Consider the following 1,153,433-nt stretch of genomic DNA (forward strand, 5'->3'; position numbering starts at 1 on the left):
GTGGGAATAGTAAATTAATTCAGTTGTGTCCAGCACATACTCTAATTAAATATAGGTTGGAGTGAGAATAGTAAATTAATTAAGTTCAGTGTCCAGCACATACTCTAATTAAATATAGGTTGGAGTGAGAATAGTAAATTTATTAAGTTTAGTGTCCAGCACTTATCTTAATTTAATATAGACTGGAGTGGGAATAGTAAATTATTTTAGTTCAGTGTCCAGCACCTACCCTAATTTAATATAGGTTGGAGTGAGAATAGTAAATTAATTAAGTTCAGTGTCCAGCACTTATCTTAGTTAAATATAGACTGGAGTGGGAATAGTAAATTAATTAAGTTCATTGTCCAGCACCTACTGTAATTTAATATAGTTTGGAGCGAGAATAGTAAATTAATTAAGTTCAGTGTCCAGCACTTATCTTAATTAAATATAGATTGGAGTGGGAATAGTAAATTAATTCAGTTCAGTGTCCAGCACATACTATAATTAAATATAGGTTGGAGTGAGAATAGGAAATTAATTAAGTTCAGTGTCCAGCACTTATTTTAATTTTATATAGACTGGAGTGGGAATAGTAAATTAATTTAGTTCAGTGTCCAGCACCTACCCTAATTTAATATAGGTTGGAGTGAGAATAGTAAATTAATTAAGTTCAGTGTCCAGCACTTATCTTAATTAAATATAGAGTGGAGTGGGAATAGTAAATTAAATAAGTTCATTGTCCAGCACCTACTGTAATTTAATATAGTTTGGAGTGAGAATAGTAAATTAATTAAGTTCAGTGTCCAGCACTTATCTTAATTAAATATAGATTGGAGTGGGAATAGTAAATTAATTCAGTTCAGTGTCCACCACATACTCTAATTAAATATAGGTTGGAGTGAGAATAGTAAATTAATTAAGTTCAGTGTCCAGCACTTATTTTAATTTAATATAGACTGGAGTGGGAATAGTAAATTAATTTAGTTCAGTGTCCAGCACCTACCCTAATTTAATATAGGTTGGAGTGAGAATAGTAAATTATTTAAGTTCAGTGTCCAGCACTTATTTTAATTTAATATAGAATGGAGTGAGAATAGTAAATTAATTTAGTTCTGTGCCCAGCACCTACTCTAATTTAATATAGGTTGGAGTGAGAATAGTAAATTAATTAAGTTCAGTGTCCAGCACTTATCTTAATAAAATATAGATTGGAGTGGGAATAGTAAATTAATTAAGTTCAGTGTCCAGCACTTATCTTAATTAAATATAGAGTGGAGTGGGAATTGTAAATTAATTAAGTTCATTGTCCAGCACCTACTGTAATTTAATATAGTTTGGAGTGAGAATAGTAAATTAATTAAGTTCAGTGTCCAGCACTTATCTTAATTAAATATAGATTGGAGTGGGAATAGTAAATTAATTCCGTTCAGTGTCCAGCACATACTCTAATTAAATATAGGTTGGAGTGAGAATAGTAAATATTTAAGTTCAGTGTCCAGCACTTATTTTAATTTAATATAGAATGGAGTGAGAATAGTAAATTAATTTAGTTCTGTGTCCAGCACCTACTCTAATTTAATATAGGTTGGAGTGAGAATCGTAAATTAATTAAGTTCAGTGTCCAGCACTTATCTTAATTAAATATAGAGTGGAGTGGGAATAGTAAATTAATTCAGTTGTGTCCAGCACATACTCTAATTAAATATAGGTTGGAGTGAGAATAGTAAATTAATTAAGTTCAGTGTCCAGCACATACTCTAATTAAATATAGGTTGGAGTGAGAATAGTAAATTAATTAAGTTCAGTGTCCAGCACTTATTTTAATTTAATATAGACTGGAGTGGGAATAGTAAATTAATTTAGTTCAGTGTCCAGCACCTACCTTAATTTAATATAGGTTGGAGTGAGAATAGTAAATTAATTAAGTTCAGTGTCCAGCAGTTTTCTTTATTAAATATAGAGTGGAGTGGGAATAGTAAATTAATTAAGTTCAGTATCCAGCACCTACTCTAATTTAATATAGGTTGGAGTGAGAATAGTAAATTAATTATGTTCAGTGTCCAGCACTTATCTTAATTAAATATAGACTAGAGTGGGAATAGTACATTATTTAAGTTCAGTGTCCAGCATCTACCCTAATTAAATATAGATTGGACTGAGAATAGTAAATTAATTAAGTTCAGTATGTAGTGGGAGTAGTATGTTAATTAAGTTTGGTAAATAGCAAATATTAGAATTAATTATAGAGTTGAATAGGAATAGTTAAATTAATTGGATTTAATTTACAAAAAATCCGTAGATTTTAGTTTTGGTTGGATAAAAGATAGAAGTTATATCAGAATGCAAATTCCATTTTTTTTTAATTAAATAGTAGAAAGGAAAATAATATTTATTTTATAGTTGTTGGAATGTATATTCATTAGAGAGAAAATTTTGTTTATTATTACGCATATTCTAATAATTAAATCATTGAAATAAACATGTAATAAAATAATTAATATTTAACATTTGTATTATAGTTATAATTTTTTTATAATGGATATATATTTGTTTAATGTATATTTTGGACATGAATATATGAACACAAAATAAATAAAAATTAAAAAAATCAGATTTTTATAGCTGTATAATATTTATAAATTTATATTGTGTACTCTGAAATATTTTAGAATTTATTTGAATTTATAAGAAATTGTATGTTTTGAAATATATGACTAATATATTTTAATTATTAATATTTATATTATATATATTATATATTTAATATTGAAATTGTTAACATTTTAGAATATGTATTTTTTAAAATATATTTTTGGTATGTTGTAGATACAATATATTAATTATATCATGTTCATCTATTTATTTTGTTAATATATACTGTTTTATTGATATATTAATAAAAATATTTTATTTATTATATTTATTTTTATACGTTAAAGAATTTTCACATAGAGACAAAAATTAGGTATTCTTTTTGAGTATTGTATTCTAATGTTTTACTAATTTTTAAAGTAATGTATAATGTTAAATAAATAGTTAGAACAAACAAATGATGGACGGAATGCTGACAATGCATACATTCTCCCCCAGTCAAGAGATCTGGGTTAAATCCATCGTTCTTTTGCCCACTACACCACCCCAGTTTAGACATGGCCATATGCAAATCAGTCTTGACCCTGTGCCTCATGGGAACAGTCCAGCCCGAACTGCCAAGCCATGTCTTCCCTGGACCGGAATCAAGCATCCTAGGACCGGTTTCTGGCTATCAGCCGTCATCAGCCAGGATAGCTTGACTCCAGTGGCGTAGTGAGCACGGGTCCCACGTCTGGGAATACCCATCCCACTTAGGGCGAAAAGCGTTACAACAAACAAATGATGGACGGAATGCTGACAATGCATACATTCTCCCCCCAGTCAAGAGATCTGGGTTAAATCCATCGTTCTTTTGCCCACTACACCACCCCAGTTTAGACATGGCCATATGCAAATCAGTCTTGACCCTGTACCTCATGGGAACAGTCCAGCCCGAACTGCCAAGCCATGTCTTCCCTGGACCGGAATCAAGCATCCTAGGACCGGTTTCTGGCTATCAGCTGTCATCAGCCAGGATAGCTTGACTCCAGTGGCGTAGTGAGCACGGGTCCCACGTCTGGGAATACCCATCCCACTTAGGGCGAAAAGCGTTACAACAAACAAATGATGGACGGAATGCTGACAATGCATACATTCTCCCCCAGTCAAGAGATCTGGGTTAAATCCATCGTTCTTTTGCCCACTACACCACCCCAGTTTAGACATGGCCATATGCAAATCAGTCTTGACCCTGTGCCTCATGGGAACAGTCCAGCCCAAACTGCCAAGCCATGTCTTCCCTGGACCGGAATCAAGCATCCTAGGACCGGTTTCTGGCTATCAGCCGTCATCAGCCAGGATAGCTTGACTCCAGTGGCGTAGTGAGCACGGGTCCCACGTCTGGGAATACCCATCCCACTTAGGGCGAAAAGCGTGACAACAAACAAATGATGGACGGAATGCTGACAATGCATACATTCTCCCCCAGTCAAGAGATCTGGGTTAAATCCATCGTTCTTTTGCCCACTACACCACCCCAGTTTAGACATGGCCATATGCAAATCAGTCTTGACCCTGTGCCTAGGCCATTTATTGGTATTTTTTTAGTTGTTATGTTTGTTTGGGTCTTTTATTTGGTAACCGCTCGCTGTTGTTTTGGGTTATTTTGGTCGAATCCAGGTCGCGGTCCGGGGCTGTTTCGCGTTTGAGAAGGTAAGAGTTATTTTCTTTATTATTAAATAGTTTTAAGTGTTTTGTGGAAGTAGTAATGTTGTAATAAGTGTGTATTGATTGATGTTTTAGAAGTTAGGGTGTTAGTAATAGTTTGTATACGGTTTTATAATTTACGTTGTGTTCCGTGTTTGTGGCTTTGTTAGTGTTTTGTTATTTCGGTGTGTTAAAGTTTTATAGTGTTTGAATAACGTTTGTAGTGATGTTTTTAGGTGCGTTTTGTGTGTTTGTGGGTGGGTGGGAATGTTTGTTTCTCTTTTGTAGGTTTTACGGAGAAGATATTTTCGTCGGTTTCAAACACCTTATTTTTTTTAAAGGAAGTGTGTATTAGTTGTGTTTACTTTACACTTCCTTTATTGTTCGGGTTTCCAGGAGCGGTTATTTACCTTTTTAATATTTTTCGGGATTTTTATGGTTAATGGATAGTCGTTTTTTTGCGTAGACGTTGTTTTCGATAAACAGTTGTATTTTTACATTTTATTGGGATTTTTCTTTGGATACCTATGGATTTTGAACTCCCTGGATTTATTTGGAAGGAATGTTATTATCCCATTGGAGCAACTACACAGGTAAGTTCATTTAAATATTTTTATTGTTGGTGGCCAAACCTTATATATTTAATATTGTTGTTGTGTACTTGGTTTGTTTAATTATGTTGTCTAAATATATGTCCATATAATTGATGTATATATTTTAGACCACATAATTAAATATGTGATATAATAAAGTGGTTTATTTATGTTGTGATAGTTGTTTTAGTAGAATTGTGGGTTAATATTTAGGAAAGGGTTTAGAAGAGAGTTTGAGCTATTATATTTAAGTACTCAAGTCCTCTTGTGGATGGGTATAGCTGTACCTGTTGTTGTAGGTAATTATACATTTGAGTAGTTTGTCTAGACTGTTTTGGTTTTAATTGTAGGACAGATTGTTGCATTCTTAATTCTTGGAAACTTTGTTCCTTTTGTATGGCAATTAGTAGTTTTTGGAGTGTTGGAGTTGTTCTCCCAGTAGAAGTTAGGAATGCATTATGCCAGCCCTCGACGGCGTTGTTAGTTTTGGCTTGTTGGTTGAGTGTACTTACATATACATTCCACCAAGGTATTTGGAACTTGGGCTGACGTCTATGGCCTGATCTGTGTAGTCTCCCCACCCAGGTATCCTCAAAATAATCTAAGAGGGGAGATAACTTTACTTCATTTTGTTTGTAGAATGGACTTTCTAATAAAAGATTGTAATGTTCTGCAACATCTGTGGTTGGTACATAAGCTAGGGCTCTTAGAAGTTTTATTTGATGTGCAAAACTTATGTTAGTGGCATATTCTACACTTAGGTGCCGATCACGATCCGGTAAAAACCGGGTACGAACCGTCGGTCGGAGCGTTTTCCCCGTCCGACTCGTACCCGGTCGTAAAACTTTACAAACATGGAATTACGATTCGCACGGAAACACCATTTCCGTACGAATCGTAAAAAACACCGACCGACGAAAATATACATACGAATGTGATCCGGGAATGCTGCGACGTGACGTCGGGACGCTTTCAGGCAGCGTTTCACGACCCAGGAATTACGATTCGAACCGACAGCAGTCCGGACGGCAATATTTTCACGGCACCCAAAAAGTGCCGCAAAAGCGAAGTACGGCGCGAATCGACCAGAGTAGGTGGCCCGGTACACACCGTACCCCCCCCCCCGCCCCCGTAGGTACGCGCCGACTCCCCCCCCCCAGCCCCCGTAGGTACGCGCCGACCCCCCCCCCAGCCCCCGTAGGTACGCGCCGAACCCCCCCCAGCGCCCGTATGTACGCGCCGACCCCCCCTCCAGCCCCCGTAGGTACGCGCCGACCCCCCCCAGCCCCCGTAGGTACGCGCTGAACCCCCCCCAGCCCCCGTAGGTACGCGCCGAACCCCCCCCCCAGCGCCCGTATGTACGCGCCGAACCCCCCCCAGCCCCCGTAGGTACGCGCCGAACCCCCCCAGCGCCCGTATGTACGCGCCGATCCCCCCCCAGCCCCCGTAGGTACGCGCTGAACCCCCCTGTATGTACACCCGTGTACGTGTCGAACCCCCCCGTGTACGTTCGAGTCGAACCCCCCATGTACGTTCGAGTCGAACCCCCCCGTGTACGTTCGAGTCGAACCCCCCCGTGTACGTTCGAGTTGAACCCCCCCATGTACGTTCGAGTCGAACCCCCCGTGTACGTTGAGTCGAACCCCCCCGTGTACGTTCAAGTCGAACCCCCCCGCAGCGTTTCACGACCCAGGAATTACGATTCGAACCGACAGCAGTCCGGATGGCAATATTTTCACGGCACCCAAAAAGTGCCGCAAAAGCGAAGTACGGCGCGAATCGACCAGAGTAGGTGGCCCGGTACGCACCGTACCCCCCCCCCCGCCCCCGTAGGTACGCGCCGACCCCCCCTCAGCCCCCGTAGGTACGCGCCGACCCCCCCCAGCCCCCGTAGGTACGCGCCGACCCCCCCCAGCCCCCGTAGGTACGCGCCGAACCCCCCCCAGCGCCCGTATGTACGCGCCTACCCCCCCCCAGCCCCCGTAGGTACGCGCCGACCCCCCCCAGCCCCAGTAGGTACACGCCGAACCCCCCCCCAGCCCCCGTAGGTACGCGCCGAACCCCCCCCAGCGCCCGTATGTACGCGCCGAACCCCCCCCAGCCCCCGTAGGTACGCGCCGAACCCCCCCCCAGCGCCCGTATGTACGCGCCGACCCCCCCCCAGCCCCCGTAGGTACACGCTGAACCCCCCTGTATGTACACCCGTGTACGTGTCGAACCCCCCGTGTACGTTCGAGTCGAACCCCCATGTACGTTAGAGTCGAACCCCCCGTGTACGTTCGAGTCGAACCCCCCGTGTACGTTCGAGTCGAACCCCCGCGTGTACGTTCGAGTCGAACCCCCCCGTGTACGTTCGAGTCGAACCCCCCCGTGCTACGCGCTGGGGGTACGCACCGTACATACACGGGTGGGGGTACGACTCGAACGTACACGGGGGGGTTCGACTCGAACGTACACGGGGGGGTTCGACTCGAACGTACACGGGGGGTTCGACTCGAACGTACACGGGGGGGTTCGACACGTACACGGGTGTACATACAGGGGGGTTCAGCGCATCCCTACGGGGGCTGGGGGGGGTCGGCGCGTACATACGGGCGCTGGGGGGGTTCGGCGCGTACCTACGGGGGCTGGGGGGGGTCGGCGCGTACCTACGGGGGCTGGGGGGGGGGGGTCGGCGCGTACCTACGGGGGCTGGGGGCGCGTATGCGGGCACGTCTCCATGGTTGCTATGGGAGTTCGGTGCGGACGGTGATTTTTCCATCCGGTTGTAACCTCGGACGCACGGGATGGATCGTGATTCCTCGGTCGGACTTCACCTTTCACGTTTGTACGGTAAATCGTCCGAGGACGTGTCGGACACATTTTCCGACCCGAGGACGTGTGGGGAATGATTCCCAATGCGGTTCGTATGGACTTTTTACCATGCGAATCGTGATTGCCAGTTCGTACGGCACTTGTACGATTCGTACGGTAAAAAGACCGGATACGAGTCGCACGGGGATATTTTTTACCGGATCGTGATCGGCACCTCTGTGAAGATTTTTGTAAATGTCTCCATATACATTGGTTTAGATGGAAGTAACATCCTTGGATAGCTGTATGGGGCTACAGTTTTAGAATGGAATTTATCATGGCTTGCTCAAAGTCTATGATAATTCTTTGAGGGTAAAAATCATTTGATTCTTGTTTTAGTTTTTCCTAGCATTTCATTATATGTTGTGTTTTGTTTGTTAGGTAATAGTGCATAAATTAAAGGTATGGAAGTGTTGTGATATTGACCGTGTATTGTGTAAAGCTGGTAGAATGGTTTTGGGCATATTGTAAAGGTGCCATCCATCATCCATGTTTGGCATTGTTGCAGTTTAGTTATATTGTTTGCAGTAGCAAACATTATGATTCTTTTTTCTGGGCTTTTGTTATCAAAAAAAATAAAAGGTTCATTATTGTGGGTGATACTTAATTCTGGTGGAATGATGATCTCTTGAAAAGTTTTAGGGGATGGTATAGTTGTCGTGGTTGCTTTTTTGGTCCTAGCAATAGTTCTTTTTATAGAAGCAATTGATGGTAATTGGCCTCTTGCTTCTTTGGGCACTCTAGGTAATAGTTCTTTTAGGATTACACTTGTAGCAGTTTGTGAACCTGTGCTTAATTCTTTGATATTTTCAAGAGTTGATCTGACTTCTATTTCAGAGAGATTGGGTGGATGGTTATGCTCTCTTGTATATAGTACAGTTGTTTCTCTTGTTGTTGCTTGTCCGTAGCATTTGTTAGAATAATATTTAGTACACTTTCAGTTCACTTTTCGGTCCGTCTGCTTTTCTTGGGTGTATGTGTAACCCATGTAACACAATAGGAATTTTCCTTTCTGCGAAGTTATAAATTGGGCTTCTTCTGTCATCGTGATGTGTTACAAATCTGGAAAAAATGTATATTAAAATATATGCAATAGTACTTTATATATTTAAATGAAAATAGCAATAAGGCATTTTTTTTATATATACTTAACAAGTGTTTTTGGTTGTATTTGAATGAAGATGTTGTTTGTAGACAAAATGTTGTTTAGTTGATGTAGTCTCTGAAAGTTAAAGAACAATTATTGTTGTGGTTGGTTTAGTTTTTTAAGTGGGGTGGTATTGCTGTTTGGTATAGACTATATATTTATTGTAGAAACGTATTTTATTGTTTTACAAATTAACAACTCAAAAAACATTCCCCCGCCTTCACCTGTCCCGGAAGTACCACACATTTATCATCAAGACCAATTATTCAGGAGAATGAACAACCTTTCCACCCAGTTCTCTACCCCCTCCCCCTCCCCCACCACATGTCAATGTACCCCCGTCCCCTACCCCTCTTACTATGTGCCCCTCCTGCCTAATAAATAAGATGCAGTAGCCTAACCTCTCCCTAAGCAAACAGAGCCTACCCTCATGCCCAGTGGTATAGACTATAGGTGTTAATTTATACAGGTTTTTAAAAATTTAAAAAAGAGAACATGGATTTGTTTAGGGGTTTAGGATGTTTTGGGGTTTGAGTAGGATTTAATTAATATTTTATAAAGTATTTTGATAGTATACTTACTTTTTAGTGAGTCTTTTCTGGCAATCTTCAATATTTTCTTTAGCTGTTTGGAGTAATATCTGTAGTGGAAACATAAAGAGATGGAATATATAAGTTAGTTATTTATTTGAGTAAAGATAAATTAGTGTTTTAGTTTAATTTGGCGGTTTAGTTAGAAAATAATATTTACTTACGTTTTTAGAATAGTAGTAGGATGTAGGTTTCTTCTGTTTAGTAGAGTTTCTTCTTCGTTCAATGCTTTGGTTTAAGGCACAGTAGAAGACTTGTTTTAATTGGTTTATATAGTGGTTTCAAATTGTGTCTTGAATGTTATTGGTTGTTTTCTGTATGTGGCCTTTCTATTGGATGGTTTGAATTTTTTTTAGTTAATTGGTTTCCTTTTATGGAAAATGCTAAGTAAGAGTATATTTAGTTTTAAAGGAGGAGAGTTTTAAATCATTATATATAAAAAGATTGTTTATAATGTGTAGTAATTTTATTTAAATGTGTTCGAAATGCCAATGTGATAATGATTTCAGTGTTTTTTTATTATGTTGTTAAATATTGAGATCGCTATAAATGTTATGTTTATGTTTAAGTAGAATCTCATTTGAAAATGTATGTTTTGGGAAAATATTGTCTTTATGTTGTTGAAAGTATTGGTTTTATTAGTATTAGAATTGTCGATATATTTAAAAAAAACGATATTATTGATGTCTATATTTTGGTTATCGATATTTGTGACATGTGTCATATTTATTAACTCATGTCGATATTTAGTATTGCGATATTAATGTGTGCGATATTTGTGTGATCGATATAATTGTATTACGATATTGTAGTGTCGATATTAGTGTAGTTTTTTAAATAAGTATACAATGTCGATATTTTTGATGTCGATATATTTGATGCGCTATTTGTGTAGTTCGATAATGTGTCTGTCGATAATATGTCAGAGATCCGTCAGGTGCAACCTGTGCTATTGCTGTGAATTGCTTGAATGGGCCCCAGATGGCACATGGGCGGGATGTACTGGGTAGTGTGGAAGTGTATAAATCATAGTTCAGATTACAGTATGCCATGCTATTCATCGAGTCTTCACTTGTCGGCGCCACCCTCCTCCCCCACTTTAGCGCTATTTCCCTTTTCGCCAAGAGCAGCCCAACAGGGATGAGTTTCCGAACTGCTTTCGGGACATTTTTCACATATCCCAAAAGGGTCACTTCAGGAAGTGGGGATAATACTAAGCCCGTCATTTTCCCAAGCAGATGGTATATGTCAGACCTGTATGAGCTAATTTTGCCGCAGGTCCATGTGAGGTGAGCAAAGTCTGCCTGCGGGGTTTTGCATTTTAGGCAGTAGTGGGGCCTGTCAGGGTCTAGTTTGTGGGACATCACAGGGGTGGTGTAGATTTGGCATAAGAATTTGAAATGGATGAGTTTGTGGCGGCTATTTAGTGATATTTCCTTAGTTTGCCGACAGCATTCAGCCCGTACCTTAGCATCCCGCACTTGGACTATATCCATACAGGATCTTTATTGTTTAGAAATCAAATGCTCCCCAGTGTCGCTGTCTAGGACTGTGGTTAAGGGAGGGAACGGGTCAGGTTCTACCGGGTAATTGGGGAGTTTGGCCTTAATTGCAGCACCCAGTCGCGTAAGTATAAACTTGTCCATAAACGAAGCCCCAGCAAATTTGTCTCCGTCAGAAATAGAGAAGATTTGGCCATCTATATTAAGGTCCCCATTGGAGGTCATGTCGAATCGTGAAAGAGTGCGCTGAACTATTCACTCCCCCGTGATAGGGATCCACCGGGGAGTATAATGGCGGTCAGCCCAACATCCGGACCAGTTTCAGCCAGGCCCAGCTTGTTGTGGAGACTGTTTTAATGTCGAGTGGGTCACGCGGGAAGCCCAGGCGCAGGACTGTGCTTAGCGTGTCCGGTAGTACTAGATCCGCCTCGGGCGTAAGTAGGGAATTTGGGCACCTGGGTGGAACCAAGTGTGAGCGTGCTGCATTGTGCAACCAAATAATACATCTGTAAATTAGGAACACCGAAACCGTCCTTGTGATACGGGAGTGTCATGATTTCCCAATGGAGTCTGGGGCGTTTGCCCCCACACGTCAACCTAATAAGATGAGTGCGGATAGTGTCAAAAAATGATTGGGCAATGGAATGGGTATATTATTAAATAAATACAAAAATTTAGGAAGTACCACCATCTTTATCAGAGCGATTCGCCCAGCAATTAAAAGCGGTAATCTATTCCACCTGTCCACTTGCTTCTCCAGCGTATGTATCGCTGTACCATTGTTTGATAATATTATTTTGTTGGTATGTAAATGTATGTTTATGCCCAAATACCTCACGGAGTCTGAGCACCAAGTCAGATCTCTTCTCTGTTAGTTGAAATGTAAATGCTATTTTAAATGTGGTTTCTTACAGTTTCTTGCCTTTCATTTATTTCTCTCTACTTTGACATCATTTGTGTCAAATGCTAATTTTATATTTTGATTCATAAATGTTTATTTAATATTTCACATTAATTGTGTCTCCAGACGCTTGATCGGGAGGTACATTACAAATCTTCTGCAACGTCACTGGTTCAGCAGTTGCAATCAAGGGTGCATCAAGAAACAGAGCCTCCATGGCTGGAGTTGGTGAGTTGACGTTGTATATATTTAATAATTCAATGCAGTGTTCAACCCCTACATTCACATTTTTATTTCAGTGCTCATGTTATCAACCTAAATAGCAATGTATTTCTAATTTTTGGTAAGGTAGTCTGTAGAAGTATTGGGACAAAACTGTATTTGTTGTATTTCAACTTTTTTCATCTTCCTTTTTGCAGGTACTGGGGACAGTCCAAGGAGAAAATCCAATCCTAATTTAACCCCTTCAGTGCCACGCCCTTTCCCCGCCCTGTGCCGGGCGTTACATTAGCGGGCGGGGTTCATGACGAGATAGTCTCGTCATGGGCACAGCGCAACCGTGCTCCATGACGAGACTATCTCGTCATGGGCACTGAAGAGGTTAAGCAGCTATCTTGGTCTACAACACTGCACAAGAAGAAGGAGTATGGGGTGGTCAAGTAGAAGGAGGATGAGGGGGAGGCCATTGTTGCCTCTGCACAGAAACCCTTGGACAACTCTTCATATCCAGGCAGAAGTCTTTCACCATGAATGCGTCTGAGGATTACTAGTCCCCAGCCACTAATTAAGCAGCTCTGAATGTATGGAAGACTCACTTCTTCACTGTCATCAACAAGCAATACCCCTGCAGAGTCAGCTACACAATCCTCCCATGGAATGGCATTTCCGGTCTTCTCCCAGTCATCTGAAGACAGGACACACCTGACAAGGAACAGCTATACCTCCCTTTAGTAAACCCACTCGACCTCCCAAGTAGCAACCGTCTCCAGAATGGATATTCTGCCATGTCCGATGGCCACGAATGCTGGTGGTGAGGGTTGGCATGTCCTTGTTCTTATCCTTTACTCTGGGAGAATCTATTACTACCACATCATTCTAGTGTACAATGGGTGTGACTCACTGTGAGATTGTGGAGCTCCTTAGAAGTCTCCCTAAGGTGATTGACAGAAAGACCTGTACCTTGGATAACATTGTAAAATGTTACCAATGCTACAGTGATTATCTTTGTAGGTTGCAGAAAGAGATTGCAAGGCAACATACAATGACCATGAAGATGATAGACACAATAACAAAAAATATCATTGTCAATCTTCAGGAACTGTGTATACACAAGATTCTGGAGTGGTACCACAACCTATGAGGCCCAAACCACCCACAAACCTAGATGTGAATGTCCTTGCAACACCCACAAACCTACCACATACCCTACCATCACCCTCACTACCTCCACCACCACCAACAGACCCACCATCACAAGATGACTCACAACAAGACATAACAACCAGTATTGTGTTGGCGAAGTTGTAGACTATACCTCATCAAATTTTGAATTTTCACATTTACTAGTTTGTTAATACAACACAGAGTTAAAAAACATTGTATGCACCATTCACAAAAGCTACCTGTGTTTAAATGCCATCCATGACCAACTTTGAAATTAAAATAAAATAAATACTGATCTAAAATAATGTACAGGTTTTGTTATTTGTTGACAGTTTAAGGAATGATGAAGTAAATCTGTGTGGAGAAAATATGTAACACCATCTCTATAACTATGTATTTTACAATCCTGCTAGAAATCACAATAACAACAAATACATAAAGAAAAACAAAATCTTAAAAATGTTATAAATGAAATTATATTTTTATAATCCTTTGAAAAAATAATATATACTGATCTTGGTTTGGGGTAAAAGAGAAACAAATAGTGTCTTTGCTCAGAGTGGAAATGTAAACTTGGAGAGGTGTGGGCAACTAATAAAAGCCTGTTTGGACACGCCAGGGATCAAGTCTATGTAGAAAGGGGAAAATGAACAAGCATTTGCAATGCAATAGGTCTCGCATTTACGCGAGTTTGAGCCTTTGGCATTGTAAATGACAATGCCTTTTATTTATGTTTTGGTTTATAAAACATAAATAAAAGACTTTTTCATTTACAATGCCAATAGCTTTAACTCGCGTAAATGCGAGACCTATTGCATTGCAAATGCTTGTTTCTACAGTCCCTTGTTTTTAGGTTCGACTCACAAAGCATGTAAAAGAGTACCGCCGGAGTTCCGCTTCCCATACCCCGGAGCACCTTTGTGAGTTGGCCCTTTGTGTTTCATGTGGAGAAAATAAAGGCAATCACGTGAGGACTCGAGCGTGCGCAGCAGAAGGCGACCTAAAGCCACCCACTCACCCCGAGGGCGTGGAGGCGCACGCTGGGGTTACAGATCACGTAAGGTGAAAACACCTTCCAAAAGTTGTCCCTCAGAATACTTTATTGCGTGCCAAGCAGCCGCTCAACCTCTGCTGCACAGCGCTCACACCACGCGCTGGAGGAAAAACCGCTGTAATCCGGATGAAGCAAAGAGGCCGCAATAAGATTACATTAGGGTGAGCAGCTGCCATCTGTGGCTGCGAAAGTTCACAACACGAGCATAGGGAACTGATGTGTTTTTGTGTGCGTGTAGGTAAATATTACATAACACATACACGTCTACAGATAACTATATGGAGGGATGTAGGTACAAAGGGGTAGACTGACAGACGAAAAAGCAGGTAGGTTAGTAAATCTGTAAGTGTCCCGGCAGATAAGGAGTAAGACTCAATAGTCTTAATTTGCACGTGTGAATTTACTCAATCTCTGCTTGCACCATTTTTCTCTCACACGGTGATTTTATGATGAGCCCTATGTGAAACAAGTCAGAGAGGTCAAAATCCCGAAGAGGCCCGGCTCAGGTGTTCATCGTTCGCTGGTCGATAACAGGAGTATCGCTGATTTTGGCGATAACAAATAACATTGAAGCACTAAGAGGCAACGCAGCTTGAGGCGCAGACTATACACATGATGGTCATTACTGGCGAGAATTCGACCCCTATAATTTCACAATGTATTCTAAATATTGCTGTGTCGAACGAGCCGACATCAAAATGGTTTCCACAACAAGTCCGTTTCAATGGCTAGATTTAACGCGTTCAGCCGTGCCCCGCTGCTGTTCACAGTGCTCTGAGAGAACAAGAAAGGCGGCCCGGGGTTGGCAGGGCGTCCGCTGCTTGGCCGGGATAAGAGGCAGGGAAGCTGGACCAGCAGAAGGGGGCTGCAGGCGGCCGGGAGTGGGCGTCAAACCCTGGAGCGAACGCATCAAGAGACAGGAGCTACCGCAACCGAGGGTAGGTGAACGATGCTGTAAAGCCGTGGTACAGATACTTATCCTTTGCGAGCTTAATGAGCGGGGCAATTTAAAGGGACAGGCACCAGTGTGCCATATGTGAGGGAAGTGGGATAAGGGAGGGGGTGGCAAATGGTGAGCACTTTCCGGCCGCTTTGATGTTATCATCAAAGCGGCCGCGACATGAGCTTTTGTAAAGGGGGGATTTGAAAGTGCAAACTAGTGCTTTCAGGCTGCCAAATGGTGCGCGCGTCCGGCGCACATGCACTGTATTTGGAGGCCTGAAAAGCCACTGTTTGCACTTCCAAAACTCGCTTACTATAAGTCTCGCCAGAGCAGCGCTAAAGCGCTGTCTCAGGCGAGACCTAAAAAACGGTGCCTAATATAAGAATCCTTCAAAAACGTAGTAAACTTCTAACTGACCTGCCTGTAAATAAAATGGCGGCATAGCTCCGGACGGCAGATTGGAGAAGAGGCCTTGATCACCGCGAGGCTCTCGAGTAGAGACGGGGTGCGTGCGCGGACTGCAGGCCCTGGAAAGCCCCTGTATTTCTTATCGGTATTCCGGGGTTTCGGCGGAGGAGGGCCTGGCCCTGGAGGGCCTATGCGGACACCAACTGTGGACGGTAAGGTCCGGTGGTTGCTAGGGCTGCAAGGCAGTGAGACCTCACCCCGCGTGCTGGAATCTGGCCCTGAGACTCTGGTGGAACACTGGAGTGAACCGCTGGACATCGTGCACCCTGGTGAACTGGTGCGGAGCTCCTGAGAAGTGTGGAGCCCGCACTGATGTCTGGGTTGGCTGCTCGGGCTGCGACCCACTTGGAGACCGGGAAGACCTGAGGGGAGGCCCCACCGCAGAAATACGATGCACAATCGCGCACCTGTGAACTCTGGCCATCGGGGCTGCGGGTGGAACTTGGAGTGACCTTTTGGAAACCCGATGAGCGCACTGAAGACTGCGGGTCTCTGCACACTTTGGTGGGTTAGGGCGGAAATCACGAGGAGTGCGAGGCCTGTGCTGCAGTTCCCAGGGTTGGCGTTTCGACCTGCAGCCCGTTTTGCATCCAGGGGAGACCCAAGGAGGAGCCCCACTGCAGAAGTGTGGTGGAGAGTGTGTGTTTGGGGATTTTAACCACGAGGGACTGCGAGCAGGGGCGTAGGAGACACTAAAATTCTGGGGGGGACAGGGACCACCTGTGCACTTTCCGGTGACCCTATACAAATCCCCGCCCGTTAAACAAATACAATTGCATACTTTCGAAGTGAAATATTGAGAAAAGCAGGCATGTAGTCACAGTTTGCATGTATGCTTTATTGATATTTACATTCATATAGTAATGAGACCAAATGTTTAAAAAAAACATATATATGAATCTTTTATCTTAATGCACAAAGCAAACAAAGGCCGCTGACTTAGGGTGGGGGCGTCGTGTTTGCAAGTGCATTATGGTTTGAAAAGTACCTGCTGCTGCATTCCTGGTCTCCAGCAATTTTCAGGCAACAATAAAAATGTGAAGATAACTTTGGTGATTAATGTTCTTTTTTTGAGAGAGATCGAAGGCTTGTCTAGTGAAAGTTTTAATTCAAAAGGTCAGTGAGTTACTGCTTTTGTCTGAGATATTCTTTTGGTATTTGAAGTTTATAAGTTAAAATCCTAACATTGAACAGTGAGCTATTAACCGTCATCAAAGAGCTGCATAAAAACTTCAATGTATAGATTAGAACGTTATGATTTTTCCCCAGTCTTTCTCTATCCTAATGTTGGAAAATGGGTTCATTAGGATAGAAATCAATTCTGATTATTGAAGAGAACCCCCCAACCATGGTGTTATGTTTTACATTCTGAGATTGTGTTTCTCTAGTGTTGCAAAGCCTCCCTGGGCACTCCCCAACTTTTTGCTGACTGGTACTGGTGGTACCTGACTGACTGACCCTGGCCTCTGCCTAAACAGCCAGTGCTATTCTGAAAGAGGCACTTAAAAATACAGTGAAAACACCTACATACACTAGGGTGCACTATGGGTTAGGGTACCCCTATGATTGGCATGACCTCTCCTATAAGGCCCTAGTACATAATAGGGCAGGGGGATTAGAACTAATTTTAAGTCCCTAGAATATAATAAGGCATGGCAGTTTAGAGGCCAGTAGCCCTTTCTGCGCTTGCATGTGTGCACTGCTGAAGCCTGAGGTCAGTTTAAAAGTAGCCCTGTGTTATAGGGCTGCTTTTAAAATGCAAATTGTGGGGGAGGAGCCAAGATGGCGACCGGGACGGCAGCGTAGACTCCCGGCTCCGTGAACCTCCGCATCCCGCACGGATATCCTGCACGAGATCCTTAACCTGTGCTACGCGGTCGTGTTTCTGAAGGAGAGAGGCACCCGACTGTGTGACTCCGAGGTTTCTGGCTGCGGTATCGCTGGAGAAATGTGCATTTGAACTTTGCGGCCTGTGCGGCCCTGGAGCCGGGACCTCGAGTGGACGCCGTGGCCGGGTGGCAGTTCAACAACAGCGGCCTGTTGTGACTGGGTGGAGTCGGTCCACCGGAGCGGTGCCAAACTCGGCCTACATTTCGTCGTGGTCGTCTCCACTGTCAAGCGTAGCGGACCGAGTGCATGCCCGGGGGTGCAATTCTCAGACCCTCCGGTGGCTGCCCCTGCCTTTGATGGTGAGCTGCCCGGCCGCCGCCCGTATCCTGCCCTGATCATTGCGGGCCGCCCCCGAATTTTTACGGGAGCTGGTCCGTAGTGGGGACGACTGTTGCCCGTGACCACGCAACGGATAACTTTTCGCCTGCCCCCGGAACCCGGTCACCAGCGACGTGGACATCGAGACGCTTGTCCCGGGGTCCCGGCCCCGGTGAGGGTCGGGCATACTTGGCGGCCATCTTGTTGCGATGAAGCCTACCATCCTGTCCGCTGGGCCGCAGCGGGATTGTGAGAGTGCGACTTTCGGGAGTGTGGCGGCGCGATCGCAGAGAGCTGTGCTGGGGTACGGCGACCTCCTCGAGGCCCTTGGTGCTCTTCACTCCTCCTTGATTCATGGTGTCGGGGTCTTGGGGAGTAAGCTTGACGGTGTGGCGTCGGCGTTGGGGCAGTGGCGGCCCGCCTGTCCGCACGTACACAGGGACTACCCACACTGCGCACAGGAGGACACTTTGGCGGCCACCCCTGAGGTTAGTGCACGGCTGGACACTCCGGCCAGTATGCTACAGTGTGTTCGTCCAGCTGAGGACCTGATCTGCCCCGGAGGCATTAGACCTGAGTGGGATGTGGTAGCCTCGTCCCGTACGTGCCCTCCTGCGACCCAGAGACAACTCCAGCAACTATTGTCTGCTTTGGCTGCTTCTGCCTTCCTGGACCTGGAGTGCAGTGCATATCCTTGTGCAGCACTGGGAAGCCTGTTTCTCCACGCTGCGGACTGTGTTGATGCTCAGAGACTTCCACCCCACCTGTGTGCATCGCTTCTCGGACGTTTTTGGACAATCCTCTACCTTGGAACATCGGATATGGTGCTGGGTCGAGGGGTAGGCATGGGCAGACTCCCAAAGAGTGGTCAGGGATGAGGCTGATCCTTCAGGGGTGGTCATCTAGTGGACGGGCGGGCTCAGGGGTTGCGTGCTCTCCTGGCATAGCTAACAGCATAATAGGTGCATAATGCTCCCCATTTTTCTTTGAGAAGATAGATTTTGTGCCGTTTATTGTTCACTTTGGGGGAAACTTACCGTGCGGGAGGGAGAAGCCGGGGGTATGTTTTGAAGGCCCTCCTCCAGTTTATTAATACTTTCTCTACCCCCCCCGTCTGGTGGGGTTCTTTTCCTACTTCTTTTTCCCTATTCTCCTATATTTCGGGTCTGGTTCCAGGGCGACAGGCACACTGCTGGGGGGGGGGCCGTACTCATCTGCAGAGGTGCAGGGTGGGGGGTTGGGGGAGGGGATTCTTTAGTCTTTTATCTCTTTTTCCATGGCCTCCTTTTTCTTCTCTGATTCTTTTTGTTTTTCTTTTCTGGGATCAGTGTGATACACCTCCTTTGCTATGACTCGTTGCCGCTCCGTGTGTACCACAATTTCCGGGGTGCTCTCCGGGAGTTCTGGCGTGGGACTGGCGCAACTGCTTATGACATTTTTCCCCATCCTGATGTTCTTGTGTTTGCGCCATTGACCTAATGGATTGCTTTAAATCGCTTACGTTTATTACTCTGCATACCTGTAATTGCTGTTTGAAAATTGTCTGGCACCTGATCCTTCTGCCTTGTTTCATTATAAAATGAAAACCTTTTTCTCCTGGTGCCCTACCTACTTTGTTCACAGTATTAGCATTACGATTCTGCTCCCAGAAGTGCTGCCTGTGTTTACACTTGCCTGTTTTTGCTCTGATTGCTTAGCGGCCGGCCCCGGGGGGTTGTAGGCCCATACTTGTTCTTGATTGAACTGTCAATAAAGGTTTTCAAAAAAAAAACAAAAAAAAAAAAAAAAATGCAAATTGTGCCCAAACTCGACTTTTGGGTTTGGGGAACTTACAAATTGATCAACTACAATGTTGGGGCAAAATTAACTGGAAAAATGTTTTCCACTTAACTATGGCTGTATCATATTTGCCACATAATACATCATCTGCTGCATAATCTAACGATTTCCTCCAAAACAATTTTGTAGCTCAAACGGATCCCAAATTACTAAAAGAAATGTGACTTGTGTTGCTGTGAAGTTTAGGGCCCTTTGCAAAGGTTAGTAAAGAAAACAATTCCTAAGAAAATAATTGGTCCCAGACATTCCTAATGACACTCAAATTAATACCTGTAGGAGAGTGTAGTATGCAATCAATTCATACAACCGAAAATGTATAATGTAAAGGCGCATTCAACAGGGAAATCTCATAGATAAGAGGCCAACCAAAGTCAATTAAATTGCAAACATCAATTTATTTCCCGCTGAATCATATTCATAAAATGCAAACTTAGGGGCTGACTACGATGGCAGGCGAACTTCAGTACCACCGCCATCGAATCGGGGAATGGGACCGCTTGCCTTCAAGGTGGAGGCCCCACGATAGGCATTACAATGCGACTGCCACTACGGTGTTCGCAGTGCCTATCTTTTACATTGCAGCAGGTGCTGCTGGCTGCATCATCCGCCACAAAGTAAAAAAAAAAGGAACATGTTAAATATATCGGTGCCTGCCACATGGTGCAGTGATATGTTGTGGGGCATCATAGATGCCCCCCAGGACCCATGTCTGGGGGCCAGGGGTAAAGGGGCTTGCTACGGGCCCCCAATGTCCCTTTCGCCAGCATTTCCATGGCAGGTGAACCGCCATTGATAAGCTGGCGGGTAAGGGACATCGTAATCCCTGCTGCAGTGCATGGTAGGCACCACCAGCATTGTAGGAACCACGAGCCCCTCCACCACACCGGCGGGCTCAAGAAGCCCGTCGGGTGCGTGGTGGTTGGTCTTTCCGACCGCCAGGTAACCACCCGCCATTGTAATATGGCGGGCTGTGATGCAGTCATCAATGGCGGTGGGACTGTCACCGACGGGGTGACGTGGCGGTCCCACTTGCATTATATTCACCCCCTAAGTTTGGTGTGCATGCAAATCCTACATTGCCAACCCCTAGCAAGTTGCACTGCTAGTGCTGGAAAAAGGCCAATGGAGGTACCAATGGGTGAGGTGGACTGGCCTCAAGGGTCTTGTGACCTCAGTGACAGATTCACTGTCGATCTAGGATGTGCTTCTTCATATGCCTGCCCGTAAGACTGGAAGTGAACTGCAGTATGGATTGTGGTGGACAGGTCCACCTGCGGGTGCTAAGACACCTGGGCTTCTAAGGTCTATCGGGCCTTCTAAGGTGTAGCATCGGAATAAGCTCTGTCAGGAGTGTGGCATGGGGAACTGGTCATGAAGGTCTGACCATGGTTCTCCAGTTCCAAATTCAGCAGCTCTGGCCAGAGTGCCACATTCTCTCCCACACTGAACACCATACTGCCCCACTGAGAGAAACTCGCACTGCCTTCAGCACAACTCAATTGTGCTGCGACTAAATTCAAATTATGCACTAGACAACAATAAAATGCTGCCTGAAAAAAAATGAATAACACCCTGGAAAAAGCAAACACTCATAGGGAATGCAAGAATAAGCAAAGCATGTGAACTGTAATCAGAAAAAAACATGGTTACCTTAACGGTTTTAAACTCATTATTCAGAAATCAGTAAGTGATTTTGCCTGAAAAGTTCAAGACATGGCTACAGGACCAGGAAGGGACCCCTTTCAATGTCCATTGCTTATATCCTTTCAAAATGTATGCAGTTTGGTTTAAAAAAGACCACATCCCCAAACACAGAGCCACATTTTATAAGCTAAAATAATTAAAAAGGTGAAAACGATCATATTAAACGTTTCCACTCTACCCATCAACCAGGTATTGCAGTCCCAGTAGGAATGGCGCACTTACCCACCCTGGGAAAACAATATTGTTCAAAGAAAGAAGATAAAAAGAAAGTAGTGCTTTCACTGGCAAACTCTGTAAAGTGGCGCTAATGTGTGTGGGTGTAAATAACAGTCTGGGCTGTCTGCTGTCCACTCTGTATTGCGTTATTTAGGTATTTAACTATTTTTTCTCTCCATTCCGAGGTTTTTCTTTTCAATAGAAAATGGTCAGAAAATGAGGACATTTACAGCCAAAGTGTTCAGCCTTTTTTGGATCAATTTCACAGGGGAACAAATGAAGAAAAGGAGACGCAAGAGAGAGTACCTTAAGAGCTGCCTCTTGAAATCAGCACGTAAGCAGGAGCGAGACAGAGACAGAGACAGAAAGAGATGGAGGAATAAAGAGAGGAGGGCAGCCGCCAGAGGCAGATTAGGAGTAGTGGACACGGTCCTTGCCATGAAGGAAAAGAGACAGCGTTTATTTTTTCTCCGTTCTCTGCCCTTCCCAGAACGGCTGAGCCTTCCTGCAGCATAACAAAAGGCAGAGGGCGGGTGGCCTTTGACTCCAGGCAGGTCAAGTGCAGGGCCATTAGGTGGTGCTTTCGCGTGCTAATGGCCCTGCGATAACAGAAGGGAGAGGGGAAATTCCTTTGTCCCCTCGTCCCCCCAAGCTTGTCCCCCGTGTCCCCCCCACTCCAAAATCTGGGGGGATATATCCCCCGCGTCCCCCACACTTCCTACGCCCATGACTGCGAGCAGACTCCTGAGTGCCCTGCCGAAAACCCGGTGCTTGCGTTGGAGGCTGTGCCCTGCCGGAGATACCGCCAAGAAGGGTATTTGGTGGGAAGTGTAACGCTGGGACCAGGTCAGCAGAGTAGTGCCAGAACTGTACACTCAGGCCTGGCTGGAAGCAGGAAAGGATCCCGAACCTGATAAAGGAGAGGACACTGCCAGCCCTGTACCTTAAAAAGTGACCTGGGTATTAGGAGAATGAGGCGCACACCTGTGAGCAAAGTAATATGGGACCCGCAGCGAGCCTGGTGAGAGGCGTCTGCCTAGTGAGGACCCACTGGCTGGGGGGGAATACCTGAGGGGACAAGCCGGCCACTGGACACTTAAGATTGATTTTGTGCCAACCGGGAGCTGCAGAGGGGAGCGCACAGTGACGTGATCATTGTGGGAATTACATGTAAACTTCCAAAGGGCATGAACTGTGTGAACGCGCTGCCCAACAGAAACAGCGTGAGTGTGGGTACTCCTGGACTGCAGTGGGTTAGATCCCTTGGGGTATAGACCCATGGCTGTGTCCGGTTGCGACTGGGGCAGCAGTGTGAGTGGAGGACCGCGGGGCCACGTTGGAACACTTGGAGGCGCCCGCAGCCCACTGAAATGCTGCGCATCCATATTGACCGGCACCCTGCTGACAACTGATTCGGCAGCACAGGCTGTGCTCTTGACTGCAAGTTGGTGTACTCACTCTGTGGCTGCAGTCTGGGCTGTTCAGATTTCCACAGGTCTCCGTCACTCAATTGGGAACCAGCGACATAGATGTTGCAGTTAGCGCTCTAGCGTCGGACGCTAGAGCGCGTAAGTCAGAGACGCTACGCGTACGCCACGACGGTGGCGTACGCTACTGCTTAAATAAAGGGGGCGTGCCTTGAGAGGCACTCGCGCCGACACCCAGCCAACGTGTGGTCTGTGTTATTGCCGCGCCGCCAGCACGCCCGCTCAGCTAGGCCAGCGCGCCTGTAACACTGGCGACGAGGGCGGCCAGCACCACAGTGTGCACGACGACCCGTGCTGTGTCCTGCCAGTCTGCTCGCAGCAGTCCCGCGCTCACACGCCTGACGTCCTTCCGGACCTCCGCCAGCTCGCTCCGCTACTGCCCGGAGCCGAAGACTCCACAGGCCTCGCTGCCTCACGGTGAGCACATGTGTGCACTCAACACTCTGCCAACGATCAGCAGATGAATATTCCCGCTCGCTTTGCTTGAACCTGCTGCCACTCGTTATCCTGCCTCCAGTCAGAGTCATCAGGCCAGGCCCTCAGCGCGTCTCACCTGCTCAGCTCTCGGCCACCGCCCGCACCTACCACCACTTGCCCTGTTGAGCCCTCTCCCGCCCTGGTACCACGCAGCTGGCTGTACCGGCGTCCTACCGCCACATCACCCTCCTCAAGCCATGGGAGACGACGAACGTCCGGCGCCAGCCGCGCCTCTTCATCTGCCGTCCGGCGTCCTGCCGCCTTTCAGCGAGACTGCTGACCCCGCCACAGCTGCCCCACGCTGGCAGACATGGATTGGCCGGCTCAACAATTACTTTATCGGCACCAGGGAGACTGATGGGGCGGTGAAGCGATCGCTCTTGCTTCACTACGTGGGAGAAGAAGTCTACCTGCTCTTCAAACACCTCCCTAACACGGGGAATGCGGACGACTATGACGCGGCCGTGACGGCCCTCAACACACACTTCGACCCCCAGATGAACCTGGACTTTGAACACTTTAAACTGCGACAAGCAAGGCAGAGGGAAGGGGAGTCAGTGGACGCGTTCCACGCACGACTGAGGGTGCTAGCAGACACGCACCTTGTCGGAGACAGGGCAAAAGAGGGGATCAGAGCACAGCTAATTTGTGGTATCCGGAGCAAGAAACTGCGAAGCCTTATCCTTCGCCAACCAAACATTCCGATGGCAGACATCCTGGTGCTCGCACGGTCCCATGATCTGTCCGACGCCCGTGCTGAAGAAATGGAACAAGCACTTACGCGGAGCACAGGGTCAGGAATGGCAGTCAAGACAGAACGGACGGACACAGTGCAGGTGCACGAGAAGGCACACCGACCAGCCGCCAGGCGATCGGCGCAGGCCCAGTGTGGGTACTGCGGGTACGATGAACACCCAGGTAGAACTTGCCCGGCGAAAGGGAAGACGTGCACCAACTGTGGCACCCTGAACCACTTTGCGTCCGTCTGCCGGAAACGGTCCACAAGGAAAGACCAGCGGGGGAAGAGGCCCACAAGAAACATGGTGAGACAGCTGTCCCAACTGTCCCTGTCCTCCCACACCGATGCGGGACACAGACAAGCGCAAGAGCTGCGAGAAGACGACTCCAGATCCGATGATGAAGAGGAGACATATCTCATCTCGTTCACCAGAGCCCTCAAAAGCACGAGAAGACCACAACCTCGGTGCGACATCATGGTCGCAGGGTCCAGAGTGAACGCCGTGATCGACACCGGCGCGTCGGTCACCTTCATGGGAGTGCAACAATATAACCGCCTCCGACCGAAACCAGAACTCAAGAGGTCGAAGGCCCAGATCTACGCCCATGGGAGCGATGTGCCCCTACCCCTCGCAGGGAAAATGACAGTGCCAGTGAGGACAGAAGACACGGAAATAACCATTGACATACACATCATCAATCAGGAAGTGGACACGCTCCTAAGCGGACACGCTGCCGAAGACCTAGGGTTACTAGCATTCCTCCGGAAAGTGCAGGACACCCAAACAGCCAGCCTGCTGGACCAATTCCCTGAGCTGTTCACCAGTCTAGGGAACATCAAACGCCCGCCAGTCAAGCTCCACATTGATCGCTCTGTCGCACCCACAGCGCTGAAGCACAGACGGACTCCTTTCCACTTACGCCCACTGGTGGAAGAGGTGCTTAAGAAACTTGAAGAACAAGGTGTCATAGAGGCAGTCACAGGACCCACCCCATGGGTGTCCCCGATGGTGATCGCGGAGAAGCCCCGTCAACCTGGCAAAATCCGAGTGTGCATTGACATGAGGCTGCCTAACAAAGCCATCAAGAGGGAGAGACACATCACGCCCACAATGGATGACATCATTGCCGACCTCAACGGGGCCCGTTGGTTCTCCAAGTTGGACTTAAATGCTGACTACCACCAGCTGACACTAGCCGAGGAAAGTAGATATATCACTACTTTCAGCACACACCTCGGGCTGCGAAGATACCGACGCCTCAATTTTGGAATCTCGTCTGCGGCGGAGATTTTCCAGAACACTATCGAGACATATTACAAGGCTTGCCTGGAGTCTTGAACGTCAGTGACGATATACTGATTCACTCTACAACCGTGGACGAGCACTATCGGCGAGTCCGAGCCACGCTGACACGACTCAAGGAGTATGGAGTCAGACTCCACAGGGACAAGTGCCAGCTATTCCAGCAACGGATCGAATTCTTTGGCTACACGTTCACCAACTATGGCATCCAGGTAGACCCGAGAAAGTCCCAGTCCATCAAAGACGCCCCCGCACCAGCCTCCGCCTCCGAAGTACGCAGCTTCCTGGGGATGGCTACCTACTGCGGGCGCTTCATCCCGAACTTGGCTACGATTGCCGAACCACTCAGACACCTCACGAAGAATGACACCCTGTGGCAGTGGGGACCTCGTGAAGACAACGCGTTTCAAGCCATCAAAACCGCGCTCCTCGACCAGGCCACACTGGTCTACTTCGACCCAACAAGGAAGACCGAGCTGCTCGTCGACGCCAGCCCGGTGGGGCTCGGAGCAGTTCTCACCCAGGAACAAGAACCGGGGCGATGGGCGACACTGGCGTACGCAAGCAAGGCGCTCACAGCAACCGAGCAAAGGTACTCTCAAATTGAGCGGGAGGCACTGGCCCTAAGGTGGGGCTGTCGGCACTTCCACCTGTATGTCTGTGGACACCCGTTCACAGTCGTGACGGACCACCAGCCGCTAGTGCCCCTCTTCAAAGGGACAGCACCACACCCCCCCACCACGAATAGAGCGGTGGGCCATTGGGTTGCAACAATATCAAATGGACATAACCTATCGGCCCGGCGCCAAGAATCCAGCCGACTTCCTATCTAGGCACCCAGAGAAATGTGAGCCTACCCCGACGGGAAAGGAAGATGAAGACGACGCCGAAGCACACCTTGACCTCCTGGCTGCCCTGACCTGCCCCCAAGTTCTGACAATCCAGGAAATCCTACGGGCAGCGGAGGATGACACCGTAATGGCCAAGACCCGAGAGGCCCTCCAAAAGGGGTCGTGGGCCGACTTCATACAGTCTGCCAACTCGTGGACGGATGACGAGAGGAGAGACCTACAACAGGTCTGGCAGATATGGAATGAGCTCAGTGCGACCAGGGACGGAATCGTCTTGAGAGGGGCCAGGATTGTCATGCCAGCAGCGCTACGCCGCCAGGCCACGCTCATCGCCCACAAGGGGCATCAGGGAACAGAGAAAATGAAGGCCCGAATGAGGGCGAAAATATGGTTCCCGGGGATGGACAGCCTTGTGGAAGACGTGGTGAGGAGTTGCCCAGCATGCCAGATGACGAGCGGCCCCGAACCTCCGGCCCCCATCGTAACGGAGGAACCAGGGACACACCCCTGGGACAAAGTCAGCGTAGACTTTGGGAGCCTCCCGGATGGGAGAGTGACACTAGTAGTCCTCGACAATTTCTCCAAGTATCCCCTGGTGGAGGCGCTACCGTCCACAGCATTCACTTTTGTAGGGCCAGCTCTGGAGAAGATGTTCAACATGTTTGGGCCCCCTCGGAATTGAAAAGTGACAATGGGCCACCATTCCAAGGCCACGAATTCCGAGAGTTCCTCAGACTCCAGGGCATACGACACCGGCGGATCACCCCTCAATGGCCTCAAGCCAACGGCGAGGTCGAACGCTTTATGCGAACATTGAATAAAGTCTTACGGATAGCAGGCGCTGAACATCAAGACCCTGAGCGGGAGATCCAACGGTTCCTAGGGGAATATTGGAGCACGCCCCACTGCTCCACCAAACAAGCCCCCTGGGCCCTCATGCTAAAGGGGACTCGCCGTGATGGTCTACCCACAGCCCCCGGGTGGGCCCCTCCACCTTTCGAAGAAGAACGAGCTCTACAGCGGAGGACACACCGAAACCAACAAGTGAGCCGGTCATGAGGCGGTCGGGAACGCGACTTCGGGCCAGGAGACACTGTCCTCATGAGAAACCGAAGACCCGGAGGAAAGTTCAAGCCACGGTATGAGCCTGGGAGCTGGACAGTGGAGCGGAGACGTGGAACCATGGTAACAGCAAGGAGAGGGACGGAATCGGCCACGCGCAACATCTCGTGGTTCAAGCGGATTCCGGAAGCCACATAATATCGCCACGGACATGCGAGCGATGAGGAAGAAGATGCCCAGATCCCCGAAATGGAACCCCAGTTACCCCCAGCCAGGCACGAGTCAGCACCAGAGCCTGACCACCCTGTTCCCGCGGTCGGCGGGGCGGAGGGTGATCGCCCGTCAGGCCCCAACACCCGAGCAACAGCCAGGTATGGACTGAGGGGGAACCCCCCGCCAAGCAGCCGCCTCAGAGACTTTGCGTGCCAAGTAAGTGAGTGACTGTTGGGGTCCGAAGCTGGGTTTATCATCCAAGTTGGAGAGGGATGTTGCAGTTAGCGCTCTAGCGTCCGACGCTAGAGCGCGTAAGTCAGAGACGCTACGCGTACGCCACGACGGTGGCGTACGCTACTGCTTAAATAAAGGGGGCGTGCCTTGAGAGGCACTCGCGCCGACACCCAGCCAACGTGTGGTCTGTGTTATTGCCGCGCCGCCAGCGTGCCCGCTCAGCTAGGCCAGCGCGCCTGTAACAATAGACTCACCTCTGAGACGCGCTGGTGCGATCGCGGATCCTATCGGTCAGCTGAAGCTGACGCATACTTACAGATGCCAGCGCCTAATCACCCCTGGTAGGCGCTTATTGTTAATCTACAGCCCATATCAGCCATATAGCCTAGGGCTGCCGCAGACGTGATGGCGCCGGTGCGGGGGGCCCGAGGCACTGGAGCTGCTGCAAGACTCAGGAGTGGCCGTACTTTACCCCCAAACTCCCTAACTAATGTGCCTGGCCTCCACATCTTACGGACTTCCCCCCTGGGACCCTTTTCAATCAATTTCAGACAAGAATCGTAATGAGGGCCCCATAGATAGTGGGGCAGCAGACCTATCAATGTTGGCCGATGCCCGATGAAGCTACCTAGTAAGCTATAGAGGAGACGGGCTGTGGATCACCCCCTCAGCCATCACCTACCCAGCCGGACATTGAACAGACTTTCCTTCATCTCTCGGCAGTGTCTCCTTCCTCCCCGCCTTCCGACGAATCAGCCGGCTTGTTTGACTTTCACTTTGCCTTTTTGGTTCTGCTGTATTACTTTCCCCCTTGCCATTCTTTTCCTTTCCAACCCCATTTTGCTCTTCCTCTCTTCCTGCTATACCCCATAGGTAGTGTGTATATGTTAAGCTATGCTCTAGTAACTCATGCTACTGTGTAACACTCCTGTAACTGACGTAATTTTGTAACGCACTAATCCTCATGTGAAGCGCTCTGATACCTCCGGGTCTAGCCAGCGCTATAAAAAACTCTGCAAATAAAATAAATGAATGCCAGATGTTCCAAACAAAGGTCAAAATGTCAAATGTACTGAAGAAGATTAACGTCTCCCCATCCAAATGGGGGTATGAAAGTCATGTTTCTGGCTTGTGGGCAGATGTTTCTAGGCATCCTCAGGCTCACTCTTTACCACCACAAAGATAATATCCTCTGCGGCGGATGTCACATAGCTGGCCATTGCAGAACCAGCAGGTTTTCACAAATGTGATAAACGGGTCTTTGGAAAAACAAGTAAATGTACAAGCTGGGAGATGACAGTACAGGATGTGGAATGGGGTGGGGAGGCAGATGACACATTATGGCTGTTATCATTGAGGCCATGAGGCTACACATAGTCAAATGCTGTTCTGACTATATTAACTGCACCTATCAACTCCTGCACATCCTGAGAGGTCCTCATGAATTCCTTGAGAGCTGTCACAGTGACATAAACAGGGGAAAGGGAGTGGGCAACACATGAGGGCTCAGGTGGTTCAGGTGCGAAAGTGCCCCTGGACTGCTTCTGTGTCTGTTCTGGGTAGCCAGGTGAAGTAAAAAGAAGTGAGGAAGGTTGTGCAGGGTGTGCACTTAGAGACCCTGATGGTTTGGGGGCCTCTTAAGTACATGAAGGGTTGCGTGCGGAGATAGATGATAGTCAGGTGTGCTGTTCGGACACCTCAGAAAGGTATTGGTGAACACCAGGAGGTGCCCTATTGGCCACCTCCTCTTTACTGGTGGTGTCCAACACCCCCACCCTCACAGTAGATTGCTAAACTGGAGTCTTTTGGTGGTTGAATATGTTTGTCTCTGAGCCAGCGCAAACTACCTGCTAGTGGATGGTTCCTCCTCTCTGGTAGTTGGTAGTTGTCATGCCTGCCATGCAGTCAAGGATTTGAAACTTTGCCCTGGTTCTGCTGAGATTGTTGTTGGCCAGCTCTGTCTGCTGAAAAGGAATGAGGACAAAAGAAAAAACTATTTAGTGCATATGTTCACTGCTGTATATATAGATGCACATATCTTTTATGCCATTACATCCAAAAATAAGAAAAAGTTTGGCATTGTATAAACTTTCACTAACTTTTCTCCTGATGAAGTATGAACCAAAGGTATAGTAGTCAGACGTTTTAATACATTTCTTAAATCGGGCCTCAGTGCTCCGTTTAATTTTTTCATTAAAGACATGGATATTTGAAGTAATCGGGGCAAATAATGGTAATTCTGGAAAATTACGTCGGATCACAGAAGAAAGTATTTTTGGAAATCCTTTTTACTATTAGTTCAATTTAAATTAAAAAAAATCTCATCTATGGGGTATTTCATTTACCAAATTTGATGTAGGTGTTGAATGGATTAGCATAACAATATAGCTTGCTGTATGGTAAGCTCAATACACAGCACTAGCCTTATAGTCACATATCTTTGTCAAAATTGAATAAGTTACGTACATTCAGTAACGCTCTTCTGGTTGACACTCTATCCAACTGCATGTTTCTTATCTTTAGAATATTCCCCAAGCATCAGACTGGATACGAAGATTTCAACAGCAGTGCTCCTGCATGCTCTAGGTGGGGTTGTGCGGCTCTGCATTGGCCTTGTTTCACCCCAGAAGTGACAGAGCGCAGCCACACATGGGCACCACCCGTGTGCGCCTTCATCAGCTGCTTTATTGACTCTCTGCACCCTCAGACATGGAGCACAAAACAGTAGACTGTACCATCTGCAGATCTCTATTTTGGGACCTTTTTAGATGTAAAAAGTGACCACTCCACGGAGCAGGGAGGTGGAAGGGCAGTGAGCGATTTGCTGTTGGAGTATCCACTAGAAAGAGCATTACCGAAGGCAGGCAATCTGTTCTTTTGATAGATACTTCTTATTGCAGATTCCTTACCTTTGAAATCGATACCAAAGCAGCACCAAGGTAAAGGGTCAGTAGAGTGAGTTAAGACCAAAACGTTCTATAGGACCAAACAGGTGAAATGCCCTTTCCATCAGAACTGGCTGTCAAGGCAGTAGTACCTCGTAAACGTGTGCACTGGTACTCGTGTCGCGGCCTGACAGATGTCAAGATAAGCACTGCATGTGCTAACGCAGTGGTAAAAGCCTTGGCCCTGGTGATATGAGTCTTCAGTCCTTCCGGAAAGTGCTTCTTGGCCATCGCGTTGCAGATCATAATGGAGGGGACTGTCTACCTCGACAGAGTCCATTTATGCACTGCCTTACATTTCTTAGCCCCAGCAAACCCCCACAGAAAGCTGATCGTCCACTCAATGTAAAAGCTCCAGGCTCTTTTGGGGTCCAGTCAGTGGAATCTCTACTCTTTTGAAGGGTGAGGCAGGGCAAAGAATGTTGGCAGGGTGATGGATTGCCCGATGTGAAAGGGTGTTGCAACTTTAGGCAAATTGCTTGTCCTGGATCTCAACACCAGTTTGTCTGGGGAAAAAAGGTGGCATAGGGCGGATACACCAAGAGAGCCAGGAGCTTATCTGTGCGACAAGCTGAAGTGTTCACAGTGAGGATGATAGTTCAGAGTAACAGTAGATGCAACAAACAGCTGTGCATTGGCGTGAGGGGGGTACACATGGGCAACACATGGGGAAAGTCAGGATCAAATTAAAATCCTTCTGTGGCCTCACAGTTTGAGAGGAACGTGTGTCAAAGCTTTAATAAACTGTGGCACAACAGATGATTCAAACAAGGACAGCTAGTCTGGCAAAAGCAAAATGGCCAAAATGGCCACCAAATAACCTTTAATGGCACTCACTGCAATGTTTGTTAACTGGAATCTCATAGATTACCTTAGGAGCATAGGTTTTGATGATAGTTTCCCCCTCTGACAAACCATGAATATAGAGAATTGCCCTGAGAGAATCCTAGGTAAGGCCTAATAGAAGAGATAGTATTATGCTTTGCCAACTGGAATTTGTTATACATTTGGAATTTCATGACTGTGTGCCCGGTGGCTTATGCTTAGTACAAGAGGCCTCAGTTGGTCATGGTGTTAAGCCAGTAATAACAGCTACAAGCTCGATTGGTTCACTAGAAAAAATATTTCTGTTGCCATAGTGTCAATGTTTTATGTTGATCCTGTGAGAACAACATGGGCTTCGCGGGTGCTAACTACCAAGTCCTTTCCAGTGCAAGTGCCCCCTTGTAACTGAATTAAAAACAGTAGGTACAAAAGCCCAAGAAGGCAAAGGGGAAAGGGATGAGAGAAAGAGAGAGAGAAATTGGCAAGTGTTGTGAACCTCTTTCAGCCTCATACTCATTCTGCGATGTGAACCAGTGTCATGGAAAACCAATGCGATGTCTATAAAACAAGACTGAAACATTATGTGCCTTGAGATTATTCTCTCTTCTACTGTCTACTGTCTGTGCTCCCTTTATTCAACTCACTTGCTAGACCTTGTTTTTCCTTTTTTCCTTCCTGTAGAATTCGGTGGAATGTCTTTCTTTCTTTTAGTTTAGTTTTGATGTAGGTTCTTATTTCCTAACAAAAGAAGACATGACATTAGAAAGCTGTTGTATGAGCAGCATACACAATTTCAGTAGTAGTCCCAACAATGAAACACCAGAAAGCTCTGGAACATATCATTATGCACTTCCCTTGTTATACAGAATGACATCTTGTAAATAGTTAAGGAGGAAGTGGTTGATCAACTTATTGACAATGATTTGCAAAATGTGCAAGTTTTGTTACAATTCGAGCAACCATTCGATAACATGAAAACGAATGAACAAATAATGTCCTTAAATATGCAAGTTTTTAAGTTCTCATAGTTTTTCTTGGTATTATTCTCAATTAGCAAATGTCTAGCTTTCATTTACTGGTAAGCATGAATTCCCACAACCCAGGTAAGTGGTGCCCCAATGCGCAAACGCTAGCAGGTTACTGACTTTTGTTGCCTTTTCTCTGACAGATTTTTCTTTCTTTGGGCTGGCAACAATTTATCAGCAAGTCTCCGGGATTGAAGGTCCTCTGCTTACAAAATGTGGGATGCAGAAGATCCGCCGCCTGAGAGCAATGACGAGATCCTCTCCTTGTGGTTCTTTAAAAGCAAACATCTTGATGTAGCATGAGTGTGGATTAAATAGGAACCATGTCCAAAGTGGCCACCGCCTCTTGTGAAATTTGTAAATCTCGTAAGAGTTTGTATTCAAGACAGTTCTCTTCTTTAGCGGCAATATCCTCATCTGCTCCCACAGTATTTCCCTAGACAAGAGCCTGATCTGTTTTGGAGCCTCTGTGGCCCACTTTTCCTTTAGGGGCAGACATGCCAAACCCCCTCCTAATATGCAGAGAGGATGTTTTTGGGGCATTTTCCTGCTGGGCCACTAGGTTGAGCTTGCAGGCCTGACACATAGATCTGGTCTATTTATCATAAAAAGTTATAATAAGCGTATTAGGCCTTACATATTGATTGAGAAAAGCATATGTCAAAATCAAAAGGCATTTAAGGGTGGATTGTTATTTATTTTCATTAAAGCCCTCAGATAGGTTTTTTGTCTCATGAAATCACAGATTTCCCTTGTAGCAAATGATTTTGGTGCTGGTTACTGCCTCTGACAAACCCTAGGGGAAAAGATTATCACTATAATAATTCTTGCTAGAATCTCTTCTTAGCCATCTTCGAGGCTCTTGCAATAAGAAATAAAATACATCCATATGCATATAATTATTACGGTGAGCGATAAACTCTGCTCCACAGGCGGAGTTTGCAGAGTTTTAACCACTCCGCGCTCTGCTTGGAGCATGGGGTTAGGCAAAATCGCTGCCAACCACAGCGTGGCTGACTTTTTCTTGTGTGCGGCTCGCCAACGTTAAGTTGGTGAGCGCGAGTGAGAAAAAACAAGTGCTTTCTACCTCCCGGTGAGATTTTCCAATGCGGGAGGTTGCGGCAGGTCGCTACCACTCACGTTGAGGATGTTGCCACTTGTGTTGCAAAAAGCTGCCACTCGAGTAGCAAAACCACTCAAGCAGTAAAAAGAAGCAGTGCACTTTGGCACTCCGAGGAGTGCCATTTGCGCTGATTTTACAGCGCTGTACAAGCTCCCAGTGCTAAAAATCAGCACGAGCAGTGTGACGGACTGGAACTCTGTGGAATCGGGCAGAATTTTTAGGTAATTCTACATAATTCTGCAGAGTAAAACTCCTTGAGTTCCACTCACCCCTACTAATGCTATGTGCATGCATAGATTGCCTTTGAGTCATCTCTGTCATGCCGTTGATCTGTCTGAGTGTTAATTATACACTGCTTACATCCGTGACAGCTAACTGCATGGAGTAATGATTCAGTCCACAGTAGTCATTGGATCCTTTGTCTTGTAATGGATGGCACTTTGTGATTTGTGTACATCCACTTGAAAATGAGTGTGCTTCAGTAACAAGGGTGGGTGTTAGTACTTTATTTTTTAACTTTCTCCTTTTATAGCTCCCCTTTCATTTTTTTGCTTCTGCTCTTTTTACTTTAATGTTTTTTCAAGAGTAAACTACAGCTCTCCAGGCAGTGCTAACAGGTCATTTGCTTACCGCTCATTTTATCTGTTTTGTGTCACTTCCCCACAAGGTCACTTCCTCTAAACCAGGAGACCTAAATGGAATGCTGATGTCCATAATGTGTCATTGGTTTACCATTCCGATGTGGTAAATATTTAATTACCTGTACTATTTTTTATGCGGTAAAGTCTAGTAAGAATAACTCAGTAAAAATAAGAGGCAGAATCCGTGGTATTAGAGGTTCTGAAAGGCTTTATTCCTTACAAGGAATTATGGTTTGAACCATAGGCATCAAATTCCATCACCACGAGGGTTCAGGAAGGGAAGGCAATACATTATTGACAAGTAAAGATATTTATATGAAAAGCATTACATTAAGACAGATGCAGGAGGCGTAACAGCTGATAATACAGATAATAATACACATACGTAATGAAAAAGGCGTACATATAGGCGTAACTAGAAACGTCAGTAAACATGATGTCACAAGTGGGTGGATCCATAAGAGAATCCTGCAATGTCAGCAGAAATACTTGGCAGAGATGCGTGCGCAGCCGCATGACGTGTGATTGACGTGCAACTAGAGGGTGAAGGGGACTTGACATTTAGCTCTTCATGTGGAGACAGAAGTCTGGGGGGTCATGTCAACCTAATCCCAAATCATATCTAATATCTTATGTTTAAAGAACTGTATTATCCAAAAGGAAAGGTCTCTCGGACGGAATCTATTCTGTACTGACTGTTAGTGCGTGTACAAGCGTCTAAGTGTCTACATGAGATGCGAGGGGGCAGGAATCCTTCATAGTAACAGGGGCTATGAATTACTTGCATGAGGACAGTGAGGCCTGGCCCTTTGCTCGGTAGCTGGAAGAATGTTTACCTAAAACTACTAGACAGGAATGCATCGGATGAGGAGCGGAGCAGATAATCTTGAAGGTGAAATACAGTTTTTGGCAGGCAACAGGCCGGATCTGGCACCGTTAGCCGCGCAGGGAGTAGGACAAAGTTCATGGATACAGATGCGGGCTCGGACTGGAGCTTTCAGAGGCAGAAGGCAGGGAAAGGCTTGATGGCAGAATTCAGGGCCTACTCGCCTGAACTGTAAAACGTGGAAAGTGAACCACATAAAGTCGGTGGCCTTTCATACTTAGGAACGGAATATCCGACTCATTCATGGCGGATCTGAAAGAGGACATGTTGACGGTGGACGCACATGTATTTGCGTCTTCATAACTGGAACTGGAGGGAAACATACATGTACTTGTAGCATGCACATGGAGCCGTTGGGGTCTAAGATAGGGGACATAACTGATCATAAAATTCATATTTCCTCATTCCCTCCTTGTCCCCTACGGACCCTCAGGAGATATCGATCTTCATCAATCCATCAATCTGTTCATATAGCATCATTTGTTCTTCTTTCTTCTTCCGGGATCTTGAACGAAAACTTGAAGGCGGGATACACGATGTGGCACACAGACCACAAATCGCTGGCCCACATTGTAGACATAAGCAGCAACTGAATAGTATGAGAAAGCCAATACCTAGGAAGGATAGGATCCTCCATCCCCAGGCTGACAACACGCTCCAGAACCAACCGGACCAAGTCCAGGTGCCTGGACTCTGGTGTATCTGGCTTATAATCTTATGAAGGCGAGTTATGGCTTTATATACTGACGGCGAGTTTTCTGGTATGAAAACACAGCAACTTGATCCGATGACCCTACAAGCTCCGCCCCTATCGGCCAGAATGACGTCAAGGACAAGACGATTTTGAAGCACAACAATCCGCATCGCAGACTGCTCCTCTGTTAAGTTGCCTAGGGCGGAAGTAGTCTCATTCACTACTGCTTCAAGGGTTCTGGTTAATCTACGTATCAGCTTACTATTAGTGACTGTACCTATATAGGGAAAGAAACCTTTATTGAAATCTGTGTATTGCTCCCATGCCGTTTCAGTGTAATCGACAATCGGGAGATCTCTCTGCTGTCTATTGTGTACTAAATGGGTATTTCTGTGATAGTCAGGAGGGGCTAGGAAAACAGGTGGCAGAAGGAATGCTATGTAACAGGTACCATCCCAATCTAGAGGTAAACGTATATATGCAGTCTGGCCACATATGAAGTAGGAATGACGAGAAGCTCTGAATGTAGACTTGCCTTGATCACTGAATTTTACTACAGTGGTACATTTACTATGGCCCATGTGTATGGAACCATTCTTACTTACACATAATTCACCTTTAACTGGAAATACTGACATAGCGGGCAAGATTGGTGTAGCTTCGGATTCAACATTCAGAATCATGAGGTTAAGTGTAAAGTTACCTAATCCATATACTTCATTTTCTAGATCAGTTCCTGTTCTTTTGGGAAGTCCCTCCTTGTTAAGGTAGCAGACTTTAAGCAAAACTAGGTTCAGGTTTCCCCATACCCAGTTGTCTTGATAAACTACTGAATTTGAATCTAGGGAATTAATCAAACTAAACCATGCTCCACAGGAGCCATTGTGTGTGAACGGATACGGAAAGAGAGGCAAAACTCCCTTATAGTTCTGATAGGGAGGGAGTCGGCCACAGATCCAACAATTGGTAGCATTGCTGGTCTGATGGGAATGATGTAGCATACTAATAAAAGTGTTGTTGCGCAGCGCAAATCTATAAGACAACTCATGCGGAGGTAGTTCGCTAAAAGAATGTTCAGCAGTAGCATTGTAAGCACGCTTAGAAATAGGGTAATACATATGTAGCAATACACTAGAAATGATGATCAGAAGACTTAGAAAAAACAAAATTAATAATGTCACTATGCAGTGACTACGAAGTGATTTACAGTACGCATGTTTTTTAAGCTGTATCTGTCTATTTCTCTCTCTATTTCGGTCCAGAGGATACATGTCAGAGACAAATTCAACCGTTTCACCTTGGAGAGGACTTAAACAATCAAATTGTCTGACTTGCTAGACCTTAGTTTCAGTTTATAGAGTTCGTTCTCCGTCCTTTCAACCAAGGGGAGCTTTGAGTCTGTCTGTGAGGGAATACAGGGCTGAGTGTTCACATCGGACGAAAGTCCATAAAATTTCTTGATATGGCTCGAGTGCAACCACCCTTTACGTCCCTCAATCTTCACGGCTGTCCTTGTAGTCAGCAGGACGAGCTTGGGCGACTGCCACCTAGGCTCCAGCTGGGTCTTCCGGTCAAAATTCCTCACAAGAACCAGGTCACCTAGAACCACGTCATGGGGCTTCACCTCAGTGTTATCGGGAAAAGCTGCAGCTACCTGTGAACGACAAGATTGTAGTGCAGACATCAAGGAAGCCAGGTAATCTGTCAGCATATTACAGTCAACATCAGTGATTTTACGAGGTATAGGCGTCCCCCACATATTTGGTGGTCTACCGAAGATCACCTCATACGGGGATAGCCCTGTTCGAGAATGTGCTACCATTCTCATGTAAAAGAGCGCAACTGGTAGGGCTACTATCCAATCGACACCTTTTTCTCTACATACTTTGGACAATCTAATTTTCAGAGTTTGATTATGACGTTCCACGAGACCTGCTGCCTCGGGATGTCGGACACAGTGGAATTTCCATTGGTAACCTAACAGAAGTGAAACGTGTTTCATTAGTTCGGATGAGAATGGCTGGCCGTTATCTGAGTATACAACACGTGGTAAACCGTATCGTGGGAAGAATTCTCGAACTAACTGTTTGGCAGTAGTCGGGGCAGTGTAATCTGAAACCGGGTAGGCTTCTGTCCAACGGGAAAGAGCACAGACAACTACGAGAACATATTTGAATCCTCGACATCGTTCCATCTGGATATAATCCATCTGGAGGACTTCAAAAGCGTGATCGGGAGGTTGAAATCCTCCCTGCTCTACGGGAATGCTTTTACCTGGATTAAACTGACAACATATCATACAGGTACGTACTTTCTGTTTGGCTGCTGCTCGCAAGTGTTTGTTGAACCAAATGTGTTGAATGCTGTCTAGCATAGCTTTTTCTCCTAGGTGCGCTGGACTATGTATTGTGTTAATGATGACTTGAACCATGGAGTCGGGAAGAAACCATATAGATTTTCCCTTCGTCATCCATCCTTGATCCGTTTGGATCCCTCCTAATTCAGTCCATTTCTTTATTTCTTCTGGTGTAGCATGTGTCTGTATGTCAATTACATCAAGGGCGGGATCCTTAACTGTCATGCAATGTGTTGGTGTCGGGACTATTGTCTTTGTCGTGTCAGTTGTATGAGTCTGATTCTGAGCAGTCTGTTTAGCTGTTCTGTCAGCTAGGTCGTTACCCTGAGAAATGATGTCGGTAACTTTTGTATGAGCTTTGCATTTCATAATCGATATTGCAGTAGGTAGATGAATTGCGTCTAATAAAGCTTGAATGAGGGGTCCGTGTTGGATGTGGGTACCGTGAGAAGTTAAATAACCTCTCTCTCGCCACAGTACGCCGAAGTCATGGACGACTCCGAATGCATAACGTGAATCTGTGTATATGTTGACTTTCTTATTTTTGGCTTGAATACAGGCTTGTGTCAGAGCGATGAGCTCTGCTGCTTGAGCTGACAGAGTGTTAATACAATTTGTTTCAATGACTTCAGTGTCTGTCGTGACTGCGTAAGCGGCCACTAACTCTCCTGTACTTGTTCTCATACATGAACCATCTACATACAATGTTAGGTCCGGATCTGATAAAGGGATGTCTGTCAAGTCTTGTCTGGGTTTCGTCGTGATAGTAATGACTTCAATACAATCATGTGCTAATGGATCTGTTCCGTTTACTGGCAAAAGTGTGGCAGGATTTAATGTATTACAACGTCTGATTTCTATGTGTGGCTGAAACAATGTTAATTCATAACCGGTGAGTCTTGCTATAGTCAAGTGTTGTGTTTGTGTGCGGTTCAAGAGAACCTCTACTGCGTGTGGTACTTGTACTGTCAATTGATGTCCTAACACTATGGCATCGCTTTGTCTGATTGCTAAAGCTGTTGCTGCCACTGATTTCAGGCACGCAGGAAGAGCCTGAGCTACGGGATCTAATGTACTAGAAAAATAAGCACATGGTTTGTGTGATCCTGCTTGTTCCTGAGTGAGTACTGACAAGGCAGTACCTTCGCGTTCTGTAACAAAGAGTGTAAAAGGCTTACTGTAACATGGTGTTGCTAAAACAGGTGCTTGACATAAAGCTTTCTTTAAGCTTTCAAAGGTTTGCGTATGTTCTTGAGTCCAAGGGAGGACAGTCTATGTGGCTGCCTCCTGTGTTGTCAACTGAATGAGTGGTTTTGCTAGAAATGCATATTGAGGGATCCACTGCCTACAGTATGAAGTGAGGCCTATAAAAGCCCGCACCTCCTTTTGTGTCTTAGGTGATGGCATGTTAGCAATTAACTGGATGCGGTCGGGTGTAAGCTGTCTTCCCTCCTTGGACAGCAAGTGCCCAAGGTAAACAACTTGCTGGACACAGAATTGCAGCTTAGAAGGGGACACCTTGTGCCCCTTGTCGGCCAGAAATTGTAAAACCGTCAGTGACGCCTTTTCACATTCAGGTTCGCTTCGGGCGGTGATCAGCAGATCATCGACATATTGAAGCAGGGCAGTGTTAACTGGCATGTGGATACTGTCAAGTTCTCGTTTCAGTGCTTGGCTATAGATGCTGGGGCTTTCTGTGAATCCTTGAGGAGCGCGTGTGAATTTAAAACTTCGTCCATTTAAACTGAATCCGAACAAATATTGACTTTCCGGATCTATTGGGACGCTAAAGAAAGCATTCTTGAGATCAATTACAGTAAAGAACGTTGCTTCTGAATCAATAGCCGTTAGTAATGAAGAGATATCTGGGACCACAGGGTATTGTGGTACAATACATTTATTTAATTCGCGCAGATCAATAACTAATCGATATACTGGTGATGCTTTTGGATCCGTTCTTTTAAGAATCGGAATTATCGGGGAATTACATACATTGGAGTCGGTTTCCACAACCACTCCTTGTGCAATGAGCTCGTCAATGATTTGCAGCAAAGCCACAACAGCATCTGGTGGTAACTTGTATTGTCGCATTCGTGGTAGTACCACTCCTGTTTTTAGTGTGACTCGATATGGTGTAATGTTCATGCAACCAACATCAGTAGGGCCTTGTGCCCATAAATGTGTAGGTAAATTCTGCAGCCGGTGATCCATGTCTCTGGACACGTAGTGACCTTTGAAGTCACGTAAAAATAATCGTACTCCTTCCGGAGAACAACATATTATAGCTCCTAGAGCTTTCAATGTTTTTATACCTAACAAGTTTTCTGGACATGATTTAGTAAGCAATAAATCTGTAGTTCGTGTCAATGGACCAACCGTAAGTGGAAGGGGTTGCGATACTTCATTAATGATAGGCTTTCCTGAGAGTCCAAGGGAAATATTCTGTGAGCCTGAGAGGGGTGCCCCTGGAACTTCACTGCGTCGTATAGTTGTTCTGCTTGCCCCTGTATCAAGTAAAAACTTTCTGTCTTCCCCTAATAGTTCACTATGTACATAAGGTCCCTCTTGATCTACAGGAACCTCGATAAGGGGTAAGCCAACTTCCCTCTCTAGGCTATTTCATGTGTATCGCTGATAATCGGGATAATCAGTTTGTGCATACTGGTACATCTGTTGCGTTGTTGCTTGTGTGGCAGCAATAGGCTGCTGCTGTGATGTGGCTACGGTCTGTTGTGGAGCTGCCTGTTGCGGAGCTGGCCTAGATTGTGCATGCTGAGGGATTTGTGGTTGATTCTGATCCTGTCTAGGTGGACGTGGTCTTTCCTGGGTTTTACCCGTGGCGATATTATGTTTCAGAACTGCACAATCGTGTATATAATGACCTTGTTGTTTACAATAGTTGCATGTCCCTTTCGCCGGACCTGCGGAATCACCCTTTTTATGACCATCAGCTGGAACTGACTGAGCCACAAGCATTTTCATTTTCGTGTCTGTCATACGTCTTTGTTCATGTTCTTGTTCTTCTCTAATTCTATTGTGGTGATATTGTAACATCTGTAACATCTGTGACGGGGTGTTACCTTGCCAGGTACTCTCGAATTTCAATACTCTATTCTTAACTTGCGGTAGGGAATTTTCAACTAATTTTGTCACAAACAGATGTGGATATGACTCGCTACTTGCTTTTATGCCACTATTTATACCAATACATTTTTCAAATCTGGAATAGAAATCACTAGTGTCTTCATCTTGCTTTTGCTTACAGGCTGAGATTGCACCCCAGTCCTCCTTTTTTGTAGTTAATAAACGTGGCAATACCTGCACTAGTAATCCTGGTAGTGCTGTAGTCTTTTCCCCAAGCCCTGATCCTGCAGCTCGAGCCTTTTCTTCGTTTTCTAATGCTGTCCAATCTATCTTTTGGTCTCCCACCTCCCATTCCTTTTCTTTGAGTTTCTCGTAAATACCGGCAGGCATTAATACTTTTAATATTTTCATAATGTCGGGGTAGGTATACTCTCCCATGAGTAACATGTCTTTTATCTCACGGTGGAAACCTGCTGGATCCTTGTCATGGCTGGGTACTACTTTCTTCATTTCTAATAATTCAATTTTAGTTATGGGCGTGTACACAAACACGCGTTTAAAATTATTGTCGTCACCTCTTATTGGGTGCACTTCGCGTAAGGGATTCTGTCTATCTATGTGATACATTTTTCTTCCCATAGTGGGAACTGGAACATGTTCCGGGCATACGAAAACTATATACTGGTTTCGAAATTCTAGAATTTCTTTAATTAAATCAGTACCTGACCCTCTCCATTTATTCGTGAGTAATTCTGTCAATATGTCAGGTAGAGGTCCAGGATCGGAGTGTTGGCTTTTATATAATATAAGGAGGTGTTGAATCATGTATATACCAGCTAAACGCTGTTCGTCTGGGGTAAGGTTCAGAAACGTGTGTGCTAGTGCATCTTCACTGTATTTGCCGGGACTGTCAGCCCATTGTACTGCTGACCTGGCTAATTCTTGTTCATCCATGGAATCGAGCATATGGTACCCCCTTCGGTCTCGGAGTAATTTATCAGCAGCTTGGAATAGGTGTTCAGGAGACCTTGTATTTAACATAGGGGCTTGAAAATTTCTGTTACATTCTGGACGTATCGGACGTATTGGATCATTAAAGCATCTGGTATTATTAAAGGATCTTCCTTTACCTACATAAGCCATCGTTTCTAAGTGTCCTGTGGGCATTTCTGATTCTTCGTCCTCCTCTCCCTCTGATTCATGTTGGTCTGTCTCTAATCTTTCTTTATGTATTCGTTCTACTTCTTTGCGGATCTTTCGGCACATAACTACTATACATGTCTGTTTATCGTGTTTCCCTTCTGATATATTCTGACCCCATCTGGTAAGTACTTGTATTTCCTTCTGCTCTACCTCAGGCCTGTCTTGGTTTCTGATCACACAGTTTATGAAGAAGCGTAACAGTTGTCTCTGTACATCCACTTTCTGGTATTCCATGGCTTCGTCAATACTTTCAGGGCCTCGCCCTGATTGGACAAAGTGATATATATTATCTAAATGTGCCATCATTCCTGGTAGCGTCGCTAAATACCTTGAAGCTCGTTGTATACGTAGTGATGACAGCAGCATACCGTCCCGTCTACCGGGCACAGGATCATATCTACAATCCACTAGATGCTCTTTAAACATGTCGGAAGTTGCTAGTTGGGGTGTACGTTCGTATGCTAAATCTCTAAGAGATAATTTATTTCCTCGGGGTGGCGTGGCAAAAATTTCTGTCGTACCTCCTGTCGCACCGTCTGAGGTGCTAGGCACGAAAGGATTTGTTGGATGTAAGATAGAAACTGTAGATGTAGGAAAAGCGGTAGAAACAGATGGACCTGTGGAAATGTGCGTAGGAGTTTGTTGTTGCGGGGATACAGACGGATGATCTTGGCGTTGAGCACCATTGGTAGGCGGCGTGTGTGGCGGAACATTAGCATATTCAGGAGCTACATCATCTAAATAGGAAGAAAGGAAAACGTCTTTTGCTGTTTTGGGATGTGCTTTTATCGGGAGTAATGGAGGTGTCAAGTCTTTCGGTATTTCCGGGGTGGCCTGAGGTAACCCTTCGGCCAAAAGAGGATACATACCATTCATAAGAGTGTTTCGTTGTCTGTCTACTTGTTCTGCTTTTACTCGGGTACCTTCTTCAATTAATATATTTTCTCGGGCTTTATTTGAATTCTCCCTACTTTTCTCTTCCTGTCTGAGCGCCTTTTCTGTACGTCTATATGATTCTTTACGCCATAATTCAATGGCATCTTTCTGTGACTGTCTGGCTTTATTTTTCCATAATTCTTCTTCTACTCTCATGATGCAATCTGCATCCCAGGTCCCAGCTGCGGGCCATCTCTGACTTTCTGGTAAATCTTTGGTGTAGTCCACCCATAAATCAAGAAATAATACGGCATCTAGGCCATGTTTATGATACATAAAGTACCCTGGAGTGTCCCTAGGTGGAATGGGAACAGCTTCTTCGAGTACCCCCTTTCTGTCTTAATTTTGAAAAGAGCGGCATTTTTAGACCTTATTACTTAATCTTGAACACATTTAATACAATAAAACACAATAATGAACAATCATTCACACCACAATATGTAGAACGTATTAAAACATTTAACATTTAACGAACGATGATAACTAATAGAAAACTAGTTACTGACATAATACTAACACTAGATAATACTGAATTATATGCAAGACATACTAGATATACTGTTAAACAGTACAGATACACTGCTGAAACAGTGCAGACTGGATTTGTGTACCCAAACCCGTCTTGACCGGCACAACCTATGTGCACGTCTAAATGCCTCCCCGGCAACGGTACTCACCGGGTAGCACGGAACGGAAGGCCTCGGAACTGAACCGAACTGGACCGGACTGGACTGGACTCGACTCGGAACTTCGGAACCTGGTGGGCCTCTGTATACCTCGGATCTTGCTCTCTCAGCTAGGCTCTGGTCGGGATACTTCGCACTTCTCACCGCCTCGTCTGGGTGTTGATCGCAGCCTCAGTCACCCCCGCTTGGCCGGAGGGAGATACAGGAAATCCTGCAGGTACGCGTTGTTGTCCGTCCAGCTGTGGCAGGAGACCGGGCCTGCAACGCACCTCCGGCGCGTGAGATGAGAAAGGGTCCCTGTTCGGGCGCCAATTTATGTGGTAAATATTTAATTACCTGTACTATTTTTTATGCGGTAAAGTCTAGTAAGAATAACTCAGTAAAAATAAGAGGCAGAATCCGTGGTATTAGAGGTTCTGAAAGGCTTTATTCCTTACAAGGAATTATGGTTCGAACCATAGGCATCAAATTCCATCACCACGAGGGTTCAGGAAGGGAAGGCAATACATTATTGACAAGTAAAGATATTTATATGAAAAGCATTACATTAAGACAGATGCAGGAGGCGTAACAGCTGATAATACAGATAATAATACACATACGTAATGAAAAAGGCGTACATATAGGTGTAACTAGAAACGTCAGTAAACATGATGTCACAAGTGGGTGGATCCATAAGAGAATCCTGCAATGTCAGCAGAAATACTTGGCAGAGATGCGTGCGCAGCCGCATGACGTGTGATTGACGTGCAACTAGAGGGTGAAGGGGACTTGACATTTAGCTCTTCATGTGGAGACAGAAGTCTGGGGGGTCATGTCAACCTAATCCCAAATCATATCTAATATCTTATGTTTAAAGAACTGTATTATCCAAAAGGAAAGGTCTCTCGGACGGAATCTATTCTGTACTGACTGTTAGTGCGTGTACAAGCGTCTAAGTGTCTACATGAGATGCGAGGGGGCAGGAATCCTCCATAGTAACAGGGGCTATGAATTACTTGCATGAGGACAGTGAGGCCTGGCCCTTTGCTCGGTAGCTGGAAGAATGTTTACCTAAAACTACTAGACAGGAATGCATCGGATGAGGAGCGGAGCAGATAATCTTGAAGGTGAAATACAGTTTTTGGCAGGCAACAGGCCGGATCAGGCACCGTTAGCCGCGCAGGGAGTAGGACAAAGTTCATGGATACAGATGCGGGCTCGGACTGGAGCTTTCAGAGGCAGAAGGCAGGGAAAGGCTTGATGGCAGAATTCAGGGCCTACTCGCCTGAACTGTAAAACGTGGAAAGTGAACCACATAAAGTCGGTGGCCTTTCATACTTAGGAACGGAATATCCGACTCATTCATGGCGGATCTGAAAGAGGACATGTTGACGGTGGACGCACATGTATTTGCGTCTTCATAACTGGAACTGGAGGGAAACATACATGTACTTGTACCATGCACATGGAGCCGTTGGGGTCTAAGATAGGGGACATAACTGATCATAAAATTCATATTTCCTCACCGAGATGGCCAACACATTGGTTCTAAATATGGTGACCGGCTAGAACTTTAACTTTAAAACAACAATATACATTTGCAAGGTGGACAACCACTGCTATGTTTGGTTTTGCTGTTAAAAACATATGTCTTTTGTGTTTAGACAGCAGAATGTTTTCTTTTTTCTACTTTTATTCTTTTATTTGTCTTGCATATCTTGTTAACTTTGTTACTTATTGTGGTAGGGTGAATGTAAGAATGCGTGAATGGCTGGATGAATGGATGCACGGACAAGTGACAGAGTGCATGTTTGATGACTTATTGGGTGCCTAAACCCATCAATGACAGAAAAGGTACTTACATTCATAGACCTATTAACATTGCAAATGCTTGTTACGGTTTGTCCTGGTAGCAAAGGTCTCAGAGAGGTGGATGCGATTTCAGCTGCTCCAGAACCAGTGTATTTTAGAAGCTGTTTTAGACAACTGGGATTAGGCGTGGTACTTAAGGCTGACTCTGTACAAGGCCCTCCTAGTTAATGAATATCTGTTGACTTTAAAATTGTGATGACGGGTTCAGGTAGACTTGGGAGATTCTGAACAGCATAGCTGATGCAAACATGTTAAAGGGGTGTCTATGAATGAAAAACTGAAAATACAATTTTTTTTAATACATACCAGAAAATAAACAGATAATGGATTCTAAAATAGTTTAACTGATTGGGCCTTGGCATTTGAGAGAAGATGCATTGTGTACCTGTTGACTGGGAAGAGGAGGCTAGAGTAACAATTTCACCATAAAGGTGACTTTTATCGCACCTTTGCTTAGCTGATCTCCATCCACTTGTTTCCCTTTCCCTTCTGACTTCAATACCTTTCCGTATCCTGACCTGTTTTCTCTTTTAGTTTCATCTTTCTGTAGACCATCTAATCCACCTCAGTTGCGATTAATCCCCGGTTACATGCCTTCCTCATCAGTCCTTACATATGATTTTATCTCCGTTCATGCAGAACCTAATTACCAAAATTGACATTTCCTTCCCACTCAAGATGGCCCCCATACCATACTTCCTAGGAAGGACTTCCTGAAATAACACAGCCAAGAAAGAAATCAGTTGAACAAATGAGAGGAGGTAGGGAACTCAGTACTGGGATGAAGAAGACACGAACTTGGAGTAATGACGATTACCAGTAAGTAACACAGGAGAAGGACCAAAGGCAGGCAAGACAACCTCTGAATCCAAAAGAAATAAGGACACCACTGTGGCCAGAAACCACCGAAAGAGTGGAGGGGAGGGCAACAAAGCCCTAAAACCTCCTCACCCATCACCCTGCAGATACAGCCATCAGGAACGCAACAGTGGCAGAAGGAAACCAGAAGGTAGTCGATCTCAAAGGCTCAAACTGAGCATGCCGCCAACTGAGCCGAACCAGCGGCAAACCTAACCAAGCCCTGGGGAAGGAACACCCGACTGCCAGAAAAAGCAAGGCCGCAGTCAGCGAGCCATTGGAGGAGCCCACATATAGCAGCCAGTTACCGGGATAGGCACTGCCAAATACGGCAGAAACCTGCCCTAAAGGGATTCTCACATGGCCGCAAAAGCACCATAAGATGCAGATACCAGATGGGAAACCTTCTCCAAACAGCGGCCAAAAGCCGCAAGGGCAGATGGCTGACTGGACTGCAGGAGCAGGGGCTCAATAGCCAAATAACAACCGCATGCCCAGAAGGCTCTGCCCCACAAGAGCAAGATCACAGACCTCGACCTGAGAAACATAGCCAGAGGAAGAAGTGGCAGCCACCGCGGGGACGTAGGACGCGGCACAACTCCAGGTGGCTGTACCACAATCAGGAGAAGTCAAGGACCCAAGGGTACCACGCAACACCACCAGGACCCACACCACCATCGGAACCACCCCAGGGAGACGAGGAACAGGCAGAAAACAAGAAAGAAGATCCCGGGCCAAACAACATCCAGGGAAAGCACAGCCAGAGCACCTGAGGATGTGACCAGCCAAGGGAGCCCGAAGCGAAGAAGAAAGGATAGAAACGGTCCAGATCTTAACCATCAAGCCTGAGAACAGACTGACACAGAGTATCAGCAGGCCCAAACAACCTCCCGGAAGACAGACAGCAAGGAGCCAGGAGAGGCAAAACAGCCGAAATCTCTGGGAAAAGGAGAAAACAGAGGGGTTACACATCACCCCACTGATGCACAGAGGACCAGACAAACTGGACACCCACCAGAACACTGACTGCCATGGGCAACAACAGGGGATGGAAAACAAAAAGGCCAACAGAACAGCTGCCATCCCTTCCCCAGTGAAAAACAGAAGTGACCTCAAACGAAGCCACCACTCCAGAGCAGCAGAAACTACCAGAGGGGCACCCTGCCGATCCCACAGGCATTGGCTGTAAGAACCAGGCTGGGAAGAAGAACCAACGAAAAACCATTGGAGAGAAGAGCAGGGCCCAACCACTTCTGGAGGATCCTGCGGTAGGGAGGAGGCACCAGAATCAGAAACTAGCGCACACATGGCAATGGTTCCGGAAGCTGTAGGAGATGGTGCACCAGGGGAGACAGGCATTCCCCCAGAGGGAAAAAAAGGGCCCATTCAGAGGCCAACATCCCCTGAAGGTGGAGCCACAGTCCCACAGATGCCCGGGGAGGAATGGTGAGATGCCAAAAGAGAGAAGAGATGCACACAACGCACCTCTTACACAAAGAGCCCCCCAGCCCCTTCTGAAGCGAACCCCAGGAAGAGGAGATCCTAGGATGGCTGGACCAGGGACAACCTCCCCAGAGGCCCAAGAAGTCGTACCCCTGCAATAACAGGGGTACCGAGAACAGGTCTCGAAAAAAGCACAGGAATCAAGCAGCCAACCATTCAGAGAAGAAAAGAGGTGGATACCCAGAAATGCAAAACACCCACCAACTGAGCCAAGCATGCCAAAACCCTAGGTGCAGACACCAGCCTGCAGTTCAGGACCGGAACAGGGAAAGCAAGCCCTGGACCATGAAACAGAGGACGTACGGGGAAGATGGAAGAATCGGGGCTGGGAGAGAAGCAATCATAAAAACAACAGTGGCAGGAAAGCCGCCTACTAGAAGAGAGGCAGATGCCAGACAGACGCAGGAAGGAGACACTGAAGGACTTCCCCGAAGACCAGAGCAGGGTGAACCCACCAGACAGCAACTGGACCCGGAAAGAAAAACAAGGACCAACCCCCAAGAAAAAAAAATCCACCTAGGTGTTAGGAAGGCAGCCTAATGGACTGACATGAAGCAAGACCTGCCAACAGGAAGCCAACCCACATCAAAAAGAGAAATTAAACTGAAAAAGTCCCTAGCAAATAGAACACAGAAAGAAACAGAGAAAACCAGCCTTCACCATATCTGTCCACTCCCAGCACAAGCCACAAAAGCCAAATGAGGGAGCAGAGAATCAGGCACCCTCTACCGGTACCACTGAAAAACACAGACACCGAAGTCTGCCTGAGAATTAAACACTGGAAAAGGAGGGCTAGTAGAACTGACATAATTGAGACCCTGGGGCTGGAGCTCCTTTGCCAGCTGCAGAATCAGAATCTACCAGCTGCTGTCAATGTACTCTGCAGCAGTTCCAGAACAAGTGAGGAGCCTCCCCTCTCCCAGAAGCAAACACCTCTGGGAAAAGGCACTGCGGGCGAGGCCCCCTCAGCCTCCCGAAGAGTAGACAGCATGGTGACAGATTGAAGCGTGGGACCCCTCCATTATCTCAAAAGCTCAGAAGAGAAAGGACCGCATTTAGCCAAATAACCTGGTGAGCACACACTCCCATGGTACCCAGCAACAGAGAGGAGGCTACACCCACCACATACAGCACAGTCAAGCAAGAAGGACAAGAATGAAGTGGCCACTAGAACGTAACTCGAAAGACCCATCGTGAGTCTCCCAGAGCCGGAGCAAAGTATGGACCGATAACCCAGCTCCTCATCCCAGCAGAGGAGTGGGAACACCAGTGCCAGGAGTGCTCCAAGAGAAGCCACCTTTCTACAGAACTGGCTCCAAATTGCCCAGCGAAGAGAGCAGCAAACCAGTAGCGGAAACATAAAGAAAACACTAAAACATTTAAACAATGACAAAACCAACGTAACACCAATGATGTAGAAGGATGGAAAACATCAGGAATGAAACCCATCTATGAAGGAAGAGTCCAAGACCGGAATTACAAGGATCCCAGTGACCCAGAAGCCAGCAACACACCCAATGCAAGGAGCAGTGAAGCAACACAAACTGCAACCAGCACGGCACCGGAAAGTAATCCCAGCCAAAGCCGTCAGGTTGCTAAAACAGCGCCACTCATGGCCCAGGAATGCTCTCAAGAGCAAGCCACCGTCCAAATAGACAGTGTCCCACAATCGCCCCCCTGGAGGAGTAGAGGGGGTAGCAAACAATACAACAAAAAAAAGAAAAAAGGCCCATTAGGGGACCCCCCACCATGGAAGGAACCAATCTAGGCCAGGTAACAGGAGGAAGAGCCACCTCAGCCTGAATTGCAGCCTCGACCACAGCCGCATGAAAGGCCTGGAGGCCGGGGGGAAAGGCAGGACTAGTAGAAAGCCCAGCCACCACTGGGAGGGCCATAGAATCAGTCATGGCAGACAGGGAATCCCCAACAGTATTGAACGCTGCTGCAATGGAGTGCTGAAACTATTCTCCCCAGGCACAGATCTGGGTTGAATCCATCATCGTTCCTAAGCTCACTTTGCCAACCCAGTACAGACCCAGCTATATGCAAATCAGTCTTGACCTGTGCCTCATGGGTCTGTGACTAGGGGTGAGTATCTGAAAAGTTTCAGCGCTCTGTCCATCATCTCATTGTGTTTGCTTTGTTCGCCCTAAGTTGGCAGGGTATGCCCAAACGTCCTTGCTCACTTTTCCACTGGATTCAAGTTAGCCTGGCTGATGAGGGGTGTTACCCTGAAACCGGATGCTTGTTTCTTGTTCAGGAAAGACAGGAACAATGCCACTTGGTGGTGTATTTCAAGACTAGCAAAGACTAAGGGGTCCATTAGGATGGAGGGCGTATGTCCTCTGCCGGGCGGGCGGTAGCAACCGCCGGACCGGCGGCAGACATCTGCCCGCCATCGAAGCCCTAAACACCGCCAGTCCGATTAGCATTGCGGTCGTGACCGGAGCGGTGTGATTTTCCGCCTGCCACTTTTCCACCGGTTGCAGTCCGCCCGCCTTGCCTGGCGTGTGGAGCTGGACCGCTGCAATTGCGGTGGATCAGGGCCAAGCACCGCTGGCACGATTATGATGCCGGCGGTAGCCAGCTTTCCGCGGCCGTGGAACCGCCATGGAAAGGCATGTGGAAAATGTCTCCGGGAGTCCATTGGGGACCCCCAATGTGTTGGGGGGGTGTGTAGGTGCACTGGGGGGTATGTCCCTGTACCAGGTGGCAGGCACTGTGCAGTGCCTACAACACAGTGCAGGGACATGCAGCATATGCTTGTTTGGACATCGCGGCGGTGCTGCTGGCAGCACCGCCCGCCACAATGTTAACCGCTGCTATCCGACCGCCGCGGTCGGATTTCCACTGCGGAGCATAATAATTGGACCGGCGGTTTTCCCGCGGTCAGGCGGGCGGTGTTTTCCCACTACCATGGCGGTCGGAGTGATTTTCCGACCACCATGCTAATAGGCCCCAAAGTCTTACTAGTCTTGAAAGTCTTGCTAGTCTGATTTTGGAAGTGAATCAGTTATAAGAAATCTTTCAGAGGATAGTTTTAAAACTACTGTTATCAAATTACCTGAAATGTTGAAAAAAAATAAGAGAAATACCACGCTACCGAAATAATTTTATGATTTTCTCATGTATTATATTATTATTTATTTAGTTGTGCTCTTTCATTTTTTTTATATAAGGAAGGAGGGTATGTGGTAGCTAATGTTAGCAAGGCTCGAGTCGGGGGTACACATGGGTGGACGGCGTCCGCCCACTATTTTCACAGGGTGGACGCCGTCCACCCTGCCAAGAAGTTGGCCCTCACTAAAAAGTATGCTGAATTCCTCCCAGTGTTATTTGCAAACACCGGGACACATTCAGCAGCGCCAGTACGTTGTTGTCTTCTTTCCATCCGCAACAACATGCAGGCTGGGACGGGGCTTTCTTAGTTCTGACTCCTGCTGGGCCCAGAACAATGGCCCAATTTCAGGGGTCATCAGGCCTCCTTTTGTTGGAGTCTCCAGGCTAGGAGCAGTCAGGAGCCTCACACTTAGAAGCAAATGAAGAAGAGGGGAAACACATCACACATACTTAAGGGAGGCAGCTTTTCACTTTGTTCAGTCCCTGTTTACAAGTTTTGCATGCTGTAAGAATGTCAGATGTATTGGTCTTTCCCTGTATTTACTCAAAATAAATGTAATTTATATAGTGCTTACTACCCATGAGGAGGCGTTGAAATAATTTAAGTACCACTATTTTTTCTTCTAAAGCACTATGGGTAGAGAAAGTTTGCACTGACAAAAGGTAACATTGATATGCATAGCTTTCAAAAGTGTGAATCTTCTGCCTCAATCAGGAGGGTTTGCGTGTATACTGAAATGTGCTCCAATGTACTCATGATAGACCTGCTAAACATATAAGTGAGGGCTCAAGATCTGATGTCACTTCTTATGATGTCACTTATCGTGATGTCGTGTGCAGTGATGTTGTGCGCAGTGATATTGCTGGAGCGGGTTTATGCAAAATTTTGTAGAATTGGAGGGGTGGAAGGAGAGTATGTATGAATCAGTAAAAAGAGAAGACGTAGGTGAAACTGTATTATGATTAAGAGCAAGAAAACATTTTAAAGATTCCGTAAAGACAGAGCAAACTTTTTGGGTGGTGTGGTGATAAAATCACCAAAGGGGGGATTGCTGGAGCGGGTTATTCAAAATGTTGTATACCCACCCCATTTTGCATGTCGTTTTATTAATAAGATTAATGAATTAATTATAATCGTACTAATGGTTTGGAGTGATGTGGAAATAATTAATCAACCCTATTAATGATTGAAATACACGTGGGATTTGCATCTGCATGGCCTATTTAATTACGTGAACTAAATTTCGTACGCATACTAATGGTAGATAAATAGAACATTGCATGATATATGTTGCTTTGGTGATGTAATTGTGATTCGTGCTTTATTTAGTAAGTATAAACCGCATTGAGTGTTGCTTTGGCTAGATAAATACACATACATATGGGTATTAGTGAGGGAATAACATTTAATTAGCCATTTCTATGTATTAATTACGTTTTGTGTTTCTTTGCTTAAGTTGACCATTTCGAGTGGCCACAAAATGGCTGACTCCTGTATCCGATGAAACCGGCTCCATTGCTCAAGGTTCGGGGTGAAGTGCGCATGCGTCACAGCTAGCAACTGTGGCCTGGACCTGACCCCAGATGAACATGTACCTTCCAAGGACAGCCTGGGAAGTCAGACAAATATATTTGAACAAAGACTGTTGTGTGAACCGGAACTGGCAAGGGTCATAACCCAAAAGACACTTTTGTGAGAACCCAAAGGATGATCCCTTATTGTCCAATCAGCGAACTCGGATGCCCAAAATTTGTTACTTGTTATCATCAATTTTACTATAAATTATGGTAGAATAGACAGGTAATTACGTCGCTCCTTCGATTTCCTGATGATATGCTGACGGAGAGGACGGTGACACTGCAGGACAGCTGTTAGCCTGAATCTTTGACGGACTGAATTAATGCCCAAAATCCTGATGAACTTAACCTGCTAAATTGATGGGCATAGATTTGCGAGACTGCCAGATTTGACATAGAGGACGACTTTAGCCAGAATAGGTAAATATGAATGGCAACTTGATCAAATAAATGATTTAGGGCCTCATGTAGGTAGCCAAATACCGGTCGGTAACGGCCGATTTTCGGTAAATATGCCGTTACCGACCGGTATTCAGACAAGTGAGATGTAGGAGTCCAAAAACGACCATTCGGTAAATATGAGTCGGGAAATACCGATTCAGATCTACCGAATACATACTTAACGAATCAGTAAATATGAAGTGGTAAATATGAAGTGGTAAAAATTAAAATGACATGTAGGAGCACTCGGTAATTAAGAAATCCTAGAAAATCGGTAAATAAGAGTCGGTAATTAACACGGATTGAAAGCAGGTGGTAACCATCAACAGTGCATATAAGCAATCCCAAAATGCAACAGCGTGGACAACATGGCCGCTATGTATGTCATTGCAAGGCGCCTACGTCTACAGGCAGCAGGACTGAGGGTTTGGCGACGGGAGGAACGCATCTACAGACAGAAAGTTGTCTGCTGCAATAATGTTCTTTTTCCACCCCCGCATGGGCGGCTGGATGTTTCCATCTGGCCTTCGATTCCAACCTTGAAAGCAGAGTTCAACAAGTTGTGCAGAATAAGAGCGCTATTGTCCCAAAAAGAGGTGCCTTTGACTTCCTCTCGTGAAACATTTGGCCTTCACGTTGCTAATACGCGCACTGAGGTACAGGCGCTTCTGAATACTGACCTCCCCCTGCATTTCGGCTCTTTGATCCATACTATTTTCAATGCCTCGTCCACGACCGGCCTGGCTCATTTTTTTAAACTTGTGGGCTCGGGTCTCGTGACCTCTTTCCAAACTATTTTTGGTGTGATTCCGGCATTTCTTCATTCACTTTTCTCGAGCATCTTTGGAGGTGTCCCGCTGCTTCTGGCGCTACTGGCAGGTGTGCTGCTTTTCCTTTTGATACTCCGGAATGGCTGCTCCTTCTGTGCCACACGAGCACCTGTCCCGTCTGCATCTTCTTCGTGATAGGATGCTTGACTTATATGGTACTTTGCCATTGGCGACTTTGAGCCTGGCTTATGGATTATCCTTCAGGTATTCCTACTTCACCTGCGTACAACCTGTATTTCACTGCCTGGATTGTCCCTTTGAATGGCCTCTGGATTTGTGCTTGACCAACATGGTGTCTCCGGTGCCGGATTTCGATCGACTGATGAGGCCCTTAGTGTCTCACGAGTTGGCCTGTTCTGGTGTCCGGATTATGGCCTGTGGTGCGGCGCATGGTATCCTGGGTAATTGGGACATCTCAGCGGCCGCCTACGACTTCTTGGCTATGAGCTATTTGGAGGAACATTCCGGGTGCCCTCTGATTGTGGTAGAGGCTCCGATGGTTGGAGAACACGTATGTTCCTTTTCATTACTTAATTGGATGGCTGAGACTTTTAGTGGCCCTGCAAACGATTTCTTGTTGGAAGCAGTGGCCACATATGCTGCCTATACATTCATGGATTAACTGGACTGTCGTCCATTGCGCCTGTGCTACTGGACAGCACCCTGGCGCAACATTTATTTCTTTTAAATCTCTGTTTTCTCTTCCTGATGGTCGTTTTGATTTTTTTTATATACTTGCATTTTTTTGTAGAATTCTATGCTGCAATTTTTTGTAGTTTCGAACTTTGGCGCAGCATTGGTTACGCCTTGTTCTGCTCTGACGAAACTGAACTCTGCGTTCTCTCTTTTCTTGCCTATTGAATAGTGCTTCGATCAAGGGGGCGTGTAGTGAGTTCTCCCTGAATACGTACATACATTGTTAAGTTAGCATGACCACGTTAAATGTTAGAATGCCATCTTTTTGTCTTTGCACACGACACTGCGTTTACATGTTATTTCTTAAATAAACTGCTGACTCGAGACTTGCTTCACACGAGAGCAATCTGTTGTTACCATCCCAAGCTCTGCGCAGCGACCTTGGTCTGTACATGGTGTGACAAACAGTCTGGAAAATTACACAATGCATGTTTTCCACTCTAGGTTGATCGACCCACTGTTTAGCCATGACACACGCGCAGCTGCAAATACCTGAAAGTTGGTGCTTTTAATGTCACAGACATCATGTTTATGATTCAGACCGAAGACGAGCCTTCCTGCGAGAAGACTCCTGATGCTCCTGTGATGTGATTTCACTAAGCTGATCTTTGAGGTATGGGGTCCCCTATTCAAGCCTAAGAGACCTTCCATTAGCATTATAATAATATTAGCTTCTTAGTAAAGGGAAGGTGGTAGTATCCTCGGTATTTTCCGATTCGGTAAATACCACCTCGGTATTTTCCGATTCGGTAAATACCACCTCGGTATTTACCGATTCGGTAAATACCACCTCGGTATTTACGGAATCGGTGAATTCCGATTCGTGATTACCGAATGTTACCGAATCGGTAACTGTTACCGAATTTTTACCTACATATAACTTACCGATTCTAATTTACCGATTCGGTACGGCTCGGTATTTAAGAAACGGTAAAATTTATTTACCTACATGAGGCCCTTAATCTGCAATATTAATATAAATTTGAATTTGAACATCTACAGAAATTAGTTGGGTTGTTTATTCATTGAAATGTGTTAATGAAAAGGTTAATTAGAGTATTAGAATTTCACTCAAAACCGCAACTAACAGATCCGTCCCAGTTAGGAGGGCAATACCAAATATGGAATCTAGGGCCTAATGAGTATGAGAAGGGTTTGTAGGTTTATTGCTCATTAGGGTAAAGTGGTATCTTCCTCCCTCATTATTCAGCGCTTGGAAGGATGATCGCCTCTTGTACGGACTAATGGTAAGTGTGTGCTGGTGTTATGGGCCCCACCAGCGCATGTATGGATAGTGTGCGTGTGTGAGATCTTTTAGTCCGTGGTAGTAGAGAGGGATTTTGCACTCTGCGCTGTAACAGTTTTTCTGGTAGCAGTATGATGGTTTGTTATTGTTTGGTTTAGTGATTATTGCTTGTACATTGCTTATTGATTTTGGTTATTGATTGGTATTGATTTATGTACTAACACTCTATGTTGAGTTGTGTCGAGTTTAATGTTGTTGGTACGGCTTCTGGGATGTAGGAAGTCGGAAGGTTGTAACGGTTCTGTAGTAGAGCAGAGGTAAGCGCTGCTCTCGGGAAAGACGGAATTGTTGTTGCCCTGTAGGTACACAGGAGAAATGTGTGACAATTGAAGTTGCACGGCGCATTGTCTGGGTTCGATTCGGTGACATCGTCGTGTGTTGCCATTAGAGACATTTATAGTGTGAGAGAAGAGTGTATGATAGCGAAGGTTACCTGTGAAGTTCTGGTCTTAGGTACCAGGGATCCAACTTGTATTCCGATAACGCTTATCACTGGAAAGGTAATAGGTACTCTCTGAGCTTGTTAGAAGGACAAAGGAGAGGTAAGCGCTGCTTTGTTAACGTATGTCATAATTCTGTAGTAGGATAGACTGTTCGCTGTTCTTGGGAAAAGACAGGATGCTGTGCGAATGTACTACATTTTCTTGTGTGAACGAGTGTGAATGCAAAGGCATTTGGGTTGATTGCGAAACTCTGGGTTTATTTCTCAGGAGCATTGGGTCTCCAACTATGTGTCTTAAATACTAGAGAAACAATTAGCTAATGCTTGTTAGAAGGGTGAAGTAGAGGGATGTGCTATTATCAACGGAAGTAATGATTCCGTTGTAGGGCAGAGGTAAGCGCTGCTCTCGGGAAAGACGGAATTCTCGTGAGAAAGGTCTTTTTGCTGTTCTTTGGTTAGCGAAGCGGACAATGGAGATGTTTCTATGTTGTTACTAACAGAAGTGTAGAAATTGAAACAAAAACTTACTGAGCAGATTTGTAAAGGAGGGGTAGACAGAAGCAGGAGCTGCCGCAGTGGCTGCTGACGTCAGAACGACCGTGCTGGGATTGGACAGTCGGTCAGAACTGTGAAACGCCCCGGATTGGTGTGTTAGTGTATGCCGCGCTAGGATTGGAGAAGAAACAGGGTGACGTAGACGCTCCTTATTGGTGCGTTAGTGTGAGTCGCACTAGGATTCAAGGACTGTGACAGTGACGTGGACGCTCTGAATAGGTGCGTTAGTGTGAAGTCTCGCTGTGATTGGATAGATTAGCGGTACAGTTGTAAAGAGGGACTAGCGTTGCGCGAAAGACAAGAAAATGTATTACGACCCACCAGAGAAGGAGAAGAAGACATGGTTAGGGAGAATAAAGAAGTGGTTTAAGAAAGACAAACCAGAGGGAGGAGCCTAGCGCTTGACCAAGATGGCCGCGTGAGCTTTGAGCTCCCGAGACCCTCGTGCCCTCCGTCGACTATCCTGTCTCTAATCCTGTTTGCATGCATGGCATCGTGCAGATGACTTGTCAGGGAGGCGATTGATGCTACCCGCGGTCGGATCGCCCACCGGGAACCGGAGTTATGCATGGCGGAAGATTGAGGCCTATCTCCGAGGGATGCCAGGGGCTAGAGTTGGCAGGATGCCCGACCTCTAGTTGAACAACAGCGGCCAGGCGAGGTGTGAACTACTGGACGGAGGTCCCCATCCTTTCACTTTCACTTTCTCGCCCTTTGTTGGCCCTGCCCAGGGAGTGCTCTCGGCTGCTTTATTATCATTTGGACGCTCTGCACGCTACTCTGGCGGCCCATCGCAGGACTGCGCACTTCTGCCTTCTTTCGCTGGAAGAGGGTCGTCCTGTTTGAACCGACCTGCTTGAGCCAACCATGTCGGGCGAAGCAGAGGTGGATCGGCTGAAGCCTAAGGCCACCAGGCGGGGAGCCTATACTCAGGCCAATAATATGGACCGCTACGCCCAGCAGAAGGGGTCACCGGGTGGACCGAGCCAGTCGCCGGATGCACAGAAGACTGCCTCACCCTTGGCCCCGGAGCTCTCGCTCCAGGATGTCATGGGCGCGCTCGAAGGGCTGCAGACTTCGATTGGGAGACAGTTTGATGCCCTGGCGCACAAAGTGGAAGCCATCTTGGTGGACGTTAATCTGATCCGCGCGGATTTGGGCAAAACGAACGAACGAGTTAAAACCCTGGACCTCAAGACCATGGGCCTCGTTGATGATGTCTCGGAACTACAGACCGAGGTCCGTAAGTTGCGGACCGAGAGTGATCTCGCCGCCCGTCGGCTGGAGGACTTTGAGAGCCGGCCAGGCGCAACAACGTGCGCGTTATCGGGGTCCCGGAGTCCTCGGACGAGACTTCTGTAGACCTGCTAGTGGAGGACTTGGTGCTTAACCATCTGCAGCCTAAGGGTCTTGGAAAGTTTTTCGCAGTTGAGAGGGCCCATAGAGTGCCGGGTGGTAGGCCCAAGGTGGGAGCCCCACCGAGGCCGATTGTCGCCCGGCTCTTTCATTTTCGAGATCGGGACGCTATCCTGCAGGCATCGAGGGTGACGGGCCCCTTCCAGAACGCTTCGGTGAATTTCTATCCTGACTTCACCCAGCAGGTGCAGAGGCAGAGGCAGGGCTTCCTGGGGGTGAAGAGGCGGCTTCGGGAGAGGGAACTGAAATATGCCATGCTCTTCCCTGCCAGACTACGTGTGGTGTACGAAGACCGAACATTCTTTTTTGAGTCGCCTGTCATGGCCGATGAATGGCTGGACGCTCTGCCCCGACGACGGACGGGAGAGGACACTGCCGCAGACGGGGACAGTGGCCGGGATGAACAAGGTTGATGTCTTCGGAACCGGACTGACTCGATTTGACTCGAGTTACTGACTTGAACAGAATGCAGTAAATACGGAGGGTTGTGGGAGGACGAGGGGAGCTCTTTCCTCCCCTAGGGTACTTTTTGTAGATTTTGGGTTTGGTAGGGCGACAGGCACACTGCAAGTTGGGGGGGCTTTGTAAGCTGCAGCAGGGGTGCAGGGTGGGGGGGATAGTTGGAATTTTGGGTTTGTTGTTGGGGGGTTTGTTTCTGCAAGGCGTATTGATTATTTTCAGGACTGTTCCATGGTGGCTCTTCGGGTGTGGGGTGGGCCTCCTTACGTTTGGGGATGGGGGGTAGGGGTTTAAGTGTTATTAGCTGGAATGTTAATGGTTTGGGGGATCGCATTAAGCGCGGGATTGTTTTGCAATTCCTGAAACGGTCATTGCCGGATGTCGCCCTACTGCAGGAGACGCACCTTATAGGTAACACGTGCTATGCTCTTAATAGGAAGGGTTATAAATTCATAGCACATTCGGGATTTTCCTCTGGGTCCAGGGGTGTGGGCATCCTAGTCAGAGCCTCGCTACCATTTGAGGTGGACTCCACCATTGTTGACGATAGGGGGAGGTTTGTGGCGGTGGCGGGGCGGTGGGAAGGAAGAACTTTGGTTTTAGTTTCGGTTTATGTCCCGCCGGCCCTGCAGGCCTCCACGTTTACAGATCTGGGTAGGGCCTTGCTGGATCTCCCGGGGGGTATGCTTGTGGTGGGGGGTGACTTCAATGCTGTCGGCTCTGGGCTGCTGGATAGATACCCGCCCAGAGACACAGGGGGGGCTCAGAAGTGGCTTCCAGACTTTCTTGACACTCTTGGCCTGATAGACTGCTGGAGGCTCCGGCACCCCACACAGAGCCAATACACCTTCCACTCCGGAGCGCATGGTAGCCTCTCTAGGATTGATTACCTGCTCACTCTGGCTGCGCATGCCTCAATGGTGTCCGAGGCCAGGCACATGGCGCGTGGTATATCGGACCATTCGCCAGTGTGGGTCAGACTGGATGTTGGCCGTGAGGGAGGGGGAAGAGTGGCTCCTATTAACCCTTGGTATTTCCGAGACCCCAAGATGCGCAGCGCACTGGTGAAGACGGTTGATAATTTTTTCAAGGATAATCAGGGATCCGTGGACTCGGCAGTGTCGCTGTGGGAAGCATTTAAGACCGTGCTGCGAGGGGAGGCCCTCTCCCTTGTAGTGGCGGCCAAGCGGCGGAGAGATGGCGAGGTTATGCAGGTTGAGGAGGAGATCGTGGCTTTGGAGGGAGCGCTAGAGGAGGAGGTTACAGAGGCCTCACTGCATGAGCTGAGCTTGAAGCAAGCCGAGTATAAGGACCTGGTGACGAATGCTGCTAAGACCCTCAGTAGGGAACAGCAGGGCCGCTTGTATGATGTGGGTGACAAGGCCGGGAAACTCCTAGCTTGGCTGGACAAAAAAGAACGGGTTAATAGAGTAGTGCCGGAGTTGACGGGAGAGGGGGGAGAGGTGATTGTGGAACCTGAGAGGATTGTACAGTGCTTCACGGACTATTTCCGTATGGTTTATGCCTCAGTGTCGGATAGGCCGCCCGAGGACTCGCGTGACCTCTTGCGTGATATCGCTTTGCCCTGTCTTTCCGACGTAGATAGGGACGATTTGGATGGAGACATAACGGTCGATGAGGTGGCGGGAGCTATCCGCGCGCTGAACTCGGGCAAGGCCTCGGGCCCGAATGGCTTGCCAATTGACCTGTATAAGCTGTTTCCGGATAGGGTTGCCCCTCACCTGCGCGCCATGTTCGTGGAGGCGCGGGGGAGTGGGACCCTCCCGTTGGATCAGCGACTGGCGACAATTGTTGTTATACACAAAGATGGTAAACCCCGAGATAAGTGTGCCTCATATAGGCCTATCTCACTTCTTAACGCCGAGCCGAAGATTCTGGCTAAAGTCCTTGCGGCCCGATTGATCAGGGTACTGATCCACCCGGATCAATCCGGTTTTATTCCGCATCGTAACACCGCGTTAAACCTTCGGCGCCTTCATGGCGTAATCGCCAGGGCGGGCACGCTGCGTGAACCAGCCGTTGTGGCGTCTCTCGATGCCACGATGGCCTTTGATACGGTGGAATGGGCATATTTGTGGGCTGTGCTGGCCAAGTTCGGCTTTGGCCATGGCTTTGTGAGCTGGGTGAGGTTGCTGTATGAGGGACCCCTTGCGAGTGTGGTGGTAAATGGCCGGGCGTCGACTCCGTTTCAGCTTGGGAGGGGCACTCGGCAAGGTTGCCCCCTGTCGCCATTGTTGTTCGCCCTCGCCCTTGAGCCACTGGCGGCGTGGATACGCTGGAACCCGGATATACGGGGACTTAGATGGTCGCCCGAACACGAGGACCGCATTTCGCTATATGCTGATGACATCCTGTTGTATCTTGCCTCGCCCAAGAAATCACTGATAGTGGTCTGTGACGTTCTTACATCTTTCGGTAGGAATTCGGGTCTCGTCATCAACTGGAGTAAATCGTATTTATATGTTCTGAGTGGCGAGGTTCCACCGATCCCGCGAACTTGTTCGATCCAGATCGCTCAGCAGGGCTTCGTGTATCTGGGGATCTTTATCTCCACGGACTCCGCTTTGCGGTATGAGAGGAACCTGCTCCCCCCCTGGCGCGCCTGCGGCGGGATGTAGAGGGCTGGCGGAGGCTGCCGCTCTCCCTCGTTGGGCGCGCTGCCTTGTTCAAAATGATGTCTCTTCCCCGGTTCCTCTACGCATTGCAGAATACTCTAGATTGGGTACCGGCCAAATACTTTCGGGAGATCGAAAGCCTCCAACGAACGTTGTTGTGGGACGGGCGGCCGCGAATAGCAATTGCTAAGTTGACGCTTCCATGGTATGATGGGGGTATTGCGCTTCCAGACATCCGACGCTACTATTGGGCCACCCAGCTGAGCGCGATTAATCATGGTCTCTATGGCCCTGCCCTCAGCCCTGGTTATGCCATGGATAGGTGGTTGCTGCGTGGTGGTAACTATCACAGGGCGTTGTACTCGCGGTCCCTGGACTCGTCCCTCACGGGGCCCACTGGGGTGGCGGTGCGTGTGTGGAAGATGGCAACTGACTCGCTGGGCTGGAAGGATAGGCTCACCCTCGCTACCCCGCTGTTTGAATCTGAAAGATTGGGTAGGCTTTGGCATACAAAAGGTTTTGATAAATGGGACCTGATCGGCATCTCCAGGGTCGGAGATGTGCTGATTAAGGGGAGGGTGAAGTCCTTTGAAGAGTTGCAGAAGGAGTATGAGCTGGGGACTTCCGAGTTTTTCCGCTATGTTCAGGTGCGTCATGCCCTCCGGTCAGTCCTCGTGGAGGGTGAGAAGGTGCCTGAGTCATCTCCTTTGGAGGACCGGATCATTGATGGCCATATGCCTGAGAGCACGATCTCACTCATCTACAAGAAATTGATAAACGTCCGGGCGGATGCGCTTCTGGGGCTGCGGGACCAGTGGACTAGGGATGGACTCGAGTTGGATGACGAGGATTGGCAGTCTGCTGTTTCCTCTCCCAAGGAGGTTGCGATCCCGTCGCGTCTGAGGCTGGTGCAGCTCAAAATACTGCATCGAGTGCATGTGACGGGGCCAAGGCTGGTTCATATGGGGTTCTCTGAGGAAGGCCTATGTAGGAGGGGATGTGGTATGGTGGGTACATTCCTGCATATCATCTGGGAATGTGGTGTCATCGCGGAATTCTGGAGGAGAGTCCATGCAGTGATGGGGGAGGTGACGGGCATTGCTATGCAGCCGGAAGCGCGGTGTTGTCTCCTGAATGTTTGGGGGCCCACTGATCACGATGCGGCACAGACCCAATGGGTGACTCTGGGTAACATGGTCGCTAAGAGAGATATTGCGCGATTGTGGGGCTCCGCGGGGCCCCCCACATTGACCGCGTGGAAAGAAAATATGGATTGGAGTATGCTCAGGGAGAAGACAGTATATTGCGCTAGAGGCCGCTCTCGGAAGTGGCACGCCATCTTGGGGCGGTGGAATCAATACAGGGGGGGAATATGTCTTGCCCCTGATTTGGATCCCCCCGAGGAACAGCTTTCTTCTTGACATTCTTTCCAGCTCAGTATATAAGATGTGATGCTTAATTGACTTCTTGGGCCTCTGCTGTCCCCCTTCTTCCTCTTATCACAGTACTGTGACTGTTAGATGATTGGGGTCCGGCCTCCCCTGGGGGGCTTTCACCATGGGCATTCAGTGTTTTCGCCTTGCTGGGGTTCGTTGTGTGTTTGTGTTTACTTAAAAATGGAATCTTTTCACTGCTCCTTTAATGCAATGTGGACGCTTCTTTGTCCTTCTCTAACGAAGCTGCCGAACCTCCGGGTTGTCGGCTGAATAGCTGTGTCCAGACTCTTGAAGAAATAAAGGTTTTTAAAAAAAAAAGAAAGACAAACCAGTTAAGACTAGGGAAGGACAGTTACTTCCTCCACCGAAAACCCCTGCATCCTTTATGATTACGAAATATGGGTATCATACTTGTATTTGGTTGGATAACTGGGTGAGATACACCAAGGACGATGGAGTATTAGCTTTCCCAGAGCATGGTTCATTTAATTTGGCTGTTTTAAGAAACTTGAGGGAAAGGATGATGAATTTGGAACCAAGACCTAGACCGACACAGTTTGAGGCTTTGACGGAATGAGAAGACGAAATGCATGAACGAGAAAGACAAAGAAGTGGTAGAGGATATAGGTACTGGTTTGGAAGGCCATACGGACACGAAACGCATAGTGATCGAATGAAAAGATGGCAAGATGCGAGTATGACTGAGGGTGTGTTCCCTGTAAGAACTGTAGGAGAGAATGAAGGTCGAAAGTGTGCAGAAAAGAGGCATAATTTGGAGTTGAGAGCGAATGAGTCTGAGGATGATGTTCTTGATGATATGCCTTTGGTGCGATTAACGAGAAGTGATGTAAAAGATCCCCTTGAATTAAACAAAGAAGAATTGGCAGCATTTAGACAATTGAGAGATGGTTTGTGTGAAGCACCTGCATTAGGTATGCCTGACTATGAGAAAGAATTTGAGTTGTATGGCAGTGAGAGAAATGGATGTGCACTTTCTGTGTTGACCCAGAAACATGGAAAAATGAGAAGACCAATTGCAAATTTTTCATTAATGCTAGATCCAGTAGCTGTAGGTTTACCTGGATGTTTGAAAGCGGTGGCTGCAACATGTCGAAGTTTGGAGCAGAGTGAAGGAATTGTGATGGGCCATCCTTTGAAAGTGTTTGTACCTCATGATGTAGCAATTCTGTTGACAAGGAGTCGTACTCAGTATATGACACACAGTCGGCTGACTAATTATGAGAAGGTCATATTAGGTGCAACTAATGTGAGTCTTGCAAGATGTGTGAATGTGAATCCAGCAACATTGTTGCCTGATAATGAGATTGTGGAGGTAAGAGATGAAGTTGATCATGATTGTCTGGATGTACCTGATTTTTGTACCAAACCACGACCAGACATAAACGATGTACCTTTGTCAGAAAGTGATTTTGTGATGTTCGTTGATGGGTAATGTTTGAGAACAGATGAAGGAGTGCTGAGTGCAGCGTATGCAGTATGCACAGTCGCAGCAGTAATTGAAGCCTCATATTTGAAAGGAGTGAAATCAACCCAGGTAGCTGAACTTGTGGCTTTGACTAGAGCATGTAAGATTGGGAAGAGTGTGAGAGTGACTGTGATAACTGACAGCCAGTATGGCTTTGGAGTTGTCCACGACTTCAGCCAACTATGGCTACAAAGAGGTTTCCTGACCTCGAGTGGAACTCCCATTAAGAATGCAGAAGTGGTTGGAAAGTTGCTTGAGGCGATACAGCTGCCTAAACAATTGGCTGTTGTAAAATGTGCTGCACATAGTCAAGGTGATGATTATATTGCCACTGGGAACAGGTATGCCAATGACATGGTACAGTATTGTGCACGGAATCAGAATTCGGTCAATCGGGCTAAGGAAAGAGAAATGTCTTCTTGCTCATTGATGTTCACTAACATTGTGGGAACTTGGGAAGAGGTAAAACAGTTGCAGGATGAGGCACGAAATGAGGAAATGAGACAGTGGGTAAAAGCAGGATGTGCCCCAAGGGAAAAGGATCATATGTGGGTCTATCGAGATGGAAGACCAGTTATGCCTGATAGCATGATGTCTACCATGGCACGAATGTTTCATGGCCAGGGACATATTGGGAGAGATGCTATGATCAGGTCATTTAAGCAGACCTGGTACAATGCAAAATTCAGACTTGTGGCAGAAAGTCTTTGTCAGAGATGCTTAATATGTCAGCAGTACAATCCTAGAAGGAAGACAGTAGTGAGTCTGGGAACAATAGGTCGAGAAGGAGGGCCTTTCACCAGAATGCAGGTAGATTTCATTGAGATGCCTCCCTGTAACAGATTGAGGTATGTTTTGGTAGTGGTCTGCCTATTCTCCAGGCGGGTGGAAGCATTCCCAACAGGAAGAAATGATGGGTTGACAGTAGCTAAGCTACTGCCGAGAGAATTCATCCCCAGGTTCGGGTTCCCAGTGACAATTGAGTCAGACCGAGGAGGACATTTCCATAATGAGATTGTAGGATTAATTTGTGAAGCATTGAATGTACAACAAAAACTACATTGTGCCTACCGACCAGAGGCTTCTGGTGTGGTTGAACAGATGAATGGTACTATCAAAAATAGAATAGGGAAAATGTGTTTGGCCACTGGTATGAAATGGCCTGATGTCTTGCCTCTAGTACTCATGACAATCAGGGCAATTCCAGACAGAACTACAGGATTAAGTCCTCATGAAATAATCATGGGACGTGCAATGAGACATGTGTTTATACCAGTCAACAAGCTGATGGCAATTTCTGATGACATGGTGTTGGAATACTGTAAAGGCCTGGCTGATGCAGTTCATTCTGTGTTTCATCAGGTTGGACCAGATGCCATCACACTTGAAAAGAAGCAAGCCCATGATCTGAGCCCAGGTGATTGGGTAAGGATAAAAGTACACAAAAGAAGAAATTGTCTGGTTCCAAGGTGGGGAAAAACATGACAAGTCATTTTGACCACGACTACAGCTGTGAAGTGTGCGGGACTGAAAAACTGGATCCATGCCAGTCATACATTGAGAATTCCAAATCCGGTGGACAGCACATGAAAAGAATACTTTGATGAATCAGAATCAAGCACTGAATCAGATGACGAAGGGTCAAAGACTCAAGGAAACTCTGAAAGGGGGGAAACAGAACAAAGATCAGCTTTAGTCCCCAGAAGTATTGCTCTGACGCACTTGTAGAGGGAGCCAGTGTCTGTGTACACCAGCAAGGTACATTGGAGGACGCCGTGAGGGGAACGGCCTGCACGAGGGAGGCAAATCAACGAGCCTACCACCTTACCGACATCGCCGTGAGGGGAACGGCCAGCGCAGCGGGAACCACACTCCCCAGAAGTCTTCGCGCCGGGCGCTTGCCGCTGTCGTCATCTGGCAGCGCCTGGCCCTACTTCAGCGTCGCTGGTGCCCAGCAGCGCGGGACGCGCCGGGCTAAGCCCGGGCAAAGGGCGGGCCCTCTACGGCCCTCATCGGCAGGAGGAGGCAGGGGCAGGGCCAGAAACGCTGCAGGATTCATTCCCCTTATCATTGTGCAAGTAAGCCAAGCCTATACAATATTTCACTTATAGTTGTATTTGCGCTCCTTTCTAATATTTGTAACATTACAAGCCATGCCTAAAAAACTTGCTGGAGCTCAACAAAACAAGATTAATAATTATCTTGTTCAGACTGTACAAAAGATTAATATGCAAAGGATGGAGTCACTGGGGCTGAGCCAATCTCCTGATTTACTCTGTCCGTCACCACCCACACTTGTTACTACTCTGACTGATGAAACTATCACGCAAGATGTTCATTGTGCCACTACGATTGTTGACATTGCTTCCCAAGTCATACCTGGTACTCCGGATAATGTAACCCCTGCTTCTGAGGGCTCGCCCGTTGAGGACATCGCAGATAACTACAATGATAATGACTCTGACCAAGATATACAGTCTCAGGTCTCTGTTTTCGACCAATCCCCCATAGGTCATGCAGTCAGACCTAAGCGTCAATGCACAAAGATTCCTCTAAAGCGGGGTGGTTTACGATCAGGGTCAAAACGGAAGAAGGCTATCACGTCAAAATGCTTACAAGCGCTTCACGATGAGGATCACCCTATCTGTTCTATTGAAGAAGTTCTCCTTGAGAAAATAGCAGACCTTATTGAGATTAAAATCAACACCATTGTTAAACCTCTTATATCCAAGATTGAGAAACTGCAAGCAGAGGTTAAGAAGCTGGGTGGCCTCCAAAATACACTCGCAAGTGGCATTGAAAATATAACTACGTCAGTTTCTCTTTTGGGCAATAATTTTAGGGGAGTTGTTGCCGGTAGTGACTTGGGTGTTGGGGAAGGAATAGAACTGCTTGGGGAGAATCCATTGCCATCAACCTTGACTGCTATCACCGAGGGCTCTACGATACCATGCCCTCCAACAAACCCAACCCCTCCGGCTAATATTCCCCCAGTGCAAACACTAGCACAAGCTCAAACTTTTACTACGGACCCTCTGCAATTTATTGTTGAAGCCACACCTGTGGTTCTAGTCCTCGCAAATGTCCCTCCGCTGGAAAGAGGCACGGCGGAAAGTTCTAATTCATTGCGCAGCAAAGCCTTACACTGGCTAACTAGTAACATGCGGCTAGCTCCAGGGGGACAGCACCATCTAGTAAGTGTAATTAAATCAGTAACTAGGGTTCCCTGGCTGGGAAATCGGCCTAAAAAATTTAAAGGTGACTGTGTGGCTGTGAGCTTTTCGAATCAATACGTTCTCCCCAATATTCTTGCGAACATCTTTCCCCCTCAACGAAGACAAGGTACCGTGGTCCCCCTCACCTTGAAATTTTTTTATGGGGAACAGCAGAACGTATCTATCCCAAGGACTCCCGCCCCAGGCTGGAATACCAATTGGGATTCCCACCTCAAATGGGGACAAGACTCAAGGAACAGCGCACCAGTTCATCGACATCAACCCTTTATGCTTAACCCTGTTACACAGCCCTTAGAACTGTTTAACCGCTTTGCGCCACTATCTTTTATGGACCAAAATGATTGACTTTTGCCAAATCAAGACAATGATGGGGAGGGACCACACTCTGTTCTTGGTCCATCAGCTCAGCCCTCTGCAGGCGCTAGGGCCTGCAGAATTATGAGCTGGAATATTGCTGGGCTTAGATCCAAATTTAATGATAAGAACTGGTTGGACAAAATCAGGAATTATGATATTCTTGCTTTTCAGGAAACTTGGGAAACGTCAGATTGCTTGGCCTTAGATGGCTATTCTCATTTTTCTGTACCTGCAGATCCCAGCAAAGCAGGAAGAGCAAGGGGTGGGTTGGTTGTATATATTTCACTTGACGTCAAAGGCAAACCTAGACATATTAAGTCTAAATCTAAAAATTGCTTAGTGGTTGAACTGACTTCACCACATTGTAATTCTATTTTACTTGTTCATTTTTATAATTCTTCGACCAGTCAATTTCCTGACGAGCATTTGCTATCGCTAGAGGATCTCTTATCTACTCATATCGAGAACAGTTGCTATGGGTACGAGGTGATCCTTATGGGAGATTTTAACATTCACCCATGTCAGGCGGGTTGTCAGAGGGAAGCTGAGAAATTGTTTTCTTATTTTTCCTCGCCGCATTTTGAACACACACCTAGCGGAGAGGTTTTGGAATTGCTCTTGGCTACCCTCAACCTTTATGAAACATGCACCTGCCCAAATGATCTGAGGTTACCGACATACGTGGGTAATGTCTCCGGCACAATTATTGATTATATTTTTGTATCTTTAAAATTTCTACATGAAATACTTGTTTTTAAGGTAGAAACTTCTGTTTTTAGTGATCACAATCCTGTGATTCTAGAGGTTTTAGCTCAAGGAGTCCTGGGAAATAGGAAGATGGACACAGTGTGTGCGACAGATCTTGTGCTAAGTGATCAAAACCGGAGGCTCAAATGGGATCAAGTTACTCCAATAACCTTTTTACAGGAAACTATGGCCAAAGTCGCAGGTGAAATAGCCATCTGTTTAGACAACAAAAACCCCAGTGTCACTATGGTTGAGGCTTTCAGTGTTATTTGCCATCAAGTCAATTTAGACTTGATTGTAAAGGCAAAGTTTAATAAACCAAAGGGCCCCAAATGGTTTGATACAAACTGTTCTAAGGCCCACTCAACTCTTCTTAAGGCCCTAAAGCTTAAACCTAGAGACAGAGTGTTGATAGCGCTTTTGAGGAAACAATATAATCTAGCTATCAGGAAGAGGAAATCCGAGATAATAGACGAGGCCTGGAATGATTTGCTACTGCCAGAGATACAGAGAGATAGTGCTAAATTCTGGGCAGTTATAAATCACCCATATTTTGTGGGATTAGATAATCAGAGAGCTGATTGCATTATCCCAGATGAACAGTGGGTGACACATTTTAGTAACATTTACAGTCATACTTATTCCACTACAGAATGCGAAACACCTCTCCTAAAACCGTCAACTCACATCTCTCCCTTTACCCAGGAAGAGGTGAAACAAGCAATCAAAGACAGACTCTGTAAAAAGGCACCGGGGCCAGATGGGGTCCCTGCAGACTTTTTTAAGAGCGCTCCTGAACTTAGCTCAAAAATTTTAACTAACATTTTTAACGCCACAAGGGAATTTATTTTCCCCTCTAGCTGGGCAAATTCGATCATCGTGCCAATCTTCAAGAAAGGACAGAGGACAGACCCGGCCTGTTATAGGCCAATCTCTCTTATTGACTCGAGTGTTAAAATCTTGGGGAGAGTCCTCTTAGGTAGATTGACCCTGATTTTAGAAAGTAAGGGTATTTTATCTAATGCACAATATGGCTTTGGAGCCAAAAGAGGAACCTTAGATCAGTGCCTAAACCTAGAATTAATTTTAAATAAATACGTGATCGCCAGGGGGGGCTCATTGTACATGGCCTTTATGGACCTTTCCTCAGCTTTTGACCTGGTCAACAGGTCGAAGCTGTGGGGGATCCTTTTGGCCATGGGCATTGACCCCCCTTTGGTTGAATACCTAGCTGAGTTACATAAGGATCTTATGACTTCAGTTAGAGTCACTAGGGAAGGAAGATGTACTTGTCATTTTAGGTCAGAGAGGGGGGTGAGGCAAGAGTGTATACTCGCACCCCTCCTCTTCACCTTATACATTAATAACCTTGAGGCAGTAATGTCAACATCCCATAGCGACATTCCGCGTGCAGGTGAGACAAAGATACCTGTCCTCCTGTACGCGGATGATGCTGTTCTTTTAGCACGCTCTGGAGTTGCGTTGAAAAAACTTCTTTTATCTTTTGGAGTTTTTATGTCATCACTGGACATGAAAATTAATACAGAAAAATCACATGTAATGATTGCTGGACCAGCAGGTAGGAAAAGAAAGTCGCTAACATTTTATTGTGCGGGGAAGGAGGTTAAGAGAGTCCCTTCTTTTCCATACCTAGGTGTGACTTTCGATGAAAAGGGCACTTGGGGCCCCCAGCTCTTGGTCAAAAGCAGCGCTGTTGCTAGAGCGGCCGCAGGGCTGCTAGGCTTTGCCAAAAAACTGGGTGCCCGTCCTATGGAAAGTATCATCAAAGTTTATAAAGCAAAATGTTTGTCAGTTGCCCAGTATGGCTCTGTCATTTGGGGATACACTAATTCTGCCAAAATACAGAACGTAGAAAATAAATTTTTGAGATCTCTGCTTTCTGTTCCCCAATCAACTCCGACTTTTGCATTGCACACAGAGCTTGGTTTGGGCTATATATCTGACACTCTAAAACTGGCCCCAGTGATTGGCTGGCTAAAAACCTGGCTCAACCAGGAGCTTACTCTAAATCATATTATTTTAAAAGATTGTTTAGCCCTGGACAGAGCCCTTAACATCCCATGGGTAAGACACGTGAAAACTCAGCTTATTTTAGCAGGTCGCCCGGAGCTCTTCTCATCTCCAGATGGAATAGTCTATGAAGATCTAAAATTAGTCAAAAATATCTTGACAAATCTATATGCCCTGGAGAGGGAAGCAATAGAGCTAAAAAAAACCATGGTAAGGAAACACTGTATGCTTACCTCTGTTCCAGGAATGGAATCATACCTCTTTTTGGTAACAAATCCTTACCATCGCTTTCTCCTAACGAGATTTCGTTTTGATTTAATTCATTTTATATTGGGCAATTTTAGAACCTGGACTAGACCTGATGATGCCGAACCCTGTGACTGCGATCATTTCTCAACACAGGATACGATGCATTTCATTATGTTTTGCGGTCATTATATCGAGATCAGAAAAATATATTTGTTCCCTATTTTACGTACTCAGGGATTTATTCAGGTAAAACCAGCCCTGCTGTTTTTGCAACATCTTCCTAACATGAAAGTAGCTTTTTCTGTCGCCAGTTTTCTAGTTGCAGGAGCACGTTTAAATAAGCACCGCACAAGGTATAGGCACTTTATCTCTGAAAAATGAATTTCCTCTTTTCTCATTTAGTTAAATGAGTTGTGTTTTATTAAACCCTTCTTTTTATCTTTTTAAATATTTATGTATGTCTTATTGTAAAATTTAGTGTCTTTTACTATGTTTGTAACATTTTTTTTTGATCTGATGAAATGGTGACATGTATTTTTGCTCGTTCTTTTATGATTTTTAATAATCGAATAAAGATAATTGACTGACTGACTGACTGACTATTGCTCTGAGAAGAAGATTGTAGATTTCCGAATCTAGCGATTCTGGAAACGAGCAAGAAGCGCAGGGTTCCAAAAAGGAGCACAGGAAGAAAAGAGGAAAGTGTACTGAAGACGCAACAAAAGAAATTCGTGAAAAGGAAGTACCAGATGAGAGACTGAGAGAAATTCCACCTGAAATAACAAATCTAAGTGAACAAGGGACAGGTACAGAGAGAGAGGGACAGATTTCTGCGGAAGACCCCTGAGGATGTGTAGGGAACTGCAACATCGAGTTAGGTGAAGGGACCTGTAGCCAGCAGGAAGATTACATGCCAGAGACCCGAGAAGGGACAGAAGTAGGGAAAACAAAACAAGTGGTGGAAGAAGAAGTTGCTGAAAAGACAAAGCAAGTTGAGACAGAATCTGAAGAGAGTGAAAATGAAATACCTGAAGGTCGAGTTCTAAGAAAGAGAGTTTGGAGGAATGAAAAGAATGACAAAGGAAGTAAAGTAAAAAGAGTTGCAAGAGGTGATGTTTGGCCCAATAAAATAAGGAAACTGAGATACAGACTGACACGAGTGAATTCACCAAGAGCTGAACAGGTGAATGAAGTGACGAGTCAAAAAAATCAAAAGAAGATGAATTAACTGAAGACAAAGAGAGTAGAAGAACAAGAAAACATAACCAGAAGTATAAGTCACCAGAATGGACGTACGTGGCTCTGCCTGAACAGGGAGAAGAGGCAGATAGTCAAGGAAATCCAGAGGAGACTGTACTGAAAGTGGTTGAGGATAAATAGAATCGGAAATCCTGAGAGTTCTCTTGTCCGACAATGGAGAAGAAGAAACGGAAGTTCAGGAAAATCCATATTTGGAAGACAAGAGGAGAGTGAAGAACGATGAGATGCCAAACTGAATAAGTTAAGAAAACTATTGATGAAGAAAACAAGATATTGAATTAAAAATAGTGACTGGTAGAACCAAATAGGTGTTAGAACCTTAGGTTAGAAAAACTCGTTGTGAAGTAAAAGAGGCTAAGTCAAAAGACACGGTCCATTTTAACAAGATGGCTAACATAGAAAGTAGTAAAGGTAGATGTACATTCATGAAAAGATGGTGTAAAGTGTGTTGTTGTTGTACAGGATTATTAATGCTTTTATGGAGCATCCTTGCTCTTGTCATTTCTTTTAAAGCTACTATAGATACATTAGAAGGACATAGTGAGAACAAAAGTAATTTAGGGAAAATTCCAAAGGTAGTTCCAACTAGAATAGATAAAAAATATTTGCATAAAGACAGGTCAATAACAGGTTTTTCTAATAATGTGTTTTCAAAATTATTGTATGAATATGTAAAGACAATGGACGTACGGGACTGCTACATATGTATGCAGTTACCTGCATCTGTTTCTGAGGGAGTGACATATCATCACCTTCCGGCAACATAGGGAATAACATGTAGTGTAATAGCTAGTTTGTTTTATGAGACAGGGAAATTAGAATATTACTTTTCAGATGTAGATAACATTTTTGCGCAAGTGCCTTCTTAAAATAAAGTGAACAAAGTAAAGCCTGCTAAGGTATTAGGTGAATTATTTTTAGAAACTAAGTAACTAACATTAGAGTATATTTTTAGAAACAATTTAACATGCAGTTTGAAGAAGGAGGAAAAGACATTCCTAGACATGGTTGAGGAAAGGAGATTGAAAATACAAAGAAAAGCAATAGAAGGGAAAGTGGAGAATACAATCTGGGATATAGAGAAAGAAAAACATTTGAAAGGAGAAGCTAGTCCAACTATAGCTTTAGATTGGCCTCAGAAAGGGAAATTTTGCATTCGAAGGAATCAAACGGCGTTTGATAATTATTTTCTAGGTAATAGTGAGTGCCATGATACATATCAAATCATGGGTGGATGGGGATTTAAAGGTGGAAGAGATCCAGTCTTTCCTGGATTATATTTTATTTGTGGGAACAGGGCATATTATTGTTTGCCAGACCATTGGTATGGCACATGTTACGTAGGCCTGGTCTTTCCAAAAATCTTTTATATGGATAGAGGAGAAGATGGTGTACATAGTTTAAGTAATCATTTAGCTAGGACCAAGAGAGAATCTTGGGCAGAAATTAATTGTAGGTGATATTTTTCAGGCATTGATACCAGCAGTGGGAATAACTCTGAATGCAAACAAAATTAGAAAATTGTCAACAGTAGTGGATCGCTTGTCAACAAGCACCGCTGGAGGATTTTTATTGGTTAATACTGAAATGGTTGCCATGCGTGCAATGGTAATGCAAAATCGACTTGCCCTTGATATTTTATTGGCAAAAGAGGGTGGAATCTGTGGAATGCTGAAAGTTCAACATTGTTGTACTTACATTCCTGACGAAAGCAAAGATCTGAAAACTTATATTAAGAATATTACTGAATTGCATGATGAACTTGCACCACTGGAGGTTGAAAGTGTTTGGGATAGAATTGGAAAGAAAATAGCTGCTATTAAGAATTTCTTAGTAAAAATAGGTAGTACTCTTATAGGTAAAATATTGTTTCCATTAACATGTGTAATCTGCATAGTTGTAATGATAAGATTATATTGTATGTCCTGTAGATGAAAACAGAAAGGTATGCAGTTCCTAATATTAACGCAGTGTGTGTTAAAGTCACTCAGATCCCAGGGTGATGTTGTGAAAGCAATCAGATGGATAGGAGTAAAAATTACTCCTTCTGGAAAAGAAGACCCTCACACACCCAACAAGCGGGTGTCTTGCTTCATCACCGGGTCTTTGCTCCTTATCGGGCCGGCGGTGCAATGCCCGATCAGGCACCCCAAGGGGGCCTTCCTGTCGGAGATCTTTATTTCCAAACGCCGGTGAGCGAGGTGTGTGGGGGGGAAAATTAGTTATGATAACTGGTGTAGGTGCAAGTGAAGTGAAAGGTAAGTGTACTAAAACAGGGGTAGGTGATCCACTTCAAACAATTTTAATAAAGTATGGTCACCACCCTGATTAAAATCAAACAATCCGCACATCTCTCACCATTAGGTATGTGAGTAATATGTGCTAAAGGAATAAAAAGGTCGACATGTTTCTTGCCTTGTATTATATTAAATGGCAATTCTTCAGGACCAATAAACAAGCATATACGGCTACCTGCACCTTTTTGGTGGTGGCCACAACCTCTAAGAGGTGTCAGTGGTGGCCACACGTACAGCACCCTAAAAACGTGTGGTACCGTGATTAACAAGAACACACAACCTGTGGAAGAAACAAAAAGTTAAAATCATTGTCATAATAAACAATTCGAGGCATCAGGTTTAATTGAGACAATAGGTGATGTCAAACATAAAACCGTGGCATGCGTCGATTGTGAGCAAATATTTGTAGAACTTTATCAAGGCTGACAGCAAATACTTAATTAAAAGCTACCTCAAAAATCAACCCCCGCGAGGTTGCAACGATTTGTCGGAAAAGCAAAGAGCTGAAAACTTATATTAAGAATATTACTGAATTGCATGATGAACTTGCACCACTGGAGGTTGAAAGTGTTTGGGGTAGAATTGGAAAGAAAATAGCTGCTATTAAGAATTTCTTAGTAAAAATAGGTAGTACTCTTATAGGTAAAATATTGTTTCCATTAACATGTGTAATCTGCATAGTTGTAATGATAAGATTATGTTGTATGTCCTGTAGAAACAAGAAAAATAAGAAAAGAATAAAAAGAGAAAATTCAAAAAGAAAAAATAAGAAACAAGAAAGAGAAATTGAAGAAATAGAATTGGAGGGGTGGAAGGAGAGTATGTATGAATCAGTAAAAAGAGAAGACGTAGGTGAAACTGTATTATGATTAAGAGCAAGAAAACATTTTAAAGATTCCGTAAAGACAGAGCAAACTTTTTGGGTGGTGTGGTGATAAAATCACCAAAGGGGGGATTGCTGGAGCGGGTTATTCAAAAATTTGTATACCCACCCCATTTTGCATGTCGTTTTATTAATAAGATTAATTAATTAATTATAATCGTACTAATGGTTTGGAGTGATGTGGAAATAATTAATCAACCTTTTTAATGATTGAAATACACGTGGGATTTGCATCTGCATGGCCTATTTAATTACGTGAACTAAATTTTGTACGCATACTAATGGTAGATAAATAGAACATTGCATGATATATGTTGCTTTGGTGATGTAATTGTGATTCGTGCTTTATTTAGTAAGTATAAACCGCATTGAGTGTTGCTTTGGCTAGATAAATACACATACATATGGGTATTAGCGAGGGAATAACATTTAATTAGCCATTTCTATGTATTAATTTACTTTTTTGTGTTTATTTGCTTAAGTTGACCATTTCGAGTGGCCACAAAATGGCAGACTCCTGTATCCGATGAAACCGGCTCCATTGCTCAAGGTTCGGGGTGAAGTGCGCATGCGTCACCGCTAGCAACTGTGGCCTGGACCTGACCCCAGATGAACATGTACCTTCCAAGGACAGCCTGGTAAGTCAGCCAAATATATTTGAACAAAGACTGTTGTGTGAACCGGAACTGGCAAGGGTCATAACCCAAAAGACACTTTTGTGAGAACCCAAAGGATGATCCCTGATTGTCCAATCAGCAAACTCGAATGCCCAAAATTTGTTACTTGTTATCATCAATTTTACTATAAATTATGGTAGAATAGAGAGGTAATTACGTTGCTACTTCGATTTCCTGATGATATGCTGAGGGAGAGGACGGTGATACTGCAGGACAGCTGTTAGCCTGAATCTTTGACGGACTGAATTAATGCCCAAAATCCTGATGAACTTAACCTGCTAAATTGATGGGCATAGATTTGCGAGACTGCCAGATTTGACATAGAGGACGACTTTAGCCAGAACAGGTAAATATGAATGGCAACTTGATCATATAAATGATTTAATCTGCAATATTAATATGAATTTGAATTTGAACATCTACAGAAATGAGTTGGGTTGTTTATTCATTGAAATGTGTTAATGAAAAGGTTAATTAGAGTATTAGAATTTCACTCAAAACCGCAATTAACAGATCCGTCCCAGTTAGGAGGGTAATACCAAATATGGAATCTAGGGCCTAATGAGTATGAGAAGGGTTTGTAGGTTTATTGCTCATTAGGGTAAAGTGGTATCTTCCTCCTTCATTATTCAGCGCTTGGAAGGATGATCGCCTCTTGTACGGACTAATGGTAAGTGTGTGTTGGTGTTATGGGCCCCACCAGCGAATGTATGGATATTGTGCGTGTGTGAGATCTTTTAGTCAGTGGTAGTAGAGAGGGATTTTGCACTCCGCGCTGCAACAATGTCACGCGCTTTGATGTCACGCGCTGCGATGTCATGTGCGGCGATGTCACAATCCGTGATGTCCGGCGCCGTGATGCCACTTGCATTCTGATTAACTAGGTTAGTCCCCCCACTTCTGTTTTTTAGGACTTGTGCCCTGAGTTCTAGCTATGTTTCTATTCCATTTAAGTATTCTTTATTCTATGTTCTTAGCCAAGTTTCTTGTTGTTGTTATGGTTTGTATTCATTGGTTGTGCTGTGTTTAGGATTACATTCTATGTTCCAGGCTGGCTGTGTTCTGAGTCAGTTTGGTACCAGTCTAGCCTGTTCGTGGATGCTCTAATAAAGTCTGGATTTGTACACTTAGTCTAAGTGTCTCTTTACTACATATACCTATAGTTAACTCCAATCAGAACCGTCTTCATTCCCATCTCGACTTTTTTTGCTGCATTTCGCGTCATCTTTCCCATCCTTTCATTTCACCTTCTCCCACTTATCATCGCTGGTTGTTTGTCATTGTTTCTGACGACCAAGTTGTTGGTCATAAGTGCTACACAAATAAAAGCAAATTGAATGTAAAAAGCAAAAAATGACAGATATGCTCAAATGGATCAACAGTTAGACCGAAAGGCAGATTGAAAGGGAGATAGATGGTTGTTGGACGAAAAGGATAGAGAGAGAAAGAGAGACAGATGAACTAGATAGACATGCGCAGGCAGATTGATGGACGGATGGACTGATGGATGGATGGATGGATGGATGGATAGATTGATTTTTGGATGGACGATTGGACTGAGAAGCCACAAGGCATACATGCAGATATCTATAAACAGACAGCCACGGAGAAAGAAAGGCACACATCGGCTGTTAACGTTATCAATTAAATGTTTTATGTTTTGGTATATGGTAAGCAGCAGCATTTTAGGTTGCTTTTCCATTCCGTGTTCAATTCAAGCAACCAATCTACCACTGATTATTGGGGAATACAGACGCTGAAGTGTGCTGATTCGTATGCTTTCCGCAGGACTTCTAGATGCTCTCTTGCATCTATTTTATGCTCCATTTTCTATTTTTATTCAGCTCTGCTGCAGTACACCGAAGACAGCCAAAGCTATCACCATGGCAACTAGTAATTTCAAGATGTCAACAGAACAACATTTTAATTGCAGATTTTTCTTGTCGTGCCTTATTGAGTGTCATAATAAACGGGGCTAAAACTCTCGAAATGTCTGCATGTGCTGGTGGGCCTTTTTTTTTTTTTTTTGTTACAAACTGGAGAATATGAAGTCTTGTTCCTTTAGTGAAGAAGAGGACTGCATGCCAAAGAGCCATTCCCTCCTTCTATAGGCGCTTTCATTGTTGATGGCCGGGATCCTTTGGGGGCAGGTGATGTCCTAGATCCTTGGTGACGCGGAAGGGCATAATCTGCAGCAAAGTCACCCGCCGCCTTCATAGGCTGAAGAAACCACGAACTTTCTACCTCTATAATGGAAATAACCGTGTTTGTAGCTCGATTTCTAATGAGATTATTACTCATATGTTAAGGTTAAGAAACGTTTTTCGAGTCCATTGTTAACGGCAGTGACTTAGAAAATCGAAAGAGCAGAGAAAGGGAAACGTGTGAATACTGTGATTTCCCAAAGGTTGTTTTTGTGAAGGTTTTAAGAACTGTTCATTTTGTTTTCCGCATGTGCATAGCGCACGTTCTTCCATTGGTTGATTGGCTAGCGCTTTCAGTAATCTGTCGAGTTACCACACGGTTCCGAGGTTCCTTCGACAGACACCCGATTCAGTGTACGATGATCTGTTGCGTGCATTGTGTTCTGTCATTTTCTCGGTTATGTGAATGTCTTAATGGTTGAGATGTGGGTATTGGGTTTTGGTGTTTAAATGTGAAGGTTCAGAGGTTCTGCTTTATCTTCTGTCTGGGGCGATAGACGTGCTCTTTGCATGGTGGACGATGTGTCTATGTGGTGTTTCTTGGTGGAGGGCGTTGTTGGGTAACCTGATTGCATTCTAAAGGACATCCCTAGGCCATTGTGGCCTACATTTAGGAATCGTGTCCATTGTGTTATTTTCACTGTTAGTGCATTGTGTGTCATAGTGAGAAGTACTGTACAATACGTTTGCATCCATGGCCCTGCTGCCTGCCAAACGGCGCGTGGCAATGTTTTGGTTAGATGGCGATTAAGGCGCCCGTGACAGACCAGTGACTCCAGGACCTGGTCTGCTGCAGAGATCAACATGAAGTCTGTGTTACAGATGTGCAGCCCGAACATCGACCGAAAGATGTCGAGGGACCACTAATAATAAGAATCCACATTTGTAAAGCGCGAACAATCACCCGTAAGGGTGTCTCTAGGCGCCGTCGGGAAGATTAAGCAAGCTATTGCCCGGAGTCACATGGTGCTGGGCTAATCTGCCGCCGGCGCCAGGGATCGAACGCCCTGGCCGCGGCGCCACACCTCTCCCGACCACTCCGATCCCACTTGCTAGGAAAGATGGGCATTCATGGCCATCGAAGTCTATTTTCATGCTATGTCACCGCATATGTTGATGTACCCTTATGCCAACTGTCTTCACAAATGTTCACTTATTCACGATTTCATGGACTGTGAGGACTGTTTTGAAACATGAAAGCCCCGCGGCACTGCTCGCTAAGTGTTTCTGACTGAACACAGTTATCTGCTATAGCCTGCTACAATTTATCAATAAAAACTTTAAGAAAACGGTCAGCATGTGCAGTATAAAGGGTTATCCCTATGGCTGTCATGTGACAGCGCAATAAGGCTATTATCAGCAAGCTGAAAATACACCCTACAGCTGGCATCCCTGTGTCTCAACAGTCTTACCCGGAAATGGCTTGAAGCTGTGAGCCCAGTAGATTGCAATCCCTCGTTACCTATACATAGGATGTCATTGGCACATGGCCCGCAGGAGAGGCGGTGGCAGCTCGGCGCAGTGTGGAGAAACCCTATTCGATCTCTCGCAATGGAAAATCGTGAAAATCCTGAGTGGCGGGTTTGTCTGGACGGTGATCTTGAAATGCTGCAATCGAGGAGAGAGAATGCAAATGCAAAGGCAGCTCCCAAGCCCATTCTAACTAAACAACAGGGACTGTGAGTGTGAAAATTGTAGCTAATTTTGACTAATGAAAACATTTCTTTTGAAAACCCAGTAGAGAATTTTTATCACATGACCAAATACGACTTTCCCATGTAAAATATAATTTTTACTGGTACTTTTAAAATTATTTTCCGTGCTTACAATACCAAATACACATATGACAATATCTCGCATAATCCCTATTATCCAGCTATCACCAATCAACACATGAGTTACAGTAGTTGAAGGTGAGGGGTCCCACCATATCGAGTACCACAATCTTAGAAACAAATGTTTCCAGCCGTGGCAGTACAGAGGTAGTCACAGTCGGTGGGGCAGCCATAATTCAGATGGAAAGAGTGATAAACTCACACACATAATTCACAAATGTAAAATCTAACTCAGTTCAACAAAAGCAATATACATTCTGCTGGAGCGAAAGTAGTAGTGTAAAGTAGCACCAGTAAGAGGCGAGAGGACTATTTGGTCTGCAGGGGGTAACACAGGCCCCCGCATCCCCCGCGGTGCGGGGGGCCTCCCAGCTGCAGGGGGCTCCCTCAGCACAGCGCTCGGGTCTGAGCACTCCGGATAAAATCCGGAGCAGGGGCCCCTCTGTGTACATTGCAGGGGGGGCCCTTAAATTTTCGTTACGCCACTGTTGGTCTGCTTGCATGTTAACAGGTTTGAGGTGGAGGAACCTGGGACAGCACGGCGTGAGAAGTCAAAGGATGGGTCTCGGGTCGAGGAGCATGCTCATTGTTTGACTTCCTCCTCGCTATCAGGGGGTGAGCAGAATTTGCCTGCACTGTTCAGTTGGTGGCAATCCTGTCGAATGGTGTTCCTAGCGTGTGCATGGTTAAAGGCCCTAAAGCCCTGTTGCGTCTCACTCTGAAGTGCCACCCCTCACATTCTACCCATTTAACCAACTCAGTAAGCCACAGTGTAAGGCTAAGACCTTTCTAACCCCTCCAGGAGATCACCACTTGGCGGTGGGCCAGGACCAATGCCAAGTATAGGAATATAGATATGATTGACTTCACCTTGAGAAGAGTCAACAGACAAGGCAGAGTTTTCAGTAAGTGACATCTAGTTGCCATACAAATGTATTGGATAACAGTATTCAAATAATGGAGAACAGCAGGGCAAGCCCAAACCATGTGGTAGAAATTATTCCCCATCGCTTCGTATCTCGGACATGCAAGTCACGGCACAAGAGACATGAATATTGATGGACTTGGGGGTAATGTAACCCTGGTGTAAATAGTATTATTGACGAGCTTGAATCTTGAATTACTCGAGGTCCGTGGGGTGTGCTCGAGTATGTTAGTTGCACTGCCCCATTCGGGGTGGTGTCCCTCTATGCGCACAACACTGTGGGGTAACGAAGTTACCAATCTTCACAAGTATAAGTTTGAATCAAAAGTTCATTTATTCATGATGAAAAGTATGTTGTCATATTGTGAACTTCAAATGTTAAATCACAACGATATCAACGGATATCCTCTATGCATTTCGGGTAAAACCCTTCATCAGGAGGAATCCTGTAACAGAAATAGGAGAACATGTTGCTAATCCCCTTAAAATACAATAATTAAACAAAGCATACTAGAAGGTAAATGACATTGCCCTTCCATAAAAGGTCAAAATTAAGCAAAATAGAGTTACTCGAAAAAGTATATGTAACGGTGTTGCAGTAAAGAGTGAAACGTAAAGAAACACAATAACGGTCACATTTAGAAGATAATGACGGTGAAAAGTGAAAGATGAATGCAAGGAAGCTTAAATGGTGAGAGACACCACGCATTGTAATGCGATAGTACCTACAACATCCATGCGTGAAAAATCAAACTTTGAATAAACCTGGGACAAACACAGGTACGTGAGTTAATATGTAAAACTACGTGTGTAAAGTTGTATGTTTGAAGCGCTGGGGTAAACGCTAAAAATAGTGCTCAAACGTTGTACCCAAGCTAATCACCGTGATGGAATCAAAGATGCGGGGTCAAAAGAATCAGGGTTAGAAACGAAAATTACCTCGATTCGTCGTTGAAATGGGCATGATGAGAATGTGCCGATCCGGGAGATCGTAAATTGTAACGGTCACCAAGTTAAATAGGAAATTGGGTGATAGACAAAAAAAGAGGACTCAAAGTACGGCGGCCATCTTAAAGATGTAAAGTGTGTTCGTAGTTGTGCTGCTAGTCGGCAAATGTAAACCAAAGAAAAAACAAAAGATTTACGTGATGAATTGGAACGGGAATGCTGAAAAGAACAAGCATGTCAGGAACAATAAAGTTTAGGAAAGTAAATAAAGTTGAAAAGGATAATAAAGTTCTAGAAAATAACGTAAAGTGCGGAAAGAAGTGTTAAAAACGTTAAGAACGAAAGTATGAAAGTATGAAAATTAAGAATTTAAGAAGATTAAAAGAAAAGAAAGCTTACAGAAAAGAATTACTAAAAGGCATTGACAGGTAATGAAAACAATGTGAAATTGAACGTAAATAAATAAGTTTTCGCACAGGCATCGGTGCAAAGTCAAATAAAGCAACTGAGTTCATGGCGGTCATTCAGACCATGTGGTACCATCGAGTTCATTTTATATATCCAAGATGTTTCTCTTTGGATCAAGAATTTTCGATTGTCACATCCATCTTTTAGTGGAACTGTCTCGCACACCAGAAAGCGTAGTTGACTGACATTATGTTTGTGTTCATTGAAGTGTACTGCTACTGCAGATTTGAGATTGTTGTTTCGGATGTTACTCTTATGTTCATTTAATCGTATCTTCAACTTTCTTTCCGTCTTCCCAATGTATGGAAGACCACAAGGACATTTCAACATATACACAACGTTTTTGGAATCACAAGTTGCTGACACGAAAAGTTTGATGTTGTGACCCTTGGTTGGGTGCTGTATGTTATTGCCTTTGATAATGTTGTTGCAATTGCCACAGTTATGACAGGGTATGGTGCCCTTGTATTCAGAAATGCACTGTGGTGAGCTCGTTGGTTTCAAAAGATCCATGAGATTTTTGCTTCTTTCATAGGCGAACAGTGGTTGATCTGAAAAAATTTGGTTGAAGTCAGGCTCCATACGTAACAAAGGCCAATGCCTAAGGATTGATTTCCGTATGTTGAAACTTTCAGTTGAAAATTTGGTCACCATGACCAATCTCGCATGTGGTTCTGAAGTTGTTAGTTGTTTGTTTAATAGTGATCTCCTTGGTTTGTTTAGAGATTTTTCAATTGCCTTCTCTAAAATTTGTGGTGGATAGCCCCGCTCAGTAAAGCGTCGTTCCATGTCTGAAGTATGTTGGTTCAGTTGATCCGGCTCAGAGATGATACGTTTTATCCTGAGGATCTGTGAATATGGTAAATGGCGTTTCAATGATGGCTGATGAAAACTGAGGTAGTGTAATAAGTTGTTTCTGTCAGTGTCCTTCCTGTACAGGGTGGTTTGAATGTGTTGATTGACAATATAAATGGAAACATCAAGGAAGTTTATGTGTGTATCACTGATTTGAAAAGTGAATTTCAATCTGTCGTTGATGGTGTTAAGATCCTCAATCGCTTGTCTCAGGATGGGCTTGGGACCTTTCCAAATTAAAAAGATGTCGTCAATGTAACGAACAAACAATAACAAGTGGTTTACCCATGGTGCGGTGTGTAGAATGTGATCCAACTCAAATTTGTGCATGAACAGGTTAGCATAGCAAGGTGCTGCACAATTGCCCATCGAAGTTCCATTCAGTTGAAGGAAGAATTGATTATTGTAACAAAAATAACTGTGGTAAAGTGTGAAATGTAGAAGCTCCATTAAAAAAATTTGTAAATCGTGAGGAGTCTGTGATTGCAAAAGAAAATGTTCCGTGGCCTCCAGTCCCATGTCATGGGGAATTGAGGTATATAAAGAAGTCACATCTATAGTGCAATTCGAGAAACATAAACAAGAAGTGAACGAGAGAAAAATTCGAAAGTTTCGACGTGACACGATCGATTATAAACTGGGAGAGGTTTATAATTGGGCGGAGATATACGCCCGAAGAAGACAGTTCAAACCCACGTCAAAAGCATCTGATACTGATACATCTCCAGTTTCTAGTGACTCAGATACTTTTCGTCGAAAACCAAGAAATGTACCTCAAAAAGATCGACAACAACCACAAACCACAACAGATACTGAAATTCCCTCAACCTCAACTTCCACCCCTTTATCTTCTGCGGTCCCTTTTTTAGGGACAGGCCAAAAAGATCAAGGAGACCCAGGAGGGGCAAAAAAAGCAGTTCCACCACTAGACAAGAGAACTACAAGGAGCCAGCGGTGAAGGATAACTTGGTTATTAATATTTCTACAAGTACCTTCAACAAATCACAATTACGCCTACTACAGAAGGGGTCATCTTTTGTTCCCACTTATTCTAGTAACCTCATGGAAGCAGAGGTAAGCCTCCATAAATTCATGCGGAAACTCAGACTTAGACACTTTTTTGATAACGTCCTTATTGAACCTACAAAAAAAATTGAAAACACATTGAAAGGACTATCATCAAAAAGCACTTTTGTGGCTCCAGTGAGCCACAAGATTCTTGATACTTTTGAGACTTTGGTAAAACAAGATCTTCAGTCGGTTTTCAAACATCGAAAACCCAGACATCCTAACATTACGACAAAAGACAAATCATTGCTCAAACAACTGGCAAAAAATCCTGATATCACCTTCCTCGATGCTGACAAAGGCGGCGCACTAGTCGCCATGGATACTACACATTACATTCGAAAATTGGATGAACATGTGCTAGATTCAAACACCTACTCTAGACTGGATTACAACCCTACACCGGCAATTTTGAAAACATTACAGACTTTGGTGGACAAAGCAGTCCTATCTGGTACCATTGGAGATACGGAAAAGAAATTTTTGATTTCCAGATTCCCAAAGAATCCATCTTTACGCATGCTGCCTAAGATACACAAGAACCTATTGGATCCTCCTATGCGGCCTATTGTTTCTACCAGAGGCTCGCTCCATGAACCAGTTGGCAAGTACATAGACAGACATCTTCAACCTTTAGTGCAGGCCATGTCTACCTTTGTTAAGGACACCACGGATTTTTTGAATATCCTTTTGAACTTCAATATTCCATGGGAAACTGATATGTACTTTTGCACTATAGATGTGACTTCTTTATATACCTCAATTCCCCATGACATGGGACTGGAGGCCACGGAACATTTTCTTTTGCAATCACAGACTCCTCACGATTTACAAATTTTTTTAATGGAGCTTCTACATTTCACACTTTACCACAGTTATTTTTGTTACAATAATCAATTCTTCCTTCAACTGAATGGAACTTCGATGGGCAATTGTGCAGCACCTTGCTATGCTAACCTGTTCATGCACAAATTTGAGTTGGATCACATTCTACACACCGCACCATGGGTAAACCACTTGTTATTGTTTGTTCGTTACATTGACGACATCTTTTTAATTTGGAAAGGTCCCAAGCCCATCCTGAGACAAGCGATTGAGGATCTTAACACCATCAACGACAGATTGAAATTCACTTTTCAAATCAGTGATACACACATAAACTTCCTTGATGTTTCCATTTATATTGTCAATCAACACATTCAAACCACCCTGTACAGGAAGGACACTGACAGAAACAACTTATTACACTACCTCAGTTTTCATCAGCCATCATTGAAACGCCATTTACCATATTCACAGATCCTCAGGATAAAACGTATCATCTCTGAGCCGGATCAACTGAACCAACATACTTCAGACATGGAACGACGCTTTACTGAGCGGGGCTATCCACCACAAATTTTAGAGAAGGCAATTGAAAAATCTCTAAACAAACCAAGGAGATCACTATTAAACAAACAACTAACAACTTCAGAACCACATGCGAGATTGGTCATGGTGACCAAATTTTCAACTGAAAGTTTCAACATACGGAAATCAATCCTTAGGCATTGGCCTTTGTTACGTATGGAGCCTGACTTCAACCAAATTTTTTCAGATCAACCACTGTTCGCCTATGAAAGAAGCAAAAATCTCATGGATCTTTTGAAACCAACGAGCTCACCACAGTGCATTTCTGAATACAAGGGCACCATACCCTGTCATAACTGTGGCAATTGCAACAACATTATCAAAGGCAATAACATACAGCACCCAACCAAGGGTCACAACATCAAACTTTTCGTGTCAGCAACTTGTGATTCCAAAAACGTTGTGTATATGTTGAAATGTCCTTGTGGTCTTCCATACATTGGGAAGACGGAAAGAAAGTTGAAGATACGATTAAATGAACATAAGAGTAACATCCGAAACAACAATCTCAAATCTGCAGTAGCAGTACACTTCAATGAACACAAACATAATGTCAGTCAACTACGCTTTCTGGTGTGCGAGACAGTTCCACTAAAAGATGGATGTGACAATCGAAAATTCTTGATCCAAAGAGAAACATCTTGGATATATAAAATGAACTCGATGGTACCACATGGTCTGAATGACCGCCATGAACTCAGTTGCTTTATTTGACTTTGCACCGATGCCTGTGCGAAAACTTATTTATTTACGTTCAATTTCACATTGTTTTCATTACCTGTCAATGCCTTTTAGTAATTCTTTTCTGTAAGCTTTCTTTTCTTTTAATCTTCTTAAATTCTTAATTTTCATACTTTCATACTTTCGTTCTTAACGTTTTTAACACTTCTTTCCGCACTTTACGTTATTTTCTAGAACTTTATTATCCTTTTCAACTTTATTTACTTTCCTAAACTTTATTGTTCCTGACATGCTTGTTCTTTTCAGCATTCCCGTTCCAATTCATCACGTAAATCTTTTGTTTTTTCTTTGGTTTACATTTGCCGACTAGCAGCACAACTACGAACACACTTTACATCTTTAAGATGGCCGCCGTACTTTGAGTCCTCTTTTTTTGTCTATCACCCAATTTCCTATTTAACTTGGTGACCGTTACAATTTACGATCTCCCGGATCGGCACATTCTCATCATGCCCATTTCAACGACGAATCGAGGTAATTTTCGTTTCTAACCCTGATTCTTTTGACCCCGCATCTTTGATTCCATCACGGTGATTAGCTTGGGTACAACGTTTGAGCACTATTTTTAGCGTTTACCCCAGCGCTTCAAACATACAACTTTACACACGTAGTTTTACATATTAACTCACGTACCTGTGTTTGTCCCAGGTTTATTCAAAGTTTGATTTTTCACGCATGGATGTTGTAGGTACTATCGCATTACAATGCGTGGTGTCTCTCACCATTTAAGCTTCCTTGCATTCATCTTTCACTTTTCACCGTCATTATCTTCTAAATGTGACCGTTATTGTGTTTCTTTACGTTTCACTCTTTACTGCAACACCGTTACATATACTTTTTCGAGTAACTCTATTTTGCTTAATTTTGACCTTTTATGGAAGGGCAATGTCATTTACCTTCTAGTATGCTTTGTTTAATTATTGTATTTTAAGGGGATTAGCAACATGTTCTCCTATTTCTGTTACAGGATTCCTCCTGATGAAGGGTTTTACCCGAAATGCATAGAGGATATCCGTTGATATCGTTGTGATTTAACATTTGAAGTTCACAATATGACAACATACTTTTCATCATGAATAAATGAACTTTTGATTCAAACTTATACTTGTGAAGATTGGTAACTTCGTTACCCCACAGTGTTGTGCGCATAGAGGGACACCACCCCGAATGGGGCAGTGCAACTAACATTTATCTACCGACCTAGGTTCAGAGGTCGCTCCTCTAGCTGCACGCAAATTACCTGTTAAGGATTGATTTAATTTTTTGACAAACAATTGGTGTGCGTGATATATATCTTTTGACTTTCTGTGTGCTCGAGTATGACATCCATGTCTCTGTTGGTTCTCCATCTGGTGTCAAAACAAGGGTCACAATCCTGTTTCTTGCTAGGAAGATGTAATGCTTTCGTACTTGAAACATTTAACGAAACTCAAAGTTGCTAATTTCTTAGATAAATGTCTATCTAGGGTTGATAACTGCTTACACAATATTTTGCAGCACCTGTTCTTCTTTAAGATCTCAGTAACTAAAGATTTTCTGAAAGGTCTCAAGAAGGTTTTTTCCAGCGATAAATAGTCCATCTCCTCAGTGGGAGCTCAACTTAGTGCTGTCAAAATGAATGAGTTCACCATTTGAAACTATCCACACAGGCGCTGATGGAAAACCACTTTTTTAAATACAGTTGCATCGGTGGAACAGGTTAGTGAATCACAAGCTGTAGAACCTTTAACCAGCAGTAAAACATGTAACTATTTTGTATGGTGATAGGGTAGTCTTGAGGAAACACCCTTCTCTTTTACCTAAAGTGGTTTCTGATTTTCACATTAATCAGACTGTTACTCTTCTAACTCTTTTCCCAAATCTGTCTTCACCAGCAGAGAAAACCATTAATTCACTAGACATTAGGAAGGTCTTAACATTTTACTTATCTAAGATAAAGGCTATTTGAAAAACGAAACAATTATTTCAGAATTATGGTCAATCAATCAATCAATAGACTTTATTTCGCATTTAGAATAAAATGCATAAAAGTACATACAATAAAATTCACTTCATACATATAAAACATAAAGAAATATTAAAACATGTGACTATGCAGACCAGGTACAATTGAAATAAGTAAAAATACGTTGTTTAAAAAAACGGAATCATTTGATTTAAGTAAATGATAAGATTCTCTACAAACAAGTAGCATGGATTTATACTGGAACCAAAATATCTATAACGCCTTATATCAGCCAATTTGTATTAAAAATTTCCATTTAAAAATGAATCATAAAAACAGATTTTAACAAAAATTAGTTATAAAATGTATCAACTAGCGATCCTATTTAAACTATATAAGAATCTTATAAGTGCCATACATATTGTGCATAAACTCTTCAAGTTAATATTTGTACTAAATTCATCTAGCTACCCCCCTGTTTAAATTGTTAATGCACTTTGACCCCTCGAGTTTTCAGGGCTGCTAATACATAAGAGGCAGTTACAAAGCATACAAAAGGGGTTTCAAGTCGTTGAAGCACAAATAAAGCCTCAGTGCGATACAGATTACATCTTGGCACCAATGGAATAATATACTTCTTCCCTTCTGTAGAATAAAAAGAAAAGAAGAATAATATGTGAAGGGTGGATTGTTTTGACTTTCCATCACAAGGACAGAGGGAGAGATGTCTCAATGAGAATACATTTGAGGGGTATCCCAGCATTAATGGTATATAATTAAGTCAGAACCTTGTCAGGATAAAAGGATGCCGGGAGTTCTCTACCACAAAAAGATATGAAAGAAAGCCTTGTTGTACTACCGGTAAATCCTGATATGACTGGACCGTTCTTTTCCCTTTATGTCTTTCCCATCTAGTCTTTATGATTTTTGCCATAAAGATATCTTTCAGCTTGCTTTTAGGAAAGCTTCCACACCGTGTTGGCCTAACATGTAGATCCTCCAAGCCCAATGAGATAAAGGATTCTCTGACATAGGTTAACCACGGTATTTAAAAGGCATGATCTAACTTCATAATATATCATGATCATTTGATTCAGTGGCACGGTTTCTTGTTTCCAAATAGATAACCATGGTAAAAGCGTGACCATTTTGATCATATTATAAATGTAAGGAAAATCTAATTCTTTATGTGATATGAAATTTGAGCAAGCTCATGGGATGGACAATAATCTTTTGACAATTCTTTATGTGATATGAAATTTGAGCAACCTCCTGGTACGGACAATAATCTTTTGACAAATTTGTCTTCCCACATTTGGAGTCCACATCTTGTGATCCGCAAATTCCTGCCACGTATGTAGCTATCAATTTTGCTTTCGCCAGGTAGATTTTGGCCATTTCTTGAATGGGTTTACCTCCCAGTCTTTTTGCAAATCTAAAAATTGCAGCTATACTCTGTCCTAGGTGATTTATTCTGTTTTCGATCATCTCCTTACATTTTAGCTTAGAGTCAAACAATACACCAAGGTAGGCACATTTTTCCACTTGTTCGATTTTATTCCCTTCTAGATAAAACCTTGACAATTTCTTTGACTTTCTGCCCATGGTCATAATGAACAATTTCTTTTTTTTGACCTTAAGGTCCAGATCAGCCATGTAGGTCACATATTTTTCTGTAAGTATTTGAAGGGCCGGGGGGGGGGGGGGGGGGGTTGTGCCAGTAGAACAGCGTCATCCACATATAACAGGATCGGAAGGGGATTTTGCTCTGCTCTTGGGCCGTCTTTGGTGTTTTAGAGCAGGACCTTGTTCAGTTTGTTCGTGTAGAGAGCAAATCGGGGTGAGTACACAGCCAAGTCTAACTCCCTTCTCTATTTTAAATGATCTAGTATACTCCCTTTCGATCCCTTGGCGGACTGAGGCTGTTGCATCTGTATAAAGTTGTTTCATTAAAATCAATTATTGGCTGGTCTACTCCAATGGTCTCTATGATAACCAATAATTTGCTGTGTGCTACGCAATCAAATGCCGCAGACAGGTCCATGAATGCCATGTAAAGACAGCCTGTCTTTGCTATTGTATATTTTGCAGCTATTAAAGTTAAGTTCAGGCATTGATCTATAGTGCCCCTAACCTTCCTGAACCCATACTGAACTTTGGCCAGGAGCCTCTTCTCTTCAGCCCAATTCTCGAGCCTATTTAATAGAACCCGGCCCATAAGTTTTGCCGTGTAGTTCTTCAGTGATATTGGGTGATAATTAGCATTGCTAGACTGTTCCCCTTTTTTGTAAACTGGTATTATTAATGATTTTTCCCATGATGGTAGTGGCCCTTTTTTCACTATCGAATTAAAAACAATAGTCGGTAAGGGGGACCATTATAAAATGTTACCAAGGAAGACATCAACCGGGATCCCCTCTGGCCCTGCAGCTTTCAGGGGAGAAGACTGTGAAAGTGCCAGCTCAGTTTCTTCTGGTTTAAAAGACATAACTGTTTTCTCCCTATGGCGGCCAATTGCCTAATTTGGGGAGAGATTGTCGGCCTTTTGAAATATAGTTTGAAAGTGGGTTACCCTGTTTTCCTTGCTAATATGCACATCTAATGATGGGCCCACCTTATCAGACCATAACGGAGAATTAATCACCATCCAGAAAGCTTTGCTATCATACTGAAGCAAGGCTTGCTTTAAGTTATCCCATGCCTCAGCCTTCAATTGCTTCTGCCTGTTTGCTAGGGCCAGTTTATAATTTAGCCTCAAAGTTCGAATCAGGTCTTTTTCCCTAGGTTGACTTTTTTAAGGCTTTTTGTAGGTTTACAGAAGCTTCTGAGCAGGTTTCATCAAACCAGCGATGATGATGGAGCGTATGAGTGGGCCTAGGGTGGGTTGAATGTAGCTTTAATTCTGCTAGGATCTTTTCAAAAGCTCCCACCACCTCTGTGCCTTCAGCCATGGGATCTAAGCAAAGTAGGACATCGTTATATCTAGAAGTTATGGTTTTAGTGATTAGAGTGACCGCATCAACTTTATCCCATTTTAGTGTGTACCCGTTTTTCTTTTTAAGGATCGGTTTGAAAACCAGTTTACTATTCTTTTTACCCCCATCCATCCATACCATTGAGAAAACAAGCATAGCATGATCACTGAAAGCTGTAATTTTAACATTAACCTTAGTAATGTTAGTTCTAAACGTATCACAAGTAATCATGTTATCAATTGTAGACCTCTGTTCTAATCTAAAAAATGTAGGATCAAATTGTAAAAAGAGGACCGCTAAGGTGTTATCTAAAATTATCTCATTCCTCGGTTCTAGCTGCCAAGTCATCAATAGAGAATTTAAAGCGTTTCCATATGGTGTATGTTTAAAATGGGTTATATGGTCTCCATTTTGGTCCACTATCCCACAAGATCTCAGTTCATATTTTGGACAGTTTCTTATGTTAAAATTGCTAACCCAAAGAAATTGCAAAGAATTCGGGTGGAGATAGGTTAGGCTGTCAGTGGTCCTAACTAGGCACTCTACTACTGATGTGAGGATCTCAAAATTGTTGTTGTAATATTTTATTAGCACTATATCGCAATGTTTTACCCTTTTATTATTAACATATGGAAATAGGGAGAATTATTCCAAAATGTCAGGACTTTAAAAGTAGTAGTGTTTGCTAACAGGGTAAGAATGCCCCCATTAGCTTTATCCCCTCTTGATGGGAGAGCTGGGGTATGAAAAGCCCGGAAGCCATTTAAGTAAATGGGTTCTACTTCCTGCTTCTGAACACATAGGATCTGGAAATTTGATAGCTCATTTAACCACTCTTTATTATCCTTTTTATTATTAAAACATGTGATGTTCCACGAAAGGAATGTATAGTTTTGGTCAGATCCCTCTGTTACAGTTATCTCTAGCCCATTTCTGGGTGTATCCAACAGGGCAGGTCTAGGACTCATAGCCTCTAATTCTTTGGTCATTATCCGGGTTTCATCTCTCCTTGAAGCCCTCCCAGAATACCCCTGAGAGGTTAGGTGGAATGACTAACGGAGTGGGAGTGAGTCAATCACAGGAGTCCAGATTTTCTAGTGGATGAAATCAATTGGAAATGGAAATTGGCAAATTTACTCTCGGGATGTGCCAATTCCTAACATTTTGAGGGACTAAATCTGTCCTATATGACTGTGCTCTTGGGTTAGGACTAAGCCTATAACTTGATCTGTAAAAGTATCCAAGGGGTACAGAATATATCTGAGGCTCTGATGAAGGAGCTGGGGGAAGTTGAGCTAATAAATCACCCACAATCTCAGAGTTATCAAAATTAAGGACAATGAAATCCCCATTACTAGTCTTTAGTGATTGGCATACCCAGGATGTTCTTCTGGACATAATCAAATGATGTTGGATAAAGTTGGAATGCTTGGTTAACTAGTGCCGCGCTTTATTTATAAGTTGGGCGGTGTATTCCTGTTGCGTTGAGTGTAAGACTGGGGCGTTTACCAATATTAGGCTGAAAGGGCAGGCAGCCAGTGGCAGATGTAAAGTCTGGCAATTAATGCCCCACCCCCGATGCTGAGAAATAGCGTTTGGTAATTGTTCATTAATCATGCAGTCCCTTTGTCCCTGAACAGGTCCAAAGACTGCCCCCTCCATGATTTTTTGAGTGGTGGAAAGATTTACCTCTGGTAAAGTTCGAGCACCTAGACTTCTATTATATTCTATTACAGTCCTGGCTGATGCATTTGTGTTCTGTTCGCAGGGCGGTGGCACGAGGATAGTGTGACTTTTAGTAGTATATAACCCTTGTTTTCCCTGGTTACTCTTATTAGGATTAATTACAGTCCCTGATACATTTGAGATGGAGTTATGTAGTGGATGCTTTGATTTTGCATTAGTCTCTAGGTTTCTCAAGACAAGTAAACCATTTTCTATTATTTCTTTGATCTTGGACTAAATAGAGTCTAAGCATAGCCTTATAGGTTGTAAAATTAAACTCAATTTGTCCAACAAAATATCTAAGTTTATAGGTGGTTGTACAGATTCCTGGGCTTCAATACATGATTTTGGGGTGGTCTGATTAGGCTAAATCTTTCTTAGTCTGTTAGATTTCTTCAGTAGGGATTCTTTTGGTGGTCCTCTTTTTCTTTTACCCAATGTGCCTTGAAGTGGAGGGGTTAGGTGTCTACCTATAGGATCTAAGGGGGTAGCTGAGTCTTCATGAGATACACTGAGATCTTCCCCGGCTCTTTTCCTGCCTTGGTTCTTTTATGGTATACTCTCAATAGGGTCACTTGATATATTTACACTAGGCAAAGTTCCTCCTCCACCAAAGGATAGCTTTCTTTCAGTCAATTCAATCTCTTTGGAGATGGCCGTGGTAGCTTTACCAAAAAAGAGTCAAGTGTATTCATAGTTAACCCTTCAGAGTCTGTCACGTTAGCCTTCAGCAATACGGACATTTAGGAGGAAAACTACATTCCTGATAGACTTCCATTGTCTATGATTTTGCATGAACTCACATATAAAGACATTCTACAATGTAATTTCCATAGAAGAATTCTATGCAGAAAATTGTTCTGCGGTCTGCACAGACAGCAGGGAAGTATTTAAGTGTTTATGACTATCAACGAAGATCGTGGAATGCAGAACCAGGACTACAGGTACATGCCCTTCTCTTATTAAATAATGATTTTGGTATTTCAAAAGTTAATGAACTTATTTAAAAAAATAATTAAATTATACTTTAAAACTTGTATTAAGCAATTAAAAAATTGTATAACAATACACCGTTTTAACAAAATCTATTACATTTTAATTGTAAAAAGTTAGTGATCATGGGCTTTTTGAAAATTATTGTTAGAACATTATTTATATTATAATCATATATATACTTTTTTTATAAATTATTTAATACACATTTAATTTGATCAATGTATTAGTTGTAGTATAAAATTACATATTTAGAATTAATTTACATTTATATTTCCCATTCAAATATTTTGGATAATTTTCTAATAAGAATCATAAACATTAATAATTTTTCCAATGCTTTCCCAGAAGGAGATCACTGACACAGTGCAGAGACCTCCGCCTACATGAGCAGCTACTACTAGTATCTGTACACTCATAATTCCTGTTTTGGGAGGCTACATCCCCTCATTTGAGGGGATTTAAAGCATGTAAGTCCACATCTTGGTGTAAATTTACAATTGGTGAATAGTAAAAAAGTAGAGAGTTACACATATGTCTAGTAGTAGATATATATGTGAGTAAAAACACATACCTATTTGCCTTTGTGAATGTGGCCTAATATGTTTGAATGTGTTAGAATGCACTTGCAAACTTGTACATTAATGGAAACGTTAATAACATTATGTCAAAAACATACCAAAATAAGTGATGTATACACATTTGTGTGAGCTTGAGAAAGGCTTGTGGAAGGTGGAACACTTTAACTATTCGATTCATCTTTATTTTCGACTAAAATATTTGGGAATTTTGGAATCCCAGTGTGGCGATTTTATTTGAACAATAATATATATAATGTACATGCAAATACACAAAGTGTAATGTGTTGTTTATTGCTGTATTTTTGTGGGGAGCTGTCATGACTCACGAGACACAAAGCATTGAATGGTACATGCTGCCCTTGTCCTGTCTCTACAATGGCAATAAATAGCATGTTAAACTCTCTGTGTCTGCATGTATGCTTTATGCTTTGCTGTTCTTTCATGTGCATTATTTATAAATAGCATATCTATGCAGATATGCTGAGTGTAATGTGCTGTTTTATACAACTACTGATCGTAATGAGGGACATAATGCACCTCTCCTCTGCCAACAATGGTAATAAAAGGTAATAAATAGCATATTGCACTCAGTGCATACATGAGGACTAAATGGACAGATCTGCACCCAATTTGGCACACTCTCATCATGCACAACTAAGTTCTGTCAAGAGAGAAAAGGTTAAAAAGGGGTGGTCCAAAAATTATGTTTTCCTATTTTGGCTTCCATAGGAAGATTTGTTTGCAGTTACAGCATGATAACACCAGTGCACTTATGGTTAGGTCAAAGTTTCAATATGAAAGGCATTTTTTGCGTTCTAAAAACCAAAAAACACTGACATTTGCAAGTTATGGGTAGGAGCACAATGTTTAACTTGCAAATTCCAGGATTCCAGGCAAACCATAACTCGCACACCAAATGCTATGCTTGTGACCACACAATATTTGTACCAATAAATATGAACATATAAAAGTGAAATGTAACTAAGCAACAACATATAGCGAAACCAATGAATGAGACTACATTCATGACCGTCTCTCTAAAAACGATAAAGGTAGTGTGATATTTATTTCATTAAGGCTGAGGTCATGTGCATTGAATTTGGTGTGTGATGGTTTTATGGCAGGTTTGGATTTTGCTTCTAATATAACATGAAAATTTCAGTGCGAAAGGGATCCACTAGGCAATAAAATGAATATTAAAAAGAAGTAATTTTATTGGGCAATTCACAAGTCTTAGGCACAGTAGTGGCTGGGTATCCCTGATTGGTTGTGAGCTGAGACCTTTAGCATGGTGTATGTGACCCAAAAAAATAATAATCACTGATGTTAAAGTGAAGTTATGTGTTATAAATTGTATTGTTGCTTTGCATCCTTTCCCTTAGTTACCTGTTCCCTGCTGCTCAGCCAGTATGAATGTGATGTGCGTGGAATGTTGGAATGCTTGATGAGGTAGTGGAATGCTGGAGTGCCTGCTGTGGTTGATAGAGAGACAGTTGCAGTGTGTAGGTTGAGCTGCAAGGATGATGCTCCTGGTGGCGCTGAACTTATTATCCTATTTACCATCCTGAAACTAAGCTTAATAAACCTCTTGCGTATAACCTACTTCATGGCTACCTTTGAACTTTCTTTGGATTGTAACATTATGATTAACCTTGGTTTAAACACATCAGCGTATGTTTACAAAACACTTAGAAATTCCCTTAAAAATACAGGTAAACTGCATTTATGGCTTTGAATTAAACCGAAACAACAGTGCAATTTGAAAGTTATGATTAGGACTACAATCCGTTATTCAGACAACAATGCCTAATCAAACCAGCAAATGATACTACATTCATAGTCATCTCTGTCAAAGTGGTAAGATTTTTGTGAAGCCTTATGATTCTGGCTAGATATTTGTCCGTAGCTGAGTGGTTGTCCGAAAGCTAGCCTAAATATTTAGATATTAGATGACAATAACTTGTAAACTATAGAAATAGAAAGATATTGTTCCTTCAATTGATTCCAAATTTGTTTGGTAAAGTAGAAAACGGCAGTACACCATCTTGTTCAAGCAGCAGATCAGATTTTTGTATCCCAAGTTGTACCTTTCCTCTTCGAGCCTGAGTAACTTCTGGTGGAAGAGTTTGATTAGTTAAAACGGGTTGGCATCCTAGTCTCATGTCAGATTACATTTCTTAAGTCATTTTCCGTACCCTTGCCAAAGTTCTTGTAGAGTTTGAAACTTGACTTTCTTACCTTTCAAGGGTCTTTAAGATTGGAAGAAAATCCAAATAGGGCACACTCCTTTGTCATTGTTCCAGTATGTAAGAGGAAAACTGTTTATTCATTTTGTCCTATTGTAGTAGCCATCCGCCAACTTCTATCCTGGTGCAGAGCTTTGTCCTTGCTTCTCTGGAAGTCTTTTTGTACCAAATAAATGCAACCACCTGTCGTTTTAGTTTAATAAAGAATGAATTAGTAAGGATGCATAGCAGTGTTGAAAAAGAGAAAAACACTGAGGTAATGTAAGCATTTTGACTAAAAGTGCTCTACCAACCAAAGACTGAGATATATGGCGCCAAGTTTGAAAATCCTCTTGGATTTTATTCAATAGACTGTCGTGATTGACCTGATAGCCTGGATTTTCCTAGTTACGTTTGTCCATATGTTCTTTTCTGGCCCCTCACAATGACTAACCTAAAGTTATAGAGCAGACAACTTTTATTTGCATTGCATAAAATCAATATCCGCTGCTTTCTTAACTATGTAGCTGGATGTCTTTGAGTATTCCACTTTTACTATAAATATTGTGTCAATGGTATCCACAACAGGCAGTAAGAAAAATGCATTATCGGCTGGCATGCACTCTGAGTTTGGCTGCACCTCGTACATAGGGCGGGTTGGAGGAAGGGGACCAGTCATGGTCAGACTCCCCATCTGAGGCGTAGCTAGAGCTTGTGGCGCCTGGGGCTATCCCTCAGGTTGCCGCCCCCGGGGGGGGGAGGAGAGGTGCTGGGGAAAAAGGACAGCGAGCACTTGAAAGAGGTCCGAGAGACACGTAGTATTGCAGCTAATAGTTACCTCGAACATGCACATACATGACACGGTCCAAGGCTACACAGTTGAATACACCGGTGACCGGCAGTACAAAGGAGAACACACAGACTGCATGATCTATCTGGGGACTCAGAAAAAACATCCATCAGAGAGCTGCGTGAACGATTACCTGGTAATCCCCTCAGCACAATGCAAACATGCACATACATGACGCTGTTCGGGGATCCATCATTTACAGCTGACATTAAATGAGCAAACATCATGGTCCCCCCATTAAATCAGTGGGGACGTGCACAAACGTGATGTGCTCTTACTTGAGGTACAATAATGCAATGACGAACTCAGAACAGCATGAACTACTGAGGGGAGGTGGGGGCGGGGTGGTACACATATAGCCTGGCCTTAGAACAGAGTCACACCAGTCTCAACAGTCAGACCCACACCAATGCAGCCAGAGAGATTCTGCCAAACTCCTAGTGCCTTCTGCTTGGTGCCGATCTAAGTTTGAGTGTGTGCAACAGCTAAGTTCAATTCTAAGATCTCACTATCTTGTTACCAACCTAGCACCAGCCTGCATTCATTGAGAGTCGCACTGGTGGCCCACCACAGCAGCAAGCCAATATAGCAACAACAAAGTACGACCCTGCAGGGTTACAGCATCACCATCCACCAAAGCATCAAGGCCTATCAACAGTGCCAGCTTCTTAACTGATGTGTTCTCATTCCTTGAGAATCCCAGGCCCCGCCAACTTGCCTTACCAGCACCACCTCATTGCTACAGGACCTCAGCAGTATGGCCTTACCACAGAAGGGCCTTATCAGTGTTGAGGTACGCATTATCTTCCTCCACTAATGCCTTATCAGTGCTTTTGGATTCCAGGTAGTATTAGCTTTCCCCAACAATGCATTATCAATGCCACAATAAATGCTTTGCTACTAAAATCTCCACACTGTTGCTTCCCCAAAATGTTCAGATTTTGCACTCATGACAGTGACATGTCTTATAAATAAAAGGATGTTTGTGGGGTTACCGATCCATATCATGGTAAATCTCGAAAATGCCTTAATGGTAAATAAAACTAGAAAATAGCATACTGGGACCCATGTTAATGGATGCTTGTATCCTTTCAGGCGCCAACCATCACGTGTGGTATTGAGGGGCAAAACTGCCATTTGCATATTGCATAATTTTCAACACGCTTGCCGGGCAGACTTACCTGTCTGCTCCTCTCCTTTCTTTCCTGTCTTCAGACGTTCCAAACAAACAACTGTGGAGATACCTGTGATGCACTGTATAAGTTCCTCTCGGGTTGGCTCTGGTCCTCCACTGGGCCCTAGGACTGACCCACAAGCAACCACAACAAATGCGGTATATCGGGCGGCAATAATCACAAAGAAATTCAAAGCCTGTTGTATCAATACAGACCCTTGCGTGCCTCCGTTCGATTGCCTGCACCCTACTAAGGGGAGGGGTCGTCGGCTGGATCTCTGAACTGAGAGAGCTCATTGGCAGATTGGAGTCTTTCCCCTCTTACCTCGGTCCGGTCGCGCACCACACCACCACCACTACGCTAGGTGGTGATGCGTGCGCTGCAGGAAGCAGTTGCAAACAGGGGCGCTTGTACTTCAAACGGGGATGCATGTGCGGCACTGGTGGCCCGTTGCGGCGGCCTTTATAATTTATTTGGGGACACTGACACTACTGTAATGACTGACAGTAGTGTCAGTGAGTGTCCCCAAATAAATTATAAAGACCGCCGCAACGGGCCACCAGTGCTGCGCCACTGCCGCCCCCAAAATAGTGCTGCCTGGGGCGGACCACCCTCACCGCCCCCACCCCTAGCTACGCCAGTGCTCCTCATCTGACCCCACAGGGGAAACATCGAAGGGTGGGGGGAAGCATCGAGGCACAACTCGCCCACAGGCAGAAGGTTGGCTGGGGCCTCTGGTGGCAGGGGAGGGATCAGCGACTAGGCTCACGCCTGCAGAATGCTAGCATTTGCATAGGTTATCGGGGGGAGGGCTACGGCAGGCTCTGGAGGTCTAGGGTCTGAAGGCCCAGGAGGGTCTTCCCTTGGTGTGAGGAGTTGTAGACATCGTTGTGCCATCTCCATAAGTCTCTTCTCCAAAGGTGCCATTGCGTTCGAGACCGCCCTGACTATGGAGGTGTCCACCGCGTTAGAGAAGTCATCTGTGACACGTGAAATACTGTACGTCCTCCTCTTAGTCCCCAAACTCCTCCATGAATTAAGTGTAACAGCTCACAATCCATTTGTAGCTGGTAGAAATGGGGAATGGTGGCCACCCACCAGATAAGAGGGAGCAATGTGACTGGGCGAGCCCCAGAAATTAGTAATAAGCGCCACAGACCTTCACTAACGCTGGTACTTATAGCCCTTGTAAGGGTCGTGATAACCAAGGTCCCACAGCCTTAAAGGCTCTAGCAAAGGGTGAAGGGACCCTAACAGGGGAGGCCCTGAAGAGTCAGTGTCGTCCTAGTAATGCTACTAGGACTGAGAAAGACGAGGTCCCTCAGAGTAAGGCACGGGCCCTACAACAGGAATCACACAGCCTGGGCCACGTCTGCCTACATGCAGGATTGATTTTTCCCTGCTGGTCCTACCCTGTAGGTTGTCACTGCTCCAGGCTATTAGGGCACAAAACTCGGCAATACCTGGGGCCTCATGTAGGTAAATAAATTTTACCGGTTCTAAAATACCGAGCCGTACCGAATCGGTAAATTAGAATCGGTAAGTTATATGTAGGTAAAAATTCGGTAACAGTTACCGATTCGGTAACATTCGGTAATCACGAATCGGAATTCACCGAATCGGTAAATACCGAGGTGGTATTTACCGAATCGGAAAATACCGAGGTGGAAGTTACCGAATCGCAAAATACCGAGGTGGTAGTTACCGATTCGGAAAATACCGATTCGGTATGTACGGAGTCGGTAAAGAAAATCACATGACTTGACGAAACAGCGAATCCAGTGCAACGACAGCCCACCCAACCTGGAACTGCCCACACCCAGGCAGGTGTACTCAATTAGCCGAAGTGGCCACACCCAGGCAGGTGGACATAATTAGCCGACCCTGGAGAGGCTTGGAGTGCAGAGGAGAGGCAGGGAGCAGTTGCATGTGCGAGCGGGTAAACGAACAGCATGTCCAGCCAGAGAACACAGAAAGACGGAGGGGAAAGGAGGAGGAAGCTGAAATTTAGCCCCAAGGAACTCCAGGTGCTGGTGGAGGAGGTCGTGAAGCAGCACCAGAAGCTGTTCGGCAGGCAATCCCTGCAAGTGCCTGAGGTGGAAAAGCGCAACATATGGCTGGCCATCCAGGCGCAGGTCAATGCTGTGGGAGTGACCCACAGGGACATTGAGGTCCTCAAAAAGCGCTGGTATGACCTCCGGATTGTAACCAAGAGGAAGATGGGCGACATCCAGAAGGAGGCCAGCCAGACCGGAGGTGGAACCAACAGGGCACCTGCCCTCACCGAACTGGAGGAGCTGGTGGCGGCCACAATCGAGCAAGAGAGCGTCGTGGGTCTTGGGGACGCCGACAGCTCTGCCAGAGCCGCAACACACCAAGGTAAGACGAAAGCACAGCAATGTATCCCCCCCTACCCCATCCCACATCCCCCAAATGTGAAACGAGAATCACACTGCAGTCCACACGTGTCAGTGCAGACAGGCAATGCATTTCGGGAGATGTAGTCAGGGCAACACTAACCATGACGTAAATGTTACAGGGCAACAAGGCATGTCACGCACTCGAGGCACAAGGAGACAGGGGACATGTTGGAATGTGAAATTATTTATTGTGCCGCTTGCAATGCAGCCCTTCGGGGACACTGAGCCAATGTTGTATTTCTGTCCACAGATGTGACATCATGCAGGACAGGGCATGCTGCAGGAGAGACGGCACCACGGCAACATCAAACACCTCCAGCCAGCACAAGTACAGACCGGGGAGCAGGCCCACTGGCAGCCGCACCACCAACACAGCCAGCATCGCCGCACACAGAGCCAGCATCACCTCACCGTGAGCCAGCATCACCACCACCAGAGCCAGCCTCGCCACTCATGTTCGATTCACCGGCCACATCTCCGCTTGCATGCGTGAGACAGAGGAGGCGTCCAGCAGCCAGGCTACGAGCCTTGGACACCTCGTCAGACGACAGCATGGGCCCTGAAGACCGCACCGGGCCCCAGGAAGGGAGCCATGCCACTGTGCCCCACACCTCACAGGCAGCACAGACGGAAACAAGAGGGCGCCGCAGGTCGCGTGTCCAGAGTCCACCAGCACCCACTGACGGCCATGGTGTCTTCTTGGGGCTCGAGGGCCAAATGTTAAAGCAACAGCGCCTGCAATCAAAGGCAGTCATGTCAGTCCAGAGGCACATGCGGGTGATGAAGACAAGCATAGTCAACATGGACACAAACATTGGCGGCATGGCTGCGGGCATTCGGGACATGTCCCAGTCTATCCAGCAGTTGTGCAGCAAATTAGATGCTGACATCGAAGTACGGCGCCGGGAACGCCAGAGAAGGGACACTACCAGCAGGGCACTCAACCGTCTGGCAACTGCCACTTCCCTACTGTGCCGGCGCTCTGTGACGATGCAGGAGGGCCTAACACAGTGCTGCAGCGACCTGTCTCGGGGGATGGTGCAGGTGACAAGTGCACTAGGGGTGCTATTGACGAGTCAGGCGTCGACAACTGCTGCAGGGGATCCTGCGGAGAGCATCGACACCACCAGCAGCATCACACCCCCCGTCCCAGAAACACGCAGGAGCAGCAGGCGGCTTGGGGTTGGCTCTAGTGAGGATGCACAGGCCGTGCAATCCACCACTGCAGCGCGTATGCGCAAACATTGATGTCGCCCTGCCTAGCCACTTCACAATGGGTGACGCAACCCTGGACATACTCCTTGTATAGATGATATATTGCCAGATTGGCCTGATCATGTGTTCATGGCGTGGTGCCACATTAAACTACGTCATGACTGCTCACAACTCGCTGTGTCCCCTTACTTACTCAGAAATAGTTGGATGTGATCTCTGCCCGTCTCTTTCTCCCATCGATTGCAGTTGGCACTCTAGCTGCGTTGCCCTCTGGCTGGCCTGACTCATCCTCGTTGTCCTCAAAATATGTTAGTTCCACATCTGTACCTTTTTTCGTGGCAAGGTTGTGCAGCATTGCACAAGTGGCAATGATCTTGCAGCAGGTGATGGGTTTGTACTGGCGTGCGCCTCCGCTCTTGTGCAGGCAGCGGAACCTGCTCTTCAGTAGTCCAAACGTGCGCTCCACCACATTGCGTGTTGTTTTGTGTGCCACGTTGTATCGTCTCTCACTCTGGGTAGCTGGGTGTAGGTAGGGAGTGAGGATGAATGACCGGCATGCATATGCACTGTCGCCTGGATGGGTGAAAGGGAACCATCAGTAACATGCCTCTATACACTATGTTTGCATGTTTCAAGGGGCGTCACTGTTACTTACCTAGCAGGTATCCCTCTCCGAATTCTCCGGCACTCAGTCGTGTGTAAATCCCACTATTCTGGAAGATGTAAGAGTCGTGGGTGCTCCCAGGAAACTTTGCAACAATATCTGTGATGATGTTCCCTGCATCACAGATCACCTGCACGTTGATGGAGTGGGTGGACTTCCTGTTCCTGTAGATGTGCTCTGTATCTGCTGGTGGACAGATTGGGATGTGTGTACCATCAATACAGCCGAGGACATGGGGGAACTGTGCCATGTGATAAAAGTCAGTTTTTGTTTTCTGCAGTGCAGCCTGTGAGTTCGGGAAGCTTATGTAGTGGTGCATTCTCTGCATCATGGCATCCAGGAACTTCCTGAAGAAACGGGACAGGCAACTTTGGGATACCCCACCCACCGCAGCTATCACCACCTGATAACTGCCGGATGCCAACAGATGTAGGCTGCAGAGCACCTGCACATGTGGGGGTATGGCGTGCGCCCTTCTAACTGGCTGGTCCAGGAGTGGGTGTAGGTCCCTGATTAAGTCCATGATGGTTTCGGGGTGTAGCCTGTACCTCTCATGTATCTCTGCATCAGTCAGCTGGAATAGTGTGATGCGCTGTCTGTAGATTTGTTCCTCCCGTCGCCACACCCTCAGTCCTGCTGCCTGTAGACGTAGGCGCCTTGCAATGACGTACATAGCGGCCATGTTGTCCACGCTGTAGAATTTTGGGTTTGCTTTTATCCATTGTTGATGGTTACCACCTGCTTTTAGTCCGTGTTAATTACCGACTCTTAATTACCGATTTTAATGGATTTCTTAATTACCGACTGCTCCTACATGTCATTTTAAATTTTTACCACTTCATATTTACCACTTCATGTTTACCGATTCGTTAATTCTGTATTCGGTAAGTATGAATCGGTATTTTAGAATTCGGTAACTATGAATCGGTATTTACCGCCTCATATTTACCGAAAAGTGGTTTTTGGACTCCTACATCTCACTTGTCTGTATACCGGTCGGTAACGGCATATTTACCGAAAATCGGCCGTTACCGACCGGTATTTCGCTACCTACATGAGGCCCCAAATGCGGGCGGAGCGCTCACCAAAAGCTGTAACTGACGCACCCTCTGCTCCGCATCTTGAAATTGACGCAGGAGGTACGCACCCTCTAGTGGCCGGCAGATGATCGCGCAATTTGGTCCCTGTTCTCTCTTCTCTGACGGAAAAATTGATCAAAGAACCGCCTCGAAGGAGCGTCACAGAGTTGCCACAGCAGCATAAGCAGATTAGATACTTCGACCTCCCAGATACCTGCAAACAGAACAATAAACAAGCACAAACAATAGAAATAGGAGAAAAAAGGGAACCAGAGTCCCAGTCCTCATCTGACACGGCTGCAAGCAGTGAAGAAAGAGGAAGAAAGATGAGGGACAACGCCATGTACAGAGGCTGAAGGCACCAGATTGGATGAATTTATTTTTGTTAGAACTTCATGGTTTCCCTGGGAACATGGGAAATGAAGTCCTTCTTGTTAACATGGCTGTTATGCAAAATAAATGAAGAAGAATAGCCTAATCCTTGCCTCCGTGCCCTTAATAGAATTGAAATTTTCCATTACAATAGCTGGGAAATATTTCACTCTTCCTCAAAACAGGGACATTTTGATTTGATTGAACTAAAAGTCCTCCTCCACTCCCGGGGAGCGGCTGCTATAAATATTTTTTTAATATAATAATATAACTTCAGTGAGGTAACAGACCAACACCAACAAGACTCCAACCTTTTCGGTTCAGCCCTCATCTCCAGCCCTCACCACATGAACCTTCCATGACTCAAGAAACGTTTGTGGGGCGCAGGGAACAATTTCCTACACATATTTCTCTTTTACACAATGAATGAAATGCAATATTATTGAACTGTGGAGGGAATGAAGAGTGAAAAACAAATGAAGATATTAACTAAAACAGATATATGAAACCCCCACACAGTTCACCTTCCTCCCATCCCTGACATGTAAAATATAAAATGTTTTAAGCTGTGGAGCAGATCGACCAGTTAAAGTCACAAAGAATGTCTTCCACTGTCGAGTTTGTACTCCTAGTCTGTGTGGTCCAGAGTGCCCTAGTATTGGTATCAGTCGTTGAAGTATCTGATTGTTCTGAACTTTCTTGCTGATCTCCATCTCTAGCTGTAGCCTTGAAAGTATTCCTGCTGCTGATCTTCAGACCTTCCATATCTGGGCCACCCACTACGCCTCTGTAGTTTTATTCTCACCCAATCTCCTGTTTCAGTACTGAGATGCTTTACTCTTTCCCCTTCACTTACATTTTTTTCATTTTTCTTGTCTGTTACTTGTACTGTAACTTGATTTGATGTTCTTCTATGCTTTCGTCTTTGTTATTGTCCAGCATAAAGTCAAGTTGTGATGTGGCTTGAGTACTGTTATAAGTTCAAAAGGTGAGAAGCCAGAGGTCTCAACGACGATGATGCGAGGAGCTACTAACATTTCTTGCTTAATTGTTTCAATCTCCATTCGGTTATTGACCACCATTTGTGTAGTGGCATTTGTCAGTCTATTCATTCTTTCCCTTAACCCATTTCCAAAAGCGTACCATGGGACAGACCTGTCCAGGCTTATCCCGTGATTCTTTATGAAGCTCTTCATATCGTATGAAGTTAGTTGTACCCCATTATATGCACACGTTTTTGAAGCATTACTTCCTTTTGTGGTAATTTCCTTTGAGAAACTGTATAGTTGCTTTAGTATTTGTCAGCCGTTTGTTCTTGCAGTGAACAAGGACCTCATGATTTGGGGCAGCACATGCATAGCTGCCACGTTTTCAGTTTGCTTAGGTGTGACATTTCTGTGCTTTAAGTGTGCTTAGGTGTGACATTTCAATTCCTTACGTCTGACACCTTGAATAACACTTCATCACGAGTAGCATGCAGCAGTTGTCTCCATATACTCACATTAATATCATAAATGACCCCCCTGTGCTATGACCTCACCTTCAAATAACTTAAAACGGCGATGCTCTATAAGTGCTTGTACAAGTTTGCTAACCTACTTTGCTTTTTTAAAAAGATCATATTAGAAACATGTTTGCTGCCTTATTAAACAATATGCAAAAGTCCCTATTATGATTGACTCGTTAAAATCCCCAGAAATCCCCCCTCATAATGCTTCAATTACTGCATTACTCTGAGTCCTCTTCTCTTGCTTCTATTCATTACAACATTGAAGCATTCCTGTCTCACCAGACGCTCATACTATGTGAATTATTCACATATAAAATCTACCCCCCTCCTTCTTCCTGTAAATACCACATAACCAGACTCAACACCCAATATTGGTTGGCCTGGACTACCTGGGAGGGAAGGAGGGATTTAATGAATAGAACCGAGGGAAGAGTGTGGAAATTTAGCTTGCAAACTGAACATTATCTGCGCCATCTTGCCTCTCCCCAGCGCCACGCACAGCGAATGCACGGCCGCCATTTTAGGCACCCCACTCTCTCCCCGTTCATTCTCGATCGCCAGCGCTTTCCCCTGGCGCTGCGAGCATCCCCCGCGCGCCGGCCGCCCCCGCCGGCCGCCCCCACTCTCTCATACATGGGCCATAAACCCTCTCCTTCTGCGCGGCCCTGCTACGGAACCACATCCGACCGACATCCCATACATGGTCATGCCTCTCCTTTGATAACCCCCCTTCCTCTGCGCCCCATTGTCCGAACTGGTCCCAGGCCATCACCTAGCCCTGCGGATGCAGTTTATTGCCCCTACTGTAAAGGAAACACCCCACATCAAAGGGATTACAGTAGATCAAAGCCCCTACCCCCTGAGACCCGACCGGTCACACACACCCCCCGGGAATTGGCGGAATACCCTGCTGCGCGATAGCCATCTCCTACTGCGGGTAAGGTGGGAACCTCTACTGTAGCTATGTGTGGGATCGGATCTGAGCCGGGGCTTCAGGGGATGTTCTCTCATGCATCAAGGGAATCTCAAGAATGTACTATGTGTAATAAAGCAATAAACCTGTGTATAAGAGACCAGGTCTCAGAGATGCAGTTAGAGCACCTCGTGACGATACCTTGCTGTCTGATCTGATGTGTTCTGCTCCGACGGAATAAAACTTCGTTTCCTGCCTTCCAGTCTCCGGCGCCTGCCTCTTTCATTGGTAAATTATCGAGTGGTATGAGAGGCGATTACCGCCGGGCAAATACTTGAAAGGTTATCGATTGAAACTGCCGCTACCATTTAACAATTGGCGTCCCAAACGTGGGGCCCATCAGCGACACGTGGATCCAGTGGGAGAGGTCCCGACGACAGAGTGAACGACTGCAACGATCGGGAGAGCTCCTGCCCAATAGACCCTCGTCTGGCAGCCGATCATCCGAACTTCACTGGTTCCGAGCAGACCTCTCTCGAGTGATCTACGGTCCTGACTGGGAACCATCAGGAGTGCCGCGGCAAATACGGAGAGTAGAGGACGATCGGGCGCTGGAGGCGGAAGACGAGAAACTGTCCACGCGGTCCGGGTAAGGTCGTGATTCACGACAAATTGCGAAATAATTGATTGATTGTCTGAAGCTTTGGAATACTAGTATTGCTCATTGATTGTGCTCATTTATTGTTCTCTTTGAGATATTCGCTGTCTACAAACGGGGAGGAGTAGAAATACTCTCTCTCTCTCTCTCCCTTTGCAGATAGTGAAGGGTAGGTAACGCAGACTTTTGTCCCCGTTGAAATCCGTCGTGCCTATCTTTATCTCCCCACTGATTGATTGTCCGAACATTGATTGTTTTGAAGAATAGTGCTCTTTGAGATATTCTCTGTTTGCAAACAACGTAGAATAGGAATATTCTGTCTAGTCTTTGCAAATAGTGAAGGGTAGGTAATGCTGACTTTTGTCCCCGTTGAAACCCGTCATGCCTATCTTTATCTCCCCATTGATTGATTGATTGATTGTCCGAACACTAGTTGTTCGATATTGGTTCTTTGGAGGTATTCTCTGCTTACAAATAACGAAGAATAGAGATATTCTGTCTAGTCTTTGCAAGCAGTGAAAAGATAGGTAGTGCTGACTTTTGTCCCCGTTGAAACCCGTCATGCCTATCTTCTCCCCACTGATTGGTAGTTGGTTCTGCCCGGACCGCTTATTAGAGCTTACACCAAGCTATGGCATAAATATACAAAGAAGGACCCCGAGAGTCAGTGGCCACTGATGGGATCCTTCGACGACCATAAGATAGAAGTGCTAGAAATAGCTCTGCGTAGTAATAAGACGACGCCTACTATGCTTGACAGCATTGGCATGTGGCGCAAAGAAGCAACGCAACGGAAAAAGAGGGAAGAAGTAAAAGCAGAAAAGGAATTACGAAAAGCAGCTCACCTTGCCGCTAGAAAGTTAGAAGAAGAAATAAAGGAGAGAAGGGAAACTAAACTAAGACAGGAGCCCGAAACATCAGGCCAGTACGCTGTTAGGACCCCTCCTTTGCTCTACCCTGAGTTATCCTCTAAACAGCGAACGGATGATGAATTACTATTAGGTCCCCCGATCGTTTACATGCCCCCTCCATACGCACCCTCCCAATCAATAGTGCAACACCCACAACCCCCAAACACGAAAACAGTACAGGGGCCTCGGTCCTCACGGCCTCCGCGCCGGCCGAGCCTCCTGTACTGAACACAACGTCGGCAATAACGTTGGATGACCCTGAGATGAGAAAGAAAGATTCCACCAGAATGAATCGACTAACGAAGGATGAACGAACAGGAATCGACAAAATAGTAAAGGCACTGGTGGGATCCTTTTTGACCTTACAAAAACTAAAGTAACGCTAGGAGATAGCCCTTTGAGGGAAATATGAAACCAAGGGAAGGAGCCAAGCTCACGGTCAAAACGGCCACGAGGTAGCCCGACTCCATTACTCTCGCTACCTAAACATGTCTGCCTCACTGCCCACCCCGCCCAATAAGCATGACAAAATCCTGCACAAACGGAAGCCCGCTGACACCCACCATCGACGTCACCAAGCTAGGGCTAGATCGCGCACAATTGGGCTATGTTATTTTTCCGATTGCACAGTAACCTCCATGTGCTCGTCATCAGATTGCAAATATGTACAAACACTCCAACGAAGTAGTATAGTTATAACATTTTAATAACTTATAAGATATAACAAACACACCAACAGGGTAAACACGTTTTAAAACAACTATTTACATGGCAGTCTGCTGCAACCTCCATCCCAAAGCCTTAACGTCCACGTGACACCGTCCTCGCCTCTCCTTCCTCGAAATTGCAACATTGGCCTGTTTTGGGCGGTCCTTTTTAGTTGACTTTGGGCTATAAAAGCCATGCAAAAATCCATTGACATCAGTGGCGGACGACTGTGCGAATAGGCCGGAGGCTATACGAAGCGCCGAAGTTCTGGCAACACCAAGGCGGAGTCCGCCACGCTGTGCGGACCTTCCCGTATTCTCTTCTTCTTTTTTAATAACGGCTGATGCCCTGACGGGGGGAGGCGACGCGGACGGGCCTCCCCCACCTCCCCAGGTGGAGGCTCACCAGCAGATGAGGACGCCCCAGCCGTCTTTTTCATCGGTCTGCTGGGTCGCACCCTGCCACGTCATGTGGATCCTCCCATTCTCTTCTTCTTTCTTCAATAACGGCTAGGGTGCCCTGGCAGGGGGGAGGCGACGCGGACGGGCCCCCCCCCGCCTCCCCAGGTGGAGGCTCGCCAGCAGATGAGGGCACCCCAACCGTCTTTGACTCACCGGCCAGCTGAGCTGCACCCTGCCGCTGCACGCGACCACCGGACGACCGCCCAAGCACGGGTTCACCAGGATCGCCACTAGCGCCCGACGCGAGGAGTGGGCCCCCGCAGCCAAGTAATCGGGGACCCACCCCGGTGGCGATACCATCCAAACTGCTGTCGTCGCTGCTATTGGAATCACCCCGGTGGCAGTACCATCCGAACTGCCGTTGTTACTGCTGTTGGCTCCCCTCCGGTGGCTGTACCGAAGAGCTGCTGCTACTGCTGCCCTTGAACTCCGGCGGTCAGCTCCTCCGGATCCAGGCCTAAAAGCCCACCGTGAGACAATTCTGGACTCGAAAGCTTGTCTGCTTGGGCGTGGGCCCCACCCTTGACAAAATGCTCCCCTCAGCCTTGCAGAATCGGCTAGAGTCATTTGACACTCGACTCCCGCGGACTTCCGGTAAGGACAAACCGCTGCCACTGCCCTTTGCCCCGGACGACAGCCACCTTGCCTCCGCTTGGTGCAGTGAGAAAGACTGGTTCGAAGCGTCGGCGGAAGAACCCGCCTGCTGCCCCGCCCCAAGAACGAACCATGGCATTTCTACGGGGTCGCAGTGACGCCATGCTGACGCAAAGTTGACGCTAACGAAAGTTCTCGAACTGCTGAAAGGAATTCTGGTCCAACAGCTAATTCATGGAAAGACTTAGACTGTACTCTGGCCCGACCTCGCCCCAAGATGGCGCCGATGTAGGAGAGGCCTACAAACCCTTGTGGCGTCCCAGTCACGTGACATTTGTGTTAAAAAGAGATATATATATATATATATGCGATGCTTCCACACATGATGATCGGGGAGGGGCGGGAAGGGAACCGATTTTACGCCTGAGTAGCGTTGCTCATGACACTCGACGCCTCCCACCCCGTGGCCGGCCTGAACGGTTGTAGGCCCGTATCTTGTATACTGACATTGTTTTAAATAAAGGGCCTCTTGAAAGAATTACGGAATCAGTGTCATGACTAATCACATAGGTTGATAAAGATTTCTTCTTTTGAATAAATGATTGTTACTCCCAAGCAATAGGAAACAGATAATGCAGTCCCCATTTGCCTGAATCTTTTTTGATTAACGGAATTTGTACCCATCACACCTATCTTTTTCCAAGAGTTGTTAAACAATGGACAACCATAGCTCAGGGTATATGCCGAACGCAAGGTATGGTATCTTGCACCTTAATACACGACCGATTGAGAAATGCATGTATGACAAGGGAACCCGAATTTAGGAAATGAAATAAGTTAGAGCATCTTTGTCTCGGACAAAAAGAATAATAGGTCTGTGGTATCACCCATTCCTGCGACTAGCCTGGTACGTGGTAAGTAGAACTTTTTCGTGTCTACGCGCGCTGGGGTACTTTGAATACTGCACATCCCCTCCCCTCTTTTTCCCCTCTATAGGTCACGACGAAGCTCCAACTGAAGAATGAAGTGGACATGGACCGCACCGAGTTCAATATCAGGGAAAATTTAGACAACCGTTGTGAGATAGTGCGTGAAGTGCAGACCACCATTGAGAACATGAGAAACTGTATGGCATGATTGTGCGTGTGTGCTATGATTACACGGTATGAATATGTGTGCATCTCATGCTTAGGTCACTTGAAGAGAGCGTCACTGTATAATTGAAGTGCTCACCCCTCGATCAAAGGGAGGAGAATAAAGGGTCCGACACCCCCTAGGATAAACTACAAAATACTGAAAGTACGCAGCATGTATAGGAAAGGAGGACAGGAAAGGAGAGGTCCCGATACTCAACGTAGCCCTGAGTCCCCGTCTTAAGTTTCTGCGCTTGATGCATGTACTGTCACACCCTATCCGGCATTTGTGTGTACGTGGTCACCGAATTTATGTCTTTTCCCCGCTTGTGTTTTCTTACATGGAACAGACCCATGCTACTCCATGTTGTGTGTGCACCAAGTGGCCTATTATCTTACCCATGTCTCTCGTTTTGTGTCGTATGTATGCCAAATAGCCTACTTGATGCACACCTCTCTCTCTCTCTCTCTCTCTCTCTCTCTCTCTCTCTCTCTCTCTCTCTCTCTCTCTCTCTCTCTCTCTCTCTTCTCTCTCTCTCTCCCTCTCTCTCTCTCTCTCTCTCTCTCTCTCTCTCTCACTCCCTCCCTCACTAAAAAGCCTTCTTACCCTCTTTTCTTTTTGAATAAATTAACGACACATACCTCCTCGGTAAGTGTATAATTGGCCTGGAGCACGGTGGTGTTCGAACAAATTGACTGAAACAAAACGACCGTACTCTGCCACGTTACTACCTCTCCTTTCTACAAATATTGAGCTTAATTGGCTGAGAAAAGAAAGGACAGGTAAGACGACTGATGTCTCCCAATTTGGCCCTCATCACGGGGACTATATGTCAGTGGTTTCCGTTTTTCAGAGCTTTAACAACACCATCTCCACCGCCCAGAATTACCCCCCGCCCAATTACCCCGAAATAGAATGTCTAAAGCACCCCGTTCTCCCGAGATAACCCCAACCCTATACTAGCCGCCTCAGAGTATTTCGAACGAAACAGCTGATGACCTTATTCACTAATAATACATCGCCTAAACGGATAAAGGGTTACCTATTGTCGCCAGCAAAAATAATGCTTAGCTTATGTTCCTCCCCGAAATGGATACTCGTGAACCCGTGGCAGTAGCACCTCGCACTTTCTTTTCATAAACTTAGCAGTCCTCGGAAGGAAATATGTATTAACAAAACTTATGTTGAGACGAACGAGCCTCTGCCGGAGAAGCCGGTTCGAATTTTTAATAGACTAGAAGATTGACAGATGTCAGGCTTCCTGCAACCAGTATCGGGCGCAGGAATCGGCACCTAGAGGGCCAGACGATGGGCAGGGACGCCCACAGAAACTTGCATCACAGCAATGATTAATAGATTAGTAACGCACACACTAACATCAGAGTTAATAGACACCAATCATACAGCAACCGATAAAGGCATGTCCGCAACCACTCGGTGGTTGGGAGAGAGGATGAAGTATGTAAATGTCTTCCCTGCCAACTCTCTAAGGTTTTTGTTTCTTGTACCCATTTAAAGATAACGTGCTGCCATCGGAAGGGAGGGGTCGGACGTGACGCACAGCCTGGCTGCTGACCATGGAACATCTATGACATCGACCAAGGGGGAAGCTACGAAGCAAAAAGGGCGTGAGACGAGACACCATTTTCAGGATGATAAGCGCGAAGGGCTGCATCGAGGCCCACCCCCTGCTTACTGACCAGCGTGCCTGAAGTCTCAACCCATCGGGCCCGATTGATGGGCCCAGTGCTGGAAGATTCTGCTCCCCTTGGTCCACATTTTTTGATCCGATCCCACTCCACCCCCTCTTCCCTCGGCATCCCGAAGCACGTCACACCCTTCTCTCTCTCACCCTCTTTTATATGGATTATGAATCTGACTTACCTACAGAAGAACAAAAAGCAGGTACCCCGTCTCAAAGTACCTATGGTGAACTGTGTTAAGGAACGGGGCTGTGATCGGAGAACGGTGAATGGTCACACCCTGCAACGTGAGAAATTGGATTTGAGCTGGACCTTAGCTCCACCGCCGGTGCTCAACAGTGCCAACGAAAGAAGAACAACAATAAGAGCTTACCAGTGATGGCTCTTTATAAAAAGAAAGGACACTGGAAAGAAGAACCCATGTCAAAGTTGAAAATCCTCTCCCAACCACCTTTTTATATTAACTATCTTCCTACCAAGTTTTCATGATGTTGCATCAATCACTTCCGACTGTACACTGAGAAGTTAAGAAAATGTAACTTTGTATAGTGACATTCATACAACACCAGCCATGTACGCGACTATACTGACTATTTTCGATCCACACAAAGTCTGGGCCTTAAGTAATGTATGAAATATCCCTTGTTTTGCCAGAAACATCCTGTTTGCTCTACAGTATCCTATTTGTGCTCAAACAAACTCCCCTCCTCCTGTCCCTGGGCCTGACATGCGGCACAGCTGATGTAACTCTGTATGTACTACCTCCTCGCCTACTTTATCACCTGCATGTAACTATAAGCAAATGTGTCAGATTACTCCTGCCTGCCCTAAAAACTCTGTATCTTTAAGGAATGTACGAAAGACATTAACGATATTATAGCTGAAGGTTAACGAGGATAAATGACGGCCAGGCAAGCTGGCGAGATATGTTAAAAGGGAGGACTGTGGAAATTTAGCTTGCAAACTGAACATTATCTGCGCCATCTTGCCTCTCCCCAGCGCCACGCACAGCGAATGCACGGCCGCCATTTTAGGCACCCCACTCTCTTCCCGTTCATTCTCGATCGCCAGTGCTTTCCCCTGGCGCTGCGAGCATCCCCCGCGCGCCGGCCGCCCCCGCTCTCTCATACACGGGCCATAAACCCTCTCCTTCTGCGCGGCCCTGCTACGGAACCACATCCGACCGACATCCCATACATGGTCATGCCTCTCCTTTGATAACCCCCCTTCCTCTGCGCCCCATTGTCCGAACTGGTCCCAGGCCATCACCTAGCCCTGCGGATGCAGTTTATTGCCCCTACTGTAAAGGAAACACCCCACATCAAAGGGATTACAGTAGATCAAAGCCCCTACCCCCTGAGACCCGACCGGTCGCACACACCCCCGGGAATTGGCGGAATACCCTGCTGCGCGATAGCCATCTCCTACTGCGGGTAAGGTGGGAACCTCTACTGTAGCTATGTGTGGGATCGGATCTGAGCCGGGGCTTCAGGGGATGTTCTCTCATGCATAAAGGGAATCTCAAGAATGTACTATGTGTAATAAAGCAATAAACCTGTGTATAAGAGACCAGGTCTCAGAGATGCAGTTAGAGCACCTCGTGACGATACCTTGCTGTCTGATCTGATGTGTTCTGCTCCGACGGAATAAAACTTCGTTTCCTGCCTTCCAGTCTCCGGCGCCTGCCTCTTTCATTGGTAAATTATCGAGTGGTATGAGAGGCGATTACCGCCGGGCAAATACTTGAAAGGTTATCGATTGAAACTGCCGCTACCATTTAACAAGAGGACTCAGAGTAATGCAATTACCGGTAAGTGCTTGAAGCATTACCTCATCGTACCCTCCCTTGCTTCCCTTCATTACAGCATTTAGATGCACAAAGCCATACAGGACAACCAAAAGGTAATGCACAAACTCAGGTTTATGAAACAGTAAAAAACAAAGCAATGAACCACTATCTAGACACCATAGTGTACCCAAACACCACAGAGCTTTCAACCTCCTGAACAATCCGAAACTGTGAGGACAAAGTCAACGGGGATGCCCAGGTGGCCCAGCCATGGAAGACCCTGGAATCTCAACCCAGGAAGTAGACATAGACCTCGTAGACCTACCTGGAACCCCTTAAAGAGAAACCTGACCTGAAGCCTTGTAGGCTAGAGAAATCAAAGACTGAACCCACTGACTCAACGAGGAACTGGAAGTTCACAACCTCATATTAACAGAGCCAAGAAAACCAACCCAAATATATCAGAAGAGCCCTTCTGACATCCAAACAGCGCAGCCACATTTGCTCCGCAGAAGAAGGAGACTCGAAAAAGGAGGGCAAAATCAAATCCTGGCCCATATGGAAACGGGAATCACCCTTAGGACGAAAGGAAAGGAGAGGCCTCAAAATGATCCTGTCATCAAAAAACCTAAAAAAGGATACCTAAGAGACAAAGCGTCCAGCACACTCAAACGCCTAGTGGAAGAAATAGCCAACTAAAAAAGGTTTTAAGGGATAACAACCATATATCCACAGAGTCCAAGGGTTCAAAGGGAGGATCTATCAAAGCCGCCAAAACCAAAGAGAGATCCCACGTAGGACACTGCCGTCTAGGAGAAGGAACTAATCTCTATCTTTGATTCTGCATGTGCATTTTATCATAATAACATGAGACATGCTAACTTCACAGCAATCGTTTATTGTAAGTAATGCCGAACTGCTGCTTAATATAAAGCGCTTATGCACAGTGCCAGACTGGGAATCCAAAGCAACCCTCTCAAATGTTGTCAGACCAGTCCCCGTACGGTGCATAGTGAGTGCAGCAAGTGAGTCTGACCACTACAAAGGAGGGGCTTTGAGGGGGATCTCACCCTACGAAAATGTGGAGAAAAATGGTGCATTCGACAACACATTTGTCATTATGTATTCATTTGCATTATCTTTTAAAGCATACTAAATTATGACCTTACTGTGCACCAGAATACAACAATCTTTGTTGGGGCTCTTCAATGATTTCCTCACTATCACCATCCAACAGTGTCTCTCATCTGTTCATAGCCCCTCTCTCATATGTATTTTATTTGTTTTATAGCACCTCTCATACTAATGTAAGCTGTCAAAGCATTTTACATCACACACATACATAAAGAGACATTGAATAATACATGTGTAAATCATTGTATAGAAAATGTTACATAAGTAAAAGAGGACTACAAGGCGTAGGATTCACATGCCGTCCCTACTAGTAAACAGTTTATAATAGTGCTTGATCTGGAGAAGCACAAACTCAGGATTCAGAACATAACACGATGGTTATGGTTGACTTTAATAATAAGAATGTATTTCTACCTAAACAGTCCATTTTTTAGACACATCAGGATAATGAAAGATTGGGAAAAAGCATAACTTTCCAGCCTGTACCATGCAGCTTGCATGGAGCTCTTTGATGGCAGTTCATAGCTCACTGTGCTAGATTACAGTTATAACTTATGAACTGATTAGTATCAAAAGAACCTCGGTGTAAAACGCAGTAACCCACTGAACTATGCACATAAAATATTGCTCATTGATATGCATGGTAAACGTTCCTTGCAGCAGGCATATTAACCCTCTGCACTACCATAGATGAGTCAAGAGTGTCACTTGAAAGACTCCCATCTCGCTCCAGCAGGTACATTAAACACCATAGTTAAGTTGACACTTTTATTGTTGCCTGAAAACTGTTGAATACACACAAAACTTTGCAGTGCTTTTAAAACTGCTGCACGGCTACCAAACCAGCCCCTACCAACAAAACTGGCCTCCACCCTTCCATCCTCCTGAGGAAATGTCTGGTGCCCGGGATGGCCAGTCCAGCCTTGCTTATGCATATTCCTTTACTGCACCCTATGTAAGCTACTATTACACAGAACAAGACTCCGAAACGGGCTGTGTGAAGCCCATAACGTCAATCTGCTGCTCTGTCCTCCTGTTTGGGTGAGACTTGGTCCCCCAGCCTGCACCTGTGACTGGAAGTGGCTGGGCTGGGCCTAGTCTCTTAACTTCAGCATTTTTATCCATCAGCAGGCTAATTTGGTTTGAGTGTCCATGAAGATGTGTTCCCCAGCTCTGCAAAATGTCGTTAAGGTAAATCTGTTGATCCGTGAACCCTAAGATGGGGAAGACAAGAGAGAAAAGCAGACAAGAGATGACCAAAGTGGCACCACATAATTCTACCTGTTCTGAATCTAATCCCCGCTCCCAGGCAAATCAAGGCCCAAATAAAAAGAGCAATTCAGGGGAAAAGTATACATAGAAGACTGTCAAAGGTGACTATGATATTAAGAAATCCGGCGCAAATTATTTGGGCAGATTTGATCAACTGGGAAAACAATTATATTCTATAGCTCAATTATGTTCTATGGCAATTGCAAAATTAACCCTCTTAGAGGGAAAGATTGATAAAATATTGTTGCAGGGATTCTGCACATGTACAGAACTATGCACAGGAAAACGGGACCTCAGTGAATAGGGGTACACTAACCAACCACATTAGTACCCAAAATCCCAAACCAAATAGCTATAGTGTCTCATTCATTCTCTGACTACAGCAAAGCTACCAATGATTAGACAACCCAGAACACGTCACTCTCTCTTGGGAATCGCGTTAGCCAGACAACTCTTTGCTCACTCCCTCATACTTGTCCACAATGCGAGTAATCAGAGACGCTGTATAGTTTAAAATGTTTATTTTAACGTGCTCTATGGTACAGTACACGTGCCGTTGCTAGCAGCAAAATGCATAAACACAATATAGTCAGCATTGTCACAATTCCATAGAATACAAACGTGGATATCATTTTATAAAGACAGTGTAAAAAGGACTAAGAGACCTAACCACCCTTCTCGGGCATTGTCAGCAGACCCCATACCTCAAGGCCTAGATGAAAGGTTCACATCACAGGACAAGCACAGCTCTTCTCTCTGGAAAGGTGTCCCTCCAAGTGTGTCAAAACATGTTTAGCTTGCAATATTAAAGCACACGATTTCCAGTAGTGCAGCTGTCGGTAGTATGTTATGTCTAGGTGCGAGGGACTGAGCAGAACAGAATAACAAGGGGCATTGTTGATCGACCTTATACATCGTGTGCAGACTAAACCTCAGAGCACAGCAGAGAACTCAAAAAGCAGACAGTTCTCATGTGAAAGGTGTACAAACCGGTCTTGCGAAATATATGCTTGCAGTGTTGTGCGCAAAAGCAGCCTCATGGTAGCGAAGCTCATGCTAACTTAGCAAATGTCGACAATGGACCCATAAGCAATACTACACCCTCCCCCTGGTAAGTCCATTGTATGTAGACATAGGGCGAAAACAGAGTACAAAAAAGCGTGAGCAGAGATTAACAGGCGTATCCATAAATTTGGAAAAAAATCACAGACAAGAGTCTATACAAAAAAACACAAGTTCTGGAAGAAGAGAAAAAAGTATAGTGGGAAAAAGGCATCCGAAACCCAAGATGATGACTGCCGGCCATTTTTTTATTTTTTTAAATTCTTTTTATTACTTTTCAAAAGAGGCTATTAGCATTACCGCCACGCGGGGCAGATTCATGTAAACAATGAAACAAAACAAAACAACAACAGCATAACAGTGGTGATTGACCTTTTCACACTATTCCTGCACATATATTCCAATTTGCACCTTGACAAGCATTTATTTCAGAAAAGTACATTCACAGATCAATGTCCCCTAGTATCAAGGTTTGATTCGCCATGGTCTGGGCCATGAGGTATTGCCGTAAGGGTTCCCATATATCCTTAGGTTTAGAAGACGAGGGGAGTTCTTCTTCATAGAGCTCAAGATTTTCTTTGCAATATACCTTATCCCTAACCCAGTGATGCGCACGTGGGGACACAGCACCCTCCCAGATGAGTGCTACGCGTCTCTTTGCTAGTAATAATGCAATTCTCACAAATTTACCCAGTGTCCCTTTCACCTGGGGTACATATCCTAATAAGCAAATCAACGGTGTGCATCCTAATGTGACGCCTGAGATGTTCTGTATACAGCTTATCACTTCCTCCCAATATTTAGCTACCAGCACGCAGCTCCATGCAAGATGCCAGAAGTCTGCATCTGACTGACCACACCGCCTACAATTGCTCGTGTCCCTGAGGCGAAATGTATATCATTTGAGGGGTGTGTGGTATACCTGGTGAATATATTTAAAATGTATGATTCTCAGATTTCAATTGAGAGTGAGTTTGCCAGTGAGTGCGCAGATATGTTCCCATTCCAATAGTATCAGAGGGGGATCTAGTCTCTTAATCCAGCGAATCAGGCTTCTGTCAGTGTCCCTCACTTTCTCATCTCTCACTGCTCTATACAACTTGGTGACCATCTGGCGCCGTGTGGGTGCTATTAGAAGGGGCTGTAAGGAATTTAGCGAGGACGGTTCAGCGGGAAATGTCGTGTAATGTGTTTTCACTGCTAGTTTCAGCCGATGCACCGTAAACTGAAAGAGTGGGGATTGGTTAGTAATATGTTGCAAGTCCTCAGATGTAATAAAATATCCGTCATGGTGAAGGTCCTGCATATGGCTAATGCCGGCCTCTGTAAGCAAACGCATCGAACCCCATTCCTGCGTCACCGTAAGTGCCTCATGATATGCTAGTGGTAGTGCCGTAGCTTATAGGGGAAGCCTTTCTGTGAGTCTCCCAATTGCCTGCCAGGCACCGATAGTAGCATCTAGGATATTGATTTCAGACCTTGGCCTGCCTCTGTGCGTATGCGTGAGTATACCGGCTAGCGGAATTGGGTGTGCATCGCCGTCTTCCACAGCAACGTATGGTGTGAAGCCATGTGGATGATACCAATGATACGCGTATTGCGCCTGAGCACACACATAGTAGGTGTATAGATCTGGGGCATTGAACCCACCCTTGGAGTAATCTAATGTAAGCGTGTTCCAGCCCACTCTAGCTTGCTTGCCACTCCAGATCAGTCTGAGTAGTAGAGGTCGCAAATTAGTGAAAAATTGGGTGGTTAGCTTTATAGGAATATTACAGAACAGATATAAAAACCGTGGCAAGATGAACATCTTTATAAGAGCATTACGGTCCGCTAGGGACAATGGTAATGTCGACCGACTGTCAATTTGTTGTTCTAACGACACACAAGCTTTCCCGTAATTCTCTCTTATGACCACCTCAGGGTCACGATGCACCCATACACCCAAATACTTAACCGGTTCTGTAGACCATACCAATGGATATTCCATAGTCGGGGGAGTATTTATCGGCATCAAGGGTATTATTACCGATTTGTCCCAATTTATGGTGAGACCGGAAAACAGGCCGAATCAAATGTATTCGTGCAATACAGGGGCAAGGTATTTTTGCGGTTCACGAATAAAAAGTACTATGTCATCGGCATAAAGTGATATGCCAACTGGACGATGCCGAAAGTTCAGCGCTGAGTCTCTGTGACGCTGTCGAATCACGCATTCCAGGGGTTCTAGCATAAGGGCAAATAATAGTGGCGAGTACTGCGCTCGGGTACTGCGCTAGATCCGGAATGGCCTGGAGGTGAGTCCCCCCACGCACACCATTGCAGATGGATCCGCGTATAGCAGGCGCACTCAACCCAAAAAGACGAGCGGAAATCACATCCGGCTTAAGATGTAAAACATGTATTTCCATTCAATCGAGTCGAATGCTTTAGCTGCATCCAACATAACGGCGGCTGCGGGAAGATCAGGGTTCAACACATGAAACATAGCAAAGATGGTTCTTAAGTTGTGGGACATGGATCTTTCAGGTATAAAACCCGATTGATCCGGCAGCACCAGGCTCGGCATTAATGGTTGGAGTTTGGTAGCTAAAATCCTTGCAAGTATTTTCGCAAATAAACAATCAGTGACAGAGGGCGTTATGAGTCACAATTAGAAGGAGGTTTGTCATTTTTGAGTAATGTTATGATCAGGGCCTATCGAAGAGAGGGCGGCAGTCTACCGGTCTCATGTGCCTCCGCATACATCACGAGCAGGTAGGGCGTCAACAGATCAACATAGGCTTTATAAAATTCGGCCGTGAGGCCATCCATCCCGGAGGCTTTTTTGTTTGGCAGGGACAGAATTGCAGCCCTCACATCGGTCTCATCAATAGGTAGACTGAGATACTCGCGGTGACCATCTCCCAGACACGTACGGGCAATGTAAGCGAGATAGTCATCCAGTGCGTTATCCCCCACACTCCCACGGGATGTATACATAGATGCGTAGCAGTCCCTAAATTGATCTAATATAGCCTGAGGCGTGAAGTGTTCTACCCCTTGCTCATCTACTATTTTGGTGATGTGATGATGTTCGGCCCAAAATTTAAGCTTGATAGTGTAGTGTAGTTCCTATATCCCTGATAGGCTCTGCGCATTGGAATAATATACACTATAGTTTTGACATAGGACTGAGGTCAGTATGTCTCTATCGAGTACATTAAACTTAATTACTTGTGTGTGCCAGCTAACTCAGAGGTCACTAGAAACTTCTCGAATAAACAAGAAGGGATTAGTTTCTGACAACCGCATAAACATGACAAATTTGTTTCCCTTAGAGTCGGAACAATCTCAGAACCGTGGAAACAATAGATAACAGTTTCACTCAGTCAGTCGTGCATGCTTCGTTTCTGCAGAGTTGCACAGAAATAGAGAGACGGGCGTTTCAATAAAAAGGGGTTTTATTGAACAGTCTTATTTCTCATGCAAGAGATATGAACTGCTACAATCGTACGACAGAATGCGAAGTACAATACGTATAGGGTTAGCAGTAAGATAAAATAATACTGCAATAGCATGGTTTGTAGCTATGACATATATTCATAAAATACATACATAAATAACACAGGCTAAAATGTGGATACCCATCTGATGCTTCTAAATAGTTCTACCCCAGTGTACCTAACCTAAGTGTAGTACGCGGTAAGAAGTAGGTGCTGATTTCTAAAGAATAGCTAGCTATAGTTTTGCCAAGAGTTGCCAAAAGTTTCTCTAGGTTCCAGTCTGCTCCATACCTTAGAATGTGTAAGGTTGAAATCTCTTTCCGGGACTCGATATCTAACACCCCGCAAGGGGAGTCAGAAACACTGGAGCTGGATTCTCTGGGAGGAGGATGACAGCGTCTGGTCAGTGCATCAGGCGGGAACTCGATCTCCTTCCGAACTCGCCGTGGCGAACCGCAAGTAGGCAGTCGAACTGGACCATACCGGAACCGTGGTTTGCCAGGGCAAGTGCAGGTATAGTTATACCTTGAAGGGGTTTAGTGATGCCTGTATTGACGTAAAAGTCGGGCATCGGATACCCCTAAGGAATAGATGTTCATGCATAATAAATGAGTTCTTGGAAAAATCAATATCCAAGCAAGGGAAATTCCTAAAAGCTTAAGAGTCTGGTTTTCCAAGAACTCGTTGTGACGTGGATTGACGGATGTAGGAGACCATGCTTGTATTTGGTTAGCATGGACAATGCCTAAATAAGGGCTGGATTTTCTATGCCTAAATAAGGGCAATATGAATTGTACCTATATCAGAGTATAAATCGGGAAAACTATATACGGAATCTGAATCTACACACATCACCCACTCCAGTTTCATATGAATGACATTACTAAATCCCAAACATACTAAACATATCTAAAAGAGAGTATTGCATCGCTAAAACATATCTAAAAACATATGTCCTAAAAATGCATTACAAAACCATTGCTATGCATAAGTTGCTGTACATAATAAAAGCAATATTTCATTCTAAGCATAGGTGTGCATTGGAAATGCTAAAAAGAATGAATCAGAAATATATACACATGATGAAATGGCTCGTTAATACAGAAGAAAAAGGGGCCGAAACCATTTCATATCAGGTTAACACAAATCAATTGTTGATGTGACAAGGTGGCATAATGTCCCTGGAAGATTTTCAAAGAATTCTGTTCTCTATGAATAGTTCTACTACAAGCAGATTACTGTGCCAAAAAATCAAAAACATACAAATTTGAAGAAAAAAAATTAATCATAGGAGAAAAGTTCCAAAGTTAGTCCCTTGTCTGAAAAGAATGAATTCCAAATTCAGAGTCTCATCGGAACACTGTGTGCCTGAATCAAAAGTCAGTGTGTGGGCCTGGGGAAAACATGAAATCTTCTAATCTTGTAGACAAAAAGTCATCTACCGTTGTAGGTGAAAGTTGGAATACCTCGTTTTAGAAGATTAACTGCACATAGATGTGAACTATCGCCTTCAGCATTGGTTGCATCAGCAATGTTCGAATCGGATGTTACCTGCGTACCTCAGCAGTAGCAATTTGCGTCTGTGAGATCTCAATGAATGCCGTCATCAGGATTGGTAGCCGCTGGGGACAACACAGAGCATGGGCCGTTACCGGGTCCAGCAGAGTATCGATATCTGTTGGCATGACTGATGGGAGTGTTAGACAGATGTCTAGCACGCATTCTTCACCGCAGAGCAGGCAGCGTAGAACAGGTAAGATGCAATCTTGCCAGATTGGTCTGAATGACATGTGGTGTTTAATTCTCGTAGACGAGGTAAGCCCAAAATTTGGACGATGCGCTCACGACACTTCATCTCCAATAGAGCTCTCTCCATGGTGAATTGGGTGTCGCTGGTGATTTGTCTTCCCATATCGTAGCAGTAGGATCAAAAAGAGGATCCCTGCAACGAGTGCTAAAAGGAGCGGCAGTCCACCAAACACAGTGCACGAAGTTTGGAAATATGCCGAGGACTACTTGAAAGGGTGCTAACATTCCTGCACATACGTTCTTAAATACATATATAATACCCCTCGTATCAGACATGTTTAAGATACGACCTAACATTTCTGAGAAATGTATAGGGCAGTTTGTATACAAAAGGGTATGTATCTCGGCAGAAGTCCTTGCGACTTGGAGATCATAGATTTCTTTGGCCAAGGTCAGTGGCACTGTTTTCTGTAAAAGAATGGCTTTCATTCTGCTCAGAGTATCAATTCGTATAGAAGAGATGTTCAGTGAAGGCCATAAAGGCGACTCCCTGACTGTGTCTATTTGTGGAAACAAGACTTGCATACAGCAAGTGACCATGGATGTAACCGTAACTAGATATGGAATACCTGGCAACATGCCATACCAGCTGTGATCATTCAACATAATGTAGCTCCCATTCAGAAAGTTGGCCAAAAATTGGATTAATCACTGCAGCCGGTGAACCTTGCAGATGACAGGATAAGTTTGTAGTGGAACCATCACAGCCCAGTGTAAGTTAATAACCTGACAAAGGAGAGAACCGCTTGGTGCGTGTTCACAGTTTTCACCGCTAAGAAACACTTCACGTTCCCCACTCCAACATCTATGTGTGTAACGTAAATCCCAGGATGTCTTGATGTATCCTTTACCCAACCTTTCATATTTGCCTACTGGTATATGTTTTAGACAATACTGAAAATGGAAAGTTGTTACAGGCAGAGTAATTTTACCATGTATGATCCACTCAGTAGCTGGTTTTTCTGCCACTGTGAATGGTAATTTTTCCAGTTTTTCAATGCTCAGCAACGTGTAGTCTGCTCCCCTTTGTGCCAGTCTTATCTGTTTATCAGTGAGATTGAATTCTGAAAACAGTGACGTAGTGTTGATTAAACGCCAAGGCACATAGCCTGCACGCAAGTTTTGTAGCGTCCAGCCCAATAGCATGATAGAACGTAGTTGTGACTGACCATGTTGCAACATGACCAAGTCTTGTTCCATGATGTCTATGACAGAAGACACAATACTGTCCAATGAATATATTCTGGACGACAGAGTTGTTAACCCATTGTCTACTACAGAGAGAGTTTTCTTTAAATTAATACGATCAATTTCTCGTATTCGTTCTGCAGTCTCTGCTTGGGTAACCTTCCATGCTTCATTATAAGCAGCGTAGATACCGGCATATAAAATGTTTTTGACGCAGTTTTCTTGGTCCTAGCAAGAATTTCCTAAGGTCTGCGCCTTCTTGAAGTAAAGTTAAGTGTTGTTTTAAATCCTTCAGTGTAGCTTTCTGTAGCCAATTAAGGCAGAGTTTCCCTACACTGTATGTTGTTACTACCCCTGGATGCCTTCTTTGAATATAGCGTGGGTCTGGCCTATTGATAGTGAAACCCTGTGTTTTGTTCAGGAATCGATCTTGACAGTTGTTTGTGTCTGTGGGCCAGAGCAACCATTTTTTCCATTCTGATCTGTTGTGATGCAAAATATTATGTACATCGACCTGCCCCCCTGTAGTGTTATTACTTGCAGGTATAGGTATGGTCGGTGTGTTCATGTCTTTGATCTTGGCTAACCCAAGGCAAGACGTTTGTTGGACAGTGTCATTCAAAAACATAATTTGCTCAGGGATGATACAGACTCTAAACAAAGCTTCTACCCCCTGTACTTGCCAATCTTTTGTACCCCAGACAGATTTTGTCTCAATGTTGTCTTTCCAAAAGTCGAAACCCTGTCTAGACAGTTGGGCAATAAAGACTGCAGAATAAATCTTTTTTGTATTGGTTAACATATTTTTCGTTCCTGTCTAGTTCACATTTTTAAAGTAAAAGGTTTCTGGATTAGACAAATTGTAGCCTGAAAAATATGGAAATTTCATTGCAAAAGTTCTCGAACTACCCTTTGGAGGTGTAGGACAATGTTCCCATTGGTTATACATAAATACATTTCTAGGTGTTGCAGATTTATGCAAGAAATGATGACCATAGTGGTTATAACAATATATTTGTTCATAGTCTAATGAACCCTCTAAATATTCATGATTTGTGAATACTGCAGACATCTCTAGATCGGACATCATGTTATTAACAGTCTCGAAGTACCAATCATCAGAAAAGGTACTAGAGGTAATAAAGTCACTTAATGAAATTTTAAATAAGTGTGGAATCTTCAAATGTTCCGCCAGGCCAAAACTGTCATATTCAGTTCTGTCCCAAACTATACCATCATGTATAGGAACGGTTGTGATGTTCACTGCTGACAAGTCTCTTGCTTCACGATGGGAGGATTTGTGTGGCTGGAGAAGTAAGTTCACTCTTTTACTTGCTGTGTCCATTTGAATATATCTTCCATTTATCAGCATACCCAGAGTTATTACCAGAGCTAACCAAAGTAGAAAGAAGAATATTCCCAAAACAATCCATAGTTCAATCCATGGTGAAACCAGATAAGTCTTTCTCAGGAGATGAAAAAAGTCTGTTGCTTGTTCTTTGAAAGTTCTTTGTGCTGGAGTCGTTTCAGGTTCGCTGGGATCCTCAGAAAATGTCTCAAAGTTAATGAAATAGCCAGAGGCAGTTCTGTCAATGGTTTGAATTGCATCAGGATTCGTTGAAATCGATGGAACCAGTTGATCACTTGTTACTTCGTTGTAGACAGGTGTATCAGGACGAACTGTTATTTGGGTCCCAAGAGGGACGAGTTCCATAGCTTTGCTGCTTAGTCCTTCATTTCTCACTGTAGAATCTTCAAAGTTGATGAGTCTCTCAGTTTGAACCTCTTGGATTGTAGCCAGCGGAGTGCGTCTGCTACATTGTCGGAGTCCACTTGGCCTACTGCTTAGTATCGGCCACATAGTGTGGTTTGATCAGGTCGATGGACACAAATCTTTTCTCCTTTTTACCAGCATGGGGCGGCAGTAGTACTGTTCTCGATCCGTGGATTGCTAGGGCAGGTACTCATTGTCTGTAAGAAGGCACAAATTCCTTGTCTGCAATCTTTTCTCTGACTAGATCAACAAGCTTTGGGATCCAGACAGGCCTTGCTGGGACCGCCGGTTTTTCCCCAGTGATGGTTGGCTTCAGGAGCACGTTGCTTTGTTTCGTTCTTAGTTCATTGTAGTCCTGTAAAACAGCCAAACGATCTTTGTTATCAAACTTTTTATTTTCCACCACTGTGCCTTGCATATCAAGGTCCGGAATCAACATTCTAGTTCCAAATAGAACTTCATATGGAGTGACACCCCCTAGAGAACTTCTTGGCAAGTTGTTAAGTGGGCGCTGGACCCCATAAAGATGTTTGACCCACCCATCACCCGAACCTAATACCCTAGCTGTTATAGACTGCTTTATGTCCCAGTTTTCCTTTCCACAACAGAATTTCCCTCAGGATGGAATGGAGAAGAATACCGCAATGCTATGCCCAAACTGGCCATGGCTTCTTTGTAAGCTCGAGAGCTAAACGCAGGACCCTGGTCAGAATGTAGTGTGCCAATTGCGTATGTGCCGATAAAGATTTGCAAATCTTTTATAACAGTTCGAGCGTCAGCCGATTGCTGAGGCCACATCCATAGGAAACTAGAACATGAATCCACTGCGACCATGATATATTTATAGTTACCATCCCTTTGTAAGGGACCACAGTAGTCCAGGTAAACACATGCTAATGGTTTATCTTAAATTAACAGGGGCGTCTGCACAGGACGTTTCACAGTTGAGACTTTCATCTTCTGGCATATTTCGCAGTCCAAAACATAATTCCTGGTCTGTTTCCTAATGCCTGGCCACCAGTATCTCTGTTTTAATAACAATACTGTGGCGGAAACAACTGCATGGGCAGAGGCGATTCCTTCATGTACTGCTAGGATTAGTCCTAATCTATGTTCCATGTTTGGTATTACCCTATCCCCCACTCCAGGGATTCGAGCAAACGGAACATTGTTCCCATCAATTACATAAGAGTATTTGAGTGGAAACTTTTTAGGTAACGCTGCACCGCTGCCTTTGCTTGAAGCATTGACAGCCAGCATTGTTTCACTGTCTATTTTCATTTTTGAACGAGTGATTGCAGGCACGGAAGCTGTTTGCACAGCCCCTTTCGCGGCTTCATCAGCCAATGAATTCCCTTCAACGTGAACGCCATCACGTTGATGACTCAGTGTGTGTATCACGTGAGTGTCTTGTAGTCCGTTTCGCAACTGAACTACTTGTTCCCAAAGCGTTTCATGCTTGATTGTGCCACCTTTTGCATCTTTTAAACCATTTTGAAGGCAATTCTGTAAATATTCATTGTAAGATTGAACACAGTAAAAAGAATCGCACACTATGAGTGTGGGGAATTCGCGATCCGTGTTTTCAAGTGCCATCTTGAATGCTTGTAGTTCAGCTCGCTGAGCTGTACAATCTCCTAGAGATTGCGTTTTTGTGACCATTGGTCTGAATTTGCCATCTCGCATATGACCTTTAACGATCGCGCATGCTGCACTGTAAGCTTGTTTACTTCCCGTAGCGGGTTGTGCAGATCCGTCAGTATAAATTATAAATTCGTACTGATCAAGAGGGAGAATTTCAGTAGGCAGAGGACATTCGTGTTCGTATTGCAGGAATGCTTGTTTTTTCAAATAAGGATCAAAAACATATTCAACATCAGTTGCAGCAAGAGAATTAAACCATTGTATCCATCTTGGATGTAAAGCTTTTGCATTCGGAATGCTAGCTTTAGTAACTGCCTCTAAGGCTGGTACAGGAGTTACGACCAAAATGCGTTTCCCCTGTGCTAGGGCTCTTTCTTTTGCTACAGCGGTTTGAACTGTTGTCAGAATCTTTTCTGTAGAAGTGAATTTCATTTCTGCTTGTGTATACAAGTGTGATTTGTATGCAATTGGCACTTTTTCACCTTCGTTAAAAGTTAAGTAGGTGAATCCGCATTGACCCAGAATGATTCAGATCACTAAGTTGCGTATATTTACGCATGTTTGCAAGTGTTTAGTTGCTAACATGTCTGTTTGAAGTGAACGCAAAATTTCTGTGTGTTCTTGTGTCCAAGTTGTGGCTTTGAAATCAGGTTTGATTAATTCGTAGAGAGGTTTAACTCTTTCTGCATAGTTTAGAATGTATGTTCTTCCAAAATTCAGGAAACCTAGAATCGACTGTAAGTTTTTTAGCGTTTTTGGAGGTTGGAGCAGCGCACACTTTTCTAAAAAGTTGGCTGCCAGGCTTTTGCCTTCACTTGACAGTTCATATCCTAGGAAAAGGACGTTGAGATGGGCAATTCTGGACTTTTTAAAGTTGAATTTGTAACCCTCAGAGGCGAAGCCCAATATAATGGTGTTCACCCTGTTCAAGTGTCTGTCCAGGTCATCGTCTGTCAGATATATATCATCGACATATGAAAATGCCTCGTCATCATAAATTTGTAGTAACTCTGTTACTCTTGCTGAGAATAACCCCGGGCTGTTCTTGAACCCCTGTGGGAGTCGACTACATTGACGCTGGGTCCCCATTATTGAGAAAGTGGTCAAATATCTACTTTCAGGTGCAATATTTTGACAAAAGAAACCATTTGAAATGTCTAATGTGGTATTGTACTTTTTACGCACAATATTATTCATTAATGCTGTACTATATGCATTTTGCACTGCAAATGTTTTACAACAAGAGTTTAGGTGTCTGTAATCCAAAACTAGACGATATGTATTGTCTGGTTTGGAAACAGGAAACAAAGGATTGTTCATTGATGAGGTGCATGTTTTAATCACCCCTTGGTATTCAAGTTGATCTAAGATCTCCCTGACCTGTGTTTTAGCTTCTTCCTTAATTGGATACTGCCTTTGTGCAGTTGGTTGATTTGTTAACTGGATCTTATGGTGAGGTGAGTCCTCATCCCATCCTACATGATTTTTGTATAATGCTGTGGCTTGGGCCACTGCCCATTTCCTGACATAAGTATATTTTAAATGTGCTGGAACATGGTTAGAGAAGGCTGGCATAATGATGTCTTCGCCATGTGGGCACTCCCTGACAAATTCTGGTGGCCAGTCTTGTTCTGCTAGAAGTATATCATAACCCTTTGAAAGTCGCTCCCAAAAGAGTGCTTTCACTTTTCTTGGTATATCTCCCTCCATCCGGAGTGTTATTTCATATAACCTATGCGGAGAACTAACCCTGGTATCTGCAGTTTCAACTTGAATGTCCTCATTCAAGTCCACTGTCTCCAGAAGCCCCTTCAGTTTCTGGCGAGCTACTGTAACTTCTGCTGCGCTGTCCAACATTGTCTGAGCCCATTCTCCGTTCTTTAGTTGTGTTCTCAGAATCCTCGGCATGTCTGATCTTCAGACCTGGTACTTTCTTTTTGGAGAATTGAGGTTTTGGTTTGTTTTTCTGAACGCGTTGATCGTCTTTGGACTTCACGCGTTCTTCTTTGTTATCTGACCGTCTTCTTCTTTTGGATGTCTGTGATGATATCTGAAAGGTACGAGAGGAACATGTATCAGTATCTTGATACCTGTCAGGTTATCTCAAATTATCCCTATTCCTAAGGTTATACCTCCTTTCAGAGGGCTCCTTTTGAGAAGACCTACCTAGGGATTGAGAATCTTTTTCTTTTGAATGTTGTTTGTTATTTTCCCACTTCTTTTTAGAAGAGGTAGGATTGTTTTAGTAAAGGCCTTTTCTGGACTTTCAGACAGTTGTGGTTTAACTGGTTTCCCTCCCAAACTGTCTCGGCCTAATTCTTCATAGGATTTTTCAATTATTCTGGCTAGTTCTTGTGGTTGTTCTGTTACATCAAATTCCCTTAATTTCTGGCGGATTGACACTTCTCCTTTAATATTAGATAATATTATTGTTGAGACCTGGTCGAAATTTTTCAATAACTTCATACCTAAATTCAGAGCAGGCTCTGCCCCGTATTCATTTTGTAAAATCTTTTTTATTTTGCAAAAACAAAGAAACAAAATGGTCATTTCGTATACAGCAATTTTCGTAAATCTATGGTTACAGGTGTCGACAGGTTAATGCCAATATGACTTGTTTAGCACAACAAAGCAGTTTCAGGTTAGTCCGTGGTTCCCATGCTGGGCCGGCGAGCCTGCGGTGGCTCACAGATGTCCCCTCTGAATGCGTTCCAGTTTGTCCACACTTCCCCCCATTTTCGAGGGCACCCCCGCACTGTATACACAGTCTTCTCTTGCAGCATACACCAGTCCATGTCTCTTTGCCAATCGGCCAGTTTAGGTGGAGCAGATGCCCCCCACAGGCGTGCGATGTTTCTCTTAGCCACCATTTGCCCAAGTGCGACCCAGAGTTTTCCCCTTGCAGGTAAGTCCGTGGGGTCCCAGATGTTCAGAAGGCATCGCTTGGCCTCTGAGCGTATTTCCACCTCCCACACCTCCTGCATACAAGACACCACAAGCCTCCAGTACCTCCGCACATCCGGACATTCCCACAGTATATGGAAGAAAGAGCCAATCTCCCCGCAGCCCCACCTGCAGAGCCCCTCCCCCCGTCCCATCGCCTGCAGTCTTGTGCAAGATATATACACTCTATGCAGTATTTTAAGTTGTATGAGTCGAAGTCTTGCCGATATCGCCACCTCCCTCGGGGACGCTAGCGCCTCCACCCACTCCTCATTATCTATTTCTAGACCATCCGCTATCCATTTCTCCCTGAGGAACTCGAGGGGATCCGGAGGATTATTGATCAGTTTCTTATATGTGAGTGAAATGGCGTGTTCCGGCATGTAGCCAGCGAGCAATCTATCCTCGAGTGGGGATGCCTGTGGGGGCTTGGTCCCTGATGGTATGTTGGCCTGAAGGGAATGCCTAATCTGCAAATATCTGAAATATTCGGTGTGCGCCAACTCGTACGTGTCTTGCAGGTATGCAAAGGATCTAACCCCCTCGGGCCCCCACAGGTCCTTGACCTGCGAGATACCAATAAGGTCCCATCCCCGGAACCCCTTTGTATGTCCCAGGCTGCCCAGTCTTTCAGAGGCCCAGAGTGGAGTTGCCATTGTCAGAGTATTAGCCCAGCCGAGCTTGCGATGCGCCGCGTGCCATATCTGCACCGAGTGTTTTGTCGGTCCCGTAAGCATACATTTACCGGGTTTGGAATAGAGTGCGACTTCATAATTCCCACCTGGGAGCAACCATCTGTCCATCCAGTAAGCGGGGTCGTTACCGTCCCTATACGTCCCTTGGTTTATCGCCGACAAGTGGGCTGCCCAATAGTATTTGCGGATGTCCGGGAGGGCGATTCCCCTGTCGTACCATCCCAGTGTGAGCTTGTGCAGCGCAATCCTAGGTGTACCTGCCCAGAGGAGGGACCGCTGCGCCGCCTCTATAGCCATGAAATATGAGTTCGACACGAGATCTGGGTAGTTTTGGAGGGCATAAATAAACCTCGGGAGCGCAAACATTTTGAAGAGGGCCGCGCGGCCCAGCAGGGACAATGGGAGTTTCTGCCAAGTAATTGAGTCCCGTTGAAGCCGTCGCAGGGGTGGTAGTAAATTCCTCTCGTACGTGAGCGTTTTGTCAAGTGAGACAAAGACTCCAAGGTACCTGAACCCGCCCTCTGCAAAGGTAAGTGGGCAGTCATTGGGAAGCCTGGGAGGGCTGCCATGAAGGACATAAATTTGGGACTTGCCCCAATTGATGCGGAACCCCGAACTTTTCCCGCAGCTCGTAAATATATCCATGGCTACCACGATTGACTGCCGCGGTTGGGTTAAATAGAGGAGGATATCATCAGCGTAAAGAGAGATTTTGTCCTCCCAGCCGTCTGCCCATCACATTCCCGTGAGGGAGATGTCCTGCCTGATCCACACTGCGAGAGGCTCAAGGGCGAGCACAAACAGGAGGGGCGAAAGCGGGCAGCCCTGCCTGGTCCCTCTTTCTAGAACGAAGACCTCCGAGACCTTATTGTTAATCACAACCTGCGCCAAGGGTTCAGAATAAAGAAGACGTACCCACGCTATAAAGAGGGGGCCAAAGCCCAGTTTACGGAGCACCGCTATCATGTAGGGCCATTCGAGGGTGTTGAATGCCATGGTGGCGTCAAGTGACATCACCACCGCGTCCTCTCGTATGGTATGGCACCTCCCCAGTACACCATTCAGGCGTCGGATGTTGAGGGCCGTATTACGATGGGGCATAAAGCCAGACTGGTCCAGGTGGACCAACGCGGGGAGAGCAGCGTGTAGCCTATTGGCAAGAGTTTTCGCCAATATTTTCGGTTCCGCATTTAGTAGCGAGATCGGTCTATATGAGGAGCAGAGCTCCCTCGGCTTTCCTTCTTTCGGGATAGCCACAATAGTTGCTATGCGCTGGTCTCGCGGCAGTAATCCCTTAGCTTTGCTCTCCTCGAACATTCGTTGGAGGTGCAAACTAAGGGCGTCAGGTTTTAGCTTGTACAGCTCAATTGGGAGGCCGTTAGGTCCAAGGGCTTTACCCGGGCGAAGGTCGACTATCGCACGCTCTAATTCGGCTACGGCGAGTGGAGCCTCAAGTGTCTCCCTGTCGACCTCCGACAGGCATGGCATACGGATATCCTGCAGAAGGGCCATAGAGTCCTCCTCGGAGCGATCCGTCCCTCTACTGTATACCTGTCGGAAATGCCTCGCAAACTCCGCGGTGATCTCGCGGGGTTCCGTAACAAGGGTCCCCGCCGCCGTTTCAATTTCTGGTACCACTTTGGTGGCCCTTTGTTTTTTCTCGAGCCAGGCTATAAGCTTACCCACTTTGTCTCTTTGATCGTACATCCTACCCGCCTTGTGGTGGGCCACCACTTGGGCCGTCTGCGTGACCAGCTCCCTATATTCCGCAGTTTTGAGTCGCAACCGATGTTGCGCATCAGGGTCACGATCCGCGCACGCCGCCTCCTCCAGCGCCCGTAGGTCAGTCTCTACGGAGGTTAGTTGTGCCACCCTCTCCTTACGGCTGCCTGAGATGGCTGATAAGGCCTCTCCCCTAAGCACTGTTTTAAAGGCCTCCCACAGAGTAACTGAGGAGCATACCGATCCGACATTTTGTTCGAAGTATTGCGTTATGGAACGGGTCAGTTTTTCCCTGAGATCCTCATTTTTAAGGTACCAGGCATTAATTGGCAGCACACATCCCTCCCGTCCCCGACCCAGCATGATGTGTATAAAAACTGGCGAATGGTCGGAGATCCCGCGTGCCAGGTGCGAGGCCTTCCGTATCACCATGTCATGCTGTAATGGAGTCAATACATAATCCAGGTGGGAGAAGGAGTGATGTGGCCCGGAGTGGAATGTAAATTGCCTGCCCGTGGGATGCAGTAGTCGCCATAAGTCTGTGAGCCCAAAGGCATCGAGGAAGTCGGTCAACCACCTCTGCCCCGTGGGCGTTTCTCTAGGGGGATGTCGGTCCTGAGTTCCCGAGACTACCGCATTGAAGTCTCCTCCTATGATCAATTGACCTTCCGGTAGGGACAGCAGGAGCCTACCCAGATCCGTGTAGGATTGCGTTTGTAGACCTGGGGGGACATATGCAGATACAAGATTTAATCTACGGCCCTCCCACCTCCCCGACATTGCTGCGAAGCGGCCCAGCGGGTCAGTCTCTGTGCGGTCAATATGAAGGGGCAGGGAGCAACGCAGAAGGATCCCCACTCCCCTGGAGCCAGAGGTGAAGCCGGAGTGTACCGCCAAAGTGTATCCCCATCTGTTGAGGGCCTGACATGCATTCCCCATCAGGTGCGTTTCTTGTAGTAACACTACATCAGGAAGGTGTTGTTTAATAAACTGCAGAACTATCGTACGTTTGAGCCCATCCCCCAGCCCGTTCACGTTCCACCCGAGGACCTTAAGACTTTTCTCCCATGTGCTAGCAATATCCATTACTGTAGAAGCTAGCCAGCCCCTGCGCACCTGTGTAGCTGCTGACCCTGTAAAGAGTGCCAATGTGTGACCATAAAACCTTCCCAACTCCCCTCCCTCCCGCCTGCCCCCCCACCATTATACAACCAGAACATACACGGGACCCAATACTCCGAATCTGGTTCCGACTATCAAACAGGCCTTAGCAAAAATTCCAGTCCCCCCCCTAAACGCAACCCCCCCCCACCCTGCTCCCTGCTCTGTAGGTTTCAAACTACCCACCGCCCCAATTAGCAGAGCGCCTATCGCCCGACCCCTCCCCAGAGAGAGATAGCCACCCCTCCCCTGGAGAACCATTCCTGATGGGGGAACGTGAGCCGGCCCCAACTCCGACCGCCGTATCCGTGTCGCCCCAAACTATAAGTCCCTTAATTTATGGAGCATTCGAGGATCAGTCATTGCCCCACTTAGGCGAGAGGCAGAGGGGTCCACCTCCCACACCCTTGACACTACCCCGAACCCTGTGCATGTCTCATACTTTACTGTTCGGAGAGACGTAGTTCCGCAGTCTGAGGCCTCATCATGCCGCCGTTCCCTGGGGTGAGTCCCAGCGGGGACTATTCGATCTTAAACGCCAGGTCCTTTGGCTCCGTTCGTCGTCCACTGGTCTCCCCTCCGTCGAACCCGGGGAGGCGGCTCCGTCCTCTCCCCCGTGATTGCTGGCACGCTCCAGCTGCTCGTCCGCTGTCGTCGTGTCGAGCCATTCCTGAACTTCCGCCGGCGAGGTGAAGAAGTGGGACCTTCCCCCCACGATTATCTTCAGTTTGGCTGGGAAGAACATCATGTACTTGATGCCCCGCTCCCTGAGTGCCGCCTTCACCCCCAGGAAGGAGCGTCGCTCTTGCTGGACTTTCAACGTGAAGTCGGGAAAAAAACGGATAAGGGTTCCTTCGCAATGTAGGTCCCCATGTTGTCTGGCCACCTGGAGGATGGCGTCTCGGTCTCGAAAGTTCCGAATTTTTGCAATGATTGTTCTCGGCGGGGCCCCCGGTTTGGGTCTGGGGAGCAAGGCTCTGTGGGCACGCTCAATGGTAAATAGCTTGGACAATCGCTTCGGCTTTAGGTGCCTGAGAATTAAGTCTTCGAGAAATAGCTCCACACTCTGCCCCTCCATTCCCTCCGGCACCCCAACGACGCGGATGTTACTCCTCCGGGCCCTCCCTTCCTGGTCCTCAAGCCGAAGAGCCATTTGGCAGTGTTTGAAGACGAGCTCGTTCACTCTTCCCTCGAGCCGTTTTTCGGAGGCCTGAAGCGCCTTGATGTCTGCCTCGTTGGTTTTCGATCTCTCCGTGGTCCGGCCAAGGTCAGCGCGAAGCAGATTAACCTCGATGGATATCTTGTCCATTTTTGTCTCTAGGTTGGTGCCCAGCGTCTGTATCGCGGCCATTATGGATGTTAGGGAAGGCTCCGAGTCCACCGCCGCTTCAAGTTGCGACGGACCCTTAGGCACCGCGTATTTGTCCAGGTTATTAGTCTGCGTTTTTGTTCCCACCTTAGGCCGCATGTTGGTTCTCCGCCTCTGCAAACCAGGGTTTGCGCCCTAGTCCGAGCACCAAAAGTCATTGGTGGATCCTCAGCACCACCGCAGCTCCGGGCCACGCAGTAGAGCCGGACCAAAGACCGGCACCGCCGCCGCACCGGACGTTGCGGCCCACCACTCCCGGCCACTAGCAGCCGCTCGGGGCTCCTCACACAGCAGGGACAGGCTCAGCCCGACTGGCCGAGCCGGATCCCAGCGGGGGGACAGCGAGCCCCGCACTTGAACGGAGGACCCAGTCCCGTACTTATCGTCGTGCCATGTCGCAGTTCCTTCAGGTAGGCATACACTCGGCCCCTCGCAATTCCAATCAGTGGCACCTCGGGCCGTGCCGCGCTCCTCCTCGCCACCCACCTCGACTGGGCGTGCACAGCTGGTCACCGGGGCCTCTCCCCTTCGTGCGGGGTGACGTGGAACTCCCGCAGCAGGGCGGCCGCAATGCAGGCTGCGAGGTCCCTCTCCGATGTGATCGCCAAATCTCGCTGGGCGGAGGGCAGAAACGCAGCCCGTCCTCCACCTCAGGCCCAGCAGCGATGATAGGCCCCGTCCCTGTCAGCGCAAAGTGTAGGCCGCAGCCGGGGCCTCCCGTAGTCCCGCTCCCGGCCGTCAGGCTCCAGGCCGCAGTCTCAGGTCGGCCGCCATGCCGGAGAGCGCCGCGATCTGTCCCCGTCGGAAACCCAGACCCCGCTCGACTCACGGAGCAGGAGCGCAACAGTTAGGGGAGCTGGTGCTGCCGCGTGAATGCATACAAGCTCAGATTTGGTGCCGGATATTAGGGAACAACAACGGTCCCGGCGGAGCTCGGTTTCTAGGCGGCCATCTTCATCGGCGCCTGGCCACGCCCCCCCCCGGTATTCATTTTGAATTTGTTTCAGGACATCAGGTATTACCGCCATGGACGGAACACCATGTGTTTTTGTGTAGATTGCAGCAAAGACTGTGCCCAAGTGGTGCAGTCTTCCAGATGTGGTGTGATCCCCATTGGCAAACAGATTGTTAGAATTCTGTGTTTCTCATAAGGGCTAGTATTAGGAAATACTGCTTCGATTTGAGTAATTTTTTGAGCTATCCAGAATGGAATTTGTTCACGTTTTGTGGGAATTTTACCCATGACTGCGTGTAAAGTCTGCGGAGTGATTTTTAGTGCATTCCCCTGGTGAGAGGTTTGTTTTGGAATTGCTATTGTTGGTTGGACTGTGAAAGTCATCATGAGATATTGAACCAATTGTCTATAAATTTTGATCAACTCTTTGAGTTGAGCAAGTAATTCTACATCTGTCATTTCTTCAATGTCAGGATGAGGTGTGTAGCAGGCTAAAATCGGCCATGTTGCTCCTGGTCTACCTAGTGGACCAAGCCTGGTAAAGTGATTGTAATGTTTTAGGGCGCATTTAAACCAGAGATCATGCTCCTGGTATGTGAGTGGAATTTCAATATCCTCGAAAGGAATATATTCCTCAGGTGGTTCATCTTCTCTGTAGAAGTGAAACGTTTTAGTTACTGGATTTGATTCTGGGAATACTATCCATGAATAGAATACCTCTGTCTGACGAGATTCATGTGCCTCTATCACAAAAACTGCTCCACCACCTCTTGGTGTTAGGCCATGTTTTATAAGTTTTAGAGTGATTTGGAGCGATGATTTTCGCATTTTCATCGGTTTTATCAAAACCTGTATAATCAAAAGCTGTTGCGACTTCGTCGGGTACAGCTCCACCAGTATCGGTGTTTGTGCCGTATTCGGTCATTGTTTAATGAAAGTTTCAGAGCAAGTTTCAAGGGAACAAAGATAAGGTGCACAATATTTTGGAACACTGTATCCTTCAACGTTGAACAAACCAAACAGCTAATACATAGGATTTTTGTCCTACTCAGCTATGGCGGATAGTATCCCTATGAAAAGCTAGAACAGAAGTTGCGCACTCAAAATTTCTCCAGGTCAATAATTTAAGCAAAATTAGTTGGTGCAAACGAATTAATCCCCCTGAGTAGGGAATTCAAATCGTAGATAATGATAGCACGTTCCTGAATAGGAAAATGTCTTTCGTTTTGCACTCAATCTCAGAGATATGATCTCTTTTGTGAAATTAAACTCAGGTAAATCGGAATTTATTCAAGCATAACTTGAGTTTATTAACCGTTGTTCAAAGTTAATGAAGTCAAAGAATTGTATTCATTCTTTATCAATGCATCATATATCCAACTGCCCAATGCATTTCGGGCTTTTTTAAGCCCTTCTTCAGGGGCGGTACTAGTTGGTATGGTGATGTATAGATTCTCCTGAACCCGGGAGAATCAAATCGGAGCGTTTCCGATTTGATTCTCCCGGAATGCATTGGGCAGTTGGATATATGATGCATTGATAAAGAATGAATACAATTCTTTGACTTCATTAACTTTGAACAACGGTTAATAAACTCAAGTTATGCTTGAATAAATTCCGATTTACCTGAGTTTAATTTCACAAAAGAGATCATATCTCTGGGATAGTATCCCTACCCACTCCAGACGTCTTATGGAGTATTATGAGTAGGGGTCTCTGAGAAAAGCACAACTGAGTTACTTCAGTATCTAGCGTTAAATTAGTGCCTTACCAAACCGTTGGGCGCCATGTAGTGTTGTTCCTATATCCCTGATAGGCTCTGTGCATTGGAATAATATACACTAAAGTTTTGACATAGGACTGAGGTCAGTATGTCTCTATCAAGTACATTAAACTTAATTACTTGTGTGTGCCAGCTAACTCAGAGGTCACTAGAAACTTCTCGAATAAACAAGAAGGGATTAGTTTCTGACAACCGCTTAAACATGACAACTTTGTTTCCCTTAGAGTCAGAACAATCTCAGAACTGTGGAAACAACAGATAACAGTTTCACTCAGTCAATCGTGCATGCTTCGTTTCTACAGAGTTGCACAGAAATAGAGAGACGGGTGTTTCAATAAAAAGGGTTTTATTGAACAGTCTTATTTCTCATGCAAGAGATATGAACTGCTACAATCGTAAGACAGGAAGCAAAGTACAATATGTACAGGGTTAGCAGTAAGATAAAATAATACTGCAATTGCATGGTTTGTAGCTAGGACATATATTCATAAAATACATACATAAATAACACAGGCTAAAATGTGAACACTCATCTGATGCTTCTAAATAGTTCTACCCCAGTGTACCTAACCTAAGTGTAGTACGAGGTAAGAAGTTGGTGCTGTTTTCTAAAGTATAGCTAGCTATAGTTTTAGTTTTGCCAAGAGTTGCCAAACGTTTCTCTAAGTTCCAGTCTGCTCCATACCTTAGAATGTGTGAGGTTGGAATCTCTCTCCGGGACTCGATATCTAACACCCCGCAAGGGGAGTCAGAAACACTGGAGCTGGATTCTCTGCGGGGAGGATGACAGCGTCTGGTCAGTGCATCAGGTGGGAACTCGATCTCCTTCCGAACTCGCCGTGGTGAACCGCAAGTAGGCTGTCGAACTGGACCGTACCAGAATCTTGGTTTGCCAGGGCAAGTGCAGGTATATTTATACCTTGAAGGTGTTTAGGAATGCCTGTACTGACGTAAAAGTCGGGCGTTGGAACATCATGAATGAACCCCTAAGGAATAGATGTTCATGCATAATAAATGAGTTCTTGGAAAAATCAATATCCAAGCAAGGGGAAATTCCTAAAGGCTTAAGAGTCTGGTTTTCTAAGAACTCGTTGTGACGTGGATTGACGGATGTAGGAGACCATGCCTGTATTTGGTTAGCATGGACAATGCCTAAATAAGGGCTGGATTTTCTATGCTTAAATAAGGGCAATATGAATTGTACCTATATAAGGGCATAAATCGGGAAACCTATATACGGAATCTAAATCTACACACAACAATAGCTAACTGTCTGTCAGGTCTGCCCCCCTCACCATATGCCCTGGCGACATGCCTACGTGATATATAGGTCACCTCTTTTTGCGCTAGGGTGTCATGTTCGAGGAGTTGCTCATGTATGGGAGCAAGTGTGGACGTGCCTGGTTGGGACGTGTATTCTTTTTCCAACTTCCCTAATGTAGTCTCTATTTTGTACAGTTGTCCTCTGATATCGCGCAAATGTCTGCTGTGGTGCTAATGCTACTTTAAAAGCTTCCCACAAAGTAGCCGTGCTGTCAACCATGCCCACTTTTAATTCAAAGTACTGCACTATCGCTTTCTGAATAACATCCACATAGGAAGGGTCTAATAGGGCTTCAGCGCAAAACCGCCAGGTGAATGGACGGCGTGTATTAGTGGGGATAGTGAGGTCAAGCCTTACTGGATTACGATCTGATAGTGTGTGAGGCAGAGGCATCACTTCTGTAGCCCATTCATTGGCTCTCTCGCTCAGAAGCCAATAGTCCAAACGGGACCAACTGTTGTGAGCAGGCGTGGCATGTGTACCCTCAAGTGTCTCAGCATTACGGATGTGCCAAGCATCCACTAATCCAAGTTCCAGCATGGCATCCCTGATACATTGGGCCACCTTTAGTGTGTGAGATACGTGGGGACTGGACTTATCTTTACTGTGGTCCAAATGCGTATTAAGATCTCCGCCCCACAGGATGGCCGCACCGGCCAGGTACGCAACACAGTTAGCATGCAATAAAAAACTTCCACTACAGGGCCAAAAACATTAACAATAGTAATAAATGACATGCCCAACTTGCCATGTACCATGGCACATCGTCCCTCACCGTCAACATATGTTTTAATAGGTGTGAAGGGTGTACCTTTTTTATCAGGATAAGGACTCCTCTAGCGTACGATCATTAAGAAGAGGCCAGTTTGTAGCCAGCCCACTTACGTCTCTGCTTTTTGGGTCTAATCCGTCTCCTGTAGGAGAGCAATCTAAATTCCATGTCTATCCAGATAGGCAAACACTCGTCTGATCTTTTGGGGGGAGTTGAGCCCGCGAATATTCCACGTCAAGCATGTGCATCTATCACCCATTTCCAAAGTAGTCCTTATTACACAGAGGCATAGTATAAAGTCAGAGTGTACATGGCCAGAATAGCACATGAAAGTCGTAACCCGCATGTCTGTGCAATCACAAAAAAACTTTCCCAACAAAAAACATAGAAACCCCCTACCCACTTTAGCAGTCCCAATGTGCCAAAGCCATCCCCAATAACCAGAACATATACCCCCAGAAACAATACCCGGAGATGGAACATGTTATACCAACAATTGAGGGGAACACTGATCGGGGAGCACCGGGGCACACTCACCCTCCCATATTGGGCAGGAGGTGGACGGAGAAATATATGATCAGCGTTCTCACTCAGTCATCACTTATATATTTCAACAGACATGTATGACAGTGCTCATATATAATATCGAACTCCTATCTGTGTAACCCGGCTCCAGGTCGACAGGTCCAAAGGCGGCCGCTACCCGAGGACAGTTCACAACACCAGTGTTCGGTTTCAGAAGCCAGAGGGGTAATGGACATAGTGCAAAACCAAGGTTTACGACCCAAACATGAGTGACACAATTGTCATTCCAAACCAAGGTGTGAGGTGTCGTCCTCGTCGTCATTTGGTGTATTAGCAGTCTCCCGAATCTTCAGTTTGAGGGACTTTGCAAAGTCCAGCGCCGCTTTTGGAGAAGTAATTATCTTTGAATTTCCATCAATGTCTAGGTGAAGACGTGCAGGATACAACATCGCATATGGGATTTTTTCTGCCATGAGAAGTTTATTGGTCGGTTGGTATTCCTTCCGTGCTGAGTGCACCGCCAGCGTAAAATCCGGATAGAAGGCCAGAGAGTTTCCTTCATGTATTACATTGCCTTTCTCCCTTGCCAATCGCAAAACCGTGTCCCGGTCTCTATAGTTCAGCAACCGTGCAACGAAGGCGCTCTCTTCATGATCAGCGTCCATGAGAAACTCTCCGCTCCAAAGACCGTCTGCAGCATGGCTTCAATATACGTTTCAAGATGGCCCGTGTTGGTGGATTCGGGCAGGCCTGCAATGCGTACATTATTGCGCCTCAATCTGGCCTCTAAATCTTCATTCTTGGCCTGTATGACGGCTAAAACCTTCTCCATGGCGAGAGATTTTGCAGATGTTTGCTGCAGACCATCCTTAGCTTCAGATATACGAGTCTCCGCTTCTCCCAAGCGTAACGCATGCTTGTCCAGTTTAGTGGACATGTGGTCCATTCTGAGGTTTTGGTTATCTATCATGCCGTCGATAGATTGCAAACTATTCTGTACGGCTAAAAGTGTTTTTTTGATGGCAGAAAGGCTGTCCGAAGGGGCATCCATTTCTGAATCAGAGGTGGCTTGTTGTTGCAATTTGCTGGACTTACGGTGTTCAAATGTCAAACGGGGTTGGTTCCGCTCCAATTTCCCCATCTTTGTACCTGTGAACATGTTGTGGGGGAATATGAGTTAGGGCGATCCGAGAGCAGGAAGGTATTGTACACTTGCCCCTGTCTCACAATCCTCCCAATAGTACACTATTCCAACCAGCGAGAGCGCGAATGCCAGAACCAACACGACAGCTAATGGGTATGCTCTAGCCGCGGTTCCGTGTCCCACCGCGTGGGCTCTCCTCACCCGAGTCCACCCACTATCAGTGGATCCAGCCCTCGCATGCAGGCACCCACCTAACAGCAGCACAACAGGGGGGGCACAGCAGAAGAATAGTGGCAGTGGTGGGCAATCCTGGAATTAATGCAGCTCTCCAATGTAGCGCCCCCATGCGATTCCCAGCTGCGATATTTGATGCTACCCTGTCTCACAGCGGGCGGCAGTCGCGGCCTACCTCCGTTCGCCAACTCGTTGCTCGTAGTTCAAGCTAGCAATCTTGAGTCCAGAAACGTCTGCTGTCTGCAGTGCCCTTTAGGTAGTTCCTCGATAAGCTGCAAGCAATTGTGCCCTGTGTCTCAGATCGGGCTTGCAGCGCGTTCACTCCTGATGGTGCTATGTGTTACAGTTATAAATCGTATTGACATGAAAAGAAAAATCAGGATAAGGGCCAACCAGACGTATGTCCATGAAGGGACCAAATAAATCTGTTTAAACAGGAGAAAAAAATTGTCAATTCGGTTGGGCCACTGGAGGAGGTGGAGGACGAGTCGTAAGAAAAACTGCTATGGTGCAAAGGACTATCCGGCAAATCATGCAAAGACTCATTTGTGGGATATGTGTATTCAGCTTTCGCATCGCAGGAGGAAGCTGGGGGAACAGAAGAATGGTCAACAAGAGGGTCCATCTCGATGGCAGTGTCGTGTGGTGAACTGGAAGACGTGCCACTCTCACATATCCTCGAAATTGTGGGACACGAAACAGCAGGCGTCACACTATTCAGAATCAGCCAGATGTTGTAGCTTGACATTGTCCACTAAAATGTATTTTTTGTCTTTGCGACCAGGAAGAGGAGGTAAAATTACTGTTCGAGTACCCCTTAGGCCAAGCACTGGAACTGGTGTATGATAAGAGGGACCAAATTCTTTTTTGTTCTCCACCTTTTCTCAGACCAGATCTCGAACATTAGGAAGCCAGCCGACCACCGGATCCAGGAGTGCTGCATCAGTTGCTGAGGACAAATATACAGTAGCAAGACTGGCACAAGTCTCTTGTAGATTCTGTAACAATGTAGAATGATTATCTACGTCAAAGGTCGCGGAAGCCGCCACAGCATCTACACCATCAAGGTCTGGGACAAACATTTTGATGCCAAAGAGCATCTCATATGGGTCTGCCCACCCAGAGGTCTTCTAGGGAGATTATTAAGTGCACGCTGGACGGCATACAAATGGGCTAACCAGTTCCTGCCAGTACCTAAGACTCTAGCTGACAAAGGATTGCTTTAAGTCATGGTTCATTCGCTCCACAATTGAGTTGCCCTCAGGCCTATATGCAGACGAAAACTGCACCAGCACCCCCAAAGACTTCATTGCATCCTTGTACGCCTTAGAGGCGAACGCTGGACCTTGGTCAGAATGTAAGGTGCCACAGGCAAAAATTCCTACAAAGACACGCAAATCCCTAATGACATTTCGAGCGTCAGCACAGCGTTGTGGCCAAACCCAAAGGAATCTAGTGCACAAATCAACTACAACTAAAATGTATTTATGAGCAGTATCTGATAAAAATGGACCGCAGTGATCAAGATACCCACAAGCAAATGGGCGATTGGCAATGCAAAGTGGTGTTTGTGGTGGGAGTGTTACCGCAGAAGGCTTGATTTGTTGACAGATGTCACAAGAAGGTACATATTTACAGGTCTGTTTATATAAACCACACCAGCAATAACTTTGTTGCAAGATAGAAACAGTCGCAGACACTATGGCATGGGCCGAAGCCATACCTTCGTGTGCGGTTTTGATTAAAGTGTGTCTGCTGTCCGCGTTGGGAATCAGACAATCTCCAAAGCCAGGTATTCTAGCAAAAGGAACTGGTTCGGGAGTTAACTGATAAGAATATTTTGAAGGGAAGCCCTGTGGATAATTAGAGCCTTCCGCAGTTGCAGCTACTGCTGCCAAAATGTCACTATCAATCTTAGTCATGGACCATGTAACGGCTGCAACAGAACACGTGGCTACTGCAGATTTGGCTGCTTCATCAGCCAAACAATTCCCAAGAGCGTGTGCTCCCACACGCTGATAGCCAAGAGTATGTATAACATGTGTGAGTGGCAGACGTCATTTAAGATCCGCCACTCAAACCCAAACGTTTTATGTTTAATTGTGCTGCCTTTAGAATCTCGATAATCATTTGGAGAACAAAAGAGTAAGTTGTCATTGAAAGACTAAGCACAGTAATAAGAGTCACATACAATAAGAGTTGACACCTTTGCAAACTCGAGAGCAAGAACCAGAGCGCGTAGCTCAGCCAATTGAGCGGTGCAGTCTCCTAGTGCCTGAGTATGCACTATATTTGACTTAAACTCACCATCCACCATCGTACCAGCCACAATAGCACAAGCCGCTGAATAAGCATATTTAGAACCAGTGGCCGGTGGCGCCGAACCATCGGTGTAAATAATACATGCGTAGTCCTCCAAGGGAAGCAAAGACAGAGGAGGTGGATGAATGTGTTCATACTGCAAGAACTCCTGTGTCTGAAGAGAGGGGTCAAAGATAAAAGTGACATCCGGAGAAGTCAAAGAAGTAGCCCATTGTATCCAATGGGGATGTAAGGCTTTTGAGTTAGACACACTTGCCTTTGTCACTGCTTCTAAAGCCGGGTAAGGTGTAACTACCAAAATGCGTTTCCTCTGTGCCAGTGCGCATTCCTTCAGGACCGCCATCTGTACAGCTGTCAAAACTTTCTCAACAGTCGAAAACCGCATCTCGGCTGAGGGGTACAAGTGCGATTTGTATGCGATAGGTACTATGTCACCTTCATTGTATGTCAAGTAAGTGAAACCCACTGCACCTGGCACAATTCGTATCACCAGGTTTGTGTGGTTATCACGTGTCAACAAGTACTTAGATTCCAGCAAATCAGATTGCAAAGAATGCAAAATAGCAGAATGTTCTGGGAGCCAGCTGGCTTTCAAAAAGGTTGGTTGTATCAAGGCATAAGGAGGCTTGATACGCTGGGCATATTTGGGAATGTAAGATCGGCTGAAATTAAAAAATCCCAGCAAAGACTGAAGTTTGTTCAGGGTGGTCGGAGACTGCAAACGTGCGTATTTTTCCAGGAAGTGGGGCACTAATCCCCGACCTTCATTATTGAGTTCTTAGCCCAAAAAGAGCACCGCATAACAAGCAATGTGTGATTTTGCAAAATTAAACTTGTATCCGTAGGCCACAAATTCCAGAATTATGCGGTCAACACGGCATAGATGCGGCCATAACACGTCATCTGTGAGAGAAATATCATCAAGATACGAATACACATCTGGGTCAATGCTGTCTATCAAGGAGACAACACGAGTGGTGAAAACCCCGGGCTATTCTAATACCCCATCGGTAAACGGTGAAATGTTTTCTGTTTTCCATGGGCCGTGAATGCAGTCCATTGACTGCATTCAGGGGATAAGTTATGGCTATAAAAACCATTGGAAATGTTGAGTGTCGTTTTATAATTTTTCTGAACAATACTGTCAACAAGAGCAGAGCTATGGGTTTTGCTGTACCGCACACTTACGACAATTAGAGTTCATCCAAAACTATGTGGTAAGACCCATCGGGTTTGGATACAGTGAAAAGGGCATTATTCATTGGCAACACACATGTCTCAATCACACCTTGATACTCTAACTGAGTAAGAACATCAGAAACGGGACCTTTGGCTTCCCGCCGGATGGGATATTGGGGTTGAGGTTGAGGCATAGACCGCAATGGGTCTCTAGTTTGGCGGGGAATCTTTATCCCAGCCCACTTGATTATGGTGCAGTGCCGGCGCCAGGGTTAAAGCCCACCCAGATGCAAAAGCCTCTGCTTGTACTTTGGGGACGTACCGCGAAAAACTTGGCAGTATCACGTCCTCCCCTCGCGCTGCGGCCAGAACAAAAGGTGGGGGCCAATCCGCCTCTGCTAACAAAATGTCATAGGAAGCGGTAAGATTCTCCCCAAAAATCCCAGTGACTATACGCTCAATGTCACCTTTAATGTGAAAAACTATATTATACAGCCAATCTGGGGGGGGGCAACCCGGGTTTCAGCTGTCTCTACAGTAATGAAAGTTTCAGTTGCTGTCGCCTCCAGACAAGGACGCAGTGCCTCCTGCACTATTGTAACTTCCGCTGCTCTGTCTAGTAGGGTTACCGCCCAAGTCCAGTCCGGCAGTCGGGTTCATACCGTCTGAGGCATATCTCGCTGTCAAAGCTGTCAAACTGACGAGGCTGTTCACGTCCCTGTGGCGCAGGATGACTTTTGCCACGATCTTGGCGCTCCCCACCACCGACCAGTAAGCCAGATGAGTCCTGTGAAGAACGAGGAGAATGCTGATCAGGGACCTGAAATCTATCAGGAGTCTTAATTTTTGTGCTGTCGCGCAAGTCATAAGTACGCTCAGAAGCTTCAGGAGTCGGTGACCCAGCACGCGACCCCTGCTTCTGTTGTTGCTGCCCTCGCTTTTTATTTTTCCAGTTCTTTTTAGAAAAGACTGGACGCCCATCTGTGTCAAATTGAGCTTTCTGTTGCATTTGAGACTGTGTTTGCATCAGAGTAAAAGGCTTAACTCCCAAACTATTGAAGCCAATGGTCTTATAAGCTTTTGCAATAATGTTTGGTAATTTGCGTGGTTTGTCCACATCAGGGATAGCCTCTAAGCCATTAGTGACTTGAAAGCTCACTGCATCGCCCTTGACACTGGCAAGGATCATATCAGCAACCACGTTGAACACTCCCACCAGTCTCATCCCCAATTCCACAGACGCTTCAGCACCATGTTTATCCTGAAAACGTTTAATCACGGAGGGGAGTAAGGTCATAGAGGGAGTGCCGAAACACTTCGAATACACAGCTGCAAACACCTTGTCCCAGGTGTTGCAATCAGCTAACTCGGGAAGTAAGTCTTTAGGCAAACTAATAGTCAAAATGCGGTGTTTCTCTACAGGAGATGTATTAGGAGAAACTGCTTCAAGCTGCCCAAATTTTTCGGCAAGCCAATAAGGTAATTCATCCTTATTTTGTAGTCACTTGCCCATCACCGAATTAACCATGACGAGACTGATTGTTACTCCACCAGGTCCCGCAGGTTGCGCAGCAATGCCAGGTGGGGCCACCTGGAAATTGCGCGACATAGAGCTGAAAACAGCGCTATGCACTTGTATCAAAGAAGCATGTAACAGCCGCCTTGTTCAAAATGATGTCTCTTCCCCGTTTTTTGTATGTCCTCCAGAACTCACCTGCCTTAGTTCCGGCTGCATATTTTAGACGGGTGGAGAGTGTACAAAGGAGGCTGCTCTTGGGTACTGGTCCGCCGCGTATTTCCTTTCCGAAGTGGGTGATGGGGTGGCATGATGGAGGCATAGGTTTGCCAAATATTAAGAAATATTATTGGGCGACACAGCTGGCGGACATCAATCATTGCATTTACCGACCTCCTACTGATCCGGGCTATGCCATGGACAGATGGCTTCTCCCTGGGGGTAATTATACACGGGCACTATATTCAAGACCCGTAAAATTCCCTCTGACGGGCCCCACTAAACACTGTGGGACTCTGAACAGCTGGGCGATCTCTGGAGGACTAAAGGGTTTGACAAATGGGAATTCATAGGGATCTTGTGGGTGGCCATAGAATACTCCATAGAATACAAACGGGGATAACATTTTATAAAGACAGTGTAAAAAGGACTAAGAGACCTAACCACCCTCCCCGTTATAAGAAATTGTTTATTATAAAAAAAAAAGACCTCTGGGCTTTGTCAGCAGACCCCATACCTCAAGGCCTAGATGAAAGGTTCACATCACAGGACAAGCACATCTCTTCTCTCTGGAAAGGTGTCTCTCCAAGTGTGTCAAAACATGCTTAGCTTGCAATATTAAAGAACACGATTTCCAGTAGTACAGCTGTGGTTAGTATGTTATGTCTAGGTGCGAGGGACTGAGCAGAACAGAATAACAAGGGGCATTGTTGATCGACCTTGTACATTGTGTGCAGACTAAACCTCAGATCACAGCAGATCACGCGAAAAGCAGACAGTTCTCATGTGAAAGGTGTACAAACAGAGTCTCCCAAAATATATGCTTGCAGTGTCGTGCGCAAAAGCAGCCTCATGGCAGCGAAGCTCATGCTAACTTACCAAATGTTGACAATGGACCCATAAGCTATACTACAATATCTTTTGTCCAATAAAAGCTTATACGCAGAGTGGCAGCCTTGGAGGAACAGGGCAAGTCTACCTTACAGCCTGACAGAATCCCAGTGGATTTGTATAAATATCTGCCACATTTTTGGGCCCCGTTGATAACCAACGTAATAAAAGCTGCTATAGTGGGACCCCTAGTCATGACATGGCAGGAAGCCATTATAGTTCTGATTTTTAAAAAGGGGGACAAGAGCCAACCTCATTGTTATTGCCCCATTTCTTTGCCGGATGGTATAATTAAAATCTTGGGCAGGGTCATTTTGGCCAAATTAGAACTCTGGGCGTCTGAGACTCAGGCGCTCTCTGTCTTTCATTTTGGGTTTCGACTAGGGCTTGGAACTGTGGTGCAATCGTTAAACCTTGCCCTAATTGTCCAAAAATATACATAGTCTCAAAAAGGCTGTGTGAACCTAGCCTTTATGTACTAAATGTGCGCCTTTGATACAGTGGACGGTCCCAAGCTATGGTCTGTAATGGCCCAGTTAGGGGTTGATGGAGAAATGATCACCCTGCTCTGCAGGCTCCATGAATGTACATCAGCTACAGTGCGGTATAACAGAGAGGGGGACCTAACAAGAATTTTCTTCTGACCTGGGGGTCAAGCAGGGGTGTGTTCTGCCACCATTTCTTTTTTTATTATATCAATGGGCTAGGAGAACATTTATGTAGGGTGGGGAAAGACTCCCTGAGCGCCAACTCATGTTGAATACCTGTGTTACTATATGCAGATGATGCTGTCCTCATAGAGAGGTCAGCTAATGGCCTACAAATATTGCTTGATGCTTTAAATGTTTTTATGGATAATTTAGGGCTCAAGGCTAATCGCTCCAAATCATATTTTATGAAATGTGGGCCACAAAATTCTAAGAAAAGTAGATTTTTACTTGGAGGTGAAGAAATCAGGAAAGTCCCACATTTACCTAATTGGGAGTTCCATTTGATGTGGATTTTAACTGGACGTTTTTACTAAATGTCAGAACTATGCAATTCAAAATGTAGATTGATGCCGTCTTGAGATTTGCCAAGAGACTGGGCCATAAGCCAGTCAATGAAATACTCTGTGTTTTTAAGAGTAAATGCCTCTCAGTAGCAACTTTTGGGGCTAGTGTCTGGGGATATGTAAATTGTAACTCACTTCAAGTAGCAGAAAATAAGTTTATAAGGAGACTGCTTGTAGCGCCCCAGACCACCTTTGTTTATTTTGTCATGAGGAAGATGGATTGAGCTTCTTAAACGATTATATACAATTGCAGCCACTAGTGCTCTGGGTAAGGATTTGGAATAACCCTGAGGCACAATTTTGTGGAACAATATTCACAGACTGTATGAATCTGGACAACTGTTTAGATATACCCTGGTTTAGATTCATCAAAACAAGTTTTGCCAGAATGGGCACTCCGGAATACTTTACGAACCCTGACACCATGAGAAATGGTTCAACTGCCACAATTAAAACACTTTTCTATCAGTGTTTTGAGCTGCCAAACCCTGCATTTAATTTCGCTGGACAGTTGGAGTTTTCATATACAGCCCCGCCCTCTATTTGCAGTTAAACCTGAGTGAGAGGCAAAAACGTTTTGTTGACCAGGTTTCAATTAAAAACGATACACTTCCTGGCTGCTTTTCCAACTCGGGGTGCATGGTTTCCCTCACTCCCTGTTTGTCCCTGTGATGGTTCTACATCCCAAAGCACTAAGCACTTTATTTTATTTTGTACTTTGTTAGACCCCCCAGAGGAGGCACTTTCTTTGCCTCCATATTACTAGCTTCAGGGATTAGAGCCCATGAGTTCGCGATGGCTTTGGGGAATACAGATATTATATATGGAGTTTTAGGTTTAACTTTGTTTTATTAAATGTTGGCGTAAAAGCAAATACATTACAAGGCTCATCTGTTCCTCTGCTGATACAGTGCGGATGAACCCTGGGCACCCTCCAACCCCTCCACAACCGCCAATTATAGCAGTAATTCAACAAAGTCTCGAGTGTCCTTGGGTGTAAATGGGGTCGAGGTTCCCACTGCTCATTCGCTCATCCCCCCCAAAACGTCAAACCCGAACAGTAACCCCCCCCCCGGAGCCCCCCCACCCTAACCGGTGTGCCATGTCATACCTATTGAGGCCCTCACATGGGAGCACCACCCTCTATCGAATGTCAGGAGTGTCGCTGGAGGCTAGTGTGTCGCTAAGGCGCAGGAGAGAGAGATATTTGGGGCAGGTGACTTCATTAAATTCCGTTGATAGGAGTGATAGGATAGGTTGCCGTAGACTGCGTGAGGGTTGCTTGTATGCGTTCCATTCCCACTGTATACCATAATCTATGCAGCCAGCCCATGTGGGTAGGCCGCATTCGTGTTCCCCAGAGCAAAATAATGTGCTGAACAGCCGCGCCCATGGCCAGACCTATCTGTCGCCCCCTGAGAGACTTCAAAGGGAATGTGAGTGCGTTGGACAGCCCTAGAAACGGGGAATTTAGGTTTCAAAATGTTTGTCAATGTCATTAAGGACTGCTGTCCAGTAACCCGTCACTTCACTACATTCCCATAGTAAATGGGTCAAAGTGCCCTCCTCATCACATCCCCTCCAGCAGGTGGGACTACGGTTAGGATTGCCCTTATTTAACCTAACCGGAGTCAGATACCAGCAAGTAACAACCTTCATTGCGGTTTCCTTGCTGGCAGTGTTCCTGGCTGTATGGTTGGCCCTATAATATATAGCCTGCCAATCCTTTACTGAGAGGCTTCTCCCCAACTCTCGTTCCCAGCGCTTTTGACCGTCCGAGGGGCGCAAAGTGACCATCGGGCAGATCATCTTGTATAAGTCAGTGATCAGCTTTCGGTCCGACTCTCTAGTAAGAAGCCATTTTTCAAAAGTAGTCAGCTTTCTACCGACTAGAGGGCGTATTTCGGGCTGAGTCAACCAATGCCGAAGTTGAAAATATTGTTATCGTTGCGGAGCTGTGATGCCGTGATACTGTGATACCGTGAAAGATCACTAAGCTGAATGAAGCCCTCAAGGTCGAACAGATGGCCCGCGGATCTACATGGGGACGACCGCCATTGCTGAAATGCCCTCTTCTCTAATCCCGGGGTAAAATCAGGGTTATCGAATAAAGGCGTAAGTGGCGAATGAAAAGTGGTGATCCCTCTCCGAACCGCTACTGTGTCCCACATCCGCAACACTGTGCTAGTTATGGGGGACTTCTGGAGGTAGGCAGGCCTATCGTACACTTTAGGAAGGGTATCTTCTAAAGCGATGTTTGCGCCATCGCCCTGTCCTGAAAGAACCATCTCTTCTCCGCTCCACTCTACCAGGTATCGCAATTGCGCTGCCTTAAAGTAGTATAGTCGGTTCGGGATCCCCAGGCCTCCCTCATCCGGAAGTCGGTAGGAGAGTTCTCTGCGCATACGCGGCCATTTCCCTGCCCATATGAAATGCTGCACTGCTTCTTGTAGCTTTTGTATGGTGCCCAGGGGCGGAATCACCGGATTGGTCTGAAAGATATAGAGAAGTTTGGGTAATATAGACATCTTCATCGCAGCGATACGACCAAGCAAGGATAGGGGTTGCTTCTGCCATCTCCTGAGGTCACCCTGTATTTGGGAGGTGATATTCATGTAATTCAGAGTGACTGTCCGCTTTGTGGATGGGGTTAGAACTATCCCCAAGTACGGGATTGAAGCCTGGAGTTGCAGACCCCCATATTACAAAGATGCCTCGCGGACTGCGTATGTGTTACTGCCCAAAGGTAGGAGTATTGACTTCTCTTTGTTCATTTTAAACACAGATACCCTCCCAGAGGTCTCCAGCTCCCTCAAGAAGGTAGGTACTGACTTTTTCGGTTTGTCTAGCGCAGCCAGTATATCATCTGCGTATAAGCTAAGGGTATGATGTTCCCCCCAAAGGCGATGCCAGTAATGTCAGGATTATCTCGGATCTTCTGTGCCAAGCGTTCGACATATAGCGGTTTGGGTAGTACAATGACGTCGGCTTCCAACATATCAGGAGGGATCGATCCAGGCCCCTGGAATGAGTTGAAAAGTCGGGTCAGAAGACGTGCGCGCATCGGGCAAAAAGTTTTATAGAAGCCCGCGGAGAAGCCATCCGGCCCAGGCGACTTCAAGGGCTTAAGACGAGAAATCGCTCCCACCACCTCCTCTATTCTGATAGGTGCATCCAACGCGGCGGCCCTGGCTGTATTAAGTGCCGTCGTTGCCACCCCCCTCAGGTAAGCCTCTCCGTCTATGTCAAGGGACCGATCGGCGCTGTACAACGATGCGTAAAATTCTCTAAAGGCTTCAGCAATCTGGTCATCGCTGACCAATTTCTCTCCTCGGGTGTTATAAAGAGTTGTGATTTCCGACCGCTGTACCCGAGCTCTCAGCGCGCTGGCAAGGAGACGTCCCGTCTTATCGCCCCCCACATAGTATGCATGACGGAGCTGCAGGGCTGCATACTCTGCGCGATTGAGATCAAGGCCAGCGAGTTGCGCCCTAGCAGTCTTCAATTGCCTCCACACCCTGGGAGCCCCGATACGGCTGTGCACCCGCTCGAGTTTGACCACTTGAGCTGTTAAGGATTCTCGCTTCTCCCGACGCTCTTTAGCTTCTGCCGCCGAAATGGCTATCAGTTCCCTGCTTATTACTGCCTTTAGTGCCCCCCAAACTGCTGTCAAGGGTGTGTCCGGTGTATCGTTAAGTACGAGGTAATCAATGATGCTTTTGTGCAGCTGTTGGGCCACCCCAATCCGTTGCAGTAGGTCCTCCTGCAGGCACCATCTACCCCCCGTTGTCTTAGTCCAGGGGACATCAATATTCACTACCACTGTGTCGTGGTCCGATATGGCGGCAGGGATAATATCTATGTCCCTTACGAGCGGTTGTAACTCCAAGGATCCTATAAGGTGGTCTAGCCTGGCATAAGTGTGGTGCACATGCGAGTAGAATGTGTAGTGCGTGCTGTGAGGGTGCACCTCCCTCCACAAATCTACCAGTCCCCTTTGAGCCATCCACTCCTTCCCCTCCGGAGAAAGCGCTCCCGTTGAACTAAAGCGGTGGCCTGATCTATCCGACTCCCCATCCATAACTAGGTTGACGTCGCCTCCCACTAGGGAGTATCGGTCTTGGGAACTTAAAATCTCTGACAGAGCGTCTTTGAGAAAGGGTTCTTGACCAGAGTTGGGAGCATATAGAGACCCTACTGTCATGGACAAGCCGCCCACTCGTATGTTGTGAGCGAGTAGCCTACCTTTGATTTCCACTACTTTATCTCCCACCTGGCCATGAAAATTCTTAGCAAATAATATAGCGACCCCAGCTTTCTTATCAGTGGTAGAGGAGTAGAGCTGTTGAGGAAATGCCCGAGAACGCATCGGTGCCAGTCTTTGGACAAGAGGTGCGTTTCCTGCAAAAGACAGATCGAGGCGCCGGAGTTCTCTAAATAAGATAAAATGGCGTGCCGTTTAACAGGATTGTTGAGCCCTCTCACATTCAGGGTGATAACTTTCAAAGTGGCACCTGTCATTTGCCCGCCCATCGGAGGATAATGTTGTCTAGGGGGGCCTGCCCCTATGTAGCCTCTCACCTGAACCCCCTTCATTATGGCACACCGGCTCCCTCCCTCCCCCACCGCTCCCAGGTGCCCCCCACCCTCCCCAACCCCAACCCCCCACCCCCTACCAAACCTCCCACACCAACCTTTTAGCCATTACCACCCCTTCCCCACCCTAACCCCAACTGAACATTCCCAACAGAGTACCATAGTCCAAAACCTGCCCCCTCGCACCGCAGGTTTGTGGTGAAGTTACCAATCTGAGCATGTTACTCTAGCGACTCTGGCCCCCCGCCCCCCTCAGCCAGCTAAAAGACCATGCGTGTGCGTTTCCCCTGTATAGCAAATCATTCAGTAGGTGAGGTGTCTCTAATCACCGCGTTAAGGGCTGCAGCCCGTTCTTGCGATGTAGTCGTGAGGCCCGGTTTCAGTGCTGCTATAGGGCGGCGTCTGCGGCCCACTCGTTGCCATCTGTCTCCCTGGGGTTTTTGCGAGTGAGTAGTAGAGGCCTCCAACTCGCTGTGTTCAAGACCCAGCAGAGTGCATGCCTCCTGAAGGGATTTCAAGTGGTGCAGCGCCCCATTCCATTTGAAAATCAGGCGGAAGGGATGACCCCAGGCATAGGATATCCCTTTTTCTCTCAGGAACGAGGTGACTTCTCTGAACGCCTTCCGCTTTTGGAGAGTAATGACAGACAAATCCTGGAAAAGCGCCACTGAGTGTCCTTGGTATTGAAGAGGCTGTTTCAGGCGCGTCTCTCGTAGGATCCGCTCCTTCTAAGGGAAAGTCCGGTAAAAAGGCCAAAATGTCCGGGGGAGAAGCAGGCATACGCCTCGGCAGACCCACTCTGTGCGCTCAATCGATTTGGATGTCAAAGTCGGAACCTTCGCCGAGGATCTCACAGAAGAGGCCCTGAAGGTATTGGGTGATATCAGCTCCCTCTGCTGTCAGTGGAACACCCCGGACTCGTATGTTATTGCGTCGCGACCTATTCTCTAGGTCCTCAGCATGCGCTTGGAGGTCCACCTGTTGGTCTTTGAGGCGAAGGATTTCTTGTTGAGTTCCAGTTCCTCGCTTCTGGTGTGGTCATTATCCTCAACTGCTGCTACCCGCTCCCCCAGTCCGTCCACCTCTCAGCGTATCTCCCGCACTTCCCCTGCCACCTCTTGTTTGAGCGAGTGGAAGTCTTCTCGTAGGGAGTTAAATAGTGTCTCGAGGAACGCGTGGGTGATTGGCACCTCCCCATCCCAATGGTCCGTGTGTTGCTGTGAAGGGGTTGGGGAGGGAGGCCCTCTGTCGCCTTTGTTGGGGCCCTTGAGAAGCATGTCTGTCAGCGTGCGCTCCCCCCTCTTTCGCGTTGAAGCCACGACTGGGCCCCTCCCAGTGGGTCGCCGCTCTTGCTATGCGGTGATATCGCATACGAACTTACACCCCAGGCCGTAGTCAGTTAGAGTTGCTGCTTGTCCCTCCTCCGGGCTTGTGCAGGATCGATAGTGCCTTAACAATGCCAGGCATACGCACTTCCTTGGGGGAGATGACTCAGAAAGCAGCCACGGCCCACCGCGTCCAGAGCTCCTAGGCACCCAAGAGGAGTTGGGGCCCGATCACCCCACTGGAGACCTGTGATGTGTATGTTGTAGGGTCACCATACTTGTAAAAGGGCAGCAGAAACCCAAAAGCGCTGATATGAATGTTCAAGGCCCCCCTTAGCCCCTTATTACAGGTCTCAGGGCTCTCTGAGGGATATCGTGCTGTAGCTCCTGTCAGGTGGCAGTGAAGGCGTTAAGCGTGAGGAGGGGGCCCTCTTGTCGCCCCTCCCGTTGTTGCCCCAATGCCTCAATGAGCATCCTCTTGTTCCCCCGCCGCCAGTATGCCGCTCACCCGGGCCTCGCTGACAACGTGCTAGCCTTCCCCTGCAGCCCAGCATCGCTACGATCTGTGGGAGAGTGAGCGCTGGGCCGCCCCGCCCAGCACCGAGGTGCAAGTCCCGGGCGTCCCACGGCGGCGAGGCAGTCTGTCCCTTGCCGCGATCCCGCCATCGCTGTAGGGCTGGCGCTCAGTGCCTTGAGGGCCGCAGATGGAGGACTGATGCTTCCACGGATAGAGTAATTTCACAGCTACACGCACATACACTCACCATACACTAGGGCCCATTTCACTAACATACACTCAAATACTCCACCAGCATTGAACCTGTGGAAAGAAAACTCCTAAACGCCCCACATCTACACTGAGGTCGATAAGACCTAGTTATTGTAATTGTCATAATCTAAACAATCTATACAACAATAATCAAATAGAGTACTCAATAATCGACAAGAAATAATCACCAACACCGTATTTTAAATTATGATTCTTTATCTAAAATTAGTCAAAAGAAATTAATCAGAATAAATCATTTTCTCATAATTACCCATTCTAGCTAATTGTCAGAATGGGTCATCAGGACAAGTCTCTCAGTAGAAATCTCCCGAGTCACCGTCCTCACAGCATCGATCCTCACCAACGCAGGTTTGGGAAGAAAATGGCAAAGTGGCAACAGCCCTCTCTAGGCTAACAATTTTTATAGTATTTTAAACAAAAGAAAGCAACAAAAAGTATTCTTCGCGTCCGCTGAACCTCTGAGCAAAGCGAGAAGGAAAGGATGTAGCATCGCTACATTTGGAAAATCTCCGCTCAGGAAAATCACAAAAATAAAAAGACAGAACAGGAACCAAAAATAAAAAGTAACTTTTAACATCCACATTTCCTCGGCGATGACACAATGAGCTCAGAGTTCTTTCTTTACAGCTCCTTTGTCCTCCAAGGCTGTTCCGATACATCTGGAAACTCGCCCAGAACTGCTGCTGTCCTCACGGAAAGTTTTAACCAGGCAAGGACTGTGGTCAGATGTCTCGTGACCATATTCAGCAAGGCCCTCTCATCACAAATCTTTCACTTGAGGCCAGGCTGCAAACGGCAGCCATTTTTCATTAGGCCAAAATGGACCATCTTAATTAAAAGAGACAAAAACAACGTTACCACAGCATAATGATTAAACAGTGTTAACCCCACTAATACCCTTATGTGTATGTAATTATCTAGCTTTTGCAACACAGAAAAGCATTAATTCAAAAGCGTTTTGTGCTTTAAAATAAACAGCACTCAGCAACGTTTATTTAATAAAACATGCACATTGTCAATAGGCAACACATACGCGTTCCCACGTGTAATTCTCTCTTGTTAATTCATACATGTTGATAAGTAAAAACACTTACACAAAACACATAATTAATAATTAATGATTATTAATGTTAATTATGACAAATAGACAAACCAGAGCTTAAAAACCCAATAGATTTTCATCAGAAAATCCTGCTCCAGCAATCCCCCCTTTGGTGATTTTATCACCAAATAACCCAAAAAAAAATTTTTTGTGAAATTTAGTCCCATTTTAGGAGAAATTGGAAATGTCTTTTTCCTCCTTACACAACACTACACACCAGACACTCTTTCATCATCCCTCTTTGTTTCTAAGTAGACACTCTCCCTTAATTCTTCTAATTCAATTTCTTGTGGTTCTCTTTTCAACCTTTTATTTCTCTTTTCATTATTTCTTTTAATTAATTTCTTTTTCCCTCCCCTGTTTTTACAACACAAACACACCAATCTCAATATCAATAAAGCAACAATTATACAAGTTAAAGGAAACAATATCTTACCTATAATAGTACTACCTATTTTTGCAATAAAACTCTTAACAGCTATCACCTTATTAGCTAATTTAGTCCAGATACTTTCAGCTTCAAGTGGTACTAATTCTTCATGCAAATCAGTAATATTTTTGATATAGACCTTCAGGTCTTTGCTTTCGTCTGGAATTTAAGTGCAACAATGTTGAACTTTCAGCATTCCACAAACTCCACCCTCCTTAGCCAATAGAATATCAAGAGCAAGTCTATTTTGCATAGACATGGCACGTACGGCAATTAGTTCCGTATTCACCAAAAGAAACCCTCCAGCGGTATTTGTCGATAAGCGATCCACCACTGTTGACAGTTTCCGAATCCCATAAGCATTTAAAGAAATTCCCACTGCTGGAATTAAAGCTCCAAAAATGTCACCCACTATTTCAGACCAAGTTTCCCTCTTGAAGCGCATTAGTAAATTAATATGTTCTACATCTTCTATTCTATCTATATGAAAAATCTTTGGAAAAACCAGGCCCACATAACACGTGCCATACCAATGGTCAGGCAACTTGTAATGAGCCTTGTTCCCACAAACATAATACACTCCTGGAAAAATTGTATCTTCTCCACCTCTGAAACCCCATCCTGTTGCAATGAAGTATGTATCATGACATTCACTAGTCCCAACAAAATATGTATCATATTGGGATTTCCCTCTTGTAATGCACAGCTTACCCTTCTGTGGTGCATCTAAAGCTAAAGTTGGACTAGCTCCATTTCTCAATTCTTTTCCCATCTCAATGTCCCAAATTGTCTCACTCACTTTATATTTCCCTGCCTTTTCATGCATACTCAATCTCCTTTCCTCCACCATGTTCAGGAAAGCTTCCTCCTCTTCTTCCAAACTACAAGTTAAATTATTCTTAAAAATGTAATCTAATGTTAATTCTTCTTTCTCAATAAAAATCTCACCAAAAATGTTAGCTTCTTTAGCTGGATTCAGCTCTTTGTTCATTGGCAAGTGCCCAAAAATACTATCTTTGTTAGACATCTTATAATCTATTTTCCCTAACAGATAAAAAACACTACTTAATACACTACAAGAAATTCCATACGTAGCTGGTAAATGGTGATAAGTAACACCCTCTGAAACGGATGCAGGTAATTGCATACAAACGTAGCAATCCCTCACTTCCATTGTTTTCACATATTCATATAGCAACTTTGAAAAAACATTACTAGAAAAATCATTAATTGATCTATCTTTATGCATGTAAGTATTACTAATTCTAGTTGGAACTACTTTTTGCAAATTCTTTTCTACATTTGTCTCATTCTCAGTATGTATCTCAAATGTACCTATTGAAACTCTAAATGTAACTAATAAAGCTAAAATACCCCATAGTAGCATTAATAATCCAGTACAGCAGCAGCACATTCTACACCATCTTCTTAAGAAGGCACATCTACTTTGATTATTCTCTATGTTAGCCATTTTACTACTTTGACCTTGTCTTTTGACTTAGCCTCTACTACTCCACTACTGTAATTTCTCAAACTTTGGATTACTTCAGACAGCTGAATTTCAGACTTTCTCCTTTTCACTTTCTCCAAGTGATTTCTTCAGTTCACTCAATTTGGATATTCATCACTTTTCACTCCTCCTTCTTCAGCAACATCAAATTGTATCAGATCATCAACAACATCCTGTGCATCTGACTCTTCTCCAATGTCAGTCAGGATAACTTTTAAGATTCCAACAGATTCTTCCTTTTCCTCAACCACTTTTCTCAAGATCCCCTCCGGATTGTCTCGTTTCACCGTTCCTTCTTCTCCTTCTTCAGACAGTGCCACATAAGACCATTCCGGTGATCTGTACTTTTGGTTGGGTCTTCTAATTCTTTTTATTTCCTCAGGTTCTCTTGATTCCTTTTGCTCCTTCCTTTTTACTTCGTTTTGACTCGACACTTCATTCACTTGTTCAGCTTTCGATGTATTTCCTCTTATCAGTCTGTATCTCAGCCTCTTTACTCTGTTGTTAGTCCAAAAATCTCCTCTTACAACCTTTTTCGGTCTTGTTTCTGTATTATTTCTTTCTCCAATCCAAGTTCTCTTTCTCAGAACTCGACCCTCTGATTTTCCATTCTCACTTTCATCCGATTCTGTTTCAAATGCCTCTTGTTCTTCAGCAGTTTTCTTTCGCTCCACAGTCTTTTTCACCACTATTTGAGACTTCCCTACTTCTTTCCCTCTTCGGGTCTCCGACACGCAATCTTCTTGCTGTCTACTTGTCCCTTCACCTAGCTTATTAGAAGTGTTCCCTACACCTCCTCGGGGGTCTTCCGCAATCTGTCCCTCTCTATCTTCTTCTGACCCTACTTCTTCAGATATAATCTCAAGTGGTTCTTCAATCTCCTCCTCTTCTGATTCAGGAGTAATTTCTGTGGAACTTTTCTTTTTCCTCCACTGCTTTTTGGAACTTCAGGCTCTCTTTCAGAATCTGATCTCCTTTCTGAGATTCTCAATGGTTCTCTTGAAGCCTTTTCTGCTTCTTTTCCTGAACTTTGATTTTTTCTCACTGGTTCTGGGTCTTCATCATCACTGGAATCTGACTCTTCAAAATACTCTCTACCAGTCCCATCCTTTGGGTTTGGAACTCTCAGAGTATGACTCGCATGCACCCAGTTTTTCACACCAGCACACTTCACTGCAGTCATCGTAGTTAGAATGACTTGTCTTGGTCTTCCCCACCTCGGAACCAAGCAATTTCTTCTTCTGTGAACTTTAATCCTCACCCAGTCTCCTGGACTCAGATCATGAGCTTGCTTCTTCTCAAGTGTAGTAGCTTCTTCTCCAATCTGGTGAAACACAGAATGAACTGCGTCAGCCAGGCCTTTACAGTAATCCAAAATCATGTCATCAGTTATTGTCATCAACTTATTGACAGGTACATATGCATGTCGCATTGCACGTCCCATTATGATTTCATGCGGACTTAAACCAGTAGTTCTATCTGGAGTAGATCTAATAGTCATTAGCACTAGAGGCAAGACATCCGGCCATTTCATACCAGTGGCTAAGCACATCTTACCAATCCTGTTCTTGATTGTGCCATTTTTCTGCTCAACAACACCAGAAGCCTCTGGTCTGTATGCACAATGTAGCTTCTGCTGTATGCTTAATGCTTCACAAGTCAAACTCATGAGTTCATTATAGAAGTGTCCACCTCTATCAGACTCAATCGTTACCGGAAATCCGTACCTAGGAATCAACTCTCTTAACAGTAACTTCGCCACTGTTACTCCATCATTTCTCCTAGTCGGATAGGCCTCAACCCATCTTGAAAACAAACAGACTACCACTAGTACATATCTCAGTCTGTTCACTTGGGGCATTTCAATGAAATCAATCTGCATTCTTGTAAAAGGACCTCCTTCTCTGCCTATTGTTCCCAGACTCACCACTGTCTTTTTCCCAGTGTTAAATTGCTGGCAAATCAAACATCTTTGACAGATACTTTCTGCAATTGTCCTGAATTTTGCATTGTACCAGGTTTGCTTAAAAGACCTAATCATCGAATCCCTTCCCAAATGTCCCTGGCCATGATACATCCTTGCCATTGCTGACAGCATGGAGTTCGGCATTACTGGTCTGCCATCTCTATAGACCCAAACATGGTCTGTCTCTCTTGGGGCACAACCTGCCTTAATCCAATCTTTCTTTTCTTCCTCCTCTGCCTCATCCTGCAACTGTTTCACTTCATCCCACGTCTCTAAGACATTAGTAAACATCACAGAACAAAAAGACATTTCACCTTCTCGTTCCCGATTAATGGACTGGTTATTCTTGGCGCAATATTGAGCAATGTCATTTGCATAACGGTTGCCCACTGTCACAAAATCATCTCCTTGCCCATGAGCAGCACATTTTACAACTGCTAATTCTTTAGGCAGCTGTATCGCCTCAAGTAATTTCCCAATCACTTCAGCATTCTTTATTGGAGTCCCACTCGACGTCAAGAAACCTCTTTGTAGCCAAAGTTGGCCAAAGTCATACACAACTCCAAATCCATACTGACTATCAGTCATCACAGCCGTTCACAAATCTTTCCCAATTTCACAAGCTTTTGTCAATGCCACTAATTCAGCAACTTGCGCAGATTTCACTCCTTTCAATGATGACGCTTCCATTACTTCTGAAACCTTACACACTGCATATGCTGCACATAGCACACCCTCATCATTCCTTAAGCATGATCCATCCACAAACAACACATGATCACTCTCATGCAAGGGAAGATCCCTTATGTCTGGTCTCGGTTTTGTACAGTAATCAAGCACATCCAAACAATTGTGATCATCTTCTGTTTTCACACCCACATTTTCAATATCCGGCAACAATGTCGCTGGATTCACATTCACACATCTCTCAAGAGTCACATTTGATGCTCCCAGAATGACTTTCTCATATTTAGTCAACCGACTATGTGACATGTACTGAGTTCTGCTTCTCGTCAAAAGAATTGCCACATTATGAGGTACGAATACCCTTACAGGATATCCCATTATGATTCCCTCACTCTGTTCTAGGCTTCTGCATGTTGCAGCCACAGATTTCAGACAACCTGGTAAACCCACAGCTACAGGGTCAAGTGTCGATGAGAAGTATGCAATAGGCCTTCTCAGTAATCCATGCTTCTGAATTAACACTGAAAGTGCACATCCATTTCTCTCACTGCAGTACAATTCAAATTCTTTTTCATAATCTGGCATACCCAAAGCAGGGGCTTCACACATTCTGCTTTTTAACTCTTCAAATGCTGCCATTTGTTCTCCATCTAGTTCCAATGGGTCTGTCATCTCACTTTTTGTCAGCTTAATCAGTGGCTTTGCTATCAGCGAAAAATTAATTATCCACTGACGACAATAACCCACCATTCCCAGGAACATTCTCACTTCCCTCTGGGTCTTTGGGGCCTTCATTTCCCTGATAATTTTGATCCTGTTGTGGAAATATGGATTTTTCTGGTCAGTTATGTCCCCTATCTTGGACCCCAACGGTTCTATGTGCGTGTCACAAGTACATGTATGTTCCCTCCAGTTCCAGTTATAAAGACGCAAACACATGTGCGTCCACCGTCAACATGTCCTCTGTCAGATCCGCCATGAATAGGCCGGATATTCCATCCCTAAGTATGAAAGGCTACCGGTTTTATATGGTTCACTTATGCCATTTTACAGTCCAGGCAAGTAGGCCCTGATTCTGTCATCAAACTCTTCTTGCCTTCTGCCTCTGAAAGCTCCAGTCTGAGCCTGCATCTGTGACCATGAACTTTGTCTCATTCTCTGCGCGGCTCACGAAGTCTGACATCAGCCTATTCTCTGCCAAGAACTGTATTTCACCTTCGAGTTATCTGCTTCCCCCTCAGCCGATGCATTCCTGCCTAGTAGTTTAAGTAAACATTCTTCCAGTTACCAAGCAAAGGGCCCGGCTTCTCTGTCTTAATACAAGTAATTCATAGCCCTGTTACTATGGAAGATTCCCGCCCTCGCATTTAGTGTAGACACTTAGACGCTTGTACACTCACGCACAGTCAGTATAGAATAGATTCTGTCCGAGAGTCCTTCCTTTGTGGATAACATAGTTCTTTAAACATAGGATGTTAGATATGATTTGGGATTAGGTTGACTTGACCCCCCAGACTTTTTGTCTCCACATGTAGAGCTAAATGTCAAGTCCCCTTCACCCCCTAGTTACACATCAATCACACGTCATAATGCTGCGCGCGCATCTATGCCAAGTATTATCTTATAGATCCACCTATACATGACATCACAACCAATTATGTTCCTTTTTACTCCTTATTACACCCATTTTTTGGTTACGTAGATATATCGTCATTTTCCTTATCAATTGTTACGCCTATTGCATTCGCTTCATAGTAATATATGTACTATAAAAGTCATTTCATGTCAATAATGTATGTACTTCACTTCCTGAACCTCCGGGGTGATGGAACTTGAAGCATCCGATTATAATCGATTATTGGAATAAAGCCCATTCCGAACCTCTAATACCACGGATTCTGCCTCTCATTTTATTGAGCTATTTTATTATGTTTCTGTATCAAATTCAGTCCCGGTAAAGGAAAATTATTTACCACATGATGGCGCCCGAACAGGGACACTTTCTCATCTCACGCGCCGGCGGTGAGTTGCAGGCCCGGTCTCCTGCCACAGCTGGACGGACAATAACGCGTACCAGCAGGATTTCCTGTATCTCCCTCCGGTCAAGCGGGGGCGACTGAGACTGCGATCAACACCCAGACGAGGCGGTGAGAAGTGCGAAGTATCCCGACCAGAGCCTAGCTGAGAGAGCAAGATCCGAGGTACACAGAGACCCACCAGTCCGAAGTCAAGCCCAGTGTCCGACGAGTCGAGTCGAGTCCAGTCCGGTTCAAGTTCAAGTTACTGAGGCCTTCCGTTTCCGAAGCTACCCGGTGAGTACCATTGCTGGGGAGGCATTTCTGACGTGCACATAGGTTGTGCCGGTCAAGACGGGTTTGGGTACACAAATCCGGTCTGCACTGTTTTAGCAGTGTATCTGTACTGTTTAGCAGTATATCAAGTATTCCGAAGTATCCAGTTATTGTCAAGAATTAAGCTTGGTGATTAGTTATGCAGACGATCATCATTGTTGTTTCAGTTAAAGGTTTAATGTTAAATGTTTAATGTGTTTAAAAACGTCCTGTATAGTGTGGTATGAATGACTGTTCATTATCGTGTTTATTGTATTAAGTCTGTTCAAATTCAAGTATCAGGTCAGTTGGTTAAAATCAAGTATAAGGTCAGTTCTCAATATGCCGCTCTTCTCGAAATTAAGACAGATCACTACTAGAAAAGGGGTTCTCGAAGAAGCCGTTCCTATTCCTCCTAGGGACACTCCAGGGCACTTCATGTATCACAAACATGGCTTAGACGCTATATTATTTCTTGATTTATGGGTAGACTACACCAAGGGATTACCAGAAAGTCAGAGGTGGCCCACAGCGGGAACCTGGGATGCAGAGTGCATCATGAAAGTTGAGGAAGAGTTATGGAAAAGGAAGGTCAGACAGTCACAGAAAGACGCCGTTGAGTTATGGCGTAAAGAATCTCATAGACGCACAGAAAAAGCACGTAGACAGGAAGAAAAGAATAAAGAAAGTTCAAATAAAGTTCGAGAGAATCTATTAATTGAGGAAGGTAGCCGAGTGAAATCAGAACAAGTAGACAGACAAAGAAATGCCCTTATGAATGGTATGTATCCCCTTCTGGCCGAAGGATTACCTAAGGCTACTCCAGAAATACCGAAAGACTTGCCACCCCCATTGTTCCCAATAAAGGTACATCCTAAGGGGCATCCTAGAACCGCAGAAGATGTTTTTCTTTCCTCATATTTAGATGACGCAGCTCCCGAGTATGCTAATTCCGCCCCACATAGACCGCATACCAGGGAGGTTCAGCGCCAAGATCCAGTGCCCGTATCCCTACAGCAACAAATCGAGTCACAAATTCCGGCAAGCACATCTGTTTCTGCATCCGCTCCTACAGCTACTTCTACAGCTATGTCCACACCTGTAGTTGCTGTGTCACGTTCGACGAATCCTTTCACGCCCGACACCCCAGATGGGGCTACGGGAGGTGCTAGCAACATTTTTTCTACGCCACCCAGAATAAATAAACTTACTTTTCAAGAGTCAGCACATCCACGTACACCGAAACTCATAAGTGCCCGTACGCTGAAGGAACTTCTTATAGATTGTAGATATGACCCTGTGCCCGGTAAAGAGGACGAAATGACCCTGGCATCATTGCGTATCAGACGAGCCGCAGTGTATTTAGGAAAGTTACCAGGAATGACTGAGCATCTAGATAAAATATATCATTTTGTCCAAACAGGGCGAGATCCAGAATGTATTAACAGAGCTATGGAATACCAGAAAGTAGAGATACAGGGGGAACTGTTACGTTTCCTCATAAACTGTGTGATCAGAAATCAAGACCGACCGGGGGTAGACCCGGAAGCAATGAAAATTCTTACAAGATGGAGCCAGAATATATCAGAATGGAGACATGATAAACAAAATTGTATAATAGCCATGTGCCGAAAGATCCGTAAAGAAATAGAACGCCTACACGAAGAGAGATTAGAGGTAGACGAGTTCGAACAAAGCGAGGAAGAAGGGTCAGGACTGCCCACAGGACAGTCGGACACCATAGCCTATGTAGGTAGAGGAAGATCTTGTAATAGTAATAGATGTCTTACTGACTCGATACGTCCGATATGTCCAGACAATAACAGGAATTTCCAAATACCTATAATTAATATAAGGTCTAACGAGCACTCGTTCCAAACCGCCGACAAACTACTCCAAGAACGAAGGGGTTATCATTTTCTCGATTCTATGGATGAACAAGATTTAGCCAGGGCAGCTGTCCATTGGGTGGACAGTCCCGGAAAATATAGTGATGATACAGTAGTACGCACATTTTTTGAATCTTACCCCAGATGAACAGAGGTTAGCTGGGATTTATATGATTCAACAACTCATTATACTATATCGGAGTCAGCATTCGGACCCTGGTCCCTTACCTGACATACTGACTGAATTACTTATGAATAAATGGAAAGGTTCAGGTACTAAATTAATTAAAGAAATTCTAGAATCAAGAAAGCAGTATATTCTTTTTGTATGTTCAGACCGTGTCTCATTGCCCGTCAAGAAAAGAACTACGTATCACATGGATAGACAGAATCCCTTACGAGAAGTACACCCAATAAAAGGCGAGGACAACGAGTTTAAGCGCGTATTTGTATACACGCCCATATCAAAAATAGAATTGTTACAAATGAAAAAAGTGGTACCCAGTCATGACAAAGATCCAGCGGGTTTTCACCGAGAAATTAAAGACATGTTACTCATGGGAGAGTATACCTATCCCGACATTATGACAATATTAAAGGTATTAATGCCTGCTGGTATTTATGAGAAACTCAAGGAAAAAGAGTGGGAGGTAGGAGACCAAAAGATAGAATGGTCAGTGTTAGAAGCAGAAGAAAAGGCCCGAACTGCAGGAGCAGGACTTGGGGATAAAACTAAAGCACTGCCAGGTTTATTAAAGCAAGTAGCGAATCATACCCACATCTGTTTGTAACAAAATTAGTAGAAAATGCCCTGCCACCAGTAAAGAATAGAGTATTAAAATTCGAGAGTACCTGGCAAGGTAACACTCCATCACAAATGTTACAAATGTTACAGTACCATCACAATAGAATTAGAGAGGAACAAGAACATGAACACAGACGCATGAAAGACACGAAAATGAAAATGCTAGTTTCCCAGACAGTTCCAGCTGAAGGACATAAAAAGGGTATGACACATTCCGATTCAGCAGGACCTGTAAAAGGGACATGCAATTATTGTAAAAAGCCAGGTCATTACGTACACGATTGTCCAGTTTTGAAACATAATATCAGCATAGGTAAAACACAAGAAAGATCACGGCCATTTAGACAAGAGCAGAATGAACAAGGAGCTCCGCAGCATGCCCAGGCCATGCCAGCCGCACAACAGCCAATACAGTTTGTGCCAGCTGCACCACCGTTGCCTGTTGCTGCCACACAGACAACAACACGACAAATGTATCAGACCGCACAGTATGAATATCCTGAGTATCAGCGTTACGCATGAACTAGCCTAGAGAGGGAAGTTGACTTACCCCTTATTGAAATCCCAGTAGACCAAGAAGGACCTTATGTACATAGTGAATTATTAGGCCAAGATAGAAAATTTCTACTCGATACAGGGGCAAGTCGAACAACTATAAAACGTAGTGAAGTTCCAGGGGCACCCCTCTCAGGCTCACAGAATATTTCCCTTGGTTTTTCAGGAAAACCTATTGTTAATGAAGTGTCACAACCTCTGCCACTTACGATAGGACCTCTGACCCGAACTACAGATTTATTGCTTACTAAATCATGTCCAGAAAACTTGCTAGGAATAAAAACGTTGAAAGCTCTAGGAGCCATAATATGTTGTTCTCCGGAAGGAGTAAGGTTGTTTTTACGTGATTTTAAAGGTCACTATGTGTCTAGAGACATGGATCCCCGACTACAGACTTTACCTACACATCTATGGGCACAAGGCCCTACTGATGTTGGACGCATGAATATTACACCATATCGAGTCACATTAAAGGCAGGAGTGGTGCTACCACGAATGCGACAATACAAGTTACCACCAGATGCTGTAGTGGCTTTACTACAAATCATTGACGAGCTCATTGCCCAAGGAGTAGTCGTGGAAACGGACTCCAATGTATGTAATTCGCCGATAATTCCGATTCTCAAACGAACAGATCCTAAGGCCCCGCCAGTCTATCGATTGGTTATTGATCTGCGCGAGTTAAACAAATGCATTGTGCCACAATTCCCTGTGGTCCCAGATATCTCGTCATTACTGACAGCTATTGATTCCGAAGCGACATTCTTTACTGTAATCGATCTCAAGAATGCCTTTTTCAGCGTCCCAATAGATCCGGAAAGCCAATATTTATTCGGATTTAGTTTAAATGGACGTAGCTTTAAATTCTCACGCGCACCTCAAGGATTTACAGAAAGCCCCAGCATCTATAGCCAAGCACTGAAACGAGAACTAGATAGTATCCACATGCCAGTTAACACTGCTCTGCTCCAATACGTCGATGATTTGCTGATCACCGCAAGAAGCGAACCAGAATGTGAAAAAGCATCACTGACAGTTTTAAATTTTCTAGCCGAAAAGGGGCACAAGGTGTCCCCTTCTAAGCTGCAATTCTGTGTCCAGCGAGTTGTTTATCTTGGACACTCGCTGTCCAAGGAGGGAAGGCAGCTTACACCAGACCGCATTCAGTTAATAGCTAACATGCCAATACCCAAGACACAAAAGGAGGTGCGGGCTTTCATAGGCCTCACTTCATACTGTAGACAGTGGATCCCGCAATATGCATTTCTAGCAAAACCACTCATCCAGTTGACAACCCAGGAGGCAGCCACATCGACTGTTCTCCCTTGGACTCAGGAACATACACAAGCTTTTGAAAGCCTAAAGAAAGCTTTATGTCAAGCACCTGTTTTAGCAACGCCATGTTACAGAAAACAGTTTACACTCTTTGTTACAGAACGCGAAGGTACTGCCTTGTCAGTACTCACACAGGATCAAGCAGGAGCACACAAACCATGTGCTTATTTTTCTAGTACATTAGATCCCGTAGCTCAGGCTTTGCCTGCATGCCTGAAATCAGTGGCAGCGACAGCTTTAGCAATCAGACAAAGCGATGCCATAGTGTTAGGACACCCATTGACAGTTTAAGTACCACACGCAGTAGAGGTTCTTGTAAATAGAACACAAACACAACACTTGACTATAGCGCGACTTACAGGGTACGAACTTACATTGTTTCAGCCACATATAGAAATCAGACGCTGTAACACATTGAATCCTGCCACACTTTTGCCAGTAACCGGAACAGACCCACTAGCTCATGACTGTATTGAAGTTATTACTGTAACGACAAAACCCAGACAAGACTTGACCGATGTTCCATTGTCCGATCCAGACCTGACGTTGTATGTAGATGGTTCATGTATGAGAACAAGTGCAGGAGAATTAGTGGCCGCTTACGCAGTCACAACAGATACTGAAGTCATTGAAACTAATCGTATAAATACTTTGTCAGCTCAAGCCGCAGAGCTCATCGCTCTGACACAAGCCTGTATTCAAGCCACGAATAAAAAAGTCAACATATACACTGATTCACGTTATGCATTCGGAGTTGTACATGACTTCGGCGTGCTGTGGCGAGAGAGAGGTTATTTAACTTCCCACGGTGCCCACATTCAGAACGGACCCCTCATTCATGCCTTATTAGATGCAATACATCTACCTACTGCAATATCAATTATGAAATGTAAAGCTCATACGAAAGTTACTGATATCATTTCTCAAGGCAATGATCTAGCCGACAGAACAGCTAAACAGACTGCTCAAACTCAGACTCCCGACATGACAAAGACAATAGTCCCGATACCGACACATTGTATGACAGTTAAAGATCCTACTCTTGACGTAATTGACATACAGACACATGCTACACAAGACGAAATAAAGAAATGGACTGAATTAGGAGGGATCCAAACGGACCAGGGATGGATGATGAAGGAAAAGTCTGTGTGGTTCCTTCCTGATTCAATGGTCCAAGTTATAATTAACACTACACATAGTCCAGCACATCTCGGAGAAAAAGCTATGCTAGACAGCATTCAACACATTTGGTTCAATAAACATTTACGAGCAGCAGCAAAGCAAAAAGTCCGTACCTGTATGATCTGTTGTCAGTTTAACCCAGGAAAAAGCGTTCCCGTAGAACAGGGTGGATTTCATCCTCCTGATCACCCTTTTGAAGTCCTCCAGATGGATTATATCCAGATGGAACGATGTCGAGGATTCAAATACGTTCTTGTAGTTGTCTGCGCTCTGTCCCGTTGGACGGAGGCATACCCGGTTTCAGATTACACTGCCCCGACCACTGCCAAACAGTTAGTTCGAGAATTCTTCCCACGATACGGTTTACCACGTGTTGTCTACTCAGATAACGGCCAGCCGTTCTCATCCGAATTAATGAAACATGTCTCACTTCTGTTAGGATATCAGTGGAAATTCCACTGTGTTCGACACCCCGAGGCAGCAGGTCTCGTAGAAAGACATAACCAGATACTGAAAATCAGATTGTCCAAAATATGCAGAGAGAAAGGTGTCGACTGGGTAGTAGCAATACCAGTTGCACTCTTTTACATGAGAATGGTAGCACACTCTCGAACAGGGCTATCCCCGTATGAGGTGATCTTCGGCAGACCACCAAATATGTGGGGGACGCCCATACCCCGCAAAATAACTGATGTTGACTGTAATATGCTGACAGATTATTTGGCTTCCTTGATGTCTGCACTACAATCTTGTCGTTCACAGGTAGCTGCAGCCTTTCCCGACAACACTGAGGTGAAACCCCATGACGTAGTTCCGGGTGATATTGTATTTGTGAGAAATTTCGACCGAAAGACTCAGCTGGAGCCCAGGTGGAAGACACCCAAGTTGGTTCTGCTAACCACAAGGACAGCCGTGAAGATCGAGGGCCGCAAGGGCTGGATTCATTCAAGTCATATCAAGAAATTTCATGGACAATACTCGGATATAGACATTGTGCCCTGCACTCCCTCACAGACTGATTCAAAACTTCCTTTGGTTGAAAAGACTGAAACAGAACTTTACAAAGTTAAGTTGAGGCCTAGAACGTCAGACGGTTTGATTGTTTAAGTCCTCTCCTAGGTGAAGCGGTTGAATCTGTCTCTGACATGTATCCTCTAGACCTGAATCATGGACAGTCGCGAGAAATGATGAAACGACAGGCGTATTGTAAATCACTGCGTAGCCATTGTATAGTGACATTATTAATTTTGTTTTCCTTAAGTCTTTTAATAATTATTACAAGTATGTTGTTGCACATATATTACCCTATTGCCAGAAATGTTCACAATGTTATTGCAGAACATTCTTTTAGTGACTTACCTCCACATGAATTGTCTTATAGACTTGCGCTGCGCAATAACACTTTCATTAGTATGTTACATCATTCCCATCAGACTAGTAATGCCACTAATTGTTGGGTGTGTGGCCGGCTCCCTCCCTATCAGAATTATGAAGGAGTCCTGCCATTCTTTCCACATCCATTTACACATAACGGCTCCTGTGGAGCATGGTTTAGTTTAATCAATTCCATAAACTCAGACACAGCAGTTTACCAAGATCAGTGGGTATGGGGAAACCTGAACCTAGTTTTACTCAAGGTCTGCTATCCTGACAAGGAGGGTCGCCCCAAAAGAACAGGAACTGATCTAGAAAATGAAGTATATGGATTAGGTAATTTTACACCTAATCTCATGATTCTAAATGTCGTATCCGAAGTTGAACTAGTCTTACCCACCATGTCAGTATTCCCAGCGAAGGGTGAATTGTGTGTAAGAAAGGTTGGTTCCATACATATGGGCCATAGTAAGTGTACTACTACAGTAGAATTCAGTGATCAAGGCAAATCTTCATTCAGAGCTTATCGCCACTCCTACTTTATATGTGGTCAGACTGCATATATGCGTCTACCTCTCGATTGGGATGGTACCTGCTACATTGCATTCCTTTTGCCACCTGTTTTCCTAGCTCCTCCTGATTATTATAGAAATATTCATTTAGTAAACAATAGAGAGCGGAGAGATCTCCCAATTGTCGATTATACTGAGACAGCATGGGACAAGTATGTAGATTTCAATAAAGGCATCTTTCCCTATATAGGTACAGTTACCAATAGTAAGCTGATACGTAGATTAACTAGAACCCTTGAAGCAGTAGTGAATGAAACTATTTCCGCCTTAGGCAATTTAACAGAAGAGCAGTCTGCTATGCGGATTGTTGTGCTTCAAAATCGTCTTGTCCTTGATGTCATCCTGGCTGATAGGGGCGGAGCTTGTAGGGTCATCGGATCCAGCTGCTGCGTATTCATACCAGAAAATTCGCCATCTGTATATAAAGCCATCACTCGCCTTCACAAGATTGTAAGCCAGATACACCAGAACCCAGGCACTTGGACTTGGTCCAGTTGGTTTTGGAGTGTGATATCAACCTGGGGATGGAGAGTTCTATCCTTCCTAGGTATTGGCCTTCTCATACTATTCAGTTGCTGTCTATGTCTACAATGTGGACCAGCGATCTGTGGTCTGTGTGCCACATCGTGTATTCCACCACCAAGATTTCATTCGTCACGGAAGAAGAAAGAAGAACAAATGATGCTATATGAACAGATCAATGGATTAATGAAGATTGATATCTCTTGAAGGGCAAGTAGGGGACAAGGAGGGAATGTGGAAATATGGATTTTTCTGGTCAGTTATGTCCCCTATCTTGGACCCCAACGGTTCTATGTGCGTGTCACAAGTACATGTATGTTCCCTCCAGTTCCAGTTATAAAGACGCAAACACATGTGCGTCCACCATCAACATGTCCTCTGTCAGATCCCCCATGAATAGGCCGGATATTCCATCCCTAAGTATGAAAGGCTACCGGTTTTATATGGTTCACTTATGCCATTTTACAGTCCAGGCAAGTAGGCCCTGATTCTGTCATCAAACTCTTCTTGCCTTCTGCCTCTGAAAGCTCCAGTCTGAGCCTGCATCTGTGACCATGAACTTTGTCTCATTCTCTGCGCGGCTCACGAAGTCTGACATCAGCCTATTCTCTGCCAAGAACTGTATTTCACCTTCGAGTTATCTGCTTCCCCCTCAGCCGATGCATTCCTGCCTAGTAGTTTAAGTAAACATTCTTCCAGTTACCAAGCAAAGGGCCCGGCTTCTCTGTCTTAATACAAGTAATTCATAGCCCTGTTACTATGGAAGATTCCCGCCTTCGCATTTAGTGTAGACACTTAGACGCTTGTACACTCACGCACAGTCAGTATAGAATAGATTCTGTCCGAGAGTCCTTCCTTTGTGGATAACATAGTTCTTTAAACATAGGATGTTAGATATGATTTGGGATTAGGTTGACTTGACCCCCCAGACTTTTTGTCTCCACATGTAGAGCTAAATGTCAAGTCCCCTTCACCCCCTAGTTACACGTCAATCACACGTCATAATGCTGCGCGCGCATCTATGCCAAGTATTATCTTATAGATCCACCTATACATGACATCACAACCAATTATGTTCCTTTTTACTCCTTATTACACCCATTTTTTGGTTACGTAGATATATCGTCATTTTCCTTATCAATTGTTACGCCTATTGCATTCGCTTCATAGTAATATATGTACTATAAAAGTCATTTCATGTCAATAATGTATGTACTTCACTTCCTGAACCTCCGGGGTGATGGAACTTGAAGCATCCGATTATAATCGATTATTGGAATAAAGCCCATTCCGAACCTCTAATACCACGGATTCTGCCTCTCATTTTATTGAGCTATTTTATTATGTTTCTGTATCAAATTCAGTCCCGGTAAAGGAAAATTATTTACCACACTGTCATCAGTCACTTTTCTCAGACCTTTCTCAATATTGTGTCCAAGATAATGCACCTCTTTCTTGCAGAATTGCAATTTGGCTGGAGATACTTTTAACCCTCCATCTGCCAGATGATTCAGTAAAGCTATAGTATCTACTTCACAAGCTTCACGTGTCTTTGATGCCACAAGTAGGTCATCAATATACTGCACTAATACTGAGTTTTCAGGCATGATCAAACTCTCCAATGACTTTTTCAATAACTGATTGAATATTGAAGGACTCTCTGTATACCCCTGTGGGATACGACACCATGCTAAAATACGCTGGCCAAATCTAAATGCAAAAATCGGCTGGCTGTCATGATGCAATGGAATTGAAAAGAAAGCATGACACAAATCAATCACTGTATACCACTCAGCATCATGTGGAATCTGATACAAAATCACTGATGGATTTGGCACAATAGGACAACATGCCACCACAATTTGATTAACTTTTCTCAAATCCTGTACAATCCTGAACTTCCCATTAGGCTTCTTTAGCCCCATTATCGGTGAATTACACGGACTACTCAGTAGTTCTCTCAGAACTCCCTGCTGAATCATTTTCTCAATTATAGGAGTTATTCCCTCAATTATTTCTGGTGTCATTTTGTACTGAGGAATGTTAGGATAAGTAATTCCCTCTTTCTCTGAAATCTTCACAGGATCTACATTATTCATCAATCCCACATCCTCTCCAGTAAAATCCCAAACTGTCCTTTTCACTGTGTCTCTCAGTTCTTGAGGCAAATCCTCCGGATCAAACACAGCATATGCACCAATTAACTCACTCTCTCTATTTTCTAGAGTCATTCGGTACAAAACATCCTCATCTGGTGTTTCAAAAGCTATTCCATCTGGTGTACAAAAAATTGTACAATTCATTTTACAAAGTAGATCCCTTCCTAACAGGTTCACTGGACTTGTGTCACAGACGATAAATCTGTGCATGTCTGAAAATTTCCCTATTTGTACTCTTACTGGTTCAGTAAGACGTGTTCTGATTTGTGTATTGGCTACACCAACTACTTGGATTGCTTCATCCGAGAGAGGAAGATTTCTAATATCTGTTGACCTGACAGTTGATCTTGTCGCACCTGTGTCTACTAAAAAAGTAACACTTTCTTCATTTATTTTTCCATCCACAAATGGTCCTGCCTGGTCTATTTCTAGAGTTGCACCAAGTATTCACTCTTCCTCCTCTCTTCGGCACCGTCAATAATCACCCTCAGACTCACTCCCTTCATTCTTTAACAAGTACTGTTGTACCTGGTTAGAACGCCTTGGTTTGTTTACCTGCTCATCATTGTAGAATCCCGAATCCGGATTATACTTTTGTGATCCTCTATTCTGCGGCAAGGGCGGTTTTGGCTCTTGACTCTGCTGTCTCACAACTTTCTGTTGTTGCTGCTGTTGATTATTCCCCTCGTTCTGCACCTGTTGATTTAAGGATTTTCCCTCATTATTCACTAATGGTGGATTGGTACACTCAGATCTCCAATGTCCCAGTTGGCCACAGTTGTGACATGGGAACTTTTTTTTAGCTTCCTCAAGATTCCCCTTTCCTTTCCCTGTATACCTAGGTCTATTCCCTGCATTATTCACCTGTTCCACCAACTGTGCTTCCTGTCTTTCCGCAACTTTCACTTGTGCCCACATTGCTTTTTCTTTCAGCTTTCTCTGTTTTGCTTCAATTTCATCACTGAAGTATTTTGCATGTCTCAGAATCTCATCTATTTTCTTACTCTGCCAATCCACAGTATGCTCAAGAATTCTTTCACTAATCTCAGGTCTCAGGCCATATACAAATCTGTATACAAAATGACTCAAATCCTTGTCACCCAGGTGTTCATCTCCACTGAATTGTTTAAATGCCAGTATCAGCCTCTCGTAAAAAGCATGAACTGATTCTTTTGCTTCCTGATGTGTTCGATCTATTTTAACCCAGTCTGTTTCTTTTGGAGGTACTTTATTTTTCAGGTATACGATCACCTGCTCATATTTTCTCATTACTTCTGGATCTGGTGCTCCTGTTCTCTGATCTCTTGGATATTTCTCAGTAGGCCAACTCACAACTATTTTACACTCAGCCCACACGTCTGCTGGAACAATTATATCAAACAGACTATTCAGGTCAATCCACAGCACTTTTGACAATTTCACAAACCTGTCTACCTGCCTATACCACTCGACGGGCTTTTCTCTCAATCGAGGGAAATCATTCGTAAATGATAAAATATCCTGTCTGGTCCATGGAACATGTACATATCCTCCTCCAGGTATTTCTCTCATAGGATAAGTATCCACTGGTTTTTCCTTTTCTCTCACAGGAAATGCTGAATAAGTCCTATCCCCTGATTCTTCTCTCTTTTTGTACCATCTATCCTTCCACTTCTCAACATCACCCCATTTTCGCAATAAAGCGATCATCTCTTTAATCTGTCCTGTTCTACCAGTACCATTCAAATTTTCAATATCTTTATCTGTGAAATCCATCCTGTAAGATTTTTGCAAAACTTTCACTTTATCAATGTCAACTCCATAGTCATTTGCTATTGCTCTTAATCTGTCATGTGTATTTCTCGCTCTCCAGGTGATATTTTTACACATAAACAATAATTCACCATCATGATGATTTTTTAGAATTTCTGTTGGAACTGTCCCTGCAACAAGCTCTTCTAATTCTACACGTAACCTAGCAACATCAATTGCTTGTGAATCTTTATCCCTCTTTTGAAGAACTTTCATCCATTCATTCAAATCTTCAGCTGTTATTTCAGTAGATTTTCTCACTGGAACCACTTTCTTCTGCGGTTCTAAAATTGGCATCCCTGAACAACTAGCTTCATCAGCATCCAGTCCTGAATTAGACTGTACCTCCAATCCTTCACTACATGTGTCATGTCTAAATTTTCCTGCCCTTTTCCCTGAATCTCCTGAAGGACCAGCCAAACTTGTCAATCTATTCCCAACATATGGAATAACCAAACCATTCTCACCCGTCCTCTGCTTATCAAAAACAGGCATAACCGGACCTATGGTTACGGGTACCGTAACAGCGTCTAGATTCTTTGTCAATTCTTTGATCTTTTCAGTCAACTCCGATGTAGTTCTGGCTAATTCTCTCGTATTTTCGCCACTGCTTCTATTCTCTCTTTCCCTGAAAGGATTACCACTTCTTAACACAGGTGTCACATTTTCTGTCTCAATGATACCCACTGTATCTCTTATCGGAGAAACAACTGGTGTACTCTCTTCTGGTTCCGGTCTATATGGAGGTGGTCTTTTGTAAATCATGTCATTCAAAACCTCATCCTCATATTCATTAACTCCATATCTTCTCACTTCTGCCTCAGGAACCCTTTCTGTTCCCTCTTCAACTGTTCTCATAGGATATAATCCCTCTGACATACTAGCATCTCGCCATCTCGTCATTCGATCATGATGAGTTTCACGACCATGTCTCCTCCCGAACATGTACCTATAGTTGCCTCCAGACCTTTGTTTCTCTCGCTCATGTACTTCCTCTTCCCATTCCACTAAAGCCTCGAACTGTGTCGGCCTTGGTCTTGGGTCAAGACATAACATCTTTTCCCGTAAATTTTTCAACACGGCCAGATTAAATGAACCATGTTCTGGAAATGCTAAAACTCCATCTTCTTTGGTATACCTAACCCAATTCTCCAACCATATACAGGTATGATACCCATATCTCGCAGCCATGAAGGATGCAGGCGTTTTCGATGGAGGTAACAATTCACCCTCTCTCGTTTTAACATCTTTATCCTTGTCGAACCAATTTTTAATCTTTCTGAACAAAGATTTTTTCTTTTTCTCTTCTTGGTAATACATTTTAACGCTTACCAAAACTTTCTAATCCCTTCCGTAATACAACTGCACAATATGATTTTTTTAACCAATAACAGCGCGACTCACACTAACGCACCAATCCTGGAACGTTACGTCACTAGAATAGCTCTTCCAATCCTTGCGCGGCTCACACCAACGCACCAATCTCAGCGCGAGCACTATTCTGATCTAATATCCAATCAGAGCGCGGTCTGTTTGACGTCAGCAGTCGCTGCAGTCGCTTCTGTCTCCTGTCTCTTGTCACTCGTCTACCCCTCCTTTACAAAATTTCTCAGTAGACTCCGTATCAAATTTCTACAAAATCTATTAGTTACAACATATAAACATCTCCATTGTCTGCTTCGCTAGCCACAGAATAGTAAAGAAAATCTATTTCACAAGAATCAACGGGATTCTTTCATACATTCCTTAATTGTTTCCTCTAGGACTTGTCCAAAGAGTCTTACAATCAACTAAATATATGAACATTCACGCACATTCATACAAGAAAATATAGTACATACACACAGAATCCTGCTTTTCCCGAGAACAGCGAACAATCTGCTCTACTACAGAATTATAACACACATTAACCAAGCAGCTTACTTCTACCCCGTTTCTCAAACAAGCTCAGAGAATACCTATTACTTCTCCCGCGATAAGCTTTAACGGCGAACCTTACGGATCCCTGGGACTTAAAACCAGAGTTTCACAGATAACCTTCACTACCATACGCACTCCTTATATACCAGAAATATCTCTAATAGTAACATACAACAATGTCACTGATTCCGAATCCAGACAATGTGACGCGCAACTTCGATTGTCACACGTTTTCTTTTTCCTGCATACATACAGGACCAACAATCCCGTCTTTCCCGAGAGCAGCATATACTTCCCTCTGCCCTACTACGGAACTGCTACTAGCTCCCAAGTTCCAGAAGCACTACATATAACTCAACATGACGACTCCAACATATAGTATTAGTACATATACCAACATCAATCAGTAGCAGAGTGGCGTAGCGGAAGCGTGCTGGGTCGATAACCCAGCTGTCGATGAATCGAAACCATCCTCTGCTACCAGGAACTTGATGCAGATTGGGGTGTACAAAATCTCCCTACTTCCACGGATAGAGTAATTTCACAGCTACACGCACATACACTCACCATACACTAGGGCCCATTTCACTAACATACACTCAAATACTCCACCAGCATTGAACCTGTGGAAAGAAAACTCCTAAACGCCCCACATCTACACTGAGGTCTATAAGACCTAGTTATTGTAATTGTCATAATCTAAACAATCTATACAACAATAATCAAATAGAGTACTCAATAATCGACAAGAAATAATCACCAACACCGTATTTTAAATTATGATTCTTTATCTAAAATTAGTCAAAAGAAATTAATCAGAATAAATCATTTTCTCATAATTACCCATTCTAGCTAAATGTCAGAATGGGTCATCAGGACAAGTCTCTCAGTAGAAATCTCCCGAGTCACCGTCCTCACAGCATCGATCCTCACCAACGCAGGTTTGGGAAGAAAATGGCAAAGTGGCAACAGCCCTCTCTAGGCTAACAATTTTTATAGTATTTTAAACAAAAGAAAGCAACAAAAAGTATTCTTCGCGTCCGCTGAACCTCTGAGCAAAGCGAGAAGGAAAGGATGTAGCATCGCTACATTTGGAAAATCTCCGCTCAGGAAAATCACAAAAATAAAAAGACAGAACAGGAACCAAAAATAAAAAGTAACTTTTAACATCCACATTTCCTCGGCGATGACACAATGAGCTCAGAGTTCTTTCTTTACAGCTCCTTCGTCCTCCAAGGCTGTTCCGATACATCTGGAAACTCGCCCAGAACTGCTGCTGTCCTCACGGAAAGTTTTAACCAGGCAAGGACTGTGGTCAGATGTCTCGTGACCATATTCAGGAAGGCCCTCTCATCACAAATCTTTCACTTGAGGCCAGGCTGCAAACGGCAGCCATTTTTCATTAGGCCAAAATGGACCATCTTAATTAAAAGAGACAAAAACAACGTTACCACTGCATAATGATTAAACAGTGTTAACCCCACTAATACCCTTATGTGTATGTAATTATCTAGCTTTTGCAACACAGAAAAGCATTAATTCAAAAGCGTTTTGTGCTTTAAAATAAACAACACTCAGCAACGTTTATTTAATAAAACATGCACATTGTCAATAGGCAACACATACGCGTTCCCACGTGTAATTCTCTCTTGTTAATTCATACATGTTGATAAGTAAAAACACTTACACAAAACAAATAATTAATAATTAATGATTATTAATGTTAATTATGACAAATAGACAAACCAGAGCTTAAAAACCCAATAGATTTTCATCAGAAAATCCTGCTCCAGCAGGACCTCCTCTCCGGGTGCGCAGTCAGCGCCGCGACACCGCGTCCCTGGTCCGGCGCATTGGGCTACTACGCCTCAGAAGGCAGCGAAGTCTGCCCCCACTCCCTCAGGCCCAGCATTTGGTATCGGCGCAGGGAGCCCCGGGCGGCCCCGGACCTACGGGCGCGCTCACCTGGGGACCTGACGCTTCACCGCCTCCACGTCGCCGTGGTACTCTCCCGGTTCCCGAGATGGCGGCGATGGAATGCTGTACAGGCGCCGATGTCTGCGCTGGGCGGAGTGCAAGGGGAACCTTGCTAACGGCCGGTCTGGATGGGCACCATTTGGTTGATCCGGACCCTGGACTGGATCAAAGGTCTCATAGCTAAGCGAGGCTGCCGGCACCTCGTAGCTGCTCTGGGGGTAATTTTGTGCAAGTTTGGGGACTCTAATGCACAAAATAGCCGGATGAAGGGGTAAGGAGCGAGGAGCCACGAGAATCCGCATCTGCTTAGGTCGCCATCTTGGCCACGCCCCATATATGGAGTTCTAAATTCGATTTTTACAGCGTTTAAAACTCGTAGCAAATATTAGCCCCTATTCTGAAAAGCTTTCTAAATATACGCATATTACAGTTTTTAATGTTCATCTATTTGGGATCACGGAAATTTGTATAATTTTATGTAAACCTTTATGGCTGTCTTGAGTCGAAAAAGTATTTTGATATAAACACAGAACATTCAGTCATAGCTGCAAGAGTACTTCACTTTCATTGGCCTTACTTAAAAGTGCTTCATATAAAGTGCTCCTGCTTGCGTTGGAACAAAAATTGAGATTTAAAAAAATTTTGAGCATCAAAGTAAAGTACCCATATTAAGTGTAGATACATAATAAGCCTTCCTGTATTTAAAACAAAATAATTATTTTTTAAACTTTTGTTAGTGGTATATCTATTTCTGACATAAACTTGAGACACAACCTACTGGCTGTTGCAGTAGGCAGTTATAGTTAGGGCCTAGTTTCTATAGACAAAGTGTTTTTTATTTTGTTAATAGCTTAGGCACTATTTCAGTATTCTCCATAAAAAATTTCAAAACTAGTATGCCAATCACTTCAGCTGCTGTCTGGAAATTTTCGGGGTGATTTGTCCCTCAGGAGATGGGAAAAAAGGGGGGGGGGTCGTAAAATGCGTTTTCCCCATGCAAATTCTCATAGGGATTTTAGACATGACTATAGCCCGAACAGCTGTAGGGAAAACACCAGATTTAGCAGAAAGCCAGATCTTGGTCCAGAAAGATCTATTTTTGTGATCTGGGTTAAATCCATTCATTAGTTATGGTGTTAATAAAGAAAAAAAGTTTATGTATATCTAGGGACGCAGAGCCTACGCGGATCTGACAGATCTAATGATGAGATCTGATTAGCTGCCAACACTTAAACCTGTAAGTAATGCCAGTAAGAGTGGCAGCCATCTTGGGACTTGGGACTCATCTCACGTCCCCAAAAAACTGCAAAAAAAGCAGATGGGTGTAGGGTTGGAATACCCCCTAGGCCTGTTGGTGGATCCCGTCTGAGGCCAAAAGTGCTTCTTTAAAAATCGCACAGCAAATTCATGAAGGACCCATGAATCCGCCATAAAACGTTTTTTAAACTATGCGATGACTCCCGTGCTTGCTCTGTTTATGCTAGGTCAAGTCCCGGAGGGTTAATGGATACATTTATTTGGGGAGGGGGGTGTTTGTGGCCCCCCTGCCCAGCCTTCTTATAACTGGGAGGGGTTATGTGGTCTTCCTCCTGGGCTGATTTCGGCCTCAGGGACCCCATCCCCAAGCCCAGCCGAAGTCCAAAACCCAGGGAGGTGGGCCCTCAGCCCTCCTCCCATGGCCGATTTTAGCCCTGGGGACCCCATCCCCCGGGGCCTGGTCATAAAAGCTCCCTCCTGGAGCCATTAATGGCCTAAGGGACCCCACCTCCAGGGCTGGCGCCAGCTATGCCCCAGGGTGCCCACCCCGGGACATAGCGGTTTCCCTGCCCACACTGCTGCATACAGGTGAACCTGTGCTTGCCGTCGCTTGGTGGGAGCAATTTAAAGATCTCCCCAAGTGAAAGCAAACATGAACTCTGCTCCCAGCTGGCGGGAGCTTTAAAAAAGCTCCCGCCAGCTGGGAGTGGACTTCAGAACTGTTTCCCTGCCCGTAGTAATGGGGGCAGGGAACCGATCTGAATATTGCTCCCGCCTGCAGAATTTTTAGCTGCTCCCTGCAGGTCTTCCACTGGATGTGGGACCTGGCAGTCTCCCACCCTTTAATGGCCGGGTACTGGGGGATGGGGTCCCCGGGGACGAAATCGGCTGGGGAGGAAGGGGGTGCATGTCCCCCTCCCTCTTTAATCATTACCCGGGCTCCAGGAGATGTGGTCCCTGGGGCCATAATAGGCCCACGGAAGGGGCCCGTGCGGCCCCCTTCCACCATTAATCATTGGCCAGGCCCTGGGGGATGGGGTCCCTGGGGCCGATAGCGGCCTGCGGTGGGGGACTGCATACCCTCCATTACTAATTGGCCAGGTCCTGGGGGAAGGGGTCTCCGGGACCAAAAATGGCTCAGGCAGGGGGACACATGCCCCCCTCTCTCACAAAATTTACTGTGTCCCAGGGGATGGGGTCCATGGGGCGAAATCAGTGCGGGGAGGTGGGCTGCATTCGTCCCTCCTGGCTTGGTTGCCTTTAAGGGGGTGGGGACAGAGTCATGCTTGGGCCATGGGCGACGGCGGTTGGATTAACATATGGCAATTAACTATTACTTTACGTTAAAAAAAACTAGAAGGTCACTAAAAAACAAAGGTTGCAAGCACGTTATGGATTGGAAATAGTATTAAAAAGCTGCCGAAAGTCACTAAAAAAACAAAGGTTACAGGGATGTTTTAGTTAGGAAATAAAATTTAAAAACCTTAAAAACTCACTATAAAACAAAGATTACAAAGACGTTACGGTTACGTTCAGATTTTACACACACAAAACCATAGAAATTCAGCAGTTATAGATAGAGTTATTTATAACTTGTGCCCTTTGGAAACTATAACTCGCGCCTTAGCCATGCCCTACAAATTACCATACATATCACATCACACATGACATCTTCTATGACCTCATTAATAATATGACTGCAAAATTTGCTGTAAAATTATTAATGAGAAAACTGTGCTTGGCAGGGGCACAAGTTATAGTTACCTTAGGGCATGAGTTATAGTTACTTAAGATAACTCTAACTATAGCTGCTGCATTTCCATGGTGTTGTATGTGTAAGATGTGAACCTAACTGTAACATCCCTGTAACCTTTTGGTTTTTAGTAAATATGTATATGTGTGTGTGTGTGTGTGTGTGTGTGTGTCTGTCTGTCTGTGTGCGCATTTATATACATTTGGAGTACCACCTATTCAACATTTATCTGACCCCGTTAGCATCCCTAATTGAGTCTCATGGAGTGGCCAAAAGTTTGTGCGCAGATGATACTCAGTTGATACTTACTTCTGATCATTCATCTCCCTGCAAACTTCTCTCGTTCACTGCTTGTTTGAAGGATTCTTTATCTTGGTTGCAGAGAAACCCCCTTCAATGTAATACTGACAAGACTGAGGTTCTCCTTTTTGGCAAAGCAAGAGATCTGTGGACCAATTTCAGCTGGCCACAAGATATTCCTTCTCTTTCCTGTCAAGTAAAGCCAGCCAAGAACTTGAGAGCTATAATCAATGGAAAATTGGGTCGTGGTGGGGACTTGTTATGGTCTCTTATGTTCCTTGAGGAAATTCCTGAACTTCCTCCCAGTCAGAACGTGGAGGACAGTTGTCGATATTTTAATCATTTACAGGTTGGATTATTCTAACTGTTTTTACTCCAAATGTGAGACTCTTCTTCAAAGAAACATGAGGGGGGCCTCCAAATATTTTGTGATCCCCGTCAAGGAAAGACTTGAGCCGAAGACATGTCTGGCTTCCTATGACAATATCTGAGAACCTCTGTAACAGCACTTGGTGAGCAACAGTATCAAACCAAGCAGATAGATTCAACTGGAGAAGAGCCATGCTTTTTCCCTCATCGAGTGGAGATGTAATAGTTGCGGTCACTTCTAAAAAGGATAGACTCCATGCTGTGTTGTTGATGGAAGCCTGGGCAGTAGTGAGATAGGTTGATAATTGGAGAAACAGGGCGAATCAGCAGAAAGTTTCTGCAGGAGATGAATTCATTTGCCATTTTCCCAACAAGCAGGAATGGTGGCACTGCATTTTGTAGGAAGTGTGTGGGCGGGACATTCCACTTTTAAAAATGGTCACTGTATTCTTTGTTGTTGGACTCTCGCCAGGCGTGTGAACAAGGATGTGGTAGAGCGAAATGCGTAAGGCCACTTTTAATTGATTTCCTGCTCATCGCTGTGTTCGTTGCAAGTCTTCAACCTACCTGGAAGAGCAATTCCGTTTAAGCAATTCCTCCACCACCTCCCCATCACTAAATATTGTAAAATCCCATACGGCTTTAAATTGTCAACCTCCCCTTCTCATGCGTTCCCCGGCAAAATAGACATCTCCCACTTCAAATCCGGTAACATCCTCATCCAAGCTTCTGAAAATCATCTCACCACCTTCGAACAGCACTTCAGCACCTTTTCCTACTTTTTATCCATCCCACCGCCTAACTCTTCTCCCCCTCATCAGTCTGACTCCCTTTCACCCTCCCATTCCTTATCCTCAACCCCTCAGCCCACAGACACTTCCACCTTGCACGATGATGTCTCACATACCCTAATATCCATCCCTCTCCCTAACTCTTTACCCCCTCAACTGATTGACCCCCTCACACCCTCCCCTTCCCTTCCCTGCCCTCAACCCCTCACACCACAGTCTCCTCCCTCACCTCAACATCCTGCACAACCCCCAAACCCTTCATCTCCCTAATGACGATACCACTAGACACCCCCACCTCAATGCCCCCTCCCAGTTCCCTCCCCCGCAGTTCCTATCACTCAACTGCCCATATCACCTTCAACTACCCCATCTGCCCTCCCCCCTTAAACGGGTTGTTATTCCCCCTCTCTCCCTCTCGATCCCGTACCATATCAAATCACCGAACACGACTTCAGGCACTCCACCTCTACGTACTCGGTCCTCTCCTCTCCTCGCCCACCATTCTGAAAACACCCCTCCACCCCCCCCCGGCCTCCCAACTCCCACAATCCACAGACTACTCTCTCCTGGCACATCTGATCCTTCTCCTCCCCCCAACCCCCTTTCTCCTCCAGCCCCTACCACCCCTTTAACTCAGACTCTATCAAACATTGAAAGCTCTCTCCTTGCCCTATTATTTGAACTCTCCCTGCTCAGGAAAGATCTTAACCTGTCGTACAAACTTGATCAACTCCGGAAAGACCTTAACTCCTTCTCCTCTGAAATCCGTCTTAACCGCTCGATCTTCTCAAGTCGTGACTCTCCTAACACCTCCAAATCTCAACATTGGAGATCCGTTCCCCACTGCAACTGTTCCCATAGGTCCTCCCGTGCCGCGACCCCTCTCTCCCCCTCAGACCTACTTGGCCTCTGTAACTCTTACCTCCCTAACTATGCTACTGACCCCCCCACCCCCCAATCTACCATCCCAGTGATCTTGGGGACGAGTAGAATCCCTTCCTCCCTCATCCCCCCTAGACCCTCCAACTCAACATACCACTATCCGAACTTGCCCCCCCACAATCAACCTGATACCCCTTACATGCATGCTATTCAACTGCCGCTCAGCTGTTCTGCATGCAACTGAAATTGCTGAAACCATCCTCAGCGAAGATATTGACATTGCCTTCCTCACGGAAACCTGGCTCAAGGACCACTCGACTCCTATCCTCGACCTACTCTCCCCCCCAGGTTACTCCATACTCAGGAAAGATAGACACGATAAAGTTGGAGGTGGCCTAGCCATCATCTACAAAAATAAACTCCAAATCTCGCTTGTTAAAAACACGGACCCCATCACTTTAGAATACCTCGGAGCTAAACTTAAAATCCAGGGCAACCCCCATTCGCCTAAATAACATTTACCATCCTCCAGGCGAATCCCTTCCCTTTGCTGAGGAACTTTCCGACCTCCTCTCCCAATCTTCACTCTCCAACTCAAAAAACCTCTTCCTTGGTGATTTCAACCTCCACTGGAATGACAGCAAAGACCCTGCAGTTTACCTCCTCTCGAATCTCCTAGAGATCAATGACCTCAAACAAATCTCTCACTCTGCATCACTAATGACGATTTGGCCTCCCTTACCAGCATCATCCCTATCGAATGCTCCGACCATCACCTCATTCTCTTCACGATCAGCACCATGACCCCCCCCCCCATCCACGCCAAAAGCTCCAAACTCAAGAAACTGACCAGAAACTTTCACCTTATCCCACCGGTGAACTAGACTGAAAATCAAAACTCAACTCCTGCTAGCCCCCCCTCCCAAAATGCTAACGCCCTCACCGAACATTATAATAATTCAGTTACTGAGGTCCTAGACCAATTGGCCCCCCCAAACTTAAAACCCAAAGAAACATTCCTTCCAAATCCTGGTTCAACTCCGATCTCAACAACGAAAGGTGCTCTCTTAGACAATCTGAAAGAACATGGAGGCAACACCCATCCCCCTCTCATCTAGCCCTCCTCCGGTCTGCTAGGTCCAATTACAAGAAACACATCCTCAATGAAAAATCTGCCTTCTTCCGCACACAGCTTGATAGGGCCAAAACTAGACCTAGAGAACTTTTCAGCATCGTTAAAAACCAAACATCCTCTGTCCCCCAAAAGCTAACTGACACTAAGGAGAAATGTGTAGATATTGCTAAGTTCTTCTCTGATTAAATCACCAAAATTGACCAATCCTTCATCTTAAGTCCTCTCTCTCCTCACCCTCCACCTTCTTCCAACATTCCCCTAGTTTCTCTGCCCCATCCAAATCCTCCCCCTGTTTCTGCCCATCTCCCGTCCGTTCCCTTCCCTCCGGAACCCTCCCCGTCTATTCCCTAGCAACTTAAAAACAATGCTCCTGGCAGAACTTTATCCCTGTCACTGAACATGAAGTCTATAACGTCATCGCTAAACTGAAACCATCCTCCCACACCAAAGACCCTATGCCCCCTAACCTTGTCCAAGACCTTAAGCATATCATTGCCCCTTTTTGGACCACCATTATTAACTCCTCCCTGGCCTTGGGGTGTGTTCCCGCCTCCCTCCAACTGGGTCAAATCACACCCTTTCCCAAAAATCCCAAGGCAGATCCCAACGACCCAAACAACCTCCGCCCCATCTCCAACCTCCCTCTTCTCTCCAAAGCCCTTGAAAAATGCGCCCTGTTACAATTAGATAATCACATCAACACTTTTGACCTCTTTGACTCAATGCAATCTGGATTCAGAAAAGGATGCAGCACAGAATCTGCCATGCTCAACATAGTTGACGACATACATCATTCACTTGACAAAGGTGAGTCATGTCTTCTCATTCTCCTGGATCTATCCGCTGCCTTTGATACTGTCAACCACACTGCCTTACTAAACACCCTCAAAGTCCGCTTTGGGCTAAATGGCCTTGTCCTCAACTGGTTCTCCTCTTTTCTCCAACACAGAACCCAACAAATCAAAACTGAGAACTGCCTCTCCAACCCTACTCAGATCTCTCTCGGTGTCCCCCAAGGTTCCATTCTCTCTCCTGCTCTCTTTAATCTCTTCATGGAACCCCTCACCCTAATCCTCAAACGTGCAGGAATCAATTACCACCTCTATGCCAACGACATGCAACTTTACTATAAGATCAAATCCCACTCTGATATCCTCCACCTAAATGACACTCTGACCAAGATCCAATCTTGGTTCCACCAAAACCATTTCAAACTTAAACCTAAAAAAACGAAATCATTCTCTTCTCGCCTATAAACAACCCACTCCCCATACAAGACTGGATCTTCGATCTGAATGTTCTCAACTGCTCTCTCACCACTTCTAATTCAGTTAAATCTCTTGGCATCACCATTGATAATAGCCTTGCCCTCAACCCACATATAAAATCATCAGCAAAAGGAGCTCTCTTCACTCTCCGTCATCTCAAGAAAATTAAACCCTTCATCCCAGCTGATGACTTTAAAACCATTGTCCAATCACTGGTCTTGTTGAGAATTGACTATGGTAACGCTATCCTCGCCGGGACTCCAAAAATTCACCTTACTCCACTCAAATCGGTGCTCAACCTAGCTGCTAGACTCATCTCTGGCTACAAATGCTTCAACCACATTTCCCCCGCCTTGAGAATCTTCAAATGGCTGCCCATCGAAGGCAGATCCTCCTATAAGATTGCTTGTTTCACGCACAAAGCCCTTCACCAAAATACACCACGCTACCTCTCTGACAAACTCCACAAAGCAGGCTGTGCCCGACGGACGAGGAACACCAACGCCCTCCTTCTTATCCCCCCCTGTTAAAGAAGAAACGCACACAAGTTTGCTCCTTCTCCGGAAACACTCCCACCATCTAGAATTCTCTGCCTAAAGACCTATGCTGCAACCCCTCCTACTCCAATTTAAAAAAAGAACTCAAAACACACTTCCTCAACAAATACTGGGGTCCATTATTTTCCTACCTCTGATTCTGTTCTCATGCTCTGCACCCCCATCAGGGTCCCTTCTATTTCCCCTCCAAGTCTATCCCCCCCACCCTCTCCTTCCTAACCCCCCACCCACTTGCTACTCTTTCCCCACTCAACCCCCCTCCCTGTTCTCTGTATTCACATACGACCTCTAACCACACGCACAACCTCCCACTGATTCTCTAACCCCGTATTTCCCTACTCTCCCTGTCTCCCTCTCATCCCTTCTCTCTCACCCTCTCCCACCTACCCTAAACTTAGTTTGATCTTCCCAAGCTAACTAATTTGATTTCTCTTGTAAATAACATTTTTATTTTTCTGCTTTCTTGGCTATATGGACTTTTTTTGCAATGTTTATTATTAAGTGTTCTTGTATACTGTATCTCCTCACATTCCTGTAAAGCGCTCTGATACCTCTGGGTCTAGCCAGTGCTATAGAAAACCTTTAAAATAAAATAAATAAAAGGGTAACCTGTGTGTTTTATATATATATATGCACACATATATATAAACATATATATATATATATGAGGAGGGGGCATACGTGTGGCCCCCTCCCCAAGGACCCTGTCAACTGGGGCCTGCCATGTTATTCAAAGGGGGGTGCGGTCCCCTTGCCTGAGACTCTCTGAGACCCCGGGGACCAGATCCATGGGGCTGCTAATTCAAAAAGGAGAGGGGGCGCGTAACCCTCTTCCCCGAGCCTGCACAGGCCCTGTGGACCCCATCCCAGAGGCCATCATACATATTTAAAGATGAGGGGGGCACCTCACCCTCCTCCCTGAGTCTCTAAAGCCATAGGTACTCTACCCCTGGGGCCACCTACTTTGGAAAAGCACGGGCAGGGAATAAATTGTGCACTCCCACCCTGCGGGAGCTGCAAGATTTGCTCCCACCTGGCAGGAGCATTAAAAAAAACCTGCTCCGAACAGGTTGGAGCAATGGAGGCTCTCGCTGCACCCTGAATGGGTGCATGCATACAGTTAACCAGCGGGCTGTGGGGGCCCCTGGGCTCCCTCCATGACCCCCAACATTATTTGTTGTGGCTGTCCTGGGTGGGCACCGAGAAACCCACATTAGGCCACATTTGGCCCAAGGGGATCGGAACCCTAGGGCCCATAAACACTCGGGGAGGGAGGTGGTGCCCCCTCTCCACTTAAATAAAAATACTACGGCCCTGTGGAATTGGGTCCCCTGCGCCATAGAGGCTCATGGATGGTGCCTGCATGAACCTACTCCCCTTAACAAATCTATGGCCTGGGGGACGGGGTCCCCGGGGCCTGTAAAGGCTCAGGGAGGGGGGTCAAGTGCCCCATCCTATAAATATGGATGTGGCCCTGAGGGATTCAGTCCCTAGGGCCTGTAAAGGCTCGATGAACAGGGCCACATGCCCCCCCCCATAAAAATTAATACAGCCCTGGGGATGGGGTCCCCAGGACCTGTAAAGGCTTGGGGAGGGGGGCCTCTTACCCCCAATATTATTTTTTTTTAATTGTGTGCTGGCAGGGGAACCAGCGGACCGGTCCCCCGTGGTCTCCACAAAAAATACACATCTGGGTGTTCCAGGTGGACTCTGGTCACCCAAAATATAAGGAAAAAGAAAAAATGAATAATGCATAGGAAGCAGGAGCTTCTCATTTATTATTCACTACTCCAAGAAGAAAGCTCCCCATAATGCATTAGGGCTTTTTAACATAGTATATTTTCTTGCTTGTTGTGCTCCTTGAAGGGGCAGGCGCACCACCAAGCATTTTTTAAAGTGTGGTATGTGCATTTGAGAGCATGAGTGGGAGAGAAAGGTGTGAAATGTACTTCCTGGTCTTGGAGTGTAGTTTTATATGCAGTGGTACACAAATGTGCATTACGTTGTACATTGGGGGATGAAGTGCGTAGCACTATAGGCAGTGGTGCACAAATGTGCATTGCGTTGTACAGTGGGAAGTATTATGAAGTTTTTACTGTTGGCTTTGACATACCCTCATCTTGAATTCTGACTCTGTCTAGCTTGAACTTTGTACACACAGAGAGGCCCCCAGATTGCTCAAGTTGTTTAGGCTGTTCACATTCAAGGTTGTTTTCTGTACTTTTGGAGACTTTCGTAAGCTTCACCAAGATAATGTGTGGGATGCGTGCTTGGTACCTTTCAGAGCAGAGATTGTTGTTGCCAGAGAAATGTGTGGAATGTACAGCTCTGTCTCTGAGTCAAAATACAGTGACCTGGCCAGCTTCTTTCTTGACCCTGACACAGACCAGTACGGTCAACTCGGTTTTCATAACAGAAGAAAGGGGCAACGTTTCTAGAACCTTCTCCACAGGTTGGGTAAAAGGTATTAAAGGTGGGAAATCCTGGCGCTCAGATCGGAGCTCGCTGTGGAGCAGACGTGTCGCCACAGGGAACTTGTTTTTACGGTCCCCAAACGAGGCTTCTGCCTGGCTATCAAGGGCTTCTCTAGCCGAGTTGGCAAGAATGCAGAGAGAAAGCGATCGGTGATGCATTTTTTTTGATTATTGGCACTGTGGTGTGTGAGTGTGTCTCTGTGCACATTCAGGTCTCCAGTGGTTATAGTCACCTGATGTGTTATTTCTTTCGATTATTGGCATTGTAATTAGTAAGTGTGTCTGTGTGCACGTTCAAGTCTCCAGTGGTTATACACATCTGATGTATTTAGTGTATATATCTTTTGGATTACTTGCATTTAACAGTGCTTATTTCTTACAGTGGATTTCCAGTATAATCATCTGCTTGTATTTTATTCCTTGTATTTTATTCCATGCATTTAACAGTTGTGTTTGCTTACTTATAAGTGTGCTGTTATTGCTTACACATATGTGTATATATATATTCACTGAAAAAACCATAGGTTTCACACACGTTATAGTTAGGAATTAGCATTTAAAAAACCTTGCAAATTCACTTAAAAAACCATAGGTTTCACACATGTTATAGTTAGGTGGATATTTTACTCGTAAAAAACCAATGAAATTCCCCCGTTATAGTTAGTTGAGATAACTATAACTCGCGCGCCCGCAATCCTCTGCTCATGACGTCACATATTACATCACTCATGACATGGTCAGTGGCATCACTCATGACATCACTGATGACATCATCCTTGTGATAGAGTGGCGGTCGCGCGAGTTATAGTTATCTCAACTAACTATAACGGGGGAATTTCATTGGTTTTTTACGAGTGAAATATCCACCTAATTATAACATGTGTGAAACCTATGGTTTTTTAAGTGAATTTGCAAGGTTTTTTAAATGCTAATTCCTAACTATATTGTGTGTGAAACCTATGGTTTTTTCAGTGAATTTGTACGGTTTTTTAAATGCTAAGTTATGTATGTATTATTCTTTTTTTATATATTTATTTTACAATAAACTAAGTATTAAAATTGGTTTTTTTTGGGGGGGTTTTTCACCGTGCGCGCACGGTGCGCACACCCCCGCGATTTAAAAACAAAAAAAAAAATTTAAAAATGTTCTGCCTTCGGGGTCCTTCAGGGACCCCCTGACAAAGGCTAGGGGGTCAGGAACTCTCTACCCTGCCCCCTTTTCACGTTCGCCACCTTCCTTTTTCACTCTCGCACTGAAAACAAACAAAATGGCGGCCGACACTTCCTGATTTCGACCGATTCGAACGTTGACTAACATGTAACCACCAATCAGAATTACGCTCGCGCACGTTAGGGTGCTCGCACGGTGCGCGCACAGTGCGCGCACGGTGCGCGGCTATAGATATGTATATGCTTTTAAATGCTATTTTCTCAGGAACTACTGAACAGATTGTCTCCAGATATGCAAAAGGCACATCCCTGACCTGAGGACTACCTCTTTGCCAAATTTCAAATAATTCTGTTCAGCCGTTTGGGCTGTACCTTGGACTAAAGGTCCCTATGGAAAATTGCATGGGAAAAACGCGTTTTGGGACCCCCCTTTTTTCTCAGCCCCCGCTTGACGAATCCCCCCGAGACTTTCAGGGTACGAGCGGAGCAGAGCACCCCACCTATTTTGAAAATTTCGTGAGGATTCGTCAACCGGCGCCAAAGTTATTCCAAATAGAATGTTGCAGATTTCCTATGGAAACACGTCCTAACTATAACTATCTACTGGCGTCTGCCAGTAGATAATACATATATATATATATATATATATATATATATATATATATATATTCTAAGATCCACAGTAGGGCGATGGCAGTTATTTCCCCACCGTTTCAACAGCATACGAGGACACGGAGCAGCAAATAAGTGCAATTTTTCTTTATTGTTTGTAAAATGCCGCCATAACGCTTCGGCTCCTCCGAGCCTTGATCACATGACAATGTGACATTGGCAATCCACAGTTTTTAAAGTGACAGTGCATAGTTTGTGATCAATCAAGGGGCAGAACCAGTAGTAGACATGGTAGACATACTCATGGCAGTAAATTGCCTTCCGTACTTGTAAATATACGATCAGCCTTGCATTTTCTAAGAACGTTTTGCCCAATTAAGTATTTATCCAAATATTAAAATAAATATAAATATGTGCAAAATCCGCAAATATGTAAACAGAGCGTCAATAATTGTGCCTTGGATACATAATGAGTATGTGCAAAATATGATACTTGTGCAGACGATGTATATGTATTGAATTACATATACTGCTGAATTAGGCCCATAACATGACTCCTCACTGAATATAAATCCACAAATCATGGTATCATAAATATCATAGCAACCCTCGTGTAAATAACGCTGATGGAAGGCATATCATACCCAATAATGCACAATGCGCTAAATTACAATCATCCATTATTACATGCTGTACTTGGGCAACGTCAACATAACCATTGCTGAAGGTCACATTTTATATATAATTTTAATCATATATATTTTTTACATGTCCAGTTTTGCTGATGGTACATGTGCCAAAAAATAGGGTATGAGGATTATGCACCTCCCCTCCTGTTTCTCAATCCTAAATTGTGCTGCCACCTATAGGTCAATCTTAGTTACATATCGACCGTATACACTGAGTCAACTACATGATTCCAATTATTATGGGTTAAATCCTCATCACATCTCTACTAATATTGTATCCCCTCCTAAATAATCAGCAAGGTATATACAAAATAGCGAGTAATAATGTGCAAAAAACCGAACAACATTTTCTGAGACATGCCATAGAAAACATTTGCCATATCTTGCTTGGTCTGCCCTCTACTTAATCTAATAAAATATGTGCAAAAAGTGCTAAAAGTGCATAGTGTCAAATTTAAAAACCTTTCTAACATCCGTTAGGTCTTTATTTTGTTTCCTTATTTCATTTTTTTAGTTCTTTTTTTCTCTTTATTATTTCTTCATTCACATTTTATTGTTCTTACCCCTTTATTATATGTCATTGATAACTCATATTATTTTCTTTGCTTATACATGTTTTTTTATATCTATTTTTTTCTTCAAATGCCTTATGCTGGACTCATACTTTTCTTTCTATTTTAGTCCTGTAAAGCTAAGTGGATTTATGCTTAATGTGTTACTGTGGGAAAACCTTGTTACATAGTTAGACTATCATACATTATATACTCTAAAAGCATTTTTATGTTACCCATTCATAACCTGGTGTTCCTGCAATAGTGTCAGCTTGGATAGGAGAGATGATTTTAAACACAGCTTATCATCTTATTATCTTCTATATAATCAATTTTCATGCAGATTAATAAATAGGATAAAATTGTTAAAATCCCATAGTTTGGTGTAAGAAATATTTAAAATATAAATAATTAATATGTAGGTATATGAATCCTGATCTTTGATTCTCCTACCCTGCATGTGTTACGATCAGTTCTTAGGATAAGCTTGTGTGTAAGTCTTCTGTAATGTTTAGACCGCCGGGACTTTTGGAATCTAATTGAATGATGTACCTCGTTTCTAACTTACGAAGTTTAGACTCCCTATCTCCACCTCTTCTACTTGCACTGACTGTATCGATAACAAAGTACTTTAAACCAGAATTGTCACTGTGGTGTCTTTCCTTGAAATGCCTGGCCACGGGATAGGTAGTATCTTGATTGGCTATGGCTCGGAGATGCTGTAAGATACGTTTGTGTACAACCAATTTTGTACTGCCCACGTACTTAAGTCCACATGGATATATTAAAACGTATACAGCAAATTCGGTTTTACAAGTGAGTACTTTGTTGATCTAATGCTCCTTGCTGCTGAAGGCATCTCTATATGTTTTGACATTGATGCCATGTGTGCAGGATTTGCATGTCTTGCATTTGTAGAAGCCGCTGTTGGCCTGAAGCCATGATGTTTTCTCGATGACTTCAGGGCTAGTATTAACCAAGCGGTCTTCCATACATGGTGCTCTACTGAAAGTTAACAATACTTTACGGGGTAATGTGGGGCCTATCACAGGGTTATTCAGGACCGTGGACCAGTTTCGATGAATGATTCTATATATGTCAGAATGTTGTCTGTTATAGCCGATAATAATTCTAAAAGGTCTAGGTTGTACATTTATTTGATTCACTTCAATTGGGGTGTTTTCAGTTTCAGATTCTTTGTCCTGCCTGTATGTGCTGAGGAGTTCATGCCTACTTAATTCCATGGACTTAGTTGTGGCATTTTCTATGGTTTTTCTTGTATAGCCCCTCTCGAGGAACCTGATCTTACTTTCTTGTTGTGCCACTTTTAAATCCTGTTCATTGCTGCACACCCTTCTAAGACGAAGCATCTCCCCATAGAGAATGCTTGCTATTAAATGGGCCGGGTGTGCACTTCCGGCATGTAGTATCGTGTTACCGGAGGTACTCTTTCTATATAGCCTGGTTTCAATTTTATTGTTGCTAATGTATACCTCGGTATCCAGAAATGGAACTGTTAACTGGCTCATAGTAACTGTAAATCGTAAATTAACCTCATTGATATTGTTGTCGGTCACAAATGCCTCGGCTTGATCCCTAGTACCCCTCCATGCCACAAATAGGTCGTCGATGTATCGCAACCATATAACAATTTTCTCCTCCCATACTGTTTTGAAACGAACCTTGAGGACCAGTTCTTCCCAGCTGCCCATATGTAAACAGGCATAGCTTGGGGAAAAACTGACCCCCATTGCCAAGCCTTGCAGTTGACGATATAACAGACTGTTATACGTGAAAATGTTATTATTCAGACAGTGTTCCAACATTTGCATTATCATTTCATTATGTTCTTTATACTGTTCCAATCTTCGTGATAGGTAGTATTGTGTTGCATTCAATCCGTCCTCATGCTTTATGCTCGTATAGAGCGCAGTGGGATCCAATGACATCATCCAGTAACCCTCTTCCCATGTAACTTGTTGTATCTTCTGTAGAAAGCCTCCTGTATCTTGCACATATGAATCCTAAGCTTTCACATGAGATTGTAAGAAATAGTCAATGTATACAGAAGTTCTTTCTAGAATCCCCCCTCTAGCCGATATGATCGGCCTACCTGGTGGTGTATCCTTGTTTTTATGTAATTTAGGGATAAAATATAGGGAGGGTGTCACTGGATGATCATTCTTGAGGTATTTTTATTCATTCTCTGACAGCATTTTTCTGCTTTGCCACTTGGCCAATTTCTGATAATATTCTTTATGTGCCATCTTCATAGTTGCCAAATTGATGCGCTCATAGCATTGCCTATCATTGAGTTGTGAATAGGCCTCTTTGTCATAATTAGTACGGGTGAGCAACACAATATTTCCACCTTTGTCACTTGCCCTGATAACAATGTCCTTCTCTTTACTTAGTTTAGTCACTAAAGCCTCATACTGTTGAGATTGTCTGTTATACTTCTACTTTTGATTTTGAATCCTTCTTTGGAGTTGTTTCAATTGGTTAGTTACATTCTCATGAAAGACATCAACTGTGTCCCGAGGTATCACGGGGTTGAAGGTTGACACCGGTTTGAATGGTGTGTTTGGAGCCATTTGTGCAATGTTTTGCGCTCTCTCCTCTACATTGCTATTTGGTCTCTGTGATGACTCATATCCTGCCCCTTCAGTTTCCCAGAGTTCAAATAATGCTTTGGACAAAGGTGTTCCCAATATTGTCAACTCATCAGATATCTCCATATTGTCAGAACCTGCATTCTTTTTTGCATTTAACATAAAGTACTTTCATAACTTGAGTTTTCTCACAGCTTTGTATATATCAAGTCTAGTTGTTACGTAATCAAAGTTATTGTGTGGTGCGAAAGATAAGCCCAATTTTAGTATTTCTTCCTCCTCTGCAGTAAGTGTAAATGCAGTCAAATTGATGATAGTTTGATTTGCATGATGTCTTGTTACTGCTTGATGGGCGTCCATTGACTCCTGCCCCTCTTTTTGTTCTGAAATGTTGCGCCTCTTCCTTGCCCTGCGCTTCTGCTGCTGCTTGTAGTTTGTATGTTTTCGTTGTAGTTCTTTTGTGTTCTGGGCCGAAGGGTTTGCATTCTTTCGTGGCACAAAAAACCAATTTCTTCTCCTGGGGATGGTTTTGTCATCTGACCTGCCACTTCTTTGTTTCTTAATTCAGACTCAGAGTCACTTCCACCAAATGAGCTCAAATCTGATACTGATGTATCTATTTGATCCTTGCTTTTATTGATCCTTTTCGGGTTGGTTTGAGCTTTAGCAGCAGGTCCTCGCAAGGCGTCATACTTTCTAGCGAAAGTGAAGATTTGACCTAGGTCGTATTCGTTACGATCCCTCTGGAATTTGTATGCCTTCCTTTCCATTATCTTCGCTTCTTCTTTCTTTAATCTGGCCGTCATTTCACTTGCCAATTTTGCCTTTTCTTCCGTCTGGTCGTTTTTCTCCAAGTCTTCATATATTTCCGCGATTTCTTTGAGCAACTGTGCCCTGTCAATGTCCGCGTACTTGATTAAAATTAACACCAGTCTGCGAGATGCTTCAAGATTACTTTCAGCCCATTCCTTCATGAGATCGGGATTGGGGTTTTCGTAACTGGGGGCCGTTGGGATTCTTAATCCCCTCGGAATGCGGTTGACATCAGTATAGCGTTGTAGGGATTTAGATTCCTACCACTTACTTTGTTCACTTTTAAGCTTTTTCTCTAGTATTTTGTATTTATCTCTCAAGGTACTGTTGACGGGGTTACTTTGCATATTATTCTGTCCCCGGATGTTAGTTGGAATCGGGAGGCTGTCCGAAAACATGGTCATGGCGGCAGCCTCCCTTTCTTTCACATTGTCAGCTGACATTTTATAAATACAACTTTAATAATATATTGACGGACGTTTATTGCAGATTCCTAATATGTAAGAACCCACAATCGTCCTTGCACTATTACTCTCCTCCCCTGAATACCTGTGTTTTGTGAAGCCCTGGAAGTCGGGATTCTCCTCCGTGTATCTCGCGTCCTCCGGCCCGAGTCGCATTGGTCTCCTTTCCTTGTGCGGTGTATCACATGTAGGTTCAAGGGGGTCAAAACGTCGTTTTCCTTATGAAAAAAGTTTCCTCCAGGCGAACCAGGATAACGTTTCACATTCGGCGATGTCCAAAAAGCGGAGAGGGTCCCGTGTAAGGCCGCATGAAACTTTACGGCCAAATATATTCCAACGTCCACAGCTGGGCGATGGCAGTTCTTTCCCCACCGTTTCAACAGCATACGAGGACACTTTTTTTTGAGTGTTGTTCATTTGATATCTGGGAAAGCCTTTTTGTTAAAGAGCGTTGCACAAATAAAACCCCACACTTTATTCTGAAAGACATCTTTTGATGTGCCTCATTTTATGAGAGTGAAATACCTCTACAGGTGTTTATATTGCTTTGCCGTGTGTGTGCCTCCTGTGGGAGTGCAGCTTTTTCTATTATTAGGGAAGGCGAAGCAATACAATATGGTGATAAAATATTACTTTACATTAAAAAAGCCTGAAAAAACAAAAGTCAAAGCGATGTTATAGTTAGATATGGTGATAATATCTTACTTTCCTTTAATGAAAACACTTAGATATTCATACAAAAAAAGGTTAAACGGACGTTATAGTTAGGTGAAAATATCAGTTAAAACATACCATTTTAAACAAAACCACTGAAATTCACCAGTTATCTCAAGAAACTGTAACTCAAGCCCTAAGGTAATTATAACTCGAGGCTTCGCCATGCCCTGCTAATTCCCTCACATATTACATCACTCATGACATGCTCTATGACATCATTGATAACATGACTGCAACATCTGAAATGGCATCACTGATGACAAGATGGGAGCATAAGTTATAGTTAACTTAGGGCATGAATTATAGATATGTGAGATAACTATAACTGGTGAATCGCAGTGGTTTTGTTAGTTTAACTGACATTTTTACCTAACTATAACATCCCTTTAACCTTCGGTGTTTTTCAGTGAATTTCTAAGTTTTTTTTTTAATGGAAAGTAAGATATTATTACCACATCTAATCATAGCATCACTTTACCTTTTGTTTTTTTTGTAAATATCTATCTATCTATCTATCTATCTATCTATCTATCTATCTATCTATCTATCTATCTATCTATCTATCTATCTATCTATCTATCTATCTATCTATCTATCTATCTATCTATCTATCTATCTATCTGTGTATAATATATATGTGTGTGTGTGTATAAATGTTGTAGTCTTATATAATTACAATAATTCAATATTAGCAAGTAATAATTAACTTAGAAATCGAATAACATTTGTAAACTTTTATTAAAAATTAATTAACATTAATTGAACAAAATGTTTAATCACAGTTTCAAAATACTGAATAATTAAAATTAAAATGCTAGTGAGAGTGTTTTTATGTTATTTTATTTTGTTTAAAAAATAATGTGTATAAAATAAATGAATCTATTTAAATTATTTAATAAACATATACGGCCTTATTATGATATCGGGTGGACTTATGTCCGCCCGACACCATTTCAGTCTCGGGACCGACCGATCTCTGGTCGGCGGTCCCTACACCGCTTTTACAATGCGACCGAACATGGTACGGTCGCATACTTTAATTTCTCTATGGGAGCTTGTACTGCGGCTGTAAACTGGCCGTTGCACAAGCTCCCGTAGAAAAATGGGACTTTCTGTTAATCCTTACACCTCATGGTGCCTGCCACATGGTACAGGGCTTAACAGGGGGGCACTATAAGTGCCCTCTCGGCCCGAAACCAGAGCCCACAGTTTAAAGGGGATCCTGCTAGGGGCCCCCAAAGTCGCTTTCTGACAGGCTTTCCATGTCGGGAAGCCCGACATGGAAAGCCTGTCGGAAACGGACATTGGAAGCCCAATGGCGGAAACGCCATCCATAGGGATTATGATGAGGCATCTGACTGGCCGATGGGCTCCTTAAGCCCGTGGGAATCCAGCCGGAATGACCGCTGGTTTCACTTTCACCGCCTGCATGGTAATGCAGTGGTCGGAGGTGAAACTGACAATGTGACTCGGGAAGCCTCCAAACTGTGGTAGGAGGCTTTCCAAGTAAAACACACAAGATGATGGACGGAATGTTGCACATTGGCAAAACATTCACCCCCAGTCACAGATCTGGGTTTAATCCATCGTTATTTTGCTCACCACGCCACCCCAGTTGAGACATGGCCATATGCAAATCAGTCTTGACCATGTGCCTCATGGGAACAGTCCAGCCCGAACTGCCAAGCCATGTCTTCCCTGGACTGGAATCAAGCAGCCTAGGACCAGTTTCGGGGTTTCACCCCTCTTCAACCAGGAAAGCTTGACTCCAGTGGCGTAGGAGGCTTTCCAAGTCACATCGTAATATGGCCCCAAGTGTCGCATTAATGTTCTCTGACATTTTATTCTATTAATTCTAGGGTAAACATAATTATTGTAATTCCTTTCACTTTTATATTTTACATTTAATATATTTTATTTTTTATTAGTACACTTTATTAATTTTACCTCTAGATTCCTATAGGGAGAATTCCTCAACAGTTTAGGAGATCGCCACGATCTCCACCCACATGTGAAAAGTGACTCGTAGTAACTTTACACTTGTAAATTCAGTCCTACATGTCTCTACTCCATGAACTCAGGGGTTGGAGAGCGGTGAGTCTACAGTTGAATGTAAATCTACAGTCTTAAATGGTGATAGCAAAAAAGTGTAGACTTACACATAGTTGCAGAAGTAGATTTACATTTAAGTAAATCTACATGTGGAAATGTACCTATGTGTGAATAAGGCCCTTTTTGTCAAAAAAATGTGTGAAGCACAGACAAGCACTCCATATTCAACATAGGCTATCATGCACACATATTTAGCATGCAATCTGTGTTAGAAACTCTTGGATGTACAGTGGTTATATATTGTTTTTGGACAGTCCAAAGTCACAAAATGTCAAGATAATGACACCAGGGAGTAATTTACATAAGATCATCAATGGGAGACGGAAATTGACACACAATAAGTGTAGCAACCTTCTAATAATAATGAGGATGGTACCTGCAATCTTACCTGCTTGTTGTCCTTTCTCCTGGATGCTGGGCATTTTTCTTCCTTCTTCACCACTGCCGGGGAGAAGCTGCCCATCACGCCGCTGGGGACCACCACTTCCGACTTACTTTGCGCTTGAACGCGCACAAAACTCTGACGCCAGCCCGTGGCATGGGCTGCACCTGGGCGAAGTCCCCATCTAACAACTGGAATCTTCATAAGGTACTGTGCCTAGAAGTTACTGTTTTGGGTGATTCCTAGTGCAAAATGGTGAAGTGGAAAGGGCTCAGCAAGCAAGCGAGTGGAGGGACAGTAGTAACTCTTGATGTATTTCTGACAAGAGCGGCGAGTGTCCTCACACACAAAACTGAGTTGACAGAGTGGCGCTTATTACTGGAACCCTTATCGTCCCAGAAGCGGTCCCCTTTAAGGGGTAATGGTGCTGACAATGTTACAATCCAGCCAGCCCTAAAAGCTCCACCAGCCTGCCCAACAACTAGCCAGTCAGTACCGTCGCCTGCGGCACCTGCCCCTTCTTTAACATCCACCAGGGGCCCTGAGCGTTGCTTCCACACGGACTCTAACATTGAACCGCCGGTAAAGAGAAGGAGGGTGGCAGGGCTCTGAAGTTAAAACCAATCAGAACTACTCGGGTAACAAAAATAAAGGGGGACACAAATATCGGAAAAGTTACTCATACATTCCCGTTCCTGACCCTGACACCACGGCAGACCGATGATCTTATGTGGGAAAGCCTAGAAAAAATTATGACTACTCTATTGAATCCACTCCTATTAAAATTGACACAGATCGAGGGGAGACTATCTCGTATTGAGGCACAGGGTACAGGCAGCTTATGCCCCGCAGAGACTTTGTGGCCCGGATCCCAGAAAGTCTCAAGGCGGGGACAAATATTTACCCACATCAGGCCCTGCATCTTCCACCAGCCGCATCCCCACTTGTATTGGTCTTGGCAAAAGTTCCAATTCTGCGGGAGGACCAGCATGAAATGACAATCCAACTAATGAACAAATGCCTCCACTGGCTCTCACATCACTTAATTGACTTGGGAGTGGGTACTTGGACTCTGCCCAATCAGATTATTATGGCGAAGAGAGTGGGATGGCTGGGTACATCCAGAAAAACTTTACCAGGCGACTATTAGGTGATACATTTTAATAACACACATGCGGTTAGATCACTTTTAACCCAGTTAAAAATCCCCCAAAAAGGCACTCAGATAGATCCCCTATTGCTGGTGCTTTTTTATAATCACTGCACACCGTATGGAAATGAACAGAGTGGCCAGGCGAGGGGATGCCCAATGTGGAACCAAAGAGTGGGAAGCATTAGCTTTCCAGGTTTGAGCTTGGAAAACAGATATGCCACCCTGCAGACCTGCAGGCTTGCAATTGACTACCTCCATGTGGTACAAACCCTGATGAGGGATTGGACTGACTAGTTAGACCAGGCCCCGCCATCCAAGAGAGCCACAAAACTATCAAGATCACAAATGAGGCATATAAACACTCAATTAGTCTAGCATCCTGGAATGTGGCTGGCATCGCCTCAAAGTTAGGTAATGAACATTTCCACAAACTTTTGCAATCTCAGGATATTATATGCTTACAGGAAACGTGGGCCATGGATCCTATCTCTGTTAATGGCTACTGCTCATTCCAAACTGTGGCAACACTATAAGTGTCAGGTACAGCAAAGGTGGGTCTTTTAACATTAATTTCTATTACCCTTTCATTAAAAGTAAGGAAAGTTGAATGCCCGAATACCCACTTCCATCTGCTTTCTTTAGAGACTCCCAGCGAAGGTGACTGGCTGTTAATTAATTGCTATAATAATGAATTTGGGGGAATCATGCACTTAGTGGTAGCTGAACTGGATAGTGAGATAGATAAACTCTCCAAGACTGCTAAAAATGGAGCACCCAATATCATTTGGGTGGGTGATTTCAACATACACCTTTGAAAGCACAATGAAGAACGTGTTTGTGGCCTTGAAGATTCGCAGGGTAACCCAATTATCCACTTTGCCCATCATGAATATGGAAATAGCCTCAATAGGATGCTATATACCAGGAACATGGAAATAGCTAATAACGTGTGCTCTGGCCATGCAGAGAAAACCTTTAGACGAAATGACTATGAATCTACTATTGACTTCATCCTAGTTACTATCCCCTTTAGCGTTAAGGTGACCCATGCAAACAACATATTCACAAGCTTTAGTGACCACTTTATACTAACTACATGTATAAGTTCAGGAATCAAAGAAGTGGAGCCGCATCAGGCAGCAGAAAAGTTAACCCTGTCAAGAAAGAATGGCTTCCAATTAAAGGGGGCCCAAATCGAGAAGTGGAAACTGGTCCCGGGGATTATAAGGAATATACAGGATAATATTTCTAATTGTCTGGAGCAGGATACTTGTCCACCATTATTAGTATCACAATTTACAGACCTTCTAGGGAAAGTAAAATTGGCACTGACTCGCTACAAATTGGCGTCTAGTCTAACATCCAGGCGCTGGTTTGACTCCCCCTGTACTGACTCCAGGAAAGCTCTTGCTGGAGCAGAGTTTTCTGTTGAAAATCTATTGGGTTTTTAAGCTCTGGTTTGTCTATTTGTCGATAATTAAAAATATTAATTTGTAATTATTAATTATTTGTTTTGTGTAAATGTTCTGATTAATCAATACGAATTAACAAGAGAAAACTACACGTGGGGATGCATTCATGTTGCTTAATAATAATGTGCATGTTTTATTAAATAAATGTTGCTGAGTGCTGTTTGTTTTAAAGCACAAAACGCTTTTGAAATGTTGTGTACTAATGCTTTTCTGTGTTGCAAAGGCCAGATAATTACATACACATAAGGGTATTAGTGGGGTTAACACTGTTTAATCACTATGCTGTGGTAACGTTGTTTTTGTCTCTTTTAATTAAGATGGTACGTTTTGGCCTATTAAAAATGGCTGCCGTTTAAAGCCTGCATTTGGGTAGTCGAACTCTGATGAAAAGGCCTTGCTGAACATGGTCGAGAGTCATCTGACCACAGTCTTCGCCTGGTTTAAAATTTTCCGTGAGGACAGCAGCTCTGGGCGAATGTCCAAATGTCCTTGGAGGACAAGGGAGCCACAATGAACTTTGTGATTGCAGCGCTGGTTCCGAGGAAACGTGAATGAAAAAGAAACATTTATAAACCTAGAGTTTCCTTCTTCCGTCTTTTTATTTTTGTGATTTTTCTGAGCGGAGATTTTCTAAATGTAGCGATGCTACATCCTTTCCTGCTCGCTCTGCTCAGCGGCTCAACGGAAAACAGGAACATTTTATGTTGCTATTATTTTGTAATTTTCATTATAAATATACTAGACTAGAGAGGGTCTGTGGTCGTTGCATTTGGATTTTGAGGCCACTTCTTTCCGAACTTGCGTTGGTGAGGATCGATGCTGTAAGGACGGCGACTTGGGAGACTTCTACTGAGAGACCTGTCCTGACCCATTTTGACATTTAGCTAGAATAAGTAATTATGAGAATAATGATTTACTCTGATTGAATTTCTTTGACTAATTTTAGATAAAGTACCATAATTTAAAATACAGTGTTGGTGGTTATTTCTTGTCAATTATTGAGTACTCTATTTTGATTATTATTGTATAGATTGTTTAGATCATGACTCAGGACAGTAACAATTAGGTCTTATCGACCTCAGTGTAGATGCAGGGTGTTTAGGAGTCTTTTCTTCCACAGGTTTAGTGCTGATAGAGTATTCGAGTGTATGCTAGTAAAATGGGCCCAAGTGTATGATGAGTGTATGTGCGTGTAACTGTGAAATTACTCTATCCGTGGAAGTAGGAAGAATTTGTACACCCCAATCTGCACCAATTTCCTGGTAGCAGAATTTGATGGTTATTGATAATTGTCTTGATCTGATTAGATTGCTTGTACATTGGCTTTTTGATTTATTGATTATTGATTGATGATGGTATATGTACTAATACTATATGTTGGAATCGTCGTGTTGAGTTATATGTAGTGCTTCTGGAACTTGGGAGCTGGTAGCAGTTCCGTAGTAGGGCAGAGGGAAGTATATACTGCTCTCGGGAAAGACGGGATTGTTGGTCCTGTACGTATGCAGGAAAAACGTGTGACAATTGAAGTTGCGCGTCACATTGTCTGGGTTCGGAATCAGTGACATCGTCGTATGTTACTATTAGAAATATTTCTGGTATAAAAGGAGTGCGTATGGTAGCGAAGGTTATCTGTGAAACTCTGGTCTTAAGTCCCAGGGATCCGTAAGGTTCACCGTTAAAGCTTATCGCGGGAGAAGTAATAGGTATTCTCTGAGCTTGTTTGAAGGACTGGGCAGAGGAAAGCTGCTTGGTTAACGTGTGTTATAATTCTGTAGCGGGACAGATTGTTCGCTGTTCTCGGGAAGGATTCTGTGTGTATGTACTACATTTTCTTGTATGAATGTGCGTGAATGTACGAGCATTTAGTTGGTTGTAAAACTCTTTGGATCAGTCCTAGAGGAAACAGTTAATGAATGCATGTTAGAAGGGCAGAGTAGATGGATGTGCTACTGTGTCAACGAGAGTATTAATTCCGTACTGGAACAGAAGTGAGTGAAAGACGGGATTCTTGTGAAATAGATTTTCTTTACTATTCTATGGTTAGCGAAGCAGACAATGGAGATGTTTATGTGTTGTAACTAATACATTTTGTAGAATTTGACACGAAGTCTACTGAGAAATTTTGTAAAGGAGGGGTAGACGAGTGACAGGAGACAGGAGTAGGAGCGACTGCAGCGACTGCTGACATCAAACAGACCGCGCTCTGATTGGATACTAGATCAGTACAGTGCTCGCGCTGTGATTCGTGCGTTGGTGTGAGCCGCGCAAGGATTGGAAGAGGTACAGAGTGACGTAAACGCTCCAGGATTGGTGCGTTGGTGTGAGTCGCGCTGTTATTGGATGAAAAATCGTATTGTACAGTTGTAATACGGAAGGGATTAGAAAGTTTTGGTAAACGTTAAAATGTATTACCAAGAAGAGAAAAAGAAAAAATCTTTGTTCGGAAAAATAAAGCGATGGTTTGACAAGGATAAAGATGTTAAAACAAGAGAAGGTGAATTGTTACCTCCAACGAAAACGCCTGCATCCTTCATGGCAGCAAGATATGGGTATCATACCTGTATATGGTTGGAGAATTGGGTAAGGTATACAAAGGAAGATGGTGTCCTAGCATTTCCAGAACATGGTTCATTTAATCTGGCCGTGTTGAAAAATTTACGGGAAAAGATGTTGTGTCTTGACCCAAGACCAAGGCCGACACAGTTTGAGGCTTTAGTAGAATGGGAAGAGGAAGTACATGAGCGAGAAAAGCAGAGGTCTGGAGGAAATTACAGATACATGTTTGGAAGAAGGCATGATCGTGAAACTCATAATGATAGAATGAAGAGATGGCGAGATGCTAGTATGTCAGAGGGATTATATCCTATGAGAACAGTTGACGAGAGGGAAGAAAGGAAGGGTGTGGAAAGGGTTCCTGAGGCAGAAGTGAAAAGATATGGAGTTAATGAGTATGAGGATGAGGTCTTGAATGACATGATTTACAAGAGACCACCTCCATATAGACCAGAACCAGAGGAGAGCACACCAGTTGTTTCTCCGATAAGAGATACATTGCATATTATTGAAACAGAAAATGTGACACCTGAGTTAAGAAGTGGTAATCCTTTCAGGGAGAGAGAGAATCGATGTGGTGACGAGAATACGAGAGAATTAGCCAGAACTACATCAGAGCTGACTGAAAAGATTAGAGAGCTGACAAAGAATCTGGAAGCTGTTACGGTGCCTGTAACCATAGGTCCGGTTATGCCTGTTTTTGATAAGCAGAGGACAGGTGAGAATGGTTTGGTGATTCCATATGTTGGGAATAAGATAACAAGTTTGGCTGGTCCCTCAGGAGATTCAGGGAAAAGGACAGAAAGTAGTGATCTGAGACAATCCAGACATGATACATGTAGTGAAGGATTAGAGGTACAATCTAATTTGAGATTGGATGCTAGTGAAGCTAGTTGTTCAGGGATGTCGATTTTAGAACCGCAGAAGAAAGTGGTTCCAGTGAGAAAAACTACTGAAATAACAGCTGAAGATTTGAATGATTGGATGAAAGTCCTTCAAAAGAGGGATAAAGATTCACAGGCAATTGATGTGGCTAGGTTACGTGTAGAATTAGAGGAGCTTGTTGCAGGGACAATTCCTACAGAAATTCTAAAAAATCATCATGATGGTGAACTGTTATTTATGTGCAAAAACATCACCTGGAGAGCAAGAAATACACATGAGAGGTTAAGAGCAGTAGCGAATGAGCAGGGAGTTGACATTGATAATGTGAAAGCTTTGCAGAAGTCTTACAGGATGGATTTCACAGACAAAGACATTGAAAATCTGAATGGTGCTGGTAGAACAGGACAGATTAAGGAAATGGTCGCATTGTTGCGAAGATGGGGTGATGTAGAGAAGTGGAAGGATAGGTGGTACAAGAAAAGAGAAGAATCAGGGGACAGGACTTATTCAGCATTTCCTGTGAGAGAAAAAGAGAAAACAGTGGATGCTTATCCTATGAGAGAAATACCTGGAGGAGGATATGTACATGTTCCATGGACCAGTCAGGATATTTTATCATTTACAAATGATTTCCCTCGATTGAGAGAAAAGCCCGTCGAGTGGTATAGGCAGGTAGACAGGTTTGTGAAATTGTCAAAAGTGCTGTGGATTGACCTGAATAGTCTGTTTGATATAATTGTTCCAGCAGACTTGTGGGCTGAGTGTAAAATAGTTGTAAGTTGGCCTACTGAGGAATATCCAAGAGATCAGAGAACAGGAGCACCAGATCCAGAGGTAATGAGAAAGTATGAGCAGGTGATCGTATACCTGAAAAGTAAAGTACCTCCAAAAGAGACAGACTGGGTTAAAATAGATCGAACACATCAGGAAGCAAAAGAATCAGTTCATGCTTTTTATGAGAGGCTGATACTGGCTTTTAAACAATTCAGTGGGGATGAGCACCTGGGTGACAAAGATTTGAGTCATTTTGTATACAGATTTGTATATGGCCTGAGACCTGAGATTAGTGAGAGAATTCGTGAGCATACAGTGGATTGGCAGAGTAAGAAAATAGATGAGATTCTGAGACATGCAAAGTACTTCAGTGATGAAATTGAAGCAAAACAGAGAAAGCTGAAAGAGAAAGCAATGTGGGCACAAGTGAAGGTTGCGGAGAGACAAGAAGCACAATTGGTGGAACAGGCAAATAATTCAGGGAATAGGCCCAGATATGCAGGGAAAGGAAAGGGGAATCTTGAGGAAGCAAAGAAGAAGTTCCCTTGTCACAACTGTGGCCAACTGGGACATTGGAGATCTGAATGTACCAATCCACCATTAGCGAATAATGAGGGTAAAACCTTAAATCAACAGGTGCAGAACGAGGGGAATAATCAACAGCAGCAACAACAGAAGGTTGTGAGACAGCAGAGTCAAGAGCCAAAATCGCCCTTGCCGCAGAATAGAGGGTCACAAAAGTACAATCAGGATTCAGGATTCTACAATGATGAGCAGGTAAACAAACAAAGGCGTTCTAACCAGGTACAGCAGTACTTGTTAAAGAATTAAGGGAGTGAGTCTGAAAGTGATTATTGACGGTGCCGAAGAGAGGAGGAAGAGTGCATACTTGGTGCAACTCTAAAAATAGACCAGGCAGGACCATTTGTAGATGGGAAAATAAATGAAGAAAGTTACTTTTTTAGTAGACACAGGTGCGACAAGATCAACTGTCAGGTCAACAGATATTAGAAATCTTCCTCTCTCGGATGAAGCAATCCAAGTAGTTGGTGTAGCCAATACACAAATCAAGACACGTCTTACTGAACCAGTAAGGGTACAAATAGGGAAATTTTCAGACATGCACAGATTTATTGTCTGTGACACTAGTCCAGTGAACCTGTTAGGCAGGGATCTGTTATGTAAGATGAACTGTACAATTTTTTGTACGCCGGATGGAATAGCTTTTGAGACACCAGATGAGGATGTTTTGTACCGAATGACTCTAGGAAATAGAGAGAGTGAATTGGTTGGTGCATATGCTGTGTTTGATCCGGAGGATTTGCCTCAAGAGCTGAGAGACACAGTGAAAAGGACAGTTTGGGATTTTACTGGAGAGGATGTGGGATTGATGAATAATGTAGATCCAGTGAAAATTTCAGTGAAAGAGGGAATTACTTATCCTAACATTCCTCAGTACAAAATGACACCAGAAATAATTGAAGGAATAACTCCTATAATTGAGAAAATGATTCAGCAAGGAGTTTTGGGAGAACTATTGAGTAGCCCGTGTAACTCACCGATAATGGGGCTAAAGAAACCTAATGGGAAGTTCAGGATTGTACAGGATTTGAGAAAAGTTAATCAAATTGTGGTGGCATGTTGTCCCATTGTGCCAAATCCGTCAGTGATTTTGTATCAGATTCCACATGATGCTGAGTGGTACACAGTGATTGATTTGTGTCATGCTTTCTTTTCGATTCCATTGCATCATGACAGCCAGCCGATTTTTGCATTTAGGTTTGGCCAGCGTATTTTAGCATGGTGTCGTATCCCACAGGGGTATACAGAGAGTCCTTCGATATTCAATCAGTTATTGAAAAAATCATTGGAGAGCTTGATTATGCCTGAAAACTCAGTACTAGTGCAGTATATTGATGACCTACTCGTGGCATCAAAGACACGTGAAGCTTGTGAAGTAGATACCATAGCTTTACTAAATCATCTGGCAGATGGAGGGTTAAAGGTATCTCCAGCCAAATTGAAATTTTGCAAGAAAGAGGTGCATTATCTTGGACACAATATTGAAAAAGGTCTGAGAAAGGTGACTGATGACAGGATTAGAATCATCAGGGGAATGAAGGCCCCAAAGACCCAGAGGGAAGTGAGAATGTTCCTGGGGATGGTGGGTTATTGTCGTCAGTGGATTAGTAACTTTTCTCTGATAGCAAGACCACTGATTAAGCTGACAAAAAGTGAGGTAAAAGACCCATTGGAACTAGATGGAGAACAAATGGCAGCATTTGAGGAGCTGAAGAGCAGAATGTGTGAAGCCCCTGCTTTGGGTATGCCAGACTATGAAAAGGAGTTTGAGTTGTACTGCAGTGAGAGAAATGGATGTGCACTTTCAGTGTTAATTCAGAAGCATGGATTACTGAGAAGGCCTATTGCGTACTTCTCATCGACACTTGACCCTGTAGCTGTGGGTTTACCAGGTTGTCTGAAATCTGTGGCTGCAACACGCAGAAGCCTGGAACAAAGTGAGGGAATCATAATGGGATATCCTGTAAGGGTATTCGTACCTCATAATGTGGCAATTCTTTTGACAAGAAGCAGAACTCAGTATATGTCACATAGTCGGCTGACTAAATATGAGAAAGTCATTCTGGGAGCATCAAATGTGACTCTTGAGAGATGTGTGAATGTAAATCCAGCGACATTGTTGCCAGATATTGAAAATGTGGGTGTGAAGACAGAAGATGATCACAATTGTTTGGATGTGCTGGATTACTGTACAAAACCGAGACCAGACATAAGGGATCTTCCATTATTTGAGAGTGATCATGTGCTGTTTGTGGATGGATCATGTCTGAGGAATGATGATGGTGTGCTGAGTGCAGCATATGCAGTGTGCAAGGTTTCAGAAGTTATGGAAGCATCATCATTAAAAGGAGTGAAATCTGCACAAGTTGCTGAATTGGTGGCATTGACGAAAGCTTGTGAAATTGGGAAAGATCTGAGAGTGACTGTGATGACTGATAGTCAGTATGGATTTGGAGTTGTGCATGATTTTGGCCAACTTTGGCTGCAGAGAGGTTTCTTGACGTCGAGTGGGACTCCGATAAAGAATGCTGAAGTGATTGGAAAATTACTTGAGGCGATACAGCTGCCTAAAGAATTAGCAGTTGTGAAATGTGCTGCTCATGGACAAGGAGATGATTTTGTAACTGTTGGCAACAGATTTGCTAACGACATTGCACAATATTGCGCGAAAAACAATAATTCAATTAATAGGGAATGAGAAGGTGAAATGTCTTTTTGTTCTGTGATGTTTACTAATGTCCTAGAGACATGGGATGAGGTGAAACAGTTGCAGGATGAGGCAGGAAAGGAAGAAAAGAAAGACTGGATCAAGGCAGGTTGTGCCCCAAGAGAAACAGACCATGTTTGGGTCTATAGAGATGGCAGACCAGTCATGCCTAACTCTATGCTGTCGACAATGGCAAGGATGTATCATGGCCAGGGACATTTGGGAAGGGATGCGATGATCAGGTCTTTTAAACAGACTTGGTACAATGAAAAGTTCAGGACAATTGCAGAGAGCATCTGTCAGAGATGTTTGATTTGCCAGCAATTTAACACTGGGAAAAAGACAATGGTGAGTCTGGGAACGATAGGCAGAGAAGGTGGTCCTTTCACGAGAATGCAGATAGATTTTATTGAAATGCCCCAAGTGAACAGACTGAGGTATGTTCTAGTGGTAGTCTGTTTGTTCTCAAGATGGGTGGAGGCCTATCCGACTAGGAGAAATGATGGAATAACAGTGGCAAAGTTACTGTTAAGAGAGTTGATTCCTAGGTACGGATTTCCAGTAACGATTGAGTCTGATAGACTGGACACTTCTATAATGAGCTCATGAGTTTGATTTGTGAAGCATTGGGCATACAGCAGAAGCTACATTGTGCATACAGGCCAGAGGCTTCTGGTGTTGTTGAGCAGATAAATGGCACGATCAAGAACAGGATTGGTAAGATGTGTTTAGCCACTGGAATGAAATGGCCTGATGTCTTGCCTCTAGTGCTAATGACTATTAGATCTACTCCAGATAGAACTAATGGTTTGAGTCCACATGAGATTTTGATGGGACGTGCAATGCGTCATGCATTTGTACCTGTCAATAAATTGATGACAATAACTGATGACATGATTTTGGATTACTGTAAAGGCCTGGCGGACGCAGTTCATTCTGTGTTTCACCAGGTTGGAGAAGAAGCTACCACACTTGAGAAGAAGCAAGCTCATGACCTGAGTCCAGGGGACTGGGTGAGGATTAAAGTACACAGAAGAAGAAATTGCTTGGTTCCAAGGTGGGGAAGGCCAAGACAAGTCATTCTGACTACGACAACTGCAGTAAAGTGTGCTGGTGTGAAAAACTGGGTACATGCGAGTCATACTCTGAGAGCTCCAAACCCAAAGGATGGGACTGGTAAGGAGTATTTTGAAGAGTCAGATTCCAGTGATGATGAAGACACAGAACCAGTGAGAAAAAATCAAACTTCAGAGAGAGAACCATTGAGAGTCTCAGAAAGGAGATCAGATTCTGTAAGAGAGCCTGAAGTTCCAACAAGCAGTGGAGGAAAAAGAAGAGAAAAGAGCAGTTCCACAGAAACTACTCCTGAATCAGAAGAGGAGGAGATTGAAGAACCACTTGAGATTATACCTGAAGAAGTAGGGTCAGAAGAAGATAGAGAGGGACAGATTGCGGAAGACCCCCGAGGAGGTGTAGGGAACATTCCTGATAAGCTAGGTGAAGGGACAAGTAGACAGCAAGAAGATTGCGTGTCGGAGACCCGAGGAGGGACAGAAATAGGGAGGTCTCAAACAGTGGTGAAAAAGACTGTGGAGCGAAAGAAAACTGCTGAAGAGCAAGAGGCATTTGAAACAGAATCGGATGAAAGTGAGAATGAAAAATCAGAAGGTCGAGTTCTGAGAAAGAGAACTTGGATTGGAGAAAGAAATAATACAGAGACAAGACCGAAAAAGGTCGTAAGAGGAGATTTTTGGCCTAACAACAGAGTAAAGAGGCTGAGATACAGACTGATAAGAGCAAATACCTCGAAAGCTGAACAAGTGAATGAGGTGTCGAGTCAAAATGAAGTGAAGAAAAAGGAGCAAAAGAAATCAAAAGAACCCGAGGAGATAAAGAGAATTAGAAGACCCAACCAAAAGTACAGATCACCGGAATGGTCTTATGTGGCACTGTCTGAAGGAGGAGAAGAAGAAGAAACAGTGAATCGAGACAATCCAGAGGGGATCTTGAGAAAAGTGGTTGAGGAAAAGGAAAAATCTGTTGGAATCTTAAAAGTTATCCAGACTGACATTGGAGAAGAGTCGGATGCACAGGATGTTGTTGATGATCTGATACAATTTGATGTTGCTGAAGAAGAAGTGAAAAGTGATGAATATCCAAATTGAGTGAACTGAAGAAATCACTTGGAGAAAAGTGAAAAGGAGAAAGTCTGAAATTTAGCTGTCTGAAGTAATCCAGAAATAAAGAATTGCAGTAGTGGAGTAGTAGAGGCTAAGTCAAAAGACACGGTCAAAGTAGTAAAATGGCTAACATAGAGAATAATCAAAGTAGATGTGCCTTTTTGAAAAGATGGTGTAGAATGTGCTGTTGCTGTACTGGATTATTAATGCTACTATGGGGTGTTTTAGCTTTATTAGTTACTTTTAGAGTTACAATAGGTACATTTGAGATGCATACAGAGAATGTGACTAATGTAGGGAAAAGTTCACAAAAGGTAGTTCCAACTAGAATTAGTAATACTTACATACATAAAGATAGGTCAATTAATGATTTTTCTAGTAATGTTTTTTCAAAGTTGTTGTACGAATATGTGAAAACAATGGAAGTGAGGAATTACTACGTATGTATGCAGTTACCTGCAGCCGTTTCAGAGGGTGTTACTTATCACCATTTACCAGCTACGTATGGAATTTCTTGTAGTGTGTTAAGTAGTGTTTTTTATCTGTTAGGGAAAATAGATTATGAGATGTCTAACAAAGATAACATTTTTGGGCAATTGCCTATGAACAAAAAGCTGAATCCAGCTAAAGAAGCTAACATTTTTGGTGAGATTTTTATTGAAAAAGAAGAATTAACATTAGATTACATTTTTAAGAATAATTTAACTTGCAGTCTGAAAGAAGAGGAGAAGGCTTTCCTAAATATGGTGGAGGAAAGGAGAATGAGCATGTATGAAAAGGCAGGGAAATACAAAGTAAGTGAGACAATTTGGGACATTGAGATAGGGAAAGAGTTGAAAAATGGGGCTAGTCCAACTTTAGCTCTAGATGCACCACAGAAGGGTAAGCTGTGCATTACCAGAAGGAAATCCCAATATGATACATATTTTGTTGGGACTAGTGAGTGTCATGATACATACTTCATTGCGACAGGATGGGGTTTCAAGGGAGGAGAGGATCCAGTTTTCCCAGGAGTGTATTATGTTTGTGGAAACAAGGCTTATTACAGGTTGCCTGACCATTGGTATGGCACGTGTTATGTGGGCCTGGTCTTTCCAAAGATCTTTCATATAGATAGAATAGAAGATGTAGAACATATTAATTTACTAACACGTTTTAAGAGAGAAACTTGGTCTGAAATAGTGGGTGACATTTTTGGAGCTTTAATTCCAGCAGTGGGAATTTCTTTAAATGCATATGGAATTCGGAAACTGTCAACAGTGGTGGATCGCTTATCCACAAGTACCGCTGGAGGGTTTCTTTTGGTAAATACGGAATTGATTGCCGTACGTGCCATGTCTATGCAAAATCGACTTGCCCTTGATATTCTATTGGCCAAGGAGGGTGGAGTCTGTGGAATGCTGAAAGTTCAACATTGTTGCACTTACATTCCAGACGAAAGCAAAGACCTGAAGGTCTATATCAAAAATATTACTGATTTGCATGAAGAATTAGTACCACTAGAAGCTGAGAGTATCTGGACTAAAATAGCTAATAAGGTGATAGCTGTTAAGAATTTTATTGCAAAAATACGTAGTACTATTATAGGTAAAATATTGTTTCCTTTGACCTGTATAATTGTTGCTTTATTGATACTAAGATTGGTGTGTTTGTGTTGTAAAAACAGGGGAGGGAAAAAGAAATTAATCAAAAGAAATATTGAAAAGAGAAATAAAAGGTTGAAAAGAGAACCACAAGAAATAGAATTAGAAGAATTGAGGGAGAGTGTTTACTTGGAAACAAAGAGGGATGATGAAAGGGTGTCTGGTGTGTAGTATTGTGTAAGGAGAAAAAGACATTTCCAATTTCTCCTAAAATGGGGACTAAATTTTACAAAAAACATTTTGGGGGGTTGTTTATTTGGTGATAATATCACCAAAGGGGGGATTGCTGGAGCAGAGTTTTCTGTTGAAAATCTATTGGGTTTTTAAGCTCTGGTTTGTCTATTTGTCGATAATTAAAAATATTAATTTGTAATTATTAATTATTTGTTTTGTGTAAATGTTCTGATTAATCAATACGAATTAACAAGAGAAAACTACACGTGGGGATGCATTCATGTTGCTTAATAATAATGTGCATGTTTTATTAAATAAATGTTGCTGAGTGCTGTTTGTTTTAAAGCACAAAACGCTTTTGAAATGTTGTGTACTAATGCTTTTCTGTGTTGCAAAGGCCAGATAATTACATACACATAAGGGTATTAGTGGGGTTAACACTGTTTAATCACTATGAAATGTTGTGTACTAATGTACACTGCAGGGTGTTTAGGAGTCTTTTCTTCCACAGGTTTAGTGCTGATAGAGTATTCGAGTGTATGCTAGTAAAATGGGCCCAAGTGTATGATGAGTGTATGTGCGTGTAACTGTGAAATTACTCTATCCGTGGAAGTAGGAAGAATTTGTACACCCCAATCTGCACCACTCTCACTAAAGCCCTAAAAATCCATCCTAGAAATGCAGCACAAATAAGAGTGCTACGTAGTCACTATAAAGCAGCAAGAAGGAAAAGAGAAAGAGATATGAGGGAGGAGGCCTGGGACAAACTTGAGCAGGCAGCCAGGACGGGAAATAGTAGGGATTTCTGGAAAGTAATCAACGCTCCCTTCTTCAGGAATCCCAAGGATCCGACAGTGGACACACATGTAGGTGAAGAAGCATGGGTGGCACATTTTGAACATATCTTCGCCTCCAATACTTCCCCTGCGTTACCACCCATTTACACAGATTCCAAATCCCAGGAAAACTTGTTCTTCTCACTTATCGAATTATGAAACAGGCAGATGGACTGTACTGCTGAAAAGGCATCAGGCCCTGATGGGGTGCCGATAGATCTTTTTAAGGAAAATCAAGATCTGTGGGGCCCACTGCTAACTAATGTTTATACCAGTATAGCTATAGTTGGTCCGCTCCCTTTCTGGAAGCACAGTGTGATTGTCTGGATATACAAAAAAGGGGACAGGGGACAGGGGAAGCCCACAGAATTACAGTCCCATTTCCCTGTTGGATACAACTGCCAAGCTTATGGGCCGACTCCTTCGATTCAGGTTGGAAGGGTGGGCCCAAGATAAGAATATTTTAATGCAGGCACAATATGTGTTCCAAACGGGAAAGGGCATCTTAGACCAGTGTTTGAATCTATCGCTAACGATAGATAAATATACCAGAGCGAATGGTGGTAAACTTTACATGGCCTTTATGGTCCTGTCAGCAGCATTTGCCTGCATGAGCCACCCCAAGCTTTGGTATATAATGGAGATAATGGGGATCGAGCCACCTATAGTTAACTTCATACGCCAACTATATGCCAATGCCACTGCTTGTGTCCGATACGGCAAAAACGGGGAATGCACCCGCCCCATTAAAATTGCCAGGGAGGTTAGGCAGGGGCGTGCCCTCGCCCCGTTCCTTTTTCCATCTACATAAACGGGGTTGAGGCAGCCCTTTTGGGCTCATACCTGGACACCCCTGTGTTTAACACCTACCGCTTGCCAGTACTAGCCTACGCCGATGATGCGGTGTTGACTGCTAAAACGGAGATAGCCCTCCAATGACTTATAACAGCATATGCATCCTTTATGGCTTCGCTGGATTTGAAAGTCAATATAATTAAATCTTTTGTCATCATAGCAGGGCCTGGCAAATGTGATAAACCCCTGCATTTCCATATGGACTGCCGTGAAATAGAAGTGGTAGAGTCCTTCCCATATCTAGGAGTTCTATTTGACAAAAAACAAACCTGGTCGAACCTGGTTGCGGTAAGAGCTTTAGGAATGGAGAGGAGTTTGATAGCTATCAAGAACTTTTGCAAAAAGATAGGTGCAAGGCTTTTTGACCCAATAAAAAACATTTACCAGGCCAAGATGAAGTCAGCAGTCACATATAGGGCTGGGGTTTGGGGAATGGTACCTATTGACCCCCTTCAAACACTTGAAGAAAGATTTTTTAAGTCCTTAGTGTCCCTCCCCTCTTCCTATTCTAACTATATTGTCAACACAGAACTGAGGTTACCTTATATGTTAGACACCATTAGATTAGTGCCGATTTTACTGTGGTTCTCTATATGGCGTAGGGACACTGTAAATTTAACACAAAACATAATTAAAAATGGTTTAAAACTGGATCACTATAATAAGATCAGATGGCTGAGACATGTAGAGTCAGAATTGATTGCAATTGGGCTAGGTGAACTATTTAAGGACCAAAATGCGTGTAGAAATATTTCAAAAAAGAAACTGATTGACACCTTCATGCTGAGGGCACATTACGTACGCAGGCAAAGGACTTATACAAAACAGGTTGTCCTCGCATACCACCAGATTCCTTCCAAGCTAGAGGGCGGATATTCCTACCTAGCACACATCACAATAGTACAGCACAGATATATGGTATTGAGATTTCGTTTGCACCTTCTACCATTGATGTTAAGATACCCTGAGAGAAGGTTCAACCACCCAGATCTGATTCTGTGCGCCCGTGACAAACATTCCTCCCAATCTGACCTGCACCTTGTCTTGTTTTTTGGGTTATACAAGAAAGAAAGAGATGATCTTTGTTAGAATCCGGGTTCCCTGGTTGGCACAGGTAGGTACTTGTGACAAGCAGGGAACCTTTCCTCTAGTCAGGGTAGGGGGATACACTCTAATAATAACCCCTGCTCACCCTCTAGGTAGCTTGGCGCGAGCAGACAAGGCGTTATCTCAGGGCGTTTAGGTTAAGCATTTGTAAATACCCACACAGTAATACAGTGACCCTCCACAAATGGACTCCACACAGGATATATATCAAAAATACTTTATATAGAATAATCAGGCTTAGCACAAGACCAAATAACGTTTCAGCAGGCCACAATACTTATTTTCAAAGAGTTCCTAAGTTTAGCGTACTTTTACAGTTCTGTGCGCGTCGTCCCTCTTCGTACACGTCGTACGCGGTAGACACAGGCTTTGGGACGGGTCGTACACGCTTCAGGCGCTTCAGGTGAAGCGTACGCCCTATTGCGCGAATGGGCACAGTACCTTGATGCTTGGTGAGTTTGTCACGGACACTTCCTTGGCAGCAGGCGTACAGTACGGTGCGAAGTCCTCCGGGCGGCGCGTACTACGGTACGGGAGACCTTGGGCGTGCGCGACTCAGGGGACGGGGCGAAAGTACGGTCCGTACAGCCAGACGTTTGGGTACGCGACGTACCGGGATCGCTGATCTTCACTTGGACTGCTGAGACAGGCGAACAGTACGCTCCGGACGGGAGACGTACGCGACCACCACACATACTACGGCCTTTCCCAAAGCAGGGGAGAGGCGCGTACAGTGATAGTACGGTCCGTAGGGGGGTGCGAGCTGGTACGGTGATGTCCTTCAATTACGGTGCGAGCTACGGCTCGTAGGGGCAATAACACGCGTTGCTTGGGCTGGTAGTATCTTCCTTCGCGGTGCGAGCTACGGCTCGTAGAGGGGCAAAGACGCGTTGTTCGTGCCAGACAGCGGGATATCAGCTCACAGGGAGTACGCCGTGATCAGCGAGGCGTACACAGCAGTTCGACGTGAAGATGTGCGGAAAGCGGTCCGTTTTCCGTGGCGATTCCACGGCGGTGAAGTCCACTGTTCCTGGGACTTCGTTCAGGGGGCAAGCTCACTCACAAGCCCTTGGAGATCTTCAGCACAAGTCAGATAAAAGTCTCTTTAGTCTTTGTTCCTCTTCTTCAGCAGCAAAGCAACCACTGCAGGCCAATCCCCCAGGTCAGGGACAGTACTCCTCCATGCAGCTTTTCCAGTTCCTTCAGGTCGAACAGAGGTTTCTTCTTGGCAGGACAGGAACTAATTTCTTGGGAGCAGGGCTCCTACATTTATACAGCAATTCTTTTGTTCTGCCAGGACAGGGGGGCCCTTGCCTAGTTCAGTACGGTTTCTGAGCACTTTGTTTTTGCGATGCAGGCTGTTTCTTTCAGGGTGCAGGGCAGAGCCATCAGACGCTCCACAGGGGGTGGAGCCAGCATTGTGGTGGCAGAGCACACTCCTATTCAGAGTCCAGGTGTACTCCTCCCACCCATCTATCTGCCAAACTTCCTATTCACCACCAGGCTACCTAGCCCTGCCCATCTGGGTTTCCCCAGCCCTGTCACTCACACAAGCCAGACAGCAGATACACATCACGCAGAGGCGGGCAGAAATGGTTAGGCAAGCAAAGGCCAACTTTCTAAAAGTGGCATTTGCAAACGCAGAATATTAAAATAAACCTAACTAAAAGATGTACCTTATTATTCTGAGTTCAGGCATACTAAACTCGATTTTCTACCATGTTCCCTGGGCATGTTAGGATCATAGGATGTAACAATCTTAACAGCCCTATCTGGGCTATGAGAACAGGTAGCCTTACAATAGTGAAAAACGAAAATGGCTGTAATTCACTATTAGGACATGCCACACACATCAGGGCTTTTCCTACCTTATGCTTACAATGCACCCTGCCCTTGGGCCTACCATAGAGGTGACTAATATGAAGTTAAGGGAAGGTTTAGGGACTGGCAAGTGTGTGCACTTGCGCATATCAGCATGACAGTACCAGACTGCACACAGGTTCTACAATGGCAGACCTTAGACATATTTTACCAGGCCGCTTCTGGGGGTGGCACAACCAGTGCTGCAAGCCCACCAGCGGCATTTGTATTTACATTCCCTGACACTCCTGGTGCACTTTACTGGGGTCTGATAGTAAACCAAATAAGCCAATCATGGAATCCAACCAACATATACATTTTACATAGGGAGCACTTGCACTGTGGCACTGGTTGGCAGTGGCACAGTGCACTGAGCGGCCAACACCATAAAAACACATGAGGCACAGCGACAAAAAGTGGAAGGGAGACTCACGCCAAGGTGCCAGGTCTAACAATCTTATTCTACTGATTTTAAGACGCTATAATTTTTTACAATGTAGGGCGGCACTTTACTTCTTAAAATCTTTGCCCGATCCTTTTGTCTGTTTTTCAGTAGCCACATTTCTGTGGGCCTGTATAAAAAGGAGAAAGATGCAAGGCCGATAGCTGGCTTAAGCGTTTTTATCAAATAATCAAATATAGATAATGTAGGGCGCAGCTTACAGCCGCGGACGATGGCGCTTGCTGAGTGAGCTGCACTAGCGGTCGGCATATAGACCCAGCAATCCGACATAATCCAGGAGCAACAGAGGCTCCCATCAGTGCCTGAAGACGTTGGGACGCGGTGGTGTGCAGCGTGGACCTGAGGCAGCCCCTCTCGGGCGTTTAAACACTCGGAAACTGAGGTTCGGGCCGCTTGATCAGAAGCAGCAAAATGGCGCCTGCCGGTGAGGAATGCAGCGGCCGCTGGCTCCATTGAACGGGGATCGGGGATGCCGTACTTGAGGTGCCCCCCCCCTCTATACGGCGGCAGCGTGTGACAGCGAGCGCGCGGCTGGAGGTGAGACGTCGCGACTCGCATCTGAACTGTGCCAACAGACCCGGAGTTCAGAGAGGCTGCCGGGGAGCGGAGGCCTGATCGGAGCGGTGCGCTCCACACCTGAAGGACGGTGAGTGCAAGCTAGAGGCGGTGCGGCCAGAAGCAGGGCGCTGTGTGGACAGCGAGCGAGGGGCCGGTGAAGAGTGAGGTCTCCTCTGCGTTGCGGCCTGGGGCATCAGCGGGGCCTAGTCCCCATAAACCGCAAGCTCCCGAAAAAGCAGGGATCAGCCGCCAGAGAGCATGTGGCAAGACGATGTGCGTGCCCTGATTGACCTTGGGAGAGGCCCAGTTGGACGTGTGAGAGGGGGCCATGCCCGGTTGCAGATCGGCCCGAGGGCCACAGCGTTGGACAGATCTCTTCGACTGGGCCCTGTTGGAGTCGGCCTGGGGTGGAGGGAGGGCCGCCCTAGTGGAGACTTCCTTTAATAGCTGGGCGTAGCAGTCATTTGATCCCTGGCGTGGGGGAGCACCTACGGGCACCACGAGTGCACAGCAGCAGAGTCGGGAGCATACCCTCTACCGTGCACAAACTGGACTGTGCACCAGTCATGGGCCGCAACAGACTGACAGGCCCAGGTCAGTCAAATCAAATTGATAAATACACGGTGGCCATGGGGAGGGAGGACGGAACACCGGGTGGAAGCCAGCAGGGAGACCCTATAGACAATGGCCCGGACAAATTGCTGAGAGACATAATGGCGGTTATCAGGGAGCTGCGTGGAACCTTGGAGCCCAAGCTGGATTCGGTTACAGAGGAGGTCAACCTTCTGTGTTCGGACTTTAGAAAGATCTCCGAAAAGCTGGCTGAAACTGGCATTGGGAGTCTCCAATCGAAAACGAAAAGACTCAAGGACCAGGTTGCCACCCTAACGAAAAACCAAACCGATATCTACGCCCAACTGGTAGATCAGGAGGGGCACGCCAAGCGCAACAACATCCGAGTAGTGGGGTCCCGGAGGGAATGGAGGGGCCGCCCACGGACTGGTTCATAGAGGACTTGATTCTAAATCACTTGAAGCCAAAGCGCCTGTCCAACGTCTTCTCGGTTGAGAGGGCCCACCGAGCACTGGGGGGAAAGCCTAAGCCCGTGGCCCCCCCACGTACTATCATCGCCCATATCCTGAACTTTAGGAACTGTGATGCTATCTTGCAGGCAGCGCGGATGTCTAGTGATCTACAGCTTGAAAATGCCACAATTCGCTTTTTACCGGACTTCACTCTCCATGTCCAGCGCCAGCGAAGGTCCTTCAAAGGTGTAAAGAGAGCCCTCAGGGAACAAGAGGTGAAATATATGATGCTCTTTCCCGCTCGCCTTAAGATCCTGGATGGGGGCAAGGTGTAATTTTTTGAGACACCTGAAGGGGCCAGTGACTGGTTGGAGGGATGGCGGACAGTAGGCAGGAAATGGGGGCCCGTGCAGATCCGAACAGTGCTAAAACGGATGTGACACAATGAGCGTAGAGAGACCAGTGTTGGGCAGCCGGGACGTGAACGGAGTGCAATCAAGTAACTGGGGACTGGGTTTCTACTCAAGGTGGCTCCCTTTTCCAGAGATGGGGGGGGCTGCATGGTCTCTGGTTCCAGGACAGTGAAAACGTTCTGAAGAATATCTCAGGATATTGAGCTCAAACTCCCTTGTAATGAGATGTATCGTTATAATGATGTAATGTTCACAAAGTTGGCTCATCACAGCCAGGAGTTTGGGGGGTGGGGTGGGACCGGGGAGTTGGTGTAGGGTTGCTTAAGTATAATTATCACACGGGTGAGCCATCCGTAAGTCAAGTATATCTCTTCAAGCTGACTGCAAGTTTATGTTCCCTCTTCAAGTTTGATTGTGGGCTGATGGGCCGGCAGGCACTCTGCAAGTTTGGAAGGTGGGAGGTTGGGGCCCCACCGAGCAGGGAGGCAGGGAGGGGGGTGTTGGCTGGGGGGGGTTGGTTTCAGGGGAAGGGATGTTCTGCTCAATACCAGCTTTGTTCTTTAGCATGTGGGAATCTGCCTCATAACACAGTGGGGGACTTTGAATATCTGAGAAGGAGGAGCCTCTATGACACAAATGGGTGACCCAGCACACATCACAATATGGACATGGAACGTGAACGGGCTGGGCAACAAGATTAAACGTACATTAGTGCTACAGCACCTAAAAAGGCATTCACCAGACGTGGTCCTCATTCAGGAGACGCACCTGCGTGGCAATAGGTGCAAGGCTCTTGATCGCTTTGGCTATAAAATGGTGGCGCACTCAGGGTTCACGTCTGGCTCTTGGGGGGTGGGTATTCTAATTCGTAACACCCTGCCTGTTATCGTCTCGGGCACATGGATAGATGATGCGGGATATTTGGTTGCAGTTGCGGGCAGGTGGGATGGGATGGGCGTACCATGGTCCTTTGCTCCTGCTACATTCCACCAGGTCTACACTCCTCGACTGTCACATGACTGGGCTCCTTCCTGGAGGACCTTCCCCAGGGAGTCCTCCTGCTGGGTGGGGACACTAACGCGGTCATGGACGCTTATTTGGACCGTTCTGGCAGTGGACGGGGTTCTAGGGGGGAGTGGGGGCTGAATGGTTTTCCTACTGCCATGGGGCTTAGTGACCTGTGGCGCTCTCACAATCCCTCACACTGACAATACACATTCTATTCTGCCCGACACGGGTCATTTTCCCCAATTGACCATTTTTTCACGCGCACTGATCAGCTGGGAGACTTTGCTGAACCTCACACTCTCGCCAGGGGAATTTCTGATCACTCCCCAGTCAGCATCACTCCAGTGATCAATAGGGCGTCCTTGCCGAGGATAGATCCATGGCGCATCCGTGTAGAGACCATAGGAGACAAACCCCGGGAGGGTTCTCAGCTTTACTTTGAAGAAAACCGGGGCTCGGTCGAGTCCCATATCACGCTCTGGGAAGCTTATAAGACGGTTCTGAGAGGGCAGACACAGGCTCTGATAGGTGCCCAAAAGAAAGAAGAGTCCCTGCGGATCAGCCAGCTAGAATGCGAAATAGAGAGGCTCGAACGAAATGTTAACATCACCTCCTCGGTTGACCTCCGCCGCACTCAAACGCTCAAACAGAGGGAACTCCGGGCCCTGATGGAGACAGAAGTGCGCGCCTACTCCCTCGCCACACAACACCGAATTTATGACGTGGGAGATAAGGCCCTGAAGCTACTAGCGTGGCTCGAGCGGCGAGATAGGAAGCGCTCTTGGGTCGCTGAGGTGCATGACGGGATGGGTTCCCTAGTATCCACCAACACAGACATAGTGGAAGCATTCGCGTCATACTACAAAGGGGTATACTCCCCGGTCTGCACCAGAACTGAACACGATTGTGCGGCGTTTTACAGGACTTCGCATTGCCCAGGTTGTCCCATGACCAAAGAGACCGTCTCGAGGCAGACTTCACCGGGGAAGAAATGGGGAACGCTCTCAACTCCCTTCAGTCCGGGAAGGCGCCGGGACCAAACGGGCTCCCAGTAGAGCTATATAAACGTTAGGCAAACATCATTATTAACCCCCTCCTTTAGATGTAATCGGAGGCGCGAGAGATGGGTAGGCTCCCGCTCGATCAGCGGGAGGCCACGATTGTCGTTATGCATAAAGCTGGGAAGCCGGCAGACCAATGCTCTTCTTACCGGCCAATTTTGCTTATAAATGTAGAGGCCAAGGTCTTGGCCAAGGCATTGGCGGATAGACTGATATCGGTTCTACCAGACCTGGTGCACGTTGACCAATCAGGGTTTATGCCACACCGGAGCACCTGTCACAACTTACGTCGTCTTTATGGGGTACTTTATATGACAGAGGATGTGGGGAACACTCAGACAGCATTGATGGCGCTGGACGCCTCAATGGCATTCGATAGTATTGAATGGCCATACCTGTTTATGGTGCTCCAGAAACTGGGCTTCGGCCTGATTTTCTGTAGTTGGGTGCGTCTTCTTTACGAGCAGCCTGTGGCAAGGGTGAGAGTTAGTGGGGCCGTGTCCAGAGCCTTCCCTTTGCAGAGGGGTACCAGACAGGGGTGCCCCCTGTCCCACCTCCTGTTTGCCCTGGCCCTAGAGCCGTTGGCTCATTGGATCATGAGAGACAGGTCATTCTGGGGCTTGCCGCTGACCGATGAGTGGGAAGAGCGTATCTCTTTATACGCCAATGATATTGTGTTAAACATGGCTAGACCATACCACTCGATAGCACAGGCGCTACACCTCTTTGAATTGTTCGGCAGTTACTTGGGCTACAAAATTAATTGGGCGAAGTCAGTGATCTTTCCACTCTCTGGTCTCCCCCCCGTGGATTCCGACTAGGTGTCCTGCCTCAGTAGCAACGGACGGGTTCAAGTATTTGGGGATATATGTTACGAGAGACAAGGGAGAGTTCTTTGCCAGGAATCTGGAGCCCCAACTAACGCGCCTCGGGTCCGACGTGAGCCATTGGAGATAACTGCCTCTCTCCCTCATGGGCCGGGCTGCAATGTTTAGGATGCTTGCACTGTCGAGGCTCCTCTACATTCTACAAAACACACCGTATCATGTTACTCCGGGGGTATTTACTCGAACATCACAGGCGTTACGGACGCTGCTTTGGGATGGCGGCAACCCGAGGATAGCACTTCACAAGCTGACAAGAGGGGTATATGATGGGGGGCTGGCGCTCCCTGATGTCAAATTGTATTATTGGGCCTCGCAGCTACAGGTAGTTAATGATTGGGTATATACAGATGGGTCGGAACCGGCCTATAGAGTCGACCGGATGGTCATGCCGGGAGGAAACTGCGAGCCACTGCTCTATGCCCGGAAGCTGCGGAAGGAATGGCCTACCCACACAGGGGTGGTTGTTCAATGCTGGAGGGAGGCAAACAAATTCCTGGGGTGGATGGGTTCCCTGGCGGGTAGAACGCTTCTATGGCTTGGGGATCAGTTGACAGAGATGACTCGACTGATTGGCTTCAGGGGATGGAAACTCATCGGCATTGAGTATCTGGGAGACGTCTGGAAAGGGGACGCCCCCGATCCTTCGCTTACCTCAAAAAGGAATATGACCTTCACGACTCACAACACTATAATTACATATGCCTCACTCATGCCCTGCGCTCACACATAAGAAGTGACACGACAATCCTGGAGTATTCCCTGATGGAGGATAGACTGCTTCTGGATCCTATATTAGAAAAAGCCCACATCCACCATATACCGCAAACTCATAAACAATATGCCGGACCCCTTGGCGACGCTCCGGGCGGCGTGGGTCAGAGACATCGGTGCCCTGGAAGACGACGATTGGCAGGACGCCTTGCAGAGCCCGCGTGAAATAGCAATTTGTTCTCGGTTCAGGTTGGTACAGCTCAAAATTCTACATCGCATCTACTACCCTCGCACACACCTATATGCCTGGGGAAGAAGCCAGTCGGCCCTTAGTGCACGGGGTTGACAAAGGGAAGGCACCTTCTACCACATATTATGGGAGTGCCCTGAAATAGTTCCCTTCTGGGCCAGGGTCATGGACACGATGTCTGCTGTAGTGGGTTCAATGGTCCCAATGGAACCCAGGTGGTTGCTGCTAATGGTCAAGGGTGACACTGATTGGTCCAGATATATCGAGACTTGGCTGGCGATGGCAGCGGGTGTAGCAAAAAGGAACATCGCCAGTGAGTGGGGGTCGCAGGCACCTCCGCTGTGGGAACAGTGGAAGCGAGACCTAGATTGGTGCCAGACGGACGAAGAAACTATTTATAAGAGTAGAGGTTGTACTAAGAAATGGAAGAAAGTTTGGGGGCCATGGCTGAAATACAGGGCAACAGAGAGAGAGCCAGGGGCATAACTTCAACACTTGGATGTCCCACTTGTGTCCTCGTATGTTTTAACTTGTTTTGTATGCTGCTATTCCCTTACATGCTGTATGAACACTGTCCGGAAATGAATGGTAAAATGAGTGATGTTAATAAAAAGAGTTTTAAAAAATATATATAGATAACGTGTAACCTTATGTATATGTATTTGTATGCGGAACATAATGTACACAATACCTCAGGTTCTTTTGTTCTTACTGTATGTTTTAAAACTTTTAAATAATTATTTATGTAACTTTTAGGTAATTTTAGCTGGTATAGGGCCTTATGTTGCTATGAATTGGTGTATTTTTGGAGCCAGATTATCTTAATTATGCTTTTATGATCTGTATTTAATAGATCGAATAAAGATGTATTGATTGATTTATAATGAGGATGTGTGGAATGTTATTTATCAGTGAATTCAAGGCCTGAAGTAATTGTCTTAGATCGAGAAGGGAACAGGGAAGTCGGGAGCAGAACAAGAATGTTTCTGTCAGAATCCCAGCTTGAATGAGAGAAGCAATAAGACATTTAGAGGCCACCACTGTCTTTAGGAAACTTGCATGAGTGGGAACATATCTGTGTCTTTTCCCAACGTGTGCGGACAAACAGTAACTGTCCTTCAGGAGACGCACCTCTGGCACTACAGTCCCCCAGACACTACTAGGAACTACTAGCCTCCTAGCGAAGAGGTTGATGGGGTTACTTCCACAGGGAATATTTACAAGAGCATTGTTTGGGAATTGTTCTTCTGCAAGCAGCGCTCTAGTGAGGGAGGGGCTGGAGTTAGTGTCTGTGCATTCCATTGGATTAGTGGCCACCTAAAAACGCCAGTTGAATAGCTGAGAAGTTAACTAGTAAATACATGGTTTGGATTATTATATATTGAGGATATGCACGAAGATATTTACATATAAGGACAAAATTCAAGAATTCACAGCATATTGTTGCGCGGGAGGGGACACGACTCAAATTCTAAAGGTGGCTTGTAGTACTTTCGAACAGAGGTCTCAGACTGGCAAACCCATGCACTCGGCACACCAACATGAATATAAATCAATGACTTGAATTAAAAGTGAATTTTCCATAAGTGTGCAGTCAGAGAAATGGCTCATTCGTTTCCTCTGCAAATTGCTATTGAGCACACTTTGATAAATCTGGTCATCTAACTTCAGCAAGACATCCGTGTGAGTAGCACAATAACAAACGGAGGATTCTGCCTAGTGCTCATATGGGAAACAGTCCTTAACAAAGAGGATTCTGATACCATCTTGTTCTGCCTTTGTTGCCAATCTCCCCACTGCCTTTCAGAGCTCCAGTAGCCACCCTTTAAGTCTGGATATGAGTACCATCCATTGTTTGACTTGCTCTGACGACCTAGCATTATTAGCTATGCTCCAGTAGGTCTTCAGATAGAGCTTAAGACCACCTTCCCAATCCCCTGCAACACTGTATGACTATAGTAGATGAACCAACAATATTAAAGGCTTGCTACTGAGAGGGGTTGATTAATGATGCACTGGTGGCATTTAAAGGCAAAGGTAGTTCGAATTGTTTTATATGGGGCGCCACTTATTGTGGTAAATTAATTAAAAGATAGGATACATTATCAAGTACATCAGCAAACTACAGAACTTGAGACATGCAACCCTACAATTTTCCCTTCACCTGGAGCTGGGGCTCGTTCGTTATTCAGCTGTCTCAGACAATCAAATCATGCAGGTCATGATGCAGTGAATAAAGGCAGTAGATGGCTAAATAAAATTGCTAACATGTATCGGTTACATCTGCTTTCAGGTTTTTGAACACTCTGATAAGGAAAAATGGTTTAGAACCTTGGACTGAGCAGAGTGAATTAACACAGGCTAAATTAAACAATTGCTGGACGATTAATACATTATTTACTTCTTATTGTATTTGTTTGTTTGCATTTTATATAGTGCAAACCAATCATGGATGAAAGTGCTTTACAATCGTTGAACAACAAAAACGATAGGGCTTCAGTGATCTGATTTAACCAAGTGGAGTGAGCTTAGTTTGGCAGCTCAAAGATGTAGGAATGTAGTTTCTAGCAAGTGTTTGGACTTTTTCTTGAATTAGGTGAGAAAGGCGTTGGTTCTTATTGCTGGCGGGGCGGAAATCTAGATTTGGGAGTGGTGCTTCTCTTCTGCTCTCAATGTGAGTGATTTCTGATTAGAGGACCTGGGAGTTAGTGCTTCTAAGCATAAGGAATCCTCCTGAGACAATAAGTTGACATGCAAGGTTAGTTGGAGTGACTTTGTGAAGGGCTTTGTGGCTAATGCAGGCTAGTTTGAAAAGGTTTCTTGCTTCGACCAAAAGCCAGTTGAGGGTGGTCCGTTTGGGAGTAATGTGGTCTTGTCTATTGGCGCCAGATACGAGGCACACAGAGTTCGGAGCTGCTCTTGGAGGGGCTAGCTGATTTCTGGGAATGTCTGTTTAAAAGACTGTTTTGTTGGCCACCTTTCGATGGCACTACTGGTTGTGCTGTAGTCCTGAAGCTGTCTGTCGCAATGAAAGGTTTGGCTTTTCGGAGAAGTCTGATTTGGCGTTGTGCACCTCTTGCTACGGTGTTGATGTGAGAGCGAAGATTTAAGTCCTTGTCCAGGCTGAAACCCAGGGATTGTTCAACCTTGGCTGTTGAGGGTTCTCTGTTGAGAGCATTTGGAAGAGTCAAGCCAGGTTTGTGAAGATGTGTTGCTGTTGGAGCTGAGATCCCAGGGAATTCTGCTTTCTGAGAGTTTAGTTTTAGGTTGTGCTGGGACATCCCAGATTCTAGATCATGTAACACTGTTCCCAGTGTAGTTATATTTTTGGGGATGAAGATTCTCGTGCATAGTTAGCTGTATGGCATCGGTATATAAGTGGATTGAGATGTTTGATTTGCGCAAGGAAGAGGTTGGTGGTTCCATGTATAAGTTGAAAAGGGTGGGAGAGAGGTTGGATCTGGAAATCCTCGTTTTGGATAGATTTTGAAGGTGGTAATTCCAAAGGGCATGTTATTAAACGTATCTAACAGCTGAAGTAAATTCTGGTTTCCCTCATTTCATTTTCGGTCACTCTCTGTAAATTTTGAAGCACTGCATTGCATGAAGGAGAAAACTGCACAGAGTCTAAGATTAGCTTGTTGCCGCTGTTGTCATCCTTTGTGCTGGCACACAATCAGGCAGTTTTGTGCAACACACAGACTCGCAACATGGTGCAGAGATGAGCGTCTAGGACAGGGTTTATACTGAAAACATGCACTTGCAGTACAGTTTCCAAGGTGTCGACGAACACAGAAGAATCCGCTGCATCCCATGCATGCTGCTCCCTGAAGCGTGCAAGCATTGCACTGGTTTCCAGGGGAATCCATGAATTCCCTGTTGCTTATGTCTGCTTCCAGTCCCTGATAGTTTGTGGTGCATAGCTCGATCTAACTATCTTCGTAGATTGGGTTTTCTTTGAATACCTACGGGTAGTTTGCCTCGGTCCATCGCATGTAATGCCTCCTTGACACAAAGCCATGCAAAGCCGCACAAATCGTTTTGCGTTGTGAAAATGGCACCTTTCCAGCGCAAGACACGTTTTGCAAAGGATGTACATAGCATGCTCTTCTCTGCATCAATGTAGTGCTGGTACAAAGCCTTATTATACGTCAGCTCAAGTTTACAATTCGAGGGAGCCTGGCATTTTTAATGTTCTGGCCAGCAAATGCACCAATTATGCGGAGAAGCAAGAGAAAGAGTGGAGCACATTATTCGCATGTGCCCGGCCGGAATTGTACCATCACAGAATATATCTTTCTCGCACTGTGGCCAATAAAGCAGGCATCTGACCAGCCCGTGCGGCTATTGCCTGTTGTTTTAGTGCGGTCAGGAATCTCACAATAAGTAGGGTGTAAAGTGCAAGAACCTTGCATCCAAAGACTTGAAAAATCACCTTTGCCGAAGTGCTAGCACCTGTTACCGGGGTTAACTCTTGTTTCTGGCTGGGCTGGGAATGATACTGTGCGGAGAAGCGAAGACGAATACCTGTATACTTGTGTTTCATATTTGCCTTAGATTTACAGAAGACCTCGTGGGTAATGCCAGCGTGTCAGTGATTGGTTGAGGGGCTAACTTTCCCTCTTGAATGGGCAGGGAATTATTTTGTGGGGAGTAAGTGAACACAACGACCCATATGCTTGTGATTAATAGTTGTCTTAGATTTTACAGAAGATCTCCATGAGTAACTAATTGATTTACGGGTTCACTCCCCCTCTTGGATGGGCTGGCGATTATATTGCGGGATGCAAGCGAACCCAATCACCAGTAGAGTTGTAATTAAAAAGTTCGTTCATATTTTATAAATATAGTCATGTTTCCTGCAAATAATTCCATTTTGCGTTTTCATTGTACGTGAAATGACACTAGGTAACCATCCCATTTTATCAATAATGATTCTATTATTTTTTTTATTTGGCATTAAGGTGCTAATCAAATGAAATCTGAGAGCTAGATTTGGGGATTGGTTTTGGAAAGACATTTTGTTACCAGCAAACTAGAAAATGCCCTCTGTTTTTTGGACTGCTGATGCCAGATAGGTTCCTGGGTTGATGTGACACGTCGTGTGGTTGTAAGGAGTGCGTTACAACCCTTGTGTGGTTGCTTTGCATGTCTGAGGCTGTGCCCGTCAGTCAATCCGTCAGGTTAAGTAGCGTTTTTGTTCCACGTGTAAGAATGAATTTTGCCTTTGAAACAGTCCGGAGAAGACACTGTAGTTATAAATCTAAGACCCTCTAGGCAAGACTAGATCCTAGACTTATATGGCAAGTAAATGTGTGAATGATTATTGTTAGTTTGCGAGTCTAGAGGGGTTTAGAGCAGGAATGAGAGAAATTGCTGACACTCAGCTCCAAAAAGCAGAAGAGAAGGAGGCCCGTGGTGATGAGTCGTTATCCCAAATGGTTGTGACTTGTTTATGAAACCTAAGTGCTTGCACTGTCTGTAAATGTGTCGGCATTAATTCCCTGCGTGCGAATGAGATGCCTCGGGACGGGGGCTCCGTCGCATGGCCACAATGAATTAACTGAATACAAATGTGGCATCGGCTTCACCTTGAGGTGTGAGCGATAGAGGGCACGTTGAGCGCATTGAAGCTTGCTTTAAGTTAATACTGCCCCCGGGGTTCCAGCATCGAGCATCCCTCTTCTGGACTTCTTGGCGCTTTCATGGCACCCTCCTAGCGCGCCCTCCATCACAGAATCGAGGTGGCACTAGTGAGTGAATGGAGATTTTAGTCCAACACTGACGCTGACTCCATCAGTCCTGGAAACAAGGGTCTGTTTGTAAGAAGCAGCTGAGAAGTCGTACCCCAGCCTCTGTTTCAGTCACACAGCAAAACCCCCGAACCCCCCCCCCCCACCCCCAACAGAACATATGTACCACATCCGAAATGTAGGGATGTCTGAGGTTAGAGCTGGACAGAGGCTCTCCGTTGAATGAACAGAGAAGCAAAAAACTCTCACACCTGCCTCTGGGAGCCCTCGCGCTCTTCTGAGAGGTGCTTGCGGGAGTCTGTGGCATGCAGCGGGGGGAAGGGGGAGTGTTCTCCAGTAGCAGATCGGTGTTGGAGGGGCTCTTCAGTAGATGGGGTGGGGGTTATACAGGAGGCTGCAGACAGAGGCTACTGGTAAGCTGATGTAGAGAGGCATTCCATCGTCGCTCTAAATCCCCAGGAGACAGCAGCGCGTCATTCCAGCGCAGCGCCACGCCAGCTTTCGCTTCGGGGAGCTATCAGCTGTTCACTGCCTGACTTATCTGTTTCTGAAAACCCAAAATATAAAGAATACTATCTCCCTAGGGGTCCTGCTCCCTGTGCGCTCAGCGCCTGAAACCCCTATAGGCACAGCAGCTCTCCGTCATTGGCGGAACCTGTCCTATTTGTGCCTTGAAAGCCTGGCGTCCAACGAGTCAGAGGGGTTTGCGCCTGACGAGGAACCAAGCTGCCGAGCAGCCGAGCGCCCTGTCCAGCACCTCAAGATCAGCACCGAGGACAGCGCCGGAGCCAGCCAGACGCAGAGCCGCAAGGACAGCAGGAGCGGATTCGGCTCTGTATAGGGACCTCCGCAATAGGGAACTGAGGACACTGAGACGATACCGCCTCCGCGCGCGGCTTCCACTCGCACGTGCCGCGCTACGGGCTCCTTATAGAGGGACGGCATCCATATCGAGCAGTGCCCATTCTATAGGGCTGTCCAACCAACGTGCGCAAAGAAAAACGGCATCTACAAGACGCAGGAAAGGACTGCCAGCTGAAGTGGGCTCCGTGCCCGTATACCACAAAATCCACACGGGCACAGTGGATAGCAGCAGGACTACCCCGACTCACGCCAGCCAAGTGAACTCATAGGGGAGCACAGCACGTATGGAAAACGGCGCCTCTTGTATGGCCAACCTTGGACATTGAAATCTTCTAAGGACCAGCATTTATTGGCCTCAACAACACCTTCTGCGGGCTCCTTACACGGAGTCGGCACCTAGACCCAGTCCCTCATTAGTATGCCCCCCGCACAATCCGTCACTAGTATCGTCATCTGATGCCAGTGGGAGAGGCAGCTGAATGCAGAGAAAGGAGCCATCTTCTGAAGATTGGAGACAGGAGCCAAGGAGGCAGCAGCTCCACTGACGGGCAACGGGGCCTGATGGTCAGCAGGAGGCCGCAGGGGCAGCAGGACGGCCAGTGGACAGCCCGTGACGTCAGAGGTAGAAGTCTGGTTCAGGGGCGCACCCGCGAGACCCACAGTCTTCCTCTCCCAAGGGACCTCCAGTCTGGCCTCCTTCAGCACTGAGACCCGTAGGCGAGGACACGGGCTCCCCGGAATGCGAACAAGACCATCAGAGCGGCACTCGAGCCCACCTGGCAGAGTGGAACCATTAGAGCCGAAGCTGGGATCGCCCTGATGCTAAGTGAGACCTTCAAAGCAAGATCTGCATCACCCCACGGCGAGACTGCCAGAGCAGCCATAGGCTAAATTCGGACGAGACTTTCATAGAAGGACCAGAGCTCACACTAACAGCTCTGAGTGAGACAATCGGTGGTGGACCTGTGTGTCTCTCTTTTTCTCTGGCTCTTGGTGACATCCTCACTGAAGGACCTAGTTGCTCGTGGATTTTAAGAAGACCCTCTGTGAGAACGCACCTCTCTCTGGCACATAGTGAGGCGCTCGGAAGAAACCCTGCATCGGTCTGATTCTTAATGAGACCCTCAGAAGAGGAACTGGCACTTTCTGACTCCGAGTGAGACCCTCAGAGGAGGACCTGTCTCACACTGGCTCTGAGGAGCCCATGGACAGGATGCGTCTCTTCCTTCTAGCGGTGCTCTTTTCTTTCTCCTTTGCTCGGGCTGGTTGCGATCCCAAAATTGTGAACATTGGGGCCGTATTGAGCACGAAAAAACATGAGCAGATTTTCAGAGAAGCTGTGAATCAAGCAAACAAGAGACATGGGACTTACAAAATCCGACTAAATGCCACCTCAGTTACTCACAAACCCAATGCCATTCAGATGGCCCTTTCTGTGTGTGAGGACCTCATCTCCAGCCAGGTAGGAAGAACTTGGGGCTGTGGCATCAAATGCTGGGTGGTAGGAGCAAAACCAAACGACCCCTCATTCGATTCTAGCCTTGATCCTGTTCAGCAAGAAAAAGGACCCTAGCCGCACCCCAAAACGCAATGACTAGGATAAGAGAGCATTATGCACCCCTCATGCCCATACTGGTCCTCATACACGACAGAAGATAGAGGATCATAGCCGGAACCTTAAACAAAAGGCTAGAACAAGGGAACTCCACGCACCTCCCCATATTTCTCTGCTTCATTAAGAGAGCGGACCATAGCCGTCCCCCAAAAAACAATGACTAGGACAAGAGAGCCTCCGCACCTCCCATGCGAATACTCGTCCTTATCCACTTCATGAAGAGAGAAACCATAATCCAAACTCAAACACGACAACGAGAAGGGAACAACATGCACCCCTCGCCATATTTGTCCTCATCTGCATTATCAAGCCAGAGGACCTTAGCCGGAACCCAGACAATGACTAGAACGAGGGAAACTCCTGATTCATCCCATCATTAAACATGAAGGGAGAGACTCAAAACCACATCCTACACACAGCCACCGGAGTTAGCCAACATTCGTCTCACAATTATTCCATACTTGACAAACAGAAGAAATAGACATCTTTAGGTCCAAGCATAACACCAGACCAGGAAACCTTCACATATCCATGGATCTCAGACTGTTAATGGAGAGACCCACATCGCAATATCAAGCACAACCACCAGAGAAAGAGAACATGATTTAGATCCCCTTCTCTGGCCATCATAGTTGGACGGCCACTTTCCAACCACACTGGGAGCCACCGCACCAGGCGAACCTCACATGGGTCCCAATCTACGGCTACTGATTCAGAAATACGCAGCCGAACCCTGTCACTGACACACTGAGACATTTTCAGGCCCACAACTAAATCAAGAGACCCTCAGATGACTCTGAATCCTTGACCATGAAGGGCACGAGATCCTGTCAAATCCCGAAAGTGAACACCCCTTCCCATCAGTTGAGAGATTTATAGCCAGAGACAACACAAGCCCACCAGACCAGGAAAACCTCACACAACTCTTATCCCTGAACATCGAGGCAGAGAGCAAGAGTCTGACACAAACATACCTACCATAATAGGAAAGCCTCAGGCAGCTGCACAGCCATAGACTTCAAGGGAGATTCTCAGCCATACCAATACACAGCCACCATTCTGGAAACCTCAGATGGATTCCCATTCGTGGCACAGAGGAAGATGGTCTCAGCCTGATCCCCTATACGAGCCACTGAAGAACTATGAATCAGTGCCAAACCTCAAACATCACCCCCAGACTAACAGAAGACAGCTCCTCATCCATGTGATGATTAAAACGATCAGTAGCAATGCCAGACCCTATACACATCCAACCAATAATGAAGACCTCATGCAGCTCCCCATTGTGTACCATGAAGATAGATAGTCACTGTCAGAAATTCACAAAACCACCAGGCCTGGCCAACCTCACAGAGCTCCCACTTCCTCACACACAGCCAGCAAACCAGAAGAACTTCACACAATTACTATCCTTGCCTAGGGAGGATGTTGAGGTCTACTACAAAACTCCAGACAACATTGCCAAACAGAAAGCACCGTAGACGCATTAGTCATCAGGTCAGAGATACACAATCAACATCCCAGACACAGCCACTAAAACAAGTGAACCTTATACTGCTAACCAGTTAATTTGTTAAAGGAGAGTGCCACAGTGAGACATTTGCCAAGCAGAACCACCAAACAGGAGACACTCACACAAGTCCCTGTCTTTGCCACCCAGGTTGACATAGAGAATCAGGGACCAAACACAACTACCAGACCATAAGAATTTCTCATGGCTTCCATCTCCCCCCATTTCAGTAGTGTTGAGAGATACGGCCAGATCACCAACAATGCTAAAGACTAAAAGACTCTCTCTGGCCATCAAGAGAGACAGTGTCATGCCAGTACCAATCCCCTTCATTAGACTAGGAGCATCCTTCATGGTTCTCCATCACAACCTAGTCTAACCCTGGGCGTAGTTTGCGAAGTAGCACTACGCGAAGCTACGCAAAGTGCACTTCGCACTACGCGAGCTACGAGTAGCACTTCGCGAACTGCGTAGTACCCTGTTCGCACTGTGCAAGATGCCGTTTTCAATGATTGCACAGTGCGGACAAGCATCCGTCACTGTGCAATCATTGAAAACGGCATCTTGCACAGTGCGAGCTGTAGTTTTCTGCCGCTCGAGTAGATTTTTACTCGAGCGGCAGCTTTCTCAACGCGGACTGGTAGTTTCTCATCGCGAGCGGTCGCTTGCATACGCGACCACTCGCAATGAAAAACCTGACCTCCTTGCATTGAGAATCTCGCCAGGATGTTTATTTTCCAGGCTCGCGATCGGCAACTTGATGTTGCTGATCGCGAACAAGGAAAAAGTCTCGCCGGGATGCCATTTTGCTTGCTCGCGGTCGCTAACTTGATGTTAAGGACCGCGAGCAAGCAAAAAATGATCGCTGCACTACGCAACGCTATGCATGTTTGCACTGTGCTACGTGCAATTCGCGTCGTGCGCAGTAGCGCAAACTTCGCAAACTACGCGAGCATATCGTAGTGCTTTGCCCAGGCTTAACCTAGTCACATTCAGCACTGCGCAACATTTTTAAGGAATTATGGTATCTTTTACACCACAAAGGAGTGAACAATATCACAATATATTGTATGTTTCACTATATATTATGTTACATAGCAGTTAAATGGAAATGTTTTTATGTTTAAGGAAAGGGTGAATGTTTATTTCTTAGTGAAAAGAGGAATGACAACATTTGAAAAGAACACTCACTTTGCAGAAATTGAGCAATACCTAGCTACTTTAAAAATAATTACTCCCTGGTCTATTCAATTACTTTTCCCAGGATCTAAGGCTCTATGTATCTGAGTGTTTTCAAATTTCAGCAGCTCAATCATGTTGTTGCCTGGCGACCTGCATTGTTCTTGTAGGTTGGAAACACAGCAGCAGCACGGAGATGCTCTTTAAAGTTGTCAGTGAGAAATTATAGTCATAGAAATAAGAGTTTTATATATATATATATATACATACACAAACTCATTCCCAGAACAGACTGTATTTTTTTAATTGTGAAAAACGTTTTCTTTCATGCTACATTAAATACACACACCATTTATATGTATATATGTACACTCGTATAACGTAATATTGTACATCACACTGGCGTCCTCAAGGCTACAGGGGCTATATGCATTCCGGGCGTTCATATACGCTATGCATACGGCCACACTGGCACAGAGCACAGGCTTTGCGTACACGAAAACTTACATTAAAAACCACTGTGTTATTGGGCGTGTGTTTGACGTAGAAAAGATTGCGTAGAAAAGGATAAATGTGTGAGCCTGTTTAGCCTCTTCTATGGCGCTGCACATAGACCTTAGACACGGTCGATCAGACTTCCCTAGCACGCAGGCACTTTTGCCAAAGGGTTGGTCCCCTGATGCCTTGGGCGGAAGAGACAAAAAATCACTGCATGGAAAACTGGACTTGGAAATATGTAAATGACGTACTTCGCCCAAAAGGCCGGCACATGCTTTGATAAGCTTGCCATATCTTTGCGAGCCCGTTGTGTGGAAGTTTTTCAAGAGGGTATTTTTCAGGGAACAATGGCAGCGCAGTTTTTCACGCACGACGCGGCTTCTAACTCGAGTTTTTTTTTTAACTCGGTTCAGTTGCCTTCCTTTGCGGTGTACATGTTCATCTACTGCGCATTTGTTTCTTTTCCGTGTTTTGCTCATTTTGTGTTCTAGTGTTGCTTTGCTGCATAGTTCTGCTCCTCTTCATTTATTTCCGCGCTTTCAGCTTGTTCATTTGATGTGCATATGTCCCCTCGCTTGCTCGAGTGCCCTAAGTTTGTGCCTTTGCTGTGTAATTGGTCCTTTGCAACATATGTATTCTTTTGTTGTGCACTTCATCGTGTTCGTGCATGTGTTACCTTGCTCTCTGAGGGTTCATTTTCAGCCATGTGTTCCAGTGTATTTGTTCTGCTGTATTATGTGTCGATATGTTTGTCAATTTACTATACATCTGTCCACTTTCGGGGTTATTAGCCCCTTTGCTCTGTGTTCTTGATCTGAGCTCTTTCCTTCTAGTGCTGTGATGTTATTATATTCCATTGTATTTGTGTACTTCGCTGGCTGTAGTGTTTGCTTCGCATTTGTGTGCATTGAGCTATATTTGTTCACTTGGTCTATGGTCAGTGTTCGTCTCCGATTTGCCTATTTGTTATATCTTTGCCTTGCCTCTATGTCTGCTTATTTGCTGTGTAGTTACGTATTTTCTTTGCTCTTTCCTTTACTGTGTGCACGTATTACTTTGTCGTGTACACGTCAATCTACTGTAAGCTTTTTTATGATAGGTGTACTTGTTCATATGGTTATTTTTGGGGCAGCTTATTAGCCCCGAGTGGGCGTTTTGCCTCTACATTTGCCCCCACCTCTGTATTTTTTTTGTTTTCTATGCTGTGTTCCTTTGCAGTGGCTGCTTTCCATTGCTGTGCATTTTTTCTCCTGTTCATTTTCTCTGTTCGTCTGTCGCGTCTGTTCCTTTTGCAGTGCAGTCATTCGTGGTCTCTGTGCTTACTTACCTCTGATTTATTATGTTGCCTTTGCCGTTCATACACGTATGTTCTTCGGTGATTTTCTTTGCCCCATTTTCTATTTCCTTTCGGAGGAGCTGCTTAATACTCTATTGCTGCGTTTATTCAGTTGCGGTGTATCTATTATTCTGTCTTTCCTTGCTTATATTTTTCTGTGTTCTTCTTTGTTCCTTCGTGGGGCGCGCGCTCCATTGATTCGCCTTGCACTCCCTCCCTCGTTCTCCACAGAGTTCTGCTCACTCGCCGTGTCTCCATTGTCAGTGCTCTGGGCTCACCGACCTTACAAGCTCTCGCGGAGAGGGGACATCACAGCCCGGCATGGCTCCCTGTGTGCTGCCTCTCACTCTCAGATAATGAACCCCTTCCACGACACCGTGCTGGAGTGTGCCAGCCCCCCATCACTCCATTGTGCCAGCACCCCATCTCCTGTGTAGGGGGCCCATACCCCGATGCATCAATCCCACTCGACTCGCTGTGCCCCCCCCCCCTACGCGTGCCACCCCCCCCACCCCCCCCCCCCCCAAGTCCTCTCCTTTGATGAATTTCAATTAGTCTCCTCTCACTGCAATGCAGCTCTTCAAATGCGAGCAGCGCCGAGACCCCTCCTCCTCATAGTGGGAATCACAGACCGGAGGTCCCCGCTTGCTGGCTGGGTGAGGGGGGGGGGGAGGGGGGCGTGTATAAGAGCCAGCAGGAGCGTGTGGTGAATCATTGCCTTGAAGAAATAAAAAAACAGACTATAACGCGAGCATAATAAACTAAGAGGGAATGGGCGCAAGTGTGCATATTTTGCCAGGTCGTGCCTCGGTTTTGATTTATAGGCATGGCTATTTTGATCTACTGAGTTCCATACAACCGAACGACTCGAATGTATGTACCGTTATTTACTCCCGGGTGTTTGTCTAGGCTGAATATTGACTAGGAGGTGTTAGGTGATTACGTCAGGCCTAAGATGCGTGGGGTGCTGCTTCGCCCATCATTGGCTCAACTCCTTCCCACCTAAAGCAGTGCACACAACAAACATGATGCAGCAATGGGGCGTGCAGGTGTACGATTATTACTGCATCAATTAATGCATAACCTCACCACAGCGTCCATGCCTTTCACCTTACTTCACACAACAGTTCGCATATAGGGCAAGTTATATTCAACACCGATTCAACTATATACTGCGAATAGGCACCTAGCATTCTGTTAGAAAGGGTAGATGGACCGGGAGGGTCGGCCGGGGACAGGAGGAGAGGTCTCCGGGGAGAGCCGTCTCCAGCGATCGTACAGACAAGTAACTTCCCCCCCACAGACAGATACCACACACGGATAAGGTTCAGTGTTCTTTATAAGCACTTCTTAAGGTACGGTTGAATGGTACAAGGAGGTCTGGACTCAGGGGTCCCCTCGATTCAAGCCTCTCAAAGCAGGGTAAGGGGTAGCGGGACAGTCTGTCTACCAGTCAGGTAGTTCGGATGAGATGATGACTAGCTCACAATCCTCGAGCTTGGTGGCTTAGTTGGTACGGGCCGCGGCAGCACCAGCAGGTCCCGGTCGAGATGGTCGGTACACGGTCCGCGGCAGCGCCAGCAGGTCCCGGAAAGATGGTCGATGTACGGTCCGCGGCAGCGCCAGCAGGTCCCGGTGAGGATGGTCGGTACAACGGGCCGCGGCAGCGCCAGCAGGTCCCGACGAGGATGGTCGTTACAACGGGCCGCGGCAGCGCCAGCAGGTCCCGACGAGGATGGAGGTTGCAGAAGGCCGCGGCAGCGCCAGCAGGCAGGACGATGGTTCACAAGAGCGGGCTACGGCAGCGCCAGTAGTCCGTCAAGGCTGAGTTCTCTCGGTGTCTCTCGACTCCAGGATACAACTGCCTTCCTGCTCCGGAGTTGCCCCAGTTATAGGGCAGGCGCCCTTTGATGTCCGGACCCTCGCACTTGGAGGTCGGAGGGCCCGGGATGAAGGTGTCCAGACACCCAGCAGGGGGTGGAGCCAGCGCCTGGGGGAGCTGGAGGCGATCGGCACCTGGCGGGGGAAGAGCTCTTGACACTTCGTCCTCCCATTGACCTGCCAAGTGGTCCGCTCACCTCCCGGGTGGATGGTGGTGCCGGGATGTCGGGGCCGGCCAGGCCCGGGGTTAGGGTCGGGGCGAGGCCACGCGGCCTCGTGGTGCAGGGCCCAAGATGGCGGCTTGAACCGGCCGGGGGAGCCGGTGGGGCTGGGCCCCGTGATGAGTAGAGGTCCGAGGGCAGAAGATCCGTCGGGAGACGGGGTACAGGTGCTTTTCGTGGGTTATGCCTGGTGGGCCGGAGCTCGGGCCCTGTCGTGCGGGGAGGGAGCAAGCCCTTCGTGTGGCCTGTCCAACATGCGTCCCCCCCAGCTGAAGGCGGGGAGAGTCACCCATCTCCTTGGGGACTCTCTTCGTCGAGGCGGAAAAAGCGGGACAGGCCATCCGCGTTGGCGTGGTCTTGGCCTGGTCGGTGCTCCACAGTGAAGTCCATTCCCTGCAGGGAAATGGACCAGCGCAAGAGTTTTGGGTTCTCCCCCCGCATCTGCATCAGCCACTGCAGGGGTCGATGGTCGGTTTGTACCCGGAAGTGGGTACCGAAGAGATAGGGCCGGAGCTTTTTGAGGGCCCACACCACTGCGAAGGCCTCCCTCTCGATGGTGCTCCAGCGCTGTTCTCGGGCCAGGAGACGTCGACTGATGAAGGCCACCGGCTGGTCATGACCTTCGGGGTTTAGCTGAGAAAGGACGGCTCCGATGCCGTGGTCGGAGGCGTCGGTCTGTACCACGAATTCCCGACTGTAATCGGGGGCCTGGAGCACAGGGGCGGTGCACAGGGCGGCCTTCAGCTTCTCGAAGGCCGCTTGACAATCGGGGGTCCAGTTAATCCGCTTCGGTTGGTTCTTGGACGTGAGACCCGTGAGGGGCCCCACGATGCTGCCGTAGTCCTTCACGAACCGCCGGTAGTAGCCGGTGAGCCCCAAGAAGGCTCGGACCTCGGTCTGGGTGACGGGGGGCTGCCAGGACTGGATGGCAGCAATCTTAAGTTGTAGCGGGGCCACCAGCCCGCTTCCCACTTGGTGCCCAAGGTAGGTCACAGACCCTTGGCCAATTTGGCACTTGCCGGCCTTAATTGTGAGGCCGGCCCGCTGGAGGGCCTGTAGGACCTCTTGGAGGTGACGGAGGTGGTCGGGCCAGTGGCGGCTGTATACAGCGATATCGTCCAGGTAGGCAGCGCTGAACTCTTCGAGCCCCGCCAAGACCTGGTTCACGAGGCGTTGAAACGTGGCGGGGGCATTCTTCATGCCGAAGGGCATGACCTTGAATTGGTAGTGGCCATCGGGGGTAGAGAAGGCTGACCGTTCCTGAGCCCTGGGTGTGAGGCCGATCTGCCAGTAGCCCGCTGTTAGGTCGAAGATACTGAGGTAGCGGGCGGCCCCCAGCCGGTCGATCAGCTCGTCTGCTCGGGGGATCGGATGAACGTCGGTCCGGGTGACAGCGTTCAAGCCCCGGTAGTCGACGCAGAATCTCAGTTCAGGTGCGGTGCCGGGGGCAGCGGCTTTGGGGACCAATACAACCGGACTGGCCCAGGGACTGTCCGAGGGCTCGATGACCCCGATTGTGAGCATCTTGGCCACCTCCTCCTGTATGCAGGCCCGTACCCGATCTGGTACGCGGTAGGCCCGGTGTCGGACAGGGGGACTGTCCCCGGTGTCCACGTCGTGCAAACACCAAGGGGTGACCCCGGTGAGGGAGAACAGGGTAGCGAACTGCAGCAGGAGGTTCCGGCAGCCCTGGCGTTGCTCCGAAGTGAGGGCGTCAGAGAGCCGGACCCCGTCCACGGAGCCGTCATTCTCCTGAGCCTTCAGAAGATCCGGGAAGGGTTCGGAGTCTTCCTCTGCCCCACTGTCCGTAGCCATCAGGAGGCTGAGCTCTGAGCGCACAAAGTGTGGTTTGAGTCGGTTGGTGTGGAGGACCCGAAGGGGGTTCCGGGAGGTCCCCAGGTCGATGAGGTAAGTGACGGGGCTTTTGCGCTCGACCACTTTGAAGGGCCCCGTCCACTTATCTTGCAAGGCACATGGTTCGGTGGGGGACATCACCCATACTTGTTGTCCAGGCTCGAACTCAACGGAGGAGGCATTGTGATCATACCACTTCTTCATGTCCTCCTGGCTGGCCTCGAGGTTCGCCTTGGCCATCTCTCTGAAGCGCCGGGTCTGATTGCGTAGGGCCAGGAGGTATTTGAAGACGTCTGGAGGGGTCTTTAGGGGGGCCATCTCCCAACCTTCTTTTACTAGGCTGAGGGGCCCTCGCACAGGGTGCCCGTACAGGAGTTCGAAAGGGCTAAAACCGAGGGACTTCTGGGGAACTTCTCGGTAAGCGAAGAGGAGGCACGGGAGTAGTACATCCCACTGGCGACGGAGGGGCTCTTCCAATCCCCCAATCATCCCCTTGAGGGTGCGGTTAAAACGCTCCACTAGTCCGTTCCCTTGGGGGTGATAGGGGGTCGTGAATCTGTAGGTGACCCCGCATTGTTGCCAGAGGGACTTCATGTATTTGGATATAAAGTTCGTGCCTCGGTCGCTGATGACTTCTCGGGGGAAGCCTACCCGGGAGAAGATCCCCATTAGGGCCCGGCCAACCACCGGAGCTGTCACGGTCCGTAGGGGCACCGCCTCGGGGTAGCGGGTGGCATGGTCCACCAGTACTAAGATGAACCTGTGTCCTTGTGCCGTGCGGGGGTCCAGAGGCCCCACGATGTCTATCCCCACCCTCTCGAACGGGGTGGTGACCACAGGGAAGGGTTGCAGAGGGGCTTTCAGCTTCCGACCACTCTTCCCGCTGGCTTGGCATGTGGGGCAAGATCGGCAGTGGTTCAGGACGTCGTTCCTCATTTTCGGCCAGAAAAAGTGGGTCACTAGGCGGCTGTACGTTTTATCCTGGCCCAGGTGTCCAGCCAGGGGGACATCGTGGGCCAGGTTGAGCAGAAAGTCTCTGAAGCGGAGAGGTACCACCAGTACTCGACCGGCCCCCAGCTCGGCGATTCTTTGCTCGCTGTATAGCAGGTCGTTATCCCAGTAGACCCAGTGAGTTCCGGTGGAGTCCCCTGCGTTCTGGGCGCTGGCTTGTTGGCGGAGTCCCTCGAGGGAGGGATAGGTCTTTTGTTCCTGGCGGAACTGTTCTTGGGTGGGCCCCCCTTCTTGACGCCACTGAGCCAGGTCAGGAAGGTCCTGGGGTTGCGCGTCCCCTTCGGTCGTCGGGTCTGGGAGGCTGGCCTCGTCGTTGTCTTCTACTGGGGCGACTGGGGGCGGAGGTGCTGGCCATTCTGGTTCTTCTGATCGAGGGACGGCACGGGCGGCCATGGACCGGGTGGTTATGCAGGCCCAGTCCGGGAGGCCCAGCATCCCCAGGTGCTCTCTTCTCTCAACGGTGGCCCACGGGGAACTCTCGAGGTCATTCCCCAGGAGGCAGTCCACGGGGGCATCGTCCCGGACCGTCACCTTCAACAGGCCGGAGACCCCTCCCCATTCGAATGGGACGCAGGCCATTTGACACATACTTTCAGAGTTGTCTGCCGAGCGGACGGGGCAGAGAATGTTCGGCAGGATCTGCTCGGGCTTCACCAGGTGACAGCGGACGGCCGTCACACTGGCGCCTGTGTCACGCAAGGCCTCGGCTCGCTGTCCATTAATGGTCACCCACTGACCGTATTTCCTGGTGTTAGCGGGTAGGGGAGCCCGCGGGACCATGTCTCTTCCCCCTAAGCACGCCAGGACCATGGCGGCCGGTTCCCACTCTTGCTGGGCCGGCTCATACTCCTCTGGTTCCTCCAATGATCGCTCTTCCCCCAGGGCGGCGGCAGCTACCTGGCGGGGCTTGGGTGTTTGGTTCTGCGGGCAGCTCGGGTCATTGGCGTAGTGGCCGACTCGCTGGCATCGGTGGCACGTGACGTTGGCTCGGACCCCAGGACGCCACGGGGGGTTGCCCCGACCGGCCGGAGCCGGGGTGCTGGCCACGGGTGTTGTGGGCAAGGCGTCTCTCCCTCGCCCCTGGCCCCCTCCTCCTCCCCGAGGACGGTGCTGGCCTTGGTTGTTTCTGTTCTGTTCGTGTGGCCCCCTCCGGCCCACTCGGGTGCTTTCCCATCGGTCAGCTTCGGCGGCGAGCTGCCGGGGGTCAGTCAGCTTACTGTCGAGGAGGTGCTGCCTGAGCTCGACGAAGCAGTTGTTCGACAGGTGCTCCCATACCATCAGGTTAAAGAGTTGTTCGTAGGTGGTGACCTGGCTCCCCTTTATCCAACCCTCGAAGGCACGGCTGAAATAGTTCACGTATTCTACCCAAGTTGTACCTGGGATCCGGGTGCAATCTCTGAACCTCTGGCGGTACATCTCGGGTGTGAGGCCGTAGCGGGTGAGGAGGGCAGCCTTCATGTGGTCGTAGGACGACATTTGGTGATCTGGGAGCTGCAGTAGGGCATCGCGACCCTCGTTGATAAACCTCCCCCAAAGTCCGGCTCCCCAATCACTCCGGTCGATCCGGTGGGAGGTCATGGCGATCTCGTAGGCTTTAAACCACTGTTGTATGTCGTCTTCTCGGACATACTCGCGGACAACATCCTTGGGGATGTGGACTTTTTTCTCGATTGGCCCCGGGGTGTGTGGTCGCTCAGGCACCCCCAGTTCCTTATTCTGTTTCCGAAGTTCTATTTCCGCCAGTTTGCGCTCGTGCTCGAGCGTTATTTTTTTCTCCTCCAGCTCTCTCTGTCTCTGCTTCTCTTCTCGTTCATCTCGGAGCCGCATGTGCTCGAGGTTGAGTTTCTGCTCGGCTAACTTGAGTTCCCCATCCATCTTGAGTCGTGCCATTTCCAACTCGTGCAATCTGGTTCTTTCTCTTTCTCGGATCTCCTCCTGCGAGGGGCCCGTTCCCCGCTCCTCGGGGGCCGTGGCGTTCCCCTCTGGTGTGATGCTGCTTTGGTCGGAGGGTCCGGCGACCCCAGTTTCTGTCCACGACTCTAGGGCGTGCTTTAGATCATCTTTGGTACTCAGGCCGGTGGTAGCAATGCCAAGTTCTATGCAGAATTGTCTCAGTTCGCGGTGGTTGTATTCTTCTAATTTATCCATTTGGAATTTCTCGGTGGAGTTGCTATCTTTGGCTGACATCGTGTTTTTGTCGTGGGGTGAGCTACTCTCTGTACGATTACGCGTTGATTCGGATCGCGCCGCTGGCCACCAATGTTAGAAAAGGTAGATGGACCGGGAGGGTCGGCCGGGGACAGGAGGAGAGGTCTCCGGGGAGAGCCGTCTCCAGCGATCGTACAGACAAGTAACTTCCCCCCCACAGACAGATACCACACACGGATAAGGTTCAGTGTTCTTTATAAGCACTTCTTAAGGTACGGTTGAATGGTACAAGGAGGTCTGGACTCAGGGGTCCCCTCGATTCAAGTCTCTCAAAGCAGGGTAAGGGGTAGCGGGACAGTCTGTCTACCAGTCAGGTAGTTCGGATGAGATGATGACTAGCTCACAATCCTCGAGCTTGGTGGCTTAGTTGGTACGGGCCGCGGCAGCGCCAGCAGGTCCCGGTCGAGATGGTCGGTACACGGTCCGCGGCAGCGCCAGCAGGTCCCGGAAAGATGGTCGATGTACGGTCCGCGGCAGCGCCAGCAGGTCCCGGTGAGGATGGTCGGTACAACGGGCCGCGGCAGCGCCAGCAGGTCCCGACGAGGATGGTCGTTACAACGGGCCGCGGCAGCGCCAGCAGGTCCCGACGAGGATGGAGGTTGCAGAAGGCCGCGGCAGCGCCAGCAGGCAGGACGATGGTTCACAAGAGCGGGCTACGGCAGCGCCAGTAGTCCGTCAAGGCTGAGTTCTCTCGGTGTCTCTCGACTCCAGGATACAACTGCCTTCCTGCTCCGGAGTTGCCCCAGTTATAGGGCAGGCGCCCTTTGATGTCCGGACCCTCGCACTTGGAGGTCGGAGGGCCCGGGATGAAGGTGTCCAGACACCCAGCAGGGGGTGGAGCCAGCGCCTGGGGGAGCTGGAGGCGATCGGCACCTGGCGGGGGAAGAGCTCTTGACACTTCGTCCTCCCATTGACCTGCCAAGTGGTCCGCTCACCTCCCGGGTGGATGGTGGTGCCGGGATGTCGGGGCCGGCCAGGCCCGGGGTTAGGGTCGGGGCGAGGCCACGCGGCCTCGTGGTGCAGGGCCCAAGATGGCGGCTTGAACCGGCCGGGGGAGCCGGTGGGGCTGGGCCCCGTGATGAGTAGAGGTCCGAGGGCGGAAGATCCGTCGGGAGACGGGGTACAGGTGCTTTTCGTGGGTTATGCCTGGTGGGCCGGAGCTCGGGCCCTGTCGTGCGGGGAGGGAGCAAGCCCTTCGTGTGGCCTGTCCAACACATTCCGATGCAGATTGTCTCGTTTCTTGAATCTGTCCTGGGTGGCCTATATATATATATATATTCACTTAAAAAACCATAGGTTTCACACATGTTATAGTTAGGTGGATATTTCACTCGTAAAAAACCAATGAAATTCCCCCGTTATAGTTAGTTCAGATAACTATAACTCGCGCACCCGCAATCTACTGCTGATGACATCACATATTACATCACTCATGACATGGTCAGTGACATCACTCATGACATCACTGATGACATCATCTTTGTGATAGAGTGGCGGTCGTGCGAGTTATAGTTATCTGAACTAACATGTGTGAAACCTATGGTTTTTTAAGTGAATTTGCAAGGTGTTTTAAATGCTAATTCCTAACTATAACGTGTATGAAACCTATGGTTTTTTCAGTGAATTTGTACTTTTTTTAAATGCTAAGTTATTTATGTATTATTATTTTTTTTATATATCTATTTTACAATAAACTACGTATTAAATTATTATTTTTTGGGGGGGTTTTTCACCGTGCACACCCCCGCGATTTAAAAAAAAAAAAAAAAAATTTTTTTTTCCTGCCTTCGGGGTCCTTCAGGGACCCCCTGACAAAGGCTAGGGGGTCAGGAACTCTCTACCCTGCCCCCTTTTCACGTTCGCCACCTTCCTTTTTCACTCTCGCACTGAAAACAAACAAAATGGCGGCCGACACTTCCTGACTTCGACCGATTCGAACGTTGACTAACATGTAACCACCAATCAGAATTACGCTCGCGCACGTTAGGGTGCTCGCACGGTGCTCACACGGTGCGCGCACGGTACGAGCTTATAGATATTTATATGCTTTTAAATGCTATTTTCTCAGGAACTACTGAACAGATTGACACCAGACCTGCAAAAGGCACTTCCCTGACCTGAGGACTACCTCTCTGCCAAATTTCAAGTAATTCTGTTCAGCCGTTCGGGCTGTACCTTCGACTAAAGGTCCTATGGGAAAATGCATGGGGAAAACGTGTTTTGGGACCCCCCTTTTTTCTCGGCCCCCACTTGACGAATCGCCCCGAGACTTTCAGGGTAGGAGCTGAGCGGAGCGCCCCATTAGTTTTGAAAATTTCGCGAGGATTCGTCAACCGGCGCCAAAGTTATTCAAAATAGAATTTTCAGATTTCCTATGGAAACACGGTCCTAACTATAACTATCTACTGGCGACTGCCAGTAGATAATATATATATAAGCTTACTGCATCTATTAGCGCCTCTGAGGTTCCCTTTCTTGACACTAAGATTTACATCCAGGATGGTCGTCTTGAATCAACACTCTTTAGGAAGCCAACAGCAGGGAACGCCACTCTACATGCGACCAGTTCTCACCCCAGTCATCTGATCCGGAGTATCCCCTACGGGGAACTCCTTAGGTTGAAACGTATCTGCAGCACAGATGAGGAATATGTTAAATGTTCTGAACAGGCATTGTCCAGGTTCAGAGAAAGAGGATACAAAAACAATATCCTTCGACAAGCTCAGGTAAAGGTGGCTCTCAAATCTAGAGAGGACCTTTTATCCCCCAAGAATGATACTATGACACCTTTAACTAGTAGCTCTGAAGACATTAATACCCCCCGTCTTATCATTACGTTCAGCAAACAACACAACCAGCTCAGGAGGATAGTCAACCATAATTGGCCAATACTTAAAACAGATGCAGTATTGACACCCAGACTACCATCCACTCCTACTATTACCTTCAGACGGGCAGTTTCGATGAGAAACCAGTTGGTGTCTAAAAATATAGAAACCTCTACCAAAACGAATTGGCTGCAGCCCATCAAAGGTTTCTTTAAATGCGCATCATGCAGGGCATGTAAATTTGGAGTGAATACTTCGCAGTATAACACTCCTTTCAGTCCCATTCCAATACGAATCAGGGGGCATTACACCTGCCGTACTGAATTTGCAGTGTATATTTTAACTTGCACCTGCGGTCTCAAATACGTGGGTAGCACCAAACTGCAAGTTCATGCACTCATTTTACAGCACCTCAGGGCCATCGTAAACAATGATTCCACCTATCCTGTGGCCCTTCACTTTAGAGCTGTACATGACAATGACCTAACCTGCCTCTCATATTTTGTAATAGACGCAATCCCCAAATTAAAACATGGGGGGAATAGAGAGCGTATGCTTAGACAATTGGAGACCCGATTAATAATTGAGCTCGACACTAAGACCCCACTCGGGCTCAATACAACGGAAGACTTGCACAACTTTTTATGAATTTTCATAATAATGAGAAGAAAAAATATTGAATAAGATCGGATCTTGTTATCTATCCTTGATGTTTTGGTTGTGCATTTACTACACTCCTTGTCTGCATTTATGTTTTCATTTTTGACTGTATGTTCATTGGGCTTTAAGTCTTGCAGTTTATGTTGCGTAGTGTTCGCCACCTCACTTTCATCATTATCGTTATTTTGAATAGACACACAATATGCTCTTTTAAAACACCCATATTACTATGTAATTCAAATATTCTATTTTAGGTGTTATTAGGATCCTATCGCTATGCATCATTTAGTGTATGTGCTCTAGGAGTGTTTTACATTTTGCACATTTATTGCGCATTTGCACATATGCTCAAATTGCACTTTTGCACTATTTGCACTTTATTTATTGCACTTATACGCACTTTTTGCACTTTAGGCTAATTGCACATACACATCAAACAAATAAACTATTTATAAAAAATACATAATATTTTAAATTATATTAAAAAACTATCACTCATTTCGATAGGAAGCAACATAGTATTCCTTGACAGGCTTGACATAGAACTTTATCGAATACACGACGTTCCTGCTTTTTGGATTTTATCCAGATGATATTTTTTGATTGGTCTCGGGACACACTGCTAATTATATTTGCACACTTAGTCATCATAATTTCACGTTGTAGGATTTACATTTTGTATTAGAGTTGTGTGGGATTGCCCATGTACTCTGTATGATCCAACTTCAGCACAAATTCGATTTTATGTGTTTTGGGTTTGCTATAATTAAATGTATTTAGACTCTATATAAAGTGTCAAACTCGGGAGGTTGGGTCAAATCCTACATTGTATGTATACATACACACGAATACAATTCTTTGTTTATAATTTGCAAATATTACGATGCCGTTTTCAAGCAGGAAGTAGAAATTGTAAAATGAAAGTATGTCTTCTATTTCTCTCTGTCATGTGACAGGGGTGTTAGCATTTTTAACGATCGTCATACGCAAAGCTTGTCTCATGTGATCAAGGCCGTTCGTCGGCCGAAACGCGTCATGACAGAAGGGAGACTCGAATACTTTTACAAATAAAAAGTGTTTACCGACGAAGAGGAGTTCGTGCATTCTTTTCCTTGGAGAAACTGACGAATGCTCTGTGCCTATATATATATATATATATATATATATATATATATATATATATATATATTCATAGCGTGACTATATTTAACGATCGTGTACCCTGTCTAATCTGATTTTTAGTGATCTTTAATTACGTATTTCGTTTTTTCCTTTCTGGACTATGACAGCATATCCTTACAGTACTTACTGTTTAAATGGAAGAAATGTACAGTATTTTACTTGTATAACATTATTATCACATTGAAAATTAAGTGTGTAATTTAGCTAGAAATAAGCAGGAGAGAACAAAAAGCATAATACAGTCTGTCTTCTGATTATATATCTGGGTAAAGACTATATTTCTATGTCTATTGTTTACCGTTGTCATAACGATTGTCCAAGATACCAGGTATTTAATTGCCGCTGATGGTGATGCCTGTTGTAGTGACAAAGGCGGCTTGCCGTCGAAACGCGTCGTGGCCTTCTTGGTGAAATAAAACCACCCCTTGCTTTATTCTCACGGAGTCTACGCCTGTCTTCATTTCCCTCGGCAGGAATGGTTGCATATATATATTTTTATATATATATATATATTTTTATATATATATATATATATATATATATATATATATATATATATATATATATATCCAAAGACCGCTGGTGCAACAGGAAAACGAAATGCAACGGAATCCAAATTCACAGGCGGACACGGACCTTTGTTAAAGTGCTGAGTTTATTCGGTTAGGCTGTCGTCATATATATATATATTACCTACTGGCGGTCGCCAGTAGGTAGTTATTGTTAGGACCCTGTTTCCATAGGAAAACCGCAACATTCTATTTGGAATAACTTTGGCGCCGGTCGACGAATCCTCGCGAAATTTTCAAAATAGGTGGGGCGCTACGCTCCGCTCCTACCCTGAAAGTCTCGGGGGGATTCGTCAAGCGGGGGCTGAGAAAAAAGGGGGTCCCAAAACGCGTTTTTCCCATGCATTTTTCCATAGGACCTTTAGACACAGCTACAGCCCGAACGGCTGAACAGAGTTACTTGAAATTTGGCAGAGAGGTAGTCCTCAGGTCAAGGAAGTGCCTTTTGTAGGTCTGGTGTAAATCTGTTCAGTAGTTCCTGAGAAAATAGCATTTAAATCAATATATATATCTGTGGCAGCTTACGGTGCGCTTACGGTGCGCTTACGGTAAGCTTACCGTACGCGTACGGTGCCGTGCGCGAGCGCGAATCTGATTGGCTGTTAGATCTTCGTAAACATTCGAATCGGTCGAAACCAGGAAGTTGCGGCCGCCATTTTCTCTCTCGCACTCTGAGAGGGGGTTGAAAAACAAAGGCCAAAAACATGTAAAGGGGCTGTTTAGACAGCCCCTAAGCACCTAGCCATGTTGAGGGAGTCCCCAAAGATCCCCCAAGGCCAAAAAGGAAATTTTAATTTTTTCGAAAATTTTCGCCGATTACGCGTACCGTATGCGTACGGTAAAAATTATTTAAAAAAAAAAATAAATTATCCATACTCTCCCCAACCCGAGTGCAAACGGTGCCCGAAGGGCACCATTTGTGCATGGCAAATATTAAACCTTAAAAATTAAAATCTTACCTTTCACAACGAAGCGCATCATATGTCCTCCATGCGCGCACGGAACGAACTGCGTTAAGTGGGCGCGCACGCCACGAATGGCGTAAAGTAACTTAGCATTTAAAAAACCGTACAAATTCACTGAAAAAACCATAGGTTTCACACACGTTATAGTTAGGAATTAGCATTTAAAAAACCTTGCAAATTCACTGAAAAAAACATAGGTTTCACACATGTTATAGTTAGCTGGACATTTTACTGATAAAAAACCAATGAAATTCCCCCGTTATAGTTAGTGCAGGCAACTATAACTCACGCAACCGCAATCCTCTGCTGATGATATATGTGTCTTTATGAAAAAAAAATATTTGTAATATATGTATAGCTAAAATTTAATGGAAGAAGACATGGGCAAATAAGTGTCTAAATACAGTATTAGCATCAGCAGAGGATTGCGGTTGCGTGAGTTATAGTTGCCTGCACTAACTATAACGGGGGAATTTCATTGGTTTTTTATCAGTAAAATGTCCAGCTAACTATAACATGTGTGAAACCTATGGTTTTTTCAGTGAATATATATATATATATATATGTGTGTATATATATTTACATATATATATTCACTGAGAAAACTAAAGGTTAAAGTAACATTATAGTGAGGTGAAATGTTCATTAACAAGATAACATTTTAGACTCTAAAAAGGACAGAATTTTACCAGTTGTGGTTATCTCAAGTAACTGTAACCTCTTCTCTAAGGTAACTATAACTCACACCCCCACCATGCACAGTTTTCTCATCAATAATGTCACTGCAAATGTTGCAGTTATATCATCAATGATGTCAAAGAAGATGTTCAATAGAGAAGTAATATGTAGGGTAATTAGCAGTGCATGGTGAGAGACCGAGTTATAGTTACCTTAGAGCACGAGCTATAGGTACTTCAGATAGCTTTACCTATAACTGGTGAATTTCTGTGGTTTTTAGTTTAAAACATTATGCTACTTTATGTTGTTACTGAACATCACACCTAACTATAATGATATATATATATATATATATTCACTTAAAAAAAACCATAGGTTTCACACACAATATAGTTAGGAATTAGCATTTAAAAAACCTTGAAAATTCACTGAAAAAACCATAGGTTTCACACACGTTATAGTTAGGAATTAGCATTTAAAAAACCTTGCAAATTCACTGAAAAAACCATAGGTTTCACACACATTATAGTTAGGAATTAGCATTTAAAAAACCTTGCAAATTCACTGAAAAAACCATAGGTTTCACACATGTTATAGTTAGCTGGACATTTCACTCGTACAAAACCATTGAAATTCCCCGTTATAGTTAGTTTAGCTAACTATAACTCGCGCGACCGCAATCCACTTCTGATGACGTCACATATTACATCACTCATGACATGGTCAGTGACATCACTCATGACATCACTGATGACATCTCAAATGACATCACTGATGACATCATCCAGTGAATATGTGTCTTTCTGAAAATAAATATTTTTTATATATGTATATCTAAAGGTTAATGGAAGAATAAATGGGTAAATAAGTGTCTAAATGGATATTTTTTTTGTAAAATTAATTGTATAACTGACTTATTAACAGTATCTTAGTGAATACAGTGTTGTAATATGTGACGTCATCAGCAGTGGATTGCGGTCGCGCGAGTTATAGTTAGCTGAACTAACTATAACAGGGGAATTTCAATGGTTTTGTACGAGTGAAATGTCCAGCTAACTATAACATATGTGAAACCTATGGTTTTTTCAGTGAATTTGCAAGGTTTTTTAAATGCTAATTCCTAACTATAACGTGTGTGAAACCTATGGTTTCTTCAGTGAATTTGCAAGGTTTTTTAAATGCTAATTCCTAACTATAACGTGTGTGAACCCTATGTTTTTTTCAGTGAATTTGCAAGGTTTTTTAAATGCTATTTCCTAACTATAACGTGTGTGAAACCTATGGTTTTTTAAGTGAATTTGCAAGCTTTTTTAAATGCTAATTTCTAACTATAACGTGTATGAAACCTATGGTTTTTTAATTGAATTTGTAAGGTTTTTTAAATGCTAATTTATGTATGTATTATTATATTTTTTATATATTTATTTTACAATAAACTACCTATGTATATAGTTATAGATTGACTGTATCCTGTAATATGGAATGGCTCAGCTCTTTTTTTTTGAATTTGGATAAAGTTGAACAGCATAGTTAATATCTTCTATAAACTTATAAACAGTTTAAAATGTTGTTTTTTTTAAGGGTTTTTCACGGTGCGCACACCCCGCGATTTTTTGAAAAATAATAAAATGTTTTCTTCACCCTTCGGGGTCCTTCAGGGACCCCCTGACAAAGGCTAGGGGGTCAGGAACTCTCTACCCTGCCCCCTTTTCACGTTCTCCACCTTTCTTTTTCACTGTCACACACAAAATGGCGTCCGACACTTCCTGATTTCGACCGATTGGAATGTTGACTGACATCTAACCACCAATCAGAATTACGCTCGCGGACATTTGGTGCGTGCCCCGTGCGCGCACCGTGCACGCACAGTGCGCGCATATAGATATTTATGTACTTTTAACTGCAATTTTCTCAGGAACTACTGAACAGATTGACACCATATATGCAAAAGGCATATGCCTGACCTGAGGACTACCTCTTTGCCAAATTTCAAATAATTCTGTTCAGCCGTTCGGGCTGTACCTTCGACTAAAGGTCCTATGGGAAAATGCATGGGGAAAACGCGTTTTCGGACCCCCCTTTCTTCTCAGCCCCTGCTTGACGAATCACCCCGAGACTTTCAGGGTAGGAGCTGAGCGGAGCGCCCCATTAGTTTTGAAAATTTCACGAAGATAAGTCAACCGGCGCCAAAGTTATTCAAAATAGAATTTTCAGATTTCCTATGGGAACTCAGTCCTAACTATAACTATCTACTGGCGACCGCCAGTAGATAATATATGTATATATATATTACCTACTGGCGGTCGCCAGTAGGTAGATATAGTTAGGACCTATTTTCCATAGGAAATCCGCAACATTCTATTTGGAATAACTTTGGCGCAGATTGACGAATCTTCATGAAATTTTCAAAACGTTTGGCCAGCTCCGGTACGCTCCTATCCTGAAAGTTTCACGGTGATTCGTCAAGCGGGGGCCGAGAAAAAAGGGGGGTCCCAAAACACGTTTACTCCATGCAATTTCCCATAGGACGTTTAGCCGCACCTACAGCCCGAACTGCTGAACGGAATTACACCAAATTTGGCAAAGAGGTAGTCCTTAGTTCAGACTTGCCTTTTGCTTAAATTGTGTAAATCCGTTCAGTTGTTCCTGAGAAAATGACATTTAAAAGTACGTATATATCTATGGCCTCGGATGGTTCGCGTACCCTAAGCGCACCCTGCCGTGCACGAGCTTTATTCTAATTGGCTGTCAACAGTCCAAATCAGGAAGTGTTGGCAGCCATCTTGTGCCTCGGTAGAACAGAGGCACAAGAAATCTAAGAAACAAACGTGCAAAACGTGAAAAGGGGGCAGGGTAGAAACACACTGACCCCCTAGGTCTGCTCAGGCGGTCCCACAAGGACCCCCAGGGCCAAAAAAAGCATTTTTGTAAAAAAAATCGGCGAAATCCGCGCACCGAGCGCGAATTTCGCTGAAATGTAAAAAAAAATGAAGCGCGGCCTTCCGCGCTTCCGCGCTTTGTTGCTATTTAGCCCCCGGGTGGGCCAAATCCCGGGGGCAATGTTTTAATTGTTATGGGGGGCCCAAAGGGACCCCCCAGCCCCAGGGACCACCACCCCCTGGGGCTTTTTGCTAATGTATGCTGGGGGCTCATGGCCCCCCGCAGCCCCAGGGACTGCCACCCCCCGGGGCTCTATGTAATTAACATTGCGGGGGGGCACAATGCCCCCCCCCCGCAGCCCCAGGGACCACCACCCCGGGGCTTTGAAGAAGGTGGGAGGGGGGCCGGGGTCCCCGGGGCTAGAAATGGCCCGGGAGGGGGGCCACGCGCCCCCCTCCTCAAAATGGGATTAAAAAAAAAAATTAAAAAATGTAAAAAGGCCGGCCCCGGAGGATGAGGTCCCCGGGGCCATAAACGGCCTAAGGAGGGGGGCAAGACAGCCCCCCTCCTAGAAGTAAACTTTTTTTTTCAAAAAAGGGCCATACCCCGGGGGATGGGGTCCCCGGGGCCGATTATGGCCTGTGGAGGGGGGCCACGCGGCCCCCTTCCAGAATTTTTAATAAAAGAAAAATATAGGTCTCAGGCCCTGGGGGATGGGGTCCCCAGGGCCAAAATATTAGGAAAAGAAGGGGGCCACACAGCCCCCATTCTTAAATCCCCCCAAAAAAGAAAAAAACCAGCATCGCGCCGGAGGCCACGCCCCTACCAGCATCACTCACTGCAGAGGGGGAAAGAATTCACCTTGAATACTGGGGGTCCCTGGGGGCCAACTAGCCCACCAGGTACCTCCAGTATGCGCCAGCGAGCTGCGTTGCAGAGAGGTGTTCTGAGGCCACACTTGCAGAGTGTTGTAAAAAGGGGAGTGGCCTCTGAACAACTCTCTGCAACGCAGCTCCCTGGCGCATACTGGAGGTACCAGGTGGACTAGTTGGCCCCCAGGGGACCTCAGGATTGAAGAGGAATTAATTCCCCAACTTAAACCGCGCCACAGGGCGTGTTTGCACACATGTCACCTCAGGCCCCACCCCCATCCTTCACCATTGTGCAAATATTCCTCTAAAATCAGCCAAACTACGAATTCTGATTTACTCACCTGTTATCAGGAGAGAACCAAGTGCTGCATCTTTTAGCCCAGCCCTGACCCTGAAAAGTAATTCTAAGCGTGCTTACCAGTAACTTGTATTTCCTTCCATAGGAATCCATTGAGTGGTTTTCGCCAGAAAAGTTTCTGTGTCTATTTTCACAAACTAAAAATATTCCTAACAAATTGTCTGTATGACTTAAACAGATTCTTTCAACTGTTTACAGGAGATTCACCAGTGCTGGATCCAGGATCCACCACTGAGTAAGAAAAAGTAACGATAACACTACTTACCTGCTAAGTGAATTTTCTGCCATAGGATAACATTGATGATTCTATGTGAAAACATTTCTAAGTGTCAACTTTTAAAATACAGTAATATTCCTTAAAAATCACTACTGTAACCAAAATGCTGTTACTCAACTGTTTACAGGAGATGTCCAAGGACTGAATCTAGGATCCAGTCCTGTGGTTAGAAAAGTAATCCATAAAGTAACCAATTGCATTCACATTGAGCTCAATGTTGCATTGTGTTTGAAATTGTGTTGCCCATTGCAACAACTGTAACTACTGTACTTAAAAGTCTATTGCCTATTTGCAAAGTATTTAAACTAAAGTAATTCATTCTGAGAAAGTATATTTTGTATTGTAATGTATAATGTAATTATAATGTAATAAAAAAAAGAAAAGATCTAAAGTAGTTAGAAATTAGCATTTAAAAAACCTTTGAAATTCACTGAAAAAACCATAGGTTTCAGACCTGATATAGTTAGGAATTAGCATTTAAAAAACCTTTGAAATTCACTGAAAAAAACATAGGTTTTAGGTGTGTTATAGTTAGTTGGACATTTCACTCGAACAAAACCATTGAAATAACTCCGATATAGTTAGTTGTACTAACTACATCTCGCGCGCCCGCAATCCACTGCTGACGATGTCACATATTACATCATTCATGACATGAATCTATAGGTAAGTGATTAGATGTGTGTATAGATCTAGGAATCACTGAGTGGGTGTTTAGAAACTTGTATTGGTGTGTCAATGGTTTTAAATCTGGTACTCTGTATTTTACAGTGAGTGATGAACGGTTATACTAGTGTATGATGCGGTGTATCTGATTGTCACGTGGATGATGTCATCAGTGATGTCATTTGAGATGTCATCAGTGATGTCACTGACCATGTCATGAATGATGTAATATGTGTCATCACCAGCAGTGGATTGCGGGCACGCGAGATGTAGTTAGTACAACTAACTAAATCAGAAGAATTTTAATGGTTTTGTTCGAGTGAAATGTCCTGCTAACTATAACACCCCTAAAACCTATGGTTTTTTCAGTGAATATATATATATATACATATATAGCAAGAATCCTCTCCTTTACGGCGAAAAAATACTCAAGCCCAAATCCATTTCGCGCAATTGATTTATTCCATAAGCAAGTTGTGAGTCAAACGCCCGATGCGTTTCGGTGCAGCCGCACCTTGGTCACGGGTCAAGGGAACGTTTGTAAATCGTAATTACATATACTGCACAGTAAACATAAGTGTAGGACTACCTATCCCAAATGCTGCAATTTAAAGGTGAAAAACAGCGGCCATTTTGTGATGGTGAAAATCAAACAATATTTCACTTATTATTTTCTGGATACCGAAATACTGTAAACTATCATTAAAACTTTGCTCAAGTAGTAACACAGATTTTTTCTAGAACTGACGAACAATTCTGCCCCAGTGGGCCAATATTCAAATAAGGATATACCTTATTACTTAATGCTATTTGTATAATTTCAATTCTCCCCCAGTGGGCATACCTGTCAAACAACAAAATGAAATCCATTTTGTATTGTATTACCCATAATGAAAATATCAAATCAAATAAATTAAACAGCATTCATGATCCTATATAAGATATTCGTAGCACTTTTGTATTTCTCCTTCCAGCAAGCTGATATCATCGTCTCCTACAGTAAAATATAAAAAGTGCAATTAATACAATGTGACTCTTAAAAAACAAACATGGCAAGAGAATCATTTCATTTGTAGAGATGGACAGAATTACAGACACAATATTACATGAAACCTTATCCCAAATAGACTGATAACTCCTCGTCTTTATTTAATCCTATCGGGTGCAACAAATTTGATAATCATCCTAGACACCAAGCGTCTTAGTTCCCTTATCCTGTTACCTCCTCTTTCTGTAACGGGAATTCTATCCAAGGCCTCAATAACATAACGAAGCGATTGAAATTTTTGAAAAAGGAGTTAAAATTGAGTTTAGAAAACTAAAAAAAATGTCAAGCCAGAAACACAGCAATCTCACCCTAAAATAACAGAAAGAAGTTAAAGAGCTGCAAGACAATAACTAAATTATCATTAGAAAATCAGATAAGGCTGGCAATGTTGTGGTTTGGCCCAAACAAATGTACCTAGAGGAAGGCAAAAGACAACTGAATGATATTCAGAATTATTCTGTGACAAGTAGAAAATGTTATGAGAGAAGCAATGACATGTATAGAACACAATTGAGAGAGTGGAGAAATGAAAACTTGTTATCTGAAGATGACTACAAGTACCTGTATTGTGAATTTCCTAAATTGGCCACAATGTATATTTTACCAAAGATCCATAAGAACAAGTCAAATCCACCTGGATGACCTTTTGTGTAAATCCGTTCAATAGGTTTTGAGAAACCAAGGTTAAAAAATAATTGTATATCTGGACAGTTGGTCTCCAGATATGGTCTGATTGGCCAATTATTCAATCCTGATTGGTTAGTTTCAACCTCCACAATATGTTTTGGCAGGCATTTCAAGACTCAGGGACTTAGTCCATGTGTCCAGTAAAGGAATTAAGAAAATATGTAAGGGGCAGAGTGAGCACATCCAGGCCCCAAAGGGCATGTGGGTGGATCCCAGTGCGAGCCCCCATTTATTGGCTGGCAACAACATGGACAGCATGCTGTGGCAGCCGTTACAGGATTCTGGGATATAGACTCCATTGAAATGCATTGTAGTGAATGGCAGGTCACAAAAAGGTACATGTATAAAGGGTTATAAAAGACTTTAGTTACAATTTAGATCGTCTGTTGAGGGTAACTTACACATTTTAGGAATTGCGGTGTGTTCCAATGTGATTTTACCCTGTGAAAATTCTGACCTTCTGCTGAGATATCATGAGTCATGTTTAATACAAAACTTTTTTCTCGTAATTTTCTCATGGAGGTTATGAGATTGAAGCAGAGCTAACTATAACTTGCGCCCGGCATGCACTGCTTTTGACCTCACATATGACATCACTCCTGACATGTTCTATGACATAATTTATGACATCACTGATGACATAAATGATATCATTGATGACATCACTGATGACATTATCCAATGAGTGTGTTTGTTTGTTTTATAGTTTAAATAGTGGGAGATAACTACCATATTACCTTTTTACCTAATTTTGTAAACCCTGTGTTCAGGTAATCAGTATACGTATTTGCAAAACATTTGTGCGCCTAATGCATCATAGGTGTGTAGATGTATTGAAACCATTATTAATTTTTATATTGAAGAGTTACTCTGTGCAGATGACAGATGACTTGTGTTCATTATGTTCCACACAAGTTGTTTGGTACTGTGGAAAATGTTTATAGCAGGGCAAAGATTCTATGTACTACATACCAAGTATTGTAAGCAATGTACTACATACTAAGGCCCTGATTACGATGTCGGGCAGACTTGACCGTTGTGGAATGGGAACCGTCCGACCTCAGATCGGCGGTTACGACTGCATCACTTGGATGCGATTGCACACAGTGCGGTCTGAAACATCAATTTTTCTATGGGAGCTTGTGCAACAGGCGGAAAAAGCCAGCAGCATCAGCTCCCATAGAAAAATTGATGTTTCCAAACATCCCTTCACCGTGTGACAGGCTCCTCCAAAAGTGTGTGCCAGGATAACAAAGGTCTATACTCAGCTTTCGAGGCAATTCTTTTGAGTGCCATGTCTCGCTGCAGAGGAATCAGAGGAGAACCTCTTGGGAGGGCAAAAAGGGATCCAATTAATTTATTTTCTACTGGGGTCAATATACTGCAATTCACGTGTCCCCAATTCTAAGAGCCATATAAAATGGCTCCCAATGCCTTGACGTTATAAATCTCTATTGCTGGGGCAGCTCTCTTAGATTTAGTTCTCCTAAAAATCTTTAGTAGTCTTGATGTATATTGCAGTACGGAGACATGCGATTTTTGTTCCTGCATAGACCAGTCCAGGTTGGATGTTAATCTTACCCCAGCTACTCAACATTGGAGATCTGTTCTATGGGATTATTGACAATATATAACTTATATTTGTAGTTTTTGATCTTTAAAGCATTACATTTCATAAATCTAGTTTTGGAGCAATTAAGCTCTAACCCACACTCTTTGCAAAAGTTGTTAAAATCATTTAGGAGCTGTTGTACACCTTCAAGTGATTTTAAATCAACAGAGTATCATCCGCAAAGAGTAAAGCGGGTACTCTCATTCCTACCACTCTTGGGGAGTCGAAGCCATCCCTATCCAGCCATTCCACTGCATCATTCAACTGATTTTTATTAGGTTTTTGAACATACATTCAAGTAGTTCTGTAACAAATTATGACAGTGTTTCTAGATGCTGATATTCCGTCACACATTCAACGAAATTACAATTACATGTCCAAGGCAGAGTGGTACATTGTGCTATCACTTCAAGTCCTCAACCACCCTCAGTCGCTTAGTAAGGACTCAATGAGCTGCATCGCGTTCAATCCACCTACTTACCTTCTGTGTAAACTGAGCATTTAGCAAAAGTAAGTACTTAACACTATAATCCGTGCCCCCTAAGATCCTTCCCCTGGCCCTGGGGGTCACTACTAGCTACCTTACAGACCTCTTTAACTGTATTTTCTCCAATGGTTATTTTCCAATACCATGGAAGAAGGCATCTATACCCCCACTTCTGAAAAAATCGAACTTGGATAACACTGATCCAAGCAACTACAAGCCTATTTCCCGACTACCCCTTCCAGCTATAGACATAGAGAAGGCCTTGAACACAGTACTCAACCAGTTCGCAAAGGACAATAATCTCCTAGACAGTGCCCAATAGGGTTTTAAAAGCCAGCACAGCACCGAGCTTGCCCTGATTAATGTGTCGGAGGAAATAAGAGAGGTTTTGGATAAGGGTGGGAAGACTGCCCTGATCCTCTTAGACCTCTCAGCGGCATTCAACACGGTGGATCATGAACTCCTAATAAACCGATTGTTTTCTGTTGCGATCAGAGGCAAGGCTTTGGCCCTTCTGAACTCCTTTCTCCGTGACAGGGAGCAACGAGTGGAGCTTGGCGGACATACATCGTCCTGGTTCACCTTTCCATGTGGGGTGCCACAGGGCTCCTCATTGAGCCCAACACTTTTTAATCCATATGTTGCCTACCTCTGCTCTCTTATTAGGTCTCTTCGGTTTCAAGACAGTGTCATATGCCAATGACACACAAATCATAGCATCTTTTTCAGGGGACTCAACGAATACTGCTTGGAGATTTCAGGCTTATATGCAGAAAGTTGGGCACTGGATGTCCCAAAACTGCTTGAGGCTGAACACGGGGAAAACCGAGGTACTTCTGTTTGGTCAAGATACCTCCTTTTAGCAACCCAACTGGTGGCCTCAGGAAATGGGAGAGATCCCTACTCCCACCTCCAAGGTGAAAAATCTAGCAGTCTATTTTGACACCAAGTTGTCCTTCGAGAGGCAAATAAACGCACTTACCTCTGCATGTTTTTACTCAATCAAAATTATCAGGAAAATTCTCCCCTACATCCTGTCACAACTCCGAAAATTGGTGGTTACAGCCTTGATCCTGTCTAGAATAGATTACTGCAGTGGGCTGTTTTTAAATATACAGTCACACCTTCTCAACAAAATGCAAGTTCTCCAAAACGCAGCAGCTCAGCTTCTACTTGACATTCCGAAACGTCAATCAGTGGCCCATTCCCTTCCAATTCTGCATTGGCTTCCAGTTAAAAGAAGGCTTGAATTCAAGGCCCTCTGTATCGCCTTCAAAACACTACATGACCTGGGCCCGGAATATTTCGCAGACAAGTTCAAGTGGTGTATTCCAGAGAGGCAGCTGCGCTCTGCGACCTCTGCAAATCTGATGATTCCCAGGAACAAAACGGTCTCCTGGGGGAGGAGGGGGGGAAGCTTTATTTTAGGAACAGCCAGATTGTAGAACTCCCTCCCACTGACACTAAAGACAGAAAACAATCTATTGGGATTTCGTAAACTTTTAAAAACTCAGCTTTATAACATCTAGCCCGTCACAGCATGTTAATTTTCCACTCTGGTTAGTATATCAGGGGGAGCCACCGTGCCTAGACTCCTCCGGGTATTAGCATGCGTTATTTTACATTTTCATTTCATTTAATTTCATAAACTATCTCCAACTAATCCCCTCTCCCTCACCTCCCCCCAGGCGTGTCGCGTGTAGGCAATTTCTTACTTTCCTAATGCGTGAATGCATATCCATTTGGTGTGCTAGCTGTCAATATGGGCCCAGTGCCTGAGTCTTATCAGTCTGAAGACTTACTACCGTTGTATATCTGCTCCCCTGTTCCTCATCCTTTGGTGTCTAGAATTGCGGGGTTCAGCTTTCACCTGCATGGGCTTCCCCTGCCAGGTCCTCCTCTTCTTCATTCTCTGAGTTCCTCAATGAGTCTACCAGCGCTGCCCATGCTCTGGCTGTCTCCAGTGTTCTTTAGCTCCCTGTTTTCTTTGCTATTTGCAGCCTCACTGCTCCTTCACATTCTGCCCATTTAATGAATTATTTTTTCCATCTAAGTATATTAAGGCCCCCTCTTGATTTCCAGTGGCTAGTAATGTCTCTTTTTGCCAATACCATGCAGAGATCTTGCAATTTACTTGTCACCTTATTTTTAGCCGTGTGGAGGAACCAATGTAGTAGGCAATACCCAGGTCTTACTGCCGTTTCCTTTGCCGTCACATCTGCTAAGGTTGCAGTTACTTCCTCCCAGAATTCCCCCAGTTTCAGGCAGCTCCAGAACATATACAGGAATTCTACTCCTTCTACGTTGCAACGTAGGTAAGTTGCTGTTTGTGTGTTGAAATATTTATTGATTTTGCCCGGTGTGAGATAGGCCCTGTGCAACACGTAAAAATGTACCAATTGAAATCTAGCATTCCTGGTGCTTTTCAATTCCCTCTCCATTAATTCTCTCCATGCTTTCTCCGCTATTGCCTTGACTAAATCTTCCTCCCATTTGTGATGTAAATTAGAGTAGGAGGCGTCTCATGTGTGAGTCGCCTGTAGAGACAGGTGACCGCCTTAAAGGTTCCTGCTGCAGTTACTGCATACTGGCATCCCGCTGATGTCTGTGGTTCTGAGTCCCTCCCTCCAGTGTTTTCGTGTTGCGAGGGCAGTAGTAACAAGAAATCCCCCCACAGGTATGTCATACCTCTCTCTAAAGTTGTTAAATGGGAGCAGGTTGCCTTTGTCATATAAGTCTCCCATTGTGGACACCCCCAACTCTCCCCAGGCCTCCAGTCTGCGCCAGTCCCCTCCATGAGGTAGTGCTTTGCAAATAATCAGTGGGATCTCCGGGGCATAGGGGTACTTCGTCTTGGATCTTCGTAAGCTCCTGTTTCAACACTTTCGTGCTGTTTTCAGTTCTGTGGTCATTTCTCGGTCTTGTATAGGGAGTCTAAACAGCACTCACGACAATAGCCTCAGGCTTGGCGTCACATCCCCCTGTGCTACTGTCCCTCTTATTCTGGTCACCATCCACTGCGTAAGCCACTGTAATTGTGCTACAAGATAGTAGCACTCAAAATCAGGTACCGCCGATCCTCCCTCTACTCTTGGCCTCGTAAGTGTGGAGAGTGCTACCCTTCGCCTACTCGTTTCCCATACGAATGCCGTCATCAGAGTCTTTAGTTGAGTAAACATTCGCACCCGTATCAACTGGTAGCACTCCAAAGTAATATAGGAGCCTTGGCAGAGTCACCATCTTCAATAGGGCGACTCTGCTGGCTACTGATATAAGGAAGGTCCCCCAGAAGTCGAAGCTAGCTTTCACCCCCCTCAATGCTCTTCCTACATTGCCTTCCAATAGGTCTCCTAAGGTGTGGTATATCTGAGTTCCCAGATATGTTAAGCACCGGTTCTCCCACTGGACTCCCTCCGTCTCCTGTGGTCCTGCTCTGCCCTCCTTGGCAGGGAAATGGCATGATTTTGGCCAGTTCACCCTGAGGCCACCACTCTCTCCAATCTTTGTAGGAGTTCTTTAGCCCCCCGAAGGGCTTCTCCCGCATCTGCCAAGAACAGCAGCAAGTCATCTGCATATAATGCAATGTGATGTGTTTGCTCTGTTACCTTTTGGCCTTTATAATGGGTCCCTGTTCTAGCTCCGGTAGCCAGAGGTTCTGTGGCCAAAGCAAACAGCAGGGATGATAGTGAGCACCTCTGTCATGTTCCCCTCTCTACTTGGCAGGCGTTGGAGATCAGTCCACCTGTCTTAACTCTCGCTGTGGAATCCTTATATAATAGAGCTGTCCACCCAACAAACTCAGGCTCCAGCCCAAATTTCCTCATCACTTGAAATTGATAAGTCCATTCAAGGCTATCTAAGGCCTTTTCAATATCTACCACAAAGATGATCGCCTGTTCTTTGCAATAAGAATTGGCCTAAAAAATATGCAGTAGTCTTATGACATTTAATGCCGTCATTCTGGTGGGAATAAAGCCTGCTTGACCTTGGTGTATAAGTGTTGTCATATGGGGGAGAGGGCGAGAAGCCAGAACTCTGTTCAAAATTGTATACTCCAAGTTAAGCATTTCCACTGCATCATTTATGTATAATGAGAACAAAGTAAGCACCAGGACACAACCCTGGCTCACTCCACGCATAATCCTTATGGGTGCAGAGAGTCGGCCCTGATCTCCCCACCTGACCCTAACATAATTTTCTTCATGCACCAGACAAGGATTGCAAATAGATTGGAAGGGATACACATCAAGGTTGTCTAAAGCATTGCTCTTGGTGCCAAATGCTGCACGCAAATTAACAAAGGCGACAAAAAGTCGACCCTTATTGATTGCTAAAGTTTTCCAGAAAATACGGTTGAATTGGAAAATCTGGTCATCAGTACTAATGGCACTTCTAAACCCCGCTTGGAAATCAGAAAGTACATTGCTCTTCTTAATCTAATTCAGAAAGGTGCACTAATACCTGCTTCCAGAAAATCTGGTGCGAGGCATCTATTACACTGATCAGCCGGTATTTGCTTGGCACATTATGCTGTTCCTTCTTGTAGATTGGTATGATCTCTGTAGTATGCCAAGAGGCATGGATCTTCATACCCTTTAAAATAGAATTCAAGAGATGTTTGATATAAGGAGCCCAAATGCCAGAATGTGCCATAAAAAGCTAATTTGGGATCTTATTGGGCCCAGGAGCTTTTGCTGGTAAACTAGTACTGATTGTCTCCACAGACTCCCTGATATCAAATTCCAGGATATTATGGCTCTTTCGTTTGGCTGCCAGCAAATGAGCAATACCGACCCAGGATGGATTCTCAGTGCAGAAATACAAATGGCCAAAGTGGGATGTCCAATCCTGGGGCTGTACAAAGTATTCCATTTCATTCCTAGAGCCATTTTCTCTAAATGCCAGGGTTTTCCAAAATCCTCTGTTGTCTTTACTGCTCATAGCAAGGGACAAATCTTCCCAGAGCTCATTCTCACAGTACAGCTTGGCTTTTGAAAAGTCCCTTTTATAGTTTGCCCTACAGAGCACAAGCTGAAGCCTATCCATAGATTTAGCTGCAGATAAAAGCCCTGTCTTGACCAACCTACAAGCTTTAATATACCAGGGAACTTCTTTCTGGTTCTTGATGACACGCGTATTAACCTGCACCAGAAGATCTCTGATGCTCACAAAAAGGGCATTGTGGGTTTTTGCCAGGACCAGTCCTCTCTCCTTCAGGCACAGGCCGCCCAATATCTCTAGCTGGTCCTAAGAATTTGCTAACTGTCAACCCCAGGGCTTCTAGGTGCTTCTCAACCCATTCCCACCTAAAGGCTTTCCCATTGTTAATGAGTGCAACATCCCAAACTTGTGTATTGCCTCAAGTTCGGGGGCTATCTGCTAAGGTACCCAGCAGCGACAAACTAAGGGCGTTTTGGTTGCTATTGGCCTCATCAATAACAGCCACATGGTACACAAATGACCAAACATTCAGATCAATTAAAAAGTAATCAATCCGACTAGAGTAACCCGATCTATTAAATGTGCCTCTGCCCTCAATATCAGAGATGGTTCTCTCATTTGCTGCTCTAAGGTGGAAGTTTAAGGTCACTGCAAACATCTGTGCCACACCTGGAGACCATTTCACTATAGGGAGGTCCAGGGTTAGGTTCTCCATTTAATATCCTGTTCAGTTGTAAGATTCAGAGGGGTGGTCACTAATGGTTCAAAGGTGAAGTTAGGATCTCCAGCTACTTTAACCTTCCCTTTGCCATAGTGCTCTAGGAGATGATTTACAAGTATGCTTATAGATTTCATTTCCTCATTTTGCTCATTCACTGATTATACACATTGAATAGCACCAGCGAATTACCAGCTTGAAAATCCACCCTAACTGGCAACACAGCCATAGATTTGACTGTTAGAATCCTAATTGAGCATTGCCTTACCCAGATCACTGGCCCCCCCAAAAGTCTTCTCCTTGGTAGCTGTGTTGCATTTGTGCAAAATGATGCATACCCATTCCTAACATCTGGGATTGTGCTCCAAGTCTCCCGAAATAGACAAATGTCATGTCTATCTATAAACTTCCCGCAGTCTGCATTCCTCAACTTGGAACTGTGATCAGCCACGTTCCAGGTCAGAACTGTAATCATATTATCTATACAATTCCCTGAACAGTTGTATACAGATTGAACACCATGTGCAGGGTAGGTTACACTTTCACCTTGGTTCATAGTCAACATGAACTCTGCTACCCATGAAGTGCATGGTATAGGGTCAATGTTGCACATAACACAAGCTTGCTTTACCTATGGGGGTTGTATGTATTGTAGCAGTAATGATGCTTCATATTATTCTGAACTATTTAGCATTTACTTTCTTAGCTCTAATGGTTTATAAATCAATGTGTAGAAAAGAAGCTTGGATGATGTCATCAGTGATGTCATCAATAATATTATTTCAGATGTCATCAGTGATGTCATAAATCATGTCATAGAACATGTCATGAGTGGTCATATGTGAGGTCATAAGCAGTGCATAGCGTGGTTTGAAGTTATAGTTATCTCATCTAACTGCATATTGTATTAGTTCAAAACTGTTAGATTTTGGGGTCTCTAGTTGGCAGAGGTAGGTACCTTTGACCAAATAGGGACACTTGCGTCTAGTCAGGGTAAGGGGCTACACTCCTAAAATAACCCCTGCTCACCCCCTTGGAAGCTAGACACAAGCAGGCAGGCTTATCTCAGAGGCAGTGTGTAAAGCATTTGTGAACACATACTTTAATTCAGTGACAACACTACAGATGGACACCACACAGGTTATATTATAAAAATTAGTATTTTTATATAGACTAAACACAAGACCAAACGACAAAAATCCACAATACTGTACTCAAAAATAGACTTTTGAAATATTAGGGCATACCTTAGTTCTCTTAAGATTGTAAATGTGACACTTTACTTTCAAAGTACCTTGGATGCGTAACGTAAAGCAAACAAAAAGGGCCGCAGGGAAGGTGATGCGTCGGTTCCTTACACTCAGGGGAGTTGATGCTTGCTTCCTTAAGGTGTGGGGAGGTGCTGCATCAGTTTCTTACTGCTCTCCGGTACGCTGCGACAGGATGGCGCCTCGATGCGATGCTTCTCTCCGGTGCGATGCGACAAAATGGCGTCTTGGTTACGATGCAACAACGTTGATGCAATGCATGCACGCCCGACGGCCATGCAGCGACTCGAGGATCTTCTGAGCTGCGACATGCCCTGCGACACTCTTCTCCAGTGATGCGATGGCGACCTCTGCGGTGACAGCACGCTTCTCCGGTGTCGCGATGCGCTTTGGTGATGCGATGGCGACAGCGGCGGCACGCTTCCGTGGCGATGCGACGGCAACTGCTGCAGCAGCGACACGCTTCTCGTTGTTGAGTCACGCTTCCAGCTCCCAGTGACACACAGACTCTCAGAAGGCCAAGCACAACAGCAGGAAATTCAATTCCCAGCAAGGGAATTCAGGGGAAGCTGGTTGGTGAAGTCTTGTATCCCTGAGACTTCAGGCAGGAGGCAAGCTCAAGTTCAAGCCCTTGGAGATCGTCTGCAAGTTCATGAAAAACACACTCAGTCCTCTTCTCCTTTCTTTGGCAATGAAGCAACCACTGCAGGCCAACCCCCCAACACACAGCACAGGGGTAGTCTCCTCCTTCAGCTTCCTGGTTCTTCTCCTCAGCAAAGGGTCGTGTTGATTCCCAGAAGTGATCTAAAGTTCTGGGGTCTGGGTCCCCCCTTTTATACACCAAAATCCTTTGTCTCTGAAGGCAGAACCAGTTTTGTGCAGTCCTGGAGCACTTTGTTTACAGGACTCCTTCTTTCTTTTGACAGTGTGGGCCAGGGTCATCAGACACACCACAGGAGATAGAGCCAGCATTATGGAAGGCAGGCAGAGCCCTATTCAGGTCCAGGTGCCACTACTCCCACCACTCCTCATGCAGATATGTCTATTCAGCCCTGTGCTGACTCACCCTGTCTCCTGGAGCCCCCCAGCCCCTGTCACTCATAAACCAGAGATGGAATACACAACCCAGCAGAGGCAGGCTTGCATAGTTAGGCAAGAAAATACCTACTTTCTAAAAGTGGTATTTTCAAACACAGAATGTTAAAACCAACTTCACTAAAAGATGTATTTTATCATTCTGAGTTCAGGCATACTAAACTCGAATTTCTACCACTGTCCCTGGGTCAGTTAGGATTATAAGATGTTGTAATCAAACTGCCCATTCTGGCCTATGGGGACAGGTAGCCTTGCAATAGTGAAAAACAAAATTGGCTGTAATTCACTATCAGTACATGCCACACACATCAGGGCATGTCCTACCTTTTACATACAATGCACCCTGCCCTTGGGCCTACCTTAGGGGTGGCTAACATGTAGAAAAGGGAAGGTTTAGGGACTGACAAGTGGGTGCACTTGCCAAGTCAACATGGCAGTACCAGACTGCACACAGACTCTGCAATGGCAGGCCTGAGACACTTTACAAGCTGCTCCGGTGGGTGGCACAATCCGTGCTGCGATTCCACCAGCAGCATTTGATTTACACGCCGTGGGCACACGCAGTGCACTGTACTAGGGTCTGACAAGTAAACCAAATAAGCCAATCATGGAGTCACTAATCCATACATCAATTTAACATAGGGAGCACTTGCACTGTGGCACTGAATAGCAGTAGCACATTGCTCAAAGCATAGAAAAACCAGCAAAAACATCAGAGGCAACAGCAAAAAATGGAAGGGAGACCCATTCCAATGGTGCCAGGCCTAACACGTGTCCCCTCCAGCTGAAATGTTGGGAGAACTACCCTACCTCTTGGGAGTTCTCATCACTAAGGCGGAAAAATCTGGACAGACCATTAGCATTGGTGTGTTGTGTATCAGGGCGGTGTTCCACCGTGAAGTCCATCCCTGTATGGAAATGGACCACCTCAACAGCTTTGGATTCTCACCCCTCATTTGCATCAACCATCTGAGGAGCCTGTGGTCTGTCTGAACCCAAAAGTGAGTCCCAAACAAGGATGGTCTCAACTTCTTCAGTGCCCAGACCACAGCAAATGCCTCACGCTCAATCACACTCTACCTCTGTTCCCCTGGAAGTAACCTTCTACTGATGAAGGCTAAAGGTTGGTCTAGGCCCTCCTCATTCATCTTTGACAAAACAGCCCTCACATCATGCTCTGAAGCGTCTGTTTGAACACTAAACTCTTTTGAGAAGTTGGGTGCCAGGAGCACGGGCGCCGTGCACATGGCAGTCTTCAGGACATCAAAAGCTTTTTGACAAGTGTCAGTCCAGTTCACTTTCTTGGGCTGCTTCCTGGAAGTCAGCTCTGTCAAGGGTGCAACAATTCTGCCATACCCCTTGACAAACCTCCTGTAATTCCCAGTGAGTCCTAAAATGGCTCTCACCTTTGTCTGGGTCTTTGGGGGTTACCAAGCCAGGATGGTCTCAATCTTGGGCTGTAGGGGCGCCACCTGGCCGCTCCCAACCTGGTGTTCCAGGTACACCACGGAACCCTGCCCGATCTGGCACTTACTCGCCTTGATCGTGAGTCCTGCTTTCCGCAGCGCCATCAACACGTCCCAGAGGTGGAGCAGATGTTCTTCCCAACTGGCGCTGAACACTGCAATGTCATCCAGGTAGGCGGCACTGAACTCTTCCAGTCCAGCCAACACCTGGTTGACCAACCTCTGAAAGGTGGCAGGGGAATTCTTCATCCCAAAGGGCATAATCCGGAATTGGTAGTGCCCATCTGATTTGGAGAATGCTGACCTCTCTCTTGCCCCATCAGTCAAGGCAATCTGCCAGTACCCCGACGTCAAGTTAAATGTGCTGAGGTACTGGGCAGCCCCTAATGTATCAATGAGCTCTTCAGCTCTGGGGATGAGGTGCGCGTCAGTCCTGGTGACTGAATTGAGCCCTCGGTAGTCCACACAGAACCGCAGTTCTGGCGTGACACCGGGTGCGGCAGCCTTTAGGACCAAGACCACTGGGCTGGCCCTAGGACTGTTAGAGGACTCAATCAACCCCAACGCAAGCATCTTGGAGACCTCCTCCTTGATGCAAGCTCTCACCCTGTCAGTCACTCTGTAAGTTTTATGCTTAACAGGAGGACTGTCCCCAGTGTCTACATCATGGACGTACCAATCAGTGACACTGGGAATCAGGGAGAACAGGTCAGAAAACTGTCCCAGCAACTGGTGACAGTCATCCTGTTGCTCAGGGGTCAGGGTGGAAGAGAGGTTCACACTGTCCACTGACCCATCTTGCTCTTTTGCAGACAGGAGGTCAGGAAGAGGCCCAGTCTCCTCCTCCATTCCAGCATCAGTTGCTAGGAGCATGCCCACTTCGGACCTCTCCAAGTGGGGCTTCAGGCGGTTGACATGTAGGACCCGCAAAGGGTTCCTTGGAGACCGCAAGTCCACCAAGTAGGTGGCAGGACTCTTGCGCTCCACCACCTCAAATGGTCCGGACCACTTATCCTGGAGCGCACAGGGCTCCACCAGGGCCATGACCCATACTTTCTGACCAGGCTGAAGCTCAACCAGAGTGCCATTCTGGTCGTACCACCGCTTCATCTCCTCCTGGCTGGCTTCCAGATTCGCCTCAGCGAGTTGTCTGAATCGCCTAGTCTGGTTCCTGAAGGCCAGCATGTAGCTATGACCAAACTCAAAGGTCCTCTCACTGGGTGACCATAGAGAAGTTCAAAGGGGCTTAACCCTAGGGACTTCTGTGGCACCTCACGGTAAGCAAAGAGAAGGCATGGTAAGAGGATGTCCCACTTACACCTCATGGGTTCCTCAAGACCCATAATCATGCCTTTGAGGGTCCAGTTGAATCTCTCAACCAGCCCATTACCGTGGGGGTGATAAGGAGTGGTGGAATTGTATGTTACACCGCACTCCTGCCACAGGGACTTCATATACTTGGGAATGAAGTTTGTACCTCGGTCAGACACCACCTCTCTGGGGAACCCCATGCGGGAGAAAATCCTCATCAGTGCACGTCCCACCACTGGGGCCGTCACAGTCCGGAAGGGGATGGCTTCCGGGTACCGGGTGGCATGGTCCACCAAGACCAGGATGAACCTGTTGCCCACGGCTGTCTTGGGATCCAGAGGCCCCACAATATCAATGCCCACCCTTTCAAAGGGGGTGCTGACCACAGGGAATGGCTGGAGAGGAGCCTTGTGCTTCCTCCCACTCTTTCCACTTGCCTGACAAGTCTGACAGATCTTGCAATGAATGTCTGAACTCTTGCGCATTTGGGGCTAAACAAAGTGGGTGACAAGCCTTTCAAATGTCTTGTCCTGCCCCAAATGTCCTGCTAAAGGCACATCATGAGCCTGCCCCAGCAGGAAGGCTCTGAAGCCCTGGGGTACCACCAGCACACGGGCTGACCAAGGCTCAGCAACCTTAGGCTCACTATACAGGAGACCATTATCCCAGTGGATCCAATGTGATCCAGACTGATCACCTGCTGCCTGGTTTGCAGCCTGTTGCCGCAAACCCACAAGAGAAGGGCACTTCCTCTGCTCTTCGCAGAACTCTTCCCTGGAGGGTCCTCTTTCCTGCTGCCAATGGGTCAGCTCAGGCAGGTACCCCAGTTCAGCTACCTGTTCCCCTGTAGGTTCCAGGGCATCCCCCCTCAAGGTCTGCCTCCTCCTGGAGCGTGGGAACTGTGGGGCAGGTTTCCCGCGCCCGGCCTCTTCTCTTTAAGGCAGGCACCTGGGCCACTCTTTCAGGCTCCAGGTCCTCTTGAACACCCTTACTGGCTACCATAGACCGAGTGATCACGCATGCCCACTCAGGCAAACCCAACATCTCTAAATGAGCTCTTCGCTCCACCTTAGCCCAAGGGGAGCTCTTCAAATCATTACCCAGCAGACAATCAACAGGCATGGCGGGCCTCACAGCTACTTGAAGAGTCCCTGAGACCTCCCCACTCAAAGGGAACCTGAGCCACCTGGTAGTGGCTCTCTGTGTTGTCTGCGACAACAACTGGGTAAAATGCATTGGAGATTACCTGCTCTTCAGACACCAGCCGACAACTGACAGCTGTCACACTGGCTCCGGTGTCTCTAAGAACTTCCACCCTCTGGCCATTGATGGTCATCCACTTCCTGTAGTTCTTGGTGTTATCAGGCAGCTGGGTCCTGGGGACCACCTCACAGTCTCCTAAAGAGACTAGGGACATCTCTGCGGGACCACAACCACCTTGGGCACCCATCTCCTCCCCCAGGGCTACACTAGCCATCTGTCGGGGTGATGCACCAGTGGGTGCTGTCTTCCCATACAAGGGAAATTTAGCGTCATAAGTGCGGTGACCCTCTTTACCACACTTAAAGCAAGTCTTGGGTCCCCTGTGAACAGGCTTATCTGCAGGGCCCCTGGCTTCCTCTCCGGGGGAGGCTGGGAACCTTTCCCTTGGTTCCCTTGGGAATTACTTTGGGGCCCTTTCTGGAACTCCCTCTGTTGCCGAACTGCCGCTAGACCCCGACTCGGCCCACCTTATCGGGGCAATGCTCACATTAGGATTAACACAGAAGGTGATTGGACCGACCCACTCTGCGGGTCATACCTTAGATTTAATATTTACAAACTCTTCCAAACTAAACATTAAATCCCCTTGCTCGGCATTATGGACGGACCATTCCATTTTCAAATTTGGTATGCCCATAACCATACACAGTAATGACAGTTTAAAGAAAAGCACTAGGATACGGTCATGGCGTAAACTCTCAACGGATACTTTTTTATCGCATTTTGAGCCATTATTACCAGGTGAGAAGGTCGATGCGGTAGACTCCGTTGTCAGTAATCTAGAATCCTCCATTTTGAAGACCCTCGATAAAGTCCTTCCTCTCACAAGGGTCCAAGTAAAAAGCAATGCTTCACCATGGTTTACTGCTGCATTAAAAACCGATAAACAACAATGTCGGGCCGCCGAACGCCAGTGGAGGAAATCCAAAACCGACGAACACCGCAGGAACTATACAAACCTTCACTTAATCTATATGAACAATATCAAATCTGCTAAAAAGGCCTACCTTACCCAGCGCATTAATAATGCAGCTCATTCGAGTAAAGAGCTGTATAAAATACTGAAGGAATTCACTGCTCCCCAGGTCGAGCAATCTTTTTTTGTGCCTACTCAAGAGTGGGTTGACTCCATCGCTCTGTTCTTTGATAACAAAATCAAAACAATATATGCCTCATTCCCTTCTCAGGCAGATGATCATGGCTGTCATAATACTAATGTGAGTGAATTCAGTCCTCCGTTAGAATTAAATAATGCCCCCTTATTAACAGAGTTTGAACCCATAACAAAAACTGAAGTCAGCGAAAGTTTAGGAAGGATCAAGTCTGGCTCTCCAGCCGACCCCTTTCCCCCCCGTTCCTGTGCTAAAATGTTACCACTATTTGTGGATATCCTAACCACTGTTTTTAATCTGTCATTTAACCAAGCCACGTTCCCGCGAAGGTGGAAACTAGCACAGGTTAAGCCTATCCTTAAAAAAACCCTAGCTGACCCTAGCGTGCCTGCAAATTACCGCCCTATCTCTTTGCTTCCCTACTTTGGGAAGGTATTGGAGTTTTTAGTCAACAAACGTCTCACGGCCCATCTTGAAACCCATAAGCTCCTCGATCCCTCCCAATCCAGCTTCCGTGCGGCCCATAGCACGGAGACCGCAGTCATTGCAGTAGTGGACAACATCAGGCTAGCCTTGGACCGTCGAGAATCTGCAATCCTGGTCCTTTTGGATCTGTCTGCAGCATTCGACACCATCTCCCACAGTATTCTCAAACATCGTCTGTGGGAGATCGGTGTCAGAGGGAGGGCCTTGGACTGGTTCGAGAGTTATCTGGCAGACCGTTTCACTACGGTTTCCGTGGACGGGATCGTCTCCTGCTCATACCCAGTAACAGTGGGGGTCCCGCAGGGCTCTATTCTCAGCCCCATGCTGTTTAATGTTTATTTAACACCTCTAGCCGATATCATCAGGTTTTATGGTTTTGACACACTATCGTATGCCGATGATACCCAGCTGCTAGTGACTTGCGACCCTGACCAATCTGACGTTCAAACCCGCTTTAAGAGCTGCCTGATCCGGATCAATGACTGGATGAACTTAAATATGCTCCAATTGAACGGTGGGAAGACGGAGGTTATTCTATTTGGGAAAGCCGAACAGCTTTGGACCTGTGCCTGGTGGCCATCAGAGCTGGGTACCTGTCCCTCGCCCAAGCTAGCAGTCCGCAATCTGGGCATCACAATTGATAACTCTCTGTCCTTGAAGACCCATATAAACCAAGTGCTTGGGACCTGCTTTGGGATTATGCGCATGCTACGTAAGATCTTTAAATGGCTACCCATAGAAGCAAGGAAACCTTTGGTCCAGGGTCTTATTATCAGTCGCCTGGACTATGGTAATGCCCTGTTCACTGCACTCAACCAGGATTTACTCTCCAAACTTCAAATCCTCCAGAACACGGCCGCCAGACTTGTCCTGAATCTCCCCTCCCGCACTCCCTCTGCCCCCACCCTAAAAACCTTGCACTGGCTCTTGGTTAACCAAAGAGGGCGTTTTAAAACCTTAAGTCTCACGCATAAGATAATGCATGGCACGGTCCATTTTATCTGGCGAAAAAACTTCAATGGTATGTTCCAGGATGCTTTTTGCGGTCCAGCTCCAGATTTTTTCTTGTCCAACCTCGCATTCGGACAGTCCGTAATGGAGGTCGATCCTTTTCATACTTAGCTCCTTTGCTATGGAATAAACTCCCATTGGATCTGCTCTCTATAACGGACCATCTACTCTTTCGTAGAAAGTTGAAGACCTGGCTTTTTTCCCAATAAATGTTGATATATGAGCATTCTCAGTCATTCCCCGGTTTCTTTGTCTTGGTTGCTAGCGCCCTGAGACAATTGGTGATTTGTGCGCTTTACAAATTTTTTTGACATTTGACATTTTTGACATTTACCTTTGTCCCAACCATTTCTCTGCTGGGGATCCTGCCCACCTTTGGCGAAGTCTCCCACATGACCCTTCTGGACCCGGGTGCTCACCCAGCGGTCCGCCTCCTCAGCAGGCTTCCCAGGGTTAGTCAACTTGCTATCAACAAGGCGCTGGCGTAGCTCTGGAAAACACTTATTGGACAAGTGCTCACATGCAAACAAATCATAGAGCGCCTCAATATTATCCACTTTGCTACCCTTCACCCAACCATCTAATGCTCTGCATAAGAAAGACACATATTCCACCCAAGTGGTAGACTCCAGTTTTCTGCAATTCCTAAACCTTTGTCTGTATAACTCTGGGGTCAAAACATATCTGGACATTAGGGCTCTCTTCATGTGGGCATAGAACAACTGCTCCTCTGTAGGTAAATCTAACAAAGTGTCCCTCCCATCACTAACAAAGTGGCCCCAATACTCCGCTCCCCAATCCTTCTCAGGGACCCGGTGGGCCAACATTGTAGCTTCATAAGCCCTAAACCAAAATCCTCATTTTTGTGGAAATCTTTAACTACCTCTTTGGGGATGTAGGCTCTTGCTTCCACAGGCACTGGTGGTGTGCTGCCACCAGAGGGAGGAACCTCTAAACTTTTGGCCTTGAGTTCCAATTACCTCAACCCTCTTTCATGTTCAAAATGCATTTTCTTTTCCTCTAAGGCTAACTTCTTCATTTCTAATTCAACCCCAAGCTCCATTTTCTTGCTCTCTATGTCTTTCTGACCCTCCATCTTGAGCCTAGCTAGCTCCAACTTGTGCACCCTCTCCCACTCTCTGTCCTCCAGCTCTCCTGGGGACAGACCCTTGGAAGAAACACTGATGCCTGCCCTGGAAGGTACTTTCTCCCCGGTTAGGCCCACTGGCCTCTCAAGCTGCTCATCTAAATCCTCTGCCTCCACCACTGGCTCCTCAGGATGCTCACTGGCATTCCTAGATTCCAACCAGGCACTCTCCGTCTTTTGGTATTCCTCTTTCCTGGTGAGGCCTTTCACAGAGATTTTAAATTTCTTGCACAAAACTTTGAGATTAGGCACGGTGTAAGCATCAATTCTCTCTTCTTCCAATTCAATGTCTACAGCTGCAATGGATGCTGGTTTACTCATGGTAGAAAGGACTGGCAGTTCTCAAGGATCAAAAATAGAAAAGAAGTTCCAAGGAAGAAAACTCTACCAAAATGTATGTGGTTGTGTTATGGTATGCACTCACTAGTAGTGTACACCAATCACTGTATATGAGTCACAAATGCAAGTCCAAATCCTCACCACTGACCACCAATGTTAGATTTGGGGGTCTCTAGTTGGCAGAGGTAAGTACCTTTGACCAAATGGGGACCGTTACGTCTAGTCAGGGTAAGGGGCTACACTCCTAAAATAACCCCTGCTCACCCCCTTGGTAGCTTGGCACGAGCCGGCAGGCTTATCTCAGAGGCAGTTTGTAAAGCATTTGTGAACACATACAGTAATTCAGTGATAACACTACGGATGGACACCACACAGGTTGTATTATAAAAATAAGTATTTTTATATAGACTTAACACAAGACCAAATAGCAAAAATACACAATACTGTACTCAAAAATAGACTTTAAAATATTAGGGAATAGTTCAGTTCTCTTAAGATTGTAAATGCGACACTTTACTTTCAAAGTACCTTGGATGCGTAACACAAAGCAAACAAAAAGGGCTGCAGGGAAGGTGATGCGTCGGTTCCTTGCACTCAGGGGAGTGGATGCGTTGGTTCCTTACTGATGCGCAGGGGAGTTGATGCTCGCTTCCTTACTGTGTGTGGAGGGGATGCGTCGGTTTCTTACTGCTTCCAGTACGATGTGACAGGATGGCTCCTCGATGCGATACTTCTCTCCGGTGCGATGCGACAAAATGGCGTCTTGGTTACGATGCGACAACGCTGATGCGATGCATGCACGCTCGACGACCGTGCGGCGACTCGAGGATCTTCTGAGCCGCGACATACCCTGCGATACACTTCTCCAGTGATGGGACGGCGGCACGCTTCTCTAGTGATGCGACGCGCTTTGGTGAGGTGAAGGCGACAGCGGCAGCGGCGGCCCGCTTTGTTGGCAATGCGACGGCAACTGCTGCGGTAGCGACACACTTCTCGTCGTTGAGTCGCACTTCCAGCTCCCAGTGACAAACAGTCTCTCAGAAGGCCCAGCACAACAGCAGGCACTTCAATTCCCAGCAAGGGAATTCAGGGGGGAGATGGTTGGTGAAGTCTTGTATCCTTGAGACTTCAGGCAGGAGGCAAGCTCAAGTTCAAGCCCTTGAAGATCTTCTGCAAGTTGATGAAAAGCACACTCAGTCCTCTTCTCCTTTCTTTGGCAATGAAGCAAGCACTGCAGGCCAACCCCCAAACACACAGCACAGAGGTAGTCTCCTCCTTCAGCTTCCTGGTTCGTCTTGATTCCTAGAAGTGATCTAACGTTCTGTGGTCTGGGTCCCCCCTTTTATACACCAAAATCCTTTGTCTCTGAAGGCAGAAAGTGTCTGTACCTAGTCCAAACCAGTTCTGTGCAGTCCTGGAGCATTTTGTTTACAGGACTCCTTCTTTCCTTTGACAGTGTGGGCCAGGGTCATCAGACGTACCACAGGAGGTGGAGCCAGCATTGTGGAAGGCAGGCACAGCCCTATTCAGGCCCAGGTGCCACTCCTCCCACCATTCCTCATGCAGATAGGTCTTTTCAGCCTTGTGCTGACTCACCCTGTCCCCTGGAGCCCACCAGCCCCTGTCACTCAGAAACCAGACATGGAATACACAACCTAGCAGAGGCAGGCTTGGATAGTTGGGCAAGAAAATACCTACTTTCTAAAAGTTGTATTTTCAAACACAGAATGTTAAAACCAACTTCACTAAAATATGTATTTTATCATTCTGAGTTCAGGCATACTATCATGTTCCCTGGGTCAGTTAGGATTATAAGGTGTTATAATCAAACTGCCCATTCTGGCCTATGGGGACAGGCAGCCTTGCAATGGTAAAAAACGAAAATGGCTGTAATTCACTATCAGGACACGCCACACACATCAGGGCATGTCCTACCTTTTACATACAATGCACCTTGCCCTTGGGCCTACCTTAGGGGTGGCTAACATGTAGAAAAGGGAAGGTTTAGGGACTGAAAAGTGGGTGCACTTGCCAAGTCAACAAGGCAGTACCAGACTGCACACAGGCTCTGCAATGGCAGGCCTGAGACACACTTTACAAGTTGCTCCGGTGGGTGGCACAATCATTGCTGCAAGCCCAGCAGCAGCATTTGATTCACACGCCCTGGGCACACGCAGTGCACTGTATTAGGGTCTGACAGGTAAACCTAATAAACCAATAATGGAGTCACTAATCCATACATCAATTTAACATAGGGAGCACTTGCACTGTGGCACTGAATAGCAGTGGCACAGTGCCCAAATGATTTTTTGGAATACATGTTTATTTTCGGGTACTACTGCAGTAACCAGTTAAGCATACCATATCATAAGAAATACCCGCAGAGCTGTTCAAAGCTACGAGCATACTGAAAACCATACAACTGAGGGTTTGTAGCTCAACCTTCATCATCCACCATACTGCTAAACCCTGCACTCCATAACATGATAACCGCACCTTGTTGTTCATCACACATGATATGGAAACACTTCCCACATAGGATCATAACAAAGGTAACATCCTTCTAATTACACACACTACATGTTGTAGCATGCTACCCATGTAGGCAAGCACTTCAGTGTCCCACATAGGCCCAGTAAACACTATATACATTCTGCAATACAATACTTAAGTGAAGTTAATAATGGCTATTGATTGGTATTAGGATGTTTAGGTTTTGTTTAACTATCTTGAACAAATTGTTGATTAAAAAATGGGCAAATGGTGAGGTCAGTGGATTTATGCGACTACTACACCGCAAAAGTTACCACATTATCAAACTTTAATATTTTGTTTTACTTGGATATTGAAATACTTCTTTTTACTAGGATACACACTGGGCTGGTGAATGATAATGGCTGCTGTTTGGCTGTGATCCAGCGCTGGGCCAACCCTCCTACTATTGGTTTTCTGATGGGTCTTTTTGTGCAACTGAGAGATGATGGGAGTTAGCACTTGATCATACACATTTAATTAAAAGTGTAACCCATTTAACTACACAATAAGGACAAAGAATCAGTAAATAGAGTCAAGAAGTTTTATTAAAAGTTGGCAGTCAGGTTAATGTAAATCAATCCCAATACCATGCTGTAAAAGTACAGAGTAACAACAGGATAGCCCAACCTCCTAAAGAAGTTCAGGCATATCAGCATAAGGCAAACAAGAAGTTCAGTTACAGCAATACAGAAGATGAATAAAAATATTTGATGCTCAGAGAAGAGTCTCCGATCCTCTCTCCTCAACATGAGTAGAATCTGTGTTGCTATAGTCGCCTTAGACGGAAGGGCATTTCTAGATGTGGGTCCCGTACTCACTGTGCCACTAGATTCAAGCTAGTCTGGCTGACCAGGGGGTGAGACCCTGAAACCAGACCCAGGATGCTTGTTTCCGGTCCAAGAAGGACCTGGCCTGGCAGTTCAGGCTGGACTGTTCCCATGGGGAGCAGGGTCAAGACTGATTTGCATATGACTGGGTCCAAACTGGGGTGGCATAGTGAGCAATAAACGTGCATTTAACCCAGACCTGTGACTGGGTGTGAATGTTTTGACTGTGTTCAACATTACGTCTATCATCTTTTTGTAAAGCTATAGTCGCGCTATGTGGAAAGGGTATGCCCAGATATGGGTCTTGTGCTCACTGTGCCATTGGATTTGAGTTAGCCTGGCTGTTGAGGGGTGCTACCCTGAAACCGGTCCCAGGAAGCTTGTTTCTGGTCCAGGGAGGACCTGGGTTGGCAGTGCAGACTGGACTGTTCCCATGGGGAGCCGGGTCAAGACTTATTTGCATACAGCTGGGTCCAAACAGGGTGGGCATGGTGAGCAACAATTGATGGATTTAACAAAGATCTGTGACCGGGGGTGAATGTTTGACAATATTCAACATTCCATATATCATCTTTTTCTGTTGCTAAAGTCTAAAGTCATCTAATTTAGAGTCCAAACTAAAGAGGATGGTTAAGTTGAAGGGATTTCAAAGGGTCAGAAAAACGCAGAAAAAAGAGAAAAATATGGGAAATATGCTGGAAGTTGTCAGCATTTCTAAAGCTCGGTCAAGAGTGCCCTAGGGATAGGGAAATAAGTGTTAGCCTAAGCCACTCTCACTAAAGAATCAAGGAGGAAAGCATAGAGGTCTGTATCTCTCAAAGTCCAAAGGGATAGTGACCAGCAACGATCTGTTAGAACTCCAGGTATTTCCAGACAACGTTTCTGGGTAACACCCTTTGCTTACACCACCAGGGTCTCCATTGTCTTTTCCATTCTCACGTGAGCTGCAAAATTAGCAGATTCTTCTAAGCCAGTTCTGAGAACAACATCGTCCTTGGTCACCTGTAACTCCTAGCAACATTACTGTATAGAGCCTGTATGTTCATGCCATGTTCTTTGTCAAGGTCTTCTTCTTAGGCTCTCTACTGCTAGTAGAGAGTTACATCTTTTCTCAAGCCTAGAAGCCGTGTGAACATACCTGCATTAGAAAAAAGTCAACCAGAAGTGGAAAAACTGTATTTTGGTCAAGTTAATATATTATTCAATGGTGCACATTAATATGCGTGTGCACATACAACTACAAACAACTAAAAATGTCAATTCAAAGTTAGATGCATGTTACATTTGAATAAGTAAAGTATACCTACACAACTATAAAGGTAACTGAGAACTACATTATAAATGCAAATGGGAAAGCATAAGTACCCACGTTTATCTAAATCAATCTTGTTTCTAAAGTAAATACATTTTAATAGTGTGAGGATGGTTTTAGAAAGTGTCTAAGGTGTATATATCATTTAATGAGGGTAAGGCACAAAGAGCCAGATGTAAAACCATGACAATTTGCGACTCGCAAATTGCGCTCGATTGCGAGTTGCAATTTGTGACTCGCAAATTGCCATGTACAACAGTGTCTGAGACACTGTTTGCGATTCCCAATGGGGTGCAAATTAGATGCCTCATCAATATTAATGAGGCACTCGCAATTTGCGACCCCGTTGGGAATTGCTGGCCCTTCCAGGTATGGTGGCCTGCTGGGCTCGGCAGACCTCCATGTCTGGGACTTCCTTTAAATAAAGCAGTTTAAAAAAAAAAAATGCCGCCCGCTTTCCTTAAAGGAAAATGGGATGCATTTGAAAAAGAAAAATTGAACATTTTCGTTTCCATTTTTTAAGGGCAGGCAGTGGTCCCTGGGACCACTGCCTGCCCTTAACAAATATATTCAGAGCCACTCACAAAGAGGAAAGGTTCCCCTGAGGACCCCTTCCCGTTTGCGAATGGGTTACCACCCTCATGAAGAGGGCAGTTAATTGTGCAAAACATTCTTTACATAGATTAGTGAGTTACTATTAAGAAGGTATGCCCTTGGAACGCCCCTTCCTAATAGCGAGTAGCAAATCCTATTTAGCGAGTCACAAATAAATTGTGACTCGCTAAATAGGGTTTGTACATGGCCCTATTGTATTTTGCATGCGCACACGGGTCGCAAACCCGTTTGTGCATGCAAAATAGGGTTGTACATATGGCCCAAAGTATTTATGATTTCTAATTCTACAGTGAATGTATTTCAGTACTGGGTTTAAGTGAAACTCTTTACATTAATAACAGTAAGACACACAATTATGTAGTGCTAAGTGCACATATATTGAGTAGCTGTGCGCTTTATAAATAGCCACTTAACATAACATAACATAACATTTGTGACGTGTAAGGTTGGAGCCAAAATTACGCTGCTCCAATCTCCTTTCTGATGGTGAATCAAGCCATCACATTAAAATAATACTCTCTTATCAGATGAACCATTTAAAACCTCATTGGTTTTATAAGTTTTCGTCAGGATTCGTACAGCTGTTGAATCTCATCATAGTATATGATCTGTCTGTCATCTAGTTCTATTTCTGCTCTTTTTCTCCTGGTTCCCTTCTTCAATTGTTCCCATTTGTATCCCTTATAGATTAAAACCAGGGATATTGCACAGAGAACAATTATCGCAAGGGGATTCAAAATATATCCAACAATTCCACTCCCTAGGTTTGCAAACCCTCTACCTATGGTAGAATATCCATTTCCAATTGCTTCCCAAGCACCTTTTAACTCCTTCAGGGATATTTTTTTTTTTTTTTTTTTTTTTTCCAAAATTTTTTATTGAAACAGTAAATCAGTTACAAGCATGGGCCTACAACCACCAGGGCCGGCCGCTAGATTCAGAAAGGATCGTACATTAGTTAAAGCAGTAGGCGACACCTGGGGCCCAGCCCCGTAAATGGCTCAGGATAGCTCGAGAGAAGCAGGAGACACACATTTAACATAAATAACAACAAAAAAAAAAACAAAAGGCGAGGCATACGGGCAAAAGGCGTGGGTCAGGCTACATCCGGGGGACTTTTACTCCAAACCTTCAATTAGCTATCAACAGGAGGGAGTACTGAAAGCTCGGGGGGGGGTAACGGGAAAGGAACATCTATATTCGATTATTACAATCAGTTGCAAGGAACCATCAAGGGTCAGGGGGACAAGGCAATATCGGTGTCCACTAGGGGGGGCGTACAGATACCCCCACGATACACGTTCCATTGCCCCCAAATTCTACCCCATGCCCCGGGTTTACCGCGGGCCACATATACAGTCTTCTCCCTGAACATACACCAGTCCATGTTTTCCTTCCATACTGACACGGTGGGTGGCCGCTGGGAGCCCCAAAGCTGCGCTATATCCCTCTTAGCAATCATGTAGCCCAGGGCCGCCCACCGAGTCTGCGCCGCGTTATAGTCATTGGGCTCCCACACATTCAAGACACAGCGACGCACCTCCGGCAGCAGCGCCACCCCGGTGACTTGTCCCATGACCCCATGAACCCGACGCCAGTATTCCGCCACCTCCCGGCACTCCCAAAGGATATGGAGAAAGGTGGCACTGAGCCCACACCCCCGCTTGCAGAGCCCATCTTCCGAGAATCCCATCGAGACCAGACGGGGGCCCGTCACATACACCCGGTGGAGAATCTTTAACTGGACCAGGCGGAGACGGGCTGGAATGGCAACTTCCTTGGGGGACGATAGTGCGGACTGCCAGTCCTCGTCGTCTAATTCCACCCCGTCCCCCGTCCACGTCTCCCGAAGGCGCACCAATAGGTCAGCCCGATTATTAATGAGTTTTTTATAGATTAAGGAGATAGTACTGTCGGGAACATGACCATCAAGTATGCGGTCCTCGAGGGGCGAAGAGGCCGGGATCTTGGTCCCCTCCCCAAAGACAGAGAGCAGGGCATGCCGAACCTGGGCGTATCGGAAGAACTCCTTTTCCGTGAGTTCGTATTCGCTCTGGAGCGCCGCGAAGGTCTTAACCGCGCCCTTCATCCATAAGTCTCCCACTCTACTGATGCCAATCGTGTCCCAACGGTCAAACCCCTTCGTTGTCCAGAGGCTTCCCAGTCGGTCGGAGGCAAATAAAGGAGTAGCGCATGTTAGTCGCTCACTCCAGCCCATGGCTACATTGGCCGCCTTCCAAATCCGTACCGCGATCTTAGTGGGGCCCGTCAGGGTCCGTCCAGCCGAGCGGGAGTAAAGCGCCCTGTTATAGTTACCGCCGGGAAGCAGGAATTTATCCATCTCATACGCCGGGTTCAAGCCAGGCGCATACGTGGCATGGTTAATGGCTGATAGCTGTGAGGCCCAATAATACCTGCGAATGTCGGGAAGCGCGATGCCCCCGTCGTACCAGGGGAGAGTGAGTTTGGCCAGGGCGATACGCGCCCGTCCGTCCCACACCAGTCTCCTCTGCAGGCTCTCTACTTCCCGAAAGTAGGCCACTGGAATGATGTCGAAGGAGTTCTGAAGTGCATAGAGGAACCTGGGAAGGGACATCATTTTAAACAATGCGGCCCGACCCAGTGGGGACAGGGGCAGCCTACACCACCGAGCCGTGTCTTCCCTCAAACGCCGAAGTGGAAGCAGGAGATTGTGCTCATAGCGAGCTACCGGGTCCAACGAGATGTGTATCCCCAGGTATTTAAAGCCGGACAGAGATATTTGGATCGGAAGCCGAGGCGGCAGGAGAGGGGGGCCACCGGAGATAGGATAGACACAGGATTTAGACCAGTTAATCGTGAGACCCGAATTTCTCCCGTAGGAAGTCAGAACATCGAAGAGAACGTTAAGCGACTGCCGCGGCGAGGTAAGATACAGGAGGATATCGTCAGCATATAACAAGACCCGATCCTCAAAGCCCGGGGCCCACCGGATCCCCCTGATCGAGGGCTCCCAGCGGAGCCAAGCGGCGAGTGGCTCCAGGGCGAGAGCAAAGAGCAGAGGGGACAACGGGCACCCCTGCCTCGTACCCCTACCGAGAGCGAAGGGCCGAGAGACCCGCCCATTAACCACCACCTGAGCCATGGGTCCCGTGTAGAGAAGCTTCACCCAGCCAAGAAATCCCTCCCCAAAGCCGAATTTGGTCAAGACAGCCCAGAGGAATGGCCACTCGATGGTGTCAAAGGCCATCGTGGCATCTAAAGAAACCAGCACGGCCGATTCGGAGAGGTACTCTGCCCTGGCGAGGGCGCCATGGAGACGCCGCAAGTTGAGGGCGGTGTTGCGATGTGGGATGAAGCCGCATTGATCAGGATGAATCAGATCGCAGATGACGCTCAACAAACGATTGGCAAGGACTTTAGCCAGGATTTTAGGCTCTGCATTTAGCAGTGAGATAGGCCTGTAAGAGGCACAGCGGTCCCGTGGCTTACCTTCCTTGGGGATCACGACTATCGTGGCCAGTCGCTGGTCGACCGGAAGGGAACCGGCCTCAAGGGACTCCTGAAACATACGACGGAGGAAGGGCGCTAGTTTATCCGGGCGCAACTTATATAATTCGATAGGTAGACCGTTGGGACCCATGGCCTTGCCCGAGCGAAGGGACCGAATCGCAGTCGCGATTTCATCTACCGACAAGGGAGCGTCCAGCTGCTCACGGTCCTCGGCAGAAAGGCCAGGCAAAGCAATGTCCCTCAGGAGAAGGCGAGAATCTTCCTCATCCCTATCAGTCACCGGGGAGTACACAGTCCGGAGGTGGTCGGCAAAACATTCCACAATCTCACCAGGCTCAGTCACACACACTCCATCCGAGACACGCAACTCCGGGACCACACGATTCACTCTCTCCTTCTTGTCCAGCCACGCAATCAGCTTTCCCGCCTTGTCCCCGGCATCATACAACCGACCCTGCTGCTCCCTATACATAGTTTTGGCAGCGTCGGTGACAAGAGATCTGTATTCAAACTGTTTCAGGCTGAGGGCATGGAGCCCGTCCGGAGTGACACCCGCCACCAAGGCCGACTCCAGCCCCGAGATGTCAGTCTCCAGCTTCACCACCGCCTCACTCCTGAGCTTCTTAGCCACCACTATCTGGGAGAGGGCGTGTCCGCGGATTACGGTTTTAAAGGCTTCCCACAGGGACATTGCAGACAGCACAGACCCCTCGTTTTCAAGAAAGTATTGGTCCATAGCCTTAACCAGACTCTCGCGGGTCGTAGGGTCTCGCAGGTACCACGGGTTAATGGGAGCGATCCGCCCTGCAGACCGCGACTCGGTGTCAAAGAGAAGCCACAGCGGGGAATGATCGGAGATACCCCTCGCCAGGTGCCTGACCTCTCGAATTCGACCCGTCTGCGCCGCGGGCATAAGGAAATAGTCTAACCTAGAAAGACTCCCATGTGCCCCAGAGTGAAAAGTGTATTGACATTGGGTCGGATGCATTAATCGCCAACTATCCACCAGGCCGAAGGTCTCCAACAGACCACCTAGCCAAGCCTGGGCAGCGGGGAGGGCCCTGGGTGGGTGACGATCCAGGTCACCCGAAACCACCGAATTAAAATCCCCGCCCATAAGCAAAAGGCCATCCGGAAGTTCAAGCAGCATTCGACCCAAGTCCGCGAAGGTGGAGTTCTGGAGGCCCGGTGGGACGTAAATTGAGACCAGGGCAAGGGGATGCCCCTCCCACCTCCCAGTCAGACAAACATAACGCCCTCTGTCATCTGAGACCACCCTCGTGATCTCCAACGGAAGTGAGGAGCGCAGGAGAATGCCCACCCCCCTGGAGCCAGTTGTGAAACCAGAGTGAGCCACGAGGCGGTATCCCCCCCTGTTCATTGCATGGCAGACATTACCAACCAAATGCGTCTCCTGGATAAACACCACATCAGGAGTCAGACGACGCAAATACTGCAGTACTACACCCCGTTTGATACGGTCCCCCAACCCATTGACGTTCCATGACATCAGCTTCAACCCGTCCCCCCCCATCCCCTCCAATAGATCAGAGGTCCCCCCGCAAGCAGCACAAGTCCCAAAGGTGGCAGAAAATCAATACCTCGCCCTGCAAACAAAAACCACACTACAAAACAACCCCTCCTTCCCCCCCACCCCCCCCAACACCCAACTCCCCCCACCCTGCACCCCTGCGGGCCAAAAAACCCCCCCAAATTGCAGTGTGCCTGTCGCCCAACTAACCCCAGTCTACAAAAAGACCCCGGAGGAGGAAAGGGACCCGTCCCCGCCCGCCCCCCATACAGGTACTAGCAAAACACACTGAACCAAAGAAGTACAACCCAGCTGAGCAGTGCAAATTGGCAAAATCAAGGACCAAGAGTCACTCCAAAGGGGACCCGTCACCGTTGGCACCCGCAGAGGGCCCGGGACGGCCACCTCTGTCCGGCAGCGAGTCCAACCAGTCACTCACGGCCACAGGAGAGTCAAAGAAGGCAGTCCGATCCTCATGTTCCACTCGGAGTTTGGCAGGGTAGAGCATAGAGTACTTTAGGCCCAGCTCACGAAGACGACGTTTCACCCCCTGGAATCCCATCCGCTGTTTCTGGACAAGTTGAGTAAAGTCCGGATAAAAGTTAATGGATGAGTTCTCATGTCGAACCGGGCCATGGACCCGCGAGGCCTGCAGAATCGCATCCCGGTCTCTGTAGTAAAACAGTTTGGCCACGATAGGCCTCGGGGGGGCCCCCGGCCGTGGCCGCCCGCCCGGAACTCGATGAGCCCGTTCAACGGCAAAAAATGTACTCAAGCCCGCAGGGGTCAGCTGTTGGAGGATGAGTTCCTCGACCAGGAGGTCAACCGGGCGGTCGTCGGAGGACTCCGGTACGCCGATGACACGGATGTTGTTGCGTCGGGCCCGTCCCTCGAAGTCCTCCAGCCGCCGGGCCATCTGCTCATTGACCACCTTGATGTCGCCAAGCGCTGCCCGCAGGTCTGACACATCCGCACCCAGGGTGGAGGTCCGCGCATCGAGAGTTTGAACCCTCTCGTTTGTTTTGGAGAGGTCCGCCCGTATTAAGGTGACATCAATCGCCACCGTATCGATCTTGCGGGCCAGGGCCTCGTATTGCGTGGCGATGGTCTCCCTGATGCCATCAATGGCGCCCATGATATCCTGTAGGGAAAGTTCCGAAGAGACGGATGTGCCACCACCGGCGACGTCTGAGGGGGGACCGGCCGTTCCAGGAAAGCCTCTGCCCTGAGTGTAGCGGTCCATGTTGTTGGTCTGGACCGATCCTCCACGGAGGGAGGATTTAGTCTTACGCCCCTCGGGGCCCCCCTTGCCCCCCATGCGGCCACGGACTCCGAGGGGGACCGCCGATCAAAAGAAGTTGGGATACCGGCCCTGGAAACCAGCGCCTCACCCGAGGCCACAATATGGCGGTGCGGGGGGACCCAAGGCGATAGGCACTCTAGTGGCAGGTGGTGACAAAGCTTTGTGCAGAGGTCAGGGAAACACCCCGCCACCTCAATCGCTCCACCGGCCAGCCCCCTGAGGTCTGAAAGTGAAACCGAAAGTGGCCGAGCGGCCCCTGGCACCGCGCCGCAGCCGTTGTTGTTCAACTGCGACACGGCCCCACGGCTCACCTTCGCCCCGGGCACCTCCGTCGGGTGGGTCCCAAAAGTTCAAACAACGATAACTCAGGATTCCCGGGTCCGATTAAATTTCTGAAAAGAGATACGTGCTCAGCCGGTCGTCATCTCCCAGATTCCATAAACCAAATCAGGATATTGTCAGGATAAATTCCGAGGAGCAGCGAGGGTCCGGGGAGCCCTGTGCTCACGCGACCATCTTGGATGCGCGCTAGGCTCCTCCTCCTTCAGGGATATTTTTGATACATTTCTTGAAGTTCTCACTTTATTTTTGTAAGGGATGTAAGTATAGCTTTGTTGAACTTTTAACATCCAACAGACAGTCATCTTGTGTGAAGGATGTCTAACTCAAGACAGTTCTGTAAAACCATAGATCTATAGCTACCATTACAGTATCAACAATTAATAAATCACCCACTGTACTGGTAGACAACGCATCTACATTTATGGTCAATTTTCTAATTTTAATGTAATTGGAAATCACACAAACAAGTGGAATCATCGCACCAAAATATCTCCTACTACTTCTCCAGCACTAGTTCCTCTTTTGGGTCTAGACTTCTGTTCCCACACAGGATCATCAAAATGTTCCACATGATAAATCTTTAAAAAAAACTATGCCTAAATAACATGTACATACCATCCTTTTGGCAATCTAAAAAATGCATGTGCTCTACAAACATAATGAACTCCTGGAATCACAGAATCTTATCCTTCTAATCGTGATTCCCAATGTTCTTTATTTTGAAATGTATGTTCACACTCGCTCTTTCTCACACATTGTGTATCAGTTGTGGACTTTCCTCTTGACATGCCTACTTTTCCTTTGTGTTTCAATCTAAATTTAATGCAGCTTGATTTACTGCTACTTGATGCTCTATTTCTTCTTTAGCCCACTGATATTCAATTTGAACTTTCCTTGATTTAGATTCCATTCCTCTCCTTGTGTCCTCTACTGAATTTGTGAAGCTCTTCTCTACATTGGTTACGATATAGGTCATATTGTTTCGGTGAGCATAAACAGTGTCTAGGGCCATGGTGGGGTTGAAAAATCCTTCAGCTCTCTCTCGATATTTAGTTTCAGGGTGACAATTTGGATGTTTAAGTATGCTTAAGTATGGGAACGTCTGAAAATATCAAATGATAATGACAAATCATAATTTGATAAATAGTATTGAGAATGTCCTTGTCCATACAAAACACTCATCAGCAGGCTACAAGTAACACCATAAGTCAAAGGAATGTGATGGTACATTATACCCTCTTCAGCCGATGCAGGTAATTGCGTACAAATATAGCAATCCCTAGTATCCATAGTGTCAATGTACTCATAAAGCAATTTGTAATTAACATTTGAAGGAAGATTACCTCTAGAAGCATCTATGTTTCAATCTTTCTCATCAAGTGAGTGTATTCTATCATCATTAGAAAGAGGGTCTTAGGGGTAGGTATAGCCTTGGTCTACTCTAAATTCAGTGAAGTGGATAAGTATAGTACCAGAAGTCACATAATTAGTACTACACTTACAGTTATCAACACACCTGGTATTATGTACCTATGTCTATTAGTTATTAGTTCCCATAACCTTTTTTGAACTCAGACTGTTTATGTGAAAGGCAGCAGCAGCAAAAGTCGTTCTTGTTAGTTTCCAACTGCGCAAATTGCAAGCAATGTCCATGCAATTGAAATGCAATTATAGTATTTACAAGGTCTTCGTGAGTCTTCCTTAGCCCTACTCTGTGTACTTCTATGTGACAACCTTACGCTCCTTCAGTAGACTCGGGTCTAGGTACTCTTCTTAATTCTTATAGCAAAGTCTATTTGCAATGTCTCTTGTTTAAAAGCGCATTTCAAAGTTCAATCTAGAAATCAAATTAAGGATACATCGAGTCAGTGTGTTCTGTGGCAATGCAATTTCAAAACCTAGCTCGGCCACAATTATGTATTCATGGAGTTCCAGCTGGATTTGCACATTGACTCTTCAAGTACCAAATCTCTTTCTCTTGTGCATTCATTGCAAGGTATGTTCATTCAGGTGAAGAATACCTCAGATAGGCGACTCTTGCTTTCTTTGATCTTCTCACTACTGGCCCTTCATCATCACTGTCAGTCGGACAGATCCCTCAGTATCTTCTGGAATAGTGTGTGGCACTCGCACTTCAGGCAAACCTTGTCTTTTTTCCTCTCGTCCTCTTATCCACTGGTCTTCAGACACTATTTGTGTTACTGCACCACAAGACTCTTTGCCAGGGTCTGATTCTAGCACAGTCTACACTATAGGATGTGACCCTCTGGTACCGACTTCCCCTGTTGATTCATTCAGACCCCCCTCAGGCCAAACATGTGCTGTCCCAGACTCTTGCTGTTCCCCAAAAGCTTAACTAACCTGCTCCCTTTGTCTCACTGTAACCACCGGCACTTCAGGGAGAGGTGCTGTTACATCATCAAGAGGTCACGGGACTCTGCGAGTATGTGCAGCGGGCACCCAGTTGGAGAGTCCTCCACACTGCACAGCTGTTGTAGTGACCAAGACAACTTGGTACAGTCCTCGCCACCGAGGCTTCATATATGTTTTGCGCATGTGCTTCTTCTCCATAATCCAGTCGCCCATACTGAGGTCAGGGCACTGCTCTTGATGAGGCAAGGCTGTAGCCTCTACAACCTGGTGAGACACAGTAATCTGAAATGTTCACAAGCACATTTGCAGTCACAGCTAGCAATCACCTGGCTCTGACCATGATTATCCCATGGGAAGACTATCCTGCCTTCCTATAGGTAGCACTGCGAAGACTCATCAACACAAGGGGCACCGCATCAGGCCACTTCAGAAATGTCCAATCACACACTTTAGCAAGTCTGGATTTCAGCATCCCATTGACTTGCTCCACAATGTCTGAAGCTTCAGGTCGGTAATTGCAATGTAGCCTCTGCTTCACTTGCAATGCTGCACACTACATCTTCAGGATCTCTTTATTAAAATGAATGATGCCAGAGAAGTTGGGAATCCGAATATCTGAATTAACTCCCTCAACAACAATTTAGCTACTGTGTGACTGTCATTTCTCCTGGTCGGGTAAGCTTCAAGCCAATGCAAGAAGATGCACACAATGACCAAGACATATCTCAACCCATTACACACAGGTATCTCAATAAAGTCCAGTTGCATCCTATTGAAGGGACCTTCTGATCTCCCAATGTGACTCAGTGCTAACGCAGTTCATCTTCCTATATTCATCTGCCGACACACAACTGTGACACAACCCTACAGCCATCAGTCTGAACCTAGGATTAAACCATGTTTGCTGAAACAAATGCACCATGACATTCCTACCTACGTGAGCAAGTCCATGATAATGTCTCACCATTGGGGGTAAGAAACTGTCTGGCAACACAGGTCTTCCATCTCCTGAAACCCAAACGCCATCTTCATCTCTCTTGACACAACCTGCTCTAAGCCAGCATTGATGTTCTGCTTCTGACACTTCCACCTGAAGTCTATTAACTTCCTCCCATATATCAGCTGTGGTTAGCAAGAGATTGTAATTGGTCTCATCTGTTCCTTCATTTTCATATTTGCCATTGAAAGTATCAGCATTTAAGGCACAATGTCTGGCTATTCCATCAGCATACCTATTACCCACAGTTACATATTCATCTCCTTTGCGGAGTGCAGAACATTTCACAACTGCGATCTGTGCAGGTAGCTGTAGTGCCATTAAAAAAGTTATGCACACTTTCTCCATTGCATATTGGGGACCCCCAAATGGTCATGGATCCCTGTTGTGACCATAAGTGTCCAAAGTCGTGGGCGACACCAAAGCCATACTATCAGTCAAAATGTTCACATTCAGCTGGTCGGAAACACAGCATGCTGTAGTAAGAGCAATGAAATTCGACCACTTGTGCAGAAAATACTCCTTGAAGCCAGGAGGCTTTGAGCACACCTGAGACAGTAACGACTGCGTAGGCAGCTCTCAGGCTTCCTTCATGGTCTTGTAAACAGGAACCATCAATAAACATTACATAATCTGATTCCGGTAGTAGTCCATCCTGTATGTCGGGTCTTGGCTTGGTGCACAGTTCAGTAACATTGAGACAGTCATGCTCAACTTCACCCTCAACTGCACAATGTATAGGAACAGGCAATAGATTAGTTGGATTTAATGTGGTACATCTCTTAGGGGTAATGTTTTCCCCTGCAAGCAGGGCTTGCTTATACTTGGTCAGATGGCTGTTAATGTTAATGTTAATGTTAGTGGGGATTTATAAAGCGCACGTACGCCGGGTTGGCTTCATGGCGCTAACAGACAGCTTGACAAGGCAGCGGAAGCTAATCCTGACTAAACAGACAGGTTTTCAGGAGTTTCCTAAATGGAAGGATGTCAATGCACGTTCGGATCTCAAGAGGGAAAGAGTTCCACAGCTTGGGAGCAAGAATGGCAAACCTGCGACCTCCAAGAATGACCCTTTTGAAGTTTGGAATAGTAAGAAAAGAAAGGTGGGTGGATCTTAGGTGGCGAGTAGGGGCGTACCTAAGTATGATGTTGTTAATAAATTCCGGGCTGGTACCGTGTAAAGCCTTAAAAATAAGGCAACCGGTTTTAAAAGCACAGCGACGTGACACCGGAAGCCAATGTAATTTCCTCAAGAGAGGAGAGGCAGGCTGCCATTTAGGTTGGTGGTATATCAGTCGGGCTGCCTGGTTTTGGACCAGCTGAAGGCGTTTGAACAGATAATGGGGCATTCCCAAGTAGACCGAGTTGGAATAGTCTAAGTGAGATAGTACAGTAGAAATCATAGCTTGGACCATAGCTTCATGAGTGAGAAAGCGATGAATCTTCCTAATTTTACGCAGTTGGTAGAAGCATTTGGACACCACTGCTCCGACCTGGGCTTTTAAGGATAGGCCGCTATCCAAAAGTACCCCCAAAGTCTTGGCGGAGCTAGAGGGGATGGGAGGTGGACCTAGTGCAGAAGGCCAATATTGGGGGCCCCAATGCTTAGAGCTATCCCCGGTAAGGACTATCTCAGTTTTCCCAGGATTGAGTTTCAGATGGTTCAGATCCATCCAAGTTTGGATGAACAACATAGTATCCTGGAATTCCATGACGGAATTGTTAGTACCATCAACCCTGAGGAGAAGCTGCAGATCATCAGCATAATTAAGGACCAGTACCTTTCTCTTTTTCAGTGATTTAATCAGAGGGGACATATAGATGTTAAATAAGTGTGGGGAGAGGGCCGAGCCCTGAGGCACCCCACAGGTGGTAATGTGAGAGGCAGAAGAAAATTGGCCAAGGCGCACTGCTTGAGAGCAGTCCTTCAAAAAAGAGGAGATGCAACGCGCCGCTGTGCCTGAGACTCCAGTCCCCCTGACACGGTTGACCAAGATGTTGTGGTCGACCGTGTCAAAGGCCGCAGACAGATCCAGCAAGACCAGGGCTCGAGGACACCCTCTATCAGCGAAGTCACGTAGACTATCCATAGCTGACAGGATCACGGCTTCTGTAGAATGCGCGGGACGAAAGCCGACCTGATGGGAGTCCAAATGTTTATACATCTCCAAGAAGTTGGAGAGGCATCTAGCTACATAACCCTCCAATACCTTGGCCAAAAAAGGTAACAAGGATATGGGACGATAGTTGGCGAGGAGCGCCGGGTCGGCTCCCAACTTTTTCAAGAGGGGGACCACTGTGGCTTTTTTAAAAGCTAAGGGAACTGTGCCAGATGTAATAGATTTGTTCAGTAGGGCAAGGGATCGCAAAGCACTCTTTTAGAATATGAGGTGGGCAGCAGTCCGCGGGTGCACCTGATTTAGTTTCCTTTAAAAGAGACATGAAGGTCTCTTCGCTGATCGGAGGGAAAGTGTTGAGGGTGCTGTTGTTACAATGATGAGCCGGGGCATTCTTCAGGGGGGGGGGGGGGGGGGACGGTATACTGCTTTTTATTAGAGTAATCTTATCAATGAAATAATCATTCAGGGAATCACATAGTTCCTGGGAAGGAGCGGCCTTTCTTAGGGTGCGTTCCGGGTTTGAAAGTTCGTCTATTACAGAGAATATTATTTTAGAGCTATGATTAGACTTTAGGATGCGATCAGAGAAAAAAGCAGTTTTGGCAGTCAGAATGTTTTTCCTATAATCTTTATGCGCAATGATGTACTGAGATATTTTTTCAGGAGAGTATTGTTGGCGCCATTGTCTCTCCAATTGACGTACCGTCAGTTTCTGTGCTTTAAGATCATCTGAAAAGCATCTGTTTGTTTCAGTCCGACGCAATAATTCAACTCTTTTGGAAGGGGCATGTTTATCACTGGCCTCAAGAAGCCACCTGGATACCTTATTTTCCAGAATGTTAACATCATCGTGATGTAAAACTGGAGTCGAGTCTCCTAATGTATTGAAAAAATCTTCTTTGTTAATGAGGCTGTTGCTAAGGTGTTGTGTTCTGGTGCATACTAACAATATTTCTACAGAGTGAGGGACTAAAACTATTAGAGGATGACCCATAACAATGCCCTCACACTGTTCAATGCTGACACCTGTGGAGGCCTAGGCTTTTAGATAAATGGGCAAAGCAGCAGCTACTGGGCTAAGTGTAGCTGAAAAATAAGCAACATGTCTGTGAGCTTTCCCATGCATCTTAGTTAGCAATGAGAGAGTGCAGCCCTCCCTCTCATTGAAAAATGACCAGCAGATCTGTGAGAATTCCAGTGCATCTGAGTTAGAAATGAGAGAGCGCAGCCCTCCCGCTCACTGCAAAACAAAGTAAAACATTTATTGTAATCAGGCATTCCCAGTGCTGGGGCACCACAGAGACGTTCTTTCAGCTCTAAGAAGGCACGCATGCAACTGTCATTCCATGGTACCAGATCTGACACCTCCTTGTGTGTCGCTCTTCAAAGGCTTGGCCACTAAGGAAAAGTTGGGAATCCCCTGTCGACAGTAGCCCACCATTCCTAACAACAACCTGACTTCTTTCTGAGTTGTTGGCTGATTCATGTTCCGAATCGCCTCGCTCTTTTCTCAATGTGATGTCCAAGATACAGAACTTCTCTCTTACAGTACTGCAACTTAGTCGGAGATACTTTATGTTCATTCTCAGCTAAGTAGTTCAACAATGCAATAGTATCTTGTCTATAAGCTTCCTGTGCATTTGATGCCACCAATAGGTCGTCAATGTACTGGATCAAGACGGAGTGATAGGGCATTACTATGGATTTCAGTTTCTTTTTAAGGATCTGGTTGAAGATGGATGAACTCTCCATATAACCTTGTGGGACTCTGCACCATGTCAAAACACGGCTGCCGAACCGAAATGCGAAGAGGAACTGACTGTCCTCATGCAATGGAATGGAAAAGAAAGCTCGGCATAAATTAATGACAATGAACCACTCTGCCTCGCATGGAATCTGAAATAGAATCACAGCTGGATTCAGTACCACAGGACCACAAGGAAGGACAGTGGTTTTGATCTTTCTCAGGTCCTGCACTATGCAATATTTGCCATTTAATTTCTGCAAAATCATAATGGACGAGTTACATGGACTCTCCATAATCTCTTTCAGAATGACTTGTTGAATCATTGAGTCAATCAACGGAGAAATCCCATCAATGGTTTTAGGGGTCATATTATATTCCCGGATTCGCGAATGCTTAGCATTAGGTTTCACAGTTATGTGGATTGGCTCAAAACCTTTAATGAGACTTATATCTTTCCCTGAAAAGTCCCAGACTTCAGGTAGCACTGTGTTTCTCAGTTCTGGTCGCAGTTCCTTGCATGTCAACATAAGGTACATTCTGACGCCTGAGCCCTGATTTACAAGTTTGAAGACAGCATCTTCATCATGAGTTTGAAACTCAATGAATGCCCTTTGGTGTACAGTAAATGGAACAATTTAGCTTGCACAAAAAATCCCTTCCAAGCATATTTACAGAACTTGAACCACACACCACAAATTGGTGATTCTCCTCAAATGACTTTATTTTACCAGATATTGCTTCAGTAATGGGGTTGTTCATTTGTTTGTTGGCAACTCCTGCAACTTGGATCCTTTTTCCAGAGAGGGGTAGGTTGGTAACCTCTGCTGTTCTCACAGTACAGTGGGTAGCATCAGTATTAATAAAAAATGATACATTGTGGCCATTCACCTCACCATCCACGAATGGACCACTCTGGTCTACCTATAAAGTTGCACCAAGCATGAAATCCTCCTCCCACTCAGGCACTGTCATTGCGACAGGTCTGAACTGTAAACATATCGAGATTCACAAAAGGGTTGTTGTTTGCATTGGGCACCTGATTCGGATTAAATCTGAAAGCATTTGCATTTAGCTATGGCTTTGAGGATTGTGGAACCTGCGTCACCTGAGCTTGGGGAACCTGAAAGGTTTGCATGCTTTGCTTTTGTACCTGCTGTGTCTGATGTGGATTATTAGTTTGGGGTTGCACAAATCCATTATTCTGTACCTGATTCCCAGCATTCAATAGACATTCCTCTTCCATTGCTCCAACTTGCTGCCAAAGTGACAAGGATTCCACTTCTTCAAAGTCGCCACACAAATGTCTGATTTCGGATCAACTGGAACACCACAACCTCTACCTTGTTGTTGAAACCTTGCATTGTCGGAACTCCCTGTTGATACACTCCCTACACGAGACCAACATTCCCACCAAATGGCTGATACTGACAGAATCTCTGCCCCCACACTACCTCACTTAGAAGCCGTTGGTTGCTCGCCCTTGCTACACAGAGTACTTAAGGGGTGTACTTGGCCCATTTGCAGAGTCACACTAGGATTGGTCCTACAACAACAGAGGCAATCAGCCCCAACCATAATGGTTTCGGCACAATAGCCCTTGTCTGCCCTATGGCACCTGAATGGGGACTGATACTTACAAAAACATATGAGGTCAATTATATATTGGTGAAAAAGCTGAACTGTTATAAGGAATCAGTTTACCTGCATCACCATTTGGAGGTACGGAAACCACCAGGTTGCCAATAGCAGAGCCTCAGCTGGCTCTGCCATTGGACAGCTCTTTCCAGTGATCCATCTGCCACACTTCCTTGGGTAACAGCATCAGAAGCCCACCTCATTTTGTGCACACATCAGTTGCTAATTTTCTAGTTTAGGTATGCCTTGTAAGGCATATGTACCCTGCCAGGAAAGAAAGAACCAGCAATGGCAAAACCAATAGTTCTCGCATATGCAAGGTCTATTGACTTCGTTAATTTTTTTCTTAGCCATTTAGCCATGTTGTACTGCAGTGTGACAGCTGTACAGGATTGTTGAAAGTAAACAAAAAGTGTTACAATGCAGCCATCGTTGACCACATCATATCGCTTTTTAAATTTATTTTTAACCATGCTTTATAGCAGCTGCGCTGCTCTACAACAAGGCTAAAGAAAATGACAAAGCCAATTAGTTCTAAAATTTGGCTTTGCCAAAGTTTTTTAAGCAATGTTGTACACCAACGCAGCTGTGGTGTGTTGTGGTTGAATGAAAAAAAAAAAGTGTTATGACGTGGTCAGTATTGACCTTTTTATAGCGATTTCCTTAATTCACTTTCAGCCATGCTGCACAGCAGCCATGTTGCTGTACAACATGGCTAAAAACACATTAACAAAGCCAATAGATACCAATTGGAGCTGGCAATGCTTGATTTTTAAAGCAGTAACATGGAAACTCACACTTGCTATCAAGCTAAAAATACGAATCTGAGGGAAGGTAATCTTTGTCACCAAAGACTCAAAGTGGTAATAAGTTTAACTTTTATTCAGAACTTGTTCCATGGCCCCCCCACAGCTGTGCGAGCCACGACAGTATTCAAAACTGTGGTCCGCATATTGCACACATCTCTGTGCAACAAGTTCATTAGCCTTCTGACCCACCTCAGGCAACAGAAGTCAGCAACCTTTCATTGAGGAAGATAGCAGTGAAAGAGCCAAACACATTATCATTTTACACTGAGAGCATAGTGAGGTGACACAGCAAAGACATGGCGTGATCAGGATGGTGCTGGGTGGTTTGGTCGGTGGTTGGAATGAGGCCTAAAACTAGGAAGGTGAATGAGCAATAAAAATGTCTTTACATTTTATTATGTAATAGAAATCAAATGTCAGACTGTCTTTTGACAAATTGCAGATCATTCTTTTAACATGAAGATTGGCATTGCTTATTATTTTAAAATGGAGATTGGTGTTTACTTTTCTTTCTCTGACTGCAAAGTGAGAGGATTTTGTAGCGTGAACTATGCGACAATCTTCCTGAGTGTGAAAGGAAAGGCTGTGGGATAATCATTTTATTTCTAACACACAGCAAAATTTGAACTGTATAAGTATTTCGAAATATATGAATTAGGTATGCACAAATGAGGCACCCATGCAATTCTAAAGTGCTAAGGAAACAAATGTTTTAATAGGATTAAAATAAATCAAGACACTTTACTTGATGCACAAACTATACATTTTCACTTCACTGAAACCTGATTTCCACACATTATCATTTTTACACGGTTTAGTAATAATAGTGTTATCAGTAAAATTAAGTCTGTGCCAACTTAGTGGTTATAGCATATGCTACCTGTGAATGACAGTGTGCTACCACACCATGCTTTAGTAATACATTTGCGAGATTGTGCTCCAAAGTGTGCCACCAGCTACATACTGCACTCCTACCACTCTCCTCCGTGGCTCATTTGCTACACTTGTGCTTTGTGTGACGGTTGGATTTTTCAAAATCACCCCCACTCTGAAAATTGTTCCAGCACCTTTGAACATTCAACAAGAAAACATAGGCCAAACTGCAGGTCAAGGGCAGCCATGACACAAAACACAACATGCTGTACACCGCTCTTTCACCAGCATACTCTAGTTTGTCAAGAGGTGATAGGCTATACACGTTCAGTTTGTGGCCTCTCTGCCAACATTGGTGAAGAGGGCTCCCTTTTGGGTATACTGTCATAATTCCCATAAATTGCTTCTACACAAAAGTTGACAAAACATAAGACAAAACTAGCTAGTTGGGGTACGTGTAAAAGCCACATATCTACCCACTTTATAGTAGAGAAATACTGTGTACCGTGGGACATTGTGTTGCGGAGGCTACGGCCAGCCTGGGCCGGATCTCAACTACTCAGGAAGAGCCAGTGCTTCAATCCCGAGTGGGAACAGCCGGTTCTGCACCCAGTATTTCTTTTGTCTGTCTGCTAGAAGGGAATCTGTGTTTTGCCTCTCAGGTAGTATCCATAGGGCAAAGGTTTTGTGACTACAAGAAGTCAGTGCATTCTAATTTGTGCTTGCTGTAGGCAATATTTTTGGTAATATCCTGATATTCCTGATATCAACAGCAAAAACCGTCCCAGCAAGTTATTAAACAGGCCCAAAAACAGATACAAATAAGGACCCACAAGCTGACCTTTCAGACCAGCCCTTCGGGCACTGCCTACAGAGTTTTAGTGTAAGATGTGTGTCAGTCATTAGGTAGATTGAAGATGTCTCCATGAGTACATTACAGTCTCAGCAGAGAGGGCAACCTGCCAATAACCATGTAGTCCAACATTCAGCTCATTCTTTGAATCAAAACTGATGTGCAGTGGTGGGCAACCTGCGCTCCTGCCATGGGTGGGAACTGTAAGAAGGAGGTACTGGTGAGCAGCACAGCAAGCCACCAGTGGTCAGAGTGTGCAGTTCCAACCAGGACCGGACTGTGAACCCAAAGCAGCCCTGGCAACTTTCTCGGACCAGCACCAGTGCGGAAGGTTGGAAATGCTTGCTTGCTGCTTTTTTTACTTTACAATATTGCAGCACTGCTGCAAAACCGGCCCCCAGTAACAAAACAAAAGTAAATGGAACAATTTAGCTTGCACAAAAAATCCCTTCCAAGCATATTTACAGAACTTGAACCACACACCACAAATTGGTGATTCTCCTCAAATGCCTTTATTTTACCAGATATTGCTTCAGTAATGGGGTTGTTCATTTGTTTGTTGGCAACTCCTGCAACTTGGATCCTTTTTCCAGAGAGGGGTAGGTTGGTAACCTCTGCTGTTCTCACAGTACAGTGGGTAGCACCAGTATTAATAAAAAATGATACATTGTGGCCATTCACCTCACCATCCACGAATGGACCACTCTGGTCTACCTATAAAGTTGCACCAAGCATGAAATCCTCCTCCCACTCAGGCACTGTCATTGCGACAGGTCTGAACTGTAAACATATCGAGATTCACAAAAGGGTTGTTGTTTGCATTGGGCACCTGATTCGGATTAAATCTGAAAGCATTTGCATTTAGCTATGGCTTTGAGGATTGTGGAACCTGCGTCACCTGAGCTTGGGGAACCTGAAAGGTTTGCATGCTTTGCTTTTGTACCTGCTGTGTCTGATGTGGATTATTAGTTTGGGGTTGCACAAATCCATTATTCTGTACCTGATTGCCAGCATTCAATAGACATTCCTCTTCCATTGCTCCAACTTGCTGCCAAAGTGACAAGGATTCCACTTCTTCAAAGTCGCCACACAAATGTCTGATTTCGGATCAACTGGAACACCACAACCTCTACCTTGTTGTTGAAACCTTGCATTGTCGGAACTCCCTGTTGATACACTCCCTACACGAGACCAACATTCCCACCAAATGGCTGATACTGACAGAATCTCTGCCGCCACACTACCTCACTTAGAAGCCGTTGGTTGCTCGCCCTTGCTACACAGAGTACTTAAGGGGTGTACTTGGCCCATTTGCAGAGTCACACTAGGATTGGTCCTACAACAACAGAGGCAATCAGCCCCAACCATAATGGTTTCGGCACAATAGCCCTTGTCTGCCCTATGGCACCTGAATGGGGACTGATACTTACAAAAACATATGAGGTCAATTATATATTGGTGAAAAAGCTGAACTGTTATAAGGAATCAGTTTACCTGCATCACCATTTGGAGGTACGGAAACCACCAGGTTGCCAATAGCAGAGCCTCAGCTGGCTCTGCCATTGGACAGCTCTTTCCAGTGATCCATCTGCCACACTTCCTTGGGTAACAGCATCAGAAGCCCACCTCATTTTGTGCACACATCAGTTGCTAATTTTCTAGTTTAGGTATGCCTTGTAAGGCATATGTACCCTGCCAGGAAAGAAAGAACCAGCAATGGCAAAACCAATAGTTCTCGCATATGCAAGGTCTATTGACTTCGTTAATTTTTTTCTTAGCCATTTAGCCATGTTGTACTGCAGTGTGACAGCTGTACAGGATTGTTGAAAGTAAACAAAAAGTGTTACAATGCAGCCATCGTTGACCACATCATATCGCTTTTTAAAAAATCCCTCCAGCTAATAAAGATTTGCCAATTCCAACAATGGGTATGAGGTTGTTTTTTGCTTATTCAGCAGTTTATGTAAAGCGTAAAAAATACTGATCCATGAAACAGCCTGATGCAGAGCAATCTAATAAGGTACATAGGGTCAGATGTGCGACCCTAAATTGCATGCGGAAACAGGTTAGCGACCCGTTTGCGCATTACTAAAACGAAAAAGGTACAATTCCTAATTAGCAAGTCACAGTTTATTTACGACTCGCTAAACAGGAATCGTGACCCGCTATTAGGGAGTCCCTTCCTAATCGCGACTCTCTACCCCACGTATGAATGTTTTGCGACCGCAAAACACTCGTAATTTACCGCCCACTTCAAAAGGATGGTAATCCCCTCGCAAATGGGAAGGGGTTCCCAGGGGACCCCTTCCCCTTTGCAAATGCAGGGGCAAATATTTTTTAGGGGCAAGTAGTGGTCCCAGGGACAACTACCAGCCCTTAAAACATTAAACGAAAACGTTTCATTTTCCTTTTTTTAAATGAAGCCTGTTTTCCTTTAAGGAACACAGGCTGCATTTTTTAAAAAACTGCTTTATTTAAAAGCAGTCCCAGACATGGAGGTCTGCTGAGCCCAGCAGGCCACCATCTCTGGGAGGGCCAGCCATTCCTAATGGGGTCGCAAATTGCGAGTGCCTCATGAATATTCATGAGGCATGCAATTTGCGACCCCATTGGGAATCGCAAACAGTCTCTCAGAAACAGTTGTAAATGGCATTTTGCGACTCACAAATTGCGACTCGCACTCAAGCGCAATTTACGAGTCACAAATGATCATGCTCGTTCATCTGGCCCATAGACGCAAAGGCCCACTGGATTTTAAAATCGGGATAGTACGTTGGAAAATGGGCTTTACCAATTCTTTCATCAGGTCAACTGACCTCATTTTTTGATGGAAGCCCAGCTGTGGTTAGTGTTTCACTGTCAGGCCCTGACGTTTCCTACCAACTTAAGACAGTTTTTGACAAAATGCCCTGCAGTTTCACAATAAAAATACAATAACCTGATTTTCCACCATCCGAATCTTTTGTATTTTACTTATTTGCATCGGTTTGCCTGCTGTCAAGGATGTATCATCCACATTCTCGGTGAGAGGTTTAACAATAAATTTCATTAAACAAATAGGCCTTTTCCGGGTCAGATCTATGAGTGCAGCTGCAGAGGTGGGCGATTCACTACTAGAGATAACGCCTCCTGCAACTCTTCATAGAAGCCTAGATAAAATGCTGCAGCAGCTGACTCAGTTATCTGTCCAAGCCACTTTGACCACCTCCTGTTGATAATGATTGACGCAATTACATTTTGTGACCCTTGTGGAAGTGTGAGCAACCCCGTATGAGTAGCTAGCTTAGTTTGCAGTCCATTACTGTACAAATTGTAGTAAGTTACAACGCCAGGGAATCTAATTCTGTATCAAGTCTGTGGTCGATGCTGAAGCGTTTTTGTTCAAGTACTAAAGAATACAATTAACCTAGGTCTGATAGGCACAAAAGTATTGTGTTTTGGCCCGCAAATAAAGATTGCATTGAGCTATAAAAATTGTAAATTGATGCCGCTCTCCCGAAACCTTTCATTTAGAGCTATAACTGTTGTAGAAAAAGTTAATTACTAGTACATAATTAAACAGTCCGGTGTCAGGTGTACTTGCGTTGCTACCGGACCTGCTAGTTAGTGGATTACTGGTCGTAGATGTCCCGGCAATTTCCCCTCCTGCTCATTACATTTTTCTACCTAGAAGGAACAATTTTTGTGGAGCTATTTCTAGTGCCTCCTGCCTCTTAGTGATCACCGGTGCCATGACATGTAAGTGATTAGTCTCGGTATATTCGTGTTTTTTAGGCCTGGCAATCTATCCAGACTTCTGGTTGATGGAGAGCGAGGTCAACCCCACCTTATCTTCTTGTAGGTTAACCAACCTCCTGTATGGATGTCAGAACAGTGGAGAGAGCTGTAGAAAAACGGGTATGGGAGAGAATGACAGAGAGAAAGAGAGAGAGAGACACTCATTCCAGCAAGTTGGTTTTTGGAAGACCTGAACCAGACTCTTGCAGTTGTGGGACGGTACAGTATCACAGTACTGATATATGGAGCACACCTTATCTGTCGCGATGTGAAGATAGACACCAGTAACAACGTGGTTATAAACAATGTTTTCATAAGATAAGTACTATACTTTAGCAGAAAACACAGGAAAAAGCTTACCGGGTATATCTAGTGTTGGACCCGGCCTCGTGGCGTGGCCCATCCAGACCCGTAGCGACACCAGACTGACCTCTACACCCCACACGACCCTCATTAACGTAGCCTACCCGACCCAGTCCACACCTGGTCCCCCACAGAACCAGGGGCTACCCACGTCCTTCCCTCCTTCTTCCCGACACCGGGCACCCTTCCCCCTCCATCGGCCTCGCGGCCTCCAGTGACCCGGCTCCGCACCCCAGATGGCCGCCCTCAACCCAAGCGCAACCTCGGCCTAGTCGCGCCATGCCGGCTGGGGGGAGAGAGAGCTCCTGGTGAGCAGGAGAGGGAGGAGTAGTTTCACTCACACCTGGCCTCCTCTCAAGAGAATAGTTTTGATCGCTCCTCCGGCCACCCTGAGGGCTGGCTCCACACCTGCTGCGTGTCTGGGTTCCCGCCCGACCCCGCTTTGAAAGGATCAAAGGGCCGCGTGGCAGGAACACCCAACAAACGACCCCCAGGCGCTAAGACCCCTGCCCGGGAGGACTCCGGACATCAAAGGGGAGTCGACCTATAACAAGGGGCGCTCTGGGACCCTCGGCAGTTGAATCCTGGAACGAAACAAGCCCTGCTGACGTGGTCGCGGCTGAAAGAACATCCTCCCAAAATCCGACGGAACTCTTGGAACCTCGGTGAGCCCTGGAGACAGCATCGCGGCTCCACCTGGCAGAGACAGACTTCTGCCTAAAGACATCTGAGCCCTGCTAACGTGGTCGCGGCTCCCCTTGCACCCTTGAGAACTCTGAGCCCTGCTGACCGACTCGCGGCTCCTTGAAGATTGTCCGACCTCCAACACCCTTACTCGAGCCCTGCAGACTTGGTCGCCCTCAAGAGACATTCCGGTCCGGCTGGACCCCAAAGATCGTATCGTATCCCCCGGCTCGAGGATTGAGAGCCGTGCGCCGGATACGCACCCGCATTGACCCAGATCCTAAGACTGTCCCGCTACCCCTACCCCAACCAAGACTTTGTGAGCCCTTGCTCTACTTGTAAATACGCCTCTTATTATCATAAAGGTCCTGATATTTCTAGATAAAGAATATGTACTTCAGAATCTACGGTGTGGTGTCTCTGTGTTGCATGGTGCTAAATCAGCGTGTACGATCTTAGATACGGGACCCAGCCCTGAGGGGGTCTCCTGCCAGTGCTTGGCTACTTCTCCCGGGAAAGGTGGGTCGCAGGGTGGTCAGGTACATATTCTGTCCTTCCCTGAGGCCGGCCCTTCTAACATCTAGGAGCTGCACTGTAACTAGCCCCTTGGCGAACTAGGAACACCGGCATAGACCAAAAGTTGGGAAAAAATTCCACGGTACTGGAAAACCAGTTTGTGCATAAAAGCAGGTCCACCCCAAAAGTTCAATACACTAGCTAAATAAGAAGAGTTCAGGAAATCTGGCAAGGAAAACAAAGTGAGACCAAGGGAACCGACGAGGAGTAAAACAACAAAGGTGAGAGATCTAAGTATGGATGTGAAGTGATTTGAAAAGGAAAGGAGTTAAATAACTGCTGTCAGACAATAGTCTTTGGTTCCAGCCGCGGTCCGTGCAGGTGAGGCCGGGTAAGTTGGGATTTCGACGGACTATGCAGAAGGAAAATTAAATAAATAATTAATTTTCCCTTAGCATCGTCCCTCAAAATCCCCCTTACCTGGCCCCACTGCCCCACGCTGTTACCTGTATGGACCGCGGCTGTTTGGTTCAGGTGAACCTTAATAGGGCTCTGCCTCATCTCACCTAGAAGTTAACTAGTAGCTCTGTAGTTGCTGGGGCAGTGTGCCTTGTAACAAAACCCAGGAAGTCTCTTTCTCCATGGTTGTATTTTAGATTGCCATGTTAACCTCCCCACGTATGTTTCTTAACTCTCCTGTGGAGTGTTTTTCCGAGAAATCGGGCGTTTTATAACAAACCTCACCCTTCTAAAGGATGTCAAGCAATCCTGGCTACAGTCAATATTTCTTTACAAATGCATCATTTTTCTCCTTTTCCTAGTTTCCCACAGAAGAAAATCTTTTGCAACGTTTCTTTTAAGTTCAAAGAAAATTTTATTAAGAATATTAAAGGTGCCGATATGCAATACATGAAGCAACACACACGTTTCAATATAATACCAATACAATTAATTTACATGAATTGGACTAAGCAGTAAAATTGTAAAAAGCATAACATAAAAAATACAATAGTAGCAATACTAGAGTAAAGAAGATCTTTTGGAACAATTAAGGGGATCAAAGAGGTGTAGGAACTTCTTGCTGAGACAATTGTAATTTAAAACTTCGTTTAGCACTTGCATCAATGTAATTTGTAACAGGTTACCACAAGGTTAATCGTTTAAGTGCTAATTGTAAAGGGTGAACGAAGGAAGTATCCAACCTATGATTATGGCAAACAGCATACCACCAAGCCTTATAAGAGATTTTTGTAAAGTCCTTCCTATTGATGGTAATTTGCTGAAAAGCAACTGCTAGCAACAAATTTTGACATCGAACGTGACATTTTCCCAAATAGATGAGAGACTTCCTAAAAATATATGAGCATAGGCGAAGGAAAAATTAGTGCCAAAAATCAAATTAATTTGGTCCCGAACTTGTTTCCAGAAATTATGTTCACATGGGCATGAGAATAACATATGAAATAAATCTGCATTTGAGGACGAGCATGTCCAACAAGTATATGATATGGAAGGAATCCTTTTACTTAAAGCAATCGGTGTTAGTAGGACTCTATTATATACAAAAAACAAAGTTTGCGATGTATTTGCTGCTCTGGATGATTTGCGTATTTTAATCCATATGTTCAGCCAAACTGATAATGACCAAGATGTCTTAAGGTCAGTCTCCCATTGCTCCTGTTTTAGATTTCTGTCTGGCAGGGTAAGTACCTTGTAAATAATTATATATTGTAGATGCTCTAGGTTTGGTAACTAATAAAGTTTGAAGATGTGGGTGTGTAATCAAGACAGTAGAAGTACCGCATTTTTCATTGAAATGGGTATATGCGTTCATCACAGCTGTCTTAAGTAAGTTATATTTATGATGGAAAGAGGGAGGTAAACTGAATGAACGACTAAGTACAGAAAAGGGTAAAAATTCAGCACCAGAAAATAATTGATGAATCCAAAGCAAACCTTTTTGCCCCCAGGTCTTCCAGTAGAAGGGTTTATTTCGAACGAGGACATTTGGATTGTGCCAGATTGTTGAACTAAGGAAGGAGTCTATAGTATTATGGGGTGTAGGAGAGGTGAAATCTAAGAGCTTGGAGGTCCATTTGATTATAGGAGTGGAGAGGGACTTTCGTGAGAAAGAAAGGTATTCATGAAAGGAAAAGGGAAATAAAAATTGACATTCAATTAAAGTCCAGAGAGGGCATTCTTCTGTGGAATCAAGCAACCAGAAAGAGACTTGACGTAGAAGGAAAGCTTTCTGGTATGTTGGAAAATATGGGAAGTTAACTCCACCCTCTGTTTTAGGGCGAACCCGTTTTAATAAAGACATGCAAGGCTTCTTGTTATTCCATAAAAAGGAAGAGAGGATAGAATTAACCCTCTTAAAGAGTTTGGTCCGTGATGGGAACTGGAATATTGGAAATAGTATATAAAATTATGGGAGACAACATCATCTTTATAGTATCCAATCTACCCCACCAGGATAAATAAAGAGGATGCCATTTGGTGGTTAGTTCTGAAATTTTCTGAAAGCATTTATTCATGCAGAGTGCTAATGTATCCTTTTATTGAAGAAGTGAAGTGTAATCCTAAATATTTAATATGAGTGGGACTCCAAGTGAAATTAGAGGTGCTTAAATCCGATTTAAACGTGTATTTAGTTGGGGGCAAAATCTCACACTTATCATTATTTAGTTTGTAACCAGAAGCAAGGGAGAATGATCCAACTTCCTCTAAGACGGCTGGGATTGAATCTTCTGGCCTTGATATAAAAAGCAAAATATCATCAGCATAAGATGCGAGTTTGACGTGGGAATTCGATGTAAGGGTTTCTACGTAATTTGGAATGAAATGGTTCTAAAGCCAAATTAAAGAGGAAAGAGGAAAGAGGACAACCTTGTCAAACACCTCTTCCTAAATCAAAAAACGGGGAAATCAAGCCATTGGCGCAAACTGCAACATGGGGATTGGGATAGAGTAGAGATACCAAGGATATGAATTTGGGACCAAAACCAAACCATCTAAGAGTATAAAACAAATAATTCCATTCAACTCTGTCAAACGCTTTTTTCGCGTCTAACGCTACTGCTGCAAGGGGTTGGTTTAGGTGGGAAGATTTTGAAAGGATATCAAAAAAAGTTGTGTGTTATCAGTTATGAATCTCCCTTTAACAAAGCCAGATTGCTCTTTTCCTAACAGGTTTGGTAAATAAGAATCTAAGCGAAGGGCTAGTTCTTTGGAATATATTTTGTAATCAATGTTTACCAAAGATATAGGTCTATAATTTTTACAGTTGTGAGAATCTTTGCCTTCCTTAGGAATAAGACATATATGAGCTTCTGAAAAAGAGCCAACAGAACTATTGGAGGAACAAAAAGAATCAATGAGGGAATGCAGTTTAGGTATTAAAAGTTTGGAAAAGTGAATGTAAAATTCAGCGGTGAAACCATCCGGACCTGGAGCTTTGTCCTTTTTAAGGCATTGGAGAGCTTTCAAAAGTTCTTGTTGTGATAAGTCTAGTTCTAGAGATGTCAAATCAAGAGGGTATAGTTGGGATTTCTGAATTGTGGAGAAGAAGTGTGACAGTGAATGTTCTGTGGACTTTGTTTCAGACATATATAATGATATGTAGAAGAGAGAAAATTCATTCAATATTTCTGCATCTTTTAATTTTAAAACAGAATGTTCATCATAAATGGAATCAATGTTCAATTTGTTATGCCGAATTTTCAAATAATTAGCCAAAAATGTTCCCGCTTTGTTCTTGCCCCCATAACATTTTGCGCTGGCTTTTAATAGATATAGGGAAGCTTTGTCTGTTGATTGTTTATTGAATTTTAATTTAGCATAGACGAGAGCAGTCAGACATTCCTTCGATTGAGATGTATAATATGAGTTTTCCAATTTCTTAATGTCATGAAGGAGATCATCCGTATGTTTGCGTGCACATTTTCGTTTTTAGCGGTAAAATCAATGATGAAGTCTCTTGCCTAAGCTTTAAAAGCATCCCATATGGTTGAGAATGACATGGAATCATTTTGGTTTATTGCAAAGTACTCATTGAAGAAAGTGGTGAAGGAAGCAATAAATGTTGGGTCTAAAAGCAAAGAATTATTAAAACGCAACCTTCTTGGGGCATTAACTTTAGGCAACAAATTAAGGCTAATTATGACAGGGGCATGGTCTGATAACAGAATAGTTCCAATTTCTGCGTTGATGAGGTTTTGTGAAATGTTATGAGAAACAAAAAAATAATCTAATCTTGATTGAGTCTGATGAGCTGGGGAATAAAAAGTGTATTCTCTAAGAGTCGGATTACATAAGCGCCAAGCATCAAGAAGTTTATGTTGAGTAATAGTATGGACAAAAGACTTGTGGGGTTTATTGGGAATAAAAGTTACCTTGGAATTCCTATCAATAAATGGGTCGAAGACCAGATTACAGTCTCCAGCTAATATAAAATGATCTTCAATACAATGAGTAATCTGTTTCGCCAATGTGTGCCAAAAGGATGCGTCACCACCAGTAAGGGCATATACATTGAGGAGAGATAGTGAAACACCATTTAAGGAGAATTTAGCACTCAACCATCTGCCACAATCATCAGATTCTTGCGATATGATTTTAACTGGAAGCGATTTACGGCAGAGAATCACAACTCCATTACGCTTACCATCCCCATGAGAAAAAAGAACCTCTCCTACCCAACCTTTTTTTAATTTTAAGGATTCAATCTCAGTAAGATGCGTCTCCTGTAGGAAAACAATGTCCGCATCAAGTCTAGCAAGATGTGTTAAAACTCTCTGACGCCCGATAGAAGAATTCAATCCCTTAATGTTCCAAGATACCAATTTTAAAGGCATGAGACATCAAAAAGAAAAAGAAATAAGAGTATGAAACAAAAGTCCAATTCTATAAGGCTAAGAAAGATAAAGGTATGAAAGAAGAGGAAAAAGTAGTTTATAATAGTGACACCTGAGAGAAGAGCAGAAAAAATATCTGGATAGAATGAATAACAGGAAGATAACAAAAAAAAAGAGAAAGAAGGCATAGAGTAAACATACCTACACAGGAAGGATGCAGGGAAGCAGGGTCAAGGATAAACCATGCCATGAAGTTAAAAAGCCTGTAGTAGCGAAGGACAGTAATTATTAAGAGAATTAATAAAATGTAACATGAGCAAGAAAACAAAGAGAACACAACAAACAAAACAAACATAATACAAGTCGAGATTAAAACAGCAAGTACATCTTAGATTAACTAAATAAGTGTTGTACCCTCTGCCAAGTGTAATATTTTGGGGGAGGAAAGATTTTAAAAAGTTGAGGGGGTCTGACCCCTCAACTCCCTCCGCCAAACCATAAATACATAAATTATTCCTCCTGTTGCGGTTTTCGAGATCTTCAATCAGCCTTTTGAGCGTAGAAACTTGAGACTGAAGCTGGGATACGTTCGCACTCGTATCACTAAAGGAGGAAATACTGTGTTCAACTGCAGTGACTCTTGTATCGAGTTGAGACCAATTGTCTGTGAGGATTTGTAGCTTAGAATCGGTTTCCTCCATAAAGGGCTGGAGGGCCCTTATTTCATCCAGCAACATCTCCATGGATACAGGTGAGGCTGACTTAGGAGGAGAAGGAGGGTTTTGCTTTAGGCGTTTAGTAACAGTCTTCCCAGATGGTGCCGGTGAAGGATCCATACCTGTCACCAAGGTACGAGATGTAGTCAACAAAGAATCCTCCAACTTAGAATATGTAGTAAAAATCTTGGAATTTTTTATAAAAATATGTTTTGGTTGCGGCTGCATGGATAGACCACCTTTCGTTCTGCCGATAGAACCAACAACACAACTTCCAGACAAAAAGAAGCGTGAGGATTATCACTATGAACTAGAATTCAAAAGGAGGAAGAAAACCATGGAACAATCCTACAGAATATGCAGATGTGTCAGCCAAGGACAAATTAGTAACGACCACTGAAATTTAAGCACAGTAATGAAAGTCACATTTGCAGTGGTAAATGTTCAAAACGTAAGAGCAAGGGTCAAAGCTGCCCAGACATTAGCAATTGGTGCTGTGATGCAGGGGTCATAAAAACATCAAATAATTCCAATAAGGTGAAAAGCAGATTGCGCCATAAGGAAGATGAGGGATGAACAAAATGGCTGCCAAAGTTCTCTTCCAGTAGGGCTCAAAAACTGCATGTTTTCACCAATGGATCCAAAATAAAAGCAATAGAGATGTATCGACATGGCACACTCGAAGAAACCTTCAGGGAGATCAAGGCGATTTTTAAACCGGTAACTCCGTATAGTTGAGGAGCGCTACCGTTTGTGAGAATACAAAATGACGGCCGCGAAGTCGCGTCACCGCTCTGAGGCACTCACTCGAAAAAAAATGATGTTTCCTCGAAGTATTCAGGAGCGTTGGAATCATCATGATGTGCAGCGCATCTTCTGATATCCTGTGCGCGTCTTGCCTTCGCGGGTTGTAGCTATGAAGCCCGGAATCTCCTAGTCCCACCAGAGAGCCTCACCGAGACGCCGCCATTCTCCGCGGGTGCCAAGCCACGCCCCTTTGCAACGTATCTTGACAGATATTTTTCATCTTTCTGGGATACCTCATACCATTAATTCGGATAGAGGTAGTGAATATCACCTTTTCCTCAAGCAATCAAGAAGGAATCTTAACAGATATTTACCTTGTCAGGTCCTTGACACTAGGTTTTCTGAGGACTGCAAAGTGGTTTAACTATTGCTGTGATGTATTCCAAGTAAGGGTGGATTTTTCCTAACTCATATGACGACCAGGGAGTTGCATGGGTATTGCAGGGGTCTGTCCTAGGATAGGATTTCCTTTAGGTGACAGGAGGGCATTGCCAGTGTGTACCCTGAGTAAGTGAAGTTTTCCCTAGATCATGGACACTCGTAAACATTGGCAAGGGGTTAAAAGGTATGGTGTGTGATGTGACCGAGGACCGCACTGTGGCAGTAGGGGGTCCTGGATGGGTCAGGGGTTGTGTAAGGAGGTTAACTCAAGTCAATTGGTGCAAGACACCACAGTAGTTACTTCATTTAACCTGCAAATAAATGCTTGCTGGTTGATTTATCATTTTTGTCTGAATATTATTGCTGAGCCTGTAAACAGCAGTTCATGCTACTGTTCACCAGGGGGGCCGCATGTAAAGGTCAACAGGGCCGCCGGCGGCCCCCGGGCCGTACTTTGAATAACACTGCCCTAGATGATATAAAGACCTGGGCAGTGAAACTTGAGCAGGTGAGAATCTCCAGTCTGGATTTTGCCCTATTCTTAGGCTTCTCTAAGATTGGAGCTTGTTCCCATATATAGTGTCTCCTAAAGGAAGAGTCATGTTATTCTGGTGTAGATTGTAAAATATTTTTGGCCGTTCTTTTGAGGGTTGATAAGTGCCAGGTAAAAGAAGGTAAGTGTCTGGTATCCTCCGATACCAACTCCATTTTTCTGCTGCATTCAACTCATTATTTTCCTGGAAATCTTTCACAGACAACACTTCGGTAAACCAAGGTATGCAATTTCCTGATATTAACACACATATACACACACACACGCACACATACACACACACTAAAGCAAACACACATCTGTTCCTGAATCATCTATGATATCTATTCTGAGGCACATATTTCAGTGGCTATTGTTTTGGGGATGTGCCCACTCTTGTTTATTTTATACTTCCAAGGTTGTTTCATATTTCTTGTCATGAAGATGACCTCACCAATTCAACATTGAGGGTTTGAAATTCACTTGGTAGGTTTTAGTTAGTAATTGTCAGTACTTGGCATTGGGAATATTTTGACACAAACCTTGTTTTCATTAATTTGTCCTTTTGAATATTTAATTAAGCTGCTCACCTTTCTTCCCAAACGCCTCACCTTTTAGTGTAAGTACATCAATGTGTCGCTTGTACCCTGTAGCTGCCTTTATGCAACATTATGTGATGCGAAGTATTGAGTACGAATTTCTCAATTTTTTCCATCTGCTGACCTTTTGTGCAATTTTTTTTGGCATGTTTTAATCAGGCACTGTGAGCACCAGGCTTTAGGTTCTATAAATAAATTCATAGGAACATTGAACTCTCTATTGCACTACTTCCTTCCTGAAATATAGTATAGACCTAGTTTATGGCAGAGCATGCACTGCTCTTTTGTTAATTAGAGAAACATGAAATGGGCTTAGTGACTGCCCATTACTTACCATTGGTTGGCTTCATCATTATTCTAATTTCCTTGCATCTCATTAGTCAGCGTGTGTCAGTTTCACTTTCTCTTCCTATGCTCGTCTCTTTGGTGGAGCATGGACCAAGTCTAGCTTTCTATCTGTAGCCACGGTCCTTCCACTGGTTGTGTGCTTCTAGAGGTACTATTTTTTATTTCAGTTATAATACTTCATAAGCGTGAATGTGTTTGCAGAGCGCTTCCCTTCCTCCTCCTGCCCGCTCCTGTATTATTGTTCTGCATCTGGCTCCTGCTGCCTCACTCCCTCAAAGTTGCCTGCACCCGGCCACTGAAGCCTCCCATTTATCGTCATTGCATGCACCCTCCCCCCACTGCACTGCTATATTACATTTCTTTCTAAATTTTCCAGTGTTTTTAAATTTGTCTTTTAAGACTGTCGCTCTGCGTATTAAATTGGTCAAGCAGTAAAATAAATAGTCTTCTTTTTTCTCTCTGATTTTATATTAACATGCTGATACATTTTTTTAGAGGATTACATTATGTGGCATTTGTATCGATTTCTACATATTGTTACTAAAACCTTTAATGTCTATCTGAAATATCGTAAGTGAACTGAGTAGAACAAATCTGAGTGGAACTGTGCCTGCTTCGAAATCATTCACATAATATTAATCATACGTAAGTGTTCAGTACATCAAAGCCCCTATTTCGCATTTGAAAAGGGACATTACAATGTGTTCCCTTTTGCAGGTGCTCCTAGCGCAGAAGGGTGACAGCACTCGTGTCAGTGGAGAATATAGTCTGTTTTTCTACCCCTTAACCGGGGTGTCATCTGAATAAAGCTGTTCGTAGATATCTGCAGGTTGTGTCCAAGGAGAAGAGGAAGAATCTTTTTCAGGCTACTGATGCTCAGCGCACTCGCTCCCTGGTGCGATCAGTGGTCCGAGTAGTGCTTTGGTCTCATTCAGTGCACTTTAATAGGTTGATACAGAGACCGGGTTGTCAGTACCAGAGCCAAGTCTTTCCACTTGAGAACAAATCAGTTCATACTGATTTCCCATACCACGGAGGACCACATATTTGACCTAAATTCAGTTATTTTATAGTTTTGGTTCAGGAAACTCAGCCAGATATAACTGGTTGCAAAAAGAGGTCACAAATTGGGGTATAACATGTCATGCAGCATTTAAGATGGCCAGTGAAATGCGTTGTTGAAGAGATGGCATGCATTAAAAAAATGCTTCGGTAATAAAGTCACTATATTAATTTATTAAGGGCTGTAGGTGTACAGAAATATCATTCGTGTGTTAACTTTGTTTCCGTTATAGCCAGATATTTTAGAAAATTGATGTGTAGTGCTGAATAGTTTCAGCCAGAGTAATAATACAAACAAATACCATGCTGGAATGTAGGAGGATTTCATAGTCCTCATTTTTATTTCACTTAAAGTAGAATGCTGTCTGCTTACTCTAGGGAGTGTCTGTAATGCAACACTGTCCAATGTGGGTCCAAGAGGGCCTATTTATGACAGATGCTCAGCATAACCATTTATTCTGTAAATGTGTTGTATTTAATTTAAGTGTAGGTATGTATAAATGTACGTGGTATTTGTAAAGCGCTCAAACCTAACCAAAAGGCAGCTATGCTCTCTATAGAGTCGAAGCTTAAGATACAGGAAGTTATACTTGTTCCCTAAATCGAAGCAGTGTCGGTGTAGTCCTGATGAATACACCAATGTTGTTGCAGATACTGGGTGCAAAGATGCACAAAGCCTCTTGTCTTGCTTTTTTGTCTTTTTTGCACTTTTTCATTTCCAACCGGATGTTGTCTTGAGAATGGGTGTGCCGAAAGCCACCCGAGGTGATGAGATTGTTAGCCAGATAGGAGTGGGGGGAGGGTGCCGGTCCTGTTGGCTTTGTATATGGAAAGTATATGAAGACTGTATGGAATATTTTGGACTATGGAAGACTAATTTTGGGAGTGCTTGGGGTAGACCTTTTTGTTCATGATGGGTGTGATATTGTGATGTATCTTCAAGCCCTTGCCAGACCTGTTGTGGAATCTAGAATAGCCATAAGGTGGGTACTTATGGAGTCTGGGAAGTTGTGCATATATTTCAAAGCTAGCCCATGTCTCTCCTTTTGTAACATATGTTAGACACCCCTTCTCTAATGCTGTCTTTACTTCATTATAGAACGGAATACATTTATATTGTTTCTTGAGCTAAAATGACTCATTTGTTTCGTAGTATAAGGCAACACATTGTCATGACGTTTCCTCCACATGAAAGAAACACAATGCCAGGGCTACTGGAATTATGTGATTGTGTGGCCACTGAGTCGTCCGCGTAATTATGTATTTGCAGCATTTTCCTCACAATCCATCAATTGTTGTATAATCTGTAGATTATAACAAAAAGATTGTTTCTAGCTTAGAAAGATCAAAAGTTAATAAAAATGTGGTCACACGTGTCTCCAGATAGTGGAAAGTCCTTCACAAAGGTTGACTGGTCATCTTTCAATTGCTACTGTATTTTGGTGTTAAACTGGTACAAATAAGGTGAGATCTTGCCTTGACAGTGTACCATTTGTAAGAATGACAAAATCATGAAGTATTAGTATCACAAAATATGTCTCATTTTGCAACATAATTTTCCTTACCTTGCCTCATTATTTAGTCAACCTCTTTTTTTTTTGCAACAAATTTTTATTGGTTTTCGGAAGAAGCCATATGGACCCCAGGAGCATTCTACTAGCTCCCCACTCCCCCCCGGTCAATTCAGCATACAGCCCGGCTCTCCTCCACACATGTTACAATCCAATAGACAGATTCAAGTAGAAAACTCCCAATATCCATCCCACCCCCCGGTCTTCATACACCCCAACAAAGTCCTCTCACCCCATGCCCCCTAAGGCATGCCGTTGGCCACTAGAATACTCACGTAGCCTAGAACACTTGCATCGCCCACCAGAATCCCTGCCTCGCAGATCTGAACCTAGGGTGGTCGGGGAACACTGGGGGAGAGTCCTTGCCAGGCCCTCTCCGGACCCATCATGCCCTTCCTCCATCAAGTGTCAGGTGCTTCAATCAGCCTGCGCATCCTCCATCTCACGGGGCACTCCCTCCCCTTCTTCAATCGGGTGCTTAACCAGTTCCACAAGCGCCACCCATGCCCGTGCAATTTCCATTGATTTCTCACTCCCATTGCGCCTGGCCAGGCATAGTCTGCAGTTCCCTTCACTCTCTGCCCACTTCACAAACTCCCTGCACCAGCGCGTAAGAGTAGGCCCCTTTTTCACTTTCCAATGGGTAGTAAGTTCCCTTTTTGACAGGACCAACCCCAGATCAATGAGCTTGCTGGTGATTTTGGTCTTAGCAGTGTGCGGAAACCAGTGCAACAAACAAAACCCTGGTGTCATGGCTATCTGCCTCTCCGTCACAGTCACCAGTAGTCCTCTAATTGTGGGCAGTCCCAGAATATGTGCAGAAACCCCGCCCCTTCCAGAGTACATCGGGGGCAAGCGGACGATACCCCAAAATAGTTGTTGATTTTGCTGGGAGTTAGGTACGCCCTATGTAAAACATAGAATTGGATCAGCTGAAAGCGCGCATTCCGAGAGCTCTTCCATGCTCTCAACAACCTCCCCCCAAGGCGTCTCCTCAATAGGCTCCCCCAAGGCCGCTTCCCATTTGAGTCGTAACGCTGTCAGGGGTTGGCGCAAGTCCTGGGTAATCCGCCGGTAAAGACAAGTCACCGCTTTAAAAGTTCCCGCTGCCATCACTATGTATTGACAGGCGAGAAACGTGCTAGGTTCCACCAGTCCTCCCTGCCAGTGCTTTCTGACAGCCGCTGCAAGGGATGCATGAAATAGAAAATCCCCTCGCTGGAGATCATGGCGCTCCATGAGGTCATTGAAAAGAAGGAGGTTGCCATCCTCGTAAAGGTCTCCTAATGCGATGACCCCTGACTCCTCCCAGGACCGCAGCATGCTCCAGTCACCCCCATGGGGTAGCACCTCGCACATCCTCAACGGAATCTCGGGTGCGTACGGGGTCCTGACGCGCACCCTCCCGGCCAGCCGCGTCCAGCACTGTCACGCCGCACGCAAATCTGGCGGCACTGACTCATCTCTCAGTAGCAACCGCAGCAGAACACAGGACAAAAGACGCCAACTCGGATCCGACCCCCCCAGGTCCTCCAGCTGCCTGATGCGACCCGCTACCTATTTTGTAAACCATTGGAGCAGCATGGTAATAGGTCTCAAGGTCCGGCAGCAAAGCCCCCTTCCGCTCTGGGCGGTTGCATAGTAACCAGGGCAACCCTCCTTACTCGATATCCAAACGGGGAGTGTCCCAAAGTAGTAGAGGAACCTCGGCAGAGTGACCATCTTCACTAAGGCAACCCTGCCCGCTACGGATAATGTAAGAGTCCCCCAAAAATCGAAACAAGTCTTGGCACTGCGCATCGCTCACCCCACATTACCTTTCAAAAGGTCTCCATAATCACGATAAATCTTGGTCCCTAGCTAAGGCAAACAAAGGGTTTCCCACGGGACCCCTCCTGCACTCTGCTGGTCTATCCTGCCTGAGCTGTTGGGGAACAAACACGACTTGGCCTAGTTCACACGGAGCCCCGCTACTCTCCCCAAGGTCTCTAACAAGTCATTTGCTTCCCGAAGCGCATCTCCCGAGTCGCCCAGGAACATGAGCAGATCGTCCGCATACAACGCTATATGCTGCACCTGCTCTTCTACCAACAGCCCAGAATAGAATCTCCCCGCCCTGGCATGAGCAGCCATGGGCTCCATCGCCAGAACAAACAGTAGAGGGGACAACGGGCGCTCCTGCCTTGTCCCCCGGGCAAATTCACAGGCAGCAGTGATCAAGCCCCCTGTTCTGACTCCGGCGGTGGAAGCGCTATACAAAAGTGCTGTCCACTGTATAAAACGGTCCGCCAAGCCAAATTCCCGCAAAACATTAAAATTATTTAGTCAACCTTGCTGCATAATTTTGACCTGCCCTGCCGCATAATTCCAGTGGCCCTATTAATGCATATCGTGAAGAATCCCAGTAGGCCTTTGTCAAAGGCATTTTTCTTGTCAATGGATAGAGTAGCCTTAAGTTATTTTATGCCAACATTCAAATTAATCCATTCAATTAGTTCTCTTCCAATGTAATTCCCTTTTGCCCATAGATAATTCCTTTCAAGAGGCATGAGTGTAATTTGTAATTATGCTCTCCGAACATTCGACGAGGGCTCTTCTCTTTGGATCTGCAGTTAGCCTGGATTTCAGACTGATGGATCATTTGAAATAATCAAGAAGTCTCATTCAAAGCTGAAAACTTGCAAAGAAACCAGAGCAGTTAAGCGAGACGCAGACACGACACAACAGTAAGGACAACTTTAAATGAGGGTTGCTTACTATTTTAGATTGTCATGAACTGACATCAATGAAATTCTAAATATTGATTAACTAAGCCATAGGCTACAACTTTTGTTCTGGTTTTACTCTACCATGTGCCTTCTTTTTGTCCACACCCTTCTGTAATCAATAAGTTATTCATGAGAAACAATCTAGAAAGAAGGTGAGGCAGTTTATCGATTACCACTCGCAGCTCCACTGTTTGTTCATCGAGCATTTCACCCACAAAGTTAGAACAGCTTGGTGTTTTGTTTTGATATGTCATTAGCCCATCACTTGTTGCTTCTTTCACTCTTACTTTAATAAAGCCACCCATCACACAAAAGCTCAGAAAAAATCAAAGGGTTGTGTGGGGGTGAAGAAGGTTTCGAAAGGAGGTGAAAAGTTGCAATTGTATGAGTATAAAGGGGAGCAACATGTCTAATGACTTTTTAATACTATCATACACAATTTTAACAGTCTGCAAAACATGTATTTTAGCCCTCCAATGGCATCCACATGTTTCAATTAATAATTGATCACCATGATGTCGCCCATAGTCGTCAGGACCACAAATGCCTCACTTGTACCATTCACATACAGTCCCCAAATAATAATAATAATAATAATCCACATTTGTAAAGCGCAAACAATCACCCGTAAGGGCCTCTAGGCGCTGGGGGCCTTCGGAAAGATTAAGCAAGCTATTGCCCAGAGTCACATGGTGCTGGGCTAGTCTGCCGCCGGCGCCGGGGATCGAACCGTGATCCAGATTCCGGAGTCAGTCGCCCTGGCCGTGGCGCCACACCTCTTCCAACATTACTGATGTTCGCTAATGGTACTGCCAGGCTGAATTTACAGAACTTTACTTGGATCAGACTGGGTAGGTTGCTTGGTAGGGTACCACTAGGACCAGGCCTATAGCCTTGCTAGATTTGAGGAAAATGATGCTTTGCATTTGATATACTCCAATTGGTGACCAGGGTTTTACGGTAGCTTTTTGAAACCGACAACCGAAGTGGTCTTTTGAGTACTAGTGTCTGAACTAAAGGTGTCCCCTTAGCGGATTGCCTTCTACCTGCTACTTGTATGCTTATCCATAAGAATTGAAAAGTCAAACAGCCACTGCCCTTGCCCCCAAGAGTAGATAATCCTTTTGTTAATTATTGTTACGATGGAACTGGGAAATGAGACATTGATAGGACACTGCTCCACAGAGGAAGTTCTCAAAAGATAAAGAGGTCTCTAATGATTTACCAATTCAGTATTAATTTTGAGTGAGCAGAATACTAAAGTCTTGAATGGAATATTACGATTTGAAAACTATGAGTTCAAAACAAAAGCCGAGCACATTTAGTTTTGGTGTTATGTGAGGAATAAATAGATTGTATTCTTTGGTACTTTGTATCATCAGATTACTCTCGATTGGTCCCGATTTGACAAATAATGCAAACAGCTTGACTTGCAAAATGGCAAAACTGAAAACATGAGGAAAACAGCAAATGTGCACAGAGTAGTTTTAAATCGTGCATTGCATCCTTTGAATTGCCTTTACAGGTTGGAGGCTGTTGGTGACACAAAGCCATCCATGGCCAAGCTCCAGCATATATTAAGGAACGCTTGGAAAATTATAGGCCAGGACTGTCCCTGCGTTCCTCTGATGCTGGTCTGCTGGTCTGCCCCCGTTTTTCGACCTCCTCCATAGGGGGTAGAGCTTTCTCCTCGCTGATCCCTCAACTCTGGAATGAGATGCCAGTAGAGCTCTGCAAGGAGCCCGCTCTCCTCCCTTTTAGGAAAAAATAAAAACCCTTCTGTTTATTGAAGCTTGGGGAACAATGCAGGCCAACCCTGGGCATAACTCCTACCGTGGAACTAAGGTTGGGCATTCGTTCAAGCGCTTAGAGACCAGTGGTGATAATGCGCTGTAGAAATCCCAATTAACATTAACATTATTCTGGCTTGAGAACCAGAAGGCTTTTAAGATTTGGAGATAATTCAGGCACCCTCTGGTTTTTGGTTCCTCAAAGTGACCCCAGTGTATCTTGCGAGGTGCCCCTTAAATTTCTGTGAAGGCAAACATCCCCCCTTCAACCCAAGCCCATGACTTTCCAGATACAAGCATCCCGGTGCCACTTGTCTGCATATTTGTATCATCCTTTGGCTTGCTCCCCATTGCTCTCTACTTTTTCGGCCTGTGCACCGGCTTGTGCTAGCTGTGTGCTCTCCTGAATATCTCTTCCTATGCCCCTGCATTTCTATGGCCCAACACAGGAACTTGTGGGGGAATTTGAGGAAGTATGGAAACTGAGTTACATTGTACCAGGGCAATGTAGAAACTGGCAAGATAGGTTCCTCAATGCTGTGGGTCTGTGGGAACGTGGAATATAGAAACGTACATTGCAATGTTTACTTGATTGGGGCAATATTAAAGCTGGGGTGGCAATGTATGGAAGAGTGTGAACATTTAAACATGTGTGTTTGAGTGACAGGGAAATGAAAACTGGCCCATGAGGCTATGCTTACTTAGGGCAAACTCTGCACACGTTGGCAATCCTGTAACCCTATTTCCAACTGGTTTTAATGAACAGTTTAATTTTGGTACAACCGGCAGCTTGTAACTGTAACAATTCATTCATCAATGCCATCTCCATATCAGTACTGTACACACATTGCTGCCTTGATAGCAAGCACTCTCTTATAGAAACATTGAATACCTGCAATATCGCTAACCTTAATGTAGCTCTGCTGCCTAAGTCTATACTATTTGTAACCTATACTTGCGATTTAAATGAGATAAATAATATTCAGCAGTCCTGGGACTCTGGCCAGCCCCCTGGCACAATATGCAGTTCAAGTATATTCAACAGAAGCACCGCTGTATGGACAGGCTGGTGCACTGGTAAGGAGAACCTCGCCCCCTAGATTCCTAACATCAGTGGTTAATTTGCAAAAAACATCAATGCTGGAGGGCTCATCTGGAGGCAGCTTGCACTAGCCCATTTCTCCTGTTAGCGCCGCCTAAAACAGAACCAACTACTAACCATGAAAGTGGGGTGAGGATGTGGTGTAATGGCCAGAGCTGGCGATTTGGGACTAGGGAACCAGGTTTGAGTCTCGGCATTGGCTCAACATCCTGTGATTCTGGGAAAATCCCTTAATCTCCCTGTAAAAGAATGTATCCTCAACTTGCGCTCATGAAAAGCACCAGTGTTGATGATTAAGTGCTGGTGGTGAGTACCGGACACCACCAGCTGAAATTAAGTGCTGCGCTAACATCCGTAAACTTTGGAATGGTTAGAAACTGGTGCAGTTCTAATGTGATGATTTATAAGTGCTGTTGATAGATTCTCCTTCTCCTCTTGATCTCTTCCCCCTCTGTCTACTCTTTCCTCTATGCATTGCCTGAATACCTACGTCTCTTTCTGCAGATACAGTCTATTCACAAAAAACAAACGTTGACTTTGCCAGTGCTTGTTTTAAGAGGGTATTGGACACTGACAGGTTGGGAACAGGAGCAAGTGTACAGACTTGGAGTAGCTGAGTCACCGTGATGATAACGTAATGTGTTCATGTGAAGTTGGCACGTTTTTTTTCAAAACCGAAATACTGTACAGGTATATAGTAAAGAGAGGCTAGAAACACAACACAACCCTCAGTGAATACCTTTCTGGGTTTATAGCTTAAATTACAAAAAGGTTTTAACTGAAGAAGGACCTGTGTGCTCTTGAATGATAATATACAATCCCATGTTCCTTCCCCATGCTGGTGAAAATAAATCACAGCCTGCAACATCCTGAAACCAGTGGGCAGTGCTCTGCAGCAGTCTCCCCTCTGCACCTGCTCTTTTCACGCCTTTGTGTTCGGAATGCAGCTTTTCGAGCTGTGCCTGCAGATCGCAGCCTTTGCTTCATTCTTCGAGGAGGCACCGTGGGGAAAGGTTGGCTGCAAACGTGAAGCACGCTGCTTCTAAGGGCGTTTCCTTGTCAAATCTTTTTAACATCAACTTTCACGTGTTGTCCAGGACTCTCTTGCAACTTTGGTATAGAGTAGCTTCGTGTTCAGCGTTGGCAAGTCAATAATAGATCATATTTAGCGAAAAATAACAATTGGAACAATCTAATCGTGTTCGTCTGTTTTGCAAATTCCACCAAACGACTACCGTACTTATCAGTGCTATAAAAGGGAAACAATAAGTGCAGGTACTCTGCAGATTTGGCCGGGGCGGGGGAAAGGGGGAAAGGGCAGAGCTGGGGGAGGCACATGACTATACAAAGACTCTGCTGCCATCCGTCATGTATTCATTTTGCCCTTGCATTACCCTTGTTAACAGTCTCAAATGTCCTGTATGTGCACATTCTCTCTGCACATGTGGGCGAGGCATATATAGACATTTAATAACCTGTCTCCTACTATGACCCTCTCAAATGTGTAAGCCGCCCATTGCTTCTAAAGGGACTTGCTATGTTTGGCCTATGCTTTCTATGCCACAGGATTTTCAGTACACATTTAGGAGGTTTAGAACTTTGCATAATGATCCGCTCAGTGTGATATTCGGAGTGCTGTGTCCTTGGCCAAGTACTGTTTAACCCCTTCCCTGCTCATGACGGAGCCGCTCCGTCATGAGCGACCGTTGCCGTGTGCTCATGACGGAACGGTTCCGTCATGTTACGGCCGTTGGCGGCCGCTCCGCCTGCGTGGCGCTGTTTCCCCGCCTGTGCGGGGGGACAACGCAAATGGGCGGAGTCATGACGGAACCGTTCCGTCATGAGCACAGCTCAACCGTGCCTCATGACGGAGCGGCTCCGTCATGAGCACAGCGCCACCGCGCTGCCCCCCCGCACCCCCCAGCACCGCGGCGGAATTCCCGCCGCGGTGAAAGGGTTAATCTTTGTTCCCTGCTGTCTGATCAGGTATCAGGAGTGTTTGATTTTGTGCCCCCTTGTGCATGATTTTGACTGTTCTTTTGATCACCAGTATGTGATATTGGCGAAGCTCTGTGTGATGTTGATCCAGCATTGCCTGATCTTGGGACATCAACTGGTTGACACACGGTGTGTGATTTAACCTCTTCAATGCCCATGACGAGCTGGTCTCGTCATGGGCCGCGGTTGCGCTGTGCCCATGACGAGACCAGCTCGTCATAAACCCCGCCCGCTAATGAAACGGCCGGCACAGGGCGGGGAAAGAGGCGGGCACTGAAGGGGTTAAGGCCAGTAATGTGTGTTCTTGCCTCAACACTGTGCGATCCTAAGCCACCCTGGCCTGATCTTGAGCCATTGCTGTCCCCTTCATTCTGATGAAAGCTAACTGGTAAATAAAATTATTGAAATGTATGTCATCTATATATTGCCATGTAACCAATGGGCTCTGTATTGTGAGGTGTCAGGGTCCTATCACCTATCATTACTACTATGGAAGGGGATTGCAGGGGCAGTCCCTACAGAACAGCTTCAACATACACACACTGCTTTGCCAATTGTTTTATTTTCGTTAGGTAATACCTGTACACTAGGTGATATCTGTACAGTTCTGGGCACCACCTCCATCTGCACCACAGTTTTCATGTGTCCCTCATTTGAAGGGCTCCATCCTCATTAGCTCTTATACACACTGGCATGTTCATTCAGTTTGCAGTGTGTAAGGGGATGGGCCACACCAGACCAACCCAAAGGATCCTCAGAATCAATTCGACAGATTAAGAACTGTGCACAAATCACTTTGGGGGGTGTTGGGTCTGCACAATGTTGTAGACCGGCATATGTGACTTTGGAATATTGGGCGTTGGTGAGAGGGTTTGTGAAGTTGGGCCATTGATGTATATTGAACTAGTGCTGTTTTCATAAATGGGCTGTGATTTGTAATACCAGGCCTGCACCTTGTAATACTGCCACAACACTTTGTGACCTTGGCATAACTCTGTGTATTTAGATGGACTGGGCAGCACAGTGTACTGAGAGTGGTGTTTTTAACACACCAACATTAGGTACAGAGAATTGTTCATGCATCTCATTAAATGCTGGAAACCGCCACTTTCATTATGTGCCCAACTCTGCTCTATATGAACAGAGCCTTTGTTCCTTCACAGTTAATTACAAATAGAGTTATTATAATTACTGTTTGTGCACTTTTTCTATCTAGTGACTTTATCTAGATAAATATATATGAATGTGGAATATTTCAGGGCGTCAATGTATACAAGTCCCTCTGTAAATAATTGTCACTTTTTCACTTTGTGCCGTCGCTGTTTTTTCACTTGTCACCTGCGCCGTCCACCTTTAAGTGTCATGAGCACCTGCGTGCACAAAGTTTTCAGGTTACCTACGTATTAATTGCTTACAGTGCTGATACAACTGTTCCCAATTCTTCTAAAACCCATGTTTCATTTGTTTTGCAATTGTCTTTTACTCTTTCAAATACATGATGCTTTGGGCACATTTAAACGAACTATGAGTCTCCCTACCTTCCTTTGTTCCAGTGTTTTGTGCATGCTTGATAACTAGTCTTCTCCATAATATCGGTTGAGATATTGTCATTTGTTTATATTTCCTCACCCAGATCTCAACCTGGTCTATGGGTTTACTCCTGTTGTTTATATCTATACTGTGAGCAGCCGCTGGGCTAAGAGAGTAGGTCCTTTGTCGACCTTTATTCTTTTGTCAATTAATCCTTTTTTAAAAAAAATTTTATTGAGAGTTCATAGACTTAACCAACATACAATAATATCATATATAAATACATATTTCGAAATATTGAAAAGAAAAAAGAAAAATTAATTAAATCTAAAATTCAATGTATTACAGTGTGATAAATACCCATATCAGAAAATACTCAATAATGCAATCACAATATTTCTACAATACAGGAAAAGGACCTAGTAATTTAAAGTGCAGCAGTGCAAAGAATCCACATAATCTAAACTGCAGAGTGCTGTAACCGAACATATACTCAAATATATATTCTCTCCTTTTATATCCACTACAAGATGTTATTCTATATCTCAAACACACTCCAATATTTCTTATATTTTCTTACAGTTCCTGATCTTAATGCATATTTTTTTTCCAGTTCTTGTATTCTAGACAGCTTGGCCCTCCATGCATTAAAAGTGGGTATCTTCTCTGTTCTCCACGCTTGCAGAATTAAAGATCTTGCTATTGAAACTGCAACAAACAAGCCTTCCTCATGCACAGAGGTAGCAGGAGAGCAGACCAAAACCACTGTCGATTTATCAAATAAAATGCACGGATAAATTATAAATTTAAGATATTCCTCGATCTCCTCCCAGAAACTCTGGATTTTGGGGCATTCCCAGATAATATGCATCCAGGTTCCTTTCTCTGTACAACGAAAGCATTTATCTTCTATTTGCGGGTATATTTTATGAAGAAAAGAGGGTGTTCTATATATCAACCATTTCGCATAATATTGCATGCGTTTAAAGTTTGCCCCTCTAAATATGGCTGTATTAAGTTTGTTAAGCCTATTCCAGGTTGATTTAAGAATCTGCATATCTTCCCGTTTCTTCCATCTATCCCTGACTTTTTCATATAGTGATAGAGATTTATTATCATCAAAGATCTTAATCCAGTTACTAATTTTCCGTTGTGTGGGGGAATTAAGGGCATCACTAATACTAATTTTATTAACACAAGCTTTCCATATCTAAATTTTCCAATATGGATTTCAATTTAATAAATGACCATTTCAAAATTATATTTGAATGTTGAAGTTCTGCTTCAATTTCCACCCAGTTTTTCCAACAGTTCCCCCGAATAAAATCCTGGATTTGAACATATCCGTTTTTTCCCCACAACTTTAGTATATTATTCTCTAAAAGATATGTTTCCCCCGTATGTATGTTTGAAAGCCTTGTTGAAATATTAATTCTTAAAATATCGTAGTGTGCTAACAGCTGAGTTTGTTGTCTAAATAACCATTGTAGGGTCTTGTACCGGACTTTTTTAGGATATTTAGTCACTCTCGTTGGGTCTATTATATTGCACTCCCTTAGGATCTTATTCATAAAAAAGTTATCCACCTCTTGAGGATCTAAGAAAAAAAATCTAAAACTGTGATGTGCAAATGTCGCATAATAATAATTTCTAATATTTGGAAGCGATAATCCTCCATCAGCGAAAGGATAGTTTAAAGTGCTAAGGGCTAATCTTGGTACCGTATTTATCCATAGGAAAGTAGAAAACATACTGTCTATTTCTTTTAAAAAAGTGGTCTGTATTGCACAAGGAGCTGCACTAAAAAGAAAATTGAAAAGCGGAAGGATAGACATTCTAATTAACGCGACTCGTCCGATTATTGACAATCGTTTTAGCTGAGACTGTACCTTTTTTAACAATGGAATATAATTTAGGGAGTAAAGATCTTCTACTCTCTGAGTTACATAGATTCCTAAATACCTCTTCGGACGGGTATTATATATCTGTAAAAATTCTAGTAAAAGAGAGTTCACTTCACAATTACATAATATAATTTCTGTTTTAGACTTATTAAATTTTATAACCCCCTATCTTTTCAAACTCTGCAAAAATACTCATAACTTCCATCTGGGTATTTATCTTTGGGTTCAGGAAGAGGACAATGTCATCAGCATATAATTTTATGTTTGTCATTCCTTGAACCGGAACCGTATAGGCTCTTTTTTCCCTGATTCCAATTGCTAATGGTTCTATGAATAGAGCGAATAAAATCGGGGAAAGGGGACAGCCCTGTCTGGTGCCTCTATTTATTTGGCATGTCCCTATATTAACAGAGTTGATTAAAATTTGGGCCTGTGAGTTTGTATAAAGTTGTTTCAATAGAAAAATAATCTTATTTGGGAAGCCAAAACTTTCTAAAATTGTAAAAAGACAATTCCAAGAAACAAGATCGAATGCCTATTCGGCGTCTAAAAACCAAATCTGCGCTTTAACCGTATTATTATTAAAAAAATCTAGTGCCTCTAATGAAAAATGTGTATTATTATACAGCTGTCTCCCTGCTACAAAGCCGCACTGATCTGTCCCAATAAGGATTCCCACCATCTTATTTAGCCTATTGGCAAGAAGTTTAGTAAATATTTTGTAATCAGTATTTAAAAGGCTTATTGGTCTATAAGCGTTCACATTTTCACTATCTTTATCTTTTTTTAGAATACTGACCACTACTGCCGTACGAAAAGATGCAGGTGGGTCACCCCCTTGTAATAAATAATTTGCAAGTTTTAAAAATTCGGGGCAAAGTAGAGTAGAAAATGCTTTAAAAAATTCTGCGGGAATACCATCCTCTCCAGTAGCTTTGCAATTAGGCAAAGAGCTGATAACCGCATCTAATTCTTCCTTCGTAAATTCGGCTAGCAGCAGCCCTTTAAAATTATTTTCCAAAGTTGGAATTGGCAATTCCCGCAGAAATTCATCAATTATTTCTGGAGAGACCTGCTGAGTTGTCTGCTATATGTCTTTATAATGTCTAAGAAACACCTCGCCTATTAGTGGCATAGTTTTTACGCAAGTTTTAGTTACTTTGTCCTGAATACATTCGATTCTGTTTCAAACTTGTTCTTCCTTTGCTTGCCAAGCTAGCAATCTTCCCGTGTACTCGCTATCTTCATAACTTGTATGAAGATATAACCTACTTGTCCTATCCCCTAAGTCATAATACAATTCCCTCATTCTTGTTTTTGCATTCAGTACTTCTTGCCTATTATTTAAAGTCCTATTTCTGAAGTATTCTTGATTTGCATGAGCTAGACTATTTTCTATTGCCATTCTTTCCTCCTTCTTAGCTTTTTGTTTTGGTATCTCTTTTGAGGTATTTATGCCTCTCAGTGTAGCCTTAAAAGCATCCCATATTATGTTAATTGGGGCAGAATCTTTATTTATAGAGAAGAAAGAGCCAATCTCCTTCCCTAAATCTGTGCACCATTGCTCATCTGCTAAGTTAAATTTATTAAAATACCACCTTCTTGATACTTGTTCATCTTTCTTCCCTAAAAGAGTTTCCATTTTAATGAGGACATGATCTGAGAATGCATTTGCTATATGCTCATATTTACTAACTTCCAGATTATGGGAAGTTATGAAAAAATCAAGCCTTGATGATGAGTCATACTTTGCTGAATAGCAAGAGTACTCACGTTTAGTCGGATTGTTGAGACGCCAATGGTCTAAAATATCTAAATCTGTCTTACAACTCAGTAATGCAGTACATACTTATGGTTTATTTTGCCTTCGATCTTTTTTTGCAGAATCCACCACAGGGTTTTGCAAATAATTAAAATCCCCTCCCCATATAATCTGACCAGGTATACCTGTCAGTGCTTGTTTTAACTGCAAAATGGGGAGCGGGTCATCTACAACTGGTGCATAGATTGTAGAAAGTATCACACTTGTGTGATTTATTTTCCCATGTAAAAATGTCCATCTGCCCCTCATATCCGAATGAGATGCTTCAACATGAAATTGGATATGCTTGCCTATGTAGATGCTCACACCCTTCTGAGCTGTCCCTGACACAGCCGAGCAATAAAAACCCGCCCAGTTTTTAAACATCTTACTAGCATCTGCTAAAGCTCGAAAATGTGTCTCTTGTAAAAAAATTACATGTGGGTGGTGACTTTTTAACCAAATTTCTATAGCACGAGTTTTACGCCTATTATTTAAGCTATTGACATTCAATGATAAAATTGAGAGTTTATTCCTATTCATAATGCAACCTGCTTTATCCATGCGCCCCAGGGAGTCTCATCAAAATGCTTTTGTAAACAAAACATTTTTATGCAAATATGCCAAGTGCACAAGTAAGTAGCTGCTTAATCGTTAGCTCTCTTCTCCCGATAAAACCATAACAAACTGAGTTATATGCTAAAATACAGGTCATTGAATAGTTCAAATTGCGCAGGTCTGCCATGTCTACTATAACAATTGTGCAAATCATACAATGAAGTGCAAATCACGCATCTAGGCCAGCATATTACAGTACAGTTTGTAACAATTGTGCAAATAGTTATTAAAGTGCGAATCAGGTAGCTATTAGGCCACTCAAAACAATATACTACAGTACGATTTATATCAATTATGGAAGGTAAACACTAAAGTGCAATATCCAATATCCAATGTGCAATATGTGCGATATGTGCGATATGTGCAACATGTGCAATATAGCAGCTATGCAAGACAGCATCATTCCCTAACAACATTATGTATCCTTTTCCTTAATTTATTCAAAGAAAAAAAAAAGAAAACAACCAAAAAATTCCGTCTATGAACTCTCTTTTTCTGGCTGCTTCACCCCCATCACCTCCCCCACATCCCACCCTCCCTGTAAGAAGAGAAACCCTAACCCGTCCCACTATCCTTTCCTCTTCCTCCCCCTTCCTATTGGATGCCATCTTATTGCATCCTGTTGCGTCCCCTGATTCACTTCACGTCCACCCCTCAAAGGAAAAAAAAAAAAAAAGGGGAGGACATTTTTATAATAACTCAGTCTTATGACCTACAGCAACCACATAGTCCTTTTATCCCCCCTTTTTTCTTCATGCAACCGTGAGAGCATCCAGAAGATTTTGAGCCTCAAGTATCTCTGTGAAGATAACCGATTTTCCTTTGGCTATGACTTTCAATTTAGATTGCTGCACAATCATCGCCTGTGCTCCTTTAGCTTTAAAAGAGTCAATCATTTTGACAAAATCCTTACGTCTATGAGCAGAGGCTGCTGACATATCAGAAAAGTTTTTAAAACTTTTAATGTCATTGGTATTGAATGATCTCCTTGATATTGCCGCATTTAAGATTTGTTCTTTAATTCTATAATCAGAAAAATGTATTACTATAGTTCTAGGGTATTTAGGATTTACGGGTTTATGTGCAGGTACCCTATGGGCTCTCGTAATTGTAAGGTCTCCTTGTAATTCGGGTATTACCTTTTTCAACAGAGATTCAGTCCATTTCACCGCTTCCGCACCTTCCAATCCCTCCGCTATCCCCACAAGGCGCAAATTGGACCTCCTGTTATAATTCTCTAAATCTTGTAGCTCAATTCCATCTGGCTCTTGCTCTTATTCAACACCTGGAGATCTTTTTGCATAGTGACGATGTTGTCTTCCAGGCCTGAGACACGAACCTCTGCCTCAGTAACCCTTCTTGGTAAACTACCTAGACTTTCCTCCATCTTTGTTAACCTATTATGCAGCTGTGATATTTCGAATGCTTGTGAAGCCTTCAGATCTCGTATTTCCTGTAAAATAGCTGTATGCATTTCTTGTATTAAAGTGTCTTGCTCTGCTCTTTTACCCAGGGATATGTTGACTCTTGAGGCAAGGAGCGTCTCCTTTTCTTTGTCTTTTTCCTCTTCTGATTCTAATTGTAATTCTAACTCAGCCATAGAATCGAACTCATCTAAGAATATCTCTTTACCAACTTCCTTTTGCGACGTCTTTTGCAGTGTTGGTTGAGTTTGAGGTTGGGGATTTTCAGGTATCTCAATCAGCGGCTGACTAATCAATAGTGATTTCCCATGAATAGCTGTGCTCACTGCTATAGATTCTAACCCTGAGTGCAATCTCAGTATGGGCTGTGGGTTTATGACTTGCACTGAAGGGGCATGCACTTGGGCAGAGATGAGTGACGTTTTCTGTCCCTGCATATCCTGCACATCCTGTAGGTATATTTCACCTTCCGCCTTTTGCTCTTCCTGATTTGGCTGCGGCGTGCTAGTAGGTTTTCCCCGTATCATGGGGGGCCTGCCGAAGAGAGGATATTGTTTTGAATTTGCCAAACTATCGTTCTCTCTGCTCGGTATATCCTCTACTCCACCCCTTTCTTCCCCACCCACAGCCAACATACTTAAATCAGCTGAGAGATCAGATAGAGTCTCCTCTTCTTCATCCTCCTCCTCCTCCAAAGTTTTATCAAAATCACTCTGTTCAGGTAGTTTATTTTTCTCAGCCAATGCTAGCGCTTTAACTTTTAAATCCATTCTTTGCTGAGCATTCCTTCTTCCTATCTTAGCACCTTTGGGTGCTAAAGCTGGCGTTGATGGTGATTGACCGGATTTAAAAATATCCTTTCCTGTCCCAGCCTTAGATTGTTTATTCCGCAATTTTGCCACTGCCTTTAAGACTACGACATCTTCTTTTATCTTCCTTAGACTACAGCAAGGAGCGAAAATCACAGAGCGTAGAGTACTGCTGAGAGGATTCCCTCCTTGCTTCTCTCCTTATCTTCTCTCTCTTCCGCCCTTTCTCCGTTACCAGCTGTTTCTTCTTTTCTCCTACCCCCGCCCGGCTTTAGATCTATCAAATTGTCAAAATTGTCGCTACTGCTGCCACTTAACATTGATATACTTAAAGATTCTTCTTCACTACTGCTTCAATAATGAAAAATGAAAACTGAAGGGGTTACGAAGTAGATGAAGACAGGGGCTATGAGCAGCAGACTGCACGCACGTAACAATGGGCAATAGCAAACAATGGTGCAATAAGGGAGTCTTTTCCTTCCAATGCGAAGAAAAGGGGGATAGAAGACAATAGGCAAGAGCTCCCTTTACCCTTCTTTCCTTGTTCCAGCGCGCCGAAATTATACAGATACTAATAGCGGGGCACTACTAGATATAATGTCCAGGTAACAGCTGGGACACAAGTGGGTTGAGGGGTTTTAGATGCTTTGTCTCCTTGAATCTCGGCATATACTGGCGTATTTGGTGTACTGGCCTGGCCTTGAGCTGAGTCTCTCTTATCCCCACCAGAACAGCCAGAACATCCAGTCAAGAAGATTCACACAAGATCACCAAGCACCCCTGTCTCATTGGCACACCGCGTCTCGACGGCGCTTACCGCCTGCTGCTCGTTTTGTTCACTCTTTTCTCATCTTCAGACGTATACGAGCTCCGCTCTGCCGTTATTTGTCAATTAATCTTGACACATATTGACTGAATTCATTGTAGACACTGTGGGCCCGATTCACAGAACTAACTTAAGACAACATCCTAAACTTACTACCATTTTCGTATTCACAGAAGGCACTTACTCACTTCGGTATTCACAGAAGTTAGGAGTCCTAACTTTAGGACTCCTAAATGCCTTCTGTGAATACCGAAAGTCTTAAAATTAGGATTTTTCTCAGTTTAGGAGTCCTAAAGTTAGGACTCCTAACTTTACTACTACTAAACTGAGAAAAATCCTAATTTTAAGGCTTTCGGTATTCACAGAAGGCATTTAGGTGTCCTAAAGTTAGGACTCCTAACTTCTGTGAATACCGAAATGAGTAAGTTTCTTCTGTGAATATCAAAATGAGTAAGTGCCTTTTGTGAATACCAAAATGGTAGTAAGTTTAGGATTTTGTCTTAAGTTAGTTCTGTGAATCGGGCCCTATGTCTAGTAAGACTCCTTCATATTCAGATGACTATATCCAACAAATACTTAGTGGACCCTCTTTACTTTCCGCTGCCCCAGCCACTTCATCCTCCACCCCTGCCACCAGCACTTCCAGGATTCTTTTGGACAGACTTGAAAAACTCAAAAAGAAACAAATTAGAACTAACCTCCATGCATGCATGCTAACAGAGTATTTAAAATTGAACATTATTTCACTAGGCCTACAAAACTGCAACACCCCTGCTATCTTCACTCAAGATCCCAAATTTCACCCAGGCTTCAGCCATCTGGCCACAACTTGTTCACGTCACTGGATGGTGTTAGGTATCGACACAGCCATTGAACATAGCCGTAAGGAATTGGAAGAGATTGCTGAGCTTGAAAAACTTATCCTGGAAGACAATACCCTACCGGATGCCAAAAATCTCCTAGATAAAATAAATAATACCATTGCCACCTTCAATACCTTTGAACTTAACAAGAAGATCACCAAAATACAAAAAGACATAAGGAACTATGGTAAAGAGAAGACATGCCCTTATCTACGGGACGAGTTCTACAACACCCCATACAATACACCCAGAACCCGGAACTGGGGCAGATTCCGTAACAACCAGACTATCACTTTCTCCATCTCTTCAAACACCTCCAAAGAAGACTCAGACCCAGGAGAAGGACGTAGCACTTCCAGGTATCCCAACAGACCCCCACCACTTCTGCCTCCTAGTTTTTTAGAGAACAACTGCGGACGCGGACGGATCAAGATGCAAACCAACTACCAATATCAGTACTCCGTAGAACGCCAAACATGAAGAAAATTTTACCAATGGGACCCACCCCAGTAAACAATTCCCTTGTGATCAGGGGCCCATCGGATCCTGCGACCTTACCCACAAATACCAGCCTTACCAACCCGGATCAACAGTTGATATGCATATTCAATTTAGCTAAACACATCTTATCCTCCCAGGAGACCATGCTCTTGAGCAGGGGCTTAACCTTCGTCCCAAATGCACAGAGCAACTTTTTCGACCTCCAGGAAAATCGACAGACCACCATCGCAACAAATGACCAGAAACCTCTTCTATCCATCCTTTACCTTTAACCCTCCATCCACCTCCATGCCCCCTAAAATACTCTCATTTGAATGCTTAGTTCTACAAGAAGTTGCAAACCTTAAAACTCAGTTTGAATACATCCCGTATAACCTACCTTGGCCCGAGAAACAAGCACTGCTGAATCTCAAAGAAAAAAATGACCTGATCATCAAACCAGCTGACAAAGACAGTGGCACTGTACTTATGGACATTGATAAATATGACCAGGAAATCAAGAGACAACATCTAATGGATGCCACTATCGCCCATTATCCAAGGATTCCCTTCCGGACATCAAAATGAAAATCCAGAGAGTGACTAACCATGCCAGGACTCTGAACATTATCTCACAGAAAGAATTCCTGTTTTTGAACAACCAACACCCGCGTACACCGGTCATTTACGTCCTACCCAAAATACACAAGGACAGTACCAAACCACCCGGTCGTCCAATTGTCTCGGGGTGTGGCGCCATCCTTCAACCTCTGGTTAAATACTTTGACGCAGTTATCAAGGATTTCGTACCATTGACGGACACTTTTGTACGTGACAGCATGGACCTCATAAACACCATCGAGGATAAATCATATGACACCAATACTGAACTCATGGCAGGACTCGACATCGAGTCCCTTTATACGCACATTCCCCATGATGAAGGCCTACATGTCATCCAGGACCTTCTAGAAACCAGACCCTAACCCACTTTGATTCCCACAGAATTATCATGGACTTACTAAGGATTGCCCTGGTAACAACTATTTCCTATACAAGACACCTTCTACCTCCAAATCAAGGGTGTATCTATGGGGCTTGCTTCTCCCCTAACTTTACAATTCTCTTCGTACACCATCTCGAAAAGACTCACATCCTGACTCCCAACAATTCCTTCCAGGACTGTATATTGTTCTGGCGATGATATGTAGATGACATTCTCCTATTATGGAAAGATCCAATCATCACCCTGGACTCTTTTATGATCTGGCTTAATCAGTCTCAACGGCATCTGAAATTCACCTCTGATTGCAGATCCAATGACCTTCCATTTCTTGACATCACTCTTCATGCTGAGGAAGGAAAAATCGGTACCACCCTCTACAGGAAACCCATGTAACGTAACACTCTTTTGCACTACTCGAGTTACCATCCCCGCAGCCTCCGTGATGGGCTCCCCTATAGACAATTTCTCTGCATCAGAAGAAATTGCAAGTGATGCAAAGATTACTTTCGTGAAGCAGCCATCCTCTCTGACAAACTTTTCCATAGAGGCTACCCACCTCGTTTGATTTCCAGAGCATGCAAAAGAGCTTGGTATTGCCACCAAAAACATCTCCTCACCCCCAAAAATAGACATGAAAATACCCGGATTCTTTTTGTCACTACATTTAGTCCCTGTAGCAACCGGTATAGCAAGATCAATAAGAAGAACTGGCCTATACTTAGAACTCATGAACCTTTCCAGCAACCACCACTATTTTCATACAAAAGAGGCGACAATCTTTCTAATCATCTAGTCCATGCCATCATATGGTCCATGAAACCAAATACCCAGGAATCAATTGCATCTGCATGGGGGCTCCCGCCAATCATTAGGCACTACAGGTGCCAAAACTGTGTGGTTTGCTGCCTCACAGTAAACACCAGAGAATTCACAACAAACAACATAACCTACAAACTGAAGACTTTCACCAACTGTCGATCCTCTAACGTGATCTACGCCATACGCTGCCCAAGCAATCTGGTCTACATTGGCCAAATCACACAAATAGTGAAACAACGGATAATCCAGCACAAAAGCTACATCCACTGTAAGGTCATGACTGCCCCTTTGGAAACAACACAGTGACTTGGACATAATGTGGAGGTCATAGACCAACCCACACTAACGACCAGGGGTGGTAATCTTCAACTTCTACTCAATAGAAGTGAATGAAAGTGGATCATCAGATGCAGCTCTGGATTAAACACCACTGACAAATGGAATAACACTATACAACTGTAACCACCCATACATGCTCCATCTTAGAATCAAACACCGCCCCTGTTGGGCCCCCTTATTTCCTGCCTTTATTGGTGGCCACAAACCCAATTGTTAGTTTTTCGGCAGGTCTTTTTTATATGTAACATTGTTCTTGTTGACCGCTAGAATATAGACATGGCCTTCCTGTCATGCCTTTACCTACTACATACGTGTACACATTTGTACTGTCATTTAGCTTTCTGCAGTTTTTTTTATGTGTAACACTGTTCTTGTTGACCGCTGGGAAATAGACATGGCCCTCTTGTCATGCCTTTACCTACCACATACCTGGACACATTTGTACTGTTACAAACATATTACTATATTCCTACATTGTCGCATTGAATGTAGTGTGGTCCCTTAGAATTACGTACCAACTTTTCAGATGTATTGCTTTGCTGTTCTAATGTATTCCCATTCTTTCCCATACTGCTCCCTCTTGTTGCCCTCCCTCCCCCGCCTTTGCGCACTGTCATTGTTACGTTATTCAGCTCGGCCTCCCGCCAGCTGATCACCCGCTCTCTGGTTCCGCCCTCCTCTGCGGCGTGACGTGGATGAGCAGCCGTCAGCGCGCGACATCCACTTTATACTCGCCTGCTCCACCACAGCCTTCCAGATTGATACTGTGACGGCTGCCTGAGGATCGGGGTATCGACCCAGGCTAAGCACACCAGGATTCCAGCCTCCTTACAGGCCCTGGCTGCTTCGACTGATTATTGGTGAGTCCTTTCCACTGTCGACGCTCACGACGCTCTCTCCACCCCATACCGGTCCCTCTCAAGGGCTCGTTTTTTTCTCATACTCCGGTCCTTTCTTTTTAGTTGTGACATACCGGCCGTCCCTTGCAAGCTGCTCCCTTGGACAGCCACCTGTGGATCGGGGCTCCGACCCAAGCAGCTGGCCTGCCTTCAGGCCCCTGGCATCTCACCTTGCTAACCGGTAAGTCTGGAACCTCCTTTTGCCGCACTATTGTGTCGCTACCTATGACACTTGGGGGGACCCAAATATTAATTGCAGCCCCCTTGATTTTCTGACTCGGCCTCCTCTGGATTCTTCCTTGGATCGGATGTACCCCATCTCCTTGCATCACTTCACGTTGCTCCGGTCTACACTCATTGATCGGACTTGCCTCGTCTGGGGTGCCTGTTCAGTAGAACTCTTCTAGTTCCTACGTGGTTTCCATCCGGGCCCTCTTTCATCTACACTTCTCTCTCCTTCGCACATTGCTCCTAGTAAGTGCACATCTAGGAACAATTCTATGTACTTGTGTCCCTTCCCAGCCAAACTCTAACTGGTACTCCTCCTTTTCATTCACAGCTCCACCCGCTGTACGATTTGCATTCTTCACGGTGGTTCAAACCTGGCTTACCCGTTGTTACCCTTCTTCTCTTCCTACCCCTCCCTCCCACTACCTTCAGGTATTTCTCTGCCATACCTTTACCATAAAGCGCCCTCGCCTTCTCTGTCCTCCCTATTCCCAGATCTTACTTTCCTTTTTCCCCCTCTCTTGTACAGAACCATCATTCAGTAAGCTGGTTCTGATGATGATCCTAAATCGCTAGGATCGAAACGCCGTTGACATACCAGCGCAACGTCCGGCGCCTTTTTACTATGGTTAACAAAAATGCTTACAAATTTGTTACATTCATGTAAATAATTAACTGTGAACCACAAGTCCCTCTGTATATAATTGTCACTTTGCGCCGTCGCCGTTTTTTCACTTGTCACCTGTGCTGTCCACCTTTGAGTGTCACGAGCACCTGCGTGCACAACATTTTCGGGTTACCTGCATATTAATTGCTTATAGTGCTGATATAACTGTTCCCAATTCTTCCAAAACCCTTGCTTCATTTGTTCCCCAATTGTCTTGTACTCTTCCAAATACATGAAGCCTTGAGGCACATTTAAACAAACTATGAGTCTCCCTACCTTCCTTTCTTCCAATGTTTTGTGCATGCTTGATAACTACTCTTCTCAATAATACCGGTTGAGATATTGTCGTTTGTTTATACGTCAATGTATACCAAGCATAGGTAGTGTGATAAAGTAAGTTATGATGTAGACGCATATCTATCCTCAAGACAGAAAAGCATTTCAGTTAACCAGATGCACTGATTGTATCAGTGATTGTTATGAACTTACAACATAACTGGCATTATAATGAGTTACTCTATTAAAATTGACTGAAAATGAATCTCCGGTTCTCTGTTGTTGAACTTGAAAGCACCCTGCTGCAGGGGTGGTCCAAACTGTTGCAAGAAGATGTAGCTACACACTGTGAATAAAGTGTGAAAGAATGCCTTTCATGGCCCAAACATCCTTCACACAGGTTCATGGAGAATGGTTGAACTTTAGGTAAGCTAAAGAGGGGTGTGAACACCTGCTGGGAAGAGGCACCAACCCAGAAGAGAAGGATCCTCTTACCCTTCAGTGTAGTCACACCCTCCCGAGATAGAACTATTGAGTTAATGGTCAGCCAACTTCGGGAAGTACTGAAAGACTTCAGAATAGCAAAAATAATGAGTTACAGCAGTTTAAGCCCATACCAAAACATACGATAAATATATTAACATAAAGTGCTTAACTCCTTACAGAAAATGAAATGAAGGTCAAATAATATGTTATGCTTTAGTGTCTGCGTTTTTTGATGTTTGCAGCTTCAGGTCTTAATTGATTGTATTAGGCACAACATTCATACATTCTCTTGCCCATGAAGGCACACACACATAGGCACAAGAACAAGCAGATATGCCCACAGAGAGCATTCCTCACATTTTCTTTAAAAAAACCTTCAGAGAATCTCCCGATGCTCTCTCACACACCAAAGCAAAACATTCTCGCAAATGCTCACAGCAGAATTAAGAACGTTGTTTTTAATTCTTACCTCTCACAGCTTTTTTCTTTTCGACTCTCTGCCTGCCTCCTGGACTTCCAGTGCATGCACAGCAGCAACTTCACACCTGTGATTTACAGTGCCGGGTCTCATTGGACCCTATTCTGTCACTCAGAGCGGGATACTGTGGTTACTAGCACCTGGACACCCTAATATAATATAAATGAGCCGCTGCTAAATATTAGGCAGTGGCTCGTCACAGGGCTACAGTGGCTCTTTGGCAGTGGGAGTGGCTTTCATACAGACTCATCCTCAGCAGCAAAAGTACTGCTGAGCGTACCAGTCAAGAGTACCAGTACTCTCCTTGGCAATGAAAAAGTGCTGGTACTCAGTAGGCTAAAAATAAAAAGTGCCGGTACTCAGTACTTGTGAGTACTGGCCCATTTAAAGCACTGGACTGGTATGTATAGTTATTTATTAGGTACATACTGTGGTTGTAATGGACACCTGAGCTGCTGCTTCATGCACAGTAATGCTCAGACGTCCGCGCGTACCGAACACTATATTAAAAAATCATATTTATAAACTATTATGCTAATCTAATAATCCAAATTTCTAAATACTATGGATTTTGAACCTAATTTTGAAGTTTTTTGTATCTGCTACGTCGAGTATGTGGTATTGCATTTTATTATTGTGGTTTTATGGCCCTTGTCCCAAAATTAACTGTTTGTTGTTGTTGATATTAATTCATTCATACTAACAAAATGAGTTAATATTAAAACCAAGGGGTGATATTATCAGCAACGGCCACTTTCTGCATTTCTGTAATTCTTCTCAGGCAACAAAAAGTTAGTGCTGCAGAAGTGATACGACATCCCAGTAGCCTACACTTAGCACTTACTATTTTTGTTGTGAATTTGTTGGCCACTGGGTGATGTGTAGGGCATTGTTTTTATTGTGTGAGCGTATTTCATGTAGAGCTCCTCACAGAGTTTACCTGTAGTTTACTGAGTTATTCTTTTACATGTGTTTATGCAGCAGATCCTTTATATGTGTGATTGGTGTTGTTGTGGCCTATTCTGGTGTATGTATCTATCTCCGAGGACAGATGCAATACTTGCACCACACATGCAACATTCTTACTGTTAGATTGTGCATTTTGTTGATCGTTCAGATACTTTTTGTTGCAGTTGGCAAAAAAGAAAAAAAACTTTGCAACAAAAGATATTGCGAGCTACAGATTTTTGCACGAGGACACTATGCGAAATACACTTAATGCTCGTAGTTCTATTGTGACCTACGTATACCCCATGTAAATAAAACTATGTGACTTAGCACAGCACTTGCGATAAGTACGTGATATCTAAAGTTTAGGGATTTTCTGTTTCGTAAACCATTTGTGACTGGAAAAATGATTTTTCAGACGTACAAAATGTAAAATGCGATTCGGTAACTTGTTACCGAGTCGCATTTTGCATTTGCAATGTGGTTGGAAATGGAGTGTTTAGGGCGTCCCTTCCGAATATCTAATCAGTATAATGAGTAATACTGTTTTACGACCCATTTCCGGTCTCAAACAGTAAGACTGTACCACCAGTTTAATGCTTATATGCAGATGTCGTTTTGGTGGCATGAGTGGTTTTCAAATAGTGTATGCATGGTGCAATTTCAGCTAGGAGTCTAAGTTCTGAAGGAGCAGAAGGATTCTGTTGACGGCGCTGCACCCCAACCTAGGTCGGCTTTTGTTAGGCGGGCAACCATTTTCATTTCCTCTTCTCATAGTAGCAGAGGAACATTCACATTCTGGGAGGGAAAATTAACAAAAAGCTTGGTTGGAGGAGGAGACACCCACGGGCATGTTGTGCATAGATCCTCTCCGACAGCCTTCCCAGTAAGTGGCAAACCCACCTGAGTATCTTTAATGTTGAGCAGGACACGTCTTACCACCAGCATCCAGTCATCAAGTTAACTGTATCTTGGCCACCGCTCTCAGGGATCTCCATGGCATCATCCGGGCACCTCAGTCTGTCACTAGATTGGCATTACTGTCTCCCTGGCATCACATAAAATACATCAATCTGTCACCAACGTTTGGAGCTGGGTTCAGCGCAGGAAAACAGTCACCGCAATTGGACCCACGCCATCTCCAGGCTTCACAACAGCAGTAAGCCCCACTCTCACGTGGCCCTCCAGCCTCCCTCCACGGATCTATACCGTCGGGCGAATACAGAATAGGAGGTGCAGAATCAGAAAAATACAGCCATTCAAGCAGGGCCCTGTGGGAAACGTCTACACAGCTAACTTGGCAGGCCACGCTCCCCAAGACCTACCTTTTAAAATCAAGCGGTAGGTTCATGCTTAGAATTCACATATGAACAATTAAGCCAATTCAATAATTTTCAAATATAATCTGAGTACACAGGTGGGTTTCCTTATCTAATGCCTGTCAGCTTTCTCCAATTTCCTTATTCTTCTACTGCTTGTGTCAAGGAAAATCTGAATGCAGCTGTGTACATGGTGTGGTAATGCACTAGCTGAATTGGAATCATCAATTAACTACTTTCATGGGCTTTCAGGGGTGTCTTGGGACGTCGGATTTTCTTACCCGCTCTGGTCGCGGTAGGGGGGGAACTCTGGATTGAGGCTGCAGGCGTTGTCTGGAGGCTTGAGGCAGGTCAGGGGTCGCCTCGGGTATGAACTTTGCCACACATATCCCTTCACAAGTCAAGCCTTTTCCACAATATCCATTTTTAGTTTCTCTCTTAATTCCACTTGAAGGCTGAAAGACTTTCCTGCAGATCTGCCTTAATGAGCACCATAGTGGGATCAAGCCTGTTCAACCTTCCATGGAGTGAGCAGGAGCCAAGGACCCATAATGCATCCGAGAGTTAAAAAATGTTGTAATGGTTTTCTACATATGGCGTTTTGGTGGCATGAATGTTTGTCAAATATTGTATGCATGGTGCAATTTCAGCTTTGAGTCTAAGTGCTGAATGGGCATAAGGATTTTGTCAATGGCGCTGTTCTCCAACCTTTGTAGGTGGTTTTGCAACATTAATGGTGATATAGAGGCAGTTGCCAGAAAAATAAAAGAAAGAAAGTCCCTCAGCAGAAAGCCAGTCTGGTATTTTACTGACCTCTACTGATTGTTTTCTATTAAAACAGTTAAATAGAGGCAGTTGAACAAACAGAAAGCAATTCTGGTATTTTACTGACCTCTACTGGTAGTTTTCTATCAAGATAGTTAAATAGAGGGAGTTGAACAGAAAACAAAACCCAAACGGAAGCAGACACATCCTAGGGCTGATCTTTAGAGCCCACAAAGTACATACACATATAAGCATGTACTAATGTATATACAAGAGGTCTCGAATGCTCGACCTAAAAATTACTATAAGTACACAAGTGCTAAGTATACGTAAAATTGTACCTATCCGCAGCAGGGCTGTAGTAGCCCAATGAGAAAGGAGGGATGACTAGCAAGAATGAGAGCAGGAAGCTCATAGCCATGAGCGTCCTATGGTCATTTGTTGTCAGATACTCAGCCTGCAGAAGACATCAGTCCGCACAGTTCCTATTTTATATTCTCACCAGAGACCTCCATGGACCACAGGCCCCACTATGATTATAGCTTCCCATGGCAAGAAGAGCTGGGATTGCCACTCTTGGTGAAAAAATGAACGATGTGAGTGATATAATCAAACGTACAAGCTCACAGACCCTCAAGGAACCATAATTGAAGACTAGAGCCTCACAGACTAAGCAAAATCTATCTACCCACAAAGTGTCAACCAAATCTTGTTCTGTACCTCAGATCAAGGCCCCTTTGGATTCTTTAAGAAGAGGCATTAAGGTAAAGATCTGCTGCCATTATCCTCCACCTGCCTCCACAGCAATGCGTTACCATCCACCCTAGGAACACAATCATGCAGTAGAGCCAGTCAAACAGAGTGTGTTGCTAGAGAAAGGAAGGATAACTATGAACCACAGCTTATTCAGCAGGTGATTTGTCCAACCGCATAGTCATGCATAGGACATGGCAAATCTCTGTAAGCATGGAAAAGCTGGCCGAATGTTTAAAGTTGTGTTGTTTGGTCAAAGCTATCTAGCTGTATCTGAGGCAGAAAAATGTGGTCCCTACTAAATGACATAAGGTCCCTCATGATCACTGAGATTCCCAAACTAATGACCATAGAATTGCCAGACGACTCACGAAGCAAAATAGTGTTTTGAGTGGAAGGAAAATTTGTCCGGAGATTTATATGGATTCAGAATTTGTAGTATGTTTGCAAAGTAATTGTGGAACACTGGGTCCACAGTCCTGATCTATTGTGATAAAGTGCAGGAGGCGTAATCAGCTACATGTTTTGATAAAAAGCCTGTTTGTCTGGCATGGTAATTATGTGGGACCACTTCTCAGTCCATTGTTTTGTGCCCATTATGCCCCTCACACCACCTCACACAGAAACCAGCCATAGACAAATTGGGCATGCTTAAATGGGTACAGTCAAGCTGTTATATTTTATACCGATACCCTAATATAGGTCCAGGGAATTGTACACTTTCCCTACATCATGTCCCCTTCATTTCATATGAACGAGCCTTATGAGGTCATAACTCCTAATAAGGACATTCTGCCTTATAGGGACTGAACATCTTATAAGGACTGACGCCTTTAATAGACTAAACCTTTCACCTACTTCCATGCTGAGGGAGGGTTCTTCCCAATCGATATTGCTAAGACGTCATCCATAGCGCATATGAGAACGATACCCGGGGTATACTTCACCTCTCCCTTCCACGCACAAGGTTTAATCCCCAATATCATCCTCATACTAAACAATAGCTAACACACGCACATGGACTGTATAAATACAGCACCTCTTGCTATCAGTAAAGAGGAGGGACCGAGACTTCATGCCGACACACTGACCAGAGATGCTGCAGCTCCGACATGCAATCGCTCCAGCTGACAGTGGTCTGACTATCCCTTGCGGGGTGTCCAATTTGATGCAAAACACGGCTAATATACGTAGTGGGGGTGCACAGAATCAGTCTACCACCCGACCCACAGTGTATGTTATCCGAAAGCGCAGGTCCTGCATGAGGGTACTAAAGGAACTACACTACAAAGCCTTAACTGGCAGGACCTAGTTAGGTCTCGTCAGTAAAGCGTAACTGAAGGCCTGTGGCACAGTGTCTTGGCATTCTTATTCCACTTAGGGAACTGCAATGTATAAAACAAAAAATGAATGGAATAATTGAATGAGGGGTCTCAAACCTTCTCTGTAGTCAAGAGCTATTTCTGATTAATGAAAGTTCTCCCGAGCTACAAGCAAATATTATCGCTGTAAAATATTAACTACATATATGGATACCATGCTGTAACCAACATGAACAAGATTATCAGTAGAGACCACTCAAGCATTTCAGGCAAGGTTAGAAGCAGAAATGCCATTTGAAAGCTTAGCAATATTAAATGCCTCCAAATGTTTAATGAAATATTAAGTCTCCCCAACTCAGCTTGAGTGATCAACTTTTAATGTGTTTTAGAATTGTAACTTTTTGCCTTCCACAGTATATCAGTTTCTGAAAATACACGTTTTTCTATCAAACAGCGCTTCCATTTTGTTCAAACAAGCTCAAGTTTCTGGAAGAAAAATATTTTCTGAAATAAAATATGTTTGCCTTTAAAATGTCCATTTTCATTTTAAGGAAATACAGTCCCCAAACATCAGCTTGCCATTTGTATTGAGTACTCACGAGTACAAATCCTAACATAGACAGATTCTGTCATTACAGTCATAGGCCTTGGATGCTCATCATAACACCAAGGATGCCTATCGTATGTCAATAATGCCTTCCATCATACCAGAGCCATTACAGTGCTAAGGCTGGACACCATGATCGCCAGGATTCCCACTATATATCAGTGAGGACTACTGTTTTGCAAGGAGTGGCCACGATTATACTGAGATGGCTACAAGTATATGCTCTTGTCAGTGAGGGTTTCCTATATTCCACAACTAGGTCAAGAATGCCTAAAATGGTCAAAAATGACCATTACCTTGTTCTTGGTGCTATTATGCCATTGCGTTAGAGGTGAATCCTCTTCTGATGTGGAGTAGCATACACTTTGATGGTCCTTGACATGAGGAATAGCGTCCAGAAAGTGACACGGTATATTGGGGAGGGACACAATGTCACACACACGCATGTCAATGTGTACAAATGCACTTCCACACAGATATGAATGCACATGAAACTCTTAATTGCATCCTCAGCTCTTGAGATGATCATGCACCCAACAAACACATTTTCATTCTAGCTCCAGCAGTCCCACACTTTGGTGGGTCAACACTAGTTACTGCTCAGGCTTGTGCTGACGTTCTTCCTTCCTGGCCCATTGCTCACACACATGGTACGACTGATAGAGCAGGGCCTACAAAATGGCCCATCTCCTTGTGACTTAGCTAGATTGAGAATGGAGACAGATTGTCATGTTGCAGACTCCATAGGCAGGCACGATGTGTGTTTGAGTATTATAAGCCCCTATCATTGGTTTGGCTCCCTGTCAAGGGTCATAAGATGAGCAGTACTGCCTTCTTTAATATGCACTGACTCTGAATGAGGTAATGGGCTCTGCTTCACCTCTGAGAGTGACTTTGAAGGTACTGATGAACCACTAGTAGCTCCTGAGCTACTAGTTACTAGTTCAAAGTTAGTTACTTTGAAGCCACTGGTTTGCACTCAGGCTGCATCGCAGTCATCTTTTATTTCCCCATGCTCACCGTGGCTTCTGTCTTTGACTTGCAGTTTGTCGTAAGATAAAGTCCAGTTCTCACTAACAAATGCTTAGAAAGCCATGACCACAATGGGCATGAAGTTGCTGTTGCATCTGCTGAGGCTGGTGTCGAATCCATACTTGATTTCCACTTGGCGGCCGACATTGTCAGTGCTGATGCATTCATGCTGAAAGAGAAATGATAGCTGCCATAAGTAGGCAAGAGGGTGTGGAATACCAAGGTGGTAGGGTATGACCCTCCGTTAAAGGAAGGAACTGTCATGCTCTCAACTGGTCATTGTGGGGGACCCCAGTTATTTTTTTTTATTCTTTTAGCCAGTTGGTAGGTCTCGCCTAGCGTTGCAGTGCACGCATGCGCTGCTCACTTGGCGAGATTTATTGTCAACAAGGACTTTCAGAAGAGGGCTTGAAGTCCTGCCCCTCATTTCCATTGGCTGGCGTCACCGTTTATGCTAAATGGTGGCCTGCCATTGGAAATGAGCTGTTTGTGTTGCCTCCCTTTCGCCTTTTGGTCTGGCCTGGATCGCCTGCTTCACGGCTGTCGTGAAGCAATTTCTTATCTCAAGGAGGCGTGAGATCCAGTCCGGATGGGCCGTCCCAATAGGAGACATGGCGCCGCGTGTTTATTTTTGCATCGCGCTTTCACTTGGTGAAAGCTCGATGCAAAAATAAACAGTGGGAATGGCGAGCGCTTATTTTACCCTCTCATCCTCCATTTGGCTCTGCCCTCTCTCACCCACTTTCACTGTTTTTCGCAATACTATGCTCCTTTCTCGTCTCCCTGGCCCCACCGCCTTTTGAGGCGTCCGCTTACTTCCCCTCTCTCACCTTCATCTCCACCTTGATGCTAACTGTCCCTTTTCTTTCTATCCTCCTCTCATCCATTTGCAGTCTCCGCCTCTCTCCTTCTACGTTACTCCTCAGTTTCTTCACCCTATTTTCTTTCTAGCAGTCTCATTCCTGTCATCTCTCTCCGGCAGCACTTTCCATGTCTTCCCACCCCCTTGCTCCCTCTCACGATGCTTCAGGGACTTTCTCTCAGTACTCACCCAGCCCAGAGACATGTCCGGCCTTCACGCACTTCTTGATCCGGCTCAGCACAGTTTGGTCGCTCTCCAGACTGCAAGAGAAGCACAGGGGGGGTGAGTGTCAGAGAGCCACTTGGCAGCGACCGCGCATGGACTCTGAAGCCGTGCTAGCTTTGGCGGCTCCCACGGGCCATTCATACACTTCGGGCCTCAGACAGTGCCAGTTAGAGGACAGGCCTCCGGTACACCGCTAAGAGGTCAATCGCCTCGAGTAGGGCCAAAGTCCTGGACGTCACCTGTACATTATGACATAATTTCAGGACTTTCAACTCTGGGAGGCCCTGGTTGCAACTTACACACGTATTATGACACATTTTATTTTCCTGAAGCTACTGTGACAATTAAAAATGCTCACAGTTTTAACAAGCAGTGGCAAAGCCAATGGGTTTCGCCTATGCGATATCTATCAGCTTTCTCAGGTTTTTTTTAGCCATGTTGCACAATAGTGCAGCAGATGTGCCACTTGGCTGAAAGTAAACAAAATAAATCTGTCGTTATTCCGATCTCACCAGGGATTTGTCAGTTGCAGCGTTTCAGCGTATCGTAAGGTTTCACCCCCACCCTTCACAGTAGGTAATAAATAAAAGGCGAGCTCTTTGTGCACGTCTGTACTGCAACCATGGGCTCAACATCGCAGTTTAACGATATGATACATTTTATTCCAAAATGGCCGTAGAACTTACCCACTTTGATGCAGACTGTTGCGGTTTTAGCGTGGTAACTAGGAGACTCTCCTTTTGATGGTCCGGCAGCCTCTGCAAGGGTCCAGCCTGCTGTGTATCTCTCTTTCTGTTGATGTCCTAAACACGCATGAATTTTTATCTTTGACAGCCGGATCAGACATGAGCAAAGTTCAAACTCACTTTACCATGCAAGTAGTTAATTTGACCCAAAAGAACCCAGGGGACCGCCCAGACCTAAGAACCTTCGAACTCTTTGGTGCATAAAAACACCCACAACCATAGTGAGTGTCCACGCCTAGGAGAATTTATTGTTTACCGTAAAACTCTGAAAAAATGACCCTTCAAATAAAAAGATACCCTCGTGCAAGACAAAGAAACTCGGTTCTGGACGAGGTGGGAGCAATCCAGCCAGAACCATTCACTTTGTGGTGAGCATCGCTCCAGGCCAGTTTAATACGTCACTTTCGCTGAAGTTCACTGAAAATCTGCTCCCTTGTCTAGGTGTTCTGAGACACCTTTAAACTAGGAAATATATCTTACAGGCTGGAGCGATGGGTTAAATCTTTACTTTCTCGCCTTTTATCAGTATCGACAATCAAAGTGAAAGGGATAAAATGGCATCGGGGAGGAAGAGCGTGGGTCCAGCTTTTGCCCTGACACATCTGGAAGGAGGCAGCACAAAGATGTTTTTGTTGACCACTGCATGAACAAAGGGGCTATTTATAACAAGCATTGAAAATGCAATAGGTCTTGCCTTTGATTAAGTTAAAGCCATTTGCTTTTCTAATGGTATTGCACTCTAGCTTTGCATTATTTAGTGTATATTTGTAATATGTGCATATATTTGCTCTCCCCTTGCCCCTTTCATCTGCCTCATGCTATTGCAATCCTCATTATACGAAATTAACACACATATTATTCTTCTATTCATTCACCTCCCAAATCTGAAACACTGCTCTTTTCCTACTAACACTATGCGTTAAACTACTACACAGCTAACAAAATAATTCTATCTACATACAACTACAACATATTGTGAGAAGTTGGCCTGGTATATGCTGTCCACTAGTTATAGTGGGCACCTTGTACCAGTCCAGTCCAAAGAACCCTTATTGATGATATGTTTAAGACAACCTTTATTGAAAGCTATCCTAGTGGTAGCTATGGAGAGCGGCCTTCAGGCTAAGTCTTGAAGGAGTGTAAAGCAGCTTGGTTTACCAGATTATAACCTCTTGAATAACTAAATGAAAGGAGAACCACACAAGTTATATATATAAAATATATGTATTTATTTCTAAACACTCTCTACTAGCCTCTTTATGAAGTTAGAGAGCAAGGCACACAATAATACAGTTCTAAAATGACAGTAAATAGCACAATATACAATGGGCCCCAGAGGGAGACCAAACCATATATTAAGAAAGTGGTATAAGAACCACGACTTGACTAGACACAGACACAGACTAGACACAGTGCCTAGAGCACGTAGAATCGCTGGGACCCCAAGGAACCACCCAAGGTAGTGACACAGGGGACCCACGGGGGACGCGTGAGAACACAGCCACGAGCTCCGTACATTCCTATGGGAAAGTCGCGGTTGGAATTCTAGAGTTTAAGGACACTTAAGAGAGGACTTGAAGCAAACCCTTTTAGACATAGAAGGTTCTAAGGCCAGCACCCACGTGAGCACCAGAGTACTCGTGTTACCTAACCCAGGGAAGCCGGGTGCACAGGTGTCAAATGGTGTCGAGAATCTTCGATGTCGTCAATGGAGAGTTGCTGCAAAGTGCTGCTGCCGTGGAAAGGAAAAGTTTCTGGTGTGATCCAAGCCAGGATCGAAGATGTGAAGAACCTGAAAGCAGAGGGGACAGAGTCTGGGTCACTTGCCAGTGACCAGGGGCACGATAGACGAATGCCCACCGATGTCGGGTGTTTCAGGTGCGAATAGGTGAAGCTTGACTCCACTGCCATGGGGACCACAACCACAGTCCGCAGGTCCCATGAAGGATGTCGAGTGCTGGGGGGCCAGTTTCCGGATGGGAGACCAACAAGCCTTGGCAACTGCGACCCACGCAGTGAGAGCAAAATGGCTTCGGTGTGGACCAGCAAGGTCCTGTAGACTCCCCAAGCAATGGAGAGTCAGGGAATGTCTGGAGCAACCAGGTAAGCCCATTGAAAGTCAAAGTACCCTTCTCAGGGACCCACAAGTCAACGGACAAGGGATCGCGAAGGGACCTCGAGAGGAATCACTAGATACCAGCCCACGGGTCACTCGAGGAGTGTATGCTAGAAATCTTTGGTGGAATCACTGCTCGGGGTCTGGACTACAGGTAAACCCAAAGCACAGCCTCAGGGATTGCCAAGAAGCATATGCTGCTGCAAATGGTTGCGGTGTCCAGGGGTTCGGGTTGCACGGTCCCCACTAGGGCTTTGGAGCTCAGAGTTGCTGAGAGCACAGATCGGCCTCGGTGAAGCTTGGAAACCCACCTCCTGTGTTGCAAAATTGTCGATGTCCTTCAGGAGCAGCGTTGATGCAAACCGTACAGATGCGTCTTTGGTGCTTGTCTTGCAGGGGAGTAACTCCTTTACTCCAAGGGAGATTCTTTGGTCATCCAACGTCGTGCAGATAGTAGAAGTTCTGGGATTCTGTAGCAGAGTTTCGTCCAGGTAAATCTAAAGTCCTGCAGTCAGGGGTTCCTACTTTATACCCATGGAAGGTGTGGGACAAACTCTGGAGACCCACCTATGGGAGGTCAGGACAGAGGGGTGGTTACACCCATGTCCTTTGTCCAATTTCACGCCAGAGCAGGGGCTAAGTGCCCCTGCAACCGGTTTGAGCTGGACTATGCACAGGGACACCAAACGTGCCCCCAGTGCAGACATCAAAGCACTCCTGGAGTGCACCCACCCAGCCCCAATACACTAAAACCTATCTGGGAGGTGGTTACACCTCTCTGTGACAGGAAACCTATTGTCCAGGCCTCCCCTGCTGGAGTTTCATCCAGCAGCAGTAGGGCAAACTCGTGTCTGTGGCTGGCAGCATCCATTTTGTGATGCCAGGGTCTGTTAAGCTGGTACCGGGTGTTCTGGTGGTGCATCACAAACAACCCCGGAATAAAGCTTCCGAAAGCTGCAGAGGGGCTCTGCTCATGCATGGGCACCCTCTCACATGAAACCCAGCACCCTGCCTTCAGGATTGTTAAGGCCTGCCATAGGGGTGACTGATAGGTTTACATGTGCAGTGATATGGAGAGATATAGTTCACCTATATCTCAGTAAGGGGTGCATACACCACCTTACACATGTTGCTGTAGCAGATCTGTTGGGTCATTTTAAATGGCTTCCCAGGGGTGGCACAATACATGCGGCAGCCCCTGGTAGGCCTCTGGTGTACCTATGCCCTGGGTACATAATATACCATATACTAGGGACTTAGAAGGATACCCCAGCATCCAATCTGGAGTGTACCTATAGTACATGCAATCAATTTAGAGAGGAAGCGGCTAGGCTGAGGCCCTGAATAGCAGGGTCCCAGCCAGACTAAAGTTGAAAAACAGAGAAACATCAGCAAAAAGTGGGGGTAACCATAAGAAGCAGATCCTACTCTCCTACACATATCACAAATATACACTAAATAATGCAAAGCTAGAATACAATACCATTAGCAAAGCAAATGGCTTTAACTTAATCAAAGGCGAGATCTATTGCATTTTCAATGCTTGTTATGTATGAAGTAGAGAGTATGGGTCAAGCATTCTCTCACGTCCACCTTACCTGTGAGTACCGTGACTACAGACACTGCGGCGATTGCTACTCCTGCTAAATCCATTTGGTCTGGGGATTGGGTTGGGATCATAATCTAGTTCTCATTACACCCTTAAAATCTTATAAATATGCCAAATAGAAAGCAGGGAGAAGCCTCTATTTTGGGACGTTCTACTGGTGTTTGGTGGGGGCATACGCTTCTGGGTCAAAGCTGTTGCTATTGATTCAAAAGCACTGGGGCAGGTTTTAAAAAATGTCTGTGTTCAATCAGGAAAAATAAACTCAATGTGACCTAAAGTGCTACTAAGGCCTGCATGCCCTGCTCGGCCTGCGGTAGTGTATAATCTTTGGCCACCACATAGAACATGCTGGAATCTCAGCGTGGCCAGAAGCGAGCATCGAGGGTGCATTTATTTCAGGTACAGATGGCATCCTCTCAGCTAACGTAGCTAACGTACTCTCCAGACTTACCCACATTAAATGTCCGCTGTTTGTAGGGGAAGCAAGTGTCTTATTGAGAAAAGCAGGGGCAGTTCACCAGTGACTATATATATTAAATGACAAGTTAGTGCTTGATGAGTGGATGGGTGAGTAATTAACAAATGGAGAATTTGATTTAGTGGCGAATTTGTTTGAATGAAGAGATTGTATGGACACTGGATAGTATACGGAATAATATATGTTCAGCAGTTTGTGTGGCTGAATGTATGACAGGAGTTGTCTGGGTTTGAATGAGGATGGATGATTAGCACAGATGTAGGTGAACTGATGGTTAGTTTGTGTGTGTGTGTGTGTGTGTGTGTGTTTGTGCTGGATCAAGCATGTTTGTGTGTATGTGGGGATTGTTATAGTCAATTTCTTCTGTCACCAAGCATGAAGAGCTCTGTTAGTCAGATCTAGCTGAAGTTGCCACACACGAGCCACTGGCTAGCTGTGCACTCGGAAGGATTGGATGAATTAAACAAATATACATCTCCTTTTAAGAAAACAATTATGTTGGCAATCTAACCTAATAAATAAAGAATCTAGGGGCAGATTTATGAGCCCCTTGCGCCACTTTTGCGTCACTTTTCCCATGTTAAAAGTGACGCAAAAGTGGCGCAAGGGGCTCATAAATCTGCCCCCTAGTGTTTATTGACAACATGCAACTAAATAAATGAAAAGGCAAGCTGTCGTGCTTTGTTTCAGTTTTAAAAATCTCTCCGGTGATAGCAGTGGCTGCAAAGTGCCCTCATGCAAAGTCTAAACACCGCTGTCGAAGCATATGATGCTCGTGCAAATCGCATTCACTGAAGAAGCAGTTCCACTGCGCGTGCCTCCATTCTAGAGTTTAAGGCCTGCCCTAGATGGGCACTTCGTGGCATAAGAGTGCATGCCTGGGTGGAAGGCACACGTTCTGCTGCCTGCCCCTATCTGCACTGGCTGGCAGCCACTGAGGTGGAAAAGCACCACTGTCCCAGAATGTGAACACTTGTAAAAAAAGACTATTTTCTTATTTTTCACGTCGTTATTCAGTGAGACGTAAAAATATGAACTCGTTGACTGATAAAGACAGTCAGGTTCGGGTGCATTCCCTCTGGCATGCAGTCTTTAAGGACAGTGTAGAGATATGTCGATTTCAGATGACAGAGATTTGTTGTGAGGCAAGTTGTGGCTTGATATAATAATGAAAGAGTAAAACCTAGCCACGAAGGTGCAGTTCAGTCAGGTGCAAACATCATTTGCATAAGGTGCGCACTAGCTCCTTGCTTCCAAGGGGGAATACATATTTCTTAGTTATATGGCTTTAAAATGGCAGCACAATGTAGGTTTGTGGATATTGCCAGACTTTGTTCCGACCGCATCCATCAAGGCAATGGTGGGAGATTCATTCCTGCCAAAGGCTGGAGTAACCCCTCTTGGAGGATGAAAAGGAGAACAAATCCCCCCCACATTTGAGGGGGTTGTAGGAGAAGTGTTTTCTCCGGGAGGAAAAAGGTTTTCCCAGTGGAGAAAATAATATGCATTTGGAAAGAGGGCTGAACTCCACACCATGGGTCCCATTACGAGGCGGGCGGAGCAGAATTTGTGTGGCATTCCATTCCACCCAATCAGAAGTAGGCTGGTGTTTCCGCACCCATACACGGGACCTGATTTCAAAAACAGGCAATAAAATGGCTTGATCGTTGAGCTGCAACAATTTGTACCCGCGAGTATGTTGCAACTCATAATCAGCGCTAATGTGTAAGACCTTGTGGGATGTCACATAACATTCCAAGTAGTACGTCCGGAGACCTGTTCCTGGCACAACTTTCCAGGCATACCTCCGGGAATGTTGGCAAATAGTGAAAAGCAGTAACTCAGCACCAGCACCAGCCCAGTACATAAACACACTCCTACGGGTGAAAATTTACTTCTTTTTTGGTGAATTTGGCCCATTGTGTTTTGTTCCATCTAGGTCTTTGTGATGAAATAGGATTAAGTTGGCATGCGAAAACAAATATCCAAAGTTGTGTGAATTGGTGTGCTTGTTGGAAATGAATTCTTAGGGTTGTGTTTATGAATGTATAAGTAAGATATAATTGCTGGGACCGTGTGTTTTCCCATCCTTTGGTTGACTTCGGAAGCTTGGAAGTTTGTTCCATTCTGAAGGCCCTCAGACAGAAAAGGACCTTTCCCCAGCCCTGGTACGCCAAATCCAAGGGATTTTGGCCAGGAAGGAGTTGGATGAACGTAGGTTCCTTGAAGGGGTATAGAAGCGAGCCCTTGCCCTGAGATAGCCTGCACCTGTATGACGGAGAGCCCTGTTGACCAACACAAGTGTTTTAAATAAAATTCTCTTCTTTTGAAGAGTCCTGAAATGTGAGGACACGTGTGTTTTCAGAGGCATACCCAAAAGGGTGCGAGCCGCTGAGTTTGGACCACCTTCAATCTAATAATAAGATATTCAGGGAGTCCCAGATACAGGGTGCTGCCGTAATCCACACTTGATGCTATCAGTGCATGTACCACAAGTTTCCTGACTGTGAATGAGAGGAAATGTGAAAACTACCTTAACCTCTTCCGTGCTCTTGACATCTCCCGGCCGTCATGAGTCACGATGGGCGTGTGCGGACGACGGCCGGGAGACGTCATGACCACGCCCGAGAATGGAATGTCCAGCACTGCGGGAGCGCTGCGGCGGAATTTGCGCCGCAGCGAAGAGGTTAAAATATGCAGCAGTCCAAAACAGGTCCCAAGCACCATTTTAACTTGAGGTTGGAAGGAAAGACAGTCGTTGAATTTGACCCCCAAATTCTTCACTGAAGTGCCCTGACACTAAGGGGTAGGGGCGTCAACTGATGAAAAAGATTGCTGTATCTCAGGGGCCCCTAGGTCAAAAAATAATAGTTTGGTCTTATCTGCATTCCATTTAAGCTGATGGTGAGTTAGCTACTGGAAAACGGCTGTAAGACAGGAACTGATAGCTTAGCTTGGGAACTCCGCCTCCCTACCCCAGGAAAACAACAGCTGAGTATAGTCAGCATAGGAGATCACTTTTGCTACTAAGGCATGGGCTTCTAGTAGCTGAATTGCATATTGTGAAACTAGAAAATCTTGGGGTAATTATCGGCTTCCCCACCTCAACAAATTGTATGACCTTAGGCAAATATGTTATTTACCCTAGCCTCCTTTTCTTCGTTATGACAAACATGAGTACCTGAAAATATGTGACTTCAGGAAGTGGCCATATAAAAACTTCTTGTGTTAAACAAACTATAATTGTGCTCCATTTATAATAAGAATGTAGGCCACATATGGGGTATACATGGCAACTGACTTGCCTGCCTCAGATTTCACTGGTGGCATTGTCGTCAGGATGAGGGGAGGAACGGATATTTCTAAGATTATGTTTTAAAAATATGACTTTTAATAAATGCCTCTCAATGCAGTGATGTAATCTGAAGTGGTCAGAAGAAATGCATCCACATGTTAAAGAAATACTTGTTTAACTTTTTTTGAAAGTGACATATTTGTGCATGATATTGTTGCTTGCCTTACATACCAAATATTTTCATGTGCTTTTAGAGTCAATCCCGACCGAGGCTCAGTGCTGGCTTGACTGTCCCTGTTAATATGTTGTCTAGCCCACCCTCTACTGAGTCTGCAGCAACATTGACTTGACATTTTAGTTGCTGCAGGCAACTGATCTGGCTAACAATACACAGAAGACTAAGTAATTTTTAGGGCATTCTCTCACCCCATACACCCCCAGTGAAACTACGCCGCTGCCTGCAAATGTTGATGTGATTTTGTGTTTTTACTGGTACATCAACATTTGCACTTTTTTCAGTCAAAAAAATCCAGAACTTTAAGCAAGTGACAAAAGTCCGATCATATTTAATGCCAAAACTTTTCCCAATAAAAAAGGTACCCCAGATGTGTGAATGGGCCTATTGCTCCGGATAGAACAATATTGTGTGAAGATGACATTGACACTATATTGACTTTACATGGTCACAGATTTGGCCTGCTCCTATTAGTTACAATAGGCCTCCTCACACGTGAGGTACTTTCTTTATTGCTAGAATGTGTGGGAAAACTAGGTGGTGGGAGTTGTGCTTCTTCTCACGAATTCCAGAACTTTCCATCAAAGAAATGTGAGGGAATTTCTATTTTTTAACCAATGTTTGACCTTTATAGGACATTCTAATTAAGAAAACATGGTGACATACACCCAAACCACACCATCCTGGACTTCTCCCAGTGTCTAGTTTTCGGAAATGTCGTATGTTGGTAGGCTTCCTTGGGTGCTGCACAGGTAATGTCACCTACACATTAATGAGATGGCCTGGAGGCGAGCACCGCAAAACGTACTGTAACTCCTGTGCTTCCGCACACAGTGTTGTGAACTTGGTAGCCAGAACATTATCAGGTGCTATACCCTGGAACCCCATCATTTAAAGCCTTGGGCCCCAACCATGTCACTGACTTTGCCACAGGCCCAGAGGGTACCCATGCACCCTGCCTACCCGAGAGACTTTCCCCGTGAGTTGACTGACAAACTCATTCCAAGGTGCTCAACATCCCCTCTATCTCTTCCCTCCTGCCTTAAACCTTGCCCGCCTCAATCAATCATGGGTTTGTTGAGCACAGCTTCTCACCTAAGAGGGTCTCCAGACGCTGGGAGGCTGGGGGTGCAGGTCCCAGAGGTTCACAGCGATCAGTCAAAGAGCCCAGTCTTGAGGTCCTTTGTGGACTTGGAGAGTGTTGGCATCTGTCTGAGTTGGATTGGGAGGGTGTTCCATGCCTTTGCTGCGAGGAAGGAGAAGGAGCAACCTCCTGTTCTGGTCTTCGTGATGCAAGGCACCAAATGCTCTCTTTCCCCTGCATTACTATGCCTGGAAGCTGACTCCACCTTCCCTCCCTGAGCCACAGACAGGGCCTGCCTCCAGGGGCTACATAAATCAAGCAGCAGGCCTTGGGACTCACTGGCCCCACACACCGCAACCTTGACACCCTAACGCATCTGAAGGCCCCAGGAAAAGTAAGGCATTCTAATTAGGTGTGCACCACTACAACATGCGTGCCCTCTCTGCACGCAGGTCGCGGCAGCAGTCGTAATCGCTGCAGCCTCCGCACCGCGGCTCGCACCCTCCCTATGCCCCGAGCACCGCCGGCTGCCAGTTGCAACTTCCCACCCAACGCAGCACGGCGGATATTGCGGCTCATGACGGCCTGCCCCCCACGCTTCCCTAAGCCTGCACATTACTCACCCGTCTTTTTGCCATTTTCATGTGGGTGAAGAGCAGGTCATAATGCCCACTGCCACCCTGCCTGCCGACCGCCTCTTCGCCCGCTCCACCCGGGGCTCACTCTACTGCAGAAGGGCCCTGTCAGCCAACAGATCCATACTGCTGAACACTTCACAGAACCTCCAGGGCCTGACGCACATCATCTCCCAAAGCCATTCTAAAACCTCTCTAAATCTAATCCAAATATCATGAAAAAACCTTCAAGTTTAGAAAATATTCTAAGGGGTTGCCTTATCAGCCTGGGTGTACCAAAGCTAAAATGGCATCCTAACTTTAATTTTCATGCCATAAGACCGCTTGGAAAACCCCCCAAAGCCAACCCTGATGCCCCTGGATCCTAGCATTCCGCCCAAAAATCCAAGGAGGGTAGGGTATTCTGTCCACCCTCTAGAACCACATTCTGTAGTACCCCTCTTTTCTGAACCTCGTGGATCCCTCCGCCTTCACAGATCACCACTTTCATGGGCTCAACCTCCTCCTTACTATTGCAGCTTTTTCCAGTTTACACGCTCATGTTTTTTATTTCTCATTCCATGTCATAAAGTAAGTGCATTTCTGTGTTTGGTGTAATATATTAAACAAATATTTAGCTTAAACAAACTCTTGCGTGGGATTTGCAAATGTGGAGATCTCCGCCCTGGTAAATGGATTTACGTCTACCAGGAATTTCTTTCTGAATTCCTGGTGTTGAAAAGTGGATCATTAGTAGTGACTTACTACTAGTAATAAGGCCACAACACAATAAAAGGATCAGTCAAGTTCTCAATATATTATCCCTTTCTCAACCCTTGGTAGCTGGCAACGAGCAGGCAGGCATAACTTAGGAAACAGTTGTGTAAAGCATTTTAAAAGCACCAGTACATTAAATAAGCAAGACATAACACGCAATAAAAATCCAACTCCAATTTATGAAAATAAATTATATATTTTTATGGACAAACAGACACCAATGACAAATATTTAATATAGGGCTTGACTGAGACAAAGCCAATGTTTGAGGCTGACTGCACTGGAGCTGTGGTCGTATACACTAAGCGGGAGTCCTTGGTCAAAGTCATACCTTCACACATAGTCGTTTTTCTGCCCACTTTTTCACTCGACGTCGAACAAGGCCGGATTTGGTGCGGGTTCGCCGGCTTGACTTTCTGCAAGGCCCTTGTCAAATCCTGGAAGTCTGGAGCGCCGAAGCTTTCAGCGGAATGAACCTGAAACCCAGGATGGGTGACTGTTGAAAGTAGCAGGCTTGACTCCTGAAGTCGGGTCGGTCACCTTATGGAGCTTTTTCCAAAACTTGCTCTATAATTTTTTTCAAAGATTCAAAGAGTCCAAAACACATATCCAAGGGTCTGGAATCTCCTAGATGGTCATTGAGATGTCTGAACTACAATTCCCACATCGCACCTGGACAAATCCTTAAAAGTACACTGGACACACTCCAGGATGGGGACTCTTTGTGGAAATGATGCAGATGGGATCTGCTAACCTGTAGGTTGCAGGGACCCCACTCATTAGACTTTCAGAATCAGGCAAAGTCCTTCTAGTGCTGAGTCCCGCAGTGTACATCAGGTGGAGTCCTGGGGAGTGCAGTCCTCTTGGTGCAGGCCATGGAGTCAGCAGGATAGTCCTTCTTTTTGTCTGTACAGGCAGCAGATCTGAGAAGCTATGCAGCTCTTCCATATTTGTTCATGGTTTCTGGGCTTCAAGCAGGAGGACACCCCTGACCAATGGGAAGCAGGGTGCCGCCCAGGTGTATGACCTCTTCCTCCAAAGTGTGGCATATTCTTGCCCCAAAAAGCGCCATTCTCTCAAAATACAACATGGATGAAATCTCTCCAGAGGAGATGGATCAGGCTAACCCAACCTAATGGTGTGGCTAAGTTTCCTAAACAACCCCTTTTCAACCCTCTACCTAATCTAATTACAGAGGCTCCTGTGTGGCTGAAAAAGCAGGATGTGGGGGTGGGCTTGTGCTATCCTAAAGTGACATTCTACCTTTGTTGAACAGTTTGGCTACCCCTTACCCCCTTCCTGCCATCTGTTCTGCAGCTTGTACTTCTCCCCCCACAGGAAACCTATTGTGTCCTCCGACAGGACACTTCACACCTCATCAGGCAGCAATAGCACAGCGCGGGAGCAGGCTGGTCAACCAGGAGATAGCAGCTGGAAAGGTGGACTTTGGCTAACAAGAAAAGAAAGTTTAATGACTCTTTACTGTAACAGGTATTACAAATCCTACAGTGGCATGTTGTTGGATTTATCTCAATTATTAATTTGATATCTTGAAGTACATTTTCTCATGACTCCTAACAATACTTATACTTCAATAAAATATTACAATGTTAGCCTTTGGAGCCATTCACTACCATGGTGGGGAAACACAACTGGCAGTTTTTCCCTCACCGGGGCTTATAAAACATATTTTATAATGTCCCTGCTTATAGTTAGAAGCACCATACCCCAAGGTCACCTAGGGAAGACCTTAGGGATGACATGAAAACATAAGGTAGGTTAATACTTTGGAAGCACCTTTAAATCCAAAGTCGAACTTGCGTGTAAAAGCAGCCTGCAAGGCAAAGCTGGCTTTTAAAATGACATCAAGCTCCAAATAGTGCATACACCAGTGCAAGAAATGTACTGGACCTCTAAACCTCTCTGCCCTATCATATACTAGGGACGTATAGGTAGTTTGAATCCCCCTTGCCTTATTATCTACTAGGGACCTACTGGGGTTTGTCATTCCCAATTGTAATTATAACAAATTACCATGTACTTTTAACACAGAGCACATGCCCTGGGTCTGGTTAGCAGAGCCCAGGGCACAGTCAGAGTCAGAAAACGAGTATCTAGTGGTCAAAATGGGGGTAAAACTTGGGGGGACACTGCAAACAGGCCCTTATTTTTCACACCTGGCCAGTATAAAAAAAAGCTAAATACAGTAATTTACGACTATTCTTAACTTTGTGAATAGTCTCTTCAATCCTTTCCCTATCAAATGGAGTCATAAGACAGCTCAAGCATAGAGGTTGATAGGAGATCTTTTCTATATGCTGATTACACACTATTGCTATTTGGGACTGAGGAAAAGTCAATAACAGGCATCTGAATCCATAGGATAGTTGTGAAACCTAAGGATCCTATTGGGGTCATTTGTGCAGAATAATAAACCAACCTACCTACCTACCTACCTACCTACCTACCTACCTACCTACCTACCTTCCTTCCTTCCTTCCTACCTTCCTTCCTTCCTTCCTTCCTTCCTTCCTTCCTTCCTTCCTTCCTTCCTTCCTTCCTACCTACCTACCTACCTTCCTTCCTTCCTTCCTTCCTTCCTTCCTTCCTTCCTTCCTTCCTTCCTCCCTCCCTCCCCCTTCCTCCCTTCCTCCCTCCCTCCCTCCCCATCCATTCTTCCATCCATTTTTTCTTTCTCTCGTCCCATTCTTTCTCTTTAGTTCTTCTCATTCTTTTTCTTTCTTTTTTTCCATTCTTCCTTTCTTAATTTTACTTTCTTTCCTTCTTTCTTAATACATAATTTCTTTATTTCATTGTTTCTTTTTTCTTCTGTTTTTCTTCAGCATTTTGTCTAGTTACAGGCCATCAAGTTTGCTTTAAAGTCTCTCTTCTCGTTTTTTTCTATGCTTCACTACCCGTTGCTATTTGCTAATGTCTCTTGGAAGGGAATTACCATTGTGCATTAAATGTGTGGTTAAATAAATCGCATTACACGCCGTAACTGTATGAGTGCTGCTTGAATGCGATCTATAATCCAGGAATGTTATTATCGTAGCTCTGGTTCAGAGAGCAGAGGTCTGAAACAGGCTTTCCATTAAAGAGGTAGGCAAACACGTGAATCAATTCCGTTGGTAATTAAATGTTTTATTGATTTGATTCTGTCATATAAATGTGCAGGCTCGCTGTTCGCCCAGCCTGTGCACGTGCTCTCCAAGGCCCAGGCCCGTCCTTCCTCTTCTGTGTCTGCAGAGCAGCGCATGTTTAATGCAGGTCCTCAGGACATTCTTTACTAAAATAAGTGGGTAAGAGAAACGTCCCATTAGCTTGTGGAGCTCTCATTGATTTTATTGTGCTGAATTTGTAATGCATTTTATATAACACTTTAATATTTTTGGGGGCTTCTGGGGTAGTGTTCTAAAGACAGTGGACGCTTGCCGAAAGTTGACTTCTCTGGAGTACAGTACAAGAGAATTTCGTCTTAGTTTAATACTTACAGGCACTCTGAGCTGCGGCGCGGAATTATAAAGACCGTTTGTTTTGGGGTAGGAGAGGGGAAGGCTGTTTTTCGCTCGCAAACCAGTATTTTCCATGCAGTGTGCTGAATATTTTGTCATAAGTCATTTCTAGACCACCATACTTACATGGTGCGTGCTTATGTGACAAGTGTTTGATCTTCTACATATAAACACTATTTTTGTTGTTTTTGAAGTAACATAGTATAATCAAGCTGTATGGCTGGCTGCCTGCCACCAATGTTCATATAAATCATGCACTGTTACTGCAGGGTGTTGCAGAATATAGTGACCTAACTTTAAATGTCTCAGTCACTTGGATCATGGAACTGTGAAGTTTTTAAAGGACTCAGCCGAGAAGGTGGGTACCAATTATTGCAAAGTTTAAAAATATCTTCTCCTGTTTTGTCCGTGCTCTTCTGGTGGGAGCTGCGTTGGTGGACGTGGCAGTGTGTGTAAGAGTCGAAGAAGAGCGAGCAGGCGCGGCTCCTCCGTAATGGCGGGGGAGTGTCGCCCCACAGCCCGCGCCAGAGGATGATAAATAAAATGACAGTTACACAATGTTATTATCGTTTTATTTATGCTGCCTTTCTGAGCCCATAATAAGTATAGGGCGGGGTCGGGTATGTCAGGGAGGCGAAGTAGTGTGCATTTATAAGTGCGCATGTGTGTTTGGCTGGCCGTCTTAGGCCGGCCAAACACACATGCGCACTATGTTTCTCCAACTCAACTGAGTTACACAGCCCGGTTTGAGAAAACCCACAGGCTCCAATTCCCTGTCTTAGTGGCGAACGAGGCTGCTCAGACCAATCCTGACGCTGCTCTCATGCTATGAGACCAGCATCTAGATTGGGTGTGGAGCCTGTGCCCTGAGGGCTCATTCCCTTCCGGCCCGACAAGAGGAGCAGCGAGGCGGCCGTCACCTGGAGTGGAGCGGCAGGTAAGTCCTTTCTTTTTCTTTTTTACTATTATATTATAACTCCTCCCCAACCCACTTCCATCCACTGTGGCGGCCATACCACTTTAGATAGGAGGTTGCCACCACTGAGCACAAGTGACCTGCCCCTAGCAATCGCAAGTGCTAAAAATTCATTCCTGCCTGCTACCTTTCTGCCTAGCCCTGACTAGCTCACAGTTTGGTGTATCAGGTCCCTGACATAGAGCAGAAATAATAAAGTCCTGAACCGAATTGCAGCCTTCACTCAGCAGTTCTAGTTGCAGCAGGGTTGCTATACAGCCTGGTGAATGTTGATATTGTGTTACTGGTGTATGTCAGCTTGCCACAGGGCCACGATGATCTTCTCTTCTTGTCAGCTGATCGAGCAATGTCAAATTTGCTTTTGTGTGATGGATCATGGATCTTGCTGATGTGTGAATGAATGAAGAGGAGAATAGCAGATATGCCGCGGTGTGCTTTGGAGCACAGATCATGCTAGGGTATGTGTACGGAGACCAATGGCAAATGTGCTATTGTGTGTGTTGGATCATGAATGGATCACAGATATCGTGGGTGGGCTACAGTATGGGAATGCAATAGCAGAGGTTCTTATGTGCGTACATGTGCATTAGAGCACAAATCCCATTCCATGCTTTATTAAACTGGGTGTGGGTTGAGACTGTGATCTTCTCTACGGCCTTCACCTTCTTCGAATGCCTCTCAAAAGCTGGAGTTGCCTTTTGACTCCACATATGCCAACAGTAGACCACTTCTTGAGTCACATGTGGCACGCACAAGCAGTTTGATGACCCTTGACAAACTCTCAGGGAGAGCAGTCTTGTATAATTGGGGGCACATATCCCCTATCTCGTCACCAGTTGTGCTGTCCTCCACAGCCCGGGAAGCATGTACCTGATCACGCTACACACAGAGCTCTGGTTTGCACATCTTTATTCTTCAGCTGGCAACAGTTAACTGAACGTACTGCTTCACAAACTTTATTAACCACACGCAGTCATACTCACCAGATTATGTAATACTTGTAAGGAGTCTGCCGAGGACCATTAGAGGCCTCATACATGCAAACACTGGACATAAAAGGCCTTGGATTAATTGGGTTAAGGTTTGACAGATGTCCTTTATTTGGTACTGAATAAGTCCGGAGTGCTAGTTGAGTGATGTTTGCAAGACACTGATTTACTTTACATTCCTGCTCTATAGATGGAAAATGCCTGTTCACATGTCAAATTATTTCGTTTACGCGTGACTTATCTCGAACATAAAGCCAGACTAGAATGTGCTTGTTAGAAATGAGATGAGTCGTTGTTTTACAGCTGTTAAGTTGTGGACGTGAATATATTGATTGGGTGGTAATATTCTTGTGTGAAGGATCATTGGTTTGGCTAATATTGTGACCAATTTGGTAGTTCTGTGATTGGTGGCTGATAGTCTAATGTGAAGTCAGTTGGATTATTGTTGTCTAGGGCAGTTTTAGAAATTCCTTGTTGGCCTCTTACTTTTATGCTGCAGTGCTAGGCGTTAAGGGGCTGATTAAGAGTATGGCAGTCTATTGGTGGTGGTCCGACCGCCACCTCCTTGTCGGTCAACCTCCCAAATACAAGGCGGGCGGTCAGACCTCCACAAGACCACCACCACCGCCAGGATCTCAGATCCTGGGGCCACAGCAGTCAGGAAAGCGGCGTGCAATGGAGGTGGTGCCGTGGCGATTACAACCTGCCTTTTCCCTGATCTTTTTATGGTGGGGTGAGCGGAAAGGCAGGGACGGAGCCCCAAACAGGGCCCTTGTGCTTGTTAGCCCATTGAAAATTGGCACTGGGGGCACATGTTGTGCCCCCCATTCCAGCACCGATGAGTGCCCACTATGTGCAAGGGTGCATGGTTAACAGTACACCTGACGTGCAAGTGGCACTGCACCGCAACAGCGTGTGCTTTAGGCTGTTTTTATTAGCCAAAGCTTGCTGTCACTGACACACCACCAGCCCAGCGGTAGCGTCCTAATATGGCGGTCGGAAGCCTACCGGCTTGGTGGCGTTCTCCCAACCGCCGAAGCAGTATTTGGACTGCCAAACTCAGAATCAGGCCCTTAGAGTGTAGAAGCAGTCTTTCAGGTCGTAGAATGGTACACTGTGTGTTCAAGTTGACAGGGATATGTGTATTTGTAGTTTTGTGTTGGCCGTCCTGGTGTATCTTCATTGGGGAGGAGGGTTCTGTGTATTACATCTTGTGTGTTCTGTTGGCTTCCTTAGCTTCAGCGATGATGCACCTCTGTAATGTTATTTGTATAATGTGAGAGTGGAATTCTTAGCAGTGCTCTCAGTTGGCCCTCAAGGCTGAGCATTGACATTCGTCTTTCTGATGGAGTATCCAACACAAATATTGTAATACTGCGTCCTCCCTCAGAGAGTTCTACCAGGCACAATGCCCAGCCAGAGGCCTGATGACTTAGCCTCCTTTTTTTTCATATTTATGAATTTCCTAAAACTCAAGAATTCCGGAACACAGCCTCTGCTCCTTAAATCAAGTCTCCTGTATCCTCTCGATATTATCGATAAATCATGTATACTTTCCACTAAATTGCTTCTGGGTTTTTGGAGTAATTTTGTCATGCCTCTGGTTACCTGTTTCTAATCCTCTTTGTGGCTAAGAACTGGCCACTGTATTTCCCATTTTTTTGTAAAATCCATTTTCATGGTGCAAAACGTATGAGTTTGGGCGAATTCACGATTTCCAAGATGGTGATAAGCCCATAAATGGTCAATTACTTTTCATGAAATATTTCTGAAGCATTTAAATCTGATTGACACAACTCGCACATTTACAAGGGCGAATTTAAAGTCCAAAACATCTTTCAATTTGGACTCTTAGATGCCCACTTGACACCTTTTTCAGTCAGCAATACCTAAAAAAAACTATTGAACAGAACTACACCAAACCGGAATCAGAACGATATTTCAGAGAAGTTCTATTTCCATGCACAAGTTTGATGTAAATACGATAAGCATTTTTGCTGTAGCAGAGAGCAAAATTTCCTATTGGAACTAAAATAGGAAATGCATCTTTTTTTACCCCTCTTTAACATTTTTCACCTGCGTTTTCACCTGAATCTGCAAAAACTATATATGCCAAAGCTTAGTTAGTTTTCCTAGGGGTGGGCCAAATTGTATGTTCAGTTGTCAAATGCTTGCAAAGCTATACGCAGTGCCACTGAAAAAATGTGATGGTGAGGCGATCTGGGCATTATTAGAGATTTTCCGCATTAGCCACATAATCCATCATCTGCCGCATAATCTGCAGACTTTAACACGAAAAACTTGTTTTTAGCTCAAATGGTTGACGCGCAGCGGAAGGCCCTTTGCAATGCTGGACTTATCACCTTTCTATTGCTTAAAGCTATATTTAGGTGACTGTTAAACAGATACTAATGAGGTTCAGTCAATACCCATACAGTGTTACCAAGTTAAAAAATTACGAACTAATGAAGTAATATTACTACAAAATTTGTCACATTATGCTGCATAATTTGACTTTTCTTGGCGCACAATTTACTCAACCCTGCCGCATAATTTGGCCTTCTCCTGCGCCATAATTTCAGTGGCTCTGGTTGTAAGTAAATCAAATAATTCATTTTCAGTTGAAAGTGTGCTGAGCCATAAATGCAATTCCGTTATCGCTAACTGTATTATATATATGTGTGAAGTAACTGTAAATGCAATCTAAGGCAGTATAACGTGTTTTGCTCAAGTCACATTTGTTGTACTCTGGTAATAAACTTGAATATGACCTTTGAACTATGTGTGTGTATCAGAAATGGGGCATTAATTTGAGTGAGGGATATGCCTACTGACTCAATAAGCCCACTCTTTTATGTCAATACACAGTTTTGAGAGAATGACAATTCTCCAATTATCATGCAGAGAGAATCTTGATTTCATTAAAGACAACTGAGGCTGACATTATGCAATAACTTGTATTGCTGCCCAAGACATGCAGCCCTTCAAAGTGTAACCATTACATCATAAATAAAAACATTCCAAGCAACATAACAAAGCGCCATAGCAACTAACTATCTTCCTCTTCGAGCTGCGAAATGATAGGACAACTTCTTCCACGTTAGACGTCCTTTAGAAAGTTGAGTCTGAAAAAGAAAAGAGTACTGGTAGAATAACATATTTGAAGAACAAAAAATCATTCATCCACCAGGGAGTGGTGGGAGGGATAATGTCAGCCTCCGTTGTCTTTAATGAAATCAAGATTCTCTCTGCGTGATAATTGGAGAATCGTCATTTCATTACAAGACCGGAGGCTACATTATGCAAGTTTAAAGCTTTGCAATGCTACATTGCTTACATGTTCTACAGGTTTAAGATAGAATTTAACAAAAGTGGAAGCATTTGACCAATCTGCTGCTTTAAGGATATCTGAAAGTGAACCTCCACCCCAGAAAACCTTGCTGGCCATAGCCCCCCTGGAAGAATGTGCACCGAATTTAGATAAGTCTATACCTGCTTCCAGCATCACCGTTCTAACCCATCTAGAAATAGTAGCAGAAGAGACTGCCCTGTAGGGTCTAACAAATGAAATCAGTAATTGGTTTTCATTTATAGGTCTAAAAACGTTCATTCTTTGTGCATAGACTTTCATGCAACTTACCACACAAAGTTTGGGACAGTCAAAAAAGAGAGGGCAGAAAATATTTTCAGACATTGTTTTGGTTCTTTTCAATATTACAAATAATACACCATCAGGAGAGTAAAATCTATTAGATATTTCCAATGCTTTAACATCTGAAACTCGTCTGAAAGATATAAGGCAAAGTAGAGTAGCTGACTTAATGGAGAGTTGTTTTTTTGTAAGGGAAGCGTTATCAGGCCAAGACGAAAAGAGCTCAAAGACGAGATTTACGTTCCATAATGAATCATATTTGGCTTTAGGTGGACGTTTGAGTCTTATTCCTTTCATCACTCTACATATTAGGGGGTCAGTACCGATAGAAAAGTCATTAAACAAGGAATGCCCTGCAGAAATTGCTGATCTATAACAATTAACTGTTCTATAGCAAAGTCCAGACTTAAAAAGGTAATTTGCTACTTCAACTACAAGTGCGTCCACGGGATCCATATTCCGTTCCAGGCACCAACGACACCATTTTTTTCAAGCCCCGGTGTATCTTCTCCTTGTTCCTGGAGCCCAAGATTCGTCCAAAAGGTTTTTAGCCTCTCCCGAAAGGCCCGAGTATCTTCTTGAACCCCTGAAATCTTCCAGGCAAGAAGGTTCATTTTTTCTGAGGCCCTGAAGGAGGTCTAAACTCCCTTGGATAAATTGTGGAGTTTCTATCGCCAACTCCATCACGCTTGGGAACCATATCTGAAAACTCCAAAAGGGAGTGATTAGAACAATGTGGCAACGCTCCATTCGAACTTTCAAGAGTACTCTCTGAATTAATGCGAAAGGATGGCAGGCATAACAATTTGGTGTGTCCCATGGTTGTAAAAGAGCGTCCACTGCAGATGCTAGAGGGTCTGGTCTCCAAATGAAGAAGCGATCTATTTGAAAGGTCAGTCTGCTGGCAAAGAGATCTATCTCGAAAGGGCCCCAAAGATCTTGAAGCCTCTGGAAGACCAAAGGGTTCAGCTTCCAGTTGCTGGAGTCTTTCAGGAACCTCGAGTTCCAATCTGCTCTTGTATTCAGATGACCTGGGATGAATTCTGCTCTCAGAATTATTTTCTGATTCCAGCAGAAATACTAAATCTTCTTGGCTAGATCTGCTAGAAGTTTTGACTTGGCTCCCCCTAAACGATTGATGTAGGAAACAGCTGTAAAGTTGTCTAATTTGATAAGAACTACGCTGTTTCTCAGTATTAGCTTGAAGCTCATTAGGGCGTTCAAGCTGGCCATCATTTCTAGGCAATTTATATGTAAGGAAAGTTCCTCTTGGGGCAATTTCCCCCCGGTTTCAAAATTCCCTAGTCTGGCACCCTAGCCTAGGTTGCTCGCATCAGATTCCAATGTGTGGTCGGGGTGTTCCCGAATATTGCTTTTCCATTCCAACTGCCCAAGTTGTTGCGCCACCATAGAAGGTCCTCTCGAGCTTCCAAGGACAGGGGAACAAGGTCCGAATACCAAGGACCTTTCTTCATACCTGAAGATTTTAGTCTCTGTAAGGCCCTGTAGTGTAAGGGTCCGGGTGAAATTGCTTGAATGGATAAAGATAACAGACCTACTTTCTTTGCAAGTTCTCTCAGGCTGACTGAGTCTTTGGATAGGACATAAGAGACTTCTTTCTTTATTTATTGAGTTAGAGGTGTGTTCACCTGAAAACCCAAGAACTCTGGGTTCTGAGAAGGGGTCATAATGAATTTCGCCACGTTGATGATGAAACCCAGACTTTCTAGGAGATCCACAGTCTATTTCATATGAGTTAGAAGTTCTTCTTTGCTTTGGGACATCAGTAAGATGTCGTCTAGGTAGATAATAAGACAAACTCCTCTTCTCCTTAGGGAGGAGACTACTGGTCTCAGGATCTTGGTGAAACACCAAGGAGCTGAGGATAGACCGAAAGGGAGGCACCGAAATTGATATGTTGTATTTCTCCATACAAATCTCAGGTATTTCTGAGATATTGGATTCATAGGGATCGTAAAATATGCGTCCTTGAGGTCTAGTTTTATGAGACAGTCTTTCTCTTGGAGGATATCTCTCAGAAGGTGTATACCCTCCATTTTGAAGTGTCTGTATACAAGAAAGGTATTCAAATCCTTTAGATTTATAACAGGGCGCCATCCCTTGTCTTTCTTTTTTACAAGGAAGATTGTGCTCATAAAGCCTGGTTCGGCGTCCGACACGATGAGAATCGTCCCTTTGATTAACATTTGGTTCACCTCTGCATCTATCAAAGAGGATTGTTCCTGGTTTAGGGTAAGTTCCCTGGGATGTTTGGTCTGGTAAGGGGTAGTAAGGAAATCTATTTTGAAACCCTTCACAGTCTCTAGGACCCAGGCATCGTTCGTTATGCTGGACCAATTGTGGCTGAAAAGGGAAAGTCTTTCCCGTACCTTTGGGAGGGAAGAATCAGGAAGAGAGGATCTTACCTTGTTGACCCTGTCCTTGGAATCTTCCACGACTGTTTCCACCTCGTGCTCGAGTGTTGTGGCCTCTCTGGGGATAGAAGTTGTTGTTTTCCCTGTAGCATCTTGAGTAGTCACGTTGGTTTTGATAGTATGAGGACCTGTTGAATCCTCGGCTGGCAGCCGGTCTTCCCCTGTCAGCCCTTCCAAAAACTCTTCCTCCGAACATTTGCCTCATATTGGATTGTGCTTTGTTAAAAGCGGAGAAGGTTGAGACGTAATTACCAAGTATTTTAATAAAGGCCTCTCCGAAGAGTAGGCCGTTTGGGTCTCCTTGAATATCTTTGCTAGCCAGATCCCCCAATTTGGGATTCATGCGCCTCTCTGAGGTCAGGTTGGCGTTGGCATTACCAAGGAGGCAAATTGCGCGTTGTCTCCAACCGCGAAGGAGTTCGGTATTCACCGGGGTACCATTTATGAAGGATTCCTCGGCTAGATCTATAATTCTAGCAAGGGGGCCAAGGGTGTCAGGGAGTTTATCCTGACATTGCTTAAGGCAACGTTCCAGGCCCTTGCAAGGATCCCTCCCAGTCTTAAACAGGAAGGTGATCAATTTAGGGTCTAGGTTGGGAGTCAATCCAGCCTTGTTGTCCAAAAAGGGTCTTGGACACTCGGACCTCATCAGGTTCCGAGAGTTTCTTTCCAGGGGTTTTCTAATCCATGCTTTAATAAATTTGGCTACGTGATCTAAAGGCCACCAATCTGAGCCTCTAGGGTGGGTAATCTTAGAAGGGTTAAACATCTCTGACGCAGATGGGTGTTTAATGATGTTAGAATTTTTAGATTGCCCCAGATCTTAATCAAGGCCATCCTCCAATTTTTTGGGGGGGTCAAAGATGTATTCATCGTCCTCACCCATCATATCATTAGATGACAGGTAGTCATCGTCATCTTCGATGAGGTCTATTGTGCCGTGAGGTGCACCTGATCTTATTGTGCCGCGAGGGACCCTCGTGCCTTTTGAGCCATTCAGGTCGCTCATCCTTTGTGTGCTGCTCGGGACACCTGGGTCTTTTGTAGTTCCCAGGCTACCAATAGATAAAATCCTGTCATCTGTAGTAGCGCTTTGGCTACTCTGTGGCTCAATATTTTTACATTTTTTAGTCGCCTTTTCGCTTATCATTGGAACAGAGATGTGTTCATCATCTGAAGACAGAGCTTGGTCCTCGCTTTGAGTATTTCTTTTCCTTTTGGCGAGTGTTGCCTCCACAGCTTCCTTTAGGGAGGTCTTCAATTGTCTCTCGAAGAGGTCCATTAGTGAGGCCTCAGTGAGTGGTGGTTCACTAATTGGTTGTGAATCACCTTGAGACATTCTTGGTTTAAGATAATTTACTATTTAATCTATAAATCAGAAAATAAAATCAACCAAACTCTCTTTTTTTTGTATCAATATGTGGTTTAGAGCTTATTTCCTAATTTAAACCACAAAAATCTTAACCAATGAAGTTCAGATATTAATACCGGTTGATTTAGTTTATCCGGCGAAGAAAAACAGCTGATGTGCGATTGAAATGCCCGATCCGTTGGCTCCGCTATGCGTTTCTGTTGGACTTGCCCTTCTGGCAGGTTCACCCCTAAACTTTTTTGCTCTTTATTATGATCTGGTGTAGTGATTTTTGGGTTTCTGCGCACTTCACCACTGTGTCTCAGGGTAAAGTGCGTGCGTGTAGTGAGGTTGGCCTGCCCTCCCATAGGAATGCATGGGGGAATGTATGTGTCCCTGGTAGTTCCTGATGCGTGGGGTGTGCAGGCTCGAGTTTGGTATGTGCGGACTCGTGTGGTTGAATGCTGCGCGATGATGTGTGCGGCGTGCATGTACCTAGTGTGGAAGTGCCACTTCTAGAAGTGGGCACTTCTGTGTGCAGTATGAAATGTGTACCTTGTCTGGCGATTGGCTGGTTGAGGTAATGTGACGGGCTAGGGAATCCCCCGAGTCAGGATGAGTCACCCAGTGGTGAATGGGGAGATCAGCAGCTAGATGGGTGGGAGGAGTACACCTGGGTCCTGAATAGGGCAGGGTTTTCCCCCACACAATGCTGGCTCCGCCCCCTGTGGTGCGACTGATGACCCTAGCCCTGCCAGTGAATAGGGAGAGGGGCTGAGCAAAACAAAGTGCTCAGGAACCAGTTGTAACTGGTTCGCCCCTTCCCTGCACCTTGAGACAAAGGGTTTTCCAGTATAAGAAGGGGCTGTGTCCCCTTACAATTTGTTCTCTTGCTGATCCTAACTTGAGGGGGGCCTGCTGCTGCTGGGCGCCAGGAGAGAGCGCCACTGGGGACTGCCTCCCTGCTGGAGGGCCCTGTGAGCTGGCCCCTGGGCCCTGTCTTTGCCCCCCCCCACTTGCACCTGAAAGACTTTCCCTGGACTTTTGCCTGCAGCGCCTGGAAGCGCTTTTATTTTACATATAGCGCTAGGAGCGCTTTATTTGGTGCCCCAGCACTTCTAGAGCGCTCCGTGTCGCCTCTGCAGCGGCGCCGAAATGCTCCTCCTGAAAGAGGAAATCCCCGGCGTAGGGATTGCCCCTCTGGTTGCCGAGATTGAAGCGGGTGCCCACCCCGCATTGCCGTGGTCGTTGGCGGGTGCCCACCCCGCTTATTTGATTATTCTTACGGCGGGTGCCCACCCCGCCGTATATCTCATCTATTGAGGGAGCCCACCCCTCTTATCGCCGGAGAAGTCACCGCTGCAGCCCGGGCCGAAGCCCCGGAAGTCAGGCAGCGCTGACTGAGACGTGGGCGCGGCTTATACAGGAAGCGGACGGGAGCCCACCCCGTGCTCCTGTGACGAGACCCGGAAGAGAGAAGGACTGCTGAGACGGCGGGGCCCCGAGGCACATTGTCGGTGCCTGCCCCGCCGTGAGAAAGCCGTCCTGCCGCCGGAGCCTCCCCCAGCGGAGGGGAAGCCCCAAAGGAGAAGAGCCCGTCGACCACCGGAGTCCCCAGAGAGCAGCCCGGTAAGTGGTGAAGGGCTGGGGGACTAGGTGCCGGTCCCGGACCTGTCTCCTTGGTTGCTGCATTGTTTACCCCGAGCGCGAGGGCGCTCCAACCCCGGGGGCATTGTTTGATTCCGAGCGCTAGTGCGCTCCAACGAGGCATAATTGTTAAAGAGCCCTGACAGGCTCTACCGGGGCACATTTGTTCACGAGCCGTGAAGGCTCCAACGCGGCATTCTTGTGTTCAGAGCCCCGTGGCTCCAACGTCGGGGGCCTTATTTTAATAGAGCCCTGAAAGGCTCTAGGGGGCAGTTCATTTGTTGTTTGAGCCCACAAGGCGCCCCCATTGTCGTGACCCTAGAGGGCTCCAAAGGCACAGTGGTGCCCACGCTCATTTTCTCCAGCTGCCCAGCACTTAGTGGGCAGCTGCATCGTTTAGGTTGTGCCCCTGTGCATTGTGCGCCTGGCTTGCGCAGCCTGCGCAGTCGCGCCCTGACAGTTGGATATTGGCCATTTCTGCACCCCTGAGAGGCCAGTTGGCCTGGGGACAGTTTCTGCTGTGTTGTGCCCTCCCCTAGGGTACCTGGTGATTTTCATATATGTACTTTTGCGCCTGCGCAATGACTTCATGATATTTTTCTTCCTAAACTGTGTTTATGCATTGGAGATTGTTTTACTAGTAGTAGTTATGCTAGTGTGTTCATGTTTCCCTGCGTGATGTTTTCCTAGGGTGGTTAGGATTGCGTAGGTGGTACTTACCTGTTACCAATAGTTACTGTTTGTGTTCTACAGTTACTTTGTGTCTCCATAGGTATACGTTCTACATTCACTATTGGTGATTTGTATCTTATGTTCTAAGTGCTCAGTCCTAAAAGTGCTAATTCCTGACAGTGGTCCATGTGGCCCTGTCCCCTGTACATATAATCCCTTGTAAATTCTGCCCGTGCCTGTTGGCACATTGTAAAGTGTGTGTTTTTATCTAATGTGTTTTGGTATAATACAAAGGCTATTTTTATATAATACCTTGCGTGTGGAGTTTCCTTTGTGGTGGGCCTTGGGTGTTGTTGCTGGGTGCGCGCGCAAACGCTTTACACATTGCCTCAGAGATAAGCCTGTCTGCTCGTGCCAAGCTACCAAGGGGGTGAGCAGGGGTTATCTTTGGCGTGTACTTTCCTTGCCCTGACTAGAGTGGTGGTTTCTGCCTGACTTTGGCGCAAGTCTTAGCCAACCAGAAATCCCATTTCTAACATTGGTGATCAGCGGTGGGATTTGGACTTGCGTTTGCGCTGTACCGCAGCAGCAACTGGCTGCACCACAAAACTCTGCATTCAGATAATCAGATTTTGGGGATTATTGTTTTTGAAGTTCCATTATTTCTTCTCCTGAAGGTATCATTGTGTAATAGTGTCCAGTACATTTGTCCCCCGCCCTGCGCCCAGAGTTGGTACCGGTGTCACTTGTGGTCAGGTTGAGGAATCAGGGGTGGTAGAAACTGCCTTACCAGTCCGAGGGGAGGGTTGTGTGTGGATGAGTGGTGTGTGGCACTAGGCAAGTGAGTGTGAGTTCTCTGGATAGAGAGCTTACTGTATCCTTTGTGAATTATGTACTCCTGTGTTAGCTCAGACCCCCAGGTTCCTTGTGTTAAACTCTTCTCGAGAACGTCCGCCAAAATGGAGCCTGCTTTTAATTTCTGTGGTCTGTTTAGATACAGTATGTTGGAGTTGGTCAGATTCTGTGAAGAGAGAGACATTGAGGTGGGTGAGTCAGATACCCAGTCCAAACTAAGGGACAACCTGATCCTATGGCAAAAGGATGAATGGGAGCGAGAGCGCAGTGAGGAAGATAGGGCCCGGGCCGCACGCCGTGAGGGTAGTGGGTCTGAGGGGAGCCCTGAGGAGTCTGAGGAGGAGGAAGGTTACCTGACAGGGACGCCAGTAGACAGTGAAGACCCCATAGATAGGGAGTCCCTTGCTGGGTCCAGTGTCAGGAGCAGCGCCCCATCCCTTTTCCTGTCCCCAGAGGAGTGGGTGGATAGGAGGGAAGAGAGGGAGCATCAGCTGGCCATGGAGAAGCTCAGGTTAGAGCATGCCAAGCTGGAGACCGAGAGGGTCTTAGCTCAGAAACAGATGGCGGAGGCTGAGAGGGCCTTTGCCAGGGTGAAATTAGCTCTAGAGGGTAAGTTGTCCCCTGAGCGCAGTGGTAGTTTTCTGGATTCCCCAGAGAGGGTGGAGTCCAGTGGTGGCAGCGATAGAGAGTCTAGTGCAGGATGTCCCATTCCCAATTCCCCGAGTATGGTACCTTGTTCCCGAGAGGAGGAATGTAGGTTGAAATTCAGGGGCAGTAAGAAGCTGTCTCACCAGTCGTGGGAGGAGTTTGTGGGAGAATGTGATGATGCACTGTGCGATTGGGTGAGGGTTAACCCGGAATGTGATTTTAGGGAACTGTTTGATCTGGTTCTCAAAGAGCAGATGCTCAGGAGTTGTTATCCCGGGTAGCGCCAACACCTGTGCGAATGTGACGCCTTGGATCCGTGGGTCCTGGCAATAGAAGCGGACCATTGGGAGAGTGCCCAAGGTTCTGATGAAGCATGGGAGAGTACGTCCAATAGTAGTGGCTCAGGTATCTTCCCGTCCAGTATTGAGGAAGAGGCTCAGAGTAGCCCAGCTAGGTCCCAGAGTAGTGAGAGGGGTGTAGGGGCTCACGGCCTATCTCAGTGGAGTAGGAGTGAGTGGGTGACTTTGAGTCCCCAGAGGCCCGAAACCCAGTCTCAGGGCCTGGATGGTTTCTTCAGGGAACACCAGGTTGGGGGCCTAGGCTGTCCTGTTAGGCCACTTGAGGAGGATCGCCTAGTGTATGGCGAACCTGGAGTCTCTGTAAATAGTGCTCCAGTGGTTCTGGTGTCAGGCAGTACCGCTCCAGTAGGGAGGGTACAGAAGTCCAGCGAGAGGAGTGGCATGGGGCTGTGTTCCCCGGTGGAGGAGCCAGTGGGTCAGGGACCAGCCGTGAGGGCTGAGTCTCCTAGAGGTGACCATGGTGACCACACGTCTGTCCTGGGGGATCTTCGCGCACTGTCAGGTGGACAGGGGATGGGAGATCTGCGCCAGGCAGACTGTCATGCAACATATGAGGCATATGTTACTCTCGGGGGGATGTGTAAGTCCCTCGAAGTCCTGGAGTGCCAGGCAATTATTCCACCGAAGGTTCTAGACCAGAGGTTGGGAGGCCAGGTTCAGGATCAGCCTGACCTGAAGGGTAGGACGACTGTAACCAGTGTCCTGACCGGTTCTTCTTCCAGAGGTACCGCCTCAGTTGGTAGGGAGCAGGACTCTGGAAGGGGGTGCAGAGGGTGGGAGAGCCCACCTCTGACCCCGGTGCAACCTGAGGGGTTAAACCCTAGGTTGGGAGACCAGTTCTCAGGGAGAGGTCCTGAGCTGGTGGGTAAATTGAGTTATGAGGGTGCCTCTCAGAGGAAGAGAGGACGGAACCCTAGAAGAAGAGGTAGGGGGAGGAGAGCCTCGCCCGTGACTGTTGGTCAGCTTGAGGGTACAGACCCTAGGCTGGAGGATCAGTGGCAGTTTAGAACTGCCCTGATGAGGGGTAGAGTGGAGAATGGCTGCTATGTGCCAGGGGTTACTACCCCCACTCTGTGGTTAGGCAAGGACCAGTGGCGCCTAGAAGGCCTAGGGCCTGGTCCTGGCCGCGGACAGCTGAGGAGTACCAGTGGGGTAGCCCAGTTGGTCCGCCGAGTTTTTTCAGAGGGAACCACATGGGTTCAGAGTGGCGTAAAACCGGAGAGTGTCCCTGCCGTTGCGGGCCTGCGTCCGTGTTTTACCGCCCCAAGCAGGGAAGACCATCACGGGGGTGATTGGCCTACCCTGCGTTTTGGCTGGAAGGGGGTTGTGTTGGACTTGGCCCTTCTGGCAGGTTCACCCCTAAACTTTTTTGCTCTTTATTATGATCTGGTGTAGTGATTTTTGGGTTTCTGCGCACTTCACCACTGTGTCCCAGGGTAAAGTGCGTGCGTGTAGTGAGATTGGCCTGCCCTCCCATAGGAATGCATGGGGGAATGTATGTGTCCCTGGTAGTTCCTGATGCGTGGGGTGTGCAGGCTCGAGTTTGGTATGTGCGGACTCGTGTGGTTGAATGCTGCGCGATGATGTGTGCGGCGTGCATGTACCTAGTGTGGAAGTGCCACTTCTAGAAGTGGGCACTTCTGTGTGCAGTATGAAATGTGTACCTTGGCTGGCGATTGGCTGGTTGAGGTCATGTGACGGGCTAGGGAATCCCCCGAGTCAGGATGAGTTACCCAGTGGTGAATGGGGAGATCAGCAGCTAGATGGGTGGGAGGAGTACACCTGGGTCCTGAATAGGGCAGAGTTTTCCCCACACAATGCTGGCTCCGCCCCCTGTGGTGCGACTGATGACCCTAGCCCTGCCAGTGAATAGGGAGAGGGGCTGAGCAAAACAAAGTGCTCAGGAACCAGTTGTAACTGGTTCGCCCCTTCCCTGCACCTTGAGACAAAGGGTTTTACAGTATAAGAAGAGGCTGCGTCCCCTTACAATTTGTTCTCTTGCCGATCCTAACTTGAGGGGGGCCTGCTGCTGCTGGGCGCCAGGAGAGACCGCCACTGGGGACTGCCTCCCTGCTGGAGGGCCCTGTGAGCTGGCCCCTGGGCCCAGTCCTTGCCCCCCCCCCCCTTGCACCTGAAAGACTTTTCCTGGACTTCTGCCTGCAGCGCCTGGAAGCGCTTTTATTTTACATATAGCGCTAGGAGCGCTTTATTTGGTGCCCCAGCACTTCTAGAGCGCTCTGTGTCGCCTCTGCAGCGGCGCCGGACTGCTCCTCCTGAAAGAGTGAATCCCCGGCGTAGGGATTGCCCCTCTGGTTGCCGAGATTGAAGCGGGTGCCCACCCCGCATTGCCGTGGTCGTTGGCGGGTGCCCACCCCGCTTATTTGATTATTCTTACGGCGGGTGCCCACCCCGCCGTATATCTCATCTATTGAGGGAGCCCACCCCTCTTATCGCCGGAGAAGTCACCGCTGCAGCCCGGGCCGAAGCCTCGGAAGTCAGGCAGCGCTGACTGAGACGTGGGCGCGGCTTATACAGGAAGCGGACGGGAGCCCACCCCGCGCTCCTGTGACGAGACCCGGAAGAGAGAAGGACTGCTGAAACGGCGGGGCCCCGAGGCACATTGTCGGTGCCTGCCCCGCCATGAGAAAGCCGTCCTGCCGCCGGAGCCTCCCCCAGCGGAGGGGAAGCCCCAAAGGAGAAGAGCCCGTCGACCACCGGAGTCCCCAGAGAGCAGCCCGGTAAGTGGTGAAGGGCTGGGGGACTCCGCGTGGGTATTAGGTGCCGGTCCCGGACCTGTCTCCTTGGTTGCTGCATTGTTTACCCCGAGCGCGAGGGCGCTCCAACCCCGGGGGCATTGTTTGATTCCGAGCGCTAGTGCGCTCCAATGAGGCATAATTGTTAAAGAGCCCTGACAGGCTCTACCGGGGCACATTTGTTCACGAGCCGTGAAGGCTCCAACACGGCATTCTTGTGTTCAGAGCCCCGTGACTCCAACGTCGGGGGCCATATTTTAATAGAGCCCTGAAAGGCTCTAGGGGGCAGTTCATTTGTTGTTTGAGCCCACGAGGCGCCCCCATTGTCGTGACCCTAGAGGGCTCCAAAGGCACAGTGGTGCCCACGCTCATTTTCTCCAGCTGCCCAGCACTTAGTGGGCAGCTGCATCGTTTAGGTTGTGCCCCTGTGCATTGTGCGCCTGGCTTGCGCAGCCTGCGCAGTCGCGCCCTGACAGTTGGATATTGGCCATTTCTGCACCCCTGAGAGGCCAGTTGGCCTGGGGACAGTTTCTGCTGTGTTGTGCCCTCCCCTAGGGTACCTGGTGATTTTCATATATATACTTTTGCGCCTGCGCAATGTCTTCATGATATTTTTCTTCCTAAACTGTGTTTATGCATTGGAGATTGTTTTACTAGTAGTAGTTATGCTAGTGTGTTCATGTTTCCCTGCGTGATGTTTTCCTAGGGTGGTTAGGATTGCGTAGGTGGTACTTACCTGTTACCAGTAGTTACTGGTTGTGTTCTACAGTTACTTTGTGTCTCCATAGGTATACGTTCTACATTTACTATTGGTGATTTGTATCTTATGTTCTAAGTGCTCAGTCCTAAGAGTGCTAATTCCTGACAGTGGTCCATGTGGCCCTGTCCCCTGTACATATAATCCCTTGTAAATTCTGCCCGTGCTTGTTGGCACATTGTAAAGTGTGTGTTTTTATCTAATGTGTTTTGGTATAATACAAAGGCTATTTTTATATAATACCTTGTGTGGAGTGTCCTTTGTGGTGGGCCTTGGGTGTTGTTGCTGGGTGCGCGCGCAAACGCTTTACACATTGCCTCAGAGATAAGCCTGTCTGCTCGTGCCAAGCTACCAAGGGGGTGAGCAGGGGTTATCTTTGGCGTGTACCTTCCTTGCCCTGACTAGAGTGGTGGTTTCTGCCTGACTTTGGCGCAAGTCTTAGCCAACCAGAAATCCCATTTCTAACATTGGTGATCAGCGGTGGGATTTGGACTTGCGTTTGCGCTGTACCGCAGCAGCAACTGGCTGCACCACAAAACTCTGCATTTAGATAATCAGATTTTGGGGATTATTGTTTTTGAAGTTCCATTATTTCTTCTCTTGAAGGTATCATTGTGTAATTGTGTCCAGTACATTTGTCCCCCGCCCTGCGCCCAGAGTTGGTACCTGTGTCACTTCTGGTCAGGTTGAGGAATCAGGGGTGGTAGAAACTGCCTTACCAGTCTGAGGGGAGGGTTGTGTGTGGATGAGTGGTGTGTGGCACTAGGTAAGTGAGTGTGAGTTCTCTGGATAGAGAGCTTACTGTATCCTTTGTGAATTATGTACTCCTGTGTTAGCTCAGACCCCCAGGTTCCTTGTGTTAAACTCTTCTCGAGAACGTCCGCCAAAATGGAGCCTGCTTTTAATTTCTGTGGTCTGTTTAGATACAGTATGTTGGAGTTGGTCAGATTCTGTGAAGAGAGAGACATTGAGGTGGGTGAGTCAGATACCCAGTCCAAACTAAGGGACAACCTGATCCTATGGCAAAAGGATGAATGGGAGCGAGAGCGCAGTGAGGAAGATAGGGCCCGGGCCGCACGCCGTGAGGGTAGTGGGTCTGAGGGGAGCCCTGAGGAGTCTGAGGAGGAGGAAGGTTACCTGACAGGGACGCCAGTAGACAGTGAAGACCCCATAGATAGGGAGTCCCTTGCTGGGTCCAGTGTCAGGAGCAGCGCCCCATCCCTTTTCCTGTCCCCAGAGGAGTGGGTGGATAGGAGGGAAGAGAGGGAGCATCAGCTGGCCATGAAGAAGCTCAGGTTAGAGCATGCCAAGCTGGAGACCGAGAGGGTCTTAGCTCAGAGATAGATGCCGAAGGCTGAGAGGGCCTTTGCGAGGGAGAAATTAGCTCTAGAGGGTAAGTTGTCCCCTGAGCGCAGTGGTAGTTTTCTGGATTCCCCAGAGAGGGTGGAGTCCAGTGGTGGCAGCGATAGAGAGTCTAGTGCAGGATGTCCCATTCCCGATTCCCCGAGTATGGTACCTTGTTCCCGAGAGGAGGAATGTAGGTTGAAATTCAGGGGCAGTAAGAAGCTGTCTCACCAGTCGTGGGAGGAGTTTGTGGGAGAATGTGATGATGCACTGTGCGATTGGGTGAGGGTTAACCCGGAATGTGATTTTAGGGAACTGTTTGATCTAGTTCTCAAAGAGCAGATGCTCAGGAGTTGTTATCCTGGGTAGCGCCAACACCTGTGCGAATGTGACGCCTTGGATCCGTGGGTCCTGGCAATAGAAGCGGACCGTTGGGAGAGTGCCCAAGGTTCTGATGAAGCATGGGAGAGTACGTCCAATAGTAGTGGCTCAGGTATCTTCCCGTCCAGTATTGAGGAAGAGGCTCAGAGTAGCCCAGCTAGGTCCCAGAGTAGTGAGAGGGGTGTAGGGGCTCACGGCCTATCTCAGTGGAGTAGGAGTGAGTGGGTGACTTTGAGTCCCCAGAGGCCCGAACCCCAGTCTCAGGGCCTGGATGGTTTCTTCAGGGAACACCAGGTTGGGGGCCTAGGCTCTCCTGTTAGGCCACTTGAGGAGGATCGCCTAGTGTATGGCGAACCTGGAGTCTCTGTAAATAGAGCTCCAGTGGTTCTGGTGTCAGGCAGTACCGCTCCAGTAGGGAGGGTACAGAAGTCCAGCGAGAGGAGTGGCATGGGGCTGTGTTCCCCGGTGGAGGAGCCAGTGGGTCAGGGACCAGCCGTGAGGGCTGAGTCTCCTAGAGGTGACCATGGTGACCACACGTCTGTCCTGGGGGATCTTCGCGCACTGTCAGGTGGACAGGGGATGGGAGATCTGCGCCAGGCAGACTGTCATGCAACATATGAGGCATATGTTACTCTCGGGGGGATGGTGTGTAAGTCCCTCGAAGTCCTGGAGTGCCAGGCAATTATTCCACCGAAGGTTCTAGACCAGAGGTTGGGAGGCCAGGTTCAGGATCAGCCTGACCTGAAGGGTAGGACGACTGTAACCAGTGTCCTGACCGGTTCTTCTTCCAGAGGTACCGCCTCAGTTGGTAGGGAGCAGGACTCTGGAAGGGGGTGCAGAGGGTGGGAGAGCCCACCTCTGACCCCGGTGCAACCTGAGGGGTTAAACCCTAGGTTGGGAGACCAGTTCTCAGGGAGAGGTCCTGAGCTGGTGGGTAAATTGAGTTATGAGGGTGCCTCTCAGAGGAAGAGAGGACGGAACCCTAGAAGAAGAGGTAGGGGGAGGAGAGCCTCGCCTGTGACTGTTGGTCAGCTTGAGGGTACAGACCCTAGGCTGGAGGATCAGTGGCAGTTTAGAACTGCCCTGATGAGGGGTAGAGTGCAGAATGGCTGCTATGTGCCAGGGGTTACTACCCCCACTCTGTGGTTAGGCAAGGACCAGTGGCGCCTAGATGGCCTAGGGCCTGGTCCTGGCCGCGGACAGCTGAGGAGTACCAGTGGGGTAGCCCAGTTGGTCCGCCGAGTTTTTTCAGAGGGAACCACATGGGTTCAGAGTGGCGTAAAACCGGAGAGTGTCCCTGCCGTTGCGGGCCTGCGTCCGTGTTTTACCGCCCCAAGCAGGAAAGACCATCACGGGGGTGATTGGCCTACCCTGCCTTTTGGCTGGAAGGGGGTTGTGTTGGACTTGGCCCTTCTGGCAGGTTCACCCCTAAACCTTTTTGCTCTTTATTATGATCTGGTGTAGTGATTTTTGGGTTTCTGCGCACTTCACCACTGTGTCCCAGGGTAAAGTGCGTGCGTGTAGTGAGGTTGGCCTGCCCTCCCATAGGAATGCATGGGGGAATGTATGTGTCCCTGGTAGTTCCTGATGCGTGGGGTGTGCAGGCTCGAGTTTGGTATGTGCGGACTCGTGTGGTTGAATGCTGCGCGATGATGTGTGCGGCGTGCATTTACCTAGTGTGGAAGTGCCACTTCTAGAAGTGGGCACTTCTGTGTGCAGTATGAAATGTGTACCTTGGCTGGCGATTGGCTGGTTGAGGTCATGTGACAGGCTAGGGAATCCCCCGAGTCAGGATGAGTCACCCAGTGGTGAATGGGGAGATCAGCAGCTAGATGGGTGGGAGGAGTACAGCTGGGTCCTGAATAGGGCAGAGTTTTCCCCACACAATGCTGGCTCCGCCCCCTGTGGTGCGACTGATGACCCTAGCCCTGCCAGTGAATAGGGAGAGGGGCTGAGCAAAACAAAGTGCTCAGGAACCAGTTGTAACTGGTTCGCCCCTTCCCTGCACCTTGAGACAAAGGGTTTTACAGTATAAGAAGGGGCTGCGTCCCCTTACAATTTGTTCTCTTGCCGATCCTAACTTGAGGGGGGCCTGCTGCTGCTGGGCGCCAGGAGAGACCGCCACTGGGGACTGCCTCCCTGCTGGAGGGCCCTGTGAGCTGGCCCCTGGGCCCAGTCTTTGCCCCCCCCCCCTTGCACCTGAAAGACTTTTCCTGGACTTCTGCCTGCAGCGCCTGGAAGCGCTTTTATTTTACATATAGCGCTAGGAGCGCTTTATTTGGTGCCCCAGCGCTTCTAGAGCGCTCTGTGTCGCCTCTGCAGCGGCGCCGGACTGCTCCTCCTGAAAGAGTGAATCCCCGGCGTAGGGATTGCCCCTCTGGTTGCCGAGATTGAAGCGGGTGCCCACCCCGCATTGCCGTGGTCGTTGGCGGGTGCCCACCCCGCTTATTTGATTATTCTTACGGCGGGTGCCCACCCCGCCGTATATCTCATCTATTGAGGGAGCCCACCCCTCTTATCGCCGGAGAAGTCACCGCTGCAGCCCGGGCCGAAGCCCCGGAAGTCAGGCAGCGCTGACTGAGACGTGGGCGTGGCTTATACAGGAAGCGGACGGGAGCCCACCCCGCGCTCCTGTGACGAGACCCGGAAGAGAGAAGGACTGCTGAAACGGCGGGGCCCCGAGGCACATTGTCGGTGCCTGCTCCGCCGTGAGAAAGCCGTCCTGCCGCCGGAGCCTCCCCCAGCGGAGGGGAAGCCCCAAAGGAGAAGAGCCCGTCGACCACCGGAGTCCCCAGAGAGCAGCCCGGTAAGTGGTGAAGGGCTGGGGGACTCCTAGTGTGTATTAGGTGCCGGTCCCGGACCTGTCTCCTTGGTTGCTGCATTGTTTACCCCGAGCGCGAGGGCGCTCCAACCCCGGGGGCATTGTTTGATTCCGAGCGCTAGTGCGCTCCAACGAGGCATAATTGTTAAAGAGCCCTGACAGGCTCTACCGGGGCACATTTGTTCACGAGCCGTGAAGGCTCCAACACGGCATTCTTGTGTTCAGAGCCCCGTGGCTCCAACGTCGGGGGCCATATTTTAATAGAGCCCTGAAAGAATCTAGGGGGCAGTTCATTTGTTGTTTGAGCCCACGAGGCGCCCCCATTGTCGTGACCCTAGAGGGCTCCAAAGGCACAGTGGTGCCCACGCTCATTTTCTCCAGCTGCCCAGCACTTAGTGGGCAGCTGCATCGTTTAGGTTGTGCCCCTGTGCATTGTGCGCCTGGCTTGCGCAGCCTGCGCAGTCGCGCCCTGACAGTTGGATATTGGCCATTTCTGCACCCCTGAGAGGCCAGTTGGCCTGGGGACAGTTTCTGCTGTGTTGTGCCCTCCCCTAGGGTACCTGGTGATTTTCATATATATACTTTTGCGCCTGCGCAATGTCTTCATGATATTTTTCTTCCTAAACTGTGTTTATGCATTGGAGATTGTTTTACTAGTAGTAGTTATGCTAGTGTGTTCATGTTTCCCTGCGTGATGTTTTCCTAGGGTGGTTAGGATTGTGTAGATGGTACTTACCTGTTACCAGTAGTTACTGGTTGTGTTCTACAGTTACTTTGTGTCTCCATAGGTATACGTTCTACATTTACTATTGGTGATTTGTATCTTATGTTCTAAGTGCTCAGTCCTAAGAGTGCTAATTCCTGACAGTGGTCCATGTGGCCCTGTCCCCTGTACATATAATCCCTTGTAAATTCTGCCCGTGCCTGTTGGCACATTGTAAAGTGTGTGTTTTTATCTAATGTGTTTTGGTATAATACAAAGGCTATTTTTATATAATACCTTGTGTGGAGTGTCCTTTGTGGTGGGCCTTGGGTGTTGTTGCTGGGTGCGCGCGCAAACGCTTTACACATTGCCTCAGAGATAAGCCTGTCTGCTCGTGCCAAGCTACCAAGGGGGTGAGCAGGGGTTATCTTTGGCGTGTACCTTCCTTGCCCTGACTAGAGTGGTGGTTTCTGCCTGACTTTGGCGCAAGTCTTAGCCAACCAGAAATCCCATTTCTAACATTGGTGATCAGCGGTGGGATTTGGACTTGCGTTTGCGCTGTACAGCAGCAGCAACTGGCTGCACCACAAAACTCTGCATTTAGATAATCAGATTTTGGGGATTATTGTTTTTGAAGTTCCATTATTTCTTCTCCTGAAGGTATCATTGTGTAATTGTGTCCAGTACATTTGTCCCCCGCCCTGCGCCCAGAGTTGGTACCTGTGTCACTTGTCATCAGGTTGAGGAATCAGGGGTGGTAGAAACTGCCTTACCAGTCCGAGGGGAGGGTTGTGTGTGGATGAGTGGTGTGTGGCACTAGGCAAGTGAGTGTGAGTTCTCTGGATAGAGAGCTTACTGTATCCTTTGTGAATTATGTACTCCTGTGTTAGCTCAGACCCCCAGGTTCCTTGTGTTAAACTCTTCTCGAGAACGTCCGCCAAAATGGAGCCTGCTTTTAATTTCTGTGGTCTGTTTAGATACAGTATGTTGGAGTTGGTCAGATTCTGTGAAGAGAGAGACATTGAGGTGGGTGAGTCAGATACCCAGTCCAAACTAAGGGACAACCTGATCCTATGGCAAAAGGATGAATGGGAGCGAGAGCGCAGTGAGGAAGATAGGGCCCGGGCCGCACGCCGTGAGGGTAGTGGGTCTGAGGGGAGCCCTGAGGAGTCTGAGGAGGAGGAAGGTTACCTGACAGGGACGCCAGTAGACAGTGAAGACCCCATAGATAGGGGAGTCCCTTGCTGGGTCCAGTGTCAGGAGCAGCGCCCCATCCCTTTTCCTGTCCCCAGAGGAGTGGGTGGATAGGAGGGAAGAGAGGGAGCATCAGCTGGCCATGGAGAAGCTCAGGTTAGAGCATGCCAAGCTGGAGACCGAGAGGGTCTTAGCTCAGAAACAGATGGCGGAGGCTGAGAGGGCCTTTGCCAGGGAGAAATTAGCTCTAGAGGGTAAGTTGTCCCCTGAGCGCAGTGGTAGTTTTCTGGATTCCCCAGAGAGGGTGGAGTCCAGTGGTGGCAGCGATAGAGAGTCTAGTGCAGGATGTCCCATTCCCGATTCCCCGAGTATGGTACCTTGTTCCCGAGAGGAGGAATGTAGGTTGAAATTCAGGGGCAGTAAGAAGCTGTCTCACCAGTCGTGGGAGGAGTTTGTGGGAGAATGTGATGATGCACTGTGCGATTGGGTGAGGGTTAACCCGGAATGTGATTTTAGGGAACTGTTTGATCTAGTTCTCAAAGAGCAGATGCTCAGGAGTTGTTATCCCGGGTAGCGCCAACACCTGTGCGAATGTGACGCCTTGGATCCGTGGGTCCTGGTAATAGAAGCGGACCGTTGGGAGAGTGCCCAAGGTTCTGATGAAGCATGGGAGAGTACGTCCAATAGTAGTGGCTCAGGTATCTTCCCGTCCAGTATTGAGGAAGAGGCTCAGAGTAGCCCAGCTAGGTCCCAGAGTAGTGAGAGGGGTGTAGGGGCTCACGGCCTATCTCAGTGGAGTAGGAGTGAGTGGGTGACTTTGAGTCCCCAGAGGCCCGAAACCCAGTCTCAGGGCCTGGATGGTTTCTTCAGGGAACACCAGGTTGGGGGCCTAGGCTGTCCTTTTAGGCCACTTGAGGAGGATCGCCTAGTGTATGGCGAACCTGGAGTCTCTGTAAATAGAGCTCCAGTGGTTCTGGTGTCAGGCAGTACCGCTCCAGTAGGGAGGGTACAGAAGTCCAGCGAGAGGAGTGGCATGGGGCTGTGTTCCCCGGTGGAGGAGCCAGTGGGTCAGGGACCAGCCGTGAGGGCTGAGTCTCCTAGAGGTGACCATGGTGACCACACGTCTGTCCTGGGGGATCTTCGCGCACTGTCAGGTGGACAGGGGATGGGAGATCTGCGCCAGGCAGACTGTCATGCAACATATGAGGCATATGTTACTCTCGGGGGGATGGTGTGTAAGTCCCTCGAAGTCCTGGAGTGCCAGGCAATTATTCCACCGAAGGTTCTAGACCAGAGGTTGGGAGGCCAGGTTCAGGATCAGCCTGACCTGAAGGGTAGGACGACTGTAACCAGTGTCCTGACCGGTTCTTCTTCCAGAGGTACCGCCTCAGTTGGTAGGGAGCAGGACTCTGGAAGGGGGTGCAGAGGGTGGGAGAGTCCACCTCTGACCCCGGTGCAACCTGTGTCGTACTTTAATCTCTGTGACCGCGTAGGGGACAGGGCCCCACCCCTGTCTATCCTGGTATTAGCAAACCGCAAATGGTTAATGCGGTATGTACGAGTGCTTTATATATCGTTCTAGCTATGAATGCACTGTGTACACGTTATTTTGCTTCACTACGCGGGTTCCATTTTGGAGGCAGTGGCCATCTTGTGATTGCCCTCACATAGGCTATAATGAAGCAACTACGGGCCTTGCAATCCATGTGCCTTTCCATGACTCTTCTGTGACCTGGGCGGCTCGGTTCTACTGCCCCAGGTCAAACTGGTCTCACGAGCTCCCCTTCCTCCAGCCACCTGTGATTAGCATCAGGGCTCAGCACACCATGAAGTCCTTTCATCATACACAAGCCTCTGGCTAATCACTTTTGCACCTGCTTGTTCCTGCTTTATGGCTTGTTTCCCAAAACAGGAGATGCTCATGTTTATTGGGGCCTATCGATTTTCTAATGTGGGATCTGAACCTTGCTGTGTAAATAATGGTGGGCTGGCTTAACTGGAATGTGGGATGGTCATCATGACTCTGCTCTTTCGTTTGAACTGTACACTTGTTTATTGCCGTATCATAAACCTAGGAATGTATGCCTGAGGCAGGGAAAACTGTATTTAAGATGAAGTCCGTTTCTATGATTTTCAGCAGTCTCCTGAGAACATACACGCTGTTGTACTTCTAGGATACCTGTAATTGGTCTGCAGCCAATAAATGAATCTTTGACTTCACCTAGAAGACTCTGTGTTTCTGTAGGTCTGGAACAGGGTGAACCCAGAAGTCATAGGGTGTGTGCCCCTGCACCGCTGGGACTAAAATACCCAGTACTTCACCTGAGGGGTTAAACCCTAGGTTGGGAGACCAGTTCTCAGGGAGAGGTCCTGAGCTGGTGGGTAAATTGAGTTATGAGGGTGCCTCTCAGAGGAAGAGAGGACGGAACCCTAGAAGAAGAGGTAGGGGGAGGAGAGCCTCGCCCGTGACTGTTGGTCAGCTTGAGGGTACAGACCCTAGGCTGGAGGATCAGTGGCAGTTTAGAACTGCCCTGATGAGGGGTAGAGTGGAGAATGGCTGCTATGTGCCAGGGGTTACTACCCCCACTCTGTGGTTAGGCAAGGACCAGTGGCGCCTAGACGGCCTAGGGCCTGGTCCTGGCCGCGGACAGCTGAGGAGTACCAGTGGGGTAGCCCAGTTGGTCCGCCGAGTTTTTTCAGAGGGAACCACATGGGTTCAGAGTGGCGTAAAACCGGAGAGTGTCCCTGCCGTTGCGGGCCTGCGTCCGTGTTTTACCGCCCCAAGCAGGGAAGACCATCACGGGGGTGATTGGCCTACCCTGCGTTTTGGCTGGAAGGGGTTTGTGTTGGACTTGGCCCTTCTGGCAGGTTCACCCCATTAACTTTTTTGCTCTTTATTATGATCTGGTGTAGTGATTTTTGGGTTTCTGCGCACTTCACCACTGTGTCCCAGGGTAAAGTGCGTGCGTGTAGTGAGGTTGGCCTGCCCTCCCATAGGAATGCATGGGGGAATGTATGTGTCCCTGGTAGTTCCTGATGCGTGGGGTGTGCAGGCTCGAGTTTGGTATGTGCGGACTCGTGTGGTTGAATGCTGCACGATGATGTGTGCGGCGTGCATGTACCTAGTGTGGAAGTGCCACTTCTAGAAGTGGACACTTCTGTGTGCAGTATGAAATGTGTACCTTGGCTGGCGATTGGCTGGTTGAGGTCATGTGACGGGCTAGGGAATCCCCCGAGTCAGGATGAGTCACCCAGTGGTGAATGGGGAGATCAGCAGCTAGATGGGTGGGAGGAGTACACCTGGGTCCTGAATAGGGCAGAGTTTTCCCCACACAATGCTGGCTCCGCCCCCTGTGGTGCGACTGATGACCCTAGCCCTGCCAGTGAATAGGGAGAGGGCCTGAGCAAAACAAAGTGCTCAGGAACCAGTTGTAACTGGTTCGCCCCTTCCCTGCACCTTAAGACAAAGGGTTTTACAGTATAAGAAGGGGCTGCGTCCCCTTACAATTTGTTCTCTTGCCGATCCTAACTTGAGGGGGGCCTGCTGCTGCTGGGCGCCAGGAGAGACCGCCACTGGGGACTGCCTCCCTGCTGGAGGGCCCTGTGAGCTGGCCCCTGGGCCCAGTCTTTGCCCCCCCCCCCTTGCACCTGAAAGACTTTTCCTGGACTTCTGCCTGCAGCGCCTGGAAGCGCTTTTATTTTACATATAGCGCTAGGAGCGCTTTATTTGGTACCCCAGCACTTCTAGAGCGCTCTGAGTCGCCTCTGCAGCGGCGCCGGACTGCTCCTCCTGAAAGAGTGAATCCCCGGCGTAGGGATTGCCCCTCTGGTTGCCGAGATTGAAGCGGGTGCCCACCCCGCATTGCCGTGGTCGTTGGCGGGTGCTCACCCCGCTTATTTGATTATTCTTACGGCGGGTGCCCACCCCGCCGTATATCTCATCTATTGAGGGAGCCCACCCCTCTTATCGCCGGAGAAGTCACAGCTGCAGCCCGGGCCGAAGCCCCGGAAGTCAGGCAGCGCTGACTGAGACGTGGGCGTGGCTTATACAGGAAGCGGACGGGAGCCCACCCCGCGCTCCTGTGACGAGACCCGGAAGAGAGAAGGACTGCTGAAACGGCGGGGCCCCGAGGCACATTGTCGGTGCCTGCCCCGCCGTGAGAAAGCCGTCCTGCCGCCGGAGCCTCCCCCAGCGGAGGGGAAGCCCCAAAGGAGAAGAGCCCGTCGACCACCGGAGTCCCCAGAGAGCAGCCCGGTAAGTGGTGAAGGGCTGGGGGACTCCGCGTGGGTATTAGGTGCCGGTCCCGGACCTGTCTCCTTGGTTGCTGCATTGTTTACCCCGAGCGCGAGGGCGCTCCAACCCCGGGGGCATTGTTTGATTCCGAGCGCTAGTGCACTCCAACGAGGCATAATTGTTAAAGAGCCCTGACAGGCTCTACCGGGGCACATTTGTTCACGAGCCGTGAAGGCTCCAACACGGCATTCTTGTGTTCAGAGCCCCGTGGCTCCAACGTCGGGGGCCATATTTTAATAGAGCCCTGAAAGGCTCTAGGGGGCAGTTCATTTGTTGTTTGAGCCCACGAGGCGCCCCCATTGTCGTGACCCTAGAGGGCTCCAAAGGCACAGTGGTGCCCACGCTCATTTTCTCCAGCTGCCCAGCACTTAGTGGGCAGCTGCATCGTTTAGGTTGTGCCCCTGTGCATTGTGCGCCTGGCTTGCGCAGCCTGCGCAGTCGCGCCCTGACAGTTGGATATTGGCCATTTCTACACCCCTGAGAGGCCAGTTGGCCTGGGGACAGTTTCTGCTGTGTTGTGCCCTCCCCTAGGGTACCTGGTGATTTTCATATATATACTTTTGCGCCTGCGCAATGTCTTCATGATATTTTTCTTCCTAAACTGTGTTTATGCATTGGAGATTGTTTTACTAGTAGTAGTTATGCTAGTGTGTTCATGTTTCCCTGCGTGATGTTTTCCTAGGGTGGTTAGGATTGCGTAGGTGGTACTTACCTGTTACCAGTAGTTACTGGTTGTGTTCTACAGTTACTTTGTGTCTCCATAGGTATACGTTCTACATTTACTATTGGTGATTTGTATCTTATGTTCTAAGTGCTCAGTCCTAAAAGTGCTAATTCCTGACAGTGGTCCATGTGGCCCTATCCCCTGTACATATAATCCCTTGTAAATTCTGCCCGTGCCTGTTGGCACATTGTAAAGTGTGTGTTTTTATCTAATGTGTTTTGGTATAATACAAAGGCTATTTTTATATAATACCTTGTGTGGAGTGTCCTTTGTGGTGGGCCTTGGGTGTTGTTGCTGGGTGCGCGCGCAAACGCTTTACACATTGCCTCAGAGATAAGCCTGTCTGCTCGTGCCAAGCTACCAAGGGGGTGAGCAGGGGTTATCTTTGGCGTGTACCTTCCTTGCCCTGACTAGAGTGGTGGTTTCTGCCTGACTTTGGCGCAAGTCTTAGCCAACCAGAAATCCCATTTCTAACAGTTTCCATGGAAACGCACAGCGCGAGTCCGATCGGGTCTACAGAGCGTGTTATTTTCGCTCAGAAGGTCACATTTAATCCCTAATTTTTGAACGCGAGTCTCCTGAGACTGCGTAACCCGGATAAACATCAAAAGGGCAGTGAAAACCTTCCGCGCTGGATCAGCATCGAAACGTTAATCTTTACATACCGTGTCTCAGTTAAATGAAAAGGTGAAGGATTCGAATGAAAGGCGCTCGAGTATGTACCTTCCCTTTTGTTTATCTTTAAATAATGTTAAAAAATATAAGGGATCGATCTTTGTAAAGAGTCCAAATGACTTAACCTTGTGTAGAAGGTTACCTAAGTGTTTAATTGAAGCGTTAAAAAAAAACAACAAGGCAATAAATTTGGAGAGTCAGTGTTAAAAGGTTATAAGCAAAAGGAAATAATGTAAAAGGCCCGACCATAAATTGGAAGGGGAGATTGAGGTAGATAAACTTACCTGTTAGGGTAGTGATCAAAGGATTAGGTTTTGAGAAAAAAATTGGTAAACCTTCTTATAAAAACTATAAAATTGATAAAAAAACTGAATCTAAATTAGTCAAATTATTCAAAAAATATGGTCAATTGATATTTATCATGTATAAATAATTATAAATACTCTATAACATAAAAGTCATAGGAGTTAATAAGAAGTTGTACTTAACTGTTCAGGAGCAGCGAACAAAAGAGGAAGATAGTTAGTTCCTATGGCGCTTTGTTATGTTGTTTGGAATGTTTTTATTTATGATGTAATGGTTACACTTTGAAGGGCTGTATGTCTTGGGCAGCAATAAAAGTTATTGCATAATGTAGCCTCCGGTCTTGTAATGAAATCTCTACTCAACCCATGGTAGCTATAGCACAAGCAGTCGGTAATCCTTAGAGATGCGTGTGCTTTAAGTTCACGCAGTACCAACAATTTTAAAGTAAAGAACATAAGAGTAAAATTAACAAACCAATTTAGAAAAATAGAGAAAAATCTAATGAGTAAATAGTACACCACCCACATCGGTTAGGAGGACTAGGGGGATAATAAAATATTAAAGTTTTGAGGAATAAAAGTGCCTAGAAAGAAGTCAGTCACTATTGAAAAAACAAGAGTTTGTGGAGGAATGTGACCTGAGCGTAATTTCAAACTGAATTAAATGGAGCGAGGTTAGGTACTCCAAGCAGGTTTTTCTCGGTCAAAGGTTTTGCCTTCAGACTGAGGGCCTGGTTCATTGTTTGATAAATGATACTTGTTAGACCTGGCATCATTGGCATGAGTCTCTCCTCCATTTTTTTCCGTTTGCCTCCTCTGTTTACGATGTTTTTGCTGGAATATTGCTTTGTGCACTGTGCCACTGCTGATCAGTGCCACAGTGCAAGTGCTCCCTATGTTAAATTGTTACATTGATTGGTGTTACCATGATTGGCTTGGTTGACTTACTGTTCAGACCCTAGTCTAGTGCACTGCGTGTGCCAAGGGCGTGTAAGTTAACTGCTGCTGGTGGGCTTGCAGCACTGGTTGTGCCACCCACAGAAGCAGCGTGTAAAATGTGTCTCAGGCCTGCCATCGCAGAGCCTGTGGGCAGTCCCTGACTGCCATGTCGACTTGGCAAGGAAACCTATTTGCCAGTCTCTAAAACATTCACTTTGCCACATTTCAGACACCTCTATGGTAGGCCCTAGGGCTGGGTGCATTGTGGGTAAAAGGTAGGTCATGCCCTGATGTGTATGGCATGACCTAATAGTGAATTACAGCCATTTTCGTTTTTCACTATTGAAGGGCTACCTGCCTCCAATAGGCCAGACTGGGCAGACTGATTATTAACTCCATTATAATCTAACTGACTCAGGGAACATGGTAGCAGATCGAGTTTAGTATCCCTGAACTCAGAATTTAATAACACACCCTTTAGGATGGATGGTTTTTAAATTCTGTGTTTGAAAATAGCCCTTTTAGAAAGTGGCTATTTTCTTGTCCAACTATCCACCGGTCTCTGCTGGTTTGGTGTGTGTGTCAGGGGCTGGGTGGCTCCAGAGGTCTGAATGAGTCAGTGTGGGGTGAATGAGGCATTTACACTTAGAGTGAGGGAAGAGTAGCCTGCCCTGCCTGACACAATGCTGGCTCCACCTCCTGCCGGGCGACTGATAGCCCTGCCCCTGCCAATGACAATACTGGCTCTGCCTCCTGCTGGGCGGCTGAGGACCCTGCCCTGCTCAGTGAATAGACCAGGTGCCTCTGCCTGGCAACACCCACAACGAACCCAGGATGGGGGGAATTTCCCTGCTTGGACAAAGGGAACAAAGGAGAAATGGGGTATAAAAGAAGGACCCCTGAACCAAGAACTCAGATCACTACTGACAAGGCAACCTCTACCAAGGACAAGAAGCCTGCTGATCTAAGGACTTGCCTCCCCCTTCTGCCAGCGTGCTGTTTGCTGGGGGGAACCTGAAGCTGCTTCTTTATTTTTGCCAAGGAACAAGGAGAGAGGAACTTGGTGTGTACTCTCAAAAGCTTGCTAGAAAATCTCCAAGAGCTGGAAGAGTGCCAGCCTCCTGTTGAAGTCACAGGGCCAAAGGACTTCACCCTCTACTGAATTGCTGGTTGCTGGAAAGTGTTATTTCCAGTACACAGGGGAAAATCTGCAGTCTCGACGCCGCCGACGCCGCCGAATCCAGCTCGACATCGTGAGTAACGGCTCCAGTGTTCCGAGCCTTCGACGCCGGCCGCCGGGCCCTATCGACGCCAGTAGCGACGCCAGGAGTAGTGAGTATCGGCTCCAGCTCCGAGTGACCCCGTCTTGACGCCGGATCGACGCCAGGGAGTAGTGAGTATCGGCTCCAGCTCCAAGCGACCCCGTCTCGACGCCGCTGCTGATCGCATCGACTCGACGCCCTTCTCGACGCCGTGAGCGCTGCTCCGGCCCGACATCCCTCGACGCCGCTGCGGATTGACCCGACTCCGAGGTACGATGGACGCCGATCTCGACGCCGTGAGCGCTGCTCCGGCCCTCGACGCCGCTGCGGATCGACCCGACTCCAAGGCACGATCGACGCCGACCTCGACGCCGACATCTCGACGCCGTGGATCATCGTTTTCTTCATTTCCAAAAGGTACTGTGTTTGTGGGGTCTGTTGCAACTCCAGGCTCGACGTAGCGCTCCTCGCGGTCGACGCCGAACCTTGGGAATCTCGTAAACTCGACGTCGTGTGACTCCTGTGGGGGTTACATTGTTGCCAAGAACTGTGTTTCAGAAGAATACTTACTTTTGTTGCTAAAGAACTATTTCCTAAGAAGAAACTTTACCTGAACTATTATTTTTCCTTCCAAAGAGTATTTATTAAGATTGTGGTATATTTTTGTCGTTATTTGGTCTTGTGCTAAGCCTTATATAAAAATACTATTTTTATAATAACTCCTGTGTCGTGTCCATCTGTAGTGTATTCACCTTATTACTGTATGTGGTCATAAATGCTTAACACACTGCCTCTGAGATAGGCCTGACTGCTCTGCCAAGCTACCAAGGGGGTGAGCAGGGGTTATCTGAGTGTGTAATCCCCTTTCCCTGACTAGAGTTGGTTGGTCCCTATTTGTCAGAAGTGCATACCTCTGCCAACTAGAGACCGCCGGTTCTAACAGTACTACATCCATCAGGGTGGCAGAGCATATTACATCTGCCGCCATGATAGACTACCACGTATCAAATTTAGAGATGCTCAGTGGTCATCTCTGTACATCAAAAAGAACCATCATCATGGGGGTTCCTTTCAATGTACAAATGTTTGGTGGATGACTGCTGTCAGTTTTGATGTTGTTCACTCAACTTTTCTCACAGGTTGGGAGGGGCCCTGGGGTTCCCGCTCGTGAAGTGTTGGGTGCAGGGCCTGGTTTTAGTTCAGGCCCCACGACCAAGCACACCAGGGGTTGTCCTCAAACAAATCATGATGCAATATTAATTTAGGTTAAAAAAAAAAAGATATATTAACTCAAAAATTACTACCAGCTAAAAACAAAAGAAAGGGACATTTCCCTATTGCATGTAACTGACATAACTTACACCCCTTTGATGCACTGCTTCTGACCTCACATATTACATGACTGATGACATCTGAAATGTATGGTAGTGCAAATTATACTTAGGTCAGTCCTCACCATGCACTGTCATTTCATCAATAATATAATTCTAAATATCATCAGTGATGCTATCAGTGATGTCATGGAAAAAGTCCTGAATGATTTAATATGTGAGGTCATTAGCATTGCATGGTGAGGCACAAGTTGTAGTTGCTACAGTAAAGTATAAATGGTGTATTTCAGTGTTTATTGTGTTTAAAATTTGATGTTATTACTAACATTTTCATGTAACTATAAGGTCCCTTTAACCACTGATTTTTCAGTGGATTTCTATGGTTTTTGTAATGTAAAGTGGCATAATATTACCACACCTAACTACAGCCTCATTTAAACCTTTGTTTTATTTTAATGAATTTGTTTTTTACGCAATGTAAGATCTTGTTACGATACCTGACATCCACCTTGGGAGGCCAACATTCTACTAGCATTGGCCAAAGGCTCTTTGGCCAACCCTCCACAGGTGACCAATCCCCTGCTGCGCATGGCTGAAGCCAACCCACAGCTGGTGGTCATGACTCCCACAAGCAGCCATCCAGCCACAGATGCCCACTCCCCATTTTGTTTTGGGCCCCAAGGGACTGTAACGAATCCCCCAATTGTTTGTAAACTTTTGTGACCCGAAGAAGGGCTGTGGTAAAGGTATCCCTACCCTGCTATATATGTATGTTTTAATTTTATTTGACTGGACTCACTGACTGCATCATCAAGTCCTGTAATGGCAGCTGCAACATTTTTCTTCCTTCAGCCATCAATCACAGGGATCCAACCACTCACAATTAGATTTTTCATGGGTTTTCCCTCAGCAGTCTCATTGCAAGAGATATCTATAAATGTTTAATCTTAATTTCTCTATCTTTCTGCTAAATTCAGTGTCATTCTTTTCAGCTGTTTTTCTGTATTGTTGTAAACATTTCCCTATGAAAATTACTTTAAAAAAAAAAGTTTTGTGAAGGTTCATCAAACGGCTGAAAGTTATTATCTAAAAAAACGCTCTTCCTATGGAAAGTCTCACTTATATATAACTACATAGTATACTTTTAACTAAAGTCTGCAGTGGATCTGGTCTCCCTTCCTAAGATATTTGAGAAGGATTTGTAAGTTGCCTGTTAAATATATATATATCTAAAAAATGATTTGACCTCTCCTTGAGGGTTAGGCATTTTGAACTAGAAGGAGACTTTTATTTTATATCACTACTGGCAGAACATCTTTCAATTTCACAGATCTAATTTGCGAACCTATTTGTATAGTGGAAGGGCTCTTTGTTGCATGGACCATCCAAATTGCTACTGCACGACTAACAGCTTAAGCAACTGTATCATTCATCATGTTAATGGCAACTGGCACAAATGTTAAGTTGAGGCAGCAACAGAGTCGGTCAGCCACTATTTCCATCACAGGCATAGATCTTCGATACTTCAGCCTCCTACTCCAACACTCACTCAACTGATAAAATGGACTGTGAGGTTGAAAACAGGACAGGTATCATTCCCAATAAGGGAAGCTTTATGGATTAGCACTTGTGCTCCAAGTTTTTTGTCTTGATGTCATGGACTATCAATAATCTCACAAGATCTCTTCCTAATGTTTGTTTCTTTAAGTGAGATATAGGAGATAGAGAGGCTGTCTTTCCTGTTAGGCAAAAGGTGATGTTACCTCTCTGCCTCTGAATGCTGGCTGGGTCTTGACTCTGCCACACATCCCCCTGATTTTGAGAGCTGCAGTTCCTCTTGGGGAATAGTCAAGTCTCATAGGCCAAATCTGCATTTGCTTGCAGGCAGGACATTTTATCTTGCCATGTCTCATTGTATTACATCATCCTGTTACATTGCTCCATCAAACACTTCCCTAAAGTAAATGGAAACATATGTATATCGAACTGTTTTCTTTAAGATGGCTGCTTTGTATGCTAATAAATGTTGTCTTATTTCTCATAGGTTTACGCGATCTTGGTTAGCCATCCACCTGCTCCAAACGATCACCTCACACCAACCCCTGTATCATATACAGCTGGCTTCTACAGGATTCCAGTCATTGGCCTGACGACTCGCATGTCAATCTATTCAGACAAGGTGATTGCATCCTGTTGGTTTTTAAGTTTGATGAATTTTGCCATATTTTATATGTTTAGGAAGAGTATTTTAAATAGCTTAATGATTAAATGTATGACTACTAATGTAAGGTTTTTAAATCAGACAACTTACTCTCCAAGTTAATTATTTAGAGTCAGATTTACTAACCTTTACGCAAACCAGCAAGGCAACTTGAACGGGAGGGAGCAGAAATGTTATGAATATTTTGGTGGACAATATTACCTTACTAAAAATACATGTTTATCTTTTTAAAGCAATATTTCTGGTCATACCAAATGCATTGTGTCACTGATTGTTGATTAATATGGCAAACAACTACCATACCCATTATTAGTAGAGGCTGGGGTATCAAAATGGAATGGCCTTTGTGATACCTGTGTAAGTTTATCATAAAAAAATATTTAGTTATATTTATATATATATTTTAAACATTACATTAAATGTACATATATTGTTAAAAAGTTAAAATAATTTAATTCATTCTATCATTAATTCCTGTTGGATTCTATTGTAAGTCCCTGCCTCCTTTATTTTCTATAGGAGGGTGTTGCACTGCCAGTGGTTGGCCATGCGTGATTCTGGACTTACTCCAGTTTGGACTGGATTAGATTTACTACTATTTTGATTGTAGAAACTTTAAAAGTACAGTTTGTGAATAGGAATTGTGCGTGTCTGTCCCTCTCTAAAGCCCTCTTAGGTCCTCCCAAAACCCCTTCTTAATCCTTCCTAAACTCCTCTTATTTAGTAGTAAGTATTTCCCATTTTCCATCCACTCTTCCAGGTCTGTCCCACATTTAATAGTAAGTAGTACTACTGTAGTACTACTTTATGTACCACAAAATGTAGTTTGTGAATTGGCCCTGTGTCTTCACCTCCGAGAAGTGGTAGATTGGTTGTATCTGCCTCACCAATCAGCAACTCCTACTTAATCCTTCGTAAACCCCTCTTATTTAGTAGTATGTATTTCCGGTTTTCCATCCACTCCTCCTGGCCCTTCCCACATTTAATACATAGGCCCTCATTACGATGTTGTTCAGGGTTGCCTCCGACTGACACCGTTTCGTAGAAGGAACCGCCCGACCATAGGTCGGTGGTTCCGACCACGCAATTAGGATGCGACCGCACATGGTGGAATATTCTAGTGGAAATTTCTATGCCATAGGTGGGTTCAGCTGCTCTGAACCGAATCCTAAAGTGATGTTAATCATCAGATTTTCTAAGCAAAACAATCAGATCTGGGATTCCCACACCAGGGTAATCTGGGTGCAGAAACACCAGGCACCTATAAATCAGTGAATTCCTATAGCTTCCACTATCCACCCACATTTAAGACCAGCTGACACATCTGGTAGACAGTCTAATGTTTAGAATCTACCTTAGGGATGACTTATATGTATTAAAAAGGAAGGTTTGGGCCGGGATTTCTTTTTATTTTGCCAGGTCGAGATGGCAGTTTAAACTGCACACTCAGGCTGCAATGGCAGGCCGGAGACATGTTTAAAATGACTACTTAAATTTGTGGCACAATCAGTGCTGCAGGCTCACTAGTAGCATTTAATTTACAGGCCCAGAATTTACAGGCCCTGGGTACATGTAGTACCACTAAACTAGGGACTTATAAGTAAATTAAATATGCCAATGGATATATGCCAATTTCGCTATGTATAAAGCACAGAGTACAAGTACTTTAGCTCTGGTGAGCAGTGTTAAAGAACACAGAGTCCTATGGTAAAAAAAAAATTAAATCAGCAAAAATGAAAAAGTTAAGCAAAAAAGGGCCGACTCGGCCTATGGTTCACAGGTCTAAGAACAGTAAGTTATATTTTAAGCTTCTGTTTTTGAAGTGTGAAAGGAAAGGTGCATAGGTATACTACATTGGTTTGTTGGAGCATTTAAGCTCTTTAGTCTAATAATTTTGTGAATATTCAGCAAATTCATAGTGTCTAAGGGATGTGTTATCACTGTTCCATTGTCATGTGCAAAAACGACCAAAACATCTAATTCTTAATAAACATTTAATTTCTACATCTACTTGCCATAATATGTTGTGCAATTTAAATATATTTCATGTAGATCTGAGACACTCACTCTTTACAGTTGTTCTACAATGGGTTTGACATTGCAGCTTTTGCATTCCGACTCTTGTGGACCTATACACAGTATTTGCATAAAAATGCCAACACACTCATCTGCCCTATAAAAAAGTGTATAGTCAGTCTATTGTGGGCCAGCCGCGGCACGTGGAGGGAGTTCCGTGGGGCGGTAAGGCGGGGAGGGGCAGGGTGGGGGGTTCTAAAAACCGGAATATGGATAATTACAGGTAAGTAAACAATTAAATAAATCAAACGAATTTCGTAGCGCGCGCTGCATCGCATTTTGCTGGCAAATCCAGCCAATGCAGGCCTTGTATGAAAAAAGAGGAAAATATGTAATAAAAACTGATGCTGAAGGTATCAGAGGAAAGAATCTGAAGCTATACATAGACAGATATATGTTGTCCAGAGGAGTTCTCTTTTCTCCAATAGTAAATTCCTAGCAAAAGAGATCAGTGGCTATTTAAAAAGGGTTGTATGAAGTTACCCTGCAGGCATTTTTCTTCACACCTTTATACCGCAGTCAGTACCCTGCGTGCAATGTTACCACATGTTACTTTAGCACGCAAGTCATTACACCGACTTGTTTTAGGTGGCGCTGGACTCTGAAATAGTATAAATTACTATTCCAACTCAGGTACTGGACTTAAAAATCCAACACCTGTCTAACAACGAGCACCCTGCAGCGAGTCGTTGCTGTTAACGTCTTGTATGCTAAAGTAGCGTGTGGTAACGTCTCATGCGAGGTACTGACTTTTCTTGTAAAGGCTGGCGTTGTAAAGACTGCGGGGTGCAGGATGCTTCCTTTTAAAAAGGCCACAGCAAGTAGCCTTATAGCTTTTCTTCCGACAAACCGGCGCCCCTGGGGTGCATTTAGCCAGGCCTAATGCACCGCTATGTCAAACAGCGCACCGGGATTTTCAGTCAGTCACCCTGTGAAGATGAAGTGCTAGAGATCACTTGCGGTGCACGTGAGGCCAGGTCTCTGAAAGACAATGGATTGCTCCATTTTAGGAGCTTTCTAAAACGTAGTAGCTTTGTGAACCGAGAACTCGATGCCGACGAGCCCACAGAATTGGAATCCCACGTGATTCGGAGGGAAACTTATTGAAGAAATACAGCGCAGGAAGTGGCGCAGGGATGGTCACGTGATGAAACTGCTTTACTTTATGGTGGAGTCCCGAGTACAGACATGCGCATGCGCTCCCCACAAACGTAGGCCATCGTTATATGCGTAGCTTAGAGTTTGGACCGAAGTTTATTGGACATGATAAAATCGGACTTTATCATGTCCGATAAATAACTCTCATTTGCAATCTTGGTCCCTATAATGGGGATTTCCACCCCGTAGCTGTAGTTGTTGCACATATGGAAATTAACTGGTAATGACGTCATTCCAGATACATCGTTTCAACATGCCTCGAATATTGATCAACTGTTCGTTATAGTTTGCTAACACGTTCTTGTTTATTGTAATAAGATCTGTGTGCATTCAGAAATTGAATAACATGCATTCAATGACTTCTGCATTAACATGTTCAGACTTGTGTCCAATCGAGTATTACATTTCAGGTGACGTATTCACGCTGAATATAGTTATCTCTGGGCGGGTCTCTTTGAACAGTTACCAACCAGCTTTTCTTGCTCGTGCAAGTATTCCCTGAGTGTACTTTGCATTTCGAATAATGTCTCTGTTTGCAATTAAATATCTTAAGACATGTCCCTTGAACATGTGTCGTGCCAGGTTCGTTAATGTTGGTACAGTGGCAGCATTATATCTCTCCGCTTATGTGTACACAATTGTGCAGCAGCCCCTGAGTAATCGAGAAGCAACTGGTAGTGAAGGACAATAAATGCAAGTTTATTTTCAAATATTATTTTCATCTTTTGCTTACTTAGCATACCCACTAATGCACAATGATAACCCAGGGAAGGGTAATTTGTTGCTTTACAGAATGTTCACTTATATTTATTTTGAAAATAAAAAAATAGAAGGCAAGAATTTGGACCACAATTAGAACATTCCAAAAGAGTGAATACAACTATAATACGAGTCAATGCTTTCTGAGATTAAAAAGTAAAGCAAATTAATGTGAACATGGTAAAGATGGAAAAACTTTTCTCCATTTCTTCCCTTTTCTTGTGGGTACTCAAATGGTCTAAATCAGAAAAACCAAGGTCAAAATGTGAATTTAGGGCTTTCCTATTTTCCAGAATGATAAGGTTCTCGCTTGTAATTTCCAAAACAGCAATCAAACACCTAAGGTTTTTTTTTTTTTGCAGAGTTTTATTTAGCACAAGCTTGACCCGAATCGGGTATCAGAGCGCTTTACATAGCGCCAGTTACGTTACATGAGGACACACATTCATTTTTATTAGGCACAGGGAGATTAAGTGATTTGCCCAGAATCACAGGATATCCAGCGTCATTGCCGAGACTCGAACTCAGTTCCCCAGATTTGAGGTCGAGCGCCCTAGCCGGCGGGGAGATTAAGTGATTTGCCCAGAATCACAGGATGTCCAGCGTCATTGCCGAGACTCGAACCCAGTTCCCCAGATTTGAGGTTGAGCGCCCTAGCCGGCGGGGAGATTAAGTGATTTGCCCAGAATCACAGGATGTCCAGCGTCATTGCCGAGACTCGAACCCAGTTCCCCAGATTTGAGGTCGAGCGCCCTAGCCGGCGGGGAGATTAAGTGATTTGCCCAGAATCACAGGATGTCCAGCGTCATTGCCGAGACTCGAACCCAATTCCCCAGATTTGAGGTTCAGCGCCCTAGCCGTTAGGCCAACTCCTCTCCCCATGTCACTTGACTGCTTGAACTAACAATGCTCCTCATACCATGTCAATTACAAATCAAGGATTACCCATGCCATGTAAAAAGGATACTCCTGTTCACAGATCCTGTGCATAGATGACACAGTTGTCAATCATAGCAGCCCTAAAGGATAGGACCTGGATGATGCCTTTCCTTTCACTCATGTGGTCTTACACCTGGCGTCAGCCCCTGCTGCCTCTATTCTCTGTTTCGCTGTTATGTGCAGGCTTCTCACAAGGTTGAGCAATAAAAGAAGACTGAAGGTCAAGTTTTGACCAGCAGTTTTTGTTTACACTTGGGGGTCCTTTAAATAGAAGGGGCTTATTTGATGGAGCGATAGGACATTGGAGGGTTGAGCACTGCAAATAAAAAGGGATGGTTTTCCAGGTGTGGGTTGTAAGTTGGGTAGCAGAGGAAAGGCCATCCTTTTGGACAATAAAGTAAATCAGAAAGGTAAATCGGAAAGAAACATATTGCGTAAACTCAACCTGGCCAAGGCCAGGGCCGGGGCAGTTGTTCAAAAGCCAGATGGAGCTCAGCGAGGTAGTGACAACAATGAATCACAAAATTGAGCCAGGAATCCAGTATGCAATCCGAAATATTTAATATCTGCAGCCGAATAAAAAGAGATGAAACTGAAGTTGGATATTAGATGGACCTCATTATTCTTTGAATTATGAATCTGGTGTTATTCAGACTTCCAGCCCTTGATGGCATCAAGATAGCCATCAAACAAAGACACGCGCAGTTATCCTACTGTTGAAAGGATACATCACCAGATCTCCCTATCATTTACTAATTATTTCCTGAGGTCAGTTTGCCTTTGATTGATGTAAGGAAATTAATCTTTTGCAGCCTCCTCCATTTATTTGCTCTATAATCTGGTATTGAGACCGCTGCAGTGATTCCAACCTGCTGAACAGTATGAGCCACACATGCTTTGTTTAAAGTTTTTATTTCCATTGCCCATACTGTAATTCTGGGAATATAGCGTTGTGTATGCCAATTCTCTGTGCCGCTGAACGATGTACAACACAGAATCTCTAGCACCTTTCCTCATTCAGAAGCGGGAGACTGGAGACCCAGAATATGTCCTGCAGGAGGCCCAGGCTGAGGGAAGAAAATGTTCTTTGAAACTCTAGGCAAACCCTTGGAGGATGGGGATTTTGGTCCACGGAACTCTGTAATAGCCACCAAGCAATTCCCCCATTATATGAAATGCATAATTTTGATGAAAAACAGGAGGTGGAAACTATTTGGCATTTTGCTGAGAGTGGCTCGATCTAGTGACCAAGGGCTGCCTGTATACCCATTAAACCACCTTTCATGATCCATATGGTCTGTTTGCAGCATCCTGTTCCGAGACTGGTGGCACTACCCTCCTTCTGACAAATGTGTTTCAAAAGGTTCAAACTCTTAACAGTGAAGCCCCTTTATCCCATTGGTAACTTCCTTGCTGAGGTCCTGAAACACAGGAAGCATCAACACATTCGAAGAATGGTCTTGGCCAGTTGACAAGAGGCATTTTCTGTGTACCAGAAGCTGAGCTGTGAGGACTCCTCCCCTGCTGAAAGAAGTGGTTTACAGTCTGAGGAACCAGTCCTGAAGATTTGAGACCTTTCCTTCAAGAGTTCCACTTCCAGAATTTGTTGAACATCTTCCAGTGGTCTACAATGGCAGCCCTGTGTACTGTATCAACACTTTACATTTTTATTATTATTTTTGTTTCATCATGTTCAGCAAAATAAAGTTACAATTCTCTAAGGACAATTAAATGGACCACTGAACAGGCCCTGAGGGTGAGTGTGTTGCCTATGCATTGGTACATCCTTAATTTCTATTCAAAGAAGGTTTTAAAGTGCAGATACAATTGAGAGAACAGTGTGACATTTGGAAATAAAACGAATAAAGTGAATTGTAACGAAATTATAAGAGTGGAATACAAAAAGTACCTTTTGATGGTTTGATGCCAAAATTGCTCTTTTGTTAGTCAAATGCCTATACCTCTAGGCAACAACTGAGGCGCCGTATGAGAGCAGAAGATGTAAGACTGACGAGCACCCCATCGAGATGGCACAGTCTGAAGAAAGAAAACAATTAGTCAATGAAAAACATAGTATTAGACTAAGGAGCAAGGTTGATAATCCAGCCACGCAGGCAGGACAAACACAAATTGGGTAGTGCTGGAAGGGAGCTGCAATCGACCCATAACAAGGCACTTGGGCACAGGAACAAGAACGAATGAATGGAAAACTTAGGTATACGATTCATTGGCAAGAGGGGCGACAGACCCTGCCTGTTAGCTCTAAGACATTAGGGTCCTTTGACAATTGAAGCCTTAAATACCAGTAAAAAAGCAGGATGCACTAAAGGTGAAATCTAAAAGTTCAGTCACACTGATTGTTTGGCTAATTGAATGGTTAATCGAATGGTGACTGTTGCCACTTTGAGTTATAAATCCTTGAGTAGTCTCCGAAAGGTATGCCCTTTGGCCTCCACCTGTGTCTGCCATAGTTTTCTGTGACTGCAGAAATGGAGGGCAGAGAAAGGGGAATGGAGTAGCACTGGACTTATTTGCTTTCGATTAGAACACGTGGAAGCAACAGAATGCAAGCATTACATGTCTGTCTGTCTACCACTTGGGGCCTTACAAGAGAACAGAAGACATGACTGTGGGATCCTTTACTCGACTGTTGAGCTTCCTATTAAACATAAAATATTCCTATTCTGCAGGGGATGAGGCAGAAAATGATCTTTGTACAGTGTGGGGTAAATGAGAGAAGGAGGTGCCAGGGAACTTGAAGCGAAACAAGACCTACAGAATATATAAAAAATCTGAACGATCTACTTGTAAAAGAGACATTCGATTTGAAGGTCATAGAAAGACAACTTCAACATGAAGCTGAGTTTTAACTCCTATTTTTGATAAAGAAATTAAAAGGAGCTTCTTACCTTGTATAATATTTGGGTACTTAGGTTTTGATTTCTCTGTCAAAGTAAGGTAGTCAGTTGACAAGAGAGGTATCTAGTATTGTTACACAGTCACCTGCATTGAGTATTATAATACCGTAAAGATTTTGTCTCGATAGCCTCCATGATGGCAGTTCCTGTTAATATACAGAGACGTCTGTTGGGGCCTGCGACAATACTACATTTGGTGGAGGGGGGGGGGGGGGGGGGTCAGGGCGGCAGAGTGATCTACTTTGTTGCCCTGATCGACATTAATCCATCTGCCAAACTCTAAACCAGCCCCAGGGTGTCAATATTCGAAGCTGTTTGTTATGTTGGGTTACAATTTTGGAGATATTTTTTTTTATACTTTCTTTTACATTTGTTTCTAATTTGGATATTGTTTTCTTTCTGTAGTATTTAGCTCCCCAACACAAAAAATTCCAATATTTAGTTTTGAAGTCTAGATAGAGGTAAGCTCTGTCCGTTTTAGAACAAGCACATCATACATTTTCTCATGTCTTGAAATTTTACATTGAATAATTACATCATCAGAAACTTAGGTGGCCATAAAATAGTGGTCTACCTATTACATTTGATTGTTTAAGGGAGTATCCCTTGCTAGGTACCTATCCTTTGTCCTTCTACTTGGCCTGGATGGAACTTGAGTGCCTATATCTAGTGCAAAGAAAATAGTAGATGGTTTAGAGAAATGGCGAGGTAAAAAGGTAAAAGGTCTAATAAAAAGGAACTGAACATTCTGCTCTACATTAGGTATAGTATATATAAAGAATTGGTTCTGTAGGGAAATGTAAACATTTTTTTGTAGTATTGATTGTTTCCTAGTAGCCTCAGAAACAGCAATGCATTGAATAATATTTACATTCAGACATACAAAAATGAAATAACAAAAGTGAAATTTGGAAAGAACATTAAAATGACACACTTAGATTTACGTACTTATCAAGATATATTCATTATTCATATATCTTAAAATGACATAGATATCAAATCACAGACAAAGGAGAGAGACACAGGACTGTTCATAAATATGGTTAACATGTGTACGTGATGTACAAATAATTATGTTTTAACACTAATCAAAATACGTGACTTTGGACATCATATATAGAAACGAAAAAAAGGAGGGAGCTTGTTCAGGGTGTCTGTTTATAATCTACATATCCACAAGCATATATCTTCATTTATTATTGATCCATATGTTGGGTAAAGACACGGAACACCTATTTTGTATTGTCAATGTTTACAAAATGTCAAAACCCTCTTTGATGGTAAAGTTGGCTTTTCAGTCACAATCCTGAAACTACCACTTATAGAAAGTTAGAACTTTGTTGCCCTAACCATTTGTGCCGCCTTCTTGCATCCCATGTCTGTGATTTGCTCTTCTATTGGGATTTATGTAGTGCTTCCAGAAGGTAACACAAAGGGTGCTTAGCTGAGGAAAGGTTGCGCCATCCTGGCAGGATGACTGGGAGGGGCTGTACCCAGCCCAACTAACATTTCATAGGGCTTTGCCTCCTGCACACACAAAGGACTCTGACACCAGGCCTGACCTGTCTTTTGTCACCCCAAACAGTTTGGAGCCTTGACAGGTAAAGAATTTTCTGGAACCTGATGTGGGGGTAGTGTACGGAATCCCCCCACACAAAGGCTGGTACCAGGTATAAATATTGGCCCTCCAGTAACACACTGCGGAAGACTCCTCGACCAGTGATTGTTACAGAAGAAGGGCTGCCTTGCTGCCAGAGGACTTCCCTACTGCTTGAAAGACTGCCTTGTTATCTAAGAAGGACAACTGGACCTGCTTGCCTTCATCCCAGGGTAACCAGAGTGACTCCAAGGGTCGGTTGGCTGACCTTCTGAGTGAACTACAGTGAAATAAGCTTCAGAATCCTTCCTGCAACTGCCTAGCTGACCTGCTGCTTTTGGCGTCTCCTGGAGTGAATCCCTGATCCCTAAGAGGCGCCTCCCCAGGTTCTAGACCCTTGACTGGCATCAGAGTGTACTTCTCCCTGCCTAACTGTGGGATCCATCAAATCTGATGCTGCGCTAAGCAACCCAATGCAGGACCTTGCATCGCAGTCCTCACAGCTAGTGATTACAACTGATGCAGAGTGATGCCACTCAATGCAGGACCTCACATCGCAGCCCTCACTGCACCTGATAGGAACTGAAGCCATGCAATGCAAACTGACGCAGGACTTTGTATCGCAGCATTGTGCATCTCCTGATAGGAACCTACACCGAGCACCACAAAGTCTTGCATCAAGGATATATGGTACAATTCTGAGCCAGACTAACCTGGTCTCAGTGAAGGGCCCCACACTCCATTGTGGTAGGACTGAACTAATAAATATTTCCAGGTCCTGCATGACTAGATAACCACAGTTTGGATTTTGTGCTTCTTGTTGCTATTTTCACTTAAACCGTAAAATTTAAGATCTTCGATTCTACTGATTGGATTTTGTTTGTTCTGGTATACATTTATTTATTCAAATGTACTCTATTTTTCTAAATTAGTTTGGGATTTTTCTTGTGTTTTCACTGTATTACTGTTTGTATGCTGCATAAATAGTTCACACATTGCCTGTAAGTTAAGCCTGAGTTCTTTGTGCCACGCTACCAGAGGACTGAGCACAGGGTAATTGAGTGACTTTTGCGTTACCCCTGACAAGGAAGGCGGCTGTTGCCTAAGTGGGGCTTCCCCCCTCCTCAAAGAATTGCCCAATTTCTTTCAGTATGTTAGAGGACAATCAGGGTGCTTAGGTGATTGCAATCGAAAATAAGGTTGTAACAGCATCTGACCAATTTTACAGAAGAAAAGCCAAAGGGACATTCTGCTAGTAACCAATGGGGGTTTGCAAGAAGGATTGGATTTAAGGGGACTCGTAGGTATGTGAACATTTTCAATAATACAGATTCTAAGAACTGTTGTGTTGTCAATATGGATCGTGGGAGATCTAGGCCAGTAGGGAAACCAAAATTAGTCCTGGCTAAAATGTTCAAACCAGACCCACATTAGAGGAAGCTGTGAAGGGCTGAGGGTGATGGTAGTGTCATGCAGCAACCTATTCAGCAGCCTACCGAGGAAATGCCAGAGTGTCAGAATAGCATGTTCCGCCATCTTGGAGATGTGGAGCTGTGGAGGGCAGTGGCTTCGCTTGGAGGTGAAAAAAGGGAATGTGGCCAGTGTTGAATAAGAGATCACCAGAAATACAGGTGAGAAGGTATTGTGAGTGGTGGGGAAAAAAAGAGTTTAGGGAGAGTACCAGAGACCCAGTGTAAATCGATTATTGTTGCATCAAACTTTGCAAACTAGTATATAATAGCGAGCTTGGACAATAGGCTCAAATTACTCAGTTTCCTTATCACATTACATGACACTACTTTTGATATTGTGAATTGGCTTATTGCTTTTAGCACTTACATACAATTTAACATGAGGGTATCAAAGTACTTTTGTATCTCACAGTGTTCCATAAGGAGTTCTTCTCGCACCAATAGGAAAAGGGACAATACGAATGGAAAAGTCTGTTGTAGAAGCTTCACATCCTCCAGTGACCACTTGTATGTGTCTCAGACTGTGGTACATGCTCCTGGTGGTGTCAAATTCAAACAGAACTGCTATTTTGAGAACGTATCTGAGACTTAATTATTTGCAATGGTTCTCTCCCCGAGCGTAAGTTGTTATTTTCAATTAAGCAGGGTAGACCACAGCATTATGAGATGCCTCGATCAGAGACAGACAAAGAATATGTGAAAGATTTAAAACATAAGTATTTCTTGTTATTGGATAAGCATACTCCGCTGGTTTGGAGGCGTTTGTCTACTTTGTCATCTTGAATAACTCTGCTATTGGCCTTCTGTCCTGCAGAGCATCCACCTGTCCTTCCTGCGCACCGTCCCACCCTACTCCCACCAGGCTAACGTCTGGTTTGAGATGATGCGTCTCTTCAACTGGAACCACATCATCCTGATTGTCAGTGAGGACCACGAGGGTCGAGCTGCCCAGAAGAAGCTGGAGACCCTTCTGGAGGAGAGAGAATCCAAGGTCAGTCCTGGAAGAGCTTGAGCCCCTTTGAATATAACAAAATAAATTTAAAGAAATACAAATAGACCAAAACATAAAATCTTCAAACTGTTTTATGTATGTAGATATCTGTACGTTACACACCTTTTCTTTCCATTGTAACATGGCTGACATTATGCTTAAAACATCAACAGTGTCTTGACTAGTACTTGACAGAACGTTGTACTTTATTCATTTCACTTGCTTTGCCATAGTCGAAATCTCCTACATGTAAATCAATCAAAATGAAGGGAATAACCTGGAGCTCTGCAAATATACAGTACTTGATCCACAATGATCCACACATTGAAGGCGACCCAGCTAGTCATGCATTATGGTTAACATTTCATTAGTATCCGCCTTCATTTTTTAACAGTTGCAATGAAAATCTTACTGAAAAAAACAGAGAAACTAATGATACAGTTATCATCTCAAATGGTTCGGAGAATTGGCTTTTAAGTCTTTCATGAGATGATTTTAATTTTGTTGCATAGAAGTGCAGTGCACCCTCTCTCTTAAGCTCCGCCACATAGCTTCTGTAACTCAGACTCACGATTCCATTCAAACACCTGCTTGTCACAGCTTTTCCAGCATCCACCCACCATGCTCCGTCGCTTCAGCTGCTTTGCCTCAGACCAGCTTATTGAGAAGATGCACTGTGCTGAACACTCCACAGTCAAATCTGGTCCTTCTGCCTCAAAGGGCAAGGGGCTGTCGATGGCAGACGTTTTGTAGAAGCAACTGTTCATTTACCCCCTACATCTCATTCACCAATGAAAAGGAGCCATCCCCATCCTTAGGAGATGTGTGGTCCAGCAAACCCAGCACACACATCTCATGGAGAGGAAGGGCAGCAGCTTATGCTGCAAGCAGTGGCCTCATGCATGTGACGTGGGGCTTGAAGACTCATGTTCTGTACATGGGGTTCTGTAATGTGTAATGAGGCACACCTCTGCCTCGCCCTAGACTGAAGCAGCACGGGGCCACTGGTTACATGGTAGAAAGTCAGCATCCATCATTAGATACTGTGTTTACTCATTCTCTTCTTGTTGTTTTGTAGAAGGGTTGATTTTAGGATTGGAGCTGAGGCATGCCACTTTGCTAACCAGCCACTGCTCTGTACTATAACCTAGAGAGACTACTGACCTCCAGCTGTAAACGGTGAAGGACTTGCCAGGTAGGAGGCAGTGGCAGTAATACTAAGGGGAGAGAGGATGTGCCTTGTTTAATCTTGGCCACCAGTTAGTCTAGGAAAACCAACAGCTAGGGCAGTTCTTGGCCCTATCTGCTGCAATATCTGTTAGTACACAATGTCTCCTTGCATGCACCTCTTGACAGTTCCCGCATGCTTTATCCGTTATATCCCATTTTACCAACACTCCTTTACTTTCACCACCAGCTACCCAGCTCTGCATTAAATCTGCAGTCTTAAAATCTATTGACAAGTCCAAAGGTTCATAAGTGTGCCAAAGACTTCAATTAATTTGCAAACTTATCTGTTAGAGAAACATTTAAGGGCTTCAAAGAAGCTTGAATGTAGGATAGCTTTTCTCACATTCACTAAAATAAGATAGTAGGCGTAGTAAGGAAAAATCTACCTGTGCATTCACATGCCCATTAGTTGCTTGCTTAAAGAAAGGCTGCAGTCTAATGCTTCCTAACCAGTCCCAGATGCCCAAGGTCACTGGTTGGTGAAGAGAGCCAGTGTACTGGAACTACGTTCCTCATCTGCTATCAGTATACTGAATTTTTTTTTTAAAGTCTACCAAAGCACCGCTTTGCAGTAATTGTTTCTGAAGTGTAAAGAATTGAGTGGGATTCATGACTTTAATGGTTTCTTTATTTAAATAATCTGCTGTCACGTCTTGGTTACCCTAACCAGCAGCATCTATCTTTTGCAGCCCGAATAACCATCTTTGCCTGACTCCAGAGCAATACCTAAATTACTGTTATTATCCCAGGTCTGCTGAAATGTTTCAGACCATGGCGTTTTCCGTAAAATTAATTATAGATTTGTCTAATTTGCTATATAATCCATCACCTGTTGCATAAACTGCAGATTTTACAATTTTTTTCAACTCAAACGAATCAAAAGTTACTGAAAACTCAGTAACATGGATAGCCTTGCAGAGGAAGGCCCTTAACATAGATTAATTTATCACTTTCCTTTTGGTTATTGCTATATCTGGGTGTTAAACTGGCACTAATGAGGTGAAACCTAATGACATACACAGAACACGAAGATCCTAGTCGTAGGTGCATCCATTTTCTTTCTGGTCCAGTTTAAACAGAGAGGGTTCTTTCAGAGAAGCATCCATAAGAGCGGGGAGTAGTACTGCGGGAGCGCTCTTTTACGTACTCTTTCATGTCTTTCGGAATCGTCACTGAGAATTGCAAATAAGGCAAAGTCTTTTTGATTTGCAATATCTGCTTATGAATATTTTTGTTCCAATTGGGGAGAGGATGTAGCCTTACCTCACAAAAATGAATGTGTCCATCTGTTACGAAACTGGTGCTCATGTAAAACGCTCTGATACCTGATATCCTTGGGTCTAGTTCACGCTATGTAAAAACTCTTAAAACCCTTGAAATCTATGTGAGGCGCGCCCTAGGTACACGTGAAGGCAGCAGTAAGCTGTCGCGCCCACTGTTCACAGCTGCAGTGCACGGGGAGACAGTCGTTGTGCAAAGATAACTGTGCTACTCGGCAAGGAAATCAGGCTGAAAATGAGTGGATGCACTTTGGTAAATTTGCCTTTCTCTCTGGCACTAAAATGAAATCCTTCTCGGTGTTTAAAGGTCGCAAAATTACACATTTGTATGAAATGAGATGTATCAAAGGGTTTTACCCATTCTGTATCTATGGGAAAATGTGTTCATACATACGGCCCGTAGCATCTCCTACTTCTTGAAGTAGGAATGAAGTCATTTTTAGCAGAAGTGCCAAGTGTCCCACTCAAAATATTAGCTTTTTGCTGTTGAACATCCAGGGGTGCTAAAATAAATTCAGTATAATTTCATTAGGAGACATTTGTTCTGATATGAAGAGTGCCTTCGTGGATAAAAGCGGAGAGATGTGACCCTCTGCTTCATGGCTGCCTCACAGTGAAGAAATCTCCAGGAAGGGCTGCTGCCACACTACAGGGCACCATGGTTGGTGGGCCGGTCACTTGGCAGAGGAGAGAAACCTCCTGATCCACGTCATCGGAGCAGGAGAACCCTCTCCACAGTATATTTTGAATCCTCACATGGAGTTTCCTTCTACTGGTCACTCGCACATGGGACAGAAGGGACTAATGCCCTTTTCCACTCAATGATTTTAGTTTTGATTCTTTTTTGTGCGTGACAATTAGGGGAGGAGCACATGGGGACATGTCTAAAAGAGTCAACACGGGGTCAATTTGACCTTAAAAATAAGGGTCTTCAGCTGCATGGCTTGAATTAAAATAGGCATGCCATCACCAGGGGTTCTTTCTTAGGCCCAATTCGCTCAAGATCAGTGCTCAGAACTCTTATCTGTTCCATTTGTCTCTCTGACTTCCAAAAAGGTAGAACAATTGCCATCTCTTTTCTTGGTAAGAGATTCGGCTTCCTCCATGGAAAGATACGGATCTACTTTGAGACTTTGGTTTCATCACGCAGGGGTGAAGTGAAACCTTCTCGTTGTGATGGTGGTCCATGAGTCTGGCTTTGTTGCTCATACAAAACAAAACATTTTCTAATGAGTCTCTGTTTCTCATTATTGAATATTGATCGTGGTTTTGCTATTTTCCTTGAAGGGATGTTTATTGTAATTCAACATATTCCCATTATCCCAGGAAGGAACCCAGTACACATTAAAACAGATTGCTTAAAACACATTTTACGTATGCAAAAACAATCTGAAATTTAATTATACTAGCCAAGGTCTCTTCCCATTTAGGGCCGAGTTCCGGCAGGGCAGGCCTCCAAAACGTATGCTTCTGTACAGCTCATATTTTTGCAGGTTCGTGGAATAATGCCGGCTGATCCCTTGCTTGTGTGCACTTATCAGTCAAAAAACTCAGTTACTGTGTCACCAGTCAATCGAAAGCGGGCCTATCAGCGTGCTGCTTCTGAGGCTTCATGGTCAGAGTGACCAACATGTGAGACTTTTCTGGTAGGAAAGTTTGAGGTCTCTGTGCTTAAGACTTATGCACGGTGTAAAAGCCACACAATCCTAGCAGAGTATGACATACTCTTCTGAGATACAGCAGTTTGTGTTTTTTGCCTCAAGATAAATCAGGAAACGGTCAGCAGACATAGTAGCAGGATCACAGTGTTTTAAATGGATCCATTAGGGTTTCTGTTGATTGCGTAGACTTTCCCTAGAGATGTTGCTTGCAGTGTTGCTTATAGTTCTGAGTGCCTTCAGTAGCTGCTCCTGGGATGCAGTATGAAGTGCTGCGTTAGATGTTTTAGGGTTCTTCCTTGTTTGGACTCATCTGTATGAAGAGATACTTATAAATCAATTGGAAAATGTGACGGTGGATCTCTTCTTGATTTTATTGGAACAAAAGTGCTTCCATTGAAGAGCACATTTTTGTTTCTGGTGAACAAGATTTTTGATGTCTGAGCAATGGTGTGAACCGTAAAACTGCTACAATGCGGAGTAGCTTCCATACATTTCTCATCTGTCATGCCTTTCCTTCTTATGGGATCTCTACATGGATGATAAATGCCAGTAGATATTAGCAACTGCGATTTAAACGTGGTTACTTCAGTAAAGATAGATGAAGAACTGAACTAGTGAAGTTCAGAAGTAAACACAGTGGGACCTTCTGTTCAGAGAACCTTCACAAAAAATAACACAGTGGGACATTCTGTTCAGAGAACCTTCACAAAAATTAACATTACTATGAGATGCTTAACTTCAAGGCTGGTAGCACACATAATGTGATTCATGGTGGTGTGAGCCAAAGACTACTTTACAGTTCAGAGTGGTCAGCTGAGAACAGTCCACCTCATTCTGAAAGTCTTCCTCTTGTTGAAAACAAAATAATACTGATGCAGAGGAGGAAATTTGATTATAATGAACTAAATAAAAATGAAGGAAGGTCGCAATCACAAGCTTTAAACTTTCTCTGCTGCCCTTCTAACACTCAGACATATAAAATAAATAAAGAGATGATTTGAGCAGGAGTTTCTGGTAAAAAGAAAAGTGTTGTCTGGAAAAAAAAGTCCAGTAGGATACTGGATGTCTCACCAACACATAAAATGAGTGATGAACTTTTAATGTCAAGATTAAGAAAATGTGATGTTTTCTACAGTGTCCATCAAATGCCTTTCCACCAGATCGTTGGAATCTCAGGGTCATTCAGAAGCACTGCACGTTATTGTAATAGCACTCTCGTTGCCAAGACAATGCTGATACCTAAAATGTCCCTTGACCACAGAGCAATAGGGATGGCTCTTCTCTGTAGGAAAGGAGAGTGGACCTTCAACCACAATTTGACCTCACTAAACATGGTGACTTAGTTCCTGAATATGGGTACAGGAATTCCATGTTCCAACCAACTTTACTCTATTAAATATATCTAGCTTTCATAACATTGTATTTTGTACCCTTGAATGCTCACAAATATGTTGGTAAACCCTTCAATCAAACATTTTTAGAAATATTACAGAAAATAATGAAGCAGCACTAATTTTGAAGTTGAATGTGATTATTTATGTGTTTATGGGTCTTTGGAGCCTATGCATCGAGGATTTGCAGCATGCAAAGTTGCCCCATCTATCAGTCCTATGTAATATCCTATGACAGATATTACTTAGTATGGAATCAGAAACTATTTACAGAAACTACTCACTGCATTCTAATCTTCATGATGACTCTCTGTCAGGACAATTGCCACTCAAGAAATGATTTTCCTTGGGCTTAACTGAAAGGCCCAACTACCCATATTGTCTAATTTGTGAAATTCTAATATTAGAGTTATGAGCTATCATGAAAGGCTAAGGATGAAGAAGAAAAGGCCACTTTGGTTTCTACCAGGGATAGTTTTATCATATAACCACTTGCCATTCTTACCTTTCACGTTTTGGAGGACATTCCAGTACTTTCAACCAAAAATTGTTAACTAGCACCTCATTCTGGATGTTAGTGTCCTGTCTCAGCATAAAATAAGCACACAGAACTCCTTAATAAAGTGTAATGTACTTAATTAAGTTGCTTATTTAAATCCCATTCAAGAACTTTTCTTCTAAGAAAGTTTTAAGGAGTTGAGACAAAAGAAACCTAAGTTTAACATAAAAAATCCAAATTCTCAATATATATCCATTCCATTACAAACCTAAAGCCCTGCAATAGAGAACCCAATCATTAATATTATCAATGCAACCCCGGTTTAAATGTGTTTTTATCATTTAGAAAATTTCATCCGAGGGCAGCTCATATTGTACAAGGTTTATAAAAATGCATTTATAGTTCCTGTGCTTAGGTTGAGTAGAAAAAGCTCCATGGTGGAAAAAAGTCTCAGAAAACAGTCACCGCTTTCAAAATTGCTCTAGGGAGGCAGTTACTTGCAGCCGGGTGGAAAAGATCATTTCATCCATGCCCGACCACATCCCATTCTTCAACTGTCTTGCCAATGTGCTTCCTTTCGTGCCTTTAAGTTTGGCTATTTCCTGTGTGTTCCTCTCACTACTGTGTGTTTTTGTCTTGCTTCTAGAAAGTTAAATCAGAACTGAGGTCGTGGCCAGCCGGATGCTTCCTCTGTCTCTCATGATGGGGGAGGGGGACTGTTCAGTGCACTCAAGAGTATCTTGTGCCCAAGGAGAGGGCGGGGGACATATACGTTTCCCCTCTATCCCTTTAAGAAGGGTAGCAAGTCTCACCCTAAGTACCATATGCATGGGGAGGAGTATGTTGTCTGCGTTGCATGTTATCTTCTCATTAATGATAGGGTCCTTAAGCCAGCAGTGTGTTGACTATGCTGCTTTTATTGTGTGGTACTGGTGTGTCACTTCCATAATTTTGTATCATCTGTAGATCTGCATGTTCCGTGGGAAAATTATTGGGAAGTAGTACTGGTGATGGGCGTACAGAAAAGTTCTTCTCGTTATACGTAGGAACCAACATTTCATACATCAAGTGCTTAAGTTAAGGTCAGGGCACAGGCCGAAGGGGGCTACATTTCAAAAGATTGTATTATTTGATCAAGTTAGTGCAAAAACTATGCTACTACTGAACAATGAGTTTAGTGATTTTAATGCCCTCTTTCTGAGGCAGTGCTATAGGAATGTTGCTGTAGGATGGTGGAAGTAGTGGTGAGCTATTGATATACACTTACTAATGCTATTGGGATGAGATGTTTTATTTCCCATCCACTTACATATGTTTTAAAGTCTACACATATGGATATGGTGGTGTACAATGTCTGAGCTATAGAGGTCTCATGACCTCAACATGCAGTTTTAGGGCTTGCACCAGGGAATAAATGTTAGTAGAATACGAGTAATTTCATATATGAAGAACTAATACATATATGATAGGGACATGAGGAAACTGAGTCGTTCAGAAAAGGATACTTGCTACATTTATATTTTAAGGCCGACGTTTATGAAAGGAATATCTGTGCAGAAGTGCAAGGGAAGGGGTGCAGGATCTGGTATTACTTCATGACAATTCAAATTTTTCTCCACTCATTTCCTCAAAGGAAGAGGGTGGTCCAGAAGTCTGATGATGTCTGAACAGAAACCAAACGCCTCCGCATCTCTGAGGTCCCTCCTTTCAAGACACATTTCCAAAAAACAGCTATATCTCTTGATCCTTCCATTCTTTCCTTGTGTTTGGATTCACACTGTAACATTTCTCCGTTCTCCCCATTCTGTCCGGCTCCCTTCTTCTCATTCTGCTCTTACTTTACACTGAACCTACCATTCCATTTCTTTCTCACTATCTTACACTCGTTCTTTCTCGCTGTCTTCCTCTCTGTCATTCACAGAGTCTCCCTGTTATTTTCCCTCCATCCTTTCCAGCTTGTTCTCCATGTCTTTCTCTAGACGGCTTCTCCAGTGATCCCACTCCAGTGTGCAGCTGCCTCAAAACTCCCCACTCACATTTATACTCATTATTCTGCTCTACACTGGGACTGAACATCACGTCCTTAAAATGCACTGTCCATCCCTTCTTCTCAAGGTCCTCTCACCTGCTCTTCAGTAGTTTACTGGCCCCACTGCTTGAAACAGTTCATGGTCAATCTATTGAGCAGATAATTAAAGAAATATTGCTAACCTCTGGTTCTGGAATCACAGAAAGGTAACAGAGATAAGGATCTAGCTGGAACCTAAATCCTCAAGTGCACCTCTGCACCAGGCACCATTCTCAGCCTGAGCTAGTGTTGTACAGGCAGCATCCTCCTGAGAGCGCCATACCTTGTCTTCCATAAAGCTGCACATTTATCGCTCTTCCAACTCGGTGGAGCAAACAGGAAGTGTGTTCATTCGATTTCTTGCTTCAGAAAAGTAGGTCAACCATTCACAAGAGAAATAATTCAGAGAGACACAAACGCATGTGCTGTGCGTTACAGCGGAATGGAGCTCTCTCAGGCTCGCTTCATGCAGGGTCTGCACCGTGTGCTAATGGAACAGCGTTTCATCTTGCAAATTATAATGAACCATCATCCCCAAAGGCAGTGGAATTGCCTGCCTAAAAACTGTACTAGTTCGCAACACAGTAACCTGTCTGAAAGCAAGTAGGTCTGCACAAGAGTTGTGAGTCTGATGTGATGTGACAGACTCTTTATGTCCCTTCCTTCTGAAACACTGGCTTCAACAGTTCTCAGAAGACAAGTGTGTACTTATTCAAAAAGACTAGAGAAACATCATATTCTGACATGATCTCTTCTACTTGGAGACTCTGGCCTGGGAGAAAGCGCATCTTGAACATTGCATTGTGGTTAAGTAGCCTCCAATCTATTCTGATAATATTATGTCCTTGTTTGCAACACTATAAGACTGCTCAACCGACATAGCTGTAATCAACCTGGCATAGTCGGATATGGCACCGGAGCCAGCCTTTTTCAAGACCCTCTTGGCTACCCTCCTGGCTAGGGTGGTGTTTCCCGTTTATAGATTTTTTGCAGCGGAACACAACACACTCTAGGAACTTTGACATTGCTTCTCAGTGGCGAAGGTATAAGCATGGTGCCATATTTGGCTGTCCTATAATTATACTGATTGAATGGTGCACTGTTGCATCGACTTATATGTCAGCCTTCTCCTGGACATCTTTGACCTGTGGCTCTAGACCAAAGTGTACCTGGTGCTGTGAGATTTACAACCTCTCCAAAGCGAAGAACAATTAGGACTCTTGAGAATTCCTCTATCTGGTTTTTGTCATCAGTGCTATGACAAAAGGAATCTCAATTGGATTTTACTTCACCCCAGTTCAAAATGGTAGTAGGGCGCAGCGGCCAGAGCGTCTGACTCCAGAGCGGGGCTCATGGTTCGATTCCCGGCACCGGTGGCAGCTCAGCTCTGCATCATGTGACTCTGGGCAATAGCTCACTTTTTTGGGGAAGGGGGGAATAGGTCACTTAATCTCCCCGACAGTCCCCAGTTCCTGGATATAATTAGGGATGATAAGTCGCGCTTTATGAATCTGGAATTATTATAGTACACTTATTTGGTTAGGGGTTTACAAGCAAACTATTCCTACGAACTTGGATTGGCAACATCCGGTGCTGGGAATCCGTTTTTTATTTATTTATGTATTCAAATTTTTAGATAGCACGTACAAAGCCTTAGAGTGTCAAAAGGCTTTTCAAATAATGCAAAAAGAATACAAACAAAGAAAACTCAAACAAGACAAGGAAAGGATAACAAGTAGAGAGGGGTAAGACAATGATGAGCTGAAAAGTTGGAATTTACAAGTTACAAAGTGTCTGTAAAATGAGAGAATGTTTGCACATGCCAAAGAATTCCACCCATAGCCAAACAACGTCCATCAGAATGTATTCAACAGAAACTACACTCAGAAGCTAAGTATGAGAGTTGTTCGAGAACATTTTAATCATGAGAAAGTTCTTCAGTTGTTTCTTGGAAGCTGTATATGAGAATATAGTCCTGATGAGAGGCGGAGGTGAGTTCCAAAACTTTGGGGTACAGCCTGAGAAGGACTGAATCAGAGTGCGCACTTTCTTGAATGTGGGGACTTGAATATGAAGAGTCAGTGCTCAGAAGTTGATGAGTGAGCACAGATTGTCAGTAGGCGTGGGGGTAACTGACATAATTTGGTGTAGGCGACATTTTGCAAACGTACTCAAAATGATGCAAAACTACACGTAAATACGTGAAATGCATCTTACACTCAATAAAATACCCAAGAGGTCCGTTCAGGTAAACATTCAAATAGAAAATGTAATTTCGAGTTGATTTCTGGTTGCTCGTGTTCAAAACATTGCCACTTACGTTCAGATTTGTAGTTTTGCGCTCACAAATTACCTGATGGTCTGCTTGGGGTGTGAGCAGGTGATGTAATTTTTAACACATCCGTATTGCTCATAATTTTATAAAACCTTATTGCTTCTTTTATTACTTTCCTTACCTTGATTCCTATGAGTAGTTAATATCTGCCGAACATGAAGGCGCCACATGGTTCCCTTCCAAGCTGCACTGCCTAACAAATCTAATGAATCAAATGTATATTTCACTCCTTAGTTAATCCACATTTCAATTCTTTTTTATTCTTCTTTTTCACCTTTAATTTATTCAATCCATTTTACTCATTTTCTTCACCATTCACGATTTTTTACAAAATACACAGGAGCATCGGATGTTCCACACGCCACGATTTATTAAAAATACCCAATGCATTTCGGGACAACCCTTCATCAGGGGTAACATGGCATGTGCTTTTCTAGCTTTTAAAAGCTTAGTTCGAGGTCATGTCTTGACTGACAAGGGTTGTCCCGAAATGCATTGGGTATTTTTAATAAATCGTGGTGTGTGCAACATCCGATGCTCCTGTGTATTTTGTAAACAATCGTGAATGGTGAAGAAAATGAGTAAAATGGATTGAATAAATTTAGGGTGAAAAAGAAGAATAAAAAGGAAGTGAAATGTGGATTAACTAAGGAGTGAAATATACATTTGATTCATTGGATTCGTTAGGCAGTGCAGCTTGGAAGGGAACCATGTGGCTCCTTCATGTTCGGCTTTATAATTGCAGCGCAATTGGGGAGAGCGCTAACAAGCATGCACGCGTTCACAAGGCGCAATGAAGAAATAGAAACATGAAAAACGAAAAATTAAATTGGGTTACACGGGAGTGCATCTCACCACCTTTGTCCTGTATCATAGTTTATATCTGCGACATTTGAAAGACCTCACAAGCATGATTTGCCTGCACATGCCTAAACCTTTTGTACATAATCTGTGTTTAGCGTCATAGATCTGCGGGTCTTGTGAATGTGCTGTGCACTTTACTAGTATACTGTGCCCCTTTGTGCTAATAACCACCTATGCACAGAGCTGCAAAGAGATGGCAGTTCGGGAAGGTGCTCCTTCCTGGTTAGGAAGAGCATAGCAAGGCTTTGTTAGATATCTAATCATAAAGCTCAGCTGAATATGCAGGTCTCAGTGTGCACGTTCCAACTAGTGCCTTCAGAATTCCACGTGTTGATTTGCTCTTTGCTCAATTGAATCCAAAATGCACAATCTCTATGGATCATTAAGAGTTAATCTGGAGAAGTTGACCAATCTAAGCAGTCACCATTCCTAGTCCTGTTCAGACATCATCAGACAAAGGCACACCCTTCTCTTTGTTCGTGAATCCTTACATTGGCAGTATTGGCAGGACAGGGATCAGTAAATCATATGAAAAGCTTGAAGATACATTTTGAAACTGGGTGTAATGTCAGATACTAGCATCTTACCCCTTTTCCTTATTTTCGTTCTTACCTGCTATTACCCATTAGCGGTGTAGAGTTCAATACACCAAGTAACAGAGAAAGCCTTTTCAGAAGATAGGCACAAAGTTCAGCATTGTGGTATGACTTATGAGTACACGATCAGAATGTCAAGAAGAGTTGGGTGTTGTCTCTTTAGATGCTGTCCTGGGTACTTCGTGGCAATCTGGGTGTTGTAGCAACAGGTGTAGTTTCTTGTGCACCACAAAGGTTGGGTGTGGTATTCTCAGATGATGTCTTGTGCATTGAGAGTTATTTCCGTCAACTTTCTTCTCATCCTTCTGAATAGAAATGGGACATTGCTTATCTGGAAGACAGCACTAACACTGCACAGTCTGACTCCGTAGCAACCCAGACTTGTCAATGCAAAGAACTCGGTGCATTGCCTCTAGGGCAGCTCACACACCAGTGATGTCACCAGAGTCAGGCCTGCAACCTCGTTTCTGCCACTTCTTTGGTGCAAACACACCGTAACTACTACAATGACAGGTCCTCTTTGGGGGCTCGGATTCAGATGTGCAGTATTATTGGTTCTATTTGGGCTTAAGTTTTAAATAGTAGTAAAATTAACATCATATTAGCTTAGTTATACGGTTTTAGTAGAATGTGAGCCAGTTAACTGAAATAGATTTTGAGGTCAAATATGCAAGTTTTCCCCACTTATTTTTGGCAGTGTTCAAAAGGAAATATGATATTGCAGGTACTCGCTGTGTCACAGTGCTTTCATCCTTCGGAGAAGTGCCAGAAGTGTCCTACTAAAGTATTGGACCCTAATCAGAAGAGCCTGTAGGTTCTCATTAAAAGTGCACATACTAGCTCATTCAAAGTGGCAGGGAAGCCTCAACTAAACCAATGAGGAAATTTTAAGAAACACTGTGCATAAGTGTTGGGGTAGGTAGAGATGCCCCCCCCCCCCCCCCCACTATCCCATTAAAGGTAATGGTGAGAAGTTAGGAAGTGCACCTATCACCCTCTTTGACTTAAGAGGCCTCACTGATAAGTAAGTGCCGGGGCTCTTCTGAGAAGTGCTAGTACTGTCCTAGTAAAGAACTGAGGCGCTGTTGGGAAATGCAGGTACTGTACAATGAAACCGATTGTACCCCTCTTTTAAAAGTGCACGTACTGCCTCGTTTAAAGTACTGGCCACTTAAGGAAAACGCGTCTGGACCATTTTTTAAAGTGACAGTATTGTTTTAGTGCCATAGCCCTTTGCAGTACAGCCGTTGGTCGATTTAAAATGTTGGGCGCCTGCTCTGATCTGCCAGTAATGTCTCATTAAAAGAACTGAGGGTTCAGCAACTCCGTCAGTACAAGTAATGGAACCCTATTTATGCCTCCTTTGGAGCACTTTTCACAAGTTCTATTACAGTGCTTCCGAAAGAACTGGGGCCCTGCTAAGAGATATTTTCACATTAAACATACGGCAGCATATGGATAGAGACTAGCACTGCTAAAGAGAGGTTCCAATATTGTCAGGCTAAAAGTATAGAGGCATTACTCAAATCAATATCATATTAATCATTTGGTATTATTAATATTAATATTCTTCTGTGAATTCCTAATTGTATAGAAGTCTGTAATGAAAAGTCCCTGTGCATTTCCAAATAAGCCTAGCAGTACCTTCCTGAAAAGTAAACAATCTTTAGGAATCTCTCTGAGATGTGTCCGTTCCTTACTATTACATGTATAGAACGGTTTTTCATAATTGGCAGTACTGGAATATTCAAAGTAATTAAGTCAATCTGAGAAGTGCCATTGCTGGCCTGTCCCAATAAAAAGATTGTCTCAGTTGAGAGTTGCTATTGGAACATTGGAATGTTGAGAGCACCAGTAAAGACAGTGAAGTGACAATGTTAATAATGGCTGATACACACCTCTTGTTCCAACATTCCAATGTTCGTCTTTCGACTTCTCTCATTTTATTGCAGTACACTCTACCTTCAGTGGGTGGAATGTTCTAATAGCATTATAGCCCTTCTGCAGAGAGCTATGCCAGTTATTAAAGGGCCTTTTCCTCGTTGCATGTCCTACCCTCCTGATTGGGCCTTTAATTTGAAAAGATAGCCCTTTACAACAGGTATAGCCCATAGCAGCAGGCTATAATGCTACAATATGGTACTATTCAAAATATGGAGGTCAAATTCAAAAATGTAACTACTGTTCTGCCGGGCTCTGCTGAGAAGTGTCCTTACACTTGTTTTTAGAAAAGTAAGACGTTCTGGCTCTTCTAAACTAACTGTACCTGCTCCTTTTAAGCATTGCCTTTTAGTAACTGAGGAGTTATAAGTCTGTAGCAAGCCTTAAACATTCACTAACATCAGTAGTGCGTTTTTGCAAGCTCCAGTGTTATATGTACCCTTTATAGAGAGCAGTGGAGAAAGGAGGTGGATGTTGGATTGCTTTACTACACGTCATTTTCAACTGTTTATAATATTCTTCTGTGTCTACATATTTTCTCTGTGCACATTATTCATCAGAGTAAAAAAAGGAACTATGAAAACCTCGACCAACTTTCCTATGACAACAGGCGTGGACCTAAGGTATATATGCATGGAAAATGCACGTCGCCCATCAAGTCTAACTAGCAAAATGACAAATAACCACGAACACCCAAAAAAATTCAAAACCCCCCAAGATCCATGACTGTTTCCGGAAGCACGTCTTTTATGTTGAGATAGTTTTGGATTGAACTTGAGAATGGATACTCAAAAGACAAAATGGTCCCGCTTCCCTCCCCACCCTACCCGGACCCTCCGCGCCAAAATGATTTCTTTACGAGGATTGCATGTGAACCAATTATTAACTTGCAAGTTTTTTTTTCTTTGGAAACAAAATTTCTTTGGTGTAAGATAATCACTTTTACTCTCAAAGGTAAAAAAAACCTGTGCAATACTTGTTTTTTTTAAAATTAGTTTTCTTAAGTTTTCTTCTTTAATTTTTTCAGTTTTCTTTTTAAAAAACACTGATTTGACTTTTCAATTGCATTTTCCAAACTCTTTTTTTCTAATTATCTATAGAATGCACGCCTTTAGTTTTTTTCCGGTCTTGACTGACTTCAATTTGCATGCACAGTGCAAAAAAGGGAAAGAAACAGAACAAAGGACTAGATAAAAATTCTATCAATTTGACATAAAAATACATTTCTCTGGAACCTTTAATCTAACTAGCATGGCTCACGCTAGGGGATATTTTTCTACTGCACTAATTCATTTTGCTCACACTAATCACAGGCAGAGAAAGTGCTCCAGTTTAACCCTGGGATCAAAAATGTGACCTCATTGTTGCTGGAAGCAAAGGAACTGGAAGCAAGAGTCATCATCCTCTCAGCAAGGTAACGTATTGCAGTTTGTTAAACTTGTTTATTCTGTATTCATAGTTTGTACATGAACTATATGTTAATAGCATGCACTTAGAAACAAACAGATCTAACTTATGTTTTTGACTGATCATGCCTTTGAGAATTGGGCAATTTCTCCTTTACTCCATAGGGAAAATATTTTTCCTGTGGAGAATTCCCTTCCCCTACCTTTGAGAAAATTGACTTATTTTGCCAGCTTTTCCACCATGTACACACACAACCACCCCCACACCCACACCCCCACACACTTGCTCAATGTTAAAAATGGCTGAGGTATGCACCGGGGCCAGGCAGGAACCCCCACTCTAGTCAGGGTATTCTAAATACACACTAAAAGATAACCTGTGCTCACCCTCTGGTAGCTTGCACAGAGCAGACAGGCTTATCTAAAGAGGCAATGTGTAAGTATACACAATGAATACACCACAAAAAGTCTCCACACAGGTTTAGAAGAATATATTCTGAACAAAACAAGACCAAAACAACAAAAATTCAATGTAAAGAAGTTGAGACATTGAATTTTAAAGGAATAAATGCAGTAAAGCGCTTAGAAGCAAGTAGTGCTTAAAAGGTTACTTTAGGTCACGCTGGACCAGTGCAAAGTCAAAGTCTGGGCCAACCGCGATGGAGCACCGGCCGACTGCAGGACCCACGCCGGCCCCAATGAACAAAGTACCTTTCCTTGTCGCAAGCAAACAGCGAGATGCGTCGATCTTCTCCACACAGTGAAGGCGATGCGTCAGTTCCAAAGATGGGTGCCAGAGCCGAGAGATGTTTTACGATGCGCTGGATTCTGCCACACAGTCTAGGGGACGCGTGGACCTCAACAAGGTCCAGAGACGGCATTACGCAGTCCGATGCGTCTAGCTGTGGAGGCAAAGCAATGGTTCTGATGCAACGCAATGATTTTACTCCTGCAACCGGGGCGATGCGCTGGTTCTGCTACACACAGACAGGAAATGCACCGAAACTTGTGTTCAAAATATCTGGACCACATACAGTGAGGCAAGCACAGGACCAGGGGTAGAGACTTTGATATCTCTGAGTCTCAAGCAACAGAAGGCAAGCCAACTAGCACTTGGAGATCACATGGAGTGAAGGCAGAGTCCAGCTGTCCTTCCTCAGAGAGCAGCAGGCAGCAGGGCAACAAGCAGAAAAGTAGGCCTTCCAGATCAGCATTCCAGTTGAGCCCTTTAAGCAGCACAGCAGTTCTTCTGGCAGAGCTTCAGTTACAAGTCCATTAGTGTCTGATTTTATGGGGTCAGAGACCCAGTACTTATACCTAAAAGTGCCTTTTCATGTGGAGGTGACTTCAAAGCAGTTTATTGAAGTGCACATTTATTCCTTTCAACCCAGTCCTGTCTGCCAGGCTATCTGTGGGAGGTAATTAAACATTTGTGTGGGGACAAGACACGGCCTACTGAAGTGAAGTGATGGCCCCATCCTTTCATCCTGCCCTGGCACGGCCATCAGAATGCAGATGTATTCAGACGGGTACTCAGACACACCTATCCTTCCTGTGTTGTGGCTGTCTAAAGGGAATGCACAAAATGTAGCTTTCATCCATTCCAGATGTGTATTGGAGAAAGGCTACAAAACACACAGACTTATAAGCACAGAGAAATGTCCACTTTCTAAGAGTGGCATTTCTAAAATAGTAGTGCCAAATCCAGCTTTACCAGTAAGGAAGATTTGTAATTACCATTCCAAACATATGAAACATGACAAAGCTACTCATCTATGATCAGGAATTACAGGTTAAAAGTGTATTAAGAAATTCCCAATGCTAACCTTTGAAAGGAGTAGGTTTCACAGTAGTGAAAAACAAAATAGGCTGTTTGTTACTACCAGGATATGCAAAACATACCAGTACATGTCCTACCTTTCATGGACACAGGAATCTGACCTTATGGCTACCTAGAGCCTCCCGTAGGGGTGACTTAAGTGTAATAAAATGGTAGTTTCAAGCTTAGCAAGTATCTTTAAATACCAAGTGTTAGAACTGGGAGTCTCAAATTGGCAGAGGTAGGTACTTTGTCCAAGTAGGAACCCTAGCTTCTAGTCAGGGTAAAGGGTGTACACACTTTAGATAACCGCTGTTCACCCCCTTGGTAGCTTGGCACGGGCAGAGAGGCTTATCCCAAAGGCAATGTGTAAAGTGTTTGTACTCAAAACGCACAGTAATATAGTGAAAACACCACAAATGGACACCACACCAGTTTAGAAAAATACGGTACATTTATCTAAACCAAACAAGACCAAAACGACAAAAATCCAACAGACAGATATTAGGATATGACTTAAAAACTTTTATCTCAAAGATAGCACTTGTAGAAAACAAATAGCTCCACTTGGGGCTATTACTACGCCGTGACAGCAATAAATCCAAAGTAGGGCACCGACCGCGAGGTGCGTGGCATCAGGCATAGAGTCATATGGACCCCCAAACAAACAGTAAGTTGGAAAACGAAGTCTATGACAATGCACGGTGTCGCGGAGGGGAGGCGTAAGTGCTGAGGTCGGGGCCGGCACACTGGCTGCCACCGGGGAGGTGAGGCATTGTGTCCCTGAGGAGTCGACGTGTCGAATCCAGGACAGGGGAAGTCGGTTGTGCCGGTTCCGGTCAGGAGATGGGAAGTCGGCGAGTTCATGGAGTCACCCACGGCAGTTATTGGCGATGTGATAACTCGATGCAGGCGCTGGCGGTGATGATGGTGGTGTGAGCACTGGTGTTGGGAAGGCAGATAACTGCAGGCATCAGCAGGTGTTGAAGGGCTTTGGAGCTGTGGTGCAAGGAGGGCAGTGCGTTGTGAACTTCACGAGCCGTGCCCCTGGCCTCGGTGCAGGTTGTAGCATCACTGCAGTGTTGCTGACACATCGGAGACTGCTTTTCTTGCTTCTTTTTAGTTTCTACCAGCTTCCAACAGCAGGAACAACCTCCAGAGGCCCAAAACTGGAATAGGCACCTCCTGGTAGGTCAGAACTCCCGGCAATGGAGCTCAGGGGATCTGGTGGTGAAGTCTTTTTGTCCCTGAGACTTCACAACAGGAGGCTACCACACACAAGCCCTTGGAGATTCTTCTTCAAGTAGGTTTCTCAGCAAAGTTCCAGTCTTTGTCCTTTCCTTGGCAGAAGCAGCAACTGCTGGCCAACCCCACACAGCACACAGCAAAGGGGCAGTACTCTGCCTCACAACTCTCCAGATCTTCTCCTTGGCAAAGGTTCCTCTTGAGTCCAGAAGTGATATAAAATTCTGGGATTTAAGGTCCACTACTTATACGCCATTTTGTCTTTGTTCCTCTTTGTGTAAGGGTCTCTGAGCTCAATCGCAGTACTACCACAGGGGGTGGAGACAGCATTGTGTAATGGAGACAGGCCCTATTCAGGTGTAAGGAATACTCCTCCCACTTCTCCAAATGCAGCCGTAGTCTATTCAGCTCAGCTCTGAGTCATCCAGAAAGGGCCAGGCACACCTCAAACCCCCAGTGGCTGTCTACAGTGAATGCACATCCCAGCCCCTGTCACTCCAAAACCAGACAGTTAATCTACAAACAGGCAGAGGCTCACAGAATGGTTAAACAAGAAAATGACATCTTTACTAAATGATGTACTATTACATTCTGAGTTCAGAGAGCCCAAACTTTATTCCTCTATCTTGTTCCAATGTGAAGTTATACTTGTAAGGTGTTACAAAGTATCTCCCATGCTAAACTATGGAACAGACAGTCTTTCAATAGTGAAAAAAAAATTGGCAGTATTTCGCTATCAGGACATATCACACACACACACCCCAGTACATGTCCTACCTTTCACCTACACTGCACTCTGCTCATCGGGGTACTTTGGGCCTACCTGAGAGCTGTCTTACATGTGAGAAAAGGGAAGGTTAGGGCCTGACAAGTGGGCACACTTGCCAGGTCGACATGGCTGTTTAAAACTGCGCATGCAGACACAGCAGTGGCAGGTCTGAGATACCTTTACAGTGCTCATCGTGTGGGTGGCCCAATCAGTGCTGAAGGCCCACTAGTAGCATTTGATTTACAGGCCCTGGCACACTCAGTGCACTTTACTAGAGGCTTACCAGTAAATCAAATATGGCAATCATGGATAACCAATCATGATAACAATTTTCACAGAGAGCATGTGCACTTTAGCACTGATTAGCAGTGATAAAGTGCTCAGGGTCCTATAGCCAACAAAAGCTGGTCACAAAAAATAGGAGGAAGAACCAAAACGTTTGGGGATAACCCTGCAAAAAGGGCCATTTCCAACACCAAGTGGAAGTGGCAGCAAACTGCACACAGAGACGCTGCAGTGGAAGGCCTGAAACAGGTTTGAAATGCTACTTATGTGGGTGGCCCAATCAGTGCCGAATGCCTACTAATAGCATTTGATTTACACGACCTGGCACGCTCAGTGTTCTTTACTATGGTCTTACCAGTAAATCAAATATGGCAATCATGGATAACCAATCATGATAACAATTTTCACAGAAAGCATATGCGCTCTAGCACTGATTAACAGTGGTAAAGTGCCCAGAGTCCTATAGCCAATAAAAACAGGTCAGGAAAAATAGAAGGAAGAAGCAAAACGTTTGGGAATAACCCTGCATAAAGGGCCAGTTCCAACACCAAGTCAATATGGCAGTAAACTGCACACAGAGACACTGCAGTGGCAGGCCTGAGACAGGTTTGAATCTCTACTTCTGTGGGTGGCACAATCAGTGCTACAGGCCCACTAGCAGCATTTAATTTCCAGGCCTTGGATATATGGTTCACCACATTACTAGTACTTACAAGTAAATCAAATATGGTGTAAACTAATGTAAACTAATGTTTAGAGGGAAGAGCACATGCACTTTAGCACTGCCCAGCAGTGGAAAAGATCCCAGAATCCTAAGCCAACAAAAAGAAGGTCGGAAAAAGAAGAGGAGTAAGGCACAAAGTTTGGGGTGACTCTTTGGAGAGGGACCTTTTCCAACACTCACAGACTTAGAAAAAGGAACTAAAACACAGTCAATATCTAATTAGCACAACTCATGCATTGCTGTTCGACCAAAATCTAAATTTATAATTTAATTATTGATAGTAGTGTTCCTGTTAAAATATTCATAAGTAGAAAACCACTAACAAAGTTAATTTTACCCTTTCACCTTAGGGATGTCAGGACAGCATAATGTTGGTTACATCCTATTTTGAAGGTCACCGGTTTTCTTTCCCCTGTGACTTCTACCCTGCAGGGATTCATGGAGGAGTCTTGATGTATTAAATAGGCAGAGCCTGGTTCCAGTTTTTATTAGTTCCTTTGATTTATGTTGAGGATTGTCAGAAATTGAGTTACTGGTCTAGACGGGTGAATCCCAGCTTAAGCAGCAACCATAATCCTTGTCAGGGTGAAGCACAAGCAAACCTCAAATTAACCTCTGGTAGCTTAGCACAGAGCAGTTAGGCTGAGCCTAGAGGCAATGTGAAAAGTATTTCTGCAGCACTTCAAACAGTAATTAAGTGAAAACACAAAACAAGAAAAATCCCCCATCAATTTAGATAAATAGAGCAAGAGCAAATTTTATAAATAAATCAAGATCAAACAACAAAAACGCAAACAGTAGAACCATAGACATTCAATTTTAAAGATTTAAGTGAAAATAGCCCAAAAAGCCCAAAGCACCACTTGCAGCTATCTGGGTGTTTGAGACTGGGAGAAAGTCACAAGTGCAGGCCCACTGTGATGGAGCGTGGCTTGGAAACAGGGACCAGTTAAGTCCAGCTGAACAGTTACCTTCTCAGTCTGCCACAAAGAGTCCCACTTCATAGTGGCAGGGCCGCTAAGAGCAGAGAAACATCGTGGATGGTCATCAATGTAGCATGGAAAGCAGACCTGGCATCATGGACAGTCATTGTGAACGGTCAGGCCGGAGCTACATGGTGGTGCTTCCTGTTAGTAGTCAATGCTGTAGCGTGAAGAGTCGGTATGATGGTACTTAGAGTTGGCGGGCAGTGAGAGCGAAAAGGTTATGGCACCAACTAGCCCCTTAGTGGGCCCATAGAGCCAAAAAACTTCAATTCAGATCCACTGAGGCTACACCAAGGGTCCCGGACCTGAGGAGCGCCACTTGGGGGTCAGGGACTTTCTCCAGCTGGACATGGGGGGGAGCATACTATGTCCGTATGAAAATAAAGGCTAGACCCATTGATCCCTGAGCAGTACTCATTTATTCCCACAGTTAGAAGTACTGAGGAGATAATAAAAAGTTAAAACGTTCAAGGGCCTAAGGTGTAGATGGGCTATCAGTGTCCAGGCATTTATGTCTTCATAAAAAGAAATTGACTCTACTGATTCTTTTTCCATTAAACTTGCCTTCAAATCGCCACCTCTTGGATTGGGCTTGATCACTCTCAGGATTGTCCATTTAAAGTCATTCTCTGTGTGTCCTTTGCTGATAAAGTGGTTGACTGAGGGGGCTGAGACAGTTATAGTCCTTATGCGCGATTTGTGCTGGACTATTCTTTGCTTGATTTCTTTGTTAGGTTTTTCAAATGTATATTTTGTCACGAGGGCAGATGATCTCATATACCACATTTTTGGTTCTGCACTTCGAGAATTCCTCATGTTTCCATTGGATCTGGTCCTTCTGAAATACTGAACCTTCAATTGCCTGGCCACACACTGTACAAGTCCCACAACTATGGTGACCTTCAATAGGTTTCAAATTACAATTGGAGCGTAGATTATCTCTTTTAACTTTTGGTTGCTGTAGGCTTGAACGAGTTGTTTCCCAAAACTTGCATCTTTCTTCATTGCAAATAAAGGTACATCCAAGCCCCCCACTGAATTTCTGATCAAATGGCAATTAGATCGAATTATTTGTTTTAACATAATTTGTTTGAAGGCAAAAGGTGGACACACAAACCAATTTCTCCAATGTTTTGTTTTATTTTTTGACTGGTAAACACTTTCATGGCACATACCATGCTCTTTTCAAGGAATGTTTTAGACGTTTGTGCGGATATCCTCTCTCATTCAATTTGTCTTTTAATATCGAAAAGTGGAGAAAATAGTCTTCTTTCCTGGTGCAAATTCTACAAATTCTTAAAAATTGTCCATAGGGTAAATTGTGACGTAGTTTGCGAGGGTAAAAACTCCTATAGTGAAGTGTATTATTCATGTCTGTGGGCTTACTGTGCAACGTTGTCACCAATTTGTCTTCTATTGACCTGGTTTTGTTTTTTGCCCTACTGAATTCAATGTCCTGACTTTTATTATTCAGCCAATCAGAGAAGGCATGCAGATTATCCTCATCCCCACGCCTTAGGCACCAAATGTCATTGATATACTGCAGCCATTGTGTGATATAGATGGAAAATGGAATATATTTAAAGATATATTTTTATTTGAACATTGCCATAAAGAATACAGCCATTTCCAGTGCGGCGGGACAACCTATGACAGTCCCCTTCAGCTGGAAAAAATACTCATCTCCTAATCTGAAATAGTTCCTTTTGAGGGCTATGGCAGCCAACTTTAAAATAAATTGTGTAGGAACTCGATGTGGTCTTGTCTTGTTTTCAGGAAGAGTTCAATAACCTCTAAGCCTGCATCTTAGAGGATCTGAGTATACAGTGATACCACATCGAATGTCACCATCCATTCAACTTGAAGGGTGAATTGATGGCCTTCAACTTTATTGATGAGAGGACCTCTTTATGAAACGGTTTAAAAAAAATGTCCACATATTGTGAAATAGGCTCTAAGATAGAGTCGCAAGCAGAAACAATCAGACGGCCTGGAGGATTTTTGTCATCTTTATGAATTTTAGGCATGAAGTAGATCACAGGGATCCTAGGGTTCAATTTTTGCATGTATTCGATTTCCTTTGGGCTTAGAACATCCTGATCGAATCCTTCTTGAATGACTTTAGAAATCTATCCTGATTTTCTTTAGTTGGATCATGCAAAATAGGACAATACCAATCCTTGTTGTAGACATGGCTTTTGCCTTCATTCAAATACTTATCTTTAGCCCAAATGACCACAGCTCCACCCTTACCAGTTTGTTTAATCACTACTGAGTTATCATTTTTAAGTTCTTGAATAGCTTTTGCTTGATTTTTGGTAATGTTGTGTTTGAAAAAATCCTTTTTATTTTCTATTAAAATGAGAGATGAGAGCACTGCTTGTTCAAATGCCATGATTGCCCTAGGAATAGTGTGAGGGGGTAGGCCAAACATTGACTTTCTAGATTACCCTGAGGCCTCTTTGGTCGTCCGTTCTTCTTTGTTGGCAAAGAAGGCCTTTAGTCTAATTTTTCTAAAGAGCTCAAATGCTTCCATTTTTAATCTCACAAAATCTGTATGTTTTGTAGGAACAAAACTCAATTCTAATTTAAACACCAAATCTTCGTCTTTTACTAGAACTTTAGATGATAAATTCTCAATGGAGTTTTTTTAATTTTTGTAAAATTGGTGTCTTGTGTGCCTTTCCCATGGCTGATTCTTGTATCGTCCTCTGTTTTTGTTTGTTGGGCTCTGGCTAAAAAATAATTTTGCACTTGTGTGATTTGATTAGAAGAGCCTTCCCCTGGATCAGGTTCTCCAGTAGATTCTGATGATGAAGTTTCAGAAAAAGTAAGAAACCTATTTTTTGATCTCCCTTGGTATTCACATAACACTCTCCGTGACTCAGCTCTGGTGTAAAAATCTTCTTTCAAATATGGATAGACTGTTTCAATGTTGAATGTTTTCTTATCCTTTTCAAATTTATTGATCTTAAAATTGATTGTGTTGTCTTTGAATGTGTTGATTTCTTTATCAATTTTCTCCACTAGGGCCTTTGCTTCAGTTGCGGTTTGATTTTCTTTAATGGCTTGTTCCAAAGCCACAATTTCTTCTGATTGCTTTTTGCAAATCCTTTGGGCTGTCTCAATCGATTGGACCAGCAGGTGTCTACTGCATTTTGTATTTTTATAGCTAAAGCCTTTTTTATACTCAGTAAAACTAACTGGTGTATTCTTGACTTGGACGCCCCAGCGGATCGTACCTGCTTTTAAATGTTTCAATATAAAATGGCCATGTAGCTCCATTCATATATGCTTTTTCCTTAGTCTGTTAAGTTTGTCCGTTTCATTCTGTTGCTTAGCAGTTGTGCTCAAAGAAATGGAGGAGAAGAGAGAAGGAGTGAAGATCCATTTTTGTAGGTGATCCTCTGAAGATGAGTCCTTTTCCGACATTTTCTTTAGGCTGGCCTTGTGGAGCAAGCCTTTCGATGGATGTTCCAAAATGATTTTCTACTCTTTATTTTAATGGAAGAAAACCCTAGTGGGTGAGTGTTTGCTCACAAAGTAACGTACTAAGGGGTTGGGCCCAACCCCTTAGTACATAACTTTCTAAAAGTGGTATTTTCAAAATTCCTTTTTTTTATTTTTTAAATCTGACTTTACCATAAGAGAGGATTTTTTATTATAATTCCAAAGACACCACACATGAACTGGTTACCTGTTCCAGTTTGGAAGCTATCACTAATTAAATCTTATAGGGTGACTCCAACGTTATCCTGTGGAAGAGGTAGGCCTTGCAGTAGTGAAAAATGAATGTAAAAGTTTTTCACTACCAGGACATGTAAACCTTAAATGAACATGTCCAACTTTTTAAATACGCTGCACCCTGCCTTCTAGGCAGTCCAGGGCCTACCCTAGGAGTGTATATGTATTAAAAAGGAAGGTTTGGACCAGGCAAAAGGTTTGTTTTGCCAGATTAAGATGGCAGTTTGGACCTGCACACAGAGGCTGCACTGACAGGACTAAGACAGGTTTAAAGGACTAAAGTAAATGGCACATTCAGTGCTGCAGGCCCACTAGTAGCATTTAATGCACAGGCCCTGGCCATAGAGTGTGCCACTTTACGAGGGACTTCTAAGTAAATTAAATATGCCAATTGAGTGTAAGTCAATTCCACCATGTTTGAAGGAGAGAGCTCAAGCACGTTAGCACTGGTTAGCAGTGGTAAAGTGCAGAAAGTCCTAAAAGCCAACAAAAACAGATTCATAAAACAGGAGTGAAGGCAAAAAGTTTAGAGAAGAACTGCAAAAAGGCCAAGTCCAAAGCGGACATACCCTAGAGCAGGAAGTGTGGTCCTGGTCTTTGCTAGTCATTAATCTGAGGGTGAGTGCTGTTTAGCTTCATCTAGTTAACTGAGAATCAAATTCAGGTCATCAGCCCTTCTCATTAAAATTGAGAACAAACAAGGAATCTTTGAGAAAGCGGATAATTCTAGGGTACTATAGGTAACAAAGATCTATGCTTTTCTATCTTTTCCCCAACTGGAAATTCCAACAACCGTATGTGAGTTTCCCTCATAAGTGCAACAACAACTCCCCTTATTTAAAAAAATGATCTGGTGCCATGGAAGGTGGCGAGGGCGTGCCAGGTCCGGCTTTAGTGCTGGTTGCACACGGTGCAACAATGTTTGTTGGCGCCTCCCAATGACATCCTTCTCCATGGATTCCCTCACTACAAGTCTTTAACAGTGCCTCTCAAGGCTCCATAGCCACGCTCTTACATGCATTTGTGCAATCAGCTCTTTAATGACAGGTAATAGCTCACTGCGTTATATTAGGATCTTAACTAATACACTGCAAGTAACAAAACGATCTCTCTGACAAAGGCAGTAACCCACTGAACTATTTACCTTATATGCAAGTCTGTGATTTGTATGGAACACGTTCTTTGCAGCAGGCATATTAACCCACTGCACTACTTTATGATGAGTCAAAACTGCCACTAGAGTGACTAGACAAAACCCTATCTCTCTCCAGCATGTCCATTAATCACCCGAGTTAGCCTGACATTTTTTATTGTTGCTCGACAATTGCTGGAGGCAAGAAAAGTGTTGTTAACTCCATAACACATTTGAAAAAACGACGCCCCCCTAAGTCAGCACCCAGTGCAGTGGCACCAGTTGCACTACCCCAGAGCCTGCCCTGGGGTGTGCCTCAGTACCCACAGTGTGAAGTTGAAGAGAAGAGATAAAGAGGGCAGATGCATGGTATCTATATAAAAGGGGGAATACCTCCGAAGAGCTGCATTTTGGTTCGGAATCTTAAGGTTGCGAAAAAGGATTACAGTGTGTTCTTTGAGCCAAGAAAATACTAGTACCAGATGATGAGGCTTTCCCAGCCATGTTGAGGTTAGTGATAGTGGGAGTGGATTTTGGTTGAAAGTAGTATAGTACGATTTTTAAGTGAGGCTCACAAATGGAGGCAAGAAGAGAAGGAGTTTTGACATTAACCTTAACTTGCTGTATGACATAGCAATAAGAGGAAGACTGCAAGATGATTAAAAGACTATGAACACTTATGTGTCACTCAATTGTTTTGAAGCTATGTGAGGCTAGTATTTTATCATCTTTGTTGGGGTCGGGGGATTAGCAGTACTTGGGAGGATAGCTTGGGCTTTGAGGTACAGGGAGAATGAGAGCTCACTGTGGGTTGGTGGAATTCTGCTTGACCTTTATTTGGAGCAGACACTTTGTACTAAAAGAGAAGATAGTTGAAGAACCATATTTGGAAAGAAAGGCTTCCAAAAACTATTTGGCTTCATCACTTAATCCTCTACTACATTATGGGCTGGATTTCCGATTCTTGATAGTTATAGTTTACCTGTTACCTTGAGCATCATATTTTTATTAATATTGTTTACCGGTCATCCTCTGTTTCATCACATTTTAAATACAGTATTTACTTTTCAACACACATACGTTGGCTCTGTGTTTTATTCTATAGCATAGCACTTCTACTAATAAATCTATGAATTCCTGTTTATTTTCAGTGAGGAAGATGCAGGTGCAGTGTACAGATCAGCGGCATTCCTTAACATGACTGGGCCAGGCTATGTCTGGCTGGTGGGAGAACGAGAAATATCTGGAAGTGCCCTGGAATATGCACCTGATGGTAATGTGCTCTTTTAAGTCAACACTGTTGACAATGATACACTGTACTAACTAGTCTGCTGAATTGTTTGTGTGAGACAATTCATTTTAATGCCCTGGGGCCACCTATTATCAATTAAAAAGAAATGTCTGAAACTTCTACGATGCTCACTAATTGGAAGGTGTAAGAAATTGGGTTACTGGTTGACTGGGGTGTGAGCCCCGGTCTAGCAGCAACTACAGTCCTTGTCAGGGTAAGGCACAAGCAAACTCCACATGAACCTGTGCTCAACCCCTTGGTAGCTAGGCATCGAGTAGTCAGGCTTAACTTAGAGGCAATGTGTAAAGTATTTGTGCAACACTTCAAACAGTAACACAGTGAAAACACACCACAAAGAGGCCCACAACAGAGTAAGAATAATAGCGTAGTTTTTAATAAATAAAACATGACCAAAACGACAAGAGTTCAATTAGTAAAACTGGAGATATTGAATTTTAACGTTTTTAGAGAAAATATGCCAAAAGGCGAAGAGCTTACTGTGGACATCTGGTCATGCCAGACCAGGCCAAAGTCACAAGTTCATGCCGACCGTGATGGAGCGCTGGCTGGCTACAGGGACCCAGTTAGGTCAGCTGACCAGAGTACCTAAAGTCCTGGTTTGCGTTGCTTTGTGTGGATCAACGTCAGAGAGGCATGCGCAGCCGAAGTGATGCATCGTTTCCGAGATGTGGTGAGACCGCAGTGAGAGGTCCTGTTGCATCGATGTCGAGGATCCCATTGACAAGGGTGTACGATGCGAGGTCCAGAGTCGGGGATGCAGCGCTAAGTTGGGACGATGCGTGCGTCGGTTCTGAGGAGCTGCAAGACTGCAATGCAGAATCCGGCGTCATCATTGAGGCTCTCATCGACGAGAGAAGTAAGGGTCTGTGCCATGGATGCATCGCGAAACCACGGTTCCGAAGGTGATGTGGGCTGCGGCAGTGATGCGAGTCTTTGCGATGAGTCCAATCCATGCAGCAGCGGAGATGCATCGGTTCTGCTTGGGGCTGCGCCACCCAGCAGATGAGTTGCGTTGGTTCTGCTAGGTCCACAGACGCTGGCAAAGCACCTTAAGCCCACTTCCAAGGTTTCAAGGCTGGAATGGTACCACTTGGCAGGGTAGACTCATAGATGGCAGAGTCCAGGTGTAAATTTTAAGTTGTTGGAAGCCTATAATGTCCCTGAGGCTTCAGAGCAGGAGGCCAGCCAACTAGCCCTTGAAGTCACTCGGGGTTCAGGGTTCAAGAGATGCAAGTCCTGTCCTTCTGACTCAGGCAAGAGGGCAGCAGGCAGCAGGTCAGCAAAGCAGGAGTCCAATAGAGTGCTGTCTATCAGAGTGGCAGCCCTTAAGCAGCACAGCAGTAATTCTTCCTGGCAGAGTATTCACAGGTCCAGAAGTGTATTAAAGAGTTGGTGTCTGAGATCCAGTATTTATACCCAGTTGTGCCTTTGAAGTGGAGAAAAGCTTCTACAGGTTTCCCTTTGAAGTCCTCAAGCATCCGGACTCCCATGTCCTGGCTCCAGATTAACCACAAGGGGTATGCAGCCCTTTTATGTGGAGGAAGGGAACAGCCTATTCAAGTGAAAGTGGGGCTGTGCCCAGCTCCTTCCTCCCATCCTGCCAGTGATGGCACACATAGGCACACCTCTGCTCCCTATTGTGTGTGTCTGTCTAGGAGGAATACACAAAGCTTAACTGTCCGCTACACCCAGTCATGTGACCAGAGACAGGCTACAGCACTACACCGCTAAGGCAAGAAAATGCCAACTTTCTAAAAGTGGCATTTTCAGAATTGCAATTTAAAATCTGACTGCGCCATAAGTTAGGATTTAAAATTGTGATTTCAGAGACAGCAAACATAAACTGAGTATCCCTTCCCATTGGGGAGTTACATTTATAAAATATAATAAGGCAACTCCAATGTTATCCTGTGGGAGAGATAGGTATTGCAGTAGTGAAACAAGAATTTAAGAGTTTTTCACTACCAAGACACGTAAAACTTAAAAGTACATGTCCTGCTTTTTAAATTCATCGCACCCTCCCCTCTGGGAAGGTTTGGGCCTGGGAAGAGGTTTACTTTTGCCATGTCAAAATGGCAGTTTGAACTGCACACACAGTCTCTGCAATGGCAGGCCTGACAAATATTTCCCTGGCATTCCTAGGTGGTGTCACTCTCAAGAGTCTAGTAAGCCACTGATTTGTCCCTGTCGCATGAATAAGGGGGTTCGTAAAAGAGCAGTGTTACACATGTCTTAGGGAGAGTTAGGCACAAGAGATAGGCGGCAGAGGCAGAGTGCAAACAATGGGAAACCTCGAATTTCTTGAGAAAATCAAAAATCCAACATGGAATGCACGTTTAAAGTCTTTCTCTATCCTCCATCACCAGAGCATGGTGGAGGAAATACCGCTGGAAGATTCTCTTAAAGATTTAGTATCATCTTCACAAGAGGAAATCTACTGTCCCCTAAAATCAACTTGAAAGCTATGCTGCTCCCTGCCTGCCTGGAGGTGAGCAAGAGAACACAGAGCAACTCAGATCAAAACATTAAATGTGAGTCTGAAACAAGATTGCTCAGTGGGCTTGCTGCTATGTGTCATCAGAGGGTAGTCCAGGAGAGATACTTCACTGCGGCGGCCGACAATGTGAAGGTCTGATGAACGCAACTCTTCATGCTACAGCGACCACCAGCAACGGCCAGCAACATGAGGTCTTCGCGCTACAGCAACCACAACCTGCGGTGACGGCCAACACAAAGCTCCCTCAATAACTGTCTGGGACGCGCAACCAGATCTTCATGCTACAGTGACGACTGACAGTAATGTCAGGCCTGCTCTTAACAATACAGTGACAACCATCTACAACGCTCTCCGTGCTCCTCGTGGCCTCCTCCACCGCAAACAGAATCCTTCGCTCCAGACTTTGAGAAGGCAACTTTTTTAACAGGACTAACCTCAGTTTATATTGTTTTTGTGCTGCACACATACTTTACACATTACCTCACAATTAAGCATGACTGCTTTGTGTCAAGCTACCAGAAGGTTCAGCTCATGCTAATTTAGTGACTTTTGTGGTTCACCTTGACAAGGATTGTGGTTGTGGCCTGAGAGGGGCTTCCACCTCTCTCAACAAATAACCCGATTTCTTACAGGAATGTATTTATTTTGGGACATAAAAACATTCTTAAGTGTGACACAAATTCTAATGAATTAATATTTAATGGTTAGAGTCTAGCAACAGCTTCTGTTATTGGCACTGTTATTGTGATCTATGATGCCAGGGTTGCCAGGGAAGAACTAGGGTAGCATGTGGCATGCCATGTACCCCAACTGTGATCTCTGGCGACCCCTAAATGACATCCATGTCTGCAGATCCTATTACTGTGTTTGTAATTTTCTTTTTGTGTTCTCAATCTGATGTCCTATGATGGCTGTGGTATGACATCATCTGCTCTGAGTGACTATGGATCTGGTGGAGGTAATCGGAGTGTAGAGAAGGCGTGAGGGGAATCAGAGGTCTTCCAGGGCATGTAGGCAGTGTTATATTATTTGTTTTTATTAGTGACATGATAGGATGTCAGTGCTCAGCAAATGTTACTATTTGTGACTTCAAAGATTTGGGATTCTGATGACCACCAATTTGTGACAGATTTCTTCTGTCTTTGCAGGCCTGCCAGTTTAGGATTGAGTGATTAGTTTGGTGGGCTGTCATAGCTCGTATCTGTGCCCTCCGGTTGCAACAAGATTCCACTAGTACTTTCACACATTAAATGCTATCCCCATTGATTATAATGGATCAAGTAGTGAATTAGTATTTAATATCACATAGTGACACCAAATATATCAGATTAAGACAGGGAAGTACATCAGAAAAACTAGAGTTACTATCCTCTATTTTTTTATAGGAAGCAGGGCATACATTGGTTACTATGTCTGTGATGTGTTGGGGAGACTGTGGTTAGAGTCCTCCTTCTTATCAGTCACGAAGTGGGTCTCTAGGGGCAAAGCGGTAGTGGGTATTTCTAAAATTGCGTGGAGAGGAATATCATTTAGTTGGATAGCGTGTATCTATATGTCAAAGTCATGTTGATGCTATGTTGGGCGAAGGCCCCTGCTTAAGTCTGTCATCACAGCATGGTGTGCTGGTCGAGACTGTTCCTTAGCTCTGGAACATATCTATATTGATAGGAGGAAGTATCATTCTGGGTCCTGTCCCATGGTCAGCGGTAATATAACTTGGCTCCTGAAAAAACAGGTTTTCACCACTCTTCTGAACTTTATATGATACTGAAAGCTTACAATCTTAGCTGCCAATGAATTCCAGAGATTGGTGGCTCGTACTATAAAAGTGGATGTTCTGTTACTTTTTTAATGTTATGGGTATATGTAGAGCACACAACTGAAAAGCAGGAGCGGCGTGGGCCGAGCCAGGGCAGAGTAGGTGAAAAAACATGGTTTGAGTTTCTTTCGAAAAACAAGAACGGAGGCGGTGGTTCTGATGCGGAATAGCAAGTCATTCCAGGCTTTGAGAATGGGGTAGGACAAAGCCTGACTGCCAGGGTGGGTTCTGCGTATGCGGTGGATGTGTGCGAATAGGAGTTCGGCGGGGCAGAGGTATTAAGGGCGTGGAAGTTAATGTCATTGTTGAAGTAGGTGGCGCTGATGTTGGGCAATGCTTGGTATAGGTGTGTGAGGAGTTTGAAGAGTGCCTGGTTCTGGATGGGGAGCCACTGGAGGTCTTTGAGGAGTGAGGGGTGATGAGGGTGTGTGGTTGAAGTCTCAGCCTGACAACTGAATTCTGTATGGTTTGGTGCCTTCTGGTCAGTTGCTTGTTGATTTCTACGTAGGGTGCTGTAGCCTAACTTTATGGTTATGCGTGCCTTTGTGACAGTTCTGCGGATGTTGAAGAATAGATTCTCCTATAGACCTTGGGGCAGATTTACAAGCCCCTTGCATCTCATTTACGCCGCCGTTGCGTCACTTTTGTGACACAGCGGCGGCGCAAATCCTGCGACATGGTGTGGGGTACTTACAACGTGATGCATCTGGGAGATGCGTCACGTTATAAAGCCCTGCGCCACATTTAGGCGTTCCTGCACAGGGGGGGGGGGGGCGTTCCGGCACAGGAACGCCTCCTAAAAGTGGCTGAGTGAAATCTACAAGATTTCACTCAGTCACTTTTAGACCCATGCTGCGTCAAAACCCTGCGCTTGCCTGAGGCAGGCGTAAGGATTTGACGCAGCATTAACAAGATAGGGCCCCCCAGAGTATTGCTGGAGCTGCGTCGTGCTTGCGACGCAACTTCAGCAATGCGCACCATGGGGCAAAAACGGCACAGATGCGTGACGCATCTGTGCCGTTTTTGCCCCATGGTGCGCCGCATTGTAAATGAGCCGCATCCATGGTGGCGGAGCTGTGGCGCACAATAACTGGCGCATCCCTGCTGATATGCAGGGATGCGCCAGTTATTGTAAATATGCCCCTTCTTATTTTAAGATGGTGTGATTATCTGTGGCGCTAGCCGGGAGCGCAGTGCCAAATTGATCTATTGTGTCTGGACATCATTTTCATGGTTTTTAATGTTTTGTGCTGGCAGATGCAACAAATCTTGCTCTTCTTGTGCTCAATTAAAATCCACACATAATTATAAAAGAATAATAGAGTGATACCTTTATATACCACTAAGCTACAATCACAAGCCATTGTACCTTCAAGAACAATTGAACAATTCCAAGCAATTAGTACACATAGTAGTAGCAATATCAAGAGGGAGATAACTTGTTGCTGAATTAATAATACACATGATCGGTTCTCTTTCGATGACCAGCAGATCAATTTCTGCACTATATCAGAACTTAAAATGTTATTGCTTTTGAAAAACCCTGCAAATTTGCAGCCTTAAAGAAACATCTCCTATTCTGACTATGCATCTCATTGGGTCACACTATCAGTTTGTTGAGTATGTATGTCAGTTTAGTTTTCTTTATGCCGTGCCAGGGGCCTCCAGTAAGGGTGACCACCTCCTTTCAGGTTATTTTGTTCACTGTTTCCAGTCCTGAACTTTTGTATGATCACCTGATGCATTCTGGGTGTTGTTGTCTTGCTTTGCTTACATTGAACTTATTAAGCTAACATATCTACAAACAATGATTTGTAGGTGAACGCTTCAACACTGAAGCCAGTGTCTGTAATGTTATGTTATTGTGATTTGTATAGCGCGCGATGACCAAGTAGGTGTCTTGGCGCTGTAATGAGGTGGAGTGAGGTGATCACCCTACTGGCAGTTGTGAGTCAGAGGGTTTAGCTACACTAAACGGCAGCCTGACCCCCTAACTGTTGGTCTCAAGCCAACTGTGGTAGAGCATGGCTGCTGTTAACACATGTTAAATTACTTGTGCTGATAGCACATGTTAAATAAGTAGTTAAACAGGTACTTTATCCTTGTTAGACTGTGCACGAAGACCACACAGCCCTGTTGCAAAGTTTAATACATAGTTTACAATGCCAACTTATTTTGTAGCTGCCTGCTGCTGGGTAGTGCCGTGCACTGCCATTTCATAAGCAACATTGGTGTCAAAAGTAGAGAAGGGGCAAGTGTGGCCCTGACCCACACCAGTTGCTGGAGACCGCTGAGTTTTCTCTGTCCCTGACTAGCTAGTTAAACCATAATCCCTGTCTTCCTATATAACTGGTTGATTTAGTCTTTCATCCTATAATGAATACGACTTAATTAGGTCATAATAATACTTGTGAATCTCACCAGGAAACAGTTCCACTTGTGACATACACTGTGAAAGATATCAGCCTTCACTCTATTAAAAAAAAAACAATTGGCCCAACCTATCAAATGTTTTTGACTTGAAAAGTATGTTTTGTTCTCGTATACACAGAATTGTCTGCTCACCTGTTTGATTTTTACAGCTTGCAAAAAGTAACCCCTGTATATATATTTTTTTAACTTAAACACTTGTTTGCTGCTTACATATAAACATACCCCATGCTATCTCCACTAGATCGAAGCTATGTACATCTAAAAAATCTTGTATGGTCACTAGCATAGACTTCTTGCTGGTGGATGTGCCTCAGTAACGGGTTAAATACTTCAAGCGCCAACAATTCTAATCTCTTATAATCGTTCAATTGCTTAATTTAATCCTCTCGTTCAACTGGGCGTAACTATTTAAGATTACTTACAGGGTTACCCAGTTATGAAAGCAAATATCACCTGTGTGTGCTGCATGTGATAGTGCCGAGTATATGCCAAAGGGAGGAGGAGTCCGTGAACCTTAGATTACCAGATCCTCAATACATATCCATGGATTAGAGAACTTTGGCACTGTCACGTGCTTCAATGACCAGCTTTACTCTTTACCTCTTAAACTGATGAGTCAGTATGAGGCCAGGTTTGCTTACGAGTACCATTACCCGACTCTCTTCAAAACATACTTTGTTCCTGATTCACAAAGGTAAGCTTACACTTATGTGTAAATTTACGTTTGTTGTGGAATTCACAAAACTGCATTTTAATGGTAAATTTGCGAGTGTGGAGCTGGGGCGGAGAACTCTGCACATAAAAGATATTCATGTTGTATCTTTTTATAGGTGCAGGTCTCCTCCCTGGCAACTCAGTTTCATATTTTCTCTCTCTATCAACATCTACTTTTTTTACACAAACTTTATTGAATTTGTTTTTGTATTTTGCATGCAGGTGTGTGCTATGTATTACAGTGGAAAAAAGAAGGATAGCATGCACTTGCTTGCGATTACAGAGAGATGAATAAAAACCAATCTGCTACTCACATGGCTTACCATAATGCAATAAAAACACTTTCAGCAGTCTCCCACCCACCCCTGAACTCAGCTTTGTCATGGTATTCACATGTATTTACATTGTGCAGCTGGGCGGAAATATCCTTGTGGGGACATTACTTGTGTAACCATCTATTTTACAGAGAATGGGTACCAGTGTCTTGTTGTGCCCAGATGAATGTGTCATGACATAAGGCCTATGGTATTAACGCCAAAGGGTAGCATAGGGTTGTCCTAACTAGGGTCGGGTTCACGGTATAGGACCGTGGGAGAGGAGGCAGACATCAAACAATGCCCGACCTGTTCAACGATAGCCATCATCAATCTCCTGAGCCCTGAGGGATTAAAGCAGTGTATCCCATTACATAGTTTTGGGCTGCTTCCACAATCACTGGTATTCCTTCCTTTACACTGTGCTGCTTTCAGCCGCGCTCCATCTCAATACTTCCTCTCGCCACTGGGGACTTCCAGCATCTTGTTAGGAGCCGCTTCGCCAATAAAAACGATAAATCAAAAAAATATGCCACTACCTTGGAGCCTTTAGTCCTAGGGTACAACACTAGAATACATTGCTCTGCCATACTCCAGTGGTCCAAGTCAGTTAACTCTGACAAAGCGGTCCGAATAGTCGCCCAATAAAAAGAGAGTGAAGAGCAGCCCCCTAACATGTGCAGAAGGTCTGCATCTGGCATGAGGCAATGGGCGTAGGCAGAGGGCATGGTGAGGAACATGGACTGAAGTCTCTGTGACGTATGATAGGCCCTATGTAAAAATGGAAAACTGTATAAACTTAAAGTGGAAGTTGCTGGAAATTTTAGTGGAATATTCGATAAGGAAAGCCCATTCTTTATCATGCAGAATATGTGCGAGGTCCCCCTCCCAGTTGGTTCATAGGGAAGATAAGGAAAATGCCAGGTGTGCACGCAGGCCTCTATACACCAATCGGATTAGATGACTACCATGACCCATAATATGTATTGCCTGTATAAATGTGTGGGTGTCTGGTTCAGAGCCGCGTGGAGCCCTTTGTTGGCGGACATAATGAGCAATATTGGCATATGTTAAAAAGAGCACCTCCAACAGACCATGAGTCTCGGCAGAGTCCTGATGAGTCATGAGGGTATGGTCCTCGAAGAACACACCAACCGTTGTGACCACTGCTTGCTCCCAGGGCAGCAGCTTCCTAATTGCCAGCATACCTGAGGACATAGGAGACCCTGTAGGGATATGTTTAGAGCATAGTGTACTTATGGCACACTGGATCGTAGGGCCACCCTAAAGTATGTAAGAGTTATGCGCAATAGAAAAGGGCAAGGTGAGGACAGACTGGAACACTGGCAGATCAGGTGATGTAGTTTAGCCTGAGGAAGCATACTATTTGTATACCCTATTTCAGACAAATTATGGCCAGCCAGACAATATAACAGCCATTGCAGTTGTCCTGCTAAGCAGTAGGCCTTGAAATCCGATGCACCCATCCCATCTCAATCGGGGTGTAGCTGCATCATTGACAAACTGACCCAGTTCCTCATATTAGATCAATTAAGAGTGCATTCAACAATCTAAAAAGCTGAACTGGCACAATCACTGGTAAATTGACAAAATTAGCAGCTGGGGCAACATGACCATTCTTGGTGCAGGCCCTTGCATCCCCCATCAATGGCAGCCTCGACAACGACACAGGACCTCGCACCGTAGCCTCGCTACACCTCAGAACTGATGCATCGCTTTGGCTGCTTCGATGCAGAGCCTCTCAATGATCTGCAAATCAGGACTTAAGGTACTTTGTTTAAGGGGCCTAACTGGATCCCTGCAGCTGACCCCACTCCATTGAAGTTGACCTGAATTTGGAAGTTAGTCCTGGTCTGGTGCGACCACATATCCGCAGTTGGCACTATGATTTTTGGAGCTATTTTCACTGAAATCTTTACAATTGCATATCTCCGGTTCTACAAATTTGATTTTTGTCATTTTGATATTGTTTTATTCATTACAAATTACTCTATTTTGCTAAACTGGTGTGGGATCATTTTTGTGTGTTTTTTTCAATTTATTCCAGTTTGAAGTGTTGCACAAATACTTTACACATTACCTGTAAGATAAGCCTGACAACTCTGTGCCAAGCTACCAGTGTGTTGAGCACATGTTAATTTGGGGTTTGCTTGTGCCTTACCCGACAAGGATTGGGGTTGCTTCTTGACTAGAACTTCACACCCCCAACCAGTAGCCCAGCTTCTCACAAAATGTTATAAAACAGCATCATAAAAGAGCACATAACATAGAGAGGTGAGACAAAAGTGTGCGGCTGCTAAAATCTAGAAAGCAGGGCAAAATGGTTCTTTGTTATGCTAATCAGTAATTAAATTGCTCATTAATCCATCCTGGGTAGTCGATATTTTGACCTAAAGGGTTGTATCAATCCATGGGTCATCATCAGGACAAACTTAAACATTTCAAGCATGTCTTCCATCTTCATTTCTCTTGAGGGTACGGTTGAGTCTGACAAATTAACAGTCTGAGAAGGGGGCCAAATGGAAATGTCTAAGCCAAGATCAGGAACCGGAAATAACAAATCAGTATCCGTGGAAGGGTGAAACTGCTTCTTGTGCAGTGAGTGCTAGCGCAGTCGCTAAAATCTAACGCTTTCGCAGTAGTATTGAGCACATATGTTTTCCCCCAAATGCAAAGCGCCGGATATTCTCGCTGATTTAGAGGAGTGCAATAACGAAACGTCTGGCATGAAAAAGGAAAAAGGTCAGTCCGCCTTCTTCGGCATTCCCTGCGCATTTATGATGACAGGGAAAGGTCTTGGATCCGCAGGCTATGGTGATACCACTGAAAATTGTGTCAGCTGTCCAACTTAGGTTGACTGGTAGCCTAGTACATTAATATTTTCAGTGCTGTTACCTCACCAAAAGATCCCCTTATAAACCATGACAGTTTCCCACTGAAGTCATGCCAGTGTCCTTGATGTGCTGACAGAATAAGGTGCACACTAGAAATGCACCCCTACTTTTGGGGACTGTCGGTAGAAGAGTTGTACCCCTAAGGAGTCCATTTCCGATTCTTTTAATTGATGGCTGCAAATTCACCATGCCCCACGTCCTTGGTAAAATTTCTGTCACTGAGTTTTTCCTCCAAGGTACTCTCATCATGGAGGTGGACGCAGCCTCAGTGGCATAAAGAGCATATCCCCACTTCTGAGGCAGACCCATTTAAGTATGGCAGACCTTTCCCCACCATGTGGCAAAGGTGGTTCATCCATCACATAGGTAGCTGGAACTTCTGCCCATAAAACTTAAAATTATGCTCACTGACTTACACTTGCTTATTGCCAAGAATGATAAATATACTCATTTCGCTAAAGTGTTTTGCCAAAATAAAATGCTAAACTAAATTAATTCCCAGTAAAATTGAATCTCTTTTTTAAATAAATAAATAAATATTTTAAAACTAAATATAAATCAAGTTGCTGCAAAAGCGAATCTGTTCAATGCAACATTTGTTGAATTGAAAACAGCATAAACTATGCCTGATGTACAACTTGACGCATCGAAAAAAATGCAAATGTTTGCAGCTGAGTCACGGGTAATTTCAAGTAAACAGCTCTATTTAGCAGCTCTCATTATTGCCTGTCTCTTAGCTAATTCCTAACGTGGGTCATATGCCTGAGGCATCCAATCTTTTAATTAGATTCATTTAATTACAAATTCTAACATACGAAACTCTTTTCATGACTTTATGTACACAGTATACAGTATTACCGGATCTGCAGGCTGTTAGACAAGTAATGGCAAGAAGTCTGCAATTAAAATAGACTTCTGTTCTCCATGCTCTCCCTGTAAGTGAAACTGGGCCTTTAGGGCTCTCTACAATTTCAACCCCTAAACAATAGACGATTTGAGTAAAAGAATCAATCTTTGGGTCCTTTCTTGTACCAGGCATGAGCCTATCCTCGGACGTCATTGAAACAACATACAGGCAATAGCACTGATACCACTTTGGTTTGTGTTTTTAATATAGTGTGGACTAAGCCCAACCCACCAGCCAGCCCAAGGGGTGCAGAGGACCCTACGCCTTACTTAGAGACCTACACCCAGTGTGTCATGGGTTCTAGTGCTTGAAAGGAAACTGGCCCTCTGGCTACTGTTTGAATTGCAGAATATACCAATAATCATGATTCAGTGGGTCACTCAGGACTTCCTGACCTCAGTTGGTGCTGTTTGGCAGATGGGCCACTATTTCAAAGCAGCAGCAGTCAGTGGAGTGTCTGCTGATGTAAACCTGGTCCTTCTCCCCAGTCTAAACAGAGGCACGGAAATATGAGTTTCGCAGAGCGGAAGAACCCTCGATTTTATGGTAGTGCTGCCACTCCGCCAGACTTTAAATGAGGCCCTAAGCCTATGCCCAGCATTGCTTACATTCAATAGATTTATTTTATTTTATTAATTTATTTATAAAGTTTTATATGGCGCAAACAAGATCCCGAAGGATATCAGAGCACTTTACAAACGGATGGAAGGAAGGACAAAATGCAATATCGACAACAAGTAAGAATAATAACAGTAATAATCGCATAGTTACAAGACAAATGAATCAAGGAGAGTAATGCAGTGAACAGGTATATAGTGGGCTACGAAGGGTGGCACGCTATGTGGTAGAGAAGAGCAGCATCAAAATTATGGTAACATGGTTGTAGGATCAATGACTTCGGGCAGGTGAGCCTGGCCCAATTAAGGTAAGAATGTATTCATTAGGAATCTTTTAGCTTCCAGTTTGAAAGCAGTTGTTGAGGAGGTTCTGCGTACTTCCGGTGGAAGAGAGTTCCATATCTTTGGGGCAGCGCTGGAGAAAGCTCGGTGACAAGTTCTCTTTTTGCTAAGGTTGAGTGGTTTCAAGAGGAGAGTGTTAGCGCCTCTTGAGGCTCTACCACCACAGGATAGTTCAAACTTTTGCGCTAGGTACCTGGGAGTTGTGAAATGCAGGGCTTTGTGTGTCAGAACGGCAATCTTTAACTGAATTCGAGCTTCGTAGGGCAACCATTTAAGAGATTTTAGGACTGGGAGATGTGCTCATTTTGTTTGGTACCTGTAACCAGGCTAGCCGCAGAATTCAGTGATGCCCTTAGTGGACCCAGGGTGTATTTGGGAAGGCCACAGAGTGTAGCGCCGCCGTAGTCTAGCCTTGGCAAGACAAGCGCTTGGACCACCTGCTTGAAATCAGAATGTGGAAGGAATAGTTTGATATTTTTAAGTGTCCTCATCAAGTGGTTAGCTCCCTTACACACATTGCTGATGTGATTGTTCATATTCAGGTGCTTGTCCAGGGTGATTCCGAGAGATCTGGCTGAATCAATGATGATAGGGGTGCAGTTGAAAGCAGAGAGGTGATTCAGCCAAAGGTCAGGCTTGGGGATGTGGTTCAGAGGAGAGATGAGAAGGAATTCAGTTTTGGAGGTGTTGAGCAGGAGATGGTTCTCAGTTAGCCAATTTTGAGTAGACGTTAAGGTAGTGTTGAGTGAGATGATGCTCTCCGAGGATGAGATTTTCAAATAAAGTTGCGTATCCTCCGCATACATATGGAAGAGAATGTTCGTGGAACTTAGTGAATTAGCTAATGGTTCCAAGAAAAGGTTGAAGAGGATAGGAGATAGGGCTGACTCTTGGGGGACACCCATGAGTACTGGAGAGGGCTGGGAGAGGGACTGGTTTGCCATGACTCTTTGTGATCTGTGGTGAAGGAAGGACGAGAACCGTTGAAGCACCTGACCCAAGAAACCCATCCTATTCTTCAGAATGGATAGGAGGTTATCATGATTAACCATTTCGAATGCGGGGGAAAGGTCAAGGAGGATTAGAAGGCAGGATTCATTTTGGTCAAGCATTTTTAAAATGCCATCCATAACATAGGTGAGAGCCGATTCAGTACTGTGCCCCTTACGAAAGCCGGATTGATGCTGGTCTAGGAGTTGGAAGTTCTCTATGTGAGCACAAAGCTGGGATTGAATGCATTTTTCTTAAGGTTACTGTGTATATTGTTCTTATTGAGATATATATATATAGGAGTTTGGTTAGGGTGGGGATGTTGGAGATAGGGTGGAAATTATTGAGGTCAGCTTTATCTGCGTCAGGTTTTTTTAAAAATAGGAGACAACTGAGCTGCTTTTAGGCATTCAGGGATCGTGCCTTGTGATAGAGAAGCGTTTACAATCCTTTCCAGGTGGGGATGAGTAAATTCTTGATTTCTTTGAAGACTGATAGGCTTGCATTTTTGTAAGAGGTGAAGGGGTGGTGCAGAACCAGAGGATGGCAGAAAAGCCTTCTTAGAGGTGACTTCAATGGTGATGATTTCTTGATTTCTCAGTGAAGAAATCAGCAAGTTTGTTGCATTCCTAGGCCTTTTTTTACTTGCTTCACACATAGATCCTTCTGCAGTTACTTCCAGCAGACAAGAGGAAAAAAGTGCTGAATTTTGTAAGACTCATAAAGGATACATAGTACCATTGAGATGACTGCATACACAGGTTTAGAACTCCCTCTTGTGATAGACAGAGGATCCAATGGTCACTTGTAATGCATGGAAAAAGACTTACTGGTGCTTGCGTAGTTTCTGACCATGTTTAGAAGGGGATCTGAACTACATTAAAGTAACTCCAACACTTTTCAATTGAAAAGTAGCAGTTCAGTCTTCACATCAGATATTTTTTTTGATGATAAAGTAACTCATTAAAGTGCATGAATCGTTGCCCACCACGTCTGAACACTTGCCTTGGCATTCTCTTTCCCTAAAACGTTTAGTAAAGTATGCTTCCCTTTTGCTGCCATGTTATCAAATGTGACTTTAGCGATGGCCAAACTAAACCCAAGCCTAGAAGAGGTATTCCTTTGAATATATGTGAACACGTCAACAAACAGAGATTTGCATGTTTCCCCCAAAACAACTTTATCAAACTCATACTGAGGTTCTGCAGTCCACCTCTGTGTGCGCTGAAGATCTTAATTCAAATTCTTTCTCACTATTTCTGAAATGGTCTCGAAATCTGGAATTTCTAGAATATTGTCATCATTTACAGACAAACCTAAATCAGTCCTTCCATGAAAAGCTCATCTGTTGAAGACCATGCCAGTCCACATATGAGATTTTCACTCATCTTCTCTGCACTCATTTGACAATGTTCATCTACTTTTTCCTGTTCTCTATTAAAATTTCTGCTTCTGTCACAATTAAAACCAAATCTGGTACGTAGGAAGTATTTACACATTTTCGTTGGCTACAATGCACACTTGTTGAAATGCCAACATTATGAGTTCAGAGATATAGTCACATAGTATTTTAGTTATTTGTATCTACCTACCTATCTGATGTCTTCACACACCTTCATTTTACCATCTGGGAATGCACTTTCAGTATCTGTGAACTCTATCCCCAACCGTTTTGTGGAGCCATGGGTGTCTCCACAACAGTGAGTGCTGTCTGGGGCTGCACCCAAATTTATGGTGGCTTTCATAGCTTCCCTTAAGGTGGGGGAGAGCTCCTTCGTAAGTCAAGGATAGGCCTAAGCCTTCATGCACACACTGGATTAGTATGAGCCCTGGGCCAAAACCCGAAAAACAGGATAACAGATATTGACAGTTCAGGCATTAGAGGCACACAACAGTATACCACACAAGGGACATCCCCATACCATGAGTGCTAGCCCTTAATTCATAATCTGATCTTTCTTTTCTACTGGATTTGTGGTGAAATCTCCCATGCATTGTTGCACCAGAAATCAGGCTTCCTAGATAACTCCTACCTGGTGATAGCTTTTCAAGTTCTGTTCCATTGGTCAAGGGGCTCAGCTGGCATTAATTCCTCCCTGTTACAGGCGCTGTCCTTCAACTGTGCAAGAAATGTGTAATCAACCCTTTAACCAAGAAAGCTGGATTTAACCCTGTTGATTTAAAGAACTCTCACCCATCATGTTTCTCCCTGAAATGTTTGAGATTACGGACAAAAACTACTGGCAAAATGGCTTGCTGGTTCTTCTGCACTTTTGCCTTGTGTGAACTTCAATCCACTATAGATAAGTGAAAGCTGGCAGGACTGTTGTTAGATCTGTCAGCAGCATTTGACATGATCAATCATGATATTCTGATTGGCCGCTGCAGTGCTGCGAAACATGCAGGCTTGGCTCCATGCTAATTTATGTCCCTTTTGACATAACACAATCAGGTTGTTTACATGCCTCCTTTTAGATATGCTGAGGTATGTGTCGCCTGTGAAGTACCACAGGGTCACTCTCGTCATCCTGTTTAGTATTCAGGCCCAACCACACAGGCGGAGCTGGTGCATTTCCTGGGATTGAAAACCTTTTTATACATGAATGACATCCACCTATTTCTTAAATTTGATTAACAGTTGTCAGACTATATAAGAAAGCTAATGAAAGTTTGGGGGCTATTCAGTTCTGGATTAGAGACAATTGTTTTTGAAGGTCAGTGGAGACAAGACTGAGGCCTTAATCATTGGCACGAGTGTTTTGCATTGATCGCCAGGTGTTGGTCACATTACATAGCATCTATACCATCTTCAGTCCCTACATCCAAAAACCTTGGCATCTTCAAAGTGCAGATTCAGAAGGTGTGATCTGTGGGTGTTCTGCGGCTCAGGCCTCTGACAAAAATTCCTTCTTTTTCTGTGGTCTTCGAGGCATGTTTCATTGGTTTATGCCTGCGTTCTCTAGCATTTGTACTACTGCAACACCGTCTATGTTGGACTTCCTTGAATTCTGATCAAATAAGTGCAAGGACAGTAGAATTTGAAACTTGGTTTGTACCACCACATGTCCTCTCCCCATCACTGCCTTCACTTAATGCTGCTGAAGCAGCACATTTAGTATAGAACTCAGCTCTCTCCTTATCAGGCCTTCCATGTGACGGCTATGCCTTTTTTAATATCAATCCTATTACTACGTTAGATCCTTAGAAGGTCCTTAAAATTGGCCTCTCTCCCTCCTCTCAGTGACACATTATAGAGGTCGGGTTTTCAGAGTCTTGGGAAGGCAGCTCTGACACTTTTTACCCATTGATCTACATCACATTACTGACTAAGCACGGTTCAAAAAATGTTTGAGACCCACATTTTCTATTCGTTTTCCCCCCTGTTTTAAAAGTAATATAATCTGTAACGTATTATACAAAGTACATATGCCAGACCCAAGCAGTCTGCTGAGTTTCCTAAGTGCAGGGAATGAGGGCCCTCTTGGGGTGAGGCAGTACCAATGCAAAGTTTTTCTTTTTTTTACCTTTTAGCGATGGGTCATTGACAAACCGGGCTCCCGTTTGTGAGATTTGGAGTGGAGCAATTTCTTGCTGCACTATGGTATCCATGACATATAGGTGAGCTGGTTCCAGCAACGAGGGAGCTTATATTATCAATGTGGTCCAAAGGAGGTGAATTGACCTTTAGCGGAGATCTGTGCATAAGCTTCCAGACACTGGTTCAAATTCCAGCTTTTCATTCTTTCAGAGTAGAGAAAATTAGCAATTTTGAGTTTAGTAAAAGAAATCTGTGTTATTTACATTGATATAAATACCTGCAGCTTGAGGCAGTATTAAATCCCGTGGTGCCTCCTCCCCAATGGCAGCGGAGCGTCACCCCACTGCCTGGCACAGAGCCAGCAAACGAAAAATAAAATGATCTTCTAGCCTCATTTTAGTTTTCATTTGCCAGCTCTGAGCCAGCTTGTGCAGGCAGGGGCGGGCATGGGAGGAGGACTGCGTCGAGCACTCCCTGGCCTGATCAGAGCATCTTTTCAGCCCGCTCAGGCCTGAGCGGAGCATCTTTTCAGCCCGCTCAGGCCTGAGCGGAGCATCTTTTCAGCCCGCTCAGGCCTGAGCGGAGCATCTTTTCAGCCCGCTCAGGCCTGAGCGGAGCATCTTTTCAGCCCGCTCAGGCCTGAGCGGAGCATCTTTTCAGCCCGCTCAGGCCTGAGCGGAGCATCTTTTCAGCCCGCTCAGGCCAATCCCAGCACTGAGAGCAGTGCAGGGGTCGGATGGGAGTCTGTCCCAAGGGCTGCTGGGAACAGGAAGAGCAAGGAGGCATGACGCAGGAGGCGGCCGGCACCTTAAGGTGAGTTTATTTCTTATTATTATCATTAATGCCTCCCCACTTCATGCCCCCCCCGTGTCCCCTCCACCCACCCCTCCACCCTTTATTTATGGTGGCTGCCACTGATAAAACCCTCTCACCTACATCATTCTGACACTCACGGACGGGTCTGTTAACTTTTCCAAAATTAACAAAATACAGCAGCATCCTCGTTAAAAATCTTTTCATTCCAGGATTTTAAAGGACTAAATCAAAAGAACACTTTCCAATTTGGTACGTGTTGGTTCTCTAAAGAGCAGACTCCAAACAAGGAGAACATAGAGATATGCTCTGTTCCTGCAGATGCTGCTGTATTATCTATCAGGTATATGTGCTTTCAGTGTCTTTTTCCTTGAATTTGACTCAAGTTCAAGAGCGGTAGCCTCAAGAACTGGACATAATATTTTAGGAAGTTGTCTCTAGAGCTGGATGCAACACAGTGAAAGTGGACTTCAGGAATGAGCACTATACTCAAGTTCTTGCCAAGGATGTGTACACTGAAAAGTGGTGATGCATGCTCCCTTTTCTGGTGGCTGTTTCTCTTCCTCTACAAGACAAAATGCATGTTTTTTACTGGCATCTTTGTTATATTGTTCACCACCTTTATTTAAGGAGATGCAAAATGAAAATTCCCAGATGTTCAAGGGAATTAAACATGTACTGCTCCTCTCCATGATTTAATCGTTCTATGTATGTGAAAGAAACTTACATTCCTTTTACCTCGGCTATGGCCACTTGTTTGTGTCTGTGTGTGGGGGGGGGATTCCCAAAATGCAGCTGATGCCTGGGCACTGCTTGAGGAAACATGTGGCCTTAAGTACAAAGGGTTTATTCATGTGTAAACCCTTTGAATTGGTAAATCAGAGGGTCTGTGAACACTAAAATTATTTATCAAATGTACTAAGCTCATTATTCGATTCGGAAAAGGATTCCAAATAACTAAATGGGTTGAACTAATTTCAGCCTCGCTATTTGGATGTGACGATTCTGACCCTGATGTATCAAATTTAATCCAGTCACAAAACATTGGAAAGTTAACTGACTCCCAGGTTGGGGTGATAACTGATTTGCAAAAGGGAAGGGATCCCCTTTGGACCCCTTTTTCCTGTGCAAATCATGCAAAAGATGTCAGGGCGAGTGAGCAGCTGTCCCATCTCAGTGAACATTTTTGAAAAAACAAAAATATTTTTAGACGTGTTTGCTTTAAGGAAAAAAAGGTTGTTCCTTTAAAAAACAAACGTAAAAAACTTTATTTAAACACAATAAAAGACATTTTGGATTGCTGAGCCTTGCAGACCTCCATCCCTATGACTGTGGCCCATTGCAGGGGGTCGAAAATTGCGACCTGCGTAATGAATATTTGTGAGGTAGGACCCCATGCAGTTCAGTATTTTGTGAAGTGACCTAATGGTTTGTAGCTCAGTTTGGAAAATCAGAATTGAGATGCAAAAAGACAAACACCGACACATTCTTGATGCTGGTTTGCCCAGCTGTGATTGCCATTTTTTTTCTTGGGGTCCCACTCCCGTGCCTCTACTAACCTCCCCACTGTGCCCACTCTTCACCACCTGCACTCTATCTGGCTCTGTGGGGGACGGGAGTAGGGGTGGAGGGAAGTTACTATCTTTGCATTGTTGTTTGATTGCAAAAATCAATAAAAGAAATATGAGATGCAAAAGGGATTTGCAGACTTTTAACCACAGGACAAACACCAACACATTCTTGATGCCTGTGTTTGCCCAGCTGTGATTGCTATTTTTTTAAAACTCTTTTTATTAAATATATATGACTTGAAAGCATCATCCGACATTCATTTAGGTACATGTATACAATAATCCGACTTTCTGTTCCACAACCGATTTTCTAACATACGTGTTAATTTCTCCAATATTCAGTACAATGCATCATTCAGCTATTTTCCGGCAAGAATCCCGTTGGTGGCAATGTACAAATATTCCCCCAGAGTTTATTCCACGCTCCCCACACCCGTTCCCACTTCTTGGGGCATCCTCTATTCACATATAATACCTTTTCGGCCACCATGACCCAGTCCAGTCGATATCAGTACACCTTTCTGCATATGTTTGGCAATATTGTGTTTCTCTATCATCATGCCCAATGTCGCCCAATCTTGGGCTTTACAATTGAGGTCTGTGGCTTCCCATATGTTTAGGAGGCATTGTTTGGGTTCTGGTGGTAGCGGAGCCCACTGACCTGTGTTATTGTGGTCATGATTTGATGTCCGGGCGCTCCCATATTGTATGGAAGAATGTACCTGTGGCCCCACATTGTTGCAAGCAGAGCTGGGTGTCAGCTCTCCCCATTTTGGCTAATGTTGCCCTAGATAAATATATCCTGTGGAGCACCTTGAGCTGCAGCAGTCGCAGTCTAGAGGGTATTACCACTTCCGGTGGGGACTCTAGCGCTTCGTGCCAGTCAGTGTAGTCTAATTCCCCAATGTTTGCCTGCCATTTCTCACGTAGACTCAATGTGGGGTCTGTTTGATTGTTAATTAACTTCTGGTAGGTTAGGGAGATAGCCCTCCGGTCAATACGTTCCATGAGTAACCTATCCTCCAGTGGTGAAGCCTTTGAGAGTGTAGTGTCTGGTGGAATAGTGGCCATGAGTGCATGTCTAATTTGGAGATAGCGGAACTTTTCCGTTTATACCATGTCAAACTTTTCTTGAAGTTGTGTAAATGGGATAACTTTCCCCTTGACCCAGAGATCACCGACCCTTGGATTCCTATTAAGTCCCACTGTTTGAACCCTTTACAGCTGCTCAGTCTGCCTAATTTCCCAGTCTCCCAGAGTGGGGTAAACTGCGTCGTCATGTTATGCCAGCCCAGCTTCCTGAGGACCGTGTGCTATATGTGGACTTTGTGTGCAGTGGGTCCCGAGAGGCGTTCCCTGTGAGTCTTGTTATAGAGTGCCCTCATGACCCCTCCTTCCCCAAAACGTATTGATGCATGCGGAATGCGGGTTCAGTCTGGGGAGAGTGAATCCACTGGTTGAGAATGATAAGCTGGGAGGCCCAATAGTACACCTGTATCTTTGGGAGTGCTATACCACCATCGTACCATCCCCTGACCAATTTGTTCATGGCTATTGGGGGCGGCTTTCCTTCCCATAGGAGGCTGCGCACTTCCGTCTCTATCGCCCTGAAGTACGATGGGGGGACCGGAAATGGAGTATTCTGCAGGGCATAAAGAAATCTGCCTAGTGCCATCATTTTAGGCTCGTCCTAGTAGAGTTAAGGGGAGGGACTGCCAGTATTTGGTCTCCCTTCGTAATCGTTTCAGGGGCTCCTGAAGGTTCTTATTCATAAAATCCTCCGAATTTACTGTGATGAAGAGCCCAAGGTATCGGAAGCCGTCCACTACCACTCCCACCTCACAGCCCCTGGGCATGACTGGAGGGGGTCCGCTCAAGACATATAGGATGGACTTACTCCAATTAATTGTAAATCCAGCGTACCTCCCATAGGTCTCGAAAATGTTCAGTAGTCTAGTTAGGGAGCGCCTCGGGGATGCCATGTATGGCAGGACGTCATCCTCATATAGTGATATCCTGTCCTCCCACTCCTCCGTCCATCGGAGTCTGTGGATAATGGGATCTCTCCTGATCCAGGCTGTAAGTGGTTCTAGCATTAAGGTAAAGAGGAGCGGGGACAATGGGCAACTCTGTCTTGCACCTCTTCCCAGGGGAAATGTGTCAGAGAGTCTGCCATTCACCGCCACCTGCACCAATGGCTTTGTGTATAGTAGCCATACCCAGGATCTAAATTTGGGCCATAGCTCCATGTGTTCAAGGACTGCAAAGAGGAATGGCCATTCGATCGTGTCAAAGGCCATACACGCATCGAGAGAGAGGATGATGGCATCTTCCTGGATAGTATGTCTACGACCTAGCACTCCGTGTAGGCAAAGTAAGTTGAGTGCCGTGTTTCTGCCCGGCCTGAACCCAGATCGGTCTGGGTGTAAGTTTAGTGAGGTGGGGGGGTCAGTCTGTTGGCCAGTACTTTAGCCAAAATTTTAGCCTCCGCGTTGAGCAACCAGATGGGACTATAAGAGGTGCATTATTGGGCCAGCTTTCCTGGCTTGCGGATGGTGACTATTGTTGCCATGCGTTGGTCTCTAGGGAGCTCTCCCACCTCCAAACTGACCTCATACATACCTAGTAGTTGTGGCGTTAATTTTGTTGCTGCCTTTTTGTACAGCTCAATTGGAACACCGTTTGGTCCCAAGGCTTTTCCAGACTGTATGCTGCCTATAGCTGTTGCTATTTCCTCTGGTGTTAGCTTGGTCTCTAGTAATTGGGTTTCTTCTGCAATAAGTGTGGTGGTGCGGATATCTCTGAGAAGACCAGCAGATTTGCCTGGTGTTGCGGTGGCTACAGGAGTATAAATCTTTTCATAGTGGTGCGCAAATGCGTCCACTATATGTTGCGAGTCCGTAATGATCTCTCCCGTATCAAGTTGGAGCCTAGCCACCCATATGTCATCCCGTTCACATCTATCTAGCCGGGCAAGGAGCTTGCTTGCTTTGTTCCCTACTTCGTAGATTTTGTGACGGTTGGATGCTAGCTTAGCCTTGGCCCCCTCCCACATATGTTCTTTGTATTCCTGTTTCTTCGGATTCAATCGGGTCTCATTGAGCTCAGAGGGGTAGGGAGTGTATGGTTTCTAGATTATGTACCTTCTGTTCTAGGGCTTCCGGTACCTTTGTCTTCTCTTTATTGTGGCCTGTGAAATTGCTTGTCCCCTAATGACTGGCTTATAGGCCTCCCACATGGTAAGGGGGGGATGAGACCGAGTGCTTGTTTTCCTCGAAATAATGTTGGGTGGCCGCAGTAAGACCTTTCCAGATCTTGGGGTGCTTCAGATAGCCTGGATAAATGGGGAATATAGTGTGTTGGGCTGGGGCATTCAAGGTGTGTTTGATTAGGATGGGGGAATGGTACGGAATGCCCCTCGCTAGGTGACGCATCTCGCTGAACCTCCTCACTTTATCCGCTAGTGTGAGCACATAGTTCATTCTGGAGAGGCTGTTGTGTGCGCCTGAGTGGAATGTATATTGCTGTTTCTGAGGGAAGCGGGAGCACCAGATATCCGCTAGGCCCAGTGCCTCCAGAAAGTCAGCGAGTCGGGATGTTGTTCGGTGTTGCTGTCTGGTGGGCATCCGGGCTACTGAGTCATTTAAAGTAGTGTTGAAGTCGCCCCCTACTATCAACTCACCCTCTGGAAGCTGAAGAAGGAACGTGCTTAGCGCAGGGAAAGCTATTGAGTGAATCGCTGGGAGATGTATACTGTGACTATAATGAGTTGTCGCCCCTCCCATTGGCCTGAGACGGCTGCGAATCGCCCTTGGTCATCCGTCCACGTTCGTTGAACAATGATTGGAAATTGTTTTCTAACCAGGATCTCCATCCCTCTTGCGCCTGATGTGAAACCAGAGTGTGGCACTAATTTAAAGCCCCACCTATCTAGGGCCTTACACGTTGCTCCCACCAGGTAAGTCTCTTGAAGTAGGGCCACCGCTGGCGCTTGTCGATTGATGTACTGTAGAACGAGCCCCCTCTTCAATTTGTCCCAGAGGCCATTCACGTTCCATGAGAGGAGCTGTAGGTGTAGGCTACCTGGAGGGTGGAAAGTGGGTGTAGGTATAGCGTGGTTAATCGGTGTGGGCACATGTGTCATATAAAAAGTCTTCTGTATGAGTGAATTTGGCAGGATATCGAAGCTGAATTGTTGGGTGATGTCTACCAAGTCGTGCCGTGAACAATGTTGAAATGTCGTAGCTAAGAAGACAGTAACTATCTACCTCTACCACCCGCCCCTCCCTGCATGACGGATTTAAAACTACCCGTCTCCCCAACAGTGCAAAGTGCCTGATACCCCTTCCCTGGTACCTATGTGTGGGGAGCATTTCCAGTATCCCCCATGTCCATTCCCGTATCACAGATGTACCTTGCCGGCGATGAGTTGGCAAACCTAGACCGATACCTATAGGTGGAGAAATCAACAGAACCAATAATAGATTACATTAGTCTGGGTCTTGTCCCTTAACAACTCTGGGGCGATGTCAGTTCTCCATAGGTTCCTGGACGATCACAGTCTCACTTGGAGCAGTGTGCCGCTCCCTCGGTATTGTCTGACCTCTGTGTTCTTTTAGGAGTCTTGTTATCTGGGCTTTTCGCATCACTTCCTTGTTCTTTTAATAGAGTTTCCCAGGCCATCCGCCGCGTTCATGGATGTTGCCTCCTCTGTTCCCAAATTTGCAGGCGCTGACTGGTGTCTGCCTTGCTTTTTCCCGGACTTTCCACGATTCGTGACTTGGCTCCACACTTCGAGCTACTCCTGGGCCTCCTCCAGTGTCATGAAGAACCATGCCTTCCCCTCCGCCTCTACTCTGAGTTTTGCAGGGAAGAGCATGGAGTATTTGAGCTCACGGTTCCTCAGTTCCTTTTTTTTTTTTCGAAAGAACTGCGCCTTTGTTTTGTTACTGCCGCTGTATAATCTGGAAAGAAAGTTATCGTACTTCGCTCAAAGCACAGCGGTCGAGCCGCATGTGATTGCCACTTAAAAAATATATATATATATTGTGGTCTCCCTCCCGTGCCCCTACTGCCCTCCACACCCTGTCCACTTTTCGCCCCCTACAACTACAGCACTGTTTAAGTAAGTGCTGCAGTGCAGTCAGTGAAATGCCTATCCATGATAAATGCAATACAAAGTCCACAAGCCAGCAAAAAGTTGGAATCCAATTTGCGTCAACTTTTTGGAAAGGGCCTTGCTATTGCTGCTGCCAGTGCTGTCCCTTTGTTTTCACGTTGTCACTTGAATTTAGGGAAAATGGAAAAGCACAAATAAAAACATATTAAAAAATAAATATCTTTATTGTAATAGTATATTATTATCTGCATGTTTTACATTACATATCCTAACGCTTCTCTTTTTAGTTCGAGCCTAGAGCAGCGCATGCGCTGCTTGCTCGTCTTTTAGTAAGGGGGTTTTCAAAGTGCTGCCACAGGCTTTTGGTGGCCTAGCGCTTGCGTTCACGCGAGCGTGCACACTCACAGCCGACATGTGGGTTTCTGTGCGTGCCTCAATGAGCTTTCACTTTCGTGCTTGTTTTATTCTTGCTCGCGCGCGCGCACACAACTTCCGGTCGCGGCCGCACGTTTCCTTTCAGCCTATCAATGTTCTAAAAGCCTCGAGCGTGTTGGTGTGATGTGCACTGGAGAAATCTAGAGGGTGAGTGTGTCGCGTCTCGCTGGTCCGGGCAGAAGCGCTGCTGTCAGTTTCAGCAGCAGTGCTTCGACACGCAGAGCCACGTTACCAGCCCTGTTTGAGCAACCTGTATTTGAATACTTGCTCAGCCTGATGCCCGCTCGCACGCGGGTCCGTATTTCACAGTGATCGGCTGATAGGGGCCAGCAGGGCGAGTCGCCCCAGGACAGAGGCCCTCTGTTGTTGCTAGCGCTCAGCGCTCAGCGCACCAAACCCCATCATTTTTAAGTTGCCAAATCAAGCCTCAGGCTGTCAAGAGACTTGCGTATCTATCGCAGTAACAGCACTTTGTGCCCACTGAATGCAAGCCTCGAGCTGCCATAGACTTTCACCCCTAGTGAAGGGCATCTTCTTTTTACTGGCTTAAAGCCTTTTAATCCTTGTTTGAATATTATTTTCCATCTGTTACCATGGAAGAGGAATATGCAGGGGAAGAATCTCTACAGGTCTTGCCCTTAGATGATGAATTTTGTGAAGCGATAGATGCTTCCATTCATCGGGCAGTACCGGCGGCCATGGGGTCCTTTGAGCACCACATTATAGAGGTTGTATATGCCTGCCAAAATGCCCAGTTCCTCACCAAAACAAGCATTAGCATAGACAATAGGTCTCTCCTTTGGGACCTTATAAATGTTTAGCCATGCAACAGTTGATGTTGTTGCACCAAGGATATTATGCTGCATAACTAAATACTTATAAGGTCCCAAAGGAAAGCCCTATTGACTATGCCAATGCTTGTTTCACCTTAGCCTCTATACTTCACCATATACCTTATTATCCATCAGACAGCCGCAAGATGTACATTTTCTAAATATCCTCTCTTTGTCCCGCCCCATGAACACTGCTGGTTTTAACAAATATATGCCTACCTATACTCTCTTCTCAACATCCACTTTCTACTGATTGAATTATCTCTGTTACTATACCTAAAATTACTATTCATTTTACTTGAATCATACCGTTTACCAGCCGCGGCCTGTGCAGGTAAGAGCGGTAGGGCAGGGTGGGGGCGAATTTCGATGGACGATGACGAGGGAAAATTGTTTATTTTTTCCTGTCAACGTCTGTCGAAATCCCCCCCCCCCCCCCTCTACCCAGCCCCACCGCTCTTACCTGCACGGGCCGCGGCTGCCGTTTACACTGTTTCTATTTTTCTTTGAATGTGTCTCACACTGCTTACTTGACCACGTGTCCATTATTTTGTGCTTTCACTTTATGCCTGCAATACAATGTTTCTTTGTAAATGGTTCTGTACCTGTAAGGCCTTGTATGCACTAAGCACAACTTTTAACATTTTAATTATAGTTCTCTGATGAGCCTTGAGTTTGATGGTGTCCTTACTGTTTGCTTTAGGAGTTATTGGCCTGCAGCTTATCAATGGGAAGAATGAATCAGCACACATCAGTGATGCTGTTGCTGTAGTGGGACAGGCTGTCCATGATTTGTTTGAAAAGGAGAACATTACAGACCCACCAAGGGGCTGTGTTGGAAACACCAACATCTGGAAGACCGGTCCACTTTTTAAAAGGTAAGTTGTCCGCTAATGATCACGATTGTTTCATTAATTAAAACATGGGGTATTGAGAAAGCGGTTAATAGGTGAAAGACAGTATTCTGTTTCACAACAGACTTCATAGGTGGCAGTGAAGGCATTGTGCATGATCCAGTACTTGTATTTGTACATCAGTCAGCCTATGTGTTGTATTATGTTACTTTGTATAAATGCTTCATGGCCTACCTCTGCTATTGTTAGATGAAGGCTTAAGGCCTCTCAGCACTGTACGGTTGTGTGTACATATATATATGTATATATATATATTATCTACTGGCAGTCGCCAGTAGATAGTTATAGTTAGGACCCTGTTTCCATAGGAAATCCGCAACATTCTATTTGGAATAACTTTGGCGCCGGTCGACGAATCCTCGCGAAATTTTCAAAATAGGTGGGGTGCTACGCTCCGCTCCTACCCTGAAAGTCTCGGGCGGATTCGTCAAGCGGGGGCTGAGATAAAAGGGGGGTCCCAAAACGCGCTTTTCCCATGCATTTTTCCATAGGACCTTTAGACACAGCTACAGCCCGAACGGCTGAACAGAGTTACTTGAAATTTGGCAGAGAGGTAGTCCTCAGGTCAAGGAAGTGCCTTTTGTAGGTCTGGTGTAAATCTGTTCAGTAGTTCCTGAGAAAATAGCATTTAAATCAATATATATATCTGAGCCAGCTTACGGTGCGCTTACCGTGCGCTTACGGTAAGCTTACCGTACGCGTACGGTGCCGTGCGCGAGCGCGATTCTGATTGGCTGTTAGATCTTAGTAAACATTCGAATCGGTCGAAACCAGGAAGCGGCGGCCGCCATTTTCTCTCTCGCACTCTGAAGGGGGGAGGAAAAACAAAGGCAAAAAACATGTAAAGGGACTGTTTAGACAGCTCCTAACCATCTAGCCTTGATGAATGTGTCCCCAAAGAACCCCCAAGGCCAAAAATTCTTTTTTATTTTTTTACGAAAAATCGCCGATTACGCTTACCGTACGCGTACGGTAAAAAAAATGTAAACAAAAAAAATGATCCACACTCTCCCTACCCCGTGTGCAAATGGTGCCTGCAGTGCATATTTTGTGCATGGCATATAGTACCTCATAATTCGAAAATTAAAAGCTTACCTTTCACAACGAAGCGCATAATATGTCCTGCATGTGCGCACGGTGCGCGAAGCGCATCGTGCGTACATGGCCCATCCACGGCACTAACTGTGTAAAGTGGGCGCGCGGTGCGCAAAGCGCACCGCGTGCTCACTGTGCGCGCACGGTGCGCGAAGCGCACCGTGCGCGCACGGAACGAACTGCGTTAAGTGGGCGCGCACGCCACGAATGGCGTAAAGTAACTTAGCATTTAAAAAAACGTACAAATTCACTGAAAAAACCATAGGTTTCACACACGTTATAGTTAGGAATTAGCATTTAAAAAACCTTGCAAATTCAGTGAAAAAACCATAGGTTTCACACATGTTATAGTTAGCTGGACATTTTACTGATAAAAAACCAATGAAATTCCCCCGTTATAGTTAGTGCAGGCAACTATAACTCACGCGACCGCAATCCTCTGCTGATGACATATGTGTCTTTATGAAAAAAAAATATTTGTAATATATGTATAGCTAAAATTTGATGGAAGAAGACATGGGCAAATAAGTGTCTAAATACAGGATTAGCATCAGCAGAGGATTGCGGTCGCGTGAGTTATAGTTGCCTGCACTAACTATAACGGGGGAATTTCATTGGTTTTTTATCAGTAAAATGTCCAGCTAACTATAACATGTGTGAAACCTATGGTTTTTTCACTGAATATATATATATATATATTTTACAATCACCGTCACACTCCAATCCTGGCGGGAAAACACGGACACGGACCACAGGTTTCGCTGAGATGTTTTTAATCAGCAGTCACCATTACGCATTTCAACTCCCACGGAGTCTTGTTCACATATATATATATATATATATATATATATATATATATATATACACACACATTTATTTAAACACATATATATAACTCTATTTCTGCCCCAAAATGAAGTTGTCCTCCTCATGAGGTTTTTTTTTCAATTAAAAGCAAAGCATACTTTGTTGAACTCCATGTATTTGTACCTTACGTGTTTCAGACTCTCACGAGTCCTTGATCACAGGCTGCATTATCGAAATCACAAATAACATGAAATTTCAGTTCTGTTTGCATTTCTATTGGCCAAGGTGGGGCGATTGCCAACTGAATTATGGTTCTTGGTAGTTTCAATTTTACTTTCCCTCCAGTGGGAGTCTGCTGGTGCCAATTCCTAAAACATTTCAGTCGTCCTCCAGTGGGCTGTCAGCTTTGCCATTAAAATATTGATTTATACTGTGACTATAATGAGTTGTCGCCCCTCCCATTGGCCTGAGACGGCTGCGAATCGCCCTTGGTCATCCGTCCACGTTCGTTGAACAATGATTGGAAATTGTTTTCTAACCAGGATCTCCATCCCTCTTGCGCCTGATGTGAAACCAGAGTGTGGCACTAATTTAAAGCCCCACCTATCTAGGGCCTTACACGTTGCTCCCACCAGGTAAGTCTCTTGAAGTAGGGCCACCGCTGGTGCTTGTCGATTGATGTACTGTAGAACGAGCCCCCTCTTCAATTTGTCCCAGAGGCCATTCACGTTCCATGAGAGGAGCTGTAGGTGTAGGCTACCTGGAGGGTGGAAAGTGGGTGTAGGTATAGCGTGGTTAATCGGTGTGGGCACATGTGTCATATAAAAAGTCTTCTGTATGAGTGAATTTGGCAGGATATCGAAGCTGAATTGTTGGGTGATGTCTACCAAGTCGTGCCGTGAACAATGTTGAAATGTCGTAGCTAAGAAGACAGTAACTATCTACCTCTACCACCCGCCCCTCCCTGCATGACGGATTTAAAACTACCCGTCTCCCCAACAGTGCAAAGTGCCTGATACCCCTTCCCTGGTACCTATGTGTGGGGAGCATTTCCAGTATCCCCCATGTCCATTCCCGTATCACAGATGTACCTTGCCGGCGATGAGTTGGCAAACCTAGACCGATACCTATAGGTGGAGAAATCAACAGAACCAATAATAGATTACATTAGTCTGGGTCTTGTCCCTTAACAACTCTGGGGCGATGTCAGTTCTCGAATCGGTCGAAACCAGGAAGCGGCGGCCGCCATTTTCTCTCTCGCACTCTGAAGGGGGGAGGAAAAACAAAGGCAAAAAACATGTAAAGGGACTGTTTAGACAGCTCCTAACCATCTAGCCTTGATGAATGTGTCCCCAAAGAACCCCCAAGGCCAAAAATTCTTTTTTATTTTTTTACGAAAAATCGCCGATTACGCTTACCGTACGCGTACGGTAAAAAAAATTTAAACAAAAAAAATGATCCACACTCTCCCTACCCCGTGTGCAAATGGTGCCTGCAGTGCATATTTTGTGCATGGCATATAGTACCTCATAATTCGAAAATTAAAAGCTTACCTTTCACAACGAAGCGCATAATATGTCCTGCATGTGCGCACGGTGCGCGAAGCGCATCGTGCGTACATGGCCCATCCACGGCACTAACTGTGTAAAGTGGGCGCGCGGTGCGCAAAGCGCACCGCGTGCTCACTGTGCGCGCACGGTGCGCGAAGCGCACCGTGCGCGCACGGAACGAACTGCGTTAAGTGGGCGCGCACGCCACGAATGGCGTAAAGTAACTTAGCATTTAAAAAAACGTACAAATTCACTGAAAAAACCATAGGTTTCACACACGTTATAGTTAGGAATTAGCATTTAAAAAACCTTGCAAATTCAGTGAAAAAACCATAGGTTTCACACATGTTATAGTTAGCTGGACATTTTACTGATAAAAAACCAATGAAATTCCCCCGTTATAGTTAGTGCAGGCAACTATAACTCACGCGACCGCAATCCTCTGCTGATGACATATGTGTCTTTATGAAAAAAAAATATTTGTAATATATGTATAGCTAAAATTTGATGGAAGAAGACATGGGCAAATAAGTGTCTAAATACAGGATTAGCATCAGCAGAGGATTGCGGTCGCGTGAGTTATAGTTGCCTGCACTAACTATAACGGGGGAATTTCATTGGTTTTTTATCAGTAAAATGTCCAGCTAACTATAACATGTGTGAAACCTATGGTTTTTTCACTGAATATATATATATATATATTTTACAATCACCGTCACACTCCAATCCTGGCGGGAAAACACGGACACGGACCACAGGTTTCGCTGAGATGTTTTTAATCAGCAGTCACCATTACGCATTTCAACTCCCACGGAGTCTTGTTCACATATATATATATATATATATATATATATATATATATATATACACACACATTTATTTAAACACATATATATAACTCTATTTCTGCCCCAAAATGAAGTTGTCCTCCTCATGAGGTTTTTTTTTCAATTAAAAGCAAAGCATACTTTGTTGAACTCCATGTATTTGTACCTTACGTGTTTCAGACTCTCACGAGTCCTTGATCACAGGCTGCATTATCGAAATCACAAATAACATGAAATTTCAGTTCTGTTTGCATTTCTATTGGCCAAGGTGGGGCGATTGCCAACTGAATTATGGTTCTTGGTAGTTTCAATTTTACTTTCCCTCCAGTGGGAGTCTGCTGGTGCCAATTCCTAAAACATTTCAGTCGTCCTCCAGTGGGCTGTCAGCTTTGCCATTAAAATATTGATTTGTGTCCTCTCATGTTCCAAAAGTGCCTTCCCGGCTGGAGGAGGAGTGCAACTTCATTTTGGGGCAGATTTACAGGGCAGTCCAGTGGAGAAGTATGCCGAAGTCAAAGGGTAGCGGGGATTTGCTACCCTCGGAGGATTGGGCGCAGGGAACATATGGGTGTGGTCTATGATTAAAAAAAGCATGAAAAAACAAATGTTAAAGTGAAGGTATTGTTTGCTTTGGTTCTAGCGTCACAGCGTATATTTAAAAAAAAGAAAAGAAAAACGAAATTCACCCAAAGAACCACAGTTAAAGTGCAGTTATGTCATGCCAAGTGTATTGCTTATAATGGAATAATATTTATAGCAATAACTAACAACACCTAGAAGCAAAAAGTAATTAAAAATCAACATATAATTAAACCATTCTTGATTCTAAATTCATTTTTGTGTGTGTTAAAGTGGTAAGGCTAATGTGATATGCAATCTCATATATAAGGTTAAAATTACATTTGTAGGTGTATCTGTTTCAGTTAGGGTGAACATTGCATTTGGTGTGCAAATTATGTACTGTACAGCTGTTGTGCGTGTTATAGATTGTGCTCCAAACGATAGCATGCACATTTCAGTGTTTTTTTTAATTAATTTTAATTTGCAGCCAAAATATATATTTATATATACACACACATATATATTTATGTATATTAATGTATATGTATATATTTCATAGATACTTAAATGTGCATATCACAACTAAATACCAATCCCTATCTCCATGCATTTAAGAGACTATATCATGTAATTAACCTACCCGCTCCATACATTTAAGCGAAACCTATAATTGACCGCAATTCTGCGTTCTTGCTGCGATAAAATAGTGGCAGGCCTTTATTCTACTGTCAAAAACTCTTCTTATAGACTGTCTTTTTACAATACCGCCGTGTCATGGTGGCGACAACCTTGTCTTATTGATAGTAGAGATTCGTATTCTGCATCGGCAAACATACGTGTAGTTACCACGGCGATTGAACAATGCTATCAACGCGCGCACTTGCTGCCCTCTCCATTAAAGAACACAACAAAGGCTTGAAGGAGGAAATAATTTGCAGTGCTGCAGAGTCCGAAACAAAAGAATGAATGGCTCCGAAGCACACCCTGAGCAGAGCGAATCCTCCCCCTCACCCACTCTTTCCTCTTAATTCATAGGCCAGTGTTGCACATTATTTCCTTTTTAGGAAAAATGCGTGCCTATGTTGCAATCGCGGCAGTGATCAACAGCCGGGCACTGTTGGTCGCGCTCACAGGTTAGAAGTTGACATCTTTTTATTCAGCTCGGTGAAATCGAGGGATGTTTGCAAAACGAGCTTATTCGGGCTTAGGTCAGGGGGAAGGGGAGGGAGTGGCTGGAACTCGTTAGTTTTTGGTGCCAGGACATGTTCAAGACGCAGACAATCAATGCGCCATCAGATCTGGGAAAACACCTATACAGTAATTATCCTATGGTCAGTTTAATTAACTCAAACCCTCTCTGTCTTATTTACTAAGCAACATGTTTGGCAGTCTTGAATATGCTTCAATCCGTGCTGCAGGAGGCCCACCTACTTACGAAGGGTTGGTTGTTGTTAAGGGCCAAGTTGCCAGTGCCAGATTGAACCCCACGGAGGCCCCTAGGCCGTCGAAATTTCGCCCCCCCCTCGCAACCTATCTCCTAATACGTTTTTAGGTCTCGCCTGACCCAGCGCATGCGCTGGTCTGGCCAGGCGCGCAACACCCATTGGGCTCACCGGGCTTCAGCCCCCCCTCCCGTCGTGTGTGACAGCCCGGCTGAGACAGCCTAGCGGGCTGGCGTCCGTCTAATTGCAGCCGGACCCGAGTACTTCACGGGTCTTTAAAAGACCATTTACTCGTTAATGAGGCTTTTGTTATGTGTTCACCCCTTCTTACAGCCATTCTGCCTATGGCTGGAAGACTTAGCCCCCCCCAAATCTTTTTCAGCCCCCCCCGAAACTTGGCTCTAGTTGCCTGCCTGGGTCTGGCGAGACTTATTGAGAGGGCTGCAAAAATTGGCATAACCAACAGTTCTCGCTTTTGGGACCTTATAAGTATTTAGTTATGCAACGGTTGCATGGCTAAACACTTGTAAGGTACCAAAGGCGAGACCTATTGGCTATGCCAATGCTTGTTAATTCTCACAAACCAAAAATTTTAATAAACCAATTTTATTACACAACATCACACTCATCACAGAAGGAGGGACTGGGGCTTGGCAGGCCCAGGATACGGGCCCTGTTGGGCATTGCAGCGTCGGCCCAACGAGGAGCTGCCCTATGATGAAACATGACACCCCCTGGGGGGTGTGAGGGCCCTTGCTCCAAATTGGAGCTACTCCACCTTTACCATCCTTTCCCCTTGTGGGCACCTGACCCCCCCACCTTCTCCCCCCTTCCCCCTCTTCCTTTCCCCTCAGGAACTGCATACTCTTGCTTTCGCTGCTATTACACAAAACGAAACATTAACAATTATTAAACAATAATGAATTGGAAACAATTTAGGAAAGCTTGATTGTAATTTTCTTTCAAGATTAAATCAATATTATTTTGATCAGTTGTTGCAGGGCCCCTAAAAGGTGTGGGGCCCATAGGCCGGTGCCTACTTTGCCTATTTGGCAATCTGGAACTGCAAGTGGGTTCCCCGGAAGTACTTCTCTTCTAGTCCTAATAAATTGGGGAAGCGGTGCAGCAGTGCTTCTCAGTTGCAACTTCCTGTGTGATGTGCTATAGACACTGGTAGGAGATCAGTCACACTTTTGCTATGTCTAGACTTTTACACCTTTACTTTGGCTTCCACATACTCCACCAGAGGAATATAGCACCTTACATTGCATGCGGTTACAACGCGGTTGTTACAACGACTGCGTTGTTACATCACAGTACATTACAACGCAAGTCGTTACATCGACTTGTTGTAGTGGGCGCGCTGGATTTAGGAATAGTATAATAGTATAATTTACTATTCCAACTCCAGTGTGTGCAACAGTAGGGAAGGTGTTGGAATAGTAAATTATACTATTTATTAGGTTAGCGCGCCCCCTACAGCAAGTTGATGTAAAGACTTGCGTTGTAATGTACTGCGATGTAACAACGCAGTGGTTGTAACGACCGTGTTGTAATCGCATGCGTTGTAACGCATGCGATGTAATAGCTGTTTACCCACTAGAGTCTTGAGGACTTGAGGAACGTGATTACAGAGTTGTTGAATGGAGCAAAGTGCAATGTCATTGTTGAGGGAGACATGCATCTAATTATTGACGGAAGGAGGGAGAATGCTGCTTAGAAGGCCAAACAGGCTCCCTTTCAGTGGAGGAGAAAACATGGCTCTAGCATGTTGGGCTGGAAGATATCTGCACCCCACTGACATAGACTGTATGTAAGGCTTTTTCATAGTTTGGTATCTGCCAACATTTTCTCAAATGTCTCCACAAACAAGATAGGGCACGTTTTGCTTTCAGACAAGGCCCCTATCAATCTGACATTGCAGGTACCCCATGAATGGAAGGGCTGATTTTAGTGTTGGTGGCACTCGGTGTAACAGTCTTTGTTGTTGCCCCCCTCCATTGACCTCCTTCATCACAGATTCTGTCATTATCACCCTCCAATGGTGCCCCTCATCTCTCCTGAGCCACTCTCTCACATTTATTTTCTAGCTCTACTCATCCCAATATAGACTCTCAGAGCACTGTATATCACAAGCATACTATGCAGAGACAATGCCTCATACAAATGGGCAAATCAATGTATAGGAAATGTGCTTAAAACAATGTGGACTACAAAGTGTAGGAGTCACATGTCTACCATGCAGGTAGGCATTATATGTTAAGCGTACTTGGTCAGGAGAAACAAAGGGGCAGATTAATTAAGTATTCATGTTGGGCTGTAACTAAAGTTGCTGTGCTACATAATTTGAAATTGAGAGCACACAACAGCGCCATATTTTGTACGATATGGTGCTAGCGCTATCTCTAGAGCTAGCGCACCTGGCCCCCTTGTGCCAATACACACCCTTGCACCATAGCTTGCTTTAATTCTGGAAGGGTACTCTTTCAGCACTAAATTCTATGCTTTGACTAGGTTTACCACATTACCACTTTGTATGTGTGCTGTACTGTGCAGCACCCACGCAAAGTTGCAAAGGTTTGGAGAAAAATATTTTCTCCAACTTTACACCTGACTCGAGTAGGTGTTATTTATTGATGCAAATCCCTTCTACTAAAGTTAGTAAATAGGGATGACACTATTACAAAATCAATGGGTGAGTGCATGGGAAGATCCATGTACCACCCCTGGTATGTTTCCTTGACAGAAAGGGCGCATAGTGCTACGTTGTGTTTCTTTAGGGCTAATGTCCAATGCAATTCAGGATTTGCCCTAGAAAGTAAGTCCCAAAACCAGGTTTGCATCCCTTTTGGTGTGTAATCCAGACACAAAGTGTTTGTAAATGTGCCCAATAAAGGTAACATGGTGATTAGTGTGCCATGCAAATAAAATTGTAATGCTCCCCAAAGGAACCCTTTTTAGCAACCTTAGAATAGCAAAGATAGGTAGAATAAATCATTAATGTTCTAAATCTATGCCTTTCAATTTGCATTCAGAGTGTTGATGGCAGTTCATAGGTTAATATGTTATGGTAGAAGGATTGTTACTTATGAACTCCAAGTAACAAGAGGATCTCTGTGACAAAAGCAATAACCCACTGAGCTATCTATGTAAAATACTAATCTGTGATCTACTTTTCACAGGTTGTGATCTCTCGATCAAGTACAATAACCACCACAGTTTTCACGCCTTTGTAATTATCCTCTGAAAAAATGATGTACATGCTCTTCTCTTGTTCAGCCTGTCATGCAGAAGGTGCCCCCTTCACCTTGGCACCAGGTGAAATGAAACCAAAGATTCAAGAGTTATAGGGGGTCGCCCCTAGCGGTAAGGCTATTTCTAGCATCTAGATTGAAGATGAATAACTCCCCTGAGCCAGATGGCTTGCAGCAATTTTCTATAAGAACATTCCGCTAGGCCCTCGTTCCACGGGTTCAACTCGCTGTCAGATTTTAGGAGCATTATTGATTATATATCACAGGCTATGATATCAGTCATTTCAAAGCAGGGAAAGGCAAATTATTGTGTATCTTTGAGAAAACCAATATAATTTCTGAATGTAGACGTCAAGCTGTTTGCCAGCATTTTGACAAAATTGCTTGTGGGGTTCTGCCAGGTCTGGTCTACTGGGATCAATAAGCCTTGGTACATGGTAAATGTTGCTGAGACAACACAAAGAAGATGTTGCTTCTGATCAATGGCATCTACAGGTCCCACAAAAGGCTGTCAATAATTTCGATCTATGTAGAGAGAGGGTGTACTATCAATTGGCAACGAGCCCTTACGACTTTTGCTATGGGCCCTAGGTTTAGAAGCTGGGTGCTTAGTAGTTAGAAAAAACCTGCAGATTTGGGCAGGGTGAATAATGCTTTTCCACATGGTAGCAGGTCAGAGGTGGACCAAGAAAGGCTGCCCAATGTCCCAGCTGCTTGTCAATCTGTCCGTAGAATCGTTGAAAATATGCAGGAATGCAGCCATTCATGACTTACTGGTGGGAAGGGAGATGCACTAGTTGGTAATGTATGCAGAGGACATTATGGTCTCGCAGACAGAAACATCAGCACCATATTTGCACTAATGCTTGAAATGTTGTAACATAGGATGGTCACAGGATTTAACATTTACTTTGCCAAATCACAAGTACCGAATATCTCGATCCCGTCTGACCAGGTTGCAGAGCTGATAAAAAGGTTTTCATTTCCATGAGTGATAGATTCCATAACTTAGGTGTTCATAAAAACGTTTATTTGAGACAATGTCCCTTAAACCATAATTTCAATACCATAATTTTGAGATTACAATACTCTTTAGGATAAAAATATTCATACATTTTACCATCTAAAAACAGCTAAAATCACTTATCGCAGGCATGACATCTTTTAAAACCATTAAAAATCTAGCCGATGTGCAGGCTGTGTTGAAATTGTTTATTAGCATTTTATAAATATAATACGATACAAAGATTTATAATACAAGAGCAGGGATTTCATTACAATAAGAGTATAAATAGTGAAGTATATTAATTCATAAAGGTATATATATGAATAAATCGGGAGAAAAAAGGGACGTTCGGATAGAAAGACATCAGACAATGAATGATAAAGGTGAAAAGTAAATAATTTGAAGCAGAAATAATTTTGCTTTTAATCTCATTCTTATATTATATTTTAAAAACTTAAGTTTGCAAATTTTCTGCTGTGCACTTAAAAATAGAAACAATCCAATGCAATATTTGAGGCCATAAAATGCCTATTTAGCCCACAACTGCACAAACCTACAGCATTTTTAAAGAATGCTATGCCAGCAGGGTGAGATTGCAGTTGGTACAAACCAATTCTTAGCCTTAGAATTACATTACGTATTGCCTGATTGGGCAGTTTATGCAAATACGGGAGAGTAATTTTGGACTCCCAGACTTCACAGATTTCAACGACAGATACCTTTTTTATTCCAAATCTTTTTCCATCCCAACCCTCTGCCCCCTCATCTTTAATTCATTCTTTGGTAGGGTTGCAGAGTAAGCAATGCTATAATTGTTTAATCTGAAAAGACAATTCGTTTTTGTTAGAACTGGGGGTCTCTAGTTGGCTGAGGTAGGTACCTTAGTCCAAATAGGGACCCTTGCTTCTAGTCAGGGTAAGGAGGGACACACTCTTAGATAACCCCTGCTCACCCCGTGGTAGATTGGCATGAGCAGCCAGGCTTTTCTCCAAGGCAATGTGTAAAGTATTTGCAACCACACTCCCAGTAACACAGTGATAACACCACAAATGGACACCACACTGGTTTCATAACAATAGCGTTATCTTTATAAAAAGGAATACGATGAGACCAAATGATAGAAATCCAACATATGCGTATTCGCAATATTTCGCTTTGCCGGTTATTAGGCCTGCAATCACTTGTAGGTTCTTGCGATATTAATGAGCAATTCACGATCTCTAATGCAGTCCTACTGCAATGCTATGCAGTTCGTAATGCAGTAAGTAATGTAGTAATAAGACAGTCCTTAATGCAAGAATCAGGCAGTTCGTAATGCAAGAATAATGCGCTTCGTAGTGCAAGAATCAGGCAGTTCGCAAAGCAAGAATAATGCGGTTCATAATGCAAGAATCAGTCAGTTCGTAATGCAAGAATAATGCGGTTCGTAATGCAAGATTCATGCGGTTCTTAATGCAAGAATCAGGCAGTTCGTAATGCAAGAATAATGCGGTAAGCAAATCTGCGCAGTCAACTCGGGCACCACTAGGCCCCAACATCAGAGACAACGGTCATGAGGTTAAAGGGGCGGCCCCAGTACCGCTAGGCAGGTACGGGCCGCTCGGGGACTCAGCGCGTCTAACGCCGTGCAGCGGGAGAGAGATCGTAGCACTCCGGTACTCCTCCTGCATGCCTCCCCAGGCCACACACGCTTGCGGCTCCCGACCGGAGTCTAAGCCTTTCCTGAGGGGGTGTGCTGCCTCGCTCTCTCTCTTCGCTCGCCGGACGTCCTGCTGGGCAATCCCGATCACGTTGCAGCTCTGTTGCTAGGCGACGCTGTAGCCGGATGGGTTACGGCACTGCCTTCTCCTTCGTTGACGCTCTTGGGCAGATTCTTTTCGACAAACAGCAATCACGATCCCTTTCACCTTGTAGCTTCCTTAGCTTCAAGAAATCCTTTAGCATGTTGCGGTTCGGGCCGGCGGCGGCGATCTTTCCTCACAGCCTCAGTTACGATGACGGCTCGGGCCACTAACAGCAATGCAGCAGCGTGGACAATGTTCCACGCTGCGGGTGCAATGCAGTCACGGGGTGTTGGACCCGGCCTCGTAGTATGGCCCTATGTGCCCCCGCACCACCGAAACCTGGTACCTGCAGCCCCAAGCACACGGCCCAGCCGACCCTCCCCACCAGGACACACGCACCCGACCCGGACATCCCCGTCCATGGCCTCTCTCCTTTCGGCCACCCCGGGCCCGCGTGCCCACTTCATGCACCAAGATGGCCGCCCGGCCCCCAGCGCGACCCGGGCCTAGAGGCGCCACTCCGGCTGGAGGACATCACGCTTCCAGGGGATGAGAGAGGGAGGAGCAGTTTCTATCGCACCTCTGAACTCCCCTGGGACGATGGGTTTCGATCGGCCCTCCGGCCTCCCTGAGGGCTGGCTCCATGCCTGCTGGGTGTCTGGGACTCCTCCCGACCCGGCCCTGAAAGGATCAAAAGACAATGACAGGAAATCCCGACAAGCGACCCCCAGGTGACAAGACCCCTGCCTGCACAGACTCCGGATATCAAAGAGGGGTCGACATATAACAAGGGGTGCTCTGGGTCTGTCCGAGAGATTCGACGCTGGAACAACGAGAGCCTGCCGACGTGGTCGCGGCTCCTGGAACTTGGACCCTCCTGAGCCCTGCTGAGTGACTCGCGGCTCCCTGAAGATCGTAAGACCTCCGAACTTGTACCTGAGCCTGCTGAGTGACTCGCGGCTCCTTGAAGATCGTAAGACCTCCGAACTTGTACCTGAGCCTGCTGAGTGACTCGCGGCTCCTTGAAGATCGTAAGATCTCCGAACTTGTACCTGAGCCTGCTGAGTGACTCGCGGCTCCTTGAAGATCGTAAGACCTCCGAACTTGTACCTGAGCCTGCTGAGTGACTCGCGGCTCCTTGAAGATCGTAAGACCTCCGAACTTGTACCTGAGCCCGCTGAGTGACTCGCGGCTCCGACAGACTCTCACGGTCCCGCCGGACCCCGACTACAACAACGTATCCCCCAGCTCGAGGATTGTGAGCTGTGCGCCGGATACGTCCCTGCCTTGAACCTTTGCCAGAGACTGTCCCGCTACCCCCTACCCCTTCCGAGACTCATTGAGCCCGTGCTCTCCTTGTACATATTTGCAGTGATAACCTACTTGATAAAGATTGATTTCTAAGAACACACGGTGTGGTCACTCTGTGTCGCGTGGTGCCAGAAGTACGATCCTAGATACGAGATTCCTCCCCCTGGGGAGTCTCCCGCCAGTGCCCGGCTACGATACTTCGAGGGTGGGTCTCAGGGTAGTCAGGACCCCTTTCCGGGCTCCTCTGAGGTCGCCGTCTAACATTGGTGGCAAGCGACGGGATTCGGGCCCATCACCTAGAGATCGTACCGTGAACGACGGACGCACTACCGACAAAGATGGCAGAAGGAAGCGCCATGAGCCCCGCAGAAACCAACGCCAACAGGTGGAGCATCTAGAAGAATACACACACAAAGAGCTAAAGCAATTTTGCAAAGAACTTAAAATCGCTACCACCGGTCTCAACACTAAAGAAGATTTGCAGAAAGCACTGAAAACTTGGGTGGATACCGGGGCCTCCCGCCCGGAAGGCACGGGGGAGCGCCCCGACGAAGCCGAACCCCCCCAAAGTGAAAGCAGCAGCAATCAGGTGCGAGGCATCGTACCAGATGGGGGCCTATCCCCGGAAGAACTCGCGGACAGAGAGAGAAGTCGCAATCATGAACTCGAGTTAGCCAAACTCAAAATCGAAGGCGAATTGAAGTTAGCGGAAAAAAAGCTAGCAGTAGAGCAAATGCGTGTACAAGGCGAACTGGAAGAAAAGAAGCTCCAACGGGAGCACGAAGGAAGGAAGCTCCAACTGGAGCACGAACGCAGCTTGAAGGAACTCGAGCTCAAGGCCAGAAACGAGGAAGGGAGGCCCCGGGAAACCGAGAGACGGCCTCCCCAGCGGAACAGAAGGTCCACATCCCCAAGGACGTGGTCAAAGAATATTATAAAAACGATGACATTCAACAATGGTTCAGGGCCTACGAGGTCGCCATGACCTCCCATCGGGTCCCGCAGAAGGACTGGGGGGCGGGGTTGTGGGGGCGGTTTCTGAGCGAAGGAAGGGACACCCTGCTCGACCTACCCCTCTCCCTGCAGACCTCCTACAGCCACATGAAAGAGGCTCTACTCACACGATACGGCCTCACCCCAGAAATGTACCGTCAGCGATTCCGGGACTGCAGGAAGATCCCGGGCACCACCTGGGTGGAGTATGTAAACTTTTTCAGTCGGGCCTTCGATGGGTGGATCAAGGGCAGCAAAGTCACCACCCTGGCCGAACTCACCGACCTCATGTTGTGGGAACACCTGGCTGCGAACTGCTTCATAGAACTACGTCAGCATCTGCTTGACAGCAAGCTCACAGATCCCAGGAAGCTGGCTGTGAAGGCCGACCGCTGGACCAACACCCGGGTCTCCCGGGGCATGGTAGGAGAGTACCCCCGAGCCAGTCAGGGACCACCCCGCCAGAGAGGGGGAGGGAACCAGGGAGGGCCGAGAGAGTCCCAGCCTAGCCCCCCGAAAACACAACCTCCACCTTTCCCGGCGCCCCCCCCACCAGTGACAGGGCCCCCTGGGAGACGGGGACACCGGGTGACCGTCACGTGTTTCTGTTGCCAGAAACCCGGGCACTACGCCAATGACCCAGAGTGCCCCATGGCCCCCCAAGTCTCCCCTACCCCCCCTGCGAGACAGATAGCCAACGTAGCCCTGGGAGAGGAGGTTGAGGAAACCGAGGAGTGGGAACCCGCAGCGATGGCCCTAGTATCCCTGGGAGATAGGGAGATGATCCCTGGTAGCCTCCTACCCTCCAACACAAAGAAATACGGGCAGCTCGTCAAGATCAATGGCCACCAAATAGAGGCCCTGCGGGACACCGGGGCCAGTATCACCGGTGTCCTCAGGCACCTAGTCCCCGAGGAGCAGATCCTCCCCAACGTCTTTTGCCCCGTAATTTCCGCAGACAATAGAGAAAGTATGTGTCAGGTAGCCCTGGTGCCGTTTGAGTGGGGAGGGGTGATAGGTAAACTCAAGGTTGCCGTAAGAACCTCCCAGCCGGTCGACTGCCTCTTAGGGAACGACCTGGAGAGTTCTCCCTGGAAGCACGTCGAGCGCAAGGCCCACCTAGGAATGATGGGACTCCCCGAGTGGGTGTGCGCCACCACCCGATCTATGTCAGCCCGACTCACTCCCCGGAGAGAAGTCGAAAGCACCCCGATCGAAGAGACCACAACAGTCCCCGCCGAGGGTCCTCCCGTCCCCCCATCAGAAGGGTCCGTCGCCAGCGACGAACCCGCACCATCCGACCCCGCCCCGGTCCCCGAGTTGGGAGATCTACCCGAATTGGCCCAGTGGCGCCACGAGGGCGGGCCCACCCGGGAAGAATTTTGCCGGGAGCAAGCCACTTGTCCTTCCCTGGTCGGGCTGCGGCGCCAGGCCGAGGGCCAAGCCGCAGGTGACCAGACCGGGACGCACCGAATCTATTGGGCAAATAACATCTTGTACAGTGAGCAGAAGTCGGTGGAGCTGGGATCCGGACGGGTACTGGTGGTACCCCTCCGCTTCCGAGACTTCCTCCTGGGCTTAGCCCACGACGTCCCCCTCGCCGGCCACCTGGGTCAGGACAAGACCTACAGCCGTCTCGTGACCCATTTTTACTGGCCTAGAATGAGAGCAGCGGTAGAAGCCCGCTGCAAGTCCTGCCCCACGTGCCAGGCTAGTGGGAAGAGTGGGGGGAAGCGCAAGGCTCCCCTCCAACCCTTCCCGGTCATCAGTACCCCTTTCGAACGAGTCGGAATCGACATCGTGGGACCACTGGACCCCCCCACCTCCCAAGGTCACCGCTTCATCTTGGTCCTAGTGGATCACGCCACCCGCTACCCTGAGGCTATTCCCCTACGCACCATCACGGCCCCCGTGGTGGGCCGGGCCCTGATGGGGATCTTTTCCAGGGTGGGTTTTCCCCGCAAGGTCATGAGCGATCGCGCCACTAATTTTATCTCGAAATATATGACGTCCCTGTGGCAACAATGTGGGGTGTCCTATAAGTTCACCACCCCGTACCATCCCCAAGGGAACGGCCTAGTAGAAAGGTTTAATAGGACTTTGAAAGGGATGATCACTGGCCTAGAAGAGCCCCTCCGGCGTAAGTGGGACGTCCTGCTCCCCTGCCTCTTGTTTGCTTACCGGGAGGTTCCCCAGAAGTCCTTAGGGTTCAGCCCGTTTGAATTACTCTATGGACACCCCGTCCGAGGTCCCCTCAGTTTGGTTAAGGAAGGGTGGGAGGCAGCACCCCAGACCACCCCCCGAGATGTGTTCCAGTACGTCCTGGCCCTCCGAAACCAGACCAGGAAGTTCCGAGAACTGGCCGAGGCCAACCTGGAGGCAAGCCAAGAAGAGATGAAGCGCTGGTACGACCAGAATGCCACTCTGGTCGAGTTCCAGCCGGGCCAGCAGGTGTGGGTCATGGCCCCCGTGAAGCCTGGCGCCCTCCAGGACAGGTGGACTGGGCCCTACAAAGTGGTTGATCGGAAGAGTCAAGTCACATACTTGGTGGACGTCCAGTCGCCTCGGGATCCCCTCTGGGTCCTTCACGTGAACCGCCTCAAGCCTCACTTCGTGCGGACAGAACTGAGCCTCCTGCTGGCCACCGATGACGGGGCCGAAGATGAGTCTGATCCCCTCCCGGACCTCCTGTGTGACAAGGAACAGGATGGCTCCGTGGAAGGAGTGAACCTCTCCCCAGCCCTCACTGCCCAGCAACAAGCGGACTGCCGCCAGCTCCTAAGACAATTTTCCGACCTCTTCTCCCTGACCCCCCGGGTCACCGACTGGTGTGTTCATGACGTGGACACTGGGGACAGCCCGCCGGTGAGACACCGAGCCTACCGAGTTCCTGATCGGGTCCGGTCCTGCATTCAAGCGGAAGTCTCGAAGATGTTGACCCTGGGGGTGATCGAGCCATCTGACAGTCCCTGGGCCAGCCCCGTGGTCCTGGTCCCGAAGGCAGCGGCCCCCGGTGTCGCCCCCGAGCTCCGATTCTGCGTGGACTACCGGGGGCTCAATGACGTTACCCGAGCCGATGCCCACCCCATTCCACGAGCCGACGAACTCATTGACCGACTAGGGGCAGCCCGGTTCCTCAGCACATTCGACCTCACCTGCGGATACTGGCAGATTGCGCTCACCGAGGGGGCCAAGGAGCGGTCCGCTTTCTCCACCCCCGATGGGCACTACCGCTTCCGCGTAATGCCCTTTGGAATGAAAAATGCCCCGGCCACTTTCCAGCGACTGGTGAATAGAGTCCTGGCCGGGCTAGAGCAGTTCAGCGCGGCATATCTGGACGACATCGCTGTTTTCAGTTCAGAATGGAGTGAGCACCTCCAGCACCTCCGGAGGGTGCTAACCGCCCTGCGCCAGGCAGGCCTCACAGTAAAAGCCAGCAAGTGCCAGATCGGGCAAGGCTCCGTAGTCTACCTGGGGCACCAGGTCGGGAGCGGCCAGGTCGCCCCTCTACAGCCAAAGATCGACGCCATCCTAGCCTGGGAACCACCCATCACCCAAACGGAGGTCCGAGCCTTTCTGGGACTCACTGGCTACTACCGAAGATTCATTCGGGGGTATGGCAGCCTTGTCGGCCCCCTCACAGAACTCACGTCTAAAAAACAGCCAAAGAAAGTGCAGTGGACGGCTGCCTGCCAGGAAGCTTTCGATGCCCTAAAGAAAGCCATGTGTACTGCCCCCGTCCTCCAGGCTCCCGACTACTCCAAGGAGTTTATAGTCCAGACTGATGCCTCCGAGCATGGCATTGGGGCCGTCCTGTCCCAAGTGAATGACCAAGGCCTAGACCAGCCCGTCGCCTTCCTCAGTCGGCGGCTGTTGCCCCGGGAACAGAGATGGAGCACCATAGAGCGCGAAGCCTTTGCCGTGGTCTGGGCACTCAAAAAACTACGACCCTACCTGTTCGGCACCCATTTCAGAGTCCAAACTGACCATCGGCCCTTGCGATGGCTCATGCAGATGCGAGGAGAAAACCCCAAGCTACTGCGGTGGTCAATCTCCCTCCAGGGGATGGATTTCACCGTAGAACATCGCCCTGGTACGGACCACGCCAACGCTGACGGCCTCTCCCGGTTCTTCCGCCTCAGCGAAGAGAACCCCCCAAGATGATGGGCAATTCTCTCCGGCTTTCAGCTGGGGGGGACGCGTGTTGGACCCGGCCTCGTAGTATGGCCCTACGTGCCCCCGCACCACAGAAACCTGGTACCTGCAGCCCCAAGCACACGGCCCAGCCGACCCTCCCCACCAGGACACACGCACCCGACCCGGACATCCCCGTCCATGGCCTCTCTCCTTTCGGCCACCCCGGGCCCGCGTTTCCACTTCATGCACCAAGATGGCCGCCCGGCCCCCAGCGCGACCCGGGCCTAGAGGCGCCACTCCGGCTGGAGGACATCACGCTTCCAGGGGATGAGAGAGGGAGGAGCAGTTTCTATCGCACCTCTGAACTCCCCTGGGACGATGGGTTTCGATCGGCCCTCCGGGCTCCCTGAGGGCTGGCTCCATGCCTGCTGGGTGTCTGGGACTCCTCCCGACCCGGCCCTGAAAGGATCAAAAGACAATGACAGGAAATCCCGACAAGCGACCCCCAGGTGACAAGACCCCTGCCTGCACAGACTCCGGACATCAAAGAGGGGTCGACATATAACAAGGGGTGCTCTGGGTCTGTCCGAGAGATTCGACGCTGGAACAACGAGAGCCTGCCGACGTGGTCGCGGCTCCTGGAACTTGGACCCTCCTGAGCCCTGCTGAGTGACTCGCGGCTCCCTGAAGATCGTAAGACCTCCGAACTTGTACCTGAGCCTGCTGAGTGACTCGCGGCTCCTTGAAGATCGTAAGACCTCCGAACTTGTACCTGAGCCTGCTGAGTGACTCGCGGCTCCTTGAAGATCGTAAGATCTCCGAACTTGTACCTGAGCCTGCTGAGTGACTCGCGGCTCCTTGAAGATCGTAAGACCTCCGAACTTGTACCTGAGCCTGCTGAGTGACTCGCGGCTCCTTGAAGATCGTAAGACCTCCGAACTTGTACCTGAGCCCGCTGAGTGACTCGCGGCTCCGACAGACTCTCACGGTCCCGCCGGACCCCGACTACAACAACGTATCCCCCAGCTCGAGGATTGTGAGCTGTGCGCCGGATACGTCCCTGCCTTGAACCTTTGCCAGAGACTGTCCCGCTACCCCCTACCCCTTCCGAGACTCATTGAGCCCGTGCTCTCCTTGTACATATTTGCAGTGATAACCTACTTGATAAAGATTGATTTCTAAGAACACACGGTGTGGTCACTCTGTGTCGTGTGGTGCCAGAAGTACGATCCTAGATACGAGATTCCACCCCCTGGGGAGTCTCCCGCCAGTGCCCGGCTACGATACTTCGAGGGTGGGTCTCAGGGTAGTCAGGACCCCTTTCCGGGCTCCTCTGAGGTCGCCGTCTAACACGGGGCATCTCGTAAACAGCACCACGGACCACACGGCAGTCACAGGCGTGCAAAAAGCACACGCACACAGCGTCACTGAGACACGATCCTTAGTTTCAAGTAAGCCTTTAGCTTGTTGCGGCTCGGGCCGGCGGCGTGGATCTTTACTCACAGCCTCAGTTACGATGACGGCTCGGGCCACAAACAGCAATGCAGCAGCATGGACGATGTTTCATGCTGCGGGGGCAATGCGGTCATGGGGCACCTCGTAAACAGCACCACGGACTACACAGCAGTATCAGGCATGCAAAAAGCAAACGCACACAGCGTCGCTGAGACACACTTGGAAACTTTTATGTTCCTGAGTTTCCACAACAGGGGACCAGCTCTCCTCGGGCCCTTGGAGGCAAGTTACTTCAGGACACAGCACACAGCAAAGTCCTCTCAAGCAAGGGGACACAGCACACCCCACAGTCCCTTTTCCTCTGCTCAGTCAAATCAGCAAACTGCAGGCCAGCCCCAGAACACACAGCAAGGGCAGTCCTTCTCTTCAGTCTCTTCAGCTGTTCTTCTTTGGCAGAAGTTCCTCTTGATCACAAATTAGTTTCAATCCTTTTCAGTATGGATTTCAGTCTTGAGTTCAGGGGTTTCAGCTCTTACATTTATACCCCTAAATGCCTTTGAAGTCTTTGTGTTCAGGGGGCTCTGACCCCAGTCGAAACCAGACCTGGGTGTCTTCCTGCCAGTGCACACCCTCTTCCTCTGATAGTCAGGGTCTGGGGCCCAGACGTTCAGCAGGAGGTCGAGCCATCCTCTGGGGGCAGCAACACAGCCCTCTTCACATCCAGGGGGCTACCCCTCCCCCACATCAAACGCAGGCCAGCCTGTTGCTGTCTCACCTACTCCTCCCTGGGGTCAGGAAACTTCCCAGACACTGTCACATCCAAACCCAGACAGGCAATACACAACCAGGCAGAGGCACACAGGCAGGAGGGTTTAAGACAAGAAACCAGCCACTTCTAAAAGCGTGGTTTCTAAACACACAATTCAAAAACCATCTTCACAAAAAGATGTGTTATTAAATCCTGAGTTCAGGCACACTAAACTTCTTCTCTCCATCTTACGCCTATGGGAAAATATCCTGGAAACATGGGACACAGCATTCCCCATTCTGTCCTATGGGCAAGATGGCCTTGCAACAGTGAAACACAAATTTGGCAGTATTTCACTGTCAGGACATGGTATACACCTCAGTACATGTCCTACCTTTCACATACACTGCACCCTGCCCATGGGGGTACCTTGGGCCTACTATAGGGGTGTCTGATGTGCATAAAAAGGGAAGGTAAGGACTGACAAGTGGGTGCACTTGCCAGGACAACAAGGCAGTTAACAAACTGTGCGCAGGCACTGCAGTGGCAGGCCTGCGATCTCTCCTTAGGGCTACTTGTGTGGGTGGCACAATTAGTGCTGCAGGCCCACTAGTAGCATTTGCATTACCAGCCCTGGCACACATAGTGTACTTTACTAGGGACTTTACTAGTAAGGCAAACATGTCAATTATGGACAACTAATTACCATAACACTTTATACAGGGAACACTTGCACTTTGACACTGATCAGCAGTGGCAAAGTGCCCAAAGCACCTAAGTCGGCAACATAATGTCAGAGAAAGGTCTAGGAGGAAGGCAAAAAAGTTCAAGGAACTTTATCCAAAAAGGGCCAAGTCCAACAGTTTTAGATTCCTTACCTTAGAATTACCCCCAGGCATCAGACTGGATCCGGATAATTTTTCGTCAGCAGTACCCCTGTGCGTCAAAAGGTGGCGCCGGTCGGCTCCGTGTTCGTCGTCGGTGTCATGGTCGCCGGGATGATGTTGCGGTAGCTACTTAGACGCCGCCCTCGCGCGCTGACGTCAGTTCTTTCTTTTTTCGCGCCAGCCAGCGCAGATCCAGAGAGAGCGGTGCCTCCAGTCGCTTTTTGACTGACTTTTTGTCGACTTTTGTCGACACTGTTTTTGAGTCTTTGTCTCCTGGTGCATGTCAGGGATGCCCGGTTTCAAGGCTTGTGGCTCCTGTAGCCGACTGAAGTCGGTGACGGATCCGCACCGCATGTGCCTGTTTTGCCTGGAGCACGACCATGACCCCAAGTCGTGCTCCGACTGCCGGACCATGAATCCAGAGTCTTTGCGGGAGGGGTCCTGAAAGCTTCTCGAGGCCCGGCAGTCGGCTCCGTGCCGTTCAGGGTCCCGGTCGCGTTGGAGATCGAGGGACCGGTCGCAGAGTCACCAACACCAGTCTTCTTCTAAGTCTTTGCACTCCTCAGGTAAGTCAAAGCACAAGAAGAAGTCAAAGACACATCGTCGCTCTTCAACTTCTCCCCGTCGGTCGGCCGACACGATGAGGTATGCAGGTGGTGCCCTTCCCGCGGCTCCGCGTGCGGAGCCCGAAGGGTCGACTCCGGATTTCCCTCCCTTCCCGGGACCCGGTGCGACCCTTGCCCAGCTTCGCCAAATTTACTGAAGCGATGCATGCCATTTTTGGGCAGCCCGACTCCGCCGGCGTGCCTTCGGGCCTTGAGCGGACTCGGCTGGGGGCCCTGGGCCTTTGACACTGGCGGCTCAGGCACCACAAGGTCCCCTGGGATCCAGGCCTGGATCCGGATCAGCGTTGGTCGATCTGATTACACCTCTCCCGGCGTCAATTCTACGGGCACCATGTCTGCAGCCGACGCCGGTTGTGTCCCCAGCCAGCGTCGACCCTTTTGGGCACGTGGTCCAGGTCCAACACAGGGGCTTCTGTGGATAGGATGATTGCCCGATGCCACCGCCCTTCCCCCGGCGACCACACTTTCCTCTCCCAACACCGCACCCCTGAGAGCTTGGTGGTCCAAGCCTCCACCTCCAAAGGCGCATTCCCTACTGCACCACCTGATAGGGAATCCAAAAAGCTGGACCATCTTGGGAAGAAGATGTTTTTTCCTCCAGCTTGGGACTGCGGTCGGTAAACACTGCATGTCTGTTGGGCAGTTACACACACTCTGTGTGGGATACGGTGGCGCAAGTGCTGCCCCAGTGGCCGGAGGAGGCCGGGGCCGTTCTCTCCCATGCAGTTGCTGAAGGGAGAGATGCCTCAAAGTTTACCATCCACTGTGAGCTGGATACCACCGACTCACTAAGCTGGACGATTTCCACGTCGGTAGCCCTTTGACCCTACGCCTGGCTGAGGTCGACTGGTTTTTCAGGGAATGTGCAATCCACTCTTATGGACATGCCCTTTGATGGCTGTCACCTGTTCAGCGACAAGGCAGACAGTGCGCTGGTGCGCTCTAAGGACTCTCGGGCTACGGTCAGGTCCTTGGGCCTTTCCATCACCCGCCCTGTGCAGTCTGCTTTTGCCCCTTTTGTGGCTACGGAAGGGGTGCCCCGCCATGTCCCGCCCAGAGCCACAGGCCGGTGCAAGCTGTTCAGGCCCTGCATGGCCAGGGACGTAGGAACCAGGCCATGGTTCTGAGGGCCAGCGGGCGGGCCAGTCCACCACAACCCCCTCTGCAGCAGCCTCCAAACCCTCTTAGTCCGGCCTTTCAGGGCCGCCAATCGCCAGTGGGCGGCAGGATTTGCCATCACCTCCCCCACTGGCGCACCATCACATCAGACAGGTGGGTTTTGCAAATTGTCCAAAGCGGCTACCCCTCCCCTTCGAGACTATCCCTCCATCTATGCCACCTCAGTGCCATTGCATGTCAGACGATCATCTGGCCCTTATCCAATGAGAAGTTTCGGCACTCTTGGCCAAGGGAGCCATCGAGTGAGTTCCTGTCCCAGAAGTAGGTCGTGGTTGCTATTCCCACTACTTTCTGGTGCCCAAGAAGGACAAAGGCCTGCATCCTATCTTGGATCTCAGGAACGTCAACTGCTTCCTACAGAAGGAGAAATTCAAAATGTCGATGCTAGCTCAGGTCCTGTCTGCCCTCGACCATGGAGACTGGATGGTAGCATTGGACTTGCAGGACGCTTATTTTCACATCCCCATCCTGCCGTCCCACCGGTGTTACCTGCGGTTCACGGTAGGCCACGAGCACTTTCAGTTTACCGTGCTCCCCTTTGGCCTTACCAGTGTCCCTCGGGTGTTCACGAAAAGAAAGGCGGTGGTGGCAGCTCATCTGCGCAGATCAGGGGTTCCAGTCTTCCCCTTTCTTGATGACTGGCTGTTGAAGGCGGGCTCGCCCTAGGCTGTCGTCTTCCACCTCCAGACTACAGCGGACCTCCTGCATTCACTGGGGTTCTCTATCAACATGCCGGAAGCTCCTCTTTATCGGAGTGGTTCTGGACACGACACAGTTTCGGGCTCATCCTCCCGAGCAGCAAGTCCGGGATATTCAGGCTATGATTCCTATCTCCCAGCCTCTATCCCGGTTTTCAGTCAGAATGACCGTGAGGCTGCTGGGCCTCATTGCCTCCTGCATCCTGCTGCTAGATCATGCCAGGTGGCATATGCGGGATCTGCAGTGGGACCTGAAGTTCCAGTAGGTACAGCATCAGGGGAATCTGTCCAATTGCGTCCAGATCTCAGAGGGCACTGCACGTCAATTGCAGTGGTGGCTAACGAACGGGGATTGGGTCAACGGCAGATCCCTCTCTCTTTCCCAACCAGAGTTCACAGTGGTGACAGATGCATCGCTGCTGGGATTGGGCGGCCACATGGGAGAGGCAGAGATCAGAGGCCTCTGGTGTCTGGCGGAGTATTGGGTCCACATCAACCTTCTGGAGCTTCGGGCAATCTGTCTTGCACTAAAAGCATTCCTTCCCTCTGTCCGGGGAAGAGTAGTGCAGGTGTTCACGGACAACACCACCGCCATGTGGTGCTGCAACAAACAGGGCGGGGTGGGGTCGTGGACCCTATGTCAAGAGGCTCTCTGTCTCTGGACATGGCTTGAACATCAGGGCATATCCCTGGTGGTTCAACACCTGGCAGGTTCACTGAAAGCCAGGGCGGACTATCTCAGCCGCAGGTGCATGATGGATCACGAAAGGCGTCTTCACTCGGAGGTGGCGTAAGGTCTCTTTCAGCAGTGGGGAGAACCTTGGTTAGATCTATTCGCCACCAAAGAGAACACGCAATGTCAGCAATTCTGCACATTGGAATTTCCAGGCGGCACTCGACAGGCAACTCTTTTCATCGCAAGTGGTGTTGCGGTCTTCTATTTGCTTTTCCGCCTATATCACTTCTGCCCAAAGTGCTGAATAAGATCAAGCGCGCCGGGCCCAAGTCATCCTTGTGGCTCCGGATTGGGCACGAAGAGTCTGGTATCCCGAGCTGTTACACATGGCTATCGATCCTCCGATCCGACTGCCTCTTTGGGATGATATTCTGTCATAGCAGCAGGGGACATTCCTTTACTGAACCTGTTCAGCCTCCACCTCCCTGCGTGGGGATTGAGCGGCGACAGTTGACAGCCTTTGACCTTTCTCCCAAAATCTGTAATGTTATCTTGGCAGCCAGGCGTCCCTCCACTAAGACAGTATATGCCTGCAGATGAAACAAATTTGTGGCATGGTGAACAGCAAAGGCTGTGGATTCCCTTTCTGACCCCCTTTCCGAGGTTCTCTTGTTCCGCCTTTCTTTGGCCCAGCAGGGCTCTGCTCTGGACACTCTTTAGGGCTATTTTTCAGCCATTTCAGCCTTTCTTAGGCTTCCCGATCAACCTTCTCTTTTCAAGTCCCCTGTTGTGAATCGCTTCCTTAAGGGCATTACTCATCTTTTTCCTACTGTTCCCTTCGTAATGCCTCAGTGGGAATTGAACTTGTTTCTTACCTACCTGATGTGCGCTCCTTTTGTCCCGCTTCATAACTGTCCTCTCAGACTTCTTAATTTAAAGACTGCCTTTCTGGTTGCCATCACCTATGCTCGCAGGGTGACCTACAAGCTCTTTCTTCAAAGCCTCCTTTTCTGGCTGTTCATCGGGACAAGATCGTCCTCAGAACTAGACCTTCCTTTCTTCCCAAGGTGGTTACTTCTTTTCACATTGGTCAAACCATCACTTTGCCCACCTTCTTTCTGCCTCTGCATCCTTCTAAGGAGGGAGTGAGTCTCCACCGTCTGGATCCAAAACATGTGCGTTCCTTTTATGTGGATCGCAACAAACAATTCTGGGTGGATGACCAGCTCTTGATGGCTACGTGGACGCCAAAAAAGGTTGGGCCGTGCACAAACGGATCATCTCCAGGTGGGTCATTTTGTGCATCAAAGCTTGCTACTCTTTGGCAAAGAAGGAGCTTCCAGTTGTACTGCACGCTCAGTCCACTAGGGTGACGGCAGCTACCACTGCTTTGGGACGCGGAGTCCCCCTTAATGACATCTGTCAGGCAGCTACGTGGGCATCTCTGCACACGTTCACCAAACACTACTGCCTAGACAGCCAAGTCCGGAGAGACGGCTTCTTTGGCCATTCTGTTCTCCAGGACTTTCTGGTGTGAACTTAGTTCTCAGACACACCTCTGGGGTTGGTATTGCTGGGGTATCTATTCTGAGGTAGGAATCTATAACTAATTGTCTCTTTGAGATGAACAAGTTACTTACCTTCGGTAACAAAATATCTGTAAGAGACATCGATTAGTTATAGATTTCTTACCGCCCCGCCCATCATCCCCATTCTGCGAACTGATTTCTAGGGTCAGGAAATTCCTTTCAGGGACCTAGTTTTTGTGTCAGTGTCTTGCATGGCTCTGCGCTTCTGGCGTGGAATGTTGTGTAAAAGAACTGATGTCAGCGCGCGAGGGTGGCGTCTAAGTAGCTACCGCAACGTCATCCTGGCGACCACAACAACAAACGCGAAGCCGACCAATGCCACCTTTCGACCCGCAGGGGTACTGCTTACGAAAAATTCTCCAGATCCAGTTTGACACCTGGGGGTTATTTTGAGGTAAGGAATCTATAATTAATCTATGTCTCTTACAGATATATTGTTACCAAAGGTAAGTAACTTGTTCTTTACCGCCATATCAACGAAAAGCATTTTAACCTCTCTGGCCCAACCTAATTCACTTTTCATTACCTCATCTCCATATAACAAGGCTACTTTGGGTTGCTCAGGCTGCATTAATTTATCTCAGAATCTCAACAAACAAACCAGAGCAACCATTGACCATGGTTCTAATCCAGTCTCCATCCCTATTGGCTGGGCCATGGTGCATTTTGGTAGGGAGAGCAAATTCTTTAGACACAACCCTTCTATCTTTTTCCAATATAGAAATCTGCTCAAACCCAGTACCTCCACACAACATTAAAAGAGAAGAAGTCCTAAACACAGCAAGGACTGGATGAAGTGAAGCGCCTTTCAAGCCACTAATGATTGAGCAGTTTTTCGATTGCAACATATCGAAGTGCAAACTCATGGAAAGAGATTTAGTAAAAACCATCCCCAGATACTTATATTGTAACACTTCCCAATAACCCACCCCTCACCATTTTCTTTTTGCCAAATGTCATAGTTTTAGTCTTATCAAAATTCACTACTAAATAATTGTTTTCACAATAGTAGCTAAATCCTTCCAATTTCCTTTTAAGACCAATTGGATTAGCATTTAATGTTATGAAATCAACTGCATAAAGGAGGTGGATAGGTGGGTCCCTCCAATTTTTGGTAAGAACTACGGTGAAGACTGCAACTTTTTGGGCAAATCTGCTACATACAACATGAGGGGTCAGATGTAGGTAGAAGCATTTTTGCGAGTCCTTAATAGTGAATTTTAGGCAATCGCTATTAAGGACTTGCAAAATGCCATGTAGGTAGGAATCGCACATTTTTTTGCGATTCCTTAATATTCCTTAATTGTGAATTGCGATTCGCAATCAAGGAATAACTTCCCATTCATTCCTATGAGCCAAGAGGCCCATTGAAATAAATGGGAATTGCGCATGCAATTTGCGAGTACCCTATAGGTACTCACAAATTACGTACGCAATTTCAAGGGTGCAAGGGTTCCAGAGGGACACCCTGTTGCACCCCTGGAATGTGCATGTGTGCACATGTGTCGCACATACATGCCATAAGGGGATGAATATGTGCCACATGGCACTTTTTAAAGAGCAAGAAAGTGCTTTTTTAGTATTAAATCTGTTTTTATTGACAGAACACAATCAGAGGAACATAAGCAGGATGCCTACAACCCAGCAGGCCGGCTACCTGTGATTTGGCTATATCAGAAAGGCAACGATCAAAGCAAAACTTCTCAAAATTAAACACAGCATGCTGCCTACAACCCCCATTGGACGGCCGCATCTGAAAAAGGGGGGAGATATTAACCGTTAGGTAATGCCATGGACAAACAGGCAAGTCAATCAAAAAGCAATGAGTCCATGTCCTCGGAAAAGCGACCCGATGAAGTCCATGGGCTCTAGGAGGAGTTCCATATTTGAACAATAAACATAACCGAGAAATAATATTAAAACAGTAAGAAACCCCTACAACCCATCCCACCCCCACCCCCTCTCCTCAGTTAAAGGAAAATAGAGGCACGTGCATCACCCCGTGGGCCTTGGGTGCTACAATGGGGATATCACATCCAGGGGAAGGACAAAGCCGACAATACACACTCTTATGGGGTGGTTTCAGTGGCATCCGGAACTAATTTCAGGATATGGAGGACTTGCGGGCAAGTCAATTCACGGAATTCAGTGGAAAGAATTGTTAAAAAAGGGCCCCACATTTTGGCATAATCTTTACTCTTCCCTGCCACTACCATGGAAAGTCTCTCCATCGCTAGAAGATTCCATAATTGGTGTAACCAGTGTGTGTGATCGGGTACTTTGTCAGATTTCCACCTTGTCAGTATTACCCTAAGCGCAGCGTTCAGCGCAAGTGCCATCTGTTGCCCCCAAGTCGAGCGCAAGGGAAAGGTTAACGCATTGGGGAGGCCTAGGAGTGTGTAAGCAGGGAGCCGGAGTATGGAAGTATTGAAGGCCAAGTCGATGTCATCTATGATCTGTTCCCAGTAGAGGGTTAGTTAGGGGCAATGCCAAAGTAAGTGCAAAAGTGTCCCGGGATTATCGCACCCCCTCCAGCAGAGGCCGTCACATTGGGGTTGCCATTTGGATAGCCTTTCGGGGGTGTAGTACCAATAGGTAGCAATTTTAAAAGCTGTTTCAGTGTGGCTCGAGGAGTAGGTAGTGTGGTGTGCCCGATAGAAAACGTCTTCCCACTTCTTATCAGACAACGTGTGCTCTAGTTCTGCCTCCCAGCGCCTCTGCCCGGCAGTGCGGGTCCTTGGGAGGGCTGAGGTAAGGAAAGAGTATATTTCGGAGATAAGGCTTTTATCATCTTTTTTGTTAAGTATCCATTTTTTGAATGGCTTCATTGGTCAGAAAGCCAGGTGACGCGTCCCAGGTTCCAAGATCCAATGTATCATCTGGAAGTGTAAATAAATATCAGTGGCAGGCAAGTTATAGTCCGATTGTAGTTCCTTAAAAAAGAGAAGGCCCTGAAAGTCAAATAAGTGCCCTAAAGGTTTACAACCCTCCTCAACCCATCGTGATGCAGCCTTGGTGGTCATTCCCGGCGGGAAGGCGGAATTTGAGAAAAGCGGGGTCAGGGGAGAAGGGAAGGAGGTCAGGTTGGCCCTCTGACAAAAAGTGCTTTTAAAAGGAAATCACAAATTACAACCAACTTGAAGTTGGTGGTAATTTGCGATTACCTGAGGCCAAACTGCTCTTTCTTTTGTGCTTCTTACATTGCATTTCAGGAATCGCAATTTGCGATTCCTTAAATGCAATCGCAAAATAGGGAATCTCAAATTTTGAGATTCCTTATTTTGCGAGGGGGTTTTTGTGTGCTACATTGCACACTGCTAATTGGTGATCGCAAACGCTGAAATTCTGCGAATTTCAGCGTTTGCGATCGCAAATTGGCTTCCTACATCTGGCCCAAAGAATGTTAGAGCCTACACACATCCCTGGTGCAAACCCTTCTCCAACTTTATTTTCCTTGAGAGGCTCCCCACTTTATCCACTATTACTCTGGCCCAGTAATTGGTATAGAGTTCTCTCAAGATTCTCAATATATCTTCTGGAATTCCTCTGTTTTTTTTATTTTGTCCATAGGATTTCATGATTTACTAAGTCAAACACTGACCTAAAATCCACAAAACACGCATGAAGGTCTCTCCCCTCTTCTTTTGACTTATGGGCAATTGCCAAAAGACTAAAACAGTGATCAGTGATTGAATGACCTTCTTTGAAGCCGCCCTGTTCTTATGGAATCAGATTACCTTCTTCGATCCATATTTTAAGACTGTTCAAAAGGATCTTCCAGTAATTCTTGGTCCCAACATCCATAAGGCTAAAAAGCCTATAATTTTTCAGGACCATCGGATCATCTTATTTGTGAATGGTTCTAATAATGGCCCCTTTCCAATTAACAGAATACACTCCTGTGGATGTTAAGGTTTTATATGCCTCCGAGTAGAATTTTGCCTACCGATCCTGATTGAATTTTATAACTATTGCTGGAAGATCATCAGGCCCTACTGCCGAATGAGGCCTATTTCTAGAGATTGTGGTGCCGATCACGAGCCTGGAAAAAAATTCCCCGTACGACTCGTATCCGGTCTTTTTACCGTACGAATCGTACAAGTGCCGTACAAACTGCCAATCACGATTCGCATGGTAAAAAGTCCATACGAATCGCATTGGGAATTATTCCCCACACGTCCTCGGGTCGGAAAATGTGTCCGACACGTCCCCGGACGATTTACCGTACAAATGTGAAAAGTGAAGTCCGACCGCGGAATCACGATCCATCCCGTGCGTCCGATGTTACAACCGGATGGAAAAAACACCGTCCGCACCGAACTCCCATAGCAACCATGGAGACATGTGCCCGCATACACGCCCAACACCCCCCCAGCCCTCCTATGTACGAGTCGAATCCCCACCCGTGTATGTACACCCGTGTATGTACAAGACGTACCCCCACCCATGAATGTATGGAGCGTACCCCCACCCCAACCGTGTAAGTACTACCCGTACCCTCACCCGCGTACGTATGGAGCGTACCCCCACCCCAACAGTGTAAGTACGACCCCTACCCACACCCGCGTACGTATGGAGCGCACCCCCCACCCCAACAGTGTAAGTACGACCCCTACCCACACCCGCGTACGTATGGAGCGCACCCCCCACCCCAACAGTGTAAGTACGACCCCTACCCACACCCGCGTACGTATGGAGCGTACCCCCACCCCAACAGTGTATGTACGGACCGTACCCCCACCCCAACTGTGTATGTACGACCCGTGCCCTCACCCGCGTACGTATGGAGCGTACCCCCACCCCAACCGTGTATGTACGGACCGTACCCCCACCCCAACCGTGTATGTATGACCCGTACCCTCACCCGCGTACGTATGGAGCGTACCCCCACCCCAACAGTGTATGTACGGACCGTACCCCCACCCCAACTGTGTATGTACGACCCGTACCCTCACCCGCGTACGTATGGAGCGTACCCCCACCCCAACCGTGAATGTACAGACCGTACCCCCACCCCAACCGTGTATGTACGACCCGTACCCTCACCCGCGTACGTATGGAGCGTACCCCCACCCCAACCGTGTATGTACGACCCGTACCCTCACCCACGTATGCATGAAGCGTACCCCCACCCCAACCGTGTATGTACGGACCGTACCCTCACCCGCGTACGTATGGAGCGTACCCCCACCCCAACAGTGTAAGTACGACCCCTACCCACACCCGCGTACGTATGGAGCGCACCCCCCACCCCAACAGTGTATGTACGACCCGTACCCCCACCCCAACCATGTATGTACGACGCGTACCCCCACCCGCGTATGCATGGAGCATACCCCCACCCCGACATTCTAAGTATGGAGTGCACCCCAGGCCCCAACACCAGCACCTTCACACAACATCGCGCATGTACGAGTCGTACCAAGCCAGACACAAGGACAGCACTGTACAACAAAATTGCCGAAGTACACACCGTACACACGCTAAAAACGCATGTACACAACCAGGACAAAGCAAAACAACACAAGAATACACCATTCGAATGGCACAAAGCCACAAAACATGTCCAACAAGCACAAAAACAACACATTCACTGACCTGCAACTGCCAAAATCCCAAAGAGAGGCCCAAAACACAGCTACTCCTTATAACACACCCACCCAAACTTCAAACACAGCCACACCCACCAATGGACCAATAAAAAGGGCCCACACACACAAACCATGAGCCTTTGCAACAGACTCACTGCTGCCAGACCCCACAGACAACCTACAGCACCATACTAGAACTTTTACTACACCTTACACTTGCACACCTTCACACACACACCTTCACAAACACCCCCTCATCACATTCACACACACACCTGCACAACCACACCCACACACCCAAAACCATCCACACACACCCCCCCCAACCATCCACACCCACACCCCTCACCATGCCCACTAACAAGAATCCAAAGTTCACTAGCCGAGAGTTGGAGGTCCTTGTCGATGAAATCCTCAGAGTCAAGCCACACTTCTTTGGAACATTGGTCAGACAGACCAGCATTTCCGAAAAAACAGCCATGTGGCAGACGATCGTCGATGCTGTGAATGCTGTTGCGGACACCAGAAGGACCAGGCATGAATGCCAAGCCAGGTGGTACGATCTGCGGAGGAGGGTCCGAGCCAAAATGACCGACGAACACAACCAGGCCAACGTCACTGGAGGAGGGCCGCCCCGCAGACGCGTAGAATACCATCCCTGGGAGGAACGTCATCCACAACCAAACTCACAAACAGGCACGCAACCACCCCAAGCCATCGCATGACTCAACCACACTCCATGAACACGCACATGCCACTGGCACCACCATGCCCCATGCACCCAGCTGGACAATGCCAAGTCACAGGCCACAGAAAACACCAACACAAGACACGGTAAGCCGGATGGCGGGAGTGTGGGCCCCAAAAATCACATAGTGCAACTCAGAAGCAGACAACAATGCCCCCTGCCCATATGGCCTAGGTCACAGCCAGACAAACAGTGTGTCCCCACACAGGAAAGACTTGCCAGCAAATGGCGGACGCCTTGCATGAACACATGGGGGTGACGGCACGTTCTTGCACATGACAGCAGCTAATGAACAGCCAACACTGTGAAAGAGTGGCAGCACACACCACCACAGCAGCAGCGCAGACACAGACACTACACCCAATGGGTGCCTGGAGATCAGAAACAAACTCACATCAACAATCCAAGGGCCATTCAAAGATCTGCTAACAGTGTGTGCCCAGGAAGCTGGGCTGAGGTGACAGAGGGTGACACACAGAGGGAGGGAGAGGGGGACAGAGAGGGAGGGAGACACAGGGAGATGGACAGAGGGAGGAGGCTGACACACAGAGGGAGGGAGAGGGGGACAGAGAGGGAGCGAGAAAGGGACACACAGGGAGAGCAAATCAGCCTTGTGGGGTGTGGGAATGTCTGCTCGTCAGCAGGTGGACTGCGTGCATGTAGACAAGGGTGGCCAGTGCCAGAACCCCCCCTCTTCTCCATGGCAAAACACAGGGCCATGTCACAACCTGTGCACGAGCACAACGACAGCTACCTGCATTATCTAAGTGTGTGGAACCACTCCATGTGCCCACGTACAGTGCAACACGGAAGGCGCCAATGCATGGCTCGCCACACCTGCCCACTCCACTGCTGACTGCAGTCACAATTGACGCAGCAAGTAAGACTGTGCCACACATAGGTAAAGTCGCAAAAGCTGTGGCCAAGGGACATACCCATGCACAAGTGCACTGTGAGTGGAATGCAGGACATATCCAAATTCCCAGAGGAAATGTGCCAACTTAGAAACCAATGAAACATGGATGTTGCATGGAACAAAATTAACATTGTCTTTCTCACACACAGGTCAACGTCGTGGATCACCCCCCAACACTGGGGGGGAAGACTCACAGGACCTGGCTCTGCGGGATGCCGATCCCACCGGCAGCGACGACTCTCACCACTCTGTGGACGAACCCGACCAACCTGGCCCCTCTGGTGTCCAACCACCTGCAGCACCTGCGTCAGGTACAACTGGGCCAACCACCACCCCCACTCCTGCCACATCCCAGGAGACACCCAGGATCCCTGCCCCACCACCACAATGCAGCCAGGCTGGCCAGGAGGGACACGGTGTACCGGGCACCCAGGAGGATGCAGGTGACAACGCCAATGCCACCCCTCAGGGGTCCCGGAGACCCGATGTGCCCACAAGGGCAGGCCAGGTGCAAGTGGGCAGGGGTGGTGGGACTGGAGGACGGCGGAGGCGCGAGCCTGACCTGTTGGCTGGGGAACCGGTATATTCCCATGTCCGAAACATCCTGGACACATACCGGCAGGACACCACGGGCATGGGCCAGGTTGTGGCCACCCTCAACGAGATGAAGGGGACCCTCGAGGAGATCAAGACCCAGCAGGCCCAGCAACATGCGGAGCAACATGCCTGTCTACTGCGACACCAACGGCGGATGGAGGACAGACAGGCTGAGCTCGTGACGGTGTTCACGGGAATTCACAGTACACTCCGTCGGATGGCCGACAACATGGGCAACCCTCCCTGTGCCATCAGGCGTAGAACATCACCACCCACAGGGAGGGATCAGGAGGAGGAGGAGGAGACATCCGACGGAGCATCCCAAACATCGTCACGGCCTGCTTCTGAGGGTCCCCGCAGGAGGGCGGGTCATCCACGGAAAAGACCGTGAGGGTCGGCGCAACAGCACCATCTCCCAGGACACCTGGCCTGGCACCTGGCCCACTGGAGCAACAGCAGCACAGCAGCAAAAGACATTCTCTGCCACATGGACTTGCTGGTCACTGTCTGACCAATGTTGACAAAGACTGTGGCATGGACTCTGAGGATTTCAAATGGCAAGGACACCAACTCCCCTAGTGCACTTTGGATTCCACACACCCGGAAAGCCCCTCATGTCATACCCCCCCCCGTACCCCAACCAAAATAAAAAGTTACACCGTAAAGAGAAGATGCCTACATTTTGCATTATTACCTTACATGTGTCTTGTAAAGTCTAACCATGCCTGAGTTCTCATTTGACTTCAACCATCCACACCCTGGGGCCTGAGTCTGGCACAGGACACACATGGGTCACATTGTATTAGGCAAGACAGACATGGAGCACCATACACACCCGTGATGGGCCCAACCAGCTGAGGGGGTGGCCGCACAACCGTGCCGACAGACATTTTGAGTACAGCGACAGCCATGCGCAGAGGTCAGGGATCATGTGGAGTGTCCTGTGGGGCACCCAGGTATGTGTGGACAGGTGGCAGAACCATGTCCTGCAAGCTTGAGTCAGGTGGATGCAGAGAATGGTGGCCTGGCCAACGTTGGATGCATGGGGATGGCAAATGTCACAATACCCACACAGTCATGGACATCATGCACAATACACAGTCTAATCCCACACAAACAGCTTGCATCTTGCCACTCGACACATAGACACATAGCCACTATCACGGAAAACCATGCCAGACATGCCGGATGCACCGTGGCAACACACCAGCATTGACTGAGAAGAGGCACCTTGGAGGCATAGGGACACCTTTATTAGTCATGTATTCGGGATTGCAGAGGCAACTCGGAGTACACATGAACGGGTCATGTGGAGTAACATGTGGGTCCAACACTGGAACCCCCTTCTGCACCACAAATGCGTGATAGCCATGGAACTGGCACACAAGTGTCGGCTAACAGATAATCACCCCCTGCTGCTCACGGAGAGACTGCCATACACCATTGATCCGCTGATGTGGAAGTCCCACACCATGTCAAGCCAATGCAAACCGCATGTGTCCGAGGGCAGTGTAACACACATTGATGCCATCATCACACTCCACAATCCCATCACTGATGACTGTCAACAAGTCTGACCATCTATTCAGGTGTACACAGCTGCATGTCATGCGTCCCATGGTGATGCGACATGTCTGCAGAGGAACCAAACATCGACAGGGGCAGTGTGCATACATCGTAAACAACTGCCACACCCAATACACCCCTGATGCATCTCTTACCCTAAGGAGAGTTCCAAACGTGTCCGTGCGTGTAACGCTGAGTCAGCACACGATGACGTGTCCATGAGGAATAGCAGTGCCACAACAATGCAACCAGCAGACGGCATGCGCAAGTACCTGGGGATGAGAGACACACAAGAAGTGTGCCACAAAAAGCACAGCCACTTGCATGTGCATGTACTCGACACATGTAAGGATGACAACATGCTAGGTCACAATTATGATTGGGGAAATACACTCATCAATGGCACCATCACTCCAGTGACACATACACACACACCTCTGACTCACGTGCCATACATGCAGATGGACACACACATCGCAACACATGCCACACGGGGACCAATGCGTGCACACACAGACACTGGTACTCACCACTAAGCAAAGAAGTCGCGTATGAGCCGAGTCCGGATGTCCCCTTGCGGAACCACATCCTCCACATCACTAGCCCCATTGCCAAGACCTTGGTCCTCCACGGGTGGATGGTCCTGATCATCTTGATCCAGGATGAGTGGCACAGCTTTCTCAACTGCCATGTTGTGCAGCATGCAGCAGACCATGAAGATTTTGCAGACCTTCGCCGGGGCATATGGGAGGGCGCCGCCGGTCTTGTGGAGGCATCTGAATCGGCTCTTCAGGAGGCCAAATGTCCTCTCTATCACTCGCCTTTTCCGGCCATGGGCGGTGTTGTAGCGGAGCTGGGCCGGCGTGATGGGGTTGCGGAGAGGTGTGATCAGCCATGGCATGTTGGGATAGCCAGCGTCCCCTACATGGAAAGCACATGGACATAAGTAGGACAGGAGAAGCGGTCGTGCTGGAAGTCTACGCAAAATACAGGACAGACAGAGTGTACCCACCAACAACACATGCTCGTTCGTTGCGCAGCTGCGTCATCATTTCAGGCACCCTGCTACGCCTCATGATGTAGGCATCGTGTGCTGATCCTGGAAAACGAGCACAGACATGTGAAATCACCATGTTGGACAGACACACCACAAGGGCATTGATGGAGTGGTAGTGCTTGCGATTCCTGTACGCTACCACCTGTGCCTGTGGTGGTACCAAAGCCACATGTGTCCCATCTATGGACCCAATGACATGGGGCATCCCTCCCAGGTCATAGAATCCACGCTTGACACCAGTCAACATTTCAGGGGTTGGGAAATGGATGAACTCATCCAGGTGAAGCAACATGGCCTCTAAGAAATCATGCAGCACACGGCAGAACATGCTCTGGGACATGCCACCAACATGAGCTATGGTATTTTGAAAGGTACCCGTGGCAAGAAAATGTAGGGCTGCCATTACCTTCAGCTTGGGTGTCAGTGCCGTAGGATACCTGTGCAGCGGTTGCAGGTGTGGTGCCAGCCTCGCCGTCAACTCCACAATCAACGGTTGGGGGAAGCGGTAGCACCGGATACAGTCATTCTCCCGCACGTCAGCCAAGTCCGGAATTGCTCGGGGAAGAGGCGGCGCTCTGCAGTAATTTGGAAGTGACAAGGAAGAGTGAGTGCACTACAACAACAATTTATTGGTGCTGAGCACATGTTAATCTGTCAATACACATATGCGACATACGGAGTCAGGTATGTGCCACATGCCCTGTACACGTATGGCTGCCAGGTGACACTCCTACCAAGACCCAGCTACACACGGAGATTGTGAACCTCCACATGCCATGGCATGGGATTAGCTGTGTCCCAGTGCAAGTGAACAGCCAGACGCAACACAGGAGTGACATACATCCACACATCAGCAGAAGTAGGATGTCGATTGCAGAGACTGGTAGCGGAACACTAGAGCCACAGGTCACATGACATTACACTAGGACAGCCCACACACCTTGCCATGAAGGTGTACATGTAATGACTCACCACACATTCATAGAGAGGATGCAGACATGTCCTTGTTACGATACTCCGTGTCCCATGCATACATACGCACCTCACAGCCGATACCACATGTGGCCTGGTGTGCGGAACAGTGTGCCATGTCCATCTACACACAGACACATGTTGGTTGCTGCAACAGTTGATGCTTTTGAGGGAGCTCCAACATCAAGCTAATGGGAACCCCCCACACATACATGTCATAGTCACATCGCGCACCGTGGGTAGTGACATGTGTGGTGTGGTAACCCCTGTAGCGGGCATCAGGGGACACTTGCGTGTGTTGTTGACTGTGCCATGCCAGTGACGCTCATCCCAAGTGTGCAGTACGACATGCACACATGTCAAAGGAGTTAAGGGCATGCCTGGCACACATTGCACCGTCACACATAACATCTGTACACATCTCATCATACATCTGGTGCCTTCTCGACTCAGGAGTAATGTGCCACATCACAGCCTTTCACACCTGTGCCCCACACATGTAGTACTGCCCAGACAATGCCTTGATGTCCATCCATGGACAAGTATGTCAGCCCTATTCCTTCCTGTGTGCTGCCTGTCACCACTGTGATGTGTGAAAGGCACCGTACTTTCGCTCAGAGGGCCTGTGTACGTTCCCTATCACTATGGGAGTGCTGCCGTATGTGTACCCATAGTGATAGTGAGCGTACGCACGCGTGTACGGTCCGTACCACTATGAGTACGCATACGCGAGAACACCCATAGTGATAGTGAGCGTACAGGCGTGTGTACGGTCCGTACCACTATGAGTACGCATACGCGAGAACACCCATAGTGATAGTGAGCGTACAGGCGTGTGTACGGTCCGTACCACTATGAGTACGCAGACGCGAGAACACCCATAGTGATAGTGAGCGTACAGGCGTGTACGGTCCGTACCACTATGAGTACGCATACACGAGAACACCCATAGTGATAGTGAGCGTACAGGCGTGTGTATGGTCCGTACCAGTATGAGTACGCAGACGCGAGAACACCCATAGTGATAGTGAGCGTACAGGCGTGTACGGTCCGTACCACTATGAGTACGCATACGCGAGAACACCCATAGTGATAGTGAGCGTACAGGCGTGTGTACGGTCCGACCCACTATGAGTACGCATACGCGAGAACACCCATAGTGATACGGACCGTACACGCGTGCATGCGCTCACTATCACTCCTGGTGTTCTCGCGTATGCGTACTCATAGTGGTACGGACCGTACACACGCCTGTACGCTCACTATCACTATGGGTGTTCTCACGTATGTGTACCCATAGTGATACGGACCGTACACGCATGCGTACGCTCACTTTCACTAGGGGTACGCATACGCAAGCACACCCATAGTGATACGGACCGTACACACGCCTGTACGGGCCGTTGATATGCATTTGTGGTGCCCTAGGGCCCCGGGACGCACTGTACCTGTGTGTGAAACTCCAAATTACATAGGGGACATATGAGGGACAAGTAGAAAGGCCTACATGCATGCTGGTTGTCATGGAGACCAAGTTTAAAGTTTGATTTTTTTTAAGCAGGTGCACAGCAGTAGTCAGTTTGAATGAATCTACTTTGTTGCAATGTGGTTCTGGAGTTGACATCATGCTCAAGAAAAAAACACAATGAGAACCCACTGACTGTGCTAGGTTTGAAGGGATTGGAGGAAACATAGGATGCAAATGTGAGTGACCAATCACTCTGTACTCCTGTGCATGAAACAGGCCAGCAAGGCAGATATAAGGCAGCCAGGTCCCATGAGGGAGCACTTGCCTGCACATCTTTGGATTCGACGACCCAGCTGCTGCTACTGATTCCCTGGAACCATGTCAAGGTCTGTGGAGAGGTCACAGCCTTTCACCCTGGAGGAGAACCTGGCTTTGCTGGATGTGATCCTCCCACAGTACCCCCTGCTGTATGGGCGACCAGGGTATCAGGTGAGTGCAGAGTCTACTAGCACAGACTGTGTCCCTTGTTTGTGACTGTGACTTTTGGCATTGTGTCCAGGTGTGGCACACATGCTATGTACTGTAGGGGGGGTCCCAGGGGGGGGAATGCCTGATGTCTCCCAGCCAGTGCATGCTGTGGTGCATGTCTGCCGTCCTCACTTGCATTGTGTTTACTGTGACAATCACTGCATGGTGCATGCCACATTCTGCCTGTCTTGTCCTCCTGGGAATGTGGCCTCTACAGTCCTCATGTGATTATGTGGTCAGCCCAGTGTGACAGGTGACTGTACCCACAGATGTGTGTTAGTTTTGTGTACCTGTGCTGAGAGTGTCCACATGATGTGTTCATACCCTGGACATCAGTGTGTGTGTAAGTCCCCTGTCACGTGGGTGGGTGCATATGTGGAGTGTGGCACCCGGGCTGCATGAGGGATGGATATACCCTGCCCATGTGATGTGAGCAGGGAGCAGTGCTGTGTGTCTGATGTGCAGGGCCAGCCCCACACCTGTGAGCCCCCCCCGTCTAGTGGCACATGTGCAGAGTGAGGTTTGTCGCTGCATTTGGCAATGGCAGGTGAATGTCCTGTGCCTGTGTGTGTCTGTGTACTCTGCTGCGGTAGCGTCAGTGGCCTGTGGCATGTGACTGCTTAGAGGTGCTGCACATTATACTGGTGTAGCTTGTGATGCACAGTGTGAGCCTGGATCAATGATTGTGTTGTTGCCCTCATTCCACCTGTGTACTTTCAATGGCACGTACTGCATTTGCCCTTCCCCAGAGGATCATGTCCCTATGACAAAGGTGCAATGCGTTGGATGCATACTATGCCTTGTTGTAAACATCAAATTTGTTCAAATATGTCTCTCTGTGACATGTGCCTGGTGTATTGATGTAGTGTCACTTGTTCATCCTCACAGGTAGGCGCCTCTGCCAAGAAGCAGATATGGATGACCGCCGTCAGTGCCGTGAGGAGTGCGGATGGTCGCAAGCGGCGCCTGGCCCAGGTGAGGAAACGCTGGCAGGATATCCGGTGCTGGACGCGGAGGATCGCACGGGTCCTGCTGGGGGACTCACCTGAGTCCCATAAGAACCGCGGGCGCCGCCGTCTGACCCACATCCACAAGCGTGTGCTGGCGGTGGTATTTCCAGACTTGGACAGGCGCTTACAGGAGAAGCAGCAGCAGGAAGGGGGTAGGTACATGTGTGTTTGTTGTGTGTCAACAGCATTTGTAAGTGCACAGTTGCATGGACACACTGCCAGTGTTTAAAGGTGCTGTGCAGATCCTGTTACCCACAGTATAGCGGTGCTCTCCTGCCTCCCTTCCCCTCCTTGCAATGTGTTCCCTGGTCTGTGTGTAGTCACTCCTTCACAAGGTAATGTAGGCTGGCGCTTTCTCCACGTGAACTATGCCTGTAACATCATGTGTGGGGGTGGTGTCTAACAGGTTTTGGGACCTTGCCTGTGCCCTGTCCAGTTCAGTACTTGTGGTGTCCATGTCAATTGGCACTGATGCTGAGTCCAGACATAGGAGTATGTCTCTGAAGTTTAATGCCTTACAGCAAGCATGTCCTATGTTGTGGTCTGTGACATGATGTGCATGAGTGTGCGATACGCATAGTGCAGGGATGGTGGCGTGTGTTGCAGTCATTCCCATTCAGGACCATGGAGTTGTGTGGCCAATACTGTCCCCTGGGGCATATTTTCCCAGGTGTCATGTGTGTCATCACAAAACGTGGACACTCTCAGTGTCTACAGCATAGGTTGTGCTCTGTGCCATTGTCCCCTGGCACCATGTATATTGACGTAAAATGTAGTACAAGTGTCCACTGTACAGCCCGACCTGATTTTCCTTGTTCATACTCACGGTGGCCAGTGCCTGTGTGTCTTGTTACAATCATCTGATGATGGCCATTTGTACATGATTATTTGGACAGGCGCACCTTGGGTATTTGGCGTCCAATCTTGCATTTATGCAGCCCCTATGTATTTCACCCAGACTAAGAGATGTAAGTGCCACCTGTGTCTCAACAATTTGTCTCATGTAGGGGGTGGTTGGTGCGGTCCAAGCCTACATGTCAAAACCAGAATTCTCCTTGCTAGGTCTGGCCAGTGTGTGATGTTTGTCTGGACATACACTCAAGGTGCAGTGAGCCAGTCATGGTGGGCATGTTTTCAGTATTACCTATGCAGCATGTGCCTCAAGTTCATGGATATGGTCGCTGCTCATCCCTATTTTCGGCAACGCTGTGTGGTGCAGATGCAGTGCTGGATTGTCCCCAGGGCCTGGCTCCTATGTCAAACTCCATTTCATGTCATTTGCTATTGTGTCATGCTCTCCATGGATTTTCAGTGGCATGGTGGGTCAACCAACTGTGTGTTGCATGCCCTATATCTGTACCTTGTTTTGTAGATGTTACTGATCTTTCTTTTCAGGCTATGCACTGTAACCTATGTAGATTGGACTCATGTGACATATGTATACAGGTGTGTGATTAATTGCTGTCTCTTCACCTTGCCCACAGCATCGTCGGGGGACACGGAGGGAGACATGAGCACAGACGGAGCGGAGGGACCGAGCACCAGTGCCAGCGTTGACATCGTGGCTGGCACATTGAGTGGAACTGAGGCGGAGGAGAGTGAGGCCGAGGGCCTGTCCACTGGCACGACAGAATATGAAGCTGACGGGTCCGAGGATGATCTCTCCGAGTGGGCGGAGGCTGCACCAGCAGCTGACAGCGGCACAACATCTCACCCCGCCCCCTCCATTGCCATCAGCCGCCTCCCACTTGCTCGTGTCCCTTCCCAGCGTGCCCGGTCACCACATGTCTCCTTCCTGCCAGGCACCGCACCCCCTGCCCCTGTCTCCACTGCTGCCGCCAATGCCGAGTCTGTGGACATCCAGCGGCAGTTGCAGGTTGGTCAGGCTGCGATGCTTAATGTCCTCCATGGCCACAGCCAAGTGCTGAACAACATGGAGGCATACTTGGAGGGCATTTTTTCATCGCAGGCTGACCAACGCAACTTGCTGAGGTCCATAGACTCGACACTGACTGCAGCAGTGGGTCTCCTGCAGCGCTACGTCCCACCCCCTACCCCTGCCCCATCCACACTTCCCACTCCCATGCCTGTCCCACGTACACCCAGACGTCAGCATGCACCCACCACAACAGACACAGGCACCACACCAGCAGGGAAGGTCATACGCACACCTCCTGGCACGCACACACAGGGTGAAGTAGGCACACCCACTGGGTCGGGTGGCAAACGTAAGTCACGCAGCCAGAGTGGGAGTCCGCATTCCACCCAATCCACTCCCTCCAAATCCCCTCCCCTCAGCTCTCCTGGCCACATATCCGGCAAGGACTCCTTCATGGCCGCTCTGTCCCTGAGCCCCACTGTGACACCACCCCGCAAGCGGTCAAGGGAGTCCCCGGTCAGGGTGGTTGAGTCCCCCCCCTATCCACACCCTCCCCCAGTGGCGCTGTGACCCATCCCTCCGACCCCCCCCCTCCTTGGGGCCTGTGGTTCCTTCGGGTGCAGGGGAGTCTCTGGAGGACCTTGCTAAGGTGTGCAGCGACATCCTGGCCTCCGCCTTTGGCCCTGCCCCACCCCCTGTGGTGGAGTCCTCTATCCCTGCACCCACGACGCCTAGCCTTCACCCTCACGTCCCTGCGGTGCCTGGTCCTTCCCCCCCACATGATGCCCTCCCCGCTGTGGAAGACGAAGGAGTCTGAGGTGCAGGCAAGCTAGGGGACATGCGTCCCACTGTGTCCCCCATCCAGCTGTGACTCATGGACTGCCCTATGGGCTTTGTAAATATTGAACTTTATCCACACACACTTTATTTGGAAATGCTGAATAAAGCCTTTTGTTTTTTCCTTAGAACACTACTGCTTTTGTGGTATTGCTGTTGGTGGGGCTGCTACATGATTTTGGGTGGTGATCATGTGTTGGGTGTGTGGGAAATGTAGTAGTGTGCTGGTCATAGGGGGTACCCTGGTATCTGTGTGCCATCACAAGGTGTTAGCTAGGTTTCTCTGTTCATGTCAGCAGTTACTGCATGGTGAAATTGTCCCAAGGTGTGTTCCTTCCTCTGTGTACCCTGACATCTTCCCTGCAGGGTGTTCCCAATATTTAGCGCTGAGCTGTGTCTACATTAGCTGGGTGTGTGACGGACCCCTTCAACTTTGGCCATGCATGCAGAGTGATGTCTCCACCTGCATCATTCGTGGCATCCTTGGTGATCAGTGTACTTGTGTATGTAGTCTGTTGACATGACTTCATGTGGACATGTTCCCTTTTAGGCTGTATGCATGTGTGTACTCCCAGCCTCGCACACATGTGTTACATGTACTGCAGTCTCTGGGCACTGCTGGGAGTGATAGGCACACACCCCTCCTGTCTCTGGGCACTGCTGGGAGGACTCTGCACCCACCCCTCCTGTCTCTGGGCACTGCTGGGAGTGATAGGCACACACCCCTCCTGTGTCTGGGCACTGCTGGGGGCCTCTGCACCCACCCCTCCTGTGTCTGGGCACTGCTGGGAGGACTCTGCACCCACCCCTCCTGTGTCTGGGCACTGCTGGGAGGACTCTGCACACACCCCTCCTGTCTTTGGGCACTGCTGGGAGTGATAGGCACACACCCCTCCTGTGTCTGGGCACTGCTGGGAGGACTCTGCACACACCCCTCCTGTCTCTGGGCACTGCTGGGAGTGATAGGCACCCACCCCTCCTGTCTCTGGGCACTGCTGGGAGTGATAGGCACACACCCCTCCTGTGTCTGGGCACTGCTGGGGGCCTCTGCACCCTCCCCTCCTGTGTCTAGGCACTGCTGGGAGGACTCTGCACACACCCCTCCTGTCTCTGGGCACTGCTGGGAGGACTCTGCACCCACCCCTCCTGTCTCTGGGCACTGCTGGGAGGACTCTGCACCCACCCCTCCTGTCTCTGGGCACTGCTGGGAGTGATAGGCACACACCCCTCCTGTGTCTGGGCACTGCTGGGAGGACTCTGCACACACCCCTCTTATGTCTGGGCACTGCTGTGAGTGTTAGGCACCCACCCCACCTGTGTCTGGGCACTGCTGGGAGTGATAGGCACCCACCCCTCCTGTGTCTGGGCACTGCTGGGAGTGATAGGCACCCACCCCTCATGTGTCTGGGCACTGCTGGGGGACTCTGCACACACCCCTCCTATTTCAGGATATGTACGCTTAGAACATACACGGGTGTGGGTTCGCTCCATGCATACGAGGTGGGGGTAGGGTCCGTACATACACTGTTGGGGTGGGGGTACGCTCCATACGTCCGCGGGTGAGGGTACGGGTCGTACTTACACTGTTGGGGTGGGGGTACGCTCCATACGTCCGCGGGTGAGGGTACGGGTCGTACTTACACTGTTGGGGTGGGGGTACGCTCCATACGTCCACGGGTGAGGGTACGGGTCGTACTTACACTGTTGGGGTGGGGGTTCGCTCCATACATCCGCGGGTGAGGGTACGGGTCGTACATACACTGTTGGGGTGGGGGTACGCTCCATACGTCCGCGGGTGAGGGTACGGGTCGTTCTTACACTGTTGGGGTGGGGGTACGCTCCATACGTCCGCGGGTGAGGGTACGGGTCGTACTTACACTGTTGGGGTGGGGGTACGCTCCATACGTCTGCGGGTGAGGGTACGGGTCGTACATACACTGTTGGGGTGGGGGTACGCTCCATACGTCCGCGGGTGAGGGTACGGGTCGTACTTACACAGTTGGGGTGGGGGTATGCTCCATACGTCCGCGGGTGAGGGTACGGGTCGTACTTACACTGTTGAGGTTGGGGGTACGTGCCATGCATACGGGGGTGGGGGTACGGGTCGTACTTACACTGTTGGGGTGGGGGGTACGCTCCATATGTACGCGGGTGAGGGTACGGGTCGTACTTACACTGTTGGGGTGGGGGTACGCTCCATACATACGCGGGTGAGGGTACGGGTCGTACTTACACTGTTGAGGTTGGGGGTACGCTCCATGCATACGGGGGTGGGGGTACGGTCCGTACATATGCGTCCCCACGCTATGTGATGCTTGTGCGGCCCGTACCCAGGCCTTTTCCACGTGGGTACAGCCGTCCCGCCATTGTTGGGATGACGTAGGTGTGGGCGTGGTACGACTCGTACCCACGCTCTTAAGGCGTGGGTACGGGACGTACCTGTATTGTTGTGTTGCCGGTTCGCGTCGTCAAGCACTTCCGTTGTGGCGGACGCTGGCTTTGCTGGACACGCCCCTACCCCCTCGTAGTGACCAGGGCCTGGGGGTCAGGTATGTCCAGGGCATGTGTGCTGTGTGACTTTGGTGGGGGTTTTGTGGCCTGCCCCTGGTCCTGCCCCCCCCACCTTCCCCCCTCCCTTTGTTGTTCTGACCTTCTGCGGCGTCTGCGTCGGAACCTGTAGAGGAGGTCGACTGCTATGAGGGCCGGGATGACACGTAGGTTCGGGTCCATGTCTGTCCGTCGCGTGCAGGTACTCCTTATTCGCGTCGTCCTGATTTCCCGGCAGTTTTTGGCTGCCGGAAAATATTCACCGTGCGGGATGACGTCGGTGCGAATCGTGATTCCTGGTTCGTGAATGGCAGGCTGCGTGCGTCCCGACGTCACGTTGGCGCTTTCCCGGATCACATTTGTATGTTTATTTTCGTCGGTCGGGGTTTTGTACGATTCGTACGGAAATGGTGTTTCCGTGCGAATCGTAATTCCATGTTTGTATATTTTTAAGACCGGGTACGCGTCGGACGGAGAATATGCTCCGTCCGACGGTTCGTACCCGATTTTTACAGGATCGTGATCGGCACCTGTATCTTTTAATGAAGACTCGGAAAAGAAAGCCAAGCTCTCATTGGCTATGGGGCCAAAGACCTAGGGGGCAAAGTCATCCTTTCCCTTATAAAGTGTAGTTATGAACTCATCCCATGAATCTTCTGGTGACAAGTTAATTTTGCCGTCTCCATTCCCTGGGTGCCATACTTTACCAATTTCCAACATTTTTAGACATCTCTCCCTACAATGGCTGACATCGTTTCCTCCCAGTTTTCCCTGTACAATATTGCTTATTAGACCTCATCCTGCTTTTGTACTGTTTTAACAATTTAGAGTATGACAATCTATTTCTAATTGACTGCAGGGCTCTCCGTAACTTCCACTTCATTAACTAGCACTCCATATCAAACCATCTATTCCTTTTCTTCCCCTTATAAGTGCAAGACTTTAATGTTTTTAGTTTCTTCCGCTCGTCTAGAACTAGGCATGTAACCAATGATTCTATCAGATTTACAAATTTTCTTTTGGATTTCCCTCTTGCAATAAATTACAGTGTGGGTTGATAATGGTTTGTAGTTCCACTAGTGCCTGTATATGTTGAATACTTATCCTGGTTGTAAGGTGCTTAGGGAATTCAATATCTGATGTCAATAATCACTTCCACTCCCTGCCATTTTTAAATGCAGGTTGACTGTCAATGGGTAGTAATCACTGATTCGTTGTGGCAAAACCTGACATTCTTCAAGCAGGGAGAAATGCCACGTTTGAATGAAAATATAATCGATCAACCCTTCTATGTTCCCATGCCTAAACGTCCACTTTTTCTGGGACATCTGAAGCACAGCAGCAGCTTAGGCAGACAAAACAACAGCTTTGTAGAAAACCCTGTAATATTGTACCTCGAAGTACAACTGGTTCCCAACCTGGATCAAACCTTACAGGCCAACTACTGTTGCTTATGACAGTCTGATCAGTGAGAATTCCAGATTTGGCATATAGAGGGCCTGAATATGTGTTGGAGAATTGCAGAAGTCAACATGACCACAATTCACAAAATCATGTTACCCCTCTAAACCCTATCACTGTCTATAGCTGCCTTAACACTACACATACTACAAGACATTGTAGTCTGTCTGGGTAGAGAAGAAGAAGGGCTTGTCCAGAGTTATGATTGAAAGAACAGATGGTGAAGATGGCCTTGGGCTTCCCCATACCTTAAGATGTTACAAGGCAGCACAGCTTCACTATCTCTTCAAACTGGAGCGGGCTGAATCCTAAAATAAACGGTGCCTTGTAGACCAGCTGATTGTTGAAATACATATTTGAAATGCTCCCTGGATGCCAAAGAGGTATAGAGCTTGAGGTCTGAATTCTTCCATAGTTACCAGTATTTCTTCGGAAGCATGAGACAAGGCAGCCTCCAAGTTGGGGTTGACTATATTCTGGTCTCCACTGACTCCTGTAGAGGGAAACCTGAATTTACCACATGTATCGAAATTAACCATTGCAGGAGTGAAGTTTGATGGTGTCTAAAATGATCAGAGCTGTTCAATATGAATGACATTAAATCTCCAGATTAGCCTAAAGTGTGATTTTTCCTGTTCTGAATACAAACATTTTCACTATGTCCCGCTATGGCACTTGGTGTTGCACCTCACAATTAGCGCCTTTGCTAGTCACCCAAGTATGTCACTGGGTGTTGCAACCCACAACAAGGCCCCTGGTTTGCAGCTTGTTGAGTTTGCAAGCCATCGGCACAAAGGAACTTAAAGGTGGAGATTGTTTTAGGGAACAGGAATGTGGTGGTATGAGGTATATGTCACAACCCCAAACACAGAAAAGTCAGTCATAGCAATGGATGTGATAAATAAAATAGCGACATATATATACCACATTACTGTGATGCTTTTGGAATGGGATAACCCTAGATTTGAAGAATGCTAGAGATTTGTTTGTAACCCTTATATTCTTGTTACTCAACAAGTTATCAATTCCCTATTGGGAAAGACAGGGGACTCCAGAGCATAGCAATTGACTTTACAGACTCTAGGACCTGCTGGATGTGGAGAATATCTCATACTAATTGTGGGGAATGGTGCTCTGCTGCCTGAGCTAATTCAGAGTACTAAGAATTGCTGTTGATCATTGTTGATCATGCGGCGAATGTCCCTCATGAACCACACATGGAAGTTGCATGATTCAAGATACATGAACTGGTCAGATTTTTAATGACTTGTCCGCCTCTTTTGCTGGTACTGTGCTGAGGGGTGGGTGATAGGGGGCAGTTTTGCTTATACCTGGGTAGGTTTACTTAGGTAATTTCCTTGCTGGCCTTTGTTGTATTCAAGGGTATGTAATTCCTACCTTTTAACAAATAAAATAAATGTGAATCATAGAAACCTTATCCTTAAATACAAGGGCTTTAGTAAGTTGTGTACAGTTTTTACAACTTTCATGTTGGGCGCCCATAATATGTCTCTGCCCATAAGTTGCCAAAACCGGTTTTTCAGCCTCTGAGGTTTTTGCAATTAAGTGCTGGCAGTGACAAATGTTGCCATAGCACATTATTGCAGTGCATTTCTTGATGACTTGAGAGAGCAGTCTTAGTACTCTACCTACATGATCAAACATTTTTTAAATTGGCATTCTTGAAATTCTACTGAGCATCACGAGTACTTGCAAATAAACATGCTTAATAAATGTCAGGCAGTGATATCTTAAATGCTTAACTAGGACAAAGCTTAGGTGTCATTATTCTGTCATTGCTGTAATCCATTGTAGGTTAAGAAGACAATTCATAGCCTGACATATGAGGAGAGCCGTTTGACCTTCCAGTTCTTGCCAATCAAACAATTGTATGCTCAGGGGCCAATTTATCGCCTGGCCTTTGAGACCAAGAGATTCTTTCACCTTCCAATGCTTGCCAACTAAACGACTAAGGGGCATATAATGAAGCACGGCGATAAAATTATCGCTGCTTTAGCGGCAGAAAACTGCCGCTAAAGTGGCGATAATGGGCTTGATAATATGCCTTTGAGAATTCCAATAGAAGCCCATGTTGACACCAGAACATGGGCTTCTATTGGAATCCCCAAGGGCATATTATCAAGCCCATTATCGCTGCTTTAGCTGCAGTTTTCTGCCGCTGAAGCGGCGATACTTTTAACGCTGTTTGTTGATAATATGCCCCTAAGACTCTGACAAAAGCCTTCTGTAGAGCCCCCGACCATTTTTTGGACCACCCTACCTTCCAAGTTGTATACTACCCCAGAAATATTCCATTCCATCAAATAGTTGAATCCTCTGTCCATGTCTCACCAAATCAACCATAAGGCCACCCTACCACAAACCGCCTCTCTGCTCCCATTTTGATATCCTGCCACTTGAATTTCTGTACCAGTGATGAAAAATGAGGCGGGCAAGTTAGCAAGCCTAAAATGAGTGTTGCAAGAATTAAAGAGGCTGCTAGAAACTCAACAACAGGCAGAACTACTGTCACTGTGATTCCACCCGTAGCTCACTTTCTCCAGATTCATTACAGCTCATGAGGGACCTTGCTGCTCCTCTGTATCATGAAACAGTTGCCTCCTTTTCCACATAGTAAAGATTAGTTCCTCATTTTAATATAGCACTTTAATTTGTATATCTCTTTTGTACCTCTGACATTTTATTTTTCCCTGATGATTACCCTCCTGCTCATGACAAGGTCAAAATGCCTTTGATTAAGCAGCATTTGAACCAGGGATAAAAACTTTATAGGATTTATTGCTGTTGTATTGACCTATTTAGGTACACTACTATATAACTCATTGACTGTGGTTTTATTTTTCCATTTCCACCCACTTATGTTTTTTTACACAACACTGTGTGTTTTAATATTACATTATGAAAATTCTCTTTCTTTTATTAATTTGTGGCAAAATGTGAATATATGTCTGTACATTGCCTCTGCTTATGGACTACTTCAATATATTTGATGCATTAGCACTGCAAGATCTATGGTTATCTTAAAATACATCTAGGTGAACAAATACAACATGGAACCACATCCTTCTGATATAGTATATAACGAAATTCCTTAGATACTTTGAGCAGCCCTTATTTTCTATCATACTAATGATACTAAACCATTGATGTTACTGAGAAAGTAAGGATAATGAAACATTAATAAAAGCAAAGTTACTATAATGTATCACTGATTATACTGCGCTACCATCAATACTAGGCACTCATCACACTGTTCAAATTTATAATACAGAGCTATGATGACAACGAACCATTCATTGATAATACTACGTTATTGATGTCGCCACATTAAACAATGACCCCTGATTAGGAATACAATTTGCTATTTCCACTCCAGTCTTTACAACAGTAGGGAAAGCATTAGATTTCAGAGGAGTGAAATTTACTATTCTCATTCCAAACAGGGCAAAAGTAGGGAAAGCATTGGATTTCAAAGGGGTAAAATGTACTATTCCCACTCCAAACACCGCAAAAAGTATGGAAAGTGTTGGACTTTGGAGGGGTTAAATTTACTTTTCCTACTCCAGTATGTGCAACATTAGGGAAAGCGTTGTATTTCTGAGGGGTGAAATTTAGTATTCCCACTCCAGTCTAATCAACAGTAAAGAAAGCATTGGATTTCGGAGAGATAACATTTACTATTAAACTTCAGTTGACACAGGAGTAAGGGAGGGAAAGTGTTGAACTTTGTAGAGGTCAAATTTATTATCCTCACTCCAAACAACACAACAGAAGGGAAAGCATTGGATTTAAGAGTGGTATCATTTACTATTCTGACCTCAAAAAGCCCAACAGTAGGGAAATGGTAGGATTTAGGAGGGGTAAAATGCGCTATTCCCACTCAAATCTGTGCAAAAGTAGGGAAAGGGTTGAACTTCAGAGAGTTGACGTTTACTATTCCCATGCCACACAACTTGTTCTATGGCCCAGTATTGGAGACATTCCCACTGACTGTCATGTTCCTTTTCCATATGTTTCGCTATCGCATTGGAGCGATCCTTATGTTTGGTGGCTCGAATGTGCTCGAGAATTCTTTTCTTTGCTTCAAAGATGGTGCTTCCAATGTAGCGTAGCTTGCATGGACACTCCACCATGTAAATTACATAGTTGCTTTTGCAAGTCAGGTGTTGCTTGATTTTCCAGTGGGAATGTCTACAAGAAAGGGGAAGAAACCATGAAAAAATCCTACGCCAAAAAGAATCCAAACATATAGTGGCGTTCAGAACCCACTATATGTTTGGATTCTGTGGTCGTACTTACACTGTTGGGGTGGGGGTATGCTCCATACGTCTGCGGGTGAGGGTACGGGTCGTACTTACACTGTTGGGGTGGGGGTATGCTCCATACGTCCGCGGGTGAGGGTACGGGTCGTACTTACACTGTTGAGGTTGGGGGTACGCGCCATGCATACGGGGGTGGGGGTACGGGTCGTACTTACACTGTTGGGGTGGGGGGTACGCTCCATATGTACGCGGGTGAGGGTACGGGTCATACTTACACTGTTGGGGTGGGGGTACGCTCCATACATACGCGGGTGAGGGTACGGGTCGTACTTACACTGTTGAGGTTGGGGGTACGCTCCATGCATACGGGGGTGGGGGTACGGTCCGTACATATGCGTCCCCACGCTATGTGATGCTTGTGCGGCCCGTACCCAGGCCTTTTCCACGTGGGTACAGCCGTCCCGCCATTGTTGGGATGACGTAGGTGTGGGCGTGGTACGACTCGTACCCACGCTCTTAAGGCGTGGGTACGGGACGTACCTGTATTGTTGTGTTGCCGGTTCGCGTCGTCAAGCACTTCCGTTGTGGCGGACGCTGGCTTTGCTGGACACGCCCCTACCCCCTCGTAGTGACCAGGGCCTGGGGGTCAGGTATGTCCAGGGCATGTGTGCTGTGTGACTTTGGTGGGGGTTTTGTGGCCCGCCCCTGGTCCTGCCCCCCCCACCTTCCCCCCTCCCTTTGTTGTTCTGACCTTCTGCGGCGTCTGCGTCGGAACCTGTAGAGGAGGTCGACTGCTATGAGGGCCGGGATGACACGTAGGTTCGGGTCCATGTCTGTCCGTCGCGTGCAGGTACTCCTTGTTCGCGTCGTCCTGATTTCCCGGCAGTTTTTGGCTGCCGGAAAATATTCACCGTGCGGGATGACGTCGGTGCGAATCGTGATTCCTGGTTCGTGAATGGCAGGCTGCGTGCGTCCCGACGTCACGTCGGCGCTTTCCCGGATCACATTTGTATGTTTATTTTCGTCGGTCGGGGTTTTGTACGATTCGTACGGAAATGGTGTTTCCGTGCGAATCGTAATTCCATGTTTGTATATTTTTAAGACCGGGTACGCGTCGGACGGAGAATATGCTCCGTCCGACGGTTCGTACCCGGTTTTTACAGGATCGTGATCGGCACCTGTATCTTTTAATGAAGACTCGGAAAAGAAAGCCAAGCTCTCATTGGCTACGGGGCCAAAGACCTAAGGGGCAAAGTCATCCTTTCCCTTATAAAGTGTAGTTATGAACTCATCCCATGAATCTTCTGGTGACAAGTTAATTTTGCCGTCTCCATTCCCTGGGTGCCATACTTTACCAATTTCCAACATTTTTAGACATCTCTCCCTACAATGGCTGACATTGTTTCCTCCCAGTTTTCCCTGTACAATATTGCTTATTAGACCTCATCCTGCTTTTGTACTGTTTTAACAATTTAGAGTATGACAATCTATTTCTAATTGACTGCAGGGCTCTCCGTAACTTCCACTTCATTAACTAGCACTCCATATCAAACCATCTATTCCTTTTCTTCCCCTTATAAGTGCAAGACTTTAATGTTTTTAGTTTCTTCCGCTAGTCTTGAACTAGGCATGTAACCAATGATTCTATCATATTTACAAATTTTCTTTTGGATTTCCCTCTTGCAATAAATTACAGTGTGGGTTGATAATGGTTTGTAGTTCCACTAGTGCCTGTATATGTTGAATACTTATCCTGGTTGTAAGGTGCTTAGGGAATTCAATATCTGATGTCAATAATCACTTCCACTCCCTGCCATTTTTAAATGCAGGTTGACTGTCAATGGGTAGTAATCACTGATTCGTTGTGGCAAAACCTGACATTCTTCAAGCAGGGAGAAATGCCACGTTTGAATGAAAATATAATCGATCAACCCTTCTATGTTCCCATGCCTAAACGTCCACTTTTTCTGGGACATCTGAAGCACAGCAGCAGCTTAGGCAGACAAAACAACAGCTTTGTAGAAAACCCTGTAATATTGTACATCGAAGTACAACTGGTTCCCAACCTGGAACAAACCTTACAGGCCAACTACTGTTGCTTATGACAGTCTGATCAGTGAGAATTCCAGATTTGGCATATAGAGGGCCTGAATATGTGTTGGAGAATTGCAGAAGTCAACATGACCACAATTCACAAAATCATGTTACCCCTCTAAACCCTATCACTGTCTATAGCTGCCTTAACACTACACATACTACAAGACAATGTAGTCTGTCTGGGTAGAGAAGAAGAAGGGCTTGTCCAGAGTTTTGATTGAAAGAACAGATGGTGAAGATGGCCTTGGGCTTCCCCATACCTTAAGATGTTACAAGGCAGCACAGCTTCACTATCTCTTCAAACTGGAGCGGGCTGAATCCTAAAATAAACGGTGCCTTGTAGACCAGCTGATTGTTGAAATACATATTTGAAATGCTCCCTGGATGCCAAAGAGGTATAGAGCTTGAGGTCTGAATTCTTCCATAGTTACCAGTAATTCTTCGGAAGCATGAGACAAGGCAGCCTCCAAGTTGGGGTTGACTATATTCTGGTCTCCACTGACTCCTGTAGAGGGAAACCTGAATTTACCACATGTATCGAAATTAACCATTGCAGGAGTGAAGTTTGATGGTGTCTAAAATGATCAGAGCTGTTCAATATGAATGACATTAAATCTCCAGATTAGCCTAAAGTGTGATTTTTCCTGTTCTGAATACAAACATTTTCACTATGTCCCGCTATGGCACTTGGTGTTGCACCTCACAATTAGCGCCTTTGCTAGTCACCCAAGTATGTCACTGGGTGTTGCAACCCACAACAAGGCCCCTGGTTTGCAGCTTGTTGAGTTTGCAAGCCATCGGCACAAAGGAACTTAAAGGTGGAGATTGTTTTAGGGAACAGGAATGTGGTGGTATGAGGTATATGTCACAACCCCAAACACAGAAAAGTCAGTCATAGCAATGGATGTGATAAATAAAATAGCGACATATATATACCACATTACTGTGATGCTTTTGGAATGGGATAACCCCAGATTTGAAGAATGCTAGAGATTTGTTTGTAACCCTTATATTCTTGTTACTCAACAAGTTATCAATTCCCTATTGGGAAAGACAGGGGACTCCAGAGCATAGCAATTGACTTTACAGACTCTAGGACCTGCTGGATGTGGAGAATATCTCATACTAATTGTGGGGAATGGTGCTCTGCTGCCTGAGCTAATTCAGAGTACTAAGAATTGCTGTTGATCATTGTTGATCATGCGGCGAATGTCCCTCATGAACCACACATGGAAGTTGCATGATTCAAGATACATGAACTGGTCAGATTTTTAATGACTTGTCCGCCTCTTTTGCTGGTACTGTGCTGAGGGGTGGGTGATAGGGGGCAGTTTTGCTTATACCTGGGTAGGTTTACTTAGGTAATTTCCTTGCTGGCCTTTGTTGTATTCAAGGGTATGTAATTCCTACCTTTTAACAAATAAAATAAATGTGAATCATAGAAACCTTATCCTTAAATACAAGGGCTTTAGTAAGTTGTGTACAGTTTTTACAACTTTCATGTTGGGCGCCCATAATATGTCTCTGCCCATAAGTTGCCAGAACCGGTTTTTCAGCCTCTGAGGTTTTTGCAATTAAGTGCTGGCAGTGACAAATGTTGCCATAGCACATTATTGCAGTGCATTTCTTGATGACTTGAGAGAGCAGTCTTAGTACTCTACCTACATGATCAAACATTTTTTAAATTGGCATTCTTGAAATTCTACTGAGCATCACGAGTACTTGCAAATAAACATGCTTAATAAATGTCAGGCAGTGATATCTTAAATGCTTAACTAGGACAAAGCTTAGGTGTCATTATTCTGTCATTGCTGTAATCCATTGTAGGTTAAGAAGACAATTCATAGCCTGACATATGAGGAGAGCCGTTTGACCTTCCAATTCTTGCCAATCAAACAATTGTATGCTCAGGGGCCAATTTATCGCCTGGCCTTTGAGACCAAGAGATTCTTTCACCTTCCAATGCTTGCCAACTAAACGACTAAGGGGCATATAATGAAGCACGGCGATAAAATTATCGCTGCTTTAGCGGCAGAAAACTGCCGCTAAAGTGGCGATAATGGGCTTGATAATATGCCTTTGAGAATTCCAATAGAAGCCCATGTTGACACCAGAACATGGGCTTCTATTGGAATCCCCAAGGGCATATTATCAAGCCCATTATCGCCGCTTTAGCTGCAGTTTTCTGCCGCTGAAGCGGCGATACTTTTAACGCCGTTTGTTGATAATATGCCCCTAAGACTCTGACAAAAGCCTTCTGTAGAGCCCCCGACCATTTTTTGGACCACCCTACCTTCCAAGTTGTATACTACCCCAGAAATATTCCATTCCATCAAATAGTTGAATCCTCTGTCCATATCTCACCAAATCAACCATAAGGCCACCCTACCACAAACCCCCTCTCTGCTCCCATTTTGATATCCTGCCACTTGAATTTCTGTACCAGTGATGAAAAATGAGGCGGGCAAGTTAGCAAGCCTAAAATGAGTGTTGCAAGAATTAAAGAGGCTGCTAGAAACTCAACAACAGGCAGAACTACTGTCACTGTGATTCCACCCGTAGCTCACTTTCTCCAGATTCATTACAGCTCATGAGGGACCTTGCTGCTCCTCTGTATCATGAAACAGTTGCCTCCTTTTCCACATAGTAAAGATTAGTTCCTCATTTTAATATAGCACTTTAATTTGTATATCTCCTTTTGTACCTCTGACATTTTATTTTTCCCTGATGATTACCCTCCTGCTCATGACAAGGTCAAAATGCCTTTGATTAAGCAGCATTTGAACCAGGGATAAAAACTTTATAGGATTTATTGCTGTTGTATTGACCTATTTAGGTACACTACTATATAACTCATTGACTGTGGTTTTATTTTTCCATTTCCACCCACTTATGTTTTTTTACACAACACTGTGTGTTTTAATATGACATTATGAAAATTCTCTTTCTTTTATTAATTGGTGGCAAAATGTGAATATATGTCTGTACATTGCCTCTGCTTATGGACTACTTCAATATATTTGATGCATTAGCACTGCAAGATCTATGGTTATCTTAAAATACATCTAGGTGAACAAATACAACATGGAACCACATCCTTCTGATATAGTATATAACGAAATTCCTTAGATACTTTGAGCAGCCCTTATTTTCTATCATACTAATGATACTAAACCATTGATGTTACTGAGAAAGTAAGGATAATGAAACATTAATAAAAGCAAAGTTACTATAATGTATCTCTGATTATACTGCGCTACCATCAATACTAGGCACTCATCACACTGTTCAAATTTATAATACAGAGCTATGATGACAACGAACCATTCATTGATAATACTACGTTATTGATGTCGCCACATTAAACAATGACCCCTGATTAGGAATACAATTTGCTATTTCCACTCCAGTCTTTACAACAGTAGGGAAAGCATTAGATTTCAGAGGAGTGAAATTTACTATTCTCATTCCAAACAGGGCAAAAGTAGGGAAAGCATTGGATTTCAAAGGGGTAAAATGTACTATTCCCACTCCAAACACCGCAAAAAGTATGGAAAGTGTTGGACTTTGGAGGGGTTAAATTTACTTTTCCTACTCCACTATGTGCAACATTAGGGAAAGCGTTGTATTTCTGAGGGGTGAAATTTAGTATTCCCACTCCAGTCTAATCAACAGTAAAGAAAGCATTGGATTTCGGAGAGATAACATTTACTATTAAACTTCAGTTGACACAGGAGTAAGGGAGGGAAAGTGTTGAACTTTGTAGAGGTCAAATTTATTATCCTCACTCCAAACAACACAACAGAAGGGAAAGCATTGGATTTAAGAGTGGTAACATTTACTATTCTGACCTCAAAAAGCCCAACAGTAGGGAAATGGTAGGATTTAGGAGGGGTAAAATGCGCTATTCCCACTCAAATCTGTGCAAAAGTAGGGAAAGGGTTGAACTTCAGAGAGTTGACGTTTACTATTCCCATGCCACACAACTTGTTCTATGGCCCAGTATTGGAGACATTCCCACTGACTGTCATGTTCCTTTTCCATATGTTTCGCTATCGTATTGGAGCGATCCTTATGTTTGGTGGCTCGAATGTGCTCGAGAATTCTTTTCTTTGCTTCAAAGATGGTGCTTCCAATGTAGCGTAGCTTGCATGGACACTCCACCATGTAAATTACATAGTTGCTTTTGCAAGTCAGGTGTTGCTTGATTTTCCAGTGGGAATGTCTACAAGAAAGGGGAAGAAACCGTGAAAAAATCCTACGCCAAAAAGAATCCAAACATATAGTGGCGTTCAGAACCCTGGATCCGAGAGGTCTCAACCAAGATGAAGAACTCTATGTACATCTCTGAAATTCTTTCCATATCATTAAAATCTGAACAAGTCATCAAAAATGTTATGGAAGCAAAGTGAAAAGAAGATAAAACACAAACAGCAAACATGAAAATCGATCACAGAATCGCCATGATTTTGACCTTGCAATTAAAACCGAGGCTAAATATGCCCACTTGAGAGCATTAAAAAATATTAAAAAACATTGTAAATAAGGGCCACTAAAGGCCACAAAACAGACATTTAAGCAGGACTTGCCGAAAGAACAACAAATAAAAATTAAAAATTAAAATATAGAGATAAGAACACTCAAATCACTTTATTAAATTTCACTATGTTTTTTCTAACAGTATAAACCACATTAACCACAATGCACTGGTATGCAAAACAGGAAGTAACTGTGTGGTGGTAGAAATAAAAGAAGACTCTTATCTGTATTGCACCATCCCGTGAACAAGGTCACAGTAATTTGACCGAAACGCGTAGGGCATGGCAGACTTTGAATAAATCCGCCTTTTACTTCAGAAAACGAGTGAGTGCGTTGTTTACCTTGTTGTAAAGCAAGAATTGTTTCATGAATACCGGCGGGGCTCTACCGGAAGAAACGCACCGCCCCTCACATTTGCAACGCCAGCGTCAAACACTTGGGCTGAAAACTGATATATATATATATATATTCCTCCAAAGACCCCCAAGCTTTTCAGAGACGCACTCCACAAGAAACAGCTCATCCGAACCTTTTAATTCACAGCAGACAGCATTTCCAACCTGATAACTTCATGTCCCTGACGCGTTTCGATGCCTCCGGCATCTTAATCATAGGGTGGGTGATTTGGAAATTCAGATACGGACTTCCGCTTCTTTTCATCTAGCATACTTTCTCCAGTGAAAGGCATGCTGGTAGCGGTGGTCCCAATTAATCCCCTTCGGTGGGGTCCGTTTCTCCAACACTAATATTGTTCCCAATTTCAATTGTAATATTGTCTCTGCCCTCCGGTGGGCCCCAGGTTGGTAATTCTGTCTCTTAATTATTCAGTTCCTCGTGCTGAAAGGCGGCTACAATAGCGTTTTGCAGCCGCACAGACCTTCGACTGATGTCAGCGGCGGTGCAGTCTCCCACGACCGGAGCAGCCGTGTCAAACATTCCTCCAAAGACCCCCAAGCTTTTCAGAGACGCACTCCACAAGAAACAGCTCATCCGAACCTTTTAATTCACAGCAGACAGCATTTCCAACCTGATAACTTCATGTCCCTGACGCGTTTCGATGCCTCCGGCATCTTAATCATAGGGTGGGTGATTTGGAAATTCAGATACGGACTTCCGCTTCTTTTCATCTAGCATACTTTCTCCAGTGAAAGGCATGCTGGTAGCGGTGGTCCCAATTAATCCCCTTCGGTGGGGTCCGTTTCTCCAACACTAATATTGTTCCCAATTTCAATTGTAATATTGTCTCTGCCCTCCGGTGGGCCCCAGGTTGGTAATTCTGTCTCTTAATTATTCAGTTCCTCGTGCTGAAAGGCGGCTACAATAGCGTTTTGCAGCCGCACAGACCTTCGACTGATGTCAGCGGCGGTGCAGTCTCCCACGACCGAAATTGGGAACAATATTAGTGTTGGAGAAACGGACCCCACCGAAGGGGATTAATTGGGACCACCGCTACCACAGGGGGAACAATTTTCACTACCAGTCCCATAATGCTGAGTGCTATGTTATGCCAGAAATAAAAGAGGGGACTTCACTGGAAGTGTTTGTGCCGTTTGTCATTGGGATTTGAAATGCTCATGAGGAAGGGCGACCAAGCCCGAAACGCGTCGAGCAGCGAAGTGAGAGGGGCTGTGAGTCGCATGGTTGCTGCCTGCGTTGGCGAGCGGATGCCCTGTGCGAGTGCTGGTCCACCTAGGGGCAACCCGTTTCCTTCAATGTTTAGTGGCCTGCCCGGTCACAGACTAGCACCACCACGGGACTGAAAGCGGGGCCGGTGCTGTTTGTAATGGACAGCGTGATCGGCGCACGAGGTGCTCTTGTTAAGCTGCAGGGGCCTCTTTGCGGCACTAAAACCCCTGGAAAATCGTGATGTTCCATGAACGACAGCAACCCACAGGGGGAGCAATTTTCACTACCAGTCCCATAATGCTGAGTGCTATGTTATGCCAGAAATAAAAGAGGGGACTTCACTGGAAGTGTTTGTGCCGTTTGTCATTGGGATTTGAAATGCTCATGAGGAAGGGCGACCAAGCCCGAAACGCGTCGAGCAGCGAAGTGAGAGGGGCTGTGAGTCGCATGGTTGCTGCCTGCGTTGGCGAGCGGATGCCCTGTGCGAGTGCTGGTCCACCTAGGGGCAACCCGTTTCCTTCAATGTTTAGTGGCCTGCCCGGTCACGGACTAGCACCACCGCGGGACTGAAAGCGGGGCCGGTGCTGTTTGTAATGGACAGCGTGATCGGCGCACGAGGTGCTCTTGTTAAGCTGCAGGGGCCTCTTTGCGGCACTAAAACCCCTGGAAAATCGTGATGTTCCATGAACGACGGCAACCCACAGGGGGAACAATTTTCACTACCAGTCCCATAAGCCTGAGTGCTATGTTATGCCATAAATAAAAGAAGGGACTTCACTGGAAGTGTTTGTGCCGTTTGTCATTGGGATTTGAAATGCTCATGAGGAAGGGCGACCAAGCCCGAAACGCGTCGAGCAGCGAAGTGAGAGGGGCTGTGAGTCGCATGGTTGCTGCCTGCGTTGGCGAGCGGATGCCCTGTGCGAGTGCTGGTCCACCTAGGGGCAACCCGTTTCCTTCAATGTTTAGTGGCCTGCCCGGTCACGTACTAGCACTACCTGGGACTGAAAGCGGGGCCGGTGCTGTTTGTAATGGACAGCGTGATCGGCGCATGAGGTGCTCTTGTTAAGCTGCAGGGGCCTCTTTGCGGCACTAAAACCCCTGGAAAATCGTGATGTTCCATGAACGACGGCAACCCACAGGGGGAACAATTTTCACTACCAGTCCCATAATGCTGAGTGCTATGTTATGCCAGAAATAAAAGAGGGGACTTCACTGGAAGTGTTTGTGCCGTTTGTCATTGGGATTTGAAATGCTCATGAGGAAGGGCGACCAAGCCCGAAACGCGTCGAGCAGCGAAGTGAGAGGGGCTGTGAGTCACATGGTTGCTGCCTGAGTTGGCGAGCGGATGCCCTGTGCGAGTGCTGGTCCACCTAGGGGCAACCCGTTTCCTTCAATGTTTAGTGGCCTGCCCGGTCACGGACTAGCACCACCGTGGGACTGAAAGCGGGGCCGGTGCTGTTTGTAATGGACAGCGTGATCGGCGCACGAGGTGCTCTTGTTAAGCTGCAGGGGCCTCTTTGCGGCACTAAAACCCCTGGAAAATCGTGATGTTCCATGAACGACGGCAACCCACAGGGGAAACAATTTTCACTACCAGTCCCATAAGCCTGAGTGCTATGTTATGCCAGAAATAAAAGAAGGTACTTCACTGGAAGTGTTTGTGCCGTTTGTCATTGGGATTTGAAATGCTCATGAGGAAGGGCGACCAAGCCCGAAACGCGTCGAGCAGCGAAGTGAGAGGGGCTGTGAGTCACATGGTTGCTGCCTGCGTTGGCGAGCGGATGCCCTGTGCGAGTGCTGGTCCACCTAGGGGCAACCCGTTTCCTTCAATGTTTAGTGGCCTGCCCGGTCACGGACTAGCACTACCTGGGACTGAAAGCGGGGCCGGTGCTGTTTGTAATGGACAGCGTGATCGGCGCACGAGGTGCTCTTGTTAAGCTGCAGGGGCCGCTTTGCGGCACTAAAACCCCTGGAAAATCGTGATGTTCCATGAACGACGGCAACCCACAGGGGAACAATTTTCACTACCAGTCCCATAATGCTGAGTGCTATGTTATGCCAGAAATAAAAGAGGGGACTTCACTGGAAGTGTTTGTGCCGTTTGTCATTGGGATTTGAAATGCTCATGAGGAAGGGCGACCAAGCCCGAAACGCGTCGAGCAGCGAAGTGAGAGGGGCTGTGAGTCGCATGGTTGCTGCCTGCGTTGGCGAGCGGATGCCCTGTGCGAGTGCTGGTCCACCTAGGGGCAACCCGTTTCCTTCAATGTTTAGTGGCCTGCCCGGTCACGGACTAGCACCACTGCGGGACTGAAAGCGGGGCCGGTGCTGTTTGTAATGGACAGCGTGATCGGCGCACGAGGTGCTCTTGTTAAGCTGCAGGGGCCTCTTTGCGGCACTAATACCCCTGGAAAATCGTGATGTTCCATGAACGACGGCAACCCACAGGGGGAACAATTTTCACTACCAGTCCCATAATGCTGAGTGCTATGTTATGCCAGAAATAAAAGAGGGGACTTCACTGGAAGTGTTTGTGCCGTTTGTCATTGGGATTTGAAATGCTCATGAGGAAGGGCGACCAAGCCCGAAACGCGTCGAGCAGCGAAGTGAGAGGGGCTGTGAGTCGCATGGTTGCTGCCTGCGTTGGCGAGCGGATGCCCTGTGCGAGTGCTGGTCCACCTAGGGGCAACCCGTTTCCTTCTCTCTCTATATATATATATATATATATATATATACTCCACATAGTCCCGCTGTTACGAGAAATGCTCGGACACCCAAGTTGAATGCAGCTCGTTTATTAACAAGTACAAAAACGACGCGTTTCGCCTTTACGGCTTGGTCACGCTCGAGTATACAAACTTGCACCATGTTTAAATCTCTTAAATTCAAAGACGGACTATTCACAACAGTGTAACAAACCCAGTGCGACCATCGCGGCCATCTTACAGTGATGTACAAACAGGAGGTTTTCCATATAACGGGTAACAGTAGATCACATAATGGTTTGGTGCATATGTAGCATTGTTGTTAATCCATAAATTAATAAATACATTATACAAAAATTGTACACAATGCTTTGGGGCAATACTGTATATTTTCGACAGCTAATTAGCGCATATCACTACAATTCATGTACTAAGTATTCCATCATGCCCAAGTGGGCGGCATACCTGATTATGTCTCAGATCTCACTGTGCTCCATATGGGATGTCTATTGTATGTCACTAGAGCACAAACTTAATTCGGAGCATATTAAATAACTGCTCTCGTTCTACATGCCAATAAAGTTATGAACTTCAAAAACGCCCAAGTGGGCATGAACAAACATAAGAAGATATCCCAAAAGAAAGGGGAGAGGAGAATAATGGCAGAGCATAAACCCTATGCCATAGCACCAATAAACATGTCCAATATTTAACATAGCACGTTATTAACATACTGTGTATAACCACTTCCTACTATTTTACGGATACCCCACAATGTATATATCTTCCTTTAATGACTGATGTTCATGTTGCACAAAGTTGTGACTCCATCTAAAATAAAACGAGATATGAAAAGATATGTCAAACTTTAAAACAGCACTGCAGAGCAAGTATAATCTCATTATTCTTGCAGATGTATTGCTAACTCCTCGCTCATGTTCAACCCTTTCGGTGCGAGGCTTTCCAAATCCACAATATAACGGAATTCCAATTTTCTTAGTGACAGTTCCCTGTTACCCCCTCTCACTCCCAAGTCGACGGAAGCAATTACCACCATTCGAACTTGAGTCTCATCCTGTAAATGTTCCTCACAAAAGTGACGGGCTATAGGGTGCAATTTGTTGTTGTTCCGTATAGCACAAAGATGTTCTAACACACGTTTCTTAGCTGTATGTTTCTTACTTCCCATATACCACTTGGCACACGGACAGATAAGAACATACACACAGTGTGTAGTGTTGCATGTAAGTCTCTTCCTAATGGTGAATTCCATTTTAGAGTTGGGTACCTGTAACTTATCACAATCCGTGCTATTCCTACATGCTTTACATTTATGACAGCACCTAAAACCCACACTGCCAGAATTACAGTTTACATCCAGATCCGTGATGTGATTGTGGCTTAGTTCATCTCTCAGGGAACGCCCCTTTCTGAACGTAATCTGTGGATTGCTGCCAAGATCATTTCTTAGATGTTCATCGGTGAGTAATACATGCCAATGTTTTTAAATTATTATTTTTTTTTTCGTACCTCACTGGCTTGCCCTGAAAAAGTGGTGATAAATCTAATATTCTCTTTCTGAGTTTCTTTTTGTTGAGGATATATGAGTTCATTGCGAGATTTCATCTCTACTCTAGAAATTGCATCTTTCACAGTTTTAACACTGTAACCCCTCTACCTGAATCTTTGACATTTGATTGCCTCTTCAAATTTATACGGACAGACCGTTCTTTCGCACCGGAACTTGTGGATATATATATATATATATATATATATTCACTTAAAAAACCATAGGTTTCACACATGTTATAGTTAGGTGGATATTTCACACACGTTATAGTTACGAATTAGCATTTAAAAAACCTTGCAAATTCACTTAAAAACCATAGGTTTCACACATGTTATAGTTAGCTGGACATTTCACTCGTAAAAAAACCAATGAAATTCCCCCGTTATAGTTAGTGCAGGCAACTATAACTCACGCGACCGCAATCCTCTGCTGATGACGTCAGATATTACATCACTGATGACATATGTGTCTTTATGATAAAATAAATATTTGTAATATATGTATAGCTAAAGATTAATGGAAGAAGACATGGGTAAATAAGTGTCTAAATACAGTGATGTAATATCTGACGTCATCAGCAGAGGATTGCGGTCGCGTGAGTTATAGTTGCCTGTACTAACTATAACGGGGGAATTTCATTGGCTTTTTACGAGTGAAATGTCCAGCTAACTATAAAATGTGTGAAACCTATGGTTTTTTAAGTGAATTTGCAAGGTTTTTTAAATGCTAATTCGTAACTATAACGTGTGTGAAACCTATGGTTTTTTCAGTGAATATATATATATATATATATGTATATATATATATATATATACACACATACACACACATACACACACACATATATCTATATATTTATATATTATATATATATGTATATATATATATATATATATATATACACACATACACACACATACACACACACATATATCTATATATTTATATATTATATATATATGTATATATATATATATAAACAAAACTAAAAACAATTACTCAATTTACGTAATTACAATTCAATAAAAAATTGATTATCAATACATTATGGTATTCAAATAATAATTAATTACTTCTCATCCTGTACCCCTACAAACTAGGCAGCCCGCACCTGAAATAAAACAAAATAAAAAATGATTCCATAACATACATATTTAAAATACAGATAATAATTAACAAGTAATAGTTCATTGATAATTATTACTTAATTAACTTCCCACTCCCTACCACTACACACACAGCATTCCACAACTAAAAAAAAAGAAAAGAAATCAGTATTCTAAAATTCACATATTTAAATTTAAATATAATATATAATTTTCAAATTAATACTTAATTCACTTCCCACCCTACACCCCTAAAAACCTAGCATCCTATAGCATTCAGCAAGTAAAATATAAGTAAAATAAACAAGCATTCCAGATTTTACTTAAATAAAAATCAGTCAAATATATAATTAACCATTAAGAATAAATTGGTAACTATTTTATTACTTAACTTTTCACCCTATACCCCTACAAACCTAACAGCCCTCAATTAACATATAATGAATATAAATCAGTATAACATAAATTACATATTAAATATCAATCATATAATTAAATAAAATTAATGAAATAATTCCTAATTATTTATTACCTAATTAACTTCCCTCCCTATCCCATTACAAACCCAACAACCCGCTACAACACTATAACTTACTATTACAAATTTATAAAAACTCTAAATCACTTAAAATTACAAGCTATATATATTGTTTTAAATAATCACATTTATATAAACAGCAGTAACATAAAATTACCATATATCCTAAAACACAGAATAATTATAAAAGAATATTTTTAACCACTATACTAGTGAGAATGACATTAGAAACATCTATATTATTTACAATGATATTACCTCAAAAACGATCTTCTTGTCAATAATATTGTGCATCATGTTATTTGTGTCAAGATATTTAATTTACCATATGTCTGTTTCCCGATATTTATAATAACAATATTTTGTCCAAACACCTGAGCCATTAATGAATTTGAGCTATTGCTGAAATGAAACATCTTTGATTTTGAGCCAGTGCTGATAGTGAGGCATTAATGATCTTAAAAAAACACTAAGGAGTTATTCATCAAGGTGAACCACTACTTATACTGAGACACCTCTGATAATGAGCCATGGATCATACAGAACCCTTTATGATACTGAGCCATTAATGATACCGAGCCACTACTGATACTGAGCAATTAACGATTCTGAGTCATTGATACTAAACCATTAATGATTCTGAGTAATTAAAGAGACTGTGCCACTACTGATACAAGCCATTAATAATGCTGGGCAATGACAGATACTGAGCTATTAGTGAAATCGATGCACTACTGATAATGAGACAACTTTGATAATGAGATACTGCTGACACAGTCAAGTTTCAAGTTGATTTATTTATAAATGCATAGTTAATTAAAACCATTACACTTTATTGTAAAATTCTGAAGAATGAAGTAACAATAAAATACAGCATTCTCAATTGATTCCATTAACAAGGCCTTAAAATACAGTTAAAATACTAATGTGCCCATAAAAAGGTAAAGTTCACTGTGCAATTATGCAATGAAAGTTCTCACAAAAAAAGGTAAAGTTCACTGTGCAATTATGCAATGAAAGTTGGCATATTCCATTCTCCCAAGTAATCTACTCATTACATTATGACTTTAAAATCAAAAGTAGAATATGAAGACCTCACATTACAGGATAAGATTCTCTATGTAGTTGTACAAGCTTGTAGCTACCTATTATTGGGCTCAGGGATGACCATCCTGGCCTGAATCAATTTAATTATTCATATACCTTCTTTAGGGTTATGGCGATGAGACCTGCAGGCAAGTAGTGGCACACTTGTGCACAACAACATCCAATTGTACATGCCCATTACTACTTAAAAGGGTGCATATATCCAAGGTTTCCTTATCATTTAAGAGGGATCCCACTCCTTCAATTTGTTTGCTGCTTGAATTAAAAAGTTTGAAAAACAGCGGTTCAGGATTTTGTCCTTCAGATTAGAGCATGACATAACTGCCTGTCTGTAGGAGCGAATGCCTTGTTGATTCCATAATGCTCTCAACAAATTCCTTCTTTCCCTTATGAGGCCCGGACAGATACAGAGTAGATGGACAACATTCTCCTCAGCTGCATGACACAGTCTACATATGCCTAGCTTTTTGTTCGGAACCCAGAGGACAGCATGAGTGTGACCAGGAAGAAGGGCAATATGATTTCTAATGAATGACTCCTTTAACCACATGAACCATCCAGTGTCGAAGTACGGCTGTGGTTTAAGAATTTTAAAGTTATTATGACTTTCCACCATATGATCTATTGGTAAGGGACTCTTTATCCATGGCCACAGTGATCTTTTTAACTAACTCGTTTATTACTTTTTTAAAGGCCACCAGCGAGAGTGGTAGGTCCCATGACGATTGAACTACGAGGTCATCAATGGCTGTATTTAAGTACAGAGCAGCTGGAGCGCTTGGATTATTTTGTATTTTGTGCCAGAGGGCTTTGTACAATGGGCTGTCCATTTAGATTTTATTCCTTCCCAGATTTCAAAATATGCCTATTTTCTCGCACGTTGCTGATTTCCTTAACCAAACTCAAGTCTAATCTGTGCCTGGGATGTATTAGGGGGGAGACATAAGAGGAGCCTATATGTTTTTGCAATAATTGTGTTCAGAGTCACAGCGTCTCTGCCATGAATGGCCTCAATTCCATATGAGAAACTTGGTACATGTTTTGCAGCTTTTACCTTCAGAAGTGACATGCACGTTAAACCGTTCAGGGACCTTCTTAATCTTTGAAACAATAGGGTTAATGCATTGCACTTCTTTTGTAGCTCCTACCTGTGTTGGTTGAAGCTGCCTTTATCATCGAACAGGACCCCAAGACATCTATGTGTTTTTGTTAGTTCCAGTCGATAATCTTTCAGGTACCATTGGATATGTATGTGAGTCTTCCTACTCACTGCAGTAACTTTTCATTTATGGTCATGCCGTGATTCCCGAAGTAGTGGGCTAAGTTATTAATATTGTAAGCCAATTTCCGTTTGGCTGAGGACAATCACATTGTCCGCGTATAGAAGATTAGAGATTCGAAGGACCCATAACTTTGGGGAGTGAGCGTTCATCTCATCAAGGACTGAAGTCAATTCCACCAGAACAGATTAAATAAGTATGGTGCCAGAATGCAGTCTTGTTTTAGGGCCTAGGAGGTAAATATTTTTCGAAATAGGCTAGAGCCATCACAAGTTCTTTTTTTTGTCCACATATCTGGGTATAGCATCTGGATTGAGTTGAGGAGACTTGATGGAATGCCCCACAGTGACAGTGTATGCCAGAGCAGATTATGCTGAATGCAATCAAATGCTGCCTTGAAGTCCACAAAGCAGAGGTGGCAAGAATATTAAATTGAATTCAATGTATCTATTATGATTGACAGTGCAAAGATATTAATTAATGTACCCCCACCTTGTGTGATCTCAGATTGATTTAGGGGGAGAGATGTTTTTCCTTTCTGCCCAACCAGTTAACTCTGTTATTAGGAGACCTGGAAAGTGTAGACTCGGGTGCCGATCACGATCCGGTAAAAAATTCCCCCGTGCGACTCGTATCCGGTCTTTTTACCGTACGAATCGTACAAGTGCCGTACGAACTGGCAATCACGATTCGCATGGTAAAAAGTCCATACGAACCGCATTGGGAATATTTCCCCACACGTCCTCGGGTCGGAAAATGTGTCCAACACGTCCACGGACGATTTACCGTACAAACGTGAAAAGTCAAGTCCGACCGAGGAATCACGATCCATCCCGTGCGTCCGAGGTTACAACCGTATGGAAAAAACACCGTCCGCACCGAACTCCTACAGCAACCATGGAGACATGTGCCCGCATACGCGCCCAACACTCCCCCCAGCCCCCGTACGTCCGACACGTACCCCCCGTGTATGTACACCCCCACCCGTCTAGGTACACCCCAGTACGTCCGAGTCCTACCCCCACACCTGTACGTGTCATACCCCCGTGTACCCACACCCCAGTACGTGTCGTACCACCGTCTATGTACACCCCAGTACGTTCCAGTCGTACCCCCACCCCAGTACGTGTCGTACCACCGTCTATGTACACCCCAGTACGTTCCAGTCCTACCCCCACCCCAGTACGTGTCGTACCACCGTCTATGTACACCCCAGTACGTTCCAGTCGTACCCCCACCCCAGTACGTGTCGTACCACCGTCTATGTACACCCCAGTACGTTCCAGTCCTACCCCCACCCCAGTACGTGTCGTGCCACCGTCTATGTACACCCCAGTACGTTCCAGTCCTACCCCCACCCCAGTACGTGTCGTACCCCCGTGTACCCACACCCCAGTACGTGTCGTGCCACCGTCTATGTACACCCCAGTACGTTCCAGTCCTACCCCCACCCCAGTACGTGTCGTACCACCGTCTATGTACACCCCAGTACGTTCCAGTCGTACCCCCACCCCAGTACGTGTCGTACCCCCGTGTACCCCCACCCCAGTACGTGTCGTGCCACCGTCTATGTACACCCCAGTACGTTCCAGTCCTACCCCCAACCCAGTACGTGTCGGACCACCGTCTATGTACACCCCAGTACGTGTCGTACCACCGTCTATGTACACCCCAGTACGTTCCAGTCCTACCCCCACCCCAGTACGTGTCGTACCAGCGTCTATGTACACCCCAGTACGTTCCAGTCCTACCCCCACCCCAGTACGTGTCGTACCACCGTCTATGTACACCCCAGTACGTTCCAGTCCTACCCCCACCCCAGTACGTGTCGTACCCCCGTGTACCCCCACCCCAGTACGTGTCGTGCCACCGTCTATGTACACCCCAGTACGTTCCAGTCCTACCCCCACCCCAGTACGTGTCGGACCACCGTCTATGTACACCCCAGTACGTGTCGTACCACCGTCTATGTACACCCCAGTACGTTCCAGTCCTACCCCCACCCCAGTACGTGTCGTACCAGCGTCTATGTACACCCCAGTACGTTCCAGTCCTACCCCCACCCCAGTACGTGTCGTACCACCGTCTATGTACACCCCAGTACGTTCCAGTCCTACCCCCACCCCAGTACGTGTCGGACCACCGTCTATGTACACCCCAGTACGTGTCGTACCACCGTCTATGTACACCCCAGTATGTTCCAGTCCTACCCTCACCCCAGTACGTGTCGTACCAGCGTCTATGTACACCCCAGTACGTTCCAGTCCTACCCCCACCCCAGTACGTGTCGTACCACCGTCTATGTACACCCCAGTACGTTCCAGTCCTACCCCCACCCCAGTACGTGTCGTACCACCGTCTATGTACACCCCAGTACGTTCCAGTCCTACCCCCACCCCAGTACGTGTCGTACACCCGTCTATGTACACCCCAGTACGTTCCAGTCCTACCCCCACCCCAGTACGTGTCGTACCACTGTCTATGTACACCCCAGTACGTTCCAGTCCTACCCCCACCCCAGTACGTGTCGTACCAGCGTCTATGTACACCCCAGTACGTTCCAGTCGTACCCCCACCCCAGTACGTGTAGTACCACCGTCTATGTACACCCCAGTACGTTCCAGTCGTACCCCCACCCCAGTACGTGTCGTACCCCCGTGTACCCCCACCCCAGTACGTGTCGTACCACCGTCTATGTACACCCCAGTACGTTCCGGTCCTACCCCCAACACAACCTCCTAAGTACGGAGCGCACCCCAGGCCCCAACATCACCACCGCATGTACGAGTCGTACCAACCCACACACAAGGACAGCACCGTACAACCAAATGGCCCATGTACACACCGTACACACGCTCAAAACGCACGTACACAACCAGGACAAAACAAAACAACACAAGAATACACCATTCGAATGGCACAAAGCCACTAAACATGTCCAACAACCACTAAAACAACACATTCACTGACCTGCAACTGCCAAAAACAAACAGAGGCCAGATACACCACCACTCCTTATAACCAACCCACCCAAGATTCAAACACAGCCACACCCACCAATGGACCAATAAAAAGGGCCCACACACACAAACCATGAGCCTTTGCAACAGACTCACTGCTGCCAGACACCACAGAACCACACTACAAGCTACACCACACCTTACACTTGCACACCTTCACACAACCACCCTCACAAACACCCCCTCATCACATTCACACACACACACACACAACCATCCACACACCCCCCAACATCCACACACCCCCCCCACCATCCCCACCCACACCCCTCACGATGCCCACCACCAAGAATCCAAAGTTCAGTAACCGAGAATTGGAGGTCCTTGTTGATCAAATCCTCAGAGTCGAGCCACAGATCTTTGGAACATTGGTCAGAAGCACCAGCCTGGCAGCAAAAACTGCCATGTGGCAGACCATCGTCGATGCTGTGAATGCTGTTGCGGACACCAGACGGACCAAGCAGGAATGCCAGAACAGGTGGTACGATCTGCGGAGGAGGGTCCGAGCCAAGAGGCAGGATGAACACGACCAGGCCAACGCCACCGGAGGAGGGCCCTCCCGCAGACCCGTACAGTACCATCCCTGGGAGGAGAGGGTGATGGCCATACTGCCGGTGGAGGCAGTCGAAGGATTAGAAGGACTCCGAGACCCGGGTGAGTACACAAACAACGCACCTCACAAGGGGGGAACGGCATCCACAACCAAAATCACCAACAGGCACGCAACCACCACAAGCCATCGCATGACTCAACCACACTCCATGAGCACGCACATGCCACTGCTGCCACCATGCCCCATGCACCCAGCTGGACAATGTCAAGTCACAGGCCACAGAAGACAACAACACATGACATGGTAACCCGGATGGCGGGAGGCTGGGCCCAAAAAAGCACATAGTGCAACTCAGAAGCAGACAACAATTCACTCTACCCATATGGCCTAGGTCACAGCCAGACAAACAGTGTGTCCCAACACAGGAATGACTTGCCAGCAAATGGCGGACGCCTTGCATCAACACATGGGGGTGAAGGCACTGTTTAACAGCCAACATTGTGAAAGAGTGGCAGCACACACCACCACAGCAGCAGCGCACAGACACAGACACTACACCCAATGGGTGCCTGGAGATCAGAAACAAACTCACATCAACAATCCAAGGGCCACTCAAAGATCTGCTAACAGTGTGTGCCCAGGAAGCTGGGCCGAGGTGACAGAGGGTGACACATGGAGGGAGGGAGAGGGGGACAGAGAGAGAGGGAGACGGACAGAGGGAGGAGGCTGACACACGGAGGGAGGGAGAGGGGGACTGAGAGGGAGGGAGAGGGGGACAGAGATGGAGGGAGAGGGGGACAGAGATGGAGGGAGAGGGGGACAGAGATGGAGGGAGAGGGGGACAGAGATGGAGGGAGAGGGGGACAGAGAGGGAGGGAGAGGGGGACAGAGATGGAGGGAGAGGGGGACAGAGAGGGAGGGAGACGGACAGAGGGAGGAGGCTGACACACGGAGGGAGGGAGAGGGGGACTGAGAGGGAGGGAGAGGGGGACAGAGATGGAGGGAGAGGGGGACAGAGATGGAGGGAGAGGGGGACAGAGATGGAGGGAGAGGGGGACAGAGAGGGAGGGAGAGGGGGACAGAGATGGAGGGAGAGGGGGACAGAGAGGGAGGGAGACGGACAGAGGGAGGAGGCTGACACACGGAGGGAGGGAGAGGGGGACTGAGAGGGAGGGAGAGGGGGACAGAGATTGAGGGAGAGGGGGACAGAGATGGAGGGAGAGGGGGACAGAGATGGAGGGAGAGGGGGACAGAGAGGGAGGGAGAGGGGGACAGAGATGGAGGGAGAGGGGGACAGAGATGGAGGGAGAGGGGGACAGAGAGGGAGGGAGACGGACAGAGGGAGGAGGCTGACACACGGAGGGAGGGAGAGGGGGACTGAGAGGGAGGGAGAGGGGGACAGAGATGGAGGGAGAGGGGGACAGAGATGGAGGGAGAGGGGGACAGAGAGGGAGGGAGACGGACAGAGGGAGGAGGCTGACACACGGAGGGAGGGAGAGGGGGACACAGAGGGAGGGAGAGGGGGACACAGAGGGAGCGAGACACAGGGAGAGCCAATCAGCCGTGTTGCGTGTGTGAATGTCTGCTCGTCAGCAGGTAGACTGCGTGCATGTAGACAAGGGTGGCCAGTGCCAGAAGCCCCCCTCTTCACCATGGCAAAACACATGGCCATGTCACAACCTGTTCACGAGCACAAGGACAGCTACCTGGATCATATAAGTGTGTGGATCCACTCCATGTGCACATGTACAGTGCATGGCTCGCCACACCTGCCCACTCCACTGCTGACTGCAGTCACACTTGACGCAGCAAGTAAGACTGTGCCACACATAGTTAAAGGGGCCAAAGTGGTGCCCAAGGGACACACCCATGCACAAGTGCACTGTGAGTGGAATGCAAGACCAATCCTAATTCCAAGAGGAAATGTGCCAACTTTGAAAATGATGAAACATGGATGTTGCATGGACAAAAATTAACATTGTCTCTCTCACACACAGGTCAACGTCGTGGTGCACCCCCCAACACTGGGGGGGAACACTCACAGGACCTGGATCTGCAGGAGCCCGATCCCACTGGCAGCGACCACTCTCACCACTCTGCAGACGACCCCGACCAACCTGGCCCCTCTGGTGTCCAACCACCTGCAGCACCTGCGTCAGGTACAACTGTGCCAACCACCACCCCCACTCCTGCCACATCCCAGGAGACACCCAGGATCCCTGCCCCAACACCACAATGCAGCCAGGCTGGCCAGGAGGGACACGGTGTCCCGGGCACCCAGGAGGAGGCAGGCGACAACGCCAATGCCACCCCTCAGGGGTCCCGGAGACCCCATGTGCCCACAAGGGCAGGCCAGGCGCAAGTGGGCAGGGGTGGTGGGAGTGGAGGATGGCGGAGGCGCGAGCCTGACCAGTTGGCTGGGGATCCCGCATTGTCCCATGTCCGTAACATCCTGGACACATACCGGGAGGACACCACGGGCATGGCCCAGGTTGTGTCCACCCTCAATGAGATCAAGGGGAGCCTCGATGAGATAAAGACCCAGCAGGCCCAGCAACATGCCTGTCAACTGCAACACCAACGGAGGATGGAGGACAGACAGGCTGAGCAAGTGACGGCATTCCAGGGGATTCACGCTACACTCCGTCGGATGGCCGACACCATGGCCGACCCTCCCTGTGCCAGAAGGCGGAGAACATCACCACCCACAGGGAGGGATCAGGAGGAGGAGGAGGAAACATCCGACGGAGCATCCCAGACGTCGTCACGGCCTGCTGGTGAGGTTCCCCGCAGGAGGCCGGGTCGTCCACGGAAAGGACCGTGAGGGTGGCTGCTACATCACCATCTCCCAGGACACCTGGCCTGGCACCTGGCCCACTGGAGCAACAGCATCACAGCATCAAGAGACATTCTCTGCCACATGGCCCTGCTGGTCACTGGCTGACCAATGTTGACAAAGACTGTGGCATGGACTCTGAGGATTTCCAATGGCAAGGACCCCAACTCCCCTACTGAACTTTGGATTCAAACATCCCGGAAAGACCCTTACTTTGCCCCCCCCCCCACTAATAAATCACACTATGATGAGTAGATGCCTGCTGGTAGCATTATTAACTAACATGTGTCTTGTAAAGTCTAAACATGCCTGAGTCATCTTTTGTCTCCAACCATCCACACCCTGGGGCCTGAGTCTGGCACAGGACACATGGGTCACAGTGTATTAGGCAAGACAGACATGGAGCACCATACACACCCGTGATGGGCCCAACCAGCTGAGGGGGTTGCCGAACAACCGTGCTGACACACACATTGAGTACAGCAACTGTCATGCGCAGTGGTCAGGGATCCAGTCCAGTGTCCTGGGGGGCACCCAGGCATGTGTAGACAGGTGGCAGAACCATGTCCTGCAAGCCGGAGTCCGGTGGATGCCGAGAATGGGGGCCTGGCCAACGTTGGATGCATGGGGATGGCACATGTCACAATACCAACACAGTCATGGACATCATGCCCAATACACAGTCTCAGCCCACACACACAGCTTGCATCTTGCAACTCGACACATTGACACATAGCCACAATCAGGGAATACCATGCCAGACATGCAGGATGCACCGTGGCAACACACTAGCATTGACTGAGAAGAGGCACCTTGGAGGCATAGGGACACCTTTATTAGACATGTATTCGGGATTGCAGAGGCCACTCGAAGTACACATGAACACATCATGTGGAGTAACATGTGGGTCCAACACTGGCACCCCCCTTCTGCAGCACACATGCGTGTTTGCCATGGAAGTGGCACACAAGCGTCGGCTAACAGCTAAATACCCACAGCTGCACACGGAGAGCCTGCCATACACCATAGATCCGCTGATGTCGAAGTCCCACACCATGTCCAGCCAATGCTAACCGTATGTGGCTGAGGGCAGTGTCACACACATTGATGCCATCATCACAATCCCCTATCCCATCACTGATGCCTGTCAACCAGGCAGACCATCTATTCAGGTGTACACAGCTGCATGTCGTGTCCCATGGGGATGCGACATGGCTGCAGAGGAACAACACATCGACAGGGGCAGTGTGCATACATCGTGAACAACTGCCACACCCAATACACCCCAGATGCATCCCTTACCCCATGGAGACTTCCAAACGTGTCCGTGCCTGTAACGCTGAGTCAGCCCACGATGTCATGTCCATGATGAATAGCAGTGCCACAACAATGCAACCAGCAGACGGCATGTGCAGGTACCTGGGGAAGAGAGACACACAAGAAGTCAGCCACAAAACGCACAGCCACTTGCATGTGCATTTACTCGACACATGTATGGATGACAACATGCTAGGTCATTATAATGACTGGGGAAATACTACCATCACTGGCACCATCACTCCAGTGACACACCCACACACACCTCTGAGTCACGTGCCATACATGCAGGTGGAGACACACATCACAACGCATGCCACACGGGGACCAATGCGTGCACACTCAGACACTGGTACTCACCACTAAGCAAAGAAGTCGCGTATGAGCCGAGTCCGGATGTCCTCTTGCGGCTCCACATCCTCCACATCACTAGCCCCATTGCCAAGCCCTTCGTCCTCCACGGGTGGATGGTCCTCGTCATGTTGATTCAGGATGAGTGGCACAGCTCTTTCAACTGCCATGTTGTACAGCATGCAGCAGACCATGAAGATCTTGCAGACCTTTGCCGGGGCATAAGGGAGTGCACCGCCGGTCTTGTGGAGGCACCGGAATCGGCTCTTCAGCATGCCAAACGTCCTCTCTATCACTCGCCTTGTCCGGCCATGGGCGGTATTGTAGCGGAGCTGTGCCGGCGTGATGGGGTTGCGGAGAGGTGTGATCAGCCATGGCATGTTGGGATAGCCAGCGTCCCCTACATGGGAAGCACATGGTCATCGTTAGAAGTGGTGAAGCGGTCGTGCTGGTAGGCGATACAGAATAGAAGACAGACAGACTGTACCCACCTACAACACATGCCCGTTCGTTGCGCAGCTGCATCATCATATCAGGCATCCCGCTACGCCTCATGATGTAGGCATCGTGTGCTGATCCTGGAAAACGAGCACAGACATGTGAAATCACCATGTTGGAGAGACACACCACAAGGGCATTGATGGAGTGGTAGTGCTTCCGATTGCGGTACGCCACCTCCCGTGCGTGTGGTGGTACCAAAGCTACATGTGTCCCATCTATGGACCCAATGACATGGGGCATCCCTCCCAGGGCATAGAATCCACGCTTGACCTCAGTCATCTGTTCAGGGGTTGGGAGCTTGATGAAGTCATCCAGGTGAATCAACATGGCCTCCAAGAAATCATGCAGCACACCGCAGAACATGCTCTGGGACATGCCACCAACATGAGCTATGGTATTTTGAAAGGTACCCGTGGCAAGAAAATGTAGGGCAGCCATTACCTTCAGCTGGGGTGTCAGTGCCGTAGGATATCTGTGCAGCGGTTGCAGGTGTGGTGCCAGTCTCGCCGTCAACTCCAGAATCAACGGTTGGGTGAAGCGGTAGAGCCGGATGCTGTCATTCTCCTGCATGGCAGCCAAGTCTGGAATTATTCGGGCAAGAGGCGGCGCTCTGCAGTAATTTGGAAGTGACAAGGAAGAGTGAGTGCACCACGACAACAACTCATGTCTACTGAGCACATGTTAATCTGGCAATACACACATGCTACATAGGGAGTCAGGTATGTGCTACATGGCCAGCACACGTATGGATGCAAGGTGGCACTCCTTCCAAGACCCAGCTACACACGGAGATTGAGAACCTCCCCATGCCACGCCATGGGAATAGCTGTGTCCCAGTGCAAGTGAACAGCCAGACGCAAGACAGGAGTGACATACACCCACACATCAGCAGAAGTAGGATGCCGATTGCAGAGACTGGTAGCGGAACACTGGAGCCACAGGTCACATGACATTACACTAGGACAGCCCACACACCTTGCCATGAAGGTGCACATGTCATGACTCACCACACATTCCTTGTGAGGATGCAGACATGGCCTTGTCACGCTACTCCGTGTCCCATGCATACATGTGCACCTCACATCCGATACCACATGTGGCATGGTGTGCGGAACAGTGTGCAATGACAATCTACACACAGACACATGTTGGTTGCTGCTACGGCTGCAGCTTATGAGGGTGCTACAACATCAACCTGATGTAAATCCCCCACACATAAATGACATAGTCACATTGTGCACTGTGGGTAGTGACAAGTCAGGTGTCATAACCCCTGTACCGGGCATCATGGGACACTTCCGTGTGTTGGTGTCCGTGCCATGCCAGTGACGCTTACCCCAAGTGTGCAGTACGACATGCACACATGTCAAAGGAGTCAAGGGCATGGCTGGCACACATTGCACCGTCACACAGTACACCTATACACATCTCATCATACATCTGGTGCCTTCTCCACTCAGGAGTCATGTTCCACATCACAGCCTGTCACACCTGTGCCCCACACATGTAGTAATGCACAGACGATGCCTTGATGTCCATTCCTGGACAAGCATGTCCATCCATGGACAAGTATGTCCATCCATGGACAAGTATGTCCGCCCTATTCCTACCTGTGTGTCGCCTATCCCCACTGTGATGTGTAAAAACCGCCGTACTGCTGCTAAGAGGGCCTGTGTACGTTCCCAAATCACTGTGGGAGTGCTGCCGTATGTGTACCCATCGTGATGGCGAGCGTACAGGCATTTGTACGGTCCGTACCACTACGAGTACGCATACGCGTGCAGACCCATAGTGATAGTGAGCGTAGATGCGTGTGTACGGCCCTATCACAATGTGTGTCCTCGCGTATGCGTACTCGTAGTGGTACGGGCCGTACACACGCATCTACGCTCACTATCACTATGGGTCTGCACGCGTATGCGTACTCGTAGTGATAGTGAGCGTACATGCGTGTGTACGGGCCGTACCACTACGAGTACGCATACGCGTGCAGACCCATAGTGATAGTGAGCGTAGATGCGTGTGTACGGTCCGTACCACTACGAGTACGCATACGCGTGCAGACCCATAGTGATAGTGAGCGTAGATGCGTGTGTACGGTCCGTACCACTACGAGTACGCATACGCGTGCAGACCCATAGTGATAGTGAGCGTAGATGCGTGTGTTCGGCCCTATCACAATGTGTGTCCTCGCGTATGCGTACTCGTAGTGGTACGGGCCGTACACACGCATCTACGCTCACTATCACTATGGGTCTGCACGCGTATGCGTACTCGTAGTGATAGTGAGCGTACATGCGTGTGTACGGGCCGTACCACTACGAATACGCATACGCGAGGACACCCATACTGATAGTGAACGTAGGCATGCGTGTACGGGCCGTTGCAACGCATTTGGGGTGCCCTAGGGCCCCGAAACGCACCGTACCTGTGTGTGATGCTCCAAATTACATAGGGGACAAGTATTAAGGCCTACATGCATGCTGGTTGTCATGGAGACCAAGTTCAAATTTCGAAATTGTTCTGGAAGGTGCACAGCAGAAGTCAGTTGGAATTCTTCTACATTGTTGCAATGTGTTTGTGGGTCTGACATCATGCAGGAGAATGAAACCGATAGAGAACCCACAGACTGCTAGGTTTGAAGGGATTGGTGGAAACATAGGATGCAAATGTGAGTGACCAATCACTCTGTACTCCTGTGCATGAGACAGGGCAGAAAGGCAGATATAAGGCAGCCAGGTCCCATGAGGGAGTACTTGCCTGCACATCTTTGCATTCGTCGACCCAGCTGCTGCTACTGATTCCCTGGAACCATGTCAAGGGCTGTGGAGAGGACACAGCCATTCACCCTGGAGGAGAACATGGCTCTGCTGGATGTGATCCTCCCACAGTACTCCATGCTGTATGGGCGACCAGGGTATCAGGTGAGTGCATAGGCCACTGGTACAGACTGTCCCTATGTTGTGACTGTGACTTCTGCCATTGTGTCCTGGTGTGACACACATGCCATGTACTGTAGGGGAAGTCCCAGGGGGGGGATGCCTGATGTCTCCCAGCAGTTCCCTGAGACAGGAGGGGTGGGTGTGGAGTCCTCCCAGCAGTGCCCAGAGACAGGAGGGGTGTGTGCCTATCACTCCCAGCAGTGCCCTGAGACAGGAGGGGTGTGTGCCTATCACTCCCAGCAGTGCCCTGAGACAGGAGGGGTGGGTGCCTATCACTCCCAGCAGTTCCCTGAGACAGGAGGGGTGGGTGTGGAGTCCTCCCAGCAGTGCCCAGAGACAGGAGGGGTGTGTGCCTATCACTCCCAGCAGTGCCCTGAGACAGGAGGAGTGTGTGCCTATCACTCCCAGCAGTGCCCTGAGACAGGAGGGGTGGGTGCCTATCACTCCCAGCAGTTCCCTGAGACAGGAGGGGTGGGTGTGAAGTCCTCCCAGCAGTGCCCTGAGACAGGAGGGGTGGGTGTGGAGTCCTCCCAGCAGTGCCCTGAGACAGGAGGGGTGTGTGCCTATCACTCCCAGCAGTGCCCTGAGACAGGAGGGGTGGGTGCCTATCACTCCCAGCAGTGCCCTGAGACAGGAGGGGTGGGTGTGGAGTCCTCCCAGCAGTGCCCAGAGACAGGAGGGGTGTGTGCCTATCACTCCCAGCAGTGCCCTGAGACAGGAGGGGTGTGTGCCTATCACTCCCAGCAGTTCCCTGAGACAGGAGGGGTGTGTGCCTATCACTCCCAGCAGTGCCCTGAGACAGGAGGGGTGGGTGTGGAGTCCTCCCAGCAGTGCCCTGAGACAGGAGGGGTGTGTGCCTATCACTCCCAGCAGTGCCCTGAGACAGGAGGGGTGGGTGCCTATCACTCCCAGCAGTGCCCTGAGACAAGAGGGGTGGGTGTGATGCACAGTGTGAGCCTTGATCACTGATTGTGACATTGCCATCATTCCACCTGTGTACCCACTATGGCACGTACAGCTTTTTCCCTCACCAGGGGATGATGTCCCTATGACAAAGGTGCAATGCGTTGGCTGCATGACATGCCTTGTTGTAACCAGCTAATTTGTTCTCATATGTCTCTCTGTGACATGTGGCTGGTGTATTGATGTGGTGTCACTTGTTCTTCCTCACAGGTAGGCGCCACTGCCAAGGAGCAGATCTGGCTGACCGCCGTCAGTGCCGTGAGGGGTGTGGATGGTCGGAGGCGGAGCCTGCCCCAGGTGAGGAAACGCTGGCAGGATATCCGGTGCTGGACGCGGAGGATTGCACGGCTCCTGCTGGGGGACTCACCTGAGAGCCACAAGAACCGCGGCCGCCGCCGTCTGAGCCACCTCCACAGGCGTGTGCTGCCGGTGGTCTTTCCAGACCTGGAGAGGCGCTTACAGGCGATGCAGCAGCCGGAAGGGGGTAGGTACATGTGCGTTTGTTGTGTGTCACCGGCATTTGTAAGGGCACGGTAGCATTCATTCACTGGCAGGGTTTAAAGGTGCTGTGCAGATCCTGTTTGCCCCAGTATAGCGCTGCGCCCCTGCCACCCATCCCCTCCTTGCAATGTGTTCCCTGGTCTGTGTGTGGTCACTCCTTCACAAGGTAATGTAGGCTGGTGCTTTGTCCACGAGAACAATGCCTGTAGCATCATGTGTGGGGGTGGTGTGTAACAGCTTTTTGGACCTTGGCTGTGCCCTGTCAAGTTCACTGCATGTGGGTTCCATGTCAGTTGGCACTGATGCTGACTCCAGACATGGGAGTTGGTCTCTCATGTGTCATGCCTTACAGCGCGCATGTCCTATGTAGTGGCCTGTGACATGATGTGCATGAGTGTGCGATACGCATAGTGCAGGGATGGTGGCGTGTGTTGCAGTCATTACCATTCAGTAGCATGTAGTTGCGTGCCCACTACTGTCCCCTGGAGCACCTTTTCCTCAGTGGTGTGTGTCATCATAAACGTGGACACTCTCAGTGTCTACAGCGTAGGTTGTGCTCTGTGCCATTGTCCCCTGGCACCATGTATATAGACGTGCTATTTTGTACAGGTGTCCACTGTGCAGCCTGACCTGATTGTCCTTCTTCATACTCACAGTTGCCAGTGCCTGTGTGTCTTGTTATACTCATCTGAGGATGGGCACTGGTACCTCATTATTTGTACAGGTGCACCTTGGCTGTTTGGCGTCCAATCTTGCATTTTGCCTGCCCCTGTGTTTATCACCCAGACTATGAGATGTTGGTGCCACCTGTGTCTCAACAATTTGCCTCGTGTAGGGGTTGGTTGGGGCGGGCAATGCCTATATGTAAAATCCTGATTTCTACTTGCTGGGTCTGGGCAGTGTGTGATGTTTGTCTGGACACACACGCAAGGTGCAGTGACCGAGTCATGTTGGGCATGTTTCCAGCATTACCTATGCAGCATGTGTCTCAAGTTCGTGGATATGGTCCCTAGTCATCGGTATTTTCACCGACGCTGTGTGGGGCAGATGCAGTGCTGGATTGTCCCCAGGGCCTGGGTGCTATGTCAGACTACGTTTCCTGTCTTGAGCTATTGTCTCATGCTCTCCATGGTGTTTCAGTGGCATGGTGGCTCAACCAACTGTGTGTTTCATGCCCTACATCGGTACCTTGTTTAGTAGATGTTAGGGATCTTCCTTTTCAGGCTATGCAATGTTACCTATGTAGATTGGACTCATGTGACTGATGTGTACAGCTGTCTGATTAATTTCTGTCTCTCCACCCTGCCCACAGCATCGTCGGGGGACACAGAGGGAGACATGGACACAGGCAAGGCGGAGGGACCGAGCACCAGTGCCAGCCGTGACATCGGGGCTGGCACATCGAGTGGGACAGAGGTGGAGGATAGTGCGGCCGAGGACCTGTCGACTGGCACATCAGAATACGAAGCTGACAGGTCCGAGGAGGATGTCTCCGAGTGGGCGGTGGCTGCACCAGCAGCTGACAGCGGAACAACACCTCGCACCGCCCCCTCAGTTCCCATCAGCCGCCTCCCACTTGCTCGTGTCCCTTCCCAGCGTGCCCGGTCACAGCATGTCTCCTTCCTGCCAGGCACCGCACCCCCTGCCCCTGTCTCCACTGCTGCCGCCAATGCAGAGTCTGTGGACATCCAGCGGCAACTGCAGGTTGGTCAGGCTGCGATCCTTAATGTCCTCCATGCCCACGGCAAAACCCTCACCAACATCGAGGCATTCTTGGAGGGCATTCATTCATCGCAGGCTGACCAACGCAACTTGCTGAGGTCCATAGACTCCACACTGACTGCAGCAGTGGGTCTCCTGCAGCGCGACCTCCCCCCACCTACCCCTGCCCCATCCACACTTCCCACTCCCATGCCTGTCCCACGTACACCCAGACGTCGGCATGCACCCACATCAACAGACACAGGCACCACACCAGCAGGGAAGGTCCACCGCACTCCTCCTGACACGCACACACAGGGTGAGGTAGGCACACCCACTGGGTCGGGGGGCAAACGTGTGACACGCAGCCATAGTGGGAGTCCGCATTCCACCCAGTCCACTCCCTCCAAATCCCCTCCCCTCAGCTCTCCTGGCCACATCTCCCCCAAGGACTCCTTCATGGCCGCTCTGTCCCTGAGCCCCACAGTTACACCACCACGCAAGCGGTCAAGGAAGTCCTCGGTCAGGGTGGTTGAGTCTCCCCCCCTGTCTCCACCCTCCCCCGGTGGCGCTGCGACCCATCCCTCTGACCCCCCCCCCCCTCCTTGGGGCCTGAGGTCCCTTCGGGTGCAGGGGACTCCCTGGAGGACCTTGCAAAGGTGTGTAGTGCCATCCTGGCCTCCGCCTTTGGCACTGACCCACCCCCTGTGGTGGAGTCCTCCATCCCTGCACCCACAACGCCGCCCCTTTGCCCTGATGTCCCTGCGGTGCCTGGTGCGTCCCCCCCCCCCCTGATGCCCTCACCAGTGTGGAAGACGATGCCATTTGACTGTGCAGGCAAGGTAGGGGACACGCATCCCACTGTGTCCCCCATCCAGCTGGGAATCATTGACTGCCCTATGGGCTTTGTGAATATTGAACTGCCTGCGATCCACGGACATTGTGCTCATGCTGAATAAAGCTTAATTTTGTTTTCATTATCACACTACTGCTAGGCTGGTATTGGTGTTGGTGGGGCTGCTACATGGTTTTGGGTGGTGTTTAAGGGTTTGGGTGTGTGGGATATGTAGTAGTGTGCTGCTCATTGGGGGGACCCTGGGATCTGTGTGCCATCACAAGGTGTTGGCTAACTTTCTTTGTTCATGTAAGCAGTTACTGCATGGTGCACTTGTCCCAGGGTGTATTCCTTCCTCTGTGTACCCAGCTTTCTTCCCTGCAGGGTGTTCCCAATGTTTAGCGCAGAGCTGTGTCTACATGAGCTGTGTGTGTGACGGAGCCCTTCTACTTTGGCCATGCATGCAGGGCCATGTCTCCACCTGCAACAATCGTGGCATCCTTGGTGATCACTGTACTTGTGTGTGGAGTCTGTTGACATGAGTTCATGGGGACATGTTCCCTTGTAGGCAGTATGCATGTGGATAATTCTGGCCTCACACACATGTGTTACACCCCTCCTGTCTCAGGGCACTGCTGGGAGGACTCCACACCCACCCCTCCTGGCTCAGGGCACTGCTGGGAGTGATAGGCACCCACCCCTCCTGTCTCAGGGCACTGCTGGGAGTGATAGGCACACACCCCTCCTGTCTCAGGGCACTGCTGGGAGGACTCCACACCCACCCCTCCTGTCTCAGGGCACTGCTGGGAGGACTCCACACCCACCCCTCCTGTCTCAGGGCACTGCTGGGAGTGATAGGCACACACCCCTCCTGTCTCAGGGCACTGCTGGGAGGACTCCACACCCACCCCTCCTGGCTCAGGGCACTGCTGGGAGTGATAGGCACCCACCCCTCCTGTCTCAGGGCACTGCTGGGAGTGATAGGCACACACCCCTCCTGTCTCAGGGCACTGCTGGGAGGACTCCACACCCACCCCTCCTGTCTCAGGGCACTGCTGGGAGGACTCCACACCCACCCCTCCTGTCTCAGGGCACTGCTGGGAGGACTCCACACCCACCCCTCCTGTCTCAGGGCACTGCTGGGAGTGATAGGCACACACCCCTCCTGTCTCAGGGCACTGCTGGGAGTGATAGGCACACACCCACCCCTCCTGTCTCAGGGCACTGCTGGGAGGACTCCACACCCACCCCTCCTGTCTCAGGGCACTGCTGGGAGTGATAGGCACACACCCCTCCTGTCTCAGGGCACTGCTGGGAGGACTCCACACCCACCCCTCCTGGCTCAGGGCACTGCTGGGAGTGATAGGCACACACCCCTCCTGTCTCAGGGCACTGCTGGGAGTGATAGGCACCCACCCCTCCTGTCTCAGGGCACTGCTGGGAGGACTCCACACCCACCCCTCCTGTCTCAGGGCACTGCTGGGAGTGATAGGCACACACCCCTCCTGTCTCAGAGCACTGCTGGGAGGACTCCACACCCACCCCTCCTGTCTCAGGGCACTGCTGGGTGGACTCTGCACACACACCTCCTATTTCAGGATATGTACGCTTGGAACATACACGGTGGGGGTACGCTCCATGCATTGGAGGTGAGGGTTCGAGTCGTACTTGCACTGTTGGGGTGTGGGGTACGCTCCTTGCATACGCGGGTGAGGGTACGGGTCGTACTTACACTGTTGGGGTGTGGGGTACGCTCCTTGCATACGCGGGTGAGGGTACAGATCGTACTTACACTGTTGGCATGGGGGGTACGCTCCATGCATACGCGGGTGGGGGTTCGAGTCGTACTTACACTGTTGGGGTGTGGGGTACGCTCCTTGCATACGCGGGTGAGGGTACGGGTCGTACTTACACTGTTGGGGTGGGGGGTACGCTCCTTGCATACGCGGGTGGGGGTACGGGTCGTACTTACACTGTTGGGGTGTGGGGTACGCTCCTTGCATACGCGGGTGAGGGTACGGGTCGTACTTACACTGTTGGGGTGTGGGGTACGCTCCTTGCATACGCGGGTGAGGGTACGGATCGTACTTACACTGTTGGGGTGGGGGTACGCTCCATGCATACGCGGGTGGGGGTACGGGTCGTACTTACACTGTTGGCATGGGGGTACGCTCCATGCATACGCGGGTGGGGGTACGGGTCGTACTTACACTGTTGGGGTGTGGGGTACGCTCCTTGCATACGCGGGTGAGGGTACGGATCGTACTTGCACTGTTGGGGTGGGGGTACGCTCCATGCATACGCGGGTGGGGGTACGGGTCGTACTTACACTGTTGGCATGGGGGGTACGCTCCATGCATACGCGGGTGGGGGTACGGGTCGTACTTACACTGTTGGGGTGGGGGGTACGCTCCTTGCATACGCAGGTGAGGGTACGGGTCGTACTTACACTGTTGGGGTGGGGGGTACGCTCCTTGCATACGCGGGTGAGGGTACGGGTCGTACTTACACTGTTGGGGTGGGGGGTACGCTCCTTGCATACGCGGGTGGGGGTACGGGTCGTACTTACACTGTTGGGGTGGGGGGTACGCTCCTTGCATACGCGGGTGAGGGTACGGGTCGTACTTACACTGTTGGGGTGGGGGTACGCTCCTTGCATACGCGGGTGAGGGTACGGGTCGTACTTTCACTGTTGGGGTGGGGGGTACGCTCCTTGCATACGGGGTGGGGGTAGGGTCCGTACATATCCGTCCCCACGCTATGTGATGCTTGTGCGGCCCGTACCCAGGCCTTTGCCACGTGGGTACGATCCGTCCCGCCATTGTTGGGGTGACGTGTGTGTGGGCGTGGTACGACTCGTACCCACGCTCTTCAGGCGTGGGTACGGGACGTACCTGTCTGGTTGTGTTGCCGGTTCGCGTGGTGACGGACTTCCGTTGTGGCGGTCACTGGCTTATCAGGACACGCCCCCACCCCCTCGTGGTGACCAGGGCATGGGAGTCAGGTATGTCCAGGCCATGTGTGGTGTGTGACTTATGTGGTTGTTTTGTGGCCTGCCCAGGTCCTGCAACCCCCACCCCACCCCACTTTCCCCCCTCCCTTAGTTATTCTGACCTTCTGCGGCGTCTGCGTCGTAACCTGTAGAGGAGGTGGACTGCTATGAGGGCAGGGATGACTCGTAGGTTCGGGTCCATGTCTGTCCGTCGCGTACTGGTACTCCTTGATCGCGTCGTCCTGTCGCGTACGGGTCCTCCTTGATCGCGTCGTCCTGTCGCGTACGAGTCCTCCTTGGTCGCGTCGTCCTGTGTGTCCGTCGCGTACTGGTCCTCCTTGTTCGCGTCGTCCTGTCTGTCCGTCGCGTACTGGTGGTCCTTGTTCGCGTCGTCCTGATTTCCCGGCAGTTTTTGGGTGCCGGAAAATATTCACCGTGCGGGATGACGTCGGTGCGAATCGTAATTCCTGGTTCGTGAATGGCTGGCTGCGAGCGTCCCGACGTCAGGTCGGCACTTTCCCGGATGGCATTGGTAGGGTTTTTTTGTTCGGTCGGGCTTTTTTACGAATCGTACGGTGATGGTGTACCCGTGCGAATCGTCATTCCTTGTTTGTAAAAATTGACGACCGGGTACGCGTCGGACGGAGATTATGCTCCGTCCGACGGTTCGTACCCGGTTTTTACCGGATCGTGATCGGCACCTCGGTGTCCATTAAATTGATAATTTTCTGGGTATTTTTTATTTACCCCTTGATTATGGGGTTAATAATTTAACCTCTCATGAATCAGGTATGGTCTAACTGTGGTGTACTGCCGAAAACTAGGGTCAATGTTTTTGCCCAGAATTGGCGTTGGTTTTATGTAATCCCTGATGGATCCCATTTGGGCCAGGAGCTCCATCTTGTCTACACTTCTGAATTGATTTATAAACCTGATCTTTCGAGAAACTAAGGGCCTTCTCTTCTGATGGTACTGTCATTTTTGGACTTTAATTATTTTGTTCATTCTGGCTTAGTGAAGGACCGTCCCAGAATGAATTAAAAGCATTGTATATGAACCAAGTGTTTTCCAAAAGGTTTAAGTTATTTAAGACATCTGTAGGCTTGTTGAGGCTGTTCACTAGCCTCCAGTAGTCTCTCAAGTTCTCATTATTGCTTAGATATAAGACTTTACCCCAAAAGGCCTGTCTTGCTCAGAGTTTTTCCTTCCATATCACTTTCCGGGGACCTCACTTTGGCATGGATCAAATAGTTACTAGGCAGATTCCATGCTCTTCTTAGTGTTTTCTTCCTTCTTTACTTTTAAACACATTGCAGATAATCAATAGGTTTGTTGGCCTGGGTAGCCCTTTATTCATTTGGCATGCCATTGTAAATTTTTTTAGATGAGTATTTGTTTACTAACAGGCACATGCATCAATGTAAAAACCGGTTGCAAACGGGCAGATTCTCAGAATCTGCCCCTTTGCGACAGGTATTTTTGCATTTGGGATGCATCATCCCAAATGCAAAAATCGCAATTTAAGGAATCTCTAAATTGCGATTCCTTAAATTGCGATTGCATTTAAGAAATCCCAAATTGAGATTCCTTAAATGCAATGCATGAAAGTGAAAAAATTAGCGATTTCGCTAATAGGGGGAGCAAATTACCATGAAGTTGAGCTTCATCGTAATTTGCGAAAACTTTGCAAAATGCACTTTTGTGCATTTTTCAAAGTTTCATGTTGCACACACACATGCCCATAGAGCATGTGTGTGTGCAACATATGTGCACAGATCAATTTCAGGGGTGCAATAGGGTGTCATTTTAACACCCTTGCACCCTTGAAATTGCATGAGCAATTTGCGAGTACCTACTGGTACTCGCAAATTGCTCATGCAATCTCCAATTCATTCCTATGGGCCTGGAGGCCCATAGTAATGAATGGGACGGCATTCCTTAATTTGAGAGTCGCAAATAAGGAATTTGTAGGAATCGCTATTTTTATAGCGATTCCTACATGCATAGGCTTTTGCAATTCCTTAATTGAAATTCCTTAAAAATCGCAATTAAGGAATCGCAAAAGTCTTTGTTGATGCATGTGCCTGTATATATGTAACAAAGCTTTCCCATTTAATAATCGAGTTTTGAGTTCCGTTATAAAAACAATAAGCTCTGACGCTACTTCCCCATTAGGTCCTGTAGATACTTTAGACTGCCTAGTCTTCTTTTATTTACTGTTTCCATAACCCCTGGCAGAAGATTTACTTTTTGATGAAGTGGATACTTGAGATTAAGTAGTATTATTTGTGGGACATGATCGCTTTCCGTTCTTTTTTCAATATGAAACAATGTTATTGAGCAAAGTAACGAAAGGCTGACTACTGTGAAATCGAGTGTTGAACAAGCATCACCTGAGAAATAAGTGCATGCCGGAGGAGCATCTCTGCTGTTTAAAAACTCTCAAACCCAGGGATTCTGTCTTTTACCAAAGTAGCCGCTTTTGTATCTATTTTCCTTCTATATTCAATAGGCGCAGTTTGTGTTGGGACAAACCAGAATTAAACCTGTTGCATGATGTAATTGACTCGATACTAAGGTTGCAGCAGGTTCATGTTAAAATCTCTTGTCATCAAGACATCCAGGTGTGGACGGTCATGTAGATTATTTAATAAATTATTTGTTATTTTTTATGCTAAGGTGCTCCTAGAGCCTCTATCTGGGTGAAAATAGAGATTAATTAGTAAGAGGTATCTATTGTATTTCCAATGACACTTCTCAAGGTTCACTATAAGTATGTTTTCATCACCTGATTCCAACAATTGGCACTCTAGACTGAGGGAAGCAGCCACAAAGATTGGCAGACCCCCTTTTGAGCAACCGGATTATAATAACCAACAAATCCTTCAAGGGGGGAGGGCTGGGGCATCTAGGTTTCTTGATATGGAAGCTCTTTAGACAGTCAGCCAATCCCTTATTATTATCTTTACTCTTTACAGAGTTTCATTGAGTCCAGCAATAGGTCTATACTGCTGCTTTGGGTATCCATAGGTCAGAGTTGCCTACCTCCATGAGAGCTGCTGTTAGCTAACCTGATTCAAATTGCATGTAAGAACTGAATATACTGCTTCATCCGAACGGTGTGGAGACGTAGGCTCTTACTGATAGTGAAGTGGGAAAGGGTATCCTGTTGGTACATGTAGGCTAATCCTAATTCCCCAGCTGTGGAAGCACTCGCTTTCCTGGAGGAATTTCCATGCTGTTTCGCTTGAGGCCCATGTCACGAGGGTTGCTTTCTGCGTGTTGCTATCTGTGAGGTCTAAAAATTCCACCAACTCAATGTTTTGGCAGGTCACGTTTGATAAAGTTGGAAAAGTTCGAAGTAATTTTAGGATATTTCCACAATTTAGAATGTCCGTCCTGCCCCTAGATAGATATTCTGGGATAAGAATTGTGTGCTTGCTTTTAGTTGAGTTCCCCTGCATGAATGCTGAAACCTGTCTGTCATCTATGATGCCCTTGACACGATGGACTTTGTTCAGACATGCAATGGCTTTTGCACTTTGGTTCCTGGAAACGACTTGCATATATAAAGGGGCAGTCATATTGTGTTTTATTTATATAAAGTCAGTCTTTCTTTTTTTGTGCAGGTAGGTGACCCTATACTTTAACTAGACTAATTGGAGATGCATCCTCATGGGTTCCAAGTGCATCAATCCTAAGAATAGAATTGTCCCTACCAGCTTGGCTAGTAAACATGGGAGCATTGATCTATCACTGTTCTTGAGTCTACGCGGACCAAATTTGGTTTTGTTATTGCTGGATTTGAACATAGTTGGTCACTTGCATCTTGTTCCTGGGACTTTAAGATGGTACGCTCATGGAGTTGCTTTATCTTTCCTCGTGTGCTATTAAAGATGGGGAAGGTGTTTCTCTCCTTTGGAGATACCAGGTTGTTGGCTTCATTATCCAACCCGTATTATATACTAAAGATTGAGCTTTATTTGTGTAAGGGGACAGAGTCCAGCCCTTTTTAACATTGCTTCTTCCTTTGTTATTTTACCATTCCATTTTGTAAAACAGGATTCTCCAAAGTCGGTCCTGGAGGGCCGGATCCTTGCCAGATTTTTAAGATAACTAAATTTTTCTAAATGGGGATATATTACAAATCTGGCATTGATCCAGCCCTCCAGGACCAACTTTGGAGAACCCTGCTCTAAAGGGGTATGGGCTATCAACTTATTTATATCATAAGGTACTGTTGGCTTCTGCCGAAGATTATTTGAACTTGGACTTTGCACCTGAGATAAATCTGTCTCAGGCTGACTCTGCAGTAAATTATTTGAACTTGGATATTGCACCTGAGATGAATCCATTGGCCTGAGATCAGGCTGATTCTTTGGGGATTCCCCGTTTGGGCTAGACTTGGTTCCCTTGGGATCGTGGGGCTCATTCCCTGTCCTGGAATGTGACCTATTAATGTTGTGACCTGCTAACCTTAAATCAGTGTTTTTCCCATTATGTTGCTCTAGAGACCCTAAACTCCATAAGGGATAACTGAGGACGAGATTATCTTTCAGGTTCTCAATTAGTGTCCCTAAGAGGTTTGGTATTGCACCGAGGTATTTGATCAGTGTGTTAGGTCTACATAATTGTGGTCCATGGCTATCAACTTATTTAGGTCTGACAACTTTTGATCGATTCCAGAGACAAAAACTGCTAGGGTGTTCAGCAAGTTGACATCCATTTTGTGCGACTGGTAGGATAGGGCATCTGTGGTCAGCTGTGAGGTTCTGAGGAGCAGATCACATATATCCCCTGGACCTGGTTGGCCACTGGTCCCCCTGTGACATGGAATCTGAAGGATATTACTGGAATATAGCAGGTTCCCATTGGCAGAGCCTATTTGGGTCCCTACTTCAACAGAACTATGGGCGGGAGGAAGGGAGCCATTAGGGCTATTGGGTGAGCTCAGTTCAGTCTGAAACCGTATTTAGCGGGAGAGTTACATTTTTTTTAGGTCTCCCACAGGTGCTGGTCCTGTTATTGAACCCCTCCACACCCCCGGTTTTAATTTGAATGGGTGTACAAAAATCCCCCTTGATTTGATCATGATCATAACAAGTAGTGGCTGGAGGCTGTGTGTCATGAGGGAAGCAGAGATTTGAGACTGTATGCGCTAGACGTACCGCCAGTAATTCAGCTGCCTCCTGTTAAGATGATCCTTGTATGTTAAGTGGACTTATTGGGCATATTGTAACTTTGTTAGTCAAAGCTAGCGATATTTTTATAATTAAAAAATAATGAAGCTGTATCTCCACTTGTGAACATCTTGAGCTGAGGTTAGCAAATGTGTCACCAGGGACGTCATGTTTCAAGTCCTACTCTTTCTTTTTTGAAACCAAAAGAATCTGTAACTTTTGTTGAAATATGTCAAATGATGCGAGTCAAGACTGCTGCTCCCAAATCCACGAGGGTATAATTTAAAACGCCAGTACTGAAAACTAATCTTACTAATCCCTTGTGGCATTAAGTCATATACTAACCCTATCTTTCTAAACATTTCTATCCGTATAGCGTTAAATAACAAACAAATGCTGCTTTACCTGTACATATCATTCCAAACCACTATTTTATCATCATGTAACCAGACCCTTTAACAGTGCCTCATAGGATAAAGAAACCAGTCGTATCTCAACCCACCTGTCATCATTTTATTTGCTGAGACATTATCCTCATATTTCTTCATGGGAATTGCATCAGGTCATGAAAATAAATTAATTGATGGGTACAGCAGAGTACACTCCAAGTTCACAAGGTCATATTCTGGCCCTGTACCTGTGCAGATCTAATGCTGATCATTTATTGGCCACCTATTTCTTGAGGCCACGTAACCATTTCCTGTACTTTGGTCCAGTTGAGGATGTCTAGTTGTTTTAGCCATTACCATTATTAGATCTGCACATCTACCCATCACAATGGTATACACACGTTTTATATTGATTTTAGCTTCCTACATAGCCTAATACACCAGACACCCCTGTACATCCCCAGACCATGCAAATATGTGAGTGCCTCCTCCTCCGTTTCTCAAGAATGCTAAGAAAGGAATGCCTCACAGTTACAAGTGATTTTTTTGGTTGTTTTGCTGTTTTTCATGTTTTAGATGTGTGTCATTTGTTTTAAGATGTTGCAAAGCATAGTTTGAGACTTTCAACAGCCAACACGTCCCATGGTCATCTGGACTAGGGCTTCCTCAAGGCTGCAACAGATTTAATAAAATGTTTTTGATATGATATCCAAGAAATCAAACATGACCACCAACACATACTATGTGACAAGGTGAAGAGAGTTTTTTATGATTACTGTGCCATGCCGTTAGAGTCTGAATAAGAGTGAGGATGGTGTGGTGATATTGTGTAAAGAAAGTTTCAAAAAGGAAGAGTAACAGTGAAAAAGAACTGGCAGAGGTGCTGGCGGCGCACGTTTGATTTGCCAACATGGCCTAGTTCAGGCTCTATTAAATAATATATCTTATCATGCCATACGTTAGTATGTTAAATAACTTATCATGCCTTACGTTAGTATGTTAAATAAGCTTATTTTCAGTGGGTAAATCTAACCAATTCATGCACTGTTGGTCAGTAAGGTGTGTCCTATCTTGAGATGGTAAGTAGGAAACAGCCTAGATTTAATCGTGTTTGTTAGAAAAGTAGATTAGAGCCATGAGCCTAATTGTGTGCACAATAATTATACACAATTATACAAACAAATACCTTTTAAAATGGATTATATCAGTTCATAAACTTTCTATTATATTTCAAATAACTCTTATATTGCAGACAATTTCATAAGTCAATGGTAAAAATCTAAAACCTAGAAAATAACATAACGTTGCATTTCATTCGCTAAAGTTTTTTAGAAAAGAGAAGAAAAAACAGTGTTATTATTAGTAGTCTACTCCAAGTGGTGTTGTCTTGAAACTGTGAAGCATTCCTTTCTTATCAATCTTGAGAAACAGAGAAGGAGGCACTTACATACTTTCATCCAGTTACAAATTAAGGTACAAAAGGTCCAATTCTTCGAGAAAGCATCCTGTAACACAAGATACAAGGCAATAACACCCAGGTGGAGAACCCTTGGACCTCTCTTCTGAAACTAATTTCCATCTCCAGACCATGCGCCTGATTTACAAAGACAATCTGAGACCAAAGTTTAACTTTATGACTTTTGGTATTCACAGAGGTCATTTACGAGTTGTATCTTTATGCACGCAGTCGGGACGGAATCTCCGGCTCAAACCGTACTCTCCGTCTCGGGCTGTATAAAGTGTAATCAGTGGGCCGAAATGCAATTTTTACAAAAAGGAAGATTAGGAACGTGTGATAAATGGTAGAGGAGGTCATGTAAATCAGTTTGGGCAGGGAAAATAGTGTGGCCAGACACTACATCACATCCCAGAAATGTTTTCTCCATTAGATCGGTTCACTGACAGAATTTTGACACCTAAAATATCCCCATACCACAATATTGAGTTATAAATATCGATGTCAAAAATATCGACATCCTATATTTATAATGGTAAGTACAAAAATATTGATGTCATAAATATAGTTGTACAAAATATCGTTTTATATATATATATATATATATATATATTCACTTAAAAAACCATAGGTTTCACACAAGTTATAGTTAGCTGTACATTTCACACGTAAAAAACCAATGAAATTCCATGTTATAGTTAGATCAGGTAACTATAACTTGCGCGCCCACAATAAACTGCTGATGACGTCACATATTACATCACTCATGACATGGTCAGTGACATCACTCATGACATCAATGATGACATCTGAAATGACACATTGTGGATTGCGGTCGCGCAAGTTATAGTTACCTGATCTAACTATAACGTGGAATTTCATTGGTTTTTTACGTGTGAAATGTACAGCTAACTATAACTTGTGTGAAACCTATGGTTTTTTAAGTGAATTTGCAAGGTTTTTTAAATGCTAATTCCTAACTATAACGTGTGTGAAACCTATGGTTTTTTCAGTGAATTTGTACGGTTTTTTAAATGCTAAGTTATGTATTTATTTTTAATTTTTTTTTCTGGTTTTTCACCGTGCACACACCCTGCGTGCGTGCGCTGTGGGCACTCGGTGCGCATTTCGTGCCGTGCACACCTCGACATTTTTTACAAAATATCAATTTCTCCCTTGGGGGTCCTTAGATTTATATATTAAATGTGATTGTTAATTCTTTTTTTTTTATTCTTTTTTTTTACCGTACGCGTACGGTAAGCTTACCGTGCGCGCACTCCGCGATTTTTTTAAAAAATTATTAATTGTATTTTTCGTACTTTTTGGTCCTTCCTGGACCCCCTCACAAACGCTAGGGGGTCTGCAACTCTCTTCGTTGCCCCCTTTTCACGTTATCCACCTTTGTTTTTCAGAGCGACAGACATAAAATGGCGGCCGACACTTTCTGATTTCGACCGATTCGAATGTTTACAGTCATGTAACCACCAATCAGGATTGAGCTCGCGCAGGGCACCGTACGCGTACGGTAAGCTTACCGTAAGCGCACGGAGCGCGCTTACAGATATATATATTGATTTAAATGCTATTTTCTCAGGACCTACTGAACAGATTTACACCAGACCTGCAAAAGGCACATCTCTGACCTGAGGACTACCTCTCTGCCAAATTTCAAGTAATTCTGTTCAGCCGTTCGGGCTGTAGCTCGGACTAAAGGTCCTATGGGAAAATGCATGGGGAAAACACGTTTTGGGACCCCCCTTTTTTCTCAGCCCCCGTTTGACGAATCCCCCGAGACTTTCAGGGTAGGAGCGGAGCGTAGCGCCCCATTAGTTTTGAAAAATTTTGCGAGGATTCGTCAACCGGCGCCAAAGTTATTACAAATAGAATGTTGCGGATTTCCTATGGAAACACGGTCCTAACTATAACTATTAACTATTAATATAATTATAACTAATATTTATACATATATATATATATATATATATATATATATATATATATATATATATATATATATTTATTTATTTATATATATATATATGTTTACTTGCAATCAAAGATGTTCCTCTCCAGAAGTGGGCCTCGTTCGTTTTGTCTATATATATATATATTTATATATATATATATATATATATATATATAATATAAAATTATAAAAATTAAATATATGAAATAATAAAGGCAATTTAAAGAAAAAATGTAATATACATTTTAAGAAATAGAACAAATAAACTTACTTTTAAAAAGTTAAACACATGTATATAATAATTAATATATATATTTACTTTAATACAATTAATAAACTATTAATCTTTATCTATTTCATTATTTTAAAATTATATAAAAATAAATTTATATATAAATATATATATACATTTTTATTTCATTCACATTTTCAATTTTCATATACCAATAAAGTAAAATCTATAAAAAAAATTCTACTGTAAATTAAAAAATTAAATGATTTAAAATTCTTTTTTATTTTTTTGAATAAACGAGATCTTTATTGGTATCGTTGGTCATACAGCTCAACCACTGCCTACATCCCTTCAGGCCGGCAGGGCCAAAGTAACAGTGCTAGGTGGCATGTGGGGGGGGGCGGGGCAAAATACACAGCAAGCCGCCTACAACCTCTTTAAACTTAAATTTCCCACTCCAGTCAGTGCAACAGTAGGGAAACTGTTGGATAGTGGAGGGGTAAAAATTACTATTCCCACTCCATTGAGTGCAACAGTAGGGAAAATTGTTAGATAGCGGAGGGATAAAATGTATTATTCCCACTCCAGTCAATGCAACAGTAGGGAAAGTCTTTGATAGCGAAGAGGTAAAATTTACTATTCTCACTCCAGTGAGTGCAACAGTAGGGAAAGTATTAGATAGCAAAGGGATAGAATGTACTATTCCTACTAATTAAATGATTTAAAATTCTTTAAACTTAAATTTCCCACTACAGTCAGTGCAACAGTAGGGAAAGTGTTGGATAGTGTAGGGGTAAAAATTACTATTCCCAATTCAATGAGTGCAACAGTAGGAAAGTGTTGGATAGCGGAGGGGCAAAACTTACAATTCCCACTCCAATGAGGGCAAGAGTAGGGAAAGTGTTGGATTGAGGAGAGGTAAACATTACTATTCCCACTCCAGTGAGTGCAACAGTAGGGAAAGTGTTAGTTAGCTAAGGGATAGAATGTACTATTCCCACTCCAGTCAGTACAACAGTAGGGAAAATGCAAAATGTAATTAAAATAAAATTGATAACTACTTAAAATTTAACACATATATTAAAAAACATAAACAATACTTATACAAAAAAAATCATATACATTTAAAATATATACTAAAATACACAACACTAATTAAAAAATCGATATTTTAAACGACTATATTTTTGCAAACTATAATAATCACTGCTATATTTTTTTTAAATTATATTTCTTACCTTAAATTCGATATTCTTGACCATGATATTCTTGCTGTCGATATTTCTGTGTCACGATATTTCCAACTCAATATTTTGTTCTAACACCGTTTGCATCATGGTACCTGCTGTCCACAATTTGTGCTCCCCTCAGTGTTGACTGCAGTGTAGTAACCCGTATAATAAATCAACACATCCTCACTTTTATAGTTATGAAGTCAAGACACATACACAAAACCACCGAAACACATGTTGAATTCAACAAATATTTTAACTTTTTGTTCAGTGATTCAAAATCAACTTAGCTCAATAAAGTGCTGAATGTGCAGTGCTTGGGAATCTAATTTAAATCAGCATGAGGGCATTCAATATTGGATGATACTTAAAAGTTTGGAAATGGGACACACAAAAAAGCCAAAAGTGGATAAGACCAAAGGAAAGCATGAACAAGTGTTGATAAAGGCATTTCTTTATGCTTTTGGTCCTAGGTTTTTGTCATGTAACAGCAATATTTTACCTGGAAAATGTGGGAAAGGCACAGTTTGGGTGACTTCATGGGTGTTTAGTGTAGTAGGACATATTTATATACAGTATATGCAGATAGTTCTTGCAATTGCTCTGATTGGAAGGTTACAGGAGGTATACTTGTATTTGGTTTGGTGATAAGGCTATGCCATTTTTGTCTTATCGCACTGTATTGCGGTCGATGCTTGGTTTTGATGGTCACAAAAAAAGTTCAGATTTTACTCACAATCCAAATCATTTATTGGCAGTGCCCTACTAATTTTAGGAATTGAGGGCCTCATTTGGATGGTGGGCGGACTCAAGTCTGCCCGCCACCCTAACGGAGATGGGGGCCGCCTGACATAGTGTTGGGGGTCCCATAGGACAAATTACAATGCGACCACCACCGTGACGGTCCCATTGTCCAGGGTTTCCATTGTGGCGGGTGCTGGTTGCTGCAGTACTGCTACAGTGGAAAAAGGGATGTGAACACATCCCTGCACTACGTGACAAGCACCATGTGATGCCTGCCCCTTGGTACAGGGAACTGTTGGGGGCACCATAGGTACCCCCCACACCCACAATCAAGGGCCCGAGACGAAGGGGAGCCCCGGTATGGGTCCCCAATGTCCATCCCTGTCAGCCTTTCCATGGCGGGTGAACCGCCATGGAAAGCTGGCGGGGAGGGACCATATTAATCTCTACTGCGGTGCCTACCAGGCACCAGTTCAGGGATAGGAAGGCCTCTGACTCACCGGCTGGCTCAAGGAGCCTGTCGGATGCATGCCATTATAATTTGGCAGACGGAAAATGGCCTTATGATGGCGGTAAGACCGCCACCGACAGCCTGTCGGTGGCGGTTTCACTGTGATCGTAATGAGACCCTGAGTTCTGATGTAATTTCACCCTGTGAAAAAGGCGGATCCTCTGCTGGGATTTGATCAACCATCTTTGAGAGAAAACGTTTAGGATTTTCTCAAGGACATTATAGTTACTGCTCCATACACACAATGCATTTTATGTCAAATCAAAAATATCTTCCTCATCCATGTGTGAAAAAAAAATCACTGGCTGAATGAAAGGTGCTTCCAGCAGTAGCACTTTGTCAGTATTCTACTGTAGCTTTACAAGAGAATTCTAATGAACAATTTTGGCGCGATTTCAATCTTGCTAGGAAAGCCCTCTGTGCGACTCGGATCCGGAGGGCTTTCCGCGAGAAATATGCTCTGGGATTCTGAATGAGCGAGTACGATGCAGCTGTATGCTTACGGATCTCGTTCGCTCGGACTCCCATTGAACTCCCATAGCAAAAAGGGGTAGGTGGGGAAAAGCGTACACCCTGTGGCGGACACCCCATGGTGCCCACCACACTGTGCATGCCTGTATTGGGGGGCCCATGGGCACACCCCCATGACAGATTTGGAGGGCCCTGGGTAAAGGGGTGCCTGCTACGGCCCCCGAAGTACGCTTCCGACTGCCATTTCGTCTCGCTGAGACCGAGGCGAAGCAGCTGTCCGAATCGTGAATCGTACTCGGTCGGTCGGAATTCGGCTCCATAGCGCTAACAATCTTTGCATCGAATTTGGTTGTTTGGACCTGTGTCCGATTTGGTCGTAAACAAAGGCTATGAATCGGAACTGGGAAAGCCATATCTGATTTGGATGCCTTCCGAACGACGTCAGAATCGGGCCCTTAGAAAGGTAACATTCCATATTTATTCCTGGACACCACTGCTGAAACAGGAGAATTAAAAACAGTTCATATAGTTGAGACTTCAGTACATTGGCATAAAGAAGAGAATAATTTAGTCATGGAAATTATGGTTAGTTTTCCAGACCCCTAAAATGAGGATACATTTCCAAAAAAGTAATCAAATGCCTTCTTCATCCACAAAACAAATAAGTTAGCCATTCTGAGTGAAACAATGTTTCCAATAAGAAAGATCACCTCGACGCGATCAGGACTCTCGTCCCTCCTCACCAGCCGGCAATTGAACTTTCACCATTTTGGAGGCCTCTCGTTGACCTGGCGTTCTTGGCTCTTTTTGCGTTTTGACCCTACGAGGCACACAGTGGTTTCATGGTCGCCATGCACGGGGCCACTATACATGTCATGTTTATCACTCTCCTTCTGGCGACTGTTCCTGTTCAGATAAGTGCAGTGGGTTGATCTGTTTGACATGGCTCTCAATGGTGTATCTGCTGCAGTCACACTTCTGTTTATTGGGCAGGTGCACTTACTTTTCACCGGGCACCCCTCCCCCCCACGCCGCTGGTCTCCCTGTTGGTGAGAGGACACAGTTCTCCTCTTTCCTCTTGGATATATGACATAACGTTGTTGGACATGGGAGGGGGTTCGTGCCCACCGGGCGCCCCCCCTTATGGGAGCCCCCCATTGCATGTTAGCTCTTTTGTTTTTTTTGTACTACAGTTCAATGGCTTTATGCCAGTCTTTATGGGACAATGTAGTTCTTCCTTTTTTTGGGGCTTTGTCAGGCGGGTGGTGGTATACCGGCACGTTTGGGGTGCTGTTGTGGGTGGGCTGGGTTTCAAATGCTGATGACTGTTTTCTATTGCTCATGCATCGCTTCTCCTTGCAGCTGGGTAGGTTGGGAGAGGGTGGCTATGGGTTGGGGGTTGGTGGGGTGGGCGGTTTTTTGTTTACTGTTCCATCATGCATATTGTACACGTTTGTCATGTTGTTCAACACACGGATACGCATCACATTGCTTTACAAACGCTCAGGTAACAGTTCCTTTTTCCTCAATTTCCTATGGCAACACATCCTAAGGCCCTAGGCATAAAATTGCTTACTTGGAATGTCAGGGGTCTTTGTGACCCCCGTAAGTGTCGACAGATTCTGGCATATTTAGATCAGCACCAGGTGCACATTGCACTTCTTCAGGAGACCCATATGGACCCTCGTTCACCCTCAAGTTTTGGCACCCGATGGGCCTCTGCCCGAGCTTTCTCCTCTTACTCCACCTACTCTAGAGGTACTGTTATTCTGATTAAAAAGAATACACCATTCATACTAGCAGGCACATACTGTGATGTCTCTGGCCGCAGTTGTACAGTGTGGAGTACTTTATGCACACAGTCAGTTGCCCTTGCGTGTAGCTACGGCCCTAACCATGATGACCCACAATATTTCTCTACTCTCTGGGGCCGAATATTAGATATGGGATCCACACATGTGATATGGGGGAGGGATTTTAACATAGCACTACACCCAGCAGAGGATCGCTCCAACCCTCAGTCTCACCATAACACTAAGGTACGTGAAACGTTGCTGGGGATACTGGAAGAACACGGGCTGGTGGATGCCTGGAGGTATATGCATCCCACTGGGAGGGAGGGCACACATTACACCTCTGGTCACACTATGTGGTCTCGGCTTGATTACTGGTTTTCTTCCCGAGGCTTGGTGCCTTGGATTGAATCTGTCACTCATCTTGCTCGAACATACTCTGATCACGCCCCTGTGTGCCTTGAGATGGTCCCGCCCAGTGTGGTAGTCACCTCTCGCTTCTGGAGTCTCCTCCCGGAGTCCCTTTTAGATACTGTCTTCCAGGCTGAACTTGGGGAAGACATCAAAGATTATTTTGACAGGAACAAGGGCTCCGTGGACCTTCTATCCACGCTTTGGGAGGCTTTCAAAGTCACCATCTGAGGCATATGCATGTCAAAGAGCTGTGGTGTCCTCCGCGACATTAGACGTAACTTGCAACGCCTGGGGGTCGAGATCCGGCAGCTCGAGACTGATATTTGGAGGGAGGGATCTAGCGATCGTAGAGCACTGCTTCGAGAAAAAATGTCTGACTATGTTGCCACTGCGGACCGAGAAGTGAAATTCCGTGGCAAATATTTCACAGCTCGCCGATACGGGGAGGGGGAGTGGCCTGGCTGAGCTCTAACCACAGAGATTAAGCAGCCTCGCTTCTCCAGCTTTGTGTTGGAGGTGGTGGACGAGGACGGCGTACGTCATAAGGATAGCCAAGACATACTACACACTTTTACCTCATTCTACAAAAACTTATATACCACGCAACGCACCTCTCCGCCAGACTTCACACCTCTATTCGGGGACATTGCTCTGGGATGGTTGGGGGACTCACAACGTGAGTTTCTGGCCGCGCCTTTTGAGGACGAAGAGCTCAGGGAGGCTGTTATGCAGATGAGGTCGGGCAAGGCCCCGGGCTCTGATGGCCTACCTGTGGATTTTTATAAATTATATCTCAAACAGATGCTTCCCGTGTTGAAAGAAGTCTTCCTTGAAGCCCGTGAGGGCCCAACTCCTTCAGCCTTCCATGAGGGAAGCTCTCATCACCTTGTTGTTAAAACCAGGTAAGCCTCCTGACCAATGCGAGTCCTACAGACCACTGTCCTTGCTGAACACTGACACCAAGATTCTTGCTAAGCTCTTAGCGAATCGTCTGTGCCTCCTGATAGACAAACTGGTCCTTCCCGATCAGTCGGGTTTCATACCAGGCAGGGCGACGTCCTACAATCTCCGTTCCCTCTTTTCCATCTTGCAGACGGTGGATCCCAAGCTGGTACTGGCGGCAGTTTTTTAGACGCCTTCAAGGCCTTCGATTCTGTGGAGTGGGATTATTTATTCGCAGTGCTTCAGTGTATGGGGCTACCCGTCGATTTCCTCTCCTGGATCCGCTTGCTGTATACATCACCCACAGTGAGAGTACTGATTAACGGGCGAGCCTCACCATCCTTTTCCCTATCCCGTGGCACCCGCCAGGGATGCCCCCTCTCCCCCTCCTTTTTGCCCTTATTATGGAGCCGCTGGCGGCGAGAATCAGACAGCACTACCAACATGTAGGTCTTCAGTGCCTGTTACGCCCTATCCTTATATCCCTATACGCAGATGACGTCACCCTTTATGTAAAAGATCCCCGTCAAAATTTAAACCCGATTATGCGTGAATTTGTACGATTCGGCGGCCTCTCCGGCATAAACATAAACTGGTCCAAATCCCAACTCTTCCCCTTGACGATTGCTGCTACCCCCTTTGAGATGGACTATCCGATAGTGTGGTGCGAGGACGAGGACAAATATCTTGGGATCAAGGTCACGTCGAACCGTGACAAACTCATGCGCCTCAATTATGGATGTGTCATGGACCACATTGCTAGTTGCATTACCCGTTGGATAGTGTTACCCCTAACTATGGCGGGCCGCATATCCCTTATTAAAATGGTCATATTATCCAAATTTCTTTATTTATTTCTTAATGTTCCTTATAACCCTGGGCGCCACTTTTTCTGCACCCTTCGGTCGAAACTGACTAGACTAGTGTGGGGGGGCAAACAACCCCGTATTCAATGGGAAACGCTTGTGCGACCGTACGATTAGGGTGGTTTGGATATTCCAAACTTTGAGTTATACTAACTTAGTGCACAGGCACACTATGCTCACTATTGGTTCCACCCACCCCGTTAGACCCCTCACGTAGCCACTGAGCATTGGGTATCGGATCCCATCCCGTTGGATGGTGTTATACTGTCCAGAGTGGCACCTCATGAGAAAGAACCTACCTCCATTGATTGCACAAATGCAGCCTGGGCTCGCATTCTAGCACATACGTCTGCACCCTATCTCTATTCCCCTCTCCTTCCTTTGACTTACCACCCCGATGTGGCGCTGCTGCAAGGAGGCATTTTTAGAAACATGACACATGCACGGAATATTCGCACTTGGGGGGACCTCTTTGTTAAAGGTAAATTTTGCACTCTCCAGCAGTTGTGTCATGACTCTCCACCCTCTACCACTCCACGTTCCCCTCTGAGCCTCTTACCCTGCCGCCTCTGCATCGGGTGCTTCAGGCGAAGAACGCTAATCATCTGGTGTCTGTCCATTACCACTCTCTGTACTCCGATTATGAATACTTGCCTTGTAATTCCCGTGCTAAGTCGGGAGTGGAGTTGGGTCAAGAACTCACTGATGAGCAATGGACCTATTGCTGTAAATAGACTGGGGAGGTCTCCTCGAACAGCAGGCTACGTATTATACATTACCAATATCTTCAACGCTACTAGCACCCTCCTGTGCGGTTACACAGATACGGGTTACGCGACTCTGACAGCTGCGCTAGGTGCCAGGCGGGGCAGGCAGATTTTCTGCACCTTGCCTGGGCGTGTCCTGGGGTGTATGACTACTGGCAGCTGGTGTTTGATGCTCTGTATTCCATGACCACTGCACCCCTTCCTAGATCCCCACTCACTTCACTCCTAGGCTATACTGCGCCCACCCCTACCACACACAGAAAGTTTATTTCCTCCAGCCTGGCCCGCAGGTGGGGCCGTGGCCGTGCGCCTATATTTAAGAAATGGCTGGGCGATATGATCCTTTGGCAAGAACAAATTAGCACGTATGCTGATTTACTGCCTCGCTCTTCCCGACCCCGGGATCTATGGGGCCCGCTGAAGTCATATCTGCTGGCACATCCTCTCACTGCTGATTCCTAAGCCTGTATGCCTGACACATTATTCAGGGATACTTTCGCTATTCTTGTAAAGTCTGGGGTGGGCAACATGATTCTGTATTGTTTCTTATATCATCATACCCTGGGCGATAAAGACTGTTTTCCTTGTTGTCATCAAATGCCTAATATATGTCATGTAGATCTGTTGTTGTCTTTGCACTTCATACGCTGTACTTCTTCATGTGTACTATTTCTTGCACGATAATAGTGTGATTTGCTGTACCTGATGATGACATTCTTTGTACTCTGTTGACGGTTGTTTAATAAAGATTTTTTTTTTTAAATGTTTCCAATGGGAGCTGGTGTTGTCAGGTGATCCCCCAGGTTTCCTGTGTATCTTCACCACGGAGCTCTAATGAGCAAATAGAATGCTTACATTCTATGTATGTGGCAGTAGTGAGGCACTCCTGGGAACACTGTTCCTGAGGTCGAGTCTGTCGAGTTTAAGGACTTTTTGAAGGAGCAGGCTGAAGTAAATGATCATCAAGGGTTTAACACAGTCATGAAACCAGCTGTTTCAAAATAATGTGAGGGGATGTATCGTGTTTTAGCCTTTATTGACATAATATATTTCTAAAGGTACACAACTAGTTAAAGAGAGAAATCCATACCTCTCTCTGGCATTCCATTTCTACACCTGTTTCCACAGATTAACAATCCTCTCTTTGGTTTAACATCTCCTTAACTTTAAAATAGTAACATTTTGATATATGTTGACTTTTTAAAATTATTCTGTTGCAAGGCAGTGGAATTTATTAGAGTTTCAGGAAGCTACATGCAGACTTATCTCACTGTTTTTGCACTCCTCTGGGTAGTAAGACCTTCCAAATGAGGTGCTGTTTGGTCATTTCTTTTTCAGGTCTCAGTACAGGCATCATTAGCTGTTGTTGTGATCTCATATTACCAACAATTTAAACAAAGTACATGTCAGATGTAAGATATAGTGCAGAGAGCCATTGCCTTCCATGTGTTTTTCATGGTATTGCTTGCATTAGCTGTTCATCAAGGCCAAGGTGTTTATTGGATGGTTACATTGCTTCGTCTGTGATGGTGCTCAATTAGTCCTTTTGTTCCACTGCAGAAACAATATCACATATATTTGTAATTAGAGTCAGTTGGTGTCTTTGATGTATTTACGGTCATGATGACATTTGAATTGCTGGTTTATGGTGGTTTTGTTTAAGAAGTGTGTTCTCTTTGCCTTTTCTGCAGTCTAAGGGGTCGATATCGATGTCATTCGGAATCGGTCCCGGAATGCTTTCCAGACGACTCGGGTCAGGGGAGTCCGACAAAGTGATTTGGATGTATCCGGATGCTACCTGATACAATTCTGCCGGACTCCCATTGACTTCAATGGGAGCCTGTGTTCCGAACAAGAACACAGGCTCCCATTGAAGAAAGAGGTGGCTTGGGAAAACCTTGCACCCTGTGGCGGGCACCCCATGGTGCCTGCCACACTGTGGATGGTTGGAAAAGGGGGGTCCCTTGGGTAGCCCCAAGGGCCTGATTCAGAAGGCCCCGGGTGAAGGGGGCTGCTATGGGCCCCCAAAGACGGATTCCGGCAGCCGATTCATTCCGGAGAAACCGAATAGGAACGGCTGTCTGAATTGGTCATTGTGCTCGCTCGCTTGAAAAACCGAGTCCATAGAGCTGTACGATTTGGCTCAGATAGACGAAACCTGTCTGAATGGCTTTCGGAACCAATTCAGACTGCCCTACCAGTTTTCGGGCATCGCAATCAGTCCATGGGAACTGTGTACCATTTGGTCGGCAACAAGGATTCTGGATCGGATTTGGCAAACCTGAATCCAATTCTGAGCCCTTCTGAACGACCCCTAAGGGTCTGCAATAATCTTCTTTGCACTTTCATTTGATTTACTTTGCTGTCATTATAACATTGGATTTACAGCTTTCTATGACAAAGTAAAGATAAGCATGCATAGACTTCCTACAGATGCATTGAAATACTGGCCCATTGCCAAAAGTATATATTATTAAATATTTTTCTGTTCATGCCTTTAACGTTCCCCATTTACAGCACAAATGTTATCTTCTGACTCTCTTCTTTCAGGATACAAAACACGGCAAACATAGTGGTGCCGATTACGATCCGGTAAAAACCGGGTACGAACCGTCGGTCGTAGCGTTTTCTCCGTCCAACTCGTAAAACATTACAAACATGGAATTACGATTCGCACGGAAACACCATTTCCGTACGAATCGTAAAAAACACCGACCGACGAAAATATACATACAAATGTGATCCGGGAATGCTGTGACGTGACGTCGGGACGCTTTCAGGCAGCGTTTCACGACTCAGGAACCACGATTCGAACCGACAGCAGTCCGGACGGCAATATTTTCACGGGGGGGTTCGACACGTACAAGGGTGTACATACACGGGGGGGTTCGACATGTACACGGGTGTACATACACGGGGGGGTTCGACACGTACAAGGGTGTACATACATGGGTGGGGGTACGACTCGAACATACAGGGGCTGGGGGGGTCGGTGCGTACGTATGGGGGCTGGGGGGGTACGACTCGAACGTACGGGGGCTGGGGGGGTTGTCGGCGCGTATGCGGGCACATGTCTCCATGGTTGCTATGGGAGTTCGGTGCGGACGGTGTTTTTTCCATACGGTTGTAACATCGGACGCACGGGATGGATCGTAATTCCGCGGTCGGACTTCACTTTTCACATTTGTACGGTAAATCGTCCGTGGACGTGTCGGACACATTTTCCGACCCGAGGACGTGTGGGGAATAATTCCCAATGCGATTCGTATGGACTTTTTACCATGCGAATCGTAATTGGCAGTTTGTACGGCACTTGTACGATTCGTACGGTAAAAAGACCGGATACGAGTCGTACGGGGAATTTTTTTACCGGATCGTAATCGGCACCAGTGTGTTCAACATTTTGCTTCATCATGTTATTTTCTTTCTAAAACAGCTGAGAGCAGCACAGACACACACAGTTGTTTTGATATTACCAAACTCTTTCCCTAACAAAAAGCGAGGTCTAATGGCTTTGTCATTGTGTGCATAAAATAAGTAAAAACTATTGCTTTTACCAATGCTTATCCCTTTTACTTCTGCAACTTCCATTTTTCGTAGCTGAATCTCCATGTATGCAAATTCACTGGCTTTAAATAAATACATTTTTGTTGAGCGATAAATCAAAGGATATCACTTTTAAAAATACATTGTCCATAAAAGTGTGACTGTTTTTAACATTTCTAACAGTTTTAATAAGAAAGAGGCAACAGTTGATGCTGTGACTGTCTATACTCTTTTTGCTGATAGCTTAAATCCATTCAGCAGTTCGGCTGCAGGCATGTCTAAAGAGTCTATGGGATTAAACATGGGAAACACACTTTTTTTGGCCCCTGCTTGACGAATGGCCCCAAAACTTTGCATGCACATCTAAAATTACTGGCACACTTTCTTTGGAAAATGTTATGAAGATTTGTCAGCCGGCACCAAAGATATAGGCAAGTCAAAAAATGCTTTTCCTGTGGTCTTAACTATAACTACCTACTGGTGACTGCCAGTAGATAATACATATATATGTAAGTATATTCAGGAAAAGCATCGTCTGTTTCTCACAGAAAAACAACACACCGCAGCCGAAACTGCTTACAAACTTTCACAAAGCCCACTAGGGCAAAATTGTAAGCTCTGGTATTGGATGGAGTTTAAATTTGGTATCAATGAACAATGATTGGGAATCCCAATAACGGGGTCTGTTGAAACACCAAATGATTGGATTTGCATTTCAAGTGTAAATATATTGTGCCCAAAAAAGCATTTAATTTGACAACCCCACTGAGGCCCAAATGGGCAAGAATGAACATGGGCTGATATACTCCAATGCGTGGAGTGCATTGATAAGCCCCTTCGAGACCCACTTGGGCAAAAATAAGTTTAAGACAAAATAATTCTAGTGGGCAGAGTATTAGAAAGATTATTGTAATAAATTTCTTGAATGAATGTGGAAGATTACATAGCGGCTTGATGCGCCAACGCGATAAGGTGGCATTGATTTATACTACACACTTGAGATGCTGTTTAGACATAAACCAGGATGAAATGTGTGATCGCCGGGATTGTTAAGTATAACGTTTTTCCAAAGGCTTTAAAACTTTACTGAGACATAACATTTCGGAGAAACCATGCTGGGTTGGCCATGTAGTTTATTTAATTGAAACAATGAGTCCTAATCTGCTCTTCTGCCCCCCCTTGCAAAAGTAAATGAAATTGTTATAAATGAAAGTCAATGTTAAAAAATGCAGGTTTGCACGAACATTGTATCAAATGAAACAGAAGTTGTTGAATGATTATGTTTGCGACAATTTACTCGTGAGCAAGGAGCTTCGCGCTCCAAAACAAGTAGGGTCGTCTTGCCTAAAGAAATAAAAATCACGCTTGGAAAGCAAAACAAAAAAACAAAAACTTGTAAACAGTTTGGGCCGCGGTGTGTTGTTTTGCTGTGAGAAACAGACAACGATTTTCCTGGATTGATAGGGGCTCGCTACCCCACCGCAGACCGCCGGCACTAAGCGGCTCGGGTCTGAAGCGAAAGTGACTGTTGGGATATGTATGTATATATAGATAAATACACACACATACATATATGTGTGTGTGTGTATATTTATATATATATAGGCATGCATATATATATATATATATATATGTATATATATACAAACACACATACATGCCTTTACAACGAAAATGCAAGTATTTCACAGGTAAGTAATATATATATACTGCACAGCGCGGCGCCCCCCCCAGCCTGGATTGTGGTGTAGGCACTGGGGAAAGAGCAGCAGCTGGTCTGCTGATAGAGTCGCTCAGCAGCGATGAAGTCTGCCACCGACCATGCCAGTTTGAAGGAACAAGTAGAACAAAGGCATACTAAGTCAGAGCACAATTGTATGCATGGGCGGGTTATTATACAGCGCTCGCAATTTTGGACCTGTTTGTTCCTTTTGGCGAGATCGTCGCATTGGGCTCATTGAGAGGAACCTTGACTGACATATTGGGAGAGGAAAAGTACTGACTTTTGGGAACTTTCTCTGTCTGCTCTCGATAGTTACACCAGTCAGCCAATGAGATTCCTCCCCATAGACATTTAAACACCACCCCGCCAAAATCCTCACTTTAGGATTATCCAGCTGAAAACCGGCATTGATAAAGGCATCTGCCGAAACGTGTCTGCCAGGAGCTGTTATATGAGGCCAGTGCGTTGTTTTTAAAGTGCTAATGGTGGCATAAAAATTTACTGCAGAGCATCTCCAGCATGTGTCTGACCCGTTTTTAAAGGCAAAAGCGGGACTGGTATTGTGTATATATATATATATTACACCACTAATCATTCCCTCTCATGGAAGCAGACCAGAGCATACAGCGGGGCTGAAGAAATTCCTTTTACTTCGAAGTGCATGACGCGTTTCAGTGAGTGTTCCTTTTTCAAATGCTAATGACTTACAGGTTTGTCTGCCCCTTTCATTTACATGCTGCCTCACTGTCATTGGAGGAAACATACAGCCAAATTCTCATTGGAAAAAAAATTGTGGCCACTGCAAAAGACTGCATCTCCCAGCATTCCCCAAACTTGTTCTTTGGAATCCCGAAAGTACTTTTACTGACAGCCAAGCCCTCCAATTTAAAGTTGTTTTCAATCTCCAGTGAGTACGGGCTGTTCCATCTAGTCCTTTCGAGTTGAAATCTAATTGTACTTTTTCGGTTTTGGCTGACAGTCACTTTCACAATATACTGCCCAAGTAGAACACACCTGGAAGGCGCAGCCTAAGTAACCTGCATCCTCACCATGAAGTCACGGCCTGACAATCAATCAATCAATCAATCAATCAATCAATCAATCAATCAATCAATCAATCAATCAATCAGAGGTTTATAAAGCGCGCTACTCACCCATGAGGGTCTGAAAGGCGCCTGGGGGGGTGGGGGTTGCAGATCTGGGTCAGTCGAAGAGCCAGGTCTTGAGGTCCTTCCTGAACGTGTGCCGGGTCGGGGAGTGTCTGATGTTCATAGGGAGCTCGTTCCAGGGCTTGGCTGCGATGTAGGAGAAGGCTCTCCCGCCTGCTCTGTTTCTGCGGATGCGGGGAACCTCTGCCAGAGTGAGGTTGGTGGAGCGGAGGTTACTCTTGGGTACATGGAAGGAGACTCTCTCGTTGAGGTATTTGGGTCCGATGTTGCGGAGGTATTTGTAGGCATGTGTGAGGAGTTTGAAGGTAACCCTCTTCTCGACGGGGAGCCAGTGGAGGTCTTGTAGGTGTTGGTTCATGTGTTCGTGACGCAGTGTGCCGAGGACGAGTCTGGCTGTGGTGCTCTGGATGGTTTGGAGTTTGTGTAGAAGAGGTCTGTTGATTCCGGCGTAGAGGGTGTTGCCCTAGTCCAGTCTGCTGGTTATGAGCATGTGGGTGACGGTCCTCCTGCAATCGGGGGGGATCCATTTGAAGGTCTTGCAGGGTTGCGCAGGCAGTTGAAACTGGTGGAAGCGACGGCGTTGATCTGGCGGTTCATGGAGAGGGAGGAGTCTAGAAAGATGCTGAGGTTTCATGCGTGGTCTGTAGGGGTGGGTGGACTCCCGAGGGCGGAGGACCACCAGGATGAGGACATTGTTTTTCTCTGAGTTGAGCTTCAAGCAGCTCACTTTCATCCAGGCTGCGACGTCCTTCATTCCTTCCTGGGAGCAGAGTCTGATGTCTTCGGGATTCTACGTGAGTGGGAGGATGAGCTGGGTGTCGTCGGCGTAGGATACTATGCTGAGCCCATGCTGTCTGACGATGGTGGCGAGGGGGGCCATGTAGATGCTAAAGAGCGTGGAGCTGAGCGATGAACCTTGGGGTACTCTGCAGTTGATATCAGTGGGTTCGGAGAGGAAGGCAGGTAGTCTGATCCTCTGGGTTCTGCAGGAGAGAAAGAATTGGATCCAGTCAAGGGCAGCTCCTTGTATCCCCGCGTCGTGAAGTCTGGCTGCGAGCGTGCGATGTGATACGGTGTTGAAGGCTGCGGAGAGGTCTAGAAGGATGAGGGCCGCAGTGTGTGCCTGGTCGAGTAGCATTCGGATGTCATTAGTGGCGGCTAGGAGGGCAGTCTTGGTGCTGTGGTTGATGCAGAATCCGGACTGGGAGGTGTCTAGGATGGAGTTCTCTTCCATGAAGGCGGTCAGTTGATCGTTTACGAGTCTCTCGGTGACTTTGGCCGCGAAGGGGAGGAGAGAGATGGGCCAGTAGTTTTCAGGTCCGTTGGGTCGGCCGTGGGTTTCTTGAGGAGGGGTTTAACCTCCGCCTGCTTCCAGTCGTATGGAGCGGGTTCCCATTCTTCACTGGCTGCGGCGGTTCAAAGGCTTTGAATAACTCCAAATTACAACCTCTTTTGATGCCACTGGTACCTCAGAACATCTTGAGGACGTTGCTCTGAGTGGGCCTGTGGTCTTGCGCATATATTACACCACAAATCGTTCCCTCTCATGGAAACAGACCAGAGCACACAGCGGGGCTGCAGAAAGTCCTTTTATTATTAGTGCATGATATATATATATATATATATATAGGGATTATACTAAACCCAGGAGTGATTTTAAGATCTGCTCTAAAGTGGAGGACGTTAATGGTAGTTGTTAGTATTTCCAGGAGAAGATGCCTATAAGCATGGGGTACATAATTGATAAGAAATTTTGTAAAGGAATAAGAGGGAAAAGTATGGCCCATGGGTCAACAATGGAGAAGATAACTCTGACATTGAATTTGAACAGTGTATTAGAATCATGCTTTTGCACTTTAGATTGTATGGCAGCTATAATAACAATTTGCATCTTTGCACAAGAATAGGGTAGTTGCAATATAAAATGACAGGTGGTAGGTTTGAAAGTCAAACAATGAAATTTTGCACTTGTACTTTATGTCCTATGTCAGCTATATTATGAATTTGCGTGGTTGCACAGAATTGCTGTATTTGCACATTTATAATGTTACACATTCAATCTTAGAGTCTGACTAGTGACTCCGTGCACTTGCACTTTATGCCCCAAGAATATCACAACTCTTCTAGCTGACTTGCACAGTGTGGGTCCTACGAGTGAGTCCCTGTGTAACAAGGAGACCACTGAGTATATCGTTGGGAACCGACAAATTTCTTCGTACATCCGAAATAGTCACCAATATCTACTTCAGATGTACAGTGACCGAGTAAGCTACAGTGTTTTCACTGTAGAGTGTATAGGGCGCTTGGATCATCATTGTGTCATATGGCACAGTTGCCGGTGGGAGGCTCCGCAGCGTGAGCCACAAAGTGGGGGGTAGCGACCACAATAACCGGTAACACCAAGAAAAATAATAAGGAGTACAGCAACAGTATTTCCTGACGTCTCTCATATAAAAATTGTTTAACACTCCGATTGGGCTTACAGTTAAGGCACAATAAAGTTCATTGAGGTTGAAAAGAGTAAAAAACGAAAAAATAACTGTATTACAAGTAAACATGACCCATAGTGATGTGAAATCATATTCACTGAATCACAGTGCGAATAGAGCACCAAAGCATGTAACTGGAAGTTATTATATGAACATTGTTATATATATTTTGAAGTATTGAAAATTGCCAGCAATGAACTTTTCTTTAAAATGTAGTCTTTTGTCTATGTTTTCTGCATCACGGGGTGGAGGAAGCACACATAAAATGCATTTTGGGAATTTGGATCATTTGTGTGATCAAGGCAGGGGATCCTGCCAAAACGCGTCATAGCCCTCGATCAAATGCCAATAAAGTAATTTGGAAATTACCTTTGTCGCTGTGTCGTATTCCGGTGTGGAAGGCATATGCGTTTTTAAGGACGCGTTGCTTGGTAATGGCATGCGTGGTTTCGTCATGCATTAAGACTCTCATTTACTTCAGGAAGTATAGCAGTAGACATGAGGACCATTTTCATGTACATATTCAAGTTCTTCTCAGGAATGTGAATGGTTGTAAAGAGGTCTTGTCTAGCAGCATATAACACAGTGTAGGTGCATTTAGTGAACTGAGTAACTAATTCTTTATCAGCAGTCTGTGATTATCATAGGCAGCTCCTAGAGGAAAAGGCATTGTGATATATAATTTGGTACTGTAATGAGGCATTGGTGGGGAGGGGTCGGGGTAGGGTGGGATGAGAAATAAATTAAAAAAATACTTACCTTGCTGCCGGACTGCCACCTCGCTTTGTCCTCTTCTGTTCCTGCTTGAAGCAGGAAGGACACCCACGCTCCCCTAAGCCAATCACAATGCTGCAATGCAACATTGTGATTGGTCTGAGGGCCGTGGTTCAGTGCTCAGACAGGCAGTGGGAGCCACCAGGGTGTGTTTTACAGCCTGGTGGGGAACATGCAAAGTGTGCATGATTGTTTGGGTGGCCCAAGACGGCCAGCCACGCTGTCATATGCACTTATGTGGCCACCACTCCTCTCCTTGCTGGCTGCTACACAGCCAAACCCCCACCCTACCTGTAAACCTTCCTGACAACGAAAAAATAAAATGATAATAACATAGCTATTTATAATTTTCTTTTTCCACTGCCCAAAATGCAGTGGGGTGGTGCTTCTCCGCCTTAGAGGAGGAGCAGCTGCTGATGAGCCTTGTCTCTGGTAGTTATTATGAATTTCCTGGATAGCTATCAGCTGTTTAGGAGCCAATAGAAATTTAGCATTTCAGTTGTCTTATTTAGAATTGTGAATATCATACAATTTCATCAGTGAACTCTCTATTTACTTGTGGTTTAAATGCAACAACTGAGAGAGCACATGTTCATAAGCATTGTAATGCTGCAGTTTGATCACTATCTACAATTGTGGATCACCACGAAGCAGTTAGCTACTCCAGCGCCTCGAGACCCTCACGGGTGATTTTCCGCATTTTATCAATCCCTGGTTTAATTGGGAAGTAAATTACTCTTTTGTGACACTAGTGTTGTCGCGAGTATTGAAGTACAGCAATAGAATACTATCACTCATCACCTCCAAAAAAATTAAAAGCATCACTTCTCTTGTGCCAAAGATCTGATCCAATATCTGATCATATCTGCCCACCTGCGTCCACTTCCCTCCCTCATTGCTCATCGTGTAACCGTTTCCTCGGACCACAGACCACAGAAAAGACCCTTCAGTGAGTTAGGGCAAACATTTTATACTCTAATGTTCTACCTTTCCAGTGTTTTAATTCCAAAAAATGTAGGATGCCTGTGTCTATAGTTGTTGCCAGTGGTATAGCTCGGAGACTCTGGTATGTTCTGTATATAAGATTTGTTTTTTCCATGGGAAATTATTTGAAATCAAATCATTACTTATATTGTTGGTTCTTTGCTGTTTCCACATTACTTTAATAGCACAGGACTAAGAACCCAAATTGCAATAATGTACATGTTGTTTATTTGTGCAAAGATAACAAGGCAATGGAAGGTAAACTTGAATTAATCTCAGACACCGGCCAAACTTCAGGCCATCATTTTGCATCTACTGTGCCATTCTAGACAGACACCGACTTATGCCAATCAGGCTTCTCCCTATTACAGCAGCAATAGTCCAGTCCGAACTGCCATTCCAAGTCCTCTCCAGATGGGAATACAAGCAACTCTGGACCACTTTTGACCTACTTAGGTCTTGTCAATGAGGTATAAATGGAGTCCTATGGCCCAGTAGGGAGTCTACTCAAAAACGATAAGGTGATAAAAGGAATGCTTGAATTAACCCCTTTATAGTTCTAGGCATAGATTCCATCAAGGGTGTAACACAGGCCCCTGAGCCCTGCAGGTCATCGTGGCCCCAGGCCTTCAGGGGACTCCCAACCCTCCAGAGGCCTTCTATTTAGCCCAAGGTTAATGAATATCAGTGACATATGGGAGACTCATGGGCCCCTAACACATTCTGTAGGGAGGACCCATCATTTTGCACTATGCCACTGAATGCCATGGATTAGTGAATGAAATAGAGGACAAAATGCCACTAAAAGTCAATGCTGACTAATAAATAAATGAGTATTTTACCATTTTGTAATATCTGGGAGCACTAGCATATATGTAGAATAGCCCTCTGTAACTTCTTGAGAGACTAATGCCTAGATGTGTGCGCCAACACCATAACATTGCTTTGTGCCCGGTCTACAAAGTGGCAGATTGCCATTAAGTCTGAGTTTAGGCATACACAGGTACATGACACAGCAGTTTACTGTGGGGTATACATATCATTGCATAGTGTGACACTCATAAAATAAGAAACAAACTACACCCCAAACCCAATATTCATTTTATAAGTGTATCTGCACAGAAGGAAGTGTGAACTAACAAACACGGCACCGTCTTGGAGCGAGGACTAGCCTGGGAGCCGATTAGTCTCTTGTTCTTTTGGAATTTACTTGATTCACATAGACAACTATGCTGGGAGAGACTTACTCTTGCTTGAATGAAGATTCAGCTGCTCATATTGAGGACTGTACACATACTGCAACACCAGGCATCCATCCACATGAAAGCAAAGACAGACATAAATACTGGCATGTTCTGCTTTGCTTAAGTCTCATCAGTTCATATTGTTGACCTCCTTTAGTCCATGGGTGTCCAACATAGGACTGGGATTATAGGATCTATGGCAGATTTTATGGATCTTAAAGCAAATGTACTAGAAATACTTCCAAGTGAAATATGTACACAGTCAGCTGATATCCTGAAAAGCTGCCATGGCTCTGTCCCTAATGGACTTATGTTTGACACCTATGCTTTAAGTAATGAAGATCAGAGGGTCTACTACCAAACGATTTTACTGCAATGCTGAGTAAATGAAATATAAAATCATCCTTGTTGATTGGCGGTAGAAGAGGATTTTCCTCAGGGTCCCTCATAACCCTTGCAGTGTTTGTCAAAGGGCATCAGCCTAAACTCAAGGCAACTCTCAAAGCTGTTGGTATACACATTTTCAGAGGGCAGCACACCCTTTTAAAGCATTGCTTGTCTTGTAGCTTCCCTTTCTACCTCAGGAACACACGTCCTGAGTCATCTGACTGTACAGTCAATCTAAGCGTACCTGAAATTCCAGCTGTCAAGTTCCAAACCAGCTGATCAAAATGTGTGCATGTGAAAAATGCATAGAATGCTAAGAATTCGTATTCAGAAAACAAGGATAGAGTCGCAAGATACATTCTCATCATTCTTATCCTGATCAGGCATTTGACTTCTGATGTTGAGCACTGTCTTGCCTCAAAATCCCACCTTCGCGAGGTAGTAACTTAGGAGACAGAGAAATGGCCTTACAGTGGAACTACGGTGGTTCACTGAAGTCTACTGTTTTCTGTGGAATGATCAAGATTATTGAAGATACCCACAATGGTATAAATGCAGCTTGAGGAGTTTACACAGCTGGAGTGAACTACAATGGGAACATGATCTCTCTGAATTTGTTTTAAATTATAGAACTGATATGACTCAATGTGGTGAGACAATTGAAGATGTCGCAGGTCACTTGGATGGGCCTTGGGGATGCCTGTGGAGTCCATACATAAGAAAGTATGTATAAAGAAGCAAGTGCTCTACAGTCACACTGCAACCCAATCCATGGCGGTAAGCCCAACATGGAAAGGGTGGTGGTGAGGCAACTCAGGAGGTCCTTACAGTGCCCCCTGTCGCCTCTGTGCAGGGTGGTGCATGCAGGGGGACATGTTGTTTGCACCCCCAGTTCCTGCACGACATGGTGCATTTCTCCCTGTGCAGGCAAGCGCGTCGGCGCCCGTCTGTGCACAAATGGGCCTCTGGGGCCAGAACCCCTGCATCTTTTCCCCCGATTCAGTATTATTACTCCAGTTCAGAGCTCAGACAGTTAAACTGCACTCTGGGGACTACCTGTGCTCATTCCATTCTGCTGGAAAAGTTTCCTGAATGATGTCCTCACTGCAGGCTTAATTTCTCTTCTAACAGCACTGTGCCTACCTCATCTAAGGATCCTTTTAAAATCTTTTTATTGAACTGTAGATTCCTGCCCAAACATATGGCAGAGATCTGGATGCTCCTTAAGGACTCTGACCCGGATGTGCTGTTTCTTACGGAAACATGGCTCAATTCCAGCTCGGAGCCAGATATTGTCCAATCACTCCCACATGGTTTCGTGATGCAGAGGGTGGGCAGAACAACAGGCAAGGGCGGTAGGATTGCTATTATTTATAAGGAACACTTCACTTGTTGCCTACTCGGTAACCCCCTTTCAGATTGTGAGAATGCCCAATTCAACATAGAATTTACTCCACACCTCTCTTTCACAGGCTTTCTCATCTATCGCCCCCCTGGGGCGATAGGGACATTCGGTAATCACTGCTAGAAGCGGCAGTTAACCTGGCCAGCTTGGCTGCTAATTATAGTCTCCTTGAAGATTTTAATCTTCATTTCGATGATTTAGGAGCAGTAAATGTAGTCAAATTGGCCAGAGATCTTGCGGCTTTTCAACTGCCTCAAAAAATCCTACAATCAACACATGTTAAAGGACACCTTCTCGACTCGGTGTTCTCTAATTTAGAGGACCTTAAAGGGAAAGATCTTATCCCTCTTCCGTGGTCTGACCACTTCCTCATCCCCCTTTCCTGGTCTCCACAGGTTACCATACCCCTTACTCAATTCACATGGACCCGGAGTCGCTCCTGGGCCAAGCTACCCTTGGAGAAGTGGGTCAACGAACTGGAAAGGACCAGACCTAAGTCTGACCCCTGTCCAGTCAAAGCCAATGATGACTTTTCTAACTGGATAGAGGAGTCATTGGAAGTGATCCTCCCTAAAACAATGATGAAAAAGACTGGTAGGCCTCATAAGTCCCCTTGGTTTTCATCCGAACTGCGCATTTGAAAACAGCGTTGTAAGGTAATGGAAAGACGCTGGAGGAAAGACTTCCTACCCAACAAAAAGTTGGAATATAGGGCAGCTATTAGTGTTTATAAAGCAGAAATAAAAAAGGCTCAGGCCTCTTATTACGAGGGTAAGATTCCGTCAGCTGCCAACTCTCCGAGAGAAACATCCATCATCATTAAAAAACTACTTAAATCTCCCGTCCCATGAGTAGCACCGGATACCTCAGGCCTACGTTGCAATAAACAGGCAGAATATTTCACCACCAAGGTCTCGAATACTCTTGAATCTCTTCCACGAAAGGATGACAATGGTGACACTTCCAACAAGCATGTGGATTCGGGACCACATTTATCTGAACACCAATTGGAGGTCCCCCCCCCCCCCTTATCCCAGGAATCACTGCTCACTTTGTTGTCCTCGGTAAAAAGTGGATCGCCCAGGGACCCCGCACCGCTAAATATCCTGAAACGGGTAGCTCCGATAATTGCCCCCACCATCACGGACCTGATTAACGCCTCACTGTCCACAGGAATAGTTTCTACCAACTGGAAAGGGGCTATGGGGAAAACCTTACTACAAAAAACTAATCTGAATCCGGTGGACTTGGGTGATTATCGCCCTATCTCTCTTCTGCCGGGAATAGGCAAGATTACAGAGAAATATGTTAATCAAAACCTCTCATGCTTCCTTGAATCTTACAATCTGCTTCACTCCTCTCAAACAGGATTCCGCCCACGACAGAGCACTGAAACTGCCCCGTTAGCTGTGGTGGAGGAAAGCAGAAAAATCTTAGATTCAGGAGGGTCATCTGCCATTATACTCCTTGACCTGAGCGCAGCATTTGACACGGTGAACCATGGTACCCTAGTTCACCGTCTCAGGAACATAGGAGTAACAGGCATGGTGCTTCAATGGCTGTGTTCCTTTTTAGAGGGAAGATTTAGTATTCAAGGAAGGCATTGTGTCTAAACCCACCTCTTCACCGTGCGGAGTCCCTCAGGGCTCATCACTTAGTCCGACTCTTTTTAATGTGTATATGGCCCCTCTGGCGGCTTTTGTAGCTCCCTCTGGGATCCGTATGGTGACCTACGCCAATGATACTCAATTGGTGGTAGCGTTAAACCAAGCAGATCAAAGGACTAATGGCCTTTATTCTTGTCTTGAGGATGTATCGAACTGGATGGATGCGTCTCATCTTAAGCTTAATGGTGGGAACACTGAGCTCATGATATTGGGCAACCCCCTTAGCTTTAAATCCAGTACAATGTGGCCAGCCTGTATGGGTCCCACACCGGTCCCTAAGTCCGAAATCAAGAGCCTGGGCATCTGGTTGGACCAGGATTTGAACTTCAGGGTGCAGGCCAGGAAGACGGCAGCTATCTGCTATGGTCTGCTTAGAATGGCCCGCAAAGTCCTCCCTCTCCTCCCTTTCCAAACTAAAAATATTCTGGTCCAATCGCTTATACTTTCCAGATTAGATTATGGAAATACCCTATACCTGTGTGCCCCCACTACAGTAGTCGCTAAACTCCAGACTGTTCAAAACAAACATTGCAGCCAGATTATTGACTGGAGTTTCTAATAGACAATCGGCGAAACTGACACTCCACTCCCTTCATTGGCTCCCAGTGCAGGAACGAATCAGCTTTAAGGCCTTGTGCCTAGTGCATAAATCCATGCAAGGGAATGGGCCTCCTATTAACTTGCCCATGATCCGTCCCTACAAGGCTTATAGGAAACTACGGTCAGACGAGCTGCATGTGACTGAAGTCCCCAGGATAAAGAAGGCTAGAAGTGGTGGACGACTTTTCTCTTATAACGCTGCCAAACTCTGGAACTCCCTGCCACTCTGTCTTCGCAGGGTACCCAATCATCTTGTCTTTCGAAAACAACTGAAGACATTTCTGTTCCTCTAGTTCTTTCTGTCTCTCTCGTGTCTGGCCTAGCGCTGGGATGCTCCCGGGTAGCCATGCGCTTTATAAATGTCTCTTTCATTTAATTTCAGGTACGCTGCCTTTCTATGGCTCCTCTTTGAGTCTTAGAAAGGCACTGCCGAGGGACCGTTGGATCAGGATCACCCCCCAGGATTAAACTTGTAATCCAGCAGGCAGTCTGACTACTGGTTTCGTGGTCTCACAGCAGGGTGCTGGCCTGCTGCGAGACTGCCAAACTTGTAATCAGGCCCTTAATCTTGGTCACATGGGTGCTCAGCCCAGAGAAGGATGAAGGTCTGCAGAGTCCGGGTGAGGAGAGGAAGTATATTTTGTTAGAGGACAGTTTTACCAGGAGCCTCCTCAAAGACTTTGGGTATGAATTCTCAGGGATTTTTGAGCACCTACATTTAACTAACATTCTCAAATATAACTTTCCAATCCTGACTTGCTGAAATAGTACGTATGTATGTGGCAATGTTATTTGCTGCATTTGTGTCTCTTTGATTGGATACTGCATTTGTTGACTTTCCAATAGAAAGGGTTTCATGCACAGTGAAGAGAACACTGAGATGCCTGCATGCTTGTTAGTATTCAGTCAACCATTAAAAGTTACTTCAAGAGGTAACCCAGCAATGGTCAATTTGTCACTTTTTTTCTCTGTGGATTCCTTGCACCTCGTTCATGTTTCATTAATGCAGCTAAGATATTACCACTTCAGCTGGGTTGAGTCAGCAACTGTGCTCTTGCACAACCTCTTTATGTTGGATAGTCATTGCCATTGTGTAGTAGTATTTATTCACGCGACTTCAAATCTGGACTTTTTTTTATATTTATTTTATTTCGTGTTTTTCATCTGAGGGCCATGAACCTTTCCCACAGTCCACAGCTGCTAGTGATATGCATATTTAAGGCTCCTATTTTGTAATTTGTTCCAACGTTCTGTGTAGAATTAGCTAGGCCGTAATATAATTGATTTAGTATAAAAACTGAAAACTGCTGAATACTTGTCCGCTTAGGCCTTTTAAAAAGGTTTTTGTCACATATAAATGTGATACAATAAGATGGTAGTGCTGAATACAATATGGGCTAAATATAGTTCTCCCTTCTCCCCCCCAAAAAAGGCTTTTAAGACTTAGGGCAAGCTGTGATAATCCAAACATTATAATTAATATCAGTGTCCCTTTTTCCAAAAGTAGCAATTAGATAAAGTGCTTTGGCAACCTAAAATTAATGTCCTCTTAGCCTACTATTAAAATTTTGCAAATAAAGGATGGGCTGGAGTTCTTATAATCCACAATCCCGACTTTAGTGTTTCCTAATGTTACTGAGATCAAACCACCAGCCAAACAACTCAACAACACTTCACCATTATGCTAAGATATACATGAAAGTATTTATCCCATATGAGGGATATAATCCAAATATTGCTAGAGAGGGGAAATAAATCATTTCTGACCTTTAAAACGGCTTTTAGTAGGACCTAAGGAGAGCAAAATGGTGCTAACCTGAAACTGACATTATGCTAAACATAGCAGGAAGAAACAGGAAAATGCATAAAGAAAGTATTCAAAAGGTAAGCCAAGAGCATGGTGTAGTAACATTGGGTGGGGAGAGGAGTTGGCCTAATGGCAGTCGACCTTGAATCTGGGGAACTGGGTTCGAGTCTCGGCAATGACGCTGAACATCCTGTGATTCTGGGCAAATCACTTAATCTTCCCGTGCCTAGCAAAAATGAATGTGTGTCCTCATGTAACGTAACTGGTGCTATGTAGAGCGCTCGGATACCCGATTCGATTGAGGTGCTCATCAGTCACATTACAAAATTAGCATGTATGCCACACCATGCAGGAAAGTGCAGTCGGCGCTCTGAGAGCAGTGGTCTGCCTATTAGGCTATTTTATGAGCCTGACAGACCACCGCTCTCAGACTGACGATGGACCGCCCGCCAGACCAGGAAAAAACTCCTGATCTGCCAGGTAGTCACAACACAGGTTTGGCAGTCCTACGACCTAGCCCAGAGTAAGACCACCTGCCAGATTGAGATAGTAATCGTTGGTGGCTGGGTGGTGCTGCGGAGGTGTCATGGCAGTGCCTGTCTAAGGCTCAGAGGTTCCTGCAAATGCATGCACCATGTGGTGCATGCTGCACCATGCACGAACTGGGGTGCAAATCTACGGGGGTCACAACATGTGATCCCCTGCATGCACCCACAGGCCCAGAGGCACAAGGGATCCTTGATCCGCGCCAGTTTTAACGATTCAGTGGTGGTCCGAACGCCACACGCATAATGCGACACGGCCCAGCAGTGTGGCAGTGGTCGGACTGCCACTGCGACCGCCGTAGTCACAATGAGGCCTAAGACCATTTTTAAAGGGTTTTGAAGGTAGGGGGATACCGGACAGAAGTTTAAAGGTTAGATATAGTGTTGTTTGTTGGTTTGTGGTATATTTACATATATTGTTGTTACTATTTTGGGGCCGATTTCGATCCGGGTCGGAAAGCACTCCGACCGAGTCGGTTCCGGAGTGTTTTCTGACCGAGCCGGACCCCTACAGTCCGATCGAGCGAGTACGATGCGCACGTATGCTGTCAGACTCGGTTCGGTCGGATTCCCATAGAAGTCAATGGGAGCCGGTCGTACGACGCGTACATGGGCTCCCATTGACTGAATGGGTACATCTCGAACAAGTGCGCCCCCTACAGTGGGTACGCGTCGGTGCCACCCGCACCGTACATGCCTGTGTTGGGGACACCCATAGGTCTCCCTCTGTGTCCGAGTCGTAGGGCTGCGGGTGTCAGGGGGTCCGATGCGGACCCCCAAATTCCGACTCCGGGAGCTTTTTTTGCTTAATATAATAAGCCAAGTGTTTTACTTTGATTTCCTTTTTGCAGAGGTTTTTCTGGAGCAGTTTTTTATTAAACAGTTTTATAGTTGTTTTTTTTTTATTGGAATTTGATGATATAGATTACTTTGATGGATTTGGATTGAAGGCGTAATATTTTTGCATTTTTTAATGGGGATTTTTCGATTTATTTATCTTATTTTTGGAGATTACTAATTTTGTATTATGTGGAGCCTGGCAAAGATCTGCAGCTACAAAACAATAAATGTGAATTTTTTTGGGTGGGAATTGTGATATCACAGCCAGCAATTCCCCCCAAAGAATGAGATGAAAAGATTATACTGGTCTATGGTGACAAGAAATAATTTAACTACCTCAGAGCCCTCGTCACTGATGGGTAAATGTTTAGAATTTAGGTACTGTCCCAAATACGAGCAATATTGGAATGCCATCACTAAACCCAGGGATAGACGCCTTTACTTTCAATTCCGGATGGGCACATTACCCCTAAATGCATTTACATGCAAGTGGCATAGGGACAATGAGAGCATGTGCAAGTTGTGTCTAGAACACGAGGAAACTTACTCTCATATCTTATTTGTTTGTCCGGCATACCAAGTTCCACGTAAGAAATGGTTGCGCCCCCTATGTAAGAACATGGGTGTGAGGAGTAGTGCCATCGCCTTGAAAACACTGTTGACTGACACTGGTATCCTGTGTGTAATAGCGATTGCAACATTTTTGAGTTGGACATGGTCGACCACTACAGCATACCCAAATCAGTGTTTGTAAAGGATTAAATGATGCATTAATGGGTGTGTGGGTATTACATAGTAAAGTGGTTCTTTTTTTAGCAGGTGGCACTTCTATTTATTTATTTTATAATTCTCCCCTTATTTGTGACAAACATTAAATTCTGTTTCTAGTGTATTCGTCACTAGTGTCACATAGGGTTAAGGGCTCTAAGATCATTAGCCATGTTTAGAAATGCTAACTGTATTATGAACTTTTAAAGTATTTTATCATATTAATTACAAATATTGTAAGGCCTTTTTAATACGATTGTATTTTTAGATGTATTTGTTATGTTACGACTCATATTTATTCATGGAGATAAATCGGTCCTCTTTATTGTAAAGTGTCTTTTATGATCTTAAATTGATCGAAAAAAAGATTGATTGATTGATATCACATTGTTTATATTAAATATATGTGATTGTTATGTTGAATTGTAAGGATTATGTGATGTTATGGTATTTGATTAATGGAATTTTATTTAATCTACTATGGTTGGTGATAGTTGTATATTTTTTTAAAATAATATATATATAATTGTATTATATCAGTCTTTATTAAATTGTTATTTTAAATAGTTGTTTGACTGAACTAATGAAATATTATATTTATTATTTTATAAAAAAGATTTGTTATGTTGGTTTACAGTTTGTTCAAAGCATGCTTTTGGCTATCATTTCTACAAGTAATGTAGTCCTTTGCTATTTTTGAAGAGTTTAACTTTAAATTGTAACATGTCTTTTGGTTTGTTTGCTATGTTGGGGGCCGATTTGACTAACAGATTGCTCCATTCTTAGTTCTTGGGAGCTTTGCTCTTTTTGTAATGCTTCTATAAATTTGCATAGTGTAGGTTGAGTTCTGCATAGTGTGGATTGGAAGGCATTGCATCAACTAAACTCTATTGAATAAGTGAAAATATGTTTAAGCTTTTCTTGTTTATCTGCGTGCTACAGTGGAATGCTTGCTGCCTAGACACACCTAAACAATACACCCTACTTCAAGTCTCCTCGACCTGACCACTGTGCACTTTTAGCTAGTGCTACTGCAATGTCACATCTACAACATTATGTAGGTTAGACCATTTTTTTCAAATGAACATATTCTCCACACTGAACATAAATATTACAATAAATTTGTCAAAAATGGCTCATAATCCATTTAATGTTGAAATATTCAAATATTCATACAGAAAAACCAAAACACTGATTTTTTTCTTTTTGTTAGTTGCCCAATGCATTTCGGGCTGATGGCCCTTCCTCAGGGTCTTCGATCTGAAACATGCCAAAAAACAAATAAATCATATGCAAAACACTTTCGATACAATGGAGTTAATTATCATCGCAGTTCTCAAAAGAAACAATATCAATGAGTTTACTATGAGTTAAGATCATCAGGGACTATACTCCCACGGTGGAACTCCCCCATGCAAAAAAACTATCTGCTGTAATACTGAATGAAACAGAAAGGATAGTATGTGCAAAAAAGGAAAGAAACACACTCCAACCACCGCTCCAAAACAATGTGAATCAAAATCATGTGCTTTCTGTGGCACCCTTGTGCCAATAGTTCACCTCATCCCAAACATAACAGCCTTCTACTCACTTCAAACTTTACTCTCAATGCGTGCTGTAGGCAAAAACGCAACCATTAGTATTTAAAAATTGCGATTTAACCCAGTCAAGAGATCTGAGTTAAATACATTATTCTTTTGCTCACCATGCCAGCCCAGTTTAGACCTGGCCATATGCAAATCAGTGTTGATCCTATGCCTCATGGGAACAGTCCAGCCCGAATTGCCAAGCCAGGTCCTCCCTGGACCGGAAACAAGCATCCTAGGACAGGTTTCGGGGTTTCACCCCTCTTCAGCCAGGATAGCTTGATTCCAGTGGCACAGTGAGCCCAGGACCCATGTCTGGGCATACCTGGCGCACTCAGGGCGAAAAAGCAAAAGACACACAATTGATGGACGGAATACAGAACAAATCAAAACATTCACCCCCAGTCAAGAGATCTGGGTTAAATCCATCATTCTTTTGCTCACTATGCCACCCCAATTTAGACTTGGCCATATGCAAATCAGTCTTAAACCTGTGCCTCATGGGAACAGTCCAGCCTGAACTGCCAAGCCAGGTCCTCCCTGGACTGGAAACAAGCATCCTAGGACCGGTTTCAGGGTTTCACCTCTCTTCAGCCAGGATAGCTTGATACCAGTGGTACAGTGAGCCCAGGACCCAGGTCGGGGCATACCTGGCGCACTTAGGGCGAGAAAGGAAAAGACACACAATTGATGGACGGAATGCAGAATAAATCAAAATATTCACCCCAAGTCAAGAGATCTGAGTTAAATCCATCATTCTTTTGCTCACCATGCCACTCTAGTTTAGACCTGGCCATATGCAAATCAGTCTTGACCCTGTGCCTGTTGGGAACAGTCCAGCCCGAACTGCCAAGCCAGGTCCTCCCTGGACTGGAGACAAGCATCCTAGGACCGGTTTTGGGGTTTCACCCCTCTTCAGCCTGGATAGCATGATTCCAGTGGCACAGTGAGCCCAGGACCCAAGTCTGGGCATACCTGGCACACTTAGGGCGAGTTAGCAAAAGACACACAATTGATGGACGGAATGCAGAACAAATCAAAACATTCATCCCCTTCCGGGCATTGAGTTTACCCAGCCCTAGTCCTGATCTCTTCCCCTTCTTGATACTCCTATGGACTGGTAGGGTCCCCCTCTAAGGGGAGCACATGCTGCTATTTCTGATTGTGGATTGCCTTGTGGGTTTGTTTTTCTGGTTGTTCTTTCAGTTTAAAATGAAACCGTACAGTGGGGTCCGGATGGTGTGGCTATCAACGCTGCTAACTCCTGTGCATCTTCCTCAGCCGCAACACACGCTCTACAATGTGTATCATATGCTCCTTTTGTCTGCTAGCGGCCGGCCGGAAGGTTGTAGGCCCATCTTTGTATATTTTTTGAGTTTTGTAATAAACGGTTTCAAAAAAAAAAAAAAAAAAAAAAAACCATCCATCCCCAGTCAAGAGATCTGGCTCAAATCCATCATTCCTTTGCTCACCATGCCACTCCAGGTTAGACCTGGCCACATGCAAATCAGTTTTGACCCTGTGCCTCATGGGAACAGTCCAGCCCGAACTGCCAAGCCAGGTCCTCCCTGGACCAGAAACAAGCATCCTAGGACCGGTTTCGGGGTTTCACCCCTCTTCAGCCAGGATAGCTTGATTTCAGTGGCGCTATCATAGACATTCCACCACAATATTTGTAATTTGGGTTGGTGTCTGTGTCCAGAGTGATGAAGTTTGCCATCCCAAGTGTCTTCGAAATAGTTCATTCGGGGACTAGGGGCCTTATTACAATGGCGGTTGGACAAGCGTCCGACTGTCATCGCAGCAGGATTGAAACTGCCTGACAAGTAGTCGGTGGTCCTATCTGCCATATATTGATAAGACTACCGTTTAGGTGGTCAGAAACTGAATGTTGCGGCTTGTGCTGCGGCCTGGAAAAGGGCCGCAGCACAAGCCATTGTAGAAAAAGGCAGGTTTCCAACATCCTTGCACCGTGTGCCATGCACCCTGTGGAATCTGGCACACGGTGCATGGATGTTTGGGGAGCACCACTCTTTCAAGTCCCTTTCTGAAGGCTGTTGGAAATGGACACCCTAATCCCTATGGCAGTGCCTGCTCACCACCTCCATGTAGGGATTAGTGACTGACCGCCACCCTGACGGGCTACTTGAACCTGTCAGAGGCAGCGGTCTGTGCCCAGACTGCTGAGATCTGACCGTCCGCATTGCAATGCAACAGTGGGACCAATGGCCTGGATGTCGGTGGCACCTACATCAAAATGAGGCCCTAAGTTTGTCTTTATGTTGTTGGTAGAAAGGGCTTTCTATCAGTAGATTGTAGTGGTTGGCTACCTCTGTGCCAGAGACATAGGCTAGTGCTATCCTTTTTTTTCATAGGCACATTTTTCTGTTTGCGAAATATTCTACACTTAGGGGCTCATTAGGATGGAGGAAGGACCGCCACTGCCAGCCATGCAGTGGCAGTCCTTCTGTACGCCGACCGCAGGTTTTCCCCCGCCAAATTAGGATGGCAAGGAGAATCTCATAGCAACCGTGGCGGTCGCAAAGACCATCCGCCACAGAACCGCCACAGACAATCCTCTGGATTGCCTGGCGGAGCGGTCTTTACCGGTAACAGGGCAGCAGTGCCTAGCAGGCACCATCTGCCAAATTTCGATGAAGGCTGGAGACAGCCATTCCATGGCGGTGGTACCGCCATACAAAGGCTGGTGGGGATTGGGTTGGAGGGCCCGTTGCGGGCCCCCCTTGTGTTGGGGGAGGCAAGGGTGTACTTGGGGGAACTCATGGTACCCCCCTACATTTCACAGCACTACGTGGCAGGCACTGTGTGGTGCCTGCCACGTAGTGCTATGAAATGCACAACATGGCATTTTCACATCGCGGCGGTGCTGCTGTCAGCAACAACTGCCGCAATGTTAAGATGCAGGATCCGACCGCCACAGTGGCGGTCGCATCCCAATCTGGTGTGCGGGACCACCGCTTGCATGGCAGACAGTCCCGGTTTACACCAGGATGGCGGACAGACTCCAGTCCGTCTGCCATCCTAATGAGCTCCTTAGTGCAGACTCCATAGAGTTTGATTGGAATGATAGTAACATCCTTGTATTGCTGTGTGTGGTTATCTTTTTAGAATTGTTTAAATCATGCCTTGTTCAAAGTCTATGATTTTTACGGGATAGTAGTTACTTGTTGAATGTTTTATATGGTTCAAGAGCTCATAATAAGTACTGCTTTGTTTATTTGGTAGTAGGGTATATATAAAAAGGATATTTCTGTTTTGATTTTCGCCATGTAAGGTATTTACAAGAGTAAATGGTTTGGGACCCATTTTAAAGGTCACATCTATCATCTAGGTTTGACATTGGCTTAATGTCATTAAGATGTTTGCTGTAGAGCACATTAGTATGTGTTTTTTATTATTTAGGTTGTCATGTAAAAGGAAGGGTTCCCTAACTATGTGTAATTGTTAATTGTTCAGGTATCTCTTTCTTCATATCTTTTAGGTGCAGATGGGGTATTGCTGGTGGCTTTTTTAGTTTGTGCAATTAATCTTTTTAAAGTGAGGATAGGTGGCAATTGCCCTGTTATGTGTTTGAGAACTGTTGGTAAAATATCCTTTAAAATGTTGCTTATGAGTTCCTTGGAGCTAGTGTTTGCCCCTCTTATATCTTGCAATATTTCTTGTACTTCAATTTCTGTCACATTTGGGAGGTGGTTATGCTCTCTTACATGAATTACTACATTGCATTTTGTAGTTGCCCTCCCAGAGCATGCATTAGAATAATATTTAGTACATTTACAGTTTATAGTTTCTGGTGATGGACTTTCTTGTATGTAGGTGTTGCCCTATGTGGTTTAGTACCTGCTTTCCTTTCTGTCAAGTGATACATTTGGTGGCCTCTGTCATTGTGTCTGTAAGTAATGAAATAGTATAAAAATATAAAATCTTTAAACCTTTGTGCGTTTCTTATTAAGCTATTTAAAAATGCATTTACTTTTATTTCAAAGACTTACATGTATTTTTTGGTGAGATGTATCACCTGGTTTTGCAGCTTTTCTCATTGAGTTGGTTTAATGTGCAGCAGGTGCTTTCATTTCTGTAGATTGAAAAAGAAAAACATAAGTTACATTTTAAATGGCACTTTGTTGCTAGTTTGTAGAGGTTGAGGTCATTAGGTTTGTCTTTGCTATTTGGGTGAGTTTATCATTTTATTTTTGTATACTTACTTTTATATTTCTGTTTTGCTGCTTTGTGATAGTTGATATTTTCGGCTAGTATATTGTTTTTCAAGTTGTAAATTTTTCTTTTAGGAGGTTTGTTGAGAAATGATAAAAGTTGATAAGGGTGTTAATATTTATTTGCTATTTTATATTGTTAGGTTTGTTATCAGTTACATTTTAGTTCAAATATAAGGGTTACTGAGCTCTTTATATAGTACTTAAGATGCATATTTTTATTCTAAAATGGTTTGTAGAGTCTGACAGAGTTACCTAGTCTTCCAGCATTTGTCGTTTTTGAAGTATTTAATTGTTCTAATTAATGTGCCTTTTATGTTGTTGATTTAATTGTTTGATTTCATTGGTTAAAGGTGTTTATAGTTTAAGTTTATTGGTTGGTTTACTATAGCTAGATTTTTTATTTATCAGTGGAATCCTTCTATGGTAAACTGTAATTCATGTTTTACTGTTTATGTATAATATATAGTTTTGTAATTTTGTTTTCAAAATAATGTATATATCTATTAAAATGTAGCTTGGTATTTACTTGTTTATAATTAATGGTAACTTTTTTGGGGGGTTTATTGTATATATTTTAGAGTTGTACATTTTTGGGGTAAATGATAAATATTTTGTTTATGCATTATATATTTATTCAAATTAAGTATGTGTATAAAAAGTTTTGGGTTTATTAAACTAATTGTTTTATGTGAAAAGTGTTTTTTTGTGTTTTATTGTTGATTATTTAATTATGTTGGCAATAATGTTGTACTCATTATTGTTTTGCACGATAGTTTTAACATATTGTATGTTTATTCAAAGGTAACAATATTTTTGATTTTGATATATATAAAAATCAATATTTTTAAGAACGATATTTGTGTTTTCGATATTTTTTTTTTTTTTTTTTTGAAAATTTTATTAGACAATAAATCAATTACAAGCATGGGCCTACAACCACCAGGGCCGGCCGCTAGATTCAGAAAGGATCACACAGTTGTTAAGGCAGTAGTCGACTCCCGGGGCCCAGCCCCGTACATGGCTCCGGATAGTCCTAAGGAAGCAGGATACATAGGTTTAACATAAATAACAACTAAAAACAAAAGGCGAGGCATAAGGGCAAAAAGTGTGGGTCAGGCTACGTCCGGGGGACTCTACGTCAGACCTTCAAATAGCTATCAAGAGGAAGGAGTACTGATATGTCAGGGGGGGGTCACGGGAGAGGAACGTCTATATTCGGTTATTCCAGAAGTCGCAAGGAACCATCAAGGGTCAGGGGGACAAAGCAATATCGGTGTCCACTAGGGGGGGAGTACAGATACCCCCACGATACGCGTTCCATTGCCCCCAGATTCTACCCCATGCCCCCGGTTTACCACGAGCCACATACACAGTCTTCTCCCTGAACATGCACCAGTCCATGTTCTCCTTCCATACGGACACGGTGGGAGGCCGCTGGGAACCCCAAAGCTGCGCTATATCTCTCTTGGCAATCATGTTCCCCAGGGCCGCCCACCGAGTCTGAGCCGCGTTATAATCATTGGGCTCCCACACATTCAGGACACAGCGACGCACCTCCGGCAGCAGCGCAACCCCGGTGACTTGTCCCATGACCACATGAACCCGGCGCCAGTATTCCGCCACCTCGCGGCACTCCCAAAGGATATGGAGAAAGGTGGCACTGAGCCCACATCCCCGCTTACAGAGCCCGTCTTCAGAAAATCCCATCGAGACCAAACGGGGACCCGTCACATACACCCGGTGGAGAATCTTAAGCTGGACCAGGCGGAGACGGGCTGGAATGGCCACTTCCTTGGGGGACGACAGTGCGGACTGCCAGTCCTCGTCGTCCAGTTCCACCCCATCCCCCGTCCACGCCTCCCGAAGGCGCACCAAGAGGTCAGCCCGATTATTGATAAGTTTTTTATAAATTAAAGAGATAGTACTGTCGGGGACATGACCATCGAGTATGCGGTCCTCGAGGGGCGATGAAGCCGGGATCTTGGTCCCCTCCCCAAAAACAGAGAGCAGGGCATGCCGAACCTGGGCGTAGCGGAAGAACTCCCTTTCCGTAAGTTCGTATTCGCTCTGGAGCGCCGCGAATGTTTTAACCGCACCCTTAATCCATAAGTCTCCCACTCTACTAATACCAATCGTGTCCCAACGTTCAAACCCCTTCGTTGTCCAGAGGCTTCCCAGTCGGTCGGAGGCAAACAGAGGAGTAGCACATGTTAATCGCTCACTCCAGCCCATGGCTACATTGGCCGCCTTCCAGATCCGTACCGCAATCTTAGTAGGGCCCGTAAGGGTCCGTCCAGCCGAGCTGGAGTAAAGTGCCCTGTTATAGTTTCCGCCGGGAAGCAGGAATTTATCCATCTCATACGCCGGATTCAAGCCAGGCGCATACGTGGCATGGTTAATGGCCGATAGCTGTGAGGCCCAATAATACCTGCGAATGTCGGGAAGCGCGATGCCCCCGTCGTACCAGGGGAGAGTAAGCTTTGCCAGAGCGATACGCGCCTGTCCGTCCCACACTAGTCTCCTCTGCAGGCTCTCCACCTCCCGAAAGTAGGACACAGGAATGACATCGAAGGAGTTCTGAAGTGCATAGAGGAACCTGGGAAGGGACATCATTTTAAACAGTGCTGCCCGACCCAGCGGGGACAAGGGCAGCTTACACCACCGAGCCGTGTCCTCCCTCAAACGCCGAAGTGGAAGCAGGAGATTCTGCTCATAGCGAGCCACCGGGTCCAACGAGACGTATATCCCCAGGTATTTAAAGCCGGACAGAGATAATTGGATCGGAAGCCGAGGCGGCAAGAGAGGAGGGTCACCGGAGATAGGATAGACACTAGGCCTGGGCGGTAAATTCCGTTCCGTTCGCGAAATTTGCGAAATTTGCGAAATTTGGGTAATTTCGCGTTCTGCGGAGAACGCGAAATTGCAAAAAAAATCTACGTTCCGCAACTTCGCGAAATTTTTTTGCTTGTTCGCGCTCTCAATATGCGTGTTCGCGAGATATTTCACCCCAAGCACGCAAACGGCGATCGCGAACAGGAAAAAAGTATCGCGAACAAGCAATTCCGCGTGTTCGCGGAATTTCTGCATGTTCGCGGAGATTTTTTACCGTTTCGCGGAGATTTGCGTAACGCGATTACGCAAATTCCGCCCACCCCTAATAGACACAGGATTTAGACCAGTTGATCGTTAGACCCGAATTTCTCCCAAAGGAAGTCAGAACATCAAAGAGAACATTAAGCGACTGCCGCGGCGAGGTGAGATACAGGAGAATGTCGTCCGCGTACAACGAGACCCGATCCTCGAAGCCCGGGGCCCACCGGATCCCTCTGATCGAGGGCTCCCAGCGGAGCCAGGCAGCGAGCGGCTCCAGGGGATATTTTTGGTTTTTATAGTTAAGTATAAGGAGTATATTTGTTTGTTATAGATATTTAATTTCTGATATGTTTGTGTTTCGATATTTATTGGATCGATATTATGCCAGTGATCCATCAAAAGAAGGGATAAATAGATTAGGAGCATAGGGGACAATAGTAGTATTTAGTAGCTTAAACACAGGACCTGGACATTTGCTATTTGGAGAGCTAGATTTAGCTTAGTGGACTAGGTCAATAACTTCCTCTTAATTATGAAGCAAGAAACAGATCCAGCCAAGAGTTGGAGCTCTAGTGAGATATTTGTTACTTACAGTATTGAGTTCTTGTAAAGATCTGATGTCATAATATATTCTTTGAATTTTAGAGATGAAGAAAATTCTCAAAGCATTGCAGAACTCATGCGTGAGAGTGATTGTTCTGGAATTTCCAAGTGGCTGCAAAAAAATTATTTACCACAGAGAACACTTGTTTGTGCGAATTTGGAGTGGTGTTGATGGAAGCATGTGGAAATTCAGATTTGGCTCACACCAGAGACTTTTTGTAATTTTAGTGGTGTCATCAATAGAGTAAGGCTTCTATTTCGGAACACTTGTGATAGAATTAGCATTTCTGGTATACATATGTATGTTCCTTTTCTATAGGAGAGGAAGTGGACAAGGCCTTGAGTTTTTTTAATGGAGTTCTCGCATGTATGAGTATGCCTGTGTCTTTGATTATTAGTCTGTATACTAAGACCTTCAGTTATACATATCGTTGTAGCAAATCATGTGCATTTGAAAATGATTAGATTTATTTGGTATTAATATATTTATTAAACATTTTTGATGTAAGCAATACATTATTGAGCATTTTTGATCATCTAGAGATTTGCAAAAGTATACTAAATAGCAACATGTGTTTGTAGTGCTCTCTTGCAGCTACCATTTGATATATGTAATATGGTCAGACAACTCAATATTCTGGTATTAATAAAGGTGTTAAAAAACAATGTATATTCTATTATAAGTTGCTTACCTGAGATTAATTGTATCAGCCGTTTTGAGCATGTCAGGTCAGAAAATTCTCACTTGCTGTTTGCTGAGTATCTTCCCCCAAACCTCCATGGGTGTAAAATGTGAAGGCAAGACTTTTAGGGTAGAGGGGGAGGAGCCTAGCACGCAACCAAGATGGCCGCGTAGGTGCGAGGCTCCCGAGGACCTCCGCGACCTCCTGCATAAATCCTGACCATATCCTGTCCTAGACGAGGGGACTGTGTTCGTGAGACCGAGCTGAGGTGCCACCCGTTTTCCGTTTCCAAATCGGACCTCGGACACCGGCGGGAGCATCGATTGAGGTTTGCGGCCTTCTCCACGCTGGCCCCCCGGATTGGAGTTGTGGGGCGATCCGGAGACAAAGTGAACAACAGCGGCGGGCGAGGCTGGGCGATTCGCGTACCCTGCACTTTCACTTTCGCTTTCGCGCCCTCCTTGCTGCCAAGCGAGGTAGGGTCGCGAGGCGGCGTGCGGTGGTGTGGCTTCATCGGGGTGCCCTGCCGGCCCGCCAGCTGTGATCCGCCCTTCGGAGCTGTGGTCGCCCCCCCCGGAGCCCGTGAACTGGTTTGTCAGCCCCTTTCAAGGAGATTGGCACGATTTGGGGACTGGAGCCATGTCCACGAAGCAAGATGGCGACCGGGCAAAGGTGAAATCGACCCGCCGTGGCGCAGCCCCTCAATCTAACAGCATGGACCGCTACACTCTCCAGAAGGGATCTCCAGAGGCGCCGCGTAGGTCCCCTGTGGGCCCGACTGATGCTCCTGCTCTGCCCGCGGATCTGACCCTCCGGGACGTCATGGGCGCCATCGCCGAGATGAAGGCCTCAGTGGACCAGCGCTTTGACACTCTGGCGCAGAAGATTGACTCGGTCCTCGTGGATGTGGGCCTGGTGAGGGCCGATCTGTCCAAGACGAATGACCGGGTCGACTCTTTGGCCCACACCACCTCGGGCCTCACAACGGACGTGGCGGCCCTCCAAAAGGAGGTGCGCCGACTTGGCCAGGCGAGCGCCCTGATGGATCGTCGACTGGAGGATTCCGAGGGTCGGGCCCGGAGGAACAATGTCCGCATTGTCGGGGTGCCGGAGGGACGTGAGGAGGAGGCAGCGGATCTGTTTGTGGAGGACCTGATCCTCACCCGTCTCCAGCCCCGGGGGCTGAGTAAACTCTTCGCAGTGGAACGTGCCCACAGGGTCCCCGGAGGAAGACCTAAGATCGGAGCCCCTCCGAGGCCTCTCATTGCCCGGATCTTCAACTTTTGGGACAGAGACGCTATCCTGCAGACTTCTAGGCAACAAGGACCGGTCAGACTCGACAATATGGACGTAAACTTCTATCCTGATTTTACTCCGGCGGTCCAGAAGCAGAGACTGAGTTTTCTCGGAGTCAAACGTCGCCTACGGGACCTGAACCTCAAGTATGCGATGCTTTTTCCAGCGAAGTTGAGGGTAGAGGTGGATGGCCGCACGCACTTTTTTGATCATCCCGAGGCGGCCGGGGACTGGTTGGACACTTTGCCCGGGGATCGGGGCCGGGAAAGTGGGGGGGGCGCGGTTGGTGGGGAGGGCTTGCCGGATCAGGACTGAGGGACTAATAGTAGGCCTTGCTCTGGACAACATTATTGTCATCATTGACTGATTGTGTAAGTTCCCCTCCCGTGGAGGTCGTACGGGGTCTCTTGGGGGCTTTCCCTCCTCCTCTGGGGGACTAGTTAGTGTTTTCATCTATGGGGCGACAGGCACACTGCACTTTGGGGGGGCTGTTTGGGCTCATGCAGGGGTGCAGGGAGGGGGGAGTTCTGTTGGGACGGGTGGGTTGGGGTGGGGTGTTGTTCGTTTTTACCGCAAGGCAAACCCTTTACTGTATTGGTGTTTTTGAGGTGCTCTCGGGGGGACGAATGATGGCTTCTGTATGTGATGGGGGGTAGGGACTTGAATTTGTTGTCTTGGAACGTTAATGGACTGGGGGATAGGATTAAGCGAGGTGTGGTCCTGCAGTATCTGAAACGAATTTCGCCAGATGTGGTCTTTCTGCAGGAGACACACCTTATTGGTAATTCCTTTTGTGCCATGAATCGGCGTGGCTATCGTTTGGTGGCCCACTCGGGCTTCACGTCTGGCTCGCGGGGGGTGGGCATCATGGTTAAGAACTCGCTCCCTCTGGAAATAGACGAGGTGCGCCATGATGAGAGGGGACGCTACACTGCCTTGGTGGGGAGAATGGAGGGCAAAGTGGTTGTCTTTGTTTCAGTGTACGTCCCACCGGGGCTACAGTCTACCACTTTTGCGGACCTGGGGCGCCTCCTCCTTGACCTTCCCGGGGGGCTTCTGGTGGTTGGGGGGGATTTCAATGCGGTGGTTTCTGGGACTATGGATCGTCACCCCCCTAGGGACCTCCCCCGGGCGCAGGCGTGGCTGTCCGGCCTCTTAGATACATTGGGATTGGTGGACTGCTGGCGCTTAAAACATCCCACGCAGCTGCAATACACCTTCCATTCGGGTGCCCATGGTAGCCTCTCGCGGCTTGATCATATCCTTGTCCCTGCGGCCTATGCTGGGAGGGTGGGAGAGGTGCGCCATCTGGCGCGGGGTATTTCAGATCACTCCCCGCTCCTGTTGCACTTTGGTGTCCTCCAGAGGGGGGAGGGCAGGGTAGCTCCAATCAATGCCTGGTACCTGCGCGACCCCACCATTCGTGCTGATTTGATTAAATCCTTGCAGCGGTATTTTGAGGAGAATGTGGGGTCTGTCCCTTCGGCTATCTCCCTGTGGGAGGCCTTCAAGACAGTTCTTAGGGGGGAGGCCCTCTCCTTCATATCCCATGCCCGGAGGCGCGAGCAGGAGGAGGTGACCCGGGTGGAGGCCGAAATTACTGAATTGGAGGGTGATCTGGGGAGTGGGGTGACGGATGCTGCACTGCATGTTCTACACCTTAAGCAAGCGGCCTATAGGGCCCTCGTCATGGAGGCAGCCAGGGGCCTCAGTAGAGAGCAACAGGGGCGACTGTATGATGTGGGTGATAAGGCTGGTAAATTGATTGCGTGGTTGGATAAAAAGGAGAGAGCGAGTCGTGTGGTACCGCTGATTGAGAGGATGGATGGTGTACGTGTCACCGAGCCAGAAGACATTGTCTCTTGCTTCGCGGAGTATTTCCGCGAGGTGTATTCCCCGGTCTCTCCCTGCTCGGAGGCGGATTCCCATGCCCTGCTTCGAGATATCGCGCTGCCCTCCCTTTCGGTGGAGGACAGGGAGTCGTTGGATGCTGCTCCTACCTCGGACGAAATTGCCCTCGCCATACGCTCGGTCGCATCTGGCAAGGCCATGGGCCCGAACGGCATCCCTATCGAGTTGTATAAGCTGCGACCGGATGTACTGGCACCCCACCTCCGCGCGATGTTCCTGGCGGCCCACTCGCTGGGCTCCCTCCCGCCTGACCAACGTCTGGCTACAATCGTGGTGATCCACAAGGAAGGGAGACCTCGAGACCGGGTTACATCCTACCGGCCTATCTCGCTCTTGAATGCGGAGCCCAAAATCCTCGCCAAGGTGCTAGCCAACCGGCTGGTCGGCGTGGTGGGCGATTTGGTCCACCAAGACCAGTCCGGCTTTATTCCCCATCGCAACACGGCCCTCAATCTGCGGCGCTTGCACGGGGTGCTCGCGCGTGTTCCGTTTGTGCGGGAGCCGGCCATCTTGGCGTCCTTAGACGCCACCATGGCGTTTGACACGCTCGAATGGCCATACATTTGGGCGATGCTGGCGAAATTTGGATTTGGACCGGGATTCATCAGCTGGGTCAAATTGTTGTACTCGGGCCCATTAGCGCAGGTGGTAGTGAATGGACGAGTCTCGGCCCCATTCGCGCTGGGACGGGGCACGCGACAGGGTTGCCCCTTATCGCCGCTCCTGTTTGCATTGGCCTTGGAACCCCTGGCGGAGTGGCTGCGGTGGCACCCTTCCATCCGTGGTCTCCGTTGGACCCCCGAGTATGAGGACCGCGTGTCCCTTTACGCTGACGATATCCTTTTGTACCTAGCCTCCCCGCGCAAATCACTGATTGTCCTGGTTGATGTCCTGCGCTCCTTTGGCCGTAACTCAGGCCTCGTCATCAACTGGGCTAAATCATGTGTCTATGTGCTTTCCGGGGAGGCTCCCGTCCTCCCGCGGGGCTGTCCGATCCGGATTGCCTTACAGGGGTTTCGGTACCTGGGTGTCTATATCACGCTGGACCCGGAGGCCCGCTACGAGCGAAATTTGCTTCCCCCCCTCCAGCGCTTGAAGGAGGACGTCGCGCGCTGGCGGCGCCTGCCGCTTTCGCCGCTCGGCCGGGCGGCATTGTTTAAGATGATGTCGTTGCCGCGCTTCCTGTACGCTCTCCAGAACACTATGGACCTAGTCCCGGCGCGCTACTTCCGTGAGGTGGAGAGTCTACAGCGCCGCCTGTTCTGGGACGGGAGGCCGCGTATAGCCCTGGAGAAGTTGACGCTCCCGTGGTATGATGGGGGGATTGCCCTCCCGGACATTAAGCGGTATTACTGGGCCTCCCAGCTAGCTGCAATTAATCACGGCCTTTATGGGCCCGCCCTGAACCCGGCATTTGAAATGGACAAGATGCTCCTGCCCGGTGGCGACTACAATCGAGCGCTCTACTCTGGCGCGCCGGATCCCCGCTTGACGGGGCCCACGCGTGTCATGGTGCGGGTGTGGCACGCGGCCAATGCAGCTATGGGGTGGAAGGACCGTTTGACCCGGGCGTCGCCGTTGTATGCGCCTCAGCGGTTGGGCTCCCTGTGGACCTCGAAGGGCTTCGAGAAGTGGGACACGATTGGCATCAGTAAAGTGGGGGACCTCTGGACGAGAGGGGGATTTAAAACATTCGAGACGCTGCAGACGGAGTTTCAGCTGCAGGGCAGTGAATACTTTCGGTACTTGCAGGTCCGTCACGCGCTGGGCTCCGTCTTCCCAGACGTCGCCTCCATCCCGGAGTCTTCCCCCCTGGAGGATAGAGTGCTGGATGGCCACGTTCCGGATAGCACGATCTCCCTCATTTACAAAAAATTGATTAATGACCGCTCGGGCCTGCTGACCGGCCTCCGTGAGGCTTGGGTTGCCGACGGGCTGGAGTTGGACGACGAAGACTGGATTTCCGCGGTGGCCTCTCCGAATGAGGTGGCCATACCGGCTCGCCTTCGCTTCGTCCAGCTTAAGATACTCCACCGGGTTTACATGACGGGGCCAAGGCTTCTGCGTATGGGTTATGCTGAGGATGGGTTGTGTAAGCGTGGGTGTGGTGCTTTGGCGACTTTTTTGCATATTTTGTGGGAATGCCCGAAGGTGGAGCGATTCTGGCGTGGTGTGCATGAGGTCCTGCGTCTGGTTACGCATGTCGCGCTGTTGCCTGAAGCGAGGAGATGCTTGCTGAATGTGTGGGAACCAACTGATTACTCGGTTCCGCAGACGCGATGGGTGACTCTGGGATATATGATAGCTAAGCGTGACATCGCTCAACTGTGGGGATCCCAGCGGCCCCCGGCGGTGTCGGCCTGGAAAGAACATATGGATTGGTGCATGTTCCGAGAAAAGGTGGTGTATGTGGCGAGGGGCAAGCCTGGGGCGTGGGTGAAAATATGGGGCCCCTGGAACGCCTACCGCGGGGTATCTGCGAGCCACCACTGCTGCCTGCTGCCTCACCGGCTCCGTCCCCCTAGTTGACCCCCTCCCCCAGCCCCGGGCACAGAGTTCCCCCAGTCCTGGACTTGTTTCCCTTCCCCCTCTTTAGATTCCTGTGGATGGTCGGGGTCCCTCATTTGAGGAACACGTGCGGTTACTTTCGATTGCGGGTTGCCTTGCGGGTGTGGTTTTTCTCTGTTGTTGTGTTTGTATAAAATGAAACCGTATTGTGGGCTTAGAGTCATGGGGCCCACGTCTTTGATGCCTCCTGATTTACTTCTCTGCAACGCCAAGTGCCCTTTTGTAAGTTTGTCAGGTGCTCCTGTCACTCTAGCGGCCGGCCGGAAGGTTGTAGGCCCATACTTGTATATACTTGAGATTGCAATAAACGGTTTCAAAAAAAAAAAAAAAAAAAAAAAAAAAAGACTTTTAGGGTAAACTGTCTTGTTTTAAAAGAAGTGCTCTACTTTAATTATCCAGGCTTGCATTTTTAATAGAATTGTTTGTTGTCTATTCAAATAGAGAGAAAGTATTCTTGTTTGCTGTAAAAAGTGTGTTGTTATGTTCCTATTTATAATACCTTGGTACTACAGTAAGCTATATCTTTAAAGGCTCCTGTGTAAATACGTTGGCTGCTAACATATGATAGAGAATGGTGGATGTTTTGTAAATTTCAAAAGTTCAATATATCTGGAAAATAACCTGATGTAAATCCTTAGATCCTTTACATCAAACCTCAAATGCACTGGTTCCCATGCAGTTGGACATATGTCCAAATATTTTGTTGTTACGTAAAGGCAGTGTCTGCTATGGTATAAATCATGTTTGGAGCCTTATGCCTGCTTAACGCAAGAGTTTTGGCTGGATTTGATGACCTTGGACAAGGGTTTGCAATCTACATGGGACACGCATCTAAAATTGAACTATAGCATACAAGTTAGAGATAGAGAATCCTCAGCACTTCCTGGTACACGCAAAATCTACCATAAAAGAGAAATGTGGTATTTGGCGAATGGAAAATACATCATAAAGAGAAATGTGGTACTTGATGTACACAACAGTATGACTATTCATCTCTGCATAAATTTATGGCAGCCAGTGTACGATATTAAGAATCAATCTTCTGGAGATTAATATTTAAACTTAACACTCCTTATAAACATTCGCTTTTATGTTTACTCGCTGTGCAGTTCAGACAATGCAAATTAGCTTATTTTTGTCTTTTATCATCAAATGACGTGAATATTTTTAATTAGATGGCAATAAATGTTAAATATGTTTGGAGCTGTTAAGATGGAGGTTTTACCATGAGCAAAAATGGTAAATGAGGTCAATGTGCAATGTCCAATAGCTTCACTTAAATGTGAGGAAAAAAAGCTTAATCTTTATGCTTTTAAAGGTAGATCTCAATTAATGGGGATCACGATACCACCTCCCTTTACAGGCGAGCTTTAACCCATCATTACTAAAGTAAAAAATCAAGAGTTATTAGTTTTGAGCATCGAATTCTTTATAAAAGCCCCACAAATGTGTTTTATGATTAGGGTCTAAATATTAGAAGATCAAATCAAGAATGAGAATAGATGTAGAATATGTGCTGTGTTAGCACTCATTGGAAATACTTCTGTCCTCCAAAATGATCATATTGTGTGGGTCATGTGCAGGCCCAGACTTCCCGTTTGTTCCCCCGCATTTCCCAGGTAGGATCGATTCGTTGAAGGTCAGTTTTTAGGACACAGGGCCTCTGTTGACGCCTCTCACTTTCTACAGTTTACCTAGGTAATTACAGCAGACGAGAGGGGTGGAGAGGGGCTTCATGTGTGAGAGAGAGAAAAAAAAAGAGTAGAAAGAGATGACAAGGTGAGGGGGAAGGAGGCTGGACATTTTTGCTAGGGCTGCTTTTGGAATCTTGTGCGACCCAGGTTGAGTGGTGAACAATCAGACCATTTTTATTTTATTCAGAGTCCTGATGTCCTCCAAGTATCCAGAGGGTGTAACAGGAAGAGTTGAGTTTAATGAAGATGGAGACAGGAAGTATGCTAATTATAGTATCATGAACTTGCAAAATCGCAAGCTGGTCCAGATCGGCATCTACAATGGCAGCAATGTAAGTAACCATTGCTTTTTCATATATTTTGAACCTGTGTGCTTGTTAAAAAACCTATGATGAGGTTGTAGCCATAATGAAATGTTAAATGCACTATTTCATTCGCTATATTAACCAATTAGCCAGTAATTAGACATTCAACGATTGGAATTGTATGAAGTTTATAGCTGACAGACTTTTGTGTAAACTTCATAAATCCCATGGCCTGAGTCAGTAAGCATGTTTGTGGCTGGTGTTAAAATTAAAATGGGAATTAAGGGATTAAAAAGTGTTGTTTGAATTGTGAAGAGAGACTGGGCCATCAGTCTTACTTGTCGTGCACACAATATAGAAAGACACCGATTAAAGCTACACAGGAAGAAAAACCTTTGCCTTGGGTTTAACTAAATACTAGAAAGATAGAGAGTGGTGAATAGCTGAGCAGCTTATTTTAGACATCATTTACCACCAATCTGGAATACTGCATGCCGGTTAATGAAGCATTGATGTCTGGGGGTCCTTTCCTCGGGCTATGTACCTTTCCCACTCCATCAACTATATCAAAGGTTTCCAAAAAAGGTTTGCTGACATGGACCTCCCAGCTCTGGAGAAAGCTTTGGCATGCATGCCTCCCTGGCCTTCCCCACTATATAAGCCATTTTATGGCCAAACCTGTGGCTAGACTACTCACTTGGTAATGCCAGAGCTGCTCTACCCCTTTGAAAATACTGCAACTCTGCTCTCCCCAGTCTTATACACTACTACCGTCTGTCAGTTCACGTCTTTCTTCTCACTATCCCAAAGTAAATCATCTTCATTAACATCACCTCCATCTTTTATGTGTTGAGGGCTGGTTCTCTCAAGCTGCACTGCCACAGAGACTGGTTTATTGAAGCTCTTGTCCTTTGTGCAGAGAACGAGGGCTAATAAGAGGATGCCCTGTCTTGCTAAACAACTGTCCCACAGTGAAAGAGCTTTCAAACCCTTGATGTGTGTTGGGGTACTAAGACCTGGCCTCCACAGTTACTGACCTTTGTGGAGCTGGATTCCGACAAGAGCTTATTGTTTAAGCTTCTTGTCTGTGCACCTGTGGACTCAAATGTGTCTTCACATCAGGGCATTTATCTGGATGGGAAGTAGAAGGGGATCCTCTAGTAGTATGCCGATATTGATCCACTTGGTTGCTGTAGGATGCATGTGCACCTCAGGAACCACAAGTGAAATGAGCCAAGCTGAACATCTGGGTAAACCATGCTTTGCCTAATATGTTTTTTTCTGCAACCCTAATCCCAACCACGTCTCACGGTCACTTCCACAAATGCTGCTTACCAGATGCATCTGTGCTGCAGCACTAGCTCATACTTGGTCCCAGCACTCTAATGTCTCATCAGTACACTTTTCCATCCCTTACACCAATTCTTCATTACCGATTATCATTAAGTCCAGGTCTTCCTGACACTTCATCATTGTCAGTACGACTGTCCTGTACCAATTCATGTCGGAGAGCACATCCTCTCGTAATGTATACAATGAGTTGACATTACCATGTATATAAGCTTGCATTTATAGTTACATGGGGGAGATGTCCATTGTGGAAGAGAAAATTGACTCCCTCCACACAAGGACTTCCTCGGTCTTGATTATACAGGGCATCTGTGTCCCAAATATTGTGCCTGCACCCAGAGTGCCCTGCTCTCACACCCGCCCATGTTCTATTTTTCCAATCAATCATAGAGGTCCAAGGACATCATAGCCCTTCTTTTATGTGGTTTTGACCATTTTTGCTTTTTATGCCTGTACTCAGTTTAATTTTTTCCTGGTGTTTTAGTTTCATTTTGGACTGTTTCTTTCAAAAATAGCAACATATATGAGTGGAAAGTAAGCAAGGATGATGGCCATTTCAGGGGTCTTTTTTCATTTATCTGACCATCAGGATGTTGACAATCACAAGCATTGTTAAACAATGAAATGTAAAATTCTTCTGGAGAGAGTGAAGAGATTATGTTTTTTGCCCAATACAAAACCAAAGGAAATGATGGACAGAGTGTTGAACATTGCAAGCACTCACCCCCAGTCAACTGATCTGGGTTTAATCCATCACCGTTCTTTAGCCCACTCTGCCACCCCAGTTCAGACATGGCCATATGCAAATCAGTCTGACCCTGTGCCTCATGGGAACAGTCCAGCCCGAACTGCCAAGCCATGTCTTCCCTGGACTGGAACCAAGCTTCCTAGGACCAGTTTTGCCCAATACAAACATCATCTGCCAGCCATGAACAGTCTGTAGTTCTACCAGAGAAGATTGTAAGTAAGCCTGAAGACTATCCTGCTAAGAGAACCATGCTTGCATCTTGCTACCCTTCATTTTTTACTAGGACCCCATATGCTCTGCGTCCATTCCCTTTTCAAGGCAGAGGCACTTTGTTACACCACCACATCTTTGATCTTACGATCTACTAGGAGAGTGTTATTTTGCTGAGCAGGTCTATCACACGGAGGGATTCTACCTTAAAGTCAAGGTACTCCTGCCCAAGGCAGTCAGCATTGTGGCATTCTTAGGGTTGAATCAGTGGTGTATGGAGATGACCCTAGTAAACTCATCCCACCCCTAGCCAATGTTGTCAGAACTGATGGCCTCAACATCATTTTCTACACAGTTGACAACAAGCTCATCCCTCCCCCTCTAGGACCAACATCCACAACTGCATGACGAGTGTCTCTGATTGGATGAAGACCAACTGCCTAAAGCCCAACACGGACAAGACGGAAGTGCTGATTTCTGGGAACAACACCTCCCTGTGGAATGACACCTGGTGGCCCTCCAAACCCGGACTTACATCCACATCGACAAAACCACACCTGCAACCTTGGCATCATCCTGGACAGCAAAATCACAATGAAATGTCAGATCAATGCAGTCTCCTCCACTTGCTTGCACACCCTCCGCATGCCCCAGAAAAATCTTCTGATGGCACCCGTCAGCACCAAGAAAACCGTCACTCTATCTCTAGTCACCAACCGGCTGGACTACAGCAATGCGCTCTATGCAGTAATCACCACCCAACTCCCGAAGAGACTCCTGACAAATTCAGCTGCCAGACTCATCTGTGACCTCCTCAAATGGGCTCACATCAACCCCCACCTCAGGAATCTCCACTGGCTACCGATCCAGAAAAGTTGCCAATTCAAGATGCTGATACACATCTACAAGGCTCTCCACGACCAAGGACATCAACCACCACCTGAACTTCCACCAACCCTCCAGACACCTGCGCTCTACCTTGCTCACCCTCTCACACACTCCCCGCATCCGCCGAACCTACAGTGGAGGACAAGATTAGATTTATTTTATTGTTTAGTTCATTAAAACCTTAACAAATTTCGCATAGATTCAAAAATACAATAAAATATCTTCATGGTTCCACAACAGGATTTCATCGTTTTACGCTGTACACCCACACTAGACAATCCTTCTCCTCCCTCGCCACCAAGTCCTGTAACGACCTTCCCCTTCACCTGCAAACATCATCCTCTCTCCCGAAATTCAGAAAAGGACACAAGACCTTGCTTTTTTACTGATCACTGCAACACAAATAAATGATGGACAAAATGCTGAAAAAATCATTCATTCACCCCGTCAAGAGATCTGGGTTAAATTCATTGTTCTTTTGCTCACCATGTCACCCAGTTTAGGCCCAGCCATAGGCGAAGTCGTCTTGACCCTGCTCCTCATGGTAACAGTCTGAACTGCCTAGCCAGGTCCTCCCTGAACCAGGAACAAGCATCCTAGGACCTGTTTTGGGGTATTACCCCTCATTAGCCAGGCTAGCTTGAATCCAGTGGCACAGTGAGCAAGGGACCCACGTCTGGACATACCCATCACACTTAGGGCGAAAAGTGCTATGCAAACAAATGATGGACCAAATGCTGAATAAATCATACATTCATCACAATCTGAATGGGTAGATATGTTCCACTATCAGCTCCTGTTGTTACTTAAGTTCCGACAAACAATATGCCTCAGATGTAGTTTATTCTGTTATACCTGTAACCAGGAAAGCAGCAAATGTTATAATACACTGATTTCCTGTATGTAGGTTACTAAGTCTGTGTCATTTGAGAGGCTGCAACTGTCATTGGCTCAATAGAATAATGCAAGGGACATTAGACACAGTTTTTATAGACATTCTTGCCACCAGATTCCACTATATCATATATAAGAGACCAGAAGGAACATATAAGTCTTCTGTAGAAGACCTAATCATATCCTTGTGGATTCTGTGATTGTCTTATTATATACAGCCTTGTTTTCAGGACCGCCAGAAAAAGAAAGAAAAAGAATGGCACACCTGGGCAAGAAAGACTACATCACTTACAGGTTGGGCCTTAGAGTGGCCATATCCAGTCTTGTGGGCGGATGTGATAAATCCCTCTGGGATAAAAAGGGAGGCTTCTCACTGCTTCCTCCAATTGAATTGAAACAAGAAGCACTAAGAATTATTGCTAAGTGGCAAGTGCCTTCCGACCATATTATTCGAGTGTCAGCTGGTCTAGCAGAATTGGCAGCAAGGGATGAAGTGCACTGAATGCTCTTCAACACCAATCACAGTTAAGACTCACAGGTCTGAGAACGGAGGCATAGCAGGAGATTATGGAGTTGCCTTTTTCATATAATACATTATTTAGACTGTAGGTGGAAGAAGAAATTATAAGAATAAGTCAGGGACTGTTAAATCAGTGAGTCTGAAGCATATAAAATACCTCCAACAATAAAAGGCCCTCGTCTTGGTTTTTAAAGCCATTCACAGCACTGCTTCACAATACTCTCTCAACTGGTCACATATAACATTCCTTCACCTTCCCTACATTGTGGCACTTTCCATTTCGTATTTTTACCCTGACCCATGCAGTAAAGGTTGAGACTGTTTGAATTGCTTCCTCCTCTTCTCTAGAATATCCTTTCTCATGAACTCATAGTCACTTCCTTACTGGACTGAAATATAAACTGAAATCCAAACTACTCAGGGGCCGATTCCGATCCTGGAAAAACCGGGTACAAACTGTCGGTCGGAGCGTTTTCTCCGTCCGACTCGTACCCGGGAAAATAACCCTACAAACTTGCAAGTACGATTCGTACGGAAACACCATTTCCGTACGAATCGGAAAAAAGACCGACCGACAGAAAAATACATACAAATGTGATCCGGGACACCGCGGACGTGACGTCCGGACGAAGTTTGACAGCTTTTTACGTACCAGCAAGTACGATTCGTACCGACAGCACTCCGGACGGCAATATTTTTACGACACCCAAAAAGTGCCGGAAAAGCGAAGTACGCCGCGAAGCGTGAGGAAAAGGGGGCCTGGTACGCGCCGAACACCCCCCTAGCTCCCTTGTAAGTATGCGCCGGACCCCCAGCCCCCCCGCGGATGGACGTGCAGTACCCCCACCCCCGTAAGTACGGAGCGTACCCCCAGCCCCCCGTATGTACGGAGCGTACCCCCAGCCCCCCGTATGTACGGAGCGTACCCCCACCCACATATGTACGCGCTGGGGGTCCGCACCGTACATACGGGGGTGGGGGTACGCTCCGTACATACAGGGGGCTGGGGGTACGCTCCGTACATACGGGGGGCTGGGGGTACGGCGCGTACACACGGGGGGGCTGGGGGGGTGTTCGGCGCGTACCAGGCACCTATTTGGACATCTCCATGGTTACTATGGGAGTTCGCTCCGGACAGTCTTTTTAGGTCTCGCGTAGCAGCGCGCATGCGCTGCTCTCCGAGACTTCTAGTAATCAGTATAGCGAGGGGTGAAACTCCGCCTATTGCCGGACAATTTCTCCCTGCTTGCCATTAGTTAACTTTTCCTTTTTTTTGTTAGCGTGCTTACTATTGGTTCTTGATCCGATACGTAACTTCCGTTTAAAAACGGAAGCAGCACCGCCTAACTACAATCTCGTTACACAGATAGTTTTTTAAAAATAAATAGTCCGCATTAAAATGCACGCGCTAACGTAGGTTACATGCATGCGCCAAAAGTATCCCACTAAGAAAAACAGGAGGGATGTGCACACACCGCTCTGGTAAGCTGCCTGCTCTCTCTCTTGGCGCCAGCACCACGTTGCAGTTCCCAGTCTTATTTTATTTTGCGCTCCAGTTCTCCCAGCACATTGTGCGCACACACACATTGTAAGCAGCAGTGCCGGCGCCGCTTCTTTCTCCCGTAATCAAGACTTTTTTATGTGTTTTTTTGGCACGACACGGTTTATTGTGAGCCACCGATCAGGGTTGGTCCCGGGCTCAAGAAGGGCACCCAGTTGCTGTTGCTGGTTATTTCCAGCGCCTCATGAGCGCTTTCACTTTGAAAACGGTGGCCACGCCCCTTTCTTTAAGAATGGCTAGTTCGTCTGCATCTGGTACTGGATCCGCAGGCATGGCTTGATCCGAGTCCTCTTTATTTATTTTTTGTAGCATATTTATATAGCGCGAACTCGACCCGAAGGTATTGGAGCGCTTTACATAGCACCGTATTTACATTACACATTCAGGCACGGGGAGATTAAGTGATTTGCCCAGAATCACAGGATGTGGACGCGACCTCGAGGCTCGAACCCTGGATTCCTGCACCAGAGGTTTCCTGCACCAGAGGAGGCAGCGCAGCCGACAGACCACATCCTCTCCCAACCAGTCTGGACGGGAGTCGGGACACGCTGCAGGAAGGAAAAGTGTTATAATTGCAATGCTCACCTACCTATGAACCCTGCACCGAAAAGTAGCTTCCACCGGCAATGGCGCCCGTGCACTTACTCTGCACATTATTTTTGTTGGTCAATTGTGCGCCACGCTGTGCATTCACTTTAGCAATGTGCTCTGAATTCACTTTAACAATGCGCCTTTGCGCCTAATCAGATCATTTCTTTCCCCTTTGACAAAGGATCAGCGCGCCACGCCCCAGTTCCTTTCTGGCCTCTCGTCACAGCAGGCTGCACTTTAATTAATCTCTCTAGCTTCCCACAACACTTCCCAACCCGCGCTCTGCATTGAAATAAGCGCGTTTACAACTAGGCAGCCCAAGCTGGCCCCAGCATTGAATGAGTTAAGCCAATGCTGTTTGCAATGCAACACATGCGGCAGCCAGGTGAGCAGAGCAGGAGATGTCATCTGGTGAGTTTTATTTACTTTCCATGTGGCATTTATTCCCCTGCGATTGCGCAGTAGGAGTGTGTGTCTGAGAAGTGCGTGGAAGAGAGGAATGGTTCTACTCCACTGCTCTCTGTACAAAACGTTTTTTTGCTGTATGTTACATACTACGTGCCAGTAGGCATTTCTGTCTGAAGATTGCTTGCGGCATATTTATTTATTTTCTTTGTCCAGAAACCGACTCGATACCACCTATCTGTTCTAACATTATTATTTAAATAGAATGGACTGGGTGAGATCGGCAGGGCACAGCGTGCGCCTACTTTAATTTAATAGAAACCATTCTCCTATTGTTACATTTTCAAACATGCATCCCAGAGTGTCAGAAATAGCCAGTGCCTATAGATAAGGCTCGGCGGCGGGGAGAACAGAGAAGCAAAAGTACTCGGTCTCTTCCTTCTTGCCTAGCCAGACAAGGACTGTGTTTATTTCTCCTGCTCTGCCTCTGTCAGCCTCCCCCTCCCCCTCCCTCTTTCTTTATTTCTCTTGTTCCTTCGGTCTCTGTCTTGCTCCTCCTAACATGCTGAAAACCTTGACTGCTAGACACGGTTCTTACCCTCTCTTTCCTCTCCTTTATTTCATTTGTTCCCTTGTGAAATGGATCCAAAAAAACACACTTGCTGAGAATGTCGTCTTTTTTCTGTCATTTTTCATTTTCTCTTCCCTTTGGTTCTCTTCCCCAGATTCCAGGTCCTTGCGTTTCTTCTCTTCCTTTGCACTGTCTTCCCGGCTGGAGGTTTGCTCTCTCCACCGCCCTCAAAAGCTTTCCAACACCCTCTAATCTTCTATAATCTACTTCATGTCTCTTGATAAAGCAGTAGAATGACACTTCTCTTCTCACTGCAAGCCTTGAAGGGGACCAGTCACTGCTCAGGGGCCCAATAATTCACGCCTCCCTGCCTCTGTCTCTCACACTTTCGGATTATTGTTTAACCTGACGGTTCAGCCTTGTAGCTCAAATCACCAGCACCATTCCAACCATCTAGCTTCCTCTAGCGCTGAAAGGCTATCTAGTGCTTTCTCAATTCATCCATCTTTCTCTCACCTCTTCCTGATGAACATTCCTTGGTGAAGTATAGCCTCTCGCTCCCACATTCTCGCATTTGCGAGAGTTTGAGCTATTGGTATTCTAAATGACAATGCCTTTTATTTGTGTTAAAAAACCCTTCAAGCGGTGTGTAAACACCCACTCTGTACTTCTAGTCCTTGCTTACGAGAAGCCATGCTGGCAGCAAAAGAGGCATAGTTGCTGCCAGCCTTGCTTCTCGTAAGCAAGTACTAGGAGTACAAAGTGGGTGTTTACGCACTGCTTGTACGTTGTCAAAACACATAAATAAAAGGCTTTGTGATTTAGAATGCCAATAGCTCAAACTCTAGTAAATGCGAGACCTATTGCATTGCAAATGCTTGTTTCAATACAGTTGTACAATCGGACGGATGGGACGGATCGTACTTGCGCATTCGGACTTCAGTTTTCCCATTTGTACGTAAAAATGTCCGGGGACGTGTCGGAGACTTTTCCCGACCCGAGGACGTGTGGGGGAATTTTCCCAATGCGATTCGTATGGACTTTTTCCCATACGAATCGTACTTGCCAGTTTGTACGGGACTTGTACGATTCGGTCGGAAAAAACTCCAGATACGATTTGTACGGGGAATATTTTTCCAGGATCGGAATCGGCCCCTCAATCTAGAAAGACTATACTTGTAAAAACCTGACCTACCCACCACCACCCTTAGAAGTGTAAATGTGCATATGCTATAGAAAATGTAAGCCTAAATGTGCAAAGTTTTGTATATGTTTCTGTGCTTTCTTGCCATGATTGTGCCTCACTACAGAAATCGTCATCTGTCAGAATTTTCCCTAAGCGCCCTGGATCCAAACTGACAAAGTTCACATGCACCCTACTTCTGTAAGAATGGCTACTAACACCTCAGTAAACACACAGCATGGCGGCGCCGCTGGTATTTGAGCCTGATGTATTGCATCTGTTTTCCCGCAGGTTTTGCTGAATGATAGAAAGATAATTTGGCCTGGAGGGCAAACAGACAAACCACAAGGGTATCAGATGTCAACCAGATTGAAGGTGAGAAATCTAATACAACAATGTTTAAATTATTTGCTTTGGAAAATAATTTTCTTGCTATGTCACTTGATATAGTGCAGGCTCTGTTCACCGTATGAAAACGAGAATTAACAAGCATTTGCAATGCAATAGGTCTCGCATTTACGCAAGTTTGAGCTATTGACATTGCAAATAGCAATGCCTTTTATTTTTGTTTTCGTTTTAAAAACATAATTAAAAGGCATTGTCATTGAAAATGCCAATAGCTTAAACTCGCGTAAATGCGAGACCTATTGCATTGCAAATGCTTGTTTGAAAGGTAACTGGGCTGCTTTTTTTATTTTAAATTTAAATTGAGTTTTTCCTGGACCAGTGTGTACTCCCTTGAAACTATTACAAAAATTCATAAAGGAGAAGGGGACGAAAAGCAACACATCCCCTTTGAGAATCAGTTATCACCCTCACTTGTGAGTTGGTACATTTTCAATAGTTTGTGGCAGCGTCACGGTTGCAAACCATTGATACATTGGACAGCAATTCGGTATTTGGAAGGGACACACACAATATGCCTCTTCCCACTACCAAATCATTATCTAGTCGCAATGACATTTTAAGAGTCGTGAAATCTATAGCAGCTCCTAAATTTGGATTAATCCTTTAAAAAAACTTTTTTTGCTGCCACAAACTCCAATTCGGGGTGTTTGTGATAGTAAAATAGGTTTGTTCATCTGGCCCTGTTTTCCTTGTAACAGGATAGCACCAGCACTTCTTAGCAAATCTGCTATACGTTTTAATGGGCAACTAATGCCATTCTCAAGTGGGCTACATTTAATGGAGCAGTACCAGGAGGTTTCAGCATGGCTTCATTTAATGGACCTTCTTCCCTTACCTGCATTTTTCAACAGGGCCGCTCTTTGTCTAATTGTGTAGAAGCCACACTTCTCAGAAAGGGTATTTTAATGGGACTGTACATGCAGATCTCAGCAAAACTGCATTTCTTGGAATTGTCCATGCACTTCCTAGCAAGACTAGATTTCATGAGACTGTACATGCACTTTTCAGCAAGGCTGCATTTCATGAGACTGTACATGCACTTCTCTGCAAGGCAACATATCATGGGACTGTACATGCACTTTTCAGCAAGGCTGCATTTCCTGAGACTGTACATGCACTTCTCTGCAAGGCTACATTTCATGAGACTGTCTATGCACTTCTCTGCAAGACTACATTTCATGGAACTGTACATGCACTTCCTAGCAAGACTAGATTTCATGAAACTGTACATGCACTTTTCAGCAAGGCTACATTTCATGGGAGTGTACATGCACGGATCAGCAAATTTGCATTTCATGGGACTGTACATGCACTTCTCCGCAAGACTGTTGTAATGGCACAGCACCTGCACTACTCAGCAGGGCCAGTATATGTCTAATGGGCTAGTACTCACACTTCCCACAAGGCTACATTTAATCCAGCAGTACTCAGACCTTTCACCAGGGCTTCGTCTAACGGACCACCCCTGCATTTCTTAGCGGATCCTTATAATGGGACAGTATTGCACTGTCATGAGGGTCTGAAACATGTCTATCGGGATAGTACGGGCACTTCCCAGCAGTGCTATGCATTTATGAATGTATTGGTATTTATATAGTGCAAACCTCAAGAGGGAACAACGGAGCTCTCTACATTATAATGGAACAAGAAGGAATCTTTAAGTGTATTATTTTGTGCATGTATATTAGAATATTATCTCAAGACATTTATTTAAAGGCATAGCGCCCAGATCTATGTAATGGGACAGCATTTGCAGTTCTCATCGGGGCTGCTTTATGTCTAATGAGAAAGTGCTGCACTTGGCACCTGGGCATCACTTAGTAGGACAGTATAGGTATCTCTTGGCAGGCCTGCTGCATTTAAAGGAGCAGTGCCTGCACGTCTCAAGAGAGTTACATGTTCAATGATACAGTCCCGTCTCAGCAAGGTTGGTATACGTTAAAGGTGCAACCCTCTCAGCTGGGCTGGTATGTGAACCGCGCTCCCCAGCGGGGTTGCTGCTCGTTGTATAGGATAGGATAGGTTAGTACAAGCATGTCTCAACAGGACCGCTGTGACTTGAATTGGATACAGACCGGGCCTGCATGCGTCTAATAAGTAATAAAGTCACAGACCACGCTGGTGGGGCATACATAGGATAGACCTTGGCTTCCCAGATGGGCAACCTTCTTCGTGGGGACTAGATGCGGCAGTCATTATCGGAACACCAGCACTTCTCAGCGGCCTGTCACACTTTCATTAAGAGTTTACTGACACTACTGCCCCAGGCTGAATTCAAGAGTGGGGGAGCAGCGTGGCGAGCCCCCAGATTTTATTTTCCATTTTGAGCACCACCAAACCGAATTATCAAGCTCGTCTTTGAAGGATTCCTGTGTTCAGGACGTTGATGTCATCGGCACAGCAATAATTTTCGGGCAGGAACAACAAACGTGAGGTTTAAAATGCTGTTCATTCTTGGGCCGTCTAGCAGACAGTGGAAATCACGCCGCATTGTAGCGCGTGTTGAGATGACACAGGCACGCCCCCGCCCGCCCCTCCAGCGTCCATTATTATGCTGCATAGTGCACAGAGCACGCTATTGTTAATTGTTAACTCAAGTACTGCCACAGAGTTGCAGAAGTCAGTCATTACTCAGAAAATCCAGCAAAACAAACAATTTTTGGCGCTCCACAAACTAACAAGCATTTGCAATGCAATAGGACTCGCATTTACGCGAGACCTATTGCATATTGCATCACGGACAATGGGAGGGAGGGTGGGGGGAGGGCACGGACAACGGGAGTGCGGGCGAAGGGGGCAGAAAGGAGTGCTCACAGTCCACGTACCCTGTAACACTCGAAGGAAAGGGGCCAGTAGCCATGGGAGGTGACAAATGACGACATGGCCGTCATGAGGAGGGACTAATAAGCCTCAAAATCAATCAGAAGGCAGCATTTATGAAGGACAAATACACAAGCCAATGAAAAAGATGGGCAGAGAGTGGGCGGAGCTTCCACGGAGCATCCACTCCATACTGAATGCTGCATGCCTCGCAAAGAATGTATGATGTGGACGAAAAAAAAATGATATTGAATGGCATTTGTTTATTCATTTGTTTAATTTGAGGGCGGGGTTGTTTTGCTCTGATAATTCTCAGAAACTGTTTCTAGGAGCTAGAAGGTGTAAAATGAAGGCAATTGTCAGGAGCGCCTGGAAATAGGGGCTGGAGTGGGGGAGTGGGGAACTGGAAGCAGGCGTGGCCACAGCTTCTGGTGTGTTTAGACCAGGGGACAGGAATACATGAGTTTACAGGCCTCTCATGATTCTCTAGAAATGTATTTCAAATCTTATGCAGATGGAAATAAATGCTCCAAAGGATTGACTCACAACTTATTGGGATGCTAAGCAGTTTCAGGAATGCCGTACATAAGCAGCTATTCAGCTGATATTTTCTCCTGGCACACATCATGCAAAGCCCTGTGGCATGCACAATGCTTTGAAGTGTGTTCTCTATTTATTTGCAAACAAGGCACAGCCTTCAGGGCAGGGGTTGAGAGGAGCACAGCATCACGAATAGAGAATAAGTCTTGGAATATGCTTATGGGTCTTTTGCTTGCCAGTCATTTTTGGTATCACAATAGAACAATTTTAATGTGGCCACTGTAATGATGAAGGCACAGTGGACGCCGTGAGGCTTGGAAAGATTGGGAAGTATTGACTGAAGTAGGTGCAGATAGTGGGAGGTGCTCTTAAAGTCACTGTTGAATTGGAGACAATGGTCTGATTAGAGGTAACAATAAATCCAGGCCTCCTGCATTCTTTATTAAATGTGGACGGGGATCATGGTGGCCAGCCTGTTGATGGGTTGATGGGGAGTTCTGCTGCCCCATTAACACTATCTCTGTCTTTGGGAATTGTATTCATTGTTTATTTTGGTGCATCCAGTCCTGAATATTGGCCAGGCAGGGTCAGTTTGCTATCTCTCACTTACTGGAGAATTTCAGATGAGTGTTTTTATATTAAATTTGGAATTAGATGTAGGAATCAATGATCTGACACATTGATTTATATTTTGAAGAGGCTCCAGGTAAGCACGTATCCAGGTGGCTTTCCAAAAGTGATGGAAGCGTTTTTTGAAAAACAAATTTGATGCATAGTCAGTATTTTTGTGAATTTCATGAACCATTTAAAGGATATGCCTACAATTCTGGAGAGTGTGTACAAGCCAAGAAAGAAATCCTTGTGCTAATGGTGTTTAAGGTCACCAACAGTTTTAGTATTATATCATTCATAGAATTCGAGTTGGCAGCCATGTCAAAGTGACCAGTACAAGGATTTTACAAAACTTAATGGTTAAACTGATGCCAACAGGGTAGGATAATGAAAGTAACTGGAAATGAAAGATTGGGTTAAAGAATAAATATCAAGTTGCGGCTGTGACTACCTGAGTGTAGTGTCCTGGAGTCTAGCAGAGAAAGCGGAGTATGCCATGATGGAGAGGATTGCTTGAGCACCCATAGTAGCTGGGTCTCCCAGCAGAATATTAAGTCACTTAAAAAGATAATTATAGTGATAAATGTACACGTTCTGGCAGTTGTGTTGGGAAGGTAGAGTGCTCTTTCTTAGGAGGGTGGTTAATACCTGTCCAGATCAGAGGTATTCTAGGCGCTGACACAAGTCCACTCTGCTTTTTTAGGATAAGGAGTTGAAGAAAAGAGAAAAGGCAATCACCTTCTACTTATTTGCAGTTTCTACACACCATATTATAATTATCTCGATGCCAGGGCACTGCTTATCAGGGTTAGGGGTTATTAATCTCGCTCAATAAAATCCAACTCCCCGGGGTTCAAAATGTATTGGGTGTGATAAATTGCACCTATTCCATTTTTTGAGTACTAACATGCACATTTAGTGCTTACTGCTACAAGATCCACAGGTCACCGTAAGTACCATGCACTTTGACCCTGAGAAATTCTAGCAGGTTTGCCTTACCAACATGTAATAGTAATTACTGTGTGTAATAATTAGTGCATGTGATACATTCTGAACAACTCAAAATTCAGATACATGTACAAACAACGGTTTGAGCAGGGGGTGTAAAACTCCACCAATTCATAATCAGGGTCCTGTTCTGATAAGGCACTGCACGTTCATCATTGATCCACATCTCTGTGACTGCCATATGGTCCTTTCAGTTGTTGATTGTGGGAAGGTCCTATGGAACCTGCTCACCATACCTACTTCCTTGTACTGAGGATTCAACCTTATCCTAGCATCTTAATTGTTGTTTACACATCCTTTATAATAATGTATATTGTTATGCTGTGAGCTCAGTGACAGTTGCTTCGGACCGGGACCCTTACAGCAGCTTCTTGTTCTCTTTATCCATATAAAGCTGAGGCTCCAATGCAGGATAACTGCCATCTTCATTTCACTACATGTTTTATGGGATTCCAGACCACGTGTGAAAAGCTTATGAATAGGTCGTGCAGCGATCCCAATATTAGTGTTCCAGTTGAAAATGTTGAAGTACAACATGTGTTTAATTCAGGTGCTAGAATCACTATTATCTGAAACTTTTGCAAGAAAAAGGTTTATAACCCCTTGATGTGGTTATAGCTGCTTTTGAGGGAAGTCAGACAGAGCTGCTGGATTATTTTTGAGTAAAGACTGGTTTTACATAAAGTGGGCAAGCCAACTAATTAGCAGGTAGAGCTGAGCCAGAGCCGAGCTAAGGGTCTGCTCTAGGGGCCCATACAGAAACAAAGCCCTGAAATAGTTTACATCTAAAATATGCAAGAAACATTATGGGAAGTCTTTTAAAATTAAAAAAGTGTCTTTCTTTAATATGCAGAAACGTTTTACCTTAATACATCGAACTATTTATGTACAGTACACATCCTGAAATGGCGTATTGGAGGATGTGGCCTAATGGCTAGAGTGGTCACCCTCAAAGCTGGGGAACCAGTTTAGTATCTTGGACGAAACACTCAACATCCTGTGATCCTGGGCAAATCACTTAATCTCCCCATACCTAACAAAATGAATGTGTCCATCTGTAATGCAACTGGTGCTCATGTAATGCACCCTGATGCCTACGGGTTGAGTTCGTGCTCTATACAACGTCCCCCAAAAAATCTGTGATAATGAAGAAAAAGAGAACGCTGTATACTAAAATGTTTGCCTAGGATTACAAGATTTGGTCAAGCAAGGAAGTCAGGATTGGTCCCAGGTTTTCAGATTTCACATTGTGCAAATTAACCCACTAGATGGGTACCCTTTTCTCTCCTTTTTAACACCGAAGGCTTATGCTTTGTTTTAAATTTTTGAGCTTGATGATAAAGCGTTGGTGGCAGACAGAAGTCACATTAAAGCCTGGTTCAAACTTTAAGTGGCTCGCCCACCTCTAAATAAAATAAAAGGAAACGTGTATATTGCGCACAAAGGACTAAATGTGTTGGGTTGTTTGCCACCAAGCTGGTTTTGGTATGGCTGTCAAACCAGGTGAAAAATATCCTGCCTCATTGGCACACCTCAAGCCTGTTCATGCAGACATTCAAACATATATTTGAGAAAAATTGCAAAAAAATCAAGGATTTTAAGGATACCTTTACACTGAAAGAGGGTGCACCCTCATAAAACATAGACTACGCAATGTTCCACATAGAGTGAGAGGAGATCTGTCCAATATTCTTTGGAATATGGAGGAAGACTGCGTCATCAATTCGCTTGATGTCACTTTATGACTTTCCTCAGCAGTTTTAGTTAAAACAACAGGTAATTTATACCTAAGCATTGATTTAAGCTGTTTTAATAATTCTATCTGGGTGGAAAGGGTTCCTCCACCTTGCATTAATACTGCTGTTGTTTGATCCAAGTGATTTACCAAGCTAGATCTCAGACCTGTGTTTGTGACACCTGATTGTATCTTTCAGTTCTGTCGTATGCCATTCGGACTGGCTTCAGTGGCAGCCGCATTCAAGAAAATCAGGACAAGATTGGTGAAAGGTTTATCTATAGTAGTTGTATTTCAAGAGGATATCCTAGTGTTTACAGAAACCAAAATGGAATATGATCTCATGGTAGACAAAGTTCTCACGATTCTAGAAGAACAAGGTGTTGTTTTGAGGAGTGATAAATGGATTTTTCATGTAAACGAGGTAAAGTACCACGGACATTTACTATCAAGTGAGGGAGTAGAACTAATCCGTGGATTGGTAGATCATATGTTGAAGGCCATAGAGCATTTGTAATTGTAGATGCCAGTGCATATACAATAGGAGTGATTCTTTCTGAAACACAAGGTTCAAAAGAAGGAAAAAAGGGCTTTGCATCTGGGAGATTGAAAGACGTGGAAACACTTTACTTGTTTATCGAAAAATAAATGTTGGCCTGAATTTGGGGCATTGAGAAATTTAAATCATATGCATAGGAAAGTGATTTTTATTTCAGAACAGATCATCGACCATTAGTGGATATTTTATCTGCTGAGAACATTTAATAAAAGCTACTGCTAGAACTAGCAAGACTATCCACTAAATTGCTTAAAGTCAATTTCAAGGTTGAATATATTGAGGTTGGAAAGAATATAAAGGCTGATTTTTTTTGTTCCAGTTACCTGTTGATTAAAGTGTACTGAAATAACTTACAGAGTGTGACATTGAGGAGTGTATTATTGCTAAAGCCGAAAATAGTGTAATTTGCCATGATTTGAAAGAGTGGAGTGAAAACTGAAAGAGGATGTCTCATGTGACATGATAAAGTTTTGTTCTGGCGTATAGCCCAAAGAAAAATCATTAGTGGTAAATTTACAAACATATTCATAAACTTTGTGATGAGTTGTCATTAAAAGAGGATTGCTAGCGATAAATTGATTCCACCTGTGTCTTTAAGAGAAAATAATTCTGGAGACAGACGATTTTGGACACTTCGGGATGAACACCACTAAAAGGTGAATTCAGAGCAATTTTTTGTGGCCTGTAAACCAAGATGACTGATGCAGGGCTCTGACCCTCTGAGCCATGCTGCGTTTAATCCTACAGAATCCTTCCAGTGGCTGATCCCTTGGGCTGCTCCAAAGATTGTTCTGCTCTCTGAAGCAGATTGAGCAAGGGTGAAAACTGGAGGTGGTGGAGACATTAGTCCCCCGGCACTCAGCATGAACGGGCCACTAGAGTGTTATGCTGATGCATAAAGGCCGCGGCTGATACAGACCAGGAAACCCAGCAGCCTTCTTCTGGTAAGGACAGTCACTTGGTTACCAGAGGCCTGGTCTGGCTCTGAGCATCGGTCTTGCGTCTGACCCTGCACAGGGACTGAAGGAGACCAGAAGCATGGCAAGCACTATCTGATGAGCCTACAAGGACCCACTGCATCAGGTGAATTTGTGGGGAGTCGAGAGAGTGAGTGCTGGGCTGTGGGGGCCCTTTACAAAAATAGGCCCCAAGCCTCAATAATATAAATATGTGGCCAGCAATTTGCCCAAGCTCTGCCTGGATCAAATGTACTCCGAATAAAGACCTGGGCCAGGAGGTTGTGGGGGGCACAACCACGCCTTGATTAATGCATTCGTTGTGCCTGATTGCGTCCCTCACCCACTCCAGTGAAAATTGGAGATTTCAGTAGGAGGCACAGATAAGGAGCGCCCTTTCGAGAAGTAACACTTTGCCAAAACATCAGACCCGTAAATTAAGCCCTATACCTTATACCCCTATGGTTTGCACAGAGAGATTAAGGTGAGATTATGGGATTTATGATATACTATAGCACTTTGCAGGGCCTAGGCAGCATGGTTGCCCTAGGGTACCAGAGGGTACAAGGCACTCTCAGAAATTGTGCCGTGGGTTGGGGTCCCTCCATCCAGGTTGCGATTGAAGAGTTGCCCAGCAATGGGAGCTGAAAGAGAGGGGAAGGCAAACTTTAAGAGCCCCCCGTTCTGAGCTGGGTCGATGTGCAGGGTTGTGGCGAGACCTCCAGAAGAACAGAATGGGCAAAATAGGGGCCAGAGTAATACAACACATGAAAGAATTTATAAATTCATTAGTTCTTCAATGAGCCCGAAGTGCCAAGTGATCGAGGGGGTGACGGAGGCACAAGATGATCCTGCAGAGGCAGCCACCCCAGCATTTTATCCTTCAGGCTATCAGAGATATTAAAAGAGCACTATATGACACAATTGGTGGAGTCAGGCTGGAAGTATCATTGCTTCATCAGGATCTCCAGAACCTGGCTGAATGCACCACAGAGGCGAAGTCCTGCACCATCTGTAGTGGAAGGGAAGTTAAAAACTCTAAAGAAAGAAGTGAAATGCTTGAGAGAGTCGACGGGACCATTGGAAAGATGAACAGAAGCTATGGAAGAGCAATCTAAAAGGAATAGAGTTTTACTGATCTGTGTTCCAGAGAGAACGAAAGAAGTAAACCCGAACAGTTCCATATTGCCTGGTTTGAATCATACCTCCTTGAGGTAGACATTTCCTCAAGTTTCATGCTGGAAAGAGCCAATTGAACGATGGGCCCCAGCCCCCGACCCCAGGTAACTCCATTCACCCTATAGTCATGATGATCCTGAATTATGTTTACAGAGACACTATACTACTTATGGCAATACAAAACCAGGACTTAGATTGCTGATCAGCCAAAGTCCTTCTCTTCCTGGACAACACTGGTCAGCAGCAAAGCAAGTCTGTTGTTCAAGTGAAACTGAAACTGAGAGCACACATAATCTGCTGTACCTGGTAAAAGGCGATGTTCAGGGGGAAACTCAATTTCTGTGAGATGCCAGAAAGTGCATTTGGAGTGGGTGAAAGAAAGGAAATCCAACCTATATATATGATCGCCCTCAGCCAAGAGGACCTGAAAAGAGGAAGTAGACGTAGCACAAACCTGAAGCAGAAGACTGCTGAAATGAATGATGTCACTCCTCCTCAGACATCAGTGATGACGATAGTCCAAGTATGTAGACTGCTTAGCAAGTGAACTGAACTGGTACCTAGAAATTGCATCAGATGTTTGAGATGGGAGTTGGTTAATGGGATCCTAAAGGGATTTTCTCTGCCTACGGTTTCAAGTAGGGGTCAGTCCGGGATGAGAATTGATAACATATAAATGGGCACCAAGTATTTTTTCAGTAGAGCCTAACTGAGTAAGTGAAAGTGAGTCCTCCGATAGAGTTTTCTAAGCTGTGTTCTTATTTTCATTGCTATATTTTGAGGTTGAAATAGCACAGGATTTGCGAACATATCATAAAGCTTACAGTTTGGCACAGTTTTTTGATAAGCAAATTTTTATTTTTGCAAAAGAACACACATAAATGCACATACAACCGTCCAAATGAACTGGCACCAAAATGACATCTCCTGGGTTCATAGACACTCAATAGCAAGACCTCCCACCCCCTCCCCGACCCCCTCACTCCCTCCACCCGCCACAACACCCCTAGATTATACCCCCTAGCCACTTCCCCCATATTCTGCTAAACTTTTTGGGACAACCCCGCGCCGAATACATCATCCGCTCCTGCGTCGCGCACCAGTCCTCCCCCCTTCTCCATGTAGCGCATTTGGGTGGACCAGTCTGCTTCCAGGCGGCCGCGATGTCCCTTTTAGCCACCACCAGAGCAGTAGTTAGCAAGAATTTCTCATTACGGGTACCGTCCAGACCGTCCGTTATCCCCAGCAGGGCCAATTTGGGATCATGGGGAACCTCCCAACCCAGTATCTCAGTTAGTTCAGTTTCAATCTCGCCCCAGTAGGCTCCCAGACGCGGGCAGGTCCACACCATGTGGAAGAAGTCCGCCGGGTCTGCCCTACAGCGTGCACATGAGGCATCTGGAGAAAGACCCGCACAGTAGAGGCGTTCCGGGGTCAGATAGGCGGTATGCAGGTAATAAAGCTGGATGAGCCTCAACCTGGCTGATGAGGTAATCGTCCTGGGTGCCATAAGGGCGTCCCTCCAATCAGCGTCGTCCAATGGTCCCACCCAGGCCTCCCAGCGCAGCTTCATGTCGTCCCAGTCCGTCGGGGTGTTATGACCAGGATCCGGTAAATACGGGAGATTCCCCCCTTCCCCAGAAACCCCAACATCACCTGAGCTTCGGGTGGGCTATGATCAGGGATCCTTGAATCCAGAGGTACATGAGACTGAAGCGCGTGACGCAGCTGGAGATATTTATAAAACTGCGAGGGGCACAACGAGAACCGATCCCGGAGCTCCTGGAAGGAGCACATGTGACTCCCCCGCCACACATCGCCCAAACAAGAAATCCCAAGGAGATCCCACGCTCGAAACCCTCCCAAACCCACGACCTCCCGCAGCCAAGTGCCATGCCAGAGCGGTGTAACACGAGTAAGTTTCCCCGACCACCGGGTATGTCGTAGAGCGGCACGCCATGCCAAGAAAGGGGCCCGTACAACGTCCAGGAGCGACCGAGGAACTGTCGCCCCGTAGAGCATATTTTGAATGGAGGGGAACCCCAGCAGCTGTACCTCCAGCCTGTAGGCCGGGTCGTCCCACCCGCCCGAAAACCAATCATGGACCACCAGGAGCTGAGTTGCAAGATAATACAAATAAAGGTTGGTCATGCTCAGACCTCCGTCATATGATAGAATCCGGCACCGGCTCAAGGCCAGACGGGCTCTACCGCCTCCCCAGAGAAACTTGGTCGCCATCCTATCCAAGTCCCGGAACCAAGGACGAGAAAAAGAGCAGGGCGTGTTCTGCAGCATGTACAGGAACTTGGGAAGGATCATCATCTTGTAGAGTGCAATCCTCCCCAGTGGGTTCAATGGGAGCGATTGCCACCTCGCCAGGTCTGATCTGGCTTTATTGACCACGGGGGCCACATTGAGGGCCCAGCAGAGCTCCGGTAGAGGGGTGACCCAGATCCCCAGATACTTAAAAGAAAGTCTCCGGAGGGGAATATCGGACTGCCAGTCGAAGCAATCTCTAGACGGATGCAGTGGAACCAAGACCGATTTCCTGGGGTTGAGAAGGAGACCCGATGCCTGACCGAACCGGCGAAGAATCTGACGAACAAGAGGTCCGGAGATAGCTGGGTCTGAGAGGTAAAGGAGGACATCGTCCGCGTACAGAGCTATTTTATCAGGAGCCATGCCCGGCCAGTCCCACCCACGAAGAGCAGGATCAAAACGGACTAGAACGGCCTGGGGTTCCATTGCCAAGGCGAAGAGGAGGGACGAGAGCGGGCAACCCTGACGCGTACCCCGCCCGATGGGAAACGGGCGGGATAGAGCCCCATTCACCAACACTCTGGCCCGTGGAGCCGCGTACAAGACCCGGACCATGGCGCGAAATTGAGGACCGAACCCCATCCCCCCAGTACCTCTCCAAGGTAGACTCACCCCACCGAGTCAAAGGCCTTCTCAAAGTCGACCAGCAACAGGGCCAGGTAAGGTAGCGTATATCTTAATTTCAGTATTAATGAGAGATATCGGCCGATAGTCCGAGCAGGACTGTGATGGGGGCTGCGTCTTGGGGAGAACGACTATCGTAGCCGTGTCCTTCTCCGATGGGAACGAGCCTTTCTCTATCACCTCTGCATAGAGGCCCAAAAGCTGCGGAGCGAGGGCTTCATGGTAGTGGGCATAATATTCCTGTGGGAAGCCGTCCGGACCCGGAGTTTTCCCAGGAGCCAGATGGCTGATGGCTTCGTCAATTTCTTGCAACGTAACGGGCGAGTCCAGGGTCTCACCGGCCTCTCGCCCCAAGCACTTCAGGCCCGCTCCACTCGTTCCCATCAGCTCCGTAAGGGGGATCCCCGGTGCCCGAGCCCGGTACAGCGTGGAATAATAATCGGCAAAGGACTGAGCCACCGCCACGGAGACTGTGTGAGTTTCGCCGGTAGGGCCCACAATGGCATGGATAATCCTGTTTGCCCGGGGGTACGTGTCCAGCCGGTGGAGAAGTGCACCGTTCTTATCCCTCCAGCCGTATACCCGAGCGACTGAGAAGCGCCATAGAGTTTTGGCCACCTCCATGGAGTGCATACGAATCTCCTCCCGCAGAAAGGCCAGCCGCTGCGCCCGCCCGGCATCACTCAATGCCTCCTGGTCACGCTCAAGCTCCAAGGCCTGCGCTTCACACTCCGTAAGCTGCTGGAGGTGTCTCCGGCGCTGTTGCTGTACAAGTCCCTTGGCCGCTCCCCTAATAGTCACCTTACCAGCCTCCCAGAGGACGGCCGCGGAAGAAACAGAGCCCACAGTGTGGTGATAGTAGCTAGAGATCTCGTCTCCTACCGACTTCCGAAAGTCCTTATCCTGAAGGAACCAAGCGTTCAGGCGCCACACCGGGCGGGTGGAAAAGGGAGGCGGGCCGAGGGCCAGAAGCAGCGGAGAGTGGTCCGAGAGGCCCCTAGGAAGAATGGGGGCATCCTGAACCCCTGCGCATTCGGTAGACGGGACAAAGATTAAATCAATCTGAGCGTGCGAGTGGTGCGCCGCCGAGGTATGGGTGTATTGGCGGGCCTGCGGGTGCCAGACCCTCCACACATCACATAGGCCCTGGGCCTCGGCCCAGCCCGACAGCGGCTTCGCGTGGGCGGCTCTGGCAAGGGAGATCGGGCCCGTCGCATCCATGCTAGGCGTGTAGACAGCGTTAAAATCCCCCCCCCAAAACGAGCGCACCCACCCGGAGTGTTGGAAGTAAGGCCGCAGTGTATGAGAGGACGGCTTGCAACAGGGACGCCGCCGCATACATGGATATAAGGGTGAGTGGCCGCCCCTCAAGAGTACCACATACGGCAACAGCCATACCTTGGGAGTCGAAATGCACCTGGGCTAGAACAAAGGGAAAGTCCGCCTGAACAGGATAGCCACTCCCCGGGAACCCCTAGCAAAGCCTGAGTGCCACACCCTATCGTACCCGTAACGGGCAAGCAAGGGACAGTTATTGCCAAGAAGATGGGTCTCCTGCAGGAGACGGACATCAATCCCCTTGGCACAGTTACATGGCATAATACTTTCACATCCATCAGAGGAGTGATAGCTAGGATTCAGAAAGGAAGATAGGAAAAAAAGGGGTGAAGGGAGGATGTGAAGGGAGATGGGATGGGTCAGGTTCAACAATCAACAGCTCGCAATATGTTACATAAAACAGGACGTCTTAACATTACTACCATATTTCAGGTAAATGTGGATCAGGAATGTCTTATCATCCATTATAGGGAATATTTCACATAGTCTGGAGCGCCGCAGAACATCAGACAGTACTGCAGGATCACCCCAAGCACCTGGGTTTGCCTCTTGTGGGCAAATAAATGGATGTCACACTATTTCAAACTTGTGTACCCTGTCATGAATAATGGTGGACATCTTTTCCATTGCAAAGATGGCCCATACTTTACCCCACCACATGTTAAGTTGAGGTACAACTGTTGTGTCTGAAACATCCTGACTTGAGCTATTGCTTGTCTTGCAGCCAGAACCATGTGTGATAATTGTTTCCCCAGGTGCTTAGTCAGGGGAAATATGTTGTTTTCCCCTGGGTCTCCCAGAAAAAATAGCCAAGGTCATAGTGACAGTTTATTGCCCATTATATATTTGCTATGTGACAATATTTTGCACTGGAACATCATGATAACAGGACAGGACTATTACTGTTCCATGATCACCACACTCCTTTAAACTTGTATCCGAGGCCCCCAAACATGGCTTTCAATCTTTTGGGAGAAAGGTACAAACTGGTTAGGAGCTTGAAGGCATTTTCTCTACGTTGTGTGCAGTTAGACAAATTGGCTGCCCTCCTCAGGTTGCTAGCCAAATCTCTTGAGGAATGTCTTCTCCAATATTCCTCTCCCATGCCAAAACATACTTATGCTGTAGGGAAGGGCCTATCTCTTAGTAATAACAGTAAAGCCATATGATTCCTTTCAGTCTCACAATATTTATAAACAGGGAATCTAAGTGTGTATGTTCTCTACCTGGTTTATCTTATGGCTTGTCCCCTATTCAGTGCATTATTTTGGTATCCTGTATTAATCTTCTCAGGGGAGAGCGAATCGGTCCCTAATCTTTTTTTGAGTTTGAGGGGCTCCATTGCCAAAAGGTTCTCCCAACTAAGAATTCACGGGTCATTGTGGAAGGGTTAGACAAGAAGCCATATTTCCTCATTACCTTCTGTCAGTTGTCTAGCAGGATTGAGGTAGTTTTAAGCAGGCCTTTCCCCATGGGAAGCCACATTTGAGGAGAATAGTTGTGAATCCCTGCTCTCCCTGTACCCAGGGCTTTCTACCCGGATGATGGTTAAATACAGGAACAGATGTATTTGTGCTGCCTAGATTTACATTTTGACTGTGGTGAAACCCGGCCCTCCTCCACTACCGAGCTGTATCATGTTGTTCTCAGGATCCTTGGAGAGTTGTCTTTCCAGAGAAGGTCTAATATTTTCATTCTTATTTGGGATGCAAATATTTTTTAGAAGCTGAGAAGTAGAATTAGGGCTGTATATAAAAGTCAGGGCATGAAGTTCATTTTGAAGCTCAGTATCCTTCCCAGCCAGAAAATGTCTAATTTGCCCCAGCAGTAAATGTCCTTGTATAGTGCGCGGGGAAGAAGGGGATGATTGCAATCATATATACCTTTTGATTTGGGAGTGTTTCATGCCTGAGTATTCTATCATAGCTTCGCTCTAAGAGAGGCCACATTAAGTGGCTCTCATCCTATGTGGTGTGGGTCAGGTAGGGGTTTAGGAAGGGGCATGCACCCACCCACAAAAAAGTAATCCCAATGCTATTTACAAACTGCACCTTTAAAGTTACTACAGCCAAAAAGGTACCCAAAGCAGTGATACATTACTCCATCTTAGAGGTAAAGTAAGTCCAGCACCACACAATGGCCAACCACTGATAAGGAGACCAAGATAATAGAATTTCTTCCGCATGGAAGAGGAGCGCTGCTCAGTGTCACTCTTAGGATAATTCTTAGGATAACGAAAAGGAAGCTTGACTCTTCACAGCTGCTCTATCTACCATCTCTATCTCAGCAGACCAGGTAGAGAATTTCCTTTCTTGCCCCCGAAGGAGAGTCCATAACTTCAGACCAATGGGTGCGGCAGATGGTACACTCAGGACAAATGCTGCAGTTTAGAATCAACCTGTCTGCCCAGCCAGGGAGGAACATCTCTTCAGTTGAGGGAGCTACAAATGGAAATTCTACTCCTCCTTCTCATGGGCATGAATAAGATTATTCCAGAATCTTTTTGTTCAAAAGTTAAATTGAGATAATGGTGGCCTATTCTATGCCCCAGGGATCTGAACAAGATTCTGACAATAGAGCTGTTTTGCATGGTAACGCTCCAAGAAGTCCTGCTGAGGCTTCAGGAAGGATAACACCTGGATCTTCAAGATGCATATTTTCACATCCCCAAAGGCTTCTATGGCTGCCTGCATCAATTTGTTTCACAGATTAGGAATGACACTCAACATTGAAAAAGCCCTGCATGAAACCAGTGACAAAACTTCAACTCTTGGGAGCAATACTGGAAATGCAGTTGAGAATGACATTTCCCTCGGTGGACAGAGCGATAAAGGTCCAATCCACAGTGAAGACATTCTCTGCCAAGCAGTCAGTCATTGTCAGGTAATGCAAATCTCTGCTGGACCTGATGTCATCCTCTATAGGCCTTATATCCTTTTGCAGGTTCAGGATGAAACTTGTTCAAAAAGAACCAGAGAATCAATACAATCCATCCTTCATCAGACAGAGTATTGTTAATGATGAATGCTGAAATGCTGGAACAGAGGCCACTGGTCAGATACAAAATATGCTCCACATCAGTATCTAGGAAGCAAATGTCTTAAGAATGGACAAACAATTGTTCCTCCTCAGACTTACATGTCAAGTGTTCACAGTCAGGATCGACAATATGTTGCCACACATGGAAGAATGAGGTCCCAGCCTCTGTTGGAAGAGACACCGCTCCTATGAGACGGGGCCATCTCCCACTAGGTCTACATCAATGTGGAGCACCTAACAGGATGCCAAAACAATCAGGCAGATGCACTCACCCAAGCACTATTGGACTGCCAGGAGAGGGAGCTCCATCAGTATTAAGTGAACCACATGTGGGGCCAACCCATTCTGGACTTGTTCGCCACCCTGAACAACAAAAAATGGTGGACCTATGCCAGCAGGTTTTGGCAAACAGGAACCAAGGGATATGCCTTTTTGATCAAAGGATCCAATGTCCATTTACCCTGATCCCGAAAGTGATGAGGAAGGTAAAGGTAGAGTGCAGTACCCTGATGTTCAAAGGTCTGGTGTGGCCACATTAGTATTGGAAACTCCTGAGATGATCAGCACTTCTGGTGATACCAGTGAAAAATGTCCAGTCTTCTCTCCAGATACAATGGAGAGATATTCCATCACAACCTCAAGTTGCTGAGCCTGATATCATGGTAATTCACCACTTAGAGTTCAGTAATTTGGATCTGCCAGCAGAATGCAAGAACATCCAGAAGCAGGCATGGGTGCCAGCAACAACAAAAATGGATTATACCAAGTAGAACCATTTCTGTATCTGGTGCAAATGGTTGCCACCCAGTGATTATACAGCCCCCAAATATAGTTCTGTATGTGCTGGACTTAGCAAAGAGTGGCCTTAAATGCTCGTCAGTAGGAGACCATCTGGCAGGAGTATCAAGGTTTAAAAAAAGCAGATGGTGCCTCGTCTACTGTATTCTCACAAACAATTATAAAACAGTTCATGAAGGGAATTTTCAGAGCATTTACTCTTGCACTGCATGCCCTAGCAGCTCAACACTGGCTTGAATCAGATTATGCTGCCTTCCTTCAAGCTAATCCACAAAGTGCTTCTTACATTTATTGCATGAAAGACAGCACTCCCCTTAGGACTTACATAAGCAAGGAGAATAGATGATATCCAAGCATTTATTGTGAAAATCCGTTTTCATACATCCCACGTGACAAAGTCATCCAGTGGTCCAACCCTAAATTCAGGGCTAAGTTTCCTTCTGACTTCCATTTGAATAAGCTTGTCATTCTACTCTAATTCTTCCCAAATCTGATAACATCAGCAGACAAATTATTGCACTCGCTAGATTTAAATTTTACATGAACAAGATAAAATAAATGTATTCACCTGCCCAACTATTTGTGGAAGGGTAGGACTTATGTCCAAGCAGGGCATTGCAGTTTGGCTGTCATTCTGCATTACCTTCTGCCATAGCCAGGTGATATAATAGGTGCTCTCTGAATTGCTCAAAAATAAAACTTTTTGTTACTTTATGTTTTGTGGCACAGTCGTTAACAAATTTCGATTACAACAATGAAGATGAAGGTGGGGAAGTACAATAGATGGATGGAAGTGGAGAGTCAGTTACTTAAGCACCTATGCAGATGTCAAGTGTGAGCCTTTGGCTGTAGGGGAACACTACAGATTATTCTGATCTATTTGGGTTTCTGGCTGTTAGGGGTCTGTACTTCCTATTTAGGAAACAGTAACTCTAAGAAATTCACTTGGCAGGCTGACACAGGAGAATTGTCAAAGACATCTGTACTAAGACAAATGGTCTAAAGGGCAGACTCCTTCAAATTATCATTATTTCATAATTTAATTGATTGGGCTGTGATCAAAGCTTATTCTTAGGAAGTGTTGCGGCAGTACAAGGATGTTCCAGTTCAAACAGCAGTACACCAAAAAGAAAGAAAAATATAAGATCCAAATACAATTTATAAAAAGGAAATAGTTATGAGTTACTACACATAAAAAAATTGAAAAAAGGAAAATGAAGAAAACAGCACTTGAAGGAATGATAAGCCTTTATCATGTTGGGTACAAATGGGTTAAATATAATCAATTTGAAGTCTAGAAACAAAATCAAAATTCCTATTAGGATATGACAGGCTGGTGGGCTGTGGTAAAGGAATGTATCTTAGAGAAGAGACCACTATCTTTTGCATAAAACTGGGGATTAAATTTATGTTGGTGATTGGAGATTAGTTAAGTTGCATTGAAGGGTCCATGATGTTTTTTTCAATAATGTAATACCGAATCTCCTCATTTAAAATCAAGGACTCATGTTGTCTCTAAAAGATAGATTCATACTTCTTGTAAAAATTGGTCAAATATTTGATTTATGGCAGACTTCAGGAGAACATCAACCAATGAGTAGATTTCTGCAAGTAATGCAACTGTTATGTCATTTGTAATGAAGTATGAACACTCATTGATATAACTTCCACTATTAAGGTCATGCTAAATAAGATTCACCCACAAACTGATAGCAGAGTGAATCTCCTTCATTAGGAGAGACATACCCACCAGAGTCAAGAAAGTAATGTTGGTGATAATGGAGAAAGGATACGTTTCACAGTCATTGAAATCATGTTTGGCATGGACTTTGGTCACTGTCCAGGCTTCTATGGAAGACACACTTCTTACCTAAAGTGTTATGATTGATATAGCAATTATATCTTTATAAGTGTGGTACTTGAAATATGTTTTTAAAAAAAGGCTGTTCACTCTCCATCTAGACTCTACCATTTTGATAATTCAAAATATGACAGGTTTCTTTGATCTAGGGACTGCATTGTTGGAGCTAGCATGGATTTGAGATATGTAGTACCCAGGGGTAGCAAATTCAGCCCCTGATCTTCCATATGGTACACTGACACAGCCATTGGAAACTCCGGTCAGGTGGTATCATCTAGGCAATGGCAGGAACAGAAAGATAAATAAGGCTGTCAGAACTCCATTTACCCTCTGTAGTGTTGACTTGCTGCCTTTCTCCTGTCCTCTCAGCAGCAAATATGAAGCAGCTGAGAGACCTAATGGTGGGACAAGGGACCAGCCCTGGGGTGTCATTGAGAATCAAATTGCAAGTGGCATATCCTACTGTAGTACTTGCATACATTTACACAGTGCTTAATTTGTAAAACAATAAGTGCCGGGGCTCCCGTTGGGAGGCCACTGCAGCTTGCACCACACATTGCCCCTACCAGATGCCAATGACAGTAAAAATACAGCGACTAACCATCACACTCTTACAAACACCATAATTTGAATGTACATTTACACTTTTTCCCAACTCACAATTTTCACAACAATCAATTCAATTAACATTAATAATGTTAGGATAAGGGATGCATAACTTATGTTTAGTGACAGAACTGAAGCAGGGATATCAAATGAATTAATCAACTGCTAATAAATTAAGTAAATGTAAATTTTATAACAGTATGTTTATGTTAACTATTAAGGTAAATTAACTTTATTTTTTTATTTTAAATATAGAACAAAATGTTTAAGAAAATGCTACAACCCCACCAACTTATTTTTTTTTAAATTCTTTATTTAATTTAAACATGTTACATTAAAAACATTCAACAGTTGAAATTAAAAAAAAAATCCCCACCTAAAGTTTTTTATTATGAAATAATAATAATAAAAGTGATTTATAGAGTTCATTTAAAGTGCTTTATTCTATTGCAATAAAAAATAATGTTACATCTATTTATAAATTCAAAAAAGGATGTTAAAATATTTTACAATTAAATAATAAATGTTTCACATTTAGATGTTTTTAACATTACATTTTAGTTATTTATTTTTGTAACTGATTTAAATAATTTAATGTAATGTTATTTCGTATAAAGGTTTTGTTTAAAGTCCCTACTTCTATTCTTTTCTATGGGAGGGTGTTGCAGTGCCAATTTTTGGTCTGTGTGGTTCTGGACCTACTAACTGTTCTTTTTGACAGTAGTAACTTACACTCGTAAATTTGGCTTCACCTTCTTTTTCAAGGGGTGTAGAGAAGTCTACACTTTTGAGTAACTTAACATTCAGAGTTTGATAATAATCAAAAGTAGTAAAGTTGCTCAAATGTGTAAGAGTAAAATTACATTTACAATTACTCACATGTGTAAATTACCTTTGTGAATAGGCCCCAGCCTCTTCCTTGATGTGGTTAATATGTAATGGATGCCAGTAGCATCCAAAGGATCCTATTAAGTCCTCGGTTAAGAGTGTCACTGAGAATTCCATGAGTGTTGCAATTACAAGTCGGTCAAACGTTTTCATCCCTGTTGAGTTTTCTGCAGGATAAATATCGCCCAGTCAAGTCTACTGATATTTACTGGGAGGAAACGGTGCAGATAATACTTAGAAATTCAGTGAAATCTGTTTGTTATTCAGTGGGGGAATTTGTTACAGAAGTTATTTATTGAAACCAATAAATAACAATCCCCCCTTGTGATTATACTTTATCTGATGGGATAATTCACACCCAAATACTGAGGGCCCGATTCACAGAACTAACTTAAGACAAAATCCTAAACTTACTACCATTTTCGTATTCACAGAAGGCACTTACTCATTTTGGTATTCACAGAAGACACTTACTCACTTCGGTATTTACAGAAGCTAGGACTCCTAACTTTAGGACTCCTAAATGCCTTCTGTGAATACCGAAAGTCTTAAAATTAGGATTTTTCTCAGTTTAGGAGTCCTAAAGTTAGGACTCCTAACTTTACTACTACTAAACTGAGAAAATCCTAATTTTAAGGCTTTCGGTATTCGCAGAAGGAATTTAGGAGTCCTAAAGTTAGGAGTCCTAACTTTACCACTACAAAATTCAGAAACAACCTTATTTTTAAGACTTTCGGTATTCACAGAATGCATTTAGGAGTCCTAAAGTTAGGAGTCCTAACTATACTACTACTAAACTGAGAAAAATCCTAATTTTAAGGCTTTCGGTATTCACAGAAGGCATTTAGGAGTCCTAAAGTTAGGAGTCCTAACTTTACTACTACTAAATTAAGAAAAATCCTAATTTTAAGACTTTCGGTATTCACAGAAGGCATTTAGGAGTCCTAAAGTTAGGAGTCCTACCTATACTACTACTAAACTGAGAAAAATCCTAATTTTAAGACTTTCAGTATTCACAGAAGTTATTTAGGAGTCCTAAAGTTAGGACTCCTAACTTCTGTGAATACCGAAATGAGTAAGTGCCTTCTGTGAATACCAAAATGAGTAAGTGCCTTCTGTGAATACCAAAATGGTAGTAAGTTTAGGATTTTGTCTTAAGTTAGTTCTGTGAATCGGGCCCCTCGACTCTACTATTTGACGCCAGTGACATCAAGCCATTTCTAAACGCTAATCATATTTGCCACTCCCTAACAAAGATGCCACCCAGTTACAAGAATGTCAGATCAGGGGGAAGGTTGTTGGTGGTGCTGGGTGCCAGGCTGTGAAATGTGCTCCCTTTAGACGTCTGTGCAGTTGAAAGTCCTCTCAGATTTCAGACGTTCCTGATGACATGTTTTATCAAGCTTTCACTAAGAACTTATAACTGTCCTAGCTATGTTATCTGTTAATTTTAACTGACAAACTATAGGGTAATGTACCTACGTATTCTGAAACAATTGTTGAGAGGCATGGGTTTTGAAGCTCATTAATAAAAACTTAACATGACACAACCTTCTTCTGAGCAAACCTCAGTATCAACCTACTAGTCAAAATAACGTGGGCTTATACAGTTTATTTATCATGAAAGTGCATCATAATGTAGCCAGTTCAGTCAGTCCACATTGTTTACTTGGATTAAAAGTTTGTAAAAAAACAGGAACATTTGTTTTTTCCTAGATTGTTACAATTCATCAGGAACCCTTTGTATATGTGAGGGGGACATTGCCAGATGGCACATGCAAAGAGGAATACACTGTCAATCATGACCCAATCAAGAAGGTCATCTGCAATGGCCCAAACCAAACTGTACAAGGTAAGCAATCTAGTTACATTCAGAGATATTTTAGAATTTGTTTTGTCCAATCGGAAATTATTTTTACAGTATTAAATTGTGTTAGAAGACAAACATTTCTAGCCATAATGCATATGGTATCCGTGATTCCATAACCCAACCCCATGGACCTTTCAGGTATGGTGGAGATTTCCACTGTTCTGTAGGTCTTCCGGACTGAGAAAACTTAAACACTGAAATGAGACAGACTCCTCTGCAGATATTTGCACATACTCCCTTGATAATTTGCACCACTCTTTTTGTACCATGGTGGCAGGTTGTCATTGTCGAATAGATACATAGGCGAATCAGTATAAAGTGCACAATTATAAAATATTGTGGGTTGTGTGGGTTTTCCATATGAATAACATTAGAGTCTACTGTTTAGCATGACCATGTTGTTTGCAAAGTGTATTAGATATTTAGATGATGCTCATGTGCTACAAATAAGCCTCCTCAACTCATGTCTTAAATCATGCACGACTTCTAATTATAGGAGTGCACTTGGCTGATAAATGATGTGTAAGTTGTATGAATATTTAATGCCTCCATCGTGATCTGTTTTTTCCAGTGTACATTTTTAATTTATTGAGACATTTTTGGAATGGGTCCTGTAAACCTTCCTCCATTTTATTTCACTGTACCAAATTATCTCCAGGCAGTCTTCACCCTTCTGGAGATGCGAACTCCAGAACTGAACACAATACTATATATGCTCTCTTCGGAACTAGACATCATGTTCCAGATAAAGACTTCATAGCAGTTTTGATTCAACTACAGTAATTATGCAGAATAGTGTTACTCATACACAATGTCTTGGAGCTACTAACACAAATTAGTAACAAATATGGGATCCCTAAGGGCAGGATTTCTAGATATTTTAGATGTTTCATAAACATAAGTAGATTGCTTTGGGGCTTCAAAGAGAAGAGGAGGGTACTTCAAGTTTATAAAGCCTTTTGTGGAATAGGATTAAAAGCAAGACAAGAGCAATAGAAACCTTGATATCAGGCACAGAAAGTCTTAAATACAATCCACTTATGAACTGGCAACCCATGTAGATCCAAGAGATAGATGTGTGGTGATCTAGAACCAGAATCATTGGGCTGCCACAGTCTGGTCTACTTGAAACTGATGATTCAGAGATGTTGGGAACCCCCAATAAAACGTTTTACCATAAACTAACCGTGAAGAGATGATTGCTTGAACCACTAAGCTTCCGTATGACGAATGTAAAGAATAATCTTTTTCTGTGTGTTTTTTTTAATGCTGTTGAACACCACTTCATTAACATAAATTCTAAAGGATAGGTGTCATCAAACAATTGTACATGTGCTAAGAAGGTGAGCTGCAAATGGAGTCCCAAGTGAGGGGATACGAAGTGGTCTGGCCTCAGGTGCTGTGCTACCCTAATAAAATTATCTCTGTTTTATCTGCGTTGAACTTGGAGGCATTTTCCAGATTCCAGGCCGATTTAGAGATCATGCAGATGCAGGATTTTAGCACATCCTCTAGATCACCATACCGACAGAAGATAATTTAGATATCATCCACATAAGAATAAAAGGAAAACCAGAAGACCAGCCAAAAGCAGCTGGAAGGGCTACAATTATATTAAACAGAGGAGGACTCAGCGAAGATCCATGAGGTCCACCACATAAAAGCAGAGAAGCAAAAGAATAAAATGGTAGCATCTCTGCAGCTTGAGAGTGGTAACATAAAAGGTAAAGCAATGCTAACTATTTAGAACTAAAGACCATTTTGTTTATACCGGAGATAAGTATTCAATGGCTTATCATGTTGAAAGAAGCTGACAAATCCAAACAGATGAGTGCAACAACACTGCTGACATCCAAAACTGCACCCAGACCATCCAGGATCAATATAAGCACAGTCTCTGTCCCTATGCATTGGGCAGAAATTTCTCTTTGGTGACATAGAAATGATGAAACTTCAAAAAAGTAAAGTAGTAGAGCATTGATAGCCCGTTCCAAATTCAGAAAGGGAAGAGGAAGAAGACATATAAGGTGATGGCTGAAATAAACAGGGGATTTTGCTACATGTGTTCAGCAAAAGGATAGGTTTAGCCTCTTTAAGAGTAGAAGGAAGCATGCCCAAGCCTAAAGAGTAATTAATATTCTGACTTAAAGATGGAATTATGAAATTGTAGCAGGTTTCAAGATTCCAGGTGGTGAGGGTACAAATGGCGACCCTTTTTAGTGACCAGTAGAAATCAATGCTCCCCTTCCAAAGTATTGAAGGAACCCCTGCCTAAAACAGACGTTCAGGGTGAGACCAGCTCAAGTAGGTGTTTTGCCTTTTATTTAAAAAAGAAATTATTCTATTGCCTATTCATAGAAGAGGAGATGAAGTCAAGGCTGGTATGTTGTGAATTGAAGTAAACAACAGATTAAGGGTATAGTCCCTGACGTGTGTGGTTCTAAATACTTTGTGAGAGAGATTCAAATTGACACACACATGCAACTATCAGTGAATGACCATAACTGCAGTCAGTCAGTTCTGAAGAAATGTTAAAGTCCCCAATCAGAATTATTTTAGAAGCATTCACAGCTAAAGTTGTAGGTCCAATTAGATTATACTACACCAACCATACTGTGGAATACTAATATCAAGGGCAGATTATTGGGCAACAAAATATCAAAAGTTAGGTGCTTACAGGTAAGAATAGATTTACTATTCCTAAGGATATCTGTACTGCATAGGTACATAGAAGTGTAGTTATGTGTAGAAAATCTAGACTTACCTACCTGTTGATATCTTATTTTCGATATTCTGTTCTCAATATTCCGTCCCACTGATATTATTGATTCAATATTCAGGTGGCACACCATGCAGATTAGCATTAAGTGTAACAATAAATGAAAGTGGATTGCCATTCGCTCAAGAAAGAAAATCCAAGTTAGTGACTTAAATAGAGACACGGGTGATATGTGCCACTAATGCCTCCGACCTGGCTGTGAACTTACCGGGTGATGTCATAACCCTTGAGAACTGATACAATCAAATCTGTGCTTAGGCCTCAACCAGGTTTCTGATATGATCAAGATTGAGGTCAATAATTAAACCACAGATGAGTATGCTATGTTTAGGCAATGATTTAGCATTGATCAGCAAGGCAGTGGAGTTGGACATCCTGTCAAAGAGAGTGAGAGCGGTTTAGCAGTCTCCACTCATAGTTTTAGTGGTCATAGCTGCCCTTGGTTCTAATGGCCACCCAATTGTAGAGCACTGATAATGACAGAGGGAAATCGCTGTTTATGTGTGAACTGTTCATCCAATAAAGACTTCAAGCCCTAGTTTCCTAACCTTAGAATCTTTCCCAGGCTTCAGACAGGATCCGGAAACTTTTCGAGCAGTACGGGTAGGTAGCGTAATTTGGCTTCACGACAGCATTGTCCACACCAGAAGTGATGTGTGTGGTTCCTATATAGGCACCACCCCAGTGCGCTGACATCACTTCTTTTCTGTATGCACCAGTCAGCAGTGATCTGGAGAGAGCTAACTCCAGTCATTTTGTGACTGACTTTTTCAATGTTTTGTCGAGTCTCTTTTTTCAAGACTTGTCTCCCAGTGTGGCAGGGAGGTCCCTCAAGAAACCAGTGAGATTTAAGTCCTGTGGTTTCTGTCACAGATGGATGCCTGTGACAGACCCCTATCTAGTTTGCCTTTGGTGCTGGTAGCCAGACCATGACTCCAAGACTTTTTAGGACTGCTGTCACATGAACCCCAAGGAACTGATGCAGCACTACTTGAAGCTTCTAGTCACCAGATGGTGGTCGACTCTACGATGGCCCAGGTCCCAATCATGAGGAATGTCCTGGGCCCATTCACAAAGTCATTCCAGGTGACCACCATTGCTCTCGAAGTCATCAAATAAGTCCTACAAAAAGTCCAAGAAATAAAAGAAGTTGAAGTGCATGTCTGCTTCACCTTGCCAGTCTACATCTTCAGATGTGGCACAAAAATGACATCACTCTAGACTCCGCTGCCACGCAGAGCCTGCCTTTGGGTCTGCTCTGTACCTCCCTGAGTTTCCTGGAGCCGGAGTGACTTCCCCCACACCATGAGTTCTTTGAGGCCATGCACCTCATTTTTGGTGCTGGATCCAGAACAGCTCCGATCACAAGATCATGACTTTCCCCAGAGCCCATTCCTGGGGCATCTTTCCCAGTGCCATAGCCAACAGACTCCACGGTCCTTTCGTGGCTGCAGACAAAGTTCCCACAAGCATTGTGGGACAACCATCTGGAGGTCAAACCAGTTTGCTTCCTACATCCTGCTGTTAACACATCCCCGTTGGCTTATCCAGGCCCTGTAGTGGGACCTGAAGTTCCAATGGGTGCAGCACCAGGGGAATCTCTCCAGCCAGGTGCAGATATCAGAGGTAACTGCAAAAGTCCTGCAGTGGTGGCTGACGAACGGCAGTTCGGTCAGTAGCAGACACCCAGGGGCAGCTCCTCCATTATGGTGGAGGAGTGTCACCCCACTAGGGGGCAGCAGATTTAAACACATTGAAAAATAAAATTATACTAAACCAATTTTACTATCATTTTATTGTTCTTCTTACCTCCTGCAGGCTGCCAGAGAGCCACATCAACAGTAGGGAGGAGGGGTGATAGGCACTACTAAGGGGCTGATTCCAATTCCGGTCCGAAGGGCTCCGAACGATGGTCGGAGCCCTTCCAAACAAATCGGAACGTGTCGGCCGGATTCCTTTCCGACCGAGCCATTCTGATGGGCTCGGTTGGGAAGGAATCCGACTCGGATTTCCGGATTGCATACGACAGGCTCGGAGAGCCCGTCCGCCATCCGGAAGTCCCTCAGTACTCCTCCGGGCGCCTCTTTGCGACCGAGGGAGTACGATGGCAGTTTTTCACTGCCTTTTCGTGCCGGTCTTTCCAGCACGAAAAGGCAGTCGGAAACTATCTTTGGGGGCCCCCAGTAGGACCCCCATGGGTGCGAGGCTGTCGAATGGCGGCCTGCGGGCACCTGCGGTGCCCCTCTATGGATCCCTGCACCCGGTGGCAGGCACCTTGGGGTGCCGGCAACAGGGTGCAGGGATGAACTGCACCCCTGCTTTTCACAATGCAAGCATGCATTCTGCTCAGAATGCATGCTTGCATTGTGAAGTATACGAGTGCGACCGAACCCTGTTCGGTCGCATCGTACTCGCAGGGCCGTAACCGACGACAGCAGGTCGGTCGGTTACGGCTCCTGACCGATGTCGGACGGACCTGAGTCTGTCCGACATCGGCATCGGTCCCTTAGTGTGCATGACAGTTAGTCCGGCTGTCTTACGCCGGCCAAACCGTCATGCACACTTAGCATTTCTCCACTCAGCTGTGTGGTACAGCTGGGTGAAGAAAAGCCACAAGCTACCAGGCAATGTCTGACCGTCAAACCAGGCTGCTTGGACCAATCCAAGCGCTTCCTCATGCTAGGAATGTTATTTTCAGCATGAGAGCAGTGTCAGGATTGGCATCTGGGAGCCTGCGCAGTGTGCACCCAAAGAGGAGCAATGTGGCAACCGCAGCAGCAGGTAAGTAAAGTTTTATATATATATTTTTTTTTCTGTTCATATTTTTGTATCCGCTCTCTCCCCCGCCTCACCACTTTGGATCCCAAACAGCCGCCACTGCAGACAACTCTCCCTTACCCAACCAGAGCTGACTGTAGTGACAGATGCATCACTCCTGGACTGAGGCAGTCATCAGGTAGAGGTGCAAATCAGAGGACTCTGGTCTCCGATGAAACCTCAGCTCCACATTCAACTTGCTGGTATTAAGAAAGATCTGACTGCCATTGGAAGCCTTTCTTCCTTCTTTCAAGGGATGGCTATGGGATAGGATGTTCACGGTCAACATCACTGACATGGTATTGCAACAGACAGGGTGGGGTGAGGTTGTGGACCCTCTGTCAAGGGGCTCTGCTTTTATGGACATTACAGGAATGTCACGGCATTTTCCTGGTTTTTCAACATCGGGCAGGCTTTCTGAACACCAGAGCAGACAAACTCAGCCGTCAATGCCTAGCGGATCATGACTGGTGTCCCCATCTGGAGGTGGTACACGATCTCTTCAGAGATTGGAGAGAATCTTGCTTAGATCTATTCACCACCACCGAGAACATGCAATCTCAGCACTTCTGCACACTGGAGTTTTCAAGGCAACTCTCGCTCTGAGACACTTTTCTTCTCGAGTAGAGCTCCAGCCTTCTGTACATCTTCTGTCCATACCACTCCCACCAGAGTGCTCAAGAAGATTAGGAATGACCAGACCCCATTCATTCTTGTGGCTCCAGATTGGTCACAAACAGTATGGTATCCCGAACTCCTGAGCATGAGCATGGGTCAGGATACCTCTTCGGGAGGATCTGCTGTTGCGGCAGCAGGGCATGGTCTTGCACCCAAACCTGCACATGCTCCACCTACCTTCATGCATGCATATTGAGCATGGCAATTAACAATTTTTGACCTCTCTACAGAAGTCTGCAATGCCATTCTGGCAGCCAAAGACACACAATTGATGGACGGAATGCAGAGCAAATCAAAACATTCACCCCCAGTCAAGCGATTTGGGTTAAATCCATCATTCTTTTGCTCACCATGCCACCCCAGTTTAGACCTGGCCATATGCAAATCAGTCTTGACCCTGTGCCTCATGGGAACAGTCCAGCCCGAACTGCCAAGCCAGGTCCTCCCTGGACCGGAAACAAGCATCCTAGGACCGGTTTCGGAGTTTCACCCCTCTTCAGCCAGGATAGCTTGATTTCAGTGGCACAGTGAGCCCAGGACCCACGTCTGGGCATACCTGGCGCACTTAGGGCGAGAAAGCAAAAGACACACAATTGATGGACGGAATGCAGAACAAATCAAAACATCCTCCCCCAGTCAAGAGATCTGGGTTAAATCCATCATTGTTTTGCTCACCATGCCAGCCCAGTTTAGACCTGGCCATATGCAAATCAGTCTTGACCCTGTGCCTCATGGGAACAGTCCAGCCCGAACTGCCAAGCCAGGTCCTCCCTGGACCGGAGACAAGCATCCTAGGACCGGTTTTGGGGTTTCACCCCTCTTCAGCCAGTATAGCGTGATTCCAGTGGCACAGTGAGACCAGGACCCACGTCTGGGCATACCTGGCGCTCTAAGGGCGAGAAAGTAAAAGACACACTATTGATGGACGGAATGCAGAACAAATCAAAACATTCACCCCTAGTCAAGAGATCTGGGTTAAATCCATCATTCTTTTGCTCACCATGCCACCCCAGTTTAGACCTGGCCATATGCAAATCAGTCTTGACCCTGTGCCTCATGGGAACAGTCCAGCCCGAACTGCCAAGCCAGGTCCTCCCTGGACCGGAAACAATCAGCCTAGGACCGGTTTCGGGGTTTCACCCCTCTTCAGCCAGGATAGCTTGATTCCAGTGGCACGGTGAGCCCAGGACCCACGTCTGGGCATACCTGGCGCACTAAGGGCGAGAAAGCAAAAGACACACAATTGATGGACGGAATGCAGAACAAATCAAAACATTAACCCCCAGTCAAGAGATCTGGGTTAAATCCATCATTCTTTTGCTCACCATGCCACCCCAGTTTAGACCTGGCCATATGCAAATCAGTCTTGACCCTGTGCCTCATGCGAACAGTCCAGCCCGAACTGCCAAGCCAGTTCCTCCCTGGACCGGAAACAAGCATCCTAGCACCGGTTTCGGGGTTTTACCCCTCTTCAGCCAGGATTAAACCCAGATCTGTGACTGGGGGTGAATGTTTTGCCAATGTGCAACATTCCGTCCATCATCTTGTGTGTTATTCTGGCAGCCAAGCATCTCTCAACCAAGACGGTATTACTTGCTGTTGGGACAGATTTGTGCATTGGTGTGCATCCCAACAAGTTGATTCCCTTTCTGTACCCTTGTCTAAGGTTTTCTTGTTTGCTCTCTCTTTAGCCCAGCAAGGCTTTGCTCTGGGCACAGTTAAAGGGTATATGTTAGCCATATCGACATGCATGCGGTTGCCCAATCAGCCCTCTCTAATTAAGTCCCCAGAAATAGCTCTTTTTCTCAAAAGACTACAGCATATATTCCCTCCACAAGTCTTCATCATGCCCCAATTGGACCTGAAACTAGTTATAACTTTCTTGATGTATGCACCCTTCGTACGCTTGCACAATTGCCTCCTTCCATCGGCGGCACCTCCACTATGGCGGAGGAGCGTTGCTCACCCCTCCTGACAGCAGCCCAAAACTTGAAAAATAAAACGATAATAACACTGGTTTATTGTTGTTTTATTTTAGTCTTAGGGGCGGAGCAGACTTTGACAGGCTGTGAGGCTGGAGGGGGAGTGGTGAGCAGCACTGCTGTCAGTGAGCATGTTTGTTTGGCCGGCCGTCTCAGGCCAGCCAAACACACATGCGCACTGAGTTGTAACCGACCCCAGCTGCATTGCTGGGTTGGAGACAGCAAAGCACAGGCTCCCAGTCTCTCTTGGAACACAAATTCACAGAGCTGAGGCCAATCCTGATGTTGCTTTCAAGCATGAGAGCCGTATCAGGATTGGCTGCAGTGTAGCCTGGGAGCCTTTGCAGTGCAGCAGCAGAGGACCACAGAATCAGCGATGCGGCGAGCGACGAGAGGCAGGTAAGTAGTTTTATTTTATTTTAATTTTTTTCATCCCGCCCTGCCACTTTGCCTTGATATTGCCTGCCACTGCCTCCTTCATTTGATGACCATAAAAACTGTCTTTCTAGTGGCCATTACATCGGCTGGGAGGGTTAGTGAATTGCAAGTACTTTCTGTGCACTCTCCATACATGACTTTCTACTCATACAAACTGGTCTTGAGAATATGTACCTCTTTCCTACAAAAAGTGGTAATACTTTTTCACATAGGCCAGTCGATCACATTGCCTCCCTTCTTTGCTCCACCTCACCCTTCCAAAGAGAGGAGGGATTCCATTGCCTGGACCCAAAAAGCATGTTGTCATTCTACATTGATCATACTAGAGAGCTCCGAGTGGACGAACAACTCTTCATTGAATTTGCAAAGAAAGTTAAGGCTGTGCAGAACTGAACCATCTCACAATGGATAGTGTTCTGCATTGCAATCTGCTACTCACTGGCCAAGAAGCAACCCCCCGGGGGATTGCGTGTTCATTCAACCAGAGCTAAGACTGCAACCACTGTATTTGCTTGCGGAGTCCTTATCCTGGACATCCGTCAGACAGCAATGTGGGCTTCTGTAAACAGGTTTACCAAGCACTACTGCCTGGACAGTTATATCCGTGGTGATGGGCACTTTGACTCTAGACTTCTTGGCCTAAAGCTGATTGTACACCTATTTGAGGAGTGGTATTTTTACAAAGGTAAGGAATATGTGAATAGAAGTGTCTACTAGATGAACAATTTACTTACCTTCCATAACCTCTTACCTGGTAGAGACTATTTAGACGAAGATTGCTTACTGGCCTTCCGATCCTCCCTGCTCTTCGAACGGATTTCTCAATCTATGTTAACCTTATGAGTTCTTTGGTGTCTGCACACTGGTAAACAGCAAACTTCGTAGCTCCATGCTTTTGGTGTGGAAAGGTTGTGAAAAGTAACTGATCTCAGTGCGCTGAGGTGGTGCCTATAGAGGCACCACACAAGCCACTTCTAGCATGGACGACACCACCTACCAATGTGCAAAGCTACTGTGCGAAAAGTTTATGATCTAGTCTGATGCTTGGGGATTATTCTAAGGTAAGAAATATGTGGCTAGATAGAGTCTTTACCAGATAAGGTGTTATCAAGGGTAAGTAACTTATTCGATTTGAATGGCACTGTTATCTATATCTGGCCATCAATGGCACAAACATATTTACATTTTGCTTTCCATCAGCCGTGTGGTAGAATTTTCTTATGAGGCTGACTACTCGGGCACATAATTTGTAACAATAAAGACTACAGCATGACTGGAACAAGAAAATACTTTTAATATAGTGCCAAAAGAGAATAAATAGGTAAGCAAGAATTAGGCAACGCATTCAGTTGATGTCAGTGACTGCAAGAAGTGAGAAAATCAAGTGCACTTAACACAGAATGTAAGATTTTTTTATGATATTGATTTCTCTTACTCTTGAAAAATGTCATTTCCATTTATTCGACGCAACTTGAAACTCATACTTTTAGAAAGACAGGTGTGGAAACATTTCTCAGCGGGTGTGCTCTATATTAGTGGTCTAGTCCCAGCACAACTCAGCAGGCTGGTATCCATTTAGCATGAGGTTGCCAGTACTTCTCGTGGCCTGCCATAATAACCATACGTAATGCTTGGATTGCTCAACAAGGTTGGTATATTTATGTGGGAAAATACCAGCACTTCTTGACAGGTCCTCCATACTAGTATTGGAGAAAATCTGCTCTCCTCAGCAGGACTGCCATATCTGTGGATATTTAGGGCCAAATGTACAAGAAAGTGACTCAGCGCGGCACTACAAGCCATTTGGCTGCGCTGCACTGTGTAACTTTCAAAGCACAGGGATGCGACATTTTCAATATTATGTCGCATCACTGTGCTTTCCCCTACACTGGCACACAATTGGCTGTCATGAGCCAATGCAGGCACCCTTGCAGCTCGGTGCAAGGGTGCCTGCGTTGCAGAGAGGCTGTTTTTGTGCAGGAAGGCACACCTTCCTGCACAAAAACAATCAGGAGAGGTGTTTTCCTCTTCCTGTGTGTGCTACAGAATGCAGCACGCATAGAAAGAGGAAAAAACAAGGAGAATGTTTCATTTCTACTCGTAGCGCCTCTCTACGCCAACCCTGGGGAGGCGTAGGATTCTGACGCATGGTTAGGTTTACGAAAGATTGTACATTTCGGAATGTGACCGAATTCATGGGTGTTGCTTGGGAACATCCACAGCAACACCCATGGAATGCTCCTTTAATGCAAAGTGCTGCGTAAAAAGGGGCTGTATTTATAAGGACACAAAAAGCCAGGCAGGGCGGCTTTACGTGTGCTTGTAAATATGGGGCAGCAAAATGTTCGCCCGGTGCGTCACAAACAGTGATGCACCAGCAGCGCAAGGGGCTTGTAAATATGCCCCAATAGGGGCTGACGGAACTTATCCTAGATAGCCTTTTCGAGCGCATTATATATAGAATGAATGGCCAAATGACAGCATTTAACAGGATATAGCGTATTTGTACAGAGAGAACAGGGCAATAAAGTATTTAAAAATGAAATCAGCTCAGGGGAAGAGAAGTCGGACAGTATCAGAAAATGATTAAAGGAGTTTTAAAACTTTCGATCCATTACATATATAAGAGTAGAGGTGATACAGACAGCACATTAGGTTTAACAATGGTAGGCTGACTCCAGCTTTCATCCTCTTGAGGATGATAACCAGTACCATTGAGTGAGATAACAAGAACTCCTCTAATGTTTTAACGCCAAGGACAGTTTAGGGTGGTGCCTTACTTAATAGAGCCGGGTTGTTTTTACGGCTGTGGGAGAGAGAGGTTTAAAGAGGTTGCTGCTGATATCACATAAAGAGATTAAACATTTCCACCACTTTCCAATACGTTTAGGGGCATATGTATCAAACGATTTTGTATTCGCAAACGCTGCGAATCGTAAAAAAAACAGCGTTTGCGAATACAAAATCGCAAAACGCGATGTATGTGACATTTTCGCATCGCATTATTAAGGAATCGCTAATTTTGCGATTCCTTAATTTTGCGTAAGCATTTAAGGAATCGCAGATTGCGATTCCTTAAATGCTATGTAACACGCACCCAAGTTGTACGAATTCTCCTTAAGAAATCGCAAATTACCACCAACTTCAAGTTGGTGGTAATTCGCGATTTCTTTGAAAAATGCAATTTTTGGCATTTTTCAAAGTCGAATGTGGCGCACATACATGCCCTTAGGGCATATATGTGCGCCATATGCGCACAAATGTTCATTTCAGGGGTGCATCAGGGTGTCATCATGACACCCTTGCACCTTTGAAATTATTCTCAATTTGCGATTAGCAAATTGCAATTAGCAATTTGAGAATTACTTCCCATTCATTCCTATGGGCCTCCTGGCCCATAGGAATGAATGGGAAGGTATTCCTTAATTGCGATTTCGCAATTTGCTAATCGAAATTAAGGAATATTAAGAATTCGCAAAATATGTACGATTTTTTTAATTCATCCCGTTTTGCAATTCTCAAATAGCGATTCTCAAAAAATCGCTATTTGAGAATCGCAAATACGGTTTTTGATACATATGCCCCTTAATTCCTTCTGATTCCCTCTAGTAGCTTTTGAAGCTACTCCAATACTCCCCAGCTCCCGAGCTATCCCTCCCTAGCTCCCGAGGCCTCCCTCCCTAGCTCCCGAGCTCTCCCTCCCTAGCCCACTCTTCCTGCTTCCCAACAGGGGATCCGTGTTTCAGAATCAATAGCCATGTAATAGTCTCATTGTGGGAGGCAGCCAGGCCGCAGGGAAATCAAGGCATGCATTGACTGGCAGATGCAATCTGAGGACCAATGGAAACAGGCAACAGTAACAGAGACTCTCTCCAGTCAGGAGGAAGTGCTAAATGCGGAGGAAAAGCGCATTCCAACGTGAATATTTTTTTTCGTATTTGAACTGCCTGCACAATCTGGAAGATTCCTTCCCCTTTATCATTCGCACTAAATCCCGCCATATTTGGTCTATTTCAGTCGCCTGAGTGTTTTTTTCAGTAATTTCCCTTTGCATTCCACAGATCATTGCACCCTTTTAAGCAAGAGTCCTTTTATTAGTAATCCCCCGCCCCCCGCCCAAACGCCCCCCGCCCAAACGCCCCGTCCTCCCGTCCCTTAAAATGCAGATCACTGAACTGTTGGTTGAACATTTCATTTCATTTCATTTCGGCAGACTGGTAGAAACGCCAGGTCTTCTGTAGAATTTTAGAACAATCGTCATTTGCATCATCGTCTGTACGTAGATCTGTAATATAGTATCAGTTTCGGTTGCCAGCGCCGAATTATTGATCGCTGCAGATAACATGGATCCTCAGGCTGTTCAGGTGAGGCCCTCTTATTCCCATCACCGTGTGCCTCGTCTCCATGGGAACAGAACTTGAAGAGCGCTGGTTGGTCCAGGAATTCAGCATTTGTGCTCCCAGCATCCGTCGGTCTGCTGCAGTAAGAGCATCGCTGCTCCTCTCTAAATGTGGCCGAGCAGCCCTTGCAATTAGTCCAGGCTTTCCAGTGTTATTTACAGCGTTTATAACGAGGGAAGGGCGGTATGGAAATCTATAAAAAAACATAAATATTATTATTATTAGGCCTGGACTGGAGAAGAGTTAAATGTGTACCAGATCGACCTACATGTGACTGACTCTTAGCTGGAGGTGATCATTCAATTTTCCAGATGACCAGTACACTTGATCCCAGTAAAGAGATACACACAGAAGTGTGGCTCAATGATTAGAGCGGCAGACCCTGATGCAGAGGTCTAGCCCGGGACCAGGGTTCAATTCCCTGCCTTGGCGAGTCTTGGGCACAAAAATTCCACGGACCTGATAATTCTCTCCTCGGTGCCTATTCCAATCATGGAGTCCCACTCTGCAACTCTGGGCAATAGCTTGCTTAATCTCCACAACGGCCCCCACAACGCTAAGGATGCCTGGCCTCCACCTTGGGGGTGCCCAGGAGTGGACGCCTCACAGGGAAAGCCAGGATGGGTTCCACAGCGGTATTCGTACAAGCGCCTTGAGACCCTTGTGGGTGAGTAGTGCGCTATACAAGTATCAATTTACATTTTACATTTACACATTTCGTATCCTTAATTTGAGATTGATTAATAATGAAAGATTCAATTGCTAATGAACTCCCGAATTCAGTAGTTAATTGGCAGGCAGAGGTCCTAAATGAACTGCTGTTTGGTACTGGCAATACATTGTTTTGCAGCAGTACAACCTATATCGCTTTCAAAGTATTGTAATGGAAGGAAGTCCATGTAGCCATAGCGTAAGTTATAGAATAAGGTTTATTAATACTTAGTTACAGGATTAATAAGATGGTAAGCAATTAACAGATAGCATGTAGCTAGCCCCACCAGGAGCAGCACCCTTGCTGCCCAGCCCACACACTCCAGTGCTCTCTCTCTCTCAAGCACACCAGGCTCTCCAGCATCCCAGTGCATCACCAAGCACTCCGGCATTCCAGCACATCACATTCATACTGGCTGAGCAGCAGGGAGCAGGGAACTATGAGAAAGGATAGACAGTAACACTTCAAGTCACAACACAAAGTCATTGTGCTTTCTATGGGACATGATCATATTTCGTTTAATTACAAAATCAGCATTTCGTGATACATGCTCAAATTCCTACTTGTATCACGAGGAGGGATACTGTAGGAAGGTCACTGAGTGACCGCATGCCACACCTATTCCTGCTTTTGGAAGTTATTCAGTCGAGTTGAATCTGTCAAATACAAAATGTCTATATTACATTTTTGTTAAGTGTTATGGTGAAATATTCATCAAGTCTGCTGTGAGGGTATGATGTCGAAATATCAACATCAAAAATATTGTGGTACCAGAATATTGTGCCAAAATATTGAGGACAAAAATGTTGAGAAGGTAAATGCATATAGGTAAGTATAGATTTACTGTTCTTGACTCCTCATCAATGTACCTTGAAGATATACATCATCAAATATTGTCAAGGTACATATGTGGAATTAAGGGGAAACATCCTTTAGCCCACAGGCAGAACCATGACCTGCCTTTACTCCGCAGTCACTACCCCCACTGTGATGTTACCGCGTTTTCCGTTACCACGCAAGTTGTTGCAACAACTTGCTTTAGGCGGTGCGCTGTTGGACTGGTGTTGAATTTTAAGCTCAATACTTTCCCCACTGATACACTGACTGGAGTTGGATTAGTAATTTATACTATTTTAAAGTTCAGTGCACCCCTTATGCAATTCGCTGTAATGACTTGCATGGTAAAGCATGCATGGGAGATACGACTTGCATGGTAAGGCATGCATGGGAGATACATGCAAGGTTCTGCCATACATTCAAATTATGTTAAGTAAATCTATGATTACGTATATAAACTCACCATCTCGATATTTTTGTCCTCAATATTTTTGACAATTATATTCTGGTACAACAATATTTTGCAGTCGATATTATGGTGGAATACTGCTGTGAGGTATTCACAGTTCAGATAATATGCCTGGATTCTATTTCTTTAATGTTATTTATTGATCATTTGCTATGCGCTGCTTGCAGACAAAGGCCACTTCATTGCATGTGGCACAGGCACATTTTCCAAAGCAAAGTTAGTAGAAACATAGCATGGCAACATTATGGACAGAGAGCAGCAAGTTGGGAAGAGAATCAACATAGGATAGGAGGCTGAAATTTTGAAATACTTTATGATTTTTAGGGTGCTTAACAGGCATTTTAAAGCAGAAGGCATTTGGGCCAAATGTACTGCGATTTGCAAAATCACTGGGTTTGCAACGAAAATCCCTACTTGTTATGACATATTGAAATGCCTTATGGTTTTTAAAGTGCTGGTCAACTGGCATTTTAAAACAGAAGTCATTTTGGGCCAGATTTACAAAAGGATTTTGTGATTGCAAATCCTCAGATCCACAACATCTCTTGGTTTACCATTGCAAAATCCCTATTCCTTATGTACAATAAAAAAATAAAAATGTGACCAATAAATTGGGGTTTGTGACCAGTTCCGATTGGAATTTGGAAAAGGCGTGAAGGGGCCACTCCTTTCAAATTGCGATTCAGGATGGTATGTGTTAGTGGTTTGCAACTGCAAGTCCAATCGCAGCTCATTGACCAGCGACTCCTAAGAGGAGATTGTAAATGATTCGCAATGGGGAAGGGTGCTTCTAGTATCCTTTCTACTTTTGGAATCAGGTTAGCAGCCTCAGTGGGAGTAGGCAGTGGTCCAAATAACCTCTGCCTGCCCCCTTGATGGTTTTCCAAATAGAAATCTTTTTTTGTTTTTCAAGCAGCACTAGTTCCTCTAAGGAGCACAGACTGCGTTTTAAAAAAAGTTTTCCATTTGAAAATGCAAACAGAGGAATGGTGGAGCGTTTTCCATTTGCAAAAAGTTGGTGAGTAATTTGCAATTATTTTGTCTGTGCTCTCTGTTCAGCTGGCTCTTATTTTCTTTCAGAGTTGTAACAGATTTGGTCATTCTAAGGAGGGTGTAAGATTGACATATGATATGTGCTTCCAGTGCTATCCCCCCCCTCAGAGTTTCTGATACTGGTGGTACTGGTGACTCTGGCAGGGGTGATGCGATGGGGGTTCAGATGACTTGATAAATGAGGAACTACCAGGTAATTCATTGTTTTGATCCTTATTCCCCCGTTTTTCTGTCATTCATGCATGGTACTGCACTTATAGATGAATGCCCCTTTCACAACCCTTCCAAATTGTGATTCTGTATGGGTTATAAAAATGGATTTTGTTTTTTAGAAATTGCCCTTTTGTGGTCGAAAATCCAATGAATTTCAGGATTTGTGTCTGCAAAAAGGGATTAGCACATCTCAACCTTAGTGTTTTATATGGTTTGTAAATCTTAAATTCACGTTCTGGCAGGTTGTATACGTGAAATGACACAATAATTTCCTAATGCCTCTTTTTAACGCACAACTGTCCACTCTTGCAGGGCGCCCAACAGTGCCTCACTGCTGCTACGGTTTTTGTATCGATTTGTTGATTAAACTTGCTCGAGAAATGCATTTCACGTATGAAGTTCACCTTGTTGCAGATGGCAAATTTGGCACCCAGGAGAGGGTAAGTTTCTTGAAACAATTGTGGATTATCTCGAAAACAAAACACATCTGAGCTCATTCTAAAAGGTTTTTATTTTGACAGTAGGGAGCGAAATGCGCAAGCTTGTTCAGAAAAGCCAACACACTGGTGTGGACTTTGATGTTCACTCAAATGAGCACTCACTTTCCCAAATCATAGTTTGGCTAATTGCATGCCAGGCAGATGTGTGGCTGCTTAACCGAAGGGTCATTGCTAGGGTTTTTTGTGACATTGCCCAGACAGGAGACTCACAACTTCATAAATTATATGTAAAACTTTGCAAGCCTCATAATTCAAATCTAGACTCAAATACCCGCAGCCGGTCATTTTAAATATCAGGCGCCCAATGCGACTTGAATCCCCCTCTTGCCTCTTTAGTCCACTACCAGACACACGCTGCCCCTTTTATCTCTGTCTTGCAGGTTCTTGCTTCTACCTTTGTGGCAACTTTTCGTCTATCTCTACCTCCTTCTTTACACTGCGTTTGTTTTCTCCTCGCTTACCTGATGAGAAAACATAAGTCGCAGTCCCCAAAAATGATTACCAGTGGGCCCCACTGGTAAACACCAGCACAAGTTAAGAACTGGAACCCCTTCCTTCCCAGAAAAAAAACCTTTGTGCAACCCCCACTTACTCATTATCCCTTAGTTCTTGTCCCCCATGCCATGCCTCCACCCCTGGCCCGGTCCACAATACCACTCTATATAATTTTTATGATTTAGTCGGCACCTTCTTGATGGATGCTGGTTTGTGGACTGGGTAAAGTACATCTCTGTAGTTATAGTTAGGGTTGCCAGAGATAGGGATTTTGGGGATTTTTGTCCCTTAATAGCTCTGCACCCATTTGACAAATCTCCACGAAACTTTGCAGACCTGTTGAACCTGTTACATTTTTGCAGGATGGAAAGTTTCACACCGATTCATCAAGAGGCTGCAAAGAAAAAGGAAGGTCACAAAACAAGCTTGCAGTTCATTGCATTTACATTGACTTTTGTATTTCATGTAGCAGCAAAACGGCTGAACGGATTGTATTAAAATTTCACTCAATGTGCATTAGACTGTGTAGATGATTATTTTTGCTAGTGCAAGTGAAGTTATGGAGTGATTATGAAGTTATAAGGGCCAACAACTTAGTGATATCTTGTAGCAAAATACTATTAAAAGTGGCACGGAACCCCCAAAAATAAACAACTGCATATGTAAAGTTTCGGATTTACTGCATGAACAGCAGATGCACTTGTGGTCACATGCTAATGTGCCTCTAAAATAAAATACCCAGTGAATAGAATACATCTTAATCTACATAAGATTTCCTTGCATCCTCTCTGGTTCACAAAATAAAACTGGCCCACAAGCCAAACAAAAACCATCTTTCTTATGCAATCCTGTGTAAAAAACATAAAATATTGCCCTAGCATTGAGCCACACAAACTACTATTTGGAGGACATGAAATTTGTGTACTAGGAATTCTTTTTTTAAAACATTTTATAACAATAACAATGATTGCCTTTCATTCACTTAGACCTATAAATGTAGCACAATCCTACTAAGCGTAGCCTAGAAGCACAAAAAATTAACTAGACTGCATATGTAAAGTTGCAGATTTACTACATGAATATTTGAAAGACCCATTTATGTTCACATGCTAATGGAAACCTATAAACTAATAGATAGCGAATCGAATGCATCTTAATCTACGTACGTTTTCCTTGCATGCTCTCTGTCTCACAAAATAAAACTGGCTCAACAAGCCAAACAAAACTATCTTTCCTATGGAGCCTTGTGCAACAAAATGAAAAATTGACCTAGCAGTGAGCAACACAAACTACAATTTGCAGGACATGATTATTGGCCACAAGGAAAAAAAAATAATCTCAAAATACACCAGTAGAGATTGGGTTGACAATGTATGCAATATGTTGGCTGTGTACCAAGGCACTCTCTATAGTATATTGTAGGCATTCTAGGCCATAGTCTGGCTGTAGGATAAAATGGCTCTTATTTGGCATATTTTGGGCATCCTAGGAATTATGGTGGCTATCCTCAACAAACATCCTGGCTGCCAAGGCACTTGATTGCTGATTCTGTTGTAATTCACTTAGTGGCATTGAATCATTTGTATTTGTATTGATAACACCTTTTATAACATTGCTGTCAGTACTACTGTTTGAGGTCATAGCATATAAGATTGTATGTTTGCTGTCTCAATTTATTTGATAGCCCTGGATTCTGAGGCTATGAGATGTGTTTAACCTACCAGATAGCCATTGCGCCTACTGAAATAGAGTATGAGATCCACGTAACTTTTAATTTCACCAATAGGCACCCTCCAAGTAAATCCACAGTTATAATATGTGATGAAAACATTCTTTCAGTACTAAGGGGCTCATTAGGATGGCAGACGGACGTGTGATGCTAAAATGCCATGTTGTGCATTTCACAGCACTACATGGCAGGCACCACACGTGCCTGCCACGTAGTGCTGTGAAATGTAGGGGGGTACCATGGGTACCCCCCAAGTGCACCCTTGCCTCGGTGCCCGCAACAGGCCCCCAAACCCAATCCCTGCCAGCCTTTCCATGGTGGAAAGGCTGTCTACAGCCAACATCGTAATTTGGCGGACGCGCCGCCATTTTACTGATGAAGACTGCTCCACCAGGCAATCGTAAGGATTGCCTGGGGCGGTTCCGTGGCGGACGGTTTTGCGACCGCCACGGTCGCGGTGAGATCCCCCCGCCATCCTGATTTGGCGTGAGAAAATCGCAGTCGGAGGACGGAAGGACCGCCGCTCCATCCTAATGAGCCCCTAAGTTTGGAACACGAAAGTTGACTGAAGAATTATGGTGTATATATCTTAAAATATGACATATCCATGTCAAAATGTATACTCTGATTTTGTAAACTATCTAAAACCTGTGGGTTTATAACCATTTATTAGTTACATTAAACTGAAAAATTTTGAGTATTTTCACCATGTTTTACCAAATTTTCACACTCTCAGTACCCATGAAGAGGATCAAACATGTCAGGAAACAGCAGTAGTAATGCAATATTTTATGAATGCCTATTCAAAACTACTTGGCTTTTTTAGTCACTCTATTTGAAATAGTGCTGCTCAGTGAGCAGTTTAGCCTCTTTTGTTCAGAATCTATGGGATTTCCCCCAAACCTCAGTAGTTCTTGAATTCTTTTATTATTTGATGAGTGTCTTTTAAGAACTGTTTGGAAAACCTCTTGCTTTTTGGACAAATTCTTCAACAATTCTTCTGCAATTGTGCTGTAAAATACATGATTTCCTCCCAATGTTTTACAAGTTTCTTTGAGGACTCTCTCCAGCCCTTGATTCTAGCTTGGAAGAGTCAAGCTCACTTTCTCTTTTTGTTCACTCAAAGTCGAGGACATTTTAACCACCCAGTCTGACCCCTGATGTTACATTTTTTCCAGTGAATACTTCCTGAATTTAGCATGTGAAAAATGCCCAATAATTTCCGGGTCTTCTGGATTTTGCTGCATTAGGCATCAAAAACTGCTTGTTATTACCCTTTACTGGGTAGCTAATTGTGGTGCCATTTAGCAATCCAATAAATGACGATCCCAAGATCAGGTGCAGTAGATATCATATCTAATACCAGGCCACGCATAATAAAGTCTTAGGGCCTCATGTAGGTAGCCCAATACCGGTCGGTAACGGCCGATTTTCGGTAATTATACCGTTACCGACCGGTATTTAGGCTTTTGCAATGTAGGGGGCACATTACAGGAATCGGTAATTTACCGAATCGGTAAAATTACCGAATCAGTAATTTTACCGATTCGGTAAATACCGAATCCTGTAATGATATGTAGGGGGAGTGTGTGGGTGTCGTGTGGAGTCGGTATTTACCACCAACTAATAGTTGGTGGTAAATGAAGAATGGCCCTGTAAAAGCATTTTCAAGCGCTTAGAAGTGTGCAATGTGGCAGACATACATGCCCTTAGGGCATGTATGTGTGCCACATGTGCACACATGCAGGAATCAGGGGTGCAACAGGGTGTCAATGTGACACCCTGCCACCCTTGATTGTGATCCCCCCATTACCGAATCGGTATTTACCGATTCGGTAATGAGGCATACCTTCCCATTGATTCAATCAATGGGAAGGTATGCCTCATTACCGAATCGGTAAATACCGATTCGGTAATTACCGAATTTCTACGATTCGGTAATTTTTACCGAATGAATACCTACATAGCATTTACCACTTCATAAATACCGAATCGGTATGATTCGGTATTTATGAAGTGGTAAATGCCAGCCCACCTACATAAGGCCCTTAATGTTTTAATGGAGAAACACAGTACACAGGCATTGGCAAAGCCTATGCTAAATCTATTGTCTTTGTCACTTCTGCACAGCAACACAAGCTACTGTACAACTTGGCTCAAAGTAAAATAATAAAGCACAATAATGCAACAATGAGTGGGAGAAGGACAGGAGGTGCAGTGGGTGACAATCAAAGGTGAGGGGGAGGAAGGCGGTGGGTAAGAAACAACAACGATGGAGAAGAGGGCCGAGGTGTTGGGGGAAACATAAAAAATGACATGGGTGAAGGAGAGAAACTACGGAGACATGCACTCTTGAAGAGTGCATGTCAAAAAGGACACTAGCCGCAGACAGGAATCTGCATTTAGTTCATGCTCCATGGCTGGGATGAAGGCTTGAAGCCTAGGATGATGCCTGGGGCGAGGAGGAGTTGTTAACTAATAGGAAGCAAGGAAATAAGAGTGACGAGGGAGCAAACCAATGGTAACTAAAGGTAAGTAATGGTCGGGCTGTAAGCCACTATTAAGATCATTTTTTTTTCTATACAAGTGATTTCGCAAACACAATGCAAGCGCTGTGCAGACGAAACCTAGAAGTTAACGAATTTCACACACCCCAAATTTGATAGTGTACTGTTACAATTAACATAGCTGCTGAAAAATATGACTTGCTGGTGCATATATATCAGTTGAGGTCAATTGAAGCCACAGCACTCTTTGTATGTGTTTATTATTTGGGTCAGGTAATGCATAACAATACCGCACAAGTATTATACTGCAGCATGGTTTAACTGGCTAACTAGCAGGGGAATGCTGACTGACAGCTGTTTTTGTCACTACAGGTCAATAACAGCAATAAGAAAGAATGGAACGGGATGATGGGCGAGCTGCTGAGTGGCCAGGCTGATATGATAGTGGCTCCCCTCACCATCAACAACGAGCGTGCCCAGTACATAGAGTTCTCGAAACCCTTCAAGTACCAAGGACTAACAATTCTGGTTAAAAAGGTGAGCATTTATGAGGCGGAATACCACAAACTGCCACGATTCACAAAAAAAAGGCCTCCACACTCACGGCGGAGGCCTTGCAGTCGTGGAAGGGGTCCCACACTCATGGCATGGGCCCCACACTCATCGCGGGACCTCAGCAATGATAAACTGCGGTGCGAAGGTCCTACCAAGAGTGCGGTGCCCATGTCACTAGTACAGGTCCCCGCCACATCTGCAGAGCCTCTGCCACGACACTGGAGGCCCTTTGTAAATTGGACCCTTTGTTTTTTCCTGAAACTTCAGTCTTTTTTTTTATTTTATAATTCTTTTTATTGAAAAAGGCATGTAAACAATCGAAGCACCACAATGTTCAAAAGGCCTGTGAAGCACATTAATACAGCAGCAACATCTCATGGCACAGTACATTACAAATATCGTAAAAAGTTCCAAATTATACCATTACAGCAGCACCCTCCTCCCCGCTCCCAGGTGGTTCACATATATCCCCCCGAAAAGTGTTCCATGACCCCCATATTTGTGACCATTTCGTCGGGCACCCCCTAGAGACATAGATAGGCATCTCCGACACCATACACCAGTCCATGTCTTTGGCCCAGTCGCTAATTTTGGGTGGGTTCGGGGCCCTCCAAAGACGTGCAATATTACGTAATATTACATAATGCAGCACACACGGAAAGAGGAAAAACCTAGGAGAGATGAAAACATTTCTCCTCATTACGCTTGTTCTGGGGAGGCGTAAGGTTTTGGTGCTGCCCCAGGTTTACGTGAATTTGCAAATCTGGAGCAGTGTCAAAATCCATGAGAATACCCACCTCAATGCCCATGGAACACCTCCTTGACACAGAGTGAGGCGTGCGGCGCAAAGCGCTGCCTTGTCTTACTCCATATCTGTGAGGCCGTACAGAGTCACACAGTGTGGCTTTGCGTCGCCTCATAGAAATGATTGTGAGGCCTGCACCACCGGAGCATCTAAAAAAGTGATGCTCCAGCGGCGCAGGCCTCTTGTAAATAACCCCCTAAGTTTACTGTCTCACTTTGACTCACTCAGTCTCACTAATTCACGCAGTCTCACTCATTCAACTCTGACCCACTCTGTCTCACTCAGTTTCACTCATTCTCACTCATTCTGGATTACTGCGCCTTACACACAGTAACATTCACTTACACCCACTGTCATTCTCACTCATTCATTCACAATCATGCTCATACATACTCATCCTTACTGGCACTCATTCTCACTCACTCTGACTTACTCCTTCACTGACTCTTTCTTTTTTTTTTTTTTTGAAAACTTTTTTTATTATTTTCATATTCAAGGCATAGACAATTCTGATACTTTAACCAAATACCTATAAACATTACCTTTGCATTGTTGAAAATTATGGCACTTGGTGTTATAGAATCATAAACATCTCGATAAAATGAAAACAGTCTTCGCATTACATTTCCAGCTCCCCTCCGTTTTCAGTGTCCGAGTCCTCCTCTACTCTTATGTCGGGGGGTTCACAAATGTATCCCCTGTACTTATTCCAGGCCCCCCATACCTTGTTCCATTTCCTCGGGCAGCCACGATTTATAAACACTGCTTTCTCTGCCACCATGGCCATATCAAGATCCCCACACCAGGCGGCAAGCGACGGCGTCTCTCGCGCACCCCATTTTTGTGCGATGTTGCGCTTTGCCACCATTATCCCCATTGTTACCCATTCCTGTGCTGGGCGTGTAAGATCATTCGGCTCCCACACATTTAAAATGCATCTCCTAGGTTCGGGCGCCAGCGATATCTCCACCACCTGTGACATAGTCCTCATCACTTTTACCCAGTATTCCATTATCTTGGGACATTCCCACAAGGTATGAAGGAAAGTACCCTCCTCGCCACAGCGGCTCAGGCAGTACGGGTGTGGTGCCGACCCTATTGTGTGCAGGATATATCTAGTGTAATAAGTTCTATGTAAGATTTTTAGTTGCACTAGTTTAAGTCTGTACGGTATCCCCACCTCCCGTGGTGAGGCAAGCGCCTCCCACCATTCATAGTCGTCAAAATCGCCCACATCTCGTGACCATTTTCCCCTGAGTGCCCCGTGAGGGTCCGGGAGATTGTCCACTAGTTTTCGATATGTAAAAGAGGTAGCTCGTTTATACATGCAGTCTGTCAACAGCCTATCCTCTAAGGGGGTGGCTTCAGGGACCTCAGTGCCGGGTGGTAGGGCCGCCTGCAGCGCATGTCTAATCTGCAGGTATCTAAAGCATTCAGAGGGCATCAGGTCGTATTGCGCCCGGAGGTGCTCGCACGTGGCTATTCCTCCCTTATGCCACATATCACCCACTGTCGAAATTCCAATTGCATCCCATTTGTCAAAGCCCTTGCAGTGCAGTGAAGGGGTGAGCTGGGTTATCTTTCCTGCCCATCCCATTTTAGCATGTGCTGCATGCCAGATGTCGACCGTCTGCCTAGTGGGTCCGAGTAATATCGGTGTACGCTTTCTGTTGTAAAGTGCGGACATAATGCCTTCAGCCCCGAGCCCATATCTATCTGCCATATAGGCGGGATTCGTCTGTGGAGCATGCACCCATTGATTAATAACTTTCAAGTGCGCCGCCCAATATAGCTGTACGTCCGGCAGTGCAATGCCCCCATCATACCACCCTTTGGTGATCTTGCGCTGTGCGATGCGTGCGGGTTTGTTCCCCCACATGAGCCCCGTGACCTGAGCCGCAATGTGCTTAAAGTAGGTGGGCGGCACCGAGTATGGCGTATTTTCGAGGGCATACAGGAATCGAGGCAATGCCATCATCTTAAAAAGCGCTGCCTTCCCCAGCAGAGTTAGGGGGAGTGTCCCCCAGTGGGTGGCATCTCTTTTTAGACGCTCCAGGGGAGGCATAAGATTTTTCTTAAAGAATTCATCTGGGTCCGCCGTGATGTAGATTCCCAAATATCGGAATCCCGCCACCGAGATCTGCAGTGGACAGTTCTCAGGGAGCTGTGGCGGCGGGCCCCGGAGCACAAAAAGTATTGACTTGGACCAATTGATAGTATAGCCCGATGCACGACCAAATTGGTCACATAAATTGAGAAGTACCAGGATGGAGCGCTTGGGTGAGGCCAAATAAAGCAGAACGTCATCCGCGTAAAGCGATATACGATCTTCCCAGTCTGTTGTCCATCACAGTCCACGTATCTGGGGCTCCCACCCGATCCATGCCGCCAGTGGTTCCAGCACCAGCGCAAACAATAACGGCGACAGCGGGCAGCCCTGACACGTGCCTCGGGACAGTGGGAAGTCCTTGGATATGTGCCCATTAGCTGCTACGTGGGCCAGTGGCTTTGTGAAGAGTAGGCGCACCCACCCACAAAACCTTGGGCCAAACCCCAAGTGTGTCAAAACCGCAAATAAGAAGGGCCATTCCACCATGTCGAACGCCATACGGGCATCCAATGACAGGATAACTGCTGGCTCCCGAAGATAAGGTATACGGGCCATCACTCCATGCAGTCGCCTCAGATTTAACGCCGTGTTTCTACTAGGCATAAACCCTGACTGATCCGGGTGAACCAGGGTTGCGAGATGCGGAGTAAGCCGCAGCGCAAGGACCTTTGCTAATATTTTGGCTTCAGCATTAATTAAGGAAATGGGGCGGTATGATGTACATTCTTCCGGGGGCTTCCCGGGTTTTGGGATCGCCACTATTGTGGCTACATGCTGATCCTGTGGGAGTTCTCCCTTCGCCAAGCTGTCCCGGTACATATTGAGAAGGTGCAGGGCCACTGTCCCCACCAGCCTTTTGTGAAGTTCTACGGGCATTCCATTCGGTCCTAGCGCTTTCCCTGTCTGTAAGGAGCCAATTGCTACCTGTAGCTCCTCGGTCGTCAGATCCGCCTCCAATGTGAGGGCTGTCTCTGGCGCAAGCTTGGGCATCGCGATATCTCTGATATAGGTCAGTGCCTCTTCCATTGTCATCGCTGACTGTGATGTGTACACCTGCTGAAAGTGCTGCGCTAGCCTATATACTATGGCCCGTGGGTCAGCATCCATTGCATTATCTGTCATTCTAAGCTGCGCTATCCACTTTCTATCTCGCTCACTTTTATCGAGCTACGCCAACAGCTTCCCAGCTTTATCACCGGCCTCGTACACCCTATGACTTGTTGCCGAAAGTCTAAGTACGGCCACCCCCCTCAAATGTTCCCTATGTAATTGTTGTTGGACGTGTAGGGAGCGGGCCGTGATGGGAGTTGGGTTTTGTGAATGTTGTGTATCAGCCTTCTGGAGCTGAGATTCCAGGGCAGTGAGTTCTCGCCGCTGTTCTTGCTTATAGCCTGCTATAGAAGAGATAGCTTGCCCTCTGAGTACAGTCTTATAGGCCTCCCAGAGGGTGGACAGAGAGTGGACCGACCCAGCATTTTCCCTGAAGTATTGTTGTGTCGAGGTGCGTATGGATTTCATGATCTTGGGAACTTTCAAGTATCCCGGGAATATTCGCCGCCTTCCCCCTTGGTGATACATGTACGTTAAGACCACTGGCAAGTGGTCTGAAATACCTCTAGGCCGAATGTCAACTGAGTCTACGTGCCTGATGCTCTCCGAGGAGGCTACAAAATAGTCTATTCTCGATAAGCTATTATGCAACGCAGAATGAAAAGTAAATTGACGCACCATGGGATGCCGATGCCGCCAGGCGTCCACCAGCCCCATTGCCTCCAGAAAACCCCCGAGACGCGACCCCCCCATCGCCCGCTCCCTCACAGGATGCCGGTCCATATCCCCGTCCACCACGTCATTTAAGTCTCCTCCAATCAGCAGTTCCCCTTCCGGGAGATCAAGGAGGAAGTCACTCAGGGCCGGAAGCGCAACTGCCTGTAGCGCCGGGGGAATATACACCGACACTATGTTGATAGAGTGTCCCTCCCATTGTCCCACCAGAGCCGCGAAGCGGCCATGTGCGTCCGTCTTCGTTCTATGTATTATGAGTGGCGATTGTTTACGTACCAAGATACCCACCCCTCTGGACCCTGACGTGAACTCTGAGTGTGCCACCATCCTGAACCCCCATCTGTCTAGCGCCCGACATGCACTCCCAGTGAGATGCATCTCTTCGCTTAATACACTGCAGCACCAGACCCCTCTTAATTATATCTCCAAGGCCACGCACATTCCAAGTCATTAGTGTTAGGGATCTCTCCTTTGAGTCCGGCCTCTGCCCCCGCTCAGTTGACTGCGAGTGTGATATTGTCATGATCGTCAAGACGCATAATCAATAGGACGGATGAGCGTGGATGGAGTCTCTGCCATCCCCATGTGAGGACATATCATTTCCAAGTGCCTGCATACAAAACGTGAATAAATAAAACCAAACCAGATCCCGGGCACCTCCACACCACGCCGATCGGGCACCGCCAGAGGCCGTGGGTCTTCAATCACTTCAAGGACAGCTGCACCCCAGTCCACCCAGCGCAGCTCCGGGGGGGCAGAGTTAGCGCCGCCGTCCGGCTCCGAGCCGCCCAGCACACTCCAGCTTCGGTGCTCCACTGCAAGGCGCCAACAGCGCTCGTGAAGGGCCTCCCCAGCCTGCACACGCTGTCCTCAGTGCTGGCATCCAGGGCACATGTTGATCCAACCAGGCCGTCAACGGCTGGCACAAGGCAATCAGGACCGCGCTCACCCGCCCGCGGGCATCTCGTTGATGGGGACCTGTGGTCTTATTGACAGCCAGCACCTTTTCCCCCGCGTGGGCACCAGTCTCTCTCCTCCGGGCTCTCACCTCGCCAGCAGTTGGTCCCGGGCGGGCAGCACCACGCCACCCGAATAACAGGGGGGGCGGAGGGGGGGAATGTCCGCAGGTAGGGCCACACTTTTCCGCCGCCTCCAAAAGCGGCCACCGGGTCCGCGCAGAACGCCCCACAGAGCCGTAGCGTAGCGGAGCGCCGCGCTGCCGGATCCGAGAATCAGGCCAGTCCCCGGCTCCCGGTGCTTGTCTAGGCCGCTCCTCGCCCCGTGGTCTAACCGGCGTCCTGGACTGAATTCACGCCGTGCAAGTGCCGCGATCGGGACACCACCACCACCTCCGGATTGTGTTGCGGGTCCTTTGGAGCAGTATTATGTCCGGATTACATACCGGATTGCTCGGGGAAGTGACTGCGTCCCCGGAGCTTCCCTAAGTGGCGGCCATCGCGTTTGGCAGCAAGTCACGCCCCCTCTCACTGACTCTTTCTTTTCACTTTAACTCAGACACATAGTTACACACACATGCTGATAGTGCTGAAATGGCATAGGCACCTTCATGCACCTGTGTCAGCAATCAAACACTGTCTCCTTTTGTTGCTGGACCTGAAGCGGTCTGCATTTTATTTTTATTGTACCAAGAGGTAAAAATGATTTACTTGTGATACAATGAAAATGGACCACAAAACAATTAGGGTGTAGTGTTGCTGTGGAGCCACCACTGCTCCAAGGACAATCATCTATCAGACCAATCAATCCACTCAATCATCCATCCTTTCATTTATCCAGCCTCCTTTCATCCATCCAGTCATCCATCCTTTCAATCATCCATCCACCCACCCATCCACTCATACATCCCTCAATTTACCCTTTCACTCAGCCATCTATCCGTTCACTCACACATCGATCTATCCATCTATTCATCCATCCATCAACTGACCATTTTACTAATCCGTCCTTTCATCAAGACATCAATCTACTGTGCCTTTCACTCATCCATCCATTGTTTTAATCATCCATCTTTACATACATCCTTTCACTCATCAATCCTTTCACTCATCCATCCAGATTTTCACTTCATCCATTCATCATTTCTTTCATCATCCATTGATCCATCCTTTCACTCCTCCATCCATTCACCTTTTCACCAAGCCATCCACCCTTCACTCATACACCCTCTCTCCCTTTCACTTGTCTATTCTTGCATCCATTTTTTCACTCATTCATCAATGCTTCTAACCATTTACCATTCCATCCAACCATCCATCCATCCATTCGTCCATCCATCCATCTATCCTTCATTCCTTCCTTTCTTTCACTCACTCACCCTCCCAAGTTCAATATGAGCCTTAGTCTGCCAAGCTGCAGACAGAAGAGGCCCATCAAGAACCCTACTCCCTCTGAAGTTGCTAAAGCATGTGGGTGGGGTGAGAGTGGGTGGTGATGATGCCCCTGATGCAGAGGCTTAACTGCACACTTACCTTTTAGTCCACTAGTGTAATTGTTGTCCGCAGCTGGTTCCTTTCTTTGCCTCTACGGTATAGATAAGGAGCTCAGCTCCATAAGGTTTTTTTTAAGTGAAACAAAATGCAGTACTAAACACGTTCCCCCTGCATCCCCTCCTAAAGCCTGTCCCTCTGCGATAATCAACAAATTGTTGCCACCCAATCCCTCCTTGTCCTCATTGGCCTGCTCCAGCCATTGAAGTGCATGGAGTTTTGTAGCTCCTCCCAGGGCCACTGTGGATTTTAAAGACTTGCCTGTCTGCCTGCTTGCACTTTCAGCGCTCTGAACACAGCGCTCGGATCCTTCCTGGCTGCCCCCTCTCGCGCAAGCAACCCAGACCGCCTCCGCTGATCGCCCCCCCCTCGCCTGGCTCTCGGAGGGGGACGGGCGGCTCCACCATCTTGGGCGGGTCTGGGCGACGCGCTGCTGCTCTTTGGCACCTCCCCCTTGCCACGCCCCTTTGACCCTTCTCCCCCATGTGTCCCTATATATTGGTTGGTCAGCCCCGGCGGCGCAGCGGACGGGCGCAGCGGGCGCGACGAAGGTGCGCCGAAGTTGCGCCTAAGTTAAGCCCGTCTGCGACAGGCCGGGACCTGGGGCCTCTGACCCCGCTCTTCCTTTGGTCTACTCGTCGTCCCAACTGGTTGCACATTCTGCTCCTACCCCTCTTTCCCCTTCTCTCATATCCTATTTGGATAATCTTGGTATCCTTCTTCCGCATTCCCCAGATTCCTCTTTAGTTGTGCCTGCCCTGGCTTCTCTCACTCCAGGCATCTCTCCTTCCCCCCGCCCCCCTGTTAGATTTCCACCTGCCTCTGCTATCTTGCTTAACACTCGCTCCGCAGTCAAAAATCAAACTGCTCTTTTTAATTTACTCAACACTGATTCTCCCGATTTTCTTTTTCTTACAGAAACCTGGTTCTCTACTGACTCTCTTCCTGACCTCCTGGCTATTCTGCCTGATACTTACTATGCCCTCCGTGCCGACCGCCCTGACGGCAAGGCTGGGGGGGGGTGGCTATGATAATACGTTCATCCTTGAAATTTCAACTCCTTGCTCATCCCCCCATACCTAATGTAGACTATCTTGTGGCCCGTTCACCTAATCTTCCTGTACCCCTTACTGTTGTCCTTATGTATCGCCCCCCGCACCCAATGCCGCAGTTTGTTTCCACCCTGCAGGACCTTTTGGCCACCTTGGTGGTAAACAATTCTTCATTGTTGCTGCTGGGCGACTTCAACTTTTGGCCTGGGGACCCCAGGGAGGACTCTTTGTCCAAAGATTTCTCTGCCACACTTCAGTGTCTAAATTTTCTTCCCCATGTCTCGGCCCCTACTCATGTCCACGGCCACACTCTGGACCAAGTTTGGTCCTCAAGTTGTAATATGTCATCTGTTTCCATCCTTCCCTGCGTCTGGTCGGATCATGCCATGATCTTATTCTCCATTCTCCTCGGCTCGGTCACCAAAGCTCCTCCTCCAAAAAATATCTTGGTTCGGAGTTGGAACCAGACGGATCTTAATGTTCTCTCTTCCTCCTTGGCCTCATCTGCCCCTGATCTTACGGGTTTGTCTCTGGAAAGTCAAGCTAATACCATCAGTGCTTGGCTTTCCTCTTCCTGTGATCGGGTGGCCCCGCTTAAGAAGGTTAAATCTGTCCGTCCCCACGACGCCCACAAATGGTTTTCTTATGACCTTAAAGCCCTCAAACTTAGTCTCAGGCGCGCTGAACGCCTTTGGAGACGGAACTACTGTCCGACTCTTCGCGCCAAATACAAAGCCCTTCTTTGCGACTATAAAAGAGCCATCCTTGCGGCTAAGACCAAATACTTCACAGAGAAAGTGGCCCTCTCTGCCAATAAATCCCGCGAAATCTTTTCTCTTGTTCACAGTCTTGCCTTTTCTGATCGCACTTCTTCACCCCTTGTTCCATCTCAAGCTCTTTGTTCTTCCCTCAATGACTATTTTATTGATAAAATCTCCAACATTAAAGCTAATATTCCCTCTGTTCCTTCACCTGAACAATCCGGTTTCTCTCCTTTTTCTACCTCCACTCTGGATCGCTTTCAACCTATTTCTCCCCAGCTTTTCCTTGACCTTTTGGCCAAGGTTAAGTCGGGTTCCCCTACGGATTGTGCTCCTGCACGGATCCTTAAAACTCTCTACACCAACTGTCCGGCTCCCCCTCTTGCCCTTCTTAACACGTCCCTGGCTCTTGGCTCCGTTCCCTCTTCATTTAAATCTGCTATTGTTTTGCCTATTTTAAAAAAACCTGGTCTGGATCCCTCTCTTTTATCTAATTTCAGGCCTATTTCTTTGCTTCCCTACCTTGGGAAGATTTTGGAAAGCTACGTAACATCCTGCTTGTCCGCCTATATTGAGGAGAATTCCCTTTTGGCCTCTCATCAGGCAGGCTTTCGCCCAGGCCACTCCACTGAGGGAGTGGTTCTTGCAGTCCTTGATGAACTCAAGGGGATGGCGGACAAAAACCTCCCTCAAGCCCTGGTTCTTCTTGATCTGTCCGCTGCGTTTGACACGGTCGACCATGCCATCCTCCTCGATCGTGTCAGCGCGGCGGGCATCCAGGGCCACGTTCTATCTTGGGTGGCGTCCTCCCTTCAAGGCAGGTCACAAGCGGTACAGCTCTCCGGCTTTTCCGCTCCCCCGCGTCCGGTCACCTGCGGGGTTCCCCAAGGTTCTTCCCTTTCCCCTCTACTCTTTAATCTTTATATCCGTCCCCTCATCTCCTCACTTTTGGAGCTGGGGGTCTCTGTGTACAATTACGCAGACGACCTCCAGCTCGTCTTCGATCTCTCTTCCCCTCTTGATTCTCTTCCCAAATTCTCTTCTACTCTTATCTTTATCTCCCAATGGATGAGCTTCAATCATTTGAAGCTCAACCCTGATAAAACGGAGCTTGTACTCACGGGTGGCCCCTCCAACCCTTGGTCCCCTTCCCACTGGCCCCTCTCCTTTGGTCCTTCTCCATCACCGGTTTCCTCTGTTCGGACCTTGGGTATTAAGGTTAGCCAGGATCTTTCTATGCACGCCCATATAAGTTCTGTGGTGTCTTCTTGCTTTCTTTCCCTTCGTTTAATTCGTAAGATTTCAAGGTTCTTTTCTGTTGATGCCCTCAAAACTATTATCACTGCCCTCATCACGTCCCGCCTGGATTATGGGAATGGCCTGTACGTTGGCATTCCTGCCTACGAAACCCGCCGCCTGCAGGCCATCCAAAACCAGGCGGCTCGCCTTATCCTTCGTCTTCCCAAAACCTCCCACATCATGCCTGCTCTTAAATGCCTCCACTGGCTCCCCGTGCATTTCAGATCCTATTTCAAACTTGCTTGTTTTGCTTTTCAGGCTCATGCCCGTTCTGCTCCTTATTTCATCAACTCTCTCATTGCTCCCCACGTTCCTAGTCGCACTCTCCGCTCCTCCTCACTTTCTCTTCTCCATGTCCCTCGATTCCGTAAATCCCGCATTGGTGGCACTCGTTTCTCAGTCCTGGCCCCCCGGTTTTGGAACAGTCTTCCTCTTTTCCTTCGCTCTATTCCTATTTACACCCACTTTCGTAAGGCCCTTAAAACTTTTCTGTTTTCCCAAGCTTTCCCTAACTAGCTCTCTGGGACTGTTCTTGTGAGTCTGGACGAGGTGTCAGCGCCAGGAAGCCGCTTGGCAGCAGTGCGCTTTAGCAAATTCCTTTTTTCATTTCATTTCATTTCATTTCATTTCATGTGTTCCAAAAGCAACCGGATCGATGGCATTCTGATTCAGCACTCCCTCTCATTTCAAATTTAGCACTCCCTTTGATGTGATATCACTGCTGTAGCTTGTGCCTGCAGGCTGAAGAAAACCTCGCCCAGCTGGCGCTTGTGCAATAGGACATCTGCAAAGTTCTCTAGAGTTCACCCAGCAGATTCAGCACACTGCCTCAGAGTAGTCATTTCTTTTCAGCTGCTCTGTGTTTATTTTCCCTGCTCTTGTCTCCTCCCCGAGGGTGGCAGGGCAATGCCCCTTTTGCCCATGAACACCAGTCGCCCCTGCCAAGGATAAAGTTCTGTGCATATAGTCTCAGGTGCATATATGGATCCAGTGATCGGAGAATCTTTATGCTCGTATAACAATGAAGTCCTGTGAGGGTCCTCATACTCATATATGACTGCAGTGCTGTGAGGAGAATGCAATACTGTGAAGGTTCGAATGCTAAAGTAAGGATGAAGTAATGTGGAGGGTTTCAAAATTATATAGGAATGCAGTGTTGTGGGATATTTGGGATTGTTAAGTATGCAGTGCTGTGAGGGTTATTGGCCTTTTATGAGAAGGCATTATTGTGAGAACTCGCAGGTTCTTATAAAGATGCATAACAATTCTGTGCTTTGTGAATCCCCTGGCCAACATAAGGATAGAGTGCTCAGAGGCTTCTCAGGCTTTACTAGGAATAAAGATGTAGGCTATTGTATAGTTTTTCTTAGTCTGCTTCTTAGGATGATTAGTGGATGCCATGTTTCTTGTTTTAATTCACTGAATATTAATGTATTGCTCTCCTAGGAAATTCCCAGGAGTACTTTGGACTCATTTATGCAGCCCTTTCAGAGTACTCTGTGGCTTCTCGTTGGACTTTCGGTGCATGTTGTTGCTGTGATGTTATATCTACTTGACCGTTTTAGGTAAGTACTATTCTTGAGGTGAACTGTGTCTTTCTATTATGTTTTTGTATCAGTTTGAATAGTTGTACTTTATTAATATCAATCATAATAAAAGAGCAGGGGAGACTACTGTGATATTGTCAGGCACTGCTTATTTCCTAGCAATAATAGAATAACCAGAGAAGCCTTTATAGGCCAGTCAAGAAGTGTCAAATTTGTGTTCTGACTTGATTTGGAATCAATGATTCAAATGATGAGTTTTCTTTCAGGGGATCTTCATCAATAGTCATAAGCAATGAATAGTCCCACCCAAAATGCGTTACCGGAGCACTTCAACAAAGACATAAATAAACATATACATAAGTACAACTGTGCAATGTCTATCTTTAGAAATGAGTACCATAATAATGAAAGTGATTATGTTTGCAGCTTATAAAAAAGCTCAAAATTAACAGATTTGATTTAATGTTCATTTTTTAAAGTGTACCATTTTAATAAAATAGTCTCTAAATAAATAAAAGTGACTGGAAAACATCTTTCATGAATGTTTTTCAGAAAGGAAAAAGAAAGGGAGGTATGTTAGCAGGTAGTCTGCAAAGGAAAGGCATACAAAAACTGGCACTGTGCCTTTGAGAGCATCACTGTACCTGCTGTACCTCATCATGCCTCATAGATGTTAATTTGGTCAGTTCTTATTTTTAACTCCAGTTAGCGAGATCCTGGGGTACTGAGCTCTGTCTGATTTATTTCTAATTGCAAATCGTTCCAAACCTGAACCTTTATTGATTCACTGGATGTCTTTTACGACAGAAAATGCTCTTTTTTGTGGTTAGCATGACAGAGCATCCGCTAAAGTATTCTTAGTGCCTGTAATCTAGGTAATACAGATGTCATACTGATTTGAAAAAGTAAGCTGTTTCCATACTGCATATTTCTGAGGCACTGGAGATTATGGATGATCTGTTCGGACTTCAAAAGGTTCTCAGGCTCTCATTAGGAAATGTCTCCACTCAGAACAGGGTTTTTCATGGCCAAGAGTTCTCTTTCTAGGACAGAGTAATTTCTTTCAGAATCAGCTAGCTTTGGACTTTGCCCTCTCTGTGGGGTCATCTCCAAAGTTTTTGCCTTCACCCTCCTGTTTTCACAACCATTTTTTGTTGACCTTTGGGACCAGTGCTATAGTGCTTGTGCTCTCTCCACTAAACATGGTAAGATTGGATTACTCCCAATTGGGATATTTAATTTACTTGTAAGCTCCTAGTAAAGTGGTACTACACGTGCCCAGGGATCTGTAAATTAAATGCTACTAGTGGACCTGCAGCACTAATTGTGCCTCCCACTTAATTAGCCCTTTGAACATGTCTCAGGCCTGCCGTTGCAGCCTTTGTATGCACTTTTAAACTGCCAGTTAGAGCTTGCAAAAACCTCTTTGCCAGGCCCAAACCTTCTTTTTCAATACATATAAGTCATCCCTAGGGTAGCCCTGAATCGCACAGAGGGCAGGGTGCAATGTATTTAAAAAGTACGACACATATTTTCAGGTTTTACATGTCCTGAAAGTGAATCACCCTTAAATTTGTTTTTCAGTACTGCAAGGCTTGCCTCTCTCATCAAAAACATTGGAGTTCCCTAGTTCAATTTAATAATCTGTAACTTCCAATTGGGAACAGGTAGATGGGTCGAGTTTGGAGGCTATAGAATTGTGATGAAATTCTGAAAATGTATATACAGCTTCAGGGCTGACTTAGTCTATCCTTCTCTATAGTCCTCCTTGATAACAAATCAAGTACAGCTGTAATTCGCCTTGATAATGAATCAAAAACAGCTGATAGTGAATCAAAATAACAAACACTTGTTTTGCCCCTTAAGTTGCCTGAAAGGCTCAAAATACCAAAGTAAATACTAATGGCTAGCCTAAAAATATTAGAAACCGTAGTGTATAGAGCCTTCCACAAAAAGTGAGATCACAGCAAACTGTGAGCCAATCCTACTCGTATTCTTTAGTATTTATCCTTATGGTGTGAGGGTGTTGAGGTGCCAGAACCGTGTGCATAATAGTGACCTTATTGATGAATATGTATGTTTGTGGAACTTCCTCGTGCTTGTTATTCATTTTTTTTTCTTGAAAAAGTCTGAAGTGGAACATAGGACTTTTAAGAGTATAAATCGAAACAATAAGCACAATGCTCTAAAGTAATTCTATGCAGATTCAAACTTTAGACAGAATTCCAGTCCTCTTATGAATTGCGGAAGTCCTATGATCCACATAGGACTTTTGAAAGTATAAATTGGAATAACAAGCACAAGAACCCCCATGCTCTAAAGTAAATCTAAAAACCTCCTGGAAAGGAATCGGGAGAGAGGAAATACACCGATAGCACAAGGAAGCGTTGCCACACAAGTAAGAAGCGACTTACGGGCAGATGTATCAAGCATTTTTGCATTCACAAACTGGCAGATTCCGATGCAGCAAGCCTAATTTTGTGATTCGGTAACCTATTACCGAATCACAAAATGGGTTTGTGATTCGGTATTAGGAAGGGGCGTGTTTAGGGCGTCCCTTCCTAATACCGAATCGCATCGGTATGTAGGAATGTTTTGTGACTGCAATTACGTTCTTAAAACATTAACATTTTACCACCTACTTGAAGTAGGTGGTAACTCATTCGCAAAGGACCCCCGGCCCCTTTGTGAATGTTTGTAAAACCATTGCCTGCTCTTAAAAAATTAAAAGAAAACTTTTCATCTTTCGTTTTGTAAAGCATCTCGTTTTCCTTTACAAAAAAAGATTGCTTTATTGAAAAGCAGTCATGGACATGGTGGTCTGCTGATCTCAGGAGGCCACCATTCCCGTGATTTTTGTGATTCCTAGGGGGTTGCGACCTACCTCATTAATATTCATGTGGTAGGTCATTTACAACCCCCTAGGAATCACAAAAGGTGTACTATACACCTTCATACATTGCATTTTGCGATTTCCTAATTGCAAATCCATGTGATTCGCAATTAGGGAATTGCAAAATGCTATCTACAAACATCTGGCCCCAACTCCCTTATCTACCTTGCAAACAGGAAATTCTATCAAGAAACAGCGCACCGCTATGTTTGATTGGGAGCCTTCAGGTGAGTAGAGAAAGCAAGGTGGCCATCTTGGATTGGGCATCATATGTTTCTGCAAAGACAATTCTGGGGTCCAAAATTCCCCACGAACATGGAGATGTCAATGGTTTCTCCAATGTAGGCCCTCCCCCCATCCCAGGGAGTTGCGGCAAGCCTGACACCAGCGGCTTGACACCAACAACCACTGACTCAATTTAAGAACTGCATTTATGTTTAGTAATTAGTCTAGATTGGGTGGGTGAATAGAGAAACTTCTCCAGGTATTTCGCACCACACCCAAAGCTAATACAGAAGTATTGTTGTTGAGAGGAATACATCCTGGTTCTAAATTGAACAAATTATAGATGGGTATGGGTGAACTCTCTATTGATACATGAGAGGTTTGTTGAAAAATGGAATTAGCATAAAAGAAGTATGAGAAAGTGAATGGTAGGAGATTATTGGTGACAGCGGGGGAAATGGTAAGAGTAAAATTACCGGGACTCCATAAAAAGGGACCCTTTTGTTTTTCATCATCAAAGAGGGTTGTGCATGTTGAGAAGTGTGCTGTAAATTGGATGATGGGAAACATTGGAACAAGTAGAAATTGTCAGTTATTTCTTCATTTTTTGTAAAAATGGAAAATATGGGTTTGTCTGCTCATAAGAACCCCGGTGACTGGAGAAGTTCATTTACAGAGGATACTTTGAGTGCATCGTTGATGAGTGTTATGAGAAAGCCATCAAGTGAATGTCATCCCCTAAGGATCTTAAGAGAATATTTAACAGGAGAGTATATTTGCCTGATTTTATGTGTGTGTGTTGGTATTTTGGTCATTAGGTGTTAGTGTCCTGTCTTTGTTTGAATCAGTAAGGATAGCATTTGAATTGGTTTATGTACTTGGACTTTCAATAAGGTTCTGTTTATAATTTGTATAAGGGGAAGATGTGTTGGGTTTCAAGTAGTGTTCTCATGCAGAACACTTGCTGAAGAGTGTTTTTAATCAGAATGTTTGCTATGAACTTGGGGACAGTTATCTCTTGGTTTTAATCTGTGTTGGTTTTGTTATTTCAAGCTACAATAAAATGTACTATCTGTTGTAGAGAATCCACTTCCTGGAAAATGAAAAGTGCAAAATGCTGAAGTTTTGTGTCAAGAGTGTGGGAACCAGAGTCAATGAGCAATGCCCATTTGAAGAACTGGACCAACAAATTTCAGTATGCCTGTGCAAAATGCTGAAGTTTTGTGTCAAGAATGTGGGAACCAGAGTCAATGAGCAATGCCCATTTGAAGAATTGGACCAACAAATTTCAATATGCTTTTCCACCTTTACGACTAATTCCATTAGTACTGCAATGTGAAAATGCTACGTATTGCCCGAGAATTATTGTAGTAGTGGTGGTTCTTGAAACTTCTTGATCTGTCAGTCAGACCAAGACGACACACAAAATTGCCATGCTGTTGAATCTGCTATGGAAGATGCTGGAGAAGATCCATCAGCAAAACATACAACCATAGAATTTGGTTGCATGGCTCCTGAGCTCCTGGCTGTAATATGGACACCTAGGTCTGTCTCAGGAATGTATGAACATTCTCAAAGAAGCCAAATGCCCCTCCACAAGAACATCCTGCAGTTTTAGGTGGAGATGGTTGTGTACAGAATAACTATAATCCCACTTGATGCCAGGAATATGCCATTATACCCTATCTTTTTGTTGCTTGCAAAATCGAAGTTGTTGTTTTCTTCAATGAAAGTATTTCATTACCATCACAGCTTAAAGGAAAAGGTTAGGCAAAAGATAATTATTTACAGACCCAGTGATGAACAACTTTTTAAAAGGACTGAAGAAACTCTACCCTGCAAGATGATAGCAGCCATCTCCTGGATGGCAAATTAACTTGGTGTTATCTAAATGAATGGCTCCAACTTGTGAGCCTTACTCTAAGGCATCACTGCAGCACCTTTTTTGGAAGGTAGCTTTTCTAATTGCAATCACTTCTGTTTGAACGGTTAGTGAGCTGTCCACTTTATCTGCTATTGAACCATATACTGTTTTTCATCACAATTGGATACTTTTAGTGACTCACCACATTTTGGTGCCCAATCTTGTCTCTGATTTCTTATCAATTAGTCTATTCCTCAATGAGTGTTTTTCAATACCCCTTCGACCACAACCATAACAACAATACACTCACTAGAAATTCTGAGAGTAATGACTTTTTATTTAGAGAGAACCTAAAAAATATGAAAGTCTAAGAATTTATATGTCATTTATGGACCTCTCCTTACCGAGATGACGTCTACTCAACAAACCAATGCTATATGTATGCTGACCTGCATAGTATGTTGTTAGCAGCAGGCTAACAAGTCTTTGAATGGTAAACTAAAAACACATTCTACTAGAGGGAAAACTGCTGCAGCTGCTTGGTTGAAAAACTTTCCTTTTTCTGAAATCTGTAAACCTGCTACATGGAAAACGGTTCACATGTTCACCAAACATTGTTTAGAGAAAGACAGTAAAGCAAATTTAATTGTTCATCAGGCAGCTTTAAAATATCTATTTGGTTAAGATTTTAGATTGTTTAGTCTGGCCTCAGTCTTGCAAATTTACTGGAAAATACTTGAATTTGCGATGAGGAATATACTTGCAACTCTTTTGTACATTTGTGACTACAAGTGAGGATCCAACGATGCAGAAGCACATGTTATTTACTTGTAATTCCAATCCTGCATTGTATGAATCCTCACTGAAGTTGTAAACAATCCAGCTTCCTTCCAGAATAGGGAAATTAACTTTGTGCACTCAGATCTAATTCTGTAAGATTTGAGATGCTTCTGGAAAAAGAAGGAGAGTGTCATTGTTCTATCAAGCAGTAACTGGCATCTACATGTGATCTTCAAGGGTCTCCTCTGCTGTTCCATTTTGTGGTGAGTATATAGGTTTTCTGGGACCTCATGTGTTTGCACCAGGTGCAGATGCTGGAGCGTTTGGCATCACAGTCCTACATTCTCAAGTGACCAGGGTTCAAGTCTTACTGGCACATGCATCAAGAAAAGCTTTTGTGAGTCCTTAATAGCGAATATTAAGGAATCGCAATTAAGGACTCGCAAAAGCCTATGCATGTAGGAATCGCTATTAAAATAGCGATTCCTTATCATTCATTAATTGCGACTCACAAATTGCGAGTCGCAATTAGTGAATGGCTTCCCATTCATTCCTATGGGCCTCCAGGCCCATAGGAATGCATTGGAGATTGCGGGAGCAATTTGCGAGTACCAGTAGGTACTCGCAAATTGCTCCTGCAATTTCTAGGGTGCAAGGGTGTCAAAATGACACCCTACTGCACCCATGTATTTGAACTCTGCACACATGTTGCATACACACATGCTCTAAGGGCATGTGTGTGCGCAACATGAAACTTAGAAAAATGCAAATAAGTGCATTTGTCAAAGTTTTAGCAAATTACCCTGAAGTCCAGCTTCATGGTAATTTGCTCCCGCTAATAGCGAAATCGCTATTTTTTAAACTTTAATGCATTGCATTTAAGGAATCTCAATTAGGGATTCCTTAAATGCAATCGCTATTTACGGAATCACTATTTTGAGATTCCTTAAATTGCGATTTTTGCATTTGGGATGATGCATCCCAAATGCAAAAATACCGGTCACAAAGGGGCAGATTCTGAGAATCTGCCCGTTTGCGACCGGTTTGGTGGTTGATGCATGTGCCTGTCAGATCCTACCATTGCCCGAGACAGGATAAACAGGAGCATTCCGGAAAGTCTGAGAGTCAAGGATTGTCTTGCAAAAAGCGGCATGCCAGAATCTTGTATGTTGCACCCAGTATTTATGACAAGCAGGGGAAGTAGGATGAAAGCAAAAACTTTCTTGGGTTGCCATAGAATCTACAAGTGTGATTTCAAAACAGGATTGATTTGTGGAACCAGTGTGATAACAAGTCAAAGATTACTACACACTTTCTAGTTTTGGTGAAGTTTGTGTGGGTAACCCAGCCTCTGGTCAGATAGCTTTAACTCTTAAATCTCTGCCTATAATTCCAAATAACATAACAAGGATGGACTAGTTTAATTGTATCCACTTAATTAAATACCTGCTTTATTATGATAAAGTCTTAATTATAATTTGTGATTTCTTTTTTCAGTCCATTCGGGCGATTTAAAGTAAACAGCGAGGAAGAAGAAGAAGATGCTTTGACACTGTCTTCAGCGATGTGGTTCTCCTGGGGTGTACTACTGAATTCTGGAATAGGCGAAGGTAAGCAAGTTGTTACTGGTGTTTAACAAAATATATGTGTAATCGCTACAGTATATTCATCATTACAAAGCATATAATATGTTCAGTGTACTAAGTGTAAGAGCCTATAAATAGAATATTACTTTTCTTGAGTGTGGGAAAGAGCCAATGATCGTCTAACAGTGGCAATTAATTGCCTATTAGAGTCGATACATGCTTATACACAATAGTATATGTACAGATGCCCCAAATGCAAAATGTTATTTATTGTTTAGAATCGAGCAACATCTCCTATCACTTGTAAACTTGCCTTTGACCTTGTACACAGCTCTGCTGCCACTTTGCTAGACTTACGCCAGAAAAACACCACATATATATAAACATACAGTATCACTGTTCAGTGTGGCGAGGGGACATAAATTAAGTGAAGCACAACTTTGTGCGAGTCTTGATCCCTTTCCCTTTTTCATTAATGTTAAGTGTTATATCATGCAATTTGTCATGTGTGGAAGTAAGCAACAGTATGATTTAAACACTGCTTGAAAGCCAAAATGCATAGGATTAAATCGGTGAACTGATTAAATAAATCACATTAAATAAGCCATGTGAGCATGGCTCTGTTAGAAATTGAGTTTTCTGGTTGGCAGAGTATACACCTTCTCCAAGCAGGAACTTCAATCCTAGTCAGGGTAAGTCAGGTGCACTCTGAAATAACCTGTACTCACCCTCTGGTAGCTTGGCACAGAGCAGTTAGGCTTAATTTATTAGGCAATTTGTAAGCTATTTGTGCACACTTTAATTACAGTAACACGATGAAAACACTACACAAAAAATTACTCTACAGTTTAGAAGAAGAGAGACTATGTATCTGATTAAAACAAGAGAAAAATGATAAAAATCCAATTGGTAGAAGTTGAGATATGAATTCTTAAAGATTAAATCCCAAAAGCAGTGCTTAGAAGTCAATAGCGCTAAAGGATTACTTGAGATTGTACTATACCAGGGTATATCCAAAGTTCAGGGCTTTGGCGATGGAGGGTAGGCCGGCTACAGGGCCCATGCAGGGGCTGCTGAAAAAGTACCTTTGTATGGAGCAAGTGTCGACATCGAAGACTAGATGCATTGGTTCGGATTCACCCTGTCAAGATGCATCGAAGTTGAGCCTTTCAGCAGTGTTTTCGGTTTAGCACTGAGTCGTTGTGGAGCTTTGCAATCTGGACCTCAGATTGGTACTGCGTCATCGTCTAACTGTGCAGGGATGTCCCCAGATTGGCACTGAGATTGTCACTGAGTCAGAGGGCACTGCTTCAGTTTCGATCGGCGCAGTGGCGACGCTGCACAGGTTTTTACAGAAAACAGATGCAGAACCCGCTTCTGAGGCCCAGGACTGGATGGGGTTCCTCTGGCAAGGGTAGGATTCACAGATGGCACAGTCCATCAGCACCAGCATAGTTGCAAGAAGTCTTATGTGACCCTAAGACTTCAGGGAACAGGAGGCAGGCCAGCAAGCCCTTGGAGAAACGTAGGTCCAATGATATAGGGAGCAGGTTTAGTCTCTCTCACTCCCAGGCAACAAGCAGCAGGCAGCAGGCCAACAATGCAGAGCAAGTAGCAAAGTGGCAGTCCCTCCTACAGCACAGCCAGCAAGCAAAAGGCAGCAGGCCAACACAGCAATGCAGTTAGCAAAGGGGCAATCCCTTCTACAGCACAGCAGCTCTTCCTCCAGGCAGAATATTCTTGGTTCCAGCAAAGTTCTGATTTGGTGGTGTCAGAGGTCCAGTATTTATACCCAAATATGTCTTTGAAGTGAGGGAGACTTCAAAGAGGCCTTTGAAGAGACAAGGTCTCTGCCTTTCCTGCCCTGGCTTTAGACTCACTACGAGGGGGGTGGGGGGGGGGGGGGGTATGGTCCCGGATGCTGCATAATCTAGTGATTCACCTAGTGTGGAGGAACAGGGGCCAAGCGGGGCCTCCATCGAGGATTCCCGCCCGCTCGGCTAACTTGCGGTAAGAGGAAAAAGTGCCTCCAGAGATATATAATATGGCAGCTGCCTGCAGCCATGCGGCACAACAGTGAACTATGGCAGGGGCTTAGCCACCCTATTGGTTTTTAACAACACACTGGGAGACATCGTCGGGCCTTCCCTGGCGATGGCAATACCAGGCGAAGCTGCCCTCGACCTCGCAGGGCAGATACCATCAGCGGGACATGCTCTACTCTCTGAAGGGAGTTCCACACTCACCACGTGGCTGGGCTCTTCTTGTCACGCCCCACAGCTGGCAGTTACCACTTGGAGCACCGCGCTGGGAAGGGACACGGTTCCGGGTGCTTACTAGTTGCTCTCCCTCCTGGGAGAGCACACGGCAGCTGCAGCTGGTTTACGCGCCGAGGTTCTTTGTAATGGAGCTTCATCGCAGGCGGCCTGTCATTCCTGTCTTTGTAGCATCCAGCCACAGCTCAGCAAAGCTTCCCGGTCCGCAGGGCTCCACAGAGGGAGGGTCCCTGACCTGCGACCAATGTGCCCTGTTGTTATCTCGACCTCGCCCCCCAGGGCAAGGTCTTCCAGATGAAAATTAGAGCACCAGGTGTCTTCGGGTTAGGCGCAAGAACTCCCCCAGTAATGCACAAGAGTTTCCAACTGAGACCAGCAATTACAGCACTCTGTGACTTTACCAACGGTGCCAGAACTCCTCAGCAGGGCAGGGGACTTCAGAACAACACCAGGAATTCTCACAATCAAGCGAAGCACCAATTACCTCGACATAATGTGAAGCACCAGAGATTTCAAACCCAGTGAAGCACCAGCAATCTCAGAATAAGGTGTGACAATCAGAGGGAAGATTTTGATGTACCTGAGTCTTCTGAAACAAGCCCTTGGAGATTCTTCACAAGCAGGATACCACAGCAGGGCAAAAAGAGTCAGTCCTTTTCCTCCATCACAGACAGAAGCAGCAACTGAAGACCAACCCACCCCTCACACAGAAAAGGCAGCACTTCTTACACAGTCCTTCGGCTCTTCTTCTTGGCAGGGTTCTCTTATTCCTTGAAGTAATCTAAAGTCCTGGGATTTTAGGTCCAATACTTATACACCACTCTGTATTTGTCCTCTTTGTGACAAGGGTCTCTCAACTTAGTCCAAACCAGTCCTGTCCTCTCTGGTGCAGCATCACCACAGGGGGCAGAGACAGCATTGTGAAAAGGAGACACAGTTTATTCAGGTGCTACCAAAACTCCTCCCACCACTCGAAATGCAGACCAGGTCTGTTCAGCCCAGCTATGAGTCACCCAGGCAAGGCAGGGCACACTTCAACCTCCCAGTGACTGTCTAGAAGGAATGCACATCCCCAGCTCCTGTCACTCCAAAACAAGACGCTGAATACACAAACAGTCAGAAGCACACAGGATGGTAAAGTAAGAGAATGCCCACTTTCTAAAAGTGGCATTTTCAAACACAGTATTTTAAAACTTCCTTTACCAAAAGGTGCGTTAATAAATTCTCAGTTGAGAGAACCTAAAACTCAATTTCTTTATCTTGTCCCTATAGAAAGTTATACTTGTGAGATGTTACAAAGCAACATCCATGGTAGCCTATGGGACAGATAGCTTTTCAACAGGAAAAAATGAAATACACAGTACTGGTGTACATGTCCTACCTTTCACATACACTGCACCCTGCCCATCGGGGTACCTTGGGCCTACTTTAGATGTGCCTTACATGTAAGGAAAGGGAAGGTTTGGGGCTAGCAAGTGGATGCACTTGCCAGGGCAACATGGCAGTTTACAAGTTACAACTGTGCGTGGAGACACTACAGAGGTAGGTCTGAGACACATTTACAGAGCTAGTCATGTAGGTGGCACAAACAGCGCTGCAATCCTAGTAGCATTTGATTTACTGGTCCTGGCACACACTGTGCACTTTACTAGGCACTCAGATTTACCAATCATGGATAACTAATCATATCACAATTTATGCAGACGGCATATACACCTTAACACTGATCAGCAGTGGTATAGTGCCCAGAATCCTATAGCCAACAAAAACAGGGCCGAAACAATAGGTCGCAAAAGGCAACAAGTGTGGGGATAAACCTGTCAAAAGGGCCAGGTCTAATAGTGCCCTCACAGACAAGGCATTTTCCCTTGGCTCAGAATACTTCAGGCATTCCATCCATCATCTTTTAGGCTGTTCTTTTTTTTCTACCGTAGGAGCCAGTACAAATCTGGTACCAGCAGCAGAAATCTGAGGATTTGCAAGTTAATATTTAGCATTTGTTTCCCTCATAGGATGTATTTTATTGTCTTTGATGACGCTTTGAAAAATGTTATCTTACCCAACTTTCTACCACATAATTTAGAAGACCACAATGACAGTGGCCCTGTCAAAGCTACATTTGCTAACAGTATTTTTTGGACTGCCTTTTAGCTAATCTTCACCAGTTCCTATAATTCTTTTTTGATTACCTATTGTGAGAAGCTGGCCTGGTATATGATGTCCTCTAATGTAAGTGGACACCTTGCACCAGTCCAGACAACCCTTATGGCGATTTAGGAGGTTTTAGACAACCTTAGAAAGCCCTCTAAATGGTAGCTGTGGAGAGCAGCCTTCAGGCTTAGTCCAAAAGATGTGTAAAGCAGCTTGTTTTACCAGAATGCAGAGATACTAGATTAAGTGAAAAAGAACCACACAAGGTATTTATAAAAATATGTATTTATTATATAATACTCTCTAACACGTTTAGATATCTCATACCTGGAGATAATCACAATGCACACAATACTTTGCAAAGAAACACAGTAAATAGCACAGAATACACAGTGGGCCTTGTGGGGGACCAATCCATATACTAAGAACGTGGTATAAGAACCACAACTCAGGTCAAGACAGTGTCAAGAGGATGTAGAAGTGCTGGGGACCCAAGGAACCACCCAAGGTGAGTAGATAGGGACTCCACGGAGAGCGTGTGCAGTTTGAGAACACGACCACGTGCTCCGTACAACTCTACGGGCCAGTCGCAGTTGGATTTTTAAAGATTAAGGACCCTTCCCAGTTGACCCTGAATAAACCCCGTGGAAGACAGAAGGTTGGAGAGCCACCTCACCCATGAATACCCTAGTGCCTATGTTACATACACCAGGGAAGCAGGGTGCATAGGTGTGAAGTGGTGTCGGAAACTGCTGTTGAACCCAATGGAGGACTTCAGAAAAGTGCCGCTGCTGAAGTAGAAAAAAGTGTTCAGTGGAATCCGAAGGTGTATTCGAGATGAGAGGTACCTGCAAGCAGAGGGCACAGTCTATTTTACTCAGGAGTGACCAGGAGACTTGGAAGATGAATGCTCTCCGATGTCGGGTGTTGCAGGATGGATGACGATGACCTTGACTCTGCAGCTGTGAGGACCAGGTGATGCTGGGGAAGAACAAGAGCCATGCACAATCTGTCCAAAATCGGATGTCGAGTGCTGAGGGGTCAGTGTCCGGCAGAAGCACCAGCAAGCCTTGGCAAATGCAACCAACACAGAAGTAAAAAAAAGGTGCAATGTCAGGACCAGCAAGGTCAAGGGGACTCACCACAAGCAACGGAGTCAGGGTAGGTCCCAAGCAATCGGGGGAGCCAAAAAGAAACAAAGGTGACCCAAAAATGGACCCACAAGCCAGAGGCACTGGAGTCGCGAGAGGACCTCAAGCAGCACACCAAAAGAGGCATGCCACAATGCAAACGATGCAGTGTAGGTAAAGATTCTGGTCACTGGAGGTGCTCGAGGTTGGGGCTACTTGGAGCTGAAGAGCTTCCTGAAAGGAAGCCAACAAGCCTTTGCAACTGCAAGTTGACATGGTGCACAGGGGTTCAGTTATTGCAATCCCCACAAGGGATACTGGCCACAAACTTGGTGAGAGGGCAGGGCAGGTCTCAGGAGCTGTGAAAAATCACCACCTGTGCTGCAGAACCTTTCGGAGTCCGGAGGAGTTCAGGATCAGTAGACCGGTCAACTTCGTTGTGGTGTCTGCAAGTGCAGGGGGGTGACTCCTTCACTCCAAGGGAGATTCCTTTAGGTGTCTTTAATGCCCACAGGCCTCGGAAGGTTTGTGTATGGTGCGCAGGCACAGATGTTGCTGCAGACTGGAAGGGAGACAAAGGTGAGCCCAAACGAAGTCCAAGGAAGTCCAGAGTGCCCAGAGGGTAGAAGAAAAAGTGGTGTCTGCTCTGAATCTTTTCCCACGATGAATCTAGAGACCCACCCACAGGTAAGCCCTTGAGTACCCTCAGGAAAGGGTTGGGACTATTCAGGGGACCCTCCTAGGGGAGAGTCTGGACAGGGGAAAGGTTACTCCCGTGTCCTTTGTCCAATTTTACACCAGAGCGGGAGCCAACCGCTCCCAGCGCTGGTTTGAACTCAACTATGCATGGGAACATCAAATGTGCCCCTCATATAGACTGAATGGCGCTGGCAAGCGCACCCATCTGGCCTCAATACACTAAATCCTGTCTGGGAGGTGGTCACACCTCACTGTGACAGGATGCCTATTGTTCTGCCTTCCCCTGCTCAAGCTTGGCTCAGCACCAGGAGGGCGGGATTGTGTCTCTGGGCGGCAGCAACCATTTTGTACAGTCCGGGTCAAGATGGCTGATATCGGGAACACTGAGAGCCTAACAGAGGACTCTTCCAGTGCTTGGATCAAACGGTGTGGGGGCATGATTCCGACATGTTTGATACCAAACATGATAGGATTTGTTGCAGCCACTTTCGAGATGGTCATCACGTAAATACGCGGTGCCCCTCTATATACTATATGGCTGCTTCACTTACAATCCAGGAGAATGGACTGTTGGGGTGTCCTGCTCATGCAGGTGCACCATCACACGTAGAACCGCGCACCCTGCCTTCAGGATTGATAAGGCCTGCTATAGGGGTGACTTATAGGTTTTAAGTGCAGTGACCCTAGATATAGGACACCTATATCTTTAGTCAGTGTTGTGAGTACCAGCTTACACAGGCTGCAATGGCAGGCCTATAGTTCCATTTTGAATGGTTTCCCATGGGTGGCATAATGCATGCTTCAGCCCACGTGGGACCTCTGGGGTACCTATGCCCTGGGTACCTTAGGACCATATACTAGGGACTGATAAGGGTACCCCAGTATCCAATCTGGGATGTACCTAAGTATTGAACATAACAATTTAAGGGAGGAAACAGATAGACTGGAGTCCTGATTAGTAGGACCTCAGTCAGACTAGTCAGTAACAGCATAGCACCAGGTAAAAAGTGAGGATAACCATAAAAGCAGATCCTACTTTCATACACCTGTTTGATATAAACCTCCTTGCATTACCCACTTGCCATATTATGGCAGATATCTGCCTTTTTTAGGTGGCAGATGTCTGCCATTTTTAAGGTGGACACGTTCATCCATTATTGGCTGAAAATAACTTTTCTGTCCTCAGAAAAACTCTTGCTGATCGTCCTAACATTCTACATGGTGTGTGGTGGAATTTGTATATTTTCCATTCAGGCAGTTGAACAATTTCCTAATAAACATTAAAACAACTGACAACCTTTTTCATTTTAAGACAACCATTGAAATGTGACTCTTCCACTATTAACTAAACAACCACCTCAGCTAATTTATGGCTGACAAGGCAATAAACAGCAAAGGCGACTCCCTGAATAAATGTCACCTGCCAAGACGCAATAAATATAACAGTTAACATGTATCCTGTGAACGCGGTACTACGGTACGGTATTGATTCAGTCCGAACCTTTCACTCAAGGGCATTTAAATTGAGCAACCATCCTCTACATTCTCGTAATATTCAGGAATAAAGTGCCTACTCTAATTGTGAGCTAAGTTACCATTAAGTCTCAAGTCACCTTTGCAAATACCTTTGCTATGCAATATCAATGCATGGGATGGAATGGACGAGGTTGGCTGGAGAAATTAAATGCTTTAGTGATGAACAATATGTTTAATAACCTAATACACTGCAAGGGATGCTTTACTATTTTAGAGCAATGGGAAAAACTGTAAAAAATGCAATGTAGAAAGGGATCAAAATATATGTAGTTAGCCATTCACAGCCCACCCACACTGATCCTGTACAAATATCAGTACAAGGGACCACTCTTTAGTTGAGGTGGTGTGACAGTACCTTCCAGCAAGATACAACCAGTCATGGAAACAGAGAATTCTGACATGCCACAAAAACAAAGAAGAACATGGAAGCAATAATTAATAATAGTAGAAACCTGGTGATTAATATTGCCAATCCCAATTTAAGGTTCGAATACCAAAGAAACGCACTAAGAGGAATATGCACTAGGACTGTGTCATGGAGGGTGCCGTAATGGGAATGTACTTATGAGTCTTTGTTTGACAAAATAACTAAATTAGAAGTCATCAAACTTGAAATAGCCACCCGAACCAATGGTTGTTTTGAGCACTACAAGAAATGTCTCAGTCAGATGCTTGGATGGTATGTTGTAAGACCCTCCACTTTGAGTCTTTCAGATGTACGTGAAAAATGTGTAAATGTAGAGTCTTGACACTTCCTCACAGTGGTGAAAGCAACCTGTCAGATACCCTGCCCTTGAGAACTAACAGAGGCTCTCTGCAAGATAGGAATGTAGAGGGATGTTCCTGCAGTGACTCTTTTCATTGTTACAGTACTAGCTTTGGATAGAGGGTGACAGAAGAAGTCAACATTCATACCAGGTTTTTGGGGCTGTTCACCAGGTTACCTTACTGACAGACAAAAGCAGTCTTTAGGTACCCCAAACTCAATACGGTCGATGGTAACAACATAAGGCTTCTGGGTTGAATGTTCTTGTGGTCACTTGCACAACATCCTCTAATGCTGTTAACACTGCATCTCACAGTCAGGCCAGAAGGCTCTAAGAGGACACAGTAGACTGAGAAGAGCTGGGCCAAAGTACACTACTTTTTAAACGCAGAACAATCTACTCCTCTTTCAGTCTCACAACTGTGCAAAGCTCTGTATGGGGATTCTGGATTGTTTGTGTAAATTCGGCCAATGTCTCAGAAATCACAAAACTCTCCCCCAAGTTCAGATTTATGTTCCAGACTTCGACTCTTTCTCAGTTTGGGTTGCTGCATGCATTTTGGTGTCCTGGAAAAGGCTATCTGGATAAATCTGCTAGCCCCCTCCAGGCATATCCCTAGCAGAAGCCTCATGGTGTTCCTGGTGTACTCAGAATGGTAACATCCAGTTTAAGTTAATGAATGAAGCACAGCTCACACATCCACCCAGCACACTGCATTATTCATGAAGTGATTAAGGGAAAGTATTAGTCCCCACAGAAGCCAGTTTGCTAAATAACTGTGATCTCTAAGGACAAGGAACACAGCAAGAGGAAATGGTAATTTGGTGCTAGATAAGCCTAGCACCAAAGTACTAGAAACCTACAGACCTCTGATTCTGACTCTCAAGCTTCCAGCTGTTCGGTATAACCAAATATTACCACATATCGATCGTGGCTTGTGTGTTCTGCTCACTAGGCACAGTCGCGATTTCAATCTGAAGGGGACACCTATGAATTATGCCGCTGCTTGGAGACAGTACGCAACTAAATATATATATATCCCTCATTGTTTTTTTTTTTTAAGGTACCGGAAGCTGAAATGTCATCTAACCTATGAGTAAAATATTTACAAAATTAAAAAGGGTTTTAAATCCTCAGGTAAACTATAGCAAACCTTGTCATCACAATGTCATAAAATGTTTGTAGTGCTCCCGGTATTGTCCAGTAAATATATTGGCCAGTGATATTTTTCGGGGTTTTCCTTGTTCAGGACAAATATATAGATTCTGTACCATATGCTGAAACCATCCAAAGTTACATAAATTGCAGGTTTTCATGTCCTATGAGGTCAAATGAATTCATATGTATTCCCCCCCATCCGAAAATTAAGCATTAATCTCCTTAGATAGAGTTACTCGAAGAAAAATATGCATTGTGTCGTGTGTGTCCATCGATGTTTTTTGCAACACATGAGGTCTGTGAATAGAATCAGCCACGTGCATCGCAACAATTGGGAATAAATCTCCTTTACTACACTTCGTTTAAGGGCATGTTTTGTTGTAACTTGTTAGGAGACTCCTAAGTGAAAGTCCAGTTTAAGTATGTCAGACGGCCTGTCAGACCTCCCTTGTGTATTAATATTCTCAACGATTCTTGTGCGCCAGTGAGATGGCATGCCAAAGCAGTCCAGTCTGGGTGAACCCCTTACCGAGGACATCGACTATACCACATTGGGTCTGATGGTTGCAGAGAGACTGTATTGTCGGTCAGCTAATAGACATTTCCATATTCTTTTTTAATTCGCCGTAACACGAACACTGTAGCACCCTGTACGTCTATGAAAGGGCATTGTGCTATCTTTTCTTCTCCTCCTGTTTTAGATAAGATATCATTCCTCGTCCTGTATTCGCGAAGAAATATTAAGGGCAAACTTATTTTTTTAATTTGTTTCTGTCTTTTGTTGTCTTTGGCATGAGGTGAGGTGTTAAAAATTAGCTGGAAATGTACCGCAGAGGTTCCAATTTTGGGTCCTGCTTCCAACAGTGCAATATGAATGAAGGAGGGGATCACCTCATGGTGTGTTCCCATCACTGCAAGCAAGTTCCAAGGATCTCACGCACAGTCCATTAAACAAAACATGGAAGCCCTAAAACGGAAGTATCAATTTCAGACAGGAAGTGGACCTCTTTCCTTTCTAAAATAAGGATATCACTTCCTTCACCATATAGGTGAAAATGCTAGAAGAGTTGCGCAAAGCCATTGAGACTGTCCTATAATCTGAGGAGACATACCAACACAGGTGTAGCTTCAGTGGGGGTGTTACACCCCCCCAAACAATGTATTCCATAGTGAGTGTTGGGTACACTTGCTTTCAGTCAGGTATGGTGAGGTATCTGTCGGATTTCACCTATTTTAAAATATTTTTTTATTTTATTTAGCCATAAGTTTACTTTAAAATAACAACATATCAGCATAAGATACGAAAAAAAGGGAAACATCTCATATCAAATATTTAAACATACATAATCCAAGAGGGGACCAATATATATAAGATGAGAAAACAATATCATCAGTCAAAACTTAATAAAAATTATGCAAACATACCAGGGAGAGAAAAACGTAAAATACAATAATCAATCCCAATGAAGACTGGACCACACCTTTTTAAATTTAAGCCAAGCTCGTGGACCTCTAGCTTTGGCCACTGCTAATTCCATTTCATATAATTGTCAAAGTAAAACCCAAAATTCATTAATAGTTGGACTCGTATTTTGAATCCACACTTGGGTAATACATAAACGAGCACAAGCTATAAAAATAGAAACGAAAGGTCTCATATAGCAGCCCATATCTCGTATAACCCCTAAAACTATTTCCTTCTCGGCAATCTGATCATCATGCCCAATCATCGTTATAAGTGCAGAAGTTACCTCTGCCCAGAATAAATTCAGCCTTGGACATGTCACGAACATATGCTTTAAGTCTGCAGCGTACAATTGACATTTTGGACATTTTGATTTGGCCAAAGATTGGGTAGTGGCCCATTATATGTTCAGCAGTATAGTATAACATCAATATTATCCAATGCTGTTGTAGTTTTAAATTAACTGATGTAATAGTTGAGTCTATACACTCAAGCGAATCATGTAGTTCCCCCTGAATTATCTGAATTTGAAAAATCCGACTAAGTTTCTCTGAAACAAGTAAGTAGTCCATCATCGCTAACAGATGCTAACAACTTCTGATAAACTTTATCAATTGTTCCTTGGCCAACAGTCGTTAATAGTGTTGATAATACTTCTGGGGAGTTTGTCAGCTCTAACAGCCTCTGACCCCGTACAAAATAGTCCCTTATTTGCAAATACTTAAAGAATGTATTCTGTTGTAATCCAAACTCCTCTTTCAAGGCTTCAAAAGATCGGAACCCATGTCCATCAAAGATTTGACCCAATTGCAAGACACCCTTGCACTGCCAGCTTTTACCTATAAAGTCATGAAATATGTCGGGCAAAGTGGGATTGCCCCATAATTTCGTATATAAATGCAACGCTGGAACAGAGTATTCCTTATGGATATCCTGCCATATCCTAGTGATGTCCCTTATTATGTTAAACCTGACCCGTTTGTAGTAGTTCACGTCTGCCGTTTTATAAAGAAGGAATCCAGTATTAGGTCCACAAGCCAATTGATATGAAAGCCAAACGAAGTTAGTATCAGGCCCATCAAGTAAACCTCAAATTCGGCCTGCAAATGCAACCTAAAAATAAAGTTTAAAATCTGGAAGCTTAAACCCTCCTTGTTTATACGGTAATTTAATGTACCAAAGAGATCTTCTTGCACGTCTGTAGCCCCAAATAAAGCTACCCACTACGCTATCTAACCGCTTAAAAAATGAGCACGGGACTCTTAAAGGAATTGTCTGAAAAAAATACAAATATTTCGGTAAGATGTTCATTTTAACTATATTACATCTTCCGTATATACTGAGTGGGAGCCGATGCCAACTTCATAATTTTGCCGTAATAGTTTTGAGCAGTGGTTCATAGTTCAAAGAGACCACTTCTTCCACTCGACTACTTAGACATACTCCCAAATATACTGCTGTTTTTGTGATTCCTAGCAATTGCAGAACCATTGCGGGCTGATAGTTTGGGATAGTTTGAGGTTTGTTCACATTTAGTTTGTAACCTGAAAACGAGTCAAAATGCTGTGCTTCTTGCGTGATTTCAACTACAGCCTCATCTGGACTAGAAGAAAAAATGGCGATATCGTCCGCGTACGCTGTTAGTTTAAGCTCCATACCGCTGGGCAAAACTGGGCAAATCCTTGTATTTTGCAACAAATGTCTTTAAAGGGCTCAATATATAGTGCGAACAATAATGGGGATAGCAGACATCCCTGCCGCATACCCCTTCTAATAGGAAATTGAGCAGATGTAAGGCCATTCAGCTTCAGAGCTGCTATCGGATTGTTATACAATTTTTGAATTGCTGAGATGAACCTTTGACCGAGACCGAATGATGACATAATTGGCCATAGTGCTCCCCAGGCAACTCGGTCAAAGGCCTTCTCTGCATCCAACATTAACATCCTCATTTGCTGATTTAATTGACCAGAAATGTCAAATGCAGCAATTGCTGTATTAATATGTGCTGCTGTGTCTCTGCCGGGGCCGAAACCATGTTGCTGTTCCGACACTAACTGATGTATAGTCGGGGCCAGCCGAGAAGCTAGAATTTTAGATTTTTTTTAAGCGTTGGCGTTAATCAATGATATGGGGCGATACAAGCCCATTTCCTCTACCGGTTTCCCCTTTTTAGGGAAAACTATAATATTAGTAATTTTCCAGGTGGAAAGAACATCCTCCCCTTTCATGATATTATTAAACAACATAATGAAAACTGGTACCAAAATATCCTTAAAGTTTTTATAAAATTCCAATGGGATAGTATCTTCACCAACCGCCTTACCAGTTGGTAAAGAACTCAGCGCTAGCTCAACCTCCCCAGATTCAGCATCTCTTTGCAAACATTCATAATCCACTGGATTCAAAACCGGTAGCTCAGACTCCTGCATATAGTCCAGAGTTGATGGTATACTAGGGGGCACCGACCCGCCATATAAGTCAGCAAAAAAGAGTCTAAATTGTTCTACTATATCTTCTGATCTAGTATAGAATAGACCGTCTCCCCCTTTTATTGTTTTGATATAGGATCTGGCCCTTTGATCGGCAATCTGAGTAGCTAACAGACGACTTATTCTTTCTCCATATTCATATTGCTTAGATTTATATTTGTGGTATGTGGAAGCTACTTTATCCACTAACCCTCGATTAAGTTTGGCTCTAACTTCCACCAGGCGCCAGTATATTCGCTGTTCCGCCGCATCTTTTAGCACAATAGCTCTTGCATGTTGTTGCTCTAGCTCTAATAACAACTTATGTTCCTGCTCCTTCACCCTATTAGCCTGATGCTTCTGCCTTAAAATAAACTGCAGTGTGGCCCCTCTAACAAACGCCTTCAAACAATCCCATACCACTGCAATAGCCGCAGTTCCCCTGTAATTCTCTAAGTATTCACGTAAAGTATCCCGCATAAATTTCCCATACTCAGGGTTACTTAAAAGATGTCTAGGAAATGTAAATTCCCAAAGTGGCTCCTTATCGCCCCGCAAGATCTGTATGGTTAACATCATCGGATTGTGATCCGATGTGATCTTTGGACAAACTTCGATAGTTGATTTATCCAGCATGGCTCTTTTAACAAAAATCATATCAATTTGGGAATAATGTTTATGTGGGGATGAATAAAATGTAAACCCGGGGTCAGTTGGATTTAGGCTCCTCCAAGCATCCTCCAACTGATGCAAATGAATGAGTTCCAAAATTGCAGCCCTAGTCCTATGCATTCTAGCCCATTGTGCTGAATTGGTAGTATCGATCTTCTTGTCAATTATACAATTAAAATCCCCCATTACTATCAATTCGCCAGCCCAATCCAACAGTTCAGACCATATAAAATGAATAGTTTCCAGGCAATCCGTATTTGGACCATAAACCACACATATGGTAGTTTTTCGTCCCCTAATCAGTAATTGAGCGATTGCCCATCTACCTTTAGAATCGGCTAGTGTACGTATTATTGTTGCTCTACAATTTTTCAACTTTACTATAGCTACCCCTCGAATAGAGACTACCTGTGACGTTCATACAAATAAGTCAAATCCAATCTGTTTAAGCTGCTTTCTATCCTTAAAAAATCTCTATGTGTCTCTGTAAGACCCAATATATGGGGTTTAAAGGCGCAAAGCTCCTCCATTACTAACCGTCGTTTCCTGGCCTGATTAAGCCCTGCTACGTTCCAGCACATGTATTTAAAGTCAGACATTAGATCCTGGTTGTAAACTCGCTTAATTGCTTCCCCCCTTGTTTCATAATCCTTTCCCTTTTGTACTTCCAATAATATTCTAACTAAATATATTAAAGTGTGGCTATTTACGCCCCCCTCCACCTCCAAGCCTCCCCTCCGGCCATTTCACCCAGTCGACCTGCAACAGCCAACTACCATTCTCTGCCTACCACCCACCTCTGTGCCTACAAGAAGGAATCACCCCCCTTCCTCTGCTGTCCTCACAGACAGCTTTAAGAAGGCACCCACCCTTCCCTGAGCCCCACCAATCCATTCCACCCAGCGCCCCCAGTGGTATGTTCAAATGTAAGAAGGCAGGTACAGTTACAAAGAAAAATTAGAGACCAAGAAAAAAAAAGTAAGACTTACAAATCAGACATAACCAGATAGCAAAAGTAAACATAAAGTGTTCATTTCATCTCTATTACCCATGCCGTGGCATCTTTGCTTTAGGCAATAATTTTCTAGAGTCTGACTGCCACTTGGCTAAAGCTGCTTTTGCCTCTACTTCAGAAAAAAAAAGTGTGACTTGCCATTTTTAATAATCTTAAGGCTGGCAGGTTCTTGCAAAAATACTTGGGAGCAGACTGTTTTAAGAGGATCCATTAGTGGCCGCAGCCTCCAACGTTTATCCATCGTGAGTTTGCACAAATCAGAGCGTGCAAATATGGAAGTGTTGTCCAACTTAACAGGAGCTGCTGGCCTCGCCTTTAAATAGATTGCCCGTCGCAACAAGAAGTTGCCCAGAAACACCAATGTTGGTCTTGAATAGACCTAGCCTGTTTTCCATGCTGTATAGTCAGAGGCAGTCTATGCGCCCGCTGTACTTGCGTGTCCATAATCCAATCCGCCAGATCTGAGATTGCTTTTTGAAACAAGCTAACAATGTAGGCCCAGGGGTCGGAGCCTTCGGACCCTTCCGGAATGTCAAAGATCCTTAAGTTCTGACGCCGTTGGCGATTTTCGAAATCTTTAATTTTGACCTGCATGAGCATAATTTGGGATTCCTGTGTCTTGGTTACAATCGTAGTACGTGTATTAACCTCTTCCACTGCTGTAACACGATACTGCAGTTCCGTAACCTCTGAAGAGAGCTGGGCAACCTTTGAAGTGACCCCACCCCCGTGCTTGTTTTATCTCACTGCTGTCCGCCTTGGCCTGTCGATAATATTTTTGGGCTTCCGCTCTCTGGGTAGTTAATACCTGCAGTATTATAGACAATGATGGCTCCTCACAGTCAATCGTGTGAGAGCCCATTTCAGTGTCCGCCATGGGCGCTGTTATAGATACAGATTCAGATGTAGAGCTACCGGTCTGCTCCGCATATGAGGAAAAAGCCTCTGGAGCTATGAGAATCCTAGTTGTTGAAAATACTGGAGTTGTTGAAATTGTTACCGGTGCTATAGTCGATGTTGCGTGGATACTGAAAGACTCTGAGAGCCCCCATTCAGACTGCCTCTGCCCCTATCAAAACTAGCAGGACCATCTGTCTGTGGTGTAGAACCCCCATGATTGAATGTGTTGCTTATTTGCTCGGCATCAGCTTCAACTACCGCTCTGACCGTTCCAGTAACCTCCATATTTCATGTATTAGAGAGTCTCGAGATAATAGCTTTAACATCGTCCTTTGAGGCCACCCACTTCCGCAAAGGGCTGATCCCGGTACCATTACCAGGCTTTAAGCTGTATGCCACAGAGTCCTTTAATCATCCAACAGCAGCGCAAACTTAGGGTTTAACGCCACCACCCCAGCCCTTGCCTCCTTTAGTTGCTTTAGCCACTTTCGGACCTTTCGCTTTTGTGCCTTTGCCCCCACTTAGAGGAGTACATTTCTGAATGCAGGGCTCCCCCACCTCAGTATTCAGGTTGGTCTGGGTAACTTGCTGATTTACATCGCCACCCTGTGGGTCATTCTGTGCATTTCCCAAGCAGATTCAGTTTCAGATTCCTCTATATCCACTATGTTCGCAATATCAGAAGATTCGCCAAAGATTAAAATGTCTTTAGTCTGATATACAATGGGGCCTGATCGTTCCACTATCTCAGAGGTGCACCACTAAGCGAATTTCTATCCTCTGTGCTTGCGTTGTTTAACTCATATTGCATATGTATCTGCATTAGATTCTGAGCATTCTCCACGGAATTAACAGATTCACAGTAGGTCCCCCTGCTTATACCATTATTATCACCTCCATCTGCCTGACTCGTCATGTTCTTACCCACACCGGCCAAATCTCTTTCTTCGCAAGTTACACAAACTTCTTGACATTCAGAGCCAGATTCCGACGCAAGAGGCAGTGGTAGCACAGCGGTATGAGGAGCAAATCTTTCCTCACCTTCCCAGCCTTCCTCAACTGCTGCATTAAGCATATCAACCATCACAAGACCCGGGAGGGCTCGTCGCAGGAATCGGCACCCGTATCGCGCTCCACCGTGCCGCTCGTCCAGCGAGGATTAGGTCCCGCAGTTGCCCAAACCGGCACATCAGCAGTAAGTTTGCCGCTCTATGCATGCTCTATGCTTGAACTGTACTCGCCGATAACATTCTACTTGGGGGGGGGGGGGGCAGGGGGAGATACGCATCAGCGGCTACCCCAGGGAAACCACAGGGAGAGGCATCCTCAGACGTGGAGTTGATCCGCCATCTTCCTTCCTCTCAAGGTTGCCCCAAAGGGTCTGTTCCTGACATCAAGGAGATGCCAGGAGTCCACCGGTCCTACGACTTGCCCCTCCACACTCGCAAACAAACAAACACACATTCCCGCATAAAGATATATGCAAAATATCTAGATTTTATTTGCAAGCAAGATTGTCACCCCAGCCAAGGCATCGATTTCATCAACTTCGTAAAAAACAGCAATCATGTTCGGTAGTGTAAACCATTCACAGCATATGGTGTGTGAGCTAGGCGAATGAGAAAGCCGCAGTCTCACACCACCTTTGATTAATATTGTGGCCCTTAAGATTGCTGCGCCTCCTATGAAGGACAAGAAGAGCTGTGCTCAGACTGTGGATAAACAGAATACCACTATCACCCATGTCAAAGGACAAATCGGTAAGAAACCTGGCAGGCTCTCAGCTTTAAAGTGGATCTAAAAACATGTCTCTGTGGTACCTGAAGACCAAGGCCAATCAGTATTGCTGAAGGGATTGAAGAAAATGATTGCATCATTGGTTGTGTATAGGGAAACCTGCCCTGGGCCCCATAAAAAGTACAGCATTATGAAGGAAAAGTTCCATGCAAAGAAGTTGGAAGGTTTAGCCACTTGCCTTGAATTTGGCTCCAGAACCTATGACAAACATCCCTCCACAGAATCGGCTGTCTTTGTCTCTTTTTACCAACCCTCCTCTAATAATGTGATTGTTTCTAGTCCACATTTTACACTTATTCTGTCGTTTTAGTCTGTGTTTTTATGTGTTTCTCTTTCAACCTTCTGTGCCTTTAAATTACTGTGTGGCAATGTCTATAACGCGATTAAAGTGTGCAGTATAAAAACGAAACGAGTGAAATAGATGTCTCTTGCCCATTTTTTTCAAAAGAAAGAGGGCCTCATTTAGGAGGTTTTGGCGCAGGGCATGGCTGCAAGGAATCCTGCTGCGCTGGCCTGTGTCAAAAGAAAAGGGCCGGAATGCGCCTTAACTATGAGATACTCTGCTATCCTGTCCTTTCTGAGTTCCTTTTTGGGCAGTGTTCTTTCTAGCGCAGTTTGGCCGGGTGCTTTCTTTGGTACACTACAGCAGTATTCCTGTCGGCTTTGCTAATTGTTAACCTTACATCATTTTACACATCGAAGATATATATTTATTTATTTATTTATTTTTAATTATTTAGTGCATTTTCATAAAGCGCGGACATTACCCAAAGGTGTCAGAGCGCTGTACAATAGAGCTAGTTACGTTACAAGAGAAAAGTGGTACAGAATATAACATTACACAGACTAAAAATGAAGGGTACACAAACACAAAATCCAACACAGCACACAGGGGAGAGGAATGTACAGGAAAAAATATAAATTTATAACGAAGAGTGAACTTCCAAGAGGGGCCTGAGAATGAAGGGTACACAAACACACAAACACAAAATCCAACACAGCACGCAGGATTTCATTGCCTGAATTGTTTTAATATACGTGTGCACCATTGCAACATTTCTTCCTAACCGTAAATACAAAACCATCAAAGGAATGAAGGAAACCACACACCTCCAACACTGCCAGGCCCTGGTGCATGATGGGATGCCATGCGCCAACATAGGCACACGAAGCATCACAAAAGTGACGTCCCAGCGGTGCAAGAGTCGTTAGGGGCCTCGTAAATGAGGCCCAGAATGTTTATTTAAGCTTTCCCTCTTCTGTCATATGGATTCTGCAGGTTTTGACGGCCTGGACTATACGTACCCTGGGCCTTTTAATACTTTATCCCTGCCAGTTTTACTCATGAGACCTCACTTGTTGTCAGTGACAGGCTCCTGAGAGAGCTCCATCCAGGAACCGATTTGACAAAGACAGTAATGTGAATTTTTAAACATTTCCTCGTGACATTTAAAATATAGGGGTACATTTTGTCAAAGAAACTACAAAGGCCCGCATCTCATCAATGTTGACACCTATGTCAAGGGGCATGCTGTCACCTCTGATGACAACCCGCCTCCTCATCAATCACCTCCATATCGAGGACAGCTGAAGAGCGGTGCATCCCTTCAAAGGTAGAAGAGACTCATGAAATATATTCAGTCTTCTCTAAAGAAGCTCTTTGATATACCATGTAGGGTGTTGAGAGCTTGACCCTAACCTTTTTCTGTGGAACTGCTCTACCTTCAGCAACACTACCTGTGTCAGCAGTCTGAGGCTGCCCTAGTTTCTAGATCAACGAAACCAAAACAAGGGGCCCGATTCACAGAACTAACTTAAGACAAAATCCTAAACTTACTACCATTTTGGTATTCACAGAAGGCACTTACTCATTTTGGTATTCACAGAAGGCACTTACTCATTTCGGTATTCACAGAAGTTAGGAGTCCTAACTTTAGGCCACCTAAATGCCTTCTGTGAATACCGAAAGTCTTAAATTTAGGATTTTTCTCAGTTTAGTAGTAGTATAGTTAGGACTCCTAACTTTAGGACTCCTAAATGCCTTCTGTGAATAACGAAAGTCTTAAAATTAGGATTTTTCTCAATTTGGTAGTAGTAAAATTAGGACTCCTAACTTTAGGACTCCTAAATGCCTTCTGTGAATACCGAAAGCCTTAAAATTTGGATTTTTCTCAGTTTAGTAGTAGTAAAGTTAGGACTCCTAACTTTAGGACTCCTAAACTGAGAAAAATCCTAATTTTAAGACTTTCGGTATTCACAGAAGGCATTTAGGAGTCCTAAAGTTAGGACTCCTAACTTCTGTGAATACCGAAGTGAGTAAGTGTCTTCTGTGAATACCAAAATGAGTAAGTGCCTTCTGTGAATACGAAAATGGTAGTAAGTTTAGGATTTTGTCTTAAGTTAGTTCTGTGAATCGGGCAAGGATTCTACAGGTGCCTGTCCCACTGTGCATTAGAGTTCATACCAGAGCCAGACCACGCTATACCTCGGGAGATTATACGATTTGCCCAGAATTACAGGTTGTTAAACTGAGGCCAGGATTTGAACCTGGTTCCCTATGTTCCAAAGTCAGCAGGCAGGGTCGGACTGGCCTAAGGGGCAGTCAAGCAGTGCCCAATAGGTTGGCCTAACAAATCAGTGTGTCCACCTGTTTTGTAGGAGTTTGTGGACTAATTTTATGGCAAAGTGGGCTGTTTTTTTAGGTCTCACCTGGCGAAAGCAGCGCATGCGCTGCTTTCATCATGGAGCAGACCTTTTGGAATCAATTTTCCCCAACGCTTGCATGCACGCGTCTGCATGGACAAAGATGGCTGCTCTCGCCATCAGTCCAATGCAGACAGCAAGCGTGTGTCCGTATGGACTGTGGACAGTCCGACGCCATCTTGTCTAAATAGCGCGTTCACCATGCTGCCACGCTCACTCCCCCGCCCCTCGCGTGTTCACCACGCTGCCGCGCTCACTTCCCCCCGCCCCTCGCACGTTCACCACACTGCCGCGCTCACTTCCCCGCCTCCCCCCACCCACTCCCACCGTGACGATCTTCGCCTTCCACAACAGGTAAGTTTAATTAGTGTGTTCAGTGTGGGGGGAGGAGGGTGTAGATGGTGTGTTATTTTGGAGGGGCTCCATCAGCCTAGTTTTTTTATCGCAACATGCCGCCATTGCCAAAGCCCCTGTCCCGGCTGCGCATGTTGTCCTGCTTGTTTAATTAATGCTGTCTGCATCCATGCGACGAAAGCTGTATTCGGGGGCTGTCGCGCCCCTCTCTCCTCCCCTTTGCAGGCTGATCCTATGAGTGCGGGAAAGCCCGGGGCTAAGGCTGCCACTTCTCTCGCCCGAACTGTGGGGAACCTGACTGGAGCGGGGTAGAAACTTTTAGAGTCCCCGCCTCCTCCGTATCCATAATTGTGGGTACGTGGACGGGTCGTCCCAGGGCACCGCCAGGCTCAGTGCACCCACCATTCCACTCCACACCAGGCTACAGACGCTGCTGGCCGCCATGGGCCCCCTGATCCTCGTCTTGCTGCTGGCCGGCGAGAGCGGCGCTCAGTACGAGCACTACACTTTCAGGAGCTTCCCGCCGGATGAGCTGATGCCGCTGGACTTTCTGCGTACAGGGAGGGAGCGGTCTCTTGTCGCTTCACATCTTCATTTGGGCAACTCTTGCAAGTGCGGTTATAATCCAGCACAATGAATACCCTTTCCATGGGCACATAGCGCCTTCTGCTGCACTGCGGCGCTTTACACACAGAGGGACACCAGTTGGGTGAGTTTTGGGCGCAGCTCCGCAGACACCCGCGGTTTATGAGGCAGAGACCCCAGAGAGGACTTTGAGACAAAAGCTAGTGCCTCCCTGATGCAGGCGCTAACAAGGAGGGGCGTTTTATTTCTGCAAACCTTCCACGCGATGCACACACGCTGCCCTGCACAGCGCACATACAACGTATGATGTTTCAAGAGTGGTCTAGACAAATGGTTTTGTAATGTAAGGGATGTTTCCAGAATAGATCCTATGCAGGTCAGGATGCACACCAGAGGCCAGCGCTATAGTGCACCAGCACAAGGAATAGAGGACGGTGCTGTGCTGCCAGCGTCCTCAGAAATAATAAATACACATGAGCATGTGTGCACGGAAGCCCAGAAGGTGTTTGTGGAGGTCCGGGGGACTGAGGCACTGAGAGCACACAGGGTGACCACTGGCCAGACGTCCAGGATTGCCCCGGACAGTCCCGCTTTCAGAGGACTGTCTTCTATTCTTGTAATATATCCCCTGTTCAAGAAGTAACACCTGTAAAGCAGACCATATCGCCAATATACATTATACGGAATTGCAGTCACTCATGCATACTAGAGATGGTCGAGCCGCTGAAAGCTCGAGCCAGGCTGAATCCTGGCTCTGGCTCAGCTCGAGGTCCCGTTGGAACCTTGAGCCCATAACGAGCCAAGCTTTCATGTGCTTTCTGTGTGCCACCCTCTGCCCTCATGCACAAAAGAGATAAAAGCAAAGCATCAACAGTTGAGGTGAAAAGGAGAGAACTAGATACCTGCTTACTGGATGATTTGTGCAAAGTGAAACCAGAAAACATGGATTATTTGCAGCTTCCCCGCTTAACCAAATTGTGTGATCGTAGACAAATATATTTTACTGATCCTCCTTTTTCTTCACTATCGTATATGAAAGCACCTTCAAACACTTGAGTTCAGTATTCCAACTGTACAAAAAACTATTGTTTGATTTAATAGGCTATAATGTTGCTTTGTCTATAACATACTGGGCCTCATACAGGGTTCACATGACTACTTTCTTGTTTATTTAAGTTACAGCACCGCAGCTCTTTGCATGGTAACAGCACCGCAGCTCTTTGCATGGTAGCATTGTCTTCAATTAGCATTTGGGTGTAAACTGATGGTATATCATGGTTGAAAAACATGGCGTAAATTACTTCACAAAAGAAGTGTATCCAATATACTACTTTTATTCTTTTTTCCAAACAAAATCTATGTGCCAAGCAAGTAGAACGGGTCTGTGGGGTAAACCATTAAAAATGCAATAGGTCTCGCCTTTCATTAAGTTAAAGCCATTTGCTTTGCTATACAATACCATTAGCAAAGCAAATGGCTTTAACTTAAAGGCGAAACCTATTGCATTTTCAATGCTTGTTACTGTTGATATTCTGATATTACCACAAGCATGATGGCAGCAAACATAAATGCATGCAGTCTCCCATACCTTTCAAAATGCTCATGCATCGTGTCTTTGCAATTTCAAAACAGGGCTGATATACAAATGTAGGCTTCTTTGTCTAGATATCTGGTCTAGCCACTAGGCCACATCTTCTTAAAACTGAGTTTAGATTTGAGTGTTTTTTTTTGCAGCAACATGTTTTTGATAAGGAACACCAACATTTCAGCGTTTTGTTCGTAGAAAAGAATATGTATGGAACACGGATATGAGAGTGGTTTTCCTGGCTTCTATTTTACAGTTGGTTGTTGGTCAGGACCAGAGTGTGACTTTCACATCCTGGGAATTAAAAGCGCACCAATAATGCTCAGTTTTCGAATAGGAAGTATTACCACGCTCCAGTTCATCCTTCTTGGTGACCACAAACCTCGTGTGCATTCACTGAATGTGCGAGTACTGGCAAAGCATCAACTCGTTTAATTGTTCTAATTTCTAAATTGTATGTGAATAGCTTTGAGGCTGTGCTTTTATTGGGTATTGGGTAAGAACGTCTTTCTATAATGCCTATTCCCGATGAAAACTTTGTGTTCCTGGAGTACAAAAATTGCATAGCAGAGATAGTTGATAGTGATGCCAAGGCACTTTTGCCAGCTCAGCTTTTGGCAATGTGGAGAATTGTTGCTTGATGGATGATGGTGGATTTATAGACATCCTGGAAATTTGTGATCGTTTGGCTCAAGACCGGCTTTAGCGCTAATGGCGCCCAGTGTAACAATCATTTTCGGATTCTCTCATTACCACTGGGCACAACTGTCCCTCATCTCTCCAATCATCTTATTGCTAAACACAGCGCTCGACCCTCGACGCCCCCTACACAGGTCAGCGCCAGTGCAGCTGCACCAGTCGCACTGCCCTAAAGCCGGCCCTGGGTTGTCTGTGCAACAAAGTTCATTGGGATCAGATAAATTTGCTTCCGGGGGTTGGAAATAAACTGATAATCCTTCCATATTTTTGTCACTTGGCAATAGACACTACAAATAAGTTAACTTGGTATAATTTGGGTCGCCATTGTGCTTCCAAGTCTCAAAAATATATAAATGAATACATTGAGGATTGTGTGGCTTCGAGTGTTGAATGCAAAGCCTCAGGTAACCACTGGAAGATGAGCAAAGCTCCATTCTTAACTCTGTAACTCCGATCAGGCTGTGAGCATATTTGACAATAGGTTTCTCTGGTCCATTTGATAATGTATCTGCCAACTAAAGACTACTTGAGGCCCTAGTTAATTATTTTTTTAATGATTCATGCATGTCTTAATGAAGAATTCAACTACACATAGTGTTACTGAATTTCTGCAAGATTCTTGTCTAATATTAGCGGTCAGTTCACATCTTATTTTATGCAAAGTTGTTAGGACCGGAATTTCCCCTGCATGAAGTGCCATCATGTTCCCCTAACCTGAGTGCTAAACTGTGTGTATCTGTTATCCTAGTTTTTAATTATGGCTCTAGCCTCAGAATAATCTAATGTCACTGCAGAGGCCTAAGTCTAACCCTTTACATAAGTGAAGTCTTAGACCTGTCCTGTGACCTGGAGGGGTCCACCAAATAAGCCCACATTGTACAGACAGCGGACTACTACTGCCTCCGTCATGGGTTTCGTCCAGAGAGTCGTGAAGGCAGAGTTGCATGTTCATCTATATTTGTGGCAAAGCCTTTTCATCTGTGTCACTGGCCCACTCGTGTAAAGTTCTGCTTCTATGTGCTAACAAAGATCATAGTGCTTACATTCCAAGTGTATGGTGTGTGTTTTTGTGAACTGAACCTGCACGGTGCATGCTTGGTGTCTATGAGAGTACCAGAAAAATGAAGAGCTGTGGACCATTTTGAATATCCTAAGACTAGCCTTGTGCACAATGTAGAGTTGCATCACTCTTAAAAGGTTGAGCTAGGGACCATCAGAGAAGCCGGGTGACCATCCGAGAACCTTCTTCCTGTTCACTCACTGAAGAGACTTGTTATGTGAGAACCAGTGAGCTGAGTTAAAAAAGAATGTGAGCTCACAGAAGAGTACAAAGGTAAATTGCACGTGAGCCCAATAACGCAAGCCCCGGTGAGGAACTGCCTGTATTATAGGTGGGGGGAGATGGGAGGAGGGGTCGGCGGCTGGGGTCAACAGTGAGAAAAGGCCCCAACCGACTCTAGCATCAGGACACTAAATTGGATTGTGTACTTTTTCCTATTTGCAGTATTTCATTTTCTTCTTCAAAGTCAAGCACTGGGTTGGACAATCATTTATTAGTCTGTTGAGAGCTGAGCTCGAGCACCCTCCCTCTCCCTTCCTGAGAAGTCTGTCACTGCTCACCATCACTACTACTGAGAGTCAAGTGCTGAAGGGGTTGTACTTGGCCGAGATTGAAGATCCATAACTGACAGATCCTGATATATCAGAGGCAAACAAATTTAACCCTTCAGTTGAGGCCCAGTATTCTCTGCTTGTCCTGTGGCTCTTCAATGGGGTTGATAATGATTTTCCTAAAACAACAGCAGTGGTGCACCAAAAGTTAGCATTGAATGACCCTTAATCAGATTGGATGAATGAGTCAATCGAATGCTGTGTGGGTGTATAAAATCTGCTTTTGTTGTTGCAGGAAAGCATTGTCTACAAATATTGAGCCTTGGGAAGTAAGGGAATTGTTAAATAAAGTGTGCATGTTAAAGACAAAGGTTGGTGGAATGCAAATCATATTGTCACTTAGGATGAAAAGCAATATGCTTGGAAACTAAGGAGGCCAACATTTTGTGGACAAGATAGGTGACAAAGAGAAGATGCTGGGTTTTCTTCCGGGCATGGTGAGATTACAGACAACGATCAGTTAGAGGGGTTATGTTGCAATGACAATTTTTGCTACAACCTGTTTACATGAGTCATATCACTAGTTACTGATGTGTACCCATTCCAGTGCTTTCTACTCAGCAATATTCTTTAACTTATTGGGAAAGAGTAAGCCAAGATGAAAGAGCAATTAAATGGTACTTACTACAGACATCCTGCAGTCTTAGTCCATGTGTCTCACTTTTTTCCAACATTAACCTTCCATCATTGTTTCAGCTTTGGCAGCCTATAGGGGGTTGGACAGCATCTGCCCAGAGGGAAATCAGCACATGGAGAGCAGTGAGAGGGAGAAAGAAAGAGAGAAAGATAGCTAGAGAGCAAGTGTGTGTGTATAATTGTGTGAATTTGTGTGTGACGCATGTACTGCACAAAATGGTGTTGGAGCTTCCCATTAATTAACAATGGCAGGGAGTCTCTGAATGAAAGGCCTGGGAATTGAAATGTTAATATCTTTTCCATTTCTGCGCATCCAGCTAAGCCGTATCTCGACTGCTGGAAAGCAGTATTTAGTATTTTTTTGGGCTGCAAGTTGGTTTCACTAAGCAAATTCTTGGTATTGTCTCTTTAGACGCAGCTTTATCAGTGTAGGAACCTTCTCTGTGACAATGTTTTCCACCAAATGTGTTCTTGCCGTTTCTGAGGTTCTCAAATACACATTTGTTGTGTTTCCCTCATTCAAGGTGCTCCTCGCAGTTTCTCAGCACGAATCCTTGGAATGGTATGGGCTGGATTTGCTATGATCATTGTGGCCTCTTACACTGCCAACCTGGCTGCCTTCCTGGTGTTGGACAGGCCTGAGGAGAGAATCACAGGAATCAATGATCCAAGGGTAATTATATACATCTCTCTTTGTAATGTTGCATCTTCTACAACTCTAGAATATGGTACATTTCTTTGTTGTAGGAGAAGGAATCATACAGAATCATACAATTCTGCTTATCGGTTGCCCGCTTTAATTCTGACAGTCAGACTAAAGAGTGTGTTTTGATCTTTTTGGCACAGCATAAGTGACCTCACTGCATACTCTTTATCTAAATTGGCCAGACTCCTCCAATATCCTATGATGCTCAATGACCATAGCTGAAAATGATAAATGACTTGGCTTCATCCTTTAACAACCCTTTCAATATACACAATAACATTAACTCCATCACCAAGAATTTTAAACATCATCTTCGACTAGTCAAAGGCATCAAACTTTTATTAACAGAACAAGATCTAAAAGATCTAAAAAACGTTAACTGAAGCTGTGATACTATTCAGACTGGACTATGGAAATATTGTCCTATCTGATATTTAAAAAAATACATCTTGTGCTGCTCAAAACCTCCCTGTATGCAGCTGCCTGTCTGATCTCACGTGTTGGACATTTTGAGCCCATTACTCATGTCCTTATTGTGCACAAGCCCATTCAGACTGACTGCCTCACCAAGAAATTAAGGATGTCCGGTGGCTCCCGACAGCTGTGCAGCTCTCAATCCCTAACTTTGTAAATGCCTGCACTCAACAACAAAACGTACCCTGGATGTTGTCCAAAGATCTGGAAAACACTCCCCTCGAACATTATTACGATCCACTCTCTGCCTGCTTTCAGACATGAACAAAAACAATGTCTTCTCAATCTGTACTTCCTGCCTTTCACTGCATACATTGTCTCCTAATGATGATGTCACTGATGTATTTACTACTGATTCTATTTGTTTTTTTCTCATCATCACTGTATTCATATGCCATGGAACAAATATGGTAGTTGTGTGATATACTTTCAGTGACCTAGTGATTGTAATGATTTAGTTTATTTTATTTAATGTTCCTGTATTGTCGCTGCTCATAACTATGTAAAGTGCTGTGATGCTATTGGGTCTTGTAAATGCTGTGCAAAATTACTAATAGATAAATAAGCATATGAGATGCCCACAATGAGGACGCCTGAACTGGCATGTTACCGACTGCATGACAGATGTCCCCTTTAGGTTTTAGTCTATCTCTTGCCCAAAAAATTGGATAGAAGGTTTTGGTGAGGATTGACATACAGAAAGGGTATGTGGGAGCTGTGACCCTGTAAGAGTAGTCATTGGGAACCACGTAGTTAGAGTCTTCGGGACTGAGTAATGACTTGGAAAGTCATTGACTGTGCACTTTTCTGGAGAACTTCATCGCAGTGCACAATGAATCCTCATGGGCTGATGTATATAAATGTAGGCTCTCTGCTGGGCCCTCCATGGCAGTAGTGAAAAATGCAGAAAAGTCCTAGATATCAGGCAGGTTGCAGGACATGGCCTTTACTGAAATAATTTAGGATCACAGTTTGAGGATGGCGCTTGATAGGGTAGGCATTTGGTGGTTTCTATGGTCCCAGCCCTGATGGAACGGAGGTGCCTGACTTAATGTGATACCTAGGATTTCTAACAACCTAGAAGCACGCGTCAGGTGCCCAGGGCCACTACAATGGTTACTGTTAATGTGGTGTGCTGTAAGTGAAAGTGATTTTTTGTTTTGGACTTTCAAGCATCCTTACCCCCAAATCTAACACTCTTCAGTGAAGAAAGGACAAAAAAACTCCATCAGCTATGATTAAGACCTACTCAACATTGAGACTGGAACATCCTATCAGGCTCACTGAATTACGTTGGAGAATAACTAAGCATTACTAAATCAATATGCTATGAAGCAGCCCTGTAGAGCTTCAAGGTGAGCTAGCTCGTCACCCGATAGGTTTCCCCCTCACTGATTTTTTCTCATCATAGAAAACTAAGTAATGACAGGTCCTTCAAGCAGACTCTTGAAATGGAGAGGAATTTTCAAATTCAACCATCCTGAATCACTGAATGCACTTTTACCTTTACACATGTTCTTCTGAATTGAGTGGTGCAAACTTATTTAACTAGCCCCTGCATAGTTATGGCAACATTGATGGATGAGTGTACAGCTGCTAGGACAAGCTAATCAAGTTCTTAGTGCGCCTCTAACTGTTAACAAAATAGAGGGGAGAAATCCATCGTCATTACTCTGAATTGCTACAACTTTCAGCGTGGCTCCTGAGTATTTAGGCCCCAATTATGACAGGCTTGCACACTAAACTGCTTCCTTGGTGTAAATTGTGCATCCGATAAGAAGTGATTTTGTTAGATTTGGCATTTACCGGGTGCATAATTTTCTCCCCATATGCATAGTACTCTTCGGAATTGGGGGTAACATGCTAATAGCACATGTTGTTTCCAATTTCAAGGTGCACAAAAAATGCATATGCATTATTTGCCCACCACATTTTCCACCAGGTTTTACCTGGCAATACCAGGATCGTAAAAACAACCATTGTGTGCAATTTATGGGTAGAGTTTAGTATCAAATTGGGTGCAAACTGAACTTCATGCCCAATAAGGTGGCAATACAGCAGTCAGAATCAGGTTCTTAGAATTGTAAGACCTGGAAATCTGACGAGACTGTATCGAAATCCTATAGGCAACAGTGGATTCTTCTACTATGAAGGTATATATGCTGAATTGGAAAGGGTTCTGACACTAGTGCATCACCTAGGGACTCCGTCCACTTTCATCGAGAGAACACTATTTACTTGTTGCACCACAAAGATTCAACTCTCAGATTTTCTTCTTTTAAGTTGCATTACACTACCAAACTAAGTTTTAAGAGGGGAGATAATACTCTTTCTTTATGTTTCAATGCACAATGAATTTATTTGCACAATAATATTTCACTCACAATAACAAGACCTGCTCTAGTTTGGGAATTCAACATGAATGCGATGACTCTTGACTCATCTGTTCTAACCAATACAAGGTAGACATTAAATAAATCTCATGGAAATTTTTGGTGCTCATTACTATCTCCTGACCGAGGTGAGTAGACAAGCTTCATTGCTTTCCTGATCAAGGAACTTTTCTTGAATGATTTTACAAAACAATACATAATTATTGTGATACACAAATAGCCCAGAAAAATATTAAGGACAAAAATATTGTCTTTACAGACTGTGTAAAATACAACAATATTGATTAAAAAAACACAGGTGCCAAAATTATCGACATTACATAGGTAAGTATGTATCAATTTAAAACTATTTAACATTATAGTAACTTTAAAAACATATAATTAACTTAAAAATATATATATATATATATATTATAAGCTAAATATGAAAACAAATGTATTGAATTAAAAATAAAATAAAAACATGTAATCTTAAAATAAAAGTAACCCAGAAAAATGATACCAAAATTGACATAAAATAACTAAAATCTTAAATATGAAGGTGATAGTTAAATCAAAAGGAACTAATATTAATTTACATTTGATAAAAACTCTCTCTCTTTTTCTCTCTCTATATATGTATATACTCATACATATATGTATATACATATATATATACATGTGATCAAGACAGCGTTCTGCTGTCGAAACGCGTCATGCCGGGCACTTGCTGTACGATTTGAGCTGAATAAGGATGCATTAAACCTGCAATGAAAATGCACGCTGTGGTCTGTACCTGTTTTCGTTGCTGATAACGAGCAAGCCAGGAACGCTTATCTTTATATTTATATATATATATATCACACACCTCCTTCGTAGAAGAAAAGCTGGCACCCCAGAATGATTGGATTTTAAAGTGTGATTTATGTGGACATGGCTGGATGTGTTTCGGCAGCTCGCCTTTATCATCAGATTAACATCATACACCGATATAAAATGACATGCAAAATCATACAAGAAATACTTTTATTTACAAACAGGTCTGTTTTTCCTTATCAAATGTCATAATATCATTCAAAACTTTAATATATTGTTCTAATTGCAATCTGATAAAAAATGTCAATGGAAATATATCATAACTACATTCAAACAAAAAGTATTAAAAAATCACATACATCAAAGAAAATGAAATTCACAATTCTAACCTGAGGAAAAGTGAGAGTGTTAGACTTTGGAGGGGTCAGAATTACTGTTACCACTCCAAATTGAGCAATAGTAGGAAACGTATTGGACTTTGGAGAATTCTGATTGACTACCTCCTTCAATTTGAGTAGTAGCAGGTAAAGTGTTGGAATTTGGAGAGGTCAGATTGACTTTTACCTCTACAATCTGAGTAACAGTAGGGAAAGTGTTGGACTTTGAAGGGGTCAGATTTACTGTTCCCACTGCAACCTGCAGAATAGTATGGAAAGTGTTAGACTTTGGAGTGGTCAAATATATGTTTCACACTCCAAACTTAACAAAATTGGGGAAGGTTTTGCACTTTGGAGGGCAAAGATTTTCTATACTCACTCTAACTTATGGAACAGTAAGGACAGCAGTAGGCTTTGATGGGGTCAGATTTACAATTCCCATTCCATCTTGAGCAATAGTAGGGAAATTGTAGGTTTGTAGAGAGACAAATGTACTACTCCCACTTCAAACTTAGAATTGGGGAAATTTACTTAGGATGCATCAGTCTTACTGTTACCAGTCCAACCTAATCAACTGTAGGGAAAGTGTTGGACTTTTTGTAGGGGTCACATTTACTATTCCCACTCCAAACCGATCAACAAGCTACCCGATTGTTGCAAAGAAGCGGATGTTCCGTTTTGACACTAGAATGTCTTTCAGCCTGATTGCAGATTTCAAGGCCAAATGCCTTACCCTGATGATGATATGAGTGTCATCAGTGTAGGATAGTTCTTTAAAACCAAAATACATGATGACTTGGGACAGACATAGATGTTGATGAGAATAGGCGAGATAAAGAAGAGTAATGACAACAGTCTATCCAGGTTAAACAGAAATAAGTTAAACCAAGCTAAGAGTGTACCCTGAATCCCAGTCGTAGAAATACAGTTAGGTAGGGTGACATCATCCAGGGTATCAAATGTGGCTGAGAAAGATCAATGCTGCAGGGTCTCCTTCATCCGGATACTAAAAGAGTTCTTCCATTGCCAGGAGAAGTGGGGATTCAGCCATTGGTAGAAAATGTTGGACTCTCCCACAAATTTTCCAAGCTGAGCCGCCACAGCCTTTTCTAGAACTTTCGTAAGCCCTGGCAGTAATGTCATTGGACAGTAGCTGGTAGGGTATTCTGGATCCATATTTGCTTTTTTTCAAAAGAGGGTACACTATTTTCCAGTGTTCTGGTACAATGACCATGGCTAGACTGGAAATTAAACAGTTTATTCACAGGGCTACATAGTTCTGCTGCCCATTTACTTACCACCTCCACAGGCCAGGGCTTGGGTTTTGTAAAAGTGTCAAAGGTTTCACTCTGCTGTAGTAGCATAATTTCATAATGGGCCTTTTCCAGACGCCAGGTCAGAACTGTTCTGGGGGTAAAACATGAGTTGGTTAGACTTAATAATATCAGAAGTAGATTCAACTTGTGTGATTAATTGTGAAGTTAGCACATTGCAAAAGCCTTGTGTTTGCAGTCTGGTATTTTCGAGACAGTTAAGTTTCCGAAAGAGGAAGTAACACAAACGTCTGATGTGAAAAGTTGATTTGTTTGATAAGAAATCCTGCTTTAGCTTGTCAGATAGCTGCTTTATAGCTTATGCCTTGATGGATATACAACGATATGTGTGCAGTAGAATAAAGTTTCTCCACTGACACTAATCTTGTCAGGTTTTTAATTTAAATTTCTGAGCGATGCAGAGAATCACACATTTAGAAGATCAGGGACTTCATTTGAGCATTCTTGTCACTGGAACTAAGTACTCGAGAATCCTGTTTCTGCCTTTAAATAACAAACCCAGGATGGCATTGGGATTATGTCTACTTCTGAAAACATTAGACGGCTGGTGTAGGTGTTCTGTGACTGCATCGCGCTTTAAAGAATCCCAACGATGTATGGGTGGGGATAGCTTATTTATTTGACTGCTGCAGGGTATAAACAGACCTTATAGTAAATTGGATAAGATAATGGCCCAACCAATCTAGAAATCTATGTTTGTGACTCATAAACCTGGAAAGGATGACAAAATCAAGTCAAGAGTATAACCCTCGAATATGTTTAGGTTCTGTAATGAGTTTGGACAAGCCAAAGGATTTTAAAGCTTGTTTGAAGTTGATTGCAAAGGAGTGTAAGGGGGCATCTAAGTAAAAGTTAAAGCCCACCACCATCACGAGATTGCCAAAGTCTATGCATATTTCACTACACACATTAATATAACTTGAAGATAGGTTGTCACTGCATGCTTTGGTGTGTGTAGATAAGAACATATTTAGCAGATGGTGCTGGTGAAGTCTGAAAGGAATATAATAGATTTCACAGTCCAGTATGTGGATAGATCTGTAACTCATCAAGGACTTGCAAATTAAGGCCACACTTCACCCATGTTTGCCTGACCTGTTAAGATGCAGGATTCTATAGTCTAAAGGTAGAACTTTAGCAAGGAGGACTGGGTTGAAAGAGTCTCACAGCCATGTGTTCTTGAGTAGTAGGATATCCTGCGTATTAGTTATCAACACGTCAAACATGTCTCATTGATATTTAGGAGTAGAACAGCCTTTTAATAATGCACCGGATGTATCTCTCATCACTGGCCGAACCTCTGGAGATGGAGAGCTAGTGTGGTTAGAAGAGGGATGACAAGGGGTGCTAGAGGGCTAGGCGAGATGAACTCCTGTTAAAGGGTACTGTTGGGATATCAGGCCAACAGAAAACCCAGTAGAATTTTAAGAAGGCGGGTCTGTATGCATGCACAGATAGGCTGGATCAAACTCTGCATTGATGGTCCTATCTCTAAGCAACACTTGCCAGTTTGTGAAGTTATAATTACCAACCAAACTACATATGCCCTATTCAGAAATGCAATTTTTTGAAGAGGTGGAGATCTAGGAAGATTATCATGTTGAATTCAGTAGCTGGTAGCCCCTAAAAGATAATACCTCTGGGGTTTGTGTAAATCTGACATCATTTCCTGCATGAGGTGAACTTGGGGTGAATGGGCACAGCAGGGTTTGCCTTTACTGTGCCTTTGGTGAGCTACTGGTGCCTCTACGGCATGCCCGCTGCGCGCACGCACAGTTAAATCCCTCATGTACATCCCATTGCTCTACAAATGCTCAGTTTGTCTACAAGAAACTGGTGCTCTGACCTACAACTAAGAATTTGTGGCCGCGATTTTTAGTCTATTTAGTACATACAAAGCAACATTATAAGCACTCCTTGTGAGGTTCTTTAAAGGACATAATTACTGCACAAAAACTGCTCATCGATGGAGCAGCTGAAGAACTGGTAAGAAAAACTATTTCCTTGTGGTGTTTTGTCTGAATCTGGACCTTACTCCCGCCAACAACGCTGCACCAGGAACTCGGACATCCAGCAGGGAACTGTGAAGATTGAAAAGTATTATGAATTTTATGTGCCAGCAAGGGCAAAGTGCCCATGCTGCATGTTACTTGCAAAGCATTTGGAACTGCTTGTGCCAGCCAGGCCAGAGGGCCTACTTTGCATGAGTATTATGAGCATTCAGATGATGTTTCCACATGCTTTGCTAAATCTGGCACACTAAAGGACAGAGCTGTTGAGAGCTATCACAATTTTATTGAGCTATTAAAATTTTATCTAATTTAAATAAACATAATTATAAAACCAATGGTAGGGAATTCAGTTTATTGCCTGCTATTCAAGGGTTGGCTGTGACTGTGTTCCTAAACCAGGACCACCCTAAAAGTAAGTCTTCACTGCTTGTCCTCCAAACCCTTTCTGTGTCAAATCCCAAAATGTGTTTGGGCATGCCAGTGGTCTGTGCATAAGTTCCTAGGCCCTGGTGCCCACAAATAGCAATCAAAACATCCCACCTGTTCTGGCCAGTATCTCTGAGTCCAACAGGACCTGGAGAATAAGCTTGATATAAGGTCTGGATGCTTTTTGGGGTAACAGTATTGTGCAAGCAAAATAGAGAGTGCTCCCAGTTCGTGGGCCATCAGATTTTGTGAATAAACCAGTTGCTGCCTCCACCACACATTATGAGAAAGGTTTATGCCGAGACACGGTAAAAAGGACACCTGATTGAGAGAACAGTTTAAGGTAAAGTTGTTCTCAATATACAAATGTGGGCAAAACAACCATAACTTAGTTTTTGCAGTGTTGATTGAAAGACCCTTGGAAGAATTAATGGGGGGACCATTGTTGAAAGCACAGAGCATCGCTGCTGCTAACTCCCATTGGAAATGGGGGGGGGGGGGGAGATGGGGTGGAGGGATCGGGTAAAAAAAATAATAACTTACAGCCTGGCCGGCTGCTGCTGCCTCTCTGACGTCCTCTTCTTTCGAGAAATAGGAAGCGCCAGGGTGTACCCGCTCCCCACACCCGATCACCACGCTGCAATGCAGTGTTGTTATTGGTCTGAGTGCCATGACACGGCACTCAGCCAGGGGCTGGAGGAGCGGGCATATTCTCCATGCTGGCTGTAATGCAGCCTGCATGAAGTACAGGGAAGTGTGCATGACTGTTCTGGACGGCCCGAGAGGGCCGACCAAACACTCATTGTGCACTGAGGATCGTTGTACCACTCCTCCCCTGCTCTGCAGCCCAGCCCCACCCCCTCATGCAAACTGCCGCAGCAGGAGGACAAAAAATAAATGATAGTAACATTAGTTATTATAAAATAATTTCCTTTCTTTTGCTGCATCAGGGCAGTGGGCGACGCTGTTCCGCCTTGGCAGAGGAGCCGCCACTGGCTCAGAGTAGATATACAAATGCCAACATATAGCGGTTGTCTTTTTTCGGCACCACAGACATAGTCAACACGAGATAGAGCCTAAATGCTGGTTCTGCTAGGCTAACTTTCTTCCTCAAGCAGGCCTGGCAGTTGAACAGAATCTTGTTCTCCTAGGACCAGCTCTCAATCCTAGAGAAGCACACTTAAACAGCCTTTTTGAATATTTTGAATATTATCAAGCAAGCTAATAGGGCGAGAGTTAGCAGGATCTTGCCTGTTGTCTTTGCTAAAGATGGGCACCATCTCAGCTTCCAACCATGGTACAGGGATGGAGGCATCTTTAGAATTGCATTACTGATGCGGGTAATATATCGGCACAACAAGATGGGGTCCGATTTGTCGAAGCTGGGATCACATCAGTGCCTAGGGACTATACAGTCTTTTGCTTGTTTTTAGCTGCCATCTCCTTTTTCAGTGAAAAGAGGCTCAGGTCTTAAGATGCAACATGATTGCAACTGTAAACAAGGGATCCATTGACGGGACTGCCAGAGAATCTAACTCGGAGGGATGTGGATACCACTGGTCCTCCGTTAGAGATGACTCTGGGGAGTTCGTTTTATTTTTGTGTCCGGAGACTATGGTTTTCCAAAAGGTTTGTTGATCCTTTTTCCTTACAGCAGCAACTATGTAAACTTGAATGAGCTTTTTTCCCCATTCACATTTCTAAACTCCAATCAAAGATGTGTAATGATGTCTTGCACCTATTACCTCTTCTTGACATTATAGATGTCTTTGCCAGTTTTCAGCCTTTGTCAAAGCATTGCTTGTATTGGTGCAGAGGCATTCTTCATGTCCAGAGTTGGCCTAGATAGTAATGGCACTATGAATTCTGTAAGGCTGTTGCATTCTTTCATGATTTATCCTGGAAAAGAGGGAGAACTTCCTTCCTGGAAAAAAACATCTTGTAAAGCGGTCAATTTCAAATATAAATCATTCGTGGATTTTACTTTGTGCCGCGTCAGCCTCCCACGGAGGTGCGCAGCCTGAAGGCCATTCCAGTCCATGGGCGTGAGGGTGGAGTGGCAATGACTGTGAAGACGAAAGAAAGCACCAGCGCATGATGGCTGCTGTCTGGCCGTGTTCCAATGTGCATATCACACATTCTAGCTCTGTGGCTCATTTCCAAAATGACATAATCTATTGCATATTTAAAGTAACCGCTGTTGAAGGTTTGTCGTCTGGGTGTGTCTGATCCGAATCTGCCATTACAGGCATGAAGGTTGTGTGATAGTCATCAGAGCCAGCAGGCACCCTCGTGCTGTAAGATGACTCAGGTCACTTTCTTTTAAACGTGAAATCCTCCATGCCTTATCTTCATCCTCAGTCGCATTACGGTAATCTTTATGTGGTTAAAGAAAGTGTTGAAATCCCCGGTAATGATTAACTTCGAGTTACAGCTAGATCTCAAGTCTGTGGTGCAAGACTTTAGTGCCTGTTTGAGGAACAACAGCACTTTTGTGGTTTCTCCTGGGGGGCCCTTCTGCAATATACATTTAAAAGTGAGATTTGTAGGTCAGAGTGAGAATTTAAGAGCAGGTGTTGGATGATTGAAATTAATCACCTTAGCCTGGCAGTTCAATTAGGAAAGGGGATCCAACTGGAAAGTCTCTCCCTTAGTGGGTGTTTAAAGCAGGAACATCACAGCAGCGTTAACCAGATGTGTGCAGGGGTGTTAGAGGCTAGGTTTCCTGGAATACACATAACTGGCGTTTGATGTTGTGGCATCCAGGCTGTGCACCAAACAACATGCCATTTTCCAGTGTAGTACTCTGGGACCAGAGGAACTGTGGGGCATATTTACAAGCCCCTTGTGCCACCAGAACGTCACTTTTTCCCATGTTAAAAGTGACGCACAGGCGACGCACGGGGCTTGTAAATAAGCCTCTGTGTATCTGAAAAGAGGGCAGTGGTTAATTAACATGTGAAGGTGTTGTGAGTGTCAATGCTGAGTTCCTGGACATTCTGTTAGGGATCCTGCAGTGTTTTGATTAACGAAGACTGCGGGACCCAGTCGCCCTTGAGAAGTTCATGAATGCTCTGCTATCTTTGAGGATATATCTTATTTTCATGCAGGGAAAGTGTGGGGCTATTGAGGACACATGGCTCTTGACCTAGGTCAGAATTGTAGGCAGCTGACCTGGCATGCCACCGAATACACTGTTGTGTTTGCAAGGAGAATGATTGGGGACTCCGAGGGAGAATTGGTACTTTTTAAGTGGAACTTTTGTTACCATTATTTCCAAAATGCTCAGTAATGACTTTTGAGCCCATACAGCAAAGCATAGGAAACTGGACTCCAAGCCTATCCTCATGGTTTTATTGTGGCACATACCCAGTGCATTTAGAAATGTAATTGACAAGATATACATACCAGCTTGTCAAAACACTCAAAGTGTGGAAGATTCTATCTGTTCAAAATATCACGAGAACACTCAGAGATGTAGGTGAGGGCAGTGCTTAATTTGAGCTGGTGGTTGCTGGTGGGACCCACTGGCACTAATTTTTGGGAACCAGCATTTGTTTTCCTCATTGGAGAGCTTACGACGGAAAAACACGCAAAGGGGGAAGAATGAGGAAGAGAACGATAGAAAATCCACCACAAAGGGAGAAATCAAGAACCTGCAAGGGACAGATCATGAGGCAGGGTTTTTCTGATAGTACATTAAAGTGGCTGAGGTAGATTCAACACTATGCAGCATTAGTATTCAGCACGTCGAGGTTTAATAGCGTCAGGGACATGTTTTTAAGCCTGTGCAACTTTTTATGTTTTTTTGTTGTAGACAAACTCAAAGACACTATCCAAGCCTTTATCTTCAATGCTTGGTGCTGACGGGCTGTAGGACATAGTATCACTAGGGGTCGTAATGGCAGGATGAGTGCGGTGGTTCAGTTAGTGCTGTTAATGGCAGGTGCAGTAGGAGTTATTGGGTCATTGCTGTCATATTTCCCAACGGTAGTTAGTTTCCACAGTCCTGTTCAAGATCTGAGATGTTCTTACTTTAGATGTAAAGTAGGAGATGAGAAGCAGGTAAGTATGGGATGCGAAATGGGAATGTTTTTAATTACCAAAAAGGTGTTGAGATTCATTGAACGACTTGTGGAAGTTATGGGGGATAGAATCAGTTACATAATTCAGAAAGACCTAGGGACACGGGAGGGAATCGTGGAGACTGGTATTTCATTAGAGATGTAAAATATTCACCATCGATGTATATTGTTATACAATCTACTTGTCAACATGTATCTTTGCCACAGTTCAGTAGCATGGTTGCCTGCCTGGAGGAGCATGGTTGCCACATGTCCTGGTTTGACGACCCAAGCAGTTTTAGTTGGGGCTGATCTATCCATGTCAGGTGGAGCACGTGTTTCTTAGGGGACTTTAATGTGGATAAAATATGTTAGGGGTCTGAGGAGACACATGCACTTTTTGGTTCTACAGTGTGTTGGGGTCAGAAAAAGGGCAAAATGCACGCTTTGGAACTCTCAGTTTGTGCTCAGTAACAGAGGCCATATTCTCAGCTTTATTCATATTTCCACCATACACACCGAAAGATTATTGATGTATATCTGTGATTCATCTTTTATTCTGACAACCACATCATTGAAAATGCCAGCTATATAGAAATATGGTAAATATTTTGCACTTATAAGGTAGGAGAGGGTGATGAAAGATCCCTCCTCTTTTAGACCAAGCTACATACATTATGTCCTAGACAGGCATTGCAGTCCTTGAAACATTTAGCAAATTCAAATGTTCCTGACTTGCTTTTGTAAATTATCTTGGTCTGTATTGACCGAACGAGACAACCCTAGACAGAGGGATACAAAAAAGTGCACTTCATAGAATGATCATGGATTCCTCTGGATCACTGAAGTCGCTGGAACCACAACATCAAGAACTCAATTGCATATGTTAACTATGAAAAAAAAAGTTGTAATTCTACAAAATAAAGTTGGTCTCCCTAGCATGGTCCTTTACCTTCCTGGTAGCTTGGTCGAGAAGGTTGAGACTAAATACACTATAGTGGAATTTTATCACAATACCAACGAGATAACATGGCCAGACACATTTTATTTTGCTAAAAGAATAATTTAATAACACTTCTAAACATGTAACTATATTCTCTCTCTCTCTCTCTCTCTCTCTATCTATATATATATTTATATATAAAGCTCAATATTCTCCTCCTTTCTGAAGAATTACCGCACTCGGGGGGGACATTGAAATTCGTTCTTTATTCAACGGCCAACAGCAAACAAACGCGTTTCGGCGAAAAGCCTTCTTCGGTGTTCATGACACATCGAAAGGGGCATGTTTAAAAAGCGTAATCATAGAGCTTCGAAATCAAGAAGGGACCAACATTTGTTTCTTAACATAAGTGCCATTTTGAAGTGGTGCATTCTAATACCAATACATATAAATTCATTAAGTACGTCTTTCTTTATAACATTTTAGTCTGTATGACATGATTTTAAAGACATACTTTTGATGTATTTTCATTATTAAGCCGAATATCGGCATAAATATGTACTGCACCCATAGGTTGGCTGAGCCTATAACCATATTAAGCCGTGTATCGGCATCAATAAATTATACAGATTTTAAACAATTGTATGTTCAGCCAACCATCGGCACTGTTGTATTTGCACTATGCATGAATCTCGCCGTGTATCGGCTTACGTCCCTTCGTGCTACGCTAATATCAACAAAATTCATATTTCAAAATCATACATGATCTCATTATTGCAAGATTACAAAGATTTCAGAATTCAACAGGAAGCAGTAAAGGGATTCAACTTCAGGTTGGAGTACACCCAAACTCCATATATCTTAAGGCTTATATCATCTACAAGCCTATATGGACTACCAGTTCCTCCCCACTATTCAGTCCTCTCGGATACTTAGTCTGTAGATCTATAATATACCTTGACTCCAGTCTTCTCAGTCTACGTACTCTTTTGCCACCCCTGACATTCATAGGAACATGATCTAGGCCAAAGTGCTGTAGTTGGTTTCTATTACTATGATGACTTTCTGCAAAATGACGTGCCACAGGATATGCGGCATCTTTTTTGTCTATGGCTCTTAGATGTTCTAGGATCCTAATTTTTAGTTGATGTATGGTACTACCTATATAGCGTAGCCCACAAGGACACACCAGACAGTATACTGCAAAGGGAGTGCTACAGGTTAAAAATTTAGTTATTGTTCTTGTTCTTTCTGTATCTGGTATGTTGTAGGACAAAACTCTTCTTTCTCACCTTCTGCAGGGTTTTCTCTAGAATCTGAGGTTTATACCCTCTCACAACAAACCTGGCTATACAGTCAGAGGCCGCCGCCCAAAATCATTCTCCCTAGTGCTGTTTCTTTTCAGTCTTAGAAATTTGCCATAGGGAATACTCTGGATGAGTTTGGGTGGATGGTTACTAGTGGCAAACAGAGTTGAATTGCCTGCTGTCGATTTACGATACAATGCAGTCTGTATTTTTCCATCATCAATGAACACCCGTAGGTCCAGGTAGTCCGCTGCCACCGGACTCACTGTGCCCGAGAAATGTAAATTGAGATGGTTATTGTTAAGGACATCAATATAACTATGAGCTGAATCCATTGTCCCTTGCCACACAATGAACAAGTCATCGATATATCGATACCATTCCACAACTCTGCCACTATTCTGTCCTGTATAGGTTCTGGACACCTGCTCCTCCCACCAGCCTACGAATAAATTCGCATAGCTAGGTGCGAAGCAGGTGCCCATCGCCGTACCTGATCTTTGTCTGTAGTGTTGATTTCCAAATAGGAAGATGTTATTCTTCAGACAGAACTCCAAATACTCTATCAGCATTTGATTATGTTCCACATAACGAAGTTGACGTTTCTCTAGGTAAGACTGTACGGCCTTTATGCCGTGTTCATGCTCTATACATGTGTATAGACTGGTTATGTCCAATACCATCAACAGATAGGTTGAGTCCCACTCCATCTCAGATATCTTATTTAAAAAATCCTTAGTGTCTTTAACATACGATTGAAGTTGCATTACAAAAGAAAACAAGAAATGATTAATGAACATCGATAAATGTTCTGTCAGACTGTTCAAAGAGGACACAATGGGTCTGCCTGGAGGATCTACATTGTCCTTGTGTAGTTTGGGGATATGATAAAAGGTGGGTATCATTGGGTTGTTGCTGCGAAGAAACATGTGTTCTTCTGTTCCTAACATGGATTTTGCATACCATTTTTGAATTAGTTCATCATACATCTTGATGCTTTGTAGGTACGCCTCGTTGGTTGTTCTTTCATAGTACTTCTCATCTGAGAGTTGTCGTAATGCTTCTTTGCAGTACCTTTCCCTGGTCTGTAATACTACGTTCCCACCTTTATCAGAAGGTTTGATTATTATTGACGTGTCTTTTATTAGATCTTGTAATGCCGTTTGTTCTGCAATAGTTATGTTGCTCCCTTTCTGGTGTATATTTTTACTCGACCTGAATTTTAAAAGGTCTTTAACCATGGCATCCGAGAAAACATCAATGGCATCAAATGGCATTTGGGGATTAAACAGCGAGGTGGGTTTGAACGGGCTTTCTTCCCTTTCCTGTTCAATGCCCACCTCCCTTGCTCTTTCAGCCATACTGTCCTTGGTTTCAGAGTTCATATTGCCTTCTGATCTCAGATTTTCCAAAAGTTCAATAGCTGGCAAATCCTTCCCCGTGAGTATATCAGTGACTGTTAGTCTTGATCCAGTTTTAGGGTCTCTGATGTTTGGTCTTAATTTAAAGTATTTATGTAATTTTAATTTGCGTATAAAACAAAAGAGATCAATTCTAGTCTGAGTATGCTCCAGGTGATTGCTAGGACAGAAAGTCAGACCAAGACTTAGTACTTTCTTTTCATTATTCGTGAGAGATTTGTCGGTCAAATTGACCACTGTTAGATTTGTTGCATCTACTGTCACTTGCCCGATTTCATGTTGCGACCTCTCCATGCAGGTGGCTTGCCTCTTCCTGCCCCCCTGCGCTCGTCGCGTTCTTCTTCGCTTCCTTCGGGTGGTTTGTTTTTGCCACCCCGTAGCCATGATTGGCGAATTATTTGAAATTCGTCGTGAAAAGGGGTAGTTGTTTTCCTCCCTTCTGTTGTTCTTCCTGACTGCTCATCGCTTGACTCATTTTCTGTGAGGTCCGATTCCGAGGTCTCCACCCCTTGAGATGTTGGCTGTTTGGATCGTAGACTTAATTCTTTTCTTGGACCATCGAATTTGCGGGCAAAGGTTAGGATTCTTCCTTGAATGTAGTCATTCTCATCGCGAATACATTTTTCTTGCTTCCTAGTTTTAATTTTTTGTTCGTATTTTAGCAACCTTGTCTTCATTTGTACTTTTAGTTCTTCTACTCTGTCCTTCTCATCTTCTTTTGCCAGATCTTCCTCCAGTTAGTTTTATTTCCCCCAGAGCCTTGTCCCGATCACTTCAAGCATATTTGACCAGGAGTTCCAAGGTCCCTTGACAATATCGTGCTGTATGTTCCGCCCAATCAGTGAGAAGCTGTGGGTCAGGATTTTCATAAGACGGGACTGTGTATACTCTTAGCCCCCTCGGCACTCTATTCTCATCTATGTAGCTTTGGAGACTGGTGGCTTCCCACCATTTATGGGTTTCTCGCTCGTAGAGTCTCTCCAGTTTCCATAGTACTTCACTGAGTTTATTTCTCAGATTTCCAGGGTCCGGTGCACTTGCACAAGCCACTCCCCCGTCTTTTCTGAAAATATCTTTGGCCGCCTCGCGGCGTGTTGATTCACAAAATATGTCACCTTTGCAAAGTCGCTGTTCGCCGTATTTTTTGATTATCAATGTCTCCCACTACGCCCTGCCGCCTTACGCTGCCGCTTAACGATAAATAAAGTTGCACAACTCACCAGTGGTTACACTCTTCTGTCACCGGTAGAAATCATAGATTCCATGCAGTCCACTTCTAGAATGCGTATTGTGCCCAGCAGTTGCGGTGGTGCTATCGTGAATAATCCTCGCTCAGCCTCCACTTTGACTCCATCAAAGCACTCTCGGGCGGGTGCGGTTTGCGGTAGTGGACACCGCTAACAAATAAAGCTCAATATTCTCCTCCTTTCTGAAGAATTACCGCACTCAGGGGGGACATTGAAAGTCGTTCTTTATTCAACGGCCAACAGCAAACAAACGCGTTTCGGCGAAAAGCCTTCTTCGGTGTTCATGACACATCGAAAGGGGCATGTTTAAAAAGCGTAATCATAGAGCTTCGAAATCAAGAAGGGACCGACATTCGTTTCTTAACAAAAGTGCCATTTTGAAGTGGTGCATTCTAATACCAATACATATAAATTCATTAAGTACGTCTTTCTTTATAACATTTTAGTCTGTATGACATGATATTAAAGACATACTTTTGATGTATTTTCATTATTAAGCCGAATATCGGCATCAATATGTACTGCACCCATAGGTTGGCTGAGACTATAACCATATTAAGCCGTGTATCGGCATCAATAAATTATACAGCTTTAAAACAATTGTATGTTCAGCCAACCATCGGCACTGTTGTATTTGCATATATATATATATGAATATGTATGTATGTGTATATATATCTATATATAGCTATACCTATCTATATCTATCTATATATCTATCTATCTATCTATCTATCTATCTATCTATCTATCTCTCTCTCTCTCTCTCTCTCTCTTTCTCTTTCTCTTTCTCTTTCTCTTTCTTTCTCTCTCTCTCTCTCTCTCTCTCTCTATATATATATATATATATATATATATATATATATATATATATATATATATATATCACTTCTGTTTTTCTTTTGCAATAGCAGGGTCTCTCTAGGTTTTTCATTGGCTTTTTTCATGGCTAGATTTAATATTTTATCATCATAGCCCCTATGTGAGAATCATTCCCTAGCTTCCTGGTGACACTTCTCAAGGTCTGCAGTGCTACTACAAATTCATCGAAGTCTAAGGAATTCACCATAAGGGATGCTATTTACAAGGTGTTTAGGATGAAAACTTTTAGCGTGTAGCGTGGAGTTGCCTGCTGTATGTTTTCGATGCAGTGTACTCTCTAGTTTCATATTAGAGACATATACTTTAATATCAAGCAAATCTATAGACTGGTCACTAACAAGCAATGTGAATTTTAGATATAGGTTGATATCGTTAATCGCCTTGATGAAGCTTAGTGCACTTTCTTTGTAACCCTTCCTTATAAGGAACACATCGTCTATAAATCTCAGCCAATAAATAACATGTGCATTATAAATTTCACTGTGGGTTTTTCTCAGGACTTGTTCCTCCCACCAGCCCACATGTAAACATGCGTAGCTGGGGGAGAAACAGGCTTCCCTCGCTACCCCCCTATTTTGTCTGAAAATTTATTTTCCAAATAGAAAGAAGTTGTTATGGAGACACCACTTAATAAGGTCTAGAAGCATAGAGTTGTGGTTGTAGCCATTGAATGGTCTTGTACTCAGATATATATATATCTCGCCAGTAGATAGTTTTAGCTAGGACCATGTTTCCATAGGAAAACCGTTTTTTGACTTTCCTATATCTTTGGTGCCGTTTGATGAATCTTCATGAAAATTTCCCCAAAAGTGTCCCACTCAGTCCTTTTGCGCACGGAATGTTTTGGGGCGATCCGTCAAGTGAGAGCTGAGGAAAAGCAGAGTCAGAAAGAGTTGAGTTTACCATGTTAATTCTCATAGGAACCTTTAGTCAAAACTGCAACCAGACTCGCTGGACGGAATTACAAAAACTTTGGCAGAAAGCTAGCTTTGGGTATGCATATTGTGCTTTTTGTTATTTGATGTAAATCAGTTCAGTAGTCAGGGAGAAATTTAAGAAGAAAAAGATAGATCTATCTGTGCTCGCAAAGCCTTCGTGAAAAGACAAGCTCGTGCAGGGAAATGCACAGCTCCAATTGGCTGCCAACACTTCAACCAGGAAGTGTTGGAAGCCATCTTGGGACTTGGCTTCACCGAGTCCCCCCCCAAAAAACTGAAAATAAAAAAAGAGGCCAGGTCAGGAAAACCCTGGCCCTCAAGGAATGGTCTTGGGGTCCCTCTATGACCATGCGATGAAAAGCCTTTTCCCCAAAAACATTGTACCGCGATGTAATGACAAATTTGCGGGTCAAATTTTTCAAAACACACAAGCGCGGAAACCCCCTGGATGAACCAAGTCCTGGGAGCATATGTAATAGTATGCAGGGGCTGCACAGCCCCCCTTCATTTACAATGCCATTAGCTCACACTCTTGCAAATGCGAGACCTATTGCATTGCAATTGCTTGTTCTTTATGTTTGGAAGACCAAGCATAATACAAAATGCAGTGGTAACTGCCCTGATACAACCCTGACGAAAACAAGAATGCTGCTGAAGCTTCTCCCACTGCCACTAGGAGACAGATGGCCCATGAAAAACTGGTACTTTGAAACGTGCATGCGACCTGTGAGGTGCTGCAGCTGCCTCCTCGCACAAACAAAGAAGAAAGGAAGGCAGAGGTGAGGCTGTGGGAGCCTGATCTGACACAGGAGCTGGGCTGCTGCTGGACAGTCAAGCAAGGAGGCCCCACACGTGCCGCAGCTACAGTGAAATGACATTTGTTTTAGGGAAAGAAAAGAAATAGAAAAAATGCTAATTTCTTTGCTTTTGAATCAATGGCAGCAACCGTGTTTTAGCTTAAAATGCTAAAAGCTAAAGCGTGGGTGCCAGTATTGTAACAAACAGTAACTACATTTTTAAAAAGCATGCAGCCGAGTTCGGGATCCCAAGTGAACAAAAGTAAACTGCAGCCCCATCATTAGTGCTAAGGCTGCTGCACTAGTTAAACAGAAAAAATAAACCATTGTAGGAGAGCGTGTCCTGCCTGCAAAAGCAGGCAGGAGAAAGCCCTTCAGGAAAATAGTGCTTGTAGGATCCAATTAAAACATTATGTGTAACAATACAAGTAAAAGGTCCAGTCCTCATGGGAGGTAACAAATGCAGACAAGACAGTACTAAGGAGAGACTAACAAGCCTATCAATGAATCAGAAGCCTATATTTACAATGACACAAGCCAATGAAAAATATAGGCGGAGAATAGGAGGAGCTACAAGTCCATACTCTAAGACAGCATGGCTCGGCATGCGCTACCCAGGCTCAACCTAAAAACCATAGAAATTCACTCAAAAAAACAAAGGATACAGGGGACGTCATAGGTCGGAAATAGAATTTGAAAAACATTAGAAATTCACAGAAAAACTCAAAGGTTACAGGGACATTATAGTTAGGAATTAGAATTTAGAAAACCATAGAAATTCACAGAAAAAAACAAAGATTACAGGGATGTTATAGTTAGGGTCAGAATTCACTCACACAAAACCAATGAAATTCATCAGTTATAGTTATCTGAGCTAAGTATGACTTACCCCACCACAATGCACTGCTTATGACCTCACATATTACATCACTCATGACATTCCCATTGAAAAAAACAAAGGTTACAGGGATGTTATAGTTAGGAAATAGAATTTAAAAAAACCTTAGAAATTCAATGTAAAAATCTAAGGTTACAGGGACTTTATAGTTAAGCTGGCATTTCACCACCTCCCACTGTCCAGGTACTTATCTCCGACATTATTAATAAGATAGGTTTATAGGGACCTCCTAATTGGGAAATGGTTCAATGAACTTTGGAATATGATTTCTTCATTGTTAGGCTACCTTACCCTAGACAGGCAATTTGTTTCCTCAGTTTCCAAGTCTGTAAGAAAACCAGTTGCAAAAATATAGGCACGTCTAATTGCACAATTATTGTAAAGCATGTTCATTGCAGGTAGATACTTCCTCAAACTCTCGCTATAGCTTTTGGTCACTGGTCAATAAATATAAAATTGTCCTTGGTGTAACTTGTGTCAACACTGTCGGGGAGCTTTTAGAGAACAGTGTAGTCCCCTTTCGTGCATGAAAACATTGTTTTTGCATTTTATTAGCATTTTTGATAAAACCTAGATACTCAAAAACAAAACAAATGCAACATAAAATATGCAACATGTACAACAAATAGATCATGCTACGAGGAAAGAAACCACACATAAATTACTGGTGCAAGCGTATAGTAGACATTAAAGTGGATTTATGAAATATCCACACCAGAAACACCATTGGGAGGTGTATAGGAAGCATCACATGACAATATAGGTGAGTGAAGAAAGTAAGGGGCTACAAACCTTTGCCTTTATGGCTCAATTCAGCATAACATTCCTACTCAAACTTCACGCTCGGAAAACAATTCTTCTGCACTCTAGTCAAATGACTCCTCTTGATGGGCTGAATAGGAACGATAATCCGGTCATATTTAGATAGGCCTTTCTGGTTTATTAAAAAAGTGGGCCTAATGTGTTCTGTACATTTTCGCAACTAAACAAAAACAATGAACCTTGGAAAACTGCAGTTCCCTCTGCTTGACGGAACTAGGCCTGACCAAGGCATAACCTCCATCTGAAATCTAAACGCAGCCATGAAGTGTGAGTGTTTTCATTTCTCCACACATCACACATAACAAAATATGCACTATGAAGAGCTCTGTACTGACATGCTGTTTTCAAAGACCTCTAGAGAAAACCTTTTTGCTGCATTCAAGGCTCTTCCTGCCTGTACCATGGTAGGCCTATTCAGAATGTGAAATTGTCATTGTTTTGTATGTAACTAGATTTGTACTGACATATCTGATGACATTACGTCAAAAGGAGTTGTAATAATATTCAGTAAGGTATGTTTTTAGATCATGCTGCATTACATTTCTGTACCCTGAGTTGTCAATCTGTACGATGACGTGATCACCTTATGCTGACAATGTGATTTTCGCTGTAAATTTTGTTTGGAAGACCACACATTTGAAGGTGAGCCATTGGTCTAGTTTGCCCCGAGAGTTGACCCTTGTCAATCTGCGTTTCTTCCTTAGGAGTTAGAACATTTTTGCTCGGGCACTTGACTTCATGTCAGACTCTGTGCTGCATCCAATTGAGCTTTATGTCATTTCCCTATATTGATTTACCATGCATCCTGACTAACTAATATTTTTGCTTTCTGTATTGCACTTTAATATTTAATAAACCTACATGGTTTCTAAACTTTACTGAACTTGAGCCTTCTTGATACATTGCCTCATGTGTTCTTGAGGTGAACACCATCTCTTATCCTGTGGAGGTGCCTTATCTTAGATTATCTAATAAGGTAGCATCAACAACATATTTCTGGGTTGAGTTCTTGGATGTCCAAGACCACTGAAGTTCTCTTCCTGTTCAGTACAGAGCACCAGATCTGTCTCGCACATCCGTACAGCATAAATAGGTGCTTGCTTCGCCATTGTCAAAGGTTATCCTATGTTTAGCTAATCGTCATCAAAGACATTGTCAAATGGTTGTTTCGCTCAGAGAAGAATGAGCCAGTGTAAATTTTATTTCATGCAGACAAAATGTTCCTACTTTTATCTTCACTACCTTAACTATATAAATGCTGCTCCTAAAGTATTTTATGTTCACTTTTTATTCCAGCTGCGCAACCCTTCTGACAAGTTTATCTATGCCACAGTGAAGCAGAGTTCAGTGGATATTTATTTTCGAAGGCAGGTCGAGCTGAGCACCATGTACCGGCATATGGAGAAACACAACTATGAGAGCGCTGCTGAAGCCATCCAGGCTGTCCGGGACAAGTAAGGGCTCCGTCATAGGTCACAGTGCTGCAGTCTTCCTAGGCAGAATGGTCAATAGGAAAATAGGTTTTTTGACAACTCCATGGAAGGTTAAGGTGTATATATTCACTGAAAAAAAAGGTGAAAGTGATATGTTGTAGTTAGGTGTGATAGTAGGATCTAACTTTTTTTTAATACCTTAGAAATTCACTGAAAAAACAAAAGACTAAAGTGACGTAATAGGTAAAAATGTCAGTGCCAACGTAATGTTTTGAACAAAAGAAAAACACAGAAATTCACCAGTTATAGTTTTAAGGCTAACTATAACTTGCGCCATCGCCAATGCACTGCTGATTACCTCACATATTACATCACTTATGATATGTTCTATTGACATAATTAATGACATTACTGATGACATCATCCAAGCTACTTTTGTACACATTACTCTATAAAGGAGTATGGCATTAGAAGTAGAAAAGTAAGTAGAAAATAGCTCACAATAACATGAAGCATCATTAATACCATTAAACATACCATCTATCTATCTATCTATCTACTATATATATATATATATATATATATATATATATATATATATATATATATATATTCACTTAAAAAACCATAGGTTTCACACATGTTATAGTTAGGTGGATATTTCACTTGTAAAAAAACAATGAAATTCTCCCGTTATAGTTAGTTCAGATAACTATAACTCGCGCGCCCGCAATCCTCTGCTCATGACGTCAGATATTACATCACTCATGACATGGTCAGTGGCATCACTCTTGACATCACTAATGACATCATCCTTGTGATAGAGTGGCGGTCGCGCGATTTATAGTTATCTGAACTAACTATAACGGGAGAATTTCATTGGTTTTTTACGAGTGAAATATCCACCTAACTATAACATGTGTGAAACCTATGTTTTTTTAAAGTGAATTTGCAAGGTTTTTTAAATGCTAATTCCTAACTATAACGTGTGTGAAACCTATGGTTTTTTCAGTGAATTTGTACGGTTTTTTAAATGCCAAGTTATGTATGTATTATTATTTTTTTTATATATTTATTTTTCAATAAACTACGTATTAAAAATTGTTTTTTTTTTAATATTACATGTTTTTTTTCTGCCTTCGGGGTCCTTCATGGACCCCCTGACAAAGGCTAGGGGGTCAGGAACTCTCTACCCTGCCCCCTTTTCACGTTCGCCTCCTTCCTTTCCCACTCTCGCACTGAAAACAAACAAAATGGCGGCCGACACTTCCTGATTTCGACCGATTCGAACGTTGACTGACATGTAACAACCAATCAGAATTACGCTCACACACGTTAGGGTGCGCGCACGGTGCGTGCACGGTGCGCGGCTACAGATATGTATGTGCTTTTAACGGCAATTTTCTCAGGAACTACTGAACAGATTGACTCCATATATGCGAAAGGCACATCCCTGACCTGAGGACTACCTCTCTGCCAAATTTCAAGTAATTCTGTTCAGCCGCATTTTGGGACCCCCCTTTTTTCTCGGCTCCCGCTTGACCAATCCCCCCCGAGACTTTCAGGGTAGGAGCTGAGCGGAGCGCCCCATTAGTTTTGAAAATTTCGCGAAGATTCGTCAACCGGCGCCAAAGTTATTCAAAATAGAATTTTGAGATTTCCTATGGAAACACGGTCCTAACTATAACTATCTACTGGCGACCGCCAGTAGATAATATATATATATTTATATATATATACATACATACAAACATATATATACATATATATGTAGATTTATATGTATGTATGTATGTATATATATAAATATATATATATATATAGTAGATAGATAGATAGATAGATAGATAGATAGATAGATAGATAGATAGATAGATAGATAGATAGATAGATAGATAGATAGATAGATAGATAGATAGATAGATAGATAGATAGATAGATAGATAGATAGATAGATAGATAGATAGATAGATATGAAAGGGTTCCAAGCTAAGGGTCGAGACCAGGCAATTCACACAAGTGTGTGCAAAATAATTAACCATAGGGCATGCAACTTTGGGTATGAGTCAAATAAGGACATGCACTTTGAAATAGGAGTGAAATAAAGGTCGAAAGGCTAGCAGAGGATTGTAGATATTTAATTACCATAATGCCCTTTTTGATTTGTACAAGGATATTACATATACAAGGAGGAACATTTTTGAATTTCATGCAATCTTGAGCAGGTGAAAGTAGAAAAAAATTAGTTTATTTGAGTGTTAGGCAATACTTTTAGTTTAGAAGATATTAAACAGGGATTGGATGAGAGGAAGATCTGCTGGCAAGTATGATTGATTGAGTTCTTGCACAAGATCTTGACAAGCTGGCCAAAGCTTCTGATTGTTGACAGAGCAGGCTTTATTCCTCTTGTGTGTCCCATTTTGTAGAAGAATGTGTCAGGAAATCCATGTTTATTAGTTTGGGAATAGCAGGTTCTTTACCATTCTTCTAAGTTCCAGATGGTTGTCAGTGGCTCAAATGTTTGCAGAGAGCGAATTCCATAACTGGGGAGCCTGTACGGAGAAAGTAGCACCATCGACTGCTTTTTTTTGTAAATTGGATTGATTAATCGTGGTTCTTGTCTGAAATGTAAATTCCTATGTTGGGAGTATTTGTTGATTTTAATCTGGAAGCATTCATGAGCTCTATTGTAATTGTCATTATGCGTGATACATAATAGTTTAACTGAATATCTTCTTTCAACCAGCAAACAGTGGGAAGCCTACAAGGCTGTGTGCATGAAGATATCTCATGGCTGAGAGAGGAATTCTTTGATTCAGACCATCTGCGTTATCAACTTTAGAGAGTATGAATGACGTTGTTATTTGGGCCTGTGTGGAAATGCAAGATTGGGTAAGATGTGATAGAGTGTCTTCATAGTGAAGAAGGTCAGTTTGATAAGTTTGAGCGCTTGGTTGCTAGGTGACAGTGCAAAGTCTGTGACAATGCCATGATTTTAACCATCTTTTGATATTTTTGGCAATGGTTTCAGATCATTTGGCCAGAGTGTTAATGGATCATATGTTTCCACTCCCCAAAAGTGGTTTCTGATATATTTAATCTAAGACTGTTCCATGTCATTCATTCATGTGCAACTCTGATACAGTTTGTGTTTAATGTTTTGTATGCCATTGAGGGTTTCCAGTTTTGGGTAATATTTGTGTGTCATCCTCATAATTGTAACAGATGGGGTTGAACATTTTAATTAGCACTGGTAATGGTTTCATGTAAACTTTTAAGAAGAGAGGGCAAGTGATAGATACTTGAGAAACTCCTATTTTTATCTTGTAAGATGCTGAGGAGATGAGAGTATGTATATCATGTTCACCCTATTATTAAGGTAGGAGGTGGCCCAAGCAAGAGTTATACCATCAATATTGATTTTTTTTACTCTGAGAATTGCACTTTGATGGTGAACTGTGTTGAAAGCCTCATATAGATCTAGGAGAAGTAGTACTGCTATACTGTTTTTGTCAACATGGTTTTTAAGTCTTCCCATATGGCTATTAGAGGAGGTTCTCTATCTCTTTTCGAGGAGAATCCTGTTTCATTGTCTCAGAACAAATGACTGTCTTCTAGGAATTGAGAGATCTATAGAAATGTTGATCTTTCAAAAGGTGTGCCGAGGAAAGGCATTACAAATTTGCAAATATTTATTTGAGTCTTCGAGGTCCCGGTTGTTTTTCTTGATTAGTGGTTGCATGTATGTTTCCTTAAAGACTGTTAAAATATTCCAGTGGGCAGAGAATTAGTAATTAAATTTAATGTTGGTATACCCACTGATGTTTATGGTAGAAGTTGCTTGAAAATTTTAGTTGGGCATGGATCGAAAAGCCAGCCTGCTGGTTTGGGGGCATTCACAAAGTCCACAAATTCTGTAATTTCTTTGAAAGATGATAGAGATGCATGCATTTTTTAAATCTATTGTGCTTGTCTTAGGCAGCATCTCCGTGTGACAGCTGTTTATCTTGTTTGCAAGATATGAGTCCAAAGTGTTTGTTTTGGTGGTGTAGTGAGTTGCCAGTTCACCGCAAAAGTCTTGCGAATGAAAGTTGTTGAGTGATTTCAGTATTTTTGCATTTTACACAAGTTTCTGTATTGCCATTTGGGGCCATATGTATCAAACTTTGGTTTTGCGATTCTCAAATAGCGATTTTTAGAGAATCGCTATTTGAGAATCGCAAAATGCTATGTATGTAGGATTTGCAAATAATTTAGCGAATCCTACATATTCCTTAATTGCGAATTGCAAATTGCAATTCGCAATTAAGGAATACCTCCCCATTCATTCCTATGGGCCTAGAGGCCCATAGGAATGAATGGTAAGACATTCTCAATTTGCGATTCTCAATTAGAGAATCGCAAATTGAAAATGCAATTTCAAGTGTGCTAGGGTGTCAAAAGGACACCCTGTTGCACCCCTAAAATGAGCATGGGTGTACATGTGGCGCACATACATGCCCTAAGGGCATGTGTGTGCGCCACATGCCACTTTGAAAAATGCAAAAATATGCATTTTTTAATGAAATCGCAAATTACCACCAACCTGTAGTTGGTGGTAATTTGCAATTCCTTAAGGCCAAATTGCACTTTTTTGGTGCTTCTTACATTGCATTTAAGGAATCGCAAAATTTGCGATTCCTTAAATGGAATTGCAAAATAAGGAATCGCAAATTTTGCGATTCCTTATTTTGCACGCAGATTTGCCGTCATACATACCACTTAGCAAAATTGCGAATTTCGGCATTTGCGATCGCAATTTTGCTTGATACATATGGCCCTTGGTGTTGTAAATCCTGCGTGACTTGTGGATTGTCTTTGCCTTTTCATGTATGCTTTATATATTTTGTTTTGCATTTCTAGACACATTGGGCCATATGTAGGTAACATACTATTTACCGATTCATAAACACCGAATTTTACAGATTCGGTATTTATGAATCGGTAAATAGTATGTAGGTAAACAATCAGTAATTATTACCGATTCGATAAATATCGGTATTTATGAATCGGTATTTACCGAATCAGTAATAATGCATCCCTTCCCATTCATTCCTATGGGCCAGGAGGCGCATAGGAATGAATGGGAAGCCATTTACTATTACCGATTCGGTAAATACCGAATCGGTAATAGGGGAAGCATAATCATGGTTGGCAGGGTGTCACATTGACACCCTGTTGCACCCCTGATTCGTGCATGTGTGCTCATGTGGCGCACATACATGCCCTAAGGGCATGTATGTCTGACACATGGCACTTTTAAAGCAGCCAAATTTAGCTTTCTGAAAGGTATTCGTTATTTAACATCAACCTGTAGTTGGTGTTAAATACCGAATCCTTACTACTGAAATTCACTCACTTGAGTGCTCCCTATATATGATTTAAGGATTCGGTAATTTACCGAATCTGTATTTTACCGATTCGGTATTTTACCGATCCCTTACAGATTCGGTAAATTACCGAATCCTTAAATCATGCCTCCTACATCTCAAATGCCTAAATACCGGTCGGTAACGGGATATTTACCGAATTTCGGCCGTTACCGACCGGTATTTAGCTACCTACATGAGGCCCATAGTGTCAAAAGTTTTTTTTAATTTCTGTCAGGTGCACTGAAGTGTTGAGCTGTGTCTTCTTATCTCTTTTTAGGATTTCATTCACCTTAGGGGCTTACATTTTCTTTTTGGGATGTTTTTATGGGTTTTGTGTTTCAAAGATTGTAGCAATCTAGCCATATAGCTTCTTTGCAGAGTATATTGTCTACAATTGTGGGTTTGTTGGTGCATACATTTCAAAGTCATCAATTTTCATTCATGCCAAATGGGAAGATGTAGTTGAGAGTCTTTAAGGCATCTTTAGTGAGAAGGTGATGATCAGTCCAACTGAGTGGAGCATTTCCCTGGAGAGTTATTATAATGCCTGGGGAGCAGAATAGCGGGAGGATTAAGCATTGTTGTGAGAGTTGTGTATAGACTTAAGAGGGATGATTTGGCATGTGAGAAGCGTTGTGAAGTGAAGGAAAGAGGATGTGTGGATGTGGGTGATATTTTAAGAGTAGAAATAGAGTACATAGGTGGATGTGGAGTTGATATGCTAGGACACTAGAGGTAATTTGGGGAGGTAGAGGACGGTAGCGTTGAGGAAAAGGAAGGAGTGGAACAGCAATGGGTAATAGCCGTTGACTATGGTAAAGTGTACAGGATGTATAGGTTTGGAAATGGTTATGGAAGAGTTGGTGGAGGTTATGGAGATGGAAATTGGAGATGGAAATGCCTAGATACAGTGGTGGGAAGTGGAGTGATGAATTAATAAGGAAGGGAGGAAGGAAGGGATGTCCTACGATGAGCGATGCCAATATATTTTGAGAGTGGTTGTGTGTCTGTTTTGGATAAATAAAATGGAGCAAAGTGTATTATCTAAGTTGCTTGAAAAGAGAGTCAGTGTTTCTGGATCTAGTCTCTTTCCTGACCCTAACAGGCCAGACAATGCAGCACCCTTTTCCCATTTGTCCCTTCCTATTAACCAGTTACCTTTTACTTGGATGCCCTAAAGATTCAGTTTATGTTAGAAAGGAAGCTATAGCATTCAGGTGACCTAGATTCAATGAGGGCCTTGAGTACTGGGTCCATTGGTAGCCCTTAGCCGTGATAGAAAAGGGAGCCCTTAGTGCAATGGCAGCTCTGAGTCCTGGTTCTAATGAAAGCCCTGAGCCCTAGGTCAAATGGGAGGCCTACATCCTCCATGGTGCAAACAAAAACAATGGTTCTTGTGGAAAAATACTCGTCTATATTAATAATACAATACACAATCACAATGGTTATGGGTCATACAGATGTCAGAAGGAAAGGAGACCGAATACACTACAGTTTTGTATTCACAATCAATACTTTTATATTTGATTTAAAGAGTCTAAGTACATACAAGAAGCAAAAACATATAATAAAGCAGTGCTTAGTGTCCCCAGTGTGAATGGAACCAAAAAGCCAGACTAGTGAATTTGTGAATTGGTTTCCATCATTTTCAAAAAACGACCATCTATGAATTCACAGTATTTTACAGCCACTGTATATAATAATCAGAGCTGATACAAGGGTTCGCTTTGTACATTTGTTGATGGCGTCTCGACCCTTCATAAGATATAGGGTCTCTTCAGGACCTATAGGTATAGGGACATCTGAAATTATAGAGTCGCGCAGCCACGTGAAAAAAAGTGAAGACACGGGTCGAGTGAGAAGAAGAAGTAAAGAAATACTCACAATGGACACAGCCGGGTACCCAGTGTGGAGGATGGGGTGGGAGGCTGGCAACTACGGATATTTTCCACGGCAGATGCCAATATCTGGGAGGCAAGACTTCTTGTGGGTATATGCCTATGAGCAGTGCAAGGAGTTAATCAATGTAAAGCCTTGTGTCTAGGCAGGGCAGTGGCTCTAATTAAACAGTGATGACGAAGGCGCGGGTACTCAATCGTCCGTCACAGCGTACTCGTCTGAGTTAATCAGTGGTGCGGGAAGCGTGTGTCTCAGTTGCGCAGGATGAACACAAGCCGTCTGCGCTGGTATAATGACGGAGTGGAGTTTATAGCCCACCCTGTGATTCTTTCCAATCGAGCCATTGATAATGTATCCTCATTTTTCACTTGGTGTCTGCTAAAATTTCACTTTCAATTTAGGGGTTGCTTATAATTGTTACGGACCATTTTTTCACTCTGCAGTTTTACTGACATTTCTGGAAATAACGGGACTGAAATATTGCACACCTATAAAGGCACTAGCATCTTTTAGTACCCAGTGTTTCATGGTGACTTATAAATATGGCAGACATGGCTGCCAGTAATGGTAATGCCAGTGTAGCCGCAGAGTTTGCACAAAATGAGGTATCATTAGTAAAAATTCAATTTTTGCCTGTTTTGTGCCATTTTAGGAAGAACTTACCAGACAGCGCAAGCTACCTGCGAAAGATGTGTTGTGAGCTCACAAAGAACTTACAGGGTTATTGTCACTCTCATTTGCCAACTTTTATTTGATATCTTTCCTGTTCCATCTTTGTGCTTGTCCTTCCCCTGGACCACAACCTCTTTACTATACTCTTGAATAACTGCCTTGTGCCTTCCGCTGCTCACTTTTAGAGAACTATTTTTTTATTTTGGTTAAACACCTATTCAGATTGTATATCTTTTCCAGATCTCTCCCTCTTGTGTTTCACCCCTTCCAAAAACGTTTTCCCATCCCTCTTCTCTGTGTTTGCTTTATCTAACTCTCTTTGATGGCTGATTGATCTTCATCCCATGTACCTCTTCCCCCGAATCCCTCTGTGTTGGTATCTCCCTTTTATGCTTCTCCCCCCCATGTTCTCCCCCTTATGGCCCCTGGCCACTCCCTGTTGGTTCCCCCAACCCACTCCTTCATCTTCTCCTCCGTTGCCCTCCACCTCTGCTATTTCTTTTTTTAAATATAATTTCTAATATATTTTTTGGACGGCCAAGCAGCAAATTAGTATTAGCCCTCCATAAAAGTAATTTCGCGCACCTCAATAAAAAAAAGAAAATAGCACCCATGTCAACATATGCTCGTGAAAACAGAATGGTGCGACTGCCAATGCGCTTTTTTCTTTGCCAATACTAAACAGCACTGGCAAAAATCATTGTTTTTTACTGATATTGTTCAGCATCATCAAAAAGCATTGGCAAAGCCATTGAGTCCCGCAGTCACCACCTATTGGCTTTGCCAGTGCTTGTTTTGGTTAGTGTTTGGTGAAATTTGCGCTCTGTTTTACCACCTATAGACAGAAGAGCAGGAGTACACCCATTAACCCAGTCAAGACCCGGGTAGAGTATGCATACAAAAAACAATGTCTCAACCGGTAATCATTCACAAGGCAATTAAACAAGAGGAATTAATCAAAAGGAGAGAAGGAAAAAAGGGAGACCACAAAGAAGTTGTAGGAAGACAAAAAGGTTCTTATTTGCAAGTAGTTATAACAGCACTACATTACATTGTTTGTATAAGTAACCATACGTGGGTTGTGCACTAGACGTGCTTGTGACAGTGAACGGCGCAGTGACAGAATAAGGTGAAAAAGCAGCGTGAACGGCGCAAAAATACAACAAACTGAGTGGTCAATAACAAAAAGAAGGTATATACAAGGTAAATATTCTGCTTTAAATTATTTAGATTGACCACATTAAAACCAGAGACCACTGATGGGTGGTCAACGGCGTTTCGACCTGTCTTAGTTTAGGTCGTCATCAGTGCCAGGTCACTTGATATTTGTTATAGTGCTGTGTAGATAAAGAGAAACAGGAATGAGGCCCCAGGGTGACCAACAAGGTCAAGTAGTAAAAAGACAGTGAAGAGTAAAGGAGGAGAACTACCTGAATAGTAGGAGAATGGTCCAAGTCGGAGGACGAGGGAGGAAAGGCTGTCCAGAAGGTACCTGAAGGGTGGAAAGACAATTACTGATACAAAACAGGGAATCAGGGAAGTCTAATAGTGGTAGCAGGAGGACCAGATCCGTACCTGCAAGAGTAACTAGCATTGGCATAGCCAATATGTCTCGCCTTTGGGACCTTATAAGTGTTTAGCCATGCAACAGGTGATGTTGTTGCACCAAGGATATTGTGCTGCATAACTAAATACTTATAAGGTCCCAAAGGCAAGACCTATTGGCTATGCCAATGCTTGTTACTGATTGCCATTTAACTGTCAATGTGTTCACATGGATACTGCAAGTTACAGATCTCCAGTGTTAATTAATTTCCTTAGAACGGGAGAAGAAAGCACAAAGGCACAATTATTATCTTCAATTAGTGTTTCTTCATCTGTGTTCAGATTCTGTTGCCCTTCCTATATTTGTTTTTATGAAAGGACCATCTTTGAGGCAACAATAATTCACTGCTGACCAGATGACTGGTTAGACAAGTGGGGTGTACACCCGATAGGAAATGCAAAATTCACTAGTTGGCAAAGCACTTATTTCTGACTAGACAAAGATTGCTACAGTGCCAGTCATGTAGTTTATTTTTGTTAACTATTACTGGTGTAACATCTAAGAGAAGCTTGAGGAGCGCTTAACTAACATGGCGTAATGGAGAGCTCCCTTTGAAACTGGCGCTCTCTGGCAAATACACAGTCACAAAGAACCTGCGTGGTCTCCCTGGAGACTGGTCGAAGGCGTTGGAAATCAGCAGTCTAATCAGCAGCAGCAAACTGAACTCTCCTGCAGTGCAGAATCTAGCTTGTGTAGGCCCAAACTACCCCCCCCCAACCGACAGGAGGACAGCAGGTCATGTACCAGGCACTGCGGCCGAAGCGTTGGAGTAAGAGTGGCACCATCAAGAGGATTCAACCAGCTCTTGCTCTGGACACCGACCGAGGTGAGGTGCGTGCTCTCCAGCGTCAATCCTGCTGTCTGCAGGAAGTGACCCAGCCCTGGTAATGAGGAGGAGGAGGAGGGCTAAATGGCAGTCCCAGAAGTTACGCACCCACATCTCCGGAGCCCTGTGTGTCAGGCGGGGGAAAGTAAAGAGCCACTGTGTGGTACTCCTGTGTACCTGAGAGGGGAAAAGCAACAGACAGAAGCTACTGCTGGCCCAGAAGGTAACTGATGTTCCCACCTCTCGTCCTATCCTGGACACGGGGTGCCCTCAGCAGCACATAACAGGTTTATGGGATTGGGGGGCATGGGTACCACAGTTAAGTGGGCAGTCACCTAAAGGATCCACATTGTAAAAATGCTACCCCAGATCTATAAGACACTTAATACAGGCACCACTGACTGTGCTCAGGGAGCGATGGGAAAAAGATCCAGGGGACCTAAATAATGACGACTGGCTGAGGCTTGTCGATACTCCCGCAAGGCTGAGATCCACTCAGGTATTTGTCTAGTACAACTTAAAATCTTGCACAGAGCTTATTTTATTGAAACCAGATTATACAACATTGTCAGGAATCAACAAAGATAGTGATATGCGGGCTGCACCCAGAAGGGATCACTAATTCACACACTATGTGAAAGAACATGGACATGGCTGTTTTGGCAGGGAATGTCAAGACTACTATCCGGAGTTCTGAACATGGCACTAGAGAGAACATCACAGAGGGTGCTACTGGGGATATGGCATGAGCAGACTTTGTCCAAGTACATTCTCCTATTCTGCAACATTCCCTGATGTGGCCAAACAGGATGTGGTTAGACTGTGGGGTTGTGAAGCTCCGTCGAACCTGGATTCGTGCATGCACTTAAAAATCGCTTTACAAAGCAAAAGGATGCCCTAAGAAATTCAAAAAGATTTGGAATCAATGGAGAGCCAACAGACCGAGGGCCGTAAACCAGGAGCTGGGAGGCCACAAAGTGTACAAAGGGAAAAATAGGGTGATGGGAGAGATACCGGGAGGACAACTACAGGATCCACTCAATCACGAATGCAATTCAGGGTGCATGTTTCCCATTATCAAATGCAAAATTTTACTATCCTTTCAACTCTCATTGATTCTATGCCAAACTGTTATACTGGGTTTGTCAATTTAAACTAAGCTTATACACTGACAACAATACTACATTAAAAAGATAGTTTTAAAAAGAGAGTCTTGAGTCATAAGTTTTCATTCCATGCAAATCATTCCCAATGCAGAGATGGCTCCTATTACCCCGTTTTCCATATTACATCACACTGGGTCCCTTGTAAGTTCCCAATATGATTCTGTCAATGGATATCCCAGTTGCTGCTGACGTACAGATCAACAACAGTTAACAAAGGCTCAGAGGACATGATACCCATCTAAGTACCGAGCCCCAGGACTCGGAGCCCAAGACGCTCCTCCGCTTCAGCTGGAAATGCTAAACGAACAAGACATGTCATTTATGGGCACCCTGCACTGATCCTCTTGACTCATCAGGCCAAATCTGAGTAGCGACAGTGAAATGGCGTCTGTATTCGGAGTCTGTGATTCAGACAAGCATTACCGCACAAAGGCAAGTGATCTGGAAAACAGCAGACAATTACAAGGAGCGGGGCCAGAAAGACTTTCGGAAAAAGTTTTAATTGTAAATGCTCTTCATGGCTGGAAACGAAGGACCAAATGCTTTTCATCAACTTCTGCCAACACACATTCTTGCCATTCAAATAGAATAACCCACTCAAGCTCCTTTGACGACAGTGTTTAATCTCTCAAAAGTCAATGCATCTGCTGCAAGAAAGTGATTGCACTACCCAAAAAAAGCAAGCCACAGCGAGCCATGTGTTTTGAATTATCGCGCCCGTGTCTGGGCATGATAATTCAAAACATATGGCGCCCAGGCGGCTAACCGCAAGCAATAGGCCACACACGCATGAGCGTGTGGTGAGCTTTTGAAAGCCCCTTACTAAAAGTCTTGCGCTGCTACCGGCTCGACCTAAAAAACTGGTGGGACAACGTAGGACTGACTGCTGTCCCCATGAGATGCAAAGGAATTGCAGGTATGCACAGCAAAATAATGTTATGCGCGATGTCCCGAAGGGTTGGAAAAAATTGGCTAAAAGAAGAAAAAGGGGCTTAATCATTAAGGGAATACATTTGCTGTGAGCTGACATACCAGGAAATAAAAGGAATGAATGTAGCCAATTTGTGCCAGAGGTATCGATCCTTGTGTGGGAAATCCAATATCGAGTGAAGCCGGCGGAAGCACCGTGTCAACAAACCGCTGTAAACACTAGCGGTCTATCGGAGGGCAGCCAGATTGTGGAAACGTGCAAGACTAAGCTGGGGGGATCAATCGTGGTCAGAGCGGGAGGCCATAATTGAATAGTGGCAAATGGGCAAATTGCAGCGTCCCTTTCCCAAGGTAATGGTGCAACACTCTGGCTTGGCAAGAGAAGATGCTTACACGGAAAGCCGGCGGGTCATGTGATGAGGATAGCACTAGACCACACTCTAGTGAACATTACGTGGTGCCCCGCGGTTACAGTTAGGAGACAAGCACCAAAATTAGTGACAAGTTAAAAACAAGCATTGGCATAGCCAATAGGTCTCGCCTTTGGGACCTTATAAGTGTTTAGTTATCCAGCACAATACCCTTGGTGCAACAACATCAAGTGTTGCATGGCTAAACACTTATAAGGTCCCAAAGGCAAGACCTATTAGCTATGTCAATGCTTGTTTTTTATTCCTCTGTATATCTTTACTGTCTCTGTACTTTACTCAGGTAAAACCTCAGTAATATCTATCTTGAAATTAAAAAAAGGCAGTTCCTAGCTGTTTAAATTCCCAAAGGCACCTCTGTAAATGAATCCCCTCACCTTGGGCCGCCACTTGTTTGCATTTCCAGAAGGAGGTGGAGGTTAAAAGACAGGCCATGCAATCACAATGCCATGAATGAACCAATAAAAACGAAACATAATAGTCAGCCTTTGCGTACACAGAAACATGCCTGTGCATGAACTGTTTACTCCTCAGACCAAGAGAACAATCAAAGGGTGGGAGAAACTAGCCTTTACATTAAGTTTAGGTCAACGTGTGCATGGTTGAGTAAACTAATCCGATTAAGAAATTCTCAACCGTGGCAAAGGACTCCTTGGAGGAACAGTAAAAAAAAAAAAAAAAGCACGAAACGCTTACTTAGTTTGAATCTCACTTTTCGTGCCCGATTGATTCTGCTAAAAGGTAGAATTGTATTTTAACAGCAGGGGTAGCGAAATACTAGCAAACGATCTTCAGAGGGGGTTCCACTGAGGTAAATAAAATTATTTTTATGTCCGATGTTATCTTTGGTTTGTGCAGCAGCTAATAAATATTGCAAGACAAAACTGTATCGTCACACAGCTGTAGAATGGGGGCAAAGGTGTGCTTAAGAAGCCGAACAGTGACAGGGAGAAAGAGAAATTATGAAAATTGGAGTAAAAGTTAGAGGCGGCAAAGGAATGAAGAATGCGAGGAAGAAAGATAGATGGAAAGAAAGAAATAAAGCAGTGTGGAAAGAGGGAACCAAAGAAGAATGCAATGAAGGAAATAAAAAACAAGCGATCAAACATCAAAGCGGCCTGCACTGTAGCTCTGGGGCGGCCTAGTAGCACTTTTTGGAGCCCTCTCAAAAAGTCTCGCCAGACCAGCGAATGCGCTGGATCAGGCGAGACCTAATCATACATTGAATGGAACTCTGTGTACAGTGAAGACGTATTTATATTAAAAACAGAGCCCATGGCAAGGAACATTGTGTGTATACAATAAATGTACAAATGTGCAAATAAAGGTACACCATTCATGTAAAAGGGTTGAATATAGAATTACGAATTTTAAACCAATATCAATGAAAGAGAAGTGCGGGCGGCAGGGTGAGGATGGGGAGGGCGAGGGAGGGAGCAGCCAGGGACGGGGGGGAAGGGGGGAGAAAGAGGGGGTGGGGGGAAGGGGAAGAGCCAAAAGGGAGGACAGAGAGTGGTCATTTAAAGACAAACAATCAGAATGGTTCGAGCATTGATGCGTGGAGAAAAATAATTTGAAAAGCAATAATAATATATTATATTGAGCACGAACAGTAACATAGTGTAAAGAAAGGTTTGCACCAGAGAGCAACCAGAGAGCAAATATCCAGTATAGATTACAGTACTGAGGACATACAGGTGCATATCACATGATTGACACATGGGATACTGATCCAATAGGTAGCAGGAAGGGTCAGGAATCACACTGTGGGTGTCAAGGTGTTTCAATAGTCGTGTTCCACTCATCAAGAGTGTTGAGACTGTTGTTAACAGAAATGCATCTTGTGGTCCAGCGGCATTCACATTTGTTCAGAAGCAGACGTAAATTGCCACCTCGCAGAGGCACTACTGGCTGGTCGATGACTTGCCAAACCATATCTGTTTCTGTATGATTATGGTTCCAGTAATGTGCGACTAGGGCAGCTGACTCAACGTTGCATCTAATGCAGCTCCTATGTTGCAGGGACAGCAAATAGAATAGATCACATTGGTAGTCCGGCAATTAGAGAATTGTCTAAGTTGGTAAGTGCGGTTGCCGGTGGTAAATACTCCCGTGTTGCGTGTCAGTTCACATACGGAGCAAGTTTGACACTTGTAGTGGCCCAGGGTCGGTGGTAAACCCCAAAGGGAGGTAATGGTTTGGGTTTGCTTCCTGTTGGCCAGGTGATCGCATTTACCAGTTTGTCTGACAGACTGTGTCCCCTTTTGTATGAAAAGAGAGATAGTTCTTGAAAAGAGGCATGAGTCCGAAGTATGTTCCAGGTTTTCTTGATCACCTTGCTCACTTTGTTGCTTGAAGAACTATAAGTGGAGACAAAGGGAATGCAGAAGTTGACACGTTTGGGCGAAGGAGCTAGGACTTCTCTGTGGCAATACCACGCTCGTTTGCAGGCGTGGGAAACAAGTGGTTTAGGGGGAGCCACGGTTTAACAGTTTCTCAGTGAGAACAGCTGCCTCACGGAAGTAATCCTTACGCCATTTACAATTCCTTCCTCGTATTACCACCATCTAATAGCTCAGCTAGGTATTACTAGTTGCACTAACCTCATAATGAGATAAACTGTGTAAATGGGATCAAAACTGTTTATACCTATGCTCTTGCCTTTAAATATGGGCCTTAATGTACACAAGCAAATGGAAGATTAATTCATTAGTGACTAGCAAATGTTACTATCAAGACTAAAGTCAATTGTACTTGAAAACACTGTTCAGAAATTACCTCTTTAGCTCCATTTAGAGAGTCGTTATCTTGTCTAAGCAGAAGGACATAAGCCAGATTTCTCTAATTGGTAAATCAGTGAGAACCACAATAGATTGTTGGTAAAGGCGTATAAGAGACATTTTGGGTACATTTAGATCCCTTCAGTAACCAGGATAGTGGTAACACCCTGATCCATACCACTCACTCCCCACACTTTTACTCACTAAGGGCATTATACACATGAAGCATTTCTCATCTGTGGCCTCAAGAAATACAATCACGTCATGGCAATAGAACACATACTGTATATCCAACGAAATACAGGTTCCCATTTTTTTCTTGTCAAAAAGAAATCAGGTGAATAGAGACCAACACATGGGTATTGGCAGGGAAAACAGTTGCTAAATTTTTAAATAATCAATCCTTTTTAATGGTGATTCCTCAAGAAATTCTTCAACCTTAGATCTCCAAGATGCATACTTTCACATTGCTATGCATCTCAGACTCTGAAGGTATTAGATCAGATGTGTCTAGCTGCCATTACCAATTCAAAGGCCTTCCTTTTAGTTTCAAATCTGCTCCGCAAATTTTCACCAAATGCACGGCCTGTGGTGGAAGCATATCTAAAAAAAAAAAGGGCCATCAAATTTTCCGTTATCTTGACAATTTCCCTAGTGAAATGTCCTTATCAAGCCACCAGTCCACGAATGCTTGTCTGCCGCTCTTTATTGATCTAAGTCTGAAGCGGATCAAGGACAGGTCTTTCCTACAAGCAGGTAAAAAGTAGAGGTAGGCAGTATTTCTAATTGTGTCAGCAGAATTGGAGAAAATTAGTAATTCCATGTTACTCTTGTAATGCGGAATTACTAATAAATTCTGCTGCTCTACCAACAGAATTAATCAGCACTGTTTGGTTTTTAAACAGGGCTAAAAGAGGGAGCAGTCCCTCTATGTTTAAAAAACACTGCTGATTAAACTTTAATCTGCAGTGATGTTTAATCATAGAGGGGCAGCTCTAACTTATGGGCCTGTTTAAAAACCACTGACTGCACTGCTGTCCTCAGAGTATATAAGGCTTATACTCTGAGTAAGTAAGGGCACGAGGATCATGCACCCCAGTGCACACCCCTAGGTGCCTTACATACTCTGCAGTGATTACTGGAGACTATTTAAGGAATCCAAGGGGTATGTGCAGCAGTGCCAAATACCAGATGCACTTACAGTGCATACCTGTTGGTGCCCTTACATACTCTGCAGCAATCATTGGCAGGGTATGTAAGAGTGCTGAGGGCTATGCACTGTAAGTGCATTTAGTATTTGGCAGCGCTATTTCTTAGCCATTTTGGGGCGTGAGGGTGCATTTTGCACTACAAAAACAGTGCCAAATGCTCACTCTTCTCCACTGCAGAATTCCGCTGAATCTTGCGGAATTTTTATATAATTCCACAGAATTCCGCTGACTCAAATTCTGCCAATTTTGCCTACCCATAGTCAAAAGATTACACTTACAGGAAGTATTCTAAAACAACCCAAAACAAGCCTTTCCCTAGCTGCTGGAGTATAATAAAAATGCTATATCTAGGCAACAAACTTAAAAAATAGAGTCTTTTTCAGTACACCACTTCATATCCTTCTTAGGGATGATGTCATCTTTCATTCCCTTGCTCCTAGTTTGTCATCATTGTCTGGGCCATTCTAGGAGGAAGGGAAATTTAATGGTGCAAAGTCATAGTTCATTTAACACTTTACCATGGCAACTCCTGAAAGGAATGTATTTGTAGCCTTGACATTTCTGAACTTAACACTCCAGTTTTTTTTTAACATTTATTTTATTGAGATCCAAAATGTTGCTTGACAGTACATCAATTTATAAATAGTATTCATGTTCCAACCATAAATACATCCATAAATACATATGACCTAATCAAATACACCCAGGATCAATTAAGAAAATAGTGCTAACTAAAACTCCACATAGGATGAATGCCAGGAATAAATAAAAACAGCTGCCCTTAAAATGAACAATTCCGAGTACATAAAGTGCATCCAGAAATACGTTTGCAAAATAGCAGTAAAACATAATCCAGTCTTCTGATCTGACCCCTGTTTTCATTAAACAAATCTACCCCAAAATGCATCAAATTTCTTGACTCCCCCATTTCTCATAGCATATAACCATTCATTTCTTCTAACTTAATTCATTTTTCACAGCCATTCTACCATTGTGGGGACATCCTGTGTCTTCCATTTTTTAAGGGATCTGGCTACAGCCATGGCTACATACAATAATTTTATCAATGTATTAATTATACCAAGGGCAGGATCATGCCCCAAAACTTTCAGCCAGGTACTAGAAGTTAGTCTGACTTGCCATTAAGTCTCCAAATACTGAAAGATTTAATTCAAGAATCCCTGGATAAGGCAACACTGGTCAATTATGTGTACCCAGTTGGTCACAGACCCATCAGAACAACAAAAACAGTGACTCGACAGGTTAGGGTTAACTTGTGAAAGAAATTGTGGGGTTCTATACAGCAACTATTTAGTGAAAAATAACATTTGGTGCCAATTGGCCCCTCTTAACACGCAGTAATTTAGTAAATTGACTTCATTCCACATCCTAGTTGTTAATTCCAGATCTTCATGTTTGCCCCATTTTTTTATTGCATTTTTGATTGCGTCTACATGGCCCCCCTCGCAACCATCATCAGAAACCACAATCTCAACATCGTCTCCTACGCCAATGACACTCAGCTCATCCTCTCCCTCACCATAAAACTCGACAATACCAGGCACAACTTCCAAGAAGATATGAAAGCCGTTGCGACCTGGATGAGCAACATCTGCCTGAAGCTCAACTCAGAGAAAACAGAAGTCCTCATCCTCGTCTCCACCCCTTCACATGGGACAACACCCGGTGGCCCCCGCCCTCGGACACCGGCCCACCCAAACGAACCACGCACGCAACCTCTGCATCATACTCGACTCTTCACTTACCATGAACCGCCAGATCAACGCTGTATCCTCCACATGCTTCAATACCCTCCACATACTTCGCAAGATGTTCAAATGAATCCCCCTGACTCAGGAAAATCAGCACCCAAGCACTCATCACCAGCAGACTGCACAATGGCAACACCCTCTACGCCGAAATCATCAAAAACCTCCTCCGCAAACTTCAGACCGTCCAGAACGCTGCAGTCAGACTTATCCCCGATATCCCACGACACAACCACATCACCCGACACCTCTGCGACCTCCACTGGCTCACAGTTGAAAAAAGAATAATCTTCAAGCTGCTCACACACACCTACAAAGCCCTCCACAACACCAGACCCCAACAACAGAATCTCCTTCCACGCCCCAAGAGAAACCTCCGCTCAGCTGAACTCGCCCTAGCGCCGTCCCTCGTTTCTACAGGACCAGAGCTGGTGGAAGGTCTTTCTCCTACCTCGCAGCCAAGACCTGGAACGAACTCCTCCTTCACCTCCAATGGAGCCCGACACGTCACCAATTCCTAAAGGACCTCAAGACCTGGCTTTTTGAATTACCCTTACGGAGCTGCCCCAGCTCCTTGAGACCCTCATGGGTGAGTACTGAGCTCTACAATACCCCTGATTGATTGGGTTAGATCGATACCTTTCATAGATGCCAGCAATGTTTTCCATTCCCCGGGACTTTTATGTTCACCAGTTTCAAGTAATGTGAATACTATTTTTGGCCACAATTTGTCTGGGCTAAATCCAAATTACAGCATCCTATAGGAATCGAGGAGCAGGCAATCGTCTTGAATTAACTTGTGAATTTCCAATATATTAAGCCATCTCTCCACCAGAAGAAAGTCTGATAGCTTCCTAAACCCTACTTTTGCCCATTTGTGGACAATTTCGGGTGCCAAGTTAAGGCCAGACTCAATAACAAGTTCTGACAGGGGTGTTGCAGCATTAATATAGGGAATGGTATATCTCCAATTGAGAGTCCTACATTTCTGAAGAACCACTTCAAACTCTCATACTGGACTTTTTTAGGCGACTTTACAAACTTTAACACATCACCTATATGATGTGCTTTAAAAATCAGGTGCATAAAATAATTCATAAATATTCCTATGTGAAGCTTCACATTAAACCTGGACATATACTGTGCAAAGTAGGCAAAATAATAATCTTTAAGGTTAGGAAGCGCCAAACCCCCTTTTTTCCAGCCCTTCATATAAAGTGGTAAGTGCTAATCTGGCTATTTTTTGGGGGCAAATAAAAGACGCAAACATAGACTCCACCTTTTTGTAAAAAGATGTGGTTAAAGCACATGGGATATCGGCATTTTCTCTAATCGCTATTGCTAATGGCTTGATAAAAAAGCAAATAGAATAGGGGATAGAGGAAAGCCCCTGCGGGTTCTGCGCAAGACTTGTAATTTCCACACCTCTGCTGCATTTACAATAATACTTGCTTCTACATTGCGATACATCCTATGTATCAGCCCCGTGATCTGGATGGAATACCAAATCTCGACAAAATAAAGAATAACATTTCCCAGACCACGAGGTCGAATGCTTTCTCAGCATCTAACAAAAGCACAAATTATTCTAATGCTTTGGCCAGATAATGTGTGTTTTTCTCCAACTATCGCCCAGCAACAAAACCATTCTGATCTAAATGGATTAGATTTGATGCCCTTAGGTTAAATCTCTTAGCTAATAATTTTGTGATGATTTTAAAATCGGGCAATACGAATGTAATTGGGCAATACGAAATCGGATCCTCACCCTCCTTCCCCTTTTTTATAAAGCTCACCACATTCCCCTTATAAAATGAGGCCAGTATAGGGCTACTCTCTAGCATTGTGTTGGCGACCAACAAAGAATTCTCAGCTAAAACACCTAAAAAAGATTAATAAAATTCTGCTGGGAAGACATCTGGCCCGCAGGCTTTACAATTCAGGAGATTCTTGATTACCTATACCGGTTCTTCTTTGGGAAAGGGTCGAGTAATATTTACCCACTCTTCTTCAGATAGACTCGGAATGTTATGGTGAGCTAAAATCTTTCCAAGGAATTCTTTGTCAATCAGTCTATAATGCTTCAACATAATTTCCCCCACTTTCACCGGATCCCTACTCGTATTTCCAGTGGCAGGACATTTCAAAACATCAATCCAGTTATTGGCAGCTTGTTCACATGCCTACCCGGCTAAGAATCTTGCCATAAAATGACTAGCCTTGTAAACATTTAGCACAGAAGCACCATTTAAAACTTCACATTTTGTGTAGTATGAGTCTCTTAATGCCTGTTTAGCCTTGTCCAATTTTCTTTTATTGGCAATTGAATAATTTCTTTAAAAACTTTAATTGCTTTGCTGGACGATTCTTTCTAATGTTTGCTTCAGCAATTGATATTTTTTGATGGTCTCCGCATCTTTACCTATTATCAACCCTCTAATGTATGCATTTAAGGCATCTCATACAATAGTATTGGAAGCGGAGCCATGGTTTATTATCAAAAACTCCTTTATCTCCTATTAACAAGTTTGCTACCCACCCTTCCTCCTGTAAATACTGTTTGTTAAGGCCCAACGTCTAGGGTGTACCAAAGCTTTCCCCATCTCTAACTCTAGGGTGATCATTACGTGGTCTGAAAAACCATTAGGTAAAATTCATTGCCTTTTAAATACCAGAGCTTTTGAGATTATGAAGAAATTTATGCAAGAAGAACTACAAAATCTTCCTGAAAAACAAGTATATGTGTTTTTTGTGGAAAAGACCTCCCTCCAAGGGTCAATCAATCCCAATATTTTCTAATGCTTTCAAAGTTTTTGGTTTAACCTCTTCCATGCTCATGACGTCTCCCGGCCGTCATGAGTCACAATGGGCGTGTGCGGACGACGGCCGGGAGACGTCATGACCACGCCCGCGATTGGAATGTCCAGCACTGCGGCGGAATTTGCGCCGCAGTGAAGAGGTTAAACTGCCTCTTTGAATTCACTGAGGAGTCCATTTTTGGATTCTGCAATACATTATATTCACCTCTGCTCACAACTTCACCATGAATTTCTAGTAATAACTGGAATAAATCCTCGTAGGGCATAACATTATCTTCAACTGATATATAAAGGCTTACAAACGTGAGACGTCTTTACCCCACTAAGCAGCTCACCCGGCCACTTTTATCACTGGAAAAAATGAGCCACTTCTGCACCCACTCCAGTTTGTAATAATCACCAATCTGTCCCTAGAAGGCTGAGGAGTGCATGTTCAAGACTTGTAAGTCAATAGAAATTGGTCACTACAAGCTATTCAACTGCATATTGGATTTGGCGCAGTGGCCTGGGCCTTCAATCTTTCCTCCTAATGGTCTCAGGTTCCTCAGTGCTGGTGTGCACAAACAAGATGACCTTGTACCATATAAGCAAGTAGGGAGGAACATAAAGATGTCTACTCTAGGTGGAAGCACAAAAAATTTGGAAATGGATAATTTGTCATAAAATTGCACTAACAGCGGAACTTAAACCGGGCAACAAAAGTCAATGAGTGGGCACTCTCAGAGTGTTCTGAATGAGACTTGAATTAACAGTTGAAATCCAATTTTCAGAGATGGGGTAAGCCAAACCTGGATGTGTTTACAACCAGCCATAATTATGCCCAAGTGGGGTCACGTTGGAATGCTTTTTGATAGTATTGTCAGGAATCTTTGATTTTGCTTTTACCCCACTAACCATCATACTGAAGGTGTTAAGATGAAACAGGAACCATGCCATCTCATAATAATAGCCCCATTGTGGCTCAGACAATACTGGTGCATAGAGCTATCTCTCCTCTTGAAACAGCATCAAATACCACTCAGATAGGTAGCCAATCTATAAACTATGCACAAAGGCCAAGTTCTTGATCCCAACCCAAAATCACTCAATTTATCAGCTTGACTCCTAAATACGAGTTCCATCTCCTAAATTATTCAAAATATTGAAGATTAATATTTGCCAATGCCAGAGCTGAGACAACAGATAAGACATACCAAGCTAATCTCTTCTTTACCCAATCAGATTCTACTATATTTATTGCACTTAGCCCGTTCAGGTCTCACTCACACTTCAAAGTCCATTTCGTGGCAATATCACATTTCAGAATATCATCTAACCAGTTATCACTGTGGTCAAACAGAATAATAAAGGAATTCTTTATGTTTGTATTACTGTTTATCCTCCAATAAAATATCCATTAATTCCAGGGCAACTGATCACAGTCCTTTGTCAGTTAATTTAAAGATCCTTTAAACCTATTCCAAAGGCAGAATTGAAATACCTATCTTAGAAAATGGCTTAATAGTTAGCTTTAACATTGTCAAGATTTAGCGGAAATCAGGCTTGTACCATTAAACGGCCAATGTTCAATTTCATTATGACTGAGTCACACTGAGGACAAATCTACGGTTCAATCCAAAACTTCCATCAGATTTTCATCCTAATGAGCTAGCAGTTTTAAAGATAGTCTTTCAAAGCCCTAATGATGCAGTGGAAGGAACTGCACACATTCAACCCTAGACGATGTCTCAAAATTTACATCGAAAAACAAAAGAATTCAGAAAATCTGATTATCTTTTGATAGCATGTTGTCCTCCTCTGAAAGTCCCTAATCTTTAAGCAGAGTGTGGGTGTCTGCGGGGGCGCTAGAGGGCGCGCGAGCAGAATGGCCGCACTCCTGTGAGGCTCCTGCAGCCTGGATCAGGAATCTTACATTTATCCTGTTGTTCCCGACTGACGGACCGATAATAACCGCTGGGCTGTACTCCTACTAGCCCCCTGCAGCTCCGGTCTGAGTCTGGTGGCCGTGGAGCCGCTTGCGGCGAAGATAGAGGCAGCTGGAGCGAGACCGCGACCCGTGCGCTAGCTGAGCGCGGCCGCGGCTGGGCAGCTGGTCTACGCGAGTCCGCGGCGCGCCACGAGGAAGGTGGGCCCCGCGGCGAAATTCTTCAGTGCACCCCCCCCTCTGCCCTCGGAGAGCGGATCGACCCTCCTGCCTGGGGATTGCTGTCCTGTGGCGGGGCCCCCCCCCCTTGATCCTGGGTCCTGCGAGGTCCGGAGCTCCTGCCGAGCGCTGCAGACGGCTGGAGCACTCCCCCCCATCGACTTGAGGTGACCCCGTCTGGCCCCCCACCCCTTCACCTCGGACGGCCCGGAGGAAGACTCGGATCCCTGCTGTGCGGGCCTCTCCCAGATCCTCTGCACATTTCCGTGCGTGGAGGCTTGTGACGATGAGGCGCGGGGTGGCGGCTTCGGCGGATCTGAGTGCCCCCCTGGAGCGGATGGCGATCGCTTGCTGACCTGTGAGTACCGGCGTGGGGGCTATTGGTGGAGCTCTGGTCCCTGTGGAGTACTATTGAGGCCATCTGCCGCCCTGGACCTTCATCTGGGCCGTGATACGACAGTCAAGTGCGTGAGGCGGCTGCCTGGCAAGCCCTGGGCGACACAACCGTGTGGTTCCTATCGTGTGGGGCGTCCTAATACCTGTGTCTATCCCTTGCGTGTACGGCGACGAAGTGACTGCGGACTGCGGCGGTGACTGCCCTCCCGCTGTTGCTGAGCGTTGAGAACGGCGGCTGTCCGTTTCGGTGGCCTTGAGGTGCTATCTCCCTGCCGGTCCTTGCCTTAGGTGATCTGGCTGGGCCCTGTAACAGTCGGCTGCTTATCGAGAGGTGTTTGCTGGCGGACTGTGACTGGCCGGTGTGCTCCGTGTCTCCCCCCCCCCCCCCCTTCCTTGGGCTCTACATCGCCCCTGCCCAGAGGACCAGTAATGGGGAAACAGGACAGCAAACAACCTAAGCTCTCATTCGAGGCCCCGGGGGCCAAGAAGGGACTGCGGGGCGCGCCTGACGCTGGGGGCCCGGCCGACCCCCCAGCGACTGCCGCTGGGCCGGGCTCACCGCCGCTGGACATGCAGCAGCTGATGCAGGAGATGAGACAGGGCTTCGCTACTGTAGTCGACAAAGTAGATCGCATCTCTTCCCGAATGGATGCTTTTGCACAGAAACTGGACGTTCATGAAGAACGTATCACCGAGGCTGAAAGACGGATCTCCGACAATGATGATGCCGTTGCTTCACATACCTCACAACTCTCAAGAATGGATAATGTATTGAGAGTTATCGCAGCTAAAAACGAGGAGTTGGAGGCTCGCGGCCGACGTAATAACATTCGTGTGGTGGGGGTTCCGGAGTCCACCAACACAGGGCGCATGGAAGATTATGTGGAGAAGATTCTCCTGGCCTCCGTGGGTTCTGAGGCACTCTCCAAGCAGTTCATAGTCGAGAGAGCGCATCGTTCGCTTGGGCCGCGTCCCAAACCTGGGGCTCCACCTCGGCCCATCATTGCGAGGCTGCTGAATTATAGGGACCGAGACGCGGCGCTGCGGGCTGCGCGCCAAAATCAGCACCTCACCTGTGATGGTGTCAACTTCACCCTCTATCCGGACTTCACTCCTGTCGTTCAGGAACAGCGGCGCAAGTTCATCGATGTGAAGAAGAAACTTAGGGCCCTTCAAATTGACTATGCGTTGCTGTACCCAGCGAAGCTAAGAATCACCCATCAGGCGAAGCAACATTTCTTTACAAGCCCGCAGCAAGTGGACGATTTTCTGAGATCCCTGAAACATGCACGTAATGGGCAGCGCGGAGAGGATAGTACTGAGCAAGATGACGAACAGTGACTGTCTTTCCCTCTGTCTTCTGGGGCTCGCAGCGGGGCCCAGGGAAGAGCTTTATGACGCTTTTCTGGAGATCCTCCACACATGCCCGCTTGGATGTTATCCTCAAGGCGGCATTGCGCTGTACTGGATGGCTGATGGCTGTCGGTTGGTAAGATATTCCAGGTACCACCCCCCTCGTTCCTCTGTCTGTGCTGGGGAGCTTGGCGCACAGGGTGGCTACGCGTGTCCTCTGGATGTCCCCCGAAGGGTGTTCCCCTATGGATAAACTGACTATGTTGCTCCTGTTGAGCTGTGTAGTGGCAATTTGGGGAGGGGGGTGGGATGTACTTTCTGGCAAGTTGGGGCTGCTTCAGTGGGTGGGGGAGGGGGTTACAGGGTATGTACCTGCTTGGATATATAGCGGCTCGTCTCTTTTTCTCACTTCTTCCCGATTCTTATACTATGTACTATCTACGTACATCTCGATAGCTGAGACCATAACTGTGACAGGTTACAGATCCAATGTTGGGCTGCGGGTTGGGGGGGGTGTGGGTGTAGTTTTTTGTTATGTTGGTACGTTTTGGTGCGCAGATGATGTCAGGATGTTGCTATTCACGGAATGGTGGTGCTGTTACCTCCGAGGACTGCATTTAGGTACATTTGTGCGGCATGAGGCATACTCCGCTGCTAGCGGTGCTGTGAGGTGTGTGAAATTGACATGTGTTCATTGGGTAGATGTCCGGGCACTGGCTCCTTGGCCACTGCGCCTTGTTCCTTCTTCTCATCCAACTTCTAATGGGGGACACTGACTTGAACATACTGACTTGGAACGTTAGAGGCTTGGGGGACCCGAGGAAACGTAGACAGATCCTCTCCTACCTAGACCGCCATACCGTCCACATAGCGTTCCTACAGGAGACTCACTTTAGCACCCAGACTGCTCCGACCTTCGCTTGCCGATGGGCTAAGTACGTGGCGTTTTCCTCCTACTCCTCCTACTCACGAGGCGTAGCGATATTAGTGAAAAAAGGTACCCCCTTCGTTCTGGCTGGCTGTAAGAATGACACCCAGGGCAGGTACAGTCTGATGTGGGGTAGGCTTGGCCAGCTGGCGGTGACCCTAGTCTGCTGTTATGGCCCCAATGTAGATGACCCGCAATTCTTCACAGACCTTGAGGCGTCCATACTAGGTGCCGGCCCGCAGCACCTCATATGGGGGGGGGGATTTCAACACCACTCTTGATCCGCAGATGGATAGATCCCACCCTGCTCCCCATCACTTTACCAAATCCCGCAGAGCGCTGCTGGAGATACTTGCGGAGCACCACTTGATTGATGCATGGCGGCACCTCCACGTTACTTCACTGGAGGGTACGCACACCACGGCTCAGGCGAAATCGTGGGCGCGACTCGACTACATCCTCTTGGCGCCGCGTTTTCTGGCAGCGCTCGACCGGGCGGCTCACCTCCCTCGCACCTTCTCTGACCACGCGCCGGTCAGAGTCACTCTGCGGGCTCCTGACCTTGGCCCTCCGAAGACGGCCTGGCGTCTACAGCCCACGATGCTGTTGGACGAACTGTTTCAGGAAGAACTGCGAGAAGAATGTCTTGACTTTTTCCGTCGCAATAAAGATTCGGTGGCAGATGTCGCGACCATCTGGGATGCATTTAAGGTAACGTTACGGGGCATGTGCATAGCCAAAGGGTCGGGTGTACTGAAGAGCTTGCTGGCGCGTCTTCGCCTCTTGGAGGCGGACTTGGGGACGCTTGAGACATCGCTGGCTGCCAATCCCGATGATGCCACGCTTGCGAGCATCCGCGAAAAGATTACTGAGTACACGGAGGAAGCCGCTAGAGAGGTGAAATTCAGAGGCAAGCACTGGGTTGCTCGCCGCTATGGCGAAGGTGAGAGGCCAGGTAAGGCTTTGGCGGCGACAGTGCGCCTGATGCGCCCTTCTAATACCATCGTGGAGCTCTTGGGGGAGGATGGCGTGCTGTACAGATACACCACACAGATCCTTAATAGGTTCGTCGCGCACTACCACCGGCTTTACTCGTCTGCACGAGCCGGAGCTCTCCACTTGCAGGACTACTTAGGGGATGTCTCGCTTGGCTGGCTTAGCCCTACGCAACAGGAGTTTCTTAGCACCCCTTTCCAGCTGGACGAGGTGCGGGAGGCTATCATGCACATGCGGTCGGGTAAGACTGCAGGGCTTGACGGGATACCCATTGAATTTTATAAGACCTATATCGACTTTATGGCGCCTGTCCTGAGAGAAGTTTATGAAGATGCTCTGGAGGTCGGCTCCCTGCCCCCATCCATGCGTATGGCCCTCATCACGTCCCTGCTTAAACCAGGTAAAGCAGCTAATGACGTTGATTCTTACCGGCCTCTCTCCCTGCTAAATTGTGATGTGAAAATATTAGCTAAGCTCATAGCAACTCGCATTAATCTCTTGCTCCCCAACTTGATCTTGCCTGACCAAGCTGGTTTTGTGCCCGGCCGGGCGACGTCCCATAACCTGCGCACGTTCTTTTCCATTCTGAACTCGGTGCATGATGACCTTCCTATGGCCGCGGTCTTCCTTGATGCCACCAAGGCCTTCGACTCCCTGGAATGGGATTATACGTTCCAAGTGCTAGAGCGAATGGGGTTCCCCAGTATATTCATTTCCTGGATTAAACTACTATACACTGGCCCTAGAGCCAAAGTGTTGGTGAATGGTCGGCTATCTGCTCCTTTTTCCATATCCAGAGGCACCAGGCAGGGGTGCCCACTATCGCCTCTGCTGTTTGCTCTTGCTATGGAGCCCCTGGCAGCGAGATTGCGGCAACATCATAAAGACAAGGGGTTAAGATGCTTTCAGAGACAGATATTGGTGTCTATGTATGCGGACGATATCACCCTCTATATACGGGACCCTGTGGCCAATCTCAATACGATCCTCAGGGAGTTTATCCGTTTTGGTGAGATTTCTGGGGTCAAGATAAATTGGGGCAAGTCTTGTCTGTTCCCTTTAACGCCTTCAACCGAGCGTTTCGAAATGGATTTCCCCCTCACCTGGTGTGAGGGCGACTTTAAATACCTGGGCAGACGCGTTGAAAAAAGCAGGGAGGAACTCATGCGGGCTAATTACGGTACGGCGATTATGCGCATTGCGGAGCATGTGACGCGCTGGAACTCCCTTCCTCTTTCTATGGCGGGCAGATCGTCCTTGATCAAAATGGTGATACTACCACAATTGCTGTATCTATTCCTTAATATTCCCTTCCATCCGGGCGCCTTTTTTTTTCGGCAGTTGCGCACTGAGCTTATTAGACTCGTGTGGGGTGGCAGGGCGCCTCGGCTGAGATGGGAGACTCTAATAAAGCCGTACAATCAGGGTGGTTTTGGCATCCCCGACTTTGAACTGTACTATTATGCAGCTCAGGCGCATTTCGCTTTCTTTTGGATAAGACAGCCCAGATATATGCCCCAACTTGCGGCTGAACATTGGCTGGCACACCCGGTCCCCGTAGAGGGCGCATTGTTTATCCCGGTGACAGGTAGAGATAAAACGCCCTCAGCTTTGCTCAGTACGGTGTCCGCGTGGACGCACTTGACTGCTAAGGTGGGCCTGGATTTCCTATACGCGCCTCTCTTGCCCCTGGCTTATCACCCCAGTATGCCCTTACTGCAGGAGGCGGGGTTCCACAAGTTACTGCACAACATTCACGTCTCGACATGGGGGGAGCTGTTCCATAACGGCACTTTTCGATCGATGGACGATTTGTATGCAGGCATACAGCCCTCTCCACTCGACGTCTTCCTGTACCTCCGGCTCCGACAAGGGATGAGGGCGCTTATGCATGACTTTCCACAGGAACCTTCGCCCATGGAACCGTTGAACCGCATCCTGCGCGACGACGTCCCGACCAAACTCGTTTCTAAAATATACCGTTCGGTGCACTCCTCCATGCCGGCGCCTTCACTGGCAGCGCGTGTTAAATGGGACCAAGAGCTACCTGCCCCGCTCACGGACAAACAGTGGGAATTCTGTCTGTTGCAGACGGAACGCATCTCCGCTAGCAGTCGATTCAGGATAATACATTACAAGTATGTCCACAGACTGTACTGTACCCCTGCGCGACTTTGCCGCTTTCAGCTTCGGGATAATGACCGATGTGACAGATGCCAGGCCCCCGGGGCGGATTTTTTGCACCTTGCATGGGAATGCGCAGCAGTACACCGTTTCTGATGTCAAGTATGCAAAGCACTTTCCAAAATGATCGACTCTGTGGTGGCGCCCTCTCCCCTCCTTGCTCTGCTGGGGTATGTAGAGCCCATACGCGCGGGGTACCGCAGGTTTGTCGCGCTAGCCTTCCTCATTGCTAAAAGACGGGTTGCTTGTCGATGGGGTAGGGGTAGAGCCCCGAAGTTCAAGGACTGGATTCGTGACCTTGCCTACTGTCAAGAACAGATTAGCACTTATTCTGAACTGTTGCCAACGACGTCCCGTCCCGCGGACATATGGGCTCCGCTGCGGTGCTACCTAGCGGCTACATCGCCTGATGCCCCCGATGGGGCGCCGGAGTAGGATGGACTGCACAGTGCTGGACTCCCCCCACCCCCTCACCCCCCCCCTTCGCATTTGCCTACGGGGAAGCCCGCCGGGCTGTTGACTGCGGCGGATAGGTGTGTTCCCCCCCCCCCTTGCAAAGCGAGTCCTGTCTGAATGAGAAAGAGAGTGGGGTGGACGGGCGGATGGAGAGCGGAGTGGTCCCGCTCGACGTGTACTTCCTTGATGCCTCGTTTTTTTTTGAGCAACTGTTGCTTCACTTCTTTGATTGGTCCCTAATGGTCGCGATGTCGGTGACGGACTACCCATTTGTTTTTCTTTGCTCTTCCCTCCTCAGCTGCACAATGTACGTTGTGATAATGTTCCATTATAATGACCTCACACACAACTAGGAACTGTAACACATATATACTATGACGCACCCGGCCCTTTAGGGTTGTTGGCGAACCGCTGTGTATACCTCCACTCTTCTGACTAACATACTACGCTGCCGGCCCGACGAGGTTGTAGGCACCAAGCCGTGTATTGACACTATCTGCTGAATAAAGGTTTTTGAAAACTTAAAAAAAAAAAAAAAAAAAAGAGTGTGGGTGTCTGCAGCCCTAGTGTTCTGCCATTAGAAGACAGGACGCCCTTTAGATGGAAATAAGAAAGAGCATTCCACAAGTAATGTCTACATCCACTGCCCTGTCTGCCGGTGTACCTATTTGATATGTTAGAAACAGACACACATTTGCTTAATATTGCTGTCTTGACTTGACATGAAATAATGCAGCAGTGGTACAAGCAGTTCTTCATCATATTTTCCATTAAGGTGAGCCCATTCATTCATTTTGTCCTGTTTACCACAATCCACTGAATGTATTTTTATTTGGCACTATGAGTACTGCTTACTATTCTGATTCGAGTACATGAATCTACAAAACATCCAATATTGAAGAAAAAAATAAATACTAGCCTGTAACTGTAGTTCTGCAGCATTGGTATCTTTCAAAGATTCACATGACCCACCCACCAAACTGGTTCAGGCTCACCTATATAATACCTTACTTTCACTCTTGTGCTAAGAAATGGTGGCCTCTGAGGGCAGTGGGGTTAACTGAGCTGTCACAGGTTTGGCTCTTTTGGTTCTTTACAAATTATGTGACTAGGCTTATCATAACAACTTAGCAGTTATATGCTTTTGCAAGCCCGATGATGGGTATTATTCATGCATGTGAACCTATGAAATAGCTTGCGTTATGGTAAGGCAAGTCAATGTTTCCTCAAGCCTATAAGACTCTGGTGAAGTGATACTCAAAGTACGGTCCAGGAGCGGCTTGCTGCCCTCTTGACCTGTACATGCCCCCCCCCCCTACAGTGAACAATAGTTGCTGAGTACTAATATTAAAAAAAAATGTTACATAAAACGGACAAGCCTTTATTAACCTGCAAATAAAAGCTTGCCCCTTTATTTAACATTTTTTTTAGACCTCCTTAAACAAGCCCGACCCACCCAGACCCCCTACCGTCCGCCGCTGGCATCAGTGCGGCCCTCGGTGACACCACTTTGTGGACCCTGGGCAAATGTTTGCGAGTATTCATGATCTGGTGGGTAGCCTATATAAATAAGACAGAGATGAATGACCACAAATTCCCTCCCAGATGTTAGGGTAAAAACAAAATTTAAGTGACAAAATTGAAAAGCAGAAACGTTTATTCCTACATTTTTAGCGTGGCTGTGCTGGCACCTTGTGAATGTATTAGTTTTGATTTCAGCGCATCTTTTTGCAGCGCTTTTTTCCTCATCACACCACACATCCACACATTTTATTTTTTCTTATGTTCGAAGACCCACATTTCCATCGTTTTAAAACTTTTCACCCCGGTCCTTCTTTTTTCTCTCCAGCCCTTTGTGTGCCACTTTTTTACTTTCGCTATTTTTTGTGCTTTATATTACATTGTGTTTAAACAGAAAGAGAGAGAAAGTGAGAGAAGGGAAGTGAGAGGGGGCGGCGGACGGAGAGCCCTGCTATATGTGCACACTGATTGGCTGTTTTCAAACAGAACCTGCTTCCCTGGTAACTAATACTCTCAGACACAATCCCAAGGTCGAAAAACCCATGCTATTCTGATCACATTGTACTTTAATTCTTGGAAACGTTAATGGGTCTTTTAAGGCACAGTAGACATTAGCTCTAGGAGATACGGAAATCATTGACCGCACACATATAGACACGCCGGATCCCTTACATAGCGCCACAAGAAGCCACTAACAACTACAATTGGTCTCTTATGGGCTGATAATCTCTCATGGTAACCACTTGTATCAATTTAGAAAACCTATTCCTACTGAGATGATCATTATTTTTGGGCCACCGTGTTTACAGTTTTTCATCTTTTTTGCTTATATTTTTTCCTTTATTTAGTTTTCGGCCTTTTGTTGGTGAGTGCTGTGTTCAACGAGTCAAATTGTTTCACCGTGGCTTTCCTCCTGTTTTCTATATAAGGCATGATTATGTTGTTTAAGTTAATACAAACCATATCAACGATACAAAATAAATTATAATAGCCATTTAATACAATTCAGAATTATTAAAAACGAAAGCACATTATTCAAAATTCTTTAAACATAGACACACTTTTATTGTACGTTCTTGTAATACAATAAAGATCATATTCTTGGGCAATGACTCCATCGTGTTACAGAATCTACAAACGTTAGTGAAGTCAATTGATGCATAAAGGGGCATTCGTATCAAGAGACTTTCTGTTTCTCTCTTTTTATTGTATAGCGCTGTATCCCCAGTGGGTATAATGTTGAAATAGCCTTATGACCATTCTACCTCTGGGTACTATAGATGTGAAAGGCCCTCATTCTCCTTTTACATGCCCGCGCCTGCAACTCTCGACTATAATGCGGGTTCAGGGCTTTTAGCAACTGTTATTGACCTTGGCAACTGGCAATGAGGCTTAATTATTGGGAAGACTGATGAATTTGCTACCCGAAGTCTGGGAGAGCCAGCCTTGCTACAGGTAAAATCGACCTTAGAGATTTTTCACCTTCAGGTCATGTAAAACATTAAATATACATGTTCTAATTTTTAAATACCATGCACCCTGCCCTATGAGCCTTTAAAGCGTACCTATGGGGTGACTTCTAAGTATTAAAAAGAAAGATTTAGGCCATGCAAAATGTTTGCCAGCTTGAAATGGTTTTTAAAAACTACTCACAGGCTGCAATGGCACGCCTGAGACATGTCTTACAGTTCTACTTTAGTGGGTAGCACAAAACGTGCTGCAGCCCACTAGCAGCACCTAATGTATAGGCCCTGTGTACATGTAGTACCATCTACTAAGGAAGTATAAGTAAATTAAATGTACCAGTCAGCCATGTACCTTTACTGTGTTACCATAATGGTCATGCATGATAACTTCAGAACCACTGAAAGTGTGGACACTTCTAACATATAATGCAGAGCCACTAGTTTTCGTGATTTTTCGTGAGGTATTGGCTTTGGAAGCAAACTCAGAAACTAAGTGCACTCTTGAAGAAATGGTGGCTGAACATTATCCTGAAGGAGCCTACCAGAGCGAACTGTGGTCTGGCAGTCAGAGGAACGCTACTCTGGCACTCACTATCATATTACTGAAAGGGAAGGCCTCTGGTCCTTGCTGAGTATAATGTAAACTGTTCCTTGAATTAAGCCTTTGATTAATTTACTGAAAGTAAATGTTCCTCTTTCTGACTTATCTATCAGTTCAGTTCAGTTCAAATTACTTTTTTCGGATAGGACCATAACCATAAAAGCACAATCACATTACAACACATTAAAAAACACAACTTCATGATGAGAATTAAACAAATTCAATAAAAACATTAGTCACAAGTGCAAGATATATAAAAAGCGCCTACAGCAAATTTAAAACGGAGCCCACACAGATTATAATACCCATTGAAGAACCAGCGCAAAAACGTATTCTTCATAAAGTGCACCTCGTGTTACAGGCCCATACAGCACTTCTCTAAAAAGTTCCAACTCGAAAAACGAATTCATCATCTTCCAGTTCAAGTATGTTCCTATACGCATCTTCCAAATGAATGGGAAGGTGTTTTAACCTTCTAGGTATCCATAGGAATTACTTGCAGAGGAGCAAGATCCTACTTGAAGGTTTCTTACAAAAATCATCTTCATACATTGTTGAAGCAAACGTCCTCTGCAAATCTTTAGACAGATGCGCTGCCTTGACATTGTAATTTATTTTGGACAGCAATGTATGCTCATCTAGTGAACTCATTAACTATGTAATTATCACGTTGGTTTTTGTCAGTGTTAGATGTTAGGGAAGCACACAAAATATACCCCTCGTTCTCAGAATGGCTGCCACCCTCTCAACCCAGGCCATGCAGTGACTGAAGGTGGTGACAGCAAGATTATAATCCTGGGTCACAGGCCATTCTAGCTGTAGCCCTGTGGGTAGACTGCCAATTGGCTCTCCCCAATAAACAGTCAATTTACTCCCAATAACTGAGATCCATTGCCTTCTCCCTGTCTGGGTTATATATGAAGGATATCTGATGTGTGCATGTGAAATGTGTGTGAAGGAAGGGTGAATGGTGAAGAACTTTTGGACCTACAGTGTGGGTTGAACAAAAAGGTAGTTCACTTTGTGTCAGGCTGGTGAAGTTCACCTTGGTCATCTCACCCTTATGTACACTCACCCTCTCCCTCTCTCAAACGTTGTGGACTTGGTGGTTGACAGAGGTTTTCTGCCAATTTTCTTGGGGCCAGTATATGTTTGCCCTACCTATGTGAAACACACCCATACGCAATTTTTGAGATTGTGACCATCTCCTTTGGCAAAAGGAGAAGACATGGACCTCCAGTCCAAGAGAAGTATATATATTGACCATGATCAGTCAGAAAAACTCTGATTGAAGACTGTGGACTCCAATGATATCTGACTAATAGTAGGAATAAGTTACCCTTCCAATCTGAAGAGAAAACATTGATCAGCCTGATCTGGTCTGAATGGAGACTCTTAGTTCAGAATTTATGGCAGTAATATCTGGTCAACTACAGGCACAAGAAGCTCCTCCACCCCGGATTTACAGTGTTATTGGGCCTCTTGTTGGCACTGGTATTGTGCTCTGACCAACTGAGATGTAAGTACTATACCCTTCATGCAATACTGGGTTCATCGCCATGCTCTTGACATTAACACACCCTTTACAGTGTAGGGAAGAAGGCACCAGAGCTGGGTCGGAAACCTGTGCGGCAGCTGTTTTCCATCAAAAAAGGGTTATCTTTCGTAGAGTCACCAGATTCAAATTACTGTGGTAACATGGGAAGAAAACTATCTGCCTATAAATGGGGCTGAACTTCATCGGCCCGGAGGAGGAAATAATCTCCAGGAAGCTCTGCACAAAGATGCCGAGGGTTGTGAGATTTGTTCTTGGTGTCATGTTTCCTTTATGATTGGGTTAGAGGTCTAGTTTTCCAGACTGGATTCAGTAAGTGGGAAAATCCCTTTCCCACTAGGAAATAAATATCATTAAGGAACTTAAAGATCCAATTGGATTTAGGAATATCTGTTATCCTCACCAATTTCAACAGGCTTGAGAAAACCCCTAGCTACGCGCCTAGAAGAGGTGAAACACATGATGCCTGATGTGCTATCTTTGAAAACTGGCTCGAACTTACAGCCAGTAACCTTTACTCGACAATAAAGCAGTGGTTTTGGAACACAACAATGTTGCATCAGATATAGGACTCTCCATTCGGAATATGATCAGTGATATTAGTAAATCCGATTGGACCGCTAACTTCCTTAAGTCAAGCTCTGTACAAAGCACAGCTGGGATGACTTGCATGAATACAGTCCTATGTACTGCATCATCTCCAAAGCCATATGGTTGCCCCAGTCTAGCTGACCAGGGGAAGCAAGATATCCAAGCTTAAGGTGCTACTCCATTTCCTCCAACTTGCTCTTTGCTGAACTCGTTTGGTATTTGTAGGGTGTCTCTATACCTCCTTCTTCAGGACCGAAGTAACAAGAGACAGATAGTCGTCACATCACAGGCGTGCCTTGTAGCATACCAACAAAAGTTTAATGTCTAGTGCTAAGATCTGTAAAACATTTATTTTATCGCCCCGCCTTCAGTTGGTGCTAGCATCTTTTGTTTTCAATTGTAGATCTTAGTTTTAACTGTTGTGCTTTACTTACCTGTTAGCATGATACTTTTCTTTTTCTGTTGGTTATGCTCTCACATGGAATCTGAACTTCTAGCCTCCTCCGTTCCCTGCAATAAGCCTTGCCTGTTTGTCCTCACTACTATGAGAATGCCTAAAGTAATTTGGCTATCCATGATGGAATGCATAACTATTGTGGCCCCGGGGTACAAGTGTTAAAGAACAGATGTGCCCAGTAACAATTGATTGTCCCTGGGTCCTAAGACAAGGCTTCACACATATGTATCTTTTGAATCCTTCATTTATTGATACACATCTCCACACACATAGCCTGCTGTGCTGGATCCTTTGCAATTGTAGTGCGTATCTGTCTCTTAATGAAGACCAGCAGAGGCCGGGCGATCCCATAGGTTCATAGGTTGCATTGGTAAATGCTACTTTTTTGTTTATTGAGACTGGACGTATTTTAAAACATCACAAAGCAATACATTCAGCAATTCACAAAACATTTTAAATAACGTAATATTTGACCCATTGCTATTACTATATCTGTAAGATCCAGTCAACCCAAGGAGCATTTGGCATCCTCAAGAGTAACAATATTATACTTAACAAATAGAGGTTGAAGCAATTTCCTCCCTTAAGGTAAAAGCAGGAGCCCAATATAATGTTATGGAGGTCGCGCCTTTTTCAACCTCTTCTCTTATAAAAAATATAGAATGGGCTTTTTAGCCTATTCATGATACTTTAAACAATGTTTAATGTGCTCTTGTATCTGGAAGCAACTTGAAATCAAATTGTATTCTGATGCAGAAAGAGACAAGTCGTGAGAGCAGAGCATTAACCCATTACTATTTAGTTACATCTGAAGAAGGCGCAGTTGTGGAGCCTGATCATAACATTTTTTTTATGTATTTGTAATTTGTATTTATATAGTGCTTACTATCTTGACGAAGTGTTAAAGCGCTTTGCGGGGAGCAGCAATCTAAGGTTAGAGGTAAATATGAAGTAGATTAGTAATGTGTGCTTTCTTATGTCTGTAGGATTAGTTGGGTTAGGCCTGTGCTCTTGAGCTCTCAGGCATTATTTACTTGAGTGTTTTGAATAGGAATAGATCAGCTGAAGTGGAGCAGTAAGAGATGTGAGGTGTTATTTGAAGTGGTGGACATGTGTGCCTGTGAGCGAGATTAATTAAATAGAAAAGAGGGACGAGTTTGTTTCTGCACTCTAGGAATGTGTATTGAACAGCGATGATTTCTGGTGTTCATAAAGCTTCCTGTTTTACCCTTAGCAAACTCCATGCTTTCATATGGGACTCTGCAGTGCTGGAGTTCGAAGCCTCCCAGAAGTGCGACCTGGTGACCACGGGAGAGCTCTTTTTCCGCTCGGGCTTCGGGATCGGCATGAGAAAGGACAGCCCGTGGAAGCAGAACGTCTCGCTGAACATTCTCAAGTTTGTAGCTATTTTTTCCACATAACCTAATATTGTGAACGTTATATTGCAGTGTTTTTCAGACCGATTTGCTTTGTGGCATGTTTACTTTTAGTTTAACACTACTTTCCAGGTTTCAGAATATTTGCATATTGTAGCTGGCAACTTAAGTTTGCACAGTGACACGTTTCAGCTGTTGCAGCTGATGGATTGAGCAGCAGTAGGAGGGTTACATAGGTGTATGGCCATTGGTGGAGTGAGAATTGCATGGCCATGATTTGTTTGGTGGTTTTCTACTTGTACCTACTTAGCTGATTCAGATTACATGTCCATGAAGGAAACCTTAATTCTGAAGGGAGAGGAACGGTAACAAGGGTCCTCTTAGCAGAAGCGTCTCTGCAATAGCTGCCAATGGGCAAAGGATAGCCTGTGGTCGCACATGGAAACAAGCATTGGCAAATCCATTAGGTTTGTTTTTAATGTGCTAAAACACCTAAGCAAAGGCATGCACAGCTGATGTTTGCATAAAACAGCGCAGTAAAGCCAGGCCTACTCAAATGGACACATCTTTTTCAGTATTGCACTTAAACCATCCAGCATACACTGTGCTGTTGGAGAAGAATAACAAGGCTACCTAAAGGTGTCACACAGTCACATATGACACAAACCCTTTGGTGGTAGCGAATTTACTTGTACGCCTGAAAGAATGTGTTTGTGAGTGTGAAAGTGAATGTGTGGTGTGATAGAAGGTGTGTGTGTATATGTGCAATCCTATGTTATTGTGAGTGAGCGCAGGTGTGTATGAAAAACAAAGGTGTGTATGTTTGGATTGAGTGAAACAGTGGAGGACTGAAAGTGTATCTAAGAGTTTCAGTGAGTGTGATAGGACGTGAGGGTTTGTGTTTTATTAGAGAAATGGAACATGGCTGTCCCTACAGGGCAGCACCTGCAGCATTTGTTGCACTTTTTCAAACAGGGGGCTTCACAGTGATGTTGTAAGTGGCACCGTAATCGCACCATGTTCTAGGCCAAGCTTGTATTCGAGATTAGAGAGGTGACAGACATTATGCTTCATTTCTGGATGCCTCTAGATATGTCTAAGTGTTGCAGGTTCCGTTGTTCTGGTAAATGGCGACTTTTAGAGGTTTTCGCAGGAGTGTTTTCATTAGCTCATTAGCAATGAGCACCGTTTAACTTTATTTTTTTAGCACAAATTGCACGTGTCTGAAATAGGCCATAGGATGCATTTTGCACTAAGACAATAGCGATTAATGCCACAGGACATGAACAGCAGCCTACAGGACACAGACAGCAGCAGCCAGCAGTCACTCGTGCTTTCTAAGTTTGCTGTTTCTCTGCTCCTGAGGTAGGATTTTTGTCTTGCCATATGAGCTACCTACGGTGTACCTGAGGGTTGGTTGATATGTTATAAAAGGGCAGTTTAAGGCTTGGCAAGAGATTTTAAATGCCAAGTCGACATGGTAGTAAAACTGCACATACAGACTCTGCAGTGGCAGGCCTGAGACAAGTTTAAAGTGCTGCCCGTGTGGGTGGCATAATCAGTGCTGCAGGCCCACCAATAGCATTGAATTTACAGGCCCTAGGCACATGTAGTACACTCTACTTGGGAGTTATAGATACATTAAATATGCCAATAGTGGATAAGTCAATCAAAGCATGTTTTAGGGGGGAAGCACATGCACTTTAGAACTGGTTAGCAGTGGTACAGTGCTCAGAGTTTTAAGGCCAACAAAAGGAAATCAGCAAAAAGGTGAGACAAAAATGTAAAAAGCGTGGGTAAGACCACCCTAAGGCTGTAAGGCTCTCAGCTCTAACACAATAAATATCTTGTATCTCAAGTTTTCCCCATCGAAACGGGGTTATGTAGGTGACATCTTACGAGTGCTGCACAAAAAGAAACTGCTCTATCTGCACTACAGCGATTAGTTAAAAGGGTAAAAAAGTTAGAAGTAATGAGACTTCTTATTGTTTGTGCATCATGGCAACTGCACAACACGTTTATATAGAGTGACAGGCTAAGGTATGTGATGCTTTTATGCTGCGAACACATTCCCTTCCACAGTTGATGAAAAGTCATATAACAGGAAGAACAGGATATTCAGTCTTGTTGAGCTTGGACTCAGTTGGCAGTGATTACAAGTTGTTGCCTCTAAGAACACATTGACATTTCTCATTTGTTGATAGTAACACATGTAGTCTTGGTGTAGCTTATGCAGGCCTGGGCCAGTGATCTGTTTCTTGGTGTAGGGGAGAGGTTTGAGGTGATTATAGGTATTGAGAACAAGTCCTTACTTAGAAAATCAGTGGTTTCACGTTGTGTAAATGCGCAAGTGGCTTTTTTCATATCTGAGCATGAATCCCCCGCATGCCTCAACACGACGTCTTTACACTCCCTGTCTATGAGATACTATGTACTAAAGTACTTTACATTTAAGTCACAGTTATTTAGTGGCCTATTCACAAATGTGTTTTCCTTTCTAAAGTTTGAGCCCTAAAATACCTATTTTAAGCCTGCGAGGAGGAATTCAAAGTGATAACTGGTGGTAGTAACTGTATTTACTACTGAAAGTGTCCATGCCATGAGTGCAGATATATGCAAAATAGTAAATTCTACTCAAGTTTTGGGAAGCGGCTATTCCAAGGCCAGTGGCGTAGCAAAACATTAGCCCCCGCGACTCCCTGCAATGTGGGGTGAAGGAGGCTCGCCCCCCTCCTTCCACCTTCACAAGGAGTCCCAGAGCCACAAACGTTCTCTCTCTCTCTCTCTCTCTCTCTCTCTCTCTCTCTCTCATCTGTCTTCCCTTCTCTCTCTCTCTCCCTGCTCTCCCCACTCTTTAGCTCCCTTAAACACCTGCTTTCTCCCCAAATCTCTCTTTCAACTCTCCTTTAGTAACACGCCTGTCTTGTCGGCAACCCATCTATCTTGCTCATGTGTCTTCTTCTATCCCTCTCCGTTGACCCCACACTTCTCTCAGTTTCTCTCTAAGCTGACGCTCACCCTTCTGTCTCTTTGACATCTCTCTCTCACAGGCCTCCCTTTCTATATCATTCAGCTGTCTTCACCTATCGCACACATGGCAAATTACTTTATTTCCTAATCTACCCCTCTCAGCTGTCTCTTAAATGTCTATCTCTATTTGTCTCCTACTATTCTTGGCTGTTCCTTTTTAAATTTGACTGTCAATTTACCACTCACACTACCTTACTTGCCCATCTCTGTCTCACGTAACACCTCTTATCTCTCTCAGCTGTTTCTTATGCTTCTTTCTGTTTATTACCTGTCTCTGACTGGTCTCCCTCTCTATCTAACTCAGCTGTCTTTCACTTGTCTTTCTCTCACACACACCTGTTCTCTCTCTTTCAGTTATCTCATTTGCACCTCTCTTGTTATCCCTTCTTTATCATTCTGACTCTTGCAAATATCCTACCCTATACCGGTCTCTCTCTTTCTTGCTTTCAACTGGCCTTTTCTCAACTTTATTACACGTCTCTCTACCTCTCTCACTCTCTAAGGTGTCCTTTTATCACCTCAAGTTCATTCGCATACCGCTCTCTCCCTCCCTTTCTCTACCTTTTAGCTGTTCCTCATTAATCCCTGCTTCCTCGCCTCTGTCGTTTACCTTTCATCCATGCACTTAGGGATCACCACCTGATTAACTGCTTTATGGGCACATTAGTATTACAGTAGAAATATATTCCACTATCTTCACCTGGTTGTTTTAGAGCTGCTACGTGATAGATATTTTAGAGACTTTTGATCACAGTTTGCTCCTCTAATACCAAATGGCTAAAACATACTTTGTGTTGGATCTCTTAAGCATGCATGGCATCGATTATTTGGTTAGAAAATGTACCCACTTAGAACTTGCAGCACAGTATCATTTTACCCTGGCACCCAGCTCATCTGTAGACTCAGATCCATAGGCAGTTGAGAAAGTTCTATTTTTAATTAAGTGCAGGAGAGTGCACCTTAGACTGACAAACGAGGGTCTCCATCCAGCTTTTTGAATTCATATCTTCCTAACTAAGATCAGTTGAATTGGCTTCTTGGGCCAGAGTCCCTGTGTTCCTTAATCATATGGAATAGACATCTCCCTTAACAGAGTCCTATGTAAATAGCACAAAGAAAATGGGTGCCCTTTTTTTTATAAATTACATCAGTGGAAAATTGCCACTTTCCACAACCACTCAATGCCTCATGATTAATTGACCTTCAAAATATGGAATTAGAAGAAGAGTTTAGGGATCATATTTGATATTCATGTCAACATTATGGAACAGCTGTACAATCAGACATCTGCAGATTTCTCCTTCTGTTTTTTATCTGAGATTGTTTATTCAAGTGAATTCATCTTTGACTTTGCTAGTTTTCTTAACCAATCATTTAGCCTATCTAATATTACTTGACATCTCTGGTCCATAAACACAAGTTTGTTTAATTTCTCCCGGGGTTTCTCTCAGGCCTCCAAGCCTGTTTACTGCACCTGCTTCTAAGCAGCAAAACCTTCTTCATTAGAAAACCTATGCTTGATCAGTAGGACCTGATGTAACCTACAACTGCTGTCAGTTGGTGCAGTAGCCATGTGAGGTCTGGTGCGGAGGCAATTTGTAGTGCAGATGAGGGATAAAAAGCCATGGGGATCAATTGTAGTTAGAGGATTGTAATGTCCAATGTTCCTAGGTGAGAATCTTGCTACTTTAGGTAGAAAATATGAGATTCAAATCCAGCCCTGCAATACTAGAAACTTGGTACCACTGATTCTTGCAAAGTTCCTTTGACGCCACAATACATACACATGAATGGTCCCACATAAGCCACTGCCAGCCTCTCTTTGAAGAGCTTTCTTTTTTCTAGTATAGTCTCTGACTTAGCCAATTACTTTATGAAAGATGGGGAGGCAGAAGTACAAATTAATTTTGATATAATTAACATACTCTGAGCATTTCTCGGTGGATCAGTGATTAATATGGGCTATGATATAAACACCGTAACGTTACATAAGTGCACATATGCACAGAATTCCCTTCCACAGACCACATGATGTGAAAATCAGAACTGCTCAGTAACACAACGTCAGTAATCAATCCGTGTCTACATATTTAATCAAATATCTGCAGGATATGCTATCATGGACTGGGTAGGTTGTCCCTCGCCTCCAAATTCTGGGCATGTGTAGTCCTGATCATGCCCCCTGTTGCGTCACTCCCTTGTCCGTGAGCCTCCACAAGGGCATCAGCTTCCACAGGCACCAATTTAAGCAGTACATGGAGCCAGCATAACCTTTTCGGGGGAGACCTGTGATTACCAGGACATGGCAATGAAACATTTAAACAATGAAAATATCGAATCAACAAATCCGTGTAAATATTTGTCCCCTTTAGCCCTAGTGCTTATTCACAATGAACAAAACGCAGGTGTGATAGGGAGCACCATGTCGCGTGTTGTAGCAACTATCTCTGCCCCGGTACTCGCTAACACCGGGTACTCTCACACCATGTGGATGAAGCCCACATCCATCGTCCCACATCTTGGGCAGGCCAACCAAACGGCTGGGAACATGGGTGCTATCCGTCGGGCATGAGATATGTCTGGTGCACACAACTGAATTAATTCTTCAAATATTCTTAACCACTAGAATTCCATACTTTATAGCTCAACTGTGGAGGTATCAACAGTATGCAAATAGTCTTAGATCCATTTCAAGAAGAATAATATAAATTGCTAGTTAGTTTCTGCTTTGGATGGGCACAAAAGTAACACCACTCAATCTTCAGCCTTTTTGGGCTTATTAGTCAAGTGCAGCAAAATCCTTTATGAAATGGCGATCTAAAATCAATGGAGTTGAATTCACTGGAGTAATTTCCAGTGTTTAGATTCACTCAAAAATTCCTGTCATTCATCAGTTTGCTATGTGAGTCTCCCATTGTCAACATCTAATTTTAATGGTCTGCATTAAATCGTGCAGTTCTTTTGAGACTTCATAAGGTCTGGAGGTCAAAAACTATTTTTCTTTTGAACACAACATTTTAGAGGTGTTGATGATAGTCTAAGAGGTTTTTGATAATATTTAAAGTACTGCTACACTGGTTCTATATTCAAATCATTTATGTATGTTAATCATTATGTCATCAGTGAACCAGCTGGTTTGACACACCAGTCCTCGAAGGGCACTAGCAGTACAATGGAATGGGTGACAATGGCAAATATGAGGTTATGATTGAAATTAACTAGTCCACATGGAGCAAAATCAGATAATTATTTGAACACGTATTTGATCAGCACCTTGAAGGAGAACAAGAAGATCATATATTCTTGTGGTGCTGTTTTTTGGGACAAATGATGGTGAATAATTGCATATGAAGACTGGCGCTGCTAGTGGCAGCAGCCGATACCACTTCTAGACAAGATGTGCTGCACAGAAAGATGTGTACGGGAAGCATTTCAGTGTCTGGGATGGAATGATGATAGTTTGAATATGACCAGGAACAGTCCGGTAGGGTCAATGCACTTCTGACCAACCGCCTCAATACTGCCGGTTTGTCAGAGGCGCTACCTTCTAGATAGTTGTAAATGGATTCCAAGGGTTGAACAGCTGTTGGTGAAACAATGCAGCAAATAATTATAACTGTGTGCCCCTAAACAGTGCACTCTCGCAAACTCTTGTACATAACTACACTTCTGAAAGATTTTTAAATATATTTGTTCATTTAGGTTTTCCAATAACACATCAAGGGGCTGATTCCGATCCGGGTCGGAAAGGCACCGAACGCGATCCGGCCGGAAAAACTACGAGCCGTACGTGTGTTTTCAGGCCGACTCGAACAGCTGTACGAGCGAGCAAGTACGATGCGAGCTACGTGAGATTCACCGACCGAGTCGTTTCCGGGTCCGAACCGCTCCGTACGTCTCGGTCGGAAGCTAACCGTGGCGTGCAATGGATGCGATTTACAACCGAGCCAGTACGATGCACATGTCGGACAGCCTGTGCGAGCCGGAGTGTCCGGCTCGCAAAAGCTCCCAGAGTCGGACTTTGGGGGTCCGCGTCGGACCCCCTAACACCCAAGCCCTACGACTCGGACACAGGGGGAGACCTATGGGTCTCCCCAACACAGGCATGTACGGTGCGGATGGCACTGACGTGTACCCACTGTAGGGGGCGCACTTGTTTGAGACGTACCCATTCAGTCAATGGGAGCACATGTACGCGTCGTACAACTGGCTCCCATTGACTCCTATGGGAGTCCGACCGAACCGAGTCCGACAGCATACGTGCGCATCGTACTCACTCGGTCGGACTGTAGGGGTCCGGCTCGGTCGGAAAACACTCCGGATCCGACTCAGTCGGAGTGCTTTCTGACCCGGATCGGACTCGGCCCCTAAGAGTTAGGCCACATTTAGGAAATACATGTGAAAGGCATACCATACTGACTGTATGCCTTTTTTGACATCACTGAACCTAGCTTCAACCTAAAAATACTCACATATATGTTCCCAAGTTATGTCACAGTCACAGATTGGTTTTATTCTATCTTGGACTTTCTGGAGAACTACCAATACCTTGCCGTTAAATTTCTGCCAAGAACAGCGCAAAGAGCAGTACCAAGAGCTTACCAGATACCGCACTCACAGGAAGAATTAGCACTTAATGTGCTGCCAAACAGCATTTTGTTGGATGGTACGTGCTGGACATCCTGGCCACCTGGACTGTTCTTTCCAGTCACCGTCACCCTGCACAGCTTTTCGCCAGTTGAATGGAAGTTAAAGGCCAGCGAGATTGCAAAATTCACCATGGTGCGAAGGATGTCAAACTTGGGCGTTGCTTGCATATGAATACAATAAATTCCAGGAAAGCAGCATGGATTAACCTTATAAACAGCCCTTCCTAGATTGTGGTGTGTCTATAGGTTGTTATCTAAGATACTCAATCCAAGATGTACCAGAGTGTTTTCCTATGATATGAGCTCCTGTTCAAAGCATATTTAAAGAATCGATCACCAGAGAAAGATGTGTCGCAAGGCAATGGTTCCATTCTCGGTTCTTTTCTCGTCCATGATGTCAGTAGATCTTTGATGCCTCCCTGATTATCTTCATCTAGATTCTGGAGCTACAAGATTGCTCTTTCAGTTTTTTCCCCCCCTAACTGGAAACGTCTTAAGGAGACACCTGACACCTTTAACATATACTTTTCTGTGAAATTTGGCTACTAAGAGGAGTTGCGTTTACACTTTTCAAACAAGAAGGGGACTCAACAGATCTTTTTAGCATCCATTTCTTGAATTTGGCAACAAAGTAGCCCCACTTTTTTTTACTAGTGCACACTTGACACTTCCACTGCAACACAGATTCAGCAAATGGGTTAGGAAGACCAAACCAATATCGTTCCAAATTCTATGCAAATCTGTGCAATTATCCACCCTTCCTAGCTAACCCACTAGATTACAAATACCAGTTAGACCTTAAAACCCAAAATATAATGTTGTGCTGTACCAGAAGCATCAGCACCCAAGTCATAGCCGCTTGCAGCATTTCAACAAGAATCATGCTCAGATATGTCAATGGTTTGTCTGAGGTCTTGTGCAAAACCGACTTCGAGGCCTCTTTGCTACTTCTCTGATCGATTCAACCTGGTGGACCTGCTGTGACCAATCTTACCCTCACTGCAGCTATGCATGTTGAACAAAACAAAAAGCCCTACCATCAATTTCGACAGCTACCCATTTCTAGGCATGCATCACAAATGCATTTTCCATTATCACCTGGTCAGTTCTATCACCTGCTTAAAGTGTCTACGGTATTTAAGATCCAACAAAGATCACTTCTTAAAAATGACCAGAGGACACAGCATATTTCGGTATTTAAGATGTGTACATGTTTTCTTTCCCGACAACACACATTTTTGTCATTAACTGAAGTTTTCTATAGCAGTGAGCAATGTTGAAAACAGCAAGCTGAATGTAAAGAAAATCATTTTGTCATTATATAGAGAGGACTATCAGTCAACTATATCAGACTAGTTCTCTTATCATTTTGAACTAATGGCAAGTTCTCTTATCTGATCATCCGATGGGTGTCAATGGAACGCTCAAGATGGCCAATCATTTCTATGTCAATAGAGCAGTGACTGAAAACTTGAAAAGTTGGGAACAGTTTTGGTCTTCAGACAAAATGTAAAACATCTCAAGAGAAATTCTTTAATGAACCAATACTAGTCATAAACGTCTATTCACACATGCTAGAAACCTCCCCATTGAGTTGTTCTTTTTCTGAAAATTAAAAGGTTTGTTAAAGAAGTGGATTAATTTCAGAGTTGTAAATAATGATAACTTGTATAGATGATGGCACTTTGATTTCAGCCCCTGGCTAGGCATTGCGCAACTATACAGCATCAGACTGAGCTGTGTAAACACGTTTAATTCAGGGAAATTCTTCCAAACAGCTTTCCAAATGCATAGCAGCAGGTAGGGTGAAACAAGTTATGCAAAAACAATCTTTATCCACAGCCATAATGCAAATTAATAAAGCATTAACAATGTCAACACTCCCTTTGAATTAGCTATTTGGAATACAGACTTGGATTGGAAAATAATACTGAAAACTACTGTAACTAGAGATACTGCTGAGTCACCACTAGAGACGTTTTTACCAGTGTGTCTCTTAGAAACTCACTCACTATTGGTATCAGTACTACCTTGCACTCCTTTGTAAACGTTAGTAACTCAGGGCATGATGTATGAAATTCCCATTCACAAAAAGTGGTCGCACATTGTATACCAAGTTTTTATGAAAGGAAATTTGTGACCCCACCTATATACAGATAGATGGGTTAACAAAAGTCGGAACTGCAGTGAGTCAATATTCATGTGGTAGGTTGTAAATTGTGACTCTTTATGATTGCATAAATCACAGGGATGATGGTCTGCTGAGATCAGCAGACCACCATGACTGTAACCACATTTTAAATAAAGTCAGCGTTTAAAAAAAAATGCGCCTCATTTTCCATAGAGGGAACTTGGCTGCACATAATAAGAAAAGGGGGGTTTTGGTTTGTTTTTTAAGGGTTTGGTATGGTCCTGATATAACGGCCTTCTCCCCAAAAAACGTTTTAACATTCACAAAGGGAAGGTGGGTCCTCAATTGCGAAAGAGTTAACAACCCCTTTGAGCTGCTGGTAACATTTAAAAAAAAATTGGGACCAGATTTCAGTTGCAAAACATTGATACGTACCTCAGCGAATCTCTATTTGAAAAGGACGCCCTGAACAAGCTCCTTCCAAATAGCTATTCATTATGGGTTTCGAAACCCATTTTGGAATTTGGTTTGTGTTGGACTGCCAATGCAGGGTTATCCCCAAACCTTTTGCCTTAACCCTTCTGTTTTCTGAACCTGTTCTGTGCACTTTTAAATCCCTAGTAAAGTGGTATTACTTGTACCCAGGGCCTGTAAATTTAATTATACTAGTAGGTCTGCAACACTGACTGTGCCTCCCACTGAAGTAGCTCTTTGAACATGACTCAGGCCTACCATTTGCAGCCTGTGTGTGCCAAAATAAACCTGTTGTCAGGCTGAAACCTTACTTTTAAGCATGCATAAGTCACCCATAGGGTAGGCCCTGGACAGCCCAGAAGGAGAGGGCAGGGTGCAGTGTATTTAAAAAGCCGGGCATGTAATTTTAAATTAGACATATCCTGGTAGTGGAAAATCTCTTACATTTGTATTTCACTACAGCAAGGCCTTCCTCTCAAATGAAATAACATGAGAGTTGCCTTATTACATTTAATAAGCTGTAATTTCGAAATGGGAACAGGTAACCGGTTAATGTTTGGTGGTGTCTTTGGAATTGTAATGAAAAATCTTCTCTTACGGCGAAGTTGGATTTTTTATTACAGTTTTGAAAAGGACACTTTAGAAATTTAGCACTTTCCTCCCTCAGCCATTTATTGCCTGCAGCCTGTCTCTGGGTCACATGTTTGGGTGTAGCTGAAATTTGGACTAAGTGTATTCCTCCTAGACAGCCACACAAAATAAAGAGCTTAGGTGTGCTTGGATGGGTCATCACTGCCAGGATGGGAGGGCAGAGCTGGGCATAGCCCTACTAATACTTGAATAGGTGGGTCCTGCCTCCACAGAAAGTGCTGCATACCCCATGTAGTTAGAATGGAGCTAGGGCAGGGGAGGCAGGAAGCATGTAGAGTTAAAGGAAAACCTCTAAAAGCTTCTCCCACTTAAAAGCAAGAACCAGGTATAAATATTGGACCTCAGACACCAACTCTTCAGTACACTTCTGGACCTGTGGAAACTGCCACAAAGGAGGACTGCTGTGCTGCTGAAAGGCTTCCACTCTGATGGACCGCTGCCCTGATGGACTACTGCCATGCTGGACTGCTGTCTTGCTGGATTATTGCCCTGCTGCCCACCTGTCTAAACCAGAAGGATTTGAACCCGTACCTGAACCCAGGGCCCCCAGAAGGACTCCAATGGCTAGTTGGCTGGCCTCCTGTTCAGAGTCACAGGGACATAACAGACACCAAACCACGTCAACCAGCACCTAATAACAAGCTGGAGTAAGTCCCTGACCCCCAAGCTGTGCCTCTCAGATCCTGGACCTTTGGTATGGGCTCGGAGAAGCTGAATTCAAGTTTTTGGGCTCTCTGCGACTGTGAACGGATCACTTGGTGCCAAAATCTTGCCACTTGCACAGCCCGCCAACTTGAACATCTGTCAGCTTGACCCTTTAAACTACAGCATGGACCACTTGCACGAAGCGCCACCATGAAGCCCTGACCCTACCATTTGCAACAACAACAGGATCTTCATGCTAAACCAACGCCTGTTCGTTATGCCAGGCCTGCTCTTTCAACAACATCAACAACCATCCACGACGCCTCCCTGCTCCTTGCTGCCCACTCCACCGTGAACGGGACCCTGTGCTGGACTGAGAAGGTAACTCTAATGTCAATGGTTTGTCTGAGGTCTTGTGCAAAACCGACTTCGAGGCCTCTTTGCTACTTCTCTGATCGATTCAACCTGGTGGACCTGCTGTGACCAATCTTACCCTCACTGCAGCTATGCATGTTGAACAAAACAAAAAGCCCTACCATCAATTTCGACAGCTACCCATTTCTAGGCATGCATCACAAATGCATTTTCCATTATCACCTGGTCAGTTCTATCACCTGCTTAAAGTGTCTACGGTATTTAAGATCCAACAAAGATCACTTCTTAAAAATGACCAGAGGACACAGCATATTTCGGTATTTAAGATGTGTACATGTTTTCTTTCCCGACAACACACATTTTTGTCATTAACTGAAGTTTTCTATAGCAGTGAGCAATGTTGAAAACAGCAAGCTGAATGTAAAGAAAATCATTTTGTCATTATATAGAGAGGACTATCAGTCAACTATATCAGACTAGTTCTCTTATCATTTTGAACTAATGGCAAGTTCTCTTATCTGATCATCCGATGGGTGTCAATGGAACGCTCAAGATGGCCAATCATTTCTATGTCAATAGAGCAGTGACTGAAAACTTGAAAAGTTGGGAACAGTTTTGGTCTTCAGACAAAATGTAAAACATCTCAAGAGAAATTCTTTAATGAACCAATACTAGTCATAAACGTCTATTCACACATGCTAGAAACCTCCCCATTGAGTTGTTCTTTTTCTGAAAATTAAAAGGTTTGTTAAAGAAGTGGATTAATTTCAGAGTTGTAAATAATGATAACTTGTATAGATGATGGCACTTTGATTTCAGCCCCTGGCTAGGCATTGCGCAACTATACAGCATCAGACTGAGCTGTGTAAACACGTTTAATTCAGGGAAATTCTTCCAAACAGCTTTCCAAATGCATAGCAGCAGGTAGGGTGAAACAAGTTATGCAAAAACAATCTTTATCCACAGCCATAATGCAAATTAATAAAGCATTAACAATGTCAACACTCCCTTTGAATTAGCTATTTGGAATACAGACTTGGATTGGAAAATAATACTGAAAACTACTGTAACTAGAGATACTGCTGAGTCACCACTAGAGACGTTTTTACCAGTGTGTCTCTTAGAAACTCACTCACTATTGGTATCAGTACTACCTTGCACTCCTTTGTAAACGTTAGTAACTCAGGGCATGATGTATGAAATTCCCATTCACAAAAAGTGGTCGCACATTGTATACCAAGTTTTTATGAAAGGAAATTTGTGACCCCACCTATATACAGATAGATGGGTTAACAAAAGTCGGAACTGCAGTGAGTCAATATTCATGTGGTAGGTTGTAAATTGTGACTCTTTATGATTGCATAAATCACAGGGATGATGGTCTGCTGAGATCAGCAGACCACCATGACTGTAACCACATTTTAAATAAAGTCAGCGTTTAAAAAAAAATGCGCCTCATTTTCCATAGAGGGAACTTGGCTGCACATAATAAGAAAAGGGGGGTTTTGGTTTGTTTTTTAAGGGTTTGGTATGGTCCTGATATAACGGCCTTCTCCCCAAAAAACGTTTTAACATTCACAAAGGGAAGGTGGGTCCTCAATTGCGAAAGAGTTAACAACCCCTTTGAGCTGCTGGTAACATTTAAAAAAAAATTGGGACCAGATTTCAGTTGCAAAACATTGATACGTACCTCAGCGAATCTCTATTTGAAAAGGACGCCCTGAACAAGCTCCTTCCAAATAGCTATTCATTATGGGTTTCGAAACCCATTTTGGAATTTGGTTTGTGTTGGACTGCCAATGCAGGGTTATCCCCAAACCTTTTGCCTTAACCCTTCTGTTTTCTGAACCTGTTCTGTGCACTTTTAAATCCCTAGTAAAGTGGTATTACTTGTACCCAGGGCCTGTAAATTTAATTATACTAGTAGGTCTGCAACACTGACTGTGCCTCCCACTGAAGTAGCTCTTTGAACATGACTCAGGCCTACCATTTGCAGCCTGTGTGTGCCAAAATAAACCTGTTGTCAGGCTGAAACCTTACTTTTAAGCATGCATAAGTCACCCATAGGGTAGGCCCTGGACAGCCCAGAAGGAGAGGGCAGGGTGCAGTGTATTTAAAAAGCCGGGCATGTAATTTTAAATTAGACATATCCTGGTAGTGGAAAATCTCTTACATTTGTATTTCACTACAGCAAGGCCTTCCTCTCAAATGAAATAACATGAGAGTTGCCTTATTACATTTAATAAGCTGTAATTTCGAAATGGGAACAGGTAACCGGTTAATGTTTGGTGGTGTCTTTGGAATTGTAATGAAAAATCTTCTCTTACGGCGAAGTTGGATTTTTTATTACAGTTTTGAAAAGGACACTTTAGAAATTTAGCACTTTCCTCCCTCAGCCATTTATTGCCTGCAGCCTGTCTCTGGGTCACATGTTTGGGTGTAGCTGAAATTTGGACTAAGTGTATTCCTCCTAGACAGCCACACAAAATAAAGAGCTTAGGTGTGCTTGGATGGGTCATCACTGCCAGGATGGGAGGGCAGAGCTGGGCATAGCCCTACTAATACTTGAATAGGTGGGTCCTGCCTCCACAGAAAGTGCTGCATACCCCATGTAGTTAGAATGGAGCTAGGGCAGGGGAGGCAGGAAGCATGTAGAGTTAAAGGAAAACCTCTAAAAGCTTCTCCCACTTAAAAGCAAGAACCAGGTATAAATATTGGACCTCAGACACCAACTCTTCAGTACACTTCTGGACCTGTGGAAACTGCCACAAAGGAGGACTGCTGTGCTGCTGAAAGGCTTCCACTCTGATGGACCGCTGCCCTGATGGACTACTGCCATGCTGGACTGCTGTCTTGCTGGATTATTGCCCTGCTGCCCACCTGTCTAAACCAGAAGGATTTGAACCCGTACCTGAACCCAGGGCCCCCAGAAGGACTCCAATGGCTAGTTGGCTGGCCTCCTGTTCAGAGTCACAGGGACATAACAGACACCAAACCACGTCAACCAGCACCTAATAACAAGCTGGAGTAAGTCCCTGACCCCCAAGCTGTGCCTCTCAGATCCTGGACCTTTGGTATGGGCTCGGAGAAGCTGAATTCAAGTTTTTGGGCTCTCTGCGACTGTGAACGGATCACTTGGTGCCAAAATCTTGCCACTTGCACAGCCCGCCAACTTGAACATCTGTCAGCTTGACCCTTTAAACTACAGCATGGACCACTTGCACGAAGCGCCACCATGAAGCCCTGACCCTACCATTTGCAACAACAACAGGATCTTCATGCTAAACCAACGCCTGTTCGTTATGCCAGGCCTGCTCTTTCAACAACATCAACAACCATCCACGACGCCTCCCTGCTCCTTGCTGCCCACTCCACCGTGAACGGGACCCTGTGCTGGACTGAGAAGGTAACTCTAACCTGGTCCCTATATCCGACCCACACTCCATCATGGTTAGCCTGAACTTGTGACTTTCTCCTGGCCTTGCATGACCAGATAGCTGCAAGTGGCGCTTTGGACTTATTGGCGCTATTTTCACCTAAATCTTTAAAGCTGCATATCTCCATTTGATCCTGATTGGATGTTTGTCATTTTGATCTTGTTTTATTTATTAAAATAGACTTCATTTTTCTAACTTGGTGAAGGTTCACTGACACTACATCGATGTAATAAATATCGATGTAAAAAAATATCGACTCCTATTTTTAAACAGGTAAGTACAAAAATATTGACAAAAAAATATCGATTTAAAAAATATAGATGTATAAAATATCGACTTTATATACATATATATATATATATATATATATAGATATCCAATTATATATAATAAATATTTAATTATTTTTACTTTATGTTGAAAGGTTAAAATTATATAAAAAATAAAAATATATATCAATGATTTAAAATGTAAAAAACAAAAAACAAAAATCAATAAAAAATTAAAACATTGAACTATTAAAAAATATTTAAACTTACATTTCACAATACAGTCAGTGCAACAGTAGGGAAAGTGTTGGATAGTGGAGGGGTGAAAATAACTATTCCCACTCCAGTGAGTGCAATAGTAGAATAAGTGTTGGATAGCGAAGTAATTAAATATACTATCACAATTCCAGTGAATGCAACAATAGTGAAAGTGTTGGATAGCGGAGGGGTAAAAATTACTATTCCCACTCCAGTGAGAGCAACAGTAGGGAAAGTGTTAGATAGCTGAGGGGCAAAAATTACTATTCCCACTCCAAAGAGTGCAACAGTAGGGAAAGTGTTGGATAGCAGAGGGGTAAAAATTACTATTCCCACTCTAAAGAGTGCAACAGTAGGGAAAGTGTTGGATAGCGCACTGGTACAAATTACTATTCCTACTCCACTGAGTGCAATAGTAGGATAAGTGTTGGATAGAATAGGGGTAACATTTACAATTCCAAATCCAGTGAGTGCAACTGAAGGGAAAATGCTGGACAGCGGAGGGGTAACATTTACTATTCCCACTCTGGTGTGTGCAACAGAAGGGAAACTGTTGGATAGCAGAGGGGTAAAATGTACTATTCCCACTCCAGTGAGGGCAACAGTAGGGAAAGAGTTGGATAGCAGAGAGGCAGAAATTACTATTCACACTCCAACCGTTAAAAAAATATTTATATATTAAAAATTAAAAAATATATACATATAAATATGTAATATTAAAAAAAATGAAAATCAAATATATTAAATATATAAAAAGAAAATGTATTATAGTATTAATTACATATAGCAAATACCAACAAATAGTATATAAAATAAAATATTAAATACATTTTCACAAAATAATTTTTTTAAACTAGAAAATATTTACAAACAAAAACATTAATTACTACATAAATGTATTTATTTTATTTCCTACCCTATAACACCACACCAATGACAGCACACTTCAACATTTTAAATTACATTTACTTCCGTAATTAACATCATTAATAATCAATTAAAAACTTATTATTAGAAAAACTAATAAACATTAATTAACTACACACACTTTAACACTAAAATGTTCACAACAGACACCTAAATTAAACTATAAAATAATAAAACACAATTAAATCTTACTTTTTGAATTAAAAACTATTACTTTTAACAACTAATTATAAAGTAATGAAAATGTTTTATTAGCCACCCTTTACCCCTTTAAAAGTAAAAACAACAGAGAAAAAATTAATTGCACAATTGCCATATTACATTTTTTATTAATTTAATTAACTAATAATTATTAATAAAACATAAATAGACTACTTAACACCCTTTACCCCTATAAACCCCCTTATCACACCTAAAAGTAATTACAGAATTACCATAATTACTAACTATTAATTCATCAATTAAAAATAAATTACTTCCCACCCTTCACACCTATAAACAGCAAAACACACACCTAAAATTTATTACACAATTACCATAATTAAGGACCGATTAATTAATGAAAATTAATTAACATCCAATTGTTAATGCATCAATTAAAAATAAATTACTTCCCACCCATAACAGCTATGAACACCAAAGCACACACCTAGGGGCCGATTCCGGGTCGGAAGGGCACCGAACGCGATCCGGACGGAAAAACTACGAGCTGTACGCGTGTTTTCCGGCCGACTCGTACAGCTGTACGAGCGAGCAAGTACGATGCGAGCTACTTGAGATTCCCCGACCGAGTCGTTTCCGGGTCCGAACCGCTCCGTACGTCTCGGTCGGAAGCTAACCATGGCGTGCAATGGATGTGATTTAAAACCGAGCCAGTACGATGCACGCGTCTGACAGCCTGTGTGAGCCGGAGTGTCCGGATCGCAAAAGCTCCCGGAGTCGGACTTCGGGGGTCCGTGTCGGACCCCTGACACCCGCAGCCCTACGACTCGGGCACAGGGGGAGACCTATGGGTCTCCCCAACACAGGCATGTATGGTGCGGATGGCACCGACGCGTACCCACTGTAGGGGGTGCAATTGTTCGAGACGTACCCATTCAGTCAATGGGAGCGCATGTACGTGTCGTACAAATGGCTCCCATTGACTTCTATGGGAGTCCGACCGAACCGAGTCCGACAGCATACGTGCGCATCGTACTTGCTCGGTCGGACTGTAGGGGTCCGGCTCGGTCGGAAAACACTCCGGATCCGACTCGGTCAGAGTGCTTTCCGAAGCGGATCGGAATCGGCCACCTAAAATTGATGACATACTTACCATAATTAATTACAAAATAGATAATTATTATTTATTAATAACAAATTAATAATTAATTAATAATACATAAATGTACACATTTAACACTATAACATATCAATTAAACAAATATGAATAAATACAAAATAATCAATTAATTTAATATAATTATGATAGTTGCCACCCTATTCATCTATAAACCCACAACCCGCGACGGACCTAAAAACGTCAAATTGAAAAGAGAAAAACTTAATAACTACTAAAAAATGTAAACATATATTAAAAATGCAAACAATTTTTATGCATAAAAATACATCACATGCATTTAAAACTTATACTAACATACATAACATTAATTTAAAAAAATCGCTATTTTTAACAGCTATGGGGGGTGATTACAATGGCAGACGGACTTGAGTCTGTCTGCCATCGTCCCGGGGATTGGGACCGGCCGCCTATATGGCAGCGACCCCGCACATGTAATTAAAATGCAGTCGCATTGTGCAAGTTTATCATTGTGGCGGGTGATGCTGGCTGCAGCACCCGCTGCAATGATAAAAATGCATGTTGTGCAATTCCCTGCACTACGTGGCAGGCACCATGCGGTGCCTGCCACCGGGTGCAGGGAAATGTAGGTTACAAAACAAAAGTGCCCCTGCACAAGGGGGACACGCAACAGGCCCCCAAAGTCAATCTTCGCCAATCTTTGAATGGCGGAGGACCCGCCATGGAAAGGCTGACGAAATGCAGCATCCTAATGTGGTGGACGGTGACCGCTAGGCACCGCCACCATTCTAGGTACGCTGGCCAGGTCCGACTGGCAATCGTAACAATTGCATGTGTCGGACCCGTGGTGGATGGACTCTCCGCCCGCCAGCACACCGCCAGCCATCCTTATCTGGCAGGCGGAGAATGGCTGCACAGTGATGGTGAGGACCTATATTTTTGCACACAATATTAAATAGTTTGATATTTTTAAAATCGCTATACTTACCTTAAGTCGATATTCTTAACCACGATATTCTTGCTGTCGATATTTCTGAACCAAAATATTTCAGACGCGATATTTGTGCAACTTGATATTTTAAACTCTATGGGGCCGGATATGATGGCGGAAGGCCCGCCACCGCCAGCCATTGCGGGCCCTCCGCCATCGGTTGACGATTATCCCCCGCCAAATCAGGATGGCGGGGGAATCAGCCAGCGACCGTGGCGGGCGCAGAGACCACCCGCCACTCTTCCGCCACAGGCAATTGGCCCGATCGCCTGACGGACGGTCCACATTGGGTAAAATTACAATGCAGGCTTCAGCCAGCCTTTCCATTGGGACCACCATGGAAAGGCTGGTGGGGATTGGTTTTGGGGGCCCGTTGCGGGCACCCGTTGTGTTGGGGGGAGGTAGTTGTGCACTGGGTTCCATGCACAAGGTGGCAGGCACCGTGTGGTGCCTGCCACGTTGAGCAGGGAAATGCACGACATGCAGTGCGGTGGGTGCCGCAGCCAGCAGCACCAGCCGCAATGTTAAATTGCTGGATGCGACCGCCATGGCCAGGTGCCAGGCGGGCGGGCGGTCCCAATCCCCCCTACGATGGTGCGTGGACTTCGTAATCAGCCCTTATATTCTGTCTGCACACCCTTGGTGAAGGATACTATTGTGTAGTCTATTTTTATAGCTGTTTGAAGTACTCTATAAATACTTTACACATTGCCTCTGAGCTAAGCCTAACTGCTCTGTGCCAAGCTACCAGAGGACTGAGAACAGATTCATTTGGGGTTTACTTGTGACTTCACCCTGACAAGGATTGTGGATGCTGCTTGAGTAGGTTTTCACCCCCCTTATCCAGAAACTTAACATCTTACAGTAAGTTGTTGCTGAATTGAAAAATGGGTTTAGTATATAACAAATAGTCATTTGTGGTTGCAAACCCTGTAATTTTGTGAATCACAGGCTTTTCACCTGCAAAATAGCTTTGTACATCCGACCCCTAGTTACTATCTGTGCAGACAGCATAATGTAAACATTAATAACTAAGTCGCCACCAATGCCATATTACTATAGTGCCAGCCTTAAAATGTCAGTCACTTTCAGTGGCAGGACCAACATTGCAAGCCTATGTAACACAAGCCCGGTGAGAGCCAGTCCACCAAGGCACTAGCTTTGGTATATTTCTTACAATACGTTCTAGTACCACAGTGCAGTTCTTGGTAGGGGTGAGCAGAACTTGTGGAGTTATACTCTGCGGAACTCAGAAGAGGTACACAAAAATTCCGCGAGCTGTGGAATTTTGGCACACTACGTAGCTCGTGCTGATTTTTGGTGCCAGGAGCTTGTTCCGTGCTGTAAAATCAGTGCAAACTGCACCACACCAGACAGCGCTGCTTCTTTCTACCATTCAAGTAGATTTTGTACTCAAGCAGCTGCTTTCTCAATGCGAGCCGTAGCGACCTGCCACGGCCGCCCGCTTTGAGACAACGTGCCAGGGCTCATCCTAGCACTCAATTTTTCTCGCTTCCTTTTGCCAGCTTAATGTTGGGGAGTTACAAGCAAAAAAAAAGGTGCAATCTTTGCTAACCCACTTATTATTAGTTCCACTGAAATGTAATATTGCAATCATCAACCAGTACCTGTACCACACTATGGGGTCTATTAGGATGCGGGGACCGGCCACCAGTGGTGTGGCAGTCCCCCACCGTCAATTAGGATGCCACCGCGGCAGTGGCATCCCACATTCACAGCATTGTGGCGGGCGGTGCTGTGAGCACCGCCCGCCACAATGTTGTGAAGGGGCGTGGTGCATTGACATACACAACTTGACAGGCACCGCGCAGTGCCTGCCACCTTGTCCATGCCAATGCTGGGGGGTACCATAGGTACCCCCAAGTGCAGCCCCCCACTTCCCAAACCCCTGGGGCCCACAATGGGACCCCGTAGCATTTACCGCATGCCTTTTCCATGGCGGAGTCTCCACCATGGAAAGGCATGAGAAATGCCCCATAATAATATGGATGGCGGTGTCTTGCAGACACCGCCACAATATTGAGTCCCTTTTCCGCCCGGTCGATATTATAATAAAATGGCGGGGTGTGAACCAGGGACATATGGCGGGCGGATCTCCACCACCATCCTAATGGACCCCTATATCTCATCATCAGCACCAGTAAATAATATAAGACTTGGCAACTCAGTAATGAAAATTGTTATCATCACAAAAGTCTTATGATTCTGTAGCTGTCAGTGCATGGACTGTAGTGCAAGTGCTAGGGCCTTATTTAGACACTGTTGGATGGTTGTCCGGTCCACCATGAAGAGGAGGTGATGGCCACTATTTATAGAAGCCTTTATTTGGCCTGTTGGATTTCGGTTTCAAAGCTTGTTTTGTTTTGTACACAGTCATGGTCTGAAACTGTTGTTTGCATAGTCAATGGTCTGATGCCTCTTATGTAGAGCTGTGGAGGTGAAGTAAGCCAAAGCAGTGTTTTCTTTAGCTCTTTCTCTCTGAGCAGATGCTCTGACATCAAGCTGTGCGCTGGGGTTTGGCATGGTCATGTCCGTTTTATACAGTATCTACTCAAAAGAGATAATTGGTTATAATAAAGACTGTTACTACTTCCTTTTCAAATTTTGCCTCACTTGCATACTGTAGCAACTCCATGAAGCCTTTTTGTTTGTGGTTTGGAGAACAAAAGAAATAACAAATGGTGCAATGCAATGGAAAATACAGAACACATTGGTTGCTGTGCATGGTGTAAAACCCTTTTCCTTCACAGCAAAGGTAAATCAAACGATGTCACAGCCAATACGTCTCACCTTTTGGACCTTTTGACTTTGCCAATGCCTTCTGTTTATGTTGTACAGCATTGGAAAATATCACTTTTCCAAAAATTAAAAAGAAAGAAAAAAGTCATAATGATGCGGCCACTACTTGCCACTGTGTCATTTCGTAGGCACAAGCATGGGCCATCACACTACTGCCCACGTGTCACCACGCATGGTGTGCCTGTGAAAAGAGGATCTAAGATGGATTGGCAAATAAAAAAATGAAATTGCATTAGTACAAAATCATTTATTTTGCATGGCGAAAAAATACTGTTAAAAAACATAACCAGTGGGGTATGAAGAAGCAGGTGGGGGAATGTGTTGGCTGAAGCAAGGGGAGTGGGCAGAGGAAAAAAAAACAAAGCCAGGTGAGGGGATGAGGGACAAAGCAGCATATGAAGGAGAGATCAACACTGAGGATGGGAGGGAGGGGCACATGAGGGAGATTGCATCTCAGAGCTTGGAGGTGGGTATTTGGCATGGGAAGAGAAGCACACAAGGGAGAGAGCTGGAAAACACATGCACTATCATGGAGTGCTTAATCAAAAAGAAAAAGCAGTGACCTGAGAATGAGCAGTGGAAGAATACAAGTCAGCCAATCAAAAGGATGGTAAAGAGGTTGTGCTCAAGTGGCAGGACAAACACTAGATGGACAATGAAGACTATTTAAAAAGAAGCAAGCAAATAGGAGTGACAGTGAAGCCAACCAGCTGCTTGCAATGGTAAATTTGTGTACATTCTTGGTAAGCCAGAAATAGGTGTTTTGCAACCAGACAGCTTGCTCTGTCTGATAGGCAAGACCTAAAATAATTGTCCCCCGCTAGCAGTTCATGCAGGGAGAGAAAACCAGAAAATGTAAACCTTGTGTGCTAGAGGAAGCTGCCAGCAGAGAAGGAGATTCTTCTGTATGATGGAGCACTGTCTTTGTAACAGTCGTAACAGAGTGGAAAGAACTGAGAATGTTTGTATAGGCTGGGAGTGTGCATGAAGTGCATATTGGTGCCACTCGTGTTCATTTTGAAAGTTAATGTTGTATGCGCATTTCTATCTGAAAGAGAATCAGATGCCCCCCAAAAAGTTTAACTTTTAGTCCCTGTGTTACTACTTGCAGATGCTGCTTAATTGTTAAAATTCGGAATGTGCAGCAGAGGTTAATAAATCTGTTCAGACAATGTTTTATGCAGAACAAGTTAACATGAATCCAAGATATTGGACTTTGCTATGGGAGGCCTCAAGCAAACAGTTTTGTCTGAGCTACAAGATTGCATAGGAGAGGACTCTGTGCATTTCGATGCCAGGTGACAGTGGGGGTTAACACCTGTTCCTGATGAAAAAATTACCTTAAGAAAATGCTTCTGATGAGCTTTTTTTGTTAGGAAGTATTTTCACAAGCTTGACTGAATCAACATGGTGTAAGCCATTCTTGAGAAAAGAATCGTTTCTTCAGGATAGGTTTATTATGTCTTTTAAGAGAGGGTTCTCTCCCCTTAGGCCCCAAGCCTTTTGTCTCGATTTTTTAATGGCTTTTTTTTAATTTCTCAACGATCTTTTCACTCTCTCTACTACCTTCAGTATCCCTCGTGCTGCTTCCCCTCGCTTTTTATCAAGATTATTTTTATTCTAATTCCCAACAACCTCCCATAAACCATCCACGCCACCCCTATCCTGTATACCTGGACCCTTTTCCCTTCTTATCCACACCTTTGTTTTTCTGTCTTTCTCTTTGCTCCTATGCTTTCTTTTTTTGTACTGTTTGGTGGTAGAAAACTACCACAGACGTTTTCTCATCCAAATATTATATCTTTGTGAAAAAGTTGTTTCATCATTTCGCTTTTTCTCCAAAATGAAGTTTCATCAGTCTGACTTCAATTTTTCAAAATGTGACGGGATGCCCTATCACATAATAATCAAGAGAACAAGCACGGATCCATGAACATTTGGATAATCTTTGTTTTATTAGAAAAAACCCAAATATATAGAGAAAAGTATCCAAAAATCACAAATGAAATACTCAGTGCAAATAAGTGAATGCATGCTGCCCAAGTATAACTATAGTTGCCCACAAGGGTATATTAAGAAAAGAAACAGGGTCAGACAGATTGATAAGGAAAGTATTAAGGAACCAACAAAGATTTATACGATGTAGAAAAAGAAAACTGGAGTCTAGGTAGCCAAACTATTCGACTGCTTTCTAAATGCTTCATTAATTGCAGGGCATCATCAGGACCGGGTGGATTTGGACTCTACCAGGACTCGGTCACTTGCTAGGACGTGAACCCTCAGTGTCAAATTATTGTCTTCCATTGGATCAACTATTTTCTAACGTCCACTATTCTCCTGAAGCCAATTGTTCAGCTTTCACATGCCAATATTGTGTATTCAAGTATTTGCACTCAGCACTTCTGTTATGGTTTTATGAACAGCTTTTCTACGTTTGTGCATAATTTGGGTCTCAGAGTGAATACCTCAAAAACTTTCATCATGAAATGCGTGGGAGGTAGTAAACTATGCAGAGATTTTACATTGACAATAAAAAGGTCAAATTTACAAAAAGATTTTCTAACCTACGCATTCTTTTTGATCAGAGGGGAACATGGTCCCAGGCAGTCCAAGCCAGGAAATTAATGTTAATGAAAGCCACTGCTACAGCAAACAAATGATGGACGGAATGCTGACAATGCAAACATTCACCCCCAGTCAAAAGATATGGGTTAAATCCATCGTTCTTTTGCCCACTATGCCTCCCCAGTTTGGACCCAGCCATATGCAAATCAGTCTTGACCCTGTGCTCCATGTGAACAGTCCAGCCCGAACTGCCAGGCCAGGTCCTCCCTGGACCGGAAACAAGCATCCTGGGACCGGTTTCAGGGTATGTCACCCTTCTTCAGCCAGGCTAGCTTGAATCCAGTGGCACAGTGAAAGCCACTGCTGCATTAGCCAATTTCTCTAGAAAGCAGGGTAGACAACCTCCGTAGAGTTATTACACATCTACCAGGCAAAATGTATCTCTACTGCTATGTACGGTGCAGGCGTCTCGGGCTACGCAGATTCACAGCCCCTACAGCTAGTCGAGAACGCCTTTTTCAAATTTCTACTGGCAGTCCCAAACAGTACATCTTCTTATATTTGTCACTCTGAGCTTGGGATGCCGCATATATCTGATCTTATAAAAACAGAAACTGTTTAACTATGGCACAGGATTCGGACCCTAATAAAAACTACTTTTAATCTGGACATTTTAACAGATAGTCTTAAGCTAGAGCGAGTCTCTACCATACCATTGTTGAAATATGTTAAATATTTTATGAACGATCTTGGGCATCCTGAATATTATGATGACCCCAGCACCATGATCACTGTTTCTAGAAAAGATCTTAAAGGAAACTGTATGGCGCTGTTGGACACAATTAGATTTCCTATAGAAATAGTGATGCCAACGGTACCAGCGAACCAAATGATACTAACCACCTATAGTATCCAGCCATATTTTAAGATTACTCTTGGCAGATATGAGAGATTCCTCCAGACCGGTTTTAGAGTAGGGATCTTTCATAGATTAACAAGTTTCCGTATTACAAATGACTGGTCCAGAGACATGTGCAGATGACCATGTGACGATGTTTCTCAACATTCAACATTGCACGTTCTTTTATTCTGTAAATTCTATCATGTACAAAGAAAAAGGTGGATTTTACCAATCTTGAAGTTACTCGGCCTCCGACAATGTCGTCCCGCAGTTATAGTATTGCAATCTTTAGAGAACGAACATTTTATAAGGTCACTATCTGCATTTTTAAAATATATTATCAAATGTAGGAAAACTATTTTATTATGAATTTCAAACAATATGAAATTCTTTTTTATTCATGTACAATATAGCCTCAGGACGATGTTTTAATTCAAATTTTTGATTGTATTTTCAAATAATATTTTTAAAGCTTTACAGATTCTGGTGTGTGATATTATGTGCTTTTATGATTATTTTGAAAGTAATTGAATAAAGCTTTATTGAATTGAATTGATTTATACAATGTAGAAAAGGATAACTGATGTCTAGGTAGCCAAAGTATTTGACTGCATTCCGGATGCTTTATTAATGGCAGGGCATCATCAGGACCAGGTGGAATGGGACTCTACCAGGACTCGCTTGCTAGGACGCAAACCTTTAGTGTCAAATTATTGTCATTGATTGGATCTACTTCCTGGCTTCCACAATTCTCTTGGAGCCAATTTTGCATATTTCACATGCCAATATTGTGTATTCAATTATTTGCACTCAGCACTTCCATTGTGGTGTTATGACACTTTTTCTGTATATATTTAACTTGTTTTCTAACGAATTACATGTAACTAAATGTGTATGGATTCTTGATTATTATGTGTGAGTTTGGTTGACTAAACACAGCACAACCTTTGCTTTATTCAGTGTCTACCTACTTTAAGAATTTCACCTTCTGGAATCTTTGTAGCAGTACAAATCTGCATGCTCCTCTTTCCTAGAGGTCTACAGGAGAGCTTCCCTTGCTTTTACCACAAGCAGAATGTATCACTACACAATGCTTTTAACACCCACCAAGCCCATAAAGGTCACATCACCTACTTTGTCTGCATTAGGACATATACACAGCACTAACTTACCTCATCCAGATGACCACTCGTACTTCTCACTTTTTCTTCAAACTCCTTAATGCCCCAATAGGCGGGGCTTTCTAACAATACATACTTTCAGTTTCCACTGAGCTGAACAAATACAAGGGTATTCCCTACATTTCTCATTTAAGCAGAGCCAGTACCAGGCTACGCCCTTCATTTCCTCACTAAGATGAGCGAGAACTCTATATACCCTATTTGACCCTCTGGACTGAATCGCGACAGCTGTGCATTCTTTAGTACTCCAAGTAAAACCATATGCGGACAATGCAGGCTCTTTTATTGCCACTGCCCACTGGACTGATCGCACCATGTGTTTCTGACAATGTATGCTCCTTACAGTCCCAGAGGACTGAGCATGCTACCACCATGCACCCTTTATTGTTGTGCAAACCTCATTATAAGTCATTTATTATCCAAATGGCCTCCCGCAAACAGCACTATATTATTGGTTGGTATTGTCACCCAACCTTGCAGAGTCAATACTTCCCATTAGGGAATCAATACAAAGTACAGTTATGACCTCCAAGCCATACACTCACCGATCTGAGTTGTGCCAGCTACTGTCGCAAATAACTTAATAACATTCATACTCCAGGGAAAAAAACGCTCATAACAATGAAAGTATAATACAACTTGTTAACCTGGAGCTTGGCTTGGAATACTTAAACCTGCTCCATCCATGCTATTGAGTGGGTTATCATAACCAGCTATTTGTTTCTTCTTTTCCCATCCCAAAATGCTTCTTCTCTTTGCAGCACAAAGGGATGGGACGCTTTGACTCTGATTCAGTGTGAACATGTTCACTGTCTGCTTTACCTGAACAGTCCCATGAGACACATACACCTCAGCCTAAACACTCCCGTTCCTGAACAAGTCTCCTTAGTTTGCCACTTTTCCAAGTGGTGACCATTTGCCAGACTCTCTGCTGAAGGTTCAGCAAACTAAAAGTGTGTTTTTTAGGACGAGAGAGGTAACTTGGCAAAGGGAGTGGATGCCATTGTAAGGGCACAGGTATGCAAGAGATAGCTGCAGCCCCTGCAAGTAAGGAACAGGCCAATAGGCAATGTAAGGATGCCAAGAAATCCATGAAAAGGGAGCATGCCCACAAGTGCGAGGAGGAGAATAGTGGACATTGGCCCCAAACGGACAGGTGGCCTTCAAAGTGGCCAGGCTGGGCACATTGGCCAATTTAAGCAAAGACAGCAGTTCAACACATCCCTGTGTCCATCCACTATACCGCACCAAACATAGGAAAAATAAGTAGGGGGTAAGAGATGTAATCACCAAGGGAAATACAGGTGGGGCGCTCCAAATAACGCATCAGCCCTAAAGTTGAGTTGCTCAATGAAAAGGCTGACGTAAGAGTAAGTGTAGGCAGAAATGTGACTCAAGCGTTCCCATTTTGTGCAGGTTTCATCAAATGCCAAATTAAAAGGGAAACTGCAGCTATCCCCTTTGTTTGGGACCTGGCAGATTGTCGGCTGGTGGACAATCCGCTGGAGATGGTTTGGAGGGAAAACGAGGGTGCCCAGAAATCTATGATTTCCAATTTGCCAGAATGTGGGCTGACCGACGACGTCCTCGCAGGGGACCCTCATAAGAGGGCAGCCCCTTTAGTGTCACAGGATGGCACACTAGACAGCCTAGTGTCTGTAGACCCCTTTGGGGTCCCACTCGTCACTTTCGGCCAAGGTGGGGGAAGGGAAGAGGTATTAATTCCTCCCCCGCCCACCTGGCGGCCTCTTTGTCCCTCACCCTGACGTCGTTTGGTCGTGCTCACGGAAGCTGCTCAACCCAATTGCACGGTGAGTGCATTCCATGGCCCTCCCCTCCCACCCAATCTCTCCATGCGGGGTTGGATACAGGGCCGGGCGGCCCGGCCAAAGTTGCGGGCCGCCTGGGGGGGGAGGGTTTGGGGCAGCACCCGAGTGTGCACAGGCGTCTCCGCCGGGCTGCCCCCGGCCCGAGTGGGCTCCGGGGGTGCTGGGTTACGAGGAAGGGGGGAGACAGCTGTGCTGTGAGCACCCCCACTTCCCTTCGCCCGTCCCGTGGGTGGAATTAGAGGCGCTGCCCCCTCTGTTGCCAGGGGAGGGGGGGAGCCGGTCTGGGCCTACGGGGGCCTCAGCCCACGTGGCGATGGACCTAGACCGCTCAACGGGTCGTGGTCACCGGGACTAGAAGGCACGCCATCCGTGGCAGGGTCTTGGGCCGTTGTCTCTTGCGGGAGGGGGGTAGCGGGTGTCACGAGCCCCCTCCTCCGGGGCTCAAGGAGGTCAAGAGCATATGGAGCTTGTTGGCGCATGGGGAACCTAGGTTCCTGGCGGCGTTGGGGGGTGCTGAGCGTTAGGCAGGGTGCATCATCCACGGGGGATGATTCAGGTCCGGCGGCGCGGTAAATGGCCCTGAGTCGCCTGCTCCCATGCGTGTTGCAGCCTCTTCGCCCCCTGGCTCATGGTGCATCCCCAGGCTTTGTCAAGGGGGCTTGCCAGCAGCCCCCCCTAACCCTCGTCGGATCGGTCAGTACCGGTTCCTCTTCCCACTTCGTAGCGCCTGCAATTAACCCCCCAGGCTTCGGGTTCGGTCCCGAGGTCACCCAGATACTGGCTCCAGTTCGGTCAATGGTCTGCTGGTTTACAACTTTAGCCTTGCTAGACCACTTTCCCGCTGGTGCATGGATCGGGTCTGGTCCATGGCCAGCGTGGCTCGCTGTGGGTGCCCCTGTTTAAACCGGAAGTGCCAGGTGTCAAGGGAGCGGCCATGGTCCCTAAGCTGGAGAGTGTTTGGGCCCTATCACCCGGCCAGAGCTGGAGTTGCGCTTTGTGCCATCAATTTTAATATGCTGGGGCGGCATACGGGGTCGAACGGGGGGCGCACGACTGATGCGAGGGTGCACAGGTAACCCCGCCCCTCCCATTGAACACAGTTTTGGCAGCCACCCCCCCCCCCCCCAGCAAATAGGCAACACTGGCGCGACAGATAAGTTTAACCGGGTGCTCCGGAGGGCACCTGGCCAACACAAGGTGGCCACAAATATGCATGTTGGTGTGTTATACGCTCAGCGCTCCTTCCCTAAGCTTACTATGTATCTTCCTATACATCTAGCACCAGAAGGCACAAAATAGAGCATGCTTGTGAATCCGTCCTTGCCTCAATTTGATGATGCATTCATACCTAGGTCATATTGCAAGGAGTGAGCTGCCGACTAGGAGCGGGTATGCCAGGGTCGAGCACGGCGTCCGTTCACCATCCTGTGATTAGAGGGTGAGGGACAAGTGCTCCCTCCGCTAGGTCAAAAGCCCATTTGCGCGGCAAACCACGAGGTACGGCGCACAGCGGTTGCCATGGCACCGCATTAAGTCGCTCTGCCAGTGGGGGCACAAACCAGCTCGTTCTATGAAAACAAGGGTAGCAGTTTACCACTCATACGGTGGTTGCCATGGCAACGCATTATTCGCTTTGCTAAGGGGGGGGGGGCACAGCCAGTTCGTTCTGATGGAAACAATGGTAATAGTTTACCACACTTTCAATACTTACAGCCTTGCACCATGCTGCTCTGCCATGAGGTGTGGGGGGGGGGGGGGCTGCACGGAAGATAAGGGGCAAAGGAAATGGAAAGCGATCTGGGTCCGAGGATTATTTTCAGTCTCATGGGTAACTGTATAGTTGTTATGATTTAGTAGTTGTTTCAGTTGCATCGCAGCTCACCACCCAGATGGGGTGGCGACAGCTATGTCCAGACCTGAACCTTGACTGTGCAGCAGGTGCCAGGTGGCAGAGAGCCATGCATCCCTGGAATATTAGCTGGCGGCCGCACACCACACCCCTTGGCAGTGCCCAGCTTTTGAATTAATTCTACTACTCAGTGCGAGCCCTGCTGGAATAGTGGGCAGCATTCCAGAAGCAGAGCGGTTCGAAGAAATCGTACAGCAGATAAAGTGTTGTATGTGTGGGAACGAGTGTCAGCCTTGAATCTGCAAGGGAAAATGCCCTGGGTTGCCTGTTTCTGCAGCAAAGATAGAGCGGCTGAACACTCTAATCGGCTTGCATTCGTATTAAGAGACAAGTATTGCTAGGCGTAGGGAGTGATTGCCCTAGTCCGAGCTTTAGGATGTGCTGTGATACTGGGCAATTGAGGGAGGAGCTTATATTAGCTTTTGTGTCTGTTGTGAAGATTTTTATTTCCAGTCAAAGTTGCAGCGTCATAATTTTAGTATAAAGTGGAAGTTAAAAGGACTCCCTTCCATGCAGCTGGTCACATTGCACAGTCAGTTACAGTTAATAGGCCGTTACTTATAACATTGGGTTTAGAAATCCTAACCATAACTCTCAATCACCACAGGCTGTCTCTGTGTGTGTGGGAGGAGCCGCTCGGTGCGTCTGTCCTTTCAAACTGTAAACGGACAGCGCTAAGGGCCCTCCCGCCTGGTGCTCTGCTGCAGTGGTACGATCTTCATAGGGGTTTATGCTGCCCTAACAGGTGCATTTCTGATAGCCACACGTTTTCATCGTCTGCATTGCCTGTTAATGCTCACGAGAAAGTGTCACTCATAGTTGGACCCTTGTTTATTTCTTCACTCCTGCACCCATATGTCCCTTCCCGCAACCTCCGTTCTTCCCACCTGGCCTTACTTCAAATCCCAACTTTCAAACGTAAAAAACATGGAGGACTAAGGTTCTCATTCCTTGCCCCCTCCTTTTGGAACGCTCTCCCATTAAGTTTGAGACTGGCTTCCCCCTTAACCCATTTTAGATCTCTCCTAAAAACCCATTTGTTCCGTATAGCCTATAATTAGAGGCTCCTTAGCCCCCTGGACTGTTTGGTTTTCCTTCTCTCTGCTCCCAGCGCCAAGAAACGTCTGGTGTTAGCTGCGCTTTAAAAATTCCTTTTACATTTTACATTACATCACTCATTACACGGAAATTATGAAATTGTCACACATAGCAATCCAATCCGCTGGCAGCTATGATCAATGTGTGTGATCCCATACCCGCTGCCATCCATATTCGAACCAGATACTCCAATTATACATGTAAACATCAGTTACGTCATACGAGTCGGACTCGTTGGCTTAGCGTCTCGGCCGCATGCATGCGATGTCCGTGTTCTAGGGAGCCGTAGTTCTAATGATTTGGCGTTAAAAGTTGCCTGTGGAGGGTTAGCTGATGCGGTTAGTCCACAGTGGTGCTGCTGCTATGTAATGACTGTCACCACGGCAGGAGCAAGGTCAGGACAGTTGGGCGTGTCATGTGCCCTTTTCTGCTCGGGACATTTCCACACAAAAAAAAAAAGAAAAGAAAATTACAGCCTTTTGTTTTATACCTCACTGTGAGAAAGTACCCATGGACTTTGATAAAGTGCGGCAATGGCCTACCAATGCTAGATGGCAGCAGCTAGTTACCTGTGCTAGTTCAGTCCGGGTTGTTTCTAGTGCACGGCACTTTCACTTAAGTGTCAACACCGGCGCTTGTGACAGCCTGCCACTAGTCAGCGCTATCTGTCTATTTAGAGATGACCACAACAGCAGGCATTGTTTAATTCGATCATTAAAATGCTGTTGCCTGCTTCCCAAGACATTCCTATAGCCCTGGGGGCCTGGAATAGACTGAATCGCCACACTTGCTTAAGTGTAAGGGTGGGTGATGTTATTGGGTCTGGCTGCACGGCTGGAGCTTTGTGCAGGGCAGCCGGAAGTGGCCTCCTGCTGGGAGCCCTGGCGTCCAGTTACTCAAGTGTCGGAGTTAGTAATTGGGATGTTACTTTTACCCACAGCACGCTGGTGCTTTCCCTGCGCAAGGGATACATAAGCATTAGTTCCCTGTGTTGAATGCAGATGCGGGGCTCCCGGCATAGGGCCTGTCCCTGTTTCATGCTCCTATGATCCAGAATCATGGGGCCACCGGGTGGCTCGACTAGGTACCTTTTAGCGTACAGAGGGCACAGGTGGTTTGGTGCAGGGTAATTCCTCCCGCTCCACCGCGTGTCAGCCAGAGGGGGGGGGACTGGTACTTAGATAAATATACTTTATTAATCTATACTTCTTGTAATTTTGAAGGGACTTTGGCCTATTTTCTGACTTGCCCCTGTCCATTATTTGTTCCTGCTCCCTCAGAGCCGTGTGTAACAGATTGTACCCTTCCCAGATGCACTGCGCGAAGCTGTCCCTAGGGTCCCCCTCAGGACTCAGCTGCCTATCTTACTGCAGAAATGGTTATATCAAACAGTTTGCATCATTGTATCCCACTCACAGTTTACATCTGCCCTTTGAGACCGTGCGACAAGGAGAAAGGGTCTTTCAAACTGTGCCTTTAAGTTTATTTTATGTATGTTATATTTAAAAGAGATTCTTCTATTTTGCATTACCTCAAATGCCCAGTTAAATGTCACTGGATTTTATGTGTCCTGCAATCTAAGTGCTTGGTCAGGTGTTGCTTTCCCTTACCAAACGGTCTACAGATTTCCACACTAGGAACAAGAACTCGCTGTGCTACCTTAACAGCAGTATCCGTTTGACAAAAGCTTCTTTAGTAAGAAGAGATCAGTGGGTTATGGGGTGCACTGCAAGGATCGTGGCAACCGTCAAATGTTTTCTTATAAGGTCTATAAAGTTGATGTGATGGGTCATTTCTTCTGCAAAGCACTGGGCATAATCTATAGGTCACAGATTTGCATACTAGCACATTTCCTATGGTCTCATTTGGCATAGAGATCGAGGTGTAATCCCAGGTCAAAGATCCTTTCTAAACAAGATAGCTCACTGGGGTATGTGCCTGCTGCAAACCCCATCTATACTGTTCAGGACATAAGTAGCAAGCTCAAGCTTTCACTCTTTGAGTGTGATAAAATTAGTACCAGTAAATTGCATTACAACTAACAGCTTTAGTAAACATCTAGGAAATATTACGATTGTACTGGGTGTGATATGCACTGTTATTATTAGTGTAATAACAACCTCCATTCATGCAACCTCTATTCAGTAGTATCAAAAAATATTCTTTATTAATTTTATTGTTACAGATAATTTATACTGAATGTACACATAAAAAAAAAAAGAGAGAACATATTATCCTCTATATACAATTTTGCACTGTGATCTGGCAATAAAGATTCAAAAATCAATTCTTATATTGACCCACTATCAAATACATTTTGCACAGTGTCAATAATAAATATATTTGAGATGAAGTTGTTTACAATGGTTCAATTTGTGTCAAGACATATACATAGTTAGGGAATAATCATTTCGATATATACAGAGGACATTCATTTCTGGCATGGCTCTTCGAAATCTGTGTCCAATTGTTATGGGTCCATATTGGCCAGGCAAGATGCCAGTTAAAGGTTCCAATGCAAGGCAATGGAAGCCCCACGGTGCGGGCCCGAAGCATAAGGACAAGGGGTGGCTTTATTAAGTAGTTCAGTGTGCATTTGGCACATTTGATAATAGAGCAGGACACCTATGGTTTACTTTAGGAAACGGGGATCTTATGACCAAGTTTTGTCTTTCCTTGCAATAGTTTACCAGCCCAAAGGGGGGGGGGGGGGGGGGGAGTACAATTTTACACTTCCACCAGTATGTTTGCCAGGTGGCCCTTCAGGGTGAGGGTTTCCTGATTCCGTTTAGATGACGGTCGATTGTTGGAGAGGTCCCCAGGCCTGGGGGTATCATAACACACCCCTATCACGAACTGATGGAAGGCAACCATTCCATTAGGATCCCTCGCTTGATTTGTACTCAGTCAAAATAGTGGACAAAGTTACATTCGAGATGCCAGGCAACAAAGCCATATGGGGGCCTTCGTGGTCTTAGGCAAGTAACCAGAGGCAGCGAAGCCAGTAGTACTAGCATACAGGTATATGTATTTTGTGGATACATCTGGACAATGGCCACCAGCTCAACTGTGCATCATTCTCCCTCAAGAGAGCAGGCATTCTTTGAAGCCCTCATCCATCGAAGGCATATATTTAATTTTATGACACTTCTTGATCTGATAAAGTAGCACGGATAGGGGGCAGAGTAGTCGGACAGCGGTTGTGTCTTGACACACAAATCATAGCAGGACACACATGGGAAGATGCACGATAGACATACAGTCACACAAACCAGAGGGACACCATTCAGTTGTTCGACACAATTCAACAACAGAATTGCCAGCGCAAATGTCTGGCGATGCAGCAGAGTAGGTGCACTCTGTATACAAGGGCATGCTACCAGTTGCTCATGTGAGACAAAAACACCCGCCCTATAGCCAGTGAGCCAGGCATTTGCGGAAGTTGCCATCTAACTAGTGGGTTGCGGTGCAATAAGCTGGGGGAACATGGGGTTAGAGAATAATTTGGCTACAATGATTGAGGAATGATTGTTTTGGCGTTCCCACTGCTCAAGAAAGGGCAGGTATTCGTACATGTTGTTCCCCCTCCTATACGTCAGGTACACGAGGACACCCGTTCTTAATGTCGCCTATCCCATGGCAGGATAGTCACCAAGGGGGGGACAGGCCATTGACATGCCTTGCCAGGACAGTGATAGCCACTCACACTATCTGGAGCCTCTAGGGAGGATAAATGTTGGAAACACAGACTGTGGTGCGCTGGGCCCAAATACCCCTCACCAAAGTTGCGGGGGCATCATGCTGTCGGGTGTCTTTGAGGGATGGACAAAGGCATTAAAGGGCTTTAGTTCGTAACCAGGCATTTGCAGGGATGCAGAAGGGTCCCAGCGGATCCACCAAAGGGATTGCAGCAAAACACGTGATACAGAACCTTGTAGTCCGACATTATTACTGGTGTAAGTATCAAGGGTCACAGGTGGATAGCAGGGACTGGGCATCTGTGACCAGTTGAAGGTTCAGCAAGCAGGGTGGGCTGAGTAAGTTGTCAGTCCACGAAAGGGTGTAGTGTCTAATAACGGGCACCATACACATATTCCCTCAAACCTGTTTGACACCATTACTATGTTCGCCAGGGAGCAATCCAAAAGAACTGTAAAATTGTCTGGTCAATGGGGCGAAGTAATGCACCCTAGAAGAAGACCATGAAGACCACAATGTGCAAATTAGCAACCGATTGGGGACAGGTGAACTTTGTGAAATCACCCCTAGCTCCCGTGGCATGGAGCTCCGTTGGGGTAGGCGATGGAGCCTGCGCGCAGGAGGGCCATCTGCGCTATGCGTAAATTCACTGAGCTGAGGGGATTTGGCTTCCTTAGACATGGGTTGCTACACGCCAAATTCACAGGGTGCTTTGAGGACGATGGGGTACATCTGTCCAGTATAAGCATGGACCTGTTCTTGCTGGATAGGGGAGAGGCCCTAGAAATAGCAGGATGTAAGTAGGAATGCCGGCCTTGGTGGGGGGCCCTGGCTGCGACGGTCGCCACACCCAGGGCTGTGGCGGAGTTATAGGGCGATCCATAGGCGGAAAGGTACTCAGGGGTACCCTCTTCAGGATCACAAAGGGTGCTGAGGCCTAATATCCCCAGGAAGTCTTTGCGGTGGACCCTGAGGTGCGACGGAGCCCCGTCTATCCTACGGGCGGTTGGAAACCTGTACATCCGGGGGTTGCTTGAACGCTCCGCCCCTCGTGGGGGGGCGTGAGTAAGGAGGTGGACCGATGGTTCACCGGAAGTGGGAGGGGCTATCCCCTCACCACAACCGCTAAGCACCGATTGGCTAAGGCCACGATGCAAGTTGGCCCATCGGGTGGTAGGCCGCGAGTGGCGGCTTGCCTTTGGATCGCCTGTAAGATGACCCACCATGTTGGCATATTTGGTATGCTAAAAAACCTGCAGCAATTTTCTCCACCAAAAAGTTGTCTTGTCTGATTATTTATGTTACCTGTATGGTGCTGCATGAGGGCTGGTGAGTGTTGCCGATATTGGCACTATGCGCAGCTGACCTCACAGATGCTGGAACAGATGTGACAGATTGAGGACAAAATGCACGTATGTCCATGCGAATCCCGGGAAAGCTGCGATTTAAAGGCGCTTGGATTGTGAGAGACGAGAGGATGGGGCAGTGAGAGGGGGCAGCGAGAAATAGGGGATCACAGAGGGTGACAGGGAAGGATGAAAGCACAAAGACGGATACAGACGCAGAGAGGGATAGAGAGGCAGAGACATTGAAACGGATGATGATAAACAGATGGAGATATGACAGACAGAGCAAAAGACAGGCAGTCAGAGAGTGATATACATTGATTATAGAAGCAGATTGATATAGAGACAATGACAGAGGCAGATAAAGGGACAGAGGGAGGCAGAAAGAGACAGAGCTAGAGTTAGAGACAGATAGAGATCAAGAAATAGAAGGCAAAGTAAGAGATGGGACTAGGCAAAGAGAGAGATAAAGACAGCGGTAGGTAGAAACATAGAAGCAGAGACAGAAGTAGTGACAGATTTTGGCAGAGGCATAGACAGAGACAGAGATAGACAGAGGCTTGACTAGAAGCAGATATAGAGATGGAGCTAGAGAGAGCGAAAGAGAGAGATGGATGGATGAAAAATAGTGGTATAGATATACTATCTTTCTATCTATCCCACAATTCATCCCATAGATAGATAGATAGATAGATAGATAGATAGATAGATAGATAGATAGATAGATAGATAGATAGATAGATAGATAGATAGATAGATAGATAGATAGATAGATAGATAGATAGATAGATAGATAGATAGACAGACGTGGGTAGGAGATAAATAAGTGGGTAGGAAGGTAGAGAGAAATAAAGCTGGATAAACATGTAGCTAGAGATAAAGATAGTGACACAGATTAATAAAGCTCAAGATAGCGATATATAGACAGAGATAGAGAGAGATGGGGATAGAGAGCGATGCACACAGAGAGATAAATCGGTAGATTACACCACCGCAACACAGAAGGTACCATGTGCCACAGGTCATACGACCTGACGCTAGGTACTACCATTCAACTAGTCAGCTTGCAGACTTATTTTCCAGGCACCAGTCTGCTTACAGTGTTTAACTGGAAACTGCAAAATTCACCAGCGTGCCTCAGCAGTACCATGTGGCCAGTTACATGACTTGAGGCTTTGAACCACCTTCCTCAAACCAGCTTAACCTGCTTCAGACGTGCTGTCAGCTGCCACAAAAGCCACCAGTGAGTAATAGCAACTACCTGGCACAGGCTATATGCGATTGTAGGACTTGGCCCTTTTTGGCTAAAGTCCCTAAACTTTTTGCTTTCCCCCTAGACCTTTTTTCTGACATGGTATTGCCAACTTCGTTGCTTCGGACACTTTGCCACTGCTAACCAGTGTCAAAGTGTAAGTGTTCCCTGTATAAAGTAATGGTAATTGGTTGTCCATGATTGGAATGTTTGCCTTACTAGTAAAGTCCCTAGTAAAGTGCACTATGCACAAAGACTTCAAAGCCATTGAGGGTTATAACTGAGAGAACTGAAGCCCCTGAACTTTGGAGAATGGCTTGATCAAGTGTGAACAAGACTGGAGCTACTTCATGGTCAAGAGGACCGTTGCCAAGGAAGAAACAACTAAAGAGACTGATGGATAGGACTGCTCTTGCTGTGTGATCTGGGGCTGGCCTGCAACCAAGGAAAGGCTAAAGGGACTTTGCTGTGTGCTGTGTCCCCCTGCTTGAAGGACTTTGTGGTGTGCTGTTGCCTGAAGTAACTATCCCCAAGGGCCTGAGGTAAGCTGGCTCCCTGTTTGAAAACACAGGAACAAAACGTTTCCAGGAGAGTCTCAACGGCACTGTATGAGCGCGCCTGTTGCAGTCTGAGATCCTCATAAGGACTACCTGTGATCGTAGGTGCCTGGCATCCAAATGAGTCTCAGTGGCACTGTGTGTGCGTGCTTTGTGCAGCTTGAGATCTTCAGGATGATCGGTCTGTGATCAGGGGTACCTGGCGTCCAAGCAAGGATCAGCGACACAGTGTGCAGCCTGAACCCCTTTGTCAGGATTGTCCAGTGATAGTGTGCACCGGAATCCAAGTGAGTCTCAACGCCGTTGTGTGCGGGTGTGGTGTGCACTGTGAGACCTTCGTGAGGATTTGCTGTGTTATCGTGTACACCGGAGTAAAGTGAGTCTCAGCGACGCTGTGCGCGTGATCTTTGTGCAGCCGGAGACTCGTGTGTGGAGTGCCTAGTGATCTTGAATCCGGAGTGAAGGAAGATTCAGCGACTCTGTGTGCATGTGCTTTGTGGCAGCCTGAGATCTTCGTGAGTGAAGCGGCCCAGACCGGCAGTCCCGGAGGAGCTGAGTTGCCGGCCCAAGCCGCCATTGCCATTTCACAAAGCTGCATTGGAGGCCCAACCGCTGACCGAGGAGAGGAGATGGAGTTCGCGGCTCCCAGGTAACATGTGTCTACTCCTGGGGCAGGGTGCGGGCTCGGACGGAGACGCTCTCAGCCTCTCTCTCGCTTTGGCAGCGCGAGCCTCTGCTTTGGCTCGTGTCACTGCCCGTATCGCCAAAGGAGTGGTGGTACAGGGTCCGGAGTGCGAAGCTGCACTTTGGGATTACATCGTACTGTGTGAGGGGCAACTGTGAGAGGCGGAGAGACCGAGTAAGGCTCGGTGATCGGGGCTTGAGTGTACTACGCATTATTCCATTTCTGAAGAACGGAGTACCTGACTGTCGTATTACACATTGCATCATTTCTGTATAAAGGAGTATATGATTAGAGTATTACGCATTGCATTATTCCTGCATACCGGACTACCTGATTAGTGTATAACGCATGGTATTTTTATCCACATAACGAACTACCTGATTGTCATATGACGCATTGCATTGTTTATGAATAACGAACTACCTGATTAGCGTATTGCGCGTTGCATTTCTCCTGCATAACGAATTACCTGATTAGTGTATATGAATTGCCTTATTTTTGCAGAACGACATATTTGGTGGTGGTATCACGCATTGCATTATTTGATCTTGCAAAGAGCCTGATTGTTACGTTACGCATGACAGTATTATTACATTGCACAAGTATCTGATTCTAGCATTACAACTATGATATGATTTTAGGAGTACAGGAGAATGTTTAGAAGTGCTCATTTATATCGTCAGAACTTACAAGGGCTGGCTGGCCTAACAACCGGCCAGGAGAAATTACACAACCTCATATGTTGGTTTTATACCGTGTGGTCTTATCGTATATCTTTTTACATAAGGTTTATACTCGTTTTTACAAAACACTTGTGTGGATTCTATTTGTGGTGTCATCATTGGATTATTGTGAACCGTGGTTGAGAATACTTTACACATTTGCCTTGAAGATAAGTCTGGCTGCTCGTGCCATGCTACCGAGGGTGTGAGGGGGGCTTTCTAAAAAGGTGACCTTCCTTTCCCTAACGTTGGAACGTGGGTCCCTGCTTGTCCTAAGGTACCTACCTCAGCCAATCAGGGATCCCGGGTCTAACAGGGATAAAGACAGAAGAGAGAGATAAGAGGAGGGATAAATAGAGATGCATGAAGAGAGACATAAGCAGAAAAATATTACACCAGTGTGTCCCCCTGAGCACCGCATGGCACACGTCACATGACCTGACCCCCTTGGCCATCCTACCTCCCATGAGTTTGCGGAGCTCTCTTCCTAACTTGCCCCCTGTCATACTCGGAAGGTTTAAAAGGTTCAACCCATTGCAGCAAGAACTACCAGGTCATTCCAGCAGCCACTGAATTGCACATGCCATGTGGACTATCCCTACAGCCCACTCTTCCTGCAATCAAGTTTGTAAAATTGGTTCTTTCTCCTTCCTTTGCCGCTGCAAGCCTTAGGTCGTCCTCACACAGACATCTCTGGTAAGAATCAGATGAGAATAGAAGTGCTGCCTTTTTGGGCATACAATGGCTTGGAATGGGAAAGAGGCCACCGCCTTGCATCTTGCTACTCACATAACCACTTTTTACCACACTCAATTGTGTTATCACAGCCCCTTCAAACTACTTCTCTTGTCTAGCATCCATGCATATAACATACCACAGACATGCAACACAAAAAACTTCAGCAACAAGCCACTTATCACCACTCTCAGAAAAAACCTCAGAACACCCCAGAACACTCATGCTCATCTGTGCTTTTTCAGCAGTCCTACATGTATCACTATCATCCTGCATGTTGTTATAATCAGAGAAACAATGTTCAACGCAACCACCACAAAGATTTTTCGTAATCTGTCCAGCAAGACTATAGCATTTCACAAAGTGACAAAGCCACCAAAAGTGGGAGATAACATTCCCATCATTTATTGATCAATCTTCATCTCCATGCACCCTCTGATAACCATCATTATTCAATGCCTTAAAACGCCTAGACTCACAACTTCACCTCGCAACCACACAAACCACCTAAAAGTATGCATTTATCAACCACCAGACACCAACCTAGGCTTTACTAATGAGCATCTGACCTTATCAAAGAACCTTCCAATTGCACAATCAATGTCTTGTTTGGTACCTTCTCCTTCAAGAAACAGGCCTTCCATGATCTACTGCCAAAGTATCAAACAATGCATGTCCAAGCACACTGGACCTCATCTGCATCTCAATAGCCGGCGTCACATGCTATCTCTTACAGCAGCTAGATTGTACGGACTCCACATCTATCAACCTGAAATTCTCTGCACTGCCTCACAAACACCAACAAAAGTAATTAAAACCCTGAGCAGATTCTTCAAACATTTCCTATCCAATCCTTTGAGCCTGACAGCCTTAGGAACATCATTGAACTTGACACTCTCCTGCATGACCTCAAAACCATACCTGCGTCAAGAAAAGACATGCGTACACCACTAACATTATACTCTGAAAGATCTGTAGATTCAGCATCCAGCTATGGCAAATTGTCAAATAACAGCAAGGACAGAATCAGGTAAACGAAAAGAAGTGAAGACTTACAATGCACCATAGTGAATTCGCCATTCTTAAATGCCTCTGCTCTTCTCAAAGGCAACTCCTCGCAGAAGTAATCTCTAAATATTACAAGCACTCCATCACAAATCTTGCTATCAACAGCAAGGTGATATTCAGTGTTATCAAGCAGAGGAGTGGCTCTCGTGCTATTGAATATCATCAATGCATTGATGCTGAAAAGGAACTTGCCTTAAACACTCAAGAATGGTCAAATCCTAACCCTCCTCAGAAAATCAGCAAAAAGAAATAGTGACTAAGGGATGCACAACATAGTTGCAACCTAGGGTAGATCTATGCTTCATCCCTGGAAACCCCACCTAAATCCAGCGGTCAACACATGTTAGACAGGCAACATACATGAACGAGAATCAGGACACTTATTGCTGAAGAACAAAGCCAAATTTGTGGATCCCAGAGCCAAACAGCTTGCCTGGAGGAAGGGGTGAAGAAGCCCCATCACTCCCTCCATTCATCATCATCATCATGGCCTAAGTACTGCGAACTGAATCATGGCAACAGGGATTGGAGTTGCACTACCTGCACTGAAAGAGGCCAAAAAGGACTTGGGTAGGAAGCAGCATGGGCCAATGATTAACAGCAGCAGGAGGACCTAATAATTGGGAAAAGTGAGAAAGAAAGGGTCAGGGCTCCACCCACCCTCATTATCAACATGTGCACAGCCTAGGTATCCCAAACAGACCTGCAGTGAAGTCTGAGGGTAAGCGACTGCAGAAGGACCTCTGCATTGAGACAGGCAGGTGCTGAGGCAATCCACATTGTTGGAAATTGCCTTTTTTGCAGGGTTATCCACAAACCTTTTGCTTCTTCCTCCTATCTTTTCCTGACCTGTGTTTGTTGGCTATAGGGCTCTGGGCGCTTTACCACTGCTGATCAGTGCTAAAATGCATATGCTCCCTGTGTAAATTGGTATTGTGATTGGTTCTCCCTGATTAGCATATTTGGTTTACCAGTAGGTCCCTAGTAATGTGCGCTGAGTGTGCCAAGGCTGGTAAATCAAATGCTACTAGCGGGCTTGCAGTACTGATTGTGCCATACACGAGTAGCCCTGAAAAGAGGTCTCAGGCCTGCCACCGCAGTCCCTGTGTGCAGTTTGTTAACTGACATGTCAACTTTGCAAGTGCACCCACTTGCCAGGCCCTACCCTTCCCTTCTCTTACACATTGGACACCCCTATGGTAGGCCCACGTACCCACCTGGGCAGAGTGCAGTGTATGTAAAAGGTAGAACATGTACTGGTGTGTGTAACGTCCTGATTGTGAACTACTGCCAATTTCGTTTTTCACTATTGAAAGGCTATCTTGCCCACAGAAAAGAATGGGGAGTGCTTTGCAACATTTTACAAGCATATCTTTCCATGGGGATAAGATAGAAAAATGGAGTTTGGTACCCCTGAACTCAGAATTAAATAACACATCATTTAGTAAAGATGGTTTTTAAATTGTGTGTTTCAAAATACCACTTTTAGAAAGTGGCTATTTTCTTGCTCAACCTTCCTGTGTGCCTCTACCTGTTTGTGGATTGACTGTCTGGCTTTGGAGTGACAGGGGCTGGGGAGTTGCAGTGGGTCCAGGAGTTTGGATGAGTCAGCACTAGGCTGAATAGGCCTGACCTGCATTTGGAGTGGTGGGAGGAGTAGCACCTGCACCTGAATAGGGCTGTGCCTGCCTTCCACAATGCTGGCTCCGCCCCCCTGTGGTGTATCTGCAGCCAAGGCTCACACTGACAATGGATGTTTTTGTGCACTTGCAGAGTGACCCCAGAACTGGTTTGAACTGGGCTCAGAGCTCCTTGCACAAAGAGAACAAATACATTTTGGGATATAAGTATTAGACCTAAACCCCCTGAACTTTAGATCATTCCTGGAATACAAGAGCAACCTTTCCCAAGGAGAAGAGCTGGAGAGACTGAGGAGAAGTACCGCCCTTGCTGGGTGTCTGCGGTTGGCCTGCAGTTGCTGTTTCTGCCAAGGAAAGGAAAAGGACTTTGCTGTGTGCTGTGTCCCCTGCATGAAGGAGATCTCCAAGGGCCTGAAGTGTTCTGGCCTCCTGTTCTAAAGTCCCAGGGACACAAAGACTTCACCCCCGCTCCCCTGAACTCTGCTGCTGTGAGTTGTGACCTGCCAAGAGGTGCCTGTGCCAGTTCTGAGCCTCTGGAGGTTGTTGCTGCTGTTTGGGAGCTGGTTAAAAGAAGAAATTCAAAGAACTACAGAAAGTGATGCATCACCTCCGGTGTGTCATGCATTGTACCTGAGCACCAAGTTTTCTACGCATCACCCGCAGACCAGAACTGTCTTGGATTTCGACGCCTCACTTCTCCCTACAGTCCGGATTCGACGCATCACTTCTCCTGTGTGCAGCAGAACTGTCGCCTCGCCTCCCCAAGGACTCAAGAACTGACGCATTGCTGTGTTTTGCAACGCTTCCTTTCTCCTCGGCTGTTTGGCCTTGTGATTGTGACGCATCTTCAGGGACTTTGTGTAAAAGTCACGCATCCATAGTTTTCTATGGTACAAGTTCTTGAAACCTTTTGAAGTCATATTTTTAACTGTGTATGTTGTATTTTTGTCGTTTTGGTCTCGTTTAGTTTAGATAAAGATGCTTTATTTTTCTAAACTGGTGTGGTGTCCATTTGTGGTGTTTTCACTGTGTTACTGTGAGTGTTGGTACAAATACTTTACACATTGCCTTTGGGATAAGCCTGTCTGCTCGTGCCAGGCTACCAAGAGGGTGAGCAGGGGGTTATCTAAAGTGTGTATCCCCTTACTGTGACTAGAAGCAAGGGTCCCTATTTGGATAAAGGTACCTACCTCTGCCAATTCGAGACTCCCATTTCTAACACACATTGAAAGCAAAGTCTGGGACATGGGTTATTGTTGGAGGAAACCAAAAAAGCTCCTAAATCGTACTGAAAAACATCAAAGGATTATAAACCTCTCTAACACTAAAGAACGATGAAGCAGAAGGTATACCAGGTCACATAGACGTCTATCTACGGTCACTGAGATGGAGGGACAACTGGGGGTGCTGCTGTCCTGCTAACAGTGAGTAGAGAGGAAGTACTGTAAGGCTACAGTAATCATAATAAGGATTGTTCTGAAAGACCTTGGGGCTTTATCCAAATATCACCCCAGAGATAGTAGGCCCAGGATTCTTAGGAAAAATAACAGTGCCGTTTAACAGTATAATCCCAAAGAGTGGGTGACCATGAAACCTTAATCTGCTCCACAGAAACAGCAAGAACAGAACATAATATAAGGCAGAATACGATACTTGCCTTTGTAACCTGACTAAGTTCCTGGGAAGTCAACACAGGACATGTAATTAATACCTGCCACTGAGATTTGCAGAAACATGGGCTGTAGGCAGGAAGTCTGGGTCTCTCACCCTCCCACATAGTAGTGACAAGTTGAAGACCGTCTCTGGAGAAGAACCTGGCCAAACATTAACTGCCATCTGACACCAGGAAACCAGAAATCAGGAAATGGTTAACAGTTAAGGACACTCAAAGAGATGCAATGGCGCAAAGATGGGGCAAAACAACATCTAGACCACCCTCCCAGACATGGCTGAACGGGCCAGTCAGGCAAGCGGGCTATCCTGCTGGAGACTAGAGCCCCAGGCGGCCAGTTTTGACACTTGGAGGCCGGTTTCAGTCCCCAGGAGTGGTGGTGCACATTACGCGATCCGGTGGCAACTTGGAAGAGTTGATCTGGTTCTAGCACTCATTAGCACGTCTGCACACGGGGGCTGAATTTATCTTTTTTGGCAGGGCTATTTTAGGTTCGTAGTCCATCCCTGCTCCAATACCCCTTTCACAAATATGCCTTCCAGTTGAGAGTGATCATGAACAGTTTTTTAAATTATGGGGAACAGGATGTAATACTTCAATCCACAAGGAAACAAAGCCCAACAGTCTTGATTTTTCTGGACGGCACCCTAGCATGCAAAAGCAAAGATTAAATTTCGATGCTTTCAAGAGAGTTTTCAAAGAGAAGGATATAAACTGTATGATGTTCTAACCTGCATGCTTGAGAATCACTGCAGATGAGAAATCAAACAATACCAGAGACAGTGTGGGAATAGTTGGAGAGGTGGCCTACCGTCAACCAATGAAGGAGCTGCAACAGAGATGGTCCAGTTGGCTGGTGGAGAGAGGAAGCAGCCTGAAGAAGATAGCAAGGTCTCAGAAACATGACACAAAAACACCAATGCATCTCTCCCTATCACTAGACAACACTACTTGGATGTGTGCCAAGGGCAAGTGGCTTACAGTGTTGCAGCAACGGAGGTAACTAGGCACCACGTAAAAAGAATGGAGCTAAATATGAGTACACACGCAACAGAAGAAGCTGGATAAAGGCCAGAAGGAGCCGGCGTAGACATACCAGTGTACCCAGAATACACTGGGGTAACAAAGCACATACCCGGTGGTCAGATTTAGCAGTATGATATGAAAGGCCTCACCGCCTGATATTTAGCATGTATTCAAGCAATTCTGCTCAACACTAATGGACCAGATGCACCGGGAACTTATGCCACAATTATATATTGTTACTGTGGGATTGGGAGTAGGGACCGATGGTGAATGATCAACCTTGCACATTTCCACCCTTCCCATCAACATATCATTTGAGGTTATTTTCTTTTTTTGTTGAAATATAATTAACATTCTGTGACATAGATTTGTTAATGTTCAGGTGGAAGACACATTGTGTCTTGGGGTCGTGGATCTCTCAGATACTACTGTATGATGATGCAGTATGGGAAAATATGGGCGGTTCAGTTCTGCTGTCCAGTGTTTAATTTGTAAAACGATTAGTGCTGGGACTAGGGTGACCAACTGGCATGGGCGCAAATTCAGGACGGTCAGTGTAAAAATTCAGGACAAAGGGTCAAAATTCAGGACAAAAATTGAGGACAGCAGGTCAACATTCAGGACAAAAATTTGGGACAAAACATACGTTTTGCAGACATATTAGAGGAGGTCGCACAATATTATATAAGCAAGTAAATAGACAACCAAAATAAGTACAAGTCAAAATAAGTTTATATAAGATTGAGACAGTCGTGCCCTTCACAGTTTTTCAGTATGCACGCAGCTTTGCAAAGTGACATCAGGCCCTTTCTGCAATCAGGATTTGTGCTAATGTAACAATAAACATTAAATCGTATTTTTGTATTTGTATGTTTAAATCTTATTTTTAAATGTTCAGTGAAAATGCTGTTCCAGTCCCATGACATAAAGAAACACTTCGCTGAATAGCCTATTGTATTCATTTTTACTCAGAATTCTTTTACCTTGCAAATTATATTAATTAAGGAAGAATATTTGGAGAATATTTTCAGGGATATCAGAAACTGAACTGAATACTATTTTAGAAGTGGTTACCACTTCTGACCCTTCACAAATATCCACCTTGACCATGTGGTAAATGACCCATAGATGGAAGTTTTGGGCAAATTGCTCTGCCTCTGACAGTTCTCATATTTGTATTTTCTCCAGCATGGCGCCAAGACACAAGCAGAATGCCTTGCCCTAGTCTGATGCCGGAGAAGGCACCCCACATGCTGTCATACTATATGTGCTAATCAGCTGCAGTCTCAGAATGACAATGGGCAGGGCCGGCTTTAGCACTGTTGGCGCCCGGTGCGACAATCATTTTTGGCGCCCACACCCCGATGAATGCCTTCTCTCACTACTGCTGGGCAAAAGTGCTCCTCCTATCACCAATAATAAGTTAGTGCTAAACACAGTGCCCCTCCTGAGGTCAGCGCCCCCTCCACAGTTCAGCACCCTGTGCGGCCGCACCGGTCGCACTGCCCTAAAGCCGGCCCTGACAATGGGCCAGTCCACAGTCTGTGCGAGGTTCGTGAGGGGCTGCAGCAGGCAGCCTCAGTCTACAGTTCAAAAGATAAGTACAATAGGCCCGAAATTCCCCAGTTTGATTTTAGTATGGGGGCCCCAAATTACGGACACCTTACGGACATCATACTAAACTGACGGACGGTGTGTGAAATTTAGGGACGGTTGGTAGGTGGGGCTCAAAATTTGACTCCAGCGGTGCTATTTAAAATCGGCGCGCTGCTGGTAATCCACTGCCCTTTTATCTCACTCTTGCCGCTCTCTGCGTTCCTTCTTTGTGCCCAGATTTCCACCTTTCTCATCCTCCTTTCCATTTTGTGTGTTTTTTGTTCTCTTGCTGTCAATATCTGATGAGAAAAAATAATGTGCTGGTCTCTAATAAAAATGAGTGCAGGTGGTCTCCACCAGCAACCACCGGCTCAAATTAAGCACGTTGTGTGTCTGCGCGATGAGTATCAGCAGTCGCTGAAAGAGGGGTCCTCAGTGCAAGGGCTTTCTCACTTGGGGATCGGGGGTGGGGGCTGTGTACAACACAACTTTTTTTTCCGTATCAACATTGCATTTATGCCATAGAATGTTAGTGAAATAAAATTAAAAGTGGGATAATACAAGAAATGTTGTGTAAACAGAAAGCTGAACCGTTACCAGGAAACTCATTTAGATGGCAATTAGTGCCAATTCACCCTGCGAGAGTGATGTAGAGACTTTGCCACTCAGGACATACTTTGGGATAAGATGATGGCTGGAAGGGAGTAGGCAGAAAAAGAAAAAAACACTTTGAACAATATGGTTGTCACTGAGCGAGTGAGCGAAACATTCGAGTTCAGCCATTTCAAGGAAGTTCCAGTGGGATTATTGGCTCAAGGAAAGATTCTTCCCTTCTTCCTTTCCCTCCTTTTCATATCTATGTAATCTTTTCATTTTCTTTCCTCCCTGATAACCTTCTTTCCCTCCTTCTTCCTTGTTTCCTTCTATCCTTCTTTGCATTCTTTATACTTTCCTTCTTATGCACTCCTACTCAATTTGCCTGTGACTATTACATTTTCTTTGCGCTTTTCATCGTTCTTCTTTGTCTCTGTAACCATGTTTGGGTATTTGGCCATCACTTGTCTGCCGCCCCCATCCCTCCCCTAATCCAGCACTCCCACTCGGCCAAAGCTGAGACTAGCCCTCAGCCTGCTTGCGCGCGCTCTGGTCATGGCTCGAGTCCTCCTGAAAGCTCTATTGGATGCCCGTGGTTGAGAGCTCAGCTGCTGTGGAGACATTCGGTGAAAAAACAGCACGCCATTGTTTAGCTGCAGGCTGACCTTTCAGAACGCAGCTTTTTCTAAGCGCAGGATTCTTGTTCGACAGGTTTCTCGCCCTTTCCTCACCGTTGCTATCATCATTTGTACTGTGAAGGTGTTTGCTCTGCGTGGGACCGCGAAACCTCTCTATGGTGACGACGAGGCACACCTGAACCGTACACGTATTGTACCGTTCCTAGTGGCACGTCTGCAGTCAGAACTCGTACGTTGCGTAACAATCCCGCAGCTGAGCGGGCGGTGCAGTGCGCCCCCATCAGTCTGTCAGTCGATGGTGCTGAGAGTGTGCTGCGCTGGAATGTTACCTCAGGCGTGGCGCCAAAGAAATGAATATGTGTGCAAAGGGTGACAAGCAATTCCCTCGTGTTTTCAACTGTTATGATTGCGCAAATTCCATCGCATGTAAATGCTCTTATGCCTGGATAGGTAAGGTATTTTAATGTAAACGCATCTCTTTGGGGAACAGCTTACTTAAACAAACATTTGGTCTCCGGTTTGTGAGAGTTAGAACTGTTGCTGTTGTAAATGACAATGTCTTTTACCCATGTGTTTTGGTTTGGAGTAGAGTGGATGTGTGTGGTGTGGAGTGCAATTATATGGGTTGGATTGGAATTGTTAGTTGTGGAGTTGTGTGGTGGAATTGTGTGGTGTGGAGAAGATTTGTTTAGTGAAATTATGTGGCATGGTGGGTAGTGGAAATATGTGGATAGTAATTTAAGGGTATTGAGTGTTGTGGAACTATGTGGAGTGGGATTGTGTGTCATAGAGAGTAATTATGTGAAAAGGTAGTTTGTGTTGTGGAGTGGTGTGCTGTGGAGTTTAATTATGTGGTGTGCTGTTGAATTTTGAAGCATGATTTGGAATTCTGTCGTGCGTATTGGGTGTATCTGGTGTGTTGTGTAATTGTGTTGTTGAGTTGAATTATGGGGTTTGTTGTTGAATTATGTGGCATGGAAGGGAAACGCATAGAGTTGAAGTGTGTGGCATGGAAGTGTGTGGCGTTGAGTGAAATTATGCTGATTGGAATTTAGTGGCATGGTTGCAAAGGCTGTTTTAGAGCTGTTCCACGTTTGATGTAAGAAAATTGTTTCCCAGTGTTTTTTTTCTTTGCATTCTAATATTTGTAGCACTACATTTATAAAAGACAATAATCCGCAAGCACGAAATCTCAATGAAAAAACATAACAAATGTTCCATTCCTACACCGGGTCAATGAAAGAGGTATTTGTTTTGACTGGGTTCCTAAACCTGGCAATGCCAGATTATTAGCCACATCAATGAATGATTCAACAGGTGGAGAGCAGGCAAGAATGTGTTTGCTTGTCCTGCTCTGACTTAACTCAGCCACTGGAGGGCAAAGCAGTGGCTCTCCAAGCTTCTGGTGAGATAGGGCTTAGCTAAGGCCTGGTATTACGCCAAGGCTATGCCCTTTGCTGTCTTTACAGTGCCATTGTTGAAATAATGTGTCACTTCATTAGAAATGCTGCTGCAGTAGTAGTACTTTCCTGCAAACAGGAATACAAGCACTTGAATTAAATTCCAGTCCACTAAAGTGAATTTTGGTACTGAACCCTGGCCAATTCATCGACAAGCAACTGTTTAGCATCTCTTCTGACTTTCTACAGTGAATTTACAATTTCAAAGTAAACACTTAATCCAAATATTGAATATGCCATTTTTGCATTTACTCACCAGCCGTGAGGGGAACGGCACAGACTACTCCTGCTCTCTTCACCCACGCCGTGAGGGGAACAGCCAGCGCGAATCCCGGCCATCGGGCCACGCCGTGAGGGAAACGGCCTCCTACGGACTACATTTCCCAGCAGGCTCTGGGCAGCGCACGTTGAACGTGTCATCCCAGCGCAGGGGGTTTTAAAGATCATTTAGCCCTCCCGCAGCGCGGGACGCTTTTTGCATTTACTCACCAGCCGTGAGGGGAACGGCACAGACTACTCCTGCTCTCTTCACCCACGCTGTGAGGGGAACAGCCAGCGCGAATCCCGGCCATCGGGCCACGCCGTAAGGGAAACGGCCTCCCACGGACTACATTTCCCAGCAGGCTCTGGGCAGCGCACGTTGAACGCGTCATCCCAGCACCGGGGGCTTTAAAGATCGTTTAGCCCTCCTGCAGAGCGGGACGTTTTTTGCATTTACTCACCAGCCGTGAGGGGAACGGCACAGACTACTCCTGCTCTCTTCACCCACGCCGTGAGGGGAACGGGCAGCGCGAATCCCGGCCATCGGGCCACGCCGTGAGGGAAACGGCCTCCCACGGACTACATTTCCCAGCAGGCTCTGGGCAGCGCACGTTGAATGCGTCATCCCAGCGCAGGGGGCTTTAAAGATCGTTTAGCCCTCCCGCAGCGCGGGATGCTTTTTGCATTTACTCACCAGCCGTGAGGGGAACGGCACAGACTACTCCTGCTCTCTTCACCCACGCCGTGAGGGGAACGGCCAGCGCGAATCCCGGCCATCGGGCCACGCCGTGAGGGAAACGGCCTCCCACCGACTACATTTCCCAGCAGGCTCTAGGCAGCACACGTTGAACGCGTCATGCCAGCACAGGGTGCTTTAAAGATCGTTTAGCCCTCCCGCAGAGCGGGACGCGTGCGGACGTGCCCGGGCGCGTCAGCGCCCGTCCGCGATCGGCTGAGACCGGACCGGGCCCTCCCCCTCACATCAGGCCTTTGGAATGGTTAAGCGAAAGGATCCCTGTTCCGCTGCATCTATCAAATCCAAGGCTAAAATCCCACGTAACTGCGCCTCCATTATTACATACTTGACAACTGCTGTCGGGGCTATAACGAATGAGATCCAAGATGTGGAGGCCCAGTTGGGGATGGGGACTGTCATTATACCGGAAACTGTCATCGAGGATGGCATTAGCTTAGACATTGATCAAAGTCTAAACACAGCAGTTCCTATAAACAACACTGAAGCTGCTCCCCCAGCCGGTGCCAGCAGGGTACCGGAGTATAAGGGAAGTGAGGATTCGCGAAGTGAGGGGGTTGTAGCCTCTGTAAAGCATGGGAGGAAAAAATATCTAAAAACGGGCTCAGCGACTAAAAGGCCCCCATCGCGGAAGATGTGTGCTCATCTACGTCCTATGGAGAGTTTGCCTCCCATCAACTCAACCATTGTAGACTTGGACCCAGTCCTCACACACATTGACAATCTTGTTGAATCACTTAAAGATGATTTATTTAAATGCGTTAAATCCGGTTTGGACCGTGTAATGGCCAGGCTAAGTAAAATTGAGTCCAAACTTGAAAGTTTTAGTATGAGCGGGAGCCAGGTTTACAACTCTAATGTGGGGGGTATTAAAACAGGAGTAGCTGCGGAAGCTAGGAGCCAACCTATATCGTGTAGCATGAGCATTGACAAAAATACTATATTGACCCCAATACCTAGGGAGCCTATTACTAGTTCTATTGTCTGTGGTACCCAACCAGGAAACTCAATTAAAGGTGCTGGTAGCCTTACGGCACAGGAGCCCGCTATATCATCCCCTACAGGGCCTCACCAATCAATCCCAGGAGCTTTTGTCACACATACAGTTCTGGACTTGCCCCCGGAAGCTTTCCCTTTGGTAGTGGTACTAGCAGGGGTACCTCCTCTTAAATGTAATAGTACTGAGTCAATTGAAGAGCTTATCCGAAAAGTGACATTTTGGTGTAGCAGGGCTTCTGAGGGAGGCCTAAGCGCCTCCACACACATCATCATGGCAAGACGGGTGGGATGGGTGGGGAGTGGACCAAAAACTAAGGATGGTGATTGCATTGTGATTAATTTTGATCGGCCAGGGGTGGCGGTGTGGGTCCTTCACGGGAGCTCTGACAGGGTCAGAGGAGGGATTACAGCCTTACCTCTGGCCTTTTTCTATCCACCTGATACAGGCACAAGGCTAAGAGCCAGTATGGGGGTATTGAGACATAGAGTGGGTATCGATGCACATGGTTTTGCTCCCCATTCCTTGCACAAAGATACTCAGTTTTTGAAATCGAACTTCATGGCTCCCATTCAAGGTCATTTAGCAAAGGACACCACTGTAGATCATAGAGTTCTAGAGAGCAGACTCGTGACTTCAAATAGATTTGCCCCACTTAACCAGCTGGATAGTAATGACTGACTAGCCCCTTGCCCTGAAGGTGGAAATGGGGACGAAGCTGGCAGTATGAGATGTCAAAGTAAATTTATCGAGGGGACCTTGAGTAATCCGGGCCCATGTACCAACATTTTAAGTTGGAACATAGCAGGTCTTAAAAACAAGTCTAATGATGGTAGGTGGTCAGATTTTTTAAACAAATTTTGCATCACAGGACTACAAGAAACCTGGGATACGGAGAATAACTTCTGGTTGGATGGCTATACAATTTATATGGAACCAGCTAAACCTACAGCTATAGGCAGGGCAAAAAGCGGCCTTATGACCTTGATTTCCTTAAAAGTGGCAGGTATTCACTGTAAATTGGATTTAGGCTTACCTAATTGCTTAGTGGTACAGATCAGCTTCCCCAATGTTTTAAATTTGCTCATTGCTAATTTTTATAATTCAATTGATAAAATTACAATCAATGAACATTTGGTCAGTTTGAGTTGTTTTCTTGACTCTTATAGCAAGAAACACACTATTCCCTATTCGGTTATCGTTTTAGGTGATTTTAATATATACCGTTGTTGTTTAAACTGTCATATCTCGGATGGTCTGAGTCCTGTAGATTATTCAGAAACCCACTTTGAACATACACCGCAGGGCGGTTTCTTGGATAGCATCCTAGCGGATCACGATTTGTTTTATCCTAACATAAGGCGAGAGGCCGAGAACATCCCCTTTTTTAAAGGCAAGGGTGCACACACTACCATTGATTACATTTTTATCAGTGTTGCACTGACTCCTTGGGTAAAGGATTACACTATTGAGTGGTCAGTGTATAGCGATCATAATCCCATTAGCCTGACATTGGCGGGCGGTTTTAAGAAAACCCTGAAACCGGTTAGTTCGGCTCGCATCGTGGATCTACGGCCTATTGATCAGGCTCGTAGACTCAAATGGTGTATGATAGTACCGGGGGAATTTCAGGCTAACTTGATACACACTGTCGGTGGAGAGATGAACGTCTGTTTAGATGTTATATCAAGGGACAGGGATGTCCTTATGGCATATTCTAAAATCTGTACCCAGGTGGCCTCTGATCTTAAATGCCCGGCTAGGGAACACCATTTTAAAGGGGAGAGATGGTTTGACCACAACTGTTCAGTCGCCCATCGAAAGCTGCTAGCGGCTTTAAAATCTAACACAGAAGATAGGTCTGCCATAGCAGCATTAAGAAAATCATATAAATTGGCAATTCACAATCGTAAAAATGAGATTAAACAAGAGGCATGGAATGACTTATCATCTATTGATGTCATCAAAAATAGCGCCATGGGAGATTATCAATAAACCTGTTTTTCAAGAGTCTACCGTCTCTCCCTTGGTTTGTAATATCCAGGAGCAGGACTGGTTTAATCATTTTAAATTGATGTATGGAGTGCAGGGATCCTCAGCCATGACTTTTGAAGTTCAAGCTTATTCCTTATCGTTTACGGAGGTAGAAGTTGCGGAGGCTATAGTTCAAATGACCGGTAACAAAGCCCCGGGACCAGATGGAGTCCCGGTTGACCTTTTTAAGTTTGGCACAACGCTTTGGTCGAAAATTCTGGCTCAAGTTTTTAACTCTGCTTGTAAAAAAGGACTACCGAGCTCATGGTCAGAATCAGTAATCGTCCCTATTTTTAAAAAAGGAGATAGAGGGGACGTAAGCTGTTATAGACCAATATCGCTCATTGATTCCGCAGTCAAGGTACTTGGCAGGGTGATACTTGGCAAATTGACAACATGGTCAGCTGAATCCAATACGTTTTCGACCCTGCAATATGGTTTCAGAAAAGGAAGAGGTACCATCGATCAATGCCTCAATCTGCATCTTTTAATTGGGAAATATGCCATCGCTAGGAAGGGAACTCTCTACCTTGCGTTTATGGACCTTTCCTCGGCATTTGACCGAGTAAATAGGTCAAAACTATGGTCAATGCTCCTTCATTTAGGGATTGATAAAAATATTGTATATTTTCTTGCTGACCTGCACAGGGACCTGACTGCTACCGTGAGGACGATTAAAAGGGAAATTGTACTCAGAGAATATGTATTGTCAACGGTGTGAGGCAGGGGTGTATTTTGGCCCCTTTACTTTTTTCCCTTTATATCAATAATCTTGAGCAAGTTTTAGGGCAAGCCAGTAAAGACATCCGGCGTGTGGGTGTGCGATTGATCCCGGCACTCCTCTACGCGGACGATGCCGCATTGTTAGCCAGAATGGCGGTTGGTTTACAACTGCTTTTAAACTCATTTGCCACTTTTATGAAATCCCTGGACTTAATCGTAAATTTTTCTAAATCACACACAATGATAATTGGCATTAAGCTCAAAAAGGTTAAAACACTTAATTGTGAGGGCAATGTGATCACCAGGGTCACAACTTTTCCCTATCTGGGTGTCTTATTTGACGAACGTGGCACTTGGCTACCGCAATTACATGCTAAGAGGAATGTCCTGGCAAGATCCACATCTGCAGTTTTAGCTTTCGCACGCAAACTAGGGGCAAAACCAGTGCAAGCCCTTCTAAAAATATATAGAGCAAAATGTATCTCTATTGCAACTTATGGTTCGGATATTTGGGGTTTTCGTAAGGCAAGTGAGATTCAAGTTGTCGAGAACAAATGCTTAAGAAACTTGCTAGCGGTGTCACATTCCTCACCCACTTATATAATTCATCAAGAGTTAGGGATTGGTTTTGTAGCGGACCAAATTGTATTAGCACCCCTCTTGAAATGGATTACAACCTGGTTAAACCCTGAATTAGAACTAAACGGGAGATTTTAAATGATTGTCTGGCTTTAGATCAAGCTAGCCACATTCCCTGGATGACCCATGTTAAAAGCATGTTGATGAAATTGGGTAGGCCAGAGTTATTTAACTCACCAGCCACAATAGTCAAGGGTGATTTGTTGTGGGCTAAGCGTTCTTATCTATATATGGTTACCATGGAGAGAGAAGAAAGGGAGTTGACAAAATCAACTGTACGTGATCATCAATTATTAAAAACATCCCCTGCAATGGAACCATATCCGATAGTGGTATCTAATCCTAACCACCGCTTTCTCCTAACAAGATTTAGATTAAATCAGTTACATTTTCTCCTTGCTGAACCACCGGGATGGAGAAAGGTGGAGGACTTGGGTGTGTGTTCATGTGACAATTTTTCTGTACCGGATACAATACATTTTATCTTTTTTTGTGAGCATTTTTTACACATTCGGAAGCGTTTTATTCTCCCAATTTTAAAAGACAAAGGTTTTTTACAAGGTAAACCCGTACTCATGCATTTACAGTTGCTGTCTAATGTTTTGAAGGTCTTTAGTATAGCAAGTTTTCTCACCGCAGCAACTAGGATTAAGAAGAAAAAAATGATTTTAACTGTGTAGATTATGAATTTGGGGGATAAAAATGAGACTGATTTTATGCTACAGTTTAAATCGTTTATCTGTGATCATTTCATGTTATGTTTGGTGTAAAAAACTCTTGCTGCTAAATAGAAATGTAAAAAAAAAAAATTTTTAACCTCATGTATAGCATGCTTTTATGGTTTTAAATAACCGAATAAAGTACTTTGACTGACTGAATATGCCATTCAAAACAGGAATATTAAGATTTAACAAAATGTTTTTATCACTGGGTTAGTATGGTCTATAAGGTTGGTGAAGCGCTTCTAAAATGCATCTGGCTGACAGAGCCCTGTGGCCTTCCAGTTGTCCTGGTGAGTTGATTTTCTGTCTCTGGCACAGAGGCCATCTTTTTCTCAATCTAAGAGCACATACACATCAGGTAACTCCAGTATGAAATGTTTCAACACCCTCTGTTCTGGTACCTCGAACTCTCCAATGCCCTATGCCCTCCCCGTGCTTTGAAACAACTTTAGGGTAGGGCAAAGACCTTCAAAATAACCAAAGCAATCAAGCACAATTCAAAGTTATTTGTGGTTTCAAAGCTTGACGTACAGGCACAAGCTAGTTTTAGGAGTGCAAACTACTTTTGCAGTTAAAAAGTTGCTCTTGTCCGATGGGAGTGTAGTGAGCAATCACCACAGGAATGCTTTACAAGTTGGTGAACAACCAGAAACATACCCATTTATGAACATTCACAAAGTCTTCTTCGAAGCTTTCCCACCCTAGAAACAATTGAAGATTTACTCCTCACAAGATAAAGTGCTTATCTCTTTTTTCTAGGGCACCAAGGGGAACTCCCGAATTTGTTAGCAATGCAAGTGATGGGATTACTCCAAGGAAAATAAATCTCTATAGAATTTTTTTTTGTTGCACTTTTTATTCCCCGTGTGGAAATAGGTGTGTGTGTGTTGTGGTACCCAAAATAAAACTGTAAAAATTGTTCTGAATTTAGCCTGGAAAGCTGCGATTGCAACAGATTCTGTGTGACCAGGTAAAGTTGTGAGCAGGCCAAAAATTGTAGCTCTGCACCCAAGCCAGGAGGTAAACCCACGTATGCTGATACAGGCCTTTCTGAGAATACGGTTCTTATGAACGACCAGGGGAACAAGTAGTTTCAAAGAACAGGGCTTCTCTAGAAAATGCTAGGTTGGGTGGGGAGCACGAACAATTAAGCAATATAAAAGCACAGAGGAGCGTTTACAAAGAGTGCATCTGCGATTTAATTAGGTGATTGAGGCCAATAAATTCCTTATCTGAGCAAAAGAAATGTATTATTAGAAAACATTTAAAAAAAAAGCAGAATAAATTCTAAGTACGAAGGGAGTTGAGGAGGAAAGCAAATACAACTGAACAAGAACTATACTACCCTCTAGCTGTCACTTAGTGAATAAGTGAAGGAGATAAAACTAATTTTCTTTTTGCAGTTTTATATAGCGCAAACTCGACCTGAAGGTATTGGAGCACTTAAATGAGCACCAGTACCATTACAAAAGGACACATTATTTTTTGATATGCATGGGGAGATTAAGTGATTTGCCCAGAATCACAAGATGTTGAACCGAGACTCGAACCAGCTCTCTAGCTCCAAAGTCGGCAGTCCTGACTGTGAAGAAACATCCTCCCTAAGCTATGATATGAGTTTATTACTAAATAGCCAATTGACAGCACTAAAACCATGAAACCAGGCAAATAAATTATCCAAATACCCTGGGGACAGCTGCCCAAAAATATTGAATGAGGGGCTATCACAACATGAATGCATGAAGACAGCAGTTTTGTTCGCCATGCCTTGAGCAGAAGATAGATTCCGGTCATTAGCTTAGCACTGCAGGCTTCGGTTCGGTAGTAGCTCTATTGCGAAGCCGCAAAGGGTGGGAGTTAGTACTGACCGCCGTGGGCTGAACATCCTGTGACTCTCAGCAAATCACGCAATCTTCGAGTTTCTACACAAAATTAATGTCTCTTTGTGTAAAGCGCTCAAAAATATTCTGCCTGCAACCATACCTAAGCAGACCCCCCAGGACATTAGCACTCACTGGGCATGCCAAGGGAAACAAAAGAAGACAAAAACACAAAGATGCCGACTGTCCCAGTGAGGCGATGTGGGACAACATCAAGAGCGCCGACCTCAGAACTGGGGAAACAGGCCAGCCACGGCTCCCCTGCGCCCACAAACATGCAGAGACATGCCCATCCAGAATGGAAACAAACCCACGGCAGAAAGTTCATCAGCGCTGAATACCTACAGGAAAAAAAAGCCGACACTTCAAACACATCGGCTGAAATAAAACGATGGAGGACATGAATAGTAATAATACCAGTATTTGTAAAGCACAAACAATTACCCGAGGCTGGTAAGGCACTGGGAGCCGTTGCGAAGGGAGCTATTGCCCAGAGTCACATGGTGCTCGGCTAATCTGCCGCTGGCACCGGGGATCAAACTGTAAGCCCCGTGTTCCATAGTCAGCCGCCCTGACTGCTGCGTCACACCTCTTCCACCTGAAAAAGGAGAGGGGCGGGAGCAAAGGCAACATGGACAGTGCTCAGAGACAGGAGCAGATCACAGATACGTTCAAAAGGAATGAGAGGCCGGGGGCATGCAAGAAAAGTTGCGGGACCACTGAAAGCAAAAAATAGTGCACTGAACAAATGATAAATAATACCCAAAGTAAAGACACATGTAAAAGGGGCAGTCCCTAGGAAAGCGAAAACCCATTCAAAGGCGGTACAAAGAGGAGAATTTCACCAATAAAATGAAAGTAATTTCGAAAGGCACATGAAACAACAAAATGAAAGAAGTGGGCGTGGTCTAAACCCACAGAGGGATTACAGCATGCCTCGTACAGCAGCGCATGCACACTGCCTGTAGGCTCGACCTAAAACTGCCAGAGACGTTTATGACATGGGCATTGTGATCAGTTGCCTAGGGCCACCACCATCCAAGGGGCCCCTGTGAAAAATAAATTTTTCTCTGTCTCACTTCTATCTGTTTCTGCATCTCAACCTTTAATGTATAAGTGAATATTGTTTGGGGTCATGAGATTTGAATAAGTAGAAAATGGATAATAAAAGTCAAAGTTGTTCTCAACAGAAACCCCAAAATCTTCTTGCCTGGGACCCCCGAAATCATTAAGACGTCACTGTACACTGCTCCTCCGAAAGAACAGAAGTGGATTATATACATTTTGTAAAACATCTTACACATCATTCGCATTATTTGATTTTTTTTGTAGTGCTGTAAAAAAACAGCTGTTACCATTTCTCAATCTAGACACTGAGTCCGATGGAGCAGAACTAATACAAGGAATGTAGCTTCAGTTGATTCAGATTGGACCTGTGTTCCCAATCCTGTTTTTCCTTGGGCGTGTGACACCGGGCCCAATTTTACATGGTGCATTCTAGCCAATGAATTTGCTTGAGGCTTTAGCTGCAGAAACCAAGCATCTTACACTTTTGTTTTAGGTTTTGCATATCAGATAGCTTTTAGCTGTATGCAAATAATGCAAGCGACCAGCTCTAGTAGACCACACCATAAACTTTCAGGGAGCTTAAAGTCCATCCATTGCTTACCATTGGCTAACATTATTGCCCTTATTGTCACTCTCCTTTGCTTGCTCTTTATTCAATGGCTCACCATATACATCTTGTTTTTATGCATCTCGAGAGCACAGCTACTTAAACCTCCCTTTGACTGACTTGTATCCTTTCACTGCTCACATTTAGGGAACAATTTTTTCTTTTTGTTAAGATCTCAAGTATGCATTTTCTTCCTTGCTGTCTCCCTTGTGCTGCTTGCCCTGCTTAAAATTCCCACCATCATCTCCTCACCAACTCCTAGGTTGTGTCTCTATCTCTTAAAGTAATGATTTCATTTTCATTTTTGGAGGGCCCGAAAGCTACCGCTTGCGGCTGGTTGAATCTACACCACTAGCAGTCCTTTTGCAAACTTTGTGGCACCGTCTCCCCTGATCTAAGTGGGTTATGTCATTCTCTGGGAATGCACATGCATGGTGATGCTGACCCACACATAATTCAGCACACATGTATGAAGATACAACATCATGCATATAGAATGACGCAGCCACCAGGAGCAGTGCCTTCTCTTTATGTTTTTTCTGATACTTTACAGCATTGACAAATAGCTTTAGCAAAGTGAAAAGGTAAACAAGGCATGCCCTCTTGGTTTTTGCTAATGCTTGCTTTTTCCTGGAGGAGGGAGATTGTCTGTGTTGCACTCCAAGGAATTGGGAATTCTGTGCTGTTTCACAGCTGGTAAATACGTCTCACATCGTTATTTTTCACTCCATGGAGTTTAACTCATAATTGAACGGAAATTCAACATGCAGAGTTTGCACCCCTCTAGTGCCCTGCAACTCATCATCAAGGCCTTAGTGGTGCCTTGGTGTTCATTCAATATCACCAGTTTAGAGAAGAGTTGAGCAAGGTTCTAGACTGAACAAAGGTTATGTCAGTGAGTCCTTCCTTTTATTAATATTTTTCAGTTACATTTTTACTATAACATTTTATCGTCATCATTTCTTTACTCTGAATAATAAAAATTCCCTCTAACATTGGAAAATACAAGATAGTGCACCACATCATATAATTAATCACACCAATATAAAGATAACTCTGTGCCAACCCAAAAAATAATCACACTTATAATAATAGCAAGACCACCCCAAACCAAACCAACCCACCCACCATTTATTCATGTAAGGACTAGTATACAACACTGTTATAAACTGTCAGGCCACATCCTCGCTGAACCGGAACACAAGCAAGCCAAACTCTGTTTTTTCCTATTGATGCGATTCAGATGGGTGCATGTTGGGGCCAGTGGCACAGTGAGCACGGGACTCACGTCTGGGCAAACCTGTTGCGCTTATGGTGTCACATAGAAAAATCCAAAAAGTGAAGGAGTTAATCTCAGCTGCATCCCACATCTAGACATCCTCATCACATCTGGCAGTTCAGGATTGACTGTTCCCTTTGGAGCAGGACCAAGACGAATATGCATAAGGTGGGTCTCTATCTAGAATGGCTCACTTAATGAGAACATTCTGGTTTGGAACGTGGCCCAGAGTGAATACCAGTGACTGAGATTAATTCAAGTATTCCTTCCATCACGTTGTTGTTTCTTGTGGTAGACACCCTAAATATGATGGGCATGCCCAGATGTAGCTCTCATGCTCACTTTGGCATAGGATTCAAGCTATAGCTCACTGATGCGACTTAACATAGGTTACAATAGGTCTGGAGTTACTTGTGTTCCCTGAAGGAGTTATAGACTAGCAGGGCAAGCTAGACTGTTACTATTGGACCAGGACCAAGGCTGACTTGCATAAGGCAGATCTCTGTCTAGAATAGCACCATGGGCAAAAGATTGTGGTCTCTGGATCCAGCCTAGAGCTGTCATCAGTGGCTGAAATTGAGTCAAGCATTCCTCCTTTACCTTGTATGTTTTGCAATAGATGCCCCAAGTATGGTAGGTCCTCTGCTCAGTGTCCCACAGGACTCAAATTCTACCTCAGTGATTAGACCTAATAAGTTGAAATCGATCTGGGGGTGCTTACATTCCCATCTGGAAGGAAGTTAGCCTGGCAGATCATGCTGGACTTTTTCAATTGAAGCAGGGTCCAGACTAATTTGCCGAAGATGGGTGTCTGTCTAGAATGGCACAGTTGGCAAAAAATGACGGTCTGGAATGCGGCCCAGAGAGATCCACTAGTGGCTGAGATTGTTTCAACCATTCTTTCCATCACATTTTTGTATTGTTGCTGTATTCTCTCTCTCTCTCTCTCTCTCTCTCTCTCTCTCTCTCTCTCTCTCTCTCTCTCCTCTCTCTCTCCATGTTATCACATCAATTAAACATAATGAGAAACAATCTCTATTGAGTCTCTACTAGAAAGGATAAAAAGAGTACCTCTTCAAAACCTATCAATACTAACTGAAAATTGTCTTTTGTTCCAAGATTTCGAAACATAATTTGTTGTATAATATCACATTTTTCAGACAATCTATGTTTTTCACATAGGTTTAGGGTATTTAACCTATTTTAAATACCATAATCAAGTAGAAATGGTTTTAGCCAATATTGCTGGGAGATTTTGATACTAATGGCAGAAAAATTGAAATTGCATTTTGCCCTCCGCAAGGCTGCAAGGTTAGTTTAGTTTAGTTAGTTAGGCATAGTTTAGGACTGCCTGATGATCACCTAACTGTGACACAGAGCAAAGGAAAGATACCTAATGAACAGGTTTCTGCCCTGAGATACATTAGGTTCATTGTTTACTTACCTGCCCACTATTCCGAATGCTCTGAATGACCACTACATTGAAGTGCAACCATGAACTCCAGCTTCACCATGCTACTTCCATATATGTAAAGAACGTCTATTCTTATAACTGTATCTGACCTACCCTATAATGTGAAGCACACTGATACCCTCTAGGGTCATGTTTGCTCTATACAAAAATGTATAAATAAATAAATAAAAATAAAAATACACCTAGCCTAAGATGGGTGTGAAGTGATCCCTTGGATACCAAAAGCATTAGCTCAAGATAGTTACAGCTGCCGGGAAAAGCATTATGCAGCAGATAATTTGACTCCAATGAACATATTAACAAAGAATGAAAAAAACACTCCTAACCTTCTTCCTGAAACCCTCTTTTATGTTGGCCTGGATTTACAGAAAATAATGGAATCATCCAATCTTGCATTTAAACCCAGAGTAAATAAGAAGTTCTTAACATGTGATGCTCCGGGTAGAGAAAGTGTGCATTCCATACTCAAGGTGTCTAGAAGTGCATTTTGGTAAGCTTTAGCAGACTCATTAGCCCATAGCCTGGCTAAAATATATGGAAGTTTAAAAAAACATTTATTTATTTATTTATTCCGGTCAGCAAAAAGAAAATACAGAGTTACACATCATAAATATTGTTATTTTTGTACATACAACTGCATATTACAAGGACCTTACATACATTGACATGTATAGCCTATATAATATATTATTTTATTTATTGACCCAACAGCTTTTTTATTGCTTGTTACATTATATCCGTGTTACACATTACACACTATCTACAATGTCTTTTCATTTAATTTCTTACTGGGGGGGTGGAGGCGGGCAGCAGAGCGGAGTTCCACGGAGTTGGGTCCCAACTCCGTGGACCTCTGCATAGCCCCGCTCTGCCAGCTCCGCCCAGGGTTACACTTAGGGAGTGCAAACCACTTCTCACTTTTCTCAGCCCCAACCTGACCTCGCTCCAGTCCTGCACAACACAATTAAATAATGATAATGTCTTGTTATCATTTTCTTTTTTGCACTGTTCAAATAGCAGTGAGGCGACACTGCTTTGCCTTAGGTGCAGCAGAGAAGTCTTCTGAAGTATTCAGCAGGCCACAGCAGCAGGAAGTCTTCTGAGAGTCCTTCCGCAGGTCCAGAAAGTGAACTGAAGAGTGGGTCCGAGGGTCCTATTTTCATACTTGGTGCCTTCTTTGACATTTTCAGAGGTTTACTTCAAAGTGCTTGGAATTTTCTACATCCCCAGCACAGGCTGCAGCCTGGCTGCAAGCACAATGAACTACTGTGAAGTTCTGTGTGAAAACAGGACACCGCATATTGATATAGAAGTGGGGCTGTGCACAGCTCCGCCCCCTTCATGCCAATGATCGCCCTTCCTTGAACACCTAATCTCTCTACTGTGTGGCTGTCTGGGAGGAATATTCAAAGTCCCACTACAAATTACACCCAGTCATGTGACCCACGAACAGGCTGCAGGCACCAAATGGCTAGGGCAGAAAAATGTCAACTTTCTAAGAGTGGCATTTTCAAAACTCTGACTCAAAATCCGACTTTGCCATTAAAGAGTGGTTTAACCTACAATTTCTCAGATACAAAACATGAATTTCTACCTGCTCCCAATCAGAAGTTTATAATAATATGCAATTAAAAAATGTCATTAAAAAATGTCATTGGCTGCCCATTAAAAAACGAGTCCTCTTTAAAACACTCTGTTTAGTTTTCCAAGCTCTCCAAGGCACAGGCCCAGCCCATCTGAAACAACAATTTCAGTGGTATGTGCCCAAAAGATCTTTACGCTCGCCAGGAGCAAAATTAGCAGTAGTACCGCCTATGAAAAAAGTTAGATGGGGAGGCAGAAGCTTTGCCGCTGGGGAAGCTAAGCCTTGGAATGAGCTCCCATTCTATCTGAGAATTTTTTATTATTTATTGGCCCTTAGGAAGGCGTTGAAAACATGGTTGTTCTGAACACCACTTTGGCAGCAACCTATGTAAGTCGGGAGGGCTCCAGCAAGCGCCAGGACACCTCAGGGTAACCATGCGCTGTATAAGTTTTCCTAACATAAGGCAACTCAATTTTATCCTATGGGAGAGGTAGACCTAACAGTAGTGAAAAAATTAATTTGTGAGTTCTTCACTACTCAGACATGTAATACTTATCAGTACATGTCCAACCTTTTAAGTACAATGCACACTGTCCTAAGGGCTTCCCAGGGCCTACCTTAGGGGTGACATATGTAATAAAAGGGGAGTTTAAGACTTTGCAGGGGGTTATTTTGCCAAGTTGGATTGGCAGGTTAAACCTGCATTCAGGCTGTAATGGCAGACCTGGGACATGTTTTAAAGGGCTACTTAAGTGGGTGGCACAATAAATGCTACAGGCCCACTAGTAGCATTTAATATACATACCCTGGGTATTTGGTATACCACTTTACTAGGGATTTATGAGTAAATTAAATATTCCAATCAGGCGTAAGCCAATTTTGCCATGTTATAGGGAGTTAGCACAACACTTAAGCACTGTTTAATAAAGTGCACAGAGTCCGAAGACCAGCAAAAATAAATTCAGAAACATAGGAGGGTGCAGGCAAAAGGTTTGGGACCATCCCAAGGCTGGCAGGTCTAACAGATTGTGATTACAGCAATCAGCTTGAGAGGAGGTATAACAATGACGGCGTAAGTGAGGAAGTAAACTAGTGAGTGATGCAGAAAGCGAGAATGTTAGATTGGGAATGAGCATGTAAGCTAGTGAGTGAATGAGGAAGTAAGAGAGTGAGCATGTAAAAATGGGGGTTCCAACCCTAGAAACAATTGAAGATTTACTCCTCACAAGATAAAGTGCTTATCTCTTTTTTCTAGGGCACAAAGGGGAACTCCCGAATTTGTTAGGAATGCAAGTGATGGGATTACTCCAAGGAAAATAAATCTCTATAGAATTTTTTTTTGTTGCACTTTTTATTCCTCGTGTGGAAATAGGTGTGTGTGTGTTGTGGTACCCAAAATAAAACTGTAAAAATTGTTCTGAATTTAGCCTGGAAAGCTGCGATTGCAACAGATTCTGTGTGACCAGGTAAAGTTGTGAGCAGGCCAAAAATTGTAGCTCTGCACCCAAGCCAGGAGGTAAACCCAAGTATGCTGATACAGGCCTTTCTGAGAATACGGTTCTTATGAACGACCAGGGGAACAAGTAGTTTCAAAGAACAGGGCTTCTCTAGAAAATGCTAGGTTGGGTGGGGAGCACGAACAATTAAGTAATATAAAAGCACAGAGGAGCGTTTACAAAGAGTGCATCTGCGATTTAATTAGGTGATTGAGGGAGGCTAATAAATTCCTTATCTGAGCAAAAGAAATGTATTATTAGAAAACATAAAAAAACAAGCATTTGCAATGCAATAGGTCTCGCATTTATACGAGTTTGAGCTATTGGCATTGTAAATGACAATGCTTTTTATTTAAGTTTGGTTTTTTTAAAACATAAATAAAAGGCACTGTCATTTACAGTGCCAATAGCTCAAACTCGTATAACTGCGAGACCTATTGCATTGCAAATGTTTGTTTACATAAGGTCAGCCAGGCTGACGACCTCGGTGGAACGGCGGCCTGAACGGCATGGCTGGAAGGCTAAATCTACCCCCTGTCTGGCGAAACCCTCCTGGGTCCGACCAGCGCAAGACTGACCAGCTAATGGCCGGCCGCGGAGGGGTCCCGCAGTTCAGCTGGGCTGGCTGGCTCGACCGGCTGACTGAGGGCTAGACGGGAAAATCAAGAAAAAAAAATTGAAAATAACAAAAAGAACCATGTCACTAGTAGACGACCTTTACTCTTTTTTTATCACCTAATACAATTAGCCAAATCTGTCATGGCAAAGTATAAATTTGAATGAAAAAAACTCCCTAGCAATGTCTTTAGCAAAACGTTTTTGTAAAAGATAAAAGGTGCAGCTTCCCTCGACACTGTGCCAAAAGTCCTCATTGGTGCAGACAGGCTCTGCTCCATTCGTGTGCTCCTGCCTCAGTCCCACCTGTGCCCTGCAGTGTGTCTGCATAAATAGAAAGGCAACTGAGGGGCTCCGTTAATGGTAGGCAGTATACACAAAGATATAAAGAACGAACCTTACAGCTGATGAGGAAGGCGATCGGCCTGCAGAACGAAGGAAAGAAGACCTCACGGTTCTGACCCGGCATCAGAAAAGACGTGAAAAACACTGAACATGAAGATGGAATTTTGAGAATATTTCAGCGAAGGCTCAACATAGGTGAATCGCAAGCTTAAATTCTATATTGCAAAGGCTGCCGCTCCACTTGTACAACTGAGTGTACTGTACTCATGAAGAACAATGCGTGTGCGCTTTTGCAAACTATTCCTTGCTTTAGAAGCACGGCTGTCAGTGGCATATACGAAGGAAACAGGCAGACAACTAACATTAAAGAGGTCCTGGGACCGCTCAGGTCCAATCCAAGTGAGGACGTGCAATCGGCTTCACATTAACGCAAAGACAGCTTGGGTCTTCCTCCGAGGCCACTCGGGTCGGATGTCAGTAAACAAAGCACTTTAGCTGTGAGGAGCTTTGGGCTCCCACCGCTCGCGGTACCTTGAGGATTGCGACGTCGCTGCCCCTCTAGGACTCTGAGGGGTGGGGCACGGGGTCAGCTCTCTCATGTGAGCACGCAGAAAAAGTGGAGCGTTAGCATAATCGGTGCTTGGGGAACAACCAAGAACGGTTCCCCTTGGTCAGACAGTGAGTGAGGGGCTGCAATTAGGCGCCGCGCTCGCTTGGCAGAAGCCAGAGCTATTTAATCTCAAACACGCAGTGGAGCCCGTGTTTTCCAGCGATGTCAATGAAAACACGCTCCTGCAATGGAGTGCTTGCTATGGTCTAAACATGGGACCATCTAACCCTGCGGCATCTCCCGGAGCGTGGAGAAGTGTCACCTCCAGGTCAATGCACCATGGACAAATGTAGCCTCCTCAGAGTGGGGTCAGCCAACCATAAACCCTGGTGAGGGTCTGATCACAGCACATGCATGAAGAAAGAAGGGACAAGTCACCTAAAACAACAAGCGGCCGTGTGGCCGCGAAAGTGAAAGTGATCGCGATCGCGATCAAACATCAAAGCGGCCCTGTATTCAAATGTATTCAAAGCGCCCGCGAAATGTAAGTGATCGCGATCGCGATCACACTTCAAAGCGGCGAAAGTGAAAGCAAACGAGTGCTTTCAGGCCTCCAAATGGTGCGCGCACCCGAACGGCGCACATGCACTGTATTTGGAGGCCTGAAAAGCCAGTTTGCACTTCCAAAACTCGCTTACTATAAGTCTCGCCAGAGCAGCGCTAAAGCGCTGTCTCAGGCGAGACCTTGTTGGACTTGGCCCTTCTGGCAGGTCACCCCCGAGACTTTTTGCTTTTTATTGGTGACTTGGTGTAGTGATTTTGGGTTTCTGCGCACTTTACCGCTGTGTCCCAGGGTAAAGTGCGTGCGAGTTGTGAGGTTGGCCTGCCCTCCCATAGGAATGCATGGGGGAAGGTATGTGTCCTGGTAGTTCCTGATGCGTGGGGTGTGCAGGCCCGAGTTTGGTATGTGCGGACTCATGTGAGTGAATGCTGCGCGATGATGTGTGCGGCATGCATGTACCTAGTGTGGAAGTGCCACTTCTAGAAGTGGGCACTTCAGTGTGCAGTATGAAATGTGTGGCTTGTCTGGCGATTGGCTGGTGGAGGTCATGTGACGGACTAGGGAAATCCCCAGGGACAGGAGGAGTGACCCAGTGGTGAATGGGAGTTTAGTATACTGATGGCTGGGGAGGAGTATACCTGGGTCCTGAATAGGACAGGGCTTTCCCCACACACTGCTGGCTCCGGCCCCTGTGGTGTGTCTGATGACCCTGGCCTGCCAGTGAATAGGGAGAGGGGCTGAGCAAAACAAAGTGCTCAGGAACCTGTTGGAACTGGTTCGCCCTTCCCTGCACCTTGCAGACAAAGGATTTACTGTATAAAAAGGGGCTGTGTCCCCTTACAATTTGTTCTCTTGCAGGATCATCTGGAGGGGGCCTGCTGCTGCTGGGCGCCAGGAGAGACCGCCACTGGGGACTGCCTCCCTGCTGGAGGGCCCTGTGTGCTGGCTCTGGGCCCAGCCTTTGCCCCCCTGCTCTTGGAAGACTTTGGCTGGACTTTATTTGTGCCCTAAAGCGCTGGGAGCGCTTTATTTGTAGCCCTAAGCGCCTGGAAGCGCTTTTATCCGCCTTTAGCGCTCGGAAGCGCTGCCTTGCTGCAAGCCGGTGCCCACCCGGTGTTTGCCCTGTCCTTGCCGTTGGCGGGTGCCACCCCGCTTATTTGTGGTATATCGCGGCGGGTGCCCACCCCGCCGTTTAGCTCTATGACGAGGGAGCCTACCCCTCTTATTGCTGAGGTTTTATATCACTGCTGCAGCCCGGTCCCGGGAAGCCTGGAAGTCAGGCAGCCTTCGTTGGGACGGGGGCGGGACTTTGAAGCAGGAAGCTACGGGAGCCTACCCCGCGCTCCTGCCCTCGCCGGAAAAGAGAAGGGTCCCTGAGGTACTGGCTGCCCGAGCGGGGCTCTTGTAAGGAAGAGGAGAGCCCCGCCGCCTTTGAAGACGTCAGCGCCGCCTCTGCCAGAATCCCGGTGAGTGGGGGCAGCAGTGTGGGGTGCAGAGCGCCGTGCGCTCCATCGAGGAGGGGGCAGTGCTTCTTGAGCCTGTCGGGCTCCAACGCGGGCCGCGGTGTGGCCACGAGTCCCCCGAGTGGGACTCCAACCTAGGGGGCATTTCTTGAGGGACAGAGCGCGAATACGCTCCGACGGTCCAGGGGCGTTTCTCCAGCGATCGAGTGGCCCCAGATGGCAGCGGGCCACTCCCCCCTTGCCCACAGTAACGTTTAGGGCCCTGAAAGGCCCTTGGGGACATATTGATTTCAGAGCCGGTTGAGGCTCCAACGAGGGGCATTATATTTCCTCAGAGTCCAGTGTGACTCCGAACACGGGGGCAGTGGTTCCGAGCCCCGAGAGGCTCCTACGAGGCCCGCATTAGTTGCCCAGAGCGCCCTGAGCGCTCCAACAAAGGGGAGCGTTCTTGTGCAGAGCCACGAAGGCTCTAGGGGGCATTTTGTATGGACAGAGCCCAGAGAGGGCTCCAGAGGCACGCCGGTGCCTGAGTTCGTCCCACAGCTGCCCAGCACTTAGTGGGCAGCTGCCACGTTTAGGTTGTGGCACTCTGAGTTTTGGCCTGTGCCTCCTGCGCAGTCTTGCCCCTGACTTTGCTGAACACAGGGCGTCCTAGCCCCTACCAGGCCAGTTGGCCTAAGGGCTGCCACAGGTGGTGGCATATGAGTTCTTGCGCAATTGTTCATTGCTTTACACCTCTGAATGTGTTTTTATGCATCATGTGTTTTCCTTCCCTACACCTCTGAATGTGATGCATCATGTGTAACGTTCTATTACCCCTACAGGTATTGTGATACTTAGGTGGTTGTTTGCTTTCTCCTAGTGCAGGTGGTGCTAGCGAGGTTCTAGTTCCCTGCGTGGCAGTCTCCTAAGGTGGTTAGGGTTGCGTAGGTGGTACTTACCTGATACCAGTAAGTACTGGTTGTGTGCTATACATATTATTTTTGTGCTACAGTAATTTTATATATTTTTGTGCTAACTTCTAAAAAGTGCTAATCCTTGACAGTGGCCCAAGTGGCCCTGTCCCCTGTATATATAATCCCTTGTAAATTCTGCCCGTGCCTGTTGGCACATTGTAAAGTGTGTGTTTTTATCTAATGTGTTGTGTATAATACTAAGGCTATTTTTATAGAATACCTTGTGTGGAGTTTCCTTTGTGGTGGGCCTTGGGTGTTGTTGCTGGGTGCGCGCGCAAACGCTTTACACATCGCCTCAGAGATAAGCCTGACTGCTCGTGCCAAGCTACCAAGGGGTTGAGCAGGGGTTATCTTTGGCGTGTAACTTCCTTGCCCTGACTAGAGTGGTGGTTTCTGCCTGGCTTTGGCGCAAGCCCTAGCCAACCAGAAATCCCATTTCTAACATTGGTGATCAGCGGTGGGATTTGGACCTGCGTTTGCGCTGTACCGCAGCGGCAACTGGCCGCACTACAAAACTCTGCATTTAGATAAATCACATGGTATAGGGATTATTGTTCTAAGTTTGTTTTTAATTGTCATTGCTTTGGAAATGTGTTTTTTTGCACTGTGAGTTAGGTGTCCCTAGCTCGGGAGGGTAGATCATCCCCCCAACTGCATTGTGTTTTCTGGATTCACCAGAGGGTGGGATCCAGTGGTGGCAGCGTAATAGTGTCCAGTACATTTGTCCCCCGCCCTGCGCCCAGAGTTGGTACCTGTGTCACGTGGTGGTCAGGTTGAGGAATCAGGGGTGGTAGAAACTGCCTTACCAGTCCGAGGGGAGGGTTGTGTGTGGATGAGTGGTGTGTGGCACTAGACAGTGAGTGTGAGTTCTCTGGGATAGAGAGCTTGCTGAATCCTTTGTGAATTGTGTACTCCTGTTTTAGCTCAAGCCCCAGGTTCCTTGTGTTAAACTCTCCTCAAGAACGTCCGCCAAAATAGAGCCTGCTTTTAATTTCTGTGGTCTGTTTAGATACAGTATGTTAGAGTTGGTCAGATTCTGTGAAGAGAGAGACATAGAGGTGGGTGAGTCAGATACCCAGTCCAAACTGAGGGACAACCTGATCCTATGGCAAAAGGATGAGTGGGAACGGGAGCGCAGTGAGGAAGATAGGGCCCGGGCCGCACGCCAAGAGGGTAGTGGGTCTGAGGGGAGCCCGGAGGAATCTGAAGAAGAGGAAGGTTACCTGACAGGGACGCCAGTAGACAGTGAAGACCCCATAGATAGGGAGTCCCTTGCTGGGTCCAGTGTCAGGAGCAGCACCCAATCCCTTTTCCTGTCCCCAGAGGAGTGGGTGGATAGGAGGGAAGAAAGGGAGCATCAGCTGGCCATGGAGAAGCTCAGGTTAGAGCATGCCAAGCTGGAGGCCGAGAGGGTCTTAGCGCAGGAGAGGATGGCGGAGGCTGAGAGGGCCTTCGCCAGGGAGAAATTAGCTCTGGAGGGTAAGTTGTCCCCGGAGCACAGTTGTAGTTGTCTGGATTCCCCAGGGAAGGTAGAGTCCAGTGGTGGCAGCGAGATAGAGTCCAGTGCAGGACGTCCCATTCCCAGTTCCCCAAGTATGGTACCTTGTTCCAGAGAGGAGGAGTACAGGTTAAAGTTTAGGAGCAGTAAGAAACTGTCTCACCAGACTTGGGATGATTTTTCTGAAGAATGTGAGGAGGCACTGACTAATTGGGTGACGGTTAACACGGAACCTGATTATTCCGAAATGTTTGATCTGATTCTAAAAGAGCACCTGCTCAGTTGTTGTGTGCCGGAGTTGCGCCAACACCTGTTGGAGTGTGGGTTTTCTGATATATGGCCATTGGTAGTAGAAGCAGACCGTTGGGAAAGTGCCCAAGGTTCTGATGAAGCATGGGAGAGTACGTCCAATAGTAGTGGCTCAGGTATCTTCCCGTCCAGTATTGGGGAAGAGGCTCAGAGTAGCCCAGCTAGGTCCCAGAGTAGTGAGAGGGGTGTAGGGACTCACGGCCTATCTCAGTGGAGTAGGAGTGAGTGGGTGACTTTGAGTCCCCAGAGGCCCGAAACCCAGTCTCAGGGCCTGGATGGTTTCTTCAGGGAACACCAGGTTGGGGGCCTAGGCTGTCCTGTTAGGCCACTTGAGGAGGGTCGCCTAGTGTATGGCGAACCTGGAGTCTCTGTAAATAGAGCTCCAGTGGTTCTGGTGTCAGGCAGTACCGCTCCAGTAGGGAGGGGACGGAAGTCCAGCCTGAGGAGTGATTGGGGGATGAGTTTCCCAGTGGATGCACCAGTGGACCAGGGACTAGCCAGTTGGGCTAGATCTTCTTGGGGGGACCCGGGTGGCGCCACTTCTGTTCTGGGGGATCTTCGCGCACTGTCAGGTGGACAGGGGGTGGGAGATCTGCGCCAGACAGACAGTCACACGACACATGGGTCATGTGTCAGCCTCAGGGGGATGGTGTGTAAGTCCCCAGAAGTCCTGGGGTGCCAGGCAATTATTCCACCGAAGGTTTTAGACCAGAGGTTGGGAGGCCAGGTTCAGGAACAGCCTGACCTGAAGGGTAGGACTACTGTAACAAGTGTCCTGACCGGTTCTTCTTCCAGAGGTACCGCCCCGGTTGGTAGGGAGCAGGACTCTGGAAGGGGGTGCAGAGGGTGGGAGAGCCCACCTCTGACCCCGGTGCAACCTGAGGGGTTAAACCCTAGGTTGGGAGACCAGTTCTCAGGGAAGGGTCCTGAGCTGGTTGGTGAGTTATGTTACGGGGTCGCCTCTCAGAGGAAGAGAGGGCGGAACCCTAGGAGAAGAGGTAGGGGGAGGAGAGCCTCACCCGTGACTTTTGGTCAGCCTGAGGGTACGGACCCTAGGCTGGAGGATCAGTGGCAGTTTAGAACTGCCCTGATGAGGGGTAGAGTGGAAAATGGTCACTATGTGCCAGGGGTCACTACCCCCCACTCTGTGGTTAGGCAAGGACCAGTGGCGCCTAGATGGTCTAGGGCCTGGTCCGGGCCACGGACAGCTGAGGAGTACCAGGGGGGTAGCCCAGTTGGTCCGCCGAGTTTTTTCAGAGGAAACAATGTGAGTTCAGAGTGGCGTAAAACCGGAGAGTGTCCCTGCCGTTGCGGGCCTGCGTCCGTGTTTTATCGCCCCAAGCAGGGAAGACCATCACGGTGGTGATTGGTCTACCCTGCGTTTTGGCTGGAAGGGGGTTGTGTTGGACTTGGCCCTTCTGGCAGGTTCACCCCCGAGACTTTTTGCTTTTTATTGGTGACTTGGTGTAGTGATTTTGGGTTTCTGCGCACTTTACCGCTGTGTCCCAGGGTAAAGTGCGTGCGTGTTGTGAGGTTGGCCTGCCCTCCCATAGGAATGCATGGGGGAAGGTATGAGTCCTGGTAGTTCCTGATGCGTGGGGTGTGCAGGCCCGAGTTTGGTATGTGCGGACTCGTGTGAGTGAATGCTGCGCGATGATGTGTGCGGCGTGCATGTACCTAGTGTGGAAGTGCCACTTCTAGAAGTGGGCACTTCAGTGTGCAGTATGAAATGTGTGGCTTGTCTGGCGATTGGCTGGTGGAGGTCTGTGACGGACTAGGGAAATCCCCAGGGACAGGAGGAGTCACCCAGTGGTGAATGGGAGTTTAGCATACTGATGGCTGGGGAGGAGTATACCTGGGTCCTGAATAGGACAGGGCTTTCCCCACACACTGCTGGCTCCGGCCCCTGTGGTGTGTCTGATGACCCTGGCCTGCCAGTGAATAGGGAGAGGGGCTGAGCAAAACAAAGTGCTCAGGAACCTGTTGGAACTGGTTCGCCCCTTCCCTGCACCTTGCAGACAAAGGATTTACTGTATAAAAAGGGGCTGTGTCCCCTTACAATTTGTTCTCTTGCAGGATCATCTGGAGGGGGCCTGCTGCTGCTGGGCGCCAGGAGAGACCGCCACTGGGGACTGCCTCCCTGCTGGAGGGCCCTGTGTGCTGGCTCTGGGCTCAGCCTTTGCCCCCCTGCTCTTGGAAGACTTTGGCTGGACTTTATTTGTGCCCTAAAGCGCTGGGAGCGCTTTATTTGTAGCCCTAAGCGCCTGGAAGCGCTTTTATCCGCCTTTAGCGCTCGGAAGCGCTGCCTTGCTGCAAGCCGGTGCCCACCCGGCGTTTGCCCTGTCCTTGCCGTTGGCGGGTGCCACCCCGCTTATTTATGGTATATCGCGGCGGGTGCCCACCCCGCCGTTTAGCTCTATGACGAGGGAGCCTACCCCTCTTATTGCTGAGGTTTTATATCCCTGCTGCAGCCCGGTCCGGGGAAGCCCGGAAGTCAGGCAGCCTTCATTGGGACGGGGGCGGGACTTTGAAGCAGGAAGCTACGGGAGCCTACCCCGCGCTCCTGCCCTCGCCGGAAAAGAGAAGGGTCCCTGAGGTACTGGCTGCCCGAGCGGGGCTCTTGTAAGGAAGAGGAGAGCCCCGCCGCCTTTGAAGACGTCAGCGCCGCCTCTGCCAGAATCCCGGTGAGTGGGGGCAGCAGTGTGGGGTGCAGAGCGCCGTGCGCTCCATCGAGGGGGGGGCAGTGCTTCTTGAGCCTGTCGGGCTCCAACGCGGCCCGCGGTGTGGCCACGAGTCCCCCGAGTGGGACTCCAACATAGGGGGCATTTCTTGAGGGACAGAGCGCGAATACGCTCCGACGGTCCAGGGGCGTTTCTCCAGCGATCGAGTGGCCCCAGATGGCAGCGGGCCACTCCCCCCTTGCCCACAGTAACGTTTAGGGCCCTGAAAGGCCCTTGGGGACATATTGATTTCAGAGCCGGTTGAGGCTCCAACGAGGGGCATTATATTTCCTCAGAGTCCAGTGTGACTCCGAACACGGGGGCAGTGGTTCCGAGCCCCGAGAGGCTCCTACGAGGCCCGCATTAGTTGCCCAGAGCGCCCTGAGCGCTCCAACAAAGGGGAGCGTTCTTGTGCAGAGCCACGAAGGCTCTAGGGGGCATTTTGTATGGACAGAGCCCAGAGAGGGCTCCAGAGGCACGCCGGTGCCTGAGTTCGTCCCACAGCTGCCCAGCACTTAGTGGGCAGCTGCCACGTTTAGGTTGTGGCACTCTGAGTTTTGGCCTGTGCCTCCTGCGCAGTCTTGCCCCTGACTTTGCTGAACACAGGGCGTCCTAGCCCCTACCAGGCCAGTTGGCCTAAGGGCTGCCACAGGTGGTGGCATATGAGTTCTTGCGCAATTGTTCATTGCTTTACACCTCTGAATGTGTTTTTATGCATCATGTGTTTTCCTTCCCTACACCTCTGAATGTGATGCATCATGTGTAACGTTCTATTACCCCTACAGGTATTGTGATACTTAGGTGGTTGTTTGCTTTCTCCTAGTGCAGGTGGTGCTAGCGAGGTTCTAGTTCCCTGCGTGGCAGTCTCCTAAGGTGGTTAGGGTTGCGTAGATGGTACTTACCTGATACCAGTAAGTACTGGTTGTGTGCTATACATATTATTTTTGTGCTACAGTAATTTTATATATTTTTGTGCTAACTTCTAAAAAGTGGCAGTGGCCCAAGTGGCCCTGTCCCCTGTATATATAATCCCTTGTAAATTCTGCCCGTGCCTGTTGGCACATTGTAAAGTGTGTGTTTTTATCTAATGTGTTGTGTATAATACAAAGGCTATTTTTATAGAATACCTTGTGTGGAGTTTCCTTTGTGGTGGGCCTTGGGTGTTGTTGCTGGGTGCGCGCGCAAACGCTTTACACATCGCCTCAGAGATAAGCCTGACTGCTCGTGCCAAGCTACCAAGGGGGTGAGCAGGGGTTATCTTTGGCGTGTAACTTCCTTGCCCTGACTAGAGTGGTGGTTTCTGCCTGGCTTTGGCGCAAGCCCTAGCCAACCAGAAATCCCATTTCTTACAGACCTAAAAAGCAGAATAAATTCTAAGTACGAAGGGAGTTGAGGAGGAAAGCAAATACAACTGAACAAGAACTATACTGCCCTCTAGCTGTCACTTAGTGAATAAATGAAGGAGATAAAACTCATTTTCTTTTTGCAGTTTTATATAGCGCAAACTCGACCCGAAGGTATTGGAGCACTTAAATGAGCACCAGTATCATTACAAAAGGACACATTATTTTTTGATATGCACGGGGAAATTAAGTGATTTGCACAGAATCACAAGATGTTGAACCGAGACTCGAACCCGCTCTCTAGCTCCAAAGTCGGCAGTCCTGACTGTGAAGAAACATCCTCCCTAAGCTATGATAGGAGTTCATTACTAAATAGCCAATTGACAGCACTAAAACCATGAAACCAGGCAAATAAATTATCCAAATACCCTGGGGACAGCTGCCAAAAAATATTGAATGAAGGGCTATCACAACATGAATGCATGAAGACAGCAGTTTTGTTAGCCATGCCTTGAGCAGAAGATAGATTCCGGTCATTAGCTTAGCACTGCAGGCTTCGGTTCGGTAGTAGCTCTATTGTGAAGCCGCAAAGGGTGGGAGTTAGTACTGACTGCCGTGGGCTGAACATCCTGTGACTCTCAGCAAATCACGCAATCTTCGAGTTTCTACACAAAATTAATGTCTCTTTGTATAAAGCGCTCAAAAATATTCTGCCTGCAACCATACCTAAGCAGACGCCCCAGGACATTAGCATTCACTGGGCATGCCAAGGGAAACAAAAGAAGACAAAAACACAAAGATGTCGACTGTTCCAGTGAGGCGATGTGGGACAACATCAAGAGCGCCGACCTCAGAACTGGGGAAACAGGCCAGCCTAGGCTCCCCTGCGCCCACAAACATGCAGAGACATGCCCATCCAGAATGGAAACAAACCCACGGCAGAAAGGTCATCAGCACTGAATACCTACAGGAAAAAAAAGCCGACACTTTAAACACATCGGCTGAAATAAAATGATGGAGGACATGAATAGTAATAATACCAGTATTTGTAAAGCACAAACAATTACCCGAGGCTGTCAAGGCACTGGGAGCCGTTGCGTGAGTGAGCTATTGCCCAGAGTCACATGGTGCTCGTCTAATCTGCCGCTGGCACCGGGGATCAAACTGTAAGCCCCGTGTTCCATAGTCAGCTGCCCTGACTGCTGAGTCACACCTCTTCCACCTGAAAAATGAGAGGGGCGGGAGCAAAGGCAACATGGACAGTGCTCAGAGACAGGAGCAGATCACAGATACGTTCAAAAGGAATGAGAGGCCGGGGGCAAGCAAGAAAAGTCGCGGGACCACTGAAAGCAAAAAATTAAATAGTGCGCTGAACAAATGATAAATAATCCCCAAAGTAAAGACACATGTAAAAGGGGCAGTCCCTAGGAAAGCGAAAACCCATTCAAAGGCGGTACAAAGAGGAGAATTTCACCAATAAAATGAAAGTAATTACGAAAGGCACATGAAACAACAAAATGAAAGAAGTGGGCGTGGTCTAAACCCACAGAGGGATTACAGCATGCCTCGTACAGCAGCGCATGCACACTGCCTGTAGGCTCGACCTAAAACTGCCAGAGACGTTTATGACATGGGCATTGTGATCAGTTGCCTAGGGCCACCACCATCCAAGGGGCCCCTGTGAAAAAGACATTTTTCTCTGTCTCACTTCTATCTGTTTCTGCATCTCAACCTTTAATGTATAAGTGAATATTGTTTGGGGTCATGAGATTTGAATAAGTAGAAAATGGATAATAAAAGTCAAAGTTGTTCTCAACAGAAACCCAAAAATCTTTCTTGCCTGGGACCCCCGAAATCTTTAAGACGTCACTGTACACTGCTCCTCCGAAAGAACAGAAGTGGATTATATACATTTTGTAAAACATCTTACACATCATTCGCATTATTTGATTTTTTTTTGTAGTGCTGTAAAAAAACAGCTGTTACCATTTCTCAATCTAGACACTGAGTCCGATGGAGCAGAACTAATACAAGGAATTTAGCTTCAGTTGATTCAGATTGGACCTGTGTTCCCAATCCTGTTTTTCCTTGGGCGTGTGACACCGGGCCCAATTTTACATGGTGCATTCTAGCCAATGAATTTGCTTGAGGCTTTAGCTGCAGAAACCAAGCATCTTACACTTTTGTTTTAGGTTTCGCATATCAGATAGCTTTTAGCTGTATGCAAATAATGCAAGCGACCAGCTCTAGTAGACCACACCATAAACTTTCAGGGGGCTTAAAGTCCAGCCATTGCTTACCATTGGTTAACATTATCGCCCTTATTGTCACTCTCCTTTGCTTGCTCTTTATTCAATGGCTCACCATATACATCTTGTGTTTATGCATCTCGAGAGCACAGCTACTTAAACTTCCCTTTGACTGACTTGTATCCTTTCACTGCTCACATTTAGGGAACAATTTTTTCTTTTTGTTAAGATCTCAAGTATGCATTTTCTTCCTTGCTGTCTCCCTTGTGCTGCTTGCCCTGCTTAAAATTCCCACCATCATCTCCTCACCAACTCCTAGGTTGTGTCTCTATCTCTTAAAGTAATGATTTCATTTTCATTTTTGGAGGGCCCGGAAGCTACCGCTTGCGGCTGGGTGAATCTACAGCACTAGCAGTCCTTTTGCAAACTTTGTGGCACCGTCTCCCCTGATCTCAGTGGGTTATGTCATTCTCTGGGAATGCACATGCATGGTGATGCTGACTCACACATAATTCAGCACACATGTATGAAGATACAACATCATGCATATAGAATGACGCAGCCACCAGGAGCTGTGTCTTCTCTTTATGTTTTTTCTGATACTTTACAGCATTGACAAATAGCTTTAGCAAAGTGAAAAGGTAAACAAGGCATACCCTCTTGGCTTTTTGCTAATGCTTGCTTTTTCCTGGAGGAGGGAGATTGTCTGTGTTGCACTCCAAGGAATTGGGAATTCTGTGCTGTTTCACAGCTGGTAAACACGTCTCACATCGTTATTTTTCACTCCATGGAGTCTAACTCATAATTGAACGGAAATTCAACATGCAGAGTTTGCACCCCTCTAGTGCCCTGCAACTCATCATCAAGGCCTTAGTGGTGCCTTGGTGTTCATTCAATATCACCAGTTTAGAGAAGAGTTGAGCAAGGTTCTAGAATGAACATAGGTTATGTCAGTGAGTCCTTCCTTTTATTAATATTTTTCAGTTACATTTTTACTATAACATTTTATCGTCATCATTTCTTTACTCTGAATAATAAAAATTCCCTCTAACAGTGGAAAATACAAGATAGTGCACCACATCATATAATTAATCACACCAATATAAAGATAACTCTGTGCCAACCCAAAAAATAATCACACTTATAATAATAGCAAGACCACCCCAAACCAAACCAACCCACCCACCATTTATTCATGTAAGGACTAGTATACAACACTGTTATAAACTGTCAGGCCACATCCTCGCTGAACCGGAACACAAGCAAGCCAAACTCTGTTTTGGCCTATTGAGGCGATTCAGATGGGTGCATGTTGAGTCCAGTGGCACAGTGAGCACGGGACTCACGTCTGGGCAAACCTGTTGCGCTTATGGTGTCACATAGAAAAATCCAAAAAGTGATGGAGTTAATCTCAGCTGCATCCCACATCTAGACATCCTCATCACATCTGGCAGTTCAGGCTTGACTGTTCCCTTTGGAGCAGGACCAAGACGAATTTGCATAAGGTGGGTCTCTATCTAGAATGGCTCACTTAATGAGAACATTCTGGTTTGGAATGTGGCCCAGAGTGAATACCAGTGACTGAGATTAATTCAAGTATTCCTTCCATCACGTTGTTGTTTCTTGTGGTAGACACCCTAAATATGATGGGTATGCCCAGATGTAGCTCTCATGCTCACTTTGGCATAGGATTCAAGCTATACCTCACTGATGCGACTTAACATAGGTTACAATGGGTCTGGAGTTATTTGTGTTCCCTGAAGGAGTTATAGACTAGCAAGGCAAGCTAGACTGTTACTATTGGACCAGGACCAAGGCTGACTTGCATAAGGCAGATCTCTGTCTAGAATAGCACCATGGGCAAAAGATTGTGGTCTCTGGATCCAGCCTAGAGCTGTCATCAGTGGCTGAAATTGATTCAAGCATTCCTCCTTTACCTTGTATGTTTTGCAATAGATGCTCCAAGTATGGTAGGTCCTCTGCTCAGTGTGCCACAGGACTCAAATTCTACCTCAGTGATGAGACCTAATAAGTTGAAATCGATCTGGGGGTGCTTACATTCCCATCTAGAAGGAAGTTAGCCTGGCAGATCATGCTGGACTTTTTCAATTGAAGCAAGGTCCAGACTAATTTGCCGAAGATGGGTGTCTGTCTAGAATGGCACAGTTGGCAAAAAATGACGGTCTGGAATGCGGCCCAGAGAGATCCACTAGTGGCTGAGATTGTTTCAACCATTCTTTCCATCACATTTTTGTATTGTTGCTGTATTCTCTCTCTCTCTCTCTGTCTCTCTCTCTCTCTCTCTCCCTCTCTCTCTCCTTGTTATCACATCAATTAAACATAATGAGAAACAATCTCTATTGAGTCTCTACTAGAAAGGATAAAAAGAGTACCTCTTCAAAACCTATCAATACTAACTGAAAATTGTCTTTTGTTCCAAGATTTCGAAACATAATTTGTTGTATAATATCACATTTTTCAGACAATCTATGTTTTTCACATAGGTTTAGGGTATTTAACCTATTTTAAATACCATAATCAAGTAGAAATGGTTTTAGCCAATATTGCTGGGAGATTTTGATACTAATGGCAGAAAAATTGAAATTGCATTTTGCCCTCCACAAGGCTGCGAGGTTAGTTTAGTTTAGTTAGTTAGGCATAGTTTAGGACTGCCTGATGATCACCTAACTGTGACACAGAGCAAAGGAAAGATACCTAATGAACAGGTTTCTGCCCTGAGATACATTAGGTTCATTGTTTACTTACCTGCCCACTATTCCGAATGCTCTGAATGACCACTACATTGAAGTGCAACCATGAACTCCAGCTTCACCATGCTACTTCCATATATGTAAAGAACGTCTATTCTTATAAATGTATCTGACCTACCCTATAATGTGAAGCACACTGATACCCTCTAGGGTCATGTTTGCTCTATACAAAAATGTATAAATAAATAAATAAAAATAAAAATACACCTAGCCTAAGATGGGTGTGAAGTGATCCCTTGGATACCAAAAGCATTAGCTCAAGATAGTTACAGCTGCCGGGAAAAGCATTATGCAGCAGATAATTTGACTCCAATGAACATATTAACAAAGAATGAAAAAAACACTCCTAACCTTCTTCCTGAAACCCTCTTTTATGTTGGCCTGGATTTACAGAAAATAATGGAATCATGCAATCTTGCATTTAAACCCAGAGTAAATAAGAAGTTCTTAACATGTGATGCTCCGGGTAGAGAAAGTGTGCATTCCATACTCAAGGTGTCTAGAAGTGTATTTTGGTAAGCTTTAGCAGACTCATTAGCCCATAGCCTGGCTAACATATATGGAAGTTTAAAAAAACATTTATTTATTTATTTATTCCGGTCAGCAAAAAGAAAATACAGAGTTACACATCATAAATATTGTTATTTTTGTACATACAACTGCATATTACAAGGACCTTACATACATTGACATGTATAGCCTATATAATATATTATTTTATTTATTCACCCAACAGCTTCTTTATTGCTTGTTACAATGTCTTTTTATTTAATTTCTTACTGGGGGGGTGGAGGCGGGCAGCAGAGCGGAGTTCCACGGAGTTGGGTCCCAACTCCGTGGACCTCTGCATAGCCCCGCTCTGCCAGCTCCGCCCAGGGTTACACTTAGGGAATGCAAACCACTTCTCACTTTGCTCAGCCCCAACCTGACCTGGCTCCAGTCCTGCACAACAAAATTAAATAATGATAATGTCTTGTTATCATTTTCTTTTTCGCACTGTTCAAATAGCAGTGAGGCGACACTGCTTTGCCTTAGGTGCAGCAGAGAAGTCTTCTGAAGTATACAGCAGGCCACAGCAGCAGGAAGCCTTCTGAGAGTCCTTCCGCAGGTCCAGAAAGTGAACTGAAGAGTGGGTCCGAGGGTCCTATTTTCATACTTGATGCCTTCTTTGACGTTTTCAGAGGTTTACTTCAAAGTGCTTGGAATTTTCTACATCCCCAGCACTGGCTGCAGCCTGGCTGCAAGCACAATGAACTACTGTGAAGTTCTGTGTGAAAACAGGACACCGCATATTGATATAGAAGTGGGGCTGTGCACAGCTCCGCCCCCTTCATGCCAATGATCGCCCTTCCTTGAACACCTAATCTCTCTACTGTGTGGCTGTCTGGGAGGAATATTCAAAGTCCCACCACAAATTACACCCAGTCATGTGACCCACGAACAGGCTGCAGGCACCAAATGGTTAGGGCAGAAAAATGTCAACTTTCTACTCCTACACCACACATAGTACTGAAGATCAGTGCTCCCGCGTAGTCATAGGTCGAAGACCCCCATGATGAAGCATGACACCAAGGGCCCTTTTCGTGTGTGAAGGGTATTTAAGCAAACACTGTGTGCTTTCAACCATTGTAGGAAACACACTCTAACCTGTGAGAACACTACCACTGAAAGAAACCTGTCTACAGGTGGATCCTTGTGTTTTGTATAACTGGAAACCATTCGTACCTATTTGTCCTGTAACAGTGTCTTACCTCGCCCTGTGCCAAGTCTTTCTTTGTAGTAAAGTCTTATGAGTGGTCAACCATTTTTCACTTTCTTTTATTTTGTCTGAGGTTGGCTGATGGGAATTACCAAAAATGTAAAGTTGAAACGTGTGCCTTGCTTGATTGGGTGACATGCCAAAACTCCCGAGCACATAATGCATCCAGGAAGAGCCCCAGAATGCATTATATTTCCACCTTAAACACTGGTTCACCTTCAACAATATCAAACTACCCGAGGCTAAATGATGGTACCATTAGCAGCTGCTGTTTACCAGGGGTAGCGGGGCGGTGAGGATGGTAGGGGGTGTAAACTAAAATAATTTTAAAAAACACTTACTTTCAGGCCAGCCACTAGGCAGGCCGCCGCCTCTCATTCCGCTACCCACTGCCGCCTCTCGCTCCTGCGAAGCAGGAACCAGGAAGCACCCAGGCTCCTGAATCCCCTAGCCAATCACAATGCTGCAGCATTGTGATTGGTCTGAGCGCTGTGGTTCGGTGCTCAGATGGGAAATGGGGGCCTGGGCATGTTCTGCACCCAGGTTGTAATGCAGGCTGGGTACAGAACATGCAAAGTGCGCATGACCGTTGTGGTGGGCCCGACAAGAGGTCCAGCCAAAGAGTTATACGCACTTAAGAGTGGAGCAACCACTCTTCCTCCTGGCCCCTGCCCTGGAAGTCCAGCTCCGCCCACAACAGGAAACGAAAATTATAATAACGTTGGTTATTATCATTTTAGTTTTCTTTTATTTACTGCTCGACCACCTAAGTGGAGGAGCCGCCCCTGGATGGTACAATAATCAGAGACATTTTAAGGCATGGGCAACGTGGGCCTAGGGTCCCAGACTTTCAGGGGGCCCCCTGATAGAGGCAGCTCTGTTCTGCATAGAGTCTTGCCCTGATGACCTTAAATAATTCTTAAACATATTGTTGCAAATATCATTTCTCTCTCATTTATTTTTCACATGTTTGATGTTTGAGAGTCTATAATATACAATTGCAGACAAATGATGTGTTTGTTTCATGCAACATCCATAAAAGTTTTCTTTTAGATCCAAACAAGATATCACATATGAGAAATAGGATGGTGTCACAGAGATTATTTGCAGTAGCATTAGTGAACACATATTACTATCCCTGAATATTAGATAACACATTTAGAATTTGTACCAGTGTGCCAGTGCACTGTCAGTGACCTGGCCAAAGAGGGCAGGAAAGAGCTGAAATTGGATCTTAAATGTTATAGCTTATCCGAAAAGGGACCCCCAAAATACGTTTGTCCTTAAGATGTCCCTGACCATAGTGTGCATTAACTCCGATCAGAATGGCAGCCAGGTGGAGGTATGTTTGCGACTGTTCTTATGAAGGACGTGCCATATTTTTCTCCTATGTCTTTTATTAGCTGATGGGTCCAAGGCAAAAGCTTCTTTGACACATATTTCTGAGCCATAGCATTATAAAACGTTTGATACTTCTGGCATCCCATGCTTTACACTCAGTTACAATTACCAACTTCATAAATGGAATGATGGTAAGGAAAAACGAAGTCATAAAAGAAAGAGCTTCAAGTGAATTTTAAAGTGTCTGACTTGTTTGTGCCCTATAAGAGACCTGGGTAGAAGCAGCTCTAATGACACTGAAATTAGTGACAGATACGGTTTTATCATGATCTTTGTAGGACATTATGTGATGGCTATTAATGTACATGATGTGCCTAATTTGAGCCGGTGTTTGCAGGTGCTCTGTACCACCACTTAGGGCCTGATTATGATGGTGGTCAGACGAGCGTCTGATCGCCATCCTGTCTGGAACGGTACTGACCGACAAGGAGTTGGAGGTCCTGCCAGACAGATTACGATCCGGCCGCCGTGGAGGTGGTCGGAAACATGCCTCTTAGCATTAAGGCTAGTGCTGTGGCCCGAAAAAGGGCTGCAGCACAAGCCTCACTGCTAAGAGGCATGTTTGTAAACATCCCTGCACCTTGTGACAGGCACCCATAGCTGAGGGCCTGGAGGAAAAGGGGCCCCGCTAGTGGCCCCCAAAGTCACTTTCCACCTGTCATTTCATGGAGGGCAGACTGCCATGAAATGGCAAGTGGAAAGGGACATTTTAATCCCACTATTGTAGGGTTTGCAGTCCCTCCGAGGCAGACAGTCCTTCCTCTATGTGCCTCCGCCTGCCGCATCCTAATGTGGCGGACAGTCTTGCGGGGGCGATGGCGGAGGGACCGCCGCCGATCGCGTGACTGCCACCCATGGCGTGACGGTGGCAGTCCCACCACCATTGTAATCAGGCCCTCAATTCTCATCACCAGCGTTTAGGAAAGTCAACCACATTGTGTTGCTCTTTGCGTAATTGTGACGTGAGCTCAGCAGCTTGCTTAATTCAAAATACATTAAAACTTAATAATACCTGCCACCCAGACCATTCTTATTGCTTTGGGTGGCCTGAAATAATCCAAACTATCACAACTGCAAGAGTGTGATGTTTACCAGTTGTGTTGGTAATGGCATTGGCTGTGATAGTAGTGTCAATGGGCACTGCAAGCTTCAGTGGCCTCCTGTGAAGCATCCTCCTATGAGTACGACTTGAGATTCAGAAAGCAAGCCACTGCACATAGTAAGAGGAACTGAACAGTAGAAATGTTTTTAAATTTGGCCTGTAATGTAATTTCTTCTAATACTGTAAAATTGAAATAAAGTATTTTCTACTAAAGGAAATGATAGGTAGAAATCGATATATATGGAATTAAATGGACATCTACATATATTCAAGTGCATGCGTGCCCACAAACCATACCAGATTCCTTACAGTCTAGATCATTAGTACAATCTATGATAGAATGTATGTATGTGCTCTTCTAATTTTAGTTTTCAACAGTTGAAGTGATCTAATGAGGTTAAAATGCAAGCATGGGCACAGTTCTTTCTGGTGGGCTGTAAAAATTGATAGATCCTACCAAAACCTGCTGATACCTTTGTGCTTTTATTTCAAGGTCTCATGAGAACGGCTTCATGGAGGAGCTGGACAAAACCTGGGTGCGGTACCAGGAGTGTGATTCCCGCAGCAATGCCCCAGCAACACTCACCTTCGAAAACATGGCAGGTCTGTTTTAGATCTTGGAAATATTCAGCTAGTTTTTGTTTATGTTTGGAAAGAGTTTATCAGCTTGTCAGAAATAACATTTTCTAAGTGTTACTGGAGCCATTGCACAACATTGCTTTAGGTTCCTATTACTCGATGGAAATGTGTAGCTGTCAGAGGAATACTGGTAGGTGATTGCACACGTGGCTGGTGCATCTAAAGGATGGGTAGGTAAGGGGTAAAATTTGTTGTAAGTCAAGCCTGTTACGTAACAGGCACTGCCCCTGCACTACTGATTTTTTGCAGAGGAACTAGCTTGTTGTGTAGTCACCCGCTTTATCCATAGGCGTTTTCACTTCTGTACACTTATACTTACTGTGTAGTACATCCAGGGACATTTTTGGAGGAGTCTACTCACCGTGTTTGTTAAAGTCCAAGCCTTCTAGAGATGTTCATATAGGTCATTATTAGTTTTGGAGAAATCTTACAATTGGAGATTGTCTAGTTGTTGCCCTGGAACCTGGAGATTTGATGGTAGCATTGGACTTTCAGGATGCATATTTCCGCATCCAAGTCCTGCTTGCTTACAGGTGTAAACTGCAGTTTATGGTGGTCCAAGAGTACTTTCAGTTTGCTGTGCTCCCCTTTAACCTCACCAGCTCCACTCGGGTGTTCACCAAGGAGATGACAGTGGTTGCAGCACATTTGTGGAGGTCAGAGTGCCAGTCTTCCCCTACCTTAACGAATGGCTAGTGAAGGTGGGCTCACTCCAGGCAGTCATCTCCCACCTCCAGACTACGGTGGATCTTCTGCATTCACTGGGGTTCACTCGCAATGTGCTGACGTCACACCTGACACCCTCTCCAAGGCTTCCTTTCATTGGAGTTGTTCTGGTCGCAGTACTGTTTCGTGCCTATCCTCCCTGAAAGTATAGTTTATTCAGGCTATGATGCCGTTGTTTCAGCCTCTATCCTGGATTTCGGTGAAACTGACTCTGCCGCTGTTGAGCCTCATGGCCTCCTTCATCCTTCTAGTCACACATGCCTGTTGGCACATGAGGGCCCCGCAGTAAAACATGAAGTTTCAGTGAGCACAGCACCAGGGACTCTCTCAGACTTGGTCTTGATCTCAGAGAGAACTGCAAAAGGCTTTATAGAGGTGGAGATCAGAGGACTCACATCAATCTGTTGGAGCTCTGGACACTCTATTTGGCATTGAAAGCCTTTCTTACTTTGATCACGGGAAGGCTGGTACGGGTTATCTCAAACAACACCACCACCATGTGGTACTGCAACAAAAAGGGTTGGGTGGGGTTGTGGACCCCTTGTCAAGAGGCCCTGTGCCTCTGGACATGGCTGGAACTTCAGGGCCTTTCCCTGGTGGTTCAACATCTGGAGGACCCTCTGAATACCAGAGCGGACAAACTCAGCTGTCGGTGCCTAGTGTATCACAAAGGGTGTCTCCATCTAGGAGTGGTCCAAGGTCTCTTTCAAGAATTTGGAGATCAATAGTTAGATCTGTTTGCCACTTTTGAGAACGTGCAATGTCAGGAGCTCTTCGTGCTGGAGTTTCCAAGGCATCTCTTGCTCAAAGACGCTTTTCGTCTCAAGTGGAGCTCTGGATTCCTATGCACCTTTACGATGATTCTGTTGCAGGGATTCTGCTTATGCACAGAACTATGCACAGGAAACCAGGACCTCAGAGAATTGTGGTGTACCAGAAACTCCCCTCAGACCCACGAACTCCTATCCGACTAGCTTAGGGTCACATTCGGTATCCGAGATTTAGCTCGGCGGTCCCAATGTATAGACAACCCAGAACAAGCGACTTAGATAATCTCAGGAGTGGTGGGAATCCGAAATACCCGTTGGTAGCTATATATCAGTCCACAACAGAATAACAAAGACACTGTAAAGTTTAAAGAGTTTATTTTATAAACCTCGCATCGTAAGATGCAGTACTTTGGCTAACACAAGCAGACAAATGGTTAGGATCAGCACCATCAGCATTGTTACAATACCATAGAAAATGAAAGGAGCAATCATAATAATAATGACAGTGGAAAGCGACCACCCTCCTTTCTCTAGCAACTAATAAGTTATTATGAGACTAATAGAAGGTCTCTTAGGCTTGCATGGGGGACCCCATACATTATAGATCAGCTTAGTGGAATCACATCACAGGATCAGCTAGGCTCTCTCCTGCAACAGCTCTTCGTTTCGAATGTAACAGAAAACATGCTGCTCTGCAATATTAAAGGACTCGTCTTTCAGGTATTGGCAGCTGTATGTATGTTATGGCTAAGAAGTGGTACGATCAACCTGAACACAACAACCTGCACCGTCTAGTGACCCAGACTCGTTCTTTACACGATGTACAGACCAAGGTCACTGCTCACTGTTAGGGATGTTAAACAACAGACGGTTCTCATGTGAAGCAAAGTCGAGTCAGCAGTTCTCGAATGAATAACATGTAACAACAGTGTCGTGTGCAAAAGCAGCAAAAGCGGCAAGCTGGCTTTCTAACAGCCGGCGAGGTTATGCTAACTTAGCGTTGTAAATAGGGAGTGGTTAACCCATACTACACCCCCCCTTGATCGGACTACTAACCACTAGGGGCACACTTATCAAGAACGCAGAGTTCAAGTTAGAAAGAACGGAACCAAGGGCATGAACTATAAGTCCATATAAGGTAAGTGTAAGTTCGAAAGTGAAAAAAATATCAAAAATAGAAAAAAGATGTCGATAAATATAAAACCATGACTAAAATGGGGAAAAATGACATCAATGGATGCACCATGTGAAGACCAAAACAAAAAGTCAATCCATCAAGGTATAGGCGCAATAAGTTGCAACAGCCTCCAAGAGGAAATGATTGGAGCGTTCCGCAAAATTATCCGCCATCCAATCCAGCAAGGGAAAGGAACACACGTGTTCACTCACAATTGGAGCTTCCAGCACCACTCGAGGACAACAGGAAGGTTCCTCGATATAACTTCGTTCCAGCAAGTCAATCGCAGCCTCTTCAATGGCCCAATTTCCAAGGACTCCATGTGCCGCACCCAAGGCCATAAACCCGACACCAGAACATTCACACTCGTAAGCCGTTAAGGGGCACATTAGTTGACCAAAATCCGGGACAGGTGACACCGAGTTTGACAGGCATAAATCCAGAGCCCACTGGAATGGACAATCCAGGCAGTGAAAGACCGGTTGCACACAAGTAAAGAAGGGAAACCGGAAGGACAATCCATATGCAACACTTAAGGTCGCCAGGGGTAAGGTGCCATAGTATTCAAGCATCCGGTTACGCAGATGTAACAGCCTGGGCATGTTGTCTCGATACGCAAGTTGCGCAGCCATTGCATAGCACGCAAACCAATAGAGGTATTCCAGCTATAAGGGCGAGAAGCAAAGGAAGACCTCCGAAGACGCTGGAAAAAATAGAATAAAAAAATGCGGGAATCACACCAAAAATAGTCTGAAAGGAGGTCACGAGGCCGGAGCCCACAAGTTTAAAAAAATGAACTATGCCGGTCGTAGACGAGGCATTAAAGATAGTCTGTATCAATGTTCCAAAATGGAAGGGGAGGTCAGTATTCAAAAGCGCCTGCACCTCCGTGCGGGTGTTTGCCACGTGAAGAAGAGAGGTTTCACGGGATGAAGTCAAAGCGACCTCCCTTTGAGACAAAAGAGCCCTTATTCTGCTCATCTGGTTGAACTCTGCGCTCAAGGTTGGAATCGAAGGCCAGATAGAAACATCAAGCCGGCCATGCGGGGGCGGGAAAAGGACATTATTACAGCAAACAACACGCTGTGAAACAGTGACTATGTATGGTATGCCCTTTTGCATCCCGCAGCAGTTTTCATTATTTAAAAGCAAATAACTACCGTTAGCAGGCAGTTTAAATGAAGGGGTTATAACTGGCACCGGTACACCTTTCAGGATGCAAGCCAAATTAGGAGCGTGTACATTGCAAGCACCATGTAATTGTATGTGTCTACACACCACAGAATGATCAGGAGCAGAAGTGCATTCCTCACCCTTCAGATAAACCTCTGTGCCCTCCCGCATGCATCTATATGTAAACGGGAGCGACCAAACCTCGTGCAGGATGCACTACCAAGTTGTTCATATCTGCCAAGAGCATAATGTTTCATGCACAAACTAAACTTAAAAAGCGAAAAAGGTAAAATGATCACGCCGTGGATAAGCCACACGGCTGAATTTTGTCATTTAAACGTGACAAATGAAGTTTAACAGATGCTAATGTGGAATGTTGCAGCCACGACTGGCATAACTTACCCACAGAGTAGGTAGTTACAGTGTGTGATGATTCAAAACGAGGATCTACCCTGACTTGAGTGTACCCAGGTGCCAAGGCTAAAAATCGACGTTGACAGGAATCTGAACCAGTTTGCCATACCAACCACCCTTCAGGATTAAACGCTGAAACATTAAAGGTGGTGTTGGAAATGAGGGACTGCAACCTACTAAGGGAAAGATCTGTGTAATTACCCCAGCCGGGATAAGCACCCAGATCAGGGATCGTGGGGGAATTCAATCTTTTAGACGTTGTCAAACCAAAACAGGTTGTCTGAAAAATAGATGAATTCAAAAACAATATATGGTTTGGGATAAGACAGGCGCGATGCAAAGCTTCTGTTCCCTGAACCTGCCATGGTTTAGTACCCCAAACTGATTTAAGATCGATAGTAGCTTTCCATAGCTCATAGCCTCCGATAGCCAATTCGTCCATAAAGGACTTAGAATATAATAATTTGGTATGTGTCAACCTAACCTTAGAGGCGGACTCAGCCGCCACTTTAAAATAAAAGGAAGTCGGTTTAGACACACTAAAATCCGAAAAATATGTGAACTTGTTCACTAATGTGGCAGAACTGCCATGATAAGGGGCCGGACAGTGTTCCCATTGTGTGTAATTAACAAAATTACGAAAGGTATTTGCTCTGTGTAGGAAATGTGTGCAATAATGTTGATAACAAAATTGTTCACCATAATTAGCAGAATTTAAATACAAATCTTCAGCATCAAATGCAGCATAATATTTTAAATCAGAAAATAGTGCTTCTATTGCTTGTACATCCCAATCATCAGATCGGATATTCTGTTTAACTACATCACTCATAGAAACACGAAAGACATTAGGCACATTAATCACTTCGGTAGGTCCATGAATTTGAAATTTAACAGCATCCCAAGCGATCCCATCACGCACAGGCCAGGCAGTAATGTTCACCAAAGTCTGGTCCCTTTTCATAATGTGTGATGAGAAATGGGGGGCCAAAGTTCCATCAATTAATCCAATTGTAGATCTTTCAGTCAGGTAGTGTCCATTAATAAGTTTAAAAAACACTACCACAAAGACAATTGTCATGAACAAAAAAATACATATTAGCACCAGCCAGATGTAAGTCCATGGTGCCACCAAAAAATGTCTCTTGAACCAGGCAAAAAATACAGAAATTTTGGAAGGGGCAGTGGAAGTCATTGATTCAGTGTCAAAGGAAGAATGTGACTGGTTAATCGCTGTCGAATGTAACAGAGGCAACGGGACACCTGCAGGAGAAGCATACTCAGGATCATCAGGCAAACTACCAGCAGTAGGCGGCATAGAAGGAGCAGTAACTGCATGCATCTCAACGGCATCCTCAGGCATGATGTTCGAGGGTGGCATCACAACAGAATTTCGCAGAATGGAAGGGCAAGAAACTGAAGGTGTCATACTATGGAGAATCGGCCACCCGCTGTAGCTTGACATTGTCAATCGAGATGTACCTGTTATCCTTGCGACCAGGAAGTGGAGGTAAAATAACTGTACGTGTACCCTGGACTCCAAGCACCGGGACCGGTGCACGATAAGAGGGGCCAAACTCCTTCTTGTTCTCCACCTTCTCACGGACCAGGTCACCAACTCGAGGTAGCCAGCCGACTACCGGAATCTGGAGCTCAGCTTCGCATGTAGAGGGTACGTGCTCTTTTGCTAGAGTGTCTCTGGCTTCTTGAAGATTCTGCAATACAGCACAGTGATCATCTAGGTCAAAAGGCGCGGCAGCCGCCGCCATGTCTAGACCCTCAAGGTCCGGAACAAACATTTGTACTCCAAAGAGCATCATGTACGGGGTCCGCCCACCCAGAGACCTTCTAGGGAGATTATTAAGTGCACGTTGCACGTCATACAAGTGGGTTAGCCAGCTTCGGCCTGTACCTAAAACCCTTGCTGTCAAAGATTGCTTTAGGTCACGGTTCATTCGCTCCACAACACTATTGCCCTCAGGCCGGTGTGGAGACGAAAATTTGACTTGGACCCCCAAACTTCTCCTGGCTTCTTTGTAAGCCCTAGAGGCAAACGCAGGGCCCTGGTCAGAATGAAGGGTACCACATGCAAAACTCCCAATAAAGACGCGCAAATCCTTGATGACCGTCCGGGCATCAGTACTCCTTTGCGGCCACACCCACAGAAAATGTGTGCACGAATCCACTGCAACCAAGATGTACTTGTACGCAGTATCAGAGGAAAAAGGACCGCAGTGATCTAAATAAACACACGCAAGTGGTTGGTTACATATATACAGCTGCGTTTGTGGTGGACGCGCGACAGAAGAAGGTTTAATCTGTTGACAAATGTCACATAAAAGGACATAAGCTCGCGCTTGTTTGTACAAACCGTACCACCAGTAACGTTGCTGCAAAAGAGATACAGTCGCCGAAACGCCGGCATGCGCAGATGCAACACCTTCGTGGGCAGCTGTAATCAGAGATGGTCTGCAGTCCGCGTTGGGAATCAATCTGTCACCAACGTCGTTAATCCTCACTAACGGGACGTTATCAGGACTTAAACGATAATGGTAGCGGGAAGGGAATCCTTTCGGAAAGCCCGTCCCTGTCTCGGACGCAGCAATAGCTGCCAAGATGTCATCATTAATCCTAGCTTTGGATCTTGTAACTGCTGCTACTAAATATGTCGCCACTGCGGTTTTTGCTGCCTCGTCAGCCAAACTGTTACCGACAGCATGGACACCAACTCGTTGGTGACCAAGAGTGTGAATTACATTCACGAGGGGCAAACCTTCTTTAAGTTCTGCCACTCAAACCCACAGCGTTTTTTGCTTTACTGTGCTACCTTTCGAATCACGAAAGTCATTGTGACTCCAAAGGTGTAGATTCCCGTTGTATGATTGAACACAATAGTACGAGTCACTCACTATAAGAGTGGTGACTCGAGGATCAGCAAACTCCAGTGCAAGCACCAGAGCTTTTAGTTCTGCTAACTGCGCGGTACAATCACCCAATGACTGCGTATGCACGACATCAGACTGGAACTCACCGTTCACGAAAGTACCCACCACAATTGCGCAGGCCGCTGAATAGGCGTGCTTTGATCCAGTTGCGGGTTGCGCAGACCCATCAGTGTAAATGACACAATGGTACTCCTCGAGCAGGCGCAAAGTCAGAGGAGCCGGATGAACAAATTCATACTCCAAGAACTCCTGTGTCTGTAATGCCGCGTCAAAGATATATGTGACGTCAGGCGAGGTCAAGGAGGTTGCCCATTGTATCCACCTTGGGTGCAAAGCCTTAGAATTTGGTACACTGGCTTTAGTAACCGCCTCAAGGGCAGGGTACGGTGTTACCACCAGCATGTGCTTCCCCTGTGATAGCGCTCGCTCTTTCAGGATCGCCATCTGAACTGCTGTCAGTACTTTTTCGACAGCGGAGAAGCGCAGCTCAGCCGAAGTGTACAGATGAGATTTGTATGCAATGGGGACGGTGTTGCCCTCATTAAATGTCAAGTAGGTGAAACCCACTGCATCCGGTATGATTCTAATGACCAGGTTAGTGTGGTTATCACGAGTTTGTACGAATTTTGAAGCAAGAAGATCAGACTGCAAAGATTGCAATGCAGCCGAATGCTCAGGCAGCCAGCAAGATTTGGTAAAAGTAGGTTGTACCAAGGTATAAAGCGACTTGATACGCTGGGCATAATCAGGAATATAGGTACGACCGAAATTCAGAACACTCAGCAAAGATTGTAATTCCTTCAGTGTCGTAGGAGTACTAAGGCGTGCGCATTTCTCAAGGAACTGCGGAGCCAAGCCTCGACCCTCATGATTGAGTTCGTACCCCAGGAACAACACTGTGAACTCGGCAATGTGGGACTTCGCAAAGTTGAACTTGTAGCCGAAGTCAGCAAACATAGTTATTATGTTATCCACGCGAGCAAGGTGTGGAAGCAACTCGTCGTCCGTTAGGTAGATGTCATCTACATATGAATATGCTTCCGGGTCAATCATCTCCAAGAGAGAGACCACACGAGCAGCAAAGACCCCGGGGCTATTTTTATAGCCCATCAGGAGCCTTTTGAACTTCTTTTGTTTGCCACCCGAGGTAAACGCCGTCCACTCATAGCTGTGAGGGGACAGATTATGGCTGTAAAAGCCATTGGAGATGTCAAGTGTGGTTTTAAACCGTTTTCTCACTAGACTGTCAACGAGAGCCGAACTATGAGTATTCTGTACCGCACATGTCCGGCAGTGCGAATTTAAGTGCCGGTAATCCAAAACTAGGCGGTACGATCCGTCAGGCTTCGTCACAGTGAATAAAGGATTATTCATGGGTGACACACATGTTTCAATTACTCCCTGATATTCCAATTGTTCAAGGATGGACGCGACGTGAGATCGAGCCTCGCGACGCATGGGGTATTGGGGCTGTGGCTGGGGTTCCGACCGCAACGGAATCGTATGATTGGGAGAAAATTTGTCCCAGCCCACCTGAGTACGGTACAACGCAGGTGCGAGCACCTGCGCCCACTCCCCAGCTATCCTGTTAGAATGTTCCAGTGGCACTGTGTGCCCAAAGGACGGGAGGATAACTACCTCCCCTCTAGGAGCCTCTAAAACGAAAGCCGGGGGCCAATCTGCCTCCGCCAAAAGGATATCATAGGTGGAGGTTAGATTATCCCAAAATACCACTTTAATTTTACGTTGTATGTCACCCTCAATTATAAGGACAATTTCAAACATCCGTTCAGGGGGAGAGACGCGAGTATCAGCAGTTTCAACACTTACAAATGTATCAGTTGCTGTCGCCGCCAGAAATGGATGCAGTGCTTGCCGCACTACTGTAACTTCCGCCGCGCTGTCTAGCAGCGTTAGCGCCCATGTCTGGGTCAGAAGCTGTGTCCGTACCATCTGAGGCATATCTCGCAGTCAGAGCAGCAACTTTTTTCTTCTGAAACGGGGGTCTTTGACGTGCAGATTCGTCCTGCTTGTCTTTACCGTCAGTCTCACGGGGCTGCTCACGACCTTGAGCACCCCTTCCCTTCCCACGATCTCCGCCACCGGATTGAAAAGCCGATGTTTCCTGTGAAGAACGAGGAGAGCGTTGTTCAGGAACCTGAAATCTATCAGGTGACTTAATATTAGAACGATCGCGCAAATCATAAGTGCGTTCACTTTGTATCTGCACCGGCGACGCAGAACGAGACCTCCGTTTCTCTTGCTGCTTCCCTTGTTTTTTAGCTCGCCAACTTTGTTTTGGAAAGTTGGGCTTCTCGTCTTTGGTAGACGAACTCACTTAAGGCTGCTGCACCACAGTACGAATGATCACGGCGGTTTTCACACCCAAGGCGCTACGACTCACCATTCTGTAGGCTTTCGCTATAATTTTAGCGAATTCCTTTGGCCTGTCGCCCGGATCCACAAGTGCCAACATATTACACACTTGGAATTGCATGGCATCTCCTTTGAGGTTGCCCATAACCATGGAACAAACCACATCGAAGCTGTCGACAAGCCTCATTCCCAACTCAATTGCTGCCTCTGCACCATGATTGTCTTGGACCTTCTTGATGACCGAGGGCAGTACAGACATAGACGGAGTGCCATAGCACTTCGCATAGGTCGCAGCAAACACCTTGCCCCAATTGTCACAGTCGACAATATCCGGGACCAGATCCTTCAGCAAAGTAATAGTGAGTATCCTGTGTTTATCCACAGGAGAAGTATGCGGAAACACGGCTTCTAATTGATCAAATTTTTCAGCAAGCCAGTAAGGAAATTCATCCCTATTTTGGGGGCGCTTGCCGACAATCGCATTAACCATAACAGGACTGATGACCACCGCGTGATGGTCAGTCGTGTGGCCCGCATCTGCAGGTGCCCCCACCTGTACATTGCGAGACACGTACTGCACTAACGCCCTATGGACCGTAATCAGGGCAGTGTGTAGCACTCGTAACTCCGCCACCGCCACAGTCATGTAGCGCGGATGGGGTGTATAACCGGCCAGCACCGGCCATGTGGCCCCTGCAATAGACAACGGGCCCATTCTCGCCGGTACTACCGCATGGGGATGGGCGCCATTAAACCAAATAGTATGCTGCCCGGCAGTGAATTTCAAGTGTCTGATAAGGGGCATAGGCTGCAGGCATCGCTGTGTGAGTATATTCGTGGAACAAATTGTCGTTTGCATCCACTGCCTCAAACGTCACCCAAGAGTAAAACAACTCATACGGGAACGCCTCATCAGCGCCTACCACAAAAATAACAGCCAACCCATCATCAGGGACCCCATAGACCCGTAAATGTGCGGTCAGGGGAACCCGACTATGCGCGGCAACATTGACCGCCATCGGGACACTCAGAAGAACCACAACAAGCTCTACAGTAGCACTGGGGTTCAGAAAAAGAAAACCTTTTTAATTATCAAGCTTGAAAGAACCTTTAGTCGAAACCTAGGTAGGTTAAGCCGTCACTCCCGTTGTCCGGAAACCAGAGTGAGGGCGTTGTGGACTAATAAAAGCACTACTAAGGCGTCTCAGATCAAAAGACCAAACGTTAGGTGCGCCATGTTGCAGGGATTCTGCTTATGCACAGAACTATGCGCAGGAAACCAAGACCTCAGAGAATTGTGGTGTACCAGAAACTCCCCTCAGAACCAAGAACCCCTATCCGACTAGCTTAGTGTCACATTCGTTATCCGAGATTTAGCTCGGCGGTCCCAATGTATAGACAACCCAGAACAAGCGACTAACAAAGACACGGTAAAGTTTAAAGAGTTTATTTTATAAACCTCGCGTCCTAAGATGCAGTACTTTGGCTAACACAAGCAGACAAATGGTTAGGAACAGCACCATCAGCATTGTTACAATACCATAGAAAATGAAAGGAGCAATCATATTAATAATGACAGTGGAAAGCGACCACCCTCCTTTCTCTAGCAACTAATAAGTTATTATTAGACTAATAGAAGGTCTCTTAGGCTTGCATGGGGGACCCCATACCTTATAGATCAGCTTAGTGGAATCACATCACAGGATCAGCTAGGCTCTCTCCTGCAACAGCTCTTCGTTTCGAATGTAACAGAAAACATGCTGCTCTGCAATATTAAAGGACTTGTCATTCAGGTATTGGCAGCTGTATGTATGTTTTGGCTAAGAAGTGATACGATCAACCTGAACACAACAACCTGCACCCTCTAGTGACCCAGACTCGTTCTTTACACGATGTACAGACCAAGGTCACTGCTCACTGTTAGGGATGTTAAACAACAGACGGTTCTCATGTGAAGCAAAGTCGAGTCAGCAGTTCTCGAATGAATAACATGTAACAACAGTGTCGCGTGCAAAAGCAGCAAAAGCGGCAAGCTGGCTTTCTAACAGCCGACGAGGTTATGCTAACTTAGCGTTGTACATAGGGAGTGGTTAACCCATACTACAATTCCACTCCTGCCCAGAGTTCTCAAGAAGATCAGGGATTACCAGGTCCATGTCATTCTAGTGGGTCCGTATTTGGCATGAAGAGTTCGGTATTCTGAGCTCAGGAGCATGACCATTGGTCTTCCGATCCGACTTCCGCTTCGGGAGGATCTTCTGTCACAGCAAGAGGGCAGGGTCCTGCACCCGCTTCATCTTCATGCGTGGAGATTGACCAGGGACAGCTGACAGCCTTAGATCTTGCTACCGAATTCTGTGATGTTATTCTGGCAGCCAGGCATCCCTCCAACAAGACAAAATGTGCCTGAAGTTGAGGCAAGTTTTTGGCATGGTCTGCATCCAAGGATATTGATCCTCTTTCTGCGCCCTTATTCTAAGTTCTTTTTTTTATCATTTCTTTAGCCCAGCAGGGCTCTGCTCTTGGTATTGTTAAAGGTTATTTGTCCACCATTTCAGTGTTCTTGCGGTTGCTGGACCAACCTCTTTGTTCGAGTCACCTGTTGTGAATAAATTCCTCAAAGGTCTACAACACATGTTTCCTCCCAGACCATTCATCATACCCCAATGGGATTTCAATCTGGTCCTGAATTGCTACCAATTAAATATCTCACCCATACAACTCTATTGCACGTCACAGCTCACTGTCAATCATTAGTCTTATCTATGTCTACTTAGTCCGCGGACAACCTGTGCAATTGTATCTATGCTTTGTTAAAATATTATATAAATATATTGATATGTAGTGTTCGACCTCAACAACGTTTCAGATAATGTTCCTAATGCCTTACTACATTACGCTTACGCGTGCTGCAGCCCAAAGTTAATTGTTGGCCCTAGGTTTGTTTACTTACTCCTCATGTTACCCAATGCAAATGTATCCAAGTATTGTCATATAGTTATATATTCATTTATGCTGTCGCGGCCTCAATACTGTATCAGCCACTGACGCTGATACACTCATTTATTTCGCTTATGTACTGCCACAATGTTGCAATGTCTAACCAAATTAGTGCTGATACTATACTCTATAAAAACAATTTCATCAACGGTCTCTACCTCAGAAATGCCTAGACGGTTCATTTAAATACCATCAGGATGTCTTTATGCCTACCCCAATAAGTGCCACTACTATGTGCTTCTAAAACAAATTATATAGCCGTAAACTGTGTCTACCTCAGAAATGTATTACTACTGATCCGTATACCCTCTTACGTATCGCCTATGTACTGCAATTCTGCCTGTATATCTACCCTAATATGGTTTATGTAAATTACATATTTGCTACCATCTATACACTGTGAAGCGCTCTGATGCCCTCGGGTCGAGCTAACGCTAATAAAACTCCACAAACTAACAGATGTCCCCATCATCCCCTCAACCAATAGGCTTCCTTCCAAATGGCTAATAGTTATCTCAAGCAACTCTGACAACACTTCATTCAATGTCTTCTCTCCATCTAGGTGTGTTCATGCTGGTGGCTGGAGGTATTGTTGCTGGAATATTCCTAATATTCATTGAAATAGCATACAAGCGGCACAAGGATGCCCGGAGAAAGCAAATGCAGCTTGCCTTCGCCGCCGTTAACGTCTGGAGAAAAAACCTGCAGGTATGACTAAACCCTTCACACAAAAATTAAAAAATACTTTTTCTTCTATTGGTGTGGTAAACCAAATGTTTTACTGACTAACTTAATTGACGTCTCCCGGGGGTATTGGTGCCCTTAATAACTCTGTAGCTTTTAAATATTCCCAGAAGCCTCTCATCGTTTAATTTCGTGAACAATTAAATCGCCCATTGACTTTCTAGCATAGTTAATGATGAAACATGCATCATGATATAGCATTTAAAAAATACTCTAACCTGTGGACTCAGTTAGCATCTTAGAATGTATTGATGTTTCCATTCATGGTTGTGGGCATCCGAGAACTCTAACAAATGCTTGTTACAGATACTCTAATGTGTATTGATATTTGTTTTTTTCAGTTTGAGCAAAAAAGTGTCAGTGCTGGTAACGTTACTCATTTCATTGGCGTAATATCTGACTGCACTTGACAGAAGGTCTGCGGTGGCGGCATTTGTTATTTTCCCATTTATCACCAATACATTGCAAGATACTGTGATGGGTATCACTCCGATAACTGTCAGAAGCACACGCCATGGTCCATCGCGTGCAACACAGCGCTATCATGGTGATATGTAGTCATCACAATATCTTGTGCTCTATTCACAATAAATGTGCAATTAACACGTCTCACCTCCGTGGTTCAATCTGCTGTCAGTACATGCATCATGTTGCTATTTTACTGTTAAAGATGTTACATTGAAGAGCTGGACTGAAAACGACAATGTTAAGTCATCACAAGCAAAAATCAACTCAGAAACCTTTACAGCAAAAGGGCAGTTACAATCTTCTTAAGAGATTCCAAAAGATACGTGGTGTGTGCTCTGTCACTCAGTTGTGTAGCACGGGTGTCATGGGCCCTTGAGCAAGCAAGGAAAATGGGCCACTTGACCATTGGTTGATTGTAAAATATAGCAATAATTGTGGTGCAATGGGTCCCTCAGGCCTCTGGGCTCCTATGCCACAGCACCTGTCGCTCCATGCATAGCTACACCCCTGCTGCCACTTGGGTTCCGCAAGCATCTTTCTGCACTGAGAAATCCTGTCACGGCCAAGATTTCCCAGTTCATTTTAGCCAGTGTATTTCTCACTAATTTTGAATAGTGCAAAAAAGTTGGAGAATGTGGGTCACTTTGCCTATCAAGCAATAACTGCTCTCAACAGGCTAAAGAGTGAATCCTTATAAAACCATCTGTACTTGATGACGCAATCGTGCCATAATGTAACTTGCATTACTTGCAAGGGGTTGCCACCACATGTACCATTGATCTCTTAATCGCCCCCTGCAAACCCAGTGAACCAAGGCCTGCTGGCACAGAGCACTTTAACTACACCACAATGTTTCACTTGCTCATCTTCTAGAAAATAACTGCACTAGGTCAATGGATAAGGAATATACTAACATGTCCAGTCCATAATCATGCATGCCGTCCTGTGGCTGTTAGCAGAGTCTCCAGTCACAAATCCGTTTTACAATGTGAGACCTTTCCACAGGTGGAAACGTCAGAAAACTAGAATCTGGTACATTGGTAGAAGGCAGGCAAGTGGAAAGATTTATTTGTTAAAACACAAATCTAGTTTTTGGGATCACATTTTTTCCATGGCCATTTTCCCTAAGATGCCATGGAACACAAAGCATTCCATTCCATTCATTCTGCTTCATTTCCCGTCCGTGCATGTGTACCAGAACTCAAATGGATAAAATTTATCCCATCTGCGTGCTTAAAACACCGGTGGAATAAATTTGTGTTATACCTGAATCAGGGTATAACAGCTGCACCTGCATTTTTATTCTTTTACTTTTACCTCTTTATGATTTCATAACATTTCCTTTATGATGTCATAAAGTCAGAGCTTTGCTTACTCAGCTTCATATTGTTTTGTTGATTTTACTTTGAAAAATAAGGTAACGCTTTGCACAAATGCACCATTACAATTTTTTGAATACATTTTTTTTCAGAATATTCATACAATGACCTCTCTTCTAATGCAGTCCTCTATCTTTCTTGCAAAAGACAAAGTTTCCTCTGCCATATTGAACATTGCTAGTGGTAGACCGAGCTTAGATCCTTTTTATGACAATACAGGTAGGCCCTCTAAGGCCTTACATTGCCTGCTTCCCATTCATATTTTAGTATTTGACTCTAAAACACACTAGACACCATGCGGAACACTAATTATACGTCTGAAATGACTTGGGATTTTGGAAGTGGCCTCCAATTCATTCTAGCTAATGCAGAGAAGAAATTGACTAAACTATATCTGAAACATGTAATTGGATGGTCTTTTTAAAAGAACCAAATAACACTTCCCAAAAGTACATTCAACAGATTTTTTATGTTTTCTAAAATATTTCAATTCATTAGTATTAAACTATGACTATCTGGCTAAATAATGCAAAATATAGATGATAAATGTATTTTTCGGAGCTGAAGATAATTGGTTGATTTGGACTCCTACAAATTGTCCCAATTATAAATAGATAAAGGAAGACATAGAAGATTTGCAGACCCTTTTGTGGTTACAAATTGAGAATGCAGTACACCAAAATGCCTTAATATGGATGATTTTGGGGATGATGCTATTCCAATGGCTACTTTTTCTTTCCTACCCACTAGAAATCACACTCGGCATGATTCAACAAATGCTAGGTTTAGCTTAAAAAGACACACTAGAGATCTAATTGCTTATACATATTCATTTTAGGATAGAAAAAGTGGTAGAGCAGAACCTGACCCTAAAAAGAAAGGCTCTTTTAGGTCCATCACCTCCACCCTGGCCTCCAGCTTCAAGAGACGTAGGTCCTCGAATGACACGGTAAGAATAAGAAGAAGAATTCTGCCCTTTTCCTTTCTTTCTTTCCTTCTCTTTTTCTTACTCTTTCTTTCTGTCTTTAACTACCTTTCTCTTTCTTTTCTGTCATCCCATTGACTGCCAAAAGCCCATTCAGACGCTGCACCTGCGCAGGCAGCATCTCATAGCCATGTTCGTCCACAGTCAGTCAGTCAGTCAGTCGGTCAGTCATCCAATGTATCTGAAAGAATCTTCTTGACTCCTCTAGGAATGGAAGGAGCCTGTCTGTAATTTTTGTGACAGTTTTGATATGCTGTCAAGTTTTTTTACATGAAATTTTTGTTTTTTGTATTTTTTTTGCTTAAATTACTGGTGCTGGTCATTAAAACCAATATTTTTTGTGTTTCTTTTTTCCATGTTCTTCTACCTGTCTTTCATCCAATGCCAACATGGCACCATTTTCTTTAATTTGGGCACTGTTTCACATCACCAAGAGTCATGTTTGTGTCATACTCTGTATGTGTATTTTTTGTTTGTAGTTATGGCATTTTGCTGGAGAGGAACAGAATGTTAATCCATATTTAAAAACTAAATGGCATGCTCTGTTATATTCTCTTAGAACTGTTCTAAAATGTTCTCATCGTGCTCTTAACAACAAGCAACAAAGAGGTTGGGAAATATTTATTTCAACCTCACTCTATGAAATATAATGATATTTCAAAAATCATAAGTTGGTCAGAAAAATCAGTTGGCATATTTGCTTTGCCCCTGACATCTGCTCTAAAGTGCATTTGACCTTAAAGGCAGCAATCACACTTCCTGATAGATAATACATAAAATATAGCGATTATAAGAATGTACACTTCTTACACTTAAAAACACCTAGAGAAAATGACCATTCATTTCAGATCCAGATTCAAGTAAAAATTATCATAATATACAGTTTTTTCTAAAAAGGAAAAAAAGAAAAGAAGCCTTTCTTAGACACATAGTTTGGCTGATAGTTTTCAAGACATGTTTTCCATCGGTCGACCTTCATCATTCATGACCATTAGTCTGTCACTGTTCTAGTGGGAATCAAAAACCGTTTTTGTAAATTAGATTTATATTGAATTATAGAAAAATAAAAAAAATAAACATCAATAAGATTGTTCCTCCCTTTTTAAGCGTGAGCATATATTCAAGAGGTTGCCCATGGCATATGATCCTATTGTCTTTAAGGCCTCCAAGACTCCAGCAACCACAATGCTCTGAACCAGCCCAGTCTTTTATTTTTATTTTCCCCTCAGCTGGTGAGGTGAAATTATGAACACTGCTTTTTCCAATGGGGTTACAAAATTCATGCATTTTGCTTCGGTGTAATTGTGTCAACTTTCAGCACAATAATGCGTAATTACATAAAATTGAAATCTGTCATTTCATGCTATATTTTAGAGCTAAATGGTTCTTCCTATACATTTTTGAGGCGCCAACATATTTTGCACTAATACAAAGTGCAAACTCGAAAGCACCGCTGTTAGACCCAGCGGATTTGGGCTGGCAAAGATGCATCGAAGCCAGTTAGAACCCACTGTTCCAAATAGAATGAGTATGAGATGCTTTTTGGATAATCTGTGCTCCCCCTCTAGTAGCTTTGCATCAAACAGTCAGGCTTTTCTTCAGGGCCAGCGTGTAAAGTGTTGGCACGGCACTCTCCCTCGCAACACACTGCATTCGCCACAAAAAGACTACACACCGTATGTATAAAAACACTTGTCTTTGTATTACACACACACACATTGAAATCAAAACGAGATACACATTGTACAAATACTCTACAGTTATATGCAATTGTCAACTTCTCTATTGAAATCAAAGGGAAACACACATTGTATATACACGTTACAATTATATGCAAATTTACCATTGCAGAAAGGTCAGTCACTAGTCTCTGACTATTCCTCTTGAATAAGCCCGTCAGTCTTACAGCTCTAGAAGCCAGCAATACATGTTGCGCCTGCTGGTACCCTGTTGACTAGACAGTTGGAACCACCTAACATGGAAACAAAACAGTTAATTAGTTTCATCCATTTGGATTGAACCTCCAGGCACCTGACGGCACCTGCACGAGGGCTGGTTTGCTATCCCCCCCATTGACAAAAGATTGTGACCCAATAAACTGGTGCGCTCCAGATTTGAAGAAATGTTTTCCCCTAAAATGAAGGTGTGACCAGCTTCGGATACCCCTCTGGTTTTGTAACTATGATTTCCAAAGCAAAGCACCCTGTGACGTGGGTCTAGGGAGAGGGAGCCAATGACTTCAGACAGAGGTCGCAATGTCAGGCACTGTTGTCCTATCGATCTGGAGGCCAAAGACAGTCTCAGCTCCTGGCTCAGGTTCCACCAAAACCCCTCGGACACAACGCGCCATGAGCAAAAGCGAGCACAGGTCCCCTTGATTGCAAGCACCGGTCCCTCTGACTCTGAAAGCTTTCTCTGCACTCCTTGCCCTGCTCATGTCCCGGCACTTCAGATGGCAGCTGATATTTGCGCACACACTCCTCAGCAAGATGATGGTGTGTGTCTCCGCCAAAACCAGTGTGGTCCTTACTATCTCGTGGAGACAGTGAGATCCTTTGTATCCCTGGGATCTTGTGACCAGGGGCCCAGCTCACCAGTCCTCATAGAGTACTTCGAGACCCAGGCCAATACAGTAACCATTAGCTGCAGGCCAGCAACGTCCTGACATAATTCACCAAGTGATAGTCCCCTTCTTGGAGCATGACTGCTCCAAGCCACCACAAGTCTGCGGATAGTCCAGTTGTAGTCCCTCCTGCCCTAATGATTCCTTGTGTCAATGTCCCAGTATTGAACCAGCGTAGTATGGTTCCAAATCCAAAAGTGTCTCTACGTTCGGAGGCTGACGCCCCAGTCGTTATACCCACCATGACCTTTGAAGATGCAATCAGTTCAAAAGGCCGCCTTTAACATGCAGAGCCCGTTACTAAATTTGCCATCCTAACCTGGGAAGTTTGATCACAATCTTTAGTGGGGCCAAGACCCTGCCCTTGGAGTGTAGGTGTCGATTCCGGCCCAGGTATCCATCTCAGAAAGGCAGAGGTCCGCAGTTTCTGTGAACCCTAGTTTATGGCCCTCTATCAGGAATGCACAGATGTGGCTATCCCCCTCGCACCCAATTGTGGATTTGGTGAGCCATGCACATCAAAATGCCCATTTTACCGAAGTGCCTTTCAATCACCGTAATGTCAAACTCACTGCCACGCCCAGAGAGGATTCGCCATTACGAACTAATCGATACCAAATATCATACTGTCAATATTCTACCCGTAGGAAATAATGCTAGACAGCTGTTCCCTACATCCCCTCAGGCTAATCCCGTTTGAGAAGCAGGGCTCATCGCACCGGCCACACCATCCAGTGAGTTGAGTAACAGTAACCAGTGCACACAGCCCGCTCCCCCCCCGCCAGGGTAACCCTGCGGTTCAATCAATATGCTACCTCCTTGGATGGCACAGCCAGACCGGCAGGCCCAACGAAGCACATTTGAAAAACATGCCCCTGGTATATGTCTTACCCATGATAAGGGACTTACAGCTAAATCGAATCAGCCAATCATATATACACTGCTTTGTGGTATGTACATGATGAGCCCAATGCTTTGACACTGCATGGGAGTGCTGAGCTAGCAAAATAAGGTCAAAACATGAGGTCAGTAGCCAAAAAGGTTAGGGGAGACCACGCCAACAAAGGCCAGGTCTAACACTCACAAACAAAAGCCGCTCTCAGTCTGTTGTTCCCATGTGTTTGCAGTAAAAAATAAATTCTCTTAAATAACTCATTTCACTGTACATTTTAATACGTGAAATGGCATAATGGCATAATTTCAGGAATTTCGCATTACAAGTGTAATGAGAAATCCCCCAAATTACATAAATTATTCCAATGTGATTTATATTTCTCCCAGTTTCAGCAGCACCTTCTTTAAATCGTCTAAAACTACACATTTTCTCTGATACCCCCTTTCAAGAATTGTCACTGAAAATACAGGCAATGAAGATCAGCATTCAGTAACACCATTATCTGCACACTTGGCAACATTATGTAGAGAAAGCTAGAGAAGGCAAGTTTATTCAAACAATATTGGGACTTTTGTCTTTTGAAAGAGGCACTACTTTTTTGAAGGGGTCCTCTGCACACGTCACTGAAGCTCTAATTATGAAGGAGGAAAAACAAGGATCTTGGTCTTCTGCCAGGTAACCTGCAGATCCTTCAAACCTACTTTGATTTTCTGCTGTGACGTCCTTAGACACTCAGGAGGGTTGTCTCTTAGATGATTGTTGTTAACCATTTTGTGACAACTCCTGTCTCCTGTTTGTAAAGATACCCTTTGTTGCTATGGGATTCATCAGCAGAAACTGCAATGCTGAACAGGCACCTGCAGCCAAGATGACTCTTGTCAGTGTTGAGACCACTGTTGCTGAAATATCTGATGTTGGACTCTCTTTGAGATTGAGGGGGTGATCAAGAGGTGAAGAGGTGTGGCTCACTGGTTAGAGGCGGCAGATCCGCAAGCAGAGAATCGGCCAGGGACCAGGGTTCAATTCCCGACGCGGCAGGGTCGTGGACCAGGGTCAAAACGGACTCGATAATTCTCGCCTCGGTACCTACTCTAACCAGGAACACACTCGGCAACTCTGGGCATTAGCTTGCCTCATCTCCACAACGGCCCCCCACATTCGCTGGGGATGCCTGGTTTCACCTTGGAGATACCCTGGAGGTACCATCTCACAGGGATAGCCAGGACGGGTTCCCCAGCGGTCTACAGCGCCACGACGCCTCAGGGCAGCAGTGCGCTTTACAAGACGCATACATTTACAATAAGGCACTTGACACCTTGAGCATCAGTACTAGTGCTTTATCCTTCCTCCCACACACCTGCCTTATAAGAACATATTTCAAAATCCAGAACAAAAGATTGTCATACCAAAGTGTCATATGCATCCCACAGTCGCCTGTCAGTTTCTGTTGGGTGAACAGACCACGGCTCACAATAATGTACACTATGTGTCTACATCGCTAAATCCAGTTTGCATGTTAGAAGATGTCCGTTTTAATTCAGCAGGTCTTGACACCCCAATTAGCTGCTAAATGTGATAAGCCACAACCCTTACCTGCTCCAGATGCCTACCAAAATACATTAACAAGTTCTTCATTTCTGGAAGATGTCACTTGCTTCACACATTATTGGAAAGACTACATTAATATCTGAAACATTTGTGCCCACAACAACATGACAAATATCATCTCATTAATGCCAGGCTTACTAAAGCTGAAAATGCAAACATTTTTTGATAATTGCTTCGAGTAACACTCAAAGTCAAAGACATTCAGACCTCTCCTGGGTATCGTTACTTCAACAAGAACTACCTCCTCTGGATTCAGTAGTTGCATTTGCAGCAAAGGGGAAGCTACTGTGATTAACTGGAATATTGTCTGCTGGGAAGCCAGACAAGGAATATTGTCTGCTGGGAAGCCAGACCAGAACCTGATGAAAAAGAATGTCTACAGTGCACTCTGGCCACGCATGCCTCAGGTTGTACCATTCTTTTATGAATAGGTGACAAATCATTTTCAGACACAACTGGACAACATGCTAAAACCGATAGTGATATTGGGAGAGTGGCTAGTAGCTTCCAATCATCATTGACATCTTTTCAGTGGACCTAGCTGACTAAGAAGCCATAAATGTCATGATTGTCCTTGCTCTAAGGTGGTTTTCCAATCTTTTTTTTGACAGAACTCCTAATTTACCATTCACTCAAAATAATCATTTTGGTCCATAAGAGCACAGTCAAATTTTAAGAATGAAAACAGAATTGGACATCCTAAGATTGGTGTGATTGGAAACTCTCCTTGAAGCCTTACTTCAGATCAAAAGCCCAAAGCAAATAGGGTTATATGAGGTTCCAAGCCCTCTGTGCCACATTAAAAAGTCATTTGAGATTTCTAAATCACAATGCCACCCCCTCCCCCAGGAAAATTATGATGATCGACTCCTAATGCTGTGCTCCAGGAAAAGATATAGCTCAGACTCCAAAATCCTAGTGACTGCCTACCACACCGCCATTCAGCACTCCAGAGGAGGGGATATATTCCAAGTGTCTTTATTCTTGGAGGGACAGTGCCACAGACTCCTTGGTTTCAAACAAAAACATCAGTGCGAGTGGCTGCAATTCAGGCACATTGCCTTCAATTTTATCTACTCCAATTTCAAAAGACGGCATCCATTATATACATTAAGGAGTCAGTTGAAAATGTTCTACTTGTCTATCATCAAGGAGAAAATTACACAATAAATACTGGCCAGAAACCTGAGACCTATTCTGGGTTTGTGACTTGTCAATAAATTATTCAAGAAAGATACATTGATTGTATTCATTCCACTAAAATACTCCTGGTAAAAAAAGGGATGAGTAATAGATGGAACACAAGGCCAGGGAACCAGAGAGGAGAAGATGATGAGTACTCTCCTCCGTACTGCAATCCATCTCTAAATACAGAACTGCCAGTAACAAAAGAGGCAAAAGTAGAAAAAAGGATGCCCATGCAAACGCCCTGTGGTAGGTGTTGCCCTCTTATCACCTCTACAAATAAGAAAGGAAAGGAATCGAATTCCTGCAGGAAGAACTCTCAGTAAGTTGCCATCCTGGTGAATAAAATGATCACACCCCAACTGAGCCCTTCCACCCCAGCAGCCCTCATCAGAGGTGACAACAGCTTTCCTGGAACCATCCTGACCTGTTGGATTGCCTTCACCTTTGCAGAAACCACCACCACCATGCGTTCTATCTGCTCGGAATTCAAATTGAACCCCTGTCATTTTGCATTCACAAGAGGGCTCAATGATTCCCTACCCACAGCTACCTCCTGGACCCCTGAAAACATGCCACCATCTTGCCACTACTGAAGAAATTCACTGCAGACCCATCCTGTCCAGCCAACTACAGACCCATCTCACTGCATCCATATCCAGCAAAGGTCTTTGTAGAAACTGATCCACAAGAGAATAGCCAACCACCTGGATGACAGGCACCTCATGGACCTATCCCAATCCAACATGTTCACCTAATTAGAAATTTGTGCAACGGCCCTTCAATGGATTAGCTTCTTCCTCACAGCACGCATGCAGAAAGTCAGCCTATCCCCTTAAAACTCTGAACCTATGAAGTCCCCCAAGAAAAATCACTCAGCCCCACGCTCTTCCATATCAACCTGGCCCCACTTCCCAGCATCGTACGAATCTTCCGAATCAACATCATCTCATACGCCAATGACACACAACTCATCCTCTCCCTCTGCAAGGACACTGGCAACACCGAAGCAAAATTCATTGAGCACATAGCAGAAGTTGCCCTCTTCATGAAGTCCACTTCCTCAAACTCAACATAGAAAAGTTGGAGGTAGTATCTTTCTGTAAAGACCAGACTCTATGGTCCTCAGCCTGGTGGCCATCAAAACTTGGACTCACTACAACCCATTCCAGTCTAGCTAGGAACATGGGAATTGTGGTCAACAAGAAACCGTCGATGGCCAGCCAAGACAACTTCAATCACCATCTCCTTCTTCCATACCCTCAAGATCCTCAGGAAAATCTTCAGCTGACCTCCTCTCAATGCCAGATGAACAATCACCCAAGCACTCATCACCAATAAGCTAAACTATGCAAATGCTTTCTAGATCAGAATCTTAACCCAACTCACCAAGTGGTTGCACGCCATTCAGAATTCAGCAGCTAGGTTCACACTCAACCTCCCTGCTCTCACCCATATCTCTACCCTCCTCAAAAACCTCCACTGGCTCCCCATACACAAACATGCACAGTTCAAATTACTTACTACTGCATATAAAGCACTACATAATTTCCGCCGCACATACCTGAACAACTCTGTCAGCTTCCGCAGCTCGACCAGACACCTCTGCTCTGCAAAACCCCTCCACACCACTGTCCTCAGCATCTGAAGCTGGCAGCCGTGCCTTTTCATACCTTGCTCTTAAAGCCTGGACTGTGCTCCCTCTTCACATTAGAGCTGCAGGCTCAGTACTAGAATTCAGGAGAACACTGAAAACTTGACTCTTCAGTTAGAACACAGACAGGGTGGCAAGCAACCCCCTTTCTCATCAGCACCTATATATGAGATTCACACTCTACAATTACACTTAACAGAACACCCAAACCAAACTACAGCCCACACTGGGTAGGACTCATCCTGAGGGTGCCTCCTTGGTGACCAACTGTACTTGATTTTCCCTCAGAAATAAACAATAGCTAGACTTCAGACGGAGCTTAAAGCAAAGAGAGAGTCAAAAAATGTGGTAGCACATCTTATTACACTTTCCGTTTCTTAGCCTTTGGCTAGAAACCCAAACTCAAACCACAGGTGTAGGTAACCAATTCTGATATGCATATTTGCTGTGAGTCGACAGAGAATACATCCAATCAGTCCAACTTGACAGATTCTAAAGTGGAGTTTGAAAAGAGATGCCTCTAAATGTCCTTATTCCACCCATCCTTTCTTTGCACAATCAGGCACATGGGAATGTTTTAAAATCGAAAAAGGGAGATACCCACAGTGGCAGACCATAATTTGAGGATTCTTATCTAAAGTAACCAAAATGTGATAATCACAAATGTTCCCGAGGTTGCACACATGAACCTTGCAACATTTTCAAGAACAAGTTCATGTTATGGTTGAGATATGAGGACAACCCTGGTTTGGTCGGGCAACGTGACGACAAGTTGTTGGAAAGAATTCAGATTGAACAGACTGGTTGTAGAAATGGCAATTACCAGAGACTCTATAAAGAGTGAGGAGCTGGCACGAAAATATTTTGTTTGTAAATATGTCACTATTAACGTTTCTTTGCCCCATTATATAAAATGACTCAATTAATATGGGGCTTAGTCTCTATCCATTGAATCAGGCAGAACAAGTGCCCTGAGTCCCTATTATTTTCATATTCTCTCTATTTGTATGTTTTTTCTTCTTCTGAATAATCTGGTTAATTTTACTCCATTTTATTAAGAAATTCAGCAAATAACTTTGAAATTGCCATTGGAGTTTTTTCTCTGGTATGCACAAAAGGCTTCGAAATCAAAAAGTGTTTTAAAAAACTCATACTCAAAAATCAGATTAGCCTTGCACTGTAGACCAGCTCCCGCATTCCATTTCAGGCATTGCACAGGAAGCATCTAAGATTCCAAGTTGGAGTTCAAGCATCAGATACATCAGAGGAAACAAGGCACGCCATCAGTCTACATCTTTATGATCAGGTGGTAGGATTAAACACCTTTGGTGCAGCGCAGGATTCTCTCCAATACACAGCACAGTAAACACGTTAGCTGGATCTTTAGGTGACTTGGTCAAAGCTGACCTCTATCCCTCAAGTAGAAGTATAAATCATTTCTAGGATCATTGGTGGATGCAGCAGGTGGAACACAATTTCCTTTAGAAGAGCAATTCTCCCTGCTTCAGAGAAGACATATTTTCCACAAGGGTCATTTGCTGAAAATGAGAACAGCGGACGCTCTGATGGGCACAATGGCTTCCAGTCTTTTTAACAGATTCACTGTGCCAGGTAGATCTTGGGGCCTCTGTAGAAATGCATTGCTGATCAGTGGCATCATTCCTCGTGGAGATGGCAAGGCAAAATTGTGGCCATGAGGAAAGGCTTATACATCAGAAGTAATGCTAGAGCAGAATGAACATCATGAAGGGGGTGTCTATGAGAAGTAATATCACTAGTAACCACCCTCTCCAATGCACCATGCAGGGCAGAGAGCCCATCTATGTGACACCACAATCATAAGTAATGGTTGCCAGCATAGATATTACACAAAAATATGTATCAGGAAACAAGTAGGAATAGGATCAGTAACCCTTGCAAGAGAAGCCCAAAGGCTCTGGCCATGGGATTGCAAATCAAAACTTATAGTGATACATCTGCCATGAGAGTAAAACACAGAGCCTGGTTGCGAAGTGCTACGGGAAGAGCATGCATGGTGTCTGAACTCTTGTGATATTGCTGACATCTTTAAGGCAAGAATTTTCCTCAGGATGACATGTTTACTAAAACAGATGCCCAGACTTCACATTTTAGCTTCAAGTGCCGCCATCTCTGGGAAATGCTTTGTTAATTCCCTGGTCAATGAATTGTCTTTCTCATTCGAATCCACAGAATGGTCCGGCAATTCAAAAAGTTCAAAATCAGGGTGATTTTTGAATGCCCGCTTCTGGCTCCATGAACGCTCTAGGTATACATTTTGGAGGACTGGAGAAAAACTCTGATATGCACAACCTATTGGAGAAGCAATTATTAGCAGGTTACAAAGAGAACCCAAGAGACAGGCTGGTCCAAATCATTGTGAATGCTGCAGAGCTGGTAGTCTTAAAGCATCAAAATTAACTTCTCTGTTCAACCACTACATGTTGACTTCCATTAAAAAAAGAGAAATTATTTCTATATTTTAGAGAAAAAAAAATATTATGAGCATAATATTACCAAAGTGTTCCACAGTTCCACTGGACCAGAAAGAATATCCTACAGGTTATCCAGATAATCAAGATATTCACAATGAAAAAATATACAATGTTAGATAAGACACCTTTCTTTCCTTTATTGGGAATAAAGTCTAGATGAATTTTGTACTGTATCAAAGCTACAAACAAGCTTGGTAAAAGAAACAAAACACAGAAAACGAGAAAACACGCTCGAATCTGGGTGTTGCTCCACCGTCCTACTTAAAAATAATATGCAAAAAAGGTAGGCGGTCTTCTGGTTGCATTACTGTAGGTGTCCTGCATTATGATTAAGAAATTGACCCTAGCAAATAAGGACAGTGTTACCAGGTGCAGAATACAGTGGCTGTAAGACATCTTTCATTTTTACTATGGGTACAATGAGCGAAGTATGTCTGTTTGCATCATGTTGATTTTATGTAAGTTGTCTTGAGGTTGGTAGTGTGTAGGGTCAGTGAAATAGGGAATCAGTTTAAGAGTAGCACATAGAAACCATATTTTGGTTTAATTTAATTTATTGTGCCACATATATTTGCATCATCTTGAATATGCAGTCCTTCATTGTTTACCTTTGAGGTTCCCTCTCAAAACTATCTCTATTATGTCCTGGACTTAAAAATTACTTCAAGACTCTTGATTTGTTACTCTGCAGAGGTGCCTGTTTATTTGAGTGTTTACCTTGAATAAATGACGTTACTTCGCATACGTTTACAACGCATGCCTTTACAACGCGGTCAGTACAAGGACTGCGTTGTGACCACGCATAGCATCACAACGCAAGTCATTACAACGACTTGCTGTAGGGGGCGCTAGAGTTTGGAATAGTATAATTTAATATTCCAACTCCAGTCTGTTCAACAGTAGGGAAGGTGTTGGATTTAAAATCCAACACCTAAAGCCCCCTACAGCAAGTCGTTGTAATGACTTGCGTGGTAACGGTATGCATCAGAACAACATGGTTGTTGTACTGACCGTGTTGGAATTACACCGCATTGTACCAACAGCGTTGTCAATACTGTTTCCCGTTTACCTTGGTCTGCCAACATAGCAAACGGTAGTCAGGTATTTTGTGGATGTTATCAGGTATGCTGCTTTGGTTAATTGGTTGCTGTGCGAGTTACTAGGCTAAGGATTAAGAAGTCGGGATTGCTTTGCAGTGCGATAAGTGTGTTTGTTTCTATGATGTGTGAACAGAATTCGAAATACTTGTGTGACTAAAAATGTTGTGCTTTTGAGTCTGTTTTTGGCAGCCATTTACCTTAGATTATGTGGGTATCATGTACAAACCCTTACACTCCCAGTGAGTAATGTTTTATTTAGCATCACCATGAGTCTGAAGGACAAAAAGATACAATGAGTAGTGTTCTCAAAACTACTGACTGACGCAGCAATCTACAGAGTGAAAGCTTGCACACTAGGCACACAAAACATGCTACTATCTTTAGTCAAGCTCTGCTTTACACCTGCATGAGTCCTCACAGAGCTGACAAACCATCAGGTAGACCCTTGAAGTAACCACCAGACCATCTGCCGTAGGTGTGCACAATTGTTACTGACTTAAGCTTCATTTTGTAGTCTTGAAATCCCCTAATGCAGAGATTGTGAGTGAGGAATCTTTGATGTTATTGTCGTCTGTGTAAGACAGTACATACTGGTGTATGAACATACCATGTATTATACAAGGGAACTATGTTCTAGTTCTCCCGAACTATATGAAGGCAACCACTGCTCAATACCATGGCTTCACAACTGTGCAATACAGAAGTCCTATATTCTTCCTGTGCTCATGCCTTATTATCTTTTGCCTCCAGCCCTCCCTCTTCCTTCAGTCTCTTCTGTCTTCCACTCGTGCCTTCTTCAGTCATTCCTCCAGTTCCTTATTCATTGCTCCAAGTGCCTCTGGCATTGCTGCTGTTGCTTGAGCTTGTACTGCAGTGGCTCCAATCATAACTGTGGAAACCACAACCATTGCTCCATTTGCCTTCACCCTATAATTACTCCCCCACCAAAGTATTCGTCTGTTAATCCTGCAAGTCTTCTGGCACTGCTCATTCAGCTTTGGTACCTCCTCCCCAAGGTCTCTTGGTTCATTTGTGGTTTATTCACAAAGGGTCCTGAGTACAGGGGAAAAGTCTTGCCATGTCACATCTGTCCGTCCATAATCAAAATTCTCAAATAGAGCTACCTGCATTGCATCTACACCTTGAGGTTTGTGGATGACCAGATCCGTACCTAGGATATCCAGAAATTAACCCTTGAAATGAAGCAAAATAATGCTGAAAGTCCTGGCAGTGGACTGCTAGGAATTTGCAACCCGTCGTAAAGGAAGGTAAATGGGTGAGAGAAGTATCACCAGCTTAGATTGCAGGATTTCTAAGCAAGTCAAGAGTACCTACACCCACAGAGACATGCATAAAATGCAGAGCATATTGGTCAGATAAGTAACCCTGGGCGTAGTTCGTATAGTCGCGCTACGCGAAGCTACACGAAGTGCACTTTGCACTACGCACGCTACACGTAGCTATGCGAACTGCGTAGTGTGGTAGGGAAATGCTGTTCACAATGATTGCACAATGCCGGATGCTTGTTCGAACTGTGCAATCATTGCAAACGGCATCATGCACAGTGCAAGCGGTCGTTTTCTGCCGCTCGAGCGGCAGCTTTCTCAACGCGAACTGGTAGTTTCTCATCACGAGCGGTCGCGAGCATCTACGACCACTCGCAATGAGAAACCTGACCTCCCCGCGTTGAGAGTCTCACCGGGAGGTTTATTTTCCACGCTCACGATCGGCAACTTGATGTTGCCGATCGCGAACGAGGAAAAAGTCTCGCCGGGATGTTGATTTTGCTCGCTCGCGGTCGCCAACTTGACGGTGAGGACCACGAGCGAGCAAAAAATGCCTGCTACGCGTTTTTGCACTGTGCTACGTGCGATTCGTGTAGCGCATAGTTGCGCAAACTACGCACACTCCGCGAGCGTAGCGTACTTTTCCACCCAGGCCTACAGATAAGCAGCCTCAGACAAATAGGGAAGAACAAATCTAGAAATTCATGAAGTCCTTAAAAACACCTTCCACTTTTGACACTTCAGGCTACTTCTAATGTGGTCATCTTCATAGTAGGGGAAAATCATACTATGCAAAACTTGACGACCCTCCCCCTTAAGGGCTCATAAGTATATTCCATGCTGCACCATTCCAACAAAAAGAGACAGTAAATAAAACAGACAAATATACTACTTCACAACAGAAATTATAACGGAAAAGGCACACCAATTGGTAACATTTTCTTCAGTTTAGAATATAACTGAAAGTAAATGAGTGAGACAGCTGAGATTGGGAACACTAACAGAGAGACAAAGTGCATAAATGTAAACAGTTCCAACATTCGTGCATTACAAACTTAATTAACCGCAGGATTTATTGCCGTCTTCACCAACCTGTGCTCCTATGACCCTGAAACCTTTAGCTGTAGCCTTGATCAATATGCAAATATAACAGATAGTTGGGAAAGAATCGCTTGCCCTATTCTTTCCAAGCCTCCCTTTTCCGAGACCAAAATAGTTCCATTGTGTCATTTTCGCTTGTTTGCTAATAAGTGAAGTGGAAGTGAAAAATGTTTATTGTTCAGTTAATAAAAACTTACAATAAGACACATTTTATACATTTCATACTTGTCCATTATTAATCTTTTTTTTTTTTAAAACAACCAACATGATTAAAATAAAATTCATCCCACAATAAGGACACTTAATTCATCTAGCTAAAACATGAAAAAAACGTAGGCGTAAAATATGTTTGCTGATAACTTTGTCTACCTACTGTTTCTTCTTTTCTAAAATACCCCATTTAATCGATTCATTGTTAACTTGCTGCACATTATGAATAGGGCTAACCATTCCTAATATGTGGCATGCTGAGGATCCTAGATGCTTTTTTCTTTACTTCATGAATCAATGGAATAAAAAACGATAAGAGCTCTTACTGGGCAGTATTGGCCAATTTTCTCTCTGCTCTATCTACAAACTTCAAGATCAACCTGCCAGTAAATTGTTCTCCCTGCAAGCAGGCTGTAACTGCTTGACGACATGTTTGTATAGTTTGATGATTAAAGTCCTGCCTTAACCAACCATTGCGTCCAGCTATTAGAGCTGGGCAACTACAAACTATACGGCTAATAGGAGCTTAATGGTTATAGTTCCAAGATCCCACAAGAGGATATTCTACATATTGCTCTTGCTTCCTTCCACTCACTGTTAAATACAGTTTAGTTATTCTTTTCTGCAACCGAATTAGGTGTTTCAGTAAAAATGGAGGTCTGCGATATGACCACAAGGTGACGTTTAGATTGTCCACGAAGTAGTTAATGTTAATAAAAGCATATATGAAACACTACTGTCCAAGACAGTGACCTATACATTCTGGAGAGCTAGTGATGAAAACAGCCTTATTTTCCTAACCCAATATAACTGGCAAAATTCGATGGTGGAGTAGCTGGTGGAGTAGCTCAGTGGTAAATTTGTAGTTTTTATAGAAGACTTGTTAGGACAAGTGTGCCTTAAATCGGACTGACTCGTGCCAAGCCCTATCACCATTCAGAAGCTGCAGCAAGTTAGTGATTCCTCATACAAAATTAAATACTGGGGAATACAGAAAGTGCAAAATGAAAAAAAATCAATGTGTTATTTTATTCCACTTATTAAAACATATATATCATAAAATGATTATCCAAGAATTTAAAAAATATTTAACTTGCATAAACATAAAGTACATATAATAACATCTAATTCTACAAAAATAAACTGATTACATATATATGAACTCTGCATTTACACATCAAATGCAGCTTGTGAATTAATAATTAATTTTACTGTTCCCTATAGAGTAACTAGTCCAATTTAATTTTTCCTTGATGCGACGTTTCAGTGGTTACATCTGATTTACTCTACTATCATCAGGACATAACATATTACAAATCACATAGTCGCCTCATTAGTTGATATAACACTCTGGAGATGTCGCTACCCTTCACATTATAATAAAGAATTGTTTTTACCTCTGGGTCAGTCAAATATTTCTCTTACAAACTCTTCTAAGGGCGGCTTTTGCCTTATGAAAGGATAGAGTACTTTTATAAAAATCAATTAAGACATCAAAATGAACAAAAATCAATTTTGTCTGGTGAAAAAAGTAAAATGGATTCTAACATATGAAGTTTAAAGAGAACTTATTCCCCCTGGATATTATCTTATTGTTTGTTCTTTCTGTAGTGGTCCACATGCAACTCTCAGGTGTTCTCCACTCAAGTGTGATTGTAACACAGTATTCCTAAATATCTATTGGCTGTTAATATTTACAGTACATGGTATTGGGCTATAGTTTTAAATCCCGCCATTAATACCTCATCATAAAATCTGTTTTGAAGAACTTCCAATAATTTTCCCAGTAACGCATCAAACAACAATTCAATCAAGGTGTGCACAAGATATTCCTGTATCCTCCCGTTCCAAATCGTGAAGTTCTCATTCTGCTCCAAACTTTGCCAAGCAGGACTTAGCATCGTCTGTACTTGACTCTCATTCTGCTGGTCACTTAGTTGGTTTTTACCAGACCTGCCAGAAATTGCAATCTAGCTCTCACTTGCTCTCTGGCATTGACAAAGAGCTAGAGAGTGTGTGCTCACTTGGGATAGAACCAATTCAACCGCACTGACGTAATAGAGATGCATGTTACTGTGTGCGAATAAATTCAAGTTATATCATCCTGGGCTTACACCCTCCCATCTGTGCTCATATCAGAGTTCACAGATGTTTCCCTCATGGCATATGTTTTGTACATTGTAGCCCAAGATTAAGGAGTTTAAATACTTTCTTCTGCTGGGACCCCTCCGTTTTTCCATCACTCCTACCTCTCCGGGTCATTACTTTAACACTTGGATCATTTTGTAGACCAATCCTTGCTTCTTTATTCCCCAATATACACTTGTGCTGATGCAACAATACGCATGGTGTTTGATATATTCGAACAGTGTTGCCGTTGTGTGTGAGCAAATGACACCCCAGACTTAAAAATAGAGCAAAACCACATTTATTCCAAAATAGTTTCATAAATAACGTATAGCGGGTCCAGTACCTGAAACAGAAAAGTGAAAGAACAGGTGCTAAAATTGCCACTGTCAACCATTCAGTACAGCAGTCTCTTTATAAAAACTACAGCAACACTTCTTGGAGACCCTACAACACCATACAGCAGCCATCCTAGAATTGCTTTACTGTCAATCTAGCTCTTGCACATTTAAACTATAGCAACTCTAAAGGGAAATGCCAATACCACCCTATTCAAAGTAGAGCAGCTTTTGTAAAAAGTGCCAGGAGTTTACAATCCAAAGTAGGGCAGCCATTCAAGGAAGTGCTGGCATCCCTCTAGCAAAAGTGCTGCAGCCCTCTTAGCAAAGTAGAAGTAAAAGCATATTGAAAGATCAGTACCCTTCCAGATCATGTCAACTTAATTCCATCTAGAGTGCAATTGCCCATTTAGGAATGACTAATACCACTTCATTAATGCAGATGAAGAATAGTAAAAGTAATAATAACAATAACAACAACGCTACGCTTAAACCCTTTTAAAGAAGATGACTAGTTAAGCTTGTTCTTCTTTAAGCTCGAGTCCTCCGCAGTTAACATCAACAATCCCGGCTGAACTGTTTAGGGCATTCAAAAGTTGGACTTCTCTCCTCACCGCTACATAATATATTACCTATGTAATACCTAGTGCCAGGCTTCTAGAGACTTACAGATATTACTTAATGCGTTCGAGAGCAGGCTCAGTGATGGGACATTCTGCAGGCCCTGTGTCAGTAGAGACAGAGTGATATAGCAGCTGTCTGGAGAGTTTGCTGTTGGATGGTCCATTTCTCTGCTGTATGGAGTTCTAATGCTGCATCTCTACACCAGTGAAGGGTGTGCCATCCAGAGAATCCATGCACGGCAATTCCTTATTCTCGGTGCGCCGTAGAATCCATTCAGGTTGACACATCTCAATAGATTGTTGATGGATACTACCAGGAAACGAAGGAGCCTTGTTTGCCACATAACCATTAGGAAATGAATAAGGGCATACCCTTTGCCAGGGCTGGTGCATCAAGGCAGGTAGGATGTGATTTGTGCACCAGAAACATCAGTACTGTCTGAGTGTGGTAGGCACCTTCTGACATTATCCTGATACCTACTCAGATGTCCATCTGCACCATAAGGAAAGCAAGGTCACGGAAAACATCTAGTTGCATTTAAGTAGAGGCAGCTGTAGCACTGAAGCCTAACCTAAATGTTCCATTATTTAGATTCAGAATGACTTCTTTTTCTGATGGAGACCGCCCACTACATTCAACAGGAGCATCTGTTCCCTCTCTGTACAAACGCCGTCAGTGAACCATAATGGCATTTCCAGTGCATGGTCTTGAGCTGAATCTATACATTCTTACACAAGTAACTTAATCAGAAGCTCAAAGACAGATACATGAAAATGCTGAATGTGAATTAGGTACAACACTTGCAAGGAAAGGCGAGAAAAGCAATTCTTTAAAAAAAAGTGAGGAATACGCAAAATAAAAATAAATCAGTTGGATTAAAAAATAGCCATCCAGAGTTACTTTATAAAAGGTCTTAGACCCGTTTGCGCACGCTAAAACGTTTGGGGCCATGTACAAACAATATTTTGCGACTCGCAAAATACTGTTTTGCGACTCGCTATCAGGAAGGGGCGTTCCCTTCCTAATAGCGACCGCAAAGCTATGTACCTATGTTTTGCGACCGTAACTTTGGTCGCAAAACACTCGCAAATTACCACCTACTTCAAGTACATGGTAATGCATTCGCAAATGGGAAGGGCTCCCCAGGGGACCCCTTTGCCAATGCATGCAATGTTATTTTTTAAGAGCAGGCAGTGGTCCCAGGGACCACTGCCTGCCCTTAAAAAATGAAACATAAAAATGAAACAAAACGAAAATGTTTCATTTTTTCTTTTTTATATGCATCTTTTTCTCCTTTAAGGAAAACGGGCTGCATTTAAAAAAAAAGGCTGCTTTATTTAAAAGCAGTCCCAGACATGGTGGTCTGCTGAGCCAAGCAGGCCACCATCCCAGGGAGGGCCTGTCATTCCCAATGGGCTCGCAAATTGCGAGAGGCTCATTAATATTCATGAGCCTCGCAATTTGTGACCCCGTTGGGAATCGCAAACAGTGTTAAATACACTGTTGTACATGCCAAATGCGACCCAATTTGCGAGGCGCTAATTGGCAGGTCGTACATCTGGCCCTTTGAGTTTCTTTCATCACACTGTCTGGGCATAACATGCCTGAGCAGCTCTGTAACCTGAACCTTATTTTGTATATGAACGTTCTAGTAATGCTTGCTAGGTGGCTCTCTGTTTGTTTGCAGAGCTGACAGTGGAAGTTGGTGCTTCTGCATTATAATCCTCATGCCTTACTCCGCTTCAGCAAGACAATTATCTTTAGTCGTGCTAATGAATCATGTTTTGAGACGATAGCACCCCCAAAATCATTACTGGAGCAGTCTTGGATGTTTTAATGAAGCATCACAGCCAGGCATTTCACTAATCACCCTAACGCTGTCCTGGCTGGGCTAGTGCAATGTGTACTTTACAAAATTCACAATACAGTTTTCAGTCTTTTCTTTGCAGTCTCTTATTCTGTAAGTATAAGGCATGGAGTCGACCAACAATATGCTGAAGAGCATCCCTATTAGACTTCTAGGATAGCTGATAAAAGCACCTATGCTGGTAGGCCAGCTGTAATCCCACATCTTCGGTTGCAGCTGGGTATACCTTTGATCAGCTGAGAGTGTCAGATGGTTGAAGGGCTTATGAGCTTAGCTAAGGGGTAACTGGCCAATAATTATTGAAAAGTTATTTTTGCTTTCTTCATTTGCTTTTGGAGACGACCACTGACCCCACTGACAAGTCTGCCTGTATCACTGAGAGCAGCAACAGGGCTCTGCAATTTAGCAATCTAAAAGTGAGCCTTTCTATACAAAGGTCTACTAAACACTCCATCATCAGCTGCAAACTGGCCATGTTAGTGTGCAAGAATGTGGTTCATGCATCGGCTGTAGAAAATCTCAATGCGTTTCTGTTGATGATGCAGTATTCAGAGTGTTTCACTAACACAGTTGGGATACTTAAACTCATTACAGAGGACTAGTAGAGTTAGAAATGGGAGCATGCCAGGTCTAACATGTAGAAACTCATTTAATGTAGTTAAGAATTCCAATCCCCCTAAGGACTTCTGCAATGACTTGAATATTATTTTATCACTTGCTACATGTGTAACAGTATATCCTTTTCTGTCATTCTTCGCTTAATTGACCAGTTACTCCTGAAAATTAGGAAATCTATATTAGACCTTCCAGGCGTAAATAAAGCTATATTAACAAATCGTTTCAAAGAAATGTAACCTCCCATAACCGATTATTGTTCAAATGGCTCTGTCCAAGGGGGCAAGAGAAGAGAAGTTTCTGTTCTAACTTATATTCAGCCATGGTTGTCTCCTAGTTGAGAAAATACTCCCTTCAGTTCTAGATATGGAATTATAATAACTTTTAATCAAAAAGGCTAATAGATGCAAATCATCTGCGCATGGGAATATTTAAAGAGATATTTTCACATTGAAGGTTGATCTGCCTTTGCTGTACTCAGTGCTTAATTTGAGCCAGAGTTATCCAGTGATCTTCACCGGCACTTCATTGATAACACTGGCACTAATGATAGTGCACCACACAGGGGTGGTGTCTGTCTAATTTTGAGTTGAGCACAACAACGTGTAATACTTTAATATGCGTTAAAAATGAATAATACCTGCTACCTACACCATTCTTCTAGCGTTGAGTGACCCGGTATAGTCCGAATTGTCACCTGTAGGTGTGTGATGGTTTGTAGTTATGTTGGTACTGTCATTGGCAGTACAGGCAGGCTTAAAGGGTGATGCAAGCTGTGGTGGCCTCCTGAGAAGAGCCCTGTCACTTATATACTTTCTTTTTACAAATTAAGCACTGGCTGCTTTTCCGGGGCACATGTCTGGTAAGAGGAGGTTTATGTGGTCTCAAAAATCTTACCAAAGTTCTGCCATTTTGGGTGATCCCTTCTTCATACTTGAATCATCAATAATAGCCAGAACTGTGTGTTTTTTACTATCCTTAACACTTTTGAACACTTTGTGGGATTTCAGGGTCTTGGTGGTTTGATAATAAAGTACTGCCATCCTTCTGGTTGACATTGGTTGTGAAGGAAATTATGTTTGTAAGACCTGAGATTCTTACCTATAAAAGACTGTAGTGATCACCTCACTCCAGGTAACACGTTAATGTTTAGTTTGAAATAAAAAACAAACTTCATTTATAATAAACTATATATATATATATTGGGATACAGTTTATTTCTATAAAGTACTCCAGCCAATCTAGCTAAAAAACATCAGGTCCTGCCTGTGTCAAAATGCTTAACATTTGGAATATATTTATTGAGGGTCTCGAAAGTAGAATAGCTGCAGATATTGTAAAGTAAATTGAAGTGATACTGCATAGGCAGTCAAATGCCTATTTTTGGTTTGATACCTGGTTATCTCAGTTTTCAGAAAAACATAATCTTCCTTGTACTGCTCTATGCATCATGTCAAATTATTAGATATGATACAATTATCAATATTACTAATACTAATAAAGATAGGTAATGACATCTTGCTTTTTATATTATGTTTCAAACTACAGTTTTGCCATTTTCGGGCCCTTTATTTACACGGTGTTACTGTTATCGAATTTAATGGTACTCAATGTACTGACCTCAGAAGGATGGAAAGCTGTGTTTGCCTTGCTGGAATTCAGACTTGTGACCTGCAGTTGGAGTAACAAAGCCAAACTGCCAGCATAATAAATCAATGAAATCAATGATAATCACATTGGTCAGAGAACTGATAATAAAGTCAACAGTGCTATTAAGTCAGTTACTGTTTTTGTTTTCAAATAGTACTTACAAATATTATAGGCATACTAATGACTCTGTTGATAATACTAGTAAAACACCAAAACTAAACAAATACATTAATAAATAATCAAAATGATAATGGTAATAAAAGTATAATGCGATTTAAGCTTATGAAAATACATTTGTGGCCTACACTGTGGGAGTTTAGTGTACTAAGCCGTCTTCTAGTATAAAAAATCAGTGGTAATGACATTGCTATTAATAATGTCAACAATGTTATTAGTAGTAATACCATGAATGCTATTATTGATAGTAAAGTTTTTAAATTAAATATATAACTTTCTTTCAAGTGCACTAAATGCGAAATACAAATAACAATGTTAATGAGGGTGGATTTATAAAATTAAATATTATTTCCATGTTAACGATAAATATTTTCCATTCAATTACATGTATATAAAACATTAAAATATATGTATTTATTTATATTTAAATGATACATTAGCATTGCATTTTCCTATACTTTCTCCCTAGGGATTTCCATTTCTGTTGTGAGGTCTCATCCCCGGTGGCAGACATGTCCACAAAGTAGGCGTAACGTAAAATACATATGTAAAGTTACTTCTAGTTATTCTACTGTCATAAATACCATTGTATGGAGTCTACACCCACACGCTGGACAGTGTAGACACACGGAACTATACTCCTAGGTGTAAATCTCCACTCAGAAATGGTGACTAGTACAAAAAGTGTAAAGTTATATCTAGGATTAGTAGTAAATATGCATGTATATAAATATACATACATATATTTACCTTTGTGAATCGGGCCCTAAGAGTGTAAATAACAATGTGAATAATGATAATCATAGTGCTATCAGGATGGTAGCAATAATACTCCTAATTTAAAAAAAAATGCACACATTTGTTAATAAAACGGTGATTATAATTCATTTTAATTATTAATAGTAAGCATACTGATGATACTGCTGATAATACTACTAAAACACCTAAATCAATTTTTTTATGTAGTGATGATATTAAACTGTTACCCCATTTCGAGATTTTAACTTACTGAACCAGCTAGTCAGCAAAATAAATCTCGGCTATTCATATTGAGCAATGAATTGATAATATATCCAACAATGTCATTATTCAATAATAATATCACAAATGATGGTATTGTTAGCAATGGTATCAAGAAAACAATACTAATTGGGTAATAACAATGCTGATACTGATTGTAATAGTGAGATAGATAGATAGCTTTATTTGATCATTAACAATTACCATGTAAAAGATATTAAGAATGCAATAAATATGTGCACATGTTAAAAACATAAGACAATCCATCAATACTTATAAGTCCAGAATTTCATACATTTGTAAGTGCAAAAAAACAAAATTCCACCAGAATTTAAAACATAGGCAGAATCCTTTGTGGAAATGCATGCTTCAGAAAGGAACAAACACTAAAACACACTAGACGGGAGCTATGGTGTTGAAGAAAAACAAGGCAGGCTTGCACTTAACCAGGCCAGCACTCCTCAAAACAGAAATTAAAAACATTTGTGTATCAATACGATAACCTTTACAAAAAAGAGTAAAATGTAATAAATTTTGCAAAGAATGCCTCATCACAGTGACATATCATCATGGCCGACGAGTCAAACTGGCGCCGAGGGAAACATAGGTGGCTTCAGAGAGTCCCAAACCTAAATCTAGTCAGTAAGATCATGTCCTGAGTATTAAATACCATATCCAAATATGGCTCTGGACCCATGGTGGTTCCATATCATAGAGTGTGTAGCATTAATAACTTGTTAATTCCACTGTATTATTCCTACTGCTTAAGGGCCCGAAAATTCATTTTCAGCCAACCTTTCAATTTTATGCTCAAATCCCTAGAATTTAAAAAGATACATTTCTCTTTTATGCTTGATTCTCTAAAATTTAAAAAGATGAAAGGTCTTCTTACCTCAGAGCAGACCTGTTTAATTAAGGACAGCCATGGGATCCAAAGACCCAGGTCGCAAGATAGGCAGTCGTCAGTAAACTCCCTGTTGAATATAGCAGGTGGATTACAACAGATAATGCACCATAACAGTAAAGGGACCAAAGCATTATAACCCTCAACAAAGGTCAGCCACATCTCCTCATGAATAGCATAAGCTGGACAGCTGACTGGGAGGCCTGAAATGCAACTACAAACCCTGTTTTTCTCAGACAGTAGAGCCCTCACTTCAGACACCTGAATCATAAGTTAGTACTGGTAAGAACTTTCTCTTGTATACTTTTTGGGGTGAGGTGGGATGATACGTTTCCTTCACATAGAGGAAGCAAAATTAAATAAGAACAGAACAGCATTAGAAAATCTCTGTGTTCTCTTGGCCAAACACATTGCCTATGAGCCCTAAAAGTCAAAAGTTAGTTCCAAATAAGGGAACTCTTGAGTTCGCTTTGCTCTGGATGGCCTAGCAATGGTAATTGTTCTTGAGGGTACAAGTGCAGGCAAAGGATGATGAGGGATTCGATTATTTTACACCACCTTGCTGATCTCAGCCTGTTGGCTCTTTTGAAACTCGAAGTCGTCTTTGGAGCAGCCGCTGTAGCAACTTGGTGTTGGACAAAGACCTAAAATCCGCAGCTGAATTACAAATCTGCAGATGGTCAAGCCATATGTTTCAGAGTAGAATTATGCAGATAAAGTTGTTTATAATGTCTTCCAATGGTTGAAGATTTACAAGATGTTAAATTTCTGTTAATATTTGTGTTTGATTTTCACGCCATACCTGAACCATGCCTCTGCTTATCTCAGGATTAACAGTACTGGGTACAGGATCAGGGCTCACCCAACCATAGAAGATAGACAGTATAAAACTGGAGTTGTGGTAACACAATGCAAATTGGCATAATGTGGTGTTCGTCTCATTTGCTGGGTCAGTGTTTTGAACTGCTGTAATTAAGCCCTTAGGATGGTTGCAGATTGGCTTTATAGCAACGACATGTGTCCTGGACTGGGGCAGTCTGCGCTCCTTCTCAGCTAGGGATACTGGTTGTCAAACAAATTAAAAGTCCGTTCTCAAGAAGTGTTGGTCTTTGACATGTTTTGCGAGAAAGCAATACTAGGACAACAACCAAGCTGCATATTTATTCTGTAATAACTTCTGGGGACACACATAACCTATTTCAAGTCACTTAAGTCCTAGCAAGGTCTCTTAGAAATATGCTTTTGAAAGCAATATAGTTATTCTGTTTTAAGGCAACAAAAAAGTATCAATAAGGGTTATTTTTAGGAGAAGATGGCACCTTTGAGGAAGGTGAGACGATGTGGAGTCGGACAAAGTAGGGAAACTTCACATCAATGAAGATTGGTGAAGTTTCTTGATTTCATCCGTCTTTATTGTTGGTGAAGTTAAATGTGCAGTTGTTCGTTGTGAAGCAAGATTTCCTCCAAGGCTCAGCCTGCGGCAGAAAAACCTTGTGGTATTACTAATGGCCTGGGCAGAAATAAAGTGCAGGCGCGCGAAACAGCCATGAGATGGGTGGTGGGTCCTTAGGTTCCAGCTCTGGGCAAACCTTGCAAGGGACACAGTTGGACAACTGTGATTGTTAATCTGCTCTTCTGAGCAGTCCTTTGCTGCAGTGGAGAAGGTTTCCTGCTGCAGCTAGGGAAACTAAAGCAATCTTTTTTTAAGTTCCCAAGCCCTGCAATTTGCAAAGCTATGCAAAGTTCTACAAAATAGCACAATTCATATCTTTGTACAACTTTTGTCAAATCCTCTCTGCTTTGCCACTGTATCAACAGAGGCAACAAAGCAAAGGGAGTATCCTGGGTACTCCTGACAGGCTTTGCAAGGGTTCTTGGGAAATGCAGCACTTCAAATTAACCATCTACATCCTAATTCAAACTAATTCAAACTCATCACACTTTTGATGAATACATGGTAATTAGACTTTGGGACAAATAGCAAAACATGCAGTAGTTTAGGTTCAACTCCCTGAATGTCATGGGATCCATAAAAAGTAGCAAATCTACACTTGGAGATTGAAATCTATGTCCGAGTGCAGATATACTACTTTGTCGAATTCACAAAAATGTCCAGGACTCTGCTTGGTAAGCTGCACTAGATGCAGGGTACCAAGCAGATTCCTGGAAAGCCATGTAATTTTCCTATCAGACTCCTATTCCAGCTGAACATACTTCTCCTCTCAATGTTGCTCAGGAATCCCATAGTTCACTGTTTATGGTAAAGCACAATGCTCTATGCTTCTTGCCCTATACTAAAATATCATGGATTTATTTGTAACTGCTTCGCTCACTATTACTTGTAAAGTGGTTTACTGCCCTGTGGCGAGGTCCGTGCTATACTAAATACTCTAAATAAATAAATTAATAAATAAATACATTAAATTAAAACACATTGTTTAAAATTAAACATCTTTAGTTAATTTTTTACTAATTTACACTTGGGCCCATTAGAAATAGGAATTACTAGATATTTTCTAAGAAATCAATGCAGTCTCAAATTGAAATGAAGGGGAAACCCTCCAGTTTAAAAATCTTCTCTTAAGCCCTGGAAGACTATTTTAACCTAAGAATCGTCCAACAAGGATATTGGGGCTCACCAAAACTGCATAGGCAGCCCTTTCTTTCTTTTTTGTACAGATATTAATAATTACTGTTATAAGAGTACATGCAAAACTTCATTCTGACTGCCCAAAACAGCAATAATAATTATATTTGTACATGCCTAGAAAAATATCACTTTTACAAAGAGGACAAGAGCAGTCAGTATAGATCTCCATGTAGCATTTATATATATTGTGTAACCACTTCCCTTTACGCACTAAGCCTTGCTATCCATTCATAATATGTACCTTGTCTCCAGGAATGCATGCAATTGTGTTATCGATAAAGGTAATACTTCCATATCCAAATATTGGGTTCTAGCGTGGGTTTGTTTTTGACACTAGGACACATACAGTTTACATTTCTGCTAATATGATTGTAGTTTTGAGGGCAGATTTGTCTACAGTGCTGTACATTGGTACGGAGAGAGGGCCACTCTCCAGCAAGGACAGACAAGTCCACTACAAGTTGGATAGAATATTTTATCTTTCCTCCACTGGACTCTCTGGTCTGCATACTTCAAACACTGTGATCCCTAGCTTGGAGTCTTGGTTTACATATTTTCCCAACCAGCAATCTCTGTTAGGCCTGGCATCCTTGGCATGGCTTCACCTGTCTTTTTGCCTCTACCTCGTGTATTTTTGACTGTTATGCTGAACTTTATTTTTGCTGCTTTAGGTACTCTGGGTACGTTGCCACTGCTGATCACTGATAAAGTGCAAGTGCTACCTGTGTAAAGTGTAATCCTGATTGTTTCTCCCTGAGTGACATATTTGACTAGTAAGTCCATAGTAAAGTGTACTGTGTGTGCCCAGGGCCTGTAAATCAAATGCTACTAGTGGGCCTGCAGCACTGGTTGTGCCACCCACACAAGTAGCCCTGTGAACTTGTCTCAAGCCTGACATTGCAGGTTCTATGAGTGCATTTTAAACTGCCCTGTCGACCTGGCAAGTGCACCCCTTGCCAGGCCCTAACCTTCCCCTTTACTACATGGAAGGTACTCCTAAGGTAGGCCCAGAGTACCCTCATGGGCAGGATGCAGTGTATGTGAAAGGTAGGATATGTACTGGTGTGTTTTACATGTCCTGGTAGTGAAATACTGCAATTTTGTTTTTCACTATTGCAAGGACTAGCTCTCCCATAGGCTATCATTGCAGCTGCCTTGTAATATTTTTCAAGTGTAACTTTCAGTTGATAACAGTTAGAGTGTTGGAGTTTGGGCTCTCTGGGCTCGGGATTTAAAAACACATCTTTTAGGGAAGGTGGTTTTTAAATTGTGTGTTTGAAATTCCACTTTTAGAAAGTGGGCCTTTTTCTTGTTTTACCATCTTGTGCCTCTGCCTGCCTTTGGAATTAAAGTTTGTGCATTCACTCTAGACAGTCACACAAAGTTGAGGTGTGTACTGCATATCCTGATGGCGGGAGGAGTTGTCACCTGCACCTGAATAAAGCTGTTCCTGACCTTTCACAAATCTGTGGACTACAAAGACAATCCTTTGAAGAATGTCTACTTCAAAGACCAAAAGAGGTTTAAGTATTGGACCTAATCCCCAGACTTTTAGAATACTTCTGGATCGAGAGGAACGTCTGCCAAGGAGAGGAGCTGAAGAGCTGTGAGGAGGAGTACTACCCCTATGCTGTGTGTTGCTTCGCTGTGTTTGCCTGCAGTTGCCACTTCTGAAATGAGCCAGACTTTGCTTTGTATCGTGTCCTGTTGGTGAAGTTCCTCCAAGGGCTTGTGTGTGCTTGACTCCTGTTGAAAGTCTCAGGGCCATCAAAGTCTTGATCTGCAGCATTCCTGAACTCTACTGCTAGGAGTTCTGACCTGCCTTGTGGTGCCAAATCCAGATCTGGGCCCTCGGAGTTGTTGTTGCTGCAAAGACCTGCTTGAAACCCTAAAAACTGACGTATTGCCCTTCCAGCGTCAGTTTTTCCAACACAACACCGCTGTGGAGAAGAACTTTCCACGTACCACTGCCATGCGGCCAAAAGCACAGAAGCAGCACCTGTCAGCAGCCGAAGAAACAGCCGCTTCCCGAATTCAGCACACCATGTCTCCGAAGAATGAGACCACTGCACTAACTCCGACGCAGACTCTGCTGTGCAGCTGAAAGAATCAATGCATCGTGGGACTGCGGCTGAAGAAATCAACACAGTGCCTTTTTGCCACATTGACCTCCAGCGCATCCGGATTTTCCATGCTTCGCACCTGTGCAGCAAGTTTTTTTTCTGATGCCTCACTCGCAGACCAGAACCGTCTTAGATTTCCACACATTGCTTCCTCCTACAGTTCGGATTCGACAGAACACTTCTCCTGCGTGCAGCAGAACTGACGCATCGCTTCCCCGTGTACTCAAAAACGGATGCATTGCTGTATTTTCCGACGCTCTCCTCCGATGCGGCTGTTTTGCTTTGTAGATTTTGACACATGTGAGGTACTTTGTGTAAAATCACCGCATCCATAGAGTTCTATGGAAAGAATTGCTTGCAGCCTATAAAAAGTCATATTTTGAGTTCTGTATGTTGGCTCTTTGTCTTTTGTCGTTCTAGTCTTGTTTGGTTTAGATAAAGATACTTTATTTTTCTAAACATTTCTGTCAATTTGTAGTGTTTTCACTGTGTTACTGGGTGTTATGTACAAATACTTGACACAGTGCTTCTGAGATAAACCTGACTGCTTGTGCCAAGCTACCAAGGGTTTGAACAGGGGTTATCTGAGTGTGTAACTCCCTTATCCTGACTAGAAGGAATGGTCCCTTCTTGGACAGTGTGCAAGCCACTTCCAATTAGAGACTCCCATTTCTAACAATCTCAATAAATTCCGCTAGGCAAAAAGTGAAAGACAAAGTGCAGGTTTCCTACAAGGATGTTTTGCTCTCCAGTAGCACCGTCAATGTAACTTTCCCTCTGAAATGTCTTTCGGCATCTGAAGTACTCCTTCACAGCACCTCTTGTGCCACTTGAGCTAATTATCATTTTATCAAGGGCATGTGAAGAGCAATGAAAGCTTCAGAGCTTGAGGGAGGACCTTCTGTTCTGCCCTTTTTAGGTCTTACCTACAGACCCCTTTTAGATATCTGTTGTTTGAACAATAAAACTAATTAGAGTGGGCTATGGTTCAGCCTTGAATAAAATGTGTTGGCTTTCTTGTCGCTATCATTTGCTTGCTTCTTATTTGATGGATTTCCTTCTTCTTCTTAAGTTTGTTCATCTCCGTCAAACACAGCTCTTTTACCATCATTTTTATTGGATGATTTGTATCCTCCCACAGCTTCTTCTCTCCTCACATCCCAGCCATCTGCACTCTTTGTGTTGCTCCCCTCTTTTCCTAGCCCATCTGTAAAAACACAACAATGGGCATGTTTTTGCCAGGTTTGAATAAAATGGACTTTTGTGATGTCGGTTTTCTTTTATACCCTGCTTTGTACATGTTACATGAATGCAAAGGCCTTGCACACAAAGGTCACCTTTATGGCACGTGGGGGAGAGGCATGCTGCTGCATTCACTTAGCCTGTGTTTAAGGTACAAAATTAATTGCCAAAATGTCTCTTCTCCTGGAGGCCCTTAAATCTGCTGGCTTGGCAGCTACAGAGCACAAAATAGCTGGAGCTTTTGTCCAAGTTTTTAGTTATGGAGAAAGTAAATGGCAAACAGTTGTGTTTAAATTCTTACACAGTCATGTTTTTTTAAGTACATTGCATAAGTCCTTTATGTTGTTTTTAAGCTGGATCATGGAAAATAGGCCTTTTAAATAAGGTTAATAGTTTCCAATATGAAATTGTAAAACGAAACCATGCCATTTATGTTTTGTTTTTTTAATCAGTACTTTATAAACAAGCATTTGAAAATCCAATAGTTTAGCATTAGCATAGTTTGGTTGACACATATTGGCTTTGTCAGTGCTTATTTAGAACAAGGGAGGCACTTACTTCTAGAAGTAACTATTTGTTGGGAGAAAGAGTAGTAGTCCACCCACTCAAATTCTAAAGTGTTTCACCCTGCCTATTTTAAGTAGATTTCTAAACTCACAGGTCTATGCCACATATGCTCATGGCATATGGAGGCTCTCCTAAAAATACAATGATTAGCAGTTAAGAGAATCCCTGCTTAAGGATTGGAACAGGGCTTAAGGACTTACTCCTATGCCGGGTCAGACGCCACTGCTGTCACTTTGTTCCTTTACATTGTATCCCTCACATCTGATCTATTATTTATGTGCTTTGTTTAGGGTGTGTTTGGACTGTGTACTTATGTTATTGCCCTGATTAATTTATCCTTATTTATGAAACCTCTTTATGGGTGCGCATTTTTCCTTATTTATCCGCAGAGCACCCTGTCTCTTTATTGGTCTAGCTGGCACCTATGTAATCCCTGCCCATTATAATTAGATGTGCTTTCTTGAGGTTCCATCTTTAACCCTTTATGTATGTGTGTCTTCCTACCTGTAAGTTATTTTTAGTGGATTTTGGTTGTCTTCCAATAAGGTTTTTGTTCAGCTTTCCTAATCTAATACCCTGCTCTTCTTCTGTTTGTTAGTGCTTCTTAAACACAGTAACTGCTGAAACAAGAACCTCTGTTTCTGTTAGGGTTGAGAAGAATTAAAAAATCAATGTATGTCAGGTGGTATTCATCAGTTTTACCATTTCTGGCTGTATCCCAGATGTGAAGCTTGCTAACAATTGCAGGCTTTCCCATGCTCAACCTTATATTGTTGATTAGTTCAAAAGATGAAAAACAAAACAAAATGAAGGAGGATCGTTTTCACAATCCTTTCTAAAATTGCAAAACTTGACAATCAAGAGGCTCCCCACTTAAAAAAATGTTTAGCCACTTAACTTATACACCTTAAACTGAAAGCTTGCTTTTATATCCTTGTGGTAATCCATCCAAAAAACGTTTGACTCCAAAGTGCCTAGAGGGCTGTCAATAGCTCAGGTTCTGTCTCATAAAAGTTCCTCCTGGGAGTTTGTCCCCTATTTGCTTTGGATTACATTAGCCAAATATTTTTCTGATGACCCTTCATCCACTAACAATTGAGTTCACCGTTCAAACACGTTTTGGGGTGATTTAATTGCTGTTTAGTCTTTAGTGTGGCTAAAACTCCATTCGTTGTTTTCTGTGCATATGTTGTTTGACCAAAATATATGTAAACATTTTATCTGACATGGTAATCTCCATTATTCCTTGTACTTAATGGACTGTTAATCCACTCTATTATTTTCCCTGCTAAACTTTGCATGATAACTATGCCTTCTGAATTGTTTCTTAGAAGGAGGCTGAAGATCCCATTGAGAGTAGCATTACATATAGGTTAGATCATTTGTAAATAGTGGAATCTGTCATTTGTACTTTAAAGGTGTAGTTTGGTTTCACAGAAGGAGCCTGAAGACCTCCTCTGTTATAGCAAATGGGAAAATAATCTAATTTACCCTGGTGTTTGCAGGGTATTCGTTTTAGGAACCTAAGCATATTCACTTTACTGAAAATATACTTGGTCGTACTGCCACTCAACTGATGCAGAAAATGTTAACCACCCAAACGGCTGTCTGCATTGTCTCCCTTCTTCCTCAAATGACGAATTTAGATGATAAAGGGAGCGTTTCAAGTCTCTTGGGGAAATCACTTCTACACAATTGCACCATCCCAGTTTCCACTGAGGCTGGCTGTCATTTGGGCTACAGAAAGAAAATGTAGCTTATTATTAAATCAAGGAAAACAAAATATCAGTGTGTCAGAGTATCCTAGATCTATGATAAATGTCAGTTTCAGTAAATATATTAATGACATAGAAGTGCCACTAATAAGTATTTGAAAAACATTGCATATGCTTGAAGAGCTCTAAGGTCTGCTGGAACAAAGCCTACACTATATCTGATCATCCTAATCTAAGTGCCTTGCTTAAATACCTGGCTCTTACTTTATATCTGCCCTTCAATATGAAGTTTTCGTGCATTTTTGCTAATCTAGTACCCTAATCGGCTTGGAGGCATCTGACTTTAAAGTACAAAGTCAAGGCCGTGCTTTAATGTTAGAATATTTCTGTGCGAGGACCAGAAAATATCCACTGTGAGCAAAATGCCTCAGGCGTACTTTAGTTACACAGACTTGAACTAATTCGTATATAATTGCCATCCCATTAAGTTTGCAATATTGAAATATTGCATCAAGGAAATATTGTTCAACCATAGGGGGCGATCCATTAAAATGCATCTTTAGCATAGATTACATTTTGCGGTAGAGATATTCCAACTTTGGTGGAAACAATTTAGCTTCCAATAAAGACCTAGGATGGACAGATATATACATACAAAGAAGGGGTGTCGACTTGCAACCCTTCTTACTCTATTATATGTGAGAATCTCCTTAGTGAGGTTTATGCTGATCGTAGCAGAACTTCTGCCAAATGTAATATATAGTTACAAGTCACATTGTCAGGGAGAACACCCAAGGCTCAAGTAAACAAGCACCTGACTCTTTGATGATCCAATCTATCTTAAGGCAAGGTAACTGTGCATACAAAACAACAGACCAGAGACAAATGTTAAGATATGTTGTCTTATGCAGGTATGTAGAGTATGTAGAGAGCAGTATCACCCGGGAGCGTATCCTGGTACTGAGCAGGTATGAGTCTAGACAACCTAGAGCTTAGTATGACTGCTAGAAAAGGGAGACCTACAGGTTCTTGCAGAATTCAAGAAGTGAGGAGGAGAGTCTGATGTGTAGAGGTCGGTCATTGCATGCTTTAGGAGCGATGTAGTCGAGTATCGACCTACAACTCTGGCTTTCTGTATGCATGGTGTTTGTGCACATAGAAGTCCAGACGAGTGGAGGTGTAGAAGGTTTGTGAAAGCAGAGGCGACTGTTGAGGTATGCTGGGCCAGTGTTATGTAGTGCCTTGAAAGTGTGGGTTAGGTGAACTGGGAGTCAGTGGAGCTCCTCCAGGTGTGGCATGATATGAGGGAGGCATGGGAGGTTGTGAGTGATCCTGGCCGCAGACGTCTGGTGAGTTTCTTGTTGATCCCAGCATTGAGGGTGTTCCCATAGTCCAGATTGTATGTAAACAATGCAAGAATTACAGTTTTCCAGATGTTGATTGCGAGCCATTTAAAATTCTTCCTTAGCTTCTTCATGATATGGAAGCATGAGGCGGGAACAGAATTGACTTGGGCGACCATGTCATGTTTGCTGTTGATGATGATTTTGAGATTTTTGGCGTTGTCGGTCCTAACTCTGTTGGGCACCAGATGGATTCCCACAGTGATGTGTTCTTGAGGGCTTCTGTGTCTCCTCTGCCCAGAATCATGGAAACTGCCCTCATTGGTGCATATGTCATCTGTGGCAGCAATGAGGGCAGTTTCCATGTTGTGGTTTGATCTGAAACCAGATTGAGCGGTGTCAAACAGTTGGTGGTCATTGAGTTATTCGGCAAGGTGTCTGTTGATGATTTTCTTTAAGACCTTGACGTGGAATGGTAGAAGGGAGAAAGGTCTATAGTTGGCGAGCTTTGAAGGGTCCCAGAAAGTTTCTTCACCAATGGGAGGACAGTTACTTGTTTCCTAGAGGTAGGTGAAATTTGCAGAGTTAAGTAAAAACTCCATGAGATTCAGCGGAGGTCCGCCAACGGACACAAAATGTGCACATCACATTGCCCGTACTGCAATCAAGCACCAGTAGCACAAGCTGTTCTGAAAAATCAGCGCTAACAGCAACATGCAGTGTGCAAGAATGTGCAGCCATCCAAGTTGATTTTGCTGCCGCCTGAGTAGAAAATCTACTAGAGCAAATCTTTTCGAGAAGCCACCCTCTGACCATGCCCGCTCATGACTTCCCACTAAAGGATGCCGATTCTCGCTCATGCTCACATTTTTGAAGCCTTGTGGGGAAATATCCACCATGCATTGATTGCCGGAATTTGGCCGGAACTCTGTGTTACAAAAGTAACACGGAGTAGCAAAATTCCTCCAATTCCACGGGCAGAATGGGACATTCCTCCCACCTCTAGTGTTTCCAAGCATCTTGGATGGTCGAAGTAGAAGTGGAGGCATTCAGAATTGGTGGGAGCATGGCACTGATGGGTTGTAGTCCTCTGGAGTAGGCGTGATGAGGGGAGGGGTCCAATGGGGCCACTGAGTACATGGACTTCATGGCGGTGGTTAGTTTCTGCTGGGGTGATGATGGGCCAAGATGTTTGCATTGGTTCTTTGGATAAGACCGGGGGGTGTTTGGTGAGGTCTTTAAGGTTTGGTTGTGGGCTGCGGTTGCTGTAAATGGCAGTGATTCTGATGCTGAACAATTGAGAGAGACTGTTGTAGAGGTCCTGAGGGGGAGTTATTGAGTTGAAGGTGGCTGATGGTGAAGGGGAATCTTTCACAGTGGCAAAGATTTATTTGCTTTTGTTGGTGCTGGCCCCAATGTGGTCCACCAAACTCTACGTTTTCTGGAAGTTACATACATATACTGTCACAGACCTTTAAAAACAGTTTTGTAGAAATAAGTTTATAACGAGAAGCCCAGTCCATCAAATGGTTGAGCAAAAACTGGCCTAAAATCTTTCCACTAGCTTTAAGGAATGCTTTGAGGACAGTAATTACTAATTACCATGTAGTTTACATGTTTCTGTCTAGGCAAATGTATCCTGCCCCTCTAAGCAGCATGTGGTGTGCAAGTCAAAATGGCATTCACAAATACAGAACATCTGAAGCAACCAATTGACTGGTGCTTTAAAGTTAAATTTAAAGTTTAATGTTAAATTGAGAATCAAATATAAGTCTGAAGAACAAATAGGTTGTTTCATGGCATAAAATAACTAATGCTAACACACCTTTTTCTCATATCAATTCTACACATTCTTCTTAGACTGCAAGCATGTTTTTTTCTCTCATTTAGAGGCCTGTAACCACAACAATCACACAAAATCATTTATTTTGGCTGGTATTGGATCTTCCCAGCACCATGGAATTAAAGATTCAAAGGTCTATAGCAAACTATTTCACAGAAGGTTCAAAAACAGAGACAAGGATAAGAGTAGAAGGCCCCTTACCACTTCCCTTATTAGAGAGCATTTATTTCCCTAAGAGACGCCTGTCACCATAACAGGCTACATTCTTATTTGACCAACTAATCTTAATAGATTCTGAACAAGCTTTATTATCCCTACTGTGTACAGTCAGTTCCCTGGTCTAGAGTGATCTGTGTTGAATACATTGTGAGGTGAATGATCACGCACCATCCTCCCACACATATCAAGAGCATATAGACTTTCAAACATCATGGAGCAAAATAAAGGAAAATTCAGGAACTGAATTATCACCCGCAATTATTTCAATGGAGCAGAAATCTAACAAAGAACTCTATTTATCTTTCTAAGGTCCCAGTTGTTGATTGGTCAATTAAAGCATATACTCAAGAGGTTATATTAGACAAATCAATACAATCAATAAAAAAACTCATTACCTCCATGGTCAAAGATGAACATAGGTAGGAATATCTTGGCAATGTATGATACAAAATTGATGTCCTCAATTGATTAATAGGCATTCCATGGGTATTTTGCATTACAACCACTGGTGTGTAACACAAAATCATTAACATGTGTATGTTTTATATCAGAATGGTCTATTCTAGCTATGTAATCAGACGCACAGTACACGTTTTAGATTGAGTTAAATATAAGTTCACAAACTCACTTGCAGAATATTGTTCTTGCCAAGCCTGAAGAGGGACTATATGAACACATAAGAAGATTTGTGATGGATTGAACCTCTATTCCACATGAAATACTCAAATTAAATCATCATTTGGTCTGTAATTAGCTGGTTCAATAGCTGTTAAAAAAACACACCAAGTCAAACACATGTGCATGCATAACAACAACTACTGCAGAAAGTAGAAAGTAGAATTTAAACCTTTACAAAAAAAATGATTGTTCAAATTTCTCATAAACCCTGGAGACAACAGATATAGTTGAAAGCAAGTTTCTAGGATGGAAGTTCAATAGTATGTTGTAATATAGCCTTAAGAGGACTGGCGATTATCAGTTTGTTTCGGTATTTCATCACTAGATGTGTGTTACTTTTGGAATTATAGCCAACATAATGAATTCTACGCCCTTAATGAGTGAATTCAGTCATAATAGTCTCAAGTGGAACTACCTGTACATACCTCACTGTTATTATCTCTATGATCAACTTCCGTTTTTCTAACCTGTGACGAAGGAGCAACGTTGTGATTGTCTTAAGTAAAACCTTTGGCTTGTTCACCCTTGCCAGGAGTTTATCTGTCCAATTATCATGGAAATAATCTGGTGTTTTCAAGAATCATTTTTGGAAACCACAGTGTCCCAAAAAGGCCATAATAAGTTCTCTCATTAACTCTCAACAGGTTTAACGGAAATGATCAAGAAAGTTTGCAAAAGCAAGCACTTAGGAAAATAAGATGATGTAGAAATAGAAGAAACAGAATTTTATTTAAGGCAGTTTACCAGATAAACAATGAGTAAAAGTATATAGTCTGATAATTGGAGTTTCCTTTACTTTTCTTTACCCCTTTTCATTCCTTTCAGAGAGAAGAAAGAGTGGGAAAAGATAGGAATTTATGTTCATGCTATACAAAACTTTATAAATAAATAAATAAAATGCCAATTACCATAGAATTCTCGTTATAACTATCCACCGGAGTTGAGCCAATCACTATGCCCACATCACACAATGGACTTTGAGAGCTCATAACAAGATACAATCAGATCTGGCCCCACTGCTGCAGAAGACGAAGTCTCATTTGTGACATGGAAAGACAAAGAGGTCTTAGTTATGCTTTCATTATTCTGAACAATTAGCACTTTTAAATCAATAAATTTGAATACCTTTTTGCTGACTACTGGCTTCTTACTTCTGGCTATAGTACACATTAGTGAAGCCATTTGTGAGCCAGGTATAAAAATAGAAATTTACTATTTTTTTAGATTCTTAGGCTTTGCAGCTGAATCTGAAAATTAATGGAGTCCTTAATCCACTCCGTAATCATCTAGACCATTGTTATGTGGTGGTGCACTGGACTTTAAATTTCTTATTCTTTTACAGTGACCCTTTGTCCTTTTCATATTTTTTTCCCTAGGACGAACACACTTCTGATTGTGTTGAAGAGGTAAGGACAAGCCGATATCAACATCCTCCACCCCGTCATGTGCAATAGGAATGGGTTTCAATTCCTCTGCAATTTTCTTAAAGCAGGGGGAGCATGTAACACATTCTTGCTCAACTTCTCAATTGATGAACTAGAGATGTAATTGGAGTTAAGTATTTCAACCAGAACAGAGCTTCCAGGAGGTGTCACAGATTTCCTAGTATTCGAACCACGAGTCTCAACATCTCCACTTTTGGGAGCCGTAACCCCACAAGTTTTCAAGGTTAGGCACATATGAAAATTATTGTTGTTAATAGTCGCATTCATTGCCTCAAATGTAGAAGCAACTTATTCAGTTTAGCTAAATGTTTTTAAGTATGTAAGTAGTGTGCCTCATGTAAACTCACAAGTGAGGTAAAGACAAATGCTTAGCATCCAAAATGGCAAGGGTGAACAAGGATCTATTCTAAATAAAGGACTTTTCATCTGCAGCGTGATTATTCATATTAGAAAATAGGACTTAGCATGCCCTGAGGAGTTCTGTAGCAGAGGACCATTTACACGATTGTAAGAGCAGATCTAATTTATCTCTGGAATCAAATGAGGGGTCATAGCCCCCAGCACCAACAAAATCATGTGTCTGAGAAAGTCTGGAGTCAATAGGCCTAAAATCGTTCTGCTGGTCAAACCCTCCTGGGAGAAATCATGTGTCTCGAAGTATTCACAATCAGTGCTCAAATCAAAAATAATCCGCGATTCCTAAGCCCCTAGATAATCACTCCCTCCCCCCTCACACACTATGCACAGTTGCCTTAGTTTCATCACAGAGGAATTTCTGAAGTTCCTGTTTACTTAGCTGTCGACATGGACAAATAAGTCAAGCTAGAAACAATGATGTTCGCAGGAAGAGAAACACCAACTTCAGATTCAAAAACGGTAATCTTACATAATCTTTTCTAATGATTTCGTCCGTATTGTACATCTCATAGAATTTGGTGGGAACAAACAAATACTAATTTCCAATTTCCAGTCCCCCTGTCAGTAATTTCCCCTTTTTCGTTAGCTTGCCACACAAATCAAGAGACAGAGGTTCTGCACCTAAGTCCTTAGATTGGAGACTGAAAACCTTAAAAACAACACGCTAAGCCCCTTTTGTATGCTCCACAGATGCATTCCGTCAGTGAGGCAGAGTCCAAACAGTGGTATGAATTACAGTGGCCCAATGATAGTCAAAACCGAAAGTGATTTTAGCAGCTCAGCACAGGTATATTAAAACATACTGTATATCATTCCTCAAATAAGGGGCCAAACTGAGTCAATCAGAAGTAAGACATTGGTACCAATTCTTCCTTGGTGCATTTCCAAGGGCAATGTTCCTGTGGGCACACTGATTGTACCACTAATGAATTTCACTCAAATGATACTGCTAAGTAGGGGGCCAGATCGCAAAGTCCTAGTCATGAAACTTTGCGCTGAGTATAGATCCTAGTAGGTGCACACACAGAATCCATGATGTCACCTGGACGAATAAGGCCACTAGCTCAGAAATACAGGTGAGTCCCCTCACATGCCCTATCAGTGCTTAAATAAGGGGCTCATTCTCAATTGATGCATTAGAATAGAGAATATGAAAGCATATCACAGTATTCTAGTGGTGGTTTTCCAAGGCCATAGCAACTCCTGTAACCCCATATGTGCATGCACCATACCTTTCAAGTCACAATGCACCTAGGTTTTCCAGTGATCCAAAGCATTTTCATTGGATTCCGAATGGAAACCGTTCCTTCTTTGGGGAATTATTGATATAACATCTAAGTGGGAGTTTTCCCGCTGTTATATAACCATAATATAATCATGTGCAACCCCATGTTGTGGTATCATAATTATCGCTATGTTACAGTACCTGCTATTTTGGGATTTTTTTATTTTACCTTTCAGTGCTGGGATTCAAACCACCTTGCATGAGAGGCTATTGCAGTAGTTGGCCAGCTCAATGAAATCTAAATTAAACTTAGATTCCAGGAAAATGTACCAATGGATATTTTGCTCCTGGCATTTAACTTGAATTTATTTTTCTAAACATTTATAGCAGTATTATTCTTCAACCTTTTTGATCAGTATGAACATGCATTCAGTAAGCAATCCCTTCCTGGTGAGTAAGTTGCAATAAATATCTATTTAGATGCGTTCTCCTGCACTACTTCATTAGGAGCACAGATATATTCACCTAGTTTAGTTTTTCTTAATGCTTGAACCATTTATAGCTGTAATTTGTTTTATTACACTTTCATATATTTTTTTAATTTGTGACAATCTTTTATTCTATTGGGACATTTCTAACTCCACGCAGTTTTTTTAAATATGTGTTTAAACCTCTATTATAAAGTGTACATATTAATTCTTTATTTCTGTTCTTTGTAGCTGTTCTATAGAACCTTAAAGTTTTAGTGCAGAATTGCTAATGTTCTTATTTAGAGTGCCTTATTCTGCCATAACTTTAACTGAGAGTGATTATCGTCTCTCTGTTAGCTTCCAATTGTTCACTTATATTTTGAAATGTCAGGCCCAAGCTAAGCTACTTAACATTTTAATAGGGTAATTCTCATTTTCTATAGATACCACATTCCTTGTCTTTATAGGTTTTTCTGTATTCCTTCTCTATCAAGTGCACAGTTAAATGCATTCCCAATTTTTGTTTCGATGGAGCATGCCACACCAAAGCTATGCATACCCACTCCGGTGGTCATTTAACAAAAAGTCACATTTTAATGTTAATAACATACGACCACTGCTTCACTCCACTTTTAACTTTCTACCGGTCCTTTGGCCTTTACCCTCCACGGTCACATAACCTATTTTATATCTGCAGCAAAGTCTTCATTTGGAAGAGAATCTTTACCAGTGTATGTATTAATTTATTCGGTGATGCAATAGCATATGCTTTACTGAAGCCGAAGTTGGTCAAGTAATCAGCATCACCTTTGTCCACTGCACTTGGAACAACAACAAATTGTTGTGATAAGATTTATTACAAACCCATGCCAGTGTCTATTCAATTACCCACTGTGATGTACATTCACTTATCACTTGTTCCTGTATTATGCTAGGTATTTCAAGTAATGCTTTTGAGGCAGTAATTACTGTATTACTCTTTTTGAATACTGGTATAAGTTCAGACCTTCTCGAATATTCTGCCTTCATGTGTCTCCAGTGATTCCAAATATGTATGTATTAGTTTACACATTTATTTATTTAGTTGGCTATGTATTTATTTATGTTAGCCCTTGATATAGTGTGAGCAAGACTCCGACCATAGGGTGGAAGAGTGATTTACAGCATAGTACAACAGTACCTGTTAAAGATGGTAGCATGTAATTGCAGCTGAGGGAAACCTACTGCATTGACAGAGACATATAAATTCTCAATTTTGAAGGAAGGTATGAAGAATGCATCAGGTCTTTAGAAAACTGTTGTTTCAGCTCGCTCTTGCACATAAAGATTACCTCAATCATTATCAGCCCAATTTAATTTTGTTCTACTACCTTGGTTGTGGTGTTCTCCATGGAGCAGTCTAAGTTTAATTAAACAATGGACTCACTTGGGGTGTGTATTTGGAACAGTCTACCCTTTAAACTGTAGCACAAGTTATATCTTAAAAAACTGAACCAGAACCCAAAATCATATCTCTTCTAACTGGCTCCTCATTTTCAGCTGTGCAGGCAATTGTTTAGCAAGTACACTCCCTAGAGACCATGGGGCATTTTATCAAGAAATGGCGTTACAATTATCGCCGCTTTAGCTGCAGAAAACTGCCGCTAAAGCTGCGATAATGGGCTTGATAATATGCCTTTGAGAATTCCAATAGAAGCCCATGTTCTGGTGTCAACATGGGCTTCTATGGGAATTCTCTGCGGCATATTATCGAGCCCATTATCGCCACTTTAGCAGCAGTTTCCTGGCGCTAAAGCGGCGATAATTTTAACGCCGTGCTTGATAATATGACCCCATGTCGGCTGCATTGATCAGAAGAAATTGTCTCTCCATTTGCGGATCTAGGTACTCGGTAAGGATTCCACTGTCTTCAACTTAAGTTAAGCGCTGAATCAAAGCTTTCACACAGTCATTATTTTATAGACAGGTTTCTGCGGCTTGGGACGTTCAGGGTTCTCAATTAGAGTGACAGGGGCGAAATTAGTGACTCAGCATTGTTGTTCCAGAGTCAGTGATACCAGGCTTGAAGGCTTTTCACAACAGAGGTATTCATTGTCTTATAACAAGGATTGTTAATCGATGGACAATTCCATATTTCCTACTTATGAGACTCTCCCATAACTCCTTCTATTCTTGTTGAGATAGCTTTTGCACTGATATATTTGTCAATCTGTCAGTATTGGATAACTAATGACTGTGTGAGTAATCCAGGTATCTTTGACTTGTGAATTCGTCTACTATCATTATTTGTTTAAGTGCATCTGTGCTTACCTTTCACTTTTTAAGAAGGAGACCAAAGTTCCCCTTGCCCCCAGTTGTTTGTTATCTCTAAGGGAATAAGTGAGTATATCTGGCATTTTATGCCTGCCTGGCTGCCTGCCTGATCTTGAGCGCCCTCTCCATTAAGGTGGACCTGTGCTTGCAGAAATTACGGCTATTAAGGCCCAGGATACCCACCCCACTGAGCACTTTTGGCCTATTTTTCTCTATCATATATGTTTAAATGTTACAGGGCAAGTGGAAGGCAGGGTTCCTTTTAACTCCCAGAAAGAGATCAAATATGCACCACAGAAAGAGTAATGATAATAGATCCTATGCCCCTAGATATTGATCCGGAAATACCATTCACAAATGATTTAACTTTGAAAGGACTGCATTTTATTGCATGCATTTAAAAGCTGTGATTTAGCATTTTGACCGAACCCATAAAAACTGAGTTTGACTACTGATCAGACTTTTACACTGCTAACTAACACCCCCTACAACCATTAATGAGCTACAGGATCGTCCGCTAATGAATCCACGACTATGGGTTGTGTGTTTAAAGCTGGGTTGAGCAATCGTAAGAAAAAGATCTTCTACGTGAACTGGAAGACTTCTCTGCAGTCTTCCTCCGCTAACCATAGAAGAAAGGGAGTTTTACAGTAGAGTTATTAACTTCTTAAAATATGCATGTTACTCGGTTATGTTGCCACTTCAGGAGGATATATATATCCGAGCACTCTAGCTACGTCCGAATACAATACATTCGATCTTTGCATGCATTTTAGATCCACTGCCTCTTCAACTGAGTAAATAGCTGTCGGAGTCATTCTAAATAAGTATCTTGAAGGGAGATCGGCGTAGCAGGACCACAGAGATCACCGAGCGCTGCCTGAAAAGGATGCCTGTGTGCAGTTTCAGTAAAATCATCTTCGTAATTATTTTAACAAGATGTTTTAAGTGCATTCCCTGCCTCCCACATTCTTATCTGTGGCTCACAACGTGTTCAAAATAGAGGATGACTCTGGGGACTAAACAGAGTACGAGGCAAGGATCAGCCGTACAGATGGGTGTTGTAATAGTTCCTTCTTCACAGATTACCTAGACATGCCTTCTACACCTCGCTGCACATTGCTTGTTTGGCTTTGGCTTTCACTTGTCATCTACTTTCGATCAGGACGGATCCGTGGTTAAATGCTCCAGTAATATATAGGGTTACTCAAGTGATAAAGTATTCAGTTGCCCCTGAAGCTGCAAGGCATTGAGATGTATTCTTATTTAACGCCCTTTCACCGTGATGGTATCCTTAATTGAAAGCAACAGTAGCAACAGTAGACATGAAACATACACTACAAGAAGCATGACCTATCAGCATTTTTTATGCTGCCCATGCTATGCTCATGCCTGCTCTAAGCAGACAGTTAGAGTTACTTTAGAATGTAGTGCCCATCGAGTGCACGAAATGAGCATTTCATAGGCGTAAAGGGGTGTGCACGTAAGAAAGTTTGCATCCGGGGACTTGACGGGCATTCTCAGTCTGTTGGAACTGGGCAACGAGTGGGGAGCAGTTGACACAAATTGGCTCTCAGAACAGTCATTGTCATTGACTAGAGGCAAAACTCACATTGAGACACATTTAACTAATGGGCAGTCATTTGCAGAGGTTCTGGCTTTGTTGGAGTGGTCACTTGAGTCCCTAGTTGCTCTCTAGCCTTGAGAATCGTAGATCCTGTGAACAAAGGGAGCACAGGAGACCCTCAGGGTGAAGCAGGGTGTCATCATTCACAGAGCTCAGTGTATAGGACGTTACAATCCTCAGCAGGAAAGAGACATTACAGTAGCATGTCCAGTGCAAAAAGACACCGACCTAAGTTTTGGGTGTTTCAGCAGATAGTCTGATGATGCCAAAGCTGTTCGGATCAGTAGCACGCCTGCTGCAGTGTTAATCTAGCGCAAATCATTTTAATAGCCTCAGGGAAGATATGTAGACACTTGAAACACATGAGGCCAACAGGGCTGGAAACAATGAGGATAATATCAAGGCTGGAAGGGCAGCCTGTTTGCTACAAAAATTGAGCATGTCATTTTATATACACAAAATACTAACCCAATTTGAAGTCACGTATGACCATTAGTGAACAGACCATGATTAAAATACAGACAATGAAAGGGGGGAAAAGAAAGATACCTACTGGTAAACCCAAAGGGTTGTTAAGACTGCCCTCACCCACTAAATATTGGCATGCTTCATCATAGGGCCGCTAACACACCCTGGTGCAGACCAACACACAATGGAGTGCTTATTTTTTTATAGAAAAGAAAATAATATTTTCAAAAGAAGGATGCCAATTGCAGAAAGAAAGATGTTTAAAACGATCTAAGTGGGTTCCCCTATATTTATTTATTATTGGCCCTCCTTGACAGGGTTACACATTTAGAATGGGTATACAGGAGGAGCTACATCTTTTTTTTATCATATCTGCCTGTACTGACATGTTTCAGCCATTACCAAACGTCCTACTGGGTCACTGGCCTTCCTCAGGATACTGATCCCTCATTCAAATCCTAATCCCTTCTAGTTTATTTAACCAGATGGTAAGGATACCATCTGGTTAAATGCCTTGCCTTTTGGTAGACACACTCATAATGGATACCCGAGTCTCATTATTGCTTCTTCAAACTCAGGGTCAGAGTGGGAACGTCACCCTATAGTCTCACTTTCGTCAATGTCGGCTTCTCCTTTCTTGCCACTTTGCACCCTCCAAAGCTCAGACAGATTTCGCATAAACTGAAGCATCAAAATCACATTCCTGTATGGGAAGGACCAGCATGTCTACTTGAGGAATTAATGCAACAGGGCAGTTTTGGTCTTGTTATACCTTAATCCTGCTTCCAACACATTCCAACGCCAAATAATCATGATTTGCTATATAAAGATTATTAGGATTACGAATCTAGAATTACTAATACTAATACTCTGAGATAAAAATATTTCTAGTACGTGTAAGCAAGTTCAACCAACAAATATACATCCACCACTTGCAGAGTTCTGCAGTCGTGGGCACTATCTCTGTTTTGATTAAATGTGTTTAACTACAGCATTAACTATATAGAACTAATCTTTTGAATGTCTAGATTCCTCTTGCAAGACCCAGTCAATGTAGGCATCAGCATACCTTAACAAAAGTCTGGTTTCTAACCTGTTCGGCTTAAATATACAACCAAACAGAAGTCTTATTTTTTTGGCGTTTGAACAACAGCCTTAGGAAAAAAAGAGCCTTATGTTTAATACATTTACGTTTAAAGGAACCTGCATTTTGTTAAAAACCAAAGATGATCCCATATATACACACCTCAACACTGCATGAGCGCATAAAAAAATGTGAAAGTTCTTGGAGGTAAAAAAGTGTCAAACTGATAACCCTAGGTAATACATTTTGGCCTCCCAAAACATATTACCTGAATAAAAAGACAATAATGAGGAGCCCAAAGTTGTCACAGAAAAGCCTAAATTGTGATTTACCAGCCTAAATCTTTAAAACCAAGCAATTGATGATCAAAGCAACAGCAAATAAAAAAAAAGATCCTTCTAGAGCATAAATATTTAAGCAGGAGACATACAAAATAGCATTTCTGTTTCTCAGCGATATGAGGGGAGTGGAGAAAGCTTTGACCCGCCAAATTACAGAGAGAGAATGGCAAAATGGTACCAGTGATAAGCGACGTGGAAGTTGTGTAAGGTAGATTGTGCAGAGGGAGTCGAGTCAGTCAGTCAAAAAGATTGTTTATTTAGATCTTCGGTACCCAAACATGGATAAGCATACACACATAGCGATCTTCGTTTTAAAAACCAACTCGCGTTAAAAACTATATAATACCCATCTGAGGGAGTCTTTTTGCATTTCTAAAAGAAGGCAATAAAGATGAGAATGATTTTCCCGCTCAACCCATTCTGCTTATGTCATCCTAATAATCTACGATGGCTAGATGTGGCAGCACAAATCAAATCGAAAACCATCATGACCTTTCACATACTAACATACAAAACCATCTCTCACACCTTAACATCAGATCGCACTTTATATCCTTATAGCCACGTTAAGATTGGTTACACAACATGATCATTCCACAGTGGATGGAGACAATTCTCAGTCATACCACCTGCAAAGTGAGCTCCCCTCCAGGGGAATCTAAGACAAGAAACAGACTTAAATTTCAGAAAGCTACTTAAGAAACACTAATTGACCATAAACTATGAACAACATAAATGTTCCCCTGACACACTTATTAGAACAAAAGTGTTTGGAACCGAGGGGACTCACACTACATGAGTTGTTATCTCCATTAGTAGTTATCACACCTTTGACTGAGTATTTGACTGATAGTTTGGGCGGCGCAGAATGCAGATATATCCTGCCAGGCTATGTCATATTACCAGGTTTCATTTGCCATGCAACACCCAGGGGTTTCTTCTAGGCACAGAGCTTTCTGGGGGAAGCCAGGGATGAGAAAAATGTTCAACATAATGTTGAATCCTCAGACTTAGCTAAAGCTCTCTTAAAGACCTTGACTGTGATCCAAAGACTGTCTTTTGTCTGTTAGATCTTCTGTGGGAGAATATTCCTCAACTTTGCTCACTGTCATGCCAACCGCTGACCTACTAAGCTCCTTTCATCTGGGAAATACCTGGGAAAAACACAGAAAGCAATTGGCACAACTAAGAACCAAAGCCCATATGAATCTGTGACATTAAAGGTCGCACAGGCATCTACTGCCAACTCTAGGTACGATAAAAATCAACACTTTTAATTGGCAGATGTTACTATTTGATCAGTGCTGGTGTAACAAACATGATCTTGCATCATTATGCCAAAAAAGCTTGACCGTGCCATCCTGCATCATCTGCAGTATCTTGATTGCACTAGTTCGAACCCATGTTTAAGTGGCCCGACCAAGACAAAGCCCCACCTAGTAACAGTGCTCCTCGCTGACATGTCTCGAGATAAACTGGGTGAGTTTTTTTGCACTCTTGAGTTGATTGCTTTCTTCACTACCTCAATGATAGGCTTATTCATTGATAAATCATAATCAAAAGACACACTCACATTCTTCTGCAGTTTTAAGGTCTGGGAAAATACATTGAACTGTAAAGGTTTATGAATTTTATTTATGAATAAATAGCAATGCCAGAAAACGAAAATATTGATAAAACAGGAATTGGATTTAACCATAGGGTCCTGAAGATAGGGGTTATTTCCTAATGCTATTCATGTCTACTGCTAGTCAGTGTGGATATCCTGATGTCAGGAGATTGCCAAAATCATCTGTGACTTAGTTCCGTCAAGAATAAGGGAAGGGATCATCAAAAGAAGCTACTTATTCGAGAAAAACAGTATGTATATGCCCCAGATTTTTAGTAACAATGACAAATAATGCACAGTAAAGTTATTTAGAAAATTGGTTTCAAAATGGGGATTTGTGAGAGATTACGGGACATTTACAGTGTTACACTAAACATTTTACATTATGCATTAGCGGAATCATGGTGGTGCTCTCTGTGAGACGTAAGTGGAGGCAGTTTTGTTCACCGAGAGAGGAGCTGGTGGATGAGCTGGTGCACATGGTTAGCCTGTCTGCTTGCAGTGTTTAGGATGTGACGGGTGGCGACCTGTTGACCTGGAAGGGTTACCTACTTGATCAGAAGAGTGGAAGGAGGCTGAAGATACCTTACCATTATATAAAATAATTGCTAATTCTTTCTAAAGAAGACTGGGTGTATATATGAGAACAATCTATAAAATAATCTTTTAATCTACCAAAATATTGTTAAAATCAATTATATTCAATGTCTGTAGAGTTACATGACAGCTTAAAAATAGTCCAATTCATGACACAAATGTCTCCCAATGACAATGAATTAGCAATTATTTTACATAATGCTAATTTAAAGGTTAGTTGCCTAGGGATTTGTTTGTACAATTGTATTTTCCCTGCCCATGGGACTGATATCAGTAGCAGGGGGTCCTGATATCCGCACTGAAGAGAAAGCGTTTGCAGTGGTACCACAGTGCAGCTCAGCACATCTGTCCTGTGTGTTGAGAGTCAAACATTTTAGATAATTAGACAATACTGGTCTGACTTCTTGAAATTGTGATAAATAACTGCCAAAAGTTAAAAACAAATGCACTTGCACTTCTTCTTGTTACATAAGAAGTTTTCCATCATTCCATTGCACTTAGGGTTTTTAGAATCTAAATATGAAGATACCTATGAGCTAATGCTGTAATAAGTCTGGGCAGTACTATTCCAGCAGGATCCGTGCATCAACACCAGATTAAGGATAGTATTCAATAAAGGTCCAGATCATCTCCCAATCACCTGTACTGGTGGCATGTGAGGTACTTGTTAGTTTTAAGTTCCAGCTACTGTAAAGCTTTACACAGCTAAGGAGTCTAGGATGATTATTTGGCAAAACACTCACATTCCCATAGCCACATGAACCCTAGGGGTGAGGACAATAAAATGGAAGTCATTGTTTTGTGTTTCTTTTGTGTATCTGTACATTTCCAAACGCTGATGCATATTGTGTTATGTGTAGATTGTCTCTCTCAAGATGTTCAAATGCAACTATCTAAGCAGCATGTTTCCTCTTTGTGTGTAAGAAGTGAAGTGCATGTATATGTTCTATGGTTGTGTGGTGAACGTGAAAGAGACACGGCTAGTGACAAAGTGCTGATTTGAGAATTACCGAAATTAAACTGCATAACAATGTTCACTACTCGACATGTACACATGCATCCTTTGTCGTTTCACAAAGTTGTCCCGCATACATGGTGCAGCACACGGTTACATTGGCTAGCCAACACTCCCGTTGAGCCAAGGGGGAAACAGAGTTCACAATGTCAAGCCAATACACAGCAAAATCCACTCAGAGTTCGGATTTGCTACAATGAATGTGATAACAGTCTACACATAGCACTTCCCCTATCAGTTCCTCATTTTGCAAACACAATTGAGTTTTGGTAGTTGGTACCACGACAGCCCATCACCCAGTAGCAGAATGTAATCAAAGACTCCACTCTGAAGGGTAACTCTAAAGAAACGTCGCCCAGGCACTAAGGCAGAAGTTGTGAACAAGAAGATTTCCACTGATCTGATTAATGTCATCTTCATATCTTCAGAGTTTTCATTCAAAACGAGCTTGACTATAGCACAAACAGACAGCTCTGAAAAATATTACTCAATCACCGATACGTTTCACCACGTGTAGTTCTAGTCAGTGTGATGTTGCTGGCATGCTTTCAGTAGGACCCAGGGCCAGATGTATCAGTGCCACCCACTACCTTCAAGAAATGGTAGGCATGATCACTTCAGTGAAACGAACAGAAGTGAAGTATTACTTTGAAGTGGTTTGTAAAAGGAAAGCCCTGAACTGGATTATGGCTTCACAGTGACATGGAGTCATCTGATGATAATCATAGTAGATGCTATATTTTTAATAATGCTTGCATTTAGGATTTTTCACAAACCAAACGAGTGCTCTGTGAATGCGTTAGTTACCTTAGCTTATTTGCTCATCAGTGCACCCAGAGTATAATTCAGTTGAATCAAATTTCTCAGGCATGTGACCTCCGGCTGCTGGAACAAGAACTCGCCTCTTATAGCCAACACGAAGGGACACTCTTGTCATCTACCACCTCTTGTGTCAGCACCGTAGGCTTGCCAGGGTATGGTGTTGTGGGCACCATGGGCCCGGGTTGGTGCACCTACTGCCGGTACAACCCCTAGCAGTACAACAGGGGCAGCCTTATTTTCTCTGCATAATGAATTATGTCAAATATGGAAGGTAATATTTGGCAACCTGACACTGACCCACAGCAACATAAGGCAATATTGATACCGTATCCAGGGCTCTAGAACACAGTTCCTTCCCTTATTGCTATCTTTGAGCTAATTCAGGAAGGAAGTAGTTAGAACTTACCTTTTTACTTTGTGTCATCTATTACCAAACTTGTGACTGTGTATCCATCCCGGTGCCCCTGTACCTGCTCTCTAGCTAGCCACAGTTAACAAGAAATATAAGGAACCATTCAAACAAATTAAATATGGAAATGCCCTCACTGCTGAATATTTATCTGTTCTGTGCAAAGTACTCGTCTTTCATAAGGGATCAAAGCTTCACTATGTAAATACACCAGTTGAAAAATGTTAACGATAATATGTGGGTAAGATATATAGGTTGTATTAAAGCTTGAAACAGTAAACTCAAGGCAGGGATCTGCTAACAAAATGCATGCCCGTTTATTGCCTTTACCTGCAGTTCTATCAGAATCATTGCTCACCCATTGTAACACAACTTAACACTCCCTCATCCACCCTTCTAATTTCCTGAGCTTACCATCCATTCACTCATTCCCTCCCTCAATAGCCCAAACCATGGCCCGCGCCTGAAATCCTCTCCAGCTCCCCAATTCATTTGCAGTGCCTCGACCCACTACCAGCTCCACTATGCCCACCTATTGCCTCTACCGCATTCACATGGCCAAATGCCCTCCTATTACTAAAGTGCAACACCCAGAACCTCCGTGCCCCTCCCTGTTAATGTTATTGTGCACAAGCGATGCAATTTATTAAGACTTAGTTTAAAAAAGGGACCAAAAGACAGTTGTTTTAATATTTTTTTGTGTGAAAATGAGCGAGTGACCTGCTCAGCACCATACATACATAGGCCTTAACTCCTTTTTAAAAACATTCTTGTTTATTTTAATTATTGATGGTTAGTATATTAATATGGTGCTTAAACATAGTGGCTAACCAAAGAGCTAAAAGTCTTAGAAGACGTGATACCAGATACGCCGCCATTGACTGGTTTGGCAAGTGGTTTGCTGGAATAGATGCTTATGTAATATTTTTCTTGAAATTAAATATGTTTTCCTCTTCTCTCAGTGACTCTGGAAGTTTGTTGCAAGCCTTGAGCCCCAGGTAGGATAGGCGTTTGCCTCCCACCAAGGATCTGTTCATTTTTTGGATTAACAGAATGTTGTTACGGGCTGAATGTAGGTTTCTTGTTGGGTGGTAATTGGTTATCCTTGCTTTGATTTGTTTCAAAGTATTGCCATTACAATTTCATGCATCGATGTCAGCAATTTATGTTTGATTTGTGCCGCCCCTGGATGCCAATGTAGTTTTCTTTCAACCGTGAAGGTATGTGTTATTTGACTGTCTTTAAATCACAAAGCACATGGCTTTTTCTACTCTATGTCCGGTTGAACTATTTAGCTCCCAGATAAGTAAAGGGAAGCACCGTCCTAGCATCACTCATCTTTAACACCTCACGACTTGCTTGTGTTCAGAAAAAAACAATTCTGCCCCTTCACCACCAAATAATGTCATGTCCAGGGCACGCTCCCTCACATAGGGTCACGACAAAATACATCACCGCCAATCAACAGTTGACAAAATCTCTCCTGTGACAAGACTGCATTAAAAACAGCAACATGCTAGCTCTTAGTGAGGAGATAATTGATGTACTATTCTCTTGTCTTCTCGTTCCTTTGCTGATGATATGTGGAAACCACATGAATTTCAGATCCACGGATGTAGCTTTATGATTAGAGGGCCCGAACCTGCAGAAGACCAAGGAGAACATTCCATAACATGCTTGCTTGATCTTAATTTAGAACATAGTGAAGTTTAGCACTGCATTACATATTGTTTGCAATGGTCACTGCTGTCTTCTGGTAGTAAAAACCATGGTTTATATTTTGGTTATTCAGGCAGAATACAAACAGTGCATTTTGCAGGCTAGTTACCCAAAATGGTTTCCTCCTTCTTGGGTGTTTTGAGCAGGAGCTTCAGTGTAGCATGTACTTTGTATGCCGGGAGGTTGGATTGCATGACTTACTCTTCCCACGGATAGCAAATGTTCATTCTTCAGACTTTTCAGCAGGGTTTCATTCTGAATGCATTTTGCCTTACATGAAGACAAAATGCAAGGAGATCACAGAAAGAGCAATGTCCAATGTATTACCTCATCAAATAGGGAGAGCAGTGTCTGCCGCTGGGTGGTGGTCATCTGGCTCAACTGTGCCAAAAGAATATGCGATGATACCACTGTACACAATTTACAGTGCTGTTACCATGCCACGAAGGGCTACATGTACGTAGAGTATTTTGCAAATAGACCTATGTATTAATAGACCAGTTCGAAAAATAATGTTATTTGGAATGGGTTGCAATTTGACCTAAATCATTACTATTCAGGTGGTAGGTCATAATAAATTGTGATTTACTCTGATTGGATGCCATGACAGGGATGGTGGCTAGCTGAGGCCAGCAGACCACGTCTGTGATCGTTTTTAAATAAAGAAAACTTCTTTTAAAAATGAAGTCCTTTTTCCTTAAAGGAAACTGGGGACTGAATTTAAAAAAGCTTTTTTTATTATTAAGTGTGTTCAAGAGTTGGCAGTGGCCCCTGCCACTACCTACTCTCAAACAAACTTTTTTTACATTGACTAAGAGACACTGGGGGGGGGGCTTTTGGGATCCCCCTCCCCCTTTGCAAAAGGAGTACCACCCCCTGTGAGGAATCAGGAACAAACCAATGGTTTACCATGGAAATTGTGGTTGCAAATCATTGATATTATGTATTGGCAATCACAAATTTGTAAGGCACTCCCTAAGCACGCCTCTCCCAAATTGCAATTCATAATGCATTTCTAAACCCATATTGAGATTCACCAACCGGTTACTGAGTTTTTAAATGGGTCTAGTACATAGCAAAATGCTATTTAGGTGTCCCAAAACCGGTAATTTAGCAAATGTAAGGTTGAGAATCTGTCATGACAGTGAAAACTGTGAAACCTGCCTGACTACCACCTTGAAGAATCACTGCACAAGGGAAAGAAAAATAGTGAAGTTAATACTAAGGAATTAAGTTTGCCAACAGAAAGCAGAAGGACCCATTGAGTGTGAAACAGGTGTATTCCTAACACTCCTGCTGTGACCAATATTCCTCTAGGCGTTTAGAGGTGGGATTAGTGGCACAGAAACAGATGATTTGTTGCTTTCAAATGAAAAAGAAGAGAAAATGGACACCTCCTTCGAACTTGAATGCTAATCTATGGCAAGTGAAGAATTGGAGACATGGTTGAGAAACATCTCCACATAACAGTCCTCTGAGAGCAGCCGCAGTGATGAGGGAGGTGGAACCCATGTTTGCAGTTCACTTCTGAGATGCCCAACAGTGGGAGCACAATTTCATGCAGTTAAAGTATAGCAGTCAGATAAATCTGGAGTTCTCTTTGCTGTTTCCATATTACCTGTTGCAGGGCATATTTTTGGAGTAAGGGTCAGTGTGTTTAGTGAAACAAGACACACTTACAGCTGGTAAACTGATAGACTTCCTGCACCTCCTGAAGTGCAATATCTACGCAGCAGCTTGACAAAGCGTCACTGGGGCAGGCTGTGGTTGCTTTGGTTTTTTTGGTTGACTTTGCAGCACCATGGACTTTGCATAGACCATTGTGGACATTGAAGGAGGCACTGAAGGAGTTCACAGTGACACCTATCAGGAATATGGCTGCTCTCCTTTCTAAGCGAATGACTGAATACAGAATTGGTCTCCATATTCACAAAAGCTTTGTGGCAAGTATAATTGGGTGAACATTATAGTGAGAATAAAAAGAGATTGTGGACTGATTCGGAATTAAGTGGATGCTAATGTCCTGGATATCTCACCAGGAAAGGTTTTGAATAAGTAATCCTGAGGGTTTTTATATAGCTTCATTAAAGATGATCTGGGACTAAAACCTGTTATCCCCTTAGAAGTGTCAGTTGGGATGACTGACAATGTCCATAAGGGGCAAAAGAGGGAAAACCTATATAATCGTTTTGCAGATGTTTTAAGGAATACAAAATTTTCACGAAGCTTCCATCTGCTTCCGACATTTCACGGTCTGTGGTCAGAAAGTATAGACCTAATCATTGAGAACTCTTTTTTATTCATAATCATCAGTTAGTTGGTCTGTTATTAAGATGTCCATGTAAGTGGCAGTCCAATTAAGTTTTAAATTCTGCCTCCTGGTAATAAATATAAAACATTGTATTCAAAGACCAAGAAGACGATTGCTTCTGGATCTCAGTAACAGGGGCAGGTAATACGGTAATATGCCACTGACCGATAGCTTCTGGATCTCAGTAACAGGGGCAGGTAATACGGTAATATGCCACTGACCGATAGCTTCTGGATCTCAGTAAAAGGGGCAGGTAATACAGCAAGATGCCACTGACCGATTGCTTCTGGATCTCAGTAACAGGGGCAAGTAATACAGCTGGTGTAAAGTGTTGTTCTTCAGGTGTCTGCTGATCAGTCAGAGACTTTGAGGCAAGTGGTGTTTAGTTCATTTACTTCTCTAATATTATTTTGGCAGGCTTAGACACAGTTGAATTGGTGATGAAGTCAAGAAAAATTCCTCTGCAAAGGGAGGCATTTGTCTGGCTTTCCAGTAAGATTCAGAGCACATTGGTGGTCATGCATTTGGGAGCAGACAAATTGTTTAGAGATGTTGAACGCATGACATAAAAGTTTAAGATACTGAGCAAAATAGCCAGTTTGTCTCTAACACCATAAAATATTCCACATAAGAACTTGGTATAAAATCATGCAATCCACACCTCACCCATTACAAAGCTTTTACTATTTAGTCGATTATGAGGCAGATCATGATCGCTATTCCAGGTCTCTGGCAGGGGACCCGACATGGAGTAATCTGGCAGCGTGGCACCCTGTAGAGTCCTTTCTCTCTGATTAGGCTCTTTTTTTTCACACAGGATGGCTAAATCCTGGGACCAAGCCTGAGCAAGAGCTTAGCATTCAACTAATCATGCCAGTCAACCCAATCTGACAGTCTCACTGTGTTTCAGACCGGACTGCCCTAGGCGTTATCCTTAAGCACGATACTTGTTAAAGAGTACTGGGAGGATGAACGGCTGCCCTACCAGCTCCTTCTCTCAACAGGACATTCGCAAAACAGCGCCTCTCCAAAAACACAAAGTCTGACAACTGTAATGGTATTACATGTAAAATCTCATTATATTCAATCATTTTCTGCGTATATCGCAGTCGGTGATTTTATCTCACTTTTTACCACAGAACTGAAAGTTTTTACTAGCTCCTTTAATTCCACTGAAAGCATGTCAGCTACATCACGCTACTGAAGCCATCAAATTTGACACACAGACAAGGTTTTTGAGGGTCTTTGAGAAGTGTTTGTCTTTTTCTGGAGATACTGAGTTTAACTTTACACTTAACTGTGACTATGATATGTTTGTAAACGATTGCTTCGAATACATGAAGCTTTATTGGGGAGCTCTCATCAGTGAGTACTTTCACACCAATGCATGTGCCTTCAGCCCAGGGTCCAGCAGCAGCTTGATGAGAGGCTGCTGGAGTTTTCGGGGTTTAAAGGCCATGGAAAATGCTCGCTATTTTACTGAACATTTTAATTAACGTTTTTCGACATAATTTTTACTTAGCCTTGATTTTTCTTACAACTAACCTCCAAAGTAGATGAAACACTAAGGGAAGTGATATCAATAGCAATAGGGTGACATTGATGAAAGCAGAGTGATGAGCATAAGATGGGGTCATTGTGGAAGTTGGGCAGACAATGACAAGTTGGGTTTCGCGTGATAAGAAATCAAGACATCTCATTCCCAATTAAGGTAATGCTGTAATGTGAACTGGTGCTTTACAACAACTAAATCAGAGGATAGAAATGGTTTTGATTTCATCCCTAAGGAGGGTTGCCTAAACTATTGGCCTAAATTCGACTTTCTCAAGTCAAAGACTTCCAGTTTGGATCAATATTAAGTGTTATTTGAGGAGACTGTAAAATAGGAGACACAGGAAATGCTGGCAGCCATTTCCGTGAGACTGCTGCACCCTGACAGTGTGGCATTGGAGAGGCCCTGCCATTTTCAGCGGTGAGTGCCTTTATCCATAGGGGCTTTGAACATGTGCTGCTGTAAGGCAGGGGAGCCCAGAGGAGTCTGTCTGACTTAAAAGTAGGATAGGAGTTCTCTCAAAAGGCACTTGCATCTTGTGACTGACTCTGCCCCAGACTTACCAGTCTTTACAAGGCACTTGCCTTTCTTGTCCTGATCTCTCAGTAGCTGACTCCAGCTCTGAAGGCTACTCCCTTCTGGGTCTCACATAAAATTAACACATCAGGGCATTATATATGCATTTATGCTTACTTTGAAAAAGAAATCCATTTATCGCATATCAAATTTTACAAACAAATTAGCATACTGATTTGGCATTCTTCATGCTGCTTGCTAAGCGTGGAGCAGATCAAAAACATCTTGACCCAGATTTGGTGCCACCTTTCACATGCAAAAAATGTGCCAGCACTCGTTTGCAGCAGTGCACAATTGGTAAGCATGTGCATGCTAAAACTTGTGAGAATTGTACTGCATCCAGCTTTAAATCTTTCAGACCAGTTCCCTTTGTTGCATTTCAGGCTTATCCCCTAGATAAAGTGTCTACAAAAGGATACAGAATCCAAGGTGTTTACTCAACCTCTGTGTACGTTGGTTCACTGCACCGTGGTTAGGCTCACTATGGATAAATTAATTGCTACTGAATGCTAAATTGTTGGGTAAATAATAACTTTGCCCTTGTATCAGTATCAATATTCGATTATCTTCCATGACACCCAAACACAGTGTTACAATCCAGGGCATATGATGAGCGACTTCTTTGATAAATACGGGTGGGGTATAAAAACCTACTTAGGTTTCCCGAGTACTTTCAGCAGCTATCCAAGTTCTACAACTGAGATTTCCAGAAAACACAAGTTTAAATGTTTTCCAGTTGTATTTCTAAATACAGTGTAAACACGATAACAGACCTGGGTGATGTCTGGGAGCTCCAAAGCTTAACCAGTGTCTTAGAAAAATAAGAATAATACAGCTGAAACAGATAACTTACCAAATGTACAGGAAACATTATTCATTCAATGTCATATCACACTATAGACCAGTCTTCAACCTTGATGTTAGCTTTTCCCTAAGTGCCACAATAGCAGCAAACATAAGCGACAGACATCAGACTGTGCTACACACATTGAGTTACACAGTGTGAAAAGGCCACTTTTTCCAGAAGTGTGCTGTACCTGTGAACCAGCTTGTTCTCACTCTGAACTAGACCGTGATCTGGCCTGTTAGAGCATGTGTTGCATGCATTTTCGTAAAGTCTGACTGGCAACGTTTGTTTATGTTTGTCACTTAAAGGCCCTGGAAGCTCGCTGGTTCTTAGCTCTGCTGAGAAGCAGCTTCTTGGGCCTTAACATTGTAAATGTTTGTTTCCCATCCATGCTTTGAGGCTCAATTTTCTGATCTTTCTTTGTGTTTCACAGCAGTACCATCCAACCGATATCACTGGACAGCTCAATCTCTCTGACCCCTCGGTCAGTACCGTGGTGTGAGGAGATGACCAAGGACCTACTCTCAAAACTAACACGTTATAAAGAAGATAAGCACCTGGAGCGAGTGTCATGGAAGAGAAGCACACATACTAGAGAGACATATCTGCAATCTCAGTTCTCATCATGTCCAAGTCCTCACGCCAGGTGATCCTGGCTGCCCTCTGAAGCCTAATCGCTGTCTCAGGGAGTCTAGCCATTGCCCATAGTAGATCCCTTAGCCAAGACAAATTATTTTACGCTCATATTGGAACAGAAGTTGGAATACCAAGCAAGTAAACCTGTGGGGGTTTCATGAATCTGCAATAAGAAGTGTACAAAAGAAAACTGTGAGCATAAAACATGGAAGAGAAGCAATACAAGCAGACGATTTGTGCAGTGGAAGCCTGACTGCATGTTCTTAATTAAAGAAATGCTTAACTGTTGATGCGGCCATGGCGCATGTGCTTTGTAGTAATGACAGGAAGCCGGACATATTGAGATCTCTACTGAGCAAGCTAAGTTAACATTTTAGATCAAATTTACTTTGTATTTTCAAATGCAGAGGGTATACGTAGGGACCTCCGTGCTGGGCAACCAACACATTTGGGAACTGCATGCATTTTTTTTCAATGAGAGTTCACTTTCTAGTATGTAAAGAAATGTTAACTTGAAAACATACTTGAAAAGTGAACTTTTTTACCAAGCCGCGACTTGAACCCATGAAAAGTGTGAAGTCACATGACTGAGAAAGAATCAAATCTGACACAAGATACAAAATGCAGCCAACAATGGTTGACATATGGTTCCTCTCAATCAACTGGGCTCACATGTTGGTTTGTTTAGATAATTGCTCCATTGCCCTGCTTAATGGTGGGTATGTTAAAGTTGACATCAATTTGCTAAGATGTGAACCGCAACTAAAAAATCTTCCTGCTTCAGTAAGCCCTTCTATTTCCCCCAAGTTTAGAAAAGGTGGTTCGCGCCACAAAATTCGCTCCTTTGTTGCAAGGTCATTTCAGAGGCCCTGCAACTATCACTGTTTTTGAGCAACTGTCTTGCATCTAGGTTTGACTCAAGTAATCATTAAGTGATTAATTCCAGTTTACACACACAGGTCATATCTGCCAATTTCTTGTAACCTCTTTAGGAAAGGGTGAGATATTCTCAGAAAAACACGAGCATCACCTGAGGTGTTGGGTCATTAAATAGCGACCAGCCACAATAACTCTAATGTATTGTTCTGCAGTAGTCCAAGATGCCTCAATGTTTGTTTGAAATGAAAGAAACTTCCTATGTATGTTGGCTTCCATGTTTGCAGGCAGACGTTTTCATCGCTGAGGGCATAGTCGATATGCAGGCTAATTCCAAGGCAGTAAACAATAAAGTGTGGGACTAGAACACTCCTGAGATTAATCAAACATTTCACAAGATTGCACTGATCATGTGTCCAACAATAGTCTGGTTCAAAGGCTTCATTTATTAAAAGTATTTGAGGGAAGGAGACTGTGCTGCCAAAATGAATGTAGCATCTCTCATTTCGATACATTTACAATGCTAGGGTATGCTATATCTCACTTAATGTAAAATGGGATATTATGTAAATATTAGGTTTCCCATTTAATTTTTTTTTCCATGCCCCGAGGCAGTGATCAGTCCATCCTACGAACAGCTAGACGGGCTTCCTTAGAATAAGGCTTCTATTCAAGCCAATGCCTTAAAAAGGCATCCAGGACAAGAGTAAAATCCACTATAGGTCAGATTTTCCAAGCTTCAAAAGATCTGGCTCATTCACTTGCTTGCTGGAGTCCCTCAAAGGGTACTTTCAGGATTGAAGTGTCCTTTAGTACAACTAACATCCTTTTGAAATTGAGCTTTTTTAGTCAATATTGTTTATTACAAAAAAAAGGAGCTAGTGGGAAACAGTGAAGAGGCTTTGATGTTTTCTTCCCTCTTCATTTGCACCCTTGTGTTTTTTTTTATATGGTGCAATTTTAGGTCGTTTTTAGCTTGCAACTGGAAGGGTTCGTATCTTATGGTTAACATTGAATGAACCTGTTGCAGAGCATGACCACCAATGCAACTGTGGAGAGGTACAACACAGAGTGAGGATTGCGGTGCACCTAAAGATTGTCAAAACAGTGGAGTGCAGAATAAATAACTGCAGTGCTCGAAGGTCCCCGTTCGCTCCTCCTGCCACAAGTCAGCTGGGTTAGCACCAACGTCATTCTTACCAAGTTACAGGTGGTCCCAGGAAATATTCCTTTTAATATGCACTTTATTGCTCTAACATGATATTGACAGTGACATTGACATTCCCGAGTTAGAGGCCACAAGACTTCCCTCCGACTCCAGGGCAAACTTCAGACAATAATGGGGGGCGCACCTATCTTGGAATGAGACCCAGATTAAAAGTAACTTTCAAGAGGTTTAATCAGAAATGCATGAGTTAATTGCGCTATAACTTTAAATAGCATAGTCAGTGGAAAACTTGGAGATCTAGAACGTCAACCGCTAGTAGGCACCTTGCCTGCATTCTCATAGAACCTCTGTAAACGTCGATGCATAATCCGCTACCATCTTAGCTCTTCTAAAACGTTCCACGTTTTGATTGATCCAGTACTTGTACATAATGAAGCTGCCAATGCACATCGATGACGATTCTGCCGCCTGTACGTATTTATATATTCAACAGTAAATGTTTTTCATAGTATTTTTATGCTGCACTGCAAGGCATGTTGAGCTCTGTACAGTCCAGGGGGCTCATGTTTTGCGTTCCCAATGGCGCAATAAAGGATGCAGGGTATCCAGGAAGGCGATGATTGCGCAGCTCTCAAGGCCACGTCACGTGTATCCGCCTGACCCTGAGCTCTATCATGATTTATAAAGAAGTACTTTGGGTGAGTGGTAAGAAAGCCTTAATGAGAAGCGGTAATATCCACAGTGTGAATGGCACAGGCCATAATGCATGTGGTGTCATGTGATGAGAGCTGTACACGTGTGTGTGTGTGTGTATGTCAGATGGGAGCCTTATCACGCCATAATAATCATCTCACAGAAATGCACAGTCCCAAGGCGTGCACACATATTCTGAAGTACATTGTCATACTTGTACTGAAGAAATGAAGACCACGGGTACCAAGTGGAATGTTTCTGACAAGTCATCACTTTGAGATCGCTTGACTTGCAGGGCGTGGCTTCTCGGCCATGTGACGCCTTGAAAACGGGCTCTGACTTTGGTGGGCTTTATTCCAATTAAATATAGATTCTTAAGGGTATGGTCCTAATTGGATTGGAAATCATTGATGTCCTTCTCCAATCTGATTTCAGAGGTCTCCATCCATGTACCAATGGCTTAGCATCTCATGATTTGTCCCGCCTCACATGGGGACTGTGGTTAACAGGTGGAATAGGGCCCGGGACTCACCACTCAATACGCACCACCGAGCAACAATCTCATTTTCAGAATTACACACCTCACACAGTAAAACAATTGCACATAGCAGTAAGATAGCAGATGACAAAAAAGGGCAATAGAAAATGTTGGCCAACAAGCTCATCTCACCTGACCCCAGCATCACGATCACTGATGGACGAAGTGTGCATGTTGTGGTGTGCAATGGCATAACGAAACTTGAGGGGGCCCCCTTGCAAAGTACATGGAGGGCCCCCCTCCGACCCACGCAGGAGCTCTCAGGCCAAGGTGCTGTGCTGAGGGGGCCCACTGCAGGGGTCTATGTTATGCCACTGGTGGTGTGCCAGAGAGGACGTGATCGTCCATGCATGCCAGAATGGAAAGCTTCAACCAAACACTCCGCCCCAGGGTGGGGGGGGGGGCTGACTCAACATTTCAAGGAGAGGGGATGGGGTGAAGGTGCTGCGTAAATGTGCTTTCTGAACCCCATTATTTGTTTCCCTTTGAAATGCTGTAATGTGAGTATGTGTACAAAAAAGCTCAATACACAATGAAGGCAAAGGGAAGCAGGAGAGGGCCTTATTGTTGATTATGCTGCAATGTCATTGGGAAATATAATATTATACCCTTGTAAAAAACACACTAACGCTGGGGAAATGAAACACTACTTTCAAATAAAGAAAATAACAAAGTTTGTGCGATGCCTGTTTTTCTTCTCCTTGACGAATATATGAGGTTAACATGCAAACGGTACAGGGGCTGTTGGCAACTGCCAATGCAAAGCTGGTACCCAACATCTCAGAAAGTCTGTCTTTGATTACACCCTCAATTTATGCAGGTAGGTTGGTGATTTCAGTGAAATGAACGTCTGCCCACTTAGGACAAGCACAACCAAAAACCAACTGCTAGATGGTGATACACTTTGACATCTTCCCGTTAGGGAGACACAGTGTTAGACATGAAATTAAAAAGCAGGTCAGCTTAAACCAGTATTACTATGAAGGTGACAAGGTGTACACCTGGTGGCCTGTGCCACGTGTGCAGCTTTTAGGAGTTACAGTCTGGCCAGCCACGAACTGGCCAGCAGACTATTGTACCAATCATACCATCATGCCTGCATGTGCCCACATGGATAGTGAAAAAGAAAAGGAGAAACCGACTGCCTACACAGTAATCGTATATATAAGCCCACGAGGGGTCTAGGTTACCAAAAAGCGACAAGATAAGAACTGGCCCCAGGAGGAAAAGCAAAAAACAAAAGGAAAGTAATCAATACTAAATTTATTTAAATAAAAAAAGGTCAGGATAATACTCTTTGTATGCAAAGTAAATCAGAAACAGTGAATTCCACAATTCAGATAAGAAAAGGTCCCACACCATAACAAACATACATACACTCATTCATACAACAAACTGGTGGGTTCAATATGAGGCATATTTACAAAAAACACAGATTTATACAGTAGGTTTAAAAATAATTGGTATCAAAAGAATATACAATTCGACACAACAAGGATTAAAGTGAACTCGTGCACTCCCAGGTTATTGGATAGTGGACAGGCAGCTGTTGCCCTGTGCAGAAGACGGCTGTGATGTGTGCAATCGACTAGGGTGGCTGAGCCCGAGAGATGAAGTACCTTAGGCTGGGTTGTTGCAGTAGCTGGGGTGTTAGGGTTCGGACCAGCCAGTATGAATCCACTCCAAGCACTGCCTCACACAGGCTGACACTGACCCTGAGTACTTCTAGCTGCAGATTGCTTGTGTTAGAATATTCCCCAGGCATCAGACTGGATCCAGAAATTTTTCGCAGTCCCCTTGTGTGCCATTAGGTGGCATCGTTCAGCTCTGCGTTGCATCGTTGGCTTCCTCCATGCCAGAAATGATGGGTTGTATGACAGAACAATGCAGGAAAATATTTTGCAATGTATTTTTTACCCTGCATTTTTTATAAAACACATATGCTTTTACAATGCATGCCATCACCACGCACTGTTTATATATAGAAAAAACAATGTATATGTGAGTGGAGACCCCCACACCTACAACATGGTAAAAAATGCATGGTGAAGGCACAATGTGGTAAAAAAACTCGCTGTGAATGCTGTTTCACTAAATTATGAGGGCGGTGCCTATATAGGCTCCACCCCAATGTGCTGACCTCAGTTAATTGTTTACAACGCCATCAGCACGGCTCAGATGAGCTCCCTTCAGTTGTTTTTTCACTGAATTTTTCAACAGTTTTCTTGAAATCAACCTGTGTGTCTTTTCTCACCTACTTTTCGAGTATATCTCTGAAGAAACCAACTGGCTTCTTGCCTTGTGGAGCATGTTACAGGTAAATGTAGGTGACAGACCACCACTTGGTGTGTAGGTGTACCTGGAATGGCACCACGACTCCAAGGCGTGCGTGGCTTGCAGGACCACAAATCTGAAGGCCAACTGCGAGCGAGCCATGAAGCTTCTGGCTGCTCGCCGCAGGAATCCGCACAGGTCCAGATCCCATTCTTAAGTGAGTTCCCGGGACCACTCTCGGATTCACAAGCACCAGTCATTGTCACGATCTGGAACTTCTTCAGGTAGATCCCACACAATGAAGTTGAATTGATCTTTGATTTCTCTGGGCCAGTTCCATTCATCAGATGAGGTCACAAGTCCAGGCCCTGCTCCCAGGTTCTCCCTGTTGAACCGGTGCCTGACCCTAGATCCGCTCCACGCTTCCCCAACTGTTCCGGAGCCGGATCGACTCCCGCTCAACTTAGAGAGTTTTATGAGGTTATAAGCCTCATTTTTGGGTGGTTAGACACATCTTCAGTGCCTTTAGGCTCGATGGGCTTGAGAAGGACTCTGACTGCCCTGCACCAGTCGGCCCTTAGGATCCGTTGGTGGATCGAGAGTGGCCACAGACATGGCCTCACATCCTCCTCTGGGGACCATTCTAGTGGTACCACCTATGCGCATTTGTGGCGCCAAACTCATTGTGATTTCAGGATTCCAGTACGGAGCAAGACCGACTTTGCATGATGTCATTTCAGTGCAAACCAGGCCCACATAGCCTGAATTGGAGATGGAGCCCTATTTACCTTAAGAGACCTCTAATGAACTCAAATGGAGGGGATCTGAGGATTCCTACCGCTATTCCAACCCTAGCAGAGTCCATGGCCGATGACACCTGGTATGAGAACCTGGCTGATGCCGGTGGTCTGGACACCTCACCAGAAAGTGGCCTACTTTCTCCTCCCACAGAGGCTATGGAGGAAGAGGCTTCATTTGCAATGTTGTCCAGAGGGCAGCTGAAGTCTTGGGCCTTTTGCTGCCCACGGTTGAGGTCAAGACCAATGTCTTGACAGAAGTGCTTCAACCCGAGGTGTCCCCCTCAGAACCCATACTCCCCTTCAATAAAGCTCTCACTGATGTCCTGCTTGGGGCCTCAGTGAGGGCTTCATTTGCCCTTCTTGAGGCCTCCATGCCACTGGAATCAGGCTAGCCTGACTGATGAAACCCCAAAACCTGCTTGTTTGCGGTCCAGGGAGGACCTGGCCTGGCAGAGCAGGATGAACTGTTCCCATGAGGATCAGGGTCAGGACTGATTTGCATATGGCTGGGTTTAAAGTGGAATGGCATGGGGAGCAAAAAACGATGGATTTAGGCACTGATGTCTGTACTGGGGTGAATATTTGACGTTAATCAGCATTCTGTCCATCAATTGTTCTTTTTGCATTTGTCACCCAAGGCTAGATACCTTTGGAAAGAGGGTTTTCTCTTCCACTAGCCTTGCACTGCAGTCAGTGAATACAGCGTTCTTATTGGGCTGTTATTCCCATACTGTATAGGATACGGTTGCACAAGTGCTGCCTGTGGTCTCGGAGGGGGCCTGAGCCATACCCTCTCAAGCTATTGCTGACAGGAGAGATGAGGCAAAGTTCACAATCAGATGCAGATTGGATGCAACCTGCTCACTGGGCAGAGCCATTTCTTCCATGATGGGACACCAATGTCACGCTTGCTAAGAACAACTGGCTTTTCAGGGGTGGTCAGGCATCTCTTGTGGACACTCCCCTTTTTGGTGACTAGGCCGATTCGTCACTTGAACATTTCAAGAATAGTAGAGCCACTTCTAGGTAGTTGGGACTCACCAGGGCCCGTGATGGCTGCATTCGGCCTTCCGGCCCTTCCATGGCTAAGGTTGGGGTTACCAGTCGTATTATTTTCCCCCTTAGCCACCAAAGCCAAAAGGCATCACAGTCCTTTCATGGAACGGACGCAGCTCCCAACAAGCCCTGTTGGAAACAAGGCCAGAGGTCAACCCATTCTGCCATCACACTATCATGGGCATAACGTTGGTGGCAGGACTCGGCACCACCTGCCACAATTGCGGAAACCACTTCAGACAAATGGTTGCTTGGTATTGTCCAGTGGGGCTACGCCCTACCTATCCAACACAACCTGACACCTTAGGCACACTGGTCATTCCACCTCAGTTTTGCTCTGTGGTTCTGGTGAGGATAAAAGAGTCATGAAGTGAGGTCAGTGCGCTGGGGTGGCACCTATATAGGCACTGCGTATGTCATTTCTGGCCCAGACAATGACAACGACGCCACGCAGAACAGAATGACTCCACCTATCGACACTAAAGGGGACAGCTCAAAATATTTCGGATCTAGTCTGACACCTGAGGAATATTCTATGGTAAGTCTACTTTTAATGTTTTAAGCTAATATTTTAATGAATATATCAAATATGTACGCTGTGACTTTTTGGCACTGCCTACAGTTGCAAAGGTTATTAACAAATCATGCCAGAAAGTCTTAATCTTCTAAAAAACAAAAAAAATAGATAAGGCATTACTGAAGGTAAATAACTTGTTAAACAATCTGATGGTGAGTGCTAAAAATCAAATGAAGTCATATTTCTACATTGTGAAGGAATTAACTAGAAAGCAGAATCCTGCAGACTTGTCTCCATTGTGAAATGTTGTTGTTTTTAATGTATTGATGAGATTAAAGATCTGCAAAATAGCTAAAACATTAATCCAGGGGTGGGTGGAATGTTTTGTTTCACCTGCAGAATTGGTGGAATTTTGGTCAATTCACCGTACTCTTTAACATGGAGTTCCGGCCAAATTCCACCACTCGCTGCGTGGCAGAATTTTAATGCGAGATGGCAAATGCGAGTGAAATTTGGCATCCCTTAACACGATTTTCTTACATGGGCAGTCGCCTCTAAAGTAGATCTGCTGCCGCTTGAGTAGATTGGTAGCTAAATCAAATTAACATGCTGCGCGCTCTACCGCAATGCATAGGGGCCGTTCGCGCTGTTTTTCAGCACTGTTTGTGCTACAGGCACTAAATTGCAGCACGAGCTGCATATTTTCTGCCAATTGGTAGAACTCCGCAGAATCTCGCAGAGTTTGGAGAGTTTGGATGTAACTCATCTGAATCACGCGGAGTGAAACACTGCGAGTTCTGCCCGCACCGACCATGGACTACATTTTGAAACTCAATATCAGCTCATGGAAAAGAAATGTGCAGCTACACTACTGTCCCAGTAATGAAGAAAATAAATTTCCTGGCAAATGGTGTTATACAAAAAATATCTATAATGGTCTTGACTACCTCCAAAAGAAGGCCTTCCTTTGTGGTTTGGTATCAAGGTGAGAAGAAAATCAAGCACAGTCAAAGGTTCCTTGGCATAGTGGCTACATGGCAACATGCTCCTAGTTTAGCCATTATGAAGGAGCCAGACCACATAACCAGGCCATGACATAACAACGGTTGGTGGCACCTGATTCTAGTATCCTTTATTCCTCACCCATTTGAACCACAACTGTCTCTGACTACGAAATAAGTGTTGTATGTCATGAAGGGTCCTGTTATTCCCCCTGAGTGTATAAAGAGTGTGCTTCCATATGCTTGAATAACATGGGAGGTGCAGTACACATGATGGGGTTACATCTGTGTCTAGACAGTCCAAAGAGCTAAAGAGTACTTCATAGGTTTTGAGTTACCTGGCTCTTTAGATAACTCCCATCCCATAGAAATTCATTGTAAAGCCAAGTGAAGTGTCTTGCTTTAAATCACCTTCCACTGGAAGGAGCTTTTGTTGTAAGTGACTGAAGCTGAACCAGTTCTAGCAGGTCAATGTGTGACCTGCCCAGAGAACAACAATTGGACAAAGACTGTGCAGTGGAAACATATGGTTGGCACACCACGCGTATGAAGACTAGAGCTCTCTGCCCATCCTTCACATCCTCTGCTTTGGCCACCAAAAGCAAAATGTACTCTAGTATATTTTGTTCTCCCCAATCATTTGAAGTGAACTTTGAACGTGAACTTTGAACTTGATTTGGCAATTTAAATTAACCAAGTGTCTCCAAGACAAAATATTAGCTGACAAGTTGAGCACATTTTGGCCAGGGTCCCGAGCGCCCATGCCTTTACTGTGATAAGTGTCATACCTGTTAAAACCTGACACCGAGAGGTTAAAAATGTAATGAGTATAGTAATCATTGCCTAATATGAGCTAAACCCTTCAAATGGGACTTAATATGCAGAGTTTGGTATTTTCCGCACCAACATCTGCATGTTTCAGTATTTTCTGGGCATTTTCCCACAGGAAATATCGGCAGGTTTGAACTGCTGAAATGTAGCTGAGGTGTGGGCTTTATCGTATTCAGTAATATCAGGGTGTGGTAAACCTTACACTAATCATCATTCCAACCCCTGTGTCATCTGGTTTGAAATGATGTGGCCACTTGTAATTGGGGTCATAGTGTTTGACTTTTTCCTCTAAAAGGTCTTCACCCTAGAGCTGAAGAAGGTGTCTCCCGTTTTTGGGGCAAAGCAGTACCCGCGTTGCTTAGAAAAAACTCAGCTACTGCTGTTGCTGAAAGGCCTAGGAGGTAGACTGCCTTGCATGAAGAAAACGTGCCAGAGACCAAATATACTGTGAGTGTCTTGGTGAGAAAAGGCCAGAAACGCAGAGGCTAAACCTGAACGCTTGATCGTGCCAGCCTGCACCCTGCATCCCCGCTCCAACCACTGTTCAAAGACCACGAGAGGCAGCATGCCAGTACCCTTCATCGCGCATCCTCACAAGTGCCTGATGATCGAGAAGGACCTGGATGTCTGCAACTTGGACATTTGTACCTGCAGCCTACATAACTGTATCTTCACCTTCAGCCACCACCACCTGATCTAGTGCTTGCTAACAAAAGCATCACTTATCATGACAACAAACGTATTTGTATCGTCCAATCAAGCAAATAAATCATCATGAAACAACACTATTGCATGGATCAAATCATGGGAAACCCATATCATATGAACGCAATGTGAAACCCATATCATGTTAACGTAACATGGCCAGAGGTCAAAGTTCGAGGTCATAAACCACAATAATTGATAGCATCCATGACATTTCCTAGTTTTAATTTTAGAAGGTGAGAGATATTGAAAATAAATCAATAGCAAACAAGTATGTAGAAAACATAATGCATAAGATATTATATTGATTAAATTCCCGCCACTGTGGATATGCACTTTGATATGCTTTCAAAGAAAAAAAATAATCATGGCCAATAAGAAACGGTGGATAGGATTCAAAGTTGACCAATGCTTGAGAAAAAACACAGAAGCATCAGGTTCAAGATGTTGATCATCGATACACAGAAACCTTGATGGCTACCTGAGAAAAACCTAGTCATATGGCGTTTGAAGTGTCAGAAGAATCCGAAGAAAAAGCAGGATTGAGCAGGTATGGAAAGAAATGATGGATGCAGACCATAGTGTGGTGAAAGACGAGGCATCCTCTTTATCCAAAAGCTGTGTGTTATGATCTACCTGTTCTGTAGAGTGGAATGTGAACTTTGTCAGCAACTATGTCAACATGACAGGTCATGGAGTGTCAGGATTCTGTAAATTAACAGTTGAGACAGGAGAGCTGAAAGTGACTGGTTTAAACCACTAACCTTTTCTGACGTGGTCACGCGTGGTTTGTAGTCTTAACACTAGCGACGAGGATGGGGTCTGAACCCCCAAGTGCAAGGTACTGTAGCTGGCAGTTTTGCCAGTAATTTGTTAATTAAGAGCCAGCTTGTGTGGATGATGATGAACTTGAGGAAATTGAAACCCTGCTGGTGTTGAGAATGAAGCCTGAAGAACTTCAAACACCGGTGGCATCAAATAATGCAGTGCAGTGACTTGAGCTGCTTCCAGTCTTGGTGCTAGAGAAACTAGCAAGCATACACTGCCCAGTGGTGTATGTAACGCAGCACGTGAAGCATTAACAATGTCTCATAAGTATTCACTTAAGATAAGGCTGTTTGAAGGTCTCAAATCCATAGCAATGGATGGCGAGGAGAGACACCGGTGGTACACAGGTAGAATTCATTGCCATGCAAGGAGTTATACAGAAGAAACAGAGTCAGTGTCAGCAACAGCTGGAAATTGAAGAACGGTTCACAAGTGGTTTGAGTTGTAGCTTCCGTAAAATTGGTATGTCGAAATAAAAGATGTCCCTGAAGAGCGCTACATGTTCCTGGTGAGCATGATGTGGGAGGGCTGTGATGTCATACAAGAGAGACTCATCTTCATAGGAGGAGTTGGAGCAATGTTACAGGAGCACAAGAGCTACCAACAGGAAAGTACCACATAACTTCTCAGTAGACGTAATAAACCAAGGACATGGTAAATGTCAATCTGGAAGGGGCCTCAAGTCTCATTAACACAATAGAGATGCTGTCCCTTTTGTGAACTCTTGAAAAGTGGCCGTGAGTGCACATTGTACCCTGGAACTTGTCACATTGGCAAATGGACAGCAAGTTGGCCACAATTCAAAGTATGAAACATTGGGGTCTCTCAATCAGCGATGCGTAAACAATGATGGGGGTAAGGCAAATCCCAATTGTAGTGCAAGAAAAAGACATTTTTTAAATCAACCTACTGGTACTAATTTAAAATAAACTAAAAATGCAGCCAACGTGGCTCGTTTGTATAAATGAAAAAGCTTAAAAAGTTCTGTTCAAAGTGCTTCAACCACCAGCGCTGTGTCCATTGGCGCTCATGTGCAAAATGTTATTAAGTGTGCAGGAAGGGAGGTCCCTTCGAGCTGGTGGGAGCTCTATTTTCAATACCAAGCGCTTCGCGGGATCCAGAAACGCAGTGAATGACCCCTGAGGAAGGATCAGTGCATGACCCGAAATGCATTGGGTTCACTGATAGTTGACGGCTCTCTTGGAAGGTTCACCATGATGAATGTGCATGATGGATAATGCACCGCATGATTAAAAACTTTTATAGGATGGATAATCAACTCGTTTCAAGAATGGTTATTATGGATTCCACAGTCTAAATGAATTGATAGCGCTTGGTATTGAAAACAGTGCCCCCACCAGCACGAAGGTACCTCCCTTCCTGCACACTTAATAACTAATTTAAAATACCCTGTGCACACATATGCACATACCAGGAAGGCAATCATAACATCAAACAGGGAGCCAGTTTTTGGCCATTCACCTGGTATGTACGCATGAAAAAAAAGAACGGGTAGGACGTTATTACTCGCTGTTTGGCATTAAATGGCCATAGTTCAAAAAGGATGAATCATTCACTGAAGTCCAATTCCATCCTAAACATTTATGTGATTGTAACAACCAACTCAATGCTGCAATGGCACAACTTTGTAATTGTTTTGCCCTGAGTACGCGCCGATCTTCATTCAGAATCAAAATATTACGTGCAGAAGAAGTGATTGATCTCAGAGATGGCTGGATACTCCGACTGAGAATGTTGATGTTACCAGCAATGAAAGAACCCTATGTTGCGCTCATTTGCTTGTTTCTGTGCATATGATTTGTTTGCATTTAAAACTGTAAAGCGTCTGGTGGTAACCAGTTTACGTTTCCATTTTCTGGAAGAGCTAGGTCCTAAAAGAAAGCTGCCATTAGCTACTAATTCCTTAACTTCTGCATCGAAACTAGGTCGCCGACGCGTTGCCCATTCACTGGGTATGGAATAACTCTGTTGCGGTGCTAATGGTGTGGGCATGTAACCAAGACTGGATGAACCCTAAACCTGTGGTCTGCTGAATCGTGTCATTGAAGAATATGAAATCCTGTGGATGCATGCAGAGAGGAAAAGGTGTGATTGGAGCCCACATTTGCAAATCCCTTAGTACTCTTAAGAACAACCGAAACATTGCTTAATACATAGCATAATGTAATATATGATTGAATAACTACAGAGAAATGAGTTGTTCTATGTTTAGTAACATGAACAGTGAAAACAAGTTCACGTTAGTGCAAAAATAAGCTTGAGCATCAAGCCTAAGACCGGTCTGGAAGTCTGCAAACCTTTGTGAAAGGAGGCTTCACTGTCTGACTTCAGTATTGGGCAATGCTTCCATTCGTTGTAGTTGTGGATCCCATGGGAAGCACTGGGAAGATGTGCGTCCAATTGCGGCAATAATGAAAACAAACATGCCCATCAGTGGGGTAGCAAGGGTACTATGGGCCCTCACGCAAGCAGGCAAAATGAGCCAACATACTCCCAGCTTAGGTAGTGAAATACAGCCATATTTGGAGTGCACATCCCACCTCTGGTCCTGGTGCAACTGCACCTGCTGCACAAATGACGGCTACGCCCCTGACTCTCATCTAATTATTTTGCCTCAAATAAGAGTGAGCGCCTTCCAAAGATTCATAAGCCTGTGCATGTTTGTGTAATTAATCAATCGGGATTTATAAAGCATGGCAAATCACCCATGAGGGTCTCAGGGCGCTGGAGTTGCTAGCTGCTTTGCGGAGAAATCAGCGAAAAACGGGGCAAAAGCACTGAGAAAAATGGGGGAGAGGAAGTAGAAAGCAGTATAAAACGAGGCAAAAGCACTCAGAAAAACGAGGGAGGGGAAATAGAAATCAGTAAAAAATGAAAGGAAGGAGAAAGCAATAACAGGGAGGAAGCAGAGCAGCGCATCAGCATGGGAGATGGGCCTGGGGCCTGCTCAATGGGGTCGTGCTGCGGTCTCCATTAAGTAGGTCTTGGGAGGAGCGAGGGAAATTGGAGGTGGTGGGTAGGGCTTGGGGGGTGACGGGAAACTGGGCAACAGGATGGAGCAGCAAATGAGGAAAATTACGCGAGCAGTGAAAATGATGGGAAACGCAGGAGAAAGCACTGTGAAAAAAGGGGGAAAGGAAGGAGAAAGCAGTAAAAAAAAGAGCCAAAACCAGGAAAAGCACTCAGAAAAAGGAGAGAAGGAAGGAGAAAGCAGTAAAAAAAGAGTGAACAGTAGGAGAAACAAGTGCTAACGTGGTCCTGATGTGAGGCCAGCAGGTAGAAGAGCAAGGATCATTTGCTTACTCAACACTACATCATGTATCAGCAGTTTACTTTACACGTAGAGACAGGGCAGCTAATACAGCATTGTGAGCTATGAAATCACACACACACATCAGATTCAATACAGGAAATAGTATTGCTACTCCCTCATTAACACATGAATATGGCTGGACAGTAGCAATGCAAGTTTTTCACAAGGCAGGGACAACACAGGGAACAGAGCAAGGTCCCCTCATACACAAATGGTAGTAGTAGCAGTACAGACATGTTCAACACTTTCTTAACCGGTAGTGGGATTTTCACAGAATTGACAAGAACAGTGCAAGCTTCCCTGGTATACACATAATAGAAGGGGTCTCCTGAATGTTGATGAAGCCGACTTGTGCCCCAAGCTTGGCCTGCCAATGCTGATGTTGTGTTGATGCCGCTGGTGGAGCCGACGGCTAGGCTGAGCAGCTGAATGGGTCCTATGAAGCTGGTCTGAACCGACAGATCCTGGCTGAGAGCGCATCGTTGCAGACCTTCGTCTAGCGCTCAGGCCAGCTGCTTTTCAAGGAGCTTGTTTCGAAGCTCCAGCTCATGCACTTTGGCCAGGAAGCAGCGGAAGCACATGTTGAGTTGCTTGAGAACCCTAATGCCAGAGCCCAGGTCATTCCAGAGGGCCATGGTAGGCAGCAGAGGACACAGTGGTCTAGGGAGCTCCTTCGAGCTGTAGTCCTGCAGCTGGTACTGGTGGTACTGGTCCTGCTCCTGGTGCTGCTGTTGGAGCAGGAAAAAGCTGGGGGGCAAGCTCAGTAGGGGATTCATGGTCAGGCCAAGGACGTGTTCCTGGCCTCGGGTCCTGAGGGACAGCAGCAGACGGTTCGGGCATCCTTCTCAAGGCATCAAGATGTGATAACGCATTATGTGAGAGAAGTGAGGAGGAGGGAGGAAAGACGGTCAGGAGAAAGGACTGGAGGAGAGAGGGTAATGTGCATACCAATGCTGAGGGAGGGAGGGTCCAGTGGAGACTGCAGAGGAAGAGGCAGAGGAGGGGAGGGCGGGGGAGAAGGAGAGACAGTGAAAGGGTGAAAGAACAGGCAGGGCCGAAACCTACCAGTAAAACAAGTGAGAGGATGTGGCGTAACATATAGAGCTGTCGACTTTGGGACTGGATGCCAGGTTCGAGTCTCAGCGTCGGCTCTCCCCATGCCTACTAAAACATGCACATTGAAACAATTACATTGAAACAATGGTGAGACCAAACAAAATCACAAATGTTGATTGTAGTATGGCAATTGGTGAACTTCCTTCAGGTAAACACGTATGGGGTGAACGTGTAGAAGAACAAAAACCCAAGCGAGCAACCAGTATAGAATGGAAAGAAGAATTAGTGTGCCAAAACTAAAACATATGGCCAATAGTGCAAGTATCCATGTAGCAGGGGCAGTCTCTAGGGTGGCACAAAACAGCCAAAAGACGGGACAAATGTATACTATTCACCAACGAGGACAAAGGAATTTCTAAAGGCAGACGAAAGAACCAATGACAAGCCCTGGGCTTGTTCAAAGCCCATAGACTGAATATCACATTTCTCGAAGACAGCGCATGCACTGCCTAGGCAAGAATTAAAAAGGGTAAAAAGTGAGAAACTGAAAAGATAAACAGGCACAGTAAGAGTTGCTAATTCATGGAGAGGAAGGTTGTATTGAGTAGTGATTTGAAGATAACTTAGTGCACTGGATGTCAATTAACCAAAAGGCAGGGGTAGCAGAAGTGACAGCACAGATTCATTGACATCATAGAAAGTGATATGATCTTTGACCCTAATTTGACAAACCTCTTAATAATTATTCAATTAATATATTAACACAACAATTGATAACACAAATAAAGGTCTATTTTAGATATCAACTATATTTTAATTAGGATGGTTACACCACATGCTAAGGAAACATTAGCATTTTCCTTTTGCTTGAAGTGGAGGATATAGTGCTACAAAGTATAGAATGATATTAGAAACCACAATACATTCTACCACACATGGTCAGGACGTAATGGTGCTATGGTATTGGCTTACAGTTGTCTTTATCTTTGTCAGAAAAATGTGATTTATTATCATGTGAAAGGTACTGTCACTCTACCTACGCAGGGGAATGTTTTGTTCAGATAAGTTTACATGTATTAAAAAAAAACATTCAAACTTGTGTAAGAATGTGTATTTTTATTTCACATTGTTTATTCAAAAAAGTGCACATTATTCTGCTGAATTTACTTCAAAGTCAAATCTTCTTTTAATTCGGCGAAAAGCCACAAAAGTGATAAAGCACATATGAATTGATAAATAATACAATTTTCAACTAAAAATTGGAAATTAGAAAAATATCCGTACATCAGCAGGTACACGATTCATTACACGAAGACACAGCATAGTTAGGGAGTCAATAATGCCATCATTCAAAAAGGTCCTCATACCTTTTTCTAATAGCTAGTGCCCTGCTGATCAAATTGAAAAACGCACACCAAATCTCTACAGTGCAAAGGGTTCTTTTGATTGTTGGACCTGGCCTTTTTTGTAGGGTTATCCCCAAAAGTTTTGCCTTCCTCTGCCTTTTTTCTGATCTTCTTTTTGTAAGCTTTAGGACTGCTAATCAGTGCTAAAGTGCATATGCTATCTCCTCTAAAACTTGGTAAGATTGGTTTCTCCATGATTGGTATATTTGATTTATTAATAAGTGCCTAGTACAGTGCTCTGTGTATGCCAAGGACCTGTAAATCAAATGCTACTGGTGGGTCTGCAGCACTGATTGCATCACCCACATGAATAGCCCTGCAAACTTGTCTCAGGCCTGCCACTACAGGGCCTGTGTGTGCAGTTTAAAACTGCCATTTCGACCTGGCAAGTTCCCCTACTTTGCAGGCCTAAACCTTCCCTAGTATTACATATAAGGCACCCCTAAGAAAGGCCCTAGGTAGCCCCATGAGCATGGTGCAGTGTATTTAAAAGGTAGCACAAGTACTTGCAGTGGCGGCCCGCATGGATCGAGAGGTGAGGCAGGGGGCGTGAGTGGAATGTAAAAAATAAAATAAAACTTACCTTATTGCCGCCGCTTTTCTCCAGTCTCTTCTTCACATCAGGACTCGACCGGAACAGGAACCAGGAAGAACCCAGGCCCCCTTGACCAATCATATCACTGCAAAGCAGTGGCGTGATTGGAATGAGTGCTGTATTGCGGTGCTCAGCCAGGGAAGGTGGGCCTGGGCATGCTCTCCACGAATGCTGTAATGCAGCATAGGTGGAGAACGTGCAAAGTGCGCATAACTGTTTGGCTGGCCTGAGAGGGCAGGCCAAGATATTCATGCTCACTTGGAGTGGGCAAACCACTCCTCCCCTACCCTGCTCTGAGAGCAGAGCAGCCCCGCCCACCCCAGCGGCAAAGCAGCAGGTACAAATAAAATGATAATAACATTCAATTATTATCATTTTATTTTTACTTTAGTACACTGCTTAAAAGTAGTGGGGCGATGCTCCTCCACCTTAGTGGAGGAACCGCCACTGTGTACTAGTGAGTTTTAAATGTCCTGGTAGTGAAAAACTGCTAAGTCGTTTTTCACTACAGCAAGGCCTATATCTACCATAGGTTGGCATTGGAGCTGCCCTGTAATACTTTCCACTGTATCTTCCAATTGTGAGCAGATAGAAAATTGGAATTTGGTGTTTCTGGACTCACAATTTAAAAACACATCTTTTAGTGACGCTGGTTTTTAAATTGTAGGTCTGAAAATGCCACTTTTAGAAAGTTATAGAAAAATAGCAGCTAAGTATGCACTCGTTTTAATAAAATAATCAATTACTCAATATTTACAAAAAATGTCAGATAATAATGATCAATAATGTGTGCACCAGGTAAGTGGCACTGCCAGCCACCTGACTTGTACAAAAAGATTAGTAATTCTAGACAAATGTCTAGAAATAGCTAGTGCACTACTAAATGCCCCAATGGGGCGTACTCACGTATTCGGAATTAACAGCAGCAGGTTTTCAAAACATTTATAAACAGTATATTATAATATTCAAACCCAATTCTTTGATCAATGAATCACAATAGGATGAAAACACAATAGTAGAAATAGTTCCAAAAATAAATTTCAGGATAACAAATGAAGTCTTCTGCCTTTATTCTTGGTGAATGCAGATAGCTTCTTATGTGAAATCAACAGAACGTTGCTTGTAGTCAGCAGTAATACATTATTCATGTTTCACATGTTAACAGAAAATCCCAATGCATTTCGGGCTATGAAATGAGCCCTTCGTCAGGGGAATCTACAAGTATAAACAATAATAAAATATGATTTACAGATGAAGAAAATGCCTACAATGATATACTTTACTAGTTAGTGGACTCAACAGGAGCCAAGGGTTTGTGTGTTATGATGTTACGACAGGCACAGAAAGAATCAACCATGAGAAGTGCAAGTAAAGTCCCACAGCCAAAAAGAGACTAAAAAATCATAAAAGTCAACACCTGTGTAAATATGGCAAGTCTGTGCTAATATTGATCACCAGCTACTGGGAAGCATACCTAACGTCCCACTGCCACAATGACTGAAAATTAATAAAGGTACACCCGTGTATATAAGTTTGTGCTAATCTAGATCAACAGCGACTGGAAAGCGTACCTTAAAGTACTGCAGTACGTGGATTCTAATATCAATACGCTGAATCAATCAGTCCACAATAAATGGGGTTATATCAAGACTGTCGTTGTCGTAAAATATCTGTAATCCAAAAGAAACTGCATCAATATGGGGTGCCTGTAATCAAGACTATACGTATCGATGACCAACAGGATCCGCTTACCACCCAACAGCCTAACGTCGCCTCAACAGTAAGAGTCCAACACCCGTCTTTGTACCAATGCGAATTTTCAACACGGGTATCTGTAGCAGGAAATACATAAAATAGAAATAAAATGCTTGCCTTATGAACAAGATATCCATCCTCGAACCAACTGGATGTAGCGCTAAAGATTACGCGCTTACCAACAAGCTTTGAATACAGCGTCTACTCCACGACCAGACACGCCAAGTTTCTGGCTCGAGAAACATTGCGTGATCACGTTTTTCAAAAAAGACGAAACTAACATGGAAATAGGACTAAGTTAGTAGTTCATCTAGCGGGCCACCCGCCCATGCTAAATATCATGCTGTGCAACAGTTGACCTCGAGAACAGGCTGTAAAACAGCCGCCATATTGAAACGTGAAGCCCATCACCAAGTGCAAATGAATAAAAAATGAATAAAAAATGAGAAATGTCGAGACACGACGTTCAACAAGAACAATAAAGTTAAAATGAAAGGAATAAAAAGAAATACAATTAAGAGACCTTAGGGCAAATGTAAATACCTAATGAGAAAGCAATAAACATAAAATTTAACATAGAACAACATCACAGTTTCAACTTTGTTACAAAATGTGTCATCATAACAATCTCAGTTTTGTTACAGAATATGAGAACAATACAATGTCAACATAAAGTGAGCAACTAACAACTACTCACTTAGTAATGTACATAATGCGCATCAGGAACCAACCAGGAGAGAATCGTTTTAAAGAAAACATGCCAGTTCAAATTTATCATTTAACCCCTTTGGGAGTAAAGTTTGCAAAAACCAAATCCAATAGGATTCGCGTTGGGACAAAAGTTTCGTCATGTCCCTGTCTAAACGTAGTGAAACTTTTTCTAGAACGCAGAATCTCAATTGAGCAATAGAGTGCTTCTTCTCTAACCAGTGCAATGCTAGCGGTGAACTTATGGTTTTAGTACGTATTCTACTCTTATGCTCAGTTATACAAATACGTAGAACCCTCTCAGTTTTGCCAACATAATACAAATCACACGGACATTTGATCAAATAAATCACATGACGACTGTTGCAATTCGCATCAAAATTCAACATAATCTTTTTACCAGTCCACGGATGGGTAACATACCTGCCCATGATAACATTGTTGCAATGTGAGCAATTCATACATTTCGTCATATCTCTAAAGGCAATGTCAGAACTGACTGTAGTGCGACTCAAAATTTCTTTTAGATTTCTAGATCTTTTATATGCAAACAAAGGTCGCTCAGAAAAGATTCCTTTAAAATCAGATTCTGTCTGCAACAAATCCCATCTTTGTAAAATGCTTTTTTTAACTGAATCAGAGTTAGTAGAAAAAGTCCATACAAATACTTCGCGATTAGGTCCTGGTGGCTTGTCTTGCTTTTGTAATAAAGCCTCACGACTTTTTATCGATGATCTACTTTCGGCTTCGTTAATCACCTGCAAAGGGTAACCCCTTGCTAAAAACTTGTTTTTAGAATCTTGAATGGTCTGCACGCATGACTCAGGATCAGAAGAGATACGCCTAATCCTTAAAAATTGTGAGAAAGGTAAGTGTCTTTTCAATGACCATGGATGAAAACTGTGGTATTGCAAGGCGTTGTTGCGATCAGTCGGTTTTTTAAACACAGATGTCTCAATGGTGTCACCCAATCTATTTAGTACAACATCAAGATAAGCAATACTCTGAGGGTGAATAAGATGAGTAAACTGAATTCTTTGGTTAATACAATTAAGTTTGTGAATTTGCAATTCAAGTTCAGATCGTGTACCATGCCATACAATCAAAATGTCGTCAATAAAACGACGATATAAAATGAGCCTCGTCGACCAGAGTGGATCAGAAAGAATGTTTTCAGATTCAAATTTTAACATGAAGATGTTAGCATAGCTAGGCGCTCCAGAAAAGCCCATTGAAGTACCATTAGCTTGATTTTTCCTTTCATTTTAACTTTATTGTTCTTGTTGAACGTCGTGTCTCGACATTTCTCATTTTTTATTAATTTTTTATTCATTTTCACTTGGTGATGGGCTTCACGTTTCAATATGGCGGCTGTTTTTACAGCCTGTTCTCGAGGTCAACTGTTGCACAGCATGATATGTAGCATGGGCGGGTGGCCCGCTAGATGAACTACTGACTTAGTCCTGTTTCCATGTTAGTTTCGTCTTTTTTGAAAAACGTGATCACGCAATGTTTCTTGAGCCAGAAACTTGGCGTGTCTGGTCGTGGAGTTGACGCTGTATTCAAAGCTTGTTGGTAAGCGCGTAATCTTTAGCGCTACATCCAGTTGGTTCGAGGATGGATATCTTGTTCATAAGGCAAGCATTTTATTTCTATTTTGGACTCTTACTGTTGAGGCGACGTTAGGCTGTTGGGTGGTAAGCGGATCCTGTTGGTCATCGATACGTATAGTCTTGATTACAGGCAACCCATATTGATGCAGTTTCTTTTGGATTACAGATATTTTACGACAACGACAGTCTTGATATAACCTCCTTTATTGTGGACTGATTTATTCAGCGTATTGATATTAGAATCCACGTACTGCAGTACTTTAAGGTACGCTTCCCAGTCGCTGTTGATCTAGATTAGCACAAACTTATATACACGGGTGTACCTTTATTAATTTTCAGTCATTGTGGCAGTGGGACGTTAGGTATGCTTCCCAGTAGCTGGTGATCAATATTAGCACGGACTTGCCATATTTACACGGGTGTTGACTTTTATGATTTTTTAGTCTCTTTTTGGATGTGGGACTTTACTTGCACTTCTCATGGTTGATTCTTTCTGTGCCTGTCGTAACATCATAACACACAAACCCCTGGCTCCTGTTGAGTCCACTAACTAGTAAAGTATATCACTGTAGGCATTTTCTTCATCTGTAAATCATATTTTATTATTGTTTATACTTGTAGATTCCTCTGACGAAGGGCTCATTTCATAGCCCGAAATGCATTGGGATTTTCTGTTAACACGTGAAACTTGAATAATGTATGACTGCTGACTACAAGCAACGTTCTGTTGATTTCACATAAGAAGCTATCTGCATTCACCAAGAATAAAGGCAGAAGACTTCATTTGTTATCCTGAAATTTATTTTTGGAACTATTTCTACTATTGTGTTTTCATCCTATTGTGATTCATTGGTCAAAGAATTGGGTTTGAATTTTATAATATACTGTTTATAAATGTTTTGAAAACCTGCTGCTGTTAATTCCGAATACGTGAGTACGCCCCATTGGGGCATTTAGTAGTGCACTAGCTATTTCTAGACATTTGTCTAGAATTACTAAACTTTTAGAAAGTTTGCATTTTCTTACTTAATCATTATGGGCCTTTGCCTGTCCCTAGAATACACGTCTGGGTTGAATGACATTTGGGGTTTGAAAACTCACTCTAGACAGTCGCACACAAATGGAGCTGAGTTGGGCCCTGCATATCCTGATGGCCCATCACCAGGGTGACGAGCCTTCCTGAGCTAGAGTGGTTGGAGTAGCTGGCCCTTGCAACTGAATAGGGCTGTGCCTGTCCCCACACAAATAACTCATACCCCCTGTAGTGTGACTGAAGCCAGGGCCAGAAAGGGCAGGCCCTTGTGCACTACAAAGGACTTTCTTTGAAGTCTCCCTACTTCAAAGGTTAAAATGGGTATAAGTACTGGAATTTGACACCATATACTCAGAACACTTCTGGACTTAGGACATTCTACCAGGAAGAAGAGCTGTGGTGCTGCCAGGAGGGACTGTAACTTTGCTGCTTGCTTTAAAGTGTTCTAAAGAAAAACAATGGTTTTGTCGGGAAGATCAACTGATTTGCACCAGGTACTTAATACATTAAAGGAAATATGCTATAGTCATATAACAAAGTAACACACCAAGAAAAAGCAACCAATTTATGCCAAAGAACCAATTTCTTTACTTTGTATTTGTATATATGTAAATCAATAAAAAGGCTGACGAGCCGTCCTGAGCTAGAGTGGTTGGAGGAGCTGACACTTGCACCTGAATAGGGCTGTGTCTGTCCCCACACAAAGAACTCATACCCCCCTGTAGTGTGACTGAAGCCAGGGCCAGGAAGGGCAGGCCCTTGTGCACTACAAAGGACTTTCTTTGAAGTCTCCCTACTTCAAAGGTTAAAATGGGTATAAGTACTGGACCTCTGACACCATATACTCAGAACACTTCTGGACTTAGGACATTCTACCGGGAAGAAGAGCTGTGGTGCTGCCAGGAGGGACAGTCACTTTGCTGCTTGCTTTACAGTGTTCTAAAGAAAAACAATGGTTCTGTCGGGAAGATCAACTGATTTGCACCAGGTACTTAATATATTAAAGGAAATATGCTATAGTCATATAACAAAGTAACACACCAAGAAAAAGCAACCAATTTATGCCAAAGAACGAATTTCTTTACTTTGTATTTGTATATATGCAAATCAATAAAAAGGCTGTCTGTGACAAGAAACACATACGGCGAATAAGCCAATGGCTGTGTGGTACAATTAGTGACTGGTAGTGATATGTGACAAAGTGCTGTACATGGGTGACATAAATAACATATTTTACACACAAACAATATTTAGCATGTAAGTCCACAACTCATTGCATAAATCCCAATGGAAGATATGATTTTCTGTTCAGGTCAGGGAATTGAATGGACTAATTAAGACAACAACGTCGACCTTTCGACCCTGAACAGTAGGGCAGATTAGTAAGCATCAGAGGCGGGTCTTCATCAGGACAGGGGGGCAAAAGGTGACAGCCTGTTGAATAATAAATAATTGGGTGAGAGGTGTGTATACTAGGTGTGGAGAAAGCAAGAGGTGCAATAGCAACTTCATGCTTACCAAACAACTTGAAGTCCTATATTCTGCACATCCAACTTTGCAGCAATATTCAGGGAGGTGTCAGCCGACACCTCCAACTCACACCCATAGATTGTGGTTCTAGAAATAATGCGAAGTATTTAGTAAATTGTGGTACTGTTAGTGTGCCACAAAACAATACTCATTGACTGTGTGTGATAGGGGGAGGCATGGTCAGATGCCTACATACCTGTTTAAGTCATAAAGATCTTTCTTCACCTGCCGGTGGAAATGATTAGTGTGGGGCCGCCAAGGCGATCAAGTGACAGTGGAGGCAAGAAGGGCAATCAGTACAGATACAGAAGCACTCCTAGGTGGCATTTATTCTTTCACACACCCGTGTGAATATAGTAATTGAGCAGTCAAAATGTGCACACGTACGCCTAGGAGAAGCGCCCTTCCCTTGCACTCGAAGTAGCGGTGTTATGCTAGGCGTGGAAACCAAAACCGCAATGGGCCACAATCATTATTTCATAACGTGTTACGAACACAACTGTTAGGCGGGTGCAATTAGGGGTAATACACGCAAGGTGGCAGTGAAGACATATGTGACTATTTAAAGGGATCAGGTAGCATCTATACATGAAAGTGCCCGAGAACGATCTAAATGAGTTTAATTGTAGAAGCTCTGTGGAGCATTATAATGTGCATTCCATACTCGTCAAAACGAGGTTAACGCGACTTCTGTGCTCAGCGAGGGGGCCAAACGAACATGCCAGCTTATTTGAGAAAGGTTAGGAGAGACGTCCTCGTTCGTCCGTATCCGCTTAATTGTGCGAACGCGGTCGAGGAGAATGTCAGTATATGTTAATTCTCGTGTTGCCGCGTATGTGCCAGAGTGAAGGTGCCGGCGGGTGCAGCAGCTAAATCGTGTGGTGTATCGTAATTATTCAAAACCCGTCAAGGATTCCAAGTAGTGGAATGGATGTCTCAAGTTGTATCGCACATTTAGACATGTAACATCCATTCTATTTAACAAAGCCTGGTAAATTAACCTTGGATAATTGCAGAAACATTGTACATATTAACCTTACAGTAAAATACACATGTTATGGATAATCAACGAACGATGAACATCCGTAATGATCGTTTTAACTAACCGTATATTTTGGTAGGAAGTTTAAACATTGTGCATAGTGATACAGCATGGTGCACATATGATAAATCATAGCTCAGATACCATGAGTGCATTCAAAGCACATCCGCCAATTTCAATGTATAGTATATGCCGTCTGGAAATTAAATAGTGTACAAGATTAACAAATTAAGCGTTACAAAGTTTGCACTCTAAAATAACGAAGGTTTCATACTTGCCAAGGGGCAGGATTCTATAATTTTTACATACCAATTGATCTGTTATTCATGCATAGATCAAAGAGGAGATCTAGTAAGCTAACATGGGTTAGTCAGCAGGTACAGGGGTATTTGGACTATGGGTTATAGCCTACCCATATGTTTGCATGTTACACGAGTTCCTCGGCTTACAGGGGTTGTTTTTCTTCAAAAAATGTATATATAGTTTATATATAGTTTATAGCCTGCCCCTCTGTTTACATGTTTCCTCCTGCTTGTTTAGTCCTTGGCTCACAGCATCTAGGATATGGATCCAACGACACTCTTTGTAATTCAAAGAGGTGGTGATTCTGCCACCCCTTGGATGCAAGGTGATTTTTTCCAGAACCCACCATTCAAGATGGTCAGCAGTATGTCTCGCACTAGAACCATTGGGGCTTCCTGAACTTTGCATTTGATTCTGCTGGTATGTTGCAAAATCCTGTTTAAAATTTTTCGTGTGGTCTGTCCCACGTAGATCTTTTGGCAGGGGCATCTGATGGCATAAATAATGTTCTGACTGTTGCAATTTGTGAATTGAGTCCGATCATATGTTTTGCCTCAGTGCATGAATGTGGACCCTGTTAGAGTCAATTGGCAAGCCTTGCATTGGCCGCATCTATGGTGGCCTGTTACTGGTGGTAAGTTTAATTGCTGTCTGACATCTGGTGCAGGCGGTGTATCTAAATAGGAGGATACCACATAGTCTTTCACATTTTTGGCACGTTTAAAGGAGAACATAGGTTCTTCTGTCATGTTGATTTCGGTTCCAACAAGATTCCAGTATTTTTTAATTACTTTTCTTATGTCATGACTTCTGGTATTAAAGGTGGTCACACATATTAGTTTGTCCAATTTTTTTATCGTGGGTGTGCACTTCCAGAAGGGATTCTCGGGGTCTGTACCACGCCCTCTTCCTTGCTCTGTTCAGCAGTCCCTTCGGGTATCCTCTTTCCCTCATTTTGGAGATTAAGTTGTCAGTTTCCTTAAAGAAATCCTTACGTCTAGAGCAATTGCGGCACAATCGTAAGAATTGCCCGTAGGGCAAATTATCTCTAAGATTTCTTGGGTGATGTGAGTTATATTTTAAGAGGGTATTGCGGTCCGTTGGTTTCTTATACAGATTCATCACAATTTTGTCATCTTCAATTTCCAGTGTGAGGTCCAAGAAGGGTATTGAGTCTCTGTTGTAAGACATAGTAAATTGGATGTCCTGTGAACACCCATTCAGCCATGTTATAAACTCGGTCAGTTGATTTTCAGTGTCTGTCCATATCATAAAAATATCATCTATGTAACGCTTCCATATAGTGATATTGTCAAGGAAGGGATTCAGATCTGTGTAGATGTTGTGATCTTCATATGAATATTGCTGCAAAGTTGGATGTGCAGAATATAGGACTTCAATTTTTTTGGTAAGCATGAAGTTGCTATTGCACCTCTTGCTTTCTCCATACCTAGTATACACACCTCTCACCCAATTATTTATTATTCAACAGGCTGTCACCTTTCCCCCCCCCTGTCCTGATGAAGACCCGCCTCTAATGCTTACTAATCTGCACTACTGTTAAGGGTTGAAACGTCGACGTTGTTGTCTTAATTAGTCCACGCAATTCCCTGACCTGAACAGAAAATCATATCTTCCGTTGGGATTTATGCAATGAGTTGTGGACTTACATGCTAAATAATGTTTGTGTGTAATATATGTTATTTATGTCACCCATATACAGCACTTTATCACATATCACTACCAGTCACTAATTGTACCACACAGCCATTGGCTCATTCGCCGCATGTGTTTCTTGTCACAGACAGCCTTTTTATTGATTTGCATATATACAAATACAAAGTAAAGAAATTCGTTCTTTGGCATAAATTGGTTGCTTTTTCTTGTTGTGTTACTTTGTTATATGACTATAGCATATTTCCTTTAATGTATTAAGTACCTGGTGCAAATCAGTTGATCTCCCCGACAGAACCATTGTTTTTCTTTAGCATACTTGCTCAGGTTCTGAGGGTTACTGGGTTACCCCATTATCTTAAATACTTTACAGTGTTGGCCTGCTGCCTGCTGCTTATTGCCTGGGAGTGAGAGGACTGGATTTTATCCTCTGCATCCTGCTTTCTAAAGTTTCTCCAAGGGCTTGACTGAGCATGCCTCCTGTTGCTGAAGTCTCAGGGACATGAAAGACTTCACCTGCATCTAGCAGCAAGCAGCTGGGCTCCTCTGTTGTGAGTCCTGACTTGTCAAGTGGTGCCAACCCCCAGTCCTTTGCCCTAGGAGGTGAATTTGGTGCTAAAACCAAGAAACCGATGCAACGACCCAAAGGGTCAATTCGTAACTGGAGCATCCCTGCGAAATTGACATATCGCCGCTGCCTGCACTGAAGAAAGGGCCGCAGCGTGAGTCTCAATGTGGGCCACCGTCTCGACTCTGACACATCCCTGGCCCTGCGTGACTCTCAATCAACGCATCACCTTTGGTCCAGCGGTTTAATGCCGTGGAATTGACACTCCAGGCTTTCGACATCTACGCATCAATGACATTGCGTCACCTTTCGGAACCAAAGTCTAGCACCAACAAACGCCGCCTCACCTCCTCTGTGCAACACTTCAACAACCCTGCACTGCCTTAAGGAGCCAATGCTTCACCTGCATCCGCAATGACTAACCCCTTCCGCGTGACGCATCATCTTTATTTTCTGAACTTTTGAATTTGTCCAGGATAGGCACGACTAGATAGCCTCAGTTGGAGCTATAGACTTATAATAATATTCATAGCCTGACTTGTGTATGTTGGATTTCTGTCGTTTTGGTCTTGTTTTACTCAGATAAATATTGGCTATTTTTCTAAATTGGTATGGAGTACTTTTGTGGTGCTTTCACAGTTAGTGTGTGTGTGTGTGTACAAATACTTTACCCATTGCGTCTTTAGTTTAGCCTGACTGCTCTGTGCCAAGCTACCCTAGACTGAGCACATGTGAACATAGCGCATGCTACACTTACTCTGACTAGAGTGTGGGTCCCTACTTGAACAGGGTGCATACCTCTGCCAACTAGACCCCCAATTTCTAACAATGATCTACGCAAAACAAGGATAAAAAATGAGCATATAGAGGACAAAACAGTATAAAATGATAAGTGCTTCGTTTTACAGCATTATTGCAGTGATATGGGTAGATCATGTCACCATACACATTGTAGTGAAACGGCATCCTTAGCCCTAAAATGTATCATACCAAGTCTTCTGGAGCAAGGCTCTATTACCAGTCATCAAGGGCTTAAACACCATAGTCACCATTCGGGAATCTTGGAAAGGGTCTATTATTAGCCCAATCTTTAAACAAGGGAAAAGAAATGATCCAATAATTACCGACTGATCGCCCTCCTCGACGTAGATGCTAACTACTACGCCGGAACAATCCTGGACGAGTTAACATCCTGGACTTCAGACCAATCCATTATCCCCATTAATCAAACTGGGTTCCGCAGTGGCCAAGGAACTACGACTAACATATTGGCCCTTACGTTGTTAATGGATGCAGCCAAAGTTTCAAAAACGCCCCTCTTCCTGTGTTTTATTGACTACACAGCTGCTTTCGACCATGTCGATCGTTCAAAACTTTGGGGAAAACTGGATAAGTGGGGTATACCAAACACCCTCTTGGATCGGCTAAAACAGCTGCATACAGACACATGGATCAGGGTCAAACTAGGTGCAGGGGCACACATCTCAAATGAATCATGACGTCAAAAGGCCTCAAGCAGGGGTGTGTCCTTGCCCCGATCCTTTTTAATCTTTTTCTGGCCGACCTGCCTGGGGAGCTGGATAGCTGTGTATCCCACGCTCCAAAATTGGGAAACAAGCTAATGTCAAACTTGCTATATGCTGATGACCTGGTCTCAATCAGTAGGACACCGATTGGACTACAGCATCTACTAAATTCAGTTTTTCTAATCGGAATTCACTCAAAATAAACCTCAAGAAGACTAAAATTATGGCAGTCAACCAGCACAAAAAGAAGATCAATAGTTGGTTCCTTGACGGCCAACGCTTGGATCAAGTACAAAGTTATAAATACCTGGGGATCCTAATGGATCATAAAAGCTCATTCAAACTTCAGTTAGAATCCATGCGAAGAAAGGGGACCACAATGTATTTAGCACTGAAGTCACTGAAGAGACGGCTTCCCGACCTCACGCTCGATCCCTTTTTACAGGTCCTGAGGGCCAAATTGCTGCCGACATTGACCTATGGGAGTGAGGCTCTAAAAGGTAAAGATGCAGCAGTTTTAGAAGTCATAATAGCCAACTCCTACAGAGCAATTTTCCACCTCCCAAAATATGTCTCCCCGGCTCAAATCCGGTTACAATTTGGGATCCAAAGACAAACGGTGGAAAGAAGGAGCACCTACGTCAAAAGTTGCCACAAAATCCGAAGTGCTGAGGCAGGATCTCTAAACTCCCACCTATGGAAAGCCTTGCACAATCAAGAAAAATGTCCAGCCAGGGACTATCTGGTTGACTCTATTGAGTTACTGGGCCTATCTGAAGTCTGGGCCGTTCCAACAGATCACCTTTCTTTCAAAAAAGCAGTGAGAAAAACAACATCTATGCTATCTGTTTTAGATGACAAAGCAACTCTTACTAAAAAGGCCCATGGCTGGATAGTGCTCAGTGACTATGTAAGGCTAAAACACCAAGCCTACTTGAGTGCCGGAATCAAGATAAGCAGGAAGGAAAATTTTCTAAGGTTGCGCCTGGGGGTTATTGCGATCAAACCCCACCTTCCACAATGGGAAAGGAAGGAAGGCACTCCGACTTGTCGTCTATGTGGAAGTGGGAAGGAAGACATCACTCACGTTATCTGCAACTGCCCCAACTTAAAAGACATAAGATGCACTCTGTTATGTCCTTTTTTTGAGGCATTATGGCATCCGGTCCTGTAGGCAGGCAGTTAAAGTTTGCTTCAACCCCAGTTAGTTTCAGCTTAACTGTCGGCTAACAATTTTTTTTGAGATGATAACTAAGAGACTTAAATCCCTGTTGTTGCCTGAAACCCGCTAAAATGCTTTTTAAGTGTAACATTAACTCACTATCTTGTTTTAGTTGTACTTGCGCTTTAATCACCAAGACTCTAACCTGGACAACGGACCTGGTTAAGCTGTGCCATCCGACCGGAGAAGTTGTGGTAGTCATTGTCAGATAGCATTACATTAGTCGTAAGAGTCTATGATAATCTCTTTAAAAACAGCTAATTGTTTATGCAGTTGATGTCCTTTTTTTCATTATGTGGTTTTAATTGCTTTTAATTGTATTTATCTGTGTACAATGGGAATCTTTTTGTTATGTATTTGCAAAGATTTTAATTAATCAAGCAAAATAAAATATCTTAAGTCTAAAAAGAGTTAAGCAGCATCGATGGATGGTATTTGTAATCTAGAATAGATAAGGTTCTAGATTGTTTGTAGTTGATACAGTTACATATCTTGCACTAAAACCAAAGACTGAGCCCTCTGACTTCCTCTTTACCAATCCAATCCAATCCAAACAAGCTTTATTCGACATATCAGTCATAAAAGCACAATACGAAAATATTTCATAAAACACCGTATAAAATATAATACAAAGCCTGAATGGGGAGATTAAATTAAGCCATAATAAAAACTGTTATTAATAAAAACATTAAAAACTTTCATTAAAAACTCGGATAGTAAAAATCATCAGCATTTTTTAGGTTTTACTAGAAGAGGGGTACAAATATTAGGCCACATTTAGTTGATACAGACACTTGATTCTACCTAATATCTACTACGTTTACTAGATAGATGATATCTTTTCTCGTACATATGCAGATGCACAAAATCTGATTCAACCTTATTTGGAACAAAGGGAATGTGATCTTATGGCCCACGACCACCCCAAACATTTTGCCAGTGCTATAACAATAGGAGTAGACGTCTCAGTACGTAATATTCTTTCTACTTCGTTACTCCTTCTGGTGCCTAGTAGTTTGCAAATTTGCACCAGCCAGGGTCACACACATGGGATTATGATTGCTCTCTAGCCGGTCCCTAACAATCTTGTCTCCAAGGGCATGCCATGGTTTCAAGCTAATTAGTAAGTAATCTATACAACTAGCACTGTGCTTTTTATTAAATGTGTTAGCCCCAAGTCTATCTGATGGTGATCTTCCGTTTGCCGCCCGCAAGCTCTTTTCCAGACAGATAGAATTAATTTGAATGGTCACATCCATCCACTTTTTATGAGTGCAAGCTCCAGCTTTGGAATGCCCCACTTGGCATCTTCCTGTTCTACAAGATAGCACTCCTCATTGGCAAGGGGCTCAAATGACGAGTTAAAGTCGCCCGTAATTAGGACATTGGATTCCTCTAAATATAGGTCAAGAAGATCGTCGAGAGACGCTAAAACATCCGACTTCTTCCCTCTAGTTCCTCTCACATAAACATTATAAATGTCTATGTTCTCTTGTGAACCCATAGTCATTCTAATCACCTGGATGTCATAACTCTGGGTCGAAAGCACCTGGATATTAAAGCCTAATTCTTGCCGCACCCAAATTGTCGATCCCCCTGATGGATGCCATTTTGCTCCTCTGATGGCTGGAATGTAATAATTTAAATAGCCTAGAAAGAAGATGGGGGCCTCTGACCAGGTTTCCTGAAAGAGGCAGATATTATGGCACTCGATAAAGGCATGCCACTCGGGAGAAGAAGTCTTCGAGCTCAGCCCTGCGATATTCCAAGACAACAGGGATTCCCTTAGAGGAGTAGGACAAAGTGACAATGGCCCACTAAATCTATTGGGAGATATGCAGCCGGCCACCCTCAGGCCCTCTATCAAAGATGGAGATACAGATGTGGTCTTTGGAGACCGAACCTGACCTGTTTAAAAAGCTTGGTACTGGGAGGACTACCCCTAATGATTGTCTTGGTTATAGGGGATCCGTGTTGCTTTTGGGGCGGCACTCTCTTGAGTCAGTCATTATTATCCAATTTGGAGCTTCCCGACTGGCTGGTGAGCGACTGCCTGGGGGGATATGTAATCTGGCTACTCGGAGGAGATCGTCTAAACTGAATGGATGACGATCCTGGAGAACTAGTTTGAAACTCCAGAGCAAAAAGATTTTCAACTAGATCTGCCCTGGTCAGGGTAAGCTCAATACAGTCTGACTGGTGGGCTGGAGAAGTGAGCCTACGAGCCTTGACAATGTCTTCCCTTATCACTGAATGACATCCCCTGACATACTGTATCCAATGAATGACTTTATTAGTCAGGGAATCCGCATTCTCTATGCCTTTATTGGTGTCATACTTGGGCACATTCACCATATAGATTCTGTGACTACGGGGCGAGTTGGAGGTGTTCTGTTCGGACAACCTGGCTTGGGAACTACTCTGAGGATGTTGAGTATGAGAGGAAGTGTTTCTACTGTACAATGTCTGGTCCATCAATGGTGCTACCCTATGAAAATTATTGGGATTGCTTACATCAGGATGCGGTAGGCGCTTAATCATAGATGATGGTGTCATTAGCTTTTGGCTCTTAGCCGTACCAGAAAGGGAGGGAAGGCCTTTAGGGTTAGTGTTAGTGCCCATGGCAGGGGGAACTGGTGCTCTTCCGGAATTGATGGCCTGGCAGCGCGAGAGGGTATGACTTGCCGTGGTGTTAACACTCTCTATACGAGGGAAATCCTGTCACACTTTCCCTCAATGTTAGAACTATCTGGCCCTTTTTTGCATGGTTTGCGAAACATAGCAGGGATAGCAGGATGACAATTTGGGCTTCCATTAATGGATTGGGTAGATCTAGGGGGGACTTATCACAGGCAGTTTGTGCATTAGGCACTGCCTCTAATATATCCTCACACTCGCTAATGAGGGTGTCAATACGGTCTAAAACACAGTTACTACCTGCATGCTTGTGTAACTTTCTTGCCTTTTTCTCTTTGTTACCTCGTCCAGTTACAGCACCCCCAACCCCACCCCCATCCCGCTTCCTTCCATAGCCTTTCTTTTCCCCATACTTCAAGGTTGTACAACCAAACCAAAATGGCTACACATGCTTTCAAGACTAAGCCAGATCCAAAGTTATAGTCAGAATAAAAAATAACATATGTACACTCAACAGAATGGGACAGTACAAGACTCTTGAGATCAAAAGTTCAGCACAGCGAAGTGCATGGCTCGCAGCCAACAAGAATGGCCGCTGCCTGAACAAGCTCCGGAATCCCCGCAATAAATCCTGCATCATTCGTCGCCATCCACACCCTGAAATTGTCGAAAAGCACGTTATCTCACTCCTTACCCCCCAGAGACTCGACGGGAGCGGCGACAATGCGGATGGCTTTGGCTACTTCATTGCGGCGTCTCTGCGGGGACAGCAATGGTGGACTCCAGTAGCGTGGACGTGTGGCACAAGATAGGGGAGGTTGCCGTCGTCACCTAGAGGATTGGCCTGGAAGGGAATCGGAGGGGCTTCAGCCCGCGACAAGCGCCCGGTGGCGCTCGAGGACCAGCTGAGGGCTCACGTGACGGGCGGTGTTGCTGAGCGAAAGCGGTCCCGGTGAGTGACGCGTTCACCGGAGCCCCAGGCTCGGCAGCCTCTACGTAAGGAGGCCACGGGCGGGGGGAAATGTGGTGCCCAAGAGACGGGAGCCTGAACGGTTATCCAACGGGGAGGCGAACAGGAGGCCTGGCACTGGGGCTCGCCCGTGCTGCACGAACTAGAGCACCTTTAAGAGCCGGGGACAAGGAGGGGGTGGGGCGGCCCCAGGCTTACAAAGACCGGCCTACGAGAACTACACGAGGCCCCGGCTTTGGGCCTGAAGTCGAGAGGTGGTGCGAGAGGCCAATGTGATGGGGGCAACACACGGGGCCAGGCAAGAGGTGGTGACCGGTAGGGAGTGCTACCCTGCAGCCTCAATGGAGGTAATCTAAACTGCGGCCTGTGACGGGACTCACTTGGACAACAGAGCACAGTGGCCCAATGGACGCCCGAATGGCGTAGCGGTGCAGTTAACACTATGCAGAGATTGAGGTACAGAGGCACCACTGGAAAGAGTTCCTCGGGTATATGCTAGTACACGAGGCCATACCTGGTATGCTAAGCTGCTTATAGTGGGCCCTAGAGCAATTACTACATGCAGGGCTTGAGCAGACAGCTGTACACGGGTGTGACTTTGAGACATACACCAGCCTAGCCCAGGGGTGGTGGAGGATGGCAGTGAAGGATGCCTGAGGCTGGGGGTATTTGGCCCAGATGACCTCTTGCACCTCGGACTGTATAGGAACAGGGACTGTTGCCGCCTTCTGTGAGGCAGCCTCACGGACAAGCAGTACGCGGCATTATAAATGTCGGTGGGGGGCCTTGGAATTCCTGTAACCCCCCCAAAGTAAGGGCAGGTGTCTGCTGTGGAAGCCGCTGCGGGGGCTCAGGAGGAGTTCTGAATCCAGGAGGCGCGGCTACACGGAAGGGATGACCGCTCCAACCTCGCTGGAAGTAGTGTGATAGTGTGCCATTGACGGAGAGCGGAGCGGCCGCCGGCAGAGAGGTGGCAAAGGTTGGCACGCCGAACTGACAAAGAAGTGAAGTGTCTATAAGCCCAGCCGGCTAAGACATTCCATCTTCTGAGGCCCCGATACGGAGAACCCGGAGGCGAGTCGCATAAACGTAACCACCCACATTCAATGATCTGCGCTTGACTTGTAGAAGCTGGTCTGTGTTTTCACCTAGTGGGGCGTTCATTTCCGTGCTTTCATGGCGACAGGAGGGAAGAGGGCTAAGGCGAATGCCCAAAAGCAGCTGGCCAAATTTGCATGGTCCAAAGTGGAGGACAAGGGAGATTTGCCGCAGCCAGAGAAGGAAGGAGGGGCGACTGCCTCTCAACAAGGACCGGAGCCAACTCTGCACGATGTCATGGCGGCTATCAACGGAGTGCGCGCCTCAGTGGATTCAGTCACAGTGGAGGTCTCCCTCATCCGGGCTGATTTCCGGAAGATGGACGAGAAAGTTAAGGAGCTAAAGGTGGTCACCAGTGCCCTACAGACGGATTCATCGGAGCTACAGACGCATATGCTCTAAATGAAGATGAAGCAGGAGAGGATGGCACAGCAGCTTGATGACTATATAGGCCGGGCCCGCCGCAATAATATCCGCATCTTGGGAGTTCCGGAAAGAACAGAGGGGCCAGCAGCAGACCTATATGTGGAAGACCTCATCACAAAGAACCTTCAGCTTAAGACCCTGTCCAGTTACTTCTCCATTGAAAGAGCCCATAGAGTGCCAGGAGGGAGGCCAAAGCCGGGAGCACCCCCGAAGCCCCTTATTGCTCGGGTGTTTAACTACCGGGACAGGGACATCATCCTGCAAACAGCGAGGTCCAGTCCCCCGTTGAAAATAGATAATTATGAAGTGGCCTTTTTTCCGGACTTCACGGCTAAGGTCCAAGCCCAATGTCGCAGCTTTCAGGCGGTGAAGAGGGAACTACGTGACCGGGAGGTGAAATATACGCGATGCTATTCCCTGCGAAACTGCGGGTGGAGTCAGATGGCAAAGTGTGGTTTTTTGATTCACCGGATGCAGTCTGGGACTGGATGGAAGGATGGAATACGGTGGGCAATCAGAGGCGAGAGCGTCCGGACAGGTCTACCCAACGCAGGGGTTTCCGTATAGACGTTGCCACGATTGGTCCTGCAGTGAAAGAAGGTCCGCAGAAGGAGCAGGCCTGAGGACCCTTGGCGTCAGCGGTGGAGAGCCGGAGCCCAATTGAAAGTGCAAGTAGGGGGGGAGTGGGTGGGGGTTGATATACCCATTGGGTACGAGACTAACATAGAAGGGGACCTGCTGCCAGGTTTTGAAACCCATGGGGTTATGTGATGTGATGTGAATGAGTCTGGACGATACACTCAGTGGATGGCAAGACTCTATACATTAATTGTGATGTGAGCGGACGGGGATAAGAGTTGTTCACCCCGTGCATTTCTAGCATTTCAGGGGGGGAGAGAGGCACTCTGCCATGTTCGGGAGTGGGTTGTTTTAAATCCACAGGCAGGGGGGCAGGGAGGGGGGCGGCTGTTGAAGGGTTGGGAGGTGGGGGGGTTTGATCGGGTCTCATATTAGGGACTGGGGGGTGGGCTCCAGGGGGTCTGGAATTTGGGAAGGTTTCTTCGTTTTTGAATGTATTATTGGTCAGCAATGTGATAAAGTGTTTCGAGAGAGTACAGTAGCCAGGGTCAACATCGGACGGCAAACGCTGAGTGGACAAATTCAAACTTCTCCTTGCCTAGCGATGATCCGAATATGGGAAAGTGATGTGATACATAGCAATGGAGACAGATAGGACCAAACCCTTTCTATAATGTCCTGGAATGTCAATGGTGTTGGCGATAAGATCAAGCGAGGGATAGTGCAACACTACCTAAAGAGGCATTCACCCGATGTGGTCTTGCTGCAAGAGACACATCTGGTGGGTCAGAAAACCAAGGCCCTCACTAGGTGGGGATACAAACTTCTAATACACGCGGACTATACCACGGGATCTAGGGGAACGGCCATTTTGGTTAAAAAAGCCACGCCCCTCATTGTACATAAGACATGGGCAGATACAGGAGGACGCTTCGTGGGGGCCGAAGCCCAATGGGAGGGAAAGAATATTAACATCCTCTCTGTATATTTACCGCCCGCTCTGGGTAGGCTGGCATTGGAGGATCTGGGGAGGAGGCTGACTAGACTCCGGGAGGGCACACTTATTATGGGGGGAGATTACAACATGACCTTAGATGACACTGTAGATCGCCACCCACCGAAATCTAGGGAGAAATCTAATGACCTAATGGCTGACTTTGTACGGGCACTGGGTTTGATGGCTGTAGGTCGCGCGCTCTATATACTGCAAAACTGCCCCCACAGGGTCCCAGATTCGTATTTTAAAGCGGTTCAGGGCCCCCAGAATAGCACAGCGAAAATTAACGAAAGGCTGGTACGACGGGAGCATAGCACTCCCTGACATACAACGTTACTACTGGGCGGCGCAATTGGTGACCGTCAACCATTGGATATATCATCCCCCGGATGATCCAGCATATGCCCTTGATAGGTGCCAAACTGACCGCTCAGGATATCTGGGGGCCTGTACACTACTGGTAGGAAAAGCAGGAGGAAATTCTTTGGCACTACCCAACATACATTGGAAATTTGGCATACAGTTACTTCCCGGCTGAGGTGGACGGGCGCCCTCTCGAAGGCCACGTCATTGCGGGTTACCCGAAAGCTAGGCATGCTGTGCTATCAGCCTGGATTCGGTAAATTGGACCTCATTGGGATATCGGCGGTGAAGGACCTGGTTAAGAAGGGCGCATACACTACAGGGAAAGTTTTGGCGAAAATAGGAGCCAGACCTGATGATTGTTGTTTCAAGGGATGTGATGGGCAGGCTACATTTTACCACACCTTATGGACTTGCCCTCAGATATATACCCTTTGGGAGGGAGCTTCAGACCACATGCGCAAAGCTTTGGGGAAGGACATGGTATTAACACCGCAACTGGGATTGTTAAACATTTAGGAAGAGACTGATCTGACAGAAGTTGAAAAGCAATTCACCACACTGGGCTTCACGCTGATGAAACGAGAGCTAGCTAGAGGGTGGGGGGGAGCAGGCCCACCACTCGCCACTATGTGGGCCATAGAAATGGACAGATGCATGTTGGCAGAAACCGAGGTGTTCAAGGCTAGGGGATGTCCCAAGAAATGGGATAGGAAATGGTCACATTGGAATAAATATCGGGGGGATCTATGTGTGTCGCCTGTTGTCGAAATGGAGATTCATAGGCAGGTGGGTTCTGCAGGAAATGTTTAATATGAACAAAGGAATTAAATGTCTGCTCGACTGTTTGTTGATAATTTTGAACATGTCGTCCAATCATGCATGTATGGCTATGACCGAAACCAATAAACAAAGTTTAAAAAAAAGTTCAGCACAGCTACTCCACCAGAGATTATAGTTAGGGGACAATAAAGATGATCAGATAATCAGTACCTCAAAGTCTGGACAGGGTCCATGGGACAATCCAACATCTGGGCAGCAGGCAAAAGATAGGTGGCCCTGCCCTGCCTCTTCCTGCCAATGACGGGCAAGGACGGGCCCGCCCTTAGCCCGGGCCTCGCCCAGGCGCTGCCCTCGCGCCTCCCACGCTGCGGGAGCCCGCGTTGGTTTTTGTAGCGCCTCCTGGCACTTCAAGGTGACGTGTGCGGTCACGCGCTGGGCTGCTGGCTGTGTCTGCTGGCTCCTGCAATCCCTGGTGGCAGCAAGGTGTTGGCGATAGCAAGGAAGGCGTCCCCTATATACTAATCAAAAAATATGGTGAATAAAGTTCACCCATCTCTGTGATGTCACCTGCTATGTTTGCTGGCATCAAGAGGATGAAGAACAGAGAAGGCCTGAACCTCTGACCTCCCCACCTGTATCACTGGGCCCCTCTATTATTTACCTACTACTGCTCCAGACAGATTCCTCCTGCCGCTCAGCTCCTCTAACCTCTTGTTGAGGTCCTTCAGCCAATCACTGCCAAAGGTCTGCATGTCACGAATACTCTCTGCTCTATTTCCATTGACGCGCATTGACGGGGACCGGTGCTTCCACGTGCCCTCTATACGTTTCAAAGTATTCACATGAGGATTATCAAACAGCTCTTTCGGGCCTATTGGATCAAAGGTTTTCTTCAAGTATGCAAACCAAGGAATTCAGGCAGCCCCATCCAGGGATAAACAGTCAGAAATGTAGGATCTAACCAGGCCTGTCTCCACGTTTCCCCAGATTTTAAGCGCGAGTAGCCTCTGTGTTGGAGGATTGCTGCCTTTGTAGACCCCCACAAACCCGCCCCATAAAGACCCGCAGAAATACATTCACTTTTACACAAATTAATCATCTCTGTGATGGGTTTCTGTCACAACCTACGGGCAAATCTAAAAATTGCCTCTATATTCCTACTAAATTGTTGTGCTTTCACAGTTAAAAGCAAATTCCATTTAAAAGAATAACTAATGAGGATCCTTAAGTAATTAAAATCATTCACCTTTTGAAGAGTTGTTTTCCCCATGAGAAAGGATTTTGATCTTTTACTAGGGGGACCACAGGTCCCACATCATAAATGATTTAGAATGATTGACTTTTAGATCCAGCTCTTCCCTATATAAAGAGAAGGAATCTAATAAGGCCTGTAGGCCATTTGCTGTGCAGGCAGTCAACACTGCAGCATCCGCTTACCACAAAATTGGAATGGGTTCCCTACCAGTTTGGAGAGTATCCTTTCCTACCTCAGAGAGATGTTTAGAAATCCCATTTGTATATGGGAGAAGTAGAAAAGGGGCTAAGATACACCCCTGTATCACACTCTGTGCAGATCTGATTTGAGTGATAGTTTCGCCCTGTAAGCCATAACAAACCCTGACAATTAGATCCTGATGTAGGTGTTTAATTAGGGTGAGGAGTTTCATCTCCACTCCCATTCTTTCCCTCAGGGTCCAGAGTTTTGAACGATTGACCAGGTCGAAAGCACTAGACAGAATCTAATTTTCTATGGCCTATGATTCCAGGTGAGACAGGAGCACTCTACCTAAGAACTTCACACTAAAATCCATCAGCGAAATGGGTCAGTAGCAGGATGGTAGGTGACTATTCCCCTTTTTTAGGTCTCGCGCCTAGCGTTGCAGTGCGTAGCCCTGCTCGTGCAACGCGAGACGTATTGTAAGGGGGTTCTGGAAGCTGACCACACGCTTGTGCGTGTGGTTTCGCTTTTGCTGGGCAGCCATTGGGTTTCGCGTTTTTTTTTAAAGAAAAAGGCACGCAATTGGGCTAAGGCGGGCGCATGTCCCGCCTTTGCTCTGCCGATTCCAGTCCGTGTCTATTACGCGCAGCAGCGCGCGTTCGCCTCGCTGCCGCTGCCGCACTCCCTCGCGCGCACCACTGGTTTACAGAATGCAAGATCCCTTAAAGCTAGTTGAACAGGAAGCGGCCATGCTGCCACAATCATCCCATTTTCAGGTCATGCTACTTCAGTGCCGCTCTCCCCCTCCCCCTCCCCCGTCTCGGTCCAGTCTGACAGAGCCCCGCGTACTGATTGGAGCCGCATTGCGTTGCGGCAGCGTGGGCTCCGTCCGGCGGCAGTGACCGGGGCTGCTCTGCTCCGGACCCACCTGTGCTGCCCCCAGCGGCCTCTCCCCACAGGCCGGGGCGTAGAAAGGACTCCAAGCTCACAAGTAAGACCCGAGCGCGCGCAGACGGAGGGCTCCTTCGTTTGGCTTTAATGGACTTCAGCATCTGCACCCAGCATGGTGTCGAGGTTCCATGCGAGGCACCTGTAGGACTGTGCTGTGCTCGCGGCACGGGGCACGGGGTGGGAGGCTGCCGAGGTGAAACCGCAGGAACAGTGCAGATGATGCGCTGCTGTCTTACCTGGAACTAGATATATCGCCACTGTGAAGACGATAGTGTGCATTGTAGACATGCTGTTAGTCACCTAGGTGCCGCAGGGGCCAGGCTGCAGTGCACTGCACCGTGGCCGGTTCAGGCTCCACTGGGCTCCACAGTGGCCACCACCTTTGTCGGTTTACATTACAATGTACTGCACTGTGGTCAGCACCCCTTGGCCGGTTCAGACTACACTGTGCTCCCCAGTGTCCGTCACTGTGCCTGGTTCAGCCTACACTGTACTCCCCAGTATCCGGCACCGTGGCCGGTTCAGACTACACTGTGCTGCACAGTGTCCAGCACCGTGGCTGGTTCAGACTACACTGTGCTGCATAGTGTCCAGCACCGCGGCTGGTTCAGACTACACTGTACTGCACAGTGGCCGGCAATGTGACCATTTCAGACTGCACTGTACTGCACAGTGGCCGGCACTGTGGACAGTTCAGACTGCACTGTACTGCACAGTATCCGGCACCAGCCAGGGTGTGGTCTTCCTCCTATAAGACTCGTCTGTAGATAATGGCATAGACATTGGTGGGCTGTGGCTGTTATCTGGGTGGCTAGTGGTTACGCAAGAGGCTGGGACAGAGCAGTTGTTGTGGATTATTTCTTGTGTAGACCTTGTGGTACCCAGATATAGTCTTGAACAGATACATGAGCATTAGAGGTTGTTGGAATGTGTTGAGAAGGCCGTGATGGTTGGCAACTCTTTGGGGGTGTTACATGGTGTTGGTTATCCTGGAGCGATGAATGAGAAACGATTGAAAAATGATTAATGCAGATGCTGAACTTAATATGCCATAAAAGCATCATTGCGATGATGTATGTGTCATCACGAATATTCGTCAAAACGCTCCGGTGGTTACCTATGTCTGCTCATGCATCACCATGCATGTGTGAATATATGCTGTTGCTGCAGCATTTTTGGTTTTGACACCACTGTAATGACATATGCTCACACATCATACACCACCATGCATGCGCGCCTTGTTGCAGCAATTATTATTATTTTTTTACCATTCTAAGATGGCAGATCCCCACCTTGGAGTGGTAAATTAAAAGTTAAATAAATAAAAGGTGCGCAAAAGCGCATTTAGGGAGATGGGTGTCGCAGTAGTAAATTGTATATACTGGGCCCTTCCGAAAAATACCAAAAAAAGGATGCAGAAGGGCGCCAGTGCAACGGAGAAGCAGGAGGTGAGGGGATGTAGTCATCACAGACATGAGCAGTGGTGAGCAGGGGGGAGCGTGGGAGCAAAAGAGGACCTCCTAAACAGAGCGGGACTGGGAGAGGTGGGGCTGGCCTGAATTCCACTGTAAGTATTGTTGTATTGTACACTTTAATGCCCAAATGTACGAAACTTCCATTTTGCATTTCCTAAATAGCGAATCCTAAGAAATTGCAATTTAGGAAATGGAATGTACTAAAATTGCGGTTTCCTAATAGCGATTCCTACAGAGTCATAATCGCCATTAGGAAATCGCAAATTTGGAAATGAAAAAGCAGTCGTACCTATGGGCCTAGGGCCCCCCCTTACATTTAAAAAAAGAAAGCGCTCCAGTTCCCTAGTGCGAGTGCGCACCCATGGCACTGCAAAAGGTGCATTTGTGTGCCTTTTGGGGCAGCTGAGTCTCCGTTTCTAGGCCGCGCTTCTCAAATAAGCGTTCGCTGGACAGACTGTGAGCCTTCATTTCCGAGTGAAAATGCCATTTTTATAGTAAAATGTGCTAGTGCAATCTGTAAAAGACGGTAGATTGCTACGAAAAAAGTTCGTTCTAGCCTGAGAACTGCAGGGTTTATACATAATTATACCTGCGTTAGATATTGATGTGTAAACTACTAATTGTAGTGATGATATAATTTGTTTAATCTATTTTAGTGCTCGTGCAATCACGTTCTTTTAAATCTGTTAATATAAAACGCACCGAAAATGGATATGAAGGCTAAACAGGGTTTTTCTAAGGACAGGCATTATTTCTAGTTATTGATACCTTCTGCAATGTTTTACAAATAGTAGTGTACAAACAGATGCCCTTATGTGTACCTTATAAGTTCTGTTATACGTTTCTATGTGCTTTCTGGTGCCTTGCAGGGCACAGCCACATGCAGCATCTGCCTATTATTTCTTACCTACTTTTCTATTTAGTGTCCATTATATGCCTTTATCCGTGTTCGTGGTGCTTTTACTTTATAAATATCGGCACTTTGATTTTTAATCCGTACTATTTTTATGGTTTACAAATACACATTATTGCTACCCTAGCTTATGCTACATATAGTATTACACCAGCAAATATTCAATGCGAAAGGTATAATACACATACTTACTCCACAGATACATAAAAAACTGTTGTTAGCTAGCACATTCAGTACAGAAAACAACAAACAAATCCGGCAAAATATAAACAATGCCAAAATCTCTAACTCTAACTAATGCGAGACCTATTGCTGTAGCTGTCCTCCAGGAAACGGGTATTGGGCCGGTCACAGCTCTCCTGAACACGTTTGTTAGCAGGGGTGGCTCGTGACTTTTCTTCGCTTTTAAAACAACATACATTTACCTGCTACTCTGGTCCGCCGCCGGGTTCTTCCCGTTTTCATGCGAAAAGAGTCAAAAATTAGCTAGCATTCGCGCCAACAATTTTCAATTCTATTGAGGACACGGAGGCGAGGATTATGCTTCTCTTTCTTATATTTGCTACTCACAGCAGCCAATGAAAAACATTTTGTATGCAAACAAAACTACATTTCCCATGATGCTCTTCCATACATCACATCCTGTATAGCCCCATAAGAGCCACAGTGTCCTGTTTCTCCTCCTCTTTCTTTGCTCGAACCTTAATAATCAATAACATTAATACAGTAGTCCAAAATACGGAATATGAGTCCAATAATCATCCTCCAACGTGGCAGATCCATATCCAAACCGGAATTGAACGTCTTCTAAACCAGAAGTACACCTGCTCCTTCTTGTCCCAGAACCTGAAAGGAAGGAGACAGGGAAAACCTGTAACTTCTGCTTACACAGAATATCAAGTACATGCGGGTGGGTAATTATTACCAATATTGTAATAAACCGGGTGGGATAATCCTCGCCTCCGTGTCCTCAATAGAATTGAAAATTCTTGGCGCGAATGCTAGCTAATTTTTGATTCTATTACAGGACCGGAGGCTTCGGATTATGCTAGTTTAACGCTTATCCGACACAACTACAGTCATATCACCCACCGGTTTAATAATAACTGTCTAAATATAGAGTGAGAAAATCAATCAGTATATCTTGAAACATCCTGTACCATGTGGATCAGCAAACAACATTGAGAGATATGGTCCCAATAACAGACTGTCTCAAACAGTAGGTAATGGATACCGTATGCTGGCATAACTGCCATCAACCACCGGCTATAAGCCTCAGACATATGTAAAGATTCTATAATGTAATAAACAGTTATAGCACAACAATTATATCACACCCGCAGATAGTAACACCAAGTAATCTCCCATGTAAACCCTGAGGCATGGAAAAAACGCACGTATATTGCATTAGTTGGAAAACATAGCGTGAACAGACCTTGACCAGATGTAATTCTGACATTAATTATAATGAAACTCCTTGGATTAGGTACTGTACCTGTACAATCGTGGGTCTGTCCCGTTGACGGAACCCCGAAAGGTAAAAGGTCTCGCAACACAGCCTGACAATAGGCTATTCCCTGTCGACAGATTTTGCTGACCATTTGTCAAAGAACAAAAAGCGAGAGAACCTCCCCAGCGGATTATTTTGGTATGGGTGTTTATGCTACCGATTGTCTCTCAACAACTCCCAGGGAAAAAACAGGCGCAAGCCCACCAACTTGCCTGTATCGAAAACGACCTGCCTAAATGGCCGAGATGACCACTGCGAAGCGAACGCAATGCAAATCCGGATTACCTGGTAAAACATACACAAGGTAGGAAAATCAGCTCTCACGGAGATAGCACGACGTGTACGTACCGAGAAACGCGACCTGTCTACGCCGAAAACTAATACGCTCGCATAGAAGGACCCAGGGTTGGTAAATGAACACCGACAGTGTGGCCGAAAACGTAGAACATAACAAAAAACGATGCATGAAAACATATATACCACCTGGGGAAACTGAATGTACAGCCCTGACATGTTTTGAACCCTGACTCTGTGCCACCAAAAGGCGCCAGACTAACCTTTGAGCTATAGTTCCTTGGCATATCATAAAGGACCACTGCCCCAATTCACTATGCGCGCCTTTGCATGAAATAGAATGGTGTAACGGGTCGCGGAGAACTCGGGTCGGGCGCCGCCGACTCAAGGAGTACTGAAAACAAAATGGATACTTCCTACAAGCCTGCAAAGATCGCTTCCGCTAATCATTGCAATTTTTTGTTTCGCGTCCCCTTCTCCGAATGTGGATGGAATGGAGGAAAACATAGGTGAGTCCCACCGACAGTCGTGAGACAAGGCATACCTTTTTTGCCCCATGGATCTTATCTCCAGCCGAACGTCTGAGATGAAGCATTTCTGCCACTAAAAAAGAGTCTGCAGAGCCAAAAACCCCAAAAAGGCTTACAACCACTGAATGTCCTTCGGGCGAAGCTGCCACCTACTTCCCTCTGGAGATACCAGAATCACCAGTCCGCCACTGCGCCCTGTTGCTATGGATGCTAATTCGTAATGACCGAAATCTGCTACCACCGGCAGAATGCCAACAGTCCGTGACCAAATCGCTAGGAAAATGACCTTGTACCCTTTGGCCTATCGATAACTCTCACAACCGAGATATTACACGCGGTGAGAAGGGCGTGTCAAGAGACCTATGTGGAAAAAAGGGACTCGAAAGGACTGGAGGGCAGGAAAACAGTTGCCAGACTGTGCTAAGCGCCCCACTACACCGGCAACAGCCCGAAGCGGAACCTTCTGCATGGGTAACGTAAGAACGGGTCCCATTGAAGCTCCCAATTAGGTCTTGTAAGACATCGCTGATCTGCGAGGAAGGAGATAACTCTGAAAATAAAAATCGAAGCCAAGCGACACCAGGGTATCCAAGGGAAGAGCCGAAAAGGCCATTACACCTTGTAGCCCAGAGGGCAAATTGGAATCCAAAGAGGAAAAACTGACGTCTGGAAAGATGCAAGGCTAAGGCCTATGTCCGTGTTAAAAAACCCACACACACATATATATATATATATGTATAAATATACACATCTATACATACCTACCTACATCGACATCCCACGAGACGCTCCCCGAAAGCCATATAGCAGAAATTTGTGGAACATAGTGGGAAAGTAATTGCGAAAACAAACAGAAACCCTAAACGGTCTACGAAGGGCCGGCCTCGTGAGAGGCCCCCCGAAATCTAGAGGGTGTGACCAAGGTTAACGATGCCTACCTAACATAGTTGCGACCCGTAACGAAGCGGTCCCAGATGGGGTCCGTCGCCACGGGTCAGCGCAGTCCGGACGTCAGAATTGTCCGTCGCTGCTTGTGTCCGACCCCGACCAGGAGGTTTCCCTGGCAACCTACCCGCTCCGGGAAACCCTTTCAGAGATTCTTGTACAACTAGCCAGTAAAGAAGGAGACCGGTGCTGGCGCCGGACGAACTCTTCCGCCGTAACCAGAGTATCCGGCCGCGGTACCCGAACTATAACTACTGTGTCCTTATCAAAGTTCCGTCGCGCGCGTGCGGTGCCCTAACATCTGACATTTGGAATGATCTAGAGTAAAAACATGCCCACGGAAGAAAAAAGACTCAAGAGTGATAGGCGTCAATCAAGTTTTGCGTCCCCAAGCTAGGGGCGGTTACATTTTGGGGCCCGGTTGACCTACTCAAGGACGTGTAGACCTGAGCGTCAACATAATTAGTGCAGGAGCCTGGTACGCTCCGTTCGAATAGATCACATCCTCCTCATATATCTCACCCATGCGTTGCCATGGGGTGTCCTGTACTTAATATAGTAGTGCCAAGCACAACGTAACGGAGGAGTAGAGGGGGAGCCAACCCTATGCACACGAGAATTGAAAAATAGTGTCACGGCTCCTCAGCAAAGCTGTAGTCAAATTATTCCAGCCCCATGGGCGTCCGAGTCATAGTGAAATATCAGGAGCGTGTGCGCACTCCAAGGGCCAGCCAATTGTTCCAGCCTGGAAGGCGTACAAAGAAATCTGCCTATGTAAGGCACGAGGCACTGAGCCTATGAAGCAACCCAGGGACGCGTGCGACGTGCGTAGACCAAAATGCCTAAATGTAGCCCAATTGGGTTACGCACACCGGAGCGTTATAACTCCATAACCGCACTCGGCTACTAGGGAAACCTTTGGCGGAGAAAGCGCGACACCGCGCAATGATCAGAACCACCCTATGGAGGTGACAGGAGTAATGTTAATTCTGTAACCTTAAGCAATGAAACACCGAACCTTAAAGCAATACTCTAGACCTAGCCTCTGTCACACAGTGACTCATTTGACATGCTGCAAGACAGCGCAGTATTTCAGCCCTTGAGGGGGCGTTACAACTCTGTGTTCGGCCGTACCAAGTCCTTCCCCTGAGGATCAAACGGAGGCCCAATCAGTTATGCCACAGTCATCATCAGTGCGCCATCTCCACTCTTGTGGGAGCGACCCAATCTGCACCCTTTCGGGCTAAACCAAGAGCGCTACCACGCGCACACAAGCCAGTGCAGTAGGAAAACTGAACATTCATGAGAGACAAATCGCGCCTAAATTGTAACAAGAGTTCCAAAATTCAATATAACATAAATCTAAAGACAATCCTGTCAAGTGAAAACACAACCCGGCGAACCTGGGTGCGAACCCCGAACCTCTAGGGTCGTAGGCAAAGCCGTGCCCCCTAGGTCACATAGCCTCGCTGCAAACCTGAGCAGAACTAGTGGCCTACATGCGTCAATGGAAGCTGCCGAGAGCAGCGCAACATTTCCAGTCCAGCGGGAGCACCAGTAAGCCTGATCAGGCCGCCCGCATAAGATGCCCCGCTCCTGACGGGGAACGCCCTGCAATATCCGCCTTCAACTAGTAAATGGCGGCGTCGCCCGTTTCAAGATTTAATTGGGCCATGCGCGTGAAAAAACAGCGCGGTACGCAGCGGCCAGCGGGGGGTGAAGCGAAGGCCGAGCGGGCCGCCCGTGCGCTATCACCGCTTTGCTCCGAGCGGGAGCGCATCCCCAATCGGGAATCGTTGAGGGGGCCTGCCGGCCCTCGGGGAAGGAAACCATGCCCAAAAGGGGACCCCAGATGAATATGCACCGCTTCAGTGGAAGCTTGCCTCCAGATCGCACATCTCCCAGCGGGAACCTCTGAAAATGCCGGCAAGGCAATAACAATAGCGCCCGCGAGCGCTAAATCGAAAATTACATGGCAAACGTAAACACAAAACAAATTGCCCCCAACATAAAAACACACATGTTGAAACACAGTTATTCTGCCTAGCGCTATATAAGCGCAAACATAACTTCAAAATCATCAAGGGTAAACTCAACAGTCATAATCACGACATAACGTTCCGAGCACTTAACTGTCTGCGTGAGCAGCAAAGAAAGAGGAGGAGAAACAGGACACTGGGGCTCTTATGGGGCTATACAGGATGTGATGTATGGAAGAGCATCATGGGAAATGTAGTTTTGTTTGCATACAAAATGTTTTTCATTGGCTGCTGTGAGTAGCAAATATAAGAAAGAGAAGCATAATCCGAAGCCTCCGGTCCTGTAATAGAATTGGTTCATTTGGAATATCATTTGATCCACTTCCAGCTGACCTCCATTTGGGAGGGGTTGACGGTCGAGCCTATCAGGGCTCAGCAGATTACTATAAAATATGGGGGAAAACCCGGACGAGGAAAGTAAGCACAGCGCCGCTTGTGTTAGCCTTTTACTGCTATAGAGTGGACATTTCTGGGGAATAAGTGGGAAGTGTTTTTAAACTCATTGTGATATTGTGACTTTTCTTTGCTTTTAAAACAACATAATTTTGCACTCTGCACTTTACCTGCTTTTGTTGGATAAACTCTCTGGTCCGCCGCCAGGTTCTTCCTGTGTTGATGCGAAGAGAGTTTATTCGTTTGGATCTCATTTGATTCGCTTCCCGCTGACTGCCATTTTGGGAGAGGTTGACGGTCTAGCCTATCGGGGCTCAGCAGATTACTATAAAGTATGGGGGAAACCCCGTCGCGCAGCGGACGCGGAAAGTAAGCATAGCGCCACTTGTGTTAGCCTTTAACTGCTATACAGTGGACGTTTCTGGGGAGTAAGTGGGAACAGTGTTTAGGCTCATTGTGATAATATGACTTTTCTTTGCTTTTAAAACAACATAATTTTGCACTCTGCTATTGCTGGATCAACTGTCTGGTCCGCCGCCGGGTTCTTCTCGTTTTGATGCGGAAGAGTTGGTTCGTTTGGATCTCGTTTGATCCACTTCCGGCTGAACGTCAAAGGCAAGCCCGTCTGTGCCCGTCCGCACTCGGGTCGTGCTCAGCGCCAGCTATGCTGTCGGTTTTGAACCAGATATTTCCGCTTTGAAGCCTACAATACAATATAGCAGGGATATTTTAATGGAGCTACAATGGAGGGTAAGACATGTTCTGGACCATGTATTGACCCCTACCTAGCCCAGGGCATAGTGCAGTGCTCGATCTGTGGCCTAACGATCCAGCACATCTCACTTTCTACCCAGGCCTACACTACCACTAAGTTATATCCCAGAGGGGTATCATTCATACTTATTAATGTGAGGTCGTTAATTAAGAATGCTATTGCATTTCAAGAGTTTTTAGAATCCAATCATATAGAGATAGCCTTCATTACTGAGACTTGGGCAGACGCCTCCTCGGACCCACATCTACTTGTGGCCATACCAGCAGAGTTTACAATTCACAAAGTAGATCAGGTAGGGAGAAAAGGCGGGGGCAAACCCCTCATTCTCAAATCTAGCTTTAAATCTTGTATTAAAGTGAACTTGGACAATCAGGACTGCGAAGCATTTGACATTAAAATTGAACTATACGATCAATACTCTTTTAATGGAATCTTACTCTACTGTCCACCCAAATCCAGGGCCGCTTATTTAGATAATTTAGGCTCCTTTTTATCTCATAAAGCTGAACACTCCAATTTCACAGTACTAGCGGACTTTAACTTCCAGCTGGAAAATGTTGCCGATCCAGATACGAAAGCACTTATTGATCATATGGATAGTGCAAGGCTGTGTCAACTTGTTAAGGGTTTGACTCATAGCGTTGGACACTGCTTGTACAGGATTTTTTCAGATAACTCTCACCTAAGATGGATAGGATCTTTGCCCATGATCTGGGTGGATCATAAGGCAGTCTTATTTGATATACTATTGCCTCAATAAAACGTTTTAAAGTTTCTAGGGAACCTTTTGTCAGTCGCCCCTGGAATAACATAGAGTTAAGATCTTTAAATCCTCTTCTTTTAGAAACTCTACCTCATTTGTCTACTGACTCTGATCACGCCACAGCCCAATACCATTCATGGCTTGATTCAGCCATGATACAACTACCTCCCCCCAAACAGCGTAGACGTTCTAGGAGCACACCTTCAGAACCATGATTTATTGACACGCTGAAAGCCTAGAAACAATTATGTTGTAAACTAGAGAGGAAATGGAGACTGGATGACAATGCAAGTACTCATATGGAATATAAATAGTCTCTTCAAACTTATAACAAACTTAACCTCAGGGAAAAGGCTTCCCATGTCTCTGAGAAAAGTATAGCAACCGACAGATGTCCCAAAGCTTTGTTTGCTACGGTAAAGAAACTGACAAAGCTGCCAACTGCACCTGATATCAACATCAGTCAGGAAATCTGCAACTTGTTAGCAGAATCTTTTCAGCACAAGGTTAAGTCTGTTTTTTTACAACTCAATAAGATTCAATCTATAACTCATGATAAGGTACAGGATCCACTAGAGTTAGCTACCCCTATCCTTTCTTCTTTCACCACTATGACAATTAAACAAACTTCAAAACTCATTGGTGCAATTAAATCTGGCTCCCCATCAGATCCATGCCCCCCAAAATTCTGCATATTTATCCTGAAATTATAGCTATTCCACTCACGGTGATCTTTAATACTATGTTCACAACAGGGAATGGAAGAAAGACTCCATACATCCATTATTAAAAAAAACAATCTGGGTGCTAAGGAGACTCTCAATTATAGACCTATATCGTGACTCCTTTTCCCTGCAAAAGCGATTGAGAAAGCTATAAATATTGAACTCTCCGCATTCATCAATGATAACGCTATTCTGAATCCCTCCCAATTTACCATAGCACAGAGTTGGCCCTTAACACTGCCACGGAGGAGTTTAGGCAGATCTTAGATGGGGGGAAGAGGGGAGGAGCGCAGCTCTGATCCTCTTGGACCTGTCAGCGGCCTTTGATACTGTTAATCATGGGCTGCTGCGGGTCCTTTTAGCTTCCATCGGGATCAGGGATAAGGCGCTTTCCCTATTGGGCTCCTTCCTGTCCGAGCGGTCTCAAGAAGTGGCACTGGGGAACGTTGTTTCACCTTCCTTCACGCTGCCCTGCGGAGTTCCCGAGGGATCTTCCCTGAGCCCAAAGCTTTTTAACCTTTATGTCATCCCCCTTGCCAGACTAGTAAAACGTTATGGTTTTGCCTTTGTGTCATACGCAGACGATACACAGATTATCGTCTCTGTAAGCAGTCCATCCAGCCAGACAGCCAGTAGCTTTCATGACTGTATGAGCCATATAGCTAATTGGACGACAGACAATTGTCTGAAGCTAAACTCAACCAAGACAGAGGTTTTGTTGCTGGGGAATAACTCCTAATTTTGGACAGATAGCTGGTGGCCGGTCAAACTTGGTTCCGTACCTAAACCAGTGCTCAAAGCCAAAAGTTTAAGAGTTATCTTTGACACCAAGCTGTCCTTTGAAGCACAAATCAACTCGGTCACCTCGGCTTGCTTTTTAATCTTCAAAATGTTGAGGAAAATCCTTCTGGCAATTCCTATGACCTTGAGGAAAACGGTGGTATTGGTGCTGATATCCTCAAGACTGGACTATTGTAATGCCCTCCTTTCCAGTGCTTCTAAGCGTAACATTAAAAAACTACAGACTGCTCAGAATGAGTACTGCTAGGTATTTCTAAATTTGACTCAGTTTCCACAGCTTTATTCCATCTTCACTGGCTACCGGTAGCCAAGAGGATCCAATTTAAATCACTCTGCATTGCCTTTAAGCCACTCAACTTAGGGCCAATGCAATTGGCGAAATCTTTTAAGCCATATACACCTGTAAGACCCCTCAGGTCTGCGGAACATGGAAACATAATTGTTCCTAGAGTCAGCAGGGCCAGGTGGGGTGGTAGGAATTTCACGACCACAACAACCAGGCTGTGGAACTCTTTGCCAATCACGCTAAAAAAAGAGTCAAGCCTTTTAAAATTTAGAAAGGGCCTTAAAACCTGTCTGTTTAAGGCATAACTCTCACACCCTAGTCCATCTTCATCTGTATGTATTAAAGGCAGCGCCTAGACACCTCAGGGTACTTGTCACGCTTTATAAATTCTTCATCATCATCTTTCCCAAGTACAATTTCCCAATAGCACTGACTACTCTATTGATTTTCTATTACCAAGAGGGGGCCTGTATACCTGCATCAGACAAATTAATATAAGTTGCTAAGGGGTGGATAATGATTGTCTAGTCCCTGATTGAAAAATGGTCCACCCACAAATCTGCTGGGATCAATACTTGAACCTTCAGCGCATCTTGCTCTGTAAAAAAACGGTTGATTAATTATTTCTAGGCTCCCAGTTTTATGGTGTTTATTCTTTTGCCATTTCCGTCTGTATTTATCCATATTTATTTTTTGGCAACCTTATCTGTATTTATTCATATATATTATAGGTATTGTGAAAAATATGCAGTCATTCTTGAATGCCTGCCAGGTTTCAGTGATATGAACTCCCGCAGAGGATAAATCAATGCACTTATATGAAAATATACACATTTCAGTATCAGCCTTGGGCATATCTACTGCTGTTGAAGCCTCTGTGCTAAAATGTCTTTCTTTTTTAATCCCCTTACCTATCAATCCACCCTGGCAGTCATGACAAAGTGTATTTAGAATCACTCAAAGAGCACCCAATTTCCGTTTTTATCCATATTTTAAAAAATAAATACAGACAAGAAGATACATGTATTTCTGTCTTTGTTTATCTGTAAAGATCAGTAAAAACAGGGAGTCTTAATTATTTCCCAAAATGAGGCATCGTTTCTCAACCTCACAGCTGCAGAAAGATCCTCACAGGCTCTTTCTTGCTCTCCTCCACAGTGCTTTTATATGATCATCTTGCCACTGTAACATCCACCAGAGACCGTGGGTGATTTTTCAGTGATGCATGTAACTGCCAGAGTGCAGGCTGAATTGAACCATCTTTGTGGTGGCCTTCCAGTCGAGAGTTTCCTTTAAGTCAGTTTATCTGAGATGGCTCTACATATAATATCAAACCGCTCTAAAATACAGGGACCAGCTATCTTATTCGACAGGCAATTTAAAATAATAACCATATTCTGAGAAACGATCTGTCTGTTAAAGGCTTCCGGGTCCACCTTAACCCATTTAATTTTAATACCCTTTTCCTTAGAGTACTCTAAGTTGTAGTATGTATTCTTTGTGCACTTTATCTGATGGTTTAGTGTTAAAATGAGGGGGTTATGATCAATCACACACTTTGCAACAATGTTGAAGTCAGAGAGGCATAATACCAACTCGGATGTCATTAAAATGAAATTTAAGGTGTACCCTCTGACACTACCCGTAAAAGTTGGAAGTTTGCTTTGAGCTTTGCCAATTATATCGCTCGCTAAGATAAGATCATACTTTAAAATAAGAGTGTTTAGAGCCTCCCCAAACGGCGTATGCTTGAAGTGGGTAAGATTTTCCTTATTACGGTTCATAAAACCACATTCCCTTTTCCCATTATGGCAACAAAATGTGATATTAAGATCACCCAGCCAGCTTAACACTGTTGTACGTTTGGTTACCAAATAGAAGGAATCCAAAAAATTATCAAATTGCTCTATGGCAACAGTGGAATGCTGATTAAAATTATTATAATAGAAATTTACCAACAAGATGTCATAATTATTTGAGAAGACTAACAAAGTTACCAGGAAAAAGGAGGAGGACCAAACTTTAGTGACATAAGACGCTGTAATTCAAACTGATATAAAATTTGTGAGACCACCCTTAGCCCTTTCCGCTGGTGTAGCAGGGGCTGGCTCGAAGAAGGCAAAATACCTGTCAATGTGAAAGTCCTCTGTCATCCACGTTTCTTGGCAACAGAAAATGTCTGCTGAGCTTATGAAGACAATCCAGTTTGGGTGTTGAGTCTTTGAGCGTGCGCCTGCAATGTTCCAGGAATTAGGACTCCAGCCATCATTTGTTAAGGCAACGCTGGGCCTTTCCATCCTGAAGCCAACATTAAGAGAAGAGCGGCAACTAGGAGGTTAGCTTGGATAAGGTGCAGTCCAGATGGTCCAGCTGCAAGATAGGTGGAATCTATTGGAAATGGCCACAGAATGGGAGTAGATCATGGAGTCTGGGACCATTCTGCCCAATGGCCTGTAGGAAAAGCCCAGCAGAAATGCTTCAATTGACTTGGGAGATTGCCTGGGGAAGTTGAGCCTAGACAAATTGTCTTTTGCCACCACTTTTTCTTTAAAGTTAACATTGCAATTGTTATTGTTTCATTTTGAAGTGTTGGTTACCCATGATACTCTCCGAACATGATTAATCTGGCTATACAACAGTTCTGGGCCCCACGGTCTGCCATTTACCCAATGCATCACTTTGTTCATCAGTTGGTCATGGTCCTCCCTCATGTCCTGCCTCAGAGGGGAAACACTTTTCAACATCACCACAAGAGGGGTTGCTTGGGGGAGTAGTTGCAGTATTGGGAACTTCGATGACTCTTGGGGACAACCAGGACTTATACTTGACAAACCACGGGGACATTTAGCTTGATCCAAAGCCCTTTCTTAATAGGTTCATTCCTTGCCCCTCTTAAAGGATGATTGTCACATCCAGTAGAAGAATTGACGGCCTATAGCCCACTAGATGGCATAGGATTCGAAATTGGGCCAACCGGTCCAAAAAAGAGCGGGCTGGCCGACCACCCCTCTGCAAAGGGAAGGTCCAAATTAGACACTACTTCCTCGATTTTCACTAAACTGCTCAAAATAGGGTTCGGGGCATCCAGAAGTGATGTTAGGAAACCTTTGCAGACTTCTGCCACTAGTGAAGCTGTTTTCCCCCTTCATTCAGTTAATTGGTATTGGCTTTGGCTTGTCCTGGGCTTTGTGGGCACAATGAGGGCTCCAGAGCACTGTCTTTTGCATTGTGTCCCCCCATGTGCTCTCTTCCTCTTCCCTCCTTGGCTCCTCACTTTTACCCCCTTGCCTGGTGTTTGGTCAAGGGTTTGCATCCCTTCAGAGAGATCAATATGCTCTATACCAGGAGTAATTTGGGGGCAATTGTAATGACTACAGCATCGTGATTCGTATCTATCATAGTCTTGGTTGGACCCTCATTGGTGCTAACATCATATGGTTACTGCAGGGTTTGCAGGACAAATGGGGATGACAAGGATAGGCTCCTCTCAGCCAGTTCAATCTCCCTGCTTATCACCCCCTCTGCCCGCTGCAAGAAACCACCCAAAGTGGTGCCAGGGGTAGGAGCCAAGGGGATTGCTTTATGTTTCCCCATGATGAATCAATTGGGTAATCCCAGGAACCAAAGATAAGGTGAATAAATACCTTAATATGAAGTCAAAAGAAGAGGGGGGGGGGGGGGGGTTCCAGCCCAGCCTCTTCTGAGCAATGACTGGTCCGGTTTATGCCCAGGCAAATGCCAAGGCAGGTTCCACACTCAGGGAGTGCTACAGGGCAGAACTATGCCCCCTGTAATAAACCGGGACTGAAACAGCTTCCCCTGCCGTTGGGGAAGCTGGTCAACTGAGTTCAATGCTCCCACTGTGTTGAAATCCATCTGTAAAGATCTCATCATACATTAATACAACTTTTTCTTTCACGGGTTTCTTTGAAGTTGTAGATTTTCGCAGTGGTTCTCCTTCTTTCTCCACTCGTGCCATGATTGACAATCCAGTCTCCCAGCTTTCAGCTGAATTTGCTTATTTTATGCAACTGGATCAGTTTGAGAAGTAGAAAGTAAACAGTTCTCATCAGGGCACTGTTTACCTTCTGCCCTTATAAATGCTTTTGCCACCTCTGAGCCCAGTGGTCGCAAACACACTTACAAGGGTTGCAGGGGGTAAGCCTGGGGTCATAGCAGCAACCCTTAAATTAGTCCCATATTTAGTTCAGAGCAAAGTGGAAGAGAATCAGCCACATAGTGAGGCTTAACAGGCTTGATTGTAACTTGCCAATTCTTTATGGAGTGGGGCAGCACAGCAGTGGCACATTCACAGTCCTATGCCTTTTACTCTAATCACAGAAATAGGAAGACAGCACACAGGCCTGTGAGTGAGTGTTTATCATGAATTTATTTACCCATGTGCTACCCTGGTTTTGAGTTCCCACCAGTGCCTTCATCATCTTCAAGACCAGAGTTCTGAAGCTCCAACATATGTTCTCTTTTCTATTGCAGGTCCTTTGAAGAAAACGTGACGATCCTTAAGTCTTTGGCCCTCTAGGGATGTGTAGGACATACATAATTATGCCAAAGAGTATTTTACATGTGGTTTTACCTTACATGCAAGGGTTCTCTACAGCAAGGCATGCGCACTCAACCCTGTTCACCCCTGGACCTTGCGCATCCCTGGGCCTGCTCAGCTGCAGGACACAGTGATTTTGCTTCTACTCATGCTCAATGACAGGCATGGGCCTTTGCAGCGCTGCTTAAGGAAATTCACTTTACTGAGCACTGAAGCCATGGCCTTTCCACAGGTACCTGCCAAGATGCAGAGTGGCCAGTTGTATGGGAAGCGGTCACATCTGTTGTTTACAGTGGATAAAGAGGAGTCTGTGAAGAGGATAGATCTGGCCCAGCCTAGCTGGGTACTAGGTTATGAACACAGACGGGTATCTTAAAGTAAAGCGCCTATGCTGGTTCAAAATATATATACCGTGAGGGTGCAACGCATTGCTACTAAATAAGGCATGAAAACACATCTCGGAGTGCAACTGCATTGCGCTTTTTGAGGGATACCAGGAAGGCACAGCTGATTTGGAAACTAAGGATGGGACTTTCACCTGTCGATTTGCACCAAGACTGTAAGTGGATGCAACTGGTACTTTACAAGAAGGAAAGGGGACCTATACATATATATATATATATATATATATATATATTACCTACTGGCGGTCGCCAGTAGGTAGTTATAGTTAGGACCCTGTTTCCATAGGAAATCCGCAACATTCTATTTGGAATAACTTTGGCGCCGGTCGACGAATCCTCGCGATATTTTCAAAATAGGTGGGGCGCTACGCTCCGCTCCTACCCTGAAAGTCTCGGGGGGATTAGTCAAGCAGGGGCCGAGAAAAAAGGGGGGTCCCAAAACGCGTTTTCCCCATGCATTTTTCCATAGGACCTTTAGACACAGCTACAGCCCGAACGGCTGAACAGAATTACTTGAGATTTGGCAGAGAGGTAGCCATAAGGTCAAGGAAGTGCCTTTTGCAGGTCTGGTGTAAATCTGCTCAGTATTTCCTGAGAAAATAGCATTTAAAAGCATATATATATGTGGGCGGAGCCTAACCACACATCTCATCCTGAGATCTGATTGGCTGTCAGCACTTCATCCAAGAAGTGTTGGCAGCCATCTTGGGACCAATATACATGATAGCACCTCATTAAAAAGCATTGCAGTTAATAGAAGGTTTTAAGACTTTAGTTACATTATAAATCATTTGTTGATGGTACCATACTCATTTTAGGAATTGTGGTATGTTCTAAGGTGATTTCACCATGTGAAAAAGCCTTCTGCTGGGATATCATGATTGAGAGAAAAATATTTTCTCATGCTTTTACCACAGAGGTTTGGAAGGTGATCTATAGGCTAAACTGAGAGCTTATTTTCTGTAAATTCACATTATCTTTCTCAGTCATGTGAGAATGAAGTCTGACATTCTCAGTAAAACATGTACATCCAACAAGGGCAGAGACTGTCAGTTGATTCCTTTGTGTTCTACTGCAGCTTCCCAGAGTGTTCCAAAGAACTACTAGAGCGCTAACAGTCCTACTTATGATAAACGTATGGCACACCTGAAGCCATCTTGCTTGGATTAAAGTGGTAACTCTTAAAACATTTAATTTAAAAAGGAACAAAATGAGGGGGTTCATTTTTCCATAAAAAGTATGATTAGTGCTGCAGAAAGAAAAATTAGGGCACATTTTGAGTGACTTCTCAAATCCTCTTCTATTTCATTAAAAAATTCTGACATGCAGACTGAAACATGCACTTTCAATACCAGCAGCAGTTTTCCCTGGTGAGCAGTAGCTTTACTACAGTGATCTAATGAGCAAAAAGAGTGCTAACATTCTGAATTTATGGCAAATGTGTGACACATCTGAATGCCTTCTTGATGGAATCAAAGTAAAAAACTGAAAGTATTTCCTACTGAGGAGACTGCAGTAAATGAGGAAATTAGGAAACTTCATAACAAATAAGTCTCCCAAGATGGCCACCAGAGACAAAAGAGCCCAAATGTAGCCCAAATATCACCCAGATGTAGCCCAAGTATAGCCCAATGACAGAATGTCCCAGAATGTTCTTAAAAACAACTAGAGCGCTTACTGTCTTCATTATGACAAAAGTATGGCACACCTGAAGCCATCTTGATTGGAATAAACTGGTAAAACTTAAAACATTTAATTTAAAAAGGAACACAATGAGGAGGTTCATTTTGCCATAGAAATTATGATTAATGCTGAAGAAAGAAAATGAGGGCACATTTTGAGTGACTTCTCAAATCCTCTTCTATTTCATTAAAAAATTCTGACATGCAGACTGAAACATGCACTTTTAATACCAGGAGCAGACTTCCATGGTGCAGTAGTTTTACTACAGTGATCTAATGAGCAACTAGAGTGCTAACATTCAGAATTTATGGCAAATGTGTGACATATCTGAATACCTTCATGATGGAATCAAAGTAAAAAACTGAAAGCATTTCCTACTGAGGAGACTGCAGTACATGAGGAAATTAGGAAACTTCATAACAAATAAATCTCCCAAGATGGCCACCGGAGACAAAAGAGCCCAAATGTAGCCCAAAATCACCCAGATGTAGCCCAAATATAGCCCAATGACAGAAGTGTGCAAAACACTTATTATTTTGTGTTTTTGCAGTGTTATATAGTGCAGACTTGTCAGGTATTGGAGTGCTTTACATGAGCATTGGTTACATCACACAAGAACAAATTCATTTTGGTTGTAGACATGGGGAGACTAAGTGATTTGACCAGAATCACAGAATGTCGAGCTGAAGCAGAAACTTCAACCTGGTTCCCCAGTTGCAAAGTCTGCAGTTCTGGAAGTAACACCACATCCTCTCCCCTAAGTGCAACATTTAATCAAGTGGTCAACTGGATAAAAAAACATAAAGATAACAAATAATTTAAAAGTGCTTTGTCGCTATTTGAAAACTCAGAAAATATGTCCTTATTTTAGTCTTTTAGAGCACTAACCATAATTTTGATGCCAATAAGACCCTCTCATATATGTAATTTCTAAAGGAAATGCTCTAGGTATTACAGTTTTGATTACATCAAGATGATGTCAGGCGTTCCACACTTTTGTAATAAATATAGAATGTTAGCAATCTAGTTGTTCATTAGGATACTGTTGAGAGGCAGAGGCCAGGGGCACAGACTCTGAAAATTGAAGGCAGGTAGGAGGGTGCAAAGGCAACAATTTAACCACACTGAGCAGGCAGGAAGGGCCGTGGAAGCACAACAGACTATGGAGGGCAGTGGAAAGGGGGGCAGGGGCAACAAACCAACAATACAGGACTTGCAAGAGAGGCTGTTGGAGGGAAGATCTATTACGGGTCAAGGAAGTTAGGGGCGGTCCCCAGATCCCCGGGAGCCACCACAGAACTGAGCAGGAGAGTGAGTCAGGGACAAAAGGGGCACCTTAATTTGAGCCGGGGTGCCTAGGAACGCTTGCTCCAAAAATGAAGAAAACAGACATATGAGACATGGAATTGGAGGCAGAATACAATGGCAGTTTAATGAGAAGATGGAACTTCAAAGAAACCGCAGAATAGAGACTTAAAGTACAAAATACAGAATCCAGATAATCATACAGCTGTCATAATATTCTCTGTATCTCAATTAATGTACTGACAGAGAGAGAGAGAAAACACATCTATAAATGCATCATGAGAAACAAGTTACACCAAGGAAAATGTTATCTAGGAACACTCACCTTTACTCTTAGAGCAAGCATTCCTGCAATTACAATACAAAATCTTTTAAATGCAAAAGTAAAGAGAACAATGGTTAAACATAACATGACATTTCATATAGGTAAAATAGAATAAGATACTTCAAGCAAAGCAGAGCAAGACATTTTAAGCAAAGGAAGACAAGAGCTCCCAGCTCTTGGGGAAAACCTGCACTGCCTGTTAACCTACATACAGACGGCGAGGTAGTCCGTCGATATCTGTGGGTACTCCCTTTTTATATCATTTTGTGGGCTCCTTTGCACGCTACATCTACCTACGTATGCTACCCAAAAGCTTCGTCTGCAGATTTTACCAGACATTTCGTCATTTACCCACTTAATGCTGACAATGGACTGGGTGAAAAGGTCAGTCTCTCAGGCCAATCGCTTATCGTAAGTTCCATAGAGCAAGCAGAAAATAATGGGTATTGTACGGGAATTCAATATATTCATGTATAAAATCTCCTCAGTTCTCCTAACTTGACGCTCTGCGGTTGCCACTTCCTTAAAAGCGGGAAACCTGCCCAGGAAGCAAGTACCAGTCCAGGATGCAGCCTACTGTATGTCGACAGCTTCAGGGGGATGTTGAACTTTGATACCGAGCACGGAGCACTCGGGTAGGGTGGGGGCTACTAGTTTGGATCAGAAGGCCTCGCAGACCTGCCTTCAGACTGCTATACACTAAAATTGCAGAGCTATGGTCAATTTAACAAAGAGGCCTACATATTGAACAGAAGGGCCTACACAGGGGTTTTATGCTGGCTGAGTGGTAAGGATGTCTCAGGATAATTATATAGCAACACAGGACCCGCTGGTCAATTTAATACGGCCTACAAATGCAGCTGGCAGGGCAAGGACTAGGGTCTCATACTTCAGGTGTGGACAGAACGGGCCAGGGGCCCCCTGTGATACAAAATCTACCCTCCTTCAAGGCTGTGGCAATGTAATAGACCATTGTGGGCAGAAGGAAGAGGCAATGGTAGTACAACCATACATGCCAACAGACCCGATTCAGCCAGGAAACGTTCAATGTTTTTAAGCTCAAATGGGCTTTATTTGATCTGTCTCCTGTCTACAATATCCTCTTTTTCAATGTAACTCAAAGGGGAAAATCAATACCCCAGTTTTTTTTCAAAATCTCCCTCTTACCAAGTTCAAAATGTTCGCAAGTATGGTACATTGGATCATGGAAGGAAATGGGATAGGGACATGGACTTGGATAACAGAGGACAGGAGGGACATGGAGAGGTGCACCAAACTGACCCTGCAGGGCAGGCATCAGGGTTTGCAGCAGCACAATACACCACACAGGGCATGCAGGACGGGAGTGCAGCACAACAATCCATAGAAAGCAAGAGGGAGGGGACAGGACCATGCACATGGACAACAGAGAACAGAGGGGCAAGAGGCAATGGTAGCTAGCTGACCATAATGGACAGACAGGAGAGAAAGCTGCAGCATAACAGACCATAAAGGGCAGGAGGGACGGATCAGGGGCATTACAATGGAACAGACAAGCCAGGAGGGAGGGAGTAGGGCTGGGGGCAAGGGGGCAGGGCAGGAGCAGCAAGATAGCCATGGAGATCAGGCAGGATGGGCACTAGAAGCAAGACACACCATGAAGAGCAACAGTGAGACTGTGATGGCATACACACAGACCATGGAGGGAAGGTGGGAGGGGGTCAGGGGCAGCTAACTGACCACACAGGGAAGGTGGGAGGGGCCATGGCAGCACAGAAGACCATGCATGGCAAGCGGGAGGGTTAGTGGCAGCACAATGGCTATGATGGGCAAGAAGGAGTGTGGAGGGGCATGCACAAAGGACCATGGAGGATAGAAGGGAGGGTCAGGACCTGGGCACAGACAAGAAAGTTCAGGGGAAGGGACCTCACAACAGACCACACGGGGCAGGCAGGAGGAGCAGTTGCAGCACAACAGACCAGGGAGGGCAGAAGGGTGTGGCAGTACAATGGACCATGTAGGACAGGAGGAAGAGGATAGGGGCATGGCATGTGGACAGGCAGGGTGGAGGTGGCAGGGACAGGTTACAGTCATCTGACAATGCTAGGCAGGTGGGAGGGGAGTGGCAGCTCAACAGAACACTCAGAGTAGATAGGAGTGGCAGGTCCATGGGACATGGTGGGCAAAAAGGATGGAGCAGGGGCATGCACAAAGACATCGGAGGGCAGGGGGAAGGAGAATAGGGGCAGCAAGCTAAGCACAGAGTTTAAGCAGGAGGTCAATGATGGGGCATAGAATTGGGCAATGGAGGGCAGGAGGAGTGGACTGGTACATCATACTAAATTGAGGGCAGTGGCAGCACATCAGACCATGCATGGCAGGAGGGAGGAGGCTAGTCCATGGATTCAACATGCGAAGACAAGTGTGGCATGACATATTCACGGGGTGGTGTTACAGTGCACATGGGCTAGAGAGTGTCATAGCATATGCACTAGCTAGTGGAATACAACACAGAGGTGTGTGGCACTCGGCAGGCAATGGTGGGTGTAACACAGCATTGGGCTCTGTCAGGAGCACGCTGTGACTCTCAAGTGATGTTCGTCCCCTTTCCAGAGAGTAAAATAAAAAGTATTACACATCCGGCAGTGGATGTGTGTTTTATTAACCGTGAGGGGGGTTTCTTGCATAGTTTTGGTCGAATTTTTGTCGAATCCCCTTTGAATGGCTTGGTGTGCATCTGTATTAAATGTGCCCGTCAATAGCTACCCATGTTTGTATAAATAAACGACAAGGGTGTCTACCAGGATTAGGTACGGTAGGGCATCAGACATGTCAGAGCTTCACTAGTGGTGTAAATACATTCCACGTGGATTCATTGCATGCATAGTCGCCTTTTAATGAATATCACGCAAATCGTCATGGTGATAGGTACGTACGGTTTGTCCAGCATGTCCTAGGTGTGTCTATAAATATATATTTTTTAAAAATAATAAAAAACAGTGGCCGGCCCTGGGGATTGGGGTCAAAAAAATATAATTAGGAGACTGGCCCTGGGGGATGGGGTCATCAGGGTCAATAAATTAGAATAAGAAGGGGAACCAAACAGCCCCCCTTCTTAAAAAACTAAAATAAATAAAAGACTGGCATCGTGCCGGAGGCCATGCCCCCTCCGTGCAGCACTCTGCAAACGCGCCCCCAATAGGCATCTCCAGTATGCGCCAGGGAGCTGCGCTGCAGCCAGGTGTTCTGAGGCCAAGCCCCTTTTTACACCTCTCTGCAACGCAGCTCTGTGGCGCTTACTGGAGGTACCTAGTGGTCTAGTTTGACCCTAGGGACCCTTAGGATTCAGGGGGACTTAATCTCTCAACTTAGAACAGCCACAGGGCGCGTTTACACAGTGGTGAAGGGAGGGGACAGGGCCTGAGGTGACGTGTGCAAACACGCACTATGGCACGTTTTAAATTGGGGATATAATTTTCCTTCAATACTGAGGGCCCCTGGGGGCTAACTAGCCCACCAAGTGCTTCCAGTAAGCGCCACTGAGCTGCATTGCAGAGAGGTGGTCCAGGCCGTGCCACTTTTTACACCTCTCTGCAACGCAGCTCTGTGGCACTTACTGGAGGTACCTAGTGGGCTAGTTGGACCCTAGGGACCCTCAGGATTCAAATGAACTTAATCTCCCAACTAAAAATGGACACAGGGCGTGTTTACACAGTGGTGAAGGGAGGGGACGGGGCCTGAGTTAACGTGTGCAAAAACGCCCTGTGGCCTGTTTTAAGAGGTAGTTTTAATCCCCATGCCCTATTATACACTAGGGGCTTACAGAGGAGGTCATGCTAATCACAGGGGGACCCCAACGCATAATGTTCCCTAGTGTATGTAGGTGTTTTCACTGTATTCTAAGTGTCTTTTAACATAGCACTGGCTCTAGGACTGGTTAGTCAGACTCAGTTACCACCAGTATCCGTCTGAAAAAGTTGAGGGTACAGGATGATTTTGCAACAAGGCTTCTTTCTGCTCTTCTTTTTGTTCTTTCTGCACGTTATCCTTCTTCCTGCACTTATCTTCGTATTTGAGGACTTCTGTTGCTTCTTTCTGCACTTCTTTTGTTTCTTTCTGTGCATTTTTTCTTCTTTCTTCACATGTCCTATCTCTGTAGGCATAGTTAGAAATTAGCATTTAAAAAACCTTTGAAATTCACAGAAAAAACCATAGGTTTCAGGCACGTTATAGTTAGGAATTAGCATTTAAAAAACCTCAGAAATTCACTGAAAAAACCATAGGTTTCAGGGGTGTTATAGTTAGCTGGACTTTTCACTCGTACTAAACCATTGAAATTCCCCCGTTATAGTTAGTTCAGCTAACTATAACTCGCGCGCCCGCAATGCACTGCTGATGACGTCACATATTACATCACTCATGACATGGTCAGTGACATCACTCATGACATCACTGATGACATCTCAAATGACATCACTGATGACATCACTGATGACATCATCCTTGTGATAGAGTGGCAGACCTCCTCTCACCCTAATATAACCTTTGATACACACATTCAAAAATAGAGACTACAATTTTCAAAACAATGGACATACCAATACCAGTTACAACAACCTCTTCAGTAATTCTAAGATCCACATACACATCCACTCATTCACCAACAGTCCTATACAGTCACTCATACATGTACTCACTCATCATATGTACTCATACACCTATACATCCTGTTGCACAATGCCACTCATCCATAGAGTTACTCACACACATAGTCACTCATGCTAATAAAGAATCAAACATACATTTACTTGCATATACAGTTATACACACACCACCATACTTACTTCTACGGAAACTTACACATACTTAGTCTTTTAAACAATCACTTATAGAAACACATACTTATTCATACAGGAACTCTTTCAATCTCTCACTCTCACATATACTCACTTATATACACCAATAGTCACATATACTAGTTTAAAACATATGTAGTTACTCATAAAGACACTATTGAGACAGTCATTCACTCACTAACACACCCATACACACACTCATCCACCCATACAGTCCTGCACACATGCTGTGTTCAACACATACAAACAGTGAGTCACTCATTCATGCACCTATGCACTACGTAATACCCCCCACCGAACCATGCAGACACTCAGACTGATACTCAAAAAAACAACTAATAACCTATATAGACACCCATGTAGCTACTCACCAACCCATGCAGCCACTTATACACAAAGTGAGAGACTGATACAGATATTTACATATTTAAACATTACTCACTAAGCCATGTATTCACTATGATACACTTAATCAGTCAGTTACACAATCAATTTTTCAAAAACAAATCATCCATTTAGACACTTATATACCCATTTATTCTTCCATCGACCTTGAGATATACATATATAAAATATATTTAATTTTCAGAAAAACACACATTCACTGGATGATGTCATCAGTGATGTCATCAGTGATGTCATTTGAGATGTCATCAGTGATGTCATGAGTGATGTCACTGACCATGTCATGAGTGATGTAATATGTGACGTCATCAGCAGTGCATTGCGGGCGCGCGAGTTATAGTTAGCTGAACTAACTATAACGGGGGAATTTCAATGGTTTAGTACGAGTGAAAAGTCCAGCTAACTATAACACCCCTGAAACCTATGGTTTTTTCAGTGAATTTCTGAGGTTTTTTAAATGCTAATTCCTAACTATAACGTGCCTGAAACCTATGGTTTTTTCTGTGAATATATATATATATATATATATATATATATATATATATATATATATATATTCATTGAAAAAAAACCATAGGTTTCCGGCACGTTATAGTTAGGAATTAGCATTTAAAAAACCTTAGAAATTCACTGAAAAAACCATAGGTTTCAGGGGCGTTATAGTTAGCTGGACATTTCCCTCGTACAAAACCCTAGAAAGTCCCCTGTTATAGTTAGTTCAGCTAACTATAACTCGCGCCCCCGCAATGCACTGCTGATGACGTCACATATTACATCACTCATGACATGGTCAGTGACATCACTGATGACATCACTGATGACATCTCAAATGACATCACTGATGGCATCACTGATGACGTCATCCAGTGACTGTGTGTCTCTGTAAAGTTTAAATATGTTTTATATATTTATAGTGAAAGGCCTGTGGAAGAATGAGTGGGTGTACAAGTGTGTGAATGGATGATTTTCTAGGTGCATAACTGACTCTATTAGTGAGTCATTAAATGTATCTTACTGCAGACTAGAAGACTAAACTGTGTGAATGTCTGTATGTGTCTGTGTGTAGGTGTATAAGTGGCTGCATGGTTTTGTAAATAGCTATATGAGTGTCTATATGGGTTATTGATTGGTTGTCTGAGTATCTGTATGGGTGCCTGAGTGTTTGTGTGGGTAGGGTGTGTGTGACTCTATGCATAGATGTGGGAGTGGGTGATTCTATGGGTGCATGGTTTTAAGAGTGCATCTGTGATGAACTGTATGGTTGAGTGACTGTATGTATGGGTGTGTTAGGGATGGAATGTATATCTCAGTGGTACATGTGTGACTAACTACGTATGTGAAAGGCAGTATATATGCGTGTAAGAGTATATAAGAGGGTATATGTGAGAGTGTGTGATTGTGAGAGTGGCTGTATGGATGAGCGTGTGCTTGTATCAATGATTGTATAAGAGTGTAAGAATGTGGTACTATTTTTATGAGTAAGTGAACTTGAGTGTGTATAACTGCGTAGGTGAGTAAATGGGAGTGTGATTAATTATTTGCATGACTGACTAGGTGTGAGAGTACCTCTATGGATGAATGGTGGTGTGTGAGTGTCTATGTAGGTGTATAAATGCATATGATAGTCTTGTACAGAGTGACAGTAAGAATGAGTGACTGTACAGGTGAGTGAGTGGAGGTGTATGTAGACCTAAGAGTTAATGAGTGGGTATGTAGTTATTCGTATTGGAGTATCTATGGTTTTCAAAATGGCCGTCTGAAATTTTGAGTCGGTGTATCAAAGGTTCTATTAGGGTTTGAGAAGATGCACTAATTTATCACATGGATGACGTCATCACTGATGTCATCAGTGATGTCATTTGAGATGTCATCAGTGATGTCATCAGTGATGTCACTGACCATGTCATGAGTGATGTAATATGTGACATCATCAGCAGTGCATTTAAGGAGCGCGAGTTATAGTTAGCTGAACTAACTATAACAGGGGAATTTCTAGGGTTTTGTACGAGGGAAATGTCCAGCTAACTATAACGCCCCGGAAACCTATGGTTTTTTCAGTGAATTTCTAAGGTTTTTTAAATGCTAATTCCTAACTATAACGTGCCTGAAACCTATGGTTTTTTCTATGAATTTCAAAGGTTTTTTAAATGCCAATTCCTAACTATAATGTGCATGAAACCTATGGTTTTTTCAGTGAATTTCAAAGGTTTTTTAAATGCTAATTCCTATCTAGAACTTATCTCTAAAGATATCATGAAAAGCATTCTTTTTTAAAAGTAGGGTGCACATTAGTTTTGTGGAAAAGCATCTTTGTGATTGGTTAAGAAAAAGCAGTTTCAACGTGGAGTACATATCATAGGATAAAAGTTGCTCAGCTCAACCACACCTGCTACTTGCATTTGGAAGGCACTGTTCGAACTTAAAACAATCGTGAACTTTTAACCTGCACGTGTCGTTAAATGTTCAAGAAAATGTTACAAAAAATATCGTTAAGTTTAAAAAAATTGATGAACTTTTAACCTGCACGTGTTGTAGAATGTTCTAGAAAGTGTGTTGATAGAATACGTTGCACTTCTGACTTCTATGTGTTGTTGAATATTAAAAAAACGGTTCATATGGAAAATTAAAAAGAAACCAATAGAGAAGTTTTGAAACCTAAAAGAAACAAGGAACTATTCTAATTTATTCTTTACATGTATTTATGTGTGCAGCAACAAAATGATAGACACAACAGCACTAGGAAGAGGAAGAAGCAGGGCTGGGGGGAGGGGGGGAGATGGGCAGAATGGCACACATGCACAATTAAGTACAACACACATATAGACTAACAATGGCCAAAATGAAACACACCAACAAGAAGCACAAGTCACACAACCCGCCAACATCACACCACTGAACGTGCATAGAAGTGAAAACCACACTGCATTCATACAGGATGTGTACAAAGGCCAGTCGTTGGTGTTGTGGGATGTCTGCGACCGTGGTCATCATGGATGAGATGCCCAGCATGTGGCACATGGTCGAGTTCACTGTGTGTTATGTTGCCAAACGGCTGCTCCTCCCTCCCACGAGCCCCCACACTTTTGTACGGTGCGCTGTTGTATCTCGTGCACTCGTACGGCACACCATTGTAATGCCTATTTGCGCATGTCCTACTACATTCCAACTACAACATCACAGTGCCGTTTGGAGGTGGTGTGTTAGAACCGGCGGTCTCTAGTTGGCAGAGGTATACACTTCTGACAAATAGGGACCTACCAACTCTAGTCAGGGAAAGGGGATTACACACTAAGATAACCCCTGCTACCCCCTTGGTAGCTTGGCAGAGCAGACAGGCTTATCTCAGAGGCAGTGTGTTAAGCATTTATGACCACATACAGTAATAAAGTGAATACACTACAGATGGACACGACACAGAAGTTATTATAAAAATAGTCTTTTTATATAAGGCTTAGCACAAGACCAAATAACGACAAAAATATACCACAGTCTTAATAAATACTCTTTGGAAGGAAAAATAATAGTTCAAGTCAGGTTTCTTCTTGGCAATTAGTTCTTTAGCAAAGTATTCTTCTGAGCACAGTTTTCTGGCAACAATGTAACCCCCACAGGAGTCACACGACGTCGAGTCTACAAGATTCCCAAGGTTCGGCGTCGACCGCGAGGAGCGCTACGTCGAGCCTGGAGTTGCAACAGACCCCACAAGTACAGTACCTTGAGAAACGAAGAAAACGATGATCCGCGACGTCGAGATGTCGGCGTCGAGGTCGGCGTCGATCGTGCCTCGGAGTCGGGTCAATCCGCAGCGGTGTCGAGGGATGTCGGGCCGGAGCAGCGCTCACGGCGTCGAGAAGGGCGTCGAGTCGATGCGATCAGCAGCGGCGTCGGGACGGGGTCGCTTGGAGGTGGAGCCGATACTCACTCCTCACTGGCGTTGATACCGGCGTCGAGACGGGGTCACTTGGAGCCGGGGCCGATACCCACTGCTCACTGGCGTTGCTGCTGGCGTCGAGGCTGCAGATTTTCCCTTGTGTACTGGAAACAACACTTTCCAGCAATTCAGCAATTCAGTAGCTGGTGAAGTCCTTTGGCCCTGTGACTTCAACAGGAGACTGGCACTCTTCCAGTCCTTGGAGATTTCCTAGCAAGTGTTCAGAGAGTACACACCAAGTTCCTCTCTCCTTGTTCCTTGGCAAAAATAAAGAAGCAGCTTTCAGGTTCCTCCACAGCAAAACAGCACTCTGGCAGAAAGGGGAGGCAAGTCCTTAGATCAGCAGGCTTCTTGTCCTTGGTACAGGTTTCCTTGTCAGAAGTGATCTGAGTTCTTGGTTCAGGGGTCCTTCTCTTATACCCCTTTTTCCCTTTGTTCCCTTTGTCCAAGCAGGGAGATTCCCACCATCTCAGGTTTGTTGTGGGTGTTGCCAGGCAGAGGCACCTGGCCTATTCACTGAGCAGGGCAGAGTCCTCAGCCGCCCAGCAGGAGGCGGAGCCAGTATTGTCACTGGCAGGAGCAGGGCTATCAGTCGCCCAGCAGGAGGCGGAGCCAGTATTGTGTCAGGCAGGGCAGGCTACTCTTCCCTCACTCTATGTGTAAACGCCCCATTCACCCCACACTGACTCACTCAGACCTCTGGAGCCACCCAGCCCCTGACACACACACCAAACCAGCAGAGACCGGTAGATAGTTGGACAAGAAAATAGCCACTTTCTAAAAGTGCTATTTTCAAACATAGAATTTAAAAACCATCCATCCTAAAGGGTGTGTTATTAAATTCTGAGTTCAGGGATACTAAACTCGACTTGCTACCATGCTCCCTGAGTCAGATAGATTATAATGGAGTTAATAATCAGTCTGCCCAGTCTGGCCTATTGGAGGCAGGTAGCCCTTCAATAGTGAAAAACGAAAATGGCTGTAATTCACTATTAGGTCATGCCACACACATCCGGGCATGACCTACCTTTTACCAACAATGCACCCTGCCCTAGGGCCTACCATAGAGGTGTCTGAAATGTGGCAAAGTGAAGGTTTAGAGACTGGTAAGTGGGTTTCCTTACCAAGTCGACATGGCAGTCAGGGACTGCACGCAGGCGCTGCGGTGGCAGGCCTGAGACACATTTTACACGCTGCTTCTGTGGGTGGCACAACCAGTGCTGCAAGCCCACCAGCAGCAGTTAACTTACACGCCCTTGGCACACGCAGTACACTAGACTAGGGTCTGAACAGTAAGTCAACCGAGCCAATCAGGGTAACACCAATCAATGTAACAATTTAACATAGGGAGCACTTGCACTGTGGCACTGATCAGCAGTGGCACAGTGCCCAAAGCAATAATCCAGCAAAAACATCGTAAACAGAGGAGGCAAACAGAAAAAAATGGAGGAGAGACTCATGCCAATGATGCCAGGTCTAACATGGTGCATGCCACTGTACAACATCGACTGCTGCGGCTCTTGTAGCAGGCCACACCAGAACACAGAGACACACTTACCGCACTTCCTGTACACGGACATGTCCGAGACACCCCGTTCCCCTTGCCGGATAGGCACACCCCTGCACTGACCTGTGAACCCCAGACCAGCACACGCCAGTTGTGCATGCAGGAGGATGCGTACGTAGCTACACATGCAGGCTCACTGCCAATGCTGAGGTGACAGCACACTGTGATGTTGCAGGGCTCGTGCCTATCATGCTAAGACAATGACCACAGGGACACACTTACTAGGATGTCGGTTTGGGGGGCATTGGCGGTCCTGGAGTTGTTGAGATGAGTCTTCTGGCCCTCATGGGTATCCCTGTATCATGCTCATTGACTCTATGGCACCTGTGGGTGTTCTGGTGTGGCTCTTGGCTGTCTTCCCTTTCATGGTGCAGGTAGTTGTCCTGCTTAACACCAGCAGAAAGCAGGTGTAAAATCCCTGGTGCTAACGTGTCTTATCGCCGGAATTTGTTTCGCATTGCAATTGGTGTGAAAGTTGTGATGTGATTTTTTTCGTGTGCAGAACAATATACGAAGTGAGCAGTGTATCTTGTCAAGATCCAGCACCTGACGCACTATTCCCAATCAATATAAATACAATGAGATTTCTTAATAGATTTTGTGTGTATACTGTAAGTGCAGCCAATACCTCAGTGCAATTCAATACAGGATTTTAGTATTTAGAATAAATCGGAAAGGTGCACCTCGTGTCTTTTTGCACGGGAACGGCACTCTCCATTTCATTATCAGCACTTTAACGGAAGTAAAGTTGAGATAAATCTAACACACTATTCAGAAGTTGGTGCAAACTGCAGATATCACCAGTATTCCAGCTATAAGTGCCCCAAAATTTAACACCATGGTGGACTCCATCAAATAACAGTAATAAGAACAAGAAAGAGTCACACAGCAGTTAAGAGAACAACCAAAAACGTTATTAATTTTTATTTCAAACTTTATTTGTTATAATAATAAATATATAAACGATAAACTATTTTCAAACTTTATTTTTTTATTAACATATATATGAACAATAAACTAATAAACAAAATGTAACAACAATAATACAAAACAACAAGGCGGAACACTCCTGTGAGGACCATGGATGTCGACGACAGACCTGGAAAATCAGAAAGATTGTTAAAAAAAAACAACATGGTATTCTCAACAAAATACCACAAGAAACAAATCACAGATATATAAAATGCATACAGCTAACAAAATTTTATAAGTTTAACTTACAAAAACTGTAAATGTTGCCGCTTTAAAATATTTACCGAATCTGAGGAAATTTTTTTGCAGAAGGCACCACGCCCACAACGTTTTTCTTCAGTGGTGAGGACATTTTTTACTTTTCCCAAGGGGCAAACAAAGACCAATGCCACCTTCGTCACTAGCAAGATTTGCCAAAGAGTTCTGTTACGAGGGGATCCTAACAAAAAATACTCGTGCGGCACAGCAAGTCTGATGAAAGACCTAAGGACCCTTCATCCAAACAATCTTGCACGAGAAGAGAGCAAACAGATGAGAAACACTCCTGTTCTGTATCTGTAAAAAAGAATCAGAAATAAATGTATATTAATAACTTTCAAATTTATACTATTCCATTACTGTACAAACACATTTTATATAAAAACTGACTAAGAAACTATAGCCCTGAACCACAAGTGTGGCGATCGTTAAAACACTATATGCATAGTGCATACTACTTTGAAGCAGTTCATGCCCTAAAGCCTACCTCACTAAAAGACTACATGCTAACTGACTAAATGATTACAGTACTAAAAGGAGACACTCTGGGTGAGTGACAGGGTGTTTGCTAGAAGAGTATGAATACTAACTAGGGAATAGAAGGTGTGAAACACAACTGTGTAGGTGATTAGAGGACTGCATCCATACTGCATGGGCATTTAAAGCAGTCCATGTGCTAAGGCCTGGCTCACTGCATGACTACTTGGGTACTGACTGAATGATTAGAGTACAGCAAAGAGAGTGCCTAGGTGAATTTATAAGCGCTAGGTTTTTTCGCACAGGGAATGGATTAGTACTTGGTACTGAATGGGCCACTAGAGGAGTGCAAAGGCAGTGACAAGTGCTGGACTGTATGGATACTGACTAGGAAATTGAAAATGGGAAAGACAAGTGTCTAGGTGGTTAGAAGACTGCATGCATAGTGCATAGGGGTTTGAAGCAGTCCATGTGCTAAGGCCTGGCTCAGTGAATGAATACTTAGGCACTGACTGAATGATTAGAGTACTGCAAAGATAGTATCTTGGTGAATTTATAAGTGTTTGGGTTTTAGCACAGTGAATGGATTAGTACATGGTGCTGAATGGGTCACTAGAGGACTGCAAAGGGAGTGACAGGGTATTTCCTGGAAGTGTATGGATACTGACTAGGGAATTGAAGGTGTGAAAGACAATTGTATACGTGGTTAGAGGACTGCATGCATAGTGGATAAGGGTTTGAAGCAGTCCATATACTAAGGCCTGGGTCACTGGATGAGTACTTGGGTACTGACTGAATGATTAGAGTACTGCAAGGAGAGTGCCTGGGTGAATTTATTAGGGTTTGGTGCAGTGAATGGATTAGTACATGATGCTGAATGGGTCACTAGAGGAGTGCAACAGCAGTGACAGGGTGTTTGCTGGAAGTGAACGGATACTGACTGGGGAATTGAAGGTGTGAGAGACAAGTGTGTAGGTGGTTAGAGGACTGCATGCATAGTGCATAGGGGTTTGAAGAAGTCCATGTGCTAAGACCTGGCTCAGTGTATGAATACTTAGGCAGTGACTGAATCATTAGAGTACTGGAAAGAGAGTGTCTTGGTGATTTATAAGTGTTTGGGTTTTGGCACAGTGAATGGATTAGTACATGCTGTTGAATGGGTCTCTAGAGGACTGCAAAGGAAGTGACAGGATGTTTCCTGGAAGTGTATGGATACTGACTAGGGAATTGAAGGTGTAAAAGACAAGTGTATAGTATGTTAGAACACTACATGCATACTGCATAGACATTTGAAGCAATCTATTTGGTGCTTAGAAACTGACTAAATAATCAGACTACTTCTAGGACAGTGCTTAGGTAAAACTTTTACATTTTCAGTTCTGCCACAGTGAACAAAATAGTACATGGTACTGCACCTTAGTGTCAAACCCTGACTCATTTTATCAATGCATAAGCAAAGACTAGCTTCTAATGCTACTAAAACTTGACAACATGAGAGGTTTTAAATTAGTTATCTGTCAGTAAATACACGATGTTACCAAATGCTTCTCTCACAGTGGTTCCCATATGCACACAGACTCACAGTGTGATTCTAGACAACAACCACTATACCTAGGAGTTTACCAAAAATCATTCACTACTGTGGAAGTGGTAAGGGAACTGCACACAATCTTCATATTTCAGGACTACACTTTTATGTCAAAGCCTGACTCATATAATCAAAGCATAAGCAAAGACTGGCTTCTAATGCTACTAAAACTTGACAACATGACCGGTTTTAAAACAGTTATCTGTCAGCAAATACACGATGTTACCAAATGCTTCTCTCACAATCCTTACCCAAATGCACACAGACTCACAGTGTGATTTTAGACAAGCAACACTATCCTAGGAGTTTACCAAAACTCATTCACTAGTCTGGAAGAGTTAATGGTACTGCACACAATCTACATATTTAAGTACACCACATCAGTGTCAAAGCATGACTCATTTAATCAACGCATAAGCCATAACTGTCTTCTAATGCTACTAAAACTTGACAACATGACATGTTTTAAAACAGTTATATGTCAGCAAATACACGATGTTACCAAACACTTCTCTCATAGTGGTTCCCAAATGCACACAGAATCACAGTGTGATTCTAGACGAACAACACTATCCCTAGCAGATTACCAAAACTCATTCACTACAGTGGAAGTGGTAAGGGAACTGCACACAATCTACATATTTCACGACTGCACTTTAGTGTCAATGCCTGACTCATTTAATCAACACATAAGCAATGACTAGCTTCTAATGCTACTAAAACTTGACAACATGACAGGTTTTAAAATAGTTATCTGTCAGCAAATACAAGATGTTACCAAATGCTTCTCTCACAGTGGTTCCCAAATGCACACACACTCACAGTGTGATTCTAGACAACAACCACTATACCCAGGAGTTTACCAAAAATCATTCACTACTGTGGAAGTGGTAAGAGAACTGCACACAATCTTCATATTTCAGGACTGCACTTTTGTGTCAAAGCCTGACTCATTTAAAGCATAAGCAAAGACTGGCTTCTAATGCTACTAAAAATTGACAACATGACCGGTTTTAAAACAGTTATCTGTCAGCAAATACACGATGTTACCAAATGCTTCTCTCACAATCGTTACCCAAATGCACACAGACTCACAGTGTGATTTTAGACAAGCAACACTATCCTAGGAGTTTACCAAAACTCATTCACTAGTCTGGAAGAGTTAATGGTACTGCACACAATCTACATATTTAAGTACAGCACATCAGTGTCAAAGCATGACTCATTTAATCAACGCATAAGCAAAGACTGCATTCTAATGCTACTAAAACTTCACAACATGACAGATTTTAAAACAGTTATCTGTCAGCAAATACATGATGTTACCAAATGCTTCACTGATCACAAATACACACTAACTCACAGTGTGATTCTAGACAAGCACCACTATCCCTAGGAGTTTACCAAAACTCATTCACTACAGTGCAAGTGGTAAGGGAACTGCACACAATCTACATATTTCAGGACTGCACTTTTCTGTCAAAGCCTGACTCATTTAATCAAATCATAAGCCATAACTGTCTTCTAATGCTACTAAAACTTCACAACATGACAAGTTGAAACAGTTATCTGTCAGCAAATACACGATGTTACCAAATGCTTCTCTCACAGTGGTTCCCAAATGCACACAGACTCACTGTGTGATTCTAGACCAGGGGTCTCCAACCGGTCGATCGCGAGCTACCGGTAGCTCGCCGAACCCCCATGAGTAGCTCGCGCCTCGCATCTCAATTTTGTAGCCTGTTATTGTCATTTATTGTTCTTAGGTCTTTTTCCATAGCCGCTGCCTGCCATCTCCAAAGCCAGCTGCTCAGATTGGCCTAACTGAGCTCAGCTGGGGCGGGGCAGGGCAAAGATGATGACGCTGTTCCTGAACTGGTTACCTCGCCACCTGCCTTTCACAGCCAGGCACCGCAGTCTTGATTGTGCAACACGTGGTGCCGGAGCAAGCACCAGGCGGGTCGGATCGGAGGAGCAGGTCCCGTAAAGCCTGCTAGCATGCAGGTGGCGCAAGCAGTATTGAACTGCTACAAACCCGCACCACCTGCCTTTTTCTGTCTGGATTCGGAACATATTCAATCAGAAGCAGATTAAATGGTAAGCGCTGGCCTGGCCAGTAACACCATAATGCACTGTTCTCTAGACTGGAGCTGCGATGTGCGCCTTCTATACTTAGCCACTGGTTGCCACGGGCTCTTGAAAGACTGTTAATGTTTTTTTCCCGCTTTCCAGCTCTGCATTATAAATCAGAAGAACCCTTGTGTTGCCAAGTTTCCTTTACCTAAGGCACAAGATAGAAAGCTCTTGCAGTCTGCGCTCCTAAAAAGAATGTAATTGTTCCACTCTTGAGAACAGCTGTGAATTTATGATCCAGTTTCAACTCTTTCATACGCTCTGTGACCAGGTCACTGACAGAGCACAGGCACGGTCATCCAAATTATGCATGTGTTTGTAGCTTTCTAAACCGCAAAACTACCGATTCACTCCATGCCGCAGTCACCCTCGGGTCTTTAGATCACACCATCTTGTGTTACTATGAGTTATGCTCTTAACATAGTAATTATGGACCCGAAATCCGTGCATGCATAGTATTGTTCGTAAGAAAAAAACCCTCCCGGGTGATGGGAAATGCATGACGGAGCGCTGGGCAGGCAGCACTGGATGTGATGTTCTCGAGTGTAAAGTGGTGTGTGTTGTTCCTTTTCCCAGTTTAGCCGGTGTCTCGGGAGATTCGCAATGGGATGATGCGGCCTAACAAAGGACCCCCTCCCGTAAAATCCCACACTCTGTTCCACGGATGTGATGACACGCCGTGCTTGACCGTGTGGGGCTCTGTCCACCACGTGTCCGAGGGGAAGCCAGCTGCAGTCGTAGGGGAGTGATTTTGCCCTCACGTGGTTCTCATTGTGGGGCGTGCGTAAATGAAGTGAATCCTGACTTTAGTGTTACTCACATGGCGCCACAGTGCATGTTTGGTTCAGTCGCATATCGGCTGAGTGACCATATCCAATATTCAGGGATAGTGATGTGTGTTTTCAATATTTAACACAGCAGCAGCTCACTAACATTACTGCACAGTCTCTGTGATGCTGTCCCATTTCTTTTAAGTTTAAAGAGGATTTTATTGAAGAATGAAAAAAGTTGCAATACAATAATAATATACATATATGATAACAAATACATTATAAATCAGATCAGAGCAATGGAAGAGGTAGAGAGAGAAAGAGAAAGAAGAAAAGAGGGAAAGAAAAAGGGATATCATCAAAAGCATATTACAACAATATATTAAATAAGTGGTAGTATAAGGAACAAATATGATTTCATAATACAGGAATTATTATGTAACAAGAGATAAAGCAAATTGGCAAAGTTACCTATAATAATACTATCAGAATTATTAATAAGAACAAAAAACATCAAGGAGGTTTAGATACTTCTTCTCTGCAGGGGTTGTGTAAGGGAATGGATTGGGCAGACAAATTTAGAAAAGAGGTAATGGGTAGCCATAATAGGTCTCTTTTAATCGCAAGGGAGATAGGATAGACATATGCTCTATCTAGCCTATGGTTATAACAAACCCCATACCACCATGCTTGATAGGAAATAAGGGAAGTATCTTTCCAAGCTTTCGTAATTTGTTGAAACGCCACAGCAAGAAGGAGGTCAACAATGGAGGTATCAGTGTTGGAGGGGGACCATATTTGTGAGAGACTCCCAAGAAAAATATGAGAAAAAGAAAAGGGGAAATTGGTAGAAAAAATGGAATTAATTTGTCGCCACACTTTGCCCCAAAAAAGATGAACAGCAGGGCAAATAAACAACATGTGGTTAAGATCAGCCACTAAAGCCGAACAGGACCAACAGCTGGACGGGATAGAGGGGTCAATGAGGTGTAGTTTGGATGGAGTAATTAAAAGTCGATTGTATATAAAAAATAGCGTTTGGGTTGTATTCGCCGCTCTAGATGATTTCCTTATTTTGTTCCAAATGTTATCCCAAGTAGTAAGAGGAAAACAATCCCCTAAATCTGATTCCCAGGCACACTCCACAGGAGATTTCATTCGATTAGCAGACGTATCTCGTAATTTTTTATAGATTTGAGAAGCCGATGGAGAAGAGTGCAAAGATGGTAAGGAAATGAGAGAGGAATTGTGTTGAATGGAAGTATCCGTAAGGGCATCCAGAGTAGCTTGAGCCGCCGATTTTAATAGAATATATTTAGGGTGAGAAGAAAGAGGGAGAGAGAAACGATCCTGAAGGACAGAAAAGGAAATAAAAGAACCATCATGAAAAAGTTGATGAGTCCATTTGAGACCTAGGGAGAGCCAATCGTTCCAAAAGATAGATCTATTTTTAATCTTGATAAGGGAGTTATACCAAATAGGGGATTGTAAAAAACGAGCACGGTCATTTAGGTTATGTAAAATAATAGGTTGAAAGGTCTTGCAAACATGTTGGAGAATAGGAAGAGAAAATTTCTTTGGAGCTTGTGACAATGAAACAAATTCTTCAAACGTAAAAGGTTGAAAAAAGGAAGACTCAACCTCTACCCATAGAGGACAAGAAGAGGGGTCAGAAGTATGATCAGAAATGAAAAAAGCAGAGTGAGCAAGGAAAAAGGAAGTATGATACGACGAAAAATCAGGAAAGTTAACACCACCTAAGTGTTTAGGAGATTTGAGTCTGGAGAAAGACATTCTGGCCGTTTTGTTTTGCCATAAGAATTTAGATAAAATGGAGTAGATAGTCTTGTAATAGAACTTAGGAATGTGAACCGGAAGATTCGACAAAAGAAACAAAACTAAAGGAACCAACATCATCTTGATAGAATCTAGTCTACCCCACCAAGATAGGAACAAAGGATGCCATTGATTCGTAGAGGTAGTGAGAGCAGTAAGTAAATTTTTAAAGTTCAAAGCCACTGTGTCCTTAATAGAAGGTGTAAACCAAAGACCAAGATATTTGATTTTGTTCGGGCTCCAATTAAAGGAAGAAGTTAAAAAATCGGCATGAAAACAAAATTTATTAAGAGGAAGAATTTCGCACTTGTCTACATTAAGCTTATATCCAGACACTGATGCGTAGTTCGAGACTTCTGATAAAAATGCTGGAAGAGATGTATGGGGATTCGAGAGAAATAATAAAATATCATCTGCGTATGCGGAAATCTTTAACTGTGTAGAACCATAAGGGAAACCAGAAATATCAGCGTTCATACGAATTTTAGTTAAAAAGGGTTCTAATGCTAATATAAATAAGAGTGGGGACAGCGGGCATCCCTGTCGAACCCCACGGAGAAGCGGAAAGGAAGAGGAAACAAGGCCATTAGCTAGAATAAAGGATCTAGGAGAAGAGTAAAGCATTGAGACATAAGAAAGAAATTTAGGACCAAAACCAAACCAGGAAAGGGAGGAAAAAATAAATTGCCAATTGACTCTATCAAAAGCTTTCTCAGCGTCCAATGCAATAGCTGCCAATGACGACTTATGAGAGTGCGATTTACTTAAAACATTAAAGAAGAGACGGGTATTATCAGATAAGTGACGTCCTTTGATAAATCCACATTGTTCTTTGGCAATTAATTTTGGGAGAATTTTTTCTAAACGAAGGGCAAGGATCTTGGCAAAAATTTTGTAATCTAAATTAATTAAGGAAATGGGCCTATAATTCTTACAAAAGGTGTGATCTTTACCATCCTTGGGGAGAAGACAAATAAGGGCCTCTTGAAAGGTACCTTCTGATCTTTGGGAAGTTATAAAGGATGAGAAAAGTTGGTGAATCCTAGGAAGAAGTAAGGAGGAGAAATGGGAATAAAATTCTATAGTAAACCCATCAGGGCCAGGGGCTTTACCCCTCTTCAGAGTTTGGATAGCCTCCAAAATGTCATTGCGAGTAATGTCAGCCTCTAAAGGGGAAAAATCAACTTCTGAAGAGGAAGGTGGGGCAATGGACGATAAATAACGAGTAATATCGGATACGGTTGGGGAGGATTCCGGAGTATATAGACGCTGATAGAAATCCGTAAATTCGGCCAAAATATCTTCATCTTTATGGACCTTAACATTAGAGGAGGTAACAATAGATTCAATTTTAGTACGTTCCTTCCTGACTTTGAGGTATCTAGCTAAAAGATTACCGGCTTTATTTTGGGCAGTATAATACTTAGCACTAGACTTAAGTAAAAATAGATTGGCAGAATCAGTGGAAATTTTGTTAAAGGAGAGCTTAGCCTTAATAAGATTATCTAAGTCGGATTGTTTCTTAGAAAGGTAAAAGGAGTGTTCTAATTGTTTAATTTGTGTGTTAAGAGATTGGGCTGATTGAGAGGCTTTACGACGTTTACGGGCAACAAATGTAATAATGAAGTCTCTAGAGGCGGCTTTAAAAGTGTCCCAAATAAGGGAAGGAGTTAACTGAGGTGAGTCATTTTCTACAAAAAATGAAGAGGCAAAATCCATAAAAGCTGGTGGAAATTGTGGGTCCAGTAAAAGAGAATTATTAAACCTCCATCTCCTAGTGCCTTTCACGGGGGGGAGTAATTCCAGGCTTAAGGAGACTGGAGCATGATCAGAAATTAGGATAGAACCTATGTCTGAGTGAGTAATTAGCTGAGTGAGGGCTTTGGAAATGAAAATATAATCTAACCGGGACTGGGAAGAGTGAGGGGGTGAGTAAAAGGTATACTCTCTAAGAGTAGGGTGGCAGAGCCTCCACGAATCAACAAGGGCTCTTTGGGTGATAGTGGATGTAAACAAAGAATGCATGTGGGAAGGGGAGAATCTAGAGTCAGATCTTCTATCCAAAAAGGGGTCTACAACCATATTACAGTCTCCACCCAAAATTAGATAATCATCGGTGACTTGCATAAGTAAGGAGAGAATATGGGGCCAAAAGACTTTGTCAGGAACAGTGGGAGCATAAATATTAATAATAGTCAAAGGAACTTTATTAATCAGCAAAGAAACTGCTACCCACCTACCATCTGTATCGTTATCTTGATTGACAAGCTGAACATCTAACTTCTTATGGCATAGAATGGCAACACCATTGCGCTTCCCAGAACCAGGAGAGGCAAACACATGACCAACCCAATTGCGACGCAATTTAGGAATTTCAGTATCTTTAACATGAATTTCTTGTAGTAAAACAATATCCCCTTTTAAATTTGCTACATGAGATAAAACTCTTTGGCGTTTAATAGGTGACCCAAGACCTTTAACATTCCAGGATAAAATATTCAAAGTCATTCACATAGAAGGAGAAAAATGTAAATAAAAGGAAAACGGAAAAGCATAAATAGGGAAAAATTGGATAGTAACCTTACAATAGTAAAGAAAGGAAAGACAAAGCATTGCAGGGAGAAGAGATAGTATCAAACACAAGAAAGAAAAGTAGATACATAATATAATAAAAACGACCAAGGAACTACCATAAAACACATTATATTGAAAAGGGAAGAAAATCAAAGAATACAGAGATGAAACGAGAATGAAAGAGGTATGAACAAATAAGGAAAAAAGATAAAAGATAGATTGAAGAAACTGAACCCCGAGAAAGAGAGAAGAAGAAAGAAAAAAGCAATAGGTAAGAGTAAAAGAAGGAAGAATGAAACAATGATACTGAGAAAAGAAAGAAGGAGTAAGAGAGGAGAATAGAATAAGGAGAAGAAAGCGAGAAAGCATACAAAACCAATTCCATAAACATAAGAACACAATGGCAAAAGACATACCACAGGAGAACAAGAAAGGATGAGGGTGTTGGAACCACATCAGGGAAATGAAACGCCGAACGGGAAACCACAGGGCAACGACGGCAGGGAGGGCGGCATCCAGGAAAATTGAAGAGGATAACAAACAGGGGCCCAAGTATCCAAAACTAAGGGGAAAAAAGACCAAATACAGATGTTAACGAAGTGGAACAATAAACCATATACAGTAAAACAGCTAACATTCTACATGAAGGAAGAAAAATAATTATAATCTGGAGACATCCATAGACTCATGACGACAGTTATTCAAAAATTGTTGGAGAACAGCTGGATCTTCATAAGAGACAGTCTTGTTATTGTATGTCACTTTAAAAAGGCATGGATGAAAAAGGCCATATCTCGCATTAAGACTTCGAAGAGCAGGTCTCATTTCCAGGAATTTTTTCCGACGATCTGCAGTCACTTTGGCATAGTCTTGAGTAAAAAATAGATTGGAGCCTTGCCAAGAGATCTTTCCTTTTTGTTTGGCAGCTTGGAGTACTTTGAGGAGGTCCGTATATTCCAAAAAATATAGAATAGTACCTCGAGGTCTCGCTGAGGAGGAAGAAGAAGCAGACAACCGGCCCAAACGGTGAGCGCGTTGAATGTTCAAAGGAGGAGATTCAGGAAGACCAAGAAGAGACGGTAAGAATGACTGAAAAAATGAAATTGGATTGGAACCTTCAAGGCCTTCAGCTAAACCATAAATACGTAAGTTGTTGCGCCTGTTGCGGTTTTCCAATTGTTCGACTTGTTGTTTGAGTCGATCAACTTCTGTATGTAATAGGGGTACTTGCTGTAGGGTATCTTCGGACGCGTCAACTCTTTGTTCAAGGACCACAACTCTCTGGACGGTGTGAGACCAGTTGTCTTCAAGGCTTTGTAGGCGCGAATTAGTTTCTTCCATATACGGCTTCAAAGCACGAATTTCCTCAAGGAGAAGCTCCATAGAGACTGAAGAGGATGGATTAGTAGGAGAAGGGGGGTTAATTTTTGCCCGTTTGCCAGAGGGCGGAGCTGTAGGTAATTTGGAGAGTTGTTTGGGGCGAGTATCCGCCGAAGAGGAGGATTTATGATCGGAGGACTCTGGAGAAGCTTCATCCATAGTGTCCCGTAGGACATTAAAAGGATTGTTGTCAGCCAGTGGCGAGGAGATAACTTGGTGAGCCCCAGCGCGGGCGCCACTGCGAGCACCGCGCGGCATTGCCATGTAGAAACAGAAGACAAAGTTTCTTTTGATGACGGAAGAGACGGTCCCAGGTAGAGATGATTCAGACAACAATATCTGTCAAAATTGGAAAAAGTCTGCCACAGAGCGTTGATGAAAGGAGAACGAAAAACTGAAGAAAAAAGATTCTGCGGGAGGTACTCCAATAATTTGTCACAAAGAAAACCCGGAAGCTACACCATACATGAAGAAAAAACCTTTGTGCATATATTATAATATCAGTCTCGTAGTGAATGGTACTGATAAAAAGGGTGACGAACGCATCAGTAAACTATCGTCACAAAAAACAAAATGGCGGCCGTTGTTCTGACTGACTGCATTTCTGGAAATAAAATCACCTTAACGGCATGGAAACTCTCCGTTATTCCTCACACCGATAGCTGAGGTATTCCGACTAAGGACATGTCGATGTTGCGACCCAAAACAGAAGAAAAGAAGCCTGGAAGCCCTCCACTGTCTACGTCGCCGCGGAGCTCCCGAAATCAGCGGCCATCACCAACGGCTCCAAAGCCACGCCCCATGCTGTCCCATTTCTAATATGTGATATTCTGTTTCGATCAAAAGAATCATTTTTATGGAAATTGCATGAAACATTACCCACACTATGTAAATCTGCACATCCATCGGCCCACCTGCAGCCTTATATATTTATGCAATATTTCCCACTAGCGAAATTCTGGCAGGTCCAGCTTTCTGCACTTTGTGGCGGTTGCAAGTTTTCCCACTTCTCTCTTCTTGAGTGAAGTTTTTTTCCCCGACTTGCAGGATAAGTTTCACTTCATAAAGCACATAGTTTTCTCCACTGAAAAGTTGCATGTGCGATGTTACTAAAACGCCAAAGTGAAAAAATAATGTAGGTACATTTGCAAAGCGGCCCATATGATTGTACAAAGGTCGCAAAAGAAAAGCTTTGTTAGCTCATAATTGTAAGGTGCTCCCTGCACTCAGGTGCATAGCCTTGATAAAATACTGCAGGGGACAGGAGGTGTATGGATGGTAATTGTGAGTGCATCTTTTCTGCCGTGCTTTAAAGTGCTACTAGCAACATCTCATTGAGGTGTGCAGTGTTGTACGGAGTCCCTGGTGCATGGTGTTTTTGATTCACTCATGGACAGTAATTCACGAGTTGTTTCAAGTAACAGTGCTGACCCCTGGTCTATAATCAGCATCTCATTCAGGATGTGTAAAAGGAAGAGTATGGGATGCAAGCTATAGAGTTTAAGAGGGTTCTTCAAGCACCTGTTAGGAACGGTTCCTGTTGTCGTAACCCAGCGAGGGTTCTACTAGGGGTAACAAAGCATAGCAGCTGCCACCCAGGTGCAGCCTCGTTTTACCCATATCATGCCAAATTCATCTGCCTCTTTCTTGCTGGCGCCCACCAGTGACCATTAATCCAGATCACCGCCTACAAACCCCTCTGTACCTCCTCAAGGTTAAAGGTCGCTGCCCTCCTGGCACTTTTTCACCAGAAGACACTCTCTCCATCTTAAGGCTGGCTTAAGGCCTGCTGTATCACTGTGCACCTTCAAACATGTCCTCACGCCACACATTCATCAGAATGACTTGTCCCATCTTCCCTCTCCCAACGATTCTCACCTGATCACCAAAGGGACGGGGGCTGGGCAATATCAATGCGCCTTATGAGGAGAAAATGAACTTTCCAAACCATGTTCATTACGGGGAACATCGACTTCGTGGAGGTGATGGTATTTATATTTGTGGTTTTATATTGTTCTGATGAGGCCCAACAAACCATACCAATGCAATGCAAAGTATAATAAAATTTAAAACTTTACAAAAAAAAGAGTATGTAGTGAAGGGGAAATAATTGAGGTTCTTCTTACTAAAATGAGTCTCTTTTTTTTAAAACTAATGACCACATCTATGTTAGACTTTAATAAATCACATTTGGTAAGCAATATATGTTGAGGTTTAACTTTTGCAGTTTGTGAACAAGTTGATCGATGATCACAAAAGGAGGTCATAGGCTTGTATCCCACAGTAGTTCGTTATACTTTCCAGGTATGCTTCCAAGCAAGACAAGCTTTTGCTTCAGGTAGCACAACCTGCGGCTGTCTGTCACTTCAAAAGAGGGAGTGCAGCCCCTTATGTTCAAACGACAGTAAGGGCTCCAAAGAAAGGCTTAAAATCAATTAAACTGGGCGTGGGGCGTCTCTCAAAAAAATGCGCGAGTTGCTTGGCCTTTTAGTAGCTCACGACGATTTTCACTGATCAGAAGTAGCTCTCACTACAGAAAAGGTTGGAGACCCCTGTTCTAGACAAACAACACTATCCCTTGCACTATACCAAAACACATTTCTTCATCTAGAAGCAGTACTACATTTTAGTATAGAAACATAACATAACTCATTTCACAAATTCATAAACAATGACTGGTTTCTAATTCTACCAAAATATAAAAACAGCACAGTTATCTGTCTACAAACACATGAAAAACACAAATGCTTGTCACAGAATGGTTTCTACATGTACACACATTGTAGAGAAAAAAAGTACTCCCTACACTTTAGCAGGAGAAATACATTAGTCTGATTAAAATCAAAATGATCTACATACATCCCCTCACAATTAAATAACTAATCTTTCAAGTTATTTTGTAGATTAAGAAGTATATCAATCACTCACCATATTTTCTTTTACAGAATCTCTGCACTGTTCACCTCAGCAAAAACAAAGAATGGAAAAGTTTACCTTTCATTTTCCACACATGTACATGTAAACATCAAATCACAATCCTTCACACATAAACTCAAAAGCAAACACACATTTCTATTGGTTAAACATTTCAACCCTTTCCAACTGAAATACATTTCAACCCTTCCCCCAATCTGCCTGTTACCATAGAAACAGGTCATGGAACACTGCACTGAGCTCACAGGTCACAATTTCAGCACACAATATTACTAAACAAGACAGGAAGTGTGCTTGACTTTTCAACATATCAGCTTATCACATATAATGTTCCTTACAATCTGTTTTTGTTAACCAATAAGAATCATACCTTTGAAAAACAGAAATATACACCCTACCTTTCAGTGTAGAAAGTAGTCATACAACCAATGATTTCTTGTCTTTTTTCAAAAAACATTGCCGTGGATCCGCGCACCCAACGCGTGAGAATCCGTGCACCCAACGCGTTAGGATGTGCGCACCGTGCGCGCATTTCGCCGTTTAAAAAAAAAAAAAGGGGGCCCCAGGGGGTCCATCTGGGACCCCCTAAGCACCTCTAGAGGGTCAGATATTTCCACTCTGCCCCCTTTATATGTTTTACACACTTATTCCCCTTGCTTCTTCAGCCTCGCTTCTACCGAGGCAGAAAATGGCCGCCAACAGTTCCTGGTTTCGAATGTAGAGAGACACTCGACAGCCAATTAGCATTCAGCGCGTGATCGGGAGGGTGCGCGCTTGGTTCGGGGAGGGTGCGCTTACGGTGCATGTACGGTCCGCGGATCCTCCGCGGCCATAGATATCACTAACTATTTTACCTTAATTTTCTCAGGAACTACTGAACAGATTCACACCATTTATGCAAAAGGCACAAGTCTGAACTGAGGACTACCTCTTTGCCAAATTTGGTGTCATTCCGTTCTGCGGTTCGGGCTGTAGCTGCGACAACAGATCCTATGGGAAATTGCATGGGGAAAACGCGTTTTGGGACCCCCCTTTTTTCTCGGCCCCCGTTTGACTAATCACCACAAAACTTTCAGGGTAGGAGCGGAGCGGAGCTGGCCAAAAGTTTGGAAAAGTTCGCGAAGATTCGTCAATCGGCGCCAGACTTATTGGGAATAGAATGTTGCGGATTTCCTATGGAAAATAGGTCCTAACTATAACTATCTACTGGCGACCGCCAGTAGATAATATATATATATCAGCAACAATTCCTTACACCAAGGATGACGAAGCCATGTTCTTGACAAAATAACAGTTTTAATTGTCAGCTGTCGGACGCGTTTCGCCTGACCTGCAGGCTTGCTCACCAACAAACTAATAAAGTTTTCAGCCATTTTAAATGCAGTGCGTGAATCGTCATTTGTGAAACTACAATCTTAGTGCATAAGAAGACAGACTAGTAGTCCTTAAACAAACCTTCTTTACAATTTGTTAAGGGAGCCTTTGCCGGACATAAAATCAATTCATGTTTGCATGATTAATAACTGATAATTAGTTTGTGCTCTCAATAATAACAGCCATTGAATTTGTCGATAAGATCAATGTGAATCATGAAAATCTAAAATTCACATGCAATATCAATAGACAACAGGTAGACTTCCTAGATGTCAACATCTTTATTCGTGAGGGACAAATAGCCACCACCCTCCACTGGAAAAGCACTGCTGGCAATTCCATACTACATGCCAGCAGTGCTCATCCCAAACATGTCATCAACAACATCCCTTATGGTGAGCTGTTAAGGCTTAAACGTATTTGCAGCACCGAAGAAGACTTAGCCATATGTACCACCCAAGCCCTCACGAGATTCAGACAGAGAGGGTAAAAGGATATTATCCTAAATCAGGCAGTCAACAAAATGAATGCCAACCCCAGGGATTCACTGTTAAAAGAGAAAGAGGTGAAAGGCACAGATCCTGGGAAAAAAGACAATGAATCTGCTCCCAGGTTTATAACAACCTATAATCGCCAAAAAAGGAAGATCAGAGCCATTATAACAAAAAGCTGGCCCATACTACTAACAGATGGTGTGTTGCCTCCAAGGCTCCCCTCCACTCCCACCATTACATATAGGAAAGGGCCCTCAAATCACTAAGAGTTTTCCAGCACTGAGTAAAGATCAAATGTGGTTACAACCCCGGCCGGGGTTTGTAAAATGTTCCAGCTGCAGGGCTTGTAGGTTTGGAACCAACACCACCCAATATGCCATCCCATTTAGTCCAGAAATGATTAACATCAAGGGGAATTACAACTGTGGAGCTGAATACGCTGTCTACGTTCTGACATGCGCCTGCAGCTTGAGATACGTGGGCAGCACCAAGCTGCAGGTGCATGTCAGAATCCTCCAGCATCTTCAAGCAATCGTTAACAATGACAGCTCATATCCAGTCGCAAGACACTTTAAGCTAATACACAAAAATGATTTACAGTGTCTTAGTTTTTTCGTAATAGCGGCAATTCCCAAACCACGCAGAGGTGGGGACAGAGACAAGATGCTGAGAAGGATGGAATCCAAAATAATCTTAGAACTAGACAGCAAATTCCCAAATGGATTAAACACGACAGAGGATCTCTATAATTTTTTTATAAATACAGAATCATAGTATTTGTGAATATAAATTGGTTGTTTTCTGAGAATTTAGCATTGACCACAGCTTTTTAGGCTACCTCCCTGCAGCATCGTAGTTTTTTTCAAACATAAACACATACAAAATATTTTTTAATTAACAATTTTCTTTATGGGACTGTTTCAAAAATTGTTTACACACTATGTTTGCACGTCTAATAAGCTGATGATAGGACAAAGGTTCAATCATTTTCATAATGTTACATCAGTACTATACCGGGTGGTTAGGCAAACAATGGTCTTAACAAACCCAAATCTAGTTTACATATATTGGTTTTTAGCACATTTAACAATAACTTGTTCAAAGGGAATCATAGAATTTATCAACATTTTTGGCTGTATATGGGCAAGTGCAGAATTGACAAATAAGTGAGGCGATATTTGCACAGAACTGCATGTTGTTTTAGAATGCGTACGTTTGCACATGTTTCACATGTTTACAGATCTTTTGCTTGATTTGCACATCAGACTTATGCTGTATTTACACATGCATATTTAAATTGTGTAATGTTGCACATATTTCTCTGCTGTATGGTGCACATATTTAGTATGTGAGGCGATATTCACAGAGAAGTTAATGCTGCTCTAAAAATTTGCGTAATTTGCACATGTTGGTAGATCTTGCTTGATTTGCATAATAGCTTCAATATGTGAATTGTGTGATATTGCACATATTTTTCTATTCAGTGTTGCACATATCTTTTTGCATTATTTGCACAAAAATATGCAATATATCTGCCCGTTTGCATAAAATATTAACGATCACTATGTATATATTTATGCATTGCCCATAAGTTCTAGTATTTATACAGGAATTGTAAGATGATCAAATATATTGCTTGCCTTTTGTTTTAGCCCTATTCACAAAACTAGTTCTCATAGTATTATTTGCATTTGTGCTTTCAAATTATTTATGTTTTTGGATCTTAATATGCTTCTTCTTGCTAAATCGGCAAGATTTAAACATGACAATTGCCTGATTCCTGGGATTCGTGTTGTCTCTGTTCGCCGAACTGGAAGTGCGGGGACGGCTTGTTTTTGACCTTCTTTACAATTTGTTAAGGGAGCCTTTGCTGGACATAAAATCAATTCATGTTTGCATGATTAATAACTGATAATTAGTTTGTGCTCTCAATAATAAAAGTGGAAAAAGAAGGCGGCGCATCTGATATTACATTGTTCACAATCATGACAAACCTAGTGTCATATAGCGTAACATTTACTCAAAATGTCATATTGATAAATTCGCAAACGCTGGGATATAATTGATCAGGAGCCTGATTTTCAAGATCTGTTTAAGGATCCCCCTCTCTTTGCACACACTAGACCAAAGAATTTGAGGGATCTCCTCAAAAGCCACACTCGCCCCGCAATATTGAACAACGCGGGCATGAGAAAATGCTACAACTGTGGGCAATGCAGTAATGTAATTACAGGGAACGTGTTCACACACCCTCACACAGGCAAAGGCATTAAACTTCAACACACCTCAGACTGCAACACAGAATGGGTTATTTATGCTATTAAGTGCCCATGCGGCCTTGTATATGTAGGGAAGACAAGCCGCAAAATTAAAACCAGGATCATTGAACACAAGAGCAGGATTCGCAACAGCAATTTGACATCCTCCCTGGTTACACATTGGGTAAACACATCTCACACCATTCCACAACTACGTTTCACAATTTTAGAACGTCTTCACATACAGACAGATTCAGACATGAACAATGTCCTTGCACGCAGAGAAACACACTGGATTAAATTCTTAGGAACAGTGACTCCGGGTGGTCTAAATGATCATTATGAACTATTATGCTTTATTTAAGGTTTTGACATGACGTTCATTTGTAAAGGATTTGCACTCGTATTTAAGTTTTTGTTTCTCTTGTGGAAGCTCATATCCACTCTTACTTGTTTATTCTCTTTTTATATACACTGACTCTAACATACATTTTAGCTTTGATCCCTTGTGTAATGGCAGTCTATACGTTTCCAATCATAAGTATAATTTCTAGGACTCATATTCTGTGGATATAGCAGCTACAGCCACTTAGATTCACTTGATTCCTAAGTCCCATCTCTATTTCATTGTTTTACCCTATTCTACAGTCCTCTTTTCATTGCCACCACTTTAGAACTTTCTTCTCTTTTTAAGCCCTTCAGTTTCACGCCGTACGTATGCGCCAATTTCAGCGAGAGAATTTTGGAAGCTTTTTTGTATACACACGGATTAGAACAGAAGGTGAGACGCGATCCTTCACTCGCGCAGTAGAAATACTGAAACTTTTAAATTCCATTTCAGTATAGCAACCGAGAGTAACTTCTCTGGGTGCTTCTATTACAGGCACGGCACTTCCTTATACCACCGGAGTAGCGGATATCACTCTCGGCATCTAATAACTGAGGAGGGTGAGTCCATATGGCACGAAGCGAATTTAGTTTTACTCGCAGTAACGTACGATGTTATACGCAACCGGCAGCTTATAAAACACATCTTTTTTCAGACGGTTTGTCACCAACTGCCCAGGGAACTTTTTTTCAACACTAGGCAACGCCGATATTTCGGTAAGCTTGCAACATATTTTTACGCTTTCACTTTTGGGTGACATTTTATTTATTTTTTTCTTAACTTCACCATCATACGGGAATCTTTTTAAAGGTCCTCTTTTCTTCTCCTAGTTTTGCTTTTTTTCCGAGTGCAAATTCTATAATATTTAAATGTTATCACAACATGGCTAACAGCACACATGTGACTTTTGTTGTAGTTCCGTTTGGAGGTCAAGAAGAATTGAACGCAAGAAATTTCGAAAACTGTTTATTGTCAATTTAGAACTCATTTATCCCCTGACGAAGGGTTAGATATTAACCCGAAATGCATTGGGATTTTTAACGCAACATTGAATGTTTATTTACTCTTTTTGATTTGAACAGTTATGCATTGTATTAGGTGATGTGAAACTTTAAATGCATACTAAATGGCTTGAAGTATAAAGCGGACAATACAATTTATTTTCTAAACAATTATGGTGGTAGTGTTTTTTGGAACACAAGACTGTGCAATTTTCTTTTTCTATGCAAACCTAACATTTGTTAATACTTTGTTTTACATAAATTGAGACCTTAGGTCCTAGCTGTGATTCACGCAGGCTCTGGTTTTTCCAGAACCTTTCTTTCTTCATATTGATAAATTGATCATTTTGGTTACATCCCCATTACGAAATTCATGTAATTTGTATGAATATGCCCTAGTATGCAAATTTCGTCATCCGAATTTTGCAAAGCCGATTTAAAGTTATGCAAAATCATATTACGACATCATGGGAAAATAGACAGAAAAATCACACTCAAATTTCATGTGTTTGCAATTGAACAATACATATACATTCTATGAACTTTTTCATTATCAAATCTTGCCCAAGTGGCCATGCTAAATGTTTTGAGCTACGCTCCTGTGTTTACAATTTAACAATACACGAACATTTTAATAATGCATAAGCATTCTCAAATCTTGCCCAAGTGGGCCTATTAAATATTGTGAGCTCCTGGCGCACTGCTGCTCAGAGGATGATATCCACTTGTGTCCTGAGGTCCGTAGGACACAAGAGGACCTCATCGCCCCACCAGCAGTGCGTCAAAAGGCCGTAATGGACCCCCACATTTGAATATTTAGTGTCCTGGGGCAGTGTGGGGGGCTCAAGCCCCTCACACTAATTATTACTTATAGCCCTGGGGAGGTGGTGTTCCCTGGGCTTGGGAGGGCCCGTGGGCCCCCTGCCCTTATTTAATTAAAGCCCCGGAGAGGTGGTGGTCCCTGGGGATGCGGGGGGCCGCGTGCCCCTGTGCATAAATTATAAAGCCCCGGCCCACCCGGGGGCTTTTTAACCACGCTTCGGTTTTTTTCATAATTTCAGACGGATTCACGCACCCAGCGCAAATTCTGTCGAAATTATTTTAAAAAATTCTTTTTGTGGGCCTGACGATCCTTGTGGGACCCCCTGAGCAGGCCTAGGGGGTCAGGGTGTTTCTACCCTGCCCCCTGTTCTTCATTTTTATCTTTTTTCACCTTTTTCTTGTGACTCAGTTACCGAGTTACAGATGGCTGCCAACACTTCCTGGTTTGGAGTGTTGGCAGAGTGAAGCTCGTGCCCAGGAGGGTTCGCAAACCCTCCTCAGTGTTCATATATTGATAGTTTTATTTTTTTGAATTTCTCAGCAACTACTGAATGGATTTACAACATTTAAAGAAAAGAGTGCTTTCTGAACTAAGAGCTACCTTTTTGCCAAATTTGGTGTAATTCCGTTCAGCTGTACGGGCTGTAGCCGTGTCTAAAGTTTCCTATGGAAATTACCATGGGGAAAACGTGTTTTACGGGCTCCCCATTTTTTCTCAACCCCGCTCGACAAATCACCCCAAAACTTTCCAGACAGGAGCTGACCTGAGTGAACCAGTAATATAGAAGAGTTCACGAAGATTCGTCAAATGGCGCCAAAGATATTGGCAAAAGAAAAAAAAAATTGGGAATAGAAACTAGGTCCTAATATATATATATATATATATATATATATCTCCCAACATTGCTCAACGCTTGAGGCCGCACCCGCTGCAAGTTTAAGGAACATCCTTTATTCAACACAAAACAGGCAGTTGTTAATCCAGTGTTCATAGGACCCACTGGAGGGCGTAACAAAGCATTAATTATACTACAAACACCAGCGTGCATTGCAGAATGACGTGAACTGAGGCACACCAGGGGCCACTTAAGAATAATTTAAAAGCACGTGTGATGTTTGGTAGGTTGCTTGGAACTCACCGTTTATGCCGATTGCCTCTGAGGAAAGAGATGGAATCTCTGAAACGCGTCAGGCTCAGGCTATGAACACTGGATTAACAACTGCCTGTTTTGTGTTGAATAAAGGATGTTCCTTAAACTTGCAGCGGGTGCGGCCTCAAGCGTTGAGCAATGTTGGGAGACATATATATATATATATATATATATATATATATATATATATATATATATATATATATATATATATATATATATATATATATATCTCACAACCATGATTCCCCAATCCATGGAACCGTCTCCCAAAAGACCGCACTCTGGAGCCATAGAGCTTTTCTATTTTCTTCTTTTAATGCAACGTTTCTGCAGTTGTTTATCGACAAACCCGTTTCGGCGTACTCGCCTTCGTCAGTATCCATAATTCAGTGATATGCTGTGTTTAAATAAAGTTGTGCTATACAAAAAGCCAACGACATAGAAAGTGTCTTGGTGCTTCAAATCAACATAAACAAATTCATTCATCATGTGGCAAACATCTTGGAATCATCTTAATGTGCACTGTTAACCTCACAGTTCTATTCCTTGTGTATATACAATTACAGTGCTCAATCTCTTATTACTCTTTCGTTAATAAATGCCGATGTTATATACAAATGTTTTCGGCGTAATCACTGTTGCTATGTTATTTTGCAACTCGAGTTGGAGACCACGGAGACAGAGTCAGCACAGCCATTTCTTGGTTGTGTTGTTATTTAACTTCCTCTGACACCATCAATTCATTTGTTTTGTCTCCTTAATGATTGTTTATTTAGATGTCCTGTTGCGATTAGGTCGTAATTACGCCCTGTATGGGCTTGCTGCTTGTTATTGTGTACACTCAGCCATGTCCCTTTTCACAATATTTACAATGTTTACACCATCAACCTCCTCTTATTTAGGATTGCTGGGATCATCCCTGAATGGCTCTTGATTGACAAAGAGGAAGATAAGAGCCAGGATAACAAAATAAGGCTTATCACTAACTACACTGAGAAATCATCCGAGGTGTTCCAAATCCTGAGGAGGAATTGGAGGATGTTGAAATCAGACAGTGTAGTAGGGAAACTGATATCCGAAAACCCCTTGGTGACTTACAGGAAATGGACCTCCCTGAAAGATCATCTAGTGAGAAGTCATTACACACCAAAACAGAAAAGATCGAACCCAATTTAGGGGATCTTCCCCTGCATGAGGTGTAAAGCTTGCAAAAACAGCCAAAAAGTGAAGGACTATTTAATACCAGGAAAAAAGTCCAAAACTTTGATAACAACCTTTCTCAATTGCAATTCAGATTATACAGTTTACTGTTTTGAGTGCCCATGTAGGAAACAATACGTGGATAGTATAATTCACCCCACCAAAAAAAGAGTCCTAGAACATCTGAGGGCAATTAACAACAAGGATCATAAAAATCCAGTTGTCCGGCACTTTGAGATTGAACATAACAGTAACAGCAGTTTATTAACATTCTTTTGCTTGGATCAAGTGGAAAAATCAGAAAGGGGTGGAGACATAGTAAGAAAACTACGCACGCTAGAATCCAAATATATCATTAAAATGCAGAGTAAGACACCAAGGGGATTAAACAATGAAGAAGAGATGTGGGTGCATATAGGGTAATAAATGAAAGAACTTGACAGGCAATCATGAATAAGGCTCCCCGTAGTTAGTAGAGCACAAATGCAACCATGTATAAGGCTCCCCTTAGTAGAGTACACACACCAGAATCTCATGTCGCCAGTAGAGCCCATTCAGGGATGATCCCAGCAATCCTAAATAAGAGGAGGTTGATGGTGTAAACATTGTAAATATTGTGAAAAGGGACATGGCTGAGTGTACACAATAGCAAGCCCATACAGGGCGTAATTATGGCCGAATCGCACCAGGACATCTAAATAATCAATCTAGAAATGCACGGGCGTCTGTGCATGCGCATTTGTGAAAAGAAGTTGCCATCAACGAGGAAGAGGGTGCCCCGGGACACCGCGCTGCAGGTAAGGCATTTTATCTTATTTTTTATCATAGTTTAACCTATTTTAAAAGGAGGACGGGCGGGAGGCGGGCGACGCGTAGTGGGGCTATGCAGAGCGCGCGAGTGTGCGTAGATTTGGCCACACTATGCGATGCTCCACGTAGCCCCACTACGCCCACGACGCTCCCGGGGTTACTTGACGCCCCTCAATCATAGGCTGTTTCTCACAAGTGTTTATGAAGTGCTCCTTTATTCAAATTTTACCGCATGCTTCTATTGGTTATCAGCCCTTGGTGGGCTGCACTCAGTTCGTGCAAGGAAGTTTCTGCATGCTGGGAAGTGTATTCACTTGATTCTTTAAAACATATTTTAGTCCTGTAGTAGGATACATGATGCGCAGGTGAGTGCGTTAAATCAGGCTTCCAGCGCTGAAACGATTTTCAAATTGTTTTGATCCCCAGCCTCTTCATTTACTTGTAGAAAAGATGGTGCAGTCCTGACGCTGCCGGACCACCGCGTTAAATAGATTTCCAACAAATTGCCCTGAAGCTTTCCAGGACACACTCAGTTGCAGGACAGCCCTGCGGCTTACAATGATTTCACTCGCCTTTGCATCACGATGAGTTTAGCTGCCTGACGCGTTTCGGGGCTTGACTCCCCTTAATCATAGGCTGCTTCTCACAAGTGTTTACGAAGTGCTCCTTTATTCAAATAGGAAATATGCAAAGTAACCCACTTAGGGTAATTGATAAATTAGCATGAGGAATAGAAATAAAAAAGAGCCCTTCTGTCTAACTCTGCATAGAAGCGTATGATTAAGATGTTTGTAACATCGAAACCCGTCAGGCAGCAATACGTTTCTGGGACGCTGCGGGAAGTCAGCAAAAGCAGACCGGGTGGTCGACCTCCAGCCGAGTGCCCTCCAAAGCTCTCGGGCACTTTGTTGAATCATAAACTTACGCGGCAGGCCCTATCGTGGGAGGGCACCATCTCGACGATATCAAGAGAGGCTGTGGTGAGGAACGGGTCCTTGGCCGTGCAGCGTTGGAGGTCGCATGAAGAGACTCTCTGTGACGCCCCGGAGTCCTACTAAGGAACAATATAGTTCTAAAATCGCGGATATCAACAGAAACCTACAAAGGGAACATTTTTTGCTTGCTAAAGGACCACAAGTTCCAGCATGCTTCACAAGGACTGCACTATGCAAGTAACCCACTTATGGTAATTGATAAATTAGCATGCGGAATAGAAATAAAAAGAGCCCTTCTGTCTAACACTGCATAGAAGCCTATGATTAAGATGTCTGTAACATCGAAACGCGTCAGGCAGCAATACGTTTCTGGGACGCTGCGGGGAGTCAGCAAAAGCAGGCCGGATGGTCGACCTCCAGCCGAGAGCCCTCCAAAGCTCTTGGGCACTTTGTTGAATCATAAACTTATGCGGCAGGCCCTGTCGTGGGAGGGCACCATCTAGACGATATCAAGAGAGGCTGTGGTGAGGAACGGGTCCTTGGCCGTGCAGCGTTGGAGGTCGCATGAAGAGACTCTCTGTGACGCCCCGGAGTCCTACTAAGGAACAATAAAGTTCTTAAATCGCGGAGATCAGCAGAAACACACAATGGGAACACTTTTTGCTCGCTTAAGAACCACAAGGTCCAGCATGCTTCACGAGGACTGCACTATGCAAAGTAACCCACTTAGGGTAATCGATAAATTAGCATGCGGCATAGAAATAAAAAGAGCCCTTCTGTCTAACTCTGCATAGAAGCCTATGATTAAGATGTTTGTAACATCGAAATGCGTCAGGCAGCAATACGTTTCTGGGACGCTGCGGGGAGTCAGCAAAAGCAGACCGGATGGTCGACCTCTAGCTGAGTGCCCTCCAAAGCTCTCAGGCACTTTGTTGAATCATAAACTTACGCGGCAGGCCCTGTAGTGGGAGGGCACCATCTCGACGATATCAAGAGAGGCTGTGGTGAGGAACAGGTCCCTGGCCATGCAGCGTTGGAGGCCGTATGAAGAGACTCTCTGTGACGCCCCGGAGTCCTCCTAAGGAACAATAAAGTTCTTAAATCACGGAGATCAGCAGAAACCTACAAAGGGAACATTTTTTGCTCGCTAAAGGACCACAAGTTCCAGGATGCGTCACGAGGACTGCACTATGCAAAGTAACCCACTTAGGGTAATTGATAAATTAGCATGCGGAATAGATATAAAAAGAGCACTTCTGTCTAACTCTGCATAGAAGCCTATGATTAAGATGTTTGTAACATCGAAACGCGTCAGGCAGCAATAAGTTTCTGGGACGCTGCAGGGAGTCAGCAAAAACAGACCAGATGGTCGACCTCCAGTCGATTGCCCTCTAAAGATCTCGGGCACTTTGTTGAATCATAAACTTACGCGGCAGGCCCTGTCGTGGGAGGGCACCATCTCGACGATATCAAGAGAGGCTGTGGTGAGGAACGGGTCCCTGGCCGTGCAGCGTTGGAGGTCGCATGAAGAGACTCTCTGTGACGCCCCGGAATCCTACTAAGGAACAATAAAGTTCTTAAATCACGGAGATCAGCAGAAACCTACAAAGGGAAAATTTTTTGCTCGCTAAAGGACCACAAGGTCCAGCATGCGTCACGAGGACTGCACTATGCAAAGTAACCCACTTAGGGTAATTGATAAATTAGCATGTGGCATAGAAATAAAAAGAGCCCTTCAGTCTAACTCTGCATAGAGCCTATGATTAAGATGTTTGTAACAGCAAAACGCGTCAGGCAGCAATACGTTTCTGGGACGCTGCGGGGAGTCAGCAAAAGCAGACCGGATGGTCGACCTCTAGCTGAGTGCCCTCCAAAGCTCTCGGGCACTTTGTTGAATCATAAACTTACGCGGCAGGCCCTGTCGTGGGAGGGCACCATCGCGACGATATCAAGAGAGGCTGTGGTGAGGAACGGGTCCTTGGCCGTGCAGCGTTGGAGATCGCATGAAGAGACTCTCTGTGACGCCCCGGAGTCCTACTAAGGAACAATAAAGTTCTTAAATCACGGAGATCAGCAGAAACCTACAAAGGGAACATTTTTTGCTCGCTAAAGGACCACAAGTTCCAGGATGCGTCACGAGGACTGCACTATGCAAAGTAACCCACTTAGGGTAATTGATAAATTAGCATGCGGAATTGATATAAAAAGAGCACTTCTGTCTAACTCTGCATAGAAGCCTATGATTAAGATGTTTGTAACATCGAAACGCGTCAGGCAGCAATAAGTTTCTGGGACGCTGCAGGGAGTCAGCAAAAACAGACCGGATGGTTGACCTCCAGTCGATTGCCCTCTAAAGATCTCGGGCACTTTGTTGAATCATAAACTTACGCGGCAGGCCCTGTCGTGGGAGGGCACCATCTCGATGATATCAAGAGAGGCTGAGGTGAGGAACGGGTCCCTGGCCGTGCAGCGTTGGAGGTCGCATGAAGAGACTCTCTGTGATGCCCCGGAATCCTACTAAGGAACAATAAAGTTCTTAAATCACGGAGATCAGCAGAAACCTACAAAGGGAACATTTTTTGCTCGCTAAAGGACCACAAGGTCCAGCATGCGTCACGAGGTCTGCACTATGCAAAGTAACCCACTTAGGGTAATTGATAAATTAGCATGCGGCATAGAAATAAAAAGAGCCCTTCAGTCTAACTCTGCATAGAAGCCTATGATTAAGATGTTTGTAACAGCAAAACGCGTCAGGCAGCAATACGTTTCTGGGACGCTGCGGGGAGTCAGCAAAAGCAGACCGGATGATCGACCTCTAGCTGAGTGCCCTCCAAAGCTCTTGGGCACTTTGTTGAATCATAAACTTACGCGGCATGCCCTGTCGTGGGAGGGCACCATCTCGACGATATCAAGAGGGGCTGTGGTGAGGAACAGGTCCCTGGCCGTGCAGCGTTGGAGGTCGTATGAAGAGACTCTCTGTGACGCCCCGGAGTCCTACTAAGGAACAATAAAGTTCTTAAATCACAGAGATCAGCAGAAACCTACAAAGGGAACATTTTTTGCTCGCTAAAGGACCACAAGGCCTAGCATGCGTCACGAGGACTGCACTATGCAAAGTAACCCACTTAGGGTAATTGATAAATTAGCATGCAGAATAGAAATAAAAAGAGCACTTCTGTCTAACTCTGAATAGAAGCCTATGAATAAGATGTTTGTAACATCGAAACGCGTCAGGCAGCAATACGTTTCTGGGACGCTGCGGGGAGTCAGCAAAAGCAGACCGGATGGTCGACCTCCAGCCGAGTGCCCTCCAAAGCTCTCGGACACTTTTTTGAATCATAAACTTAGGCGGCAGGCCCTGTCGTGGGAGGGCACCATCTAGACGATATCAAGAGAGGCTGTGGTGAGGAACGGGTCCTTGGCCATGCAGCGTTGGAGGTCGCATGAAGAGACTCTCTGTGACGCCCCGGAGTCCTACTAAGGAACAATAAAGTTCTTAAATCGCGGAGATCAGCAGAAACCTACAAAGGGAACATTTTTTGCTCGCTAAAGAACCACAAGGTCCAGCATGCTTCACGAGGACTGCACTATGCAAAGTAACCCACTTAGGGTAATTGATAAATTAGCACGCGGCATAGAAATAAAAAGAGCCCTTCTGTCTAACTCTGCATAGAAGCCTATGATTAAGATGTTTGTAACATCGAAACGCGTCAGGCAGCAATACGTTTCTGGGACGCTGCGGGGAGTCAGCAAAAGCAGACCAGATGGTCAACCTCTAGCTGAGTGCCCTCGAAAGCTCTCGGGCACTTTGTTGGATCATAAACTTACGCGGCAGGACCTGTCGTGGGAGGGCACCATCACGACGATATCAAGAGAGGCTGTGGTGAGGAACGGGTCCTTGGCCGTGCAGCATTGGAGATCGCATGAAGAGACTCTCTGTGACGCCCCGGAGTCCTACTAAGGAACAATAAAGTTCTTAAATCACAGAGATCAGCAGAAACCTAGAAAGAGAACATTTTTGCTCGCTAAAGGACCACAAGGCCCAACATGCTTCAAGAGGACTGCACTATGCAAAGTAACCCACTTAGGGTAATTGATAAATTAGCATGCGGAATAGAAATAAAAAGAGCCCTTCTGTCTAACTCTGCATAGAAGCCTGTGATTAAGATGTTTGTAACATCGAAACGCGTCAGGCAGCAATTAGTTTCTGGGACGCTGCGGGGAGTCAGCAAAAACAGACCGGATGGTCGACCTCCAGTCGATTGCCCTCCAAAGCTCTCGGGCACTTTGTTGAATCATAAACTTACGCGGCAGGCCCTGTCGTGGGAGGGCACCATCTCGACGATATCAAGAGAGGCTGTGGTGAGGAACGGGTCCCTGGCCGTGCAGCGTTGGAGGTCGCATGAAGAGACTCTCTGTGACGCCCCGGAATCCTACTAAGGAACAATAAAGTTCTTAAATCACGGAGATCAGCACAAACCTACAAAGGGAACATTTTTTGCTCGCTAAAGGACCACAAGGTCCAGGAGGCATCAAGATGACTGCACTATGCAAAGTAACCCACTTAGGGTAATTGATAAATTAGCATGCGGAACAGAAATAAAAAGAGCCCTTCTGTCTAACTCTGCATAGAAGCCTATGATTAAGACGTTTGTAACATCAAAACGCATCAGGCAGCAATAAGTTTCTGGGACGCTGCGGGGAGTCAGCAAAAGCAGACCAGATGGTCGACCTCCAGCCGAGTGCCCTCCAAAGCTCTCGGGCACTTTGTTGAATCATAAACTTACGCGGCAGGCCCTGTCGTGGGAGGGCACCATCTCGTCGATATCAAGAGAGGCTGTGGTGTGGAACGGGTCCTTGGCCGTGCAGCGTTGGAGGTCGCATGAAGAGACTCTCTGTGACGCCCCGGCGTCCTACTAAGGAACAATAACGTTCTTAAATCGCATAGATCAGCAGAAACCTACAAAGGGAAAATGATTTGCTCGCTAAAGGACCACAAGGTCCAGTATGCTTCATGAGGACTGCACTATTCAAAGTAACCCACTTAGGGTAATTGATAAATTAGCATGCGGAATAGAAATAAAAAGAGCCCTTCTGTCTAACTCTGCATAGAAGCCTATGATTAAGATGTTTGTAACATCGAAACGCGTCAGGCAGAAATACGTTTCTGGGACGCTGCAGGGAGTCAGCAAAAGCAGACCGGATGGTCGACATCCAGCCGAATGCCCTCCAAAGCTCTCGGACACTTTGTTGAATCACAAACTTACGCGGCAGACCCTGTCGTGGGAGGGCACCATCTCGACGATATCAAGAGAGGCTGTGTTGAGGAACGGGTCCTTGGACGTGCAGCGTTGGAGGTCGCATGAAGAGACTCTCTGTGATGCCCCGGAGTCCTACTGAGGAAAAATAAAGTTCTTAAATCGCGGACATCAGCAGAAACCTACAAAGGGAACATTTTTTGCTCGCTAAAGAACCACAAGGTCCAGCATGCTTCACGAGGACTGCACTATGCAAAGTAACCCACTTAGGGTAATTGATAAATTAGCATGCGGCATAGAAATAAAAAGAGCTCTTCTGTCTAACTCTGCATAGAAGCCTATGATTAAGATGTTTGTAACATCGAAACGCGTCAGGCAGCAATACGTTTCTGGGACGCTGCGGGGAGTCAGCAAAAGCAGACCTGATGGTCGACCTCTAGCTGAGTGCCCTCCAAAGCTCTTGGGCACTTTATTGAATCATAAACTTACGCGGCAGGCCCTGTCGTGGGAGGGCACCATCTCGACGATATCAAGACAGGCTGTGGTGAGGAACGGGTCCTTGGCCGTGCAGCGTTCAAGATCGCATGAAGAGACTCTCTGTGACGCCCCGGAGTCCTACTAAGGAACAATAAAGTTCTTAAATCACAGAGATCAGCAGAAACCTACAAAGGGAACATTTTTTGCTCGCTAAAGGACCACAAGGTCCAGCATGCTTCACGAGGACTGCACTATGCAAAGTAACCCACTTAGGGTAATTGATAAATTAGCATGCGGAATAGAAATAAAAAGAGCCCTTCTGTCTAACACTGCATAGAAGCCTATGATTAAGATGTCTGTAACATCGGAACGCGTCAGGCAGCAATACGTTTCTGGGACGCTGCGGGGAGTCAGCAAAAGCAGGCCGGATGGTCGACCTCCAGCCGAGAGCCCTCCAAAGCTCTTGGGCACTTTGTTGAATCATAAACTTATGCGGCAGGCCCTGTCATGGGAGGGCACCATCTAGACGATATCAAGAGAGGCTGTGGTGAGGAACGGGTCCTTGGCCGTGCAGCGTTGGAGGTCGCATGAAGAGACTCTCTGTGACGCCCCGGAGTCCTACTAAGGAACAATAAAGTTCTTAAATCGCGGAGATCAGCAGAAACCCACAAAGGGAACACTTTTTGCTCGCTTAAGAACCACAAGGTCCAGCATGCTTCACGAGGACTGCACTATGCAAAGTAACCCACTTAGGGTAATCGATAAATTAGCATGCGGCATAGAAATAAAAAGAGCCCTTCTGTCGAACTCTGCATAGAAGCCTATGATTAAGATGTTTGTAACATCGAAACGCGTCAGGCAGCAATACGTTTCTGGGACGCTGCGGGGAGTCAGCAAAAGCAGACCAGATGGTCGACCTCTAGCTGAGTGCCCTCCAAAGCTCTCAGGCACTTTGTTGAATCATAAACTTACACGGCAGGCCCTGTAGTGGTAGGGCACCATCTCTACGATATCAAGAGAGGCTGTGGTGAGGAACGGGTCCTTGGCCGTGCAGCGTTGGAGATCGCATGAAGAGACTCTCTGTGATGCCCCGGAGTCCTACTAAGGAACAATAAAGTTCTTAAATCACAGAGATCAGCAGAAACCTACAAAGGGAACATTTTTTGCTCGCTAAAGGACCACAAGGTCCAGCCTGCTTCACGAGGACTGCACTATGAAAAGTAACCCACTTAGTGTAATTGATAAATTAGCATGCGGAATAGAAATAAAAAGAGCCCTTCTGTCTAACTCTGCATAGAAGCCTATGATTAAGATGTTTGTAACATCGAAACGCGTCAGGCAGCAATAAGTTTCTGGGACGCTGCGGGGAGTCAGCAAAAACAGACCGGATGGTGTCCTCCAGTCGATTGCACTCCAAAGCTCTCGGGCACTTTGTTGAATCATAAACTTACGCGGCAGGCCCTGTCGTGGGAGGGCACCATCGCGACGATATCAAGAGAGGCTGTGGTGAGGAACGTGTCCTTGGCCGTGCAGCGTTGGAGGTCGCATGAAGAGACTCTCTGTGATGCCCCGGAATCCTACTAAGGAACAATAAAGTTCTTAAATCACGGAGATCAGCAGAAACCTACAAAGGGAACATTTTTTGCTCGCTAAAGGACCACAAGGTCCAGCATGCGTCACGAGGACTGCACTATGCAAAGTAACCCACTTAGGGTAATTGATAAATTAGCATGCGGCATAGAAATAAAAAGAGCCCTTCAGTCTAACTCTGCATAGAAGCCTATGATTAAGATGTTTGTAACAGCAAAACGCGTCAGGCAGCAATACGTTTCTGGGACGCTGCGGGGAGTCAGCAAAAGCAGACCGGATGGTCGACCTCTAGCTGAGTGCCCTCCAAAGCTCTCGGGCACTTTGTTGAATCATAAACTTACGCGGCAGGCCCTGTTGTGGGAGGGCACCATCGCGACGATATCAAGAGAGGCTGTGGTGAGGAACGGGTCCTTGGCCGTGCAGCGTTGGAGATCGCATGAAGAGACTCTCTGTGACGCCCCGGAGTCCTACTAAGGAACAATAAAGTTCTTATATCACAGAGATCAGCAGAAACCTACAAAGGGAACATTTTTTGCTCGCTAAAGGACCACAAGGTCCAGCATGCTTAACGAGGACTGCACTATGCAAAGTAACCCACTTAGGGTAATTGATAAATTAGCATGCGGAATAGAAATAAAAAGAGCCCTTCTGTCTAACTCTGCATAGAAGCCTATGATTAAGATGTTTGTAACATCGAAACGCGTTAGGCAGCAATACGTTTCTGGGACGCTGCGGGGAGTCATTAAAAACAGACCAGATGGTCGGCCTCCAGTCGATTGCCCTCCAAAGCTCTTGGGCACTTTGTTGAATCATAAACTTACGCGGCATGCCCTGTCGTGGGAGGGCACCATCTCGACGATATCAAGAGAGGCTGTGGTGAGGAACAGGTCCCTGGCCGTGCAGCGTTGGAGGTCGTATGAAGAGACTCTCTGTGACGCCCAGGAGTCCTACTAAGGAACAATAAAGTTCTTAAATCACAGAGATCAGCAGAAACCTACAAAGGGAACATTTTTTGCTCGCTAAAGGACCACAAGGCCCAGCATGCGTCACGAGGACTGCACTATGCAAAGTAACCCACTTAGGGTAATTGATAAATTAGCATGCGGAATAGAAATAAAAAGAGCACTTCTGTCTAACTCTGAATAGAAGCCTATGAATAAGATGTTTGTAACATCGAAACGCGTCAGGCAGCAATACGTTTCTGGGACGCTGCGGGGAGTCAGCAAAAGCAGACCGGATGGTCGACCTCCAGCCGAGTGCCCTCCAAAGCTCTCGGACACTTTTTTGAATCATAAACTTAGGCGGCAGGCCCTGTCGTGGGAGGGCACCATCTAGACGATATCAAGAGAGGCTGTGGTGAGGAACGGGTCCTTGGCCATGCAGCGTTGGAGGTCGCATGAAGAGACTCTCTGTGACGCCCCGGAGTCCTACTAAGGAACAATAAAGTTCTTAAATCGCGGAGATCAGCAGAAACCTACAAAGGGAACATTTTTTGCTCGCTAAAGAACCACAAGGTCCAGCATGCTTCACGAGGACTGCACTATGCAAAGTAACCCACTTAGGGTAATTGATAAATTAGCACGCGGCATAGAAATAAAAAGAGCCCTTCTGTCTAACTCTGCATAGAAGCCTATGATTAAGATGTTTGTAACATCGAAACGCGTCAGGCAGCAATACGTTTCTGGGACGCTGCGGGGAGTCAGCAAAAGCAGACCGGATGGTCAACCTCTAGCTGAGTGCCCTCGAAAGCTCTCGGGCACTTTGTTGGATCATAAACTTACGCGGCAGGACCTGTCGTGGGAGGGCACCATCACGACGATATCAAGAGAGGCTGTGGTGAGGAACGGGTCCTTGGCCGTGCAGCATTGGAGATCGCATGAAGAGACTCTCTGTGACGCCCCGGAGTCCTACTAAGGAACAATAAAGTTCTTAAATCACAGAGATCAGCAGAAACCTAGAAAGAGAACATTTTTGCTCGCTAAAGGACCACAAGGTCCAACATGCTTCAAGAGGACTGCACTATGCAAAGTAACCCACTTAGGGTAATTGATAAATTAGCATGCGGAATAGAAATAAAAAGAGCCCTTCTGTCTAACTCTGCATAGAAGCCTGTGATTAAGATGTTTGTAACATCGAAACGCGTCAGGCAGCAATAAGTTTCTGGGACGCTGCGGGGAGTCAGCAAAAACAGACCGGATGGTCGACCTCCAGTCGATTGCCCTCCAAAGCTCTCGGGCACTTTGTTGAATCATAAACTTACGCGGCAGGCCCTGTCGTGGGAGGGCACCATCTCGACGATATCAAGAGAGGCTGTGGTGAGGAACGGGTCCCTGGCCGTGCAGCGTTGGAGGTCGCATGAAGAGACCCTCTGTGACGCCCCGGAATCCTACTAAGGAACAATAAAGTTCTTAAATCACGGAGATCAGCAGAAACCTACAAAGGGAACATTTTTTGCTTGCTAAAGGACCACAAGGTCCAGCAGGCGTCAAGATGACTGCACTATGCAAAGTAACCCACTTAGGGTAATTGATAAATTAGCATGCGGAACAGAAATAAAAAGAGCCCTTCTGTCTAACTCTGCATAGAAGCCTATGATTAGGACGTTTGTAACATCAAAACGCGTCAGGCAGCAATAAGTTTCTGGGACGCTGCGGGGAGTCAGCAAAAGCAGACCAGATGGTCGACCTCCAGCCGAGTGCCCTCCAAAGCTCTCGGGCACTTTGTTGAATCATAAACTTACACAGCAGGCCCTGTCGTGGGAGGGCACCATCTCGTTGATATCAAGAGAGGCTGTGGTGTGGAACGGGTCCTTGGCCGTGCAGCGTTGAAGGTCGCATGAAGAGACTCTCTGTGACGCCCCGGCGTCCTACTAAGGAACAATAAAGTTCTTAAATCGCATAGATCAGCAGAAACCTACAAAGGGAAAATGATTTGCTCGCTAAAGGACCACAAGGTCCAGTATGCTTCATGAGGACTGCACTATGCAAAGTAACCCACTTAGGGTAATCGATAAATTAGCATGCGGAATAGAAATAAAAAGAGCCCTTCTGTCTAACTCTGCATAGAAGCCTATGATTAAGATCTTTTGAAACATCGAAACGCGTCAGGCAGAAATACGTTTCTGGGACGCTGCAGGGAGTCAGCAAAAGCAGACCGGATGGTCGACATCCAGCCGAATGCCCTCCAAAGCTCTCGGACACTTTGTTGAATCATAAACTTACGCGGCAGACCCTGTCGTGGGAGGGCACCATCTCGACGATATCAAGAGAGGCTGTGTTGAGGAACGGGTCCTTGGACGTGCAGCGTTGGAGGTCGCATGAAGAGACTCTCTGTGATGCCCCGGAGTCCTACTGAGGAAAAATAAAGTTCTTAAATCGCGGACATCAGCAGAAACCTACAAAGGGAACATTTTTTGCTCGCTAAAGAACCACAAGGTCCAGCATGCTTCACGAGGACTGCACTATGCAAAGTAACCCACTTAGGGTAATTGATAAATTAGCATGCGGAATAGAAATAAAAAGAGCCCTTCTGTCTAACTCTGCATAGAAGCCTATGATTAAGATGTTTGTAACAGCAAAACGCGTCAGGCAGCAATACGTTTCTGGGACGCTGCGGGGAGTCAGCAAAAGCAGACCGGATGGTCGACCTCTAGCTGAGTGCCCTCCAAAGCTCTCGGGCACTTTGTTGAATCATAAACTTACGCGGCAGGCCCTGTCGTGGGAGGGCACCATCGCGACGATATCAAGAGAGGCTGTGGTGAGGAACGGGTCCTTGGCCGTGCAGTGTTGGAGATCGCATGAAGAGACTCTCTGTGACGCCCCGGAGTCCTACTAAGGAACAATAAAGTTCTTATATCACAGAGATCAGCAGAAACCTACAAAGGGAACATTTTTTGCTCGCTAAAGGACCACAAGGTCCAGCATGCTTAACGAGGACTGCACTATGCAAAGTAACCCACTTAGGGTAATTGATAAATTAGCATGCGGAATAGAAATAAAAAGAGCCCTTCTGTCTAACTCTGCATAGAAGCCTATGATTAAGATGTTTGTAACATCGAAACGCGTTAGGCAGCAATACGTTTCTGGGACGCTGCGGGGAGTCATTAAAAACAGACCGGATGGTCGGCCTCCAGTCGATTGCCCTCCAAAGCTCTTGGGCACTTTGTTGAATCATAAACTTACGCGGCATGCCCTGTCGTGGGAGGGCACCATCTCGACGATATCAAGAGAGGCTGTGGTGAGGAACAGGTCCCTGGCCGTGCAGCGTTGGAGGTCGTATGAAGAGACTCTCTGTGACGCCCCGGAGTCCTACTAAGGAACAATAAAGTTCTTAAATCACGGAGATCAGCGGAAACCTACAAAGGGAACATTTTTTGCTCGCTAAAGGACCACAAGGCCCAGCATGCTTCACGAGGACTGCACTATGCAAAGTAACCCACTTAGGGTAATTGATAAATTAGCATGCGGAATAGAAATAAAAAGAGCCCTTCTGTCTAACTCTGCATAGAAGCCTATGATTAAGATGTTTGTAACATCGAAACGCGTCAGGCAGAAATACGTTTCTGGGACGCTGCAGGGAGTCAGCAAAAGCAGACCGGATGGTCGACATCCAGCCGAATGCCCTCCAAAGCTCTCGGACACTTTGTTGAATCACAAACTTACGCGGCAGACCCTGTCGTGGGAGGGCACCATCTCGACGATATCAAGAGAGGCTGTGTTGAGGAACGGGTCCTTGGACGTGCAGCGTTGGAGGTCGCATGAAGAGACTCTCTGTGATGCCCCGGAGTCCTACTGAGGAAAAATAAAGTTCTTAAATCGCGGACATCAGCAGAAACCTACAAAGGGAACATTTTTTGCTCGCTAAAGAACCACAAGGTCCAGCATGCTTCACGAGGACTGCACTATGCAAAGTAACCCACTTAGGGTAATTGATAAATTAGCATGCGGCATAGAAATAAAAAGAGCTCTTCTGTCTAACTCTGCATAGAAGCCTATGATTAAGATGTTTGTAACATCGAAACGCGTCAGGCAGCAATACGTTTCTGGGACGCTGCGGGGAGTCAGCAAAAGCAGACCTGATGGTCGACCTCTAGCTGAGTGCCCTCCAAAGCTCTTGGGCACTTTATTGAATCATAAACTTACGCGGCAGGCCCTGTCGTGGGAGGGCACCATCTCGACGATATCAAGACAGGCTGTGGTGAGGAACGGGTCCTTGGCCGTGCAGCGTTCAAGATCGCATGAAGAGACTCTCTGTGACGCCCCGGAGTCCTACTAAGGAACAATAAAGTTCTTAAATCACAGAGATCAGCAGAAACCTACAAAGGGAACATTTTTTGCTCGCTAAAGGACCACAAGGTCCAGCATGCTTCACGAGGACTGCACTATGCAAAGTAACCCACTTAGGGTAATTGATAAATTAGCATGCGGAATAGAAATAAAAAGAGCCCTTCTGTCTAACACTGCATAGAAGCCTATGATTAAGATGTCTGTAACATCGGAACGCGTCAGGCAGCAATACGTTTCTGGGACGCTGCGGGGAGTCAGCAAAAGCAGGCCGGATGGTCGACCTCCAGCCGAGAGCCCTCCAAAGCTCTTGGGCACTTTGTTGAATCATAAACTTATGTGGCAGGCCCTGTCATGGGAGGGCACCATCTAGACGATATCAAGAGAGGCTGTGGTGAGGAACGGGTCCTTGGCCGTGCAGCGTTGGAGGTCGCATGAAGAGACTCTCTGTGACGCCCCGGAGTCCTACTAAGGAACAATAAAGTTCTTAAATCGCGGAGATCAGCAGAAACCCACAAAGGGAACACTTTTTGCTCGCTTAAGAACCACAAGGTCCAGCATGCTTCACGAGGACTGCACTATGCAAAGTAACCCACTTAGGGTAATCGATAAATTAGCATGCGGCATAGAAATAAAAAGAGCCCTTCTGTCGAACTCTGCATAGAAGCCTATGATTAAGATGTTTGTAACATCGAAACGCGTCAGGCAGCAATACGTTTCTGGGACGCTGCGGGGAGTCAGCAAAAGCAGACCAGATGGTCGACCTCTAGCTGAGTGCCCTCCAAAGCTCTCAGGCACTTTGTTGAATCATAAACTTACACGGCAGGCCCTGTAGTGGTAGGGCACCATCTCTACGATATCAAGAGAGGCTGTGGTGAGGAACGGGTCCTTGGCCGTGCAGCGTTGGAGATCGCATGAAGAGACTCTCTGTGATGCCCCGGAGTCCTACTAAGGAACAATAAAGTTCTTAAATCACAGAGATCAGCAGAAACCTACAAAGGGAACATTTTTTGCTCGCTAAAGGACCACAAGGTCCAGCCTGCTTCACGAGGACTGCACTATGAAAAGTAACCCACTTAGTGTAATTGATAAATTAGCATGCGGAATAGAAATAAAAAGAGCCCTTCTGTCTAACTCTGCATAGAAGCCTATGATTAAGATGTTTGTAACATCGAAACGCGTCAGGCAGCAATAAGTTTCTGGGACGCTGCGGGGAGTCAGCAAAAACAGACCGGATGGTGTCCTCCAGTCGATTGCACTCCAAAGCTCTCGGGCACTTTGTTGAATCATAAACTTACGCGGCAGGCCCTGTCGTGGGAGGGCACCATCGCGACGATATCAAGAGAGGCTGTGGTGAGGAACGTGTCCTTGGCCGTGCAGCGTTGGAGGTCGCATGAAGAGACTCTCTGTGATGCCCCGGAATCCTACTAAGGAACAATAAAGTTCTTAAATCACGGAGATCAGCAGAAACCTACAAAGGGAACATTGTTTGCTCGCTAAAGGACCACAAGGTCCAGCATGCGTCACGAGGACTGCACTATGCAAAGTAACCCACTTAGGGTAATTGATAAATTAGCATGCGGCATAGAAATAAAAAGAGCCCTTCAGTCTAACTCTGCATAGAAGCCTATGATTAAGATGTTTGTAACAGCAAAACGCGTCAGGCAGCAATACGTTTCTGGGACGCTGCGGGGAGTCAGCAAAAGCAGACCGGATGGTCGACCTCTAGCTGAGTGCCCTCCAAAGCTCTCGGGCACTTTGTTGAATCATAAACTTACGCGGCAGGCCCTGTTGTGGGAGGGCACCATCGCGACGATATCAAGAGAGGCTGTGGTGAGGAACGGGTCCTTGGCCGTGCAGCGTTGGAGATCGCATGAAGAGACTCTCTGTGACGCCCCGGAGTCCTACTAAGGAACAATAAAGTTCTTATATCACAGAGATCAGCAGAAACCTACAAAGGGAACATTTTTTGCTCGCTAAAGGACCACAAGGTCCAGCATGCTTAACGAGGACTGCACTATGCAAAGTAACCCACTTAGGGTAATTGATAAATTAGCATGCGGAATAGAAATAAAAAGAGCCCTTCTGTCTAACTCTGCATAGAAGCCTATGATTAAGATGTTTGTAACATCGAAACGCGTTAGGCAGCAATACGTTTCTGGGACGCTGCGGGGAGTCATTAAAAACAGACCGGATGGTCGGCCTCCAGTCGATTGCCCTCCAAAGCTCTTGGGCACTTTGTTGAATCATAAACTTACGCGGCATGCCCTGTCGTGGGAGGGCACCATCTCGACGATATCAAGAGAGGCTGTGGTGAGGAACAGGTCCCTGGCCGTGCAGCGTTGGAGGTCGTATGAAGAGACTCTCTGTGACGCCCAGGAGTCCTACTAAGGAACAATAAAGTTCTTAAATCACAGAGATCAGCAGAAACCTACAAAGGGAACATTTTTTGCTCGCTAAAGGACCACAAGGCCCAGCATGCGTCACGAGGACTGCACTATGCAAAGTAACCCACTTAGGGTAATTGATAAATTAGCATGCGGAATAGAAATAAAAGGAGCACTTCTGTCTAACTCTGAATAGAAGCCTATGAATAAGATGTTTGTAACATCGAAACGCGTCAGGCAGCAATACGTTTCTGGGACGCTGCGGGGAGTCAGCAAAAGCAGACCGGATGGTCGACCTCCAGCCGAGTGCCCTCCAAAGCTCTCGGACACTTTTTTGAATCATAAACTTAGGCGGCAGGCCCTGTCGTGGGAGGGCACCATCTAGACGATATCAAGAGAGGCTGTGGTGAGGAACGGGTCCTTGGCCATGCAGCGTTGGAGGTCGCATGAAGAGACTCTCTGTGACGCCCCGGAGTCCTACTAAGGAACAATAAAGTTCTTAAATCGCGGAGATCAGCAGAAACCTACAAAGGGAACATTTTTTGCTCGCTAAAGAACCACAAGGTCCAGCATGCTTCACGAGGACTGCACTATGCAAAGTAACCCACTTAGGGTAATTGATAAATTAGCACGCGGCATAGAAATAAAAAGAGCCCTTCTGTCTAACTCTGCATAGAAGCCTATGATTAAGATGTTTGTAACATCGAAACGCGTCAGGCAGCAATACGTTTCTGGGACGCTGCGGGGAGTCAGCAAAAGCAGACCGGATGGTCAACCTCTAGCTGAGTGCCCTCGAAAGCTCTCGGGCACTTTGTTGGATCATAAACTTACGCGGCAGGACCTGTCGTGGGAGGGCACCATCACGACGATATCAAGAGAGGCTGTGGTGAGGAACGGGTCCTTGGCCGTGCAGCATTGGAGATCGCATGAAGAGACTCTCTGTGACGCCCCGGAGTCCTACTAAGGAACAATAAAGTTCTTAAATCACAGAGATCAGCAGAAACCTAGAAAGAGAACATTTTTGCTCGCTAAAGGACCACAAGGTCCAACATGCTTCAAGAGGACTGCACTATGCAAAGTAACCCACTTAGGGTAATTGATAAATTAGCATGCGGAACAGAAATAAAAAGAGCCCTTCTGTCTAACTCTGCATAGAAGCCTATGATTAGGACGTTTGTAACATCAAAACGCGTCAGGCAGCAATAAGTTTCTGGGACGCTGCGGGGAGTCAGCAAAAGCAGACCAGATGGTCGACCTCCAGCCGAGTGCCCTCCAAAGCTCTCGGGCACTTTGTTGAATCATAAACTTACACAGCAGGCCCTGTCGTGGGAGGGCACCATCTCGTTGATATCAAGAGAGGCTGTGGTGTGGAACGGGTCCTTGGCCGTGCAGCGTTGAAGGTCGCATGAAGAGACTCTCTGTGACGCCCCGGCGTCCTACTAAGGAACAATAAAGTTCTTAAATCGCATAGATCAGCAGAAACCTACAAAGGGAAAATGATTTGCTCGCTAAAGGACCACAAGGTCCAGTATGCTTCATGAGGACTGCACTATGCAAAGTAACCCACTTAGGGTAATCGATAAATTAGCATGCGGAATAGAAATAAAAAGAGCCCTTCTGTCTAACTCTGCATAGAAGCCTATGATTAAGATCTTTTGAAACATCGAAACGCGTCAGGCAGAAATACGTTTCTGGGACGCTGCAGGGAGTCAGCAAAAGCAGACCGGATGGTCGACATCCAGCCGAATGCCCTCCAAAGCTCTCGGACACTTTGTTGAATCATAAACTTACGCGGCAGACCCTGTCGTGGGAGGGCACCATCTCGACGATATCAAGAGAGGCTGTGTTGAGGAACGGGTCCTTGGACGTGCAGCGTTGGAGGTCGCATGAAGAGACTCTCTGTGATGCCCCGGAGTCCTACTGAGGAAAAATAAAGTTCTTAAATCGCGGACATCAGCAGAAACCTACAAAGGGAACATTTTTTGCTCGCTAAAGAACCACAAGGTCCAGCATGCTTCACGAGGACTGCACTATGCAAAGTAACCCACTTAGGGTAATTGATAAATTAGCATGCGGAATAGAAATAAAAAGAGCCCTTCTGTCTAACTCTGCATAGAAGCCTATGATTAAGATGTTTGTAACAGCAAAACGCGTCAGGCAGCAATACGTTTCTGGGACGCTGCGGGGAGTCAGCAAAAGCAGACCGGATGGTCGACCTCTAGCTGAGTGCCCTCCAAAGCTCTCGGGCACTTTGTTGAATCATAAACTTACGCGGCAGGCCCTGTCGTGGGAGGGCACCATCGCGACGATATCAAGAGAGGCTGTGGTGAGGAACGGGTCCTTGGCCGTGCAGTGTTGGAGATCGCATGAAGAGACTCTCTGTGACGCCCCGGAGTCCTACTAAGGAACAATAAAGTTCTTATATCACAGAGATCAGCAGAAACCTACAAAGGGAACATTTTTTGCTCGCTAAAGGACCACAAGGTCCAGCATGCTTAACGAGGACTGCACTATGCAAAGTAACCCACTTAGGGTAATTGATAAATTAGCATGCGGAATAGAAATAAAAAGAGCCCTTCTGTCTAACTCTGCATAGAAGCCTATGATTAAGATGTTTGTAACATCGAAACGCGTTAGGCAGCAATACGTTTCTGGGACGCTGCGGGGAGTCATTAAAAACAGACCGGATGGTCGGCCTCCAGTCGATTGCCCTCCAAAGCTCTTGGGCACTTTGTTGAATCATAAACTTACGCGGCATGCCCTGTCGTGGGAGGGCACCATCTCGACGATATCAAGAGAGGCTGTGGTGAGGAACAGGTCCCTGGCCGTGCAGCGTTGGAGGTCGTATGAAGAGACTCTCTGTGACGCCCCGGAGTCCTACTAAGGAACAATAAAGTTCTTAAATCACGGAGATCAGCGGAAACCTACAAAGGGAACATTTTTTGCTCGCTAAAGGACCACAAGGCCCAGCATGCTTCACGAGGACTGCACTATGCAAAGTAACCCACTTAGGGTAATTGATAAATTAGCACGCGGCATAGAAATAAAAAGAGCCCTTCTGTCTAACTCTGCATAGAAGCCTATGATTAAGATGTTTGTAACATCGAAACGCGTCAGGCAGCAATACGTTTCTGGGACGCTGCGGGGAGTCAGCAAAAGCAGACCGGATGGTCAACCTCTAGCTGAGTGCCCTCGAAAGCTCTCGGGCACTTTGTTGGATCATAAACTTACGCGGCAGGACCTGTCGTGGGAGGGCACCATCACGACGATATCAAGAGAGGCTGTGGTGAGGAACGGGTCCTTGGCCGTGCAGCATTGGAGATCGCATGAAGAGACTCTCTGTGACGCCCCGGAGTCCTACTAAGGAACAATAAAGTTCTTAAATCACAGAGATCAGCAGAAACCTAGAAAGAGAACATTTTTGCTCGCTAAAGGACCACAAGGTCCAACATGCTTCAAGAGGACTGCACTATGCAAAGTAACCCACTTAGGGTAATTGATAAATCAGCATGCGGAATAGAAATAAAAAGAGCCCTTCTGTCTAACTCTGCATAGAAGCCTGTGATTAAGATGTTTGTAACATCGAAACGCGTCAGGCAGCAATAAGTTTCTGGGACGCTGCGGGGAGTCAGCAAAAACAGACCGCATGGTCGACCTCCAGTCGATTGCCCTCCAAAGCTCTCGGGCACTTTGTTGAATCATAAACTTACGCGGCAGGCCCTGTCGTGGGAGGGCACCATCTCGACGATATCAAGAGAGGCTGTGGTGAGGAACGGGTCCCTGGCCGTGCAGCGTTGGAGGTCGCATGAAGAGACTCTCTGTGACGCCCCGGAATCCTACTAAGGAACAATAAAGTTCTTAAATCACGGAGATCAGCAGAAACCTACAAAGGGAACATTTTTTGCTCGCTAAAGGACCACAAGGTCCAGCAGGCGTCAAGATGACTGCACTATGCAAAGTAACCCACTTAGGGTAATTGATAAATTAGCATGCGGAACAGAAATAAAAAGAGCCCTTCTGTCTAACTCTGCATAGAAGCCTATGATTAAGACGTTTGTAACATCAAAACGCGTCAGGCAGCAATACGTTTCTGGGACGCTGCGGGGAGTCAGCAAAAGCACACCAGATGGTCGACCTCCAGCCGAGTGCCCTCCAAAGCTCTCGGGCACTTTGTTGAATCATAAACTTACACAGCAGGCCCTGTCGTGGGAGGGTACCATCTCGTCGATATCAAGAGAGGCTGTGGTGTGGAACGGGTCCTTGGCCGTGCAGCGTTGGAGGTCGCATGAAGAGACTCTCTGTGACGCCCCGGCGTCCTACTAAGGAACAATAAAGTTCTTAAATCGCATAGATCAGCAGAAACCTACAAAGGGAAAATGATTTGCACGCTAAAGGACCACAAGGTCCAGTATGCTTCATGAGGACTGCACTATGCAAAGTAACCCACTTAGGGTAATCGATAAATTAGCATGCGGAATAGAAATAAAAAGAGCCCTTCTGTCTAACTCTGCATAGAAGCCTATGATTAAGATGTTTGTAACATCGAAACGCGTCAGGCAGAAATACGTTTCTGGGACGTTGCAGGGAGTCAGCAAAAGCAGACCGGATGGTCAACATCCAGCCGAATGCCCTCCAAAGCTCTCGGACACTTTGTTGAATCATAAACTTACGCGGCAGACCCTGTCGTGGGAGGGCACCATCTCGACGATATCAAGAGAGGCTGTGTTGAGGAACGGGTCCTTGGACGTGCAGCGTTGGAGGTCGCATGAAGAGACTCTCTGTGATGCCCCAGAGTCCTACTGAGGAAAAATAAAGTTCTTAAATCGCGGACATCAGCAGAAACCTACAAAGGGAACCTTTTTTGCTCGCTAAAGAACCACAAGGTCCAGCATGCTTCACGAGGACTGCACTATGCAAAGTAACCCACTTAGGGTAATTGATAAATTAGCATGCGGCATAGAAATAAAAAGAGCTCTTCTGTCTAACTCTGCATAGAAGCCTATGATTAAGATGTTTGTAACATCGAAACGCGTCAGGCAGCAATACGTTTCTCTGACGCTGCGGGGAGTCAGCAAAAGCAGACCGGATGGTCGACCTCTAGCTGAGTGCCCTCCAAAGCTCTTGGGCACTTTATTGAATCATAAACTTACGCGGCAGGCCCTGTCGTGGGAGGGCACCATCTCGACGATATCAAGAGAGGCTGTGGTGAGGAACGGGTCCTTGGCCGTGCAGCTTTCGAGATCGCATGAAGAGACTCTCTGTGACGCCCCGGAGTCCTACTAAGGAACAATAAAGTTCTTAAATCACAGAGATCAGCAGAAACCTACAAAGGGAACATTTTTTGCTCGCTAAAGGACCACAAGGTCCGGCATGCTTCACGAGGACTGCACTATGCAAAGTAACCCATTTAGGGTAATTGATAAATTAGCATGCGGAATAGAAATAAAAAGAGCCCTTCTGTCTAACTCTGCATAGAAGCCTATGATTAAGATGTTTGTAACATCGAAACGCGTCAGGCAGCAATACGTTTCTGGGACGCTGCGGGGAGTCAGCAAAAACAGACCGCATGGTCGACCTCCAGTCGATTGCCCTCCAAAGCTCTCGGGCACTTTGTTGAATCATAAACTTACGCGGCAGGCCCTGTCGTGGGAGGGCACCATCTCGACGATATCAAGAGAGGCTGTGGTGAGGAACGGGTCCCTGGCCGTGCAGCGTTGGAGGTCGCATGAAGAGACTCTCTGTGACGCCCCGGAATCCTACTAAGGAACAATAAAGTTCTTAAATCACGGAGATCAGCAGAAACCTACAAAGGGAACATTTTTTGCTCGCTAAAGGACCACAAGGTCCAGCAGGCGTCAAGATGACTGCACTATGCAAAGTAACCCACTTAGGGTAATTGATAAATTAGCATGCGGAACAGAAATAAAAAGAGCCCTTCTGTCTAACTCTGCATAGAAGCCTATGATTAAGACGTTTGTAACATCAAAACGCGTCAGGCAGCAATACGTTTCTGGGACGCTGCGGGGAGTCAGCAAAAGCACACCAGATGGTCGACCTCCAGCCGAGTGCCCTCCAAAGCTCTCGGGCACTTTGTTGAATCATAAACTTACACAGCAGGCCCTGTCGTGGGAGGGTACCATCTCGTCGATATCAAGAGAGGCTGTGGTGTGGAACGGGTCCTTGGCCGTGCAGCGTTGGAGGTCGCATGAAGAGACTCTCTGTGACGCCCCGGCGTCCTACTAAGGAACAATAAAGTTCTTAAATCGCATAGATCAGCAGAAACCTACAAAGGGAAAATGATTTGCACGCTAAAGGACCACAAGGTCCAGTATGCTTCATGAGGACTGCACTATGCAAAGTAACCCACTTAGGGTAATCGATAAATTAGCATGCGGAATAGAAATAAAAAGAGCCCTTCTGTCTAACTCTGCATAGAAGCCTATGATTAAGATGTTTGTAACATCGAAACGCGTCAGGCAGAAATACGTTTCTGGGACGTTGCAGGGAGTCAGCAAAAGCAGACCGGATGGTCAACATCCAGCCGAATGCCCTCCAAAGCTCTCGGACACTTTGTTGAATCATAAACTTACGCGGCAGACCCTGTCGTGGGAGGGCACCATCTCGACGATATCAAGAGAGGCTGTGTTGAGGAACGGGTCCTTGGACGTGCAGCGTTGGAGGTCGCATGAAGAGACTCTCTGTGATGCCCCAGAGTCCTACTGAGGAAAAATAAAGTTCTTAAATCGCGGACATCAGCAGAAACCTACAAAGGGAACATTTTTTGCTCGCTAAAGAACCACAAGGTCCAGCATGCTTCACGAGGACTGCACTATGCAAAGTAACCCACTTAGGGTAATTGATAAATTAGCATGCGGCATAGAAATAAAAAGAGCTCTTCTGTCTAACTCTGCATAGAAGCCTATGATTAAGATGTTTGTAACATCGAAACGCGTCAGGCAGCAATACGTTTCTCTGACGCTGCGGGGAGTCAGCAAAAGCAGACCGGATGGTCGACCTCTAGCTGAGTGCCCTCCAAAGCTCTTGGGCACTTTATTGAATCATAAACTTACGCGGCAGGCCCCGTCGTGGGAGGGCACCATCTCGACGATATCAAGAGAGGCTGTGGTGAGGAACGGGTCCTTGGCCGTGCAGCTTTCGAGATCGCATGAAGAGACTCTCTGTGACGCCCCGGAGTCCTACTAAGGAACAATAAAGTTCTTAAATCACAGAGATCAGCAGAAACCTACAAAGGGAACATTTTTTGCTCGCTAAAGGACCACAAGGTCCGGCATGCTTCACGAGGACTGCACTATGCAAAGTAACCCATTTAGGGTAATTGATAAATTAGCATGCGGAATAGAAATAAAAAGAGCCCTTCTGTCTAACTCTGCATAGAAGCCTATGATTAAGATGTTTGTAACATCGAAACGCGTCAGGCAGCAATACGTTTCTGGGACGCTGCGGGGAGTCAGCAAAAACAGACCGGATGGTCGACCTCCAGTCGATGGCCCTCCAAAGCTCTTGGGCACTTTGTTGAATCATAAACTTACGCGGCATGCCCTGTCGTGGGAGGGCGCCATCTCGACGATATCAAGAGAGGCTGTGGTGAGGAACAGGTCCCTGGCCGTGCAGCGTTGGATGTCGTATGAAGAGACTCTCTGTGACGCCCCGGAGTCCTACTAAGGAACAATAAAGTTCTTAAATCACGGAGATCAGCAGAAACCTACAAAGGGAACATTTTTTGCTCGCTAAAGGACCACAAGGTCCAGCATGCGTCACGAGGACTGCACTATGCAAAGTAACCTACTTAGGGTAATTGATAAATTAGCATGCAGAATAGAAATAAAAAGAGCTCTTCTGTTTAACTCTGAATAGAAGCATGTGAATAAGATGTTTGTAACATCGAAACGCGTCAGGCAGCAATACGTTTCTGGAACGCTGCAGGGAGTCGGCAAAAGCAGACCGGATGGTCGACCTCCAGCCGAGTGCCCTCCAAAGCTCTCGGGCACTTTGTTGAATCATAAACTTACACGGCAGGCCCTGTCGTGGGAGGGCACCATCTCGACGATATCAAGAGAGGCTGTGGTGAGAAAGGGGTCCTTGGCCGTGCAGCGTTGGAGGTCGCATGAAGAGACTCTCTGTGATGCCCCGGAATCCTACTTAGCAACAATAAAGTTCTTGAATCGCGAAGATCAGCAGAAACCTACAAAGGGAATATTTTTTGCTCGCTAAAGGACCACAAGGTCCAGCATGCTTCACGAGGACTGCACTATGCAAAGTAACTCACTTAGGGTAATTCATAAATTAGCATGCGGTATATAGAAATAAAAAGAGCCCTTCTGTCTAACTCTGCATACTAGCCTATGAATGACATGTTTGTAACATCGAAACGCGTCAGGCAGCAATAAGTTTCTGGGACGCTGCGGGGAGTCAGCAAAAGCAGACCGGATGGTCGACCTCCAGCCGAGTGCCCTCCAAAGCTCTCGGGCACTTTGTTGAATCATAAACTTACACAGCAGGCCCTGTCGTGGGAGGGCACCATCTTGACGATATCAAGAGAGGCTGTGGTGAGGAACGGGTCCTTGGCCCTGCAGCATTGGAGGTCGCATGAAGAGACTCTCTGTGACGCCCCGGAGTCCTACTAAGGAACAATAAAGTTCTTAAATCGCGGAGATCAGCAGAAACCTACAAAGGGAACATTTTTTGCTCGCTAAAGGACCACAAGGTCCAGCATGCTTCACGAGGACTGCACTGTGCAAAGTAACCCACTTAGGGTAATTGATAAATTAGCATGCGGAATAGAAATAAAAAGAGCCCTTTTGTCTAACTCTGCATAGAAGCTTATGATTAAGATGTTTGTAACATCGAAACGCGTCAGGCCGCAATAACTTTCTGTGACGCTGCGAGGAGTCAGCAAAAGCAGACCGGATGGTCGACCTCCAGTCGAATGCACTCCAAAGCTCTCGGACACTTTGTTGAATCATAAACTTACGCGGCATGCCCTGTCGTGGGAGGGCACCATCTCGACGATATCAAGAGAGGCTGTGGTGAGGAACAGGTCCCTGGCCATGCAGCGTTGGAGGCCGTATGAAGAGACTCTCTGTGACGCCCCGGAGTCCTCCTAAGGAACAATAAAGTTCTTAAATCGCGGAGATCAGCAGAAACCCACAAAGGGTACATTTTTTGCTCGCTAAAGGACCACAAGGTCCAGCATGCTGCACGAGGACTGCACTATGCAAAGTAACCCACATAGGGTAATTGATAAATTAGCATGCGGAATAGAAATAAAAAGAGCCCTTTTGTCTAACTCTGCATTGAAGCCTATGATTAAGATGTTTGTAACATCGAAACGCGTCAGGCAGCAATACGTTTCTGGGACGCTGCGGGGAGTCATTAAAAACAGACCGGATGGTCGGCCTCCAGTCGATTGCCCTCCAAAGCTCTTGGGCACTTTGTTGAATCATAAACTTACGCGGCATGCCCTGTCGTGGGAGGGCACCATCTCGACGATATCAAGAGAGGCTGTGGTGAGGAACAGGTCCCTGGCCGTGCAGCGTTGGAGGTCGTATGAAGAGACTCTCTGTGACGCCCCGGAGTCCTACTAAGGAACAATAAAGTTCTTAAATCACGGAGATCAGCAGAAACCTACAAAGGGAACATTTTTTGCTCGCTAAAGGACCACAAGGCCCAGCATGCGTCACGAGTGTAGGAGAGTAGGGTCTGCTTTCTATGTTCACCCCCACTTTTTGCTTTTGCTTTACTGTTTTTCGACTTAGATGTGGCTGTGGGCCTGCTAATCAGACCCACAGCCCTGCTGTTCTCTCTCTAAATTAATACTATGTACTTTAGGTGCATAACCCATTTGGATAGGATCACCTTATTGGCCCCTGTACAGTGTACCCTAGGTACCCAGGGCATAGGTGTACCCTAGGCCTACCAGGGGCTGCAGCATGTATTATGCCACCCCTGGCCTGGCCTTCCATTTTGACACAACTGGCTGATCACTCAGCTGGGGCAAGGTCGTGTAATCACCCCTTGCTTAGGTGTAGTATTCCTATACCTAACTTACATATAGACACATGTGTACCTATTAGTCACTCCTATGGCAGGCCTTGACAATCCTGGAGGCAGAGTGCTTGGTAACATGTGAGATGGTGCTCTAGCATGAGCTGAGCCTGTCTGCAGCTTTCGGAACCTTGTCCTTATAGCTGTTCTATGATATAGCCTACCATATACTCTTAAAGTGCCTTATAATCTTAGACGGTTATGGTAACTATGGTTTGGCTTTATCAAAACATGTCGTGTAAGGTGTCTAACACTAGGGAATAATACCCCCATGCCATTTCTGGACATGAGAATATTATTCCCCCCTTCTAGAGGGAAAGACATGTTAAAATCATACTTCAACTGTTAGCCTCTGACCAAAGCCTCAGCATCACAAAATGGATGCTGCTGCCACGACACAAGTCTGACCTCCTGCAGCTGGGAGTGATCCCAGCCAGGGAGGCCTGGACAATAGGTTTCCTGCTTGGGGAGGTGCTAGCACCTCCCCAGACAGCCTTTAGTGTATTGGGGCAGGGTGGGCTGAAAGGAATGAGACATGCCTGGGGCACACAAGGTGTTCCTTGCATAGTCCAGTTCAAACCGGCGCTGGGGCACTCCAGCCCCAGCTCTGGCGCGAAACTGGACAAAGGGAAGTGGGTGTAACCACCCCCTCCCAGGTCCCACCCATAAGGCGTGACCTAGCAGGTATCCCAGCCCCCCAGATTAGTATAAGAGTGGGAGTTGGGCCTCAAGACTTTAGATTATCCTGAACCTGCAAAACTGAACAGAAACTCTGGACCTTCGACATTCGACGAAAGAAGAAGACTGAAGAATCTCCCTTGTAGCCAAGGAGTGGCTACCCTGTGCAAACAGGCACCATCAAGAGACTACCCTTTGCTTTGCGACCGTTCTACGAGGAACCGACTGCAGAGCCCGACCAGAGCCTTGACTTTCAGACTTCTCCGACCCTCATCCACATCTGCAGCAGAGCTGAGATCCGTGGAGGCGACGAGCGACGTGGGACCGGCTACCTGGGAAAAGTGGCTAGTAACTTACAGCGCAGCTTCTGAGGTACCCTCGAAGTTGTGCACCGGGGATTGAGAAGCCCCAACCCCAAGCACCATCTGCACCGAAGATCAGCCCCCCACACTCCACGAGTCCTGCGTGGGGCCCTTCAGCATTTTCCTGCTTGCCGCGTCTGTCCGGTTGCTTGCCCGCTGGCTAGTGGCCTCTGTGACGACGCACCCTGAAATCTTCTGCGCTGGTTTGGCTCCTCCAGACTGGCTCCCGCTTCTCTGCAAAGAAGAAGCACCCCAGACCTTCCTGGTCTGCACCAGAAGCAAGTCCTTCGTTCTTCGTGGGTTCCGCTTGCCAAGGCTTGGTGAGTCCTAGTCCAACTTCGACGCCGCCGACAGCAAGAGCCTTCGTGGGACAGCTCGCCTCCTGGTCCTGGTCGTCCTCGACGCTTCCTGGTCCTCCTGGCTGCAGCGACAAGCTTCACCTTCACCTGCAACTCTTCACGACATCGCCTGGTTCCTTCCTGGTTCCACATGGTCACTGGCTAGTGACCTTGACTCTGTCCCTTCTGCTTGCAGGTTTCTTCTCTTCTTGATCCCAGCCTTGGGATCCACCGGACACTCTTCACTGACTGCCTGTCAGCATCTTTCTTCAGGCATCCATAGGAGCCGACGACGAAAACGACGCATCTTCACCCCTATGCACCCGCAGCCTGTGGGCTAGGTAACTTGGGTACTCCGGTGCTCATCAGGATAGTGACTATCCTAGTGTCTAGTTTTCAAGTCTCAACTTCCTAGCTACTCCGGAAGTGTCCTAAATCTACCGTTTTCTAAACTGTACTATTGCTATTGACTTTTACGCATTACGCGTGAGTGTTTCCACTCTGCACACGAATCCCGCGGGCCTCCCACTTCCTAACTAACGCTAGTGTAGTGTAGCCCCAGCGATTCCCTAGGCCTAGGCCTATTCTATTTCCGTGACAGTGGTTCTTATACCACTTACTTAGTATATGGTTTGCGTGGCCCCTAGGGCCTAACTGTATTATTTACCTGTGTGACTTACTGTATGCATTAATAAGACTGTGTTGTACTTACCTCTAATCTCATAAAGAGTGCGGAGGGTTTGCTTAGAATAAATACACTTTATTTTATATATATATCTGTTGTGGTGTCCTTTCATTTGGTATTCAAGGGATTATATATGGTATCACAGCTGGCTTCACATGCCATTCAGAGTTTAGCCTAAGACTGCTCTTGTCCATGCTACCACTAGGATAGCTGGTCTATAAGGTTGACTTTACAACCAATCACCATAAGGGTATTTGGACTGATATAAGGTGTACACTATAACTAGTGACATCATACATCAGGCCAACTTCTCACATTGGTGAGCAGCGGTTGGGATCTGAGCTTGCTGTTGTAATACCATTGTAATCTTGAGATACTAAATTGAAAGATCACACAGATATTGTCTAGGTACATATAACATAGATTATTATACTTAAGTCCTACTGGACTTTGTAGTTGTAGGTTGAAGGGAGTAACACACCCTGACTACAACTACTAGAGAGGTTTAGTAGATACAACTAGTGTAGGTAGGTGCACACACCACACCCTCACTAGATCATGTCTCTGAGAGTAGATCAAGTAGATGCTCTCTCAGGAGGATCAGGTCTGCAAAAGATCCCCTCTAGATATGATACCTTAACATTCCAGGAGATGAGACACTTGTGTACCTCCAGAGGAATAAAACAGGGTGCAAACCCTACCCTCCTTCAGTTAAGACAACTCCTAGAGGAGTATGATGCTCATAGGGCATCTCAGGCAGGTGCCCTAGGCACAGAGGAGGGTCTACCCACCACAGAGGAGTCAGATGGGGCTTCAGATGGGGAGGTAGACAGCCAGAGCCAAGTAAGGAGACTTAGCCAGGCTAACCTAAGTTTACATGGGAGTTTGCATGGGGTCCCCCCATACAGACCCCCAAGTAGGCATTCACAGAGAAGCAGGAGGGACAGATCCCCTTCAAGGGAATCCATCCACTCCCATGTCTCTAGCATCTCTAATGCTTCCTCTCACAGGGGAATGACTTCACCTGAGAGAAAGGAGCATGCAGCCAGAATGAGGGAGGCTAATCTGAGGATTCAGAGGGAAGAACTTGCCCTTGCCAAAGAGAAGCTTGCTCTGGCTAGAGAGCAAAAGTTAAGTGGGTTAGAACCCACTGGTGGCAGCAACATTCCTAGAGATAGAGACAGGCACTATGACAATAGAAACCTGAGCAAGATTGTCCCTCCCTACAAGTGTGGGGATGACATCCACAAATGGATAACTGCTTTGGAGAGAGCTTGCAAAGTACAGCAGGTACCCCAAAGTCAGTGGGCAGCTATCTTGTGGCTCTCCTTCTCTGAGAAAGGAAGAGACAAGCTCCTCACAGTTAGTGATGAGGATGCAGATAATTACACTGTCCTGAAGAGTGCTCTGATTGATGGGTTTGGCCTAACCACTGAACAATACAGGTTGTTGTTCAGGGATACCCAGAAGACACAGACTCAGGACTGGACTGACTTTGTAGATTGTGCCACTAAGGCTCTGGAAGGCTGGCTAATGGGAAGTAAGGTTAAGGACTATACAGGATTGTATAATTTGATCATGAGAGAGCAAATACTTAACAACTGTCAAAACCAGCTATTGCATCAACACCTGATTGATTCTGATCTGACTTCTCCCCAAGAATTGGGAAAGAAGGCAGATAGATGGGTCAGGACTAGAGTTAAGCAGAAAACACAGAACCAGGGCGGTGATCAGAAAAAGGCAGACCAGAAGGGTAATGAGCAGAAACAAAAAGACCAGAAGTCTTCACCAGGCCCCCAAAAGGCTCAGGGGGAGGGTGGTTCCAAAAAGGATAAGAAGAAAGATGGCCAAAAGAAACCATGGTGCAACTATTGTAAGTCCAACTCACATTGGTTTAGTGAGTGCACCAAAAAGGATAAGCCCCCAGCCACCATTGCCCCTAAGGCAACTGTACCCCCTAGTTCAGCTGTAAGTGGTGGTTCCCAGCAAAAGGGTGTAGTAGGGTTAACCCTGGGAACTGAGGAGGATTCTGGCCTAGTCAGAGTACCTACTCAGGCTGTTCTGATCTGTGATGGGGACTTAGCTTTGTCCTCTACTGTAGGCCCCAGTAACCTGGGCAAGTACAGACAGACACCTTTTATCAACCAAAGAATGGCTCAGGCCTACAGGGACACTGGAGCTAGTGTCACAATGGTGACACCTGCTTTTGTGGACCCTGGACAGATCATACTAGGTGAGAATTACCTAGTGACCAACACTAGCAATGCCACTACCTCCCATAGTGTGGCTATTGTTAACTTCTCCTGGGGAGGGGTAACTGGCCTCAAGAAAGTTGTTGTTAGTTCAGACCTTCCTGTAGAGTGTTTACTGGACAATGATCTTGAAACTTCAGTTTGGTCTGAAGTGGAGTATAGGACCCATGCAGAAATGCTGGGGATAGATGCACATGTCCTTGCTGTGACCAGGTCACAGGCCAAAAAGTGCAACACTGAACAAGTGCTGGATCCTGAAACTATGGACCAGTCACAACCCAAGAGAAAGAGCAGTAGGGTTAAGGCTGTGCCTTCCCCCCTGCCTCAGGTGGTGGATCAGCCCTCCCAGGAGGATGATTCTGAGAGCCCTGAAGGAACTGTCCTAGAAGAACTTGAACCTGATCAGGTTGAGTTTCTTGGGACAGGGGGACCTTCCAGGGCAGATCTGAGGCAGGCTCAATTAGACTGCCCCTCTCTTGAACCCCTCAGACAGCTGGCTGCTGCTGAGGCTGCAGGGAATGCTCAAGGTACCCATAGAGTGTATTGGGATGAAGGGCTACTGTACTCAGAGGCTAGAGACCCCAAGCCTGGTGCATCCAGGAGGTTGGTCATACCACTGAAGTTCAGAGGCTTCCTTCTAACCTTGGCCCATGATATTCCCCTTGCAGGACATTTAGGCCAGAACAAGACTTGGGACAGGCTTGTCCCTCACTTTCACTGGCCCCATATGTCAGAAGATACTAAGGAGTTTTGTCGCTCCTGTGTCACCTGCCAAGCCAGTGGCAAATCAGGTGGCACCACAAAGGCCCCCCTCATACCACTACCTGTGGTGGGGGTCCCCTTTGAAAGAGTGGGCATAGATATTGTAGGACCAATGGACCCACAAACAGCATCTGGGCACAGATTCATACTGGTGATAGTGGACCATGCCACCAGGTACCCAGAAGCAATTCCCCTGAGGACCACAACAGCTCCTGTTGTGGCAAGGGCCCTGCTTGGAGTATTCTCCAGAGTGGGCTTTCCAAAGGAGGTCATTTCTGACAGAGGTGCCAACTTTATGTCAGGATACTTGACTGCAATGTGGAAGGAGTGTGGTGTTAACTATAAGTTCACCACACCCTATCACCCACAGTGCAATGGGCTTGTTGAGAGATTCAACAAGACCCTAAAGGGAATTATAAAAGGATTACCAGACAAGCTTAGGCGAAGATGGGACATCCTTTTACCCTGCCTTCTGTTTGCTTACAGAGAGGTCCTACAAAAGGGGGTTGGCTACAGCCCTTTTGAGCTTTTGTTTGGGCATCCTGTAAGAGGACCCCTGTGTTTGGTGAAGGAAGGATGGGAGAGACCTCTCAGACAACCCAAACTAGACATAGTGGATTATGTACTTGGTCTCCGCTCCAGGATGGCAGAGTATATGAAGAAGGCTTCTAAAAACCTTGAGGCAAGCCAAGAACTCCAAAAAGCTTGGCATGACCAAAAGGCTGTACTGACTGTTTACCAGCCAGGACAGAAAGTGTGGGTGTTGGAGCCAGTGGCCCCAGCAGCACTCCAAGACAAATGGTCTGGACCCCACACTATTGTTGAGAAAAAGGGAGAAGTCACCTACTTGGTGGACCTTGGGACTCCCAGAAGCCCCCACAGGGTGCTTCATGTCAACAGATTGAAGGCATATGTTGACAGGGCAGACATGGGGCTACTCATGGCTACAGATGAGGGGCAGGAGGAAGAGAGTGACCCTCTCCCAGACCTGTTGACTCAGAACCCTGATGATGGCTCAGTTGATGGTGTGGTCTTTTCTGACAGCCTCACTGTCCATCAGCAACAGGACTGCAGACAAGTTCTGCAAGCCTACAGACATATGTTCTCTCTGACCCCAAGTCAGACAAACTGGTGCACCCATGAGGTGGACACTGGTGACAGTCTGCCTGTGAAGAGTAAAATCTACAGGCAACCTGACCATGTCAGGGACTGCATAAAAGTTGAGGTACAAAAGATGTTGGAGCTGGGAGTCATTGAACCTTCAGAGAGCCCTTGGGCTAGTCCTGTAGTCCTTGTGCCAAAACCTCACACCCAAGATGGTAAGAGAGAGATGAGGTTTTGCGTGGATTACAGAGGTCTCAATGCTGTCACTAGGACAGATGCCCACCCAATACCTAGGGCAGATGAGCTCATTGACAGACTGGCAGCTGCTAAGTTTTTGAGCACATTTGACCTAACAGCAGGCTACTGGCAAATCAGACTAGCTGAGAGTGCAAAGGCCAAAACTGCTTTCTCGACCCCAGGAGGACATTATCAATTTGTGGTAATGCCCTTTGGTTTGAAGAATGCACCTGCCACTTTCCAAAGGCTGGTGAATCAAGTCCTTACTGGGTTGGATGATTATTGTGCAGCTTATCTTGATGATATTGCTGTCTTTAGCTCCACCTGGGAGGATCACCTGGTCCACCTGAGGAATGTTTTAGAGGCCCTGCAAAAGGCAGGCCTCACTATCAAGGCCACTAAGTGCCAGATAGGGCAGAGCAAGGTTGTATACCTGGGCCACCTAGTTGGTGGGGGTCAGGTTCAACCACTGGAGAGCAAGATCCAGACCATAAAGGACTGGGCTCCTCCAACTACCCAGACTCAGGTCAGAGCTTTCTTGGGCCTGACTGGGTACTACAGAAAGTTTGTTAAGAACTATGGGTCCATAGTGACACCACTTAATGACTTGACCTCCAAGAAGATGCCAAAGAAAGTTCAGTGGACAGTAAGCTGTCAAAAAGCATTTGATGACCTGAAGCAGGCCATGTGCAGTGCACCTATTCTGAAAAGTCCAGACTACTCCAAAGAGTTCATTGTCCAGACAGATGCTTCTGAGTTAGGTGTGGGAGCTGTTCTTTCACAACTGAATGTAGATGGTCAAGACCAGCCCATTGCTTTTATAAGTAGAAGGCTGACCCCTAGAGAGAAACGTTGGTCAGCTATTGAGAGGGAGGCCTTTGCTGTGGTTTGGGCCCTGAAGAAGCTGAGGCCATACTTGTTTGGCACTCACTTCAAGATTCAGACAGACCATAAGCCCCTCTTGTGGCTAAATCAGATGAAGGGTGAAAATCCCAAACTTCTTAGGTGGTCCATTTCCCTACAGGGGATGGACTTCACAGTGGAACATAGACCTGGGACTGACCATGCCAATGCAGATGGACTCTCCAGATATTTCCACTTAGAACATGAAGACTCAACTGGTCAAGGTTAGTTTAATGTCCCTAAGTTTGGGGGGGGGGTTGTGTAGGAGAGTAGGGTCTGCTTTCTATGTTCACCCCCACTTTTTGCTTTTGCTTTACTGGTTTTCGACTTAGATGTGGCTGTGGGCCTGCTAATCAGACCCACAGCCCTGCTGTTCTCTCTCTACATTAATACTATGTACTTTAGGTGCATAACCCATTTGGATAGGATCACCTTATTGGCCCCTGTACAGTGTACCCTAGGTACCCAGGGCATAGGTGTACCCTAGGCCTACCAGGGGCTGCAGCATGTATTATGCCACCCCTGGCCTGGCCTTCCATTTTGACACAACTGGCTGATCACTCAGCTGGGGCAAGGTCGTGTAATCATCCCTTGCTTAGGTGTAGTATTCCTATACCTAACTTACATATAGACACATGTGTACCTATTAGTCACTCCTATGGCAGGCCTTGACAATCCTGGAGGCAGAGTGCTTGGTAACATGTGAGATGGTGCTCTAGCATGAGCTGAGCCTGTCTGCAGCTTTCGGAACCTTGTCCTTATAGCTGTTCTATGATATAGCCTACCATATACTCTTAAAGTGCCTTATAATCTTAGACGGTTATGGTAACTATGGTTTGGCTTTATCAAAACATGTCGTGTAAGGTGTCTAACACTAGGGAATAATACCCCCATGCCATTTCTGGACATGAGAATATTATTCCCCCCTTCTAGAGGGAAAGACATGTTAAAATCATACTTCAACTGTTAGCCTCTGACCAAAGCCTCAGCATCACAAAATGGATGCTGCTGCCACGACACAAGTCTGACCTCCTGCAGCTGGGAGTGATCCCAGCCAGGGAGGCCTGGACAATAGGTTTCCTGCTTGGGGAGGTGCTAGCACCTCCCCAGACAGCCTTTAGTGTATTGGGGCAGGGTGGGCTGAAAGGAATGAGACATGCCTGGGGCACACAAGGTGTTCCTTGCATAGTCCAGTTCAAACTGGCGCTGGGGCACTCCAGCCCCAGCTCTGGCGCGAAACTGGACAAAGGGAAGTGGGTGTAACCACCCCCTCCCAGGTCCCACCCATAAGGCGTGACCTAGCAGGTATCCCAGCCCCCCAGATTAGTATAAGAGTGGGAGTTGGGCCTCAAGACTTTAGATTATTCTGAACCTGCAAAACTGAACAGAAACTCTGGACCTTCGACATTCGACGAAAGAAGAAGACTGAAGAATCTCCCTTGTAGCCAAGGAGTGGCTACCCTGTGCAAACAGGCACCATCAAGAGACTACCCTTTGCTTTGCGACCGTTCTACGAGGAACCGACTGCAGAGCCCGACCAGAGCCTTGACTTCCAGACTTCTCCGACCCTCATCCACATCTGCAGCAGAGCTGAGATCCGTGGAGGCGACGAGCGACGTGGGACCGGCTACCTGGGAAAAGTGGCTAGTAACTTACAGCGCAGCTTCTGAGGTACCCTCGAAGTTGTGCACCGGGGATTGAGAAGCCCCAACCCCAAGCACCATCTGCGCTGAAGATCAGCTCCCCACACTCCACGAGTCCTGCGTGGGGCCCTTCAGCATTTTCCTGCTTGCCGCGTCTGTCCGGTTGCTTGCCCGCTGGCTAGTGGCCTCTGTGACGACGCACCCTGAAATCTTATGCGCTGGTTTGGCTCCTCCAGACTGGCTCCCGCTTCTCTGCAAAGAAGAAGCACCCCAGACCTTCCTGGTCTGCACCAGAAGCAAGTCCTTCGTTCTTCGTGGGTTCCGCTTGCCAAGGCTTGGTGAGTCCTAGTCCAACTTCGACGCCGCCGACAGCAAGAGCCTTCGTGGGACAGCTCGCCTCCTGGTCCTGGTTGTCCTCGACGCTTCCTGGTCCTCCTGGCTGCAGCGACAAGCTTCACCTTCACCTGCAACTCTTCACGACATCGCCTGGTTCCTTCCTGGTTCCACGTGGTCACTGGCTAGTGACCTTGACTCTGTCCCTTCTGCTTGCAGGTTTCTTCTCTTCTTGATCCCAGCCTTGGGATCCACCGGACACTCTTCACTGACTGCCTGTCAGCATCTTTCTTCAGGCATCCATAGGAGTCGACGACGAAAACGACGCATCTTCACCCCTATGCACCCGCAGCCTGTGGGCTAGGTAACTTGGGTACTCCGGTGCTCATCCGGATAGTGACTATCCTAGTGTCTAGTTTTCAAGTCTCAACTTCCTAGCTACTCCGGAAGTGTCCTAAATCTACCGTTTTCTAAACTGTACTATTGCTATTGACTTTTACGCATTACGCGTGAGTGTTTCCACTCTGCACACGAATCCCGTGGGCCTCCCACTTCCTAACTAACGCTAGTGTAGTGTAGCCCCAGCGATTCCCTAGGCCTAGGCCTATTCTATTTCCATGACAGTGGTTCTTATACCACTTACTTAGTATATGGTTTGCGTGGCCCCTAGGGCCTAACTGTATTACTTACCTGTGTGACTTACTGTATGCATTAATAAGACTGTGTTGTACTTACCTCTAATCTCATAAAGAGTGCGGAGGGTTTGCTTAGAATAAATACACTTTATTTTATATATATATCTGTTGTGGTGTCCTTTCATTTGGTATTCAAGGGATTATATATGGTATCACAGCTGGCTTCACATGCCATTCAGAGTTTAGCCTAAGACTGCTCTTGTCCATGCTACCACTAGGATAGCTGGTCTATAAGGTTGACTTTACAACCAATCACCATAAGGGTATTTGGACTGATATAAGGTGTACACTATAACTAGTGACATCATACATCAGGCCAACTTCTCACAACGAGGACTGCACTATGCAAAGTAACCCACTTAGGGTAATTGATAAATTAGCATGCGGAATAGAAATAAAAAGAGCACTTCTGTCTAACTCTGAATAGAAGCCTATGAATAAGATGTTTGTAACATCGAAACGCGTCAGGCAGCAATACGTTTCTGGGACGCTGCGGGGAGTCAGCAAAAGCAGACCGGATGGTCGACCTCCAGCCGAGTGCCCTCCAAAGCTCTCGGACACTTTTTTGAATCATAAACGTAGGCGGCAGGCCCTGTCGTGGGAGGGCACCATCTAGACGATATCAAGAGAGGCTGTGGTGAGGAACGGGTCCTTGGCCATGCAGCGTTGGAGGTCGCATGAAGAGACTCTCTGTGACGCCCCGGAGTCCTACTAAGGAACAATAAAGTTCTTAAATCGCGGAGATCAGCAGAAACCTACAAAGGGAACATTTTTTGCTCGCTAAAGAACCACAAGGTCCAGCATGCTTCACGAGGACTGCACTATGCAAAGTAACCCACTTAGGGTAATTGATAAATTAGCACGCGGCATAGAAATAAAAAGAGCCCTTCTGTCTAACTCTGCATAGAAGCCTATGATTAAGATGTTTGTAACATCGAAACGCGTCAGGCAGCAATACGTTTCTGGGACGCTGCGGGGAGTCAGCAAAAGCAGACCGGATGGTCAACCTCTAGCTGAGTGCCCTCGAAAGCTCTCGGGCACTTAATTGGATCATAAACTTACGCGGCAGGACCTGTCGTGGGAGGGCACCATCACGACGATATCAAGAGAGGCTGTGGTGAGGAACGGGTCCTTGGCCGTGCAGCATTGGAGATCGCATGAAGAGACTCTCTGTGACGCCCCGGAGTCCTACTAAGGAACAATAAAGTTCTTAAATCACAGAGATCAGCAGAAACCTAGAAAGAGAACATTTTTGCTCGCTAAAGGACCACAAGGTCCAACATGCTTCAAGAGGACTGCACTATGCAAAGTAACCCACTTAGGGTAATTGATAAATTAGCATGCGGAATAGAAATAAAAAGAGCCCTTCTGTCTAACTCTGCATAGAAGCCTGTGATTAAGATGTTTGTAACATCGAAACGCGTCAGGCAGCAATAAGTTTCTGGGACGCTGCGGGGAGTCAGCAAAAACAGACCGCATGGTCGACCTCCAGTCGATTGCCCTCCAAAGCTCTCGGGCACTTTGTTGAATCATAAACTTACGCGGCAGGCCCTGTCGTGGGAGGGCACCATCTCGACGATATCAAGAGAGGCTGTGGTGAGGAACGGGTCCCTGGCCGTGCAGCATGGAGGTCGCATGAAGAGACTCTCTGTGACGCCCCGGAATCCTACTAAGGAACAATAAAGTTCTTAAATCACGGAGATCAGCAGAAACCTACAAAGGGAACATTTTTTGCTCGCTAAAGGACCACAAGGTCCAGCAGGCGTCAAGATGACTGCACTATGCAAAGTAACCCACTTAGGGTAATTGATAAATTAGCATGCGGAACAGAAATAAAAAGAGCCCTTCTGTCTAACTCTGCATAGAAGCCTATGATTAAGACGTTTGTAACATCAAAACGCGTCAGGCAGCAATAAGTTTCTGGGACGCTGCGGGGAGTCAGCAAAAGCAGACCAGATGGTCGACCTCCAGCCGAGTGCCCTCCAAAGCTCTCGGGCACTTTGTTGAATCATAAACTTACACAGCAGGCCCTGTCGTGGGAGGGCACCCTCTCGTCGATATCAAGAGAGGCTGTGGTGTGGAACGGGTCCTTGGCCGTGCAGCGTTGGAGGTCGCATGAAGAGACTCTCTGTGACGCCCCGGCGTCCTACTAAGGAACAATAAAGTTCTTAAATCGCATAGATCAGCAGAAACCTACAAAGGGAAAATGATTTGCTCGCTAAAGGACCACAACGTCCAGTATGCTTCATGAGGACTGCACTATGCAAAGTAACCCACTTAGGGTAATCGATAAATTAGCATGCGGAATAGAAATAAAAAGAGCCCTTCTGTCTAACTCTGCATAGAAGCCTATGATTAAGATGTTTGTAACATCGAAACGCGTCAGGCAGAAATACGTTTCTGGGACGCTGCAGGGAGTCAGCAAAAGCAGACCGGATGGTCGACATCCAGCCGAATGCCCTCCAAAGCTCTCGGACACTTTGTTGAATCATAAACTTACGCGGCAGACCCTGTCGTGGGAGGGCACCATCTCGACGATATCAAGAGAGGCTGTGTTGAGGAACGGGTCCTTGGATGTGCAGCGTTGGAGGTCGCATGAAGAGACTCTCTGTGATGCCCCGGAGTCCTACTGAGGAAAAATAAAGTTCTTAAATCGCGGACATCAGCAGAAACCTACAAAGGGAACATTTTTTGCTCGCTAAAGAACCACAAGGTCCAGCATGCTTCACGAGGACTGCACTATGCAAAGTAACCCACTTAGGGTAATTGATAAATTAGCATGCGGCATAGAAATAAAAAGAGCTCTTCTGTCTAACTCTGCATAGAAGCCTATGATTAAGATGTTTGTAACATCGAAACGCGTCAGGCAGCAATACGTTTCTCTGACGCTGCGGGGAGTCAGCAAAAGCAGACCGGATGGTCGACCTCTAGCTGAGTGCCCTCCAAAGCTCTTGGGCACTTTATTGAATCATAAACTTACGCGGCAGGCCCTGTCGTGGGAGGGCACCATCTCGACGATATCAAGAGAGGCTGTGGTGAGGAACGGGTCCTTGGCCGTGCAGCGTTCGAGATCGCATGAAGAGACTCTCTGTGACGCCCCGGAGTCCTACTAAGGAACAATAAAGTTCTTAAATCACAGAGATCAGCAGAAACCTACAAAGGGAACATTTTTTGCTCGCTAAAGGACCACAAGGTCCGGCATGCTTCACGAGGACTGCACTATGCAAAGTAACCCATTTAGGGTAATTGATAAATTAGCATGCGGAATAGAAATAAAAAGAGCCCTTCTGTCTAACTCTGCATAGAAGCCTATGATTAAGATGTTTGTAACATCGAAACGCGTCAGGCAGCAATACGTTTCTGGGACGCTGCGGGGAGTCAGCAAAAACAGACCGGATGGTCGACCTCCAGTCGATGGCCCTCCAAAGCTCTTGGGCACTTTGTTGAATCATGAACTTACGCGGCATGCCCTGTCGTGGGAGGGCGCCATCTCGACGATATCAAGAGAGGCTGTGGTGAGGAACAGGTCCCTGGCCGTGCAGCGTTGGATGTCGTATGAAGAGACTCTCTGTGACGCCCCGGAGTCCTACTAAGGAACAATAAAGTTCTTAAATCACGGAGATCAGCAGAAACCTACAAAGGGAACATTTTTTGCTCGCTAAAGGACCACAAGGTCCAGCATGCGTCACGAGGACTGCACTATGCAAAGTAACCTACTTAGGGTAATTGATAAATTAGCATGCAGAATAGAAATAAAAAGAGCTCTTCTGTTTAACTCTGAATAGAAGCATGTGAATAAGATGTTTGTAACATCGAAACGCGTCAGGCAGCAATACGTTTCTGGAACGCTGCAGGGAGTCGGCAAAAGCAGACCGGATGGTCGACCTCCAGCCGAGTGCCCTCCAAAGCTCTCGGGCACTTTGTTGAATCATAAACTTACACGGCAGGCCCTGTCGTGGGAGGGCACCATCTCGACGATATCAAGAGAGGCTGTGGTGAGAAAGGGGTCCTTGGCCGTGCAGCGTTGGAGGTCGCATGAAGAGACTCTCTGTGATGCCCTGGAATCCTACTTAGCAACAATAAAGTTCTTGAATCGCGAAGATCAGCAGAAACCTACAAAGGGAATATTTTTTGCTCGCTAAAGGACCACAAGGTCCCGCATGCTTCACGAGGACTGCACTATGCAAAGTAACTCACTTAGGGTAATTCATAAATTAGCATGCGGTATTTAGAAATAAAAAGAGCCCTTCTGTCTAACTCTGCATACTAGCCTATGAATGACATGTTTGTAACATCGAAACGCGTCAGGCAGCAATAAGTTTCTGGGACGCTGCGGGGAGTCAGCAAAAGCAGACCGGATGGTCGACCTCCAGCCGAGTGCCCTCCAAAGCTCTCGGGCACTTTGTTGAATCATAAACTTACACAGCAGGCCCTGTCGTGGGAGGGCACCATCTTGACGATATCAAGAGAGGCTGTGGTGAGGAACGGGTCCTTGGCCCTGCAGCATTGGAGGTCGCATGAAGAGACTCTCTGTGACGCCCCGGAGTCCTACTAAGGAACAATAAAGTTCTTAAATCGCGGAGATCAGCAGAAACCTACAAAGGGAACATTTTTTGCTCGCTAAAGGACCACAAGGTCCAGCATGCTTCACGAGGACTGCACTATGCAAAGTAACCCACTTAGGGTAATTGATAAATTAGCATGCGGAATAGAAATAAAAAGAGCCCTTTTGTCTAACTCTGCATAGAAGCTTATGATTAAGATGTTTGTAACATCGAAACACGTCAGGCCGCAATAACTTTCTGTGACGCTGCGAGGAGTCAGCAAAAGCAGACCGGATGGTCGACCTCCAGTCGAATGCACTCCAAAGCTCTCGGACACTTTGTTGAATCATAAACTTACGCGGCATGCCCTGTCGTGGGAGGGCACCATCTCGACGATATCAAGAGAGGCTGTGGTGAGGAACAGGTCCCTGGCCATGCAGCGTTGGAGGCCGTATGAAGAGACTCTCTGTGACGCCCCGGAGTCCTCCTAAGGAACAATAAAGTTCTTAATCGCGGAGATCAGCAGAAACCCACAAAGGGTACATTTTTTGCTCGCTAAAGGACCACAAGGTCCAGCATGCTTCACGAGGACTGCACTATGCAAAGTAACCCACATAGAGTAATTGATAAATTAGCATGCGGAATAGAAATAAAAAGAGCCCTTTTGTCTAACTCTGCATTGAAGCCTATGATTAAGATGTTTGTAACATCGAAACGCGTCAGGCAGCAATAAGTTTCTGGGACGCTGCGGGGAGTCAGCAAAAGCAGACCGGATGGTCGACCTCCAGCCGAGTGCCCTCCAAAGCTCTCGGGTACTTTGTTGAATCATAAACTTACGCGGCATAGAAATAAGAAGAGCCCTTCTGTCTAACCCTGCATAGAAGCCTATGATTAAGATGTTTGTAACATCAAAACGCGTCAGGCAGCAATAAGTTTCTGGGATGCTGCGGGGAGTCAGCAACTCTCCAAAGCCCTCGGGCACTTTGTTGAATCATATATATATATATATATAGGGAACAGACGCCTCTTATTTCGTGCAAGTAAATTGTTTTATTTTTCAATCGGGCTTTGCCGCCATGACGCGTTTCAACCTCTAGAAGCCTTGATCACATGCCGTGCTACCATTTCTCTTTACATTTAAAGTGCCAAGTGCTATTAAACAGGGAGAACAAACTACTCAGCGGTTTTCTCTACAGCAGTCACAGTACTTTTCAGCATGTTATGCAATTTGTCCATAATAAGCCATTATATGCGCAAAATACGCAATAATTATTGTATAAATACAATGGGGTAATACACGTAATAAAAACATCTTAAAAAGTCAAAATATGAACAACTTAGTATTGCTCACTTATGGCATGTGACAGCAAGCTGGTTCTGTATAAATACAATTCTGTAATGTAACCATAGACTAAATCATAGTTACCAGCCTAATGGCTGATAACTGGAGCTTAATTTTACTTTACTTTTAAAACCATGTGCAAAATACGCTAAATACAAGTATAAATACGATTATATATATATACATATATATATATTATCTACTGGCGGTCGCCAGTAGATAGTTATAGTTAGGACCGTGTTTCCATAGGAAATCTCAAAATTCTATTTTGAATAACTTTGGCGCCGGTTGACGAATCTTCGCGAAATTTTCAAAACTAATGGGGCGCTCCGCTCAGCTCCTACCCTGAAAGTCTCGGGGGGATTCGTCAAGCGGGGGCCGAGAAAAAAGGGGGGTCCCAAAACACGTTTTCCCCATGCATTTTATCATAGGACCTTTAGTCGAAGGTACAGCCCGAACGGCTGAACAGAATTACTTGAAATTTGGCAGAGAGGTAGTCCTCAGGTCAGGGATGTGCCTTTTGCATATATGGAGTCAATATGTTCAGTAGTTCCAGAGAAAATTGCAGTAAAAAGCACATACATATCTATAGCCGTGCACGGTGCGCGCACCCTAACGTGCACGAGCGTAATTCTGATTGGTTGTTACATGTCAGTCAACGTTCGAATCGGTCGAAATCAGGAAGTGTCGGCCGCCATTTTGTTTGTTTTCAGTGCGAGAGTGGAAAAGGAAGGTGGCGAACGTGAAAAGGGGGCAGGGTAGAGAGTTCCTGACCCCCTAGCCTTGGTCAGGGGGTCCCTGAAGGACCCCGAAGGCAGAAAAAAACATTTACATTTTTTTTTTAAAAATCGGGGGGGTGCGCGCCCCGTGCGCGCACGGTGAAAAACCATAAAAAAAATTACTTTTTTTTTTTAATACGTAGTTTATTGAAAAATAAATATATAAAAAAAATAATAATACATACATAACTTAGCATTTAAAAAACCATACAAATTCACTGAAAAAACCATAGGTTTCACACACGTTATAGTTAGGAATTAGCATTTCAAAAACCTTGCAAATTCATTTAAAAAACCATAGGTTTCACACATGTTATAGTTAGGTGGATATTTCACTCGTAAAAAACCAATGAAATTCCCCCGTTATAGTTAGTTGAGATAACTATAACTCGCGCGACCGCCACTCTATCACAAGGATGATGTCATCAGTGATGTCATGAGTGATGCCACTGACCATGTCATGAGTGATGTAATATGTGACGTCATGAGCAGAGGATTGCGGGCGCGCGAGTTATAGTTATCTCAACTAACTGTAACTGGGGAATTTCATTGGTTTTTTACGAGTGAAATATCCACCTAACTATAACATGTGTGAAACCTATGGTTTTTTAAGTGAATATATATATATATATATATATATATATATATATATATATATATATATCAAACACAAAAAGTTACCCTCCTTGGGATGCCCTCCCGGAGAGCTAACCTCTGACAAGAGGACTGCAGCACAGTCAGGTTCCAACTTAAAAACAAATCTGTAGAGTCTTTACGCGTTTCAAACTCTCGTTCTTGATCACAAGCCACATTGGAGAAAAACAGCCACCTCACTATGGAACACCTGCTGATTTTATTAAACGAGTCCTGCCCCAGTGGGCGTGTACTATCGCGACTGTCAGTAGGTAATATACATATATATATACATATATATATTTATATATACGCTATACTAAACTATGTTTGTTGTGTTAATTATACCTGATTACCACAGTATGAAGAGGCCCATTGTAACATGAAAAAGCCATGCAGGACTTACATACCAAAATCAAATACATTAAAATGCCAGACACATACAGCTGGACCTCAGATTGCTATTGGCTTAACAGCAATTTATCATAAACATACCTAAATGGATAGAAAAAATAAAAAATCGTTATGAGTGGATACCACTACTTTGCATTACTTTAGGCAACTTTCCAATGCAGCTCAAGATTTCATTTCAAAGTAAATCTCAACACAACATTTTTCACAGCGTTTGCAACAATTTTGTGAAGCGAACATTGCACAGTGTTAGTAAATTACTCCCACTAGGTCACGGAAGCCGCTTATCCGCTGTGATCCGCTGTGCTCCCGAGAGACCCGTGCCTCGAGCTTGTCTGTTTATCGTCACGACGAGTCAATCCAGGCGTAACCACTCTTATCGCCAGCCTCTCTAAACCCCCGAGCTGGTCCATTTGACAAAGAGATTGACTGTGCGTCGATTTCCTGCCCGATTAGAGGAAAACCTTCTCTCTCTACCCGTCGACGACTAACCCTGTCTTAACTTGGATTGATCCCTAGATAACCCACGGATATTTTATCGCTCAAGGCCTCCATCTGTCACTTGAAACCTGCTATCTCCTTGAAGAAATACCGTATTTGTCGGTTGGCGCTAAATCCCTTGACCGTTAGGTGCGCCTGTCCCACCATCCTTGCCCTCCTTCGCCCTGATGAAGGTGCAGCCCCTGCTGGGGCTTGTACACCGAAACGCGCGTTGGCATACTGTAACCTAAATTTTGGCTATTCTAAACGTGCTCATTGGCGCTTTTTAGCCCTACGGGCTGTTCAAAGTCCATTCATTTGAATATGAATTGTGGAACGACCATTCTAATTTGTACATGTTTTTATTAGTATGTATTAATGTTATGTGCTGTTTGATGTTGCTGTCGGATGCGAGATAGTATGATTGCGTGTTTTTTGAAGGAGTATTTGTGGGACTGTTAGTAATCTGATGTATAGGAACTGTATTATTTTTCTCCTTTATTGTTTTTGTTAATCTACTTAAATTTCAAAAAAAGATTCTAACATCTATACAAACAAAAATGATGAAATAAAAAGACATCTTAAAAATATTTAAATTTACTTATATTTTGCCTTGTGTTTTTCCTTGTCTTGGTTTGCCTATTGGTTGTGGTCTTTAATCATTTGGACCCTTTTTAGGGCCTTATCCATTATCAATTTGTGGCAGGTACTCTCTTTTTTCCTCTGGTACTCCCACTAGGTTAATCATCGTATATTTTGGGTGAGACTATTCGAATAATGTGCTCCTGCTGTTACAGCTGCAGTTTTTGGAAACATTGTTTATATGCAAAATCAAATTAAGGTCAAATTCGCTTTTAGAAGCAAAATTGTTTGTAAGGGCAAAATAAGCAGGAGGAGCAAAACACCTTCAAGGGCCCAAATCACATTTAGAAGATAAAATACATACGGGGTATAATCACATTTAGATGCAAAGTCACCCTTGACCCAACATCAACATGAGTGAAATTATTTTCAGGAGAACAAATTACACATTTAGGAAAAAAACATTTAGGGGCAGAATCACCATTGGTAAAACAGCAGGTGAATGAAAACACTGGTAAGAGAAACATGATATTAGGTGCAAGATACATTTAAAAGCAAAATCGTATTTATCTGCAAGCTGAAGCATGGGTCAGAAGGGTGTATCAATATTACAAGTGGATGACAGAGCTTTCAGTAGCAAAATCACCCTTCGTGCAACCCTAGCATTAGTATGGAAACAATTTAGAAGTACAAATCACATTTAGGTGCGAAATCTAATTTACATGTAAAATCCTATTATTAGTACAAAATCACATGTTGGTGCAAAGTAGTCAGGATTACGGAATCACCCCTAGGTGGAAATTCACCACTAGATACAAAATCCCCATGGGTGCAACATCAGCAGAATTGTGAAAACTAATTTAGGAGCAGGAAAACATTGTTACGAATAAAACCCAAATTCAGGAGTAAAACACATTTAGGTGCAAAATCACTCTATAATCCATCAACAGGAGTGTAAACCCACAAGTAACAACTTTAGTGCAAAGTCAGTAGGGATGTGGTATTACAACTAGTTGCAAAGTCACTCTGTACATAAATAAAACAAATGTTATAGTAGGATGATTGTAAGGTGTCACATTAAGTGTCAAAAGCTTGCTTCAGTAGGGCAATATATTAAACTGACTGCACATTGGGTCCACAATCACTCGCAGTGCAACTTCAGTATCAGTATAGCATAAATGATATTTAGTTGAAAATCACTTTCAAGTGAAAAATCACCGTTGGTGCTGTAGAAATCATTTTGTTTCAGGTTTCATTTGTGCCACTCAACGTGAGCTTGCAGAACATTCATAGTCTGTCCTGGTGGCCTGAGCTGAACTGGCAATGACCGCAAGGCTTTCACAATGAATAAATCACCAGTGTACAGGAGACATTGCTGCTTTGATTAGCATTTCTGATTTCATAACCTGACATCATTATGAAGACAAATGCTGATGTTGCTAAAGATTATTATTGAGAAATATGTTATACCAGCGAAATGCCAGGATTTGTTGTGTATCTACCACAATATGCTTTGAAAGAGGTATAAACCCATGAAATTTACTTTCCAGGTAGTCCAGGACAGAAATACTCTTGACTCAATGCAGCTGTGAGATAAACTTTCTTTTGGAACGTTATTGCATATTGTTTTATTGATTTTAATCTTTCACAGTGTAAAGTATGCAGCATTGTGATATTGAAGGTAGGAGCAAGATCACATTTATGTGCAAAATTATAGTATGCAAAATCACTGTTGGTGCAATATTCTCAAGAGTTAGTAAACATTTTTAGGAACACTAAATTCATTTCAGAGCAAAATCATATGTGTGTGCAAAATTACCATTTGTGCAGCATCAACAGGAGCGTGGGAATACTTTTAGGAATACTAATGTGCTTTAATTGCAGTGTATGGATGCGTTGCTTCATTGCCCATTTACAGAAAATTAGTCTGATCATATAGCTCACCCAGTGGGGGAGGGATGAATTCAATATGAAACAAAGGAAACCCCCACTTGCTATTGATCAATTCAATACAAAGAGACATTAATCAGTACCTTAATCCTGTGTGTCTAAAGTGTAAGATGTGTTTCTAATTTTTTGTATCTTCTCTTTTACACCATGTCACCTTATCTTTCATACACATAAAACAACTTGTTAACACACAAAATCAATAAATCACAGATCCTTAAATCCACAAACAAGACAAATATTGTGATATATTCCCAAATTATTAACAATGCAAAAAATACAATATCATATAAATGGCACACAACTAAAACCTCTTTTGCAAGTCCTTTTCTGCATACAAACAGAAGATGAAGTCACTATGAACTTAATCACCAGTTTAACTAAGAAATTTCATCACATGCCCAATTCTTCGCTGAGGCCTGACATGGATGAATTATTTTAGTCCCCGTAATTAATACTATTTATATAATTGTAGTGTATTGCTGGTTGGTCAATCCTTTTGACCAAATATGCTGGGCAAACGTAGTAAGTTTAGGATTTTATCTCAGATTAGTTCTATGAATCGGCCCCCTCCACATGAAAAATTAATGAGACTTATAATTGTGTGCATAGAACAAGACTAATAAAGGTCTTTGTAATATTCATATAATAATGTGTCAGGAGAAGTTAACATTTAAGATGTGTCTCATTGTGGAGTTAATAAAGGTGTAGAGACATCCTCTGCAAGCAGTTAACCATGGACGTCGATTCACCAAAATGGAAGGAGGTAACAGTAGTGACATCATATACACTTTGACCTTAATGATATTGCAGCAAGTGACATCATATGACCTTTGACCCTGCATCATTCCAAGAAGTGATGTCACATAAACTTAATCCTGAAGACATCACAATAATTAATATTGCTGAACCTATGGAATTGCATCATTCATATTTTATATTCTTCTAGGGAAGAACAAAGGGCGGGTTTTTCTCTTCCCTGAGAAAATTTTGAAACAAATGGGCTTTACTATTGCATTTTAATGAACAATTTTCACTTAAATTTGCTAAGAAGTCATAGACTCTAACAAAACACACTAGCTAAATATTCAAGTTCTTTCATGGTGTGCCAAGCTACTGAAATCTGACAGTCCCCTTGAGTTCACCTAATTATGTTTTTAAAATGTCCTATGTATACCCTCTTATGTAAAAATGTATTAGCTTTTTTACCACTGTGGCCCCTTTTGCCCATGGATGTCCCCATGACCTTGCCACAGTTGTCTTCCCTTATGCCAAGAATTTCCTCCAATGGGCCACCACCAGCAATTTGCCACAGGTGCCAACTATGCCAAGAATTTCCTCCAGAAGGCTGGTGCTGGCATTTTTTTTATGGGTGCTCCATGCCAAAATGTACCTACAGAGTGCCAGGGGTAGCATTTTGCTGAGGATATCCCAAATGCAAGCATGCCTCCAGTATTCCAGTGCCAACATTTTGTCCAGGGTGCTTCTATTATCCAAGAATCATGGTAGGTCCTCCTACAGCGGATCTGCAAGCATAACAATACATGCTCACTTACATTCACTTATTCACACTAATTCTATCATTAGCACAGACTTGCACTCATTTATTTTCGCCTACTCTTGTGCACTCACTCTCACCCTGAATCACTAATTCACACTCTCTGACTCACACTATCTCACTTATACTTACTAATTTTCACACACAAACATCCATGATCCCATATACAAACATACATGCTTACACATATACATGATTTCTCACCCAAACTCACTCTCACTCACATGCACGCATACAACATATATTAAAATCCTTTTTTTTAAATCTAAATGCCAGTGAAGATCCAGATCTTGCTGCTCCACTTTGTATTACACTAATAGTGAATAATAAACTATTATTACCATTAATGTATTAAAAATGAGCAGAAAAAGAGGTTAGAACCTGAATCTGATAATGCGAGACACCCCTGAGTTCTTGGCACTGATTTTGCCACCTCTGAGGCCAGAGTTTGCAAAGCAGTGCCTGGGGTAGCAAGGGGCAAGCTAGGGGTTGAAACTGCGACCCCTGGCAACTCCTAAATCATCAGTCCAGGCAGCTAACAGCAGAGGATTAGAACAGTCTGGCTGTGGGAATATGGCACTGTGTCTGAAGGAAAGTGCTGCTGTAAGAGGCCCAGGAAAATGAAGGCACTATAACTGAAGAGAGCTGAAGATGTAACAAGAGGAATTTCTCTCCTTCTTCAGTTAGACACTTCCATAGGAAGACCCACGATGGGGGGAGAGGGTGTCTGTTCAAACACATTCAAGTGTATTTTGTTGGAAATATTGTCTAGGAAGTTGATTCACAGCAGTCATCTTAGGGCCTCATGACAACTTTGACCGTCTTACAGCAGGCGGTGCAATGTACCATCCTCTGTAGGACCATTAAAGCTGTGGTGCTGCTGCCGGCCAGATTAGAAGTTAAATCCTGGTCTGGTGGGCAATGCTGTGGTTGTCTGGCAACAACAGCCTGCCAGGCTCATATAAGAGCCTAACATGCAGACCACTGCCAGAGCAACAACTGCACCTTCCTCTACGGTGTGGCATACATGCCACACCATACAGGAACTGGGGGTGCAAATCCAGGGGGGCACTACATGTGCTCTCCTGCATACACCACCTGGGCCTGAGGTGGCAGGGGACCCTATTAGGGCCCCCTTAGTTGACTCACCACTACCCTTTTCATGGTGGGCTCACTTGCGTGGAAAGGGTGGTGGTTTGACAACTCGGAATATGTTTGGATGTGCCACTGCGGCACCACCAGCATAGTCCTGCCTCACACTGCACATTGCAGGATCTTGGATCCCAGTGGAGGTGGCGCCACACTCAGAATGCGGTGCCATACTCATAGAGAGGAGTTGGCTTAACGGCTAGGGCGCTCGACCTCAGACTTGGGGGAACTGGGTTTGAGTCTTGGTAACGACGCTATACAGCCTGTGATTCTGGGAAAATCACTTAATCTCCCCGTGCCTAACAAAAAAAAAATAATGAATGTGTGTTCTCATGTAACGTAACTGGTGCTATGTAAAGCGCTTTGATACCTGATTGGATTCGGGTCAAGTTCGCGCTATATAAAACTCTGCTAAAAAAAAAATAATAATAATCAGGCCCATTGGGCCCGATTCACAGAACTAACTTAAGACAAAATCCTAAACGTACTACCATTTTGGTATTCACAGAAGGCACTTACTCATTTTGGTATTCACAGAAGGCACTTACTCATTTCGGTATTCACAGAAGTTAGGAGTCCTAACTTTAGGACACCTAAATGCCTTCTGTGAATACCGAAAGTCTTAAAATTAGGATTTTTCTCAGTTTAGTAGTAGTATAGTTAGGACTCCTAACTTTAGGACACCTAAATGCCTTCTGTGAATACCGAAAGTCTTAAAATTAGGATTTTTCTCAATTTAGTAGTAGTAAAGTTAAGACTCCTAACTTTAGGACTCCTAAATGCCTTCTGTGAATACCGAAAACCTTAAAATTTGGATTTTTCTCAGTTTAGTAGTAGTATAGTTAGGACTCCTAACTTTAGGACTCCTAAATGCCTTCTGTGAATACCGAAAGTCTTAAAATTAGGATTTTTCTCAATTTAGTAGTAGTAAAGTTAGGACTCATAACTTTAGGACTCCTAAACTGAGAAAAATCCTAATTTTAAGACTTTCGGTATTCACAGAAGGCATTTAGGAGTCCTAAAGTTAGGACTCCTAACTTCTGTGAATACCGAAGTGAGTAAGTGTCTTCTGTGAATACCAAAATGAGTAAGGGCCTTCTGTGAATACGAAAATGGTAGTAAGTTTAGGATTTTGTCTTAAGTTAGTTCTGTGAATCGGGCCCATTGTCTTCTCTATTAGCAATTCATGTATATATTAAAGATACTGTAAATGTTTTATGTCCATGGGCCTATACGGCAGTTTATTTAGGTTTCATCAGGGGGGTAGCTGTGAACCCACCTTGCTTGCTGTTTTTGACCCCAGGCCCTGGCTGTGCTACCCCTGGCCTCTGAAGTAGCAAAAGAAGTTAGGAACACAGGGGTGGCACATTTTGTTATACTATAAATGAATAATAGTCTATACACCAGGAGCTAGAATGGGACCTTCACTGGCAGCCAAGGCAAGTATAAAAGACGCTTTTGCATGTATGTTATTTGTGTGCTTTCAGGTGGGAAATAGCCTGTGTATGTGTGAGATTATGTGTTTGTGTGAGTGTGTGTGTGTAAAAGTGAGCAAGAGTCAGTGACAGTGGTGATAATGTGTGAGACTTAGTAACAGTAAGTGAGTATGAGTGAGTCAGAGTGAGTGAGATAAGAATAACTACAAGGGAGTGAGAGTGGATGACTGAGAATGAATACGAATGTATGGAGGGAGTGTTACTAGTTCTGAATGAGAATGAGTGACAGTGAGTTTAATTGTGTGTGAGAATGAGTGAGTCAGAATTAGTGAGAATACATTAGAATGAGTGGATGAGAGTCAGAGTGAGCAAGAATGAGTTGGTGAGAGTAAGAGTAAATGTGAAAGTTAGTTTGAATGTATGTTAGTCATATTGAGTTAGAATGAGGGAGTGAGAGTAAGAGTGTTCTCCAGAAACCAGTGATGTGAGTGAATGAGATTGTATGAATGAATCAATAAGAATGAGTGAGAGTAAATGTGAATGAGTAAGAGTGAGTGCAGGGCAGTGAGTGAGAGAATGAATGTGAGTGATTGATGATGAGTGTGAGTGAATGTAAGTGAGTTTAAGTAAGAATGTGTTGTTATGCTTGTGAGTCATACTCAAGGCAATTCTTGGTTTGCAGACGTTCCCGTGAAAAAATACTATTACTGGCATACTGTTGGCAATTCTTAGCATTGTAGGCACCTGTAGCAAAACACTACCACTGCCATACTATCTGTCATACTTTATATAATTGACAACCACTGTAACTAACACTACTACAGACATACCAGAGTTCATTCTTGGCACCAATGGAATAATGCTGATGCTGGAATTATTGAAGAAATTCTTGCCATATGGGAACATCTATGGCAAAATGCTGACACCAGCACAATTTACCACATACGAGGTAATTCCTTACAGCTATGGCATATTGGAGGCAGGCAACCATGACAAAATGTTGGTAGGTCTATGGGCAGCACCTTCGACCTAAGTATGGCCGGGCTGAATGTCTTCAGTTTTGAAAAAACATACCTTTTTAACCCCAACACATAATTTTTTTCAAATATGAAGTTTTATAAAAGGTACATTGATGACATTCTTCTCATTTGGGAAGGCCCAGAAGAATCGCTACACACTTTTCTCACATGACTCAACAGTTGCGATCCCAATCTGAAGTTCACTCACAGTGTGAACAGAAAAAACATTACTTTCCTTGACTTGGATATAATGGCTACAAGCGGTAAGCTTGAGTCGAAAACTTATTTCAAGCCAACGGCAAAATATTCTCTTCTTCGTTACACAAGCTTCCACCCCAGAACTTTAAGAGAGAATTTGCTGTATGGACAATATCTACGTTTATGCAGAAACTGCAGTGGTCAGCAAGATTTTAAAGACCAAGCACGGTCTCTAACAATGAAATTGGAAGAACGTGGATACCCTGACAAAATATTCAATACGGCAAAAAATCGAGCACGCAATCAAAACAGAGACGGCCTGCTGGACCAACAACAACAGACACCACCCGTAATTCCTTTGACATGTGTCACCACCTACAATCCAGTCTCCAACCAAATATCACAGATTATACAAAAACATTGGAAGATACCCAACACCGGAAACCGGAAAACTAAATTGGGACAAACCCCTGTTTTCTTACAAAAGAGACAAAAGTGTAAAGGACAGCCTAGTGTCAACACGCCCACAGCAACATATCAGGCAACCCAACACTGTGTTAAATGCATGGGGACTCCCCAACGTGACAGGTCATTTTCCGCGTGGAAATTATAGTGTCTGCCGACTAACAAAACCCACAAAGAGCCTGAATCTGGAACCAGGACAAATCTGGCATATACGAAAACATACAAATTTCAATTCAATCAATGTCATTTACCAGATAACATGCCCATGTGATTTGAAGTATATCGGCATGACGAGCCGGATAATAAAGACACAAATTTGCGAACACCGGAGTGACGTCCGATGTAACCGCAACACGACACACATGACTAACCACTTTCTTGAAGTTGGACACACCACCAACGACATGGACTGGGTGGTAATTGAACAACTCGAGCCCAATACCACCAACATTCAAGATCGCCTTCTTAAAAAAGAACAACAAAGGATTTACCGTTTGTCTACCCATCTACATGGGCTGAACGATAACATTCCTTGGCACTGCCTTAATAAATACCCCGACATTGTTCTGAATATAACCTACACACATGCATTCTTATACAAACAGATGCTTTGTAGGACACTGATGTAATCAATAATAAGTTTCCACAAGATGATAAAGTGCAAAGATGAGTACTTTATTTAGAGCGCAGAGATCACGTTGGTGTTCCCACTGCAGCCAGTGAACAACTGACGCAAAAACAACAACAATTGATGGACAGAATGCAGAACAATGTCATACATTCACCCCAGTACAGAGATCTGGGCCTAAATCCATCGTTTTTTTGCTCACCATGCCATTCCAGTTTGAACCCAGCCATATGCAAATCAGTCTTGACCCTGTGCCCCATGGGAACAGTCCAGCCCGAACTGCCAAGCCAGGTCCTCCCTGGACTGGAAACAAGCATCCTAGGACCGGTTTCGGGCTTTCAGCCCTCGTCAGCCAGGATAGCTTGATTCCAGTGGCATGGAGAGCAAGGGACTCACGTCTGAGCATACCCTTCCCACTCGGGGTGACAAATGCAAAAACAACAATTGATGGACAGAATGCAGAACAATGTCATACATTCACCCCAGTACAGAGATCTGGGCCTAAATCCATCGTTTTTTTGCTCACCATGCCATTCCAGTTTGAACCCAGCCATATGCAAATCAGTCTTGACCCTGTGCCCCATGGGAACAGTCCAGCCCGAACTGCCAAGCCAGGTCCTCCCTGGACTGGAAACAAGCATCCTAGGACCGGTTTCGGGCTTTCAGCCCTCGTCAGCCAGGATAGCTTGATTCCAGTGGCATGGAGAGCAAGGGACTCACGTCTGAGCATACCCTTCCCACTCGGGGTGACAAATGCAAAAACAACAATTGATGGACAGAATGCAGAACAATGTCATACATTCACCCCAGTACAGAGATCTGGGCCTAAATCCATCGTTTTTTTGCTCACCATGCCATTCCAGTTTGAACCCAGCCATATGCAAATCAGTCTTGACCCTGTGCCCCATGGGAACAGTCCAGCCCGAACTGCCAAGCCAGGTCCTCCCTGGACTGGAAACAAGCATCCTAGGACCGGTTTCGGGCTTTCAGCCCTCGTCAGCCAGGATAGCTTGATTCCAGTGGCATGGAGAGCAAGGGACTCACGTCTGAGCATACCCTTCCCACTCGGGGTGACAAATGCAAAAACAACAATTGATGGACAGAATGCAGAACAATGTCATACATTCACCCCAGTACAGAGATCTGGGCCTAAATCCATCGTTTTTTTGCTCACCATGCCATTCCAGTTTGAACCCAGCCATATGCAAATCAGTCTTGACCCTGTGCCCCATGGGAACAGTCCAGCCCGAACTGCCAAGCCAGGTCCTCCCTGGACTGGAAACAAGCATCCTAGGACCGGTTTCGGGCTTTCAGCCCTCGTCAGCCAGGATAGCTTGATTCCAGTGGCATGGAGAGCAAGGGACTCACGTCTGAGCATACCCTTCCCACTCGGGGTGACAAATGCAAAAACAACAATTGATGGACAGAATGCAGAACAATGTCATACATTCACCCCAGTACAGAGATCTGGGCCTAAATCCATCGTTTTTTTGCTCACCATGCCATTCCAGTTTGAACCCAGCCATATGCAAATCAGTCTTGACCCTGTGCCCCATGGGAACAGTCCAGCCCGAACTGCCAAGCCAGGTCCTCCCTGGACTGGAAACAAGCATCCTAGGACCGGTTTCGGGCTTTCAGCCCTCGTCAGCCAGGATAGCTTGATTCCAGTGGCATGGAGAGCAAGGGACTCACGTCTGAGCATACCCTTCCCACTCGGGGTGACAAATGCAAAAACAACAATTGATGGACAGAATGCAGAACAATGTCATACATTCACCCCAGTACAGAGATCTGGGCCTAAATCCATCGTTTTTTTGCTCACCATGCCATTCCAGTTTGAACCCAGCCATATGCAAATCAGTCTTGACCCTGTGCCCCATGGGAACAGTCCAGCCCGAACTGCCAAGCCAGGTCCTCCCTGGACTGGAAACAAGCATCCTAGGACCGGTTTCGGGCTTTCAGCCCTCGTCAGCCAGGATAGCTTGATTCCAGTGGCATGGAGAGCAAGGGACTCACGTCTGAGCATACCCTTCCCACTCGGGGTGAGAAATGCAAAAACAACAATTGATGGACAGAATGCAGAACAATGTCATACATTCACCCCAGTACAGAGATCTGGGCCTAAATCCATCGTTTTTTTGCTCACCATGCCATTCCAGTTTGAACCCAGCCATATGCAAATCAGTCTTGACCCTGTGCCCCATGGGAACAGTCCAGCCCGAACTGCCAAGCCAGGTCCTCCCTGGACTGGAAACAAGCATCCTAGGACCGGTTTCGGGCTTTCAGCCCTCGTCAGCCAGGATAGCTTGATTCCAGTGGCATGGAGAGCAAGGGACTCACGTCTGAGCATACCCTTCCCACTCGGGGTGACAAATGCAAAAACAACAATTGATGGACAGAATGCAGAACAATGTCATACATTCACCCCAGTACAGAGATCTGGGCCTAAATCCATCGTTTTTTTGCTCACCATGCCATTCCAGTTTGAACCCAGCCATATGCAAATCAGTCTTGACCCTGTGCCCCATGGGAACAGTCCAGCCCGAACTGCCAAGCCAGGTCCTCCCTGGACTGGAAACAAGCATCCTAGGACCGGTTTCGGGCTTTCAGCCCTCGTCAGCCAGGATAGCTTGATTCCAGTGGCATGGAGAGCAAGGGACTCACGTCTGAGCATACCCTTCCCACTCGGGGTGACAAATGCAAAAACAACAATTGATGGACAGAATGCAGAACAATGTCATACATTCACCCCAGTACAGAGATCTGGGCCTAAATCCATCGTTTTTTTGCTCACCATGCCATTCCAGTTTGAACCCAGCCATATGCAAATCAGTCTTGACCCTGTGCCCCATGGGAACAGTCCAGCCCGAACTGCCAAGCCAGGTCCTCCCTGGACTGGAAACAAGCATCCTAGGACCGGTTTCGGGCTTTCAGCCCTCGTCAGCCAGGATAGCTTGATTCCAGTGGCATGGAGAGCAAGGGACTCACGTCTGAGCATACCCTTCCCACTCGGGGTGACAAATGCAAAAACAACAATTGATGGACAGAATGCAGAACAATGTCATACATTCACCCCAGTACAGAGATCTGGGCCTAAATCCATCGTTTTTTTGCTCACCATGCCATTCCAGTTTGAACCCAGCCATATGCAAATCAGTCTTGACCCTGTGCCCCATGGGAACAGTCCAGCCCGAACTGCCAAGCCAGGTCCTCCCTGGACTGGAAACAAGCATCCTAGGACCGGTTTCGGGCTGACAGCAGAGGAACATGGCCGTGACAAGGAACATAGCAACACTAGAATGAAGAATAGAACTTGACATTTAAAGTGCCCTAACATATATTGTATAATATAATATATATTATGTATCAAGCCACAACCAGAATATAACATATCCTCTTCCCTTTACATTTTAAAATAATACTTACAAGATAATAATAATTTCAAAACGAACAAATGAGTAAAATGAGATACAAAACAAAAACAAAAATAGCATTCCACTTATCTACAAAAGAAGCACATGTCAAAAGAAATACATGTCAATTGAAACATTTTACCTATCCTCACAAACATAATCTTAGAGATACCTAGGTAGACATCTAGGTCTCTGAGACGGACACCTATTAGTGATAGAATCACCACGACCCTCCCTAACAACAGTAGGTGAACTACCACACGCTTCCTCATCACTAATAAGAAGATAAGGATTAAAGTTACTGTTTCTTTCGTTTACCTCATTCATTGCTTGACCATTTTTTTTCTTGTAGAGTGCAACTCTTCTTAAATTCCAGTTTTCGCCATTATATAGCATGACATGTCTGCTATGTACACTTTTAACTCTGTATGGACCACGAAATTTAGTAAAACCAGCACTAACACGTCCAGGTTTGACTTTAACTAGGTCATTAGGTTTTATGTTCACATCACGTGAAAGAACTCCATTATCTTTCCCTATTTCATGACCCAAATTAGCTAAACCCATACACTCCTTCATCCATGCTGGAATTAACTTGGTACTGGCAGAGCGTCCCCTCATGATAACAAAAGGAACTTTTCCAGAAACAGTGTTCACAGTCGTACGGTAAGCCCATACTAAATCGTTAACCATGGACTTTACATTACATCTATTTGCAACAGCCATTTGAATGACACCTTTCACCATGCGATTTGCCCTTTCCACAATACCATTTCCCTGTGGGTTGTAAAGTGATGTTCTACTATGCACAATTCCACAGGATTTTAGGTAAGTAGTCATTTCTGCTGAAATTAACTGAGTGCCATTGTCTGTGATTAATTTGACAGGATAGCCCTCTTCTCTAAATATTTCAGATAAAACTTCAATAGTGTTTCTCGGAGTGATTTCTTTTACAAACCTCACTATTAACCAGTTAGACATAACGTCAACCATGACCACTCCAAATCTCAATTCAGCACCTAAACTCATGAACAGACCTATAAAATCCAAACACACTGTATGCCAGGGTATACCTGGATCTCCAATTATTCTTAGTTCAAGCTTATTACCGACCTTCAATCTTTTTTCACTCTCTATACATTCCACACACCTCTCAGTCTCAACCCAATCAGATATCTGTTGGTCCATGGCAGGCCACCAAATGTGCTCTCTTAACCTCTTTTTAGTAAGAGTTTGACCCATATGACCTTCATGAGCCAATTTAAATAACAAAAATCTCAAGTTTTGTAGAGGAATACATTTGTCATCTTTCATAATAATACTCCCCTCTTTATCAAATATGAATAATTCTTCCAAAACCTTCAAAAAAGGTCTTACAGGAATCCGAATAGTACTCTCCCTCCTACCCCCTTTAACAATTAAATCCTTGACTGCCTGCATAACTTCATCCTTCAACATGTCTTCCTTCCACCGGCTCTTATCTATAGCTCCAGTACACAATTCTACCAGTTCATCAACAGTAGCCACTGCACCCTCACACTGAAAAGACTCAACACTTGACTTATCTACCACATCCTATGGTAATGGTAATCTGGATAACCCATCAGCTAAACAATTCTTCCATCCAGCAATATACTCTATTTGATATAAATACTCTTGCAAACGAGCAGCTAGCCTAGCTAATCTTGCTGATCCTTTGCCTGCTCCACCCGGAGATAAAATCTTGACCAGGGGTTTATGATCTGTCTGTAAAGTAAACTGAAAACCCCACAAACATATATGAAAATCCTCACCACCCCATGCTGCTACTAGAGCTTCTCTTTCTATCACCGAATAGTTTCTTTCGGAACTAGTAAGTGATCTTGAAGCAAATGCAACAGTTTTAACTCCTGAAACGTGTACCTGTGCTAACACAGCTCCTACACCTACCGCACTGGCATCCACTATAAGGATTGATTTTAACTAGGTATGAAATGGAGTTAAAATTTTTGCCTCACAAATTTCTCTTTTTGATCATATCAAAAGCATTCTGTTGTTCACTATCCCACACAAATTTGTAGTCTTTTCTGAGAAGCATTTTCATTTTCTCCGTTTTTTCCGCAAAATTATAAACAAATTTAGCATAGTACTCAATAAGCCCTAGAAATGACCTAAGTTGGTCTTTATCTGCAGGTGCTGGAGCTTTCCTTATCGCTTCCAGAAGATCACGGTTTGGTTTAATTACCTCAACAGACAGGGTGTAGCCTAAGTACTCCACCTCTTCTACCGCAAATCTACATTTTTCTTTTTTAAGAGTTAAGCCAGCAATATCCATTTTACTTAGCACACCTTTTAAAACTAGGTCATGATGTTCCTTCGTGTCACCAAATACTAATACATCATCCTGAAAGTATACAACATTCTTTGTGTCCTTCAATACTGAACCCATCATTCTTTGAAATACCCCAGCAGCAGACGCCAAACCAAACGGCATTCTGGTGAATTGAAATATTCCTTCTGTTGTGATAAATGCCGTTAATGGTTTGGAATCAGTGTGTAATTTGATCTGATGATACGCGCAGCATAAGTCTAATTTAGAAAAGTATTTTTCCCCTTTTAAAGACAAGATCAATTCATTTATATTTGGCAATGGATAATTATCTACTACAATGTTTTGGTTTAATGTGCACAAGTCCACACAGAACCTGTAACTGCCATCAGGTTTGCCCATGATAACTACAGGTGAAATCCAACTTGAGGTTTAAATTTGTTCTATAATTCCTTGTTCAACCATTTCATTAAGCATGCGTTTGACTTCCTGTCTTGCAATGATGGGAACCTTTCTCACTTTATGTTGCATGGGAATTGCACCAGGCTTAAGTACAATTTTATGAACATACCCCTTGAGTTCACCAATTTCTTCTGAAAATAGAATGTTCATACTTTCAACAATAGTATCTGTAGTAACTTCATCCACAACAATTACTTGGTGGGTTGCTCTAGGATTTATGATTATGTGTAAATCGTACAGATGTGCCCATCCTAATATAGGTGGTCCACTATGAGCCACATAAACTTTAACCTTTACACACCTATCATGAAAAGAAATGTTTGCTACCATGTATCCTATAATGTCAATTTTCTCGCCTTGATAGCCACTCGGATTAATATCTTTTGGGAGTAATTCCACATTAGGCCAGTTCTGTTTGAACATACCTTGGGGAATGATTGTCCAAAACAAACCTGAGTCAACCATTACCCACTTCCGTGCTCAGGATGGCTCCCGGCCGTCATGAGTCATGGTAGTCGTGTGCTCATGACGGCCGGGAGCCGTCTGACCGTTGCTGCTCCGCCCACGCGCGGCTAATTCCCCACCTGTGCGGGCGAATTAATCAGTGGTCGGAGTTCGGACGACTCCCGGCCGTCATGAGCACACGCCCAATGTGATTAATGACGGCCGGGAGCCGTCCTGAGTACCTGGGCGCCACGCCCAGCCCCGCCCCCCCTCGCACCGCGGCAGAATTTGCCGCGCGTGGAAGGGGTTAATTCAATTTCTTTCCCCTGAATTAAAAACATCACTTTGGCTCTCGTTCTTCTTCCTAAATGATTTGATGCATTTTCCTCAGTCACACACAAAATCTAATTCACCCCTTCCACCTCATATGACGATGATACATTCTCCACACCACCTTGTACTACAGCTATTTTGGGTTTGTAAGTCTTGCACATTTTATAAAAATGACCTTTACGACCACATTTCTTGCATTCTTTGTCAATGGCATAACATTTCTTATAATCAGCAGTGTGATATGTGCTACCACACCTAGTACACATTCTTTCAAATACTTTGTTATGGTCTGTAGAATTACTGAAATTTTTTTTTGTAGGTAGACTCTTTTTTCCAAACGTTTCGGAATTTTTGGAATTCACTGCAGCAATTTCATCTTGACTAATGCATGTTACTGCAGTAGTGCTTACTTTCTTTTCCATTTCTTTCATGCATTGTTCCGATTGTTCTACCACTTTTGCAATATCAATGGCATTTGCTAATGTAGGAATTTTTGCAGGCCATAAGCTCGCCTGCATTTTTTTGTAACAACACTGTACAATGAATTGATCTCTAATCATTTCCTCCCTTATTGCACCAAATCAACAGTTAAGAGATAATTCACGTAAGCGTCTCACAAATTGATCAATGGTCTCATCATGCTTCTGAGGTTGTGTATAAAATTTATGTCTACACATTACTATATTTATCTCTTTAGCATATTGTTCCTTTAACCTTGCTTTTGCTTCCACATACACATTGGAAATCACTCTTCCTTCAGAATCAACCCCCACAGGTAAAAATTTGAAACCATGTTGGCCTTCCTTCCCCAACGTACTTAACAATAATGCTCTCTTTCTCAAAGCATTAACCTCCTTACCGTCTAATGCTTCTATGTAATTCTCAAATATTTCTATCCATTCATCCCACTCAATGGGAGGATCACCAGGTTGTTTTAAAAACAAAAGTATTACAGTAGCAGTTTCCATAACCAAAAATATAATTATATCAGAAGTGGATATATACTTAACAATATTATATTTTATGTTCACCATATATATATATATCTGTAAGATAAAATAATTAAAATTATAATTTACTTTCCAAGTGTTTTTCTTCCTTTCCACTATTAAGTCTCGTTGTCCATATCAGCTAAACTTTAAGTTCAAAAGTAAGACAAATTATACAAGTGGATAATTTTCCTTAGCATGTATTTGTCTTTTTGGTTAGCGTGGTGTTTCAATTTTTTTTTATAAACAGTGAATACAGATACGTTCGTTACCTCACTTGTTTCTTTAGCGCATACACGTCTTTTTTTGGTTTTTTGTTAGGGTGATGTTACTTTTTTACTAAACGATGTGCACTTCATTTTCTTAGTGTAGGTTCGTTTACTTGCTAGCATGAAGCTTCCTTGGTAACAATTGATGACAACAAATATGGCCGTCAAACACGTCATTCCGCTCTAATACGCTTGCGTTTCAGTGATTATGCGAACGTCGTCCAGTGTAGATTCAAGAAGCACTGACGGAGGTACGAAGAGAGTAACAATGGCTTACATCATCCAACGGTCAACAAATGAAGAAATGCGCACTGTTGCAATCTTTTAAACGGTAACCGTTGTCTTTCCATACAAAGTACACAGCATGTCAGACTAACTGTATTTTAGAAAGTTCGTCAGGTTCTTTACGTTTAGGGAATGCACATTAGATTAAAACGAAGAAAAATGATCACTCCGCGTGTATTCCCAAACTCGTCAATCCAATGTCGGCAACTAACTTTTCTATAACTGCAATTTCAATCAAATAAAGATTTATGCGCCTTTCCAGACAAATCCTTGTATCAAGCTACTTAAGTTTTCTCTTACTTTAAATATGTTCCTTTGTGTCAATTCGATTCTTGAACACCTTCAAGGATTCTTCAAAAAGCAGGACCGATGGTTCCCCCTGCGCTCTCTTTGTCAATTGCTAGCCGATCGTCGCCATTTGATGTAATTAATAATAAGTTTCCTCAAGATGATAAACTGCATAGATGAGTACTTTATTTAGAGCGCAGAGATCACGTTGATGTTCCCACTGCAGACAGTGAACAACTGACAGCAGAGGAACATAGCAACACTAGAATGAAGAATAGAACTTGGCATTTAAAGTGCCCTAACATATATTGTATAATATAATATATATTATGTATCAAGCCACAACCAGAATATAACAGACACAAGGACTAATCCTCTGAGGGCAGATTGAACTGACTTTATTAACACTCCTGACATTGTCAGGTACATTATGTACAAATAACCTACACTCTTGCTTTTTCATACATATAGATGCAGCGTAGGACACTAGTACGAAACTGCTGAGGGCTGAGACCCGTTGGGATTTAGTAGTAGTAAATTTAGGACTCCTAACTTTACTACTACTAAATGTCTTTTGTGAATACCGAAAGTTGTAAAGTTAGGATTTTGTCTCAGTTTAGTAGTAGTAAAGTTAGGAGTCCTAACTTTACTACTACTAAATGCCTTCTGTGAATACCAAAAGTAGTAAGTTTACCATTTTATCTCAGATTAGGTCTGTGAATCTGCCCCCTCCACATGAAAAATTAATGAGACTTGTAATTGTGTGTGTGTGTTGTGTTATAATCAAGAAGAGAGAGGAGAACTAAAGAGGCTAGTCCGTTTCCCCAGTTTATATGTTAATAATCAATGAGAACTAGCTCTTGCTTAAATTGTTTCTATGTCTGCGGGTGGGGGAAAACCATTAGGTTTTTATGAAGGCCCTCACCCACCAATCTAGTTGGTGGCATGCTTCTTCATTGGGCCCCACCTGAGGTTCTGAGTGTACCTCAGGTGTGCTTCGACGCGTTTGTGAGGGTGCTGTGGGTGTGCTCTGAGTGAGGTTTAAAATACTGTTCTGGGTGTCCCTAAGACTGTTTAAATGGTGGGCCCCAGGCAGTCAATAAAAACAAAGGCCATCAGACGTGCACGGTAGGCTTAAACCGGCTGATAAGGGGGGTGGCATTGTTTTATGGGACAGCAATGATTACGATAATGTGATAGTTAATCAACTTAACAATTTGGAACATTATCGCCCGATCAGTTATAATCCAACTGCACGTTTAAAAGCCCAAGTTTTACATTTAACGACACAAGCTTTGAATGATGGATATATTTGTAAAAAAGAATACGATTATTTGAACACCACGACACAAAAAATCCCTAATATTAATGTACTGCCTAAAGTCCACAAAAATATTGAACAACCTCCGGGACGACCGATTATTGCAGCGTGTGGGTACTAGAACCTTTAGCCAAATACATAGATGTGTTCTTGAAACCCTTTGTACCCCTGACTAAGGCCTATATTAGGGATACCATGGATTTTATATCAAAGATTGAGAATTCGATATTCGATAGTGACCAACAGTTGTTGGTCACTTTCGATGTCGAATGTCTCTACACCAATATTCCGCAGGAAGAAGCATTGCTTGTCCTCGGGTTGGTCTTAGATGGGAGGCCTAGACCACATATTGTGCCTACGGAGTTCATCACAGCCCTTGCCAAGATTTGTCTCAAGAATAATTTCTTTGCCTTTAAAGATGATTTATATGTACAAGTTAAAGGCGTGGCGATGGGGTGTTGTTTCGCCCCAGAAATTGCGAATCGTGTAATGGACGCCTTTGAGACACAGCATATTTTTCATGAAATGACTCTATTCAAAGCACACATCACTCGGTGGACCCGATTTATTGATGACATCTTTATGATATGGACTGGGAATGATAAACAACTGTTAGAATTTCACAGTTGGCTAAATGCTCGCTCAGTAGACCTCAATTTTCCCATTACGTATAGTGACTCTAAAATCAACTTTTTAGATGTATGGGTACTTACTAACACTGGAACGCTTGAAGTAAGTCTTTACACTAAGCCAACTGACCATAATACCTTATTACATTTTTCAAGTGGCCACCCGAGGAATTTGAAGGAAAATTTACCTTACGGTCAATTCTTAAGAATTCGTCGCAATAGCACTAATAAGATTGATTATTTTGAGAATGCTGAGAGATTGCAAAAAAACTATGCGATAGAGGCTATCCTAAAAAATTGGTAAGAACTGCCTTGAAACGAGCATGGTTCACACCACGTGAAAAATTATTGACCCCTAAGGAGAAGCAGGAGTCCAACCGAATGACGTGTGTGCTTACTTATAACCCCAAGGCCAATAAAATTAAACAAATCATTTTACGGAATTGGAGGCTAATTGAACATTTGAATATTCCTAAACCTTTGTTTGCATTTTGCAAGGGTAAAAATATACGTCAACATCTAGTAAGAGCTGCTCGGACTAATTCCCCTAAGGGAGACTTAAGAAATATGCTAAGTTTGCCACCAGTGGTGGGTCATTTTAAATGTAATGGCTGTGTAGTATGCCCGTACACGACTAACTCTAAATTTGTGATGTTGAATGATAAAAAACATATTCAAAATAACTTTTCAAACTGTAACACGAGAAATGTCGTTTATTCTCTTATGTGCCCTTGCAAAAAGGTATACATAGGGCAGACCACACAAGCAGTCAAAATGAGAGTGATGCAGCATCAGTCTAGAATACGCTGCAAGACGCAGGGAACCCCACTGGTTCAACACTTTGTGGAATGTAATCATAATGAGAATGACATTAGGTGGTCTTTTCTTTTGGTAGTTAAATCTCCAAATAAATTGACCCTTCAGCCATTTTGAATAAACTTGAGGCGCGTATGATAGAGAAATACCATACTGCCAGTATTGGTCTTAATGACCGCGATGAAATTTGGGCATTAATTTAATTTCACTGAACAATAGTTCTTATTGATGCATTGTACATTCTTTCCAAAAAAACTTATGTGAAATGTAATGATGTGTATATATCTATATACTGTACAGTCCACTGACACACTCCTCCAGAGTCTTTGTATATATTTTCTTACGAGTGTTCATGTTCTTTAATGTTTTTATCTAATGCTGTTTGTCAAAAATAGTTTTTTTGATGTTTGTGACTCATTGTATACCCATAATAAGTTTATGGAAGACACACTTGTATATATTAAAGCAATTTAGGTATTAATATGAATGCTAGATTGTAAGCTCATCTCTGTGCCTACCTCGTTTCTCCTGCGTGTCATGATGGGTCCCCCTTTTTTATTTAATTTTGTTTAGGGTCTTGATGTATTTCGTTTTGATCATGAGACCTTAGTGGGTCGCGGTGTTGTTTTTTTATAACGATTGGGATCCTTAGTCCCTTGTTTGTGTTGTCACAGTAATAGCAGTGACCTTAGTAGTCTGTTCTTTCTTTTGCTGGTTGCTTCCGGGTCCCGATCACGTGGGACGCCGAGCCGCGGTCTTTACTGAAACCGCGCTGAGGGTTCATAGCCCTGTGCCGTTACGAAGATCGAAGGAGACACGACTTTGTAGGTCCTCGATTGTTTAAAGGTATGAGTTAGAGCTTCGGCTGTGTTGGTTGACCTTGGGGAGCGTAATCATGATTTATAGCCTGTACTTGGCTTGTTGACCTTAGGGAAAGAGCTTTATAAACAGTTAGTTTAAGAGGGATGGTTTTTTATTATGTAGTATTCTTTCTTGTTGTTGTATTGTAGATTTGTAGCAGTACAACGAGGTGGCATTTAACTGCAATTTAGAGTGCTTGGAGGTGCGCATCATTTTATGAACTTGAGCTGCACTATCCCTATACCGTGTTTGGATTAACGTTGTCCGGATTGTAAAAGGCATACGGATTTTTGGAACGTGAGTGCGACCTTGGGTATTAACTCAGAGTACACCTTTAGATTCACTTCCCTGTGGTTTGCTAGTAGAGGAGTAAGATGTATATTTTTATGTTACACTCATACACATTTTTTGAGTTTGGTATTATAACTTTTTAAGTGTGGCACATGTCACTTTGGAGTTGGTGGATTCTTCCTTATTCTCTCGTTTCTTTTTATTTATTTATTCTCACTCCTTATGGGTACCACTTTTTGGTGTCACGTTGGGTGTTCCGGTGTTTGGCACAGAGATTGAGATAGTCCTTGTTGTGAATAGACACTATATGTGTTTTTTGTACTTTTTGTATTTTTCGCTTAGGTCGTTTCCCTCACCCCTGTCCTGAGGAGGCCTAGATGTTTCATTTGGCCGAAACGCGTCCGCGTCGACAGATTCTGATATGAGGAGTCTGATGAGATACTGTTTGATTTACTTTAAAAAGATTCTAAGCACAATTTTGTGATTAAGGTTCTGTAGACATTTAGAGCCAATTGTGCGAATAAGACTACCTCTAAGTGTATTACCTATAGGGAACAGGTGAACACTCCTTTTTCGACGATTTGGGTGGAAGGAACCTAATACTATTGTTATCATTATTAATTGTTTTGCCATTTGTATATAAGTGTTGTATGTGTGTGTATATATATGTATATGGTTTATTGAGAGAAGTTCCAAAGGTATGATGAAGTGAATCTGGATTACGTTAATTAAATTATGTAATCATTTGTTCTTTGGTATGTGATTGTTTCCTTTGTTGAAATGTATCTTAATGAATAATAGGACTATGTATTACCAATAGAGGAATATTCAGTCTTCTATTGAAAAGTAAGATTTTCATATATATTTTTTCCTCCTTGCCATTTTTCAATTTTTTCATTGCATTATGGCCTCCGACGTCCTGTGCGGTCAACTAGTTTCAGCCAGGCCTTTTCTTCTACTGGCTTTCGTCAGGACCTTATATGTGTGGGGTGTTACAGGGGTTGTTATGAGTTTGTCAGTGCCCTGTGTGTAAAGCACACGCTACGGTGCTTATTTGTGCAGGAGGTGTTTCCTCTCGGGTTGTACACCTGATTATAGCGAACAACTCAGCATGGAGCTCAGCCGGGGGCCAGGACCATATGCACTTGCGCAAAGTTGCTAGACCCTCAATGAACCTGTTGTCCGGGCAGAGGCTCCGTGGTTGTGTGTCATAGAATATGACTAATAAAGGTCTTTGTAATATTCATATAATAATGTATCTGGAGAAGTTAACATTTAAGACGTGTCTCATTGTGGAGTTAATAAAGCAGAATGTGTATGTGAATGTAACAAGAATTATTTTCATGTTGGTGCATTTTGAAATTACATCTTCATAATTCTTTGCAATTTATTCATGGATTAAGAAGCTGCCTTTGTTATTTGAGTAGAAATGTAGAAGTATTTGTAACCGTGCGCACTTCTAAATTGACATGAGTTGGGCCTCGAAAATTGTTCAGTTCATGCTCACGTGTAAAGCCTAGCATTTAATTTGTATTTACTCTTCAACATATAATGTGTTTGCGTGTATTTTTGTTTCCACTGCAGTATGAGAAGGTATGAGAAGAAGTTTGGCAAGGAGGAACATGGTAAAATGCCAGGAGGTAGTCTCTCATGGAAGAGGAGAAGAATGACCAAGTACTAATGCAGTTGCAACTTGTTGATGCAGGAAAAGTACCCAATTTGTGCAGGAACCCAGGAAAAGCACTAGAGAAAGTCACGTGGGATTGTCTACCTTGAATGCAACTAATATTTTTTGCTGTAACTTAGTGAGGGTCAGGAGAGACACCTTGGGACTTCACGAAGAGCAGAGCTATGCTTCTGCTTGTGTGGCTTTATGCTACTTGACCCATGGTTGGAATGCCTTCCACTAAAGACTCTGACCGCTGACACCTTTCTAATTTCACCTTTATTCAATGCTTCTTAGTTTTGGGCTGTCAGTTTAAGGCAGTGTAGGGAGAGATAGTATGCTCATGCTTACCTTTGAGAATCATTTGATGCAGTTTAATACTCAATTATTTTGCCTGAATATTTGCATTGTCATTATCGAACTAGCTATTGGCTTTGTGTTATATAGGGGGAATCTCTTTGGGAGATTTGGACTCATTTTGTTTGTTCTGTTTTTCTATATGATAATGTTGAGGCTGGTTTATATCGATTTGTTTCAAAATATATAATTAAATCTTAATAATCTCAGATTTTGTTTTCGAGTGGATTATTGTGTGAACAAATTGGCTACACGGTATTAAGATTCAATTGTGACTGTGTTCTCCCTTTTACCTCTCAATCTGCTACAAAGACCGTCTGGTTGATGATAAATGTTTAAGTGGGCCCAAGCTCTCTCATCTGCATGTTGTGCTGCATGTCTCTGCTACTGTTTATTGGTGTTTTGGAGTAGTGTGAGAGAACTCCTTGTTGTACTGATGTAGGTTATTCTATGGGCCCTGGTTGACATTTTAAGTGTTACAAGTTTTGGGTATGTTAGTGGTGCAGCGCATAATGCGAAAATTTGCTGGTTGTGTTCTAAGGATTGTGTACGTGTCTGGTATTTGGAATATCAGACACTTTTTATTTTTTATTTTATTTATTTGGAATTAATAACTTTCTTCAATATGTTGGCTATTGCTGGTTAGATTTGTGAATGAGCATTATGACATATTGCTTCTGTTTTGTTGGGTTACTTTGAAATGCATGTTGGTTAAGTGCATGTTCTTCTGTTGTTAAGTAAGTGAAGGTAAAGAGCTAGTGAAAGGCTAGTTTTATGCATACCTTATTCACTTACTCTGTCATATGCTGCGCATGTAGATTAGGTCTTGAACAGGCTAGTTGTGTTCTTAAGTTTTTTCTTATGTCATACTGTGAGCAATATGTGACAAGTTGCGTAATCGCAAGTGTCATGCTATGATGGTATGTAAGTAGTCAGAAGGCTATGGGATGCATGTGTCTTGCCCTTTACTGTGTGTCAGTCATGAGCAGACTATGGGACACATGTGTCACATCAAGGTTGTATTTAAGTTATAATTAAACTGAGGGTTCCATGCACAGCACCTTGTAGTTGGTAAATCGTGGGCAGACTGTGGGTTGCATGCATCATTCGTTTAGACTGTGCAATTCATGGGCAAGCTTGGGGTCTTGCATGCTTCAAAACATGTGTAAGTTGCCCATAGGCTACGTAGTTTCATGCGGCTTGCTTTTGTTACACTGTGTTTGTGTCTTGTGTTTGTTTTCCATGGTATATATAAGTCATTGGTAAGCCTGGGTGTAGTTCGTGGAGTTTTGCAATGCGGAACTCCACGAAGTTACAAAGAACTCCGCAAAGTTCCGCAAGTGGCGGAGTGAAGTTCAAACTGCTGTTCGTGCTGGTCTTTCTGCTGCACGGTTAGAAATTCTACCTGAGCGACAGCTCGCGCTTGGGAACTTGTTGTTCGAGAGAGTGAGCTGGGAAAAAACTCTGCAGCACTAAGCAAAGCAGAGTTTTCTGCACTCCAAGAGCCCCGCGGAGCGCCGAGTGCAGAAATCTCCGCAAACTCCATGACCAGAGCGGAGTTCACCGCCCAGGCCTAGTCATTGGCAGGCTGGGTGTAGTCACATGCTTTATGCTGCAGTTTATTTTGCATGTCGAATGCTGGAGGATGCTTACTTGTGCTTGTTGGAATAAAGGAAGGTGTGTTACATCCTTTCATGTAGGCTGTGTATGCGTGTATCTAGTGTCTGCTGTCTGTGTCTATTGTGTCTGTGAGCCAGTCTTAGTGGCGCATTTGTAGTGGATGACTATTATTTTACCTGCAATCGAAGCAGCATGGATCTGCACTAACCAAGAGACAAAACAGTGAAGTGTGGATAGCTGTAAATACTCTGATACACAGGAAATGAAGTCACAATTTTAACCACCCAGTCGGTGGCTCACACTCTCCTAAGAAAAGTATGTGGTCTATCTTTGAAACTAAACTTGTCTTTCTATCTTGAACCTGTCTCATTGTGGATTGGGGCTTTCAGTGTTCTCATATGTGGCAGACAATCATCAGTTGCCTTTGATATCATTTAAGGGTCACAATGGTGACTCCTAGGTCGCCCTTGTGTGATCTCTGGAACTGCTAGTCCTTACGGGCATCAGTTGGGCCTCCTAACTTTCTGCCATTTTTTTTATTAAACTAAAAATGAATTAATACTCTATTATTCACTAGTAGTGTAGCACAAAGGGGGCACAATCAGCTGGAATGCAACCTTTGCTGGCAGCTGGAATAAGTAAAAATATATGTGGGTGCTGGCTTACGGGTGAGACTCTGTATGTGAGAGAGGGCGTGTGTATATGTGAGTGTATATGTAAGCATGTTTGTGCAAGCAAGAGTCAGTGACTTATAGTGAGTGAGAATGAATGAGCTTGAGTGTTAGTGAGCATGAGGGAGTCAAAGTAAATGAGACTTAGTAAGAGTCACTTGAGGTGAAAGAATGAGAATGAATGCGTGTGAGTGAGTGTTAGTTAAAGGGTGTTAGTAAGAATCTATGTGAGTGGGACTGATTGAGAGTCACAATGAGTGAGTGTAAATAGAGTGAGAGTAAGTGAGTCATAGTAAGTGAGAAAAATTGTGAGAGGAAATGTCAGTGTGAGTGAGAAAGTATGAGTGAGTGACTAAAAATGTGTGAGCCAGAGTGAGCGATAAGTGAGTCTGAGTGAGGAGGAGGAGGAAGTAAGAGTAAGAGTGAGTGAAAGTGAGTGTGTGTATAAGGAAGTATAAGTCAGTCAGAGTAAGAATGATTGAGAGTAAGTGAATGTGAATGAGTGAGTGAGTTTAATAGATTGAGGGAAAATAAGGTAGCGTGAGTGAGAATATGTGTGAGTGAATGAATGTAGGTGAGCCTGAGTGAGAATATGGTTTGATGCTTGTGAGTCTGCCATTGGCACTGTCACACTAAAGGCAACCATAGATAGCAAAATAATGGGCCTTGCATATTGGAGGCATTTCTTAGCATGGGTGCTTCCGTAGCAAAATGCTGGTGGTGATGCATTGGAGATAATTCTTTGCATGAGGGAGGACGACCATGGTATACATCAGAGAAAGACAATTGTTGGACTAGGCACTCTCTGCAGGGTCACCCTCAGACTTTCAGCCTTCATCCCCCTTTTTATTTTTTTCATTTTGTTAGCATTAAGACTGTGTGCACTTTATCACTGCTAAACAGTGTTAAATTGTGTGTGCTCGCTCCATAAAATTGGTACACATGGCTTACACTAGATTGGCATATCTAATTTACGGATAAATCCCTAGTATATGGTACTACATGCATCCAGGGCCTGTAAATTAAATGCTAATAGTAAGCCTGCGGCACTCATTATTCCACACACTTAACTAGCACTTTGAAACATGCCTCAGGCCTGCCACTGCAGCCAGGGCCGGCTTTAGGGCGGTGCGACCGGTGCCACCGCACCGGGTGCTGGCTTCCTGGGGGTGCCGTGCTTGAAAGTTTATTATGCTTTTGAAGCACCTGCTGCAGCGTTTCTTTCCCCCGGCAATTACTAGGCCTCACATAAATGTCACAATAACTCCTGTGATTAATTATCCTCGTGGAGAGAGATCAGCATTTTGCATAGTTGAGGTTTTGACTTATGTGAAGTTAGTGCAGAGGGTTATTATGCCTGCTGCAAAGAATGTGTACCAAGTAGATTACAGAGTGGGTATGATGTAAACAGATCAGCAGGTTACTACTTTCAAAAGAGACATCCTTTTGTTACTTGCAATTTATAACTTAAAGTCCTAATATAGAATAGCGAGCTATTAACTTTCATCATAGAACTGCATACACACTGCAAAGTATACATTATTAGAACATTGATTAATATTGCAAAAATGATTAATTTGGCTAGATATTGATTCTTATTATTAAAGAGAACACCCAACTATGCTGTTTCTTTTAAGACTCTGAGTTTGTGCTTCTGCACACCAAGCACTCTTAAACTATACTGCCTACCAGTATGGATGACATGTGACTCCTACACTTTAAGTCCTTTGGCTTATGTAACATTTCCTATACACTGATTTACACACGTATAATTGATTGTCTCTGTGTAATGTGTGTGTGATGCAAAGTGCTCGGACACCCTACACTGGTATGAGTGGCGCTATATAACTAATTCAATGCATCTGAGAGAGTGTGGTTATGAAGACCTGGTCACTGTTAAAGGGTGCTAGTGAGAGAATCCGTGGTGGAGGTGGTCATTGGGGGGGCGCCAACAAACATTGTCGCACAGGGCGCCACCAGCACTAAAGCCGGCCCTGACTGCAGCCTGTAGTGCAGTTTTATCAATCATCCAAAAAAAGTTTATTTCGGATTCAAGGATCCTTAAAACAACATACAATGCATAAGCAAAACACATTAAAAACAAGATAAGATATTAAAATGTCAATGCAATAAGTACAAGCGATTGATTTTGTCAACTTGCAATAAAAGGTTGGTGTTTGTACGTGGTATAAATTAATAATTACAACATTAATTACAAGTTAATTTATAGAAGTGGATGTAAACAGAACACAACATTGCAGTAATCCTTCTATTAATAGTCACATTCAATCACTGAAATGGAAAATTTCTGGGGTTCCAACTACAGCTATCCGGCACTATCTTATTAAAAATATACACTTACATGTCTATATCATAAACCAAGAGGACACCCCAACATCAAGTTGGCATAAAGTAACCCGTGCCTTGACAGACAACATGCCTAAAAAGCTGACTGGTGTGACTGCATATTGCAATCTAAAACTACTTTGCCACTCCACTAAGATGGTATAAAGTGAAGATATTAGTAATCAATGAGAACTAGCTCTGGTTTAAATTGTTTTTATGTCTGCGGGTGGAAAAAAAAAACATTAGGTTTTTTATGAAGGCCCTCACTCACCAACCTAGTTGGTGGCATGCTTCATCATTGGGCCCCACCCGAGGTACCGAGTGTACCTCAGGTGTGCTACGACGCCAGATTACTGCGGAGCGGGTTTTTTTGGTTCGTGAGGGTGCTGTGAGTGTGCTCTGAGTGAGGTTTAAAATGCTGTCCTGGGTGTCCCAAAGATCTTTTTAATGGTGGGCCCCAGGCAGTCGTTAAAAACAAAGGCTGTGGGACGTGCACGGTAGGCTTATGGCCTCCGACGTCCTGTGCGGTCAACTAGATTTAGCCAGGCCTTTTCCTCTACTGGCTTTCGTCAGGACCTTATATGTGTGGGGTATTACAGGGGTAGTTATGAGTTTGTCAGTGCCCTGTCTGTAAAGCACACGCTACGGTGCTTATATGTGCAAGAGGTGTTTCCTCTCGGGTTGTACACCTGATTGTAGTGAACAACTCAGCATGGAGCTCAGCCGGGGGCCAGGACTATGTGTACTTGCGCGATGTCGCTGGACCCTCAATGAACCTGTTGTCCGGGCAGAGGCTCCATGAGCTCCATGCTGAGTTGTTCGCTCCGTGAGCTCGATGCTGAGTTGTTGGGGCTCTCCAGCAAATAGATCACCCGGGGTGCCATCGGGGCCTAGGGCTTTACCAGGGACTATGGCAGCTATGGCCTTAAGTGACTGACCAAGAGAAAATTCAAGAATGGTTTGCTGTTCCTTAGAAGTGGATAGGCCCAGGCAGGAGTCATCAGTTAAATGTGTATCCTTATTGGAATAGAGCTTTTCATAGAGGTCAGCCCATACTTTAGGCTGCATAAAATAATCAGCATGGGTTGTAGCAGATTTACAGCCATTAGCTATAATGTTCCAAAAGGAGTTTGTGTCCCTAGGTTTCACTGTGGTGACAAGGTCATCCCACACATCAGACCCCCAAGCTGATCTTGCTTTTTTAGTTGTTGTTTATATTCCCTTCTTGCTTTTATTATTAGATCTCTGTTCTTTAATTTGATAGTCAGTTAATGTTGACTTAGCTAATCTACATAGGTTGGTAAACCACTGGTGCTTTTTCCCTAACTTGGGTGGTCCTTTCTGCTCTTTAAGGAAGAAGATGCCCAACTGGTCAAAAGACCATCGTGGAGTTTTAAACACATTTCTGGGTTGGTTCCTTCAGGTTCCGGCCTAATCATATACTCAATGGAATCAGCGACCTTCTCATATCTTGGACATGATAGCAGGGTCATAGGAAACTGAGGGTCAATTTGTTGTTGGTAAGAGTGAATTCTCCCTGCTGCCTAGATATTCTCCCTTGGAAAAAAGAGATCGCTTCATGTCCAAGTGCAGAGTATTATGATCAATGCTCCCTTCATCCTAAGCTAACCATAGTAACTCCAAGGGTCAGTTGGCTGCTCTCCTATTCTGAGCTACATGAACACAAACAGCTCCAGAGGCCTCCCTCCAACTGCCCAGTTGACCTGCTGCATCTAGACATGCAACTCGACCTGCCTGAGCCCTTCTGGTCACCATGAACTGGACTCTCCGCACCATTTTTTTTTTTTTGTCAAACCGTTTTTATTGCAGGACCAAACGTATAATTCAACCATCAAGGCACATATTTGTTAAGCGGGTTTCCCGCCTTCCCTTTGACCAGTATGTAGTGCAACGTACACAGCCGTACTGCCCACATCCCGGAGGCCGGGCGGCATCACTCATTCGTATGGTACAGTAAAACGATACTAGAAAGGACGAACTGCCGGCGGGGAAACCCGCTGCCCGCTTTTGAATGTTGCACTCACGCGCCCCCAGGTATGTGTGGGCTGGTATCCTACTTCCATTAAGCCTAAACCTTGTGGACTCTCCGCACCATTTGAGAAGATAACGTTTTCAGCTGGACTAACCTGGTTCCTGTATCTTGCCTGCACTCTATCTAACTTGTGACTTTCCTCTGGTCTAACCCGACTAGATGACCACGAGTGGTCGTTTGTGCTTTGAGATGCAATATTTACTGAATATCTCCGGTTCTACTGATTGGATTTTTGTTGTTCTGGTGTCATTTTATGTATTAAGATTTACTCTACTGTTCTAAAATGGTGTGGGTTTTTTTAGTGTTGTGCTGTCACTTTATCACTGTTTGATTTCTGCATAAATACTTAACACAGTGCCTCTAAGTTAAGCATGACAGCTTTTATGCCAAGCTACCAGACGGTTAAACACAGGATAATTTGGTGACATTTTGTGGTTCACCCTGACAAGGATTGTGGTTGTTGCCTGGGTGGGGCTTCCATGCTGCACAACCAATAACCCAATTTCCTATGGCAACCATAACAAAATGATGGCTCTAACATACTGAGGTCATTTTTGTCAGAAGATTCACCCATGGTAAAGTGATGGCTTTAATGGCAATATTCTGGCACTGGTACATTGTAGAGATGTGTGAAATTCATGTGACTTGTTTTTGTGTAACTATTCAAAATGACATGAAATTATGTGTAATTACAAATTGGCCATTTGAACAACAACTTAGACAAAATGTGGCCTTGCATCAGTTTTTGAAGTGAGGACATATTCAAACAAAAACACCGTGAACAACAGGCACTCTCTTTCTGTTGTTCCCATTAATTCATGTTGCAATTTTACTGTGACTTGCACGTTTCGGGTAAATTTTTATTGTGAGTGGTGCATAATTAGCTGACAATGCATAATGAAATAATTCCATGGATTTTGCATAACAGCATATCATGAAAGTATGGCGTACTATACATTTTGCCCAGGCATACTATTGATGACGCAAGATTTTGCAAATCATAATGCACAACACATTTACTGATTTAAAGACACGAAAACCTGCAAGTGCACTTTGCATAGGTTAGACACAGTGACACATGAAACCGAGACAAGTGTAGCAGAAGCACAGTAAAAGAGTGCTTTAAAATCTAAGATGAAGGAAAGATACATACAAAGTAATACTAATACATATAAATGAGTTGCAATAATGAATTTCTTGTGAACATGTTGTTTATCAACGTTTAATGATGAAATTGTGCTGTTAATAAAGTGGCCTAGTGTTTCTATTGCCTTTTATTGGAATGCACCATTTAGAAAAGTCAGTGCAAAAATGTGTAGAAGCTAGGTATCATCTTGAAATTTCACATAATAATACTAGAGATTCTATAGTTTATGAAAAAAGAAAAATGAATTTTGTGTTGTGAATTTAGAAAATTATATACCTTTTTGAATATTGAGAAAAATTGGGGTAGTAGGGTATTTCTAACGTTAGCTATTTTTACGTAATAATGTTTTGTGAAAGTTCTATATAGTCCTTATTTGAATAGATTTTATTATATTATGTTTGGTATTTGATTTAGAGTTTATTTTATTTAAAATGCATATTGCCAACTTAAATGCTCTTTCGAATATGCTTTTTCTCAAATGCTGACCTTTCCCCAGACCTAAAATATAATAGTCCTTTTACAACTAGTAAAATGTTGCTTTATTTGTTTAGTACATGTATAACTTTCGACATTCCTAAATGTTTCTTCAATGTTCACAATGAAATATTCTAGTGTGAATAGGATTCCAGCTGTTGCTATAGATGATTACTTTGTATTTCTTTTTCCTCGAAGTCCTATATGGACTTTCAGATCTCTAATTTACCATGACTACCATAATAAAGCATCTTACTGGTGTGAGTATCCTAGGTGACATTATGTGAATCTGAGCATATGACAGTCTTTTGATGGTGGTGTGATTCTACAATACCGGAACTTTGTTAGAGACTTTATAAAAGAATAAACCACGAAACACGGGCAACGCCATTCTAATTTTTCCTACTGAAGACCAGAATGCCATACGTTTTCATTTCCCTTTGTGAGAAGATGGTATGCTGATCGATTTTTGATGATTACTAAGAACTATCATTTTAATTTTGGACTGCTTTGTCTGTAGAAGATAGACTGAACACTTCTTTGTTGACCCGTTCCAATTACATTTTCCTTTATTTCTCTTTTTCTATGCTAATGGACTCGCCCTTAATGGATGTTAATTCTGTACCCTTTCCCCTTTTTTGTAGGTTTTGAGCTGCTAGATAAAGATCTATCGTTCTGCATTTTATGGTAGTGGGACTATGTAACTCTGTAAATTGATTTTTTGTTTTGTTTCAAATCTGTGAATTGAAATTACGACAACCAAAGAAAATCAACCAGGTTGAAGATATACATTTTAGGCAGGGCACATTAAGTTAAATACAAGATCCAGTATCAACAGCACAGTACATCAACCATAATCCGGGGGACAAAGTCAATACCATACATCGTAAGTCTAATACTGAAAATGAAAGAAACGCTGAACTGGAGGTAATACAGAATGATCCCCAGCAAGGCTGTTGTGAGACTCCTCTCTTGCCAAGAAGGGTCAAAGTGGAATACCTAATAATACTAAAGTTATTTGGAGAGCAGTTCTTATCGCCTAGATTGAGTAGTAAGTGTCTGACTATGTTTATATGGTCTTATGCACATGTACTGATTCCTAAACGTGTGCATTAGTCTGAGCCTGGTATTAACAGGTGTATACCAACAGCTTAAGTTAAAAAAAGAAAAACTCAAATTCTCATAAAGAAAGGGAAGGAGGAAAGGGAAGATGCGTTGTAGGTGCCTAAGCGTGGGGGGGAGTGAGGCCTCGTCAGGGCGAGAGAGGAAGTGTCTCTTCTACTAAGACAATGACCCTGGGCATTCCGGCTGTCGACCCATAAAGTAGGGTTCAATAGAATCTTCAAATAGTTGTAGAGCTCTCAGCCGAGGGGGAACCAATCTGGAGTGTTCGATCCTGGAAAAGTAGTGTATTAGTGCCTGCCAATTATGGGTGAACTTAGCGTCTGTGTGGTTGATACAGGAAGTAAGTAGTTCAAGGGCTAAAATGTGCCATAGGTGGAGAAACCATGTAGCTACAGGGGGAGGTTGAGGTTTCTTTCAGAATAAGACTATAGGTCCCAACATTTGTAAAATCAGACGCCAATCTGTATGTGTCCTAGCAGCCAATGTCGGGGGCTAATGTCTAATAGCATAACCGCCAGGGAGGAGGAAATGGGGAACTCCACCACGCTCTTAATATGGCTAAGGATCTCCTTCCAAAAGATCGTGAGATTTGGGCAAGACCACCAGATGTGTATGAAATCACCTTTGGCGCCCCTACATCTCCAGCACGTTGGGGCAAACTTTGGTAGCATTTGTTGTAGGCAGGCTGGGGTATAGTACCATCGCGTCATGAATTTATTTGCTGACTTGCGTTGTGGAATGCTATGATATACTTTTGGAATATCCTGCCACAGTCGATCCAAGTCCTCCAGGAGGATCTCCCCACCCAAGTCCAAGTTCCATTGTGTTTGATATGTCAGGGGCGAGGGTTGTTGTGAGTGTTGCAAAATGGTATAAGTGTGAGAGATCAGACCCTTCAACCCCCCCATAACTGCGAACTAAGGATTCGAAGGCAGTAAGTTTTCAAGTTGCACCATGGATATATTCCTGGGATAGCAGCCAGTGTCGAATTTGATAATATTGCATCCGAGCCCCCTCAGTAAGATGAAAAGCTGTTTTGCATTGATCAAAAGTAAGGAGTTTACCGCCCTTGAACAAATCTTGTATAACTCGACATTCGGCATCCGACCATGCATTAAATGCTCGAGGTTGCAGTGCAGGAGGAAACATGGGATTACGTATTATAGGTGTATTCAGAGAAGGGAACGTAGTCAAACCACGAGAGACCGCCAGTTTATCCCATATCTCTAGGACTGTTTTAGTGGGGGTAGCTATGTATGCAGTACGTAGGTGTGCCCCCCGAAGGAGCCAAGCCAGATCCCACAAAGGTCTGCATGAAACCGCTCGATCCAGGTGGAACCAATGCTTCTCGCTATCTCGTACAACCCACGTCGATATGTATCGGAGGTGACAGGCTCAGTATAACTCCAAAAGATCAGGGCATGCCAGTCCTCCTCGGTCACACGAAAGCATCAGGATCCTGTTAGAGGAGTGTGGACAGGATTTACCCCATATAAAATCAGTAAAGTCTCTTTGCAGAAACAGGATGTCAGTTTGCGGTATAGGGGGGGAGGCATTGGAATAGATAAAGTATCTTTAGGAGAAGCGTCATTTTCTTTGTGTTGATACGTCCTAACCATGCAAGAGGAAGGCCTCTCCATCTGCGCAGTTCCTCCCGAATGGCACCTCTATACCTAGGCCAGTTGGCTGAAGTCCAGGTTGAAAGCGAGGGAGTCAAGTCTAAACCTAAGTATCTTATCAACTTATCAGACCAATTCAGCGGGATAAGATTTTGCAATTCCAGGACCTCTGCAGCCGGGAGTGTGAGATTAAGGGCATGTGATTTAGTAAGATTGATTCGGAAACCCGATGCTCACTCAAAGGATCACAGGAGCGTAGCTAACGCTGGAAGAGAAGTAGACGGGAAAGAGAGAGAGAGAAGAAGGTCGTCTGCGAAGACAGATATTTTATGATCGTATCCCCCATAGGAATGCCCTGAATTGCAGGATTGTGTCGAATGGCTATAGCCAGAGACTCCACTGCTAGGGCAAATCACAACGGGGATAGTGGGCATCCCAGACGAGTGCCGCGATAGATCAGCATGGGGGCAGAAAGCCACCCATTAAGGCGAATGCGAGTGGTGGGGTGTGTATAAGAGGTCATCAACCTGGAAACCATCCCAAGCCTACTTTCCGTAGAACCTCCCGTAGAAAGACCCAATCCACCCGATCAAAGGCTTTCTCAGCGTCAAGGGACACCAAGCAGGCAGGTATGTTCCTAAACTGTGCTTTTTCCACGAGGTGAGCAATCCTGCGAATGTTATCTGCCCCTTGGCGATGGTGTATAAACCCCACCTGGTCCGGACCTATAAGGCCCGGAAGGTGAAGTTCCAGTCGGTTCACCAGGATCTTGGTGAAGATCTTGGCATTGGTGTTTAAAAGGGCGATGGGGCGATATAAAGTAGGCAGAGAGTGATCTTTACCTGGCTTTGGAACAAGAACTATCTCCACTTTGGACATGGTTGGGGTAAGGCCTGAGACGTCTGAGAATCTATTGTAAAGCTGCAATAGATGGTCGTGAAGCTGTGGGTAAAAAAATCAGATGGAATGTTACCGGAAGACCATTAGGGCCCGGCGTCTTCCCAATAGGGAGCTGTTTCAGGGCCTTAGCTAATTCTTCCTGTGGGATGGGTTCCTCCATCAGTTCCCTATGATAAGAATCAATCGTATCCCAAGAACAGGAGTCAAGGAATTCTGTAACTGCTTGCGGGAGCAAGGTGTATCTGCATAAAGTTCCTTATAGAAATTCGACAGAGTCAAGCATTTATTTTGCTCTGAAATAGCCTATGTACCATCTGGGCATTTGAGTTTGGCAATATGTGCTCTTGATGTCTTAGTTCAGAGACGTCACGCTAGGCATGCCCCAACTTTGTCTCTCCCCGTGTAAAATTTCTGTTTAAAGGCAAGCAGGTGTCTCTCTGCCTTATTAGTGCGATGCAGTCGTAGCTGACCCTGTAAATTCACAAGTAGTCATTTATTATGGAGAGACGGTTGTACGTGGTCTTTTCTTTCTAGAGTCTTAATATCCGCGGAAAAAGATGTCTCTAATAATCAGGATTCACGAAGTCTGGCTATCGATTTAGATGAAATTACCCCCCATATGGTGGCCTTAAAGGCGTCCCCCCTAACAGGTTCAGAAGTTTCAATAAGGTCATTTACTATGAAAAAGGCTTATATCTCTTTTTGGATATTTGCCACATCAACAGGACCCCGAAGGGCCTGAGGTGGTAGTTAGTCCCCATCTAGGGTGAGTCTCTGTGTGGGGCTTGGGGGATTGTAGAGATATCGAAACATGTGCACGGTCTGATAGAGAGATGTTAGATATCTCAGCGTCAGCTAAAACGTGTAATAAAGGTAGAGAAAGCAAAAAGTAATCAATGTGAGAGTATGAGCAATGTGCATGAGTGAAGAAGGAGTAGTCCTTAGAGCCAGGGTGTAAATATCTCCATGCATCTACTAATCGGAAGTCTGTAATGACATTTTTCAGAGTGCCGGACATGGCCCCAGCGCTTTGATACGCTTGCGCTGTGCGATCCCATTCCGGATTCCAGGCCAGGTTAAAATCCCCCCCAAGAATGATTGGTGTTGTGAGTGAGTGCAAGAGTTTATTAACGCGTAAGCGTAAAAGGCATCAAGAGTCAGAGACGCCCTACCCCAAGGAATTTGGATTTTTAAAAACCTCCCGTCCTTGTCTATCTTAGCTTTAGAGGGTGTAACATTCCGACCAGCTTTAAGGAAAATGGCCACTTCTCCAGTTTTAGCAGAAGAGCAAGCCCAAAATTGAGTAGAATATTTGGGGTGGGACATTAGGCGAGTGTCGTAGGAAAGCAAATGAGTCTCCTGGAGGAAAATAATGTCAGGGTCCTGACGAATAAGGTAGTGCCACACTTGGTGTCTTTTATTGGGTGAATTAAGACCCTTAGTGTTTAGTGAGAGAAATGTTATGGCATTGGTCATATTAAGTCTAAAAGGCTATGTCACCCGCATTAAGCATTGAACCAGCACGGTGGGCATATCTCCCCCCCCCCTCCCAGGGCTTCATGGCAGACCAATACAGTCGGAAGTTCATCTAATACTATTGAACAGGTTAGAACGTTTATAGCATTCCCCCGGATCCAAGTTGCATCCTCCCCGAACCACCCCCCCAGCAGCAGCGCTTCTAGGAAAGGGGTAGAAAGAGATAGAAAAGAGAAAAAAAAAACATACAGAACAATAGGCAGCCAACAGGGCAGAACGGTGTCAGGGTCTACTAAGAACGGCCCTACATCCATAAGACAGGCCATTCTGGAGGAGTCACTCTCCATCGGGGCCCTGATATAAGGGGGGCGGCAGGCGCAGAAGAAGTTTGTTGGTCTCCGCTTCCAGCGGCCTGTGGCAATATTAGGTAAGCGAAGTGTTGATCCCTTCCCGGGTTGGCGCCAGTTAAACCAAAGCTAGGTCCAGCAACAGCCATGAACAAGTTATATGAGAAAAGGCTAAGCATTGATATGCATCTTAACCTAGTCAATCTTCCTTGTCAGGTGATCGAGCCTGCAGAGAGGAAACATTCAAGGATCGAATGTGGCAGATAATTTTCTGTTTGGCCTGCGAGGAGTCCCACTCCCGGAGAGGGCGCTTGGAGTTAGGCGGCATGACAGTAGACCATTCTGAATGCAAAGGACCTCCCAGACACTCCCTGGGTGAGGGCCGGTCCTTGCCCTCCGATTCCAATGGGAGCTATAAGAGCTGTTTTGCTTCCCTCAGGGAGCAATGCGTAAACCGCTTACCCTCTGTTCTGCTTGGGTTTTCGGATCAGATAGAACCCGCTCAACAGAGCCTCTCTAACCCAGCCAGAACGTTACCCCCTCCCTAGGGCCTATTCACAATAAGTAACCACATATATATATACCACCTAAGGACAGGGAATTCCTACTATATATACCAAGACCTCTTATAATACAAGTGGCGGCCTCGCGATCCCAGACGGACCCAGGACTTCCTACCCAGACGGCAGCCTTAGCCTCGCGGTCCCAGACGGACCCAGGGCTTCCTACCCAGACGGCAGCCTTAGCCTCGCGGTCCCAAACGGACCCAGGACTTCCTACCCAGACGGCAGCCTTAGCCTCGCGGTCCCAAACGGACCCAGGACTTCCTACCCAGACGGCAGCCTTAGCCTCGCGGTCCCAAACGGACCCAGGACTTCCTGCCCAGACGGCAGCCTTAGCCTCGCGGTCCCAAACGGACCCAGGACTTCCTACCCAGACGGCAGCCTTAGCCTCGCGGTCCCAAACGGACCCAGGGCTTCCTACCCAGACGGCAGCCTTAGCCTCGCGGTCCCAAACGGACCCAGGACTTCCTAACCAGACGGCAGCCTTAGCCTCGCGGTCCCAAATGGACCCAGGACTTCCTACCCAGACGGCAGCCTTAGCCTCGCGGTCCCAAACGGACCCAGGGCTTCCTACCCAAACGGCAGCCTTAGCCTCGCGGTCCCAAACGGACCCAGGACTTCCTACCCAGACGGCAGCCTTAGCCTCGCGGTCCCAAACGGACCCAGGGCTTCCTACCCAGACGGCAGACTCAGTACAAGTTCATCCTATAATTACCATAACATACAGCAGGGGAATCAGTTATACCATTTACCAGATCACACAAGAACTGCCAGTTTGAGCACAACCTGTTCTCTGGTTCGAGGGGTTCCTCTCTCCCTTATTCAGTTACCACTTACCTGATCAGGGTTAACATCTGTTCATGTCAAGTCACAGCTGACTAGAAGAATAGGCTACCCTCTTATACAAGAACACGCAGCACATGTTGATTCACTACAAACTGACTTTATTATTTATTATATACGCAAGCACATAACATTACTGTGTAACACATAACCTGTAAAGAAAAGTGAAAGATTAGGTTGTACACTCTAATAAGAAAGGGGTCGACATCACCTTAGTCGTGTGTAGCCTGCACTCAATGGTCATCTAGGTTCCCTTCTCGTCTGTGCCTCGGCTCGCCTGGAGATCACACCTCCGTAGCTCCCTTCTCCGAGTCACTGGGACCTCTTCCTCATCGGCTACTCTCTCCTCTCTGGCAATTCTGCTAGAAGAGTATCTGTCTCTTGGTCTTTCTCCGCCTTCAGGTTTGTCATCTGTCTTCCCTGGAATAAGTAGTAGCTTTACTGCTAACGGCTAGATGCCGCCTACGGACTGAAGTAAGTGCCAGTATCTGCCTCAGACTTTCACTAATATAGAGGTGCATTTTCTCATGGAAAATTCCAGCCCGTAACCTGCCGCCCACCAAATTCTTGTACCTCCCCGTGCCAAGGACACTTTCCCAGCCGGCCGGCCTGATGTAGCGTCTTCGGCATGAAGAAAAATACAATCCTTCGATAAGGGCCGGTCTGAACCGGTTCTCTCCAAGCGAATAACACCTTATAACTAAAACATCCCCTTTAACCTAGAAGCATCTCAAGCTGCTGGAGCAGAAAGAAAGATGGAGTCTCCCCCGTTTGAGGCCTACCAGGCCTGAATTCAGCACGGCTCCATGAAATACCCTCACTACAGGGCAGGTTATCCCTAAGACTAACGAATCTATCCCCTAGGATATGTGTGCAAGCCCTAATCTATGGGGAAGAACACAGGATCATGTCGAAGTGCCTAGAAAATAGACTTCATTCACTACTCTAACCCTTAGGCTTGAATGGTAGAGAGACTGAAGTCACCCTAATCACCCATCAACACAATAGGGCCGGGAAAATCGAGCAGTACATTTCACCCTTGACTTCAGTCTATTATACATTCATTAAACAGAACTAACATCTGTGGAGGAATAATATGAAACAAAGCTAACTGACCTATGTCTAGTACCAAATGTGCAAAATTGAAGTAGTGAAGGAATACACTGAATAAAGCAACAAATAGAAATCAAAACAGCGATGGTAATTAGAATACCTCCTAATATTCGACGTAACAGATACAGGTCAGGTAACCAATTAAAGAGCCAGTCAAACCAGCCCTGGTCAATGTGTTTTCTAACTTCCTCCGTCAAATCATGTAGCCTGTCAATGTGAGCGCGAATAGATTGTGTATGATCAGACAAGTTAAAACAACAAAGACCCTCAAAATCAGAGCAGTCATGTCCATGTTTAAGCAAAAGATAATCAATGGCCGCTCGATTTTGCAAGATGGCTCTTCGTTCACCCTGGGCGTCTAACAGCATGTCAGATAGGACTGTAGAAGTATGATTAATGGATTTTACCATCCAGCAGGCCATTTTCTCAATAGATTTAGCATTATAAACTGCCAAAGCAGGAACACCAATAATTCTCATCCACACAACTTACAAGCACCACTGTGCACACAGAAAAGTTTGAAGCAAGGTAAAATCAAAAGGCAGAATCACATTAGACCACGTCAAAGCCAATAGGTCAAAATCATAATTCACCTAACCCAAATAACATTATACGCTAAATCCCTCAGTATACAACATTGAGCACATGTGTGCACCACCACCCACAAGACTGCACCTCAACATACCATACCTTCTATTCTTGGAAAGACTATTCCACTAAAAGGCAGAACACACTTAAGTCAGTACAGAATGGTGGTGGTTGAGGGTCACCATAGGGTGTCAGACCACAAAAGTGGCTGATTCACTACATTGCACCCCATGACCCTTGATCATCACCATTCACATATGTCAAAAACAAAATCTAGCAAATAGCAACTGTATTACATAACTGAAAAACAAAACTATCATTAAAGTACTGCATATCTCAATTGAAAGCAAAACCATTTAAAACCACATGTCTAAATTAAAAGTCACAACTACTAAAAAGCACATGTTGAAACAGCAACTCATGTGTTGAAGTGGCTACACAAAAATACATAATTCAAAACAAATCATTACTAAAAAGCAACTATGATCGAAATGCTCCACTGCAAACCTGAAAAACTCATCAAAGGTATATGATAATCACTGTAGAGCAAATAAAGTCTGCATTCTCTAAACACATGTAGTAGCAATAACTCAGGTGCATCTAGAAATAGCTCATAGATATCTGGATACATGTTGAATGGATACACAAAATAAATGAATCAAGCTTTTGAATGCTCCTAATGCCTCTAATGGTTAAACTGGAAACTCCACTGCCAAACTCATATATTGTAGCAACAGCTACAGGTTATTACTGTTCACTAACTTAGAAAATATCTACTCTGATCGCTGCAAAGCGTCTCTATTGGTCTCCATCCCTAAAAACAAAAACAGTCCTTCAGTGTGAAAAAACACACAGCCGTCTTCCATCGCATCTGAACTTCACATTGATAAAACAGTTCTGGCAAAGCACATCCTGTAATTCCCTCTTTTGTCGTTTGTTTTCACCGTCACACAAGCAGTCACCTTGTGTGAAAGGCACACAGCCTTCATGCATATAAAGTTGGCCTCACGTGAAGGAAACAGTTCCACACTTTGCCGATCCCATGTTGCTTGGAAAGAAGCAGTCCATCATGCTCTCTGGTATATATCAGCAGCTGTATCTCCTTGACAAGGGAGGACCCCATCCAGGCTGGATAGCCACAGGCATCAGCCGCCACCGTCTCGTCTGGTGATCACTCCAGGCTTGGGGGGGGGAGGGAAGGGAAGGGGGAGGGGGGGGAGAGGGAGGGCCCCACTCACACGGGAGAAGGGAGTCCCACTCACACGCGGAGAACTGGGCGAATCTGAAAAAGAAACAAGCATCACTCTTCTTGCAAAAAACATTTTTCAAAAGTACACTTCTTCCGTCTTGCATTTCTAAAAATACAATATTTTAATTTCTGTCTACATAGGTCTCCTCCAGCTCTGGGGAATTGTGTAAGAATACTACTAACGCTTTAGCCTCTGAAGTCTTGATAAAATCCCTCTTTTTCTATACGCAGCAAGAAGGGCTGGGGCAGTCTCCTTCTCTCACTTCTCTCACTGCACCCCTCACAGGTGCTGCCCCCCTTCACAAATCTCTGCGGACACTAAATGGCCCCTTGCCAAATATAACAAGCAGAGACTTCTCCGGCTGTCTGTAGCTCGCACCTTATCGCCTTCAAGGTCGGAGTGATCTGCACTCCTGCCAACTTTCGTGGACTATCTGTGACTCTCCTCATGGGGGGGGGGCCTGCGCCTTTGCAAGCCTCCCAGACATCTATCTCCATGAAGCTGTCCCTGCCTACTGAGGAGAGGAGCTGAGATGGGATGACCCCTCCCGTAGGAATTCCTCCTCGGACTTCACAGAAAGCCGAAGCTCTGCTCAGCGTTGCTGGATGATCTCACTGATCCCTTCACGCCCATCAGGCATTCTGTACTGTTTCAAATTAATTTCCTTTGTAACATAGGGCACACTGCTCTTGAATTAACTCACCAAATAAATGTTCATGTTTATGAAGTGACCACATATCAGACTTATCGTACACAATCTGCTGTTCACATTCAAAATCATATTGTTGCATTTCTCTTTCGAAGCAAAATGTATCATTCACTGTCATATCTAATTTATGTCCGCAACCGGTGATCGTTAAGCCTAAAACATTAGTCCGTTTACTTTCATGCACATTCCTTTCTGGCTGAGAAAGCTCCTCAGAAGAATTAATTAAAACCGTCTGTGTAGCTCGTAGCCAGACTGCATTCTCTGTTACACTTATCACATCTGAATCATTCTGGCAGGTCAAAGTAAACAACTTCACAGCCTGGTACACGTTTAATTCTGTCTTCAAAGATATATTTTCAAACTGGGCATCAACTAGCTCTGTTTTCAACTCACTACGTTCTTATTGCAAATGCCCACATGTTTGATGCATATTAACCAACACATTTAAAATAACACCGCTGTCTCTCTCTAAAATGTCATTAATCTCCTGCTAATTAACACCCTTCATTGCAACTCCGGAGTCTGGAATCTCAAGGGAGTCCCACGTTTCAGAGTTATGCTCTGATATCTTACATTCACTTTGCAACTGAAAACATTTGATATGCATTCCTTAACCAACACTTGAAAGGGATCCAGCCCTTTCTGCCTCACGTAGCAAGCTATTTATAAGCACTTTTTACAAAACACGCTTAAACACACACACACACCAATTCTAACTCAGCACAATTAGCTCACTTCACGGGCTAAGGCTTCATAAGGCGTTGAATCCCATCCGGGAATATCAACGGGCAACTTAAAAGTAGATTTTGACTTTCTAGAAAACATCGTGAAAAAGAAAGAAGAAAAGAAAGAAAAAGAAAAGAAAGAAGAAGAAAAACTATACACACAAGTATACCACAAATAATATACAAACAAAACCACGCACACGCCGAAAGCAAACACAATACAACACAACGCACACAGAATACGTAAACGGTTCGTGACGCCAAATGTTCTGCTTGGGTTTTCGGATCAGATAGAACCCGCTCAACAGAGCCTCTCTAACCCAGCCAGAACGTTACCCCCTCCCTAGGGCCTATTCACAATAAGTAACCACATATATATATACCACCTAAGGACAGGGAATTCCTACTATATATACCAAGACCTCTTATAATACAAGTGGCGGCCTCGCGATCCCAGACGGACCCAGGACTTCCTACCCAGACGGCAGCCTTAGCCTCGCGGTCCCAGACGGACCCAGGGCTTCCTACCCAGACGGCAGCCATAGCCTCGCGGTCCCAAACGGACCCAGGACTTCCTACCCAGACGGCAGCCTTAGCCTCGCGGTCCCAAACGGACCCAGGACTTCCTACCCAGACGGCAGCCTTAGCCTCGCGGTCCCAAACGGACCCAGGACTTCCTGCCCAGACGGCAGCCTTAGCCTCGCGGTCCCAAACGGACCCAGGACTTCCTACACAGACGGCAGCCTTAGCCTCGCGGTCCCAAACGGACCCAGGGCTTCCTACCCAGACGGCAGCCTTAGCCTCGCGGTCCCAAACGGACCCAGGACTTCCTACCCAGACGGCAGCCTTAGCCTCGCGGTCCCAAACGGACCCAGGACTTCCTACCCAGACGGCAGCCTTAGCCTCGCGGTCCCAAACGGACCCAGGGCTTCCTACCCAAACGGCAGCCTTAGCCTCGCGGTCCCAAACGGACCCAGGACTTCCTACCCAGACGGCAGCCTTAGCCTCGCGGTCCCAAACGGACCCAGGGCTTCCTACCCAGACGGCAGACTCAGTACAAGTTCATCCTATAATTACCATAACATACAGCAGGGGAATCAGTTATACCATTTACCAGATCACACAAGAACTGCCAGTTTGAGCACAACCTGTTCTCTGGTTCGAGGGGTTCCTCTCTCCCTTATTCAGTTACCACTTACCTGATCAGGGTTAACATCTGTTCATGTCAAGTCACAGCTGACTAGAAGAATAGGCTACCCTCTTATACAAGAACACGCAGCACATGTTGATTCACTACAAACTGACTTTATTATTTATTATATACGCAAGCACATAACATTACTGTGTAACACATAACCTGTAAAGAAAAGTGAAAGATTAGGTTGTACACTCTAATAAGAAAGGGGTCGACATCACCTTAGTCGTGTGTAGCCTGCACTCAATGGTCATCTAGGTTCCCTTCTCGTCTGTGCCTCGGCTCGCCTGGAGATCACACCTCCGTAGCTCCCTTCTCCGAGTCACTGGGACCTCTTCCTCATCGGCTACTCTCTCCTCTCTGGCAATTCTGCTAGAAGAGTATCTGTCTCTTGGTCTTTCTCCGCCTTCAGGTTTGTCATCTGTCTTCCCTGGAATAAGTAGTAGCTTTACTGCTAACGGCTAGATGCCGCCTACGGACTGATGTAAGTGCCAGTATCTGCCTCAGACTTTCACTAATATAGAGGTGCATTTTCTCATGGAAAATTCCAGCCCGTAACCTGCCGCCCACCAAATTCTTGTACCTCCCCGTGCCAAGGACACTTTCCCAGCCGGCCGGCCTGATGTAGCGTCTTCGGCATGAAGAAAAATACAATCCTTCGATAAGGGCCGGTCTGAACCGGTTCTCTCCAAGCGAATAACACCTCATAACTAAAACATCCCCTTTAACCTAGAAGCATCTCAAGCTGCTGGAGCAGAAAGAAAGATGGAGTCTCCCCCGTTTGAGGCCTACCAGGCCTGAATTCAGCACGGCTCCATGAAATACCCTCACTACAGGGCAGGTTATCCCTAAGACTAACGAATCTATCCCCTAGGATATGTGTGCAAGCCCTAATCTATGGGGAAGAACACAGGATCATGTTGAAGTGCCTAGAAAATAGACTTCATTCACTACTCTAACCCTTAGGCTTGAATGGTAGAGAGACTGAAGTCACCCTAATCACCCATCAACACAATAGGGCCGGGAAAATCGAGCAGTACACCCTCCCAGGCAAACATCAGAGCAAAGGGATGACCCCACTGGTATTTGATATTGAGGTCTCAGAGCTTGTCTGTGACAGGCCTGAATTTCTTTCTCCTTCGCAGCGTGGCCGGCGCTAAGTCTTGAAAAATCTGCATTCAAAAACCATTGTAGGAAAAATCCTTGACTCCTGAATCTTTTTCAGAATGGCTTCTTTTTTGACAAAGAAGTGAACCCTTGTGAGTATGTCCGGGATGAAGTCAAGTCTATTGCGGGGTCCTTGACCCCGGTGGGCTCTATCAAGCATCAGGGGAGAAGCTTCTTCGCCCTTTCTAATGGCCTGTAGGAGATCGGTTGTGTAGGCCATAATGACCTTGTCTTCTGCTACCAAAGGAACTCCTCTAATACGCAGGTTGTTTTGCCTACTGCGATTTTTTAAGTCCTCCTGCTTCAGCTGTAAGCTGATGTTTTGGTCTTCCAGCTCCCCCAGCTTTCTCCACAGGCTCTCATGGTCCTCTGACCTAGTATCCATAGTGCGCTTGAGATCGTACACCCTGCTGCCAATCTCTGTGACCACCCGCCGAATGTCCTGTAAGCCAGCTTTAAAATCCTGCTTAAGGGAGCCAATTTCATCCTTAATCTCTTGAAGGAAGGACGCCTTAAATGCCGAAGTGATTGGAGTTTCTGAGATGCCCTTTTCTGGTGCAGAAGCTAACGGAGCAGAGGCATCCTGTGAGTGTGGAGTAGTTTTGGACCAAAGGGAGGTTACCGGGTTGTCTCGGGACACAGGAGAGTCCGAGTTTTTAGTGGCTTTATTTTTAGGAGGCATGGCTAAATGTCGAAGTGTGTTAGAGACCTAGGTAGGTGAAGTACGGATTCCTTCAGTTTGCCCCACTCTGCTCTCAATGTGTTCCCTGAACAGGGTCTACTTGGGGCCTGCTCCAAAGACAGAGCTCGATCATCAGAGTCAACCGCAAGTGGTGGCGCTGGGTTCTCTCGCCTCCGCCACCTCTCTATTCAAGCCCCTGGGCCACAGGTAGCGGTGGGGTCTCCCTCTGTCAGCAGAGTGTCCTTTGATCTGCTCCTATCAGTGCAATACTCTCATCTCCGGCCTCGATGCGAAAACAAGACCCATCAGCCAAGCAACAGAGAGGGCAGCCAATCCAGAGCCGAGTCCAGCCGAGCAAGGTATGGTTCCAGGGGTGGAAGAGACACTGGTATTGTCATTTATGTCCCGGTGTGGAAACCCACACACAGTTCAGCCCCCCGGACTTTTTAGCCCCCGAGAGGCGATTGCAGACCCAGGAGCCTTCCCACACTCACTGCGCCAGGGCTGCAGAGTTAAGCGGTCCACCTCACCGCCCTTGTGGCAGCGGATCAAGATGCAATCACCCGTTTGGTGACCCAACTTAAAATCTAAGAGGTCTAGGGTCCCACCAGCAGGGCAGACAAGCGCCTTGAGACCCTTCCGGGTGAGTAGTGCGCGATACAAATTCCTTGATTGATTGATTGATTGATTGACTTATTCCGCCACCCTAGGAAACATGCTCACATGCACCACAGCTGAGTTCCGCCGCAGACTCTGATGACAGGCGACTCGAGAGGGGAGGGAGTCAATGACACAGATGTGTAGAGCTCACCATAAGGAGTCAGTCCATTCCCGTCCCACCCACTCGATACAGGCAGTAGCAGGCCCAGGCATCGACTAGCTCTCCACGTGCTAGAAATCCAGGGCTGCGTCATCCACCCTGCCCAGTGGGTGGTAGAGATATAGCTGGCCGTGATGCAGGGGGATCAATCAAAGGTACCAAAAAAAAGTCAACTTTCCCTCCCCGAGTGCAGGACTCGATGTGCCAAGCGCTCCTGCAGCGTCACCACAACCAGAGAAGGTAACCTGTACCAGTTAGCTGATCCGGAGGTCAGGATCAGTAGCTGTAATGGGTCGCGGTGGAGCGGAGACTCAGCTTCACACATTTCGCTCCATTCGCGCCCTGGCCACGCCCCCTGTAAATTGATTTTTATATTAACCATCCGATAAAGGTTTGCCTAAATGTCTGAGGCCTGAATACAATCTATGATATTCTTAACTGAAATTCTCAAAAGATTGCTTATTGCTATGTATTTTGAATCTTTAATACAATAACCAAATTAATGCAATATCTGCCTGAGCCTATTGTTGAGTCTTGTTGGTTCTTCCATTTAAACTGTGCTATTTTACAAAAGATTTAAATGCCTTGAGGAGGTACCAGTGGCTGCAGTTTGGCTGAGTTTGCTGTGCGGCCTAGATGTGACGAAGAGACCGGGGTCTCGCGTGGCGATCGGAGCGGAGGGTGAGGCTCGTTCCGGAGATACCCCCGGCTGGGGGTTTGGTGCCAGAGTGTGCCGGAGGCGTGTCCCCTGCTGTGGCTGGCGCAGAGCATCACCGGGAGTCCCGGAGCAGAATTGGAAGCACCGGAGGCCTAGATGAAGACCTGGCGCTGGGGCCTCGATTACTGAGGCGACTGATATGGGGCCGTGGTGCTCCCGGGGTCCGACCGAAGAGCCTAGCCGGGGGCCGAGATCAGCTAACCAGACTCCGCTCTGGGCCTTCACCCCTCCCCTCTCCCCTCCTGCATCAATTGACGCAGTTGCTGAGGGACCCTCCGGAAGCGGGTGAGCTGAGCACCGCGCCGGCAATTTTGGGGATAAAAGAGGCCCAGACCTGCTGTGGCGGCCTGGATTGGGGTTGAACGACGCTCGCTTGGCCCGATATCAGCTGGCAGCAGACTTGTTAGAGCCTTGACAGCAAGCCCCCACCTGCATATTATACAGTGCTTACAGAGGGCCTAGGAAATTACGCTGTGGAGGCCTCCCCTGAGGGCTGAGATACTCGCAACATCCACTGGCATATATCAGCCGCAATTGCAGCACCACCGGGTCGTTTGCCGTAGCGCCTTCTGTCCCTGTACTGTGGGGCTTTCACGGAGAGATAATTTACCGACCGCCTTTACAGATGCCCTGGTGCAGTCTGCCCCGCAGTTGTTGTGACTAGTGTTGTACTTGACCTGGGCCCCCACCTGGAAGGGCCAGATGCGGTTCATAGCTGCCTGACGGGCATAGCTACCCTTAGGGAGTGCAAGTTGTTGCCACTTTGGTGGTCGCTGCCCCTCCACCCCCTGGGCTGCAGCGGACATACACTCTATTGGACACCAGAAGAGAGGGCGGGTAGGCCATTAACATTACCAAGACCCCCTAACCCGATCGCTGATTCATAAGCCGGAACCCACGTGACCGCTGGAGGGGTCGGGTGACGTGACGGAGCGACCTACTATCTTGAGGAGCGAAATCCCACTGCTGTCACACTGGAAACAACCTAGTGGTACCATGCCGTCATCAAGGGGCAGCAAACCAGTGCAACAGAACCGGCTTGATAGATACACTCTCCCCAAGACTGCGATGCCTGATTCCTCCCCTGGTGGCAAGCGAAGTGCAGCACAAGGAGAAGCAACGCCGGAACCCACACTGAAGGACGTCCTGGCAGCGATTGCGGATATCAAAACCTCCCTGGAGCACAAGATGGACACTATCACGGTTGAAGTTAATATACTCCGGGCAGACATGAATAATAACAATGAACGTGTGAAGCAAGTGGAGCTTACAACTGCGAGCTTGATGGAAGACACCTCCGAACTGCAACGAGAAGTCAAAGACCTACAAACTTTCCAGAAATTAGCGGAATCCAAGCTGGATTACTATGAAGGACGCCTGCGCCGCAATAACGTGCGTATCCTTGGCGTACCAGAAGAATCAGAGGGGCAGTCTACAGATCTCTTTGTGGAAGATCTTATCCTGAAGCATCTTCAACCCAAGGGTCTTGGGAAATTTTTCGTGATCGAAAGAGCTCATAGAGCTCCCGGAGGTCGGCCTAAACCCGGGGCCCCTCTCATCCGATCCATGCCAGGGTGCTCCACTTCCGTGACCGAGATGTCATAATCCAACATGCCAGGGCGTACCACCCTTGATGTACGAAAATGCGAACATTACATCCTTCCCGGACTTCACCCAGCTAGTCCAGAGACAGCGACGCTCCTTTCTGGGAATCAAAAAGGCATTGAGGGATAAAGGCTACAAGTACGCCTTGCTGTTTCCAGCCAGGCTTCACGTTGAAGCTGATGGTAGAGCCTGGTTTTATTAGCATCCGGAATCAGCGGCGGAGTGGCTGGAGTATCGCTGACCGGTGGAACATTTGACACAGTGGTGAGACCAACAAGGGGGGTGGGGGGATGGGTGGATCCCGAAATGGACCTTCATGCAGACCTAAGTGAGCCGGGACTGGGTTCTTAAAAGAGGCCACGCCAGCGAGTAACTTCAGACATTTTGGGCCCTTCTTGGCACATTTTATTGAGTGGTGTATTGATTTTTCTATATAAGATTGTGAGATTGATGTTTATTGGCTGGGGGGAGGGGGGAAGGCACCACGTACCCTGCGTTTCTACTTTTAGTTATTTGACGGGGCGACAGGCACTCTGCAAGTTCATTCATGGGCAGTTTGAAGTCCAGAGTACAGGGGAGCAGGGAGGCGGGCAGTTGGGAGGGGATTTTCATGTTGTTAAATATTGTTTTACTTGAATGTACGGTTCAATCGACTACACAGGATGATGACATAGAGCGGGAGCGGGATGCACGCACAATCTCTGATGGGAACTCAGTGGGATGTAGGGGTTAGAGTCTTCCGCTGGAACATCAACAGGCTGGGTGATACGATTAAGCGAAGTATGGTGCATCAGTATTTCAAAAGACAAGCCCCAGATATTATCCTGTTGCAAGAAACTCATTTGATCGGTAACACGAGCCAAGCGATGAACAGAGGGGGGTACAAATTGGTTGCACACGCGGGCTTTACAACAGGTCCCAGAGGGGTGGGCATTTTGGTCAGGAAGTCGTTCCCTTTCACGGCGCAGTCTACATGGTCTGACAACAGGGGTAGATATGTGGGAATATCAGGGCAATGGGAGGGTCGGACTATCAAGTGCGTTTCAGTATATGTTCCCCCCGACCTTCAGAGTGAGACATATAAAGATTTGGGTACAGTGCTGCTGACATTCCCGCTGAGCCTCCTAATTGTAGGGGGGGATTTTAACACCATGGTATCCGGTGAGCTGGATCATTGCCCCCCACGGGACATTAGGCCTGCGCAGCGGTGGCTTTCTAACTTCCTTGAGGCAGTGGGGCTAGTGGATGTATGGAGGATGCGTAACCCTGACAGAGCCCAATTCACCTTCCGGTCCGGCGCCCATCAGAGTCTTTCCCGAATAGATTATATTTTAGTCCCGGCGTCACAGGCCTGTGATGTCCGAGAGGTCCGCCATCTGGGCAGAGGCATCTCGGACCACTCTCCTGTCTGGATGCGACTGGTTCTGGGTCAAGTTAGTGTAGGGAGAATTGCTCCCATTAATCCGTGGTATATACGTGACCCTGACATTCGCAAGAAATTAATTCAGACCACAGATCATTATTTCCTGGAAAATTAGGGTTCAGCACACTCTGCCCAGACGTCATGGGAAGCCTATAAATCAGTTGTTCACGGGGAAGCTCTATCCCTTATTGCAGGCAAGAAAAAGGACAAGCAAAAAAGACTTGGAGATGGCGGAGGATGCTGTGCTTAAACTGGAGGAGGAACTAGAACATATAGTGACCCCTGAAAAAGTACACTTACTAAGTTTAAAACAAGACGAATTCAGAAGCATAGCGACGGATAGGGCCAAGGCACAGGGGAGAGAACTACAGAGTAGACTCTATGAGCATGGGGACAAGGCAGGGAAATTGATTACATGGTTGGACAGAAAGGAATGAGCATTGCGACTGATAGCCGAGCTAACCGGCGAGGGTGATGATCTCATCACAGACCCACAAAGTATAACAGACCGGTTTGCGGATCACTATCAGGAAGTTTACAGAATGGAGGGGCAGTACACGGAGGGAGACAATGTGGCCCTACTTCAAGATATTGCACTCCGCACCCTGGCTGACGAGAATCGAGAGTACCTGGAGTCTGCTTTTTCGATTAATGAGGTTGCTCAGGCCATACGAGTGATTAAGTCCGGTAAAGTATCGGGTCCTAATGGTATCCCGATTAAGTTGTACAAGTTGAGACCGGATAGGATAGCTCCCAACCTACATTCAATGTTCATGGACAGTAGGGACAAAGGGGCACTTCCAATAGATCAGACAATTGCTAATGTTGTGGTTATTCATAAAGAAAGCAAACCTAAAACTCTCTGTACGTCCTACAGACCGATATCGCTTCTCAATGCTGAGCCTAAGATTCTAGCTAAAATGCTGGCTATACGCCTCGTAAAAGTAATTGATACCCTGGTGAACCCTGACCAGTCCGGCTTCATGCCACGCCGTAACACCGCCCTAAACTCGGCTCTATGGGGTGTTGGGTAGAACGACAACTATCTTAGAACCCGCAGTCCTGGTGTCACTGGACGCCACTATGGCGTTTGACATGGTGAAGTGGCGTATCTCTTTGCTGTTTTGGTTAAGATGGGATTCGGATCTCAGTTTCTGAGCAGGATCCGGTTGTTATATACTAAACCCATGGCCCAAGTGGTTGTGAACAATCGTAAATCAGGGGTTTTGGAGCTTGGCCGTGGAACGCGTCAAGGGTGTCCACTGTCGCCACTCCTCTTTGCCTTGGCGTTGAAGCCGCTGGCGGCGTGGATCCGCAGGGATCTGATGATCCGCGGTATGCATTGGGCCCCGGACTGGGAAGATAGAATATCGCTATTTGCTGACGACATCCTGCTGTATTTGACCTCCCCGAAGGTCTCCTTGATATGCTTGCTTTACATCCTCGCAATATTTGGCAGATATTCCGGATTTATCATAAAGTGGTCTAAATCCTTGATTTATGTCTTGCACAGTGATCTGCCGATTCTCCCGAAAGGCTGCCCGATACAAATTGCTGCGGATGGCTTTCGGTATCTCGGTGTTTTCAGTACATTAAACACTACGCTCCGGTTCATTCGTAATCTCCTGCCACCAATTCAGAGATTGAAGAGTGATATTGGCCACTGGAAGTCCCTGCCCCTTTCCCTATTAGGTAAGGCCGTTCTTTTTAACATAATGGCTTTACCCCATTTTCTCTACGCCCTCCAGAACTCAATGGACCCAGTCCCCAAATCATATTTTAAAGAAATAGAAACTCAACAAAGAACTCTTCAATGGGACGAGAAACCTCAGATTGCATTAGCAAAACTCACCCACAACGGGTTTGATGGCGGCATTAGTCTTCCTGACATTAGGAAATATTATTGGGCAGCACACCTGGCTGCGATCAACCAGGGGATGTATGGTCATCCAGACGACCCAGGATACGCCATGGATAGATGGCTCCTCCCCGGTGGGGATTACAGTAGAGCACTCTATTCCAAACCCCGTAGATACCGCCTTACAGGCCCGACCGCGCACTCAGTTCAAGTTTGTCATGAAGTGACCAAACACCTGGGGTGGGATTGTAGGCTCACGCTGGCAACTCCCCTCTGGAATTCCGAAAAGCTGGGGAGCCTCTGGCAAACTAAAGGGTTTGATAAGTGGGATCTTATTGGTATTTCCCAGATTAAGGACCTATGGGTCAAGGGCGCTATCCTCCCGTTTGCCTCTCTCCAACAGCAATATAAACTGGCTGGTACCGAGTACTATAGATATCTGCAGGTCCGTCACGCACTCCAGACTCATCTTATTAGTAGATCCCCCCTTCCCGAAGCATCCCCACTCGAAGATAGGATATTGAACGAGCATCTTCCCGAGAGGTCTATCTCGATGATTTACAAAAAATTGATAAACAATATGGAAGACCCCCTCTAGTCCCTTAAGGACAAATGGGTTAAATACGGCATTGAACTGGACGACGAGGACTGGCAAACGGTGGTCTCCTCCCCGAGGGAAGTGGCGGTCCAAGCAAGGCTGCGGTCGGTGCAGCTAAAGATTCTGCACAGAATATACATCACTGAGCCAGATTTGGCACGGATGGGTAGAACGGATAATGGCGAGTGCAGACGTAGATGTGGGGAGGTGGGTACATTTATCCACATAATATGGGAATGTGTGTATATACAATCGCACTGGAGAGTCATACATCAATCTTTCCGTGATGTGCTCGAAGTAGACTTACAACCCGAAGCCCGCAGGTGCCTCCTAAACATTTGGGAGCCTACGGACCTCACCTTTTATACTAAACAGTGGATGATCCTGGCACTAATGGTGCCTAAAAGGAACATAGCACAAAATTGGGGGGCCCATCAACCGCCAATGCTAGATAAATGGAAGGATTATTTGGACTGGTGCATGTTCCGGGAAAAGTCAGTATATGTGGCCAGAGGGTGTCCCAGGAAGTGGAGCAAAGTATGGGGGCCCTGGAATTTGTATAGAGGAAATATTTGTATACCACCAGTACCACTGAATGATGATGAGAGTCTTGAAACTCCCTAACTGACATGTTTTGTATATTTGTGTTTGATTCACTCTAACCCAGATCATAGAATTGAAAGATGTATAATCTCTTGCTCATGTCGCACAATGGTATGTAATGTCGATTTGTTTATAATAAAAAGAATTAGGAAAAAAAAGAAATGCTGCAGATCGTCTAATTGTAAAGAGCCCAGTACAGTTAGAGTAGTGAGGAGAGTAAAAGTATAATGAAATGTTACCACGCTTGCACTTCAACAAAATGTTGTATGTCATGTTTGTCCTGGTGGCACCAATGACCTATGAGAGACAACTATGACAAAATGATGGCCCTGGCACAGTAGAGGTAGTTTTTGACATACATGGGCACCCAAGCACATGCTGAAAAAAAATGTGTCAAACTCCTGAGGAGTGTCAGGTTTTAAAGGCTTGGCTCACCATGAAAGGACTTGAATGTTTAATGAATCCTCTTTCGGAGCCTATGGCTTTTTAGCAAATTTATGCGAAAGTTGTGCTTTAAAATGCACTATTTGAGCCCCTTTTTCTTTATAAAATGTTCTCATGGTGAGGCCTCCCCCTCCCACTAAACGCCTTAAAAGAGGTCTGGCTCAGTCTCACACTACAATTAAGGCTAATATTTGACAGCAGCACTTCAAAGTTCTTGTTGACATTAGGATTGCCACTTGGACTGTTTTACTGGCCTGGTCTGTATTTTCAATCTGGGCCTGTAAATATTTTGAGAAAAGCAGTGCAATCCAGTATTTTCCACCTCCTGAAAATAGAGCAAAAACAAACATAATGAAGCCAGTTGAAAAGTGTTTTCAAGCTGTTTAAATCATTTCAGAATGATTATTAGAGCAAACCGAGGGATAATTACCAAGTTATGAATGAATCCTAAACATAGGTGGTATCTAAAATAGACACATGCCTATGTTGTGTGGTTATATTACTCATGCATTTATCAGGGAACTTCAGAGGTGTCACTTATTGTGATGCCATCAGGGATAAGGCCATGTGACATGGTTTACTTGGAAAATTCAGGGTCAATGGTCTTAGGATGTCCCTTTCTGTGATGTCAATAAGGTCAAAGGGCGTGTGATGTTGAATCCAGAAACCCTGATACAAGTTCAAAAGACAACATTAGCTGGAAAAAATAATAATATGAACTTTGTGTGAAAAACTGAACTGCAACTACCAAGACGCTATGGGGTAATGGCGCTGTTACATGCAAGCAGTGCGTTCCTAGCCACTTTCACTGATAAAAGGCTCTTGTGAGCCGCCCCCAAGCTGACGAGCTTTGGACTGCCTGCACGCCATGAGTGGGATTATACCTGAGAAAATTGGCAGCATGTCCAGCAACCAGTAAATATTCTCTACTGATGAGGGAGGAATCCTGAATTACTGGTGTCTAGAGGTATGAGTTCGAAAAATGGCATTAGCTGAGAAAAAAAATAATATGAACTTTGTGTGAAAAACTGAACTACAACTTCCAAGACGCTGCATGCAAGCAATGCGTTCCTACCCACTTTCACCAAAGGGTGTGTGATGTCCCTTCCCGTACCATGGCATGTTGGTGAATCAACCTCTGTCAGCAGCCTCTTTTTGAACCCATCTCAACACAAAGACAGAGAACAGCAGGCACGTTATAACTGTTTTCGCCTTCCTTTTGTGCTGAGTGGCTGAACTACACGCTGCAGCCTTAGGAGCACTGTGGTTGAAAAGACTCCAGGACTTCGGTACGAAGTCCGCAATTCTTTGCTGCAGTTGGATACACTTCATGCCAAAAACCATTACCCTGAGCGAGACAGATCTAGATTTCTGCCTTCCCACATTTGAATTAACTTCATTTTCATTATGTAAGTGATTGGAGTTTTAATGTGGCCAGCATAGTAGAGCGTATTTAGAGAACTTTGAAACATGCAAAGAATTTAAAGGTCCTTCCCCCAAGGTTGCCTGAGGCCAATACTATTTCATTTTAGTGTACCTTTTCAGCAGCTCGTTCCGCCTCGTGGCAGTGGGAAATGCAATAGGTGCTGATTTGCCTTGTGTTTTTCTTTTCCTGCTAACGGAACCTTCCCTAGAAATTCCAGAAACTGTTAAAGCAGAACAAGGGCTCGTCTAAGTAAAACAAGTTAAGGGGCTCCTAAGCACTGCAATATTTCCACTGCAACAGAGGGGCTTTTTAGCCACCATTATTTTAAACATCGCCCACTTCAAGGATTGTGAAGCTTGTGCAATTTAAACAACCTATGCAAGAGCCATTGGCTTCGTCAATGTCTTTTAGCCATGTTGTGCAGCATCGCTGAAAGGTATTTTAGAAAGTGCTATGATGAGAACAGGCTGTGAGGAGTTTTGCACAGGGTATCTAGAGGCACACTGCCCGGCTGAGGTAGTGTGAGGCACATGGACAGGCAGTGTGGAGTAGACTTGAGAGGGAGTCATGCACAGAGGCAAACAGTAAACGTGCGGAGAGCTCACACTCCTATGGTCTGTGGGTGACTTCAGTCTCCCAAGGGAGGAGTGGAGTCCAGCATCCCCGGCGGTGATTTGCCTCTCAGCTGGTCTTGGGTGTGCCCTTCACGCTGCACTGTGCCCTTACTGTGCTAGGTGCTATCAGACCTGTACAAGTAACAGCTACAAATGTTATCGCCCAATGCCGGCTGCTGTGTCTCCAAAGAGAGACCCGGCTCTTGGAACCCAGTCGGCATTGCTTCCAGGTCAGAAAGCAAATATACCATTTTAACACAAAGTCTGTGTCCGTCTGTGCCAAGTGTACAAACCTCTGTGTGCATGTGCCTGTGTGTATCTGCAGGTATATGTGTTTTTGATGTGTGTCTGCATGTACAAACATGTTTCTATATGGACACATATGAATGTGTGAGTGTGCATGCATGGATATGTGAACGTGTGCGTCAAGAACTGTCTGTGCGTGAATGTATGTGTTGGACTTTTTTGAGATTCATATTTTTCATGCGACAAATAACATTTAGTGTTAATGATTTTTATGTTGGAACCAATACTTAAAGATGAATTAGTATGGATGCAGTTAAAATTAGTTTAATATGATGTTTAAAAGTGTATAAACATGATCTAGTTATGCCACAATTTGGTGAAACCTGCATTTTGGATATAATGGTTGCGGCTCCTGTCTGTTTTCCTCTCCTGCATTCACCCCCTTCCATCAGAGCCCCCTGCGCATTCTCTCTCCCCACAGGCTCTGCAGAAGCAAAGACAGTTGATGTAATATTTTTCCCAACAGTTTGAATACAAAGGCTTATTAATGAAAAGTTTAGTATACTTAGATGTGTTGCAACATTAAATGACTTTCCATTGTGTTTACGTAGCTCAGTTCAATTTGCATGTTCATGAATCATCTTTGTTAAATGTTGCATCTTTTATTCAAAACATCTCTATAAAACTGTAAACACAGAAAAGAAGGATGGGATAGTGCTAATGTATAATGCTCTTGACATGTATTACTCTGATTCACCAAAGAATTGTTCCATGGGGTCATGCCGTGCTGAATCAGTGTTTTTAGCTCATTTAACTCAAGAATTATGTCCAAGACCCCTTTGATTTCGGGGGAGATCCAGACACTTCTTTTAGCTTTTCTATGTGCTAATGGGTATGCTATCTGACCTTTTTTGATTTTGCTTTTGAAATTAGAATGATTTCTGATTTTTGTACTACTTTGTATTAACCTTGCACTTGGAGCCTTTATAGCTATTATTATGTTCCTCTTCTTTTTTAAGATTTCTGTAAAAAAAAACTTTTACTTAATCTAGAACTCACTTATTGAGTGGACCCCTTTACTTATTTTTAGACACTGCTAACTGGCGTTGGGTGGGGTGCCTCTTTACTCAGAATCAACCTGGAGTCGAACCCCCTGAGGTAGACTGTGGAAATCTTAAAATGTTGGGATGCCAATCCTAAAGCGGTTCCACTTCCACATATGTGTGCATGAGTGTATCAGTGTATGTGTGTAGAATGTAGTCATTGATGTGAATGTATGATTTGCATGTTTCTGTGTATTCGTTTTTTCAGTGGAGAACAGATTGCCTACGAGCGGCTTCGGACCCAGAGATTGTATCCTGCACACCACAGAGTTTGTGCAGTACCACAGCTTGCAGGCGTCTTAGCAATAAGATACAATCAAAATATATTAACAAGCTATAAACTGCTAAATAACTTTACATCACGAAAATATAATTCATTATAATACAGTCTGGAAAAAATTATGGAGAGACGAGGAGCATGACTGGGGGCGAATAAATCTGACTGAGCTCAGTAAATGAATGTGTGAGTACGGGACTGTGGGGTGGGAGTATGTTAATGGGGTGAGGTGTGTATGTGTGCGCGCGCGTGCGAGTGTGTGAGCGTGCAGGAAAATGTTGAATACTTGCTGCTCAGTTGTATAGGACTCTGTGAATTGAGTGGCTGAGAGCAAACCATTTAGTGAATGGGTGAATGATTTACTGTAAGTCAATTAATAAATAATAGAGTAAGCCAGAGACTCAGGGCTTGATTTAGAATTTGGTGCACAGGTTAATTCATCACAAATGTGAGGGATACCCCATAAGCCTAGCTACAAGTGCATTGTATCCTATGGTACCAGTAATACGGCGGATGGGATAGGTGCCATGTTTGTGACAGAGTAACTTGTCCACCAGACTCTAATTCAGGCCCTTCCTTTTCTCGAGTAGCGCTCACTGCTACCTGATCTGCAGGCGCTGTGAGAGCATGATTTTCGTGTTACTGAATGGGCGATCACATCTGCAGTTCGTGGACTGTATCTTAACCATGTAAAAATGTCAGTGTTTGTGTTCTGCTCATTTCAACAGCTTGTGTGTTAATTACCTTGAGGGATGATGGGCCACACGCGCCCTGCCATGGTTCCAGCCCGTGCCCTGCGCACTGCCCACAAACCTCCGCAGTAGAGGCTCACCACACTGACCTCATGGCTGTATTGGAAACACCACAAGCGAGGGGCGCAGCACACCACCTTTCCCTCCCCTCTGCAGGGCTGATTACTGCCAGGCTCATACAGGCAGATTAAATGCCCATTGCTGTAAGGAAACCTATACATTTGTTATAAAAGTACACCTTTCCACCGAAATGACATCCTGGACGAGGTAATTCAATTGGTGTTACCCAGCATACCATCCCTGAAATTAAAAATACATGGCACAATTTTGATCGCAAACCAAAGAGAAGGTTGCAAGTCACTTTGCAGCGGACCAGCTCAGCAGCCACCACCAACACTCAGGGAAACTTTGATTGAGGCAACAATTCAGCCCGACAGTGCTGTTGGTCTTTCCAACATCGATACCTCAAATCTACCATCTACAACTCAACATTTGTTTTGTTATTTACATAGATTTGTAAACAATCTTCTATTTAATTTTTTTGCTGTTTTGAAACAACATACTTGTGTATTTCTAATGCATTATGGGGCTGTAGTCAAAACAATAAATTATAATTTTTATGTGTAGAAACACTTGTTTATTGTTTTAGCTTTAAAATAATTTTCATTCCATGTAGTCAGCAATGAGAGCTCTACAATTAACACCTAAATGTGTTAATTGTAGTTTACGAAGTCAGTTGGAGTTGCCTCTGACCAACATCGTTGCGGTCTCTGGACCATCTGGCCTCCGGTCGGCGGTCCCGACACCACAATTACGATGCGAGCACATGTGTGGTCGCAAGCTCCCATTTCTCTATGGGAGGTTCTGCTGCGGTCGAAAACCGACCAAAGCACAAGCTTCCATAGCGAAATGGTAGTTACTGGTAATCCCCCCAGACCTGCAACTGGAGGCAGCGGAGACATGGGGCACCCAAAGTCGCTTTAGGACAGGCCTTTCATTTCGGAATGGCCGACATGAAAAGCCTGTTGGAAACCGACATCATAATTCCGACGGCGGAAACGCCGTCCTAAAGGGATTACGTTTTGGTTCTGACTGGCCGATGGGCTCCTGGAGCCTGTCGGAAGGCAGCTGAAATGACCGACAGGTTAACACGCCACCCGCCTTCATTGCAATAGGGGGGTCGGACTGCAAACCTTAGATGTTTGGATCGACATCATAGAGCCCTTAGTTTATCATTTCATGTAAAAAAAAACCAGTATTATATTAAAGTACATCTATATGTTTCCACGGATGTATCACAACAGATATAAAAAGTCTGTGTGATAAAGATGAATCCACAGAAATGCCAGCAACAGAGACAGTTCGAGTACAAGTATCTTCCAGAAGAAGAGGTATGGTTTTACAGCTCCCAGATTTTGAAGATAAACCAATTACAGGCAGCGAAGCCACCTCAATATCTTTGAAAGCCAGAGAGATGCAGGTCAGAGTTTTGCAATGGCATAGCTTCTTGTAATACTGGTGTATTTGATATGGATGATGGTTCAGAGCCATCTCAATTGCTTGGACGGTTAAAGGGCTCAATGCCGTCTGTGCAGCGTCTGCAAGCAAAAATATAAAAACTGCAAATGACCAAAAGTTGTGTATGAGTAGTACAATATCGCAATAGCTTGATGGCCAAGAAAGTTTTGGAAAAATAGTTGTGGAACGTCAAATATGATGAAACACAACTTTACAAAACTCACAGATTCTGTTGAAAAACTTGCAACAACACTATACAACGCAAAGACATAGGCATTACCAACAAACGTTGCAGTTTGATATATAAAGCAGAGCAATTAACCATCTGGCACAGGCTGCTACCATATTATCCAGGCACACAATAAATATACATATGAGATGGGTCACTGCTGTAGGGATGCAGCACATGGCTTAGTGCAGGTCACATCTGTCTTAGAAAATATGCAAATCAGTACTATATCTAAGCCTGCAGATTTAGGGGTAGGTATAAGTGAAGAGGCATCAAGCATAAGTAGCCTCTCGGTGCCTGATGTATACAACCTTAGGCACACACGCCCACAGATGTTACTGGTCCTCCAGAGGCAACTACTGCTGAGAAACATAGTACAATCAAAGCAAGAAGAAAGCACTAATGTGGTAGTTGTCCTTTTCATATACTGATTACTTAATAGTTGTTGGACAATGCCCTTTTTGCAGGGTTATCCCCAAACATTTTGCCTTCCTCCTGTATTTTTTCTGACTTGGTTTTGTTTGCGTTAGTACGCTGGGCACTTTACCATTGCAAAAGTGCATGTACTATCTCCGGCAAACTTGGTATGATTGGTCCACACCTGTTTGGCATATTTAATTTACCTGTAAAATAAATTCTACTAGTAGGCCTGTAGCGCTGCTTGTGTCACCAATAGAAGTAGCCTTTCAAACCTTTCACAGGTCTCTGCCACTGCAGGGCCTGCGTGTGCAGTTTACTGCAACAGTGACTTGGAATTTAAAAGGTGCTTGCCAACTCTGAAACTCCCCTTTTACTGCATATAGGTCACCCCTAAGGTAGGCCCTAGGTAGCCCTATGGGCAGGGTGCTGTGTGGGTAAAAGGTAGGACATGTGCCTTTGTTGTGTGGCATGTCCTGGTAATGACAAACAGCCTATCTGGATTCTCACTGCTGTGAGGCTGCTCCTCTCATAGGTTTGCATTGGGAATTCCCTGATATGTGTTTCAGCGGTAATTTCTGATATGAAAGGATTAACGTTGCCACGTTTGGCATGTTTGGAATAGTGGTGATAAATCCTGCTTATTGGTGAAATTGGATTTTTTTATACTATTTTAGAAATGCCACTTTTAGATTTGGGCATTTATGTGTGCTTATAACTCTTTGTGCTTTGCAGCCTCCAAATACTACTAGGCCCCAAGACTCCAATCACCGTCTTGTTTAGACTGACAGCGGTCTGTTTTGTGCATTCACTCTAGACAATCACAAAGGGAGCTTAGGTGTGCCCCACATAACCTGATGGGTCTTTCTGGGCTAGAGTGGTGGGAGAAGTTGTCACCTGCACCTGAATAGAGCTGTGCCTGCCTTTCACAATGCAGTCTCTACCCCCCCTGTTGTTTCTGGTGCCAGGGCTGGGGATTGAATGGAGGTGTTGTTCGCTTCTAAAATTTGTTTTGAAGTTCCCTCCACATCAAAGACATTTTGAGTATAAGTACAGGGGATCTGACTCCATGATTTTAGACACTGCATGGACTTGTTACCAAATGCTGCAACATCGACCCCAGCACGGTCGCGGGCAGCTGCCTTACTGATTCTACCGGGGAGGGGACCCTTCGTAGTTTTCCCACTGTATTGGACAGTGTCTAGGGTGGCTCGATTCGAACCCAGTAAGGTAGCCCGGCTGAAGGGGTCAGTGTGTGTATTCCCCCTCTCTTTTCTGTGAGACATACCATTGGGGGCATTAGAGGATCAGCAATCAGTATGGGGAGGAAGCCTCGACAGAGGTCCCAATCCTGCTCACCCCTGACTTGAAAATTACCATATTCTGTGTTGTAGGCACACAGGTGTTTCTATGGTCTACAGTTGATACCAGCATTTACCTCTAAAGGGCTCATTGTACCACCAAGACACATAATATGAGTGCAGGTGTGCTGCACCTGGTGATCTTCTGGGAATATTTAGTGGCCTGCGTGGTTATGGAGAAGTATGGTGATTGACATGTCTTTACTTTACTGCCTGCTGCATTTGTGCCCTGATGTTCTGATACATGTTGTTTTATGCCTTGCAATGACAGGATAATGAGTATTATTTCAAGACCTGCGTAGTAAGTACAGTGATGGTGTTCTTTTGACATGTGCAACATATAAGTATTTACTTTATTTTACTAATTGTAATTTGATGACAATTGTCTAGTTGGCAAAAGTGATTACTGGTTTATGTGATTCTGGTGTATGTTTATATACAATATATGAGATATGTAGTCTCTTTTGTGGTGTATTTATTGTGTCACAGGTGTGTGTGGGTGTTGCACAAACGCTTTACACATTGCCTCTGGGATAAGCTTGACTGCTCTGCCAAACTCCCAAGGGGGTGAGCAGGTTCTATCCTGGGTGTGTAACTCGGTTGGGTGCATACCCTAGCCAACCAGAAACCCCATTTCTAACAATAGTATTTAATTTTGCAAAACAGAAAACAATATGGGAAAAATGTGCATCTGGATACATCTTTTTTACTATAAGAAAATAACAATATTATGATTCCTTTATAAAAACCATTTTGGGAATTTAAAAATAGCATTCTTGAATGTATTTACCATATTTCGTTTCACTTACCTTAAAAATAATTGTTAGTAGTTTCTATATGATGTCCATGAGAAGCATATTGTTGTTGTATAGGTGTGCTATTTCTTCCTCAGGATCAGATTCAGTATCAATCTCCACATTTTGAAGACCCCTGCTCCTGGCAAAATTACGTAGCATTGCACATGTAGCAGTGATTTTACAGATCTCTGGACGGTCACGGAGGGCTCTGCCACTCTTGTGCAGACACCTGAAGCAACCTTTGCATATTTCAAAGGTCCTATTGCAGAGCTCGCTGTTTTCTGAGCATGGCTGTATCACCGCTCACTCCTTATACTTGGGTTTAAATATGGTGTCAAGATCCAAGGCGGTAATGCATATGCACTGTCGCCCAAACAATTAAGCAGCCTTACATTACTATGGGTTATCATTTTGGATGGTAAAACAGGTATACATACATTTATATTGGCTTACCTAGTACTTCTTTCTTTCCATAACTTTATTTCGGTTCGATGAACCATAAAAATACATAGTGCAAAAAGCATTTATAAATTCTTAAAAAAACACGAAAAGTACAAATCACAGGTCATATCAACATAGGTACATCAGACAATACATCATAATGCATCGGTTGCCAGAGAAACCTGGGAACAAAAACCTCAGAAAAAGTCCAAAGAAGTGGGTATGGTAAAGGTCCGCCATGTTGCCCAAGTTCCTGTACGGAATTTAAATTTAAAATCTATGTTCAACTTATATATAGGTTACAGAAGAAGAAACCACTATAAGATAATACTGATGCATATAAAATACCTATAGATAGATAAAAGAATACATTAAGTTCAAACATATGTTCTAAACTTCCTGATGCCTAATACATTATGGGGCCTATGCATCAACAATGCCATTTGCGATTCCTTATTAGCGAAAAATAAGGAATCGCTAATAAGGAATAGCAAAAGGCTATGCATGTAGGAATCGCTATTCAAATAGCGATTCCTTAACATTCCTTATTACCGAATCGGTAATACCGAATCGGTAATAAGGAATACCTACCCATTCATTCCTATGGGCTTGGAGGCCCATAGGAATGAATGTAAAGCCAGTCTGTATTAGCGATTCGGTATTACCGAATCGCTAATAGCGGGAGCACTTTCAAGGGTGCCAGGGTGTCAAAAGGACACCCTGTTGCACCCCTGAAAATGATATGTGCACATATGTTGCACACACACATGCTCTAAGGGCATGTGTGTGCGCAACATGAAACTTTGAAAAATGCACAAAAGTGCATTTTTCAAAGTTTTTGCAAATTACCATGCAGTTCATCTTCATGGTAATTTGCTCCCCCTATTAGCGAAATCGCTAATTTTTTAACTTTGATGCATTGCATTTAAGGAATCTCACTTTGGGATTCCTTAAATGCAATCGCTATTTAAGGAATCGGTATTTAAGGAATCCCTATTTAAAGAATCACTATTTAAGGATTCCTTAAATAGCGATTTCTGCTTTTGGGTTGATGCATTGGGATTGGGTATTTTTTACTTAATACCGGGAGCTATTACCGAATCAGTATTTTACTAACTGGATTTTGGGTTGATGCATGAGGCTGAAAATTCTTAATTCTTAATTCTTAAGAAAATACAGTAAAACGTTATGGGGCAGTGCAAAACCAGCGTGCAGTTACCATAACATTGTTTTTCTTGCCCTAAAAGCTGAACTCAAAAAGGCTTACAGTTGCAAATTTCAGGCGAACTTAAAAACTGTAAATAGAGCCGTCTGCTCTATATCGTAGGAATCCTAATTTACGTAGCAGAGGTATTGAAAAGTGCTTACGTGACGAACTGTGCAATGTTTAAAAAAAACATAAAGGCCCACATGCATCAAAATAAGTGTTTGCAATTCCTTAATAGCGAAAAGTAAGGAATCGCAATTCCCGATTCAGTATTTTGGAAATCGCTAATTTTGCAAATTTGCTTCATGCATAGGAAGAAGCTATTTTGCGATCACAAACGGCCTTTTTTTATGATAACGCTTGCGATCACAAATTAGCTTGATACATGTGGGCCATAGTGTCTGTGCAGATTGATTGTCACATGGACAAGATGAGACTATGTTCCCATCTAAATCTGGAACACTCTTGAAACACAGGGACCAATGTGTAGGGCCCACCCTGAAAAGGAGAAGGCGTGAACACTCTCATTTTGTAATATCGATGGATAAATACATAGGGGGTGCACCTGTAACTAAAGATCTGCAGTAATTCAGGACTGAAGTTTTCACTAGTTTATTTTTCCTTTTTTGGTCTTCACAGTGTTCCAGAAATGCTGCTTTCACCTTTAACATGTCTGCTTTAGAAATACTACTAGGCTCAGAGAACAAAAATGATAATCCTAGAGTTTTTAGGGTATGCCGAATATATCTTAACCATGGGATAGAAAAAGCCTTATCGAGGTTGAGACACTCCAGGTTGATATCCCCACATAGCGTTTCTGCCAGATTAGTACAGATGCTGACCCACAACAGGAGAGGCGCCAGGTGGACCTTATTAGAAATGAATCCTCGGTTCAACTCTGAATGAACAATAAAGCTGGAGGTGGTAAATTCAGGTGTCGGTGAAGGAAACAATTTTCCTCTGCCTGTAGGGAACAGCTTTTAAAACCCCACAAACCCGCACCAAAGGAAGCAGTGATAATACACTGGTGATTGTACACCTTCAGTGCTGGCAAGGTGTCCCTCTAATGCCTGGTCTAATAAGATTGCACACTATCCCTGCAGCTCTGCTGAGTTTAAGACTAAAGTTTTTGATCCGGGAATTCCAGACCCTGAGAAACTAAAGGTCAAACACAGGTGACAAAAATTGTCAACAATCGTAAATGCTTGCCCCTTGGTAGTAATTGTATTTAGTCTTGCTTTACTAGGCCCGCAGGACATAATATGAGATTTAATGCAATTAGTTGTTAGGTTAAGATCTTGCATAAACAAGCATTTGCAATGCAATCGGTCTCGCCTTTGGGACCTTATATGTATTTAGTTATACAGCATATTAGCCTGGGTGCTAAAACATGTTGGCATTTACTTTTCCTAACCATTTGGTGCCTGCAGCCTGGATCCTGGGTCACATGACTATAAATAGCTAGGCAGTTGTCCTTTGTGTATTCCTCCCAGACAGAGAGACACGTGAGGATAGGTGTTGGCAGGATGGCCAATCCTGAAAAAATGGATCGTGCTGAGCTGTTCCCTGCCCCAATTATATTTAAAAGGGCTGCTTCAAGCGCACATACACAAAGGGGCATGGCACTGACCTTTTGTAACCTTAGACTGCTTGGAGCTGTGACATGGGAAGGGAATAACTTTCAAGAGCAAGATGAAGGGGTATCTAGGTTGCCATCCCACTTCAAAGGCTGGCACCAAGTATAAATGTTGGACCTCCTAAACCATCTATTCACTACACTCCTGGACCTGCGGACTACAGAAGAATGACTGCCTTGTTCCCCAGATGACTGTCCTGGTATTTGAAGCCTGCCTTGTTCTTTAGAGGACTGTCCTGCTGCTGCAAGAGGAGAGCCCTGCTGATTATTGATGTCTACCTTGTTCTCCAGAGGACTGCCCTGCTGCTAGAGAGCTGCCCTCTTTGAAGCAAGACTGAACCTGTTCCCTTCATCCCAGGCTAAACTGAGTGACTCCATGGGTCGGCTGGCTGTCCTCCTGTTCCATGCTACAGGGACACAAGAAGCTCCAGACACCTACCGGCAACTGCCCAGTCTACCTGAGCTCTGCTGGCCTCTGGTAGAGTGAGTCCTTATTTCCTAAGAGGTGCCACCCCAGGACCTGGACCCTTGGCTGGCATCAGAGTGCATTCCTCTGGAAGAAAATAAGAAAACCTGAAGTGTTGGGATCTTCACAACCTAGAAGACAGTCGAGACCTGCACTACAGCAACTGCTAGTGACAACAGGCATTGCAAGATCTATACTTTGTGCTACAGCAACGACAGCCCTTGGTGACCATTAAAGTGAAGCTCCAGCAATGACCGTCTGCGATGCTTTGCAATATATTCATGCTAGAGTGATGACCGCCTATGATGTCCGACCTGTTCTTCATGCTACAGCAACGACCAATTGCTACACTCTTCTGGCAAGCATATGGCACTAACATAAAAAGAAGTAAAACAAAAGTATGCAGCACCAAACAATGGTGATTACATACTTGCAATAAAAACAAAGAAAAATGAAAGCAAAAGAAGTTTAAAAAAATGCGCCCACGAAAATATGGTGATCATACACTTGCAGTAAAAGCGTTCAAATACAAATAACTGTTGCTTTTAATTGTAATAAGACTATGGGTGCTTCCTTTCAAGTTGGGGTGCTTAGAGCATATATAAAAGCCCATTTAATTTTAATGCACTTCATAATAAAATATAAATCGTATTAGAAGAGAAAAGGCATAATTGGTTATAGTTCACTGCGTCCTAAATATATAGTTTAAACACATAAAAATTACCAAAAAATAGAATCAACACTAAAAGTGAATTAAAAAATAAAGGCAGATGAAGAATTGAAAGGAAAACATCAATAGCCAACAAGTGTTACCCAAGAGCTGTGCCACTGAAGTACACATTTTTCAGGCAGACGTGCACATTTGATCAGGTAAAAGGCTGTCAATTTTAGTGCAAGAGAGCCAATAGCTTAAGTGAGTTGACCCACTGCCAGAGGCAGTATGCTAAGCGAATGACAGTTGAACAGGGCAATGGAAGAGAGTTATCTCAAAGCACTCTTTATGTATGAATATTTACATGTATTTATTCATCTATAACGTTATTAGATTGCATGAGGCTGGGGAGACAGCTAAGGATGTCTCTAGGCCAGAAATAAAATTGATGGTGACGTAATTACTGGCTACTTCACATCCCTGCATATAATTGGAAAATGTGCAGTTCGAGCGTGCCTGGTTTGAGTTTCTCTATCCCTGCATATCTATACTCTGTGACTGCCACAGTTACCGCGTGCCCATTACTGGATGTACAATGGGATGACAGCAATCATTCATTTGCGGCGCGTGAGCAGAAACGGTTTAACAGCTCTGCGTTGCTCGCCTGTCTTTGTGCTCATATTCTCGACCCCTGTGGGCTCTCGGAGCCTGGGTCTACTACTTCAGGAATATGAACTATTGGAAAATCTATTTCAGAGAAAAGTCAACAACAAAAGGAAAATATAGATAGCTCTCTTTTAAGAGTTATTGCATGCCTTCATCGCGTGAGATGCAGTACTGGTATGTACTATCGGACCATAGAGAAACACGTTATTCTGCACAGCGGATTGCAGAAACAATAATAACGATACAAACATTTGAAAAACAATTGATCTTGCATTTATGAGAGTTTAAGCTATAGTCATTTACAATGGCATAGCTCAAACTCCTCTAAGTGCAACACCTCGGTCGCCATTGTCCCAGGCAGCTTGAAAGTGAAAGCGAACGGAGTGCTGTTGAAATACGACCCCTGCCAACATAACACTATATTTCTTGCTACTAGAGCTGTTCATAAGAAGTGACTACATGGGTGTAGGTTGTGACTGCAATTTCTTATAAAACACCTGGTTCTAAATTGTGTGTATTCTATTTCAAAGTTTGAAGTATCTAATTTTACAATGGCATAGCTCAAACTCCTCTAAATGCAACACCTCGGTCGCCACTGTCCCAGACAGCTTGAAAGTGAAAGCGAACAGAGTGCTGTTGAAATACGACCCCTGCCAACATAACACTGTATTTCTTGCTACTAGAGCTGTTCATAAGAAGTGACTACATGGGTGTATGTTGTGACTGCACTTTCTTATAAAACACCTGGTTCTAAATTGTGTGTATTCTATTTCAAAGTTTGAAGTATCTAATTTGAGCCCAAATGTAATATTGTGATTTTAGAAAATGATTTGGCGTGTCCCCGGCTCTACGGAAGTCTTCGGAGGTCTGCCTAATGAACAGCTCGGCTGAACACACTACCAACTGAAGGGGAGGGCGAACCTGTCTAGAGCCGGTCTCCGGGAAATGACTCAGTACACGGGTTTCCCAGCATGAAAGGCACACTGAAGTGGGTGCCTGCTTGTACCCCAGGGGGACCGCAGAGTGCGTTCTGCTAAAGAAGCACTGTAGTAGGTCCCTGCTTGTGCCCCGGGGGGACAAAGAGTGCGTTCTACTAACGAAGCACTCTAGTAGGTCCCTGCTTGTGCACGCACGCAATGTCGAACACAGCAACGGCACCAAATTAAACGATTGAAGTTTTTGAATATCACGGGCTTGCCTCAAGTAAATAAAAATTATCCGGAACGGGAAACACACTGGGCAACCAACTAACAAAATGTATCCGTATATTGCAAACGGGATGGGTGGGTGATAATAAGACAGGAACAACGGAAGGGGTGGGGGGTGGAAGAGAAGGCTTGGACAGTGGGAGGAGTGGCAGGGGAACAAAGTAGTGCGCAGGAAACACGCAGTAAAGGGGCCAATAGCCGTGGAAGGAGACATGGCTGTCATAAGGCGGGACTAGCAGCCTCTAAACCAATCAGAAGGCAGCACTTAGAAAGGAAAAAGCCACAAGCCAATGAAAAAGTCCACGGAGGAGTGGGCGGGCCTTCCCTCACCTATAGTGTATACTGCATGCCTCGCAAAGCGGGCAGCGCATGCGCTGCATCGCTAGGCGAGACCTAAAAATGCGAACTGGTCCACAAGCTGCCTTAGTGCATTAGGAGTAAGGGCTAAAAGGACTGCATCGTCAGCATAGAGTAAGGTAGGCACAAAAGTGCCTGCCATTTTGGGAGTATCTATTTGGGTGCAATTTAAGTGAGCTGTTAACCCATTTATATAGAGGATAAAAAGCAAAAGGGACAATATGCACTCCTGCCGCACTCACCTCTTCAGTGGGAAATCAGATGAAAGCTTGCCATGGGTGGTTAAACGCACTCTAGCTGAAAGGTCAGCATGTAGGGAATACAAAAGGTTTACCAGAGGGGGTCCACTCCTTGGTCCAGCAACATTAGCCACAATTTGGTTCTGTTCACTGAATCAAAGGCAGTGGACAGGTCAATAAAGGCAAGAAAGATTGGGCAGTGTATGGCATGAATATACTTACTAATCGTCAGGGCTAGCTTCAAACTCTAAGGGGCATATTATCAAGGACAGCGCTAAAATTATCGTCGCTTTAGCGGCAGGAAACTGCAGCGAAAGCGGCGATAATGGGCTTGATAATATGCCACAGAGAATTCCAATAGAACCCCATGTTCACACCAGGACATGGGCTTCTATTGGAATTCTCTGCGGCATATTATCAAGCCCATTATCGCCGCTTTTCCTGCCGCTAAAGCGGCGATAATTTTAACGCTGACCTTGATAATATGCCCCTACGTTTGAATGAAATCCAAATTGAAAAGGAGAAAGAATGCCCCTATCGCTAGCCCAGTTGCCAAGCTATCATATATAACCCTGCCGATGATTTTGATTGTACTGTCAATGAGCAAAATAGGGAGATAGCACTTGGGTGAACATACAATGGCCTTTTTTCTTTTTAAAATGTATTTGTAAGTTTTCACAACAAACTGAGCCGTCACATAAGGAATCCTTTGAGACAATATCCATCAACTTATTTTAATTTCATGCATTAGAGTCCCAAGCACATAGCACTGTTGATTACACTTCACACATTTCATGACTCAGCAGCAGATTCAGCATCATATACAATTAGGTTTGGAACAAGCACCAATGCTTATATACTGTTGCTACCATCAGACTCACTAGCCTGTTCACTATCTATCCCCATTGGATTCAACAATTCTCTGCATAACTCTACCCAACTTGCTATGTCCTCTTCCAACTTTTCACCTTGCGGCAGGCTTTCATATGTAGTTCCTCCGCCAAAGACCACTCTCCCACATCTCTCATTAAGTTCACAAAAGAGGGTGCCCACTCACCCATCCACAAAATGGCGACCCTCTGTTTAGCCGACATCAGCACTAGCTTTAGTAGCTTGTTAGCCTTTTTACTTTTTTTGCGTTGTGGTACCAGCCCTAGGAGGCACTGCTCAGGCGTAGCTTCTAATGCGATTCCGACCCCTCCACGGAGCCATGCTACTGCATCAAGCCAATACTGATGAACTTACGGGCATTCCCACACCAAAAGCATGAACTCCGTATGAGCTCTATGACATCTAGGACATCCATGCGAACGGGAAGCATCGATACGATGGACCTCGCCGGGGTCATACACACCCGTTGCAAGAAGTTATAGTGCAGCAACTTCAACTGGGCATTGCAAGACACCTTACACGTTAGCGTGCATACTCTCACCCAATCCTTCTCCATCAACTGCGCCTGCAAATCCTCGTTCCATGCATCCCACGCCCTAAGAGCCAAGGATCCTGTGTCCACCCTCATGGCCTTGTACAACAAAGGCACCAGTCTGCACCCACCTCCACATGTTCGTAATATGTCTAAGATCTAAGTGGTCCGGGGCATATCTGGATAAGTGGGCCATGTCACCGTGCCAATTCCATCAGGCCAGCATATTGAGGATATTACCCCTGTCCCAGGCCTAACCCTTCACACGCCTGCTCAAATGTAAGGTAGGTGTCATTTATATACAAATCTGCCAATACCATGCAGCCACACTCTCTCCATGCCCGGAAAGACATGTTTTCCACCATCCTACGCACAGGGACTAACTGCAAGATGGACAAATCCAGATGAAAGGGAGCCCGCCCAATCACTCGTTCCACAACTTTCTGCCACAAGCAGGCCGTTTGCCTAACCACATATAATCTATCCGCGCTCACCCCGGCACCCTCCATCAAAGTCATAGGGAGATCCCCTGGCTCCACTCGCCCATCAAGTAAATGCTTTTCCCAATTATCACCCTCATCCAACCACTGCACAGCATGCTGAAGGTGCGCCACATATTAATAAAGGTCAGATCTAGGCACCCCTAGCCCACCCTCCTCATACTGTTTCAGGAGCCCCTCCAGTGCAACCCTATAGCGCTTTCCCGCCCAAAACAGGGTAATCAGGAGAGAATTCAACTTCCGAAACACTTTTGTGGGGATGGGGCACAACACATTCTGCAGGGCATATAGGCATCTCAGCAGCATCACCATCTTTGCCACTGCTATTCTACCCTTTAGGGACAGTGGCAGCGTGTACCAGAATTCCACGGTTCATATTCAGCTGGAGCAGCTTAGCATCCCTATGAGCCACCTGCACCCCTAGGTATCTAAAATTATCCGTCTCCCATCTCAGTCCCAGGCTAGGCAGCTCCCCAGCCTCACACTCTTTCAGTCCTGCTAGGGGGAACGCTAGGGATTTATGCCCGTTTATACGCAGTCCTGAATAAGTTGCAAACTGGTCCATCAACCTCAGCAATTTTGGTATGGCCTCACGTGGAGACGTAACATAGAACAATGCATATTCAGCATAAAGTGAGATAAGGTGTGTACTGTGCCGAATTTGTATGCCCCAGTGGCCAAGTTCCTGCCTTGCCCATATCGGCATAGGCTCCATGGTCAGTGTGAACAGCAGTGGCGACAGCGGGCACCCCTGCCGTGTGCCACGCCCCAAGAACCACTGCACAGACCTGGTTTGACCCATCCTCACACATACTGCAGGGTTTGTATATAATATTTTAACCCATCTACAAAAGTGTGGTCCAATCCCCACCTTTCCAAAGATTTCCAACAAATACCCCCAATCCACCATGTCAAACGCCTTTTCAAGATTGATAGACACCAACGCCATCTCCTCAGGAGCCTCCGGCGTCTTATGGAATATATGCACGAGCCGTCGTATGTTCATAGACGTACTACGGCCCTGAATAAAGCCGCACTGGTCCTCGTGACCATCCTCACTTCTTCAGACACATGCCTCAACTGTAAGCCCTCCAAAAAGGGAATAGAAAATCCCTGCACTTACCAGGGCGTCTGCCCTGTACACCGTCTGCAGGTGTTGCCGGAACACCTCCAACATAGCTGCCCGAGCATAGACCAGCTCACCCAACTGGGCACGAAGTCTAGTAACCAAAGGGGGGGCCTGTACCTTATGCAATATCCATGCCAGTAATCAACCAGATTTATCTCCCTCTGCATGCAGCCGCTGGCAATAGTTTGTGAGAGTATACTTATCCAGCCTATCCCAAGTATCTGAAACCTGCTCCTGTAACGCACGCTCTTGTTCCTGATTATCATCTTGCCCCTGCGGCCCTGACTGGAGCTCGGCCAACAATTTCTCCCTATCCTGCAGCTCAAACTGTAGTTGCCTCCGAATGCCTAATGTCAGCCACATTGCTGTCCCCTGATCACCGCCTTCATCTCATCCCACTCATGGGCTCTATTACTTGCAGAGCCCCAATTAAGGGACATATACTCTGTCAACGCATTCGAGATTGCCTCCTTGCTGACGGGTCCTCAAGGATATCAGCAGGGAGTTGCCATCTGCCCTTCTCCCCCATTGCCCACCTCACCGAGCAGCACAACGGTTCATGGTCGGACAAAAAACATGCCAAATGTTTAATCTCTGCTGCCATAAACGCTGGATGCTCTGTCGCTAGCACCCTATCTAGGTGACTATGCAAGTTATGAGTGAGTGTGAAACAGGTAAATATTTTCTGAGTCGGTGGGGCTCCCTCCAAACATCCCAGACGCCCAGGTCACTCATTATTTTCTGCAAATGCTTAGTCATACGTGGCTTAGTGCCCCTTCTGAGTGGGCATCTATCCAGCTCAGGGTCCAACACACAATTAAAGTCTTCCACTCATAGCAGGGGAGTGTCCAAGTCTGCAGTGATCAAGTCCTGCAGAGCCACAAAGAAATTTGGCTCATCAATATTAGAGGCATAGGTATTTAGTATACTAATATCTTTACCATCTAGCTTGCCCCACAATAACACGTAGCAACCTTCTATGTTCGGTATACTGTAGCGTAAACGGGGCCACTGGTGCCATCCAAATCAGCACCCCCCTAGCATAGGTAGAATACGACGAGTGGAACACCTTCTCCCTCCACTTTTTTGCCAAACGCCCTCCCACAGCATCATCCATTTGTGTCTCCTGGAAGCACACAAACATTATGTTATGTCGCCTAAGGAATGAAAAGAGCCTATGCCGTTTGGCACAGGTGCCTAATCCCCTAACGTTCCAGCTAAGAAACGTTACTACACCTACCATAGTCATACATTCGCACTCTCTGTCTGGTAATGTGCCAGGACTCAGTACTCTTCTGCAATGACACGCCCTTTTGCATTACACAACGTACTTTCACACAATAACAACAGAACAACAAACCCCCCCACCCACGGACAATACTCGACTAACATCACAGACGATTCTGCCCACCCACCGCTCGTGCTAGGACGTGTAAAGCATCCCACTAAGCCAAACAGGGGCAACAAGAAAAGGTTCTTCCTCAATCCGCCCACCCTCTACTGATCAGAAACACACTATCATTCCGGAATGCTTAGGATACGCATACACATATGCCGGGGATAAGTCCCCCCCCCCCCAGTCCATTCCAGCATGCAAGTATCCCGGCTATAACCCCACACACAGTCCACCCACAACCCCCACAGCAACAAATAACACCATTCAGGGTTAACCACAGTTCCATGAGGTAGTCCCGGGGGCACCAAGCCAAAGCGGGCCCTGCATTGAGTGTTTAATGACTATCTCTCCCAGGAAGATGTTCCAACAAGGTCTCAGGCACAGTTTCTACTGACAGGTGCTGCACCTGAACCTGCGTATCGGGGTCAGCAGAGGCAGCTCCCAGCAAGTCAATATCCACAGTAGCCTTCACAAGGGGATCAGGCTGCAATGTTCCATCCTCACCCACCGTTATCCTCCGTTGCAATATCTCCAGAGTGCTCTGTGACTTCTCTCAGTTTTTCTGCTGCCGGTGGGCCCCATCTGGGCTTGTCCCCCATCATCACTTCTGGCCCCTCGCTTCTCCAGGTGGCTGACCATCTCTGCGAATCTCCAGCCACTCCCAGACATCCTCCAGGGAATTGAAGAATTGCGACTTGCCTCCTGAGATCACCTTCAGCTTGGCGGCATACAGGAGCATGTATTGCATATTCCACTCCCGCAGCTTGCTCTTCACTCCAAGGAAGGACTTGCGGATGTCTTGAACTTGCTTGGTATAGTCCGGGTATATAGCCTCTTTATTACTGTCATACTGGAGGTTGTGATGTTCCCTGGCCGCCCTCAAGATGCAGTCTCTATCTCGATAGTTGAGAATTTTAGCTATAATAGCTCGAGGTGGGGCCCCTGGGTGATGGAGGGGGGACGAGGGCCCCGTGCGCTCTCTCTATCACAAATACATCCGACAGTCCCTCGGGGCACATTTAGGTGCAAATCCAGTGCTCCAGAAACTGCTCAGCTGCACCCTGTTCCGCCATCTACGGTATTCCCAGTACTGGGATAGTGCTTCACCTCGCCCTTCCCTCCGCTTCCTAAGCACGACTCTCCAATGCCTTCGTGACAACGGTCATCTGCTCCACCTGCTGCTTTAGGGTGACCACTTCTCCTTTCAGGTCTGGTATATCCCCCTCAGCACTCGTGACTTTATCTGCCACCTTTTAGAGGTCCGCACTTTGTAGGTTCACATCCACAGAAACAGTGTCTATTCTGTCCTCAAGAGCCTTCCTAGACCCATGATGGCCCTTTTTAAATATATGCATGATCCTTGATGTAGTCCAGGAATTTTGTGCATTGTTTGTTAAGCAACAGTTAAAAACTTTAGTAATCAGGGGCCCCATAGCTCAGGCATACATTTCATCAAATCAATTGGTGCCCCATCTGGACCTGGCGCTTTCCGCTCTTGCTTTGTTAAATAGCCAAGTCCACTTCCTGCAGAGATATGAAAAGGGGTGGTAAATTCTGTAATCTGTTACACAGAGAGGCAACAAGAATGGATCGTCCTCAATATGGTAAATATAAGTGAAATGTAAGAACCATTCTGAACCCGGGATATTATTTTGCAGGAGTGGATTAGCGGAGAATTCCTTGGTCTGATTTGTTTTACAAGACCCCAGAAGGACTTACTGTCCTTCTCAAGTCCCGCAATTTACAAAAACTCCCAGTTCCTTTTGTATAATTCCCTCTTCCTGTGTTGCAGCGCAGTTTTATGCTTGCGACATGCCTGAAGAACCTCGGACCTTACCCTAGGATTAGCATTTAAGGTCTTCCTAAATCTGCGATTCGCCGCCATCATTAAGCGGATGGTTTGGCTTTAGCATTGACTTCCTGATTATCCATATCATACTACAGTATTGGAAGATCATCGTCTCAGTTCCACTAGCAGCTAGGCAGTTAAGAAACATGCCAAGATGTGACTTAACTAAGGTGGATAGAGATTATGTATAAACTTAAACCATCCATTAACTGACCAGCTTCCTCGAGGAGAACAGCATCCTGGACCCGTCCCAGTCCGGGTTCCGCAGCAACCACAGCACCGAAACTGCCCTCATCGCCGCCACCGACGACATCAGGACCCTGCTCGACAACGGAGAAACCACGGCCCTCATCCTCCTGGACCTGTCAGCCGCCTTCGACATGGTCTGCCACCACACACTACGAACATGCCTCCATGACGCTGGAATTCAAGAGAAGGCCCTGGACCATCTCCTTTCTTTCCGGCAGAACTCAGAGCATCCGCCTCCCCCCCTTTCGCTCCGAAGCCACCAAGATCATCTGCGGCGTACCCCAAGGCTCATCCCTCAACGTCTACATGGCACCACTCGCCCATGTCGCACGACGGCACAACCTCAACATCATATCCTATGCCGACAACACCCAGCTGATCCTCTCCCTCACCAAAGACCCCCACACCGCCAAACCCAACCTCCACGAAGGAATGAAGGCCATCACCGAATGGATGAGAAACAGCCGACTGAAGATAAACTCGGACAAGACGGAGGTCCTCATCCTCATCCTCGGATCCACCCCCTTGGCCTGGGACGACTCCTGGTGGCCGACTGCACTAAGGAGAAAGAAACTAGCTATGCGGTAGTCTCCACTGCGCAGTGCTAGGGGTAACTATGACCCTTCACTATTATTCAACTTATCGAATACAAAGGAATCAAACAAATCAATTGAATTCAATGCACATATATTATTTCATATATGTTGGTAATTTTCACACATATGCATAGATCATTTTGTTACAAAACACATCACTCATAGTGCATCCTGATGCTAATAAACATATGTCAATATACAGACAAGGTACATTTTTGGTTAACACAGTTAGTACACGAGAAAATAAAGGTGAGCCCAATGCATTTCGGGACCGACAGGTCCCTTCGTCAGGGGAAATCTAAAAACAATAATAATTGGCATTACTAATAATCAAAAACATACTGGTTGTACCCAATGAACTAAAACCATTACAAATGCTTGTGAATTCATCACTCTGTAAGACGCACTACATCGATAGTGAATCTAAGCCCAGTGCTTATAGTGTGTAAACACAACAATTTGCTGAAATGAAATGAAAGCTGCAAAAACCACGCCACCAGAAAGAGTCAGGCACCGTGGTGATAATAATGAATGCGATAATATAAACTCTAATGGAAATTTTAGAAGAGCAAAAAGATCAAAGGATATACATGGCGAGATGAACTCACATCGTCTAGTGAACCAAAAGCAACCCAATGAGGAACGGGTTATAAGAGCAAAAACGTGAATACCAGCCGGTATGATACTGCGTGAGAAAAAACGATGCAAAGATAATTGGTGAGAGCGCTAGGTGAACATTCAGGTTATATATAAGAAAACGTGGCTTCCCACTTACCCACAGCTAATCGCGTGGTGGAACAAAGTGATGTGGATCTGAAAAAACGTACAAATGTTGGGATAAGTGTAAATGTGAGCGATCTCGTAAAAAATGCGAAAAGCCTGATGAACGCGCTTGGCTGCCTAAAGGAAACAAGAAAAAACATAGTCGATTAAACAGGAGTGCGCTGCCCCCCCATCAATTATCTTATCCGACTGCACTAAGAGCACCCCCTACACCCACCGACCACGCACGCAACCTAGGGGTCATCCTTGACTCCACCCTCTCCATGACGATGCAGGTCAACGCCATCACCTCCACCTGCTTCAACACCCTCCGCATGCCTCGCAGGATCTTCAAGTGGATCCCCACCGAAACTAGAAGGACGGTCACCCATGCCCTCGTCAGCAGTAGACTGGACTACGGCAACGCACTCTACCAGGAGCCCCGGCCAAACTGCTGAAACGGCTCCAACGCATCCAGAACGCCTCCGCACGCCTGATCCTCGACGTCCCTCGCCGCAGCCACATCACACCCCACCTGAGAGACCTGCACTGGCTCCCCATCAACAAGAGGATAACCTTCAAGCTCCTCACCCACGCACACAAGGCACTGCACGACACCGGACCAGCGTACCTCAACAGCCGACTCAGCCTCTACACCCCCACCCGCCAGCTCCACTCCGCAGACCACGCCCTCGCCACCGTCCCCCGCATCCGAAGAGTGACCGGCGGCTGCAGATCATTCTCCCACCTCGCCGCCAAGACATGGAACTCCCTCCCCATCCGCCTGCGGCAGACCGAAGACCTCCTAACCTTCAGGAGACTCCTCAAGACCTGGCTCTTCGAACAGTAGCAGCGCCCCCCCACCCCAGCACCTTGAGACCCTCACAGGTATGTAGTGCGCTTTATAAATGCTTTGATTGATTGATTGATTGGTTAAGTGTTGTGAAATAGATACTAGGTTGATATTGCGTGTGTGTCTTTTGATTGAACAGCACAGAGGCAGTAAAGGCATTATGGTCTCCCCAGTCTGTGGTTAAAATCTCTCCCTTAGAGAACCATGATAGAAAATGTGGGCTTACCTAGTAGAAAACCATTGCAAAATCATCTCTAGACTGTATATTATATTTCCCACTGTAGCATAACATATAGCAATCAGGTGCGCTGCCTGGGGATGTCTGTTATGACACAGGCAGATTTACACACAACCTGTATATTGAGGGAGTGATTATTTTTCTGGTTACAAAAAATTAATTAATTTGCAGAAGGTTGATATATAGAAATATGTGTACAATCAACACATCTTATAATATTTGGAAAATGTGCTAGATGATAAAATAAAAGTTTAGTATGTTGTAAGTCTTGCTGAGATGCAGGAGAATAAATGTAATCATTATTTTTGGACAACATAATATCAAGAAACCTATGAAAAAACTGAGAAAAACACTTTGTGACACTCCCCCAGCTACTGCTATTACTCCCTAGCAATTTCCAAAAGCTAAAAGGTGTCGGCAACACAGTACCTGCACATGCAGGAAAATAGCATTGCTTCTTTCTGTAGGGGCATGTAGCAGTGTGCTTATCATATAGCACTTCCTCAGTTTGCTCAAAAGGGTTACACTAACCCTAAAGAACCTCTCTTGTCTCTTTCTCTTGCTTCTCTGAATACCTACCAAAATCTTTGTTCTACCCTTTTCTAGTCTTGTTAATTGAAGTCGATCTGTCAGATATTTTATTGAGACACCAGCCATATCTCTACTACACTCCAGAAGGTTCACAGGCAGTCTTAAACACTGTAACACTCTTTGACCACTGGGTAATCAGTGATGTTATCAGTGAAGACACTGACCATGCCAAGCAGTGCATTGCGCGGGGTAAGTTATAGTTTGCTCAGGTAACTATAACTGCTGAATTTCTCTGGTTTTGTACGAGTGAATTCTGATCTTAACACTAACTTCCCTGTAAACTGTTTTTTTCAGTGAATTTTTATGTTGTTTAAAATTCTATTTCCTAACTATAATGTCCATGGAACCTTTGTTGGTTTCAGTGAATTCCTAAAGTTTTTTAAATTCTATTACCTAACTATTACCTCCTGGTAACCTTTGGTTTTTTAGGTGAATTTCTAAGGTTTTTTTAATTCTATTTCCTTACTGTATCCTGAAATGTTTGAAAATGAGTGTGTGTGTTAGTGCAAGAGTGTCTCAGTGGGTGTGTGACTGAGTGCACGAGTGTGTGGGTGTGTGTGTGAGTGTCTCAGTGGGGCTGGGAGTACCTGCATAAGTGTCACACAGGATGTCTGTGTGAATGCATGAGTGTCTGAGTGGGTGGGTCTCTGAGTGAGTACATGAGTGTCTGAGTGGGTGCATGAAAGTCTGAGTGAGTGTCTGAGTGGGTCTGTGAGTGGTGGCGTGAGTCTCTGAGTGGGTCTATGATTGGATGCATGTGTGTCTAAGTGGGTCTGTGAATGTCTGAGTGAGTCTGTGAGTGGGTGCGTGAGTCTCTGAGTGGCTCTGTGAGTGGATGGAATGAATCTCTGAGTGGGTGTGTGAGAGTGTGTTGGTCTGTGAGTGCATATGTGAGAGGGTAAGTAGGTCTGTGAGTGGGTATGTAAGTGGGCAGAAAAACATTTGAATGGGGCCAATATTGGTCTATGGGACCCCATCCCCTGGGCCCCAACATAATTCAATGTGGGGCCACATGGCTCCCCTCCCCAGGCTGATTTTAGCTTTTGGGACCCCATCCCCTGTAGCCCGGCCATAAACAAATGGGGTAGTGGGCCATACAGACCCTATTCCCAGGCCAGTTTCGGCCCGGTGACCCTATCCTCCATGGCCGTGCCTTAAATTATATATATTAAACAGGAAAGGGGGCCCCCTCCCTGGGCCGACTTCGACACCGGGGAACCCATCCCCAGGGTCTTGCCTTAATTTATATATATAAAAGAAAGGGGAGAGGGCTACATGGTCACCCTCCCTGGCCAATTTCGGCCTCGGGGACCCTATAACCCGGGGCCCGGCCTTTCCTTATATATATTAAAAGGATGGAGGGGGGCCGCACATTCCACCTCCCTGGGCTGATTTTGGCACCTGGGACCCTATCATCCGGGGCCTGCCATATCTCCTGGGTGCCTCTCGGGCACCCTGTGTGCAATGGGGCCATGGGGGAGAGCATCAAAGCCCCAGCAGTTCCTAGCATCTCCCCGTCTCCTGTGGGAGACGTCATTGGTCTCACAGACAGGGAGTTGCTGAACATGTAGCTCCCTGTCTGTGAGAGCAATCCTTTCGTATATTTCCCTGCCCGCTTGATAGGGGGCAGGGAAACAAACGAAACCTTCGCGTCCAGCAAGTGAGATCATTTTCCCTGCTCTCGCTTGCTGGAAGCAGAGTGTCTGCTCTGCTTGGCTTAAGCTGTCAAAGCTCCCTCCAAGTCGAAGCACACAGCTCTGGGCACCCCGGGTCAGAGCTGGAGCTGGCCCTGGGGTGTGGGGGTCCCCATGGCCATAAATGACTGCCAGAGGGGGTTCACACGGCTCCCCTCCTTTGTAGTTCATAGGCCAGCCAGGGAAGGTGTGGTCCCTGTGCCCCAATCCCACTTTTTTAATCTGTTTTTCCCAGGCAAGTGATGGTCCCCAGGACATAGGGATCCGAGAGGTCCCTCCATTACTGTGAATTTAGCCCCCTGGAGGTGGTGGTCCCCTGGGTCTGGAGCGGTCCGCAAGGCCCCACCCATTTCTCTGCATTTAGCCCCGGCGTGGTGGCGGTCTCCGAGGTAGGAGTGGCCCGATGCAGCTGCCTATTTTGCTTTTTTGTATCGCCCTGGGGAGGTGGTGGTCCCTGGGCCCAGAGGGCTCTGAGGGAGGCCATGCACCCCCCACTTTTTTATTTATAAAAAAAACCTGCATGCCCCGGAACCTGGCCCACCCAGGGCTATAATATAAACAAACGTGCGAGCCCACTCTTGGGTTTTTTGTAATGTTTTTGCAGCAAATGTGCACATTTCATAAATTGCCAGCAATTTAAAAAAAAACTTTTTATGCCATGGTGGGGTCCTATGGGGACCCCAAGACCAAGGTATGGGGGTCAGGGTAATCCTACCCTCCCCCCTTTACTCTTTTATATTTTTATGTTTCCAAGTCTCAAAATGGCTGCCAACACTTCCTGGTTGAAGTGTTGGCAGCCAATCAGAGCTCTGCATTTCCATGTATGAGCTTATTATTCTCAGGGTTGCACCAATCCAGATATCCTTAATTTCCCCCCCCTAAATTTCTCAACAACTAATGAACGGATTTACACTGAATAACTGAAAGTGTGATCTGCGAACCAGAATCTACCTTCCTGCCAAATTTGGTGTAATTCTGTCCAACGGTTCGAGCTGCAGTCGTGTTCAAAGCTCTTATGGGCATTAACATAGGAAATGATACTTTTTTGACCTCCCCTTTTCCTCTACCCCCACTTGACGGATCACCATGAAACCTTCCATGCACAAGAAGACTTTTGTAAAGATTCGGGACTATCAGCATATAATCTATGTAAATGCACACATAACAGAAATAATTGAAATAGTTTATGGATTGTGAAACAACAATTTAAAATGCATTGAAAGCCACTCCAAGAGGGTGACTGCATATCAGGGAACCTCTATTAGTCCTTCTATTGTGTTTATTTTTGTGTATGACAAAAAGAGTACAAAATGTATAGTAAAACATGGTCAGTATCGTGACCAAGGTGCGTGTGAGCACCCAAACACGTTGGCACTTGTCTTTGCTTAAGCAGGTTTAATAAATGATTGACCTGCACCGCAGTGCCGTGGGATTCTTTATTGAGAAAGGAACCGCTCTTCTAATTATATATATATTTATGGAGACCCAGTTATAGGAGGGTTACTTCCCAAAAGGCCAGCAATAACATTTAGGAGAACAGCATCAATGGGCAACTCCAAATAGTCCGGAAGAGTCAGAATCTAGCACTTGGCTAACAGCTAGGGAGGGATTCTATAGATGCCCCAGTTGTAAGGCCTGTCAATTCGGAATAAATACCAATGCCTACAAAACAGCGTTCAGTGATCGTATCCACCTTATTAATCAACATCTGTCTTGCAAAACAGAATTTGCAGTATATGTACTTGTCTGTAGCTGCAGTTTGTACTACATAGGCAGCACAAAATTGGCAGTACATAAGAGAATACTGCAACATACATGTGCCATTTTAAATAACGAGCCCAGCTACCCAGTTGCCAGGCACTTTAAGGATAAGCATGAAAGCAGTCTTAAACACTTTAATTATTTTTCTTTAGACTCAGTGCCACCTAATAAAAGAGGAGGAAACAGAGAGGCTAAACTCAGGCGCTTAGAAACAAGGTATATCCTTGAAATGGATATGAAGTACCCTGGAGGACTCAATACTAGCGAGGACATGCATACTTATCTCTAAACATCCATAACACAATACGAACAAGGAAACTATTATTAAGAATCTGTTTTGCCACATTATCAGAAAATGTAAATCATTATGTTCATGTACTATAAAAAGAAATAATTCTTATCTGCATATTTTCCCTTGAAATATATGTAACTAAGTACTCTAGTTTGTACATACATATTCTAAAGTGAATAACAGAGTAGTCTTGCCACACCATACTTGAACAACAACCTAGAATGTTTTTTATTGACAGGAGTTTTTTTAAGAACTAAATCATTGCTTAAATTTTTTTTATGGGTTGAAATGTTTTTAGATAATATTTATATACTATATATCCTCATTTGTAGGACTCCTTATATTACAGATAGCTTTTAGCAACACGGGCTACTGATAACGCAATTTTAACTCCTCAAACTTACACTGATCATGATAAGGTATTGAATCTCAAACAAGAAAATGGCATTAGCCAATATAAGTTTGTGCTGCTTGATACCTAACAATTTGCACTGAATTTTGCACTATATATTGCACATTTTGCACATTATTAGACTTGCGCATATACAAGGGGAATAGGGAGGTACATTTTGCACTTAGTCACTTTACTATAGAAATAGCAGGACAATGGACATGATTATGACTAGGATGTAAACAAAGGTGATAAATAGTGAATTTGATGTATTTATACATTTATTTTATCACAACAAATATGGACTTTAGCCAAAATGAATTTATAATTGTTTTAGCCTAGTATTTAAGGCTTATAGATATTATATCGGTAATAATATGCATTTAAGCATTAATAATGAAAACAATGATGTATGTTTTCTATGTCTATTGTTGCTAAATATCTGCACAGGCACTTTAAAAGGGGAATCTCCACCCCAAGGCGCTGACATGTGATCAAGGCCGTTGTTCGGCCGAAACTCATCATGGCGACATGGTGATTGCTGAATAAAACCTACTGGCACGTAATTTGGGTCTGCTCTTGTCCTTTCAAGTAAAAACGAAACATCGGGCAAGTTTTCGGAAATATATATATATATATATAGGGTGGAGCTGATCACTTTCATATTGTATATTTGGAGCACCAGATTAACTGGTTTTGTCAGAGAGGTGTTAAACTCAATTTATAAAGCTCCAGATAGTTGCCGGTGTTTCAACTTAGCCATATCAAGCTGTCGATCTCACTTCAGATCATTCTGGATTATAACCCCCAGATATGTGAAGGCACTAACTTGCTCCAGGGGACGTTTATTCATATATATATATATATATATATATATATATATATATATATATATATATAGAGATGACCCAGTAGAAGGCTACGGCCGAAACTCGTAGGTCTGCTTTGAGGTTTACATGCATCTTGCACTTTGCGTTCGACTGCAGAAAAAGAAGAAATGGAAGCAGTTGAAGTATGAAAATAAACTGCTTCTATAAGGATTCCTGTGTGCCGTTCTTCTGTTTCGCCTTGGAGTATTGTATTTGTGAGAAGCAAGGCATTCTGCAGGAGATCTGTCGAGATATATAAATAAATACGAGTCCCAGAATGCTGGATTACACAGAGACCCACCAGAGAGCGATAAGGGGAGAAGTTTGGTTTTGCACATAATTGACGGCGTCCAAGCCGTAAGGAGGCACCACCCTTGTCATACAAGGGGCCAAGGACATGGAAGTGTTTCAAGTCTGTTTGGGTTACAGACAGGCATAATTTGCCGGGATTTGCTTTTTGGAGGCCCACCAAGGGTAAAGAATGTTTCTTTTCTAATATCATGCAGCGGCGAGGAGCCTACCAAGGTGAACAATAATAATTATAAGAAGCTTCCTCGACTGTACTAGAGGGACTGTACTATACGTTCCAGAATGCAATTCACCCAACCATGGGGCCCACTGGAGGGCTATTGAAATAAAAAGCAGACTGGAATTACTGCTTCTTTGTAATGCTACACCGCTGTGTATGCTGCTTGTGAGCAAGGAGGTTTTACCTCCGAAACGCGTTAGGCTTTGAAATAAAGCTCTTAACAACATAATGCTGACTGCCAAATACTGAGTCTGTTTCCGTGTGCTCCTCGAACTGGGAGGAGTTTGGTTTTGCATATATATATATA

The 1,153,433-nt window shown here is 45.0% G+C and overlaps 1 protein-coding gene across 8 annotated transcripts; it reads left to right on the forward strand.

Annotated features, from left to right (window-relative positions):
- Positions 1 to 234,047: 234,047 nt before the first annotated feature.
- Positions 234,048 to 931,990, forward strand: GRIN1 (glutamate ionotropic receptor NMDA type subunit 1). 8 transcript variants are annotated; one of them, XM_085610061.1, is made up of 22 exons: positions 234,048 to 235,981; positions 399,859 to 399,993; positions 411,769 to 411,945; positions 426,371 to 426,433; positions 427,124 to 427,224; positions 439,072 to 439,193; positions 465,793 to 465,967; positions 607,936 to 608,080; positions 617,266 to 617,349; positions 639,981 to 640,116; positions 656,825 to 656,952; positions 662,116 to 662,280; positions 674,064 to 674,182; positions 681,424 to 681,536; positions 708,307 to 708,455; positions 730,915 to 731,072; positions 768,450 to 768,611; positions 854,377 to 854,486; positions 867,666 to 867,811; positions 870,533 to 870,643; positions 907,933 to 907,962; positions 927,837 to 931,990. In XM_085610061.1, exons 1-22 carry the CDS (start codon positions 235,724 to 235,726, stop codon positions 927,903 to 927,905), a joined length of 2,856 nt encoding a protein of 951 aa, XP_085466187.1. In that variant the 5' UTR covers positions 234,048 to 235,723; the 3' UTR covers positions 927,906 to 931,990. The 8 variants fall into 8 exon arrangements, 7 of the variants coding, with proteins under 7 accessions (XP_085466187.1, XP_085466179.1, XP_085466183.1 ...); XM_085610053.1 differs by lacking the exon at positions 870,533 to 870,643 and adding an exon at positions 921,361 to 921,396 and having other exon boundaries at positions 234,049 to 235,981; XR_014962874.1 differs by lacking the exon at positions 870,533 to 870,643 and having other exon boundaries at positions 234,049 to 235,981; positions 907,933 to 908,224.
- The last annotated feature ends 221,443 nt before the right edge of the window (positions 931,991 to 1,153,433 follow it).

This window comes from Triturus cristatus, chromosome 1_2 (genome assembly GCF_964204655.1).
Source record: "Triturus cristatus chromosome 1_2, aTriCri1.1, whole genome shotgun sequence".
NCBI lineage: Eukaryota > Metazoa > Chordata > Amphibia > Caudata > Salamandridae > Triturus > Triturus cristatus.

Bases quoted from the DNA above. Each gene is read 5' to 3' on its own strand.
- GRIN1 (XM_085610061.1), top strand. From the start codon at position 235,724: ATGGACAGGATGCGTCTCTTCCTTCTAGCGGTGCTCTTTTCTTTCTCC. The intron at 854,487-867,665 runs GTCTGTTTTAGA...CTCTCCATCTAG, and splicing joins CACCTTCGAAAACATGGCAG to GTGTGTTCATGCTGGTGGCT. The intron at 870,644-907,932 runs GTAAGAATAAGA...TTTTTTCCCTAG, and splicing joins GTAGGTCCTCGAATGACACG to GACGAACACACTTCTGATTG.